Source organism: Passer domesticus, chromosome 6, assembly GCF_036417665.1.
Source record: "Passer domesticus isolate bPasDom1 chromosome 6, bPasDom1.hap1, whole genome shotgun sequence".
Classification (NCBI taxonomy): Eukaryota; Metazoa; Chordata; class Aves; order Passeriformes; family Passeridae; genus Passer; species Passer domesticus.
Window position 1 is genome coordinate 44876620 of NC_087479.1, and position 977916 is coordinate 45854535.

The 977916-nt window shown below is 43.1% G+C and overlaps 16 protein-coding genes, 11 long non-coding RNA genes and 1 other non-coding gene across 100 annotated transcripts; 14 read left to right on the top strand and 14 right to left on the bottom strand.

Moving 5' to 3' along the window:
* The first annotated feature begins 12775 nt into the window (after positions 1–12775).
* Positions 12776–46859, top strand: RASSF7 (Ras association domain family member 7). The gene is made up of 6 exons (XM_064425103.1): positions 12776–13272; positions 42006–42159; positions 42351–43255; positions 44232–44400; positions 45034–45144; positions 45842–46859. Exons 2-6 carry the CDS (start codon positions 42057–42059, stop codon positions 45871–45873), a joined length of 1320 nt encoding a protein of 439 aa, XP_064281173.1. The 5' UTR covers positions 12776–13272; positions 42006–42056; the 3' UTR covers positions 45874–46859.
* Positions 46436–52567, bottom strand: LOC135303368 (uncharacterized). The gene is made up of 3 exons (XR_010364854.1): positions 50874–52567; positions 50131–50214; positions 46436–49904 (listed from the first exon to the last, which is right to left on the bottom strand). It is a non-coding gene; the product is annotated as an uncharacterized LOC135303368 (long non-coding RNA).
* Positions 52568–56290: 3723 nt separating this feature from the next.
* On the top strand, positions 56291–84011 carry PHRF1 (PHD and ring finger domains 1). 4 transcript variants are annotated; one of them, XM_064425105.1, is made up of 18 exons: positions 56291–56401; positions 62053–62266; positions 62586–62708; positions 64166–64398; positions 65979–66062; positions 67043–67164; positions 68750–68847; positions 69382–69554; positions 71007–71136; positions 71442–71581; positions 72400–72587; positions 73372–73491; positions 75350–75504; positions 76354–79119; positions 79816–79967; positions 80417–80677; positions 81748–81876; positions 83049–84011. In XM_064425105.1, exons 2-18 carry the CDS (start codon positions 62176–62178, stop codon positions 83181–83183), a joined length of 5100 nt encoding a protein of 1699 aa, XP_064281175.1. In that variant the 5' UTR covers positions 56291–56401; positions 62053–62175; the 3' UTR covers positions 83184–84011. The 4 variants fall into 4 exon arrangements, with proteins under 4 accessions (XP_064281175.1, XP_064281178.1, XP_064281177.1 ...); XM_064425108.1 differs by having other exon boundaries at positions 79816–79892; XM_064425107.1 differs by having other exon boundaries at positions 71442–71569.
* Positions 81908–93987, top strand: LOC135303371 (malignant fibrous histiocytoma-amplified sequence 1-like). Of its 6 annotated transcripts, XM_064425110.1 has the most exons (11): positions 84167–85867; positions 86816–87695; positions 88323–88614; positions 89005–89191; positions 90055–90245; positions 90346–90833; positions 92006–92163; positions 92653–92812; positions 93263–93333; positions 93434–93540; positions 93770–93987. In XM_064425110.1, the coding sequence occupies exons 1-11, from the start codon at positions 85693–85695 to the stop codon at positions 93785–93787; spliced, it is 2727 nt and encodes a 908-aa protein (XP_064281180.1). In that variant the 5' UTR covers positions 84167–85692; the 3' UTR covers positions 93788–93987. The 6 variants fall into 6 exon arrangements, with proteins under 6 accessions (XP_064281184.1, XP_064281180.1, XP_064281179.1 ...); XM_064425114.1 differs by lacking the exon at positions 84167–85867 and adding an exon at positions 81908–82240 and having other exon boundaries at positions 93434–93987; XM_064425109.1 differs by having other exon boundaries at positions 93434–93987.
* Positions 93988–94123: 136 nt separating this feature from the next.
* IRF7 (interferon regulatory factor 7) lies at positions 94124–97827 on the bottom strand. Its single transcript, XM_064425118.1, has 11 exons — positions 97720–97827; positions 97481–97643; positions 97125–97287; positions 96961–97043; positions 96761–96806; positions 96551–96655; positions 96223–96477; positions 95983–96108; positions 95470–95850; positions 95188–95306; positions 94124–94500 (listed from the first exon to the last, which is right to left on the bottom strand). The coding sequence occupies exons 1-11, from the start codon at positions 97740–97742 to the stop codon at positions 94354–94356; spliced, it is 1611 nt and encodes a 536-aa protein (XP_064281188.1). The 5' UTR covers positions 97743–97827; the 3' UTR covers positions 94124–94353.
* A 3936-nt stretch (positions 97828–101763) lies between these two features.
* Positions 101764–153093, bottom strand: SLC25A22 (solute carrier family 25 member 22). 5 transcript variants are annotated; one of them, XM_064425119.1, is made up of 10 exons: positions 152939–153093; positions 129799–129905; positions 125646–125771; positions 122414–122469; positions 116636–116726; positions 107991–108109; positions 106182–106353; positions 105269–105423; positions 104411–104486; positions 101764–103580 (listed from the first exon to the last, which is right to left on the bottom strand). In XM_064425119.1, exons 2-10 carry the CDS (start codon positions 129816–129818, stop codon positions 103427–103429), a joined length of 969 nt encoding a protein of 322 aa, XP_064281189.1. In that variant the 5' UTR covers positions 129819–129905; positions 152939–153093; the 3' UTR covers positions 101764–103426. The 5 variants fall into 5 exon arrangements, with proteins under 5 accessions (XP_064281189.1, XP_064281192.1, XP_064281190.1 ...); XM_064425122.1 differs by lacking the exon at positions 152939–153093 and adding an exon at positions 142753–142773; XM_064425120.1 differs by lacking the exon at positions 152939–153093 and adding an exon at positions 135070–135202.
* Positions 143378–149666, top strand: LOC135303377 (uncharacterized). Its single transcript, XR_010364861.1, has 3 exons — positions 143378–144070; positions 146231–146310; positions 148310–149666. It is a non-coding gene; the product is annotated as an uncharacterized LOC135303377 (long non-coding RNA).
* LOC135303375 (uncharacterized) lies at positions 152264–155586 on the top strand. Its single transcript, XR_010364860.1, has 2 exons — positions 152264–152645; positions 153986–155586. It is a non-coding gene; the product is annotated as an uncharacterized LOC135303375 (long non-coding RNA).
* A 6349-nt stretch (positions 155587–161935) lies between these two features.
* Positions 161936–179937, bottom strand: PIDD1 (p53-induced death domain protein 1). Of its 3 annotated transcripts, none has more exons than XM_064425117.1 (16): positions 179235–179937; positions 175971–176341; positions 173848–174261; positions 172997–173200; positions 172086–172140; positions 171704–171905; positions 170945–171073; positions 170466–170645; positions 169745–169892; positions 168610–168745; positions 168229–168379; positions 166814–166937; positions 166347–166465; positions 165823–165930; positions 164662–164867; positions 161936–163942 (listed from the first exon to the last, which is right to left on the bottom strand). In XM_064425117.1, exons 2-16 carry the CDS (start codon positions 176242–176244, stop codon positions 163705–163707), a joined length of 2688 nt encoding a protein of 895 aa, XP_064281187.1. In that variant the 5' UTR covers positions 176245–176341; positions 179235–179937; the 3' UTR covers positions 161936–163704. The 3 variants fall into 3 exon arrangements, with proteins under 3 accessions (XP_064281187.1, XP_064281185.1, XP_064281186.1); XM_064425115.1 differs by having other exon boundaries at positions 179224–179937; XM_064425116.1 differs by lacking the exon at positions 179235–179937 and adding an exon at positions 178597–178728.
* Positions 179938–180018: 81 nt separating this feature from the next.
* On the top strand, positions 180019–184647 carry RPLP2 (ribosomal protein lateral stalk subunit P2). The gene is made up of 5 exons (XM_064425127.1): positions 180019–180168; positions 180594–180717; positions 182421–182469; positions 184014–184112; positions 184530–184647. Exons 1-5 carry the CDS (start codon positions 180038–180040, stop codon positions 184604–184606), a joined length of 480 nt encoding a protein of 159 aa, XP_064281197.1. The 5' UTR covers positions 180019–180037; the 3' UTR covers positions 184607–184647.
* On the top strand, positions 182602–182734 carry LOC135304053 (small nucleolar RNA SNORA52). The gene has a single exon (XR_010365489.1). It is a non-coding gene; the product is annotated as a small nucleolar RNA SNORA52 (small nucleolar RNA).
* Positions 184648–188800: 4153 nt separating the features above from the next.
* On the top strand, positions 188801–219307 carry PNPLA2 (patatin like phospholipase domain containing 2). 3 transcript variants are annotated; one of them, XM_064425126.1, is made up of 9 exons: positions 188801–188818; positions 205740–205972; positions 206161–206226; positions 210171–210380; positions 211292–211352; positions 212030–212197; positions 212632–212764; positions 213163–213285; positions 214117–219307. In XM_064425126.1, exons 2-9 carry the CDS (start codon positions 205820–205822, stop codon positions 214379–214381), a joined length of 1179 nt encoding a protein of 392 aa, XP_064281196.1. In that variant the 5' UTR covers positions 188801–188818; positions 205740–205819; the 3' UTR covers positions 214382–219307. The 3 variants fall into 3 exon arrangements, with proteins under 3 accessions (XP_064281196.1, XP_064281194.1, XP_064281195.1); XM_064425124.1 differs by lacking the exon at positions 188801–188818 and adding an exon at positions 190351–190695; XM_064425125.1 differs by lacking the exon at positions 188801–188818 and adding an exon at positions 205547–205607.
* Positions 192049–197609, bottom strand: LOC135303380 (uncharacterized). Its single transcript, XR_010364864.1, has 2 exons — positions 192252–197609; positions 192049–192155 (listed from the first exon to the last, which is right to left on the bottom strand). It is a non-coding gene; the product is annotated as an uncharacterized LOC135303380 (long non-coding RNA).
* A 5569-nt stretch (positions 219308–224876) lies between the features above and the next one.
* CRACR2B (calcium release activated channel regulator 2B) lies at positions 224877–266270 on the top strand. 9 transcript variants are annotated; one of them, XM_064425130.1, is made up of 21 exons: positions 224880–225005; positions 226476–226538; positions 227193–227306; positions 227545–227680; positions 239613–239868; positions 241264–241375; positions 243834–244008; positions 246170–246316; positions 246620–246710; positions 246836–246928; positions 249850–250037; positions 250715–250786; positions 251213–251267; positions 255180–255259; positions 257574–257868; positions 258030–258171; positions 258401–258482; positions 260818–260932; positions 262331–262438; positions 263097–263173; positions 264183–266270. In XM_064425130.1, exons 5-21 carry the CDS (start codon positions 239656–239658, stop codon positions 264265–264267), a joined length of 2130 nt encoding a protein of 709 aa, XP_064281200.1. In that variant the 5' UTR covers positions 224880–225005; positions 226476–226538; positions 227193–227306; positions 227545–227680; positions 239613–239655; the 3' UTR covers positions 264268–266270. The 9 variants fall into 9 exon arrangements, 8 of the variants coding, with proteins under 8 accessions (XP_064281198.1, XP_064281200.1, XP_064281201.1 ...); XM_064425132.1 differs by having other exon boundaries at positions 224885–225005; positions 226473–226538; XM_064425131.1 differs by lacking the exon at positions 227193–227306.
* A 3315-nt stretch (positions 266271–269585) lies between these two features.
* On the top strand, positions 269586–301307 carry CD151 (CD151 molecule (Raph blood group)). Of its 4 annotated transcripts, XM_064425160.1 has the most exons (10): positions 269586–269736; positions 282656–282776; positions 285409–285507; positions 288005–288108; positions 289053–289244; positions 293723–293797; positions 296320–296424; positions 297280–297435; positions 298326–298412; positions 299172–301307. In XM_064425160.1, the coding sequence occupies exons 4-10, from the start codon at positions 288025–288027 to the stop codon at positions 299229–299231; spliced, it is 759 nt and encodes a 252-aa protein (XP_064281230.1). In that variant the 5' UTR covers positions 269586–269736; positions 282656–282776; positions 285409–285507; positions 288005–288024; the 3' UTR covers positions 299232–301307. The 4 variants fall into 4 exon arrangements, with proteins under 4 accessions (XP_064281230.1, XP_064281227.1, XP_064281229.1 ...); XM_064425157.1 differs by lacking the exon at positions 285409–285507; XM_064425159.1 differs by lacking the exons at positions 269586–269736; positions 285409–285507 and adding an exon at positions 276067–276198.
* An 11432-nt stretch (positions 301308–312739) lies between these two features.
* On the top strand, positions 312740–315995 carry LOC135303394 (uncharacterized). The gene is made up of 2 exons (XR_010364890.1): positions 312740–313991; positions 315066–315995. It is a non-coding gene; the product is annotated as an uncharacterized LOC135303394 (long non-coding RNA).
* POLR2L (RNA polymerase II, I and III subunit L) lies at positions 315771–319142 on the bottom strand. The gene is made up of 2 exons (XM_064425161.1): positions 318816–319142; positions 315771–316230 (listed from the first exon to the last, which is right to left on the bottom strand). Exons 1-2 carry the CDS (start codon positions 318908–318910, stop codon positions 316122–316124), a joined length of 204 nt encoding a protein of 67 aa, XP_064281231.1. The 5' UTR covers positions 318911–319142; the 3' UTR covers positions 315771–316121.
* Positions 319143–319373: 231 nt separating this feature from the next.
* On the top strand, positions 319374–733466 carry TSPAN4 (tetraspanin 4). 34 transcript variants are annotated; one of them, XM_064425143.1, is made up of 10 exons: positions 319374–319515; positions 388713–388807; positions 469497–469578; positions 549987–550066; positions 669046–669237; positions 687219–687293; positions 719957–720058; positions 727462–727593; positions 729630–729713; positions 732454–733466. In XM_064425143.1, the coding sequence occupies exons 4-10, from the start codon at positions 550004–550006 to the stop codon at positions 732520–732522; spliced, it is 717 nt and encodes a 238-aa protein (XP_064281213.1). In that variant the 5' UTR covers positions 319374–319515; positions 388713–388807; positions 469497–469578; positions 549987–550003; the 3' UTR covers positions 732523–733466. The 34 variants fall into 34 exon arrangements, 17 of the variants coding, with proteins under 17 accessions (XP_064281213.1, XP_064281223.1, XP_064281220.1 ...); XM_064425144.1 differs by lacking the exon at positions 319374–319515 and adding an exon at positions 321572–321731; XR_010364868.1 differs by lacking the exons at positions 319374–319515; positions 732454–733466 and adding exons at positions 356561–356701; positions 388903–389046 and having other exon boundaries at positions 729630–729700.
* Positions 329671–338097, bottom strand: LOC135303391 (uncharacterized). Its single transcript, XR_010364889.1, has 3 exons — positions 337908–338097; positions 335072–335190; positions 329671–330835 (listed from the first exon to the last, which is right to left on the bottom strand). It is a non-coding gene; the product is annotated as an uncharacterized LOC135303391 (long non-coding RNA).
* On the bottom strand, positions 382210–383791 carry LOC135302374 (uncharacterized). Its single transcript, XR_010364006.1, has 3 exons — positions 383692–383791; positions 382420–382551; positions 382210–382320 (listed from the first exon to the last, which is right to left on the bottom strand). It is a non-coding gene; the product is annotated as an uncharacterized LOC135302374 (long non-coding RNA).
* Positions 451121–459034, bottom strand: LOC135303383 (uncharacterized). Of its 2 annotated transcripts, XM_064425137.1 has the most exons (3): positions 455829–459034; positions 455065–455198; positions 451121–453810 (listed from the first exon to the last, which is right to left on the bottom strand). In XM_064425137.1, the coding sequence occupies exon 1, from the start codon at positions 458512–458514 to the stop codon at positions 457015–457017; it is 1500 nt and encodes a 499-aa protein (XP_064281207.1). In that variant the 5' UTR covers positions 458515–459034; the 3' UTR covers positions 451121–453810; positions 455065–455198; positions 455829–457014. The 2 variants fall into 2 exon arrangements, with proteins under 2 accessions (XP_064281207.1, XP_064281206.1); XM_064425136.1 differs by having other exon boundaries at positions 451121–455198.
* Positions 481952–484672, bottom strand: LOC135303390 (uncharacterized). The gene is made up of 3 exons (XR_010364888.1): positions 484339–484672; positions 482414–482520; positions 481952–482304 (listed from the first exon to the last, which is right to left on the bottom strand). It is a non-coding gene; the product is annotated as an uncharacterized LOC135303390 (long non-coding RNA).
* LOC135302147 (uncharacterized) lies at positions 676820–678549 on the bottom strand. Its single transcript, XR_010363853.1, has 3 exons — positions 678483–678549; positions 678320–678410; positions 676820–677740 (listed from the first exon to the last, which is right to left on the bottom strand). It is a non-coding gene; the product is annotated as an uncharacterized LOC135302147 (long non-coding RNA).
* Positions 733467–735602: 2136 nt separating the features above from the next.
* LOC135303389 (uncharacterized) lies at positions 735603–751963 on the bottom strand. 3 transcript variants are annotated; one of them, XR_010364886.1, is made up of 3 exons: positions 751490–751935; positions 737387–737435; positions 735603–737052 (listed from the first exon to the last, which is right to left on the bottom strand). It is a non-coding gene; the product is annotated as an uncharacterized LOC135303389 (long non-coding RNA). The 3 variants fall into 3 exon arrangements; XR_010364887.1 differs by lacking the exon at positions 737387–737435 and having other exon boundaries at positions 751490–751655; positions 751756–751927; XR_010364885.1 differs by lacking the exon at positions 737387–737435 and having other exon boundaries at positions 751490–751963.
* Positions 751964–756361: 4398 nt separating this feature from the next.
* On the bottom strand, positions 756362–865422 carry CHID1 (chitinase domain containing 1). Of its 6 annotated transcripts, none has more exons than XM_064425168.1 (14): positions 861274–861316; positions 859424–859496; positions 858098–858240; positions 856791–856940; positions 855306–855438; positions 854319–854363; positions 852891–852997; positions 851537–851598; positions 842316–842408; positions 825698–825799; positions 824315–824470; positions 761053–761133; positions 758680–758722; positions 756362–756636 (listed from the first exon to the last, which is right to left on the bottom strand). In XM_064425168.1, the coding sequence occupies exons 3-14, from the start codon at positions 858221–858223 to the stop codon at positions 756538–756540; spliced, it is 1197 nt and encodes a 398-aa protein (XP_064281238.1). In that variant the 5' UTR covers positions 858224–858240; positions 859424–859496; positions 861274–861316; the 3' UTR covers positions 756362–756537. The 6 variants fall into 6 exon arrangements, with proteins under 6 accessions (XP_064281238.1, XP_064281237.1, XP_064281239.1 ...); XM_064425167.1 differs by lacking the exon at positions 861274–861316 and adding an exon at positions 860968–861100; XM_064425169.1 differs by lacking the exon at positions 861274–861316 and adding an exon at positions 860403–860424 and having other exon boundaries at positions 859424–859495.
* Positions 865423–865804: 382 nt separating this feature from the next.
* On the top strand, positions 865805–907651 carry AP2A2 (adaptor related protein complex 2 subunit alpha 2). 4 transcript variants are annotated; one of them, XM_064425163.1, is made up of 23 exons: positions 865805–865993; positions 879208–879276; positions 886571–886713; positions 887333–887526; positions 889380–889509; positions 890496–890597; positions 891958–892066; positions 892587–892734; positions 893146–893314; positions 894463–894600; positions 895823–896005; positions 896341–896438; positions 896606–896837; positions 897619–897780; positions 899630–899793; positions 901486–901563; positions 902452–902534; positions 903263–903352; positions 904153–904276; positions 905038–905154; positions 905333–905402; positions 906607–906741; positions 907500–907651. In XM_064425163.1, exons 1-23 carry the CDS (start codon positions 865927–865929, stop codon positions 907575–907577), a joined length of 2883 nt encoding a protein of 960 aa, XP_064281233.1. In that variant the 5' UTR covers positions 865805–865926; the 3' UTR covers positions 907578–907651. The 4 variants fall into 4 exon arrangements, with proteins under 4 accessions (XP_064281233.1, XP_064281232.1, XP_064281234.1 ...); XM_064425162.1 differs by having other exon boundaries at positions 865806–865993; positions 892584–892734; XM_064425164.1 differs by lacking the exon at positions 901486–901563 and having other exon boundaries at positions 865806–865993; positions 892584–892734.
* Positions 907652–907835: 184 nt separating this feature from the next.
* MUC6 (mucin 6, oligomeric mucus/gel-forming) lies at positions 907836–955312 on the bottom strand. The gene is made up of 42 exons (XM_064425172.1): positions 955261–955312; positions 950091–950153; positions 946530–946770; positions 945773–945899; positions 944588–944675; positions 944079–944188; positions 942928–943135; positions 942036–942158; positions 941262–941382; positions 940809–940947; positions 940545–940649; positions 940128–940200; positions 939727–939864; positions 938730–938891; positions 938089–938183; positions 937306–937438; positions 936410–936659; positions 935265–935317; positions 935033–935142; positions 934138–934289; positions 933246–933387; positions 932681–932791; positions 932129–932314; positions 931468–931707; positions 930898–931054; positions 930017–930160; positions 929440–929502; positions 928601–928648; positions 927125–927298; positions 925809–926060; positions 925147–925188; positions 924682–924915; positions 923946–923993; positions 923055–923498; positions 921164–921607; positions 920225–920663; positions 918855–919306; positions 917927–918373; positions 915821–915823; positions 914739–915317; positions 913397–913499; positions 907836–911629 (listed from the first exon to the last, which is right to left on the bottom strand). Exons 1-42 carry the CDS (start codon positions 955310–955312, stop codon positions 911452–911454), a joined length of 7473 nt encoding a protein of 2490 aa, XP_064281242.1. The 3' UTR covers positions 907836–911451.
* On the top strand, positions 916430–951270 carry LOC135303399 (uncharacterized). 2 transcript variants are annotated; one of them, XR_010364893.1, is made up of 5 exons: positions 916430–916488; positions 925000–925091; positions 936768–936884; positions 949338–949543; positions 951122–951270. It is a non-coding gene; the product is annotated as an uncharacterized LOC135303399 (long non-coding RNA). The 2 variants fall into 2 exon arrangements; XR_010364892.1 differs by lacking the exons at positions 916430–916488; positions 925000–925091 and having other exon boundaries at positions 928657–936884.
* Positions 955313–977916: the final 22604 nt, after the last annotated feature.

The following is a 977916-nucleotide window of genomic DNA, read 5'->3' on the forward strand; positions in this document are numbered from 1 at the left end:
GGTGCAAATATTTGTACCCTAATTCCTGCCGGAGCTGTGGAGAGGAAGAGCTGTCCCCTGGTGCCCTTGCCCACCTGATGGGGACCCACCGCAGTGCTGAGTGTCACTCTTCCCGTGGCTGAGCCCTGTGGCAGCCCGCCCTTTCCTTATTTGTTTTTCTCCTAAAGAGCTATTCTTTCCCTCCCATATGCTGTAATAATTACAAGTGATAACTTAACAGCTGCTCTGCTATTCCGGGCTCAGCAGAGCCACGCGCCTCCACCTTCCCTCCCTCCCACGGCTCTGGGTCAATGTCTTGGCTCCAGCAATCAGGGATTCCTGCAATTTTTGCCACTCAGGAGGATCTGGACTTTTTTCCCCTCCAGTGCCATCTGTCTCCCACCCGCCTGCCCCAGCATCATGAAGGGGGATGGGACTGTGACATCCATCTGTTACCATGGAGAAAGCTGAGCCAGCGAAGAGACGCACCCTGTGTCCTGGGTGAAGGCCAGCAGAGAGGGGGTGAAAGGGGTTTTCTTGTGTATTTGTTTTATTTTCATGTGTTTGCTGTCACTCATGGGGTCTGCTGCAGGTGACAACTGCCACCCTTGGTCACAACAGACCTTAGGAACTCCCTAAACCCTCTTGCTGGAGAAGGTGGTGGCCTTAGGCCTGGTGTGGCATCCCAGATGGTGGACCAAGTCCACATTGCTAAAATGAACCATTTGCCTGCCTTCCTCCCGTGCAAGAGTGGTGGTGGCTCCCAAGGAGATGATAGACCCCCAACAGCAGCCCAGGGCAGAACCCAGCCTTCCCATTTTGAAAGGGCTTTTTCTCCTTTTACAAGAGAATTTTGCCTTCAGTTTATCTGATTGCTGAAAGCCCAGCATGAAAAAAGTTTCTGCCTGTTCCTGCAAAGGAAATGCTGCATCCCTGAGCATTCCAGTCCTTCCCCAGTCAGCAAGGCTAGCCAGGCCTCCAGCACAGATGATGATTCCCAGAAACGTGTAAAGACAGCCCAGTGATGGTAATGAGACACACACAAGTCTGTGTTGGGCAGTGTCATCCATCCAGCCTACAAAAGGCTGCATTCTGCTTCCCAAGCACTGGAAATCTGACACCTGCCTGCTTGCTCCTGTGCAGTCCCATATTGGTCACTTCCCATATTCCAAAGGCAGCAGTCCCAGTATCTCTGGTTGCAGCAGGCTCAAAACTGTGGTAGAGCCCCACAGAGCAACCTGAGGCCAGTGTCTGCAGCATGGCCAGCATCTGAATTCATATTTGGCAATCTGCAGTGCAGGCAGGGTTCCCGTGCTTCCTCCCTTATGTGTGCTGGCCTTTACTGACATAGTAAAATGCTGGGAATTAAGGACAGGATTTTACCTAAGGATGGGATTTGCCAGAGCTATCAGCCCACAGTGGTCTTGGCTCATCTCACCCTGCACAAACATGTCATCTGCACATCTGATACACATCACAGCAAGTGACATCTTCCCCTGCTACCTGCCAGCTGTCCTTGTAGGCAGCAGATCCCACAGGACACCTAGGGCAGGTCTTTCTAAGGGGCAGTGGTGAATAATCTTCCCTGTGGTTCTCCCAATGTTCTAAGTGGGAATTAAAATTGGGAGTGTGCCAGAAGGTGGGCCTTCCCAGGAATTTCACTTCCCAGGCTGGGAATTCTGCTGCTGGCACCACTTCAAAGCACTGGTGGGGAAGGTCAGGGTCCATGGACAGGGGTTTTGTGCACGCAGACATTTTTCACACATCAGGGTGACCACAGAAATTGCAACCCTTGGCTTTTGGATCACCAGCTGCAATGCTGTGCCTTGAATTGTGCCCCACCTAGGGGGCCTTTGAAAGAGGTGATGTGGTGCTTATCTGAGCTGGTTTTGATGCTTGGCAGCTGTGCAGGACCACCAAGCAAAGGCTTCAGTGGTGGCACTGGGACACACTGGAGGAAAGCTCACCAGAGGAAGCAACACGTGCCTCGCTTGCACCTCCCACACGGGAGTAGGCAGCCCCAGGAAGAGGCGGCTTGGAAAGCCTGTGCCATCTCGCAGGGAGAGCTGGCAGCTCCATCTGGCTCTGCTTCAGAGGAGCTCTCCGAGGAGCTGCCGAGGGTGGCCAGAGTGGGCCTGTGGGTGGTGTGCCAGGAGCAGGAGAGGAGGAGCAGAAAGAGGAGGAGAAGTGGGTAGGATACACGTGCCCCACACTGCCGAGTTTGAGTTTCCCTTGCAGGGAGGTAATCCTTCATTAAAGCAACTGCAGGGGCTTGTGTGTGGTGTGATGCTGGTGCTCAGGTGCAGGGGAGGTGCTACTGCACAGTGACCCCACAGCGACCTGGGGACACGCAGGGCTTTGTGTGCAGGAGCTTCAGCCCATGAGTGCTCGAAGCCACCACGTGCATTTGCCGCATGGTGAAGTCTCTTGGCAGCTCTGCTCGTGTTCACGGGTCTCGCGCCTTGCTTTTACTCTCCAGAAAGGCAGTCATTTTTTTTCTTGAAGTTAGCTAGCAATGTGCTAACAGAGTTCTCATTGAAGCAGGGCAGCAGGGTATTTGTTAGGATAAAAACACATGGGGTTAGCACTGTGTTCCTCACTTCTCTGAACCCTGGCTATTGCACAGCAAAATTACAGTCCTTATCTGCACCCGGGTTTTGCAGCAGTGTAACTGCAGCCATTTGGTTTTTAGTTTCTTCATTTCAATCTCTTTGATCATGTGCCACGATTAATCTGATCTCTATGAGGCGGGATGAGTAGGAGTCAGAAGAAAAATTGTAATCGTCTGTGCCTTTGGCATGCGGGAACGGAATAATTTTGTAGTCTCATCTCCACGCTGGTAGCTCTAGGAAAAGTCTCCATCCCTTCATCAGCTAGCAACACCATGCAAGGCTAAGGGATACTGATCTAAATGGAAATATTCAGAGCTGGGTATCATCACTGTTCCTGCTTCCCTAATTTTTCAGGCTGTAGCATCTCCATGATACAAACCACATGGTCAGTGACTGAAACCCAGCTGGCAACAATGAGCTCCAAACACAAAGATAAATTCATCATAAGCTCCTTGCTGTTGTTTACTCTCAACTGCCTTGTCATGACACCAGGCAGCTAATTCCCTGTGTTGTTTCCTTGCCTGAGTCAAATGAAACATGAGGTTTTGTTGGGCTGGGAGGAAGGGAGCAAGGGGAAAGAGCGTGGGGAGATGACACCATGCTGCCCAGCCCTGTCCTGGCTCTCCTGACAGTTTTTCCTTGCCAGTTCCCACCAGTGCAGCACTGGCACAGGTTTTTGCTGTCCTGACAGCTACATAGAGGTGTTTCCTCCCTCCTTGCTCAGAGTGCCCTCTCCTCCACTGCAGAGCATTGCTTTAATTCTGTCTGCACCAACCCTGGTGTATATCACAGCCCTTTCTATTTTGAAAGCCCTCCCTTTCCTAGGCAAAATGATCCAAATTCCTTTACCAGCACACCTCATCACTTTACTCCCCATCTGATTGTGTAGCTCTCTTTGAGCATTGCTTACTTTTATTGAAAAGCATTACCAGCACAGAGCAGAGATAATCATGCAAGGGACCTGTTTTAAACTGTCCAACAAGGCACTATTAACCCATATCAGAGATTATGATCAAAAGCATCTTTTCTATAGAAATTCTTCTTCTTGCCCAATTGACTATTCCAGCAAAACCAACTCACTCTGTCCTCCATTTGCCCAAATTATTATCCCATGTCATGTCACTTGGACTTCTGTTGAATTATGTTTCGCATTGGGTTTTTTTCCCTCCCCACACACCCTTAGGAAGTGAACAATTCCTTTCCTAAGCTCCATCAGAGGTCAACAGGTGCCAGGGAGGTGGGAAGATGCTGAGACTGGAGGATAGAGAGTCCAAAAGGGTCATTTTTCTGCTCAAGTGCATCTGTCCACAGCGCCAGATTTAAAGAAGAGGCCTGGATGGGTTTTCACAGTTCCATAGACCCTGAGGGCTTCTTGGCTGCCCAAAGAAGAGAGAAACTCTCAGGTGCTTCTGTTCTGGTGTAATTATGACAGGCAATTTAAAATCAGCCAAGAGCTGTATTGACAGTGGAACATTTGGAACATAATGGACTAATTGTCCCTTCAATTTAATTAAGGATTTTTTCAAACAATTACAAACTAACCTGAATTAAGATGAGAGTGTATACAGAAAGACTTAATGTGGTTCCACTAATTTAGATTTGCAGTCTTAATTATTTGGATTAATTTTCCAAGAGAATACGTGACATTTCTATTGGTGTAAAGACCCATAAGAAATGTAGCAGGTGTTTTGAAAGTGAAATAGTTTTGCCTTTTCAGGGGTGAAACTCTTGGTAACACATCTTTTAAGAATCTGTATTAGTACCTCTTTCCCAGGCAAGAATAAGCTACAGAAACATAAAGATCGTGTTTCAATTTTACAGGTGTGTGTGTGTCTGCACATTATATATATACATGAGGGTGGGTGTGTGTCTGCCTGTGCCTATGTGAAAAAACAATGACTGGCAAAGTTGTTCCACTTTGATTACTCCAACAGCTTTAAATCAATGTAACATCTGAATTGTAGCAAGGCTTGAAGCAGTGGTGAGAAGGTGATGACAGAATCATCTGTGGTGGTTTATGACTTGTTTTTCCTCCTGTTTCTTCTCATCTGCCTCCTCTCCAAGCTACTCAGTACCCTCTGGCTGCTCAGGATTGATGTGTCCGTAGCAGAGGCAGCGGGAAGCATTGGGAAACTTCTCGTCCCCATAGCACACTTGACTGAGTTTAGGTTGGACAGCCATGGTTCTGAAGTCACTGCCCAGCTCTTTAGGAAAAAGGAAAACCCAAGTCACTTCTCTTTGTAGGAGAAACTGCCCTGGAGCCCCCATGCAGTGCAGCTGTTGGAACACTGCTTCAAAAGGTGTGTGGTAGTTGAGTCACCCAACTCTGCCTTGCAAAAAGATCCTTAGGGTACCATGTTTTGCTGTGCTGTCCTTAATGCTGTTGATGAGAACGGGTGGTTTTGGGAGCAGGCCAGGGCAGCCTCCGGCCCTCTGCACAGCAGGATGGGGGGAAAGAAGCCACTTGTGGTGTTCGAGTTGTGGTACCACCCAGATGATCAAACAGAAACCACCGCTCCTTTGGGAATGTCACTATCTCAGCACACACCAGAGGAGGATCGGGGGAGGGTAAAGACCTTGGCTTTGGAGAAGAGACATCAGGGCCAAGACCTCGGTTATGCTTCTGCAATACAAGGAAATCCAAGGGTGGCTGAGTCAGGCTGTGAGCAACACGCCTGGCATCTCCCAGGAGATCAGCTGCAGAGTCAGGACTGAAGCCTGCTTTTCTGCACACTGCTCAGGTGCCTGCAGACACTTGCAGGTGCGTGGGAGTGAGCTCGTCCTGGGAAAGGGAGACCAGTGGACTTCAGATGGGAGAAGAGCCATGACTTGCCATTCCTCCCAAATCCAGAAAAAGGATGCTTGTGGAAAAGCATCAATCCATTTCAAACCTAGGGCAGTTTCTTTGCAAGAAATGGAAAGAGACAGGGAAGAAAGGAGAACTGCCTTTTTAAAAATATTTGCTTTAGGTGACCCTCCCACTTTGGGGTCTCAGGACTGAAAGGCAGGATAAAGGGCTTGTTGACCTGATGTTAACCTTCAGCTGTCAGCCATTCAGCTCCATGATCCTCACATGCCGCTGCTTAATCCAGGAGGAAAAAAAGCACAAAGCCTGCCCAGAGCCTGTGCCATCTCATTAACATTTGGCTTAGGCAAGATTCCTATCCTGCACAGGGAGTGCAGCAGCTCCAGTTCAAACAGCTCTCCTCTGCTGTGTCCAGGGACAGAGGTTTGTCACAGCTTTTGCAGTGCTGTGCCTTGGGGTCAGGGTCCTTGAGCTGACAAAAACATAATTCAGGCAGAGACACTAGCATTTTTTGGCTTATTGAGAACTTGAACAGACATCTCTGTGAGATCCTCTGTGCCAGAATGAGGTGGTTCCCGACAGGCACAAGACACAGACCCAGGTTTGGCTGGTGCCTGGCACCTCTTGTTGGCATTGGGGATCCCACAAGGCCATAAAAGCCAGGCTGCAGCTTCTGGTTTGACATCACATCCCACATCCCCATCATGTGTACTCAGAGGAAGGTCATAGGGATGGTTGAGGAAGAAATAATGGGAGGGACAAGGAGCACATGGGCATCTTGACCTACAGCCAGACATCTACTGCCCCCAGGCCCTTGCAGCTTTCACTTGATTGAACATGAAAGCTTTGTGGTTGCCTGAGCTGGCAAACATGGTTCAGCACACCTGAAGTTGGCAGGGAGACCTGCAGCCCTGGGCTTGGCATGGGGCTGGCAAAGGTTTCCTCTTCCCATCTGGGAGCTGGCAAGAGTGTGTTCCCATCTGACAAGCGGGTGGGAGGAGGAAGGTGGGTGGCTTTATGCTGATGTGACTGATGTGAGCAGTGTGCTTTTGGTGGTGAAGGAACACGGCCATGGCCATGGGCTGAGTGGGATCACATGAGCTTGGAGATGGAGCTTGAACCGTGTGAGAGATAGATGATTCTTTGAAGGCATGGTGGGATTCTTCAGTGGGAGGACCTCTGTTCTAAGTATAACGAGTCACACTTTAGAAATAAGTTGGTTGAGGCTGTGGCTGAGTTTCTTTGATGTAGGCTGAGGACACACACTACAGGGAGAAATCACACAGTGTTCTGCTTTGCTGTTGATAAACAGCTCTGATCCTGGGACAAGGCTGTGATCCATGGGGCTGTTTAGCCATGAGGAAGTAGAAATTCCTGCACTAAGCCAGATCAAGCTGAGCTCCCGAGGCTTCAGGGAGCAGTAGGTGTTCCCGGGTCATGTTGATTAGCACTCCCTCTATTCTCACCCCTTGTCACTGCCTCCAGAAGTGAGGTCTACATGAGCAGAGTGTGGCCCATATGGCCCCTCACCATTTGCTACTAACACAGGTCAGGAGCACAGTCCCACAGGCTTTGTAAACAACGTTTGTCTGTGTTTATTAATCCAGATTATATTTTCTCCATCTACTGTTTAATCTCCTCTTGAACTCATGCAAATACTCACAGCTGACAGCATCCTTAGGCAAGGAGTTCCCCAGGTCTGACCTCCACCACAGAAGGACCTACATGCTCTGAATTAGCCCCAGTTCTAGCACGGGGAAGAGGCAGCAAGACCAGTGGCTGTGCCTGACTTTGTAGCCCTCTGCCATAAGCACTCCAGCCATGTCTTTTCCAGACTGAGAAGTCCTGGTGTGCGCAAGTCCTTGCTTGCAGGAGGGCTCCTCCAGACCTTTGATCCTCTTTCATCCCCTTCTCCGTGTTGCCCTATTACATTTTGGATTCGAGGCTTCAAAGAGGTGCCTTTTGGGGCACAGGTCAGCACAGTGGCTTGGCAGGCATGCCTGCCCCACAGCCCTGGCTCTCTGCAGATGCTGCTGTTTCTTGGCCACAGGCTGTGCCAGCTCCTGTGATCCCGTTTGCGTAAGTAATTGGCAGTGCATACCACACATAACCAGCTCTGAGTTTGTGTTGGGGTTTTTTTGATCCAGGGCTCTTTCTCTTCTGGAAGGGTGGAGGTGTCATCTGGGTGTTTTTATGAGTATTGTGTCTCTCTCCTGACTGCAAATCCATCCTCCCAGCATGAAATCTGCTTGGTTCTCCTGCAGGGACCCATGGTGTGTAAGGGACTGTAGGTGAGAGCCTGGCATTGTCTGAGACCCAAAGGGAACATTTTCAGGGCTGTTCCAGCCCCTTTCCTTTGCTTTTATCCCAGGGAAAATGTATTTACATGATAACATAGAAAGGCACAATAAGCAACTAAAACCTCACTGTGGTCAGTTCACTCACATCATATTTCATGCTGATAAGACAGTGATGGACTCAAATTGGAACTTCAATCTTCTTTGAAGGCTTTCAGCCAATTGCAAAGGTGAGAAGCAGCTGCACAGTTTGGGTCCTGAGATGAACTTTGCTGTAGGTGAGGCTGTAACATGAATTTGTCATGTGAATCTGTCTTGAGGAATAATTCCTCTTTATATTTTTTTCATTGTTGGTTTGTTGGTTTTTGGTTTGTTTTTTTTTTTTTTTGCTACAGTTTTCCCTTCCTCCTAGTCCCACCACAAATCTGCTCTCACTCTAATCTTTTCTTTGGCAGCTAAAACTATTATCTTTATTGTTTCAGGGCTTGGCTTCTTCATGTTAGATCTCTTAATTGGATTTTTACTCTCCGATCCATTTAGTCTCTCCTGTGCTTTCACTAAAACCCTTTAACCCTTTGGCACCAGCTTTGCTAACCAGTTACTCAGGAAGTTGGTCCTCTCCCTGACTTGCACAGGAACAGCCTTCCTAAGCCATGGGTGTCACCTCCAGTGTCACTGTCTGTACACAATATCATCATCATCTCCTTCACTCTGAAGGCTGCAAAGGCTCACTGGGTTTTAAGCAAGAATAACCAAAACAACCCACATCACCCTTTAAAAGGAGGTCTGAAGTCACCATAGAGCAAAAATCATCCAGAAATTATGACATTTCAGCTGTGGCTAGGAAAAGTCTGCAGCTTTGTCCAGATTCACTCTCCACCCAGACCAGGTGCCAGTCCTATGTTCTGCTGTGTCTTAAACTGTGTTAGCAGCTACAAGAGGGTGAAACAGCAGTGGGGCTGTGACCACTTCTGGCACTGGGGTCACTTATCCCTCCCAGTCCTCTTCATCCTCTTTGGAAAATGCTGTTCACAAAACATGCTTTCTGCCACTTGCCATTGATTTTGTTCCTTTGGCCTGCAAGCTCTGCTGGCCAGGGCCTTGCCCCTGCAGAGCTTCTCATATCAGTGCCAGAGTCTTCACTGAAGGCTTTGAGTGTGCCAGGAGTGACCTGATTGCATTGCAGGTGCCTTCTGTATGGCTGGAAGGACCTCTGGTATGCTCCATACCAGTAATGGTCTCTGTCCTCTCCATGAGTAAATCAGGGCTTTAGTTTCTCCAGACAGCAGGTATGATCCAAGCTGTCCTTGGAGCACGGCAAGATGGTGATGGAATCTGGCATGGAGGGTTCTTGGGTACTCAATACCAAAGAAGGAGCTGCTTGAGCTCAATGGCTTGAGCCATGCAGCTTCTCTTACAGGAGAGGGTGGAGCTGAGATGATGGCATCTCACCATGGATCTGGTTTTTCCATCAGACCATGCACTAATGCAGCACTGTGATTTTTCAGAGAGCCAAGACCTTCACTTGTAACATTTCTTTATAACAACTTGGAGCACAAGGAAGGAAGCTCCCCTGCAGGTCAGTCAAGCCCAGTGCAGGCAGAGGTGATGGAATAAGAACTCCAGGTAGCAAGATGTTAAGTACAAAAGGAAATGTAAATACAAAGGGAGGAAAAATAGGGAGAAGAGGTACCAACCCTACCAACTGGCTGGTCAACCCAGATCCAGCTGCCTGGCCCTTAAGAGGCCTCAATGGACCCAGTCCCTTTCCTCCTTTTATTCTTTTTTCCAGCCTTTTTACAACCTCAGTGCCTTTGTGTTTGCGTTGCTGGAGTGTGTTGCCATGGTTAAAGTTGTTATTTTCAGCAGAGTTTGCATCTTACCTGTGAGACAGAGAGAGATGGATATGGAGATGTACATGAATGTCTGTGTTTACCTTCATTTCAGTTCCCACTGGCCATGTGGAAAAACAAATCTGATGGGAAAGGAGAACCCTTCAGGGGGAATGAGGAGAGAGGGAGAATACCACCTTGGAGGAGTTTCTCCAAAGAATACACAGGCTAAGCCAAAAGCATGGGATAGAAGAGATGACCACTTGAGAGCAGGGGAGGGCAGAGATGGACATAGGTTTGTAGAAGGTTTTATTGGACTGAGAAAATACACAACTTCAAGTCAAGTCTATTGTGTGGCTGCAGTGTACATGTGGAAAGGTGGGGATCACAGTTCCCTCCCTGCACACTGTTCCCACACTGGCAGTGCCAACACAAAATTCCTCCTTAGCAAAATTCCTGTCATTTTCCTTGGCTCTGGTTGCTCCAAGTGCTTGAAGGAGTTTGCAAGTTTTATTTTTAAATTATTATTATTTTTAATGTGCTCATCAGATACATATTTAGTAAATTTTGGTTTATTCCTCTTCTTCTTTTATAATATATTTATTCAAGGAACTGATTCTTTGGCACATTCCCATAGGTATTCTTGTCCAGAGGAAAACGATAACAAAACCTTTAGCTTTTAGACTTTTAGGATTTTTGGCTTTGGTGCATCAGCCCACGATAATTTTATTGTTGTTCCTCAGGGAATGATTCAGAATAATAGATCTGCTAGAAAAGACGGACCATGTTCCTGAGTTTTTTGGCTAATGTTATTATGCCAGTCTGAATTGATGGAAGAGTTCTGAATTGTTTCACTTGAACATGCATTGAATGAAGAATTCAATCAATATTTGCTGGGCCCTCTTCCGGGCCCTCCAGCTCACACAATCCACCAGTGCTGCCCATGCCTGGACAAAATGTGTGGGGCTGCTCAGGGATGGCTCCCAGCCAAGAAGTGAGGCGCAGGCCCTCTGGAGTACTTTGGTATCTCACATGCTTTGGTTCTGCCTGGAGGCAGCACTCCTCTCCCATCTCTTCCAACCTCATGATTCTGTGATTCTGTGATCTAGCATGGGGCACTTGCCTGTGCCTGGCTATACCTGGTCCTGCCGAAGCGGAGGAGGAAGAGGGCACCTCCAGGGGCTGAGTCAGTCACCTGAGAGAGAAATCACTCTCAAGTGGGGTTTTTCCATTGACTGAGAATCTCCCAGGTTACTGGGGCCCAAGATAGGCTGCCCAAGTTAAAGTCTGAAATAAGAGATTGTGAACTGGGGTGCTGGAAGTTCACTCCTGTCTCAGGTGAGGACAGAATGGGTTGGGGATAAGGGGGAGTGCTTCTAAATCATGTGCAAGTTCAGAAATGGCTTTTTCCCCATGGGAGAAATGCTGGTAACAACCCCAGCTCAGTATTTCTGACAGCCTTATCCCTAAGCCCCACCACTGGCCAAGGCTGCTATTTGCCTTTTTCATGGGTGTTGCTACACTGTGGCAGTGCCCAGACAGCCAGGTCTTACTGCCTTGTTCAGCCCTTGAAACCTGCTGTTAAAGCACTGACAGCACTGATGGGGAAGTCCTTTCATATCCACTGGGCTCCATGCTGACACACACCTGATCTCCTGCCGTTTGGTCTGTTCCCTTTGGAAAGGCTGCCAGAAATGTCAGTGTTTTCACCCTCCTGCTCTGTATGGCATCCGAGCTGCAGCCCTGCCTGACAGCTGACACCCTCCCCAAGCTTCGTAATTGGGGTGATGGAGCTAATGAGGGGGTGGAATCCATCCCATCACTTTCTGTGATTGTCATTCACCTTCTCCTGCCCCATCAAGCCAATGGAGAAATCTGGTATCTGAGCCAAACAAGGGACATCTGTAACTGTGGTCTAACCAGCACTGCTGGAGGCTTGGTCCTGAGGATGAGCAGAGCAACCTCAGAGCCACAGGGACACCTCCCTGTGTGCTTGTCTGCTCTATAGTCACCACAAATTAACTGCAGGTATGTCCTGAAAATTAATGAGTTCAAGACCTTTACAGCCTCACATGGGCCATCTTCTGCAGAAAGTGTCCATAATTAAATCATACATCCTTGAAAAGCAGCTGTATTGTGCCCAAAGACAGGGAAGGCTGCCTGCTGCTGTACTGGCAAGATGTGGGTTCACTGGGAAAAGGCTGCTACAGCTCATCCACATCCACCTGCAGGGCAGAGTGGGGTGAGGAGCCAGCCTGGATGCGTTAATTGCTGGTGTGGGGTGGCAAGGAAACCAGCCCAAGTGCTGGCCACAGGAGTGCATAGCACCTCAGCAGCACAGCTAATTAATAGAGTGAAATGGGTGTTTGGGACGTGGTATAATGGGGAAGTGAGTCAGGCACAGCACCACATGTAGCTGATCCTATGGCTCCACCCTCCAGCATACTCAGACCCCTCTTCAGGTCACCTTCTCTTGTGAGCTGGCAAAACCTCAGTGATCTTCTTCTGGGGAGAATAAATGACAGGGAGCAGGGTTAGCAGAAGCCAGGTGCACTTATCCCAGAGGCTCAGCATGTGGTCCAGGTGTGGAGGATGTTGTCCTACAAGTATTACTTCCTGAGCAGGAAGGAGATCCACATAGATGCCTGGGTTGGAGGGTCTAGGGGGCTTGAGGGGAGAAGCCTTCCCAGAATACCTGAGTTGTAGTTATTGATCCCTCTACTAGCACCACCAAGGTGATGTGGAGATCTCTCTTCAGAATCTACCCAGGCACCTGTACCTTGGGAAGGAGCCTGGCGGGTTGGGAAGAACCTTCTCTGGCTGTGGGGAGTTGAGATGCACCAGTTCCCACCTCTGGCACTACAAGGAAACAAGGTGATGGCTGCATCTTTCACTCAGGTGTGCACCTTGGCAGCAGCTGCAAGTGTTTGAGCAGAGAAGCCAGCACCGAGGTGTTAAGGAAACGTTCCTCTCTGACCATTTGGGAGTGTGATGGCCAGAGGGCTTCCTGAATGGTCAGAGTTTCCCTAACAAAGGATGGACTGTTTGCATTGTGCGCCTGAGTCCGCTGTGCTCATGAGGGGCTCAAGTTCTGGGCTCCGTAGAAAACATCTTGCAGTAGCTGGCTGGGAGAAAAAAATGTCCCTGCGACTGCAGCCGAGCCAGACAGCATCCCTGGAGCCGTGGGTCCGCACCCGCTGCGCCGTCCGGGGCAGAGCCAGGCAGCTGGGAGCGGCCGTGCTGGGGCACTGCCGGTACCGGGGACGCTCCGTCGCTCCCGGGCAGGGGTGAGCGGGGCGCAGGCTCTCCCTGGTAAGGGGACCACCGGGTACGGGCTGGAGCCGGACGCGGAGAAAGAGGACATGCAGAAGAGCCCAGGCTTGCGAACGCAGCTCTGGCAGCTGGGAAGAAGCGCTCTTTTCCCTTCCCTTCCCCGCGTCCCTTTTGTTTTCCGCAGCCCGACAGAAGCGGCTCGCAGTGAGCGGCAGGGTGGGGGCAGAGCCCACCCGCACAAAGGCAGCTCCCCACGGGCTCTGTGGCCGCTGTCACGCTTTTTCGCTCAGATCAACGCCAGCAGTGGATGACGTGCGGCTGGTGCTCCCCAGCCCCGGGGCTGATTGGTCCCAGCTCAGGTTTGAACGCCAAGGTGTCCTGGCAACGCGAAGCAGAGGAGCCAGACTTTCCCGTCCCCACTCGGCTCGGGAGCGGGCGGCGAGGAGCAGCGCGCCGGGCCCGGCCCTCTGCAGGTACCTGCGCGCCCTCAGGCCGGGCCTGCCCGGCCCGGGGCAGATTCGGCCCCGCGGGCTCAGGGACTCCCGCACTGACGGCAGCCGAGCGGGTGTCAGCTGGGAGAGGGGATGGGGAAATCCTGGTGTTCGGGGGGCCTTGGGAGTGACCGTCCAGTGGGTTTGCGGGAGGGATGCCTGGGGAGAAGCTGTGCAGGGACGGGGGAGTCAAGGGGCCTTCCAGCAGTTGTGTGCTCAGCTCTCCTGCCCCAACAGGACAGAGCAAGTGATTTTGGCTAGTTTTGGGTCCTCCTGATTAATCAAACTCACAAAAGCCCTGCAGGGCACCCGGGGCTCTGAGATGCGCTGGAAGATGGCTTTACATTGAAAGGAAGCAGCTTTTCCTGCTGACAGGGAGCTGCTCTGCCTTTGCCTCAGCGTGACCCTCCTGCAGTCCGTCCCTCTGGAGCCGGGGGCGAGGAGGGCAGGGCGCCTCAGGGCTCAGCCGTGTGCAGGAGAGCAAAGGGCATCGCAGGGGCATGCGGTAAAGAAAAGACTTTTTCCTCCACCTGGAAAATGCCAGCAGAGATGTAAGGAGCTGGCTGGGGGAAGATGTGTGCCGGCACGGGGAGGCAGCACCTCAGCACAGCCCATTTTGCACCTGTCAAAACTATCAGTGACATACCTGTGAAAAGATGTGCCAGCCATTAATGACAGGGCACATCCAAGCTGTCCAAGTTGAGAAACCACCTCCATGGGGTAACAGCCATCCCAGAGGAGCTTCCTGGCTCAGGGGCAGGTGGTGAGCTTGTGGAAGGGCTGGTGACCTGCATGGATTCAGTGGTGCATGTTGAAAAGCAGCACCACGACTCAGGTCTGGCTGCTGCAAGTGGGGGATGAAGAGGGATAACAGTGCCAAGACCTTTTGGAGCACAGCTTGTGTTATTTATTAGAGCACAGGGCTGAGACCTGCCTGGACAATTCTTTCTCGTAGACCCAAAGGCATGATGAGACTTGGAGATCCCTCCTATTATCATGCTCATAGTAGAAGAGCAGCTCCTCAGCATCGCAGTGGCAGGGAAAGGCAGAGGGACATCACAAAATGAGCAGGGAGTGTTCTGCTGGCAGCATGTTATTGCTGACCTGGATTCGCACTGATGACCTAGAGGAGTGAGATTAGCACAGTCAGCTTGTCCTAGGGCTGTGGGGGATTAGAGAGAGGAAAAGGGTCATGCCTCTTACATACATAATTTTTCTCTGTTTAAATGGGAATATGTAGCACAAGTTGTCAGTTTTTTTTTTTAAATTATCCTGCATACTGAAATGTTGCCAAAGTTTACAGTCTTGCAGTGGTGGGCTTACAGCAGTAGAGGCTCTGCCTAGAAAACCCAGTTACTAGATCTGTGAGAATCAATGATGCTTTTTGTATCTAAATGAAAGTTAAGAAAAAAATCCGTCTCATGTTGTAAGAAGAGGTTTGACCTAGATGAACCTGAAAACAAATAAATATGAAAATTCACTAAAGGTGAATTAAACAAACTGGATATTTTAATTATTTTTTTGACAGGCATGTTTTAAAATTGAGCAGCTTAGGACTGGATGATGTTCCTACTTGAGCCAACAGCTCTCCCTGCTCCAATTAGTTTAAATAAGACTTGTTTCTCTGAAGGGTTAAGGCTAGTACATTCTTCAGGCTTTATTAAACCCATGAACAGTAATGTCAGTCTGAAACCCAAGGGAGGGGAAAAAATACCCACACCTTGCAGGCCATAAACAGGAACAAATTCAGCTCACTTTGTATCTCCCCAACAATTCAGCTGAGGCAGTTTATGAACTGGGAACATTAGCTCCAGTGAGGCAGGACTTTCCCAGATTAAATAACATGTCAGACATTAAATAACTCATATTTCCTGGTATTTTATGGAATAAACAGTGCCTGTTGCTTGCTAACAGCGTCTGCTTTTATTTGAGTGGGATTGTATTTTATAACAATCCTTCTGTTCAGTTTGCATGTTTGCACTGACCTCAGCAAGCAATCACTCCACGGCTGATAGTAAATTCACTCCCAGAGGTTTAATGATAGTATTTACTGCAGGAGCTACCAGTTTTAGGGCTGTAGTGATTAGGGTGGGTTGATGGGACACAGGGCAGTTGGGTAATTGCTAGTGATGAGCCAGTGAACTCCCAGGTAATTGCACCTTACCCGGAGAGGTGTGCTGGCATGAGCGGTGTTTTAAAGGCAAAGCTGTGAGGAGGAAAAAGGACTGTCATTGTCTCCACATGACAGCGATGAATCATGAACAGGAAATTATCCCTTCTCCTCACCAAGAAAAATAATGCTTGGTCTGTTTTCTTTCCTGTTGCTTTCTTAAAGAAAAGACAGGACTTGTGTGCCTGTCAAGTCTGTGTCTCTTCCTTCTCTTCTTACCATTTAAACACTGCTGGGAAGAGATGCTCTGCTTGAGGACACCTTCAAGGGTTGTGGAAATGGGTTTTGAGGGAAGGAAAGACAGACATACTCACTGACTGACCCTGGGAAGGCCCAGCATAAACCAAACTTCAGTTAAACATCAGAGAGGCCGGGTAACAGAGGGACCCTGGCAAAGCTCACTCACCAGAAGGCTTCAGCATGAGCTCAAATTTCCTCCATAAATGTGAGGTCCAAGCAATCCTGGTTCCTAGGACAGCAGACATCATTAATAATGTTATTAAAGGGAGACAGTAATTTTACTTTTAATGAATGTGGGATCTACATAAGTTGGTGCGGTCACTCGCTAGAGCCCTATTGGCCCTTGGGCAAGATTTCTCAAGTCCCAGCCATTTCCAAGTGTGTTTGGGCTCCTCAGGACATTACTCAGCCTGCATGTATGTGGATTTGGTAGTCCTCACCTGGCCCCAGTGTTTGAGGCTGTCTACAGTGCTGCTTCAGGCTCCCCAATGCCTGCGGTCTCCAGCCTTGGCACTTTGTGTTTGTTTGCCCTGCATACCCAGCAGTGGAGAAGCCAAAACTGCTTTGCCCTCCCTTCTCATGAAGCAGAGGGCTGGAGACTTGATCCCTGTAATTGCCAGCCTCTCCTACCCCAGAAAGGAGTAATCCCCAAAGCAGTGGTGACACTGGAGTCCTCTAATGCTTCTTGAGTCTTCATCAGCAGGTCCTGGAGGGCTTTGGGAAAGATGCTGTATGCCTCATGTGTATTTTAGATCTGGGAGGGTTGAAGCAAAGCAAGGGGCAGAGCCTTGCCACGCAATGACAGGAGTAGAGCAAGTGGCAGGTTTAGGTAGGGGCAAAGGGACTGGTAGAGCAAAGGGTCTGACAGTGGTGCTCTCGCCTCATCCCAGAGAGGTGCTTCTTGGTGGGTCTGGGACCAAGAAAGCTCTGGTTAGGTGGCTCTTTATCTGCTAGAACCTTTTCATTTTGCCTCATAATTAAAAGACAAAGATTGGGAGAGTGTCTCTTCTCTCTGTGTTAATGAGCTTTCCTCTCCCTCCGTAGCAAGAGAGAAAGATTGCAGCAAAACCAGCAAAACAAACTCCAGTACAAGACTGTTCCACTGATTGGGAGAAAATAAGTAGTTTGTAGACCCAGAACCTCCCAGGAGAGGGGCTGCTCTTGGTCCAGCAATGATTTAAGGGGCTTAGCAAGTCAGAAGTGCCAACAATAAAGCTGTGGCAGGGTTATCAATATATCAAGAATTTTGGGCAATTGGACCAAATATTTGCAGGTACAGACTGGTAGAAATGATAGTGCTGGTCCAGACTGCTGAAGCTCCACTGACATGCCTGGAGCTACTCTACTGTTATGGCTGGCAACGGGAAAAGGAGTTTTAGCTGCTCTCATTCTGCAGCCTGATCCAAGCACTTGCTGCTCCACCTTCTTTATTGGCCCACGCATTTCTCCAACTGCTTGATGCAGAGCCATTGGTCTGGCAGAAAAAAAAATCAAACATTTTCTCCCCTGGGGATTTTCTAGAACTGGACAGTCCTTGATCGAGTCCTACTCTCTGCACCAAGAGTAGTGCAGGCACAATGAAGAGGGCAGTGCAGGCTGTCAGTCCACCACTGCCTGCTTTAACCAGTCCAATATGCAGCTTGGGTGAATGGAGGAATCCTTCCCTTCTCTTACATGTACTGCTCTTAAGGGAAACATGTGCTGATCATGGCTTTACAAACCACTGCCAGATGTTTGAAATTGCATAGTTTAATTATTGGTGCAGGACCACTCAGTCCAGTGGGTGTGACCTAAAGGAAATCCCTTGAAACCTGCTCTCTGGTACCAAGAGGAGCACCAGGCTTCACAATACCAGTTTTGAACCTGAAGGTAGTGAGGTACCAGCAAAGATCAGAGCATGAGATTCAGAGGCAGGAACTGCTGAGTGTTGATCCTGGATCTACTGCCAGCTCTTTTTGCTCTGGGGCAAATTATTTAGCTTTCCTTTTCCCTGATCCTCTTCCATCCCCTGTCCAAATCATTTGTCATATGAGAGTTGGGAAGAAGCTTGCAAAACACCTGCTGAAGTGCTTTGAAGACAGAAAGCAGAGTGCACAACTGGTAAGTTGTATGGGCAACATAAACAAACCCGGCTATACGTTTCCCAGGCTAAATGAGGAAGGAGGAGGGGTTAACTGGTGGGTGGCACCCATGTCCTAATTACAAGGCTTGTCTCTGGATCCCTTCGGTGTGAAGCATCCTCTTGGCTGAAAAACAGCTGATAAAGTCACACCTGAGCAGAGCTAGGGGAGGAAAAACTTGTCACACGAGTGAACCAGGGTGGGTGGAAATTTCCTTTGGCAGGAAGGGGGTAAGTGGTGGTACCAGCAGTGGGTTGGAGATGGCCTTCAGGACCACCTCTGGACCTACTGGTCCTGCTGTACCTCATCTTTCTTGTCTGGTACATTTCTCCAGGTGGTTGCTATATAGTCTTAAGGGTCCTATGAGATCCAGCAAAGTCCTTCCTTTGGCTGCCATTATTGTCTCTGACCCCTGATTCAGGGGGATAACTTCTGGCATTTCAGTAGTGTCTTCATCCCGCACCAGTTTGCCAACTCAAAAAGCAGCACAGCCCCAAGGTTTAAGATTTAATAAGTAAATTGTGAGTGTGCTTTGCTTTCTGAATCTTTCCAGCATTTCAGGGTCATATCTCTAACATGTCTTTGCAACAGTGGGAGTTCAGACCTGATGGTGCATGTGTATGTGCTAAGAAAAGTGAGATATCCACACAAACAGCTACTGTTGAGGAGACAAGAAACACAGCAGATGCCATGAGGGCTGATAGACCTTCCAGGCTTAGCCCCAGACAGGTGTCTTGGGCCTCTTCCACAACACCTGTGGTTCCCTCCTTACTGCTGCTTTTTGCATTTCACTTGTGCTTTTGACCTTGCCCTAAATCTAGGTTATTCTTGCAGGAGTAGCACACTCTGAAGAGTACCTGGAATAGGTTTGCAGGTCTGGCCCCTTGTTTTGGCCAAGTGATTTCTTCACAATCAGGGAAGTGCAGGTTTAGCAGCCTAGGACCAGGAAAAGCGATTGCAATTCACACTTTTGGTGTGCTTTGTAGCTTGGGCAAAAATCAGTCCAGTTGAGACCAGTTGCATGGGGACATATAAGTGCCTGAAGAAGCAGGTTGATATCTACATGCTGTTTATTTTACATTTGAGCTCCATCTGGGAGTTTTGTTTCCTATTTGGGAAATAAGATTTTTTTTGTCTCTCCTTTTATTACTGTTCTCCAGCCTGAAATCTGCTGGGGTTGAGATGTCCCCATATGTGTGGGAGTGCATGCTGCAGGCCCTGATCTCAGCAGGAGACTCGTGTTGAACTGCACTAAGCCAACCCTGGAGCTGAGCAGCCGAGATGCTCTCTAAGCCTGCAGAGCTGCATGTAGGGCAGGGTATTTTTTTCCCCAATGAGCATTTGATTCCCGCAGTACTATGGGAAAAGGGACCTGTCTGCACCACCTGGGTGTTCCTTCATCACTTGCTGGCCGAGCAGTACCTGCTTACAACCAGTGCTTTGCCTTGGAAGCCCCTGAGGGCTGCTGAATCTATCTGCTGCCTGGTCCCTCCCTTAGCTAGTTTACATGCAACAGCCTGGGAGATTATTGCCCCCACCCATCCAGCTTGCCAGACAGATGTTAGAGATGGTGATGGATATATCTCAGATTAAAAAGCCATTTAAAATGCATCCCCTGCCAGCTGTGGCCCCCTGGCCTGTTAGCTTTCAAGTGCTCTCTGGAAGAAATCCTTTCCTTTTTTTTTTCCAACTCAGCCCTACCCTTTCCTGCAGTCTTCTTGTGCTGTTCTCTGCCTGGCAAAGCCCCAGCAGCAGCCCCCGGGCAACGCGGCACGTGTAGTGGAAACGACTGTGGCTGACTGGGATGGTTTTGCAGGGAGTCCAGGTGCTGCACACAGTACAGTGGGGAGGAGAAGACGCCTCCGGATGGAAGTTAGAGATCTCTTCCTCCTCCCTTTTTTCTCCTGAACCCAGCAATTCAGTGGTTGTGTCAGCATAACTCGATAGCATGGGGATAGAGAGAAGCTGGAGCCTCCACAGCAAAAAGCAAAAGCCTCAATTTGTTCTCAGTTGCCTGTTGCAGGAAACTGTCTCCTGGTGATAAAGGGAGAAAAAGAGCTGCATGGGGAGAACACCACAGGACAGCTCCTTCAGGGGGAGAGTGAATGCTTTCCTCTCTGCATTAGACATTTGTATACCAACTTGTCCTGCATGGGCAATCTTGCCCTTAGCATGGGTTTTCCCGGCTTTTCCCAGAGACCTTGAGAGCTAGTCATCCCCATGCTGCCTTTCCAGGGCTTCTCATCCTGCCAGAGCCTGGAACAGCATGGGCTGTGCTGCAGCTCTCACTCCTCTCCTCAGTTTGCCTTGCAACAGTGGCAGGATGTGTTAGTCACTGCAGTCAGATTAAAGGCTGGTAAACTGCCCTTTTGCCGAGGTAGATGTAAAGGTCTAAGGGCAGCAATGCTCAAAAATGCTTCTCTCTTGGTAGCAGGTGTGGGTGAGAAATTCTGTCTTGTTGCTGATGCTGTTGGGACAGGGATGCTGGGATGGCAGCCTTAGTGGGAGATGGCTCTGCCTGCATTAGTCATGGTGGTGGAGGGGAAGCCCTAACATAAAAATATAAATTATATGTGTTCAATAGATAGATAAAAGATAAACATTACTTCTACCAGCACTGTAAATCAGGCCTATCTCCCCACCCCCTCCCTGATTTTACCAGCCTAATCTGGAATTTTCTGTGCAATATTTATTTTTCATTACTAAGTCTTGAAGGAATTGTATTTTCAAGCACCAGTGACTTCTTTTTGTCTAAAAACTTTGTTTTCCCCTGAAGTCAGCTCAGAGCACCTGTCTCTTGGAAAACCATGCCCCTTTAAGATGTCTCAGGCTGCTTTGAATCACTAATTGCTTCTGAATAGGCAGGCCAAATGTTTTATCACTTCAAACTCCCATAGCAATGCAAATCTATACAGCTGAGAAGCCTCTTTCCATGCATGGGGGTGATGGGTAAAGATAAGGATTAAAAATAGAAACAAATTCAGCCCGGGGGTCCTCTTTGTTCCTCCCTGCCCTCGGTGGGGTTGCCAGGGCTACATTTGTTCCCCTGCATGGTTTTTGGATGAGATCCAGTGCCCCTTGAATGCAAAGCTGAGAGGTGCAGTGGCGGGAGAGGGCTGGATGGGGTCCTAGGTACATACATATTTCATTGCCCATGCCAGCCTCTGTGTTGTTTTCTCTCTCTGGTTTCACAAAGGTGGTGTTTTCTAAAACTCCCACTTGTTGAGGGCGACACAGTCCAGGCTTCATCCCGTCTAAAGTTTCTGGCTTTTCAGTTGTTTCCCACTCTGAATGGCAGCCAGGCATATTTCCCATGCCTGGGGGGAAAAGGGGGATGCTTGGTAGGAAAACAGGAGTGGCCAGAGTGCTGTTGGGAGGGAGCTACATGTGCTGTGACATGTCCCCCTCGGGGTTGCTGTGTGTGCTTTGGGCTGTGCTGGCTCACACACGCTGCAGGAGATGAGCAGCCCTTTGCACAGCCTCACTGGAACAAGGCTGGCCTGACTTCTTTAAGTAACCCACAGCCTGAAGGCAAATATTGACTATTAAGAGGTGGAAGATCTCAGTGAGCAAGGGCAGTCTAAATCCCCCTTTTTGCTTAGGTCGCCTGTTATTAGAGCTGCCTGCTGTGTGCTGAGTATGGCTATGCTCAAAAATTGCCAAGAGCTCAGCACTGTGGAAGCAAAAGCCAATTTACTGACTTTCCAATAGAAAGGGAGATACATGCTGAATGTGCATCTGTTGGATGATATTTCTGTTTCAGGCATGCCACTAACATACAAATGGAAAAGCGACTTTGCATGATTTATGTAGTTACTAGGAGAACCTGAGTTAAGTGATACTTTGTAGAGTATTGGGCACTAGTTATTCTTAGCAGAGTAGATTATAAAATCTATTTTCTATTTATCTCCCCATACAAATTCCAGTTGGCATTGCCTATCCTACTCGAGTACTCTGGACATGGAGAGCAGATAAATATCCTGACAAATAACATCTTCATGTAAAATCAGTAGCTAATAAGAAACCAGTCCCTTGAAGATGATAGCAATTTATCTTTAAAATTAAAATAAAGACTGCAAAATATTGTAAAAGAGGAAAACAAAACAGAAAATCTCTCTTCTTCTTTGTTTAGGTATTATTTGTATGTTTCAGGTGCATATAGGACCCAGTTAGGACTTGATCAACTAAGGATAACTATTATTACCTTCATTGTACTTTTAAAAGAGACAGCTGCTTTCCCACCAGACTGGGATTTCCAGGGAGGCACAGAGGAGCTGGAATAATTTTAGACCTTCAGTCCTGTTCTCCAAAGACCTTTGACTCAACAGGACTGAAACTCAGGCTTAAATGCTGCAGGGGTTTAAGTCTTCAGTGTTGGGTTCCAGCTCAGGGGTAATTACCTTACTGAACTGGGGTCTTCATACATAACCCTGGTCTTCCTGGCAGGGAAAAAAAAAATTAAAAATAAAGGTTTTGACTATAAAAAAGGGCAATTAGAAACTAGAAAGCTTGCTTGTACTTTATGAGCTTATGTGTAGAGGTGGCCGTGGATGTCCAAGTCAGCACCAAAAGCACTCCAGGCTTGGGACTCTCCTGATTTCTGCCCAAGGTCCCCACTTGGGTACCAGCAAGGCACAGAGCTGGTGCAAGCTGTGCTCTGCTCTGACACCTGGCCCCAGCAAAGCCCGGCGTGGGAGAGAACCTCCAGTGCTGGTGGGGTGAGAGGGCTGTGAGGCAGATGTGGGGCTGCCTGTGTAATGGGGGGGTTCTGAGAGCACAACCTGGCACGTGGCTTCTGAGGCATGGTGTTGGAAAAGCAATTAGGGGCCAATGGGAATGGCACAGGTAGAGAGCAGGAAAAGGTGTCCTAAAGGGTGGAAGCTGTGCCAGGCTCAGGTGCCCTCCCAGCTCGAAACTGGGAGCCCAGGCAGGGAAGGAGGGGGAATAGCTGGAGCAAGAACCAGAAAAACCTGCTCACACCAGCCCGGGATTCACATTACTCACACTGCTTTAAAACAGGTCAGGTTTGCTTTGGTTTCCAGGCAAAGATGGCCAAACTGCCTAAGGACTGTTTTCAGCTCAGCTTAGAGCAGTTCCGAGCTCCGTGTGCCTGCTCACCGTGTCACTGCCCCTCCTACCCATCACCAGTGCAAGGCCCTTCCTGGGATTTGAGCCTTTCTAAGCAAAGGCTGGGCTAGAGGCACGCACAAGGACATTTCCCAGCTCACCAGAGGGGTGGCAACCGTGAGTGGTGGAATCACATCTAAGCACTCTCACCTCCTGACCTGCCACAAGCTTTGGAGCTCACACAGCAAGTTTGCAGCTTGAACCTGGATGGGAGACTGTGTCTGGGGATGCTCCCCATTGCAAAGGAAGAGTGGTCTGCCTCCTCCAGATGCTGTCAGAGGTGAGAAGCTCATGGCAGTGGTGTGAGCTGTCCTGCTGCAGGTCTCATCCACAAGCACCAGGGTCAGCCTCACATGATTTATCAGGTTATTATAGTCAACGTCAACTGGGAGTTCAACTGGGAGTAGCAAAGATGAAACCACTTTTTTGTTGGGAAGAAGGAGGGGAAAAGGAGCTAACAGTTGGAAATCAGATTGTCAGAGGCTAATGGCTGTGTCTGCTTATTAGGCAGCAATAACAGTAATTTACCTTTGAATCGCAATAATTCATCATAATGCTTCCCACCTACCTCATGAACCCTTTCTGCTTATCTCACCCCTCTTGTTCAGGGATCTGAAAGCATTTCATAAACATTAATTAATTATTCCTCCACACCCCTGGAAGCAAAGTAAACATTATCCCAATTTTGCAGCTCAAGAAGCTGAGCTCACCTAAAGAGATAATAACCGAGCAGGGGTGCAGGAGCCCAGAGTACAAGCCTCTATCCCAGCTTTGACCAGAAGCACCTTTCTGCAGAGTGCTCTGACACGTGGGCACTGGGGGCATGTTCCAGGGTGGTTCAGTCCTTCATCCCTGCTCCATTTTCAGATGGCAGGAGAGGTGTAAAAAGGGTGAGTGTTGCTCTTGCCTTGGAGATGTCTCACACTCATCAGTATCTCATCACCTTCAAGCCTCCACCACAGGGACCAGGCACCTGCCAGTGTGTGAAGCACCTGCCATTACCCACAGTAGGACTCTCCCTTTTTTTAATGACTACTTTAATGACCCTAATCTCTCGGTGTGAATGTGGTTAATCCCACAGCTTCAGGGACGAATAGTTCAGAGACATTTCTTCTCCTGCCTTCTCTCACCTCACTTTGCATCCTAACCTAATGCTTCAGCACTGAGATGAGCTGGTGAGACCTGTGCTAAAGCAGGAGCCACCCTGTCCTGGCTTGAAAGTAGGGCTGCTGTGAGTAAATATCCAGGATACAACAGTTCAAATCAGGCCATCTCTCTCCAATGTCTCAGCTGAAGGATGTGAGCAACATCCTGAAACAAGATGCTTGACGTTAAACCTGTGCTCAGGTGCCTTGATGGATCTTGGCCCTGGAGCAGCCTGTCACTCTAGATATGACAGGGGAGGATGGCCCCTGCAAATAATGAGCCTTGATAGTGGAGGAAAGGATGAGACACCAAAGGTCCATGCCAGGCCAGCCTGTTGGGAAGGGGGATTTTTTTTCTTCCCCTGAAACCAGCAGCTGACTTTTGGAAGCCAAATGGGTTCCAGCATCAGAGCAGGAGGAGGATCGTGTTTCATAGACAAGTCATGGTGGATTAAATGTAAATGAATCGGCAGTGTGATGGACAAACGGGATCAGTGCCGGGAACCCCAGCTCCTGGTGGGGGATGGATTGGTAACGGGTTCTGGTGCCTTTGCACGCAGGGAGGGAGTGAATGGCAAGGCAGGGAGGTTTCCAGCATTGCCCTGCCTGTAGCACTGAACGAAAGAGACATCTCTGGGCTCAAAGAAGAGAGGTCAAGCCTAGATAAACACCAGCTTGGTTGCCCATCAGAGAATCACTGAGGCATGAAGAAAAACTTTAACAGCTGCAATGCTGCTTTTGAACCTCCTAGTAAAAGGGAGGGTCAGGAGGTCAAAACTTTCAATGCCTCTGGGAAGAAGAGGACTTTTCCCCACAAGCCTTTGAAAAACCGAACTAAATTAGCATGACCACACTGCTAAATGCTTGGGAAACCTGAACGGCTCGGGTCACAGGCTACCCGAGCAGCAGAATGGCAAAGAGCTGTTGCATTCCCATACTCAACAGCCATAATTAATGAGGCTATTTCCTAGGTGAAAAGCAGGTCTTCTGCCCAGCACCTGGACAGGAAACAAAACCTTGCAGAATGTGCCCTGGGCATCTTTTCTTCTCCTGATACTGTTGCCTTTTCCCCTTTCTGTTTCTCCCATCCATTTTCCCTCTCTCACTTCCATCCACCATTGTTTCTGCTGTTTTTTCCTCCCCTGCTCCCAATGTCACACAGCTCAACTCACTGTTTGAAGTGGGGAATGGCAATGAAGTTGTAATGATCTAGCTGTGCTCTCCCCTGGGGTTTGCTGAATGGGAATGCAGGAGCTCCAACCTAACTAGATCACATTTTTTTCCTACTTTTTGTTGCAAAAGGGATATGTAAGAACCCTCCTCCTCATTGTGAGTTATTGACTTCCACTTTGAAGGTAGATTTTGCATTTTTGGGCCTTTTGCAAGAGCTGTTCTAGCAAAGACCAGGCAATGCAAACTTCTGGAGGATGTAGAGACCTGGAACTTTTGGCTCTGACTCTATCATGGGTTTTATATTCATCTTGTACTGTGAGTGTGCTGGACACCACTTTTCATGAGACCCTTTGCACGTCTCCCTTCGCAGCTCCCAGCACCAGAGGTATGGAAAGCAGAGAGGCACGTGCAGACCTTGCAGTGGCTGTCAGTGCTCTTGGGAAAGGGCTGTGTGCCTGCACAGGGCAATCCAAAGACACCGGGCCAGTGTAACCAAAACGTTGACTGATTTGGACTGCAATCCTGCAGGCTGCTGGTGAGCATCCCCATTCCTTGCAGCCACAAGAGATAAGTGCCCAGCAGCTTTTCCAGGCTTGCTGCAGAAGCAGAAGGAATAATGAATAAAGCAGGAGGACAGGAAATACATCACATTTCAGAGGCAGAAGGCCTGCCCTTGAAGGACAGCAGCTCATCTACCCACCAGACCAAGGTCTCTCCTTCCTGCAAGCCCAGGCCCAGGCAGGGTTGTGGGTGGAACTGTCTGTAGTACCCTGGCAGTCAGCTGCAGGGCTCTGCAGTGCCAAGCCCCAATTTGGCTTTCCTGTGATGCTGCAGGATCTTTTCTTTCTTATGTCTCTTGTTGTCCTAGAAACAGAGGAAAAAATTCTTCCAGAGAAGCCCTTTTGTTACACTTGAGGCAGCATCTTCTGTCTCTCACTAAAACAGTGTCTGGTCACAAAACAAAACCTTTGCTAGAAAATATATGGTGAGTTTAAAATCTTCCAAAGAAACCTGGAAAAATTTAATACCCTCCAAACGTTCCAGAAGCCCTAAAAGTACTGCAAGGGTCAATGGGCACTTTGTAACACTGCTACAAATGTATGTTGAGCAACAGAAGGCAGTACTCTTGTGTGTATATATACACATATATATATAAATATTTTTATAGATGTAATTATATGTATAACTTGTACATCTTATTGAGAGAGAGAGAGGTCCTCACTTCTAGCCTTGCATTACAGCTTTTGAAGTAGAGGGTGTCTGCTGGAAGAGAAAGTCAACATGCCCTCTGGTACTGGCCACTTTTCTCCCTTGGTGGCAGGACTTTCCTGGAAATGCTGGGATTTTGGGGGTGATTGTCTTTATTTGAGAGGGAAGCTCATGTTCTGGGGAAAACGTGCCCTTCTGTGTGCCCAGCCAGGCAAGAGATGCACTGGGTAATTTCTCTGAGGCACATGAAATGTTGTAGCTGTGTCAGGAAAGGATAGTGACTTTCAAATTTCCTGAGGTTTGCAGGATCTGGCGGGACACTCCCAAGGCCTAAGGAGTCCATGGCAAGGGGAGAAGAAGAGGAAAGCAAGCAGGAAGGTTTGACAGCCATGATGCTGACCACCTCCAGCTCCTAGGGGGAGCAGGGGATTTGGGGCACCTCTGAAAATCTGGCTTCCCACTCTTTCCTTTTAGAAATAGGCCTGAAAAAGAAACTTTCTTCTCCTTTTCCCTCCCAGCCACAGTTCAGAGGGTTTTGGGTTTGTGCCAAAAGCCAAAACCCAACAGCTCTGCAGATTCGGGTGCCTCAAATACCCATTTTCCCCTCATTCCCCACACTGACCATGGACTGTAACACAGACTAACTGCTGGGCTTGGGTGGCTGTGCCAGGGAAGGTGTGCTCTGCTAAGAGAGGCTATAGCTGGTGACCTGCTGCTCACCCACAGTATCTTTGTACTCAGGAAGGGGATTTGTGCAAACATATTCTGTATCTTAAGACGCCTCAGAACCAGGACACTTCTTGTTGTGCTCCTGAGCAGAGCAGTGAGACAGCATCATCTCCTTTGGGGAAACTCAGATAGGATTACTATCTCATCTGTGCAGGAGAGACCAAAGGCCCTGCTTGGTTATGATTCAGCTGCTCGGGATGCTGAGACAGCATTGCTCTCCTCCCTAAAGCAGCCTGGCTGCTCAGTGTACAATGAGGGCATGACTTTGCAAAACTCTAAGGTACACCTGTAGCAATCCCAGCATGGGACCAGTGGGCACAAACCCAGAAATCAGCTCAGTCACTGTTCCTGGTCAGTCCCTGAACATGGCCTCAGCATCACAGGAGCTTTAAATAAGTCTGAGGCAGTGCTATTCCTGGAGAAGGTGGTCCATGAGCCAGTCTGGCAAAGCTCACCAGTGTGAAATGAAACATTGGACATTTTTGTCTATCTTAATTGATGGAAGGTGTGGAGAACTCTTCATAGGGCCAGGAATCAAGGGACCATGCAGACATGAGAGACAGAGTTAGTTTATTTATTTTTCACAGTGATAATTTTACAAGTGAAAAGAGATTTCCAATATTTTACAACCTACTAAAGGTAGAAAGATTTAAAACTCAAAATCTTTTCTTAAAAGAAAGGCAACCATCCTTGCTAGTGGCAAATGAGCCTCTGCTCAGCCTGTATCCGATTGGAATCTCAGAAGACTGTCCAACCTATTAAATAAGATATGTATCTCCTGAGAACAGCCTTTGTTGTTTTCTTTTATAGATCTTTGTTCCTCCTGTGCTGTAAGGTCTCCAGGGCATGGCCTGTGTTACGGAGCGCCAGATGTACTATCTGATTTTAGCAGATCCTAATTATGAGGAATATGTCAGAACAACAGAAAACTTCATTTAAAAACCCAATTAAAGCTGCCGAGTGACAACTACGGATTGTGTGTTGCATCACCTCCTAATCCCAGCAGCTTCCATGTGGAGAAGGCAGTAGTTAAAGATATCATAAATCCTAGATAAGGATATCATAAGGCCCACATGAGATGGGGATTTTTCTGACCATAAGTTAAAATTGGCACACATTTTGTGGTGGAGCAGCAAACCTGAGATCTGTTTTGGAGCAGTCACCTCGGGATCCAGGGTCTGATAGGGGGTTATCCTTTCACATGAGTAGTGGGACATTTCACAAGACATTTTGGATAAAGAATAAAGATAAAGGTAACTGTGTGTCTGGCACTGGGGTTGCACCAGCACAGGTCTTGCTGGAGCACCTTCACCAGCAGAGATCTCGAGGATGGGATTCTGATGCCATCACAGCCGTCCCCATGGCTTGGGAGACCATGGAGGAAGGACCTTGGCATGCAGGGTGGGGGGAGCTTTCAGGTGGGTTTTTTGAGAGTGACGATGGGAAAAGCTGATGGAAAGAGGAGGTGAGAAGTTTCCAAAGCCTGCAGCATGGCAGCAGACACCTGCTCCTTCCAAAACCGGCTGAACCTGTCTCCCTGCTGTCATCTCTCTGTGGGTTTAGGGCGTTCTAAGCCCCCGGCCGGCTGAAGGGCACGGGGCTCGAGGGCTGCACCCTCCTCGTGCGCCAGGCCAGGCTCTTCTCTCTCAGACGGGGTTGTTTTCTCGGCTCTACCCAGGCACCTGCTGGGGCAGGTGGAGGTCTGGGCCCTGCTGTCCAACAGGCTGAGCACTTCCAGGCAGGAATGAGCCCGCCCATACCGCCCCACAGAGCCAGGAGTCAGGGACAGGGAAGTACAGGGTGGTTTTGCTTGGTTTCTTTTTAGGAAAGGAGATTTTAAAGTCTTCTTTTAAAAACCGTGATAATGTTTTCAGATTTTTTTTAAAGACAAATTAATAACCTTTTTAAATAAAAGGAGAATTCAATATTTTTAAAAAGTTTTTTTGAAGAGTTTTATCTTTATTGGCGAATTTATGACTTTAGGAGAACAATGTAGAATTGATGAGTTCTTAAGAAAACAACCAAAAAGGAGAATTTAAGGCTTTATTTTAAATGGAGAATTTTAATCTAGTGGTTTTTTAGAAGGGTTTTATGACTTTTTTTTAAAGAGATTTTAAGGTTGTTGGGGGAGGTTTTAGAAGAATTGAAGAATTTATTTTTTTTAAGGAGAATTTCAGGGTTTTTTTCAACCAGCCGAGGCGATGCGGGGGTTCCGCGTGGGGGCGGGGCTCACCTGGCGGGGGCGGCGCTCACCTGGCGGGGCGGGGCCGGCGGGGCGGGCGGGGCTGAGGCCGGCGCGGCTCCGCGCTGCGGAGCGCCGGGAGCGGAGCGGAGCGGCCGCTGCCGCCGCCCAGGAGAGGAGCGGGAGCCGCAGCCGCGCTGCCGTGGCCGGGCCGGCGGCAGGTGAGTGCGCCGGGGCGCGGTGGGGCCGGGCAGTGGCTGCCGCTGCTTTGCAGCGCCGGCCGCGGCCCTGCCCTGCTGCAGCCGGGCCGGTGCCGCCGGGAGCGGCCCCGAGCAGGGGGCTGCGGCTGAGGCGGGGCCGCTGGCCCCGGGTATCCGCGGAGAGAGCCGTCCCCGGGGCAGCCGGCTCCTCGCCCGCCTGGCAGGGCCCAGCGGGGCGGGGGACAGCCCCAGGGGCTGCGGAGTGGGGCAGGAGGGGCGGCGAGCCGCTGGCGTGGGGCAGGGCGCCGCGGTAACCCCGGACCCCGTGAGGAGAGCCCGGGCTGGCAGCGGCGTTGGGCACTGGCGGGACCCCGAGCCCCGGTGCCACCTGCCCGGTGCCGCCCCTGTCGCGTTCCGGTCGGTCGGGCAGCCGGTGGCTTTGCCTCCCCGCGGCCCGAGGCGCTCGGCCGGCAGCGCGGTGCAGCCGGGCCCCGGCAGGAGCAGCCCCGCGGCCCCGGCGCTGCAGGCGCTGCCCGGAGCCCCCGGCCCAGGCGGCGTGGGGGGCTCAGATGGCCGTGCCAGGAGCCTCCTCCCCTCGCATCCGTGGGGCAAAACCGCCCGTCCTTTCTCCCTTCAGAGACGTCTCCGTCTCTCCGAGGAGAGGGGTTAAATTCCTCGATAAGGGCCAGGCTCCAGCCGCATACTTCTGATGCCTTCCGTGAACTGTGCCGGCAGGTTGGCAGGTTGTTTCGTAACTCCACTTGTGGCCTGCTGCGGGGAGGAGGAGGGGGGAACGGGACACCGAGCTCCTCTCCTGGGTTTTTTTTCCCTGCCCTGCAACAGCGCTTTATAATTGCAGGTTAAAAACCCAAACGTGGGTTCAAGGGTATTGTACAAAAGAAAGGGTCACAGCCGTGCGCCTCTCGCTCCGAGTGGCTGCCTCGGGCACAGCCCATGGCACTCCCCCTGGGATAGCTGATTTCAGGAGAAATTAGGCGGAAACTGGTGAGAAATGGTGGAAGGAGGCGAGACGGGAGCTTAGTCTGCCCCTCGCCGTGGTCCGGGGCCGGCTGCCCGGGGTGCCGGTGCTCACGGCGCGGGCCGCTGCCGGGACATGCCGGGCAGGCGGCGGCCCCGGAGCGTGTGGCAGCACGAACGGCGGGGCCGCGCTGTCACATGGCGGGGCCCGCGCCTGCCGAGCGGGACCGCGGTGCGGCACACACACACACCTGCCGGCTCACCTCGAGGGGCGGCTCCGTGGGGAGGCGGGAATCGCAGCCCTCCCCAGGGAGAAGAGAGCAAACCGCGAGCACATGCTGTATCTGCAGTGGGTAGGAGTGGGAAGCGTCTTCCAAACGCTGCTTGTTTTCCTTATCAGGCGGTGCCGGTGGTGTCTTCTCGGGAAGGGGCTGTGGGGAAGGGGGGATGTTCTTACCTTCTGTTGATGCCGTTGGAATGCCAGGAATCCTCCCACATCCCAGTTATCTGCTGGGGGAGCCTGAGCACGATGCCTGGACTTCCTCTCTGCCTGTCTCTGCTGGCTTCCCCGTGCCCTCTCGAAAGAAATGGCATGGAAATCCAGAAGCTGCCACAAGTGCACGCATCTTCCTGAAGCCTTTTTTCCACCATGTCGTACAAAGTTGTGAGGCCAGGGAGTGCTGCTTGCAGCAGCTGCGGGTGCCCAGCACTCACAGCATTGAGCACTGCAATTCCCAGGATCCTGCACTATTTCCCAGCAAGGGCATGCCACTTGCTCTAAAATATAAAACTCTTTGCAAATGAGTGTGAGAGGGACATGGAAATTAGTTTTACCCAGGTCTTAAAGAGGCAGACCTGAGCACTGATCTGGCAGCATGTGTGTATTGTCCACCTCCATAGTGGAGATGTGTCCTGTGATTGCCTTCACTGTGGCCAGGTGCTGCAGGGAAATATTGCTTGAGTGCATCTGCACGGTCCACACTGGTTCATCCTTTCCATGTTTTTCAGCATCTCTCTGTCCCGTCTTGCTCATGTCATCTTCAATAGGAAAAGCCTCCAGTGGTGGCACAGAGTTGACCCACACCAATGTTCTGTTGTTTCTCCATGTGCTGGGGAGAGAATGCTTTGGGAGCAATTCCAGACACAGAGTTAATCCTTCCTGGCTGGGAGGCAATGATGTGTGTGCCAAGGCTTCAGAGCAGAGTGTTTTCTGGAGTCATGTGAGGTTGGGTGCTGTGGTGAGCTAGGGAGAAATCCAGGTGCTGTTTGACAATGGGCTGCTCTGTGCCCAAGTTTAAATAAAGGTGTGAGGGACACTTGAGGTGTCAGCCCTGTGTGTATGCATTGTTTTCAAGAGCACCTTTTTAAAGGATGTTCTTCCATCTGTTCCAACTTGTCTATGCCCTTGCAAACCTGTGTATTCAAATTAAAGCTTAAGCTTGGCCCCACTGAAGGTTTTTAACAGAATCCTGTTGTTGTAAAGGACTGCTAACATTTTTATGTCCTTCAGTTTTTCAGATGCCAAGTTCAGGAGCTCCTAAAAGTGGCTGATTGTCTGGCTTTTTGTGGGCTGGAGTCAGCACTTTCTTGAGGGTTGGGGTGCTTCCAGCTGCCCCAGGCTAGTCATCTAGAATAACTTGTTGCTTTAAAAAGAAAAAAAAAAAAAAAAAAAAGAGGGAGGGCAGGAGGGGGGGCAGCAGAAATAACCTGAGAAGCACTTTTTAACCAAACACATCAGTGGACACTTCAGGGCAATTGCATGAAGTCTTCTTGAATTGCCATGAAGGCTTTTTTGTTGCTGCTTCCTAACCCTGATGGAGCACACAGTACCTACTGGAGCTCTTCATCTCTAGAGCCTCATGCTCAACCCTTCCTGTGTCTCCTCAGGTGCCTCCTGCATGACAGTGGGATGTCGCAGTGCTCTCAACAGCCCTTTAGGGTGCAGAGCCTCCCATGGATGTCCTTTGTGGTGTTAGACCTAGCATTGCACTCCTGAGCACAGCGGGGACTTTGGAGGCACCTAGAGCATCCTGCAGGAGAGTAGCTGTGTTGGCAGGGAAGCCCAGTGAGTGGCAGCCTCCCCTTTGCTCCCTGTTATTCCTGCCAGCCCGGGTAAACCATTGGCACCCAGATGGTGTTGTGAAGCTGTCTGACAGGGAGAGCAGTTGTAGGGCTCTTGCTGGTTTAAAGATTCCTGCTGTGCACAATGCTTTCCCCAGGAAATGTGAGTGTGCAGCAGGGAGCTCCTCTCTGCCTCTGGATGCTTGCCTGAGGCAGCTGGTGGTGTGCAGCAGGTTGGATAAACACCATAGGCATCTCTTCATAAGAATAAAGATGGGTTGTGTTGGTTTTTTTGGAGGCTTTGTGGTTGATGCTTTCACTTGCCAATTTTTATTTTCTTTTCCAAGTTCTGGCAAGGTTTGGAGGTGTCAGCACTCCTTTCTGCTAAGAGCCAAACATGCTTGCGGTGGGAATGCTGGGTGGACCTCTTTGCATGTTGTGATCGGTGCTGGCTGGTTCCTGCAACACAAACACACACACACTCTTCTCTGAGGAACAGCTTAATTGTCAGAAAGCAGCTCGTGGTCTCCCTGGACTCTTGACCAGTATGCCCAGGTTTTTGCTTGATGGTTTGTGCCTGTAGAAAGTTAGGTGTTTCCCAGACTTGCTCTGAAGTCATCTCTCCTTCCTCTTCTCCCTGCCCTGATTCCTCTGGGATCCTCAGGACAGCTTCTCAAGTCCTCGTGGTCCCATTCCAAAGGAGTGGCTCTGTGAGGCTTTCCCAGGGCTAACCCACCTGGACACATCATATGTGATTCAAGGTACTCCCACTTGTCCACCATCAGTGGGGAAACAAAGCTGTGTCTGCATAGGTGTTTGTGCATAAAGGATTCCTGCAGTCATGTGTTTTTGTTGTTTTTTTAAAGACCTTTCTATTGCTCTTTCTAGTATTTTTAAAATCTTGCAAACTCGCAATTATGTGTTGGAAAAGGACATTTGCTCTCCCACTCTGGAAGGGAAGCATCATTGGGACCCAGGAGTGGAGGTGCTGGAAACATGGCTTTGAATCTTTGAGATGCTGCATGCTGAGGACTAGCTGTCTCTCAAAACTCCTTCTCAAGTATTTTTTTGACTGCCTTAATGCAGTTTGAGGATTGCCTAGGATTAGACATTGGATTTGGTATTGTCCTCTTTGAATTCATTTGGCTTTTTAATGACCTGCTGAATATAAAGAAGTTGGGCTAAGAAAATCAAAAGTATGTATTTCCCCATAGCAACCCTATGTGAGCATTATTAGCTGCATGAGGATTAAGGCCCTAAATGCTTCAGAAGAAACAATGTGTTTTTATTGAGTCTCCCACTCTGTGCAGACAGGGGTGCTGGCCCAGTCCCCAACTTGTGTTCTTATCCCATTTTGGTCCTTCAGGTTTCATTAAGTGCTGGACCTATGTGTGGAGCAAGAGATGGAGCCCTTTGCTGGCATCATTACCCCTTCAGCCAAAGTCCAGCAAGGCAGTTTGGGGGATTAGAGTTGGTCGTGCAGCCATGATTTCCTTCACTTGTAGGACTGTGATTTGTACCCCTGGATGGATGTCCCAGGTGCACTTGCCTCTCCAGAGATATGCCATGATTTTACTGCTTTAAAGAGCTTATTGTCTCTGCGTGGGTTCAGGCAGTGACTGATAGCACCTCCACCTAATTAGTCATGTCCCAGGTAGTGTGAAAGCAGAGACTTCTAAAATACCCAAGGGTCTTATCAAAGGTTTCAGCCAGGATTCATTCTGAGTCTCTTGTTTATTTGTCTTTGTGTCTGAGCATGTGAGAGAAAGGAGCCTATTCAGCTCTCTGCGAAGAGTCATTAAAATCCTTTTTAATCCTACAAAGGTATAAATAAATATCCACGCCAGCATGCACCTGCCTGTTCATCTGTGCATCCTCTACTCTGGACACCTAGCAGTATGTCCTTGACATGTGGCTGCTTTCTGAAGCAGGGTAGGAAACTGCAAGTTATTCTGGAAATGGAGAATAAAATCTGGAAGGTTTATCCCTGGTTGTGCATTTGCTAATTTGTTAATTACCCTCTCCTGTAGGAGGAGAGTTGGAATGGAGAGAGAATTGCGATGGCTGACACCAGCAATTCTAAAGAAGGCTGGAAGGCAGGTTGGAGGGACAATATTTGTAGGCAATTTGGCTTTTTTATCTTCCTCGTCCTACTTGCAGGACAGCTGCAGAGCCTGAATTTTCCTGTAATCCTATGGGGATGCAATTCTTGATTAATTTAACAGGAGACAGGGAGTGTGTCTGTCTCTGCTTGCATTATAGGTGGTCAAGGCTCATCCTCTGGGCTGGACTGGGCGAGCATCTCAAGGAAGCTGCACTTTGAGGATCCTTTCTGGCTCTTCTGGAGGCATTGGGAGAGAGACATCATTGGCTGGGTCTTGCCCTTGAAGGTGGTGGTGGGGGGGAGTGGAAGTTCTCTGGCTGGGGAGGGGTATTTCCAAGGCTTGAGCAGGCTCTTGCCTCTCAAGATGCCTCCTGTGTTCTGCGTGGTGAGAAATACAAGCCGTGTTCTGACTTGGGGAATGGACTGTGTGTAATAACAGGGGAATACTCACAAATTGCATTGTGCTTTCACTGATGACTGACTGCTGTGGAAGGTGAGCACAGCAGAGACTCTGACCTGCTGGCATACGAGTGCCATGGTTGTGTTTGTGTGGATGCTTGGGCAAGTACCCCTCAGAGCCTGCCTTTTAGGAGCTGGATTGTAAGTCATCCCTAAAGATGATGAACCTAATCTAGATCAGCCTAGAGCCCTAAGATACCTAGACCTTGTCTTGCCCCTGTACTGGGGGCAAAGCTAGGTCCATCCTGGGCATGGCATCAGGGTGTACTCATTTGCACAAGAAAGAAAAGAGCATGGGAGTGCAAAAGCCTTTCCTCTTTCCCTGCTAATCTACACACTGTTGCTAATTTTGCTTCTCTCCCTTCGGAAGAACCTACACATTTATTTCCAGCTGCTTTCATGAAGTCACTTTTCACATGTGGGACTGGGGGTGATGGTAATGGTTACTGGAATAGCAGGTGCTGCTAATGGTTCCCTTGCAAGCCTTCATGTTTAGGGCAGGCTTTTTCCTAGCCAGCCCTGCCAGCTCTCCCCCCATGGACAGTAGCCATTAGTGCTGCAAGGGAGAAACATGATGCATGCAGGTGTGAAAGATGATCCTTCCGCTTCCAGGCTGAAACGCTGTAACGTGAGTGTGTGCAGTAGGTGGAGAGGTGTTTTTGCTGCTTTTAATTTATAATGAGCTTTCGGTTGGTGGCTCATCTGTGGGGTGGACTGACTAGTAATCATCCCGAAAATGTCACTGGCAGTGATTCTTGATGTTTTCATATGACTCTCAATGATGACCTGGCATGGCCACAAATCTTAATCTTAGTCTAAGAGGGAGAAAAGGTCTCCCAGCTTCTTCACAGTGCTGTTTCCATTTCTTCTATTTCCCTGTGGCCTGATACTGTAGCAGACCCAAAAGCTTCGGTTAAAAGCCAGAAATCCTGGCAGGTGGGGGTGGCATGGAGTGAGTCTTTAACACCACTCATGATGTGAGCCTCCCTCCCTTAAATCCCTGCTGAAGGCCGTCACCGTGGGGACTGTCCCCATTCTGCATCACAGCCCTGGGCAAGATTTGTCCCTGACTCTTCCTGCCCTGCTCAATGTTGGCCAGCCTCCCCAGGCATGTTAGCATGGGTCTGTAATTTTTGGGAGGAAGTGGAGCAGAAAATCTCTAAGCCTCTATTTTTCTTTTAATGGGGGTTTGCTGGTGTGCTGCTTATGGCTCTCCAGAAACCTGTCTCTCTGGGCTGTTCCTGCAAGATTGCAAGATCTTTGTGTGGGACATGTGCCCCCTTGGATTGCCAGAGGATTTTCATGGTGGTCTGTGATTTCTGGCTCAAATCATGCTTTAGCTCTCGAGCATGCAAATGCCACAAGACAGTTTTCCTTTGATGTCCTTTAGTACAAAAAGCCCTTGAAACACGGATGTGACTTTTGCTGATGCCAAGTGTGCATTATGTGCTGTAGGGTGCCCACAGCTGAAGCTGCTATTGAAAGGCAGCAGACCCTTGGGGGGTGTTTGGGCTCAGGTCCATCCACATATCTCTGGTAAAAGTGCACCTTCAGGTTAAATTACCAATTTTGGTAATTTGCCATTTTTTAGGGCTTTCTGTCAGGCACAACATGTCAGAGTAGGGAGCTGGATGGGGATGATGGGTGAACTGAGGATATGGTGCTATTGTGGCCACCCCTAAATAAGCTGCTTGGGTGTGAATTAGAGCCCCATGCAGGCTGCTTCCTTGCTCCTGGGTACTTGTGGCTGCCTTGTGTAAGGGCTGGTGGCTTCCTTAGGCTGGGGTGTGAGGAGCACTTGCACGCCCTCCCTGTGATGGTGGAAGGATGAAGAGCTGCCTCTCTGGGCTGTGACCACTCTGGTAGGACTTGTTTGTCACCTCTTGAGCTTGTTTAACCCCTGTCAACTCTTTGTGCTGGGATGAAGTAACCCATCTGCTGCTCCAGTTCAGAGCTCTGTGCAAGTGTCCCAGCCTCACCCTGATGGCCCCCACGCTGAAGGACAGGACACTGCTGCCTTTGGTAGGTGACCCTCTTGGCTGCCTTGCACCAGGCCAGAGGATGTGTTCCTTCAGGATCCTGGGCCTGGCATCCTCAGGACAAGCTGGAATGGTGGAAAGCTCATGCACCAAGTGGCTGGGGCTTTGCCTGGTGCTCCCAGCTGTGATGGCAGTGACCATGGGTGGTTGCCAGACTCTGCTGCATGGACAGCTTGTTGAGAGATGTGGATGGTCATCTCTGCCCAGCAGGGGAGCTGCCAGCCTGGGATGTGCCATGGCATCAAACCTTGCCATGGCTGATCTGTGCTCAGCGCTGGACCAGCCAGCGGTCAGCCCTGGCATTGCCTTCTGTCCTGGGATGGACATGGCATGGAAAGCCCAGCAGAACTGCTCAGTCCCCGTAAGAGCTCAGCCAAGGGCAGGTGATGTCACTCCAAAAGAGGGTCCCACGGCAGCAGGATACAGTTCATGGTCTGGAGGGAAACCTGGACCATGTCCCATCCCCTCCACCCTGCTGCAGGCATTGTCAGGAGGCTCCAGTTATTTATGGATCTTCTCTGTGTTGGTCACCAGAGTAACAGGGAGGTTTCAGCAGGTGGGCAAGTACCATCTCTCCCCTTTAGTGCAGGAGCTGAGCCCAGTGCTTAGAGCAGGGGGAGACTTGAGGAAGTATGAAATAGCTGCTGGATGTGTCACGGCAGCAGTTGGTCCAGGGCAGTGAGTCACAGCCAGCCTGCCAGCGCCCCAGCACGGAGGATGGCAGCTCAGGGCCAGCCCTCTCCTCCCCTCCTGCTGCTTACTCATGTGTTGGGTTGGGGTTTTTATTGGTGTGTCTGCACACAGCTGGGATGAGCATCCCCCTGGCACTGAGTGGGACAGGAGCCAGAGGGTCAGGTTCAAAGTGGAAATAAAACAACTGAGAGTACCCCAGCATTTTCCTCCAAAAGGATGCAAAGCTGCTGGTCCCTATGGACACCTTGCTGCTTCATGGATGGCAGGCTCATCACAGCCTGCTCTCAAGTACTGATGCAGTTTACTAACTATGAGTCTTTGTGACCCTACCCTCAGCCCAAACCCTGATATGAAAGGCTGGTCTTCTGAATTCCTTTCAATATTAATTATATTTTCTTGGAAGCCTTCCCTGTGGAGCTCCTGTCCTGCCACCTGGCCCTGTACCCAGCTCCCTGCCAGGGGGTGGACACAGTGAGGGAGGTGAGTGAACCTGCAAAAATGGGTGAAGCCTTAGTGCTGGCAGGTTGCCCATCTCAAAACCTTTATGCTGGTCCCAGATGGTCCTTTTTAGAAACTGTGGTAGAGATGTTTGGGGTACTTTGGTATTTGGGTTGCAGTAGGCCTTGCTGTTGGGTGCAAAACGGGCGAGTTTTTTCTGAAACAGATTTTGGTTGGTTTTTTTTAATTAGTATTATTGTGTGTGGCAAAACATAGTAGAAAGACTCTTGCCAAGTGCTTGCAGTTCTTGGCTGGAAGGTGCTGTCTCAGCTTCTGAGAGATTCCATAGGGGACTGGCAGGTGGTCCTACAAATCAGGAGTGGTTGTCACTTCTGTGAGGAGGCTGACTGGCCAATATTCCATTATTTCAGGTCCAGGGGAGGTCACCAAGCCCTTGTGAGTCCCAGCAGCCATCAGGATGGCAGTTAGCAGGAGCAAGATGTGCATCCTCCTGCACGTGCAGGAATACTCCTTCATCTCCACTTCCTTTAGCCTGACAATCTCTGAGAGGCTGGGAGACAGCAGTGCCAGGAATCAAAATAAAGCTGCAGGATCTGAGATTTTTAATTCTAAAAAATTTTTTTTTTTTTTGTGTCAGCATTTGAAATTCTGACTTCCAGTCAGGAAATCTGTTGAAGTCATGGCATGAATCATCCCTACCCTCAATTTTAGGACCCATCACATGGGGAAAGGGAACAGAAAATTAGTCATTTTGTTAATCAGCTTCCAATAAAAATTATTTAGAATAAAATGAGTGGCCTTTGGGAACAGCAGTCATGTGTCGTGGCACTCACAGCCACCTGCTGGCTTCCCTGGTGCTGTTTTGGGGCAGGGCCTGGCAGCTCCCTGCACTTCTGGTTCATGATCAAAGTGACCTCCTGGGGCAAATACAAACAGAGGCAGCTGGAAACCTGCCTTCTGCTGAGAAGCTGCTCTTCCCCAAGAAAAATAATTCTTGCCCCAAAAAAAAGCCCATTATTTCTCCTACCTGGTGGTGTAATGAAGCCACCCACTATTAATGCAGGGGGTCAGCAGGGAACCCCATTAAGAGGGGGGTCTATTTGCAAGTGAGGCAGTGAGACTCACCCCCAGCTGCTGTGGTTTTGAGTGATGGTAAAGAACTGAGTGGGTTACAGCAAAGGTGCTGCTTGGGGCAAGGTGAATGTTTTTATTATTGCCTGATGGGGTAATATGGTGTTGTTTTTTTTTTTAACTAGGGTGATGCTGTCGTGGTGGGGCATTGGGAATGAGATGCTGAGTACAGCCTGTGATGTCCCCAAGCGGAAACTGAGGGCATCAGGGAGCACTGCAGGTCCCCTCAGATAAGGAGGAACCTTCATTCTGTCAGCTCCCTCCTGAGGCCAGGGATCTGGGGGAAGAGGGGCAGTGAAGCTGGTTTTGAGTGGGAGCTGATCCTCCCCAGAAGGCAGGGGGAGGGCAGGCAGGGAGAGGAGCAGCCCTCAGTCCTCTTCAAGGGGACAGATAACGTCCTGTATCTGGCAGCAAGCTGGAGACAACTCCCAGAGGTTACAGCAAGGACCCCCTGTGCTTGCAAGGATCTAAGAAAGCAAAAAAATCCATTGGATTTTGGGGTGGTGAAGAATGTGGTGGGGCTTGTGCCCTGGCTGCTTTTTGGGGGGTTTCTCTTGCATGGGGAGCAAAGCTGGCTGCCTCTGTCCCAGCTCTTCGGAGCGCTGTGCCGCTCGCCGGGCTGCTGGTAAATGATTGCCTGGAGCGGTGGCCAAGGCGGGGCCAGGGCTTGGTGCCTGGTTTGAACCCAGACAGGTGCCCGGGCTCCGTGTGCCAGCAGCCATCCTGCTCCACAGCGCGCGGCAGCGCCTGGATTCTGCCAGCAAGGTGAGACTGTCGGGTGCGACTCAGCGAGCTGGGTTATTTTTCTTGTTTATTCTTAAGCTCCTGGCCCCCTTACTGGGTTGTGGCACAAGAAGCTGGATTTGAGACTAGCTTGGTCCCTGGCCAGGGAAGGGGGGTCTAGGAAATGCTCCATGGGATGTGTTGCACTCTGGTTTTGGTGTTAGGGTGCTCTGAGGGGGAGGTTGGGGGGTGGTGAACAACAGTGAAACAACAGTTTTTCAGAGTGGTTTGGGTGGTGCCGCAGTGGCACCTGGACTTTGCTCCATGCCGGGGGACAGTTGCAGCCTTGAATACACAGGATTGGGGAGTGGTGCCAAAACACAGTTTGAAATTTATATCTTGCAAATTGTAGTGGTTTGGGGCTTACGGGGAGGTGGGCCGAACCCAAGGTGTCCTTCACCCCACGGTTTTCCCTGGTTGCTCAGCCAAGGCAAACATGAGCTCAGCGCTGAGGTATTTGTGACGGCTGCTCCGTGCCCGTGTTTTGGAGGTGGGCAGGGAGGTGGCACCAGCAGGACACAGCACCTGCGCAGAACGTCCTCATGAATCCGTGTCTTCCTTGGCTTCTCATTGACTTCTCCTTGCCTTTCTCACACCACGATTAAACTTCCTCATCACCGGAGACAGGACCCTTCAAGCCTTCCCTTTGATTACTCAAGTAGGCAACAAAAAATAATGAAGAAGTGGAGTTTAACCTAAGGTCAAGCTTTCTCATGGCCTGGCTGCAAACATGGGGTAGCTGGAGCAGTGGGAGGGGCTGTGACCAGCCAGGTGAAGCTGGGAAAGCGTTTTGTGATCCCCCTGGATGGAGGGCCTGAAACTTTATTGTATGTTACTCCATCCAGGGCTTTCACACAAGACTGATACTGTCAAAACCAGTGTTATATCAGGGAAAATAGATATATCTTTGCATGTTTGGAAACACTGTAAGCTCAAATATTTGGGTTCTTTACAGCTTGTGCTTAATTTTTTGTAATTTATGCCAGTTGCAGTTGTTGAGCTGCTGGAAGAGACAGGAGTTGGGTGTGCCCAGGCTAAGAGGTGTTGTTTTATGGTAGTAGTACCCACTGGATGGGAGTTGAGCTGGGCCTGGTGTTGGTCAGAGCCTGGGCTTTGTCATGGGTGTTTATGCCTGGCTACCCCTCCCAAACCCTACCTTTGGTCCTGTTTTTGTTCAGAAAGAGGCTTTAATTTCTTAATCTCTCTCTGATAAATTGAGATGGATGTAAATATGAAAAGATTAAAATGTGCATTATCTGCTCCTTCCCTCTATATCATTGCAAAAGCGGGCAGCCAGCAGTTTGTCTGCCTTTTCCGATGTTGTTTAGAAAATCCCTCAGTGCAATTCTCTCAAATTTCCAGAGAAATTGCAGTGAAAGTCCAGTAAACCCATTAAAAGTCTATGCTCACAGCAGAAATAACCGTGCATCTTTTGGGCACCACACAGGCACACAAACCTCATCATTTCCCACCACAGGAAGATTTGGACCCACTGTCGAGACATGACAAAAAGAAAAAAAAATTTTTTTGCAGATGAATATCAGCATTTAATAACATCAGCAAAAGTGCAATCTGTGCACAGGGTGGTAGTGAACAACTTCTTGGTCTAGGATTCACCCCATGGGATGTTGATTTAATGACACTGCTTTTAAAATGTCTTGTACTCCTTGTTAGTGGCTTGGGATGGAAACGTGATTTCTTCTCTCCCCACAGGCAGCCTGTCCTGCAATGACCCAGAGCACCTGAGGCCCGGCAGCTGTGGGGATGGAGCTGAAGGTCTGGGTGGATGGGATCCAGAGGGTCGTGTGCGGAGTCTCGGAGCAAACCACCTGCCAAGAAGTGGTCATCGCCCTGGCGCGGGCCATCGGTGAGCCATCTCCATCTGCCGGGGGGTGCCCCATCTGCAGGCTCTTCCTGGGAAGAGGCGTCCTTGGGTGGGTGGAGGACTTGTTCTGTGGTGGTGGGGATGCCACCAGCACTGCCTGTGGGGCAGCAGCCTCAGCACACCCCTGCTGGCCTCTGCTTTCCCGATCTGATGTGCTCACTTCCTCCCGGCAGGTCAGACGGGCCGCTATGTGCTGGTGCAGAAGCTGCGGGAGAAGGAGCGGCAGCTGCTGCCACTGGAGTGTCCCTTGGAGTCGCTGGCCAAGTGTGGGCAGTATGCCAACGACGTGCAGTTCATCCTGCGGCGGACAGGCCCCAGCATGGCCGAGCGGCCCTCCTCGGAGGGCGCTCCCCAAGCTCCCGAGAGGACGTTCATCCGGGCCAGCTTGCCCATCAAGCCCAGGCTCGCCAGCATAGATGGGCCCCGTTCTAGGGAGCCGAAAAAATCCATGACCTTCAGCCTGGGTCCTACAGGCTCCAGCGAGCTGTTCACCATGGGCCGATGGAGGCACCAAGCACGGGATGGGCTAGACTTGGAGGGTGGTGGTGTTGTCCAGCCCTCCAAGGAGGAGCTTTTTAGGAGAGTGCTGCAGCAGCAGGAGCAGCTGCATTCCTTGGAGGCCCATGGGGATACCCTAGAAATGGACCTACGGCTCTGGGAGCGCAGCCGGCTTGCTGGCCAGGAGAATGAGATCCTCTATCTGGAGCAAGTGGTGCGGAGGAACGAGACAGAGCTGGGTGAGGAGGAGTTTTGGCATAGTGAGCTCCGGCTGGAAAAGGAGTGCGAGCGGGAGCGACAGGAGCGGGTTAGGAGCCTGCGGGCCAGCCTGGAGGAGTACACCCAGAGGATCTATGAGCTGAGTATCCGGACTGAAGCCCTGCAGGAGGAGATCCAATGGGAGATGGCTGAGAGGGCCAAGAGGGGGAAGGAGATCTCTATGCCCAGCCCCATAGAGCTGGAGGACATGGCCACCAAAATGAAAAGGGACCTGGAAGCCAAGGTCAAGCAAGGCACCCAGCTGGAGAGCAACCTGGCCAGCGTGGAGAAGGCCCTGGAGGAAGCTGAAAAGAACCTGCAGGTAGATAGGACTGGGTTGAGCCATCCCATGGGATGGTAAGAGCTTCAGGAGGGGGTGGGACCAGCTTTCCAGACACATTAGACCAATGGGTTGAGTGGGGTTGGTTACTCCACCTGCCCAGTGAACGTGGGAACTGGGTACATGGCTCTCAGCAGCAGTGATCACAGACAGAGGGACACCACCACCCATGCCCCACTGTCATGGGGTCCCACACCAGTTGCTTTCTCTGCAAGCTATGTCTGGGCTAATGCTCCTTCTGACTGGTGCTCCGGGAGCACAGCATCACCTCGCTCCAGCACGGACAATAGTGCTGGAGCAAGTGGTCCACATGAGGGGTTGGTGGCATTGGCACAAAGGTCAATATCATCTTGGATGAGGGAGTCACAAAGGGCATAGCACAGGTCTCTATGGTGCCTGTGCACAAAGTCTTCTGACCATGCAGGGCTTGGGTTCATGGTGGGGGGCTGCGCAGTGTGGAGATGGCAGCTCTGAGATGAGCTGTGATGTCCCCCCAGCTCTCCTGTTGCAGCCTCCCAGCATCAGGGGTCAAGGGGCTGCATGATTCCTGCCTTCTACCCACCATGTCCCCTTTGGAACAAAATGGGGAAGCTTTTATCCAGCCAAGCATTCCCCAGGCTGTCCATGCTTTCAGCATCTTTCCTTGAGCATCTCATTTGCATTTGGCATCTCCCAGCGGCCGCCGTTTGATGGCTGCTCGCACCCTCTTGTGGAGATGCAGCAGAGCAGGGCTGTTCCCGCACCAGCGTCTTCCTCGTCCCTGTTGCCTGGGCACCTCCCTTCCTGCAGGCCCTCAGAGAGGGGCGGCTGAGCCGCAGTAGCCCGGAGGTTCTCTCTGCTGGCACGGGCAGGGTGAGCCCCAGCAGGGGAGCAGCCCCAGCGGATGGTTGCCGGCTGGCTTGGGGCATGGGGGGAACATGCGGCTCACCCTGTGCCCCCCTCGGTGTGTGTTTTGCAGGCCCAGACACAAGAGCTGGAGGAGTTAAATAAGGAGCTGAGGCAGTGTAATTTGCAGCAGTTTATTCAGCAGACGGGGGCCACGGTGACCGTCCTGCAGGCCAGGTCCGAGGAGGACGCCCAGCCGGAGCCGAGCCCGTGCGAGCTGCCAGCCTACCGGAGAAACGGAGGTCAGCACGCTGCCGCTGGCTCGGCCGCGGGGCTGCTCCGCGGGACCCCCGCCCGCTGCCTGCCCCCTCTCTGAGGGGTCAGCCCCAGCGCTGACCAGTTCTCCCCTGGGCACTGAGATTAGGCAGGTGGGGGTTTGTGTGCTGGCATGGCAGTCACTCACCACTCCATCGGGTTTCAGAGATTTGTCACTCCTGGGGCTCCTTCCTCATCCTGGGAGCTGCTTGTAGACATGCATGGGAGTCTGATCCTGCATTGCTGCTTTTGGGGCCGAGGTGGCTGCAGGGAGCTTTCCTTTACAGCCTTGCTCATGTCAGCACAGCGGCTGCAGCAGAAGGCATGTGGCTGAAGGCCAGCGTCAGTCCCCAGGGGCTGTGGGCTGGTGGGGACATCCTCTGGCCACAAATGACCTTTCTGTGTTTGGTGAGGGAAGGGTGGTGCCCAGGGCCTTGTCTGCATCCTCACAGCCATGAGAGAAGGCAGCGGGGGGGTTTATGGAAAGGAACCTGGTCATTTCTCCTCTGGAGCACCCGGAGTGGGTGACATGACTGCCCTGCGGCACTGCAGTGGCTGTGCCCAGCGAGCCTGGGAGGCTCGAGCCCTGCCTGAGCTGGATGTTTTTCCCTGTCCTGTAGGTTTTTCTCCCACCGCTGGTACAGACTTGCCTCCCCAGGTCAGCACCAAGCAGCTCCTCGGCCATCCCCGGACCCTGCCGGAGCCCCTGGTGTCCAGCCTGAACCCCGAGGGTGCGTATGTCCCAGTGGGGCCCCGGGAGCATGAGCCGCTCTGCAGAGGATGGGTGGGAAGAGGGGAGAGGCTTTTGCTGCCCAAAATGGGCTGCAGAGAGCAAGCGTGTGCTGTGGTGGGAGGCCAGAGCTATTTATAGATGCCATTAGGAAGCGCAAAGCTCACACTCCGGCAGTCTCTGCTGTGCTGCCAGGGGCTCACACACTGGCAGCCTGGCTCTCTGCCCTGCCAGGAGCTGTGGAGGATGGTTCTCATCCCCTTTCCTGCCACTCTGTATCCCCCAGGGTTAAGACCTTGCTCAGTTAGGATGAGGAGGACTTGTCTCCTGTCTTTTACAAGAGCTTCTTTTGTTCCATCTTAGTGACCAGTTCATGCCAAAACCTTTTCTACCCCCCGTGACTCTTTTGTCCCCTTGCATCTGTTTTTTGGGTGCAGCAAAAGAGAGCTGTGGTGATGCTGCCTCCCCCTGGCATCCTACTCCCACCCATGCCATCTTCGCCTCAGCAAAACCCTGCTGCCGTCCTCCACACAGCCCAATACATCCACCCATCCTTCAGGACACTGCAGCAACCGCATTCCCATCGCCCGGTCCAGGCTTTGTGCTCACATACATCCTGTTTTCCACTCTCCTTTTTGCAAGTGCTCACCCACCATGGTGGGATTGATCAGGTGGTTTTTTTCTCTCTTGTCTTGCAGTTGTATCAACCAGGCAGAGCATCTGGAGGTAGAAGGGCCCAGGCAGTGGAAAATCAATTGCCTTCAAAGTGTAACTGTATAAATAAACCATATTATATATATATATATATATATATATTTTATATTTTTTTTACTGCTTTATATTGTGAATGGATGTGGATGGCCAGACAGAATATTTTTACAGACTGTAAAGTAAAACTAGAGACTGATCTCACAAAGCAACCCGCCTCCCCTGAGGATGAAAACGACTCCCTTCTATTTTTTTTTTTTTAAGCAGTTTCTATCTTGAACAGAAAACAGCAGTGTACCCATTCTGCATAGCCTTCTCAAAAGATCCATCGTGCATTTGGAAAAGTCATTGTTCCTTTGACTAGGGGAGTGAAGCTGCAGTGGAGACCCACGTGGAGGCTCACCTGGATGGAGCAAGTTAACAGATTTTACAGCAACTCGTCACTGCAAGTGGGGCCATGACAAACAGCCTCGTCACTGGTGGCAGGGGAGGCCCAAAGCAGTTTTAAGACAAATTTCTGGCCTGTCTTTTTTTTTGTGTATATTATAAGAAACCTGTAGGAGAAACCACTTTCTATGGTGCCACAGACCATGCTTCAAGGAAGCACACAGCGGGAGTTGTTTTTCTTAAATTCATTTAATCTTTCAACTTCTTTTTAAAGTAAAAAATTGCAGAATGAGCCCTTCCCCGGTAGTAGTGTGAGTGGGGAACAGGACCAAAATACTCTCGGTGACATTTCCCTGATATTTTTAATTTTTTTAACTCGATGGCCAGTAGTTACCATTCTGTTCATCTGTCGCGGTGGGTCACCTTGTATTTTAATTGCAAAACCAAAGCGGTTTGGGGAGGGGAAGAGTTTGTCTGGGAGATCCCTGAGCCTGTTTTCAGCGTGTCGTGTGCGAAAAATGTGACTTGGGCACAGCGTTCCTGGTAAAACCCCGCTTCCCCCGTGCGAATGTAAATCCTGTGCGCCGCAGATCCAATTTTCAATAAATCTTTGGGAAAGGATTTGAGCAAAGCGAGTGTGAGTGTGCTGTTGTGGCCAGGCTGAGCCGTCCCTGCCGGCGCCTGACGGACACATCCAAGCGGTTTGCGCACCCCGCAGCTGCCTCTTCCATTTCCAAGCCATCTCTTTCTATTTGCCGAATGAAAGCTGTGAGTATTTTATAACCGACTGACTCTTGTGCACACAGTGCTCTTTTCTTCTTTTTTTTTTCCCTTTTTCTTTTTTAACCGTGAAATGCTTTACAACCAGGGGATGCGGCTTGTCTCCGGTGAGATGCGGCCGTCTCTGGGATGAAACATGGCAACATTTTAATAATGCACAGCAGCAGCTCAGAGCGTTTTAGGACAGGAGGCAAAGGGGGTGGCGCTCAACTGCAGACAGGAGCAGGTAAGGGGAAATTTTCCATTTGCCTCCAAGCCCCTTTGTCTGCACCTGGATAACAGCAGCCAGGAATGTCAGCTCTTGCTGTCCATCACCATCTCCCCTGAGCTTCTGCTGGGCTCTTGTTCCTGCAGACATCTTCCCCTCTCAAAGCTGATTTTCTAGGTGCCACCATAGCCCAGCAGGCTGATCAAGTAATATTAAAGGATTAAAGTTTGTTTTTTTGGGAGATCCACTGGTACTGCTGTGTCTTTGGTTATGACTGGAGAGCTGCCACAGTGGGGAGATGCAGTTTCAAAGCTGCCTTTTTTGAATTGGGGCTTTTTGGGTGGGTTGCTTTTCAAGCTCCTCCTCACCCTCCTCCTTAAATCATGTATCTCAAGGAAAATTAGTTAAAAATGTGTTTGTTCCATGCAGCTGCATTTGGTTTGTCCCTGCTTGTTTGCTTTTTGGGCTTCATGTCCTTTTTTTTTTTTTGGACTCTTGCTTTTAAAGATTCTCCCTTTCTAAGAAGTGGGTGATGGACATTGTAAAGAGCAATTCAGTGCTGCTTGGGGAGGGGAGGGAAAAGCAGGTTTGGAAAACCCACTTGCCTTGGACGTGGCCAGATTTCAGTGTGTCATGTGACATCCTTTGTGTATCCCAAAAAACTGACCTCTGCAGGTTTAAAACCAGATCTTTCATTTTTTGGGTTATATTTGTAGCCTTGCCTTCTGCAAAATAAACAGGAAGAGAAAAGAGTCATCACCTATGGTACTTCTGAATGGGGGCAGAAAATTAATTTGAATGTTTGGGGGTTTTTTTTCACCGCTGTTACAATTATATATTATTTATCAGTTTTGTAGGTTCAGTCATAATTCAGTCATAATCTTAACAGGCCAAACCAGCACCAGTCTTTCCTAGAAGGAGGTGTGGGAGGGTGCGGAAAATAAGGATTTAAAATATATATCACAGCAGATTTGGCCCTTCAGCTGATGCCCCTTGGCTGGCATGCGGGATTTGGAACTGTTGCATGGGTGGGAGACAGAGTAAATCAATTGTGTCCCCCACTGGTAACCAGGCATGGGACTAGTGAGAGGGCTGTGACCAGGGGTTAACTCTTTGCAGCTCTAGACTGGCTCTTTGCACATTTTCTTCATTTTGTGTCCTACCCACCATCACCCAGCTGCTGCCTAGGCCAGCAGTGTTTCACGAGGTAATAAACTGCTGTGATTACTGCGTCCCTGCTGTGGTGCACGTGGGGCAGAGGTGGTAATCAAACTCCTGTGTTACCTCGGGAGCTCCCCGGCCGAGGGTGACCTATATTCCTGCGGCTCGGGGGGCCTGTGCCCGGGCGGGTCCCCGCCTGTTATTTAACGCAGCGAGGCTCAATACCCGCTCCCCCGCCTTCCCGCTTTTAGCTGCTCTAAAGTCTGTGTCAATAATACATTTCTGCCATTGAATATTTTATTGATGGTTTGACTTTTTTGCTGCTCGCAATTCCCATTTCAAGGCTGCGTGATTGTTCCTAATTAAAATTTTATGCCCTGGGACAAGCCTTCTTGCTACAGTGGAGATGATGCTGTCCTTTTCTAGGCCACTACAGAGTGGTAGGAAGAAATTACCATTACCCATTGTTATGAGATTAAAACAAAGCAAATAAATTATTTTTTTCCCTTAAAAAACAAACCAGCAGCCCTGCGTACGGCGCGTACTGGAGAGGGAACAACTGGCTTGCAGGCAAGGCAGGGATCCAAGCGTGCAGGGTGGCTTGAGGATGCTGTGCTGCCTGCGCAGGGACTCGTGTCCCCATGTCCCTCAGGCGCTGTGGGCAGCTTCTTCCTTCCCTGGAGTGGGCAGGAATGGACTTCAGAGCTTCTCTCTCCTCAGATGCTTCTCCTGGTTAGCTCTAGTGCCACCCAAAAGTCACAAAGTGAAGGATATACCTGTTTTTCACTGGTGAGCAGTCCTGCATTTTTGTTGGGTTTGTTTTGGTTTTTTTTAATAAATCTGCAGGTTCTGCCAGCACAAGGCACCATTCAGAAGAGTATTTCAGCCACCTCCAGCCTCCCTGGCGCCCTTTTCCTGGCTGCACTACCTGATTTTTTTTTTAGTTTTTGGGGTTTTTTTTAATATTGTGTAAGAAAAATGGCCCCCAGCTCCTCACCCCTCTATCCTGGACAGTCAGCTCCTCATCATCCTCATCAGATGGTGGTCTGGGTGCCAGCGCTGCCCCAGGCCAGTGCAGTTTCTTCAGGGCAACACTGCTGCAGACACTTGAACCATCCCCAAATTACAGTTACATATTTGTACGAGTTCCTGGGTGTTTGGGTTTGGGGATTTTTTTTCCCCCTCAAATTCATCTAGAGTGCTAGAAGCATTTGTGCTGCCTCCCAGCCCCTGGATTTGGCAAGCAGCTTTCAAAGCACACACTTCAGCACCAGTTACATAAGGAAAGGTGTGAATGTCTGGAGGAGAAAATGCCTGTTGGTTTTGCTCCCCAAGTGGTGTACAGATGCTCTGCTGCTTGCTCCTGGCTGCACAGCTTCTCCCAGCATAGTTCATTGCAGATGAAGAAGAGCTGTTTGAACTGGCGTGTGTGTCCATGCAGGGAACATTGTCTGCTCTCCTAAGATGATTTTTCATTCTCCATCTCAGAGTGCAGACTGACTGCCTTCTACCTTGCCCTGGAAAAAAAAAATCATAAAGCACTAGAGGAGGCTGGGAAATTTTCTTGTTTATGGATGAGCAAGTTTCTCTCCCAATGGAACCTCCTGCCAGCAGAATTTTCTTTTTTTTTTAGGATGTATTATATAAGTCCCTGCTTGCATTTAACTAACTGACTTCCTCTTAAACAATTCATGTACTCCTTCTATTCCTCACAGAGCAGCTTGCTCCTTCGCTGGGGCTCACCTGACACTGGCACATGTTATGGACAGAAGACTTCTTAGTGTGGTGCTTGAAGGGCAAGGCCTGTTCCCTTCCTTCCAAGAAGAGCTGAAACAAGAATAAAATCTTTGAAGAGCACAAGGAGTCCCTTCAGCTCAACAGACCTGAAATTCAACATCTTCTCCTCCTGTAAGGCACTCCCCTGCCTCTCACCAAAAATCTCACAAGTTTGGAGTGAAAGAACACAACTACTCCTCTAACCAAGCTAAGTACCATCTGAAAAATCTGTTTATTAGCTACTGAAAAACATGAAATCAAGGGGCATCACAGCCCTGGTTATTTTCTCATCACTCAGGAGCACCCTGGGCTAGGCCAGGACAGAAGGGCTGATGTTGGGCTTTCTGCTCGAGGGACAACCATGCCACACCCTTCTGCTCTCCTTTTCAAGCCACCTTCACTGGCCACAGAGGCAGAATAAGAGATGGGAGGAACCAGGCATGCAGTGCAATCAGACACATCACTGAGAAGGCACAGCTTTCCTCTTCACCTGGTCTGATGCCCTGGATTACAGTAATCAGCACTCAAACACTGGTTTTGCACATTTATTGAAGACTTCAGGTGACAGCACAGCAGGTTAGTTTTGAATCATGCCAGAAGAATGTTAAAAACAGGAATTGATCTGGATGCTCCCCCCACTTACTGGAGATACACAGTAAGTAAAAGGCAAAGCCAAACGAATTTCACTTCAACCCCTTCCTTTTGCTTACTGGAGCTGAACAGGATGGTTCCATCGGTAGCAGGAAGTCGGGAGCATCCACACCATGGTGCTGCTCATGGGAACTGGGACAGGCCTTGCCAGGCGACCTGCAGAGCTGCTCCTGCCAGCGGCATCTCCTGGGGTCAACTCCTCAGCCAGCACAGTCCCAAACGCAGGGCTGTTCACGCAAAGAGAAACAAAGCACCTTTATTCCAGACACAGGTTTGTTACGTGCATGGTCCCCTACGAAATGGGGTGACAGGGGGACTGTGGCCTTCAGTTTCAGCTCTCAGACACACTTGTACACTGATGGATTTTGCACCAGGTTTTTCCCTCCCTCCCTTTCTCCGTGTGGCTACACTGTGCTCCTGCCTGCTAGGGACCAGCAGTGGGAAGATGCTGTGGGTGCAGTTAGGGAAGAAAAAAGCAATTCAGGGCTGAGAAAGCTGCAAACTTGTCTGCCCCCCAAACCTGTCTCTGTTAAAAAAAAAAAAAAAAAAAAGGCCCATTTGGCTTCTGAACAAACATGACAGCATGTCTGGGTAACTTTGGTTGGTTTTCCCATCTTCCCAGGCTGTTTGAGCACTACGGAAACACAGAGCACAGAGGGAACTGAGTTGTCTTGTGAAGAGCAGATATTCCTCTAGGACCCAGAGGCAGAAATGATAAGAGCATGAAGGAGAGATAGGGACAGGCAAAACTTCTCAGAGAGACACTTTACCAACAGAGGACCTTGCTCTGCCTTCTGTGCAATTAACTACTTATTGACCAGAGCACTGGCAAATTCCTTCAGACCAAGCCTTTACAACAGCCCAGGGCTACACGAGAGCAACCCCAGGAACAGGGGGAATACCTGAACCCTTCCAGGGAACCTCAGCAGCTCTGGTGAATCCTAGCTGCTTATTAGGAACTTCTGCTGACAATGAAGCTGTGCTGCTCTTCAGAAAATACACTCGACTACCAGGCTTCTTTACCAGCTGAAAAATCACAAGAGACAACTTTGTAGGAGAAGCCATCTGCTTCGTCACTTCCTCCGTTTTTAGTGACAGCCACCGTGGGTGGCTGGAAAAGTCCCTGCCTGGCTCGCCTTCCTGTTCCTCGGGGCCATGAAGTCAGAGTCCCCAGCGTGACATCACAGCACACTGGGCAAGGCAGCTCTGCAAATGCCCAGCCAGGGCCGGGATGCCAACAGAGCCCTGGCACAAGACGAAGTAAACAACAAGCAAAGGTGAGGGGTGGGATGGAAAAAAACATCAGCAAAAAAGGAAAGTGAGCCTCATTTCTGCTTTTCCTTTAACAGACTAGAGAGTCTCCCTTTAAATGTGACTCATCCAGGGCAATACTAGGCAGAGTTTCTTCTGTTAACACACCCTTGGCAATAGCAGTTCAGTTAGTCACTGACCGGCTCTCAAGACGTCACCGGCCGGGACGATGCGTCTCTAACTTGGTACGGAGTCCGCTAGCACTTACTTACTTTGGAGAAGAGCAAGAGAACGGAGGGGGACACGCCATCCCTCCTGAACAACTTTACCACCAACTATCCGCACCCACACGCCGTGGCGGCCCGTTCCCTCCATCCCCGCTCCCGCCGGGCACACCGACCCCGCCGCAGCTTCGGGGCTCCGCGGGGCCGAGCGTGGGCAGCCGCTGGAGGCAGGACAGTGGCGGCGGGTGGGGGAGCCGGGTCCCTGGCACGCCGGAGCCCCTCACCTGGCTGGCCGAGAGGGCAGGAGCGCGTCGAGGCTTCGAGGCGCGGGTCCGGGCAGGCGAGGCGGCCGCACAGTGATGTCCGAGGAGCAGGTTAGCCGCTGTCACACGCACAGTGGAGTCGCCGAGAGCACAATGTGCGTTAGTCAGTGGCTCACCTGCTCCTGGAGGGTGACGGGGGGGCGGCGGGGCCCGCCTGCAGCATGGGCGACACCGGGCAGCGCGAAGGATGGGGCGCGGGAGGGGGGAGCCGCGCCGTGCCCGGGCTCCGCGGCGCGTGGAGCTGCAGCCCCGCGCTCCCAGCCCCGGGACGGGCTGGCCCGTGCGGCCCCGGGGCCGGCGTTGCCCCGCAGCTCCGGAACGCGGGATCGTTCCCGCCGCTCACCTGCGCTCCCGCCGCCGCCGCCGCCGCCGCCAACTTCTCGCTCTGCCCCGGCCCGGCCCACGCCGCGCGCCGCGGCCCCTCGCCCCGCCCCCCTCGCGGCTCCGGCCAATAGCGACGCCGCGCGCCCGCCCGCCGGCCCCGCCCCCGCGCCGCTGCGGCCAATGGCGGCTCCGCCACCGCCCGCCGACGGCCGCGGAGGGGCGGGGCCGGGCGGGCAGGCGGCCCCCCCGCCCCCCCGGCGGTGACAGCGGCGGGCGCGGCGCGTTCGCTTCTGCACGTCGCTGCTGCTGCGGGGAGGAACCATTTGTACCTGTTGAGCCGCCGCCCGCCTCCCGCTCACCCCGCCCCGCCGACCCCCGCCCTCCCCGCCCTCGCCGCCCCGCTCGGGCCGGCGGCCGCCGGCGGCGCCCCCATGCCCTGCCGCCGCCGCCCGCGAGGAGCCCCTTCCCCACTGGACCCCCGCGGCCCCGCCACTCGTCTCCCCCTTTCCCCTCCGGCCCCCTTCCGCCCCCGCCGGAGCCCGGCCCATGGTACGGCCCGGCGGGGCCGTGCCATCAGGGCAGTGTCGGGGCGCACGTAGGCGGCGCGGGAGGGACGGGGCCGGGGCGGGGGGGAGCCGGGATGTCCCCGGCCGCCCCCGCCACTGCCGCCTCTCTTTCGCTGCATCAAATGTCACGGTGTCACATTAATTTTTTGTATGTTTTCCCCGCTCTGCTGTTGTGTTGGGTTGGGCGCGTGGCGAACCCGAGTGCCCCTCGCAGTGCCGGGGGCGGAGGGGGTCCCTCGGCCCCGGGAGTCCGCTTCCAGCAACTTCCCCAAAAAAGGGACGTGCACTGGGAGGCTTTCTGTACATCCTCAGTGTAACCGTGCTCGTCTCATGGGGTGAGCTCGCTCCCGCCCATCACTCTACAAGCCGCAGCCAAGCAAACAGCTGGAATGCTGAAAATTTTAGCGCACCTCGAGGAGGATTTGCCAAGCACCAAAGACAGCGCTTTATGGATGGGCGCGGCGACGTCCCGTAGTGGGAAAAGTCTTGTTTGGAGACTCGGAGAGCCAGGCGTCGAGCCCGCAGGCTGGCTCCCATCGGCCCGAAGTCACACTCCCGCCCTCCTCGAACAGATCGGAAACCAGAGCGCGCCCGGGGGAGCGGGCACGAGTGTGGTGACCCCCCGGTTCATTCAGACTGCTGCTGGGCAAGAAAAAACACTTCGGGTGCGGATGTGGCCCCGACCAAACAGCAGCCACACGCCTCATCCCTGGTGAACTGACAGTGCGTGCTGTCCGGCAAAAGGCACGAGCTCTGCATCCCTTCTGAAAATTCCCTCGGCATCAGCTGTCCCGGCTCCGATGGGTATTTTGTAATCTGGAGCAAGATCTGGAAGCCAAACCCAGCGCGGGCTCCCTGACAGCCGGTGGCAATTCCACATCGAAAGGATTTCCTTCCATGTTCAGCTTTAACACTCATCCGTGGCTCTGCTCTCCCGCTGCCGGTGTGGAGGGGGGATGGGGGGACAGCCCCTCTTCTGCGTGACAGCCCGCACAATGACAGGCTGTCTCTGTTGTCATTTTGTGTGCATGCTGTGTGGGGGTTTTTTGTTTTCACCCAGCAGCCCTAGGGGAAAAGTCACGTATTTTACATCTTCCCCAGCACAAGGCTGGTGCCTGGATTGGAGAGAAATCGTCTGCGGAGCACACCGACCCCTCCACCCTCCGGGCGTGAGCCGACACAAAAGAAGGCACAGCCATGGAAAATACTCTTTTTTATAAAATAGGTATTTCTGTGGGAAGTAACATGGCTGGGTACGGCCCTGACAGCTCCCAGCAGCACTGCTGCTTCTGCCAGCTGCTCTACAGGGACACACGTGCCATTGGCTCCTGTGCTCCAAGTCTCTCTTCTTCTAGGCAGTACTACACATTCCAGGTTTTACTTTTAAAAAAAAAATCCTTCTCCTGACTGTAAGCACACAGGGACTGAGTGTGTTTTGCAGCGGTGCAGCACAGCTGGCTGCCAAGCTCTGGATGTTGCTCGGGCCTCCCTGCCCGCGGTGTGAAACCACGCAGCACGGAGCAGGGCGGGATGCGCTGCTGCGGGCAAAGCGAGGGGCAAAGCGAGGGGCACCGAGCCCTTGCTCTGGAAGTGCCAGCAGAGTGTTTAAAGGAGCGGCGAGGCCGCCCGGCTCACGGGATGGTTGCTATTGGCAAGGCCCCGGGCCCAAGGGCTGCGCAACAGCCCCGCTCGGTTTGCCTCAGCCCCGCTCCCCTCCAGCTCCAAACAAGTTGGTGGCTCAGCCCTTAATCTCTGGGATGAAATGTCCTGCTGACACGGCCGGTGCTGTCCCGCGCAGAGCTCCCGCTTATCCCAGCCCTGCAGCTCTTCCCTTTGTTCCCGGCTGGCCTCCAGTGCCCGCGGCGGTGCCAGAGCCGCGATGTGTGCAGCGACAGGGAAGCGCATTCGCGGATGGCGGGAGCGGCACGGGCTGGCCCGGGGACTCGGGGAGGAATCCAAACGGGGGAACATGCCCCCAGTCTCATCCCTGGAGGCTGGCAAGCCCCGCGGGAGCTAAGGCGCAAGTGAGAAGTTGCCTCTCTGCAGCGCAATCTTGCCAGCAGGATTCCAACACGAGGCAGTGCGTGCCCACCGGCTGGGGCACCGCCAGGGCTTTCGCACCCCTGTCAGGCCTCGAGCAGGCAGGCAGCAGCGAGGCTGGCGCGGGTTTGTCCCGCTCTGTGTTCTCTGGAAAAGGAGCCTGTTCTCTCCCCGGTACCCGTCTGGTTGCTGACAATGCCCCGAGTGTCTGCGAGGACACGCACGTCGGCGCTGGGTCACGTCCGCGGGCAAGCGGAGGCCGGGCTGCGCTCCCCTGGCCGGCGGACAGCCGAGCACGGCCCGGGCCGAGCCGCACGGAACAGCGCGAAACCAGCCCTGGCTGCTCTACGTGCGTGCGCTCACCCAGCGCCGCGGGAACATTGGGGTCGGGCCCAGCCGACAGAAGTTACAGGGGAAAAAAACCTCAGCGGCTGCGAGGGGTATCCAGCACTGATCCGTGTGCGCACGGACCGCACCGCGCTGCGCGAGGATGCTCCCAGCCCCGAGCGGAGCGGAACGGAGCTGCACGGGGGCCGTTGCGCCCCGCTTTCCCCCCACAGAGCCTGGAGGCACCGGCGGAGGGATGCGGCCAGCCCCGTTTCCATGGAGCGGCCGCAGCGGGACCGGCGCTGCGCGGGGACCGAGCGGCGCGGCCCGCTCCTCCCGCGGCTCCGCAGTGGTACGGCCCGCGCGCCCGCAATGGTTCCCCCGTCCCGAATGGTTCGGCCCGCCCCCCCGCCGCAGGCGCGGTGGTTCCGGCCGCCCCGTGACCCGCCAGTGTTTGCTCAGCGCTTCCGGGCCGCGGGCTCGGGCTCGGGCGGGCGGCTGCGGAGCGCCATGTGAGCGCGGCTGCGCCCCGGTGAGTGCCCGGCGGGCGGGGCCTGCGCGGGGGGTGGGGGCGCCGGGCCCCGGGGGTTGGCGGAGCGGCCGACCCCCGCCCCGGCGGGAGCTGCCCCGGTGTCGCTCTTGGGTGTCGCCGCCGTAAGCAGCAGCCACGGCAGCCTGCTTATTGCGTTGTTCTCCGGCGGGACACGCCTCCGCGGGAGGGCAGCCCCGGTCGGGCTGGCCCCGGTGCTCCCGCATTGCCACGGGAGCGTCCCGCGGGATGCAGAGGGGCCGAAAGGCTCGGGAGCGGCAAGGCTTGGGAGCCGTGCGGCAAACACCTCAATAAACAACAAACGTACCGAGGGCATGTGCCCGGATAGCAGGGGTGCCGCACCAACCCCGAGCGTTCCTGCCCGCGCCTCTCCCTCTCCCCGTCCCTTCTCCCTCTTCCAGCCGTTCCCAGCGCTTGTGCACGCACGGGTGTTGCAGAAGTTGTCCGCTGTTTCAGCCAGCTCGGTGACGAGTACAAACAGGGCCTGCCTGCAGGCTTTCTCTTTTATTATTTAGTCGTGTGTTAGCTTATCGCAAGGCCACGTTTGGTGCCTTGCGGGACCTGTGCTTACGGGAGGTTCTGAGTTGTGTCGCTGGTGCTTTCCCTGGCCGGGCCACGTTTGGTGACAGTGGCTGGGTGGGATTTCTGTAGTGTCATTTGCTGGTTTTCCCGCAGGTTGTTCCCACCTAGTGTGCTGCTGGTGTGTTTCAGGGGTGTCTGTGGTTTATTTCCTTTCCTGTAGGTCGGTGGGTCTTTCTCCGTAGGGCTGTGCCCAGAGTATAAAAGTGTGTGAGTATTTTGTTTGGGTTTTCTTGTTTGTTTGGGTTTGTTGGGTTTTGTTGCGGTTTTTTTCTTTTCCCACAGTCATTCCCATAAACAGCAGGGGAAACTGTAGCTAAGGATGGGACTGGTGAAAGACTGATGCTGAAAGGGAGCTCGCCAGTGAGGGTGACCCTTCCTAAGAAAAGAAGCCTGTTGAGAAAGAGGAGGATGTGCAGAGTTGGGGAGTAGTTAATGCACAGCTGGAAGCAGAGACAGTGGCTGCAAGGAATTGGAGGCTGGGAATTCCATAAAGCTTGGCTGCTGCTTTGGATACAGAGGTGCAAAATGCTTAGCTGCTCCTCTGGGTAAGATGCTGTACTTTCAAAATGCTTTTGCAAAACCTGTGCGTTGCTTTGTTTGCATTACAAACTCCCTGAGGAGTGCAGTGTCAGCTCTTGGGGAAGTTTTGGTGGACAGTTTTCATCCTGGAATTCAGGGTGGCTAAATTTAGGGCAGGGCTAGGATGGGTGGCAGATAAGCACTTCCTTACCTACCTCAGGATTAATTTTCTGTGACTTACCTATTGGGTTCTTAGGTGCTGCCACTTAAATTATTGCATAGGCAGTTCTGCTTAGTGGTATTTAAGAGTTCATTTTTTTCTTTTTTTTTTTTTGTAATTTAAACAGGGATCTAAATTTAGATTTAGGGAACTTTTTTTAAGCTCCCTGTGCATGCTAGATTGGCAGTGCATAACTCTGGTCTGCAGGAGTGTCTTGTTAATCTGAATTATTTCCCTGCCAAGTAGTCTTAATTTACCTTTGGAATGTGGTGATGGCAGATAGTAGTCACACCATAACCAGATTTTTTGCAGCTGTGTGCACAATGATTTTGACAGCTCTTACTTTCTTTTCATTGAATGTAGCATATGAAATTGAAAACAAAGTTAAATGATTTCTGATGTGTGACATTGCTTTTCCGGAGAGAACTAAATTATTTAGTTGACTGGGCAGAAAAAAAACAAAACCAAGAAAAAACACAACCAAAACTCCTCCCCCCAACAAACCAATAAAGCAGATGTACCAATGAGAACTGAAAGCCCATATGTTTGAAAATTTAGTTGGCTTAAATCTAGTTATAAGTGGTCTTTAGAACATGATGGCTCATTACTGACCCATGTAATTAATTAGATCAGCATTCAAAACCACCCTGTGAGTAAATTCTGTGAGAAGCTTTTCTTCACCTGTGAATAATCCTGAGCAGTACCCAAGCAGGTGAAAGTAAATGCTGTCTGTAGTAGCTCTTCTGTTCCTAAAAAATGCAGAAACTACCTAAGAAGTTGGTGGAGGAGGAGATGGGCTGGTGCTAGGGGGGAAAGTGCCCGTGGCTGGGAGAGGCACTGCTGTTGTGGTGCTCTGGGCTTTGTGTCGGGGCAGGAGGAGCTCTGGTGTCCTTTGCAGGCTGTGCCTCCTCTGGATCCTGAGACCTGCGCTTGCCTTCTCTCTGGAACACACTCCAGGTACATTAAAATGCTGATCTGTGGTAGTGCATAAGGACTTCAGTTCAAAGAGCTAAACGTTTGCTGAAGTGCTTGTTTGATAAACACTTGTTCTGGAGGAAGCACTTAATCTTCTCTGTTGTTGAAGCCAAGAGAAAGCCCTGTTGCTAATACAGCTTGAGGAAGGTATTTGTAATTGCTCTTTGAGTGTACTATTAAAATGACTTAAGGCATCTCTGTGTAAAAATGTAATCTGTCTTAGCAGCAAAGCCTGGGCTTACAGCGTGTCCTGCAGCAGAGCCTGTGCTGCCCTAGGGACACAGCACTGCCAGCAAACCTGGCTGGGCCTTACTGAGCTGGGTCTTGGGGAAGGAAACCCCAGGCAGTGGAGAGCGCTGGTGCGAGTCAAGTGATCGAACACCTGCCACACACCCGCTGCTCCTGTGGTTTAGTGTTTGTTCAGGGCACTCTAAAGGAGAGTTTGAAAACAGGGGGATGTTAAGGAGGAGGACGGTGCCTGCCTTCAGCCAGCCCTGTGTGCAAGCTGTGATCCGGGTGCTGGGTAGATACACTGTGCCAGTGGGTGAGGCACCTGCCCCAGGAGCTGAAGGGATTGCTGAAAGCATCAGTGGTATTGAGTACAAGACAGGGGATCTCTGGCCAGATTGCCCTGCATCCGTGTTCCATCCTAAATTCCTCTGAACAGCCTTGCAAAGTGGGATGCAGAAGGGAGGGTTGGTGCATGTGAGAGCTGCTTGCAGCTGAAGTATGGAGAGTACTGCACACCATGGGATTTTCCAAGTGACCTGGCAGCAAGGGGTTGGTTGCCACGAGGGCATGTCCTTCACACCCCCAAAACCAAAAGCAGCTGTAGTTGCCGGACTCAAATGGCCTTCGGGGATAACTGGTTGCTTTTTAGCAGTCTGGCCTTTTGTGTTACAGAAGTGCAGAGTTAAGGTTTGCCTTGGAGAAATGACTGCCATCCCCTCCTTAACCAAACTTCTTGGTTAACATAATAATAAAAATGCTTTCCATCTATTTTATATTTGCTGGTTCTGGCTCAGGGGGTTTGAAAAATTCTGATATGGTAAGTGCTGGAGAAAACAGGGCTTTTGTACAGATGGGTGAACTCTCTGAAGTGTATCATGAATGTGTTTGTGTTTCACAGTGGCAATTTGTTTGGAATATCTCCCGTAAAAAAACCCCAACAACTTGGAAATGCCGCTTCTTATTCTTAAAAAAATGAAGGAGCGCCTTGTATTAGGTGTATAGTCAACCACGGTTTCCTTCTTTTTTTCTTAAGAGCAGCTGCCCAGTTTGGAAAAGGTTGTTTGTAAAGTAATATTTGTGATGTGCTTAGAAATCTCAAATTCACTTCATCTCTTCATCGCTTGGTTTCTCCTTGTCAGTTTCCAGCTAGCCACAAAACAGACTTTTTTTACTGACGGGATTTGAAGACTTGATTGTTTGCTGCAATACCAGATTTTCTTTAACTCGGAGTTTTGCCTCTGAGCAAAGTACAAGCTTGCATTTGCAGCATAAATATGTCAGTTTAGATTGTCAAGTCACAAGTGCTGATTTGTTCGCCTCTGTGCCTAAAGGATACCTTCCCATGGGGTAGCAAGGCAAAATACCACAGGTGGTGGTTCTATCCCACTACAGTGAAGAAATGCATGCTGCTTGGAAATGTAGGTGTGTGTTGGTCAGAGCTGTGGCTCGTAGGAATCACTTTTTGAAACAGTGATCTCTTCTGCCCTGTGCTTATTGCTTTGCTGTAAGGAAGGCTGGAGAGCAGGGAAACCAAGGTAATGGCCACAGTGAAGTAGAGGCTTATCTGTGTTTTTTACTTGCCGTGGCTGGGCTGGGCCTCGGTCATCCTGAGTGGCTCAGCAGGGCTGTGGCTGGCTGGGTGTGGCAGTGCCAGGTCAGCAGGAGCCTGCTCTGTTCCCACAAGGTGCCCAAAAACACGGATGGAACACGTGCCTGCCGCTGCCCTGCTGGGGGACTGGTGTTGCCAGTCCTTCCCTTTTTTGTCCTGTCTGTCACGTCACCACAAATTTTGCATTGCTGTAGCTAACTGAGCTTTTGGGAGGATATTATATAACTGAGTTTCAGTTTGAATAATTCATACGTACGCACTGCTGAAACTTGAAAAATTCCAGGTGTTTCTTTGTATTTTTTCGGTTGCATCGTGGAGTAACTGACTTTTGATGAGTCTGTGTATTTTCAGCCAACATAAATTGTTTTTTTAAACAGTTTTTTAAACACTCATGTTAACAGCTACAAATTTAGCTAAAAGTTTAAACCTGTCTTTAGGCAAGATTCTTACTGAAGTTAGGAGAAATCTTTACAGGAACTTAGTTGTGTTGAAGCTCAGTCTTCTTTCTGGTGAGTTTGTTGGGTTTTTTCCCCTGAGCACTGAAGACTCCATTTGTAGTTTGGTCTAGTTTAGTAGAACCTACATTTTTAAGGCTCTCTGGTGCAAAGCTGTGCTGTGTGGCTTAAAGAGGGAGTGTGCAAAGGTACAGATTAAGAGCACTTGAATAAAACATAGTGTTTTGTTCCAAAAAAATCTCTTAATATGCAAAATATGTAATGGGGAGCAGGGAGAGTGGGAGAAGAGCACCATTGAAACTTCTTTACCACTCTTTTAAAAATAATCCTTTTTTTTCATATTGAGATATGACACCTAGCTTTAAGTGTCTGTTAATTATATATTTTCATCACTTGGTTATAGAAGTTTGCCAGGGGTCTGTCTGCCTTAATGCTTTGTAGCATTATGTGTTAAAAGCTCTAATTGTCATTATAAATTCGAATCATGCAACATCTCCCAGTATCTGTCAGTTTTACTGCCAGTCTGTGCTGATGCACAGCAATTAATGTGATTGCATTAATATGCACTAAATCAGGTCTGATCTTTTCCATGGAATAATGGTTGTGGGGTCTTCAACTTCTCTATTTCATGACGGAGCTGTGCAAAGGCCCTTTTTTTTTAATAAAGGACCTAAACGACATAATCTTTATTCTTCTTTTCAATCAGGCAAGATGGAGTATTTGGATTTAAAAAACGTATTGTCATTCATTTAGGCTTTGTTCAAAGGGCCTCTGGTCCCTTCAGTTTTGCAGTGAATTGCTGGTCCATGGGATGGTTTTAGTGTTCGTAGGTTTTCTGTTGCTATTTTCAGCGGGGAGTTCTGCTGATACCTTTTGCTGTCACACAGGAGCCCAAGACAAAGCTGAATCTCTCATCTGCACTGATTTTCACAAGCACCTGCTTTCATCCAGCTCAGCAGGGCTGTGAAAGCTCTTACCTCTGAGTGGAGGCTGGCAAGACTGCTCAGTGGGGTAGGAGAGCCCTGTCCCTTGTCGCCCTCAGGTCCTGCGGATGCGTCGGATGCTCCGTGCCAGCCTGCTGCCCACCCTGCTCCGTGCCCTGCCTCTGTAGGCACTGTGCTCCCTCCCTGCCTCTGCCGCCCTGCAGGGGTTCCCATGTCCCGCCATGGACGATGACAGCCAGGATGAGCTGATCAACAGGAACGCTGCTCTGGGAAAGGGCAAGAGGCCGTGTCTGGCGCTCCTCAGTGAAACAGGTAAATGCAGGCTCTCTGCACGTGCACCTTTCTGCTTGGAGGTTGAACTTACTGATTTACCCTCAAAAGGCTGGTAAAGGTGTATTTGTGACCATTTGTCACCTTTTCCCTGACAGTTTTTTTGTTTTGATCGCTTCATGGCTTGTGTGTGTATCAGACCGCTGGCATGCTTCCCTGGAGTTTCTCCAGATGGGCAGCTTTGATACCACTGCAGAAATTTGGGAGTTTGCTTCATCCATAATGGCCTCATTAGGGGTTCTGGTACCTCTTCTGTCTGTCTGCATCAAATAGGTATTGCCTCTTCTGTTCTCTTTTTAAGAAAGCAATGGTGGAAATAGCTGGGATTCAGAAGATGATACTGGTAGTGAAGAGGAAGATAATGACACTGAGGAAGAGGGAGGTGGGGAGGACAAGGAAGAAAGTGAAGATGAAGAATCAGAAGGTAAGGTCTGTTCATGTGCCTTAACAGGCATTTTTTAATAACTGAGGAAGAGTGAGATGAAGGCTATTCCTCCAGAAACTAACAATGAAATGTAAATCCACAGATGCTGCTCTGTCAGGCCAGTGCCAAAATCCTACAGTAATAGGCAAACAAATAATAGTGCCCAATTTCTAAGCTTTTAAAACATTTGCATGTTTGAAGACTATCTGCTATCCAAAGCAGTGGAATTGTAGTCAGCAGGAATGAACTCTGCCCCAGCATGAGGAGGAAAAAAAGTCCAAGTTGCAGCAGTGGCTCATGCTATTTTTTCACTTACGGAAAGCATGTTTGTTAGTTTGCTTTGGCATGGGGCTCTAAAGTGAGTGCTGTGATGGGGAATTCTGGAAATAAATTATTGCTGTAATACCCAGGGAGGATGGAAGACGACATGACTAATTTTTATTTGAAAAAGGAGTGTGAATATTATTTGAATTTGTTAATTTTATTGAAAACATAATCTGGAGATAAATGTACTTCTGCAACTGCTACGCTCAAATTACTACATGGATAGACAAAAATAGATTTTATCAGATCTAAAGCTCGTTGAGAAGGCAAGAGCACGGTTTTCCAAGTTACTAGTTAGACTGATTCAAACACAGACTAAAAAATTGATGCCAGGTGCCAAAAAGTTTTATTAATCCATCATTCAGAGTATTGGCTGTTATGTCCAGACAGGAGAATTCAGTAGAAAAGACATGGGTCCCATTCTCATTAAGAAAAAAAAGGCAGCCTAACAACAACCATCCCCAGTCCTCCCTCAAAGTGAGTAGGGTTTTAGGTACTTTGTGTTGCTTCTTGAAAATACCAGCTTAACTCTCAGGTTTTAGGGAAAGACTAACACATCTTTGTATTTTGTACTAAAAATAAAAATACCTTTCAACAACGTGTGTTGGGTGTTTAATTTATTCAAAATCAAGCTTCCTTAAGCGGTCTCTAAGGCACTTAGATCCCTTGGCTCACAAGATCATATTTTACTGGTGAAATCTTTCATTTGCTGTTCTGCAGTAGAGTGTGTTACTGCTGCTTTTCCTCTGGAATGTCTCTTAAAAAAACAAAAGTTGGGTACATGGTAACTTTATTTTTTAACTTCATCCTAACATATCTTAACTGTCTTGTTTAGATAATCTTTTGCTTTTCTGGTGTCTGTGCTTTTAATCTCTTGCAAGACTACTTACATTATCAGGCTTTATTTTTCACCAGAGTAATCCATTGCTTTTTAGTGGAGGGATTTAGGAAGCAAGAAAACAGCAAAAATTATTGCCTTAAATTGGGGAGACTGTGCTTGACCCCTGCAGCCTCATAAAATAAGCTTACTTGGAATTCTCTGTGAGCTGGAACCCTGTCCTGCCCACCCCCTCTGCCCCCATTGCCGAAGCCCTGCAGCACACACAAGCTGGTTTTGATCTCTTATTTTTAAGATTGTGAAGATGATGAGGAGGAGGGAGAAGAGGAGGAAGAAAGTGAGGCCACTATGGAAGGAATGACTGATTCTGTGAAATCAGAGCCACACTTGAATGGAGTGAGCATCTCCTCTGATGAGGATGGTGAGAACTGCCCCATTTGCCTCAACACGTTTAGGGATCAGGCTGTTGGGACTCCTGAGAACTGCTCCCATTACTTCTGCTTGGACTGCATCGTGGAGTGGTCTAAGGTGAGCTGGTTTGTCTGTGATGTGCTGTGGCCTTCTGGTGTGCTCTGCTCTGTCCCCTGTGATCATGCTGCTGTGCTGTAATGGGAACAAAACACTGTAATATTGGTATTGCTTTCTTAAGCTCTTCTGAACATACTTGAGTTACTGCTCTGTTGTCAGAACCCAGGACATCTCTCTGGGTGCCCCGGATGGCTCAAAGTCCTGGCAGGGGCTTGGAGACCCTGGCTGGAAGCCAGAGACACTTGGGATTTCGATCTGAACCCATGGAGCAAATTACCAACTTTATATAAAGAATTACAAGTCACAAAAGTTCAAGTAGCATAACCGTAGTTGTCACAGGCTGAAAGGTGGAACTTTGAAGAATTTTACTATGGGGGTCTAGGAGACCAGATGGAGGGATTTGGGCATTGTCCTGTTCTTCTCCCTTCTTCTTCCTAGCCTCCATCTTCTTGGTGATGGTGGCACTTTGGGATTGGTGTAGAGTAGAAAGTCACTGTCTAACATAGGTGATAGGTATTGGGACATAACTGTAAATATCAATACGTAGTTCGTTGTATAAAAGACACCACCGGCCCCGTGGGAGGGCAGTGTGCCTCAGACTGACCTGCTGAACAGATCTCGGCAGGCCAGACAGAAAATGTTTTAGATAAGAAATAATAAACAACCTTGAGAACGACAGCCGAAGACTTCTGACTCCTTCTTCGACAGCTGGTTGGGGAAAAGAGACTTTTAACACACCTTGGGGTCATCTCAACCAGAGGAGATCCCGAGACTCTGTTTGGCAGGATTCGTGTTTGAAGTTTGGATCTGTTTATCTTGTACCCATCCTGATTTGTTCTGTTCTCTGCAAGCTGTAAGGTCACAAGCAAGTGTGTTTGTAGGCATCTACAGTTACTTTGTTTTTCCAAGTTGAGATACTAATTTTTCTCTATGCTTGGATATATATATATATTTTTTATTATTATTTTTTTTCTGTATATCTGTCTTTATATTTTCTTGAATTCTGTATTGTGACCATTGTATTGGGATCTGTTGCAACATCTAAGCATAGAAAAGATGTAAAAGAATACTGACAATCAGCAGCTTGCTCTGAATTCAGTTTTCAGTCAGAGTTCCCTGCCATAGTCATAATCCAGGGTGAGAATTACCACAAAACTTACAGTGCATGCAGCAGTAGCAGTGGTGATTAAATTTTTTAAAAAGCAAATAAATCGCTCTAACTGAATATATTTTTAAACCATTTCTAGTTGCTCATTTGTCCAAAGGAAAGTAAATGCCTTAAAACCATGAGCACTGTTTCAAGGCAATGTTTGGAAGAACTTTGATGTTGCTTTGTCAATTGAATAATAATTAAATTACTTCAGTAAAATAAATTCTTTTCTAAAAATGCATATTTAATACAAAATATGTTGTTTGTAAACCAAATAAGTCAGTTTTAAGTACTTAAAATGTCAAGATCAATAGCTGTTAAAGTGACTACTACATTAATGCTTATTGCATTAATAATTTAAGATTACTTTTTAAGAATTGAATAAAGTGATGCACTTATTAACTGTATTGGGAAACTTTTTTTTTCCTAGAATGCAAATTCCTGTCCAGTGGATCGAATCCTCTTTAATTACATTAACATTCGAGCACGTCTTGGTGGTAAAATCTTAAAAAAGGTAAGCCTTTTACTGTAGCAAACAACCAGGCCATGTGGCACAGCATTATTATTCAAAAGTTTACACTTCTAGGGTGTTTATGTAATGCTTGCCATCTGAATGAATTATTTTTTTCTTATTTTGATTTTGCCTTTTAAGGAGCTGTGATGATTTTTCTTTCTCCTTCACCTTACTTCCTGTGATATTGTGTTGTGGCATCATTTGTGGTGGCAGAAAAAGGGTGTTTTTTAAAGCTGCCTGTTTTGTATAAAGGACATTTGACTGAAAACTGCTCTGTGTGAACAACCCTGTCTGCATGTGGAAAGTGCCCTGCATTCTTCAAGTGCTGTTATAGGATGAATAGGAATAATCTAGACTATCCATGATCTCTTCCTTATGCCCTGCTGCCAGCAATGCTGTGTAGCAGTTGGGTTTGAAGGGGGAGAGAGGCACAAGGCAGTAGGAGAGCCCTGAAAGGCTCTGGTTGAATGTGCCAGTAATTGCTCACAAAAGAATATTAAAGAGTTGTCATTGCTCTTAACTGATACCAGAAGGGTGTTGGTTTCCAGGGCACACTTAGGGGTTTGATGCTTTGTTTTCATAAACTGGTGGTTTATTATTGTTTGCATTTTAACAGAATTGAGAGCGAGTATTGAAGGAATACACAAGGCAGCAGTTTGCTCTCTTCTTTAGGCTCATTTTTGGCATCTTTTTGTTTGTTTGACTACTTTTGATCTTATTTGTGGATTTTTGTTTTGCCTATTCTTAAAATGCCGTTTACTACAGTCATTTGTGCCTGACACTAAAGAAGCTAAGTAGATGTTGTCAGGCATTTGATCGTGCCCTAGGTGTGCTGGAAGAGCTAAGTGAAGGTTCTGGTGTGTAACAGCTGTTTTGGTTCCTTCCCTTTTAGATTTTGCTGCAGGTACTACCATTAGCATGATGATGGGTTTTTAATAATGCCATATTCTGCATAAACTGTGAATCCCTGTTTGATTTAGATTCCTGTTGAGAACACGAAAACTCAGGGCACTGATGGAGAGGATGATCCAACCTTCTGTGAGGTGTGTGGCAGAAGTGACCGTGAGGATCGCCTGCTGCTCTGCGATGGCTGCGATGCAGGGTAAGAGGCTGAAATGGATGGAGCCCCTGCAGGATTGCACGTGGCTAGAGTGTGGTCCACAGGCACTGTCTGCTATGCAGGCTGCCCCTTGCTGCTCTCTTCAGGCTCACCATGTGGCCAGCCATGTATCCATGTTCTAGTGCAGACATCCACCCCAAGATGTGATGGATCCTGTTTTGGTCATTTAGCAGTGTATGTGTGGAGAGTCCTGTACTCATCAAGGCTGCAGGGCACCAAAACAGATGACCACACCTTCAAATAATGAAAGTGTTTGTGCTTCTCCATGCAACTTATGGGTGTATGAAGAGTAGAACCTTATATCCTTTATGTCTCCTTGAGGAGAGGATGCATGACTTGTCCCAGGTGACTGGGCAATAGTGCTGTGCAGGAGAAGTGCTTAAGATCCACAGTTTTGTGAAATGTTGAGGGTTTTCTTTACAGTCACAGATCTTAAATGATTCTCTTATTCTGGCTTACTTCTGTTTCTGCCCGTCCTTGATTATTAAAATGAATGTGAATATACTTGAACACAACTTTGGCCCTACAGTTTTCGGCTAGAATTTAAAATCCTTGGGCTGCTTAATCAGCCTTCCAGCATTGTCAGTTTGAAGATGTCAAAAGTTACCCACTGAACAAAGAGAGATGCTAGCAATGAGTATGTAAAATAACTTTTCAAAAATTATTTCTAGCAAGCTAACTAGACATCAGGTAAGTCTAGTTTTTCCTTTGTGTTCTGTGTCCATACACACTGATACACTGATTCATCTTCTGGGCAAAAGACAAAATCAGGAACACTAAAGATTGTTAAGAGTATCATCAGAACACTTGAGTTTAAAATATTAATCCAAAACAGTGTTTCATAGATCTTATCTGAAGTCTCATATTTAAGTTCTTTCTGAATTTCCATAAGCCTGTCTCAATTCAGGATATTGCTTCAGATTTTACTTTGTGATCTCCCTGCAGTTACTATAATTTTTAAAATATGTTATTTCTAGTTTGATACAATTGTTTGATTTTTATTTCCTTTTTCTAAAGTAAGTTCTTTATATATGCTTAATCTCTAGAGTTAGCACTTCCAGAAGCATTTTGTGATAAAAGAACTTGCAGGCTTTATTAGCTCTCCATGGCTAAGATTAACTCTAGAAAAATGTAGAATAGTTGCTTCAAATGTTCATACGCACGAGCACTGTTAACACTGTTTTGGTTCTCAGGAAGCTGATGCTGTTTCCTGGTTTCCTGTCTCCCCAGCACCTCTGTACTTCTGTTGCCACCATCAGTTTTGGCTCTGCACATTTCTTGCAGTTTGGGTTCAAATGGCAAGTGATTCACCACACAGTGAGGGGAAAAGACTCAGTTTTCTGAGATTTTTTTGAGCCTAAAGTGATGAAAATACTATCTAGAACTGAAGACCCTTGTATAGCTATCAGGTAGCATTGCTTCTCTGCCGATTGGCAGAGATAGATGCATAAACCATAGTTTCAGGCTTGAGAAAATGAGTCTGCCTTATGTAGCATTGAATAGAAGTAAAATGCTGCCTTCCCTTGGTAAGGAGCATATTGTTTGATTTTCTTTTTTTTCCCTCAAGGTATCACATGGAATGCCTTAATCCTCCTCTGAGTGAAGTCCCTGTAGATGAATGGTTCTGCCCAGCCTGTGCCCCCATGGGTGCCAATGGTGCTGCAGGTAAGGGTTTCGTGGTAGCCAGTCAAAGTAAATATTTTTCTCCCAAGTTAGATAATGTGAATCATGTGGTGTTTTGAAGACATGTTTAACCTCCTGGCTTTATCTGTTTCAAATAATTGTTTTGATAAGCATTCTCTCTTGAACTTTAAGATTAGACTTGAACTCTTGACTGGTGAGAGGAGCTTGTTTATGAAGATTTTCATCTGCAGTTACAACCTGTGGAGCTGCTTCTTGTAAGCATCCTTTAACCTTTCCAAGGCAATCCCAGCACCATAGTGTGACTGCACTGTGTTACACTGGAAAGAATTTATTAGTGTCCTGACCTCAGATTGCCAAGGTAGCAACAATTTCTGTTGCCTAGATAAGTGTTATACTGTGGTAACAGTCTGAAGCAGTGGTGTCTGCTCATTTCCTTTCAAGAGGGTAATGGCTGCCTGTGGAGGTGATTGGTTTAAGAAAGGGAATGCTGATTTTTTTTTTTTTTGTCTGAAATTCTGTAGAAAGACAAGTAATGTGAGCCTGTTCTCGTTCAAGATGCAGATCATGTCAGTGAGGAGGAGGTGGCTGCCCTCATGGCCGACGTTGTCCCCACCACCAGCAGGCTGCGCCCCCACGTGCGGACCCGGGCCATAGCCAGGACTCGGCAGAGCGAGCGCGTCCGCGCCACCGTGAACAGGAACCGCATCACGACGGCACAACAAATCCGGGTACCCGTGGCACTGCTCGGGGGGCCTCTGCACCAGCCTGGGGAGGAGCTGCTGAAATAAGCCCCCATTTCAGTAGCTCGGCTGTTGACTGTCCATAGCACAGTGGTTATGAGCTCTTTTGATCTGAGACGTGCAACTGGAGTACAGCACGTGACCAAGATGCTCTATTTTGAAATGCTGCAGCAGCTTCCTCTCTTAACCTGCATTTTTATCACCCCCTGCTTTGAGCAAATTTATGTTTTTATTCCTAGTGGCTGTTAATACAAAGTTTATGCACCACTTCTGGTTTTTTAGCATGTCTATTTAACAGTAATTTGTTTTCCTTTGTCCTCCTACCTCTTTGCCCTTAGCAGTAGAACATATTGACTGCCTTCAGCCCAACTGAAGAGAAAAATTGTGTATTTTTAAGGTTTCTGTGTTTGCGAAAATCAGTCCCTTGTTAGAAGAGGAAAAAGCCAGATTTTAGTGTCCTCAATAATGTGGCCACATGAGTTCAAACACATTAACAGTACTAGAGAATTCATGCAGGAAATTATCTCAAATACAAAGGGTCCCTCTCTTACTATATTAAGTGTAGTTTAAGATACCTGCCATGAACGAAGATCCAGCTCACCTTAAGTTTTAATCACATTTTTCCTTAATTTAAGGACTTCCCAGGATGCTTTAGCAGTTGTTAAATTCGTTATGTCCTCCATAATGGAGATGATCTTATTTGACTTCCAAACCCCACTGTCTCCAAACCCAGATGTTTCAATTCTAACTTTAGAATAATTAATAAAATAGAAGAAGTTGATGAATTAGATTTGTTGCTGTTAAGCAATTACAGCTGAATAGTCAGGGCTATATGTTGAAAAAAAATAAAGAGAGGAAAGTGTTGTTTGAAGTGAAAGATTCTGCAAGGTAGCTGTTGTTATTTTTCTTTCTTTCCCTACTTGTTGTTTTAGAAATAGTGTGGAGTCATCTCCTGTGGGTGTGAGGAGTGGTGCCAGGGGACTTTACTATTCCATGGTAGTGTAATCCTGGGAACCCAGCACTTCCCATTCAAGAGCTGTTCCTAGCTCCACTTCTCTATGTGCAGGGATGATTACAAATTATACCTAGAAAGGCACTGTTATTTATTGCCTTTGTCTCTGAACAAAAGTGCATCTTATTTTGTCTCATACCTTGAGTTGACTGAAGCATAATTCCACTGGTTGAGGGAGTATAAGTTGTACTCCAAGCACAGTGAGGAGCTGGGAGCATGCATGTAACTCTGAAGGAGGCTGAACAACAAGATCCTTAATGTGCCAGTCAGTAGATTTAAAAAGTGACATAATTGTTTAACTGGCAGCCTGGTGATGTGAGAAGTTTCCCCATTTGACTCTCAAATCCATTTTTTATCAAATGCTTTTGTAATTAAATGTTGCTGAACTTTAGGTACCTGCATGGTGTAACTTCTGATCCTCCCCACAGCACGTGCCAGGGTACCTGATGTCCTCTCTTCTGGATGAAACAATCGAGGCAGTCGTAGCAGGCCTGAACACAGCCGTGTACCAACGGCCTCTGGCACCACGCGCTCCTGCCAGGCAGAAGAGGAAAACTGGTAAGGACATCAGGCACCTCAGGGGAGCCTGAATCCTACAAAATGCATCAGCCGTGTGCTGCCACACCTGCACAGCTGTGGAGGTATCCCACGTGCATTTTCTTCTTTCCCTCTACCACCTCTGCCGAGAAGTGTCACAAAGGCTGTTTTTAACTGAATCCTAATGATGTCACTTTTTCTATGCTGTTGGTGGCATGCTGTGTGGCTTTTGAGCTGCTTTGTGTGTCATGGGGGGATGAGAAGGGGACTGCAGTGTAAAATACAGTGCCAGCACTTAGCCAGATTGTTGGTTTTTGTCCCATCAGGAAGGCGGAAGAAAGTAGGAGGCAAAAAAAGAACTCAGAAGAAATCTGCTGCTGGGAAGAAGAGTTCAGGGGCACAGCTGAAGAGACGCAAGCGTCTGACAAAGAAGAGAAGGGGGAAAAAGACGAGAGTAAGGTCACATGTGAGTGAGTTTCTGCCAGTCAGTGGCAGTTTTCAGCCCTCTGTAAAAGCATTGTAACATGAGATTCAGCTGGAAGAAATGCCACCTTTCAGTCATAGCAGGCACCTTTCTTTCTGGTGGGAGTCTGTGCAGGATGTGTCCAGGGTGCTCCAGAAAGATGCTGTATGTGGAAATGAATTGCAACTTCCAGACAGGCTTGCTGGCTATGCTGACATATCCTGTTACCTGGACAGTTGGGATCAGATTGTAAAGCACGTCCTGCAGGCTTTGTGTCCTGCCTTGCCATTCAGCTGTAGTGTTTACTTGGTACTGATGCAAGCTCAGTTAAAATTGCCAGCACCTGTTCTTTGTAATAGGCTGTGGATGTTTGTGGCTGTGCTGTTGCAAACCCAGCTTATCAGCTGTAAAGCTCTCAAAATCCCTTTCAGCTGGGGGTAGTGTTCTCTTGTAAATTACTCTGCAGAATACTCTGCACCAGCTTGATTCTTTTTGTCACCTACTGTAACTAGAGTCTACATCTTGGAGCCAGAACTCCAGCATTTAATAAGAGACCAGTAACTTTGAACATTGATATTATTAAAGATGTTTAGAAGCTTAATTTATCTGGTCACTTATATCTGATGAGTGCAGTCTCTGTTTGTGGGCCTAGTTACGAGTTTCATAATTGCTTTAAAACAAACATAGACAATAAATGCACACCACTTGTGCTGCTGATGGTAGTAACCTGATGACTGTACATAGCTTAAGGGAATTTGGGGCTTTGAACACAAAGTTACGTGCTCTAACATAAAAATAACCCAATCTCTTTGTCTGTGCAGGGAAAAAATGAGGTTACTACTCGCTCCCGTATTGCAAGAACCCTTGGTCTCAGCAAGCCTGTGCGTGGGGCCTCACTTCCTTCCATGTACAAACCAACAGAGCCCTCACTTGGGCTGATGAGAGCAGATATTGGTGCAGCTTCTCTCTCTGTGTTTGGAGATCCATATGAGTTGGATCCTTATGAAAGGTGAGAGAGCTCTGGACTGTGATAAGGGACCTGGTAATTTAACAGCTGTTGGGTTGTTGGTGCATACGGCTCCGTGCAGAGTGTGAATCTCACATCTGAAGGCAGCTTTGGGTACACAACCCATGGGGACACATAATGGCCTGTTCTTTCTTTCCTTCTGGGCTGAGTTGCTAAACTTGTAAGGAATCAACCTCTAAAGTGTTTTTCTGAAATAATTTCAGCCTCCTGAAAACTTTTGGTAAGATCTGTGAGGTTCTTCAACAGTTAGAATCTGAAGGAGTCTGGTCCTAATCCATTGCTTTTTATGTATTTATTTAAAGTGAAAACAGGTGACATATTTGATATACAGTAAACACAAAATTAAATGGACCTCTGAAATCTTCCATGTTTCTCCTTCTCTTATCTTCATTTTTCCAGACACTTCAAATTCAGGAGAAATCTTACTATGCCGTATGTCACTCGTAAACTTTGAATTTTTGGGGAGGGGGCATCTGAAATTAATGTTGGAGAAATTTAGTTTTCCACTGAATACTTCTTTTTCATCCTTTCATAAAAGAAAATTGTCCATTTAACATTTTAGATATGGAAATGTACACTTGAGTCTCTGCTGTTTGAATCAAGCTGTTCTATTTAGGCAGAACAGAAAATAAATATATTGCACAAATATTTTTTAATATATCATAATAAAACATACAATGCTCTCTAACTGTATCTGTCATAGCGGTATCATCTCTTTGATGTGAAAAACATTTCAGACAATTTCAGGGTTCATGTTTTATCACAGTAATGAAGAGGTTCCAGCAAATCCAGATTCGCCAGTGAGTGCCAAAAGGAGAGTTCTATCCCAGTCAGCACTGAGGTCTCACCGTCCTGTCGCTAGACCCATTTCTGTGGGACTTCCCAGGTAAAAGTCCATGCTGTTTTATTATTCTTAGTTGTCTAATGACCCTAACAGAAGAATATACCTAGTGATCCTCTTTGTTTGACCCTTTTCTTACCCTATCTTCTAAAGAGTGCATGTGTGTGTGTACATGCATACCTGCACAAGCATATGTAAATAACCACATCATTTTGTGCAAAAATTGTTTTTATATTGAACACATACGCTCTTTCATCATACCTTTAACATTTCTGTTGAAATTTAAAATTGATATTTCCACCCTAATCTGTCTCTTCTTACTTTCTGGTTTTTGACTATTTTTTAACCCCATTAGTATGTTTTAAATTCCAGTGTCATTAACTTTTAAAAAAACACTTGCTTCTTTGAGAGGGCTGGGAAATCCAGTTGCACATCCTGAGGAGGTGAGGGCTATACCCACCTCACCCAGTTCTGCTGCTGTTTGTGGGAGCTCAGAAAATTAAGGAGAAGCTTGCTTTGACCCTGCAGTTCAACAGTTGCTTTGCTGTGTGTTGCCAGCCTGCCAGGGAGCCCTGGCTGCCCCCCACTGGCAGCCACTGTGACTTTTCAAGGCTGAGGGGCAGGACACAGGGAGTTGGGAGCATGATAAGAAAACGGATGAGGAAAATCACTGAGCAAGTACTAGCAGAATCACAGAAAACTGCAAGGCTGAGGGAGCAGAATAGAAATTATGGTAGCTCAACTTAAGTGGTTAAAGGTATGAAAGGGTTACATAGCTGTCCTCTAATGCATCTGACTCTAGGGTGAAGGTTGGTTTCTCAGGATTAAGGTAGTCTGTTTCTATGATAACTTGGGTTATTTGTCTGCCTTTCCCATTTCAGTCCTGAAGGGAGCCTTTCAGGAAGCTTTCCATGTCCTCAGAGTTATTTGAGTAGCATATTGATTAGAAGATAGAACTGTTTAGCTGATACTCAGCTCATCTAAAGGCTCCATTGGTCGGGGCTGCACTGAGTTTCCTGGTCTGGCCTCAGCAGCTGATTCCTTTAGCATTCCCATTTTGGCTCTCTGTTGTATGTCATTACAGGTCTTTGGTGTACATTATGTTAATGAAGTTTGCTTTGTTGTCATACAGAAATGAAATCTGGCTGCGTCAGAGAGCTGGGTTCCTTTGGAAGTTTGTTTTTTAGCAAACTCAAAACAACTCCCCAAATCCCATCAATACGAAGGCAAAGAGAGAAAAACTGAAATGCCCAACACCAGAAACACCTTATCAGTCCATATTTCAAGAACTGAGAACTTAAACCATTTTTATAAGATTGAGCAAAGTGTAAAGGAGAGTGTTTGTGCTGTCCCATGTGTGGGAGCATTGCAGTTGGTTTTCAGTGTAATTTTTCTATGCCATGCCCTTGGCTACCCCTACCAGTGGCACCTTGTGGTTAAACACTGGCTCAAGCTCTGTCATTTTTTTTTTTTTTAGTTCAAAGTGTAGGCCTGAGGAATACATTTGTGTTTGTGATTTAGTGAGGGCAAGAGAGGCAGCTAGGATAGAAATAGCTCTGAAGTAGTAATCAGTGGTTTATCCTCCAAAAATGCATTTTAAATGCACTAGAATGTTATTCTTGATATACAATACAGTGAGCACCAGCATTTGCTAACCAAAAGTCTCAGATGCAATTACTTTGTTATTTTGTGTTATTCCTGTGGGAAGTCAGTAAAAGCTTCACCTTCTATTTGTCTTAGAAGGTTGGGGACTGAATGACTCTAGTGAAGTCAAAAATACAAGTGAACTTCCCTGGCTGATCTCTGTTTATGCCCTTGACTTTGGTTTCTTCTTAATGTAATGTGTGTGTATAGAACAAGTGCTGTAAGAGTAAAGGAAATGTAACTCCTCTGAAACATGCAGAAGCAGTGTGCCTGCCATGAGTCCTGATCAAGAAGCAGAAGCTGCTCCTGTGCCTGATCTGTTGGGAAGTATCTTGTCTGGACAGAGCCTTCTCATGATGAGCAGCTCAGATGTGGTCATCAACAGAGATGGGTCACTGACAGCAAAGAAGGAAGGTAAGGACTTGGCACATCATAGTGCTACTTGCCTCTCTTTCATCCACATCTGCCCTGATCCTCCAGCCTGCATAGCTTTAAGCTTAGGGATGCACTTACTGAGCCTCAGAATATATAGGATAGATTCAATAGCTGCCAATAGCAATCTGTTTTATAAGATGGATGTTCTGAAATAGTGTTGCTTGTCTGTGTTTAAATGAGACCTGAGATGATACTGGAGCATTTTATTTTTAATGCATGGTTTTCTTCTTTCAGAAGAGCTTCACGGTGATTTCATGCTTTGCTTTGTTATAAAAAATGTAGGACTGGATAGACCAGAGTTATCTTAAAACCCAATTTTTCTGGCATGTGTTGTGCACTGCTGCCATGCCTGTGATCTTCAGTTTGAAGAGCAGGATGAAGGACCTTAGCAAGAATTTCTTTGCAAAAGTAGAGTTCTAAATATGTGCTATCATCTCCAGCTGTGTCTTGCCTTGGCATGACATTACTAGGAAAGAATCTGTTAAAATTGAAACTTAGAGCTTTATTCTTAAAATAAGTACCTCTAACGTCCTCTGTTATAGTCATTTCTGTCAATCAGCAACTACAGGATAATGAGCACTAATCGGGTGATACCTACAGAACAGAATAATTTATTTCCTAAACATTAGTGTTTGTCTCAAAGATGTGGTTGTCTGGCACTGAACTGTGAGTATCTGACCAAAAGAACTGTTGGACATCCTTATTACTGTGGGCATGTCTCCAAACCACAGTGGAACTTAAAATAATTAGCTCAGTACTTCTGTTAACATTGGCAGAAAATATCCAGATATATCCTGAAAAGCTGAATTGTCTGTTTGTGTGCCATAGCTCCATTTCACAGAAAATCCAATGACTCGAGAGTGGAGGATGGTTCAGGCCATAACACCCCCCCAAGTGCAGCAGGGACCACAGCAAGCAGCTCCATGGCCAGACCTTCCATTTCCTCGGGACTGGATGTTCACTCCAGACCCTTGTTCTCATCACCTCCATCCTCACTGAGCAGGAGTGAGTCTGCAGCAAGCCCTGCATGGACTGCACCAGAAAAAGCAACTGAAAAATCAGAATATTCAATGACACCCAGGTCTGTCCAGACTCAGAATACATCGACTTTGGGCAGGCATGGCTCAAAGTTAGGTGAAATACCCAGATGTAATGGAAAATCTAAAGACTTTCTACCCACTGATTCATCTTCAAAGCCCCTGAGCTGTAACTTGAATTCTGGCTCAAAAGCTATAACTGTGAGGCAGCCAGTAAAACCACCTTCTCAGAGAATTGACATCTTTGAGCTTCCCAGGATACCAAAGATTAAAAAAGAAACCAGCAGCAAGCAGGTGGAGCCGGAACCTGCAGGAAGCCAAAGCTGTAATATCCCTAGCTCCTGTATAACCCAGCTGACTGGCAAGGAGAGCACTAACCAGCCAGGAAAGGGTAGCAGGGTGGAAAGTCAGAAGTCAAATTCCAAGGAACCACAGCAACAGACCCGTCCAGGCGGGGTGTCTTTCTCCACCCATCCCGGCGGCTCTAGCGGTTCATCGCTGCTGGGCACTTCGAGGGGCAAGGGCCCTTTTGAGAGTTTTAAAATCAATATTCCTGGGAACACAGGACATCCCAGCAAGCTGTCTAACCCAGGATTTTGTAATACCTTCCGCCCTGTGGACGATGAAGTGCAGCAGAAGGAGAGTCCTTCACCGCTTTTCTCAGTAAAGAAAAAGCAGGTCAAAAGTGAAATCTATGATCCCTTTGAGCCAACAGGATCGGACTCGAGTTCAGCAAACAGCAGTCCTGAAAGGCTTGGCTCAGGGATCCCACTAACTAATATCACCAGGACTATTTCCATTGAAAATCCCAAAGTTCAAACATTTCAAACTGTCCGTCGTTTCACCCCTTACAGAGTAGAAAACATATTTGGATCTGGGACTGACTCTGACGTGCCATCCAGTAACACAGAGTCTCGTGATGATGTGACAGTAGCAAGCAGGATTGTAGAACAGATCTCTGATACAGAAGAACGAGACAATGTGGATGAGCAAGATGTCCTAGGCAGTCCTTGCACTTCATCTGCTGTTAAGGAAGTTTCTAATACCAAGTGTTTAAAGGAGGAAAGCAGAGAAGGACCTAATGTGTTCTTTAATGCTGAGGAATTGATTAGACCTAATATTAATGTGAAAATAGAACCAGATAGTCCCTCAAAGAGTGATGAGCAGCAGAAAGTCCAAAAGGTAGAGCAAGCAGAGAGGCGATCACGTTCTAGATCCTGTTCAAACTCCAGCTCCCGAAGCAAGAAGAAGATGAAAAGGAAAAAAGCACTTGTCAAAGAGCGTAAGAGATCACGTTCAGCATCAAGAGATAGAGCACACTCAAGGGACCGAAGCTCCAGATCTACCTCTTGGTCAGGTGGGGAAGAGCACAGCAAAACGCACACGTTAAAATCCAAGAGCAGGAGGTCTTCTACTGACCGTTCCAGCAGTCACGAACGATCCAAAAAAAAGAAAACAAAGGATAAAACCAAGGATAAAAAGGCAAAAACTTCTTGGTCTAGGGACAGAAGAAAATCTAGGTCACGTTCGGGTAGTCCTGGAAGTACTTCTGATTTTTATGAAAATAGGAAAAAGAAAAGACGGTCTCGCTCGAGATCGAGGCGGAGGGACCGCTCCCAGTCGAACAGCGCTGAGAGGACTAAAAGGCGGAAGCACAGGAGGGACAAAAGCTACGAGAGGCATGATAAAGAAAGTAGTTTGAAGTCAAGGGACAGAAAGAGATCGAGATCCAGATCTCGGGAGAGGAGAAAATGGAGATCTCGGTCTCGGTCTGCATCTCGATCTCGGGAGCACAAAAGCAGCAAATCAAAGGAAAAAAGAGTGCGATCCCGATCACGTTCCAAAGAAAGGAAACACAGATCAAAAGACACCTTGCTTCCTCCTGCACCAGAAGAGGATCAAAAGCTTCCAGCTGAAAATGTGACCAGGTGTCTGGAGCAACCCCATGCTCTGAAACAAGAGCCAAAAGAGGAGCTAGTGCTAGAAGGGCTTTCCATAACCATCCAACCAAATGTCAAACTTGAGGAAATACAGACTGAGACCCCAGTTCAGCTGAGAGAGGTCCAAGAAACTATAAAGGTGGAGCCCATCTGTCAGGAGGTGAGCAGTGAAACTGCATTCCCTGCACCAGAGATCACAAACAGTTGTGTCCCAATTGGCCATGTGGATTCTTTTGCTGAAACAGACTTAATGAATAGTACTGATACAGCAGTGCTCGGTAGCTGTAGCAATACAAATCTAGAGATTACAGTTAAAATAGAAAATACTGCATTATGTCCATCTCTGATGGAGCAGCGCCCAAAGAAGGAAGTTATCATGCACGTTCCAGCTGAGGCTGCACCGATGCAAAGCTCATCCAAAAGCAAAGTCACGGATTGTGTGAGGGAGGTTAAGGAGGAGTGCCTTGTCTCAAATGAAAATACAAGTAATTTCACTAAGCCTGAACTGGAAGTGGTACCTCAGGGTCCTGCCTTGAAATCAAAAGCACCAGTGAAAAGAGTTACGTGGAATCTTCAAGAGGAGGAAGGTGGCACGTTGTCTGCTGGAAAAGCACCAAGTAAGTTTCTTTTAGAAAATAAACAGCAGTTGAAACTGTATAAGGCTTAGGGTTTTGGTGCCTGGCCAAACGTGGTTGTAGTGTAAGAGCTCTGTCATCTGAGCTGGGATGATGCTGTGGTCTGCAGTCCTGAGAGCTGGCATTTTGCACTGGTTGAAATGACGAGGTGAGCTGTGGTAATGAATTGGAGAGGACGTGCTGTCACACAGCTCAGCCAGTGGCAGCTTGTTCGCTCGTGAGGCGCGTGCAGCAGCCCCATCTCTGCGCTGGCAGCCTGTGTCCCACCCTGTCTGCACTCAACTAGAATGCTTGCTTTGCCTTCAGACTTTATAAATGTTTCTCAAAACCAAGGAGTATGACGGGGCTCTGTAGCTCACTCCTGTGAATGCTGCTAAACAAAAGCTGCCAGAAACAGTTTGGCTTGGGAACCCGTGCTATTTGTGTTGACAGAGTTACCCGTGTTGTTCTTGTTGGTTACTCTCAACAGATAAACTCAGTAGGGAGCAATTGCTCAAGGGGATGGGAGGTTCTCTATTACCAGAAGCTTTAAAATACGAATGCTAAAAAATTCCTTCTATAGCTAGTTCTGTTGTTTGATGCTTTTTATTTTAATTCTTAAAATAGAATTGGGTTTGAATCTTTGACTGATTATTTTGTTCTTAAGATGTTTTCTTTTCCTTCCCTTGGGATACCTAGGGATGCCGTTTTACAAACTGCAGCGAGCAAAAGAAGGGGCCTGGAAAGCAGAGGACTTGAACCAAACGTTAAATCAGGTGCAGTTAAATGAGCCTCCTCCAACCAATTATATGATTCCCGAGCCTATGTTTCCTGATCTAGATTCCTCTCAGGTTGGTTCCTATTCCAGCACCCAAGTGTCATGGAAGGCATCCCATCTCATCTGTGCCCTCGTTGTGCAACACTCTTCTCTCATGGCAGTTTGCGTGTGGTGCATTTCATGTAGCCTATACACCTCAGCAATCCTCCAATCATTTAATCTCTTAGGTGCTCCTTAAAATTGAAGAAACTTACTATCTTTTAATTCTGCTCTGTACCTGCAGCTTTCAGCAGTAGCTTGCAGAAGGACAGTGCTGCCTGAGAAGCTGCGAGCTTCTTCCTGACTGATCAGGCTGTAAATGTTGGCTTGGTAGCCTTGGTCTGAGCCGTCGGTCTGTGCTGTCCACCAGCTAAAAGGGGATTGGGGCTGGTGGTAGCTCGTGGTGGATAGAGGTGCTCTGAAGATCCTGCTCTGATGTTCTCTTGTCAGCACGAGGTTTACAGAGCGCTGTCTGTCTCACAGGTGTACTGTCAGAACGTCCCTCTGGCGCCAGCTCTGCCCTCCAGCCTGCCCCCCTACGCCCCGGTGAGCCAGCCCACCGTGCAGTTCATCATGCAGGGCAGTCTTCCAGCTCTGGGCTGCGTGGCAGGACAGAGCCTCACCCCAGAGCCAGGCAGCCTGGCCACGGCATCTGAGCCAGGCATCCAAGCTGCTTCTGTTGGAAGTGTGGAGGAAAAGATGAAAGCACCCAAAGCTCCAGTGGATAAAACAAAAAACGAGGAAGTGAGTGAATGCATAAAATCAGTGAGCTGTTTATTTGAACTTTTTCATTTGGGGGATTTTTTAACTTTCTGTACTGTATTTTCCCAGCCCTGCTGGTTTTGGTAACTGACTGTGCTAACCCAGGAGCAGCAGGCAATCCTGTCTTTGAATTCATTTGGGCCTTACTTCATTTGAAGTACTTTATATTGGTTCATCACAATAGAACAGAGAGGGATTAAAACATCTGAAATACATTCTTAAAGTTCTGAAACTTTCTTACATGAATATTTGGGACTTTCCAGAAACCACAATGTCCAAGTTTCTCTAAACACCTGGTTTTCTCATTTCCCCTCCAGCTTTGAAATAATGTCAATTCTCATAACAGTTCTGTAGAGAGGTAGGACTGTATTTGGTTCCTTATCAGCACTGAAAATGCAAAGATAGTAAAACACTTTGGAGATCTTTCAGTGCAAGTCCCTTGCTGATGAGTTTTGGGTTTGCTTCACAGACCATCTGCTCTAGGCACAGTGGATGCTAACACAAGAACAAAAACAACTTGGCCCATTATTTTGCTTCATACCATAAACCAAACAGTAAGATGCATTTCCCACTGAGCCTCCATTTATGAGCAACAGTTTTTATTAACTTGTTTTGGTGGCATCTGTAATCATTACTTCATAGGCAACTCTGCAATTTTCACATTGTCTTCAGAGCTATCTGACACTTATATTCACAGTTGTGGTTTGCTGCTTTTAGAATATGATGCCTTTTGTTGGATGTATGTTTAATTTAGAGTTGTTGGAAGGAAAGGAGGAGACCAAAATCAGGAAGTCCACATTGTAGTCACTTGCTTAAAACACATTATTTAAGATACAGAATAAATGTTTTATATGGCAAGGGCTCCTCATAGTGCAAACTGGTATTTGTTTCAAGACAGTAACTGACTATAAAGGAAATCACTTTGAGGTGATTACTTGGGTTGTTGAAATTGAGAAATGAGAATTTTTGTTGTTTGAGCATTTCTAAGTAAAACAGATTCAGAAACCATTCCCAAGACAGCACAAGATAATGAAGTTCTCTTTCCTGTGCAGTACATGAAGAAACTTCACATGCAAGAAAGGGCTGTGGAAGAAGTGAAACTTGCCATCAAACCTTTTTACCAGAAGAGGGAGATTACAAAGGAGGAGTACAAGAGCATCCTACGGAAAGCAGTGCAAAAGGTGAGGGCCCATGGAAGGAGGTGGAGAGGAGGAGCTGGGCAGGTCATTACGTAAGTGGCAGTACTTTAGATTGCACTTGCCATGTCAGCAATTGCATGCCATAACTGGGCTAGCAGATCTTTGGAGCCTGACTCATACTCTGCAGTCCTGTGGTGAAGCAGCAGTTGCTTTAAGCCAGACTCTTTGGTGCCATTGATGAGAGCTGTCAGTCTGTTCCTTTTATGAGGTCATGTTTTCAGTGGATGAGAGCATTGCTAAGCTTCTGTTGCATGAGCTGAAATGTTACATGGTATCTGCCCTGGGTGAGAATGGTCAAATCCCCCTCGCTAGGACCTTCAGCCAAATTCTAGCTGTTTCTGATAAAGTGAGAAAATATTTTGTGCATTAGGTCCTTGAGCATCTGTGGTGTCCCTGAACCTTGGAAGAGAGCCTTGCAATTTTGCTATACTAACTTCTATCTCAAGTCTTAGTGTTGAATAGATCATGGCTACAAAAGACGCAGTCAGCAAGTAAATGTTGTCTTGTGAGGGGAAGTAATGCTCCTGTGGTCAAGGCAGTTAGTTGATACCTCAGAGATCTGTAATTTCTCTCTGCTCTGCATTCCTGCTATCACTGAGAAATTCCATCATAAATAAGAATCCCCAAGGTAATGGCTGGAATTTCACATCTTCCGTGTGACCCATGTGTTTGTGGGGGAGCTGAGCAGTGCCAGTTGCTACTGAAGTCATTCTGAACTCCTCTCTGAAGAGAGATAAAGTAACTTGTGTAGGGTCTGTTCTTTCTCCCCTGTCTCAAAATGTGTTCTCAAAACCGATAGATTCTTTTAATCTGAGCATTGCTTCCTCAAAAACATCCCAAAACTGGGATATCAACACTTCCTTGGTTGCCACGTATTGTGTAAAACTGGATGGACGGGTGGAAAAGCCTGTAGTAAAAATGAGTCTTTTTGCTTTGAGATGCCTCTGCCTTGAGTTGGTGCTCTGTAGATAAGCTCTGGCCATTCCTGGAATGCTTGAAGGAAATACTGCTCTTGTCTTTGTTTGCTGCTTTATGTACCCTGCTATGAGCCTTGGAGTCAGTGCAGGAATTGGCTCCCCTGTGCAGCCTAGGGCCTCTCTGCCACTTGCCAGAGCTGCTGTCATTGACCAAGTGCCCTCTCTGATCCCATGCAGATCTGCCACAGCAAAAGTGGAGAGATCAACCCTATGAAGGTGGCTAACCTTGTGAAGGCATATGTGGAAAAATACAAACATATGAGGAAACATAAGAAAACTGATGGTGAAGACACACGTGAAGTGGAAAACTGAGAGCAATCCACAGCCAGCATGACTTGGGCTGAACTTCTCCTAGCTGTGGACACTATGGGAATAACAGACCTCCAGTTGCATCCCATTGTAAGCAGAGTGCAGAGAAGCAAGATGATCATAGACTTTATCTATGGAACCTTCTCTTGAATTGTTTCCATATGGGAATGAATTCAGGATTTTTTTGGATTACCTACAGCTGTAGAACTAAATAACAATCAAATGCCTCAGACCAGCAGAGTAATTCGAGAGGAAACACAGAAGAGATTCATGTTTGGAGCTCCCGGATTGCTGCAGTTTTCAGGGTTACTTTGATCACGTTTTTGGGCTGTGCACTTGTCTTGATAAAGTTTGAAACTGGACACCACTTTTCATACAGTATATTGAGAGCTGTATACTGTTTCCCTTGTGTTTATTTATCGAAATATGGACTGTCTTTAGAAATTTCTGATTTAATACTTGAAATGTTGTATTTTTAGCCCGTTGGATGGTGAGCGGAACTTTTACTCGCTCTGGCATTTGGGGATTGCAGAAATGACCTAACCTTTATAAACTGACTTCAGAAACACTGCTCATGCTGTGGTGTTTATTTACATTCTGTTGGAAGTACCTTGTTAGTGAAAAAAATTAATTTTGGGGTGGGAGATTGTGTTGCACTTGTGTAAATAATGCACTGATGGCTGGTTTTGTGTCTGCCTTTCAGGAAAAGCGAAGCAAAAAGCAAGCATTGTCAATTTTCCATAACAAGCCCGAAGGATAAGGTTGAACTGATGTACAAAGCAGAAATGTGACAGAGTTTATAAAGTTATTTTGAATGGTTTTTGTCCTGTAGCAGGTGTCGTTTGTCTTTCATCTGCCTCTTGGCCTGGCTGTTCCATGTAAAACTGCACACGTGGCTCTTGTGTAAGGAATACTGTGTTTGTGGAAGAGAACTGGAGTTGGATTAGTAATTGTCCCTCCTCCTCTGCAGGAGAACTGCAGATTCCTATCAAGAATCAAAGGAGTCCAGCACACATCCTGACTTCATCTGGATGGCTTTAGCAGAACTCCTTGCCTGCAGGTACTGCAGAGCAGCAGGTCTTTTAAGTGCCCATCTGAAATAGAGGCCCTTAAATGATACAGCACCTTGAACCTGACTTGGATCATTCCCCATCAAATCCTGCTAGGGAGCAGATGTTTCACAGAGAAATTGAAGAGAAAGCCAGTAAGTTATTACTCAGAAACTGGCTTTCCCTTCATGGGAACTGCTTTGGAGAGTTTATTTTTTTCCTATTTAAACAAAACAAGCCTATATACCAGTGGTGTATGGACTGGCACAATGCTTCACTCCCATCACTCACTGTTTATGGATGAATCCTGAGTGTTTTGGAGCTAATCTTTCTTGCTTCTGTATGCTTCCTCTATGGAGGTGCAGCCTGGATGGACCATAAGGAAGTGATAACTTTGGAGTTGCCTTGCAGATTTTTGGAAAAGACACATTACTGAATGCAGAAGAACAGCTGGCAGAGAAGTTACAGTTTTCAAGCTAAACTTGGAGCTAGAATGCATATGTGGAACATAGGTGTGGGGTTGTAAATACAAACACAGCTGATTGATTTCTTGACAAAATAAAGATCCAGAAACTTTAATGGCACTCTTGGCACAAGAATGAGAGAATGTGATCTAGTTGTGCATACATTTAGGCTGGAAATTGGACATCTCTGAATGTCTCAGAGAAGCAATTCTGCCATAACCTGTCTGTATACAGAATGAAAAAGGGCAGGTGGTGTGAAAAATAAGCCTTGACCTAATAATAGAAGGAAGGTAGTGTCATTCTGTTTACCAGGAAGATAGTGTCAGTCTGTTTCATTCCTCAGGCTCTTTCACTGCTTTAAATTCTTGTTTAATGTTACCCTTGTACTGGCAATAAAGATAACAGGCCTGGCCTGTTGCAGGATGTGTTAGGAGTGCCTGCACTGTAAGGTCTGTGAAATTTGTTACCTCTGCACCTGCCATTGCCTGAGGGGTGCTGAGACTGAAAACTACACCTTCTGCACGAGCTTTCTGATGAAGTTACATGAACAAGAATACTGGTTCTTTCATTCTGTCTGCCATTAAAATAAAATAATCAAATTGTAAGCTGCCTCCTGGGAGAGGCAATGAGAAGCATACCTAAAAATTCCTCTTCTGCTGTGTTCTAGAACACTTTTTCTAGTATACTGTGTAAACTACTTGCTTTTTTTTCTTTTTCCCCTTTCTGGTTGGCCCTCTTGGATCAGATGCTGTTACCTGTTTAAGGGAAGAACTCTTATTTATTCAATAGAGGCAGTAGTTTGGTAACAGTATAACCTCTTTTTAGTGTCCTTTCATTCCTGTGGAAGAGTGGTGGTGCCCAAAGCTTGTTCAGCACAGGCAGGGAGAGAAGCTGCACCAGGAATTTTACTTGGGACCTACTCTGCCGCCATGGTTGTTTCATAGGTGACCTCCAGTACTGCTTTTGGGACATAACCCCGGCCCTGCCATCTGGCCAGAAATGTTCAGGTTCTTGAGAGCTTCTCTGAGGTTGGATGGAGAAAGAGAGGGTGGGGTTCTCTGGCAGAGCTCGGGGAGGCGGGAGCGGCACAAGAGGAGGAAGCGAAAGGGGGAGGCGAGCGCCTGGAGGATCCAGCTGGTGCCACGCTGCAGGGTCATGGCCCAGCCCAGAGCCTGTGAGTAGCTGCCCTGGCTCTTCACTGCTCTGGCTCAGTGGTGGAGGGAGTTCTTTGGCTTGTCCCTGCGGGAGAGGGCATTTGGGAGAGGGTGAAGGCTTGGTTTCCTGCTGGGCTTGGAGCATATCCCACGTTTCAGTGGTGATGCTGAGAAATGATGAGTCAGCCCCTGAGCTGGGTGCATTGCATAAGGGGATGCTGTGCTTGGCGTCATGGGAGGAAGTGAAACAAGGGAGAGGAAAGCAAATCTAACCATGTTTTGCTCTGGTATCATGTGATCCCCATCCCATTCACACTCTCCTCACCTGCAAATCTCTCTTCCCTAAACACCCTCTCTTTGGGAACATTCTCAGCCATCACTGAGTCCCTCCCTGCCTGTGTTTCCTGTCTGTTGGGGAGCCCCAGCATCCCTGCGTTATTTCCCCAGTCTCCTGGGGCTGGGAGCATCCCTGCAGGGAATCACAGCATCATCTGGAGGGGGGAGGATGTGATAGAGGAAGTGTCTGAACTCGCTGGCCCTGGCCTCATGGGCTGGGCGAGTTATTTGGGGAGCAGCTGTCCTGATGTCAGCTCTGCAGTCCCTGCAGCCCACTGCTGGGATTAGAAAACTCCCAGTTTTGGGGTAGATGCATCAGTGGCTGGAGCTCTTGCAGGGCTCAAAGTGTGAGAGCAGATCTGTTAACGTGACACTTGGGCTGCAGGTCAACATCTGGTGGGAACTGTTCCTGCATCTTCAGTCGCAGCCAAGATCCTCAGCTTCAGTTCCTCTCTTGAGAGGACACAAGAGCTGTTTAAGCAGTAATTGTGATTGTACTGGTCAACCAGTTCCTCTGCTTTTCCTTGCTGGCCAAAGTAATCCCAAAGTCCTGCAAAAAAAAGAAAAAAGAGATCTGCAATTCCAAAGGGTCAAAGTCTCTTTTAACCACCTTCCCTGTCCCATGTGTCCAGGTCAGGAGCAGGAGGACAGATTGCGTGAAGTGAATCTCTCTATCCAGAGGCTGCGTGTGCTCCCTCCCTCAGTCCTGAGCAATTCCATGCTGGAGAGCCTTGACCTTGACAGGAACAAGCTCAGGAGCATCACTGGCATTTCTAGGCTTTGCAACCTCAAGAAGCTGATACTGTCCAAGAATGAGTTTGTGGACTTTCCCAATGAAATCCAGAGCCTGGTCTGTTTGGAGAGGCTTGAGCTGAATCAGAACCAAATCCGGATCATCCCAGAGGGGGTTTTCTCCCATCTCCCCAGGCTGAAGCACCTGCGGCTGAACAACAACCGTCTCTGTGCCCTCCCCAGGGACCTGGCAGCCTGTCGGGGCAGCCTCCAGTACCTCAACATCTCCAACAACCTGTTCCGGACCTTCCCGCAGCCCGTCCTGCAGCTGGCACGCCTACAGGAGTTCCACGTGCAGAATAACGCCCTCCGCCAGCTCCCCAGGGAGCTCTTCCAGGGACAGTCCCTGAAAATGTTTAAGGCCAGTGGGAACCCCCTCCGGGAGCCGCCCAGTGAAGTGTGCGCTGGTGGCGTTCAGCAGATCCGGAATTACTTCACCCAGCTTCAGCATGGTTTGGGGCAGGAGGACAAGAGGGTCAAGACCATGTTCCTGGGGGCCTCGCTGGCAGGGAAGTCCACCATCTGCAGAAGCCTGAAGCAAGGGCAATCCAGACTGGTGCCCAAGGAAGAGCGAACAGTTGGGATAGAGATCAGTGAGTTCAAGATTGAGGACTTCACGTTTCTCTTCTGGGACTTTGCTGGCCAGCTGGAATACTACATGACTCACCACGTGTTCATCACCCCACAGGCGCTCGTCATCCTCGTCATCAATCTTCACATGTAAGTGCCGAGCTGGTTTGGCTTCCAGGTAGAGTGAGGAAACTAAAAAGGAGCTGGGGAAACTTTGCACTGCACAAATTCACACCATTTCCACTGGACCTTGAGGCCTGGTCTTCTCACCATTGCACTAGCTGGTTCTCCCTTTCCCCTTTTTGCAGATCAACCTTTTAATCCCCCAGCTCTGTCATCACCTTGCCAAAGGTGTTTTCAACCCTTTCTGTTTGGAAGGGTTGAAACAAGCATCAACTCCTTATGTGATAGCTGAACCCCATCTAAGTGGACTTGCTTTCTGCAAGAAGCAAATCCCTGTGATCCCTCCTGTATCCTGTGGTGTTCCCTGAACATGGAGGGAGCATCAGGCTTGGGTTTGGTGCTACAGAGGGATGCTCTTGTCCACAGCGGGGTTTGACTCTGCTATACCCCATAGCTTAAGGATGGGGAACTGAAGGATGAGCTTGGATACAGCCCACATCCGTGGGTTGTATCTCACATTCTGAGATCTGAGCTCTTGTCCAGTGAGCTCCTGGGACAGCACAAAGTGTGTGGTCAGGCCTGTACTGGTGGAAGTTGGCTGGAGATCCAGAGGGTGACATGTGAATTTGGGATTTTCTTTTTCTCCCTCCCCAGGTACCAAACTAATGACAAAACTTTCAAGGAGCTTGTTGGTTTCTGGATCAACAACCTGTCCATGCGAGTTCCAAACTCAGTGGTGCTTCCTGTGGGAACCCATGTGGACTGCTGCCAGGAGCAGGAGGTAGCAGAGAAGACACATGACATCATGGCCAGGATCACAGCCATGCTGGCAGAGAGAAAAAGCAACCTTGCTCACTTCATCGACAACCTGGAGGGCAGTGAGGAGCCCAAGTTTTACGTGGACCAGTGGGAGAGGCTGAAGGAGATGGAGAGCTGCACGTTAACCGTAGGGCTGAGATTATCCTGGGTTCTGGCTGGCTGAGGTCACCCTGCTGTCTCTGGCAGCCCAGTATGCTACTGGCTAAGGTGACCTGCAGCAAATGCATCAGGCCACTGCTGCAGCCCCTCCCCAGGCTGGGGTGGACGTGGTAGCTCCTGGCTGTGACCTGCAGGGTCCTTGTCCCTAGCAGGTGATGGGCATCTCCTCCTGTGGCTTGTAGCAAGTGCCTGAGGAGGAGTGTGAGGGGTGACCAGGTGATTTTCAGGAACTGCTGTAGAACAGAGGTGTCAAGGAAGTGCCTCTGAAGCTGAGCCAGTGGCTTCTGTCACCCTGGGTGATCCCATGGGCATTAGGTCCTTCCTTTACCTCACAGGCTAAAAAATTCCTCTTTTCCAGATCTTAAACTTAGTTGCTGTCAACTGCACGGATCACCGTGCCATCAGAAAGCTCGAGGCCACTATTCTGAAGCATGTGAAGAATGAGGAGCTCTTCCCTGAGGTTGTCCGAGTGCTGCCGCCCCTCTACAGGCAGGTGGAAGCTGCCATCGCGGATATCGCAGAGAGCGAGGAGATGGCGGCCCATGGTGAGTGCTGTCACCTCTGCCACGTTTCTGGGAGGAGCTTCTGTCCTGTGCCTGGTACGGGCTCTCTCCAGTGCTTTCCTGAGCTGGGGATGGGCTCTCCAGTGCTTGCTGCACCTTCTGGCCCTGTTTGTGTGGCAGTGGGGTCACTACTGAAGACCTTGCAGTGTTCTTGCTGAAGCATGCCTGAGCAGACCACATTGTCTGGTTTCTTGCTTTCCACTGATGTTTTTCTTTCTTCCCTTTTCGCTGTGTAAGCAATTAAAGACATCTTGCAGGAAGGAGCTCCACAGCTTTAATGCAACAATGTGGTTTTCAAACCTACATCCTGCTAACCTTATTTAATGGCCCCTACCCTTTCCTAGACCCTTTTTCCATGTGTCCTGTGACTTAGCAGAACCAGCAGGCAGCTCCAGCCTTGCAGGTGTTAATTCCACCAATTCCCAGTGGCATCTCTGGCCCCTCTGGCCACTGTAAGGTTAGAGAACGAGGAGCAAATGCTTTTCTTTTGTGGACATAAGTCACATTTTGTTGTCTGTCTCTCTACATTGCTGAATGGCAGTCTAACTGGCAATCTGAGGTTTTCTGGCTGGAAACAAACCTGCTTCCTCAAATAATTTTAAAAACCCCAGTATTAGCTTTGTTTTTTAGAAAGTCCTGGCAGGCTGTTCCCACTGCTGTGGGAGCTTCAGGGTGGCAGTTGGACAGCTGAGGAGAGGCAGAACATTTTTGGTCACAGTCACCAAATCCCAGCTACTTCCCCAGGGATGGCATAGATGACGTGGATGTTTGCTGGCTCTCTGAAGCACCTGCCTTGGAATGCTGTGTCTGATAGAAGCATGCTGAGCTCCTGCATCTCCCTCTAGGCATGATGGACCTCCAGTACCTACTCAGCAAACTCTCCCAGCAGGGGCAGCTGGCCAGCCTGAACAGAGAGCTCCTCCAGGACATCCTGCGCTACCTCCACCGCATCGGGCTCGTCGTGTGGTACGAGGAAATCCAGCACTTGGAAAACACCGTCTTCCTCCAGCCTACGTTTTTAATAACGATGTTCAAGGTGAGTGTGGGGATCAGGGCCGTCTCTGTAGAGCCCAAGTTCTGCAGCTTTGCTGGGCTCCTCTCACTGCCACCTGGTCTCTCCTTCTCTTCCCATGCAGCTCCTGGTGCGGCACCACCTCGTGCAGCAGCTCGAGAGCATCTCCGTGGAGACGCTGATCGGGGAGCGTGCCACCATCAGAGACAGGGCCAACTGGGTGTGGACCTTCAAGTCAAAGGCAATGCTGTGCCACCAGGCTGTGCGTGCCTTGGTGAAGCACCAGCTCTGCTCGGAAGGGATGCGGGATGTCTTTGAGGAAATCATGGGGCACAGGCCTCACAGAGGGAGAGGGAAGCTCTTCAGCCTCCTGGAGCACTTTGAGCTCTGCCTGGAGGTGAAGCACGCTGAAGCACTCAACCCCCAGGCCAGGGAGTTTGTGCCTGGGAAGCCGTGGGAGACAACACAGAGCCAAGGCAAGTCCTGGTACTTGTTCCCAACCTATCTGAACCAGACAGAGGAAGTGTCTGAGGTGTGGGGAGGAGATCACCCCGAGGACCTCCACATCCGAGCCTACTTCTCACCTGAAATACCTGAGGGCTTCTTCCAGAGGTAAGCTCTGGTTTCTGGCCATCAGTGAGGTTGTGGGATTGAGTTTGCTCGGGGCAGTGCCAGGATGACTCTCACAAGTCCTTGGCCCTTAAGACTGTGTCTGCTGAGGCCTGAGGCTGTGAGTCAAGCCACCAGGGTGGCTTCTCAGCTGCACCACACGTGTGTAGGGCCCTGGGTGAACCCCTCGCAATGTTCACTGCTTGGATGTGAGCAAAGGCCACACTCCTTCTGGTTCCCCTTTCATCTGGAGGGGTGTTTGGCTAATCTGTGTCCATCCAGGCAGGCAGAGGTCTCACCCAAGAATGTTCTAGTCTCACAGTCTCACCCAATAATGTTCTAGTTTCTATGGGTGTTGGAACTGTATCGGTTTTTAGAACTTCTGGTTTTCTGGACTTGTGTCTAGAGTTTTATCTGATGGTGTTGTGGCTAAACCCTAACCGACAACGAAACACCACAGAGCCACTTGCTCACTTTCCCCAGCTGGTTTGGGGAGAGAATCAGAAAAAAGAGAAAACTCATGGGTTGAGATAAAGACAGTTTAATAGTTGAAATAAATTATAATAATAACAGTAATAGTGATAATAATATTGTAATGAAAAGGAAAATAGCAAAGAGAGAAGTTAAACCAAGAAGAATAGGTGATGCAAATAAGAAACACTTGCTCACCACTAACCAACTCATGCCAGCCTGTTCCCAAGCAATGGTCCCCCAAGCAGCTCTCCCCCAGATTTATAGGCTGAGCATGATGCCACTGCACATGGGACAACCCTTTGGCCATTGTGGGTCAGCTGTCCTGGCTGTCCCCTCCCAGCTTCTTGTACTCTCCCAGCTCCCTCACTGGCAGGGCAGCCTGAGAACCTGAAAAACCCCTGTTCAGCAGCAACTAAAACATCAGTGTGTTATCCACATCATTCTCATCCTAAATCCAAAGCACAGCACTGTACCAGCTACTAGGAAGAAAAACTCCATCCCAGACAAAACCAGGAAACTCTGGAAGGATCTTTTGGTTTAAGAAGCTGCTCCTGCTGCTTGAGCTTTCAGCAGGGGAAGATCCTCATTTGGTGTCTGTTCTTACTGAAACTTGGTTCATATTTTCAAGTCCATCCAGTTTCTCCAGCATTAGAGATAAGCTAGGAGAGAAGTGATGAAAGCCATGGGCAATCTCCTTGCAGGTTCCTGGTGAAAGCTTGCTCCTTCTATTCCACACACTGGGTGGCCAAGGTGACCTGCCTGCTTGTATGCAATGGCAAACCTCTGCTGATCAAAGAGAATAACCAGAGGGCCTACAGCTACCTGGAGCTCCGTGGCAGAAAGCCATCAGAAAGGACAGGTAAATCCCTGATCCATATTTCATCACTCCCCACCCCATGTGCCTCCTTGCTCTGCTTCTGCCACCTCCAGCCCTATGGGAAGTGTCCCAAAAAGTCTCTGCCACATGTCCTAGTCTGGCCTAGGTCCACCAGCAGTCCACTTAAAGGTTTCCCCTTTCTCCATGGAATTCTGTTCAGGACTCCTCTAGAGGTATCACATGAAAGTGGAAAGCCAAGTTTTCGTTCTTGTCATGGAGCAAATGGGTCATCCTTCCCCAGAAGGCCCCAGCAGAGTGCAGTCTAAGGCTGGGTCTTCAAGTGATAAGCAAAAGGGCCACCCAAGTTGGGGAGCTCTTCCAACATATCATTAAATTCCTTATGGAAGTTTGGTTAACTGGGGTGGAGCTGGTCTGACAGTTGAGGCTGTGGGTTGTGTGGGTCACAACAGAATCTGCTGGGCTGCTGTGGCTGGAGGCTGTAAGAAAGAACATTCTCCTTTTGCCTGGAAGGGTTCCAGTTTGCCTGGGACTTCCTCGTGGCAGTTGTGCTCATCATCCAGAAGCTCTCTGAGGAGTGGCCGGGGCTGCACGTGTGTGTGAAGACTCCGTGCCGAACGTCCGGCTGTCCCGCAGAGTTCCTCTGGCCAGACATGGATGGCACAGGTGCCACGTACGTACACACCGTGCCCTCCAAGCAAGGGCAGGACCCGGTGGTCACTACTGCAGTGCTGGTGAGGCTGGTCAGCTTCTAAAAGCCACTTGAAATTAGTTATGAAAATCACCAGGCACCACAGTGCCCTTCTCCCGACCATAGCAGCTCGTGTCCCATGTGGTGTTAACACTCACTCTGTGGGAAATTGGAACATGGAGGGAATGGTGAAGAAGCTGAGGCTCTGGGGCTCAGGCACAAAATGCTCACTCTGGAGATGTGCCCACATGTCCCTGTTTCATGAGGAGCTGAAGGTGCTCAGGCACCTGGGAGGGCAGCGGCTGTCCGACCAGCAGCTGCACCTCAGGTCAGGCTGGGAAGAGCAAGCCTCTTCCATGGCCTTGGCATCATATTCCATGGGAGGTGCTGAGAGCAGCTCCTGCTCCTTTTCCTGGGCTTTTTCCTCCACAGGACAAAGGAAGATGTTAAAACCTGTGGGACGTGTGGGCACCGCTTTGGTGCAGAGCTGCTCCTGCCCAAAGGTGAGCCCAGTGTCCGGAGTTTGTGCCACAGCTGTGCTCAGGGGAAGGAGGACTGAAGGTTTCATGGGGCTGAGGGGCTAAGGGTGTCCCATTCCCACAGTACCCAGGCCACTGGAGGAGCCCCCAGCACAGCCCTCTGCTTGCTATTACGTGACAAGCTACGGCACCACCAGCTTTGGGCCCAGCAGCATCCAGGTCACTCGGCAGGTAAGGACACTGCTGCCAGGTCACTGCTGCCTGCCCTTGCCCAGGGACCAAGAGGAATGGTCTGGCTCCTCAAATGAAGGCATGCAGTTGCCTGCAGGCTGGGGAGGGCACACCCCATCTTCAGGCAGCCCTCTGGATTCCACACTCCTCCCTGAGACACCGCCCCCTCTGCACCTCTGAGCTGGTGGTCTGGGTGTTTCGTGTTGTACTTACTGCCTTGTTTTTCCAGAACATCTCCAGTGAGTAACTCTGGGCCAGTGCTCAACGAAGAATTACTTTTGTTTAGCCCAAGCCAAGCTGTCCTCAACGCATTCTGCTTGCAAGTCATGTTTGCAGCCTTAATGCATGGAAATAAATGCATTGATAAATGCATCCCTTCACACTGGGAAGTCACCTCATCCACGCAAATTTAAGGGGAAGAAGGTGCTGACAAAGCTCTCTGATACTACCCCACCCCTGCGAGCAGGGACTTTGCTGAGACAAGGCTGGGCACAGACCCCATGGTTTTGGGGGTAGAAGGGGGTGGTGAAGATTTCAGACTGATAGCAGAGGCAGATATCCAGGCAAGACAGAACTACATTTCTATATATATATATATATTTTCTTTTTAACTTGGAATAATTAAGAAAATAAATCTGTAAATTACCACGCTCCACAAAAACTAGACACACTAGAAGCTGACAGAGAAGAAAAGCAAGGTGTGAGCTCCAGGACTGGTCACTGAAGGTGTCCTCGGGTTGGGGGGTGCCGGTTTGCAGAGCCTGGGGTGCCCAGAGGTCCTGCTGCCTGTGCCAGGGCCCTGGGGAGCAGGGCTCAGCCCAGCTGCATGGTGTACTGCTCAATGAGCTCCATGAGGTCGAAGGAGTTGGAGAGCTGCAGGCTGATGGTGTGGCTGTCCAGGGAGGAGGCTCCCTCCTGCAGCACCTGCTCGTAGTAGTACTCACAGAACTTGGGCACCAGCTGCAGCAGCAAAACATTGGGGTTAGGGGCAGCTGTGTGATAGAGCTGCAAAAACCTGCATGGCCCTGTCCTGGAGTGCAGGGAGGAGATGTCTGGGGCACCCTTTGTCTCCCCCAACCCCTGAGGGTCCCTGTCCCTCCACACCCTAACTCCCACCCAGACCCTGAGTCTTCTCTGGCCCATTCTCAACCCATGTTTTCCCTGGTCCCCAAGGGTTCCCTCCCAGGTCATGCAGCCCCCATGCCACCAAGGGTCCCCCTCCCCTGTCACTCAATTCCCCCACCTCTCTCAGTCCCCAAGGTACCCCCTCCTTGGTTATCCAAATGTCCATCTGCCCCAGATCCTGAGGGCTCCCAAATCCCCATCTCTACTGCACACTGAAGGCCTCCCTCCTTGTGCACCCGAGTACTCGCCTCCCCTGGCCCCTGATGCTCCCTCTGCCCAGTCCCTGAGGAAACTCCGTCACCTCTCCATCACCTAGGAGTCCCCATCCCTGGGCACCCAGAATCCCACCTGCCTCAGTCCCCAGGGCTCCCTCTTCAGGCACCCAGACCCTCCACCTCCCACCCAACTCAACCTTGAGGGTCCCCCTCCTCAGGCACCCAGAGTCCCAGCTTCCCTGGCCTCCATGAGTCTCTCCCCTTCCCTGGGCAGCAGTGGGATTGTGATGGGCTTTGGCTACTGCACCTTGACCAGGATGAGCTTGGACTCCTTAGGCTTGGCCTTGGAGAAGGCCTGCCCAAAGCAGAGGTAGATGGTGAAGTCAGGGGATCGCCGCCTTTGGCCGTTGCGGAAGTCCCTCAGCTCTGTGAGGCAAAACAGGGCTCAGTTTTGGGGTGAGCCTGGGGGCACACAGGGGCTGGGAGGATTTGGGTGCTTGTAACACCCTGGGGCTGGCTCCCATGACCCCTAAACCAGGCTGGATAGGAAACAACACACGGGGGAACTACGTTTTGCACCCCTACCCACCCGTGCAAAACTCATTGAAGTCAAAGATGGGCGTTTCCCGGTCCCGGCAGAGCAGGTTGGGTGGGGGCTCCTCGACCCCCTCGAGCTGCTGGGACAAGGCCCAGAACACCTTGCACTTCTCCCGGCGGGTGGCAAAGACCTTGTAGGCGCGTTGCTCCAGCTGCAGCCCCGCAATGCCCAGCAGCTCCTCGGTGATGCGCCGCTGCTTGCCGTCGGCCAGGCTGGCGGGGCTGGGGAAGTGCACCACGTGCCAGGGGCACGGCGGCCCCGGCAGGCTGCGGGGCTGGTAGGTCAGCAGGCAGCGGCTGCCCCCCACCACCTCCCGGTGGAACTCCTTGCCCCGGTAGTAGATGGTGACATCCAGGATGGAGACGATGCCATCTGCACCAGGAAGTGATCAGAAGCCACATCCTCCAAACCGAAGCAATCCCCCTCCCCAAAGCACCCCCAAGCATATTTACTGTTAATAACTGTAATAATAATTTGTAGCTATGAATAATTAATAACCCTCACCTGTGTTGTCCAGCAGCAGCCGTGGCTGTGGCACGGGGCTGGCGGCAGGCACGAACAACGTCGCCTCCGCCGCGTACTGCACGGGCACCGTGCCCTCCGTCAGGTGGCACGGCGGGGGCACGGCCCCTGCAGCGGGAGATGAGCAGCACTCTGTCACCATTCCAGATGCCACCCTGGCCTGTTCCCACCCCATTATGGCATTCCCACAGCCCGGGCCAGATCCTGTCCCACGGCACCCACCTGTCTCCTCTGGTGGCAGGAGGCCCGTGGGCTGGTAGGTGTCCAAGGTGGGCTGCTCCACCGTGGGCACCCATTGTGGAAATGTCGTGGGAGGGAAGCAGCTGTTCTGGCTGCTGTCTGCATAAGGCTGGAGCAGGGTGTCCTGTACTGGCTGGAGCACGGTGCCCTGGTGAAGCTGCAGCACGGTGTTCTGCATTGGCTGGAGCACAGTGTCCTGGTGAGGCTGGAGCATGATGTCCTGGTGGGGAGTGTCACCTGTGGGAAGGTGCTGGGATCACTCTCCCAGGCAGTCACCAACTCTGCACCCCGCGAGCAGAGCTGGTCTCACCTGCGGGCACCCAGGATGGGGCCAGCGAGCCAAGGTTGCGGGGAGAGATGTCACACTGCTGCAGCAGCTCCTCCAGAATCGAGAGCTCTGTGGGGTCTGTGCTTCCTAGGGGGAGCACAGCAGGTATGGTATCTCACAGCCACAAAATCACTCCCAGCTGAGCCTAGTGGGTGTCCTCCCCCAAAAAAAGGTTGTGGGACTAGTGCTTACCTGGGACAGCGATAGCTGCGGCCATGTCTTGGGGGTGGAGCTCCAGCTGGAAAGGGAAGGAGAATAGGATCTTACTGCTGTGGTTGCCAGGCACCCAGCCTCCCTCAGCCCACGTTTTGGCCAGGTGCCGGGCTGCAGCTTGAGAGCAATGTTTGTGGAGTGGCAGCAGGGACCTTCCCTGGCCTGCCGTGCCTGGCTACCTGCAGCTGCTGTTGTGCAGCCTGCTGGTCCACCACAGGATTGGCGATGCTGGAATCTCCCTCCTTGCTGTCCTGGAGAGTGGCTGAAAGGAGAGGACCAGGAATGGGAGGCCCTGAGATTGCCCACCCCATCTAACACAGCCCCTCCATGGGGCGAGGCTCACCTGAGACAACGGAGAAGACCTTGTGGGGGTCATCACCACGCTTGGAATGGTCCTGTTCCAGCCTGAACAAGTGCGTGCTGCTCAGGGCACAGCGGAAGTTGGTCTTCCACTTGGCCGGGTCCTCGGAGCCTTCCTCATACCGCCCACTGATCTTTGCCCAGGCCTGGGGGTGCAGGGAGGGGAACGTGGGGTGCCTGGCTCCATGAGAATGCAGGTTTCCAGGGATGACTGGTCTTCCCCCGCCTCCCTAGCTCCCACCTTGAAGACCTCAGTTTGCTGCTGAGGTCTATCCCACCATCCTATCCACGCAAATTGAAGACCCTGAGGCTGCTGCTGGCGACGCCCATCCCACCCACCTTGAAGACCTCCAGGTCACTGCTGGTGATGTCCTTCCTGGCGTTGTGCTTCCAGGGGACGCGGAAGACGGTGTGGGCAGAGTCGATCCAGCGCAGCCCCCGGTAGCTCCCGCTGTTGACGGCGTTCAGCAGCCACTGTCCGAACCGCAGCTTCTGGGCTTCCCTGCGGGCGGACACCGTCACCGGGGGGGCCGGGGCCACCCGGAGACGGCGACCCGGGGGTGCTGGGCGCCGCTTACCCCTCCTTCTCCGGCGCTGCCATGGTGCCGGGTCCGCAGAGCCGCCGTGCCGTGCCGTGCCGAGCCGTGCCGTGCCGAGCCGTGCCGTGCCGTGCCGAGCTAGGCAATAACCTCGGCCGCCTCCTTCCCGATCCTTTATCCGCCCCTCTCGTTTTCCTGGAAATCACGTGTCCCTTCCGAAAGTGAAAGCGCCGCGGCTCCCGCGCGATGCTCGGGCCCGCCCCGCCCCGGAGGCTCCGCAGTTGGAATAAATAACCCGGACCCAAAGCCGGGCGTGGGAATCCCGCAGCGCGGGGGGCTGGCCGCGCCCCTTCCAGCCGGGGCTTCCCGGAGCTGGAAACCCCCGGCCACGTCCAGATGTTTATTTTAATCCTTCTTCTCCCGGCTGCCTTGGCCAAAAGTGACAAAGCGGCAAAGGGCAAAGTGCGGCGGGCAGCGCCGGGCACAGAGGCAGAGCGGAGGCAGCCCGTGCCCCCCAGCACGGGGCCAAGGGCAGCAGCAGCGACCGCCCGGCTCTCCCCTGAGCTCTGAAAACAACCCAAACTCCCTGAGAGGTTTTTCGAGTTCCTTACCCAAGGACCAGGAAGGGGTTGTGAAAAATGCGTATTTTATGATTGGCTTTTTGCAAATATTAAAATGAATATGATATGTGTTATTTTAGAAAGTTATGCTGTATTAAATTTCTTAACTAGTGTGCTAAATATAGTTTTAGGTTATAACATAATGTTAAAATAGAAACTATGTATGTAGGATATTTTTTTTAAGGAAAGGAATGAGGTACTTGCACCAGATAGCAGCCACAGAAAAAGAATTTATTGTTTCATTATCAGAAGAAACTAACTTCTTCCAGCCTTGCTCAGCCCCAAAGACGCCATTAGGATAAGGAGGAAGAAGTTGACACTGACTTCAAATGGAATTTATGCATCATGTATGGTGTATGACTATGCAACAGGCTGTTGTTTTTAAGGGTTAATTTGCTGTTAACGTGTGTCCTTTTTCTGGCTTATTTTGCCCAGAAAGAGGTACCCAGACTGTCTGTAACTCTTTGTTTTTTATTGTCTCATATTGTCCTAATCCAAATTGTCCAGATTTTTTATTACTCTAATTATATTGCTATTTTTGTAATAATTTAATTACTATTAAACTTTTAAAATTTTAAAAACAAGTGATTGGTGTTTTTCACAGGGTGGAGGGGTCAGTGGGGCTGAAGCACGGGACTGCAGCCTTTTTCCCAATGTGCAGCTTGTTTTTGAGGACTTTTTCTTCTTTCTAGGAACTCCCTACTGCCTACTAAGCACTCTACATGGTTTTTCAGAACACTGCCTGTTGTTTCCCAGGAAATTCTCCACTTCCTTCCTAAAAAATCCCCCGCTGCTCTCAGGAAATTTCCCAGTCGCTTTGCATGCTATTTTCTCCTTGTTTACTGGGAAATGTCATTGTTAATTTCTAGAGTGCTCCATCCCTGTCTACGATTTTTCCCTCTGCTTAGAGGATGGATCTCCATTGCTTTCCTGGGAAATTTCCCCATGACTGTTACTCCCTGGTGAAAGCTCATGTCTCTACAAACAATTTGCTGGGAGAAGGTTGGGTGTTCAGGTCTTTGAAATGGGTCCCAGTGTCTCTCCTGCCTTTGGGCAGTGGGTTTGTGGCAGAGCCCAGGCAGTTCTGCTCCTGGAACAGACAAGGGTCTGCACAGTCCGAGTTCCTGAATTCTAGGGTAAAATGGGAGGTTCAAGGTGGGAGATGTGGTAGTGGTTCTGGAAGGCTGAACCTTCCTGGTGCCTCAGCCAGTGGGGAAAGGGAGAGGGGAACATGCAGCTGGGAGCTGAGGATAAAGGAGAGTGTGCCCTCTGAAACCTCCAGGGAAAAAACACCACAGGTGTGTGTTGTGGTGGAGTTTCTCACCTTATTTGAATAAAGTTGAAGAGCGCCTCTGCCTCCTTTTTGGACACAAACCTCTAGCATTTGTGGATTTTCCTAACACTGGGAAGCAATAAATTATTTCCCAACAAGTATCATTCATCCTCTCCAGGCAATTCCCCTTTTGCAATCCACCAATTCCTCCTTTGCATTCTGGGAAATTTCCCCTCTCGGAAATGGCACTCTTACTTAAACAATGTCACTTCTGCTTTTCAAGAATTTCCCAGGTGTTTGAGGGAATTTCCTCCTTGCTTTCATGGAATTTCCCTCCTTTTATTTCTAGGCTATCCCCCCTATAGCCTTGTAGGAAATTCCGCCATTGCTTTCTAGAAATTCCCTGAATATTTCCCCCCTATAGCCTTGTAGGAAATTCCGCCATTGCTTTCTAGAAATTCCCTGAATATTTCCCCCCTATAGCCTTGTAGGAAATTCCGCCATTGCTTTCTAGAAATTCCCTGAATATTTCCCCCCTATAGCCTTGTAGGAAATTCCCCCATTGCTTTCTAGAAATTCCCTGAATATTCCCCCCTATAGCCTTGTAGGAAATTCCGCCATTGCTTTCTAGAAATTCCCTGAATATTTCCCCCCATAGCCTTGTAGGAAATTCCACCATTGCTTTCTAGAAATTCCCTGAATATTTCCCCCTTTGCTTTCAAGGACTTGCCCCTAGTTCTCAGATGGAAATTCCTACACTGTCTTACAAAAATTGTCTTGTCCCCTTTGTAATCCACGATACTCGGCTTTCTAGGGTGGTTTCTCCTCTTGATTGCCAGGATTTTTCCTTTTGTTTTGCAGGAATTTCTCCCCAGGTTTTTAGGAAATTTCATCCTTCTGTTCCAGGAAATCCCACAAGCCATAACTGGCTCAGCACCTGAACCCAGGACAGGAGCATTCAGCAGATCCAGCAAAATGTATTTAAGGGCAGGGAACACTGTGAAACCCAAAGAGGAGCCAGGAGAGCCAGGTCAGGGTGGGAGCAAGGGACAAGGCTGACATGGACAAGGTAAAGCTGGAAAGGGCCCGGGTTGGGTGGAGGGACTCTCTGGCAGAGGAACAAGTGGGAAGAACAAGGAGTGGTGCTGGCTGCTGGCTCCAGGGCCAAGCAGCACCTGCAGGGAGGGAGCAGAGGCGTGTTTATTTACTTTCATTCCTCAATGCTGCAATCAGTGCAGAGTGGTTTCAGTTAATAGGTGATTAATTCAATGTATGGGAATTCTCCCATTTTAAACTTCTTTTTTTTTCTTCTTTTTGCAAGCAGGACCCTGCCTGCCTGGAAAGGGGGGGGGGTGGGGGTACCTGTCCTGCACAGCCACAGCCACATCTCCCCAGGTCCTGCTGGCTCAGGGACATGTCCAGGAAGCTAAAAATCAGCCTCATTTAGGTCACCAGCTCCTGCACAGTGGAAGAAGAGCTGAAGATTTCAGGAGAGTCAGTTTTACAAAGAAGTTTTTTAAAGAATCTTGAAGGACAAGGAGAGCTTTCCCTGAACCTCAGCCCTTCACTGCACCAAATTTTCCTCCAAACTTAACCCCACCATACAAACCTGCACCCCCATGCACATCCCTGCAGCCACAAGTCACCCATTTTCCAGGGACAATCCTTGCAGGAAGAAGGGCAAGCTGAAACCTCACAAGTTTTATCAGCAAGGTCTCTTTTGGGGACCCTCCCTGTAAATAAAAAAGCAGCAAGGAACCTTAACCACCTTAAAGAAAAAAAATAAAATAAACCTTTCTCTTTTAATCCACCCAAGGGAAATCCAGAGCAAGAGCAGCACCACAGCACTACACACAGCACAGACATCTATCATTGCCTTTGCACAGATTCCTTCCCAGATACACGGAGAAGTCATTAAGAAAAAAGAAAAGAAAATTATTCACATATGTGAAGTGACAGGTAACAAATCAGCCACAGAACAACTTTTTCAAAGAGAAAAAGGATGCATCAAGGAAGAAGGCCCTCAATATACAGGTTTCACAAAAACCTAACCAAAGAACAGTGAAACAGAGGTGGTTTTCTTTTAAACATTAAAAACAAGGATATTTTAAAAATTAATTTAAATACACATTCAAAACACAAACACCAAGCAGGCGCCTGGAGAATAAAGCAAAAAGAAGGAATGAAAAGTGAATTCAACCAGTTTAATTTCAACACCAAAGTTGGGTGGATCGCACCAAATGGAATAAATAACGGAGAAGATCACACTGGGTTGGTAGATCTCACACTTAAGATCATTCAAACTAGAATTAATTACACAGCCCAAGAGAGCACTGAATGAGGAATTCCTCTGACAAGTGATATTAGCTGGGGCAGTGTCCCTTTGACAGAGCAGGCTGTAGGTGTGGATTTGCCCCCTGCCACCCGCCATGATCCCTACCCAGGGAGCAAACAGGATGTTCTTGTGATGCACGGGACTCACCCCCTCAAGTGCTGGACACACAAAGCTCCCTGCTCAGAGAATGTGAACCCTCTGCCTCTTCCACACCCACTGGCTCCAGTCACACCCAAGGCAAACATCAGAGCACAGCCAGACCTTGTGTTCTCACCTGGCAGGGTGAGCCCACAGGTGCAGCATTTCTACTGCTGCTCCACGAGGTTGGGCAGTGCCAGAACTGGAGCCAGGGCCTCCTTCCACACACCTGGGGGCAGGCTGGGAAAAAATCAGATCAGCTGATCTACACCTGCAGCCACAGCTTTATCACTCTAGGGGTGGGCAGGCTGAAGGAATGTAAGTGGCTTCTTGTGATTTGGTTTTTCCTCCCCACAACCCTGAATAAAAAAAAAAAAAACAAATGAAACTCAAACAAAAAAAAACCCCAAAACAAAACCAAACAACCAAAAAACCCCAAAACAGAACTAAAGAAAACCCCCACAAAAAAAAACATCCCCCCAAAATAACAAACTAATAAAACAAAAATAAACAAACAAAAAAAACCCCACCCCAAAACAAAACAACTTGATCCCAAGTTCCTCTTCCTTCCATGCCTGTAGCCAAGCAGGGAAGCACCTTTGGACATTCATGTGATCCCACAGACATGTTCCCTACAGAGCAGACACCTTATTTCTGCACCTCACCTGGATGTGCCTGTGACACCTAGTTAGGAGGGACATCCCTTTGCTTTAAAACAAAAATAATTACAAAATCAATAGGAACAGTCAGAATTCATTTAAGTCCAACTAGTTTTTAAAAAGGGAGAAAGGAGGACTGAAGGTTTCCAGGCCAAGGAACTTGCCAGAGCCAGCATCCCCCCCGCCCCTGCCTCCAGCAGCAATGAGATAAGCCCCCTTTGTGCAGCATTCACTCTTGACCCGAGGGCAGCAGAGCCAAGGAGGCACTGAGGGGACACAGCTGCCCCTCCAGCTCCTCCTCAGATGGCTGGCAGCTCCAGGTAGAAAGGGAAACTGAGGTGGATGAGGATTGAAGTTATTTCTTTCCCATCTCTCCTCCTCCCCAAGACTGAGGGGAGACTTCTGGGTCTGCAAGCCCAGTCTGTGCTTACCAGTGTCCTTAAGAATGACAATTTAAAACCAAAAACCAGGAAATTAAAGAGGGGGGGGGGGAAGGGGGAATAATTAATATTGTCCGTGGAAGGAGCGGGAGGGGGCAGGTTCCAGACGGCGGCAGAGCAGGGACTCTCTCTCCCCAGTCTGCCCATCTGGGCACCGGGTCCCTTCGCGTCCCTGCGCGAACCCTTTGTGCTGTTGCTGTGACATCGATCGACACGGATGGCGAACACGGGGATGGATCCAGCGCTGCAGAGGGCGGGAGGGCACACACGGCCGCTCCAGGCTAGGCCCGGCGCTTGGGGAGCATGTCCAGCAGGAATTCCGCGATGCCGACGAAGTAGACGACTTGTGCAATGCCGAAGAGAGGAGCAATGACCAGGGCTCGGCAGTAGGCCCCTTTGAAGAAGGCCGTGGGCCCTTCCCTCTGCCAGATCTTCCTGGGGAGAAATGGCACAGACAGGTAAGTGTCCATCCCACCCCTCCACCGTGCCAGGACAGCCCCTGGCCATGCCCTGCCTTTCTGCCTCCCTCCAGAGACTAAACCCAGGTGAGCACTGCTGCCTGGCACAGCCCCCACAGCAAATCAGCCATCACTGCCCAAGGGCTCTGCAAGGGGCCATGCAGAAACCTGCCCCATCCCTGCACCTGGCTAGATGCAGGAGTGGCTGCCTGTGTCCAGAAGGACAGCTGAGACAACCCCATGCCTGCATCAAGAGGTCCCCCAGCTCAAAAGATCCACCCTCAGCATGGGACAGACCAGATGGCGACAGATTCTGGCTACTACTGAAATGCAAAAGCATAAAAGTCCCTTCATGTTTCGAAGCAGCCAGACCATAGTTTAGCAAAGGATCAGAGGGCAATGCAGCTGGGGACAGCCCACTCTGGCAGTGCTCCTGCAGACACTGTGCAGAGCAGTCCCAGGAGGGATATGAGACTCAATACTGTAGGATTTTCCAACAGTGGGGCCTTGGGAGAGACTACAACATTGCCTCCCTTTGCAGAAATAAAATGTCAGTGTTATGACTACTGGGGTTTGAACAGAAGTATTTAAATATAAATGCTACATTTTTCTTGCTCAATATGGAAAGAAGCTCTCTTTTTATAAAAATATATATATACACATCTGCTCATATATCTATGGATATCTCCAGATAGATTGATAAAAGCACAGGGACAGAGGGAACATGAAGCACAGCTGCTGGATGGGTCTAGAAGCTGCACTGCCTGCCTGGCAGTGATGTGGTGCCTCTGCCATGAGGAGTCTTACTTGGTGCAGTCCAGGATCCCCGAGTAGGTGTCCTCATTGACCCCTCTCTGCAAGGACTGCAGCCGCGTTTTGATCACTGGGAGGAAAGACAGGGGAGACACTGGTGAGCACTGGAGGAGCCACCCTGAGAGTAATGTCTTTGAAATGCTCAAAACAAAATTACCAAGAATACAGACCATTTTCATACATTTATCAAGGAAAACAAACCCATTCCTTTACAAATGGATAAAAGAAACACAAAAACCCAACTCCTCCCTCCCTCATTGTGATCAAGGTTTCAAAAGCTGACTGAAGCTTTAAACCTTCCAAATTCAGATATGTCTCTGCAAAGTGGAAACTTATTTTCAAATGCTCATCTCCTTCAAGAAGAGGTATCTAAAACACACGATTCCGCTCCTACATTTCTTCACACCTTGGAGCATGTGCAGTGTTGGGGAGGGAGCAGTAACTTTCTGCTGTTTTTCACAGGAGAGAAACCAAGATGATATTTAAGGCAGATGCTGTGGAGCAGGAGAAAAGGCCACAGATCTGAGGCTTCCTGTTTGTCCCAGACAATTTTAAGTCCACTTGGTCTGAATATTATCGCTCCACATGGAAATGAGAATTTCCTGCCAAGAATATCTGAAATGAATGACACTCTCTTCCTGACATACCTAGTAAGTACTGCAAAACTCTGTGTAAGCTGTGGCACAGCTGAACTCACACCATCAGAGCTGGAGGCAGCGGAGCTGTCCCCTTCTGTATGCTCATGCTGCAAAAAGGCTGGCACAGTCACCCTCCTCCTCACCTGGCCCAGCCTGGGCCTCTGAGTCCTGTCACTTGGCACCAGGCCACCAGCACAGGCTGCTCAGGACTCACCATCACAAGGATTGACAGCCACTGCAGCCGTACTGCCAGCCACACATCCAGAGAGGAAGGACACGTAGAACGGAGCCTTGACATTGGGATCTTTCTGGCCCAGCTTGTTCAGGTTTGCAAACAGCGGGAAGTAAACAATGGAGAATGGGACATCCCTGCAGTGGGGCAGGAAAAAAGGAAGAAAGAACAAGGATGAGCGAAGTCAGCATGGGACACCAACAAACTGAGCAAAGGAAGGGCTGCAAGCATCACACATTGGCAGCACAGCCACGAGCTGAGACTCAGTGGGGTAAAAGTGACTGCACAAAGGAGAACAGGCCCATGGGAGGCACACAGCCCTCTAGGATCAGTGGGCTCCCCCTTTTCTTCAACACTTAAACCAAAGACACCGGCACATTCAGAGGCCAATTGTTTTGACCACTTTTGTTAATTACGAGAGGTTCCATCCTGCCCTCCATGGCCCTGGGTGCTGCTTTAGCTCTACCTTTGTTAAAGCTAGAGGACAGTGACACTGTGAATGCCCAGGCAAAGAGTGCCAGAGCAGACACCGGTCCTTGCATCCAAGGTGCTCTGTGGCCCAGCTCCCACTGCACACCCTGGGGTCTCAGGCTGATGGTTTCACCTTGCCACCACACAAGGATTTCTGTACAGTGTGACAATACAGACCGTGAGGCAGACAAAAACCTTTCACAGAAAGCAGCAGGATTAAATCTTCCAGGAATAAAAAGATATCCTCCCTCACTTCTCCAACCTTCCTTTCTTTAATGTACAAAACTTGTGCATGGAAAACTAACCCAAGCCCACACCCGCTGAGGGCAATGCCTCCTTTGCAGGCTCATCCCCGGGATGGGTGGTGCCTTGGGCCCCAGACTGGGAACGCCGGAGCCCCGTGCTCTAGCCCCAGCCGTCCTACCTTAGCAGCGTGGCTCCCAGGCCCTTGTAGAGTCCGGCGATGCCTTTGCTCCGCAGCAGCTCCCTGGTTATCTGGGTGGCCGTGGGGCGCCGTTCCACGGCCGGCTCGGCCGCCGCCGCCACGGGCGAGGAGGAGAGCTGGGCCTGCGCCGCCATGAGCTTCTTCTGTGCCGCTGGGGAGCAGAGCGCCGGCACCGGTCTGCAGGGGCCCCGCCGCAGCCTCCTGCCGCCCGGTGCCTGCCACACGGAGCCACGGGGGCAGCACAAGGCGCGGACCAAGGCAAGGCGGGTGCCCTGCAAGCTCTTCCCCCCGTCTACCCACGTCCCTCAGCCCGTCGCAGTCTGGCAGCGCTGCCACAGCGCAAGGCTGGCTCTCGGCTGCGCTCTCCCAGCTGCTGGTTTGCCGAGCCTCTCACACACCGTCCCTGCAGTGCAGGAACAGGAGCTGCTGTGGGCAGGCAGGGGACAGTCCCTGCTTCCAGCTGTGGCACTGAGCTGCCAGTATAACAAACAAGATGCTCATAAACGAGACCGCTTCCCAAGTTCTGTTCTTTGACTCCCTCCACTGAGAGCAATCATTAACCTGGGGAGTTTCTCGGTCATGTTTATAAACACACCCTGGTTTCTCAGTCACGTTTATAAACACACACATCCTGGTTTCTCCCACTTTTCCAACTGATGCACTTCGGCCCTTTGGCCAGAAGATGGAGCGCACTTCACTCTGTAAGCAATCCCGGCACACCAAGCTCTCCTGCCACACAGAGAACAGGCTGTTCACAGCATCGGAAACCTCTCCTGAACCCTCAAACCACGGCTTAAATCCTTCCAACATTTTAAAATAATACGCACAAAGAGGATAAGTAAAACCAGTGAAGAGAGAAAAGAAAAAGTAAATCCGTGATTACTCAGGAATGCCACATCAAATGAGAGATTAAAGGACAAATTGGCCCGTTTTCCAGGAAGGGCCATAGAGATGGCATCTAACAGTGTCATGCAGGGCTCCTGGGAAGTGAGGCTGTAGCCCAGACTGACCTCTGGAAGAGACTAAGGAAAGAGCAAGCAGCTCTTTCCCCGGAGTCTCCATGCCAGAGTCTGGTCTCTGTTCTCACCAGAAACACTCCAGTGTTTCAGCCAAAAGGCTCACACTCCCTCCTGCCTCTGCCTGCCAGCTCATGCCCACAGTCCCAAGAGCCTGATCCCAAATCTCATTCAAATTCAGTGCTCTGGGAGAATTTTATTTACTGTTTCAACCAAGACAACTGCTGTTTTTGTCAGGGAGAAAAAAAGAGTACAAGGGGAGACAAGTCATCTGAAAATAACACATCCCCTTGGGAAGCTGTTAGGGAGGTGCTACGGGGGGGTAGAACAGAGAAAAAACAGACATCAGAAAACATGGAGATGGAGGAAGCAGCACAGGAAAGGCACTGGAGGATGTTAATCCCTTCTTAGGTGCACAGGATCTACCAGGTTTGAGTCACCCACAAGCTGACCACCCAATCATCTCTCCTGTCTCTCCATCCACCAACAGCATTTGCTATTTTGCTTGCCAGGCCTATTGCTCTGAGCAAAAAACCCACCACCTTTTGTAACTGCAAGGGCCCCTGCAAAGCCAGCTGAGCAAAGTGTGGGGGGAAGTAAGCTGGGAAGAGGAGGAGAAATTTCTGCTGCATCTGTGGTATCTCTGATGTGGGAGAGCAGGGGGAGGGAAAAGGGTTTTCTCCTCTCATCCTCTCAGCTCCACCCTGAAAGCCCAGTCCCAGCTCCTTTCCCTCTCCCTGCTGAGGGCACAGGGAAGAACAAGTGCACGTACCAATGCGTCCTGCGTCCTGCAGCTGGATTTTGAGCATCTCCATGGGAGTGGTGACAATCACCTGGCAGGTACCTGCACCACAGCCTGCCAGCATCTCCCTCAGCAGTGTCAGCTTTTTCCTGCCCAAAGAAAAGAGAGAGTCCATCAGAGGAGGTGGCCTGGAATAACACTTGGGCAGCTGGGTACAAAGCTTGGGGCACATCTCTGACCCTGGGGATTACAGGAAAGGCAGCCAAGGGGCAGCAGAACCTGCCAGGCCTGACAGTTCAGCACAGCCCTGGCTTGGCATCTCTGCCAGCACCACCTGACCTGCAGAACAGACTCATTTTGTCCCCAGAAACAGAACATTCAGAAAAGCCACGAGCCCCACCAGAACAGCCCCAGACAGGAGCACAGAGCCCCCTCCGCCCACAGCCAGAGCACTGCAGCTCTCTTCCAGCCTGATGGGGCCCCTGGTCAGGGCACAGCTTTCAGAAAGGGTATCACTTCAGAGGGCAGCAGAGGACCTGAGCATTAAGGGGGATAAGCAGCTTTCCTCCTGCCAGCCTAGTCCTTTAAAAATTGTCAACAAAAACAGACCACAGGACAAGGAGCAAGGAGGTAAAATATTCTACTTGCCGCTTTGGAGTTCTCTGAGAAAAGCAAAGTAAATAAACAGTGAATATGAATCAGGGAGGCAGTTCCTCTGTGTTAGGAGCTGTTTCATGTTACCAGGTTTTCCAAACCTGAACAAATAGCCTTTGCAATAAACTGGTCCTCCCTGAGAGACAAGGGATGGGATGGACCTCCAGCAGTGAAGATTTGTGCATTGTTTGCACTACAGAGCAGGGACTATCAGCAACATGTTCTCAGTTAAGACTAAAAAAAGGAACTCAGGATGTAAAACCTCATAAAATTTTCAGAAAGTGATATGTTTTTGCCCTGTAAAAAAACCTCATGCCTTGGCACCAGAAAACACAGACTTGATTAAAAAGTACACCTGACCTGCTCTTTTCTATAAGGGTTTAAAAAAGAAGTGTGTATAAATCTCACAGCCAGAGAGAAACAGCCTCCTCTTTTTTCTGTTTTAAATGCAAGTACCATTTTTACCTCCCCCAGCCCTACTCTGCAGCAATACCTCATCTGAACCTGCTCAGGGCACATCCCCACACTGTGGAAGAAGCAGTCCCACTGTGATATTCCCCATTCCCTTGCACAGCCCAGGCACACTCCCTTGCCAGGGGTTTCACAAGCACACCCACAGCACAGCTGTGGGGCAGTGAGCCAGCAAAGCGGTTTCATTGCCAGCCCTACAGGAAAGGGAGGGCAGATGCACAGTAATAATCCTGCTGGCCCACCACGTAAGCTGGGCTGATTTCTCCACCTCTCATCTTCTCCGGGGAGGATATGAGAGCAGGGGATTAAAGGCACAGAGCCACAACAGAGATTACCAGTGACTAAATATAGAGCTCTCCTATAAGGCTGAAAGAAGGAATATTTCAGTCTCCCCTTTCCAAATTTCCCCACAGATAAAGAGCTGCAAAGAACAGTCCCTCCCACAGAGTTACCCACACTGGTGCTGAAGCGTGCACAGCAGGCTTTCCTGGAGGTGTGGGGGGACGAGGGTGTGCAAATCCAGAGGTTCCCACTGCTACTGCCACTTGGAGGTGGCCAACTTGTGCCTTTTGGGTGGCCTGAAGCACAGCACCAGTCTCTGAGTGGCTCGATACAGTCAGCAGCAAGGCTGCACAATCCCCAGCCTGGCTGTGGGAGGGAGCAAACCACCCAAAGGAGCTGGCTGCCAGAATCTCTCTTTGGCACTGCAGAGCATCTCCCACTTTAGCAAGAGCCCTGGAGTATCCCTGGAGTACATATTTTCTGGCTTTCATCCAGGGTGACTGCTTTGATAACCAGTTCAAAAAGATCAGGAAGATTTGGCCTACATATTCATCTTGGACCATTATCCCAGCCAACTAAAGTCAGCCATGACTTGACTGAACTCCATGGAGCTATGCCAGTATGGCCCAAGGAAGGATTTACACATGTGGGTGTATTTTAGAAAAGTCAAACAGGTACATCAAAAGCATCTAGAACAAGGAGTTTCAGCTTTTGGTTCGCACATCCTGGGAATTGGGGAGAGTCCAAGAAAAGAAGTAGCTTAAGATAAGCAAATCTTTTGACAGGAGGTTTAAAAGCTGCCATACAGGGGTCAAACTGCCTTTGCAAAACCTCACCAGTCTGCACATAAAAGGAAAGTTTGAAAACTGTTCATCTCTAGACAACAAAGGAGTTTAAATATTTAAGGCACCACTGGCCTTATCCTCAGTGGTTTAAAAAGCAGCACATCTCAACTAACTTCAAAAGCTGCAACACCAGCAAAGATCTGGTCCTACAAATGCAGAAACCATCTTTTATCACAGCAAGAGAGTGTTAAATATAACATATACACAATAGCCTCAAACTCTGCACTGGCAGAAATCAGGTGTTCTACATTTTTTACTGACATACTATTAATTTGTGACAAGTCAAAATGTCAAATGGGAAGGGGAGGAGATACATGCTTGATTTAAATTAGAGTTTCAAACTAGAGCTGAAAATAAAGTCTAAAAAGAGGAACTAGAGGTTTATGGAAGGCTTTTGGGGAGCAATCAGTTCAAAGTTAGGATCTCTGAGAGCATTGATATATTGATGTCACATGGGAGTAGTGTGGGATTTTTTCAAGTTTCTCAGAATCTTGACTATGTGGGAATTTACTGTGTTTGGGCAGGGACCAGAACCAGCCATTCCGGAATCAGGATGACAACATTTCCAGAGAGGAAATATCTGAGCTAAAGAAACATGCATCCAAAGCAATCCATTTCTATTTCCTACCCAAAAGGCTCCTGTCCCCATCTTGGACATCACCTTTCTCACTCATAAAATAACCTCTGCTTCTGTCTGTCGGCCCAAGAGGTTGCAGAAAGCTCCCCAGGAGTTTCAAAGCAGACAGAGCCAGTTCCTTTCAAACAATTTAAATAGTGGGTCTTTGATATGGATTAGAAGACCAGCACACAGGAGTTGTCCTTCAAAGAAAGAGCACCCTCTCTGCCACAGTCACAGGGGATGTGAACACAAACTGCCCTTTAATCCAACCCCTGATTTTCCAAGGGGCCACCAGCTATTGCAACTGCACTTCAGAAGAGCTGGGACTATGATGCTGGAAATGTAAAAGCAAAACAGTTCCCACTACAAGCTCCCTCTCACTTCTAGCGCCAGCTCAAAAATGCCTCAGACAAGCCAAATAAAGTACTGATGTGAAACAGATACATCTCAAAGTAACACTGCCAGATTAAATGTTGATCTGGAAGTCATTATTCCAGGAATGTGCAGGAGCTCTGTGTTGCATGTTTGGACTAAGTCAAGAGGAGGCTGACTCTGTACCTGCATCAGGTTTGCCCTGGCAGGAAATTCCAAGTGTTTTGTTCCAATGTGAACATTTGTGGAAGTGAACAATGGACAGGGTAACACGACTGAGCATGTTGAACACAGACATAACCCACGTTTCATCCCAAGACATGTGCCTGGAATGATGACAAGGACAATGCTCCTCCCATGGGTGCCTTCTGTGATTAAACAGCACATCCCTATCTTCCTCCAGATGAACAGCTGAAAGTGCATTTACTTTTTGGCTGACCTTTGATGTCAACAGCTTCAACCCACTGCAACTGCCTGGCCTCTGTGTGCTAAATAAAAGAGCTCTCCCCACACAGCTGTTCCTGGATTGGCACAGTGACATTATCAGCTCCTGTCTCCTTCTCAAGGGGAAGGGAGAGATTTCCCCACTTCCAAGTCTCAGTGAGTTAAAAAGAAGTGTCTGAGTATCCTGTGGATAACTGCAGGAGAGGCTGCCTGGGCACACAAGTGCCAAGACCAAGGACAGTGTGTGCAGAGTGCTAAAACAGCTCAGCACCAGGGCTAGCAGCAGCACTCCTTCTTCCTAAATTGAGAGCCTCACTTTACAGCCTGACTAAGAGTATTCTGCAGCTCAAGGATCATCCAAGCCATGCAATTGATACTTAAACTCATGCCACAGAAGAGACGGTCCAAGTATTCTAGGAGAGCCTGAAAGAAAGCAGATGGAAAGTGCCCTGGGGAGATGTATCAGCTGGGAAGGCAATGAACAACAAGCCCCAGTCTCCACAACTGCGTAAGACTGAAGGAAAAATACCTTGCTTGTCCCAGGATTACCAGCTGGCTATTTCTCTTCCCTATGCAAAGATACAAGACAAGAGGAAGCAGAATAGAAGAAAATTTTCTAGCATCAGCAGAGGCAGAATTAAGTCTGTCATGCTGGTCTTCCTAGGAATCCAAGCTGCTAAGACAGCAGATTGCCAGCCTTTGCTTCAGAACAGCAAACAAAATAAAGGTCAAGATTAAAGAGGACAGGATAAGTAAGGGAACAACACCTTGGAGAAGAGCAGCAGGAAACTCCTCCAGGGACACTGGAAAGTTTTTATGAGCAACAAATTGCTTATGTAAGAAGGCATGAGACACTTTTTACTGCAGCCAAGGCAGAATATTTAACCAAGAACCTGAAAAATGAACAAAACTTGGCAAACACATGCCCAACAAAACAGCTATCTGGCACTCCACACTTTGGAGATAAACACAAAATCTTGTAGGACATTTTAAAGGAACTGGTTTTATGAAGTGTTTAACATCCAGATTCAAAGATAATATAAGAAGCAGGCAATATTTAAATCAATCAAAGAGGCCTCAAACATTGAGCACCCAATAATCAACGATGTACTTTAAATGCTGGTTGCTATCAGTCTAAATTGCCTTCTCAGCTTCATAGCCAAGTGCTTTATAGTCAAGCACTTCACTTAGCCCTGGTGACTCCTCACATCCTCTGCTCTGGACAATGAAGCCACTCCTATTTTAACAGCAGCCATGAGACTGAGTCTCTCAACACATGCAGCCTCAAAAAGCCAGAGTTAAAAAAATCCCCATCTGTTTCCAGCAGCCTGAAGACCTGGGGCATCTCCTCTCTCCACATTCTGCCTTCCCCAGCCTAGTGAAAACTCTTCCCCACAGAGTGACACAGGAACAAAGGCCTGCCTGGAGACTCTTCTGTGGGCCATCTTCTTCTCCTGGGAACTGCAGAGGCTCTTAGGTCAAAATCATCACAGGAAATTACTTGACCCTTATCACCTTTATCAGTCATGGTCATGGGGTGCCCTTCAGGTTTTCAGCATCTTGGTCTCCCTCCTCTCCTCCACAGCATAGCAAGCATGTTTTCAGCACCCACACAACTCACTCAGGCCTCCCTCATTCCTAAATGATCAGGATAGCTTGGAAGGACCAACTCAGTTTTGTTTCTTGAGAAAACAAAAAGGCTGTAGCTCTAGGCTGTCATAATGGCCTTGACATCAAAATAGAAACTGGCGAAGAAGCAGAAATGACATCCCCCAGCCTGTAAGCACACATGCTCCCTGCACCAAAAGGAGGGGAAAAGCATGGTACAGGCAGGAGTGCCTCCCTGAGTTAGCCTCAGGCTGGAGAGGGCTGCAGGAACACACAGCTGCACACACAGGCCTCAGAGAGCTGCACCAACAAGGGCATGAGATCCCTTGGGAGGACCTGCTGCCCCAGTGCTCTGCCCCCAGCAGTGTCCAAGAGCAGAGCCAGGGAAAAGGGAGTCTAGCACAAACCTGTAGTGATAACATCCCTAAAATACTCTTCCAGCAATGCGCAGTCAGGAGCTTCCTACACCACAGGTGCTGTTTTCAGTCTGGCCTTTCAAAAATAGGCTTTATGCCACTTTTTTATCCTAGCAGTTTAAAAGCAATTTCAACACTAAGTTTTTCAAAGGATAAAAATAAATACGTTAATGCACACTGAAAGCTGTTGTTTAACTTGAGGCTACTTTGAGTCATGCTGGATTTGCCACACTCTCTGTGGTCCACACATGCTTCCTCCTCTTGCACATTGAGGTCTATTTTAATACCACATATTTTAATCAGCAAATACTGGTAGAACATGCATATTTTATAAGAAAATTATTGCCAACTCGTGCAACATATTTCAAGCAAGAAAAGTGCTAGATGCTTAGCACAAAGGCATTCAATATAAACAGGTCTAGAATACTTCTGCAGCTTTGAGTCAAAGAATCCTTTGGGATACTTGACCAAAGGGCACAGCATCTATGAAAATACACAGCAGACAGACTGGCTTGTGCAAAAGGACTTTGATGGAGCTGAACCAAGATCTTGCTGATCCAGCCTTACATTGATCCTAACCCCCTCACTGTGCTTTGCCCAAAGTAACACCTTGACTCATGCAATTACACATCAAGAAATGAAACCACATTCATGTGCCAGGCAGCTCCAGGCTTCACCTCTCTAACCCCAAGCTAGTTTGTTCTTCATAACTAGGCTTTGGCTGGAACTGTGAAATAGGTGGCCCAGCCTTGTGATGAGCTAGCAGGTATGCACCCTGTTGGGTCATGGGTAGGAGAGGCCTTTAAATTCCAGCACTGCTAATCCTGCCCCATCTTACCAAGGAAACTGGGGAGGATAGGACAGAAGCATCCCAAGGAAGAAAACGGAAAGATTCCATATTCATAGCCTGTACCAGCTACAGCAAACCTGCAAGGCATTTTTCTTCCCATCATATTTTGGGGTGACATTTCTAGGTAGAAATACCTTAAATCATCTATCACAGTAGTATCAAGGCTATGCCTCTCTGTCCAGCTCATGCTGGCTACCCTCAAGAGCACAGCTGACCAGATTTCACTCATCCAAGCCCCCCATGGTGATTAAATGACATGAGTGACTCTGACTCCACATGCTGCCTAGCTCTTGTCACCTAACTGTGGCCCAACATCTCTTTTCTCTAAAATAATTAAAATGCTCTGTGTTGAGACACAAAGACCTCCCACTACCTGGGTGGGAGCATGATACCACCTGCTCTAGGTCACTGTAGTGCCTGACCCATCAGTATGTAAGATTTAGGAGAACAGGGTGTCTTGCTCTTGGAAAAATTCTCTAGCTCCTTTATTCTGAATTAAGTGCCACATATCATCTATGTCATGTGTGCACCAGTCAGTGACTCAAAAGTCAAACTGGAAGAGATCTGAGTGAAAACCTCAGCTGCTTGTGGAAACAGCTGTACCCCACTTACCCAAAGACCTGTTCAAAGCTGGACTCAGCACTGAGGCAGACACACACACTTGTCCTCTCAGGAAGCCTTTACCTCTCGTGGTGCAGGACAATGACTGACTGGCATGTCCCCTTTTAATGGCTGAAACATCACAGCAGTGATTGCTCTCCCAGAATGCCAAATACATTGCAGTGCTAGCCTGATGTCTTCCATGGAACCATTTCCTTAGTGGCAGTACAACGTGTAGTAGCTTTGGCACCTTTTTGGGCCTGTTCAAGCTACTAAGCCCCCAGTTTGTAGGTGGTGGCAAAGAGCTGTGCTGCTGTTTACTGCAGTACACCAAGGTGTGCTGGGCTGTCTGCTGCAGGGATGAGACACACCACTTGGTAGAGGACATCATTACCTCCCACTGTCTGAGCAGAGCACAGAAGAGACACTATTCAAAGACTTGAGTCAGAAAATCACGAAGAGCTGTGAGCCGATGAGTCACACAGACATATGTTAGCTGCTACTTTAAAGGACTCCAGAACAAAAGGAAAAAAAAAGAAAAAGAAAAGGTACAAGAAAAAAATGGATTCTCAATCTGTGTCAGTCCACAATCTCCACTAAAGTTGTTGAGACACTGATTTGCAGCAGCCAAGACTGACGTGATATGTTTTGGGAAGTTGTTAAGCCCAGTAATTGTGCTGGAGCTTTGCATTTTCACTGAGGCCCCACCTCATAACTGATGGGAATTGCTGGGATCATATCCCAAACAGGCTGTCATTTTAGCTACTGTCACTGAGGACTGGAGACAATGCCCTTGTCTGCCTCTGGGGAAAGGCCTCTCTCTGATGGGAGACACAACTATTTCCCATGCAATTTGGAAAACATCTTGGTGAAAGCAGCATTAAATATTCAAGATCCAGCTCCTCTCAACTGCTCCAGCTTATGCCTTTTCCTCACATTTAATTCACATGAACCAAACTCCACTTGCAAGCTGAACCGGTCATTTTATTCCTTCAGCATTTATTTGAAGGTCAGCTGCTGCAAGTGCCCTTAGTCAATTCAGATTTACCACCCCTCTTAAAACAATTTTCAAGGTACAAAAAGAGAAGAGAGGTGCTAAGTTTAGGGTCTAGAGAACTTGATTTGATACCTTTCCAAGCCAGAAGGAGCATAAGAGGATCCAATAGGATGCTGAGGACAAGAGTCCTTCCAGCAGCTGTTTGAGCAATGATCAGTGACATTGGGTTCCTCTAAAATACTTAGACTACACATTCTGGATCTGCTAACCTTGGCTTAAATCTGGGACTATTTTTAGAAGCTCGAATAAAGAGCAGTCATCCAGTGGAGTGCTTAATGCTTCCCATTTTAGACATTGCATCCTTAGCCTGAACGTAATCACCAGCTGAGCTGTTCAAGGTCAACTCATATTTCAGTCATTGCACTATCCCATTGCACCTTTTCCTGATGTCTCACCAGACGTGTTGCAAGAGTCGGTGTCTTTTAAGCTGACTGCAGAAGGTCAATTCCCTACTCACCCATCCTTGGAGAGGTGATGCCGGAAGAAGTCATTGGCTGCCAGTTTGATAGCCTTTTCTGGTGTCACTAGAGTCAGGTTCACTGCAGCCCCTGGGCAAGGAAGAGAGAAAAAGGCAATTGGATAATGAGAATAATGGAATTGTTAACTGGATCTTTCAGGAATGTAAGTTATGCACAAAACTACAGACAGAAGCAGGAGAGCTCCCAGTGCACCAGAGGGATTTATACAAAATACAAAACACCACTGAAAATTAACAAGTGTTTCTGCCTCCCAACACCTTGGGTTTGTGAAAACATCCCCAGATGTGTTTCTACTTCATTTGCCATATGTATTTTGTAATTTCTTCAGCTTCACTACTACCTCCCACCATGTATACATGCATCCTTGTCTCTCATCCAAGGATGCACTCCTATGAATTCAGAAGGATGTAGATCAAACGTTCAGAAAATGAGTACAAGATGGTTTAACAACTACTCCCAACTCCTTTGCAAATATTTTGTGATCCTGAGAAGCAAAAGACCTCCTGCCCCGCCTCCTCAGTGGATCCCTTCCCTGCTTCCTCCCCAAAAAACACCTGAGCAGCTTGAATCCTAAGCAGCTCAGAAAAGGCAGAGCCATTGAAAGACCTGGAGGCTGGCTGAAGTCACCTGGCTCATCTGCACAGAACCAGCTCTAGACCAGCCCTTAGGGAAACGTGGCTTCCCCTGTGTGTCACCACTGGGTGTCACCCCCAGAACAGCCACCGCTGAAATGGCTTTTTGCCCACCACAAGCTGCAGCACACAGAAATTCCCCTCTGAGCTCCATGGCAAGGCTTGCTGGGGGACCTGGGATGTAAACAAGCCTTGGCTCCCTGCATCCCCCACCCGCTGGAGTGCCCTTTTGTCAGGAGCACCAAACAGCAAATCCCTGTATTGTGCCTGTCACAATGAAAGGCCTGCATGGCCTGGCTGGCTGCTGTGGACCTGAACACTGGTATTAGTGCAACATTAGTGCAACACAGTGGCTGGGAGCAGCTCTCGAGCTGCCCTGGGGGAATGGGGTGAGGGAAGGGCCAGTCACTTCCCAGCAGAGTGAGGTTTGCACCATTAGATTAACAGTCCAGAACATTCTCCTCCATTTAAATCCCAAGGCTCAAGAAGTCCTCCAGTGGATATCCTCAGGCTCTCCTTACCTGCACTGAAATGTCCTGAGCTCCAAGCCCTCCAAAGGAGCTACACTTGAGACTGGTTAATGGCCTAGAATACCTTTGTAAGAACAAACACAAATACAGGCATTTATGTTTGTCTTTGAGATTTAAACAATTTATCCCAAAGATTCATATTCCAAAGGGAAGCAGCCAGAGAAACCTGTACCCCCACTAGGCTCCAAAGACCTGGTGGGGCTCAGTTTCAGGATCTTTGAACCCAAGTAGACAGGAGCTATAAGGGATAAACACACCTAAAGTCAGCTCAATCCTTTATTCCTTGGGATGGACTCCCCTCCCTTCAAGAATTGAAAGACATAAGTTTAGGGGACTTTCCTCTGATTAGGAAGCAAAGTCACAATGGGACTTCTGGGACCACTACAACAGGAATGGAACACAGGAATCCTTGGCTCCACATCCTCTGCTCAGAAGACACACCTTCACCATTCAGAAAATTGCAGCAAGAAAAAACAGCCTTTGCTGCACAGGGCTGGGCAGCACAATATATCTTCTCCCCTTGCAACTCCCATGTTCAGGTTTTGCAGAAAACACAGAGTAGCACTGCCTCATAGCAAGCCAAAGCAATGCATTCATTCCACCCTTGTCATTTGTTTCATCCAACAAATGCCATCATCTTTCACAGTACACAAACCAACTCAGCAGGGAGCAGAGCAGGCCTCTCACACTTCTGGTTCTTTGCAAACTTTTAAGGGCACTGGTGACTGTGCTGCTTCAGTTTGATATTCTTCCTACACACCATGGCTCTTGCCATGGCTCTTGCACACAAAGAGAAGCCACACAGAAATGACCTTCACACTCCACACCCACCTTTTAATGCCAATCATATCAGGATATACAAAGCAAACCCACACAGCCTAATTTTAAGTGGAAGTGGCTACCCATGAAGTGTTTCCTCAAATGCCAAGTTGAAGACAACTTCAACGACACTCCCAATGGCTATGAAGTGTAACACCTGTACACTGACACAACATGAATAACCCTTTCATTGGAAAAACAAGAAGAGAAAGGAAAAAAAGCATAAACCTGCTACTCTTAACAGCAGTGCAAAGGGTTCACTGAAAGAAAGCAAACAAACTCCAAACCATCAAGCAAGAAAGGTACACAAGAAGTACACTTCCACCCTCTGACCTCCTTCAGGGACCAAGAGGATTTCACAGAAGTTTCTCTTCAATTGCAAATAAAGCAGAAGGTAAAAACACGCAACATACACGAAAAAAATTAATGAACCTGAGTTTTCTCCTACATCTTTGATATTTTCAGTAAAGCTGCTTAGCAGAGAATGGATAATCCCTGTCCTGAATAATCCATAACAGCTTCAATTTACGGGAGGAGGAGATATTAGATACTCCAGCTGCTGGCTGTATGCTTTCCACAGCATCTTCTTTTTGTAAAATCTCCTCAATTCTGCCCACACCAATGGGTACTTCCCTAACTAAAGCCAACCTTGGCCTACAGGCAATACTACATATACCACAAGCAAAGACAGACAAACAGAATGGAAAAATAAACAGGAATCATTAAAAAACCACAGCCTTTTGCAAATAAGTAATGAAGCACTACAAAGAACAAAATCAACCAGGGCAAATCTAGTTGTTTGCCAACTAAACTTGTAGGTGCCCTCTTCTCACCAAGCCTTGTTTTTTTATTAAAACACATTTCTCACAGGAGCCCTTATACACCACCAGCAGCCTACATAACAGGGGGATTGAGTCATTCCCAGTGCAGCACTGGGAGGTATTATTAGCAGAGGCCAGGGAAGGCTGCCACACTACTGCAGCTGAAGTGCAGCTACCCTCCAAATGTCACCAACAGCAAAGGCAACTTCCTCAGCTTGATTTGGGCCGTTGGCTTCTGCCAACTGGGCTAAACACTTGGTCTGCAAACAGCCCTGGGATTGCTCAGAACATGTGCTGGGATCTTTAGGTGGCTTCTGCCTGGACTGCAGTAGGAAGCTGAGGGAGCATCTCCCCAAGATCCCCTATCACTGATGCCCATGGGGACCAGGAGCCCACAGGCACTATGGAGTCATTCACTTGGCATCATATTTAAAGGCAGCACACCATCAATTCCTTGAGAACAGACAGGGCTAGACAGCACCATCCAGTATCCAGGCACTGCTGCTATACAGATGTTATGGGAAAAAAACACGAGGTAACTCCTCTTCTTCCTGTCCCAAACAAATTCAATAATTCCTGTAAATTCTGGGAAAGAGCTTGAGAGAAATATTGGGATTGCCTTATACATCACACAGTTTGTTATGGGCTACTCATAGAAAGCAAACACTGTTTGCCCACATAAATATCTTAAGAGGTGAGTTGCAGAAAAGCACCCTACAAACACAAGTGACTCTCCTGTCTGCACTGAGGAGATCTGATTCGCACACGAAGAAGTTCTAAAGTCACACTACAGGAATGGCTGTGCCCAAACAAACCCTTTCTGTCCTCTGACAGAGGCCAAAGGATCTGCAGGGACAACTGACATGCTTGTGACTCTTCCATGGGGAGCAGCAGCTGCTACTTTAGCACATTAACATATAATCCTCCCAATTTCAGCTTAAAGCCTGCAAATAAGAGCTTGTGAGTCATTCAGCAAATTCTGCTGGGGAACTAGGACAGCTGGAGGCAGCAGAAACCAATCCCACCACCTGATTTCCCTCTTTCTCTGTCTGCAATGCTCAGATATATTTTTACTTTCTTTCCAGAAAAGTACTCACACAATCTTCATAGATCTTGGACATATTTTACCCACCAACCCTCTCCCTGAGAGGGAGGGAAGGGCTGCTCATGTCAGCTCACAGAACCGAAGCACAGAGAGCAGGATTGCTGCTCTTGGGAGTACTCACATTTGCACCATGGCCATGCTGAAGTATCTAATTTTCGGGAAGGAGCTGGAGCTATTCAAAAAAGGCCTCACCAACCCAGCTTTTTAATAGTCAGAAGCAATTCAAGCAACTGTCAGCACCCTGAACAGAGTTAGAGACATGGACCAAGCTGACCAGACTTGGGAAAGGTTGGGAAAAGAAAGAGTATGCATAACCCTCTGCACCCTTCTGCTTGGGGATGACAAGTGGCCTGGAGATCCACATCCTTTCTACCACTCTAAGCCTTAAAGGACTAGGCTATCTCTCCCAAAAGTCCTGATTCTCACAAAAACTCTTGGTCCTACAGTCTCTCCTGTAAGTTTCCCCAAACAGCTTCTTCCTTCTGCCTCCTGCCAAGCAGCCTGCCAGGGCACATTTACAGCCAAAGTTAACACAAGCTCCAAATCCTGACTAGGAACACAGCAGCAGCCAGATTCTGGAAAAAATCAAAGGGGAACACGTCACTGCTAGCACTGAAGATGGAGCTTGCCAGGGTTCCTTGAGGTTATTTGTCTTGCTGCCTGCTCCCAGGAAAGCTGATGCAAAGCAGCCAATCCACCCCTGCCATCCACCACACTCCCCTGAAACGCCCACCAGGAAGTTGGGCAAGAGTGAACACTGAACATCCAGTGCCTGCTCCTGGGCTGGCCAGCCACAATGCCTGTGTTTCCTTAGGAGCAGGGAAGAAGCAGCACACTACACATGCCAAGAGCAAGGCGCCAGCATCTCTGGACTTCTGCTTGAAAAAACAAAGAGCAAGGACTCAACTTAATCACAGCAGCATAACTGTAATCAGGCTTTATCAGGGACTGAGTGCCACAAAGAATGCTATCTGAGCACCCCAGATAAAAACTGCATATGCAGGCAGGTGACTATCAGGACACAAAATGAACCAGAGCTCAGGGTCAATGAAGCCAGCTGGAGTGTGCTGCAAGCCAAAGAGGTATTCCATGTTTTCCTCTGCTACAAGTGAAGTCAGGATTTGGCCTGCTGGCCTCCTCTCCTCAAAATCTTTAAAAACTTACAGGGATTTTGTGTTTAAACTATAAAAAGCATAATATCAGCTGAGGAACTCACTGCTGTAATAGACAGCCTGAGCCAAGGAGTCAAGAGATTTCTAGCAGGTCAGCACACAACAACCAACCAGCTGAAGCTCCACTCTGAGCCAACCTCTGATTTTCTTCCCATCCCAAGGGAGTTTTTTTGGAGTGGAGGGCAGGTTATTTTAATTTTTTTTAATTGCAGCTTGTCTTAATGCTTGAACAAGGCACTTGGGCATGCTTGAGACAGCAGGCCTGACCATGCTGGTGGAAGGTTGTGACATAAATTCAATCATTAACCATAGAACTTCAAGAGCTGGTTTGCTACTACCCCTCTGTCAAAAGTTACCGTGCCCAAGCTGGGAAACATAATATACAGTCCTGAAATTAAGTCCAGCAGCTTCACTTAAACTGCCAGTAAAGATGAACTTAACTAAGTGGTAAGGTTGAACACCAAAACAGTCATGAGGAGGACTCAAGTCCTCAGTGGTAGGTATCTGAATAGACATCTGCATGGAAGAGTTTATTTTAGAAACAGCTGCACTGTTCAACCTCCTAGGATATTGCCAAGTTATTGCTTTATATGCCAGAGAACTGAGCTTTTCCTCCTACTTACGCACCAGTGCTTCCAACGCAAAAGCTGTGCTGTGCCTGAGTCAGCTGCACTTACCTCGGTACATGCCAAAGTAGCCTTCCGACCGAATTGTTTTAATGAGGCAGTCAGACCTGCAAACACAACAGAGGCAGATGAGCCACAGGACCTCAAAGGTGGCTGAGTGCAGAGAAAAACAAAGCAAATTTCTTGGAGTGGTTTCCATTTACATTCATAAAATGTAAAGGTTCCCATTTACATTCCCTCAGCTGAGATGGGAACCGCGTCAGCCTCTGAAGGTGCCGTTGTTGAGGCCTGAGCCCAGTTTCAATCCCTAATTCACAGGGGCTTGGAAACCCCTGGCTCACCCCGCACACGCTGTCTGCTTTCTAGAAACACAAAAGGGAGAAGTGTCACTGCAAGGGCTGTTTATCCAGGGTCCCCTGTGGTAAATGCACACGAGGTGCTCTAACAAGCAGATCCCCATCTACGCATTTTTAAATCTGTCTCTGGAAGGGAAATGAGAGGGGGTGAAACCCCCCATGCTGACTTGTTTGTCTTACTCTGTGAAATTCGACACGAAGCACACAAACATGAGATGACCTGAACACTCAGTCATCTGTGGCCTCCCACGCAGATTAAAGCATGCACTTTTAACACATCAACTCCCACAGCAGGCAGCAAGCACTCAGGCTCTTGCCCTGAGGAGAGTGCAGCAGGGTACCATGCTCCAAGGGGAAAACTGTCACCTTCCTTGTTGCACACACATTTACTACAAATGGCAAAACCCTGCAGAGCACTGAGCTCAAAGGCTTTTGAAGGCACAGACACACACACCCCTAGAAAATCCAAAGTCACACTTTGGGAAGGCTGCATAAGATTTCCTGGCAGAGTTTCCTTCTCTAGACAACAGCTGCATGAGGCTGGGATACTGCCTTTAGGATCTTTGGGAAGAGACAGGTACTTGCTCTAGCCATAGAGGAGGGAGAGGTGCACATGCATGTATGTGTAATAATTTAAGGAATAAAAGGCTCTTTAAGCAGTAATAAGAGAAGTGTGGCTGATGAAAACACAAATACATTTTTAAGAGACTGGCAACACAAGGAGTAAATTTCTTCTCAGCTCTGCAGTAGTGCTGAAGTGGAAGAGAAGGAAATACAGAGCTCACTTGAGGGCTTTATGGCCATACCTGGGCAAAGACTGCTCTAGAGTTATTTGTGAAGAGCCCATCCTGCACTGCTACCAGTCATGGCAAAGAGTTTCCTCTCTGCTGGGACTCCCTGAATCCTCTGGCATCTCATCTTTCACACATTCCACTCCAGCCCCTGCAACTTGGACATAATCATCTCCTTCCAAACAGCCCCTCCAACTCATCTGCAAGGCCCAGAAATCTCAGTGCACCTTCCTCCTATCCCTCCCATCAAGTTCTCACACTGCAATGTTGGAGGCAACACATGTTCCCTGAGCCAGTGATGCTGCTTTGAACAAGCCACAGCACGGAGAGGAGTGAGAAGAGCTGCTCCCCACCATATTCACACAGTCCTGCTGCATCAGGATAGAGCTTGCATGTCACTTAAAGCCCCTCAAACTGCAGCAGAACAAGATGCAGCCAAGGCCACATCCAGCTTTCTTCTCTCCCTGGAAAAAGAGAGCCAATAGCCCACTAAAATGATGCTAAAATGAAACCTCCACAATAAAATACCTGGGGCAGCACAGCCCAAAAGCCAAGCTCTCTCCCTCCCTCAGAAGTCCTCCAGTCTGTTTAAATCAAAAGGTTCCCCTGATCCCAAAGGTCTCTTGAGCCAAGCATAAGTAAGGCATGCTATCTTAAATTAAGAGAGCCAACATTTTAAAGGAACTTGCTGCCTTTCCTGGGTGTTCAGCAGACACCAGGTAATTGGTGTAATCAGGAAACCTAGTACTGATGGGCACACAGCATTTCCAGAAAAATAAGCCACTGTAACAGGGGAAAGTTTCTTAGGAAAGCTCAGCCCTTCCTGTTCTTAGAAGCAACCAGTTCAAATACACAGGGTGAATCTTATGTATTCCTTAACAGCTCGTCATCTCACACCAGTTCCTGGCTATGGAGCTGACTTGCACTTGACTGCTGGAGGTTAAAAGCCTCTCACCTACCGAGCTCCTTTCCAGGCATGAGACATCCTGGCATGCATTCCCAAGGGGTGCCTACAAATTCTTCAACCCGCCTAAACTCCTCCTGCTGTCAGATCACAAGGATAAGTGATCCTCAGGGAGGTGAAGCAATCTGCAGAGGATTTGCATCCCCAACAAAAGGGGATGCAAAGCAATATGGGCAGCCACATCCTGCCAACAAGCCATGGCACACTGACAGTGCAGGGAGCACAGGAACTATCAAGGGAAGCACGAGAGCCTACAGCCTAAGCTCATGTCATCAGCTAGAGCAAGGAGGCACAGAGACTAAAGCCATCAGGACAGAGAGCACTGCCTTCCTATTCCCCCTCTGCCTCAAATTCTCCGAGCAGGAAAGAGGAAAAGATGGTGGAGGAGCAGGGAACAGGCTACACTAGTTGTAAACAAAGTGGTAGGAGGACAGGACATACCTCACCAGTCCCAGTCCCTTCTTCCCCTCAATACCACAAATTCTTTTGGAAAACTAAGGCCTGCCTCTGGTTCCCAGGATAAAGTATCTTGTGCTAAGTGTGGTACACATTCCCACAGCAGATATGCAGCCCTAAGCACCTGACACAAACTCCAAGTTAATTTGGTGGGCTGGATCCACTATTTCCTTCTTTTCCTCCAGGTGCAGTACCTGAGTTTTTTGGACACCGGACTGCTGGTCTAACTATAGCATGTGTCAGCCTGTGATCCTTCAAAAGGTCCACATGCAATGCTCTAGACTGGGAATGAGCAACTGCTTCCTCTTTTTAAAACTGACACAGCAAATGAAGGATCTCCAGTATCAGAGTAATGGAAACAGAACAGAGGCAGAAATTCCCTTGGGCACCTGAACAGCTCAGCAGACTCCTTGTGCTCAGGATCAGCATTCCTTGTGTTTTGGTTCTGAGCCCTGGAAGCAGTGAACACGCTGCTCCCAAGCAAGGGATGCAAACAGATGTGCCCTCTGCAGAGGACTTCTCTGCTCAGCTCAGCAGCCTCAAGAGCTGCTCCATTTGCTTTATCTGCTCTAGCACAGCTTGGCTCCAGCCTGTCCCCTGGCTTTCCTGAGGACAGCCCATTCCTAGAGATGCTGAGCTCACCTGACAGAGGTAACCAAGAGGAAGGGCTCCCGTGGAAAGCCCCGAGGGATGGTGCCCCTGTGGGCAGTACTCACAGGCTGCTGTACATCCGCTGACCATTCTGCTGGTTCTGCAGGCGAGTTTTTGCCAGGTCAATGGGAAATACACAGGTGACCCCGATCAGCCCAGCTATCCCTCCATTGATCAGCTTGGCAGGTAAACTGTAAGGGGATGAGAGAGAGAGAAACAAATGTCTTAGCACTGGTAATATCAGGGAAGGGAAAGAGGAAAGAGCTGAGCTCTCTTGCGTGACCAGAGTTAATGCATCGCTGTGAGACAAGGCTGTCAGTACACGGAAGCTCTCCCACAAAGCAAAGCTTGATTCCTGCTGTGTATATGGAGAGGCAGAGAAAGTAGCACATACCATCAGCACAAACCACTGATGAGTGGAGTTGAGCCAAACACCTAACCCACACATTACTAGGAGCAGGAAAAAATCCTGTTGCCCAGGACCTGGGGATTTCTGTTGTCCCTAGAGGAGAAAAGACTGAGTGTTGGACCATCTACCACGTGGACAGCCCTCAGTTAGGCCTGATGACATCCGAGCCAGCAGGTTTATTGACAAACCCTTTCCTGCAGCACAATCAGACCCGCAGCTAATGAGAGGTTCGTGATACATCAGCTGCTACCATCATGTGGGAATGGGCCAGCAGAAGCACCCAGCTGGCAGCCACGGAGCAGATGGCTGCAGCCACGGGAAACTGCTTCCAGACCCATCTCCTAGGGCCAGGGGAACACACACAAAGCAGCAGCCTGGCAAAACTACCGGGCTGGCAGCCTGCATGGCTGCAGATGTGGAGACGTGAGCTCATACCTCTGGGGGAAATCAAAACCTGGCTCACTGCACGTGCTTCCAAAGCACGGGGCTTTTCCCACTCCCCTTTGTGTTCCCACAGAGAATTCCTGCAAGTGGCACTGAGCGAAAGCCACATCAGCTAAACATCGGTTCCCAGCAAATTCAATTAAGAAAAATGTCCTGCACTTACATGCTCAATAAACCACTGCACACAGAGACAAAGAAAGCCTGTTTGAGTCAGCTCCCTCCAGTAAAGCACAGGATATGGCTCCCTGAACAGAGGATGTATCAGATATTAAGCTGGTGGCTGACAGCAGTCCTAGACTGCAGCTGGGTGAGCCTGCAAGGCCTATCCTCCCACCAGGGAACTGACACACTGCCTTCCATGGCGGTGACATGCTGCTCTGGATGCGGGACAGACTGCATTACCCTCTGGAAGCAGCAGTGCTGAGGCTGGCCAAAGCATGGTGGGGTGAAGCCCTGCCAACATCTTCCTCCCAACAGCACTCCAGAGCACTCTGCATCAAGGGGCAAACACAGAGAGATCAATAAGCAGCCATGCTTGAGGGAAAGGCTGGATATGGAGACTCAAGGTTTCAACTTGAAGGGTCCCTGAGGGAAGCAGACAAATGAGGGATGGAAAAAATACAAAAAATTTTGTCCACAAAGGTTAAGCATGATCTTGACACCTCAGGACTGACATAGCTTGACACACTCCTTTCAGCCTCTGCTGTCCTGCATTCAAAGCTTCTTCCTCCTCAACACCTGCCAATATAACACACACACAGCCCTAGGGCTGGCACAGCTGGAAGAAGAGGTGCCAAGGACTGCAGACAGATCTGAGCTCAGCCTACAGCTCCAAACTAGACAGTGCTGACTGAGATTAAATCAGCACAGCACTTCAGGAAGGCAGGCCCAAATCAGTGCCCAAGCTCAGTGCAGAGCCAGGTTTTCAGACCTCACCAGCTCCACACTGTTGCCTCAGGGATCTTTGTGCCACAGTCTGAGAACTGAATAGATTTGCCTGCAAACTCCTACACTCAACTTGTTCTCAGGACATGGGAAAATTTCAAACAGTAAGCTTCACGTCATTGTGCTCTCCTTATTTAACCCAGTTACACTGACAGAGGAGGTTAGAGACCAGATAAGTGTCCTAGGATGGAGACACCACGGAGAAGGAAGGTGTTTGAAGACAAGATCACCTCAGCCTCCCCAAATTCAGCTTTGAAGTCACTGTTGGCAGGTCACAGACAGTGACCCCTTCCAGCCTCAGCACTGTCATCGCTTCTCTAAGTGTCCCTGAAACAGCTGGGACAGGCAAGCACTTGCCTTTCTCAACCTGTCCAACTGTGAAATCATCCCAGGGTTTATACCAGGTGGGACTGAGACACAGACATAAAGGTCCTGCCTGCTGCTACTGTAAGTGCAAGAGATTCCCTAATTTCAGCCCAGACCTCAGCAGTAAAGGGGAATCATCTGATTACCCATCTTGATGGGCAAGCCAAAAATTTGAGGCTGCAGACAGTCTCTCCCTCTGCCTGTGGGGGAGAAACCCTTGCTCAATACTCCCATCACACCTGAATCTGACCATCCACATTTCCCCATCAACACTGCAGGGGGAAACTAGAAGGGATGGACACGGGGCAGTATGCAGCAAGACACTAAGTTCCACATGCACTGCAGAAATGCAGTGCCCTTGATCTCACTATGCAGCAAACCACTGCTGTTGATTTTAGTCAATCTTGTTCTATTAGGGGGTGACAGAAACAAATCTCCTCCTTGGCTTGGCTGCCTGTGATCACTGCAGACATGTGGTCCCATCGACTGGATGAGCAAAGCAGGAGAGGTGAGGGATTTGAGGCACAAAGAAGAACACGAGACAAAGACCATTGCACCTGAATCAAAAGCTTTTTCCCCTGTGACTGAGTCATCCCACTTCACACATCAGTGCTTTCTGCTCTCTCAAGGGATAAGAATCCACTGTGCCTGGTCTCTCTGTCCTATTTAGCTTCTGCACAGCTACTGCCTCTCACTACCTACGTGTGCAGGGCTTAGTGAAATGGGGACAACGCTGGCTAGCATGCAAATGAAGCCATTTGCTCAGTTCAATACAAGAAGGGATCCCAGTTCTCCTCTTCTAGTGCTCCTCCTCTGCCCTTTTAACTAGTCCCTGTAGCCAGCAAGCTCCTGCTCACACTGCCAAGAGCACACTGGAGGAGCCAGGGCACATCTTGTAGGACACATCTCCGCTTCCTTCAAAATACCAAGCTTCAAACAGCCACAGACGTCTGATCACTTTGCTTTGCTGAGGTTATCGGGAGCATAGACCTGCCAGGCCCCATGGAGGTGAATCTCAGCATGCCCTTCATGGGTGTGTTGGAAGAGTTCCAAGTGCTCTCCAAACTGGGTAGCGGATGATGGCCAAATCTAGGCACACAAACACTCTACAATGCTGTATTTTATCAGCACAGCTCAGGACTGTTTACATTTGCAGAAGACAGGCGTACAGGAAGATATCCTAATCATGGCAAATGCTAAGAAGGGGCAGCCCTCTTGCCCACAGCATTCAGGCACTGCTAAGTCCTGTCCCTCTGTCACCATGTTTCATTCAGCCACTCACTCCACCTGTCCTGAGCTTGCAGCCTGGAAAAATAGATGTTAGAAAAGCAACATGAAAAACCCCACAGGAATCCCACAGCATGCAGGAGTCGCTTAGCTGGGGAACTTCACAAACAGCAGAAAGTTAAACCCATGTGGAGGACTGTGCAATCCACCTGACACAGCTCTTAGGAAGCAAAGGATAGAACTGTGTCTACCCTTTCATTTCATGAATCCCAGTTCATTTCCAGGGAAGAAGACTCAAATCCAGTCTTTACCAGAACCAATACCCTTAAGTTTCCACTGTGCAATGATTAAGTGTCCTTAATCATTGTTGGTAGTTCATATTCCTGCTATCATTCAAGCCTTGACTGTCTGTAGAGTAAGGGCACAAGGCTGCACAATGCTATGTGGACTTTGTCATTACAAGTACTGCATCCTTGGCTGGTCAAGGACCTGGCTTTGCTCCCTTCATGCCAGTAGCTGAAGTCAGCAGGTCAGGGTGACCTTTGAAAGAAGAAACAAAAAGGAACAGATTCATGCAGGGTAGAAAGAAAAAGGCAATGAGAATAAAGAACTGAAGAAGCAGACATGTGACAACATGGCAGAGACACAAAATAAGAGAAGGTTCAAAAAAAGCAGGTAAGAAAGGAGAAGAGAAAGAATCAAAACTGTTTAAGGCTGGAAGAGATGATCAGATGATTTCCTCCAACCTCCTAGGTCCCAAACGAAAATAAGTTTGAAAGACTTTAAAAGAAAAACCTAAAGCACAATTTAAAAAAATTAAAAGTTACCTGATCTGTTTATCAGCCATTTAATTCAAACTTGATCTTGTTAAGAAATGAATCTGTTCCTTCCAATCGTTCTTTTTCAGTCACGTCTTTCTCACTTCAGTTTCTTCCTGGGAAAGGACAGAAAGACACCAAGAACACAAAGTTGAGACACTTACACTCTCCTTAAAGCTCAGAGGCTACTTGGCAGCAGGCTGTAGAGTTAGGACAGCTGAGGCACAAGTGACTTAACGGAGCACCTGATCTCCTCAAAGAGGAGACTGAGCTCCAGAGGGAGCCTTATAAACGTACGTCTGTAAATATAAATATACAAGGACAAATGGAGGGAAGAGTTGCCAGGTTCATCAGGTTCTAGCAGCACATGAGCATGAGAAAGGGCAGCAGCCAGGCAGGGCACAAGCTCTGCCCAGAAGCCAGGACAGCCATGTCTGTCACTACTCTCCAACTTCAGAGAGCATTTCACACCATACCACGCACATCCCCAACCCTCTGCAGGTCCATCCAGCCAGCCCAAGAGAGTCAAGTGTCATCACAAGACTCTTTTAGCACTTCCCTTCAACACACACATGCTGTGTCCAAAGGACAGCTTTCAAAACACTGCTCCTCCACAGGTTACTATCCTTCCCCTATTTCGGAGCTTAAACAGACAGCCCATGTTCAATCTCGTGCCAACATTGCTTTTCAAGCAATGCCTCTCCCTCCCCAAGCTATTGATGCCACTTTGCCCTTTGGACTGCTCCTTTCAGCTCAGTGCCAGACTGCAGCAATCAGTTGTCTCTAACACTCTTAATTGTTACTGTTTAATGACAGCTGTTAGAAGTCACCACACAAAGAAATCTGGACACCAGAGAAAATTTCAGAAGCGGACACAACTTTCAGCTTTCTGGACATTCATCTCCTCACCTACAGCCTGGGAATCAGATGCCCTGTGCTTTCTGCAGGTATCCAGCAGGATTCAGACAGCTTCCTCCCTCTTCCCATTCACTTGCCACCTGGATGCTGAGCCAGAAGCAAAGGAAGTACCTTTGCCCTTTCCCTCTGGAATGAAATTTGCTCCTTTACTGCAGATTTCCTAAGCCACACAGAATCTCACATCCAACAGAGGGGCTTACAGGCTGACACTTCTGCTCTGGAGATACCTCTGGCGCTCAGTGTATTCCTGAGAACAGAAGGTCCCTGGGAGTGTGAAGAGCTAGTGAAGGTGCAAACAGGTATAGGAAGGAGTTCAGGTCCCCCTCCTGTTATATCAAGTGCCAAGGACAGGACAGCATGAAACCATTTGTACAGTCCCACTCTTGGACAACATGAGACTGAAACTGCTTTTTCTGCAGCCCCACATTTAACTAGAGCTGGGAGACCACCACATGGAGCTCCCTAAGGAACGGCACTTATCCTCAAAACATTGCACATAAACCTCATCCACTGCACTATGCTGCTATACCTTCTGTGGCCCTCTTCAGAAAGATTACCTGATCCCAACTGATCTGTGGCTGCAGACCTTAAAAAGCTCCAGATCAGCTGAGTCTGAGCTTTCCAAGTGAAAATCACTTCCACCCCTCATTACAAGTGCTTTTATATGCATGTCCACAGAGCAGCTTGGTTTAGGTTAATCTAGTTTTCTATCAAATTAACCAGAATAAGACAAAAATATAAAAATATAGGAAGACCATATAGCTGTCTTAAACAAGTTGTGAATCGTGAAAACTCATTTGATAATGCCTACACCCTCAATATAAACTTGTGTTATTGAGACAGGCCTGACAAAATACATGCACCAAGTGGTCCTGACAGCCTGCTCCAAGCTCTGGTAAAACGCCCCCCTTGTTGCCTCTGCTGCACCCTTCCATGCAGAGGGGCATTCAGGAGGACAGCCATCCACCACAAAGGGCAACAGCAAGAAAAGACAGCAAGGCTGCCAATATTCACACAGCCAGGTAGCCAAAAGAGTGAGAGACCAAGATGACACAAATACATCACAGGGCTGTTTCTTACCTGCTGACACAAGTAGGGCAATGGAGTCCCTCTGCACCAAGAGGGACTTGGGACAGCTGAGTTTAGTTCTCTCTGGCCTTTTTTTCTTTTGACTTTTGGCTTCAGCTCCCCACCTGCCCAGTAACTACAGAGTCTTCCACAGCTGTCTGATCCAGTTGGAAAACTGCTGCTGCTTCCCACCAGGGAACCGATGCTCCTGCTGCAGCTGCACAGCAAGACAGGGTAAAAACAACCTTCCTGGGTTTAAAACTGGGCAAAGTTACAGGTTTCCTTGGTGCTGGCTGTAGAGCCAGCAAATACCAGGACTAGTATCATCTCCCCTAACAAAAGCCACTCAACTCATGGACAAGCGACGGGAAGCGAACAATGTGATCATTTTACAGCAGACACCAGCACTTGATAACTGTTTAAACAGCACCTGGCACTGCAGAGGCCTGAATGTCTGTGGCCAGGGGATTTTAATGAATTAAGGGATTTTAATGCAATGAAGTGGAAAGCTTATTTGAGCTCTGTTTGTTTAAACAGAGCTCCAACGAATGATCATTTGCAAAACAAACCCTAAGTCACCCCAAGCTCTATCTGACCACTTTGCTGTTATCTACAGAACTCCCTGATTCCCTTAAAAGAGGGTGAATGATGAAACCTCCAGTGGCCTGGTAGGGAGTTTCTGAGCTCAGCCAGACCCCAGTCACTTCCAAGGCAGGAAAATAGCTGCTATCGTTCTGCAGTCTAAGAGGGGGGGAAACTGGCTGGGAAGAGAATGCTGGGAATGTTATAGGACATTTAAAAAACAAATCCAGAACAATATTATACATTTAACCTAGAAATGAAAGAGATTAAATAAAGACCTAAGTATATCTTCCCTGGAACACAGTGCTCTCAGGAGCCAAAAACTGCACATAAAAGCAGGCAAGCATCTGCAGCCAAGCAGGGTATGGGTCCAAGGCTTCCTGTGGGAGAAGTGTCAGGGAGCAGGGTTTGCATCTTCCTAGGAAATCTGCCATCAGGACCTGCATTGGGGCAGCAGACAAGCCAGCAGCACCAAAAAGGTGCTACGCCTCAGAAAGTCTTTGTATGGTTAAACATCAGGACAATGGCACTGCTGGAACTGGGAACCTGCATAGTAAAAGGAACCTGAGGAACTCAGTTCCTGCTGAGGAACTGAGAGGAAACTGGCTTAAGAAGTGAAATAAGAGTCACCAGAGAGCCACCTGAAAGGCAAAGAGGCTGAGCAGCCTTCGTGGAAGGCGATCCTAAATTGAACATCCCATAATTAAGAGAGTGAGAACAGCATGGGAGTATTTCCTTCCTAGAGTGCTGTTAACACAGCTAGGCATGGATTAATGTCCCATTACTTGCACACCAGGACATCCCTTTTACATTTATTAAAATGATCAGGCAAATTAGTTTCAGAGCCACACGCACACCGAAGCAGTGCAAATGGCCTGAAGCTCATGCTGACACATAAATGGCCCAGGAGCCTCAATCCTGCCTTTCCCTTTTCTCACCCCCCAAAAGTCAGCTCCAGACAGTGACAGAACAGCCACACTAGAAGTACCACAGTGCAGTCCTGGATGTATCTAGTCCTCATGGCCTAAGCCAGCAGCAAAGTGGTGCTATTTTTCTCCCCTGCCTTGCCATACATCTCCCACACAAATCAGACAGTGAGGTTTTCTCCAGGAAGGCCAACCTTTGTATCTGCTCTCCTGATCCCATGGGGCATGAGGCTGAACTTTCAACCTCCAGTTTCTGCCTTATCACCTGAAGGAAAAGTGCTTACTAGAGAATCACAGCCCAGTGTGAGGCATGGAGGGGAGCATACAGACCTCATCTTGTCTCATTAAAGCATCACACCAGTAAGCTTGGATTGGAGATACAGGCACTCAACATCTCCACAGGCCAGGACATTACTGGAGAAGAAACAGGTTAAACTTACCCACACGTCTCTGACCTTGCTGACTGCATTTAGTGCCACCACACTGCCCTACAGATGTGGGTTGCCACCTCTACTCCCAGATGCCACTGCTCTACCCCCAGTCTGAGCCAGGTACAGCACCCTCCTTCTCCTGCTCTTCCCCTGCCAGGCTGCCAGAGCCACGGGTGCCATCCTCCAAGCCAGACCACCAGCTCCCCCAATCCTGCCAGCAGCATCCCCCAGCCTCCCAGAGGCCAGCTCTCTTCTGCCCTCTGCCAGCACTCCCATTTCCAAATCCCCTCCCCAGCAGCCCCAGTGCAGCTGAGCACATCCTCTCAGGCCCAGACTGCTGCGCATGCTGATTTATCTGAGCACACACAGGCTGCCGGTTTGACAGAAAACCTTTAGCACATGTCAGCTGGTGCTGTGGCCGAAGAAAGCAAATCTGTCTTTTTCCTACACCCAAACGTGTTCCCATCCCTGACTTCATGCCAGCACAAATGTTTGTGCCGGGCAGTCAGACAGCAATGAGACAGAACTGAAGGCCAGCACATGCTGGAGCTGTCACTGACAGCCAACTTCTAAACTACAACCTTGACTTGAGAATAAACAGCAGAATGCAACGTCAGGACTCCTTCCACATATTTCTATTTGTCTTGAGAGCAGACAAACTCAAAGCCCCAGTGAGAGAAGGTGATGTCAAGAAACAGGGATGAAGGTGAGCAGAGGAAACAAAGCTGTGCCAGCATCCATTGTGTCAGGAGGACACTGCCATGCAGCCATTCGCAGTCGGGGATGGCAAGGGGAAGGAATCAGCAACAAGTACCTGCTGGGAGAGGAGAAACCCTCTGGGATCAGCACACTTCCCTTCACAGCACAAATGCATCTGACGGTGCGGACACTGCCAAATTTTGTTAATGACAGGAGCAAAGCTGTCATCACAATAATGTTTAAGGAGTACAAAATAAACCTGCAAATATTTCCTGAGAGAAGCTGCTTTCTAGATGCATGACAGGCACAAAGTGCACAAGGGACCTGGCACCAGGTAATATCACCTGGGGAGAAGCTATCAGTTTGGCTCTTGCCTGCTCAGGACAGTTTGGGACAGAGGGTTTAGAGAAAATAGGTGGCAGTTTAATCTGCTACCTGCTTGCCTTTAGGCCCTTGAAAGCAGGGACAGCCATGAATTTCCTTGCAGGACCTGGCAAGGCATTAGTCCTCAAGAAAACAAAGCAGCTCTCAAACACGCTGGTGAATGCTCTCCACAGTCACAGAGTGTCACCTCTGCAGCTGCACAGGGGACAGCACAGCCCCTTCACACCATTCTGCCAGCAGACAGAAGCCCCGGGCTGCACACGCAAACTCACCTGCCTCGTGGTCAGCAGCCGGCTGCACCGTACCACACCGGGCTGTGGAAGCACCAAGCCAAGGCAGTCTTCCCCCTTGCCTCAGGTGACAAAAGGCCAAAGTACCAGCAGGGAGGTGCCACGCCAGCCGCCTGCACCATTGGCTGCTCGCACCCTCTGGGGACAGGCTCAGTGGCACAGCGCCCTCTCAGCTGGCAAGGCACAGGATGCAGAGCCTCAGCAGGCAGGGCACTCCTCCCTAACAGCCCTGCAAGGACTCTCAGCTCCAGCAGTCCCGTCCCATGCTCCACAACTGCCCTCTGTCTCGTGCAGCTTCCCTCAGGCTGGTCGGGATGGGTGCCCCCCACCCCCTCCTATCACCGTGAGAACAGTGAGGCTGGCACCCTTGCAAAACTGCAGGCAAACTCTGCCCCCATACCCAGCCTGCACTCCCCCTGCACACTGGGGAGCCTTAACTGCATGCTGAGAGACCCCGTGATGAGAGAACGCCTCGAAACATCTCCCGTGTGCCACAAAGGAACAGGCGAGTTCCCTGGCTGGGGGCGTGCTGCAGAGGTGTTTGGCTTTGCAACTGCAGGTGGTGCAGTACAGATTTACCTGAATGCCCACAGAGGGGAAAAAGAGGAACAAAACTCTCCATTAGCAATGAGGACTCCTGAGCTCGCATTCCAGCTCCATCACTGACTTGCCCTTCACCTACAGAAGGATTTCAAGCCACAGTTGGCAGCCTGATGAACACCCCGTGTCTATGACAACATTCCAGCCTAGGAAAAAAAAAAAAACCTCGAACAAAAACAGTCCAACATCTTAGCAGACATACTTACTCACCACATCCAAACCAGTACAGTCACCCATAATACTGCAACAAAGAGGATTTAAACAGGGCCATGATGGAAGTGTCACCGGGGACAATCCCTCAAGCCCTTGGGACCACAGCAACATCCTGCATTCTGCATGCACACAATTGCAACTATCCTCTCCACCAGGATTCATTTGAGACTACAGGAGATTCACAAAACAGTAGTCAAGATTTGCCAGCTGCCCTCAGTCCCCAGGGCCACCTCCTTGCAAAGCAAAGGAGTTACCAAAGACATCAGGCAGAGCCTTGACTGCTCCTGGCAGCTGCCCCTCTGTCCGCCTGGTCTCAGGCACACTAGGAAAAGCCAGCATAGCTGCTGACTCCAAAGCAAGGATCAAAGTGACTGGAGCAGCAGGTATCACTGGAAAGCAAGGGGACAAAACAGCAGGGAAGCAGGTGGGGAACTTCCTGCCTCCAGGCAGTAAGAGCAGGAGGAACACACCCAGTTTTCCTACTCCCTCCCCTTTCGGCTCTCCATCCTGCTGGAAACAGAGGCTGGTGCCCCACTCCCAGTACAGCAGCATCATGCAACTTTGCCTGCTGTGTTGAGAATCTTTTGCAGTAAGTACAGACAAGAAGACAACAAGCACCTGCTGTAACCTGTGTGAGAGCTGAGGCTTGGAGCAAGGCCTCCAAAAGGCACTGTGAGCAGCAAGAGAAGTGCCTTCCTGACTTGGAGAGCATCTCCAGGCCAAAAACCCAGCAATTTACTTAGATTAGAGCAGAAGCCATTTCCCTATTGCTTAACAAAAGGAATCCCATGGAGGCCTCTTCTTGCATCAGCATGATCCCTTTAACACTGAGATGCCAAGCCATCTGCCAAGACAAAAAGACTTGGGGAACAGGCCTGTGCTGGTCTGGAAGGAACACCAGATACACCCTTCGACTCTGCCTGTCTTGGGTAACTGCCCTGGATCAAGAGACAGAAAGCTAATGCTCATCTGGAGGCTGGGCATGGTTATCAGTGCTGCAGCACACCAAAAGGCCCCAATACCTACCTGGGATCTGTCATTCTAGGGGCTGCTCTGAGCTTCAGTCAAGGAAAGTCCCTGCCCTGGAGATTTTGCAACTGAGCTGCAGGATGGGATGAGTAAGGACAGCCCTTAGGAGAAGTGACTCACCCAGGGCTCACATGGGAAGTCTTGGTATCAAAGACATTGGAGATAAGTTGAAAGAGCCGGAGGGAAGGTTTCAGCAGGACAAATGAGCTTGCAGATATCTCATTGAGAACACACTGCTCCACTGAAGGACAACGAAGTAAAACTCTTAAGGCAGTATCTTCCCTCACAGGAGAGAGACAACAGGTCTAAAAGTGCTCACAGTCCCCCTGGCAAGACAGAGGGGAGCAAAGGAAACCCAGGGGAGCTCCTGGTGCTCTTCCCATCTCAATCTCTCAAAAAGGCAACTGGGTCAAGTCTCAAAAGACCTGGCTCTTCTGCTCTGCACAAATGCCACATCAAGCATGCTGTCCTGCTGCCCTGTCACTCCTCTGAACACTTAAAACACAAGTAACAAGCCTCTAAATTTAGGACAACTACTCATGCTCAAAGCAAACTGTCTTGGAGTAGGTGCCAGAGGGCTGAAAACCCTTTCCATGCATCTCTTCATGAAATCTTAAGTGATGTGGTCATACAAGGCCAGGGCATGACCATAGCAAAAATTCAGGCCCAGCACTCGCTTGAAAATAGCGGTGGATTCCAATCTTTGGTCTGTAGAAACCTGCAAGTCCCTCCACCACTTCAAAAGGATCTGTAAGAGGTACCTATAGAAAAGGTAATCCATATGCAAATACAATGAAATATACATATATAGACTAATATAGATAGATATATATATATAGACATATATATGCATAGCAACTTTTACATCAAATGATTATTTAAATTAAGATTATAATGGGCTAAGTTATTCTGCAGCTGCAGAGCCAGCAGTAGAAGCACAAGCTAACTGACAGACAGTAAAATGGGCTGCACATGATCATACTGGTGTACAAGCAAGTGCACCTTGGATGTTACTGGACAAACATTAAGTGGGTGCTCATTGCCAGTAATGCCCCTTTCCAAGGGCCACCTGAGAAATCATGTCACATGCTGAACTGATGCAATTCTAAATATTTTTAAATCCACCTCCCTCTGGATCTGTTTTTTATACCAGGTTTTATGAAATTACAGCTTCAGAGACATGCAGCATTAGCTGGAGAGAGAAAACAACTTTGCTGAGCTTTTGGGAGTCTGGCAGATGGGAGACAGAGCAAGGAGAACGATTAAGAACTTACATACAGCACTCCTTTTCAATAACCTGTGGTGGTCAGCAAAGGCAGAGCCAGCTGACAGTGACAGACAGACAAACCCTTTGAACTGGAAGGACATAACATGGAGAAACTTGATGCAAATCCTTCTCTTGGGTGCTCTGCCAAGAGGCTGAGTAGAAAACAGTTCCCCCCTCCCAGTTTAGACAATAACCACCATAGACAAAGCAGTAATTAAAAACAACCAACCAAAAAGCCCAAGGGAAAGTTAAGGATTCTATCTCACCCAGTAGGAATGAGGTAGAGCACTGAGCTGAGGTCCTGGGGCCTGAAAAGGACCATTCATTCCCCACCAGCAATGAAACCAGGGCTACTGGCTCTCAGCTTTCTCTGCTGAAAGAAAGGGGTGCCAGTGACCCTGCTGGGAGGAATAAGCATCTTTTAAGGCCAAATTGCAGCAGTACCTCACCAGAGCAACACTCAACCAACCACAGAGCTGTTCCTGTTGGATGCCTTAAAGTGTATAGTCCTGGGATGGTGCTGGTTCACTGTGGCCAAACTGGAGGCTGCAGAGGGGAAGCACAGACAGCTCAGGTCACTGCTGTGCCCACAGTGGACTCCTGGCAGCCCTGCCCTGGGGCTAGCATGGGGAGATGCTTGGTGGGCTGCTCTGCCAGCTCCATCAGCGCCCTTGCCACTGCCTGCTTCCGCCTGGATTGCTGGGGATCTTTTCTGCTCTCCTGGATTGCAAGGGATCTTTTCTGCTCTCTCTGTCCCTGTCTACTAGCTCAGGGGCCAGTTGCCCTATGGATATTCAGTTTTACTGGTAAAGACTGAGACAAAGAAGGCATTAAGCACCTCAGTCTTTTCCTCAGCCTTTATTGCTGTTTCCCCTGCATCCAATAAAGGATGGGGATTCTTTTTGGCCTTCTTTTTTGTTGTCAGTGTATTTATGAAAACACTTTTTATTACTTTTCACAGCACTGGCCAGATTGAGCTCTAGCTGATCTTTTGCCTTTCTAATCTTCTCTCTACGTGACCTAACAATGCCCTTGTACTCTTCCTGAGTCACCTGCCCCTTCTTTCAAATGTTGCAAACCCTTTTTCTACCCGTCTTGGTTCCTGCAAAAGCTCCCTGTTCTACTAGGCTGGTCTTCTCCTGCTGACTCATCTTTTGGCACATCCTGCATCTTTAAAATTTCCTTCTTAGTGTATGTTCAGCCTTCCTGGACCCCCTTTGCTGACCTCCTTCCTTACTGCACCAAGAATTGAAAACTCTGTAATTTCATGGTCACTGTGCCCCAGACTGCCTCCAACCACCACATCTCCCACCAGCCCTTCTCTGCTTGTAAACAGCAGGTCTGGGAGGCAGCAGCCCTGCTGGGCTCTCTGACCAGCTGAATCAGAAGTTGTCTTCCACACAGCCCAGGAATCTGCCTTCTCTCTGCTATGTCAAGCTTCCAGAGGACATCAAGCCTCCCCCAAGAACAAGGGCTGGCAATCACGAAGCAGTTGTTCACAGAATAATTAATCTGTCTCTTCATCCCGGCTGGGTAGTCTGTAACATATTCTCCCCAAGGTGTCTGCCTTGTTAGCCTTCCCCTGATTCTCACCCACAGGCACTCAACCCTATCATCACCACCCTTGAGCTCTCAACAGTCAAAACACTCCCTAATAAGACAGTCACTGCCTCTCATTCCTTGACTGTCCCTTCTGAAGAGCACATAGTCATCCACTGCAGCACTCCTGCCATGGCAGTCATTCCACCGTCATGGCTTTCCTGCTGCCACGCTCCCTCACAGCCTCTTGTGCACCTCCTCGCTGGCAGAGCATGGGAAAGTGAAAAGTCCTTGATTTAGAGTGAGTAGTACTTAGCAGCAACTAAGATATCAGCATGTTATCAACATTGTTTTCATGCTAATTTCAATACACAGCACTGCACCAGCTACTAGGAATAAGATTAACTCTATCCCAGACAAAGCTACAACACTGGATAAAAAACCTGTCCTGAAAAAGCCTCCTGTCTTGGTGTGTACTAAGCGTTCCACAGCTTTGAGCCAGCATGAGCCAAGCAGTGTCCATTCCTGCTCCTGAAACAAAGGAAAAAGGAAGAGGGGAGGGAAATCACCATCTCTGGGCAGCATCTGAGTTACCCCAGCAGGTATTAATCTTCCCCCAGACTTTCTTTGGTTTTTTCTCCCCCCTGCAATATACCTGTTAGGAACTGCACATGGCACCCCTGCAGATCCTCACCTCACATGCCACTCACAGAGCCTTCATTAAAACATTGAGTTCTCCTGAGAAGAGGCTCTAAAAAAGTAGAAATTAAATTTATCTGCTTCAATCTGCTGCAGCAAGACTTGTGTGCATCCCTGGTCACTCCATGGAGGTCTCAGACTCGTGCTTCCCAGGAGGTCCAGGTTTTCAGCAGAGATGCAAGCCAGAAGAACTCACCATCTCTGCTGGAGCCTGGGGACTTGGTCCCCTGCCAGATGCAGCAAGAGGGGACATTATTACAAGTACATACACACTTTGGTCCCGTTTCATGGGGATTTTGTCGCCCCTTTGACTGTAACAACGTCATCTTCTCAATGATGTTCCTGCACAGGCTCATGATGGCCAAGAACACTTCAGGCCTTGCAAGCCCGAGCCCTTACTAAGGCAGAAACAGCAAACAGGTAAAATAAAAAGAGGGAATAGGAGCAGGCAGGACACCTGCATCTCACTCTGTTACTTGTAGGAAACCCGACCAAAACAGCACATGCACATCAGTTTTCCAGGACCATTCCTCCTGCTCCTCCTCCCAGCTTATGCTCACCACAAAGAGCACAACCTGTGATTATTGAAGAAGGAGGAAGAAGATAAATGCAGGACGTCTCCTGTGCATGCATAGTGGTTTTGGCTGAAAAAAGCCCCCAAAATGCTTAACTCACTAATTTTAGAATCAGTGCAGGAGTTTACTATCCCAAATGCAGAACTACTGGAACAGAGATACATATCACCATCCTGGACTCACAGACTGCATCATTCTGGAGTGGTGGAGCACAAACCCTCACCTGCAGCTTCTGTGAGAAAAGGAAGGAAAAAACCCAAAGTCAACAAACCCCCCAAACATCTGGTGGCAAACATCCTGGCAGCATTCAATGGAACCTAGCTAAGTGCTGTGGGCATGGCAGGACCCAGAACAGTAAAAGGAACCAAGGACCACAGTGCTGCAGTGAATGAAATTACTTGCAACTATCTTTGTCCTTTTACAAGAACCTTGCTCTTTTGCAGCCTCAAATACGAGCAGCGCCAGAATACACTAGCCACTTCCTCTGCCTCAAAATCACCAAGGGGAAATAGGGTAGGCAATGAAGCAAAATTACTATCAGTACCTAGCATATAACCTGATTGGAGCAGAGTTCAAGCGTGGGTTGCTAAAGTTTATTTCTGTAAATTTCCGCCTCCCAGTCTTGTGTCATATTTCGCTGATTCATTCTACAAATCCTTTTCTATCGACAGCGTAGAGCATAGGAAATATCCAGGGTTGGTTGTTTAGTAAACCTGCACTGAAAGTTCTTTTCCATCTACTGTGCCTGCTGCTAATTCCTTTCACAGCTCTGCCCAGTAATAAAAATACAACACAATAAAAGAGAACCGCACACATACACACCTCACCCAAATTTCCTCCATACTGGCTGGTCCTGAGTCACCACCAGTGATTAACTGTTGCCATGCACTAAGGAGGACACGGTTATTAAATTAATAGGGGCTGCTTAACCTGGCTACAAATATACATGAGTTCTTTGTGCCTTAGTGAGCTAATAAGGCATGTGCTAATTACATTAATTCAAACAAGCCCAGCATGCCCTGAGGGCAAACGGAGAGAAGGGTGCAGCAAACGCAGGCTTTTTCATAATAGCTGTGAGACAGCTATGAGTACTTGCCTTGACACAGCTTTTGGAGAAGCACAGGAGCGCTGCGGCTGGCACCCTACGGCTCATCAGCCCAGCTGCTGCCTGCTAAATGTGCACAATCCCTGCTCCTTCACCCAGCCCTCGGTGCAATGACAGGATCCTTTCTCCAAAGGCCAGCCAGCTTGTCTCTTCCTGTCTCTGTGGCCCAGAGCACACTGCAAGCCTTGGGATGACACCCTGCTGCTTTGGGACTGTGAGCCTGGGACCCTGCTGGCAGCCCCCTTCCCACATGGCACGAGCAGCCTCGAGCCCTGGAGCAGCAGCAAGGGCTGCAAGTCAACCATCATCCAGCTCCTCACACAGCCCCATCTCCTCCCCAACCCCAAAGTCAGCCAGGACAGCTCAGCCAGACAGGCAGCATGCAGAGCCTGCAGTGGGACCGTAACCACATTGGGCAATCCCAACACAACCCTAAACCTCTCTGGCAATGGAGGCAGCAGAAGGGACAGTTGCACCTCCCATGTCAAAATGGCAACAGAGACTTCAGAAACAGCACAGGCTGCAGCAGGGAGAAGGAACGGGACAGCAGGGGAGAGACACACAATCCCAGCAAGGTTCTGATACACTCAGAGAGGAGCCTCCCATACCTCCAGCCCAAGGATAAGCAGATCCCTAACCTCTGTCACCCCTGGAGAAGAAGGCTCAGCATCAGCTATGTTCACTCTGAGGTGTCTGCTGGGAACTGTCACGTGTCACTTCCTGGCATGCAAGGGAAGGAAAGGAAGAGGAGAGGAAATTGGTCATATTTCTTGGCACCTCCAAGGACACAAGCCCACCAAGCACTTTCTGAAGGATGTGCTTTTCCTGTAAGCACTAAGGAACTGTGCTAGAGCAAAGATAAGGTGTTGGGTTTTTCTTCCCCCTCACTTCTTCCTATACTGCATGCATCTGGCAGCACATCTTAGGGCCATCCTTAACAGATGTGAAAAGCCATCACCTTTCTCTGGCTGCTATGCTATGTGAATTTTAAGTCTTATAAAGGCACGATGCTGTCTCTCTGCAACAAAGAGAGAATCTACAACCAGGTACCAGGTGAGAGCCAGTGCCACGGAAGAGTAGCACACCAACATTTTTTCTGCACAAAGAGGCACTGGTACAGGCTCGATGCAGTCTTGACGGTGTGTTGGCGGAGAAGGTGCAAAGATTTTCATGAAGGGAACAGTACCAGGGATTTTCAGCCCCTGGAAAATGCCACATTATTTACTTTCCCAGCAGAAACTGTGGATACTCAACTACTTGTCCATCATTAACTTCAGATTACTGCTCTTCCTTTCCCCAGCAACTCAAAGAACTGACTTTGGACGAGGCCTGCTCCCAGGTCACATGTAGCTGTGAACACACAAATGCTTGTGTTGACATAAGCAGAGAGGCAAGAGTGGAAGCAGGGCTGTTCCTCTTGGCAGCAGCCTCCAGCAGCTTGCTGAGTGCACCGATAAAGTAAACCAATATACAACAATAAAACAGAACAAGAATCCCTCCAGGGAAGCCTGGGAGATAAGAGCTTCTGGGCCCTTAACAAAATTATTTAAAAGGCCTAATAACCCAGAGCCCTGTGGGTCTGTATGTCAGCTCATAGCTGTCACTCCGAATTCCCAAAGAGGGACTGTTGAGCCTGGCTGGAACTGCATCCCACAAACACCGCATCCTGTCCCTGTAGCAAAGCCAGAGTGCACCGAGAGCATCAGCCACGGACACGGGAACCAACACTAAAATATCACAGGTGAATGAAGCAGGACCTCAGGGTGTGAAAGGACAGATCCTTGCGGCATCACCCTTTGGCTCCACCTAAGGCAAAGTGACAGAGAAGCCTCGAGCAGGAGCCACCACTCAGCTGCCTACTAGAGCCAAGGCATTTTGTACAAGAGACCAGACATGGAGAATTGACAGGAAAACAAAAGGACATTTCCCAGCCTTCCAAACACTTTGCAACAGCAGGTAGAAACCCCTCTGAAGAACAAAGCTTATCTCATTACTTCTCAGTGCCAAAGGCAGAATTTCACTAGTGCTCCCAGTGCACTAGAAGAAATGCCAGTTAAATGTCACGTTAGTCAATATTCCTTGCCTCTTGGCCACAGGACACTGCTGCTGCCAGTCCCTTTGCTGTGGGGGTATGTGAACACAACTGCTCCCCTCTTACATTGCCAACAACCCTTCTTGCCTCCCACCTCAGCCGTTTTGCTTATGCCAAAACTGTTCAGATCACAGCAAAATGGTTCCTTGCTAAACGCACATCAGCAGCCCCACATGGGTCATGCTGCTTCTGAAGAGGTTAGCAGCTCCTCCAGGGAAACTCATACACCCTCTGTGACAAGCAGAGGAACTGTCAAGGGGACCACAACAACTACCTGATGGCTCAGGAGTCTGTGGCATAATCCATTCACCAGTTCCCTGCTCACCCAGAGTGCTGTGAATCAGCAGGCTGCAAGGCAGGCAAGGCATTCCCAGCAGGAAGACAATGTATTTTGGAGGCTACAGACAAATGAAAACACATCCAGTCCTGCTCAACTAAACAGTGCAGGGAGATGGGTAACACAAGAAAGGAAAAATAGGAAGAAGTGAAGTATATCAAACTTGGAAAGTTATTTGCTGAACATCAAATGTCTCACCTGGCTACTCCATATGCACAGAGCAATGCTGCTACCTGACAGATGCATCCACAAGATTTACCTGACACATCTTGCACTGCTTAAGAATTAGACCTGTTTTCAAAAAGTTTCCAAACGAAAACCACTCCTGAAGGGCACCTCACAACTCTGCTCTAATTACCACCTCTGTCTCACAAGAGGGCATGGCAGCAACAGCAGGCAACAGTAGACACAAGGAATTGTCATGTCAGTGAGCAGTGGAACAGGCTCATTGCGTTGGAAGGCTAGCAACAGTTTGGCAATGCAGGAGCTAGACACACTGTTCTGCTCCAGAGGTGCTTGGACAAGGACTTCTGGGCTCCAATCCATAACCCAGCTGGAGCCAGCTGTGACAACTGACATGGGAACCTGCCTGCCCCAGAGCAGAGCCCACCCCAGACATGATGCAGCACTCTGGGGAAACAAGTTCTCCCTCCCCTGCAAGAGCAGTGATTTCATTGGAGAGAGGAAGAGGGGAGGCTGGCTACAGCAGAGTTCATCAGGGTTCCCAACCATGACATGTAAACCCTTACCCATGCCCTTTCAAGCTGCCAGCAAGTTTGCCAGCTCACATATATGCACAGGTGTGTCCAAACAGCACATGCCCTTTACCGCAGCTGATCCATTTCTTTTCAGCTCCACACCACCTCAGTTTGCACTGACACAGGTCTAGGACACTGCACCAGCACTAGGGACAGCCCAGAGCCAGACGACCCTACGGCCTTCCTACACTCTCAGCCGTGTGCCAAGCAGGATCTCACAAGCTGCACAGCAGCTCTGCAGCCTATTCCCACAAGCTGACTCGGTGTGTCTGCAAACTGCCTCACCTCCACCAGACCAGCCCGACGAGCGGGCACAGCTGAACCTCACCGCAGGGAAGACGGGACCTGGCTCGGCATGGGGCCCTGGCAGAGCCACAGCCACGGAGCCAGCGCTGTGCAGGTGCCTCCTGAGCGCCGGGGCCGTGGGAGCAGCCGGCTCCACTCCGCGAGCGTGCTGGCAGGGAACGCGCTGCACGCAGGCACGCGCCCACACACAGCTCAGCAGCGACCTGGCATTTCTTCCCCCTTCCCAAAGCCAAATTCAGACCATCTGTTGAAGTATTTCTGCAAATCATCCCTCTTTTGGGAAGGGCCGGGGGCTGAGTTTAGTTGTTTATATAGTGTCTGGCATTTCTGCAGTGCTTATCACTTCAGTATCCAAGCTATTTCCTTCAAGCTCTCCATTACTTTTAAAGAACCAGTGTGAGGCACCACAGAATCTACATTGTAAGTTCTGCAAAAAATAAAAAAGGGCATCAAAAAGACAACAGCTGCTCAGGTCATGCATACATTTAGCTGCTAACAAAGCAAGCGGGATAGCTCAGGAGAAAGGGGAAGGGCCAACACAATGAGTTTTATATCCTTTAAAAAAAACTACTATATTTACAAAATAGTCTTCATAAACAACAAGTGCTCCTCTTGCCTTACAGAGAAGAGCTTGGCTTGCCCAGGGCATGGAAAAGGAGGCCAGTACTACTATCCTTGAGAAAGCCAACACAAACTGAAAAAGGTAGGTGAAACACCTTGAAGAAGAGACCATTCATTTACTAGATCAGATCATACTTTCTGCCAACATCTACCATGGGCATTTTAAGTGGCAAACCCCTGGAGTACTGCTGTCTCATTGCATTGTAAGGGAAAGGATCAGAAACTTATTACTTACCCCAGGTCCTGCTCTAAACCTGTAGTAAAGGAGAAAGCAGGATCCAAATGCACAGCAAGCCCCCCACACAGCCTGTCCCTAAACCACAATTTCTTCTTTTTTATAAATCCCTAACTATCACATAGCAAAGAGAACAGCACTGAAGAGGGCACCAAACACGCTCCCAGTCAGCACATGGCCTTGAAGAAGGTGTTTTCATCCTGTCAGACCCATCAGGCAAGTGCCTGTTCCACTGTGTGGAGAAAAGGGAATTGCTCTTTTCTCCACACCCATTAAGGGCAGTAAGGTGTCAGACACCACAGTGACAAGGACAGAGATGCAGCAGCAGAAATGAAGATGGTCTGGCCCAGACTAAGCACACCACATGCTTTATTCCAGGCACTTATCCACACAAAAGCCAGCACTCATCCAGCTCGGAGCTCTCACAACACACAGTGAGAACAGTGCAGCCCCTGGTCAAAGCAAAAAGGCTTCACTGAAAGCTGCAGCTGAATTCAGAAGCTAAGGATCATGGCTACTGGACTTTCTGGCTTGATCCAAACCAATTGCTCACTTGCACAGCATCTCTTTCCTACTAATATCATTTACTGAAAGTCACCTACCTTTGTGCTCTAATTAAAAAAGAAAAGCACATAACTCTCTTCCCAAACACCTCCTCCAAGCCAGTTACTCAACTAGTGCAGAAGCATCACTGTCATATATAAGAGGGGACTATTTCCTTCTCCTTCCCTCTCTCCACCCTGTCCAAAAAGGGCAGCTATCCTTCTCACAGCTGGGACAGCTTTTAAATTGAGAGTATAAGCCCCAAACACAGAGTCAAAACTCCAGGTGGGGCAGGCACAGTCTTTGATGTGACTTAGTCATCTCCAGCTCCTGAAATTCATGCTATTTGGGGAAACTTAGCTGGGTCAAAACCAGCCTCTCTCCTGCTGGCTTCTGGGTAAGTGCCTCAGACACAGGAAAGAAAAAAAAATCCAGACAGCTCTCCTGATATGCCATATACCAGCATCAGTGCCAAAGGAAGGAGTAGGGCACAGGAGGGTTTGACAAGATGCAGTCACCCACCCACAACAGGACTACCAAAATGAGAACAAGCACCAGAAAAGCTTTAACAAAATAGAGTCAGAATGCATCCCTGTGAGCAGCTCACCACAGGCTGTACTAAATTATTTAATTTATGGAGTCTCTGTTGATCATAAACAGTAACCCATCATACTTCTTCTGATACAGAACAAGCATTGCTGCCTGGGTGCCTCTCCCTTCCCTGAGCATATAATCTCCATCTAGACAGCCCACCTACGGCAGAAAATGTTCCAAGTTTTTATATTTGCAGATGTGTAAGAGGAAACTGCCAGACAGAAATCCAAACCACCCAGAGTGACAAGGTCTTTTCATTAGGTTTGTCTGGGATTTTGCCTTGTTTTCTAAAGCTTTTGTACCTCCTGTTACTTTATCTTCACAATAACTCAAACTACCAGGCAATCAATACTGCAAGGTTAAAGCAACATCCAAGTTTGGCATTGGACAGCTCAATCCAACTCCTCCTTCCTGCTATCTCTGTGCTGGAAGGCAAACAGAGGAGGACAGGAAAATATTTATCTGCTGTTAGGATTAGCTGGAGCAACACAGTGATAGCTCTAGCAAGCTGCCACTGTTAGTTGGATATGGCCAAGTGACAGTCCCCAAAACAAGCAGGTACAGCCAGAGGACTCAGCCGTGCTGAAGGAGGATGGCTTCATTACATCATGGTGCCAGAGAAGCTGAAACACACGGCCCTGTTAGACCTCAGACACCCCTCTAGCAGAGAACAGGCACTTGCAGTCATGTTCTTGTTGTCTCACTGTAGTCAGACAGGACAACTGTCTCCAGCAAGGCTGGAGTCCATGCAGCCATTTATGAGGAATGCACCATGGAACACAGGCATGGTGTTCAACACATTCAAGAGTAACAAATAAAACCAATGCACTGCCTGCAACAGGCAGCATCTCTAGTTCATTTGCCATGATAAGTAATTGACAATTCCGTGTCTCCCAACCTGTAGTAGTGCAGATGTTTGGTCACTTCTAAGAGAGCCTGAATATACAAACATGGGCATTGAAGCAGGCTTTTGCATTTCCTGAAAACACAGTTAAGGATTTAGGGGAATGCAGTTAAGGATTTAGGGGAATGCATCATGGATGTAAAAGGAATAATTACCAGTCCTTATGTACCTGCAGTAGCAGAAGGCAGAATGCTATGAACAGGCAGATTCTCAGATTCTTCCCCATCCTGCACTCCTGTTGTGGAAAGAGCAGTACAGACATTTGTCCTACACAGCACTGCAGATTTTAACAGGACAGCAGGTGGGAGAAAGACAGGTCCAACTGGAAGCCTAACAGGACATTAACAAACTTGTAAGTGACAGGCTAAATAGGCTGTGGGACCAGACTCTTCCTGTTGCTTGAGGGCTCCCACATGATGCTCAAACTCAGCTGGTGCAAACTAAATTTGCTCCACTGTCTGCCAGAGCTGTATCAACTTACTGCAGTAAAGGGTGAAGGTGCTCAGCTCTGGGACACCACTGACAGGCCATCAGCTGCACAGAAATTTCATTCTAGGGAAAAACAAAGAAACAAAGCAAAAAAACCAAACCAAACCAAACCAAAACAAAAAACAACAACAACAACAAAAAAAAACCAACCAAACAAAAAACCTAATGAACAAAATAAACCCAATGAACAAAATAAACCCAAAACAAAACAAAGAAACAAAACAAAACAAACAACAGGAGGGGAAAACACTGCGAAAAAGGAAGGCCAGGATGAAATCAGGCTTAGGAAGAAATACCTCTCTGTTCTGAAACAGCCTAGAAAAGGGGAAACTATAGAAACTCCCTTCACAGTGCATTCTATCATAACACACATGAACTGCATCACTCAGGATCATTTCTCCCAGCCATTCCAAACCTGGTTTGGTTACACATCATCTCCCCAGGCCAGGCTCTCCTAATAACAGAATAAAAATATTTTGCATTTTTCCAATCCTTTTCCTTTCCCCTTGGGGCCCAGTTCAAAGCTCTTTTATGTCATTCTGACAGCACAATATGATTTTAGGCAGATAAACCCAGCCCATTAAAAGATACACCCTGTGCAAGACATTTTGCTGGCACTGGAAAGTTGGCAGTGCAAAAGATTTGCAGTTCCTTGCCTGCAAGTGAGACCAGGGATCAAGTGACAAAAGCAAAGAGTGGTGTGGAACAAGGCAGACCTGCTGCTAGTCAGCACCAGGGGACACGTGTCTCTCTGCAGTTATGGCCAATGCTGCTAAACTTTTCTTCCCCACCACACAAGCCTTTCATCCCTTGGACTTCACAAGGACATCCCACCTTCCAGTAGGTACTTTGAATCTAGCAATTACCCCCAAGAAGCATTTTATTTTCACAGTGGGGTGAGAGTCCAGAGGCTTGCCAGCACCTGTAAAACAAGTAACTGCCAGCCCATCAGCAAACACAAGGCCTGACCCTTTGGAGGACCAGAGATGGAGACCATGCATCCTTATTCCACACCCAGGTACTCCTTGTTGAGGAAGAAGGAACAACTCATCAGTCACCCATCTTACACCCTCCTGGCTGCAGATTATTCAGATAAAACCCAGAGTGTGTTAAAGAAACTCTCCTGTCTGACCACCCAGGAGGGGGCCACTCTGACAGTCACACTCCCCCCATTCCAAGACTGTCACTGCTGGGACCAAAGTCCCTTCACAGCAGATGGCTCCAGTGACCCCATGGGTGGCCCTTTTGGCTCCCTGCACACCCCACACTCACAGTCAGACAGGGTTTCCTTACTGGCTCAGCCCTTGGTTTCCCACAGCAGTCTCAGATGTCTGGATCCTCTAAGTAATTTAATCGTGGTGCAGTGACACAAAACCAGCTAGACCTGGTGCCTCTGGGGAGGGACCCCTAACAAAAGCATTCCTGGGCTTTTATACTCTTACAGTTTGTGCACCCAAACAGTCTGGGGTCTTCTTGCTGAGTCATCAGCTCCTGCTGTATCCCTGTGCCTTTTGCTGTCCAAAGGGTCAGCACCAGGTCACAGCCCCTCTCCTGACATGTCCCCCATCCAGGGCACAAACCATAGTTCACACTGCAGCTGCACACCCAGCTATCAACACTGGGTGTATTCCTCAAGAAGTGCTGCCAAAGATATTTAACTATTTTCACAGCATTGCATGATCATCACACACTCTGCAACAATGATTGGGGCTTTAGCCTTCAAGGAAAAGCTGTTCTCATGGCAATCTGCAGAATTGGGCCTCTGATCAGGGATGTTGGCTCTATACACAGATCTTATTCTAGCTAAACACAACACAACATTTACTCACCTGGAAACACAGCTGCCCTTCTCTGGGAAATTTCTCCCTCCTACTATTTCACAATTCTCAGATGACAACAGTTACGCAAGAACAGCTGCATAGGAACATGAAATGCTTACAGCTTCTAAGCAAGACTTTCCCCAAATTTCCCTTATCAGACAGCTCCAAATCCCATGGCTCCCAGGTTTCAAGGCACACCAGCCACCAGTCACCGTGCCTCCATCCCTTCTCTTCATCACACCTTTGCCCTGGCAGAGACCTACAAGAAAAAACATGACACACAGGCGAGCAGGGGGCTGCTTCCACATGGACATGCTGCTGTCACCTTGGCCAGCCAGGTAGGTATTTCCCCCATCTTGCCCACTAATTTAAATCTTGGCAGGAAAGGGGGAGCAAATGGCCTTTTCAGGCTGTCAGTGATTTCTACCTTTTAGTAACTTAATACAGCACACTACCCCTTCCTAAAACGGCAGCAGGAAGATGCTCAACGGCTCTGGCATCCTAGTAAGACATTAACAAAATTGCTGGGCACCAAACAGGACTGCAGACTTTCCTTCAGAGCAGAGCAGAGCAGGGCTTCAGTTTACAACACAGATTTGATCCCTTTTCCATCTCAGCCATCCATCTGTGCCACAGATCGCCACCACCCCCAAAACATAACGCTCCTTACTATGACAGGCACTCGGTGAGCAGATGAGCCCAAGGGCACAGCACCAGGAGAAAAACTGCACCTGTATGAACAACTACAAGCAGCAGCACGCAGTTAAAAAGTCCTACAGGCAAGACATTCAAAGGGGTAAACTCTCATTAAATCCTCGTATTTATTTTCTGAGGAAGAGGTTAGAGGAACTCCTATTAAATCACGCCTACTCCTTTGTTTATAACAGCCTGCAAAGCAAAACAGAAGTAGAGGACAAGAAGACAACCACCACCCGAGCCCCACACGATACATCCTTATCAGTACCACTCTTGTTCAGCTGTCTTTTGCTTGGCACTGCCAAGAAGCGAGTTCTTGAGAAGCAAAGCCACAGTTACTTGCAGTGATCAAAATCACTGCAGACACCATCCCAACAGCAGCAGCACCACCACCAAGTCAGATCTTAATAGTAGCGAGACTCTCAGAGATTAACACACTATGGTAAAAATACCCACTGTTTAACTGTAAACATCTTATAGCCAGAAGACATCAGGCCAAATAAATATAGCTGGGATCCTGCCCTGACACCTGGCAAGGTATGTACACTAAAATCTGAGAAGCCTTGCAGGAAAGAGGCTGGGGCACTGGAAAATCCGATTTCCACAACTTCACCCTCACCCAGCAGCTGCAGAGGGTGCAGCAAGAGGATGCTTGGGGTCCAATTCCCAGGGTGACCTTGAGGAAATCCCATAGCCTGTCCACATTTCCACCTTCCCCGTCCATTGCATGAAGAGCACAATAACCTTGACCTATCTCCAAGAGGCAGAGATCTGGCTTAGGAGAGTCTGGAAGGAGCTCAGAGGAGCTTAGATGCAGGACCTGCGCTGCGACCGGAGCGGTCAGGGAATCCTACGATTCGCCCCAGAATCAGAAGCCGGAGAAACTCGCTAATGCTTTCGATATAAAAGGCTGCAGCCCCGGAGCACCGAAGGGCTGGCGGGAGCCGCACACGTGTCACCGCAGTTTCCCGGCGCGGGCAGGGCAGAGGAAGGCGCACCGCGGCTGCAGCCCCCGCTCCGGCAAGGGCGAGCCCCGCAGCACGGCGAGCGGGGCCACCAGCCCCGCGCCCCCCGCGCGGGCAGAGGGAGCCAGCCGGGGAGGAAGGGAGGGGCTGGGAAGACCGAAAAACCCCGGGGTGAGGCGGGGAAGTGGCGGCGGGCAAGGGGAGCCCGCAGCTCCGGGGAGGGGGTGGGTACGTGGGGAGCCCGCAGCCCCCCGGGGCGAGGAGACGGCCCTCCAGGGCCCGGGGGCGCGGGAAGGGCGGCCGGCACACCGCTGGGATGAGGGGCCGGGGTGAGCGGCGGCGGGGCCGGGGCAGCAGGAGCCAGGCCGGGCTGCATGGCCGAGCTGCATCCCGGCGGCAGGAGGGGTGTCGGGACCCCCGGCGGCGCCTCCGGAGGGCTTGGGAAGGGCGGTGCTCCCACTTACCGGGCGGCGGCGGCGGCTCCCGCCGGGGCCGGGGACGGTGCGGCGCGGGGTGCGGAGCTCCTGCGCGGCGCGGCCCGGCCCGACTCAGCTCTGCCCCCTCCGGCCGCGCTCGGCGCAGGAGCCGCCGCCGCCCGTCCCTCCCCGCCGGGGCGGCCGCCGCGTCCCCATGGCAACGCGGCCCGGGGATCACCGCCGCCTCCCCGGCCGGCGCGGGGCCCGGGAGTGCCCGAGCAGCCCCGGGCCGCGCTGGGAGGCGGCTCACGGCAGGGCACGGGGCGAGCGACAGCGGGAGGAATAATAAGTCTGACATCTGTACCCGAGGGAACGGCCTGGAGCCGTGTCAGGGCAGGTTTAGGTCGGGCTGTAGAAAAAGGTTCCTCACCCGGAGGGTGTTTGGGAGCTGGAACAGGCTCCCCAGGGAAGCGGTCACAGCACCAAGCCTGACAGCAAGGAAGATTTTGGACAATGCTCTCAGGCACATGGTGTGACTCCAGGGGATGTCCTGTGCAGGGATGGGAGTTGGATTGCATGATCCTTGTGGGTCCTTTCCAACTCGGCATATTCTGTGATCCTGTCATTCCCTTCAGGATACCAGGCAGGCCCACTGTGCCCATGGGGTCACCATGCTGTGCTGCCTGCTACCCCTACTGGCAGGCATTGATTTTTGGGGTTAGCAGGCTCCTCTGTGGACCTGGAGTTCTCAGGAGTATTATGGACCTAAATCCTTGCTGGGACAAAACATCCACAGAGACCATTTCATCAGCCTTGGGAATTAAACATTTTAATGGCTAGGAGGACAGCAGCAGGCAAACAGATCTCTGTGCCTTTTGGGATGACCAGGTTCTTGTGGTCAGGGTGGTGAGGCGCTGGCACAGGTTGCCCAGGGAAGCTGTGGATGGCCCATCCCCAGCAGTATTCAAGGCCAGGCAGGATGTGGCACTGAGTAACCTGATCTATTGGAAGGTGTCCACTAGAGGAGGATGGAGTGAGATGATCTTCAAGGTCTCTTCCAACCCAAACCATTTTGTGATTCTGTAACATCCACAGGTGTGGTACCACCAGGGAAAGAGGTGAAGATCTCCAGGGGAATATGTATCTAAGAGCCGCCCTCATTGCTCACATACACCCTCTGAGTGTGGGATTATTATCTCTGTACCAAGCGCCCATGGAAACTGGCAGAGCATCACTGCACAGCTTTCTTGTGCAATGAATTGGAAAAGAGTGCCTACAAGGATGGTCCCAGGAGCAAGTAGGGCTAATGAGGACATTGTGTACACAGGAGAAGTGACAATTATATGGAGTTGTGATGAACAGCCCAGAAACCTCACAGTTATTCACACACCTGAAAACAAGAGGAGCTTGTTATCACAGTCAGGGACTTGGAAGCCAAGGTGAGAAGAAGATGTAAACCAGAGGCCAGTGAAGCATCAGAAACCAATGGTAGTGAGTTGGATGTAGGTGAAAAGGGGATCAGCTTTTCTTGTGTGCTTTTCAACCTGGGCTGAGCAAAGCATGAGAAGATGCAGCACTGGAGGTGGAAAGCTCCCTCCAGCAGGGTGCTGCCTGACCAAGGGAGGAGACCTGTGTGCTGTGGCCATTTTATGGGCACATATTGCATGAGCATCCAGCACAAGAGAAAAATGCAAGTGCAATGGGCAGGGAGATGCCAGAAAAGTCTATTCAACCCCACAGTCCTATCTCCACCATGTCCTTGGAAAAACAGGCAGCAAGGCCTGGGTTGCAGGCAGGCTGCTGTGGTGGGCACTGCTGTGGGAATTCCCAGTTTGGGAAACAGTGTGGAGGAGTTGAGGTCTTCTTACTCCCCAGCTGTAAAATTGCTTCCCACCTCTTTCCTTGGTGGTGGCATATCCCCACTCTGCCCTGTTTTGTAAAGGCATTATTGGGCTTCACTGTGCTGTATTCTCTCAGTCAAGAGCTGAACTGAGCTCAGCGTGGCTTGAGGTATAGATGTTCCTGTTTATCACAGTGTAGATGTGCTGGCAGGACATTACCATCTCCCGGCAAAGAAAAGGTTAACACTGTCCTCTTTGTGCTGCATCTCAGGAGGAGTGCAGTCACACATTTTTATTTTTGGTTCTGCTGCATGAGAACAACTGCTCTTTGTAACCTGCATGGCACAAAGGACGCGTTTCTTCCGGCAGCATTTAAGAGAGGGCATAAAAAAGGAAGCAGAGGAAGAAAGTTCGTATTCAGTGAGTGCCAGGTTGTCAAGGTTTCCTCTGCTTTCAGACATAATTTTTTTCTCCTGACAGACACAAAAGAGATTTAAAACTGTTTGGTGCAAAATGGAGCTTCAAAAGCAGCACTGTCTGTGTCTGACAGAAGGTGAAGAGCACAGCTCAGGACCTCCTGTACAAGACAACATTGCTGTCATCGTGGTGCAAACAGGAGCATTAGACCAGGTCTGTGCTCAGCTTGTCACAAAGCTTGCCCTGTGTGAGTCTCAAAATCCTGCACTGCTTTCAGCCCACCTCCCAGAGGGGCTGTGGGCTGGTTCAGCCCTACAAGGACATGGGTCAAGTTCAGTCTGCTGCAAAGAAAGAGGCTTTCCGAGGTCTCGCTCTTCAGTTTCCTTCCCCATTTGTATTGTTTTCTGTTTTAATAAATTGTGGACTGCCAGCAAAATCCCCAAGTGCCTGCTGAGTGTGGTTATTAAACCAAGGCTTGAAAAAGTAAAATTGGGCAAGCTTGGTCACTGCTCCTTTGGCCTGGACACGAATCTCAGAGCGCTGGTAGACAATTCAACTGATAAATATTGAAGAGGCAGTAATGTAATTAGCAGCAGTCAACATCGTTTTCTGGAAAAATCAATCCCAACCAAGCCTGATCTTGCTCTCCATTGAGACCACAGGATGTGTTGCCAAAGGTAACAGCACAGAGGTGTTAGGGGAGGCATCCAGGGTATAGTCAAACAGAATGAGTAAAATGAACAGATTCACAGCTGGCCATCGGCTGGGATGGCAGGAAGCACCCAGAAACCACTGGTCTGGTTTCATTTTCTGTGCAGATACTTGACATTACAGAAGCAAGAGAGGATGTGGATGCAGCTGGAGAGTGCAAGAAGGGGACAGCTTAACTCCAAACCCAGCTCTGTTGTTCCCAAAAGCTCAAGCTGCAAGAGCACACTGGTGAGCCCAGTGTATGTGATCTGTCTGTCCTTTCTGCCCATTAGTCCTTGAAAAGAGGCTGCAGACATCTTCTTAGTAATTATTTTATTTAAATGCTGAACAATTAGTGGGAATAAAGTCCCTGATGCTCAAAACACACAAGTGTGTTTAAAAAAAAATAAAGTAGAATTTCCTTCATTTTTTTAAGTGACTTTTAGAGCAGCTAGGTTGACCCTGGCATTCTAATGAGTAACATGTCATGAACTGGCTTAAACAATGGCCCAGCTCCTGCAACACATTCTGCAGGGCTGGCAGTCTCCAGTAAGCACCAGCATCTCCCAGTGCCCAGTACCTGTGAGGCTCCAGCCTCGGGCTGCCTGACACCAGCAGCCCTGTTCCCTGCCTGTCCACAGCTCGTGCCACAGCAGCAGCGCCTCAGCTCCTTTGGCAGCCAGCACAGGCTCCCACGCTCAGCACAGACAGCACAAGGGAAAGCAGTCTCGTGCCCTCCATGCTTATCTCCTGGATAAAACAGTGAGGCACTTTTGTTTATTGAGTGCCGATGAATGGCGCTGTCTTGGCTGTGAGATCGGCCTCCAGATCCCACTCTGGGCACAGCTGCTGGCAGGGAGCCTGCAGCTGCAGCCACCCATTGCCCTGGGAGCTTTTCAGCAGGGGTTCACCCTCAACCCAGGGACAAAACGACCAACAGCGTCCCATCTGTCCCCATGCAGAGGTGGTGTCAGATTCATGGGGCACTGATCACTCCTCCCCTGCAAGCATGGCCCACATGGGTGCCAAAGAATGCAGTTTGCTCCAGAATTTTTCAGTATTCCTCACCTTCCACAGCTCATATGTTTGTCTTCCCTTTCAGCAGCTGACAAACAACTGGGAGGAATCTGCATTGGCAGTAACCTGCATGGCTGTTTCTTGGGGGGCAGAAAGGTGAGGTGGCTCTGTGCTGCCAGGATGAAGTGGATGCTGAGGACAATTGTCACCCTGCCATAGGGGGAACAGCTGGACCTCAGGAAGAGTCACAGATCCCAGGCTTGCCACCTCACCAAGAGCTGCAGCCAGCTCCTCCAGGGCCATGTTATTTTAGGACCCAAAAAAGTTGATGGATCCATTTGTGACTGCCTCTGCCTTGCAGCCATCATTCGTGCACAGCAGTTGCCACAAAATAGCCTGTTTGAGCAGCAGGACTTTCTTTACTCTGCCCAGACTGCAAAGAAATCATCTCTTGTAAGGGACTTTTAAGGGGGAGACACCATGTGTTCTTGCTCCTTTCAATGCATCAGGATGAAAGCCTCACCAAATCATCTGTTGTGGAGATTTTTGAGGGGGAGACACTGTATTTTCTTGCTCCTTTCAATGCACCAGGATGAAAGCCTCACCAGAACTGTCACTCAGCCTGATGCTCCTGCCACACATGAAGGCTGTGCAGACATCAGGAGACAGAAACTTGCCATGTTGAGAGGGAGCAGCTACAATCAATATCACAAGCCATGCTTGCTCTCAGCTCTGGCCTTGGGGAGATGTTAAGAATCACAACAATTTCTATTCTTCTCCAACCTGGAGGGGAAAAAACCCAAAAACATTTGCCCTGAACCATTGCTGCTTCCAGAGGAAGTAAAATCTTCTGAGGATGTGTCTGAAGAAGCAGCAAGGTGAAGATTCATACCTAAGCTCATATCCTCCCCTGGCTATCCTGTTACTGCCTCCCTCATCCAGCTTTCCTGTCCTACTTCTCACCGTAATCTAAAGCTTCTCTCCATCAACAGAGCAGAATTAGAAGCCTAACCAGCCAGGCTCATCAGCCAGGTCTCTTCTTCACATGACAGGGAGAGATGGGTGAGTCCATAGGGGCTGCACCCACCCTCTGCAAAAGTCCCACTCTCTTCTGGACATGCAGATTTGCTGTTTCTAAACATGGTGATGCTAAACACCTCCAGAAGACCAGGTCTGGCCTGTGGCAGAAACCTGGCAGAGACAGCATGGCTGGGACACATCTGGGGTTATTCAGATCACTGTGTGATCCTGTTCACACCCAAAGCTTTAAGTTCTTGCTGCTGGCTTGGAACTGTCCCACAGGTGAGCCTGTCATACCCTGGTACCTCTTTTGATCAGGAAAAAGATTTCCTGCATTAGGATGGAAAACTCAAATAATTTCTTAAGCTATTTGAGGGGTCTTTTAGAAATTCCAAGGTTTACCCTTGCTTCTCTAAGCAGAGGGCTGGCAGGGTTGTAGAAGCAGGTTGTGGAAACTTAGGACAGCTTGGCAGCTAAGAGATGATGAATATTACCTTGCTGTTTTCCCAAGTCACTCACTAAATGTCTGCAGACAGCATCCCTTAAGCTCTCACGTCCTGTTAGCTTAATCAAACCTGCCCAGCTTCATGGAATCACACAGTGGTTTGGGTTGGAAGGGACTTTAAAGAGCCAACTCACCTGCCATGGGCAGGAACACCTTCCAGCTGACTGCTCTGGGTTGTGCTCAGTCTGTCTTCCCTGGACTCCTGGGACCCAGCAGCAGATGACCACACAGGGCCTGCCCCAAGATGTGGCCCCCTCAGGTGACCCAGCACATGGGACTTTGTGTACTCAGCCTGACACGCAGTGAAACAGGGCAGAGCAGATGTTTTCAAGCTTGACATGTAGAAATCCTGTATCCCCCTTTGAGCAGTGCTACCTGGTTTGTTTTGGGTCACCACTGGAATTCTCAGTCCAGGAGTGAAGCTCAGCCACATGGCTTTGAGAGAGGTTCAAACAACATCCACCTCCTCCCGCCCTTGCAAGTGTGGTCTCCTCTTATCCACAGGGCTTCTGCCAGAAACAACATTTGCAGCCATCCTGCTTTCCCAGAGAAAGCAAGTAGAGGTGTCTGATCGGCTTCCTCTGCCTGCTTTGTTTCCCCACATGCTCTGTTGCTGCTGTCTGATCCAGCTCTTGCCTGAGAAAGGCAGCCCCGAATCTCTTGCTCCTTCCACATGGGAATGCATTCTGTATTTGATTGCTTTTTAGAGGATTTGTTTCCCCACCAATTTAATCAATCATTTTCGGACACAACATTTATGTTTTGGCCCCAAACCTTCCACAGCAAGGAGTCACCATTAGAACTACGCATGGTGGGGGAAAGAAAAGCCCCCACTTTTGCTAATTTGCAGGTGATACTGGACTGTTTCGTTTGGTGCCACCTAGTTGAGAAACAGTGGATGGCAACCATGTATCCACAGTATTCATCCTTTCCCAGGAGATGCAATACTTTGCTGTAAGAAAAGAGTTAAAAATTCTCTGTAGTGCTCATCTCTGAGCATCCGTCCTGCCCCTTGCACATTTTCCTGTTCTACCATCTCCTGTCTGGAAAATATAAGAACTGCACTGGTGTTCAATGAGCAAACCAAGCAGAAGGATCTTAGCTCCAGCCCCCCAAAACAAACTTCTGCATGGGTTCAACCTACAGACCTACTGTGAGACAAGAGGAATAAAGGCATGGTCACATTGCCTACCTGATTTCTATATTTCCCAGTCACTGAATTCTTTCAAGGTACCTGGAAACTGGAACAAGGGTCAAATCCTGCTCATGGATTTTCAAGACACAGATTTACAGAAGAACGGTGCTGTAAGAACACAGAGTTTATTTCTGTGAAGTTCAGGAAATGAACACACACTTAATTGCAGCAAATGCTGTTTTCTTCATTTCAACAGTACCAACTGATAAGCACAGCGGGCTCACTTTGATGCAGCTCTGGGCTGGGGTTCTGATGCACCAGTGACTGAAAGCCAGCCCCACTCCCTTTCCCAGTGAAAGTAACTCTTGCTTTAAAGGCTGAAAACATGGGGTGATTCTCCCTTGGGAGGGAAGCAGTGAATTTAAAGACCATCAGATTTCATTTCCCTTTTAAAAAACGCAGAGTATGACTCTGTCAAGTATGGATGTGAGTGTGGACCAAGTAGAAGGAAATCTTACAGACTGAATATCTTCTAATATTCTTTCAGTTTGGGCATTAAGCTCAGTAGGTTCATGGCTGAACCATCCAGTCCTCAGTGCACCACAAAGATCTCCTTTCCTTTATTAGAGCACTCCTGTGGGTGTGCTGAGTTTTACAGCATTACTGCCTGCCCACAGTAAACAGAGAAACTGAACACAGCCCCTGTGGGTTCACTCTCAATTTTGTACTTCAGTCAGGTCTTTTACTGGGAATTATACAGCATTTTACTGACAGGACTGTGTAAACAGTTTAACCCCCTGCAGAACATAATCAAGCTTTCCCTTGTATTTTTTTGTGGAATTAATAAGGTAATTGGAGCTTTGCCTGGGCTTTCATTTCTCAGGGATTTTTTTAGTAATATCTGTAGGAGCTGGAAGCATCTTACCTGGATCTGTCTCCTGGCAGCTAGAGGACTGTCATGGTTAGAAAAAACTTGAAGTGGTACATGGGAAACACCCAGGTCATTTTGCTGGAGATCTGTAGGTTTATGAAGTAGAAAAGGGTTTAATTATGACAGTTAAAGAGCTATAAATGTTACAGCCAAAAAAAGAAGGAGAAAAATATTCTCACTTGCAAATAATTTCTTCTTTTGCTTTTAAATTTTTTTTGCAAGTAGGCTTTTCCTGGTAAAAATTTATTAGGGAGAATTTTGGACACATCAGGATCATGCACAGTAAAAACCATAAAATCTCCCAGATCATCTGTTGGAGACTGTAAGGTGCATATTAGGCAGCAGGGAAAGTCAGATAGCTGGAAAGGGAAAGATACTACTCCAGTATGTGATGAATTCATGACAGAAGAAGTCAGAAAGGAATGCCATATTTGATTCAAAAGACAAATGCCAGGTTAGTTATTTCTTTTGCTGTTTCAACCATCTACTGCAACTCTTATCAGCCACAGCAGTTATAGGCTTATGAAAGACTTACTATGCCTCAAAGAGATTATTGATAAAGATAACCCACCTCAAAATAATGTTTTCCATTGACTCCCTTCCAGCTCAAATATTTGCTGCCAAGTCAGCTGAGGAAAGAGGAGTTGAACAGTTGCTCTGATTTCCCGACAGCACCTCGGTGTCCTCAGCTGGGTGCCTGCTTTGGTGTCACTCCAAGGAGAAAGCCAGATGCATGCAAGGAGGCCCAACCCAGCAGCTATGGCTCAGCAGGAAAGACTGGAGATAACAATTCTTTTCTGGGGTACAATACTTACCTTTCCTTAAGTTATCAGCCCAAATCCTGAAGAGCTGTTCTACTGATGGAACTGTCTAGGGATGGTATCTGCTGTGGCCTGGCCTGGCTGCAGCCCACTACCAGAGTAACCTGAACACTTGGCACCAACCTTCCTCTCTCTTGGCACCAAGCTGTTTTCCCAAAGAGCTGCAGCTCTGCTGATGCCTGGATGAGTCCCCCACAGTCCAGCCTACCTATCCTTTATTCCAGCATTGCCTAACTCAGCTCTGGTCTGACTGTCACAAATGGAAAGCTAAGTGCAGCCAAGCTTCATCCTGTTGTAGCTGTGGATGCTGCCTTGTGCTCCCTGTAGACTTCCCCCGCACCTACACCGGAGGACAGGCTTACCCTACACACTGTCCCTTCCAGATTAGCCTTGTTGCTCTCTAGATCTGCTCCACTTGAGCCTCAGCTCATTTCCTGAATGTTTTGTTTCCTGGTTTAGCCCCACTGCAGCAAAGCCACCCTCCAGGGACACCATTAACTGAGCTGCACTCTGTCCTGTGCTTTGCAACCAGCAGTATCCAAACAGGAGCTCTTCTCCCATTTCTGCACAGCACAGCCAGGCTCACCTGTGTTCTCCTGACAGCAGGTTTAAGGGGACCAGTTTCCATCTCACTCAAGGTATTTATGGAATAGCAGACCATGCTGTGAAACAGTTAAGTGCTGACTTTATTCCCAGTGAGAGCAATATGCTCAAATGCATCTCTCCAAAACTGGAGGAAAGAACAAATACCTTGTTGGTATCCATGAAAATTACAAACAATAACATATGACACAGAATACAAGAGAAAATGTACATTCAACAGAGCACTGCTGACTTGAACCCAGCATGTGACTTGGGGCAGCACAACCTAAGAAACCAGATCTGTAGATGTCCCTAGGCCCAAAGTGACAGCTCAAATCTGCAAGTCCTTGTCCAGTGCTCTGGACTGGACAGTAAGCACTCTGTAGCCTGAGATGCTGGAACAGCCTTAAATTAGAGAAAAAGCAGAACGATTTTATGCCTCTCTTTCAGTAATACTGATGGCAGGTCTGAAGCAGCATCAGGGAAGCCACCGATGATTCTTCAGGAGGGGAAGAAAACACCAGCATTTATCCAACCTGCAACTGCACGCTGACTTTGCACGTGCAACCTGACATTTCTAAACACACTTTTGTTTTTTTCAGACTAACAACAGCCCTTTAAGTAATGTTTAGAGAGTTATGCTGAATTCAAAACTGTCTTGAAAGACTTGAATTTACTTAAATGACAGTAGTCTTTCAAAAAGCTTGCACTGTCATTAGTGGGTCATTAACTGAGGGCCATTATGAGATGGGGAACAGGAAGAGAAAGGCACCTCAGTAATAAATCATTGAGCAGCTAAAAAGCAGCAAATGCCTCCAGCCTTATACATGATATTCAGGCTGAAAAACTGGGAAGTTAGCTCAGCATGGTTCATGCCAAACACACAACAGTGCCTTATTTCAAGCTGGTCAGACCAGTTTTTAAAATGCAAATTAAAGTCATGCTTTTCACCAAACTTCAGAGGGGTCACACCTTCACCACTACACAGTCACATTTCACTGGGAAGATGTGAGGACTACCCCTTGGAAACTGCAAGGAAAATTTTGATTGCACTTAAATTAGAGTCTGTTTCAGAACAGGTCATGGTTTTTTACTTTTTTTTTTTTTGTATAAAATAAAACTGGAACTTTGTCAAAGATCAGCAGTATGTAGGTGTTGTCTAAAAAAGGTGCTTGCAGGTGCAGCAGGCTATTTGTTTCATGATAGCTTCTGGAGCAAAACAAACAAAAAAAATTTCTCTAGAAATCATTTTCTTCTTTCTTCCCCACAAATACTTAGGTTTTGTTTGGACTTAAGGGAACTGAAAGAGATTTGGAAAAAAATAGAAACCATTTTCATGGGGAATACAGTTCACACTTTCATGCAAGCAGAACACATCATTGACAGAAATGGCTGAACAGTCCCCACCACATCACAGGCCTTCATAACATGATGCACCTCCACTCTCCTATCAAGCACTGGAGCACAAATGGACCCAAATGCTCACACCCAGTGTTTCCAGCAGTGCTTCCAGTTTCAGGAATAAGTTATAAATAAATACATGTAACATGAGTATTAACTCATCAAACACTACTTAAGCCACTACTCAGCTGACAGACAGATACTCCAGTCTCTAAATTTCTCCACATTTCTGAAAGCTAAAGCTGAAGGTCACAAAGTGGAAGTAGAAAAAAGGTTCCTAAATGCACTCTAAACTGCCTGGGATTGGCAGAAGTGCCCTGTGAGTACAGACCCGAGAGAATCAATGCCCAGCTCCTCAGGAAGAGCCTGGCCCTTGAGGAGGGAGCAGCCCCCAGGTACTGTCACTGGGTACACAGAGGGGTGCCACACAAACCCCATTTTTCTCTGCCAGGTGCTACATCATAGCTATTGCAGAGTCCTCAGTGCTGCTCTCCTGCTCCAGGCCCAGCCGGCGGATGGACTCGCTGTATTTCTGCCGGCCCAGCTCAATGATGGCTTCGACCTCATCAGCGATGTCCTGGCGGCCACTCTCCTTCATGGCTGTGATCAGCTTGCTCACACAGTCAGGATCCTCTGAGTTCTGCTGAGCCCACGAGAAAAGCATGTCCAGGATCTGCTTATTGAGGTCCTCTCTGAAGAAAGGAGGAAAGACAGAAGTTACCGCCATGTTCTCCTGAGCAGCAAACCAAAGAGACCTTACCTAAGTCCCAGCCATGGCCAGAGCCTTAAGAAGCAATCCAGACACACACAGCACCCAGTGGGCCTGCCTTTTTCCTACCCAGCATACAGGAGTTGCAGTTCCTGCATGAATGTTTCTCTATAAAATATTTTCCTTACAGAAGTATCAAATTAAGGCATTCTGCTTTTGAATATAATTTCCTCACAGGAACATTAGTTTGATTATAACAAGTCTAATTCTCTCCTACTGCTTTGGCTTTTCAGTCAGACTGCATGTCCCGTGATGTACCACAAGCTCTTTTTGAATAACAATGATACTCACAATTAAAGCCATAGATCATTTCTCTTTGTAAGAGATGGAGTCTGGCCAGGAATCTGATCACAGAACAAAACAGGAATGCAACTCAGCTGAACTACAAAGCTCATCAGGTTTGTTATTTCCCAATTTTGTTTTTCAAACAAAAAAGCTTTATTTTATAATGGCAAGAGAACATAATCAGTTTCCCTTTATAAAAGGTATTCTTTTCAGAAGAACCATTAGTCAACCCATCTTTAATCCAATAAAGCAATTACAGTGGAAGAACTTTCAACCAGCCAAGCACTGATTTACACTGCAGATAGATGGACAGACATATATAATGCATCACTGTTGATTACTGTGTCCTGTTCTCACCTGTTATTGTATCCTATGCGCTCAATCTGCTGGTAGGTCAGGCCCAGGTTGAGGCCGATGCTCTGCCAGTCAGCTCCCACACGCCTAGCAATGCTCAGCAGGTTTGCCTGTGTCAGGTACCCAGTCTCAGCATTGCCCAGGTTCAGGGGAGGGAAGGAGAAGCCATACAGGGGACCAGGGGTCTCATCCCACCGGGGTTTCAGTTGCTGTGACACAAAGAAGAGAGAGAAAGAACAGTCTTTTTCGTAGAGGAGAGTGTTTGGCCACTCCATCTCCACAGTGAAATCTTTCTTCTACTGGGGAAAAAGGAAGTACTTGGGGGTTCTTACTTGCTTGTAAGAAGCAAGGAGGACTTACACTGGCAGTGTACTTACACTTACAATGCTCACTGCCTCAGGAACATATCAAATTGTAATGCCCACAGTCATAACTCACATCAGAAATTTCCTCTCCTGCATTTACAGAGCAGTTTAAAATAAGCCACATCCCTGAAGCATATGTGCCTCAGCAGTAAGAGAGCACTTAGTGTAGGTTTGTAGTTGAGGTTGCATGTGTCAGAAAGGGATCATGTGAGATCATCACACGTGATCGGAAGGGAAGTATTCAGCCTACCAAGGTATTTATTGTTTTAGACTTCTCAAATGTCACTTAAATTCCCTAAGCAAAAGTTGCATTTCTCACTGTAACCTACAGCCCAACCGTTACAGCTCACAACGGAATACCTACACTCAATGGCTGTGTTCAAATCCAGCAAAACTACGCCATCCTATTCCTTTTTTTTTCCTGCTGCATGAGCTGTGCGACTACGAAATTTATAAACAAAACAGACCCTTCCCTTAATTACAGCAAGCTTTCTTGCGTACTACATTCTCATTTATTCAAAGGATCTACCCTCTCTGACTCTCTGACCACCCACCCAACAAGCCTATGCTTGACAGGCAAGATGAGCAGGAGAGATGGAAACCACTCCCAGCTCTTCATGTTCTTGTTTCAGAAGAGCTCGCTCACAGGGAGTGCAAAATCTCCACCATGACACTGCTGGGCAGCTATTTCTTGTGATTATTCATTGCATGCCTTCTCATGGAGGAAACAAAATTAGCTGAGCAGGAATGCCATGCTCTTACCCCAGCTAGATTAATTTTTCTGTAGGAGACAACTCACAGGCAGTTTGATGGGCAGAGTAGCAAGCCAGAGGGAGTCTGGACCTTTTCTCCTCCTGCTGGCATCTTCAGGGATGCTGTCTGGAACTGCCCCGCGGTAGAAAGAGACCTTTGCAAAGAGAAAGATTGCAGTGAGACCCTGATTCAAGCACAGTGGCTCAGCTTACTGGCACCATGTCTTTTCCATCTGGGAAAGAATGAATTCAGCATTCTCATCTATCCTCAGCCCACAAATATGACCTCTCAATTATGTGTTACTGGGAGAAGCACTGAGGTTCTGCCATAAAGGCTGGACTTTCTGCCAGCACCCCAAAAATTAATGGCAGGAATGTAAGTCAGACAGTTAAGTGATGAGTGATCCTTCGAGATTACGTCTTGATTATTCAGAGTTTAGTCAGTGAAATGCAAAGCCAGAGAAAGAGGGTAGGAAAAGAGTCATGCCCAGCACTCAGAGATTATTATAATGAGTACTGTAAAAGCAATGATGAAGGAGGAAACAAAAAGTCAGTGTAACTGGTTGTTCACCTGGCCTTTTACAGCTTGGCCTTTTCTGTCCACAGGGGAGGTTACATAGATTTCCTTCATGTTCTTCAAGTGGGAGTAAAAAATAAATGAGAGACGTCCATCCACACAGTCAGGGCGATCTGTGCAAAGAAGCAGGAAGCATTCAATTTATGGAGAAAAGTGTGCAGAAGCCGATCAGTCATAAGAATAAACCCACCTGGCTATTGCCCTCTGCAGGTTTAAAAGAGCATGAGAAGAAATTAAAGTCTGCAAACAGCACTTCCATAAGGAAAAGTGGATAGAAAAGTTACGTGACCAAAGAATGTGACAAGTTCAATGTCCAGGGACTGGCTGCTGTGAGTAGTGGAAGAGCTGGAGACAGAGAGGGATGCCATGGAGGAGTACAACCCACAGCAGAAACATGTCTAGGGCCAGAGCAGGACAAGAGAGAGGGAGGCAGGAGCAGAACAAGCCCAGTACTGCCATACCCATATCAATGCTGATGCCTCGCTCAAAAGCTGCAAAAAATTGCTCTCCCTCAAACATCTCCACCATGTCGGATGGCTCAGGTCCTCGATAGCGGTCCTGCAGCTTCTTCAGCACCGGGTCAACCTGACAAGGACATCAGTGTTTGGTCAGAAACACATCTGTCCCCCAACCCATGTTTCTATACCCATGATGCTCCTCTCACCTTCACTAGGGAAGACTAATTTACATGAAAAGGATGTAAACAAATTAACAAAGTCCATTAAAAAGGCATTTCAGCACTGTCTCTGTCTTTTTAACAGGTCTTTTTAACTTCAAAGACAAGGAGGGATTTACTTGCAACCAAATCCCACTAACTATTCAAATACATTTTCTCTGCAAAAAGACACCTGCTACAATAGCACACAGCTGAGGACACCAGAAAGCTTTGTACCCTGTGATCACTGTGGCAGTGCAAGACTCAGGTTAGATTCTTCTGTTTGTAACAATAAACCTCTCTCACTCCATGACTATTCCCAGCAGGACTACAGACACACCCAAACAACCATCTCAGAGTGTCATTGATGCCTCATCTGGAGACAGTTTTAGCTCAGAACCCAATATAAAAAATCCTTGCAGATGTTTGTGTCCACAGGTCACTTTAATACAGGAGCACAGGTAAAGAGAAGGAGCAACCAGAGCAGAGAATTATGCAGAGCTGGATATGCAGCCCAGTAGTGGCAGTTGGATAAAATGACCCTCACCTCACCAAGGTGCACTGCCTGCCAAGGGACACGTTCTCCACAGCTGCACACTCATGCTCACACTAATCTGAAACAACACTGCTGAGGGCTGATACCCCCAGGAAGAGGCAGCAGAAGAGAATGTGTGAGCACTTCCCTTCTCCTTCCTGACAAAGTCAGCCAGATTAGCTCACACTCATCCCATAAACTAACCTGATGTTGCATTAAAGCAGTCTAAGGAGTGCTCATATGTTCTGTTCCAGGCTTGAACTGAGACAGCAAGGAGCATAAGGAAAATTACCATTTCTAACTACTCCAGCTGAAAACAAAGCAGTGCTGCTGCCCACACCACTAGCCCATGTCAGACAAGTGACATGTAAACTTTGACTTAAATTTAAGCCAACATGTTTTACCTCATGTCTGCTGGATGATAATAGCATGTACATGGCCACTAACTGTGGTTCACCTGATTTTAACAGCCCAGTCCTCAGGGTTTGCAGGGGAGGAAATCAGTGCATGGCATTTACCACTTCATAGAACGAGTTGTATTCTTCCTTCAGCTCCCTGTGAGTCAGTATCACACCACCAACAGTGTGGTGACAGTGCTGGTCACCGTTTGGTGCACTGCTGCCTTTACATCCTACAAAGGGAAGCCTGGGAAGCTCAGGAGCAAGGCAGTGCAACCCAGACCAGACCTTGTGCTTGGGGACACACTGTAGCAGGACTTGCTCGGGGTCCCTCTTCCTCTGCAGTGCAATGAAGTTCACCTGGTACAGACGCAGCCGCTCATAGACCTTCTTGGCAATGCCTCCAATGTAGGTCTTGGTGGTGTACCACAGCCAGTACCTGGAGACAAGGAATTAAAAACAAATGAGGGACCCCACCCACAGAAAGGTGCCAGTGTCACACCCACACAACTGGAAAGAATGACAGGTAGAGACAAAGTGCTACACTGGGCCTGACTTGGAAAAGGAAAAGGGAACAGATAGAGTTAATGTCATGGCCTCTGCTCAGAGTGTTGGAAAAGCAGGCAGAGGAACATCCCATCTTTTCCTCAGGACTAATCTTGCACTTACCAGGAGAAGTGAGTGACTTCAAACACTGCATAAAGATGGGTGAATTCCAGCACCACCTCACTGGTGATGTCATTCCAGGTTTGGCCCTCCAGGTCACCATGGAGAATATGCAGCCTTGACCGATCCAAATTCAGCCCTAAAGACAACAATGGTCACGAGATGCTATATGCAGCAGAAACCTTTATTCATGGCTTTACAAACCCAGCCACAGGTTTGGATGATTTACTTTTTAAAGCCACCAAATAAGGGTTCACAGCCTTCTCTTCAGCATCCAGAACTGAACTTTGGTCAAAGAGCAACAATAAAAGGACCAGGCTATCCCATTGCTTTTGGGATATTCTGGCAAAATATGCAGAGTTAAAATGATAGTGTGCTCATTCCCACCAACAGATTAATCAGACAATTCGCATCACTAAAATCTAGGGTTGTTAATTAAATTCTATCTCTTTCTAATGTACATCTCACAGACTTTTCAATCCTGATGCACATCAGGCATACAAATACCAGGCAGTGTTATAATGAAGGCCATGTATTTCTTTACAAGAAAACTAGGAGAGGTCAAAGAAAATGGGAGTAAGGACACGCAGGGTACTCAGCAAACAGAGGAATCCTTGGCATGACTGAGGCTGTTTTTAGCAGTTTTCAGAGTGGGATGTGGCTCAGCATACAATCATATATTTCTAAATACAGTGGCTCAGCACCTGATTCATATGCAAGGAAAAGAGAAGGCAGACCCCTGGAGGCAGCATGTTCATTTCTTGCTTCAAGCTATTCCCAGTCATGAATCAAAGCTCTTTTGCAATGCATCTCCTCAGTGGGCAGGAGTGCCTCTCCAATCCACCACAGTAAAACCAGCAGTTAAAATACACATGTGGTTTGGCAGAGAAATCCTTTTGCCAAGACCATTTTCCCAGCTTGTCTGGTCTGTGAAGCCCAGCCCTGATCTGATGGACCTGAACTACCTTCAGCTCCCACCTCTCTGCACTCCCACAGAGTCAGTGGACACACCTTGCTGTTCCTGCAGGAAAAGCAGCAAGCTTTATTAACAACAGGAGAGGCAGATACAATTCTCTCTTGCCATTTGTGGTTTTCCAAATATGGCATTTCTCTTTGTCAATTTTGGGAATAAACTGACCTGTGACCCCGGGTGGAAGAGGTAGCTGAATTCTCACTGGCTTGAGAAAATCCACTGTGGAGTCCTGGGAGAGGTAGAGCAGGGGACTGGCTCTGCACTCTGCATGGGCTGTGATTTCCTGTATCTCTTCTGCAGAGACTGGCAGCACCTGGATGTGGCAGACAGCACAGTGAGCAGAGCAGTCAGGCACCAAATTCCCACACTGCTCACTCAGGTCCTCCAGCACCCAGCAGGCAAATGCTGCTCTTGCTGCAGGGCCCATTGAGAAATAAAGCACAGTGAACTTCAGCTGAAGTCTGGCAACCTGTCGGGCTAGGATGGACTTAAAGTATTACAAGAGCATCTAGCAGCTCTACAATTAATTTTAGAACAATTAATTTTAGTGGGGTGATTTTAGAATTAGATCCACATTAGATTCTCCCACCAACCCCAATTCTCACTGAGCTGTTTGTTAGGGTCAGTTTTGCAAGGGAAAAAGAGGCAAAATCTTTTTGTGTTCCCTTCATAGCAGCTACCCACTGGTCTGCTGGTCTCCCACACAGGGCAGCACAGAGCATGGCCCATGTTGCAGGGAAGTGAAGAGAAAAGGTGATCTGAGATGGGTCAGCCCATGAAGCAACCTCATCTAGACATGAATTACCCTAGGGCAGACATCTCTGCTCGGTTCTGTACTGAACAAGAGAAAACAGCTGCACCAGAGCTCACCAAAAAGCATGCATACCTGCAGCTTGACACTACGAGGCTCTTTGGTGACTCCTGGAGGAAAGATCACTTTGATGTTTGGATCCACACTGGAAAAGAGCAATGTCCCCTCTGCTGGCACTTTGCACTCATTTTGGACAAGTCGAGACACAACAAGGAACCAAGAGAAGTGGAGGACACAACAGTGGGCCACACACTTCTGTGACAGAGGACAAAGAAGAAAACATATAGGCATATAACTTAATACAATAAAGGCAGGAAAATGAGTACCAGCCAAGCAGAAGAAAGTACTAAATCAGGGATGAAACATGGCAGGATGCAACTCATCAACTTCAGGAGACACACCTCCATGAGAGAGGAAACCTGAAGCTGAAATCCAGTACATTTCATAGCAGCTGGTCAAAACACAGCTCATGAGTTGTTTCAAATAGGTTCACTCTTGGCTGGACAGAACCAAAGAGGGGAACAGGAGCAAACTGGTAATTTCAATCTGCTCACCTTTGATTTTCTCTTCTGCTTCACTCTCGTTTTCAGATCATTCCAGCTCTGCCCACTGAAGGTCCGAACAACCACCTCATGCTGGTGAGGGGTTTGAGGTGAGATATATGGCATCCAGATCTGCACCTCCTGGCAAAAAAGCATTCCTGTGAGACACCACCTGAAAGGATAAAACCAAGGCCAGCTCTGCTCTGTGGCATCCTATGGAGACAAGGGAGTGCAGAGCATGGCCTGTATGCAGGGAATGAAAGAACCTGCTCCGCCCTGCAGTCTCTGGAGAGGTGACAGAAAATGTCAGGTCAACAGCTTCTGAGCAGAAAGGGCAAAGCAACTTTGGCAGTGAGCTGCTGTCAGCCATGATGGGGCTGGTAGGTGGTGTGACTACTCCCCAGCTTGAATACAAACCACACAATCAGACTTTTAGAGAAGGATGCAAACTGTTCTCCTTTCAGGCTAAGGCCAGATGCTGGACTTATCCTCTGGTAGAACAGGGGGGTTGTGAGTGAGAAAGGTTCTAGCTCGGATCAATCAGGAGCAGTGGGGAAGGCAAAGGTGCCAGATCAGCACAGTACCAGAGAGGTTGGCTATGTCCTTTCTGATTCTCTGCAGCAGGGCTCTTTGAGAGGCAGTTCTGCAGCTACTTAAAAGCACCAGGGACGGGAGTAACTGTCTCACAGGTCCCAAGAGGCACTCTGAGAAGACTCTACTGACCTACTGCAAAGGCAGATTCATCAGGAGGTGACCTGGGTGTATCCTCACCTGCTGGAACTGGACCCCATGAGGCTGCAGCTCCAGGACTCTACTCAGCAGGACATCGTGGTGTCTCAGCTTTACCCACTGTGGATCCGGAGTGAGGGATCGGAAGTGGATTTGCAGAGGAGCAGAGGCAGCCCCCGGCGGAAAGTAGAAATGGATGCCACAGGCCAGGGCCACTCTGCAGCCTTCAGAGGTGACAGTAAAGCTTCCAGAAGACATGCATGAATTTATGACATTGTACAGTGACTTCAGCCCTCCAAAAATCAACAGAAGAATCTCATACTTGTGTTTCACTGGCCTACCAATGCTATAGGCTCCTATACATTCCTGCAATACCCACCATGCATCTTGTCTGTAATGTAAGTTCTTAATAACAGAGGCTTACCTGCCCTCTCCTGATGCAAGGAAGATTCTTTTCAGCCTTCTGGTACTGGATTTATCTGTGGCAATAAGAAGATTTGGGTAGGAGAAGGAGACAGAGGTTACTTAAACCAAGGTAGACAAAGAAAGGCTGAACAGTTTTGGCTTAATCCTAATCTGACAGAAGTCGCTAATGGAATCCTGGTCACACTGCAGTGGGCTGCAGAACACACTGCAGCAAGAGGATGGCATGTGGCCTCGAGGTCCCAGGACATACTGAAAATGCTAGCTCTCCCCTAGGAAAACTCAGAAGCAGAGGGAATTCAAAAATATTTCAGTTTACCTCTGCAGCCCTCAGGGCCACGTTTGATTGCCTGGGGCCACCCTGGGAATCAGTGTTTGCTCTTGTGAACATGAGCACCTCTGGGAAACCCTGCTCAGATTCCTGCTGATTTCATCACCTTCCTCTTGGACTAAGAGCTGCTCCTCTGCAGCCTGTGAACCTCAGAAAAGTAGGAGGTAACTGCACAGCAGAATGACCCCTTGCTGCTCTCTGAGGTTCCAGCATGAGCCACCACAGCCTTAGGGCCATGCAGCAAGTCCAGGAACTGGTGCTCACCTCTGCTAAAAAGGCTGGACCCCTTTAGGGACCTCTCCTGATCTGTTTCCTGTGAGTCCCATTTTCACTTCCACTGTGAAACCCTACCAAGAAAGCCCAATTCCAGGGAACACTGAGCCCTTCAGACCGGGATAGGCCTCATAAGAACATAACTAGAACTGTCTGTATCCTTACAACTTAATCATTATTCCAGAGAAATAAATGCTGATCTGATTCCCCCCTGCTTGTCTTCTCTAATCCAAACCCATCTACACCATGCTGGGCTGAGTGAGGGAACAGCTGGGCAGAACACACAGCAGCAGAAGCCTTGCAATTACCAGCCTGCGGGGATGGCTCCGTTTCTCCCAAGGGATTGCCTCGGACGTGCACGAACGGCAAGGCCTGGAGCTCAGCAGGGATGGCACGGAGGCAGTTGTTCTGCAGATCAAGTCTGGACAAGTTGGGCAGGCTGGCAAGAGAGGCAGGGACTGTCACCAGGAGATTGCTGTGGAGATGCAGGCGGCGCAGAGACTTCAAATTGGCTGCAGGTTGGAACAAGAAGTGACCCCCCATCCGTGCTGTTAATTGCATTGCATATCAGCTCAAACCCTCCCTCTCTCCTCAGCCCATGAAAACACACACATAATGAGAGAAAAGCACAAAAGCTTAACATCCCTTTAGCTCACAAAATAAAGAAGTGCAAGGAATTAGCTGAGAGGCAACACAGCCTCCTCTGTCCTTTCCTTTTCAGCTGCAAGTAACAGCATCAAAAACAACCTTGGTCACTAAGTAATACAGGACCCAGGAAGGTGGGCAGCAGGAGTCAGGGCCCAGTTCTGTGGACTGGTCCACACTGGACAGTGTGATTTCAATCCCAGATTCTCATCCCATCAAACCTCAGCTCTTCTGCTACCCAAAACCAGCCAGGCCAGATCCTCAGTCATTGTAAATTGTATTGAAATCTCAGCAGTGTCGCTGATTCACAGAAACAGAAAGTGTGGTCCAGAGAGCTGGTAATGCTCAAAGGCACTGACTGAACCAAGCATGATCCTTCTGGATACCCCTTCCATTTGGCTCCAATATAAAATGGTTTATGCTAACAACTCTAGGGATAGAGACCAAGGGTCTCAGAGGTTGTACCAAAAGCTTGGCAAGCCCATGTCCTTCTCTTCCTCAATAAAATACATACCTAGGGAGTCTGGGATGCTCAATAAGCGATTCCCAGAGAGATCCAGCTCTGTGCAGTTGTGCAGATTCCCAACTTCTTCAGGGAGAAATTCCAAAGCATTTTCTGAGATATCCAGATTCTGCAGCATTGACAACTCTCCAATGCTCTTAGGTAAGTCTTTCAGCTGATTTTTCATTGCAGAGAAGAAAGTCAGTTTGCTCAGACAGCCAAAGTCCTCAGGAAGTGTCACCAGGCTGTTGTGGCTCACCAGGAGCACACGGAGGCTGGGGAGATGGAGAATGCAGCTTGGCAAGGTGGAGAGTCTATTGAAGCTGAGATCCAGGTGGGTGAGGCACCTGAGGGTCCCAAAGTCTGGTGGCAAGCTTGTCAGGGAGCCATGCTGATAGGAGCCAAACTCATCCCTAGCATGGCCACCTGGGTGCAGGGAAATGGAAGAGGTCAGTACGCTACCAGGAGAGCCCACCAGCCTCATGTGAGACTCAGCACAGAGATCCACAAGACTGGGAGTTACTGATAGCAATGAGCAGCACTAATCACAAAGTACTCAGAGAGGTGAGTTTTCTGCTCCATGCCTCAGTTTCCTGATCAGTGAAAGTGAAGAGCTGTTATGAAATCAGGAGATGCCACAGTGAACCAGTATAGCTCTGCTAAACACATCTGGAGTGAAAGCTCAGAACGAGCCAGGCCACCCCACACATTTACCACACTTCAGCAGGGTGGCCCATACACCTCCAGGATCCCACCCTCCTTCCTCACTGCTTCCTCACTACCAGTGGTCAACACACAACACGTTATGGATCAAGGAAATAGTCCTTGTCCTTAAGGATTTATCCATGCTGCTGAGAAGCAAACAGCCCTGAGGACTGAAATCTGCCCTTGCAAGTCTGGAGGGCACACCTGAGGAAAGAGCAGTGAAAAAGTGGGAAGGAAAAGTAGGTAATTCAGTATTTTGTAGGGCAGACAGCACAAAGAGGGAAGAATGAAAGTTCCCTATCTCAGCTTCTGACTCTCCAATTAGAGGACTGCACCCCTGGAAAACAACTTGAGGAAACAAAAGAGAACTTCCAAACTTTTACACTTGTTCATTGTTTCATACTCCTTCTCTACTGTTTTCTATTTATAGCCATATACAGCAGAGGGCACCAAACATTTTTTTATGCTGCATAATGGTACAAAATGAGAACAACCAAACAGGCACATTGCACTTTGTACATAAGATTTTACTGAACTACTTTATTGCACTTCAGGATGTTCAGGGTGTGTGTGCATCTCACAAAACAAGACTGATAAAAGGTACTGCTGTTACTGCCACTTTACTAAAGGGGGGAAAGACAAATCAAATTATTCACATGAGAAATTTGTGACAGATATAGAAACAAATTTCAGACTTTTCAGTTTTCAGCTGGAACCCTGAATTCTGCCCCCAAACTCCCCTTTTGTTCTCATTTACTTTTAAAATTCTACCTTCCAAAGAGCAAATTATTCAGTCTGAAACAGAAACTATACAAATTGTACTGATAGCCTACCACAATAAATAGATGAGACAGTCAAAGAATGATCTAATATTTATAGCTCTAACAGTTATTACACTTTGCCAAATTACAAGCACGCCCTGTGTCCTACTTTAGATAAAATGTTGAACAGCCTCTTCTGGTCTGTCTTGAACTTTGCTAAACCTACAGCCACTGACAGTAAGAAAGGATTAAGCATGGATTCAGGCAGAAACAGAACAAAGACAGTTTATTATACTCTCAAAAATGAAATAGGGGCTGAACATTCACCAAAAGATTCAACACCTTTCAATCCCCCTCTTCTTGCGTAACTGCAAAAAAGCTCCTTCTTCTAGAGAATGGCTATAGAACATGGGGCAGCATCAACCCAACAAGACTCCAAAAACAGGAGTCCCCAGGCAGCTGTAAAAACAAAGGGAGGAAATAAGGAAATAAGCAGCTGTATCTTTTTGAAATCTGCATTCAGCTCTGAGCAAGGCTGAGCCAAAGCTGAGGTAAGGGGCACTGGAACAAAACACTTCCAAGGGCAGTTTGTCCTGCAGATGTGGAGAGAAGGATTAACAGAAAATCTGAGCCTAGAAAAGCTGGATGGTGATGGGCCCCGGAATTTACCTTTAAGCACCAGGGATCTCAGGTGCTTCAGATGAGGAAGGCTGCCCAGGGTGGTGTCAAGGAGGCAATCGTTGCTGCTGAGCCGGAGGAACTCAACCTGGACCAGCTCTCCCTGTTGCTCCTCGAACAGCTGGAGGAAACGGCTGCAGCCGTCAGGATAAACATCCAGGTTCAGTCTGTTGTCAGCAAGGCAGGAGCCAGCAAGGGCAGGAGCCCCCAGAGTCCCCTCCCCGCACTGATCCCTGAGCCCCAGCAGCTCTGCCATCTTCTGCATCTCATCCACAGGGTCCAGACATGCTCTGACTTGCCAGGCAGGCAGGCACTGGCAGCACCACAAGGCGGCTGGGACAAGGAGAGGAGGAAAGATGGCTCTGAAAAAGAACACAGGTGCACAATGAAGGCTCCTGCCCCAGTCCAGAGTGGCTACAAACAGTTCATAATCACAAGCAAGATGGTAGGAAAGATTACATGCATGTTACTGAAAGCTTTGGAGGCAAGGAGCAGAGAAATGCAGCATGACAGATGTCACAGAGCCTTCTCCTAGAGAAAACCTCTGAATTTTTCCAGCCAACATCTCAGCAGGGAATGGAGCAATTATGCGCCATGAGAATAAAGACCAATATTAACTTTAAAAGACATAAATGTAAATGCCTATGCCTAATGCAGATTTCAAGGTGCTTTAGTAGGAAGCTTTACAAGTAGAGAAGAAAACTGGGGCAGGGAGTGCTGAGCCAGAAGCAGAGCCCAGAGGTGACTAACAGACTGTGACAGGTCCTCATCGAACCCGGTTGTGAAACCCAGAGTCAATGGAATAAAAGCAAGTGGACAAAGGGCAGCAGAGAAAACGTGTCAGGGCCAGCAACAGGGTTAGAAAAGGCATGTTGGTGGTGCAGGAGCAACACCTCCTGAGCCTGGCAATTAAACTAGCTCATGGTGTGAGTATCAGGAGCTCTTTGTAAACCCTGCCATGAACTGAATTGGTAAATAGAAGTTTCCTTTGAGTGATGCAGAATTAGAACAAACTTGGCTCCAACATCCCAGGCCAGCAGGCCAGAAACAGGATAATGCCCCAGCACTACCCTGAGGAGCAGTGCTTTTACTGTTAGCCTGTGGGACATGACAGCACTGATGTTCCCAAGGCACAGTCTGGGGGAGGCGTCATCCCCTGAAAGGGCAGAAATGCCTCATCCTGAAAGGACAGAAATGTAAAGGCAAGAAGAAGAGGAAGCAGAGCCCAGAGGCAGCTTGCAAACTGTGCTGGGTCCTCGTGAACACGGTTTGTGAAACTGCGTGCCAATGGGATAAAAGTGAAACTACTGCTGTAGTATAAAGGTGAGCATTTCTTACAAAGACATTGTGCACAACATGTACACAGACCCCTTACAAACATGTGTAAGAAAAAAGCCCATCAGCTACAGCTTTGTAAAACTGGCAGTGGTGAAGGAGCCAGAGGGCAGCTCCAGAAGCCACAGAGGCAGCCTCGGAGCCAACAGACGCGGAGAGATGTGGTGCCACAGACATTCTGAACCACACACCTGCACATGGACACACTGCCCTGCACATGGACACACAGCCCTGCACATGGACACACTGCCCTGCACATGGACACACTGCCCTGCACATGGACACACACACAGCCCTGCACACGGACACACAGCCCTGCACATGGACACACAGCCCCACACATGGACACACACACAGCCCTGCACATGGACACACACACAGCCCTGCACAGGGATACAGAGTCCTTCACATGGACACACAGCCCTGCACACGGACACACAGCCCGGCACATGGACACAGAGCCCTGTACATGGACACAGAGCCCTATACATGGACACACACGCCTGCACATGGATGCACAACCCTGCACATGGACACACACACAACCCCGCACACGGACACACACAGCCCGCACACGGACACACAGCCCGCACACGGACACACACAGCCCGCACACGGACACACGGACACACACAGCCCGCACACGGACACACACAGCCCGCACACGGACACACACAGCCGGCACACGGACACACAGCCCGCACACGGACACACACAGCCCGCACACGGACACACGGACACACACAGCCCGCACACGGACACACACAGCCCGCACACGGACACACGGACACACACAGCCCGCACACGGACACACACAGCCCGCACACGGACACACAGCCCGCACACGGACACACGGACACACACAGCCCGCACACGGACACACGGACACACACAGCCCGCACACGGACACACAGCCCGCACACGGTCGCACACAGCCCGCACACGGACACACAGCCCGCACACGGACACACACAGCCCGCACACGGACACACACAGCCGGCACACGGACACACAGCCCGCACACGGACACACACAGCCCGCACACGGACACACGGACACACACAGCCCGCACACGGACACACACAGCCCGCACACGGACACACGGACACACACAGCCCGCACACGGACACACACAGCCCGCACACGGACACACACAGCCCGCACACGGTCGCACTCGGCAGCACGCTGTGCCCTGGCCCCGCTCCCCCAGGGCCGCTGCGCAGCCCCGCAGCAGCCGCCGCCGCGCCCCGTGCCCGGCCGAGCACGGCCCCGCGGGTCTCACCCCTCCGACCGGCCCCGGGCACCCGGCAGCCGGGGCTGGCTGGGCAGGGCTGGGCTCTGCCCGCCACTTCCTGAAAAGTTCTCGGGAGCTGAGCCGCGATCCGGGGCGGGACGGGACGGGGAGGTGCCAGAGGCAGCGGGACGCGGGCCGGGTGCTGTGGGGAACCGTGTCCCGGCGTCCTGCTGCCGCAGCAAGGGCACGAAAGGAGATTTTCCCGACACGGCCACGGCCCTGGCACCGCAGCCCGTCCCGGTTCGGCTCCCCTGGGCTCCAAGGGAGCGGGAGGCACGGGCAGCTCCGGGTGTTGTGCTTACTCCATCCAAATCCAGGGAGAGAAATGGAGCAGGGGGTGCTAGCCTAAGAGCGCGCAGGGCTGGGGCTGCCCTGAAAGGAGGTTTGTAGCCGGGTGGGGCTCAGCCTCTTCTCGCAAGCAGCAAGTGACAGGACAAGGAGGAAGTTTTTCACAGAAAGCGTGGTCAAATACTGGAATCATCTGCCCAGGGAGGTGGTGGAGTCACCATCCCTGGATGTGTTTAAAAAAAGACTGGACGTGGCACTTGATGCCATGATCTAGTTAAGGTGTTAGAACATGGGTTGGACTCAATGATCTTAAAGGTCTCTTCCAACCTAGAAAAAACCTGTGATTCTGTGATTCTGTGAGGGATGATCACTGCCCTAATCCTGCTGGCCGCTCCAAGACCATCGAGTTCCACCACCGACCGAACACCATGGTGACAACTAGACCAAAGCTAACTGGCATGTCCAGTTGTTCCCAGAACACCTCCAGGGACAACGGTTCCGCCACCTCCCTGGGAGCTTTTTCCAACGCCTGACCGCCCTTTCCATGAAGAAACGCACGGAGCCAGGCGCGGGCTTTCTGGGTTCATCACCCACTGCCCGTCTCTGCACGGATAGGAAACAAACGACTCTGAGGACTCTGTGTGGATCTGCCCCGCGTGCAGCCGGTGGCAGAAGCCAGCTCAAGGGACAAACGGAGGGGACTGCTGACCCTGCCAGGCCAGGGCAGGATTCCAGAGGGGACGGCAGTATGAAGCTGTGCCAGGACAGGCTTAGGTTGAACATCAGGAGTGATTTCTCCACAGAAAGGGCGCTCAGGTGTAGGAACAGGCTGCCCAGGGCTGGTGGTGCAGCCACCATTCCTGGAGGTGTCCAAGCAAGGACTGAATGTGGCACTCAGTGCCATGTTCTAGTTGACAGAGTGGTGTTCGGTCAGAGGCTGGACTCGATGGTCGCAGAGGTGTTTTCCAATCTCATTCGCTCTGTGACTCTGTGATTTGAGGAATCTCAAACATCCCAGCACGAAGGACCAGGCCGCACAGCCCACACAGCCCAGGCTCTGCGCATGCGCCACCGTCCGCGCTGGCGGCGGCCGCACCCGCGGCTCCCCATTGGCCTGCGCGCTGCCCGCCGCTCCGGCCCAATGGCAGCGCTCGTTGTTGACGGGTGCCGGGAAGAAGGCGTTGCCGAGGCCCCGCCCCTTCCTTTCGCCGCCGCTCTGCCCTCGCGCGCGCACGTCCCAGGCCGCTGTCCCGCGCCGCCGCCGCCGCCCAGGTAAGCGCGCCGCGCGCCCCCCTCCGCGGCAGTGGTGCCGTCCGGCCCGCGCGCGCCAGCCCGCCGCGGCCGCGGGGCTCGGGCGAGACCACTCGGGGCGGGGGGGGTAGGAGGGGGGGAGCGGCGGCCATGTGCTCTCCCGGCCTGCGCCCGGGCCGCGGCTGGCGGAGGGACGGGCCGGGCCGAGGCGGAGGCCGGGGCGGCAGGGCCGCGCTGCCGCTTCCCTTCGGGAGAGGTGTGCGCTGCCGGCGCGGGCGGGAGCGGGTGCGGGCCCCGCGCTGGCGCAGTGTGCGCAGCGTGGCCTCGCCGGCCGCGGGGCCCGCTCTGGAAGCGGAGCCGGAGGATGGCGGCTCGGGGGGAGCAGGGATGGGCCCCTCCGAGAACGCGTAACCGCCAGGCTGAAACTCTCCCGGGCTGTCTTGCAGGATGCGTTACGTCGCTGCTTACCTGCTCGCCGTGCTCGGGGGCAACGAGTCCCCCACGTCCAAGGACTTGAAAAAGATCCTCGACAGCGTCGGCATCGAGACGGACGATGAACGCATGAACAAGGTGGTGTTGCCTCTTAATTCCAGGTGTCCCAGCCAGCACCAGACATGGGAGCTCTTTCCTTGGCCTCAGTGTTCCCATTGCCTCCCTGTTGATCTACTCTTAGGCTGTTCAGACATTTGGTGATCCTTACCGGTGTGAATTCTGAACACTGCTGAGCCAATCATAAGTTTTTACAACTTTTGTTGGAAGTCTGGCTTTCTTATTCAATACCTCTGCAAAGATCTCTGTCAGTTGTTGCTGACTTCCGGTAGTTCAGGCTAATCATCCCCATGGAGATGATGGCTGCATGTAAGGATGCACTGAAAATGTTCTGGCATGGTGTACAGTGTGCACTGAAGATTCATTTCTTATTTTTGGTCAGTGTTAATTCAGAGCTAACACTTTTGAAGGCCTGATCCTCAGTAATTCATCCTTATTTAGTGTGCTGCAATGGAGCCTTTGTTTCCTCACCAAGAAACATAGGCAGGTCCTAACATGGAGATTAAAGGTATTTGAGGATAATATGTAGGAAGATTTTGGAAATTAATACAAAAGTGATTGTGTTGAAAAACAGACTTCTGAAGAGTATCTTAATTAGAATGCTTCTTGTGGTGTAATAGATCTTCAGCATTGTGGACCTAAAAATAATTGGCGATAGGGAAAAAAACCAAGAACCAATAAATTGTCTTATGAATTGTCACATACTCCTATGTGAAGTGTTTCCAGAAAGGTAAAGATGAAAAGAAACTATTTTCCCAGTATTTTATCATAGGCCCAAGGAGACAGTGCATTGGCTGAGCTGACAGCATCCTTACTGTGGTTTGGAATGTTGGTTTGAACTCGTGGTGCTCCTGTTTATATCTCAGGTCTTTTGTCTTTAGCTCCTTTAGGTTTAATGCCTTAATGAATTAATTGCTTTCTCTCCTCCTCCAGTATTAGGAAAGCTGTTCTAGAATCTGTTTTGATCATAATTAATTTTTGGATTGTCTGTATCTTAAGCCTGTGTAAATGTAGTGAAGTGTTAGAAGCACCTTTCTCCTGGATGGAGCAGTCCTGCAGGCACAATTTCACACATCCCACACTCTGTGTAAGCACAAGGTGCCTGTTAAAAAGCTCTTGGCTAAAGTCCTTTAGCTTTAGCCACTGGCTCCTCATGTCTGGGACTCGCCAGTAAGTTCTGGACCATTTTTTAAGTGCTTGCTTTAGCAGTTTTGGGGATTGTGTTTTGCTTTTCTCATCTCTGGTTATACAACAATGGTCCTAATATTAAAGTTGGAACTCTGTGTTCCAGGGCAAGGATACAATAGCTTGGCTTTTAACATTTGGTAGGGCTAGCAATGGGACCCTGTGGTTTTGGGTCCAGAACCCAGTGCTTCAGAGCCTCCCAGGGGCCATTGAGCAAGAAATGTAAACAGTCCCTCAGTGACTTACACTGTTGGTGGGGCTTCCTAATGGTTCCACAACATCTCTGTATGCTCTTTTTTTCAAGGTCGTTGGATTAGTTATGAATTCAGTAACAGATTTCATGAAAATGCTTAAAGTATTGAAGACTTAGCTGAAGTTTTCATGTCAATGTACTGTTCTGCCACTGAGAAGTAAGGAATTTTGGGGCTAGATAAGCAGCAGTGTGGAGGCACTGCATATGATGATTTATCAGTATTTGTTTAAATGTAGCTTATTCTTCTGCTGTTTGGAAACTCTAACATTGTAAATTTTACTTATAGGTTATTAGTGAGCTGAATGGAAAAAATATTGAAGATGTAATTGCCCAGGGTAAGTAAGAGTCTCTGAGTGACCCAGGTAATTGCCTCTGTTACTTTGATAGCCTAGACCTGAGATATGCAGTTGCTGCCAAGTCACAGACTCTGTTCAGCGTTGTGGATCACAGCTGAATTGAGTGGAATCAGGTCCATTCTAATTCCCTGCAGGTCAGTGCCAGTACCTGCTGGGTTTCGCTTGTGGACCACATTAAACTGGAGAACTGAAGCATGGATGAGCTTACTGGAAGTCTGCTCATGATGGAGTTTTCTGGACATGTTGATAAGAGACTGAGCTGTCCTTTGGGCTCTCTAGGAGATGTTCTGTGTTTTACCCTCTTGTGTGCACCCGTGATGTGAAGCATGAGGAACAGGCAGTTGGCATTGGGGTGCAGCTCCACCCTCTGCAAGGAGCACAAGCCTCTCCAGTGCACATGTCTTACAGAGCTCTCAGCATTTCCTTTTCCCTGAGACAGAACTCTGAGGGCTGATTTCCATAGAAATTTGTGCTCTTGCTGAGGCTGGAACTTTTTACATGAATTGACTGGGTCATAGTGGCTGAGGTAGTGCAAAGGTTTCTGATTAATGATTTTTTATTTCTTGCAAGTGTATAGGCACAAGGGAATCTGCAGGCATATTTTTGTTTAAAGGTAGCCAGGACTTTGCCTTGCTGTCAGGAGTAGGCACTGGGCATTTCTATCCATGTGATTTGAAAGACCTAAGAGGGCTATTATACTCATGGTTACAACACATGCTGTCTCTTTCTGTAATACTTTAAATAATTGTTTCTTAGAACATACATGCATATGAAACATGTTTGTTTACTTTGCTAGTTTAATTAGATCTTGAAGTAACAGTGAATTATTTAGAAACTGATTCCCAGAAATTGGAATAGAGGCAAACATAGTGTTTACATGACCTTTGAATGCCAAGGGAGCCTTGGTATGTGAAAGACAAGAGGCCAGAGAAGTAGCTGGCTGTCCAAACACAAGCAGAAATCAGAAGTCTCCAGGGAGATGCAATAGGGTTCATAGGGTGCTGAGGAATTTGTTTAAAATACTGTACTCTTTGCCATAAATAAGTCAGTCTTTCCCTTTCTCTCCTGTGTCATCCACTTACATGCTCAGAGTTCTCTTTACCCTTAAAGTGGAAAAAAAAAGGAGCAGGGGAGGCCAGTGCTGCAAATATGTTCCTTCTGAGGTACATTATCACTTTCTGGGCTACTGTGCTGTATTCAGAGAACAATGTGGGTGTGCGAAATTGGATGTGTTTGCTGCTATTTTTATGACAGCTTTTGGAAGAAAGGGACTTTTTGAAGAGAAGAAAACTTACTGATAATATGCTGCCAGTGTTCTTGGGATAAGCCTTTGTCAATCTTAAAATTCCCGAATTTTTCACAGAACAGTTTATTATGGATGCAGCCTCTTGTTATTTTCAGCAGGTTAGTGACATGTTAAGTCCATAGACAGGATCAGTTTCTTGCTGCACTCTTCCATTTCCCCTAACTTCAGTGCTTGGGATGAGCTTGTAAATAAATACCTTCTCTTGTGTCCCATTCAGGTAATGGAAAACTTGCCAGCATGCCGGCTGGGGGAGCCGTGGCAGTCTCTGCTGGAGGAGGCTCTGCTGCTCCTGCCGCAGCCGCGGCCCCTGCTGCCGGTGAGTGTGAGTGGAGAGGTGTGGCTCCAGGGCAACTCCTTTTGTCTCTGGTAACAGCTTAACAAAACAACTGAGTCAACATTTCAGGGCTTCTCCACTTCAGCAGTTCAGTATGTGATGGAAGTGTCAACTGAACAGTTACTTTTCCTTTGGACAGTCAGAAACATTTGCTCTTTGTCTGCCTTAGGATTGGTCTTGCTTAAAACAGAATCAAAGAGACTTGGTGTAAAGCACATTCCTGCAGCAGTAATGTCTGTATCTGTTCAGTGTTATTTGGTTGCTGAAAGGGAATGAGATGAACCCTGGAGGCTCCAATACCAGTAGGCAGGGGAGCTGAGAATACCAAAACTTGTATTTTGATAATCTGTGGTGCAGTGTTAATACTGACTATTCACTTGGGCTTTTTTTTTCCTTCAGCTGAGGAGAAGAAAGAAGAGAAGAAGGAGGAATCAGAAGAATCTGATGATGACATGGGATTCGGCCTCTTTGATTAATTATTTGTTACAGAGAAGTTATTAAAATTCTTTGTTTTAAATGTTTTTGTGTTGTTTATTATTGCCATGCAAGTGCTCTTGGATTCAGCTGTTCTTGAAATAGCTCTGACACAGCTTTGATTTTTATCTCTGTCTGCAATAGGTTGTGAATTTTCTGACAGACTGTGGGACTCAGCTCTGAGAGTACTGAGGAAATGGCAAAGCTTGTGTGAACCTGGATGCTTGTTTTGACACTGCTGTTTCTTAAACAGCGTGTGGAAACTGAATCTTCCTCATGTTAGCCTTCTCCATACTATTTTGCTCTCAGTTACTCAGTGAAGTGGCTCATCTGTTCAATAAAAGGACCTTGTTTTCCAGGATCTGTTTATTCAGTTGCAAAATGTGAAACTGAATGAACAGCAGGCCTGAATTAGGCCAGAAACATAATTTCAGAGCTAATTATAGTAATTTGGTTTCTAAATATTTAAAAGCACCAATTTCATTACTGTCAGATTTCCAAGATCTAGGGACAGCACTGATAAGCACTGACAAGGATTTCCTGTCTCATCCATATGCTTAACAGTGTAACCAGAAAAAAAAAAAACTAACAGCATCCTGCTGTGATAGAACATAGATCAGTGCAGAGGTGCCTTTCATGCTGAATGCCTGTTCTGGGCTATCAGGACATAAATCCTACCTTGATCTGAAACATGAGAATGGTGGTTCTGGAGAACTGAAATACCTCTGGCATGTCAAGAAATCAGCTTGAGAGGAAGGTAAATTTTGCTTTATTTATGAAATGTCTACTGCTAGAAGATGGTTTTGGCAGGCAACTTAACCTGGCTTCTTGTGGAAGTCTTCACCTGGCAGTGTAGATAAGTACAGTACAAATTGCAGGTGTGATCATCTTCCCATGATAAAGTCTGCACAGGTAGAGTCAAAAAGATCCCCGCAGCGTGCATGCTGAGGAGCTTTTCTAATGAAGTTGTTTTTGGGGAAAAAAAAAAGCGATTGCTGATACAGCTGTGTTCATATGAGTCATTGGACAAAGCATGGCAAGTACTTCTGGGACTAGAGATGGTGAAATCCAAGTAGGAAAAACTATTTTATCTCTGGTGTACTGAGAGCAAACACCAAATATTTCACAGCCAAGAACACTGCAAGAGAGCAGTTGGAAGTTGGAGCCTCAGAATGGTCATGATTTGAGCAACTAGCCCCTGCTGCCCTTCTCTCCCTGGTGCTAGAAAAATGTACAGTAGCAACAGTGCCAGTACCTTTCATCTACTTTGTCTCTTAAGTGCCAGCCTGGTGATTTGGTAGTAATGGAAACCATTCATTGTTCACCATAGTTCTCTGTCAGACCTGTCATGGCAGTGGTTCAGCCTTGGGAGCAGTGGGGCTGTGTTGCTTTTTTTCTTGGGGATTTCTCCATTTCAGATCACTGAGAAAGAGTGGGTTTTGGATGTGGTTTTACTGAGAGGTGCCTTCCCCCTCCCCAGTAGTGCTTTGCTGCTTCAAGAGCACCATCAGTGTTTACACAGGAAGGGATTGCCCTGGCACACCACTCGGTAGGGTTTTTCCATGCACAAAGGAATTTATTTGAATGGCACTGAGCTATTCGATGAGTTTGCTGTGCCCAGGCTCATGGGATGGAACAAATATGTGGTGCCAGTTGCTGGCTACTGTGATGAGGGGAGGAGTATAACTACATCTAGACTAGCTTACTTTTTCACCCTGTTTTTCTCTATCTTCTTCATATGACCTTTTAAGCTTGAATTATGTGCCTGATCCTGTGGTGGGTGTCCTCTTAGAACCTTTAAATTCCTTTGCAAAAGTGCATGATTTTCATGAAAGCTGTCAGTTAACCTGCTCTGAGAAAAAGGATAGCTCATTGGAAAACTGTTCTGAGAAGAAACTTCTGAGGGCAGCTCTCAGGGAAAGCTCTGAAAATAGAGCTCTCTGCAGTGCCACAAGGAGTCAATGTAACAAACACCTCGTAGGTTTTTCTTGAGAAGGTCAGGGTGTGGCTCATCTCTGCTCCAAGATTTCACACACATTTTGCAGAATTTGCTAAAACCTCTTCATAGTGAACATTTCTTCTGAATACAAAATCAAACCTATTAAGTTTACTTCCCCCTTCCTTACCTATTTATGAAACTGTTGCCACCTGATGGCTTTGTACATGAGCAGTGATGTGCCCGGAAGTCTATTGCACACTTGTTTGGTGCTCTGCATGGAGTTCACTCTGTTCTGATTTCAGTGACCTTCAGCTGTGAAGGAGATGGGATCCCTGCTTCTGCTCTGGAGTCACTGTTCTGAATTTTCAAGTCTCAGTGATGCCCTTTCAGGTGGGTGCATTGTATTCCATGATTCTCTCAGAGGAGACTAGTGCCTGCTAATACTTGGACTTGTGGCCTATCTGTTCTACTTACAGAATCCATTTTAGCTAGAGAAGATTTTTCCTGAATTCTTATAAAATATGGGCTCGAGGGCATTGAAGAGAAAGGGAGGGACAGTCTTGTGCCTGGAGATTACACTAGTAACTGATCATTACCAAATTGACAGCAGGGGAGAGTGATTTAGTCATAGGCTTGACATTGAAACGTGCAGGCTTTCCTCCCTGGTACACAAATGCCATGCTGTCTCAGATCAGCTCTCACTGAAAATCATTCCTTACAAACGTCATGGGGCAGGCAGAGGGACGAGGCATCTCCACTACTTGGAAAACAGGGAGAATGTCCTGGGCACTACCATAAAGCAATAAGCAATGGCTCCCTGGGGCCACTCTCAACTGGTTTCACTCTTACTACCAAGGCCCCGTTTTGCAAGCTGCTACATGCAGGCAGGCCTGCTGAACTCAGTAGGTTTGACTTACATAGGTACAGAGATGGCTGTAGCACCTTTCCTAGAAGAAAAATTCAGTCCCAAAGGAGCAGGATTGCACCTCTGCCTCAGGACATGCTCCTGTGAAGCAAGTGCCAAAAGTCTGCCATGGAATAACCTGACATACACAAACATCACAGGTAAGAAAAAGACATTTAACTCCGGCTTTCCAGCGATGTTGAGAGCACTTGGGTTGCGCTTCATGACTGGTGTCCTTTTCTTGCTGGCTATGGACAACAATTCTGTGATTGTAACATTCTGGAATCAACATTGTAACAGGCTGCCTTTGGTCTTCCCTTGAATTCCCAATGGCTGGGAAAAACACAAGGTCTTGCCTGAAAAAGCAGAGATTGTTAGCCTGTATGTTATTATCTTGTAGGTACTAACAGCTCACCATTCATTGGGCTAGAAAAGAAACACAACAACGAGAGATTGCATGTGAAGCTGTCTCTGTGGCACCTCGACTTGCAGGGGCACGAGTGGATTTGAAGAGTTTCAGTTGGAGTTTGGCACACAGGAAAAGCTGCCCTGTAAACCTTTCTGATCTGGCTTACTGCTGCATTGTGAGCAATAGCAGAACTGTAGTGCTTTCTAACTGGGGGGAATGAGATTAGTTTTGGGGGTTAATTTATTTTTGAGAAAAGCACAGTTGTTTGTCAGCTTGCTAGTGCCAGTACCCAGGCAGCACTCCACAAGAGATTAGTGTTCACATGGTTCGTTTAATCGACCTGTTTCAACAGGGCAGCATTAACCTCCTCGAATAAGTAACCTTGAGGGCCAAGGCAGAGCGATGTAAACAACTCAGGATGAGATTGCTGTTGGGAAATCAAGTGAAACTAACTCCAGCATTGTCGAAGCACTGTTGTTTCTATTTCCCAGACACACTAGGAACATTAAGGCTTGTGAAATGCTGGAAAAAGAGGGAGCAGCGCTGGTTCCAGAATGAAGATGTTCTTGTGGTTACAAGTGCTTGGGAAGTATCTGCAGACAAGGTTCAGTGGTCAGTTTTGCCACAGACTTCTGCTCAAGTCACAGCCCAGTGGCCAGCTCTTCTGAGAACAATCCCTGCTCTGGAAAAGGCGAGACACAATCTTTCCTTTGGGGTTGACTACATGAAAATACCTTTCTGTGTCATCAGAAGCATGGGGTGGAAGCTCCATGATGGCCCTGGTGTGAAGGGCCTGTAAGAGAGTCATGGCTCAGGTGTGCCAGGGCTCACCTCTCCAGGTGGAGATGAGGGCTGGCAAGGGTTACGTAACCACACCAAATGCAAGGGAGGAAGGAAATTACAAAAACAACTAGAGTTAGGAGAGGAAGGGAGAGAAGGGTGGGTGTAGAGACAGGACCAAGGTGAGCAGGGTTAATGCTTTATGTACTCCAGATGTTAATATGTATAAAGGGGAGTTCTGGCAGCTAGGTGAGGTGGTGGGCTTGTGGGCAGGACCTGAAAGAAAGATAAAGCTGTACTCCTGCCTGTCTGATGAAAGCAAAGGGCAAACACTTCATGAAAAAGTGCTCTGTCTGTAGAGGCTGGAGTGTGATGTCTAACTTGAAATCAAATATTGGACTTATGCAAGGGTTACCTGCTGAATTTAGCTTCCATCACGTGACTGTGAGGCACTAGACTGAGGCATTAAACAGCTGTTCTTGCAACCTGGATGGCCACTCCTTAGGGAGGGTATTGGCCTCCCTCATATCATTTGAAAGGATGTTTGGAGTGGAAGGAAGAGGAAGAGGGGCTATTTGGATGACCTCCACTAGCCTAAATGGTGAAAGAGCTGTTAAGTACACATATAACACTATCTTTTTGATGTCTCTGTAAACTTTCATACTTTCCTAACAATTTGGATGACTGTAGTCTGTATTGTTTATGGCAAGGAAATCTTTACAGCTTCTGAAATCTATTTTGATGATCTACTAGCACTGGCCTCTCACCCAGTGCTGCTCTGTGGCAACCTTGTGCGAAGTACTGCTGAAAATCACAGTTGCCCTGACTAAATGTAAGCATTTTGCTGTGCTTAGAGGCACGTGGAGAAAAAAATATTGAGAAAAGGTTAGGAAAGGTAAGCAACTGTGTGTCCATTTTGGTGATTAGTGTACAACAGTCTACAACTTCCTTGTGAAGGGAAGAGAAGAGGCAGACACTGATCTCTTCTCTCTGGTGAGCAGTGACAGAACTGGAGGGAATGGCCTGAAGCAGTGTCAGGGCAGGTTTAGGTTGGATATTAGAAAAAGGTTCTTCCCCCAGAGAAGCGGTCACAACACAAGCCTTAACAAGAGTTTAAGAAGTGTTTGGACAATACTCTTGGGCACATGGTGTGACTCTTGGGGACGTCCTGTGCAGGTCCAGGAGCTGGACTCGATGATTCTTGTGGGTCCCTTCCAATGATTCTATTAGTTTTGAGGGGGGACAGGGAGACTGCCTTTTTTTTCCAGTTCTTGCTCTGTGACAAGACTTGTCTCCTTCTGACTCCTCAGCTTTTTGTGAAAGGGAAAAGCTTTTCCTGTTCTCTCTCGTTTCCTTCCCGATCCCTGAAAAACAAGGGAAGCCCCAAGGACTTGGAGTAGATGCCAAGAATCAGGGTGTTCGTGAGGGAAGGACAGGCAGCTGCCCCAGGACAGGGCGAGGTTTGGGGCGCCGCGAGCAGCCGCAACCCTCTCCCTCCGAGAGGCTGCCTCGGCCCTTGCCGCTTCAGGGCGGTGCCGGCACGGCTGCCGTGGCTCGGAGGGCCCGCAGTCCCCCGGGCCGGGCGAGGGGTTCACCGGAGGAAGGGTTGGCAGGAGGGGCCGGGCTGCCCGGGGCGGCGGCCATGCCGGGGCGGGCCCGAGGGCCGGGCCGCCGCCTATAAAACTGGCAGCCGGCGCCGCTCTCCCAGCGGCAAACCCTGCCGTGTTCTGTAGTCGAATCCTCGGCAGCAGCGCTTCCCGGCTGTCCCGCCCGTCCCGAGGCGGTGCGGAAAGAGACCGCGGCTTCCCTTCTCCGCCGCGGCTGCTGCTGCCTGCCCCCAGCACCCTCCGCCTCCGGCGGGGCGCGGAGGCCATGTTCCCGCTGGACTCCACCTGGAATATCTCCTTCGCCGGCTGCGGCTTCCTGGGGGTCTACCACGTCGGCGTGGCCAGCTGCCTGCAGGAACATGCCCCGTTCCTGGTGGCCAACGCCAAGAAGGTGTACGGCGCCTCGGCCGGGGCGCTCACCGCCACCGCCCTCGTCAGCGGCGCCTGCCTCGGTAAGCGCGGGCCGAGCCCGGCGCTCCTTCGCCTGTTCCCTTCTAATTTGTTAATTAGAGCACCAGCGAGGGGATGTGGGTGTACATATGTATGTGCGTGTAAATAGCGCCGCGCCCGCCTCCTGCCGAAGTGCGAGCGGCGCTTTGTTTTGAAGGCCTTTGCCCGGTCCCTGGCGGTGGCTGAGGTCAGGGGGGCCCTGGCGGTGGGGAGCAGCACAGGGCTCCTGGTTCTGACACCCACCCACACGGACGTGTACAGCGTGGCCTTGTTGCGCTCGGTGTGTGGGCTTACCTTGCTTGGGGGTAGGTCTGGTGGCGCTCTGGGTGAGGACAGGAGCCTCTTGCAGGGTGCACACTGGCCTTGGGTGGCTGTGAACGGGAGGTGAAGCGGCTGGAGATGGAGACATGGAGTGTGCGTGTGCAGATGGGCGCTGGGCAGCATCTCTGAGGAGCACAGCCTTCAGTCTGCATGTTTGTTTCTGGAAGAGTGTTGCTCCTTGGGTTCTTGGGCACTGAGGAGTTCTCTTGCCCTTTGCAAGAGCTAGAGCTCCAGTTTAGCTAGATTTTATCTCTGTTTTCAAGTTACAGAATGACCTTAAAAAGTTATCTCTGCAGCAAGCACAGTGTATGTAGTGTGCCCCTATGCCTGGGGAACAGCTGAAGAAAATGGTCTGTGATGCCTCCTGGCTTTTTTGTCGTTTTACACGTGGGAGAAAGCTAACAAACATGTTAGTCTGTACTTGGAAGCTTTTATGTTGAGAATAATAAATGCAGAAAAATTTTTTAAGCTTGAAAGAGGATTGTGAGACAATCAGGTATATCTGTTTAGTCTCAGAGAATTATGAGCCTCTCCTAGAGCTAAGGGCAGCCAGAGCTTTTATTGCTTGAAGTTCTCTCACCTTGACAGGTGTTTTTCCACAGCACTCTTTGTTGAGATGTAGCCCTCATGCAGCAAAAGTTAGTGTTTTCTGTGTAGTTAGGTTTGACGTTTCCCCTCCTGAGCATTTTGTTGACAGAAATGCCCAGTGAAGTGCAGCCATAACTTCTGGAGCTCTTAACAGCTGCTCAGACCCCAGTCTCGAGGTCTCGAAAGCTGTAGTGATGCCTTGGTGCCAACCTTTACTGTGGACAAAGGATAATAATCCCTAATCCCTTCTTGTGTAGGGATCCATTTGCAGGTAGCTGCCAGGGATTTAGTTGTTTAATTGCTTCTGTTGAAGAGGTGACTCCCCAATTAGTTCCCTAACTGGGTGATCGCTCTGCCACTCCAAGGCGTGGCACAAGTGTGAGACAGGCTGATGGTAGTGCCCAAATCCTTTGCCTTGCTCAGATGCCATCCTGAGTGCTGAGCAATCCTGTTATCATGTTTACTTTGAACATAAAAATAGCCAGGACAGAGCATCATCCACGGTGTGGCAGGCACTGCCCTGAGGGAGGCATCCAGCCTGGTAGAGAGCTTTCTGTGGATCAGAATAGGTTTTCCCACTCGCTGTGAGGTACAGTGGGAGTGTAAGAGAACTGGGTTAGGGGCCATCTTCTGGGATGCATTCACCTACCTCCTGAAGGAGGGCAAACCATGCTCTTTAAAGCTAACCAAGGCTTGGGTCTTGGGTGTTCCAGTTCTGTCTTCTGTTTGACTTCTCTGGAGTTATTTTCTTCTGACTCACCTGCATGACTGACAGTTATCTTTGGTAGAGAGCAGCTCTGTCTAAGGCAACAGAGTTGGCTTCTGAAAGTAAAAGCACACGGGGTGCGTGGCCGTACCTTGTCCGTGTCATAAACCCTCCTGACAGTGCAGCTTCCAGGCAGAGGTGCAGAGGTTAGAATGAAATCATAGAGGTAAAAGAGGACAGGGCAGGAGGTACAGCTAGGCCTGAACTGGGAGAGCAGTTCATTGTCATACAGGCTCTTGGGGTCCTGAGTACCTGTGCTGCTGAGAGCAGGCCCATGGGCTTTGAATCCTGTGGCAAATGCTGCTCTGCACTGTCAGTTGCTCTGTCCATGAAACTGCAATGCTGAATAGTGTCTCTTGATGAATGACAAAGGGGGGAATTTTGCAGAAAGAAGCCTTGCTTATTTACCTGTGTGTAGATAAAGTTAGTGACCTCATGCCTGTGAGCTCAAGAAGACTCTCCTGTGCAGAGACAAGTACTTGCAGGGGAGGAGTGGAAAAACCTCTTCCTTGGGGGTTTTTCTGTGAGTCCAGTCTTTTGAGACCCTGATCAGAGAGAGCAGACATCTTGCTTGACTTCAGAGAATAAGATCCCACTTAGTGGATTCTTTTCCAGCTTTTTCCCTCTGGCCTTTGCATCTGTTCAGCTTGCCTGTGAACTCATTCTGCTTTCTCTATTAGTTAAGACCTCACTGTCATCATTTGTGTAGGACAGGAAGGCTTTGCTATGGGCTGACACTGAACTGAAAGCCCTGACCAAGTGATCTGCAGCCTTCAGAACACACTGTGGGCTTCAAAGGCGTGCTTGAGAACACCAAAGAGAACAACATTGGGCGTGCATATTACTTAGGCAGGGCACCTTATATTTATATAAGAGATCAGGAGGTATTTACAGTCTGATATGACCTTGCCTAGCTCTGGTTAAGCACTTTACCATTAAGTTGTAGGGATCTTGGATTTGTTATTCAAGGTTACAACAGTGATGTTGCCTTGCATCTGAAGTGCTCTCTCTCTCCAGCTTTGAGGTTCTTATGTTTGCTGGCATGAAAAAGCAGTGCAATTTTACCACTAGAATAATCTGTATGGGCGTCAAGGTGCATTGGGCAGTCTCCTGTGTTTACAAGTTACTTGATTGTGCATAGTGCAGTGTTGTGGCATGAACAGCTTCTTGCCCCAAGGGTATTCTGGAAAATAGCCTCTGTCATACCTATACCATCTCTTGGGGCTCTTGCAGTCCAGCACACAAGGAAATGCACCTTTATATGCCAAGCAAGTGAAAAGTTCTCATGCTGGCATTGCTCTCTCCTCTTTGTGTGTACCTCCAAACCTGCAGCTTTTCACACATGCTAGGTGTGGAGCTTTGAGGATGGTCACCTGTCTGTATAAATCTGAAAGGCAGCGGCCTGGGTGAGAAAAACTGGCTTATGTGACATGGTGAGACCGTCCTTTTTCAGTCAGGAGGAATGCTAAAGTGCAGCTACTGTAGGATTCTTTCATCCCTAATACTGAGTAGGGAATGTAGTTTTGGTAAGGTCTAGAATCATCTCGCTTTGGTGAGCTGTGCCTGCTTTGGGAGCATAGCAGCCTGAATAAATGATGGGATGTGAAGCTGTATTCACTGAAAAGCTGTCTTTGAGCTGGTACTAAGTCCCTCTGACTCACAGTTAACCCACAGCATCTCAATTGTCTGCGTGGCATGTGAATGTTGTCCTGGACAGCCCTGTCTGAGGGTGGGTTGGAGCTGCTGAATTGCTTCTATTTTGGGGGGAAGGGGTGGGTTCTGCTGGCAAATGCAAAGCTGGCTATCAAACCCCATCTGTGGTAGTTTGCTGTTCTCCTGAAGCATGACAAGGCATGACAGAAAATGAAAAAGCAAGCTGAGGAGATGCTTTTAGTACTAAGAATAGAGACAGAAAGCCGTGTGTTGCTAGATTGGGTAGTGTTGTTTGGGATGCTCTTTGGAAAGCATTTCCTGGGTTGTTTACAACATTTAAAAATTATTTTAAATTGCTGTCTTAATCAGGACTCTGTCTCAGGATTGACGTGAGATGAAATAACAGTTATTTGACATTTGGGTTTGCTTGTCAGCTGTCATCATGTGACCACCAGGAAATGTGCTGCTGAACTGTAGAGGCGTTTTCCATTGGGTAGCAGGAGCAAAAAAAACCCAGAAACAACCCAATGAACAAAACCTTTTGAAACTGAGATAATCAGTTTCAATATCAGCATCTTAAATGTTGTGCTTCTGCAGTTTGATTATGTGCATGCAAGGGCTTAAGAACTGGTCATAGAGATTTACTTTCTCTGTGTTTGTGTAATCTTAACACCAAATCCCAGATTGACAGAGGAAAATAAACCAGCTTAGAGTCTGTGGAATCCTCAGAGCAATGCCAGCTTATGCTGGCCAAAGCATGAATCAGGATGCTTATCCTGGGGGAAGTATACGTGATGCTGTCTTCTGTGTGAAGAGAGCTACGGATCCCCACAGGGACACACAGGAAAGTTCTGTAGCATCTGTGGTGTCTCAGTAGTTAGGTTCCTCTTTGCACAGGTGATGGGCACTTGTACCTCCTGCAGAGGCTCTCCGTGGAGAAAAAGTTGTTGAGGTCAGTGGCCCTAGCCCAGGAAGGAGAGACACCTTTATGCACTTACATGGAAATATGGATATAATTAATGGGGAACCTTCTGGTGCTTCTTGGAAATGGTAAAGCTTTTTTTCTGTGGTGGAAAGAGAGGTGGAGGGGAGATGTTCTGTGCTGACATAGACGGAAATGTTCACTGGCTTGGTGGAGAAGCTGCTGAACCTGGATCAGTGCCCTCAGCAGTCACAGGGCTGTGGGATCAGGTGTCCAGAGGAGTAAGCTGGCAGCCAGAGCACCCTGCAGGACCTCTTGATGGGAGGGAAAGACTTTGTTCCTGCTGTCTGCTTGGCTTTCTGTAAGGAAAGGTGCTCTTGCAGGCATCTTGCTGAATGAATGCAAGGGAAGCCAAGGAGCCACTTCTAGCAAAAAACAGTCCTAGCAAGGCATGTGTTTATTCTTTTGGCACCCCACATAGACAGCAGGTGTGCAGAGCAGCTCAGTGCCCAGCCTTGCTGTCAGCCATGGCAGCAGCTGTGCAATGTCACTGGTGACAGCACAAGAGGTCTTTGGTCATTCTTCTGACCCATAGGTTCAGCACCTCTCTTGAACTTGTAGCATGTCTGACCTGTTCCACTTCTTTCTGCCTCTTAGCTCCCCAAACTCTTCAAGGCAACTGCAAGTCCTCCATGTAAAATAGGAGAAGCTGTTGTATGTTCTTTAGAGTGCTGTGTCTGCTTACTGATTGTGTTTGGAAGCTTAGTCCTGAAAAATCAAAAAGCCTTCCTCAAATTTCTTGTTGTGTTGTTCAGTTCCAAGATCCTGCTGCCTGCTCCTGCTGCATGTCCAGTAGCTGGTGGTGGTGCTTGTTTCCTGTCTGTTGGGAGGGCTGTGTTAACTTCCAGTGCAGTGAGCTTGGATTGTACTCAGGTGTTGGGCCCCTGCTCAGTCTGTGTTTCTTCATGTTTCTCTCTGGGCCCTCCATGAAGCACAGATGAAATGCTCCCTGGCTTGGCTGGAGAGGATTTCCACCTCTTCTGTGGTTTCTACAGAACTTGAAGAGAACCGTGCTAGGGCTGGAAATGGTAATTAGTCGTCTTTCTGGAGATGGGAATGGGTGGGCCATCTAATTACAGGACCTTTGTAAAAGGTCAGAAATGTTACTCCAAGGAGCAGTGTGAGTGGGTGGCTCCTGTTCACCTTGCTCTTTCCAATATAAACCCTGCTCGTGGCTGAATTCCAAAGTGGCCACCACTTCTCCATTGAATTCTCTGCACTTCTACACTTTTGTTGCCCAGCTCTAATACTTATTCTCTTCCTTTCTGCTAAGTGTTCTTGGGACTTGAGGTGAAAATCAGGATGTGTCTTCAGTTATGTGGGAGTCAGCAGAGCCTATGTATTTGCCTTGGGCTGTGTGCCTTGTCAAGCAGGTAGAGTGAGAGCTAGTGAAAAGGAGGGTAGAGGAAATGATTCCATGTGGAAGGCCCTAAATAAGTCCATGTCCCTGGAAAAAGGCAGACTGTGTCCTTGAAGTGGTAGAGTCTGAGGCAGTAGAAAATCCTTTCCAAGGAGCAAGGCAATAGAGGCAATTAGTGAGCCTGGGAGTGTAGAAATGTTGCTGGAGATTGTTGTAGCCCTGCCATTTGTAGCTACAAAGGCCAGAGGAACGGAGGAGAGAGTTTTTGTCACTTGTGATACAACAGCTGCTTGTGGCAGGCCTGATCCTGTCCCTGGGGTTGTGCTGATCTGCAGTGCAGTGTGTTACATCAGGTGTGGGAGCTGGTCGCTTTATTAGAACCCAGGGCTTTGTGCTACCCTCTGACACTCTCCCAGAACTGAGCTGGTAATACTTTCTGGTACAGATAAAGGCCAAATCCCCAATGATGACTTCTGCCTGACAAGACCTTTGGAATCTTCAAGCTTCATGAAGTGTCTTCTGCCACTGTTTCCCAGGCTTTTAGCTGTGCTGTGCCTGGAGGATTTCTTCTGAGAATGAATCATTCTCTTCCTCTTCATACACTGAAGTTTGTGTGGATGGATATTGGTTTTGGAGGCCTTTCTTAGGCTTAGGATTTAAAGGATTGAATATCATTGTAGCATTGGAGGTTCTGGCAGTCTCTTAGCTTGCCACTCCTGTGGCTTGTCTAGTTTAGCATCCTGAAGTAGAGGAGGTGACATCTGAGTGTGTAAATGAATCAGGAATCCCTTTGCATATCCCATGTTAATTACAAGGGCCAGTCTTGCTGGCTGCATTGAATGCTGCTGATTCAGTGCTGGGCCTGGCAAAAAAAAAAAAAAATCCAGTGTATTATGGAGGCAGAGTGTGGGTTCAGGCTGCCATAGTTATGCCATGCATGGAAAAACTTGGAGTCCTGTTTCAGAGTGGGCTGTCAGCACAGAGATTTACATTGATGTATCTATCCTAGTGTTCTTACGTAGCACGATTGGTAAAATAATCTTTAAGGGAAGCATTTAACTACTAGCTGTATTTTTGCACACAGAAGATGTTATGTGTCAAATGTTCATCTGAACATCTGTCTTGCTGTTCTTGTTTGTGTGCTCAGCCCTGTGGGAAGGGTTGAGCAGAGGCTTTTCCCCTGCCAGGGTCTGTGCAGCCCTCTGTGAGCAGCTCCTGTCCTGCTCATGCAGTTGTTTTCAGAACCTCGGTCGTGTTTTGGCTGGGGTCCACTGCTGGTGTCTCTGGGAGAAAGATAGCATTAGTTTCTAGATTTTTCTTGCCATGGTTCCCAAGGTATGCAACCTTGTGATCTGCCTGATGCTGCTCCAAGAAAACGAGAATCATTCTAGAGCAAAATGCCAACACCCCTTGCCAGAGGACTGCTTTGGAAACTAAGTTTTTGATTCTCACTTCCTTGCTGGCGTCTGCCCTGCTTATGCCAGGGCCAGTAGGGAAGAGTTTGGGGTGTAAGGTGACACTTGATGTGCCAGAGAAGGGAGGGCAAAGTGGGCCCTGCACTCACAGGTGCACAGGGAGGGGCTTGGCGTGGATTGCTGGGCCTTGTGAGCATGAGAGCTGGGCATGATGCAGGCTGAGAGCCAGGGGAGGGTGTCAGGGCTGCTCCTCTCCTCTGTGCTGGGGTTTTAGCAGTCACACAAGTGTACAGTGGAAAGGACAGGAAGGAAGACAGGCTGCTGTGTGACAGAGCCAGCCATGTTTCTGGTACCATCTCTGAAAGCACACAGGAAAGCTTTCTGCAGGGCTTAGGCTGATAGCCACCAAAAGCCACTACTTCTGCCTCTGTGCAGACCAGAGAAGAAAGGTAATTTCTCATTACAACATGCATTTTGGTCTCTTTCTCCCCTTCACTAGCTTTCTCTGGATGAGTACTTGCTTTTGAAAAAAATTCTTCAAACTCAGTATTATTTGGTCCAAAGTGAGTAGCAAGGATCTGAGCTTCACTCTGTCTACTCTGTGAATCCCCTTTTCTTGTCATCCCATGCTCTCTGAATTGCACTAGAGCATGGGATGACAAGAAAGGGATTGATGCATGGATGAAGATGGAACATGGCTTTCAGTTCAGTTTGCCTGGAGTCCTGAGCAGTTTTTCCTTTTCATTCACTGTAATGTCATTTAATTTCTCTAATGCTATGAACAGAAATGCAGCGTTAAGCCTCATATTAGGGCATTACAGTAGGGAAAGACTAGACTAGTGGGTGTTGCTGTTGTGGTTGTGACAGAGGGATCCTGGCTGGCTGCCTGCACTGGGCTGCCTCCTGCCCTTCCTATCGATTGTTTCACAGCAGCAGCTGCCCTGTTTTCAGATTTGTGTTGCAAAAATAAGCGCTCCCGTCCTGACCGCAGAAACAAAGCAAGTCTCGGCTTGCAGAACAGCAGTGCTAGCGAGGCTTTGGTGTGCCAACACTTCATCAAGTCCAGTGCAGAAATGTAGCTAGAGACCTCATCAAGCCTGTGAGTTCTTATGCCTGCTCCTGTACAAAGTAGAATAATGGGCCTTAAGGTGAGGTATGAGTGGTGTATCTGCACTTGGGCTTGCAGGAGGGTCCTACCCTGCAGGTACCAGCTGATGGATGGGCATGTGGCAGTCACTGGGCTGCCTTGTGAGCTGCTCTGTGCAGGAGTAAAAACCGTGGCAGCTTAAAAGCAGATCTTCATCTTATGTTCCTCATATCTAGCATGTGGCAATAGCTCTGGTTCATCTATTAACTGGAATCTAGAGCACGCTAACCATATCTTTTGGCTCAAATGGGAAAAATGTCTCCTTTTGGTTTGGCTTTATTTAAACAGGTAACATAACTGACAGATTCCCCCCCCCCCAAGTTGAAATAGAAAAGCAGAAAAGCAAGCATCTTGGGACAAACATTTTAAGAGGGAGGCTTCTGGTTCTGAAGCAGTTGCAAATGATCTGAATTTGCATAGCCCTCCTGCTGCACAGCGTGTCTTGGGCTATACAGTTTGTGTCTGGTCTGAGCATGAAGAGTCTGAACGAGAAGGTAGTGTGGGCTGAGCCCTTCTTTTAGCATCTGCCTCTGGCTGCAAGAGCTGGCCTTACTTGAAAAGCTGTCTCTTTCTCTTGGTGTTTGCACTTGTCCTACCTGTGAGGTCAGAATAGGTATTGCTGGCTGTAGTCTAACAGGGATCCCTAGGAGCTGCTCCAGTAGGGTGTCAGTGCCTCTCATTCGCGAGCAAAGGGGGAGAAACACCATTATGTACCCCTGGTGGCCAGGCTTTCCAAGAACTCTCCTTTACAAAATTGTTTGTTTGTTGAACTCTGAGGGTAAATTCCTGCACAGAGCCCCTGAAGCCACAGGGAACAGCTGGTCAAGCAGTAGGACAGTCTGTAAACTGAGTGGGTGTGGTTGTGAGGGGCGTTGTGTTTACCTCCTAGGTATCACCAAAAGCAAAAATAAGTTTCCTTCCTGTATCTCTTATCTGGAGCCAAGTGAGCTGAACTGTTTCTTACCTGGTGGCAAAATAGCTGGGGAGGAGAATTGAGTGAAGACCTTAAATAAAATAAAAAATACACATCAGGACAACAAAAATTAGGGAAGTCGCAGAGGAACAGCTTGTTCTGGTACATGGTGTTTCTCAATCAAACTGGCTTACAGGAGGATGTGCACAGATGTGAAGAGAGTTGGTGCTTTTGAAGACTTCACTGCTAGCTGCCATCCCCCAGCCTCAAATGTTTGAAAATGGGTGCTTTTTAGTTGTGTCAAATAGTGGCAGTTTTACAACTTCTGGCCAGTGAGGGATATTCTTTCCACAGCCAGTGCTTTTAGGTGTCTGTCCAGGATTTCAGGTGGAAATTAAAGAGCTGTCACCAGCAATGGGGTACACCTATCACCTGAACATGTCTAATAAGGGCAGGTTGTAAAACATTGCTTTTTATTTTCTGCTGGCATGGATTTGTCTTTGGGGCCCCCTTTAACATCTCCTCAGGCTGTCTGATGGACTGTCAGAGAACATCTTGGGTCAGGTTCCCATTCAGGACAAGCTGGCCTTTGTTTAGCTTGGCTGCTTTTTGCTCTCTTGGGACAATAAGTGGAAATTATTTGAAACTGTTTGCTTCAGCATGAGTGTGGAAAGTAGAACAGAAGTCTACCCAAGCAGTGGGATCTTTCACAAACTGAGGTCATTGCCATTGGGGTTGTCCTTGGGTCACTGGCACATTGGTGTGCAGTGCTCCTTGGGATGAACAAACGGGCACTTCGTGATGATCTGAGCTACCCGAGAGGAATCATCCAGTAATGTTCTCTGTTAATTATTTTCTAGATGTCAGTTTGAAAATTTCTGTTTATAGCTTTGTGGGTTTCTTTTGGGCTGGTGACAGGAGTGTGTTGTAATTAGGACTATATGATCTCCTGGGAGAGGCCAGGCAGGAAAGCATGTGCCTTGCTTACTTTCGGTACTTAGAAAATAAGCAAGTGCAGGAGCTGTGCATGCTGAGCTGGAGCAGCTTAAGGATTTGTGCCCTGGAAGATCATGGAACAGCTCTCCTGAAACCTCTGCTCATTGTCAGAGACTGACTTTTAGCTCTTCAACATATGTGGCACAGAACAGCTGAAATAGCAAGAGACGGGCAACCAAGATAAATTAATGTAGGGGAAGATCATGCTAATAAATTCCTTCTGACTCATTCTATTCCTAAATTTACATCCAGACTGGGATCTGCCAGTGGGATAATGACAATTCCAGCAGTGTTCAGCAACCAGCTACATTGAAAGCAAAATATGAAGATTTTAGCTGGGGACTCTTAAAAGGGACATCCGTGCTGAGTATAACACAAACATCCCTGGAACAGAGAGCTGAGCAGAACTTAAGGAGTTCTGGAATGAGGACCCGGGTTATAGGATACAGGACTCCTGTCCTGAAAAATTTTACAGTCGAAATAGCTTGGTCATGTGATTCCAAACTGACAAGGCATAGGGCTGTCCAGGGCCTGGGGGAATAGCAAAAGTACCTGTGCTTCCTTCTGCTAGTTGGCTTCCTTTCAAAGCTGTTGGTGTGTTGGAGCCTTAGCTGGGTAGTGGGAATGAGGAGGGAGGAGTGTTGCTGATGTGTAGGAAGGAGTCCATTTATTGGTGTTGAATGAGAAGCAGGTTTAGTGAGGATCTGCAGCTTCCTGCCTGCCACACTAGTCCAGGCAAGTTATGGCATCTGCAGTCTGGGGTGTGACCTCTGTGCTTCCTGCCAGCAGGGACAGAGTGCTGCCCCTACATCCACCAGCTCTCTCTGCTGTCCTTTGCTCTCCATCCCTGTTGGAGAACTTTTCCTTTCGGCTTGTATCCTATTTACTGTTGCACTAGGCAGGGATTGGGAATGTCCCTGGCACAGGTGATCTTTGTGCTGACACAGAGCCGTCCCAGAGGGACCTGCAATGTCATGGGTGAGCTGCAGGGTTGAATATTCAGAATGCCTTTCTCCCTATCTAGCTTGCTCTGCTATTTTTGTCTGTGTCTTAGGCACTTTTTTCCATTTGAAATACTTGATGGGTCATCTATGATTTTACTGGCTGGCAAATAGATACCAATATGGGCTAACATGTGGTTGACCAGGAGGCCATCATGGTGCCCTTGGTGCCAAAGCCCTGCTGCTACAGACTGAGTCTGAAGAGACCCTTCTTCCCCATTTGTCACCCCTCCTGTCAAGCAGTGTTTAAGCTTTGTGATGGTCCTCGTCCTCATGCACTGCACAGTTTGGAGTAGCCTTTGTTTACCCCAGAGCCCTTAGCAGCAGTCAAGGGTCTTTTCAACTGCCTGGCTAACAAAGCTGTTGGTGTGTTGGAGGCTTAGCTGGATAATGGGAATGAACTGGCTAACAACAGTTTTAATGATTTATCTTCAGCTCTGCTGCCCCAGAGGCAGAGTAACAGCAGGCTGCTCTGCCGGGGTGTTTGTTTACAGTTATAAATAGCACATGCTGCTTGAATGCTTTTCAGGTTAGAGTTTAGGGGATGCCAGGCAGTACAGACTTAGTTACTGGGTTGTTTTGAAGTTGAGCATGACTGATAGAGATGAAAGTCAGTTGTTAAAGGGAACCATCTAACCCCATGTCAATAAGCTAATGTGAAGCTGGGTTTGATGTAGCTCAAAAAGGAAATGTGAGTTAGCTGCCTTCAGGCTTTTCCCATGGGTGCCACTACCTTGCCCCTTGTAGCCACTGCAGATGACAAATCAGCAGAGTGGGGAGCAGCTGGCCTCTCTTTTCTGGCAAGGGACGTGTTAGGGTGTTTCAGGACACAACTGTGTGATGCTCCTTTGCGTCATCACAGCTGAAATTCAGATAAGGACAATAGCCCTGCAGTACTTGGGTTTATGTATAACAACACTCACTGGGGCAGTGATGGGGGTAGGGTAAAGGGGAATGTGGATTTTCTAATGAAAATTAAGTATTCCACATACATTCATGCAACATTTTTGAGGAATATTGGCTTAGTAAATCTGTATAGGGAAAGGTATTGAGTTAGTTGGTTGGTGTGAGAAGAATGAAATGTTTTCACAGAAAACACTGCTAACTGTTAGGGATTGCCTTTGCCCTGTGGTATGTACCTCAATAAAGAAATATAAATTTAATTCAGCTTCTTCACATGACTCTGTGTCCTGAATCACTGGATCCATAAAAAACAATGAGAATCTTTCCTAAGAGCTGCATTTGGTACTGGAATAGTCCTAGAAATAATTGAGAGCTGTTGGCTGACCCCTGTAGGAGTTGCCTGTCTTGACTGCCTCTAATTCAGCTGCTCCCTCTGACGGACTGCAAACAGAATTTGAGCCGGTTTTCCTGGAACAGCTCTTCTGGTAGTAACAGGATTAAAGCACTGTCACGTCTTTTCTCTCCCAAATATATTTCCAAGAGGACTTGTCATCTGTCATGGATCTTGCTACATAAACCTGGCTTCTTTGGCTGACCCCTCAGCTGACCTTATTTCCCGGAAAGCTGGTGGTACCACAGATCACCCTGTGCCCATGCCTTCCCACAGAGCAGTTCTGCATCCAGCTTTGGTGCAAGTGATTCAGCGAGTGCAACGGAATCACAGAAGTGCCTCAAAGCTCCTGTGGGTGTGCATGTATGCACACGTGTATAAAAGGAACACAAAAAAAAAAAATAAACCAAAAGAAAGTATTCAAAGAATGAATTTGCTAATCCTCAATAATCTCATTTGCCCTCCCGGGTATGAAACACTGATAGAGCAGGCAGCTGCAACTTGGGGCTCCCCTCAAATGCTGTTTCCTGGCATAGTCAGGACTTTGCTCTTGTGTTTTATTAAGAAAACTCAAACCACTTCCAGCTCACATTTTTTGTTCAAACGGTCATAAGCTCCATTTAGTTGCAGTTGTTTTCACTATTGCTGTCACATCTTTCTGCACACTGAGATGCCAAGCCTGAAAGCATTGTTCCCTAAGCATCTCCTGGATAATCCACACTCTCCCCAGCACAGCTTTTGGACACAGGGGTCTCCCCTCAGCTGCATGCTCAACTCTCACCCACCCAGTGGGGGTTTCAACCAAGCCAACAATTCCCTGCAAGGCACTCAGTGCAGAGGATTTTTCCTTTATGGGGTCATGTGACTAAGGTGCTGGGCTGGGATTCCTTCAGGTTTTGCTTGATTGCAGTTTCTTTCGGTGTTTTTCCTCCCCTTGACAAACATGAAGGTGATTTAGGGAGCATTTTGAGTGCTGATGTCTCAGTGATTGTAAAGTATATTTCTGTGGGGCTGACTTCTTCCATGTTGGGAAGGATGTTGAACCGTGTGGCTACTATCTGAAACAGGCTGGGCTCAATGGCTTACTGCTAATTGAGTAAGTAAGATCAGAATTAGACTGCTAAACATTGCTCTAGGACAGAAGACTGGGATTACAGGGCTAAAAATTGCTTCAGAGGGGGAACTTTGGCTTTTCTGCTAAGTTGCTACCTCACAGTGCCTAAAATCCTGACCTCAGAATCTCTGGTCATGTTCAAGGGTCCAGTTCTCTGCGTGCTTGAGCTACTGGTGTTGGTGGGTTTCCTAAGCCCAGAATCACGTTCCCAGGCTGCATCGATGGAAAACATGTTGCTGGCACACGTGTATTGCAAAAGATTGGGATGTGTCAACATAGCATTGAGGGTTTTTGCTCTTATCTCCATTGTATTTATTAACCTGGGTCTAACTGGAGTTCTTTCATTCTGCTGCCTTGTTTTTGCAATTGAGAAACTGAGTGGGAGAGCGAAATGAGGGGACTTCCAGTTGGCTTGAACTGGTAGTCTTCTGTCCTTTTCCAGGAAATGACCTTCAGTTTGATTGGAGGGGAGTCTTCATTTGTAAAAGCATGTTTTTCTCCTGATTTCTCCAATTGTCCCCTCACATGCTTCTCACATGTATGTTCCTGACACTCCTTGGAATGCAGTGATTTGCTAGTTCTTAGAGGAGCTATTGTATCTCATCGTGGCTGGATGTGTGTGGAGGCAGCAGTCAGTCACTGGAAAGGGCAACATGCTGGATGCTGTAGTGTTGTATTTTTGTTTCCTCCTATCCCTTTTTTCTTACTGCAGAGCTCTGATGTGCTTGCCAGATGGAGCTCCTGGTGACTGAGATAATGGGCTTAGCAGATACCTTCCCTTTTGTGCAGCTGGGATGTCTCCTCTTCTCAAACCCAGCTGGGTCACTGTGTGAAAGGGTAAAGCAAGTCCTGCTTGCTATCAGGGCCTAATTTAGTGCTATGAAATTGGATATGGAAGGGATGGGACACCAGAGGCTCTGCAGGAGGAACCAAGTCTCTGATTCCCTAATGGAGCTTTAGTCCCTCTTGCTCACTTGAGATGTGGCTGACATTCACAGCAGAGTTGGGATCACTTTGCTGGAAAGCACCAGCTTTCCTGTTCTGGCACTTCTGCTTACTGGCTGATGATTTGTTTTCCTGTCAGGAAAAAGATACTTACTAGAAAAGTTTTAATGGAATATGTTTTGGAGTGGATTTATCCATAAGCTCAAAACTGTTGGAGTATCAGCCTTGTTTTCAATCTCAGTCTGTTTTCACCAGCCCTTCATTGGCCAGTGCAACAGGATCTAAAAAACAGTGTGAGGCCTTAGTCAGATGCACATGATCTTCCTTGACTTGATAAAACATAAGAGGAGGGTGGTTCTTTGTGATGGGGTGTGTGAGGGCCAAGACAGCAAACTTCCATGACTTTTATAACATCCCCTGTAAATAACCTCTTGGTTTGAGTCGTGGAGAAACCTCTGGGGAAAGCTGGGAATGAGGCTTTCCTGTGCCTAGTTTTGTAAAGGAGAAGACTGGTTTTGGTAGCATTTCATGGTGCATTTGTCTCGTTGCAGGTGAGGCCGGTGCCAGCATTATTCGGGTGTCAAAAGAAGCCCGGAAGAGGTTCTTGGGCCCACTCCACCCCTCCTTCAACATGGTGAAAACCATTCGGATGGTTTTGTCCAAGACGGTGCCAGACAATGGGCATGAGGTTGCAGCAGGACGTTTGGGTATTTCCCTGACACGGGTCTCCGATGGGGAAAATGTGATACTGTCAGACTTCAATTCCAAGGAGGAACTGATCCAGGTGAATGGACTCTTAACTGCTGGGGTGGGCAGGAGCTGCACACGCAGTTTTGTTTTGCCTTGGTCTCCAAATGTCCTTATTACTGGAGTATAATTGCCAGCACATGCCAGCATGGTGTTCTGAGAACAAGCAATAGTTTCAGTAGGCTTTGATCTGGTTGTTCAGTTCTGGATCTCTTTCTCCTTCAGGCTTGTATCTGCAGCACCTTTATCCCTGTCTACTGTGGGCTGATACCTCCAACCTTGCGTGGAGTGGTAAGTAAGATTCTAAGATGGTTCTTCATTAAATTACATACTATTGAGTAGGTTTTGGCAATGTTACTGTGTGCCTGCTGGCAGCATTTATCTGAAGAGACACAAGAAGTTCCCAAATAAACAACTCCAGCAGTGGATAGGCCTTCTTTCCACTGCGGCCTGCATCGACAATAAATGTCCTGAAGACCAGTGGATTTAACATATAGTAATATATACAGTCTGGGGAAGGGCTGGCTGGCTTAGCAGAGTGTTCTCATGGCTGCATGGTACCACACTTTGCATCACTGAGGCTCCAGCTGTCTGCATGTGGAAAGAAGTTCGGCCCAGGATAAAAGTCATGAGTGTATTCCCTCTCCCATGTGCCTGACATTTCTACAGGGCTTTAACTAGTGGTGTGGATACTGGCTCTCTTTTCCATAGAGTTCTTCCTGTCCTTTCTCTGACAGTAATGCTCTGCTGCACGCCAGAGCTTTCTTTGAATGGTGTCCAAGGCTGTCCAAGAGCAATTTATCCCTCTGTGTTTGCATGTTAGAAATGAAAATATGTGAAAGCTGTGCAGAGCTGCAGCATTTCTGGATATTGCAGTCGTACTTTGAGGGTCTCCTGGTTGAGCTTGGCCTCCCTTGTGCTACACAGGTTAATGAACACGTTAAAAGGCAGAGGTTTTGCAAACTGCACAGTCAAAAGTGAGAGGAAGAACTCCTATAAAATAGGTATCCTGATTTACCTCAAGTGGTCTGCCTCTGTCTGTCAGAGCACAGCATCAAACCTGCTCTGATTGCTGCCTGTGTCCTAAAAGCGAGGTCAGTTTTGCTCCTGCATAATACACAGCTTGGCTGGCTTTGTCTTGTGCAAGCATGTTGGTCAGGGAAATGACCTGGAGGAGATGTCCAGTGTTGTGCAGCCCTTCAGAGAAGTGACAGAATCAGTAATGGTTTGGTATTTGCTCTGCAGCCAGGGCTTTTCCCCTTCAGCTTGTGGGACCATATAGCAGTGGCTCTTGCCTTACACCTCTTTGGGGGCTAATTAAGGTCAGTGTGCATCAGGAAAAAAATCTCACCATTCTAAAACTGTGTCAACATCAGGGTTTCTGGAATGTGCAGCTGTCCTGGCACACTGAGGGATAACTTCTCATGGGAAAAGGTGGGGAGGAAATATGAGATGAGGAAATTTAATTCCTCCCTCTTCCCCAGAAAAGCATAGCTCTGAAGGGGGATTGCAGATGAGGTGAGAGGTTAAATTGGGCTGGGTATGAGCTTGGGAAATTGTTTTGAAACAGAAATGCATGGTTCCTAGCATGCTTGTGGTGACTGCATTTGCTGCAGAATAAACTGACAGACTTGGAACAAGGCAATGTTTTTTCAAGGCAATGTTACTGTGTGCAAGGTGCAAAATCCGTATTTTGCCTTCCTCCTAAGTTTTTTCCAGTGTTCAGTTCTCTGAGATCTGATAGTCTCATGGAATGGATGAAGGAGATGGGCAGGGGTGTTTAAAAAAACCCAACAACTTTAATACTGAGAAATCAAAAAGTCAGTAACTGACCTGCCAGCACACACAATAATTGTGAATTGTCTGCAGCATGTGGGTGAGATGAATCCCTGGCAAGGGTCACAAAGCTTATTGTCAAGTCATGCGAGCCCTGTGCACGGGATGACATGATAAGGGAATGGAAGTGGGCACCCCAGTCTGTGAACCATCCCCTAAAGCTGCTGCTGCTTGTGCCTGCAGGCAGCTGGTGGCTCCAGCCTGTGGCTCTGGGCTGTTCTGGGCTTTGCAGGAGGCTGGAGAGTGGTTACACTTGGGCTACTGGATGTTCAGGCAAATCTAAAGGAATGGCAGCTGAGCTTTACTGAGGAATGTTAGTCAGCATTGCTTGGAAGCAGTGGACCAGAGAATGGGGTGTGCAGGTGTACTCCTGGATTTCTATGGAGTCAGAAGGGTTTGCCTGTCAGCTCTGTTGTAGTCGAGCCATTTTTCTAATGGCATCTGTGCAGTGATGCTGCCACCCTCAGGGAAACGTGTCTTCTGCATCCTTACTGTAAAACTAGTGTTGTCCAGCACTAAAGCTTACCTAATTTGCTTTAAACAAAAGTGCATGCTGCCTGCTTTGCTCTGTTCTGGTCCCAGTCAGCATGTTGGAATCTCATCCTTGCAAAGGGAGTCAGGCAGATGTCTCCAGCTCTAGGCTGGCTCTCAGTGGAGCAGCTTTGGGAAGAGGATGACAGTGGCAGTTTGCTGTGGTTGCTTTAGGCTTGGGGAACACTGATGCCCACTTTAGAAGGGGGAGAGAGTTCCGTTGATTGTTGGCATCTCTGTTGTCAGAAAAAGTCTTGTGAGTAAGCTGTGCTAGTGTTTCTGAGGGGATGTACTTACCCTTGAGTTAATCCTTCCACTTTATTCACTGTCCAAGTTCAGGTGGTGTAGGAGTCTCTAAGTGCCTGTCTTGACACAATGTTTGACAAGCAAGGGCTGCCATGAGGATAAAATGTCCTGTGCTCCGAGTTTGGGCTGCTGTAGCCTACAACTGTAATCACAAGCTGTCTCCCATGAAGCTGTGGGCTCTATGCAAAGGTAGCCCTGAGGTTTAGTTTGCCTCCCAAGAAGGGAATGTGCAGTCGACCCTGACCCTGTTGCATCAATGGCAGCTGGCTTGCTGTAGCTGAATTTAATTGCTTTGAGCCCATGAGCCTGTGAACTGTTCCCCAGGCCCAGAGAAGCTGCTTGAGGTCTCTGTCTTGTCTGCCATCCAGAGCAAGAGAGAATAAAGTGCAAAGCACCCTCCAGGCAACACATCCAATGTTTTCCTAGGCATTGTGCAGCAAAAGAGCAATGTTGGTCGTGGTCTGTCTGTCTGTGAGACAAGAGGAAGCAGCATGCAGAATGGAGCACCTCCTCCTTCAATCAGCATTTCTGTTCTCTGCCTGGCTTTAGCCTCTACTGGCTCAGCTTCTCACCCAGCAGAGAGCTGAAAGATATTTACAGCTGCTACTTGTGGGGCTGCACAGCCCCTGTATCATGATTTGTGTTTGGGTAGGAAGGAAACAGATCCAGGCATCAAATTGCAGGATCAACCCTGATATGAAACCAGCAGAACTCTTCTGTAACTGAGGTTCACAAGAGCTGGAGTTGTTGCTCTGCAAAGACTCCCAGCTTCCTCTTCTTTTGGCTTGACCAACATCCTTTTCCTGTTATCTTTTGCATGTTGCTTACTCTGCCAAAACCTGTGATAGGGATCATCTTGCTCAGCTCCTTATGCAATTACAGTACCCAAGGAATGTTTTGAGAACATACTACTGGGGTTGCCCTTCCTGCGAGGGTAACGCAAATGTGTTTATGGTACAGAAGTACAGAACATTCTCTGATAAGAGGGTGCCTGTTAAGAGCAAAACCCAAGTCCCTTGTGCTCTGTTATCACATCACAGCAAGTGGATTCCCAATGTGTATGCATGTGTTGGGATTGCTGCTTGATAAGCCCACTAGCAACAAATCAGCTGGTTTTACTCACAGGTAACAAACCTTCTGCCAGTGGGGATTTGTGTCTGAGCTTATTATTTTTAAACACAAATGAAAAATGGCACAGTGTCACAGTGTGACAGCTTAGATCAGTGCTAATTTGCACTGCAGGTGGTTGTTGGTGTGTATTATTATTTAATTGGACAGCAGTCAGACTGCTTAGGAGATGTAAGTCAGCAGTCACACTTGTGAATGTGCCTTTCTTATTGAACACTTGTAAGCAGCACACTCCAGCAAGAAAAAGCACATAGCAAAAGGAGTGGTTATAAACAACACAGCTGTGCTATCTCTGGTTGTTATTCCTCCAGTGCTGGGGGATGTATTCCATTCTCTTCCCAAGTTGTTGACACTAACAGGAAAAGGGACGCAGAGTAAAATAGCTGCTTGATCAGTTGTGAGAATGAAGATTCCTGCATTTGTCTTGATTTCAGAGATATGTTGATGGAGGGATTTCTGACAATTTGCCCCAGTATGAGCTGAAGAACACAATCACAGTGTCTCCTTTCTCGGGAGAGAGCGATATCTGCCCACGGGACAGTTCCACAAACATGCACGAGCTGAGAGTCACCAATACGAGCATCCAGTTCAACCTTCGCAACCTCTACCGCCTCTCCAAGGCCCTGTTTCCTCCGGAGCCACAGGTGAGTTTCCTGGCCACACCAGAACTTGGGGACCACAGATCTTGGGCACTGGCTGTACTGCGTGCACTTTGGCAGGAGAAGATTCCAGATACTGTTAGTTTTGTATCTCATCCTTTGTCTTTAATCTTGACATTATCAACCCAGTGACTCGCTAAACCTGGAGCACCTGCACAAGGGTTTGTCTTATTTTTCTACGTGAATGTCTGGAGTTCAGGTGGTAGCAGTTGCTTGGAAAGTATTCCCATGTTGCTCTCTCTAGAGTAGTCCTTGCTGGAAATCAGGGCTCACTGTAAACAAAGATGTATTGGCTGTCAGAACCAATGTGCACTTCAGTGTGTTAAGGTAAGGATGGAGCTGCCAGCATGAAGCCTTTCCACTATATCAGTGGCACTGCAAGTAGCACTGCAAACTTTGTGTACTTCTGAGAAGATGCAAGTGCCAAATAGCCCTGACATTTGGATGCAATAAGCATGCATTCCTGTGCTGAATTACTTGGGCAAGTTTTTCCCCACCCCTTCTCTAGTCTTAGCTGGCTTTATCTGCAAACACAATGGCCCTTTGTGGCACCTGCAGGAAAGTATTCTGGATTGCTTGTGAGGGAGACTTCCTAAAGGCTGCCCACAGCAGCATCAACTGTAGATGGGGCAATGAGGTAGCTGCAACTCTGTGCCCACACTTCAGTAGGATTCTAGGTGTCCCTTCCAATCTATATTGTCCTGTGATTCCCATAGCTAATGTATTGATTCTATACCTCCCATTCCTGCTCAAAGCCTGCGCAAGGCCGGCAAGAATGAGACTTGCTCTTGGGATAGCTCAGGAGTCAGGAGAATTCCTCTGAAGAATTCCTATTCATTGTGATAGGTGTTTGCTCACCCAGTTTCCACATGAAACTTTCCTTCCTCTGCCCACAGGTGCTGCGGGATATGTGCAAGCAGGGCTATCGAGATGCACTGCATTTCCTGAAGAAGAATGGTAAGGCACTAGCTCTTTGTAGGGTGCACTGACTTGCCTGTTCTGTGCCACACTTGGTGCCTTGGCTTTGAGAGTAGTTGATGGTGCATATGAAAGGAGGAAGGGAAGAACTGAACTGTGCCTCAGGTACTAGGGTATGGAGTTCCCCTTAACGAGCCTAGCGCTTCAGGAAGGAGCGGTGGAGTTTGGACCTCCTGCAGACCCCCTGCTGCTCTCCGTGAGCAGCGGGGTGTGCGCGGTGCTGCCCTCAGAGCCCCGGTGCCGCACCCTTGGGCGCTGCTCTCCTGCCTGCAGCCGCTGCAGCGCTGGGCGTGCTCTTGCTGCCACCTCGTGTCCGTGGACAGTGATGCGGACCGGGATAACTGGGATTGCACTGCACGAGGGAAATCTTGCCTGCAAGATGGGTGACTGGCAGGTTATAGCAACAAAACTCTGCAAAACAGCACCTGCGGAACTTAAAGGGGAAATGTGAGAACGGATGGGGAAGGAGAGAATTAACATAAACCGGCAATATTTCTATCTCCTTGTGGTAAGCATTACAAGAGATGTAAGCTAAAGAGGCTGGGCATGACCTCAGCCTGAGGGGAGTTAGGGTGAAGCAAGGACTGACACTAAAGGCCAGGCAGGGCAGGTCAGGATGGTTTATGTCATCCTTACAGTATAACTTCTCTTCTCAGGTCTCCTTCATCGTCCAAGTCCTGCCCGTCCTCTCCTTGCCATAGAAGCACCTCCAGGAGAGAAGAAAGAGGAAGAAACAGAAGCTGAGGACCAACTAGAGGACAACACTGCCCTTGCTGTTGTTGAAGAGCATATCTTTGAACACTTGCCTCCCAGACTCAACCAAGGTATGATTCAAAGGGAGAGATCATATGTAATCTTCCTGTGTTGCCTGGTCTGCCTCAGAAGATTACTGGGATGTGTGGTTATTGTGTATAGCTGGGGTTGGTCATGCCCAGGGATTGAAATGACACCTGGTGAGGGTTAGATGGATTGGGGGTCTCAGATAAAGTTGTGGCTCATACTGTGGAGGCTGGACTGGGAGAGGTTGATTCATTTGACAGTGTTCTGCGTGGTGAGGAGAGGGTCTCGCTGCTCACTCCTTTAGAGTCTGATAAAGGTGAAAGCTGCTGGTTTTAGCTCTGCTCAGGGAAATTACTAAGCTGAGCAAGCCTTCCTTAGAAGTGGGAGGTAGCTGCCTCAGGCTGAGGTAACTTCTGAGGTATGACAGGAAAAGGGCGTCCCACTTGGGATATTCAACCATGTTTTCTTCTGCCTTCAGCTCTCCTGGAGGCTTGTGCTGAAAGAAGAAGTTTCTTTACTGGCCTGAGCAACATGCTGCCTGTGCGTGTGGCCACGGCCATGATGGTCCCCTACATGCTGCCTCTGGAGTCTGCAGTTTCCTTCACTGTCAGGTAGGCCTTGGGCTGCTCTCTCAGTCATGCTCTTCCCAGTGCAGACAAGTATTTGATGCAGCTGTAGTGTTTGAATGGCCAGAGAGTGGGATTCTCTCTAATTCTGCACTGCTGGTGTTCCTGGGGAAGAAGCTCTTGACATTTACCAGACATGACTAAAAAACCAAACAAACCCCCACAAAACCAGAAAAAACAAGAACACAACACTTTTCCCATCTTCCTATGTCATTTAGTTACAGCCACTACTTCCACCTTGAAGGAAGATTGCTGTGTGCCAGAACATGCTCCAGAAAATGGTGATAAATTTTTGATCCTCAAGAGAGACTTTGGAACAGGTGTTCTTTTAATCATGTTCCTTTGCATGGCCCAGCTAATGGTTGTCTCCTGTCTCTTTACAGGTTGCTGGAATGGCTCCCAGATATCCCTGAGGATATAAGATGGATGAGGGAGCAGATGACAGAAATCTGCAACTATCTTGTGAAGAAAGCCAAGAAGAAACTGGGCAGCCATCTTTCAGCCAGGTATGGCTGCTTTTCTTCACAGTACTGTTTTGGAGGAGCCCTTCATTTCCCCTTACACCTTTGAATTCTATTCCACTAGAGCAGAGAAAATAAGGCACAAATTGACCGGAAGGATTTAGCAGTTAGACTGAAATGCAAGTCTGGTTCATGGTTTCTTTACTTCCTTAACTGTTGGATGGACTCAACACATGGTCCCATTTTAAGGGAAAAAGTCTAATTGTCCCCTAAAGTAAGTCTGAAGTAATTTGTCTAAAGTAAGTATGATTAAAACAGTATGCCAGCTTATTTCATGCTCCTTCTAGAAGACAGAGGTGCTTGTCTTTGTGGCATTTGCTGGCCCAAGATCCCCTGAAAGTCCTTTCCAAGAAGTACTTGTGTTCAAATGACCTCTTCTACCTCAATATCTCAGCCTGGTTTTTGTGGGGAGGGAATATGGTAGCCAGGGAACACAAGAGAGTTTCCAAATGAGACCCAGTGCTTTGGGCCTGAGTGTGTGCCTGTGCTTCTGGACTGAACTCCTGCAATACCCCCTGGCTTGAGGCTGTGGCAAGATGGTTGTGTGTATGAGGCTAGGAAACTCTCTCAGTAGTAGTCAGGGGGTCCCAGCAGTGTTTTGATCCTAGCACAAAGGTGTGATTCTTACCCAAAAGAGGTCATGGTCTGAATAACTGAGAGATGTGAGGGGGAAAATGGGCACGCAGAGACTTCTCACTAAAATTTTGTAGTCAGTTTAGTACAAAACAGGACTATGGAAGTGGAGCTCTAGTCTGGTGAGCTGCTCATGCTCAAGTATTCCCATGTACTGAGTCTTTGCATGTATTTGTCCTTCAGGCTTTACTACCACCTCGAGCTTGGAGGGCCCCAGAAGCTACAAATTTCTCCCCCAGCACCTTGTGGTGAAGCACTGCCCATGTGGATGAGGAGCAACCGCTCGGTTTCTGACGTCATGATGAAGTGGGAGGAGTACCAGCGCCAGCTCATGCTGGGCTTGCTCTGCATCAACGTGGACATGCAAGCCTCCCTCTTCCCTCGGGAAGGGTTTCAGTTAAAGCTTCCACCTCTAGACTGTGCAAAAGAGTGCCTGCCACTCTTCTGAGCCTGCTGCTGTGAGGGGATGGGAGTAGGGTGGGAGCAATCTCATCCCTCAGCAGCAGGCTGCCCCATGCTCCTGAGTATGTTGCATAGGGGACTTCCCCGGGATGGAGACTGGTGGAATTGACTGTAGACGTTTGTTGCCCACTGGGCCAAGCAAGGGACCTTTGTGTTCACAGCCACACACAGGCTGATTCCTTGCTCTAGACTTGTGGTGAGGCCTGGCCATTGCCTGTGGCCAGGCTGATGCTGACCCAGCTGGGCTCTCCCAATAGTGCACTTTGAATTGCCACTGGCTTTTTACCGCCAAATAACCAGGATGTAGATGACGCTCTCAAGTTCATTCAGCTTTTACCTCCCTTGGTTTTTCAGAGCATGTGTCTTGATTCCTCTCCTTAAATCATCTCACAACCCTTAGTTCTTTGTGCTACTGAAAGATGAAGTAGCCTCTTGCCAAACCAGTTTTTCTCATAGCTTTCAAATCTCCTCCAGACTTCCTTCTTTGCTGAAACCATGTCCTTTCCTCTCTCCCTTAATTGCTTCCACACCAGAAGCCAGAGCTGGTCCTGCAGCAAACTGCACTGGAACTGCAAAAGTGTAGAAAAGTTATGTATTTTCCCTGATGCATGTTGTCCTCATCTTTCCCTTTTTGATTGGGTCCTCAGGGAACTACTGTGACTTGAACTCTGAGTGTTAAGTGATTGAGCTTATTTAAAGAAGTAATTTTGACAGATTTTTTCCCCCAGGGAAACATGTTGAATTTGAGGCCCTATTCCTGACTCTGTGAGTGGAATTGGTGTGGGGTTGCCCTGAAAAAAGCTCAGCCTGGCTATCTCAGGATCAGCTTAGCAGCTGAAGCAATATGAAGTGATTGTAGGAAGATGAGAATTGTGTAGGGCATGTTATTTTTGAGTGGTTTGTGGTGGAGTGTCACAGCAAGTGCTGGGGAAGTGGCTGCCTCTGGCAGGGGTCGATTGGGCTTTGCTCCTTAAGGGGCTGTACAACTGAGGCAAATTCCAAGTGGGTGATACAGAATGGATCTCCTGCCAAACTGAGGCTTCCATCTCTCTTTTGCTCAGAAAGTTTGGTTGTTGAGGCTTTGGAGCGAGAAGGATTTAGGCTTGTAGCTACACCAGCATCACAGCTTGCCTGTCTCACCTGTGTTGTGGCTCACAGGTCCTGCTCTGCAGCTAGCAATAGCAGGAGCATGAGAAGTGAGGACTGTTGATGCACATGCAGCCCTTGGAACTGGCTCCTCTTTGTCTTGCCTCTTAAAAGACCAGAACTGTAGCAGAGCAGGACTCTGCCTTGAGGCACTGCCTTCTCTGCAGTGGCCTGGTCCTGGCTTGTGTGAGAAGTATGAACTCCCTGTTCTTCACAGGGTGAGACATGGCTTCCTGTGGGGATTGCATGGGCTTAATCTTAGGTCTTCACACTGACATACCCAGATCCTGGTATCTTTTTCTGCTGCTTGTCTTGCTACATGAGGCGTCGTCTACCTCTCCTAGCACAAACAGTGTGCAATGGCCAAAGCAAACATAGGCTGTCTTTGCTGGGGAGCAGGACAGGGTATCAGAGCTGATTATGTAGCCTATACACGGAATAGTAGTTTTTAATAGACACTGTTTTGCACCTTAGATTTAGGAAGGGAAAATAAACCCAGAAGTTGTGCTAATCACTGGAGAAAGTAGTAAATCTTCATGAGCAGTGTGGGTGACGGGGTGGGTGCTGTTTCCTACGAGCACAGTTGTGCTCTGGGCACGAGTTCAGTGTTTGTGTGGAGATGGAAAAGCATCAGGACTTTGCTGCAGTGGCTGTGCCAAGCTGGGAGGCAGTGGAGTGGGTCTCTGCCCAGGGGGCAGTGCAAGGATGAACTTGTGACTTATATTGTCACCCCACTGCCCTTGCTGGACGAAGCTATGTAACACAAGGGCCTGTGCAGTTTACCAAGCAGGCCTGCACTTAACAAAGTCAGATTTAGTTTTAAGATTTGCATAATTAAGTCAGTTGGGGAACAGGGAAGTGACTACAGGAAGAGAAAAAATTGGAGGATTCCGAAATCAGGAGAGAACACTCAATTACCAAACAAGTCGATCTTGTGATTGTTTAAAGCCCACAGAAAAAAATGGTAGATGCTAGTGGAAGTGAACCAGCAACAAGCTACTGTCACTTAGAGGGAGCAAGATTAATTTAATGAAAATTGGAACTGAGAAAAGGTGTTCATTTAGTGGTTTGGTATGGGATTTCTTTTCTTCCACTGTTTTGGACTACCTTCTTGAGGGAATGGCACATGCACAGCTACTTAGATTGCTAAATACATATCTCTTGTCCCTAGTGCACACAGAGCAATTGGCAAGAACATAGAGATATTTAGTGGCAAGAAATTAAGGCATTGTTTCCAGAAGCAAAGCATCTGAGAGGGGCAAAACTGCATAAGGAAAATCTTATGTTTAGAAGCTGCTGCCCTTTTGACTCTGCCTATTTTTTTTTGTGTTAATATATGGGTGGAGAAAATTATGCAAGTATTTTTTTATCCCTTCTTCCTGGACTGGTAAAACCACTGAGTGATTATGTAAACCACTAAACTATGAAACAAAATACTCTGGGCAACAGAGTGTGCTAAGAAGTTGCAGCTTGGCACCCTTATCCCTTGCCTTTTGCATCAGAACTGACTGGTCTGGTGCTGACTGGGCTGATGCCACTGTCTTCCAGTGCTCTGATCCAGAAGGCTTGGGGATTTTGGTTTATGCATTTCAAGAGACCAACAGCTGTGCCTGGTAAAAGGCCTGAGTTTCATTCTGTGTTTCACCTCATCTGTAGTTTAATTTATTATATTATCCTCTCCACAAGAAACTTTTGTACACTTCAAACTATAACCACAAATCAAAGCCTGGCTCTAAAAATAAAATTCTAACTCACAAGGAAATTCCTGGTTTTCCTATGCTAATTTGCAGGGTGTGAAGGATACTGGGAAAGTACCACTCTGTATTAACCCTTTCTTTGCCTGTTTTTATTTCCCAAGTGTTACAATGGCTATTGTGTGATAGCCTGTTGGCTTTATAGATTTGAGCTCTGATAAAGGAACTGCAGATCTGTTAAAATACCTGAAACTAGCCTAATTTTCCTTTTGAAAAGTTTCACCTATTTGCTTGAAATTCTTGCTGTTCATCCATCACGGATTGCAAAGAATGAAGGAATTAGGGAAGATCACGTTTCTCACTGATGTAGAAAAAGGGCTGTATCAGCTTGTGAATAGATTTTTGTTATGCAGTGCTGCCTTGTCTAGATGAGACCCCACTCTTTCTGAAATCTCTGGAAACCTTGTGATGGGAGAGGTTTTTTACAATAGTGCTCACTGGAACTGTTCAGCCCCTTGTTCTGTGTGTACCTCGTGGTGTACAAAGTTACCTTCTGGGCAGCCATTGCTGATTAACCCTCACTTGCCTAGGTCATCTGTGGCAGTCAGTCCTTTCTGCTCCAAATTGTGTGGCTGGGCAGCCCAGCAGGGCTTTCCAGGTTCCTGGACAAAAATCCATCTTGTAGTCCATGTCCCATGGTCCTTATAGCATTCACTGCAGGAGTCCCAACCCTTGCCATTTCCACTGTTTCACATAAAGGGTCCGTGCATTCAGGAATCCACTATTTTTTCCTCCTTCCTGTGTTATTAATTGCTGCTTTTAACAAGGCTGATGGTGACCTTGTGCATCTAACCAGCCCCTAACCTGCACAACACTGTAGAGTTATTTTGTGTACAACAGTGTGTGCCTATGGCATACTCTGTACCCCACAGTTAGTGTGTAGTGTAACTGGTTTGGTTTGCTGCCTGCCCTACTGCTAATACTGTTGCAAGCTGCTTTTCAAGGGATAGGAGAAAATACTGACCACTATGTATAGGACCTAGGAATTTTTCTCATGGCTTCTTGGAAGGCTGTGTACCTGCAAGACTCAGAATAAAAGAGAATCTGATGTCTGCCAGCACTGGGGTGTCCTAATACTTTTATATTCCCCAGTGGTTTTATTAATTTATAAAAATTGTCTAGTAATTCACTACTTCCTTGGAGAAAAGTGCTCTCACTTTTGCCAAAGCAGTTGTGGGAGAAATACCTGAAACTCTGGGAAATAAAACAATAGTAAATTTCTACTAAATACATGCCAGATGTGGTGGGTGGCAGGGCCACCAAAGTCAGAGGGCCTTGCCAACAGTTTTCTCAAGTTTTGTTTCTCTCTTTTCCTTAAATCAGTAAGAGAATGGACCACCTCACCTGGCTGCCGTGTCAGCCAGCTTGTTTGTGCCAAACACATGCTGTGCCTTTACAGCGGGCTCTGCCTGCTGTCCCTCTGGTGTCTGCCTTGCTGAGTGCAGCACGACTCGCTCCCTCTCCTCTCCCTCCTTCCCCTGCCTGCTGGTGGGACATTGCTCCTTTTCCAACCTGCAGGCAGCTCCACTAGGACAGCCCCTCACTGCATCCACCTCACTCTGTGGAGCCACATCAGCCGTCGTGCACAGGGAGCACAAAACTCTAGTTCCAAACAGAGGACTTGAAAATGTAACTTTGAAATAAATACCTCTCATTTCTGGAGTTTTCTCTTGTTCTTGAAAACAGCATCTAAAGCAGCTCTTTGAGCTTTGTGTGTCCTGGGACTCCACTGCTGCCACCGAGTTTGAGAAGACCCTTAAGCACACAACACGTGGAGGTCCTGTGGAAATTACTGGTGTCAGAGCAGCAACTAGACCAGCAATAGCATAACAAGTTATGTATTTACGTGGCAATGTCACTAAGTAGTGTTCACAGTCACTTTAAAAGTTCAGTATTAAATTGTTGATGCTTTTTTTTTTCTTCCTGTTTCTATTTTCTAATGTTTTGCTGAAGAAAATGTAACTATTTATTTTGGCAGAAATATATCTTCTAATAAAAACTTTCTCAATATATTTACCTGGCTCTGGTAGGCTGCTTCTCTTACTGTTTAAAGGTTTATTAAATATTTTTTGGATGTGCTGTATGATGTGGGTTTGTTTTGCTAGGCTCAAGCTCATTCAAGTTCCTCTTGGGGTCAACATTTATCAGTACACAAATAAAGGGGGCATTGATCTTGGGGTGCATTTTTGCATTTTTTAGTGCCCCAAGTGCTATTAGCCTCTGTTTATTGGAACTCTGTGACACACCGGGGTTTCCAGGAGGAATTACGCACCCTCTTGTGGGAATAGCAGGTGTTTGGCACCTGTAAGAGGGTTAGTAAAACGTTATTCACAAATCTGAAACTTCTCCTTTGCGGGACCACCTCTTGAGGAAACTGACCCGGCTTTCTAGAGAGTCTGTTTCCTTGCTGGTGAAATAGACGGTCCTGGCTCTTGTGTGTCTGCCTGTTGTGACAGATACCGAAGTCTGCCTCGGTTACTCTGCAGCTGGAGTGCATGGAAACCACCGGCCCTCGGGTTGTGGGAAGGCCGGGGCTTCCCGCGGTGCCAGCCCAGGGCTCGGGCACGGCAGCCGGGCTGCGCAGCCGGGATCGCCCGGAGCGGGGGCAGGAGCCTCACACAGGCTGGGGCTCCTCTTTGTCCGGGCTTTTGACAGCCGGAAACTTTAGGAAGAGACTTTGTTATGTGCCGTCACGTGGCGGGGACAAGGGCTGTAATTAGCATTGTAGGATGCAGCTGGTAAAGCAAACAGCTTCTTTAACCTCTAATGACTGCAAAATAACAAACCCGCCAGCCCGGTGCTGTCAATCAGTGGCCTGGATCCTTCTTCCATGAAGCCGCCCGGGCGCTGCCGGCGGCTCCGCCGGGGGAGTGGCCGCGAGCGGGGCTGGCTGCGGGCTCCGCCGGCGCTCGGGGCGCTGCGCTCGGGGCGGGGGCAGTGCCGCCTGTCCCGAGGGCCCGGCTCCCGCTGCCGCCCGCCCTCCCGCCGGGTTCGGCCCGGCTCCGCGGCCCCGCTCATTTCCGGCCGGGGCCGCCCCGGCGCCAGCGGCGGCTCCGCTCCCGCCAGGGCGGCCGCAGGTGCCGTTCGCTCCCCGGCCGGGCCGGGCCAGGTAAGCGCCGTGCGGGCACTCCGGGCGGGGCGCGGTGCTCCGGGGCCGGTCTCTCCCCGGGGCAGCTGCCGGCTGTGCCCGGCCGGGGCCCGCAGCCGCGGCGCTGGGGAGCGGCTGCCCCGCGGAGGGCCCGCCGGCGCCCTCACCCTCGGCTCGCCGGCCCCTCTGCGGCTGTGGGGAGAGGGCAGCGCAGGCCTGCGGGCCCTGCGTGCTGCGAGAGCCTCGCCCGGCCACAGCCGCACGCCTGCCCCGTGCCCGGCTGCCCGAGGTGCCTGGCCGGTGTCGGACGGGTACGGAGCATCCGCGTTCTGTGCAGCGCCGCCTTCCCCGCACACAGCGCTCCTGAGGCGGCGCTGCGGCCGTGCCGCGGGACGGGCAGCGCTGCCCTGCTGCGGTCCGGCATGGGCAGCTGCTGCCTCTTTCGCCTTCTCTCCCCTCTCTCTCTTCTTCACTTCTGTCGCTGTGAAGTCTGCAGGCGCCTTTGATACCAGGTCACGGAACTTTGGTCCTTCTTGTTGAACCTCAGTGGAGACCTTATTATTTTCTCTTTTCCCTTTTCCAACATCCTTTGTTCGTGGAATAGTCTTTCTTGCCGTGGTCCAGGTGCAGGTGACACTGCACCTTATGAAGATGCTGCAGGTTCCTACAGCAGCTGTGTTGGTGCTGCTTCTCCTTCTCTGGAAGGAAAAAAGCACCAGAGCTTTCCCTCGCCTAAGACTGCGGCATCTTTCTCTTTAATATCTTGCACTCAGGGGATGCACTTCGGTGAATTTGTGTGTTGAACCCAAGTCCTTCCTGTAGGATTTCCTGAAAATAGCTGAGGGGAAAAGAGGTCAGCTGAGGGGAAAAGAGTCTCAGACACAGGGAGATGGCTGTGTTCAGGAATATCCTGAGGAGGCGGGATAATCCAAACACAGCTTGCTTGTTTAGTTGTGACCTGCTGAGTTCTTGCTTATTCTGATGTTTTTTCTGCATCAGAGGGGACTCAGAATACCTTAATTTCTAGCTTTGTCTTGTGCAGGCTCAGGGGCAATTGTATCTTATTTTTCATGTTCTTAAGCCATAATTATTTCTGAGGATCATCTAACAAGCTATATGTAGATGAATATATATACACATCTACATCTCCTGAGGGCTATGGGAATTGCTTTTCTTGCTCAAACAGATATTCAGTTTGGTCTGTCCTTTCACTGGCTGGTTCAGGTGGGCCAGAGGAGGTTCTGAAAAGCTGCAGTGATCTGGGGTGGAAGAATCCTCTCTTTGCCAGGACACCCTGCTGCACAGAGAGTGATGTGAGGCCTGAGATATAAAATTTTAGAATCCTTCATAAGATGGTATAAAACATCTTTGAAGCAACCTTGCTGGGCAAAAAATATTCTCATTCCCTGGAGCATCACTCTTGGCTTCTTGTAGCAAGCTACAGTGGGAGTATCAGCTATCCAACTGGAAAATCTGCTTGGCTGTTTTGTCACCATCAGATAGGAAAATTTCTCCCCCACAGCCCAGTTTGATGAATCGAGAGCCTCCTGTCTGCTGACCTGAAGATGGTGCTGCAGAGGAGGGCTCCACGTGGGGCTGTCTTTAGCAGCACACAGACAGTGCTGGGGAAATGCTGCTCCTCATGGCTGTGCCAGGCAGCCTCAGAAAACGAACTGATGGGACAAGGACAATTGACAGCAACAGCAATCACATGGGCTCAGCTCTGTGCACAGTGCTCTTCATGGTCAGAGAGCTTTAAGGAAATCAATCCCTATATGCAGCAAGCTAGGTTTGGTTCCTGTGATGCAGCTACTCACTGTCTAAATCTTTTTGATTTCATAAGGCTGCTCTGAGCACTGAATCCTCTCTCCTCTCCTCCCCTGCTAGCAGGAGCTCATCTTGGATTTAAGGACAGTGACAAGAAACTTGAGCTGTAGCAAATGTGTCATCTTCCACTGAGCAGCATCTCCCTCCTTCCTGCCAGATGCCTTGGCTTGCTGTCCGTGTAAAGTCTGGGCTGGAAATACTTGGTTTACTCTGTGTGTCTGAATCTCTCAGGATTCATTTGCTGTCCTACCAGAACAGCAGAATTGCAACAATTAGCAAGAGCGTCTGTCCTTTGTCACTGTGTATCCTTGGAGGAACCCCTTGCCCAGCAGCTTGAAAGGGAGGTGCTGTGGATGTCCTGACTGACCCTCCTGATATTTTCCTAGCAACGCTCTCTTTTCCTCATCCTGCATCCATAGCCTTTAATTTCTTGGCTGATGCTGAGAACAATTCCCCTCTGCATGGCCCTAATGCACATTTTGCTAAGCAAACCTGACCTCTGCAGCTGTGCAAGGAGCTGGATGGATCCACTGGGGTGGATCTATTAAGTATTCCCATGGGCTTCTGCTGTGGCAAGGAGCACCAGGTGCTCCCCTCCAGCCACATGATCAGAAGGTTTGCCAACCCTAAGCTTTTATATACCACCAGCCAAACATTAAAAAAACCAAACCATAAAATGGCATAATTTTTTTTTCTTTTAAGTCACATTCTTAATTTGCTTTTTCCTGCTTATTTCTGATTGTCTTGAAGATTTCTCTGTGTCTGTATAAGCTGCCAGGAATGCTTCAATCTCAGTATTTCACCTGACTGCAGGACCTAGGTGCCTCAAGTGGAGTAGCAAATATTGTGAGCTTTGGGAGAAAGCAACACCCAAAGTAGTAGTGGGCTGTGGTACTGTGGACTTTCAAATGAAGGCTGGAGCCATGCTGGGCTTTCCTGTGCTTAGTTCAGGTTGGAGTAACATGGCTGGTAAGCCCTGTGGACTTTTTAACCAAATATTTTTCTCTTAACCTTGTGTGACAGAGCACAACAAATACTGTCTTGTGCTCCCAGAGACTGTGGCTTTAATCTAATCATAGGCTTGTTTTGGAGGAAATGAGATATGGTGCAATGCTTTGGAAGGGTACAGTGTTCTTATCTGCTTGACATAACTGGAGGAAAATCTGTCAAGTAAAAAGAGTGAGAGCAAGGAGGCTTGTAGCATCCCTGCTTTCTATCCAGTGAAGTGTGTGATTGCAGTTAATTTGGCAGAGATGTCATCTGAAGGAGGAGCTCTTGCCTCTGCTGCCGTGCCTTCAGTCTCTGCTGGTACAGGACTGTGTATCACTGTTCTGCACTGCATTCTTCCCATCTGAGTGGAAGGGACTGCCTGGTTCAGAAGGATGTCTGAGGATGACACACACCTGAAAGCTCTGCAGGAAAGGCTTGTGTTGTTCTGGGGGTGGCAGGAGAGCTCTGAAAATGCCCTCCTGAGATTTGCTGTGGTGGTCCAGCACTGTGTGGGCTTGGGGCTGGCTTGAGCTTGTTGTTGGTAAGATCTGGCAGGTGTAAAGGTGTCCCTGCTCACAGCAGGTGAGGTATCCTGGGCAGAGGCAACCTGTGTTTCTGGACAGATGAGACTATGAATAAGGGGAAAGCTCTGCAGACCTATCCTACAGCATTTTGAAAGAATTAGCCTTTAGCACATGTGCTGGATGAAGGTAAAGCAGTGCAGTTAAGGCTTGGAAAAAGCCTAATTTTTTCAACTGTGCAATAAAGGTAACGTATCTACCTGTTTATTGCTTCCTACTTCAAGCTCTTCCAATGAATAGCAGGCAGGATATCTGCAGACCTTTGAAGGAGTAGCTCTGTGGTGTTTAAAATAAAATTGTGGAATGTCTAAATATGTCATTTAGGCTGTGGAAAGCAAACCTTTTGGGAAAACTTCAGCTATGTTTGGATATAGCTAGGTGAATCAAGCCTCTGGAAAAAGGAGACAGCAAACTTGCAGGCTGGCTGTAAATCCTTGGCTGGGTATGGTGGGAGCTGGGCAGAGGTTCAAGTGCAGGGAGGCAGATCTAACACTTCCCACAGGAACTTGGTGGCCCTCACTGTTACAGTAGCTGAATTCCTCTCCATTTCATTCAGCATAACATGTATGAGTAAGAGTAATGCTTTTATCTGCCTCATTTTCCCCTCTTCTTCCCTCTGGAAAATGAAGAGGAGGAAACCAAGCTCATCTCCAGCTGGGAATTGAAGTGGTAGGTGACCTATGGGTCGACAGAATGACGAGATGTTGAAGTCTTATCTCCAGACAAGATTTCTGCCTCCCTGTAAAACTCTTTGTCTCCTGGCAAGGAATAGTGGGACTGTATCATGTCTAGGGAAGGTGAGCTGTGTGCCTGTGCCAGCACCTGAGCTGAAGGTGGGGCAAGAAGTGTATGTATTGCTGAGCCTTATTTTCCCCCAGCCCTAGTTTGTGGACTGAATGCCCAGTTTTTGTGGGGTGGGACAGGCAGGCCAGCAGAGCCATCTGCTCTGGGGTGACTTGCTGCAGGCTGGAGCTCCTGGCCCTTGCCCAGCTCCCCTCCTCGGCAGGTGCTGAGCTCCTGAGCTTTGCCCAAGAAGAAAGACAAGCGTCATCATTGCTTAGATAAGATAAAGCATGACCAAAACCTTGTTACCCTTGGCAGGTGTGGCTAGATGCTGACTGGAATTTGTGCAGCTCAGAGGAATAGCCAGGCTCTTCAGCTGCAGGGAGGGTGGCAAAGCCTCTTTAAAACATGGAGACTTGATGCTGGAGCCCAACAGGGAAGGTGAGTGCAAGGGTGTGAGTGAGGGAACAGCCACCCAGTAACCCTGTGGGTGGGAGGACTTCTGCTGTGTGTCCCTGTGCCTGTGTCCTGTTCAGACTCTGGTGTGGATGTTGCTCCATGGCAGCTCTGTCAGCTTGGTGCCCTCCGAGCAGGGCTGTGTGGGAGACCTGGTGTCCAGCAGGGCTGAGAACCTACTCAGCAGCAGTGTCTCTCTCTTCTCCTTTGGTTTTTGAAGTTCTGAGATATCTGTTGTCCTGAACTGTGTCCTTCTGTCTGAGATCATGGGAACAAGGAAAAAATTTCTGATTTATTGGAGGGAGGAGGGACATGTAGGCACCCCCACAAATGCTCATGTTTCTTCTGTTGCACACTGTGCTGCTGTGCTTGACAGCTGCCTTCCTTCTTCCTTATCCTCTTTTCCTCTTCAAGGAGTTTGCAAGATGCCTGATCTACCTTTCCTTTCTCCCAGACGTGTAGCCAGAGAGGGGTAATCCTCTTCTCGAGGTGCTCAAACCCCTTTGATTTAATGGATTTCCTATGGCGCAAAGTCTCTTTCTCTTCCTATGCAAATCGGGTTGCTCAGTCAAAGCGCTAAATGCAAACGGACCACTTGTAGCTGTTTCCTCTTGGAGAGTGGTGTGGGCTTTATGGAAAGCATGGAGATGAGCCCTCAGGAGCTGGGAGAGCAGAGCAATACATGGATTTGTGCTGGAGCAAGGTCAGCATGGCTGTAGTTCACCTCTTCCCAGACTTGCCAGGCAGGATATTTCAAGCTGTCGGCATCAAATTAATGAGTGTTTATAGGAATGGATTAACACCTGCTGGTTATGGGTGTGGGGGGCTTGCTCGTTATTGTCTCCCTCTCCTCTTACCAAGTCCCTGCTGCATCCCAGTGCAGAATATGTGCCGACTGCGATTTGGTGACTCAAGCTGCTCTGACGCCAGGATCCCTTTCCTCTACTCAGGCTGGGCAAATAATGTGCAGTCTGTAATCATGCTTGAGAGCTCTTGCTATTGCCCTGGATATGGGGAGCTGGAGTGATGCTTAGATTGGCTTAATCCAATTCGATCTGAAAATCCACTGCTCTGAACAATAAATATTACGTGTAGGGGGTGGTATTCAAGTGTCTTTACTAAATCAAAAACCTTTTAAGCATTGGTAGATGAAGCCTTTTTCTTTTCAATGTGTACCACTAAATACACAGGATGTGCAGTATGGTTGAATTAGCATTACTATGGGGACCATAACTTTTTGTATTTCCTGACCTTTATCCATGTAACACTAAGGACTCATTAATGTGCCTCTAAAGTGTGGGGTTTGGGGTTTTTTTTTGGTGTGTTTTATAAGCTTTTTTGTTGTGGTCAGTACTAAGAGAACCTTTATAAAGAACCCCAGGAGGAGATTAGAGACAGGACAAGGTGCAAGGTGCAGGAAAGCAGTTTGCTCCCTTTTTTGTGCTGTTCTAGCAGCATCCCAGCCAAGACCATGGGTCAGTGTCAAGCAGGACTTCTGCAGCAATGGTGAACAAAATGGTGAGTAAATTCTCCTGCTTAGAGGCAGATGCCTCACTTGGTATGGGTTTGTTTGATTTTATTGGGGTTTTTGCCACAGCTGCACTGTTAGAGCCTGCCCCAGGGGATTTGGGGTCCTGCAGCTGAGGCAAAGCTGAGCCTGTGAGGAATGGAAAGGTGATCATGCCCTCTGCTAGCACAGAGACCACTCAGATGGCTTAGAGGAGCTCTCTGACCCTGTTAAATCTCCAGTAAAGACAATTGTGATTGTTTGTAGTAGGCTTCATGTCCATTTTTTAGTCTGGGTTTTGAAACAGCCATCTTAAAATAATAGAGAAGGACCTGTCTTTGCCTTCTGCAGGTCCCATTTGCTTCTTGCTGGGAGAATGGGGCTGTTTGGAGCTCTTCTCTTTGCAGATTGATGAGGTCTCTGCTGTTCAGACACCATCTGGAGTCTTCTCAGTGGAAATTTAGTGGAAGAGGGGGTTTTCCTCCCTGTTTGAGGGTAGGCTTGCCTGCTCATGATTTGTATGGCAAAGCTTGTTTCCTGGGCAAAAGAGACATTTGGGGTAGGGTCAGAAAAGGACACAGAATCTTACCTGGTGATGAAGAGCCAGCCTGCCAGAGTCTTAACACTTCCTTTTTTGTCTTTCCTTTGTCACCTTTCCTGAGAAGACCTCAGGGTCAGCTAGTAGCACCTGACACAGCTGAGAGCATCTTTGTGTGCCTGGAGACTCTGGAGCTGCCACTGAGCAACAAATCCCCATCAGCATCTCCAGCTGTCAGCAGGCAGGGATGGCTTTGCTTCCTTTTGGGGATGCTGTGGGACAGAGCAGTGCTCTGTCAGTGGCAGGACAGAGGGTGGCTTTTCTGAGGCTGGCTGCTTTAGTGAGGCAGTCCTGGGATGTGCACCCCACCACCCCTGGTGTGTGTTTTATGATGCTTTGGAAACATGCTCCTTGTTGAGTCATCTCATGCTTTGCTTCTCTCTTTTCCTGAGTTCTCTGTGCTTCTCTTTGTGAAACAGGTTGCCAGCCTCGTAAAACTGGAGTTAAACTTGAGGCAGGATTCACAGGGGTATTTTCCAGCCCTTGCCTGGTGGAAATTGGTTGAGGGCAAGGCAGCAAGCTAAGCAGAAACACAGCTAGAGTTTCTCAGGGAAGGTAAGTTCAATGTGAGATGAGGGGTCATCTGCTTTCTTACCCCTTCTTCCCCTCTTGCCTAAGGCAGCCCAGAAAGCCCTTCTCCCTCGCAGCTGTGCACAAGGCACAGGAATTACAAGGAATTTACCTTGGAAGCTCAAGGGCAGGCTTTCCTGGGCTGCCCTCTGAACCAGGACTACGAGGCTGTGTAGGAAGGGGGCTGGGATGCGTAGGGAGCAGTGCAGACCACACCTCCTGGCTTGGACCGGCTCTGATCCTCTATTTACAGTGGCCGTGTTCCTTCCCCGCTAGCTTTTTGCTGTGGAATACACTGCTGCTTCCAGGGAAGGGGAGCAACACTGTCCTGCTGCTCCAGGTATTTGGGGACACCTGCAGAGGGACAAAATGGGGTGGAGGGGAGGGAAGAACTTCTCTCATTTGGGCAAAGAATTGTTTTAGCAGGAAGTCTGGACGAGTGTGTGAGTTGCTCTGTCTCAGCAGAGTTTCTCCCTAGGAATTTTCTGTTCCGACTTCCTGCTTTTGCTTTAAAGCAGCAGAGTGGAGCTCACTGAGTGCAGTGGCATTGTATATCACTGCAAAAACCAGTTGTTAGTCCCATGACAGAGAAAGGAAAATTTATTGATTGGTTTTCAAGAACTGGGGGTGCTTAATTAATTAATGCTTCAGTTTGGATCACTCGAGGTCTTTGCAAATGCTGAATTGAAGAAACTTGCTCTCAGTTCTGATGTGGTTCTGAGAGATGCTTAACTGAGTCTAGTGACTTACTGATTTGGGAAACTGCTGATTTGGAATAATAGCTGAATATTAGAATGTGTGAGATTGTGATTTTTTTTTTTAAAGTTCTTTTCTTTAAAAGAAATTAAGATCTTGTGCTGGTCTGACTAAGGTTTTTCCACTGCATGCTTTCTGAGGACAACTAGAAATTTTTATTTAAAAGCATTTGGCAGGAAATCTCCAACTATCTCTCATAAACATAGCTATTCCCTTATTCTCCTCCACCCTCTTTTGTAATCCCACGTCATTGTTCCTGCTATGGGCTTCTGGCTCAGTGACAGATTTTGTCAGACAGGAATATCCCCCCAGCCCCGCAGTGATTTTACTTTTCCTATAACAGTTGTACACCCTGAACAAAAGCACCTCTCAAACAGCATCTGCTTCCAACTTTGCTTCAAATGCTGTTGCTTGCTTTGATTGCTCTTTGCACTAAGCTGTGCCTGGTATGCCAGGAACAGGTGCTCTTCACATGCCAGTGTTATCCCGCTTTGTGGAGGAGAAGCTCAAGGCTTGTGGCTGCTCAAAACATTCTCTAGTTTTCTGTCTTGTAGAAGTCTGAGGCTTTCAGTACTTTGTTGTGACTGTCCCCTCTGAATGAGAAAAGGAGAGGATATTTCTGGTATCTTGTACTAGATCCTGGAATTCTTGTACATTCAGACCGATCCTTTCTTCTTTTGGGAGAGGGGGAGTGGTGGTATTTGGATTCAAGACTTTACCTGTGCTCTCCTCAATGATCTGACAGCCAGGCAGTGTCTCTGCTCAGGGCACGGACTTCACCCTTTTCCAGTGCATAGGTTACACTGGTATTTCAGGAAAGGTGTTTTACACAGCATAGCCAACACCTCCTGAGCTCACAGGAAGAAGTGAATTCTTACCTTTACCTTACTCTTGGCAAGTAGATCAAGAGATGAGAGGTGACCAAGTGTCACACACCTGTGCACAGGGCAGTTTTCCTCTCTGGGAGGCAGAGAATGGGTTAACAGTCTTCTTGGAAATTGGCTTCACCCATCTGTCTCAGATCTGTTTGTTGTTCTAACAACATTTGCAGAAAGGTCAAACTGTCCCTGCATCCCTCCTGGGCAAAACCAATACAGCATCAGCTAGAGAGATACTTGTACAGGGAGCTGTGGTGGCTAGAAATCCTATCCATACTTATTCCTACTTGTTAATATTTGCAAACCTTTTTTATTTTTTAAGTGCATCTTGCAAGTTCAGAACAGTGAGGTAAAGCTTTTCCCACTAATCCCATCACTAACACGTAGCCTAGAAAATATTATGGGGTTGAGATAGTGGTGTCCAGTTCTCAAAATATTGAACGAGAACTTCTTAGGATGAGGAAAATATGCTTGAATTTCTTGCACCCCCCCCAGCAGTTGTATCCAGTCCTCTGGGTAAGGAGGTTTCAGGTTCTGCAGAGAACTTGCTGGCTCAGCTGGAGAAGAAATCAATGTTTACCACATGTATTCAGTAAACAATGTGAATGTTTTCCCAAAAAGAAGCTTTTCCTTTGAAAGGAGAAAAGGATTGGGCAGTCTGATGTTGTGGTTTGATATTTTATCTGTGTATGCTGAGGTAGCAATCTGAGGCCAACATAAGGCTATGAATTCTTGTTTGTGTGAGGCTGATTTCAAGACAAAGGCTTTTGATCAACAAAGGTGAGGCTCTTGCGCACTTCTCTGAGCTCACACCTGTGGTACTCTGGGTGAGATGGCATTGTCACAGGATTTTAGTCTTTGTACAAAGAGGGCACTGAAGTGGCTGAGGAAAACTTGCAGCTAGCCAGGAGGGACTTATGCTCAAGTCAGTGGGTGGCTGTTGGGAAATTTAATGAAGAAGTGGCAAAACAAGATTGGGAATCACCTGGCGGAAGCCATGAACAACACTTTCCTTGTTCAGCATCCTGAGGCTGGGTGGCAGAAAGCTCATCCTCCATGAACCAACACCAAATGTTTCTCTCTCTTACAACAGAGGTGAAAACTACTCAAAAGAAGCCTAGAGAGTGTGACTGACTTAAACAGTGATTCTGCTGGGTGAATGTGCATATATAACAACAGCCCAGGAAGGATGCTGCTGAGGCCAAACAAGGTGTGAGGCTGTCATGGAGAGATTCAGCTTCTTACTGGAAAGGCAGATCTTTGTTCTGGTGTGACATAGGCAGATAGAATCTGAGGACTCAAAGGAAGAACTGAGTGGATTTCAGTACCCATGATGGCCATGACAGTTGTGGGGAGAAGCCTGTCCTTTGGCTGTTGGAGTACCAAGTCCAGCTCTTTAGTCTTTTTGCTGGTGAAGTGCAGCAAATGCTGTGGTCCTTTGGGTTGAAGATTTGATGTACTTTGAGGGGGGTTTCTGCAGATGTGAGAGTAGCCTCTGTTCATGCTGAGGAACAGGCTGAACCAGCCCTGTGTCTCCTACAGCAGCTAATGGCTGATACCCTTATCCTCCTAGCATAGAAATGGGATGACACTCTCCTAGGATACTCTTTTAGCTATTTGTGGAAAAGAAAATTTCCCCCCAAACAGCTATTTTTTGTAATAGTCCTTCATGGACAAACTCAGCAGAACAAAACAGCCGCTGCTGCAGCTCATGAATGCCTGTGGTATTCTCAGCATCTCATATCAGTGAGGTGACACACTCAAAGAGTTTGTAGAGAAGTGCTGCCTCCTGTTTGATGTGCAAGTGCCATCACCAGCTTAATCTGGGGCTCCTGGATTCTTTTCTTTAAGGAAGCAGTGACTGAGGACAATTCTTCACTATCACTGCCATTCAGGAATTGGTTACACAGGCAACTTCACAACGCCCAAATTTTAGAATTTGAAGCTTTGTGTATCCCTTAGAATCTTTTATCCATTTATTAAACAAAAGGCTGTTTCTGCATAATTTTTGCCTTAGACATACTTCAAGAACACTGATGAAATGTGTCTGGCCCTCCAGCAGCAGAGGACTGAGGCATGCCTGCTTTCATCCTGAAGTTTTGTCTGCAGGACACCAAGTCTGGTTGCGTTCCTGAGGGCTGGGCAAGAGCCTCACGTACCTGATGCCTCTGCTGCTTGCAGAGTGTGAAAGGAGTCCCCTCAGCAGCCTTTCTCCTGATGTATCCCTGCTGAGCTGCAGCAGCTGAGGTCCTTTTTAGCTCAATGACACCTTAGTTGTTCAGTAAAAGGTGCCATGAGCCCAGCAGAAGGGTGCTGAATCCTGGTTGTTGTCTTTGGTCTGCACACAAGTGCTTCCTTCTCTAAAGGGGCAGGTAAGGCAGGAGGGAGTTTCCATTTAATGTCCCATTAAACGAGCTGAAGATCTACACTGGATTTGTGTCATTTCCTGAAGAGATTTAAATGCCAGATTAGGTTTGGATCTTGTCTTCCTTATAGGGCATTCCTACCTGCCTCAACAACTCCTGGAAAAGAGGAGTAGAAGAGTGCAGGGATTTCCTTAGCCTGGGCTCTCAGTGCTCAGTTTTTACTTTGAATAAAAAATGATCCAGCCTATCTGATGTCAAGCGCCAAGTCCTCTGTCTTCTATCCTCTTTTTCCCACGTCTGGGCTGGCAAATAAAACTTCTTTGCCTCCTGCCTGGTCTGTAGGTATCCACTGCAGAGCACATGTTTTGTTGTCAACATACGTGGTGTTAGGCATGATCTAATTTCTGATTGCTGAACTCCAAGCAGCATCTACCTCCAACTTCACAGCACTGTTAGTGGTGTTCAGCTAATGCTGCAGTATGTAAGATGAATCCTTATGTGGTGTAATGCTCTGTTCTGTCTCTTTAAAGAAAAGCTTCAGGAAACCTGCTTCCTTAAAGTGAAGGAATTAATGAAAAATACTTGTTTTAAAAGTAGCTGTTGTTATTTGTCATGTCTTATTGCAGGCATGCTCTTTATTTTCTGAGAAATCAGCTGTGTGCTAGTTACACTGACAGATCCAAGACCATTAGCTGTTTATGGAAAAAATGTGGTTTGGATTTTGTTTTTAATTGCTGAGAATTAACTCTTGGCCCAAATATTATTAGAGGAAAAACTGATGCTTTCTCTCTCCATTCCCAAAGCAAAACAACCCAGCAAAGCCAAAAGCCCAATTAGTAGGAGAGGTTCCAGTGCAAACACTCTCCCTCGCTGTTTGCTGTGCCAGTGCTGTGCCATTGTGAGAGAGTTGCAAAATGCCATTAGCTGGCAGTGCCAAAGCTGGGGAGCAGCACGAGGGTGTGATGGAGGATTTGTGGCCATTTCTGGGGTGAAGGATGTAATTTTGGGATGCTGTAGATACCTATCTTATGTTGCAGACTGCTTGTGTTGATAGTTGTTGGCACAGTCGTGGTTTCTGTTGTGCTGTTGAATCAGGAAGCATGGGTGAATGCAGATTTAACAAGTTTATTTGTTCACCTCTTGAAATGGAAAAAGAGAACCATTACCACTCTCAGGTTGCTTGGTGATAAGAGAATAGACTCTGAATCAAACAATTTTCCTCATGGCAAGATTTTTTTAGCAAAGATCAAGAAGCTGATAATGAAGTTGATAATTCCTCTTTGATGAGCTTTGGTGAGGGAAGTTGTGAATTGCAGCAGAGCCTCTTTTTAAGTTGCTCTTCAGAATGATGAAGGCTCTTGAACCTGTGGGTGTTTCTGGGATATACCTCGGTATCCTACTGGCATATCCCATGATGAAGTCATCCAAGATACAGCAGCAGGGGTTAGCTCAGGGCTATCAGGCTGGGCTAATCCGTTGCTGAATAAACAACACAAAGGTTCCTGGATTTGTTCCTGTTTCCTTAAAGGGATATGGTCAAGTGCAGGCAATTAAAAGAGAGAGAGTAAAGTGTAGCTCTAGATATGAACACCTGATTTCAGGCTTTCTACCCAGGGTGTGTATGGGTTTCTTAGGTTTTTTTAAAGAAAAAAAACTTTCACAAAACAATTGATGTTTTTCTCATTTTTCAGTGTATTTCTTTTCCTGCCATTCCCTTTGGGAAGGGAGAACCCAACAACCACCCAAACAAATTCCAAACAATGGAAACAGCTTTCCTAGAGAAGGGAAAGAGCAAAATTAATTTTGAACAAAGTACACTAGAGAAATAACTACTTTCTTTTTGCACTTCTCCCAGCCTTTTCAGACTGAGCCTCGGCAGAGCCTTTAAAAATAATTTTCATCAAGTGAGTACCCAGTTCCTTTGAGCAGGTTTTGGAAATTCAGCATCTGTGGAAGCTGAATTTGTGACAGTGGTCAGTGTCTTTCCCTGGCAAGATCTCTCCTCCGCCTTCACCTGGTCAGTATTCAGGCTGGGATTTTTGTCAATGCATATTGCTTTTTGCCTGCAACTGGGATAATAACTGTAAATAGCTATATTTGATCACTGAATCTCACAGTGCTATAAAATCTGGGATTTGTAGATGTGACTGTGACCTACAACGAGCACTTTTTATAGCAATTGCTAGCTTTCAAACCTTGTGAGCAGAAGGTAGGTAGAACAAACAGAGCAAGTGGCACATGTTTGATATAAAATGGTATAAGGACCTGTAAAGTTTTTATTGCCCTTTTCTTGTAAAACTTAGCTGGTGCTCACCTGCTCCTGACCAATGCTTCCATTCCATGACCAAGCAACAAATCCTTTGCTGCATTTTGGCCTGTTTTTGTTGTGCATTTGTAATGTGCTGGAGCAATAGTGATCGCTTGTGCTGCAGTGATCCCTTACCCAGCCCTTCATTTCCTCTTTGTGCAATAACTTCTCATGTATGGGATCAAACCTGTCTTGTCCAGCGTGTGCACCAGGAGTGTGATCACTGTGCACCTAAACACCTGGTGAATTCCTTCCTTTGAAGTTGTAAGACTTCTTTTTCTGCATCAGGAGTAGAAAGGAAAGGGTGTGTGTTCTCCTGAATTGTTTAAATAAATGGCTTAAATATTTAGCTTTAGTATGGGGGTGGTTTTGTTGTTTCTAATAATATTGTCTTAGGCGGAGATACAGGAGGATGTCTTTTGGGAAACCTCCCAGCAAGTATTTGAGCACTTCAGTTTGTGGTACAACTATACACTATTCTCTAATTTTCACTTCTACCACTCTGTCACCAAAAATTCAGTGGTACAGCAAAGCTTTCCCTTACAGATTCCCTCTACAGGACCCAAACACTGGCCTTGTTCTGTAATCCTGGGTAAGCCACTCAGCCAGCTGTGCTTGGCTTTTCCCTCCTTCATTAACTGTTGGTTCATTGTCTTCCACTGAGGAGGACTGCTAGGAATGCAGTGTATTCAGTGCATGCACAATGCACTGCAGTAACTAGGGTCATCTAAGGACCAGCTGTGGAAATTTGGCTGCATTCCTCACTTTCCTTTCCTCCTTCTCGTTGGGCTGTGGAAAAAACGAAAAAACCCCACCACCCCAAAGTTGTCATGTGCTCGTGGTGGTCAGGGTCACCTAGATAAGGGCTTGGCTGTTGATAGCATTTTATCCGTGACTTTCCTGTACCTCTTTAACTCTGCTTTCAGCTACAAGAGGAGAAGTTTTTTGAGGTAATAAATTGGAAATGATGACCTTGTAGTGCTACCTTGAAAGTAGTACCTCCCTTTTCCAGGAAAAGCAACTCGTGTCTGTTCTTTCCGTTTGTTGGAACTTGCAGTTTCTGTGTTCAAGTTTTTCATTCTTCAGCTTCAAGGCTTTGAAACTATTTGGATGCTTGAATTTCACATGTAATTATCAGTCTCCAGATATTGAATCTTAAAGTGCCAGCTGTCACAAGCATCAGGAAACAAACTGGAGGAGCTGACAGTCTATAGGCATAGGCAGGTGATATAACTTACCCACGGCCATATGGCCAGCTGATTCAGGATTAAAATTCAGGTCTTATGATTTTCCTAAACAATGCCAAGCCCATGGGAGCCAGCTGACTTTCTGCCACAGCTTTGCAGAGGACAAACCTCAGTTTATGCCTTAGGTAGTTAAAATAGCCATGTAAGACTGGTCTGAGTTTCCTCAGTGTTGAAATACAGGAGCTGGTGCTAGCTGTCTTTATGGCAGACAATTTCCTGTGCTGTGTCTGAGAAGACTTGTTTGCTTTCCAGGCTCTGGGAAAGTCGTCTTGCAGGAGCAGGTGAATTTTTGCTTGCTAAGCCCCAGCACATACTATGGCAGGAGTTACCTGGTCTAATCCATAGCTCTGGATCAGGCTTTTCAGGTGTTGGACACTGCCCTGTGCAGTACCAGAATTGACCTTGAGCATAGGCAGCCAAACCCGTGGGGTGGGGGAAGACAGGGCTCAAGAAGAGCATTGCTGGCCAGGGCAATTGGAGCCTTCTGGATCCCTGGCACTCCCAGCTTCCCTTTACGTCTCCCAGCCCCTGGGAGAGGAGTTTTTGGTCTCCAACACAGTTCCCAGAGGTGAAGGGCTTGTTTGAAGTTATTCCATCTCTCATGGAGTTGATGCTGGTTGAACTGTGTACCCAGAAAACTGGAGCAGTCCCATGAAGCTCTGTCAGCACCCACTGGCTGCAGCAGGCACCCTGTTTCTGTCAGCGTGTTCATGGGAAAGGGGAATGCTTTCATACATTTTCAAATGGAGGCTAGACAAATGTCTTGGAAGATAAGGAAGGAACCATGTGGCTCAGGAACTGCCCCAGGCTGACAGTGGTTATTAGTTGGCAGATGTTTTCAGGGAGGTCTTCTCTTTGCTTGCCCTGCTGTAACTCTTCCTTCACAGCCACTGTTGAGGGCAAGATGCTGGGCTAGACCAACTTGGCTGTGACCTATTGTACACCTTTTTATGGTGGAAGTCAACAGCTCCAAATGCAGAGATTGACCTGGCTCCAGATTAGGTGTGGAAATTGATTCTTACTGGTGTTGACCTTTTCCTGCCAGAAGGGACCTGGAAAAACTAATCCTGACAAGTTGTTTTGGTAACAACCACTGGCTTTGTCACTGGAGGTGGCTTGACTTCATCTCTCTGGCACAGCCTGGCAGGTTTGCCTGACCAAAAAGCCTTAGCTGCCTGTATATCTTCTCTGCCTTTACCCCTTGTGTTAGGAAAGCATGGTTCTTCCCAAGCTGATCTTTCTGCACTTAAGCCAGCTCTGCTTGCCTCACTTTTGGATGTACCAGTCCACAGTTGTGGTACTCCAATGACCTCAGACTCTTTCAAAGTGGTCCTTCTGTGATGTTGTGCATCATGCTGATGAAGCTGCTGCCCCGGTCCTTTGCAGTGCTGATGTGTAGCTAGGGGAGGTATGACAGCACTTGTTAGACTGAGATTGGCTTTGTGCCCCACCTGCACCATGCAGTGCCCTCACAAACAGGGAGAGAGAGGAAGAATTTCTCAGGCACGGGCTTCTGGGAGAGAAGTTCATCAGAGCTGCAATGTATTTTTCTTCCTAGGGCTGTTATTTGCTGCTTTGTTCCTCTGCAAGTGCTGTCTCACCATTGAAAAAGCCACATCTGGCTTGAAGCCACTTGAAGCAGCTTGGACAAGAGACTTCCTGCTCTGAACACTGAATTAATGGGCTTGGTCTTTTACACGAATGATATCCTTTCAGACTTTGTCCATGTCAGGCTCCCATGTCAGCTCTTCTAATTAAGAGGCTTTTAACTCAGCCAGTGTTTGGGAGCTACAGTGCAGCTGGGCTTTTGATAAAATGAGGAAATGCTGGAGGTAGGGATGTAATGGGTTGAATTTCAGCTTCAAAAAATGTCTCAGAGAGAGAACAGAACATCCTCCTTGCACCACCTTTTGTTTGCTGCAGCAGAGCTGGGGAGACGTCAGCTGTGTGGGCTGCTCTGGAACTGATGAAGCTGATAATAAGAAAGTAAGGTCATCTTTACTTCTGGGATTCTCAGTGTCTCTTAGGCAGCTAGAGGGATGTTTTAGAAAACTTTGCTTACTTGTGCCTTTTCTTATTCTGGATCTTTTCTACAATCCTGTCATGGCTCTTGCTTTGAAATCCCTTTTGCTTTCCACCTCTGCTGCTGTCTGGAACAGGGTGCTGCTTGTGCTGAGGCTGTATCTTTGCAAAAGGAATGGGTCTGGAAAAAGCCTTCAGGAGGGTGGCCTGTAGAAGCCAGTAATTATCATTCACCAGTGTGGCTGTTATTCCTCATCATAATCACCTGTAAAATCTAGGAAGCATAAGATATTTGGGTTCTTTTGTTTTTCTTTCAAGGCCAGCTTTGCCACTTTTACTTGAAAAAGTAAAAAAGTGAAAAGTAAGCTGGTGCTCTTTCTGACTTCTTTACTACTTATACACAGACTTGCTATCAGAAGCAAGCTGACTGTCCAGCTAATGTATAGAAACTAACTTTACTCTCCAAATTTTACTATGTTGGCTCCATAACACAAAAAATCCTTGGTAGGAGGGTTTGTTTGAGAAAGAGCAAGAGAGAAAAACATGGTCTGCCTCCTTATTTTTGATGCTTTCTCCCTTTCCTTCCTCTGCTGTATTCCCCAAAGCTTGGGTACAACTCTGTGTCCGTTGCTTGCTGGGGATGTTGACTTGACTAGAAACATATAATAGTCCCCATTTATAGGTAGTCTGCTGCAGAGTTGAGTGTCACTTGAGCAGATATTTATTTGGAACAGAGGTGCCCTGGAAAAACACTGATTTGAAAGGGGGAATGAAGTGTTCTGCTTGTTCTGTGAAGCAGAACCACCCGCTGGCTCAGGGACCAGCAGTAATGAACGGAGTCAAAGAGCGTGGGGCGTAATTGCCTTCTCCTTTTGTGTCAGCTTCGTATCGTTCTCACATGTCACATTCTTCTGGCCATCGTGCTCTTTATCCTCCCATTGTACCAAGAGTGCAAACAGAATTAGTTTGTTTGTTATCGTGGCATCTGTATGTGGCTTTTAATTTCTTGGAGGTTAAAAAAACGCAAGCAACCCAACCCTTGTGCCCTCTTTGTCCAGCACTGTTTAAATCTGCTCTCAGCCTGCTTGCACAGTTCACTTCTGCCCTGCAATGCAGAAGACAAGTCTGCAGACAGAGAAATCTAAAGCAATCAGTGCAACAAGGCTTCAAAAATGTGGTGGTGCTGCTGAAGAGGAGCTGTCTGGAGAAGGTGTCTGATTCCATGAGATCAGTAAGTCAGAAGGTGGTTTGGAGTAGGAATGCATTGTAGGCATTTTCACAGTCACAGTGCTAAGCTGAAATGGGTGCTCCCCTTCCTTTTTGCTTTAGGTACTTGTAAGTGATGGGAAATATTTTCTTTGGCCTCTGAAATGTCTCCATAGTTTTGTGGTTTCCTTCCTAAAAGGTGATGTTTCAGATTAAAATTCTGTTTGGCAGCTCATGAGTTCTCAAAACAGAGGCTTGAAGGCAAGAGGTCAGGAGTGCCCAGCTTATTAAATTTTTCCCAGTGTAGGAATTGTCTGACCTTTCTTTGTACTGTAACAGCATTAACAAAAACCCCAAAAAGATGGAGCTACTATTTGGAAAGCGTTAACAAGAAAATGTCAGAGGTGGAAGGCCAGACAGAAGACTTGGCTGGGAGAGGGCTGGGAGTGACATTTCTTCTTTCTTCTGTCACTTGTACAGATCATCCTCCTATCTGCTCTCATCCTGCTCTGGGTTTTTGCAGTTTTATTGCAGGTTTGGTGCTTGAAGGTGTGGTGCAGAAAAGCAGCAAGAGAAGGAAAAGTACATGTTCTTGCCAGAGGAACCAAGACCAGAGAGGAGCAGCTCACAGTGTTTGAGCCCCATCTTAGCTGACCTGGGACTATCACTGTGCTCCCATGCAGATTTACCTGTGTGCTTTAATATTCCCTTCCCACCCTCTTGTCTCCACTGAAACCTTCCCTTGGCACCTGGCTTTCACCAACAAAGCACTCTGACCAGAACTCTGGGTCTGAGGCAGAGGAGGAGAGATGGCAACAGAGCCCCCCTGCAGGGTGCCGGCTGGAGGGTTACAGATGTGTGTTAGGCTTAGCACACCCATGCTGTGTACAGGGTTTACCTACATGTGGTGTGTGCCTCAGTGTGGTGTGTCTCTGACACAAACTCCCTTTCCCCTGCTGCTCAGTTCATAGAACCGTAGACATTTGGGGTTGGAGGGGACTTCAAAAGTTATTTTGTCTAGATACGGCTGCTGAATGTTGCTCTTTCAACCATTGAGGCATTTAACTATATCATGTGTGGGTTGGAAGTGGAGGGTCATGTTTGACTGGATGTTCTCTGTTTCCTGCCCCATAGCTCTTGTGTTTGGCCCTGCCTGGGGGAAGAAGACTTTGAGAAGATGGAGAACCAGAGTGGAGTGCTCTTGGGATACATGCGCTGGGAAGGAAAAGAGGAAGGGCGTGAGGAGGATGGAGTGGCTTCCCGTGTTTCTCCTCCCAGCCAAATGAGCAGACTGGAAGATGTGCAGGTGGAGATGCTTGAGAAGGCAAGGGAGCTCTTCCAGCTGTGTGACAAGGATGAGAAGGGTTTTATCACCAAGGTGGACATGCAGGTGAGGGAAAAAAATTCTTCCTCTGTCCTGTGAGGATCTGTGAAGTCATGGGTGGCAAAACAGGGAACAATGTGGCACGCCTCCACTCTTGGCAAGTGTAGGTGTGCATATGGCCTCTGTCTTATTCAGATTTTTAAGAACCAAACACTGGTGTAGACACCTGCTAGGAACTAAAATTCCCAGGAGGGCCTCACACCTCCAGGGAATTCCTGAGACAAGTAGGACAGTAATTCAAAATTTTTAAGAATGCATTAAAAAAAAAAAAAGTTATGACTGTTCTTACAAACATCAAGTATGCAGTGGATGGGAAATCTGGAGGGAAAAAAAAAATCCTTGGTCTAATAAAAAAAAGCCCAGAAACAAGCCCCCCCTCCAAACCTATACAATGAACAATACATCAACCTCTCTAAAAAAAGTTGAGATCACAAAGTTATACAATCATCATTGAAGCCTAATCCAAAAACTAACCTTAGACCTGAACTATAACTTTGCTCTACAATTATGTGTTTTGCAGCTTTCTGTTACCAAAATACTTGTTAACAAATTCCCTGTAGTCCTTAGTGACTTTGTTTTCAAGGCTCATCAGAAAGGTTACATGTGGATTGTTTTTCTCCAGCCCCATCTCTCCCCACATCTATAAATAACGCTCGACAGGTTCTTGCCACTTTAAATATTGACTCACTTTGCTTTGGGTTGTGTGATGCCTAATTTTAATAGTTATGTTAATAAATTTTTATTAAGTTTTTATGTAAAACTGTGTGTTTAATGGACAGTTATGAGGTTTTAGCCTACACCCCTTGTTATTTGTTTCTTTGGGTGCCCCTCCACAGTAGGTGCTCTGGACGTGCATTATGAAGGGCAATTGTTTTGCTCCTTGTCCATGGGAGTAGTGATACAGTCCCAGCAGGCAGAAGGTGACAGAGGAAAGCTAACTCACTGTTATGGACTGAACATTTCCTTTAGGATTTGCAAGAGCTTGGAACTGAATCCAGATGCCTGCAAGTCTGACCTGGTGTGCCCAGAGCTCTCCTGGGAGCAGCAGTGGTCACAGGAGGCTGGCAGTGCCACCTCTGAGCAGAAGTGGAGGGAGACAGGCAGTGAGCTAAAGATAGTGGCTCTGTAGTGGGGGAGGAAGCAGGTTGAGCTTTCTCCAAACAAAATAACCTGAAATTCCCACTCCGAAGTCCTGGTTGAATCATCCAGTAATGGCAAAAGTCAACACACCAATTACTCCAGACAGGTCATCATTCAGCTCTACTGGCAGACTGTCACACCCTGGGCAGGATGCAGTGCTGAAAGGGCACATTGCTGTGGGCCAGAGCTGAGGATGGCAGGGACAGTCACAAGCAAGACTTGAGCTATGCCCCAAGTTTGTGCATTCTTTTGTCTTTGCAGCGGCTCCAGAGTGAACTCCCCCTAACTCCTGAGCAGCTAGAGACTGTTTTTGACAGCTTGGAACAGAATAATAAAGGATACCTGACACCTGTGGAGTTCAGCATGGGTCTAGGTAAGGACTGCACAGAGGCAGAGGAAGGAAAAACCCACCTGTGACAGGATGTTTTTTGTTGGTAAGAAAGACAGTGCAGTGGTTCTGCTGAAGCTGCAGCAGCTGTGCAGGACAATGCCCCATGCTCATGTGAGCATCATTGGAGAGGGTGGGTGTGTATCCCCCTCCTGAAGGCTTTGTGCTGCCTGCCTGGTAGAGCCAGCCACAGAACATCTCCTGCTGGAGAGAGTACATGCTGCAAACTGTGTCTGGCTATCTGATTGGAAAGTTGTTCATCTGCATGGAAATATGCCTCTTGGCAACTGTCCCCAGCTGATACCAGTGCTGTTCAAGGGCATTAGTGGGAGTCTTGTTGGTAGGCTAGAACACTGGCAAATAAGCCTTTGTTGCTTCCTACTGCTGTCTTTTCCAAACACTAGGAGAATGCTAATCCTTGACCACAGTCCTCACCCAGCAGCACAGGTGCTCATCTGCCTTGTCAGCTCTCAGAAAATCTGCACCTCTCAGCGCCTTCCGTGGACATGCAGAGGTGTTAGCTGGATCAGGTCAAAGCAAGTGCACATAGGGAGTCTAGGGTTTTCAGAAGTGATGGAAGAGGCTCCTGAATTCTGCTGTCCTGATTGCTCAGATTGTGTTTGCTCCTGGCTTTCTCACAACTTGGGAGGGGAGGGCTTTTTAATTTGCAATTTGAATGGTCAGAAATAGCCAGAGAAAACTGTGAGAGAAGTTGCAAAGATTTCCTTTAAATAAACCCCGTAAAGTGTGTCTTGGGCCAGCCTGTACAGGGACTGTTTTATTCCACTGAGTGCCTGCTGACTACAGCTGTTCCTGCCCTGTGCCTCTGTCCTTCTTGTCTGGCTCCATTCTTTGGCAGAAACAAGAGTCCTGTTGGGAGTGGGTGCTTTCCAGTCCAGCACTGTAGGTGAATGGGCACAATTTGGGCACATTGGCATCCACGGTGCCCTCTCTTTTATGACTTGGTTACTTCCAAATCTCGTTGTATGAGGCATTTGTGCCATGGGTATCATGAGGGCATCTGCCTCAGTGCCATTGCTGGGAGAGGTAGGCAAGTTTTCTCTTTGTGTCAGGTACCACCCTGTGTTGGCAGCCTGGCTCCATGGCACTTGCTCCAGTGTAGGCAAAGCACTTAATTTCTCTATTTCTTTTCTTTATGGTTATTCTTTGTGTCTGGCATCACTGAAATCCTTTTCAGACTGACTTTGGCGCTAACTCAAGGGTTTGGTCTGGCTGTCTTTTTTATGGAGTGTGCAGGGGCAAATCAAGGGAAAGAAGTTCAAGCTGCAATCAAGTCTGCTTCTTGAGAGGGCTCCTCGCTCCTTCTAGGATATCAAAACAATCTTCAGATCATTTTCTACCTCAATTTTCCCATCTCCATCTCAATTTTCCCATCTGTAAAAGAGAAATAATGAGACATAATGACTCTTTCTCAAAAGCATACATCAAAAGTGCCTAATCGAAACCATTCTCCTTAATTAACTGTCTGATCATCAGGTTTTAACTAAATAGGGCCTGGATCTCCACATTGCAAGTTTTTTTACAACACATTTTAAGAGTGGGAGAGAAGCAGATAAATTCTGGATTTATGGAGGTAAGAGGTAAAGTTGAGTCCTTGAAGTATAATAACAATGGATATTTTTCCTCTTAGAGCAGCTTCATGTTCTCATCTGTGCTCTGTGAACATTCTTGACTCCTGGTCTCGTAGTTAGGATATAATTTCTGTCTTTTGACCCCAGCCAGATGCATTTTGGAAAGGAAGAGTAGCTCCTGCTGAAGGCCTGACCTCTGTATACTGATGAGGGGCTGTGTTTTGGATAGGATTGCTTGGTTTATTTCTTTGAGAAGGATTTGTTCCCAGCACTAGTATTTGTCACATGCCTTGCATAGCAGGGGGTTCTCGTGGCATTCTCAGCACGAAGCAGAATCCCGATAGCGGGAAGCCGTCTGGACGTGGGACGGGGCAGGAGGAGGCGCTTGGAGAGCGAGTTCCTTCTGCTCTCCACAACCCTAGCGGGAGGCAGTCCTTGTTGCGTGGCGCTTGACTCGGAGCCGAGGAGATGAGCCCCTCCCCTGGTGTTTTTAAGCGGAGCAGCCGCAGCATGGGGCAGTCGGGGCTGGGCTGGCAGTCCGGCAGTCCGCAGGGAGCCCGGCCACGCTTCCCGTGCTGGCAGCCCGGGCCGAGGGTGGTGGCTGCTCTGCACTCAGATGTGAGCCGAGCCCCGGCAGCCCCGGCTGGGCTGGCAGCCAGCTTCTGTCCCGGACACTGACATCCCTCGGGGCCGCAGGACGGAGGCGCTTCACTGAGCGGGAGCGGTGTCCTGCACCAGCAGCATGCACGAGGCGTCTCCTGCAGCTCTGTCAGGCTGCCATGTAAACAGCAGCTCATTCAATGACATCCAGTTTGACTTTATTTATTCTTCTTCTCTTCACCTTCCACCAGGAAAGCTAATAGGGATTGAATTGTGTCAAGGGGCTGGGAGAATGGATCACTCCAGACACGAGGAGACCTTCGAGTCAGGCTGGTCAGATGACTTGGACCCTGCAGATGATGATGATGAAGAGAAACGATTCTGTTCCATGATGGAGCAGCTTGGAGCAGCCCAGTTGTTTGAAGAGTAAGTAGGGCAGTCATATGGCATTGCTTCTACCCTCTTTTGATCTTGCAGGACCAAAACTTCAAAGTACCAGAAAAGACCAAAAAGGTGAACTGAGCTGCTTGCTCTCTGAAGCACTGCTTGGGCTCTCTGCACTGCCGCTTTGGGTTTTCATAGGCTTGGTAGCAAATGCAGTGCGGTCTGGGTTTTCTCATCAGGTAGCAATTACTTTTAGCTCAGTGCTTTTCACAGTTTCCCAAATTCAAGTTCATAACACAGCTGTAAAATGGAACAGCTGGTGGCATACAAGTCCAGCTCAGGCAGCAAATGAAAAGAAGCATGTGAGGGTTACTTGAGGTAAGGAGGATGAGTGTGCTCTCTGTTCCAGAATGGTGTGTGACTGTTCACATATTTTCAGACAATCAGTTCTGAGTCTCTGTGAAAGATCTGTGCTCAAGGAGCTGCTTGGAATTGTGCTGATTTTGAAGAGTGTGAAAGGCTAAATGGGTCAAAGGGGTGCTCCTGTGAGCCTTGAAACGTGGTGCTAATGCCCTTGTAGCCCCAGTAGAGTCTGCAGGCCCCAGTGTCATCCAGACTTCTTTTAGGCTTTCCAACATGAGGCACTATGCATAACTGGTTCTCAGTGATGCACATCTGCAGGGCCTGGGGTGCCCAAGTCTCTGTGGCTGTCCTCCTTTTCAGGCTTTGTACTCCAACTGTGTTGCCATTTTGCAAGAAGCAGTCCAGGTTAGGGAAGGAGGTGGACAGGATTGGAGACAGAAGCTGAAAGTGATGGAGTTTGCTTCTTTCAGAGGCACATCTGCCACAGAACAGACTTTTTCCCCCTTATTTTCATTGTGATGCAAAGCACCTGCGTGTTTTAGTGATAAACAACTTCTGTCTGGAAGAAATTCTGGAAAGCTGTTATGCTTCAAACAACAGGATGACACTGTGAAAGGCCATATTACTGTTCTGGGAAAGCAGTCTCTACTGTTTATAACTCTGCTTTGAGAAGCAGAAGTCCAAAGTGGAATTATCTTGTGTTTTATTTTGACCACTTACTGGCAGTTTTATGCAATGAGTTTAGTAGCTACTACATGTCACATCTTTGTGCCAAAACAGCTGTTGTAAAGCAGAAATATCAAACAGAAGCTAATTGGGGTGAGAGCAGGAATATGAAAAATTTTCACAGCTTTCTCTAGAAAGAAATAGTTTCATTTCCTAACAGGACTCAATATATTCTTTTATTTCAAATATGAAGATCTGGTGAAGTGCTATCACTTGTTAAACTTGGGACAGAAAAAGAAGGCTGTCATACAGTACTGGCAGAGAAAATCAAAAGCTTTTTGGTTGGTTTGTTTTGCTTGTTTGTTTCCCCAAAGAATACTAAGGGAGAAAAATACATAGGTAAAGAAAAATAGCTATTTGGATACTGACTATAGGTATGATTATTCTGTATCTTTCAAGGCAGTTTTTCCAAAGTGTTTCGTGATTTAAAAAAAAATTAAAGAAGCTCTTCCCTAAAAAGAAACATGAAGTGATGTCTGCAGGCTTACAAGACACTTTGAGAATGAAGTGCTGTGTTTAAATTCCAATGAATTAGATGTCAAAACAGTGTAATCATTATTGCAGGTTCAGAAAAAGACATCTTTGGTTTTCCAGGGCTTCCTCCATTGTTATCCTGATGTGACACTTCAGCAAATTTGCATCTTTTTTTGTGCCTCGGTTTCCAAACCTGTAAAAAAATGAGGACTGTAGCAGCCACCAGTACAGTCTGAGTGTAAGAAAAACACCAATGATGTGTGATGTGTGCTAAACTTTGTGTGCTGTAACAGTTTGACCATAACACGCAGCAAATTTGCTGAATATTCATTTCTCCAAGTCTTGATGTAGACACCAAATTTGTTATTGATGAATATTTGGAAAATCATTCCATGTTTGCTTCCTAGATTATTTTTCTTTCCTTCTTGCAGATGACTTCCTTTATTTTGACCTCACAAGAGATCCCACTCCACATGCATGCTCTGTCACTGTCCAATTTCCCTCTCTGCTGTAGTGGTGTAACAGAGATCATCACAGGAGAATAGCAGTCTGTCCTGAGTGCATGTTGGAGCTGGAATAACAGTCCATAAGATGACACAGTAACTCTCTTGCTTCCCTTCTCTCCTTATGCTTGCTCCAGCCCACATGAGATTCGGGAGCTCTGGGCTCGCCTACGAAAGGAGCGTCCAGAGCTCTTGTCCAATTTTGAAGAGTTTCTGTTGCGTGTTTCGTCGTACATAAAGGAGGTGAATCATGAGAAGGAGTCCATGGAGCAAGCATTGAAGAGGTAAGGAGGACATCATGGCCATTTGCTGCCAGGAGCTGGCTGATGCCTGGATCCTGCCTCACATGCAAGGAGAGACTGGGTTACAGGATGCACCATAAAAGAGATATTTCTTGCTGTAATAAAATGACTCTATCTTGGTCTGTTCCCATGGGTTTGCTCTGCAGCAGTGCTCACCCAGAACATTCAGTCTGGTTAAAATCCCACTCAGTGCCACACAGCTGTTAGTAGGAATCTGTTTCCACCCTCCTCTTTCCTTTCTGTACTCTTTTTCTCTCCTGACCTGTGTGCACCTGTGTTTTGTAGGAAAGAGTCAGATCATGATCGAGAAGTCAGGTGCCTTTATGAAGAAATGGAGCAACAGATCAAAGCAGAAAGGGAGAGGCTGGTCTGCCAGGTACTTTCTCTCTGTCTTGGCTTGAAGGCAACCTGCCTTTGTTCTGAAGTAGAGGTGGTGGCTCCTATGGCCAAGGAGCAGCTCTGTGCTGGGTGTTGTGCGCAACTGTGTCTTTACTTCTGCAGGAAGCCCTGAGGCACGACAGGAGTAACCTGCTCCAGAAGGAACTGCACAACAAAGAGCAGGAGCTGGAGAAAATCCTCTACCGCCAGAAGAAGGTAATGGGATCCAAATCCATTCTAACAAAACACATGCCCCCCTGCTTCTTTCTCTTCAGGCATTTTCTGATGGAAAATGGTGTTCAGCTGCTGAGGGTTTGGCACTAGATAATTTGGCTCTAGCTAGTGAAGTCCTCTCCTGTCTCTGAAGGTGTTGAGCTGGTTTGTCAAATAATTGATTTGTTGTCAGCTGCAATGCTGTTCTGTGAATGTTTTGTGCATGCATTTTCTTACCTGCTTTGTGTTCTCTTGGCACAATCTTCCTATCAGTTGTGCAATGCTGGCAAGGAAGATGGGGTAAAATTTTGAAAGTTGTGAGTTTGAAGCTTTTTGTGGTGTGCAAGGAAGATATGTGTGGACATAAAAGAGCCAGATTTCTCTAGTTTTTGTGTTCTGACTACTCCAAGATGACCCAGAGTGAGCAGTTCTGTGACACTTAGAGAGGTACATACTGTATACTTGCATTTGGGCACTTGATGACATACTGATTAATCAGTCATATAAGAGATCAAAGCACAAGCTTTCCTTTAGCCTGCCATCCCCAGCATGCACATTTGTATGGGATGGTCCATTCCAGATGCCTTTTTCCTTGGTGTCTCAAGAACTGAGATGTGGCCCCCACAGAAAGTCATGGCAGGTACCTGCAAGATGCTGGGGCTGGTGGTATCCCAGCTGGATACCCAGCTGTGATGTGGGTGAAACAGGACTTCTCTGAAATCACCAGCTCATTGTCCAGCAGCTGGAAAAGCCAGCACAACTGAGGTACCATCAGGAAGGATATTGAGAATAAAACAGAGGGTGTGGTTTTCCTGCTGCCCACATCTTTGATGTGTCTCAGTGTGTGCAGTTCTGGTCTCCTCTAATTCCACTCTGTCTGTCTCAAAAATGAAAATACAGAGTGCTAATATTATTAAGAAAATCGAAAATTTGCCTTAGGAAGAGAAACCAGGAAAGTCTAGACTTTTACATTTTGAAGAGGAGGAGACTGAGGGAAGATGCACGTGATATTTGTGAACTCAGAAAAGTGATGGATAAAGTCCAGACAAAGCTGCTATTCCCAAAGTCCTGCAACAGCAAAGGTGAGGGACACTCAACGAGACCAGTATGAATTTTATTTAGAAGAACACACTTCTTTATACAGAGACATGTGTATATATAGCTGGACTTTTGGCCCCAAGAGGCAGGCAGTATCAGCAGTTCAAAAATGAATTGGACAAGCAAATAGGCTTGTAAATATTCATTGAAAGGAAGAATAGTCAGAGGTGTGGCCTCTAGCATCCCTAGTCCAGGGACCATAGATGGGGGAGTACATGAGGGGAGTGAACCATAGTTAGGAGCTCAGGAATGCTTTTCCTAGGTAGCATCTGCTCTTGCTGAGGGTCAGAGCAGAGCACTTGGGCTGCATGGACACTTGCTGTTACTCAAATAGTCATTTCTGGTGCTCTTAACTGAGGCTTTTACTGAGCTGTGTGGATAATCGGGTCCCTCTTGTGGCCTAAGACCAGTACTGTGATGTTACTGTTCCACAGCATTGCTTCCAAGGACAGACCACATAAACGGGAGAGTTGAGCGTGATGGACGCTTTTCAGGGAGGGGCAGGTGTGCTTCATTTAAAGCCGATTCCTTGGCTTATTGAAAGATCTGAAGGCTGTAAGCAGGGCTTGCTGGTTTTCAGTCTCAACTCCACTGCTCAGCACATGTAGTCTTGCTGAAATATTCCCCAGTGTCCACAGGAGTGGAGGACTCCAGGCAGAGCTGGGTGTGGCTTGCTCTTCTAGCCTCAGTGAGGAGAAAGGTGAGATTTGTGTTTCAAGGAACCTAGAAAACATCAGATCTGTTGATTCCTGCTCTTGACAGTTGTACATGTGTGCTGGCAGAGAGGAGGGTAGCAAGAAAAAAAGCATTTTATCTTCTGCCATGGTGTGCTGCTTTATTTTTCTTTTGAAAGGGGAATAAAGTAGGCTGAGAGAAAAGGCAAGCTGAAGGTGTAAATGTGGAGGCTGACTCTGCCACCTGCTACCCTGATCAGACCTGATTCCTGGTGTTTCTCTCTAGTTATAAGCATGGATTGCATGCTTTTATTTTGAGCTGTATGTTCTCAGATGGGTACTGGAATTTCTGTGTAGCAGCAGCTTCAGCAGAGGGCCCTGGTTAGCTGGTGTGGCTGTCTGGAGACTGCAGTGTCACTATGAGCCCTCTTGGAATGCCCTCCATGTCATCTGAGATGGGCAGCTTTGGCTGCTACATCTGTCTGTCTGCTTCCCAGACTATGCCAGCCATTTGTAGGGAATTGAGTCACTGAATGAGTACATGGCAGCAGGCTTTGAACTTCCTAAATCAGGCTTGTTAGTTGTGCTGGGGGCTTGTGCTGCCTAGAGTGCAGCTGCGCCCCGGTGGCGTTTAAATTGCATCTTAGCCCAAGGTCCTGTCTCTAGCAGGCCACCCAATCACTTCATTTTCCAGGTGTAGTGTGAAATGCCCCTAGCACCTCGATGTATCCTCCATTCAGCTGCCATGAGCTCAGGAAGCCTCTGAACTAGAGGATGCACTTCAACAACTCTGTTTATTAAGTCCCAACAGACACAACTCTGCTTTCACCCAAATTTTTCCAGTCCTCTTTGGACCCCCATTTGCACTCTGAGTCCTACAGTGCCTGACAGCATCAGGCTGCTCCTGCTGCCTGAGCACTTCCTCAGCTGTGCCTAATTGCATTGCTTTGTTCCCCAGTGCTGACATGATGAGAGAGAATTCCTTCCAGTTCACTCTCGATGCCACTGGTGGTTCTGTAGACTTAGATTGTTTTTACCCCCTTCTGCCTCATTGTTTACATCTGCTTTTTCAGCTTGTATTTAAAGTTGTGATTGTAGCACAAAACCCTTCCTCTGTGTTTAACCCCTCCTCTTCATCCTCTCCCATTGCAGCTGGAACATCAGCTACAGTCACTGAACTCGGAGCAGCTGGAGACACGCGTGCAGAATGAAAGGCTCCGGCACCTGAATGAGAACCTGCTGGAAGAGCTGGAGAAAAGCAAATGGGAGCTAGAGGCAGTGAAGGGGCAATTACAGAAGCTCCAGAAAGAGGCTCAGATTGAGCAAGAGCAGAAGGACAGGTGGGAAAAAACAGGAAAGGTGTGCTATTAGGGTAAAGACATGGACAGAGAAGGAAAGGTTGGGCATGCAATTAAATAATAATTATCCCTAGTTAGGAGTCTTGGTCTCATCAGCAGTCACCAGATTGCCTGTCATTTTTTGGGGAAAAGAAAAAACAACCCAATGGTCATATGGGCCTAAATAGAGAGTGATACTGCTAACTCTTACTTGCCTTTTGTGGGAAATTGATATGTTCTAGAAAATCAGTACAAAAATACAAATGTTCCTCAGCCTAAAGGAGGATTCTCCATATATTTTCCAGTTCACTATCCCCTCTATAATATTCTCTTTAAAGATTCTCTTCTAATCAATTCTGTTCCCATTTCTGGGTTAAATCTAATAGTACCTATATAAAACATGGAGAGGTTTCAGATCCAGAAGGCAGTGAGCATCCTTCCCATTTCCAGCAGCCGAGAAAGTGGAGGGGATGAGTTGCTTGCTCTTGTGTTGGAGGAGAGCAGGAGAGTTCTGGTAGAACCATCCCAGCTCCCAGAACAGCGCTGCTTCCTCTGAATTGTCCTAAGCATGAGGCACACCCTTGTCTTTGAGAATTCCATGAGTGCCCCTGAGAGAGGGATGTTTGCATTTTCTCTCCCATTAATTTATTTCCCCTTATTTTAAAATACCTTTTGCCCAGGGATGTGTTTAGAGTCTCCAAGAACATGCAGAAAGAGAAACAAAGCCTCCTTCGGCAGCTGGAGCTCCTCAGGTGAGAACTGGTGAAGGCTGGAGGGAAATGCTGAGCTCTTACGCCTCTAAGGGGCTGAAGTTTCAGCACTGTGCTCATTTCTCCTATGGAAAGCTACAGGATTTATTCAAGCAGTGTTTAGACTCTGCTTGTTTTCCTAGGTCCAGACAGAGTTGTGCAATTTGGCCAGCTCTGGCACATTACAGGCTTTGTTATTTCACAAGGTAATCCCTCCTCTGGAGGAATTTAGTCTTTCCTGCTGGCTAAGGCAACCATGTAGAGCCCATGACCTCGGCTGGGATACATGGAAATCCCAACATGTCTGGCTATAAACATCTTAATCTCTGTTCCCAAGCTCTCTTTCTGTTCTCACTTTCAAATGTTGGGGTTTACTTACTTTTTGGCAAGCATCTCATTGTGTCTTTCCTGTGTCTTCCTTTGGAGCAGAGAAATGAACAAGAAACTTCGAGATGAGCGAGATGCCTTTGAAGCCAAGAAGCTGGTTAGTCTAAGAAAGAAAACCTTAATTCCCAACCACCCTCCTCTCATCTGCTGCTGTTGCTGTCACCACTTGGGGGCCTGTCACTTCCACGGGGGACAATGACAAGAGTTCTTGGGGCCTGGTGTTGTGCTTAATACAGACTTTGCAGCGCCTCTGTGTCTGTGCTGGAGGCAAGCTCTGCTGGCTGCTGCTGCCAACTGTCTGGGTTTAACCCAGGGCACGATGGCTGGGGACTGTCACACAGCCCTGTGCAGGGCTGCAGTGGGTGCTGCCCCTGCACGTGTGGGCTCTGTGTGTTGTGCCAGGCACTGGGCACATGCATGGAGGGGAGACAAGCTGGATGCATCCTGGAGCTGGGTGGTGAGGACGAAGATGGATTCTCAAATGTGCTGCTGGCTGGCTGGGCATGGAGTGGTACAGGAGGGTTTTGGAGTTTTTCTGACCCCCTGAGTTTGTAGCAGATGTTTTCAGAGGTTCCTCTTGAAGGGGAGTCCCCATTCCTGTGAACTCTGCTGGGTGCAGCAGTGAACCTTGTGTCAGAGAACTAGGAGAAAGCAGGATCTCTCTCGTCTGGAACTGTCAATCTTTGGCCTTTCCCAGGTGCCAAGATAAACACAGATATGTGGTCTATTTTTAATTATTATTATTATTTTTCATTATAAAGTTTTTGTGTTCCCAAATGTTGCTTGCATAGCTGCTCTGCCCTCTTGGACCCATCCTTGCCACCATGTCTTTGCCTGCTCTGGGATCATGCCCCACCTGAAGATCTTGAAGTAGGTGACTTGTAGGGAGGAAAGTGATAGGCTATGATAGAGCTTTTCTGACTGCTGTGTAAAGGACTCTGGAAGGAAACACAGGGATTGTGCCTGTATGGGAAACAAAATGGCCTGTTCAGTCCAGAGGTTGGAGTTCTCCAGGTGGAGAACATATAAAATAATGTCAGTAACAATTTTGGATAGAGGTGAGATATATGTTTCTAAAATCTGGAAGATTTTTTTTCTTCAGTCTTCATTTTAAAAGCTGCTAACTATGTAGATGTACACCAGAGCTTCCTGCTCCCTCTTGGAAAAGCCATAAGCACAGTCACTCTGTAGCAGAGTCCAGTGCAAGCAGGCAAAGAAAATGGTTTCTCCTCCTTCCATGTGTTGTGCTTCATCAGCTTGTGGGTTCCTGAGGGTGGGTGGATGGCCTGTGGAGACCACAGCTCACGTCTGTACCTCTGTGTGTGCAAAGCTTGTCTGCTTCTCCTCTCTGCTCTTCTGCTCCCCTGCTAAGACCTGCTGCTGCAGGTGGACCCAAGCGAGAGCCCAGTACAGAGAGTCACAGCACAGAGGGGTTGCTTTCTCCCTTCTCCCAGCACTGGCAATGGGGAACGAGGCACAGGGTGAACTCCTGCCACCATTGCTCATCTGGCAAGGCTGTGTCTTGCTGGGCAGTTGAAGCCTTTACTGGAATAAGGTTTTTTCCTTTGGCTGCTCTCATTTCAGTCCACAGGGAAGCAGGGCTCCAAGGGCTTGCAGAGATGCTGTTATCATCATACACCTGCAGAAGGTGTGTTCCCCAGCCTGTCTTGCAGTAAGGGGGGGGAGAAAATGGCAATACTTCCCTGCAGAAGCAAAAAGGAGAGTCCAGCCTTCTGATGGGGATCCCTAGTGTGCAACACACACTCTGCCAGAGACTATCAGTGCTTCTACAGGCTAAAAAGAAACCCAAGGCCTTAATACCCTCTTTTAGTGCTGGGAAGAGTTATTTCTGTGAAATCAAGGAGTGGTGAACAGAGGTTCTTTCATAGCAAAGATTTTGAAGTGGTTGGTAGGAGGAGTTGGGCTGTATGTGGCTGATACCCAGTCACTTCTCCTTTGCTCTTCTCAGTTCCCAGCTTAATACCTTGCTCTTCATAAGAGTTTCCTGCCTTGCCAGGGTGAGCAGACCCTGACCCCACTGCACTGTGGGGCACTCTCTTGTCCCAGGCAAGAGAGGCTGGGTCACAGATAGCGATATGTGGCTATTTCTATCAATGTGCAAACCACTGATGGGTATTTTTAAGACCCAAGGGTTGCAGGTTCAGTTTCACACCCATGACCCATCTGGCTATGGAGTTATGCTTGTGTACTTTATGTTGACAGAGCAAATTTCATGTCTGTTCATCATGAAGAGTGTTTTGGTACTTTGACTACTTTTGACATGTATTTTTATTTCACTGGTAAACCAGAATCTTTCCCATCCAAAATGCTTGTACATGTGCTGTTGTGGAATCCTTGTCATCATGTGTTACACAGCTGTGATGTCGCATCTGTCCCTTCACCATCCTGGTGAACAACCAAATGTTACACAAACCTGGCAGGCCAATAAAGCATGGCAGAACCAATGGCAAAACATGCCCCCTTGTTCCTCCTTTCTTACCCAAGTCTGTGCTCTGCAGGCTGTTCCCTCTCCAGGTAAGGTGGTGGCAGAGCAGATTGTATGGGAGTCCTTTTGCTCCACAGGTGACTTGAAGGTTGTGACTCGGCTCCAGTGGCCTGTAACACAATTTCCTCCTTCTGTGTGGCCAGAGGGTGCCCTTGAGTGAAGCTGATCAAACACTGAAAACTTCCACTTCTGTCCCTGCTGGAGAACCACTGGTTGTCTGTACCACAGCCTGGCTGTGTTGACTGGACTGTTGTTATGCACTTGGGGGTCATTTGCCTTGGGAGATTTGTGCTTCACAATCGTGAGCCTCACAGTGTTTTTGTAGCTGGAGTTTCTTTTGAACATCAGTTTCATATGTAAAAAATATTTTGTTCTTGCCCTGCGAAGCTCCTAGTTGGGTCAGGCCCTCTGTGGAGTTTGGAGTGTCTCCCTTTATTAGACTGCATTGCAGTAAAGATGTTCTGGGAATTCTGACCAACAGAACAGCTTCCTAATTTTTTAGCCTTTTAAAATAAGCCTTCAGTAAGGATTATTGAAGAAATAATCTTTGTAGTCCTCCAGGCTGTGGGAAGCATGAAGGAAGGCCTGTCCAGAGCTGCCTGCAGGTGTTTGGTCAGTTCAAAACTGCTGTGAGAGGTAGATCTGGCAGACTGCAAACCCTTCTTCCTCCACCTTTCCCTCAGAAACAGCCAGTAAGGACATGTTAGAAATCTTCAGATTTGCAGACTGAATACCTCTCCCTTTCCCCTAGTGCCCATGTGATGGGCACCTTTCCATGCTGTCTCTCACTTCACATTTTGTATGTGTGGCCAGAGCAGTGACTCTGCTGGGAATGGCAATGTCCTGTATGGGAGGGAAGAGGGTTGGGAGAGAGGTTGTCCTGCTTTCTCCTTCTCTCAGGAACAGGTAACTGCTGACTGTAGGAAGTGTTCATTCTGTGATAAGTAGGAGGAAAGCATGGGGCGGGATGTTGGCGTAAGGCAGAGCATGTACATTACCCTTTGTAGAGCTGCCCCCTTCCTTTCCTGAGCTGCCTCCTTCCTTTCTTGTGCTTCATGTGCAGCTCTAGGTGAGTACAGGTCAAGGAAGGGTACAGTGTCTTCTGAGGAAAGGGCAATTGGTCTGCCCCACAAAACATTAGCATAAGAAAGAGGCAGGTGGGGAAAGATTCAGCTGTGAGACCAAGTGAAGAACAAGCCACAGAAATAAAAACTCTGCCTGGCTAGAGGAAGAATTTGGTTTGGGACATCACCACTTTGATGGATTTTCAAGTGAAGGAGAAAGCAGCGACAGTGATGGCTTCTTGCAGGAATTAAATTATTTCAACTGAGAAAAGCAAGCCCTGTGCTCACCTCTTTCAGCCTTCCAGTGAGGCACTACCACTGCACAGTGTGGGGCTGCCAGGGCTCCAGCCTTGCCTCCCCAAAATGCTCTACAGAGGTGGGGAGTGGTTGAACTGGGGCTGTAATCACATTCTTCATTCCTTCTCTTTTCAACTTCCAGGTGCCTCAGAACAAAAATGCCCTGTTGAAGAAAGGGTCAGTGCTAGGCAGTTTGCTGCTGGAGGACAAGCCTGTCAAACGGTTAGATGGGTGTCTGTGTCGTGTCCATGGTGTCAGTCCGTGCCCACTGCAGTGCCCTGTCAGTCAAGCTGTGTCCTGGGTCTGGTTCTCCCACCTTGGTGCTGGCTGGTTTTGGGAGTGTGGTGGGGTGCAGTTTTTCTGTGGCTTTAGCTGTCTCTTGGCATCAGGTGGTGTTTGCTCAGCATGAAGCTGAGGATACTGTTCACTGATGTCCACAGGGAGGTGGCCCTGCTACTGCTTATGCCTGCAGCAATGGGGGGAGCAAGTCTAAATATCACCAGAAGGTCTGGGACTGTTAATGGGATGGGAGTCACAAAGGCTGCCTCTTTCTGAGTCAGGCAGCTCTGTTGAAATGACTGGATCAACTCCCAGGTGTGCCAGTTTGTCCTCAGGCACAAATCCTGTCCACTGGTGCCTTGTGCCAGAGTCCATATCCCTGGGGCATGGGAGAGGGCAGAAATTGCACAAGGGTTGGGTTCCTTCTGGCAGCTGAAAGCCTCAAGGAGAGGACCTGGCTCCAGGTGGGTTCATCCTGCTCATCTCCCTCTACACCTCTGCAGATGCTCACCTGGCACACCAGGCCTCCCTTCAGCCAAGGCAGGCAACTCATCTGTGTGGCCAAGGCCTTTTCTTTTTTTTCCCACTCTACATGCAGAATACACAATGACCTGGCTTGGAGCTGAATCTCACTGCAACTGCTGGTCCCAAACAAGTTCTAAAGGCAGCACGTTCCCCTGTTTCTTACCAGGTCTCAGCAGAAAGTTCCATTGCTGCCCAGTTTCTCCTGGTGCCAGCCAGAGACACGGGTCTAGGCTCAGTTTCTTCCAGCTTAAAGTCATCCTTAATGCTTGCAGTTCTGGATTGTAATTTAAGGATTTAGCTCAAGGCTCCTTGGCGCATGGATTTATGGAAAACCAGGTAGACTCTGGAGAGGGCTGATTCTTGGGCCCAGGGTGGAGGGTTGCCTGGCGAGGTCTGAGGCAGAGCTCCTTCATGGTTGTGTGACTGCCTCATTCTGTCCATTGAATCAGATAACCAAGTTCTCCCATCTTCCTCCTTTTGCAATTATTTCTTGTAAAGATCCTTCTAGCTGCTACTGGAAGAAACCTCCTGGAAAGGCTTAACAGCTGGAGAATTTTGGCTACTAAGGTGATGGGAGAAGGGGAGAAGTAGTTCTTGGCCCCATCTCTGTCCTGGTGCTGTGTCACACCACATTGCTTGAGAAACATGAAAAGAAATCCATTAGATCTGAGGTCTCTGTTCAGAGTTTTGTGTTTGTCCCTTTGCTCCCACTACAGAGGGTCTTGAGCCCACTCATTGTGTGATTTTTCCAGCCCTGGGAGATAGGCGCCATTCCCCAGAGCCTGAGACTGTTCATTTTCAAGAGGGAGGAGTTCCAGCTGGCCTGGCTCTGGGCTGGCATTTGGGCAAATGCAGGGAGGGCAACCAGGAATGTGAGCTCCCTTTAAAAAAAAAGTGTAGGCATGGCAGCACATGGATTTTGCAACCCAGATGAAGTGTACTTGCTGGAGTGAGAAAGAAGAATTGTCTGGATTCCTGCACTAACAGAAAGAGAAAAGTTGCAGAGGGGGTGGGATGTCCTGCCTCTGAAGAAACTGACTGTAGTACATTCTGGTCACTCTAATTTCCTTCCAAATGCCATCTGCTGGACACTGAAAGCAACGGAGACGTCTGTGGTGGATAAATATCTTCAGCCTAATTCTAGGTCTTCTCATTCCTTGTCTAGTTCTTTAACCATAAAAAAACAGTGGTGCTGCCTTGCTCCTCAGCATGGTTTCCAGCAGTTTAACTTGGTTATTTTAGGTGTTGTTTTGAAGGTTGTTCCTCCAGCTACCACATCAGCTCTACCCCCAGTGCATCAGCCTGCTCTTGTGTGGGAACATTCTGTTATTTCTTTTTGTATGGTATTTAGTAACAAAAATACAGGGGTAATTATTGCCTTTTTTTTTAATGCTTTCATTTTGTATGCTTTGCCTCATTTTTTCACTGCTGGGGGAAGCAGTAGGCAAAGAATTCTTGAAAAATCCAAAGTGGCAATTTTTATTAAAATTAGTTAAGTATTTGTCAGCACATGAGAGTACAGCACAGCTCTGGTGAGCTGTCTCTCTTTCCCTAGGGGAGCCACTGATGCCTTGGTCACAGGGAGTGTGGGGAGTGAATATATACAGTTCCTGTGAGAGCTTCATATACACTAATTGGATTGCATTGGTTGGTTGGGAATTTGCAACCTCCTTCTTTCCCTGTGTCCTCCCCCCTCCCACCCTGTCTGTGCTGCCTGTGGACTTTAATACAGACAACTGGCCTCTGCGGACCTTCCCTTCACCTTCCCAGTGGATGTGGCAGTGGAAGAACCCAACAGAAAGAACTGTAAATACTTCCCAGGCAATGGGGTATGGATGAAGACAGGAGAAGGAGGCAGCACAAACTTTGGAGAGAACAGCGGAGATGAGGAGAGATGGCCCTTGGCAGCAGATCCTGAGTGGTTTAAGATGACTTTGAAGGGTGACTCTGACTGCAGAAAAAATGCAGATGGCCTAGATGCTGCTCTGCTGCCTCCTCGAGCCCAGCCTGTTGGCACTGAAACCAGGGTGAGTGCAGTTACCTGGGGTTGTTCCTCTAATACCTGCTGGGGTTGGTGTCTGACTCTCTTCCCATCAATCTCCAGCTCCACAGATTTACAGTGCAGGGGTAAATCAAAGCACTGCCTTCAGCTGGGCTCTTCAAAACCTCATGTCTTTTTCCATTGCAGCTCCAAGCACTGGAACCAGCCAGCTGTTCCCCAGACCGCATCTTTAAAGTGGTGTTTGTGGGGAATTCTGGTGTTGGGAAGAGCTCCTTCATCCACCGCTTCTGCTATGACAGGTTCTTGGCTGAGCTCAATGCAACCATTGGTAAGTAATAGGGTGCCTGGTTCCTCTGGATAAGGAAGGTGGGAAAGGCAGCCTGAGAAAATGCTCTGTTGCCTGTGTTATAGCCCAGCTAGAGGGTAAAGATGGTCCCTCTCCCAGTATTGAATCAATCTTGCAATTTCCCTGAACTAAATGGAGTTTGTCTGGCCATTGTAATGGCAAGCTGCTCTCTCCCCATGCTACCTCATAACCATTGTCACCTTCCTGCCAGGTATCGATTACCAGGTGAAGAGTCTAATGGTGGATAACACCCAGGTTGCCTTACAGCTGTGGGATACAGCTGGACAAGAGAGGTGAGCGATTTCTGCTGGGCTCAGTGGAGGAAAGGGAAAGAGTTCATGCAGCTGGTTTCTGTTCCTGGGGAAACTATCAGCTTCAGAAGGACCAGACAGGTCATGACAGCTATTCCAGTGCTAAACCTGCAGCAAAGGTCTGTTCCAGAGATTTCTGGAAACTGTGACTGTGAACCAGGGCCTGGGGAGATCACTCTGAGGATTGACAGAAAGTTAGTTTCCCGTGTGTCTGACCTGCATGCTTGTGGCTCCAAGCAATCTGTCCTTAGATGCATGTCATGGGGTTCAAAGGGTGGAAAGGACAGTGACCCTTTCCAGATCTGATTCAGCTGTCAAAGCCAGCTGAATTAGCATGACCTGTGGGGAAGGTGATTGAACTACCCTGCTGGACTCTGTCTGTGAGCTTATTGGCCTCTTTCACTGTCCCTTCTGCTGATAGACTCGTGTAAGAGATAATCCTTGGTAGAGGGGTTGTGCAGCTTTCTGTGACAGTGAACACTTGCTCCCCATTTTAAGCCCTCTAGTTTTAAAAGTGTGGGATATCTCTAGATGTTACCAGCAGTGTTACCAGGTGAGGACAAGAGTGGTAGAGGACCCATTTGACCCTCGTCTGCTACTAGAGATGAAGGCCCATCACTGGCTCCATGTAAGTTAGATTTCATGTAGGATATAATTTGAAGCTTAAGATGAGAAGCTATTTCAAGAGGACCATGAACCTCAAGGGCCTGACAAAAATAAGCACTGGGTGTTTTGAGCTAAATATGTTATGGGGGCAGGCCTTCAGGGGGCAGCCAAGGTCATGGGAATATTCTAATCCTAAACTGTGCCAGTGATGCTGTCTCAGGCAGCCAGACCATGCAGAGCTGGTGGGAATGTACTAAGTAGGAGTATCTATAGAAAAGCAACTCTCTCTCTTCCAAAATTAGGCTTCATGCTGAAGAAATAATTATTTCTGAGGGGACTCCTGTGGTTATTTTGATGCTGAAACCAAGCAGTAAGGGGAGTTGCTATGACATAAAATGTGACATTTTATTGAGGCCAGATTGCAGCAGAGGCCAAATTCAAGATATTGTCTCTGCCGAAGGATCTTTACCACAGGCCCCTGCAGAATGAGCAGGTCTTAGATGTGTACCCACAAGAGAGAGCTTGGCTCTCTGATACCAAATAGGAGATCTGGGAAGAAGAAAAAGCCTTTTCTACTTCTGGAGGAAGATTAATTACTTCTAGCTGGAGGTGTTCAACTCTAAATATCTAAGGAGGAGATGGAAGAACCCCTTGGAGCATGCAAGGAGAACTCCTTGGTGACTTCCCTGAGACTTCTGCATGCTAGCTTTGGTTCTTCTGGAGCATCTTGCCTGGCTGGTGGTTCCAAAGGTGCACCTTGAATGCCAAATATAGTCTGTGCTTTCTCAGTTGGATAGGTGCCAGAATATTGTGTCCTTATTGTAGTGAGAAAGAACAGGCTTCAGGCAACTGTCTGAAGAGTACAGGAGGATAACAGCTGTTGGTTTTCTTGGCTTGTAAGAAGAGAGTTTGTTGTCCTGTGCAGGGCTGAAATACACAGCTCTCTAGTGAGGTCTCGGGACTTTTGTTACATTTATTAATTCCCAAATTACACTGTTAATTCCATCAGTTTGCAATCATTGTGGTTATATCATGGCTCTGTCACAATGTGCTTACAGATTCTGAGGTTTGGGTTTGTTGTTTTGGTTGCTTGGTTTGGTTTTTTGTTTGGTTTGCTTTGGTTGGAATTTATTCACAAAATACAGTCCTGTGGTTTTAAATGGTACAGACAACAAAAAATAGATGTCTTGCAGGAGTTTTTCCTGGAAATTGTGTCTAGCTCCCGAGTTTTTATGTACAATGCCATTTGTTTATAGATTTGATAATGGAAACAGACTGTACTAATGCTGAGTTCTTAATTGCTGTTTTGGCAGCCCTGGGGCAGGCATTACACATGCCTGGTTTGTACTGTGCTACAGCTTAGTCTGCAGATTCTTCTGGACTATAGAGAAAGATCATGTTTTCTCCATCAGTTTCCCTTTTCATAGGAAGTTACCTTTTCCTGTCCCACCCAAATAGATTGTTCTGCTTCTTTCTTGCTTTCTCAGCACCATGCATTTGGCCAGATTCCTACCTACCCACAGCTGCCTGGCCTGTCTCAAAGGTGCAGGGATCTGTGCAGACACCAGCCCTGAGGGACACATCACGCTGGGTGCTGCCAGGCCTTGCAGAGAGCCCGCACTGACAGACAGACAGACAGACAACCCTACTCGGTTACTTCCCGTGGCACAGCCGTGGTTCTGAGGCTGCCTCTGGTTTTGTCTGGGCTCAGGTTTCGGAGCATCACCAAGCAGTACTTCCGGAAGGCAGACGGGATCCTGGTGATGTACGACATCACGGCCGAGTGCTCCTTCCTGGCCGTGCGGAACTGGATGAGCAGCGTCCAGGTGAGAGGGGACCTGGGCTCCACTGCTGCTGCTGCTCCCTTGCCCCAACAGTCTGCCTGGAAGGGACGTTTTTCAGTGCCCCGGGAAGTCCTGTTGACCTTGTGAAGCTGAATTATCAAAGCAGATGCCTGTGCTGGTCAGTTTGGAACCAGAGGCTTTGTGTCGAAGGCAACAAAGCCAGTGGTAGCCCATTAAATCAGGGAGGGCAGTTTCTGTGGCAGAACGTGTGGGACCTCCCAGAACAGTAGCATGGTTTGTAAGCAGCCCACGTGCACTGGCTACATCTCCTAAATGTGGTCACATACTACCTGTACTCAGGCAGGGAGATCTGGTGTCTGGCCTATGCACAGGAAAGGGAGGTGGTTCTTTTTATTTCCTTTTTTGATTTAAAACTTGGTAACAATGTATTAATACTGTTGGGTTTCCCCCGTCTTTTATTTCCAAACATTCACTAAAAGCATTTATCTATGGCTTATATCTTCTTGGGGACACAAAAATACTTCTCTTTATAATTTAAATTAGTTGTGTGTAGATGATCAAGAGGTGAAGGGAAATTTTCAAGGGCGGTTTTGTTTTGATTGTGCCGAGTTGCAAAAAACCCAGATCTCAGTGGAATGAGTAAAGTATAGGTTGGAGGATTCCAACACTGTTAATTTCCACAAGCCTGTTGGGGGGAAAAAAAACAAACAACCACTTATATATTTGGACTCTAAAAGATGTTAAGATCTTCAAAACTAACCAGCCTCTGAAAACCAGGTTCCTTTCAGGAGGAAGGTTAAACTGAGTGCACAGAAAATCAAACTACATGAAATCTCTATATTTTAATCTCTGTCTTCTTTTTCTCTCCCCATCTCTGTGTATTTATTTTGTTTTGAAATTGTTCAGGTTTTGTATGCCACCCAGGGCACTTGATTGTGGAAATAACTTTGAGCCCTGTTCTTACTTTGACCATGCTTTCTCTCTCTCTATATATCTATATCTATATCTATATATATATATCTATAGCCAGTGTTACTATAGAGAGTTTGATCAGAAGTAAGGGGCTTGTTTAGGACAGCACATTAGACACTGTACTGCACATACAACAATTACTGAGCTTATTTAGAAGATCTGCCAGATCGCAAATTCCAAAATGCCTATGGGGAAAGCTGCTTTTCTTTAGACTTCTTATTTTCCTGAGAGGCACTTATGTCCTGTCTCCCCTCTGTCATTGTCCCCAAACATTTGGAATGTTTCCCTAGTTCAAGCTTCCCTTCACAAATCCCTGGGACTACTGAAGGAATGGCCTTTAATAATCTAATGGGCCTGATCCTGCTGCCACTGAAGGTCTGGTTTGCTTGAGCTGGAAGGATCTGCTCTGAGTGGCTGGGTCTCTAGGGGTCTTTATTTCTTTTGCAGGAAGGTATAGAGGACGGAGCTGTGGTGTTTCTGCTTGGAAATAAATTGGATGCTGTGCAGAGAGAGACCCGGAAAGTGCCCAAGGCGGAGGGGGAAAGGCTGGCAAAGGTGTGACTCAGTGCTCTGCTGTTTGACTTGCTCTGCAGCCACCCTCCAGCTGTGAGCAGGGCAGACTGGCTGGCAGAAAGCCCTTCTTGGAGCCCTTTTTCAGTGTGGTACCTCCCACCCCCTGTTTCTCCAATGTGGACAGGTACCCAGGTCCCTCTGGTACAAGGGAGGATGAGGTGGTGGCCTGTATGTGGCAGACAATGGCCCTTGAGCAGGCTCATGTATTTCTTGTGGGGCTTGATGCCTCATTTCACTCTGAGGGGAACATGCATGGCTGATTTCCCATTTGAGGGCTCCCTAATGCCTCTTTCCTCACTCTGTTGCCTGCCTGCCTGCTGGGTGGGGGGAGTCAGGGTTTCAAAGGAGTTTCCTACCTTCTGGACTCACAACAAAAAGGTAAGGGAATCAAAGTACCCTGGACAATGTTTTCCCAAACAACTCCCCTAGAGCTCCCTTTTGGACACTCTGGCTTGGCCCTCAGTGCTGAAAAAGCATCTCCTCCTCCTGGGTTGGTGAGCAGGGTGCTCCCCAGCAGGGTAGCAGCCACCCTCTTGACAGGGTTGCTGGGGATGAGGGTGGGCCAGCTCCCAAGGCTGTGGGTGAATGGTGTTGGGGAGAGCTGGCAGTCACTGTGGGTGCTTGCTGTGCTCTCTGGCAGGAGTACAAGGCTGTGTTCTACGAGTGCAGTGCCATGACTGGCTACAACATCATGGAGCCCATGCTGCACATGGCCAGGTCAGTGAACATGAGCAGTCACCCTGGGATGCTTCCCAGCTGGAGGTGACTGGTGTGGGCTCTTCTGGGGAATGGGCAAGAAGAGAGGGGTGTCAGAGATGAACTTTTTGTTACATCCCAAAAGAGACCTGACTCCAGGTCCTTGTCTTTTGTGCCTGGAAAGCACCAAGTGTAGACTGGACTCTGTACACAAAGCTTCACCTGGTAGAACTGGCTATTGCAAGATTAGGAGTTTAATTTTATTATTTCGTCACAAAAACCTTGCATACTGTCCCAGATTTTAAGCCGGTGTTTTCAGTTTGAAGTCTTCGTGCAGCTCTAAGGGTTCTTTCTCCCCTATCTTATTAAGCACTGTACAGACTGAGCTGTTTCAGTGGCAATCGTTTTAAAAGGAGGTAAGATACTGTTTAGCTGAAAGAAATTTGCTCTAAAATTTTTAGTTAAAAGAAAGGTAGTTTTTTGAAAAGAAGTATTTCAAATTTCACAAGAAAACTATCCTTTTGTTTTCTTTTATCTCTTCACCACCTCCTGCATCATCTGTGTTAAAGCCACAGCGGGACTTAGCTGTTCATTAACTGGGCAGATTAATTTGTCAGCCAGGTGAATCACATCTCCCATAGCACGTGCCTTCAGCATGCTTTATTACCAAGTATGGTACTGCCAAGATGGCCCAGACAGATGGAGCAAACAACCCAGGGTTCTGACATCAATAGGGGATCTTGGGAATAAGGCACAGGCCACTCACACTGGTGCTCAGATTACTACGTCATGGTACCCCCTCTTGTATGTGTCCAGTTTCTTTCCCTGCTCCCTGGAAATTCATGCTCATTCCCTGTCTGAGATTTATCAGCCCAGCTTCCAGAGAAGTCCAGTCTTTGGGCTTGTCACTTCTAGCAATCCTAAATGTAAATCCTAAATGGCTGGTGGAGAGCAAAGGGCAGAGGCAAATGCCTTGGCAGGAAGAGCTCAGTAACCAGGTTGTGTTCTTGATCTGTGCTGCTCTTTCCAGGTTGCTGACAGCACAAGAAGACAGGGAGAGGGAGAATGCCTTGCAGCTGGAGGATATCAGCAGGAGGAAGGGGTGCTGCACATAAAGCACACCAATGTGTCAGCAAGAGACATGTGCCAATGCTGTATCATGAAGCTGGGGGTTCCTTTCAAGCAAGCTGAATCTGATGGTATCAGCTCTCTAGAGACTTGGGGAAGGTGCAGCTTTTCCCAGTCTGTGAATTTTGAGGCATAAATCAGGCCAAAATGTGCATATTATCTGCACTGTTCTACTTTCCAAGTCTGCATGCAGCCCTGGTCTCTAGAGGCCTCTGCTTTGAGGGAATTTGGCTGGTCTTAGCTAGCAGCACAGACTGGGCCTTCTGTTTGGAGAGGGTGGTTCCCTGTAAAGGGATGAAGTCTTGTTCCTGTTCTTTCTGGCAAAGCAGTGGCCTAGCAGCAGAGAGCAGAGGACACAGTGGGTCTGCTTTAAACAGAATTTCCATGTAAGAGAGAAAGATATTATTTTAAATTTGGGCTAGCTGTAAGTAATGATCCATCTGTCTCAGAGGGAGGCATCTCCTCTTGGTTCTGCAGCAGCAGTGCTCAGCTGAGAGCCCGTTGTGGTGAGTGAGAACACTTCCACTGCTTCCTGCAAGATCTGGATTGGGCCCTGGATTTACTGCAGCATTTGGCTGGGCTTGTCAATATTGTAGTTAACAGATTCCATATGTGATTTGATAGGGTGAGTCATCCTTCTGGACCTTTTCACTGTCCTATCTTATGTTTACAGAGCACAGAGCCACTGCCCTGGGACCTGCAGGTGCTGCATGTGCTGCTGATTCCTAGCCCATTGCAGGAGCTGTCTGTAAAACCAGGGGAGCCATCTATAGCCTGTTTTAAGGCTCAATGCTGCCTGTTTCCTCCCGTTCTCTTATCCTTTCCTGAAGAATCTCTAGCGGCTTGGAACTGCCTTACATGCAGTCCTGAAGGATCCCACCAGAGTGCTTTCAAATGCCCCTGGATGGAAGCACAAGGCAGCTGCCTGTGTGAAATGTACCTTTTCCTCTTGCAGGGACTTTGAGCAACAGCCTCACTTGATGGGTGAAGGGCCTGAGAAAGAGCCAGACTGAATCTGTTCCCATTGGGAAGGGGCCCTTTTGTCACTAAGGGGCAGGGCAAGGAGAAGCAGGGCAGAAGTAGAAACTGCCCCCAGAAGTGCTCCTGTTGACAAAGCTGCCATGGTGCCTGGGCATGGGGCTTACGGGGTGCGATGCTTTCTGGTTTGCAGCTCAGCAGCTCTCAAAGCCTTGGGATTAAGTGAGTTTTTGTAAGTGCCCTTTCCCCTTTTGTCTTCAAGGCTATTTCTGTATGTGACTGACATTTTAGGCACAAACTGCAGCTGTGACGCAGCCTCCAAACCTTGCAGTATAGGGAAGGCCTGTTCTTGTCCATGGTCTTTCCTCTCTTGGGATGAGGCGGTTACTCTCAATGTCTATTTATTGTACAAATTTCACTGGGAATATCCCAGGCAGGAAAAGTGCTCTGAGTCACCTGCAGACATCAGTAGTACAAAGAATTTCCATGGCACTTCCTGGTGCCCTTTACTTCCAATAGGAAAATGGAAGTTTTTGTCTGGAAGAGCAGGATTTCTGAGTAAAAGGAAGAGCTAAAAGTAGTGAGATCCTGCTCAGTCCTTACTGTTGGCTGGCTGTGGCTCACACTATCAACAGCACTAACGCCTTCCAGAGACTCGGAATCAGAAAGCTACAAGAGGCCCTGAAGGAACTAGGACGGCTGGTGTGGAGCCTGGAGTAACACCTACAGTGCCGCCTGAGGGACTGCTCATGTTTGCAAGAAGTGATTTTTGGGAAGGGGAATCCATGCTAAGGTGTTCTGAACATGCACCTCCCATGCTCTGTATACAGCACACCCGAGACAAAGGCGTAAAACACGGCTGACACACAAACAGGGGCCAGTTCTGTGTATTACCTTTATCAGTGCTGTCATACTGCAATGGCAAGATCCAGCAGATTCTTTCAATGTGCAACCTTAAGTATGTTTTCTTAGTGTGCAAACAGTACAGGCAATAAAGAAATGCTGTCTTACAGGTGGTTGTGTTGAGAGATTTTTTTACAGGTGCTGCAGGAGATCAGCCTCCCATCTTCAATCACTGATCCTAGTGTGACCTTCCCTTCTCACTGCTCAGAAAGTGGCCTCTACCCCATGGTGGTACACAAGTGGTCTTACAAGCAGGGAGAGGGTTAACCAGGAACCCATGTCTTGAGGGCAATTCAGAAGACACTAATCTCCAGTCTTTTTTTGCCTCCTTGTAGCAGCCAGAGTCTGTCCAGCTCATTAGGGAAGGCAGAACATGGAGGAGAAAAAGGGGAGACACTTTGCCAATGTCTGGGGGTATAGTGCTTTCAGAGAGGGGCAGGTTCTCACCTTGTCACCTGTATCCATATAACGAAACCTTTATTTTATGAATGTCCCATGCATTCTTTTCACTAGAGAAAGTTAGGAATTTGGTTGCTTTTAATCCTTGTGCCCTGATGTGGCTCCAGCTGGATGTTCATGCATTACAGAACTAATCACTCTGCAGTTTTGACCAAACAAGTTATTACTCATTTCCCCTGCTATAAACTGATAGCACAAGTAGTTCCTTGTAACGTATATTTTTTGTAATCAGGAAAGGGTGGATTTTTGTTTCAAGGATGACAAAGTGGCACAGAATTTGAGTAGGCTGAGCTTGGACAATGGTAAGCAGCAGGGTTGGGGTTTATTACTGGAAGGTCTTTTGTTGTCTCAGCACAATCATTAAATGTCCTGTTGGAAGACCCAGGGGTATGTTGCTAGTTTTTAAATCTGTCTGGTAACAGACCTAAATGAGACCAAAATTTCCAAAAAGTTCTTCATTTTACTACATCCCCCTTTTTTGTCAGAATCTCTCCTTCCTCTAAATGGAAGCTCTGGGAGCAGCCACCCTTTGTAAGTGACTGCTGGAAACTGTAGCATAAATGGAAATAATGAGATATCCTGAGAGGGCATGAGATGAGGGAGGATGCAAAATAAGACTGCCTGGGGGCTTGTACATTCACCATATTGACTCCAGCCTCTTAGTGAACAAGTGACTTTTTGCACATAATCTGTAAGGTATTTTGGAATCATATCACAAGAAAGTATTCTTCTTATAGCCTGGGAAGCCTTATCCTGGCACATGCAACAGTGCACCTGTGTACACAATCAGGTGTAGGGGCAAAAGCAAAAAAGCCATCTGTTCTGATAAGTAACCATGGCCCCACAAATCCCTGCAGGCCGGCAAAGGGACCTCACTCTGCTTTGCTTTCACGTGTCTGTTTCATGTCAATATGCTAAGGGTAAGCATAAGAGGATTAGGCTGACAGCATCTCTTTGAAAAGCCAAAACAGGGCTGAAAAGAGAGCATTAAGCCACGGTGTTAAATCTGAAGCTTTTCCACAGGATAAATGCAGAAATTGCAAACGTTTGAGATGTTGTTTTCTACTACCTTCTTTATTCCAGATCCAAGGATGTTTTCTATTTACACACAATTAATGAGTTCCTGTTATGGAGATCATGCAGTCAATCACACATTATTATTTTCTCTCCTGTCACCTTCTTCTATTCGTGTATTTTCATGATCTTTTTACTTGTTGATTGCTTAGACTATAAACATACATATTTGTTGCATTAATAAGTAGATGGGACTCAGTTTCTTCATGCAGAAAAGCCAGTTCTTTATTCACAAAGCTCATATTTATAGGAAATATCAGAAGGCACTTAGACCTAATTGGCTAACAATACACTGACAGCTTATTGGCTGGTAAATGGCTAGGCTGTACGTCTGTCAAATGCCTCTATATTTGGTTAGTTTACATATTTTGTTCACTGATTCCTATGAGACAGATTTCTTGTTTATTACAGGTGCAATTTATTTTCCTCTCTAAGAATAAGTTGTTCTGCAAACAGATTCTCAAGACTTCTTCACCCGGGAACTTAGCTAGCTGCACTTAGAAGTAACAGGCCAGCTGGTAATTCAGCAGAGCTAGGCCTGATTTCATAAGGCCTTTCTTTCATAATATCTTTACCTGTATGTAACATATATAGACCAAGTACTTAATCTCCAATTATAAATGTATCTCACAGCCCATTATATGCCTTCAAATGCTCTGTTTGGCAATCTCCCATTCCGTGCCAATAGACCCAGGGCCCTGCAGTTCAGAGCTTTGTTAGGAGGTGTTCATTACTTATCTGGCTGTTGATGAGTCACACGGAAATTTTGGTTGGCGTGGCGATGATAATCCAGCTCCAGCCTCTCCAGCCTGCAGGGCATGTTTATATATGTATCTATATATACATATACATATATATATATATACACACACATATATATGTATATGATGCTGCAAACACTGAAAATACTAGTCCACAAGAGACCTGTCCAGGTAAAATTAGTCTCCTCAAGGTAAACAAGTATCTGCAGTTAAAAAAAAAAAGAAATCTATTATTCCAGCAATAAACTGAGGACGGGGTGGTGGGGTGCTGTGGTGTATCTCGCCTGTACCTGCAGGCTCTCCCAAGCACAAAGGAGCACTTTGTGCCTGGCCATGCCCTTTTGCTGACCCAAATCTGCCGGGCTGGGGGGGTTATGTGGTTTCCTGTTTGGGCATGAAATCCCTGGACATGGCAAGAAGGCAGTGGCCCAGTGTGGCAGCTACCCAGGGCTCCAGCAAGGAGGGCCAGGACCTGGCAGGGGCCGGTGACTCCTGTGGCTTCCAGCTTCTGCCACGTATTCCCTGCAACAAATCTGTCAGTGCACAAGGGAGCTGATCCCCCAAGGCTCTTTAATCACTTGGTTCCCTGTCAGCTGTGAGCTAAAGTGAGTTTACTCCTTGGGAAGGATGAAGTGATTTCTGAGTTGGGCACATGCAGAAGTTAAGGCAAGCACCCAGGAGGTTCTAAACTGGCCTCTCCATTCCCTGCCAGATCTCCTCTCCTCATCCCACTCCTGAAAAACCATGCGAGGCCACTCAGCCCTGTTGAGGGCTCAGGTCCTTTCCTGGGAGCATCCCTCGCCCAGGGCTGCTGCTTAGCACAGAAGTATGCGGGCTGTGGCTCAAGTGAGGTAATGGCAGGATGAGGCAATGTGCCAGTCAGGGCTTGATCTTGATTTACAGAGTGTTTCATGGAGAACACTTTTAACAAGAAGGTTTGACGCCTTAAAAAAAAAAAAAAAAAAAAAGAACACCAAAAAAGCCGCTCCATCTGGAGTTCGCTGTAACGTGCAGCCTGCGGCAATGGAAACGGCAACGTGAGCCGCAGGAGCGGACAGCCGGGGCTGCGGAGGCGCCGCAAAGCACGGGCAGCCGGCCGCAGGGGCCGAGCCGAGCCGGGCCGGGCCGGGCCGTCCGAGAGCGGTCGGGCAGCGGGGGAGGTGGCCCGGGCTGGGGTGGGCCGGGCCGGCCGCGCCTCCCTCCCGCCCTCCTGAGGGAGCCTCGCTCCCTCCCGCGCAGCGGCAGGTCGGGGCGTGCGGCGGCGCGGAGCGGCGGCCCAGGGTGAGGCGGAGCGCCCGAAATGGCGGCACCGGTGGGACGGGGAGGCGGGGGGCGCGGCGGCCCCGGGGGAGCGGGGCCGGGGAAGGGGCCGGGGCGGCAGCACGGCAGAGCCGGGCACGGCGCGGCCCCGGGCGCCGTGTGAGGCTGCGGGGCCCGGGCTCCATCCGTCCGTGCCGGCGCCCCGCGCCTGTGGGGACCTGGCCGCGGCCGCCCGACCCCGGCTCTGCCGCAGCACCGCTTTGCTTCCCCTCCTGCGCCCTGTGCCATTGCACAGCTCTGCAGGGGCTTGGCCCTTCTAGGCTTTGTTGTTTGGTTTTTTTCCCCCCTTAGAAAAGTGCTTTAACCTGTTGCGGGTGGTGTCATCAACTTTGCAGAGCCCGCGGAATTAGTAAAGGTGTTCTGAATGTTGTCATAAATCTTGTGAAACGATTATTACCGCCCCTCCGCCTTTTGTTGAGTTAAATTTCCCTGTGGTACAAATAAAGAGTTGGCCTTTATGCTGGGCTTGTGGGACCCTTGTAGGCGGAGGAGGGGGAGAAGGAGCGCTTGTTTACCACACAGTCCAGGCGATGTTCTGTTCCCTTCTTTTTCTGGAAGCTGCATCAGATGGGGAGCTGATGGCAATGGGTTATTTCTGCACCGTGCTGTTGCTTGCCATGAGGAGTCTTTGCTATTAGCTTCTTCTTCCTGTCTTCTCATGACCAACATAAACTGTGGTAATTTGTTTTATTTTTAAAGTCTGACTTTTCCTGAGGGCTTTTGTAATCAACTTGTTGCAGTATCCTGTTGAGTTTTAGCAGTGACATGTCTTTATTTCAGGCTACCCTATAGCATCCCTTAAATTGCACTGCTTCACTTCCTTTGTCCTCCTGCAGTGCTTCCTGGCTTTCTTTGAGGGTTCATGTGGTGGAAAAAGGGTTGATTGAAATAGCATCACCCGTCAGAGGCCGTTTGTTCAAACAGTTTTGAAAGATGTTCCTTTTGAGAAAACACATTTCCTTTGAGACTTTTATGTTCCATTGCCAAGGTTCTTAGGGAAGCTTTTGGTGTGATGGGTGGTCTTACCAGCTGGTATCCTGGAGGCTGAAGGGTCTCTTGGCGTGCCACCAGTAAGGCAAATGTCTGTCCCAGTCCTCCTGGGCGACTGTCATTGCTGCCAAAGGACTGTCTGTGGTGGAGGGAGCAGAGTGCCTGTCTTGGCTGAACTGTTGCTGAGCTTATGGTAACTAGAAAAGTCAGTGCAAAAGTTTCAGTGCATTTATATTCTCTGAAGCATTTTGAGTGCCTAGGACAGGCAGTTCCCAGTCTGTGGGTTGTTGGAAGCTGGGGTAGCATCACTTATGCTTTATGCATCTGGTGACAGGTCCCTGTCGAAGGCACAGGGCTGGCTTGCACAGGTGGGCTCTGGTTTGCTGCAGCTGCTCTGGTGTGCCAGCACTTCTGTGTCAGATGCCCTTGCTGGAAGCTTGAGCTGCGAGCTGGAGGAGGTGGCAGCTTTTGAGGTGTAATTCACCTCAGATCACATCTTTGCTCTATAGTTTGCTGATGATGTCTTTGAGCTCCTGGCCTCTATTTACTTCTGGTCATGTGCTGTATTTCTGCAAAAAGCATGTTTCATTCCAGAGCTTGTGTTCATTGTCCTGTGGCTTCTGCAGTAGAGGAGAATGACTCCCTCAGTTGCCTGGTAAAAGTCCTGGCACTCCCTGCTCTATGCTGGCTTTAGGGATCAATAAGAAAATGCCTTTTCTGAGTGCTTGAAACAATGTCCCATGTGACACTTCATTTTGTTCTGGACTCTGAGGTGGTTAATCCCTCTTGTGTACATTTTGTGAGAGTTTAACCAGTTTTATTTCCCCTAACTCAAAGCAGGTGTGTTAAAGGGGTTTTATTTGCTACTTGCAGTCCAGCGTCCGAAAGTTTCTCTCTTTGGGTGTGATACATTCTTCAATAAGGGGGTGGAAGAAAGCTGCTGGTATTCCCTTGTCAAGCAAAAATGCTCCGTGGGAGTGGCTGTGAAGGGCTCTGTTTCCCCTTAGGAACTTTCCAGCAGGCCTATCATTCCCAGCAAATAAAAGTTGTATCATGACTTGAACCGTTTCCATCACACATGCACAGAAGGCAAACAACTCCCTAGCTCTTGAGACAGCCCTGAGGGGGTTGATTAGAGAGCTGTGTCTCTTCTAGCCAGGTTATCCCACTGGCAAATTCACTTGTTCTTTCTACATAGTTTGGCTTCTTAGCTCACGAACGCATTGAACTATTGGTTATGGATGGAAGGAAAATGTGTATTTACATGTGTTTGTTTGTGTAACATCTCTTACCACCATGTGCGATAGTCTGCTTGTGGCAGACTATCCTCTCTGGCATTTCCAGGTAATTTGAGCATTTATAAAGCAATCATACTGTCCCTCTGTTCTTCTTGTGCCTTCTAAGGCAGAAGCTTAGAAAGAAAAAAAATTGACAGCCTCTGAAAAACAAAAACGGTAGCTGTGCTTTTTCATGTCCCACTTTACCATTACTATCCCCCGTGGCCTCATCAGCCTTGTTCCTTAAGCCTCCTGAGATGATGTTCTGCCCCTCAACTCCACTGTTTTCTGCTCTTGAGCTCAACGCTGGGTTATCTCCAGCTCTCCCTGGGTGTGTGCACTGACAGCTGAGGTCATGGAAAGCCTGAGGGAGGGGGGCTCCTAGAAGTGACAGCTCATCTCAGCTTCTCTGGCTTTGAGGAGCAGAAGCCTGTGTCTCCTTGTTGCTTAAAAGCCTTCAAGATCCTAAGGGTGTAGGCCAGGTCTCCTTCTGTCTCACTTGCTCATCCTGCCTTTCAGACCCTGAATGTGGTTTTTCTTTTGCCACAGCAAAGCTGAAATGAAATGAACAGTGTCACTGTAAAACCATCCCATATTCCCATCCTTTTTTTGTACTGCATTTTGGCAGAGCTTTTCCCCAGGATGGTGACCATCTTCCCAGTCTGTGAGAAATGTGCATTTCCCTGCTACCCTGTGTCTGAAGCCAGGCTGTGGAGGGAGAAATGAGGAATGGCAGGTGTGTGGAATGGAGGTGAGGTGTTCTGTCAGTTCTGTGGAGAGTGCCTCATTCCATCCCTCCCCACAGCACAGAAGCTGTTGGCTGCCAGGCCCTCTTGGAGGGATCTGCCACAGTAGCAGCACTGCTGATGGGCATCTCTCTTCAGTGCTCCTTTCTGTCCTGCCTGCCAGACTCCTCTGGTTGTGATCTCAGCAGCCTGGGGTCCTGGGGAATGGATTCAGGGAGTCCTGTGTCCTGGCTCCTGGTGGTAATAAAACTCTTGGCAAAATGAGCAGGAGGGTGATGACTGTTTTCCTGGAATTTCATGGCTGAGTAAGAGATCTGTTTTGGGGTCTGGCATTTGGGTGTGACCAGCTTGGTCCATGTTTCTAGCCTGAATTTCTTGTGCTGGTCAGGTGGTTATGACCCCAGTCCAAGCTGGAAAAATGCTATGCAGCTCTGTATGGCCAGAGTGCAATAAGCTCAACATGGGAGTGAAAGTGTGTCCAGCTCCTTAGAAGGATGCAAGTGTGGACTGATGCCATGACATGCCAGCTGGGCTTTTCATGGAGTTATATAAATATATATAAATATATACCCATATGTATATGTGTGTGTGTGGTGTATTTCATAACATGCTTTTGATGCCAGTAGTGGTGGACATTATTGGAGGTGGGATGATACTGGTTTAGTAGGATAAGGAAGGACATCAGGAATTCTGTTCTGCAGCAGTTGAGGGAGGGTCCTTGGCAGCTGTTTAGGTTCATTTGGGTGCTGATCTACAGGCACTGTCTGCAGGGTGCAGCCAAGCAAATACACACTGTGCAGCTCTGATTGACATTGCATTGCCTGCATCCCTGTAGGCTGCCATGGAGCTGCCTCTCCTCTGCTGAGATGAGTGTATCCCAGAGAGGATGTGGGGTGTGGCACGGCCTCTTTAGAGAGGTGGAAATGAAACGTGTGGGAAGTGCAAGAGAGGATGTTGCTCAGACCCACAGGTTGTTCCTGGCGGTGGTAATGAGGCTTCATAAAGAAAAGCTGAGGCAGAAGTCGGTGACATAAAATGTTTGGCATTGACCATTGTTTCTTATCTGTAGCTGGTGCCATATCTGGATACAAAAGGAGCAAAGTTCACTTGCTCAACCCAGGTTTTCTTTACTTTTATAAGAAAGAAAGCAGCAGTGGGGAGCTGGGGCAGTGGGAAGAGTTGTAAAGGTGAGTGCCTGTGCTTTGGTGAAATCTGTCCTTGTAGCTGTGATCTGGAAGTTGGACAGTGGAGTTGGGCTGAAATTTACGGCATGTTTCCCTGGTGTCTTTGCCACTGTAGGAGAGGGATAGGTTTGAAGGAAGAAACACCTTTTGGAGATGCTGTGGGAGAAGGATCTACTATGCTGTACAAGTGGATAAGGTGAAAATGTGTCTGATACCTCACCCTGGAACACTTCTGCTCCTTTGGAGAGGAAGTGGACAGGAGAAGGATCAAGCAGATGACTACTGTTTGCACTATTGGCAATAACAAGTGCGTTTGGGAGTCTGGGCTGCATTTGGATCTTGGTGATCTTGCTGGACTATCCAGTCCCAGCCAGAAAAGTGCTCTATAGCTCAGTAGGTGCATCTCAGAAAGGACTGCAATCAGCTCAACACAGACTGAAAGTAGTCCTTGGCAGCTCTTTCAGTACAAGCATATGACTTACCAGCATAGCTGGAGGATGAACAATGGATTAGTTGGCTCATTCACTAATGAAATTCAGATAAAACTGGGACCAAGACTGGTTTGAGGTAGGAATTACTGTGGGAGGTAGGAATTACTGTGGGAGAGGTTTCTGTTTTGTCTGGAGTGAGTCGCTGACCTATTATCTGCTCAAGTAGCAGCCACAATGCCTCTATGGTTTTTAGGGACTACTCTGACCCTCGCTGTCCACCATGGTACAACAATAAAGAAAATAAGGAGGAAGGATGGTTTTGGTGAAATTTATCTGCTATCAGAGCCAACTGGCAGATGGCAACCATGCTGACATTTCTGACATGCCAGGCAGTGAGCAGGACTTCTGTAGTGTCTGACAAGGCAGGCGTGAGTCATGGCTTGTGAATGTCAGTATTTCTTCTTAGCTTTGGTGGAATCCAGAAGGGAGGAATTCATATCCCACATCTCACCCCCACACTGCCCTGGCAACAGAGGTGGTTGGCTCCTTTTCTCCATGGTCACTGCAAGCTGCATGCAGAGCTCGCAGGGAGGTGGTGGGCAGCTTTGTGTGCCATCACAGGGGTGTACAGTGAGTGCAGAAGCCAGGCACATGGACACGTGGGAGCAGGAGAGTCCCGTGGTTCTGTGTGCAAGGAATGCGTGGATGGGAAAGTGCTGGGCTTTGTGCTTGTGGTTTTGGCTGTGGAAGCACAGAAAGGCTGAGTCCAGTCCTGTGTGGAAGTAGCACTTGCTGAGGAATTGAGCTGTGGCTGGTTGCAGGTTCCCCCTTGCTATGTGCAACAGCCCTTTTCCATCTTTGCTGGGAGACTTGGCTAAAGGTGGAAGGTCTGCGGAGGTGAGGAGACATTTGGTGTGGTCTCCAATGTGCCCTGTGTGCTTGGAGGGTTTTTAAAAGGACATATTTCTTGTTACTGGGAGGACCTCTTCCTATATTTGGGGAAGAAGAACTGTCAGGCTGGTTCCTGCACCTTTCAGTCCCAGTTGTCTGGGTTTTTTCCTTCTCCTGAGCAGGGAAAGAGTGAAAGTGTCAGGCTGAGCTCATGTTTGAGGAGTGAGGCTGTGCTCAGCCTCAGAAATGGGCTCTGGAGAGCCAAACAAAAGCCTGTTCTGTCCATTGTGCACCCCACAGGGCTCACCTCTGGTGTATGCAATGTGTCTGAGACAGGAAGAAAAAAGGGAACTTAAACCACCGGGCTTAGACTGGGACAAGATCGTGGCTGCTGACTTCTCTGGGCTGTTTGCCCCCAGGCACTGTTGGAATGTGCATCCTGACTCAAGGTGTGCTGCTAGAAGCCTGGGGAGGGAAAAGTAGACAGTTGCAGAGGAAAAACTCTGCTTTCACTGGTGTCATGAGCTTTACTTTGGCTGCGGCTGTCTCCATGTGGAAGAGAACCCCCTTGTAGAAAAAAGGGTTTTATTGTTTGCTACTTCATCGAGAATTTTAACAATCTTTTAAGAAAAAAAAGAAGGGAGGGATAAGCCAACTTAGATGGGAGCAGCGAGAGTAGCCAAAATAAATTATTGTAGTCACATCAATGTGATTCTTATCAGTAACATATTTACAGTGGGATAAGTGGGAAGCTGGTTTCCCCGTGTATGAGGGCACAACTGCTGTGGATCATCAGTATCCTCGTAATTTTTGACACTGATAAGCATGTGTGGCCAGCTCTGCTCCCCTCTCCCTGCATTATCCTGTCCTGGGCAGTCAGAGTTAGAACACTCTTTTGGCTGAGGTGAGTAATAGGAGGAATATTTTCTGTGCTAGAATTGACGTGGTTATTTCCAGCATGGATTTTTGGGTTTTTCTAAATTCCTCAAAAGAATGAGATAAGTTTTGTTTTCTGGGTTCCTCTATCCTTGTCTATGCTAGAGGAACCTCATTTTCATAGTGGGCATTTAGTATTGAAGATAGTGACTCGGTTTCTTCAGAAACTTTTGACTGTGTTGTTCTTGGATTTTCTCTTGGGTATGTTTTACTTTTAATACTTAAGGACTTACTGGGAGTCTGAACCTCCAAGTGAGCCATGCTGTGGACTGCTTTTCCCCTCCTGCTCACTAATGGCATTGGATGAATTGAAAGATGGATAATGAGTCTGCCCAGCAACGGAGAGCAAAGTGCTCTGCTGCTTTCTGCTGAGCTCAAAGAAGTCTGCATGCTGGGGATGTGCCAGTTATGTTTTTAGAGGCTCTGAGGGAACAAAGTATGGTTTCTCCCATCTCCTGAAGTGTTCTTGAGTCTTCTTGGTATTTGAGGGTTATTCCAGGGTAGAATGTGCTACTGTAGAATATAGAGTGGACTGCTTCTAGCCTTTAAATGTTAAGCTTTAAAATAACAGGAGATCAGATGAGATGATAATGGTTCCTCCTGACTTGAAAATTGACCTCTAAGGTGGATGGGGTGGTTGTGGGGAGGATTAAGTTTCAAAGTAATTTTAGGCTTTCCTTTATTGAAGCTTCTTCATAGAGTGCTAAGTTAACAGGGGGGTGGTTTGGTGGAGAAATCCCCTTCAGCACTTTCCTGCTTCCTTTGAAGTCCAGCTGTTTTGTGCTGGCATCTGTTAGAATTCTTTCCCACTTTCTTTTCCTTGCCAGCTCTAAATGAAGTGGATGATTACACTGTAATGGTTTGACCCCAGCCAGCAATTCTGTACCATGCAGCCACCCCTCCTTCATGCACCTGCACTGATGGGATGGGATGAAGAATCAGTAAAATATTATAATTAAAAGTTATGGATTGTGATAAGAGCAGTTTATCAATTGAACAAATGTAAAATATAATGATAGTAATAATAATTTTAATAACAATAGTAGTAATGAAAAGGAGAGTGAGAGAGGAATAAACCCCAAGAAACACAAATGATGCACAACACAACTCCATAGGCCATCCCCCAGCAGTGACCAGCAGCTCCAGGACAGCTCCCCCAGTTTATATCCTGAACCTGACATTCTGTGGCATGGAACATCCCTTTGGCCAGTTTGGATCATCTGTCCTGGCCATGGTCCTTCCCTTCTTGTGCACCTCCTTAATGGCATAGCGTGGGAAACAGACAAGTCCTTGATCTAGAGTAAGCACTGCTTAGCAACAACCAAAACATGTTTGTTATCAACATTGTTCTCATACTAAATCCAAACTGAGCACTGCACCGGCTACTAAGGGGAGCACTGACTCTATCCCACCAAAACCAGGACGTGCACTGAGACAGACTTGCCAAAGTTGCAGTGCTGATCGTGGCTCTGTGCCCTTCATGGAGAGCTGCCCTTTGCTGTGCCTTTGCTTGAAGCTGCGGAGAGGACCAGAGCAAGCCCAGCTGCCCGTGCCACCGGCAGCGCCAGGTGTTTCAGGGAAGCCCTTGTTGCCATGGGGCCGGGGGATTTCTTTGGAGCTTGGTGCTGTGGAACCAGGGATTTCTTTGTAGCTGGTCTCCTGCTGCCAGCCTTGGTGAAGGGCCAGCAAGTAATTGCCTGGAGGCAGCCCTTGCCTCCCCGTTGTTTATTCACATGCCGGTGCCTCCCGGTCAAGTTTGCAGGCTGCTCCAAAAACAGCTGCGTAAATGGTTTTGGTGGAGTCATTAAAACGTGCTACACAAGGACCGGGCGGAAGGGGGAGGAATGTTTTATTTTTGGCTGGGAGTTGTTTAATTTTAGTGGAAGAACGATCCTTTTCAAGGCAGCTTTATGCAGCGTGGATTGAGCATTGTTTCCAGCACTGCTCCTATAGCAACAGGAGAGAGACAGCTCCTATGAACTTCGACTTACAGCTCTGGGAAATGAAATGTCATTTAATTGCCCTTGACTGTGCTTGATATTTGATCTGACTCTAATAAAGTGATTTTAGCTGTAGAGAGGAATATAACTCCTCAAATTGTTCAGTGACCACTTCAGAACAACTCTAAGAGACGATGTTACTGGGGATATATATATAAGGACTGATGGTCAGAAGAGATTCCTTGTCCATTCCTGGTCCTGCTGTTGGGAAAGTGGGTATTTCCAGATGTGAGTTTCCACACGAGGATATTCTGTGTAGCAAAGGAGGCTCCTGAAGTTGTCACTGGCATCTGTGGCTGCCATGCTGAGGTGAGAGCTGCTGTTGTCCCTTTCTGTGTCTGTGTGATGTTCCCTTTTCTGTCTGTGTGCCAGGGCACTGCAAAGTGCATCGCCCCATTCCTGGTACTGCAGGTACCTGCTCCACTGCTGGCATGCTCAGAGGTTTTCTGTGGCATGGCTGGCACAGGTCCTGAGCTAATCAGCAAGAGTAAGAATGCTAACCTTGGTTTCCATTGCCAAATCCCTTGTCAACTGCTTTTAAAATATGATTTTAGTGGAGTTCACACTGAGGCAGGCTGCCTGGGAAAGATGTGTGGGATGACTCCAGAGACATGATTTCCTTGTTTGCACCACAGAAAGCAAGAACAGGAACAACTCACTCAAGACAAGTTTTGTACAGAAGCTGAAGCAGGTGTGGGGTTTTGTGCACCTCGTGCTTTGTGCTGTTTGCAGTCAGGTGTCTTGGGCACAGGCAAGGCAGTGCTAACAAGTAACTTGAAAACTTTGTGGTTTATAGCTTTGTGTTCTGCATTGGTCTTCCAAAAGACAGGACAGCTTGGCTGCTGGAGGATGGATGTTGAGGAGGGCAAATTCACCCCTTCTCTCTGCTGGGAGAGGCACTTAATCTCTCTGTGCTCCTGTTATAACCTGCTCTCTTTTTTTCTTTATTGGGGTGCTTTGAGGAGGCAGAGAATCTTTCAGGCAGTGAGATTATAGAACACTGTGTGATTGAGAGGCTAGAGATATACTTTGTGGCACACAAATTGCCTGTTCTCTCTTCCAAATACTGCTGCATAAGTTTTTAACACTGGGATTTTAAGCCCTATGATTTGTTTGTGAGTTTGGTGCACTGAAGATGACAATCTGCCGTGGAATATGCACCTGACACTGTGGGGAGGTAGAAAATCTACTGGGTTTTAGCTGAGCACCTTTTCAATGTACAGATTTGTAGGGAGCAAAACTGTACTAGGACTGCAGCCAAATTTTGAGTGATTGTGTAGGAGCTACAGTGCAGCACGTGTTCTTTGATTAGTCTTTGCCCTCAGCTCAAACCACTGTGTAAAAACCCAGCTTTTGTAGAGAGTGAAAAAATGGTCATCACTGCTACATCATTTGGAGAGTGCTTTGAAATTTGTGCAGAGATTTGCCTGAATAGGCTTTGTGGAGGCTGGGGGGATTTCTATCTTCCCAGGACTTTCAGTGCTTGTTGACTTGGTTCTAGTACTGGCATGGCTACAGGGCAGGGAGGTTTTGTGAGCACTCTCTGAAAACACTGAGAACCCAGTGGCTTTGCTTCAGAGCACTGGGCTCAAAAAGAATGGGATGAATAGGAAGATAATGAATAGGAAGGGATCAGGCAGAAAGCTGATTTGGCACAAAATGTTTTGTTTAGAAATGTGGTTTAATGCTACTGGTAAATTCTCCAGTGCAGACAAAGCCCTGCTTAAAAATAAAAAAAAAGGAAAAGAAAACCCCAAACAAAAAGAATCCCACAATGCCCATGAGCAGAGTTGGGAAAATAGAGTTTAAAATACCAATAGTAGGCTGCAGTGAAGAGTTTGCCTTGTCTGTTGGCTGACCCTGACCTATCTGAACTATTGCTCCTTGTTGTGTCAAACCCTCATTGCTATGAGCTCTCTGCAAACACAGCCAGGCACTGATTTCTGCAGCTTCCAGTGAGAGAAAAGAGAAGATTATTGTTCCTCTCCTCAGCTCAATGACTAGTGAAGTGGTTCCTGTGTATAAATAGTGTAAAGTGCTTTGGGATCCTTCAGGATAAAGGAGGCCTTGTGGGATACAAGAGGATGTTGTTTGACACAGAAGGAGTTTCCCTTGGTCACACAGTGGGTGCTGGTCTCTGCCTGCCTTCCAGCTCGTGATGGGGACTAGGTGCTTCTTGTTTCCCTGCTTACCCACTTCTGGGAGCAGGAGACATGGGCTTTCTGCTCTCAGGTTAGGGCTGACTGTGAATGTTTTGTCAGGGAAGGGCTTTTTGTTTGCTTTGTAGTGAAACAGTGCTAGGATACAGACACACAGTCCCAGGCACGCTCGATCACTCTTATCTTTCTCTCTTATGCCTTCTTTTCTTAATGGTTGTAAAATTGGTTTTATGCCAAGGTCCTTGTTATCCTCAAGGATCCCACAGCCAGGCATTGCCTCACCCAGTTTGGCTAACCCCCTCATAAAACACTTAATTTGCAGGTATGTGGGTGGTGCTGAACATGTAAATCCTTGCTGAGTTTGAAATTTATGCTTATTGTTATTTATGCTTCAGTAAGCCCCTCCCATGGGCAGTAAACGGTCTTGAAAATATGAGTGAAAGCTCTTCTCTGGAGAGACAGTCTTGTCTCAAAGAGCAGGTGACTGCTCAGGTGTGTTAGGCATACAGCTTCTCTCTGAATACCTGGCTCTTACCGAAATTAGCAGGAGTTTGGGGCTACATCTCTCTTGAGGGGTCTTTTCAAACCACAGCACCTTGGGCCAGGGCAGAAGAAAGGAGGGATTTGGTGAGCATCCTGAGGGGTGACAGCAGGGCTGTCATGTGCCAGTGGTGATGTTGCTTTGACACAGACTGTTGATATGAGATCCTCCCAGATTCCCAGAGTGGGAACAAACTTACCCTCTCTCAATTCTTTGGAAAAGTGCTCTCCCGGTCAAGAGGTAGGGTCAAGCAGGGTCTGCCAGAGATGTCAAGGAGGAGGGATTTTTACCAAAATTTGTTCTGTGTGCCTGCTCTCCCATCTCCCCCCTAAATTTAAATGACAATTCTTTAGCTGGAGCTTTTCCTCCTCGGTGGATGCCTGACTTGTGTTTTGCATTCTCCCCAGTCAAAGGCACAAGTACTTTGACTTTGCAGCACGTTTCAATATGCTGAGATGGAAAGCAAAGCACTGAGCTTTGTGTCCTGGCTCAGCTTTCCCTTTTGAAAAGTGTGGGAGCTGCATGAAGCACATGAATAAAGGGCAGGGCACTAGGGCTGGTCTTGGAGAGTTTGGGCCCAGCCTCAGGAGGATTCTTAAGAACTATTGCTTGCCTTCTAGGTGACTGTGCCTTCTCTCCCTAGTTCCTCAGAAAGTTCCTTTACCTGACCTTTAATTAATGAACCCAAGAACTTTGTTTGGCCTGCTCTCCAGTGGTGGAAGAAATGGAATTTCCACTTGTTTCTCTAAAGAGATGTTTTTGTGGTCCAGAGGCTGTGTAGTAATGTGAATCAACAAATTCCTGGCTCTTATTGGCATCATTTTTCATAGGGAATGGAAGCAGGCATGATCCAAGCTGGTTATAAATGAAGATGTGTTGTCCATACTGTGCTAGTTTGGGACCCTCTACCTTAGAAAAGCAGGGGAAAGAGAGGATGCTAGAGGCCATTTCCAGTACAAACTTGTGCAGCCTAGCTGCCTCCACAGAAATGACAAGGCCTAGGATGACATGCCAAGGTTAGAGAGATGGAGTGCTAGCAAGGGCCCTCAGCCTGTTCTGCCCTGTGCTGGGCACACTGGAGGATATTTCTGAAGAGGTGATGTGGTGAGGTGTCTCTGCACTGGTACACTCAGTGCAGGCAACAAACGGGAGGACTTGGAAGCCACTGTGCTGCTAGAAAGCTACAACCTACTTGCCGTGACTGAATCTTGATGGGATGAATCCTGTGGCTGGAGTGTGGTTATCAATGAACATGGCTTCATCAGAAGGGAGAGCTGAAGAAGGAGAGAGGCTGGGGTTGCCCATGACCAGGTTGAAAACTTGATCGCTTCAAGGCACTAACACTAAGAAGGGCTTTGCACTGCACTGTAGGATCTTCCTGAGCTTTCTCATGGAGTTACTTTCAGGCCTTTTGCACCAGAATGAGCTGTCATTTTGTGTACACAGCCTTGACAGAATTGATAGCAGCATTTACAGAATGCAGCAGTAAATACAAACCTGTTCTGACAGCTTTCTACCAGAAGAAGATGTTCATGCTCCCCCCTGCTGCACTTAAGCTCTTCCCTGTTATCCAGTGCACACTTCACAGTTTAATCAAATGCATTCTTAAGAGGTATTCTGAAATCATGTGCTCTCTGCTTAAAGGACTTGATGGCAAAGCATATAATCATATATTGATTTCAGAATTATTATGATTTTCTGCATCTCTCTTCTTTTTTCCTTCAGATTTCTGCTTTCCTGAATCCAGCAGCAGACTAGAGCCATCAAGAAGAGAGGGGGTGGAAAAAAGCCTTTGAAGAGGACTGAACATTTGCACTGGTGCTGTCACCTGCTTTGGTGGTGAAAGGTCAGTGTCAAGACTGCTGATCCATGTTGGCTGTCAATTTGGGGTGGATAATGGCACACGGTGTGAATTTGACCTCTTTACCTGCAAGCTTTAGAATTCCTCTCCTGGGAAGGCTTTACTTAAATTACTTTTAGCTGCTTTCTGGCAGGCGAAAAGCAGCTGGAGGCCCTTTCTGAAGATGTTCAGTGGGGTAGGTAAAGTGTCAGTGGTAATGTTTTCATCTTAGAGAGGGAACTCAAGAGAGGTCATGCTTTCAAGGGCTGGAGTTTAGCCTTGACAAAGAATGTCAGTGAGTTTGCTGAAGATGAAAGTTACTGGCCCACAGCTGCACTGCACATACCAAGGGAAGGATGTCTGCTCTGTTTGCTCATGGCTGCCAGGGTGTTCTGACCCAGCTCAGATGGTCTCCAGAGGAACATTTCCCTCCAGGCCAGCAGTGTGCCCAGTGGTTGCACTTTTGTTACAGCACAGGTACGGTGGGATTTCTTGCAGCAAGGCTTTCTTGTGTGCTTTGGCAAAGATGTTAGAAGTTATCTGAGTTGTGGTGTATGAGTTATCTGTGCAATAGTTGTCACTGAAGTGTTTGATACCAATTTGCTTGCTATCACTCAAAAATCAATACTTTTAAATAATGATGCTTTTAATGGCCTGGGAGCTATTCGTTTTCTTTGGCATTGTTTCTTTCCCATCTGTCAGATGCTGCTTTAGGGCACAGTGTGCAGAAAAAGCCTGCAGGCCTGGCTTTCTTTGCTGTTTAATTAAGTGCTGTTACTGTGCAAGTTGAGGCAAATGTACCAAGCAGTGTCTGGGATGACTAAATGAATGTCTATCCAGCAGGAGTGTGTGTGTGTGTGTGTGTGTGTGTGTGTGTGTGTGTATGTGCATGTCATATGCTTTCTGAGCTGGGCTCTGTGTGCCTTTGGGTCTGCAAATAAAAATACAGTGGTGTGGTGTGGAACAGACAGAGCAAGTCCTGCCATTGAAATTTTAGATTTCACAGTTGTCTGTGCAGTGCTTGTGTTCCCATATGCTCAGCACCCAGAACTGGAGCCATACTGCTCAACTTCTGGTGAGTTCTTGTGGTCCAGTTTGTCCTAAAGGTTCAGTCATGGTAGGATGAGAGCCCAAAAAAATCAGACCATAGAATGGTTTCATGTTTGATGTGATCCCAGCCTTGCCTGGCAGTCATGCACTGTATATTCTTACCCTCCTAGGAGGTTGTGACTTGCAGTCACACAGGGCAGGAGGAGCTCACTCTTTATCTTTTTTATCTTTTTGAGCTGTTTGCATAGGTTCCTCCTTGCTTCACTGTTATTCCACTGTTATCCACTGTTACTCGTGTAATTCATTGTTAGCATCTCTCAATCTCTGATGTATTTGAACCAGCAAGCCTCATAAATTATTGCCAAAAGCGCTTTACCAGGCATTCCTCTCATTATAAGTATGTATTTTACTAATTATAAAAGAGGTTATTCCAGTTCACTGGCTGAAATAGTCTTTGCTGGCAAAAGCAGTTTTGAGTCCATGAAATCATGTTGCTGTCGGGCTTTTGCCAATTTGCCAGTCACCTGGAGCCTGTCATGCCTCTCAGCTGGCATTCCTCCATCAGCAGAGTTTCTCAGTGCAAATCTTCATAAAATCACTGCGTTTAGAGAAAGATGAGGGTCTTGCACTGGGGAGGAAGAGAGAGGCAAGGGTCAGACTGAGGGACTTGCCTAAGTCTATGCACAAAGTCTTGTCAGAGTGGGAAGCTGGATTCAAGCTGTTCAACTCCTAGTTTATTGAATTAATCTTCAGATTGTTACCCCTCCTTTTCATCTGCAGGTTCTGTCACTTGTTTTTTCCTCTCGGCTTAATGCATTTTGTTTTCCCTAGAGAATTATTTCTCTCTGTCATTTCTGTTGAAGTGTGTGTGGGCATAGTAGGAACCTCTTGTTGATTCTCGTGACTTCCATAAAAATACTTCTTTCCATTGTGTGAGTAAATTTCACAGCCTGTATTCCTTGATTGCTTCCTGAAATTTAATTTGCTGATGAAGCTACTGTGTGTTGGACTGGACCAAGTAAACTTCATTATGGAAGCACTTTTAGTCTTGTAACCACTTTTTCCGTTGGCAAAGTACTTCCCATTATGAAGCTCATGTTTAATTATTATGTTTTTATGTAATTTGTAAATATACCTTTGTGGCAGAGCTTTCCATTTCCTGTTCATCAGAGAGCTCATGTGTAATTATTGATAGTGATTCAGAACAGGATTTTTCCTCAGTGTTTAAAATAGAACAGAATTATGTGTGTTAATTGCTGTTGCTGCTCCTTGTCCGGTTTCAAGAGTGATTCATAACAGTACTGAGGGTTTGTTGTAAGGATGACTGAAGGCAAGAGACCCTGGCTACGTCAGTGGATTCAGGATGAGGCCCTCCTGTTCATCCTGGTGCTGTGACACTGATCAGCACCTCTGCTTTTTGGGACCATGAGGCTCAGAGCCTGAAGTGACCCTAAGCCTGGGAAGCAGATCGTGGTTCCCCGCTCCTGCTGGGGCTCCTTGGGAAAAGCATTTCACTGTAGTCTCCTGCCCTCTCTTGCTTTCCCCGAAGATCAGGATAGCTCCCTGAAGCCTGACCCTGTCTTTGCAGGTGATGGGAGGCAGCAGATCGCTGTGTGAGGCAAGGAGCACAAACAGGACTTCCAAAAAGAGGGTCTGCAGAGCTGCCTTTGCCTTAATAGTTGGCTGGGTGAGTCATTAAGCATGCAGAGGCAGCCAGTGCCATCAGCTCTGCTCCTGGCTAGGAAGGATAGATCAAACAGGAGACAGCCCTGATTGCTTTCTGATTCATGGTCTGCCATCCCTGGTGATTCAGCCTGCTTTATAAACCTGCAGCTGTTCCCTGCCAGCTCTCTGGAAACCGGCATATCCTCTCCTGCCAGCAGTGAAGCCAGGCTGTCTGAAAGGCCTGTACCCAGTGCTGGGTGGAGCAGGACCTGCAGTCTTGAGGGGGATTTCAGACTGTCTGTCATCTGATGCAAGTGCAGTCTCTGCTGCCCAATCCTCACCCTGGACTAGATGGAGCTGTGACTGGGATTTCTGAGCTCTTGGATCAGAAGGAGGGACAAGTTAGTATCCCTTGCTAGAGCCCAGCACCTGCTGTATGGCAGTAGGTAGGGGACAGACGGATGGACCGATGGAAGGAAGGAAACAATGAAGGAAGGCTGGTTCCTAAAATCCTCAGGAGCAAGAGGGAAACTGAGCCAAGGAGCCTAAGGACAGAAAGCATGGTTATCATCCCCTGGTCAGTCTCTGCAAGGCTGCAGTGCACGTTCCTCTACATACAGCCCTGATATTAGAAGGGGTGGCCAGAATTCCTGTTACTGGAAGGCATCTCTCAGATCTGGGCTGAGGTACCTGTTCTGAGTTGTGCAGGTGTGGGTGGCTGCCTTGCTGCTGCCATTCTTGTTCTGTGGCTCAATGAAGCCTCTGGGCACTGTAAATCTGTCACCTTCCGTGCATGCTGTGTTCTTGGGGCGTCTTCTCATGGAGAATTTGCAAGCCTGGTCAGTGCATACGGTACCAGCAGCATCCATTCCTTCCCAAAGCCCGGGGCCCTTTTGTGCTGCAACATGGTAATTAATCTGAGCATTGCTGGAAGTTCTGATCTCTTCTGGAGATAACTCTGAAGAGTTGTTCTCCTTGATCTGTGCCACCATCTCAGAGCTGCTCCCTTTGCCAGTGAATCAGCATTCTGCTGCCAGCTGCTGTTGCCAGATGTTATTCCGAGAAAAATGTTTTCTTGTGAAATGGGGATGGGCATGGGTGGGACTGTTGGCATGTTCACACTCTTGCTTTCCTTGTTAGCTTCATTTGTTAGTTTCTAAAGCACGGGCCTGGCTGGGGCTTTTGAGTGGGCTGGCATGAAGCACAAGGAAATAGTTTCCTGCAAACAAAATACAATTGTGCTGCAGAATGCTGCTATTCCCAGCCTTGGTTCATCTGGCTCCAGACATTAGAAGTGTGGTGGCAAAGATAATGCTGATAGTGACCTGATGTGCAGCCTGGCTGTGTACCTGTTTCTCACTTTGCTGTCAGGTGTTTTGCCAAGGTAGATGAGTCTGTACTGCATGGCTGGGTGCAGCTTGGTCCCTGGAGGGAGCTTTCATCACTTGTGTGAAGAAGTTTTGTATTTTAACTAAGCATGAACTCCATGCCTCTGGAAGAATGTAGAGGCTGTTTGCCTTCCTGCTTCCAGGGAAATTGCTGCTTTAGGAAAACATTGCACTCTGATGTTGGTGCACAGTGTTTGCATCATTCCTTGCTGGCTCGTGTGGGAACAAAGGGAGATTTTTTAACTGAATGCAAGTGGTGAGGATTTGGTTGCACTTCTACATCCTGCCTCACACAGGTGATGCTGGCAGCAATACTCTGTGCAGTGCTTTTGTCCTGTCTGCCTGGTCAGGCTATGATGAGGATGTTTTTTTGAGAGGTTCTGCTGCAGATTCACTTCTGGGAAATGTGCTCCAGGGTGCAGCAGGACTGTAACAGTGCACTGGGACTGACTCACAGCAAAATCCCATTCCTTACATATCTGCAGGGACATTTCATGCTGTCAGATCATCTGAAGCCAAGGGTTGTGTTTCTTCCTCTTAGTAGCTGGGACAGTCTTTTAATGCCCTGGGGGACAGCTAGCCAGTGAAAAGGGCCATGGAAAGTAAGCAGTGAAGAAGAGAATTAATTACTCCAACAGACTGCTATGGTTCAAAAAGGATAGGACATCTGAACATATAACAAGTGTGTTCCCAGTTACAGTTGTAAAGATCAAAAATAGCCCAAACTTAGAGAAGGATCTATTTAAGGCAGTTGTAACCAATGCCACTGAGAAAATAATAGTATTTGGAGACAGATTATTCCATAAATATCAGAGACCAAGATTTCTGTTGCCACCTTCAGAACAGCAGCCACAGGCTGCAGTCAGGAGCCAGAGTGGAATTTTCTGGAGAGCAGGCCTGGGATTGTACAAGATCTTGTGTGTAGGTCACCCAACTGGATACGAGAGCTCTTTATCTGGGCAAATGCTGTCCTGTGTCCCTGAAGTCAGCTGAAGGGCTTGTTCACCAGCTGACTTCAAAAGATTGCAAGTGTTAGATCTTGCAGGAGGAGGGTAGTAATGCTGGCCTTCTGGGAGAAGTGGTGTGATGACTGACTCGCTCAAGCTTTTCTGGTTTTGTTTTTTTCTTTAGGAACTTGGTGAACCAGAAAGATGCGTGAGTATACAGAAAAGAAGGAAACATGTGGGACCATCTGTCTGAAGTACCTTCTCTTCATCTTCAACTTCTTTTTCTGGGTAAGAAAACTCCGTCTGTGTCAGAGGCAATGAGGTGGCACTGCAGTTTTGGTGTCAGGGGTGCAGAAACCTTGGGCATAATGAAGTCTTTGGGAAGAAGTGCTGATGTCAATAGGACACAGCCTTGGTCCTGTTGGGTGAAATGTCACTGTTCGGGCTTGGCTGCTCAGGCTGCAGAAGTTGTGGTTTGACAATGTGGCTGTTTCTAGGTCATGTTACCAAATAGAGAAATAGAAAATTACAGGAAGTCTGAAAATAAGCTTTGATTTTTTTACCTGGTTTACTTTTTCCAGGAGCCTGAGGGCTCCACTGTCTTGCCATTCCTTCTCTCAAAATGGCAGAGGGAGTGCTGGAGATGACGCACACCTTCTTGCAGCTGATCCACTACAGAGCTTCTTAGAGTCATACTTTCCACCAGAAAAATTACTGATGCCAAAGGATTGTGTTTTACTTTGGTGCATGGGACAGAGCAATGGAGACAGATCAGACCTTTAAGAAAAACTGTGTGAGTTTACCAGAAGCTGCCTAAAACCCTGGAAGCTGAAGGCTTACAAGGAGAGAGGGGATGGCTAGGGATGTGGTTGGGTTCTCTGTGTTCACTTGTCACAAGGGTTAAAGTTTAGCCAGCCAGCCTGGTCATACAGATTTTACATGTTTTATTTGCCCAAAACCCATTGTGGCTACATTTGGGAAGACTCTGGTCTGAGTATGAGCTGCTGTACACAGGTAGATGGTTTAGGTAGCTTCCATCTCAGGCTGCCTGGGGTGCTGAACTGGAAGCTCAGGACCTGCTCCAGTCCCAGTGAGTCCATCCTTTAATGTAGATCATCTTTGGCTAGCTGATGGAGCTGTGGTGCATCCTGCTGTCCCTGTGCAGCTGCTCTGGGAGGTGAGGAGGTTCATGCCTCAGGCACCCTTCATTTGCTTGTTCTCTCTCTCCCCAGCTGGCTGGTGGGGCCGTGATGGCAGTGGGCGCCTGGACCCTGGCTGAGAAGAGTGACTACATCAGCCTGCTCTCCTCCAGCACATACTCTGCAACTGCTTATATCCTGGTGGTGGCTGGCGTGGTGGTCATGGTCACTGGCATCCTTGGGTGCTGTGCCACCTTCAAAGAGCGGCGGAATCTGCTAAGAGTGGTGAGTTTTCCATGATTGTTTTATTTGGGGGAAACATCTTGGCTGTGTTGTGCACAAGCCTTATTTTTTTGTCCTGGAGCAAATGTCACTAAGGTCTCCAGCTCCTGACAGCAGTGCTGTCCATGTCCCAGGGGACAGGAACATTTTCTTTCATCTGCACAAAGAGCGTGCTGCATGGTTCAAGAGTAAAAATTGCAGTTGTAATACCTGTGCTTTGTGTGAGAACATCTATTTGAAACTATTCAAAACAAAATCTTGCGGCTTTTGTCTCTTCCTTCTTCTTTGCCCATTCTATATTCGGTTTTGCAAAGTGGAAGAGGAAGGAAAATATGAGAGACCTGTAACAAAACTAGCTTTTAATGACATTAGGTTCAAGCCAGATTAATACACTTTTCCACTTGGTTGTCAAAGATCAGAAAACTTCCAATATTTTCTTCCATTGCAAAAAAATTACTTCAGTCTTGCTTCCACAAAAAAGAGCCATACTATTTTGATAATCTTCTGCTTCTTTTACAGCTTTTTCTGTGTTACTTCCTGGGCTCCCTGCTCACCCACCTACACTGAAGTTTTTTACCATCCCTGAGGTTTCTATTTGGCTTGCTCCCTCTCAAATCTCCCTTTCAGTCTGGAGTGTGGCAGCAGTCTGTTTTAGTGTCTGGGCTGCAGTGGTGAGTGCAGTGACTGAAATAACAATCAGTAGCTCTTGGCATTCACAGGTACAGAAAAAAATATTTCAGCCACCAGCTCCTCCCTTTGCAAATTTCTCCTCTTCACTTTGGATAGAGGAGCAGAAATAAGAGTTGTGAGCAACCCTGATGCTTCACTGCTATGCAGACCTGGTAATCCCTGTGAGAGGCAGAGCAGGGCTAGGGAGGGAGAATAAAATACAGAGGGAGACACAGTGAGTGCATTGCTGATGCTTGTTCAGTGGGTTCCTGTAGCAGTTGGTTTTGGCCTTGCTTCACTGACTCTCCATGCCAAAGAGATCTCCCTTTGTCTTTTTCCCTCAGCCAGAAGCTACGTATGAAAATTCAGTGGAGTTTTCTTTGTTATTCTGCCATGGAAAATTAATAATTTTCCCTTGGGAATAAAAGGTCACTCTGTCTCCTAACACCACGCGTCCTTTCGGAGTGGCTGGTTGTGACAGACCTATTGTCTCTTCTTGCTTGTGCTCTGCTTTGGTTGCCCTGAGTAATCTGAGACAGGGCTGTGCTTGCCAGGGCTGGGTGAGCCTGGCTGGGGGCCTCTGCCAGCTCTGAGCTCAGACAGTAATCCTGACAGCTTCACAGTCACCCCAGGGGCTGTGCCAGCCAGTCCCACTTTCCTTCTGTACAAGAGACCCGTGTAAATATGGGAGGGAGCAGTATAAGCAGCACAGAGCTGTGCTCTCCCCAGTGCTGCCTTGGTGCTTTTAAAAATTGATTACTGACAGCTTTGGATATGTTTGTGAAATACATATCTGGTTTTTAGTTTGTTTTTCACTTGAAAAGTTGGGAAGCTGTGAATTTTTTTTCTGCCTTGTATGTAACTGAGTTTTATGAGACCACTTCAAGGCTTTTCATAGTATTTCAGTGAGTATTTCATTGCTCATCACTGACAGCTGTGCTACTTTTTTGTCATTTCTTACTGGCCTTCCTTAACCATGTGCTGAGGCTTGGGCAGCAGAGGTGGAGTTTCTCTGGCTCCATGAGCAGGCAAGGCAGTGGATCTGCAGCCTGGCTGGCTGTGGTGCTGCAGTCCAGCTCTTTACAAGGACACAGACCACTGTTACATCATACTTCAGTCAAAATGCAGCGGGAGTCCCAGGGAAATAGGAGACCTTGCTTATAAAGAGAGAAGGTGACTTTCTTCAGGCCTGGCCCCTCACACTGCCTTTTTAGTCAACTACCTTGGACAGGGAGAAGGCAATCACATGGATTAGGATTTCTGTTCATGCTGCATTTCAGCCTGGAACCCTCCCTCTGAAGCGAGGTTGCTGATTTAGGACCATTGTTGCTATCTGTCTCTTCTTCAGATAGTAGAAAGATGTCTCCAGATAATTATTTGGGTTGTAGGTGGGTTGAACCATTTTTTGTGTTATTCAGAGAAAACACACTTAACACTTGGTAAGTCACTCGAAACGGGATGGAATTTGGGCTCTTCAGATCTTGAGGAGACACCCAATAGCCCTGACTCAGTCTTGGAGCCAGAGCCAGGGTAAATTTTGCTTAGAGCTCACCCAGGTCCAGGCATGTGTTTGCTAGAGAACTTCTGGTGATCACACATTTCTGACTTGGGAAACAAGTAGGGCATGTCCCTACAGTTCCATGCCAGAGCTGGCCTACTCCTCCCATAGCAGACCTCTAAGAAAGCCTTGCAGCTACAGCTGAAGAGCAGGGAGAGCTGCCCTGAGCTCTGTGTGTGTCCAGAGTGAAAGCTGCTGCTCCCCTGTATCAGCCTGATACTTAGAAGTGGCCCTGAGGGAACGATGACAGGATAATGGTGGAGTGTATCAGCAGGGACGGGTTGGGTTCATGGGTGGTAGATGCACTCACCTCCCTCACAAGGTTTTACTTGTGACTCAGATTTGTTAAGGTCTGCTGAATATGTGTTTGTTTCAATCCACTGTAAGCCAGCACAGCGAGCAGAGAGCTTGTGGTGACATAACTTTAGCTCTACCTGAATGCATCTGACATTACACAGAACAAGGAAAAATAAATAAGCTTTCCAGTCCATTGGTTGTTCTCAGCATCTTGCCTCTCCTTGGCAGAGAAATTATGTCAGGTCAGTTAAGGCATAACAAGGTCCCAACAAAAAGAGAGCCAGCCGTTGTGTCAAGGCCTGCCAACCCTTTCTTGCCCCTTTTCAACCTCCTGGGAGTGTTGGGAGCAGCCTTTAGCTGTCCTGCACTCCAGTGTGTGACTCACTCCCTGGGATGAATGGGTACCTTGTACAGGCGGCTGCGGAGCTGGTCGGGATGGCTGCGGGGTGAGCCTGGGGCAGGGGAGTGAAAGGCAGAGATTGTGTGCTCAGATTAAAGCCCGGACTGCAGATAAAACCCAGCTGTCCTTCCTTTGCAGCTGCTGAAGCCCAGCAGGGGTGAAGGAGGAAGCCTGAGTGTTTGTGTCATTTTACTCCTGCAGAAGGGGCTGGGAAATACCTAGTGAAAAGAGCACACAGTGGGGGTGTAACCTTTGTGCAGCAGGAGGCATCCTTGCTGTGTCCAGATCTTCACTGTCCTTTTTTGTGCAGGTTTGATGTCCAGTTATATTTGTAGAGAGCCATTTGCTTTGTCTCTTGGTAACAGACCTTTCTTAAGGTTGAGGGTAAAACAGAAAATGGGAGATATTTTGCTTGTTCTGTCCTGGGGAAGCCAGCTCTTACAGGAATTTAGCTTGAGGTCCTTGTTATGGCTGGAACTGGGGTCTCTTCAGCTTTATCTACAGGTAGATTAATTTAATAGCAGTCACAGAACAGCCTGGATCTGTAAAGAAACTGTTTGTTTCTGACCATGAGCAAGGCAGGGTCTGTTTGTCAGGAGAGGGGTTCTCCCTGAAAAGCTCTCTTGGTCCCTAAGCAGGAAGTGGATGCATCACCCTGGCTCTTCAAGCCTGCCTAGTCCTTTTAATCTACCGCCCATATTCCTCATGGGTTTGGCTTTCTTACTTCTTTGTGACTATAACAAGACTCCCAAACAGTTTCTTGTACTGGCCATTTGATTCTCCTTGTGATAAGCAGGACTTACCCTTTTCACTTCATTTCCACTAAGCCCTTTTAGGAAATAGTCATGTTCTCCTATTAGTCTTCTAAGAGTTCTTCTCACTTTGGTTTTGAGATGCAGAGCTTTTCCAGCTAGAGCCCACTTGAGGGGCACATGCAGTCCTAGTGCTGAGTGTGAATCAGTGCTGAAGTCCATCCACTTCTACAGTGCCCCTCAGCCTGTGGCTGAGCCCTGCAGAAGTCACTGGGAGCACAAATGGTGCTTTATGCTTAGATGCTGTGATGTATATTTGGTGAAATGGGCCCTCTGTGGCTTTATTGAGTCATCTTTATAACATACATTGCTCCTTAGTAACTTGGTGAAATGCCTTAAACAATGTCAAAACAAGCAAAAGTTTGTTTTTTTTTTTATCGGAATCAGATACTTTCTATGATACTGAATGTAGTCATTAGATTATCTATCTAGGTTTCTTTCGTACAGTGATCTTATCTTGGTTGCCTGCACTTTTCCATTCTCTATATCCCTCTGGCTCTGTGAGCTAAACTCACGCTTGCTGCTGCTTGTCTTCAGTTATTCTGTGGTTTGGTGTTTTTTTATTAATCTGTGGGATTGTTCCTTTCCTACCCTATTGAAGTCTTGATCCCATACCCTGCTTTTGAAACTGCTGCAGGAAAGCATTGGTGAGGACAGAGTCAGGCATTTTACCAGGTAAAGAAAAGCTGCCTCCTGGCACCTCCTTCTGTTCTGTTCTAATGTCTTTTTTCCCATTATTTTACAGTACTTCATATTGTTGCTATGCATCTTTCTCCTGGAGATCATTGCAGGAATCCTGGCCTATATCTACTACCAGCAGGTGAGTGGACATTAGTCCTTGGAGACTCAAACAAGGGAGTGAGAACAGCTTGTTACCATCCCATTTCTCCAGCCAAAATTTGGCCTGGATGCTTGGGATGTAGGTCTCTTTGTGGCTCACCTACTCACTCCCCTTCATATACAAAAGACCTTGGATTATTTACTGGTTTTGACAGAGTGGTGGTCATTACTCCAAGGGGTTGCTCAGCCCTGCTGCTCAGCTCCTTCCTGTGGTGCACTTCATGCCCTGTTTTTCTGCAGACCCTTGTAGAAGACAGTTTTTGAGGCTGTGTAGATCTAGGATCTCTCCTGACAGCCTTCAAGGCATAGTGCAAGAGACTGAAATCATGTTAGTGCCGCTTTATCGTGTTCAGGACACAGGAACAGTTCCTGCTGCATCCGGCAAAGGTAATGAATGGACCAGCTGAGAGTCCTTTCAGGTCAAGAACTTTCTGACAGCTTTACTTGAGCAGCACAGCTGAGGCGCAGGAGACACAAGACAGGCTCCCAACAGCTGCAGGTCTGGCTTGGCACTTCTTGCTGTTGCTGAGAGCAGAGCTTAATTCATCACTTTGCTTTCAAAGGGAGTTTAACCGCCAAGGCACAAACAGCCTGCAAAGTTGCTCTCATGTCTGGAAATTGATTGGAAGTGGCAAATTAGGATTGTTATCAAATGGCTGTCTGAAAAGCAGCTGAACATCCCATCTTGTTGACTTTACTGCCAGGACTCGTTGCCATTCCATTTTCTCTTGGACCTTCTATGCTTTGCCTTGGATGGGCGCTGGTGGTTTGCAAGGAGCCAAAGAACTGTACTGGCTCCTGCCAGGAGGGATCTGGGGTATGAATGTGCATATTTAACGGGAAAAGATCAATCCTGGCAGGCATGGCAGGAAGCCAGGATCTGTCCATCCATCTGTGCAAAGGCATGAGGTTCATATGTGACAGTGGATGAAGAGGAGCTGATCCCTGGATTGAAATAAGGGACAGTATATTCAGAACTGTACCCTTGAGTGCTTTAGATCACTTGAGTGCATCTCTGATCAACAGCTGCACATCCCTTTGCCCTCTGGCTGATAAATCCTGCTTCTCTCCTGGTTGCAGGCTGCTTGCTCTGTTTGCCACTGTTTTTATTTCAGCCCATGCTTTGGTGTCTAAGGCTTGCATGATTGTGTCTAAACTGGTTCTTTATCTCTGTTCCATGCTGCAGTTCTTCCCCGTGAGCCCGCAGGTAACAGCTTTTCTCCCAAGTAATAATTCTGCTAATGGACTCTCCTCTTTATTTGCCTCTGCCTTCCAGTTGCTGAACCTGTTCCTTTCTTTCTATTATGCTAAGTCCTTTGCATTTCCATAGAGCTTCCCAGCCCAAGATCTCAAAGAATTTTTCAAATATTAATGAATGATGCCTCATATCATCTCTGTGAGGTAGGTGTTGTCCCCATCTGACAGCTGGGATTGGAGAAGGCAGTGTGTCAAAGGGAGAATAAACTCCAGACTGTATTTTGCACAGTTTAGTATAACCAGATGTTTGACCTCTCATTTACTACTTACTATGTAGAATAAAAGGTATATAAAGAGGTTGCTCAGCTGTTTATTCCATTGACCCCATCTAAAAAAATGCCTGCTGGCATTGTGTATATTGGTTTATGTAGGAAACTTGGAATTTCAAAGGTGTTGGACTAAAGCAGTGTTGCTGCATGAGCCAGTATGAAAAAAAAAGAAACGAAAAGAAAGAGATGCAACCAGGATAACAAAAAAAAGGATGTGACTCTTTGGCCCTTCTTGGCTGTCACCAAAGGGTGAGAAGAACTCAGCTAGATTAAAAAAGTCCCCACAGGAATAAGTGTTTGAATCCAATCACTTGAACATGCCAGTGGTTTATGATTATGCTTTCAGAAATTGTGCTCTTGCAAAATCAGACTTTGTCTCTTTATTATCAAGAAAGGCCTTGCAGTGATTTTTGCAATCACACATTTAATTCCCTCCTGTGGCATCCTTTTTCAAGATGCTACAAGAGCTGTTTGGTCTATGTGGTTTTAGTCCATCATGCCAAGGACTCTTGATTTCTTCCTGCTTCTGGACAGAGTGATTTGTATTTTTTACAAAAATAGAATTTTTAGTATTTTTTTTACAGGCTTTAGAGGGAGAAGACTGCACGTGGTCTCACAGGCATATTCATGTTTAAGCAGGCACACTTTTGTATTGCTTTTCACATGCAGGCATGTCTTGGCAATCTTGCACATTCAAGGTGAGAAGCCATGTGGGGAATTCACTGTGTAACATAGGTTGAAATTTGATCCCAAAGCACCTCCCTGAAGTTATTAAAACAGAGGTCTGATCTGTAATCATTTGGAAATAAGCCTGTCCAGTCCAGCCTTGGAGGACAATCTTGAAGGAAGCTGTAGCTTCCACTAGGTTCTCCATCCTCGTCTTGGAGCAAAAGCAATGGAATGTATGCAGGGCTTTGGGTCGTTCTGAGGAGTGAGTTTGCCTTGTGATTTTATCCCCTTTGTCTCTTCCATTCAGCTGAGCCTGGAGCTGAAACAAAATCTGAAGAACACCATGACCCAGAAGTACCGGAAGGAGGGAGAAGAGAGTGTTACCAGTGCAGTGGACAAACTGCAGCAGGAGGTGGGTGTCTCTGGAGGCAGAGAGAGTTAATGCAATTTCAGGGCTTAAAACCAAGCATGTAAAAGGCATCTCTTGACATCCAACCTGCAGATATTTCTTCTGTAAGCTGAGTGTATGTTCTGAATCAAGACATAATTGGGTGAAGTGCAAGGCCTGAGCCATGCAACTGGCAGAATTGCATGGTGTGATCACTGAATTGCATGACCAGTAGCACTGGGGAATGATATCTGAACTGCTCCCAGTGAACTGGAGCTGCCAAGTCACTCTGACAGCTGCTTCTGCTTTCCCAGTTCAAAGCTTTGGAGAAATTGCTGACATTTTTCATTAAGCTTTTCAGTACCCTAGAGAGCAAGATGTAATGAAGGAAGAACTCTCCTGCCACTGTTGCTTGCTGTGCCTGGCTCAGGGGTGATCCAGGTTAGGGCTGCCACAGTTCTGACAGGTTTTCCCACAGAAAAGGCCCTTGTGCATAGGCATTTTCAAAGCAAAGGGACTGCTCTTTGCATAGTGCCATAGCAGGTGCATTTGTGATGGTAACTGGTAATTAAACTTATCCTGTTGCCATCATTAACATGCAGTTATGAGCTGAGACAGCTGCAGGTGCACTCTGGTTACAGTTCGTCCCAGCAGTAAACAAAAGTCACAGCTGCTGAAGGGTGGATGAACTTCATATTTAAAGGGCCATTTGGGGAACTCTTAACACAAAAGTTACTAATAATTATAAAAAAAACCCAGATCCATGAGATAGCTGGAGTGTCTGCAAAGGAGGGTGAAACCCAGGGCTTGATGTGGGAGGCTGGAGGAGAAAAAGGTTGCAGTGCCTGCAGGCTCAGCCTTTGCTCTCTGTGTGTGCAGTTCAAGTGCTGTGGGAGCAACAACTACACGGACTGGGCCGACAGCCAGTGGATCAAATCTCCAGAGGCCAGTGGGAGGAAAGTCCCAGACAGCTGCTGTAAGACGATCACTGACCTGTGTGGCAGAAGAGACCATCCTTCCAACATCTACAAGGAGGTAAAGAGCAGAAGGGCTTCAGCCACCTGTCACCAAGTGTGTAAAGGAGGTGGGCAGGGAGTGATGGTGTTGGGTTATTACTGCAAACTGTCAGTAGGTTTCAAGGTCAGTAGCATTCCTTGGAATGTAGAATTCACTTCTTTAGCTGAGTGTTCAGCTCTGTAGACTGTTATTTAATATGTAGATATAGAGAAAAATAATTATGTTGTTACCACTGTGTACATTAATTATGGGGGGAAGCAGGAGAGGTTTTTAGTTCTGACAAGAGATTTGGATGCAAGTCCTACGTTTGACACAGCTTCCTGTGGTTGGAATTACTCCATGAGGTGCAAATGGAGATACTTCTGGTCCTTGATTGACAGGTGCAAGGCAGAGTCAGGCAGAGCCTGGCTTTCCAGGTTCATACCAAAATTCAATAACCAAACTGTAATAAATAGCAGCGGGAAGAATTTACTCTTAAAAGGCTTCAGTTATGTTAGGGTTATTGGTTCTGGATGCACTTAGCAGCATTTCCTTGGCCTTTTGGCCTCACAGGAATAAACATCCCCTCCAGGCAGGAGCTACACAGTGAGTGAGTGAATCTTTTTCCACATACCTGAGAGAAGAATGACACTCTGTGTGTGATGTGGTCAGTTCTTCTGCATTTCTCCTGCACTGCCAGCAGCCACCTTGGTTTTGTTCAGAGGTTCCTGAGCCAGCTGGTCCTGAGCAATACCAGACATTATGCAGTTCACATCATCTGCTTAGCTTTTCCAGAGATATTGGGGAAAGAGATTGTTCACAGACACCACTTTTTGAAGTGCTGCTTTCAAGGGTCACAAATATTGGATTTAAATGAAAAAGATGTTAAAATGGACCTGATCTTCCATGTTCCTCCTTTCACCCTGCAGAGTGGTTGCATTACCAAGCTGGAAAACTTCATTCAAGAGCATCTGAAAATTATCGGGGCAGTGGGCATCAGCATTGCTTGTGTGCAGGTAAAAAGGGCTGAGGGGAGTTTTGGGGTACTGGGCAGAAGTTGAAGGAACTCCTGAGCTGAGAGATGGAAATAAAGATGTTTTATTGCTCTTCCCTGCCTGGCAAGAAGTTGCCAGGTACTTCGGGGACCCGAGGTTTCACCAAGTCCAAAGCAGAAGCCTTTGTGCCCGTCTGGGGAATTCCCTGCTGGTGATGTATCCAGCAGGGCCGGGAAGGAGTTGTTCTCCGGGGCTGTGGGAGGCCATGGCTCGGCAGCCCGAGGAAGCCCTCCTGTGGCTGTGTCCCATAACTGCCTGCCCAGCAGCAGGGACCTTCCCACCCAGGAGCCTAAGGATTATCTGGAGTTACCCAGAATTTTTCCTTCAGCTGTGTCACGTTGAAGAACAGCCCTGTGGGTCTGCAATGATTTGCAAGAGGGTGATGAATGAAGGTGTAGAATGTGAATGTCTTGCACTCATTTTAAGAGGGGATGGCACAGGATATTCTTTTTTCATTATGCAGGTGTGTCTGGGAGTTCCTCATCTTCCCCTTTGTTCTGGCAAGCAGCCAAATTACACCCCAGGAAGCTACTGGTGGTTAATTACAAGGATTAGCACAGATTGTTTTTTCCTGCTGCCTATTGCATGCTGGAGTGTGTTATCCCCAGGCAGGAGCTGGCTGACACTAGTGTGGGTCTGAACTGTTAATTTGCAAGTTGCTGACTCCACTGCATCCATTCTGTGGTTTTCATGTATTTCTTTCTTCCCTTTACACTGTAGATCTTTGGGATGATTTTCACCTGCTGCTTGTACAAGAGTTTAAAGTCAGAACCATATTAATAGCTGTGAGAGCTCTGTTGCTCCCCCTCTGCCACTTCCCTTAGCACCTGCCAAACCTGACCACTCTTCACCACCACCAAAGTGTCTGTAACTTGAGGACTTGGCTCTGCAATTGAATGCCTTTACAACCATGCACTGCCTTACCTGCCCCTCTGGGGAAAGTCACCCTCCTTGTTGTGTACAAGGCAGACAGGAGTTCAGCGGGTCCTCTTCAGTGTCAAGAAACAAAACAGCTGTGGATCTTCTGCTAGAAGCTTTAGCACAGCAGTCCCTTGATATAACTACAAAGCAAGATTTATCCAAGGCCATTTCCCTGGAGGCTTCTCCCAAGCCAACATGAAGCTATCAGGATGCTCTACAAGAATCATAGCTTGCTCTCCTGAGAAGTGGCTCAGCAGTACCAGGCACTGACTGTGAGGATACATGATGGCTCTGCACTGAGCTGGAGCCAGAGCTGAGCTTCTCATACATGGAGGATTTCTCTCTGTCCCTGCTCCCAAGTGTGCACCAATGTCCTAACACAGCTGTTCTCCACCAGAGAGGATGCCTGCCTGGTTACTGGGGGCAGGAGCTACTTGCCCAGCCAACTGGGAGCACAACTTGGTGCAGCTGAAATCTAGGTGTGACACTCATGTTGCCAAGATGTTGTGGGTGCCTTAGGATTTCTCAGCAATTCTTCCTTCATTTCCTTGAAGCCTCCTCCAACCCAGTGCCATTAGGAGCCACAAGACGCCTTTTGCTTCCCGGCAGTTCTGGAGCAAAGATGATGGACTGCCTTCTTTGAGTCTAGTCTGTTTTATTGACTGGTTTCCAGCATGAGTGAGGACTCTTATTTCCACCTCCCTATCCCCTGATGAGGTTTGGTGAAGAACTGGTCTTTTTGTGAGGCTGCCATATCTTGCTGCGCTTTGGCCTGCTCAATTAATGGAAGTACCTTTTTTATCTGTTACATGTTGAGATGTTCCCTTGGTTTGATTTTTCTAACTAAAACTTCCAGGTTTACCTCCCTTGGCAGGAAATGGATATACACCAAAGTTTTTCAGCCTCCAAGTAGCTTGTTAATTAGCTGAGGGTTTTCTGGCTTGGTCTGGAAGCTCACTTTACTGGTTACTGCCAAGAAAGTCAGGAGAGTCAGTTTCAACCAGTAGCCCCAGTGTATTTGGTAAATAGGTAGTGCTGGGTTAGCTGTTTGCTGCTGAGGAATAGATTTTAGTTAACTGTTGTCTCTGCACTGGGGTCCTGGATACATACAGGACACAGACATTGCCATGGACTTGGTGCCAGCAGGATCCTAGCCTGAATTCACAAGATCTTTTGTTCCTCTTGTCTTGTTCCCTCCTTCTGGTGTGCCTGTTACACTCATGAAGCAGCAGAAAGGGGAGTTTGGTGTTTCTGAGCAGTGAAGATGCGCTCAGATCTTCATAAATAAATTTCTTCCCTCTTCTGGCCTTTTAGCAGTGCTGGCTGAGCAGCTGGCAGCAGACAGCCAACATAAGCAGGATCATCCAGACCAGTAAAGGGTCTTGCAGCATCGTGGGGGTTTGGGTTCACAGAGCAGAAATCGTGGACTGGCGCTAAAGGGCAACACGTTAAAATTCAGAGCAGGTCAATCTGAAACTCCTCCATTATCAGTCCTATGAAATAATCCTCAACTAATGCAGAAAGAGAGCTGGAGGAACTGAGGTGTATCCTTGGTTCCACAACAGTAAGTAAGAGAGGAAAGCTAAATTATTCTGTAATGATCTAAAGGAGAAATCTCTAAATTATTTCTTGTTTTATAGTAAAGTTCCTTAACAAGTATTGACTACTAACTAAGAGGAAAATATTGAGCATGTTGCTTGAAGCAATATTTCTGATTTCTTAAGCATATCTTCATAGTTGCCTTTGCCCATTCCCTTCAAACACATTTTACAGGGTTGGGAGAGGCCAGGAAGAATGAGACATAAACAGTAAGTTGTCTTGTGTCCACTGAGTTGTTTTATACTTTTTCTCTGTGTAACAATATTCATTGCTTTTGGTTTTTTTAACCCAGTTTAAGTTGCTGGCCAATAGAAAAATAAAGCTTAAGACTCTGTACTGACTGTGTGTGGCACAACTGAAGGGCTCCCATGAGCCAGGTGAGTGCTCTGGCTTGCTCAGATCCTGCTGCTGAGGAGCCAACTCCTCGGGGAGATGAATGGAGGGACCAGGCAGGGAAGGAAGCTGGGGGGAGTCTGCTTCACATCCCTATTCCTGCCCCTGCCAGCCTGGTTATGCTGTGGTGTGGGGTGCTGCAGGCTGCTCCCCCTGAGAGCTCAAGGTGCAGAACCTCAGGGGTTGCTCAAGGTCACAGGGGTTACTTGAGGTCATTGGAGTCCCTGGTAGGGGTTAATTGAGGGCATTTGAGGCTCTGATAATTGATGAAGGGGTCAAATGAGAACACAGGGCTTAATTATTATGAGCAGGTGCTGTTTGGTGTAATGGATCAAAACCTGCCAGTGCAGTCCAGGGGAGCCCAAGGCCTCAGGGTCACCCAGTGGCCTGCAGTGTCACCCATCATTGCCCTTTGTCCTGTCAGGGTAGTGACAGTGGTGGATATTAGCTTTATTAATATTTATTATTAATTAGTAGTTTATTAGTGTTTATTATCATCTCCTGTAAGCATTAGCTTTTATAATACTGCTATTAGCTATTAATACAATTATCAAAAATTCTACTGTTGTGATCTATTAAATTCTATTTACATTATTATGTAAATAATATTCTATTTACATTATTATGTTTTAGGATCCAGTAGTATAATCACCTACTGCAACCTAAAACTATGATTATTTATTAGAATGAATAGCAGATTTATTAGTATTGATAGTTATTAGTGTATTATTAGCTGCCACAGGGGTATGAACGAGTCCTGTTGGAATCTCCACGATTCTGACCTGAGCAGGGGCGGGTGAGAAAGCGGGAGCAGACGATGCCATGGTGTTCCATGGCCACCTCGGGGTGCCGGGGCGGGAGCGCGGAGTGCCGGCGGGGTCCCGCCCGCAGTGCGGGGCGCGGCCGCGCGGGGGCGACGGGGACGCGGCGGTGTCCCAGCCCCGGGAATGCCGCGGGCAGGCAGCGGCCGCGGGCCGGCTCTCGGGCTGCAGCCCCGCACTGCTCCCGCTTCACCCGGCCTGCGCTCGGCCCCCAGCGGAGACTTCTGCCCAAAGCCCCCGCAAGCGTGTTTGCCTGTGCAGGACAAACAGAGGCGGGAGCGAGCCAGTGCCCGCTGCGGACTGCTGAGCATTCCTGGGATGCACTGGGTAAGACTGGAATGTGACTGGGTGCATTTATGAGACCTCCTCCCAAGCCCCACATCCAGGAGAAGTGAGCTGAAGGTGGAGCACAAACCGAGAAGGAAGGGCTGTCCTGGTCCCTGGTCCCCTCTGTGCCCTTAGGAGTGCAGCGTGGCCACAGCCACCCTTTCTCACCCCCAGAGGGAAATTAGCCCCCTTTCTGCAGTACTGTCCTGGGGTGGTGTCTGGGACCTCTGGAGCACAGTATTTCTCAGCATGAAGCTATTGCTTTAAAGCGATTTCTCTTTCTCTTTGAAAGGGCTTCTTGTTCGTGATCAAGGTGCAGCTGCCATCTTACAGCATCCCCACAGCCTCGGGTCTCTTGGGTGCTTCCCCCTCTCTGCAGACAGGAGCACAGGCTTGTCTTGCTTTGGACCCGAAGATTTCATCTGTGCTGATTGTCCTTTGCAGCAGTTAGCTCAGCCCAGGGTCAGCTCCTGGGGTGGCCAGGTGGTCAGCACAATTTGCTCAGGAATAAAGGGGAAAACAGCTGTAGTGGTAAGCAGTTTCTGCAAGGGTCCAGCTTTGGGCAGTCACTCTGTTCCTGCCTTTTCAAACAAGATGAGTATTTTATGCTCCCCTGCAAGGCTGCTTCTAACCCTCAACCAGTTCACAGACATGCCCTTTCTTCTGCCATTTAACTGGGGGAATTTTCTCCCTAGGGAGGCCTTGGTGCCCCTTTTTTGGCCATTTTTGAAGCCTTCCTTCAGTGGTGATTGCAGTGTCCTTGTTTTCTTGATGGGCTGGGACTGAGCATGGCTGCAGCAGTGGAAAGTTGAGGCTCAGGCAGTGATACTCTCCTCCCTGGTGAGATAGGACAAATACAGCCTGCTTGGGAAATGGCAAAGGGGAATGCTCTCATCTTTCCCAGCTGGCCACGGAGGCAAAAGGGAGCAGATTCATGTGGTGCCTTCAAAGATGACAAATTCCTTGTGGGGAGGGAGCATAATGCTCTCAAACGAGCTGTAATCACATGAGCAGCAAGGATGATGATGCTCCCCCCCAAATGCATTCAGTGACTCATTCCAAGTGCACCACTCTGGGGTTCTGAAGTCCTCTTAACGCTCTGCAAAGGAGGCTGCTCCTCCTGCGTGCCAGCATTAACAGAAAAGAAGCTGCATGGGCTGAGGCCATCAGGATCAGCAGCTTTCCCTCTTCTGATTACAGCTCCTCTCTGCAAAAATGAGCTGCTGAGAGTAAGGCATTTCCAGGCTTCATTTTCTGTGTAGTGAGCTGTGTTGCTGACAAGAGCAGAGCAGTTTCTACCCACACGGAGTGTAGGGACAGCCCCGGCAGGGCCTGATCCTGCCACTGGCTGCTCTCTCCCATCATTGGGACAGCAACAGCCAACCCTGCCCCCTGCAGTCCCAGATGTGACTTTGACGGCTGTCACATTTGTCCCTGGCAGCCATGGGGGGACTGTGAGGGTCACACTGAGCCCCTTGCACCCCTGGGGTGAGAGGCAACCAAAGCAGGCACTGGCACTGGGGTGCAGAGGTGTGAAGTGGTGCTTTGTAGCTTTGACCTTATGTGCGTGTGTGTACACCTGTAGATCTGCTGCCATGCTGGAGGATCTCCACTGCCCACAGAAACCCTTACAGGTGAGGTTTATATTTCTTACTTTGCTCAGAAAGGCTGGAGCCCCTTTATCCCAGAAGTTTGACACCAGAAAAATATGCTTGATCTTCCAGACTCATGGTTCCCCTCTCCCTCCTCCCCAGTTCCTGGGAGAGCTTCCTGTTTAATAACCTTTTTAGCCTCCCAAGCACTCTTCAGTAGTTAGTTGCTTTCCCATGTTTTTTTACATGCTTTGACTCTTTTCTGCCCATTTTGGGATGCAAAATTAAGCAATGATGACCTGAAATGTGAGGCACCAGGCTCGGGTTTTGGACTTCAGGTGCTATCTGCACTCCTGGAGGATGCCAGCTCAGTTCCCTCCAGACTGAAATAACAGCTAATCTCACTACAAAATGACATCTGAAGGCATGTTCCTCCACACCCAGCTCTTGTGGTTCTTCTCTTGCACGTTATTCCTCTGTTATATACTGAGCATCATCAGGACCTATTTTATATTCACCTAAATTAAATCTTGTCCCATTTAAATGTGCCCAACTGTCTAAGATATCCCAGGCTAATTCACATTTTGTCCTTGTGTTTTCCATCCGTCTTCCATCATTGTTCCACAAACATGATCAACATTATTATTTATTTCCTTTTCCTCCTTCCTCCCTCTCCCACTGCCATTTTCCAGGTTTTTAATAGCAGCCAGTTAAAGGCTGATGTGCTCTTTCCTCTGCTCAATGCCTTGTGCTCTGTGGAGGGGCTCATGAATGATTCAGTTGTTTAGGCTCTAGCTGGCAGTTGTGGCAGGATTACTCAAAAGAAACATTTGAGGTTTGTCTACAGTTCCAGATTGAAAAATCCTGAACCCCAAAGCAGGGAGCAGAGCCCTAAATCATGAAACAGTGAAGAAGGTTACATATGTATTAAATACATTTTTCACTTGCATTTTACAGTTCACTTACCACAGGTAATGTCACGGGATCAGGCTATTAAAATCATAGTTCCAACAAATGTGGGCTCTTGGCCCCCTTTACACCAAAAAACCAACTCTGCCTTCAGGGACTGAACTGAATTTAAACAAACGTGGGCGAGAAGAGGCAGCAATTCACAAGCAGAGCAGTGCGTTGGTGGGGATGTGGTTACGGTTCTGACTGGAATGCAGGAATTGTGTCTCCTGTCTGCCTGGATGCTTGAGGACACCTCTTGTACCAGGGTTTTTGGCAGAGCTCCTGACCCCTTTGGTGAGATGAGCAGCTCCTCAGGTGGTGCTGGCACTGGTGCTGGGTGGGAGTGGCGGAGCAGACAGCAGTGCAGTAAAAGTCCATCCTGCACCTCCTGAGTGACAGCTCAGCTCCTTCTCACCTTCAAGCCCCCCACCAGGGCCTGCTCAGCACGATGGACAAATGAATTCCTAGCAGTTTTTCCTTTTCCTTGTCCTCTTAGATTGAAAACTTCCTTTTAGCGCCTGTTCAAGCTGTGCCACGCTCCACAGAGCCCCAGCTGCAACTGCACCTCTTCAGTTCTGCCTGTAATGTAAGTAACAATAAAAATATAGCTCCAAAGGAGTTATGAACCCACAAAACTGCTGAACTCTGGTGGCACTCCTCTTCTAAAATCATTCTGGTTTAGAAGCACTCATTTTTTTTCTGGTTTCACATAGCCTGGAGCTTGGAGTAAACTTGATTCTGTTCTTGCAGGCAGAGGTTTCTGGAATGTGGCTTCTGCTCTCCATGCACTGCTACTCTTTTTTCACTGCTTTAGGATTCAGAGTCTTTCTCAGAGACAGGGTCCAAGGATGCTGCTTGTCTCCCTGGGGAGGACCAGGTGCTGCCAGCCTCTGGGTTAACTAGGCTGGAGCAGAGAGGGAGTTTGGGGTTTGGGGAGGGGGAGCCAGTTCCTGCTTCACCTGCTTAGAGCCAGTTCAGGGGAACAAGTTCACCATTCTGGTCCAGTTTTTAATACCACTTTTTTGCAGGAATGGGTCTTGGAGGAGGCAGCAAGCCACAGCCCCTCAGCTGCTCCCACCTGCCCCACACACAGACCCTGCAGGTAGGGGCAGCCTGGCTGACATCACCTTCTGGGCAGGGGTCAGGAGCAATGGGCTGTAATTACAGCAATTATGGTTTTAATAAGGCATAATTGAGCTAATGGCTTTTTTTTTTCTAGTCTACATCCTGGAACCTAAAAGGCAACCTCTGAGCTTGTTTTTGGGACTTGTAGGAGGCAAACTTTCACCCCTTGTTTCCTCCTAATTAATCCTGTCCCCACTCCCACTAGAGGTGGCAGGAGATGCCCCTGGATTCTCTTAATGAAGTCACTTGGTGCCTGAGGGGTATTTGAAGGCTTGAAGCTACTCCCCAGCATCTCTTTGCAGGGCTGGGTCTTCCCTTCTGCTCCTCTTGTCCAGGAGAGGGGCTCTGGCACCAACCATGTAGTGGCAGGTGGGGAGCCACCATCCTTCCCCCTGAGCCAGCCTGCAGGACGAGCTCTGTGCTGATGGAGGCCAAGGAGCCTGGTGGGCTTAATTTGGGGCTCCTGTTTGCAGCACTGCCAAAGCTGAGGCTGGGGAACCACCTTCAAGTGAGGAAAGCCTTAGACCTGGTGCTCCCAGCTCTTGAGTTCTTTGTGGTGGCCCAGATCTTGGTGGGAATGCTTCTTCCCACTGGGAAGCTGGCCGCCCTCTCCCTCAAGCCTCTGTGCCCCAGTTGCAGTGGCAGCTTGGTGGTGACCCTCTGGAAGGGACATCTGCCAAAGGCTGGGGATGAGCAGCAGAGCCAGGACCAGGCATGTGGCACCTGGCCCAGAGCCTGTTCCTGAGCTGTCCCTGATGGCTGCTGAGGAGCACCGCAGCCAAACTCTCCTGCCCTCACAGGCAGCTCCCAAAAGCATCTCAGCTCTTTCCAGACATCCAATCCCTGTCATCTGGTGGGATTAAATCCAGCCTGTATTACACCTGACTAAAAGTTTCCTGGGGACCTGGGGCTCAGCTGCTCCCTGGAGTAGCATCTCATGGCGTCTCAGTAACTCAGGTACCAACATGACTTTAATACAACTTTTTAAAGTATGCATTTGTATCTTGTAAGCCCTTGAGTACAGCAGAGTCCCTTTTATATTGAAATTCAGGATTCTCAATAACATTTTATTATGAGGATTGCTATTTTTGGAATTGCTGTTACTCTGTTATGAGCAAGGCACCTAACATCCTTCAATATGAAATCATTAAGGGCACAGCAGAGTTCATTACAGGGGCATTTCTCTGGATTAAGAACAAATCAATACCACACACTAATATCACAGCCTGCTACCTGACTTTGGTTGCAAATAGCACATCCAGAGGCAGATGCTCTTCTTTTGGCCTCTTGTGCTCTTCTTCCAATATCTTATTTACTGTTTTCCCCCAAGCTGTTGTGATGGATTTATGAGCAGACAAAATCCAAAGGTTGTTTTTCCTTGAGCTACCTGAATATTGTAGCTTTTAAAATAAAGAAGAAAGAAATAACCAGCTTAAGTTTGTGATATTGCAGTAACCTCATATGCAATATTATTTCCCTGCTTCTGGAACTTGGCTGAGGGAGCAGGGGTTGTTTTGCTTGGAGAAAAGGAGCCTCAGGGGTGACCTTAACACTCTCCACAAGTGCCTGGAAGGAGGTGGTAGCCAGGTGGGGGGTGGTGTCTTCTCCCAGCGACAGGACAAGAGGACACAGTCTAAAGCTGTGCCAGGGAAGATTTAGGTTGGACGTAGGGAGGAATTTCTTCACAGAAGGTGGTTAGACACTGGATTGGGCTGCCCAGGAAGGTGGTAGAGTCACTGTCCCTGGTTTAAGGACAGACTGGATGTTTTGGCACTCAGTGCCATGATCTTGTTGACATGGGATGTTCAGTCACAGGTTGGACTTCATCCTCCTCACAGATCTTCCAACCTAATTGATTCTGTGAACCCCCTGGATGTACAGAAGGGAGTGAAGGCCTGAAGTTCTCTCTGGTTATGTTTAGTTGATCACATTTAGAGTTTAGAATAAGTTTCAGATGGTTTGAGTTAGGAATGCGCCTGCGGGAGGTGGGATGGGAGGGAAAAAGGATGATAATTTGTAAGAAATGTCCAATAGAAGGAAGAACTCTGCTGTCCAGGTATTGTCCTGGACAGGTATATGCCCTGGAGAATTTCCTTCTTTTGTGGGGATGTGCCTGGTGGACATGTGGAAGCATTAGGAGGTTTTGGCCTCCAGGGCATGCTGCCCTGGCTGGGGGCAAGGGGGTGAGGGTAAACACCACTGTTGTGGTAAGCCTGGGCCAGTTTGGCCCCAGCCTCCATGAAGGACCTTCACTCAGGCCACTTTGAGCCTGGGTGGAGGCTCCAGCTGTGTTCTGGACAACAGAGATCCCAATTCTGGACCTGTCCCTAAGCAAGTCTGCCCATTGGTGGTTTGAGATGAAGGCAGGCTAAAAGGGGTTTAACTGGGGGATGCCAGGCTGGCAGGAATCACTGGCTGCCCTGGCTGTTGCTTAAACACCAGGAACCATATCCCAAGATGTCTCTGGCTGTAGCTGAAATGGGAGTTTCTCCATGGTGCTGCTCCCAGCTCCTGTAGCACCACATCCATTTGGTTCAGCAGCAGTTCAGGTCACTGACATGAAGGCTGCCATGGCCAATAGCATCTGTTTCTCTTTATTTATTAGAAGCAATTTTTCATCAGTGGAATTTAATTATTAGTATTTTGCTTTTTAAAATGTTGCTTAATGGAGGAAAGCAGCCATTTGTTTAGGCTACATTTAATGCTGAGTGGATCCAAAGGCACTTTTCTTTAAGCTGTTTTGACAATAATATTAAAAAAAATCAAGTTGGTGAAGTGTGGAGCTGTAGGCCATCTCTGTAATGATCTGAAGCACTCAAGCCCTTATTAACTTAATGCTTTCATTTACTAGCTCATTCCTGGAGGAAGACCTCCTAGTCAAACTGCTATTGCTTTTTAAAAAAAACCTACAGTTAGTAATTGCTTCAGCTGCACATCTCATTACAAGGAAAGGCCTACAGCCTAGAGCAGCATTCATCTGATTTTTGTTTTTAAATTTTCCGGAGGAATTTCAGCAAAACCTCTTGTTATACCTCCAGCCCAAGCATTAGCTATTGCATTGCTGCCTATACATTTATAAACTCAACTACAAAAGTTCTGAATTCCCACTCTCTTTGGAAGTGGGAGGCTCGAGGGCTTGGCTGTACCTGTTATGGTATTGGGGAGGAGCTGGGCAGAGCCCATCAGCGGGGGCTGCTCAGGGCTGGGAGGAGCACATCCCATTTCATCAGGGCAGCTTTTAGCCCTGAGTAGGTGCCACTGCTCTGATTACCCTTTACCCCCTTGCTCCATAAAGAGGTTGTTTGTCCCTTCTCCCTCCTATCACTGCCTGGGAAGGAGCACACTTACACACTGCTGGAAGGAAGACTTCATTAAAAAGGAAAAAAAGAAGGCAGGAGGCACTTTAAGGCAGCTTTCAGTAAATAGCTGGGGATAATTGGGCTTTAGCTGTGTTCTTATAAACCTTCTGGATTGCTGGGTACAGTGATGCTGCTGATCTCTAAATTGCTGCAAAAGCTCAGGGCAGCAGCTTTCCATCAGCAGTTCCCACACTGGGCTCTGCTTAGTGTCAAAAAGTGATTTAAAAAAATCTAATTAAAAGTATTCCATTAGGATTTGAGGATCTGTGATAGGGGTTGCTGATAAGGATGCAAGAAGACACCAGGGGCTGGGTGAGGTTGGGCTACTCCTTGTTGCTCATCTCTGATGATTTCTGAAGAGTGGGATGTGCCATCCCAGAGGTTCTGAAAGGGAAACTGAGGCACTGCACTGGTTGCCCAAGGCTCACATTGACTAGGCTGTATGTTCTTGTCAAGGCCTGTCCCTGAATGCACACGATGAGCTGAAGCCTTTTTCTGTCTTTGAAAGACACGAGCAATGCTGTTACATGGAGATGGGCAAAGGGAGTCTCTGCTGCTGCCGTGGACCAGCCTGAGAATGCAAAGAGAGAGTGGAATGGGATGGACCCAAAGTACTTCAGGAAAGATTTCCGTTGAGCTTCATGCACTTGGAATGAGTCTCTGGAGAGATGTTGGCAAGGAAAGTGACATTTAGGTAATCTCTGAAGAAATTCAAAGCTTGTAGATACAGCTGTAGTGAACCACTAGAAAGTGTGGAAAGCAGCAGCTCCCAAAAGGTCAGTATCTAAAAGTGGGTGCTGAGCACAGCTGTCCTACTCCTGGCACTGATTTATTTAAATTTACTTAATTTCTTGGAGTTCTCCAAGTAGACTTGCTTTTAAAAGAAGGAGATCTTATTTCCAAAGAGAGAGTATTCAATATTTATTCTTCCTATCTCTAAATCCAGCCTGTGGGATGGGCAGTGTGTTAATTCAAAATCATTGGTGCCCACAGAAAGGCTTGACCACAGCCTTTTCCACTTGCTTTGTTAACTGCCAGGGTTCTTGAGCTCCCTAAAGTCTGTGGGCTTTTAGCTTTTTGTCAGCTGTTCTATGCCTTTCTTTGATCTTTAATTGTTCATCTTCTAAAGAGCAGGAAATAATGAACTCATTTTATTAAAACACTTGCATGGTATTTGGCAGGGATAAAGAAGGGCTTTCCTTCATGAATTTTCTGGCTTGGCTGTTACAAGACTCAGTGTTAAACACAGGAGCAGGTGTATCCTGAGAGTAATTGTGGGGAAGCCTGTGTGGTGCTTGGGATCATGGTGGCTTCACCCCTGCTACCTGTGCCCTACAGCACGAGACAGGGTGTAGCTCACCACAAAGGATGACTGACAGAGTCTGGAAGATGTGTTTTCGTGGAGAAAGAGGAATTAGACCCTGACATTTTCTGCATGACTTGGCTCCACATTCCCTATATATTTTTGGAAGGGAGTGTGAAGGAGAGAGCAAGGAGGGTTTAAACAAGACCCACTACCATGTGAATGTTGTGCTGCTCCAAACATCAGCCTGAAGAAAAGCCTTACAGCTGCCCCTGAGTGGCAGGAATCACTGCAGCCAGAGGTAACTTCTTATCTTTTATTTTCTTCTATGGCCTGTGTGCTAGAGATGCACGTGGTTGAAGTCTGCAGCAAGATCTGAAAGTTCTTTGAGTGCTAATGCTTGGGCACGTCAAACAGCTTTTCTTAGCAGAACTTAACAAAATGAATTAATCCTGGACACCCGAGTGGTGTAGGGCACCACAGGTTACCAGGTCATTTTAAGTCACACTGAAGTTAATGAAAAGACTCCAACAGACCTCAGTGGGTGACACGTCAAACCATCCAGCATGGCAGAGCCAAAGGCTTGGCCACATGCTCCCTGTCCTGGGTTTTCAGACATCTTTATTGTGCTGTCCCCACTGAGCAATTAAAAATGCTTTCTCACTGGATGGAGGAACTGAATAAAAATTGGGGCTGAAAGCAAAGCCACAATGTAAGTCATGGTGCAAATGCACTGAAGGGGAAAGCAAATCTATGTTCATATTCTGGGCAGTCAGAGCCAGGTGGAAGCAACATTGTCTTGGAGATGTCTCAATTGAGAAGTTTCACTAATAAGAAAATCTTGCTGGCTAATTGAGCTCAAGTGGATGTACATGGGTCTGCTCTGAGAGGGATCAAAGTAGAGTTGCTATTTTCTTTCTGAGATCCATACTGAAGTTAGAAACTATTTAGAATTACACTGATTCTAGAGGAAAATAGGCTTTTTTTTTTTTTGGTCAGGGCAAGGATTGATTTTTCTTGAAGGGCCATTTACAGGGAAAGAGGTAGCTCCTGTTCTGGATTCTCACAGATTATTATCAGTGAAATGTAGCTTTGTAGCCACAGGGCTAGTTAGGCATCTTGATGGAAATACATTGCTAAGGGGGTTTGTGTAATGGTTTTAATCAGGATTTTGAGAGTTTTCATATTTGTTCATATAGACAAGAAACATATACAAGAAGTCAGACTTTAGTATCTAATTCCAGACTGCATTTAGGGAAAAGTCATGGGAAGAACAAAAGCCCAGCACACATCTCTCAGTAAATCACCCTGGGGCAAGACCCTCACTAGAGGTGGTTTTTCAGAACAAAATTCCTTTTGAGATATAAAACCTGAGGCTCATTACAGATCAGCACAAAAGCATTTCACTTCCTTCCTGCAGAGGGACTCAGAATTATGATCAAGAGGGTTTTTTTTTGTTGAAAATTGTAATTTCAAGAAACGTAAAGCCTTGCAAGCACACACAGCTTGGTGCTGATGCTCCAGGTTGAAGCAGGATGCTGAGCTCCATAAGCAGTTCCTCTGTACTTCCATGACCTCAGCTCCCACCGTGTGTCACAGGCACTGCTTCGTTATTTTGGGATTACTGTGATGTGTGAAGGGAAGCTGTGGCTTGGGTGACAGAGGGTCTTCTGTCACACCTCTGATTGTGACTGCTTGCTGTCCCAGTACCAGGTGTGCTGGCTTTGGCTGGGCTAGACCTAATTCTCTTCACAGTGTCTGGTATGGGGCTGTGTTTTGGATTTGTGCTGAACAGAGGGTTGGTAATACAGAGATGTTTTTGTTATTGCTGGGCAGGGCTCACACAGAGCCAAGGCTTTTTCTACTTTTGGTACTGCCATGTGAGGAGGAGGCTGGGGGTGCACGGGAGGGTGGGAGGAGACACAGGCAGGACAGGTGACCCCAACTGACCAAAGGAATATTCCAGACCAAACTATATCAGTATGCAAAGTGAGGGGGGGAACGGGGGAAACATTTGGGGTGATGCCATTTGTCTTCCCAAGAATCTGTTACACCTGATGGGGCCCTGCTCTCCTGGAGATGTCCAAACACCTGCCTGCCCATGGGAAGCAGTGAACTAATTCCTTGTTTTGCTTTGCTAGTGTGAGCAGCTTTTGCTTTCCCTATTAAACTGCCTTTATCTCCACCCACGAGTTTCCAGCTTTTACCCTTCTGATTCTCTCCCCAGAGAGAGTTGTTCCTGCTGGTGGGAAATGAGGGAGTGCCTGTGTGGGGCTTGATTGCTGCCTGGGGTTAAACCACGACCTGGGTTAGTGGGAGCCCTGCAACAGCTTTTCAAGAGAGATTTGAAAAATTTCCAAAATGTTTTACATGTAAAGTGAGTAAGTGACTGCAGAGGAGTGGTGGGATTTTTGTATTTTTCAAAAACCATCCAACTGACAGAATTCTTTGTGTGATTAAGGACGACATATTCACTACCATTTATCTTCTTTTTTTTCCCCCACTGCTGCCTATCTGTTGATTTTGTCAAGGGCTTCTTTTTCTGGTTGAGGGAAAACTGAGGCTTTTTTATTTCTTTTGTGTATACACATCTTGTCTTGAAAAACTGTGGTTGTTGTGAGCATATTTAATGGCTCTTCCCAAAGACATCTGGCAGGTTAGAAAGCAGATCCAATACTCTTATGTTATTAACTGCTGCAGAAGGTAGCACAGGGGAAGTGACAGCAAAAAGGGAATTACTTTCCTAGTTACCAATGAGCAGGGGCGAAACATGGGATTTATAGAAATCCATTGACAATTTCAGACTCGTTCTGCAACAGGATTTAAGCTCTGCTCCTGCTCCTAACCCTCCCAAGGACAAAACTCTCGAGATAACTTTTCACATGATCATGATGAACCGTATGCTTTGCCACATTACAGAAATAGTTTTTTTTGGTTAATGCTGCATTTGCAAACTCCCGAGGAAAAGCTGTGGTGCACACAGGGTGTCAAGGGCTGCAGGAACTAATATTAGTGCCTGCTGTGACTTAGTCTTGCTGCTCAGGTGTTTTTGCGGCTCCATGGGTAACATCTGTCTGAGGGAGTGACACCAGACTGCCATTGGCTTCCACTGCACCCTGGTTTTGAGAATAGTAATGAGAGCAACCAAGGTGGGTTCTTCTTTTTCCTTTGCAGTTTTTGAACAAGGCCTGCTGTGTTTTTGCAGATTGCATTTTCATTATTAAGTATTTAGGAGCCGTAACCTTTAATATCAGACAACTTGGCACCCGCTTTGAAAAGAAACATGTTATTCTAAAGCAGAAAATGAGATTAGAAATTTGCTTTTGCAGATAGAAACCAAGTGCTGTCAACTCATCTAATCCAGTTCCTTGGCAGTGCTGCAGGCCAGCTTTCTGCACGGCATTCCTGCACGCTGCCTCTGCCAGACGTTCCCGTCTGGGCTGCTGCGCTCCCAGCCCGCGGAGCGAGCGCGGGGCCCGATGGATCTGTGAACAGGCTGGCACGCAGGGCTGTGTCTCACCCCACTCTGACAGGGAAAAGCATCCCACACGAGTTCACTTGGGAAAGGTCATCCTCTAGTTCAGTGTCCCTTTTACAAAATAGCCTGAGAGAGAAGTGAAGGGCTTTTTTTGGTTTGTTTTTATAAAGTGTGTTCAGCTTGCTAATACAGCAGGCATGCAGAACATAAGCTACCCAACCAACTATGAAACAAATGCTAGAATTAATTGCTTAATTCTCTTTGCATTAGGGTAAAGCACAGGTTTTAAGATGTCTTCAGTGAAGAATTGCTGAATATGAGAAACATCTACTACTGTCTTGTAGTAAATTGAAAAGCAAGTTCAAGTGTAAAGATTGGTTGGGTGATAGCCAAAGGCAAGCAGCAGTCCTGCCTCTTGTTTTGTGAGACAATCTAGTTTTAAGCTTTGTGGGTACAAGTTTGACTCAGTAAGCACATTAAATAATAACTATTTCTGTAAACCCAGGGTTTGTTCAAACCAGATTCTTTGTACTACAGAAAAGAATCCACAGAGATACTTCTTACCCTGCAGCTGATACATGAGTGCCAAAAGTTTAATTGCACCAAGGAGAAAGACTGCATCCTAAGCAATTACTCCCCTTTCCAGCCCATTCTCTACTGGGCTGCTGTCATGATGAACTAATGCTGCATTTGCTCAGAATCCCAAACCCACAGAGGTGCAGGAATGGCCCTCCTTCACTTTCAGGTAAGATGGGTGTGTCTGCCTGTGGATGCACCATGCACCTTCATGCTGGCAGAAAACAGAGTGAAAACATGATCCAACTTACAAGCTGACTGTGCAAGAGCAAGGTGAGAGCCCGGGGCAGGGTCAGTGCCTGTCTGGATGCAGGTGAGCTTTCCCAGCCCTGCAGCTCCAGCTGCCCTCTCCCTTGCAGCCCCTGTCGGGCCGGGCAGCAGCGCAGCACACGCGCAGTGCAACGTGAAGGCACTGAGATGATGAGCAGTGGAGAGCGTTTGTACCAGCCACAGAGGGGTGCAGGTGCTTGGCAGCAGCAGCACTTTGATCCTGTTCACACCAGCACGCCTCAATTCTCACATCCAGTGCTCTCCGTGGAGACACTCAGACGTGTTTTGCTCAAATGAAGGCACTGCACCATCTGAATCAGTGTTTTTGTGCTACAGCAGCCCCAGTGTTTGGTAAGGATCAGGGCAGAGAACACACGTTGACTTTAACTGCGGTGGGAAGCGTTCTCTGCAGGCTCCAGCAGCTTTCTGGAGCTGCCTCACAAACTTACCCACTTCCTTGTCACTGGAACCACAGTTCAGTCCTGTGTTTCTAACCCTTGCCTGGCTATTGTAGGACGCTGAACTGGGTACTCAGCAGTACCTCTAACCTTAAGGTAACCCTCAAGATTCAAGCATACACTTTATCCAGAAACTGTAGGAAGGCTACAAGGGAAAAACCTCCTTTATTTCAACATTTTAATGAACTATAATAGTTTTTCTACATGGACAAACTTTTATTTTTACTGGCAGAAGCATCTTGGAAGTTCACAACTCCAAACACAGATTTAAGAAGAAACATCCAAACTTTTAATCTCTAAATCTTGTTTAAGTGGACTTCATCATTCCTGTTTCCTTGAAAGAGGTTAGTGGCTTGGGGCAGTATTTTATCCAGAAGATAAACATCTCTTGATGGTTGCACTACAGTTGGCTTTCATCCTTTACTGCCTGAAGTCCGGTTTCAAGTTTAAATTAGAGATACGTTCCACATGGCTTGCAGCACAGTGCTTTTTCCATCTCATTTCTCCAGGGGTGCATAATTCAAAAGCTTCTCAATCAGATCCACATGGGCGAGGAGCATTCTGCGGCAGCAGTATCTCTTCAAGCCAAGGGCATCCAGGGCATCTCTATTAACGAACAACAATTAAAAAACATAACAGATGAAGTGAGTCAGAACCACTTGTAAACGTTTCCTAAGCAACACACTGATTACTTTGAGCTCAGTCATAGAGGAACTGCTTGCAGTTCAAAGACAGACAGAAATTCAGCACGTGCTGTTAATGCCCTTTTCCCTTGGTGCTGTTGAGTGTGGTTGCCCGTTCTCCAGCCGGCCAGAGCACAGGGTCTGCTGCTGAGAAGGGTCCCCAGCTGCCACAGCTTTCGGAGGGCACTGTTTTAACATGTTTCTGTAAACTGAGCATGATTCTTGTCTATTTCACAAGACAAATTTAAGTTCTGAGCCACGCTAAAAAGGTGAGATATACAGAAACTAAAATAACTCGGAATGCAACCTCCCCCACGCAGGGATGCTAATTCTGAGGATGGCTACAATCCTTCCCAGCTCCCATGGGAGAAGGCACTCGGTTACACAACCTGCCCCCAACATACATACAAGTAAGTAGGTGCAGGCTGGTCAGAAATCAGTGTTTCAGTCTTTCCACTGAACTCCTTTGGAGTGACTGCTCAGAGTCTCACATTTGGGCAGAGGATGTTGAGTCACCCTAGCTTAACACTGCGGGTGTTTTCCCTGGCTGTGCCTATCAGTCCTCTTAAAGGTCACAGTGCTACCACGATCTTTAGCTGCAACCTCTGCACCATAAATCCAGTCTGATACTCCTTCAGAATGTGACATTTGTGAGACATGACTGATCTCAGGTCTTTATGATGATACTGATATAATGCAGTGCAATAAAGCGTTTGCTCAAAATAAACTTCATTTCCTGGAACTTGTAATTCTCCTGGAAGAACAGGCCAATGGATACTTTTCTGAAATACAAAGGACTGAAAGGAAGCCTCTGCCTAAGCTGGACCATGGTAAAAGGTTGTTTGGCTCCAAGCAGTGCAGTCTAACTGCAGGAGCCAACTTCCAGCAGCATCTCTGATGTCACTCAGTCCTTGCAACTGTAGAGAGTGCAGCAGGGCTGCTCCTCCTAGGACAGCACCTGCAAAACTTGTTTTACACAAGTGTAAGAGCACTGTGGGGCATTATAAAGAATGTTTATAAATAACATCACATCATGCCTCAATTTTCCAAAACACCTGAGAACAAAAGCATCTGATAGTTGTTGATAAGTAAATTTTAAGAGCTAACTGGAGAGTTCTGAACTCTCATATGCAGTTATCAGAGATGCAAAATACTAACATTAATCACAACTTCCAAAGTCATACTACATACTTTAAGACAACTTTAGTTATATTTGCCTTTTCCTCCAGCTTCCAAGGACTTGTGCAAAAAGAGCACTTTTAAGGGACAAACAGAAAGGTGTGGGTGTCTTTTTAAACTACTGATTATTTAGACAAGTTTTCCTCTTTTGTCCATCCATTTCTTAAGCCACCATTAACAGTCACTGCAGTACTGCACTGTAAGATTTTAGCTGTTTGATATCTGTGAACTCTACTTCTTACAACACCATAATTGCATTAATTTGAACAACCCCAGAATCAAGCCAGTGACCACAACTGTTTTCAAGTGAGCATTTGTCAATGACAACACAAAACTCCTACACAAAAGCAGAGGGATACTGAAGAAAAATATTAAAATGTAATGCCTAGAATACATGTCAGAAGCACTATCAAAAAATCCTGCTAAACTGTAGTATGAGTGAAAAATAATTAACAGCCCCTGGTATTGTAATGCTTTCAACTCCATACATGAAAAAATAAACTTACCTGTAAAAACTATTAGGATCCCCAACCCCTTGAAAGCAAACAAAATTATTTGCTTTATACTTAACACCTACATTCTACTTCAACATCACTTAGATTTCTAACTTCTTTTTCACTCCTCTGAATTGCAAACATCCATGGATACTTTTATTTGTTTCAAACTTAAACTTGATGAAAATGTAAGTATTTCTCAAGTTTTGTTCTCAAAGCTTCTGAGGTAGTGTCACCATAGTTACACGCTCCTTGAAGTATCAGCAGAAACTCTGGCTATGCAAAGGATGCAGAGACTATCAGTGGGGTGTCTAAAGCAGGTAAAACTTCTTTCTCCAGCAATTCAGTACTTAAAAATCAGGTTAGCAACTCTGGGTTAAAATGCTTAAAAAAACCAAAACAAACCCAACCCAAATCGCTAAACACTTCTTACACTTTTAACTTTTTTTACTTCTCTGCCTTTAAAAAACTGATCGTGTTGGTGTCAAAGTTGGTTGTGTGGAAGGGGAAGGGAAGAAATGAGCAAATGTGTACAGAGTTAAATATTTGGGATGTTTTGGGTACAAGGGCCAACTTCCACACTGCCGCCCTCAAAGATTCAGCGGGGAAATAAGTACTTTGTTGCTGCCTATTGCAATTTCTAACCTTTGGTTAAACCATCTCGGACTGCACCTGTGCTTTTTGGCCTCTCTACGTCCCTTTCATGACGCCAGACCCCTCACTTGTGCCCCTGGGGCTGCCTGGGCGAGACGCTCCCAGAGCTCCTTCCCAGCCCAGCAGCTCCGGGATCTCGTGCACTGCGGATCCCACCCGGGGCGCGGGAAAGCAAACCCACCCTTCCGTGTACTCCGCCTGCAGAAGGCCGAGGTAGGCTTCCCACTTGTTCCCCACTATCTTGCCGCACGTGAAGCACCGCACCGGGATGATCATCTCTGCGCTGCGCTGCGGCTGCAACGACACCAACGGCGCGTCAGAGCGGCCGGCACCGCGCCGCCCCGCGGGAGCCCGCTCCCGAGGGCTGCCTGGAGGAAAGCGCCCGATCCCGATCCCGATCCCGATCCCGGTCCCGGTCCCGGTCCCGGTCCCGATCCCGGTCCCGGTCCCGGTCCCGATCCCGTCCCGGCACCTCCTCTCCCACCGCGCGGCTCCTCCGCTGCCGATGGCCGCCGGCCGCCACCACCGCGCCCGGCCGGGGGAAACCGCGCCGCCGCCGGCCGGCCCGACACGCTAGGCAGGCGGGTTGAGCGGCACCGACTCCCCCGCTGTGTACTTGATGGTAGCGGCCCGCGGTACGGCGTCCCCGGCGGCCCAAGAGAGAGCGAGAGGGCGCGCGCGCGCGCGCGCGCTCGCGGGGAGGGGGGGCGGGCTCGCGGCGGCGCGCGGCGCGGTGAGTGGCAGCCGGGGCGCCCCGAGCGCTGAGCGGCGGCACCGCCACCGCCCCCGCGCCGCCTCCTCCCGCCGCGCCCGGGCGGGCACTTGTTGCGTTGCGAGAGGGCTTCGGCAGCGGGCGGACTTGTCATCCCGTCCTGGCCGAGGTACCGCAGCGGGAAGCGCAACTGGTGGCCGCGGCGCGGCAGCCGCCCGCCCGGTCCGGCTGAGGGGTGAAGGGTGGGCATGCCGGCGGGCAGGGCTGAGGGGAGCCGGGGCGCCCCGCGGCAGCCCCGCGCTCCGCCGCGCCGTGCGCCCTTCGCTCCCCCGGGGCACGGGAGCGGGGGCGGCGGGACCCGCCGCTGTCGCCGTGCCGCGACCCTGTCGGCGCAGCATCGCGGCGTGGCTCGGGGCTGTTTGCCCGCGGCTCCGCGGTCCCTCGGGCGGGAGGCGGCGGCGCAGCCCGGCGCACCGCGCTCCCGGCGCCGCGGGGCTGCCCGCGGCTCCGCACACCCCGCACCGGCGATATCTCTCCGGTGGCACTCGAGCCCCGGCCAAGTTGCGGGCGCTGCGGTGGCTGCGGGTTTGCCGGAGTTTCCGAACTCCGGGGCCAGCTGGGGCGCCGTCCCGTTAGCTGGCGGTGCTGCTCCGCCCGCCGTGCCCGGAGCGCGGCTGAGCTGGCGGAGGTGCGCGCTGCCCCGGTACCGCCGGCTGCCGCGGCCGTGCCCGCTCCCGGAGCAGCCTTTCGGCCGCCGCTCGGGGACGGGCAGCGCGGCCGGTCCCGCTGGGCATCCGCAGCTCTGAGCAGAGCATAACGCGTCTGGAAACCGCTTTACTCGTGTTTCATTAATCTGAGGATTGCGGAGGCATTAGGCACGGGCTCTGTGTGCTTAGCGGAGGGAAGCGTGCTGTGATGGGTACAAACTTTGGGGACGGGCATCGCTGTTCTGGAGACTCTGGGATGAAGCATTCCTCTGTCAGTCCTTATTGCTCTCTCGTTTCGGCGTTAGCGTTAGGCTAATTGTCCTTGGGAGAGCAGAAATTCTCCCAAAGTGTTGTTATTTTCCTGCTAAAGTATCTGTGAGTTGATACAGAGCACCGCGCAGAGCCATTAATGTCAAGCATATAAATAATTGTGTCTTAATACACAGCTTATGTTAATACGTCTTTCGTGACTATTTTTTGAACGACTGGATTATTGACCCTCTGCACAGAAATGCCAGACCTAACATGAACCGTAGAAGAGCAAATAGTTTTGTTTTAATAAATAAGGGCTTGAGGTTGAAAGCATTTTTACAATTCTATTGCTAGTGAAAAGACAGTAATTTTTGCAGTCCCAGGAATAATTATGCGCAGTTGTGAATGGAGCAAATTGACTTGGCATGGAGGGTAGATGAACCTCCTGCGATCTCTAGATTATGATCATTATTGTTATTGTAGGCCAGTGGGAGCAAAACTGTGTCTCTCCTTTTTATCCTTTGATTTCTTTCTTTTCTTGGGGGCCGGAGGGGGTGGGGAGTTGAGAAATTGAAGATTGTGCTTTGATGCATTTTCAGTACTAGGGCTCCAAAGTAATTTTCTTACTGAACTGTGTGGTAAAAGGCATTTGTGTTTGGAGATGGAAATTTGCAACTGAGAGTGAGAAAGAGGGGCTGGAGCTGTGCTTCATAGCTAAGCCACAGCATTAGATACAGGTTAGCATTTTATAGCTACCTTGTAGAAACGTGCTTGCTTATTTCTTAAAAACAAAACTGAACTGTAACTGTAACTAGCTCACATATCTGACTTTGCTTAGCGTCTTTTTTTCAAAGCGAAATGTACTCGGCTTGTTCACACACCATTACTTTAACTTTGTCCTGTCTTTTTGGGTAACCTGCTTTGGCTGGGTGATGGACCTAATGAACTAATAGGTCTTTCATGGTTGTAGCTCCTTTGATCCCAGAAGTTGTAAAGATTTTTATGAACTATGACCTGGAGAGACTGCTACATACCAAAAACATTCTCTGCTTAACTTCATCTATCCTCTGCTTAATCTGACCATTTGCCAAACTGCTGAAGTCTGTTTAGAAGAGCTGTGGGAGAATGTGCACACATGTGACTATTTGGGAATTAGTCAGTGTTTTATGGGCTGTTAGCTCACGCTGATTAGGAGGACTGCAGCTTGAGCCATCTGCGGCATTGCCAGCTTCCCACTCTTGTTCAGGTGAGCTGGGTACGGATGGCACTCAGCTGGTAGTGTTTAGTGAAATTTGATCTCTCCAGCCATCCTTTTGAAGAGGGCGGAAAGAATTCAACAACTGGGTCTCTTTAAGCATCCTTTGAAGAAGAATTGCAAGAATTGAAGTCCCAGCTCTTAGAACTAGAAGTGCAACTCTTTCTCACAGTAAGTTCTTGCCACATTTCTGGTCTCTTGCCACCTTCAATAAGCAGCAGTCCTCAAAACTGCTGATTCTTTGGGCCTTCAGGCAGCCTGCTGGTCAGAAAACCCATTGCAGCCCTCATCAGCATTAAGCAGAAGAGACTGCCCTAGAATTAATCGAGTTGAAGAAAGCTTGAGGACTGTGGGCTGCTTTCTTGATGTGCAGCTGGAGCAGCTTGAGCAGCTTCTGTCACGTGGATTTGTTGTGAGGCAGTGCAGATAATACACCCGCCTTCTTCCTGTGATCTGAACAACTTCTGAAAGCTGACAGTGTTCTGACCCGCTGTCGCTGTGGGATGAGGCTCCTTCTTGGCATTTTTTGGTGGGTGTAGATCTGTAAAATGCAGCCAGGCATGGCTGCTCCATGGCATTGTTAGTGATGTGTGCTGAAATCCTAGGCTGGTGGTTAAGGAGTAGACCCTGCTTCCTGCTTTCCCATCCACAAAATGCAAGGGAAAATATTGCTGCTTGTTTAAAAAACAAACAGAAATGAAGTCAGTTAAGTGACCTGGCTGACTGAACTACTCCTAAAATACTTCAGTAGCTAGAGTGACCCTGTGACCTCCTGCAGCTCATGCTGGCTGATTGTGTCTTTTCTGACCTTGTCTCTATAATTAGGGCTGGAGGAGACTTGTGAGATCTCTGCACTTGGACTGGTAGCATGAGAAACTGGTAGCTAAAAGGTGTGTTTTACTTTTTGCAGTAGGTCCGGTTTAGGTGTGCACCCTCATGAGTCTGGTAAATTTTGACCTTTCACCACTTTTCACCTCCTGTTGTTGTTCCCCTTCTTCTGACTTTGCTTATTCTGTGTACATGTAGATAATGTCCAGAACTGAAGATGTGGGTCTTTCAAGATCTGACTTGTCAGTGGTATTCAAGGGTAGTGAATTGTTATTTAAATATAGGACTTTTTATGACAACTTTTCCCTGACGGATTGTTTTAGTGCTATTGATCATGATGCAGACTTCTATAAAGCTGTGGGTAGTCCTGTTGGCCCTGCTTGGAGTTAAAAGCTCTCTTCCCTGTTGCTCCCTGTGGTCATTTAGAGAAAGAATGTTAACAATTTTCTCTCCATCTCCAGCTAACACTCCTGTGCACTCCTGTGCACAATGGCAAAAGTACCCTATTCAGTGTTTTGCTCCTCGGATCCCAACGAGGCTAGAGAGGGAAGAATCCTAAGAGGAAGAGACTCACATGAATCGTGAAATGAGTGGTTAAATAGGACATTAGTCAGGAACTGAAATGTGACATGGAAAGTTTAGTGTATATAAGTAATTTACATAGCAGTAGAGAGTCAGAGCAAGAGGGAAAGATACAAAAACAAACATGCAGGATGAAGCTTGGCTGTTATTTTTTTCAGGCACATTTTCCATTCCAAGTTTGCTAAATCCTGCAGATGTACTCCTGGGCTTTCTCTAGTCCTGGTTAACTACTCAGAAGTGTGTCATTCATCCTGTTGCACAAAAGGTGAAGGAAAGAGGCTCCCTCTGGAGCTAGCTAGGGTGTCTTTGAAAGTCTTCCTTTCCCCTCTAAAGCATGAAGGCTTAAGGAGCAAAGACTGAGATGGAATATAGATGTGTTTTTGCCTTGATTATTTTAAGTTTTTTTTTAGTGAGTGACTTTCTTCCCCCAGCTCCACAGTGCAGTTGGGTGTAGTGATGTGATGGTGGGGAGGTGGAGAAAGCCAAGGAGAGGCAGGGATGATGGAAGCAGGAAAGGCTGTCTGCTCTGTAGAGCTTTGTGCTGTTCATTGCCCCACACACTGTTTAAGAGCTGCTCATGCTCCTGGATTTAGCGAAACAAATGCTGAAGCTGCTAAGCAAGGAGAAATGAGGAGAAATCTCTCTAAGCTGGGGATGTGACTGCAGCTCTACTGTAATGCCACACAAGCCTGATGCTGCTGATTTCATTAAAAGCACCATTCAGGGCCTCAAAGCAGGTTTTAATACTTGCTATATGTTTTTTTAAATATGCTGACCTTATCTGGTAAGCCTGTAATATTTGTTGCAATGAAGAACAGCTGCTGCATAAATACATATATAATATCAGTTGCCAATTCTGTAAGCTGTGCTGAGACTGTGACTTGTTTGAAGTGGGGTTGCTATTAAAAGGCAGGTGGCAAGATGTTTATTTTGCACCTTGTTAATTGCTTGTTTTTCCTGCTGTAATTGGCTTCCTAATGGGGGCAGAATGCGCTTGGTTTTGCACACAAAGCTTCATTAGTGACAACTGATGGAAAGGATTCAGAGGGTGGGATTTAGATGAAATATATATATGTATTGAGTAACAGATGTCTCTGCTAAATAGAGTATATGAGGAAGTCCTGTAGATGCATCCAAAAATGCAAATGTTTTCCCATAAAATGATTTAAGATCTAGTGTTAGGTATAAAGATTGCTGCCTGTTACTTGAGAAGGAGGCAGAGATGTTGTTATTTATGTTATTTTTGTGGGACAGAGATTTTGTTCTGCTTCACTGAAGAGGAGTTGGGATGCTGGGATGGTGCTCTCTGCTCAGGACTCTTGGCGTCCAGGTATTCATAAAGATATCTTTGAGGATCCCTGTGGCATGTTTAGAGATTGCTCCTGCTGACAGACTGGGAGATGGTGAGCAGTGGTGGAATTCTGTAACTTTCTAAGCTTTGTGGAGCCATCCCTGCCTCTTCAAGGGCTGTTCCAGTGGGCTCTTGCAGGCAGGACATGGCTGTGGAAAAGCACAGCTGGACCATCCATGATCCTGGCTGTGCTTACAAGTGAGAGCTGAGGTGGTGTTCTGGCTGGGGTAGATGCTCCACAAAGACAGTTCTTGTTTCAATAATGACTTTTTTTTTTTTTTTAATGTGGTGTAAGAGAGTGGTCTGAGAGTCATCAGGATGGTCATCTGACACCATTGTGTTAGAGGCCATGAACAGATTTTTGTGCTGTTAATTTTAAGATGCTCTTGTACCTGTAGAGGTTTTATGAAAATTTCACCTGCAGTAGGTGAAAGGTGAGTGTACTTGTGTGTGTGTGTGTATTTATGCATATGTATATAAAATTAATAATGAAAGGGTAAGATGGCTCTTCATGGAAATGAAGCCCTCCTGTCCCTCCTTTTTTTTATTTTATATTTTTTTAAAGCACTGTGATGGGATTGAAAAATAGGCCTGTCTATTCCCTACTTTCCTCAGATGCCAGTATTTAACTAGTTTAAGACTGGATTTATCTGTCATGTTTCTTCTTAGTAAGGTGACTTCAAGGCAAAAATATTGCCAGTCTTGGATTGACATATTTAATAAGAAAAAGTATTTATTACATGAATATGTCACAGCCTAATTGACTGTTTCATGTTGGAGGGGGAGAGTAATATCCTGAGGCAGCATTTTAATCAGAAAGATCACAAGACTGCCATCAGCTCTACTCTTCCATGTAAGTGTCCTCAGATGACAAAATAATCCCCTTTCTTGGGATAGTGCTTTTAATTTTTGCAGAATCTTTTTTTTTTCCCACATAGTGAAGAATGGACTGTGTAGTTGAGGTGAGGGCAGGACTTGTCAGTTATTAATGCTTGAAGGGAAAAGCCCCAAGGTGGTGTTCTTCCATGGAGGGAGGACTGCATATTCCCACTGTGCTCATGGATGTGCTTTTGCCTCTGATGTGCTTCCTGCCTTTGGCTGGGAACCCTTTTCTCTGGGTCTGTACACAGGCCCCCTCCCATCAGGGTTTATCTCCAAAGCACTGTGGGGAGCCATCCCTCTTGTAGTACTTTACCATGGCATCAATGAATTTCTGAATTGCAATGAAAAGGAGCAGGGGGGGAAGATGTTCTAACTTAGTTTTAAGTCTTATCTCTGAGGTTCTCATAAGTGGTGATGGATGTATTTGGAGCACAGGATTAAAGAGCAGGTTCTGCTGAAGGCTGTCCTTTGGGGGATGCTTATGTGTGTAATCAAACTTGGTGCTTGGACTTTTTCTTCCATTTGTCTTCTGGCTGGTCTTGTACCTTGCAAGCCTTCATGGGAGTGGGAATAGAAAGTGATTGCTGTAAGTAGGAGCAAAGATGCATCTTGCTGAGTACCTTATCTCTTGACAGTGGCCAGTAGTGGCTGCTTAAGGAAGCAGATAAACTTAAAGCAAGTGTGCAGTAGTAATGAAGTAGGATGCTTGCATTTTGTGTTTCATGTCAGTCTGTGTCTGTAATCTTGTTCCAGAACTGGGAAAATAGGGGACAAAATGTATTTTTTCTGATTAAAGTAACTTCAGCTTGGGCATGTCAGCCTGTTGTGTCCAGATTAAGGTGCTACATGAAAGCTGGATGTCTTAAACCATTTCTAAAGCTGCCTCTGCTATACACTGTATTCTGGCGAAAGACAACTATTTCTGGAAAAGTCCCTGGCAGTGTGAAGAGCCTGAGATCTCCCAGTGTACATCCTTCCAGCATGGATGTGGGGAGGAGGACAGACTTGATGGATTGGGTACGATGCTATCACTCAGCAGAGTGGGCTGCTGTGCACCTATCATAGTGCCATCCACAGGGAATCTTCCATTGCTTTGTTTATTGAGCTGCTGTTTTTAAAATTAAAAACAGCCAAATGTTTCATAAAATATTAAGAGGTGCTGCTTTAGTGCCTCTCATCAGATTAAGTATGTCACTTTCTGTGTCCTTAGGGTGATGAAGCCCATCAGCTTGGTTGTTCTCTCACCTTAAGCATGCATTAAGGTGACATGCCTCATCTCACAAGGGATGCTGAAGCTATCACACTGCAGAACTGGGAACCGTAGGGGTCCTGCGCTTTAGCTGTGGCTTCTCAAATGAAATTTTGCAGAAGTAATACCGTTTGCTTTGTGCCAGTGAATTCCTTTTTGTTAGGGAAGTGCTTTTTTGAGCAAAAATATTGAGGTAATACAGTGGTAGACACATGCACAGCGACTACGCTGCAGGAAAGAAAGAAATTGCGGCATGTTTTATATGAAAGACCAAGGACTGTTCTGTTTCAATGGGTAAAAGAGAGAGGCCTCTACATTCCTCAAACACTTTTTATGAATATGGATTTTGAAGTTGTTTTGCTTGCAGGTGAATTTCTTTTTTATTCAAGAGCCAGTTCTAGCATTTTAATCATAACACAGTGGTGCTGGTGTAGCAGAACATTGGGAAGCTGTGGGGAGTGGTAGCTCCAGGACTGAGGGAGGGTCTCGGCTTGCTGCAGAGCAGCCCTGAGGGCTGCACAGTGGTGGAACACAGCATGGTGGAGCTGGGACTGAGCCGTGGGGGGCTTGCTTTCACTGAGTTTTCCATCATTGCTCGCCTCTGCCCAGCAGTTCAGCGCTCTTTAGCGTTTGTATAGCATTCTATTTGCGGGGTGCCCCGATGAAGGAAGGAATGATGAATTTGACTCCATGTTCTCAGAAGGCTAATTTATTATTTTATGATACTATATTATATTAAGGAATATTAAACTATACTATACTAAAGAATACAGAAAGGATACTTACAGAATGCTAAAAAGATAATAATGAAAAACTCATGACTGTCTCCAGGGTCCCAATACAGCTTGGCACTGATTGGCCAATGAGACAGAACAATCCACACTAGAAACTAATGAAACAATCTCCAGCCACATTCCAAAGGAGCAAAACACAGGAGAAGCAAATGAGGTAAAAATTGTTTTCCTTTTTCTCTGAGGCTTCTCAGCTTCCCAGGAGAAAAATCCTGGGTGAAGGGATTTTTCAGAAGATGTGAATGCCACAGTATAGTGCTTGGGAATGCTGCACCATTACCCAGTTAAATAGTCTAGAAGCTCTAATAAATTCAGGCTATGAGACCAGCTTGACTTTTGAATTTCCTGGGTTTGGGTTGCGGTGCCTCTTTAAACTCAGTCAGTCACGGCTCCCGTGGCGTGGTTGCTCCGGCGTTCCCGCTGCGCGCAGCCATCACACCCGTGTGCACATCAGGGAGCTCTTACTCAGGAGCCTGCTCTGAAGGGCAGCGGCTCCTCTGCCTGATCTGATACCGCTGCCGCTGCTTCGCTTGGTCGTGGTGTGAGGGGATAATAAAGTACAGCCTTCAATCATGCGACCTGATCAGAGGGGGCTGTCTGTGCTGATGGATAAGTCCTCCTGGAACAATAGGCTGCTTGAGCTGTGCCCAGGGACTGCTGGGTTTGCTTGGGGTTTTGCATTAATTTTTGGCCTAAATAAAAAAACCTGTGAGATCAAGGTTGCGGTTTTGTTTGCAGCTTGCCTTCAAACCTCAAAATCCAGCCTGATCCAAAAGGGTACTTTACTGTGTACGTCTCTTCTCTCCCCAAAACTATCTGTAGGGCATTTCCCTCCTCTCCTTTAGGATATGCTGAATATTTTGGGTGCCCCCAAATTATTTTGATTCCTTAAATTTACTCTCCAAAATAGGCATAAACAAAGACATCTTCTCATATTTCACCCACCTGGCCTGATGAGTGACATGCTGAGAGCACGGACATGGGTTCTTTATCCTGGGATGTCCCCCAGCAATGGCTTTTTCCTAAAAGCCTCCTGTATGACCTTGTCAAGGTGCTTTGCTTCCTTTCTTCATTTATCACATTTGCCATTCTCAGTAGAGAAGCTAAAAAGCTTAATATTAAGAAAGTGCCTGTATCCTCTGAAAGATAGCTTTTTCTGTTGGTATTGAGAAGCCTTGGAAGATGAATGTGTGTATAAATTCTGTTTAGCTCTGTAATAACTGAGCTGGGCAGCAGTTTATCTGCAATGTGGGTAATGTAGCTATGGGCAGTGTTACACAAAGGATGCCACTGTCTGCAATGGGGCCAGAGGTGTGTTTGGATGTATTTGCATTTCTGCAAAAGACAGGTGTTTTTCTGCTTCTCTGTTGAGTAACATCCTCAGTGTGGGGTCAGTTTAAAGCAGAAATGATTGTTCTTCTTAAAATACTTGCTGAACAAATATATTTTTTCTTCCGTTCTGCAAAACAAAGTGGTATGTGGGTGAAAGAATGCCTTTTCCCCCAGCACATGTGCAGCCACTTTATGGATCGAAGAACGGTCTTTGGAGCACAGAAGAGCTATTGCTGCTGTAGAGAAATGCCAGCATGGTGCCCTATTTCCAGCATTCTTAACTTCAGTTGTGGTGGTGGTGGGCTGGAGCTGTGCTGCAGCGGCTCTGCTTGTACTGCTGCTGTTGTTTGGGCATTCTGCCTTTGCCACAGACTCAGGATATCTGGAGGAAAGGGATTCTGGGATGACTAGGACTTCTTTGTCACACACAAGAGAATTTCTTACTTGGAGAATGGATAATAGAATGCCTCTATAGCAGAAAGCGAGAACTGCCCAGAACATCCTGGTCCCCTGCTAGAGGTGAGGACACAGAGTTCTGCTCAGAAGTAGAAGAGAAGCTTTCTTCATCTAGATGCAGTGTTAGGCTTTCTAAAATTTGTCTGTGATCTCTTACTGTTCCATTGAGGTTTTATATTTCTTTGCTTTCTCTGTCAGTAAATGACCATTTCATTTTGGCAGTGCCCTACAGTTGAAATTATAGTTGGGGCCAATTTATTGTGGATCTGTTTAGCATCAGTTTTATTGTTTGCCTGCATTCCTGCTCTGCTGTGGGATTGTCATTGCAGTGCCTTTTGGGTATCCTCTTTTTGCTGTCACTGGCCTGACTCCTAGGGCTTGAAAAACTGTTTGAGGATTCCTTTGGGAGCCTAAGGGCCTTATTGGAAAGAAGTCAAATTCTCATAAGTTCCTGAGAAAGCTGTCATAAGCCTTGTGGCTGCTGGGTTATTGCCAGGGCCTTAATTCATGGGACACACGATGAGCCATTGCTAGACAATATTGGTTTCAGGTTCTTTTGTACTGTATTATGAAAGTAGAACCACTTCTGGGCCATTGTTTTAGCCAGTGTAAGAACACACAAGATTTTTTGTAAGGAAGTATTTATAGTTTATTAAGCATTGTTTTCTGGCTTTTTTCTTTTCCTTGCTAGAGTTCTTTCTCTGTGCACCCAATTCACCTCTGCAGGTTTCAGTCCTAGCAAGAATTCATCCAAAGTCAGACTGCTTTTGCACTCTGTGGCTTTTGGCAATGGAAGCCCCAGTGACCATGCATGGGAGTCAATTGAAAGGGGAGTGCTGCTGTGGGTGAGCCAGCTGTCCTTTACTGCTGTCCAACTTGTCTGTTACAGTGAGGAAAATGGTTTTGATGGCCCCTCCTGATAGTATTTCCCTGTAGGTATATAGTTTGTTATTTCGACAGGCTTTTGATTAAGTTGCAAAGTTGCTCTGGTCCTTCATATTTGCTCCATGTTCTGAATGCATTTAGTAGTTAGTTGTCCCCTTCTCTGCCTCTGCAGTGAAGGGGGGAAAGTCAGAACTACTTTATTTGCCTCATGGAGTCTCCTTTTGCTGCTGACTCATGGCTGTGTCCTGCTCATGGTGAACAGTATTTGGTATAACCAAATTTTGAATAGCTAGTAATGAAGTTTTAATTTCCCCTGGGCAAACAGTACTCCACCCAAAGAGCTTGCATTCTGTCCTGGTGCAGTTTTCTGGTTTTAGTTTAGACCCACTGCCCTACACTCTACCCATGAGGTGAAAAATGGGTGAATTAAAAAGTTACCCAGTAGAGTATTGAAATGTCATGAATGTGCTTTCAAAGTAATTTCAAATACTTAAATTCAAAATGAAATATGTCAGTGTGTTGAAATTGTTTGATACATCTCTCTGTTTGGGACTGAGCTGGGATGGAATCCAAACCAAGCCATGAAAGATCCCTGGAGGGAAAAGTGCAATGCAAATTAGAGGTAGAAAAGTCAGTCTGAGCTTTGGTTTGGCTTTGTCTTTGTAGTCTCTGAATGTGTGCCAGCTATGGATGAACAGCAGTAGGACAAATATTTAGGTGCTGCTGTACAGCCTATGGAAGTTTTATTCACTGGCATGCATTACCAGATCTGAAAAATTGTGTTTCCGTCACAACCCACGCCACTTAATTTCAGCACAGTGTTCTGCCAGCCCTGAAACGTGTCTGTATTTGCTTCTAGAGAGCTTGCTCAGATACAGGGCTTGGTTCCATCTATTTCTCTGTTTTCTTGGCTTGCCTTCTGCAGATAAGATAATAGTAATAATAAAAAGCCTCAGAAAAATCCTCTCCAAAGTGCTGCTATTGCAGCTGATGCACTGATGGTTTTAGCAATCATTTAAGTTGTTTGCTTGCCTTCCCCTCCCCCCTTCCGTGCGCTTTGTTTTTCCCCCCCACCTTGTTTCCCCCCCCCCCCCCCCCATTTTTCCCCCATTTTTCCTGGGGTCTCCCCCCACCTGTGTTTTTTCCCCTCTGTGTTTTTCCTCTTTTTTTTTTTTACCTTTGTCCCCCTCTTTTTACCTAATTTTCCCCTTTTTTCCCATTCCCCCTCCCATTTTTTTCTCCGCATTTTCCCCTTTTCTTCCCCCTGTATTTTCCCCCTTTTTTCAGTTTTTTCCAGTTCCCCATTTTTTCCTTCCCCCCTGTTTTTTTCCTCCCCTTCCATTCCCCCCCCCACATTTCCCCCTGCTTTTTCCCCCCATTTTCCCCCCCTTTTTCCCATTTTCCCCCCAATTTCCCCCCTGTGTTTTTTTGGTGGGTTTTTTTTTTTGTTTTTGTTTTTTTGTTTTGTTTTGTTGTTGTTGTTGTTCCCCCCCCTTTTTTTTTCCGTTTCCCCCCCTGGGTTTTTCCCCCCCATGGGTTTTCCCCCTTTTTCCCCCCTTCCCTTGATATGGATCATCTTGTATTGATTTGCCGTCTGTGAGGATTTATGTGTGATGGTTCTACCACAGAGCTCAGCATTTGGTGAGCTGCATGGATGTTGTGGCAAACAGGACCTGCCCCCGAGCCACAGCTTGGAAGAGCTGGTGTGTAAGGGACTCCCTGAAAGTTGGAAGTATTGTGGAGAATGGTTTTCTGAAATCCAAATGCCAAGCTGCCTGGGTGTTAAGTCTTAAAGGTCAGAGTGGACACGACAAATTTGAGGGACTGGGAAGTGAAGAAGGCAGTGAGGCTGCAAAAAGCCTCATGTGTGTTTTGTACCTGTGAGTGCAAGTGCCTGCCTGTGTGCAGGTGGTGAGAGCAGAGTGAGTGTTGGTAGCTCTAGATTTGAACAGTTTGAGTTGCCACAGATGAAAAGAAAGTTGTTGCTCACTAGTTTGGCCTTGATTTGTCAGCAGGGTTGATGGATTGGGATGAATCTTTTATGTTCTACCCAGCACACAGCCTGCAGCTTGTCTGAGTGGCGTGGACTGGACAGGGTGTGTAACAAGGAGGAAATGATGTCAGCAGGGTGGGAAAATCCTTCTGTGACTTTTTAGGGCAGACTGCTGTGGAAATGTAAGAGAATGGGAAGATGATAGCCATGAAGGGAGTCAAAACAGGCTTGAAGTTTATGTAACAGCACATGAATGATGAGTATGGGAGGTTGAAAATTCTGACTGTAGATGGCTCGGTTCATCTTCTGAAGGCAGAGGTCTCTGCTGAATGGTTTCATTCTGAGACAGGTGTGTGCAATGACATATGAGGTGCATGAGTGTCACCATGATGTTTTTATGAAAATCCTTTGCTAGAATTTTTCTCCTATTCTAGCTGAGAAGCCTCAGAAAAGAAATGGAATGTGGTCTGGAGGTTGTTTACCAACAGGTGCATCTTTGATTGCTCCATGTGGATTGTTTCTACTTAAAGACCAACCATGGTCTAGCTGTGTTGAATCTCTGAGAGTCACAGGCTTTTGTTATTTATTCCTTTCCATTCCTTTCTAGCTTTCTAATGGATCCTTTCTCTCTATTCTTTTTAGTATAATTTTTGTATAGCATTATAATATAATATCATAACATAATAAATCAGCCTTCTGAAACATGGAGTCAAGATTCTCATCTCTTCCCTCGTCCTGGGACCCTCGAACACAACCACATCAGTGTGTTATGACTGTATGAGGTATATGTATAAAATTGCCTTTCACAGTGTCCTGTGGCTGCAGGGTGGATCAGACTGGCTCTCTTCTGCTCATGCCAATGAAAATAAATTGCCCCATCATAACTTGTGAGGAAAGCAGCGTTCTGTCATCCTGTGTATAAGGCCACCAGCCAGCAGTGTTGGAAGCAAAGCCAGCCTTTCCTGTGGTTTTGGACACTGCTTCTAGGCAGGTCAGAGAGCCAGCTGGGCAGGGAGGTAGCAAAGCTGTCACTTCTGCAGCCTTACTCATGGCTGCTGAAAGGAGCTCTTCTCTGAACAGTGGGCAGTGTGTGTTTTTCCTGACCCTTTCCTCTCCCTCCATGCCCTGATTACGTAAGACAGCCCTGTTTCCCCTGCCAGAGAAGGTGCTGTTTACTTTTACCGCTCGTCGAAGAGAAGAGGCATTGCGCTTTTGGTATTTTGTACCAGACACTTTTTACACCCTTTCAGTTTAATTTAATTTCTGTTTTCTCTTTAAAAACTTCAGAGAAAACAATGATGCTTTAATGACACAGGAGGAGGAATGGAGAAGAAGGAGCCTTCTCTCTTATTTTTTTGTTGCTTATGTGTGTCACTGATGAAGCTGAGTGTGTGTGTCAGTGTCTCTCTCTCTGCACAGTGGTGTGGAGCAATGCCTCAAATCTGAGTTATTTGGGGGTAGCTGATGGGAAGGGTCATGGGCAGGGCTGAAGAGAGGCAAATACTGAAAGCTGGAGCTGGGAGCAACTGAGAGAAGGGGCTGCAGCTGTCCTAGTTCTGTCCCCTGCCTGTTTGTTCTTATTTTATTTTTGCCAATTCAATAGCAGAGCACAGGAGCAGATACCGAGTGTGATTTAAGGGGGCTAGCTGCCTTCTGCTTGCAAAAGGACCTCTAGCCTTCTGAGCTTGTTTGTGCTCTCTTTTCATGCTAGTCATGCTGTTCTCAGTGATCAGCCTTGCCTGCTCCCGTTTTCTCAGGTTTATACAGCTGCTCTGTCTGAGTTTTCCTCCATTGCTGGAGATGTTTCCCTCACTTCTCTGTGTGTTTAGGGCCAGGAATGTTGGAACATAAAATCTCCCCGTGCTGTTTTCTTTGTCATTGTTATGCCATGATCAGTTTGTGTTCTGAGAACACCTATGGTTATCAGTAATGTTCATGAGGAGGTCAAACCTCTACTATAAGAAGGCTTATTTTATGAGATGAGAGGAGTGAGGCAGAAGGTGAGGTGCCAGCAATTCAGTGTAAGGAGCTATGGCTCGAGTCCAGGCTGTGCTGCCATACTGCATCTGCTTGGCTGGTCCTTGTCCTGTTTGATGCCTTTGTTGTTTCCCCTGAGCATCTGAGTTGATTGAACAGGAGTGAGTCACTGCAGTGTTTCTGGGTTACTAGTGCTGCATTTCTGAGCTTTCTGCCAGGGAATGGAGCTGTTCTGAAGTCTCTTAGGTAGAATGATCACAGTAAGGTCACCCGTTCATGCCTTTGACCTGTTACTTTTCCCTTGGTTTGATATTGTTTTTATTTCCAAAAAGCACTGTTTTCTTAGAAAAATTGCAGTTCAATTCTTATAAAAAAATAAAAATTTGTCTTTGCTGGAAATTGGCATTAGGGTGAAGGTTACGTTTATCCTTGTGCATGTGATATGGGTTGTAAGCAAAGTTTATCCTGCTGTTTTCCAGAAGGAGCCACAAAGCAGTTTAAAACATGGATTTCTGTGTCGCTCTGGGGAGTACATTTACTTTTATCCAAATTGAGTGTTGCTACTCAGATTTAACAGCAGTGCAGGCAAAGTAAGGGAGCATAATATTAATCCTGTCTAGTTGACCCTGTGTAGTTCAGCTGTTCCTAATACGTGCCACTTAGTTGATGGGTCTGAAATATAAGGTGCAGAGAGGCTAATGTCTAGATGATGAATTTCATCTTGATGGTGAGGATGTCTATTCTTCTCCATTTCTATCAGAAAAAGCTGACTATGGTGATCTGCTTAACTTGGGTATTTATGAGTGCCTAAAGCTGGGCTGGATGGAATCAAACCTAGTGTTGGAGAGGAGTGCATGGGAGGCCCATTGTGCATGTCACTTTCTGCAGCTCTGGTGCTACTTGGGTTAAAGAAAACTCTGCTTATACTTCTGTAGAGCTACTAAAAGCTGGTTTCAAGTTGGATCTATATCTCTTTTTTTTTCCTAGTCCGGAGCCTGGTCCTATGCTAGGAAAAAATGTGATATGAAGGGAGATGCCTTTTGTTTTGCATGTATACCTTGACAAGTTGTTGTTGGGCCTTTAAATCTCCTTTAAGTCAGGAAGCATACCTGCTGCTGGCAAGGTTAGCAGCTCAACAAGCTACATTTAGCTGGCATTTGACCCTCAGTGTGGCATAGCACTTGCCTCTATCTCAGACTGCAGGTAATGATGACCCAAACTCAGCCAGAGACCTCAGATAAGGCAGAATCTTGACCACAGGAACTTCCTTAGGAAAGGCCAGAGGACACTGGTAACATCTACAGCTGAAAGACAATGCATAGTGTGAAACCTTGCCAGTTCCTCTTTTCCCTGCACTTTCTTGCTGTTTGTCACTTGTTCAGAATCAGGCCTCTCTCCTCGACCTTCTTCCACACCCAGTCTGAGAACTGGAGATGAGCAGTGAAGCATCGTGTCAGCCCAAGGTTGTACTAAATAGAGGAACTGAGGGGATGCTTTCCTTAACCTTTCCACTCATTAGATGTGTTTGTGACATATCAGTCAACCACTGTGTGTCTCTGGGCCATGCACGACTCCGGGCAGCACCTAGTCCCTGGAAAGCTGGCTGACCACTTGTTTTGGTTTGTGGCTGCGGTTTTTGTTCGTGTTTTGATAGGCATCGTGTTCCTTTCATCATATTCTTTCTTCCTTTTTGTCTTCTTCTGTCCACCCAGAATGTGTCTTGCCCACCCCTGACCATGGAGTGGGGTGCATGCTGTGGTGGGGCAGCACCCTGGATTTCCATTAGTTCCTGTTCAGAGGCCAGCAAATTCTCCAGCCTGATTTTGCTGTATTGCTGTTTCTGAACACCATACTTCTTACTGCACTGGGCTGTGTGGCGGTCTAGAAGAGGAGAATGTTAGCACAGCAGCTTTGCTACATTTTTCTTTTTCACCTTAGTTGTGACAAGTTTACTCTTGCACACCCAAGTAGATAAATAATCTGTCTCTCAATAGGGCTCTGCTAGCCACAGTATATTCTTCAATTACATGCAACAAGTTAGTTTTTCATTATGATGCTGAAAGGTAAAAGACAGACTATTCTCTCCTTTAAGAATGCAGTGATAAAAGGTAAAGCTTTCATTAAGCATGCCTGGCAGAACTTATATACATAAGTATCTGGACTGTAGCTAATATCTTTTGAAAGACAAGGGAAGAACACAGCTTTGTAATAGCCAGCATTTTGCGTTTGGATGGTTAATCAGCAGTACAGAAAAATAATTGAATTCTTTCTTTCATAGACTTAGTGCAGAAAAAAGTCCAAAATATTAATGTCTGTTGCTGTAGTGTAGTTCTTCTCTTCTTTCCATCTTAGAGCCATCTAGGGTTGACATCTCTGTGGTTTGCAGATGATGGTATCCATGTTGCAGCTTTTGTTGCTGGTGAAACAGCTGACCTGTACCTGCAGCTCTTTCCTGCTGACTTGGCTTTGAGTTGATACCTAGTTATGCTGAATGGTGCTTTGTCATTAAATAGATAAATTCACCAGCAGTGGGATGCATTGTTTGGTTCCAGCGCTTGCTTACATGCTCTTTGCACAAATGGTGAGATAGGATTTTGCTGGTCTCAAGCTGGGGTTTGAGCCTGCCTGAGGTGGGTATTGGTAAATTTTGGGGGTGGTCAGGCCTTTGCTGCGGGATGTCTGGCAGAACAAGTGCTGGACCTGGGATTAACTGATTTTATAGATTTTGAGCAGTCATTGAAGTAAGATGAGCAAAGGTGGGTATGTTGTGTTCAGGACTAAATAATAGGAGTTATATTTTTTTCTGAATTGGTTTGATGGCAGCACTCAAGTACTGCAGTGGGTAGAAGAAACACACTGCACTTAAGCTGCTGGTAATAACTTGCTATAGCGTTCAGAGCAGCATGCTTTACAGTTGTATGGGAGCTGAAAGTTCTAACTGTACAGACAGAAAATAATTCTGGTCAGCTGCTTGCGTACAGGGCTTAACCCTGCAACAACATGAACTAGAGCTCTGTCTATAAATTAAGCACTTAGTTGCCAGAGATTCATTACCAGCTTGGTTACAAGCTGCTGTGTAGAGACAGCCATAGTGTTCGGCTTGGATAAACACCCCACTTCTGGATATGTGAGAGGGGTGGTTCAGTGCTTGCCCAGATCATTTGGATGTAGGATAGCGGTTCACAATTTGTGGCAGAGGACCAGGAGCTGGGAATCAGGACAGTGCTGTAGATTCCATACTATGGAGTCAAAAGAGGATGTCTGACCAAATAGGATGGGTTACCCAGGACTTTTGGAACAGTCAGGGTTGAAAACCATAAATCCAGTAATTGTATTGCAATTAAAAAAATATGTTTATAAGTCTGCCCCTTGTTTTGCCTTGGAAACTCTCAATGTTCAACCACGTGCAGGCACAAATACGAGTTACAGATCTGACACTGGTTTCTGTTTGTTCCTCTTCCATTTTCAGTATATAGAAGTTATTTCACTTCCATGGAGGCAGAAGCATGTGTTTTATTGGCACCAATCCATGTGGCTGTGTGCAGCTGTATTTATTGAAGTGAAGGGTCATGCTGCTGTATTTTCCTGGTACCTGTGTTTCAAAGAAAGGACCAATTTGCTTTTGGAAGGTGCTGTATAAACTTTTTTGTTTAAGTAGTTGAAATTGATGTATAATGAGAGAGAATGTTTATCATAAAAACAAAACATTCCTTGTATCACTTGCCATACACATGGTAACAGAGAAGGAGCTGAATGGAACAGGTTCACATGGATGTAACATGAATAAATTGCTGTTGCTGAGGTGGTGAAAAAAGGGTAACTGGGCAGAACTTCTCAAAGAACAGAAAGTAAATATCCTGTATCATTTATGCTCCTGTAGTCTGGATCTCTATTCAGCAAAGAACTGACAAATCCCCGTTCAGCTAAGCGTTCAGAGGTACATTTCCAAAGGTTTTTAAGTCTGTGAAGGCACTGAGAGCAGCACTTCAAAGGGCTTTCAAAGTGTATTTGTTCTAGATACCTTGTACCTAAAAGGTCCATGGAGAATTTCTTCCTTAGTCCTTGTTAGTCCCTTTCCTTGACTGTGAGATCTGTCTTGCATGGGTCTGTCTTAGCCAAGGCAGAGCAGCATGTGCCAACGAATTTCTCTGAAGTGAGGCCTTTATGATATCACAGATCAAAAAAAAGGAATGATGGGGAGCAGAACCAACCAGAACAGGGTTGTTAGTAAGGCCAAGCACACAGGTAAGACAGGATGCCAAGCCCAGTGCTCCTGGGGGCAGGACTGGCCACATGGGCAGCAGCTCAGGAGCTTGCGCTGGGCTGCTGGGGCTGCTTTGCTTCGCGCAGGCATTCTGTGTGAAATACACTGCAGAGATTTGAAGGTGTCACAGCGATTAACTAAGTGGGAACTTGAATGACAAAACGCTCCCGTTGCACTGCTTAGGCTTGGCAGAAGGAGAGGTGTCGGGGCGCTGCTGCTGCTGCGGCGCGGTTCGGAGCTGTGGGAGTTTGTGACAGAGCGGCGCAGGTGTGAACACTCCAGATCATGACTAAGTGACGTCTCGGCTGATGAAAGAGTGCTGCTTTGTTCCTTTCCCTTCAATGTTTTCTTCCAAATGTAATTTGCCTCCATTATGTATTTTTCTCTCTTATTTACGGTTACTGATGGCTTGCGGTTTTGTCAGCCTATTCCTGCTGCAGGTATGGAAAGGAGGGAAATAGTCCTTGCTCTGTTGGTTATCAGAGACCCCGTAAACGTTGAGGCACCGCACAAGAAAAGAAAGCTCTTCGTCTGGGGAATATGTCCTCTGAATGGAAGAAGATTGGCAGGGACTGTCTCTAGCATACCTGGAGCTGGGAATGGAATCCATGTCTCCTGAGTGCTTAATCCAGCTTCCCAGTTTCTAAAAGGCACATAGTCTTGTGTGGCAGTCTTTGCTGGCTTGCTGGTTTTTAAATTTTTTTATGTGTTATATATTTTAGCTGGGCTCTCAGGAAATAACTATTATGTTGTGGCATTTTCAGCTGGGGAATTTTACAACTTGGGTATGCAAGTAAATGAATGAAAATCTTTATGACCTGAGGTTCCTAGTAGAAGCTGGGATTCTCTTCCTGATGCTTGTGGATTGACATAAAGTCTGGAGGAGGTAGGCTTACAAATGACTAGCTTAGGTTTCCAAAATTGCCCCAGGCTGCAGATTTGACTGTTTTTAAAAAACGTGTTTCAGTATTGAATTCCCATACAGAGCGACCATTAATGCAGCTGGCTTCTATTTTCCTTATGCCAGGGAAAAGCAGAAAAGAGTAGGATGAGGAAGACCAAGGATTTTTCTTGCCCTTTTGGCCTGCAACCATTTATTTTGTAAAGTACCAACTAATTTCTTAATCTATGTAGGTTTACTGACTGTTCCTCAAGGCACTGGATCAGGGTATTTGGAGCAGCTGGCACAAGTCATAAGGAACAGAAGCTCCTTCATTACACCTGCAATTGGGATTTCCCACTGCCTCTCAAAGATATGTTTGTATACAGAAATAGGAGAGGTTTGACTTCTGAGTAAACAGAACTATACTTATTAGGTGAGGTTTTTTAGTCATTCTTATTTTCCTCATCTGAAAATATCTGCATAAAACCAACCACTTGCTTTTCTTTGGAATGTACTGAGTTTATGGTTTGGCTACTGGTGGGAGGCTATAGGGATGACTTCTGTGAGATGCTGCCAGAAGGTTCCTCCATGTCCAACAGGGCCAATGCCAGCTGGCTCCAGGATGGACCAGCCAGAACCAGCTGTCCCAAACTGGCCAAAGGGATATTCCAGCCCATGTGATGTCTGCTCAGCAATAAAAGCTAAGAGAAAGGAGAAGCAGGATGGCATTTGTTACTATAACAATTGTCTTCTGGAGAAACCTCTACATATGTTGGAGCCCTGCTTCCTGGGAAGTGGCTGAACATTTCCTGCTAATGTGAAGGAGGAAAATAACTTTTATTTTCCTTTGCTTCCATGCACAGCCATTGGTTTTGCTTTATTAAGCTGCCTTTATTACCCATAATTTTTTAAAATCTTCTTTTCTTCTCCCTGAGTCCTGTTGAGGAGGAAGTGATGGGGTAACTTGGTGGGCGCCTGGTATCAACCCACCAGACTGAGACTTTTAGGCTTTAATAGACAGATGTTTTTATTCAAGTGTGCAACTTAAGAAACACTCTGTATGCTGGATCTATCTGTTGTGCAAAGTCTGTCCTGTAAACAGTGACGGCTCTTGAAAACGTGAACTTTAAACATGGAAATAAGAACCTGATTTTCAGTTAATAACCCAATGTTATAGGCGTGAGCAAAAACCTGCTCACAAACCGACATGTATATATACTGTATGCTATTAACCTTAAGCTTTGGGTAGGAAAGTGTTTATTAATGTTCATTTTTTTGTCTAGTCAGAGTGCACACAGAATGCACTAGCATTTGCCTTAAAGCCTTTTTTGGCAGCATTTCCTGTAAAGAACCCAAGCAACGTATCTGTCTGGAGGACAGGGCACTTTACATTACTATAAAATAAATTAGTAAATTAGCCAAAATGTTGCCTAGTTCTGCAAATAAGAGTGGACTGGTGGCCAAAGATTTATCTTTATTCAGCCTGACTTCCACTTACTGTGCCTGCTTATTTCCAACCTGAATTTGTCCCCTAAATGTGTTGCAAAAATAAGTACTTCTGCATCATAAAAATAAAAATAATTCAGATTCCACTTGCGTGAAACAGTTAAAATATACTACTTGGTATAACTTCATTCAGTCACTTTTAAACAAGCATTTTGGAAGTGATACCAAACCTTTTGTGTGTTGGGGGTTTTGAGCAGGTACCTGCATTATGGAAATTGAGGCGAGATTTCTTTGGGTTCAGGTTGGCTTGAGTTGTTTAATGCAGAGCATCTTGCGCCTCCCACGTATGTAGTACTGGCCCTTTGTAATAAATGCAGTGTGAATTCCTATGGGCTGCTGTGTGTGCACTGATGTTGGACAGGGAAATTGCATTATGAGTATGTTTTTTGAAGCTAATTCTTCTGGTTATCCCACCTTATTGTATTTGAATAATGGAGTAGATTCAGAGTATTTGATTCATTTTTGGATAGAGCTAAACTGGAAGCTGTGTTCCAGGAGGACATATGGCACTAGTCTGGTCCAAGTGCTGCATCCCAAACTGTGAATGATGTGGATCATGGGGTCCTTGGGAGCAGCTTCTTTGCTTTACAGGTTTGTTCCTAGACAGCTTACTTCTCTTTCTGGCTGATGGGAATAATTTGTGTAAGGTTGGTGGTGCTCATGGGGGCTGGGATGACACTGTGAACAAGCAGTGTGTGGAGCAAAAGTGGATTCGTGCATTCTGCTTCCATATGTACCTAAAAACAAGGAAGGTTGAGGATGTGGAAGCTGAGTGCAGCCTTGGTCTGCCATAGCAGTGGCTATGAGATGGAGCTCAGGATCCCGAGTGGAGGAAGTAAAACAAAAAGCAGGATCATATTCCTGGACTTGCAATGAAGATGTTCCTGGAGCTAAACAGGGTTTTGATTATATACACTGAGCAACCAGAGAAGATTACATTGAAAACCAAAATTGCAAAATCTTTTAATGTGTTCATATTTGTGTCTAGTTCATAGTTTTCTAGGTTATGCTGTTCTTCTACTACTCTCTGCCAAAAAATCCTGTTAGGGCTTGGGACAAAATATGTGCTTTATTGGGGTCAGGTGCATGTGAAAGAGGGTGCTGGCTCTGGCTGTTGCTAGGCTACACTTGTGTGCTCACATAGGAAAAGAAATTTTTATATGTTGGGAGTGTCAAAGTATTTCACTTGATGCATGATGTCAGTCAATGCTGTTGTGTAATGAGTAGATGTGGTTAATTTTTCGTGTGATTGGCAGTAGTTGAACTTGCTTCCAAGTTAGTCTAATGCCTGGTAATTGAATGCAATAAAAATACTTCCTAGAATAGTTATTTTTAAGTAATTAATAGGTGTTTCTGAATCTGTGCTTTAAAGAGAGACCCTGCTTCTCACAAACCAAGAGAGTTTGTTAATATTCAAGGATTGTTTCCTTGAGGAATGCATTCTGATAAGCAAAAAATCAGGCAAAGGGTGCAAGAAACTTGTATGAAAAAAAGAATAGTCATTACTCAAGCGCAAGCAGGAAATACACAGGAGATGGAAGCAGGGTCATGCCACTTGGAATTAATATAGAGAGGTTGTCAGAGTAAGTAGAAATGAGACAAGGAAGGCCAAGGTCCATTTGGAATTAAATTTGGCCAAGAATGTCAAGGACAACAAGAAGAGCTTCTTCAAATACATCAGTAATGAGAAAAACTAAGGATAATGTGGGCCTGTTACTAAGTGGAGGAGGGACCCTGCTTGCAGAGGACACAGGGAAGGCAGAGATACTGAACACTTCCTTTGTATCAGTCTTCACTGACAAGATCAGCCCTCAGGAACCTCTGACCCAGAGACCAGAGTTAAGGGAATGCTGGAAGGAACACTTTCCTTTGGTCAAGGAGGGTTGGGTTGGAGAGCAGCTAGGCAAACTTGACATTCACAATTCCATGGGCCCTGGTGGGATGCATCCATGAGTGCTGAGAGAGTCGGAGGATACCATGGCCAGGCTGCTCATGATCATCCTTGAAAGGTTGTGGAGGTCAGGAAAGGTCTGTGAGGACTGCGAGAAACCAATGTCATGCCCAGCCTTCAGAAAGGGCATGGAGGACCCATGGAGCTACTGGCCAGTCAGCCTTAGCTCAGTCCCTGGAAAGGTGGAGCCCCTCATTCTGGAAGCCATTGCTGTCCACATGGATGGCAAGAACGTGATCAGGAGCAGACAGCATGGATTCACTTAGCCTAAATCATGCTTATCCAACCTGATTGCCTTTTAGAATGAAACAACTACCTGGATGGATGAGGGGAGGGCTGTGGGTACTGTCTGCATTGACTTCAGCAAGGCTTTCAGCACTGTTTAGGAGAGTGTTGTGGGAGACAAACTCAGTAGTTGTGGCCTGGATGAGTGGACAGTGAGGTGGGTTGAAAACTGGCTGAACAGCAGATCCCAGAGAGTCATGATCAGCAGCACAGGGTCTTGTTGGAGCCCTGTCACTTGTGATGTCCCCCAAGGGTCAATATTTGGTTCAGTATTGTTTAACTTGATTCACCAATGACTTGATGAAGGGGTAGAAGAGCTTCCTCAGCAAGTTCCCTGCAGACACAAAACGGGGATGGTGCAGCCCTTCAGAAGGACACTGACAGGGACCTTCTGAAATTCAACAAAGGCAGGTGCAGGGTCCTGCATGTGAGAGGAATAATCCCCTGCAGCAGCACAGGCTGGTGGACAAGCAGGTCGGTAGACAAGGACCTGGAGGTTCTGGTGGACAACAAGCTGTTCATGACCAGCAGTGCCCTTATGACCAAGAAGACCAATGGTACCTTGGGGTGCATTAGAAGAGCATTGCCAGCAGGTCGAGGGAGGTGCTCCTGCCCCTTTGTTCTATTCTGATTGTGATCCTGCCCCTGGTGAGGCACATCTGCAGTGCTGTGTCTGGTTCTGGGCTCCTCAGTATACGAGAGACATGGAACTCCTGGAATGGATCCAGAGGAAGGCATCAAAGATGACTGTGAGAGTGCACCATCTCTTAGGAAAGGCTGAGGGAGCTGGGGCTGTTCATCCCTAAGAACAGATGAGTGAGAGGAGACCTCCTCAGTGCTTTATTAGTACCTGAAGGCAGGGTCTGGAGGATGGAGCCAGGCCCTTCTCAGTGGTGCCAACCAACAGGTCATACAGCAACAGGCAGAAGCTGATGCACAGAAATTTTCAACTGAACATGAGGAAGAACTTTACTGTATGATTGACTGCATTGAAAGAGGTTGCCTAGAGAGGTTGTAGAGTCTCCCTAACTAGAGATACTCAAGAACTGTCTGGATACAATCCTATGCCATGTGCTCTAGGGCACAGCTGGTTCAGCAGGGACGTTGGACTAAATTATTCACTGTGGTACCTTCCAACCTTTACCCATTCTTTGATTGTGATTCTATGCAAATATCTTCATTCACACTCTGAAAGTGAATAATACATTTTTTTCTGTGAATTTGCATTTCTTACGAGCTCCAGGAATTTAGAATTGTGGATAAAGCAGATCTATTTTTATTAAAAGAAATGTGAATTGGATGTCTCATTCAAAACTTTTAAAGTGTTTTATATAGAACGTGTCATTGTCTGTCCTAGCTTCAGTATGAATCAGCATCAGGATGTGGATTTTTAGCGTATATATGTATTCTGCTATTTGTGTCTCTATTCAGGAATTCAGAGTAAGGTGAGGGCCAGCTTGCATCCTTTTACCCCTGACAAGAAAATGGAACAATGCATAGAATGCAAAAAGAGTTCCAGCCTTGTCTGTGAATGTTCTTTCATCACATGTTATTGTCCTTGAACATCTATTCTGTGCAATCCCTGGAATACTTAGGATATTGAGGGGTAACTGAACAGTCCTGCTTCCCTAATTCAAATGAGCTGCCCTGCTCTCAGTGCAAGTCTCTTGCTTACAGTGCATGGGATAGATTGAATGTCTTGCAGATATTGTCCTGGTGTCTGTCCTGGGAGAAGTCCAAGTGATTTCTCTGAGCAGTCTTATGGCACTTTTATTTTTTGTTTCAGCCCTGCGTTGATGGGATTGTGAAAGGTACTGCACATTTAAGCTAAAAGCCACATTAAGGAATACCTATGGGTTATGCCACTTATGGAACAATATGGTTTGTCTTCTCTGGGGACTTCTGGGCTTTTGTTCTGTTTGTAGGCTTGATATCTGTCTGGAATCAGATAGAACTTGTTATGCTGTGAGGGCAATAATGCAAGAGGCACAAAACCTTTATGTAACATGGATTTCTGAGTCACAGAATGTTAGGGCTGGAATGGACCTTAAAGATCATCTACTCCAACCTGCCACTGCCATGGGCAGGAACACCTCCCACTAGACCAGGTTGCTCAGAGCTCCATCCAGCTTGGCTTTGAACACTGCCAGGGTTGGGGCATTCATTCTTTCTCTGGGCAACCTGTTCCAGTGCCTCACCATCCCTATGGTAAAGGATTTCTTCCTGATAGCTATGCTAAATTCCCCCTTTCAGTTTGTATCCATTACTTTGTGTCCTGTCACTACAGCTCTTGACAGAGGGTCCTTCTCTGGCTTCCCTGTAGGCCCCCTTCAGATACTGGAAGGTTGGAGTGAGGTCTCCACACAGCCTTCCCTTCTCCCTGCTGAACAGCCTCAGCCTAGCTCCTTACAAGGGGACTTCTCTTACAAGGTGGTGTTGTAGCTTCACCATAGGCTGCACATCCATTCCTTTCCTGCTGCTTCTAAATCAGGTGGTGTTTTCTTGCTCTCAATAATATAGTTTGGTTTTGAAATTCCCCTGTTGCAAGGCTAAAGCTCTGAGTCTGTGGAAACTACGGTGTGTCTCTTGTTCTTGCTTAATGCATCTAGACAAAATAGGAAATAACACACTGTCTAAGGAGCTGTGTATTGCTGCTCTTGAGCATCAAGCTTCTGCTTTTGTTTGTGGACTTAGCTGAACCCAGAGGTGACATCTAGAAGATATTTCTCAAAGCTTTCATCCGAGCACTGCAGTGCTGCTGTGTTTGCCAATGAAAGCTCCTGGGGAGGTAATGAAGGACTGTTAGAAGCATTAAGTGCTCTGTGGGATAACAGCAATACCTCGTGTGCTGATGAACATGTAAGCTAGAAGATCAAGTCCTTGCTTTTCCTGCATTTTAAAGGAGAGCAGGGAGTCCCTGAGAAGTTCAGCATCATGAAGGAAAAAATTCCAGTCATTTCCCAATCACTTTTGTCTGTGTTTGTTGTGGGTTTTTGATTTAAAAAGATAGCAAGACTTTTTAAGGACTCAATTTCTAAACTATAAATATCCTTGGTAAATTAGAATTTTTATCTTAAGTTCAGTTGTGTCTAATTGCTGCCTTCTGGTATGGATGGAGAGAGTGTAAAATGACAGCTGTAGGAATTTTTCTAGAAGTGACATTTCAAGTGAATTTTGCCTGTGAGGATGGCTAAGAGCTTATCCTCATGCATTGCTTGAGAGATAATGGGACTGTCACAGCATTCCTATCTACTGCCGTTTGTTTTCATTGTTTAATGTGCATGATCACTGGAGCTCATAATTAGAAAATAAGTTACTTTTAGGAATATGCCTTATAAAGCAGAACTCAAAATTAGTATCATTATGAATACCACCATGTGTATGACTCCAACAAATATGAGCACCTAGCCATTGTTTGCTTTCTTCCTTAGCAATCACCATATTATTCCCCTTGTGACCCTTAAATGTTGGCCTGATTTTGACTTCTGTAGGTAATTATCTAATACAATTCTTTTGGAATGGAAGCTAACCTCCAAGTTAATTTTGCTCTCTGAAGTGTTCAGCTTCTTATGCAGATGTATATTTAAAGGCTTGGGTTCTTGCTCTAATGATTAAACCACTGGGGAATATTATATTGTACTCACAGAAGTGAACGCGTTCGCTCACTCATTCTGACTAACCTCCTGTGGAAAGATGAATTTCCAGATGCAGTGTTCTTGTGGCTTTTGTCCATCCTCTTTTGTTTAACCTGTCACAGTACTGATTTGTGCTTTGGTTGATGTTTGTGTAGGCCAGACCCCCTGGCAGTCTGATCTGTGCGTGTGACTGTGTTGGCTCACTGGTTTTGCATGTGTATTTTGACTGCTGGAAATTCTCTTGGTACATGCATTCAAATCTACTCTGTCTTGCAATTACTGTGTTGGCTCTTTTGATGAGAACCAAAGGTGTCCCATGGGGGAAGTTTTGGCAGAGGGCAGCTTTAGATGCCTGCACCAAGGCTGTTTGTAGCCTAATTCCCCTCATTTCCATTTGATGGCACAGTACCAGGCTTGTTCTAAGACATTGATGGTCAATTAATTTGTTCTTTTCTGTTCTTGAATTGGAAGCTAATTGAGTAATTGTGAAGGGTGCCAGATTAAACTGTTTTTGCTTGGAGTGCCAGTGAAAATGCCTTTCCCTCACCTATTTCCTTAAGAAACTACTCTTAAAAAAATGAGCTTCCGTGATCATGCTTTTTGTGAGGTTGTTGGGTATATGCAGTTACCACATGCTGGTAAAGTTTGACTCTGTCAGCCAATTTTAATCAAATTTATCAGAAGCTGGGGGTCCCATCTTTTCACTCAAGTTACCTCCTGGTATCCTTTAGCTTGGTGAAAGAGCTGACCTTACTGCAGTGGTGACAGCACAGAAAATCTAACAGGTGTCAGTGTTCTTGTATGTTTTGGACATGAGAGACTCAAAGTTTGACTCTCCTTGTGAACAGGTTTTGTGAGCGTATGGTATTGCTATTTTCCCCCTCCTCTTCTTCCTTTTTTAAAAATACAGCCTGGGCTATAGGGAAGAGGTCTGAGGCTGCAGTTGAAACTCTATAGCAACATTTTTGTCAGCATTTTAACTGTGTTTTCTTGCTGCAGTGGTAAAGATGAGTAATTTTTGATTGTGATCTGCCATAAAAGGGGGGAAAACATTTTCTTATTCAAAGTTCATGGCAGGATCAGTCTGTGTGCTTTAATTGAGGAAGCTTGTAACCTCGTTTGGTGAGTGGTGATGACTCTTGCACTGCCTGGAATAAAGTTCTCCCTCTTGCCTTGTGATAAACAATGTTCTCTGATTTTCATGGAAGTCAGCCACTACTTTCTTGTGTTTTTTTTTTTTTTTTCCAGACCACTGGCTTGTCTGGCCATGGGACAACAGGCAACATGTGTAGTCCAATGCTGAGGCCAGTCCAACAGTTCAGGAATTGCAGGATTCATGTTTGCTTGTACAGACTGGTCTGCCTCCCTTGCAAGCTTCATGGGACATGTGGCAGTACAGACTTGGTCATCGTTTGCTTTGGTGAAATGTGGAATTGTGGTTTGGATTTGGTGTTTTGGGATGAGGGAAGGCTAATACACTGCAGGGTACTTTACTGTGGAGTTGGGATAGAGTCCTGGAAAGGGAAATGCAGCCTTGCTAGGAGACAGTGGGCTGTTGTAGTCTGCCCTCCCCCATGTTCTCTCTTGCATCACAGAGGGGAATGGTCGTGGAGGGAGGGAAGGAAGATGGTCAGGCTTTCATAACCTGATAGGCTTTCAAGAAAAATCTTGTACTCTGTTAAATATGCAATAGTTTTTCTTCTTTGCGGTATGTGCCATCCCATTTCTTGATCTTCCTCTCACCACCACGCTTACATACATTAATCTTTTTTGCTGGGAAGTCCTGGCTGTTGCTTGAGTTTTTGCTTTTTTCCACCCATTTAATGTAAAATTTTTTCCTTATCTGATGTTTTATTGTTATTACTTTAGGAAATGCTTGAAAAATATCTTGTTCACCTAAAGCACCTGCTCTTGTTTAGGATTAAGTGAACAAAATGGAATAAAGAGAGTACATGTTGCCTTTCTGCTTTCTGAAGAGCACTGATCTATTTTGGGACTTTGTCACTCCACCATCAATACAAGAATTCTGTATCAGTTGTCCAAAGATACTCATTGAAATCTTTTTCCACCATTATATTTCCTCAATTTCCGGGCTCATTTTTCTTTTGATTGTGAGAAAATAAGATCCTTTGTACAATTTTGTAAAGGAAAATGTAATAGGGGAACCTGAGTACTTTGAGAAGAGGCAGATGTTAACTTTGGGGGATGGCTGTGTGTTGCTGCTGACTTACGGACTTGCAGTTCCTCTTCAGGTTTTCCATGGGGCAGATGTGTATTTCCCCACTCCTGCTAATTGCAGACTCTTTCTTTAGGCCCTTTTCTGGGGAGTTCTGTTCCGGGGAAGGTGCTGATTTTAACAAAACAGGAGCACATGAGCAGCCTCACGAGGGAGTGTTTGTGGGAAAGCAGGAGTGAGGTGCAGGAAAGGAAGGAAGGGTCTGTGCTTTGGACGATGGTGGCTTGCACTGGTGCCTGAAACATGCCACAGCCATGTCTTGAATAGAATGTGCCTCTTAGGAGGAGATGGTAGGAGCTGTCTCATCCTAGTTACGGTGTCTTTCCCATAGGATTGTCTGCAGGGACTTCCCAAATGAAGGTTGCTTCTCTTAGCTTTGAGATTGTCTGTGAGTGTCAAGGAAATAAACAAAGGTAGTGCTTTTGTTTACATAGGTAGAGGAGATTGACAAGCAAAAGCTGCTGTGGAGGTATTGCAATATGACCTTGAGAAAGAAGGTGCCAGGGCAGTTTGTGGTACCTCTTCCCCTGCCCTCTTGTGTTTCAGAGGTGATGTTTCCCGGGCTGCTTGCTGGGTGACTGGTATGGGATGGTGCAAGAGTAGAACAGAGCAAGTTCTGTGGAATTACTGACAGCTGGTGTCAAACACAGCAAGAAAGCAGTGATTCAGGAACAACCCTTCTGTCTTAACTATGCATTTCTCCTGAATTCTTGAGTATTGCAATGCTGATGCTGTTGGTTCCTAATTCTTGTGATTTACCAAGCAACATAAGAGATGACAAATGAAGTGGTGTGATTTTTGTTGACCAGTGCTTATTGCAGTGACTAACATGGCCTTGCAAGCTCATTAACTGGCTGGCAGGTCTTGCTGTGTAGCTGCACTGACTGAGTATGTGGCCATGCAGAGTTGCACAGCCCAGTGCAGGGAGTAGGGCTGCAGTGCTGTACCTGAGGAGAGCCTGCTCCCATCTTGTCTTATCTGATGGTGGTTTAATAATTGTTTTAATTCTTTTCCTCTAAGATTTCCAGGCTCAGCCTGGGAGAAATTGTCTCTGTTCTTTCTTTGACTGAACTGAGAATATCCACAGTGGTTTAGCTTTGGGCAGTCTGTGCTGAAGTCAAGGAGTGACAGCTGACTGGCTGTTTTCTATAGAACTGTCATCCTGTTCATTTTCTGGTTGTCCCCCAGGCTGACAGGATGTTGGGTGTGTTGGGTGTGCACTCTGACCGCTTGTTCTGGGGCGGCAGCTGGCCTGGTGTGGTAAAAGTTGAGAGGAAGAAGAATCTGGTGGTGGATGTACGAAAAGCTGTCCCTAGGAAGGTAGATGTGAATTCCCAAGTGCAGCCTACGTGCTCCGTACCTGACTTACCACTAATACAGCAGACAGAATAATATGAAACTGTAAGGTATTTCAGTGGAGTAGTTAGAATATGAAGCAAGAGCTGATGAAATCTAATAAATAAAGCATCTTGATCCATTAAAGCCTTTGCCTTCACTGAAAATATTCATATTCTTAAGTTCTTTGTTGGATTAGGGTAATATCCTCTAAATAACCTGGCTGATAGAACAAAGGAAGAGAATTTTAGGGAAGTATAAGCAATCAGCGGTAATAGGAATTTTTCTTTTTTTTGGTTTGCTTCTGAGGTTAAAATAACAGGAACCAGATGTAAAATAGCAGATATGTTTAGGACTTGATTTCACATTGTCAATTACCATGTCGTGTCTCCGAGAGAACGGAAGGCAGAAAGAGCTATGTGCTCTGCCAAATGGGCAGGAATTTTAAATTCTCTTCTGTTTCTCACTTTTGAGAAGCTGAATCAAAAATACCTGTTGCTGGCGCAAGTATCTCTGGCTCATCGACTTAAAGATACTTTCCCAAAGGAAGAGTAGTGTTTATAGTTATTCCCAGTATATAGCATGCAGTACTTGTTATCTACAAGTAATTGAAGTTATATAAATATTCTGTAAGATATAACTTTAGAAAACCCCTTATTTTCAACAGAAACCTTAAACAAAAGCTGTATTAGGCTACTGTTGTATTAATGATACTATAATTAATTTGCTATTTCCTGCCTCTTATTTAGAAGTTGGAAGCTTGGCCAAAATACATTTGGAAGATGAACAAAAGGGTTTGATTTGCCAAGAGACACAACCTCTCTGGGGGCAAAAAGTGAACCACCACTTTCTGGAATTTCTCTTGAAAAACACTTCCTTCTCATTACTATAGGTCTCGCTCAAACTACTTACCTGCCTCCTTCTGTTTTGCTAGAGGCTGAGTTTGCAAGTTATGACACTTAATAAATTGTAGCAGGCTGGAGAGGAGAGATGATGATGGAATTGTGCCTGTCGTTGTGAAAGTGTCTCTTTTAGGACTGTTTACCTAAATTTTTAAGGGATATCCCAAGAAAAGGATGATTGCTGTACCTTATGCAAAGAGATCTTTTCCCATGAGAAATCTATGATGCCTGTCATTATTTGTATACCACAGCAAACTAGAGGTCAGAAAGGTACTGACAGCATAACTTTGGTGTGTTGTTTTGTTTTCAAATCAACTCCCTTTCTTGGGAACCTCTGAGTTCTGATTAGACCGAGTCCTGCATGAAATGCAGATGCTGCCAGGTGGAGTGGAGTAAGACATGGACTTGTTTGCAGGTGTTGGCCTGACCACACCGTGGAATCTCCCTGGAGTCTCCCTGGAGCAGCTAACTCTCTGGCTGACTCAGAGCTTTGTTTCCTGGCTTCCTTGGGCTTCCATCAACCCAACTAGAAAGATTACAAGGCTGGGTCTTATGGGAGAGCAAAATGCTGCTGAGTGAAATGATTTAAGTACATGTGTCACAGGCAAGATCAGGGTGTGAGTGAAGAGGGGAGCACAAATTGGTTTCTAAAGAGAGGTGCTTGCTCCAGTCTTAGGAATTCAGATCTCACATCATCTCTTTCCTAAGGGAGAGAAAGGGTGTCTTTCTGAGTCCTGTTAGCTGGAAAGCAGGTGCTGTGGAGAAACTCCTTGCACTGGATAAGTTCTGTTTCTGCACAGAGCCCTTCCAATCCTCTGTGTATGTGTGTTTGTGTGAGATGACTCTCAGGGGACCTTAATGTTGCGGTTACCATGGGAGCCAATTCAAAGTGGATTGTCGTGCCATCAGAGCTAAAAGATATGTGTAAATCCGTGCTAGCATTTTGCAGATGTTTGGGATTTTGAATATTTCTTGCAAGAAAAGTATTTCTATTATTTATGTAGGGATATTACTTCTTTGCATGTTAAGCATTTCTGAAATCAGCCTGGCTCTGTGGTAGACAGGACAGATAGACAATCCAAAGTGAGTACAGTAGAAGAATTTTAACTTGAGATAGATGTTTCCCCTGGGAATTGTTCTGTTTGCTTGTAGTGTTTCTGAGTTACTTCCATCCCATTCCTATAGTGTACTCATCAAAATCTAAGCAGAATCTTTTCTCCTTGCATATCTTCATCCTTTCCATTGTCCTGTTTGTGTTGGCTGACACTTTCACCTGCCACAATTTTCAAGAAAAATCCTCAGCTGAGATTTGGAGGTGCTTGTTCTAGAGAAGACCACTGTGATAAGCACGTTATGTACCTTGGACTTGTTTTTTCATCCATGGAAATCAAATGGTTATTCATGCTGAACCCCTACAGTTTAAAACATCTGCTTGTCACTGGAACTTGCTCAGTGACTTTGGATTTAACAGCTTGGGGGCTGAACTCTGGACCTCCAGGACCTCTAGGTTCCTGTGCTGACAGTGCTTCTAGCACTCACAGCATCTCAGGCCACCAGCATAGCAGAGATGGCAGATGTGCTTCTTTGGAAACTTCTTTTTGTGAAGTTATATCAAATCTCTAAATTTTAATTGCTAATTTATTTTAGAAAGAGCAGTTTGTCTCTGACCTACATGTGGGACTCAAATGTGACTTTGTCTCTTAGAAGACTTTTAATTGTTGAAAATCTGAAGTGGTATTAGGACTACAGGGATGCTGTTGTCTCTTTTTTTGTAACTTTTTTTCTTCTGCTGGTAGTGTGCACTCTTAATTCTTCATGGAGAAGAAAGCTGCGTCAACAGGTGGAGAGTTAGGAACTGTTTTATCAGTTGCTCTTTGTAGGTCCACTGGGGAATTAGAGGAGAGCTCTTTTTGAGCAGAACAGATTAGGGTTTTATTAATGCCCTCCCTGTGGTTTTTGTTTTTAATTGTTCTTGAGGTTTTTTTCTTTTTTTCAATACAGAACAAAACTGGTCTGTGAAAAGAATTTTTAGTATTAAGGGTTGTAGATTTTGATGACTTCTCAAAAAAGAACAACAAAACCCTCAGTCACCTCTGGAGACCATTCTTGTCCTGTGCAAAAGTTGTGCGTTGAAAAATCTAACCCTTTGTTACAGTGTTACTGGAATTGTTTAATTTTGTTTTGCTCATTTCTTTGGAGGAAATGTTTTCTCTGCACAAGCTATTAAGAAAACTTTACTGTATAATTCCCTAGATATATGGCATTTTCATAATAACATTACTATCCAGGCAGTTTCATTCAGATTTTATCAAATACTCTAGGCAGGCCTGTTTCAGGAACTGGATGTAATGACAGAGATGTGTACACCTCCTTGGTGAGGAAACCAAATTACAGTATGAAATAGAGTATTGGTAAGGAACTGGGAGAGTTTTTCTACTTCAAGGAGAGTATAAGCTTTTGTTGCAAGTGACATGAAAATGAGGGAATCTGCAAAACAGAGAGGAAACAAAGGCTGATATCCTCTATTGGATAATAAACTGATAGTTCTTCTCATTCGGGAACTTAAAAATACTTCACACGCCTCAGTGAAAGATCTGGTTGTACAGTCATGGTGTAATTCAGCACTTGTGTGTGTTGTAAGAACTTCCAAGGACATTTATGGTAGGACAGCTGTTGATGAACAGTTCATGCCCAGGGAAGTGGTTGTGTCACCATCCCTGGAGGCATTTTAAAAACATGTAGATGTGGCAGTGCTGGGTTAATGGTTGGACTTGATGATCTTAGGTCTTTTCCAACCCTAACTGTTCTGTGATTCGGCGTTTAGTTCAGTTGAATATTGTTGCAAAAAGATCCATTCTTTGCAGAAGAGACTGTTTTAATGGAAGGGACAGGAGGATATTGCTCCTAGTCTGTGAAATTAACTTTTATTGAACATGATGTGCCCGAGCACCTTTCATTCAGGGCACACGATTTCAGCTTCCAGCAGAAGCTGTTTGTACCTGTTTAAAAGCTGTTCCCTCAAAACAATGCGTACTGCTGTGCATATGATTCTCCCTCAGGGAAGAGAGAATAAACAGAACATTGGATATTAGCTGCAGCACTTAGTGCCCTGCTGGGAGGCGCTGGGATACCACAGCGACACGGGCAGTGTCAGAAGCTCTGCAGCACAGCAGAGGAAGTGTCTGTGCCAGCAATGTGTTTGATGCTCACCACAGTATTTCTCTAGAGCTATGGATAAGCACCTAAGCCAAAAGCATTTTTGCTCCACAGCCCCCAGCTACTCTGTAAATACAGCTAGAGCACCTTGTGGCTCCAGCAAAGGCCAAAAAGCAGAGAGGTAGCTCTTTTTAAGATTGAGGCAAGCTATCTCTGCCAGGAAAATTCACCTCAGCGTAGCTGGCAAACTTCTGCCTTCCCTGTGCTGTTTGCTGCTCAAAGCAAGCTTGACTTCCTGAGCTAATACAATACCATTTCTTGATTGATTTTTATGGACAGGGTTTTTACAAAACTTGCTTTGGGATTTAGGAACCGACTTGTCACTGGCTTTCCTTGGGGCATAAGCATTGATTCACTGTGGCTATCTGGAAAGAGTCTGAATGCTGTTACAACATCCTTCTGAAGATGCTGGCAGTGCTGCATAAGCAATTCATGAGGCCTTACAGGCAAGGGAGAAAAATGGTTTGCTTTTTTTATCAACTGTGTATCTGTAGGGGTAAAGAAGGCTGCCTCCATAGTGCTGACAGAGTAGACTATAGCAAGGGTTGGGGGTCTGCAGTGGCAAATGCTGCCAACTGAAGAATGATTGTTGATATGGCAAGGGGTGCTGGTGTCTGAGTTCCTGCCTTATGTACCAGATTTTTGGTCACTATTTCTTATGTAAAATTCAAATGCTTACTCTAAAGTAAGTTTTTTGGAGAAAAGGAAAGATGTTAAAAGACTATGGGTTTTCCATATTTTTTTCTTTTTATTTTTGCCCCTTTTTTCCCCATAACAAAGCTACTCTGTCCAATATGTCCAATAATTTGATTTTCAAATTAATTTCTAAAATGATTTCCCAATAGAGAATTTCTATTCCTAGCCATGAAAGACTGAACTTTAGAAGTAGTGTTTCCATTTAAGAAATTTGATCTGTAAAAATGCTACCTCTGCATGGGCACTGTATGTTAGCACTTCAGGCACGTTCCTGTGCTGATTTCTTGTAAAAGATAGTCTTTTCCCTATGTCTTGTTCAAAGAGTCTTTTACTTATTTTTCAGGCCTGAAGCCTGTACTGGTGTAAAATATGATAATGTCTTCAAACTGACAATTACCTGGAGATATTTTTTCCTTGGATAAATTTCTCTGCCATGACTTTCCTGTCCTGTGTGCAGAAAAAAGGCAGCAGTACAGTTCTTACCTGCTTTCTGTTTTGTTTAACCCTGTTTTATGGAAACCCTCCTTCAAGGATCACAGTCATGCATTTGAATTGGGACATCTGATCTCAACTGCTGGAAGGGCAACATAAAAATGACAGAAGCGAGACAAAGCGTAGTGTGAACAAGTTAGTTCAATAGCTTAGTTTTGAAAAGCTTTGTTCAAGGTATCACATAAATATGACAGAAGATAGTTTTATGGTTTGAAAAATAAAGAGAGAATTATGTAGGTAATCTTTGCAACCTAGTAAAAATATCATAGTACACAGAAATTGAAGTGCTACAGCTTGCTATGATCTAAATTGGCATCTAATCTTAGTCAGTAGGTGAAACAACACTTGAGCATTTTGTTTATAGTGATTGCTTTTTTTATCACTTAAGAACAAAGTGGTATTTTGAAAACCTTTATAATGCGAATCTGGCAAATAAGGCAATTCAGGTAATAAGTAAAATCTCTGAAGATCAAGGAGACCCAGTGCTTTACATCATATTTAAAATTGGCCCAGATCTTTATTTTAATGTTCTGGCTCTAAGTCTGACAACTGCTTTGCGGGCAGGACTTACTTGGACCGAAGTAATTCTCTGTTTAGAACTTAAACCTGTGTTTTGCCTGTTATCTGGGATTTCTTTCTTTTTTTTTTTTTTCAAATCAAGAAGTTGTGTTTCTTTAAAAGGAGTTGTTTGACTTAACATGGACTGTGTTATCTGTGGAGCAGTTTCTTGTCAGCGTAAAACCTTCAACTTAAGTTAGTTCTGTGTAACTAAAGATGTCTAAGAACCTAAGCAGACATATGACTAGTCTTTTAGGACTTCTGCAGGTGACAGGGGAAACAAAAGGGAGATTCATCCCACCTCAAAGAGGGCTGTTGAGGAATATACTTAGAGCAGGTACTGAGTGTCAGCTGCAGTGAGAGCTGCAGGTTGTGCCCGGGGTGGGGGACGAGGTGGGAGCCCCAGCAAAGGGGCTGTGAACTGGTGCCAGCCCTTTGCATGACAAAGTGTGACATGTGGCCAGGTGACTGGACTCGGCAGGATGACATGACACCCTTACAGTCTGTGGGCTCAGTAGCTGGGCCTGTAGAGAGTCAGGAGGGGGGCACTGGAGCTGCCTGCTGTGAAGGGACTTTGGTCCCAGCAGTCAAAGTCTGGGTTGGTGGGAGTGTGACTACCAGAGGGGCTCCTGGGTGGTCAGACAGGGCAGTTTCCCTAACAGGCTATACTGGATCTTTCCTTTGGCTGTACAGAGAACTCGGACATCCCTCTGAGACTGACTGCATTAAGTGACTCAAGTTGTATAGAGATGTTTGTGCAACTTGAATCCCAAACATCGTCCTTAGAGCAAGACCATTTTGGGTTCCAGCTGATGTTGCTCCTGGTAGCTTGTCATTCCATAGGAAGGTCAGCCATGTGAGTGAGTAGTTCTGCCATTTTTTGTCAGTGTGGGTCGGTACATTCTCACTTCAAGTCTTGTATCCTGAAGCTGGTTAAAGAGTGCACAAGGAACTCTGCTATAAAGGTGACAGCAAATTCCGTGGTTTTTAGCCTCTCATTTGTGTTTTTTCCCCCCCCATCATCTTCCTTTCTTCTCATCCAACTATTTATTTTTAAATGAGTATATGTTTAAAAATTAATTTAAAAAATCCACAACTGTTAGATACATAACATCAAAAGTCAGTGTCATGCAGCTGAATGCTGAGCTGCAGACTCGCTGTTTGACTTTGATAAAGCCAGATATGATCTATGGTATCGCTTACCTGTCAGTGAGAGACAGACAGCTACCTCCAAGGGGCTTCTGAAGGTAAGCAATCAGGGTTTTAAATTCATGCTGAGTGCTGATAGCAGGATGGAGAAAGGAGAAGGTACTGTGTGTTCCTGTGTAACCAAAACGTCCAGTGAAAAGTCACATAGAGTAAGTCCTGCTTTCTTTTCTCCTTTTTCACTTCAGTGCTTTAGCTTGAAGATTCTGCAGAGATTTCACTGACAAATTATAACTTTGAATAGAGATGAAAACTCACTTGTTTTGCTTTTTCTGTTTAAATTTCAAAAAGCATCATGGTATTATAGGCTACCAAGCTGACAAAAGAAAGGTCAGTAGGAGAGTGAGTTTTCTCTGGGCAAATTTCCTGACCTAAGACAAAGGCAGCAAAGAGCTGTCAGAATAGGTTTTTGTCACAGGAACAGAAGAGGAAGACTGGACACTTATCAATTGGTCTTCACAAATAGGTTGCTCTGAAGAATCATAGCAACATTCCAGCTAAAGACTGGGATGCTGTACTAATCCTGGAGTCATAGTGTGAAAAGATTGTTTTTGGGGCTGTCATATCATCCTTGCTGTTCTGGGTGCTGGCAGCGCAAAATGTCTTGATCGTGGACACAGAAGCTTGATTTTTGCTCTGGAATGACCAACAAACGTGATCTCGTTTCTAAGAGAAGAGTGTCTTTCTCTTCTGAGTTTTTCATGGATGAATTGAATTTCTACAGAGCCTTTCCACCCTCACCTGTGACTGTCCAAGCCAATCACTTGCTCATTCATGTAGCTACACCACTAATTCTGCTTCAGCTCTGGATAGGTTCTGCTGGACCTGTGCTTGATTACTAGCTCTGTTTACCACAAGGGAGCAGTTATTAATGTGCTCTCATTTTTAAGCCTGTTATAACTCCTTCACTTTGATTAATTTCATTGTGGAGCTCTTTACTCTTTTAGCCTGTGTAAGATGTAATTCTGATTGTAGAAGTGCTTCCGTTGTTTCCCTCCCAGCTGAAGGAGGAGGCAAAAGGGCTATTGATTTTTATATAAAGACGAGTTTAATGAGACCTGGGGGTTGGGCTTGATCCAAGGCTTAGTGGAGTCGTTGGCCATCAGTCATTAGATTTCATGGATTTCAGGCGCTGGTATCTGACTTACTGCCATGATGTTCAGCTGCCTGTGTAGCAGGGGTTTTGTGGGTCTTCATAAATCGTTCAAAAGCAGCAAACTCTGATAGTGGGGGAGGGCAGACACGCTGACCAGATACTTAACAGCTTTTTCTTTTATTCCTGTGATCTGTTTTCTCCTATTTCTGTACATTTCAACCTTGAATGTGTGGTCGTGGCACATGTGATAGCAATTTGTAATGAAGCATACAACCCCAGATAAGACAGCAGTGCTCTAACAAGGAGCTTTTAGAGAGAAAAGATTATCTTTAACTCTGAGCTGAGTTGTAATTTGGTGGGTATTAATGCATAGATTTTAAAAAATGAATAGTGTAATCGGTGATAGGAAGGGCATTAAAAACATAGGCATGAGCTATGAGTGATGTAACTCAGAGGTTCAGTTGTGTTAGTACCTGGGCCAGATCTGACCTGCAAGGCAGTCATGTTCTGTTTTTCTTGCACACATTTGCACATGTTGATGCTTTTCCTATGAGCTTCGTCCTTTTCCTTTAAAAAGGAAAGATTTTGTTGCATGCACCAGAAGATGGCCCACTGGACTGCCCCAAACCAGCTTGTGGCAGACATCCCCAAAATACCAGACCATCTTCTCAGCCATAATTCTCTCTGCAAATGACTGCAGCAGCTCAAGCTTCATTTTTCCTCCTCTCCCACTGCTTTTTCTCTACTGACTTTTGATTGACTGATACTCTAGGTCAACCAAATGCCGTCCATTTCCCCTGATATAAAAGCAAGCAAGCAGTGTATTGCTCTTACCTATTCAACCCTCAGGAGCTTGTTCTGTACAGAAGCAGGCTTTCTCTATGCTTTGTTCCTGCAGATGTCATTTTCCAAGCTTCTTCACTATACAGTGTTAAGTAATGTATTGTCAGCTGGAACAAATTGGTGTGGCTGTCCATTAAAAATAAGAATAAATCTATTATCACCACAAGATGCCATTCATAGAAATGGGGAGAGGAGTAAGTTTTCAATGCACCTGACTTTTAAGGAATTCAGCCAGCTATTGCTAAGGTCTTTGTAAAGAGATATTTAATCTGTATGTCTAAAATGTAGTAAACTTAAAGAAAACAACGAAATGGAGTATCCTTCTTGGAGCTTACTATTTTTTTTCCCCAAGTACACAGAAGGAAGATAGATTTTTTTTTTTTTTTTCCATAGGGGAAGGATCATGAACTGTTGTTTATCTGCCTTGTTTACTCTTTGCAATGGAGCTGTACAAATAAAAGGAACAGAGTTCTTGTATCCCATGAGTGGTAAATGGAAGTAGGATCTATATAATAGCTATTGTAAAATCCATGTCTTGCCTTGGCTTAGAAAGCTGCTGGTCACCCTCATAGATGTATCATTCAATTTAGTGATGCTAAGCATCTGTTTAAACAAATAGCTTTGAAACTTTTGACAGAACTAGTACTTTGTCCTTGACTCTGTCTTATCTGTAGCTGTAACATGCAATTCCTTCTGGGCTCTTCTTTCTGTCATCATCAGGTGCCATGTGCAGTGCCATCAATGGCCAGTGCAGCTGGCAGGTTTCTCTGAAACTTGCCTGCCTTTCTGCAGAGGCTAGTGTTACTCTGCACCTGGGTTTGGTTCAGCCTTCAGTGTCACACAGCTGCCCAGAAATGCAGTGGCTGTTGTGCTCATTATGAACCTGTTGAATCTCTTCAGGCAGCCTCATGGCTTGTACACACTCAGTTGTGTTTGGATGAAATGAATCAACAATAGGAAGATAGCTTCTTTTCTCATGAGAGTAAACTTAGTGAGGTGGGAATTTGAAAACCTTAGCCCTGACCATTTCAATTTTGTCATGCAGAATTCCTGTATGGTACTATATCCCTAATAGCTTTGTCTTGGCATTTGTTGTTCCCAGTTTACAGGTGCAGTAACTCAGAGGTCAAACTGGAGGAGAGGAGTGGTCTACCAAGGTCTTTCTCCATGCAGCTTGTGAAAGTGAGATGAACAAGGCAGCTCAAAACTTTCTGACTACCCCAGAGGATTGAGTATTTGTCTCATTGTCATTTTGAGGCTTGCTTGAGAGTCATGCATTTTTATGTAGAGGCTGGATGTACCTTACTGTGGGCACACAGTTTGTGGTAATTGGGAGTGGGGCTGCAGCCAAGCCTGGTCCCTAATGGACTACAGCTGTGAGCAGCAGGTGAGCAGCACTGGCAGCAATGAGCCATGGAGTGCCCAGGGGCACTGACCAACCACCAAAGGGAGCAGAGGGCACACAGGTGCAGTGCATCAACGTGAGGGGTATAAAAGGCTGGGCTAAAGAACAAGAAGGGCAGATGCTTGCAGCCTTCTGAAGTGGTGTGGTGTTACTCTGTATGGGTTGAAGCCTCCTGGTATTGTAGGATGATAGTCCTTGTATCGTGGCCATCTCAACTGCGACATGCTGCAACACCTTACCTTCTCTCCTCTGAAGGAAAAGGAGGTAAAAATATTATAGAACTGAAGAAACAGAGAAAAAGGGGAGGGTGAATGTTGGCTCAATACTTCTTTGGTTTGATTAAAAGATCCTGACGAGGAGAAGTAGAGGGCATCTGTGGTCACAGAGGTTTTGTACATACACTTGGGGATGTGTGCAATGGTTTAACAAGTTGAAGACTGACACACAGTGTATGGAAAAATAGTTGTGTGTTGGTCATTTGTATGAGGCATTTCTCTGCTCAAAACTGTGTGAGTGTTTGCAAAACTATTTTCTTGTGAATGTAAAGGGTAGTAATCCTGGACATGCATTTGATTTGCTCTGGCTGCTGAGCCTTTGCTGAGAACTCAAGTTTCAGTTGTCTGTGAGTGAGAGTGGGAGGAGGCTGTAAATGCTGTTATGGTGTTTAACTGGGGAGGGGTGGACAGAAAGGAGGTCTGGGTGATTCCCAGTTTGTTCATAGCTTCCGCATCACTGGAGGTGACCAGCTGCATGTGACCTGTAGAAGACCTGCCAGTGGTGCTGCTGTGCAGTGCTGAAAACCTTCAGAGAGGGGGCCTGTGGCTGCTCCAGCTGCCTGAGCTGCCCAGACCTGCAGAACGGTGTCACGGGTAACCGAGGGCTTGCTGAGTGCTGCTAAAATCATGTCACTCCCTGCCTTGTGTGACTTTTTACAGTAAAGGTATTGGAGAGTAAGGTTCATTTTGCTTGTGGGATTTCCCTGCTTCCCACACATGACTCTGGCTGACTCCCCTCAGTACTACCAAGGGCAGAGCCCCTTGGTGTCGCTCAGTTCTGTGTGTGTGCAGTGATCCTTTGTCCTTGAATGGCGATGAATACACAGTGAAGAAGGTGGTGTTGGGGCAGAAGCACCTGGTTCTACCCCAACAGCTGGTTTTTCTTCAGCGTGTGTGCTGGGTGTCTTATTGAGAAAGTCTGTCCATACTGTTCCCACTGCTGTGCAAAGCTTTCCTGGTGCCTGCTGGGAGCAGGGACCACTGTGTGTGTTTTAATGTGTTTTGGGTCCAGAAGTGCTGTGTGGGTGGTGGAAAAATGGCAGAGATGCATATGTGCTTTTCTAGAACTTGCACTGTTAATAACTGTGTACTTAATACTGATCTCCCGATTTATACCCCATTATGGATTTATTTATTAAATGCTCTTGTGGCAAGAGGCCTTTGACCTTTCATGCTTTTGATATATTTTAGCAAAGTTAGTAGAAGCGGAGATAAACTGACATCTGGAGGCACATGGGTGGTGATGGCATAGTAGAGCTGAAGCTCTTTCTTAATGGACCTGTGCTCTTTCTGCAATCAGAATTGGCACACATGACAGTGCTGCTGCTGTGCTGTCTTTTGGCCTAGTTTTCTAGGTGCTTTTGCCCATACAAATTTCTGAAAATTGATTCTTCCAGGGCCTCCACAAGCTGTGCTGTGAGCTGTCACAGAGCATTTTGCTCATTTGTTCTAGGTGACTTTCCTAGGGTCAAGGTGAGTCGATAGCTGAGCCCTGAATAGAACTGAGAATACCAGATTCCTGCTTGTTTGACCCCTGGAAGCTGCTTTGATAGATTGCTTTTTTGGGTAGCGGAACACTCGGTGTTTTGGGTACATTTAGAAAACTTCCATCTGTGGCTTGTGGTACTACCGTGTAGATTGTTTTTTTCTTTAGAATGAGAGAGGTGGGAGGAGGATGTATGATTATACTGGGTGAGGTTTTTCAGGGGTTATTTTCCTTCCTCCCATTATTATTTACCATGTGAATAGCCCTTCTCCCTAAGAACAATATCATGCTTTCAAAGCCTTATAATCTAGACATACATTAAAATACCCAATGCTAGGAAATCTTCCTTCTTCCTTCCTCTCCAACAATCACCACATACTTCTCTTTCCTTGCCAGTAAAGGCTCAGCATTGAACAGTGATATCAAGGCTTTTATTATAATCTGAAAAGTATGAATTGAGAAGATGAAGTAGATATCTGTGTAGTCTATTTTCTAGGTTATTCTTAACTTCAGAACAAGATGCATGCTTTATTAGTTTTCTGTCTTTTGTGCCCTGATATTAACCAGATGAGAATTTTAACAAAAGCATATAAAATAAATAATTAAAAAAATAATGTAATAAGCAGAATTGCAAAATATCAGATGCCATTTCATAACTAAATGTGGGGTGGAAATTAAAAGTCTGGAAACCATACTAGAGCAAGCACAATGTCAAGCTATGACCTTAACAGGATACTGTCAAAATTAAAGGTGGTGTTTTGAGAGTCTGCCCCCAAGGACTCATATCTTTGGGAGAGTTTGAACTCATTAGTGCTTAAAGGCTACCTTTCTGGTATATGAAAACATTTTTAGAGCTATTCTATTGTTTTCTATTTTTCTCTTCATACAATAAGTTTGGCTGTATAACATTCTCTGTGCTCCCCATCTATGGTATGCTCCCTTCTTCTCCCTCCATTACTATTTCACAATGATACTGCTTTTCCAGTAATGGTTTAACTCTTTGCACTACATTAAAAAAAAACCCCAGAAAACAAAAAACCTCTCTAAAACACTGCAAGAATTTATTTAATTTGTGTATAGAAAGAAGAGTGATTAAATGTGTGTGTTTAGAGGGAGAATGCATTGTCTCTTAGTGATTTGGGGTTGAATTGGAGTACTGTGATTGATAGTGAGTTTTACTGATGTCTTTGAGTATATAATAAAGGAGAAAATGTTGCTTTTTTATTAAGGACAGATGTACTTGAAGGAAATGCAGACTTTAGTTGAAGTTCCTATTTCTGGGATTTCCCTGTAATTGTACATTTAAAGGAGTTGCATGCACTACCCATGTGAAGTCACATGATTTAACATGCAGCTTTGTACAGTTTGTTCCCTTTTTCCTCTGCATGTGTTTTATTAACAACAAACAAGCAAACTGATCTTATGCCAAATACCAGTGGTTGGCAATCCCTCTAAAATCAAATTGTCTTCCTGCAACTCATTGGGAAACATTTGCTATTAGTGAAGCAGGGCTCTTGAGGGAGTAACATTAGCATTCCCAATAAGCAGTAGAGAAGTATGGAAGTGTATGTTATAAACATCAGGGATTATATTGTTTTCCCTTCTGTGTCTAGGACTGATGTGGCTTTTTTCCAGTTGACATATTTAAGAGGTTTTTTTTTGACCCAAGATGAAAATGAGGGGTCAGTTTTTAAGTGATGTAAACACCCAGAGCTACAGTGAAGACAGACACTCCTGGTTTAGCCAAGCAGATAACTGCATTTTTTTTGTTAAGTGTTTATATTGCCCTGTTGGCCCAAATGAGCGTGCTTCAATTTTTTGTTTTCATATGCGAGGATCTGGCACTGCAAATTCAATTTAAATTCTAATGGGAGCATGACTAGAGCTGCATAAATGACATCTGCCTCCACATTAGAGTGGTCATCTATGGCAAAGATTTCAATGTGGATTCTCACCTTGAAATGAACATGCTGATGACTGGCCATGAGTTCATGTTGGTTTGGGTTTTTTTCCCCTGTTTTCTCTTGCTGCCAATATAGAGTTGTTTATGCCAAATAGCTCATTTTCTCTGGGAGCAATTTTGAACCTTGCTCCAAACTGCCCACTTGCTAATGTGCTCTTCTAAATTGTGGCTCAGATCCCCGCTTTGTGTTGATATGGGAAGGATTTGACCTAGGTGTTATGACTCTTCTGGCTGTGGGAGAAAAATCAACTTCATCCCACTCTTTGGGAATCAAACAATAAGGCACAAAAGGGATAGAGAGGGAGGGTCTGTTGCCCAGAGGTTTTTTTTTTTTTTTGTTTTGTTTGTTTCTTTGTTTTTTTTTTTTCCCTAAGCCAACAAAGCCTGACAAAATTAACCTAAATATATCAATAACTTTGGATTATTCAGGTATTCTTTCACCTTATTTTGGTGAAAACATTGTTTGCTTGAAGAGATTATGCTGGGTTTGTACTTCTCTGTAGAGAGCTTCCAAGAGGACAAGCACAAGGAGAATAACAAGAATTCTCATCCTTGGCTTCTGACAAGGATACTCCAAGATAATTTTCTTTCTTCAGTAGAGGAAAGTCTGAGGTTAACTTTTCCAGGCAAGTGAGATGACTGGCAAATCAGCACAGGGATGTGAAAGATAATACAAATGTAAATGTATGAGTGCATCTGTTGTGTTTTACTACTGAGAAGTATGTAGTAGAAAACACCAGAGGAGGATTTTTATTTCTTTACCAATACTCTTGATTTCTTTTAGGTAAAAGTAAACCTTTACAAAATTATATGAAACATAGCTGTATCTAATGAACTAATGCATGCTCTAGTTGTATGAGACTATATTGTAATCTTTTAAAAAAGTACTTATATAGAAATATATCTGTTCATACTATCTTTATGTAGTAATATTGGTACTCTCAGGAAGTGTTTATACTTTCAGGAATCAATGCCTGCTGACAAAGTTCTGTAGTTTGGTCAAGCATACTGACCCATAGCTGAAGACTGAGCTGGGCTGAGCACAGGGACTTCCTGTGTCCTGATCTGGTGAACTAGCATGATAAATCATCTTCTTCCGCTCCCTGTAAATCACCAGGTATTAATGAAGATTTATATGGGTACACATGGTGTGTAGGGAGATAAATTATTGCTGATCCTCTCCTGTTGCAGCATTTGAGGAAGGGTAGGTCCTAGGGAGCACATTTGGATTTGGCTGTTGTCTCCTGTTGAGAATAGGAGCAGATGTTGGGGTCTTGGCTGCAGACAGTTGAGTGAATTGCAGTGAATTCCTTCACCATGCTGAGGGATCTAATTGAATGAGGAGAGCTAATGGGAGGATGGAAGCGTTTGCAGCAGCATGGGAAATGAGAGACTTCCCCTGCTGCCATGTTGGTGTAAATTGGCAGATTCCTAATGAAATTAGTAACCTCCTAATAATTCATACACTAGAATCTGTCCTACACTGGATCTGTGCTCAGGGTGTGCTGTGCCTCTCAAAGGTTATATAATTCCTCTTTGCAGAAACAGAGTTTTTAATTGCTTTAATTGGTCTGGCTAGTAGATATCTGATTCTACCAGTATGTCTGCTGCTAATGAAGTCTGTGGTACAGGATTGTTATTTATAAGTAGTCTATTTTTAACGGTGCTGCTGTAACAATTTAAATGCTCTGAGCTCTGTGTACCCTGATGGGCTTTTTGTGTATGTTTATTATATGGGAACAGCTGGGTATTTGAGAACACAATTTGTTACCTCGGTTTCTCTAGGTGGTAAAACTATATGACTGTTCCCCTGACTCTGCTGAAGTTTGTTATGAAACCAGACCCTGTTGTATCCTATTCATAAGAAATTGTGAAAAGGGCATGTCATTCTCCTGGCTCAGTATCCTTCTCAGCCATTGCTTCTCTACATGTTGACCTGACATTGTGGTTGGAGAGATACCTGAAGTAGGTGGTTGCTTGTTGCTCACTCATCTCTTTGTAGGTTATCTGTCAGGTTTGTCAAGAGCAAAGACGTTTAAAACATAATTTCCTGCAGAATGATGAATTCTCTTCTGTGATAGTTGTCCTTTGCTCCGGGCTATTACCTTACTTTTGTTCTCTTTCTGTGAACAATGTGATTAAATTGCAAGGTTGGAAAGCCAGGTTTGTAGTCTCTTTTTGTCCTGATGCCAGTGCAGGGCACTGTCTCCTTGTGTCAGTTTGCAGATGTGGAGATAGCAACTGCATGAGAATCACTGCCACGTTACAAAGTTTGACTAAAAATTACAGCTGTCTAATGTTAGCTTGTAGTGTGTGATTTATGGGGCATGGGGGCAGTGGCAATGTCCTCTGACCTTTTCCACTGGGAACTGTGTAACCCCGTGTCCTTACTACCCTGAGAGCTGGTCTTCCTGCTGCCTGCCTGCTGGATGCAGATGCCATCACAGGCATCTTTGCTGTGCAGAGTGTACAACGACCTTGGGGCCTGAATAGGCATGTAGAGCATCCTGATCCAGTTGGGATGCACGTGTCATGCGTTGTCTTGAATTCAGTAAGCTTCATATGCTTCACCCTGCTGGTGTTTTGTTGCATGCTCACAGCAAGCACCCAGGAATGTAATGGTTGAGATTACTTTGGCCTTTGACAAGGTTTTGGCTGTTTCATTGCTACAGGATTTGTGCTGCTGAGTTTTGTGCTAACACGCATCAGCACAGAGGTCCTGACTGAAAGGCTGTCATTGCTGTCTGAAGGCCTGTACAGGCTAAATTACAAATGTTTGTTGTTACACACAAGTTTTGGAATGGGAACAGCAGAAACTCAGAAGCAGTAAACTACTCCTTACTGTTTTTTTTCCCTCCAATTAATAATCCCCAACACAACAACTAACCCCTTCCCCCACACCTCTGCAAACTTCTCTAAGTGAACAGAGAAATACATGTGCAGTGCAGTTGATTTTTCTTCTGCCTTGCTCCAAAGCTTATCTGATCATCATGTTCTCAAAGATATTTTAAAACTGCTGGCTGTTATTTAAGGATGATATTAATGTCCTTGCTTTGGAGAGTTTGGATAAATGTAGAATTTAATTTAATTAACCTTCATCAGTCTTTCTTTCTGCATGAAAAGGTGACCTTTAAAAAATGCCATTTACATACCCAAGAGCCTGGTGCTTGCATTTTTCTATGTCTCTATATCTATATATAAAGGCATATTAAAACATGTTTACATATGTTTTAGGTATTTCAGGACCATTTATTATGAACATTTATGTTATATATACAGACATATATTGGAAAACTGTACCCAGTGGTAGGCTCAGGTTATTCTAAGTGTTATATAGTTAACCAATTCCCATCAGAATGGATCTAGAGCTGATGGATTCATCTAGGAATCAGCTTGTAGCAGAATGTTCAGAGGCATTGATAGAGGGCATGGAATCTATGGAGTAAGCTCTGTGTAGGTATACAGTAATAGAAATTCTCTGATCCAAAAAAGCAGGCTGAAAAATGTGAGAAGACGGTGGCTCAGAGTGGGAAGATGACTTCCAGGTCACATTGCTTCACTGCATTTCTTCTGAACCCCAGTAGCAAGGATGCTGTCCCCTAGACTGACCTGTCTTTTTTTGTTCTTGCATTCATCACTCATTCACATGAACAATTTTTCCTGTTTTCTCATGCCACGCAGTCTGGAAGAGAGATTTTTTAAAAGCTTTCTTCAGCTAAGACAAGTGTGAATAAACACAGTTTTTGGAGACTATGAAGTCTAGTATGCTTGTTAAGTTCCTCAGATTGAATTTGCCTTTAATATGCTCTTGGGTTAAATTTCAAATGTATTTAAATTTCCAAAGATGTGAACAGATGCTCGGTAAAATTTTCAAAGCTTTTAACTGCTTAGGTGCTTTTGAAAATCCGTTTAACTGTCTGTATGCCTTTAATCTCCTCGATAAATTTACAAATCCTTAGAGCCTGTTGTTCAGTGTTCAAGACTTCAGCAAGATCTGGAGTCTCTGCCTTCTGTCCATATTTCTGTAGCTGTATTTATTGCGGCTGGGAGACTTGCATGCTCACTGTTACTTTGTAAATACAAATGGATCCCAGTCTTAAATCTGACCCTCAATAGTGCAGGTGTAGGATGTTCTCTGAATAATTGTTTTAGACACAGAGGGCTAAAATCCACATTGTGGATTTTGTAATTAACCGCTGTCCTATTGCAAAGAAGGTGTTCTGCTCTCACTTTTTAACAAATTCTCTTCCTTGAACAAAGTTTGTATAAAAAGAGCTGCTTTGACTGTTAAAATATGCTTGCTCTGATTTATAGCACTACACAGCTCACACACAATCATAACCTCACTTTCTCCTGCCAGGGGATGACATATGATAGTAACCAGATATGTATGTTAAAGGGAGGGAATTACCTTAGTGTTGGTATCTCTGTTTCTTGCCTGCTGAGTAGCTTAGCAGTGGAGATGAATGGCAGAGCTAGTGCAAAAATAGTGCACTAATTTGTCCTTGAAATGTAGCAGGCACACTGAGATTACTCAGAAATGTTCCTCCATGGTTTAGAGCTGGAATTAGTCCTGTTGTGATGATAGCTCAGGGGTAGAGGCAAAGAGCTCTTGAGTTTCAGGCAGAACAAAATGTTTGTGGATTTAATTCCAGTGTGTTTGGTTTGAATAAGTTACATTTGGCTACTTGTTTTAGGACCCATCTCCTTTTTAGAACCAGATTTTGAAACTCATTAGCTCCAGTAAGCTTTGGAAGAGATTTCCAGAGTAAATATGCAAGAAATAGCGCTTGCCAAGCAGTGAGTATAATGAGGTTTGGTGTGATAGCTGGGACCTGGTCCATTGCTTTAAGGAAGCTGCATCTCATGTTAGAAACTGTCTCCAGTGTTTCTTATTGCCCAATAAGTTTATTTTGTTGTTGTTCTTTGGTAAATGAGTGCAAGAATGATGTCACTAAGGATCATGGAAGAAATTTTAGTAAACTTACTGGTTTAATAAATAGGGTAAAGGATTTCAACTTCTACAACACAGTATGAATTTTATTTTTAAAGTGAAAATTCTAAGGATTTCACTGTCAAATGGAAGCAGAGTATGAATAAATCTTCTTGAGAAAGCTGATCTGCCAATTAAGCTTTGAGAACCAGTTGCTGTTTTTTTCCCCAGTGATTGTTTTAAATTTTGTAGAGCTCTGGTTATGTAATAAAATCACTATTAACCCAATGCAATAAAACCTTGCAAATATTAAAATGATTGCTGGAAAATAACGGTCTCTGAAATTTGTTCCTCACTACCTACTTTGTTCCTGACATTTGCTCCCTCATGTCTTGTGGGTGCTCCTTAAAGATAATGATATTACCCTCACCAGTTAGCGGTAAAAAGTAATGTATTCCTTGTCTGGGGCATGCACTAGATGATTAAAAGAGAGATCTTTGGAGGCTGAATTCAGTGGTGCTTTAGCCTTTTTTACTTCTGATGCTCTCTGTGTCTCTCTGAGACATTATCTCATTTCTCCATTTCTATTATTGCGTAGTGTTTTTTATCTGTAGAATCTGACTCTGAGACTTTTTGGGAGTTGGTGACAGTTTTTGACAGCTTTGGAGAAAAAAGATGAAGGTGTCTAAACCACCTGGAACTTTCCACTGACTCCTGCCACTGCTGAACTTCATGTTAGGCCCTGGAAGGGACCTCTGTGGAATCATTGCACTTGTTCCTGAATTGTGCAAGGTGGGATAAAATCCTGGCACTGAAAGGAGTCTGTGTGCCACCAAGGCTTGTGTTGTTTCAGCAAGGTCTTGGAAGCTTTGCTGCCCTTAACTGTGAAGGCAGGTGACTGTTGTACATTGTGGTGAGGAGCAGGCTGGAAAAATGTCTTGTCTGATTGCAAGGGGCAGTAAATGCAGTGAGTGAAGGGGCAGGAGAGAGGCTACAGTAATATTGAGCTAAATCAGTCAGAGCTGTTGATTTGGAGTGGAGATTTGTGCTCTAGGGTGATGTGTTTTTTTCAGTAAAGTCTCATCTGATTTCTGCATAGTATCAGGTAGCTTGTAGCTATTTCTCTTTGAGACTTAGATAAGTACATTTCTCTGCATACACAAAGGTATTACTTTATCTGGGAGTTCACTCTTGCATAAAGGAGAATTGTTCAGACTGTTCTGCTCAATGTTTCCTAGTTTTCTGTAGCTTTCCTGATGAAAAGGGGTGGTTTTTGTTTTGGTTTTATTTGTTTTAAATTTTTTTTTACCTTTTTCCTGTCCTCACCTTGGTGGAATCCACTTCCCTGCTACCTTGAATTATTCTGCATAGATGCCTTCAGATCCTGGTGCCAGGAGTATGGCTGGGATACTGCAGGCTGTCACCAGTATCTCATCTCTATGACACTGGCACCTTGCTGGAGAGGCAGGTCTTGCTGATTGAGAGCTGCTGTTCTGGTTCATCTGCCTGCCAGAGCAGTGTCCCTCCATCCAGGATCTTTTTCTCAGCTGCCTGCAGCAATAACTCGAGATCTGCCTGCCATCTGGATGGTACTTCCCACAATATAACCTAGTGTTGATTTTTATGTTGGTTTATTGTGTAATGCTGTAAATACATATGGCTGTGTATAACTTCTGCCTAACTGCTGCAGCTGTAGCAGTGACAATGGGGGTTTGTGAGGCTGAGCAGACTTTTAGCCCTGCTCCTAATTTGCTGTGTGAACTAAGGTGTAGGATGCTTGCTCACTTAGAATGTATTTTTTTTTTTTGGCCTGATTTGAAAACTCTTAAATCACTGTAATTTTTTAAAGTCTCTAAATACATTTTGGAAAAGGGGCCCTTTGATAATATTCCACTTATGCTACCTGTCTTGGTGTTGATGAGAAATGTTTAGAAGCAGCTGCATAATATGTTCATGGTATGCTCAGAAATTGTGCATGTGCACTGCAACACCAGAGAGATTTGTGTATCCTAATGCAGCTGCGGATCAGGTCTCTAGCTAAAGATGGGAGTGTTTCATCCAAGCAGGGGTGACAGATTTGCTGTTGGCAGTGTGATCAGTCACACTGATGGCCGAGGCTCTCCAGAGCTGGCAGAGGGCACGGGTCACTGCGTGTTTTACTGCAAGACACACATAAAAGCTAAAATGCTTGTGTTGTCATAAAAGCTGTCTGTTGAACTTTCTTGTTTTTCTCTTGTGCTAGGTTACATCCCAGAACGCTTGGGAAACATGTGGTTCTCATTAAATGTTTCTCAATAGCTCAACGACAATCCCTAACCGGTGGAGGTCTGCGGTAACAAACAGAGGTTGCCAAAGTGCTCGTGGCTGACAAAGCCCAAGTGGTGGCAGGCTGGGAGCCAGCTCACCTATCACAGTCATCTGCCTTGCCAGCCTTGGAGATGTGGAGATGTCATTTGCTCCCCATTATATTGCTTTTGTTTCCTCATGTCTTGGTGTCCGGCATGGGAATGCTGTCAGATGTTAGCAGCAGGGAAATCACGAGGATGCAGGAGGTCCATTTGTGTCTGGTTATGCAACCATGGGATGAGTGCATGATTTTTAGAAGAGAACCCTGTCTGATCCTTCAAGGACACTTGGTTGTCCTTCATTTTAATGTGAAACATATGGCTGTAGTTTGAAACTGAGGACAACAATTCAAGCCAGAAACACAGTCCTGATAGTGGCTGTGATCTCTGGTGACAAATAAAAAACTTCAGCAGCCCCTTTAAATCTTTAATTGTTTGCTGTTTTGGAGTAACTTTGTCACTGGTTGCTGTAGCTGAATTGATTAGTGGTGATTTGAACACATTTGAATAGAGACTGAAATGATATCCATTCAGTACTTTAATTTTAGTTTCACATGAATTAATTTTCCCTGTGACCTTCTCCCCTCCCCCACCTTTACTATTTTGCATGGTGCTTAAGCAAAAGGGGGCTGGGAGGAAGATGGATTTATCATGTTGTGTCCTGCATGTAACATTATTGAATTTTTGAGCATCATTGCTAGATGGCTGGTTTTGGTCAGTGAGAGCTTTGACTTACAACAAGTATTTTAACACTAAAAGATGCGGCTAGGCATTATTTTAAAGAAAAGACAAATCCTATGACATTTCGGATTATTGAACAGGTGTTTCCGACTTTCCCACCTTGTTTGTATCGGTAGAGCAGGAAAGAGAAACAAACTATCCTGACTTTTCAACTCTGTTTTTCAAGTGAACTATTGACATTTAGAGAAAATGCAAATAGGAGCATTCACACTTTGGTACTTAATGAAAGCAGTATTTGACTCTGCTATATTTGTAAAGCTTGAGTTAACCTCAAAAGTCAAAGCTGCATTATATGTGCAACTTTAAAAATAAATTTCTGTCACTGAAATTTGGGGTGGACATTGTTCTCTGGAGTACTTGAAAGGTTACTTGAATGTCCTAAATAGAATATGGAAGAATTAGGTTGTAATACAATTGCTTTTGAAAAATATTCTCATAAAACTAGGTTTCCATTCTAAAAATAAGTAGTAGAGGTGCTTCATGTTGCTTTAAGGAAATAAGCTAACTACTTTTTGCTGGTTTTATGGTGAAGACCTTGTTTGTTTGTGTTTTGGTACAATCTTGGAGGGGAAGGAATAACAAATGCCTCTGTCATGGCTTCAGTTCAACAAGATATATGAAATCAACATTAAAAGCCAGTACATCAGTGGCTGTCTCTGGCACACTGTTCTGTTCTCTGAGGAAACGGGTTTCTTCCCACACAGGGAAGATGAATTAGTTGTGTGAGGAAATGGGTTTCTAGGATATTTTTCTGCAGTCAGCAAAGTGAAGTGAGATGATAGCATTCAACTTGTTTTGCTGTATTTAAGGTTTTGAGGTACCTAGAGCTTGAAATACTCAGCATCCAAATAAGCTTGCAAGAAGCTGATTTGTATTTTTCAGGCTCTGTTAAGGTGTGTAGGGGGAAATCAGAGTCACACCAAGTAAAATATCTTCAGTAGGGACAAATATTTCCTTTTAATATAATCAGAGCACTTCATGCATGATGACTGCAGCAGGATATAATCTGCAAAAGTATCTTTTACTGCTCCTCGTCTGTAGGTCTCTTAAAAACTGTTTGCTTGGATCACAAAATCCTGCCCTTAATGTGCCAGCAGTATGGTTAGGGATTTTCTATAATTCTGAGATGTTTGACATAATTACAAAAAAATCTCCATTGGAAATGTCTTGTTTGCACCTTTGCTTAACAGATGATGCTTAGTGAAAATTATTTTTCCTTTTTTTCCTGCATGTGTTGACTGGGGATTCCTAATCTACCTTTTGGTATGTTTATTGCTGTCCTGGTTTCAGCTAGGGTAGAGCTAATTTCTTCTCAGTAGCTGTTACAGTGCTGTGTTGTGGACTTGGAATGAGAATGGTGTTGGTAACACACAGGGATGTTTTGATTTTTTTACAAAGTCGTGTTTATCTTAAGGACTTTCTTTCCTTTGCATGGGTGAGGAGGTTTGCAAAAGAAGCTGGGAGGGAGCACAGCCGGGACAGGTGACCCAAACTGACCAAAGGGATATTCCACACTGTAGGACATCATGTCCAGTGTATAAACTGGAGGATTTTGGCAGAAGGGGAGTTCACCTGGGTTCAGGAAGGGAGATTGAGCGAGCAGTCTCTCAGAGAACCCGGCTGTTGTGGGGTTGCAGAATCACACCAAGCAAGGCTCTGCGGTTCCTGTCCTTAGGGAGATTTGGCATCTGGAGAGCCAAGGAGGGAGCAGCAGAACCCACTGACACTTTAACAGCCCCACATGACAGTGCAAAATCTAAAAGGGTGGAATCTGAGAAGCCTGAACGAAGTCACACTTCTGTGTAGGATGTAGAATCATGGAGTGTTAGTCTTGGAAAATGGTCTATGATGCACCTCACTGGGGAGTAAGGCTAAAGCTGCCTGGATGTTGTTGCAGAATCAGCCTGGCCACTTTGCAAGCTGGCTCAATGTCTCCTTAGTGTTTGCAGGCATTAGAGGATAGATGTTATCCTTGGTATGTGCTCCTCTAATTCTGTATATTCAACAGAAAAATGTCACTTGTCGGCTGTGCTGTGTAATGTGTGCCTCATGCTGTCAGCAGGGCTTGCAGATATGTTTATAATGCAAGGGCAATCAGAGGAGTCACCCACACAACTGAAATGTTTTCAAGAGATAAAGACTATTAAACTGCTTGAAAACACCAATTGGGTCTCTAGAGGGTGAAAAGCCAATTTTGACCTTACAGACATTTTACTTGCTGATTTTACAAAGGAAGTGTTAGCGGAAGAAAAAGATAAATCTATAATGGAATTACTTTCTGCTCTACAAAATGTGCCCAGTAGCAAGATCCACAGAAGTTGCATGCCCCTTAAAAAGGAAGTGGGAACCAGAGGGTAAAGCATGCTTTCTTCTGTTCCCTAATGGCTGGATTTTGAGGAATCCAGCTCCTCACATCCATACTGTTCAGCATTCCCTTGACTGGCAGTGGAGCTATCCCACAATATCTGAGAGTGATTACATCTATGATGGAGGGGGAGGGTGGATACTGTACTGAACAGGCTATAACGTTTGCTGTCTCAGAGTGTTATAAATGTACTACTGTAACTTTCTCTTGTAGTAATACAAACTACACCAGTTTCCAGCATTCTTATTCTGGGATAATAATACCAATGCCTATGAACTGGAAAGCTTCTTCAGTAAAATGTTATTTTGCTGTAGTTGGACCGATTCCATCAGTGCAAAATGACTACCTTGTTTAAACATGGCTTATTTTTTTTATCTGAAGGAAAATACTGCAGTTTATTTGATCTTTCTAAGATAGTATCTTTATTTAAACATATTGATGCCTTTGTGAAAGGGCTGTTTCTCATACCCATTGCAATCCTTTTGCTTCATTTCTGTGATGGTTCTTATTGAAGAGAATACTCCTGTGTGCCTTTACTGGCACAGTGTTTAGGTGGGTGCACCTAATAGAGCAATGGAAGTGTTTTTTTCAGGAAATACCCTTGTTACTTGATAAATTGGCCAAAACAATGCCTGCTTTCCTATTAATTTCCTGATAGCTGCTAGCCAATGTAAATATAATTCTGTTTAGCAAGTGAGATGAGAGGAGCTTGATGAATTTGTTTGATGTTCTCTCTCTGCTCTGATTTCTAAACTGGAGTTGTTGACATAAGGGTAGAGCTGAGGCATGTGAAGCATCTCCAGTTGGTGACTTGGAGTGTGTGTATGAGAATTGTTACTCTGACAAAGCCTCTGAAAAGGAAAATAACTCTGAAGCAGTGCATTGTGATTTTTACATTGTCTTGCAGATGCTTAGTTAGGGAAGTTGCTTGCTTACAGAAGCTGTCCTCAAGTTTGATCATCTGCTAACTTCATTCCCATTTCAAAACTGGCTGACACGTTCTCTGTAGAAGTTTACATGTAATTATGGGCAGCTAGAGTTGCTGAGAGGCTCCTGGTATGAAGAATGCACTGCACTGCCTGGCTAGTCCAGAATATGAAGTGGGGTGGCTTTTGAGTACCACGGTAAAGGCATTACTGGTCAAGCAGATTCCTTCAATTTGACTTCTCTTGCAGGCAGGAGCAAAGGGATGAGAGCTGTAATTAGAATCGCTTCCTCTCCCTTGCAGCAGGCTGCCTTGAGCCATAGCTCTGTAGCATAGGATTTATGCCTTTAGTGTCTGTTGCTCTCACAGAGGGGGTTAGGATGTGTGGCACAAACCACTGCACAGGTCTTGTGAAGTTGTTTTTGAGCTATGAGAGCACAGGATAAGAAGAGCTGTCCTGAGCTACGAGACCAGCTTCCTGCTGTGTTCCATCAGCATGATAAAAAAGTGGCAGTGAACTTCAGTCTCTTATTCTTTCACTGCTTGCTGCTTCTTCTCAAAAAGGTATCAGCCTTGGCTCTCTTCAGGTAGCCTCCATGAGGGGATAAAAGCAGGGCTTTCTCAGCTTGTTTTGCTGTGTACTTCTCCCACTTTTCCACCCTTTCTCCCTTGTTGGTTGGTGTTTTCTTGTCCATTTAACCATTAGACTGTTAGTTTATTTTATCTTAATGGGTCTGAGGGAATTTTTTTCACTATTCATCTTTCTTACATGTGCCTCAGTTTCCATGTATTGGTATATATTAAAATCCAGTAGTGCAGGAGGCAGACAGGGAAGTGAGTCTGGGATGTTTTTGTGAGGCTGTTTCTTAGAGTACCCAAGAGAGCTGTTATCACAGGTGTGAATAGGACATACCTTGTTCTGCTGTAACTGTTCATGTGTGTGCATTCAAGTAATGAAATCCGGGAAAACATCATCACTTCTCCTCAGGTCAGGGAGAATAAGGGAAGAATCTCTGTCTGCAGCTAAAGTCCTTCTTGACCTCACGTGGTGAGAAATGACTGGACATGCTGCTCTTGAGAGAAGAGATGTTACTGGAGTCATACTAATGAATTGAGATGTATGAGTTCAGTTCTTCTGCCATAAATTTCTATGATCATGAGTAAGGTTCCTAGTCTCCTGAAAACCTATAAATGAGGTAAACAGTTTTTTCTCCCAGCCTCATCTGTTTAAATTGTGACGACTTTGAGGCAGGAACAATACACACTGTGCAGATGCACAGGAGGTGAAAGGGCCCAAGCTGTCCTGTCCTGTCTGCTGCCTTTTGCTAACTCTTTTGTGGTAAGTAGAACAGCATGGATATGGGAGAGACTGGAAGAAGCAGCCAATTGGAATGACATTTTTGAGGTCTGTGAAGACATATAGAAGGGTATAACAGGATGTCTTTAAATATTTAGATTTTGAGAGATTTTAGAAGGTGTAGGAAAACATTTTTTCCCCTCATGAATTCAAGCTCTGCATTTGTTCACATGGTTTTTAAAAGTAAGAGAAATTATAAACATTATAAAGGCAGAAAGGAGAGCTGAGGGGTTCATAGAGGAGGCAGGGGGGATGCCAGGCTTTACTCTAGGGAAAATAAGGAGAGGAGAGTGTTTTTTGTGTCTGCTTTTACTGAAGGCACTCCATGTGGATTGGTGTTAGCAAAGGCTTTACGCTGTGTGCGTCACTGCTTTGTAAATGCTGGCAAGTTACACTTGCAGGCTGCTGGACTCTGTACAGAGTGCTGATCTATAGATGGTTTTTCTTTTTCTGTAAAGGACACCTCCAATGCTAGCTGTATTTGAAGGCACAGAAAATAGATTTGAAAAGCTACACACAGCAGCTGTCATAATTTACTGTAATATCCTGCTGTTTAGGATAACTAATGAGTGCGTCAGTTCCTTGGATCTGTTGAGCCAGATCATTAATCAGTATCAACTGCCCTTGCTGCATGGAACTGGGGGACTTCCATACCAGTTGATATGCATCGCCTACATTGGGAGATTAATGTCTGGAAAGGAGGTGGTGTAAAACTGCTGGCTGGGTTTGTGTTCATTGGAGGTGAAATCCTGTACCTGGCTTAGTGTTGGGAATGTTATGGTATTGGCATATCATGGAAAGCATGGACCGGTTACAAGGAAAAAACTTGTATTTCTAAGTTTGGGTGTTGTTTCTTAAGCTGCTCTCCTGCTCTGCAGAACACGAGCAACTTGGATCATTTAATTCTTCACAACCTGTCCTGTAATGAGAAATTATTTCCAGACAGGTCCAGAATTTGCTTTGCTTCCTGTGGCTGAGTCTCGGCTTTTGTTCCCATCCAGCTGTGAGGTATCATCCTTCTGCTTTATCCTCCCATGAACTGCCTAATGTTAAAGCAGATCAGAAGTGAGGGGATGTTATCTTCATAGCAGGAGTTTACTTATATCTTAAGTGATACAAGGTTTTGATACAGCCAAAGCATATTTCTTTAGTGTAGTCTCAGTGAAGATAGCAACAGCAGCATTTCTTACAGCTGCAAATTAAATATATGTTTTCAGTAGAGTAGTGCATTCTAGTGTAGTAATAGATGGGCATCAGCCAAGCATTGAGTGCAACACTAGCTGTACAAAGGGAATAACAACATGCATGTATAAAGTATAAACGTGAGAGTAGTTTTAGACTGTGCCAGGCTGAAGGTGAGTCAAAAGAGCAAAGGCAGATGGCAGAAGCTGCTGGGGAGAGGCAAAGACAAGACATCATCATTGTTACTGACTTGTGGGTCTGGCGTGATTCTAACAAGAAATATGCTGGTTAGCCATAATGCTGTGAGACTACTAGTGGCCCGTGAACAGCTGTTATCCCTGCAAGTTTAATTTTCACCTGTAGCATTTATTGCACTTTGCCAGCTCTTGTGTGATTGTAGCAAGCTGCAAGACAGAAGGACAACCAAAGCAAAGTGTTTAAAATTTCTCTTTTCTTGGGGGTGTGTACTTCTTTGTCTTCTATGAATTTCTGAAGTTTAACATTCAGCTCTCTGTCTCATCATAGACTTGTGTGGAGCTTTGCTTTTTAAAAATACATATTTTAATGTATATATTATTTTAAAAATCTATTTCCCCTCCATTTTTCAAGTATATACAAACAGCTACTTGTATGCTATACTAGCCAGTCTGCCTCAGAAAACCCCAGAAATTTCCCAAGGTAAACCTAGTAAAGAGGTATTGTGATAGATAGATTTGAAGGGTAGATCTTGGTTGCAAGATGGACCAATAAGTTGAAGTGTGGTCTCTGTAATGTGTGAGAACTGAGGAGCAGAGAAGTGAAGACTCAAGCCCTGTTGGTAACTGCTTTGTCTGGGTAATAGGGATCAGGTCAGGAGGCAAAGAACTGTATCTACTGTCAAGTTTCTTTAACTAATATGGTGCAGTGTGGCAGTGCTGTACCTGATTCAGCACAAGACTTCTGAAAACCATTAAATAATTTAAAGTTGTTGATTCCAAACCCAGGTAGGGTCTCCTGACAGAGTGTAAAATATTCTGATGCATTTGCAGTAGTTTATGCTTCAGCCTACATTTCTACAGTGGAACTTAAAGCAAACACAGAAAGTAATGTTGATTTTTTATGAGGCGCATTTGGTTTTCCTGAGGCCTGGTGGTGGTAAGAATCCCATTAAATCTGTTTCTTGAATCCTTCTCCAAAGGGAAGATGTTTGGGGTAACAGCAATATGTATTTTTTTTTTAGTATCTTTGGTATAGAAACTTAGTACCTAATTTGATTTATAGAAACTTAGTACCTAATTGATTTAGATGCTTTCTAAACTGTGCAGGTAAGTGTGGGCTATAAACTGTAATTGATCCTCTCTGAAGCTGATAATTTGACCCCAGCGTAGATCAGAAATTTTCAATGTATTCTGTGCAGTTATTCTATAATGAGTCTCTCATCTTGTCACCGGCTCTGGTACTGGTGTGTTTGAGAGTGTTCCTCTTTGGACAGTGTGAATGCTGCTGTCCTGGCTCAGATGGACAGGACATGGACCCACAGATCCACAGGATGGACCTGTGCTGTGCTGTACTTCCCACTCTGAGTGGGTCACATCCAGCACTCTGAAACCAGCAGTGCTGCCATGGCCCAGCCAGCAGGGTTATTTGTAGTGGCTGGCTGATGGCACAGCAGCTCTCCTGGCCAGCAGTGCTGCCATGGCCCAGCCAGCCAGGGTTATTTGTAGTGGCTGGCTGATGGCTCACAGTGGTGCTGTGCTGCCCTGCCAGCACAGGGGCCTGGGGTGCAGCCAGCTGCTCCGTGGCCAGATGGAAGAGCAGAGCACAGGGAGTGCTGCAATCCGAGATGGAAAACTCGCTTGGATTGTGTGTTTTGGATGGTTGGTTTAGGAGAGCAAAAGATCAAAACTTCCCTTAAAATTACAAATGTGATTGTGGTAACTTAAAGTCACCACAAAGGGCAAGGATAGGAGAGGTGTGTCTTCTCCCTGGAAGTACAATGGTAAAATTTGTATGATGTAATTTACTGTTTTGGAGATTTTCTGGGTGGAAAATGTGCGTCTTGGTGTATCCACAGCAACAGAATTAAGGTAGCAGTTGTTTTAAGTCACTATCTTATAAGAATAAGCTGAAAAGCTTTAAAATTCCCCCCCAAGAAGTGAATGCTTTGCAGATATTACAATATTAGAAAACAGAATGCCATGTCCTCGAGTGCTTTACTCATTGGTTGAGGTAGCAAATTAGGTGATGTGTAAACTGTTGTTGTTACCACCAAAATTTCCTTTGCCTTCACTGGCTGATTTTCCAGAGTACCTTGCTCCTGCACAGGTGCTTCTAAATGTTTGCTCAGGGCATATCTGTGGGAGGAGGTTTACCTGTTGCACCCTGTGGAGCTGGGTGCTCACTGGGAGCATGGTGGCACTTGGTTCAGCTCCCAGCTGTGCAGCAGACTCCTTGGGAAGGTCACTTCTGTCTTCCTGCACTCTGTCAAGCGTTGTGGATGACTGCAGGACACCTTGAATGTTGCTGTGAGTCACTGTCATGCCACAAACACCTCTGAAAGAGTGTAGTGTGACCCCGGACCTAGCTAGTAAATTACCAATCAGCTCAGGCAGTGCTGCACTGCCCTTGTTCAGAGGGAGCTTGGGGGGTGGGGAGGATCCTGCACTTGCTGGTTTTGCCATCCTCGTGGTGTCTCAGGTCCATACCCATAACAGCATGGGAAGAATAGTCCTTAGGCTTATAAAGATGACAGAGGGACAAGGGTGTGTTATAGTGGGATGCTGTAAGAGGTGTATCAGCTCTTTGGGAATTAGAATATTTCCTTTAGAAAATACCTTTGATCTCTGTTTAAAGGCTTACATTTGGCTGTGTTCACTGGGAATATATTTCAGGAGCTAAGTACCTGTCATATTTTAAAAACACCCTATGTTTCCCAAAGCCCTGGAACAGTTTTAAGAATCATTGGATGAGTATTAGAATCAATGCATTTAAACAGTGCTGTGTCTATATTTGTTTGTGTGTATAATCATGATCATAGATATGCAATTAAATGTATTTTCTGAAAAGATACCTCTTAAATGATGAATTTGAAATAATGATAAATCAGGTTGGGATTTAAATGTTCCCTAACCATTTAATAGCATCTAAATTAAGAAATATTTGCTAGTGCAGGTTTGGCTAGGGCTTTAAAGGAAAATGAAAGTGCTCGAACCACAGGAAATCAATGGCCTAATTGTCTGGAAAAAGAGTTCATTGCAGTGCCAGATAACCTGTGAGAGCAATAGCCTATTCTGCAGGTGTAGGGAGAATATTCGTCATTGAAGTTCTACAGCAGAAGCAGTTCCATGGCAGGTAACTTGTGAGGTTGTGAGACTGATGGGGAGTTGAGAATGTCATATATAGCTTGTGTCAGGGAGGGATTCGAGAAAGTCTAAATGAGGGATGGTGAGATAGAGTCTTTATTTTGGTAGAAGCAGTCACATTCCTTACTTTCTTTCATTATAGATAATACTCCTTTAGAAACAATTTTAAATGCAATTTTAAAATCACTTTCTTCTCTTGTTGAGGTGTAGGCACCCAGGTAGCTGGATGTGAAGTGCAGTGGGAGCTGCAGGTTGTGCTCTGGGTGGGGGACACGGTGGGAGCCACAGGCAAGGGGCTGTGCCCTGGTGCTGCCCACTCTGAAGGGACTTTGGTCCCAGCAGTGAAAGTCTGGATTGGTGTGAGTGTGACTGACAGTGGCTTCTGGATGGTCAGACAGGAAAGTTCCCTTAACAGGAGTTTTCTTCCAAGGACAGTAAACGTTAAGCAAATAAAAAATCACAGCAAAACAAAAGAAGAAACAAACTAAAAACCAACAAAAAACAACAACAACAACCAAAAAAACCCCCAAAACCCTCCAACTTTTATAAAAAGCAAATCCACATCTAAAATGGGAAAAAATGAAATTTGAATAAATGTATTGTTTATGGCATATCTTCTTAGTTAAATGAATGGTGTTGTATCTTCCTTAACAAATTTGCATGATGAACTTTAGTGTGTGGGATATTTAAATCTGAACATCTATATGTTTTATAGTTACTAATAAGGGAGAATGAGCCCTTTTTTTAGGTATAGCAGCAAAAACCAGAAACCAAATTTAAAGCTGCAGACCTTAATTAAGGTTTCATGTTTTGAAGTTATAATAATTTTGAGTTAATAATGAATTTTGAAAGTATTGCTATTATGACCTGCACTGATTATTTATCTTCATTATGAATGAACAGTCAGCATCAGGAAGCCTTTCCTCCTTGCCAGGTACAGAAGGGTGTCATGAGAGCTGCTCCTGTGCTCTCTGGTGAGATGTAGCATGTCCTGCAGAGACCTTTTTGGGATCTAGAAACAAAGGCAGAACTTGAGAGTTATATGACAATGAAGGAAAGCAGTGATTGAGGCAGAGTTGACTTCAGGGGTTGACTGTGTTCACTCCTTTACCTGCTTTGAGGAGTAGCTGCCCTAGATTGCACTGGGACACTCTCATCCTTCCCAAGGGATGGGTTGTTTGTGCTGCTGATTCTATCTAGAATGCCCAGGGTATGGAAGAATGTAAAGCCTCATCTTTTTGCTCTGGATTTGGGAATAAAAGTCATAAAAGTGGAAGCTGCTCTGCATGAGAACAGACTTTGTTACCAGTTAGGCTGAGACTCAGGAGGAGCCAAGGCAGGATCGCAGATCTTGCAGCTATCAGTGCTAAATGCTGAGCATAGATGACTTTGCAAGCAAAAACACAGGATGCAAATATTTAACAAAACCTTTTTCAAGCTCACAGGAGGGATGCGGAGTGCAAGTTGATGTTTGGAGCAGAGTGCCTGGGTGACAATCTGCTGTTTGCACTAACTCAAATAGAAGTTACATGTGCTCATCAGTTTAAGAGCTGATATGTAAATGGGCTGCAGTTCCATATCTTGGACTATGTCAAGAATAACTCCAGAAAGCAAAATCAATCCAGTGGTTTCCAGAGACAAGAGTGAACTAATGTTGTGGGAATATGGTTGTCAGGGTTAATGCTGATCTAAGGAGGATAAGAATAGTGTAGAGTTCAGGAAATCCTGAAATAGTAGTGGGAAGGGAATAACTATTTATATATTCCCCCATGTTTTATATATAATATATATAAGATACCAGCTGGAGATAGCTTATCTGACAGATTTGCTGGGACTTGAATACATGGTGATGGCTGTGGGCATGGCAGGAGAGTAGTCTTTCCTGACAGTGTGAAGATGTCTTGCATCAAGCAATAGAAATGGAAGGAAGAGATTTCAAATGATTGCAAGTTGTCAAGTGCAGTTTTGTTTGAGGGGAGACCATGTGGGCAAAAAATACAATGTTACTTTAATTAAAAAAAATCATAAAAAAGCAGGACTGGGTAGGAGACTGGTGGGTGGCAGTACAGAGAAGACTCTTGCTGACGCTTCTTTTTGGTATTTTTCCTCTTAAAAACAAGAGCAAGCAGTCAAGCAGTACTCATGTCTGCTTTAAAATATATTTAATATATTTCCCACAGCCTCTTGTGTTTAGTATTTCAGAGAATAGCTTTTTCTTTCCTTTTTTTTTCTTGTTTTAATCTCTTTTCTAATGTGTTTTTTTTCTTTTTTCTTTTTTTTTTTTGTTACAGGCACTGTGTGCCAATACAAGAGTTCAGTCAGTCAGTACATTTCTTGAATTAGTTGCAGTAGTTGAAAGCAGAGACTGAGAAAGGCCCCTTACCACTGGTGAAGGTGACTGTGCCTAATCTGTGTGGTGCTGGCAATTTCTGTGTGTTCTCTTCATGGCAGGGAAGTTGAGTTGTGCTACACGTGTATGTCCTATGTGCTATTGTGACACAAATAGGAACATTTCTCTGCTCTCCTTGTTAAAATCTAACCATGGGCATCTGTGACTGCTGGCAAAAAGAGGTCACATGGTAAGGCCTTATGGGAAGACCCACACAGCAAAGCCTCTTTAGGACCAACATCGAATGCCATTGATGATGTCTCTGTTGATAATGATTCTGTTTGTTAGGATTGCTGCCCAAACGACTGCAGTTTGGAATTTATCACAGTTTGGGTGTTGCCTCAAAATAGGAAGGATGAAGCTGTTTTCTGGTTTAAGGGGAAGAAAAAAAATTGTTGATTGAGCTCAGATGAATGAAAACCCAGGCAATATTAGCCTATCACAGTACCAAGTGTTTCCTGCTATGTCCACCCTTTGCCTTCAAAAAATCCTGTAAGTCTCTCACCTTTGTGCTTTCCAAAATCATGGAGCAGATCCTCCTGGAAACTCTGATGAGGGACATGGAAAATAAGGAGATGACTGGTGACAACCAACATGGCTTCACTAAGGGCAGATTGTGCCTGACAAATCTGGTGGACTTCTATGGCAGTGTTACAGAGGTAGTAGATGAGGGAAGGGTGGCTGATGTCATCTACCTGGACTTGTGCAAAGCATTTGTTAGTGTCTCACATAACATCCTTGTCTCTAAAATAGAGAGAAATTAATTTGATGGCTGGAGCACTCAGTGGACAAGGACCAGCTGGAGAGATGGTCTCTGCAAACCTCATGAAGTTCAAGGCCAAGCACAAGGTCCTGCATGTGGGTTGGAGCAATCTCAAGCACAAATGCAAACTGGGCAACAGTGGGTTGAGAGCAGCTCAAAGGAGAAGGGCTTGGCAGGTTATTGGTGGATGAAAAAAAGTAATATGACCCAACAATGTCTGCTTACACCCCAGAAAACCACGTGTGTCCTGGCCTGCATCCAAAGCAGCGTGGCCAGCAGGTCAGGGAGGTGCTCCTTCCCCTCTGCTCTGTTCTAGTGAGGCTCCACCCGCACCCAGCTCTGGATCCACCAACACAGAAAGATGTGGACCTGTTGGAATGGGTCCAGAGGAAGGCCAAAAAACACCCAGAGGCCTGGAGCATCTCTCCTTTGAGGACAGGCTGGGTGTGTTGGGCTGTTCTGCCTGGAAGATTTTGTAGCAGCTTTCCAGTACTTAGTGGGTCAGCAGGAAAGATGAACAGAGAGTGCAGTGATAGAATGAGGTGCAATGGTTTTAAAGTGGAAGAGGGTAGATTTCAATTAGGTATTTGGAAGTATGATAATGATTAGACAGTGGAACAGGTTGTTCATCATCATAAGATCTAGAGATCTTATGGCTGCCTCATCCCTGGAAGTGTTCAAGGCCAGGATGGATGGGGCTTTGGGCAGGCTGATCTAATGAAAGGTGAATCTGTCCATAGCATGGGGGTTGAACAAGGTGATTTTTAAGGTCCATTCCAACCAAACCATTGTGTGATGCTCTGAAGTAGCAGCAAGCTCTAGAAAGTACTAGAGCAATGAGAGGTGTCCTGCATCTTGAAACCAGGTTCCTTGACCAGTGTGCAGATAAATACAAGCCCTAAGGAAAAAATGTCCTGTGTTACAACAGGAAGTCACCTTGATCTCTGTATTTGACAGGAGTGCCAAGGGAGGAATGGAGGAGTAGGAAGAGTGAGTATAGGCGTTTCAAAGCAAGGAAATTGGAGAGCAGGACTTTCATCTAACTCAGAGTGTCCAAGTTCCTGGGAAGTTGAGCTGTCTATGACAGATGTTTGATCAGACAGTTTGAATTTGACATTAGGACTTCAATTCACCTGTTCCTGTTAAGCTGTAGCTTCCCCCACTAAGAAGCTAGCCTGGAAAAAAATTGGGTTGGGAGTTGTCAGGGAGGTTTTTAGATGGACTCCAGGTGGTGTGGGACATGCCAAAGAGCCTGGAAGCATTTGACACAAGCCAGGACAGAAAGATTGAAAACATGCCTCTGGTCTCTGGAGCAGGATGTCTGGAGTAGCTGGATTTGAGGGCGGCCTTGTAGCTCTAATTGGACTTCCACTGCAGCTGAGGTTTCTGTTACTAAACTTAAAGCTTAGAGGCCCCACTGTGCTCAGCAGCACATGATAACTAGATATGGATATCTTGTAAAAGAAGATCCCTGGTCAAAAGAACAGAAGAAGAAAACCCAGCCTGAGAATAAAGGTGGGACACAAGCAGACAAAATGTCTTGCCTAGGGTTATACAGCAGGTTGTCTGTGGAGAGGAAAGTGGAGCCCTGGAACTCTCTGCTGATGGTGTCACCTCCTCCTTTGCTGAAAATTTAGTTGTCTGGGCTCACGTGTTGAATGGGTCAAGGAAAACCTGTGCAATGGCTATGATACTTCTCAAAGAGGAGGATTTTGGATGTCTACTAGACTTGAGGAGTAGATTTAGATGCAGCCTACTGAGGTCATGTCCTCTCATGAGTATCGTGCTGCCACTTCTGACAGCAGTGAGTACCTCTGCTTCAGGAGGCAGGGCTGCAGTCTGATCAGCCCTGCCTCACATGGCTTTATTAATGTTGTTTAATGGGCATGATGGAGTTATGGTGGTACTGGGCTTGGTGCCTTGAGAGGCTACCTAGAACAGAGGCTAGACAGAGTTAAAGGAATAAAGTAGGTATTTATTAAAAGGCCTTCAATAGATACACCTTGGGAACTACAAAAGCCCGGCTGTGGCTACACCCAAGATGAACTTTTCATGAATTTTTGCACTTTAATAAGTTTTGGTTCATTTACATGTTGGGGTTAATTGTCCAATTACAGCTTCAGGCTATGAAGTCCCATTCGCCCAGACTGCTCTCCTCAATTTGCTGCTGTTTATAGACTTTTTGGGCCTGAAGCTGCAATGGTGTCCTTGGTTCTTGGGCTGGAAAATGATCGTATTGTCTGACAAAACTATGCAGAGAACTTGCTAACACTTTATATGAAGTTCAGAGTTGTATACTAATGCAGTACAGTATCTGTAAAATCTGAAAGCTAAAACATTAAGCATCAGGCTGTACACAACTACCCAGGCTTGCTGCAGGCAGTGTTGTGTGCATTCTCCTGCATCTTCTCTGCCTTATCTCTTGAGCTGCTCCTTAGCTCTGTTGAAAGCACGTGTGACTGCAGTGTAGATACAGACTTCCTCCTGCATTCCTATAGAAAAGATAAGGCGTGCAGTGTGTTCCTGTGCATCTGTGCTTGTGTTTACTGCACTCTCTAGGGATGCAAATGAATGATAAGGCTGGGTCAGGCCGGTGGTCTTACTTGTTTTCTTTTTTGTAGCTGCCAAGAGCACCTGCTTGAACCAGCCAATATCAGTCCACAAAAGTCATGGAGAAAAAAAGGATTTGTTTGAATTGTTATTACTAGAGCTTCTAGCTTGCTCTTACTTCATGATTGAGTTTGTTTTTATAGGAAGACTCTTTGCTGTTATGAGTCACTTTGGCTTAAAAGGAGGATTTTGCTTTCAGATGCCTTTTGCCTTAAAAGGTGATGTTGCTCCTGGTGTTTGCAAGTTTAGGAAAAAAAAAACAAATTGAAAACTCATCAGGCAGCTCATTCTTCTCAAGAAACACTTGAAACTTCCATAGTTCTTTGTTTTAGAAAAGTCAAAATAAAGCAATGCTTAGTGAATGCATTGCTGATGCCTCTTCAGGGACAGCTTGATTTATATAACAGTAAAACATCAGACAGTGACACTCCTGCATGTAACAGGGATGTAGTCTGCTTGCTGGTGCGTTAGATTTCTAGACCATCTGGAAATTAGTGTCATTAAACACCTGAAATAACAGGATTAAAAAACCCAGACAAACAACAGCAGAAACAGTAGGACTTAAACTATGGCAAGCCAGGCACAGTTGATCTACAGACCTAATGTCTTTCAAGTGGGTAGATAAAACACAGTCTCATCTGTGTGTGGTCACTAAGGATAGAACAGTTCTTTTTTAGAGGTTGACTTTTTAACCCTACATAATTTATGGTTATAAATTCCACTGTGCTTAACTATAAAATCTATCTGCAGTTCCAAACTTAATGCTGAGAAAATGTATACACTAGCAAAAATCTTGTGGCAAAAAACTGTGGTGTAACTCATTATCAACTATAAAGCTGCCATGGAAAAGGAAGGGATTGTTCTTCTCTTAAGGTTTTGTCTATGGCTCTGACCTTACTGCTGCTTTTGTAGGTAGAACTAACCTGTTATGCATTGGCTGATTGTGCATTCAAATGTTTCTATGTATTTGTATATAGCTATATACTCGCTTTTCCCTATGCAGCATCGCTTGGTGAAGCTTTACCACTGCCAGCAGAAGATGCTTTTTATTTGTGGGTATAAACTGCTTCCACAAAGCTAAACTTGTTTCCTTGGCATTTGTCAACCTAAGAAACTTCAAGGTTTACAAGTATTTACCAATTTTACTTTTCCTTGCCATGACCTTTTCCCTGTATGGGAAACAGAATCTGACACTCTCTTCTGAATGCTTTCTGTGCATTGTTCCTTAGGACCCACAAAGCTTGTTTCTTGTACTGCTGGTGGACTGTAAGTCACAGTAGTTCTGTGTTCTGTAGATACTCTTTACCTGGACTTTTCTCTACAGGCCCAATGTGCCTTATTCTCTTGCCATTGCGTGTTCACTCTCGCAGTTTGTAAGCGGAGTCAATGACAAAATCACCTCTTTTTAATTTTTTTAAAAATTCTGTATTGAAAGTGTACACGAAGAAATGTATATATGGTGATCCAAGTTTCATTTTAGTAACAATTCCCACTGAGGTTGAAGAGTGTGTGGGGAAGTACAGAGATGAGGTGAAGGGGGTTGTGGGAGCAGTAATACTGGATTGAAAAGTTTGTTCCTGAAGTGACTCCTAATGACCAGCTGCCTGTTTTACTCATGAATCTGTTGGTTTGTGTCTTGCAGTGGCATCACTGAAGGGGCCAGCTGTTACTGCTGTGGGAGGTCAAGAGCTCCTTCCAATTGTATCTTCTGTGTCATCTGCAAAACCCCCAGTTACAGTGAGTTTTTCCTGCACACACTCTGTTTCCTCCAGTGAGGATTTGTTAGCTGTAGTCTCTGATAATTATGTATTTCTCTGTTTATACTTTGTCAGTTCACTTGCTGCTGCATAAAACTTTGATTTATGAATCCCAGGCCAAAAGAATACATACACTTCTTATATTTGAAGGTCATAGTTGCAAATTCTCCTGGCCAGCTGCATACCTTGAGGGAAATGATCAAAGACTATGTGCTTTGGGTGAGTGTTCTGATTATTCATCCAATAGCCAAGATGAGAATTGGACAAAATATTTTGTTCCTGAGAACAGCTTCAAAAAGAAAAACTTTTTTTCCCCCCCATTTTTTATTTAAATATTGCTTGAGTAAAGAAGATTAAACTTGTTCAGAGTGCCAGAAATACATCATACCTGTGTGACATCTAGTCATAGGCATGGCAGGTGAAAATAGAGGGTGACTCAGTGCTGGAGTGTTTCCGAGTCTGTACCTGGATATACTCTTAAACTGAGATAATGGAATTTTCTCTGCAGTGCAAGAGAGCTACCTAATTCAGTGCTATTTGGAAACCGAATGAAAACTCTTGAAAAGCCTCATTCCCCCTTTTAGTTTCCACCTAAAGGAAATGAAGAAAATGCTTGCCTCATTCTGCCAGCTGTCTGTAAACGTCCATGTAACCTATAACTTGCCTGTGATTCCTTTGTCAATAATTCTCTTGTGCTAATAACTCAGTAAAACAGACTCAGTTGATTTCAGTATTTTGCATAACAATGATAACAATTGCTTGCAAGGCCATCTCCAGTTTTCAGACAATTCTCACAATATTTACCTGGATGGAAGAGCTGAACCGTCCTCTGAATTCCTGTGTGGAATCCATCTGCAAGACTTGCATGGAATCCACCATGCAAGAATGGTGGGAGCACATCTATGCATGTGGAAGTGTTTGTTTTGATGGAAACTTGGGGACTAAATGAACAAAAAAATCCCACTGTGAGTGCTTAAGGGGCTGTCAGACACTTGTACAGTTAAATGGCATTGAATGTTGACATGGTCTAGATTTTGGGTTGTGAAGTTGAGTGTACAGGAATTAATTGTATTTAGGTAATGGATTCTCCTGAGAACTAATAGCAGTAGCAAGAGGAACAATGCCTTAAGAGGAAAATGCCCTCAAATCTGTGGAAAGCTTTTAGCAAATGATTTTGGCACGATGTATATTTCTAGCCTGTGTCAATATTGCAGATGTGTAAATTATACATGACTTACAAAATAGGAAAATTTGCTTTTAGGGAGCTCTTGTGTTTTGCCTGTAAGGATGGAGCCAGTTTGCAACATATGTAGAGAATATTACCTGTCAGAAATTGAATATTGAGTGAAAGTAATCGTTTTAATCAAGAGTAGTTAAAAGTGAGGCTGAGTTGAAGGAAAAAACAACTGCTCAGCTGGAAGACTGCTTCCAGTGCTGCAGACATGCCCTGAGATGCATACTTTGTATATTAAGAATATTGATCAGGGCCATGGTTGTACCTTGCACTACCACTATTCCTCCTGATAATTGCAACCAAGATTCCTTAACTCTTTGAATTCTGCTCCTTTCTTTGCACCCAAGTTCAAAACACTTGGTGCTGGTGTATTGGCTGAAGGAGAACACTGCTTAAAGGAGCAAATTCTTGGTTCATGGATAGATAACTGGCAGAATCTACTGGCTGAGGCAAAGACATTGTGGCTTATATCAATAACTATTCCTGACAAATCATCTGTAGTGATTGTGGGTGTTTTCTTAAGAGAGTTGCTGTAAAGGAGTGTCATTGAAGGCAGTGGCTGTATGCACAGTCTGAGGTACACTGAGCTGAGTGCTGTACAGGAGCCTGAGACTTTGTGTTTCTGCTAAGAAACACCCTTGGCTGGTTTCTTTTAAGTGTTTTTTTTTTTTTTAAACTTTTAATCAAAAATGGGATTGTTTCCGCACACGTTGCTTGTTCTCTCTTTCTCTTGAGTCAGTGTCCATTTCCTTTTCATTCTTTACAGTGCCTTGGGAAAACTGAATCCCTCTTGAAACCAGGGAAGCCACCTCCAGTTAAAACTAGCTGACAACAGAGGGATGAGGTTGCAGATGAGTGATGCCAAAGACATTTGTGTACTACAAGAGTTTGACTACTGCATCCTTGAGAAGGCAGAACTCTGCAGTTGTAGCTGCTTGAGCAGGGTGCTGTGCAGAGCAGGTCAGCACTGGTGCAGTGCTGGATGCAGAGTGGATACTGGTAGCCCTGCTGATGCATTTTCTTAACCCCCAGCAATCTGGACTTTTTGCTCTCACTTCATTGTTCCTTTGTTGAGCCATCAGACTTCCTGAACAAGCTGCACAAGTGAATGCTGGCAGATGTGTCTGTTGGAAAGAGAATGGTCTGGTAGCCATCTTAGAGCTCTGCAAGTCCAGTTTCAGCTCCATGATCTGCTTACAGATCCCCTCTGAGAATTCAGTAATGTGGTTTAGTCTCTGTGCCGGTTTCCTGTCTTTTAAAGGACACTGTTCACTTTGGGTGGGAACTGAGGGTAAACATAGAGCCAGTGACTGCTCCAGTAGAGTGGTTGAAGAAGTAACATAATGTGTAACCAGGATGTCTTTCTCTAATATTTCTGCACAGCCTAAATAGTACTCCTGAAGCCTTTTTAGCAGTCAACATGAGAAGATGTGTGTGGATGGGGAATGAGGGGTTGTGTGTCATGGCAGTGATGCTGATGAGCATGTGTGAGATCCCTGTGTACACTCTCCCACTCTGATCACTGAGGATGTCTCACCTCTCTGAGTGAAAGTGCTTGCTTGGACCTGGGACACCAGATGTTAGCTTGGGTTCACACTCCTCTCTTGGGATTTCACTGGCAGGTGCTACCATGTTCCTCATGTGGCTTTGCCTTGTGTAGCCTCATCTGCTTAACTCCTCTGGCCTGCCTGTTGCATGTTGGCTTTCAGTATTTACCTTAGGGTCATAGTAAAGTCTTTCACCTTGCTTTCCAAATGTCACCAGGCAAAGTCCTTTTCAGAGCCTGGCTTTTTTGTGGTTGTACAGCCTACCTCAGAATAGTTGCTGTCCCTGGTGTGTGAATGAATAAGATCTTTATAGGATTGACAGCTATAAAACATTCCTTCTGAACTCTGAGATGAAAGTGAGACATTTCCTTTCTCCTTCCAGAGGGCTCATCTGCTGTAAGAGGAGGGAGGTGGTTTCATTTCCTAAGATGTGACTCCTATCAGGTATCATAGCAGTGTCTGTGGCACTCCAGGGCAGCATGCTCTGATGCCTCACGCTATGGGAAACTGGGAATGAAAGGTGACTCTGCCAAGAGGCTTCTGTCTGCAGTGGTGGGATAGTACACGTGAGTCCTATGGCATTACCTGGAGCTCACTGGTGATATAGTGGAAGGGAAATAAGAGAAAATTCAGTTTGGGTTCAAATATTCAGATTGCAAGGATACTCCCTGGAGCTGATCGGCTTGCTTGCTAATGGCATAGCACCGGGAACAGAATAAAGAGTTTGTTTGGTTTTGCACTGCAAATACATAAGCCACCCTTGCTTTGGCTTCCAGCCCAGGGTGAAAAGGCTGGCTGATCACCCTGCTCTTTCAATGTTGACAGCTGTTGTTGTCAGAGACAGATGTGACTTGGGTCTAAGATAAGGATAACAGTGTGAGTGCTTTTTACTGGCAAGGTAGATTTTTAGGAGATAATGCAGTTTGTCTGTTGCACAGTTAAAGGGAAACGAGAAAGGCTTTTCTGTTCTCTTGGTGGATTTTTCTCAATTTTTTTTCATATTGATTCCTCTGATGCCGAGAGATTTGCTCAAATATTCTAGCACTTAACGGTCCTAGATTATATCTTTGGTTCATTCAGTTTCAAATCATTCCTCGTCATTCCAAAACCAGTTATCTTACTAGCATGGAAGCAGGCAGTTCTGGGATACCACTGGTTCTGCAGATTTAAGTCTCTGTGTTTGATCCTTAAAAAAATGTTTTGGAAAGCAGAACAAGAAAACAGTGTAGGAATTTGGTGGGCAGATAAACTGCATTCCTGTTTCAGGCTGGTTATTCATAGCTTTAAGGCAAAAGTAGACTATTTTTAACTTGCTTTTTTTCCCCCTCCATATTAACCAAAACAAATTTCCCTCTCGAAGGAGAGGGTGGAGTTGGGAGGAAGGAAGGGTGGAATTGAAACTATTTCGTTAAGTCAGTTTAAATATCATTAACGCACGAATTTGTTTTTACATTACAGTTCTGAGCACAGAAGAGTCTCTTTACACTTCCCAAAGAGGGGAAGCTTTGTGTACAGAGCGGATGAGTGAGGGCATTGGAGACAATGAAATGATTATGGAAAACTTATGACTTGTGCTTGGGGTGAACTGTCAGGAGGGTAATGCAGCTCTCCTGACTCCTGGCGTCTGTGTTTTCATGGTTTGTGGTAAGCTGCTTCTGAAGCAGAGAGAGCAGGAGCAGCTCCAGCAATTTCCTTACTAGGTAGATGTGACTTTGGCTTTAACTTCCATGATTACTGACTTCAGTGTGCTGCAGTAAGGGTGGCTGAATCCAGGGCCTGTGGATCAGGTTTGCAGAAGGAAGGACAAATACTTCATACTTTGAGACCGAATGATAACCCAGGAGCTGGTGCAGAGCATTGCTGCTCTTTGAATCTCTTGCACTTTGATGTTGATTCTTCAGTACCTTTTAGTTCTCCCTCCCTCTGCTGATAAGAGCTGAACGATCTTGACAGTGAAACATCTGTGAAGTTCACCTCTGGTGGTGGAGTGTAGAGCTCCTCATGCTGTCCTGTTTGACTGCACATGTTACTCACGATTAGATACTAAATCATCTCTTCTTGCAATGTTTTACTCCTGCTGTGTGTCCTCCCACACTGTAGGAGAGCCAATGAGAAACAGAAGTTGCCTTTGTGTCTAAAGAAAATAAAAATTTTCCTGTTTAAAAATACATAGGAAACCTGCCCCAAAACACGCAAACCCCTCTCATCCAGTGATAGCATGTTACCAAGTTATTGAACTCTGAGTGTGAGCTTAGACCTAGAAAGACAACCTGATTTTCCAAACCTGAGTCCCAAGGACTTCCAAGCAGGAAGACTCCCTGCTCCTGAGGGATCAACGTGGGGCAGGAGCCCTTTCTGTGGACGCTTGGGTTCTCTCTTTATCTGCTTTCTTCTCCTCTTTGACTTCTCTCACTGGGAAGCTGCTCCAGATCACAGCTACTTCATACTCTGATTTCTCTGACCTCCAGCCAAGAAGAGTTTGTGGTTGGTTTATCTCATTTATGCACCATGATAATTCCATGGTTTAAACATCTCTTTGCATTTCTTGTGGCTCCCTCTCCTCAAGTGTGTTTGCAGGCAGTGATCCTGTCCTCTGTTGTGCTGTGTTCTGTCGACTTAAGTCAAACTTTCCTGAGATAGGCCTCTTAGTCTAACCAGCACTTCCATGCACCTGATTTCAATTCAGTAAATTGTCTTTGAATTTTGCTGTGACCAGAACAACTCTTAATAAAAATGTGAGAAAGGGCTGCTTGCATTAATGCTGATTTCAACATGTAACCGTTAACTGTGGCTTAAGCATGATCATATATATACATATATGTATGTTTGAACAGAATCCTCTGATCTTGCTTTGAGGACATCAAGTAATGGTGACTCTTTCTGTACAAGGATAGTTCTTTCAGTGGCTGGTTGCTTTGATGTTTAACTAGGTACCTTAATTTGAATATGCTGCCTTCAGTCACTGCATCCTGAAATGCCTTTCCTTGTTAGTTTACAAAGGCTTTTGTTATCACAAATCTGATTTTGCTTAGAAGTGCTCTAATACTCATAGGCTATGTAAAGCAATTAGTAAATTACAGTAGTTTGTATTTCAGAAATCAAACACTCTTATTCCAAGAAAAAGTCCCTTTTAAGGTGTATCTGAGTATCCAAAAATGACTGTCTATCAGCTTACATCTCCAGATGACACTAGGCACTGCATCAGCAAGAGTATATGCAAAGAATGAAAATAAAGTCCATTATTTATGACCCTCTCTCCGAGATTCCCTGGCTTGTGTGAGAAAAGTGGAACTGCTTGGAAATACTTTGATTCCCCCTGGATTTCTGGCTTCTTTGAAGGTTGTCTTGATCTTTGTGAATAATCTTGGGTTTATACGTTTGATTTCATGCCAGCAAACTAAATCTTTCTGTAATGTGCATTCCTTCAGGCTTTGTATATCATGAAGATTTGAGGGATATCTCCCACTGTTTGGTGTAGTGCTGTTTTCCTTCTGCTGGCACCAAAGAAGAGCAGGATGTGGTTGTGAGCCAGGCACAGCCCGCTGTGCACAGCGTCAGAGTTTGTTACCTGGCTGTGCTGCCTGTCCGTGAGCAAACTGCGCAATAGATCCCTGGGTCTGCCTTTAAACTGGGGCAGTGACACTGTGCCTGGCCCTGCTGAGCTCCTGGGCTTCCTAAACCCTTCCAAAGACACTCTCTCTAACACCTTAGCCATTGGGCTTACAGGGATGGTGACACAGGGCTGCTAGTGAGATTAGCTTGTGCTGCCAAAACCCACCTGACCTAGCAAGACAACAATCTCACTGCTGGGAGTGCTCCTCCTTAGGATGCTGGTCAGGGGGGCTGTCATTTTCTTTTTCATTCCTTGTGCTCTCCCAATAGCTGGTTTTTGTTCCACACTGTCTCTTGTAATATACTCTAAATTAGTGGCTTCTAACCTTTTTTGAACAACAAATACAAAGTTTCTGGCAGGCTGAGCTCCTTGTTTGTCATACATCACTATTCTCACATTCAAAGTGCAGTAATTTTGCTTTTTAGAGAGGCTACAAACATTTATCTTGCTCCTGTGAGCTGCTACTGGGGAACCATTGTGCTGCCCTCAGCGTAAGGACTGTTTTTCTTCTGCTTCACAGTGCCTTCCTCTAAAGTCTTGATTAAAGGTGTAGTAATACAAATACATTTGTCCTAAAATCAATTGAGTGTATACCACATGCCTTTTAAAAAAACCTCAAAACCCCAATGGATATAAGTTGCCTTTTGAATTTAAACTGAAATCCTACCATGAGAAAATTAATTTTGTCCAGAGCTAAATGATTTTGGCAAAATACTTTCAGGCACTTAACTTCGATAATCATTATTTCAGTTATAATTATTAATAAATCCTTTCACAATGACAAGGTTTTGCCTTTAGAAAATGCCTGTGAGCCACTCCTGCTAGATTACTCTGCCAGTATGTGTATATAATTTATCAGATATGTATGTTAAGAAGGTAGCTTTAACTTTTTAAGAAGGTGTCTTTAACTGCGTCCACCTTCTCTTAGACGACTGCCATCCTTGTTCTCTGGGTATCCTTTACATCATTTAAAGACTATAATAAACTCAGCAATTAAAATAACTTGTCATACATTCCATTGTCATTGAATAATTTTTCACTTATGCAATTATAGTGTCTTCTACTTTCTCTTTTCATATTTTTCTGGAGGGAGAAAGTGCTTTTCTGCTTTAAAAAGTATTCTTTTCCTGCTTTGTCACAATGGTGTTAGTTTATTCTGCATTACTTTTTTAGTCACTTGCTCTAGTCCTTTAAAAGTGCAATTACATAATTCATATAAATTTAGAAAGGGAAAGATGAAGATCTCTCATGTCTATTTTTTTAATCCTCCTTGGAAGCTAGGGAAAATTCAGGTTAGGATTCTAGCAAATAATTAGCATTTGAAATGGAGGTTAAGGTTGGACAGTTTCTCACATGTGGTAAAGGAGATGATTCTGGAGTTTGTTTGCCTTTCATTGGGAGAAGTAATCTCTCAGTTTTAATAAATGACTGGGTTTGAGTCCTGAAGCAGCTTCCCCATAGCTGTGTTTTGTTTTTTGGTGTTTTTTTTTTTCTTGTCAGAGAAGGTCAATGTCTAGTTTCTTTGAATTGAGAGGTTAGTCAAGCCCTCTGCATTAACCTAGAATGTGGGCAGGCAAACAGCCTCTGCTTTGGAATTTGGTCTGAATAAGGCTGATTTTATTTGTTTGTTCCACAGCAGTGTTCACCAGCCCCAGCTGGCAGCTCATTCTGTGTAAGCACTGTGCAACTGCAGGACAAGAAATGGTTCCTGATCTGACAGGCTTCAGCCCATGTGGGATAACTGACCACTGTGTTAGTAAATGCTCCTGCCTAAAGAGAGGCTTCATCCTGGCTGTGCCCAGCCCTTCCAGGCGGAGGGAACACAGTTCAGGGTGAGAGCTGTACTTTGTGCATTCACAGTGCACTCGGTCTGTGTAGAGTAGCTGTAATTGTTTCCCAGGTGTGGAGCTTGGGAAACATCCTTGCCCACAGGCTGCTGCTTTCCCTGAGTAGTACCTGGAGAAAGACGGTGACCAGCAGTGGGCTGCTGGTGTCCTGGTGAAGGTGACGCAGTCCTGCCTCTGCTTTTCCCAGAGAACCCCTTGCAAATGAACAGGGAGAGGAGCTCTGAGCTGTGTGGATTGTTCTTGCAAACTCATCCCACCCATCTGTGTTATGGGGCAATTCAGCACCTGTCAGGAGAGAGATAAAGGAACAGCTTAGGGTTCAACTTCTGTTAGGGGCTATATGAGCTCTTCTATCAGGCCATATATTGGGACATTTGCAGTCTACGTCATTAAGTTCTATTTAAGGACTCATTTGCCTTGTTCGCTTAAAAAAAGAAAAGGTTGTTTTAACAGAAATCTAGGGCTTGTCATCTTCCCCTCTGCTCCTGGAATCTGCATTTAAACCCAGGATTGGGAACTGATGGACAGCTCTGATGACATGAATCTAAGGGAGAATAATTCAAAACTGTCAGTCTTGTGACTTTTCCTGCTGTGCTCGTGAGCATCGCTAAGATCTATTTTATCAATCTGTTGGCTCAGGAATAGTGTCTCTTCCACTTGCATTTTCCTTGCATTTCAAAGGCTATATATACAACTGTAAGGGCTGCATCTTGATCTATTTTAAATGGTAACACAGATTACATAGGAGCCTGAGATTTGTATTTGCATTCTTCAGAGTAAGGTTTCCAGTCATCATAGTGAGAAGTGGATTAATTGCTGCAAACTCCATGTGTGTGCTTGAATCTCATCTCTGCAGTCATTTTGATGCTTTGAGCCCACCATTAGCTTCAGATACCTCTAGCCCAGCTGTGTGCCTCTGACTGACTTATATGGGCTCTCCTTCCAGACAGGAAGGGGAAAGAGATATTTTAGAACATAGTTCATCTGACCCTGCTTTAGCCAACTGCTTTAGAAACAGATGAATCCTGTCCTGCAGGTGACTGTTTCTCTCCACTGACTGTTGTGTCAGATGTTGATGTCAACACTTGCTGAAATGAATCCTGTATGAAATATATCTAGTTTTAAATTTAACTGATCAGGCATTTTCACTGAAGTGTAGTTCCCAGCCAGCAAATGTGTCCTGGTGCCCAGGGAGCTGGTTGTGTGCTGTAACTTTCTCTACTTTTATTCTCCAGCTCTTTATCTAGAGAATGAAAATTATTCCATCATGACAGGAACACTGGCCTTTAGAAAGCTCCTTTTATCTACACAAATACTTTCTGCGGTATTTTTCCACTTTTGCTTATCCATCTTAGAGCTGGATTAACTTCAGAAAGACCTTGTATGGAACTCTGAGGCACATTTATTTCTTTGACCAGTAAATCAGTATTATAGTTTCCTGGGGCCTGGAAAAGAGGGTATTATTATGGAGTTATACTAAGTCCACTTTCCTGAATGCTGAATTTCTGAGGAAAAGATATAAATCTCCCCTGTGCAGGAGAAGAAGCTATATGAAAAAGACTTCAGGTGCCTTAGTCTCTTTGTGTTTATGCTTGCTTGCCTTTCTTTTCTACCTTCCTCCCTTTCCTCAGGTGTTGCTATATATTACTTAATCTCCTTTGAGGTAAGTATAGCTTCTTTGTTGCTGTGTGGAACATATTAGTATTCAGAAGAGCCTTTTTCTGTGTCAGAGCCAATATTTTGCTTCTTTGTAACCCTAACCTTCTTGGAACTCTCCAGCTAATATTTTTCTTTCCTTCTGTCTTTTATTGACTGTGGTACATTGAGTATTGCTTCTCTCCCCAGTAACTTTTTGGTTCATGACTAATACATCCATTTTATGAAGGCATGAAACCTATTTACAGAGGAGAGGAAAGCAAGGCTGGTTGCAGGGGCTTGGTGGAAATGACAATAAGGAAGCACAGGCTCCTGAGCCATGTGTTTTGTATAGATGAGGTCTAGCATGCAGCAGAGAGGCACAAATTCTGTGTCTCCACAGGATCCTTCTGGCTGTGTCTGGTCCATCTGGGAGGAATTGTGCTGAGGCTTGCTGGCAAGGGTTTAGGTGAGCAGAGAGGGTGACAATGGGGCTCCATTTCCCCATCTCATGCCAGAGGAGAGGAAATCCCAGCTGCTTTGCACCTCTGTGTCTGTTCCCCACCATTCTTTGTCTGCTTGCACTGCAAAGTGTCAAGAAGAAAATTTATTCCTCCAGTGCCAGTACAAAACACAATACAAAACATAGTGTGTGGAGCTTTGCATGCTGTCCCTTGCTCCCCTTTATTTTCCTTTCCTCTGTGTTCTGCTGTCATTTTAGGAGACACTGAAGGAGTTCCAGTAACTGAAGCTAGTTTTCATGTAACTTTTGTCCCCTCCCCTCCTCACTGTATTCATATAGCCTTGACACAACCTCATTGTATGCGTGTTTTAGAAGGCTCAGAATTCCCATGACATGCAAGGGAGGAGGGATGACTTACCTGCTTTGCAAATATTTATCATCATCTCCACATGTTGAAGCTCTCAAATAATTTCTGCTGGGATCTTTGCATCCACAGCAGATTTTTGGACCACAGAACTGACATACATGGGGCATAATAGGCTGTGCAGGAGCACCTGGGAAGTTTTCTGGTGTGGAGAGGGGATCTGACTGGCTGCTTTGGTTCTGGTTGGCATCCCATGAAGTTCTAGGGAGATAATACTTTGGGTTGCCAAGGTATTCTGGTAGTGAGGGATTAAGAAAAGTAGACAATTGATTGTGGCTGTAAGGAAAACCACTTTTTTATTTGCTTGGGAATATTATTCCAGATCACCTTTCCTTTTGTCATAGATTAAATGTGGTTGTAGCTTCTCTGATTTCATGTGACATGCTTAGGGCCTGAAATGCAGACCTGTGATTCAGGGTTGCAGACCAGTGTTTTAAGTGTCTGTTCTGGCATCTCGCTAGCAGAGTTGTCTTGTTCACAACTGGTCTCTTAAAGGATGAAGCTAACTTGTCACATTTAGGCCACCAAGTCACTGGTTCAGTCAGTCAGTGTTGTTGGTTATTTGCAGTGAAGTCCAAAACACACCTTCAAATAACTTTTTTTTTTGGGCAATCCAAATTTTGATAACTCTCAGGCTTCTCTATAATTTGCAGATACTCTGTTCTCACTTTTGCACCTTTCCTTTGGTGCTCTCCCAGCCCTGTGTTGTCCACTGGTAATGGTCACCCATAAGCTGTTCAGAAACTTTTGATTCTGTGCTTTAAAAGTGCTGTAAATCTAGTTCATAGATGAGAAATCTGGCCACCTAGGCAAATAAACAAAAACAATCAACACACCAGAATTTTTCAAGATGAGGCAAAGCTCTGACAGGAATAGAGCAGTAGGAGAGAAATCTGACAAGTTAATTTATTTTTGGTGTTTTAATTGGATCAGTTGGGAGACAGAAAGAAAAGATGGTGCAGGAGACAAGAGTCATGGAGTCCTGAGAAAGGGGAGCAGGGAACTGTAAACATGACCAGCAAAATAATCTACTTTGCGTGCAAAGTCCATTTAAATGTAAATTACCCAAAGTGATTTTTAGTGGAATTTTTTATCAGCGCAGTGTAGAAAGAATTATTTTCCCCCTTGTTTAAATACGTGATGAAGACAGCTGTAGAGAGCTATAAACATCCCTCATCTCTCTACCTCCTCCCACCCACTTCTTTCCTTCAGGCTCCTTGGAGCTGTTCCCTGCAGCAATGCTTCCAGGTAGTGACAGTGTGGATGTTCACTTCAGTCACCAGGGCCCTGTCAGGGCCAATTAGCATCCTAATGACTGGCATGTACCATCTTGGCAGCATTCAGTCTGTGCTCTGTACCAGGGGACCTCTCCTCTTAAGAACCCATCGTGTCTCATCTGGACCCTACTAGTTATAGAAATCTGTTAAAAGAAAAAAAAAAAAAAAAAAAAAGAAGAAAATTTCCATTTCATCTTGTCTGAGTCCCAGGGGCTTCAGCACTGAACAAATATACTGTCCTTTCTTTTTGCTGAAAATGATGAATCTTGGCTTCAGGGAGGGGAAAAAAATCAAACCACTGTTCTTAGAGGTACTGAGGACTTTGGGCTGAAGCTTCAATGAGGCAAGGTAATGCAGTACTTGTTCTTCAGAGCTTTGTTGAATGAGAGCAATCAAAGACCACCACATAGTCTTTAAATATTGAGGACCTCGCTGGTATGAGCACTAAAGTGGTACTTTCCTGAAATTACTGCTACCTGTTGTTTGGTGGTCTGCTGCAAAATCCACTTCAGTAGCATCTGCTGTCAAAACGGTGCTTTTGTCATTCAGTCAAACCAGAGCTGAATGCAGTGCAGAGATCTTTTGGGTAGCACAGGCCAGGGTATGCAGGTGAGGAGATTTAGGGGAGGTTTCACAGCAACTCAGTGCACAGTGGGAGTACAGGGTGCCCCTCAGCACCCTTTGTCAGTTTGGAGATGGACCAGGCTTTGTACTCTGCTCTGTCAGCCTGGAAGAGGAACACCTCTAGCAGCAGCAGAGTTAAATGCTGCAGTATTAAATCACCCCATCCCTGTGCTGGGTTTTATTGTTCAGTGACAGCGTGCTTTCCAGACAAACTCACGCATCCATCCTGATTTTCAGCCCTAAAAGTCACTGTTTCTTCTTGTTAATATGGCACTGCTGTCCGGTCCTGCCATGTCCTAGCTCTTCAGTGGCTTAAATGCAGCGCCGTGATGCCAGGGCCAGCTGGTTGGCACAGCTGGCACAGCCAGACTGGGTCATCTGGAGGGAGAGGTCAGCAGTTTAATGGTCCTTAAGAGGAGCCAAATCAGCGGCGATGCCAAAGAGCAGCTGAAGGGCAGTGTGTTACCATGGCTGGACTAGAAGAAGCTGCAGTAGAGAGGATTTCAGTTTATGGGGCTGTGGAGGTGGCACCTTTCACTGGTAGCAGAACACTGTACTACTTGAAATAGCATTGATAACATTCTGAGGACAAAAAAAAGATTTTCTTCCCTATAAGGGGCAGCAGATCTTGAGTGTGAATGCTGGAGAGTGAGTGAGCAAGGATTATTATTTTTAAGGTCATAACTATTCTTAAAACACGTACAAAAAAATAGCCCTGCCATCCCCTAGCCCAGTGTGCAAGGCTGAAAGACAGCACATTAACATATCCACATGGTGCATATGCTATTTTTAACATTGCTGTGAGAATTTTCCTGAATTTTTTGAATGGCGTTTGCATTTACTATCAGAATGCTGTCACATTGCTATAATGACTTTTTAAATCCTAAACTTGATGTTTTCATTCATCTTCTGCAATGTCACAAGAACTTGATGGCCAGGAAGGCTGCAGGTACATAGATAGGAGCACTGTGTCTGTTCAAGTACTTGCCTGCACCTCTTGTGTCTTCTGGATGTGTCCCCAGAAGACCTAAACCTGTGCCCTGGAGCCTCTTCTCAGAAGTGCCACCTTGAATGTCATGGTAGCTGCTTCAATGTGGTTTGTAGTGCACTGAGCCAGTTCTCATGCATGAGGTATAGTAAATCAGCAAGGCTGACTGCATGCTCACAAAGTACCCAAACAGAAGCCCTCCTAAAATGGTCCAATGATTTGAGGTCTTCCTTTTGTGATCTCTTTTATGTGCATGATTTAGTTTGTAGATACCTCTGAGAATGATGCCCTCTGTGCCTCCCTTGTGGGTCCCTGAGCATCTCCAAATCTGACATTTTAGGCATCACATAGTCACAATACCCTGCTTTCCGAGGACGTCTTGCATTAATCTCTACTCAAGGTCATACTTAGTTTTTCTTTACAAACATGGAGGCCAAAAATTTAAAATAAAGCATAGCCTCTAATAAAAGTGTGATTATTGTATAATGATCTCTCTTGAGAAGCTTAGGTGCTTAGTTGAAGTGTCAGGTATTAGATGAAATGGAGAAAGTTGGCAGAGCTGATGCAAAAGATGGATAACAACAGGGCAGATTTACCCACATTAGTCTGTCTGTATTTCTAATCCTTACCTAGAGCTATTCTACCTCTCCCTTCAGAATAAGGAAGTAGCTAGGTTTCTGTGGCTTGTTTAACAAGAGGATAGTGCCCTGCTACTTTCCAAAATGTGTATGGGAAGAGAGCATGTAAGTTCCCAGGCAAGGGTTCAGTGGCCCTGACACAGATTTTTGGCAGCTAACACCTGGAAGCTGGGGGGTGGTTATTTGTCCATGCTGCAGAGAGGGGCAGAGCCATAGCATGAGCCAGCCCTCCTGCCCCAGTGGAGCTTCACAGCCTGCAGAGCCAGCTGGTTTCTTAGGAGTGGAGCCAGAGGCTGAAGTTAGGGATTCAGCACTGAGGCTCGAGGGTGATCCCCAGCTGCCCAGGAGAACATAAATCTCATTGGTGTGACTCTAGACATATCTATTGTGGCCAAATCTGCAAAAATCATATAGATCTCTAACTCCTGCTGATCTTGAGAGGATTAGGTGCCTGCATGACTTTGTATATCAAAACTGCCTACTTCACTTCTTCTTTTGTAAATCAATAGAATACCACATCTTCTTTTTACCTCCCAGTCTGGCTTTGTAAAGATGCAAGGGATTTATCCTGAGGATTTGTTTCAAAATCAGTGGGGACATGCTCTCAGTTGGGACTTTGATCACAGGGTAATTATTGCTTTATCTCAGGGTACAGAGCTGTCACACGCAGTTTTCTGCTCAAGTCAGACATCAGTCTGCAGCTCAAATATGGTCAAACCAATAATCTGGGTACTCGGTGGTTTTCTGTAGTGCAGGACAATTCCCAGAGATTAGTGTAAATGTAAGAGCCTTTCTGAAGGAAGCAAACTTCAATCCTGTGATTGCATTAGGTGTTTCAAATGGCTCTGTAAAGACTTGGCAACTATGTATTTTTGAAGCACATTTATTCTTTGTACAGCTTAGATCCTAGCTCAGTGATGAATTACTTTAAACTTTAAAATGAACTCCTTGTCCTGATGTCAGGATCTGTTGTAATCTAAAGGTGACTTGTAAGAGAAAACAAATATTTATTTGGCTTGTGATCTTTTTCATCATACAGTAGGTAAAAAGAGCACAAAGAGCAGGCACTTCTTGAAAGCATCAGTGGTGGCTGAAGGAATACTAAAACAAAAAGCATTTCCAAATATCAGATCCGTGTAGTTCTTTCAGACTTGCAAAATTTCTTTCTGATTGAAGTTCCTTTTCTTTCAAGTCCACTTCAATTAAACAGTGGAGAAAAACCTCTATATTTGTTTCAGAGTTTCAATGTCCTTTCCAGGTAAAGTGCAGGAGCTTGCATTGTCTATGCCCAGGACACTTGTAGAGGAGACTTGCAATTGGCTATGCCAGTTACAAAAAGCTGGCTGTTAAAGAGGTAGGAAGTGGAGAGCCTAGGGTTAAATTTAAAATTTATCCAAAGACTTGGAAGGAAGAAAGCTGCCGTCTTCTTGCTACTCACAAAACTCATCTTTTCCAATTGCTGAGACTGATTTTAATTCCAATTGTGGTCTGTATTTGTCTGTACAAGTTGTTTTTTACCAAGTGACTGATAATGTCTTGTCTCAGCATCATACTGTAAATCAAAACCCACATGAACTGATATGATAGCTGATTTTTGTCTGGAAGCAAAATATCCACCCTAGCATTTACATTTTTTGAGTACAGACTATGGTGTTTTGCTTATTTCCCACTCCACCCTTATACTTACTGCTTTTTTCACTCATTCTGTATCTGTATTTTAGGGGTTTTCATTAATCTCTGTGGAGTTAACTGGTGTACCTTGTGTTTATTAGGATAAATGTTTTTTCAGCAATAATCTTGAATACCAATAATGAATTAAAAACTTCTGCTTGTGACTTACTGCATTTGTGGTCTGCATCATTCCTAGTGTGGCATCATGGCATGGTATTTAGACAAAGCCTTTCATGAGGGAAATTTGGTCTCTGCCTGCCTTTGAGTTTGGGCTTGTTGTGGGCAGAGCTGTGCTGACAAATTCCTGGTCTGTCCAGCTGTAAGAGTCCCTAGATTGTCCATAGCTTAAATCTGTGGCTTCAGCAGGTTGAGGGGACATTGAAAAACAACTGTCAGCACGCACACTATAACCTGTGTGATTTACTGTAATCTGCTGCTGGATCTGATACCCCACCCAGTCACTTCTGTGTTGCATTTCAGGGTCTGGGGCTACTGTGGGAAGCAGCAGTTCTGCAGTGGGTTTGTGTGAAGTAGAAAACAGAACTGCATTTGGTGTGGCATAAGCAACAAGTTGTTTTTCTGTTAGAATATATTCATTCTCTGTTTTGAGTATTTTTAGTTGGTTGTAGATTTGTTGTGGAGCAGTAAAATGCATTTAAACATTATGGCCAGCAAGGAGAGGACTTCTGAGCTTGGTTTTGGGACCAGTCTTTGTGCTGGGGTTCTGGAATAGGATTGGTAGCAGGATTGCCGTGCACTCTGTTGTTCTGAAGGGATGTCAAGATCCCGTAGTTATCTCAGAAGGAACTGCAGGAAAGATGGTACTTCTGTTCTCAGGCTGCTTGAGCTGTGTCTCATTCTGACCAAAGAGTCTGTAGAGGTGGATGCACTAATTTCTAAGCCTCACCCTGTGCAGCCCTGGATGACTTGAGAAACAAATGTGTAGTGTGGGGGAATAGTGGCCAGAATGTGAGTTTTGAGGATCATGCTCTATTGTTGCAAATTAGATGAAAGTAGGTTGGTTTCTTTTCTGTGCCTGGGAGGGACAACTACTTAAATGTTGTCACTGGCTGCCTGGAAGGCAGCTGTGCCCTTCTGCTCCATTGTGGCTGGCTGACTGCAAGCTCAGGCAGTACTTAAAATGCAATCCTCCCAGGACTGCCTGCGTTAAGGTGCCAGGGCACAGTTCTACAACAGTGAGCTGCAAAATGTCTGGTTGTGCAGTTCATTCTGGCCTCTGTGGCTCCCAAGACAGTTCATTGTCTGTCAGAGCTGTATGTTTTCTCCCTGTTCCAAAAATGTGGTTACAAATACTGTGTTTCTGGCTTATTACTTTGAACATTTTTTCTGCCAATTCACAGGGCTTCCTTTTCCACCACCCAAGTGCAAAACACTCATCTTCGTTGTCAGATCTTCATAGCCTACCCTGCCCTGTGGATCTTGTCCTGTGCAGCGCTGAGACATCACCCCCATCTGCTCTGTCAGCCTTGAGTCTTCATTTGTCATGCAGCTCTGAAAAACCTTTCATGTTTTCTTCCGTGTCACATCTGGCAAGAGGAGCTCTACTTAAAGGTCACCAAAACTGACAACTTTTCTCATTCTCAGCCCTCCCATAGCACTCTCCTGTGCCAGCAGCAAGCAGGGAGATGGTGAGACAGCTGCTCATAGGGACTACCTGCAAAGCTCAAGGGAGGAGCTGCTGAGTGACAGAACTGCCCGTGTCCCCTTTCTTTGCCCGTGTCAGTACTCTGTTGCTGCCCAGGGAGGATTGGGGTGTGGAAGGAGGCAGAGCACTGCTCTTGTCCCTGCTGAGCCACTCTGCTCCAGCTCCTCCAGCAGAGGCAAGGCTGCCTCTGCACAGTGCTCCTCAGCTGTGAGTAAGGGGTGTCTCCCTAAGGAGCTTTGAGTTGGGGGCTGATGCCATTGTGACAGGCTCCTTCACGTCTCCCTCACAGCTCTGTGAATCCCCCCAGGACAAGTCCTTTAGGACAGGGACAATGTCCCCATAACTTTGTGCCCACTATATGCTTAACAAAATATGCAGGAATGCCCAACAATTCCTTCACTACTTCCAGTGCTGGTCACCATGAGCTTGTTTAAGGTCTGTCCTTCTTTCTTGCCATGGGGAAGCACAGTGAAATTTGTATTTTGCATAAGAGGGAGCACACATTCCTTCATCAATGAGAGAAATAGTGGCTGTGGGTTCAGTACTAACAGCAACAAAATCCCTCCGCCCCCAAAAGAGAATTTTTCTCTGTTCCACTCCCTTGGTAGACAATTTTATGGGCTTTTTGTCTCATTATGTTTTATTTGCCCCAGTTGTTTGTATATATAAAGATACTAAAGTAGAATTACTGAATGAAGTCCCCAGTGTTGAATCTTTGTGTTTCTCATGTATGGCTTCACATGGATTTTTTTTTTTCATCTTTGTTTATAAGACACTGTGTATTGTACCCTCTCCCAATGGTTGCACTCACCCAGAGAAGCTATAATATACTCCTAATTCTTTTTTCTTAGCTGACTGTAATTCTGTTCTAACCTGGGAAATACTTCCTTTTTGTGTGGCCAAATGCTTCATGCAGGTCTGTTATTGATATATGTACATCAAAACTAAGGGTCTGATTGAGAATCTGCATGGGACTCTGAATCTTTCATTGATTTTTCCATAGGTTTGGACTGTACCTCTAATTCACAGTTCTCAGTGAATCTGTGCTGCTCTGTTTACTCTGCTTGATGAGATAAGGATCATTCTGTTCCTTGGTGAGATGTATTCCCAGGAGCCTTCCTTTTTTTTCTCCTGTGCAGCGATCACTTTATATTTTAGCAGCCTGATGCTAATAAGTGCTGCAGCATTAGCTGTGCCTTGGAGACAAAGCCACTGTAATACAGCCCTGATGTGCCCGTGGGTTTACATGTTCCTCTCAGCCAGGGTGTAAGTGGGTGACTCTGGCTGCCCTTAATTTACATCAAAGCTCCCCCAATACTATGTTTGTGAAGGGATGACATGGCACTGTGTACTTTGTTTATATTGTTCATCTCTTATGGTCCTTCCTTGTTAATCCCTAGTTGCTATAGTGAGTTTTCATTGTGCTCCTCTTTATCTTTTGTCCCACTGTTATTTTTGCAGCTTCTTTTTGTGTATGTTTGACTTTTCTATCCCCATTTTTACCAGTGGTTTCTATTCTCGATGATGTGGATGTCACTTTCTGTGTTACTCCTTGGTGTTTTATGGCTTTTTTCATCTCATGTGGCACCGGACAGACAGCCAGTCCTCTGTGGAGGTGAGTGGGTGCTTTGCATGTGCATCTAGCTAAACAGAGATCATCAACTCAGTCTTCCCTGACAGCTGAGAGGAAGATTAAGGGAGCGGGCTTTGTGTCAGGATGGTTCACTGATGTGGTCACAATTCAGGCATTTGGTTAGGTGAGTGTTCATGAGAGCAGGCTGCAGCCTGGTGAGCCTGAGGAACCAAGCAGCTAGACCAAAGGAAAGACAGAACTGAGAGCCAATGACATGTGCTTTGCACCAAGATTGCAAAGCCCTTGCTCCTGTTTTGAACACAGGCACTCAGTTTCTGCAGAATCTGAATTTTATCTGTAGCCCCACATTAATTTATTGCATTCATGTATTGAGCTGGCTGCATTCAGTATGTTGATTGAATAGAGAGATGATTTAAAAACATGAAGTGTTCTGGAGAGAGATTAAACTGTTTTCTTGTTCAGTATTTCATATCTCTCTATCAGCCATGAAAATTGAAACTGGAAATATTAATAAATTAATTGACACATTTGCTACTCTCATTGTAATGATACAGCCAATCCACAAGCAGTCATATGGTGAGTCATATCTTCAGAAGCTGGAGACATTTTTTAAATCATGAGGTTATTTCACAGTATTGAGTTTTGTTTTTAATTTGTCTTCTGCTTTATGAACATTTAGGCTTCTTATTAGCAGGCTTTCTTCTGCAGTCAGGAGGAACATTTTGTCCTTTTTTTTTTAAATGACAGGGCACTTATGATCAAGAGGATCTACAATAATAGTAAAAATGGACATTTCTACAACTTTCTCTGTATTCTTTTACTTATGATGTAAAGGACTTTAAAGATGCAGCTTTCTGTGATGAGCAGTGAATAATGTTAATTGAAGATTTTTGAAAAACTTCATAGTTGGCACTTCCCCCTGCCCTGTTCTTTCTCCCCCCCTCTACCCCACCCCCCTTTTGCCAAATTTAGAAGTTGTATAACAACATCAGCCATCGTTTTCTCAGTGTCACTGCACCAAGACCATGGTGCTTTGGACAGGAAACCTTAGCAGGGTAAATTCCCAAAACTTCCTCCAAGATCTTGTTGCAATTTTTTTGCCTCAGTTTAGCTATTTGTGTGGGAGGATTATTTTCCTAATGTTTTTGATGGCTGTGTTAGAGCTGTAGTGGTTTACTAGGGCCTGATAATAATAAATCACAATGGTGTTATAAAAAAAAAAAATCACAGTAGCCAGATTTAAAAGCACTTTGAAGTGTTGTAGTTACTTTCAATACTGAGTGGCCAGGTGATAAAATGACAGTTAAAATGAATCACCCCTGAATACAAAGTGTTGCATGTAAAAAGAAAATAACCTTCTTCCTTTCCCTACCAAAAACCTACAAGGTACATGAAGGTAGTGATGATGAGTCATACCTCAACTAATGCTGCCTTGGAAAGTTGCTCCTAATAAGTCTTTGGAAGAGTAAGCACCGTGTTCAGAGGTGATTAAAGAGGCAAATAAAATGAAAGATTTTTTTTCTGCTGTGTGTGAATTCATCAATTTCTAGACTCGTCAGCCTGGAAAAGAGGTAAATTAGAGGTCGCAGGAAAAGGCTAATGAAATCATGAAGGAAAAAGAGAAGATAAATTAGGGAATGAATGTTCACCTTCTCATAAATAAGGCATTAGAAACTCTCCAATTAAATAAGAAGTAGATATTAAGTAAATGAAAATATATTTTCCTGCAACATGGAACAGAGCTGTGGAGCTTATTGCTACATCGTGTTGTTGAGTGTAAAACCATACACAGACTGGAGAGATTCATGGGCTGTAAAACAGAGTAGATCAACCCCAGCCTCTAGCTGAGGAACCATAAGCTTCTAATAGTCAGCTGGAACTCTTTACGGAAGGAAAATGTACATCCTTGTTAAGGATGTACCAAGAGGAAGGTAATGCTGCCTTCTCCAAGCTTCTGACTCCTACCATCTTCACTTCCATGTTCCTGAGGGGCTGGTTTCTTGTGTTTGTGTGTGTCTATGTATGTTAACAGCTCAGAGTCACAGCAACACATTCCATTCCCTTGTCTTCACGTAAGCGTGCATGTTTTTCCTGGAAAGCTTTTCTCTCTAATTGGATTGCATCTGTGTTATTTCAGAGAAACGGGATCTTGGTGCCGATTACATCGTGCAGAAAAATCCACAGCTGAGAATGCACTGAGGAAAATCTCCACTAGTTGTCACTCCATCCCCATTTTAAAGCTGACTTCCAAGACCAGTTTGAGCTTCCTACTCTAAGAATCATGTCCTGGGCCCCAGATAGCAAATATGCTGGGACAGGTTTTGCCATGGAATCTCTCTAAAATGTGGTGATAGGAAAAAGTTTCAATCCAAGAGCTGGCAGCCGTGCCAGTGTTGTTCTGTGGGTTTGGCTTTCTAAATAATTGCCCTTAGCAGGGCATTGTCCAGAGTCAGACTAGTGAGGGGCATGGTGTGGGAACTGCTGTGCACATTCTGCATGCTAGCTTCTCCCTCTGGAGAGGTGATGATCCTGATGGACACATTCCCTCCAGGAGGACAAGTTACAGAAAAGTGAAAAGGGTGTGGTGGTGCCAGGGTTGGCTTGTGATCAGTGTTTTCTTGGGTTAGCAGAACTGAAAAGGATTGTGGCAAAGGGGTGCCAGCAGTGGTGAAGAGGAAGGGGATCAGTAGAGGTATTTTTCAGCTGATTCCCAGGATGGTTTTCTTTCTCTGGTTTCACATTGAAGTAGCACCTGGACTTTTAACTTTACGAAGAAGGTAAACTCTTTCACAACTCCATGTCTTGCCTGTTTGTATTTCTTTGGTACTTGTATTCAAAACCAGCATGAGTTTGAGAAAAATGTAAATTCCATAAGCTTGATAAACATATTTTTGCCTCTTCTGTCTTTAGCTCCCCCTGCCATGGGTTTAGTTTTGAAGCTCATGTCTTTTATTGTTTGTGTTGAACAAATCACGTTCTGCACCAGTTGGTGCTTGCTGCTGTGAAGAGAGGAAGGAAGAGCTACTGGTTGTGTTGAAGAGTTTGCTCTCTGTGTAAATCACAAGAAAATGGAAACATGACACAATTCAGGCTTTTAATTCTTTGTTATATTTGCAAGGTACTAGTCAGTGATGGAACCTGGGAGCAAGAGCAGTTAGGATGTCCTGCACGCTGCTCCTCTGTAAGAACCATCATGTGCTCTGCCATGTGTACACTGGAGGGAACACAGAGCAAAGCAGCCTGAGTTGCTGTAGCTGGAAAGGTCTGACATAGTTTCTTGTTCCTACAAATCAATTGCTGTTTCCAGTCTCTCAGTGCTTGAGTAGAAACAAAGATTGTTTTGGGAAGAAAACCCCAAAAAAACCAAAAAAACCCCAACCAAACAAACAAAAACCAAACCAACAACAACTAAAAATTGCTCCCCAAGTCCATGCACAAAATCAAGCCCCCTCCCATTTTTCAGGATTTAAAGATATTTCCTTTAAAGTAATGAAACAGAAAGAATTTGTTTTTCAGACTCTTGTTCACTGTAGTGGTAAAAGTGTTATCCTCAGTTACTGCTACAAAATTTAATTGAAAGTGTTCTGCAATCCGTTCTCTTCTTCTCTTGAAAGGAGTAAAGAAAATCAGCTCAAACTGAATTGCTTTCAAAGCATTTCTTCCAGGTTAGAGAATGTCTCCTGCTCCAGCTACCCATTTCCTTTGAAATAATTATATTTTGGAAATGCTGTGAGCTCAGGCCACCAAAATGAATGTCAAGGGAACAAAGTTCTGTTTGAGACGAATGGGCAGGGTGTTCATGCATTTGTATCCCAAGACTTACTATGTTTTATTTTTATACTGAGAAAAGATGGGCATATTTATTTGCATGACAAATTAGTATCTTTTTATCTCTATTCTATCAGCTGATAATTTGATTGCTTTGTTGAAACTTTTATTACACATCTTTGTCTAATATTTTCTTCCTCCTTTAATTTTCTAAAAGCCATTTGAAAACCATGGAGATTAGGCAATCCCTTCCCCCACATCTTACATTTTAAATGTAGGGGAAAATAATCAGAAACTTCTCATTGCTCTTGATTGCCTTTTAATTATTTTATGCTTTAATTAAGTCTCACCATTCCTCATTAAGGCTATTGTTCAGGAACTATTCTAGTAATCCTGCACAAGCAGCATCTGTGAAAGCTTTTGGTAGCTGTTGCCTCGGTAAGGAGAATTTTCACTTTTAAAAGCATGTTGCACATGATGAATTTTGGTGCCCTGTGTCTCCTGGGGAAGCTGTGGTGCAAAAGACAGAACCCCAAATTTATAGAATGCCTAGGAAACAAGTTCCTGAGGCTGGAGCAGCCTTGCCTGGAAATAATGGTTGTACTAATAAAGTGACCATTTTCATGGTTAATGCAGCACAGTTCAGAATCTATATTAGCCAATTTGATGGCATTCTTGATCCAAGCCTCTTTGTAATAAAATTAGAGGTGCCAGACAGTGACTTCTTAGGTGCTTACATCATTGTCTCCTGTGGTAGCGGTAAGTCTGAGGCAGGGATCAATGTGTTGGGGTGCATGAGACAGCTCACACCTGCCTGCCTGCACGGTGTGAGAGGAGGGAGCTGCTGCCAAGGCCAGAGAAGCCACTGCTCCCTGTGACACTGGTGTAATGACACCTGGAGGGTCTCTGTCCTTCAGCTCTGCCCTGACTCTTCAGCTGTTGCACCGAATTTCATTCTACCACTGCTAGACCTGGAGTCCAGGGAGAAATTACTGGTCACTGTATGTGCTAAATTGAACAACCAGAGCTGAGAGTAGGTCTGAACTGCAGCTGCTTAATGAAATTTAAAGTTTAAGGATCACTTTGAAGAGAAGTTTGAGGAGCTGTAAAGTTTTCCAAACAAGGTCCATGCTGTGGCAGTGCCTAGATAACTTGGTGGCAAGGTGAAAGAAGTCTGGGAAGTTGCAGTTGCATTGTGGGAGGTTTTACCAGCTTGTCCATCATACTGCATGTTTAGTTTGCAGATTTGTCAAATGAAAGTGCATCTCCATCTGCTGTAATTAAACTCTCAGTAGAATGAGCTTCCATCTCTTTGGCTGACACCTGTAGAACATCCTGGTTTTGCCATAAAACTCTTGTAGGTAACCTAGCTCAAGGGATTGCCACAAGCATGGTATAATTTGGTTGAACACCTTTAATGGTAATCAGTTTCATGTGGGGTCGCTCCTCTCTCTTGCACAGAGAAGCAGAGATGATCTGCTGTCTTTGTATGTGTGTATGCAAAAAAACCCAAGTTGGTGTACACAACACTTCAGGGTTGAAGTTGTGTTCAGCACTGTCTCAACCCTAGCTGACATTTTGAGTATTCAGCTGTGAATAAATGAGAGTCTGCCTATCAGTTCATCAGGGAATCTAGTAAATGAGGAACCATCATAATTAAAATCTCGCTGGTGTGAAATTGTACTGAAAATACTTAGCATCTGCCATGCAGCAATCCTTAAACACTTAGCAAGCTTTTGACTTTCTTATGAGGAGGTAAACATCAGGATCTCCCTTGCTCCGGAGACTGGTATGCAGAAGAGTCAAGTGGCTTTTCTTTGTCATATGCGCTGAACCAAAGCAGAGTTCTTTGATTAGGATTTTATTGTTGGAGGTCCCCACACATGCAGTCACAGTTATTACAACTTGTAGAGCAAAGTCTTACCTGTTGCAGGTAGAATATGAGTTTTAGGAACTTGTCAATCAAGGAGAGCTCAAGTGACTTTTTCTGGAAGAAATTAACATTCTTACACTGTTGTGGAAGAAAAGGACCTCTGCCTGTAAATCCACCTCTTTCTTGCACAGTTTTTTTCTTTTTTTAATCAGTGAAAGAGCAGAACTGCTTGGTTATTAAGGAAAGAAATTTTTCCTTAATCAAGAATATAAGAACACTTGGAAAAATACAGGTCAGAGCCTTGTGTAGCATGTAAACTGTATCAACACGCTGTATGAATGGCTTATTGTAGAAGCAGGATACTTGAAAGCAGATCAGTAATAAAGTGTAGCCTGACCAAGATCTGTTTAAAAAAGGAGTTGAATAATTGCTGCACATTGTAAAATATTTAAAGTGGAACGTAAAAGACTCCTTCACCTTCATGGAAATGAAATGGCATTTCACATAAGCTCCTGGAGACTGATAGCCAGAACCTGCCTTTAAGCTTGGAAGAGGTGACAGGGCGGAAATCTGAGATGAATTTGGGGGTTGTGTAGCCCAGGGTTTATATTGTGAATAGGCTCTGAGAGAGTCAAACAGGCAAACATTGATGAAACTCAAGACAGAAGGAAAATTATGAAAAAAGTGAAAGAAATGTAAATTTAATCTTAACAGAAGTTTCTGCTACTTTAGTGTATTCTGATAGGCTTTTTAGTTGCATCCTGATTACCAAGCTGTATCTGGAAAACCAAATCATGCTTAGAGAAGTCATCTGGAGTTCTGCTGTGATGAGTGTATCTCTAATTCTGACAAAACATTTAGTCAGAACAGCTGATAAATACATGTATGGTATTCCTTATTCTTAGCTCTCGGTTTACAAACCTCCATTGCGGTACCATTACAAGATTCATAGAATTGCCATATTTTCAACATGAAGTTGGCTTTTTTTTCTACAAGAAAGCTGATTGTGAAGTCACTGAAATAAGGGTTATTTCTAAGAGAGCATCTGACTATTCCTAATTCTGCAGATGAAATAACTGATCACATACTGCAAGTATTAACCGAACAAGCAGCAAAATAAATACAGGCCAATAAAATTTGCTTATCTTGGAGCTGAAATGTAGCTGTGGAGGGTGGCTGTGATACTCATTTTGGGTAACACAAGAAATTATATTAGTTTTATATATATAAAAATAAATAATACAATAAAGTTTGAAGGGTAGGAGGAGGAATTGATAGGACCCTTCTGTGAAACTTGAGGAAGACTGTAAGCACAACCCATATAGTACATTTGTTATTATTTATAGACTTTTATTTAAAGGTTTCTAGGTGGATGAGTTCCAGGACTTCTGTTGTCCTTAAAGAGTTCAGTCTGGCAGTCAGCAAGTGTGTGGTGATGATTCATCAGGTGTAGTGAGCTTGAATAAATTTTTGACAGATGTAATTAAGCTGTGTGTCTTAGCAACATTTTTCTTAGCTACAGGTCAATGTACTCTCCATTTGTTCAGGGCTTTCTCTTAACTGACAAATGGTGCAAGACAGCTGTTTTGGAAATAAGACTCATTCAGTGTCAGAGGTGAGAAAACACTTTTTATTGTGTGTAATGGAAAGGCTAACACTGGGGTTCACACAGAGGGAGCTTTAGGAGCACTACAGCTTTATACTATGTGGGAGACCTATAGGAAACATTTTATTGGGGGGAATAATTAATCCTTTTTCCCTTAGTCCTTTATCTCTGGTAATAGAGAATGAAAGAGGCATTCTTACAGCATGTGATAGTTTTATTGGGAATTTATTTCCTCTTTTGCTTAGTCTGTATGCATGCTGCACACTGGGAGTTGTATAAAGCAGATGACTTTGTATCTCATGATGGATTTCAAGTAGTCTTCTGTGCTCTTTTGTAACAGTCCCACAGACCAACATAAGTATGCAGAAGATGGCCGGGTACAGAGGAATGTGTGTCCTCTCAGAGCATGTGTCTCAGTAGACCTGTTCAGGAGTTAGCAATTGGTGAATTTTGTTATAGTAATTCCTTTTGGAGCCATCTAAAGGCACAAAACACTATTTGGTGTTGATAATTGGAATTACTTTAAAGAACTCTTATTAAAATGCTAAGCCTGTAGGAACTGTATTCATTGGGAAGGAAAAAAAATGCCAGATGTTTCAGGTATAGATGATGTTGAGGGGAAATTAATTAGTAGTTTGTGTAAGTGTGTATTTTCTATGACTAAAACTCACACACTGAGAAAAAGTGATTAATTTTTTATTAAGGGTTAGTGTACAAAAGTTGTTGAAGAAGTGGTTAATGAGTTTTTACTGCACTGTTAATGAATCACATAAGCATGGTAATAAGCATAGTGAATTCCAGCTTTTAAGGTGTCATTCACTGATTCCCACTATCTTGTCCTATATTCTTTAGGTACTTATCTAAAAATATAGATGTATTTATATATGTGTGTGTGTGTATATATATATATATGTATGTATATATAGAAGTAAGGTAGAGCAGCCTCCTAGATCTCTGGATTTGTAGAACAAAGCAGTGCTCAAGGACTCAAATGTGCTGGCCTGCACTGTCTGCTGAGGCTGCTTGTCAGTCTGTGTGGCTGTAAGCAGTGTTTGAACGGGGCAGTGACACTGTAGGTGTGGTGTTTTCAGACAGGCACCTTGGGATAACACTGCCCTGTTACTCTGGGGACATTTAGTGTACCTGGAAAAAGAGGGATGGGTGCTCATTCCTAGTGCAGTCCTTCTTACTCAACAGCTTATGCAAGCAGCCAAGAGAGACCAATTGCATTTTAGTGCAAAAATGCACATTTAGATGCTTAACTTCACTGCTTTTGGGGTGTTTTAATTTGAATTTTTCTTCTAGAATGTGAGGCATCCTCGTTTCACGGTTGGCAGCTTTGTTTATTTTGTTAAATGTGGCATTTCCTCTTAGAGCTTTCACAGGCTGCTCAGCTGAAGGAACCTGTATGTTCTGCCTTCTGAGCCTTGGATGCTGCTTTTCAGTATGACTTGGCTGTGGTTTTGTCTGTGTAACTTCATTTATTCTGTTAGCTAAAAAGAATCAACTTTAGATTTTGATTTTCTGGAATTTATCCTTAATTCAGTTTAGAAATTGGCCCATCTTTCTCTTGATCCTGGTTTGAAATCAGTTGATGCAAGAGATGTGGAAATAGCCATGTGGAGGGTAGAAGGCCAGTTTTCTCTGGCATTTGGAAATTTGTTGAGGATATTGCTTCTTGCTGGCTTGGAGGAAAACCTAAAATTGTTGAGACTCCACAAAGAAGAACTCCATTGCCTCACAAGTATGTATAGGGAGATATTTGACTTACAGTCTATTTTGTTGTTTCACATTTCAAAACTGAAGTATTTCATTTAGATTCTGTCATCTGAAGTGTAAATGAGGGGGAGGGAAAAAAAGATGGGATTTAAAATAAGGGAAAGTAATTTAAAAATGAAAAGTTGAGCAAAACCCTTTTTCTTATGGAATCATTGTGAGGTTCTACAACATGTATCCTGGGTTTTTTTGGTTTGTTTGTTTTTTTTTTTTTTACTACTGTCAGTGTTTCTTTAATTTTATCAACACTAAGGTTTTGGTGGAAATGCTTGTACTGAAGAATTGTGGATCTTTTGAAATACAGTGTTTTCCTGTTGTTGCTGTTGCATTACTATGATGCATAGAGGCAGAATTTAGATTAGATCTTCATAGTGTTGACTGGAATCCTCAAAATTGAGACTATTCCAGTAGAGATAGTGTATTTCAACACATAGAACAGTTAATCACAACACTGTTAATGTCATTGACAAAACCACTGTGAACTTTGCCCAGCTGAGGATTTCATTTGGAGGATTTCAGGTTTTGCTTTCTCTGTAAAGCTGGAACTCTTTATTTTTGGAGCAATTGATGAAGTGACTTAGTCTGTGTTTGTTTAGGCTTTGCTTTAAACTCAAGGTTTCTCACTTCTGTTACATATCTTTGTCTGACTTTCCCATTCTGTTTTTTCCTTCACTATTGAGTCCAAGTGTGTTTAAGTAGGGAGGAGGCAGGAAATGGTTTACAAATGAAATAAAAATGAGCACCTCACACAAGTCCAACAGCTTCATTCACTTCCACAGCATCCTGTCAGAATTAGGAGTCTGAAGCCTCTCCAAAGGGGTCTGTCTCTACATTGGCAGCTTCCAGCCCCACAAGGCTATACTTAAAAAAAACAAACCAAACAACAACAATAACAACACCACCTCAGCAAAAAACCCAACCAAAACACTCCAGCCCACAGCCTCTGGGTTTTGTTTCTGCATGGTCAGACACTCTGGACCTTTCCAGGAGGAGTTCCTTTCACCCAAATCTAACCATTTCAGTGTCTTTAGAATCTAAATGCTGAAAAAATATAATTAATAAATCTTTTGTTTCATATGGCTCATGTTGTATCTGAACTTAAATAATTTTAACCTTATGGTTCCAGTTGAGGCTCTCTGGATAAGAGTAGGTGCTCCACTGTCCCAGAGTTTGCTTATAATAAATTACTTCATTTTATTTCTTGAGACTGGTTTAGAAAACTTTTGTTACAATGCTAAATGGCATTCAGTGAGTTACATGCAGTTGTTGGCTCTTATTATCAGAGGCACAGTTCTCTAGGAACAGTTGTGGGATACCTGATTGTAACAGCATTTTGCACCATATCTATGCTTGCTCTCTGCAAATGACTTTTCTTCCTGAAAAGTGCCATAACATTTTGTAGCACTAAGATGTGATCTTAATGGGAGTACAGGACAAGCTGTCTTGGGGCAGTGCTTATAGTTAACCCTAAGATGTTTGGGCAAACACCTGGACTGTACAAATACCCTGTAAGCTGTAGTTATGCACCAATGTAATATTGAGAACTGGGTGATTGTGCTGTCCCTTTGGCTGGAAGGCATTGTCATGCCTGCCATGACATGGCTTGATGGCCTTGTGCCCAGTCAGGATCTCTTTGCACTGTGCTTCCTACAAACACAGTGTAAATGATGCTGAAGGATTTAGCATCTTGGTGGGCAAGATGGAAAGGAACTATCACGGTACTCCTTTCAGAAACAGGACTCTAAAAATGCTAGGCTCGAGTTGGGTCGAAGGGAAACTGGCAACTGGACCCAGCTCCAGGCGTCAGGCTGAGGGTCAAGGCTGCATGTCCCTTGCACAGAGCTCCTGCCTGGTTAAAATACACATTTCCCCCATGTGTTATTTCATTAGTTATTTGATTTTCCATCTTGTTACATAGCTTCTGAAAGTACTCAGCCAGATGGGCTGTTTGATTTGCTGGATGTTTCACCCTTTTATGTTTAGTTAAGTCAATACATGTCAATTTTTCATCTGTAAAGGAGAGCTAAAACTCTCCTATTTAATACAGTGTTGTGAGGATGAATTAGGAGGTTTGTTTCTCTTTTGCTGTGTCAGGAAGAGAATTAATATAGTCTAGAGAATGGAAAATAAGTATTTTGGATCCAATCTTTCCTTCCTTCTCTCTTTTAAATATACTGTGCATCTGGCTCACACCTACCCTTTTAGGATGTAAGTAACACATTTTAAATGGATTACCTCTTTTGGGTTGCACAGGTTAACACCTGCATATTTCCACTTTCTGTGACCTTGTTTCATAAGTGTCAGGGTGTTGGTCTTTGTAGGCAACTTATTAATATGACTCCTTAATTATTACAAGAGTGTTGGGCATGGTGTGTGACTTGAGATCAGGAGTCAGGCTGTAGTTCCCAAAGGGAAAAAACACAGTCTTGTGGTTAAGATCAAAGGCTGCAGATCTTGCATTCAGTCTTAGTTTTGCACATCCTTCACTATCCCAAAGTCATTTAAGTGAGGGAGCTTAAATTTCCTTGTCTAGCCTAGGTGTTGTAAGAATAAATTAATTGGCAGAGATGAGTCAGTTGAAAATGCTCTGGGACTATGGGTTATTTAAAAGCCTGAATTTATCACTGAGGCCAGACTTTTCTAAAGGGCTCAGCTTGGCTTGTAAGCTCATGCCAGTTGTTGTCTTACCACAGTCATTTAGGATTTGTGTCACAGTTTTGCCTAGAAGCCCACATGGACATCAATAATGCATTACACAAAGGCTTATTATCCAGGAGTTCTTGCCCTAAAGTACTTGCAGTCAAGTCAGAGGCAATAAATGGATATGAAGAACATAAGAGAATGGAGAGACTGTGGCAATGGAGTACACTCTCCCTCTGTCTGCCTATCTATGTATCTATCTTTGGACCTTTCTACCTGATGAGATCCCTGATGCCAGGAGGAGGCAGTGAATATTTTTAACATTGTGATTGTAGCTTTAAAGCAGGGAGGAATCTCTCTGGCATAATTTTAAACAAGTGTAAGTAGGAGAGGTAGAGGTTTCAGTAGCAAATTTCCTAGCAAGATCATTTCCAGATTAGTGTGCAGAGACTGGTCTGTCTATGCCCTGCAAGGTATATTTCTGCCCTAAATTGAATTATTTTAGCTGTCAGCAAGTGCTTGATAATATAGTGATCTGTGCTTGGGAGATTCACTCTTTATATTAGTGTTGTATTGCATTCAGTGTTGAGGCTAGACAGAGCCACTCATCTTTACCTCATGGTCCCACGTGGACTCACTTACCTTAGTCATGAGTGGGCAATTAAATAACAAGAGAGACCTTGTCAGCTCCAGGCATTAATATAAATCTTGGTGCTTGTAATACATTTACATGGCTCCCCCAGGTCTATCTGGACTTATAATCATCTCTCTTATTCACAGATCTTCTGGGATATTGACTGCTCGCTTTTGCTTTGTAGTTCTCTGAATCAGGATTTGGCCCAGGAGATAACCAGCAGTAAGTTTTTCTGACAGGCACTCAGTGAGTATAAACACTTGCCCACTTTGGTGTGCACAGGCATTGCCTCAAGTAATACTAAACACTTTTCTGGGTAAACAGGGGCTCCTGCTTAGCAGGCAGCAGATTGATTTTACTCTCCAATTTCTTTTGTTCAGATGCATTTTACCTTTAAATGGCTTGGAGATTTCAGTGCCTCATGGCTGAACCCTTCATAAACAGATCTGGTGATCTTTCTATTTAGAAAGTGTGTGTATCTGCATCATAAAGCCCTGAATGAATGAGGGGTCAGTGTGTCTGTTTCTTACAGAGATTTCATTAAAAGCTTCTTCTAGTTTCTTTACCCTAATCACCTGGAGGTGCATTAAGGATAGAGAAATGATATATATTAAGGATGTAAGTAGTAGTGTTGTGATCCTAAAGCAGGCATGATTCACTAGTTAAGATGGGTCTTGTTATGTAAAAGCCTTTGCTGATGATCTTGTGGAAGTTCCATGACCTGAATGAGGCCAGGATTTTGATTTACCCTGGAGGAACATCTTACAGAAGGAAAGACAATCTGCAGACATGCCGCAACAGAATAGCAAAAATGTGCTGTTTGTACTCTGTTTTTCTCCACAAACAGCAGTTTTCTGTATTCAGGTTGATGAGCTTGCCTTTTAAACATGAGTAAAGTGTCTGTAAAATCACACAGAAGCAGAGAAGGGTGCATGGCTGGAGTCTGGCATTTGTCGGTTTTGTTTTTTTCTCGTCCAGCCTTAGAAAATGCTTTTTAGATCTCAAAGTTAGGCAGAGCTCTTCCATTCACTGCTGTTTCAGCACTGTTGTATTACTATAAATAAATAAACACTGTGGCATAATTTTATAAGTAATCTGCACTGGGAGGTGGAGACCTGAGCCTTCATTCTTCCAAGCAGATGCACATTTTACTGGCTTTTACCACAAAGTTTGTCCAGCTGCTGCAGAGCCTTAAAGGTGGTGTCACTTCTGGGACTTCTTCCCTTCTTGCCTCCTTTCCCTCCCATGGTAGTGTCCCCCAGAACGGCTGATAATGTTGCCAGGTACTTGCAGCTCTAGTGTAGATGTGTTGTGAAATCCAAAATAAACTTAAGAGATAATGTTAGCAGAATCAAATGTTGTCAGAGGCTGATACCTCTCAAGCTATCTGTAGGGAATTCAGGCTGTCAGTGTTTAGTTTAACAGCAAGAGACATGGATGCTGTGACAAAGTATTGTTCAGGTGACTTTTTCTGTTATACAGAATGATTTGTGTGGATTTCTTTGCTTCAGCTGATGAGTGTTGGTGCAGTGGCAGAAGCTGCCCACTCTGTATCTTCACTGATATTCTGCTTTTTGGTGTGTGTTAAGAACCCACTTATGTGAGGCTGCAGTCAGTTACAGACCAGTTGATCATGACAGTAGAGGACTGGATGGGTGATGGCAGCCAGGGCTTGGCAGCCAGTGTGTTAGTCAAATGCAGCTTTTGTCACTGTGTGGCTGGATATGTTCTTTGGACTCAGTATTGTCCTTGTGTGTGTGTGAACCATTCACAGTGAATGAAGGTGGTGAGTTGTGTATGTACACAACTGCAAAGGCAGAAATTAATTCAATCTTGTGCTACAGCTCAGTGAGAGCTGTTGGTGAAAGAGTCAAATGGCCTCAGTTGCTTTCTATTTTATTACCTAAACCACTGTGAACTTGCTGTGCTCCTTGCCATCTTTCTTTCACCATCTTCACCTTCTTTTCATTCTAGGTGAGTGCTAATACAAGTGCTACACAATCTGTTAGAGCTTTGGGGTAACTCAGAGAAACTGCAATGTTAATTGAAGACAGAGTGTCAAAGGCTGGAATCACTCCCAATTGATGAAAAATTAATGTGTGTGCCTGTTTGTGTGCATTAGCCTGCCTGGTTGATATATTTTTTTAAGACTCAGTTTGGATGATGACCACAGAACACCTTCTATTTCTGCTACTGCAGAGACTTATTTACTGCTGAAACTTTTACGGTGACAATCACTCAGTAGTACATGTTTCAGAGTATTGCTTTGCTGTTGACTACAACCTTTCAAGTCTTTGTTGTAACAACCATAGTAATAATATTTTCCCTTTTTGTACTGGGTCCATTGTGCTTGAGGTCAGCTGCAACCTTGCCAGTAGGTCAGAGATACTCTGCCTTAGCTGAAACATTAGATGGGAGGGAGGTTCCCAACACTGAACAGTCTGCCTTTAGTAATTAGATACAAATTAATGAAGCCTCTTCTTTTTTCTTGCTCACACTTTTTGTCCTTTCCTAAAGGAGGGTTTATTGTCTGTATGCTGAATGGTCAGGCTCAGAGCTGTTTCTTGAGCACTGTTTTGTTCCTGCACAGTTCTGAATCCCAGAGAAGGAGTTCTGCTGGGATGCATGCAGTGCAGACATTGCTGCACAGGAGGCTGTATCCACTTTTCTCTCTCTAGAGGGGAAGATTCAATACTCACCCTGCAGGAGGGAATCTATGTGAGATGTTAATATTCAAGACTATATTTTCTATTTGTTTTATCATGCAGGTGCTTGGCTCCTGTTCTCTGGGACTCATCTGTTTTCCCCCCTCATCTAAGCTTCAATATAATTCTTACAGCTCTGGTTTCCTCTCATGAGCAGTCCTGTTAATGGCCACAGAGGATCTTGGCACTAAACAAGCCCATGAATGTGTGGAGGGCAGGGACTTGCTGTGTGCTGAAGCTGCATCTTTTTGTAAGGGATGATCTCAAGGGAAGCTGCTGTCATGCTAATGTTGGGTAAATGGAATTTTTGTGGCTGACCCTTAAGTGAGTTGTCCCTAATTCAACAGAGATGCAATTAAGTGATGTAATTTATATTTAGAATGTGCAGGGAATATTTAATATAATTAATTAATGTGTAATGTAATTGGAAGAGCTAAAGATAGATTTCTGCCTTTATATTCCTTCTGAAAACTTACAGCAGAAGAGATTTGGTTACCCACTGTCCTCAGAGTATTGGGCTTTGAATATTCATCCAGCCAATCTTCCTGATTGACTGACAATCCCAGGTGGCTGCATATACACTGACACCAATTCCTGCAGCAGGTTTCCTAAACTCTGATGCTACCTGCCTTTACCTGCAGGGGAGTAGCCACTCGTCCTCCATCTGCACCAGAGGACCATGTGAGTGACTTCACATCAACAAAAGTTTAAGACACAAATTGTGTAATTTCTTCGTCTTTATGTAATGAAATGCTATTTTTGAGATGCCTTGCCAGCAGGTTAACAGGAGTTTATTGACAGCAGAGAGTCACCGAGACTCAGGAAGTATTCACTCTGGTAGGAGGTGGATATTCACAGGAGTGAAGGATTTATGCATGCACCTGCTTTCCCAAAGGCAACCTCTTCTGCCTCTTTCTCTAGACTATTTTTTGTTGCAAGCCTATCTTCTTGCAACATGGCCCTGCAGCTGGTGTCAGGCCACTTTCCCTTCAGCTCTGCTTCAGTCCCCGTGCCCTTGATCAGTTAGCAGCTTTCGTGTACCTTCAACTTACAGCTTCTCCCTTATTCCCATCAGATACAAGCATTTTCTTACCAGTTTCCCTGCCATTGCCTGACCAGTTGCAATTTCCTGCTCTCCCCTTTATTCCTAAGTCTTAGTTAGATTTTTCCCCAATCCTTGCTGCCCTGTACAAGCTTTTAAAACTGCTTGTGCCTGCATTCACCTGTTTGGCACTCTCCGTGGGTGGTGTTGGACTCCTTTCCCAGGTTCCCGTGCTGCTTTCTCTGCTGCAGTAGTAGCAGGGAGAGCTCAGAGCACTCCCATATGCATCTCCCACCCCTGCAGTGTTGAGCCCTGGGTATGGCCCAGCCTGGAGCTGGTGTTGCAGAAAATTCCACCCAGTTCCTCAGCCTGGTGCAGGCTCGCTGCTGCTGTTGGGCTTCCCCTAGGTGCTAAGCTGCAGTGTAGGAGCTGGGTTGTTCAGGAGTGTGTAAATTAGTCATATTTGGGTGGTTCCTGGCTTCACACTCTTCCCTCTTAAAAGTAAAAAAAAATCTGAAATGCTTCATGTGTGTAAGATGTGCTACTGCTTTCCGAGGTCATGTGGCACTCTGGGGTGCTGTTAGCACGTTGTCTTGTTAACGCTGAAGTTCCTTCTCTCCCCCTGCCATTTGAAGACCAAGAACCTGAGACAGAGTAATTGGTGCCTAAAACCATCTTTTCTTCCTTTTTCAAAATAAGATGATGACATGATAGCGATTCTTTGAACAAGAAGGAAGATAATGGAAGGCTGAGTAGTGAAATCAATTGATATTAGCCCAGTGGGTGGAGAACTTTGAAAACTCTCCTAAAAGAAGGAAAAAGCTCAGGAATCAGCAAAAAGGCTGTTCCCAGAGGGAGGAAAAAAAAAAGAAAGAGAATTGCTCTTACCTGTGGCAACAGGCAGGAATTTCCTGTGACCCCTCCTTAGCCTATGCAAAGATGAAAGTTCAGAGATTCCAGGTGGAGATTTACTAATGGCTAATATATGCCTTGGGAATGACAGCCAGTTATCCAAGTTGCTGTTGGTCCATGGGCTTGTGTAAGTTAAAGATCTTTCTAGCACTTTTCTTTTGGAGTGAGATGTAAATGACTGAAGTGGAACTTAAAATTTAATGAAAGGGCAGCTGCAACCAACCTGCATCCTCTCTTGGTGGCTGTGCACTGCAGTCAGGACTGCTGTCGCCATGGGATGTGTCTTAGAAGAGCAGCAAGCCATGACAGGTGTCTTTCTGATTAGAGGGCCTTCTCAGACCCAGCCAGTTTCTTGTTATTGTAATCAAAAGTACCTTCCCCACTGTTTCTGAGTGAATCAACAGTGACCCTTGGTGGTTAGAAAGGCTCAGTGCCTGCTGGTCTGTCATGCATAGCCTGGCCAACCTGAGTGTGTCTCCTGAGAATCTGAGTAATGGGGGCATTGGCTAAAGCATTGGCCATCTCATTTCACAACTGATCTGCTGATGTTCTAGGACAGAAATCTCTAGCCAGCCCAGTTTGCATGGAATCTTAGCTTGTAAATGGAGGATTTGGGGAGAAAACTTAAATCCCACTCTTGGACTTTTGGGTGATCACTTTGATGTATAGATTACGCCACTGCTGTAGATCCTGTAGATGTGTAGATCCATACCATTGTCCTGTTTGAAGGAATGCACAGGCCTTCACTCCATGCAAAGAGTTTTGGGAAGAAATGCTCTTTAAGGCGTGCTTGAATTCGTAGAGACTGGTGTGGTGAAATTTAGCATCAGGCCATAACCTGTCATTGGCCCTGATTTCATTTATAGAAATCTCTCAGCTGAAACAGATTTCCTTGTATTGCTGTGCTTTGCTGTGGCTATAAGATGGCTGTACACTCACAGTGAGCTGTTATTCTGATGGGTATAACTGATGGCAATGATGATGCTGTGTTTTTACAGTTCAGCAATCGTTTCTATTTGTTCTTGAACCTGGGCTGTGCTTCAAAACAGAATTTAAGTAGAGTCACCACCTGTTCATTTTTCAGCCAGACAATCTGCTTTTTAAATATTTCAATAAAACCCCCCCCAACCCTCTTCAGGAGAAGTCAATTTGTTTTTGGCTGGAATCTCATTCCTGGCTCATTTTGTAGCCAAGTGGCATATCCTCCTTCTCCACCTCCTCTTTACAACTTTTCTTCCGGCTGCTCAGTGTAACACTTAGCACATGATGTGGCATCACTGGAAGCTGTGTTTAAACTATTTGAATTCAACCATAGTAGAGTGGGAGTGAAATTTTCAATTTGTTCCTACTCTTCAAAAATAGGTTGTTAGTTAATGTATATAATACATCTGTATGTTGCTAGAGATTTTACTAAATTTAAGGCAGGGAATGGTTAAAAAAACCAATTCTGCCTTTCAAACTAGTGGACAAGTGAATTATTTAGCAAAGCTCTTAAATAAGCTTGAAGAATAAGGATATTACTGCTTCATAATTTGGAGCTAGTTCTTGCTATTTTGTTTGCAACAGTTTTTTACACTTTGTCCTAAACTCTCTCTTCTGAATCTGGCTATGGATGTTGAATCATGAAATAAAATTAGCAGTTTGAGGACTTTGTTGTGTAAGAGTTGTATTGCAAACTTCTGCTTGTGTTGTCCCTTAAAATACATGCATTTTTCCTGTGGGTCCAATACAGAGATCTGCAGAGACCTCTGAGTGTGTCCTGTATAATGTTTGAACTGGATTTCCAGGTAGTCATTTGGAATTTATAATTTTGTTTGCCTTATTTTTTACATGAATTATATTCTTAGAGTCATAGCATCTATAGGGCTGGAGAAGACCTTCAGGACCATAAGAGCCCAAATTTGACCATTCACCACCTTGTCAACTAAACCATAACACCAAGTGCCTCATACTGAACACCTGTTTGCTGAACACCTCCAGGAATGGTGACTCCACCGTTTCCCTGGGAAGTCCATTCCGATGCTTGACTCTCCTTTCTGCAAAGAAACTCTTCCTGATGTGCAACCTGACCCTCCCCTGTCACAGCTTGAGGCTGTGTCCTCCTGCTGTGTTTTTGGTTGTCTGGGAGAAGAGGTCACCCCGAGCCTCCTTTTCTCCAGGCAAACAACCCCAGCTCCCTCAGCTGCAGTGGTACAAGTAGGAGCTGCTCAGTTTTTCAATCTCTTCTATCTTAGAAATAATACTTAGGCCACAACTAAAATGGAACAGAGAATGGGTATTTCACTGGAAATTAAACAAGATAAAATTTTAAAGGCCTACAGTGATGTAAAAAGTTTTCTTCAGGTGCTCTCTTTAGGCTTTTAGTGGTGTGAAGTGTTTTTATACAACAGTACATATGTTGTAGAATGAATCCTTCATATTGATGGCAATGCCTGTTGTCTAAAAACACTTTACAAAGGTGGTCAAGTCTTTTGCTCTAATTTTAAAGAGAGATGTCTTACCCCAGATCACAAAGCATGTCAGCTGGAGTGGCTCTCTTCTTGAGGACACAAGGTCCATTCCCACCACAGTTTATAACACTAAGGCCTCTCTCTGGGCCTGACCTCCCTGCTGTGCTGAGGACAGATGACATGTACCAGTCCTGGCATCCCAACATGCTGGCACAGGAATTGCATGCTGCACCTTTGCAATAGCTTTCCATGGTGATCCCTACCAACTAAAAAAACATCAGAGCTCCCTATTCTCCTGCATTGTGTGTGTAGTTGTGAAAAAGCTTAAATGTATTTTGAATGATCTCAAGAACTGGTGAACCATAATCCTATTCAGTTCAGGAGCTCAGGTCAGATGTGAGCTGGTGATGTGACATCTGTCAAATGAGATGTTTCACTTTCAGCCATTTGTGCTCTTGAAATCACTCAGTGAATTTTAGCTTTCAAAGAGATAGGTAAATTATGAGACACACTAGCCTTGCAGGTCCATGTACTGAGACAAGAACTTGTCATTTGGCCTCACATGGACAAGTTGATGTGTGGGCTTTCAGTAAATTGATGAGATGCCCTTGTAAGACTGTTGTCCTTGAGGGAGTTCCTGCACTTTCTCACCATCTTCAAACAGAATGTGCCTGGAAGAAATGTCAGTTAAACTGAAGCCCCTCCAGGGCAATGCTTTTGTTTATTACAAAGCACCGATGTATGAAATAACAGTGCTATAATCATCTGTAAATGAACCACGAACTAGGAGAACATCCACGAACATTTTATAATGGGATGTATTCTCTAAAGTTGCGGTTGGCTGGAATAAATCAATAGCCCATGGAGTGCACTTTTATTTTAGCCCTAAATGTGCAAAAGGCAGTTTTAAGTGGCTCTGCTTTTGAGAGCACAGACTTTAAAACTTCCTGACTCCAGCCATTTTCAATGCCTGAAATTGTGCACTATGTAAGTCGTAATAAATTTCCTGAAAATGTAGTAGGCCTTTCATCTTTATCTTCTGTGACTTATTCAAAGTGGGAAAATAATTACAGCTCCATGTTTCAGGGAGCATTGTTCTCTGTGCCAATGTTTAATGACTTTTTTGTTAAATACCGTTCCCAGCTCATCACTTGGAACCATTTGTTGTTTGTCCAAGATGCTTATGGAGGAAGGAAGAGAAGAATGAGATGAAGTACAAGTAGCACCAAAGCGTATGTTGATGTTTCAGCACAAAGACTGGACAGCAGAGGAATTACTAGGCTTTTTGCTTTAGACATCTGCCAAGAAGTTATTAAGTCGTAAAGATTGTGGAAGCAAAGAATCTCCCAAACTGTCTTGTGAACAGTGTTCATTTACCATTTCACTGTCTCTGCAGGATGAGTATCTCCTTGCAAGCCTTCACACTTCTCTGCTTATTGTGAGCCTCAGCTTCTCCTTTCCCCCATCCTGTGCCTTCACACCACAAATTGCTTCCCAAAGCTGCCTTGGTCTCTGTTGATTCATCTGTTCCTTTCCCTGTCTTACTGGAGTATAGTCTTTCCATTTTGCATCTCTTTACTGCAAGCCATCTCTGCCTAGATCTAGTGAATCCTTTGCTTTTGATTGAAACTACGTAACACCTCTTGCTCCTCTCCAAATGAATTCTACATGCTGTGTACCAGGTTATTAAATGTTTTCTGTTCTAATGAACGCTGTTTCAAAAATATGGTGCTTTACTGGTTTTTGGTGAAACTGTAAGGATCTCTTCTCATTTGCCTACTTAGGATCTGCTGTTAATCAGTAGTGGTTCTCCCTTGATTACTGAAGTCCTCTAGTCCTTTTAAATTTAAGGGTGTATGAGGTATATGGTAAAGGTTGTGGCAAGTTGCTTCTTGTCTAAACAGACCCCCTGTTTGGGATAGATTTGTTACTGCTGTATTCTAGCTGGGAAATGTAAGTCAGAGCAAGGTTGCAGATGACAGAAAAAATCAATTGATGACAGAGGAATTTATGGTCTATCAGAGAAAACAGAATGGAGCTGTGATTTATATATTTAGTTGCTTTAATCAATATGAAAAAATAAAGTGTGGCGTTATACATAGGGCCCCTGGCAGTGAGTGATGATGGTGTAATCTGTACATATCTGCCTTGTAGATGAGTCTTTCCTGGGAGGAAACTTGTGGACAATGGGCAGCATTTTAATCATAAAGGTAGGTTTTAAAAAGGTGTATGTGTGAATGGTGGTTTTATGACAAAATACCTTGACAATAAATGTAAGCATGTTTGAGTAGAAGATGGATTACCTGTTTCTCTCTCGGGTGATCCTGCTTTTGTTAGTTGTTGGCCATTGGTGAAAGCCACTGTATGGTTCCTGGTTCATGCTAGTTTTGTCGTTCCTGTAGCATAGAATGTCACCACTGAGACAGCATACCTAGGTGTTTAAGCATGAACCAAAAAGCAGAGGAGGTGGAAATTTTTTTTCCCAGCTTGCCATAAGAAAATTAAATTGCTTTGATGTCACATGGGGAAACATGCCAGCACATAGACACAGAATACAAATAGACAGGAGGGACTTGTTGGATGGAGGTCTGTGTGAGGGTTGGCATCCTTTTGGGTCTGGGCTGTGCATGCTGTGATGTGTTGTCACTGTGGAAGATTTTGGGACAGAACATTCCACTTTGGGGGAGAATTGCAGCATCATGTTACATGTCCTTGGTTTCTGTTCCAGTGCATGGGCATCATACCTGGCTATTGCAGAGCAAGGGTTCAGGGTGGGAAGGAGTAGGAAAGGAGGCTTATGTCCTCCTAGATCCCTGTCAACACCAAACATACAATCTGCTGACTAACTTGGTGTTTTTGCACTGTTACTGAATTGCAAATGGAGAAATGTCTGTGAAACTGTACCATACCAAGAATGGAAGGTCTGAATTCACATCTCCAGGCTTGATATAAGTTATCATACCCAGGTTTCTTGGTAAAATATAATATATTTAACCTTGCTTTTCCTAAATGTGATAAATACGGTATTTTTTGGCTCATCTTTGTATATGTCCCCATAAACTGAGAAGGAATAGAAAGTAGGGAAAATTATGGTAAGTATGGTAAGTGATGTTCACAATAGAATCGTGTGCTGGGAGTCACTCTCAAGTGCTAGATAAAATCTAGACCTGATTTCCTCTATGCTTATGAGAGATAAAGCATTTAAATTTCACTGATACCTGCTGTAGTAGCAGTTGGTAGTGATCTGGTGTTTTATTTGGGAGAGAGAAGAGAAAATACAATAACCCACCTTCATTGAAAGGAAAAGGGAATGTTTTTGTTAAAATGGAATCATCTCAAAGAATAAGGGACATTTCAGTTGATGTCTTAGCATATTTTTGGGTTGTTTTCAGTAGCTGTTTTTAAGTAATAGTGGCATCAAATTCCCTCTGAGCTGAGTCTGCAGTTTCTTGAGAGCTGCCCATGACAGATATTTATTCTTGAAGTGTCTTTAGCAGAGGCATTAAGCAGGTTAACACATGTTGATACTTCACAGTCTTCCAGATGCTCTGCTGGTGCGGTTCAGCAGCAGGACTGATGTATTACATTGCCTTATGTCTCACTGGAGATGGGCAATGCTGAAACACCTTTACTAAAGAAGAAACAAAAGGCAGAGGCTGGTACTGGGAGAGCAAGCTGAGCCACAGGACCAGTCAGCACCTTCTGGTTGTGACAAGCTGTCAGCACGGTCTGCTGCAGCAGCCACAGCTTTGTCACACACACATGACCAACACATCTGGACCCTCCCCATGTATTCCTGTGCTCCCTGTATTTCCTGTGGTGCCTTCTGGTATTCTTTGTCTTTATATCCTACTGGATATAAAGATTTACTAGCCTGCTGTCCCCTGGGATTAGAGAGAAAAACCATGCACTGCCCCTCTGTCACAAAATGGGACATTTAACAGGGACTATTTCTAGCACTGATGCATAGTTTTATCATCATCAGTACAACTGAAGTTAAGGACAGCAAGTGCTGCTTTTAATTCTTGACTTGGAACCAGTTTGAAGGTTTAGGATTTGTATGACAGATGTTACACTTGGCTCTTGATAACAAAAATAGTGAGGACATGTACCTGCTCCTTCTGTGTCCAGATTTGAGCTGGCTATGTATCCTCTTTCATGAAGCACTTATTTCCTGAAGAGTGATTTCAGTTATTACCACTGTTAATGAGATGGCTGCTAATTTTGGATCAGTCCCATCCTTTTGCAAAAAGTGCCTTTTGTGTACTGCCCATGGAAAATATGGTTGTGAGCTTGGAGATTTCAAAGGCTAACTCTGAGATGCCCCAAAAAAGCTGATGTTCTCAGTTTGGGACCATAACAAATGGCTGAAATACTGGACAACTCTTTTATGCATTCAAAATCAACACAAATTTTCTCAATACATTATATTTTGTGAAATCTAATCTTGCACACACTAGAGCAGATATTACTCTTTCTATGTTTGATATGTCCCTGGATAACTTCAGTAAAGAGAATGGGTTAACGTGTGGGTAGGGAAGCTGGAGTTCATATTTCACACTGCCATACACTGTGTGGTATAGAAGATGCTCCTCTGCTTGCTATACCAAGGCTTTAATACAGTGGAGTGGACTTGCCTGGCTTCTACTTTCTGCACTAATTTAAGAGAGGCAGCTTCTGAATTGCCTTACCTTTTGCAATAATGTTTGTGAAGTACTTAATCAACACATTTACAGTCACTATCTTCTTCAAATTTACATATTTCCCACTCAAGCAGTCACAGCTCAAAAGTCCTGCTCAAGGCAAAACTATGCCATAAAAACCTAATGCACGATAAATGGGCCCTCCTGGATGCTGAGTGATGAGAACTGGATGTATTTGAATAGTTCACAGAGACTGCAGTTTTCATTGTCTTTAGGCACCTCTTAGAGATCTTTCATTCTCCTTTTTTGTGTTGTTCTTTTGCATAGTTACTACAGTTCAAAAAGAGTTAACCTGCACTTGCATAAGATGAAGAAAGTACTGAACATAAAGATTGGAGTTCCCCTAGGAGCTTTGACTGCGGTTCTTCTACGCTCACACCTGTGTTCTTGTAGCTGGTTTTGCAGCTGCCACCAGTTAGACTAACCTAGCTCCTGGGTGTAGGAGATAGGATAGCAAGGTAAGGAAAGGTGTTGCATGCCTTTCTTTACAGTGAGAGTAGTCTTGGAGATAATTAATGGCAGTAGGCTGCCCGAATCCACATAGCTCCTCAAATCTGCTGGGATGGGAAGGTGACCAAGATTAGTGTTGGGAAAAGCCAGCTAATCAGTGCCTTCCTAGCAGTGGACAACTCTGCATGTACTTCATCTCTTTCTCCCCTTTAAACCTTAGTTGATGCTAATACTATTTGGGAAAGATTTTTGAATTTCCATGAGTGGCTCTTTTATGTTTCTGTAAAAAACTCTGAAGTTTCTAATTGCTAATCATTAGTGAAAAACATGACCAGTAATTTTAAATCCTAATAAACTTGTTTTCCCCAGATTCCTATGTGCACAAAATAATCTGTTACCAAACTGATGTGGTACCATTAACAGATATTTTTCATGCATTTTTGTTTTATGTATTTGTGGCCTTTCACACTGTTAGTGCACACGTGGGTGCTTTTGATGAAGTAGGCAGCTGTCTTTGAACTGTTTGAAATAATTGAGCAGATGTATGGCTCTGCCACACATCAGCTCGGTGCAAGGCATCCCTCCTGTGCAGTATAAATCAGGAGACTTGAGGAGCAAATATACAGTGCTAGACTTCATTTTCTCATTTGTCTTTGCCACATTGTACCCCCTGGGGGAGGATAATATTTTGATGGGTGCATAAAGTGCCATTAACTTTAACATTATCATCAGTCATCATGACAAAGGAGGACAAGTAGTCTTTGTACCTGGTCTTGCCACTTGTTTAGTCATCAAACCCTTTGGAAAATGAGTGTAAACCACTTCTTTATTGTGGCTGTGGTTCTGTGATAGAGTTTTTGACAGCAATACCTTTTTTAGCTACTGCTGCTCTACCTTGCACCTGTAAGGCATAGCAGCATCTCTGTTTGTTCTGTGCAACTGCACATGCTGCCACCTTTCTCAGGGCTGCAGCTTGCCTCACCTTCTTAGAGAAAATACATTTGCAGGGGGAAAGGTAGTAGGAAGGTGGTTTTTTTTTTTTTTTTTTGAAGCTTTCTCAGTTCTTTGATCCATTTGTACCTTGCTTTGTGGAGAGCTGACCCGGCACCCCCTGGGAGGCGTGGGCCTGGCTGAGGGCAGACATAGCTCTGGGCTGGGAGAAGAGGTGGAGTGGTTTTAGGTCACCATTTTCAAAAAAGCATTGAACTAAAAGCCTGTAAACTGAAGCCTAAATGAGTAACCAGTGTAAGTGTTGGTAGTGCTGCAGTACCAGGGATGTAGAGTAGTCAGGATTCTTTGTTGACGGCTTCTCTAATAGTCCTTTAATTTTTCCCTTGTCATCTTAACATCCCCTTCCTGAGGGGGAAAAAAATCATCTGGAGAAGTGTGGTGTGTTGCACAGCAGCAGTAGGGCACAATAAGAATGTAGGCCAGCACTGCCAGAGGAGTATCAAATTCAGGGTTGAACTCCAGGTCTGCTGCTCAGCTGAGAATTGAGGCAGCACCTGCCAATTTTTATCAAGTGAATTTCTCAACATTAGCCTTTCCTGATGATGTAGGACAGCACATCCTTCCAATATCTTTTATTTTCTTTTTGCTTTCAGAAAGTCACTGCAGGTGTGTCAGATTACATCTTTGCTTTTCGAAAGGATTCCTGTACCTCACAAAATTATTCATTATCAGCATTAGGTTTTAATTTTTTTTTTTTTCATTTGGATTATAATCCTTCCTCTTTCTCAAGCATGGTTTTTCTCTCCATGGAGGGGGGACAGCTGATGAGTGGATGGTACTGCCTTGGTATTTACTAAGTTGCTTTTTAGAGACAATTTTCTTGCTCCTTGGGTGAATGTGGTATGATGACAATTTTAAGTAGGACATCAATATGTCAGACATCACCATATTTCTTCCTGGGTAGCATTATTTTGTGTTCACTTATGTTTTCAATGTACACAAATGCTTAGGAACCCATGCAGCAGAAAAAAAGACAGCCACAGAAAGAAATATCAGGTTTGTCATGCTGTTACTTTCTGCATAATTTTTCTTCCTCTCCCCTTTTTCCTTCTCTGTCCCTCCTTCCCAGCTTTTTCAGCTGATCAACCAAGTTTATATTAATTCTTCAACAGCGAGTGTTGAAATACGTGAACTTGTTTCCTGCTGCCTTGTGTGTCTGGTCAGTGCGTGACAACAGCTGAACAGGTTTTGAAATCTGGAGCGCTGGGAGTTGAGTAGAACAACCTGGTTCAAGGGAAATCTGCCAAGAATGAACATAGGTTGTAATCTGATGGCTTTGAGCAGCACTTTCCATCTTGGCTGATTGAGTCCTTAAGAATTTACCCCAAAGAGAGAAATGGATCTGCACCAGTTCTAAAAAAAGTCTGAGGGAGGGATTTGCATGCTCAAATGTGGGTGTTTCAGGCATAATAATTACTACTTTGAAGCTCAGTATTTCTGAATTAACCTGCATAGGACTTTATAGCCAGTGTCTGTCTGGGCACAAATTTGAAGCAAATTATTCAGCACATGCAGATCCATCACATGCTCTCAGCATAAGGCCCAACAGAGCATTTTGCTGTTGCAAATCGGTATAATCAGTCCTCCAATACACAGCCTCCTTCCTGTATAGCAGTTTAATGCACAGCAGAGAGGCATTTTCTTCTCCATGAAGACTGGGAAGCAAAGCATTGGCCTTGCTGGAGGTGCCTGGGCAGTGATCACAGGACGTGGGTGTCTCTCTAGTCCTCTATGCATGTACACCAGGGAAGCAAATGCTTGGCAAGCATTTGCCTGCATTGAGATTCCGAACCAGACTTGCAGCCATTGCAAATGGATGATCCCAGTCTCTGGATGAGCTGGCAATGATTAATTGAAACCCTTGAGATACAGGACTGAGCAGATACAAGTGACCTTAGGTGACTCAGAAATGAAGCCTTATCTGCATCAAAGAGAGGGTTCAGCTCATCATTGTCTGCTGTTACAAACAGCAGGAAAGGAGAAACGCACAGGAACTAGCCCAGGTAAACTTTACCAAAAGAAGGCGGCTAGGAAAAACCCCACAATATATTTTTATTTAAATCTAGTAACCAGAATGCTGACAAACATTGAAGATGTCATGTGGCTGAGGTGAGGGGGTTTTTGGCTATTTTTCCTTTAAGTACCCTTTCCCAAGGATAATCTTTGCTCTGTGCCTCTTTGTGTTTTGTCCTTTTTCAGTTTTCTTACCATCCACTGTCAATGTTTCAGCTCCTGCTTTTACCTTCTTTTTGTTTACCCTGATGTGTTTAGGGTCTGCACACACAGTGGTTGTCACCCAGATTGCTGGGTTGGTCAGTTAGCACTGGGCACTGCAGGCTGTCCTTTATTCACAGGCAAGGAAAGAAAAACTTCCTTTTCACTCACTGCATGCCTGGGCTTTACCTCACAGAAACTAGAGGGATTCTCACAAGTTTACAGGTATGGGGATTTTCTCTTACTGCATGTGCTTATATTTGAGCTTGTGTGTTCAACTTGACTGGAGCTAGTGAGTACAAGAATAAGGTAGAAAATATGAAGTGTCACTTCCCAGGGATGTGTGGTACGTGCACATGGACTCCTCCTCCAGTGGACAAGCCTGGTTTTTGTCTTGGTTTGTGTCTGTGAATGTGAAAGAAGCAGCTGTGTAGGAATTGCTGCAGTTCCAGAGCTGGAATGCAGGTAATTATACATAACAGTAATCCAGACTTCTGGGTAGTTTCATTGCCTTGTAGAATCCTCCTGCAGGCAGAAAATTTGGCTCAGGCATAAGGATTTTCAGGAATGTTCTTCTTTTTAATGTGTGTGGTGGAATCTATAATTTAATTTGTGTGGCCGTCTTCCCTGTGGCTGTTGGAGATTGTTGCTTATTTCCCTGATAACAGTGGCACAAGCAGTGCTTTCCAGTGTTTCCTTGAATGATTGGATTCCTGGCAGAGGCTGTCTGGGATAGTAGGTCATAGTGAAGTGAGTTCTCTCTTTTTGCTCTAATCAGAAAAGGCTGTGCCTGGAGGCTTGCTTCGAACAGCAAGAGAGGAAAGCCGAGGATAGAAATGAAATGTGAACATGACTGTGTTCAAAGTGGAAAATGTTAAAGGATAGGAGTGTCAGGAAAGCACCAGTGTCCTCAATGGTTGATTGCTTTTCAGCTTGTGATCATGCAAAAGCACATCTCCCATAGCTATGGCACCGTGTGCTTTCCAGCACTCTTGATCTGAGGAACTCCAAGCACTGTGAACGCAGATGAGTTAAATCTGCAGCGGTTCTGGGATGGAGGTGCAGTCACCTCGGCTCCACAGATGCAAGAGAGGAAGAAAAGTTCAGGTGCTTACCCTGAATCAGTAAGGCAGAGACAAAAGTAGGATCTGAATGGGAGCACTGGCTCCCAGCTGAGCATGCAGGCAGCAATGAAGCACACAGTGGCCATTAATCTGGGCTCTGCCTTTGCTTATGTAGTTGAACAAATGAAACTGTTTTTTTCCTGAAGCATTGAGCACCCTGTAGCTCCTCTGGAAACCTGCTGGAGTAGTGGTAGTTCAGCTGTTTTGCAAATCAGATTCTTGAGAAAAGAGTATTGCACAGAAGAAACAGCCTCAAGAGGGTAGAGTGCTGGCAAGCTTTCTCAGGTCATTTGGAGTGCACAGAGCAGCACAGGATCAGAGTTGGGCAGAAGAGATAAGGAGATAAGGAAATGACTGGGATGAGAGTGAGAAGGACAAATGAGAAATACTGGAGAATGGTGGCAGAAGAGGACAGGTTTGATCTCAGAGAAGGAAATAATGGGAAAGTATATATGATAGCCTGGGAAAAAAATCCCTGCCTTTAAGGCAGTACAAAATTATGCAGTAAAAGAAAGAAGAGTTTTAGAGAGGCAATATATGCTTATGATAGGAGGGCTACTCAGGAACACAGAACCTTGCAACCTCTTGCCTCCTCTCCCAGTGATGTACTAAATGTTGTGCCCTTCCTGTGTGCTCTTGTCCAAGCCCTCCAGGTGCTGATCTAATAAAGTAAAAACAGTAATTTTCCTTAGTGTGCAATCAGCAGATTAAAAAAGGAGGGGAAAGAGTAAGAGGTGGGGGTGAAGACTATGTAGCCTTGGTTATGGCCTTTATTCTTATAATTAAAATTTTACCTGAAAGGGTTCCAGAAATGAGTCCTTGTTAGTAGATAAAAAATGAAGCTTTATTCCTCATTCTTTCCCTTTGCCCCCCCCCTGTATCACTAATATGTAGCAGATACAAAAAGAGGACAGCATCATAGGGTTTAATGTCTGGCAGGGAAAATCAGGTATTGACTGATTTCAGGTTCTGTTTTGCCATGACCTGGGTAGGGTTGCATAACCCTATCCTTTGTGAAGATTGTTGGAGAACTCTGGCTATGTTCTTGTTACTACTACTACTATTATTACTCTTAAAAGTAAGTAAATGTATTTGTGAGAGAGGGAGAGAGACTGGGTGAATGTGTGTGGGGTGGAGGAGGAACAGAAACCTGTGTTGTTTGTTCCTGCTGGTGGGTGAGGGTTAGGCTCTTGGGCAGCAATGGGAACCCTGAAGAAATCTCCTTTGAGGACTTCCAGTTGGAGTGTGCACAGCATCACTCTGTCACTGGAAACTATCACTTGGGTGGAAGTTCTGTGCTTCTGCTGCACTTTTAATAGATCCTCTTTCCTACAGTAGAGCTTTACTACCTGGGAGCCCCTTTGTGAGAGTTACTTAATAGACAATATTCAAAAATGTGTTCTCAATAGAAGTGTTTGAAAAACGTGTGGGAGTGGCATTTGGGGATATTGGTTTAATGGTGAACACAGTGGCAGGTTAACAGTTGGACTTGCTGATCTTAGAGGCCTTTTCAACCTTAATGATTCTACAACTAAACAGCCTCAGGAGAACAATTGTAGTGCTGATGATGCAAGAGCACCAATCCAATATTTTTTTCCCCACACGGCCTTGAATAATTCAGATGGCCTCTCAGTACCTCAGGTTGTCAGAAAAGAGATGAGGAAAGTAATACTACTTGACTTTGTGGATGTAGGCTGATAAAGGTATTGAAACTGTTGAGGTATCTAAAGGTAAAAGCTTTTATGTGAGGCAGTAAATATGTCTGTCTGCTCCCAAGTTGCTTATGGTGTATGCCTTATTTAAGTTAGGCATGGAGGCTTTTATAAATCAGTCCCTTGCAACCTGGAGAAAATCCCAGCAAGGCAACAGAAAGCTGCTGAGTGGCTCCCCAGCGTTCAGTACTAGTGCTGATAAAAAGCCAAGGGGATTTCCTGCAGCACAATTTATTTTCTTGGCTCTTTACATGTGGTGGGCATACAGTTTACTATTCCGGTTAATCCTGCCTTTCTAGATGCACCTCAGAAAACAACTTCCAGCATCAGTGATGAATTACAAGGGAGCAGGAGGACCTGCTGGTCATGGGGATTAAAGATCAGGGGCACCAAATGGCTGTTTATTCACAGACCAATACTGAGAGTGAATCCCTGAGCATCCCCAGTACCTAGGGATGTAATTGTAGGTGATCCTGAGTAACCAGGATGTGGGCAGCAGGCGTTTCTTCAGATCATTACTGTCAGATTTTGTAATTTTATTGTGGGGCTACCCTAATTCTCGCTTGCTTTAAGCCTGGATATGAAAAGTACTGTGATCTTTTAGGGAGCCAACAAGAATTCCAACCTAATATTTCAAGGCACTGAAAAAGAAACCTTTGCCGTCATGATATTAATTCAGAACACAAATTACCTTTTACTTGACTACTTCTTTGCACAGCTCTGCTAAGTAGTTTATATTCTTAAAGTAAGGTCAGATGGGATTTTTAAAAATTCTGTTTCTTCCTAAAAAAAGGACATGACCCTGATTAGGGTCATCCCTAGGGAATGAACCTAGGAACTCTAGATCAAAAGGAACAAATCTGCATTGCTTGTGCTAGTTGTATATTTGTGAATATCTGTGTGTTATCTAGAGGCTTACAAGTGTCTGTGTTCAGCTCACCCTCTGAAGAACGAGGAGCCACAATTGGGGGGAGTTCATTTATGTCTCCAACTTGATTTTGTGAGCTTTTATCAAACTTTCATCACCCTGGGTGCCCCTACTTTGTTGGTGGAGCAGATACTGACCTGAGCCCTTAGAGCTGAAAGTCAGGAAGTGTTTCTGTCTAAGCCAAAGCATAGCTGGTGTGGTGACAGCTCTGACCACATGCAGAGGGTGCAGAACGGGAGTATTGGACTTGGGAATGATGGTAGGATCTTTTGAGCCTTGGAATAGCAGAGGATGTAATGAAAAATCATAGTGCTTTCCAGCAGGATCAGAGATGCTCACTGCCTCTTCAGAACAGTTATGGATTAATAGAATGTTAACTGGGTAAAAAGTTGGCTGGATGGCCAGGCCCAGAGAGTGATGTTGAGTGGAGTTACCTCCAGCTGGGGGCTGGGCACTGAGGAATAGACTGCATGACTCCTGTAAATGATAGTTGAGCCTGCCAAGTTGTTTGGTTTTATGGGTGAACTGGGAAACATAGCTGGACCTCATAATGATACGGAGGGCCTCTGTGTCCCTCACCACAGCTTGGATTTTTGCTCTCTCAGCTCCTGCAGTGTTATCAGGGGCTCAGGCAGCTCTGGAAGTACTGTAGGAAAGCAGAGCAGCACTCAGGTATATATAGGAAATCTGGATTTCCTGTGGCCAGGATTTCTGACTCTGCTGCAGATCTGTTGTGACACCTCGGGCAGATCTCTCTATTCCCCTGAATGCTTCTTTTCTCTCTTATTTATTCCTGTCATACTGCCAGGGGGGAACTGCATCGAGCCCTCTGTTGTACAGCACCAGGTTGTACAAGCAGCTGGGGTGTCTCTGCACATCCATCACACTAATAATGATAGGAAGGAGAGCACCCATCAGAAATATTTCCTTGCCTTTTAGTTATTCATAAATTTTCATTTCTTTCTATTTTTTCTTTTTATTTTTTACTTGTTTGAAGAGGGAAAATAAGTCAGCTATCTTTTATTCCTTTCAAAACAAATTACTTCTGACAGGTCTGGAAGTGTGTTTTCTGCAATTACTCCATGCACACAGGGGCCATGCTGGCTCATTTATACACCCACATACCACAGCTCAGACTTTTCATTAGCTTGGCCTGCATCTTTTGTTTGTAGTGATAGACACATGAAAGTACAACAGGAATAGGGCTAGGGAAAAGAAGAGGGGAAGAGGATGCATTCTGCCTGAAAATTGCTGTCTCAGTGTTTTTATGCATTGCATGTGCAGAACAAAATTTTTATTTGTTTTGTTATTTACCAGCAGTGCAAGAACTGATTTGGACTTGGATGCACTGTGGCCTGGGTGGCTGCTTGTGCCACTCAGACAAGGTTGGTTTATGGTATTGGCTGACAGAGGAAAGGAGAAGAGTGTGCAAGGTATTTTCCTACTGTTCCAGAGTAAGAGTGTACCCTGGAGAAAGGAGCATGAAGCAGACACTGGGCCAGCCCTCTCCTCCTTACCAGCCTTGTCCCTGGTCATTTTTCCTTCTGGGAATCTCTTCCAGCAGGAGCTGCTGTGTGCTGGGACTGATGGCTGCGGGGTGACAGGCAGGAGGAGAAGGTGGGGGACGTGCTGCTGTGTCATTTACATGCCCTCAGCAGGGGTTGTCCTTGGCCAAGTGCATCAGGGTGTTTGTGTGAGAGCTAAATGCAGTCAAGGCTGGTTAGATCAGCATAAGGCTAATTTTAAATCCCAGATACGCTACCAGTCTTGTTCTGCATAGCTCCAGCCCTCCTGCTCCCTTTCATCTTGCCGCAGCTTCATCTTCCCCTTTCAGAGCTGTCCCCCTATTGCTCAGTGCAATTCCTGGGTGACTGGTTTTTTGTCCCTAAGCCTATTAGTGTGTTTGCATCTCGTGTCCTGGAACTGTTTGCCCTTGTCAGCTCTGTCCCTCTCACACAGCCAGCTACAGAGTCTGGCAGCTCTAGGCCTCCTGCCAACGCTGCTGTGGAGCTGTGGTCTCTCACGCAAAAAGCCACTCTTGTCCGTAGTGGCACAGGCTGACAGATGTTTTGACTTCTGCTTTTGTCCCACCTGGCTGTCCTGGAGACACAAAAGGCGCACTGGAACTAGCACAGATGGGAGAGATGTCTGCTGAGATCTACCAAAGGTCACACACAAACTGTGGAAGGAAGATACTAGTGCCATGGTTATTCTGTCCCTACCTCCCTCTGCAGTTTGAGATGCTGCAGGCAGCAGCCATTCTGGGTGTGTCCGATCTTCATGATATAATCCAGTTTAGTTCTGTCCTGGCTCTTCCTTCTGTTGAAGGCTGTATAAGAAAGCCTGGGGTTTCAGGGTTGGCAAGCAGCTCTGAGAAACTGGGATTGTTTGTGACTGTCCACATGGCTGCCCCAGAGCTCCAACTCCTCTGCTTGGTAAGAGCCTCTGGTAATTTTAGTTGAAGGAAAAAACCCAAGCACTAATTAAAAGAGCTATAATGGGTTGTGTCTCCTGTGATTACAAGAGGACCTAAAACACATTCCAGAGAGCAGGGATTCAGTGTTGCTCCAGAATCATTGCCATAGCTCATGCTGCTTAAGTAATTGAAAGGCAGTTTGTTACCAAAAACTGTTGGTCTTGTGAATACAGGTGAGGTATTTTGGATTCTTGTTTTGATGTCATGGATAGGATCTACTGCATAGCCACATTTATGTGTTATTTTCTTTGACCTAAAAATTGCTGCCCAGAAAATCAATTTGATGATGTTGGGGTTTTTTGTTTCTTTTTGGTTTGTTTTATTGGTTTTTTGGAAGCTTGCACCATGGTAAGAAAATTAATAGCAATGTTGTGTGTGCAATGCCATGGATTATTTAAGGTTCTAATGCCCATTCAAAGCTGTTGGTTAATTGAACATCACAGAGTTATAGGCCTGAGCTGCCAAATGTAAACAGGGTAATAGTTTATATTTATTTCACAAGATGAAATTCTGATCATCGGTCATGTTTATTGACTGAATATCTCAGGACTCAGTATTTTAACATTTTATAGTAAATTATTAACATTATGCTGAGGAAAAGAGGGATAGGTAGGAGTGTTAAAATACTTCTCAGTTGTGAGCTCATCACCCTTTTGTACTAATGGCATTTAATTGTTGTCATCCTTGCAGGAAAAGTATGTGTTCAGCAGAAGTCTCAGCAGCACTGAATTGTATCAGGTCCATTGCTCTTTGCTGGTCTTTATTCTTTAAAGTGGGAGACAAACGGTGCTTAAACCTTTGAATCAAGGAACAGTTTTCAGAAGTGCTTAAATGATTTAAGAGTGGTTCACTCTGGCTTCTAGTCAAACTTTGTGCTCTTTAATCTTCTTAAGTTCTTTCTTTCCCTCCTCCAAGGGTTTGCTGAATCTGTCTCTCCTTAGCACTAGCAGGGCCCCTGCCTGTAACTCTTGTGTGAGTGGTGTCCAGCCTCCAGTGCACTGCCACATCAGCCTGGTGCAGGAGCAGATCAGTGTCTCCAGCTTACAGTGAGGAGTTCAGGCACCAGGGAGATGGAGTGAGTTACCCCAAGCCAGACTGGGATTTTGAAGCATTGATACCCAAGTCCTGTGCTAAATCCTGAGCCTGGTTGCTTGGCTTCTCTATAGCACAGGGGTGCTGAGCGTTCCCTGCCAGGCTTTGCTAAGGGCTTAGGCTCTTCCTGACATGGTCTGCTTGTCCACATGTACAAGTACTTGCCAAAACTGTTGAGGCTTTGCTGTAAACTGAAGTGTTGGAATCAAAATCTCCCAGGACTGTGCTCTGATGAATTACTCTGTGTGCTGAGAAAAGCAAGATAAGGAGCAGGCAGAGGAAGAGGCATTTAAGTACAGTATCCCACATGTATCGTTTGTTATTTCCCTCATGTTGTCTGACAGTGGAAGAGCATACAAAGTGTAAATTTGCTGGTGTTGGGCTTTTTCCCCAGGCAGCCCCTCCATTAATGGTGGCTCTGTTGTAAGTTTGTGTTCAGTGAGCTTTGGACCACCTCTGCAGTCTCACCTATATGTATAGGGCTCGCCTATAGGGTTCGGGACCTTTGAGCATGGATGGGGATTACAGGGCATTTAAGCAAAGATGTGAGCTTGAAAAGATGCTGCTTTGAATTTTCTTAAAATGTTACTTCTTTGGAATAGAGTGATGGCTTGTGTTTGTTTGGAACAGCTGTAGCTGTGCATTTGGGAGGAGTGGGGTTTCTGGGGTGGATGCCCTTTTGGGGGCACACTGAAAGCCTCAGCACTGGTGTAGGTTTTATGCCTGGTGTTTTCTTTCTATAAATACTGTCACTCTGCAGCCACAGCAGTTTGTGCTGTGAAGAGGTTTCCCATGAGGAAAATGACTGGAAGGTGCATAGGAACATTTTTTCAAATGAAAGCTGTTTCAAAAATGTATAGAAAGAAATAATTCTGAGAGTTAGTTATTTCTTGGAAGTTTTTAACAATGAGGATGGTGTTCAGCATTTTGGCTGTTGTGTGCTTTTACCCCCCCAAGATTTTGTTGTCTGCTGCTGCTGTTTCTTTCTCTTTTTGTTGCTGGGTCCTTGGTTGTCCACAGTGTTTTGTGTGGGCTTAACAATGGTGTGTGTCTCGGGGATCATGTGCTTCAGTTATCTGGCCTGCGCCAATTGAACAGCTGTAGTCATCTGGCAGGTTGTGTTCCTGAAATGAAAAATATGGCTCCAATTTTTTTTTGTTTCTTTTAAAACCTGATTGGCAGTCACTGTACAGTCAACACTGTAGATCTACCACATTCTAATTATGGCGAGTGGCAAAACTAATAAAACCCCAAATTGTGTGTGTATATATATATCCACTTATATATATTAAAATTTTTTTGTTGTTGTTGTTAAGGAAAATATTCTTACTGTCTTGAAAAATTTTAGAATACCTTTTGTCTGTTTTAGGTTGCTTTATTTCAGATTATGTAATTTACTCTCCAGAAATGATGGAGCACTTGCATGCCAAATGTCAGCCCATTAGGTGGGTTGGTGGTGGTGGTTAAAACAGATTTAAGAAAGGACAAAAAGCACCATACAGGCAGAGGAGGAGGGGACAGAAAAAAGTGAGAAAGAACAGAGGGAGCACCGGTGTCAGGCAAGAAGAAGGAGTAGATCCTCCAGGCTAGACAGGAGCAGGTGCTTGCAGCCTGTGGAGGACTCATACAGGAGCTGATGGATGTTCCCCTGGTATCCGTGCAGACTGTGTGGGATGAAGGGGCTGAGGGCACCTTGCTGAGAAGGACTTGGCGGATGGAAAACTGAATATGACCCAGGAATGTACTCCTGCAGCCCAGGAAGGCAGTCCTGTCCTGGGCTGCATGGAAAGAAGTGTGGCCAGATGAAGGAGGTGATTTTGGCCCTCTTCTGTTTTGAGACCCCACCTGGAGTGCTGCATCCAGATCTGGAGTCCTCTGTCCAGGAGAGACATGGACCTGTTGAAGTGAGTCCAGAGAAGGGACAAAAAAATGACCTGAGGGCACCTTTTCTGTGAGGACAGGCTGAGAGAGTTTGGGCTGTTCAGCCTGGAGGAGAAGGCTGCAGCCTTTCAATACCTAAAGGGCTTTTAAAGAAGATGGGGGAAGACTATTTAGGGCATTTTATGATTACAGGAGTATTAGTGTTTTTTTGTATTTCTATTATCATTACAGGATTATCTTACCCCAATAGGATGGGGGTTTTAAACTAAAAGAGGGTAGATGCAGACTAGATAAAAGGAAAAAGGTTTTTGTCATGAGGGTGCTAAACACGAGAAGAAGTTGCCCAGAGAGATGGTGGATGCCCCCTTCCTGAAAACATTTACTCAGGGTCTGGTTGGATGGAGCTCTGAGCAACCTGGTCTAGTTGAAGATGTCCCTTCTTATTGCAGGATGTTGGACTAGATGGGCTTTCAAGTCCCCTTCTGACCCGAATCATTCTATGTTCATAACTCCTAATCACTGTGCTCCTTGGGGCGAGGGGTAGAGTCTTGAGAAAAGCAGTGAAGTTGGACCTGGGAGAGGAAAGGTGGTATTTTAACGTTTGTGGTTTTGTTTCTCTTTACCTGCATCTATTTTACTTTGCAATAAGTAACTTCCATCAAGGGACGTGTGTTTTGCCTGGAACAGTAATTGATAAGCAATCTCCCTGCCTTTATCTCAACCCACAAGCTTTCTCATGCCTATTCTTACTAATTTCTCCATATCCTGCTGAGAGGAGAGAGCGAGTGATAGCCGGGGGGGATGCATTTGGCTCTTAGCCAGGGCTAACCCACCACAGCCAGGCAGGTTTAATGAGGGGGTTTAATGTCAAACTACTCAGGTCTTGCACTTGAACAGTGCTGGGCACTGCAGCTGTGAGCTGCAGCTGAGCTGCTTCGTTTAAATGACCAATGCAGCAGCTTGAGGCTCAGTGCTGGCTTCACATCTCCACCTGGTTGGGTGTCCAGCATGCTAAGAGGGTTTTTAGTGAAAGCAGCCTGCCTCTTCAGCCTTTTCCTCCTCACCACTAATACAAAGTATTTCCAACAATGTCTGAATCTGCTCACTTTTCCTTATGGTATCCTACTCTGTATGTGCAGATGTTGTATTTCTTCCAGGGGTGTTATGCTGGATGCAGAGGGGAGACTTGTGGGCTTTTGTACTTGCAAATAGGAGAGGGGACCTTGCTGGCTTAGCTGGAGTCAGAAGGGATGCATCTCTCAACCAGGTATTTTGATACGGTGTTGTCTTTGATATGGAGGGGGTAGAAACTGCCCTCAGTTACTTGGAGACAGGAATTGGGTTCCATAAAACATTGCTTATCTCAAGAGATGAAATCAAACTAAATAATGAGGTTCTTTAAAAAAAAAAAAAAGAAAAATTCTTAGAAGAATATATCTTGAGTTTAATGTCTCTTTTGACCTTTACTCTTTTTTGGCAGGAGTGGAGATTCACAGTGTGGTTGTGAGAGCACATAAAAATGTGTTCACCTTCATATACTTTCCTGTGTGCTGAGATATTGACTCCTCCATTGTTCCTCTTTCACAGCTAAAGTAATCACCACCCACTTTCCTTATGAGTTTTTCCTCTCAGCCTTTCTACTTTTTCTGCTGTATATCCCTACTGAGAACATTGCAGAAGCTGAAGAACAAGAAATGACAGAGCTTGAATGTGGTGGGCACAGGTCTGTCTTAAGATGGAGGAAAATACCTTCACAAGTCCCTTGTGGAGAAAAAAAATCTCCAAGTCAGATAATTAGGGAGTATTTTGCTTCAGGGTCCTACGTAGAACTCTGATTAAATTAGCAGACCTAAAAATAATAGAGCTGGAGGAGTTGCTCACTTCACATCAAGGACTCTTGCAATGTCCTGCAAGAGCTAAATGCTGTGATCAGTGAATTTTTTGTGGGAGCTGGCAATGCTGTTACATCATGGTATGAATCATGTTCTCTGTACTTCCTATCATGCTGTGGCCCTACAGGCAGGAGAAAGTAGCCATGTACATGATCCATATCCAAATGGGCATATTTTTTTTCTTGGTGAACTATATTGATTTTGCAAATATGAACTTAAAATAATGCAGTGTGCAAATTCTGATGTTAATTTAGCTGACTGTGTCCTTGTTGCTAAAGTTTGCAGTATGGATTGTGTTAGGAATTGGGAGACTTTTTGTTTGTAAAGTATACATTAGGGCCATTGTAGGCCAGGTCTTTATTTTCTGGATGTTTCTCTGTTTCCTCATGAAAAAGTGCTGGTTATTTGCTATACTGCATTTATTCCCCAGACATCAGTTCCCTGACTCAGCCTCATGAATGGCTTCTAAGTTTGGATGCCCAATGGCTTAGATGCCTGTGCCTGCCAGCATGGCATGTCTGGTTTTTCCCTAGTTGTCCGGAGTTTGGTGGATGCTGAACTCTGACCACAGCACCTGAAGTGGTCAACCAGATAGTTGCAAGCACCCCAAGTGTGGAAATTTGTTTGCCAAGTATTGCAGGTGCTTTTGCAAGCCCTAAACACCTAGCACATATATTTGTTTTGTGAATACTGAGGTTAAAAGAAAAATCAAACCAAACCAAGCAAAAACTAAGATTTGTATCTGGTTAAAAGAGAGGAAGAGCATAGCTGTTCAGATAACCAAGTGTAGTCAGCAGTCTCATTTACTGGGGTTAATTTTGACTGTAGCAGTGTTTGTGCCATTGGCAAAACGACAATCCTGTCACAAGAAATAGTTTTTACTGAGTTCTCACCTGGGTGTGGGTGGGAGTCCAGAGGTACCGGCTGTGTGAGAGCAGGAAGGCCAGGAGCAGTTTCAGACTCAGCATTTAGGTGTTCCCATGCTCTTCTGGAATGGCTGCTGTGCTTTGTAATGTTGCACGATTGGCACATCATGAGGAATGTAATTTGTGTGTTTGTGATTCTTTATTTGGTTTGGATTTTTAAAGTTCTTTAATGCTTGCAAGATATAAAGAGCTGTACAAGTTGTTGAGTAGCACTGAAATTGAGCTGAGTGTTATAATGTGTTTGGGAAGGGTATCTGAAGTCACTCAGTGGATGTACATAGTCTGCTGCAGCCCTGAGTGCTGAATCCCATCACGGCAGGGCTCAGTTCATCAAAGTGGCATTCATCTCATCTGTCTCTAGCTGTCTAAAATTAAAGCATCTAGGCCAGAAAGTGCTTCGGTCCAGCTATTCTATGTGCCTATTTTAGGGTGGATAAGTCATGCTCAGATGAAGTGTGTCTGCACTGGCTGCAGGGTACATGGAGAACTAGTTTGGATGCTGTGTCTGAGTTCAGCCCTGGAGCAGCCCCACAGTCCGGGAGCACTCGCAGCCTCGTGGTGTCATTTAAGACGGCAGTCGTGTTGATAAAGTTTCTACTCAGAACAGCACTTGGGAACCTCCTTTCCCCCTGAGCAGGCATGTTTTCCTGGAATCAGGCCTCCAGCTCTTACCAGATGTCCCCTTTTGGCTCCAGCTGTGTCAGCTAGGATGTCACTACCCGTCAGTGCTTTTCAGAGCCGGTGACAATCCCACAGAGATCTGACAGCAGGGCAGTCTGCGGGAAGCTGAATCTATCCATATCTTGTAAACAATTTGCAGCTTTTGGCTTGATCTGTCCTGATGGATTCTACCCAAAGCAAACCCCGCAGCACTTGCACAAGTGCTTCCACCAGCACAGTGATGGCAGCAACCACTGGACAATAACTCTGGTGGCACTGCAGCGTGCAGAGGGGGTGTCTTCCTGCAGCTCCAACTGGGGACACAGGGAATCTCAGCCTGGGCTCCATCCCTGGACTGTGCAGTTCTCTGGCTTGTGTCTCATCTCAAGCCTGCAGTGATGTTCAAGCACTGCTGTCTCTCAGCTGTGCATGTATGATAGAGTGATGACCTTGACACGTTGTGCCAAGCTGAGTAAGGTGAACCATGAGGGAATGTGCTTTGGGGACAGGTGTAATGGATACCAAGGAGCACTTCAGGCAGGATAGCACTGAGAAGGACTGTGTCTCTCAGAGGCAGTGAGCCCATACAGATGGCAAAGAGGTGGTTGTTTTAGGGGCATTTGTGACAACAAACAAGTTTGCTGTAGGTGTTAGCAGATGATTTCTGTGCTTGCATATATTCCTGCAGAGCCATTCTGTTTTCTCAGCCTTTACAGTCACAGATGTGGTGAGGCTATAAACACGGTAATCTTGCTTCTTCTTAATTCAGAATTTGGACTCTTCCTTGCTCCATTAAATCTCACATTTAACTTTATTTTGAAGAGTTTTAGTCATATGAATGGTGTTGGGGACAGAAATGGTACATTTAGTTCTGCTGAATGGATAGGGTATTAGATTGACAGTCTCTGTCAGTGTTTAATTGCAGATTAATGGGAGGTAATATGTCATTGTGGCAGCTCAGTAGCACAAATTTTGGAGCTGCACACAAAGTCCGTTTCTTGTTAGAGGAGACTACTCTGACCTGCCTTGCACAATTTCCCCTCTGTTCTCTTGTGGCAGAGAATAGGAATATTTACAGTTCAGGTACTTAATAACCACAGGAATATGATGCAAGAGCAAAGGTGTAATTTAAAGAGTACAAAGAGATGGGGAAGAACTGATACAATATAGGAATAACATAATTACAGCAATATGCTACAAGGAATGAAGTATCTATGAAAAGCTTTATGCTGTGAAATGAGCAGCTTTCTGCACAACATCTGCCAGCAGATACAAAGGTATTAACTGTGTCCAGAATGAGTATATCTATTCAACTTTACTAACCACACCATGAAGTCAAGGGAGGGACTGTATTCATGGGGTGGAAAATGAGGGCATTCCATAAATGGGTTATTGAAGTAACTTTGCCAGTTATTGCCTAGCTGAGCCTCTATCAGCCAGTACTTCAATACTTCATGTCTTGCTGCAGATGCCTTATGCTGAGCAGGTTGATTTGAAGCTATTCTTACTGAGGACCACCTTGAGACATTTACTTCCCTAAAAAGTACTTTACATTACAAGCAGTCCTCCTTATGTCTGCAGAAAAAAAATAATGCTATTTGGGAATGGAATAGATTGTGTTTTGGCCCTAGGGAAGGAGCTGAATAAAGTGTTAGAAAGGACTTAATCACTTTAAGATGTAATAGATCTCCTTCAATTTGTCTTTCCTTGTAAGATAGCCTGTCAGTGTTGCTGTGCAGGTACCAGGCACCTCCTCAAGAGTCACTTATTCTTGAACTCCTGCTTGAGCAGACTGTGGGGTGTCATAAGGTAGAATGGATTTTTTAATTTTTTTTTTTTTTGTGGATATGGGAAAGGTTCTTGTGTAGCAACAGGCAGAGGAGGTCTTTTTCTCTTCCTGTCTAACTGGAGTCACATGGAAGAAATGTTAACCATCCCAGAATGAAAGATATGGCTTGGAAAGGTCTGTGACAAGCACAGGACTGCTTCTTCTGTGGCAGGTTTCAAGGCAGCAGTTGTAATACTAGTTAAAGGAGAAGGGGGAGCCTGCAGGTGAGGAGTTGTAGATGTGTGTGGCAGATCTGCTGGGTATTTTATCTCATGCTGTATGAAGTATGGCTACCACCATGTTTGCTTGTGGTACACCATTTGTTTATGCTCCTGACCCTGCCATTTTACCTATTTAACTGTTTTGCATGTCCAAGTTGTTCTCTGCTACTGTAAAATTGGGAATTGGCAAAGCTTAGCAAAACTTTACTTGGAGAATAGCAAGTCTGTCACTGAAGCTGCTGACCCAGATGGGCCAGGGATGCTTTTGTATGGAAACAACATGTCTCTTAATAACCTGATGTAGTTTGGCCTTGATGGTCCTTGTACGTGAGAGTGTTTTGGACTTGAGAAGTTCTATGTGTTCCTGTGCAAAAAACAACCCTACCATGCCCAAACCTCTGTGTCAGAGTAGCAGCCCAGGGAGAGCATGCTGCAGCTGCTATTGCTCCCAATTCCTTACAGATAAGAGAGGATGCAGCAGCAAAGTTTGGGCAGTGGGGTAGCCTCCTCTCCTGCTGTCCTGTGTGTCTGAATCACATCTGGGGAGAGAATCATGAGCAAGGCACCGGGGCAGAATGCAGTGCCAGCATCTGGGAGCAGAGGTGCACCCTGCAGGGTCCAGGTGTGCTCCTTTGGCTCTAAAGGAGGTGACTGTGCACAGCCACCTAGCAAAGGCTGCTGCCTGCCTGGCCTGTGGACAGAGCAGTGTGTGTGAGTACTTTCCTATCTCCTCCAGGCACAATCAGATCGCCTAGCTCAGGTCAGTGATTGGGTGGTGTTTTATACCAGCACTGATAATTTATTTTTCCTAAGTGTAACTATGTGGTTTTGACAAAAAGCAGCTCTTCAGGCAACACTGTGGGGAACACCCAGGAAGGAAGTGCAGTGAGTAGCTGAAAGGTGTGAAACTCTTTTAAATGTACACAGGGATGTAGGAAAAAAAAGTCTCAGATGGTCTCAGGTTCATAACCCTTTGCTCAGGGCTTATTTGGTGAACACAATATTAGTGCATTTATGGTTTGCAGGTAGAAAAAGAATCCTTAGACATAATAAATATATGTGGCTAATACCACAGAATGACCAGGCTGCTTCAGAAGAGTGGTGAGATCCTAATAATGCTGTTGTTTAAAAGGACTGAGACCCTATCTCACGTCTAGAACTGAGGAAAGTATTTATCATTAGTACCATGCTGCCAGATTTAGTAGTGTGAAAATAATGCAAACAGTCATCTGTAATGCAAATGTTGACGTCTGATTAATAGAGAAAATAACACAAGCAATTAATCCACAAGGGAGTAGATCATTATAAATGTAAATTAGATCATCAAAGGGTAAGCCACACAGAAATAAAACTACCTCATAACATGATTAATTATTGACATTCCAGTAAAAAAGGCATCTTTAACAATAGAGGCCTTGGAAGACATGTCATGTGGTTCATCAAGATTCTGGACAGGGTTATTTTACAATACAAAAATTGATTAGGTTCATTATAAATATGATGGGGACATTTATTCCGTCTGAGATTGCATTCTGTTTTAGTAACAGAGCACAGCCTTAGCACTGAACTGACTCATTTCTGATTTGTGCACACCCAGTTTTTGCTATAGAACAGTTTGCTTGAGTAACTCAGGAGACACCTGCTTGCATTTTTTTTTCAGGGATAAGCATAGCCTTTACATAAATAAGTATGTTTGTACCTGCATATGATCTTAGTCACTCCAAGGTGTAAAAGGTTAGAGGAAAGGCTGTCTTTCTGGCTGTCTTTGACTTGAGAAGTCATAGAGATTTCTCAAAAATTAGTTTCTCTTCTTGCCTCTCAGAAAAATTTTCAGGTGACCTTGGGCAGATCACTTTATCTTTGCTGTGCTTTGTTCTCTACCTTGGTTTTGAATGTTTCAGCTTAATGATGTATAACATGGTATTTAAATGGTCTTAATTTCAAGTAATGCTAGGAATCTACCCTTGTAAAGTCTTGGTCACTTTTTAAAAGCTCAATTAAAGATATTTTTCTTTTCTAGCAAAGTAGGGCTTGCTCTTCAAATGCTGTTAAATGTTCAAGTGACTTCTGCTTTGAAGATACATAGTATTTTAGAACTGTTTGTAACATTAAGGGCTAGGATTCGAATCTGCATCTTTTCTGAGGTTAAATTTTACATTTTCCTATTATTAGAGACCTACTTAGGAACTTGGCAGTTTTCCCCCCTTTCTATTCAAACTAGACTCAGTGTGCTTTGCCACAGCAGTTTAAGTGCATTTTGCATGGCATCATGGTGGTGTGCTGAACACCCTGCAGAACTGGCCTTGTGAGACACCTTGCTCCTTATGCAAGACCAGTTGGAGTTTAGATAACAAAATTGGCCAGAGAGAAACCTTCTAACACAGTTTTGAGTGTTAGAAAATGGGCCTTCTTTATTGCAGGGCATTGTCACTCAGACAATCCTTCCTCTGATTAATTGAGTGCCCTGAGTGTTGGCTAAACAGAGATTTTATCATGTATATTGATTACATATTCATTAGCTATCCCAGCTTACTTGATGTATATAGATTCCTTTATTTTACATAGTCACTCCCCTTATTGGAAATCTTTATAGAGTTCCTTGGCATCCTCTTGACTTCTGTTTTATCAGTCTCATCTACTTCTCTTTATTTGATAAAAGTAAAATGTTTTGTTCTACTGTCCTTATGAAGTCCTCCTTTTCTTGAGACGAAGTTCCTTGTGGGAACTAGTCTCTTAATATCTGTTTTTCTATTATTTTATAGCATAATGTGTTACAAGAAGTAAGCTAAAACACACATAGCAATTATTGTGGTGACAGTTATAAACAGATGTTTTAACCAAGTCCAGCTGGGTAACCATGAAGTAAGTTTGGTCCAGATTTCTTCAGATCCCCCGGAGGTGTCATCTGGAGCTGCTCATTGTAAAATCTGAGTTTGTTTCCAATTTTCCTGGATATCTGTAGACACTCTATCACTTTGATAGCAAAACAAGACTTAAGCATCTTGGGTTTTTTGATTATCCAAGGGGATTTGGCCCTTTTAGTTCTGGCATAATGTACCTGTGATTTTACTCTACCCAGTTTCAATACAGGTAAAGTTGTCAGTAGGAGTTGGGAAGGTCCCCTCTGTTTCGACTGTAGTAGAGAGGTTCTTCAGTCTTTTAAGTAGATCCAGTCTCCTGGTTGGAACTCGTGCACTGGTGTGTCCAATCCTGTCAGTCTGGATATCACCACTGCTTGCTGTAAATCCCATGAAGTGTAATGAAGGGAAGTGAGGTAATTATTCAAGTTGACCCCTTCTTTTAGGTGTGTGTCTCCTGGAATGTGTGGTATGTGGCAGGGTTGACCATATAGCAACTCTTAGGGGCTTATTTTCCTGGTGTCCCACAGCTGAATTCTAATTTGCAGTACAGCAACAGGTAAGGCTTGGACTCCTGTCCTGGAAGTTTCCTGACATATTTTACCCAATTGCAATTTGTATAATTCATTCAGTCTACTTTGCCACTAGCTTGGGACCTATAAGGAGTATGAAGATCCCAAGCTATTCCTTCCAAGGCTTTTCTAACCTTTTGTACCACTTCTGCATTAAAGTGGGAACTACTGACTGATGACATTCCCAAAGGTACTCTGAATCTAGATATTATTTGATTCAACAGTATTTTAGTCACTTCCGTAGCCTGGTTGGTGCAACAAGGAAAGGCTTCTGGCCACCCAGAAAAGTTGAACACCAGCAGAACTAGGAGGTGTTAACACCCCCATTTTCTGGGTGACTTAATGACATTGATCTGCCAGTATTCACCTGGAATTTTTTCAGATTTCATGGCTTCTAGCACTGCTTTTTTAGAGTTGTTTCTTTTATAAACTATACATTTGTTGGATTCTTGATTGTACAATCTGAGCCGTTTTAAACCCAATTAAAGATGTTGGCAAATGTTTCAAAAGTTTTTCAGTACTCTAATGAGCGGCTTTATTTTCACAATCCACTATTTCACGCAAGATCCGTACTGGGACTATTTGCCTGGTTGGAGTAACTGCCCAGCCTTGTGGATCAAATTTTGCTTCTAAGGTTTCAATTAATTGACAGTCCCTAGCACTATACTCTGATTTTTCTGCTGGGAGAGGTATCTCTAGCAGGGGTATAATGATATGTTTTCTAATGTGCCTTTTTCTGCAGCCTCTTTGGCAGCCTTATCAGCTAAATGATTCCCCAGTTCCAGTTTGTCTTAGCTGCTTGGTGTGCACTGCAGTACATAATAGCAACCTCTGCTGGTTTCTGGATACTTTTGAGTAAATCTGAGATTTGTTTTTCATTTTTGATCGACGTGCCTTGAGAAATCAAAGGCCTCTTTCTTTCCAGATGGCCCTGTGTGCATGCACACTCCAAAATTTTTGTATTTTGAATCAGTCCAACTGTTAACTTATTTTCCTGTACTCAATTCCAAAACTTGAGTGAGTGCCATTACACATTGAAGGGAGTGCCCCTGATTCAATTACCTCATGGTGTGTAGTCACTGCATATCCAGATAGTAATTTCCCATTTTTGACAAAGTTGCTCCCATCAGTAAACATCTCTCAATCAGGACTTGCCAAGGATCTGTCTCCCAAGTCGGGTCTGCTGGAATACACTTCTGTAGTTTGCAAGCAAACAAAGCAAAACATAGTCATATTCTGGGGTTCCTTCTACTTACTGGGCAGATAAGAACACAGCAGGGTTAATGGTAGAAGTTGTTTTGATTGTCACATTGTCTTGCTGCAGCAAGACTACCTGGTACTTCAGCATCTGGCTGGGAGAGAGCCAGTGGCCCCCTTTTTGCTTGAGTACTGAGTGCACCATGTGTGGCACAAAAATGACAATCCCAAATGACAGTCCCAAAGTCAGTTTTCAAGCTTTCTGGATCAAAGAACAGTAGCTACTACTGGCCTCAGACAACTAGACCAGCCCTGGCTGACATTTAGTTGCTTTGTAGTGTAGGCTACAGCCCTCCTCTGCTCCCCAAGGAACTGCAGCCACACTCACAGTGCTGTGTAATGGCTTTCATAGGTAAATAGTTCAAACAGGCACATGGGGCCCCCCAAAGCAGGGCCTGCATAAGGGCTGGCTTGAGTTGTAAAAAGGCAGCCCATGGATCATCAGTGCAGACTATAATGTCCTGAGCTGTCCTCAAGAGCTCATATGGTGGCTTTACTAGCAACCCACAATTGCTAATCTGCAGGAGACACCATCCCACCACCCCAAGCAATGTACATGACTCTCTTACCATTTGTGGCAGTGGGTGTTGGTAAATTGCTGCTTTTCATTCCTGTCGCAGCCTCCTTTATCCGTGGAGAATTTAGAATCCCAAGTGGGTTACTGTGGTCTGGAACATTTCTGCTTTGTCTTTGGATCCTCTGTATCCAGTTAGTCCCAGAAAATTCAGCAAGGCCACAGTGTGATCAGAGCACTGCTGTTTAGTTTCAGTAGCTATCAGAATGTCATCTGCACACTGTAATGGGACTCCAGTAGGGTTCTGATTTTTCCATTCCTCCAGTTCTTTTGCCCATTGATTTCCAAATGTGGTGAAGCTATTTCTCTGTTTGGTTTTCCCATTCAAAAGCAAGTAGCTCTTGACTCTCAGTACTCAAAGGTATGCAGAAAAAGGCATCTTTGAAATCTAATACAGTAAACCCTTTTAATTTTTCACTCAAGGTTGCTAGTAATGTATAAGGATTTGCTGCTACTGGGTGTATATTTTCTACTATCTTTTTTATGGCTCTCAGGTCCTGTACCAGGTGATCAGCCTTTCCTTCCGTTTGCATTCTTAACTGGCAGAATAGGGATATTAAATTTGGATTCACATTCCTTCAATAGGCCATATTTTATACATTTTTCCACAAGGGTTATTACTCCTTATGACTTCCTATTTTCAAAGGCTATTGCTTTTGCCTTAGTGGTCCTGGTCTAGGTTTCAATTTCATTCTTACAGGCTCTGCTTTTTTGGATCACCTGGGCACCTCTCCAGCCCAGACCATCAGGATCATTGCATCCTCAGGTAATACTGGCAGATGTATCACACCCAGTTTCAGAGGCTGTAATGCAAAAATAGAGGCTTCCACATAATTAGGTTTTGGAATAACAGCCAGTATTTTGCCATTTTAAAATTTGATATTAGCATTAAGTTTTTCCAAAAATTCTCTCTCAAGGAGAGGCTTTGGCAAATTGGGTAGATGCAAAAACTGGTGAGTCGTCCTGTATTTTCCTAATTTAAAATGAATGGGTTGAAAAACGGCCAAGTTTGCAATTCCCTCTTGCACCAATGATTGTTAGAGAATGATTACTCAAGTTTCCTCTTACTGTATTTAGCACTATGTTACTAGCTCCTGTGTCTACTAAAAATCCAACCTCCTCATTTTCCTCCTTGTTCCCCAGCTTAGCTGTAATCAGAGGGAAGAATCCTCCAGTCCCCCTCAGTCATCACCAATGACAGTCACAGGTTGGCCACATTCTCGTCCCCTTTCTGTCCCTGGGGGCACCATTCCTCTAGAAATTCCTTCATTAACTCCAACTACTTTTTGTTTAGTTATTTCTTGCTGGTTTTCTCTGTTCTGAAAAACTCCCCAAGCAACATCTAACAGCTTCTCTAGATCATACTGGTCTTGTCCCTGAGCCTGCTGTAATTTTCTTCTAATATCATCTGAGGATTGCCTCACAAATATGGGGGCTAATTGAGTTTTTCCTTCTTCTGTTTCAGGATCAATATTAGTATATTTTTGAGCTGTTTCTTTCAAGCAATTTAAAAATTCTCTAGGTGATTGCTTACCATCCTGCTTAATTTCAAATAATTTTGACATATTGATAGTCTTTGGTATGGCATTTCTAATTCCATATAGTATCCATTGTTGATATCTATTTAATCTCTCTCTAAACATGGGCACATTAGGGTCCCACTTGGGATCCTCAGTGGGAAAATTAATGTCCATTGTACCTGACAAGTTACCTGTCAAAATCTGCTCTTCCACAAACCTCCTACTGGTTTTAACAACCATCTCTCTCTCTGTGCTGTCAAACAACATTTCTAATATAGCATCTATATCTTTCCAGTCCGGATCCTGAAGTTTTATCATAATTTCAAATGCTTTTGCTATTTTGTCTGGGTCATCTTGATAGGTGCCAGCCATCAACTTCCAATTATTAAGGTCTGTTATTGAAAATGGAACTTCTGCTGTAATTGGACCATCCATACCAGCTGCCTGATGGAAGGCAGCAGCTCTCACCTCTCTGTGTTTAGCTCCAGCTGTCTCTGCAGTCAGACTAAAACCCTCTGTTCCTTGATACATCCCCTCTATCTCTTCTGTCTCCTCTGCTCCTCGATATGTTCTCCTTGTCCTCTCTATCTTCTCTTCTAGACCTGATAAATCCACCTCTTTACATGCCAGTTCCCTCATAATATCAGTCTCAGCAGCCTGGTTTTCTGTTCCCCCATCTAACCTGCAGTTAGGACTGACCATAACATTTAAATCATGCTTCATACTGGGCAGATGTTTAGAACAAGTTTGTCCTGTGCTGCACATAGAACAACAGCGTTTTAACCATTTTCCTTGATTCTCCCTTTCCAGAGCCAGCTCAAAAGGGTCTGAGGGGGCTGGATTCAAGCCACAATCTTTCTGCCATTCAGGATGATTCCGTAAAGTGAAAAACATATCAGCGTACATAACCTCATCCCATTTCTGTTCCCGTCTTAAAAACAACATTAGCTTTAACAGTGTATTATAATTCAAGGTTCCATTTTGTGGCCACTTTTCTCCAGAGTCTAGTTGGTACAATGGCCAGCGCTGATTGCAACACTTAATCAAATTCTCCCTGGTTGCTGGTCCCCCAGGGGGGCCTCCAATCTTTTTCCAGTGTTGCAAAAGGCAACCAAGTGGGGATTTTTTCACAATGCCCCTTTTAGATTGTCCACTGCCCATCTCTGAATAGTACACTCAAAATGCTACAATACAGATAAAAATACAAAACAATTATGGATTGATAAAACCAAGTAAAATAGCAAATTCTGGAATATCAAATAACCCACCCAATGCCCTGGAAGAGCCACATGTCTTATATGGGCAGGATTCCCAAGAATGACTTATTATCAAATAGGCTCTTACCCATGTCCCAGACTGGTCCGGGGATCTGTGGTCTTCTCCAGGAAAGTCCCAGTGCTGTTGTGAAGATCCAGAGATCCCTCGGATCCACGGGAGATCAGGCAGTGTGTACCATTGGGAGTTGCCAAAAAAGATACCGAAATTGGCCGGACAGGAGCTTTCTAACACAGTTTTGAGTATTAGAAAGCAGGCATTCCTCACTGCAGCGCTGGGCACTCAGAGGCTCGAGTGCACTGGGCATTGGGTAAGCAGGGCTTTTATCCTGCACACTGATTACACATTCATTAGCCCTCCCTACTCACTTGGTGTGTAGGGATTGCTTTATTTTACATAGTCACACCCCTTATCAGAAGTCCTTATATGGTTCTTTGGGGTCTGTCTTCAGTGTCCAGTGTGCTTTGTAGGGGGCTGTCCCTCGACCCCCACTTTTGAGTAACTGCAGTACCATTGTTTTGCATAACTTCTACTGTGCCAGCCTTGCAGAGCTGAGCTGGCATCCTGCTTGTGTTTTGCTTGACTTTTGTTTTGTTTGCCTTATCTACTTCTCCAAGGCTACCTTGTTCCCTTTACTTGATAAGAGTAAACTGTTCTGTTCTGCTGTCCTTATCATTTTGATATCTGTTGTTGGAATGAGTATTTGAAGGAGTGTCAGAAAGAAGAAAAATGTAAGAAGTATCTCTGGTACTGGCAGGCAGGCCTGTGAGCAGTCAGGACTAGTAGCAGGAGTCCAGAAAGGGCTGACAAGAAACGTTTGTGTGCAGGATAGGTTGACAAGAATGTTGAAGCTGAAATAGAGTTTGAACAACTTTGTCTTGCTGTTCAGGTTTGTGTGGTGGGTTGTTTTAATTTTTTTTTTTTTATTTGAGGAAACAAGATTTTCTAAGTATTATATTGTGAATAAATATTATCCAGGACATGTCATATCTTTCCTCACTTTCTCTTATTGTAAGGAAGAGAACCCCAGTCTAGGTTAGCCTCTGGGTTAGAAAGTGGCTCAGAACAAGTTTTGTGTACTGCTCTCCTTAGGCTTCCTTATGCTGCTTCATCTGTCCACATCTTTGTCTAACCTTCTGTATATTCCACCTAGGAGAGAGTCACAAGTTCTGGTTATGTCAGAAAATCATAGCACCCCTCTTGAGTTCCAGTTTTTCTCTTGCTTTGGCATTTACTTTTCAATTTAGTTTTGCTACAGTCCTTTTTTTTTTTTCTCTGCTTTGAAAGACAGGAGGTTGAAACTCTGTAAAAGATGGGCCTCCTTGGAGCCTCTTGGCTGTTAACCAGCACTGAGTCTTGACTGGTCCCACACATGAATTGGTATCTCAACCATGGTTTGAAATTGTTATCTAGAAAGTTTTCTTTCACTATGAGCCACAGTCAGTAGTTTTTATTGCTACTGAATATTATTTTCAGCCCTGGCAAACTTAGCTTTTGCAAATAGCACTAGAGTGCTGACGCTTGTGATGCAAATTTCTGTAGCTGAGAAGGCCACCTGATGGTAAATGTTTCTGCTTCTTCCTTCAGTCAAATGGCTTTGAGGCATTTCTTAGAGGAACTTGGTTGGAATATTGTATTAGGTATGTTTGTGCTTTTGAGGCTTCAACAGCTAGATTTAAATGCTGTAGAACATATACAGAAAACCCAGGAAATGAGAAACAAATACCTGCCAAGAAAAAGCTCTTCTGCATTTTTATACTGTCATTATATCTTAAACCCCAGCCCTTCTGGCCTGATTCCTGTATACAGCTCTCCTGTACAGGAAAAAAACTTGGCTTTCATTTTTTGCTCCTGAGCCTCTGGTGGTACCAGCAAGTCACTTCTGTAAGCATCCAAGTTTAAATAGCAGCCTTTTTAGCCTGTAGTGGAAAGTGTCCCACCTGGTCCTCTTCTGCCTAAGGAGGGCTGAGTGCAGCGCCTTGCCCTGAGCAGCTGGGAACACAAACGGTAGAAAATGTATTTTCCTGAGTTCCCTTAGGACTGTACAAAGAACCCTGGAGGGAGAAAGGCAGCTGAGAAGAAATGAATGTTGGTAAATGGTATTAAAAGCTAGTAGACAGGGAGATATATGAGTGCAAGATACATAGGGCTATTAAGCGAGGGAGACTGCAAACCCAATTTATGCCAGTAGCATGAGGAATGAAACAGGAAAGGTGGCACTCAGTAGGGTCACTTGGCTCCTCATAAATTTTGAATTGTCTGCCTTTCTTTTTTTTAATATCCTGTAAAATGAAAAGCTGGGATCATTAGAAGATGTGCTGGTGTAGGTGATAGGAAATGAAAGAAGAAATTTCCGTATTCTGGCCTTAATTTCTCTGATTGTCAGTAATTTGTTAGTCAGTTATCTGGGAGCCAGATATATCTGTAGTTTGCTAAAGTGTAGATTATGTTGTTCAATTTATCTTGCCTGCATCTTTAGAACCACTGTTGGCATGACAATGTTTTGGACTTATTCCCACGAAGAAAAAGATTTTAATTTTTCAGCATCCTCTGTGCAGAATGGCACTTAAGCTTCATTTATTTCTATAGTTTTAGTTAGAATGTAAAGAAGTTGCTGTTTAAAACAAACAGGCGAGGGCCTGCTAATTCCTGGAAATCATTTTAATTAAGGGGAGGAGGAGAAAAAGAAGGAAAGACAGCCCTTTGGTATTGGGCTGGGACTTTCATGTGTGGCGCAAAATGTCTGAGCGCTCCCAGAGAGCAAACACTCAGTGCTAATGAGAAATTACCAGTGAGGTGTGAGCAGTTGCTTTGCAGAGCAAGACTCATGAATTGGTCTTTTAAACTTTGTCAGTCCCTTCTCATTTCATCCTCAGCTGACTTGCAGCCCTCACAAAAATGAGGTCTAGGTGATTTGCCATAGATTTTTCAAGTGCCTCGGAGGCCCCTAGCAGCTGTGCATGTTGTGTGCTGCAAGCCATCCTTGTGGGAGGGTGGTGGGAGCATCAGCATCACATGTGGGTTTCTTCTGCTTGTAAATAGGTGAAGGCTGTGTCTTGTGATCTGGTTATAAATTCTCTGGAGGTCAGCAGAGGATTTTGGTAAATATCTTGGCCTTTCCATGGGAACCTTCACATTTGAAGTACATGTTTTTGGACCAATCCTTTGTGACCCCTAAGAGTGGCCATTCTCTTTGGTGGCAATGTGAATTCCAGCTAAATAAAGTCTCAGCTTTTCATTGCTGTCTCTGTTCTTCACATGAGGTAGGTGTTTTTCAAGAGGGTGTTTTTAAACTGTGTCTGTCTCCATAAACTTTCCAGGCACAGTTTTCTTTACAAAGTGGGAGAAATGTATATTTAAAGGCATTATTTAAAATAATTCCCAGACAAAATTCATTAACTTCAACTAGGCAAGTACCTGAAGTGTCTTAAATTCAAGAAAGACACATAGGCCAGCCTTTCCTCCTGTCTTTTGTGGATGCCATCCAGATGTGTACGTGTTAAAATGCTGTATGAGCATGAGTGCTCAGCTCTCAGTGCAGTGGGGCTCTCAGCCTGCCCCCTACAATGTACTTATCAGTAGCAGTCATATATTAATATTGGTGGGAATGGTGGGGAATAATTTACTGATTTCTGAGCCAGTTAAACTCATTTAAAGGAAGGGTGAGTGTTTCAAAGCTGGATATGTCAGCCCTCTGAGTTTCATTCCTCTGGCATCACAGCTTTTTGAAAACAAAAGCTACGTACTCTCTAGAGAGTTTTCTGTTGAACTTTTAATAACTTTGTGATCAGGTGCTATGCAATTCAGCAGGTAATTGGTCTGTGTCCAATCCAAAATATTTCAAAAGGAGTATGTATGTGACCACCAATTTGTACTAATTAAATAATTGCTTCCATTAAGCTGAATATAATTAATGCAAATTACACAATAGTGAAAGGTAAGTGTGCAATTTAACTGCTTGTTGCAGAATTTTCAATGATTTACTTTGTGGCAAAGAAGAAAGCATTGGAAAATATCGCTACTGAACAGCTCAGCTGAAAAGGGGTCATCTTGCAGTATGCATGGCTGCATGTTAGACTTGTGCTGAAAGCTTTTTATACTTCTCTAAGGTTGTATGACAGGTTATAGTTAGAGCTGGGAGGGAGGAGGCTTCTTTTTTTCCCCTCAAGGAGCTTTTAAGGCTTAGAAAACTTGAATATACATACAAGGTTGTGTCATTGCCTGAAGTGGCCCAGCAGTGTCCATGACCCAAAGAGCAGTGATCCAGTGCTTGGAGATGAGGCAGGTCCAAGGTTGGGTCAGGGAGATCAAGGACCAGGCACAATATTGTGTGAACAAGGCCAGGCCCAAGGGCTTGAGCTTCATTACAACTCCATAGCAAATAAATGTGTTATTCCTGAGATCAGTATCTTCTCACTTACCAGGGCTTTGGTGGTTCTTGGCAGGGATTTTTTTCCCCCATTCTTTTATTTATTTTTTTTAACACCTGAAATGCCAGCCTGAAACCAGAGAAATTTTATGAAAGTCAGGAAAATGATGAAACTTTCTTTATTTGAATTTTCCTCAGTGTTTTTTGAGTGTTGTGTATCTTCACAGGAAATAACATGTTCATCTCTAACACAGTACTGGAAGAGCGTAGAAAAATGTTCTTTCAACCCTGGGTTGAAATTTCCTGTGTTTTAAATGCTTCTGTCTCATCCCAGCACAAAGAAAGCCCAACTGAAGCAGGCATAGCTGGGACAGGATGAAGTCTTGATCACCCATCTTGCTGAGCAGAGCCCAGCCAGAGGCGTCCCTAGGCACAAGCAGAAAGCATCAGAACTCTTCCATTTCAGTGGCTTGTATTTGAGGAATTCTCTGAAAACTGCTGCCAGCAGCAGTGCTGGATACTGGGAGACTGACAATCAGTGAATGCCTGGTAATTTTGTCCTTGCCACTGCTGCTGTTAGGAATGAACCACAACAGTTCAGCTGTCAGTGAAAGCTAGGGAGGAGGGCAGGTGGGATCCTACACTAATTTCCTCCTTATTCTCACCTGCATAACTGTCCCTGCTCTCTGAACTCATATGCTGGAGTACAGAATTTACCTTCCTTGTCCTGTTATTTTAAATGTCTCCTAAGAATCAGATAAGATCAAAGCCCCTCAAATGTGCTTTAGATAAATGGCTTGCTCTTTGTAAGCAAAAGCAAAAGATTGAATTGCCTTGACATTTTATAATCTTTCTGATTTCACGTGCTGAAGCTGAAATGCATTGCGAAAGGCCCTTGTCATTTTCCTGAGTCTGCTGGGTCTCTGAGGACAGGAGTAATATCCTCACTTCCTTGCAGTCTCATTTCTGTATCTGGTCCTGCAACCTTCAGAAGCCTGATGTAAGGTTTTGTTTTCCTCAGGACTGTGCTGGCTTCTGGACAGTTTAGGCATACTTGTTGCTAAATTATATCTGATGAGAAAATATGAGAAGATCAAATAGGGATTTATTCTCTGGAGTACCTCACTACATGAGTTGCTCGAGGGTGAAGCTGGGTGACTTCTCGTCAATCAGTACTGTCCTATTCTCCATGGTACTGATCTCTGTTTGAGCTGCTGGAATTTATTATTTGGGGAATGAGCTTTCCCAGCCTTGGTCTCTAATCTTATTTACTTGTGAACAATCTGTATACAGCATTGACACAAAAAATTTCTGTGCCAAGCTAATATGCAGTGCAAGGGATAACGTATTTAGATGTCTGTGTTGGATTTGGGAGGCTGTGAAGCTCATCATTCCTGCCTTCTCTTATCAAATAGTTGACTGCAGCATTCTGCTACCATGCAGCCTGTCAGGAGTAGAGGTATTTCTGTCAAGGGAAAGAAAGAAAGACAATTCAGTCCTTTTCTCTTTCTGCTCTGTTGCTTCAGGAGATGCAGAGCAGAGAAATGTGATCCCTGAGGATCTCTGCAAATAGTGAGATGAGGATATATATAGAAGGCAAAAATCAGCTACAGGAGGCCATGCATTGAGAAATTCTAGATTCAATTGATTTTTGATACCCCGGGCTTTAAACTGCCTTTTGGTAGTAGGCATTATAGATGATGCTGTCCTAAGGCAGCAGACAGCACCATCAGGGCCCTTCCATGGACACGGCAGGGTGGGGAGGGGTGTTGTCAATGAGCTGTCAGATTCTTACACCAAAATGACTCTTTTGATAGTCACTTTTTCCACATAAATGTCAGAACTAGTGATTCTTTATTGGTGGTAAGGCATTTTGTCAATCATTTCTCCCTTGAAATGAAAACAATACAATTAATAATCCTGAAAATAAATGTTTCACACAAAGGACTGGAAAATGTACTGATTTTGAGTCCTAGTGAAAAACAGACCCTTCAGTGTGCCACTGTTTTTGAAAAAATTGTTTTCTGACAAGGCTTCTTTTGGTAAGGAGGGTCACACATCAGGGGAGATGAGGAGGTAATGAATGGCTGTTCTGTCAGATGTGTCTGTGAGTGTGATGTGATCCTCCTTGCACACTCACAGGTGAGACCCACCTGCAAAGATTATGCTCATTGCAGCTTCTCTCCAGCTGCAAGGGCAAGGATTGTGGCTCACATGGCTGGTATTCAGGTATGTTTTAATCTGCATTTGGAGACTTCCCCACTCCTTTCGGCTGCCTGGCTGTCTTTGGCAGCTGAGTCAGACCTGCTCTTAATCCCAAATTTCAGCCAAGGCTGAACCTTGTGTACCAAGGCAGGGAGGTCTTGAGCTAGACATGTCTTCCCTCCCAGGACACAGACTGCCCTCTTTGTTGCACTTAGGACATGATGAAAATATAATTTACTTAATCTAATCTGCTTAGCATTGGCCATACAGCCACTGCCCTTCAGATTTCTGGTCTGTGTTGGTGATACTTTTTTTCTTCCCTCTGAAAACTGAGCTCCTTATATCAGTTGGAGTGGCTACAGAAGAGCAAGGAATTTGCCTTTGTATGAGGCTTTCAAAGTAATTATTTATGATTCTAAGATGATTGGATATGTTTCAGTGTCAGCACTGGGTATGCATTTATAAGAATGCTATTGAAAACTTTCATACAAAAAATCCACTATATATGTTCCTAGGATATTATTTTATTTGATTAAAGAAAGTATTGACTGCAGTACTATTGAATAAACTCTCATTTAATCTCTCAAAACATCTACAGCACTTTTCTCCTTCCAGGACAGGCAGAATTTAAATGAACACTAAGGAAAGAAGGGGACAGAAAAAGTTTTTTTGACGTTACACCCCTTTTGCTTTAACTGGGACTAGTTAGGCTGAATACATAATCGCAAGCTCAGAAGCTTAATTTTTTGTTGAAGGGAGTTTCTGTAGCAAGAGTTTGAAAAGTCACAGTGTGATTGATGACAGGTAAGCCTCAAGTTGCACTGGCTTTGAGCTTGCTTTGTGCAATAATGTGAATTAACCTCAGTGAAAAATCAACAGCCACAGTCTTGGGCTAGCAGAGCTTCCGGATTATGACAACAAAGAGACCTCGAGTTTTTTATCCTTTGAAAGTTAAATGAAAAAGTTAAAAGAAGAACTTTGTGGTCAGTGTTTTGATGGGGTCAGTATGGTTTTAGACACTTTCAACAAAATGGATGCTGACATTCCTTGTTATCTAGTTTTCTGGCAGACATGAAAAAATCAAGTTCATAAAACAAAAAGATTAATGAAAAGGGATAGAATCTATCTTAGATTTTAATAATGGTGTCTATTCTATTAATTGTATTTATCATAATTTTATAATTAAGTTTTAGATTGTAGCATTGTTGCCCATAGATATGTTTCATTAGGTGGGTAAAAGAGCATTTCCTTGGCTTCAGGCAAAAGTTCAGAACTGATTTCTGGGCTATGTGTCTGGTCAGTTGTATTTTTATGAGTAGATCACTGTGCTAAAGCACAGAAGGATTTATAGCAAAAGACTTAAAGTCGTGGTGATCTGTAAGAGAGTTCATTAGGTCCAGCAAATTCTCTCTTTGATGTTATAGATCAAGGTAGATCAAGTGTAAAGAAGACATACAAGCACTGTCTTGGTTGGAAACAAAGCAGAAACATTGTAGAAACAATTCCTCCACCTATAAGTTTACTCAAATTTTTGTTGGTTTTGTTGCTTTTGGTATTTGAAACTGGAACAAATACAGGATTCTCTTCTTTCTAATAACCTGGAAACAAAAATAAAGATACTTTTGACCTGATGAGGTCCTTTTTACTATATAGCACTCCCCCAAGATGATTTCCATTCATGACTCACTTCTATGAAGTCCTCTCTTAAAAGCTGCTGGGAAATAGACTTTGGATGCATTTTCCCAGTTGTGAATAATCTGTTCCTGTGGTATGGATGTAATTTGGATAAAAGACATTATGAAGGAGAGCAGATTTTGTACCTTGCATGGCACTTCAGGCTCTGTGCCTGACACAGTAATGCTGCTCTAGGCAGCAGAATTGTTTAGAAGTGGGTAGGGACACATTGATGCAATCAGTAGTTCATAGTCTCCTTTCCCATCTAGAATTACTTCTTTCAGGAAAGATCTTCTAGTGCTGTACTTGAATTGTTTAATTTATGCAATAGATTTTTTTTCCCCTTCTTGGTACGTCTCCTGTACTGTGTGCTTAAATGGAAAGGAATGGCCTTATTTCTTTTGATTGTCTAATCTAATTAATCTGTTTCATTTGTTCGGTAATTAGACCATGTAGGGTTTTTTTTAAAGTCATGAAGTAGAAGACAGGCGTGCTGAACATCTGTGTTTGTTCCTGTGGAGTCCGTCTGGTTGAATAAAGGGAATCCTGCAGTGTCATCCTCTTCACTTGAAACAGGTCTTTGAAGTTCACCTTTTTGCATAAGTTTCAGCCAAAGGCAGGGAAAGCCTACTGGTAAAAGAAGCATCAAATGCCTTGCAGGCCTTTTGAAAGAGTTAGATCTCTCTCTGATCTCACTGATTTCAGTCAAGCTATTAGGTCTTCAAGCATCTTGTCTTTGAGGATTAATCTGTACTCTTAATTGTCCATTCCTGGTGGTTTCTGTTACTCCAAGTATACTAATTCTGCCTTAATAACTATGGAAGTCATTGCATTGGCATAAAAATACTTATTACTCTCCTTATGACATTCTTCACTTAAAAGTCTTCCCTTCAAAGCCTTTCAGCCAGTCCCTAATTGGGGTGGTGGGGGATGAGGAGCATGAATAGAGCCACAGCACCTGGTAAATAATTTCTTCTCAAGTTGTCTGGGCTCCTGGAACAAGGGAAGTGTGACCATGTCACCTTTTTACTGAAACCTGCTGGTAGCAAGTTATTGGGGTGTTGATTCCCAGGCACTTTGCATTAGGAGGGGATCTAACATCTGCACTTGCCAAGTGTCCTGTGGGCTGTGATGAGACTCCATGTGCAGTGGGAAGCAGTGTGCATTTGTATGTGAGTCTTATGTGAAGTGCCACAGAGATGAGTAATGGAGAAGGGCTGAGATGAGAGAGCTGGGACTATTCAGCTTTTAGAGAAGACTCAGGGGGAATCTTATCAATACATATAAATAGCTGAAGGGAGGGTACAAAGAAGATAGGAGTGAGGCTCTTTTCAGTGGTGCCCAGTGACAGGAACAGAAGCACAGACTGAAGCAGAGGAAGTTCTGTCTGAACATCTGGAAAATACTCTTGCTGTGAGGGTGGCTTAGCGCTTGCCCAGCCTGTCCAGAGAGGTTGTGCAGCCTTGTGGTTGGAGATTTTTGAAAGCTGTCTGATACAATTCTGGGCAGCCTGCTCTGAGTGCCTCTGCTTTAACCGGACAGTTGGATCAGGTGTCCTCCAGGGCTCCCTTCCAGCCTCAACCAGCCTGAGATTCTGTGAAGTTAAATTTTAGTACAGGGCATCGTGTGGGCAATGACCTGATCTGAGATGGAGGTTTAATTTTACATCTGCCTTGTCTTGTCCAGTGCTGTGTACAGTTACTTCATTATTTTGTAAAGTACAGTCCCACTAATGATGCCTTTTGTTGTTCTACTAATGGGGTTCTTTTAATTTTTTTTTAATTTAAGTTTAATAAAATCTTTTCAATTTCTGTATGCATGAAATTTTGGGGAAAGCTTTGCTTTCTTTTAAAGCCACAAATGAAAAGTTAGTTTCTGTGGTTATACAAAAAAAGATCAAAAGTATAACTTCGTTAAAAACAAAAACAGTACGCAAGACAGAGATTCTACTGCTGTGTTTTATAAAAATATTTTGATTTTAGAAAGCTGATCTAAAATTTTTCTTTTCAGTTTCTTATATTTTATTTTTAATGAACCTCCTCCCCCTCCCTGATTTATACATTATATATTCTGGTGTGTAGAATTTATGTACAGGGGTTTTTTTTGAGTCTCAAATCCATGAAGTGCTCATATCTGATCCAGTGTTTAATGGGATGAAGTGCTCATATCTGATCCAGTGTTTAATAGGATTCAGATTATGCAAAGAAGCTGATGATGCTGCCCTGTTCTGTAAAGTGCTTGAAGATAGGGCTAAGTGGAAACATGCTGTGTGTGATGTTCAGATGTGCCCATGGGAGAAAGGAGCTTAAATCCCATTGAGAGTGAAGAACATGATCCCACCAGCTTTAGAATGTGATGTCTCCCCCTTGCTGTGCTCCTGCTGCCATTGGTGGGTGTTGTCATTGTGACAACTTCAGGAGCCAAGCTGTGGTTTCGGGCACCACACCTTTTACAGTCACACCTTGCCAGGCTTTTCTCTATTAGGCTTCAATCCAGTGGGTTTAGCATAGTTAATGAGGGGGCCTCTTTTGCCCTTCTCAAAGACACGGTTAGAAACAATTTATTTCCTTGTATTTTTAAAAGATGTGAAACTTCTGACACACAGGCTCTTGTTTTGCAGGTCCCCAGTGTGCTGGTTGCAGAGAGGCCACCTTGTCAACTGGGATCACATCAAGTGCTCTGAACTCCTGTTCCTCCAGCAGGTATGTGAGCAGTTGTGATCTATTTATTGATTTGAAATAAGTTCTGAGTAGATAATTACATTTCAACTGCAGGCCTCAGTGGATGGCTTTGTAGAGAGTAGAAATGACAAGCTGAAGAAAGTACAGTTAATATAATGGATCAGACTGGTATCAGGAGGTGTTGCTCACTGCTGATGTGGGTTGTGTTTCCTCCTTTCCCCTGGGGTGTGGTGGCCTGGAAAGACATTGTACTGAGCCCTTTGTGTGAGGGGACTGAAGTGGGAATCGAATGATTAGCCCAGGATCCTCTGTTTTTTCTTACTGGCAAACTAACTTCATATGATGTGGCTGTTGTTTACCTGAATACTGAACACAACTGTATTCCTTCATACTCAGATCACTACTTTTTTTGTTTGGTTTATGACAAATGCTGATATGAGAGTTCTGTCTAAGAAAAAAAAATTGAAATAATAAATAAAAAACAAAGTTATGCACAAAATCTGTCAATCTTCTTTTTTCCCCACAAATCTGCTTTTTTTTTTTTTTTGCACAGCATATGTATTTTGAATAGAAAAAAAAACCCAGTCCAGTCCTTGAAATCATGTTATAAAAACAGTGAAGGTGTAGAAGAACACACTGTGGGAAGGAAAGGACAGATAAACAGATTAAAAAAAGAGGTGCTGCAGCACCTGACAGAGTTGCTGTACCTATATAGTTGATCACCCAGCAACAAATGGCTGAGAGACTGAGATATATTTGGGATAATCTCACAGAGTGCAGCTCCTGAAGTAGACAGAAAGGAAGATGATGATGCATTGGTGTTTATGTTCAGTCCTTTCTAAAGCCCTGTAGGGAAAATATTTCAGAATCTTCTGGAAGACTAAAGCTGGAAATAAAACACTGTAATAACTTCCAAGTGGATACATCTGAAGTGGTGAAGCTTTTCAATAGAGTCTCAGTCTTTTCCCTTTATTTTATTTAAATACTTCCTATTTTGGTTTCCTTTAACCAGTTGCAGGCAACAGAGTGACCAGTCCCAATCTGAAGAAATTCAGATTTTGTCAGAAATCTAGAAAGAAAAATAATTTCTGGCTTGCAGTTTAAAAGAAAATACAAGTGATAGCAAATAGCAAATACTCACTGTTTGCAAGCTATTGAAGACAAAGAAACAATCACCATTACACGGTGTCCCTTTTCACTGGGAATTGCAGGTGATTATTTAAGTCCATGTAGGTTTGTGGACCTCTACAGCACAGGTAAATTGAGAGTTTGATCAAGGCCCATAGTGTGAAGTGGAATTGAAGTCCACTGGTGTTAATTGATATCAGCTTTTGACTTGGTTAATCTTACACCCTAAAAAGGGTGGTGTCTCTTAGTAATTTTTGCATTGCTTGATTTTCAGTAATTCTTCTCCTCCTGCTCTTAGGTCTCTAGGTCTTGGATTGCTTTGGTTTTATGGTGTTTGTTTTGGTTGTGTGGGGTGTCCCCCCCTCCTTTTTTTTAATGTATTTTCTTTGTGGCTGATGTGTATCTTCAAATCTGTAACCTCCATGTTAAGTTACTAGTGGAATTAAGGTCTCTTCTATATTGTTAACCTTACCCTGTGTCAATCGAATTGAATGAATAAAATCTCAGTGATTTATGCTAGAAAATAACTCTTTTTGTTGCTTTTTCTCCCTTCATTTTGTCTGTGCAAACTAATGTACCTGTTGTTACATGGGCCCCTCAAAAGGGCCTTTCTGTCCATGTAGGTTTTGCAGTTAAATGGGGCAGGTAATGTAGTTGTTGGTAGTGTGGCCATAATTTACCCACTAATATAGTCTTTAATTGGACTAGGGTTTTTTTGTTTTATTTGTTTTATTCACTGAATTACTGTGTCAAAACTTGAACAACTTTGTTTTCAACTCTCAAGCTGATTTACAGATTTAGGCCAAGGAGATGCAGCAAGCATAAACCTTCAGCAGTTGGACTGACCCAATTTTATGCATTGTTAGTGATTTTGTTGATTTTGTGTTGTTATATATTTAACTCTGCAGAGCTTCCAGGCAAGGTTTGAAGAAGAGTGGGAGACTTCTTTGTTTTATTTATTACTGTAAATATTCACACAGGATGACTGTATGATTTGGAGGATACATTTGTTAAGACCGTGTTTACTTGCTCATCCTTACAGCATTGTGCACAGCACTGCTGTATAAAATGTGCAGGAAATAAAAAAATCCAGCAAAATCTGGATTCTGCAGAATTTTTAAGTTGGTCTTTACAGGCTAAGGAGAAACACTAATTTCTGGTGTAGGGCTTTTTGGGTAAACGTGGTGAATGAGTTCTGGGGGCATCTGTTTGGGCTGGCAGTCAATGTGTTTGATTATGCATGTAGTAAGTGTTTGTACTTCATACAAAAGTGTGAGTCTCCCAGGTAGTATTTCACCATGGAAATCAGGTAGTGTGAATTGTTATCTCAAGTGTGCTGTCACTGGGAGGTGAGATTTAAGCAGAATAGTCACTTGTGCTGTACAGACAAGGAGATGACCTTGTGGAGAAGTGGCACACTGTGTGGTGCTCCTTTCCTGACACGAAGAGGGGGGGAAGGCTGCCTGTGTCAGTGTAGTAGTAGTTGCACACAGACAAGGAGTCTGGACCAGAAACTGTCAGGTTGTAGATTCTGAGGGATTTAAAAGGATCTTTGTGCCATGAAAAGGCTTTCTACCTGTATGCCTGATGTTAGGAATGGAGTTGTTGTGGAGAGGAATAATGCTTCGCTTTCCCCACCAGCGTTTGTTTTTCTTTAGCTCTTCCTGCTTCTTGCCTCGCTGCTGACAAGGAGGCTGGTTTGCCATACTAAACACCTTAGGGTTGACAGGATGGAGAAAACCTACAGGCTCCTTTGACAGCAGTAATCAATAAGAAGTGAAAAAAATCTCACTCTGAGAAGCCCTTTTCCAGCTCTAAATGGCAGTGGAAGTCCTGAAGGTGAAACTCTGATTTTTAGCCAAATTGTGAACGCAAAGGACCAGGAATCTGGGATCAGGGAAGGCATTTTCAAATCAAGAGTTTCTTGATGCTTATCTGTGTGCACTTCAAGCAAGGGGAGAACTGCATTATGCAAGACAGTCATCAAAAATGCCTTCCTCAGCCTAATAGCTGGGGCTTTGCTCATTGCATCCCCCAGCACTCAGACTCATAGAATTGTTAAGGTTGGAAAAGACCTTCACCATTATCTAGTCCAACCATTAACCTGGCACCACCGTGTTAGCCACTAAACCATGTCACTTGGGGTGCCTCATCCACACATTTTTTGAGACTTCCAGGGATGATGATTGCAGCACTTTCCTAGGCAGCCTATTCTACTGCCTGACCACCCTTTAAGTGAAGAAGTTTTTCCTAAGATCTAGTCTAAACCTGTCCTGGGCAGCTTTAGGCCACTTCCTCTCATCCTGTCATTCGTTATGTACTGCTCACCACCACCTCTGGGCCCAGCAATCCAGTCAGGTTTTTACCCAGTGATCAATGCACCCACCCAAAGCCATGAGCAGACAGCTTCTCCAGGACAGTGCTGTGGGAAACAGTCTCAAAGGCTTTATTAAAGTCCATGTAGACACATCCACAGCCTTTCCATCATCCACTAAACAGATCACTTTGTCATAGAAGGAGATCAGGTTGTTCAAGCAGCCTACCAGCTGCTTTTCAGAAGCCCATCCTGGCTGGGCCTGATCCCCTGGTTGTCCAGTGCCACATGCTGGTACTCAAGACAGTCTGCTCCATGACCTTCCCTGGCACCAAGGCCAGGCTGACAGGTCTGTCCTTCCCCAAATCCTCCCTCTGACCCTTCTCTAGGTGGGCATTACAGTTCTGGCTTCAGTCAGCCAGGAGCTCCCTGGTTCATCAGCTGACAAATGTTTGGAAGTGGCTTGGCAAACTCTTCCAGCAGCTCCCCCAGTGCCCTTGGGTGGATCCAATCAGGGCCTATAGCCCTGTGTATGTTTAGATGTGTAGCAGGTCACTGACTTGTTCTCCTGAATTATGAGGGCTTCATTCTGCTCCCCATCTCTGCCTTCCAGCTCAGAGGGCTGGGTACCCTGAGAATAACTGGCATTATGAAAGACTTGCTGCAAGGGCTTTCATTATCATACTGCAAACTTCTCCGAAGTTCCCACTTGCCTTATGAGAAATGGTGAATTTCTCCAATTCTCTTCAGAGCCACTGGAAAATGAGGAAAACTTAATCAGAACTAGGCAGAAGGAAGGATCAGAATTAGATTTTTAACCTAACAGGTCTGGTTTATTTTTAAATATAAGTAAGTCATTTCTATGGAAGAAAAAAAGTGGTTTTTTTCTTAGCAAATAGATTTAATTGCCAGCAAGTCTCATTGAAAATGTCAATAACAACTAGTAATTACAAATGGGGATAGACAGAAATTCCCAGAGCACCTGGTTAATCAAAAAATAGAGGCTGAAGAGTGTGGTATTTTTCATGCTGTATTACAGTGATAATGGCAAGTCATTCAGAGAGCACAATAGGAAAAGTTAGGTCTAGCTGATATATTCCTGTTTTGTGACACTGAGTAATTGTTAATAGAGGCTCTTACTGTCGTCTTTGTTTCGCAGGAAGCAATGCAATCAAATAAATATGTCTGTTTCCCATATTGCTGTTTTACTCACAACTTAGCTGCTTATTTGGTTGGAGTTTTTATCCCCTTTATGTTAGTTGTGCAGCTAGGGAATTTGATGGTAATAAAAACACAGCTCTTGCAGCATGCTCTGTGCTGATACATCTCAATATTTTGTGAAGTGTGTGATAATCTCACATTGCAGATATGGGACAGGGAAAGCAGTTTGCTCCCATGGTCATTTGGCTAGTAGGAGAACTGGGATAAGAATCCCTGGCCTTGAGTCTCAGCACAGGGCTCCCTCTGTCTGACCATGCAGCCTCTGCTTTGGTTTTTTCATGGAACTGTTAGTGGTATCATTCCTCCTAAGGATGTGGGGAAGGTTTTAGCTATTAAGCAGGTATCTTCCTGTCAGCACTGAATTAATTTTAAAGGGGAGATACAAAAATAGCACATCCTTTTGTATTAGATATCATATGTCCTCTGGAATCATCTTTGCCAAATGCTATTAATGGCTACTCAAGAGATTCATTCTATTATCTTGACTAGCTTATTTCTAAAGTAGTTTGACATTTTATTTGTCTAGCTTATCTGTTGTTGTAGGGAGATAGTGGTTTATTACCCTTTAGAAGGCTGAAATGTTAACCAGGAAATATGAGAGCTCCTTTCATTACTTTTTTACTATGAAATACGAACTCTCAGATTGGAGTGTCAGCTCTGCAGTAAAGGAGAATTCTGGCCTTGTGCTCAAGAGGTTTGGATTGGACTACAAACAGTATCCCAGACCCTCTGTGGGAAGCTGCTTATTCAAACCTACATAGCAGTTTTAAGCCCTGCACATCTTACCTCTCACATGGGAGATGGAGGTGAGCTTCGTCTTCCTTTGGCACTGCCAGGATCCCAGTGTCTGCAGTCAGCGTGAACAAGCACTGCAGGAAGGGAGCAGGCTGGAGAGAAGTTGGGTTCCTGCTCCCAGAGCAGACCTAGCTGTGAACAGCAGGACAGATGTAATTTAAAATATTCACTGGTGCTGCTGCTGGATGTCTGCTGTTGGCAGTGTGAACTATATTGGTACTGTAGTATGTTAGCAAAACCCCCTTTTACCTGGAGGAATTAGAGCCATTTCATATGGTCTTCTTTTAAATGGAACTCCTTTCTTCCTCAGCTAGTCTAGACATGCTTGACAGCAGCTGAAAGCTCTTAAATTTAATGGCTTTGGGTGATTTTGTATGGCTCTTGTGGTGTCTGGTCCTCTCTGCTTTGTGATTTCCTGATTCCATCTTTGTGTGTGCACACTCCATTTGGGAATGCAAGATAAATATTTGATTTTATTATGATCTTTGGGAGACACTGTGAATAGGAGGGATTTATTGAGAGGCTAGGAGAAAGCTTGGAGCCTGATAAGCAGGGAAAACCAGTTGAGATGGATTTGAAGTCTTCTGTGTGTGAGAGCACTATTTTACTTTGCATTACCCTTTTGAGTCAGAGAAGATAAAAAACATCTGGTTAATAGAAGCCTAGATGAAGACATGTGCTGCTACACTTGTTTTTGGAGTCTGGTAAGTCCTGGGCTTGGCACATGAAAAAGCTGTCCTTTCATGAAGGAGCTTTACTCATATTAGAGAAAACTGTAAGGTAAATGAAAAAAATAAGTAGAGCAGGCATGTATTATTAAGCAAGTTTTGTATTAGTGGATGAATACCCACATTTTAAAAAAGAGTCTAAAACTAGATCCTGTGAAAGTAAGTTGCTTTGTCTGAACAATACTTCTAAGAAAGCTTTTGCGTTTTGTGGATAAAATAATAGAAAACTTTACACCTTGTTATAGGAAAGATAATTACAATCTTGCTTATTTTAATTACACTGTTTTAAGTAGGTCACCCACATGATTAAACCTGTGAAAAATTTAGGAAAGCTTAGCAATCTGGCATATGGGCAGATTCAGGGGACTTTGTTTTACAGTGCCTGTATTGCTCCAGCATTTTAGCACGGACTGCCTGCAGTCAGAGAGAACATCTACTTGTACTTGTTTTTTTAATCTAGACTGGTGTTAGCACTTCTTTTCTGGGTCAGCTGATTTCATTACAGACATGTTCGTTGCAGTCAGCTGTCTTGTAGCAGCAGTGATAAAAAGATAAAATCAGGCTTCTGAAAGCAATGGTGACAAGATTGGCTCAGAGTGGGTCAAGAGACTAAAAACAGGAACAACTTCATATAGTCAGAGATGGTACTGAATATTTGCTTACTGTTTTAGGGTGTATTTGATGGCTACAGAAGAATTAGGCAGAAGTTACCAGCCCAGTTCCTGATTTCTTAAATGCATGGCTCTGTTTTCTATGTGCTTAGGATGCTGTAGGTCGCTTTGGTACTGAAAAAGTCTGACCTTTGGTGTCATCTCATGAGCAGCAGAGCTCCAAGCACATTTCTAACAGCTCTTCCCTCTTCAGCTGCTTAAGTGGTGCACCAGAGCTCCTCTGAAAATTTGAGTAAAGGGCTCTTCTGAAAATATTTGGCTGCAAAGATACAATGTGGAGAGTACTAAAAGGAGCACTTGGGTCTGAGCTGGGTTTGCAGCCACTAATACACAGAGTAGTATAGCTACAAGCTAAACTCCTTGGAGACCCCCCAAAAAAGGTCATAAAGGTGATACTAGTGGGTGTAATACATTTGGAAACTGCTAGGATTTCTGACATGATGGTTTTTCAAGCATTGCAATTGTTACCAAAGGCAGTTCAGTGGGATTGCAGTACACAGAAAATCTTTTTCAGAAAAAAAATCTTTTACCTCTGCTTTTTACACATCTTGTGTGTCTTCTGTGGTGAATTGTACCACATTGTCAGTGTTACCACTGATTTTTGTTTTTTTTTTCTGCTGAACTCCTCATGAATGGATGTGTGGCAAGAGGTCTGTGAGAGAATGCTTTGGATCAGCATTTGTTTGCCCTCTGGAGCTGTGCCAGTGTAACCTTGGGAGATTACCACAGGGAGTCTTTCCTAGAGTTCAGGAAGAGGGAAGGAAAAAAAAGCTCTGTGCTCTTAACAGAGAAGTTTGTACAAATCACACTCTATGGTGGAAACAGATCAGGTGGAAAAACAACTCATGCAAGGTGGTTAGCAGTGCAACTAACTCTTCCTTTCTTCACTATGAAGCCCATCTTCTTTAAAAGAAAATGGCAGTTATTGGCAGTTTGAACTTCTCGGTGGTGTTCAAATTAATAGGGTTTTCTAAGCATGAGATGTTTTTCTTCTGTTACAACAACAGATATGTTCTTCTCCCCCTCAGTTTAACCAGGACTTCACCAGACACAGAGAAGAGGGAGCAAGATAGTGAGGAGGCAGAACCTCTCTTTTTATTTCTTGGCTGTTGGGTGTAGTCTCACAGTGAGGGATAGGAGCCACATGAAAGCCCTGATCCACTGTCTTTTCAATTCAAATACTTTCATCTGTTTAAAGAGATTTGAAACAAACTTCAATCCTGTCTCCTTCAGTTAAGCCCAGGTCAACTTGGAAAAAAGAGAGATTAATACTATCCTGAAGCACACCCTTTCTACTGCTTGCTTGGTGTTGAGTCCACTGTGTTACAGCTTTGTACATCAGCTCCTTCCTGATGTCATGAGAGATCTCCCTCTGGTTTCAACCCACAGACTGTTTTGGCTGATTGCTGGAGGTGGAAATGCTGTGCTCTATAGCCCTGCCTATCCCTATCCCTGTTTCTCCTCAATGCACTGGCTACTTTTCCTTTTCTGGTTTCTTCTGTAAGATCACAGGTTGTAGTGGAAGTGACCTAAGTAGCCGGTAAAGACTTGAAATGAACTTGAAACAAAATGAACAAAGCTGTAGAGAAAGTGAATTGGATTGGAAAGTTTTCACTGTGTGATCAGCTAAATCCCAGGATCTGTTTGTTCCTGGACTTATCATCAAATAAGCTACTTTAAATTAATTATGTAGGTATAATCCCCTATGAGGACATTTGTTTTGAGGTAAAAGTGTCTATATAGAAATTGAACTCTTGAAATCACTTGAAAGTATTCTGCAGTACCTACTTTGGTTAATTTCTAAGCATATCAGTGCCTACAGCAGTTACAGCTGGAATTGCTTGTGTACCTCACTGTTTGCCTAAAGAAGCTCAGACTGTGCCCAGTAACGAGTCAAGCTCAGAGTTGTGGCCTTTCATTTTATTTAAACTAGCAGAAGCAGTTTAAACAGTCTTCTCGATGCTCCATCTAAAAACCTGTTACCACAGATTGAAACTCTGCACTGTGTCTGTGTGCTGACTCCACAAACCTCCCACCCTTTGCCACTGACTCTTTCATAACTGTAGAGTTTAAATGTGGAAACATCTCTAAGTCAGACAAGGATATTTGGCTCAGAAAATGAGAGGAGGAGGTCAGTGCATGCCATGAAGTGATACATGAAGGGATGAGATGTGTCTAATGGAAAAGACTGGAAAAAGGCAAAGTAAGAGTACTGAAGGAGAGAAAATTAGAAGTAAAGGGAGTGGAAACAGGGAGAGGCTGTAAGGTTCTGATGAAATGAAAATGAGTAGGTGTTAATATACAGGAATTGCTCTGTGACTTTGGGTAGGTTGGGCTCCCTGCTTCCCTGGCTGTCCTGCCATGCTGTCCCTGTTCACTTCAGCAAAGAACTTGGCCTTCATCACTCAAAGGTTGCCATCTGTCATAGTCACCCACTGGCCTGTGAATTATTTGTGCTCGTTTAAAGGCATGAGCTGAATGTGTGAGCTCTGCTGTCACTCCAGGATTGATGCTGCAGCTCAGCTGGAGGCCACATCGTAGAGTCTCAGCCCCCAAAAAAGCCCCAAAGCATCTCTCTCCAAGGCTCCCAAAGGAGGAGTGCAGGCCTCAACTGTGCTGTAGCCAAGGCTGAGGGCAGAGTGACAATATTTAAAACCGAAAAAAATATAAATACTGTTCACCTCGGTGGACCTTACAGTTTCATTATTGTTTGGATAAAGTTCACAAAAATTTGATGTGATAACTCTGCTATTTCCAGTATGTTTAAAACTATCTGCAGACATGTGAGTTCATCCTCACCTTTCATTCATGCTAAGGGGGAAGTGTGATACATATATTAGACTGTAGCACTGACCAAAATAAGCCAAACACTTTGCACCCGGTAGGCAGCTGATGGATGTGATGGTCTGTTTCAATGCCACTGTCTCCCTGCAGTCAGTGTTTAGACACAAATGACTGAAACACAAATACATTCCCAAAATAAACAAATACTTACAGCTCATGAACAGCAGAGGGTTAGATTCAAAACTGGGGAAGTTGCCATAGCTTCATTAAAGATTCATTTATTTATGTTTACAGTATTTTATCAGCATGATTTCACAGCTCTAGTTTAGAGCATGGCATTGCGAGTAACTGAGTCAGCTTAAGTAAGGTGGAAGTGGATTCTGCTGTGAGGAGACCACAGCTGGGAGGGAGAGTTAGCTCTCTTAAATCACTGTACAGTCAGTAAAAATAATTATGTGGAACTACAGCCTTAATAGAGTGCTGCGATTTTATACCAGCTCCTGATATGACTGGTAAATTGTAGCTAAAGTTTAATTTAAACACCACTCCCTGCTCTTCATGCTGCCTGTCATAATTATGGAAGCTGCTCTCATCTGATCATGGCCCTAAGAGTTAACAGTATGAGGACACTAAAGGGAGGCTAAGAGTGAGTCATCTACTCCATATCATGAATTTATAAACTAGTTATGCCAGTGGAATTATCAAAGAAATGTGGTGTTCTGGAAGTATTTTTCATAGTCCAAGCACATATTACGCTCCTAGTAATTTAATAATTTAAGCCTGCCTTTTCTGAAAGTGTGTTGGTGCTGTTTGTAGTGGTTTTTGAAGATGCAAGGTGTCTTTACAACCTCAGTCTCATCATGTCTTTCTGTTGTTACAGACCTGTTTGTTTGAAATTCTGTTTGAGGTTAAATCTATGCAATTCCTTCATATCAACTGAATAATGCTTCTAGTATATCGAGAATTGATTTGGGTTTTTTTTTGTTAATTTTGCCTAATAACTGTATACATTGCTTTATAGTTTAATAGAAACTTTCTGAAGGACAGAAGAGAGCTTCACAGTATTTTTTAGTTTTCATAATGTGCAAGTGGAAGATACTTGGGTTGTCCTGGGTTTTGGAGTTTAGGCAGCCCTTCAGTTAGTGTTTCTGGACATGTCTGTGGCACAGATTTAGATTTCTTTGCCATTTTGAATTTCTTTTTACTTCAGCAGGTACTAAATCTAATAAGGGCAGACCAGTCACTATAAAATTGAAGCAGAGACACGAAATAGGCATTTGTCATATGGATTAATTTCAACAAGCTTGATTTGATATTGGTTTTTGAAAAGCAGCCTGATACGATAAATGACAGCAAATGAAATTCTCTTTAACAGTTACTGACCTCTTTTTTTGGTAGCATTCCTGCAAAGTTGCAGTATTCAAGCCTATATATAGAAAATAGGCTGCAAGCATGTTATGAGGATTTCCATAGGTATAAAGTGTGTTCTCCAAAGTGCTTTGAGTAATAAAGTCTTGCTAAGTTTGAGTAATGTTGCTGTTGCCTAGTTCTGTTACAAATTTGAAGGAATAGAAAAATGGAGATTCTCCTGACAGATGTTAGCCATGCCCCTTGATGTCAGTCTGGCAAGCCCTTGGACTTGCAATATGCTCACAGGTATTAACATGCACTGGTTGATCAGTGCTTCTCTGCCCCTTGCCTTAGCAAACACATGATTAATGATATTTATTGTCTGATCACAAATGGGAAATCTCTGTAATTATAGAAGTATTTATTGCCAAGGTAAACATGAGGTGGCATGCCAGCAAAGCCTGAGGAGGCCAGTAGATCTTATTGGGAATGACAGAAGAAGATGGCCAGATTCTTTAGCAGGGAGTCTTTGATTTCAGATATCCCAGCCAATAAGTCTCTCCAGGCATGGGAGAGCTATGACAGTGTCTGGGTTTGAGAGGATAAAGTATGTATAGGAGGGTGTAGTTTTTCTCCTCTTACCTAGTGCATGTGGGCAAAGAAATCAGCAAAGGCCTTGGAGCTGCCTCCTCCTGCTGAACCACCTCCTTTAACATCTTTGGGGCACATCATTAGATGTACATTAGCAGAAATACATTTAGTAGTACAAGGATACGGAAAAACATGCTCATGAAGATGAGTCATTCTGAGCAGAGAGAAGTCCAAGCATTCTCTCTGCCTCGTTGTTCTGTGGGAGGTCTGTGACAGAGCTAATTGTGACAAAACCAATGTTTTTAAACCAATTTGGTATCACATCTGGACAAATGTCAAGATACTTTACAGCCTTACTTGTAGTCAAGCAAACATTGAGCAGAAATTTGTAGAAGACAGCTTACTCTCTTCATTATGTGTTTGTATTTATCATGTGTATATACACGTATCTCTATTCCTATAGAAAAGGAGACTGGGGAAACACAATGTTCGTTTCTTAGAATCCTTGACTTCAGTGGTCCCTCATACTCCTAATAATTTCTGGATGTATTATTTCTTCTCCCCCCCCCCATTCTCTTTTGTGCCTCTAAGAAAGAGGAGCAAAGGCCAGCTTTAGCAGCAGCCGCTTTCCTTTTGAGAACCTCTGTTCTTTGCTGCATGTCAGATGGTGTTAGAGAATAGTTTCTAAACCAGATTAATTGAGTTCAAACAAAGTTCCCAAGCTTTGCAGAAGCTGTCAATTTGCGTTTTTATTTTTATTTCCTTTTTTGACACAATCTAGTGTCAAAAAGAGTTCAAAATCCAATATGACAGCATGATGAGAAGGTGTTGTGCCTTCTTTCCAATTTAGAAGAATTGCTTTCCAAGTGAGAAGATCTCCAGCATCTCCTAGTGCTGTGAAGAATGCAGCAAGTACAAAGATGCTCTGCAATAAATATCTCCAGGAGGCCTGGTGAAGCCTGAATTTGGACATGGCTGAGCCAGTTGAGACCCTCCTCAATATGAAATACCTCACAAGCTGGGACTGTGAGGAACAAGTATTCTGCTGTTCTATCTAATTTGCTGGCAAGAAAACTATGTTTGATGATTTTTAATGACTTCTTGCATTAGGTTTCCTTGCAAATCCTTGTCTCCTGTCCAGTATTAGCTTCTTCTTGGGAGAGCCCTAAGAGTGAAAGGAAATACAATTCCAGATAGTATATTCTGGCTGGTTAGTTCTCTATCTTGGACACAATTGCAGAGCTGCTGTATTCTGTTACAGTATTTATTCCTACCTGTTGCTTGGAGTGGGGTTTGGTTCCCTCCCAGGGTAAATCTCCTGTTCATCCCTGTCCACCTACAGTTGTTGGTGTGATGAGCCATTTGGGCATAGTCAGGTTCCCTGAAAGAGTAAATTAATAGCTTCCTACAGGTTTTGTCAGTCTCTTGTACCTTCCACAGGCTAACTGCTCACTTAAGGTAGTGTTGTTCAGTCTGCAGACAATTTGAAATTCCTTTGGCTTCAGATCTGGGTTTCAGTGAAGCTGTGTATGCAATATCCTAACCTTAAACTGTTGTTTACACTTGTACTTCCCTAACAGAGCACAAAACCAGGTATTTAACTGTATGAATGTGCTTGTAGGCTTGAATGTCTACAAAGTACCAGCAGGTGCCAGCTCTTTCATTTGCCCCATTCAGCATTGCTCAGTATTCTGGATGGTCCAGAACCTGCAATGTAAATCTTAAATCTTTGACTTGGCAACAGAAATACCATGCAGTTAACTCTCCGCCTGGTCTCTGCTATGCTTCTTCTACTTATCTGACTTCATGTGAGATTTGGTAATACCAGGTCTGCAAGTGGCAGTGACAGTCCCAGCTGTTGGTAGGCATATAGGCAGAGGTGTGTGTTTAAATGCATGTCTGTTCGTGTGTACACTGAATGCTTATGCAATTCCATTGCACTGTGAGTTACCATCATCACTGCCAGTGGGCTGCCAGGGTTTTATTTCATTGCATTGACTCTCAAGGTGCCCTGAGTGAAGGAAAGAATGACAACACCTCGGCTGGGAAGGCACACATTGTAGAGATTGCTCAGGAGGAAAGCGGTTGACTTGGCAAGTTCAATTTTGAAAGCAATCTTTTCCAGGGTACTGAAAGATAACAAGGGAGGAATCCTGCCCAGGAAACGAGACACAAAATTTACGAACTGTCAGACAAGTGGCATTGACTTTGAACAAAATGAACACCAGACTCTCTGAGGCTTGAGGTGTCAGTGGAGCCCAAAAATCATATACACATACTTGAATGATGCAGACGAGTAGCCTGTGTAGGGCAAGGGTTCTTTTATCTCCTAAAGTAAAATAATGACATCCATAAAGGTGACTTTGCTACAGGGAGGATTTCCATGCAATCTAGATGTTGAAACAAATATCTTCAAGATGCGTAGAATAATGAATTTTAATTGATTGCATTTCTCTTTCTATGGGAAAACTTCTTTCTATATTTCATAGCGTGTTTCACTTCAAATGCTGATCCTGTTTGAAGAGGTTTCCAGTTTAGTTTGAGAAAATAAAAAGTGATGAGTGTTGAGAAAGATATAATGTGTTGAGATAAGCTGTTCTGTCTTTTAGTCTTCATGTAGTGCTTTGAAGATTAGAATTAAAAACCACAAGCTTAGCAAGGTTGATTAAGTTGTTGAGCTAGAACAGGCAGAAATGGTGGTCAAAGTTTACAAACATGATATCAGGTGGGATTTTTTTTGTTTTGTTTTGTTTTTAAAGCCTCAGCTGTCCTGCTGCTGTGTTAGATCTGTGTCAGTTTGGTTCAGCTGACAGGTTTATACTCCCCAGCTTGGAAGCTGGGTCTGTGCTGCTTCTGCCAGTTAGAAGATTTTGAAGGAACTGCCAGGCAGGTGCTTTTCAGGGCCATGAGGGGTGAGAGCTTCAGGAGATGGTGCACTGCAGGTAAGAAAAGCTGCAGAATGGCCCCTTTCTCTCCCAATGTCCCTTGTGTCCATTGGACCTGTTGCTCTCGCTTCCCCCCAGCGTTGCTGCTCCCAGCGTGTGCCAGGCTTGGGAGTGAACATGATTGTGTTGACTCAAACCATGAGCTGAAGCTGAGTGAATAGTCACAATCTGCCTCAAAAATTGATATAAGTGTGGTAATTCTGCCTGTGCCATTCCCTGAAGATCAGATTTCTACAACAAAATGAGAGGTTTACCTGTGAACCCCCAGATTTCCCCCTGCATAGCTCCACCAAGGACCATGACATAGCTGCTTCCTGGGGGTATCCTGTAGGAAAGGAATGGAACCTGGAAGGGGCTGTAGTCAGGTGGAGTCAGCCTCTTCTCCAGGCAACCAGTGACCATATGAGAGGGATGGACTCAAGCTGTGCCAGGGCAGGTTCAGATGGGACATCAGGAAGAATTTCTTCACTGAGGGAGTGGCCAGGCATTGGCATGGGTTCTCCAAAGAGGTGATGGAGTCACAGTTCCTGGAAGTGTTCAAGGAATGGCTGGAGGCTGGACTTACTGCTGTGGTTTAGTTGACAACGACTCACAGAATATTCAGCCTAGAAGCATAGAATGTTGTGGAGTTGGAATGGACCTTAAAGATCATCTGGTCCCAGCCCCCTCTCATGGACACCTCCCACTAGATCGGGTTGCTCAAGGCTTTATCCAGCCTGGCTTTGAACACTTCCAGGGCTGGGGCATCTATAAGCTCCCTAATCAACCTGGTCCAGTATCTCACCATCCTCATGGTAAAAAATTTCTTCTAATACCTAACCTAAATTTTCTCTCTTTCAATTTTGAAATTATTTTATTATTATTTCTTCTCTTGTCACCACAGTCCCTCTGTGCCTGTTATTAGGTCAAAGGTTGCACTTGATGATCTTGGACCTTTTTTTTCAATCTTAACAATTCTGTGTTTTATGATTTTAAATACAAAAATGTTTTAACAATTACATTTTACAAGATCAGCTTTTAATTGCAAAGTCAAACCAAAGCTGACAAATCCAAGGGGGAAAAAATGTGTTGTTCAGTAGAAATTTAGATTATACTTTGATTTTGATACATTCCTCTGTTTCCAGCAGGAAAAAACCTCCCACTCGCTATGGAGGAAGGTGATTTTCAAGCCCTGTCTTGCAGATTGGAAATTTAAATGCAGTATCACTGTGGGTGCAGGTGGCACTGAGAAAGTGAAACTTGGCTTAAAATATGGATATAAAAGACCCCTTGTGAAGCAGAGCTAGGTAAAAAGTGAGACTCCAATCCTGTGTGCTGCCACTTAGATCTTCCTTCTGATAGGGATTGCACCTCGCAGATTCAATGCTGAGATCAGATTATGATCTGTGGGCTTTAATTTGCTTTACCATCTCAATTTACAAAAAGGGCAAGAGGGAAAACCTGGGGGACTACAGACCTGTTAGTCTAACCTGCTTCTGGAAGAAAAAGTTAATTAGTTAGTTAGGGTAAGTTAGTCTATGGAGAAAATTATACTGGGTGGTATTGAAAGGCATTTAAAGAATAATGCAGTCATCAGGTACAGTGAACATGGTTTCCCAAGGAAAAGTCCTGTTTAACTAATTTGATCTCTTTATATGGTAAGGTCACCTGCTTAATGGATGAAGGAAAGGCAGGGGATGTGTAATTTTTCTGGATTTTAGTGAGACATTTGATACTGATGCCTTCCCAGGATCCTTCTGGACAAGCTGAGCAGCTGTGGGATGTGGGGGTTTGTGTTGTGCTGGGTGAAGGGCAGAGCTCAAAGGGTTGTAGTGAATGGGGCTTCATGTGGCTGGGAGCCATTCACCAGTAGCATTCCCCAGGGCTCAGCTCTAGGCTTGTTCAGTTTATTTATACTGATCTGAATGCAGGATTTGACTGTACCATTAGCAAATTCACTGGCAGTACCACAGTGGGAGGTGCTGTTAGCTCTCTGGAGGGACAGGAGGGATGTAGATAGATTGGAGCATTGGGCTGTCATTAATGGCGTGAAATTTGTTGAGTTGAAGTTTAGCTGAATGCTGCACCTGGGATTGAGGAATGCTGGGCACGAATACAAATTGGGAGAGGAACGGCTGGAGAGCAGCAGGGATCTGGGGCTGCAGAAGTCAGCAGTGTGCCCTGACAGCCCAGAGGTCAAATTCCATCCTGGAGTGCATCAAACGCAGCAAAACCAGCCCATCAAAAAGGGTGATGATCCCTCTGTGTTCAGTGTTGGGGCTGCCTCACCTCAACATGTACAACATGTGTGAGTACAGCATGCAGTTCTGGGCCCCACAGTTTAAGAATCATCTTTGAATGGATCCAGAGGATAAGAAACCTGGTAAAAGGGCTGGAAGGAATGCCCTGTGAGGAGCAGCTAAGGACTTTGTGTTTTTTTAGTTTGGAGAAAAGGAGGCTGAGGGACGACCCTTTTGCTCTCTGCAGCTTCCTGAGAAAGGGAAGTGGAGAGGGAGGTGCTGATTCCTTCTCCCTAGTATCCAGTGAGAGGATGTGTGGGAATAGTTCAAAGGTACACCAGAGGAGGCTTAGACTGGACATTGGGGAGCATTTCTTTACTGGAGGACGGTCAAACAGTACAACAGGCTTCTAGAAAGGAGGTCAACGCACCACAACTCCCAGTGTGTGGGAGGCATTTGGACAATGCCTTTAGCAGCGTGCTTTGACTTGGTCAGCCCTGAACTGGTCAGGCAGTTGGATCAGATGGTTGTTGCAGCTCCTTTCCAACTCAAATAGTCTGTTCTGTGTCCTTCAGATGTCATCTCTCTGCTCTTGGAGGCCGTATCAGGAACAGGTAAATCTGAGAGGTGTTTGTTCCTCAGTGCTAGCAAGAACACTGGGAATAGAGTGGGAAAGCATGGGCTGGACATCAGAAGTCAGGTGACAGGACACTCGCCCTGCTTGGGTTTTGAAACTGTTAAGATGGTCAGAAATGGGGAGATACATGTGGCTTGGGATTGGACTTTTGCTTGTGGACCACAAAGTCTTCTATTTTTTATTAAATGGATTTGGTAAGTGTATGACAACTGTGACATTGTTTTGTGAAATACAGCCTTTAGACTTCTTTCTGAAGGGATAAAAAAAACCCCTATCTTGATTTATGGAGAAAAAAGTGTTAAGCTGTAGGTGACACTAACAATGAGAATGTCAGGCTCTGTGTGTAATACATAACAATGTGCTGTGTTTTCACTGTATGTAATTGTTATGGGAAAATACCAGGACTTTGGCTCTTCTGATTACTCATTTTGAATGCAGCTTTTCTCAAGATAGAGACAGTTTCATATTCCTAAGGAGCAAAGTGCAGCCATCTGAACGGCTGCAGCCTTTGGCCTTCCTCCACAGAAGTCAGGAGGATTTGGTCATCTCCTGTGGGAGAATGATAAAACCTTAAGAACATGTAAAAAAAGGGCATTTTCAGCAGAAACTTTTTTTGCATCAACTATCCTGAGATATCTGCTGGAAAGCTCTTCTCTCATTTGTAAGGGATGTCTTTCATTTTCATCCAAAATGTATTTATGTCCTGCCCAAATATTTTGTCCTTCTGCTTTTACTCTTGAAAAGAATAAATTACAAGATTGAAAGATTTCAACACAGGGGCAATTGCAAGAATATTTTACTGAGTAAGGATAACTGTGACACTCCTAAGTGGTTGCATGGATGACTTTTACAGAGCATGTCTTCACTCTTCAGCCCCTTCTTACATTATGACTGAGGGAAATACTGCTGAATGCCTTTATTCTCTTTTTGCCTGTTGTCCTGCTTTTAGCTACAATGGTTACTTTTCCTCATGGAACCTGGCACAGGTTGGGTGTTTTGGGTTTAGTATGAGAAGAATGGTGACAACACTGGTATTTTAGTTGTTGCTGTATAGTGCTTACTCTAAATGAAATCTAAATTAAATCAGTTTCCCACACTCTGGCAGTGAGGAGGTGCACTAGGAACTGGGAAGGAGCATGGCCCGGACAGCTGATCCAAGCTGGCCAGAGGGGTTTTCCATACCACAGGGTGTCAGGCTCAGGATATAGACTGGGAGGAGTTGGCCTGGAGCCACTGAACACTGCTGAGGGATGGGCTGGGCGTCAGTCAGTGCGGGGATGAAGTGCTGTGCATCACTTGTGTTTTGTGGGGCTTTTAATTCCTCTTTTTCTCCTTTCCATTACAGTTCTTATTATTGCTAATATTATTGGCATTAGTATGATTATAGTATTTTGCTTTGTTTCAGTGATTGAGATGTTCTTCTCTTAATTCAGGATTGATTTTTTTTTTTTTCAGCTTCTCTTCCCAATTCCATCAGGGTAGTGGGGAGGTGGGAGTGACAGGCAGCTGTGGGGTACATGGTTGGCAGCTGGGGTTAAACCATGGCACCTGTACATTGACAGATGAACAACCCAAAACTTGTTTTCCCTGGGAAATTTGTTTTCCCTGTTCTTCTGCAAGGACTGAGCTGGCTTATGTGAATCAGGTCATTACAAGAACTTGCATTAGGCTAATAGAAGATCATGGAATTGGCTTAACACTTCAGCAGTTTTATTACTGGAATTGCAGAGCTGAGTGCTCAGCAGAGGGATGAGATCATCCTGGTCTTGCATTCTGCCTCAGCATCCACTCGGATGGCAGACCATTGTCAAGAACAGGGGAAACTGCATATGGATGTGCCAGAATATGATCCTACACAGACATGGTGCCTGTGTAGGATCACGCAAATAACAAAAATACCACTGGTAAGTAATATAGTGGAGTGATTTTTTGGAGTCACTTCTGACTCTCATCTGCTGACCTCATGGAGGTTAAACCCATTAATGGATAGCAAGTTACATCCAGCTGACTACTAACATTGCTGCTTTAATTTGTGGCATTCCCTGGTCATCTCACATGGCTCTATAACTGCAGTAGGATGTCTGGTCCAGCTGTTCAATATTTTTGTATTAGGTAGTGTACACAGTGTTACCATTAAATTTGTTTTATTCAGTTTTTTATTTTTAATTTTGGTGTTAAACCACTGAAACCACCACAGGTTCAGTTCTGCTTGTTTGTTAAACCCAGTTTTGATACAGGAACTGAGTTCTAATGAGCAACTTGGCTGACATAATTTGCAAGCACCTCTCACAGGAGTAAAATACTGGTTGGAAATAAAATTTCAGTCTCAGACTGCCATGGGTCAGTCATTGTAAAGACAGTTTCAAAGTAATGAAAATTTTCTCACTGGATAAAAGTTTTGAATGAGGTATATGAATTATAGATGTTAATGATGGATTTCCAAAGTCATGATCTGATTTATGAAGATACTTCAGTACGTAAAGGTGCAGGTAGATGTTTTATGGAAACAACAAACTCAAATCTCATTGAGGGCCTCAAAGATGAGATTTTTTTTCAGCTATTTTGGCACTTTGCCCGAATCTTTTTAATGAGACCCAGTTTGCTAAGGGAAAAGGAAGTAGTAGCACTTTTGAAAGTTGAACTCTGCAAAATGTTTGAAACTGTTCATGAAGAATGGAGAGATCTATTACTGCTGTACTTGTTTCTGAAAATTGTACATTTAAGGCACTTCTGTAAAAGGCAAAGGGAAAGTTGTATCCTGTTAGAATTGCAGGAGCAAGTTTAAGACCAGTGGGAAAACTTGCTTTGAGGTGGTGAGGGGCAGTGATAAGATCTGCTGAGCTGGGAAATAGATGAGATTTCCTTATTTCTTTTTCTAAAACAAATGTTTGGATCTATTAATAATTTTATTGATTAAGCTGAAAGATTGGAGACTTTTCTCTTTTGTAATTTCAACTCAAACTATGCAGTGCAGCCTCTGAATAGAAAGTAGAATAACAGAAGAGATTTAAAAATAATTTCCAGATAGCTCTATATATGCACTAAAACCAGAAATAAAGGAGATTTTATAGTTTCACAGTAGCATCAAGCAATGAAAATCAATCAGTATGAACCAGGTTTCTAGTATTAAAACCCATCAGCTCATAGTTGGAAGTAAAACAGGTGCAACATTCACAGTAGGGAAAGCAGATGGAAAAAAATGAGCAGATTAATGGGAATATTTTAAATATATGTGTGTGTGTCCATGATCCTTTATCACAAGGGAGAATCCTTTAAATTAAGCTTAATTCTCACCAAAGTCCAATTATATACGTTATACAGTGGGAATGTGTGCTAGATTGACCCTGGCCAGAACTCAACACCCACTGGCCAATTGCTCACTGCCTGCAGCCTCTCTCCAGTGGGATGGGGGATTGAATTGGGAGAGCAAAAGTGAGAAAAGATAATTTTGAGTGAAGCAAAGCTCTGTGTGCAAGCAGAGGAACCAGGAGCTCCTTCCCATCTGCTGGCAGATGTTCAGTCCCTCCCTGCAGGCAGTAGAATGCTTACTTGGGAAGGCAAATGCTGTAACAGCAAACAGCCCTCCTTCTTCCTCTTTTCCCTGAGCTTTTATTGCTGACCACACCACCACGGGCTGTGGGGTATCCCTTTGGTCACTTGGGGTCATCTGTCCTGGCTGTGTCCCCTCCTGACTTCCTGCCCAGCACTCAGGGTGAGCCTTGCCATTGAAGAGTGATTTTGCCTGGTTTTCCTCCAGCGTTGATGCTGCTGGAATTACTGTGCCTAGTGGCAACTAGAAAAAGGTGCTGCTAGTGACTGCAGTTGCTGGAAGTTTCTGCAGCACCCTGGCATTTTTTACTTGGCCATTTTGCCAGAATTCACCATTTTCTTGGATCAACTGCATTCTATAATAAATCCATCACAACATATATCTCTCTGGTCACAAGTTGGAGTTGTGTTGCCATTTTCCCACTGCTGGAGAGGCTTAATTTTTGTTGCTAATTTATTTTTACTGACTGAAGTTTTGGAGTTTTGTTAGGAATCAGCTCCCAGGGTGTACTTTGCTCATATGGGATGGCATCTTCATCCCTTCAGCTATGGCCAAGGCCCTCTGTCTGACTTTAGTTGAACCCATTTCAATTGCACCTAAGGGTTCTAAATCCTCATCTTCTTTATTGCCTTCATTTGGACATGATTAATTCCACATTCATGGCATGTGAATCTCATGTTTTGGAATAGCTTCATTTTTGGAGTTGCAAAGTTGCCTTGTCTTTCCAGTGGTGATTGCTACTTAAACCAGAGCTGGACACTCAGTGGGCTGGGTAATTTTGTTTCCAATGCACAGGCTGTGATTTCACATGAATTTGGGCTTTTGGATCAGTTTTGCAGATGTGCAGGAGGCAGCTTTGTGAGTTACATGTTGACATTGTGTTTAAATGGGGCACTTGCTAGTTTTTCCCAACCCTAATGGTTGCTTTGGTTCTAAGTATTTGGCTTTTTTTTTCTTTGAAATTAGTGACTGTTATATAGCTCTGTTTTAACTTGAGTGGACATCTATGTCTACCTTTAGTTTATTTTTCCCTGAAAATTCTTATTTTAGAATGATAAAAGCATATAATATAGAGTGATTATTTGTAACTGGTACAGAGTATCTCTGGGACTACAAATATGGAGCTCTAGAGAGTTGAGAACTATTTTATACCATAAACCTACTGATATCTTATCCCTGCCCACTCTTTTAATGGAGGCAATCTGTTTTTAAAGTTTTAGAGATGTATTTAAAGTTGCTATTTCAGTCTACATTTTCATATTTTCCTTTGCCTGAAGCAGCTGATATCCCCTGAATCCTGAACAGGCTATTTGTGTGTGAAGAAGCACTATGGCTCTGCCTGTGTAAACAGAATTTGAGTTGCTTCTGAATGCCCAAGCAGTGCCAGAGTTAGGTAAATAAACTAAGTACATTAATTGCTCCTACATCCCTTGAGTGCTTCCACTTTGTAGGTTTTACAGTAATGTTAATGTATTGTAATCCATTATTATTTGCAAAATTAAAATTTTCTTTCTTTGCCTGCATCTGCCACTGTTAATTCAGAAGCTCTAATAAATGCATTAAAAGAGGGAAGTAATAAGCAAAAGAAAGCCCCTCTGGGAACGTATAATTTTACTCTTTATGCTGTGTTGGAAGAAAATAAGCAGTGTAAACATGCAAAGTTAGCATGCTGCTAAAGTGAGACTACAAAGGAAAGTCGTAAAACCCTTCTGTGGCTGTTGCACTTGCGTTGGTTATGAAAACAGGATGAGACTCAGTAAGAGCAGTGGTGTGCTGAAAGCAGGTGTCAGACTTGCAGGATGGGCCTGTGGAGATAGAAGATGTGAGCAGTGTCATGCACTGGGATGGGAAGCTACCCCTTGGGGCACACTGGGTATATAATCTTATCAGGGAAAGCAATAAACCATCAGAAAGCTGGGATTCATGAAGGAAAGAGGGAAAGTCACAGAAGGACCTGTGCGTGGACACAGCATATCAGTACGAGTACAGGTGGCTGAATGGGGAGATGACGCTTGTCAGAGTGAACTGTTCTGATTTGAAAACAATTGCCTTACTGCCTTTTGGGAGCTTGCTAATACTAAATATGCATCTCTCCTATTCATTTGAAGTGCCAGAGGGCAGCAGGAGATGTCAGATATGGATGTTTTCTTTAGCCATTGTATGTATTCAAAGGTGAGCATGAAATAGCCTGAGATTCACAGAGATTCAGGCAGACTAAAGGAAGAAATTAGGATTGGAGTAAGATGGTGGAAAAGAGGAAAAGAAAGTGAACAGGGACTGGATGTTTTGGGAAGCCCTTAAATTGAAAGGGTTTTTTACAAGGCTGAGCTCAGGCAGAAATAGGAAAAGCTGAGCAGCATGGAGGAGAATAAACATTTGTGTGTGGCAGAAGAAGCAAATGTGCTTCATTCCTTTTGGTAGCATTGTGCTGTATCCTGCAGGGGCTTCCATGGAGCTTCAGGGGAGATGCTGGGTTCAGCACCTCACTGCAGGTGGCACCCCTGGAGGCTGTGACCTCCTCCTCAGCCTGGCTTGCAGCAGCCAGGCCTCGCAGGGATTCTGCTGTCCCCTCTGCCCAGGGAGCAGCTGCAGGAGCACTTCAAGCAGCAGTGCCAAAGCACAGGCTCTGTAGGGCAGCTAAATAGCAACCCTGGGGATAAGAAGTGAGCCTTTCCCAGTGGGTAGGACATGACAAATGCCCTGTTGTTTCAATGACATAATCTTCTCCCATTAGTCTAATCACTGTAATTAGTCAAGCTGTCCTCCCTGGTGATGTCCCCTGGGATGTGTGTTTCAAAATTTTCCTCCTGTTAGAGCCTGGAGGGTGCTGGATTTGGGAGTAAAGAAGAGCAGTGCTGTTGCTATCCAACCCAAGAAGAGAAATCTGAGCAAAAGGGGCAGTTTCAGAGTATGACACTGAATAATCACAATAAAAGGATGTGATGTGATCATTTTTGGCAAAGTGTGGGTGAGTTAGTAAAGGAATAAGCTCATTGTGCCGAATGGGATGTATGTGTTTGCATAGGGGCAAGGAAGACTCTGTTGGGATATTTGTCTCGTGGTTTCTGCCCTAAGCACACATTCTGGTGGAAGACTGTCAGTCTGCAGCTGTTAGGGTACTCCCAATCCAGAAACAGGCATGTTCAGTAATACAGTTTTTATGCAGGCATAAAGCAATTACAGTAAAATAAAGGAGGTTCTTTGATTTCATGAGGCTTAAAAATGTGTATGGTCCACAAGGCCGCACAAATCCCTCTTGATTTTCTAATGTGCAGCAGCATTGGGATTTGCAGAATAAATGGAGCTAATCATTTCTTGGAGCTGGTCTGATCCATTGCTTGAGAAGCTGAGAGCTTGGGCTTGTTCCCCTGAGTCATTTGTAACTCCTTTTTTCTGTCTTAAAATGTTAATATGCAGAGCTGTGGAACTTCATGGCCTTTGTAAAGCTTTTGAATTGCTGCAGTGAAAGATTGTCCTCCATAAAGTATACAGTGTTATTCCTAGACTCCTGTGGGGTAGAGTACCCTCCTTTTGTGTGTATTGGACTGAAGGGCTGAATAGCAATTGTTGAAGCTTTGAATATTTGCAATGAATTATGGAAAGAGAATGGAAGAATAGATAACTTTCCATTAATGTAGGTAAGAAACAGATATGCATATAAGTGAACATAAATGTGTATTTGCAAGGCTTTCAGGGAACATAAAAATAGCTATTAAAGTAGAACAAAACAGCTTCAACATTAAGTAGAGCTTCTGTGTAGGAATAGGATAAATATCAGACTGTAAGTAACTGCAAAGCCCCCCCAAAAAGTAGGGCTATAGAAATACTCACATGCCTTTCCACTCATGTCCCACGTTCATTAAAAAGCATCAAATGCTGTGAATCTGCTATCTGCAACATCTGTTTCCTGAGTTCTGTTTAGGAGATGCTGATCTACATTTAGTTATGTTATTGTCTCGCATCCAGAAACATCACATTTTGGCTCCTTTGAAGTGTGTGCCAGCAATGCTTCTTGTTCCAGAGAGGTACCTCATAATTCTGTAGCTTCTCTGCCCCTCCCACTGGCTTGTACATAATGATACAAAATGTTTCTTCTAAGTTCAACAACTACGCTGGTTTATATGCAGACTGAAAATTTTAGTAGGCAGAGGAAGTGCTTTTAAACAGAAGCTCTGATTTTTAAAAGCAGCTGCAAAAATGTCTCCCAATGATTTCTTAGTTTAGCCAGGAAAAAAGAAATATATTCTCATCCTTTTAGTGTGTTATAAAAGTTTATACTAACATAATTCTAATGCAATCAGTAACAATGCAGCGCTGTAAAATAAGTGTAACACGATGAAAACAAGCATAATGGTCCTACTTACCAACCCAGAGCTAAACTTTCAGTGTGAGCATGAAGTTTGGTATTTTTGGTCCATCAATAACACAATTTTGTATTTAAAACTTTTAACATTAGAGTACTATAAAATTACTGTGACTCTTTTGCATATCATTAGCAGTGTAGAGATGTAGTGCTGGTGTCTGGCTGATGGATTAGACACTTTCAGATCATCATTACATCTCTGCCGTGGCTGGTGCTGTCTGTATCTGTAAGAGTAATTCTGGCAATAAGCATTAAGTGATATCATCACTCTTCCAGATAGTCTCTGGAGAAGCCACGCAATGATCTCATGTCTAAGCAGTCCTTTAATCCCTGATGTATCTTTTAATGTCCTGATTTACATGTGTTTCTGCAATAGTGTGAGGAATCACATTCTACACCGAAGCTTAATGGTTTTGGTTTTTTTCTTGGGCTGTCAATTTTTCAAATTCAGCAGTAGAAGTTCATACTTTTCAAGAAAAACTGTATTTTTGGATCGAAGTCTGTGTATACACATACATATCATACACAAGTATGTTAGAATTAGATTTTGTAATTTGGCTGGTTTTCTCATACCCATGTCCCAGTCCTAAACCAAGCTTAGATGAGATTATGTCAGGAAGGTTGCTTGGATTGAGTTCTGTGTGAATCGTTTGCTTGTTTGTTTATTAGAACTTTTCTATGCTAGTAGCAGCCTTAATTCAGTTGCATTTCAATTGCCAGAAATGCTTTTGCTGAAATAATTGATTTCTTTCTTCAACTCAGCAGACTAATATAAATTATACCAACAAAAGACAATGTCATTGCTATAGGCTGTGCCTATGATAGCATTAACTGCTTCAGTTGTGCCAAGATGGGTTGTACTTGCATAATGATACCAGCAAACCATTTCTGAAGCAGACCTTGCCTGAGGCACATGCTTAACTTTACATAATGCAAATAATTTCACTGATTTCTGAAATTATTTATAAGACAAAATCTTGGGCCCCTTATTCCACAGACTTCAGTGGAGCTAAAAGCCACCCACAGGGCATAAAACATTTTCAAATTCTGGACTAGAGCTGATAGAATCCCTGGGGCTGCAACAGAATTGATCTTTTGATATTGAAGAAGAGGTGAGACTTGTGGGTAAAGCATGGAAAACTTAAGAACTGTAGATGTAACTTATTATTCATGTGGAAGAGAGAAAGGAATGAGCAGAGGCTTGCATAAAAGTAATAACATTGCCAAAAGGATGGTCTAGGAAAATGGCCTTTAAAGCAGTATTTTGGATAAATAACTGTGGAACAAGATTGAATCTGTCAAGAGAGTTTTATCTCTGCAGATGACAGGATGCTATGGATGGCCTATTAGCGACACTATGAGGAAACCATCTGCCAAGCTAAGGTAGAGCTTAGATACAAGAATCAAGAATCAAGAGCAAGCTTCAAGATGAGATGATATTCAAGTTATGGGCTGATGCATTAGGAAGATTGTTATTGTTCAGAAGTCATAAGAAAATAAGATAATGGGCAGGAGAGTCTTTGGAAGAAAATGAAGATGTCTGCTTTAGTAATGATGAGTTTGTGGTAATTGCTAAGCACACACATAAAAATATGAGAAAAGAAGCTGAGATTTCCATGTGAACAGACGGTGTGGTGTTTTGGAAGTCATCAAGCAAGCTGAAATTGTGTTTGCAAATGAGAAAAAATGTGGAAGGGAAAGGGAAGAAACAGAAAGGACAGAGGCTAGTGAAACTACAAGAGGAAACTGAGGTGTGAAGAACAGAGAGAGTCCAGCAGAGGACACACTGAGGTAGCACTCAGGGAACCAGGAGGAGGATGCAGAGAATGCCATCTCTGAAGATGTGGAGCGAAACAGCAAAACAGCAGGAGCATGAGCAAAACCACTGAAGTGCCTGACTGAGAGGCTGTGGAGTTACTGTTAAAAGTATTTCCCATTGGACTGTAAGAACATAAAGCAGAATGTTTATAGACTGGCTTCTTTGGAAAGGAATTCTAAATGATTATTGTTGTCATCTCAGAGTGGCTGATGTGTTTTGGCATGGGTTTTTCAAGATGGGAGGGACCAAAGCAGATTTGAAGTTTATTTGTATTGTGAAGAGAAGGCTGCAAGGGAGATCTGAAATCAAGAAGATCACCTTCATAAACAGAGTTGGTTACAGTGGTAGAACAGTTGGTTAAACCTTTTTTGTGCAATCATCAATGAATGATCCCTTGAACAAGAACATTAATGACCTGAACTGTGACTGAGACAGTCACATTGGACCAGTCATGTAACTCTGTGGTCTATGATGGACATTTAACTAGAATTTGTCCCTTTAAGTTTGACTGCTTTTTGTGATCTGAGTCAATGTATGTCCAACTCTGGGTGCATTTGAAAGTTGTTTATTCTGCCATTTGGAAGGCATGATGACAAGTGCATGAAACCCTGAGGGCTAAAGCAGGGTGAGAGCAGTGTCTTCTTGATGTCATGCATCAAATATTGCATTGGACAGACTGAGCTGCTGCAAATGCCTCATGAAGCTCTTAACCATCCAGGAATTATTCCATGCTCTTCTGGTATGATGCATGTGTTCGTGCCTCAGCTGAGAATGCTTGTCCTGTGCCCCAGGAGACACAGAGCCCTAGTTTTCCTCAGCCAGTCTTGCATTCCCTTCTGCAGTATCACTGGTACAAGTTAGTTCACTTTTTTTGCTGCTATGGTCCTTTTTAAAGTATGTTTTGAATAGATTTAACTAAAATTTTCATCACCTCTTAGTACAGTCAGCTGGCTGTGTTCAGATGGGCCAACTGAGGCATTGCATTGATACAGACAGGGACAGAGGCTTGTTGAATGATGGTATAATGTGAGTGGATTCAGCTAATTAGCACCCGTGTTTCTGTTCCTTTTTACTTTGTCCAAGTGAATGCTGTAATGGGCTGTCCCTGAGGACACGTAGATAGCAAGTGTTTCCTGTCCATAAACACCTCTGAAAATGCAGTGACAGTGTTCAGCTCTTGCTGAGCTGCTCAGCACCTGTGAGCAGGAGTGGGATTTTCACTTGTGCTTCAGTGCAGTGTGCTCTGGGTAGCAGAAACCCTTATCTTGCACTTCCATATTGCTGCATGGAACAAAGGCCAGTGTGAAAACAAACCCACCCCATCCCTCCATGGGTATTTTGTTTTGCTTGTCTCTTCATGAGCACTAATTTGCAGTGAGACAACCCAAGGCTGACAAAAGAGAGCTTTGTTGCTTTGTGCTAGCTTAAAGAGTGACTAGGAGAGACTTCTTGACCCACTTGCCATCACTGTCCAGACCTTTTCTAAGATTTGTCTTCTCTGGCTGCAGAGTTTGTGAGGTGCAAATCACCTCTCCTGAAAATGCCCTAAGGTTTCCATAAGATGAAATCACTCACTGCAGGTTAGACTAAGCCTCCTGATTTACAAAAGTGTCACTCTGTTCAGCTGGCTTCAGACAACTTTGAATTCTAAAAGCTGTGGCAAATACCAGGATGGGCAGAGGCCAGCCTGAGCACTCACCTGCCCTGTATTGGGGTTTGCTGCCCTCCCTGTTGTGTAAGTGGGGCTGCACCATGAAATTTAAACATCAAAATGATGGAGAGTCAAAAACATGGCAGAAAGTGAAAGTATCTTTTGATCTTTAAGTGACCCAGTTCATCATGTGGTCCCACAAAATGTTCACGTGTGTATAGTTAAGGTGCTAAATGGTAGTACAGGGAAGTTATTGAAAGAGCAGGGGCTTAGGGTGCCCTTACACAAAACAGAGCAACTGACAGATCAATTTCCTACAGTGCTATTTAATTCCTCTAGGGGTTTCTGCCAACATCCAAAACCTTGTAAGCCATCTAATTCAGGAGTCAGTTTATTACAAATACTGAAGAATGCATTTAAAACCTGATCCCTGTACCTCTCTTGTACTGTGGCTTGAAACCCAAACTATTTTTGTAACATTATAAGGTGTATCAGTAAATGAAATCTTTGAAAAAATCCCAACCACACCACAGAATCCCTTGTGACAGAACTTCTCTATTATGTGGGTGAAGCTGCAGAAGTTGACAATGTCTCTATAAATTCATGAAGGGAATTGCTCTGGAGAAAGTATTTTTTTCCTTTATGAGGGGAAATCAGTCCCCCAGAAACCATGCATTTGATGTTGTGGTGACTTTTCCTTATTCTGAATGCTGACAAACTCTTGGTACTAAAGTGTACTGTCACCCTTTTAGTATCAAGATGTGCATCACACTGATGGTTTTCAAAATGAGGGGAAAGATGGAGAAAGCAAAGAAAATGTTTTCCTTGTAGGTGTCCCTGCGGAAAAAAGCCATTATGTCTTTGTTCTTCCCTCGTACTTTCCACAGGCATCTTGTTTACAAAGTATTTCTCAAAACATTTCTAGGTCAAATCAATCTTTTTTGTACCAGCTTTGACCTCACTCTTATTTATTTATGTGACCAGCTGTTCTCAAGATAAGTGATACAAAAGAGGTAAGGAAAGGAGAGAAAGAGCAAAGGGAGGGAGCAACAACTTTTCTGTCTTCTCTGCCTCTGTGAAATATATAATGCAGCAAATAACCTGAAGGTTTGTTTTTAGCTCTCCCATTAACTAAGCTGCTGGCAGAGATGAGGTTAGCTGACATGAAAAGTCACTTATGACCACAAGTAGCAATATTTGTCTCCTTCCCATTGTAGGGACTGGAAGGTCCATAGCTGTGCAGGGTCCTGAAGATGCTCTCTGTGGGACACAGTCATTATATTCTTGCAGCTGGAAAGTGATGGGATTATCTTGATGCTCTTCAAATGCTCCTTCTTAAGTGTTCCTCACATGACATTGTCATCAGACACATCATGATTCCAGTTAAAGGAAGGTGTTTGGGAGTGAATGGTCTCTCATGCACATTGCAGAAGCAGGTTCCTCCTCAGTGTTGTATCCCTGGGGAATGTATGTTGAAAGATTCAGCTGCCTCCTACAGAAGTTTCATGCAAGTTTGTTAGGGTTACAGTGATAACTCTTAAGATTAGTGCCAGCCACTTATGATGATTATTTTAGTAAGTAAGGAGAGTGAGCATCACCAGACATCCACAAAAGCCCAGGCACCTTCACAAAGTGTCACTTACTCTTTGTGGGTGGTGAAATTGACCTCCAGTGAACAATGTGCTGCCAAAGATAATTTCTGGTATCCGAGATATCCTACCCTATTGACAAAGTTTAAGAAAGAGAAGTAGGATTATCCCAACTTCACAGATTAGATTGGGAGCAGAGTAAGTGTTAGTTAAATGTGTCAGAGCCAGGGTTTGAATCATAATCATCTGAATCTCAGACTGGTGGTTTAGTCTCTAAAAAGGACTGATGTTCTGGAGAGGAAAAGCTTGCAGCAGTCAAAGTTGCAGCTTTGGGGAAGTGACTGGCCAGAAAAATGAGCGTTAGCCAAATGTTTTTTATTTTTGTGTTTGTGTGAGAGAAGCTGTGCATGCTAATTTAGTAAAAATTCAACTTCATAATTTAATTAAAAGTTGTTGTTATCTCAAAACTTTGCAGCACTCCCACATTTCTCCTGACAGCTTGGGCTGTGTGGCACAGACAAGCTAAGATAGTTTAAATGTCAAAATATGCTTTACATTCTTGTGTGTATATATATCAGTGCATTATTGAGTAAAATAAAACTATGCAGTGTGACAGATTACGTTTCTCTAATTGTCATCATTCTTGAAATGAATCTGTGGCTGTCAAGAGAAATTTGCACTTCTGGAAGCATGGGGAACTTTGGAATGATCTATGCTGAAAATAAGGCCAGGACTTACTCTGTGTAGCTCTTTCTTGAACATTGTTGGAGGTGGCTGAGCTTATTTGAATACATTTGATTTTGAATGCTTTCCCTTGCTTTGCTACTTGCATACCAGGCTGTATATGCAGAACTCTGACCACTTTTCTCTATTTATCTATGATTTTTACTGGGAATAAAGAAGTGGGAAGCTTGTATGCTGAGGGAGCTGGTTCTTCCTGTGTTCCTGCAGGATGGCCCCTGCTGCTGTGATGTTTGTGGAGCAAGAAGCTGGTGCCCCCCCATGAGTTAAAGAAGGTTTGAGTTCTCTTTTTGGAAGTGGATGTGAAGTTAGCAGTAGGCTGGAACGGGGAATCTGTTAGCTCAGTTTTGCTTAGGTTGGAGAACCAGGACCAGCTTAGCAGAAGTTAAAGAAGCACTGGTTTGTCCTGGAGCATTATTGCTGGTGGACAAGGGGTTGACATGACCCAGCAATGTGCACTTGCAGCCCAGAAAGCCAAAACAGTGTTCTGGACTGCACCAGAAGCAGCGTGGCCAGCAGATCCAGGGCGGGGATGCTGCCCCTCTGCTCTGCTCTGCTGGGAGCTCATGTGGAGCACTGCATCCAGCTCTGGGGTCCAGCACAGGAAGGACATGGACCTGTTAGAGCAAGTCCAGATGGGGCCACCAAGATGATTAGAGGGATGGAGCACCTCTCAAACAAGGAAAGGCTGAGAGAATTGTGATTGTTCAGCCTGGAAAAGAGAAGGCTTTGGGGTGGGCCTAGTTGTGGCCTTCCAGGACCTGAAGGGAGCCCACAGGAAAGACGCAGAGGGATTGTTTACAAGAGCATGTAGTGACAGGACAAGGGGGAATGGATTCAAACTAATAGAGAATGGGTTTAGATTAGATAGGAGGAAGTTCTTTGCTTTGAGTGGGGGTGATGAGGCGCTGGCACAGGTTGCCCAGAGAAGCTGTGGATGCCCCATCCCTGTCAGTGTTCAAGGCCAGATGGGATGGAGCTCTGAGCAACCTGGGATAATGAAAGGTGTCCATACCTGTGGCAGGGGGCTGAAACTAGGTGACCTTTAAAGTTTCTTCCAATCCCAACCATTCTATGAATCTATGATTATTGCATTCTGTGTGTGTTAGGCAGGCTGAAGTAGTGTATGCACATCACCCATGGATATATTATTACAAGATTGCTACAAGGAGCCACTGAAGAGCATGAGAAAGGGAATGAAGTAATTAAGAGAAGCAGATTGAAACAAAGATGACTCATCTGATACCTTAACTATAAATGTCACCAATAATTTCTAGCTGGGCAGAAATAAACAACTGCTGTTCCAGTTGGCTTTCCTATTTCCTCTAAAAATATTTAATTTTGAGTTTTGTTTACTATGCAGGATCAGTCTTTTGTGTGTTGCATAGATCTAAAGCCATATATTGTCGCTTAAGGGGACAGTATCCCCATCAGGGATACTGGAGGTGCCAACCTTGACACTAAAGTGTCTACTATAATTAGTAGACACTGGAGACTTTAGAACTGTGTGCTCTGGTTGCCAACTGGATCTCTGGGTTGAAAAACATGGTTCAAATGGCATGTTGCATGTAGAAAATTAGAGACAGCAACAGGGGCTTCAGCAGCGCCTCAAGTTCCACACATAGACCTAGTCTTTTTTTTGTAGCAAATGTATCACGAGTCAGGGGTTGCCGTATTGGTTTCCCCAGATTCCTTTACCTGGTTAGATACTCTGTTGCTTTGAGTAAAATCTGGAATGGAATACCGCAGGCAGAATGCCCTTTCCTTATCCTGCTTTTCTGGGTGCAGCTGGATGCCCTCTGTACCCTTGCAGCAGCAGCAGCCAGGCAAACTGGTACATCACACTGCTTTCCTTCTGCCTGAAATGAAGGAGAGACTACTTCTGATTAAAATTCAGCCAGAGGCTCTAATGCTGTAGTATTAATAGCGGTCCTGGCCTTGACAAAAATAGCTGTTAAATGGGGAGTAAAAAGCTTTCTATGTTTGCCAGAGTTATAATGAAAATGGTGGGGCTGTCATAAATACCATGTTCGTAGTTAAAATTATTATGGCTTAACAATTTTCTGATGCATTCCACTGGGTTATTTCCAGCACATTCAGATCTTGGAGTTGTAAAGGCTTAATAGAAGATCTTGACAGTGAGTCTTGATCGGTGCCAGAGGAAAAAGTAGGCAGTGTTTATGAAATACGCTCACATTCTTTACTCACCACCTTGATATAGCTGCTGTGCTCATTTGTTGTCATCTTTATATGTGTCAAACTCTCTCAAGAAACACTTGAACCAGTTTATGGCTGTGGATTGCTGAATTCAGTCGCTGGTGTGGTGCACACTATAGGAGCCTAACAATGCTCATGGCCTGTAAGTACACAGGCTGACTCCTCCTCATCCTTGGTGTTCCACAGAAATGGCTGGAGCTGGGCCAATCTACAATTCCTGAAGCCTGAGCATAATGATGCATCATTGATGCAAGTTACTACTTTTAGGATAAACTAGTGTTTAGAAGGAATCAAGCATGCATGAGTTAATGCTGAACTGTGAAGCATGGCCAGAAGTTGCATTTTACAGATCTTTGTAGATGCCAAGGAACTTAGGGAAAATTTGAATACCAGCCTGTGTGATAATGGTAGAACAATAGTAGCTGAAAAAATGTACAGAAATATTTTATTCCAAGCAGTAAAGCGACTAATGCTGTTCATTTATGATCCACACAGTAGGGACATGCTTTTGCCTCTCTGTAGCTCCAGTTTCAGTTTGTAGCAGGAACTTGAACACTGGATGGCTCCAGCTTTCATTAATTGTCAATTCTGTTTCTTATTTCTCCAGAACAGAGGCTGAACACTCCTATATATTTTTTCACTGATTCCTAGGGGGCTTTGTAAGTGGAAGGAGAACCATGTTTGGAAGTTCTTCTGCTGACCTGCAGGAATATTACTTTCTTCCCATTTTTGTGTATTCTGAAGTAAAGAGAAAAGAACTATTAATTTATCCTGAAGCCAAGAACTGCACAAACCCCATTGTGGCATTATGATCTTTGTAACTTTAGAGATCATGTTGCTGAGTATGGAGGCCACCCCAGAAATACTGGACTGCTAATACTTGGTTATTGAGGTTGCTTGTTTATCTCATACTAAAGAGACCAGCTAGGTCTAGGGGAGCACTCCCATTTGCAGTTAGTCAGAGTACCAGGAAATGCCCTGCTGTTTATCTCTGGGTATCTCAGCTGAGTAAAGAATGCAGCACAGCCATATCAGACAGCAATAGAGAGCTCCCTGAATTCTCACCTCTTGTTTTGCAGGGTTGTGTATGAGGCTTCTCAGTTGCTTAATTAAATATATCCTGAAGTGCCTTTATGAATCCATAGCCTTCTGTGTAGATTACTTTTATGAAGAATTAATAATAATAATAGTCCTAATAAAATATTTTCTGCACTACTGTAAAAATAATGCATTTTTTGCAGAGAAGGTGTATGACTGCACAAGCAAAAGAAATTGGATGTGTTTTATTGCTTGATAGTCAGTGGCTTTTCCAAAGCTTATAAGCAAGCTTGGTATGTAATGCCTTTGGGATCCCTATGTAGGCAATAGTGTTTGGTCTTTGTATTTTGGTAGCACTGGGTCATCTAAAGATTTACAGGGAGGGCTGTTATGTTTTACCAATCAACAGAAACTGTCTGAGAACCAGTAAACTTGAGGGGAAAAAAAAAAAAAGGCAGTGGAGAGTAATTATGATGTGAGCACTTTGAGAAATGATGTCCTAAGAACACTTCAGTGCAGTTGGTAAACAGCAGGGAGACAAGAGCATGAATGTATGTACATGTCACATTAAACAGCATTTAAACTGCTGCTCTGCTGGTGGTTGTGGTGTGTGTCTAGGTGAGGCTGTCATGCCCTGTGACTGTGTGGGCAGTGTCGACAACCACCAGGTGTTCCTTTCAGTACCTGCCTCTCCTACCAGCTGCTCTTTTCCAGGCACCAGGTGGCAGCTGCCTGTTTGATCACCTGAACTGTCTGCTACTGACTCTGTCTTGGATCCCACCTCCAGGTGATCAGACTTCTGCAGAGTCTGCTGGATGCTGGATATGCCTCTCAGATTTCTTTCTTGGCTAGCAAGGTTGCATTGTGTGCTGCTGAGGAACTGGCAGGATCCAACCTATCCTCTTAGAGAGGTGCCCTTTCCAGATTTGATCTATCACATAAAAGATAACCTGCTGTGATTAATCAAGGCTCGGCTGTCTCCTTTGATCAGAGCTTCAGTTATTGATCCTGTGTCTACACTGTACATAAATCATTCAGCTTTCACAGAAAAGAACATCATGCACCATTCTGGTGCCCTTTGGTCAGAATGGAGGGTGTTGGCTGTCCTGGTTTTTAGCAGCATAGCTGAGAACCCACAAAAAAGCAGCAGCTGTAAGCTAACACAGCAGCAGCTGTCTTCAGTCTTCTAGCCTGCTCTGAAAAATACAGGGCTAACTGGATGCTGCTGTTCTTGCTGTGCATGCTGGATATAGTTAGGACTCCCAGGTGTGGGCAGCCTTGGGTAAATATGAAATATTCTGCTGGATTTACCTGGGGAACAGTTGAAGCATGGAAGTGCTGCACTGAATCAATGGCTGATACTCACAAATTCAAAAAATGTGTTGCTTTCTTAGTCTTCCTCTCTGGAAAGCCTGAAAGTGCTGGAAAATATTTTTGCATAGCTATTACTGTTTATAAAAGAAGACTTTATCGTAAGGAAGGCACCTGCTATAAGTCACACAAGCTAAATAACATTTTAATATCCACTGTTCAAAATTGAATTACCTGAGGAAGAAGAGGGTTTTTTAAATTAATTTTCTGTTGAATTATGTGTGTGTGATTCCATTTAGAGAAGTTTGAAAGCTGAACATTTGTGTTACTGTCTTGGTATGATTATATTTGGTCCTGCATTTCCTCCCAATTTGTGTTCTAAGAAGCTAAGAAGAGTTATTAATGTGGTAACACAGAAGATTATTATGTTGTTCAGTAGGTGCTATGACATTTCTTATTTGTGTATATATTTTTACAGAGTTTGCGCTGACATTTTAGCTCCTGATGTGGGAATGTGAAATAAAAAGAGGGGATCAGAAAAGAAATTATAAAGATGGGAAAAAAAAACAAGCTGTGGTCTAAGGAAGAATTTAAGGAGACTGTCTACAAGAATTTCTGAAAGAAACCTTTCATTTGATGCATTTCACACTATCTGACAAGTAGAATATGAAAAAAAAAGAAGCCAAAATTAAAGGTAAATATATGGGAGGTGGGCTGCAGTACTGAATTTAAAAGGTTGGCAATTTCTGTTGTTGGTTTGACATTTGATTGTTGCAAGGTATTTGGTGTTCCTGTTGCAAGTAGAATTAAGCTTTCCTGTGAGCAGCATATACAGACCACGACATGCCCTCCAACTTCATTGATGGACAATGTTTTGTACCCAAAATGAGTGCCTTTAATATTACAAGCACCTACAGTTTCAATAGCTGTACCTCTTTTTGTCAGAACATTCAGATGCAGATTAAATAGCTGTGTTGTAAGGTCTTGAGTTCACGCAGGAAAGCAGTTGTGAGGCAGAGCAGCACTAGCACAGCATCTTTTTTTCAGCAATAGCTCAGAGCAAATGCTTAGGAAGTAGTAGAAGAAATAAGACATACAGGGATAATTGAGTGTTCTGACTGCTTAGAAGCCAACAAGCAAAATGAGTACGTTAGTGAAGCCCGAAGCAGAGGCTCGGAGATACTGCTTTCAGTTCTCCTCTGTGGAGCAGGATTAAGTACAAATATCACACTTTGAGCTTTTCCACATGAGCAGTCTGGATTTGAATCAGTGCAGGGGAATCAGTTTGAGGCCTCTGCCTCTCCAGTGGAGCTGATTCTGTAGGCATCCTTGTGGCTTCTGTTCTAGGCATGATGCTGCAATGACAGGAACACAAATTAAGCCTTAATTAGCAACTGTCCTGTGCTGTGACTGCAAGCCTGGCTCACAGTAGCTGCATGGGTGTTTGTCTTTCTCATGCCTCTGCATTTTGGATAAATAGCAATAATAAATATTTAGGATTATTAGCTCTTGAGGCTGCTGAAGAAGAGGGAAGAAATGTATGTTTCTGGGTGTCTTTTTGAGTTTGGTTTCTGTCTGCATGTAAGTGCAAAAGGTTTGTCAGGCACTTATATTTCTAGTTTAGATCCCAAGATATCTCCTCTTTAGGAATCTCTTCCTTTCCCCTCCTCCTCCTGCAGTTGTACCAGAGCAGTGCTGCAAAGTGGCAGCAGCTATTTCAGCTGTTAGGTCATTCCTCTCACTTTCTGTTCAAGCAGGATCCACAGCCTGACTGTACTTGTTGAAGAGTAACAGAAAGACCTGAAGATGCCTCTGAGTTTCTGCATTATAACTGCTATTTAAAATAATTTGATGTTCTCCCTGAAAATTGAAACTATAAAGTTGATGAATTGGTTTCAGATTCTTTTTCCTGTTGGTCTTCAGTTGCATGGACTGTTTAACACCAGTGATGGATAGTTTCATTATAGTTCTTGTCCTATAAGCATATAGGATCTTTATGAAAAAGTGATTTAGGATTTCTTCACAATGCCTGAAAATGTAATAAGAGATGCCTTTCATGGTGCTAATCCTCAAAAGTGAGATGAGTATTATGTTTTTTTCTGGAAGAACAAAAACTTGAAAACCTGTTGGAATTTGGCACCCTAAATTGCTACTTTTTAAATGTATTTCCTCTTTTTCATATATTCTCCTTTCTCATATATTAAAGCCTCTCTGATAATTGTGATGGAGACTGCTACAATCCTTTTTGTGATTTCTTTTTTGATACTGAAAAGTTGTTTCTGTGCTTCGTGTAGGGTTTTTTCCTTTTCCTATTTGACCATTGAATCCAAGCCAGCCAATAAAATTGAGTACAGGGGGAAAAGTTTGTCTTTCAGAGTGGCAAATATTTAAATAACTATTTTAAACTCTTCATTTAGAAACAAACCAGCAAATGTTGAGGCCCTCACAGATGGCCTCATATCGCTACTCCCTGTTTTAGGCACTCCTCTGGCCATCCCTCCACATTGCTGTATGAGCCAGTGAGTTCAGCTGGAAGCATGGTGAATAATTTCCTGTCTGGTGTTAGCAGTCTCCTAAGCAGCCAGATAAAAAATTCATATGAGGTTATCTTGACTTTTCACCCTCTGGTTTTCAAAAAGCTTGAAATTTGCTGAATAAGGTATTAAAAGCAGAAGCTATTATCAGACAGTCTTGGGTTTGTACTAGCATATGGGTTTTCCTTCCTTCTGAATTCTATTTGGTAGTATGAAAGGAGAACTTTAAATATTCTGCTGAAAAGGAATGGGTTTTATACCAGTCTTTTTTACTTTCTCTTATTTGTGAGAGCCAATAACTTGAGACACTGTCCTTGAACTGGTAGTAATTGAACAGGTAGGAAATATGTACTTCCTAATTCCTAGGTGAAAAGTGATAAAAACTGTGAAGTTACTTGCACAGGGGTTTTGTTAGCTAGACTTATTCTCTCCTGGCTTTTTGTAGCTGATAGAGTTGCTGGTGCTCACTGCAAATGAAAGGGACTTCTGGAGAGTCAGCTCATTGCAGAAATAGCAGAAGGCTTTTTGCTGAGAATAATCTCTCACAGAGACATTAATTCACAGCAACAGTGTTTCTTCTGCTTTATTTCCCCCAGCACTATGTTAAAGTGGTTCAGCCTTCTGGATGTTACAAGCTTGTGTTGCTCCTTTAACCTTCTCTGAGCTTTAGGTCGTTGGTGTCAGATCTGGCCCACTTTAAGATATGTTTCACGTTCTTTTATACACTCTAATTGTAGCTTTCTTCTTCCCCAAATGGTGTCCTTCATTTCTGTTTTCCTTGCACTCTCCACCTACACTTTCTCAATAGTCTCTCTGTAAGTATGAAACAGCAAAGGCTGGATTCCCAGTACCCAAGCCTTGTTTAAAAGGGACAGATCCTTCAGAATTGCAGAACCAGTCTGCATGATGCTAGAGGAAGCCAGTTGTGAGTGATGTGAAATAATCCTGTAATTTTTCCATTACTTTTTCCTAAATAGAATATCTCCAGAATTTCAACTGCCCCAGCTTTGGGTGTATCTGGTCACAAAATTTGTCTTTAAGTTACACACAGCATTAAGGTTACTCTAAGTGTATGTGTGTACTGTGGCTTCATTGCAGCTGCCTTTTGAAGGGACCTCACAGAGGGGTTGCTGCCCCAAAACTCATTAGGAAGCTTGGTTGATTATGGCATTTGCTGCTTGTTGGTGACTGTGGACGGATGGAATGTAGGAGGATAGAGATAGTGGTAAAGGTAATCTCACCCCTAAGGAGTTACAGCTGTGCTAATTACCAAGAATTAGGAACAGGCCTGCCCTTAATAGGCCACAGCTAGATCCAGTTAGGGTGGGTATTGTAAAAGAGTAGTTTGGCTGGCAGAGAAGTTAGATGGAGTTTGTTGGCTGTTCTGTGAGGAAGAAGAAGGAGTCAGTACTGTGAGGAGCTGCCCATGAGAAATCACCAAGAAGGTATGGAGCTGTTGCAATAAGATGACAACAGGTGACCATAACTGTCTTCCTATGACCTTGGCAGTGTCACCCTTTGCACAATATTTTTTATATTGTCCTTGAAACTCTAGATGGCAGGGTCTTTTTCTGTGATGTGATGCTGTTGATTCTTGACTCAACCTTCATGTGCTTCCACAGGTTAAGTACTAATAATTGACTGTTGTCAGTAGGTCTGTCAGTTTTGCTTTGTTCCTCTTGTGTTTCAACACATATTTCTGAGAAATGCCTACAGTAATTTTTCATTATCTAAAGCAAAATATGAGCAACTTAAGTGAGTCTGCTGGTTCTCGGATATTTGGACCTCTTATGTATATCCAGCTATATACCTGTGGACTGTAACCTGCTTAAGTGATTATATAATGGGTTGATAGTAGTTGATTATGTAAAAAAAATTAGTTGGTTTTTATTGTTATTTATACCTCCAGTATTTTTTATTTCTGCAGTACACTTGTAGAATTCTGTAGGCTGAAAATAGCAGAGTTGTGAAGTTTTAAGTGCTCAGTATTCTCTGTATAGTCTTGAAAAGTTAGTTCAGGTGTCTGCTTTTCATTTCTCACTAATTTTTTTTAAATGTAAGACAATTCCATATTTCTGAATGTTTTATATAAAAAGCCATTTTGCTCTCTTTTGTGAATTTTTTGGGATTGCCTGATCTTGTGATATTTATTGTAGTGCATTGTGATTTTGTTTGACATGTAATGATTTTTATCCATGTCTGCAGCTTGCAGCTGAAGATATGAGCACGTATTTGTTAAATGCAGGCTGGGGTTGGTGGTGTACATGACAAACCATATAGACAGTCATTGCTCTGAGCTAATCTTATCTCCCAGGGCAAAGCATTTCTGAGGAATTTCTAATTTTGACAACTGGGATCAAATGTCTGACTTCTGAGGGCTGACAATAATGCCAGGGGCTGTGCTGCTTTGTCCTGTTGGTAGCAACTGTGCAGTTAAAAACCCCACTAAATGCCAGGGAACCATGCATCTTAGCTGGTCAGGTTCAGGGTGGGTGTGTGTGCAGGGTAAGGCATCAGCTTCAGCAGTCTTTATGGGGCAGAAATGCTGTGGCTGCTCAGGGATAAAAATAGTTCTGGGTTTTCAATGGCTGCATTCCATGGCTGGAGCCTGAAATCATGAATCAGGGCTCAGCTCTCGGTCTGTGTGAGGCCAACTGCGAGAGCGCTGCAGACGCCCGGGAGGGGAGCAGCTGGCCAAGATGAGTCTGAGCCCAGCTCCGCTGATACTCTGGGAAGGACCTGTGCTGCTTGTACACTCCCAGCAAGGTATTGTGCATTCATTTGTTGATTTCCAGAAGGAGCGTAGTTACTTGAGTGTGAATAATTAAAGATCTACTGAGCCGTGCAAAATTTGCCACTCATCCGAAGGCAACTTCTAAAAAGTGTCTGTTCCGTGCGAGTTCAGCTTCACAGAGACTTGTAGCTTCACACCTTACAAGCTTCCAGAGACCTGTGATGATATATTGTGATTGGAAGGGCGTGCTGCTCATTCCCACCTGAACACTCTTTTGTGTGAGTGTTTGTCCTTGATTTTTCGTGGCAGTTTTTTTTTCAGAAATTTTCCAGCCTGGAAATTCCTGGGGATTTAAATAGCTAAATAGTTATCCTTTGAAACCCTTCTGCGAGAGTGCTTTTTAAAACTGGATGTAAAACATGGCTGCTTAACTCATAGATCTCCTTGAGATCTATGCAGGTTTAAATTACATTTTGAAAGAATTCAAATGATTGTTCTCAGCTGTTTAAAACATGGCATAATTTCACAAGAAGGAATTTTATATTTACAGTCAGGACTTCGTTGAAAGTGTTACTTTAAAACTACCAAACTTTTTGTAACCAACTTTAGCTTTGAACAGGGTAAACAAAACCCTGTTGTTTTGGGGTTTTTTTTTGTCCCTGAGACATTTCAAATATGTTTTGCTCCAGGCTATTGCTAGTAGGACCTTGAGAAATAGATGTTCCTGCAGATTTTGGCGTGCCCTGTGACTTGAATAACTGTGTGATCCTCCTTCCAGAGCGAGTTGCTAGATTTCGTGCTGCTGGAAGTGGCCAGGCCAGCCGTGTGTGCAGATTCTGTTCCATTACTGCCCGGGGCAAAGCGCCGCAAATCTACCTGCGGTAACCTTGCAGTCGGCCACAGGGCTCAAGTGCATTCATCTGGTCACTTTCTGGGCCCCGGGATGCAGCCACACACACTTGTCTGACCCTCAGTGCATCTGCTCTTGATACCCCTGTGTGCCTGGAGCAGTGGCAGGCACCTACCTTCTGCTCTGCTGGACTTCCCATGTGACACGGGCACCTGCAGCTGGGCTGTGCCCCCGTACTGCTGGGTGGGCTTCTGGTAGCTCAGCATGGAGCTGGGGACAGGCGGTCTTGCTTTAGCAACCCAGCTGCCAAAACTAATGGCGACTCGTTTTCTTCATTTCTGGTGGGGTGGCACAGCTTGTCTCCCTGAACATTCAGAGCAGAGGATACTGTTTTCTCATGCACTCCCACATTGTGAGGCTGATCTGTAACATAACCAAAGTGAATTTGGCAAATCTCACTTGGAATAACAACTTTGGAAAGTGAGAAGCATATTGCTCTAAGACTGGGAGTAAAACTGAGTAAGTCAAAGTTGCTCCATGCTGTAAGCTAAGTTAGGGAGGTGTGAGGTTCAGTTACAAGATGATTAGCAAACATAAGGAGTTTAAAAATCTGTCTTTTATTTTCCTTGACATGTTATAGTGTGGGAAGCACTGGACTTGGGTGCAGGACCTAGATTCTGTTGCAGAATTGCTGGTGGAATTCAGTCACCTAATCTTCTTCCTTTTCAGTTCCCATTTTGTATAAGGAGGATGCATTTATAACAGAGATATCATAGGAATAAAATTTATTTATCACAAATGTAAATGCTAATGCCATCTTTGCCTCTTCAGAGCTGCCCAAATGAAGGGTCAGTGCAACACTCTTGGGAGGCCTGTTCCTCTTCTGATACAGTTTTGTGTCCTTGTCAATAAAGCCCGTTTGAAGAGGGTGAATATGGACTGTGGATGGTTAAAAGTATATTCCAAGAGCTGTGTGAAGTCTGAGGACAAGAACAAATGCTTTAGTCCTGGCTACTTGTGTTCTGTGTGCTGGCCTCACTGTATGCTCCCCTTCTGGGAGGTTCAGTAAGAACTAGAAATACATTGCAGGGCCTAGGTTAGCCATCAGCATTGCACAAATTTAGGTGAATGGGTATTTTAAAGAAGTGACACGGCAAAACTGTTGGTATAATTGTACCAATAGCAGAGCTGCCTAAAATAACAACATAAGAAAGTGTTTCCTAACTACAGCACTTTATTTAATGCTATTTTTGCCTACTGTGGATAAAGCAATGAGAGGTATCTCAAATATTCAGTCAGTGGTCCCAGATATTATGTGCTCTTTGTGTTAGGAATTACAGCACTTCAGCTATTTGCCGGAGTTGTTAGATAAGGTGAATAACTGAAGATTTGGATGTTTGCCCAAGCTGTCTTCATTTAATTATTCTGTGAAACCTCATTAGAGATGAGCTGCACCTGTGATATTAAGAAGGACCTATTTTGAAGGTAGTTCAGACCTTGATTCATAGCTCAATTTAAAAAATACTCTTTTAGAATTTGAAAGTTTTTTCATCCTCATGTACTTTGTTACAGCTACTGTTCAGTCTTGATCTGATTTTTTTGAGAGGACAGAAAAGACTGATGATGCATTTGGTAGCCAAAATGGTGTTGGCAAACTGGAGATACTGCCTGAAATAAGTGGATAAATGCAATATATTTCACTTCAAAAATAATGACTACACAAATACAAATAGGCCTGCAAAGAGAAGATCTGGAGTTTATTGTGGTCTACAAGGTGAAATTATGTCCCAAATGCTGTGTTGCTTCAAAAGGCAAAGCCATCTTGCAATACAAAACCAAAATATGCCACTTGTGAAACCTGTAAAGTGATCTATCTCCTTTACACTAAGTATAGTCTCAGCTGGGGTGTAGTTCAGATTTTGGGAGCTACAGTTAAAAGATGGGTATCAACTGGACAATTTGATCTAAGTGCGGTGGAAATGATCGAGGTCAAAATAAAATCTCAGGCAAAGATTATGTGAATTGGAGTTCTTTGGTTAAAAAGAGATGGGTAAGGATATTTAACAACATTTTTGCAAATGTGTAAATGGCTGCTGGAAAGAGGCAGGGAATAGCTCTTTAGATGTAAGGTAAGAAGTAATAGGCTCCAGTCACAGAAGGTTCAGGTTTGTTAAATGATGGGGTGTTTGTCTGGGGTGATGTAGGTACGAGCTGTTCTGCTGTCACCCATGTTGTCTTTTCAAGTCTCTCCCAGTTCTATGATTCTATAATCCTGCATGATTACATGCTTTGACCTGGAAACTAATGTCCTTAATCCTCTGCAGCAGGCACTGAGCTCAGTATCTCCCAGAGAATCTGTTCCTGCAACTGTGGCTGATGCTGTTGTAGATAGGAGTGGCTGGGTGCATGTGTAGCCCTTTGGCAGTCACAGGCAGCATGGAGATGTGAGTCAGGAATGTTTGGTTGCCTCAGTTTCTCACACTACAAAAGCTGTAGGACAACCACTTGGATTGCCAGGTGGTAAATGCAGAACAGGTAAGAACTTTCATATAGTGTTTGGTTAACCTGAGAATCTTAGTGTTGTTGGATGTGTTGGGTTCCAAAAGCAATTAGACAATATTATGCCAGCAGATCTGTCAAAAGCATTTAAACATAATGTACCAGTTCTAGTGTGAGAATTTCTCAAGACACATGTTGCTGGAGGCTGGATACCGTGGAGGCTATTTCTAAGTTTGTGCCCTGCTCTTATACTCTTGGCACTCGCAAGTGGTGTCTGTCAGAGTTTGAAGGGAGACCTGGGTCCAAAATTTATTGAGGGAGGGTTTTCTCTTTCTCCAGTCTGTAGTGCACAGCCTATGGCAGCCTCCACATGCCTGATGATCAGCACATTTAAAATAGCCTTTTGCCTGTCAGGCTCTGAGAAGAGCCCTGGCTAGGACGACTTCTGTTTCCATCTGAGAATTATTCTGTCAGCACTCCCACTTCAGTCCGAGAAGCGTGGTGGAGCAGCTGAGATGGAATGGGAAGAGGCAGCAAAAATTCATTCCCACTCACTGGGCATTCTGATGTCTTTGCTGGGAATTTCAGGGCATTTGCTTCCTAGATTATTTCCAGCCAGAACTGTGCTATGAAGTATCAAGTCTTTGCTTGTATGGATAACTTAGGAAGCCCCATCATGAGAGACATTTCTGAGTACAAAGCTTGGCATGGCTTACAGGAGGAACTGCAAATAGTCATGAGGCATGTGAGCAAGGTCAGATAAAAACTGCATAAATGCTATGTGTCCATTTTTTTCACTCATAAAATTGCCCTGTCTTTAGCAGGATGATACTGTGAATGATCCTTAAATAATTTCACAGAATGATAGAATCGTTAGGGTTGAAAGAGACCACTGGAGATCATCCAGTCCAGTTCCCTGCCAAGACAGTGTCCCCCAGAGCAGGTGATACAGGAACTTAGCAGGTGGGTTTTGAATATCTCCATAGAGGGAGACAGCACAATTGCCCTGGGCAGTCTGTTCCAGTGCTCTGCCACACAGAGTGTAAAGATGTTCTTCCTCATGTTGAGGTGAAACTTCTTCTGTTTTAGTTTATGGCCATTGCTCCTTATCCTGTTGCTGAGCAGCACCAAAAAGAGTATGGCATATCCACCTGGCACCTATCTTTGAGATATTTATATGCATTCATGAGGTCTCCTCTCAATCTTTTCTCTCAACAGGCCCAGCTCCCTCAGTGTTTTCTCACAAGAGATGTTTCAGACCCCCAATTTCTGTAGCTCTTGTGCTACCATTCTGTTATGTTTATGTGTAGTGAGGACATGGCTCTGTGGGATTGATGTGCCAGGAGGTGGCATGCAAGCAGCAGGCTCTTGGTGCTTTTCTGCCTTTCCTCCGTCAATGCTAAAGCCACTGTGTTGACAAGAATAAACAATGACTTTACCTGTGGGGCAAACAATTCAAAGTGTCGACTGAAGAATATTGAGTAATATGGCAGAGGCTGTCTGATAAAAGAATGCAAGGGCAGAAAAGGCCATAATGAGAGCTAAGCCCCTCTGGTCATGTTCAGCTTGTTACAGAAGAAGGTCTGATGGGTCAACGTGGGGGAGCACACTGCTAAAGAGAGTATTCCTGTGTTTGATAACAGATTGATAACAAAAAGGAAATCAGGCAGGATAATGTCCACATAAATAGTTCTTAGACCAACAAAATCCATCTTTTAGACTGTCTCCTAGAGTATGATGCCTTGATGAGTGAGCAAAAGAGACTGGCATTGAGATTTGGAAAGGTGTTGTGCTACCTCACTCTTCTATCAGGATACTAAAAATACCTCTGCAGTTCAGGAACAAGGCTACAGGAGGCAGGAGTCCTTGGAAGGCTGGCTGTATTGTAGGGCAGTTGTACTTGGCCTGGAGTAATAGTTGGAAATCATTATTTCAAGTAGAAAAATTGTATACTTGCCAAATCCTCAAAACATTGTTAATGCTGAGGTATCATCATGATCCTCTGCTCTGTTTTGCTAATGTCAAAGACAAAGCAAAAACATCCCAACTATCTCTTGCAGATACCCATAATCTACAGACCCTGAAAAAAGAATCCTCTAATTAAGACTGAAGAAAGAAAGAAGGGCTTTAACATTTCTTCAGCAGATTTCACTGCAGCTGGGTCCCAAATAATTTTCTAAGTATTTTGAAATAAAAAGCTGTTTAAAAAGAGCTATACATTTTAGGCACGACAAAAATTACCAAAGCATTGACTCAACAAATCTGGATATTGTCTAATGCTGCACAGAGCAGAAGGCTCTCGTTTAGTGCTTGATTTCTTTCATACTGCAGAAATAAATTTTATCCTATTTAATATAAGCATGAATGTCCTTATGAGCCACATAGAGGTCCAGATCTAGTGTACATCCTGCAGAAGATTTGGAAAGGAAGGCCCTTGAATGTGATCAAGTAATGTAACTATAGCTAGAACTGATGAGGCCAGAAGAGAAATTTTTATCCTTCGCAGAACTCAGAGCAGCCTGTAAACTAATTTAAATTAATGCTTTTGGAATTAGTAACTGTAATGGATCTCGTCACAGACTAATCGACTCCACACACCTGAACAGCACAACCTCCTGTACCTGACCTGGCTCTCCTTGCCCTATTCCTGCCCTTAGCCATAGATGTCTATTTTGGACCATCTATACCAGAATGGTGCTGCCTGGAACAGAAAATGCCAGATGATGAAAAATCACTATTTTGTTTTGGTAGCAGCTTTGCACTTGTTTTGTGTGTTCTGAACAGCCAAAAAAATCAGATGAGGAACTGAATAACTGACCACCTATGGTGTTCTCATGGGCCCACCTTAAAAAAAAAATCACCCTGATAGTTAACAGTAATAACAATAGCATTTTTGTGCAGCCCATATAGGTCCCTTTACAGTCCCTGTGGCAGTGACCAATATGCGCTCAGGGTTTGCACTATAAATTGGGTGCTGGATCCACCTTATAATGAATATTCTAGGGTCTATTCTACTGTAGTTATTTCTGAAGTCCAGAATGCAATGGGAGATTTTTTCTGCTGGATCTTGTACTTGGTGCACATTAATTCCTTCTGAATTCTCATCTGCTTTACTGAAATGGAATTTCCTGAATTTGCCTTGCTGGTATTGAACTAATGACATGAACATGTATGTGTTTCCATTGGAGAAGGCTGGTAACCACAGAGCAGATCTCAGCTGTAAGGATACTCAAATTCTTACTATGAACTACATCAAGTTGTGTTTGTTTTGTTGTTGTGTATTTTTTTTCCCCTGGAGCTGTATTTAATTATGTTTTAAATACACCAAATTTCCACTCAAAATGAAGCACAGCTTCTCTCAGTGGAACATAAAGAAATTCTTCCTTATGTTTTTGTTTTACCGCTAGGATTTCTGCAAAGCTTATTTGAAGTTGTTTGTCCCCCAAAGCTATTACATTGATGCCTTTGCCAAAGCTAAAATCATTGATCAGATGAGAGGAAAAATACATATTTGTACAGTGACGTATGTGCAGTGATATCATCTGCTTCATGGAGAAATGCCTTTTAGTTCATCCTGTACATCTGTATCCTTAGCAGCAGGTGCCACTGCCAGACAATTCTTCAAAGTTAATGTGATTGCTGGGAAATGCTAAAGCCTTTCTTTCTTATTGCTGTGGGAGGTGATGTCAAGAGCTGTGTTCTCTGTGGGAGGGAGAAGAGGCTATGCTGACAAACAAGCTGGAAAGGTGGACTTCTCAACTCTACTTTGTGCATGTTTAGTGTAGGAAAACAGGAGTGTCCTGTGATGGGGAGCGAATGTGGGACACCTTGTCTCAGCAGGAGATGGGAGCACAAGTTCAGCATGAAGGGGGCCATCTGGCAGGTGATGCAGAATACACTTCCAGGAAGGACATGGCTGAGAAGTGAACAGGGATTTTTTCCAGTTGAAATGCTGCCAACTTAGTCATGCCATGAGCAGAGGCTGGACATTTGCATTCTTCCCTTGGCAGGCGGCTTTAAAAGCAGTGCACACTGCTTCACAGATTGTGCTGGGCAGCTGTACCAGCCCACCCCACCAAGTTTTTGGCTTTGCTACCTGTAGCTGCTGGTGCCTACTAACTGGTAAGCAGCAAGATGTGCTGGGATTTGGCCTGTGTGAACTTCTGCCCCACTCTGACAAACCTAGTCTGGAGACCAGTGGGAATTGTGAGTCTGTGTGTGTGTGGCTGGGTAGGAAGGAGCCTGAAGCTGTAGTAAGCAAACTCCAGGAGCACATGTGCTAGTGCTAAAATGACAGATGACTAAGAAAGGATGCTCTATGACACAAGAATATGGAAACATAAGCACAAAGCTAATCTACAGGAAAAGAAAATGGCACAGCACAGACAAGAATAGAGTTAATGACAACAGATTGCTAGGAATAGATATGATGAGCAGGCATGGAAATGAGGAATGACCAAGCATGTACGAATGTAGGCATGCAATACACAGCCAGTCCCTTTGATGAGAATTGTACAGTGCTCAAAACCAGGGGACATCCTAATGCTAAGGAGGACACAAGTTTAGGAGCTGGGAGGCTGTGTCCTTCCCTCTCTCCATGTAGCCACACACCCTAAGAAGCATCTGTGTGATGTAAAGGACAGCTGAGGTGCCTTTTCATTACATCCACTCTTTTATGCACAGAAAACAACAGCAGTGAAACATCTGAGAAGCATGAGCTAACACAGGTGGTGGCAGAATAGCAATGCTTGGTGGCTCAGAGGATGCCAAGCAGAGAACAGCTCAAACTGAACAGTGGGACAAAAGTGACCATGGTGAGATCTCAAAAGCATTCATGAGACAAGAAGCTCAGGTGTGTTTACGGTGATTCAAGTAAGACTCCAGGACTTGCAGTATATTGGGATTAATAAACCACACAATTAATAGATAGGGCTTCACGGAAAATATGTGAGCAGTATGACCTTGTAGTTCTGCCACACTCACTGTGCAAGGCCACAGCTGAGTTAGGAAACAAATTAGTCTCAGGGCATCAGATTTAAATCCTATAACCCATTTTAGTTGCTGTTCATAACTAAACTTTTTCTAAATTCTATGGTAATGCCAGTGCAATGTTCTTTCCTGTGTCCTTTGTATAACCTTTCCCGGTCCTATTTGAAATTGGGAAGTGTGTGTAATAGCTGTGGAAATTGTTAGGTTTATTGATTTTTCTTTTCATACCCTAAAGTGAAAGGGCTATCAAGACAATAAGTTGGATTTATGAAACAAAGATTTGAATTCTAATTTGTTCAATATTTTAGAAAAGTTTTATTCTCGTTTTTGTGGCCAAGTCCTGGCTGTGTTTGAATCCCCTGTAGAATAAACCTTGACTTCCTCATTGCTTTGTGATTTTAAGTACATTGGAGGTGCTTAATAGTATTTGTTATTTTGTCAGGTATAAATTTTGTTTTCTGAAATGCCTATAGCTGGCATTTTGGCCCCAGGAGTCCAAATTCAAACTTTTCAGACTTTTAGTGAGAGAACACCATTCCTTTTTTTTTTTTTTTTTTTTTGAGAAAGACGAAGAAGTGACAAATCACCATTAATCACCATTTGCTGAAAGTGGAACATTATTTATGAAGGCTGCTTAGGGTTCAAACACTGGTCTTGTGTTGAGTAGCATTTGTTTGTGCATGTATATACCATTTCTCCCCCAAGTTCTATTAATGACTGGATTGAACTTAAAAAAGATCAATGTCTTAATTCCTTTTCACAAGTATCAAATGTTAGGGGTGTCTCATTAAAGCAAGTAACAGCATTCTTAATGGTAAATTCATCCACAAGGTAGGACAGGTTTTATCCATCCACTGATAGAATCTGACCTTTAAAAAAGTTAATCTTTTCAAGTGTTATGTATGCCACAAATTATTGATGAGATTCTCATTGAGTTTCAGTTTTTTTTCCTACGTTACATTGCATGTGAATACTGACAGAGTTTGGAGAGCTTTCTTTTCCTTCTAAATGGAATCTTATGGCCAAATAATGTAGCATAAACAACTTGGAATGCAGGAAGCAGAGTAAGGGTAGGAGATGTAAATTCAGTTCCCTGGCATGATTTAAATAAACAACTGAAGCAGCAGAAGCCCCATAATCTAGTTCACACGAGCATATGTTTGGCAGGATTCAGCGTGGTGGGTTTGCAGTCTCTGCTTATCACAGAACCAGGACTGTATGCATCACTGCCACATGCTTCTCTTCTCCTTCATCCCAGAAAAACTAATCTTGTCAGAAAAGAAAGTGGGAGGAGGAAATGTATCATTCCAACACAGGCTAGATACAATTCTTTTGCTGCCCGTTATCAGAGGCTGGGAGATGCCTTACATCTTATAGACAGTTTATTGCAGATTGGAATTTCAGTGTCTGGTCTGACTTTTAGTGTAGAATTTTTTTTTATGTGCATGAATTATAAAGCTATTTTCTTCAACAGACTCAGAGACTGAAAAGTTGGATACTGCAGCGTCTCTTGTTTGTGAGGTGAGGCCTGTATAAGTGGCTTACTAACTGTCCTACTGTAATTTCTATTTTATCATAAGTAAAGGACAAGACAGACATGTTGGCACCAGAGTCTTCCTGTAAAATTTACTTTAAGATGCCTAAAAGTACTATTAGCTTTTGAAGCATTTCTCTTTTCCTGCAGGGGGAGAAAATCTCCTTTTTATTAAAGTTCCAACCCTGGTGGTAATATGATGAATATTAATATAAATAGATTGTCAGGTGTCATATAAAATAGTCTGTCCTGTTAACCTCCTTGGACTGAATGTTCAGTCCTTACTATCTGAGCAGTAAAAAACCAGGAATTCCCATGAAGTGTCACAGTAGATTTTGATACAGAAGTTTTCCACATAGGATAATCTGCAGAGAGTCTGAGGTGTGAGCAACTCTGAGAATGCTGAGGTGCTCTAAATACAGGATGGACAAGCAGAATGAGTTTTAATTTATGAAGGAAACTTCATAATTTGCAGTTAGAGGCTGAGTCGCACAGAAATTGTGGGTAGAAAAATCAGCATAACAAAATAGAGTGGGAGGCCTTCTGGAAGGGGAAAGTAGTATTTATATTAAAAAAATCTTCGAATAAGCTGATTTTACCTGCTAATGCTAATTTTGTTATGGATTTTGTTCATCTGCATACTTGTACAGACATACCCATGTCCCCAAAGCTCTAGGAGAGGGGATTTGGCAAGGATCAGTTGTATGTGATGCAGAGGACTAAGGATGCCAGATGTTAAGTTTCTGGGGTTCTTCCTGATGTAACAAGCATGGTTTTGGAGAGATCTTTTATGCCCTTTGGGATTCAGCAGCAGTTGCAGAGCTGTGTTTTCCTGCAGATCCTTGCTTGCATCATCTTCCATAAATCCTAGGCCAGGTTATTGCCCATTACTTGTTTTCCTCATGGGCTAAGGCAGATAGAAACAGTGGATGTAACACTGCCACAGCCTTGGTGTGGTCTCATTAGCAATAGAGGCCCTTTTTTAACACTGTCCTTCTGCTTCTTCTGGTGCTTGCACCTGTGTATTTCAGTTCAGACTGCATTTATGCCAGTATTCATATTTCTGTAACAAATCTTTCCAGGTGGAATTATTAAGGGCATCCATTGTTGTTGAAACTCTTTTTGCTTAAAGTTAGTGCCGGGGTCGGCTGTTACTTGTCTCTGCCCCAGCACGGGAAAAAGTGGTTCTGGGTAGGCCGCGCTCTCGAAGAAGGAGTCTGGACTCTTGCTTTTGGTCTTCAGTCGAGTTTATTATTTCTTATCTACAAAGATTTTCTGTCTGTCCAGCCGAGGTCTGTTCAGCAGGACAGCCAGAGGCACTCTCTCCCGCCCACGAGGCGGTTGTCTCTTTTATAATGAAAATTACGTATTCGATATTTACCTTTACTTCCCAATACTTTCTGCCCTTGTTGGCAAGTGTACTCTTTCTATGAACCAATCCACACATGCCAACATCATCCTGAACATGGATGCCAAGGAGAAGAAAGAAGAAGGACAGGGCACGCCCAAATTCCTCCATCTTGGGACTCCTGATCCATGTACAGAATTCTAGACCCCCCTGTACAATACATAAAACCCCCCTGTACAGTGCATTCTAACTTAAGTTCTAACAAGTGAATAACATCCCCTCTCTATTTAGACATGAAATTTTCTCATCTCCTCACCTTCAGGTGTCATTTCTTTAAAAGGATCAAAGTCAAGCCACCAGGTACTTTTGGCAACATTCCAGGGCCTCCGAGCCCCCCAAGGGTTGTCTCGGTAGCTCTGGACATCCGGAGTGATGTACTGAGTTCCCACAAGTTAGCAGTAAAGTTTTTGTGGATGTCAAAGAGACAGTAATTTCTGTCAGTGCTCAGTTCTTCGGAAAATAAAGGCCTTAGAAATGCAGTTGTATAATACCACCTCTCCCTAAGTGGGGTGGCCATCCCCAGTGTCAAGTTTGGACTAGATAAACTATTGTTATGACTCTTTTGTAGTTCTAAAAATGCATCTTGCATGAGCTCAGAGAAGCTGTTGGGCTTTTGCCTGAAACTAAAAATATGTTCTTGTGTGACAGTTTCCATGTGGGACCCACTTTAAAGTTTTTGTCATGTGAGAACAACTTTCTTTCTTCAGGCTTAGGAGAAGGATTTGGACTTTCAGAAAAGTGAAATTTTCTTTGTGGTTACTGTACTGTCAGGGCTCAGCACCAAACTGCTTATTCATCCACGTTGCTGTGCATGGTTGCTGCCTCTCACAGGTTTTGTATCCCTTGGCTAACCCCTGGAGGTGACCTCTGTTATCTGAGGATCCAGGGAACAGCTGGTGGAGAGAGTACTTCTCAGGACAGCTATGCCAAGGAGAGCTACTCAAGGAGAAGTCTGTTTTTTCAAGAAATAATCCAGTGATTCTCTCATGCATGTGGAGAAGAGGCACTGGCCTTAGGGTTCTGGGTGATTTTCTATACCACTCCTCTCTTCCTGCAATTTAGTGTCTCTTGTGATGAATTAGCATTATGAATAGAAAGTTTATCTGCACAGTATAGTTAGCAGTCTTCTGGGGAGGGTACCTGGTGTTTATATTGCATTACTACTCCAGCTTTGGCACAGCATATGTGAGTTTCATGCACCAGTGGCTTTTGTCACAAGAGTGCCTGGTTGTGGAAGCTGTCAAATGGGTCTACCTGCAGTGATTTGAATGCTTGATTAAAACTTGTTTTGATTCCCCCATCTGAACTATCAGCAAAGAGTCCAAAACATTCCAGTGGAATGAGACAAATGGAAATGGGAAGGGAGAAGTGGGGAATGAGGGTAGGGATAGAAAGCAACTGCTAAAACGTTCTGTAACCTCTTACAAGTACAATTTAAAATTTAATATTATTTCCAAACAAAAAACTCTCAACTTAAACTACATGCTATGGATGGGTATGAAGACTACTGCCTTTTAATAGTTGGCAGTTGGTTTTGCATGCAAACCGAGGGTTGATGAGGTCTCTGTAGCAAAACTGCCATGGACAGAATTAAAGGAATATTAAGGGAGATACCAATTTTGAGCTGGGGTGCTGTGCTAGACTACCTGATTTGGAGGAACAGGAATATTACTCCTTTTTTCCCCACAAGCTGAAGAAAATGCCAAAGGTTGTGGAAAAACAAAGGGGAAAGAAGCCAGAAATGTTAGGAGTGTTAGGGGAAAACTTTCTGCTCTTTTGCACAATATCCTTCAATATATAACCCAACCTAGAGAGAAATTGATTTGGTACTCAGGTGTCAGCTGTCTAGGAAACAGCAAGTTTCCTAAGTAGTGAAGAATAATTTGGGCCTTAGCCTGTGGCAGTATGGGTGTGAGGACTCTGGCAAGTTGTAGTGTGTTATTCTACTATCAGAGCCCACAGACAGGCATCAGTGGGCTCTTGTGTGAAATTTCAAGCGCTGTTTGTTATGTACTCACAAATGTCTGGCTTTTTCACCCTCCTGCACTCTCTCCACATGTTTTCCTCAGTGCAGCACCAAAGAAAAACACCATTAGGCTATCACCCAGCAGTATTTGAGTAAACCACTTTGGGGTGGTGAACAGCAGTGAAATCTTATGACATGGCTAGTAGTGAGCTTGGAGCATAATGGCCAAGCCATTGTGCTGTCAGCTCTTGAGGAGTCCTGGGAGCAATCCTGGTCATTGTACTTCATCAGGTCTCCTATGGAATCTGACCCAACTTGGTCTGCCCTCTTTGCATCAACGGGAAGATCACAGCCAGCAGTACCAAGGAGCTCTGGTTGCCTTGGGAGATTAATGCTGCCTTGTTTACAGCCCGGGATGGCTGCTTGGAGCAGCAGGGTAGGGAGAGCATGTCATCAGGCCAACCACTGCCTTGTTGCCAGCACTCAGGAGTGCGTGACTGAGAGCTGATGGCAGGGACAAGCCAAAAAGCTATTTTCTTAACTCCTGCTGTGCCCCTCCTGCATCCTGCTCCGTGTCCATCAAGTGGTGAAGGCAGCAGATGGGCTGCCCCAAGGTGACACACGCTTACCTGCCGGGAAGAGAGAGCAGCTCCTGTAGCATGTCCCCAGTGTCAGTGCTGCTGCTGGCAGGCAGGCAGCCCTGTTGCTTGGCAGCAGGCCTCGGAGAGAAGATTACTTTGTCCTTGTTCTTAGTCAAGTTTGCCAGGTTCCCTTCTGATTGCCAGGCTGGTAATGCATGGGGGAGATAACCCTGGTTCAGTGAGCAGCAATTCAGTCTGTCATCAAACAGAAAATACTTGGGCAGAATCAACAGAGCCATGTGCTAAGCTAATTTGGTATCAGCCTTGTGGGTGTGGTTCTTTGGTACAAGTATTTTTGTGTTTGTCTTTCTGCAGAGAGGACTGAAATCTCCCATCACAATCTCCCTCTGTCCCTCATGGATCCGTTCACAAATTGCACAGTCCCTCTTTGTTCTCTTTACCTGCAAACTAAGCTCCTGCCTCTTGTCTCTCTTTAGCAGCAGCAGGTTTGTTCCCTTTTCCCCAGCACTTCCATCACCAGTCCTGCAGACCAGGAGATCTTATTTCTGCTCTCACTCTCTCTGGCTTACTGAATTTCCTGAACACTTCAGGTAGTCCTGCCAGTCTGGTCCTGTCCCTCCCAACCCCTTATCTTCCCCAGCAGAAGGAAACATGTATTTTTGGTTTTTTGGCCATCTTAAGAGAGCTTCCAAAGTTTTCTCCAGAGTTTCAATTTAATAAACAAGTTAGCTAGTTTGATGTTACGAAGTAGTCGCTCTGCCCTCATCCTCTTCTGTAGGTATAAAGCAGCAGATGAAGGGATAAGACTGGATGTGGAGGAATGTGAAGGGTTCTGATGGCTGCATGGGGCGTGATGGACAGCAGCAGGGTTCAACAAGGAGAGGGGTTTATGGCACTACAGCTGCTGCCTGCATCTTCCTGACACTCAGACCTGGGTGGAAATCTCTCCGTGCACTCTAAAGTCTGTTGCTGAACTTTGGGAGGGCATGATGTTCAGAGACACTTTATTGATGTGCACGTACCAGGCATATAGAGGGCATGAAATTGCTAATTGATAAAGCAGATCTTGCCTCTGTACTTCATGCTTTGGCCACCTAATAGTGGGGAGGTTTTTTTTGTTGCTGTTGTGTTTTTCTATACCAGTTTGTGGCTTAGCTATGATTTCCTTGTCTCTGTGGGAGACAGAGAACCCTCAGATGCACAAGGGCCAAGATTTTCGCTCAGAAATGTCACGCAGGAGACACTAACTCAAAAACAGAGCAAGGGTGATAGGCAGTCACAATTCTCCTTGTTAAAATCTGCTCTGGCGAATAATTTTCTAATTTGGCACAAAACCAAATGTGTAAAACCAGCCAGATTTTCTGTGTAAGGCACTGGGTCCATTTGGCATGTTTTAATATACAACAATAATGGTGACTGCTCAGAGCTGTGCTGGCTGGCCTATGCCATGTGCTATTCTGTTTTACTGCAGCAGGCACTGAGGTAGTTTTAATGCTGTCCATTTGGTCAGTGTCTGCCTAAAATATCCCAGCCCACTGGGGTTCTTAGCGTTGAAAAATCAGACATTTTCACCTTTGTGAAAGACAGTTTGCTTTCTCATTTAGTAGTTTGCTGCTGTCTGCTCTCCCATACAGCCACTGCTTACTTGTCTCTGTTCAGCTCATCCAGGGTGACACTGTCCAATTGTTTCGACAATGACCTTAATCTATTTGTGCAGTTCAAAGCAAAGTCTGTGTGGCCAGAGATGGAAATGCATGGGCTTAGGCAGCTTGTAATGAAATACAGTCTTCAGCTGCTTTGAAGCCACTGCAAATCAGTTGTTGGATTTGATGTGTCTTCGAGGATGTGAAATGAATTTAGTGGCTTCTAGCTGGTTGTAGTGAATCAGGTGTTCACCTCATGAAATGCTCCAATATAATCAGGCTTTGTGTATGGCAGCTTTAGCAGGTATGCCAGTGGCTATATCACACTGGTTGAAGCTTACTCTACTGACAGGGATTTTTATAAACCAAGTTCTAGGCAATTTAACAGACAGATCATTGAGTAGGAGTTTTCTTTCTGTGGTTTCCTCTACTTGCACTTGTTGTAGACACAGAGGAATGCAGGACTTTGAGTAAATGGCACTGCAGTGTCGAGTAAGGTGGCAGGATCAATAATTTCATGTTAGCTGGGATCTCCTGGCACTGCTGGAGTGAGAGAACTGCCTCAGTATATAGTTAAATCAAATTCAGGGCTATCAGTATATTGCCTTTCAAGAGCAATAGATTCAAAGCAGCTGCCCAGAGGAGCAAGATAGAAAGTTGCCTAAGAGAAACCAAACTGTTTCTGAAGAATTTGTCCTTGCCAAGAAATGGGAGCATGTTGTCTGGCTGCAGCACCTTCCCAGTAAAATTTGCTCCTCCTGGGAACACTGGCTTGGGGGAAATAGCTGCAAACCCTCTCCTGATGCCACACAGAGAAATGTGTGTTTTGAGGAAAATGCTGGAGCAAAGCACACTGCCTATGTTTTATGGATTTTTAGATCAATAGTGGCTCTAACATGTAGCCAGATGCATTATACTTTGGAACATGCTTTTGTGCAGATCCTAGGACTTTCTTTGGCTTTTTAATGGAAGTTGCTGTGCATCTATTAGCATCAGAAAGCTCTTGTCATAAGCAGCACGTGCACAGTTTTTCACCCTTGCCTGGCAGATGTGCTTCTTTACTTAGTGGCAGAAGTCAGAAATAGCACCATGTTAATTTCCTTTTGTCTTTTTGGGCATGAATTCTGTGTGACTGTAAACTAATATGTAACTCTGCATCTATTTCCAGAAGTCATATGTTTCCCTTGATTTATGTTCCTTAATCAGTGAGGATGTAGTAGATGCATAGGCTGTGAACAAGATCTTTATTGCAATCACTTCAAGTTCAGCTTTCAGTGTAGTTATGAGTTTACAGGTATGTTAAAATGCCTCCTGCTTGTTACAGTGATAGTCTTTGCTTAGGCTGTTTTCTGCTATTCTCTGCTTGTGAAAGCATTTCCTTCTAGCAATTCCTGCTAGTCACAAGAAACACGGCTGTGTAAATTTCTCTCCTTCTCCTTCCGTTGCTGGGAGTCCAGGCCAAATGAAGAGGGATATTCAAGTTCTGTCTACAGATTAATGTGAATTGAACATTATGTGGTGGAAGTGGTTCCTGTCTTACAGAAACCCCACTAAAAATAAGGAGTTGTTTATCTACTATGGAGCTTTTCAGTAGCCGTGTGGAGGGCAGAGCCCAGTCATATGGGAGATATCAGTATGCATTGGATGAAATATAAATGCAACTTTAGCAAGCTGGGAAGGTAAGCTGGTGTTGAACTGTCTTCAGTCTGGGTCCTTTGTGGATCGAGACTAATAACAAAAATATGAACAATAAAATGTGTGTTGATCTAATGAATAAGCAATGCTGCTGGGATACAGGGACTCATTCCATTCGTATCCTTCTCACTGCTCTGCTGAGTAATCTTTCCTTATTTGTGCTTCAGTGCCTTTATCTGTCAGATGGCAATAACAAAAATAAACTCTGTTTTAAAGCTTGTTGGGCTATACCAATGAGGGGCAGAGAGGATCTGGACACATACTTTTGGGGTTTTTTTCTTCACCACAGGCCAGGAGTGAGGGATAGGAAGACATAGTTTCTACTGGAAAGAAGAGCATCAAGGACTTTAAATGCCTTCTAAAGCATTTTAGAGCTGCCCTGTCTGTGACACTTTTTTGTGGACTTGAGGTCAAAAAGTATGCCACTTCGTATTGTGCTGCTGTGATATTTCTCCAGAAGATTTCAGTGCTTTGTAAGCATCTGTCATTGTGATTTTGGGAACCTGGTCATTTGCATCTGATGGCCATTCCTTGTGTTTTGAATCATATTATTCTCATCAAGTGGAAGAGGTGAATATGTGACAAAATGTTCTTTCTTCCGTTTCTTATGGGCACTGTCTCTTGTCCTTTACAGATGCTTTGGGAGTGAAAATGACTGAAAAACCCTATGATGCTTGTACTTTCTTTTCCTCTTTGACTCTCTTTGGTCTATAGTAGTATGACTTCTCTGCTATTTTTAAGTTATAATTTTGCAGAGCTATCAGTGCACAGTACTTCTTGAACTTCATCAGTTTTGTGCTTTATATACCTGTCAGGTCAACTAAAGTATATTCATTTGTAATCTGACCAATACCCTTTGGGCCTTATCCTGCATTCAGTGTGTTTGGCTTTCCTACCATATATCTAATTTTTTAGCTTAACCATGTAAATAGCCTGTGCCTGTGTGGCTGTACTTAAACTCTCTATGTCCCTTCTGTGACAAGCCACTTATAATTTGTAACCAAGTTTCCAATACTTTTTATTAAAAGTCTCTATATGCCTTTTCCCTGCTGGTTAGGTGGCTTGCTCTCAGTAAAAATATATTCCTCATTTAGTGTTTGGAATGCAGTCTGGGACACAGTAGGCTCATCTTCCATCTCTCAGGCAGCCTGTTGTCTTTTCAGACTCTTCTTCCAAAACGCTGTGATTCTTGTGGTGTTTTAACTCCTCAGTGTGCACCTTGTTTGAGAACAATGTTGTTCTCTTAGCATGCAGCTTGAGTTCTCTTACTGTGTTGTACAGCCCCAACTTCCCTGTAGATCATGGAATTGGAGAAAAAGTAATGTTGGAAAAGACACGTAAAGATCATCTGGTCTCATCCCTTGTGCTAAGCAGGGCCAGATTTGAGGTTATATTGAGTTCATCACTCAGAGCCTTTCTAATCTTAAATTTTGTCTTCATCTCCAGAGGTGGAGATTCCCCATCTCTCAGGGACCCCATTCCAATGTTGAACCACCTGTCAGTTATTGCTCCTTTCCCCCTCTCCCTGATACCTAGTGAGAAATTATTACAAGTTACAGCAATTGCCTCTCCCCATTACTGTGCAGCTTTGGAGAGACTCTTTATATAGCTGAAGCCAGAAATACCATCCCTTAACCCTCTGTTAAGACTGCTCAAGCCCAATTCTCAACCTTTCATTTATCACATGCTTCAGTATCTTAATCATCCTGGTGCCCCTCTGTTAGTCTCACTCCAAGAGCCCTAAAGTGATCCCACAATCTGCAGGCATGGCCTCGGAAGTGCTGAGTGGAGCAATGTTAATCTCCTCCATTGATCTTCCGCCTTCCTTTCTTTTAATACAGCCCAGTACACAGCTGATCTGCACTCTTGAAGGCAACTGCTGAGTTATTTTTAATGTGGCAGCCACCAGGACCCCAGGTCTTTCTCCACAAAACCATGGAAAAGAATTTACTGTGGTAAATTATACAGAATTAAATAAGATAGTATTATATGTTCATTGTCTTAAACTGTATTTTGTATCCTTTTTTTCCAAGGGATTAATGTTAATTTTCTGTGTATTTTTTTTCCAGTACTTTTTTACACCTTCGTTTTTAACCCAAGGCTTAGTAAATACTTTTAATATCCAGCACAGTTGTTATTCTCTTATGAAATATTTTAGAGCCATTATTTTTCAGGCAATAGTAATCATTCTACAAAGTACAGTATCAGGACATACCTAACAAATGCTTCTCAATATTTGTAGTCCAATGTGAGACAACTTAGCAGAGCCTATTCAGATTATGAAAAAATGTATTGGAGACACAGCATTGTGTATTAGTGTCAGGTTTATTGGAGCATTTTTCCCCCATTTTGTTATTGCTGCAGAAAAAATTGGAACTAAACGAGTCAGCTACATTTTGATATAACTTGTGCTTCATTTCTGTGTTTATTTCCTTAATTCTAATGTGCTATTTCTGTGCAAGTCCCTTGAAATCTGTTAACAAGAAGGAAAGAACACAGCTGGAGTTTTGGGGCTCCCATTGTAAATTTACAGACTTTGGGGAATAAGATACTCTTTCTAGCAAATTGAGTCTGTTTGATTTGAAATTCCATGAAGAGCATCAGCAAGAGAATACCATGGAGCTGCTTTAGAAGCCTCTCCCTGTGTTGCTTGTAGAGATGTAAAGCTTGGAAAGCTCCAGGTATCCCCGTGCTGGGAGGAAGGCGGCAATGCAGCATCTTTGAGTGGAAAATGCTGTTTTCCAGGCTTTCTTAGAGGATGTTTATTCTGCTTTACCACTGGTGTATTTCCTGGAGTCTATTTTGTAAGTGTCAAAATGAAGGTAAGCCGCTATTTGTATTTGAAGTGACAGCCCTTCCTTTCCTACCATCCCTTGCATCCTGGCATTTCCCATGTCAAAACTCAAATATCTTTCTAGTATTGTGCTAATGATCATGGGCTCCACTTGACCGGAATGTGAAGATCAAGTTGATTTCCCCCTGGAAGCAAGGCACCCTACCAGTTACTAGATCAAACGGAATTCTTTTCCTACCCCATCCAAAAAGCAATTAAGTGTAAATATGGCAAAGGATGACAAAATTACAATCTGTCATGCGTACAGGTGCTAAGCTAGTGCAAAGTCAAAAAGGCAGCCCTGCTGCTGTCTCTATTGCCAGGCCCATGTTGTCAGCAGCTATTTCTGTGAGCTCCACCATGGAAATACACAATCACCTCCTTCAGGAAGTCAGTGATCCCTCCAGGATATGTATTCCCAATCTGTATTGTTAGCTGTTGGTCTATTCTATGGCTTTGTTGTTAAGGTGGAAGTGAAACATAACTTTGAAACATCATCAGACACAGTTTGTTGACAATCTGTCACTTAAAGGTAATAGTAAAGGAATAGCATTTCACAGCAGAATATCAAGGAACTGTAACCTGGCTTTTTTCTGTACCAGTTCCTAATAACTTTTCCAAATTCTTAGTGGATGACTAAGGGAGGTATTGGAAACAAGGTGGTCATTCTATCACGCTTGGAAATACACCGATTTAGGGGAAAATGGGTAAACTAACTCAAAACCCACCTGTCACTGTTGATGCTGCTACAGCTGTAGCCCTGTACTGTGCCCATACTGGGGTGGGTGTGGGAAGGGGCTGGGGGATGCCTGGGAGCTCCCTGCGGCAGTGGCGCTGGGATTTGTGAGCAGCACATCCAGGGCTCAGGACTTGGCTGGCTGGACAGCTGGGTTCTGCAGCCTGTTGATGATACCTTCAAAGGAAAACCCTTCAGAAGGAGCTCTGTAGTTTAGGAACGGGGTGGAATTGTTGGTAATGCTGACAGGTGCCAGCAGAGGGCATTTGGAAACTTGGCTTTTCTGCTCATTTATCTTCCGACAGGTTGGGGCTCCCGTGCAATTTCTGTGTGAGGCTGGTCGTACCTTCTCTGCTGGTACTGACCTGTGGTAAAGGCAAAACTTCGGGGTTTACTGTTTGTTTTGGTTTGTGTTTAGTTAACATACAGAATATCAGCAATAAAATATGTATTTCAGAATAATTTAAGTCAGAAGAAAGTATTGAACCAGGAAGCTCCCACTTTTATCAGAAGGAGGAAGCATTTGGGTGTGAGATAGATGAAAGGAAGTGAAGAAGCAGCATATTATCTATTTCCCCCCATTTGTTATTTATAAATTAACAATCTAAACTGGAACCTCATTGCTTGATATGAATTATCACATTTAGATAGTAATTATAGCTCTTCTGCCCTAAATCACCATCATAAGGTAATTATTTTAGACCAATACAGAAAATTACGTGTGCAGCGGACATAATAAAGAAGACCAAATAGTGACTCTTTGTGTTCATGACCAAAAATCCAGTGGCATTTCTATTGATTAGGGCTTTGGTTACTTGTAGTGGGTGGGGTACGTGACATGGTGCAGTACACAAAAGGTCTCTCACTAGCAACAGATATTGGAAAGAGCTGTTGTTAAAGCCCAGATCAGTGAGTAAATGTACAAAGACATTTAAGCATAAGATCATTTAATAAAAATTCTTTTTTGTTCTCACACTTTGATCAGGTAATTCCTATCCATCAGCTTTGATTCAGGCTCTGGCAGCATCTTTCTTGAAGAGACTTTTAGGGGACTTCTTAAAAAGACTGTCTTATGTGGGATGTGCTGGTGAAACCAACTGAAGCTCATTTCTCACCTTAGCAATATGATAAAAGGCTCTAGGAGTGTGAGGCTATGAAGGCTTTCAGCTTTTTTACCTCTTTAGAAAAAATTAATAACAATTGGGGAGAATATATTTTAAGCTATGTAAAGATACATTAAGTGGACTTGTGTGTGTTTCTTTTATTTGCTAGTATGCAAGCAAAATATTACTGACATGAGTTTTAATATAAGGGATGGCTTTAGTCCATATACTAAGCAACTACATTTGGAGTTAATTTCCTCTAAATATAATTTGTTTTCAGGTATGATTTATGCTGCAAATAGGATTTATGAAGCATGTCTTGAAAAAAGTGGTTTGAACAAGATCTTTCTGTGAGCAAAAGGATACTGTTTTATAATATAAGTGTCAGTAGCAAAGAGAGTAAAAGGAGCAGCTGGAGGGTACATTTATTGATATTTATTTCATATATACTTTACTTGCTATAACATCCACTGCCAAAATCCACCTGACATGTCCTTGTATTTTGCTGTATCCCTGTGGCAGAGCTGTCCTTTGGCCTTTGAAAAATGGCAGCTTGTTAGTGAATATTAGTTTGTACTGCAGTCTCTGCCTGCACTGCATTGTCCTTCCACGTGCACTTGTTATAAAATAATTCTTTGACTTTGTCTGAAAAAACATGCCAAGCCCCTAAACTTGTTTGTTAGCATTTGGGTGGTTGGCTTCAAAAGTGTTTTTTTTGCATCTTTTCAATATACATATCTATCAGCTATAAAGAGTGAGCCCTTCCTTTGTGGAGATTTGTCATTGTGGCTGAACAACACTTGTTCCCTTCTTGCAAACGTACTTGAACATGTTGAGAGAGGGGCTGTCGAGAGAGGAAAGGCAGAGCAGGGCTTGGGGTAGACTCTGCAGTTTGCTCTGACCTTGGACAAGTGGCTCCAGTGCTGTGGTTTTGCATCAGCATGACAGGAATGCAGTAGCTGCTGCTCTGGAAAAGCTGTATGTTTTGGAAATATGAAGTTCTGTACTGCTTGCCCAAATCCAGTGAAATTCTTGGCTTTGACTGTGTGGCTAGCAGCTTCTTTTGGTATGTGATTTTTTTAAGCACAGCTAAAATACTCCCTATGTGATGACAGCATGTCTCACTCCTTTTCACTATCACCACCTGTCCATACTGTGTTTTCCCATTTCTGTGGTGTTTTCTCTCACTTCTACTGAGTGCTATCTGTTAGTGAACTACTTCAGGACAATGCCAAGATAATAGAAATGTGGGAGACCTCCATTTTCAGACCTGTCTTACAGGAATCAAGTCAACACATGGGTTGTAATACTTGTTCTGGTTGAAGTGAGTTTTCATCCAGATGGGGTAATGATGGAGCACAGAGTAAGTAACACTGGAGTGACTAACCGTATGTAATTGCTCTTCTAGTAAAAGCAGAAAACACTTTAGTGAAGACTAGTAGTTGTTATAGTGGTAATTAACAGTAAAGTTAGAAAAGCTCTTTCTTGGTACCCATTAACACCATTAAAAAGCATCTGAGCATACATTATTTGTTAAGGAGTTCATGTTCGTGTCCCTGTGCTCATAACCATATGTCAGGTGTGTGCTGGGTACCTCCTCTGTGTCATTATCCTCATGCTGTTCTTGCTACTGTTATACAGCATCCCACCTGTAGTAGTGGTGCACTGCTACCTAGAAACCTCAAGAAGCTGATGAGAGATAGGATAAAAAGCAAAGGGCTGGAGAGCAGAACTGAAGCACGGGGATTGAATGATGTACCCAGCACTGGAGGATTGTGGAAGAAATGGAATGGCTGAAATAGCTTCACTGTGAAAGCCTCTGTAATTTTTAGGGACAAAGTGTTAGTCCTTTTTGTTGTTTCATGTGGAAGTTAGACTGACCCCCAATTTTTCTTTGCTTGTTTTCTCAAAAGGTCAGATCTAATCCTCTTGTTCAGCACATCGGGAAGCACATCAAGGTTTTTGAACACCAGAGGATCAGTATAGAAGGGCAGCTGTCAGTAAAGTAGCTGTGGATGTCTGATATTTAGCTCTTTCACATCTATAGGGAGATGACTTTGTTATTCTCTAAATGAAAAAAATTCTCTAAAGTTTGCCTATGTGCCCTTCACTCTCATAGGTAGATCTCCTGCTGACTTCAGTGTGTGCTAGACTGGCCCACACAGGGAGAAGGAAAAGAACATTAGAATTTTGGAAGAAGCACTAGCTGAGCTGATAAATCCCAGTAGCTTTCTCATAGCCATGGCTGTGTTGGTCCTTACCCTAGGGTAAGGACCTCCTCCTCTTATCTGTTTCAGGGGAATTTTCATGCAGTATTGCACTGTGCCACTGTCCTGGGCAGTCTTCATTCAGACCATATGCCTTCCAAAACACTTTGAAAAACATAAAACAGAGCTTTGATGAACAGCCTGGTATGGAATAAACTGTAATATTCGGCAGCAATGGAAAGCTGTAACAAAACATATACTTGGCAGCAGTGTTGTGCTACCCTTTTGCCTGGAAGGAAAATTAGATCTGAAAGACAGATTCTCAGATGAAGCTGGCTCTGGTACGTGGGTTGTCAGGTAGCAAATAACAGTGGGAAGTGACTTCTGGCTCTTCCTGGCTGCTTGCCTTGAGAAGGGAAGGGGAAGGCTGTGCTCCCAGATGGAGGAGCGAGAGGGAGTCCAACACTGTGACATGTGAGGGTCCCCCATAGATGCTGAGGCCAGGCTGACAGCTGCTTCTCCAGCGAGGGTGGTGACAGCTTGGGGGAAGGACATCTCACCTGTGCCCCAGCAATATCACCTCTGTGAGCTGAGCCTTGGCACGCAGAGCTCAAGTGAAATGGTTAAACAGAGCCCCTGCTCAAAGAAAGGGAGAATTCTAAGCAAATCCCAGGGCATGGTTCAGAAATGCTGCTGCAGATATTTCTTACTGCATTAACAGGAGAGAAAAAGGCAGCATATCCATGGGAGAGAAATACTTCAGCAGTGGTGCTTACCTGAGTGGAAGCCTCTGCAATTTAAGACGGTTGGCTGGGTTCTCAATTGGTGTAAACATTCAGTGCTTTTGATTTACTTGTAGTTAAGTTGTTTTGCAGTGTCTGAGAATCTTGCTTACACATCTGAATCATGACTGAAGAGCTTGAGCCACTGCGGGATTCGTATCGAAATTCAAAGGTTAATTAGCATATGGTGTTAAAAGCAGATGTAGTTTAAGTGAACAGTGCTTCAATGCTCTTATCTAGAGAGATGTTTGATCTTGATTCTAAAGAAGAAAAATGAGCTGGCAAGTTGCTGCTCAGCTCTGACAAAGTCCAACCCCAAAATAAGTTTTAAAATAAATATAAAATCCTTTAAATTAACCATTCCTCAGGGGCATCAGTGAAGTTCTTAAGAATCTAGCTTTTTGTGAGAGTGTATACACTGACACATACCTGTTAAAATTTATTCATTATAAGTGTATGTCCAGAACTAACATGAAACCTTTGAAAGGTCCAGGGAGTAAGCCAGTCGGGGAAAAGAAGCTGCCAACCAGTGCATCATAGAATAATAGCAAATTGTGAAGCAAATATTTGAAATAATGTTTTTCTGTGACTAAAATACGTTTGTACTATACTTGTGAGAGGCAGATTTTCACATGCATAGAAGGAAAACAGGCACCCAGCTTCCACCGAAACCCATCTTCCCTATTTATTCAGTACATTCCCCAATTATTTTTTCATTAAAACTGAGTCATCTCATAGATAATGTGTAAATGGTAGCATAAGACTTTTAGTCACCACAGCATGTACAGTAATTGGCTGCACTGAAACTCTGCCTTGTAAATACAAGACTGTAGTTGATTTGTTGTGTAATGAATTGTTTTTTGCCTGCAATGCCAAAAGCTGTTGCCATGAACACTACAAAGTGATGATTTGCTTGCTGTCAAATCACTCTGGGTATTTACTATTCTGAAATCCTTGCCTCTCTGTCCCTCTCCTTTGCACACAAAGTGAGAAATCTGAGAAGTGGGAGCACTGTTTTCTTACCCCAAAGAGGGGAGAGCTGTGTGAGTGAAACTGATTTCCACAAGCAGCCATCAGAAGAATACAAATGGGGTGCGGCAGCTAAAGCCCTTTGCCAAAGCTCTTCAGTGAGGGAGGAGCAGCAACCTTTGGGGTTCTTTGGAGTGGAAACATGGGGGATTTTAGAGGCAGTCCACTTTCGGATCTAGCTGGTGTCAGAAGTGCTGGGCCTGCTGACCTCTGTGCAGGGACTGACCTGCCTGTACCTCTGATGTGGTTTGACGGAGAATACCTCTTCCAGCTCCAGTGAGAGCAGGCGGTGGTTCTGGTCTCTTCCTGCTTCATGGGGGTCACCTGGAGTCTGGAGCAGACCCAAATCCTCCTGTGGTCCTGCCCTCTTGGAGGGGAGTGATGTCCTGATGATGGACTTGAGATAGAGGTGCAGTTAAATAAGTCCTTTCCCCCCAGGGTCTTCTCTTTCCTTTTTAGTCACAGTTGTGAAGCCTATATGGTTTTCTTGTTGATCCTGTGGTTTCATGACAGCTCAGAATGTTATGACAATAGCAATGCCTGTTCCAGAGTTTTCCCCTTGTAAGATCCTTATTTAAAATCCTATCCATCAAGCAATCTACTTAGCTAATTGTCAGAGCTTGTCATGCTTTGTAATTAAGTTTTGGACAGCATTCAGATGCATCTTCAGGAGTGTGTAAGGGTGTGTGTAGAACTGCATCTCTTCTTCCCTGTTACCACAAAAAAATGAGTCACACTTCTGGCTGGCTCAGACAGAGCTGCAGACATCATCACAGTAGGTTGGGAGGAGGATTTAAGATTAGGAGCTTCTGTAACCTGATCCCACAGAAAAGCCCTAGCCAACCTTGCTGCTGGTGTAGGGATTTGTTCACAAGGCTGGGGATGACCAAGGGGATTCTTTTAATCTCATCAGCCTGCTGTTAGGGGCTTGCTTATTATAGCTTAATAACTGTCCTGGAAGCACAGGCAGCCCTCAAATTAAGATCTCTGTGTTGGGTAGGAGGATAAGGCTTCAGCATCATGGATTTGAGAGAGCCTTGCTGTTCGCTGCTTCTGATGCACACACACAGTTCAGGTAATCAGACTCCTTCTCAAATGTTCATGCACTACACAGACCAGCCTGTCTCTGCCTCTGACTGACTGAGGTGGGAACAAACCCCAGAGCTTCATTGATCTTGCAAAAAAAAGAAAAAAAAAAAGTGTGTGCATACACAGGTATATATATTTTTTCTGGGAAAAATGCCAACATGCTGCTTCAAATTTTGAGGCATTGCCATCCTAGGTACACTCTATTGAATTTCAGAGTTGTTTTGTTTTTAAAGCCATGTTATAGAAATTAATGTCAACATGAAAAGTGTTTTTGTTTTTTGTTTAGATTGTAATAACAAAAAATAATCTTTGAGGTCCTTTGAATGCTCAAACATTATTGCAGCATCTGTGCCGTCCTGATTCATCCTAACATTTTCAATAGCAGCCTAGTAGAAGTAGAATAAAGCATGGCCCTCACTGGAACCTCTCGTCTGTCAGAACTCAGCATGGCCAAAAAAATAAACTTAAATCATGGAAAGCTGTTGAAGCTAATTCCTTTGTGCTACTGTCAGACTGGGAGGAAACAGTCCTATAATATACACAAAAAAAAAAATCTTCATCTGCTTTTATGGTACTTCAAGAAGCATAGACAAGCAGTGATCCAGGACTGAAATGTTTCTGTTAGAGGGATACAGGCTCCATTGACAGAGTCCTTGTGTGGATGACTAAAATGAGATTAAAGCATGCCAGAAGCAGGTTCCTTGCCCAGCCATTTCTGTTTGTTGTGTACATCTCTTACTAAACAGTGGTTCTGTGCCCATAACTGTGTGCCTTTCTCTGTAGCCCCTTTCAGGACTGGGGAGACCGAGGTGAGATGGCTGCTGGGTTACATAGTCTGCCCATCATTTCTGGGAACCAGAGCTGCTGGTCTTGGAATTTCATTGTCTTTGTCTGTAGGAAGCGACCTCCTTTCACTTGATTGCTCTCCAGCAACCTCGGATTGATCGCATCTCATATATACCCAGGGGTTCTTGCAGTTGTCTCTTCTGCTTTTGATTTAAGAGAGCACTTGTAAGTGCAGTTCATCTTTCTAGGTGCTAAGTAAAAAGGGGAGACAGAAGCAGGCTGTGCCCTGAAAAGTGAAAAATCTGAATAGGAAAGGTAGAGGAAAAAAATGCTTTTCTTGTTGCTAAAAGCTTGGAGCCATGGAGAGATTTACAGCTATGCTGTGCAGTTACATGTGGAGCCTGACAGAAGGCTGGCTGACTTTCTACAGTAGCTGCCATTGATCCAAGGCTCCAGGTCTGTCTAGCAGCAGCAGCCTGTTGTTGCTCCCAACAGGCAATGCTCTACCCCTTCCTCGCTGCTTAGCGGCTTTCAGTGGCTCCAGCCCCACGTAGATCACTTTCCAGCCAGATTTCCCTGCCATTTGTGCTTCTCTGGTATTTCTGAGGAGCTTGGGACATCATGGCCTCACATACTATTTTAGGTGTCAGTTGATAAGAACTGAAACAGATTGTAAGCTTTGATGCAAAATAGCATCAGAGCATTGATAGGTGGGGCCAGATGATCTTGACATAATCCCTTTGACAGGGTGGGTCAATCCCACCTGGTGCTTGGCAGGAGCAGAGGAGAGCCTGCAGCTTGGTATTTCCCTGCTGGGGAGGAGAGCAGCCATAAGGGAACATTGCTAGGCTGTGCTCAAACCAGTTATCTTATTGAGAACCCCTGGGAGTTCAGGAAGAAAAGAGGATGCTTTTGAAGTCAAGTCTGTCTGTTTATGAGCTTCACTAAGCAGAGCAGCAGAGACCAGACTGTCCTGAGGGCCAGAGAAAGGGGAACCTCTTGTGTAGTTCCTCTGATCTCTAGATGTGTTATGTGGATTTTGTGATCTGTAGTTCAGGATTAAAAACACCAAAGACCATTTAAGTATGGATTTCATTCTGCTGATTGTGTCATCGTCCACAGATGTGGAGCCAGCCAGAGTGTATCAGACCCTTCATCAACTAATTAACTTGAGTTGTCAAGCTGCAATCAGTGAACTGCTCTCATACTAAAGTAATAATGATAAATTCCTCTCATCTGAAGCTGTCAGCTTCCAGCTGCAAGAGGCTTGAGTTTGCAGGGTGTGTAACTTACTCTATGAAGGAAAATCAGATTTGCTCCACTGTCTTGCCAAAGCCAGCTTTGGCTTGGTTCCCTTTCTGGCAGAGTTTGCTGTTGGAGCAGCCCCTAAGGCCAGGCCAGGATTGTGCTGGGCTCATAGCATGACCGAAGCTGCCATCAGATTGCCACATGCAGCACTGAGAGTCATTTTAAAGGGACCTTTTCTAGTTTCAATTGTTTATTGAGAAGCTGATTTGGTTTCTTTTTGGGTTGTATTTTAAAAAAAAACTTGTTAGGGTTGTGTTTCTCTTGAAATTCTTCCCTTTGTTGTTTTGTTCATCGAGAGAGGTGCTACACATTTCACTGTGGGACGGGGTCCAAGACCTGTCTGACGGAAAAGGTGTCCAAGATGCCCTTGGGACTGCTTGTCTGCCCCACAGAGCTGGCAGGCCAGCAGGGAGCCCTTGCAGGCTCTGGTGGGGATGTCAGCCCTTCGTTCCTCACAGTTTTTGAAGCTTTAGTGCCCTGTCACATCTGTCCTGTCACACTTGTCACACCTGTTCTATCTTAAGCAGACCAATAAAGAAATCCCATTCCACAGTGGTAAAGGGAGGTTTGGACTCAATCCTCCTGTGCCTCTGTCTTGCATAAAAAAATTGAATGCCACCTTCTCTGAGTATGACCACTCATAGAACTGATTTTTTTTTTTTTTACTAGGCTGACCACATAGGAGCTCCAAAATGGAAGCAAGCAAAAATTACTTATTTGGTTTATCCAAATGGACTTGGACCAAGGAATTTGTGTAGCCTTCTAAGTAACAATAACTAGCTTTTATTGTAATGAATCTCTTTGCACAGTGTAAACATCACAAATAGAAATTAAAACTACAGTTTACCCTACAGCATGGGTTTGGGTGACACTTATAAAAAGCTGTAAAGCATATTAATTAAAGTTTTATAGGCTCATAATCATGTGTTATTTGAGATAAATATCATTAGCAATGCCATAGCTATGCAGAGGCTTAATATGCTTTAGATATCTGGAAATACATCGAAAATAAATATTTTTCTAAGGAGATCTTCTTTCCCCATCAAATAAGAAATCCTGTTTAAAGGCAGAAATGCAGAATACAGAAATAAAATGGCCTGGTTTTCCTTTGTGCATTCCCTGTCATTTCTGAAAACCATCATGGAACAGATATCCTTTTTTTGTGAAAAAGTTATTTTTCATGTGGCTTCTTGGTGATTTGATGCAGAATAATTTTTTAGTGTATAAATCTGCCTTCATAAACATCCTCATAAATATAACACAGCAAACAAACTGCTTGGAGGTCAGACTGCAGAAGAAGTTGACCTTGCATTTTTAGCAGTTTAGCGTATGCTAGAGCTAGGATTCAGCGGGATTAAATTTTGCAAAGGGCCTGTGACAAGTGTTCCTTACAGTGGGAATGTCTGAAAGCTTACTACAGACTAATATGTAACACTGAGCACAAATGCTGAGCTGCAATTTAGGCACAAATTTGGTGTTGATTTAATGCAGAATCTTAGCCAGTATGCAAAATAGGTGATGACTTTAAAGACTAAACAGATACTTCAGTAGTACCTTTGCAATGAGCATCTTAATTCAGGCACCAATTATCTTGCATTCTGTATCATTAAAACTCTGAGTTATATCCTTATTTCTGTCCAAACAAAGCCTCCATGATGAAAGTTAAATAGCATTAAGCACCTTAATAAATAGGGAACTAGAGTTTCTGTATTATGTTTTGGTAACTGAATTTAGGTGTGTTTTGCAGAAGGGATGTGACACATGTTCTGCCTTAAAATATAGGTGCCTCTTCATTTTGTGTAGATGTACCCTTAGGAACATGAGTTTACTTACAGGTTTTGACAGTGACATATAAAAAGAGCTGAATTGTGGTGATGTGAAGATGTGAAGAAATAAATACAAATATATGCTTTCTAGTACAGGTGATACTTTTTATTCCAAAAGAAAATTTTATTTCAAGCATTAGCACTACTGTACTCACTAATATGCCTATTAGAACTGTAAATCCTAGGCTATTGTTTTAAATAGTTTTCTTGTATGTGTTGTCTGTATTTAAATGTGTGCCTGCTACTAGCAGTCCTCAAGTAATTTTGACTGTTCACTGTTACAAATACTCAGAATAGTAAATCAAAAAGCCAAAGCTTGTGCTTCTGCCCAGAATTTTTTTTTTTTATATCAAGCTCCTTTACTTTTTCTTGAATGGTTACAGAGATGGCAAGGATAAGAGATCCACTGCTGTTTATTTTTACTATGTGGGATGATACAACTCTGGCGATTCCATACAGTGTTAAGAGAAGAAACAATAGCTGTTAAATCTTATATGTGAGAAGATATATGGCCACTTGCATTTTCTTTGTACAAGTTCACTACATTTTAATCTCAGTATATAATTATCACATAGTGGTTTTGTTTATTATTCCCTTTCAAATACTCTTCTAATTTGTTGGAGACTCTTTTATATTTCAATTTTTTAATTTTTAAGCTCTGTCCAACACACCTTTGGATTTTGGAAGGGGAGCCTAAGGGTGCTGTGAGCAAATTGGAGACTTTTGGCTATGAAGAGGCGGATGCAGGCCCAGCAGTGCAGCAGCAGAGATCACTTCTCTGGCCAGCCTGGGGTCTTGGCGTACTTGCTCACATCTGCTGGCTGAGTTGTTGGTAGGAGAGCTCCTCACCCCATTTCAATCCCTGTTCTTTGGGCTGAAGGCACCTCCCAGCCAGCAGATCTGTGGGTCAGCAGCCTCAAAGGTGTGTACTTGGGGAGGAATTCCTTCTGCTACAGCAGCACGTGCAGAGTGCAGCTTGATCTGAAGCCTTTAAAACGCTGCATTTCTCCTGCTTATGTCCAATCGCACTCATGAAAGCATTTAATGTATGCTTACTATTTTAGTCCATGAATATCTCAAAGCAGTGAAAACTGTGGTTGAGTACTCAGTTGGAATGGGCTCTCTGTGACCTGATTCTTAAATGTGCTGAGCGCTCGCTCGGGTGCCTGTGAGGTCAGTGGGCGCTTCTGGGCCTTCAGTGCTTTGGAAATGGAGCTGAAATATCGTTATGTGAACTTTGCTTCATGCTCATATGCGTGCAAAACCTTAGTCCTGTTCTTAAGGATGCAAGACAAGAAGAGAATCCATTTTGAGTCTCCAAGGAAAAAAATCCATAAAGATGTTAAAAGGCATACACTAGTTAGCGAACATTATGGAATTCTCGAGTTTTTCTAAATCATTGTATTATTTTGTCTGCTTCTGCTTTCACAATAACTTTCTCCTTTCTTTGGAACTGTGCAGTTTAAAGAGTTTCATGCCTGATTGCTTTATACTTGACAGAAAGATCCTGAGTACCACATGTGTGTTTGAAATGGTGTTTCTTTGAGCATCAGGTGATCTCTGGTTAGAGAAAGTAACCTGATTTTAAGAAAACTAACACATAAATTGCATCCTTGCTGCTAGGACCTGCTGACACCGCAAAGATAGGCCTTGACAAAAGTTTTATTTGGGCTACAACTCTTCTTGTACAGCATGTCAGGTGGGTTTTTTATTTCTGCTCTTTCATTCTTTATTACTGAGGACATTAGTTGGGAAATAGGCTTTCTGCTTCTTCAGGAATTTGCAGACTGGCACTGTTTCTCTTTTATCTGCAGCAATAATCCTCACTATGTAGGTCTCAAATATGCAGAATTTCCTGGGAAAACAAGGACTCTCCTTACCCTAAAAATTTTAGTACTGGACAAAAGAAAAAATCATTAGCAAAGAACAGGATGACAAAAGCCCAGAAAGCACAAATGGCGAGGGAGCTCTGTGGTGCACAGAGGTTTGGGGTCTGAGACCAGATAACATTTTAAGAGATTTTATTTGTTTAGTCTGACTTGGAACCAGCTATTCTGTATGTATGTACACTCTCAGCACTGTTTGAACACACAGATGCTTCAGTATGGGTGAAGAAAATGCCCTTAGCCTGAGTCATGCATGTAGGAATAGCAGTGAGTCTGAATCCACAGGCAGAGGTGATGGCAGCAGTTATGCAGATGAGAGCACGTAAAAAGGAATGAGGTTTCTGCAAAGTTACTTGTGCACAGGCTTAAATAAAGAGCATTGCAAATCATACCTAGAATATTTTCTCTGTGTCTATGATTATGTTATTTCCATAGCAACTAATTATGCCATAAACCAAAGATCATGACTTCAGGTGACATGTGAGCAGAAGGAGATGAGCTATTAAGTATTGAAGATTTTTTTAAAATGCAAATGTCTTTATTTATAAAGAAAAAAAAAGAGAATGAAAGAAACCAACCAAACAACAAACCAACCAACCCTGAAGTCTGCTATATAAGTGAAATTGCTTGTGCCTGGAATGTGTTTTCAAAGTTTTGTTGGAGGCATCAGTAAATATTTCAAGTAGTTGTAGGTACAACTGTGAATATCAACAGATTTTTGTGGTAGCTGAGGAAATCTCTAGAATGCCTGACTGTGTTCTCCTGCCCGTCCAATCCAGGGCTCAACCCTTTCCAGCAACTATAACCTTTTACAGATATTGAAATTGCTAATGGATGAGCAGGGAACCTGGAAATAAAAGGGAAGGTCTGGGTATTAGGTATGTGATAAGTTTGAGGTTGCAGTGAAGCATACTATCTTCTGCTTCACTTATTAAAAACATTCCTATTTCTTTTGAAAACAAAAGATTCTAGAGATTTCCTCAGCTTACAGCCCCATGGTCCTACTCTTTGAGCTGAAGGACCTGCAGCCCAGAGTGGACCTAATATTGCTTGATTTACCTGTTTTCTTAGGGGCTGCTTTAACATGTCTGGCATTCGGTTCAGGAGCTGGCTTTATGGCTCCCCTCCTGACCTGCTTGCACCCCGCTTAAAGTCTTTGCCAACATATGCAGACTCATTGCACCATGTGAATTTTTAGGAGAGAGCAGGATTGAGGGAGTAAATCTGTTGATTGCTGCTTGAATTTACCTTGAGTGTCTTCAGGGATGGGGCATTTACAACCTCCTTGGGCAACTTCCTCCAGTATTTTATCACCTTATTGTAAAAAAAAAAAAAAATCCTTATATGTATAGTTTGAATCTATTATCTTTTAGTTTAAAAACATTACCCCTTATCCCATGGCTACTGCTTCTATTAAAAAGCCTGTCCCCATCTTTCTTTAAGCCCCATTTAGGTACTGAAAGGCTACATTGAGGTCTCCCTGGAGCCTCTTCTTCTCCAGGCTGAACAACCTGAACTCATTCAGTCTTTCCCATTAGGGAAAGTGCTCCAGCTCTCTGATTGCTTTTGTGGCCCTCCTGCAGACCCACTCCCAACAGGTCCATGTCTTCCTTGAACTGAGAACTCCGGAGCTGAATGTACTATTCCACATGGGCTGTCATCAGAGCAGAGGGGCAGAATCACACCCCTCAACCTGCTGGCCATGCAGTACCCCCAAGTCCCTCTGGGCAGGGCTGCTCTCAATCCCTTTATCCCCCAGCCTGGGCTGATACTGGAGGTTGCCCAACCCAGGTGCAGCACCTTGCACTTGGCCTGGCTGAACCTCATGAGGTTTCCATGGGCCCACTTTCAGAGCTTTTCCAGATCCCTGTGGATGGCATGCCATTCCTCAGGTGTGGTAACTGCACCACTCAGCTTGCTGGCATCTGCAGACTTGGTGAGAGTGTGCTGTATCCCACTATGTCACTTATGGAGACACTAAACAGTCCTGGGCATGGTTGAGCAGAGACTTGAAAACCTGTGGCAGTGTGAGGCTGACAGGTTAAAAATCATATTCTCACTCTCTTTGCTTTGGTCTTTTAGTCATTTATATTCATGCAAAATGAATGTATGAAAGCAAACAAATCAAAGACTCCATCACAGGGCTTTTTTTCCTCCTAGCTGAAACAGCCAGCTTGGCCCTGAACTTTGGTTCACCCTCCAGTCAGAAGAGATGTTTCTCTTAGGCTTTTGGAAGAGGTACAACTTTATAAAACCTGCATCACTGAATCAAACATAACCAAACAGTAGCTGCAAAGAGTGCACTGGGTGAGGAAACAAGGGATTTCTCTCCAGGCATGTTGCTGAAGAAAAAAACAGGCAGGGCCAGACAGGTTTGATTAACACTTTTCTGTGGTGATCTCTGCATGTACATGAAATTAAAACGTTGGGCATTTGGAGTGTATTCACCAGCTGATCAGCCTTAGCTGATTTCAGTGCTGTGGTGTGAATTAAAGCTAGTAACTTGCAAAAAGATGCCATTCTTGTAGTTATGGTTGATCTTAGTCATGTTGTTCACTGGAACTACTGGGACTGATGTCACCTGTCACATGCATGCCTTTGCACGCTCCTCTGTTGCATAATGAGAGCAGTTGTCACATCTATACCCTGTTTTATATAGTGCATTTCACTAATACCTTCTAGCAGGGTTCTTTAAAATTTTATTTTGTGGATCACTTCTTCTCAAAGTCTACTGAGGTTAATTCAAAGTGGGTTGCTTCATTAGGAGAGTGGAGCAGGTATGCAGAACTTTGAAGACAGTGACAAGAGACATTAGTAGGGGGAAAACCAGTGCAACCATTAAAGGACTCATGAGCCTAAATTAATGAGGAGGTGAATCAGTGCTGCAGTTGTTGTGAGCTGAAGGCACTGATGTCTTGTGTGTTAAATCATGGAGGAAGAAGAGAAAGCGGTATTCAAAGTAATAAGGGAGGTGGTGTGGGGTCTGTGGTGGCTGCAGCTCAGGGTGAGGTGCAACGTGTGGGCTGAACAAGCAGCTGTGTGTCTTCAGGTGAAAGCCAAAGCTGAGGCTGCTCAGGGAAAGGGTGTGTGAGATAACAGAGTTAAGAGATCTGCCCCTGATGCCCAAGCCTTTTACAGTTTATTGCCTGGAGTTCACCTGGTGTCATTAGAGTGAGACTGCTGCCTCTTCTCTTTCAGGGCCAGGGTTTTGGCTGGAGTCAGTGAAGGGTTACCAGCACTCCACTCAAAGTGGCAGGGACAGAGTTGTTATAACCTAAATGGTAGCGTGCCACCAGAATCAATACAAATTGAACCTCTGCTGGCGAGACTGCACAGTGCTTGCTTTCTTGTGTAGAGGAATCAATATGAATTGGCCACAGGATGGGAATATAGAGATGCAGCTAGGGAGAGAAAAAATAGATGTTAAGCAGAGGTGAACAGAGGTCACTAGGTCCACACTGTGATTTTAGGCTCAGTCATTAACAAAAAGTTTTGTGAAAGCTCTAATTTGCCTGTCCTTTTGGTCACCCTTTAGACACAATGGCCCAGTGATGCAATGCTTCCAAGGTTTATTCTTCTTGGTTCACACATCACTTTATTGTTAAACAGCTCAAATGTCAGCACAGGTCCCAGCATGCCCTTTCCATTCACTTCACACCACAGATGGGCAAGAGTAGAGTTCACCAGCCCTTCTCCTTTTGTTGATTTCCCCCAATCCCCGTGCAGGACATCACTCCCTCATGTGAGCATGTCATCCAAGCTGCAGTCAGTCTGTTGGTGCAACGTTGCTTTCTCAAGGATCTCCCATTTAGGCTAGAAATTCTGACTGGGTTTCCTGGTGTGGAAGATTGAATAGAAGAATGATTGTAATGCCTGTCTACTAAATGACTCTGTTTCTAATTAGCTGTTGTTATTGTCATGAGGAAGATCAGCAACTACTTGAGAACTACATTTTACACTGAAGTGCCTTAAAAAACTTGTCATTTCCATGAGGTGTCATACAGTCAACCCAGGACATTGTGCTACAAGATGATGGTGAAAAGAGGCTGGAGAAAAAGTACCCTTTATTGTAAGGGTGGTGCAGGACCTCAGCCTTCCTCACACATTTTCTGCATCTATCTGAAATATATCCACCATGTGTTAATGCTTATTATTTTTATTTAAAATAAACATTTAGAAACTCTTCCTTCTACCTTAGATCTGGGCGTTATGAATTATTCCACTGTATTAAGGACTTAATTCTCTTAAGAATTGATGATTTCTCACCTTCAGGAAAGGGGAAAGCAAGTGATTTCTAACCCTTTTCTTATCCAGATTGCAATGAGCTGCCTTTGGGCTTCAGTTGTCTGGTTTACAGTAAATATGCCAAGCTCTCCTCTGTTAAATGCAGTACCATGGGCACCCTTGTTAAATAACAGTTATCTGACTTGTCACTGCTTCAGCATAATTTGTGTGCTGAGCTGTACCCAGTTTTTCTTTCACCATTTAACATGGTGCTCCGTGCACAGGCATTTTTGTGTACTGACAGAAAACATAGAAAATATTTGAATAATTTTTGGGTTTCTATTATCAAACTGGTCTACTTGTAATACAGGTAAGGAGAAAGGTTGGAGGCAGAACTGTTTGGTACCACAGGAAAAATTAACAGTGTATTGGGAACTGTTTCCATTGGACCATCTTTATGTGCTAGGGAGGGAAGACTTCTTTAAGGGGGCAGAGTTCATATTGTACAGGAAAGAGAGGGAAGTAGAAAACAAATTTTGGAGGTAGGGAAATCAAAAAGTGGAAAAGTTGTAACTCATCAAAGTTACTGAAACAGATGGTGCAGGAATTACTACCCTTGTGTTTTGTGCTTAGTTTCTTACTCTCTAAAGCTTGCATCAGGTATGGTCAGTGTATTTATAGTTTGTGGAGGAAATGAAGAGAAATAATTAGACTCTAAGTTTGCGGTTTGTAAATTAACAGAATTAGAGGGTGCTTTGCAGGGGCAAACTGCTTAGGCTATGTGCAAAACCAGCTCATTTTACTTTTACTAATTTGTTCTTTAATTAATTGGTGCCCGTGTCTCTTGATTTATGCTGAGACTGGCAAGATGCTTCAGGAAGGAAACCTGTTTTCATCTTGATTAATTCTGTGCTGGGCAGGCATTTTAAAAAAAATGTTAGCCAGTCATCTTTTGATGTGACTCCAGTAGGTTACAGTCAAAATCAAAGGGCAGACAGAGGAGGAGGCAGACAGATAAGGAGGTGGCGCATATGGACACAAGTGAATAACTTGCACAGGGAATTCGGGGCAAAGATGGTAAATGAGTCTGCTTTCCTGGCTGTTAATGCTGTAATTGCCACAGTTTCAGTAAGATTTTTCCTTCCCGAAAAGTTGTGTGTGGCGCATTTTCAACTCTTGGCTGCCTGTGGGAGCTGTCAGATTTCAGGGAAGTGCTCCCCAGCGTACGGAGCTTGATGCCGATCAGTGCGTTCTGACAGGGGGACAAATGAGCTGGCCGTACGAGGTGCTGAGTGATGATTCCGTGGGACTGAGCGGATTCGGAGCATCCCGGTGATGGATGTGCAGCGGAACAAACGAGCCTTCCGGCAAGGGGAGCACGGCCTGTCCTGACCCCGCTCCCCGCGGAGCATCCCCAGCGCTTTTGCGTACGAAACCTCCACCGCACTCGCTCCCTCCGGTTCCTTTCGGCAGCGCCGCCTGTGTGTGCGGGCAGCCCCGCGGCAGCCGCCGGCACCCAGGTTGGGGCTCCGCCGTGCTCGGAGTTGAGGGCGGGGGGCCCGGGCGGGGCCGTGAGGGCGGGGTGTGGGCCCGGGCCGGGGCGGGCGGGCAGCGCCATTGGCGCGGCGCTCGGAGGAGGGGCGGCCGCGCCGGGAATGGAGCGCCGGGGCTGGCGTGCCACAGGCGCCCGCCGCGGGAGCGGGATGCGGGGATGCGCGAAGTGAGCCCGGCGGCGCGGGGCACGGCGATGTGGCCGGCGGGAAGGGGCCACGGCAGCTGCTCGCCTTTCGGATAATTCCTGCCCCTGCCGCGCGTCTCGGGCAGCGGCACTCTCCTGTCTGCGTGTGGCATGTGGAGCCGGGGGTTTATATGGCATTTGCGAGCCGAGCGAGGTCACGGTTCTTTTTTTAAAAATTCTTCGCTCTGGGTACAGCATATGTCTCTCTGATTTTTCCTTCCCTGGTTGCGGGATGGGCCGGGAGGGACGATCGTGACAGTGACGGGAATGTTTACTTGTGCAGAAGTCTTTCTCATGTGGAAGCACGCTGCTCCCTAACTTCTGGCTAAGCAGACTTCAGTTCGCCAACTTTGCTGCCTCACAGCACGCGTAACTCCTTGGCAGGATGGCAGACGAAAGAACAGCTGGTGCAAAGCAATAGGGGATTCCTAGCGAGGAAGAGGAGGAAGGAAGATCACCCATCTTTCACCTGACGGCTGTCAGAGCAGCAGGAACGGGACAGCTGAAGCCACCATGCGCAGGTCCAGCACCGATGAGTCCACCTATCACAGGAGCCCTTCCCTGGACAGCAAGGATTACAGTTTCCCAAATGGCGCCTTCCGTCGATACAGCAGCATGTATGGTGGCCAGTTTGGGGCTGCCAGCAACTCTTTTTTTGGATTTCATACCAACCCAGGCCCGAAGGCCACCAAGGCTAAGTACACGACCCCCAAGGGAAACAAGTACGTTGTCTTTTACCTGGATCTCTCATTTATTTTTCTCCTAGAACTGAAGAGGTGCAGCATGGCTCACAACTGCCTGCAGTGTATCAAGTACCTAATGTTTGTTTTCAACCTTCTCTTCTGGGTGAGTACATGCTTGGAACCGTGAAACGGTTGCTTTTGTGTCTGTTTACTGAGATGGAAGGTGAACTTGTTGCTGCTTTTCAACTTAGGAGTTGAACCAAGTGCTGCCTAGGCTACTGTTTTTGTGGCCTCGTTAATTTGTGTAGATAATCTGCAGGGGGTTTTCTTCACCCTCTCATTTCCTGATCTCCAGCTGCATTTCAAAACTGTGGTAGAAGACAAAAGAGTGTGTTTATAGAGGTCAGTTGCATGAATGCCTTCATCGCTTTGTTTCAGTGAGAGCTGTACACTTTTTCGTGCCCTGATCTTTCATTCTTATGTGTGTTTGCTTCAAAAGTTATGCATAGTTCTAGAGAAATCATTGAGGACATTCATGGTTGTAAGGTTCAGCACGTGCTTACATCTGTTGCTTTATTGCAGATGGCACACTTGGTACATCACAGCATTAAAGCCTGTATCAGGAATCTCTAGGTAATCATTCTCTGTTGCTGTCAGTGGTGGGTCCTGGCATTGCCATTCCCTGTTGAAGATGTGGGTGGAGAGAGACCAGAGCACTCCTCTCTGCTTCTGGGGCTGCTGTTCTGTGCCAGGAGCTCATCAAATCACTGTGAGGCACGCATGTGTCATCATCTCTTTAATAAATTAGGTGGCTGGGCACTTCACTCCCTGTGATGGGGTGTAGGCTCTAGCTGAAGACTAAAGAAGCGCAGTGGGGGGGGTCCCATGTCACAAATGCTGTTAGTCCTGTAAAAAAGGGAGTAACATGTTTGCCAGGGTAGGACAGGATTTCTAGTTCAGTGTTTCTTGTCCAGAATCATACGTGGGAAGGTCTGTTACAAGATCCTCAGGAGGTGCATTTAGATGGCTTGTTCCTTCCAAGTGGCTTATCAGCATGCTGGCAGAAATAAGGAGTATTGTGAAGTGACACCCCTCCTGTCCTGGCACGTAAGGAGGGGGTGTGTGTTTGCAGCTGGATGTTACTGTGCCCTGTTACTGATTGTGCTCTCCTGAGTTGCTGGAGGGCTCGGAGGGCTGTGGGTGAGATGGAGAGAGCTGTTCTCTAGTGTGCGCTGCTGTGCAGCTGTTCAAAGCCTGGCATGCTGCAGTGCATCAGAAAACACAAAGTGCAGGCAACTCCTGCTGACCTGAGTCACACCAAGAGTCAGGATGTGACCAACTAGTGCAAGTCCCCTGAATTGGCACAGCACTAACCAGAGCTGTGAAACACGAGGAAGCTGCTCTCTTTGCGTCCTAGGTGAGCTGGTAGAAAGAGTGTTGTTAAGGCTGCATTCTGTCTTTCAAGGCTAACTCTGGTTGCTTCTGCTTCCCTAAAAATCATCTAATATTTATTGCAGCTTACTCCAGAGCTTTCTGAAAAAGAGAGACACTCTCTTCCTTGCTTTTTAAATTTTTGTGCCTCTACTGACTGTCCCTGGTTGAGATTATAGATAGCACTGACAGTTGAAGTGTGAGCTAGAGAAGAGAAGTAGGGTGCTGGCATTAATAGCTCTTTTCAGGACTGTGCACAGCCTCAAAGGATACAGGCACTCTGATTTCTCTTGCAATATTCATCTTCCATTGAAACATATCCATGTGATGAGAAGAGCTACTGCTGCAAGTAATGCGTGTGTATTTACAAAGGCAGGGTGTGGATATTTACAAAGGCAGGGTTGCACATAATAATATACCTTTGGCATTTTTCAGTAGGAAAGCCTTAATGCTTTAGGAGAGAAAGAGAGGTTCCTGTCTGCCCCCTAAAACCATCAGAGCTGCTCCAAGCTATGTTTGGAGGCAGAGAAAAGGCAGGGGTCCCAAAAAGAGAATACCTGTGTGGCAGCTGGGCTCTAGGTGAACTGAAGCATGCAAGCAGGGCAGTGGGTGGTGTCAAATACTGCAGCACGATCTCTGTTTTGTTTCCCTTTCACATGCTACCTGCACAGCAGGAGTGATGGATGATCATCATGTCCAAATGAGGTTTGCACAGCATGTAGTTGTAATAGATGCAGCTCTTCACCTTCTCACAGTGAAGAAAGTAACTGGAAAGAGATGATTTTTAAAAGTACTGGCTAGCCTCTCCTTAGTAAAAGGAGAAAAAAAAATCCATTTCTAGTGATCAGAAATCTTAGAGTCATTACAGGTTGACAATGCCATTGTTTTGTTTTTCATCTTGTTTTCAGTAATCTGTCATGTTTTATTTTGTGAAATTAAAGGAAAAGCATCTCTGCAAGAAGATAGGATTTCTCTTTGCATGCATGCTCATGGAAGTTTTGCTGGCTCCACTTTTCCTCTCCACCCTTCTCTAGGTAGTTAGTTAGTAACAGGCAATAGTTTAGGTAGGAAGATGAATTTATTTTTTATGTATTGAGAGCAGTCATTACATTAAATCAATTAAATGGCTATTATAGGCTGTTCCTGCTCTTGATTCTGTTTTGAGAAAACGCTTTGATTTCTGTCAGAAATCATATTTTCATCTTCTTCTTCCTGTTCCTATTCATTAACTCCAGTACATTTTGTGCATCCCTGCAGCCTATTTCCCAGTACTTTCAGCTGTCTTTCCCACAGTGTGGCAGAAAACAGTCCTCAGCCCTGTGCAACTCCAGTGGGATTTGTGCTGCCTTTCTGAAGAGAAGATCCTTTCCTTACAATACTGGTGAATTTATAGGAAGCAAATTCTCTGAGACCTTGATTTTAAATGTTCTTGGCAGGCTTTGTTGGATTAGGTGATGTGCTCATGCTGTAAAATTTTTAAAAGCTGTCATATAACTGAAAACAGAGCAAATTTCTCCTCCCCTTTCTGATGGTTAAAGGGAGCACAAAGCTCCTTCAGAAGTGTCAGAGGCCGAAGTACCTTGTCAGTGTTGATGCTGAAACAGTCCATTGGTACAGCAGACTAGCAGCTATTATTGTAGAGAAAAGAATTGGATGTTCCTAAAATAGCTCATTTCTCCATGAGGAGCCCTGTGCAAATTGCTCTTGGTGCACTTGCAGCTACTCTGGGGTATTAAGGTCCTGCAGCATGGGCAAAACAATATTAGAGAGTAGCACTACTTCTCCAATGGGAATTGCCATCAGAGGCCATTCCCTGGAACAGTGCCAGATGCAGATGAGCCATCATTTTACTGCACTCCCTGGTTTGTAAGCTCCCAAAATAACTTCTGTCACCTGATACAGAATACTTGCATGGCTTCATTCATTTTTATTGACTTCGATTTTCATTTGTTGAATTGCTGAACCCTGGAGACTGAAGATCACCTCAGATGATCGCAGAGCAGAATATTTTTATCTCATAATGAAATATTTTTATTTCTCTGTGACATGCCCAGAGAAGAACATTTGTTTTCCACATTCTTCTCCAGACATCCAGCATTTCTTCACAGTCAGTAAAACAAACTTTTCTCTTTCTGTGCTTTTAATCCAAGGCTCTGGGGCCTTTTTTTTTTTTTTTTTTTTAATTTTTTTTTTGTGAAAAAGATAGGATATATCCTAAAAGCTGAAAATGTGCTGTAGAAAGAAAATCATCATTCCCTTAATCCCCTTGACTTACACAGCATCCCCACTTGTTTCAATGTCTAGCTCCCAAACCTTCAAGACTTAAAAAAGGAAATTTGCTAACTGTAGTTCTGTTGCCAGTGGCTTGTGCTTTCCTTAGATCCTGTGCTAGGGAAAACTACTTAGGTAGCAGTTTGCCCTTCAAATAACTGAATAGCTGTAGCTGACTCTTCAGGTAATGCTTTAACTAATAGAGAAATTCAATAGAAAAATGCTATTGTTAGAAATCTAGTTACAAAGAGGAGATGGCAACAAAAAGAAAGGAGGCAGATAAGTTTATTATTTGTCAAACTTACCATTAGTTATTTCTGTGCATGTGTCTCCTTTCCGTTGTTAAAACAGAATACATTTGTATGCACTACAAAGCAGTCAAAGCTCTCAAAAAGTTCTGTGAAATCTCTTAATTTCTTCAGGTAGGCTCCCAGTGATGCAGGGGAATAGTCTCTGCCCTCTTGAAAACTTGGGAGTTGCCATCTGCTGGACACACTGGGGCTGAAATGAGCAGGTGGAGCTCTGCTTTCCGCCTTCCTAGATGAAGAGGTGAGACAAGGCACTTTGCTTTCTTTTGCCATTTGGTCCGTATTAAAATTCGCAGCAGATACAGCCCTGGAAGTGCTTTATCTTGGCTTGTGAGACACAAAGTGCAAATCTGAAATGTATGGAAACACAGAGCCAAGGAAGTGGCAGGTAGCACTAGTGAATGCAGCAGGATCTGTGTGGGAAAAACCCCAAGAACCTGTTTAATCTGATTCTAGAGTCCAGCTCTGGCTGTCTTTCTCTATCTTGGTTGCTGCTGATAGTTTGTGGACCACAGTGTGAGAAGCCCTGCACCGATGAGTATTCCTGGCCTGGTGCACTGGTGATACTGCCAACATTACTCACATTTAATTAGAAGGAGAGGAAGTAATGAAAATGAGAAATCCCTCATTACTGGCATCATTTTACTTCCTTGCACTCCAGCAGCACAGGTTGTCTTGTAAGAACTATGCAAATGTTTATAATATGTGGAAGACTGCGCAGGACAGCTGGAGAAGGGAACAGCTTGGTCTGAAAATGCACCGTGGGGTACTGGATTGTGTTCAAGTGATCCTGGCCAAATTTGGCCAGAGGGTAAAGCTAGAGGGGTGTCTCTTCATTTCACTGTACCTTGTTGGGAAACCATCTGACATTATTAACTTGAGAGGAGCTCTTGGCTGGAAGGTGGAGAATTTTATAAGAGAAGCAGCTGATTTCACTGAAGTGGATTCCTTTTCCTTCATCTGCATCCTCCATCAGTCAGCTGAATGAGATTGATGGTTAAAACAGCCAGAAGCTCTGCAGATTGTTAGTGGCTGAGGACAGCAATCATTTTGTGGTTATACTTGGCTGCAGTCTTAAGTTAGTGGAAAAAGAATTACCAATAGAGCAGTAAGCCATTGTGAGAGCAGGTCCCCCATTTCATCATCATTATGTGCAGATGTTCTTCTCTGCTGGGCAGGGGCTGCAGCTCATCCCATGGGGCTGAGCTCACCAGTTGCAGCTGATGGGTGCCCTTCTGCACACCTCAGTCACATCCCCACCAGCACCCCAGGGTGCTGCTCCGAGAGGAAAGTTGGATTAGAAGTAAATCAGGCTGTGTATTTTGAAATGTGTGAAAGGTGGATAGTGACAAACAAAAGCCTGATTAATCAGCAAAGCAGGCTTTGCTTCTGTGTGATTAAAACATGGGAAGTTTACCCCAGAATGTAATTTTCTCTAGGTGCATCTGAGTTTCTGATTCTCCTTTGTTACTTGCCCCTTCCAGAAACTGCTCAGTCTGATTGACATCTTTCTGAGGGTTCTCTGAGGATGTATTTTTGAGGAGCATTGCCTTTAAAGAAAGGAGAGTCATTTGATGTGGGAATTACCTTAAAAATGACATTTTCCTGAGGAGCAGAACTATTGAAGAGCGATCTCAAGTGTGAGAAAGAGATGATTGTATTACCTGATGTCTCATTTGTATGGGCACCAATTAGAGCTTTTCCCGCAGTAGCACCATTCATAAAGTCCCTCTGCTTTGTGGGTCCTGATGTCTAATAGGGACTAAGGATCATGCTGGAGTCATATCTGCTGGTGAAGGCATTGCTGAGGGCTACATTTGCTATCTAAATGCGTACCTTCTGCAAACTTTTAGGAAGTTAATGATTTTAGAAGAATGCATATTTGTCAGATCAAGCTAACAGTGGGAAATGGGCTCATGAGTTATTCATGGGATACGCAGCCAACACAGTTCTTTTCCATAATTTTCTTTTCCTTAGGAAACCAGGTTCAGAAGGCTGTTAATAGAGGAAAAAAGTGATATATACTTTAAAGTGATATATAATAGTTACCATTTTCAAATTGCTTACTGCTTCCGTTGCTCAAGACAAGAGCAGTTTCATAGCATTAGGTATCATTGCTATCATATTGATAAGCAGTGAGTAGGACCCACAGGATATGGCCAGGTTGCAGGAGTGGACAAACTGGCCTCTTTAAAGCAGTGAGGCAAAAGGCTGCAAACATAATTCCCTCTTCTGGACAATGACAGCTACTAAATCTATTGCAGCCAATACTTTCACCTACACAGAGAAAGAAAAAAGGTGAGATAATTTTTGTCATTATTCCTCTTCCTTCTTTTCTTGGCTTGAGGACTTTTGAAGGCTAGCCAGTTCTTTCTTACACAGGATTTCTCATCATGGGGCTATGATCAAATAACTGCTACAACATATGCTGTCACCTCATAGTTCATTCTGCTCATGTGTTACATCCCTTTCACCCCCCTTTGGGTCTTTATTTTACAAGAAAAATCCCCATACTTTTCGGCCAGGGTATTGTTTGCAACTCTGTATCCACAGAGTATACAGTCTCATTTTGTCTCCAGACACTATTTTTAAATCATTATAGCTGTTATTGCTACAGTGTTATTTATTTATATAGAATGTAACTTTTGGCTAAGGTTGCAAATCTGTACAAGTTTGAATAATATACAGTATCTATATAAAATGTATAAAGACACTTCTCTCTGTTACTTTTAGTGTAAACTGAGCACCACGGGGTCAGAAATGAAATGTGGTGTTGGGTGGAATGAATTCTGCATATTCATGAAGATTGGAGACAGTAAATTGTGTTCTTAGTACTGTCCTGTAATTGTTTCTCTGGGAAATGTTAAGCCATCATGAGATGCAACATAAGTAAATGAAATTGAAATTGCAGCCTGTAATTAGACTGTCATACTGAAACACATCTTAAGTCTGTCTTCAGTATTAAAACCTCTTCTCCAAAAAACCCTTCCTGCCTGTGTCAAGTGTGAATCCATGCAGATCCTTATAACATGTTTCAGCTGAGGCTTCTAAAGATGAACATTGAACATTTGAAATATAGTGGTTTGAATGAGACACAAGGTTTGATATAAAATGACAAAGGATCAGAATGATTTGGTCTTTTATGTTTTTATACACAGACCTTCAAAACTTTTGGATGTTTGTTTTGTTGGCTGTTTTTTTGGCTGGTTGGTTGTAGTTTGGTTTTTTTTTGTTTTTTTTTTTTTTTCTCCTGCTTGCTTTTTCAGATTGCTCACATAGCCCTTTTTACTCCTTTCTGGGCCATAGCAACTTTATTTGTTCACAGGTATTTTAAATAGAGTGCAGCTGCAGCAGGTATTGATCTGTGTCATCTTAATGTTGGAGTCTCTCTGAGCTGTATGGTTTTGAGTCAGTCTCTCACACACACAGACTTACACGCTAGATAGCAGCCAGCAGCTGCTGTGGCAGAATTAGTGGCTCCAACTTGTTTTAGACTTTCTCTTTCCTTCTTCAATTGCCATTTGTTTTATCCTTGCTGTCTTACACAAGATTTAGTAGGGAGAGCACAGAGAAAATGTTATATTCTCAGTAAATACATTCATTCATTACTCTACGAGCACCAAGACTAAGTTCCTCTTTGTGCTGCTACACTTGGAAAGGCTCAATGGCTTCCTCCATAGGAGGCAGTTCTGGGCTTCAGAAGTTCTAAGGGTTTTTCCCCTGCTGTGCTGTGCTCTCCCATTAGTGGTACTTGCAATTTCCAGTCTTGTCACAGTTCCTGGGACAAGCTGGAAGGCACCTGTAGTAGTGGTAAGGCTGCACATCTCCTTGGCAAGCACCATGCATGAGTGTGTTTGGTTTTGTTGAACATTTGGATTCTTCTCTAGGTCATCTTGCTATAGAGCATTTCTGTGACATTGCTGACATTCTCTACTTCCTCAGTATTCACCACTGGCTGCTTTGAAGGTGTATACTGGGGCAGATGGACTTATGACTCTTCTATAAAACATAAAACAGAGCTCCAGTTTGTTGTGAATTGCTGAAGAATTCAAATGATTTCTTGGTTTTCTTTCAGTAACAATTTTTTCATATCCTCTTTTCCCCAGTAGAAGCCAGAATTTTAGATGTGGTTATTTGTGGCCAGTTTATTACATTGGTTTTGTCCTCAAGTCCCCCTACAAATTAAACTTCAGTTGTATGCTATCCACCACATTGCTCCTGACAAGTTTGTAAACAGACTGCCTTCATATTGGCCAGTTGAACATTTGTAGTCTTGTTTTGTAAGTCACATTCATCCAAGGTTGTAGGACAAATTGGTTATTTATGTCTCAATAAATCTTTTCGCTAATTCATCTGTAGCAGCCTGGGAAAGAGCTGAGGGTGACATATTCAATACCATTTTCTTGAACAAAATAACTGGAACTCTGGATATGAATCGAGTTCCACTGCCACTTGCTGTCTGTTATGAGTTCCAATCATTGAAGGCCAGAGTTTTAACACATCTACCATCTGCTTTACTTATTAATGCAGAATACTTGGTAGTTTTAGAATGACTTTGTAAACTAAAATAAAGAAGACAGGAGTGGCCAATTATGTCCTATATACATATGCTGCCACTACCAAAAAATACACTGAAGATCTTTGGACATGAAAAAGCAGACATTATTTCATGGCTTATTCATGGGGCATTTCAGGACCTCCTACCACAAGACATTTTCACTTTTGCAGTGAACTAGTGCTTTCCTGTTGTTTGCAAGCCCCAAAGTGTATAGCAATAAAAGTCTGGTGTGAGAAAGGAGAGACCCTGAGAGCTTTATGGCTGCTCTTTCAGTGAAAAGGAAACCAGTTTGAGTGTGCATGAGTCTATTCATCTCAGCCATATGCATTATAACCAGAAAGAGCTAATTTTCAGGTTTTCTTGGCTCGTTTTCAGGTTTTCATGGCTCCCTGTCCTTTGTCAGTGATGGGATTCAGTTTGTACCATGGTGAATGTGTTGCCTGTGTCTTGTGCCCCTGCCCACCCTGCTTTGGTGCCCCTGCCCTCCCTTCCCTGGCAGATGTGCTGAGGGATTTCCACGTGCCTCTTGGTTGGGGTGTTAGAGCTCTGTGTCATGGCTGGAGCACTCAGCTGCACTGCTTCTCTTCAGTCAGGCTTTTCCTGGTGCTCCTTACTGGGAAAAGCTGAATCTGAGGTAAACACGATCACAGTGATTTTGGTAGCCAAGCTGGGGAGTGTCTTTAACATTTCCAGCTAAAGCCTTTCATCCCTCTTCCATGTCAGCACTGTTCCATTCTGAAAGGGCATAATAACATGGCCGCAAACAATACGTGTTTCAGGGGGGTGATTGGGCAGATAAAATTACTGCTCCAGTGCCACAGGGAGGTCTCAGATTCAACTCAGAGGCAAAGAAGCAGTGTAGTAAGTTCAGATCTATTTATATGAATAAGCATCACTGAAACCCTGTGTGTAATTTATGATGACTTTAATTTTTATTATTTGGGTAAATTCGCAGGACCTGAAACATTTTTACCATACTCTCAGCAGTCTGTCTCCTTGATTATGCTCTTGTGTGTTAATTACAACACATCCCTTCTCTCACTCCAATTTCCCTTTGTAAGTATGTTTTAGGTAGATAATTCTTGGGGAAACATCGACTAACAGTCACTGAGAAAAACATCCTGTACCTAAGGAGAGTATGTGTCTCTACTTATGGTATTGGTTAAATTTTAATCCTGAAACAACATGGACTGGACAGTGTTTACCACTGCTGACACTAAAGGAATGTTTCAGTACTCCAGTAAAGTCTTAGATGAAATTCCTGCATTTTTTAAGTACTGAATTTCTTTCTGCCTTCATTTCTTAGCAAATACTCTGTAGGATTTCAAGATTAAGGCTCTGGTCTTTCATCAAACACAGGTTTTGTTTTCCTTTGATTTCTTAGCTACTGGTACCTTTCTCTTAAGTTCCGCTTGCTCTACCCAGAAGTTATTATTTTCAGACTGGAGCTTGGAAATACTTCATTCTTTGTCACTGCAGTTGCAATTTCTCTCTCTAGAACAATATCCAACCTATTCAGTTCCTAGCTTAGTATTTTTAGCACAAGCTGCTGACAGTTACACGCTGGCTTCACTGTGATAGCAGTGTGGATTTTCCTATGCATGTGTTGGGAGTGCTCCCTTTGCAACCAAATCCATTTCAGTAACTCCATAATTCTGATGTGAAATTATGAAAACAGCAGAAGGCCCTTCATTGTAGATCTCACCCCACCTAGCTGGAGGAGTATATATGTCTGTCTGTATGTAGTACTTTGTTGTCCCCTGGGCTTGGCACTTGTACCCTATTTTCCATGGGCTCCAAATATAACTGGCCAAGTAAGTACAAAATTCTCTAGCACATTTCTTCTTCAGCTGGTTGTACTTTCTCATGTCACTCTATTTTTTTCTGAAAGAGTATGATTTTAACTCCATGAGATTTTTACAACTTCTGCATACATTGCCACTTTTTAAATTTCCTACAGGGTTTAGCTTGGACCTAAGCTTCATTGGTATTATGAAATTGCTTGAGACACTGCAAGCACACCACAGTATTGCTCTGTTCATGGCATGCTTTTGTTCAGGAAACATTCAAGTGATGATATTGCAGCTCCCTGGCATAGACGTAAAATGAAAAGTTACTAAGCATAAGAAAGAAAATGCAAGTTGAAAGCAATAAGGGGTGTCATACTGTAAACCATTTGGTGCAGCATGTGCACTTGTCCTCATCACGTGGCTGAGCAGCTGCACAAATGCTCCATATTGCTGATGAGATCTGAGCCAGGCCTTCATGCTTCAGAGTCACATTTGATGCCATCAGTACCTGTTTTTGCATTGCTTGCCTTTGCTTATTGTTTGTGAGTTGATCCTCTTTGTGCATCATCTCATTTTGTCATAACTGGCAATGTTTTGTTAATTTTTTTATTTCAGCCACATGTTGAGCTTTGGGGATCTTTCCCCCTCTTTTATTATGGCTATAAAAGAGGAAAGGCTCTGTGGCCACACAGTGTCAGTGGGCTGGGAGCTCTGTAGGATTCACATGGTCTTGGCACAGGCTTTGCTGGTATAATCGGAGCTGTTAGGTTGCACAGCAAGTTACAGGCTTAAGTTCCCAGTATGCCCAGTAAAACAGACATCTTTTTCTCATCACAGACATCATTAGCTGTTATGGACTGTTTCAGTTGCTCAACAGAGTTGTCAAATCTTCCCCTTGTTTACCAAACAGGTCCATTTTCCCCAAGTATCAGTCCAGTTTAACTTGTATTCTGTCAGGTTTCTCACAGTGCAGTGCTGCACACAATAGTTTAGTTGGATTTTTGGTTTTGTCTCCGCAGCTTCACCTGCTTTGTTATGTTTCTGAATTAGTCTCTTGCCTCTATTGCCAAATGCTTTATCTTTTCTTTCTAAGCAGTATTTGAAAAGTGGGGAAGCTGCAGGGGCACAGCTGGTTTCCCTACAGCTGTGCTGTGTTAATTAGATCCAAACCTTTAAGCCTCATCTGCCCGTGGACTCTACTGCAAAGTTTATGTGGCTTCTGCCGCCGAAGACAAGGCAGGCAGTGCCAGAGGGCTCAGATGGTGCTCCAGAGCTGCACGGAGCTGTCCAGCCTGGAGCTCCTGAACCCCGGGCACAGTGCTGGACAGTTCCTCTGCTGGAGGTGTGGTGGGGCAGCAGGGATGCCCATGGCAGCGTTGCTTAAGGGGGGCTTCAGTGTTGTGGCTTTCAGGCTGGAGACGCGTCCTTGTGCCAGTCCATACTTGTTCCTCTGCACAGGGAATGTGAGAAGGAGAGGGAGCAGAGCCTCTCTGTGGGGTTGCAGTTACAGGATCAAGTACAGCTTTCTTGGCGCTGCTGTCACCGATGGCATTTGCATGTGACAATTTGGAGGGAATGTGGAGGGGGGTCCTGGTGTATGCCAGCATCGTGGAATGGAGCTGCTCTCCAGTATATGAAGAGGTAGGTTTCGTAAGGAAAAGCTGAGTTTTATAAAAAGGGACAGTAAGAAGATTTTACAAGTTTATCAAAGTCCTGGACACATTTTCTGACATCTCCAGAGCCTTCCAAAAGGTTTGAAGAAGCTCTATTGTGACAATTCAATGCTGCTGCTGATTTTGTCCTGACCTGAACAAGCAGATTCTTGAAAGAAACCCACAAAGAGCTATAGGAAACTGCTGGATGTTTACCTCAGACATACTCTTGCTTTGTGTGAAATGTAGAATCATTTGTTTTGTCTGAACCATTTCATCACTACACGTGTGTGTGTGTGCATGTGTATGAGAGAGTGAGATAACTGAGTTTTGTGAGTGGGTGTTCAGTTTTGGCTAACAAGATCCTGTTTCATTTAGAATTTGGAATAACAAGTTACAGCAGTGGAACTTAGAGATCCCTCAGGTTTGGAAGTTACAATGATTACACCAAAACAGTAGGTGTATATATTGGGACAGGTGTATTTTGTTCTAGGGGGGAAAATACACATTAAGTTATATCAATATTTAGGGATATAAGAGAAGATGCTATAAATTTTCATTAAATACATAGTACAAGTTAAGAGATGAGAGGCACTGTGTATATATAAGAGGGGTATAATACAAAGTAATTACTTTACCAAGATCCATAGGTGATGGAATAAGAAGTCTCAGTAGACTTTTTCAGTAGGTTACATTTTAGGGAAGGAATTCACAAACCAGGCTGTTTACTGAGCTCTTTGAAACTCTTTTTGATAAAATAGAAGATTATCACTACCATTAGAGGGGAAGTCTCAAAAGATTTAAAACGAACAATTTCCCTTTCTATCCAAATAAAAACAATACCTGAGGCATGAAAAGAAATGCTTTTGTTCTCAGAAAACCACTTGAGCAATATCATCAAAGAAAATCCTTGTTTCTATATAGTTGCTCTCAGATCAATACAGTGAGCTCAGTGTAGGCCTCTACAAAGCCACCATCACCATGTTTGTGCTGCAGGACCCAGTGCTCATCTCCCTCCCAGGACAGTGGTTTTGCTCATGTCAGACAGCTTAACTGCAGGTCATTAACTGTACAATTCTATTGTCTAATACAGACACTGCTTTTAAAACTTTGAAGGTGATTAAATAAAAACCAGTAAGATTTTAGACTGGCTTTGTTTGCAGGGTTTTCTTAATTTACTTTTCTGCTTAAAATTAAATTCATTTTAAAAAAATAATTCTTATCTATAAATTGGAAAAATATTCTGGAGAGCAGAACTTTTAGTCTTTTGGAAAACAATGTCTCCTTACAAAAACAATTATCTAACAGCAGCCATTCCAGGCTATTAGGTGGTTAATAGCTGTGCCAGAAGAGAAAAAATTGTCAGATGCTACAGCTGGAAGTCAAGGCATTCCAGAAGTTTTTTGGGTCTGTGTCATTCAGAGTGTACAGTTATATACATGCAGTAGGAGGAAGGAAAAAAAGAGAATGTTTGAAAAGCCTGTGTGTTTTGTTAACTTTTTCAAGCTATTGTCACTTTTTGGTCATTAATTGCGATATAATTTCTATGATTGAGGATGACTGAGTCATCCACACTGGGGAGATTTTATGATAGTGACAATTTTGAGTCTCATGTCTTCAAAAGGACTAATAAGGCTTAAATATCCATGTCCTGTTGAATTTCTATTACAGCTGAATGTGGTTTGAGTCCTTTGAAGTTTTATTTCAAGTCTTTCTCCTTTGCCTGCAGAAGACAGGAGAAACTTTGCCCTTGAACAAGGCAACTGTGACATGAATTTGAGAAAGTGGGTCCTTACCTCTCTTGTTTCAGACTCATGTGATTCGCTTAGCAACTGTCAAGTCTGAGCAGAAGTGTTAACCATGTTGTGTGTGGTGTCATATAATCCAGGATTTATGTGAAGGGCAGAAGGCTGAAGCAGTTTCAGTGGTCTTGGATGCTCTGCTTCTAATTTTCTGCTTAAATCACTTTTTTCAAGTGAGAAAAGTCCCGAGAAAGGCACAGCAAGACGGAGTTTTTTTGTAACACTGTGATAACCTTTTGTCAGATTGCATTTAATTTTCACCTCCTACCTTTGTGCCTGCTGCTGCACCTCATACTGGGTTTGTTTTTATGAAAGCTACAAAATAGGGTCTGCTTAAAAAACAGCTGCAGAGGGCTTGGACTTCTTGTGTCCTGAATAATTTTAGTGGCTTTTGAAATTTGAGAATAATATATCTGCATTCTTAAAAATAACCTACAAAGAAATGTTGCTCCTGCATTGTTTCTGTGGGTGCTGCTGGGCTAGCAGGCATCCTCTTACCCCTCCACAAGTCTCTGCTATGGAATGTTCTCTTTCTGAGCTCTGTTATTGCTCTTCTGCCTCTGTTGGTGATTTACTCTGTCTCTGCAGGCACACACTGGTGTGTTTGTTCTTTAGATGACTGTTGCATGAATATTGTTGTGTAGACAATGTTGACAGGGATTTTTTGGTTTTATTTTTTCTTACTTCATTCACCTTCCTGAGTTTTGAGAAGAAACACCTCGGACCATTGAACTGGAGGACCTGTGTTTCCCTAACAAGATTTTGTCACCAAGGAAATATTAATGAGCTATCTCTTAAGTTTTCTGCTCTGCCCTGGTTATTTGTCTCTAATTGTTAGGTGTTCTTCTGGGAAGCTGAAACTGGCTGTCTGCTTCTTTTGAAAATATTATTAATTGAGCAGGAAGTTTTATTACTAGCTTGAACTTTATAGTTGCCCTTGACACTCCAGAGGATTTGTGCAGTGATCTAGATATTGTTTATACATGGCAGTCTTTTTAATTACCTTTGATCCTAAGTTCTTAACTGTTCCTTCTAGTCTGCTACCTGTAAGCCTGACAGAAGGATCATACAGCTGGGAGAGTTTAATTCTGCTGTCAGGCAGAGCTGAATAAGCTATTAAAAATGTTTACTGGTGAGTTAGTTGACCAGGTTCATAAAATGTGAAAGCAGCTCTATAGAAACAATGTAGAATGTAGCATGAATTTGGAATCCTCTGCACTTATTGTGCAGAGAGGCACGTGACTGTTAAAGAGCAGAGCAGACTCAGAGGGACAGAGGCAGCAGCACTCTTGTATTTTGAGTGTGTCTATAACAGGTTCTTAGTTTTGATCTTTTGGCAACATTTGGTATAAACGAAATTGAAGGGTTTTTTTATTTTTATGCAAGTCAAAGTGGCTGGTGATGTGCCCAGGGTGGCTTCCATTCTGCCGCCTATGGGATTTGTGTAATTTTTAGAAGCTATGGATCGTTTGGTTGAGAAAATAACTTGTCTTTGAAGGGTTACACATGCCAGTTCCTGTGGAGCATTCTTCCCACTTCTTGTGGAGGTGTCACATCTGATGGAGGTGCTGTGGACTGTGATACCAGACCACACTCCTGGAGTTGCACATACGATGCTATTTTGATTAGTGAGAAATCATGTCACCAGCCAGGGCTGCCAGAGCCTTCACTCATTGTCTGAAGAAACTTGTGAGTAGCAGGAAGATCTCAAGCATGCCCAGGCTTAGGTGTTGAGGAAATGAGGAAGGACAGGAGTGCTAAAGCCCTGATTTGGAATTTGCATGTACTATTCACACTTTAAAAGTGTAACTTTGATTGTGTGTCTTACAAAGCACCCTTTCTATTTGTCGTTTTCAAACCTTTAATCAACAGTACTTAGCACAGTTTTTGCCTGCACTGTAATTTCCTCTCAGCACATCACTGAGGAGAACCAGTGCCACTCCTGTAATCTGCTTACTGCTCTGAACTGCCTTGATTCTGTGACTTCTACCTAGCATTTTCCCTACTGATTCCAGCTTCTCCTTATATTTAGGGAAGACATCCTAAGGAAGGTTTGCTACTGATTCTGCCTTTGCAAAAGTGGCCACTCATATGAATGTCTTCCTTCTCTTTGTTGCAGGAATTGAGCTAAATGTTTCCTTTGTATGATTTTATTGCAACTGATTTTTAGTATTGTTATTATGATTGTTCTGAATCCACATCAGCTACATCCACAAACTACTCTCTTTTATTTTTGTGGCCTTGATTTTTCATCACACAAGCATTACAACATTTGATTGGACAAGCATTGTCTTATGTGAACCCTGTGTCAGACACCTTGGAAGAAAGTGCAGAAAACCTGAAATGGGCAATTATTCCAGGTTGTTGATGGCTGTCTTAACTGGGAATGTTAAGAACACATATATAAAGCCCAGAATGATCTTTCAGTTCTCTTGAAACCAGTGTGACTAATTCCACAGTTTCCAGTAAGATCTGGGTTTCACTGGCATTTTCTGCTTGCTCTGAAGTTTAAGATAGTAATTGTTCTCAAAGATATGTATTCCTACAGCTGTAGTTTTAAAGATGCAGTTTCTACTGATCACTCAATATTATCTTTGTAGGTTACAGGGATCTTTCACTAGAGTAACTTCTCCAGTGGTTTTGCCCTTATCTGTCCTTCCTGAATGGCACATCCCATTGATTTTTGTCACTCTGCCACACTAAGGAAGTAACTCTTGTCAAAGCCCTCCATTACTGGCAGTTGTTCTGACTCATCTGTTTTAGCACTGGAGCTTCTCATATTGATGAACAGGTCCTTATTGCTTCTGGTTTTGGGCTTATAAACTTTTTAGCCCCTCCTCATTCACCCCTTTTTTCCTTAATATTTTAAAATTCAAAACCTCTAATACCCTGAAAGTATCCAAGATGTACCTCTTCTGTTTTGGCCTATTTTTCCTGTAGTGCAGTTGTGAATATTCTGTCTTGTCTTCAGTTATCTCTTGATTATTTGCTTAGAATTCTAGAAATTCTTTTCCTCAACATTGCATGGTAGGTTTTTTGACAGAGAATGCTCTACTCATTCAAAATCTTACTATCTCAGCCCTTAAAAGTGGGCCCATTAGTGGGCCTGGGAGAGTGTTATCAACCCCCTAGGAGAGCCTGTTTTCCTGATTTACACAGGAACTAGTGAGTTATCTGAGAGAGGCATCCTTCAGTTATTTCAATCAATTGCTACATTTCTCACCTTCAGACGGATTGGACCTGATTTGGCATAAAGCCCATGGGTCTGGAACCTAAGTCCAGGATGCACAGGAGAGGTGGGCTGGGGAGGATTGTCCACAGTGGATCTGATTACCACATGCTTTCTATCTTGATCAGGACTCCTGGTTTTATCACAGGGGTTGTGATCAATGTGTTGTAGTTCCTTATGTGTAAGAGAGCAAGTCCATGCTGGCATTTGTCCATGCTAGCTTTTATTGTCAGACTTTCCCTGTTATCATCTGATATGGTTTTACTAAATGTGCTCAGTTGTAGAGAAATATGCTGGGTATTAAGATTTGTTCAATGGTGAATGTGCAGAATCCAAAGATAGTTCCTTATGTTTCCTTCTTCCTTTCTCACATCTCTGCTTTCATTAAGTGTATCACTGATAGGTGTCTCTGCAGTAAATAGCAATTAGGCACATTCATCTGGTAAGCCAGTGAGCTCCTGATTATGCAAAATGCTGCAAGTCTGTGAAATTCCAGGTCGTGCAAGGACTGTCAGGCTGGCAGAAGCAGCTCATTTCATCAGGATGCTTCCATGATGCTGTTTGCTGCCTGGCTGTGGGGGAGGATGCTTTTCTTTGGCAGCTACCAGTCCTCCTTAAATTTCAGTCTATCAAGAAACTGCATGTCAGGGTGCACTGGAGTGTTAAAGGTTCTCCAGAATTCTGCAGTATGTACAACCCCAGGTGGCAGAGCTGCCTGTAGCTACAACAGGCTGGATAAAAGAAAAGCTTCAGATTTCTCCTTTTTTGCTGCTCTTTCATGTGAGTGGTACCAGCTTGTAGGGAACCTAGGTGTTGTCTTCAGCTGTTCCTTATATCTGTGTTTCCATTACAGTGAGACTCTGTCACCCAACAGACTAAAATATTATAGTTTTATATTGGATGTAGTTGAAGAAAAAAAATGAACAATAAATTGCATAGCAAAAAATTAGTCCATGAGGAGTTTCGCTTTTTGGGTTTTTTTTTCCCCTAAGTTTTCATAGCAAACTTTGTCAACCACTCTAATAAAGGCAGTTTTTTTTCTTACATTCTTGCCCCAGTTCCCTCCTTGTATTATCATGACTGTATTAACCTTTTTATTATAGTTCTACTTCTGGATAGACAGATAGATAGATAGATAGATGCATGCAGAAGTTGCTCTGCAACATATTTTTCCTAAACTGAACATCTCACCCCAGGGACTCTTCCAGTTTTCCCAAAACATGTTTGTCAGGGTCCTGGATAAGCAATCTCATTTTCTCTAGCTTATACTGCCTAAAAGAGAACATAAGAAAAAAATCTGCAGATGCTTTCTGCATTAAATAAAGAGCTTTCTCTATGAATTTAAATCTCCTACAGCTTATTTTCTGTGATTCAATAGTGAGTTATATTTGGTTTATATTTTGTAATTAGAGTGCAGAACAGATGGCAAACCCTTGGTTTAAAGTGGTGTGTGTTGAATAACCCCCAGCGCCTGGTGCCTAACTGGAATTCAGAGAAAAGTTGCATTCTTTCACTTTTCCTGACCTTGCTCCCAGAGCTTTATGTGAAAACAGTGTTAACAGAAACATTTACCAAATCTCACTTAATATCAGCACCATGTCTGCTGCTGCTTAGGCCAGTGAACTTAATCCACTTTAGAATAGCTGAGGGGGAAATCATGAAACATCAAATACCAGGAGCAGAGGCATCCTTACGAGACAGACACTATAAACTGTCCACTCGGGCAGCTGAGAGACAAACATTTCATCAGAACTGAAGGCTTTGGCAAAAATATTATCTTAGAGCACTACAAAGATACTGAAGGGGTAGACTTTCAGGAAAAGAATCATCTTGATCCTTCATGAGCTTCTGTATGTGATACTGCTTGACCACTTCAGTATCCTTTTATCTTCGAACTGTATAGAGAATTTTCCATTCTTTCTGTGGTGCTGTGTTGTTTGTTCCATGGAGTATGTGCAGGCAGGATTCTGGTTCAGCTGCAGGTAAGTGTACACTTTCTCCTGCTACAGCAAACTGTTATGAAACTTCTGTTTATGAAATATTTGCTTTTACTTCTTCTACAGAGAAAGTGTATCAGGGCTGAAAGGGTATTGGATGCTGTCACACCTTGGTGTTGCTTTTTGGAAGTGGTGCCAGATGGACACATTCCAGAGATGTAGGCACTTTCCATTTCAGAGCAAGCAGAGGCAAAGGAATGGGAAAAGGCAATGAAAAAAGTGTGAAATAGAGTTCTTTGGTGTTGACTTCCTGAGATCCCTTTCCCTTATCACCTATTTAGAAGAGAATTTATCTGAAGTTGGCTGTAGGTCTAGGCAGGTATAGGCAGTACCTGGCAGATAGGAATTATGACCAGAGATGCTCCTGCATTCAGAGTTTACCTATGGGATAAAATAAAGGCCAATTCAAACCTTTCCTTTCTCTGCCCCTTTGAATTATTGTTTTTTCTTTCCCTCTCATCCTGACATTGGTCTGGTGGTTTCACCACCATCCATCTATTCCCCTGCCTTCACTTGGTCTCTTTTTAGTAGCAGTTGTGGTCTCTGAAGTCTGTATAGTATCATGATGAGAATTCAGAACAACCTAGTGTTATTCTGTACTTCCCTGCTCCCTTTCAATCTCCTAATTCTCCTTCATTAATTTCTTTCTCCTTTTCTTATGTCGGTCTGTCTTTCGCATCCAGCTTTCCATTTGGTATCTAAGCTGGTTCTGCTTTGAGCTGGGAGTTGGACCTGGTGACAATTCTTGTTGCCCTGCTCACTGAAAAGCATCCTTTCAATTGCAGAGTCCATCACAGCATTGCTAAACATAATTCTTTTATGGGGAAATAAAACAATAGACTTTTCGTGTCACTGTACACTGGTCCTGTTAAAAGACAAAACTCTCCAAACTTGGACTTTGCCTTGCACCTAGGTGGCATTTTGTTTTAACAACAGCGGTGTTAGTTTGACGCTACACATTGTGGACGGATGGAATGTAGGAGAATAGAGATAGTGGTGAAGGTAATCTCACCCCTAAGGAGTTACAGCTGTGCTAATTATCAAGCGTTAGGAACAGGCCTGCCTTTAATAGGCCACAGCTAGATCCAGTTAGCATGGGTATTGTAAATGAGTAGGTTGGATGGCCGAGAAGTTAGATGGAGTTTGTTGGCTGTGCTGTGAGGAAGAAGGAGTCAGTACTGTGAGGAGCTGCCCATGAGAAATCACCAAGAAGGTATGGAGGTTTTGCAATAAGATGGCAGCAATACATCTGTCTTGATATATTGTAGTGGGTTTTGTATCAGCTGAGTGCTGCTGATGGTCTTTGTCTACATTTGTAATCCATGATGTAATTGTGTCTTGGTTTGGGAGTGGTGCTTCCAATTCAGTGCTCCCATTGAGACTCTCCCAAAACCAGGCAATGCTCTTTTGCTCCCCCCTTTCCTTTCCCCTTACTGCTCCAGCGATGGAGTTGAGAATTGGAGGCACAAAAAGTACAAATCACAAGTTGAAAAAAGAACAGTTTACTTGAAACAGCAATGAGATAAGAAAAAGCTAGAGAGTCCCTTTCTCTGCCCTGGCAATGATATAAGGTGGTATCAAATAGCACTGAGGTCCTGGCGCAAACTAGGACAATTTGAGGTAATCCTGCTAAGCTTCACTCTTACTGAAAAATTAATATTTCTTGAGGTTACTCTTGCTGAAGGCACTCAAGCATTATCACAGCAGGCGAGTTGGCAAGTAGTAGCCATTTAAACCAAGGTCATTTTCTTGTGGATTGAGATCTTGATTCAAAGATGCTAGGATGTGTGTTTGGAGTTGAGCAGTGTCTGGCTTCCAGCAAAAGGATTTCTATGCATAGAGAACATGTTTCTTATTGGCATCAAATAAGGCTATGTTGAGTTTGTGGCCTTGTTGATTTTTGCATTTTTGTTTCTAGTGCGGTTTCCTGATTTACATGCAGAGGCATTAGAGCCTGGTCTGACAAACAGAAAGCAGCAGTAGAGGCCTGCCTTCTTCTTCCAGCCCATCCTTGAGTTCAAGACTGATGCCACTTTCCTCTGAAAACAGAATATTTGCTATGTTTAAGATCACAGTTCTTCCAGACTCCTTGCTCAAATTGCCTGGTTTTACCTTAAAATCCCAAGCCACTGACTTAATACACACTAATAAGTGAAAAGTCTACCTCTGAACACCCTTAGCCTTGGACAGGAAGCCATAAGGAACTTGTCACAGTAAGCAGGCATGGCTTGGGAAGTTGATGCTCCATAACTCCAACCCGTAATTCCCTACAGCACTTCAGTAAAAGTGTCACTCTTGTGTGATTGTGCTCACAAATTGCACTGCTGCTGCCAGGCAAATACACTTTTCCCCAGCTGCCTTGTGCTGCTTTTTTCCATGGAGGGTGGAGTGGGCAGCAAAATGAAAAGGTTGTAGATGCATCTCAGTCTGGCATTTGTGCAACTGTAAGAACTGTGCTTTGCTAGCTGCTCTTTTTACATAACAGAATCACAGATTCTCAGAGAAACTGGGGAAACAGAGGAGTGTTTCAATGATTAATAATCACTGCTGGGCACCAGGATGTCAGACTGCTCTGTAAAAGAGATTAAAACAAAAAAAAAAAAAGAAGAAAAAAAAGGAAGAAAAAAGAAAATATTAAGGATAGTTTTCTGCTGGATGCCTACAGGAGAAAAAGTCAGCTTTTCAAAGTTGTTGAGGAATCAGAATGCAAAGTAGATGTCTTCATGTCTATGTGGATCTTTAGGTGCATAATTTTTTTCAAATTACCAATCCTTTTTCACTCTTGAAAGATGCTTATTATCCAATAGTGATTATAGAATTAAGTAATACTTTTGACTTTAAAGGCTACTGTTCCTTTTTTATGATGAGGAATCAGCAATAAGGAAATCCGTGTTATTTAAGAAGTAGGCAAAAAATCCTCAGATCTGGACATGGACTGTGAGGAACTGAATCCCTAGTAATATACACAACTGTAGTGATCTTCTTGAAAGCAGTGATCCTCTGTTCCAAATTAGTTGTTCCCTCATATTTGGGGAAACAATACTATTTAAAGTTGTTTCATGTAGAGACACACCAGCTGTGTTTTCAGTGTATGCATGTGAGAGTGCACATGACTAAGGAATGAAAATGGACTTGCATGCTTAGATCTTCTTCCTCTAACAGCACATTTTCTGTAGTATGAACTGGTTAAAGAGGTTGGAAAGCAGTTTTATTGATGTGTTCTATTTTTAGCAAGTAATCTGAACCAATTTATTCTCCTTGATAAAGCAGTGTGTAAAAAAGAGGAGAAGAGGCAGCCTAGGGGAATGTGAAGCATCTTACTAAGGATGTAATTTATTTATCTGGTGGTGTTTATTTTTGGTGGTGTTTCCATTGCCCTTCCTTCACTTTATTTCATTAAAGTCATGCTGCTAAATATTGCTGCTGATCAGCATCCTGTTAGGATCAAAAGTACTGTAGGCTACAGGAGTGTGATTCCAACTGTAGCTTGTAAGTTTTCTGTGGCACCATTCTGTACAGACTGTAGTTTTGGGAAGTTGATCTAACTTCCAGGACAGAAAATCTTCTGTAAAGGTGACAAGCTCTCAAATGACTCCTGAAGGTGTTTAGGATGTAGAAGGTGTGATGCCTTCCAAGTACATAATTAACCAGTGAACAACTGTGGAGACCCTGGTATTTCCTGCCAGTTGGAAACTATTCAGAGATGAGAGAAAGAAAACTGCTTGTACTGCAGTTTTGAATGTACCTGGAAGGTGTGGGGCTGCTCAGCTCTCTAGAGAAAAAGCACTGTTCTCTGCTTCATTACATTCATTAAATTTTATTACAGACCTTAAGTGTCTGTAGGAATGCCAGGGAATCAATACGGCTCTGTTTCCTCTGCAAGAGTCATTTTCTGAGCTGTAGTGCACTCCCCAGTACCACAGACCTAGTCCCAAAAGGGTAAGATTAAGGGTACTTAATCCAACAATTCTTTACCTTTGTTGCTCCCTACTAATCATGAGGGCCACGTTCACTCTCAGGTTAAAGATTGAGTTAAAAGATAATTTCTTTGGAAATCCAGCCATTGCAGAGAATCGATTTCGCCTGCCCTTCCAGAACCGTGGGCTTGCCTTGGCAGGGGCATCCTTCAACCCTGGCAGAATCCCTTCTACCTGTCTTCGCCCCTCCAGCCTCCCCTCTCATGGCAAAGCTCCTGGTTTCTGTGATGAATAGCTCTGCTCTCAGGCCTGAGTTTCCCCTGCCTGTCTAATAAGCAGCCACTTAGTGCTGGTGACAGAGCTGCCCGCGGCGGTCGATGGCTGACGCGCGGCCCCGCGGCCTCTCCGGGTCACCTGTGGTGAATACAGATGAGGGGAGCGAGTCCTTGCTGGGAAAGGGATTTGCAGCTTGTATTCTTGTGGCCAGAGAAGGAAGCACTTTTGAAAGGGTGCTCCTTGGGGTCAAATGATGGGACTGTGGATCTGAGTGCCAGGAGGTAAAAGGGCTAAACAAATGAGGTGATGTAGATTTGAACGTGTAACCACCTAACATGTGAGACTCGGTGGTCTGTTTGGGAAATGGATACAGAGGGGTTGGAATCAGTTTTCTAGGCTGCGTGAGGGTTTGAGTTTGGATAAAGATTCTGGGACAAGCACTGGAATGAATTCAAGAGTAGTTTTCTTGGCACAGCTGACATGGTGTCTGTGGGTGTGAACCTTGGAGAATACAACACTACATTTTCCTGGCACTCCTACAAATTCAGGTTCTAGGTGGCTGTAATGATCCATTATGAGCTTTACAAATAAATCTCCATGCTCACTGCTAGAACTGCTTATGATACTGGTCAGCTACTCTATGAGGGAGGGCAGCTAGAAAGAAATGTTCCTCTCTGATGGAATAGCTTTTATTGATACTTTGATGCCATTGGATTACCTTCACCTGGTTGAATACCTGTTGTGGAGGGAAAAAAATCTTTCAATCTTCACACAAAGATATGTTCAACGCTGCTGCTTTTTTAGCTCATACACTAATTCCTTATTCCTCCAGAGTGATCCTATCATGTTGGATGTGCTTAAATTTTCTTTTCCCAATACATTTTCTCTCTCCTCTCAAAGCTGTTTCCTCTCTACTTACCCTGCTGTAAAACTTTATTGTTCCCTTAGGTTGTGATTGACTGTCTTGCAGCAAGGTGATTTACAACACTTCACAATGAGCGCGTTATATAAAAATCAATTCTTTATTCTGTTCTGTGGTTTGGGTTGGGTGGGTTTTTTTTTGTTTGGTTCCAACTTTCCATTCTTCCTTCACCTTCTAGCCTGTTTTGTTGTACAAAAATAAAAACTAGTGTGAGTGCATATTATCCACTACAGATAAGTTCTTGTGCACTATTCTTATGGACTCTAGCAAACTATTTCATTGTTCTGTACAGTATGGATTGATTTTGTTCTTGTCTCCCAGATTTTTTACTTGACTTGGGGATCAATCTAATCTCTACCTTTTCTTGTACTCTGTTCAGTTTTTCTTCAGTTCTTTGATTAGATCTGACTGGGGCATTGTTCTACAATGACACACTGTAGTTTCACAATCTCTTGTTTTGGGGGCTTTTTTCCCCTCCTGAAATACAGAATAATTTTCTGTGAGGTCTTTACAAGTGGCTGCCATGCTGTGATCCAATAATTCAGCTGAAAATAAGCATGCCCCAGAGCTTCCTTAATGCATATTAATGCATATTTTAACCAACACAAGGTCTCATGACATATCAGGAATTCACTAGAATGTCATCAACTTTATCTTAGATTTTTTTTTTTTGTTCTTGTTGGTTAGAGAGATTGGCATGTAAATATTTTCAAGCCCCTTGAAAGCACTTTTCCCCTGTGATATTACCAGTGAATGCACTTTGTGTTACCATGCAGTAACTGGAAGTAGTTGGGACTGCTCTGCCAGATTGCACAAGCTCTTTAAAGACTGTGCTGAGTGGTTGAAATGCACAGGGTCTTATCCTTTACCTGGCTGTGCAGTGTCAGGGAATGGGGAAGATCACAATGACTGTATTTTACTTAATGCCCTGCAGCATTCATTGCAGAGCTTTTCTGAGCAGCTCTCCAATAGCTTAGGGCAGATAGAGCAGAAATATGTTTCCTCTTCCATTGGCCATGCCTGGATTTCTGGTGGCAAAACAGCCGATAACGGTACAGGTCATTGTGAATTATCTTCCCATCTTCTTTCTTTTTTGATTATATACAAAGCTTTGTCAAGAATGTCTTTGAGTTTGTTTGCATTGTGTTTAAACCAGTGGGGTTTTATTTTTGGTTGGTCCTTAAGGATCACAGTAATGATCCCAGTAATTAGGAATAGTAAGATTGAAAAGCTAAGCCTCATCAAAAAACAGTTAAAAAAATTGGAAAGAATCTGACTTAATTGGATTTACAGCAGGCCCTTCTCCAAGACTGCCTATCCACTAAATAAGAAGTGGTAGGGAGTAGCACTTATAGGTAATTTTGTTCTTTTCTCTCTTCTTTTTTTGTACCATTTGCAAATGGCTACCTGTCCCAACTGAGTGTTTTGTCATTGCCACTTCCTTTCAGTAAGATTTATAAACTGCACACAGAGTTGCATGAGGGATTCTGCTTTTCTTTTCCCTCCTGAAACTCCTGCAAGTAAAGATAATGTAAACCACTATGTTCTCCATCCTTTACATGGCCCTTCCAAAGTGCATAGTGACTACTTCAAAGACAATTGTTTTATTTCATTTAATTGATTGTTTTTATATATTCTAGAACTACTGGGACAACTACATTAAGGTTTTGATACTGCAAATCAGTTAAACTGGTTGGGTGCTTGCACGCTCCTGCAGAACCCAGAACTGACCAGGGCCGGTGAGAGAGCATCTCCCCTGCCTGCAGGAAGGAAGGATTGTTTCTTGCACTGGAGTATCAAGGAATTTATTTTGGGGCCTAGTCTTGCACCACTGAATTAAAGATTTTTTTTTCAAATGCTTCAGTGGGTGTACCATTATGCATCACCTTTAGATTTTGTTTTCCTGCACTTTGGAAATCACACTTTCCAGTGCCTCCCATTTGCACAGTACTCTTCTCCTAAATAGTGAAAAAGGGCATAAATGGGCATTTGGGGTATTTGACCAACTCTTTAAGACCTTATGATCACATTTTAAATGAGGCAGATTACATTTTAATACCAGTCATTTACTTGAGTAGGATTATTACAGGAGCAGGCTCATTTCGTGGAGGTACACGTTTTGATGATTCCAGTGGGATGACATTTTTGTCTGCTGTGACAGTTTTGCTTACAAAATTGTATTCCTAATGTCTTTGTCATCAAAATTCAGCTAAGGAGTTGTCAGAAATTTGTAAGGCAGAAAGAAGATCCAGTTGCTCTGAGAGCACTATATTTAGCTGTGCATTAATGCATGTAATGAATGAAGACTTGCTTGTATCCATGAAGAAGCAGAGATGCTTCAGAGACGTGCATGGAGCAAGCATATGGAATTGCTTGTTGAAAGTTAAGTCCTGCTATTTTCAATAACTCATGCAATAAATTACCTGACAGTATAAAGCAGATTTTTTTTGATCCTCCAAAAGCATGCTGTGTATCTTTTTAGATATTAGAGTGGTTAAACAGAGCTCTAAGTGAACATTTTCCACACAAAACCAGAGACTGGGAAGTTTCTATTGCTGATAGCAAATTGATTCTTCTCATCAGTATTTTTCTTTATCAGAGGAAAGACATATTTCCAATGTTTCATGTTCTGGCCTTGTAGTGGATGTATATGCTATCCCTGTGTCCTTGAATTGTCATCACTGACTGGATCCTAGAGCACAGGAAACTGAAAAGTCCTTGAATTAGAGTGAGCAGTACTTAAAAATTACTAAAATATAGGTTTCTTATCAATATTGTTCTCATCCTAAATCCATTGTTTCAGCTACTATGAATAAAAGTAAATCTATCCCAGTCAAAACAAGGACACAGCTGAATGAAAACAGAAGTCTCTAGAAATGGATCTATTATGTCACCCAAAATCTGCTTCACCTTAGTGTCTGCAGAAGGAGCATCCCTAACAGAAATGGGGGATAAAAAGCCTTCTAAGTTTTTGGAATAGCAGGTTCAACAGTATTGATTTGTAGGAAGTGATGTTGGTACTCAGCCCTGGAAGGCACTGCCCAAGAGGAAGGTTGTGCCAGGGCAGGGTGAAACACTGTCCTGTACTTCAGAAAGAGGCAGGATGGCCAAGACTGTTTTCACATGAAGACAGCAAACCTCATCTAACTGCTTTAAGAAAATAAATTATGTTCTTTTCAGAGATTTATTGGTGGAATCTAATTAAAGTACTGCAGAAAAGGAACTAAAAAATTCCCCATAAGTGGATTTGTTTGCTGGCAATTTGATATGAAATCAGGAGACTAGGAACAGATGATTAGCCTTTTAATTTTTTATTATTATTATTCTTTTGTGTTTTGTTTTAAGATATTAGGAACTACAAAATACATATTACAGACTTCTGGCATCATTAGCAATTCCTGCAGCTTTATTTTCCCTGTCACTCTGTAATGGGTAATGAACTAAGCTGGTACTAAAGCCAGCTTAACAAGCTATTGCTTTTTAAATTGCAAGTCTCCCGATATGTCCTTCTCCTTATTATTAATTTTAAGTAACTCTTATTTTTGTTGCTGTGTTTTTGTTCCTTGTGAGTTTTGCATAATATTTGCATTCACATGCCTTCAGTGCTCCCAGTGAAGATGCAGTGATTAGATGCAGCTCTTTCTCACCACTGCCAAGACATAAGAACAAAGGATGATCCTTGGCAATGAAAAGTCAGAAAAAGTATGGTCAAAGTCAGAAATCTACTTTAGGGGCAAGAAAGTCTCAGAAATTCACAACTACATTGAAGTTGCTGAAATTCCTGAAAGGCATTTCATGTCCATTAACATCATTTATAATTGAGCTGCTGAGAGTAGTGATGAGAGTGAGCCAGAAATTTATCTTCCTTGAAAGCTATCTCTGGCCACTTGGCTATGAGGAGGATGAGGTTGAATCACTGGTCCTGTTCAACTCAAGTGCTCAGAGAGAGCATTATTGATGAATTATGAAGATCATTGAGATCAAAAGACATTCTGGTATGTGAAGAATTTAACGTAGTTTAATCAAAGTGTGTGTGGTAAATGTAGGGCAGAATGATAAATGTGATATCACATGCTCGGCTTTGCCATTTCTCATAAAGTAAGAATAGATGATGTCCAGCAAATGTGTAAGTTCAGTTTTTCAATGACAAAGGAAAATACTTGGAAATTAACCTACTTGTCCATGTTATCTTAATGAAGATAGAGAAACAATTTGTAAGTATGAATTTTGGGATTTTGTGTTCCTCTTCTTTTTCCAAAGGTTTTGACATTGAGGTTAGTTGGGTTTCTTGAGTGTTCTTCAATTCCTGGACATGATAAAAATCATATCAGTGTGTTAAGAATTGAAACACTTAATGGGTTTTGGAAGATGTTTTCTAAATTATATTATACCACTGTGTGCTCTACAATTTATATTGCCTTGTCTGAAGTGTTTGATCTTGTCAGAGATAAGAATAGGTGAATTACTAGTTTAATTTGAAGATTCCATTCCTAAATACTTAGTAAAGCTAGCAGTGAAAAAAAAGTGTCTTTCTATAAATGCAGCTGAATTAAAGGTCAAGGTCACAATTAAAGGTTACAAAATAACTGTTTAAAAACACAGTTATTTTTGGATGCTTCTTTTTTGTTGTGCTTAACCCATGAGCCTCCTTTGACAGCCATTGGTGTCTCAAAAATAAGACACTTGTATCTTGAATTTGCATAAAGTTCTGGTGCCTTTCACCTCAAAAAGCCCTCAAAAAAGGGCACAGGAAAAATGTGCAGAGGAGGGATTCAGGAGGATCAGAGCAAGGGAATGAGTTCCTGATGCAGGGTTAAGTAGACTGGATCTCCTCAGTCTAAGGTGACTTGAGGGACTTGACAGATTCTGTAAGCATAACATTGGGGGTTGATGGAAAAGGGTGATTAAGGAATGCTTTCTTGAAGAATATATGGCTAAGCTTGTGGATGTTGTCACAGAACATACTGTGGGCAGCACAAGCTGAAAAAGGAGAAATCGGGACAAAAACCTATAAAGTCTGTGAAATAAGAAGACACTTAGAATCAGGATGTGCCCAAGAGCTGGAGTGTGAGGCAGGGCTCTGGGGAAGTGTCCCTGTGTGTTGCCTGTGTCCTTGCCTCTTCTCTTTGCTGTGGTGTAAGGTGTGGTTAGAGATTCACTGTTGCTCTTGATAGAAGATTGCTCTGACTTGCAGCCATTTCTGAGTAAAATATCGGCTTTCTGCCTCTTGAGAAAAAGGCTGTGTAAAATCACCATTTAGGCAGAAAAAAATTGATGGTTTCAAATCCCTCTCTGCACTGCAGGACTTAAAGTGCCAGTTTTTAGAACATTAATTGTAAAGAATGCAAAGAATATCACCTTGCTCTGTGCCTGACCTCAGGAATATGGCATAGCTTATAGAGTAAGGCATTATTTGCTGCAGGAAGAAGGATTGAAATTTAGACATTATTTGCACAAAAGAGAATACTTCATGCCAAGTGACAGTGTTAGGTGAGTGATGCCATCTTATTTCTTGTTATGAGTGTAAGTGTAATCCCATCTAAATACAGTTCTGCGGGATGGAGCTTAATGATTTCAGAGAGGAGTCATTACAGACAATCAAGTAAATAGAATGTATTTAGAAAGAAAAAAGCTCACCAGCTTGAAGAGTTATTTACCCAATGGCTTAGTGCACGTAGGCAGAGGAGTGGTTATTCTGTCAGGTTTCCTGTGTACCTGTCAGAGTGTTTTCTGCTCCACGTTATGCATATTTATACTGTATGATTGAAGACTCGTATGCGAAGGAGCTATTGCCAGCTGTGATATGTGCTATGTGCTCTCTCATGACAGGAATATCTTTTTAAATAGGAAAGCAACTCCTTTAAAATATGTGAGGCACAGACTTATCTTTCACACCTGTAGTGGATTGACCTTGGCTGGGTGTCAGGCGCCCACCAAGCTGCTCTGCTATTCCCCTCCACAGCTGGACAGGGGAGAGAAAGTATAATGAAAGGCTGGTGTATCAAGATAAGGACAAAGAGAGATCACTCACAAACTGCAATCCTTGACAAAACAAGCTAAACTTGGGGAAATTAGTTTCATTTACTGCTAATCAAATTAGAGTAGAATAATGAGGAATAAACCCCCTTTCCCCCTGCCTTCTCTTCTTCCTGAGCTTAACTTTATTCACAGCTTTCTCTCTCTCCTCCCTCCAGTGGCACAGGGGGACAGGCAGTGGGGGCTGTGGTCAGTTCATTACCTGTTGTCTCTGCTACTCCTTCCTCCTCAGGGAGAGGATTCTTCATACTCTTCTCCTGCCCCAGTGTGGGTCCCCTATGGGATCACCAGTTCTGCCAGCAAACCTATTCCAGTGTGGGTTCCTCTCTCCATGGGACCACAGGTCCTGCCAGCAGTCTGCTGAAGTGTGGGTTTTTCTAGGGTCACAGCCTCCTTCAGGCATCCACTTGCTTTGGTCTGGAGTCCTCCAGAGGCTACAGGTGGATCTCTGCTTCTCTGTGGGCTGCTGGGGCACAGCACCACAGGCTGTAGGGGAATCTCTGCTCCTGTGCCATCTCCTCCCCTCTTTCTTCACTGACCTGGGTGTCTGCAGGGGCAGTTCCTCTCACATATTCTCCCTTTGGCTCCCACTGCACGGGGTTTTGCCTCCTCTTCTTGTCTCTAGGGGACATGGAGGAAGCTTCCAGCAGCTTCTCACAGAAAAAACCCCTGTAACCCCCTGGCTACTGAAACCTTACCACACAAACTCAATACAACATCTTTAGGCAAATGTGAAAGGCGGGGGGGGGTACTTTAGCAGTTCTTGGGAGAGCTCCCAGCTCTGTTCACTCTGGTTTGCTCTCAGGCTGACAGAGCTTTCCCTGTACAGCACCCAACAGCCAAAATGCTCAGGAGGGTCAGTCGGCCAGTGGTGCCAGCTCAGGAGAAGGAACCTTGGGCTGATGTCCTGCTCAAGGACTTTGGTTCTTACCCAGCCCTCACCAGTGAGGTTAAATAACTTGCCTAAGTATCAAAAGGAAGCATGTTCCAAATGCAGCTTTCATACAGGATTTGAGCACCACGAACAGGCAAGTGCTTGTTTCATGTTTGCTGTTGGATGTAGGCAAAGTAACCTTGGCACAGCAGAACTGCTGACACTGGAGATCTAAGCACTGACATTGATCCCAAAGGCTCTGAGTGCTTGGCCTGGCACATCTCCTTGCATCTTTTTTGTACACTTTCCTTAGATCATTTGACAGGTTGATCTGAGTCACAGTCTCTGCTACAAAGAACCTGAAGTGTAGGAAGAGTTGTGAATCTGCATGGAGTGTTGTGAGCAGGGCTGTGTTTACAGACCTGCATAAACACCTCTCCATGTTCTTCCTGGGTAGAGACACTCTCTTTGGTCTCAGGCTTTGCAGAGAGCTTAAATTCATTCCCATGGAGAAAAATACACACATGAGAAAAACAGAAAAGTATCTACTTATCCATAAGACAGATCAATAGGGGTCATTAGTAATAACAATTTAGCTTTTCTGTGGTGCTGGCAGAGGCAATCTCTCCATCTCCATCCTGGATCAGAGTGAATTCAGAGGCACAGGGCTGCACTGTGGGTGACAGTGACAGCAATCTGCTGCCTGGGCAGCCTGGTTAGAAAAGCAGCCTCAGAGGTGTACATGCTGTGTCCAGACTGGCTCTGGCCGGTTTTCCCACCTGCTACTGCTTCCTGTTATTGCAGGGTTGTGTTAATATTTGAATTTACTGACTTCTGTCCAGATATTGAGATACTGGTACAGACTCCCTTCAGTGCTGCTCTTTCTGATGAGTTACTTGCTATATTTCAAAGACTTTTAGAGCCAGAGACTATATATTTTAAAGTGTGCTTTGATCAGGGAAGCAACTAAGTAAAAATAACTCCATTCTGATTTCAGAATGGTTCCCTAGTGGATTTTCAAGACACTTGATTATTTTGACAAATAGAAATCTTTATGGTGCTTCTCCCTGCAGACCTTATAAAACTATGGAAGGGTGGCCTGCAGTCTTTTCTGTCTGAAGCATCTGATACTTTAACTCCCAGGCACAGTCCTGAATATGCAATTCAGAGTCTTTATTACCTGTGCTGCTGTTAGAGACAGGAGAAATGTAGCATGATTTTTCCAGTCTCAAAACGATATTTCTGAGCTGTCAGGGGAGGAAGAGCCCATCAGTGAGTTGTAAACTGAGCAATAACAGAATGAGTGCGGGCTCTCTGCTGTCACTTCTCTCTAAGCTGACTGCTCTGGTGGTGAGCTCCTACCGACAGCAGAGCAGGAGGCTCTGTGCTGTGTTTTTTTCACTCCTGCCACATACTGCTTAGGCATGCTGAGGCTTAGCTGCTGTGCTGCTGATTCAAGATGGAGCTGAAATGTAAAATCTCAATTTCAGCCTAGATTTCAAACCCTGTGAACTTGAGACTCCTTTGATATGAAGGGTTTTGTTTTAAATCCTAGCACAAATGAAACACTTTTGTAATGTCCAAGGGCCTTCTCAGTCTGAGTTTTGGTGTGACCCTTCTGGCTCTCTATGAGCAGAGAGGAACTTGCGTCTTGTTGGCAGCAAATCTGAATCCATGACTTCCTGAAACTATTAAGAAGTGCACATTTAATGTGTCTCTGGTAACAGAAATTTGGTTTTGTTTTTTTTTTCCTCTACTGTTTGAGCAAATTGTTTCTGAGAATTTTGCAGGAGCTGGGGGAAAGGTGGGGATGTGAATCCTACTGTGGATTGAACCAACTCAATATTGTAACTGAAAGTGCAAACCAGGGCAAAATGCTGTGAAGTAGACGTGGAGAGCAACTGTTTGCTTTAATTGACCTTCTGTGTTACCCCTAAACTCTGAACTCAGAAGCTGGTTGGCAGCTTGTTCATCAAGATTTGGACATAGCAGAGATGGTCCAAGAGGCATAGATCCTATCCAGACTCCTTAAGCAACATTTCCTACAGCTGGTCAGGAATGGATTTTTGTTCTCATGTGCAGCCTCAATATAGGTCAAATGAATTTTCATTTAAATTTCTATCCTAGGATTTTCTTTTGGAAAAGGTGTAGGCAAAGGGGTTTTTTGTTACACTAAATCTAAAAGCTTCCTTTTGTAACTGTGGCTTCATGGTTTGCTGTATTCAGATGCAAACCAGTCCTACACAATTTTGCCACCTTTCTCCAACAGGTGGACACTACTGCCGTGGTACTCTTGCATCTATGTGGTTGTGAACAGAAATCCACTTCAGACCATTCTAGAAACAGAAGGTCCATCAAGCTGAGATGTGTGCTTATAACTTAATGGGTATTTAGTCTTTAGGGACTCTGACTGTCCTGATGCAGGGATTTGGAATCTTTCTCTGGGAGGAGCCTTCCAGGTCTCAGCATTTGGATGACATTTGGTCCCCTGAAGTGACTAGTGCTAGTTCAGGGAAATGGCCTCGCTCATTTAAGGTGTATTCAGGGATTAGACTTATGAAAGGAGAAAGATTAAAATAAAAGCCAATATTTTTCTAAAGGAGCCTCTGATTTGGGGTTTTTATTTTGCCATGGTCATAACAGCCTATGCATCTGCTTCTCAGTGGTTCTTTAAATGTTAGGAACTGTTGGATTTTCAGAGAAGTCAAACAGAAGACAGATTTTCACTCATATCACTAAATAAATATTTGAAAGGAAGGGGAGAGGAAGAGTAAAAGAAAATTGAGATGATATTACAGTTTTGATTCTGTCACTGCTATTCACTAGTATATTTTTCATGATAATTATAGAGTCCTTTTCAGTTTAGTACCACTTGTTTCAAGATGAAAGTTAATTTAACAGCAAAACAAAAATAATCTGAGATACATTTGATGCCAGCTAATTAGTTTAGCTGAAAATCCCAGTCAGAGAACAAGACCTCCTCAGACCAGGCTTTCTATACATTTAATAGAAAATCAGTCCTTAACACAAAAGAGTTTACAGTAAAAGTGTCAGAGGAGAGAAAACCAACAAAAATGACAGATGAAAGAGTGTGCAAAGAAACAGCAAGCTAATTAAGATTAGCATAATAAGCAATGCAATGAGGTTATTGTAATGCTCAGTAATTACAGACAAGCAAGAAACTGATGGGTGGTGAATTTCTTATTTTCTGCTTGAAAGTAATTGAATTCTTTCCTGCTGTTCTCTCTGTGTTCAGGAGTGTATTTTCAAAGCCCCTTCCTGCTTTTTGGTGGGGTAACTTCACGACTTGAGCATGTTTCCTTGGGCTGTGAGATACCTGGTTTGATAGAAGCTGTACCTAGAACCATGCATGCTCTCAGTGTGTAGAAAGCATTTCCCAGCATGATTTCATACATCCTTTTGAGGCTTATGTTTCAGCTTTTGCATATTTTGCCTACTTACAAGACAGCGTTAGTGAAGATATGAAGAACCTTTTACTATTGGGAGAGGAGTGTAGTACCTGGAGTTGTGATGCAGAGATAAATGCTGCCTACTCTGAATGCAGCCTTCCTTTCATAGTTGCATTTGGTGGTGTGATCTGCCAGGGTAGTGTTCTGCTCAGGAGGCAGCAGGTCCAAGAAGGGAGGCCTGTCCAGTAAATGAGGCCAGGCTTGTGAGCGACTGCAATCAAAACATGGTATTTACTCCACAGACAGGAGGACAGATGGCTCTGGGGTTTATGAAATCAGGTAATAGTCTCTCGTTGAGAGAAGCACATTAAATGTGTCAATCAGCCACAGCTTGGAAAGCCCCCATTTGACTACTTGAATAATCAGAGCAGGTTCTCCCAGGGCTGACAAGTTGAAAATCTGTCATTGTTTTCTCTAGGGAGAATGAAGTACATGGTAATAACAAACTAAGAGGGCATGTTTTTAGGAAGAAAATGAAACTACAGTGATAGTCCTTTCAATGTGTATGACCCTGGGATGAATGTCCTTATGTCTATATACTCTGCTGTGGACCCACCAGAGCCTGACCCCTGAGATTTCAAGTTCCTGCATTCAGGTTTTAAGTTGACCTTAGCTGCTTTGAAGTAAGATTGACCTGCATTGGTTTAGTGTCGTCCTAGTCTCCATGCCTGTGCAAACTGTGCAGTTTTTGGCTGTGTGCTGGAAGAGCTTCTTTTTTTTCTTTTTCTTTTTTTTTTTTTTCCTAGGGAGAGAAGGAAGGCTGTTATCCTCTATTTTTTGTTTTATTCTTGTACATCTAGCTGATAAGTCCCAGCTCATTCCATTATTACATCAGAGGTCTCCACAGTTGGAACCTCTGTCAGCTGCTAAGCTACTGCTCTTCACAAAAAGGAACGTTTTCTGAAGTTCAGGAAAGTTATAGATAGAATAGGACTTCTCAAAGGAAGCTCCATTGTCTCCAAGGCAGGAGTAATTTTCTTTTCTCTGGCAGCAGACTGTGTCTTGGCTTCAGGTGCCTGCCTGCCTTCCAGCTCCCTGCAAGCCAGAGCTACATGAGAGACACAGCACACAAACTTCACAGGGCAGAGTCATTTGAGAATTTCCTGCTACTGTAAAAATCACACCTGAAGTATACTAGAGGTTTTCTTTCTCACCTTCTGCCATGTGAGCATCTATTTTATGCAGTTCTTTTTTCAGGACACAGCTGGGGCTTGTTTTATTCATGACATGAGTGTTGGGGTGCAGTGAAGGCACCTGAGTGCCTTCACACAGCAGGCTGGGCAGGGGTCTGGCTGGGCAGGGCATCTCCACCTTATCCCAGCAGGGCAGGCAGGGCCAGGTTGGGGAGGGTCAATCAGGGTCAGCTGGGAGTCCAAATCATTGAACACATGCATGGTGATGAGAGCTGTCTGAAGTCCAGCTGGGAACACAGGTCAGTGACACTGGGCAGGTCTGTAGTGGTGAGTGAAGCAGTTCTGAGGTCAAGTTAGGAAGATAGGATGCAGAGCAAGGTCCAGGTCAACATGGTCTATTGCCTGGCATAAACAGGGGTGGAGCTGGAGGCAGGCACATCTCCACAGCTGCTGAGGCAGTGACTGGAGGCTCAGGGCTGAGCCCCTTGGGCAGAGGGCTTGGGGGAGGCCCTGGAGGAGTCAGGGTGACTAGACCTTGGCCTTGAGCTTCCATTGCAGCACGTTGTGTTGGAATAGCTCAGTTTCATGCTTTCTGTGCTTCAGTGGCAGGAAAAGATTCAAAGCAATTTGTGGGGCCTTTGCAATTTGTACAAATGGCAGAGTTGTGCAGGTGAGAGACAAATGCTGCTCTCATACTGGGGAGGGGATCATTCCTCTACACAGACTGCCAGCTGGCCACATCAGGGTGTTGGCAGAGCTCTGCTCTCTGAGATGGACCTCAAATTGTTAACTGGAAATTTATGTAAGTGAGCTGCTGCTCCTTTCATATGAAACAAACCTCCCAACAAGAAACCACCTTCCAATCTCTTCTCTTGCCACAGCTGGGACAGTGTGACTGACAGAGCTCTTTTTCAGCCAGTTGTGGTTTGAGTGTGGCTTTGAAGTGCCTTCATGTGCTGCTGCAGCAGCAGCTAAAGTTGTTCCTCTGTTTCCATTCATCCTGCCTTCAGATGTAGGAATATTTATCTAGCAGCTGAAGCAGCATTTCTGTGGTTTGCTGCAGGGGAAGTAGGAAGAGTGTGTGTGTGCTGCCTTGTTGGGGATCCCTGGTACCTTTATGCTGCTGTAGGTGTTGGCTGTTTTGGCTGACTGTGAAGTCTGATGACTTTAGCTTTCCTTTTTTTTTTTTTCTTTTTTACCTTTTTTTTTTTTTAAGAACCATTCAATATCTTCTTCCTGTTCAATCTCTTAAGAAAAAGAAAACACACTCTAGGTGTGTGGTCTGTGGCAGAGAAAAATCAGCTATAAATTGCTTGATTTCCTTTCAGAGTAGCTGCTTATGCATAATTTTTCAAAGAATTTTGCAGGGGCCATACCCAACTATTTCTGTAGCACAGAGACATATTGGCCTTCTTCAAGAGTGAAGTGCTGACCTGCATTTTATTGTCTTGCTTGGGAGCTGTTTCCACAGGTGTTACAAACCTCAGGTGAAAGGAAGCAAACTATAGTCAGCTAACCTTGAAGGAGACAGTCAGCTACAACTTCCTTTTGTCTGTGCTGCCTACAAGCCCAAGGCTGGACTGTATTCACTACTTTTCATTTTGAGAACATTACTCTTTCAGGGGTCCCCAGCAAATCTCACTTGTCTTCAGTATTTTTGTTTCATGTGAGTCAAGGGGCAGGGGGCAAATAGAGGAGCTGAGGGGCGAGTGACAGCCCTTTGTCTGTGAGTCTCTGCTCTTCAGTGCCTTTCCTGGACCCATCCTCAGGGTTACAAAAGAAAATCCACCCTTTTTTTTTTTTTTTTTTTTTTTTTTTTTTTTTTTTTTGAAAGTAAAGACTTGTCAGGAAGAAATGTGACCTAAACCAATAGTTCATTCACACAGTAAGCACTGCACAGCAGTTGATGTGTGAACTGTCTGAGCCCAGTGTTGGAAGCCTGGGCTCAGACAGTTCACACATCAACTGCTGTGTGGGGAAATGGGAAGTAGCTCTCGTTCTGCCAAGAATTCGAGAGGGGAGGATCCCCAACACCCAAACATGGCTGTCGCCTGATATCTACTGCAGAGGTGGAGAAGAAAACTGGGCAGGATCCATGGGTGGATCTGAAAGATCAGAAAGATGTTTTCTTGTGTTTTACAGGATTTTCTTTTGTTAAAGTAATTGTGCAATGAAGTCTACCCTGTGTTAGCTGTAACCTGATGATGAATAATGTTTGGTAATGCAGTCTTGTTACAGGTACAGTCACAGGTCAGGCTGCATTAGTCATAAGAATCTCCATTCCAAGCTTAATTTAGCTATTCATTGGGAATAAAGAGCTAAAAAACCTCCATCCGTCGGTACAATTTAAAATAAAAATGTCTGTTAAAGAGTAATGATGTTGAATAAGAACTGTGCTTTCACCATCCCTATTGCTTCAGGGTCTTGAAATCATGCTGGTTTAACTGAATAATGCTGCTGTGTTCCAGTGCTTTTATCATCAGTCAATGCTTTTAAATGGTTAACCAGTGCATGCCTGTTGGGCTTAAATTCCTAGTTCAGGGTGCCAGGCAAGCTCAGACCATCCTGGGTAAAATATGTCTGTCTCTCTGACACTAAGTTTAATCAGTATGTTTTCATTTCATTGGTTACCTCAGATAGGACTGGGTGTCCTAAAATGCAAAAGGTTATACAGTGATGTTCTTTCATTTTCTAAAACATGAGGTAATGTTAAAATTATTTGCACAGAACATGGTCTGAGTGGTTTCAGAAGGAGGTGCTTCTCGCTTTTGCAAAGTGCAAAATTCCCTGTCCTTGTGGAGAGCTACAGTGGTACAGAATCTAATAGGTAGGTCTGGTGTTTTTGGAAGGAAAACTAAGTTTATCAACAGAAATACCATTGGGAGAGGTTCTTTATGCTTCAGAGGCATCCCAAACCACATAGCAGATACAACCTGCTGTATTTGGCTTTTCCTGCTTTATAGCACCTGTCATTTGAACTGGATGCTGGATCTTTGGCTAGATTTATGGGAATATTTTTCTACCTTTTATACAGCAGCAATGTTGCTTTCCCTTAGGAAAATAACTTTTCCTTCAAACATTTGCTCCTAAGAAGTATGCTTGAGGCACTTAACACCTGCCTCATATTTGGGAATGGCATTTATAATGCTCTGTTATTTTCTTTGGAGTTTGGAACTATTTTTTAAAAGGAAAAGGAGAAACTATAGGTGTGACCACTTCTAGTTGCAATGCCTGAGAGATGAGAAGTGTGTTCTTGTGTCTGGTGGTATGCCAGAGGGAAGAGCTTCAGCCCAGAGGCATCTTGAGAAGCCAGAAGATAGTCCCAGGGAGAGCCCTTAACAAGAAATGCAAAATTCCACTTTCTTAGGAGGTTAACTCTGGTACAGGCTGGGAACCAAGTGTCTGAGTAGCTGTGCTGCTGTGAGGGCCTTGCAAGCTGGGAGGGATGTTAAGCTGAATGTTGGCCAACGTGTGACATAAATGTGAATAGGTGAACCAAATGCTGGACTGCATTTGAAGGACTGTGGCTGCCAGATTCAAGGGAAAATATCCCTCTCCATTTGAGCCTGGCATGCTGGGTCTAGTTTTGGGTCTCTTTTAAAAAAGAAGGATGTTGAGATACTGAAACAAACAAGACCAAGACCCACATCCCACCTGCTGGGATGGGTAGGGGCTGAGCATATGAATTGTGGGCAGAGTTTGAGAGGAATGGGTTTGTGACTTCTGCTGAGGTCAAGCAGAGGACAAATCAAATAACAGCCCACAACTACTTAAAGGGAATAAAAAAAATGCCAGAGCCAAACCCTTCTCAGTAATTGCAGGTTATGGGTCAAGGGTGCAGTGGCCAGAAGGGGCAGCTTGGAAGCTTCAGCTACTTAAGATAAACTTTTCCATTTGTTTGGTTCTGCAGCTCTGTAATAGTGCTGTAATAGTATCAAACTGCAGTTTGGTACTGAGCTCTGGAGATCATGTATCTCCATTCTTGCACATTTTCAAGACTAAGATAGACCAAGCCATGGCTGAGCTGATGTGGTGTTGGCAGTAGTCCTTCTTGGAAAATGACATTGGCCCAGAGACCTGCAGAGTGCCGGCCAGCAGCTCTGCAGGCTGTGCAGCCCCAGCTCCAGGACAGCCCCTAATGTGAGAGGTGGGGAGCAGTGTCACTGGAGTCATGCTCACCTTGGGCCCAGAGCACTGAACTGCTCAGGGTGGGTCATGGATTCGGTTGGTAAAAGGGTGAAGGTTTCTGTTTATCTCTTGGCATTTCCCTTGTTTTTTTGACATGAGCCATGCTTGTTGCTGCCTGTTCATGAGACTTCATTAAACAGCACTCAGCTAAAAATAGACTATACTGATCTAGAGTTCCCTGATTCATCTGAGAGTGTGCCCTGCTTCCACTTATTGCCAACGGTTGTCCTTTTGCTTTTAATTTAACTTGGGTTTTTTATTTTTAAATATTTTTTTTTCTCCCCTGTTCCCTTCCCTGAGAATTTCATGTCTGTACCAGAGGGCTGAGTTTCCTCTGGTCTTTAAAAAGCACAAAGTTATTAGCTGATATGTTTTCCATCGGCTATGATAAGCTGCGTTTCTGTGGTTTCAGTCTCTAAAGTTTTCTGGACTTCAGTGCTTCCTGAAACTTCCAAGAGGCTGTCTGGTTCAGTGATGGAGTTTAGAGAGTGCCTTGCCTTGCTTGAGTGTGGCTGCGCTCAAGTATTTAATGGTGCTCATGACCTGCAATTGCAGCTGAAGCAAAAATCAGTTTTTCTGGTTATCCTGGCTGGTTCTCAGTTGGTTAGATTACTAATGTACTGTAAAAAAATGGTATCTTTAACAAAAATAAATAGGACCTTATTCTCTGCTTGGTTAAACTGCCGCAGCATGGTTTATTTCAGTGGGGTCATGATGGTACAAATCACATTATCCTTTTAGGTCTTTTTAGCTCTGTGTTGCATGTGGGATGGCATGGTGGGGAACAGATAAATATCTTTATTATTGTGGAACAGTTGCTAGAGTCCCTCAGGTGGAACAATTTGCTGCATTGTTATAAGTTGGATTAAAAATTGTTGAGAGAAATGCAGGTAAGTGCTAATAAGCAGGAATTTGGTATGACTTAGGTCTGTTGTTTTCCATTCAGTTTCTTTATTCTATTAATAAATAATTTGTATTATTTGATATCCGGAAGAGTATTATTTGTCAGTTCCATTAAGTATTTGGAATAAGTGATAAGGAAAAGAACTGATAAGGGAACTCTGAAGTTCTGAGGTCCATTCAATAGTTAGGAAGATAAAGAAATATTAAAAAAAAAAACTTGGAAGGGTGAATAGGAGTAAGAATATGAGAAATTAATAATGGCAGAATCCAAGTGAATATGTTTAATAAAATAATTATCACTGATGTTTGAAGGAAATGAGGAATTTCACAAGTGGTAGTCAGGATAAATCAGATGGAACATGTCTACAGCATGGTATGGCAATAAAAAGCCCAAGGAGCAGTGCAAGCAGGTTTTGTTGCATAAATTATTTTGCTATTTATAATAACAAATATATTAATTTTTTTAAATAATTGGTTTGTTGAATAAATACTAATAAATATCCCATAATAAAGCGGTCAGGACCTCTCCTTTATCTGCCTTTTGAGTAAGATCTATCAAATCTGGTGCTGAACTCTCTGATACCACTGGGCTTTGATGTACTGCATGTAAAATTACGGGAGAGCAACTGGAGGGTCTGAAAAAACATTTTAGCTGTGAGCAGCATTTTGAGAATCTGGTAGAATATGAGGAAGGAGAACAAGTATGGTAATAAGAAGGGTGAAATTAGAGATGAGGGAAAGGAATTCTGTAGGCATAAATGAGTTTTAGAAAGCATGAGTTACTGGGGAAATAAATCTCCTTTTCATCTGCAAAAGTCTTGGTGGTGCCATCATGGTAAAATAAAGCTGGATGACTGAGAGGTAAAGTGTATTTAACAATTCTGCAGCACCGGGGAAGTCACTTGAGGTGAATTAAATAGTTTGTGCAAACTGAGTTAAATGGCAAAGTTCAAAATGAAGACAGTAGTTAAGCCTCAGAGAAGAGTAAACAAATGTAAGATGTGTACCTTGCCATCTACACATAAGGATTAGTTCCAAGTTGAGTCTTTGTTTCTGACTTTTGACTTGAGGGCACTGGGTCTTGCCTTTCCATGAAGAGGCAAAAAATAATTGCAGATCATTTTCCAGTCTGGAACACTGTGACCTACCTCCTATAGATCTGGTAACTTAAAATAACTCCCAGCTTATTACATGCACTTTAGTGCTGTCCCAGTCTGAGAACACTTCTTGGTCTCCACAAACTCCAAAGAGGTACTTGCTGCTGCGTTAAAAACATCACGTTGGCACTTGGCATTTATCCTGAGTTCTCATGAATTTTCATGCACTGAAAACTGTCTAGGAGATGTCAGTCTACTAAAAGTATAAATATTTTCTACTAAAACCAGATTATTTGTTACAGCTTTGCTTTACATGAAGTCTTCCTCTGCATTTTTTTACGTAGTGTGGTTCAGAATGACTTTGAAAGGGGCTAAGAGAATTAACCACCTATTCTTCATGGTTTCTGCATTTAATCTTTTGGTTTATAATATTAATCATTAAGTTTCTTGCACATACAGAAGGTTCAGAACCTACAGTTTTTTGCTCTGTCAGACAAAAGGTATATATAAGAAGCCTGAAGTTTAGAGTCATAATGGAGGCACTATATAAACATTATTTAATTTTACATGTTGCATTTCATTTTGCCTTATGCCTGTGAGATTTTTGTATTGCTATTTTTTATTTGTCCACCCAACTTTTCAAAAATTGTTTTGTCATTTCATTCAGCATTTGTCATTTTAATTTCAGCACATTTCATAATTTTTCCTATTTAGGGTGCCAGATCTGTGTCCAACTGAATTCTGTGTGAGGCACTGAATGACTCCAACAGAATCCAGCTTAAAGAATGGAGGCAACCTCAGGCCCTCCATCAGCACAAGTGACATTCCCCCCTGTCAAAATAGTTGCATTGCCACTCTGAACCTGATTGCTTGAGGAAGAAGTGCTCTCAGCTGCCTTGGACTGCAGAAGAACAGTGTAAGATAATCAGTTACAGAATTGCAACTGGGTGCGGGAGGATCTCTTGTGATTATATAGGTGAGCTGAAAGCAGGTCTTACTAGATGAGGTTATTCCTGTGCTTGTCCAGTCAAGTTTTAAATATCTCCAAAGATGGAGCTCAGGCTCTCTATGGGCTTCTTCCTGTGTTGTCCACTCTACAACAAATTAATTTGTCTTTATTCTGTAAATACATGACTGCAAAAGCATGGTGCAGAGGAAAAGCTTGGTCTGAGGCATTTGGAAATCTAATGGAAACAGAATGACAGAATTATTTTCTTGCTTTTATCATTCCCTGCTGTAAACCAGTAGTAACAAGCTGGCTATGAGGCAGTGGGAAATGTCACAATATTCACAGTATCTTCATTAATTCATTGCAAAGTGGTCTTTTTGTTCCATCACCATTTATCTGGATGAAGGAGTTGAGAAAAGGTCTTGGATGATTTTTAAAGTCAATATATTTTTTCTCATCCATTCTTCAGAATCACATAGGGGTTTTGAGAGGGGCAGAAAGCTCTTGCAGCTTATACCTCTTGAGACAGAATCAGCAAAAGCAAAATCTTCTCCACAGTATGAGAACCTTCCCCATGATTATGGGCAAATCACTTGAATTTGATGTCTTAGCCTTTTTGTGGATGTCACACTGCTTGGAGTTCATTTGAAGTAGTTGTTGTTGTTTTTATATCTACTGATGGTAAAAATAAACAGTGGACCCTCTCATCTATTGCCTGTATATCCCATCTTGAAGAATTTCACCAAAAAGCTTATGATTCTGTAAGTTAGCTGTGAAGTGTCTGAGGCAACATGGTGAGAGGCCTTCTAGGTGTCTTGCATTTGCAGTTCCTCCGTGGCCCAAAGGAACAGGGGATGCCTGATCTAATTCTCTCACTCACTTGCATTTTTTTACTGTTCTCGTTCAGCCATTTCAGCAACTTATTTTCTCCTTCCTTTGCAAACTCTTGGGCAAATCCTGAAGTCTCTGACTTTTGCTTACATCTCCTCTTTACATTAAATGGCCTTTTTACACAACTTAAAAAAAGATCTGCTTGCAAACCTGTTAAATTCTGTTACTGTTAAGCCTGATTAATAGTATCTTTAGCTTATGGAATTACTGGGTTTTTGGTCTCATGCACGTGACTTCATTAGCATTCACCATTTTGTCTGAAAAGTCTTAAGCCTGCATTATTATGGAGAAGGATCCAGGGTTGATTTTATGTGTGATCCTGTACAGCATAGAATGTTCCTGGTGAGATGGAGACTTGAAACCCATAGCCAGAGACGAGAGAGAGAAAAACTGAGGATGAACTTCATCAATACTGAAAAACAGCACTTAGGTGCCAGGTTTCTTGCTGGTTGATGGGAAGGGAGTAAGGAACCACATGAGGAAAAAAAAAAAAAAGAAGACTCTTTAATTAAAGCCAAGTAACAAAAACAAACAAGCAAAAATCCTTGATCTCTTATCTCTGATCTCTATATATTCTTTCTCGTTATTTTGTTTCTAGGATTTCCCTACTGTCCTTACTCTTCTGCAAGATTTCTTTTTTTCCTGAGATTTGCATTTAGAATTAAATTTTCCTTCCTTCTCCCATGTGCATGCAGGAAAGCAAACGTTTTTATTGCTATAGCTGGTGATATCTGCTCATCACTAGGATGTGAAAGGCCTTTCATATTTGGTTTGCTATTTTTTGTTTCCCCTGCTGCCTCTCCTCTGTGAATGTCAGATTTTCAGCTGCCAGAGTGAGCTAGTGGAAGAGAGTGTGCTTGAGGGAATTGTGATGTGGATTAGGATTGAATTCTGCATGCTAAAAACTATCCTGCAACCCTGGAAAAAATTACTCCAGGTCCTTTCCAGTGCTTGAGTACCTTCCCTTCTCTACTGCCAAGAGTAGCACTGGTGGAGATGATGTAGCCAATAAAACCAAATGTGTTCTCCAACTCAGAGACGATTTTGAAATTTTATTTCTGTTCTGGAAAATAGCTGTGTAAAAGGTACACAACTGTATTTCTTGGACTGTGTTGCTTGTGGCATCAGAATTTGAGGTGCTGAATACAAAGAGGCATTCTTTTCTTATACATCTTAGGAGACTAATGTAGCAAAAGAGAGTGTTGTCCTCATGGAATTTTCATGTAGTACTTGTAGTATTAGCTATTTTTTATAAAACCTCAAGTTTTACATGTTAATATTTCGGAGCATTAGTTTTTATTTTTTTCTGTGAACACATTTTAAACTTTGTTTTTCAGAGGAAAAGGTGTCACTCAAATGTCACACTTTCTAGAATCTTTCAAAAGTTCTGGAGTATTCACACCCCCAACATTCCACAAAAGAAATGCATCCTGAATTTTAATCCAGCCTCACAGCTTTAGGAGTTTGATGCCTGATTTCTCTATGTATAAGATAAAAAGTATTTAATTGAGCTGGATTTTATTCCTTTTGCATCTACAGCAGACTGGAAATCTAGTGAGCTGACTCAACCAAAGTCATTAAAAATCAGAAGAGACTTGGGAGGTGGTGACGTTGCCCAAAGATCATTTCAGGTACAATGGGAAGTTGTCAGGGCTGTCTTGTTACTACTTTGGGTCAGTTACATGGCTGATAATGTGCAGGATGCTTGGAAGGTACTGTATATTCTTAAACCTTCAAGGAGAAAATGTCCAATCTTCCAGAATCAATTACCAACTGTCCCCTTGATTAAGAGAAGTTGAGACAAGTGGGGGTAATGTTGTGTCATTTTTGTGATATTGTATTTCTTGACACAGTAGCAGGATGACAAATCCCTGTGGTCAGTTCCATCCTCAGCTGTAACCTGCTCCAGGCAAGGGTGATGGTTGGAGTCAGGAGACAATAAATTCAAGGAAGCCCTTAGTTGAGAATGAACTTTAACTTGAATAAATATTTTAAGCAGAGGACCTGGGTCTGGAGTGAAGGGACCAGATGCTTTGCTGTGTATTTGTACACACTGGTTTTATCTTTCTGTAGCCACCTTGCGTAGAACAATATAATTCTTGGCCTTTTTACTTTCTTTTACCATGTGATCCCGGGCTTAGACTCAACTGTTTCAGTGATTTGTTTGATCTCCACTACAGTGGTCGGAATCTCTGAAAGTCATTAGGACAAATTCATCTCTTGGATTACCCACATGCCTTGTTGCTTTTGTCCTGCCTTGACTAACAAGTTTTGACAAGTAAATTATCAGATCAATAGCCCTTGTCAGACAAGGCTGATGGAGAAAAGGGAAGCAGCTTCAAAGCACAAATGGTTTATTGTCTCAAGAAACATAGCAGATCTTCAGGGATGTTGAACCCAATTATCCATATCCTCCTTGGATAATGGTAAGCTGTTTCAAGCTAATTACCCAGAGTTTACACCAATCTGGATATGAATTTCATCTGGTTCTAATGAACTTTTATTCTTTGCTGTGCTCATCTCAACTGAAGTGAATTTCACTTTTGAGTTAATGTTGGTTTTGTTTTAATTACATTGCAGCAGACTAATTGGATGGCTCGGGACTAGATGCTTAATAACTTGATATTGCATATTATTAGTGCTGTCATTTAATATTAGAGGATGAAAGAAAGTTATTACTAAGTACAGAGGTTTTGGAGCTTGTTCTTCCAGGAGAAGCATCCTGGATTTTTCCACTACTTGGTTTGCTCTCGTTTGACTTAGTGGCTGATAGAGCTCCTAGTAAGGTCTATAAAAAGATTCCCATCGATTTGAACGAAGCTTTATAGATGCTGATTTAGGTCTCAATTTAGAAAAGTACTTTAGCAGGTGAATAAGTTTTCCTATCAACAGAACTTAAGTACATGTTCAAAAAAAAGCACTGAAGCATGAATCAAGACTTAAAATGGTAATTTATTCAGAAATGCTTACCTTCCAATTTACCAGAAGAAAATACTAAATCAATTTAAGGGTGGGCTAACCTTTGTCTTTTAATTTTTACCTTGTAGTCATGACTGATTTATCTTTCATATTTTTCCATTGAGAAACTGGGGAGAAACCTCATAACTTATTTCCAGTCTATCTGCTTCTTCATTCACTGACAGCTTGTATTTTTCAAGTCTGCTGCTGTTCTCCTTTACTTCTTTTAATGTTGGTTGAGTGGCATTTGATCTATCTAAACTGAGTGGGAGTATTACTGCTTAATTCACTAATTAAGAGGTTTGTACTCACCATCTTCAGAGAGATGGCTTGTGTTACACAGCTTGATGTGAGATTGGAATCAGGTCTTTGGGCTACTGGGCCTCCTTTTGAACTCAGTCTTGCATTTAGCAAAGCCCTGCCAGTGAAGTTTACCTTTGAGAACTACCAGGGAAGTCAGTGGGACTGCTCATCTCCATCAAATTTAACATGCAGAGATGTTTTTAAATGTGGTATTGTCTTCACAGAACAGGACTATATTCAGTGCCTGATTTTTGCGTCATCCAGATAATGTCATGTCTTCTAATGATATTGCAGTGTTTACTGCCTCTGGCAAAGCACATAATTATGTTCCTAACTGTTCCAGTTGCTACTTCAGCATCTCTGTGCAAAGTGCAGATGGTCTGAAGGGAAGGAAGCAAGTGAGGAGACTAAGAGGTTCACAATGCAATGCTCTCATCTTTGTTTCTTTAAATTTTAGGTGGAACTTTCATGGTTTTAAATGGAAGTTCTTATATTAAATCCTTTTTATTATTATAAAATAGTTATATTATTTTGTTTAAACTCACTTAGGTTTTGGGATGACTGCATTACTAGCAGTCATTAAGATATTGTTGGAAAGAATACAATAAAAAATTGCTCTATTGAATTGCTTTCTGCTCTTCTCTTAGTCTAAGATAATAAAACCTAATGGGTCAGTTATGGTTTTTGGGACTCACTAGATCAGCACAGTGCAATTTATTTAGAGTTCTGGAAATAGACTGTATTTTGAAAAAATCTATTCTCATCTGGAGGAAAAAAGTAATGGTTTTAGTCATGTGGACTTTAATAACCTTTCTCTTAAATTCTCATCTGCGGCTCAAAACTTACAATGCATGTTGAAACATGAAGATACAGTGAAGTGGAATTTAAAGTCCTTCTATACTTCGCAGCTTGATGGAGTTTACATTTTGCCAAGGCTGATCACAAGCTTATGTTGCAGTTTCTTTAACTTAGGGTGATGAGCAAAGGCTCAGTTTATTTAGGGAGTCAAACATTCCAGTCTCTAGCTAGAAAACAATGAGACTTTAAACAGAGATCTGAATGCTTTTGTTCTTATTTTGTTCTGTCTAAAGTATTTTTTAGCTGTTCTTTGAAACCATCAACTCTGAGTAATTTTTATTGTTAGCAGAGACTCTGCTGTTACTTGTGGTTTCAGGAGCTAGAACTGCAAGAGAAACACTAAACAGATTGCAGATAATAATCTGAGTTTTTGACAATCTAATTGAAGTTAATAATGCTGATAAGCTGAAAATCTTACAAATTATTAGAACCAGTGGAATTTGTAGTTTTACACAGATAGTGCTATGCTAGCAATACATCATCTTTTCACTGGAGTGACTTTATTACATATGACCCTGTTGCTGTTATATTGTTTTCTGCTAGCCTTGTCATCTGTACCTAAGAGAGAATCTGAATCTATATTTCTAGACTTCCTTGAAGCTGTTGTTGTTTGGATGCAGTAACACAATGGGAATGTGAATAAAACATCATGCAGACCCCTGCATTTTCAAGTTTAAGTGCAATTAGAGTAAGAAAGATTTGCATGTAGTGCCCCAGAGCTGTGACTGAATAGCAGACAGCTATTTAAGTGTTCTGAAAAAAAATTTTAAAAATCTCACAGGCATAAGCTAACTAGTTTAAATGAGATAAAGTGCTGCACTGCAGAGTTATTTCAAATAGGAGAAAATATGAAATGCAATAACACACCTCCAGAATGTTCTATCTTAGAGATACTTGGCAGGTAACACACTGAATAGAATGCAAATAGATCTGGTGTTAATAGTAATCAATAGATTATTGTGTGAGTGTAGGACAAATTTACTGTTTGGATCACACATGGTGATTCTGTACTACGTACCTATTGCTCTTCTTCTGCCAAGTCCCATTTCAGTGGGAAGCCACAAGATCTGCACACAAATGTGTTGAAGTCACATCCAACATACAGCTCAACATATGGATGTATTGTAAACAGTGTTTTTCACCAGTGTCTCCTCAGTTGTAGCTAATGTTGGAAAATCCTTGCTTTTTGAAATAATCCAAATTACTGAGCAATAATCCCAGGCCTGTATGAGAGCAGTGTTGCTCTGTGAGCTGCTGTGGAAGCACTGTTGAGCCAGGCAGAGGCTGTGTTCCATGGGAGGTCTCAGGAAGGCCACGAGGCTGTGCCTGTGCCTTCTGAGCTGAGTGCAACAGTGCTGGGAATGTGCACTTGGCAGAGACCTGAACACATTTCCCTGAATTGTCAGTTTGTAGGTGAGGTCTTTGGTGAAGGTAGGCAAAGAGCAAGTTTGGTTAGCATTCATATGTATGCAGCTATATGGCTGCTCGGCAAGGATGAAAGAGGAATCAGGTGGAAGAGAAATAATTAGGAAATTCTATATCCAACAAAGCACAGGAAATACATGACAATCAAGTGTTGAGTCCTACTTTTAATTTTCTGAGTCCCCAGGCCAGTTCTTTTTAACCACAAATAATATTAATGTCTATTTTTTTTACAAAACATCTCATTTTTTACAAGATAGACAATATTAGAAATTACTCGTGTGGCACATTGTAGCATGAGTAATAGTGAAGCCTCGAAGACCTTTGTTAATATGTCTTTCAAAGCATAATGGGAGCAAGAGTAATTTTCCAAGAAATTGTATATTCAATTTACTGCTGTTACTTTACTTTTCTTTCAACTGTTATTACTACTGAATTGAGGGACATCAAGCCTATTCTCTACCTTTTTTTCTTTTTGCATTATAAAGCAGCAGTAGCTGTAAAAGGTGTGCGCTAGTATGAAAAAACACCCCAATTTTAAAACAGCCAGCAAGGAATCATAAGCTGGAATGCAAGTTTTGTATTTCTGAGAAAGCAGCTATTGTAAATTAAGTCAGGTTTATTTATGAGACTTATTAATTTGAAATATAGACTTGGTCAGTGTACTGTGGTTTTCACAGACGGCTACTCTCTTTAGAGACAGGGTAATTATGGTCATAAATATTGTGTGTAATCCTGATGGTTAGAAAGGGGAGGAAAGGTTAGAAAGGAAAGGCTGTGAAAGGATTTTGAGGGGGCGTGCTGTTGCCAGCAGGGGTTTAACACTCTGTTGGGAAACCTGATTAGAGGTATGAATGCAAAAAAATCTGCATCACCAGCAATTCATTATTACAGACTTCTTCTTACTAAGTGTTTGGGGAAGAAAATGATGTTTGAAATGGGTCTGCCTCAAATGAAGGCAAGGTAAAATTATGTTGTTTTTCAGAAGTTCCCAGTGGAGACTGGCAGAGCCCTGGCGGGGATCGCCCTGCAGGAGCCCGAGGAGCACTGTGGGCTCCTTGAGGGGCCACAGCAAGCACTGGCTGAGGCCTGGTGCCCTGCATTATATGACATTTGTCATACAGTTTTCGGAGAAGCAGACAAGTTTGTTCAGACCTGGCTGAAGGCAGTAAGGAGCATTAGTGAGCCCCTAATCCAATGACTTCACTTCTGGTCCTGCTGCTGCGCTTCTTGCTGGCTCTAAAGAGACCACTCTCAATTTGTGTGCAAAACATGGAGGGAAGCTTTTGAAATAACTCCCTGCCTTTCAAAACAAAGCTGCTCCACCTGCACACAGGGCATTTCAGTGGGCACAGGGCACCAGGAGGCCCTGATGGCCCTGCCAGCCCCCTGCTGCAGTGGGAGCACCACAAACCACCTTTGCTGCGCTCAGTAAATGTCACACTCGAGAAGCAGGTGAGAAGGAAGCTTGGCAGGAGTTCCTGTCTGTGGGTGCATGTGTGTGTGTGTACCCCTGAGCTGTGACCTTTCTGTGATCTCCAGGTATGGAGAGAGCTGTTGTCTTCAGCTGTTGCCTCAGGTACCTGTCAGCAATCAGTGTCGCTGTTGCAGCATCAAAAGTGCTCATTGCTGAAAGCCTCCCTTTGTGGCTGTCATGTTGTTTACCCCTACTGCCTGCTACACAACAGCACAGATGTTTTCAGGAGATGCATTTTTCCAAGTGTTTGTCAGAAAAGACCATGTACTGGGGAGGAGTGGGGGCTACAATTACATCATAATAAACCTATGCAGGAGAAAGGGCGTTGTAAAATAGAAGTCTTTCTGTGAGTAGGTAGTCACACAGGAGGTGCTGTAAATCTGACTTGTAAAAAAGAAAAAAAAGGGAAATTTTAGCAGATCTTGAAGCTCCCTACTGTAATGCTGCCTCTTCCAGAGGAAGGTTGTTTTTTCCCTTGTTCTACTGGTGGGATGTCTCTAGAATAGTTGGACCGTGATGATATGATGCTCCCCATGTGCTTTATCCTTGCATTAGTGCTGCCTTTGGATGGGCATTTATTTGGCACTAAGTAAATACTCCTTACAGTATGATTTATTTACATAGCATGTTACTTAAAAACTACCACATACCCTTCAGGGGATAACAGAGACTTGCTCCTGCTTTAGACTCAGGATTTGGGTTGAACTGGTAACCTGCAGGTGAGTGGCTCCTGTGTTTATCAGCCTTTTTCATGCCTTTTTCCTGGCTTTCCAAAAAGGTAGGGGAGAGTAAGAGCCACTGAGGGCTCTTGCTAGTTGACTACCTCCAGTTTCAGTTTGTTGCTTCTCCAGTCCTCTCATGGCCCCTGTGATACCATTTCATGACAGATATTTTCTCTCAAAAGGAGCATTGGTCAGTGTGGCACAGCTAGGTTGTGATACATGAGGAAATGGAGATAGGGGAGCAGTACTGGTTCTTGAGGGGCTTCCTGAACAGAGGCTGTCAGCAGAAACAGGCAGTGAGGAACCTGCCACACAGCCATTAAAATCCCAAAGGGGATATAGCTTCAGTCAGAAGAAAAATGCTCCCTAACCTGCTGAGTGTGTCATGGGTTGTTAATGGCACTGTCCCCCAGTGATGCAAACGTGTACAAAAGTGCGAACTGCAGCACAATAAATACTTCAGGGCATAATCTGATTAAGAGCTGGGATCAAGCTGAGCTTTCTCACACAGGTTAGTATTGCAAGGGGCTGTTTGACTGACTGAGCATGCTGACACTGGTGTGGGTGGGAGAGGGATGCAGCAGTAAGCATGACTGAAGCTCACACACGTTATAGATGGAGGAAGAAAGCTGGGTTAGTGGTTATGGCAGTCATGATGGGGTGATCTTGTTTTCTTTTTGCTCTGGCGGTTACTATAGATCTTAGCAAGGGAATTCTTGGAAAGAGGAGATGGGTAACAGATGCAAGGTCTGACTCACTAGCCTGAGCTTGCCTTGTGTTCTGCCAAATATATAAAACAATGGGAAAATCTGCTCAGCTTGCAAAGTTTGCCTGTATGTTATACAGGTGGCATATCCACGTGGAACTATATAGGCTTGGAGTGCCCCTGTGATGGTATTTGTGGAATGGACTCTGAGGCCACCAGTTATCTTTGCTCCTTTTCACCTCCCTTTTCTGTACCTACCAAGGTGAGATTAAAATGCCACATTACTTCCAAAGGCACCCAGGACAGCAGTTTCAAGGTGAGGCATGAGTTCATGAGGATAGAGAGCTTTATAGAGCATAGGACTAAACACTGCAAAACTGAAAGTTAGATGAGCATCTAAATAGCAGCTGTCCAAGCTTCACTGAAAGCACTCACATTTCAGAAAACTGAGGCTTTTATAATGAAAAAAAAACATAGGAGAAAGGCAAACTGCTGTCCTTACACACCACTTTTGCCTTTGAAATTAGAGGAGGGAATTAGCTGTGATTATAGCTAGGCAAAATTTGAAGTTTCCATCACAGTGGAAATGCCTGTATTTCAATATTTGAGTTTGTTTCAGGTTGGTACTAAAATGTGAAACAGGACATTTTAACATAGTGAGAGTTCCAAAATTCTCCATTTGATTTTTCTTTAATTAAAATGAAATACTTGAACACTTTTCAGATTGAAAATGCTTAATTTCTATTATTGCTTGGCTCTGCAATGTTTCATTTTGAGCCTGTTTGATATTTCAGCTACATACAAGATGAGGATTGTACTTAAGACACATGATGTATTTTCTGTTCTCCCTTTTGGGTTGGCCTGCTTTTCTGGACTGCATCTCCAGGGATTATTCAAAATTATGCAGTTTCTATAATATATCATACAGATCCCTCAGAGGAAGTTCTGCATTGCATTATAGGAAATGTAATCTTCTGAGCCATTCAGTTTATGTTAGAAAATGTGGGCCCATACCTCAATTCACAAAAATCAACATGCTGTTAGCAAAATACAGTTTAGTAATTCCTTAATGCAAATTCAAACAAAGATTTTTGGTTAGATCACACTAAAAATAAAGCTACAAACACCTTTTGGGGTAAGGAACTCTGAATGAAGTATTTTACCTGAAATTTCTTTTGATGGCAGTATTAATGATTAATGGTTTCCAGTGGTAAATTCTGGGTTTGCAAAGTTGCATATTTGATTAGCAAGCTCTAGTATTCCTAAAATTCGTATTTCTAGAAGTTTTGTTCACTGACTGAATGAAAAAACCCAGAGTTCTTCCCTCTGCTGATGACTGTACAAATATTCCAGTCAGATACTATGAAATTTTGCCTTAGAGGTTCTATAAGTGCTTTTCTGCACTTTGCTATTGCCTTCCAAAGATATACAGGTCACTAAGATTCAATACTGGTTCGGTTTACAACTGTCAAACCACAAAAGACAAAACCTAAAATACCTGCTGAACAGGGTGCAGGGATAGTGAGGGTAGTGGTGACCTGCACAGGTCAAGGTTTTAAAGTAGTGAGTGCCCATGGGATTAGTTAAGGAGAAGTGTGGACAGAACAGCTGCCATCTGATTAGGTATCTGGTTATTATCTAGCTCATGTTAGCCTTGTTAAGCAGCTTATCTTAGGTATTAGTGTAGTCAATCCAGTGAATGTATAAAGAGAAGCACTTGGATGTTTTAAATTTTTTTTCACTTATTTTCTTTGTAATTTTAAGTTCTTTTATTTTGCCCCTGAGTTGTCTTTAAACAAGGCACTGACCGACAGACACAGAGGATGGTGGATAAAATAATTCTTACAGCTTTTCAGACTGGCACAAGTCATTGGGATGAGGTTTCCCTTAACTAACTGCAGTCCAGTATTCTTTGTTTCAAATTGTCTTTGAGTGTTGTGCTGACACCAGTTTTCAGATGAGATTAAAGAGGACTTTAATTTGAAATGTGGTTGTCACTGCCTGTATTGGCAGAGGATTTCCTTCTCATTCAGTTTTTTCTGTCTTTTAAAAAAGCCTAAGTCTGAGGAATTTCTTTTCAGCATCATTATGTCACATATGCTTGTACTTGTACATGGTAACTTTTTCTGAAGGTTGTCCAAGGTCACTGCTCTCAGAAGACAAACAAAAACCTACTTCCCTCTCTGTGTTTTGGGAAGGATGAGGGATGCTTTGCAAGCTTCCTTCTGTTAGGATAATAATAGGAAACAATAGTCTGTTAATGCAGGCTTTGCCATATTGAATTAGCTCATTGCCTCCTGTGGCGTATTAGCACACTGCCTGCAACGGTGATGGAGCTGGCTCAAGGTGACCCACAGCTCCTTCCAGTAATTTATCTAATCAACTCTGCAGTAACTTACTTAGGGTTGAAAAGGCAGAGGAGTTACTTTGTGACCTTTGTATCTGTCAGTTCATACTCCAAAGTGTAATTTTTTTTTTTTTTTTTTCCTACCTATTTTATGTGAAGTTGCATAATGATGATACTGGGCCTTTCTTAAAATTAATTCCATGCACCCGTCTTTAACAAATTCTAGCAATTTTGTATTCCACGAACTCCCTCTCTGTTGCCTTAAGAAGTCTGCCTTTGTATTGATTTTTAATTCACTGCCCTTTAGCTTTATTGATGAACCTAAATATTTCAAAGTATAGAAATGCAGATTGTACCATCCAAGCATACATAAACCTTATGGCAGCACCTGAGAGCACTCTTGTGTCAAATTTATTCAGATACAATAAACAAGTGTAACTCTCACAACTACAAAGGCTGGGCCTGGCAATTGCATTAAAGTAATCTAAATGCATGGAAATGTTCTGAATAAAAGCCCTATTTAACTATTTCTTCACATTCAAATTAGCAAAGTAATAATTTACCAGACTTCATTTAGATCCTAGATGCCACCACTCTTACAAGTGTCATTAATCAGCTAGTGTAGCTACCTGGGCAAATTTTGAGGCTCCCTTTATTAAAATAAGGGCAATTCATGGATGGAACAAAAAGTTGGTGTGATCATGAAACATAAATTAGAAATACAGATACAAAGGCAATGTTTTATGCTTAATGAAGTATTTTGTACTTAATAACCTACTTCATAGTGTGCACTTAACCAAATCTATGGTCTCGGCACATCTCAAGTTGGATCTGGCAGGAGTTCTGTGAGCACTCCCATCAGAGAAATCCAGCACGGGTTGGACTGGGGCAACCACCCAGTGCTGGTGGTGCCTCCCCCAGGGGCTCAGTGGCCACAGCTCCTGTCCAGGCTTCTGAAGTTCAGTTCCCTTCCAAATCCAAAGGGCTTTGGGTGTGCCAGTCCCTGTGCAGTGGTGTGCTGTGTTTAATGAGAAGGGGCTGTTAGAAACTCACCTTTAGGGTGCTGGTTGCTTCACTGCAACTTCAAGACTCTGGCTCCTAATAATCTTTCAGCTGCACTTAACATTTCTCATTGATAAGGTTGCATCCTTTCTCAGTGGCATCTAGTCCTGTTGTGAGGTGGGTGGGTGTCATGGTGAGTCGGTAAGCAGCAAATGGCAGGTGAACTCAGCAAGTGTCTAAGAACCAGTGGCCCTTAGGAGTGTGTGTTACATAACAGGATACACCATGTGTGCATGCTTGCAAAAAATGTATTTCTCACAGTGCAGAGGAGTAACGCTGTGTGTTTATCTGTTCTCTCCTCCCAAGCATAAAAACATGCTAATGAGACAAAATAGTCTAATTTGGACACAACACATAATCCCTTGCAAGAAGTTATGGGTAGTGTCCCAGTACACTGCACCATCTGAGAAAAGAAAGAACTGGCTCTGGCAATAGTTTATCTTGTAAGGAGTCATATGCACTCGGTGGAGTGGGCAAAGCAAATCTGCATGGATTCAGAGATCTGATGTTCCCTCAGAAGTGCAGCTCTTGAAAGTTGTTGTTCAGTTCTTCAAAAGCACAGGGAGGCCCTTTCTGGTGTTGATCGGCCAGGTCAGGTCCTCTATGGCCTGGCAGACAGGATACAAGTGAGATTTTGCCCCCTTAATCAGTTCAGTCATAAACGTGATAGGCTAGTCTAGGCAGAAACAGAAGTTAGCCAGTGAAGAGTAATCACTGCCTAAGCTTTTATAGAGCCATTCTACTTAATCAGAATGTTTTAAGAGTGTTATTGTGCCTCTTTAATCTCTCCTTACCCCACTGTCCAACGGGGAATGGCTGTGGACCTGTGTGTAAATACAGATGATGGGGCACTTAAAAACAAGTGGTGGGAGAGGAGAGAGTGTACATCTTGGTTCTGTATTGCTGAAGAAAACTGGGTCACTTGAGGCTTGGAAAGTGCTGTGTTAACCCCAGCTGCTGGCATTTCGTTACCTTTGTGCCCTCCAATATATTAATATTAAGTGAAAGTGGGAAACAAAGTTGGTAAGTGAAAGAATGCCTTTGTTACAGTGTGTCTCTGTCTTCTGGCTGTATTTCCCACAACCTTGCTACTTAAGTGTTTCAGCAATATGAAAGCTTTTGCATTATAATTTTTGAGAGGGTGCAGACAGCTGCCAAAACCACAAGGAACTGTGCCTGGGCAGTTGTGCTATGTGTCTATTTCTGAGTTGCTCAGAGGCACCAGGCAGTCTCTGACATTGATGTAGAGTGGTGCATCCCTTAACACCTTCATTTTCACTTCAGACACGCTCCCACTCTCCCATTATGGCTGGCTCCAGCAGTTTTTGTTAAGACCAGCATTAGCACCTCATTTCCTCCTGGCCTCTCCACCTCCCTTCGAGGCTCCATAAAATCCATCTCATGTCTGGTACCTGACAGATATTTCTGGGCACCTTGAAGCACTCTGTTATGAGAGGAGAGCAAGGCTCAGGTGTGTCTGCCTCTGTAAACCAGCTAAGGGCAGCATTAACTCCATTTAAAACCTGTGAATGTGGTATCCCTCTGTCCCTCCCTCCAATTCTCTGTCTTCTTCAGTAATTTCTTCCTTTTCTCTTATTGCTAATGGTTTTTGCCTTGCTTATGGAGCCTCTTAAGGGTTTCTCCTTTATGCAGTCAGCAGGTGGCTCAGTCTTTGCTGCAGAACTTTCTAGCACTTTTTCTGCACATCTATCTCAGCTTATTCCTTTCCTGCTGTTCCAAAAACCTCTGGATTATTACTGTAATTACTTATTTTTATGGTGTTAGTGCCTGGAGATGTGCAGATAGTGTCAAATCAGGCTACAAATGTTAGCAAATGTGGGCTTGTAGAGTAGGTGTTTATTTCCACCCAAACAGGCTTGCAAGCTGATATATATTAAGACTCATTTTACAATATCTCAGCCTATGAAATTGCTTTTTACTTAGGATATGCTGCCTTTTGCTCACTCTAAGTCTCATGAGGAACAATAAGGGTCATATATTTATGGCCATAATTATTGTCTCCAACATTACACAAGTGTAGATAGCAAGTAATATTCCCGTCAGTGGCTTTATCCTCTTCTGTCAGATGCTGTTGATAAAGTTAAGTTTCTGCTGAAACAAGACAGTATGCCTGGTCCAGAGGTGGAACAGATATGAAAGCAGAGGGGGGAATGGTCAGGGAGCCTATGCCCTGTTATTTTAATGAAGTAGTTCCCCCGTAAGGGAGAGGAGGTAGCAAATAGGCAGCAGAGATAGCAAAAAGGAATGGAGAGAAGGGAGCAAGCAGGCTGCCATGAAAGATTCAGTAATACGAGGAAATGATGCCTGCACTTCTGCTTCTACTGTCAGCATGTTGGCTGCACTGCTGTTCAGGGTGGTGACAGCTCATCCACTGCTGAGCATGTGCTCCTGGCTGATGCTGCAGAGACCTCAAGAGACCTCAGCTGTTTTGGGGAGTGCATTGTTCCATTACTCTAAGGGGGCAGGAAAGACCCCTCCAGACCCAGCCTCTGGTGAGAGGGACAGTTGCTCTCACAGATCTCTCTTTCTGCTGAGCTCTGACACAAGCGGAAGGAGGCCTTTTCTTACCCCAGCATTTTTGTTTGAGAGTATGGTAAACTCTTCAAATCCTATTAACTCTTTGGGTGCAATTTGGATTTCTTGTCTATTTTGTTGAATTGTTTTAGCAAGCAGATTTACATTTTGTGTTTCGAGTTCCAGAGGAAGAAGAGGAATAATCTTTTTACACAATGGTGGGCCTGTGTTAAATATTTGAATAAGTTGCTATGTACAGGTATCCTCTGGATTTCATAGTGGGAGACGGTTGAAGGGGTTCTGTGATTCTAAATTACATCTACAAATGTGTAAATGCTGATTAAATTACGATCAGAATGACTTTTTTCCATAGTCTGGATCACTCAAAGTGAGGAGTCTCCAGCAGCCAATTTAGAATGGTAAATCAAAGTACGTTTGGAGATTTGAAATTTGTATATTGTCTGTTGTTAGATATGTCTGGTCAAAAGTAAAATACGTCCATGGTCAAGAGAAATGGTTTAGTGTAAAGATAAGTGAGAAAATTTCAATCCTTCAGTTATCCTCATATTTCAGCTGCCTTGCATAGGAGGCAATGTGGCTTTCTCATAGGCTGTTGCTTTAGATCCAGCCTTGTCAACTAATCTCATGAAAATGAAACGTGTGCAGCTCTTACAGAACATCAGTAACATTTGGACACTTGGTTCTCTTCATCCACCTTGGAATTCTCTGCTGATTGCAAAGGCATTTTGCTAAGTCCTCACACTATGCCGTGAAGGGTGTGAATTAATACACCTTCGTGGATTTTGGTTGATGGTTTTATTTGTAGAGATTCAGGTAATTGTGCATTGTGTGAGCTACATTTGCTGTAAACAGAACTTCAGAAGTAGGATAGCTTTTAGGGGAGCAGATTTGGCTCACGCCCTTCTATGCATGACCTTTTAAAAAGCATCCAAGCATCCAACCCGCCCTTCTAGTGCCACACATGAATTATGAAGAATATATTTTTCAATTCTTTCATGCTGAAAACTCATTTGTCTTCTCCATCCTTAATCAGACCTACAGAAAAAGAGATATAACTTAAGTAATTTACTTTACAGAATGAGGCACTGGCAATTTACTTGATTAATGACATGTACTAGCTTTTGCTCTGAATTTGAAATCCCACAAAAATCATTTGACCTCTTTTTTACAATTAGCTCTATAGTGATAAAGGAAGCCAAGCCAAACAAATGTGTTCAGGGTTTCTGAGAGTGCCAAGGGTTTCACGGAGGCTTCCTGTTTCTGTCCAAAATAGCTGATGGGTCCTGTTGAGCCAGGCATATTTCTGCACAGTGGTTGTCTTTCATACTGTGGTTTCTTTTAAGACTGGAATCATCTTAGCCATTAAAAACCAAAGTTGAGATGTTGTTTGAATTTGTCTTCATTTGTTAGGTCTGTGACAAAGCAATGCCTGAAAGAGCAGTATTTTATCTGTTACTAAGCTCCTATTTCAGCATGCTGTTTTGTGCCAGAAACTTCATAATCTAATTAATTGAATACAAACAGAGCAAAAGTATTATTTTAAATTAATTAACGGGAAGCTTAAAATTAATGCAAATGAAAAATGCTTCAGGATGTTTGGGCAGAGAGAGGTCTTGCTTGTAGAGGTTTTCAAGGATTCACAGTCACTAGTTTGGACCAGCAGTTTGGCTGCTGGGCTGAGGTGCAGTACAGGACTGATGGTACCATGTTGTGTTCTGCTGTTTTCCTCACTTAAGGAATATGCAGGTCCTGAATTGAAAGAGACTGTTCTAAAAGAAAATAGCTTCAGTTTATGGAAAATAACATTGTGAAAACAATAAAGCTATCTCTGTTTTTCACAGGAAACTTGCTTAGAGTCATTGTGCACCACAGCCAGAGAGGAAAATCTCTAAGGCCCAGTGCTTCTGGCCAGGGAAAGAAGTTTTCAGCTCTTTCTGCTTTTCTCCCTCAAATTCTGACTTACTTACCTATATCTGCTTAGATTACCTCTGATATATATATCTGCCTCTTACCTCCGATTGTTTCTAGCATGCATGTTTCCCCCTTAATATTTGTTCATTTTAGCATATGGGCTCTAACTTAAGTAATTAAGTTAAGTAATAAGGCTCTAACTCTAAGTAATTAAGTTAGAGCGGTTAAATTTTGTATTCGTTATCCCTAATTGGGGCAGGCCAGGAATTAAGGTACTAGAACACTAGTTTTAGAAATTTAGTAGGTTTAGTTGTCTTTGAATGGCTAGAGTATCTTCCAGCCTGGAAGTCTTTTGGTCCTTGTGCTCTGCCTGATTTTTAAGTTTCAATGAAAATTGCTAAGGAAACTCCTGTATAAGTAGTAGTCGATAAGGGAGGACTTTTAAAACCAGGTAACTACATATTTCCCAAAGCTTCAACTGTGACTGAGGTTTGTTGGGTTGGATTTTTTGTGTCACTCATTTTTAATGACAAAATCCTTTCTGTAAAGTAAGGAGAACTAAGTGCCTCCACTTGGACAATCAATAGCAAATCACAAATCCCATCAGCAAGCACACAAGAGGCTGCTGTAGCTCAAATCCCTTTTATTTTCACCTTTAATGAGGTAGAAAGTTGTTCAGTTAATATATTGTGCCCTGGCCTTTTCCCTGTAATTGGCTTGGACTGCTGGGCCGTGCCTTAATAAAGGTGTTGTATAAAAGGAGGGAGAGATCAGGAGAGGACCAGTGAGTTTTGTCTAGGCTTGTCTTAGAACTCTGGGTTTCCTCATTAGTTATTTCAAGGATCCTTCTGCTCTCAGCAGTTTTGCTATCATAGGGTAAAACTGACTCAAGTACAGTTTGATTTGACTTCTGGAATATAGTTTTGCTTTTGCCAAAATTTCTGTATCTGCAGGGCGGTAGTTACGATCTCCTTGAGGACACAGTGAAGATCCTTGTTCTTTCTGATGGCCACTGTTCATGGCAAAGGAGTGCAGTCTGACTGCTCTGTCAGCTCACTTTGTCTGCAGGGGAAGAAAGAGTCACAGGGCATTTTCCATGCTTGTAGATACCCAGACATCAGGATAGAGGACTGCTTGCAGGAAAGGTGGTGTTTGTCCATAGCCCTTTAACCAAATTCCTGATGGGACCGGTGCTGGACATGCTGCTTTACTGCCTTCCTCCCTGAGCTCAGGCGCCTCCATGGTTACAGCTGTGATCTCAAGCCCTCTGGCTCAAACCATAATGGCTTCGGTTTCCAAATTTTTCCTGGTTAACGTTGTCCATTGGGTGGCATCAAAAAGCAGAATCATTCCTGTCCTTTAACAGCAAGAAATGTTTCTTCCCAGGAGCTTGGCCAATAGTCAGCTGTAGGTCTTGTATTCACGGCATTCCCGGACAAAGGTAGAAATTATTAATCTGACTCCATGTTCTTAGAAGGTTAATTTATTATTTTATGATCTATATTATATTAAAGAATACTAATCTAAACTATACTAAAGAATACAGAAAGGATACAGACAGAAGACTGAAATATACCAATGAAAAACTCGTGACTCTCTCCAGAGCCTCAACACAGCTTGGCCCCAATTGGCCAATAAGTCAAAGCAATTCACATGAAACCAATGAAACAGTCACCTGTTGGATAAACAACCTCCAACCACATTCCAGAGCAGCAAAACACAGGAGAAGCAAATGAGATAATATTGTTTTCCTTTTTCTCTGAGGCTTCTCAGCTTCCCAGGAGAAGAATCCTGGCCAAGGGGATTTTTCCAGAAAATATGACTGCCACATGTAGGTGTATTTCCACAGTAAAAAAAACAAAAAACAAAACAAAACAAAAAAAATCCACAAAAAAAAAAAAAAAAAAAAACCAAAAAAAACCCCCACAAAACAAAAAAACCCCCACAAAACACAAAACAAAACAAAAAAAAACCAAACCCAGTCCTGCTTTACAACCACATGGTTTGGTGGGATATTTTAAATATTGATTCCATTTGAAAATCAAATCAGCTGTATTTATATACATGTGCAGAGACTAGAAAAGAGTGTAACTTAGGCACAGTAGGTGTTTTCAAAAGCATGTTTGTAATTGAACCACTTTAATAATTTATTTGAATTTGAATATGATGTACTCTGTTTTGAAGATCTGTGTTAAAGCATGCTTCTTTGAATATAAAGGATACATAGGAACATTTAACCCAGCCTCTCTGTTTCAAAATAAGCAATGTCTATGTTATGAAATATTAGTCAGTATCTGTATAGATACATTTAAGTGTTGAATTTTCAGTGTATTTCAGGTGTTCATATGCACATGTGTAACCATAACAGTACTTAAAACTGCTAAGAACTGTCCTAAGACTGACTGTGGTGTAGAGGGGACTTCAAGTCTCTCTACAAGTTAGTGAATTGGTTTAATTTTTTTTTTCTAAGTAATGCATGAAAATCAATTTCAGAATGTGACATTGTTATTGTTTCACACCTTCTGCTCTTAAAGCTTTCAGCAGCTGCATCTTTCACATTGGCTCGAGGTGTGAAAACTGTAAATGCTTGAGTATCTGTGGCTGGCATGCTTAAGGACTTGAGTGTCAGACATCAGCAGATGAGCTGGAGATAAGTCAGAGTAGCCAGTTTTCCCATTTTATAAATATTTGAGTAATAACTCTGAGACACATAATTTATTGGATTAGTTTGCTTCTCTAGCTGGTTCGTTTCCCACCCTTTGGATTGGAATGACACAATTTATTTTTGGTGAATACTCCCTGTCTCAGAAAAAGGCAAACAGGATGCTTTCATAGTGTCATAAAACTGTGCATAAACACCATCAGTCTCCATATCTGTTTATGTGCCCAAAAACTCCAAAGAAATATTAATAAAACTGCAAAGTGCTTTAAAATTAGGAAACACTAGAACTGGAGCAACTTGACATTTTCTGTGTTAATTGACTTATGGTAAAGATTAGTAGTTACATCCTCTAATAGTGGTGATCCTATTGTGTCTTACTGAGGAAGATGCTTCACATTCATTGATTTTCTACCAATTTTGTTAATGGAGTAACTGAAGTATCAGTAGCTTGGGGTTTTTAATGGAAATAGGAATAAGACACACATCTTTTAATATGTTGGAAAGCTATTTTCTAACAGGAAGGGTATTTCTGAAATGCTGAGGTTCCAATTTGAGATTCCATTCTAAACTTTGGAAGTCCGCAGCTTTTTTTAGCATATATAAACATTTTCTTCTCTCATCTTCATAAATTTGGATACTTCTCTGCTTTCTGTTCTGACCACCTTCCTGTGCCCAGCCTTCCTGACCACCTTCCATTTTTCCCACCCAGCCAGAGCCTGAGGAGAAACAAGAAACTGTTTATGTGCTTTTGATGCTGAGGCTGAGAGAGAAATCTGCACTTGTAGGAAAACCTTGGCTGCCCTCACACAGCCCTGGCTGCAGCCTGCTCAGGGGAAATGGAGTTTTCAGCAAAGTCAGCTGCAGCAAACTTCAATAACTTTGCTAAGGAGCACTTGGCTCCAGCTTGACTTGTGTGGTGTTATTCTTCCTTGCCAAGTTGCCCTTCCACACTGTATGTGTAGAGCTTCTTAAAGAAAATATTCTGTTTATTTGGTTTTTAAACATGAGCAAAACAGCCTGAGTTTCTCTAACCTGCTCCTGGGAAATGGCTGAACTGTCAAGTCTGAAATTTTCCAAAATGGCATAGCTAGAGGCATGCTCCTGGTATGGCAAAGTCTCTGGGATTTGAAGGGTTTCTCCTTTGGTCCTAGGAGCATTCCTGTCCTGTGCAGGGTACCCTTTAAAATATCTCAGCATCAGCTTGCTGCTGCTGACATTGTCTGTCAAAAATCAACTTGTCAGGGCAAATTTTGTTCAGTTCAAGTTGTTACTGATGCTACTGTATACCTTTCTAAATATGTAAGGCTAAATGGCACATTGGCCTTTTACAGGAAACCATCATTTTCACTTTAATGGATTCTTTATTCCTCAAGACGTTTGTTTTCTCAACAGAGGTCTTGCAGAGGACATAAGCAATCAGTCTGAAATTAAAAAGTAGCTTCCTGACCAGAGTACACTATTCACAGTGAAATCAACAGATGTTGTTAGATAAAGAATCTCCAAGTTAGAGAGGACAGTCATAACTATTCAGAAATAATTTCATGTTTCCATCATCCTTACATATATTTGTTCTACTTCCTGATTTCTCTGTTGCTGTATGTTTCTTTTGTAGATATTCTCCTCTGTGTCTTTTCTGCTTGAATTCTTCAGCTTTACCATTACTGGAATCTGATAGTACTTCCAGCTTCCAGAGTGACAATGCTTATTTTTAGCTTAGGATTCATAGTTCTGTTGTTTTGGGTCTTTTTATTATATCAGTACTCATATGTGAGCTACAAAATTTACTTTTTTTTAAAATAAAGGCTTTCCTTTGAAAGGAACTGCTGGAGTGTAAATGAGGAGTTGTGTTTGTGGAAGCATTCGGATGGACAAATTATTAATGGTGAGTATGCTTCAGGAAGACAGTCCATTTTCATTCACATTTTCCAAGGGAGTCCTGTGGGTCTCTCTGTGTGCCATTATTACCCAAAAGTAGACAGTGATGTTAAAATTTTCTTCTACAAATCTCTGATTATGTAGTTGTATTTTTAACATTTTGTGGAATGCATCAGGAAAATAAAATAACAATACAGATTGATCCTGCTAGCCTCTAACCAGCTAACAAAACAAATTGTAAGGTCAATAAATCAGTTTCAATAGTAAATCCATTAAAGTCAGCTTAGTAAAATATTTTTGTTTATAGTAATTACAGATCTGGCCTCAAATTTTATCTGTTTAATGAAAACCTACATAGAAAAAGAATTTGTATAGGCAACTATAAAGATGCATTTTGAAGTATGTTACTCTGAAGCTTCAATGGACCAGTGTCAAGTAAAGTCAAATTTAATTGTGTTCCACAGACAGGAGTGGATTCACAGAAGGACAGATTGCTCGTAAGACGTGCCTGCTGTGGTGGCCTTAGTGCTTACTCTGCTATGTGTTTTTCTCACCTCAGCCATTCTGAGCTTTTCCTACGTGTAACACATCAATTCTGTACAGGACTAATTTTTTTTGCTCTTCAAGAGAGGATTTTATCCTTCATCAGCAGGTACAGACATTTGCTGAAAAGTGATGTTACTAATTGCACATGTGTAGAGTGATAGCAGCAAAACTGTCTATTAGAAAGTGAAGCACATTAAAAAAAATTGGTAGTAACTTACTAAATTCTGTTAAGTATAAGGAGCTGTCCTGGGATATTAGAACTTGTTGGCTGTTATAGGTTTGTTTTTATTCAGTGTTTTGTAGAGCTGATATGGCTGGTTTGCTCTAATGACAAGTGGGTTTTTTAGTATAGATCTTGTTTAGAATATGTAATGTGTTTATTAATTTCTTTTTGTCCAGTTTCTCCAGTTCTGATTACTTTAATGATGCTTTCTACAAGCAATTTACTTGCTTAGGTTAACCCTCGTATTTATTTGTTTAATGAAACATCTTTTATTTACGAGTCTGTGCATCCTGAGATCACAAGTATGCTGTTAAACTGAAGAAGGATGCTGGCAGTTGCATTTGGCTTTCACCTCACTTTCCAAGGTGATGAATAAACAGTTTCTTTGAAAATGGAAACAGTGGAATTGCCTATTTCAAGTTGTTCATTCTTCAAAAGGAGAGTTGCAGTCTTTAGAAAAGCTGATCAGTTCCTATTATCTCTGAGGCTCTACAAAGGCCATCTCATAAGAGCCATATTTGTAGTATAGCATCTTGTGCCTAGCTCTCTCTGATCCCCACTGGTGGTTACAACAATGCTCTAGATTATAAGAAGCTTTATTCCCAAATCTGTACAGCTTTTGTGACAGAGGCATGGGTGGACCAATGTGTGTGACACTAGCTGGAGTCCTTGGTAGTAGTTCTCAAACCACCAAGGTCTTTCCTGGCTCACCTGGGGAATCACTGAATTCTGAACCTGTAGGACCTACACCTGACACACCCCAGCAACCTGACAACCTGAAACAGAATCAATTTTATTCTTTTTTAATTTGGTTATCTTACAACATAGTTACCTCAACATTTGTCCCTCCTCTCCTTCATCTGCCAGGATACTTTATTCTCTGTTTCTCTCACCCTGCCTCTTTGCCAAGAAACACATCATCATTTCTGAATCACCATGACCTTGTCTTACTGATGAGGACAGAACAGCTTAATATTTTCTCCTCTTTGCTATGCTCCAGCCTGACATTTACTGAAAGCATAGCTCATGGGGGAGAAAACCAGGATGCTTCTATGGTGAGGAAATCTTGCTCTAATGGGGCTGCATCAGCACTTCCAGTGCATTAATATTTTTATTAGACTGTATAGCAAATACTGGAAGTAAATGCATTAGTGTGGATCAGCATTTCTGAGCTATGGGTGTGTTTTATAGAGGCTGTCAACAAGACAGTGCCTTTGAAAGCTTTGTTGATCTGGATCAACAATTCAGTATATCAGTGATTCATGCAAATGCTTGGGCCCTGTGGCCCAGGGAGAACAGGGATGTGTGTCACCAATTCAAGGATTATTAGCCTTTAACTTGAAGCTGAAGTTCAGAATTTGATGGATATTGATTGTCATGTGAAAACTTTCTTGTTGATGAATTTATTTCACAGTGAAAATGGGGGAATGTGCAAGGCAGTAAGTGATTTTTTTTTTTTTGCCTTTGAAATTTAATTTATTAAATCTTTTTGGAGGAAGATAAAATTCAATTCTAATAGCAGCTATAAAAATCCACTCAACTCTTAATGACTGTATATGGCATATTATCAAATGGAGGCAGAACAAAAATTAAAAAAGAAATGTTTCCGTTACATTGAAACAGCAATATAGACCCAAGGTAATCTCTAGTCTTCCATGTCTTGTCCCTGACCCCACACTTTGGTCTTCTGATTGTCTGTCTGGAAACACTTGAGGCAGCTCAGACCTTTCCTTGTGCTTGCTTTCTGAGGTTTTGGTCTCCCAGCCTGATGGGTTTTCCATATCTCCCTGGTTGTCGTTCCCTTTGGATTGTGACTATGTTGGAACTGGAAGAACACCAGCAGTGAAAACCAGGGGAAGTTAGGCTTGGGTCTTGAAAAGGGAAGAAAAGTAACAAAGCAGCACAGTTAATGTGGGTGGAAGGAGGTACTGAAGTGTGACAGGTATTTGTTAAGGTCCAAATCTGAGGGGCAGGGCCCTTGAGTTTTGTTTGTCTGGGAGAGAGAAGATGCAGTAAGTAGCAAAACCTCAGTAAACAACAGGGTATAGGGGAGGAGACAGAGGTGAATCCTGACCGAAAAGAGACTGGTTTTAATTCACAGGATTTATTTATTATACAGTATAATTGTTTACATCATGTAAAAAATATAGTAGAAAATATATATACAGTCTTTCTTTCCTCTGTTATCAAGAAATGTGGTCATAGAGGAGACCAAGAGACACTCTTCATTTCTCTTTCCTGGGGTAAGAGATGTGCACTCTTGGGGATTCAGGGCACTTGCACTGTTCTGTCCCTGGACATGGATGTAAAGGTCTCAGTAATGGGAACACTTTTGTTCACATCCAAAATTATTTACCGATTTTTAACAAGTGCAGCATTTTCTTCTGTGTTGTGAATGGCTTTGACATATTCAGTCCCTGAGAGCATCATGCTGGCAGAATGTGATGTGAAGGAGAATAAAGTCTACTGAGAGTGACTGACTGCTAAAGATCCCTCACTCTTTGCCTACCCAGATGTGAGAAGATGCACCTGGAATTTCAGTACAGATTGTCAGCACAGGAGAAAAAAGAGGGAATAATTTCCATTTCATTATTTTCCTCCTTCTTCAGTCAGTTCTAAAGGTAACATTGCTGCATTCCATGATTTCTTCAGAATTGCAATAGAGTTTCACCTAAACTCCATTTTACCTTGTGTTGAAGTCCAGGTAGTGTCACAGGATATCAGTATGAATTGTAATTTAAACATGGTCATATTGTCTGCTCTGGCTCCTTTTAACAACTCTCTTATTTAATACCTGCCTATTACATTATTTCTGCCCTTCCTTTCAACACACAGGTGAAAAACAAGAGTAAGTTGGCTTGTACTTTGTCCATATTCTGGTAGCAGAAGCAAGTGCATGAGCTGTACATTCTTCTAAAACTTCTAAGTTCTTGTCATACAAGGGAGATGAAAATGTGTCAGTGCTGTAAAGAAGACATCTGGGCAGTCAGGTCGAAGTGGCTCCATGAGTATTGCTGATTTCACAGGTAATCTGATCCTACTGGGTACAGATTGCCTTTGTGGGTAAAGACCTAAAAAGGTGCCTAGCACAGGTTACTGGTGGAGGATTTGGGTAGTGCTCTCTCAGGTGCCCATTCCGAGGCACAGAAATTTAGATGTTTTGCTGCTTTATGGGAAACAGAAAGCTGATCTGATGGTCTTGGCTCTAAAGCAGCTGTCATCTGCTTGTGCTTTTTCATGTCACCACTCAGATTAAGCAGCAGAAATGGCAGTAGCAGCAGCAACACTGTCACTCAGTCTGTTTATTTCTCTTGAGCTCCTTCCACTCTGCTTTTGAGATACAATTTTCAGATACATATTGGATATCCAGAGAAAGATATTCAGAAACAACATGTTTGTTGGCATGCTGTTCAAAGCCATAGAGTGAACTCATGCACTTGCTCCCAGGTGTCTGTATGAGCACATTGCCTGCCTCTGTGTTATTAATTCCTGAATAAAATCTGGAGTGTTGTTCTCTGGTTGTGCTTTGCAGCCCCATGAAGGGTCTGGTTGGGATGTTGATGGTCTTAATGTGTTCACAGATTGCTCCTGCAGACTGAGAGAATCTGTGCACCCTTCCCTCTGGTCCCTTCTGTTTGGGCATCTCTGAGTGCAGAGAGACTGGGCAAGGAGGACACGTGCAATTTAAGGGTACACGGTGGTAGTTTATTGTCTAATGTAGTAGTCAACTAGGATCAAAGTGTTACTATGGTATCAATGTGCCCCACATTGCAGATGCAGAGACTTAATGGGTGATGGGTTAATTGGCAGACTGGCATCAGTCAGCTGGGAAAGGGCTCTCTTCTGCTGCTCAAACTTATTCAATGTGCTAAATTGCTTTTAATTCTCCTTTTTTTTTTTTTTTTTTTCTCTCTTAGGGCTTTAGAGCTTCTTTTGTCACTGTTTTTGTCTTGAACCACTGACTGGAACGATCTGAATAGTTTCTGTCTGCATTTTTTTCTTGCTTGTCTTTAGCTTATGGGTTGTCTCACAATTCAGTAACCATTTCTGTACAACAAAGCTGAGGCAGATTCTCATGGTTGTTTTGCAGCATGCCAGGTGTCAGACAACTGAACCCCAGGGATGTGGCTGGTGTCTGGGGAAGTGCCAGTAATCATCTGTGATGGTGCGAATTTTATTTACAAAGGGGAGACACAAGTGGGGTAGAACAAATTTTCTTCCTGGCTCAATTTTAATGTTTTTGTAGAATGGGGGTAAAACTCTTTTCTAATACCAGGGATGTGAATGAAGTGAGCTTTTGGTGTTGTACTTGCCTGTGCAGGACACAGCTTCTAGTCTCCACCCAGACTAAGAAAATGGTCTGTCTGCTTCCTGCTGTTATCTCAAAGCATTGGAATGTTAAAAAATGTCCTTTTTTGGGGTGAGTGGGGGTGTGAGTGTTTGTTTTGGGGTTTTTTCTGTTTGTTTTTTTCTGCCCCCATATGATCTGTTTGGAAATATTTGGGTAATAGTGTTCTTTTAGTCATTGAAGTTATATCCTGTTAAGCGTGTTCTTGTTCTCGTTCTAAGTGAACGAAATCATCAAACCTCTGCGGGTCTGTGTGGGGGATCTGGGCTCAGTCTCCAGAAGGAACAAACAGGTGGAGATAAAAATGGCATGAATATCAATAAAGAGAATGAAAAAGTTTAGCAGATCATGGGCACACATAAAAAGGATGCTTTAAAGTGTGCCTAGAGCAGTGGGACTGGAGAGAGCCTTTGAGCATCTCAGCAAGAATCCATTAGAAGTGCTCAAAGACTTGAAAACGAAAAAGCACTTGAGGTCCTGTGCTTGCAGGAGAGAATCTGTCCTGTGTGAAAAGTCTGAGTGAAGGGCCTCCAAATCCAGAAATCAAAATCAAACCTTACTTATGTCTTCTAGGTTTCGCCTCTCATATCTACTGCTGTATTTTAAGAATGAAAAAGTGCAATGTCTTTTGAGGCTGGAGGTGACCCTGAATACTTAAGCTCTTTAGCATTCTAGTTTATCTTTGCCATCACCCACACCTTGAAATGAATCTCCCAGATTAATTTTTTATTGAAGCAGGATTTGCATCTTTTGAGCCAGGATTCCCTGAAAAGCTGCCCATCTTTTCATGTGTTTTCTTTTTAGTCCCTGTACTGTGACAGTGATGAGTGCAGCCTGCTCTTCCACACTCTGGAAATGTCAGTTTTTCAAAGGCAGCTCTCTGGGGTCCCCACAAGTGAGAGCATTCCTGATGCTGATTAACTTAGGGGAAATGTTGCCAGTCAGTCGCAAGGGAAATGATGACACAGAATAATCATAGAATCCCAGAATGGTTTGGGTTGGAAGGGAGGTTGAAAATCCTCTAGTTCCAACCCTCCTGCTGTGGGCAGGGGCACCTTCCACTAGGCCAGGGTACTCAGAGACCACCCCCCATCCAACCTAGCCTTGAACACTTCTAGAGATGGAGCTTTCTTGTAGATACTGGAAGGGGCTCTGAGGTCTCCCTGGAGCCTTCTTCTCCCAGACTGAACAACCCCAGCTCTCTCAGCTTGTCCTCATAGGAGAGGTGCTGATCATGTTCAAGTCTCTCCTCTCAATCCACTTGAGTGGGTCCGTGTCTTTCCTGTGCTGAGGGCTCCAGAGTTGGATGTAACACTGCAGGCAGGGTCTCACCAGTGAAGATCTCTCTCACTCTGCTGGCCACGCTTCTCTTGATGCAGTCCAGGATATGATTGGATTTCTGGGTTTCAGGTGTGTATTGCTGGATCATGTTAAGCTTCTCATCCTCCAGCATCCCCAGTTCTCCTCAGGATTGCTCTCAATCCATTATCTGCCCAGTCTGTGTTTGTATTTGGGATTTCCCCAACCCAAGTGCAGGACCTTACAATTGGCTTTGTTCATCTTCATAAGATTCTCTTGGGCCCATGTCCAGGCTTCTCTGGATGGTGTCCCTTCCCTCCATCATGCTGAGTGCCCTCACAGCTTGGTGTTGTCTGCAGTCCTGCTGAGGGTAACTCAATTCCACTGCCCACGTTGCTGACAAAGGTGTTGAACAGTGCCAGTTCCAAGAACTCACATCACGACAGTGTGACAACTCTAGGAAGTGTGTGAGAAAGAGGCACTGAAATCCTGAATGAAAAATAAAAAAAAATAAAAATAGGACCTTTAATTGGTACTGCCTGGGTTTGGCTGCACTTAACCCATCAGTGACAGCTTTGAGCTGATTGTTTGGCTTGGTGGGAATGATATGCTGTAGCCAAGAGCATCAAGCTCATGGACATGTGTAGGCACAGGCACAAACACACGTGTGCACACACAGAGGGTAATTATTGTGAGATGATTTTATATGGGCAGGCTGGAGTTAATCATGCTGGATATACAGGATTACAAGACTCAACTTTCTTGCATGCCTAAAGCCAGACAGTGTGAACAATCCTGCAGGTAGACCAGAAAGCCACAGGGTTTCAGACCACACACTGGGAGTATGGTTTAGGAGAGAAAAGGGACTGTCAGCCCACAGAGGCAGATACACTTCCTGGGCTTGTTTGATTGGTATATCACATCTGAGTAACTGCTCCTTGCTCTTCCTATCCCTTTTGTTAATACAGAGAACTAATAAGGCACCCTGAAGGAGGTAGATGAGTTGTGAAACAGTAGTTCTATTCAGCCCAGTCTGTTGTCTGTTTTTTATGCTGCCTATATAGTAAATTGAGTGTTTTTTCATAATCAAGAGCATGAAAGAAAAAATGAGACAATAAATATCATGGTAAATCATATGCTCAGATGCTCAACCAGCGTTCCTTATATTAAGCCTAAAGTCCAGGCAGATTGAGGAGTTGCTTTTCTCAGGACATTAAACTGTACTCCTGGCAGAGAGCAGAGATGAGAACTGTATTAATTAAAATATGTCCACAAGATTCTAACAGGCAAGCTATGCATTGTGCAATGGACATATGCAAAAAATACTATCCCATGAGGCCCTTAGAAATTTACTTTTCAACATCACATCAAATGATCTGCATGCTTCTGGGCATCCAAATAATGCTCCCCAGCCAGCCCTCTAGAGGACTCCTCTACAGGAGAAGAAGGACTCTCCTGCAGAGCACAACAGTGGCTCTCCATACAGTGCCCACAGCTCCAGCTGCTCTGATGCCTCAGACTAGCAAGAACTATCAGCTAAGGAAAAGTCACAGTCTGTCTGATAAAACATGCAGATGATGGAAAAAGCTTTCCTGCTTCCCTCCACTGAGCATCCAAAGCTGCACAGTGAGTTTTGACTTTCCCCATGCTGCAAATTGAGAAATACAAGATAGTATGTAGAGTAAATTTGGTCCACTTTTGCGAGAGTCAAGGTCAGGAGGGTTTTCCTGGAGCACTTAGACTGACTTTCTTCTTTCCTAGCTGTGTAGACCATAAAATCTCTTCTAGAAGCAGCATTAAAATACATGTTTTAAAGTCCTCAGATCCAGGCAATCTATCACCTCTTCTGGTAACCAGGTTTGATACTTAATTATACTTTCCCTAAGAAATTTTCCCTTGAGATTCAATCTGTCCCTTGTTCCTTTTCAGTCAGTGGATCTTGCTATGCTATTGGCAGCAGGATTAGAAAGGCTGCATTATTTGGTCTCTTTCCTATGAAAAAACAGTGTTTCATGTTGTTCTCATCAACTCCAGGTTTACTCTTTTGTACACTAAATTTATCAAAAACTCCTTAGTCCTTGCATTGTCAGAATGGTTTTGTCTGTACCTGGGACACTTCTATGATCCTCCTTTGCACTTGTTTTAAGATGCCCACAGCCACATCAATATGTATAGGTCAGAACTGCCCACTCTAGTCCACTAATGTTCTTTCCAGTGCTGCTCACACAGGGCTGGGAATTGCTTCCCTGGATGTTGTTAGGCTGAACTTACCCTTTTTATAAGTTTGCTGTTCTCACAAGCTGTTGGCTAATAATTATCTATTAAAACCAGCAAAGTTTTTTGTAGCTACTCTTCCTGCAGAGAATCTCTCCTGATGCAACTGTGGTTGTATTTGTTGTTCCCATGTTCACAGTGTTCCTCGAGGTCATGCTGAGTGGTTACCATTTATTTAGGTTAGCAGGAACTCAAGATCCTCTGCAGTTTGGGCAAAGTTACTGGCCCAAGAAGGCAGCCTGTGCTGAGCTAGGAGTGAGGCTCAAAGAGTTGTCTGATTTCCTCTATGCCTAGAGCAGAGCTCCTTAGCAGCTGGCTTAGGTGAGGATTAACTGGTTGTCCTCTGTTTCTTCTGTGACAAACGTAGAGATTAAAGGATAGAAAAACAAAGCAACACACATAAGTCAATAAAGTGAAACTACACTTGCATGATGGAAGCCTATCTTCCAGGATATATATATACCTTTTAAAAAAATAGATGAAATATTGGGGAAATAGTTGGGATGAAAAGTCAAACTCATTTGCAAATCAAATATTTAAAGGTTTAACAGATAGGAAAATTAACTGCTGCTCAAATTGACTTACCCAAAGCTGTAAGCATCATTTATGCAATGATGACACATGGGCGGAATCAATGATGAAGCAGAGATGTAGTTTGCCAGATTTGTTGTAAACACTGAGGAAAAAAAAAATATCTGCTAAGAATTTTTTGATGTGCTCATTATGTTACAGTAAGATAGAATGGTCACAGGTGTAGTGGAAGGCACTGGCTGGCTGAGCTAGATCATACTTATCTCAGAATTTTTAAACAAGGAACAGGAGGCATATATAGGTTTTGCCAATCCCCACATCCTCTTGTGTTTACCATGCCATCCAGTGTTTGTGGGTTTCTAAAGAATTGTAGGAAACTGTAGGATAGTGGTTTTGTGGATCTAGGGAGGATGTTTCTTACGTTATTACCTTGGAAAATACACTTAATTCACTGTTTTTGAAAGTGGCAATCATATAAGAAGTTGATGGGTGAAATACACCTGTGTAGTAGATACAGGAATTTTGATTCATTGTCTTTGCAGTTTTAACTCACCCTCTCTCTGCTCATGCACTATGCCAGAGTCTTCAATTAGATGCTGATATTCTCTTTTGTTCCTCATATACCATGTGTGCTAGGCCAGATTTGCATAAATGCTGAGCATTCCCAGCTGCAAGCATGAGGCTTGGATCTGTGCTCTGCATGTGTGGGGTGCCATAAAAAGGGTAAGTACTTTGGAAATATCACACTCCAGGGGGCTTAAGTTTGTTCCTTAAATGTAGAGTTTTGGCTGCTTCGGCTTTACTAATGGCTTTAGTTTCATGTCTGCCAGAAAAAGATTGTAATAATGCCAAATGTTTTAAGAATATTGAAGCAAAACAAAAATTTTTCTGGTGCTAGCTAGTATAAAAAAATAAAGCCTGATAGTGTAATACAGTTGTTTAGGGTTTATGGCTGTACAGAAACAGTATGTGGTGCAATGAACTGAATGTGAGGTTGAGAAGAACTACCAAGTAACTATAAAGTCAAAAAATTAGCTATAATTCCTGTAGAAACATGGGGTTTTTTGCAGTGCATCCCAGTGCATGTACACTGCAGAGGAACCTGAAGTGCAACAGGCAACTTGTTAATGTCTGGCATTGCAGTCCTAGCTCTGATGTGCTGGAGGCCTTTTTGGTTTGTTTTTCAAATTTAATAAAAATATGTCACTGCACTTCAGCAGCTATTTGTTTGATGGGAAGTGAAGACATTTGAGCTGTTAATGCCTGAGGCAGGCCAGGTGTGGCTGAGGAAGGAGGTCCTTCTCTGTGAGCCTAATGAGTCATTCAGGGAGATGACTGTACGCTGTGTCACTCTACATCACTGCTGACGCCTGATGGAATTAATCACACTATTTATATCAATAAGATTAGCAGCAGATAGGTTCAGGGTTATTAATGGTATAATTAGCAACTATGAATTTGTATCAGTGGTGTGTGTAGTACCTTCTACATTAGCATGTCATAAAAGCTATCACTGATAGTAAGGAGATGTCAGCTGCTGAGTCAATGAAATGCCTGCTTGCACATAATTGTAATTTAAGCAGCCACATTTACCTTGGTGAGTGTAATCTTTTCTCTCTCTAGGGCTTACCATAATGCCATGGATAGCAAAAACAACACCAGAAACTGGAAGCATCTAGTCAAGCTCCAGGGGTTGTGCAGGTCTTCTCAATGCATCTTACCCACTAGTATAAATTTTACCAGTTCTTGGATATTTCCAGTGATTGTTCCTAGCCAACATCCCTGGAGGTGCTATTCACTTACCAGTTATTCTTCTCCTTACATTGCCAACTTACCTACCAGCTTCTGATGCAGAACAACTCCCATCTTTCATTTATACATTTATGTTATTGCCTTGAAGATATTGATAGACTGTGATTGTCTTCCCCATGAGTCATCTCTTTTCTAAACTATTAGTTCCTCCAGCATTTCTGTTTGTGTGACCTGTTTTTCTAATTTTCTGGGTCACTGATGAAGAAGGGGAGCTGCCAACACTTTGTAAATAGGATGTGGGTCAATGGAGAAAAGACTGTATCAGAATTCATACCTGAACTTCCTATCCCAAACCTTTTTATTCAGTCCCTGCTGAAATTATTGTAAATTTTACTTGGTGTCTGCTGGTTCACACTCCTGGTTCTCAATGTGGCAAAGTCAAACATTAGATGAACTTCAGTCATTTAAGTTCATCTGTATTGAAATAGTTGTCCACAGCCATATTGAATTCAATTAAATGGTGTACTGAAGATAAACCACCATAAAATTAGCTCATCACCTGCTCAGGACTCTAATTCAAGAGTTAACTTTGAACATCTGCCTGTTGGGCTGAGAGTGTTTCATACTTTGCAGAAATAATGTAGTATTGCTGGTAGGTATCAGATCAGGCTTCTTATTACTTAGCTTGTATGCCAGCTGCAGTGGATCTCAGCGCAACTGAATTTGTCTGGAGTGGAGGAACACTGAGCATATGTATATGTACATACACACTACACTATAGCTGACTTTATGTTAGCACAGTATGTTTTGCTGAAAAGAAATGCTAGCTATTCTATGTAAATAAAATATGCAGAGGAGAGGGTAAGATCTAGTTGCCTTGGAAAACTCAAATTTTAAGGGCACTTTTTAATGTTTCAGGATATAGTAATTTACTCTGGCATCCTGTCATTGTGTCTTCAGTGTATGCATTCACCATGTTCCAAATAAGATCAAAGAAGAGCAAATCCCTCTCATCCTTCAGTTAAATATTTAATTTGAGAAGAATAGGACAAACAGTGCATTGAGCATGTCATTCAGCCTGAATCTGATGACCTGACCTAGTTCCTTGTTTGCACAAAGTTCTACTTATGGAGCATCCTAAATTACAAATGTTCTTCACTTGAGAAAACTCTTCAGTGCAGTATCATGTGAAGTACAACAAAATAATACAGCTCATATGAGAAGAAAGTGTCTTCAGGGACTCATAGAACAATGTCTGCCATAACACTGATGTGTTTTATAGACTCTCTGCCCTTCCTTTAGTTCTAATCTGCTCTTGCAAATAGCTTGAAGGAAGTTTGAGTGTTTGTGTACCAACCAAGTCAGTTACAACCTCTATTTACAGCTGGCTCTTTCAAAATGCTTGCTTCAGCTCATGCATCTTTATCTTAGAAGACTCTCCCAGTGATATTTTCTTCATATTTATAGCAGAATATAAAGTAACTTTTCCAGCTGTGGCTGTATAAAATATTTCATGTGTGGTAGAAAAGCTGTCTCACTTGTGCAATAATCGGCGTTGGGCATTACAGAGTGTCATAATCCTGGTACTCGCGGTGTCTCTCAAGCAGTAACAGCCATTGCTGTCAAAACCATTCTGAATCCACAGTATGTACATAGAAAACCAAATGGCTGCTAACTGCCCCATAAATTTTATGTTGATTGTCTTTATGTTACCGTTTAACATAAAGGGAAGAGCTCAAAATACTGGAATGAACAGTTCTGTGTTTTGTCAATTACTTATTCTAGCACTTAGTGGAGCCTCCATATTGTTTCTAGAAAAGCTTTTGCTTTGGTCTGGTGTCCCATAGCAGTCAGAGCTTGCTGGATTCTAGCTTCTGCATAGACCTTACAGTTGACATTTCCTAAGGACTGGTGGAAGAGAGAGGAAGGAGCCCAGTGAGGGCAATGTCAGTGTAGCAATGCTGTTTGTGAGTTACTGAGGGGATCATCAGTAGGGAGTAAAGAGAAGTGCTTGGTTAAGCAGCAGTGTAACTGGAGAAACTTTCGATTCATTAATCAATGTACAAGCAATGTCCACTTTCACTTAGGTGAGATAGTAAAATATAGAGCCAAGAAATTCAACTGCATCACAAGAATGCTTCCATTAATAAAATATTGCAAAGAAAAATAGCTTTAAAATCACCTGAAAAATCTATTAATAGGGTTCACTTTTAACTGAGGCATTGATCTTCATTTCTTTAGGGATGAATTGTCACAGCCTAAAAGTCCAAGCACGTGTGCAGTGTGTATAAGTATAATGAGAGATAGAGATACAAAACATACATCAAAAACAAGTACTGTATCCACCCTCTAGATCTTACCTGTTGTCTGTTAACTTCTTTTGTCTGTTAATGCTGTTTGTGTCCTGATTATGGGGTGCAACCTCACAGTGATTCTTACATAGGTCAGGATCAGTCAGTGAGGAAACTCCATGGAAAAACTGCACACACCACCAAAAAAATTATAACAAGCTTCCACTTGCTTCCACGACCCTCAGAGGCAGAGTAACATCACAAAGTGTAGCCTGCTTCTCTGAATGTTATTAATAGAAAAATATCACAACTCTTCACAATGTGTTATGTTCTGTGTAAAAAAACATACCTATTTTAATTTAGATTTTCTCCTCCTTCCTCCATCAAAGGAAAACTAGATTTTTGACAGCCTCTTCTTTTTACCTACTTATTAAAATACTTCAGCAAACTTGAACACTGTTGTAAACAAACTCATTTAAGTCTGTCTTCCCCTGATAAGGATTAAGACAAGCCAGACATTCATTCTCTGTTTGCAGCTTCCTGAGAAAGTCGTCCTTGTGGCAGACCTGTAAACCAGTGATTCAGGCTGCAGTGTGCTCTATCTCCCACTGCATTCTCTGGGATTCAGCTCTGTAAACCCACTCCTGCTTCTGCAGAACTATATAGAGTATTACCTTTATTTTACCTTGTTTTTCAAGAAGAAAGTGGATCTATCAGCAGCCCAAGCCAATATAAAAAATATTGAACAAATTAATCCAAGCAGAGCATAATTATCTGGAAGGCAGCACAAATCCAGGAACCTGAAGGGGAGTGTGTGTGTATCTATCTATCTATCTGTCTGTCTATCTATCTCCGCCAAAACATGCCCTTGTGAATGAGCTGAAACTGTTGAATGGCCTTCATGTGCAGCACTTTGCAGTGCTCAAGCTGAGGAAGTTGGGGCTCTTCTTGGAGAAGAGAAGGTTGAGTGGAGACCTCACAGCAGTGTTCCAATATCTGAAGGGGACCTGCAAGGAAACTGGAGAGGGATCCTTTGTTAGGAACTGTAGTGATAGGACAAGGAGTAATGGGTTCAAACTGAAAGAGGAGAAATTTAGGCTAGGTAATGGTGGTGAGGCACTGGAGCAGGTTGCCCAGAGACATTTTGGCAATCCTTGGCATTGTTCAAGTCCAGGTTGGATAAGGCATTTAGCAACTTGGTCTAGTGGGAAGTATTCCTGCCTGTGGCAAGGGGGATGGAACTGAATGGTGTTTAAGGTCCATTCCAACCTTTAAAATTCTGTGATTATTACAGTCAGTCGTTGACCTTGTCAGTTCTGCAAAGGCATTAAAGATGCAGGATAGCAGCGGGTGAGAAGGCTGGTAGGAGTACCTGGGCATCTCTTCTTGATTAAAATGTGGATAAGGGGCTTATACGTTTCACATAAACTAAGCCTTGATGTAAGTCACCCGGTGCAGTGTGTTTCCATATTGTGGTGCAAATTCCAGTATCCCTCAGCAGCAGCTGAGACAAAGTTCAGATGCCCTCTGGACACAGAAAACAAACAGCGAGGTGGGCTGAGTCATCTATCAGTGATGTAGCAGATTGACCACTCCAGGGAACTAGAGCTCCTCCATCATTCCTGTTGTCCTGGAAAACAATCCTGCTGAGAAAGAATATGGATAAGGTGAAGGCAAGGAAATAGCCAGGAAATTTTACCAAGTGCAGTTCATTGCTTGATGCTAACAGTGCAATGGCCCACCCAGAAGTTAAGTGTGAGCAAGAAAACTGTGCTGCATTTGTGTGCTGGCAGACACATATGTCTTCAGTACCAAGCTTTTATTTTTATTTTTTTCCCAAATCTTAAGGAATAAGGTCACTAGGAATGTTCTCTAAGGTGCCTTTGTGGAGCTTTTCAATACTTTCAAGTCTCTAAGAAGCTCTTCAAGACTCTAGAGATGCATCAGTGAAAGTACAAAACCAGTAAAATAAGGGGGAAAAACCTGGATGTAATTAGAAGTTGTAGTGAGAAGGTAACAGGCCTACATTACCTTCTGTGAATAATTGCTTTTATCCAGAGCAGTAATCCTCTTAGGACATGGAAATTCCAGAGATAAATTGTATGGGACAGACTGAAGCAAAGGTTTTCTTGCTGTTTTACACTTTCAAGAAGTGTGTGATAAGTGTTTTCTCTCTGAGAAGAGAGTGGAATGGTTAGAATCAAACTCTCAAAACCTAATTCAAACCTTCTGACCACTGCTTTCTTTTGGTGCAGTGGAGCAGCACCTTCTCTGGGGTGAGTTGCAAAGGGACTAGAACAAGTCCAAACAGCCTGGAAGCTCATGCATAGACTGAGGAACAAGGGATGTAGAGGCCACCAAAGGGAAGCACTGCTAAGTAGCATTCTGCAACATGGCCCCTTACAAATGCCAGGAAGATTCCTTACTCACTGCTGACAGCAGAAGGCATAAATTGAGGCATGAAAGCCTCTTTGTTCACTGAGCAGATGGAAATGTTTGGCCACTTTGTGGATTTCTTCTTGCAGTCTGGACTGGAATTACCCTTGTTTTTGTACCATCCAGCATTAATGTTTCCCAGAGTTGCCCCTTAAACAAAGCAAAAATACTCTACAGCATATTAACAGCGTGAGCATATCACAGTAAATGGTTTTGTACATAATACAACACGGTCATTAGCCAGCTGTGCACATAAAACACCAAGTGGAGGCAGCAGGATGCAAACCAGGTTCTTCAGCTCTGAAGGCATTAGGCACAGAGGGCTAAGGGAGCTCTCCCAGCCCGTGTGTTGCAATGGAGAGTGCTTTTCCATCTGCAGTAGTCATCCTTCTCCAGGGTGTTTTACAACACTGCAAAATGCCTGTAAGCCATGGGCTAGCTCTGTGAGAACAAACTAATTACACAGCAGGCAGTAACTCCTCTGTGATAATCATAGATCTGTTGGCCATGATAAGTTTTAAGCCCTCCTAAATTACTGCCAGTCAGATTTGGACAGGTTTATGTCTTGTGATGTACCACAGTTAGAAACATCACACACTGGCCTAGCCTAATGTCTGATTCTACCTGCTCATCATATTACTGTATTTCTGTATAATTAGAGAAAGAGAAAATATTTGACAATATAGCATAGGAGGATTTTATTAGCAAAAGTTTATGGCCACAAGTTTTATTGACTAAAGTTTATATCCACACCAAGTTACATATGTCATTGTTAACAAGGGCAAATAAAACCTGTATATTGTGGCACATACACTGTCATGTCTTCAGAACATGCCTCAGGACCATTTCTGTTTTAGTGTCTGCATTGCCTCTTCAACAGTGGAAGCACAAAGACATGGACCTCATGGTTCTGAAAGCTCCACTGGTGAAAAGCAGAGCAAGACACTGATGTGGGCTCCCCATTCTCTTTGCTGCCTGTGTATTTGGTAGGTCTAGGAGCACCTGGTAAGGACTAGTGTATGCCATGGTGGCTGGCTGGTTTCTGAAAAGTGAAGTTGTGTTTTCTGTTGTCCACTAGGAGGATGGAACTAAGTTAATGATATTTGATATAGAGATTTCCCAGCACTATTTTGTCTTGGTCAGTTATTGCTTACAGCTGAATTGCAAAGAGTTAAGGAGATTTTTTTTGTTGTTGTTGTAAGCTCAGTGTAAATTGAGGGAGCAGTTAAATAGCATAAGCAGATGAACATCTTTCAGGGCAAAACAATTTCCTAATAAACACCTGTAAGCAATTAAAAGTGCATCAGTTTATAGAAAACTGATTCTATAAGGCCTAACAGTAGCTACTGTGAAGGAAATGAAGGAAAGACTTTTGTGTTTCTTTCTTTTAAGGAATACAAATTATTTGCCTTTCCCACTTTACACTGTCAGAACTTATGCAGTGCAAGTTAAAGAGGAAAACTCCAGATTTCTGGAACATTTAAATCCTAGACTTCACCCTAGTATGAAACAAAGATGGAGTTTCCTAACCCTGTGCTGTGCAAGTGCGTTTGCTTTCACACCTGAACTGCAGTGGAGTTGGGCTGGGTGGCATATTTAAGTTTGTCTCAAGCAAACACCCCTCTTTCTTTTGAGGGAAAAAACAACTTGGAACTGCAGTTTCATGTCAGTCTTTGAGATATCTATGCTGTATGAGATCACTGTAAGAGGGAGAAGAAAACAAAGCAGGAGCTGGCTCAGAGATTCAGCAAACATCAGCAAGCTACCAAGTGAGCATTTTAGTGCTGTAGTTGTTTGCCTCTGCAACATTTCAAGGACACCCATCAGAAAAGCTTGATGGGGAAAAATCCTTTTAAGAAGGGGAATTCTGTGGTAGCAGTTTCATTTGGAAGACAGATACAATGCAGTATTTCTTTCATAGGAGAGAGAAAAAACAGATTTGATAATAAACAGTTCCTTTATTTATTCTGTTACTGTTACATTACCTTTTATAAAGCACTCCCATTTAATGATATCTCCTATCAGTATATGCCTAAAAACTCTATAGGAGCCTGAGATGGAGTTTACTGTGTATTCACTGTATTTTTGTATCCATTCTCTCTTCCCTTGTAAAGATACAGTAGTGAGCGGCTTTACAGTAGGAAAGCTGTTGTGCTTTCTCATTGTAATGGCAATATAGGAAAAGCATTCAAGGAGGGTAAAACAAATGGCCTTTTTTATTTTAAGGGTAGTGAATACATTCCCCTTTATCAGTGGTAACAGGTACTGCTTAGAGAGATTTCCTAGTTGAATGGAATGTTTCCAAAGGACATGAATATGACTGAGTTGTAACCCAGTGTTCCCTGAAAACTTTCAGGCCACAGTGTTTGCATTATTTGTTCTGTTTTGCCCTATAATACCTCTCCTTGTCCTAGAATCGATGGACTGTTATGTTCTTATATAACAGCATCCCTTCAAAGCCTGTAATCATCTGACCAACCAAATATTTGTGGCAGAACCATTTAATTTCAAAGAACTTGTACACAGTGTCATAATTCAGCCCTGGTTCACTTGTGTTTTGGCTGAGACAAGGGATTTTCTCAAAGCACCAAGAGATATGAACTTTGCTTCTCTCAGTCCTACTCTTTTCAGATATTTGTTCTGATGCTGTCACCTCTGCATTAGCTGGTGAGTGCTGAAATAGAGCATAAATAATGTGGTGCTTTACTGTGGCAACTTTACATATAAATAACTCACAATTGGAGAGGTTATTACCTGACATCATCTATTCAGTTGTACTGTAAGTATATGTTCTTGGACATCTTTCTACCGCAGTTCCGATGGGAGTGGTGTAACGGTACTTTTTTGTTTTATTTTGTCATGCAGATATCGAATTTACACAATAGAACTTCTACAAAGAGTAGTTTTTCAGATATCATAGCTACATATTCCTGGGTTTGTTTGCACTTATGGGAAGGAAGTTGCAAATCTGCAAATTTTGTAGTCCTGTGGACAAGGACTACAAAATATTTGATTTCTGTTGTGAAGAGTGCAGTCTTTGCTATTGATCTTGGTGCAATGTCCTTGTTGGCAAACCAAGAGAGTATGAAACTCCTGCTCCCTTGAAGAAGGCATTGGGCTGGGTTGGGTCTGCTTAGGATCACTGGATGATAATTCACAATCAGTTGTCCTGTAAACCCCTTTTTGCAGAGTACAGTCATTGGCTGGCTACTGCTAAACTGGTTAATCGTAGATGAGTAAGAATCTGGGCAAGTGAGTTTCCAGAGGACACTGACATCCTATTTTACACAGCTACTGACCTCTCCTCATGCTGGAGAAGGAACAAAGACTCCTTTCACAGCAGCAGAGTAATCAGCTGCTTTATCTGCAAATTCTGGGACTTCTCTTATTCAGACCTTGTCTATGCCCCATCACAGTACACTAATTTTTCTGTATCACATTTGCCTGGGCAGCTACTTCAGCATGCAGTAGCTGTTTCCATCCTGCTGTTCATCGCTGTCAACACAACCAACCTTCTCCTCAAACCTAACTCTGCCTTTCAAGGGTCAGGAGCTGCTGCTGAAATATCCTTTCATAATCTTTGATATCCTCTTATTGCCTCTCACTGTACTAACAATTTAGCCTGGGGTTTTGCATACTGAGCTTGCTGAGATACCAAAAGCAGAGATTATGGGGTTCCATGTGGCAGTGATAGCAGTAGTGACTGCAAATAGCTTTTGACTCCATATCAGGCCCTGTGCAGAGGCAGATGGTTAGGAGTAGTTCAGGCAATATTCAGTTTTCTCGAGAGGAAAGCTGGTCATCCTGATTCCTGTTTGTGTACTGTGGTTTGGGAACAGTTCACATAGCCACAAGCACACAAACACCTCATCACAGATCCTAGAAACTTGGATTGGCAGTGCTAGAGTTTGCAAAATTACAATTTGTCCACAAAAATATTTCCTTGGTAAGTCAGTCTACTAAATTTCACAGAAGTTTTCCTTGCTGCCACAATACTGTATTATTGAAAGTATCCCAGAACAGCTTTATTTTATGTCTCTGCATCACAGCTCTCAGCTCCAGTTTGGTACAGGCATAGACTGCTAATTCACAGCATTATTGCCAGATCTGTGCAGGCCCAGAGTCATCAGTGATGAGGGTGTAAAGCAAAGCAATCAGGCAAATTTCAAATTCTGTATTGGGGGAGTAATAAAAAAAAAAAGGGAAGCATGTGGTTTTCTTTCTTTCTTCCATTATAATATTTTATATTAATTTTAATTACTCCATTTTCTTATTTTTCTACATCCATTTCAATAATGTAGTAGGGATGAGTGACAGGCCCAGTATGCTATGCTGGAAAGGGATGGGGTTATTAAGAAAACAGATTAATTGAAGCTTCTGGTCATTGGAACAGCTGCCATTGTAACCATAATGAAAACCCTGAAGTACCATCTTTTTAAATAAACAGAAAACTTATTGAAGTGCTAAAAAATGTTCTGGCGCTGAGATGAACTTCTTTGTATTTTGATGAAAGATTGAATCAAATTGGAATGTGATGGTGTCTTAGTTCCTTTGCTTTAAGAGTAAACTTCAGTCTCATTTATCCAGACCATGTATACTTTGTTTAGGAGTGTGTTTGGCTGACCCCTCGCTGTCCCTTGTGCTAAACCAATGGTTATTAAATCAAGTGTGATTTTATTAGAACAAGAATATTCACACAGAATAGCCCTTGACATTAATGTTCCTTATCATATGAAGCCTGCTTATTAATTTTGATTGAATGTGTAAACACTCTTTAAAAAAATCTTTTTCTCTATTTTTGTCCTGGTATGGGAGTAGTGAGGAGAGAAAGGATGTTACTTTCTTTGCTTTACAATACAAGTATTTTTGAAGATGCAGAGAAAACGATGCAGTTACTGTTTTTAACAGTGTAGCTGTTGGAAATGAGAGGGCTTATCCACACACTTCTGAACAGTCACAGAATACCTGGATGCTTTTCCTCAATAGTGAATTAAACATTGGTAATATCTGCCTCCAGAACAGATTTTCATCTGCAGATAAGACCTGAAGGAGCAGTTAATGCCAAATGCACCTTTAAATCTCATTATAGAAGACTGAGATAGGTAGAAAAATAGAGGCTGAGACCAAAGAGGTAATCAGCTGTTTCTGAAATCTTGCTAGTTGTGGTTTCTCTCAATTTAAAATGTTTCTTTTTTGTAATCACTGGGGTTTTTTTCTGATAAGTTATTGATTTTATTATAAAATCTTCATGAAGAACAAGAATTATCTGATATTAAGAATACAAATTGAGAAGGGTTTACTTTAGTATAGTTGAAGAGGTTTCATGTAGTTTCATAGAGTATATGAAACAGGTTGCTAGATATTTTTATTCTGTATATTGTGCACGGACAGTTCAGCAAAACGTTTCCATGTGTTACATTGCATGGGCTGTTTCGTCCTCCCCAGCATCTCATTGATTAACAGAGCCTTCTAATATCATGAGGCAGACTTCAGTGGGCTCCAGACCTGATGGAAAAGAAATCAGCAGCAAAATGGTAAAGACGTGTCAAAATGAAATAAAAACTTTAACCCCCAGACATATAAGACTGCAAATCTTTGGGCTGAAGTAGTTTTTGGACAGCTGTTATCTAGCAGCAGGTCCAATGCAAAACAGAAGATCCAAATCATCATTCCTAGTTGACATCCTGTTGAATTTTCTGTCTCCTTTCTGTGTGTTCCTACTGTGATGTAAGGAAAGTGTTTTTTGAAAAAAAGTCTAAAGATGTGGCTGCCTTTTTTCATATTTCAGGATACATCTCTTGTCTAGTTCAAGTTGATGTAATTTACTCAATGCAGCACAGTGATATCTGTTGCTGTCAGGCTGAGAATATGTAATTCTGTCCACAAGGGAGATACTTTTCTCCTTACAGCAAGGCACAAGAGATAAGATTCAGGACAATGTTGACATTTCCAGCTCTCAGCAGAAAATGAAGACTTGACAAAATAAGTCTTGTTAGGAATCAGGGAATATCTTTGCAGGGTGCTTTTTGGATGTGATGCACAAAAGGGGAGATGGTGTTAAAATGATGCTGTTTGAAAAGGTGCTTCAGGGAAGAGAATAACAGAGGTCTGTTTTCCACTTAGCTCTAGGAGAAGGGAGAAGGTGTTCAACAGTGTGTGTGCTGTTGTGTTAGTAGCATGAAGATTATTCCTTTGAATGATGTTTAATGTTGCAAGCAGCAGCATATGCTGTCATTGCAGCACAGGGGTGAATGCTTGCATGCAAGAGTACAGATTTTGAAGAGGAATAGCCTAGAAAGCCCAAACTTGTCCTTGTAGGTTTACTGGGACGCATGGTTGATGAACACTGCATGAATATTTAAAATTACTTTTATGAGATCCTTTATAAGCTTCACTGAATCTGCAGATGAGGAGAAAAGTGGATTTGGCTTGTGTATGCTAAGCTACCCAAAGTGTTACATACTGAGCTAACATGAAGAAAATATAATACCTGAAGTAAACTGATTCTCTCGCCCGGTCAGACAGTAGGGTTTCCTGCTATCACTGGGCCTAGCACTCTGCTTGACAGTCCTCCTTTCCTCTCCTGGCAATTTGGAAAAAAGATACTGCTGAGATTTAAGCATTCTCACTTGTTTCTCTTACCACTTTGGTCAGGACCCTTGCCTTTGCTTAAATGCTTTTTTGAATCAAAGGTGCCATTTAGCTCGTAAAAGCAATCACATTGCAGAAATGGCATAATTTTTGCAGAAATGGCTTCTCAGCTTTCTTTTTATTGCCTCATTTGATGCTTCTTGCATGGTGAGACACACAGCCAAGGCAGATTGTTCCTCTCTCCTCCTTGGCCTTGTAAGAAGAGAAGGGTTTTGATGTGAGGTTGCATTTTGAGTCCCTGAAGCTGCGCCAGCTGCTGGCTGTGACTGTCACAGTCTGTGACCTCCATGTGCTGGACAGAGCTAGCTAGCAGACTCCCTCAGCAACTCTGGGCCAGGATATCTGGTAGCAGTGCTCAGCACTGGGCTTCTAAGTTTCCATGCTAGTTGTCAGCAGCACAACTTGTTTCTGCCATAAATTGTAGAGTTACTAAACTAGAGGAGAAGGTCATGGAGGCAAAGCCCAAGCAGTGCTCATTCAGGAATAGAGTTGTCATATGCTATAAACATCATTGAAAATTAAGACACCAGATGACAGTGTATTTGGATCCCATGGATGACATGTATTTGAATTTTCACTCTGTTTCTGCTCGCAAAAAGCCCCACCCCTGAATGCTGTCTGCTGCATAGCAGACTTCTGACAGTTGTTTGAATGAAGCAGTCAAGACTTTCCATTGATTTCTTAGGATAAGTCTGTAATCATGCTTTTTGACAGGCTGTGTGTTTGACCTCTTTAGTCTCAACTATTTCACTCGTTCCTGAAATGAGCTGAGTCAGGTTGAGTCAGGGGAAGCCCTTGAGCATGGGAGAGAAATCACACATTCCCTGGACAGCAGCTGAAAAGGAGCCAAGGGGAGGAGCTTTGGGAGACACTGAGTATGGGATGCAGGAGAGGCACTGCAAGGAACTGAGAGCAGCATCTCAGGGGACAGAGAAAACTTCCTAAAGACCATTTCCTTAAGGACTTCTTACAAAGTGGGTACTGTTTTCTGCAGAAAGTGACTGATAGCAGGAATAAAGTTTGAGGACATGCTTCTAGGGAGACCATGGATGAAGAGAACATTGCTTTTAACCCATCTTCATTTTTTTTCCATTTACAGTCATCTTTTAAATTTTTTTTCTGTTGTTCAAATGCTAACTATTCTACTTTATATTTTTAACAAAGCCTGACTTTTTTATTTTAAAAGTCCTTTGGTCTGTTTTGCAGAACTGTCTATAAAAAGAAGGTTTGGGACCTTTTCACGCATTAAATATCACATTAAATAAAGTTAATCCTTATCCCCATCCCTGCCTTCTGCCACATGGCACTACTAAAGGGCAAGGTGGAAAGGGATAAAGCGCCTTATACTGCAAAATGTGAAATAGCTTTGACCTTATGCTCAGTAATTCCCCCAGCAACTCAAGCACAAAAATCAGCAAAATTAATACAAGTGTGCAGGGTTAAGCATCAAGCAAATCCTGTGAGGACAGAGGAATTCAAAACAGTGTTCAGTGCTCAAGGACCAGTTAAGCCCTAGTAGCTCAGTGCCTGCAGTGGGCATCACAGGAGGGCTGGGCAGGGTGCCCTGGTCTAAATGCCATCCATCCCATTTGCTTCAGGACCCTACACTCAACTGGGGCATGCACAAGATTGCATATGGACATATGTGTGTGTGTGTGTGTGTGTGTGTATATATATATACACATACACACAACTGCAAATACATTACATGTTAAATCTATTCAATTTGTTTCTGCATTTGCTTGGAAATGTTAGAGTTCAGCAAAAGACATGATCAGTATTACCAAAGCTTTGCATTTTCCTTTTTTGTTACCTTTGTCACCTCTAGAGGCTGCATGCCCTCAATTTCTGTGTTCTTTTAGGTCTCAGGAGGGTGTAAATGTTTGCAAGGGATCCCTGGAGACAGGGCAAAGCAGTAGGGTTGTAAAGTTGTGCTGTTCTGATATGAAGAGGCAGAAAACCAAGTTACATTGACAGGGTGAGTACCAACAAAATCATAAACTAAATGCAGATTCTGTGTCCAAACCTCTTCTGCTTTCAGTTCCCACTGGGACACTGTTCCAGTGCCCTTGTTCTATTTGATTTTCTTGCAGAGAAATTGGACAGTATCCAGTTTTTTAAATTACCTCAGTTTTAATTCATTCTGGTTTTGATGTTTATTGCACCATATAACTAACGGTCCCCAGATTTTTTCCTCAGTCTCTGAGTCTATATTTTACCTGCCCAGTGTCTCAAAGGCAGATGCCACTTGCTTTAAGTTATGTATAATTTTAATATGCATACATTTATATAATATATGGGGTTTGTGGGGTCAGTGATGAAGGGATATGATTTACACTTCATGAACATTTCCAGCCATTCAAAAGACAAGAGAATTTCAGTTTTACAGAGGCATCTTAACAGAAACCTGAAAAGATCCAGCATATTTAATGTAACTTACACTCAGTAAAAAATTGAACAAGCTATTCTCCCTTGGGACTTGGTACCATACTCACAGAACTAGGCATGATCCAGCTAAATGTATTCCTTTTCCATGTTAGGATTTTTTAAAGAAAAAACACAGAGATGGGGGATGCTGGGGAAAAGGCACATGAATTATGAAACACTGAATTTTATATGTCAGGACTTAGGAGTACTAGATTACAGTTTCCGCTGAGGCACCTTTGCGTAAACCTGGAAATGCAATGGGAAATCAGTAAAACAAACCTCTAGTGCTTGCTAGGGCCCCTCTTCACAACAGGTTAAATTCAGATAAAGCTCAGATCCTAAACTGTATTTCTCCCATGATTGCAGAGCTCTAGGAATGGGAGTTTATATAAGTAGAAGAGAATGATGGTGAGAATTATACTCAGCAGTCTGGGCATGTAAGGGCACAGAATAGCTCAGGAAAGTAAATCTGAGCAAGATGTCCCATGATTGCAGAGCAGCTGGTGGAAGTGAGCTGTGCTCCAAGGTGAGGGCTGATTCCAGAGCCCTGCGGACACTCACCCGCTGGCTGCCGCATCGCCTCTCGTGGCTCCCCGTGGCTGGCCAGGACACAACATGGACATTGATTTCCTCCTGCATCTAAGCCTGGTATGATCTCTGTGTGCTCTTGCTGTTCTCCTGGCATTAAGGGGTTCAGACATGGTGGAAAAGGAAATTGGCCAATATGCTGCAAAGCAAGTTAATGTGTCTTTTGTCACACATCCTCCAGTTTCAGATGTACCATCTCCTCTTGTTTTTCCTTGCACGTACGTGCTCAGGCAGAGCCAGAGGTGTTGTAACTTTCTTAAAGCCTGGAAGAGGCAAAAAGAGCTATAGAGATATGGAGCCTTGTCTGACATTAAGAATTCTGATCTGATTAGAGAAGCAATGTGTGTAATTTAGTATCCATTAGCAACAGAAACAAAACTCCTTGCATCTCTATTTCAGTCTATGCTTGAAGGAACTGGTAACTTTTCGTACTGTCCAAGAATGACAGTTCTTTTTAGGGGAAAGAGGGGATGCAAAACACTGCTTACCTCATACCTGCACTGCCCAATAGGTTATCCTAAACAACGTGAAATGTTCTTTTATGTGTTTCTAACAAGCTGCTTCTTGCTCCTTTTCTTTTATCCTTTGTAGGTGATGAAGTAGATTGACTCCATCTCTCCCCTCCTGGCATGCCATATGTGCAGTGTGATACCCTTCTTTACTAGATTGTTCCAGCTTTTGGGGAGGTGGGAATTTATTCCTGGAATCATTCCAGTGTCCAGATCACTTTCATTGTCTTTATTGGTATGGACTGTAGCCCATCATCGCTGGGGAGAGCAGTTGGTAGGGAGCACATGAGATAATTGCCTGAAATGAACTCTGCCTCCACAGGGCACAAAATCACTCGGTGGCATTGAAGTATTCTTAGTCTGGCTTAAGTCACCGTTCTTCCTGTAGGCAGTATCTGGTTCTTACATATGTAATGGGGACCATATGCTCAGCCTAGACCCAGTCCCAGGCTTAGACCATCTGCCTATAAAGCAGTACTCTTTTTCTTTCCTGTGGACTTTCCTAGGTGGCACCTCCACCCTTCAGGTGCAGGATGACTGGCAGCAAAGAAATAAGCTTTTCTGCATGCTCAGTATTGAGCAAAGCTCAGTGGGTCCAAAGGGTCAAACTCTTCCCATCTGCTCATTCCCATGCCTGGAACAGCTCTGTGCAGTAGAGGTAGCCTCTCAAATATTGCTGTGCCTCATGCGAGTGTAGATGGCTTTCATAGACTCATTTAGATTGGAAAAGAGCATTTAGATCTTCAAGTCCACTGCTAAACCGTGTACCTAAGCACCAGGTTTTATAAATATCTTCAGGGATGGTGATCAACTACTTCCTGAGCAGTGCTTGATAACTCTTTCAGTGAAGAGATTTTTCCTCATGTCTAAATTTCCTCTGGTGCCGTTTGAGGCCGTTTCTTTTTGTCCTGTCTTGTCACTTGTGGTAATTTGCATGACTTCACTGTTTTTAAAAATCTCTTGTCAAGTGGAATTTTCACTTGAAGTTTCTTCTTGAAACACGGTTTAAGCAAAGATAAGATGGAAAAACTCTCTTCTCAGGATAGCACAACCCTGCAGCACCGGTGTGCCTTGGGGCAGCTGTGTCCCATCACAGTTTACTATAGCAGCTGGAGGGCCTCTCTCAACCCTTTGAAGGCAAGAAAGCCTGGGGAAGAGTTTGGCTGTTTGTTAGGCTCTTGTCTGGCCTTTCCCTACTTGAATTAGTTTGGTTACTGAGGAGGAAAGAAGGCAGTAAGGTCTTGCATTCTGGACATAAAACTGAACTGTAACCATGGCCTAAATTAGAAATATCCAGACAAGGGCAGAACCTCATAAGCCAGTGAGCTCTTTTACAACGTACTGTAAATGTTTGTTTTACCCTTCCAAAGCCACACATCTCTTTGCCACTTGAGTGAGCAGGAAGCTTTATTAGAAAATGTTTCCCTGCATTTGCATCATGCTTGGTTTGCTTGGTTCAGATTAGTTAGTAATTGTTTCATTAGTGTAGAAATAGGTGTTGTGTTACTTTTTCACGTTGGTTTTTATCCCACCCTGTTGTTGTGTGAACATTTCTTACAGTTACTTGCTGCAGGGAAAATGTGAAACAGGCTGTACAACAGGAGGCAGAAACAGAAAAATTGCCTTAGCTTGGGAAGAGCCTTGCTTCTTGTCCTCAGCTGGCATCAACAAGCCCATCAATATTAAGTCAAGTGCAAGCTAAAATGACCCAGCTTTACAATTATAAAGGAAAGGGTGAGGGGAGGTTGAAGCAGGGCAGATTAAAAAACTGGAGAAGAGTAATTTGGAGCTTTGCACTGCTGAAAGCACACCAGTTTCTGGTTATTACTGGTTGAATCAGGAAGGAGTGGAAGCAGTGGTCTGTTTTAGAGGGTCCTTTGTCTGTTTATACCTTCACTCTCTCAACTGCTAGTGCTTTCTGATCCATGGATCTCTAAGGGAGTCTCCTTTAACTTGGCCCTGCCTCAGCAGCAGGATGGCACAAGAAGGCAGTGTCAGTGGGCCTGTGTGGTCTGAGGTTTACAGAGTGGTGCTGGTGCTGCTAGATTCTGCTGTCTGGAACAGCTCCTGTATTAACCACTAGTCAGTCCAGCTCAGCACCAGAGGACACAGATCCTAGCCAGATATGACTTTGTGATTGGAGCTGGTAAGAGATGTGGTATCATTTATGGTGAATAAATACTGAATAGTTTATTGTGTGCTCATCCTGGAGTGATGGAAATTTAAAGGTGTGATGTAGGGGTGAGAGAGGACTTAGCAAAGCTCCCCTGTTCTCATCACCCCACAACCTAAAATTATCTGCTGCATCTGGGAGGAGGGAGATTAAATACACAGGGCTTTTGGAGAAAATGTATTTGAAGAAGAGATGTGAAAGAGTGGTTGAATGAAAAACAGGAGGAAGCTCCAGGCTTTTGCAGTTGAAGGGAAAGGGAAGACTGTGCATGCAGACAAAGATTGTGTGCTATTTGGCTGGGGAGGAACAGGCAGGTATAAAACAGCAGTTAGCAAGTGTCCAAAAGCAATCTGAGGCTTTACAAAAGGCTAAAAATAGTTCAAAAATCATGATGGTCTTTGTGTGCAGGACAGTCATGCAGTAACTCTGAATGATGCTGCTGTTCCTTTTGAAAAACAAAGAACATGCTGCTGGAAGTGCATTTCTCTCTCCTTTTCCCTGTGTATCTTGACAACAAAGACTTTGAGGCTTAGGGCTTTTATGAAGGATTTTGGTTTTTTAGCAGAATTAAGTGGCAGGCAGTATAACCACAGCTTTCCTAAGAGAGAGCTTGGCCTAATGTCCCTGTGACCTGCTGTGGCTCTGTCCCCTCCTGGACCTTGTAGTCATGGGGACACTGCTGATGCTTTTGTTTTCATGGTATATGGAAGAAGCCAACAGACACATTGAAATTCAGATGTAGTTTTGATATTTCAAGCAGAGGTTGTACAGACACGTTTTTGCCCCAAAGATAACTTTAATGCAGAGAAAAGAGCTGCAGCAGAGAGGTTTGCACATTAAGAAACTGCTGAATGATACATGAAGCACAGCAGTCTGGTATTGGCAGTGCCTGCTTTGTGAGAGAAAGGGAGTGACAGTAACAGCCTGTGCCATACATCAATTGTGGTTTTTTCCTACTGGGGCAGTAATGGGAGCTGCTGGGCTGGGAATGAACAACATGGCTCCTCCTTGAGCTTTGTAGGCAGGAAAGGTTGTTGGGCAGCAGGGACAGAAAACTTGTTTTGAGCAAAGCAGGAAGAAGGGCAAGAGAAGGCAGGGAGGCCACATCAGCTCTGGTAGGGCTGTGCTGAAGCGTGGTGGAGTTGCTGCTGGGTTGGCAGACTCAGCACTGGCACAGTAAACTCTGCTATGAAATGCAACAGTAGGACCAACACCTAAAGCACCATAATCAGGCAGTCCATGCTGCCCAGATTTGCTGTCCTGCAACACAAAGGTGGAAGGAGAAGGAGGAAGCAGTGGTTAAAAAAAAATAATCTTGTTAAAGGTGAAAGTTGACTGCAGAAAAGTAAAAGGGTAATAAGTCTGCAGTGCTTTAATGTGAGGTCTGTAGCTCTGTGACAGCAGACTTGTGGAGTTCCTGCATGTCACAAGCTGTGAGGTAATGCTCTATAGGTAGCTAGTTCAAGAGATTTGCCAAAAAATTAAACGTCTTAGAAGAACGTCCTTTTCCAAGCCTTTGTGATTCAGCAGCAGAAAGAAATTACTACACTTGCTGGCAAGTTGCCACTGCATACTTCTAAGTCAGTTAAATTTTTGCAGTGGCAGTAGTAAGACCTTGGGTTTCCTGGTAACTGTTTTGTGGTGCTGTCTAAACCCAATCAGCAAGCTTTTATCCTTCATGGTGGGAGAGTATTTTCATTCTCAATTTGCATATGGAGAGACTTGACATGAAGAGCAGAATAGTTCAGCATTTTCAGAAGTGTCTTGTATTAGGAGGCAGACATTTCCCAAGATTCTCAGAGATGCTGATCATGTGAGGCATCTCTGGACACCAGCTAAACTGCTTGGTGTTTATGAAACTGGAAAGCATTGGCACTGCACAAAACTTGAGGCCACTCTGGAAGACATTGGCCTAGGAGACTTCCTTGGGCTAAAGGGCTCAAAAGGAATCCTGGACGTTGCTGTGATTAGTACTTCTCTGCTCCTGTACCACAGATTGTTCTTTATACTTTTTATTCTTTAGACAATGACTGTGTTTGCCTTGGCCCCAGGTTCTCTCAGAATCCTTTTTATGATGATGTTGTGTATTTGAGTCTTGCCTTTTGGGGTTGTTCTGACTAACCATGAGCAGCACAAAGAGATGTTGTTTTGTTTGAGCCTCTCACTGGACACTTGGGTGTGGAAGAGAGGAAAAAACCCCAGCATACTCAGAGACTTTTTACCCATATCTGGATTCCTCCTGAATTTCAACTCACAGCTTTTGTCAATGTTAAAAGTGTTGATTAAACAGTTTTAACAAAATGGTTGAAGAACACTGGTCAAATTGGGAGCTCTCTTGCCAATGAATTTGGCAAAGCTTTGGTTCTGACTCTACAGTGTCTCCAGTGTACACAGTATTTCATTGGCAGTATTTCATTACTGTATTTTCAAGCAGTGTTCATTGAATTGTTTCATTTTACATTTACTGGTGTAGGTATGCACGAAAAATCAAACCACCCTTCTGAACTGTAAGCAGAAAAAAAATTGCTGTACTTTAATTGTTTTCATTTTTGGCAGAGCTACTTTCTAGTGCAATTATGCTTGTGCCTAGAGGCATGTGGGATTGGAAGATCAGGTATCCAACTTTGTGCACTCTTGCAGACATCTTATACTTAAATTATGTGAACCCTTTGGGAACCACACTGTTGTATAAGCATTAGCTAGCAAAAATCATCATTGTTGCAAACAAACATACTTCTCTTCAGAACCATTTAGTAGGTAACTTTACTTTTTATTAATCTAATTGCTTTGAATATGGACTTTAGAGTTCTTTTCAAGTAACTTCTTATGGTGATGTTCTTTCTTATATGGGGACGAGAGACAGCTGGACAAAATATAAATCAACTATTATAGCTAAGAATGAAAATAGCATAAGGGGGAAAAAAATAAGTATTTTGGGAAAAATAAGTCTATTAGTTGAAGTGCAAGCTCTGGTAATCCTTTTTTTCAGACAAGGCTTTTATTACAAGCTTAATTTTCCACTAGTAATCTTCTTTGTTTGCAGTGGCTTTTTTGTGTTTTCTATTAAAGTGTTTCAACACTTTGTGGAAGATGAGGTGTGCCTGATGTTTCTGTAAAGATGCCTAGATGGGAGCTACTTGTTGCAGGGAAGAAATTAAGGCCGGTATCATATGCTGCTTGGGTCAGTTTGGCTAAGATTTTTTTTTTTTAAGTATTCATGATTAAGGAAAAGGAAAATTTTCCATTCTTATCCTGGCTTGTCCTTATTTCTCAGATGATCTAAAGCATTATAAACTGTTTAGAAGTGCATGCACAAAGTTGTTTACAATCAGTTAAGCATAACAGCTTTGCACCAGATTAATATGAATTTATTCTATAGATTTACAGTAGTAACTTTTAAACAGGGGCAATACAAAAATGCTTTGATCGAAGTTCTGGCTTTTCTATAACCTCACCTAAGGTGAGGGATGCAGGTGTTTTGCCATGCAAAGATTTTATTTGAAATCTGGTTTAAACCATGGCAGTTCTACCTTCTTTAATGTTGCGATTGGCCCAAGGCAAATGAATGCTTATCGAGATTTTCCAGTATGTGTCTGTCTGTATCTCCAGATATATCTCTGTAGCTATAGAGATCCCTCCTTTAACCAAACAGAGATGTGGACACTGATTCATTTTGTGTGAAGGTTATTCCTTCATTATTTCTTAACAGCTTTCAAAGATCTTGGTTCCTCTGTTTTAAATGTAAAACAGTCTTATTCTGTATATGTTTAGTGTATGCTCATGGTTACTAAAAGGTATCTATTTCTTTGTAAGCCAGGCTGATGATTCAGTGTAGAAATTCATTTGTTTCTTGGGCAGAAATTTTCCCTTCTGATGCTGGTCCAAATAGAGTTTTTATGGCTGGATCTTTGCTTATACACAGAGGTGTTCTTGTGATTGCTGAAATTATACTTGATTATTTACCAAAGGATAATAATATGCACTGTGTGTAACCTCTTCCCTTGGCTTTTATTTGAATACTAAAAGGAGAGAAATTATCTGCCCAAAGAGGTTTCCTTTGTGTTTCCTGTCTCATCGTCTCTCTCTTTGAGAGGAGAAAAAAAGCCATAAAAAGCCCAACTGTGATGTTCTCTGGCTAAAACCCATTCAAACAAAGGAAGTCTTAAATCCATATTAATCATCGCCACCTTTAATTTTTCAATCACTGCTTGATTAAATTGCTGCCTAGATTTGTCCTTTCACTCATAAGGCCTGGCGAGTGCTCTGCAGTGAACTCAAACAGAGAGGTAATAAAGTGCTTTCTGTCACAGGCACTCCCCAAAGTGCCAGACACAACACAAGTTATTAAAAAAATATCAAAGAGTGAGCTCCTATAAACTGTGCATAGAGGAAAAAAATTATTGTCCAGGGAAGGGGAAGATGATTTTAATTTTGCATCTGCAGTTGTGAAGGCAAATACATCTGTATAGAAGATATGTCAAAGTCAAAAAGAAATGTGCAAACTTGAATGGCTAGGCCTGTGTCAAGACACAGGTTTGTAATGGTTTTTCCACTGTCAGAATGCAAATGCCTGCTTTTTTCTTTTCAGTAGAAATGTCAGCACAGAGCATGCCTATCAGTAAACTCACACTGATCCACAACCACAGAGTCACAGAATGGGTCAGGCTGGAAGGGACCTCAGTGGGTCCTCTGGCCCAACCTCCCTGCTCAGGCAGGGCCATCCCAGAGCACATGGCACAGAACTGTGTCCAGACAGATCCTGACTGTCTCCAGGGAGGGAGACTCCACACCCGTTCTGGGCAGCTCTAGGATGCAGCAGTAGCTCTGTGGGTCCTGAGCCACCTTCCCACTACTGAGCAGTCAAGGTGCAATTCCCATGCTGGGCCATTGTTTGGAGTCTAGTGCTAGAACAGAGGTTCCTGTGTAACCTGGTGTGAGCCAGCAGGTCTTTTGTGGTAACTGCCCTCACTCCAGAAGCGAGCTGTAAAGTTGGCTTTGGTGTTATGTTCTGACAGAAGTGGACTTTGTCCATTACAGCACAGCTGCCAGTCAAAGCGCGTTAAGTCAGTGTTAGCGTATCCTGGTGTCTCAACTCTTGGAATAGTTAGAATAAGACATTTTACAAAGCCCTGTCCTTCATCTGAGTGTGTTGGCTGCTATCATGAGCACTGATTATCCAGTAAATACAGAATAAAGTGAACAAATAAAGCAAATAGCTGGGGCTAAGAGTGCATGTTTGGCTTTCTGGCTCTAGTTTAGGAGAAGTAACATCCAGATGAAATGGGTGATTTTCCTTAAAATAAAATTGTGAGGTTTTTGGATATGAGCATCCACTTGGGTTTATTTCTTGTCTTTGACTAATCTTCAAACCTTGATGTCAATAAGGGCATATATTGAACAACCATGTTCTTGTTGTGATGTTTCACAGGATGTGTTGCAGTGTTCTGACACAAATACTTTTTTTTTTTCTCCGCTGTGGCCACAACCCTGAGTCAATAGAGACTCAACATATGCTCAATCATTATAAGTCAATTTTAAACCAATTCAAGAATGTCCATACTAGGGTTTATGTGAACAACAATTTAGTAAAAAAATCAATATTTGGCCTCATCTGTGTCAGTTTAACTAGCTTACTTCCCATTCAGCTTCCAGCCAGTTGATAGCTGGCAAACCTCTGCAACATAATGTTGTCCTGGGTTTACATAATCTTTATTGGTAAAAGGATTTTAGAGTTTGATTTTCCTCCCTTAAGTTTATATTGTGCAGATCTTTACCCAGCTCAGGGTGTGCTGGAGACAGCCTGTTTCATGCTGAGAAAGCCTGTAGCTACAGCTTGTTGAAAGCAGAATATGTTTGTAGATAAGATACCAGAGTACGATTCAAGAGAGCCAATTGCTCATTTCTTCCATTTCTACTTTATCTTTCTTTCTTTTCCCTCCCCCACATAGGTGCAATGATACAAATCTCACATGTGGTGTATGTGCTTTTTTTAAAATAATTTGTGATTGTGAAGTTTTTTAAGAGTCTGTGATTACACAGGTAATGAGACTACTGGTGGCTGTGGTCACTGAATGTTTGGAGTGGTGCTGGCCTGTTGGTGATGTTCTGCAGCCATGCCTGCCTTTCTTGATACGCTGTGATGTAAACCTGGGGCTGCTGTTACAGTGATGAGGCTGATCTAAAGAAACCTGTCATCACACCAAGCTTCCTCTAATTATTTAGCAAGTGCCTTTGAAACATCAGAGCTAAATATGGATTCCTTCTGGAAAATAAGCATGTGATTTTTTTGTGGAAAATGCATTTCATCCCTTAGTTTTCTTGTACTGTTAAAGGAATTCTGCTAGTGTGGTGGTTTTGATGCAGTGCTGGCCATGATTGCAGAAGCAGCATTGCCTCAGTAAGAGTTGTAGACTTGAAACAGGGTCACAACATTAAAATTCATGTTTCTTTTGCTAACCTGTAGAAAGATTGAGGAGTGTGGTGTATTTGTATTTTGTGGTATGGTTACATATTCATTGGTTGCCCTACATCAGGCTTCATGTCCCTCAGCTTAAGTTACTGTCAGTGTCTGCAATGTAGAGACAAGGAGCTGAGCTTGGTAATTGCTGTGGTCGCTTACTGCATGGCAATGTATGTACTCTGTGTATCAATGAACAAACACATCTCATGCAGCTCTGCAGTAAAATGCAGTCATCCCACAATGAGCAATAACGATTCAAAAGCGTTTCATAAACATTGTGTTTAAAGAGCAGCAACCCCCTTCCCACCACCACAAGACAACAGTGGTATTTCATTTTCACAAAATTACTTGGAGAGCTGTTTGTGGCCTGTACTAGAAATATTATTGGAGCAGTGGGCTGGAGGCTTTCCTTCCCTGCTATCTTTTCTATTTAGCATCAAAATACATTTGGGCTTCCTTCTCTAATGTGATGCTATTGTTTGCAAATCTGTTTCATGTTGGTGCTCTGAAACCCTTACTGAGACATCTTGTGCTGTTAGCTTGTGTTTGAGAAAAGGATCCAGGGTTGAACCCTTCCCAAAGGTGGTAGGTTGGATATGGAAAATGTCAGCAGGATACCTTTGTGATTACCACTGTATCTCAGAAAGCACAATCACAGTTCTTGATTTCTGCATGTCCCTGAGTGAATACTATTGGAAAAAGCTGATGAGGGAAATTGTTTCTCATCCTGCAGCATGCTCTGTCCCTTCACTTCTCTAGTTATTGTAGTATTGTGCCAACAGTTGGATGCCACATGTTCATCACTCCTTTGTCCCATCATGTGCCACAATCATTTTAGTCCTTCCACTAGAATAACACAACCACAACCATAATTTCCTGAAGATCTCTCAGTATCTGGGGATACTGACGTTGTTAGGCAGGCATGGGGTTAACCTTTGCATCCATTGTAATTTTATCAGCTAGTGGAAATTATTAAAAGACCTGAAACATGAACTTCATAACAGACAATAACTGTAGACAGGTAACCTCTTGGGCTTACCTCAAGTAATTAAGTCTTAGAACTGAATGGCAGATGCCCACTTTATTAGTGAGTTATTAGTTTAGCAGGGAGATGGTGTTACAACACATACGATTGCTTTACTGCATGAGCTGGGTAACTTCTAATTTAGGCAGATGAATAATTAATAGAAAAGGAGCTTTAATAGAAGTAAGGTCATCTGTTTTCAATTATAAAAGCTGGAGTTATTGCATAGATCTAGAAGGGTGCAGCGTGCAGGATGTGTTGATCCTTCAGGCTTAGATTGATTTGCCTCTTCAGATGAAACCACTAGAAGTAGAGAAACTTGAAGAGCAAGAAAAGAGGGATGTGAGGATTTTCATCATGAGCACCTTCACCCATCAAATTACAAAAGAGCAGTTGTGTGAGCATGACCAGACTGTTGGTAGAACATCTCTGCAGTCATCTTTGATTTATGCATCTGTCAGCAGGTGGCCTTTTGGGCAGAGCAAGGAAGTCTGGAGAAGTGCTTTGTCAAAATATACCATTGACCAGCTGCAGTGGGCTGGTCACTCTCAACTCCAAAAAATTAGTATTTCAGGGATAACAGTCCCTTACATCATGTGTGATCACTATGAAGGGCAGGAACTTAATCTTTTGCATTTGCTTGACAGCCTTGTGATTGATAGCAGCTGTTGTTAGGAGAACATATGCTGTCAGCTTTGATTGTCTTCCTTTGTAATTTTGACAGACAATGTTCCCTAAATGTATGATATAGAGGATTACTTGGTGAAGACTGTCACATACCAGGACAAAAGGATTTTAAGAAGTACAGCAACAAGTAAACATTCATCTTTGGCAGACCATTGCTATAAATCCTTTGAGAAGAGATATAAAAACTGTAATCAGAGTTTTAAGGATTGCTGTTGTCCAGAATGAGGAATGTGATTGTAACTGAGTAAGGCAATTAAATATAATGCAAAGGTTTGGATTACTTTGCCTTCCTCCTCCATCACCACCCCCCCCCCCCCCCCCCCCGCCTTTTTTTTTAATGCTTTCCCAGCAGATGAGGGGGATCTGAGCAATGCTGTAAGGAAGATGCAGGTGGGATGAAAGAATCGGACAGGATGCAGAATATCCAAGAAGTGGCAGTTGTTTGTGCAGGTGGTAGGGAAACAGCCAAGAAGATGAACAGGGGAAGTTCATTTATACAACTGGGAACTGCCCATTTAGATGGACAAGGTAAAAGATACAGGCTTGGAACAGAAACTTTCAGTGAAAAGCAGCTTATAAACATCAGTGCCAGACCTAAATTTGGTGAGTTCATGAAGCTACATGATTTATGCCTGTGAAACATCTTGCCATTTAGGTATATCGTTTTTCTTTTGCCCATATGCACACACGTAAAGATCAGGTTCATGTTTTATGGGTTTCCCCTTGCTTGTTGTCCCCTATCTGCTGGATTTTTTTTTTTAATTTGTGTGTTAAGTATTGAAGGATATCAGAGTCATTTCAGGTTTATTGGTTTCCATATTATACCAGCTGAGTTTTTTGAGAGCATGGCATTTACTGAATGGCAGAGAGCTTTTCCAAGTCTGTGAAAGGACCTTTGACTCGCTCAGTTTTAGAACTTTCTTCATGTAAAGCCTCAGTCTTTGGAGTTCACAGCTCACTGACACTAGTGTCTATCCTTGGACACACTAGGTGGCTAAACTTGGGCGTGCAGAGAAAAGCTTCATGTCAGCTCCAATTTTGAGTGGATTCTCTTCCTGTTTTATTTCATGCAATAGTCTGTGAGCTGACAGTCTTGTCAGGGTTTTTTCATTAATTTTTAAAATGCCATAGTTGTGGCTACAAAATGAAGAACACTTGTGCCCTCCCATACTGAATTGTTCTTTTCCAGAAGGAAAATTAAATAAGAAGTAGAATCAACAATAGTGAAAAATCAAGATAGGAATAAAACCATATTATTATTTCCTTCTTTCTCTCCTCCTCAACTAAAAGAGAAGGTAGACCAAGGCTGAACAAACTCTGCCCTGCTGTAGGGAAGCATAGCAGCCTTTATGTGCCTGTCCACTTTTATAGCAAGCAGTAAATAGTCATGAAGCACTTGAGCACAACGTATTTATTTACAGGTAGGTTCTGTATTCAAAAGTGACAAGAATTTGTGTGGTAGTGGGAGTATTTGTTATAAAATCTTCAGAGGAACCTGTCTCAATTCAGTTATCTGAACCCATTTCTACATCTGAAAAACAACCCTATCAGCTGAAAATGTTTGCAGTGACAGGAGGAAGAAAGAAACGAGTTCTGGAAGTTTTCTTCAGAACTAAGAAATCTGTCTTCAGTGTCACCCTTTTATTTTTAAAATTGTTGCTTTGAAAATACTGCACAGTGTTGTTGGGACCATAAAGCATTACTAAGGTTAAACTGCTGGGAACCTGAGCCAAAACTCTGAAATCAGATGAAGTTTGGGAATAGCTCATGGCCAAAAAGTGGTCAGGGAGTATGGCATTGACTAAGAAAGATGCATCATTATGCATAAAAAGTCTTTGTCTTTGCATCCATCTTTAAAAACTGCATGTTTAATCTCAGTAATAAAATTTTACAGTCAGAATTTCTGTAAGCATGTCACTGTTGCCATGCCAGTCAAAACTAAGACCTTGGGTGCAAGGTTTTGCCACGTGGTGCAAGAGACCTGAAAGGGCAATGTGGGCTTTTCCTCCCTTCCTCTTGTGATTCAGGAATTCAGCCAGGCGCGATTGGTGAGAAGCATGAAAAAGGTTCATTCTTCATGGTTGCTCTCCCTGGCTGGCTCAGATATGCTATTTGTGTGTGTGTCAGTTTTTCACACCTGCTTTGAAACAGCAAGGGAAGATAACGTGAGAAAAGAGAGAGAACTGCCTTATTTTTTTCCTTTTGTACCAGACTAATCCAGGCAGGATTCTTTCAACAGACAAAACTCCTATCAATAGCCAGCTGTGCTGTGGCTTTTACACTTGGCATTATAAATTGGTCCTCTGTTTTGGATTGATACTCTTCACCAACAAACTCAGAAAGTGGAATTTAAAAACAAAAAGAAGGGATTCAATTATTTTAGCTTCATTACACTTCATGTTGCTGCTGCTCCTCCCCATGGAGAGGCTCTCTGGCTGTTTCAGACTCTTCTCATTTACAGAGTGTGATTGTATGAGTTGACCAAATTTTCCAAACCATTGATCTTGCTGCAAATGCTCTGCTGACTTGTTTCTGGCTTATGTGCCGAAAGTTCATGAGTTTAGGTGGAATTTTAATTGAAGACAATTGAAGGGTCTGTATTTTGCTTTTCTGCATTACTAGATGCTATATTCCCTACACATTGAGTGAAAAGGGGACTTAAACCATATAGGAAAGATTCTGCAAAGCAACTAGAAGTTGCTTAGAAGTCAGTGCTGTTTGTAGGAGCTGGGTTTGGCTATGTCATGTGACTCATGCCTGTAGGCAATTGAAATATTTTAAATGACATCAGAGGTTTGGAGATGGAATGCCATGTTAGAGGTATGTATTATACACCATGCATGTGTGAATGGGCGTGTATGAGGGCATGCAGCTTTTTCTTTCTGTTCTTTTTTCTTTTGCTTCTGGTAGCAATTCTTTTCCCTTTCCCTTAACTCCTCTTTTATCATGAGTGGCTTTATCTGATGTTTTCTGCAGCCCAGACAGACTTAAACTAGTTTATTTCTTTCTTTCTCTCTCATCTGCTCTGCCTGGCTGCAGGTTTACCCCGTTATTACACAGACAGCAGAGGCCATCAGTAGCAAATTAGGACTGAATAAACTTTCCTGTGCATGTTCAAATCCTATCACATACTCATTACAGAGCAGCTGCACATCTGGGCAAGGGAATTTCATTGACCAAAGTCCACCTAGTGAGCTCTAAACTTTGTGGTCTGTATCTATATTAATCCTGCCTCACTGGCAGCTTTTCTAAGTGGAGAACAGACTGTGTGAAACTGTGTGAATGTAAAAAGTCTTTCACAAACTCCTCATCTGCCCTTGCCACAGAAGACACCATGGGGTGGGAAGCATGAGCATCACGTGTGTATAATTTAGCTGTGAATAGCATCCTTGTAAAAATGCTCTGATATCAGAAAGGTGGATGACAGGTCTTGGTGCAGGACATTTTGTATGAAGTGGTTCTTCCATCTCACTCTGCCCATCTGGCATCACATAGCAATCATGTCCTCAGAGCTAAACATGTTCATGTGTCTCAGATGGGCCAGATGAGGCTGGAATTGCTGCACATCCCCACTATCTCTTGCTTGGCTTATATTTTTCTCCCAGTTCATGCTAGAAGGACTTTGGCTGGCTTTGCATCAATCCGTTTTCTGTGGGAGAAGTGGTGGTGAGCCATTGTGGCCCCCAAGCGTCAGCCAGTGCCATCAGGAGCAGACTGTAGAGAGCATTTGTGGAGGTACAGTTTAATGGTTGGGGCTGGATCCTGCAGAGGATACAGTTGAAACAGTCTTTTAATGTCCCAGAACATAACAGCCCTGAGGTCTGGGGACAGGCAATGAGAGTGCTCTTTTGGTCAGCACTCCAGCTGCAGAGCTGGAACAGCCTCCCACTTCCCTGTGGCCATTGCTCTGCAAAAGGCAATGCCTTGGGTTTGCAGAAGGGTTTGTAGGGATATAGATAGGGTTTCTATTTAACCCTACATCCAAGTGCTTCTGCTGTAGTTTCTGTGGAGAGCTGTTGAATATGTCAATACCTTGAGAGGCACCTGGAGAAGTATTGATCTCTCTTTTGCTGCTAGAACCTTTGAAGGTTCATTTTACAAAGGAGGGCATTTGGAGGGTGATGTTAGAGAGGGGAACCCTTTCTCATTGGCAGCTGAGCATTCCTTCTTTTCATACAAATATTGCCACTATTTAATTCTGCAGCTCAAGATGGCAACAGCAATAAAATCAGCAAGCAGATGCTTTGCAGAGAGAAATTATTTGTCTGCCATTGGTTTTCTTGCCCTGTAGCAAAGTTTTATTGTGAGTAGATTGTGTCTGCAATAAACCTGGCTTTCTGGGAGCTGCTCTCGGGTAGGAGACATGAAAGTTTCCCTTGTCCCCTGTGTCAGAGTTATTTTCCCATTTTTAGCTGGCTTTAAGGTAAGGATATGCTTGTTTTGGCAATTCAGCAGTGAGGGAAGGCAAAAGTTTTACTTGTCAAAAATCCTTTTAGGGGAATGCCCCAAAGTGTGCTTGGTATGCTAAGTACCATGTGCTGTTGTGCCATCAGCAGCACTGGAGTTTTGGGGGTATTTTAGCTTCTTGTAGCAGCTGGCTTGTTTTGATTGAAAGAGAAATAACCTGATTTTTAATCTATTTCTAGTAATACGAAGCAGTAGGATTCCTGCCCGAGTCAGGGTTGTTCTTTTTCAGTCTGAAAAGTGCTATATTGCCTGAAAGGCTGTACTGGACTTTTGTACCAAATGAAAGCAAGTGTGACAGACTCAGGCCTGTCCCAAATGAGACCATCTTTCAATGGCAGCAGAAGGCGCTTCTGCAGAAGAGAGTCTCACCATGCCGCAAACTGTTTCCTCTTTCCCTCTAAAATCTCTTCTTCTCTGTCTCTTCTAATGTGTGAGTTTGTGTAAGCATACAGAACATGCATAATTGTACTCACAAAGCCGTTGGGGAAGATAGATTGTGCTTTCCCTGGGCTTGGCAGAGCAGGAAGATGTTTTACACAGAAAGCCTGAACAGAGCTGACCTTGATGCAGCATTGAGCTCACCGAGAACAGCATCATACTTTGAGCAAACTCCTTGGAGGTCCTGACAGAAGTATTTATTTAAGTATTTCAGAAACTAGCTCTAGCTGCTTGCACCAGACACAGCTATTAAAGATTACAACTGAGGATAATTATTCTTTATAAGAACTAGTTTTTATTAGAGAGGACTAATACAGAGCTCTGATAGTGCCATGAATGTCTTGGTGGCGCTTTAGCACTTCCTCGTAATCATTCACACTAATGCTGCCTAACTGAGCAAATCCCATGGCCATTTTATCCAGATAAAATGGAGAAAATAGATGAGCTTTTCACTGCCCCTGGAAGGCTGACAACAAATCTCAGGTTCATTAGACCAAAAAGGAAGCAATTACCCATACAGCAGCTTGCCAATAGCAACTTTTTCCCTTAAAATAAAGGGGTACAATGACATCATATTTTCATCAGCTCTCCCTGTGCTGCTGCAGTGAAGGGAAGGCAGATGCTGGGTCTGAGAATGCTGCCTTTTCCTCCAGGGCTTTCCTCTAGGGAAGTGTTTCCAATCCCCACTGGTTCTCCCTTTGACTGCTGCCCTCTCTGGCTGTGCCATACCAGCCCTTGGCTTCTCTACTGCAATCCTCTTGGTATCCCCTTGGCCCATCAGCTCTTTCTTTCCCCCACCATAGGCAAGTTAGAGACCACAGTCATTGAGCAGAGAGCACACTTAGTTCAGTGAACACAGGAAGTCTTAAAATTAGGGATAAATGCAGAATTTCTATAGAATAACAAAAATTGCTGAGATAGCATATGTCAGGACGAAGGTCAGGGTTGGAGAGGGAATATTCATGCAGATCACTGAGTCTAGAAGGTAGTATAGTTAAGTAGTGTTAGACTGTTTACTCAAAGGATTTTCCTTCATGTTTTTCTGCTTTATTTTTCCACTTTTGTTAGAGGACTCTCATTCATCCTGCTATCCTTTCCTCCGTTTTCAGCTGTATACTTTTGATACCCGCCTCTTGTGAGAGAGCATCTTCTTACTGGCCAGTCATACCATTTGAGGGAAAGAGAGGAGGTGAACTGAAAACTGGATGCTTTCTTCCTGTTTTTGTCCTGGCAAACTTGTTCTGCTCTTACTTGTGATGTAAAGCTCTCTCCATCTCGTGAGAGTGAGAAAGGCCAGGAATAATATTGAAGTGAGTTCTTCTTCTGAAGTGATTCACTTCATCGTCTGAAGATGAGTGCTCTCTGCCCCTTTGATTGTCTTTGCCTGTGAAATTGTTAATGAAATGGGAATGAAGGTGGCTGAAATAATCTTGAGACATTTTCTTCATACAGAGCTGCTTATTTACAATTTAAAATCAGTCATTTAGTGTTAAGTGGCTACAGGTCATTAATTGTGGGCAGGTTCTCTACAGCACAGCTGCAGACTCCAAGTGGCCTCATGATGAGTTACTAAATAAGACTTTTCCCTTGATTGACAAATATGATTTTTAACCTTGAACTTCACTGAGAGATTTGATACTAAGAGTCCCACTGCTGCCTTCAACTTTCCTATACAGAAAAGCTAATTTTGTAGTTAATATAAGGATAAGGTTTGCTATCCAAAATATCTTCTTCAGATAAAGTTATGCTTCTCAATGTTTGTCTTTCTTTTTTATCCTGCTCCCATGTCCATCACTGGTTTTAGTCTGTCAACAGACCTGTCCCACCCAGCACAGACAAATTCCATCATCTTTGCCCTGAAGCTCATTTATTCTCTTGCCTACTAAATTTGCGTGAAATTTCAGTGTTTGGTTTTGGGGGACATCCTAGAATTAGTACAAACCCTAGTGTCACAAAGCCATTCTCTACATTACCTCCTTTTGCTGAAGGCAGGAACATTTATATTTCAAAGCTTTTTATTATTTCACCTGTGGAATTTGAATTGCAATGCACCCTGTGGACATTTCAGCTTTGTCAGCTTGACTGTTATTAAGCTGTAATCATTTATCATCATTGGCAATGATTTTATGTCTAGGGTTGTTTTTTTTTTAAGCAGGTATTGCAGAACATTTATTGGTAAACTGCTGTGAGCGTGCAAAAACTTAAGATATATAATTTATGAAGTCATATTTATGTAGTCGTGGTTTATGGTGGAAGGATGTGCTGAGGAAGTTTTGAGATGACCATTTATTTTTAGATGAGCCAGAAGACTTTGTTTCCATCTCATTTCAAGCCCTGGCATAGAATGATTGAGGATCTGCAGAAACCCAAAAGCTTTTTCCCATCTAATGGCAAGAAAGAGTGTGTAAATAAAACTGACAAACATAAAAATGCAATAAACTACAACTGTTTCATGAATTTATAACCTGAAGGGGCAAAGTAATAAAAAAAGCTATAAATTCATGTCAGTCATACGCCTTTGTTAAGAGCTACTAAGCAATAATACACGTAAGGGGCAGTGCAAGAATGAGAGTGTATGTGAATGCTTTCCATCAGCATTGGCTGGGACTTGCTAAACTGAGATAATTTGATTCTTCATGCTCTCTGTGTGTATTGGACCACACATAGGGGTTTAATATCCATGTGCTAGCATGTTTTTGTATGGAATTTTAAAAAAAGCAATTTTTACTTTTAATTAATAAGGATAGATGAGTTAATTTCCAAATTACCTCATGGATGGATTGTGAAGTTTCACAGCCTGACCTTTGGAAAGAGAACCATCTTTTCTCTCATTCAGGTAACAGGGTAAGGATTTTTTGCTGCCCATGGTGTTCGTTCCTGCTGTCTCTCAGAGTAGTTTTCCCCAAGAGTCATTTGGCCTGGATGGATATTTTAGAATAGGCTGGAGTGAGCTTTGAAGATGCCTATTTCCTTCCAATGACAAGTGAAAGAGAGTCAGAGCAGGTGACTTTGAGCTGAGATGTGAGTTGCTCTAAGTCCAGGAGTCTAGGCTGCCCTTGTGGTCAGGGGAATTCTGATCAATGCCATTAATGGTGTCTAGGAAGCTGTTCAGCTGACCAAAGGCAGGCTTAGACCATGGTGAGCCACGTTGATTTCTAGACACCTCTAACAGCATTGGCATCAAGTGTCAGGTGACCTAAATGCCACCCTGGATGTCTAAATGCTGATGGTATGGACCGGAGGTCAGAAGAAATATTTGCGTTCTTCCTGTGTTGTATTTTCTTCCTTGTAGCATTTGACAAAAGATGAAGTTTAGTCCTGGAATCTTCTGCAGTTCAGAAGTGTCAGCAGTACTTATGTGACCAGAGGCATACTTGGAGAAAGTGCTTAGTGCAAACTCGTTGTTTGGACAGTCCCAGAGGGAATGTTTACATTCATTTTTATGTCATAGTCTCATTTCCTCAGATCCACAAAATGGAAAAAAGCAAACAAAACGTGCAAGCAGGGCAATCTGTGGTCTCTGCTGTCTGTATGTTGCAGTGAAGCTGCTGATCACAGATCTGTTTAATTCGTTTATTCCAAAGGATCTGAAATGCTTCCGTAGCAGATATTCGGTTGGTGATAAGAAGGGACTGTAATGTTTCCTTTGGGGATAACTAGTGCAGAAAAAAAGATTATTTGAGGTGGCATTCATTACTGATGGCATACTGCCCATGCTTGGAAGTAGCTTGGGATACAAGTAATTGTGTATAAATAGCCTCAGATGTGCTATTGCATAGCAAAGCCTAATATAAATAAACAATCATTAAAAATTGCTAACATAAAACAAGGGAATAGTCTTTGCTTTCTCTTGTACTCCTACCCAATTAGAAGAGCTTTCTTGACAAGGCATTTGAGCTATTGAAGTGAGATGTGCTATTCCAGACGTAATGCTGGTTTTGTTACAAGGGACTGCTTACATGGAATTTAGGCAGTTGAGATGGTAGTAAATACTTTGTTTGCTTGTACAAATATTATTAGCAATCCATTAAAAGAATCCATAAAAGATTCAGAATGTGTTTTGCTTAGCTTTCTGATGGAGTTCAGTGAAAGAAGATGAGCTTTGTGATGTTAAGCTATTAGGGTGTGATTATTGTTCACAAGACTGTTATTGATCAGGGGATCAATACTGAACATGTCAGAAATCCTCTGACCATGTGAGCTGCTTATTGATGGGACTGTTTAAAAAATACTTTTCATTATAAGCCAGCTGTGGTGTACAAGTTTGGTCATTTTCCCCATTCCCTTGAAAAGTTTAACCTCAGGAAATTAGATACTGTGTCCAAGTCCTGCTGCTTCCCAAAACCTTTCTGTCCCTGCTCACAATCAGCTCAATTCCTGAGCAGGGCTTGAGCTCCCCAAAAATAGTTGGGCTGGTCAGAAATCAGCCTGTGCTTTTTAGAAACAGTGGGAAGAGGCTTCCTGTGATACAGGATATTTGTCTGTCCTCAGGTGTTGTCAGTACCTGGAACAAGAGCAGGATTCAGGTGCAGTAGCAATGGTGGGACTAAGGAAGAGCATGCTGCAGTGCTGGTGTTGCCACTGACCCTCACCTCCAGCCCTCTGCTGTCAGCAGTGGGGTGGAGAGCAGTGTTTGGCAGAGACCCTGTGTGTATATACGTCCTTCCTGACACTGTCACTGGCTGCTGATACCCTTCAGAAAGCTGAATGGGAGCAGAGAACGTGGCATAGCTGCATTGATACCAGAGGAATTGGAGAAGACCTGTTGTGCAGACTATGTTTGCAGAGGTCTCCATCAGGAAAACTAGCCATAATCACAATGGAATACATCAGCACAATTTGGGACCTGAGAAAGTATGCTCAAAATCAGCCTTAGTATATAAAAAGCCTGGTTTGTTGGGAAATACTACCTGCCCTCAAATCCAGCACTGAAACCTGAGGATCTTTTTGTGGTCTGGCTCAGCTTCCAGAACTTTGCTTCTGCCAATGGACACCACAGAGATTCTTTGTTCAGGATATTTAATCAAATATTGGTTAATAGAGTGGAGACTTATTTTTTGAAAGCTTTTGTGAGGGAGGGCATCACCTTTAGCTCTTATCTAGCTGGGGTTTTTTTACAGTATCAGCAGGTTTTTTCAAATTCACAACTTATTTTGCGTTTGCTATAGTATCTATGTTCACTATGGATGTTTCTATAGCAACCAGTCTTGTGTTATCTACATACCTCTATGGGTGGATTAAACATGCAATATTAACTTTGGATTAATTTTATTTTTCTGTAGATAGTGCTTGTTGCAACATGTTTTAAAAGCTTTCAAGTAATATGAAATAGAATGACCCTCTCTGTCATCTTTGTGTTCTGTAAGGAGCCTGTTTGTTTATCTTTGGTTTTCTATGGGACTCGTATCATCATATTTCACTACCATTTATTCTAAATCCATCCGGTACCTCCAGGGGAGAGAAAAGCACCAAAGATACTGAATAATCTGGACTTTATCTAATACAGGAAATCTGTGCTAAACCAAAGAACTAAGCTATGGCCTCTGGAGTCACTGTTTGAGGCTTATTATTCTCACTTTCTTTCAGTATCTCATCAAATCGTTCAGGTAAAATTTTCTGCCAGCAATCTCCTTTACAAAATCACAGCGTTTGTGTTGTATAACCCCCCAAAACTTTACAATTATATTTGCTTCTATTGCTTTTAGCATTTAGTGCTAGGTATGTGGCATCAGGTGACTACAATTGCATCTAGAGCTCCAGATCTGGTCTTTTCCCAGGTTATGCTACAAAGTAATTTTAAAAGTTATTTATTTCTGTAGGGATGGAACAGAACACACTCTCCTGGTCCCACCCACTTTTCTTCCACTGCTGTTTCTTTGTTAAATGATTGTCTTAATTTGATGGATTCTGATTCCAGACCTCATGCATGTATTCCTCATTACAACTGTATCTATTTCATTACAGTAATCCCAGGTGGATTTAGAAATTATATTTGAGGAGCAGATGAAAAAGCTTTAACACTTTTAGTTCAGCAGCAGTTAAAGCTAGAACCTGGAAAGAGTAGTGGTAGTGAGTTCATCCCTTTCCTAATTCATGCATTTGCTCTGTTTCAGTAAGTTGTCATTACCTCTCTGCTTTCCTCATAATCTTTAATTTGAATTAAAATTTAGGCAAGTTGCCAGATTAGATGCTTGTGACACTGATAATCACCACTTTATAATATTCTTTTATTACGTTTAATCTTTTATCAGCAGTGCTGCCTTAACAGGTCATTCTCAACTATTCTATTTCTGCAAGTTTTTACATCATTGGTGACAGAGCTTTGCAGCACAGGGCAATTCAGTGCACTACAAAAGGGCCTAATTAAGGTCAGTGGCAGTTAAGCACATTCTTTTATTGCATTGCTGAATAAGGGTGCAATTGAGCACACATTTAAGTGTTTCAGTGAATTTTGAGCCCATGAAGGGAAACCATCACTTTTTAGGTTAGAGGTATTAACTCATAAATGTGGCAGTTGTTCTTCTGTACCTGTAGCTATGATTTGGAGGAACAAGAGTGCAGGAGAATGCTACTCATAAAACAGCAGGGATTACCTGAATGACTCTTTATTCAGTTTTCCATTAGCGGCGTGTCAGCATGAGATTCTGTCTTTTGACATCTTCAATTGTCCCCAAATTTACTTTAGTTGTAAGACACTGCAATTTAGTGGTGGAACTCAGCTGAGAAGGAATATTGAATTTCTTGGGGCTTAAGTTCCTGTGGCTCAATCAGCACCAGGATAACCAAAAATGCAGCGTTTTGAGTGTTTCCATTATTGACAGTATGAAAAGGAATGCCATTCTTGTGATGTTTCTTTGCCCATATAGTTTACAAGCAGGACTTCAGAGCTGCTTTTAAGCTTGGTAAAATCACTTGGTATTTGTCAGGCTCATGCACTGGGAGGAATATCCTGAAACAAAGCCTGTTTGCGGGAGAGAAGGGTCTAAAGGGAAGGAAACAGCAACATGAGCTGTTGATGTGTGTTTCTTGTAACCTTTGACAAGACACAGTGGAGTTAGAGGGCAGTGAGGGCATGAATGTCGTGCTGGCAGGCAGAACACAGGTTGGGAATGTAGCACTCAGCTACTGTGTTCCTGTAACAGTTGCTTGCCTGTCGTGCAGGATGTCAAGTTCAGGCTCGTAGAAGATGGCACAGCACACCTACTCTGGAATTACATTGGGTGCTACGTGCTGTGTTACACTACTGACAGGACACTGCCTTGTAAAGGAGAGGCAGACAGGATATCAGTTCAGGAGAAAATGTCCAGTGGGACATTTGGGCTGGATCCTTGGCTGTTGTTGCTCACAGTGGTGAGCCATCAGCTGTGCTGCTGACACCAGCTGGGGTTGGAGGCCTGCAGCTCTTGGAGGTCTTTGGCTGCTGTTTTCTACCTAATGGCCCATATAGCAACGTGAGATTCTTGTATTCAGAAATAATGTTTAAGGAAGGGTCAAAGGATGTGGGCTGGCAGGGCCAAACAAGTAGTTTCATACAGCTTTTAAAGTTTTACTGCTTTTATGTAGAGCTGAAGAGAATGGTATTTGAAATGCTTCATGCTTTACTCAGTTATGCACTTACCTTTCCCTTTCGCCTTCCTGAGAGAGAAGAAGCTGAACAGGATCTGCATGCTGACAGGAAAAAAAATACAGCATTTGTAGGTCCGGTGGATCTGAGGGAGACAGGGATTTTGGATATGTTTCTAAATAAGATACTTTTGATGAATGAAACAGATCTTTAAATTTTACATTGTAATAAACTATGTATTCATTGATACAAGATGAAGGATATGACATTGAGGTAAGGAGAAACGGATTTAATTCCTTGATTGGTGTCTGTATGGTAGGCTGATGCCAAGTCAAACAAGCAAGCAAAAAGAAAAAGTCTAATTCAAACTTTAGGTGAAAGTTTAAACTAGTGGTGGAAGAGGGTGAGGTAAGGAGAACAAACAATGCCCGTAATGTTGAAAAGGTTTTATCTGGCTGATTACCCTCTTTTTGGTCATGGTCAAGGACGCTTAGAGAGCATATTAAGAAAAAAAGAGGGATAAGACAGGATATTTTAATCATCACCTCCAGTTAATAGTTTAAGGTCTTCCCCTGTAAAATATCATTTATAAGAAATGCTGGGATACCTTGCTCTCATTTGATTTGCGTAATCCCTTTTGAACCTGCATATATTTCAACATCCACAAAACTCTATGGCAGTGAATTCCAGAATTTAATTAAATGTTTTGTGGAAAAGTGCTTGACTTTATTGGTTTTCAATCTGCAGACCAAATAACCTCTAACTTTTTTAATCTTAAGAAAAATGAATAATGATCCTCTATTCACCTTTCCTATCCCATATTGGTGTTTAGGGAGTGCTATTGTTCCACTCTCTTCACTCCCAGGAGTGTGGTCCCTACTAACTGATCTTCTTTCAAGTGGTTTGGTTTTTTTCCCTCCTAGTTCTTTCTAATTCTTGCTAAAAGGACACAGCTCAGATCATGGCCATTTTGGATGGAATTTGTGCATATCCTTTAGTTTTACACTGCAGAGCTCTAGAGCCTCTGATAATACTCTCAAGATAGAAATGTGCTTCTATCATCCCATATATGTTAAATTTCAGACCTCTGGCTAGTGAAGGAAATGCAGTTTGTGCCACACTCAGGTGACACTCCTAGTTCACATCTCATGAGCTCTGCCAAAGAGTTGATCCATGTTGGGAGATATCACCTGCAGTTTCAGTCATGCTGTGCACTGACAGTGGGTCGTGGTGGTGTGGTGCAGATGGATGGCTACAAGGGCTTCAGAAATGGCCATGAACTGCCTATGGAAGGTGTTTTCCACAAGTGGCCACTGTGTGTGAAGGTGTGTTCCAGACATGGCCACTCCCTCTTGCATGGGCAGCAGCTGCACAGCCAGGCCATTCACAGGGGTTTATGTGGGGCTCTGCACTTACACCCACGCTCCTGCTGCTCTGTATAAGAATCTTGATTCATTTGATCCTGTCAATATACTTATGTATTCCATTTCCACCCCCTCTCTGTGTCTAGCTGAAAGCAGCAGTAATTTAAGTGTGCCTGATATTACAAGAACATTTGCAGGATAGTGTTCACATCACTATTGTTGATCCTTAGGTGCTGGTTTTTTTCACTGTATACTTTCACTCCGTACTTGGCGGGGGAGGCATATTCATGCAAGTGGGATTGAGAGAGCCCTCTAGTTTAAATATGTAGAGACTGGGGGAGAAAAATCCTCCAAGGGAACTGGTCATATCTTCCACTTGGATTCTGTTATCAGTGGATTTCTTAACACACAAGGTTTTGTTTGTTTGTTTGTTTGGGATTTTTTGGCTAAAAGAGGAAGTGTGATGAGTAGATCCTAATCAGATACAATATGAGAAACCTCAATTAGATGCATTTTCCACGTAATAAAACCAATAAAAAACCCCACTTAAAGATGCCAGCACCATTATCATGAACAATGAGTCAATTTCTCCTGCAGTATTTTAAGTGTGTAGCTGTAACTTCAGAATAATTTTCTTCACCAACAAGCATATATCCAGGGTTGTTTGGGATTGCTTTGATTATCATACTGTAAGATCAATTCTAAATGTAGGCACTGAAGCCTGAATAATTTATTTTCTAGCCCATTAGAACAATTTGGAGGATCTGATTCTATAGGCAGCTTTTTTGCCGAGAGAGCAAGTGCAAGCCTCTGTGTATCTCTTGGGGAAGAAGAGACAGATAATGTCTGCTTTAGAGTAAGACACCTGCTGTACTGCTTGACTCTGCACTATAAATTTGTGAGAATTTTGTCTTGAGCAGAATATTCTACTTCCACAGCCAATTGCAAAGTCCAGGGCTTGCAAAGAACCCTTGCTTCTGTCTTTTATTCACAGTTTTGCAGCTCAGGCACAGATGCACCAAACAGCCCTTTCAAGATTTACACTGAGGTCTTTCCTGGAGCAAACATGCAACTCAAATATCCTATGTCTTAGGGCTGGGACAGTATTCCTTCTGGTGTCTCACTGTTTTCATCTTAGAATAAAAAACTTTGCAAAAAAATACACAACATTTATTGGTAAAAAAGTTAGAGAGAAATGCATTTTGTTTCAGATTTTGCCATGAGCTGCCTTGTTTGCAAGAAAGTGGATTATCATAAAAAATTAGGGAAATAATGTGTTAAACATTTCACAAGGGAATTTTAAAAAATGCTATTGTCAGTAGCCTGGCATCTTTGAAAGGAACCTTTTTTTTTCTAATTTTAAGTCAACTCTGCACTCACCAAATGGAGTTAATACAGACTCTCATTTGGCTGCCAGCAGATCGGGTTCAAGCTGTAGACTTCTCTCTAATGTTTTTGTCTTAATGGTTTCTCTTTTAACCGTGACAATTTGTGCAGGAGCCCCCAAATTGTCAAAACTAGCCCTGTTAATGGGTTTGTTTTTTGTTTAATTTCACATATCAGCAAGCCCAGAAAACTGTCAAAACTTTTCATTTCCTCACTATGCTTCTGACATTCTTTGACACAAAAAAAGGTCTGGGTGTTGGGGATGGGGGTAAGGAGAGAAAAAGTGGAGGAGAGGGTACATTGTAAATAACAATTTAAAATGATCTGTGCGTTAGATACCAAGAGGAGCAAGTAAAAACAGACATGCAGCATAGAGCCAACTACAACTGTTTTCTCTTGGCTCTGATCCAGAATAAGTAAATGTGATGCCTCTAATGCCAGGGTCTCAGACTGGGAATTACATCGTAGTTCAGTTCAGAACAGAGAGCAAGCTTTTTGGATGTTCTGAAGCAGAAGACATTTAGCTGTTGTTGGAAAGGCTCCTGTGGCTGTCTTGGTGGGTGTTGACTCTTTAAACATTCCCTTAACCAGGTGCTTGAGTGTTAAAAGGCCACTGGATGGAGGCTTCCAGGTGTGCTTTGCTCCTTGGGGAAAAGGGGGGCTTTAAGGAGCAGCTAAGTCTAGAGCTAAGGACAGCCTCTGTTTCCTGGCTGTGCCTGGTGTGACAGCTTAGTAAATTTATTCGGGGACCCTGAGTAAATATTCTGGTGTGGAAAAAGGAACAGAGCTGAACAAAGGTGGAGCAGTCTTCAGTAATGTGTGCTGATATTATGAAATCCAGTTTGAGCCGGGTGGTTTAATGTTCAAAGGATTCCTTTGTGCATTTCAAGTTTGGTCAGTCAACCTAAGGAAGAGCTGTGCATTATCTCTTCAAAAATAGGAATGTAATGAGCTGCTGGAGAGCAGAGTATTTCTGAATCAAGGGCAGTGTAGTGAGATACTCTTGCTGAACAGCTGACCTGAAATATTCATCCCTGATCTAAATGGCTACAGCCCCAGTCATGGCATTTTGCATGAACTGTGTCCTGGTTTTCTGATGTTTCATGCCAATGGTGAATTTCCACTTTTTGCAAACAAGAATGACTTTGGAGTCAGAAGATGCCAAATTCAAACATCCAGGCAACAATGGCTCAAGCATTAAGCATTGTGCATCAATAAGAATTTAGTGGATGATGGAGGAGCAGGCAAGCAGGTCTTGCCTTTACAGCATCCTCAGTGAGACCCACCTCCTGCAATACAAGTAATGGTTTTAGGTGCTGGTACCACTTAAAGCAGTGTAGCAGCAAGGGGAGCATGAAAGGTGATGAAATAAGCTGCCTCTTATTGGTGTTGCTTCAGAACAAAGAACTGAAGAGTTAAATGTATTGCAAGGTCATGGCTCTGCTGCTCTTGGGCATCTGCCTTCATTAGGCTTAATTGGGCTGTTTGAGCAATTAAACAATTGCCATGCCTGCAGCTCTGAGGCTGATCTTGAGCACCAAGCTGAAGAGGCAGAAGTGCACTTCTGCTTTCCATCCCATTCCTCATCCAGTTTAGTGCTATTCCTAACTGTATTTCAGTACTCTGACCAGCTTGGTTTTGGCTTAGGTATTTATATATCTCCTTTGGTGCTGTTCTGTTCAGTAGACCTTCAGAGTTTTATTTCCTCTTTAGGGAATTTGTTCCTATATGATTCCATTTTTTTATAACTTGATGATGACTTTCCTTTATATCTTGATGATAGCTTTTCTTTATATCCCCTCCCTTAGCCTAAATGATTTTCTGTGGGTTACCGTCTCCTATTATTCTTCCCCCTCCTCTCCCTTGATTATTCTTTAATAATTTTACACAATGTTAACAATCATGCTCTGTAAGTGGGAGTAGAGGGGTGGTATTTCCAGTGTTGCAGGTCAGGGCATGGATTGTCCCTCCATGGCAGTTGTAAGGGGGTACTTGTGAAAGGTTGAATACAGTGATGTGGGGATGCCTGCAATATGCAAAGACTTCTAAATGAGGGGATTTGAGTCCCTGTGTCTTGGGGTTTGCTTTCTCTCAGTGGAGAGGTGCAGCTCAGGTACACTGACGTGAGGTATGGTTTGGTTCCTTAGCCCTGAACAAAACAGACTGGTTTGCAGCTGGGGTGAGGAGTGCTGCCTTAAAACACAGCTGCCTTTATTGCCTGTTATTTGGGGAGGAATTCAGTGGTATTAAGAGACAACCTTAGTAATTAGTATAAGAAATTGCTTTGGCTTTTGTGTTTCTCCTCTGTGTTTCATTTCTGAGGTTTAGCTCTGCCCCAGGATTAGCTCTATCTTTTTCCTTCCCTGGTTCATGAGCTGCCTTATGTTCATCCACTTTATGCAGGTATTTAGTGGATATGCTCCTGCATATGTCTGGCTTACTACTCTATGAACACAATTTCATTCCAAGCCTTTAATTGATTTGGATAATAAAGTGCAATTATAAACTCAATAAAAATTGGCTATTTTAAAGGGAGACCAGGAAAGAAAGAAACCTAAGTGATGCTGTACTGTGTGACTCAATAGTGATGCAAAATCCTCTTTGCCTTACATTCTAAATGCTCTCTTGCTTCCAGGAGAGGCTTGACCTTATACAAGGACTAAGAAGTATGAAGTGTCCTGCTGGGGGAATGTTCTGGCAAAGTTTGTTTATGGCATGTGTCAGGGATGAGAGACAGTGTATAGGGATGGGAAGAATGGGGAATTGAAAATGCTTCAGCCATTCTGGGCAGTTCTCTAAAGTATCTAAATAGGACAGGGATGTTTTCAATCCCTTCAAGACCTGATCCTTTGGGAATTTATCCTTTACTCAGCATCTGCTTTTTAACTAGAGAGCAAAAGATCTGGTTTGGAGGTTCTGTCTTTGATTTAGGAAATCTGTGACTTTTTGAGTATTGCATCTTACTGATGACTTCTCTGTATTTGTTTTTTTACTTTCTCCTTTGTTTCTCCTACTGAAAATGTCATAAGGAGAAATAATTTCTTACTAGATGTGAAAGCTGGTTCGTTCTACTGCCATATTGACGTGGTTTTATATCTGGGGTTGCTTGGCTACAATAACTGAGTTTCTTTGTTTCTCTTTGTTTTCCCAGTTGGGAGGCTGTGGAATCCTTGGTGTAGGCATCTGGCTGGCTGTTACCCAAGGGAACTTTGCCACCCTCTCCTCTTCTTTCCCGTCCCTGTCAGCTGCCAACCTGCTGATCGTCACAGGGACGTTTGTCATGATCATTGGCTTCGTGGGCTGCATAGGTGCCATCAAAGAAAACAAGTGCCTCCTGCTGAGTGTGAGTATTGAGCTGCTGCAGTGTTTGCTGTCTTGTGATGCTGGTGCTATTGCAATGCATGCTGCAGTGACCTGCATCTCAGCAGAAGCTGCCCACTTGACACGGATGAGACATGAGTGGTGTGTGAAATGGGCTTTGATACTCGCTCCGAGGAGCTGCAGGTCATTCCTGACCACGCTGTCCATGGAGGATGAGACCTGCAGGGGGGGAATTGTTAGTGATGGTGGAGGTTTCCTTGAACTCTTCAGAGAAGAGGAAGGGTTTTGTGAAGACATCTTTCTTAGTGTGTCTTTTTCACTCAGGTTTGATAGCAATCCACTCCAAATGTTTGCCCTAGTGGCACTGATTATCTGAAGTCCTGGGCAGAAACATCAATGCAGGCAGGAAACAGGTTGATTTTGGTTTAAATTGACAATTAAGACCGTCAGGTTTGACAATGCTGGTTTTTCCAGCCATTAACTGTCCAAAAGCTTGAGATTTCAGGAAGCAAAGGTGTCAGCAAAAGAAGACTGCTGTGAAATCAAAGATTAATAAGGTGCCAGCTGTCCATGATTTCACAGAAGCTTGAGCCACATCCCTGGTGTATTTTATCAAAATGCAATTTGATGCCACTCAAAAGTGAAATTCAGGAGCAGTGAATACCATCTGTAGTTGGTGTTAGTGTGTATTTTGCATCCTGTTCAGATGAGGAACAGGAAGTGAGGTGATCTCGCTGCTTAAATCTAGGACTTCACCATGGGGTTTGGCAAACCTCAGAGTGGAGAGGAGCTGTGGTTCAGCTGGTCATGTGATGTTGCCTCTGTAAAAGGCTGTTCCTTATTGTGCTTCACATATTAATTTTTTCCCCTGGGAACTACAGAATGAGTTAAGGCACACAAGCCCCCAAATCTCTTAAGTGACTGAGTCCTCAATAGTGGACTTTTTCCAGGCCCTTGCCTTAATCAGTTGTTTCTGCTGATTTTTAGGCAGAAGTAGTCAGTCTAGGCTAGTAAAGGCTATGTATGTGGCTTGAAACTAAAAGGAACAATATAAATGGAAATTAAGGCAGTTATGTGAGTGCAAATCTAAACTGGGAAGGCTGAAGTCAGTATCTGAAGCTGAAAGTCCTTGACATTTTTAACAGTCCTATAAATACACACTTTGTGGAGGAAGTGTGTGCCCAGACAGATGTAATGGATTACAGCTTCAATGCCAATACAGCAGGAGCCCACAGGGTGCAAAGTCTAATGGTATAGCTTATATGTGCAAAATTAATCACCTACTTTGTGCTTTCCTGCAAGCCTAGCCTGGGTGTGACAGCAGTGAGCAGTGCCTGCTTGTGTGTCAGGATCAGGTCAGGATCTGGCAGGCAGTCCTCAGTACTGGAAGAGTTTAAGGCTTTTATCTCTTGTGGTTCTTTGTCCTTCACCTGTTCTTTTGGCAGGGGCAGAGACTCCCTTGTTCAGCCATCATTGGCCACGTAGGGTGAATGCTTTCAGCCCCCCGAGCTGGGCATCCATGAGAGATGGAAACGCTTGCAGGTACTGCTCCTGCTCACACACTGCACAGCTCTCAGAGCCCAGTGTCCCTCAGTGCCTGACGTAAGGACTGGACTTGATGGATCCAGTTAAGTAGTGCAAAGGAATCCAAATTCATTTAGGAGCTCTCTGCACAGGAGAATGGGAAGCTTGATCTGATTTGGTACCCACATTTCACTCTGTCTGCCTGTCCTTACCTTTCTGTACTGTAGCTATTCACTGTGGCCTCTATTTTACTCAATTTTCTTCAAAATTGAGTTATGTTAGAGCTGATTATAGCTACTTTAATTCTGAATAAGCTCAACTGTAGAGGGTTGAAATACAATTTCATTAGGCCACATTCAATTCAGTTTTTATTCAGTCTAGAGTAACTTCCCACGTTGCATTGCATTGGTACTTTCTCACTGTCAGTAAGTACCAGGGAGATTTTTGAGCTCTTCTGAGTTGTTTTTGTTGTGCCTATGTCTTTGGAAGAGAAATGGATGGTGGTAGCACCTCCTGTTTCTGGGATCATAAGCCTTATCATGCAGGTTTGTCCTTAGTCTTCCTTGCCCCAGATTTCTGATTCTATTTCACCTACTTTCAAGTTTAGATCTGGGACATTTGGGTTTGTATTCCTATTTTTCTATGTAACACAGATAGCAAAACAAATTCTTTCATTCAAGAAATTGCTGAATATCAAACCAGGGCTGCTCTTAGGGTGTGTGGTTGCTACATTCCTTCATTTTTTTCTTATTCCACAGGTGTTCCCAACAGTGTTCTGCCACAATGAAAACTATGTCTTCCCTGAATATCTCTGGGTTTTTAAATAGCCCTGAAAATGCCCTGTCTGCTTTTTTAAAGACGGTTGTTTTGTTGCAGCTGGCTGGCAATAGGATTTACCATCTAGATTGTAAAGAGAAAGCTCCTAAGTGTTCCCAGCTTTGTGTGACACACACAGTGTTTAACAATTGCTCCTGGATCAAGTCCTTACACTGCTTTCAACATCTCCCTGGCTGCCACTTAACATCTGGCCTTGCTCCTGGTAGTAGCTAAGGTTGCTTTTGGAACTGAATTTATATCTCCAGAAGGCATTGCCACAAGTGTGACAGCCACTCATTGAGTGAGTTGTCTAGTTTGTGTGTGATGCTGCTGCCGTATCTTCCTGTGAAGCATTTGCTTTAGCTAACTTCTTGTAATGTTTTATTCCATTTGAAAGAGGAGCTTTGAAAGTAGGAATTGAGCAACTGAAGTCTGTTTGCACAGGTGTTTAAGAGGGGAAGATGGAGGCTGTTTGGTTGTGTTGCACTAGTCCCTAGATAATGCATTTGGGTAATTTGCCCTCACCTCCTGATATTTGTGGAGCCCCAGCACTAGAATCCCAGAATGGTTTGAGCTGGAAAGGACCTTAAACATCATCTAATTCCAACTCCCCTGACACCTTTCACTAGACCAGATTTACTCAGAGCACTGAACAAACTTAGGGAACTGGGACAGACAGGAGTTAACAAGGTTTGCAGGCAGTTGTAACAGATATGTTGTGGGCTTAAAAGCATGGAAAAGTTATTAATGGAAATGCAAAGAAAAGGAAAGCAAGAAGTAGAAGCTAGAATGTTGCATACATTGTGTGTTTCAGCAGTCTCTGTACAACAGTCTGATGAAGTGAGGCTTGGAGTGAACAAAAAAAAGTGAAAGTGGAAAAATCCAAGCTGGGGGAATAGCTAGGGATGTTATCATGGTGGGTTGGCAGATACTTTTGTTATATCCTGCATACGTGAGACCAGGCATCACTCCATTGAGCAAAGCATTGCTGTGTATCTCTGAGTGAGTAGCAGTTTTCACTGACCTCCCCTTTTCCTTGGCTCCACACAGCCTGGGATGTTAAGTATGACCACAGACAGTAGTAAAGATGATAGGAATGCTTTGCTTGTACTGTATTCCTGTTGCAACCTACTCTGAAATCACATCCTTAAGATCTCCTTGAAGACACTTGTGGCATTTTAAACCCACAAACTACATGGTCATGCCTGGTTTAACCAAGAGTAATTTGGACCTCAGCTTGCTCATATATCCCATAGTGCACCTCATCCTCATGTAGGATTGTTGGGAGTCTGATTTGCAAGAACTGGAAAGACAAATTTCCCATACAGCAGAAGCACTTCTTGCTCTGCTTCCTAAAAGCAGAAGGAGGAGGAAAGCCTGTGGTAGTTACTAGCTGAGGGCATGTGCTGCTGTTATTGGGGTGGGCAGTTTGGAGGAAGATATTCGAGATACTGCAGGAGGCATGGAGCACTCTGGGGATCCTAAAATGAGTTGGGGGGAAGCTCAGCCCACCTGCATTGGAGGAGCAGAAGTTTATGTGATGGTAGACACAGGATATTTGTGGAAGGTGTTGCCTTTGGAGTAGTGCTACTGTTTGATGATGTGACAAGGGATGAGATTTCCCACAGAGTTTGATTGAGTGAATGAAAAGTGAGCAGTATCATAGAGACATTTCAGCCTATTTACATTTCATACACTTAAGGTGCAGAGCAGATGAGAGTCTGATCATGTATCTTTGTGTTCTGCACATATGGCATTTGTATTGGTTTGTCAGAGCACACCTGTAAGCTTATTGGTATTAGGCTGCTGTGTGTTAGGTGTGAATGTTAGTAATTACTTAATTCTGGCATTTGCCAATGACTTTTGAAAGAAGGGAGAACAGACCAAGTGGTTTGAGAAGTAGAGGACAAGTGGGAAAAGGAGATCAAAAGCAGAAGTAAATTTCAGTTTGTAAATGAGATTTTAGCACAGCTGTGTGCAGTATTCTGGAGGATCCACATTAAGTCTCTGAATTGAGAGTTTAGATAGTCTAAAGCTTCAAGATTTACTGACTAGAAAGGAATTACCTGGTGTCCACTGCAGATATGCTTTACCTAGTAGCAATGTATAGTCAGGAAAATGTAAAGTCAGTGCTTCCTTAGTCTCTTAAGAAACAGGCCTATTCCTATTTCTCTGCATTCAGAGGAATAGAATAATATGAAAATCTAAGAGTGTAAAGAAAAAAAAAATAAAAGGGAACATCAACCATTCTATGCATTCTGCAAAAATACATAGATAAGGGTGAATTTTACAGCTGTCATTCTAAGATGTCAGTGAACAAAAAATGGGTATTTGCACTGATTCGTATTTGCTCCAGCTACAATGTGAAAGAAGAGAAACTTTTCCATTATTAGATTTCCCTAGGGAAATCAAAGCAACAGGCATTCTTGAGATAAGTATGCAACCTGGTATATATAATCTTACATCTGAATATAGATGCAAATTGTTGAATGAAGTAGGCAAACAGTGCTTTCCTGCTTCAGTAAGACTTGTTTAACATTTCTGCAAGTACTATTGCTCAAGACTGTATGATGGATGTCCCTCTGCTACAAACCCAGCTGTAGTTAGAAAATGGCAGCTGTGTTCTGATGGGTTGTGTCAGTGTCCTGAACCAGTGACAGAGATAATAATCCAGGAGTCTGACTTGAGGAGATTAATTTAGGGACTTCTATTGATGTTTTTTCATAGGTATTTCGTCCTGCATTGCTGGATCATGTAGCTGTACTGCAAATCTCTGTGGATTATCTTGATATGAAATTAGGAATCCATCTTTGCTGGTGTTCCCTTTGAAATTGGCATACAGTTCTGATATGCATCAGGGCTGTTAGCCATATGCATCATCTTTGTGAATTTTAACAAAATTTTAACAAAAAAAAAAAAAGAGCTTGTGTGCTCTTAACCCCACTGCACTGTGCTTTCCTGCTGAAGGCAGATCCTTGCAGAAGCTGAGGCACCACTTTGCTCTGCCACTCAAACACAAAATCAGTTGTGGTGGCTTGATCATAGTGCTGACTTCAGGCAGGTGCTGTAGGTACACCTGAACAGACCATTTCTCTATGCTAAAGAGATTTATGCCTGATTAAGTACTTCAATGCTCAGATGTTGACCCAGCTGATCCTTAAGGGTCTGTGTAAACATTATCTTTTAGGTTAATTGCTTAAGATCTGTATTTGAAGAGCTAAATTGCCTGAATTCTCTGCCTTTTGGACGTGTTTAGCAGGTATCTATATTTGTATGCTTGCCCTGAAAAAGGTCATTCATTATCCCATGGATAGTCCAGGTTAAAAGTCTCAGTGCCAGACTTTAAATCACGATGGGTTATATAATTTATTACCTGTATTACAGTATCCCCTGCAGGCAGCCCATGAGGATGTTCATTCTGTATAAAGCTCCTGGTAAGCAGAGGAACCTGACCAGTGGAGCTTACCGTCTAATTAGATAAGACAAATGGAAAATATTATTATTCTCGTTAGACAGGGAGCTGCAGCAAAGTGAAACTAAGTGCCTTGCCTGGGTTGCACTGGGAGATTGTGAGAGAGCCATGGAGCAAACCCAAATTATCTAAATCTCAACTCAGTGCCTTCATCATCTTTTTGTGATTACATCAGAATGTATCAAGCCATCCTGTGTGCTTCAGTGACCTTTAAAAAGCATTTAGTCCATGTTTCCATAATAGTAATGGTAATTCTGATTTCTTTTATTATATGTATTGTGTCCAAATGAAAATTAAATCTCCCAAAACAAAATTATTTCTCAATTTTTTGTTTTGTTGAAAATGATAATTGGCAGACTTAGCTGTTTTCCGTGGGCAACACTGTAGGCTGTCCCAGCTGAGCTGATCAGCCTAATTGTACCACTGCCTTCAGTTAGATGTGAAACAGAACATTTAGAGAAGCTGCTGGAAAGGATCTGTGAACATGGTCTAGTGCGTATGTTTTTGCAAATAGGGACTTACTTTTGGTCCAGGAAATAATAGGAATACTCATAAAAACCAGTAGGAGGTCTTGTGTGAAGGAAAGATTTTCATCTCTATTTGATTGTTACAGCACACGTGTATTAGATACAACATTTCCAGACAATTGAAACTTAAATAATAACCTGTGTCCTAACAGGAGATAAGATTCATATGTAGTTCTTTATTTCACCCTCAGATTTTGTGGCACTTTTTTTCCCTCCAATGATTTGGTTCCAAGAACACATTCTCCTGCTCTGGCTGGGATGCAGCATGGCAAATAATCTAGTCAAAAGAGGTAGAGGATGAGGGGATCCTTCTCCACGTATGACCTACACAAGAATAAATTAGAAGGGGGGAAGGGCTTGAAACAGACAAATGCTGATTTCTCCCTGATTATCTGAAGCCAGCTGCCTTCTTACAAAGCACCAAAGTTGGGTATGTTCCATAACATCAAGCATTAACAAAATTGTGTTAATTAAGAAGATTAACAAAATGGCTTAGATACACCCACTTCCCTTTATTCTGATATATCCTGATTTGTGGATAACCCTGATTTTTATTGTAGAAAAGCTGAAACAATGGTTAATGAGAAGGGGAAGGAAAATAATCATTAACAGGCAGATCTGTGTGTTCAGTTTAATTGAAATGATAACTTTGTGTTAATAAGCAAGTAGTTCATCACAGCTGCTGGGATGAATAAAATGAAAACTAAAACTTGATATTGGGTCAGGACCAGCTGTGGAATGCACTGATGCTGTGTGACTATCCAGATATCAAAAGATTCTCATTTATGGAATAGTCCAAGGGGAAAATGAGTGCCCATGGTGTTTTGTACTGTGTTGTTGAGAGTTTTCTGAACTACAGCCAGCTTATCTGTAAATGAAACAGCCATAAAGAAAATAAGGAAGAAGTTAATGAGTAGGAAGAAAAGGAAACTAAAAAACCCCACTGTTTTCAACAGTATCACTGGATCCAGAGAGCTGACAGTTAAAACTTCATTGGTGACAGGGAATTTATTTCAGAGCAACTAAATGAAGAAGAAACAGCCTGTAAATGACTTCATCTCAGTAATTTAATGCTACAGATCCAGCAGTAGATTCTCATTCCTGTTTAGCACATGAGCTGGTGTTTTAGCAATCAAGCTAGCAAAATCAGGGAAATGCTGGCTGCAGTCACAGCAGCAAGCAAGTAATGCAGAGACATGACAGATGCCATACATACAGCCTGAGAGTGTTACACATGATGTATATCACTCCTCTGTGTAGTGCTGTGTTGCATGTGAAATTCCAGCTTGCTGCCTGCTTGGACTGTAAGTACTGAGCACCAATCTCCCCTGGTTTGGTTGTCTCTGTTGTGAAGAATCTGCTCCTCCTTGTCTTTCAGTTTTTAGGTTCTTCCATTTGGCTGGTACTGAAACTTGTGAGGGGATGGAGCCTGTCTGAGTCCTCCCTTTCCTCCCTTCTTTTCTTCAGTTCTGGGAGCATTTAATCAAAGGATCTGGGAACTGAGGAGAGAAAGAATGAAGTTTCCTTCTCTCCTGGTTTTAGACTTGATCCTAGGGTCAATGTGTAGGAAGGGCTTACCTCATAGAGTATATTTAATTCTGTGATACAGACTGTGCAATACCAGTAATGCCTGATGAGCTTTGAGTTACAGAATCACACAGTATTGAGTTGGAAGGGACCCATAAGAATCATTGAGTCCTTCTACCTGCTCCTTGCAGGACTACCGAACTAAACTACACCATACAGCTAAGTGTCATCCAGACACTCCGACTGGCTTGGAGAGCCCCTTCCCTGGGGAGCCTCTTAGGTCAGGGAAGAACATTTCCCCAATGTCCCCATTTCTTTTTGTAGTGCCAAGACATTGCTTTATGGTCATCACAGAGTGTGGCAGCACCAAACTGCAGGAGTCAGGGGAGCTGTACTAAATCAGATCAGCTGAAGGATTAATCTGTTTATTTAAATGGCCATCAGTGTTTGAGTTCCTAACTCCTTGTTGGTTAAAGTCTACTAGTAATATCAGCTTCTCTGACAGTCTGTGCAGGCTCAAGTTCTCCTGTCACCTACAGAGTGTCCCTTCTCCCATCTTTTGTCTCAGCATTCAAACAACTCTCATGTGCCAGAAGTTCTTCAAAAGAAGCCTGGCTCTGAGCCATTTCCAGATCCAGACATAGGATCACCTGCAAGAGCTGAAAGACAAGAGAATTAGTCCCATTTTGAAAGTAAATGACAGGTAACCTGTGTGCTCCTTGCCAGCCCAGACATTCATGTCACTTTTGAGCATAACATTTGCTATTTTTTTTCTTCCTAATAATAAGATTATCTCCTTGGATAGAACACAATAGGCTTAGTAAAGCAGCATGTGTGCTTTTATTCCAAATCATTCTTTTGTTATTTTTACCCGCCTTAGTAATGCAACCTAAAATGAAGAGCAACATTGACTTCTTTCTCTATAAGGAGTAAAATTACCTGAACCTCAGAAAAATGTAACTCGGGAGGTAAAGAAATGGAAGCTAGTCTGTGTAAATCACTGATGCCACACAAGATACAGCCAGAGTTGATTTGATGTTACAGGTATTTCAGACCCTCAGTATTACCAGCTAAAAGGCAGAATTAGATAGGCCACACTGCCTGCTTCTTCATTTTTTAAGCTACTGCAAGACTAACATACGTGCATCTGGTGCAGCTGCTTCTGTGTAGCACATTTGAGAACCCTAAACTGGGGGTAAAACCAGCAGTAGAATTTAAATACAGACAAAATACTCTACCTTATCCCTTATTTTCTCCTTGTCCATCTTCTTCTCACCATCTCCTTCACTTACACATACACCACAGTTTCTAGGCACTGTTTTGACACTCCTAGAAATAAGAACATAGATGGAGTAGGTTGGATTAAACCCAAGCCAGAGCCTTTTAGTTGTATCCCTTTACCTGTGTTAGATGGACTCAAGCAGGTGCTTTCTCATGAGTGGAGTGGCATGGGGACTTGAAAGAGCTACTCTGATGTTTTATTTTTTTCCTCATCCACTCATACTTCACAAGTAAGATGAGTTTGTCTCCTGACTGGTGTAAAATCACACCAGTTCACGTCACACCTTTGCATTATGTTTGCAGAAGAAATGAAGCAACCCTTATAAAAGTCAAAGGCCAGCGAGACCTTTATTAGTGCTGAGGAATCTGTGGTCTGCTAAAGGGCCTACACCCACCCTCTGTTGTGACAGGAGAGTGATACCTTGCTGCTATTTGATGACACTTCATTGATTTTGAGTCAGTTTTTGTAGAATACGAAAAGATACTAGAGATGTCATAAAATACCACTTAAAATCCTTTGATGCATAGTATGGGAATATCAGGTCTCTCAACTCTCACTCACTAATGCAGTAAGACTGAACGATTCCAACTGAAAGCAGTAATGAGACTAAAATGAAACACTGTTAATGTGTTAAGGCTGCATATGTTGTATATTTTCCCAGAAATAATTACTGCAGATTTCTTTGAGCTTTATTGATCAGCAGGAGTTTTTGCACATTCATAAAGTATATAGTCCAAACATAAACAGAGCTGTACTATATATCCAGCAGGCATAAGGCATGAAAGGCTTTGTCACAATCAGAATGAATTAGCCATTAAGGCTTCCAGAGAATAATAGCTGATGAACCAAATTTGGATACATGACGTTTACATAATGGAGTTTCTGTTCGTGAGTTTGCTCATATACATTACTGCCTTTTTACAGTTTATGAGCAAACTTATCATTTTTATGCTGAAAAAAATGATTGTGAGACTAAAGAGATTTACTTCCAAGGAAGTACTTAAAGAGCTAAATATGCACAACATGGGGGAGAGAGGGCTCAGATGGGACCATAAATCCTCCAGTATTCAAGGAGTATCAATGCTGTGGACAGAAAGGAAGCATTTGTGGTGCTGCAACGAGTGGTAAGTAGGAGCAAGTGCATGGAACTAATAAAAGGAGTGTTCAGACCAAGTGTCAGCAAAACCTTTGGTACTGGGATGTGTAATCAGAATCCACTGTGATGGAAATTGGTGGAAACAAACTGCCCTTTCCCTTTGGCTCTGAAGTTCATGTGGGGGATTAATACACTGGGATTTTGTTGACTGTAATTCCAGTTATTGTTGAGGTCTGGGCACTGTCCTGTCATTTCTTGTTCAATGTTTTGTCTTTTTCTGTACAAGTCTTCCACGCTGCAGAGGAAGGCACTTCTAAGTGCAATTCCCACTGCACTTTCTCTTTTGTTCTCCTCTCCTTGCTCAGTACCTTGGAAAAGAAAATCAAAGGAAATTTAAAAAGGAAAGAAGAGAATCTTTTGTAATGTTCCTAGTCCCTATTAATATATCAGATCAAGATGCCTTCAGGGAATTATGATAAATCAAACTTCTTGTGAGAACTACTGATACTGATTGAACACTTTTACTTTCGAAAGTGGAAGTTTCATTGGGGTTTTTTTGAGTGCTGACAAAATCTGTACCATATGAGTTTTTGTTCTGTAAAAGTCAAGTACCAATATGTTATTAAAAAGCTATTCTGGGAAGTCTGAAAATGCTCGAGGATGAACTTCATATTGCTCTGCTTACAAAGCCAGATCCAACAATGGCAAAATACAGGACCTATATAAAGAGTGGGTGGTTCTCCAGTACCTGGAGTTCTTTCTTTCGGTATCTCAGTGGCAATTGTGGCATTGATTCAGATTTTTTTTTAGGTGGCTTGAATTTTTCCAAAGTGTGTAATATGCAGTAAATTTGTCAGTAGTTTATAGCATTCAGAACCTCTGACAGTGTTGCCCTTTTTGATGCTCGACTAATGCATCAAAGTTTGTTGATGCTTCTGTTGTCATAATTAGGTTGGGCATGGAGATGCTGCACTTCTGCAGGAAGATAAAAGATTTTAACAGTGCCAACCATAGTAATGAGATATCTTCACTCAATCCATTAAATAATATTTAAATATAAATAATATAACCCATTATAAAATGACAGAAAAATTACAAAGCATATTAAATTTGAGGAAAACTTTAAATTTTCAGCAGCACAGTAAAGTGTGGCTCCTATAAAATACATTAACTTCTTCTGACTTTAAAATGGATGTCTGCAAATTTCTAGGTGTCCTGGTTTCAGCAGTGATAGAGCTCAATTTCTGTCCATGACAGGAGGGAAAGGTTTGACATAATTTATTCAAAAAGGACAGATACTATTTAACCCTCAATATTAAATATAGGATGAGAAGGGAAGGATATGTGCAGGATGTGAGGTTACCTTTGACAGTATTTCTGTTCATATCAAATTACAATCTAAAAATCAAGTAGAGATCTTTCAAATATACCTTTGTCTCAAATCAGAATAAAATGATAAATGTAGTAATTGGGTCTTTCTGGGCTATACCAAGTCCCACATTCCTTTACATTTCTTGACGTAGAGAAGCAATGACACCTTCTCTCAGAATAAGAACAAGCTACATCTAAAGTGCTTAACCCAATTTAAAGCTCCCCAGTAGGAGAGACAAATGAATATCAGAAGGGAAGGGATCCAGTGGGGAGCCACTGTGATGATTGTGCGGCACCTGATGTGCAAGGAAAGACTGAGAGAGCTGGGTTTGTTCTGTCTTAAGAAATTAAAGCAGGGAGTATATTTTGTCTTCAACTCCTTGTAGTACAATATAAGGAAAAAAGAGCTTTTGGAAGGATTCACAGGGATGACACAAGAGATAACAGGCCCAGGTTAGAACCAAAGGAAATTCCAATTAGACATGTGAAATATTTTTGTTATTTTTTTATCATTAATATAGTCAAGTGTTGGAAGAAGGTAGTCAGTGAGTCTGTGGGTGACTGTCCATCTTCATCCTTGGAGATGCTCCTAAGGTGACTGAGCATAGCTCTGTACAGCTTTTAGGAAGGGGTTGAACCAGGTGGTCTCCAGCGGTCACTGACACCCTGTGTGTGTTTCTGTCATTCTGAGAGACTCTGTCTTCCAGCAGCCAGAGCTGGTTCATTCTTGAGCACCAAATTTATATGTGTACACATCAGGACCAGGCAGACTGATTAATAATCCTTCCAGGCCATGAAGACCAACTATCTTACCCCAAAGAATTGTCTGTAATTTCTTCTGCTGAGGTGTGTATTCATTAGGAAGTGAAATGTAATACTGAAATTAAAGATGATCAGTCTAGATTTGGTAATCCAGCCTGACTAAAAGGCAAAATGCTTGTATCATTTATATCACCACCATACCAAACTCACAGTTAATGTTACAGAGGAAGGACTGGCTGTAATTTTTCCAGTTTTTTGTCTCTTCATCCTGGGAGCTGATGCAGGTGGAGGGCAGTTATTTTATTGGAACGTTTTCCAGGAGCCCTGCTCATGTGTTGTACTTCATAGTGTCTGTCAGAAAAGAAGCTCAACTGTCCACCTTGCAGGCTGTTCAAATGTGATGGAAAACAGCACAGGTTGTCTACTGAAGTAATTTGTTCAGTTTCTTAGGAAGGTTATGCTAATTTGTATGCAGTTTCGTGTAAGCAATATATTTGCTAGGCCATGAACTTTAAAATTGTTTTGGAATGTATCACTGTTCAAAAGAAACAGCTGGCTCTTGGGTCTTCATGTTTGTTGAGGAGGATTTGAATAATTTTTTGCAAGAAGCTTCTGTCTCCTGTCATGAGCTAGGTTGAGAAACAGGTCTGGCACATTGAGATCCCACTGTCCCCTTCTGAGACAGCCCCCATAAAACTAAAAACATTACTTCAGCAAGCAGTGGAAACAGAGCAGTCTGGAGTTTGGCATCATTTATGTCACATCTAGTCTCACAGCAAAATGTTAGGAGGCTAACAAGACAATCACACCTTGCTTTTCATTGTGTTGGGACACTTCTGCCTTTGGGAGACTGAGAGAAGGTCAGCTACTCCTGACATGGAGAGATGGGCAATTTGAGCAACATGATCCTGCTATTGAGAAGATTTGGGAGGGAGAGGCAGTGGGGAAGAAGATGACCCAATCCTGTGTATTAGTGTGTGATGTCAGTCATGCTGAGAGACAGGTGTCTGAAGCATCTGAGAAACCAGGGAATCCTGTTTGTTTGGGTGGGAAATACATTTAACTTGTTGTTCTCTGCCTGCGTGAGCAGCAATGGAAATGTGCTTTAAGTGATGTACACAGGATACAGTTCTTGATTCTCCAATTGGTATCAACAGCCTGAATGAACAAAACTGGAAGCGAGTCAAAAGCCTGGTACAGATCCAGTGGGAATGGAATTGAAAGCTGGGACCTCCTCTCCTCTAGCAGACTTTTCTCTGTGACAGCAAGAGGGGGATACTTATCCATGGTGTAGGTTTGGTAGCAGTTGCACACTTCCTTTTCCATACACCTTTAGTGAGAATCCGTGGGAAAGTCAAAGGCTTTGTAGAATATAAAGGTAGCTGCTGAGAAACTGGCCTTAGTTTTCTTAAGGGTTGGAAATCAGCAGTGGTAGACAGGAGGGTGTTACCTTACCTCCCTCCTCATCAAAGCTTCTGTGGGGTTATTTCAGGTGTAATTTATGAAAAGCTGAGCAGTAGGGAGCTCTCCACTGAACCTCTGCTGGGTTGCATCCCACTATTTGATAAGTAGTATGGCAAAACATTTCTCTGTACAAGGTCAGATTAATCTTTTTTTATGGAGTTTCACATGAATGCTTTGCTTTGGGATTGTTGTTTCTCCATGCATAAATCTTTATTATACCAATAGCCTACAGCCCCAGTGAACCAAACACAACTCAATTTTATTCTTCTCAGTATTTATCACCACAGTGAGAGAACTCCATTGAAAAGCAACTGTGAGAGTTTCCAGCAGGTGTGGTGGGGGTTTAGGTACTGTGAATCTTCACTGAGTTCATCTTTCTTCCTTCTAAACTTGAATGGTATATGCCAAGCTGGGTCTGGCCTCAGACTGGGCATCATTCCCTTTGGGATGATACTGAGGATGGAAGTGAAAATGACCTGTTGGAAGATGCTGTGGGCTAGAGGAGCAGGCTGTGCATGTGTCCATGCCTGCACTTCACACTGGTGAGTAGCAGGATGTGCTGCAGTGTGCAGGACTTGCTTTGCAGCCAGCACAGGCTGAAGCCTTGCCTGCTGCTTTCCAAGGTGTTGGTTTGGGTTCAGGTACAGCTCTTCTGTAGGAGGGGAATGACAGATGAGCTGACATGCAAGTGCTTGGAGCTTTTACCAGGTGATGAGTGTGAAGCCTCCGGGTTGAGGTTGATCTCACTTAATTAACATTTGTAATGAAAGATTCAGCACAGGTCTCTACTGTCTGCACATGTGGGGATTCCTAATACCTCTTAGTTATCTGTGATATAGCCATGTGGGCTCTGTCAGTGCTTCCAAATGTTTAAAAAGATAGAATTAGGTACTCTATACTTTTATATAAAACCAAAATATTTTTCTATAGAGATAAAGGATAATCCTTTCCTATGTTTTCATTTTCTGAACAATGTACATTAGTTTTGGTTCACTGTATGGTTTCCAAGATTTGCAGTGCATGAAACCAAATTCCCAGCTTGGAGGGCCCTCTCAGTCTGTGTAGTGAAAGACTTAGGCATGATACATGACCATCACTGAGAGGATTTTTATTTTGATATTCCCTAAATTTTGAGTGCTTGACTCCACAATTTTAACATCTTTTTGGGCATCAGTGTCCTGCCTATTTCTCTAGTATGACCTGAGGAAGGCAGGAGCAGTGTCAGGATCTTGTCAGAAGGTTTAGCCTCCTTCACTAGACACAGTGGCACAGCTGGCAAGAGCAGCTCTCTGCTCCAGTCTGAAGTTGGTAGCTTTTAGCAGAGTTGGTGTTGTAAGGGGAAATACTCTTGAGATGTGAAATTTCACTGCATTGTTACCAATTAAGATGAAATTTTAATTACTGTTCCTAGTATTAAGAAATAATGACATACTTGAGAAAACACCTCTTCTTGAGAAGCTTCCCTCCAGACACCTTTCCTCCCTCTTTGCCAGTCTCCAGTTCATTCCCTGCACATTGTACTCAGTCATGGGGATCAGTGCAGGATGTTTTTCTTTTATGGCCACTCTATTTCTTGCTCTTTTTTTTCCATGGCCCCAGCATGGAGTCCTCCCCAGGCCACCATCCTCTCAAAGACCTCATTCCTCCTGGGTATCTATGTACACAAGTGTCTCCTGCCTGGATTGTCTGCTGCTTGTAGGTCCAGTTTTTCTAAAACTTGTAGCCACATCATATCCTAAGCCAAACCATTCCCCATCTGCTGTTAAAAGTGTACTTACTTGGGGTAGCCTTTGTTCTGCAGTCACTCCCTGGCTTCATCTGTACTCTCTCCATGATGCTGCATGCAGAGTAGGGAGAAAATACTTTCTTGAAAGAACAGGAAAAACAGATCCCTAAGTTTTATTCCAGTTCCCGGACATGTCCCCTGTTCCAGATCATGTCCTGTGAAGTGGGGCTGGAGGTTATTGGCTTTGGGGAGATGGCAGAAAGGCACCACGGGAGCAGAAAAGATCTGTGGGATGGTTTGTGGCTTGTCTGGTCGTGTGTGACCATGTGGGTGTACGATTTCCAGGCTTTAGCTGCTGAGCCCTCTCATGTCTGTGATGTGTGAAATTCAGACTCTTGAAAGCAAATAACCTTCCTACAACATCCACTTGTGGCTGGGTAAGACAAAAGGCTGAAATTTCTGTGCCTGAAATTGAGCTGCACTGTGTCAGGCCCGTGCTCTAAGCACTGCAGTATGAGAGGATTTCAAATTAAAGCACCAGAAATTTAACCAGGGAAGAACAGGATACTTTGCTCTGCTTCGTTCTTAGATGTAATTGGAGTGCTATTTTTGACATTCTTCCAAAAGCTTTTATCCTTTCGACAGAAACAAGCACAGAACATATCAGCACAGACAATTAAGGTTTGGCAAAATGATAAGCTGATGAAACTGAGGTCCTGTGGTAGGAAATGCTGATCACTGTATATAATGGGTAACAAACAGTCTTTCTCCTTTGTTCTAGAAATTGTCTCATGCAATCCTGTCTATGCCAGGGAATTTTACAGGGAGAAAATGGTGTTCGCATGCGCATTTTGGATAAGTGATGCTTTTATGGATGAGCAAAAAAGTACTCTACAGCCAAATAGATAGAGCAAAGTGTCTGTGCATCTTTGCAAAGAGGGATATGCTTTGTCCTGTTTCATATAATGCTATGCAGCAGGCTAAAATTGTAAAAAATAAGCAAGCTGCACCAAGACAGGTTTGCAAAGCCATACAGAAGGTCAGTGTTGGATGGTAATGATATGGAAATCAGCTTGGATCATGGGCATAAATGAGGTCTGTGATTCAAAACTGGGCAGTAATAGGATCCAGTATTAGGGTCAGGCAGGTGTGAAAATACTGGTGATGAGAATCTGAAAATAAATAATTTAAGATTCATGGGGCAAAATGCAATGACTTCTGTAGACACGGTAATTGTACCAGGGAAGAAAAGTATTTTCCCCTTTGTGACTTTTTGCCCTCCATTCAGTCACATAAATCCATGGGTTAAAGGTTTGGTTTTGGCTTACCAGGCAGTACAGAAATTCTGATAAAGGCTTAGTAGCTATTAAACTTTTATAGGTTTGCAGCCTTGTGGTTGAAGAGACAGTAATTGCGTTTTTCTCTTGGGGATGGGATTCCAATTAAGTCAGTGTTGCTCAGTATTAGAATTCCACCCTTACAGGTTGCTAAGTGTGTGAATTTTGTGTTATGGGGAGCTGGACCTTTGCCTCAGCCTAAAAAGTTTCCAAAATTGCTCCCTCCTTTACCTGTCTATGCAAAACTCAGTTTCTTTTAATGCTCTGATAGTGCTCACTCTAAAATGTGCAAGTGCTGTGTTGATGCTGCTGCAGATCCATCCAATGTGGGAACAAAATGCATAGGATGTGGTTTCCCAGAGGTATTTGGCATTGCCAGTAGTTCCTCTCACTGAAGTCAATCAAAAAAGAGCTGAGGGCTTTAGAGAACCTACCTGAAATCCCTGAGTTAAAAGGTTTTTAACCAGTCTTTCAAGCTTTTGACTCCTGGATTTTAGGCAGTTCTATGGCTTATGAGCAGAAAGAGAGGTGGCCCAACTTTGCTTTGATGTCTTCAGTAGAAATCAGCCCCTTTCACCTGAAACTCATGGGTGATTTGTGTAGCTCCCTGAAACTGCTCATAAAGCTAACTTGGTACACCTTTCACTTCCCCTTTTATCCCACAATTATCCTTGAAAGGAGCTGTGACTTAGTGATTTATGGCCCAGGCTACCTTCTCTTGGGTGGGAATTTGAGCTGTGGATTTCACTGATAGCATTGGATATCATCACTAATATCCAGTGGGGAAAAAAATAAAGAAAACCTAGCATGGGAAGACTCCTCGAGGTTTGCTGTCAAAGAGAGACCTGGCTTGCTCTTGGTGGGGGTTTAGGCTGTTCTACTGAAACCAGTGCTATAAATGAGCCATGCCTATGCCCAGACACTGCAGTGTTATCTGCTTTTTCAGTTGCAGCAGCTTTGTATCCTGCTACCTGTATGACTCCCACTCCCCATTCTGCATGATCTGCTGAATGTACTTGCTGTGCATCCAGAAAAAGCTGAAATAGATGTTGATGGCTTTTGCTTTTGTTTTATCCCCTGTCCTTTCTTCTCTTGACAGTTTTTTATCATGCTGTTAATTATATTTCTGTTGGAGCTCACTGTTGTGATTCTGTTCTTCGTCTACACCGACAAGGTAAGTCAAATTCTTCATTTTTCTTTCCCCTTCAGCAAATTTATATGCCCCTTTTCCCTATAAATAAATCATGAAGCTCTTGGCTTGGTATGCGCATCATGCTTCTGTCTTCCTTGAGACACTCCTCTCAGAAGGAGCTCTCTCAGAATGCATAAGCAGCCTGGCAGGACTGGGCTGTCTTGCTTGCTCAAGTGTACAACTCAAGGTCACAGATACTGCCAAGTGCATCCGTCATTAACAAAAGAAAAGGGAACAGAAAACCACACAAAAATGCCCACAAAAAAAGCAAAGAAGCCAACAAACCTTACTAGGAGCATGTAGGAAGAGATACCCATCAGAGCGAGTTTGATTTTTTAAAATATGTTTATGGTTTAAGAGCCACATTGATACTGTTGAAAAGGAAGTGTCCTCAGCACAGGCAAAGGTATAAAATTCATTATCTTTCCACACTGCTCCTTGCAGCACATGTGTACTTAGAGCTTTGTGGAAAGCCAGGGTAAATGCATAAAAGTTCAATAAACACAGCTTTTGTTTGTGCTTTCACATTTTCCTTATGTTTTACAATTGTTCCTTCAGTTGTACAGGCAATATTGCCTATTTAAATTTTCTTTACCCTTTTCTTTTAAAAAATCTTACATGAATAAATCCAAAACAGGGGCATAATTGTGTGCTACCTACTTATTCAATCAAAATCAAAAGTCCCTTACAATTGAAGACTTAATAATCATAGGGAAGGTGACAAAATTTTACCATGAATTAACATTCATCAGGTACATGAGTGGTAAACACTTTCTTTAGGAATGGAAAGACAATAGCAAAAAAAACAACACCGAAAACAACACTGTGTTCATTAATGCATAAATTATGAATATAATTAGTAGTATATTAGTGATACAAGTGATTATATATTAGTCATACCAGTGACTGATTGTCAGAGGCACTTCTGAAGGACTTCAAAGAATTGGGTTCTATAGCATTCTGTAGCTGGAACATGGAATTAACTTGCCAGGTAATTATAGTAGAAGGGACAATTTAAAATTACTTGTATGCATTATTGGATTCTGAATTACTTGTCAGCTCTTGGCAGAAGTCATACAGGAGTAAAGGCATCTACTTAATATGCAATGGGCCTCCAAAACCCAAACACAACACTTGGTTATGTTTAGAAAGAAAATCACTTAGAAAATATTATCATATCATTGTATAACAGATTCGCCTCACTGTGAATATAATGTTGAGTTTTGGTTACAGAAATTATTAGATGTGCGAGAAAGGTGGAAGAGAGCTGTCATGAAAAGGGATTATGGAGACAATCTAGATTCGGTTTGGGAAATGAAAGAGATCCTCTGCTTAGGAGATTTTACAAAGAGTAATTATAATAGTTTCTGAAATAATGACAGATCTAAAATAAAGTTCTGTCCTGAACACAGAAGAAATAAATGGAAATGTTTCTGATTAGGTTAATAAAATAAATATTTCTTATATTCCAAGTCATTATCTGGTAGAAGTCCTGTTGTTGGCTGGTGTTGAGGCTGATAGATCAGTAAATGTGTGGGTATGAAGGACAGAAAAGAAACCAATGAAGTATTTTTATTCATAAAGCAGTCAGGTGTGTCACAGAGTAAGTTTGTCCTCACCCTTCAGAGGTTAAAACAGTGAAAAAGTATCAAAAGGATTCCCTCCCTCCTTCAGCCTGTTGGTTTGCAGTGGGTTTTATTGATTGTTAATAAAGAGATCAGGAAATTAACTTTCCTCTGACTCACATACTGCAGGAGGTAGTGGCCTGCAGTTGTCTGTAAGATCAAAACAGAGTCTAAAATATGGGCTCCAGTTCAAGTGCAGTTTTACTGAGTTAACAAATTGCTGTAGTCTGGGTATTGCAGATGATCAAATTTGAGGCTCTCAATGTTCCTGTATGACTTTAAATCTTATACTGAGGAAATCAATAGTTTGTGTTACACTTGCAGTCCTGCCTACTGCAGAATAAATAAACCACCAGCAGCCTAAAACTAATATTTTCATACAGCATGTTTAGAGTTTTTGTGCTGGCTTTCCTGATGTGAAAAACAATATTGTCATGTATATGGGAAACAGTGAATCCAGACAAGTCCACCACAGTAGTTCAATTCATGTAAATCCTGGGAAAATCAGTGAAGGAATATTCTACACTGACACTTGTCCATCAGAAGAAAGTAGGGTTAGTTTTGTGTGCAGGAGAGAAGGGCTCTGTTGATGATCACTTTGGGCAATACCAGCCGCAGGGAAGGTGTGCATCCATGTATGTGTGGACGCTGTGTGTGGGCTCCTGGGCAGTGAAGCACTGTCTCTGTATCCCTTGCTGGGGCTGTTGCTTTAGTGCTGTGTTAGTTACTAAAAAGAATCATGGCAAAAGTTCTTTACAGCCATTCACAGGTAGTTTTTTGGCACAGGGGTTTTATTCGCTTGCTGTGGAAGGGTGTGCAGCTGTGGAGGTGAACTAGGACTCACAACAGCCTCAACTGACCTGTTCTCAACTGTACTCATTTGTCAGCCTGGGAGAAGCCCAACATTTGCCTCATCCTCTCATTCTAGTGACTCAGTCTTCTCTGAGCTTTTAAACAGACAATTTGATCTTATGGCCTAGGATGTCATTTTTTCTTGATGGATAAAGGTTTGTCTTGATTTAATGAGATAGATGCTGCCCTGAAGTTGAAAACTCTTTCTCTGAGCTGGCTATCCAGTGTGATATTGTGAAAAGAGGGGAACTTGGAGAAAGCTCAGGAATCCACAGTATAGGAAGGAAAAGGGGTAGTGCCTTGTCTCTTGTAACTGCACTGTGAATTTCCTTGGCAGGGCCTGAGCTCACACCTTGTTCAATATTCCTCCAACTGTCCTGACTAGTTGTGTTGCAAAATATCAATCTCATGACTTCTGCAGAAGTGAATATGGGCTGTGATGGAATGCATTCCTATAGGATGGTTGTCAGGAAAAACCTATAGCCCTTTTGTTTTGTCCTGGCTGTTCCCAAAGCAGCAGAGGGACTGTTTCATAGGCTGTCTTCAGCTCAGTGTGAGCACCTGAGGCACCTGGAAACTCCTGTTGGCATTTGCACACATTCATATGCAAGTTCCTAAAGTTGGCTTTTAATTTTTTGAGGTCAGAAGTACCAGCCCAAGAGGCTGGTACTGAATGGAGTTGGTGTGATTATGAGAACTAAGGCAGGTTGGTGTCATTACTGAGTGCAGTATTTTTTCAGGCTACATTTATGCCCCCATTTGAAGCAGTTCAAGCTCCAGTGACATTTCTGGAGTCATGTGGATGGTTATATGCATGGCTACCTATCTATAGGCAGAATATTCTCTTTATTATATTTTATTTTGATTCCATCAATGGAGAGCAGCATTTGGCATTTTTATACAGTTTGACATTTCTATATGAGGCTCTGTGTGTATTTATAAGAGATCCACAGAGTACTGAGAGGGCTAACCTTAATTTTATTTGATAAGGGGAAAGCAGCAGAGCCCTATCCTGTCAGAGGTTGGATACTCATATTTCTCAACACTAGATTGGATCCTGCTAGAATGTAAATTATGCTAATAAAATGCACAGTCTTGTACTAGTTTTAACTTGTATAATCCTCCTGGTTTTAGTGTCTGTATTTCTTTTTACTGTGATGGTTCTCCTGGAAGCATAGAAAAAGAAAAACCTATATTTACTTTTTTGCAGCTGTAATGGGTGGGTTTTTTCAGTAGACCTCTGCATTTTATATGATTTACTGGCAGAGCTGTGTAATACCCACAAATGAAAGAACATAACCAAACCACCATAATGTGGGGCTGGATTTTGTGTGCATTGTGTTTGGTGGGGGAGGGGGGAAGGTTTAAGTTGTTGAGTTTTTGGTTTTTTTTGTTTTTCTTATTTTAAAATGTCCAACATAACATGCAACATAAGTAACATAAGTCGGGAAAGAACAAAAGCACTGAAGAATCACTGATTATGATATTTGATTATGGGAGCAGTTACTGCTATTGGAAACTTGAAGTTAAGATGAGAATTTTCAATAAAGATTAGGCCATTAACTCACTTGGGTCCCTGTGAAAATTACAGCCGAAATTCCATGCCTGCTTAGCTGTGTTGAAAATGGCCCACAGAATAGCCCACAGAGGATTGAAAAATAATGGCAACTTCTGTTTTTCATGAAATGTGTGAAAATGTTCTTGTTTTCCATGCTGCTCCAATATAGCTTTTGCTGCTGTCTTATACAAAACATATTCTTTAGATTGATGCATTTCTTGCTTTGTTTCTAAAAAGAAACTGAAATTTTTTTTAATTTCTGATTGATATTTTGCCTCGTCCCATACAAAGACAGCAGGTTGGAATTTAATGGATATGATTTCAAGTATAGCTCAGCCCTCACAACCTCTTACACATTTGACTTTAGAAATGGAAAAGCAGAATCTCTTCCACTTGCTGCACTCATGTGCAGTTGCTCACAGAAATTATCAGATCCTGCTGAGCTGTTCACTGGTGTGAGGGAGGGATTCACAAAAACCTGATGGAATTATTCATATATAAAGTTTAGTACAAGTCTACTGCAGAAACTTGTTCTCATTGGGCTTCTGTCAAGAGAGCTTAAAAGTTTTCCATGTTTGCATTTGACAGTGCAGCAGAAATGTCTCCTTGGGTAATGAAGTGCCTCATGTTCCCAGTCAGCACAGCCCACAGGCTGTCCAAAATGCACACACAGGGCATGTTAACATTGGTGAAAGTGGGCAAACAGAGCCTAAAGTGAAGAGACAAGATCACCCAAACTTTATGCAGTTTAGAGATGGTCTTAAGTTACTGGAAAGCAACAGGCTGTGGAAAATCCTGCAAAACCAGCAGAATGGTCAGTGCACCACTGTTCAGTCAGATGGCCCTTGTCTAGCAGTGTTTCTCCATCAGCATTTGACTTTGCCTACACCATCCCCTTCTCACTGCTGGAACTCTGAGTGTGGTAGAATTATTGGGTGCCTGTATCCTCCTTTGCCACAGTGAATGGGGCTGTTCCTGCTGCTGTGCAGGGCTGAGATAATTTCAGACCAGAATCTGTGTGGATAGTGTGTGCACTTGTCAGTATGCAGGGAAGGCTCTCTAGAGGACAAGGGCAATTTGAGCTCTCTCTGGTATTTCTGTGAGGATGTGCAAGTCCTGGCATATGTATGCAATGGTTTCTGAGCATTCTGTGTGTTAATGCTTTATTATCCAGTTAAAGTTCCATTTGGTTTGTTTGTAAAAGACCTTTAAAATTATCAAGTCCACCAATCAAGCAGTTCTGGGCATATACCTGCTCTCTGGCAGTGTTCTGGAATTTGGGTTTTGCAGTGAGTGCTGACATAGCCAGAAGCTGTTTTCAGGATCAACAGCAGTAGCAGTGCAGGCAGATGTGGAGGGATCTATAGATTGCCTCCTGGATGGTGATGCACTGCAATTATTGCTCTTTGAGTCAGATGTTTTAGCTCTGGTCAAGTATTTTATTTCTCTAATGCAAAATAATGTTATATAAATGGTGGTATAAAGTAAGAAAAGACTGAAGTGTCTCTGTGGTTTATTTTACTTGGTAATAAGCTTTTTTTTTTGTAATTTTAACTAGTTTATTAGCATTTCAGTACTGGTGTCCCACAATAGGGAGTTGCAGAAATTTCATCAAAAGAATTTAATTATAGCCAATTTACTTTGGCTTCTTTTCAGCAAAGCAGTCAGGCATAGGTTTAAATCTCTCCCTGTTCAGCACATAACCTAAGTGCATGCTTGAACCCATGTGACTGATTTAATCATATGCTCAAGTCTTGTTAAAGTTGATTTGTACCTTATGGGTCTTTAAAAGAAATAATGCTAGGAAAATGCTAATGACAGCAAAGAATTCTGGGGTGTGTAAAGAGGCATCACATCTTTCATTCCATAAGGAATTTAGTGAAAAATAATGAATGCTTGCTTTAAAGCATTATTGGTTAGCTTTTTCCACTTGTTCTGAACAGCTTTCCATTTAGTATCTTGAACACATCATTCTAACCTTTTTTAGGCAGGAGGAGATGAGGGGCATGGAATCTATTTGCCCGTGCAACTGAAAAAAACAAACACACCAAAGGAAATCCCGGTAGTTTTACTAATTCATTTGTCTAAGTAGGACTTCACTGAAAGTGCACTTCCAAAATGTTATTAACAGGCTTGTTGAAGGATAGCACAGTATTGATGAAAAGAATTAAGTGCATGCTCAGAAATAGGTGTATTTAGAAACAATAGCTGCAGATGAAATGCATTAGGGCTCCCCATTGGGAGCTCTCGATCAATGGTTGATCAAGGCCTAATTGATTTCTTGAATAAAATGTTAGCAGGGGAATAGGTGCAGGGAAGGGAAAATCAAACTCTCCTAAATTAAGCTCCATGCCTAACACAAATACCCTTTGTAAAGATCAGATAATGCAGCAGCCTGCCATCTCTTTATGCCTCCTGTCTTCCTACTTTGGCTGAGTTCAGAAATGAAGATGAAGGTGGGTGTCTCATCCTTGACAGCATGGATTTGTGTTCGTACTAAGTTCAGCATTTTTCACAGTGTCCCAGTGCACAGGCATAGTGCTTTTTTCTCAGGAGAAATCCAGTCCTGACCTCCACCCTGGCTAACTGGGATATTAATTCCCCTATCAGTATGGATGAATCGGACACAACTGTTGCTGCTATTGTGCCTGCCTTAAAGCCAGCCAGATCTATAGTTTATTTCCTGACATCCCTAAATCCATCTAAGGGTTTCCTAATAGGTGTTTGGTAATGTATCAGTCTACAGCAGGAGAGATGTAAATGGGCCTCCTTCTTGCTAGTTTGTAATCTTTAATTGCAGGTAAACTCAAGATCCCAGGAGCATATCTAGTTATGTCTTTGTTGTGGAGCACTTTTACAATGATCTGTTTCCCACACCTCAAGTTTCAGGTTTCATAGTAGACAAAATATAAGTGGTGCAGGTTTTCAACCAGCTTTTCCCAAGGGAGAACCTGGCATACAGTAGTGGTGGTTTTTAAATACTTTGCACATGTGTGTGCTTTTCATCAGTCCCTTAAAGGGCATTACAAGAGGTGAGTAATTCAGTTCTGCTTTTGCTGACTGAGAGAAGTGAGGTTAAAGGCCAAATCCGGGGGGTGCAGTGTATCTTGGGGAATGTGTAGTGCTCTCATGTCTGAATTAATGGAATAGAACCTTACTGTTCCACGAGACAGGTTTTTGCTCAATTTTTACTCAGATGTGGTCACATAAGAAGCCATTTCAGCATCTGGGTGGATCTGGAACTGAGTGCACACCAGTGTTGAGTACTGACAGAGGTGGAGTGAGCAGCACTGGGTTACACACACCTCATCAACATCAGCTGCAGCTGGTGCCTGACCCCAGCTTGCTTCTCTTCTGGCACTGGTTTTATACAATTTTATTTGACAAAGGGAAGAATAGCAGAAGGAGAAAATAATGGTTTAGAAAGGTGATAAAATAAATAATTAAGGCAGCTTTAGGCGTTTAAATACAGGCAACATCAAATGCTGAGGGATGACTGAGGTAGTATATTGAAACAGACAGCACATTTTTTATTCATTCTGTGAACATTTTTGATGTGTCACAATGTATATCAGGCAACATTAGAAAATGACAGTAAACTAAATGCTTAACATTTTTTACATATTAGAAAAAGAGAGGGGAAGATGACTTTTTGTGTTATCAGACTGTAAGCAGGCCAATAGCATATAGTCCTTGTCTTGGATTTGTCAGCTGCAGTTGAAGAGTGATGAGCTAGGTTGACCACTTTATTAGGCATAATTTGCAGCTGAGGGTTCTTCAACTCCTTCCTTTGATTTAACTCAGCAGTGGTAGGCAGTGAACTGGCTGAGAACAGGCTGTTGAACAGCAGCTTCAAACCATTACCAGTTATGGGCTCTCTTAAGGCTGGAGTGTGTTGACTTCAAGGCCAAATCATGCTCAGGGACTTCATATTACCCAAACTCCCTGATATCTCCGAGGCTTCTCATTGGAAATATCACTGCAATGCAAGGTGGTGTAGTCTTTTCCACTGATAATTTTGTGGGTTGAATTCTTGCTGTGAAGTTCAGGCATAAGGAAAGAGATTAAGCAACTTTCTGGGCACCAGCCATTATACCTTTTGAAATATATTCCCCAGACTTACAAAACCAGCATAATCAATAGTGATTACCAATCAGTGGTCATTGATGACTGCTTGCTGAAATAGTGTTTATAATATGAACTAATAATATTTAATAATTTGGGGTCTTGGGCTCCCTGAATCTGTGTGCAACAAAATCCCTGATTGACTTGACAGTAGGAAGTGACTAAGCTGGAAGATAGAGTAGATTTTGTGTAAAGGGATATGTCTTGACAAGGAGCAGAGTAAGAGCTTTATTTTACATTTTCTGAGTGCACACATTTCTTACTTGACATGTACAGTGCCTCTGATAATTTGGATGATGTTAATATAAAACAATTCTGCTGCAGTGTCCTGGCATTAACAATGAGTGAAGCTTGTGCAAGAATTGTTTTAACCATGGCACAATCTTAATTCACTTTATTGTACTGCAGTCATTTTGTGTATCCTCTTCAATGCCTTTAAATTGCAGGGAAGGCATCCCTGAGAAAGGAGAATTTTCAGAGACACTCTTCTTGTCAAAACCCAAATACTCCCCTGCTCCTAATTGTCTTTGATACAATTTCTTAATGAGTTGATTTCTCTGGTAGCTTATGGAATTATTATGCTACAATATATGTTTTTACTTTCTTGCTTTCTCCATTTTGCACTTAACTGCCATAATCCAAGGGTGATGTTGTTCTCCCAGACGTTTTTGCCATCTGCACCTTGCCTCTGAACCACAGGAAAGCAGAACAATACATGTCATCTCCTCCAGCAGTGCTGATGTTGCCTCTGTTGACAAAGTCCTAACCTCAGCATTTAGGAAACCTTTCCAGAGGTCACCTTGAAGGGCATATTGAAGTGCAAACTGAATTGCATGTTAAATTGGTAAATTATGTAAATAAAGCAAAATGGAAAGGATACAAAAGATCATTGAAGATATTTGAGGAACTACTAAAAGTCTTTATCCAGAGATATAATGAAAGCAGAAATTCACAAAGCATGTAAGATTTTGATTAAGAACCAGATGTTTGTCAGATTTATCACACAAGACATCTAGTTTTTCTTTTAAACATTCAGGACCAAAGGAGTTGCAACAAGATTTGCATTAATCAAAATGGTTTTACGGATATTTAAGAGTTGTGAATAGAATCAACATTACTCTCTTTGCAACAAGCACACCCAAGGAAATGTCCTGTGGATTTCTTTCAGGTCCACTTTTTTCTCTGTGAATAGGAAATGCATTGTAGTTGGCACAAAAGCAGCTGGATCTGTGCAAACAAATAGAAGAAATGGTTTTTTCAAGATCAGTCAGCTTGGGAGAGAAAAAAACCAAAAAAAAATTATTTTTTTTTGAGGGCTGTGAAGAAAATGGGGAGAATGTCCTGCATACCTTGAAGTGGGACTGATATTTAAGTAAATGTCAGCAGAGTGCCCTTGCTGCTGCCACCACTGCAGGTGACCATTCAGCAGCCAGGTGTGGCTTCCCGGGGCTGGGTGTTCTGCTGGAAGCCTGCTTGCTGCTGGCTTTGACACTGATTTATGGACAGATGGCAGGGGCAGCTCTTTCATACTGACTTATCACTGAGAGCTGTGAGGATTGCTTCTCCCACTGCCTGCCCTAAGTGTTTTCTCTTTCAGCTCTGCTCATGGAGGTGTCAGTTTGCATGTGAGAGCTGCAGTGAGAGGTGATTAGATGAGTAAGACCAGGACACTGGAGCTGCTGCTGGATATCAGTTTTGCCATATCCATTTAAAGCCTTTCGGGATTTTTCTGCACAGTGCAGTATCACATGTCAGGCCAGAATGAATGCACAAGTCACCACTTTGTATATGGTAAAATCCTGCCCTAAGCAAAGTCACTGGGAGCTGCCTGTTTTCTCTTATGATGCTATTATCCTCAGTTTTAGTATTTTTAAATCTCTTTCCCACTTCCCAAGTTAGTGATCCAAATAATGTTCACTTGAGTGTGTGGAATGATGTATTCCAGTGCTGTAGGAGATCTCACTGCCTGGAAGCTGCAATGATCAGGGAGTTTTGTTCTCAAACATAATGTCTTAATCTTGTGATGCAGAATATGTGGGATGCTGTTGTCTGCTACGAAATTGGTTGAATTTCGGCTACAGAAAGATTACACATTTCCAAAAGAAATTGAATTAATGAAATATGTATTCCTCTGGATGTTGATTTCCTAATCTCTGCTGCACCAACTTGGTTTTTCCATGCATGTTCTCAATGGCTGTGCAGCCTCCATGCCAGGGTATGGAATTGCACAATCATTTAGTTTAAAGACTTCTTGAGATGTGGTAGTCCAAACCCCTCTTCAAGCAGGAACAGTGAGAGCAGGCTGTCCAGTCTTGTGTCCAGGTGGGTTTTGACTATCTCAGCAATCTCTCTAGGCAACCACTTGCAGTGTTAGACAACTCTCCCAGTTCCCTTGTTTGCTACAAGAGTGCATTTCTGGCTCGTGGTCAGCTTAATGTCCACAAATTCCCCAAGGTCTTTCTCTGCAGAGCTACAGGTGTCAAAAGCTGGATAAAGACGAGGGAAACAACATCCACTGCTCCCCTCTCAATATTTTGCAATATTTTGGAAAACTGTCACATTAGTTAAGTGTGATTGCCCCTTCATAAACCCATTTTGACTGCTCCCACTCGTCTTCCTCTCCTTCAGGAGTTTGGAGAGAGTTTCCAGGATCGGTTGCTCTGTCCCCTGCCCAGGGATGGAGGTCAGAATTCCAAGCCTGTAGCTCCTGCACCTTCTTGATTGCCCATGTTGAAGATGAGAGTGGTATTTTCTCTCTTCCAATGTTCAAGCACTCTCCACCCTCTCATGGGAACAGTCCTCTCTTCTTGTGTATGATATTGGCATTTCTTGTTCAGAACTTTCCAGCGTTGTGCTGGCAAAACAACATGCCAAGTGTAGTGCCTGCCAGGGCACTATGTATTCTGGAGCAGATGAAATATTTATCTGTTAACACTCCCATTTCAGCCTTTTTGTCTCATTCTGGGTATTAATTTTGGGCATCTGCTGCAACTAGTCATCACTTTTCACAGAAATTATGGAAATTGAGTGTATCTGAAATCTGCACATCTACCAACCATTTGACTTCATTTCTTTGGTTTTATGGTAATTTGTTGAAGACATATAATGGCAAAAGCTTTCCAATAACAAAATGCTCCCACTGGTACATACCATAAGTTTGAAGTGATTAGACAAAAGGAGAATATTTGAATTAAAATTTAACATGCGACTTAAGGCTTTTCCTCAGTGATGCTTACTGAAATGACTGCTTTTCCAATTAGGCTTTGACTCTCAATTACTTGGAATTACTTTTTAAAAATACTTTGAATTTCTGGAATATGCTTGATATCAAACTGCTAAGGGGGCAGCAGGGAGAGACTTCATTCCACATCATGCTGGAATTTTGAGGATTACGTATATCCTTTTTCCACATGCTAGTTTATTAGATTTTGTGACTGATTATGGTTAGATTTTTATGTTCATCTTTAAGTATCAGGTAGTGCTATGTGTGGTAAAATGGAGAATTTGGATTTTTACTTTCTCATAATTAGTGAGACTATGCAAATTCCATAGGAGTCGGATTCTGGATTCCTGAGGTTCATTGCTCCTGATCCAGGGCAGCTCCTAGCACACTCCTTAGACACCTCAGAACTGTCAACATTACTGTGTAGCATTTTGAGGAGGTTGGATCAGAGGAGGAGGTTGTGCATCAGATCTGAGATGCACAACTCTACTCCCTGCTTGATCTAGAAATAGGTATGAGAGACTTTTCTGATCCAAAGGCATTCCTCTCCCCATTCCAGGCATGTTTTGAGCAATGTTCTGCTGGAGTAAATCTGTTGGCTGTGTGCCTGGGGCAGCTGTATTCTTCCCTGAGAGCTGGAGTGACACTCTCAAGTGACTTGTGTTATGTCCTGGTGTGGATTTGCCCGTGAGTGGTCCCTGCTGTGTTCTGTGTATCAGGTAGATGCCAACAGCCAGGTTTGGAGGTGGGCATAGGAATCTTTTTCACATGTCTTTACATGAAGCAGATTCAGTGCAGCTTAATAACATATTTCAAATCACAGAGTGTGTGTGGAGCTTTTTTCTGGCCTCAGCAGGATGGCATGCAGTGGTATAGTCTGAACGGTCACTTGGCAAGTCCTCATCTATTCCACAGCTTTTATGCTTAGAGTTTATATATCTCATTAATATTTTTTTTTTGTTTGTTTGTTTAATAGCACATTAAATTCAAGGATTCCAGTATTACTCTTTCTAAGTATTTTTCCATATAAACTCTTCTCGTGGAGATTAATTTATCAGAGAAGTGTTGAGTAGTCCTGTTCTATATGGATTTTGTTTTGAAAAGTGGCACATTTAGGGACTGAGAAACAGAGCTGATGAGATGCAGTATTTAAAGCGTGTTTCTTCAGTCACAGAATTATTCTCTTTCTCCTCAAAGACTCTTTGCCTTGTTCAGCTTAGCACCATGAATCCACAATTTAAATAGTGTGAATTAAGAGGATCAAGTTTCTGATCTCTGAAAGCTTGCAATGTCCTGGTTGCTCTAACCTTCCCAGAGAAGGGGACACTGAGAGGTCCCCATGTCAATTCTGGCCTGCCCACCACTTCACCTTCAGTCCTTGAAACAATTTCCTAGTGGGAATTTTAGGTTGCACACTGATAACTTTTGTTCTGATTGAACAGATTTAAGTGGAGTCAAGAAAGCCAGCATTTGACACTTGTTACAGAGGTTGTTTTTAAGCAATTTCTAGGTGCTCTTTGAAGTGGTGGTGGAGTCTGGTAAAGAGAAAAATTAATGCCGAAGGAAAATTCTATTTGGCAGATGCTTAGGTACATCATACATAATAAAAATGTGTTTTTAAGAGAGTGATTTGGGTGTCTCTCCCTTGTTGACCTGCTTGGAAGTAATTCAGAGAGGCTTGAATTTTGAGAGTTCCTGAAAATGCTGGGATGTTGAGTGCCCAGAATCCCTCTCTCATGTCTGCAAGTCATCTCTGAGGTGCAGTGACCCTGAACAGCAGCACAGTGGTGGCACGTGCTTCAGGGCACTGCCCACTGCAGCAACTTGCTTCACAAGGGAATTCCCTGGGTAAGAATGAATCTTAACATTCCCTTTTTTGTGTCCTGTGACCACAGTGTTGAGCCTCTCATATTCCCCTTGGAACAGGGTTGTACATGGAGGGTAAAAATGCCTTCATGCTATTAAGTGTGTAGGTTTGGATCACTTCCTTTGTTTTATCAGGAACTGCTGGCTTAACTGGTCATCCATTTCAAGGTGAAATGGAAGAATAAATTAAACAAGGCTTTTATCTCAGCAGGTTTTTATGAAAGTGAGTGGGGAATGGAAGATGGATTGCATTTTATGAAGTAGGAAATTAAATTGTCCTTCCACTCTCTAAGTCAAAAATCCAGGAAAACTCAGTAAATGCTCATTGCTTTCTGGATGGACCAGTGTCCCTCCTCAGACCTGGATTGTCTCAGATCATACAGGAAGGGCTTTGGGATTTAGGAAGGGTGACAGTAGAGGTCTTTTCCTGCAAATAAAGCTATTTCTCATAAGTGTGCTGAGTTGGTTGCTGTGCAGCAGATTGACCCTGCAGTGCTCTGTGGCTCCACCTCACCCACCCAGGCTTCCTTAAAGGTCCTGGTGAGGGATGAGTCCCCCTGCTCTTCTGACCTCTGCAGCCAGCAGCTCTGGGCACTGGGATTAGGTGGGGACAAAGGGAGGGTTTTATGCTGCTGCCTTTTCTCAGGGAGCACAGACTGCTCTGCCTTTCCTGCGTCATGCCTGGGTTGAAGATTGGAGTAGCATTGAAGGGATTGAATGAGGGGCTTTACGCTTTGCTAGAGATGAATATTAATATGCTTGGTCCCCTAGCTGGGAGTAATGTTTCTTACTAGACATTACACAAATTGTGGCACAAATGGCTGCTCAGGATTTTCCTGGCTGCATTTGTTCTGTCCCTCTGTCCTAAGGAATGCAGTCCCATGGCCCCAAGTTATTTAAAGCGATTAAAAACTCACCCCTAGTGAAAGGAGTGATGAGGGGGATTCTTTACTTATTCCCCATTAGTTCTGAGCAGGCTTGACTCATGAATCCTGTAACCTTGGCAGCAAGAGAATCCCCTTTTGCTTCACTATCTGCAAGGAAATGAATTACACAAGCATAGAAATTCATGAACAGTGAATGTTGCAATTAATTTTGTTAAACTCTCTTTATATATTTAGTTTGAGAAGAGGAAGGAAGGAGAAGCTTATCGCCAGCTATGAGTCTGAAGCCACAAATCTCACACAGCTTTCACTTTGAGATAAAAATGAATCTATAAGGAATCCAAAACCCTTTTGTTTATTTTATATATTGGAAGAATGAGGAATGATGAAGGCGGTAATGTAAAGTAGTGTTAACATCACAATCCCCATATTGAATTGATTAGCGTGGAGGAAACACATTAATAGCTTTTTTATTACTAGTCTGAAAACTTTATAATAGCATTTATTGAAACAGAATAGAAATGTGAATGGCAGAACTTTATAAATCTCAGCTCATATGTGGTGGCCTAAACTGGTCTGAAAATTTTTTTTTTTTAAAGTCCAGACTTTGAAGCTTTCTGGTTTTCCCCATTTAATCTTTCATTTGTACTTATTAAGCAAGCAGTCATGGCAGAGGAGAGGCTGGATGTAAAGCTGAATGTATTGAATGTGCAAATTTTTTCTCTTTATGACCAAAACAGGTGTATGTAAATGTTTCATCAGCACACCCATTAAGTTCCCAGTGGTAAATTTAGCCACAAGCATTTGAGAGGTGCTTACTTTGCATTTAATTTAGAGCTAAAAAAAGAAGTGGGTTTATTTAAAATGCATTACAGTCAGCTTATTTAATATTCCTATTCTCATATATTCTTATTCATTATTTATATATGAAAAATAAATTAGAAAGTCACAGAAATACCCACACAGTTCAAAGTGATGAGGGTGGTTATTCTGAAGTAGGTAAAATCTGGCTTTGCAGACAGCCAGTAATTTCTTGATCATGAGTGAAACAACCTCACTGAAGTCAGAGTGCATCTCCCAGACAGGGTAACCCTGTTATCCTCTATTTTTGAATTGTACCAAATATTCCTAATTTGTCATGTTGTTGCATAGTGTTGCACTGTAGGGAGTTCTAGCTCTGTTTTGTCCTTTTTTCTTACCTTTTCTGTGGGCAGGAGGTGTTAACTCTTGTGTCCCAGCCTCAGTTTGCCACAGGTAAGAAAATGCAGGGACTTCTGCTTGTGCATCACCCACCTGACATGACAACAGTGCTTTGCACCTCATTTGGAGTTGTGTTTTCTTTGGGAGCTGCACTGATGTCACTTGTGTGTGAAATGCTTTATTTATCACATCTGTTCAAAAAGGGGGGCCAAAAATAATAATTGCTGGACAAGGGGAACAATGTTGTTGTAAATAAAGTGTAGCAAACAGAACTGCTATCTGCAATGTAAAATGAAATAAATCCCTGTCTGTGTGGAAAGTTGCACTGAAGGGAGAGGGCTACAAAGCATGAAGGAGATGCTTTGTGGTAGGATCAGATAGATACCAGCCCCTGAAAAGTGTGCTTGGATGCCGTTTGTTTGGAAACTATCTACTTGGTGAAGTTTGGAATAACTACCCACTAAATCCTTAAGTATGAATCAAAATAGAGTCATCATTTTTCTACTGTTTCAACATGTCCTCAGCCAGAATCATGGGATTCAGTTTGGTGAGGGTTTAAATATCTGGGCTTTCCTGTTGTGTTTTACTTGCTTTGCCATGCTTTTGTTTATTCCCTTGCCTTTCACAGGATGGAGTTCTACTGCACCCCATCCTTACAATACCTCTGTAAACAAGAAGAAAACAGAAAGCTTACTCCTTACGCTTCTTCTTGAGATAAGCTGTATTGCCTTACCCAAGTTTTAGAAGATAATTTTAACAACTTAAAAAACTCTTAATGGATCGTTCAGAGTGATGGGAGAGAGAAAAACTAATTTTTTCCCTCTCTGATTTTTTTCTCCTGATGAAGCAGGCTTTTGTGGCAAAAAGGAGCACTTCTTTCCATCCTAAACCCTTCCTATCTTGTTTCATCACAAGTCACACTGCATTAGAGTCTTAATGTTTCTATCAATAAATGATGGATTTGCCAATGGTGATTTAAGTTTAAAATTACTTGCAAAAACTTAATGAAGCCTGCAAATCACGAATTAGATCTCAAAGAAATCATCTCTGACAGTTAAAAACTACAAGCCCAACATAATTTCAAGGGTGGCATTTTTCTCCCCTCTATAAATTATGTATCAGGGCAAAACAGAGGTGGCTCTCTGGCATTATTATGAGAGTAATAGCAAATAGCAATTTGTCTCTTGCTGCCAGAGCTTTCTCTTACTGGTGTGTAGTGGGGTGGGTGACATGCTCCTGCAGAAAAAAATTAATCGCTGCTGCAACTAGTTTTTCCGAGTGCCTGTCTGCTTCTTGTCTGTTTAGCTTTGTTTGTTTTTGGTTTTTTTTTCCATTGGTTTGAATGATGGTTTCTAATCCTACTTTCCAATCTTATGTCCTCATTACCAAACTGCTCAGACTGCTTGTCTGCTGTGGACAAAAATGATACCCTGAAGCTCTCAGCTATTGTATTTTTTAATGAGGTTATATTTTTATAACCCCAAGTCTCCTTTGCAGACTTAAAGTGTCCCTTTTGGCCCCCACTTTGCCTGTGTAGGAGAGGATGCTTGGTGCTGTTTGCAGTTTCATGAGAATCACTTTTCTCAAAAATGCACGTGGGGGATTTGCTATTGCTTGGAGCATATTCATTTAGTTAATTAGATTTGTGAAAGAAAATTAAAAGTTTCCTGTCCTAAATTCTGGATGTTTAATGCAATTTGCAAATGGTTATAAATCTATCTAAAATAGCCGGAAGAGCCATAGTTATCCTATTGATTCTGTCCTTTCTTTTCCCTAAAATCCAAGGAGATAAGAGTTGTTAAAGCCTTTCCCTAAAAAGGGGATGGGTGAGCAGAGTGCTTCTACTGCTTTAATAATCTTGCCTATAGACTACTTCTATCTGTCCATTTTGTTTTAGTTGACCCTGCAGATGAACCCTTTTTTCATCAAAATTTGGGTTCATCTTTACTAGTATTAACAATTACATTGGGTGTTTCTGAAATCATGTGTGTTTTTGTGCCCTTACATATTTGTTGTAGAACAGTACTCCAGTGAACACACAGCTTTCTCAGTTTTGCACTATTTTCTAATTTGTTAAATTATTTTATTTTTCTTCCCCATGTGTCTGCATAAGTTGTCTTGGTGGGAAGAAATTCAGCCCTGGCTGATTAATCTGAGCATTTCTGTTGTCCTGTTTATGTTGTAGAAGGAATGGTGAGCACAATGAGGTTTGTAATTGAAGCTTGTTTCAGTCCTCTCATTTACTCCGTGTATGCTGGGTGTCATTTTTCATCTGCAAAGCTGCTTTATGCAAAAGCTGAATATCTGTTACTTCTGATTTGCATGGTTTCAGCTCTATTTCCAAGATTAGATTGTCTGTGGCACATTTATCTATCAACAAATTGTTTGTCTACGTGATGAGACATTCCCTTTGGCAAGATGGATGTGGTTCTTCCCTGCTCAGCCTCCAGGTTACAGCAATTGTGATTCTTGACTGAATGTTTCTTTCACAGACTTCTATGCGCATTTGGCTCTAAGGCCAGAGGTACCACTAATGTGAAGTTAGCAAAGAAATTATTAGTGCTCAGTGAAGTCTGGGGATGTGGCTTTGCAGTTGGAATCCAGTCCCTGTCCCAAGACTTTGTGTAGTGCTGTTGGAGCCCTCCATGTTTTAGTTGTGTGAATCTCTCGGTGGTGCTGATGAGCCTTGGCTGTGCTGGCAGCAGAGAGCACTGGCACATTTCTCTTTCAGTGGAAATGTTTGACTGGCATGTTTGCCTGTGTGTGTCACATAGCCAGTTTACCAAAGCTTTTCATCCTCCAGGGGCACTCTGACTCCTGTGACATTTACATCCCACATTCTGTCTTGGTGATTCCTGACTCTTTCCTCCTGTCAGAGTTGATGCCACTCGATCTTTTGACACAGTGGGGTTTGAGAGTTGTGGTTTTCCTTTTCACTGTTTATATACTGCAACACTTCCAAGTGATACTGGTGGGTTTCACCATTGGTAGTTCTCTTGATGAATTCCACATTTTCCAAAATTCAGAGATAGGAACACCGACCGCTGACCTGACCAGCACTCAGAAGAGTATGTCGGGGTTTTGTATCCCAAAGCAACCCTAGATTGAATTAGAGTCTTCTGAGATGACAGTCAGTGTGTTTCTTCTGTTGATTGGAAGAGTAATTGGAGCCTTTTTGTTGTTGTGGTTGTTGTTGTGTTTTTCTTCTTCTTGTTTTGTTGGCGGTGTTTTTTTGGGAGGTTTTGTTGTTTGGTTTTTTCTCCATTTGTCTTTGCAGGCAAAAATTTCAGCAACACTATGTCAAGAAGTAGAGGAATAGGGAAAGTTCTTCTCTATTTTGGAAAAGCTATCATAGATAAAGAGATTCTAACAATTTTTTGACTATTGCATTTTCCAGCAGTCAAGCCCAAGAAAGGTGAAAGCTGGCATAGCAAAGACTTCCCCATCTGTTGTCAGATTGTTGCACAGTGAAGCAGTTCTTGTGTGACCATTTGAGAACTCCTGCTTGTCACAGGTACACAGCTGAGGGATTTGGTCACTGCCTCTTGTTAAAGTGGTCATGCTTTGTAAAAAAAAAAAAAAAAAATTAAATAGAATCCGATTGGGGGGAAAAAAACCAACCAAAAAAAGCCAGGTGTATTATAAGAAGTAAATAGCCTTTAGTAATTTTTTTTTAAGTGCATTTTGATGCTCAGGTGATGGCACTGTATGTCCAGTATTGTTATTTTGTGAGATTCTGAACAAGTATAAGTAGTCTACATAGCAACAGCATCTGTTAAATAGTCCTATCATCAGCCCATGGAGCTGTGCCAGAGTTTCACCAGAGCTGGGAAGCTGCCAGCCTTGACTGGATGAAATCATGCAAGATAACAATGGCAGCGAGGCAGAATGACAAATACAACTCTTGCTGAGCTGGGGGGGGGGGACTTGCCTTTTGTTCTTTAATGTTTTAAAACTTTTTGCATAAACAGCAAGCCCTCAACATCTTATAATAAATCTTTTTTTCAGTAAAAGCCAAAATTCTCAACTACAGTTACTGGGTTCAGTATCTAGAGTATTTTACAAACTCCCATGCAAGTATTAGGGGATTTCTCAAAGTACCCCAAAAGCTGGTAGCATTGGTAGAAGTACAAGGTTGCTCCTTTGGATTTAGTGACTTGTGCAGACTAATCCCAACCTACTATTTATTTTCATGCTGCTGGGTTAATTTGGGGGGTTTGTGGGTTTTTGTTACTTACAGGTTTTTCAAAAAGCACTCTCTGACTCTTTACTATTTAATATTTAGGTTCTGCTGTTTGTTAGCCTGAACTAAGCAGGCTGTTTTGCACTCCCCTGACAGAAGGAAGAAAATGTGTTAAAGGAAAATGATCAATGATGAATAAACAGCAGAACTGCTCTCAGACAGATTTTCATTCTTGCTAAAACTGCCTTTTCCAGCATTTATATGCCTGACTTTATGAGCATTAATTGGATATGGTCTGGAGAAGGGTCCTGGTGACCTACACCCTGCCAAGCCAGTGCTGCAAAATCTCAGGGAAGTAGCTGGCAGGACAGGTAGTAAAGGACAAAGGACAGGTAAGAGACAGAGTGTTCCTATGGAATTAAAAGAGCCAAAAGAACTCAGTTGTTTGGACTGCAAAATAATCCTGGGGCATTCATTGCTGAAAGTAAAATTGAAGGCATCTTTTATCTTTAAGTCCTGACTTTATATAAGAGGGACTAAAATGTGCTTTCTTGTACCAGGGGAGTTAAGGCAACACATCTTGGAGCTGCTCACCTTTGACTCCTCAGGCTTGGCCTGTTCCTGCAGGGTCCCTCTCCCCTCAGTCCTGGGGGCTGAGGGCATGCAGGCTCCCACACTGGAACCAGGGAAGCTACAGGAAAGCAGCCTCTGAGATAAATGCCACGACTGTGCTGCAGGGCATATGAGCCTGCTGCAGATGGTGGCTCTGGAGCAGCTGGCCTCTGTGTCTTGGGTGACACGGCTCCCAGAGGACAGTCAGGGTTGACATGGACAAGGGAGATGTGGATTTGGCAGATACAGAGCTCATTGAGATAACTCAGGCTGTGACTGAGGAGAATTTGTGCCCCAGATCACAAGTGCCAGTTTAAAAGGAGCAGTGCCTGAGTCCCAGGATGGGATGTGCTGGAGAGACTGAGATGTTTGCTGTCAGCTGTTCCTGCAGGATGGATTTGAAGCAAAGGTCAAACTGCAGGGCATAGGTGACATAATCTGGCATGAATAACCCAATCCCTATCCATGGAAAACTTGTGGCTTGCTGGGAAGATTTGTAGATTTTAAGACCAGATGAGACACCTGCAGTCCTCTAAGGTCCATAATGCTTCAATCAGTATTCTTGTCATCAAACTAATTACACCTGAATTGTAATTTTAAAAAAGTTCTTGAGCTCGGTTTAAAGGCATCATTGACTGTGTCTCATTCGTCAATGATTTGTTCCAAGGATTTACTTTTGCTTCATGGATAAAATTATGCCTTCTGTCTATCTTGTATTTGTCTGTCTTAAAAGCTCTAACCACTAACTCTCATGATGTCATTTTGTGATAGAATTAAGTGCTGTCTGCTGTTGAGAGCTGCTGCTCCACGTGGGTACCTGAAGATTGCAATTACATTGCTTTTGACCTTGTCACTCTATTAGTTTTTCCAAGAATGTTAGTCATGTGAATGAAAGCACACTTTTTTGTCTTCTCTGGAATCCTTTCAAATTTTCAGTAGATTTTTGAAAACATGGGTATCAGTTCTGCAGTGTAGAAGTAATGACAATAACCTGCCTTTATGCAGCTGATGTTGAATAAACCCATGACTGTTGCCTCTGTGAGCTGGGAGCATTGCCCTCAGACCATGTCCATCTCCATTTCCCCAGTCCTTCCTTTCCTGCTTTCCAGATTATGGTTTCCAGTCTTGTAGTGTGACCTCACATGTTTTCTCTTGGATGTCTTTTCTGGTATTTGTCTGGATAAGCCCTGAGGCTCTGTAACCAAGCAGGACAAGTGATATCAGCAGATTCTTTAATGCATGGCAAGTGTTGTGTGGTATCTGCAAAATTTCATTAGCAGTGATTTTTATGCTTCCTTCCATAGCATCAGAAAAATACCAAATAACTTTGTATCAAAAACCCACTAAAACCCACACTGAATGAATACCCTCTTCTTAACAATAGGGGTTTTTTGTAAATTTTACTTTGTAAAATATATTCAATATGGCTGCAGTGACTTATTTTTTCCTCTTGTGCCCCCATAACCCTTGACTCTGATAGAAAATTTCAGTCAAATTTGAGCTCGTCAGAGGTGTTAAAACTACTAAATTTAGGTAGGTAGAGAGACCCAAAGGAATGCCCCATGGAAAAAAAATGTCTTGGAGCTAGTGCAGGCAGTGTTATTGAACACCAGATAATCCAAGGGGGATGAGAGGAACAGACAATTTCCACTTTTAAGGAGAGACTGGGGATTAATGCTTCTCTTTGGCAAAAAGTCAGTCTCTTAATTAGGAAAGAGGGGCTCATTTTGAAAGGTAGGAGCATGAATAGAAATTCAAAATCAGCCAGAAGCAGCTGAGGAGCATCCTCACAGGTGTTCTTGGGACTGCTGTCACATGTGGCAGATTTAATCTTTCACTTTGGTTTCTGCTCATCTCCAAGGGATAACTCACCCCTCTGGCAGAGGCTGTTCCTGAGCAAACCAGACTATCATGGACAGTGGTTCAGTCTGCCTGGTTTGCTTTGAGCACCTTGGTGCCATTCCTGGAAGAGGCTCTGGCACGTGGCAGAAACTCATTTGAGGTTCTAAGCTCAAACACTGCCTGTTTGAAGACACAGCACCTTTGGTGCCACTTAGCAGGGTGGCTGCTGCTCCTTTGGTAAAAGCCACTTTTTCTGTGCAAAAACAGCACATGTATTTCTGTTCTCTGTGGAACATCCAGTCTCTCACTTGGTGAAGGCACTATCACTTATCTCTGTTTAACATATGGGGTATCAGTCATATTTCCTTCTTTATTCAACTCATGTGACTTCCAGTGACAAATGTGGCTTTGTTCTGACAGTATTGGAAGTAGGGAGTGTTGGAAACTTGCATTTGGTGCCATATAATTGTGACTGGCAGTTTGTTTATTTGCTTGTTTTCTGTTATTATGGAAAGCAATCTCCATGTAGTTTATTCATTTGCAGTGACTGAGTCCCAAATCATTCCATTCACGATTAAATCTGCTTTCAGGGAACTGCATTGAAGAGCTACAGTTGTTGATTTCCTTGAAACAAGGGAGGCATTTAATAGCAGTTATTCACTTCTGTTGCTTTGGTTATTTACCAAAATATTTATTTAGCTTTCCAAGACATTTTGTTTTCCAGTTTGTGACTGACATCATCACTGAAAAGCTTACCTGGGTTGATTAAACCAAGTAATTCCAGTTGCTGAAGGTCAGAGCACCCATGGTGCCAAGGTTGGGGGTTTGGAGAGGGAATGGTTTCCAAGCTTGCGTGCACCCTCATAGAAACAGGGGTCTGAGACACTGGAGACACCACGAGACAATGCCAAGTTGCATAAAAATGAGCAACTCCATTGTCAGCAAGATTCCTGCCCGGTGATGAGCTGGCATTTAGCAAAACATTTGTTTTTCCATGTACACATCCATGTGATTGGAAAAAGATAATGTTTTTTCAAGGAAGAAAAGATAGGTATGGGGATCATCACCTTCTCTGCTCTTTGGCCAGGCAACTCTGGCACTGGTTTTGTTGAGTTTCTGCTAGGCAGCCAGCTGTTCCTCCAAAGCCCACTGTTTTTCCTGGATCTTGGATTTGTGCTGCCCTCTCTCTCAAGGAGTGAATTCTGCACTTTTCCTATTTCCAGGCTGAGCAGAGACCACAGGAATGAAGCCCACTGGAGTGTGCTTGACTTTGCCTGGTGCTCTGTTCCCTCCAAGGAGGATGGTAGTTCTCCTCACAGCATTATTTATTTAAAGTAAGTTAATTTCAGAGAAAGCTTATCTTAAGAATAATAAAGCAGGCTGTGTGCAAACCTCACTGTCCCGTAAGGATTAACGTTCCCTGGATCTAGGAAGACAGAGCTTTCAATCTGTTTCCACAGAATCACTCTTTCCAGACAAGTTTCTCCAGGCAGAGTAGCAGATTTTAACCCCTCAGTGGGTTTGGTTTGGTTTTTAAATGGGTCTTTTAGTGCCAGCTCAGAGAAAGATGGCTTATCAGCAGACATTTGATTTCCTTCTTCTAAGGAATTGGGAACATTTTTACCCCTGAGGAAATTAGCCAGCCCTGTCCCCCAGCAGCTTTGCAGCTTGCCCAGTTGTTACTGGTGCCAGTGGAGCTGAGGTTGTTCAGCAGAGCAGCTCTGACACCAAGAGGTGGCAATGCCCATGCCTGTGAATAACCAGAGGAGCTTAGAGCCTTCCCCATGGCCCCAGCAAGGCTCAGGTGACACAGAGGGGGTGTAATTGTTTTGATGTTTGCAGACTTGTTTTTACCTTACAGCAGTGGACAGATCTGTACTTTGGCTTGTATTTTTCTACCAAAGTCATAAATGTATGAGGAAATTAAGTTAACTGGATAGATGGATCTGCAGATAGCCCACATTTACACAGTGTGGGGGCCTCATTCATCTTCTCTTACCGCAGTGGAAGCACAGGGCATGATTTGCCTTAGTTATCCCTCCCCCTCTGTTATTTTAGTAGTGCTCTCTCTTATTTGAACGTGCTCTCATTCACCTTTAAGCTAAGTAAATGAGTATGGTAAATAATTGAAGCCAAGTTTGATCCCATGGGACAGCTGCAGCAAATGGCTCAGTGGGCAGATGGCCAAGTTGTTCATCTCTGTGAGCAAAGTGCTGCCTTCCCCTTTTTCAGCCCACAGCGCCTGCAAAGGATGATGTGTCCAATGTCACTGGTGCTGGTAGCTAATCACACGGGGATCATTCATTCCTACCAGGGAAGTGCTTTGTCTCCCTGCTTTCACTTGCCTCTGCAGCCCTGAAGCCTCTGTGGCAGCTCATTGGATCTAAGGCTCTATTGACATGTGCATCCCGAGGTGCTTGGGGGTGGGTGGGGAGGTTGGTGCTCTTTTTTGGGTCTGCATCGCTGGAGATAACAGGCTGTTAGCACTTGACACACAAATGCAACCCACCTTTCCTGTCTCTTGGCAAGCAAAGGCTCAACAGCATGTATCATGTTAATTAGCATCCTTCCCATTTTGCTTATCTGAGGTGATACTGATGACTGTTGAGGACAAATGAAAGTGATTATCTATTCTAAAATTTAAAAAGAAAACAAAAGGTAAGGAGGCTGAATACAGATAACCTGGGAATATGCTCAACATAGGTTTTGAAAAGAGTGTTTCCCTTTTCTGCTGGCTTGGAATTCAGTGTGCATGGGATTTCAATACATGAGCATAGTTCAGAGGAGTCTTTACACCCTGGCACAGGTGGGCTCCTGAGGCCACTAGAGATCAAGCAAAAATTGCCATTTACTGGGACAGGAAGGAAAGGAGTGAATCAGGGCCATGTGTGGGGAAAGACGATTGAAGTGAGTAGGAGGGGTGGCACAGGAGGGAGAGGAGGGCTTTGAGGGTAGGTTGGGAGATCTGTGAAACACAAGGCTGATGTGTGAAGGCAGGGGAGGCTTGCTGAGAGCAACACTTGGTGGGAAATGTAACTGGAGAAAGGGAACAGAAGCTCTTTTGTGTCAGTCACCTTTGGAGCAAGTATATGAAGAAAACCTGCTGCAAAGGGAGTTTCATTGTGGAAAAGAACTGGCACAGTTAGCCCATCCATGATGACTCACAGCTTTGCCAGTGTCACTGCTGTTGAGGATGGGTTTTCCCAACCAGTTTTATAATCTGAAGAAGAGCCTATTTATTTGTAAACAGAAGTTTCCTTCTACAGAATCAGCAACAAATGTATCCTGAATGCTCTATAATTAAGTATGTCACAAAAACCATGCACTTCAGTGTTCACTCACCTGAAATTTCTCCAACACGCTGGTGAGGCTTTTGTCACCAAAATCCATAATTGTTAAGAAGAATTGACTCAATAACATGGTAGTTGCTTTGCAATGTCAGGCTTTTGAGTAAGCAATTGATTTGATTTCTCTGCCTAGTTTCACCCAGCCCTTCCCTGTGTCTGCTGCAGCATTCAACCGCCTTTAAAACAAGCAGCAAGCCAAGAATTCATATTTAAAGCTTTTACCCCTAGTTTCACTAAAAATAAAGAAGATTGAGGGTTTTTTTAAGGAGGTCTTGGACTATCTCATTGGGCAGTACCTGTGCTCAGGTGCCATACAGACAGCTGAAATAAGGTGTTGGCTCTACTGGCTTCACTCTCTAAATGAGCCAAGAAACTGCAGAGCTGCAGCTGAACATTTTGAGCCTGTGTCTCTATTTATGTGCTTTATTTACACAAACTGGGGATCTGACACACAAGTAATTCAGCTGTTGCTGTGCCTAAGAACAGGTTACATGCAGTGGCCTCTGGCTGCAGAGCAGTGTATTTCCCCTTACACCAGCAATAACAGGAAGCTAAACAATGATAAAATGCCTGTCTCTCCCTTGGACCTTTAAAGGCATCATTTGGACAAAATCAGGTGCAGTTTGCTGGAAACATTTGAATTTGCTCTTGCACGAAAAGTTTTGAGTTGCAGACTAGTGACTTGCCATCCTTGTGATCTCCTGTTTAAAACAGGAACTAAAGCTGCTGTGGCATTCATTGGCATTTCAATAGTATGAAAAGTACGGGGATGTTTCAGTGGCTCCTTTCCTGCAGCCTCAGCTGGTTGCTGCTGCCTGCACTCAAACAGAAGCAGGTGATGGTGGGCAGAAGACAGTGACTGAAACTGCAGTTAATTATATGCACAAACCATGGCCCTGGAAACACTGGTTTGAAAAACCCAAGTTCTTTGACTTTGTTACTTTCTTATTAAATACCATTGCAACTTCTTGGTTCTTGCCAGAGCACGTAGTGGGAGACTCTTTCTTTTACAGTTTCACCAATTGCCTGCTCCAGGCTAGTGCAAGATGTGCTTGTCCTTCCTTTTGCTTCCTGATAAAGCTCAGTTTTACCTCTAAATGCCAGGAAGGTTCCCCCCTCTCTCTCTCTCTCTCTCTCTCTCTCTCTCTCTCTCTCTCTCTCTCTCTCTCTCTCTCTCAGGTTAGAAAATCCATTCATTATCTCTGATTCTGTACAAGTGCTTCATCTTCCACATTGGGTTTGATATTCAAATGCCTACTACAAATTATTTATTATATTATTTACTTTATGGCATGACTAGAGTTAGGGTATTCCTCTTTTACAAATAGCTGAAACAAGAGAAGCAGTGACTTTTCAAGACTCTGTAGAGAGCCTGTGGCACAGCTGAAGGGTCTTACCTCAGCTGACCTAAGCTAGTAGGTTTCAGAAACATTCATTCTTTCTGCTCCCAGACCATTTCCTTTGATCTTCTGTTCCTATATTCTTTACTCTTCTGAAGTTACACAGCCAGTGCATCTCCCTAGATATCAAACACTGCTAGAGCAATAAGTATTTCTACTAAATTATTGAAGTTTAGAAGATCTGTAAGGTGATGCTTGATGTTGGCTTTTGCAGTCAAGTTAGGAGAAGACAATTCACTAGCTACTGAGTTCCTGTGTTAAAGGAAGCAACTACAAAAAAACCCACAAAACAAAAAATTAAACATTAAGTCTTGAAGTTGTTTCGCATTTGGGGAAAAAGCGAGCAAAGTGTTCTGGAGATGTGAGACATTGATGATACTGGCAAGAAATTAGCATATTATTCCTAAACTGCCAAATATCACCAAAATCATGGAGAATCTCTTATTTACTAAAATCTTACAAGATTTCTATTTATAGGCAGATGGTATAAGGAAGATTTCAGTGGTGAGGAGAGCATTTATGGCTCTCAGCTTCCTGTAGACCAGCTTGGGGACATCTCATTTAAAACAGCCTTACCTGTTGGTACAATCAATCTCATCTCTTCTTAGCAGGCAAAGGCTCCCACAAATGACCTTATAGATTAGGCACTTTCTGTTTACATTCGATTTCCCCCTGCCTGCTATTTGTAGAGAATGATTATCAAGGCATTAAATTAAAAGTTTTGCCCGGTGGGAAACTATTGGATATTTTGTCATTTCCTTAGAGCCTCTCCTGTTCTGCTGGAGAGGCACAGAGGTAGGGGAAGCAATCACCAGAAAGGTCAGGAGTATTTGCTTACCTATATTGGAACGCTGCTGAGAGGCTTTCTCCAGTTTAGGGGACTTTTTGGGGAGAGGTTTTGTTCAAGTTGTGGTAGGAAAGCATTGAGGCTTGAAATTAAAAGTCTCCAGTTGCCTGCAAGTTAGAAAGCTGAGGATGCTGCTGGCATCCTCTGGCCTTTTACTAAAGGCTATGCCCAATCTGACATCTCATGCTTTCAGCAAGTTCAAAAGGAGTTAATAAGGATCTCCCCAAAGCCCTTTTTTGACCTTTATTCCAAAGATTCCAGGAAAGCCACCTTCTCTCTCAGTGTGCTGGGACAGGGGAAGGACTCTGTGCCTTCAGGATTGCTGGAGCTTCATTTTGATCAAAGTTGTGCCTCACCTTAGCTGTAAATACTGGTAATACTCCTGCTCTGCACAGACACAATTCTCTTGTTTGCCCAAGATGTTTTGCTCAGAGCACTTCCTCCTGCTTATCAGAGGCAAAATTACAGGACTGGGCTTCTCAGGGAACAGTATTTGTCCTCTGTTTCATACCTTAGCAGTAAGTACATAAACTCCAAAGCCTTCCATTTAGGGAGAGTGAGAGGTCTGTGAAACCACCCCTAGGAATGGAGAAGGCTCCTACAGTCCCCCATCTGTAAAACAGAGATGGAATTAACTGTGAACCTGGGTGTTTGCAGTGCAGAATGTTCATGTAGTGCTTTCAGCATGTCTGTGCTAAGCAGGAGTTTGTTGTCGCTGTTGTTACATAGTTTTTATCTCATCCTCAATTATTCTTAGCTTGTCTTATTCAGGGAGACAAGGTGGAGTCTGACAGCCCCAGGTCCTCTTGAAGTGTGCTGGCTTCTCCAGCTGGGCTTGTCAGCCAGCCAGCCACAGTTGTGCTCAGAGGCTCTGGATTTCTGAGGCAATGAGGGGACAAAGCTGACAGTAAAAGCAGCCTTACATGTGCATTGCTACAGCTTCAGTAGCTGCCTCGAGGGAATACAGATTAAGAAGGAAACACTTTAATTTGGCCTGGATTTATATGCAGGTTTTTTTAAGCAATGTTTTGTCCCAGCTGTAGTTTAGGTGAGGCTCAGATAGATCCCTGCCCATTCTCTCTAACTGCATCCAGCTTCCAGCCACTTTTCCTGACCTCTGTGGCAGGTTCTCTCCAGTCCTGCCACATCTCTTGTAGCTTTCCCTTCTGCAGTTCAACTCTCTGCACATGACTTGCCCACCTTAGGTCAGTATATATTTTTTAGGAAGTCTTTGTAATAGGACAGTGAGAGATTTAAGAGCCCTATTAGGGCCTAATGGAAGTCAGTGAGGAAATATTGCTGCTCTTTGCAGCAGGAACAGGATCTTAGCTTAGGTAAAGTGCAGCAATATGCATTCCCTGCTCTAAGAAGTGCTTCTCTTGAAGGCATGGATTGTAGTGGATCACTACACTGGGACACATTTAACCTAGCAGAAACACCACTGGAACCTGATGGGGCTGATAGGCATGGGCAAGGCTCCAGTATGTCCAGTATGTCTGAACCCAGGGCTCACAGGAGTTTGCATGGATGGCATGCCAGCTTCAAGCTTTCACCTCTCATCTGTTGACCAATGAATCCCAAGGAGGAAAAGAATTTTTCTCTTTTTCACTAACAGATTGATAAAGGTTCTTGCTGCCAAATCTTTAAGAAACTCTTTAGTCTAAAGAAATCCCTGGTATTCCACATGTCTAAAAACAGGCATCTCATTTAGAGCAGCAGTTTCTCTGCAGAGTTTTTGTTATTCTTCTTTGTGCTACTTCTCTAGAGCTGTGATTTGTAAAGGGCCTGGCTTGTGTATGGAAGAATGCAGCAGATTCAAATTGCAGAATATTAAATATAATACTTCAGTCCTGATTTGAGATAGACATTTTGCCTGGCTGAGGACTGGTAGCTCAGAGACAAACAAGGGAAGCTGACAGATTGGTGAATATTGGGTAGGATCATTTGTCAGGAGATGTGATGAATCACTGTGGCGCAGCATTTCATTTTCAGAAAGATCATTTTCTGAAAAAATTAAATTAAAGGCAGAAGAGACAGCTGGGGGTGTTTTGAGAGTTTTCATTTAAATCAAAGTTACAATTAGAATAAAGGCATATTGAAAAGTTCCTGTTATTCTAAAAATATTTTGAGGAAGGAAAAGAATTGAGGTTAGAAGGAAACAGGAGGACCTGGAAGAGCACTTGCCAGCTGTGCCCCACAAATTGGCCTTGGATTTTACTCACCCCTCTCTAGTCAAAGCCAGTAGGAATCATATGTCTAGAGCTTCAAGCAGTGCTTCAGTTGGGGGAAAAACATCCATCTTATAACCTTGCACACAGGTTATTTGAGCAGAGGTCAATGTGCTTTTAATAGGACTGCACGCAGAGGCTGAGCTCCTCTCAGTGGGAATGAGAGCAGCCCTCCTGTTTAATTTCAGCTGGGCCCTTAGGAAGTCCAAGGCTACGTCACCCTGATTAATTCATGCAAGGTAACACATCAATAACTAATGGAAACAGGGGAGACACAGAGGGTGGGGGCTTCCTGCTGCTGCTTCAGCTGCAGACACAAGTGCCAGGATGCCAAGAGCTCATCCCTGTTCCCCCTTTCTCCTGGAGCGCAGTCACCACCCACAAACTCAGTTGTTCTGTACAAGGTTATTCCTGGGGTTTGACCAACACCTCTCTGACCCTTTGTAAGCAAACAGAAGAGTGTGAATGCTTCAAGGAGTAGCTCTGCCTCTCTAATAAAAAATATTTTAAATCAGTTGCTCTTCAGAGAGCAGCATATTGTTGTATTTATAGCACACTTAATTAGAAGGTCAGATGGAAACTTCAGTAAAACAGAAATGTGTAAAATCCTACCTTTACCATCACTCAAATCAACAGAAAGTTCTCACTCTGTATATGTGTAAAACTGGTATTTCCAGATGCCTTCCCTGTCAGTGGACATGAAATAAAGGTGAAACAATCTGGCAGTACTGTTGCACAACATGTGTTTCCCTCCTTCAAAGTTGTAGCCTGCACAGAGATGAGAGAGAGATAAGGAAATGAGACACATGCATGGTGTGAGATTATAAAAGAGCATTACATCCTCTTCCAAGCAAGATTCAAGCAGGCACTTTATTTTTAAAACAACAAATCATGGTGGGTCATACCATGTGCAGGACTTGATGTTGAGGCTTTGTGAAGCAGCTGGGGGAGAACTGGTCACATAGTGCCTGTTTCCTTGACTAATGCTCTGCTGGTTACTCAGTTTCTGAAATATGGAAATCTGATGCCAGCTGTGTTTCCAGTATAAAGGCCTTGCACTCTTTGTGCAGGAAAAGTGGTTAATTTTATGAGGAAGCCTCAGCAAGTTGCTTGCTAGTGAGGCTTCTCCAGGTAGAAGGAAGATCAGGAATGCTTGGTGACACAATCTCTCGTGACCATGTTAAAGCACACATGGTCTAACAAAACTTTGCTCTTGATCTTCTGTGAATGTTAAGTTAATAAATTATCATGATGTTAGTATCCATCTCAATTAGGATGTCAAGATTGCAAAGCAAAACTTGATTAAGGAAGCGCAAGCTTTGCATTTTGCATCCTTTTAACGTGGCATTTGCCCTTCAGATAAGAATTGCTGTTCTCTCCCTTGTTCCATATTAGTGCTGATATGAACCTAAGGCTGGTGTGTAGCTCTCACTCTACAGGGCAGATATTCTCAGGTGAGATAAATTAATATTCAAAATAAACCTTTCTCTTTCATCTTCAAGGTAACAGATTGCCTTGCTGGATTTCTGTCCCCACCTGCCCTTAGTTACCCTGTTCCTCTTCACCTCTGTCAGTTTCTGAATAAGAATTAGTTTTTCAACAATTAATTTACCTCACTGCCTGTGTAGGACATTAACTAAATTTCCAGGCCTCTCTGAGACTGGCATCACAGCCATGCCCTTCCATCCTAATTGATGGCTCTGCTGGAGATCACAGCAGGTCCAGTTGAGACACAGGGAGCTGAGGGTAAGTGCAGAGCTGAAATACAGTTCATTCTAATTCTTAAATGAATGCTAGGAATCCCCGGCACATATAAGTTTATCGTTTATTGCCTGTAATTTTCTCAACTAATTCCAAATTTAATGACAGCTTTCAGCTTTGGTGTTCTCTTCTAATTAACGTACCAGTGACTATGTATAATCTCTGTGTAAAGCCAAAAGCAGCTTACATGATAATTACAGAGGGATCACAGCACCTACTGTTTAAGGAAGGCATCCATGAGAAAGGCCTTGCATGATAGTTAAGGTGCTGAGATTAAGTTGTAATTAATCTTAACTTGTGCTGTTTCTTGTACTGCCTCAAAGCTCTTTTATTACTGGCTCAACATGATGCTGGTAAACTTTCAGGAAGGAAACAAAAGAACTGGACAGATCAAGCACAATCTTTTGCACATACAGCAGAGGCCTCCTGGACATGGTGAGCTTTTGAGGTCATAGTATTTCTGTAGAGTCATACTGTTGATTAACTTTATATTTTTCCCATAATAACGATCATGTAGTGGGTTGAAAATTCCTCTTTTACATTGTGCAAGATGCTTTGCATCCACGGTTTTTGCAGCTGCAGTCGGAAAATAATTCTGAGTGCACAAATCAGAAGTGAAGCCCAAGTGTGTGGCAGAAGCAGAATACCTTTGCTGCCTCTATGAACTCAAAATGAGCATTGGTTACATCATTTTAAACAAGCACCATGTCTGTTTTCCGGTATGGAGGAGTACACATTAATGCACTTGGTCACAACTAAATGTACTAAGCTAAAAGGAAACACTGTGTGTAGATGAATGATTTCATAAATAGGCTTGTTTGGAAAAATGAGTGGTTAAACTGCATCCAGTCTCCCTGTATTACTTTGGTAGTTATGTGAGAAGGGAAAAGATGTATTAAAGTTCTCTGTGATGGGAAACGGGAACATAAACTCAGAAGAGGAACTCCTCTTGTTATTTACAAAATGTTGGTTAAACTTTTATTCATTTTAGTACAGGACCATTGTCCAACAGCTCTATGCTCCATGCTCTTTGATTCTGGAATGTGGTACTCAGCAATTTTTGAGTTCTGTGTCTTTTGTTGTTGGTTTTAGATTGACAAGTATGCTCAGCGGGATCTGAAGAAAGGACTTCACTTATATGGGACAGATGGAAATATTGGCCTCACTAATGCATGGAGCATCATTCAAACAGATGTAAGTCTGAGCTCTCTTTTTTATCTCTTCCTCTTTACCTTCTGGGTTCTGTAACAGCGTGTTCTGGGCGTGAACCTAATTAAACCTCCAAATCCCAAGTCTCTCTTTCTCCCACCCAGTCAGCACACTAGCATCTAAACCCTGCTTTTTGTAACAAGCAGTCATTTTTATTTATTTCTCCTTTGACAGCAAGTATCACCTGCCTTTCAGAAGGTTATACTGAGTTGATGCCTAAATATCATGCAGTTCTATGCTATATGGAGTTGATCAGAAGGAGCTGGTCAGACAGGAAACAAGCAGTACCTTTTCTTTAAAGTCAAAGGGGTGGCTGATGTTGGGATGAAGAGCAATAGCATAATAGCAAAGAACCTCTTCAACCACTTTTTAATTTCTGTCCTGTCTCCTTTCACTGCTTCTGTTGTTCCCACCAGTGAGTCAAAACTGAAACAGACCATGGTGTTTGCAACCTCCTCCTACAGTCAGTACATTTTCCCCAGCAGAATTCAGTCATCCTCCATCGCAGGTGGACTGGGAATGCTTTTTGCTATGTTACCACTGCTGTTCCTTTGTCCTGATTCTCTGACAGCCCTCTGCCAGTGTTAATCTGCTAAGGACTGGTGAACATTGTAGCTGGCTTCCTCCTCTGTCCTTGTCTGAGAAAACACCATCACTGACAGTTCAGGTTTATTAGCTCTGTACTTGTTTCATATTCAGTTCAGTCAGTTCTCCTGGGGGTGATCTTTGTGATTTCATGTTCTCTGCTTCTTGAATGGAAAAGTGCTCCAGCTTTTCTCCTGCTTTAGACAGAAGCACTTGCACTGCCTTGGCTTCACTCAAAAAATCTTGCATAGCCTTCTCAGTTTCTCCTCCAGAGGTGCAAGTTTGCTACAGACAGGAGGGGTTTAGTCTTGCCTGATGTCTTAAATGGATCAAAGACAGTAACCTCTCCCAGAGCTCCCAGTCTCCTCTTGTGGACAATACAAGGTAACAGGAGCAACAGGCTGCTAAGAAATGATCTGAGAAATGAAATCCTTGAGATCTCTAACAGAACAAAAGAACTGATTGGCCAAGCTCCTTGTGCATCTTTGGGTCTGCAGGACCTGTGCTGAGTGCAGTAACTTGCCTACAACACTCCTGTGTGTGAAAGACAAACATCTCAGGTCCAGGAAAGAAGCCAATTTCAGTCCTGCATTCCAACAACTGCATGTGAAAAGTTCTTTCAGTTACTTTTAAAAGGCCTCAGCATCTTGCATATTGTTAATAATTTCCTCTTCCAATACTTTTTCCTTTTTTCAATACATCACATATGAGAAGGCATCAGTTGCTGACAAGAGAAATGCATTTGGTGCTGCTAGCTTGAGAGCAAGCCATGTGAAATACAGATAATGTTTTTAATATCATTGCTTATATACAACATTATTAGAAAGTTTACTCTTTTACAGTAACTTAATTATGTGTAGTAAAAATATAGCAAAAATGGCTAATATTAAAATATTTGTAGTAAGTATTAATCTGCTTTCAGTGACACCCCAAGAAGTCTCAAAAGCATATAGCAAAGGTGGGGGGAAAGGCAGTTTTTGGAGGACCCATGGGATATAAAAATCATACTTCTTCTCCCCTTTGAGTAAAATAGGTGTACAGAATATATGCAATGTCTAGTTCATATAGTTACATTTTTTCAAAATCTTCATGAGTTGATTGGATTCAGAAAAGATGTAAAATAATAATTTTGGAAAGTGACATTATGGTGAATAGTTTTAAATACCTTATATAAACAGGAAAAGATGAAATAGTGGTGTGATTGCAGTCCTTAAAAAGAGAGCAGGAAGGAAAAATGTTTGTGAAAGAAAAAGGCTCTGTAATTGAACCAAGAGCTAAAATATCAAGTTAGACATATCTGGTGGTAGGATGCTGTTGTACAGCAGCACAGCAGATTCTTTTTCTCTAAAGAATAAAACCTGGCTTTTTGCTTAAAGGAAATGGTCAGGTTCAGTGACCAGCTTGGGTTTGAGGCAGGACTCAATGGTCTGTGGTTTGTGTAGTGCTGCAGATCATGGTCATTTGTCCTGGTAATTCCTTTGGTCTTGAAACCCATGATCGTTTAAAGAGTGCCTTATGAGTTTCAGATGAAACTCATGTTAGCTGACTCCTAGGAGCTCAGAAGATGACAAGAAAATGCCACCCCACGGGCTGTGTGCAGCAGGGGACATCATTCTCTCATGGCCACTGTGAAATTGCCAGTTACCACGTGCCAGCTTGGCAGTACCACAGTGTCAGAGTCGTTGTGCTCCCCATGCTGGGCACTGAGGAGAACAGCAAAGAGCTCCCACAGCTCCATTTTTGCCACTCTGCATAATTGGTTCTCACATGTATCTTTCAATACTACGTGGGAATAGACTATTGCAGAGGTGCAGCAAAGACAATCCCATCATGGTTAATTATGTAAAACACTTTGCAGTTGAATAGAGCTATCTAAATGCCAACTTGGGGGGTTTTTGTGTAATAATCATTATCTCTTACATCCCTAATCAGTAGAGTGTAATCACTGATTGGAGGATTAGGGTGATACAGGGGATTTTCTGCAAGGGAAATCCCAGCCCAGGCTTGCTGTTTGTATTCTGTCTCCTAAGACTCTCAACAAAAGCCACAGCAGAGCAACCACATTTCCATATAGGACAGTTTTTCCTGATGGGAGACATCAGTCATTGGCTGAACCATGGGCTGTGGCTGGATGTGGATGGAAAACAGCAGCCTCACAAAAAAAAAGTTCCATGTAAAAAACATGCCAGTAGCAGAAATCATATTGAGTCCTTGTCCCCTCTGCATTTGCACTCCTTTCTTTGTAAAAGTATTTTTCAGAGCCTGAGCAGTGGTTAAAGCAGTAGCTTTAGCTTGGCATAGTTCTTAATTTCACCCAAGATTTAAGCTAGAGACCATCCCCATCCTGCATTCATTAGGTACTACTGTGTATGGCAGCTTTGGCTGAAAAAAGGAGGAAAAAGTTTTTCCAAGGAACCACATTCAGATGGCATTTGACTTTTGTGGGACTGGCCAGTCACAAATCAGAGGGGAGTTTTAACTGGGAGTGTGGATGCCCAGTGCACACAGTGACTTGTGAGTGGTGATTGTCTAAGTGTGAAAGGCCTGAGCACCTTTTGAGGAAGGTTTTCTTTTTTGAAGCCTTTGTGCCTTGAAAAATTGTTTTCCTCTTTTTAACAGAAACCTACCATTTTCAAGAAACTAGAAACAAGGGAGAAAGTGTTTTTCCCTTCCTGTCTTTTAAGAGGAAGTTGCAGTTTTGGCTGATGCCTGAGCTGCTCACATTACTGATAAAGGAGTTGGGTTAAGCTGCAAACCTGTAAAGTGTTTGAAAGGAAAGGCAATGGACTCATTTTGCAGTCCTAGTAAGCCTCTAGGTCAGGGAGCTGTTTCAAATCAGAACATTCTATTGATTTCTTTTTAATACCTGCAGCTAACCAAACTCTCAGCCTTTCTCAATAGTGTTTCAAACCTTAAAAGGATCAGAAACACAAGCAGATGAATTCTGTGTGTCATGACTGAAGACTACAAAAGCTTACAAAGTGATTTTCAAACATGACTAAAATTCTGATAGTTCAGGAGGTAAGTTACTCTGAACTGCATTAAACTCCTTACCCACCAGGATTGGTTAAAGTCACAGGTGGAGATCATTAGAAAATGAGAAAGAGGCATTAATTTTTAAAGTGTTGCTTCATCCCCAACATCTTTGTGATCAATATTTGAGCACTTCTACTTTTAACTAAGCGGGCAGTAATTTGAGAGGCATGCAGAAAACCGATTAGCTTCACTAAAGTGAGCAAATTCAGCTCACTTTTGCTGCTGTGTATTGCCTTTTCATGTCTGTTTAGACCACTGTAACTGAGAAGAAATTTGACCCATCTCCCTATTCCAGTCATTGATTCAATTAGATCAAGCCATACTTTAGAATTACTACTGGAAAACACCACCCATTAAGCATGATTTTTAGAACAAAATATTATTCATCCCTTTTTACAGTGATGGAGGAAAAAGGTATATAGATGGCCCCCTACTCTGTCTCTAGTTCTTTGCCCATTCACAAAACCAGAAAACAAGGCTTTGCTAAAAAACTGTCTGCAACAAAGATTGAGTATCTGTTTATTTTCACAAACCTGACTGAGTCTGGAATTTGGCAAAGGTAAGGCCTACTTAGCCTTCAATATTGGGAATAATGTAAAATATGTACAAGTGTCCAGCTGCTTATCAGGAGTGGCACTGTTGCACTGAGATAGAAACTTTTTAAATAGAATACTCCCTTTTAAAGTGTGTTAGTCTGGGTACTCCAAAATAATCACTGTTTGTAATTATTTCTAAAAAAATGTAAATGTTGTAAGTAGGAACAGAGGTAAGCAATTAGGCAAACTTGTGTAATTTTATCACTTAACTTGTGAAGGGAACAAGATAGGAGTTTAAATGTGAATAAAAAATGAATGTAGTTGTAGCAAGAATCGAGTCTTCAATGCTTTCATGCTTTGCATTGGTAGAACATCAACCTTTGTGGTAGAAATGACTACAACAAACTGCTGGTGACAGACATTGTCCTTTATGTGCCCTGAGCTTTCTCCATCCTCCAGGTGTAGGCCTGTCTCCAACTATCCCTGCTTAGAAACCTTGCCAATTTTCAAGAGAACACTGTTCTCAAATCTAAAAGGACTCTAAAAAAAGTTTTCCCTATTCCCCTTTCTTCTAATGGTCCCTGATCTCCCTCAACAATTTGGCTGCTTGCTGTTCAGCTGCTGGGATAAATCAGTTGCTTGTCACATGATCCAAAATCACTCCTGCACTCTCTCTTTTCTGCTTGGACTCCAGAGTGAAGTCTCTGAGTTTATTGGGCTCTCAGCTTATCTGCCTTCCTGGCTTCTAGTGGACCCCTTTGCTGGATTGAATGGTGACCCATTCAATCCCGTTGCTGCTCATTTCCTCATTCCTGCATCTTTGAGCATGGATCAATGCCCCTGCTCCCTAGAGATGCCAGTGAGAGGACTTGGCCTTCGCTGAGCAGTGTTCCCTCCCTTGCTTCTGCACTCTCAGGTCTCTGGTGTTAGAACTCTGCTGTATTCATCACCTCCTCTTGATTAGGGCTATGGATCATGCACTGCTTAATCCCATTGCTCATCCTTCGTCTTCCAAAGATATTTCTTCCAGTCCCAAGACCATTGATCCTGTCTTATATCCTTTGTTTTATACCTTGAACTTCTCTTAGCCCATTGCTGTGTCTGCTGTGCTCTTTTACAGAGATTCTGTGTGGGCAGCAGTTTGTGTCCAACTGCTGTTCATCTTTGCAACTGCATCCCCTCCTATTCTCACCTTGTGGCTTACCAGGAATTTTTTACTCTTTGGAGTCCCAATCCTAGCTCATGGCCTAGCCACCTCCTGCTTCACAGGCTCCATAGGAGCAGCTGTCCTCAGCCTGTTAGTGAGCACTTGGCTACAAAACCCGTGCTTCATCTTCATCTCCTTAGTCTGTCAGACTGACACCTTCAGCCATGCATTATTATGGGAAGAAGGAGTCTAGTTCTGATTTATGCAAACTTGTGTCACTTGTGTTTGGCCAGAACATCACTCAAATGTCTCAGCCCTTGCTGCTGCACACTCTACATCACAGATGAGCCACATTTTTAAGGCTTGCTGTTTACAAGCTGTCACTTCTCGCTGTCTATCAAAGAGCTGCCTCCTAACTCTAATGATGACAGCCTGCAAGACCTTCTTCTTGTTAGATTTCCAAATAAACCAGTCTTCCTCAAATGCATGCCATGTATTCCAGGCTGCTCCTACTCACTTTTGGGACCTGTTACACATGGACCTCCTGTTTTCTGTGCAGCAACATGGAGGGAAAAAAGAAAGGCACAAACTTTTTTTCTAGTTTCGTGTCAGTTTCTAGAAAATGAAGCCTTTAAACTTAAAAATCAAACATTTGCAAGTGCAGGATTGAGTCCTGCCACAGACCAAATCAAAATTTGGAGCAGAAACTTGGAAGGATAGATGCTAGTGCAGGAAAGTTTTCTGACTTTTCCTTGACAGAAGAAAAACTCTGCTGTGAGCACTGATATGTCTTTATCAAGGAGTATTTTCTGAGTGCTTGAAGCATCATAAGATGCATGAGGCAGCATGTGACACCTCTGCCCTCTATGGGTCTGGAGTAGCACATTTTGTGTGTGCAACAAGACCTGAACAGTACAACTCTACTACAGCCTGAACTCTACAACTATTATATAACAAAGGAAAACTCTCCCACAAACCAGTGTAAACATCAGGCTCTCAATTAGGTCATCTTTGGCCCTGGTCATGCAGATGTCTGCATGATTACGAGTCTCTCAAAAACAAGAGATGTAGTCTCTACAGGGATGCGAAAAACACTCTTCAGGCTTATCTAAATTCACATTTAAAAAAATAAGATCTTGGCAAGTAATGTTGGGACTAGGTAGGTGGCTGGCATAGCCCCAAAAAAGTGTGAGGTACTGTGAATAGCAGAGAGCAGTTCTGCAGCCCAGTGTTGTCTTGTTTACTCATTGGTGCTGAAGTGTCTAAATCCCAACAAATTCATACTTTTGCATAAGGGTGACAGATGGTGTATACATCTATATGGTAATGAGTCCTAGCTTATTTCCTATCACAGGAATAGACCAGTTCCCAAGGGGAAGATGGCCACAGAGCCATTCCCTCTACCATGGTGTGTTTCTCTACCTTTCATCCCACTACCAAAGTCAAACAGACCTTCTGATTTAGCAGTGTTGTGATCTGTGCACACGCTGTGTCATTGTAGGCAGACAAGGCACAACTGTTAGAGCAGCATCAGATGACAACATTAAAGAACTGCACCACAGAGAGAAGAGGGGGAAATACACCTTTTGCTGACTGGAAAAGACTTTCAAAGATGATTAGTAATTAACAGCTTAGTGAGAAGTTTGTCGTGTTTATTCCAATCATGATCCCAGAAGTAGTGTGCTACAGAGATCCACTGTCTTCATCTCTTGGGAGCTGTACCTGTATCTTTTTTCTTGACAAGCTGCAAACAACTGTTACAATTTTGGTCAGTCAATAACTCAATCTCAGCACTTGTCTGAGGTTGTCCAGTTTCAGCTCCTGCAGTATCTTCCCACTGCAAATAAGGGCCTTTGCTTCTTGCATCAACATTAGCTGCATACAAGGCCATATTTAAATGTAATACAAAAGAGTAGAGAAAAGGGTCTGTTTGGGTAAAGCTGAGGAAGTACTGTATTCCTTTAAAATTTAAAGCCTTTGCTGGTATAATCAAAATGCACCGAGTGTCAGGCTGCAGGAGGCAAAGTCAGAACAGGCAGTGATGGATCACGCTTACGGTATCACCTCGGTTCATCTTTTTCCAGTTCAGATGCTGTGGAGTCTCCAACTACACGGACTGGTTCGAGGTGTACAACACAACCCGGGTGCCAGACTCCTGCTGCTTAGAATTCAGTGAGAACTGTGGGCTGCATTCCCCAGGGACCTGGTGGAAAGCGGTGAGTAGCTCTGCAGCACACGGCAGCAGCTGCCCTGCAGCCCAGCTGAAGGGTGGGCAGCAGTCATTTGAGGGGGGCACCTCATCCTATCCTAATTCACCTTTCACCAGGTGCTTTCAGAAGGCTCCTGTTGAGCTGTGGCCTTTGATCTCCCATGAAACCCCCTATTTAGTTATTTTTATGAGCTGGTTTGCTTTCATCAGGCTCCAAGCTGTTGTTTCACACTGCAGACAGGTCCATTCCAACACTGATCTGCAGCACAGACTAGTGACATCAAGCTAGGAAATGGCAGGAATGTCCTTTTTAGTGTCCCACCTGCTGGGGTCAGGTGGCAATAAAGGCAAATGGTTCATGCACACACAGGCCCTGGAGCAGCAGCTGTAGCTTATCACAGCCCAGGCAGCCCAGAGACAAGAGGACTGTGAGAGCCTTGAGCACTCTTCTCCTACCAGGAGCTCTCGTTTGGGGGCCTCCACTGCACAGAAGAGTGGGAACTGTTCCGCTGAGTTGCCAGCAGCATTTTTTTTTCTTTTTTTTGCATTGAGTTTCTGCACTTGCCTGTAATCAAATTCAAAACTCCATGGGATAATTCCCCTACAATGGCCTCAGCAAGATCTTTCTGGAACAGATAGTCAGAGCCGAAATATGTCTCTGAAATTAGCTCAGCAATTCTGTATGCTAATTACAGGTAGTGCAATTACACAGGAGGGGTGTGGAGCAAGGCCACCTGATGAAGTGGAATTATAACTAAGTTTTGCTGGTTCTAATGGTTTGTGAAGACAATGAGTAAAACTCTCTTGGCTACTTTCTAGTGAGATTTCATATGCATGGATTGGTACTCACAGAGGCTGAGTTCACATCAAGCACAGCTTCCTTATACTTCTTGAGTAGCTCCAGGTATTTTTTTTAATTTAAGTACTGAAAAGTTATTGTATTTCATTGAGGGTAGCAAGAAAATCAATGCAGGTTAACCCTCTGCTTCTGATGGCCATTAAGAGTTCTTCCTTTATACTTATGTAAAACTATAACTAAAGGTGTGTAGTTTTACATATGTAAAACTATATGTAAAACCCTAACTGAAGGCTGAATGATTCTTGGCCACCAACATTTCAGGACAGGGGTCCTGTTTTTGCACACGGTTGTCTTACAGACATTATTATTTAAAGAAAGGTTTCACTTGGGCCAATTCCACCCTTCCCAAAAGTGGACCAGTAAAACAGGGCTATAGCTATTGCAGAATTTAAAGCATGAAGAAAATGATGGAGGAGTGCCCACACTGCAGTTTGAAATGGATGAAAATGGTATGAAATGGGTCCGTGTGCAGCAGTGGCAGCTACTGAGCCACTCGCACTGGGACTGTTTGGTTTCATGGGTCTGTATGTATTAAAAGGAATGTTTATTTTTCCTGAAATGTGGAGAAAATGAAAGCCTCATTGTAAGGTTCTAACTGCTTCTGCTTGGGTTTTAGAGGGCAAAGAGGACCCAAACCCAGTGCTTGTTTATTTGCAGTAGTTTAACCCCAGCTGCCTACTAAGCCCCACACAGCTGCCTGCTTCCTTTCCCACCAGTGGGATCAAGGGGAGAAGCAGAAAAGTAAAAGTGAGAAAAGTGTGGGTTGAGATAAAGACAGTTCCATAGGGAAACAAAAAACTCCTGCTCAATGATAGCAAAAATATCTCCAGATTATCAATCCTGTGTTCAGGACAAATCCAAAACACAGTCCCATACCAATCACTGTGAAGAAAATGAACTCTACTCCAATTAAAACCAGCACACTATTTTTAGTTACTGGCTGAATTTATATGGAGCAGTGCTCATGCACATTTTGGAGGTGCACTTATTTGTGTAACTGGGATTAGTACTCCATGTTCAAGCTTCAGCCCAAAAATACATTGTAGCTGCTCCAGCACTGAAATGATAATTCAGGCTACCTATCAGCTAGGTCAGATCCATTTTTTCTCTGGCTGTATATTCCTGGGAGAGTAGAGCTGTATTTATGGCCAATACAATATTCTTGGTTTGTTTTTTCTTTTTAGCCTTGCTATGAAACTGTGAAAGTATGGCTCCAGGAAAACTTACTGGCAGTGGGAATCTTTGGATTGTGCACAGCTATGGTGCAGGTACAGTTTAATATCAATTTTCAAATCCTAATTAATTGTAACTAACAAAGTAACCACAGATTCAGATATATATTCTGCCCAAGCAGGTTTTAAATCTTGCAGAATTTTTGTCTGCCATCATGCAAAATTAAGTACTTTGAGTTTTACTTTAGTTAAAATATTGTGTACAAGGCACAGAACTACGAATACTGCACACTATTTTATGATGCACTGCAAAGAGCTGGCACTATATCAAGTGGTTTATGTAAGACTGAAACTGGACGTGGGAGGGGAGACTGGACTCCAGACACCTAATCAGGGTAGGATGAACTGCCTTTAGGGTGCCTGTATTTGTCCAGTTATTCTCCAGAGAGGACTTGGGCTAAATAGACTATTTCAGCATAATCTAGAGGTAGCTTAGGTCTTCAACCTCATCCCTCAGTCCCAGGGTAAATTACAAATCAGGATGAGGTGCCCAGTAGTCAACGTGGCAATAAACCTGTGCAGCCTTACTGAGATTGGCAGAGACATGCCCATCAGATTTTTGAGTTGCAGTCCTTTCCATTGTGACCATGATCAAAGAATCTGTTGTCCACCATTTTGTCTCTTACAAAGTGCCTGTGCCTTTAACCCAGCCTGCTGTGGGTGTGCCAGTCCAAGCACCAGTGGCACAGCCTGAGGATACACAGGTGAAAGTTGTGCCTGAGCTCAGGCTGGTTCAAAGTCCCTTTCCTAAATTCAGTGAAGATCTAGCTTTAGTTTCCAGCTCGCCCTTTCTCACACTCAACATGCAAGCACAAAGGATGGCATTGCTAAGCTAATTGACACTGTGTAACTGCAGATTAACTCATGGTTGTTTGGTTTGGTTGGTGTTGGTTTTTTTTGTTTGTTTGTTTGTTTTTTTAATTTGTCTGGTATGCCCCTAGCAGCAGCAGGAGAGAGTCTGGGATCAGTATTCCACTCACATTCCCAATAATGACAGATTAGGCAGAATGGCACATATCTTACTCTCTCATATGTCATTTATTGGCTGCAACTTATTAATGCAAATGCCTGATGCCTCACAGGCCCAAATTCAGTAGAGTTTTGGGGTTTGTTCCAGTATAATAAGCAGATATGCTTAGAGAAAAAAAAGCACAAGATCATATGGCAGACAGGCAATGTATGACTGTTGTTAATATATTACCATGATAAAAAAAACAAACCAGCTTTTGAGCATCCATTCAGCATTTAGGGTATCTTTAAAAGACACACTAAAAACCTCCAGCAGCCCATGGTCAGAGTCCTTCTCATAAATGCCCTAAATAGATTAAATTTCTAAGGCAATACTATCTTTCTGACAGAAAGACATTGCTAGTTTGCATGGGAGGAAGCACTTCAGACAATTTAAAAATGCAAATTCATATTCCTAGTAAATGCTGTGCAATGCAGGGAAAACACCTCAGAACACAACAGATTTTCAGTCTGCCTTCCAGCTGCCTGGTGTGATTGAATCTACCTGATGACAAAACTTTCTGTGTACTGTCACCTAAAATGAACGGGGCCCTCTCTCTTGCTGCTGTTTCAGTTGTGTTCTGGCCCACAGCATGTGGCAGTTTTTCATTTTAAGCATCTTAATGAATCATTCAGTGACATAATTTGAAGAACATTACTGCACATGCAACAGAAGAATCTTCCTCAGTCGTGCATGCTTCAAATTATAAACCAAGTTCAGCCACCACTGTTTTGTTACATAGATGTCCCCAAAGGTGGATACTTCCAAAAGGCCAGTGCTTGTTATAAACAGCACACCAAAACCTAATAATCTGATTTCACTGTAGAAGAGTGAGACTTGAGGAAGATTAACACCTTTATAACCATTTTTTCTTCATAAATATAGTTTGTGTGTATTCATATATTCTTTCAAAGTACTCATTAACAGGAACTATTACTCATGTAAAGACTAAATTTTAAGTGGTCACATGAAGTGCTTAACAGAATTCATACCCTAAAATTTTCTTCCTGGCAGACTTTCATTTCAGTGACAACTCTTACAGTGGTGTTGCAAAGGGAAAGTAACAAGCACTTAGTACATTCATATAGGTACTTCAGCTGGAAGGAAAATAAGACTCTGTCCCCCATCCCCTTTTGATGAAGTAACCACCAGAGGCAGCACAACAGGTCAGTGCTTAGCTGGAGAAGAACCCCCACCTCCCTGCTGCTTCTCTTGAAGAGGCTGAGTAGAAAAACACATCCATTGTTGATGAGGCACTGATGGCCATGATTAATGCATGTTCAGTCTCCAGTGATTCCCCCACAGGGACCTGTGCACATGTACACTTGGAAAAGTAAAGTACAGTCAAGTAAACCACAGCATTTGTAGGGCCAGGGATTAACCCAATGCCTTTCAAAACAACAGCTACAGGGACACCCACATAATGCCCACACAGCTGTGGATTGCTACTGTAAAATATTTTCAAGCAAAAGACATCCAAATTTTTTTCAATATACTTCTTCCCAGTATCTGGTGGCTGCTTTTGGTGGAGAAATTAACTCTCCCCTGCTCTCACTGTCCATTCTCTAAGACAGCAATACAGATAAGGACAAAAGGCAGACAGACTCCAGGAATGGAACAAGGACATGAGCAGGCAGGAAAAGCAGTATGTGACATGTTCTCCTGTGTGTGAACAAAACTAGTCATGCTTTTCTCTTTTTTCTTGTTATTTAAATAAATTGGGGTTTTTTACTTACTGAAAAACAATTGTTGTTTCTTTTCTCTTAGATTCTCGGACTCACCTTTGCAATGACCATGTATTGTCAGGTAGTCAAGGCAGACACCTACTGTGCATAGATACCATTCCCAATCTTTCTGCTTCTCCTCCAAAGGACACAGGAGAAATCTCCTTCATGCTCATTCATCTGACCTTTTTTTCCCTCCCCTTTGTACTATAAACTGTGTATAATGCTATCTTTCTGAAGACTTTGTGAATCACCCCACTTTACTGAAGGAGGAAGAGAAGAAAAAGTCAGTACTTGAACTGGCACAGGTAAGAAGCAGCCTTGTCTTTAAGCAGAGGAAAACCAAAAAAAGGAATGGTTCTTTTTCCATGGCCTGTGGCAAGGCAAGAGAGGCTGCTTACAAGGGGCTGACTGCAAACCCATGTTAGGAAAAGATGGCACTGAGGACACCTCTGCAAAAGCTGCCAGGCTGCCTTCCCACATTTCCAGTCTGGAAGAGAGGACTTAGAAAACAAATGTTCTTCAGCAAGAAGGTACAGAGTAGCTAGGACTGAATGCAATTGTAATTTTACTACAGTTTGCACACAGCTAAAATGTTACGATCAAGCAGCCCTGCCTCCAAGTGTCTTGAGATGATTTTGTAGCCAGGAGAGGATCATCTTCAGAAGTGCATTGTTTTAAAGGAGTATTTTTAATCTTACGTGCCGCAGAGTCAGGCTTTTAATCAGAATCTGTACAGCGAGATCCTGGCTGTTAATGGGAAATAATATTGGACATTGCCTCACTTCCTAATTGCCAGTGGCATATAGATGGTTGACTGCATATGTTATATATATTACATTCATAAACACATACTTTTCTGAAAGGAGGTGAAAATATCCAGCATCTTAACCTCAGAAAGAGGAAACCTTTCTATCCTATTTTACATTCCAACTGAAATAACCAAGTATTATTTCTTGTACAAGGCACTATCACTTATACCTCTGGGAAACAAGTAATTACTTTCAGCTGTATCTTCATTTCAGTAAACAACTTGTGAGTGGGCTCTCTCTGTCAGTCTACTATGGTTTTATTTATCATCCCTGTTTCAAGTAAGTCTGCCAAAAAATATCACTCATTTCCATGCTTGAAGATGTGTGCAAAGCTGTCAGCTGTTCCTTCCCTGAATGTCACCATTTCATTAATTTACTTTGGGATAACATCATCTGCAGGTATGATAGAGTTTGCCTTGCTGAGGAAAAATCTTTCGCACATTGCTCATTTTTCTGAGAGTTATTAAGACTTCAGATGCTTTTATGCTTACCTTTTTTTTCCTCCCAGCTGCACGCTGACAACAGCCAAGACACATCAGTCTCTGTTAGAACTGGAGTCACTTCTCAGTGCTCTTTTTCAGATGCATTTTCCTTCACCTAGCTGCTGGCTAGAATATAATCCACACTTTCTAGAATATCATGGAATCACAGAAATATGCAGAATAACTTCCCTTAACCAGGGAACAGCCATTCACTGATAACTGAAGTAATTGATGTAGTACCCTCCTATGCACATCTTCTGGTGATGAGGTTAAAATCAGATGTGTCCTGTTGTTCAAACAAGTAATTCCCTGCCAGCAAACAGCTCCAGGTGGTGCATGTGTGCCAGGAAGAAGGTGAAGCACCCCAGGGAAAGGACACAGCAAACAGGCAAACAGAGCAATGCAGATGCCCTGCTCCCTCCAGCCAGCATTTGAGGAGCTCTCAGCCACTGTCATTTAGAGCAGAGAGCTGACCATGCAGCAGTGTTTTCCCAGGAAGCTGAGTGCAGCCATTCCTGCAGACTGGAAGCATGCATCAAGCTCACAGAGGAAGTTACCTTGCTTACAACAGCAGGTCTCAGGTCTGAATGACATTCTGTGTGCTTTGATTTAAAGGCAATTTCCAGCTGGACTTGGCAACCCACAGCCCATTGAACAATCTCCTTTACACCCATAACTAACCCTTTTCTGGACCTGCATTATTTGACAGATTCACTCTCACTCATTAGATTTGGGGTTTTTTTTTTTTTGTCTTCTGCTGATTTCTTGCAGTCTTCTCACTCTCAAAAGCAGAGCTACTCCGTATTTTCTGGGAAATTGCTTAGGACAGTCTGGTGTTTAAAAGAGCAATTATCTTCAAAAATTTTACCCCCATGGGGCATTTAGCTGTGCAGGCTAAGATAAAAGGAACATATTACTTGTGTGCATTTTATGTGGCTTCCCAATCAACTATCACAACAACCTCCCCACCACTAAAGGATTTTACTGTCATGCAAACAATCCCCAACATACCCATGCTGAGCAAGTAGCCCATACATAGGTGTCCTGTACTCCAGAGCAAGAGGCTCGCTTGTGTTGCAGTCACCACAGTCTCCCTGCTCTCTGCTTCTTGAGCCCAGGCTGACCTGCAGACTGTTCTGCTCTGCAAAAGATGGTGTAAGTTTTGTTCCTTCCCTCTCTTCTGCTCTGTTCTTTTCTTAACCTGCACAGATACAATTCCAGGTTAGCTGTACCATTAGTTCTTTCCTTGGTTTATAGTTTGTACACCGGGGTGATTCTGCTGACAGCTCTGAGTTTCTACCACTGCAAATCAGCATGACACAGTGATGAATACATTCATAAAACATTGATTTTTTTTTGAGACAGATAAAAGGTAGACAAGTCTATTTGTAGTGATCCTTGCCATTAAAAATTAACACAGAGACAGCAGGCTGATGATGGTTCAGTTGATGGGTGCAAACCATTGTGCAGAACTCCCCCAGAGAGCACTCTCATCAATTTGCTTGATGGTGGTGTAGGGAAAAGAGAGATCACAAACCCTTCTCCTGTTAGTCTCACAGTAATATGTGCTGAGCTCTTAGAGAATGCTTCTAGACTTCAGGTAAAGCTTCAGTGGAAACAAAATATGAGAAACAGACTGGAGACAAGTCACATTTTGTGGTTTCCTCTAATCATTTTCTACAGTTTACATGTCTTACAAGGTAAACTTCCTTGGTTTTCAGAAACAAGTACCTAAAGGGAGTATAAGCAAGTCTCACTTTGTAAATCCCAGTCACTGCAACAAAAACATACAGTCCGGAAAAAACAAAACAAAACACCACAAACAAACAAAAAAATCCCCAAGCAGACAAACAAACAACAACAAAAATCCACCCCAGATCACATATTGCTGCTAATAATTCTTTTTTAAATCCCCTTCTTCCACTACCGAGATGCTACTGCAACTTGTTCATAATTTGAACTGGACTATTTTGTATATTTGATGTTATTAACACTCTCCACACAGACCAAACAGCTGTTACAGTGCTTACAGCATTACCAGCACAATCCAATTTCATACCTCTGAACACACTGCACATAACAAGCCTCAGACTTACCATATTTTCTTAAGATTGCTGCATCCTTTCTCTGCTGACAAGGTCAGAAGATTTTGTGATGTGTAACAGCAACAATCTTTAAAAAAACCCCAAAAAGCCAAAAAAAAGACAGTTCCATTTTACACATTAAACTGGTTGATTATATATAAGTAACCTGTAGTACATAATATCCATTTGAAAGGCTGCTGATATTGAATGCAGGCAGAGCAACACAGAAGTCATTCCAATTGCTTCTATTAGTGTCTTGTCACTTTTAGTAAAGCCTTTTATATTATTGTGACTTCTTATCTTTAAACATGAAGGAGGACTCAATACATTTAAATTAAAGACAGAACCAAAGGCAATAAAGGAGCACTCCTAATTTATTCTCATGGCTGTTTCTGCTTAATAACAAGATATGAAGGTGCAGGGTATATGACTGAACTTAGTGAATTCAGCAGCAACAGGATTTAGCTTTTTAGATTCAGTCCAATATACTTTTGGCTTTTCATTTTTCACAATTATAAAAAAAAGAAAAAAACACAACATATATTTAATAGAATATGGCTTACTTTCCTGCACTGTCACTAGCAGCCAAATCTTATTACTTGTACAACAGAATTACTTAGCTCCTCATTATACAGTGCACAATCACTGAAATTCACTTCAGTTTCTGTTCTATGAATAGTTCTTTGGTCTCCCCACTCAAATTAAACAAACTTATAAAGGTTTATTCTTTTATCAATAATTAGCATTTAAATGCGGCATTGTAGGATATACCATATGGAGAAGAAGGGACTGCACAGAAGCTGTAAAAATTCTCTGTCTTACATCATCAATAGGGCTGCTAAGGGAATCCACACAAACCCTCACTTCTCACAAACTGATGAGAGCTGGTCACAGTGAGTACACGTGACTGGGCTGCCTCTTACACCTTCCCAGGGTAGGACAGGAGGTTGTCAGCATGGACAAAGCCACAGCCTTTCATTTACCCCTTGGCTTCAGTGTTGTGCTATAAATGTGGCACCAAAGGTAAGCAACAGAAACCAGCAGTTGATTGTGGCATGTATTTTAAAGCCAGACTCTTTATTTACTATAATTTATCTGCAAGAATTTGCTAAGTGTAAATGATCTGCATAGATACTCATTTAGTTAGAAAACACGTTGGGACTTGCCATGGGAAATCTTGTTTGGATTCCATTGTGAATTCTCCTCCCTTGTCACTGGTATCTCACCACAGCGGGCAGTCTCCTCTGTTCTTTGGATTTTGTTGCTGCAATTACAATGGTACATTTTTGTGCATTCATATAAAGAACGAAATTTAAAATATACCTTTTATTTTTAAAAAGTTATTAAACATTCTCTAAAGTTTACAACAGAATGTCTTTTGTATTCTTTATAAGCAACTGCACTACAAGCTGAACAGTGATTCTGTACAGACCCAGAGATGTGTGTGTGTGCAAGTGTGGGCAAGTACACACACATATACTGTATGCAATTTAACAAAACCCTACAGTGTTCTACTTCTTTGTCATTTCTCATTACCTTTGATTTGACCTATCCTTCCTTACAAATTTGTTTTTATTATTATTACTTATGTGACTTACCTATTCCCAGGTAAATGTACACCTCTCTTGCCTTTTAAGGGCAGGCAACCTGAAATTATGTGGTAATCAATTCAGAAACTACTGGGAGATCAGGTTTAGTGTTAAAAAATACTCAGACCCAAACCAAATTATTTTGTGTTCACAACTTGTCTGTTACTGATAACTTTGAAATAAAAGGACTTCTCTTTTTCTGAGGTAGTTGCTTACATTCAGAAATTACATTAGTAAAACTTGAAAAATTAACACCATAGTAAAACTTGAAAAAATTAACACCAGAATATTTTTCAATTGAACAACTAGGAACTTGTGTCAAATCAGAAGAATGTCTGGTTAGTCAGGTATGTTATCTGCAGTCATGTCTAACACTGCCTTTTTTTATACCATTTGTTGTACCCTACAGGTCAAATACCTTTGCAAGTGAAATTGCCTCTAAACTCTGCATTCTGAACAACACAAGTGTACTGTTCAAATTGTAATGGGAGAAGTAGAGACCCAGAGGTTTTAGAGATTATTGCAGGAAGCATCATAAGGGATCACCCACATATTTGATGGAAGCTTCTTACAGTTCCCTCACTTTAGGAGAGATGTTTGTATTACTTGAATTGTCTCGATCCCATGAAGTGCACCACTAGATGGTCTCATCAGCCACATCTATCTTTAATCCCTTTCTGACTTTGTGAAACTTTACACTTTAGGGCTGCAGTATAGCAGTGAATTTCACAATTTCTTCATGTTGCATTTAAAAGAATCCTTCTTACATGGATTTTAACATTGTTGCCTTTCAATTTAATCTACTCACCATTGGTTCTATACTTCAGGAACGATAACTTAATGATGCTTACAGAAGTACATGGGCTCAGAGCAGCAGTATTACCTTTACAGCTTAATTTGCCTTTCCAGTAGAGCTTAACCCTGGGTAATTGAGTACCCTATTGATTTTTAAGATCCCATTGTTTCAAACAACTAAGCCCAGTGTACCTTCCCCTAGTAGCTATCCCATTTATCTTTGCTTTTGTACTACATGTTGGCATAGACAGAGCTGTTCCTACAATAATCAACAACTAGATGAGTATTTCACCCCACAATCTGCTATTTTTCCAAAGTACACTTAACACAACATGGAAATATCAGGCCTAGCTGATTACTCTGGCTGTGTAAAACAAAGTACTTTCTGTCTGCATGGCAATAATTTTCAAAGAAATTTAAGGGCAGTTTATGAAGCTTCACCCAAAGTTTTGTCTTGACACATTAAAAGTGCAAAACACAGAACCCTATGTTTCATATCTTACCATGCTAAAAACCCCAAGCAAATAAGAAATCGGTCATTAATATCTCATCTGGCAAATTTCATTTGAAAGGCTGTTTTTCTGACATCCCATTAGTTGCCTAAGGTAGGTCACTTTACCCTAGGCCTTGCTTCCTTGTCTCGCCCTGCAATAAACTGTTTCCCCATGGAAGTGCTGTCTGTTCACTAGAAATCCTGGGGTTTGTTGACCTGCAAGAAGAGCTCAGTTTACATTCCTCCCTCCAAGAGCCAGAACACATTCAGTACCAAATCTACACCAGTGTGTGTTAGACAGCTAAACAGAAGTTCTGTGTCTTAGGATGGGTTTTTAATGAAGAAATAGCTGATCAGTTGAACTGATGTCTCAAACAAGTCCCTGGTATCGTTTATGACGCAGAAATAATTTAGGCAGCGCAGAATATTTTGTTACTGCAGAATATTTTGTTACTACAGAATTGCTTAACAGAGACTTCCCTGTCCTTGCAAGTAAAGAATAATTTGAAAGGAAGGGATAATTATCCACTATAAATTTCCCCTTATATTCCCATAGCACTTCTATTTCAGTGTATAGTTCCAGTCACAGGCAACAAAATAAAACATTAATTAAATTCATAGAAAACAAAAATCTATAGAAAGAAAAGTACAGTATAAAACTCCCAACTGTTAATGTATATTGCATGTGTCTGTGTCTCATACGGACTGTGACAAGAGTTTCAGGTGTAAAGCATTCATCCTGAAGATTAACTAAAAATTACTGGAGAAATACAGGGATTTTGGAAACTGGTTTGTCAAAGTCTATTCAGATGCACCTCATCATCTCCTTCCTCCACAAATGCCCTTCTTTGGCCCTTAAGCTTCAGTCCCTCACTGCTCCAGCCCTTCCACCTCTACCATTTAAATCTGCTTTTCTGCACACAAAAATATGTCATCAGTCACAGTCGCAGTGTGTCAAATGTGGAGGGGATTCAGTTGTTTCACTGTATAAATTTTAGTGCCCAATGGTAAGACATGTTAGGTGGCTTTACGAAATTCAGGTTTGATACTGATTTAGGAGACCACAGAGCAGAATAAGTACTGTGACAGAGAAATTCATGCAGCCTGGTTCTGGACCCATGTAGTGACTGAATCTGAATTGCTCTTAATGTCCTCTGTTCCTTGATGCAAGCCTGCAAATAGCTAGACAAGCACTGTTATCAAGCAGAACTGTCACTGGCTGTTTAGCATGCTCCAGACAGACTAATGCTGCAGGGATTCTTGTTGCATTTTTTTAACCCAGTTTACCTTGGAAACTTCTTCAGTGTTATTGTATCAGCCACAGATGCAATTAACAGATTCTGGTATTATGTCTCAGCTTGAATAATGAGCACCCAGGATACTGAGGTAAAAAAATGCCTCATCTTAGAATCTTGGAAATTATAAATTTGTTGTTCTTTTAAAATGCTCACCTGCCCCCACACACTCTTAAGGTGACTGGGGCAGCATATGCATCCCCACAGTTTGTACTGTGGCAGCCCAACTGTCCACAATAACTTCTATTAAAAAAAAAAAGGTGTAAAAATGTGCTTGTGTAATTCTCAGTTCTCTTATTTTCAGGCTGTCATTTCTCAAGCAACAAACCCTCCCTTCAGGGAGTTAGAGCTGTTTGCAAACTCAATTAGGATGAAGCATTTGCAAATACTCCAGGAAAAGAGCACTCCTGCATTGTGCTGATTCTAATGCTTTTTTGGAACCCCACCTCTCACGCTGTAATCAAATACCAGGTCTCTTGTCACAGTCGAAATCACCAAAAGCTTTGTTGTAATCTCAGAACACCACACAGCCTCCCTCCCCACCGATGGCCCCTGTGTTAATGTCACTTGAAAGCCAAGCTGGCATTAGTTGACCAGGGAGGCTGTATGGAAGCACAGGGCAACCTCTTTGGGTAAATTCGTCATGCTGTAAGCTCAGCTGCAGGAACTGGACACACAAATATGTTAGAAACAGTAATATATCCCCCTCAAAGCCAGAGGTGCTTTGACTATTCTGGTGAGCCGCTAAATTATGGTCTCTTAAGGGCACAGTTGCCTCAAAAATTCATAATTGAAAACAATCCTGCTGTTGGGGGGAAGGACAGAAATTGTGAACTCAGACCTGTGCACAACAGAAGGAATTATGGATTTGCAAATGCAAACACAAGAGAGTACATAGACTGAATTGATGTGTCATATAATTACTAACTCACTTTCCCTAAACAAAGTAATTCACCACCTTGGAAGTACAGCTTGTTGTCATGGAACTTGCTTGATATTTGGTGCTAATAAAAATTGAAGTTTTAAATCTCCCTGTGAAGTCCGTGCATTGAAGTTCTTCCCCATTAAACACCTTCTTATTCCTGACTGTGCACCACAGCTGGTTACCCTGACACAAAACATCTTCCTTATCAAAAGGTCCTTTGAAATAAGTGCTCACAGGTTTCAAAGAAGAATTATCACAAGAAAAACTGGCACAATTAAAAGCTTGCTGCAAATCACACTGGCTTGTTCCTGATGGAATCAAGACTTACTGTACATTCAAAAAAATCTATGTGAATGTGTTCTTCTCCAAACCCAAATATTCCAATGCAAGCAATCTTTGCTGTGGGTGGCAAAGGACTCCAGTTTATCCAAATATCTTCACCAGGAAAGGTGAGGAACAAAAGGGAAAATAAAAATGACAGGTATGAAAAAAAAACAAACCAAAACATAAATGAAGATTAAGAGAGAAGGTTGGAAATGGACAAAATAGCTGAGCAAACTGGTTTTCCCCACTGTAAGGTACAAAGATAGAGCAGCATCCCATGAAACATGTGGTGACCCCATTGAGAACAGTCTCTGTGTCCTGTTCCAACTGCTTTCCTGTTCTCTTCAGACTGCAATTCCATCTATTCCCCTCCTAAGTGCAGCAGGTTCACCAAACTAGTGAAGGACACAGGAGTACTCAGATGATGAACAGCTCTAAAGGGTACAGACACTGATTTATCTCACATCCTCCAGATTTCAGTAATTCCAGCCTAGCAAGAGATCAATCCAGGGAGCAGAGACATTGAATTCATATGTAATTTAGACATTATTGGAAAATGTTGAGAATGATGGGGTACACCTGCAGGTCCTGAGGGAACTGCTGGATGAAGTAGCTGAGCAGTAAAGTTCTAACTGACTGGAAAAGGAGGGACATATCCCACTTTTCCCTTTGTAAAAATGGGGGTTACCTGGAGAACTTCAGGCCCATCAGTCTCACCTCACTGCTCAGTAAAATCATGGAGCAGATCCTCCTGGAAAATATGCTAAGGCACATGGAAAATAAGGATATGTCTGGGGACAGCAAACATGGCTTCACAAAGGGAAAATCATGCCTGATAAATCCAGTGGCCTTCTTACAGAGAGGCTTACAGAGGTGGATAAGGGAAGAGTGACTGACATGACCTACCCAGGCTTGTACAAAGCTTGACACTACTTGCACAACAGCCTTGTCTCTAAACTGGAGAGACATTGGTTTAATGGATGGACCACTCAGTGGATAAGCAACCAGCTGGATGGTGAATCCCCAAGTCCAAGAGGAGACCAGGGAAGAGTGGTGTTCCTTGGGGGTCCAGGAGGACTGTTGGGACCAGCACTGTTCAACATCTTTGTCAGCAACATGGGCAGTGGGATCAAGTCACCTCAGCAGGACTGCAGACAACACCAAGCTGTGAGGTGCACTCAACATGCTGGAGAGAAGAGATGCCATCCTGAGGGGCCTGGACAGGCTGGAGAGATGGGCCCATGGGAACCTCAGGAAGTTCAACTAAGCCAAGCACAATGTCCTGCACTTGCGTCAGGGAAATCCTGACAGGCTGGGCAAACACAAATACAGGACTGAGAGCAGCCTTGAGGAGAAGGAGTTCAGTGCTGTTGACAAAAAGCTCAACAGAACCTGGCAATGTACTCTTGTATCCCAGAAAGAAAAGCAGGGCAGTCAGCAGGTTGACACAGCTAATTCTCTCTCCACTCTAGTGAGATCCCACCTGCAGTACTGCATCCAGCTCTGGGGCTCCTGACAGGAAAAGGACATGGACCTGCTGGAGCAGGTCCAGCAGAGGCCACAAAGATGGTCAGAGAGCTCAGACACATCAAGGACGAGGCTGAGAGAGTTGGGACCTTCAGGCTGGAGAAGAAATAGGTATTAGAAATAAATTCTTGACTGTGAGGGTGATGAGACACTGAAACACTGCTCAGAGGATTTAATGGATGCCCCATGCCTGGAAAGCCAGGCTGAATGGGACTGTGAGCAACCTGATCCAGAGGAAGGGGTCCCTGGCTCATGGCCAAGGGGTTGGAACTAGATAATCTTAAAGGTGCTTCCCAACCCAAACCATTCTATGGTTTAAAAGAACTCAGCATGTCACAGGTGATCTGTCACAGCTGCTCTGTCACTGTTACATGGAGCACAGTATCCTACAACTGAAAAAGCTTTCCAAGTATCCATGCAACTACACAGAACACAAGAGTATTCAGCTACACAGACCCAGTGCTGAACAACTGACTGCTGCCTTACATGCACAAGCAGCTCTGGTGAAGTATTAAGAGAAAATCAGGATAACACTGCCACTCTCAGTGCTGATGATGCAAGCTTATTTAATTTTCATTTTAATTTAGTGAGCTCTCACTGAAATGAAAGACTCCCCGAAAGCTTTATAGTATGAAGTGAAATGGCAAATTAAATTGAAATTGAGATAATCCCCAGAAATGTATACAAAACTAAAGCAACTCAAAGTCTAGACACCTTTCAGACTGGCAAGTTCTTATAAAAATGAGAAAAAGCAATCTCCTATAATTCTCAAGCTTTTCAATCTGTCTGAGGACATCCCAGAATGCACCACATTGTGTCTACACTATCATTGCAGTGGGACTACGCAGATCTCTATCAGAGAATGAAGTACTATTGAAATGGGTTATGTGAACCCAAAGCACCAGAGAATTTCACATACAGGAGTTTAAAAAAACCCCCTATTTCCTCTGTCTACTTTATTGAGACCACATATCACAAGTGTCCATGTAGTTTTCACTTCAGCGTTTTCAAATAGCAACATCTGATTATCTGAAAGCCTAACCAAGATCTCTGTTCAGGTGGGAAAGTTGCTCAACTCTGCAAGTTTATTTTTTCAAGTCTGTGTAAAACTGTTTCTGCAGCAAAAATACGATAAGTGAAAACCCACAAGAAACCACACTCTGGGTGTACAGATGTACACAGAAGGAATATAAGCCCCAGGAATGAAAGTAGATTTCCCAGTAGGCAAAGTTGAGCTGTAGTTTCAGTTAAGTCTTCAGTGAAATTTTTGAAGCAGAGAATATGATGATTCCCCAAGGAAAATGCACAAGCACAATGCCTTCGCATATTTAAAGATTATCATTCAGGGCTTTTAAATCAAGCTCTATGTTTCCATTAATCCACTGAGCTGCCAGCCCAATCTCACACTGGCAGGCTCACTGCTCTTAACAATTGAGAGCTTATTAAATATTAAGGTCTTAATCTTAAGTACTTCTGTTTGACTGAGAAATTCTAAATGTGCAGAAGAGAAACATTTTCTCAATAATATATATATACACACATATATACAGAGAGAGAGCGAGCAGTATTAGACAAAGGTAAATGTCCCCAAACTAGCAGGAGAATTGTGTAATAAATCCATTCATTTTAAAGCAGCCCATGTATCCCCACAGGCACATCCCCTTCCAGCTGTCTAGACCCAGCTTTCACAGGTTTACCTCTGAAGGACAAAAGCTCACGTCTCTCCTGGCCCTGAAATGCCAGGTCAGGAATTAGAAAGATGATCACAGCAGGATTCACACTACACTACAGTTAAAGAGATAGACAAACAGTTTTAAATGTAGCAGGACCAGAAGCATGTCTGGTAGTTGATCTCTCTGACTTTCCATTCCATTATTTTTTAAAGCATTCAGCTGTGATAGCTTTTGCTTAAAAATCAGGCTAAAATGCATAAGCTGGATGTGTATTCAGTATAAGATTTTCTGAAAAATCATTTTCTACCTAACCGGGACAGGAGTCATCTAGTCAGATGCTTTACTTCCCTCTTGTATTTCAAAAGGTTCACTTTAGATCCAGAACAACTTGGGATGGGTTGGGAGAAACTAGGAAAGCTTTTAGTTGATATTTTTAGATTTTCATACTATTAAGGCTTTCCACTAGACCCAACAGTAGAAGAGATGACTGGGAAAATGGTCAGCAGCAAACAACGGTCCTGTTTCAGGATCTCTGTTCTGGAAAGGAGCCAGGGAGTGCCCACAGGGTACTGAAATGCCACTTGCCTCTTACACAGATCAGTAGTGCAAGCACTGCTGCCCCCTGAAGCAGGCCTGTGCTATCACAGGCGTGTGGCTTGTTACACTGTCTGTGGAAACGTGGCTTTCTTAGATCACAGAATTCTTTTGTCTTCTTTCTCTGTGCCCTTTTCTTCAACCCAAGCTTTCTGCTGGAACCAGACCTGCTCCTCTCCTCACAGCATCACCATTCCCCTGAGGGCTGGCACACTGAAACCTCTCTGTCAGGAATCAGATCCACATCAGCTTCTCTACAAACAAACTTCAATTTCCCTTTCTAGACAAGCTCAGATATCAAACAATGGTCAGGCAGGCATTACACCACAGGAGCAAAATGTACATCTTGCCAAGAAATGAAAGAATTACAGAGCTTAAGAGTGTGTGTGCACATGCAAACCTAGAGATTAATAAAAACTAGAATAGTGGAATTAGTGCTGAGGTAAAACACAATGAAGCAAAACACCAAGCAGCTGCCTGAGGCTCCTTCAGCAGGGACCTCAGCACAGGCTGGTGGATACCCTGTCCTGTTGTGTGCCAGTGGACACCACTCTGACACGGGTAGCACGTGGGCATTGTCATTCCCATTACAATATTTACACGTGGGCCCAAGAGAGTAGCTGCAAAACCAATATACTCACAGAAAATTTCCATTATTTTGTCAGATCTCAAAATGCAAACTACCATTTGGATCCATTTTGGCCAGAGGTTTAGCTGAGACTCAGCCTCATGTTTCCCTGACCCGTGGCATCTACAGAGCCATTGGTATGGGAAAAAGTACTTTCAATTCCTGATATCCACAAATAACATTTCAAAAAAGCAATTTCTGCAGTTAAAGTGCAATAAAGTAACAAGGTACTGAGGGCTACAAAACACATAAGGCTTCAAACCCCCTGGAACAGATAATACAGTATGCAGAATTGTGTAAGTCATTTTGTACTGCAAGTCAATCCCTTTATTAAAAGGGGATTACAACAACCACAGCATTTGGTGTCATTCACACACACATAACCCATGTATTAACTCCTGAATATGCAAAATTCAATTTGATGATATGCAGCTGCAGTCTGCTTGTCCTGTGTCCCATTCCCCCTCCCACAAGCTTTTACCAACAAGAATGTCAGTAGCTCAGATTTAAATTTCTAAAGGAATGGGGGTTTAACATTTACCCATAACTCTGTGAATGTTTGTCCTTCCTCCACTAGTGACCCATATGGCCAGAAAATTGTAAGGTCTGCAGTGAGACAAAGCTTAAAATAAATAAATTATATTCAAACTCCTTTGAGTTTGTAAGACCTACAGGCCAGTCCTTGAAAAAATACTGATTTGATAATAAAATGTTCTTCCATTTATCAAGAGGTTGTTTTTTTTTTTCTGTCATCTACTTTGGATTGTTCATGCTCTATTCCATACTTGAATACCTATTTTATTAAGACAGTCTTTAGAAATACTAACTCCACATGCTTACAAATGGTTCTTTATGCAAAAACACAGAATCATTTCAATGAACAAAACACTTGAGGTGAAAAATAGCTTGAAGAAAAATAATGTGTTATTTAGGTAAACACAGGAAGGAATTATTCTGATAATCTGTAGAACAACCCATGACTCATTAAATAAAAATAATTTTTCAGCTTCTTTCTAAATAAATTCTTTTATAATCTTGTCTCTTCATAAGTAACGCCAAGTTTTCCTTGCCATAAATTCTATTCCAATAATAATGGCAAACAATTGAGACATTTATCAGGAGACAGGTAATCTGGAAGCTACAGCAAACATCCCTCCTCAGACTGATGCACATCTGATGGGCTATTCATGGAATCCTTTCAGCTGAGCATCCCAGGTTTTACTGTCTGGCAGAAAGCAAAGTTTTACAGTGAAAGAAAAGCACTGCATAGAGAGATACTCCAAGGGCTTACCAGGTGCTGGTGCTTTCAGTGCTGCATTTCCAGACCACTCCAGTACAAACAGAAATTCAAAACCATTTTCATGTGCACTGAGTTCTCCTGCTCTCCATTCTCCTGCTCTGTTAGTGGGTGCAGTCAGTCTCAGGAACATATCCCCATCCCCAGGAAGGAACAGCCCACATTTAAGTGTCTGACACCTGCACTGTAGAATGCTTCACAATAAGCAAAGCTTTTATTATTTTGGGGTTGCCCTGAAATAAGAAGTAAATTCTTTCAGATGCTACTATTTATTTCCAGAAAAGCCCCAAGTGAGTTATTTAATGCTGCCTGTGCAAATAACCTTAAAGCCCTTTTTTATTACAAAAATAGCATTATCAATAAAATCTGGCTAAGCCACACAACTTCATGGCATAGCTCTGTTCTCAGAAGTATCTTCATTGTGGGGAACCAACATGTACTCTTCCATTCCAAATAATGGTTTTAAACTTCCTGCAGGATGGGAAAAAAGCATTACTACTTTTTTGATTCCTCCCATTCTTGCTGAGTCTACACAAGATGAAGCAGAATTATGTTTTCATTTGAGATTCATCAAAAGAGCTGCAGTCAAGCTGAGCTGCACTGTTAAATTCTGTTTTAATTAGAAACAACAAAAATCCTTGAAAACAAATGGGGCCCCAGATATGCAAGTCAGTGGCAAAATGGTCCCTGAACACCAACAGTGACTGAATGCCAGCAGCAGCAGAGGAAAAAAAAAGGCAGAAAAAGCTTTCACTTACAGAGAAAACAGCTTGGAAATGAAAGCTGACCAGCAGTTTGACTCAGACATCAAACACAGAGACCAAAAAGTCAGTCTTGAAAGAGAGAAGTACATCCCCTGAAGCATATACAGAAGCAAGTTTAAAAAGCACAAGGTTAGCCTTGCAAACATGATCCACTACAGACCCTGCTCCTTTCTGTCTTTTCAGCTTACCCAGACAACATGCAGCAAGACCAGGTCAAGATGGAGAGAAGATGCCTCAGAGCAACAATTCACCTTATGACAGAAGCACTAACACACCACTATGCTCCCTTTGAAGTGTATAATCAGTGACACCATGACTAGGAAAATATTCAGGCCTTTTAAAGATCCAGCTACTCTCTGTGGCTCTATGACTTATTGCATTAGTTATTTCCTCCACCTGAGTGCATGCTGTACAAATTACTATTTCCATTTATGCTTTGCATAACAACTTGTCTCCGTATCTACAAGCAAAGTCATTTTTCCTCAGTGTGTGGTGCTGAGGGGAAGGACTCATCAGTTCTCACAGAATGGCAGTGTGCTCTGGTCACTCTGACATGCACACAACCCCAGCTTGCTGCCAACAGGTTGTTCTGCAGTGAGTGATTTTGAGAAGACCCTGGCCATGTCAGTGATGAAGGGACCCTACTTTGCTCTGGCTTGCTCAACTCAGCAGCAGGGTCTAGCCAGCATGTGGTGGGACACAGAATCACAGAATATCCACACTTGAAAGGGACCCACAGGGATACTCAAAGTCCAGCTCCTGCCCCTGCACAGCACACTCCCAAGAGTTACATCATGTGCCTGAGGGCATTTTTGCCCAAATGCTTCTTGCACTGTCAGGCTTGGTGCTGTTATCACTTCCCTGGAAAGGGTGTTCCAGTGCCTTGACATGCTCTGGGTGAAGAAACTTTTCCTAATATCAAACCTAAATCCCCCCTGACACAGCTTCAGGCCATTCTCTTGGGTCCTGTCACTGGGCACCAGAGAGAGGACATCAGTGTCTGCCCTTCTTCTTCCCCTCACAAGAAAGGTGTCACTGCAGTGAGGTCTCCCCTCAGTCTTCTCAGGCTGAACAGACCAAGTGACCTCAGCTGCTCCTTGTATGGCTTGCCCCCTAGACCCTTTATCTTCTTTAGGTGCTTTCTAATACCTTTAGATCTTTCTTATATTGTGGCACCCAAAACTGTCCCCAGCATTCAAGGTGAGGCTGCCCCAGTGCAGACCAGAGCAAGACAATTCCCTCCCTTGCCCAGCTGGCAGTGCCTGATGTCCCCCAGGACACCCAGGGTCAAAAACCCTGGCTCCCACTTGACTTTGAGACAGATTTACTATCTGGCACTGCAAAAGTAATTTTCTCTTTTCTTTCCACTTTGTTCTTTGTCTGCCAGGTCTGATTAAAGCTGTGTGCTCTTTGGAACACTGTCCACTGTACCTTTTTTCCCAACACAGTTTATCCCTAGCAACCAAGGGCCCCAAGAATGAAAAGGCTTCTCATATAAATCTGATGATTTCTTCTCATATAAATCTGATGATTTCTTCTCATATCCATGATGAGTTTAATAGTACACACACTTGAATCTCAGATTTTACATTAATATGTAATATATTAATACCCAGGAAGGCAACAAGTATTTACAGTATTCATGTTGTCATCTGCAAAATTCACTCAATAACTTTCAGGGCTCTGCTAAAAAGCACTGGGGAAAGCCATCAGAAAAGTCACCTCAGTTTTGACAAATATATATGCCAAGGACAGAGCACAGACTGCCAAAATATTTCACAGTCCTAGGCTCCAAGACAGACAATGCTCAAAAATGAACAGGGATCATTGTGGAACACAGGGGTTTGGGTTTCACCTTCTTAAGTCTATCTCTCTGCAGGTCCTACAAAAGGAAGAAAAGGAGGAAGTGCATTTTTTCTGAAAGCAATTGTTCTGCACCATTCTCTCCCTCTAAAGCAGCCAGACTGTGTTCTCTACTCTACCCTGACCACCCCCTTAGGAGACATGGGTAGATAACCTCACTTGCTGCAGACAAGGGGAGAAGATGAAATCTGAACACAAAACTGGGACCTGGCTCAAAGATCAGAGGTTTAAGCACTCTGTATTAGACACAAAGGAAAGTTTTCATTCTGGGGAGGATGATTATGCTCCCTGCCGCTTTATATAATTATTTAACTCTTACTAAAGCAATTTAAAAAGCTGATTCAGTTACCAAAAAAAAAAAACCAAAACAAAACACCAAACTACTTCTTAAAAATTATTGATAATTCCCTCTTGTATCAAAGACATTAATTCCAAATCTTAAAGCACATGTTAAAGGTAAAATTTAACCCTCAGTGCTTCAAAATAGTTAATAAATTTCTAAACCAGGCTTTCAGGACGTGCTCAGCCAATCTCCTGTGTGCAATTGCATCCTCACACCAACCACAATTTCAGCATTGATGTGAATGGAGAAAGGAGGAATTAGATGGAATTTAAAATCCTGACCCACTGTTTGAGTCAGAAAGCCCATCTAAAACACCTCCCAGCTAACAGCAAATGCAATTTCATTTGAACAGAAAGTTCTGAGCTATAAATCAGAAGTGGGATGCAGAGGCCTCATACTGCAGACAACAATTTAGTGCTGTGATTCTAAAAGCATCATTAAATAAAAGACTTTATAGTGTTAATTCCAGCTAATTATATCGGCAATATACCCAGACTCGAAAAACCAAGGACTCAATTTAATTTGGATCTACAGTTGTAAGACTTTTACAATATATTTGTAAAGGGAGACTGCTTGTCATTTATGAAGAGACTATTTACTTATGCTAGTAGAAGTGCTCTGCATGAACTGTGCCAAACACCTCCACCTGGTTCCTCAGTAGCTCCAGCTCTAGTGCAAACAAAGAGACTTTGGCTTTCACTTAGCCAGGATGATCAGTTGTTTTAATGAGGAAAATGAAAAATTTTAGCACATTACTATTATTAGCACAAAGGTTTTTCCACATTAAGACATGAAAGACTACAGCAAAAATAACACAACCACTTGTTTTACACAAAAGCTCCCAGCACAGCAACTGAAACAGCACCTATAAACAAGGGGAAAATCAGCCCAGAGATAGCTGCCATGAGCAGAGCTGAGCTTTGTTACCCTTCCTCCCACAATATCACTCTAATAACTGTAGGGATTAGGGAGCCAGCTTTACAAATGGCATAAATTACTCTCTCCTCCTCTCTCTCAGTGTGGTCACACGACACTCCCAGGTATCTTTTCCCTAACTTCCACAGCACAAGGATGCCAATTCTGCTACTGCTGGGCCTTCATATACTCATGATATAGAAACATGTCTGCTCACAGAATTTGTTTTGTTCAGCCTCCAAAGGAGAAAAGGAAAATACAAAAAGATTGCAAAACCTATAACAATAGCCAAATAATCTACAGCAACTTCTCTGCCCCACATGAGTTCACCTGAAAAAAATCAAAGAAGCCGTAAAGATTGGGTGAAAATGGACACACACAGTCCTAAATAATATCTTACACTGGGCAGTAATTCTGACTATTGGCTATTTTTAGTCACAGTCCCATCCTCCACAGCTGCAAGCAAACAGAGCATATAATGGAGTATATGCTTTCCACCAGTGCACTAGAAGAAAACTGACTGGAATATATTGAAAGTCCTACCTAGACCATTCCTAAATGAGATCATAAGGAAGAACAGAAAACAATAGTTGCTGAAAATTAGCAATGTTTGTATGGAGGTTGTTTTTATCTGCTTTAACACTTGAAAATAAAGGAAAACAAAATTCAGTATTACCTTTTGGAGTAGGATGAGCAGCAGAGGTAACCATAACGTGTAGACTTTACATACTGGAGGAAACTGTTGAAATCCCATCATCTTCTACACCATTTGCACTAACCTTTGAGGAAGGTGAGGCAGAACACTCAGCCAACCTCTGCTGCAGCCATACAAAGAGCAGGAACTTAACAGCAAAAGATGACAAAGCTGAAAAATTAGATAGCCCAGCTCTGAGAAAGTGCTCATGGATTTGCAGAAAAATCCAGCAATCTGGGAAGCCTTACAGCAAGTCACTTATGCAAAAACCCCATGGTGTGCAGTCTAGACATAAGAGGGCCTGTACCCTTCTGCCACTATGTGAATGTCTGCTGAGATTAGTGGCTTCTGGTAATTGAAATAAGGAAAGTTAGGAGGTCTCTAGAAAGACAATATGCTGCTTATTTACACTAAGCATTTCCACATGATCCTCATTACTGCTCTCAAAAAATCAGGTGGGCAAGGTAATGAATGCCCTGTGATTAAACTCTGCTCACACCTGTGCCCAGCTGCGAATTCACACATAGAGGAGCAGGGTTTTAGTTCATCTTCTGCCTTCCCACACTAGACAATTGCTAAATTTTACTTTATTTCAACTCCACACAATGATGGAATAAAATATGATAATCTATGTTCCACATGAAGGCAGCTCAAAATTGCCCATCTGCTTTGGTCTCAGCAGTTAAATGGAGAAGAAGTTCTAATGTGCTGGAAGTCAGAGTAAAAGCTTATTTCATTAAGAGTTTGTAAGACACTTCCTTGTTTGTTTCTAGGAAAAATAGCATACAAGTTCTTCTACAGTATTTTTACTAAAACAATTGTCAGTTACACTGTAGCCAATCAGATATTGAAATATATCCAGAAAAGGTAACTAGTATAAGTAGGAATGTAAAACAACAAACTGTTTCAAATTTTGAGTCTTAGATCCCATTCATTCACATCTTTTTGCAAAATAACATTTTGTTATAATGTTCTCATTCCAACAGAATATATTTGAAAACATATTTTGCTTTTAATTTCATATACTAACAAGACAAGTGATGTTAATTATTTTTGCAACTGTTTGAGTAAGTGCCATTAATCCAGTTCTGTTCCAGTTATTTTTTCACATTACGCTGGGTTTTTTTCTAAAGAGATGATATGTTTTTCCCCAGTGCAGACTATCAAAGTGATTGCCTGGCAGACTACAAAATACCAATTCAGGCTTACTTAATTTGCACTTATTACATATAAAAGCGATCACTGAAAAAAATGTTATTTTCAGGAAATAGCTGCATACAAACTCTTCACGCTGCAGAGGTAGAATCCATCTGCTTTGTGCTGCCATTTGTTTAAGTGAAGTCACAGAGCTGTACTGTGTATTAATCAAAACAGTAAACTTCAAAAGACATGTCCCAAATTCAGGAGAGACTGTAATTACAGTTCCTGTGAACATCCATTAGCTTTGCAGTCTCCACAGATGAGCATGTACAAAACACTTCCCCCACTCTTACAAATAATTACCACTGGTAGCTCACAGCAGAAACAAAAAAAGCATTTCATTATTTTTGCTTGAGCCCATAAACACTAAATTGTTACAACTCACTCAACAATTCTTTATAACTAAGAAGTGGTTAAAGAACTTGTTTTAGCATTATCATTCTTGGATCTACCTTACCACATTATATCTTCTTTTTCTCTCCCAACTTTCTTACCTGGAAGCTACACTTGGTTCTGCAGTTTCACACCTACATATGATAAAAAAAGAAACTATAACATGAAATACTATAGCAATTTTCCTTGAAGAGTAGCACCTCACAATGTGACAAGTGAAGTAACTTCTATTCCACAATTCTTTGTTAAATCTGCTTCTCATTACAAAGATGCTCTGGCAGGTCAAGTTTTCAAGATACACTTACCACAGGAGATAAGATGGGATGCTGTTATCCCACAAGAATGGTCCATGTGGTCCTACAAGCACCCAGATAAATCCTCTTTTCTGTCTTGGTAAGATGTTTAGTTGTATACAGATACAACCCCTGCCCAATACCTGTTAAAACCACGTGTGTGATGATAATTAACAATAAAAATACCAGCTTCGTATCAAAGGCCAGCTGCAACAGAATCAGCTGCTACTTCTTTTTCTCAGTGAATGTAATAAAAATTGTGCAGGAAAATGTATTTATCTTAACCCTGTGTAAGTCTCACCCAAAAAAGAAAATCACCCAGAAACACAAGAGCAATGGTCAGTTGGAAAAAATCTCCACTTGGCATCAGGTAGAGAATGTAAAGATACCTTTACATTCATTGTACTCAAGACCAAATACAAGGAAATTTTTCTTGCAAGAGAGGAAATTTCTTGCAACAAAGAAATTTTTCTTGCAACAGAGCCCTATATAGGAAACCTTTTTTTTAATGTATCTTAGAAAACTTAATGATAATATACTGTGTTCAAATAAACACTTCCATTTCATTGCTTGCTATATTAGGTGTAAGTTGTTTTAATAGAAACACTAAATATTTCTCCCCAGTCGTACCCTTGATCCTTTATGTCCAGTATCTTTGGCCTTGCCCTACCAAGTACCTCATTTTAGGAATGCTTGCTTTTTTTATTTAGGAATAATGAATTGCCACTTCAGCGCTCCCTCCCACCTTCTGCCCCTCATGCAGTTTTCCCCATTTGTCATAAAAGGAAATGCAGGACCCTCTTTCATACCAGCATCTCTCTCCTATGTCATCTTTTCATAAATGTGTTGAGGTGCAAATTTCAAAAGAAAGCTGTTTTCCTTGTGGCTCATTGATTTCTATATTCTCTGTTATTACAAGACAACGTGACATTCCCACATACTGAAAAATTAGGGAAATGCAAGACCAACCCATCAGAAGCTGTTTGCATTCATTCTGGAGCTCACAGCCCTTCTGATGCTCATTTCTTCTTCTTTTTTTTTTAATAGAGAATTTCATTATTAAGAATAATGTCAACTTTGTTTCTTTTAGAATATTATTTCTAATGCAAGAAATGTGTTTTGCCTTTAGAGACAAAGGCAACATTCTCGGCCTCAAGCAGCAATATATCATGGATTGCTCAAAATCCTATCTGGTACTTCTTACCTGGTATTTATTTTTCAGGAAACAGTAAGGGTTATTTTTATCCTTTTGAAACACCAAGGTATGTTTTCTACCTCTAAGGATGGAAAAAACATTTCTTTCTAACACAGAGACAAACAGAAATTATGTACCTCACAAAAAATCATCACAGAATATAAACAAAATAAAAATTGTGATAAATTATGTATATCTTTTCTAGAGAAGAAACAAGCTAAAATGAAATATCATTTTCTTCCCCACATCCAATTTGGGAAGCTACCTACTAGCTAATATAAAAATTGATGCCATTTCAGAGCATAACCCCTTCCATTTCTGAGTATTGTCTTCTGAGACATTGTGGTTCAATAGTGCCACTGAAAGTAGAAAAAACAGCGTAATAGAATTTAATTCTTGTGCTATTCTAGATACCATTGCCAGAGCGACTTTAAATTGCTTTTGAACGAACTAGAAAGTTCAAGTTAATTGAACACAAGGATTCATGTAGCAAATTATCTTACTACTAATGGTATGGAAGAAAGAAACCTGATTAGTTACCCCAGCTGGATACTCGCAATGTGAGAAGTCGAGAGATGCCAGAACTAAATCAGAAAGGTGAAGATCAATAGTTCTTTAATCAATGGTGGATTACAGTGGGATTTATTCTGCTGAAAACAGCAGGGGCAGATAAATTCCCTGCTGAGATTAATTACTGGGAAGGGTGGATGTGAACAGAGGAGTGCAGTCATCTTTGTGACAACTCTAAGTGGCAAGAAGAACACCAGTGGGAGTACAGAGCTCTTTGCCTCAGTCTCTGCTGGTGACCAATGACACCCTCATCAAATTCCCAGCACCTCTTAGTTCTTAGAAGAAACTGCCTTGAAGCCTGTGGATTTCTACAAACACAAATACTATAAACCAAGAGGCAGGGACACAATTTCTTGGCTTTGTTTTTAAACTGATGGGTTTTTACAGCTGTAGGGTTCCTAAAAAAATCCATATTACAGAGACAAAAGCACCAATGTGTGCAGCTGAAGAATGACAGCTTCATGCACAAAGGTGCTGATGACATTCACAGCCCCTGCTCAAAGTCAAGGGGTTGTCAGAGCTGCTGGGGCTCTGTCTGCTGGGGACATGGGATCCATCATGTCCATGGAATCCATGATTACCATTAGAGCCTTTGCTGCTCAATGTTACAGTTCCCACAAACTGGCCACCAATGTATCATGCTCTAGGGTTAAATACTATGAGCCACCAAGCTGGCTAAGCAGAGTAGAGAAATCACACAGCGTCTCTTGTACCAGAACTGATTTAGAAACAGGTTATAAATTGAAATTACTGTGACTTTGAACTACTTAAGGAATTTACTAACATGACAAAACAAACAGAGCCAACAGCTTAGCTTGTCAGTGCTTGATTTTCTACCAGCTGGAAGGAAAGTCTTCTAATTGGTCTCCCCTCCAGACATTTTATGTTCACTTACCTTACCAGAAGACAGCAAGATGCAGAGAGTCCAGCAGATTTTAAATTTGCTGGGTGTAATATGATGGATTTATTTGTTCTATTACTTTGGTTATTACCAGTAGCTCTTTGAAAGGTCTCCGTCTTAAACTCTGATCAGATGGCATCAACTTTCCCACTTTACTTCTTCTAGAAAACATTTCAGAGAATATTTTCAACTCTGACTCCATCCCGCTATGTTGGTCTGTTTTCAATGACTTGGAGTTCAGGTGCTTTAAGAGAAATTTCTGTGGGTTTTTATCAAAATTTTATCAGATACCAACAATCATGTCTGTGTGGCAAATCAAAAAGGGTTCTTTATTGGGGAAAAATGCAATTTTAATACAGATATGATACAAATTACAAAAAAAAAAAAGTTTTAAAAATCACCTCTCCAGGATACCCAGATTAATTGAAGGTGGAGCCTCAGTGAAGCAAATAAAGTCCTTCTAAGATCATCTCTCATTTTAAAGCAGATCATAAAAATAGTCCAGGCCTTGTCCCAGTTCCCAGATGGATATTCCAGTGCCCAATTCTTTCGCAAGCTCCAAGCGCAACTGGATGGACTAAGAGAAAGACACATAAAGCAGTCATGTTTCAGTCAGAGATATCGGAGACTCCATACTGCCATCTCTTCATGCCATTACCAGACCTTTTAAAAACATCTACCCTTGAACCAGCTACTGAAAAACCTTGTCTGTATTTCAAATACTCTCTAGTTAGCAAGCAATCATTCAGTCAAAGACAGTTAATCGTACCAGTTAATTCAATGACCTAATAAAAGATTACCAGATAAATTGACAAAATGCCACAGAAATAAATCAGATTTATGAACTATGCAAAGGACTATTCTAATTTAGGCTATCATTTCACAATGTACAGAAATTCTAAGTCTTCCCAGAAATATCTCAGGGGTAAAATAAAACTTTATCACTGAAGACGATCAGAATAATTTGTCAAATACCATCAAGATCTCTTGCCTACCCTTGCCTTTTCCCAGGACAGAGTCACAATTTACATTACAAAAATTCTATTTTAAAGAGATTCTTGGAGATAATAATTAAAAGTATCCTATTTGAGCTCCAGCCATTGATTTAGAAGACTTTGTTTAGCCATTGGTTAACAAGGGAAGCAATTTCACAATTCACATTCTGCCTTTTTTTAAAATTCAAACAAAAATAATTATTTTTCAATCTTTTGCTCACAGGTTTTCTTACTTTGAACTACAGCACTGCAATGTTTAAACTAAACTACTCACACTAGGGATGTGTTTAAAAATCATTTAATGGGAAACAGAATAAGGTATCACAGCATCATTAACAGATCCACTGGGCCTGGCATTCATGACTGCGTTTAACTAGTCATGAACAAACTAATTTTGAGCTACTTGTCAGTGAGTATAACATTAAAAGGGGAAATAAACTCATTTTTTCATGAGGTAATAACATTCAGTGTTTCCAAACCATCTTGACCAGCAACTAAATCTCAAATTATTTCATTACAAGTACATTGAAAATGGAAAGAAAACCCATTTCTGTGCATTCACCAATCACCTCGGTTGAGTGGTGATCTGCTAGAGAGGAAGTAATGAAAGAAATGCACAGGAATGAGTTTTCTTAACCTGGTTAGTACTGACAATGGCAGGGTAAAATCCTTTCCCGAGGCTGAAGAAAACAGCATAACAGCACAAGCTATCTATTCTCTGATACATTCAAAATGAAACTTTCTAACACTCTTAGACATGCAGCACCAGCAAGAGCATAGATGGGGTAGTTAATACCCCATATGTGATAGTACTTCCACCCATTTTGGATTAATGAGGGGAAATATCCTTTTACTCATGGTGCTTAAGGTAACAATCCAGGAAAACAGAGCCTTAGATCATTTCATACTAGTTTAACCATAAAAAAAGTCTCTGTTCTCTGTAAATACAATGTAGTTTCACTACAGAAGCAATTCCCTTCCAATACTAAATGCCAGGAGAGGTTAAACACGCTGGCTTTTTCAGGTTTTTTTGTCAGTTTAATTTGAGAAAGTCTAAAGAAAACTTCCTAGGAACTAAGGCTGTAATTAACCATTTTATCCTGTGTTCTGCTCTACTGCAGACTATTGTGTAGAAATTTTCAAAACACTGAAGTATGCTCCACAGAACTGAAGAGAACATGGTGATGCAGGCTGACAAGGAGAATCAAGACCCTGTTACAAAGGAAAGCAAGTTTTCCAAGCTTCCAGTCACCATGATGAGAAGGAAAATTTCTTTGGTATCTTGTCTGAGAATCTGCTAACAACATGTCTAATAGTACATGGGCTGTGCACTTGAACAGATCCTCTACAGCACCAGTTTGTCCTGGTGTATCTTAGAGATAAGACATGCTTTACCTTCAGAGATCCCAAAACCCTATTATGCATGAGAGAAAAAGCCAACCTTCTTGCACAAGCAGCTGAATCTTTGAATCATAACAATTTACATAACATCTACATCAGGGCAAACTTCTTTCACAAAAGCCTAAACCCAGTTGAACATTTTCTGAAATGTCTCAATAATGAAATGGGTCAAGTAAACATCTCTGTCCTCTTACCGCCCTCTGACCCGAGAAAGTGGCACCTACCTTCAGTGTTGGGTAGAAGACTGCATGTTTTCCTCCCTTATTTCTGCAAAACAAGAAAACCAAACAGTCACAGTAGCTTTGATAGATAACAGGATTTTAAACTAAGGCTAGAATTAAAAACCAGGTTTGTCTCTTCCAAATTTAACTATTCTGAGATTCTCTGATACTGTGAAAAGGCTGACAGTGAAAACAGAGGATCCAAGAAGAGATCTCACAACAGAAATGGTTTGATGCCATATCATAGTAAACACTGAGATATTTTGTTGCAACTGGATGACAAAACTGTCAGATTGTAACAGGCAGTTGTGCCTGCTAAATGCGCCTCTGAAAAAGATGAAGACATTCGGTTTTCTGACGCAAACTGTGAAATATTTTCTCCAATTCCCTGAATTACTATCTTTCAGGCTAAATTAACTGCCAGCAGTATAAAATATACAGACAGGGTAAGCTATACTGGGCACAAATACCAAGGTGGCATTTTAAACCCCTGGTAATGAGAAGGATGAGTTACAAAGGGTCTCACAGCACCACTTTACCACTTGGGCCAGGAGAAAAAGTAGAGTGCACGGACAGATCAAGAAGGAATTGCTCCTAAAATCTCACAGTTTACATAAGTGAATACCTGCCTGTGCACTGGGACAAGCACTCAGATTTCTGCAACTATTTGTAATAGACAGTCTCTGCCTGCAACATGAAATCATTAGGTGTGCTTTGCTTAAAGATTCATGATTTCATTTCTCAGCCACTGCAGATGTGCAGGATTTCCAGGTGAGAGGCTTCACCAGGGAAGCATACATATTTCAGACCTGGCTGCCATCCCTGTCCAAGATAATTGAACCTTTGCAAAACAAAGCGGCAACTGAAAAAGAGTTCCTTAAATAACCCTCCCCTGCAGCCAGCTGAACCACTCAGCTGACTGCCAAGCACAGCACAAGTGAAGTTTAGAGTGATTTTCAGACAGAGGGGGCTTCATGCATCAAAAATTCCTCCAGAAAGCCCCACACAAGAACTTCCAAAGGCTGGCTTCAAAGAGAAAAGAGAAAGTACTACTGACAAGCTATACCTTTGCCACAAGTTCATTTTGCCATGTGAGAAATGTGATTCAGACATGAATCCCAGAAGCATGCCATTCAAACAGAGTCCTCAGAGTTACACTTCTGAGAGCAAGTTTTCATCTAATGCTCATTGTGTCTCCCACAGTATTGGACGTTAAAGATCAGTAAAACAGAGCTTCTGATTTATTCCTTTTTAGTTAACACAAAAAAAATGTAATTGCTTGGTACAAAGTAATTTTGCAACAGGATACCAAATAATTAAAAATGAAGGCATACAAATCCCTGTCCCTTCATACAAACCCATGAAAAAACCCAAATTTAAACACTGCTCAACAACAGATTTTTTTTTCCTGATAAATAAAAGTCAGAGGAAAATTACAGGCTGAGAAACACCTTGAAAATTAAACTAAAAATAGAAAGGTAGGTGATTTGTAGGTTTAGCTTTAATTTTTGGTTTTGGTTGGGTGTTTTTAATATTGAAAAATATTTTAGACCAGATTGTTTTGGAAATAAAGACGTTTTGATTGTTTTTATTAAAAGCTTCTAAAATGTGTTTTACTCTCCCTTTCAGTTGTGTATCTTCACATTAACATTGTATTGAGTAATAGACAAGACACAGCTTTGCAGAAGTAGTAGGATTTGTTTGTATCGGTTTGCATATTTTGGTATTTTTGCATAAAAATAGCAAATTTTTGGAGGATTAATAAGATGTTGCTGGGTTTATTTATTTGAATCTGTTTTAAATGGATTCTTCTAGATAAGGAATCCTCTTGTCATTTCACAATGACCAAGGGAGGACAAAGAACACTATTACCCTTAACACTCTTAGTTCTTTCAAAAAACTTTATCTAGAAGTCACTTAGTTTTACTTCTATTACATTTCTCTACAGTCCATTCCATCTAGTGGAAGTTTGTCGCTTAAACAATCTCAGCAGTAGGACTTGTGAAACCAGGCTCTTGAACCATATCTTTTTCTCAGAACTATTTTTGGCTGAGTTATTGGTAATCACCAGACAGCTCCCAGTAGTCATCTCAGAGCCTCTGATTAACTGATACTCGATAGATAACTTTGATGGATAATTTCTAAAGATACGACTCATCAGACTTCTCTTCTAAAGATTGTTCTGGTTTATGTAATTTCATGAATCCTTCTCTGATTTTCTCCTCTCACCCAAGACACTCTTTTATGCTGCAGTTCGGTGTTGACACACAGATAAAATCAGCAGAATTTCCATTTGTTGAATTCAGTTGCATACTACAGTCATTGGCCCATGCCCAAAAATATTTGCAAAATGGTAAGTTAATAAATGTAACTCACTTTTTGTATTCAAAGTAGTGTTCAGCAATTTGTTCATCCCAGACAATTTTTGGCTTGTGTTCCTTCAGGGTTTCAATGTACCTATAAATTAAAAACATAGATAAGGAATGAACTGTTCTAAGAAGCAGTTATGAAATTATATTGCAGAAATTTCTAAAGAGCAGTTTTACCATGTTTAGATGTTGAACACAGTATCAAAAATATCTTCTTGTTGACAACTAATTTCCTAAACCACTTTACGATTTCATGTTTGCATTTTTAGGCTATTTTTTTCTAAAGCGTTGCATATAAATATCTGAAGGGAGGGTGTCAGGAGGTGGTGCCAAGCAATAGGACAAGAGGCAATGGGCAGAAACTGATGCACAGAAACTTCCACCTGAATATGAGGAAACACTTTACTATGTGGGTGACCAAGCACTAGAACAGATTGCCCAGAGAGGCTGTGGAGTCTCCTTCCCTGGAGATATTCAAAAGGTATCAGGGCACCATCCTCAGTAATACGGTCCCTGGAGCAGGGAACTTGGACCAGATGGCCTCCAGTGCCCCTTTTTCATTCTGTGATTTGTGTGATTATGTGAATTAATGCTCTTTGATTGACACATCTGCAAGGACACTTGAAGGCACTGTTTTATTACTTCTACAGTCTGAAATCCATATGCCAAAGCACAGGAACTGAAGTCATCCCTAGGCTGTACACAGCTGTGTCCTCCAATATGAGGCTTATGTCATCAGGAAAGTTTTTCTAGATAATGGGCTTAGCTAATCTTCTAAAACTGAAACTGTCAAGGAAAGTTCACTGCTAAGTAATTCTGCATATGGATTTTCCCCATCACTGGCTTCTTGGTATTATTTTTTTGCATGGACACTTTGAACATGGAATGACCTATCTCCCCTGACACAAAGTGAGGATAGAGTACTACTTGGACCCAAAACCCTGCAAGGGGAACTGCAGTGGAAGAGCTGGTATGCTGTAAATTTATAGCTCATAGTATCCACTCAGTGCAGAGACAGTGTCTGCATTTCTGACAGAAAAACACAGTTCCTGTGTAAAACTGCAGCAGCTCTATCACAACACACTTGCTTGACTCAAACTAATGCTTACCAGGCACTTTTAATATATTATCTCCTAGCTGGGGCAGTACTTGACTCAACAAATATTTGACATGCGCTGGTTAAAACAAACAAACAAACAAACAAACAAATAAATAGAAAAGCAAAATTTACCATCACACTGAACACCACAAGGGATGTCAATGTGTCTGGAATAGCATAAGTCTAGATAAATTTTCAGGTTCTCAAAGAGGAAAAGAAAGGGGCAAGAAGCTCACCATAGCCAGCTTTCCTTCTTTTCACCCCTCATTTCACTCCATACCTTTCAATTCATATTTATTGCTTTTTTTTATTCTTTCTAATTTATCCCTCTTTCTACTGCCTCTGTGCCAGTTTACTTCTGCTTTTATACTGCTATCCAGACTAATTCCTCATCCATCAGCTTCTAATTTACTACCTTTCTTCTTTTACCAAGCTGCCTCAGCAGTTAAGAGAATGAAAAACACTGAAAACTCAGCTTCACTGCCTTGCACTACATATTTCCTGGGAAGTTTGGGACCATTTGCAGAGCAAGTCATGCTGTTTCTGTGGTGCTAGCATGAAACAAGATCAGCACGGATGAAATATCTGGATTATTGATGCCAGCCTCTACTGAAGCACCAATGCAACATATAGAAATGATAGATCTGCATGGATCATCAGGAATAGTAACAAAAGGCCAATGTCACCTGCATGTCCACCTTGCAAACACATGTTTTGACACTGACAAGTGCCATTCTGGCTTGCTTAAACTGCCATGCCTTTGTCAAAATGGGCACTTCCTGGTATTCAGAGAAGAACTATTATTTGTGTGACATAGTTCTGGTTACAAAGACCCTGGGTTAAAACAAACACTCCCTTCTGCAAAGTAAAGGAGAAGCCAAAACATACATATTATGGAGTTGCTGTAAAGTCAGTCCTGCTGAAGATGTGTACCTATGAACAACCCTAATGTGGCTACACCTACACAGTATTGCACTTTACTGCTTATTCAATGAATAAATAAAGGAACCAGATGAAAGGTTCTCAGGATTTATGCCTGGTGTTCCTTTTCTTAAGATACTTTTCTTCCAAAACATGAAAAATGGCATGGCCCTGGAATATGTTAAGGTAAAACCCACAATCTTTAGTCCCCCTGAAGAAGGTATTTATCTTCATGGATAATGCTATTTTCACTGAGAATATAAAGAAACCAGCCTCTAGTATATCTTTTGCAACAAAAATTTACATTCAAGGAAGAGATAGCTTCGTATTTAATTCTTAGACTAGGATTTATTTATGAAGTTAAACTTTTTAATCTTCAGGTGTTTTGCTTTACTAGTCCTGAATCACTCTTCAACCAAAAAACTTCAGTGAAAAGGAAACCACTACTGAGCATACATTGCATTTTAATGCTCTTTTCTAACACTTTCTATTTTCTCCCTAGTTCTCACATGAACAAAACTCTGATTAGAAGCAATAGCAACAGGTCTCTAATCAGAATTAAGGATCATTTTCTCCTGCTACGGAAAATGGAGTTTATCTTCCACTGTACCAAGTTTGAGAGATTCAGTCAAAGAACAAAAATACTACCCAGCTTGAAAATCTATACCACACATTTTCTTTTCAGTTTTCTTCAGTTACAATAGGCTTAGTTATTAAAATGTGAACCTCCCAGGAATTGTATCTCCGTAACTATCAACAGCGCCTGTACATGGCAAGTTTTAGACTCAGCTGGACAGGACCCATCTTCCCCCTTTATAGGAGCTGTATCTCCTAATAAAACTAAGAGAAGTCACACAAAAGGCTGCATTCTAGAGCTCAAGAGTTACAATTTCTGGTGCAAAACAATAAGACAGAAACAGCTCCAAAACAATTTTCACAGGAGTACTCCTAAAAACATTCTTAATACACACCTTCCAAAAAAGTACCAGTCTGTTTCCCCACTGCTCTGTGTACATCAAGACACTCTGTGAATGGGAAGATACCCATCTTCAAAACAAGATTTTTCAGAGGGGTTGTATATCTAACCTGTAAGTCAAACCCCCTTTGATTTAATGTTTAATTTTAGCTACCTTGACACTTTCCATTTAAGGGGTTTTTTTAAAAATTAATTCCTTTTAGGTGAGATAAAATGTCAAGAAACAATACAATCTGGAGACATTTTTTAAAAAAGGTTTTAAAGTGGGAATTTTTTGGCCTTCTCTGCTTTTTAGAAGGTAATTTCTAAAAAACAAATGCAAAAATTCTGAATATCCTATACGCTACTGAATGATTTAGTAATGAAACTAACAGTTTTGATAAAAGATGCCTTCAATGGTACTAAATAAAAACACAGAAGGAAAACATTTGAAAAATAAAAAAGATTTTATACAGATTTTGAGTTCTCAATCTCTCAGTTCCTAAAATTTGCAGCTTGCAAAAGGCAGAGATGCCCTGCAATTTAACCATCTTTATATATTAGCCTTTAAAATACTTTTGAAAGCATGCATAAATTTATGAAAACCCTAGCAGAGTCATTAACAGCATAATGTTATTTATGTGTGTGTGTGTGTGTATGTATATATATGCAGCATCACACAGTGCAATAAAAAAGGTCAACACTAGACTGAACAATTAAGCTTTCACCACACTGGTTCCATCAGGATCACTTAAGAACCTTTTTACTCATCTCCTCTCTCCACTCAATAACACCATATTTACAATTTATACACTTCCAACTTTAAAAGGTGGTAATGTTGATAGCACTGTATCCCTTGCTTGCACATTAAAGAATTCAGATTTTATTAACACAAATCCCACAAGTTCTTTCAAAAGCAAATAGGTTATCCAGGAAAAAGACACCTACAGTGTATATTCTAGTGAATCAAAAGTATGATTTTGAAATATATAACATTGAAATAATTTTTGCTCTGAAGATTTATGCATCTGAGCAGAGTGCAGAGCACACTATAAGCCTGTCTATGGGGTATATTATTCAAAAATAATTGTTAAATCTTTAGATTATTTAATGTAACAGAACAGTTTGAAGAGAGACATCCATCCATTTGCTGTTAAAATATCCAAGTAGCAGCCTAGAAACGAAAAATCTATAAGCAAGCATCATCTTTCTCAAGTAATCTCTCTGTTGCTGCCTGAACATTGCTCTGTCAGTTTTAAAATTCAGTAAGAACACTTTTACTATTTTAATAGTAATAAGTTTCCAGCATAGTAGTTTTTCTGCGTGTATTGCTTTCAGTAAGTTTTATAAAATCATTCTCACTGATTTCTTCACAATACTTCATTACTGACTTGATAGATGACACTTTTCAGCACTTCCACACCAACTTCACACAAACCCACTGGCCTTGTACCTTCTGCCATGATGCACAAGCCCAATGAAAACAAGCAGAACCTCAGTGACATTTCTATCATTACCCTGTGCTCTTCAAAAGAGCATCTTGTTCAGCATTCCTAAAGTAATTTGGAAACAATAATACTTTGCTGGACACAACTGCAGAGAGAGAGAAAGTTATTTCTAATATACAGATCTCAGGAGACACAGTAGACAATGTCAAGTTTTTCAGGAGCATCCCTGTCTCAAGAAATAATGAGCATCAAAACCTTCTGGTGCATTACTGTGGCTACAGAAGAAAACATAAAAAATACATATTTCTATATATAGAGCTTCACTTGTTAGTAGTGCCCCTTATTATCAACTTCACAGAGGTTTTATAGGGAGACCCACCTGAGCATTTACACAGTGGTACACTGGCAAATTATCCACAGGAATGTCAAGTACAGCTGAAAGGAATACAGTGCATGCTGTCTTTCTCAATATAACAAAAATGGCGGTTCTTTACCAAAAAAAGATCCCACAAAATTACAGTTAGATATTGATCTATTAATAGAATTAATCACACACAAGGCAGAAAGGTGTGAACATTTATGGGAGGAACATACTAAAATCTCCTTAAAGAAAACAAGACCTTGATTTTTAAGTCAAAAACTGTTTCTTAGATAATGAGGACATAACGAGATTGAGGCAGAAGGTTTGCATATCTGTTTGTGTGCCTTCAGTAACATATTGCTGTTCAGCAGCATGACTGTTTCCAAAGGAAAATGTGTTGTTGAAAAGTCAATGTGATTCTTTCCTCAGTTGGGGCCAAACCACTGCACTGACATTACAGAAGCTTAATGCCCATCCTTCATAGAAGAAACACAGGTCCTAATAGATTCCTATAAGGCAATGTATCATCTAGAAACAGCTAAAGTATTAGTGCTTCCTAGACCATACATAAAAACTTACATTCTGCTCCAGTTCACCCAATAATCTGGCTTAGTTTCTGCCTCAGAATCTGAGACAAGACAGAGTGTTTCTGCTTAAAAATACTTCCCAAGATGATGAAAACGAATGTTTGTTTATCCCTACAGGCTTGTTTCAAGAACCAGCAGGTTCACCCTAAAAATAAAATCTCTGAAGATAAAACTGCTAGTTTAAGGGCCCATTTCCTGAAATGTTTAAGTAACACTCAATTGAGGTTGAAGCATTTTCAGATCCATTACTCCAAATAAAATACTGTGCTCTATTCTTCTAAGAACTGACATAATAAGCACTGCATCTGAAAAAGTGGGGCTATTTATCTTTGGATGTGAGGCTGAACAAAGTTCAGATCCACCAATATATCTGCCGCTCAGCTTCAACTGCAAATAACAAAAACTAAAAAACTATGCTACTTCTGTTGTGTGTCAGATTGGGTTTGTTGGGATTTTTTTACTCACATCACAAAAACTTTACAGACTTTCTTCTTGCCCAAAGTACACAAATCAGCTCTATTTACACAGTGCTACGCAGATTAGCAATGAAATATTAGATTAGATAATTATATTAGATTTGGAGCTTGGTCAGATTCAGTTAATCTTAATTCAGTGTACAGGAGAAGAAGTTCGATCCATTCCAGTATGAAAATAAATTTTGAGTGCAAATTCATCTACTTTGATATTCTTAATTCTTTTATACCTCCTTCATTAAAAAAAAGGCACATATTAAAAAATCACATTTCTTTTCCTTCCACTTCTAAAAGGTCAGATGATCTTAATGCAATTAAATACCACTCCTGGCTCTTCCAGTTGCTTCTTGTATCTCTCTTCAACCATTCCTGAATTTAAATCATCCCAACACAACACAAGGTCAATAGCAATGTCATCCAGCAGATTTAAGAAACACAAAAGCCAGCAGGAACATCTTCTCCTCACCCTGTATCAGGAAAGGAGCAGTGCAGTTCTTCCTCCAAGCCTCCACCTCAGCCGGGCAGGTGCTCATGCCCTGTTTCCAGAGGGTTTCTAAGATGCCCTGGCTGAGCCCCATGCAGGGGCAAGGACACACTTGGCAGCAAAGGAGAAATGAAGAGAGCATTTGGGTGCAAGCAGCAGAAGGCACCAAGGATGGGACAGACACGAGTGAAGACAAAGATCTGCTTCCAAGTGACTTAAGTCAGGCAGAGCACACAATTTGCAGGTTGCAGGACTCTGAGGATGTAAAACTGACCCAGGTCAGCAACTGTCTTAGGAATGAAATGCTGCCTCTGTTGTCTCTCCAAAAATAGGGGTCAGACAGAAGCAGAGCTGTCTGCAAGGAACCAGAACTTCAGACAATGAAATAAATTAACCACAGTAGGAGACTACCCTGAAAAAGCTAACCACTATCTGGATTCTCTTTGCTTCACAAGATGCTGAGAACAAGACACAGAAAAGTATTTGCACTTCCATCTGCAGTTCAGGTTCTTAGCTGACAATCACATCAGGCCTATAATTTCCACTGCTATCATGAATGAGTGGTTTGGCTGCCTAAAGAAACACCATCAAAGGTATTGGCAAAAGGACGAGCTAAACACCAAACACCTTCTATAAAATAAAAGAAACACAGCTCAGGAATAGTTTTTTTGGCATGCAGTAGTTACAGAAGCACAGTAATAAATTTAAGTTATCAAGCCCAATACAGCAGATAGTTTCATATGAAAGAAATCATAAATTCCATCCTTGGCAGGGAGGATTGTAACTAGAGAAGTTAACTATCCTAAAGGAAAATCTGTGGCAGAGCAGTAAATTTGCCAAACCTCCAGTGTCCCATAAAGATATAAACTATATACTCTTTTCCATCTATTAGGATCAAGTTAAGTGAAAAACAAAGAACACTGCTGCTGACTTTTGAGTTAATTTTTCATACTTGTCAGAGGGATCTTTCTCCTCTCAATTGACCGTGTACACCAACAGAACTAATGTAAGACTTTCAGACTTTGTTTTATTAAAAGACAGAATGACAACAAATTCACGAAAATGAGTATTAATCTCTCATAAAAAATGCAAATCTCAGAAGATTAATACATTTTAACATGCCTTAAAATAATCTAGATATCATATAATTCCTCAATTTTTGGCATGACTTGAATTGAAGACAGGCTATGAAGTCATAAGCTATCTTTTAACCAATGAGATTGGAAGTTTATGCCCTTTTAAACAACTATCTTCATCAGGGCAGTTAAGTAAATATTTGAGAACATGAATTCTAAATCTCTTGATATTTAATTAAACTAATGCATATTCATGTGACAGTGTTCAGTTTTAAAGAAAAGCCTGAGCACTTTTCATCATGAAAAAACAGCAGAACATATTCCGTATCTTTGCCATAACTCCAAAAATATTTGTATATTCTTATCTATTTAATTTCTGCTGAACACACATCTCTTCCTTCTGATAAAATTTGCTAAGATTAAGACTAAATTTTAAAGCAAAAAAAAGCCAAGCATGAACGTATTTAAAATTATTTCCAAAAGAGCTGTTAAATCAAACAGTAACACCTGGATTGGAAATCAAAGGACAAAATGATGGCCACCAAATGTTTGCCCCCTTTAAATTAACTGGAAATTTCAAAATGCAATACTATTTACCTGTAACAGGCATGCATGTATTTTTTAAAAATCTTTAATTAAACAGCACTTACAGCATTAATCCTCTCAAAAGATCTTTGGTTGGCTGAAGAAATTGTTGGTTTAAAGGAAGAATGGAAAGGGCATTATACTCAGTATATGTGGGATCTGTGTACATCTAAATTTTGTTAACATCTGGGGAAGTTAGAAAACAAATTCTTTTGCTGTGCTTGTATGACAGAAGTTTGCTTTTTGCAATTATTTGAACAAATTCAGACAGTTAAGTGTTGACAAATTATCCTAATACATTGCTAAAATTAAAACAGTCAGGGATTTCTGTCTCCAAAGTTGTTCCATATGCAAACATATTAAATTCAAACAACACTTTCAAAACATTATCACTGTGCATCACAAGTCATCCAACACATGACAGCAAACACCAGTACAGCTGTGTAATCAATAAAAGAAGAATGTGCTTTAAACACTTACTAACTGTAAAGCAAAGCAAGTTAAATATTAACATTATGATATGCATGTAAGAAAGGCAAATCCAGAGAGTCAAAAGCAAGATTAAAGAGCGAAAAAATACTGCAAAGGATCAATTTATGAATTGATAGTGGCTGAGAGATGGATACAATGTGGAATGAAGATACATATTTTTTTTTCTTTTTTTTAAAGCACAATTCTGAAACAACTATTGGGGAAGGAAGGTTTCATTTTCTCCTTTTCTTGTGATTTTATCAGTGAACATTGCTTCTTACAGAGGCCCAGAAAAAGCATTTGATTGCTTTAATTAAAAAAAAAAAATTCTGGTGAATTATGTCTGACAAGATTCTGAAAGGTTCATACCCACAAACAAGTCAACTTTTCTACCTTAAGGCAGGCCTGAGGGGAGAAGTAAAGCTCTACTTTTCATTGCAAAGAGCTATTTCAAAACCATATGGCAGACGTGCCACCTGGGAATAACTCCCTGTGCCCTACATACCTAATTAACATGAGCTCTTGCTACAGTGGTATGTACAGAGAAGAGGAATGAATGACCTTGTTAGGTGAAGATACATAAAAAGAGGATGAGAGCAAGGCTTGGAGATGAAGAGAAACAGATGGGACTGTCAGCTGCAGAACTGTGAAGCCCTACAATGCACAGGCATGGATAACACGGGGAACATTGCTTGGATTAGACAAAACAGTTCCAAATGCAGTCACAGGAAGACTTACTGACCTACATTTGGGATTGGTAAGGCTTTTGCTGTGTGATATTTTAGTTGTACTTACTTTTACATGAAGTGGAGGGCTGTAATCTGTTCCTCTCTCACTCTGCATTGCCGCTACTCCTGTAAGTGGCAGTAGTGCTGTATACACTTTTTAGTCTACGAACAACTGCTGCACCACTTCAGAAGCTCTTTAATTTCAATCCCCCACCCACTCAGGATGGCACAATTTTCTTTTTAAGTAAAGAACCATTACTGCCAGATACTGGATTCTGTACTCAGCATCAAAAATACTTGGTGATCAATTCCTGAAGTGCTGAAGAGAAATAAAAATTACCTCCTCACACCAACAAAAAAGTGCAGGTTCCTGTCTTAACAATAGGCTCTAATTCAATGAGATTGTTTGAACTTGTTTGGCTGACTGATTTGGGCACTTGCTGCTTTGAAATCCCAAATATTATGTTGCTAGAAATCTTTTTTCTCCCGCAAAGCTCTATATTTGTGGATTATGATGGCTGCTGTCTTTGTTCAAATGCTCAGAAAGTTTTCATGCAGAAGACCAAACTTGGAGGAAAAGAACCTGCTGCAACACATGACTGACAGCCAGAATGCCCTGAGAAGTCCAAAATGCCTTTTATTGGGCCATTTGTCTATGTGGACAGGGCTATCACATAAATCACACGTTACAGACTTCCTAAGAGGATGAGAACAAAAGAAAAAAAATTGAGGACAAGAGGTAATTTCTATCCATTAATATTTCCAAGCAAGGAACAGCAATTCAAGTATGCTAGATAATTTTTTTAGATCCTGGAGAATTAAGAGATAGATTACTAGATCTATTAATTTACATTCACAAAAGATATTCCAATTACAAGTAGTTTCTGACCCTTTCTGGCCCCACAGCCATTGCAAGAACCTCTTTAATTACTTGCCTTTTTTGCAATAAAATACAATTAAGCAGCACTAATTATATGACACAAGATATTTTAAGTATGGAAGAGGCTATAACAGTTGCTATAACAACATAATTTAATGAACTTGACTGACAGGTGCTACATATTCTTCTCCTATAGCAGAACAGTTTTGTTCTGCACCTTCACTTTCAAATGTATCATTTTGTTCTAATTTATACCTACAATAAAATAAGATTTTGAATAGAAGAGTGCTGAAAGAATTCACAAAACCATCACATTGTTACAGCATTTCACAACACGAGACAATGCATAAATATTAAGCAATTATGACAGAGGTGGGAAGACCATGGATTAAAATAAAAAACCTATGTGGAAACAAGGTCTTCTTCTGAGGACAGAAGTCTGGGATGATGTTATAAATTAAACTAGACAGAAACAATCCAGTCAATAATGATGGGGATTTTTTTATGATAAAACAGTGACTTATCCCTACATGGGCAACTAAAGATGCCATGATGTATAATTATTTCTTAAAAAATACTGCAACATCATTAAAAATTGATTTAAAAAAATCCAGTTAGATATCCAAAAATTCTAACAACTCTCTAAATTTCTTTATGTGATTCCAGATAATCTTAATTGTGGTCCCCAAAAGGTCACAGGGGGAAAGGGAGGCTAAGAAATTACTAAATTGGCCTAACTATATTACATGACAGGATTAAGTAACTTTAGGAGCACTTTTCTCAATGTTCAGACCTTAGGATAGATTAAGGAAAGATGAACTGTACATAAGATTTAAGGACAAACATAGAAACATTAGGATTGGAAAATAATTAAAATAGCAATAAGCCTGGGTACTAAAATATCAGTACTGAAAAAAGTCTATTTTTAGTATATTTATATTTTTAGTATATTTATATTTTTTAGTATATCTACATTTACCCACACATATTAAAAATGGAATAGAAAACAACATCACTCAGTATATCAGATGTGAACAAAAACTACTCAATTTACATCATGGATTATGTTTGTAGAGACAGAAGAATAAATTATCTTTTTCATTACCCTAGTCATAAGAAACATTATATGTAGATTGTGTGCTGAAACTTGCTGAAGTTCATTATGATTTTACAAGGCTGAAGTAGGTGCTGAGAGCAAGTTTTGCCCCAATCAGTTTAGTAAATCTAAGTGATTTAGTAATGAGGGAGCAGGACTTAGGGATTAACTCACAGAACAGTTATGAGTTAAACGTTCTATTGCTGGTTTGCTACTCCTACCTCTCTCTTATGATCACAGGCAAGTAATTTATCAACAAGAAATATCCAAACATAAAACAAGGCTGGACTTGCTTTTACTAGACACATTGAAACTTCACACTGGATATCATCCCCACATTAATTACTTCTAACATTATTTTAAAGCCTTCCATAAAGAGACTCAGGTCTAATTTGGATGTACTGTTCATAAAGAAATTCTGAAATTTTAGTTAACATAGGAAAGAGCTATGGAGGATTCAGCAACAATCCTTGCTTGGTGGAAGCCTGATTTCACCACGTTCCTCTGTATGAGCCAGATAATTTAAAACTCCTTGCATTATGTAAATGACAAGGTAGAAACCTCCAGAAAACACATTTAGCTAAGCAATGAAGCTGGGGGAGGATCTGGAGCACAGGTCTGAGGAGTGGCTGAGGGAGCCAGGGGTATTTAGCCCACAGAAAAAGGAGGCTCAGGGAGAACCTTATGGTGGTTTATGAGTTAAATTTCTGAAACAGAATGCCAGTACAGAAGGTTGAGCAGAAAATAGAAATTAGACATAACAGTCCTGCTTGCTCTCTGCTACTTCTTTTTCCTTTTCAAAAGCATAAGGAATCACAGAATGGCTAAGGTTGGAAGGAACCACTGGAGGTCATCTCGTCCAACCTCCCTTCTCAAACTCTACAGCACATCCCTCAGGGTTGTGTCCAGGCAGCTTTTGAATAGGTTAAATACCCCATGAAAAAAGGGCAGTGCTTAATGCCTAAGGTAATCTTTATGGTAAGACACCTGATGGTTGTAAAGCTTTTCAGTTTTCCTTTGGACACAATTAGCTAACTAGACAATCTCTAAAATTAGCAGTCAAGAAAAATCTACCAGCTGCTGATCAAGCCTTTCACAGCTGGAGCTGAACAGTAATGGGACCTGGTTTAGTGCACTTGCAGAGGGAAAGAAATCGGATCCTCAGCCCCAAATGACTTAAAACAGAATCAGACAGCAAGACCCTTCTTACAGTACCTCAGAGTGGCCCCCCAGAAGCACTGAATGTGAAAATCAGCTTTAATTCACTAACAGAAAATTAAATACATCAAAGAAAATGCTGATGAGTGATGTTCTGGTATTGGCTGTCCCAGTGAGGCATGTCAGCAAAGAGAATTAAGTAATTTGTGGACTTCTCCCCTGCTGAACCAGCAGAAGAGGACCTTGTAAAGGGAAGTAGGTGGTCTGTTAAGACTGATGTGTCAGACAGGACAATGGTTAAATTTAAATGTAATTTCAGGAGAAATAAGAATTTTTTTGGGAGGGCACACCACAGTCTAGTAGTTACACTGTGTTAAACACTCATTCTGTGACAGCATTAGTTGCTGCATTTAAAATATCTGTAAATCAAAATACTGGGCAGTTTCCTTGCTACAATAGGGATACAGTGACTGAAAGGAATATTACTAGTGTTTTTAATAACAAAACAAAAAAAGTTTTTCTAATTTATGTAACAAAATTAGATGTACAGGAGTAAGTGAACAACCACATCTACAAGTGTAAAATTTTCAAAGCCCAGCATGAGCTGTTTAATGCAGGAGGGAATAGCACTGGAAGAACCTTGTTAATTGAAGGAACATATTGGTCACAACTTTGAATCAGAGAAGAATATAACCATGTTAAAAGGAGTAAGTAACAAAGTTAAAGTAGTCTTATACCTGTAAATTCAGCAAAATGTCTTGTTATTTCAGGCAAATCATCATGGTATGTTTCAAATGGGAGGTGGCTGAAGTGTACACATGGTCAAGGTAATTCATCTCAGGAAAAACACAGCAGTTGGAGGCTGCTGCAATGACAGCTCAGCAAGCTGAAAGAATTGCATCCTGAGGTTTGCAATTGACTGTTTCAAAACCATGTGCACAGTCTTCAAAGAACTGACAAAATATCAAGTTTTCCAAATAGCAGCATTTAGGAAACAATGTCTGAAAGATGTACTTGAGGATTTCTTACAGGGAAAACCTGAAAACCTATCAAAGCCAAATATTCATCTACTTTTTGATTACTCAAAATGGTACTCTGTAAAAATCTTCTCCTACTGTCCTGTTTATCAACAAATGCAATGGTAAAGCATATAAATTGCACAAAACAAAGTTAGAAAACCTAAAGCTGTGCTCATATAAGAGACATGAATGAAAGTCAAAAGCACAGCACAGTATACAGCTGCTCTTGTTTGCCATTTGGATATAACAAACCAGACCTGACATATTATGATTTATTACTGGTGTTTCCTAAGTCTAAATTTCTATTCCCTCCATGTCAATCAAAAGATAAATGTTCTTTTTAAAAAATCCTGACTATAAAGGTAAATACACAATGCCATGAAACACAGATTGAATGCTTCCATCTTGAATTTGCACATAGCACAGTAACACAAAATGTGTTACTGCTAGGCCTGACCCCCTAACCCACTGAGCACTGCCTTGCAGGTGGTCAAGCACAGAGCCTCAACTTTTTCAAAAATTTTCTTTCTATTAAGATCCTTTGCTACAGAAGACTTCAGGAAGAACTAAATGCTCAAATGCTTTGAGCAACCTGGGTTGCAGACTGCAGAGATCATATCTAAAGTGACGGGGAAAAGAGAAGGTTCGGGCCTTAGAAGTTCCAAATCTATCATATTCTCTTTCAAAAGCTGGTAAGGGACAGAGTGGTCATCTGTCATGTCACTTAAATATATCTACAAACTTTAAAAAGCATTGAAATAAATAATTAAGAAGATCATAAATTTTGCACTACCCACAAAATGAATGTACTTTATGTTTTTCAAATATAAAAGAAATGCATATTTCATTATAAAACAACATGGATTGTTGGTGGCAGTAAGAGCTGGATTTATGCATTATTCACTCCTGAAAATACTCATTAATTCAAAGGCTGTCTGATGGTGTTCATGCCCTTCTGCAACACTAACCCAAAGGGGAGTGAAGGTATGTCAATCCCAAAACTTGTGTGTCATGTCGTTTTGCTGGCAGTGCAACTCTGGGAAATACTGGCAAAGCATCCAGTTACACATTGACCTGCAGCCTACAGAGGGATCAACTGAAAGAATATGGCAAAGGCATGACTGCAGGCAGTTTCCTCCAAGCTTACCAGCCCAGCCCATACATGGGAAAGTGCTGCACAAGCATTTGGCATGACCTGAGCATTCCCAGGGTCAGCCCCAGGCAGAGTCACTTCCAGAGAATGGCAGTGCATGGGTGTGGTAATCACATATCCTCTGAACAGAGAGAGACATAGCTGTCCCAGGAAAATCCTGGAAAGCTGTGGGAAACTTAGAGAATATAATTAAAACAATTATTATCTCTCCTTCTGTAACCGTTGTTTATAGATATAGTTCTCCAGAGTGTGCTGTTCATAGTTCACCAATAGTGTGAGAAGTTTTTACTTTGAGACCAATCAAGTCTCACCTTAGTGAGTCACATTTTCATAAAAAGACCTTTTACATTCATTAAACTAACCTTCTAATTCACCCTTTGAAGACTGGAGTCTTTCATTCCATCCCTGACTCAACAGTGTCACACGGGTGCATCAGCCCACGAGTTTCTGTTATCCACTTTCTGTCAGTGGTAAGTGGGAGCAGAGCATGGCTGCAGATTAAAGTGTGAGCAAGTGAAATGACAGCATTGGAAGACAACAACTGCTCTGGTGCAAGGGGACTAATCTGTGTGACCAAAGGATGTAGGCATGTATTTCCTCCCAAGGGCAGTGCAAAGGCAGACTGGAAGTAAATTGGGCATACAGATGCATCCCTTAAAGAGAGAACAGCTGTTACATGATTTTTTTTCCCACAATTTTCTCTTTCTGACGTCTCAGAAGCCTGGCTTTCTCTGACTTCAAACTCTCTCAAGAGGGAAAGAAGATATTAGTAGGAATCCATAGCTCTGCACTGAATAAGACTTTTTCATCAAATTACTAGACATATGGACTGTTTATCTGGCAACAGTAAGTGGTTGTTTTCACAACAGAAAGAAGGCACAGCATTTCATAAATATCTGTGCTGTGACCTCTGCAGTTCACTCCATATACAGAAAAATGGGTAAAAATTAACAAGGCTGCAAAATTTGCTGGTGATATGAAAATGCTCAGAGCCAATTAAAAACCAAACTTGACCAAAATGAGTCGCAGAAGCTCAGAGAAACAAACTATGTCACAGTAAAATGGCAACTAAAGTTGGATGCCAATAAAAACAAAATAATAAGTATGAGAAAAATATATGGGTTCTAAATAAGTTTCCATCACCCAGAAAAATGACCTTGGTGTTTATATAAGTTGTTCTCTCTCAGCATCAGTCTAGCACTCAAAAATTGCCAAGAAGTCAAAGAAAATATTAGAAATTAGTAAGAAAGGACCACAGAAACAGGAACTACAAGTGATAAACTGTTTAACTTCATAAAATATTCTGTATGCAGTTCCCAGTTCTGGTGTTTGGAAGCTCATGATAGAACATTTCAACATATCATAGAGCAACATTCAGCTAAGGGTCACATTTAACCAGCATTTGCCAATTTCCAGCCAACACCATTGTCTGCTACACATTCCCTTGAACCAGAAAACAAATACCAAACCAGAAATGATTCGTATCACTTTGCCCATAAGTACTGTAATCAGTGAGGTGAATGTAAAACTTATTGTGGCTTTAGCACCTATTTCAATTTTGTTTTCCCACAGGGCAAGCATGTGCAATTGTAGTAGATGAGGAAGAAATCTAGCTAAATGAAAAAGTCTGGGACAGCTCCATCAGTCATGGTTTAATCTCCATACAGGAACAAGCATTAACAGAATGTGTCAATCACCAGCAAAGGTTGTGGCTCGGGAGGAATCAGAAAAGAGCAGATGAGATACTGAATCATAGTCCAACAAGTGCTGGTTTGGTGCATAAGGATTGCCTGGGAACATACAAAACTCCAAGACGAATCCAAGTGTATTCATTTTACAGTGTTTAGAAAAGCATTAGAAATAGAGCCAGGTTCTTAATGTTAATTGCAGCAGTTCTCGGATCTTACTGCTTTAATTTGCTCAAGTAATTGTACAACATACTTAAAGGATCACAGGTTCTGAAATTTGGTACAATATTAGTTTTTTTAGAAATATACACCATGCAAGTATACTAAGAAATGTTCTAATAAGAGTGTAAGCCATGATTTATCATTTAGATATGGTGTCTGTAATAGTAGCTAGCCATTAAATATGATAATATTTTTTTCTGAATTCAAGTCTGTTAAACCTTGGAATTTAAGAATATTGATAAAATGGCTGTTATTTTTAATCACTGTTATGGTATTTTAGCAAGTCAACAGAGACAAGCTACATTTTCTAGTAATTTGTTATTTTTTCACTTGTCCTATTGAGAGCATATTAATTTTCAAAACAGACTGCATACCAACTGGCTCTAAAAAGTCACTGCCAATGTAATGTCAGTAAATACATAAATGGGTTTGTTACAATGATTTTAACTTCTCTTTTAAAAAACCAATTACATCAGAATTATTTTCCGATCACTGTGATAAAAAAGCAGCAAACACATTATTTGCAAAACTCTAATCACAACTTGAAGAACATACTAACACATGGTGGCATTCTAAAACTTTACTCAATAAAACCAATATCATAAATGTAGGTAGTACTACAATGGTAGCATGGCTGAATATGATGGTTGGAAGTTCATTGAGATTTGCTTCAGAGATTTCATAATTGCAAGTCACAAGCATGGGAGATAACACTTGATGCTGTGAAAGAAGTGCAAACCAATAAAAATTCTGGAAACTTACAAATGAAACTGAAAGATGAGAATTCTTTACTTTTGTAATGAAATAACAAAAACTCCATAAATAACAAGCACTTCAGAGGTCACAAAGCACATGTATTTCTTGCCAGTTTGCAGTTTTAGGCTGCAATATAGGATAATCTTGGTCTTCCTGTAAGTGCACAATCCCTCAAAGTTTCATCTTACAGTAACAATTAACAAAGCAATATTTCAGGATAAGACATAAACCCATTAAAGAATTAAACTGTTTTCCCTGTCAAGAAGACCAGGCTAATCTTTGAAATACTTCATATTCAAATAGTCAATTGGTACACCACAATTTAACACCACCTTGTGATCCCTCCAAAATGAAAACACACCAATAGGACTGAGCAAGATTTTATTGGCAGCACCTGAATCAGCAACTTCATCAGAATAAGTAAAATGGACAAAAAGATAAATTAATCTGCACTAGGGTTTCATCAGCATAAAGTTTTGATAGTTAAGAAAATAACTTTTATCACTCTTCTAGAATTTTAGGCAACTACCAAACAAAAGATTCTATGTCTTCATGTCCCCTGGAGTAACAATTTTTGCATCAGTAATATCTAATCTGTGCAAATTATGCAATTTAGGTAGACTAGGAAAAGGATCAAAATCAAACTGTGTCCTAAGTGCAAAACTGAAATACTTCAATGCCATTCTCTTTCTCCATTTCACTACAGAGGTTTAAAAAAAAGCCCAGTGCTTTGACACCCCTTTACATTTTGTGCAAGTGAGAAGAGTAACAAAATAGTTAACTATATAAATATAAAAAGTTAAAATTTTCAAAATAGAGAAATAGAATTTACAAATGTAATCCAAATGAAAACCTGAACTTGGGCAAGCCAGTGCACCTAATTTCTTTTCTGCTTACAGCAACTTGAAGAAAAAAAATCTATGCAGTCTGTCTCCTCATAATTTTTAAAGACTTAAGCAAAACCAGATTCCAGAATTCTAGCATTGACCAACTACATTTTGTAAAAGTCACAAAGTCTTTGCTTCTTCCACATCCATGTCTTAGAAAATACAGTGTCACTGTCACTTGCATTAACAAAGCCTTTGCATTGCCATTCCATCCATGTTCTATCCAAAAGCAACATCACAATGAGCTTTTCACAACTTTTTCTGCAGTACAGATCATACAATGTAGTCCTCAATAAATCTTTTAAATATCATTTCTTCAAGATACATTTCCATCAACTACCTCTGACAATTCCAAGAATGTCACTAAGTTATGAATTTTGCTTAAGGTTATAAAAAGGTGGCAGCAGTTATGGCCTCAGGGCACACACACTCTGCAGTTGTCAGAGCAGCATCTGCTCTCCAAGGCCAGCTGCAATAAACAACCATTTGCTGACCAGCTACTCAGAGGGAGCAACCTTGGATGAGAGCTTGCTACATAAGACAAAACTCACTTCACTTTTTACTCTAAATGTACTACTGAACTGGGATCCTCAGACAAGTCTGCCTGGGAAAGAGAAACAAAGGATTATAAAAAGAGGCGTTATACAACAGCTCTTTGGTGAGAAAATAGCAAGCAGATAATATTTTGTTTCCTAAGCAGGAGGGTAAAAATTTTGTGCAAGAGGGGAATAATAAACTTCTAGAGGCTCTGACATTATCTTCAAACAATACTTTACTGAGGAAAATAAACCCACAAGAAATACACAGACATTTATTATTATGCTCTCCGTATATGTTTCCTTTTCTAGCCAAAGTGGAAGGGTGTTTGTTTTCTTGGACCCATTAGCAAAACCCAGTGGGTGTTTATTTGTTCATTTTTCCTCTAAATAACACAAATATCTGACAAGACAAAATGCAAAATGAAACTGCACAGCAGGGGCTCAAGAAGAGTCTGTGCTAACAATGAATTTGCGGGATTCATGCACATCTAGGAACTTGGACAGTTGCAAAGTACAGTCCATTAAGGATCTGCCCCCAAGAAAACTATCGGGGAACCAAGAAAAGTGACAGCAGTGTAACCAAGACTCAGCAAAGGTACAAGGATGATGGTGAACTTCAAACCCAGCAATGTGCACATGCAGCAATGGAATCAAGTGGTGCTTGTGTCACACTTTCATTGCTTGCTAAGCCTTTTTGTCTGCAGCTCCTGCAAAGACTGTTCTGGGTAAGACTCAACTACAGTAACTTAATTTTTCTGTGAAATCCCTGGAAAAATCTCAGCACATTAATTAGAAGTGCTGCAAGTTGAAAGTACACATATCAACTGATCTCAGAAAGTTGGGTGAGCTGTTCTGGACAACTTACCTGTGTAAGTACTGATTCCATACCACAGGGAGAGGGTATTACAGATGTATTTTGGTGATACTTCAAAGACCCCCACATCCCTGATAAAAGATTTGGTTACAGCCCACATGAAAAAATTTAAGAACTTGACTGCACAGCAGATGCCAATCAAATGACCACCAAGTGGCATTTTACACGTTGTACTGTTTTGAATTTATATTGTTTTTGTAGTGGATTTGGAACAAGAGAGAACTGCTGAAGTCAGCTGCAGCCAACATTTTACTGGTTTACCTACAGTCTTTGTATTGGTTCTTGTTTACCTGTTACAGATAAATCTTTAGTTGTTGAAGTAACAGATTTCACTTAAAATGTTACTTAGTAGAGAGGCTTTTATTTATTATTTATTTATATTCTCAATTAACTCATGGCCAAGAAACCAAAGGTAATTTTTGAGCAACAATTGCAGCGTAACTGAGGTTTTTGCTGGGACAGCCTCAGTGGTTATAGGCCTGATTCTTGTTGCAATTTATCTCATCTACTAAGAAGGGTTTTTTTTGTGCTACAGTTTTTTTCACACACTTTATACTGGGAATGTTTTCTCTGGTAGCTATACCTGCAAATTTATATTTTTTTTGCCAACTTCAAACATCTGCAAACTGCAACAGATGCTTATAAAGTGCTCAAGCAAATATTTACAAAAAACTCTGAGGTCATTAGTTACTTTAGGTGCAGAAAATTTCCTTTACAATGCTGTACCCAAGAGGAAGACAAACACTCCAGGACATGAAACAATTCTATTTTTAGAGTGTTGAAGCCTACATTTTTGTGCAAAAATTTAGTATTTGAAATCTTAATGTATGGACTTCATGTTACACTGAGGTAAGTGCTTTTCATGCATGGAGCCAGAAAGAGGACCTATCTTAAGACTCTGTCTTTTAAGTGCACAATTGGATACATGTGCACGGATCATGGCAATTTCCCTGAACAACAATCTGAATCTTCAGCTGAACTGATATTTTGGTAATAGTATGATGGAAATAACAGTACTGGACTAGCCTCAAGAAAATGTGACATCAGAAATTAAAAAATGCAAACTACTAACATTGACACTGATTGGAAATTTGGTAAGAACATCCCATAAATTCACAGTTCCAGCTTATAACAGTCACTCACTCGAAATCCTAGGAATCCCAATGAATTTAACCTGTAACAGTAATACTGATTAAATACTTCTTGAGTTCTTTACTATGTTTGGTATTTTAAAACTTTTAGGAATATCTTATCTGTCAACATTTTACTTTCTACAACTTCTTAATCCTTAACTATCTCCCTATTAGACTTCTATGTTTTATCTTAAAAAAACCTAAAGCTGCCAGTGTGTAAGATTAAATAACCACTTTGGTTGAGAAAAATAACATTCAGCTAATCAGATAAAAAATACAGTATCAGGCAAATAGTTACTATAGTTACTTAAGCCGTGTGTTTAGGAACAGCTATTCCCTAGAGACAGTTTTGTATTACACAGAACTATAGAAAATCCCTAATCCCCTCAAACCTTCCTGGTTCTCTTTATCAGCTTTTCTGTGATTGTGCTATAGTCTGATGGCTGGAAGTCTCATCCTTGTCTTAATGACATGGAAAGCTAAAAACATGCCCCCAGGCCTTCCTTTTAAAATGCTTCTTTTATCTGCTAAAGTAAATTATAAATATTCCTTAAACTATCAGAATTTATTTGGAATGCTGTCCCCACTTTTACATTTGGCATATAGTCCACTTAGTCCTTCCAGACCCCAAAAATAAGGCTAGTTAGGTTTAACACGTATTGGTTATGATCCAGCCTGTTAATAGCAAGATTGATCATGGGATGTTTTATAGCTTGTTAAAAGTTTATTAGCTATTGCAGATCATCAATAAAAACTGTTTAATTGGCCAATTGCTACAGCTGCTGCAGCAAGTGATGCTTGCAATTTTCCCCATGTTTAGAGCAGTATGTTCCCCCAAATTCTGCCTGTCTGATATTCCTTTTACAGGAGACTCTTACTGCAGTTTTGTATCCAGTGATAACACACCAGTTTTTACATCTTAGCAGTTCCTGTGAAGAGCACTAGATTAAGTTACAGCTGCAGTCAGAAGAATCGTTTTTAAATGTGTGGGATATCAACAAATTTAAAGCCTTTCAAGTGTCTTGGTTTGATAAGTAGTAACTCCATAAAGGCAGTGCTCTGATGGGCTGACTAAGATTACTATTTTGTTCAAGCCATTTCACCATCTCACATGGCTCAGCAAGTATTTGCACTGAAAAACATTCAGCAACCAAACATTTGGCCAGCTGGAATTAAAAGAATTATGCTACTTCATAATTATTATTAGATGCAGTGTAACTTAACATGAATTCTATTTCAAGAAATAAAATTATCATATTTAATGTGCAGGAACTTAATTTTCTCCATAAACCACTTATTCTAATTGCTTGTAATATGAAAATTGTGTTTAAATACATCATGGGTGCTCCCTAAAACAATTCTTAGCTGCTGCCTGTGAACAGCTGACTGCCAAGCTGTACTACAGTTGTCCATATGACATTACCAGCTCTTCCAATGTTCTCAGAGCAACCCAGAAAATCAGTGCAACATAAGGAATATCATCTGAATTTTGCTTGTTAGAACATGTTGAATGCTGTGTATATTTCAGGGTTTCAGACCTACACTAACCAAGGACAGCCATTTACCAAGATGCATTTGGGGCAGCTGTGCTCAGGCTTTTACCAGCAAAGAGCACAGGCCACTTGGTCTTCTGAAATGGGGCTATACTTGCAGAAATTCCTAAGAAGCAAATGCATACAGTGTTCGTTCATTCATTCATTCATTCTGCAGACATTCAAACACTCTATGTCTGAATAGATAGAAGCCCTCAAACACTGCTCTAAAGTAATTCTACAGGACACCTCTGTATAGTTCTGAGTGGAGAGGAGTAGTACAATAGCTGGGAACAGCTTGTTATGCCTGGGAATTTCTCTACCTGCAACTGTGCAAGCTCAGTAAAGGGATCTTAGCAACAAGTCCCTCTAGACCTTCCAATTACACTGCTGTCTGGATAATGTAAGATTGAAAAACATACAAACACATACAGAAGAGGGATCTAATTCCAGTTATTACTACAGTCATCCTAGGTTAATTTTAAAACTGCATGTCCCTTATAATGGAATTTTTAAGGTTCAAAAAGACCTTTAAGAACATCAAGTCCAACTGCTAACCTAAAGCTGCCATCTTCAGCTAAACCATGTCTCCAAGTGTCACATGTAGATGTCTTCTGAACACTCATAGGGATAGTGATTCCACCCCTTTTCTCAGCAACTTGTTCCAATGACTGGCCACCCTTTCAGTGAAGGAATTTTTAATGATAAACCTCCCTTGGTGCAACTTGAGGCCATTTTCACTTATTCTGTCTCTTGTTACCTGGGAGAAGAGACCGACCCCACCTCACTACAACCTTAGGCAGCACAGCTATGCATTCCTGACATTCAAATTCTAAAGGCAGTGTTAGACACAGCATATTCTATCTTACTTTGCCTTCCAGTAAGAACACAATGTTAAAACTACACACAAATATTACGCCCTGAAATGCAGCAACACACGACATATTATCTTTGCTTGTTGAACAACAGCAGTGCTGCTGTGAAAACCTTTCTTTTGCAGCCTCTCTCTGCCCTGGATTTTGTGAGACATGAGCACAATGGTTATGTAGCAGAGAGTATCATCCTAGCAGATTGTTAAATCTGCTCACTAATTATACATTAAGCGTTGATCAATGCTGAAAGCAAATTAATTCATTACAAATACATGACATGTATCTTAAGCTACTATTAAGGCTAGTCTTCTGAATAATGAATGAAGTTACAATGAGTTCTAACCACAGTTCAACAGGATAATCGCATTTCAGAATAATAGTTTATGCTACAAAAGCTTAAGTACCTTCAAAGCCAATATGAGCTCATCATGTCACAAAAAACTAGGTCAGCTGCAATTCATACTGCTGCTTTAGAGTTTTACACATATTATTTTAGATCATCTTTACTGATAAACTTAGGTATTCAATTTTTAATCATGTTTCAGTATTTCTTATCTTTCAAAAAGGCATCTGTTAAACCAAGTTACATATAAAAGAAAGGGAAGAGGAAGAAAGATGTAGATATCTGATAGATATCTGATTAGCACTGCCAGCTGTAAGTTTTGGATAAACACCCATTCATTTCTCAGTGCTGAACTGCTGCTTCTACTCCAGACCCTCTTATACACTCAATTGCTTTCTGCTAATTTCTTATAATTCCACCAGTTCAGTATATAAATTTACAAATATGCTTACAATACTAAATCCACATAGAGGCAATGTATGAGAACCTGGGAAGAGAATATTGTCTACAGTTCCGCCTCTCAGTTTGAGAAAACTCACTTTTCTGCATCTCTGTTTGATGTCTGAGATAAGTAGAAACTCTGGAAGCTGCAAGAAGCTGTGATGATGGCTAGATGGAATTCATTCTGTGCGTGGTACCAATGTCATGGGGCACCTTCTGGGATGCCAAACAGCATCCTCTGTTCTATCCAACCAAAATAACTGAAAAAGGTATGTTGTACTAAAAAAAATTAAACTGGTCTAGAAAATAAATATTAAGATAAAACATATAGCTTCCTTTCTCCTTATTCTTTGCTCCCAAACTTCATAGTGATGATATTCACAGACACGCAAAAGCTCTAGAAACAAATTTGAATGTTAGCTCCTGATTATAGCACTGGGATGCAAATAATAAATAGATTCTGAACCAATATGATGGACAACATAATTTTCTTAAAGTTAAATAAAAGATCACAGAATATTTACAGATACATGGCAAGGATGTATAAAAACAATATCTAATGCTTTGTGGAGAAATCTGAGGGAAAAAAATTGAGAAAAAATGATGTAATTTCCATTGACAGTTTTTCTTCTAAGACAGAGTTGAGAGCACATGCCTGCTGTGTATCAAAGACTGGGGATAAACTCAGGTCAGTGCACACAACCACTCACTCACTGTGTGGGTTACACTGCAGTCTGTCACCTGTCCTCTTAGGGCAAAAATTCCTAGAGCTTTGTGATTTCCAAAATCTTGTGAACAGGAACCTAAAAACAAGGATCTGACAGACAGCATCTTCAGATGGAACAACCAGCCTTATGGGAGGTGTCAGAACCATGGTTTTGTCAAACTTCAACTTTTAAATCAAATTTCTTAAGAGCAAGTGGTGCCAAATAGGAAAGGACACAGATAAAATCTTCTCCTGAAGTAGCAATCAGTAAGTCATTTCAAAAATGACACTGAGCTTCTTCTAATACTATCTGTTAATAAAAGATGAAGATGTGACTGCTGGGTTTATTCTGGCAGTGTTTAGTATGGCTTCATCTGTACCTTGGTAAACCCCATGTGCTGGTTAAGGACACAGCCTATCTGCAGGGCACTGAGTAATTCCAACTGGGCTGATTAAAAAAACCCAAATGGAGGAAAAACTTTTTGTGCTACTGTAGGTTTTACAAGGCTACTACTGTTTTCCTTTAATGAAAAGACCTAAAAGGCCTAACAAGATTGGAAACGTGAGCAAAACCACACGCCAGTCTGGAGCAAAGATGCAATGAAACACAACAAGGTTTTGTTTTGATTGACTGAAAGATAGTTCTCATGCCAAGTAATATATGTTTCACACAGACAGGATGGCTGTTCATACAGTCCTCTACTAGGAACTTGATTCATTATATGGTAATACACACCAGCTCTTCCTGGTGACTACCAGAAACTGGAAATAGTATCTCTCTCAGATTTAAAGAAATTAGCACTGTTGGCTACTGCAACAGGTAATGCTGCATTAAGTATTACTACAGAAGGGTTTTGGAGTAGACTTTTTATCTATTAACTCCTAATACAAAGAGTTACCTGCTAGTAACAACACTTACCTAGGGAAAGAGAAAAAATTAAGCATTTCCCACTATGGGATTGTCAATGTTCTCCTTCTAGAATGTTGATAATCATTAAACTCACTGGCACCTTTACAACTTTACAACATCATAACAAACATAACCAGGAACCATAATTCATTCAACCCCTTCTGAACAACTGTTTTAGCAATCTCAGCAGGTATGATATTAACTGTTTGGTTAGAAACATTATCACAACACAGAAACTGAATATAGATACAATGAATACTGATTTTATGAGCATGTTACAGAAGATTTTCCATGTACCAGTCTAGTAGCATTTAGAACAAAAGCCTAAAGTATGATATTTGGGTGCTAAGTACTACTAAATTATACTTCAGTGTGAGAAAGATCACTGTCATCCTTGGTTATGAACACAAAATGTGCATGTATTCAAAAAAAGTCAATTCTGATGTATAAACATCCAAATTAGTCAGCAGTTTATCATAAAAAGTCAGGACAGAATCAGCACAAATCATTAAATCATCTTGGTCTAAAACACAGGTTAACTTTCATGATCTGTTCATAAAATCAATCAACCTCACAGGAACCAAGTTTCAATCAGTATTTATTACTCTGTAGCACTACAACAGGCTTTTACTAGAGTGCAAAACTATACTCCTACTTGACTGAAACAGTCAGGTTTTATCAAAGAAGTGTTTTACCAGTTAACACAATAAATTAAATTATATCAGTGATCACCTGTGCCCCAAATATTTTTATTTGCCATACTCTAAGTTTTTGTATTACTGAAATGCCTTTCCACCTGAGAAAGCCTCGGTGTCCTATATAGTAGGATGGTCCCACCAGCACTAAATGATCACTATGCAACAGTGCTGCCATCAGCATTGTAATATCCTTCCATGTTAGAATGTCAAAATCTTCCCATCTAAACAAACATTTCAGGGCACTGACATGTTTCACAATTTTTGCACTGAGGGAGGGATGGGGAACCCAACTTCATGCTGAGATGTCAGGTTCATAGCTAGAGCATGAGTTTCACAAATTAAAGTAATTTGAGTTGGTTACAATTCCCTGTGCAAGCATATAATTAATAAAATGGGAATAAACCTTGCTGTACAATTTGTGCCAGCACTTGCTCTAATTTCCCAGACAGCCACAGCCTCATTACCTCCAGATTTGTGCATCTCATTATGATTCTGACACTCACACTTGTGCTATTAGTGATGAAATTACAGATTCATCCTGATTTAGTGTGGCCTTTATTGCTGTTAATTAGGCAATGAAATGTGAAAACTGTTACGGCATTTTAATTATCTGAATGCAATGAGATTTGTGTATTAAAAAAAAATACACAAAACAACAACCTAAAACCTGGAGAATGCTACATTTTCTTAGAAATAGGAGCTGGTTTTGATGGAAACAGCTGATTGAGGATATTAGAAAATTTATTTTGCTGCTAATTGAGGTGACGGCTCCTGTCTATATCAGCCATGTACAGTTTTATTTTTTGCAGGAAGATAAATATGCCTTCTTATCAGAGGCCATCAAAATGTGCAATAACAAAAACCTGAATGAAATATGGACAGATGAATTGTTTAATCTCAGCAAAAGTTTTGAATTTTTTTGCCAAGATACTTCAAAAAACCCCTAGAGGAACAGCCACCAACAGGCACAACTTATGCTCAGAAACAAAACCTCAAAGGAGGCAGCACAAAAATCCAAAGGAAAAAAAGCACTGAAATCTCACCCCTGTTGCTGGACCTAAGTTGAAATAGTTTTATAATTACTGATTGTTTTCTAACAATTTCTGCTGAATGGTAAGAACAATCCCATTCTCATCAGATGGGTGCCCTTCTGCAGTCAGAGGTGCATGGGAATACAACTTCTCTGGTGTAGCCATAGCATGGGTTAAACAAAGCACATATCTGTAACTAGTCATGTATGAGTGATGTATGTCTGAGTGTCTCTCCTACTATTTGATCTTCTCACCGTTGAAGTCAATGTTTCATTAAGCATTATTGCTTTGCTTCACTAATAAACTATAACCAGTTAGATTTTGCTAGCATATAGTAATTAATCAATTATCATAGCACATTTTGAAGGAATTTGGTTCATGGGCAGAAGGCAGCTTTAGAGACATGGAGAGCCAAACATCCTTGCATGCTGGCACCACATCTGCCCCAGAACAGCTTGCAGGAGAAGGAAGGCAGCCAGAGGTCTACTGATCTCACCAGAAGTCCTGCAGGGGCCGTGCACCTCTGGGCTTGCCACACTGAAGTGGCAGGCAGGTCATTTGTGGGTGCTTACAAGTGCACACAAACACTCAAGACTGAGTCCTGAGCTGCACCACACTTTGTGTGTTTGTATTTCTGCACAAACTTAGCTACAGCAGCCTGTCCTCACAAGCCTCCATGAGAATGCAGAAGCTGTCAAGCCTTCAGACAGCTGCTCATGACACACGGGGGGAATTTGTAGAAAAGAACTGTTCTTCCTCACTTTTTACTACAGACGCAAATTTGCAGGACATTATTCTCCTTGTATCCAGTTATGTCTTTCTTAAGCAGTATAAACTATGTATTATTGTACTTGATTATAAATAACTTTCTGTGCAAGTTAGTTTTATTTTGGTAATTCTAATTAAGCTACATTAAATCTCTTCACTCCATCATACATTGGATAGAATTTCATTGGGGTTTTTTACAAGATTACGCAAAAATAAAAAATAGTATTACATTTCTTTGCAAAAATGAAATTGAACTGGTGTCACAGTTTCTCAATAGGCATGAGATTTTAAATATATTTTAAACAGACAAGCATCAGGAAACTTTAAAAGGAAGGCTCTTAAATAAATGTCAAATTTAGTAGATATTATGCATGTATATCCCACACATATATGCACCTATCAGTAGTTCATAACATTAAAATATAATGGGCATTGTGCTGCAATGGGAACTTCTCTGATCTCTCATTTACATCCTCATCTTCATTTATGTGCATTATACTTTCTTTTTTTAAAATGAAATAGCTATGGAAAACATTCTCAAAAAACTAGTTCTTATGGTTCTGTATACCTCCAGTGAAACCAAATTCACAACATTATGGTGAAAACACTGAGAAGTAATAGCATTATTGCTACTACAGACCCACTAATTTTCATGATACCAAAATACATCATTTATCTACGTATTTAGTGCAGAAAGTATGAAAAAACCTGAGTGTTTCAGAGATGTTTCATCCATTATTTCTCTCATGCTTTCTCCATCCTCTGTACTTTCAACACCACAATCAGTTCCCTGAAAATAATTTTGGGAATTGTACCAGAAAGAAAAAATTATTGAATGGAACATGTGCCGGAGGAACTAAATATGGAAGAAATCCTAGAGTGATTGGCTTAATATATAGAAATAAACATTAATTTATTCAGCAATTTTTCACTCTAAAGCAAGCTTCCCCCAGAAGCAGTGTACAAAAATAAGTACCAGCATTTTTCAAATACAAATGCAAATATTAGGCAATTTGCCAAAGGCAACACAAGTCAATAAGAGAATTATGAGCAGAGTCCAGTTCCTGGCTGAATTCTGAAATTAAACTGCTCATCAGTAAAGTCCTTAAAGTCAGGGTAAACAACACATACTGCTAATAGAACCTCAAAAAGTATGTTGACAGAATATATATAAATATGTGCACAACTCAGTGTGAAGGTACTGCAGTCCCTTAAGCTTCTTGAAAAAGCAGACATAAAAATCTGTAAAAGTAGAAGCATTGTTATTTTATTTTCTATTTAAAGACACTGCACAGTCACCTGTTCTGCTTCAGAGTGCTCTTAAGATCACCCATTTTTGCATTATAGGATGCCATCATCTAAATCCCAGACAGCAGAAGAACTTAGTGTGTGCATTCTTAATAAATATCATATTATCTTGGAATTATTTCACTTGCCAGACAACCTTTCCTTTTTTTGACCATTCGTTTGAACACACAGAAATAACAAAAAATCTCCAGCTGGATACACACACTTCAAGGAAAATTTTACAGCTGTCATAAAACAGTAGAAAGGATGGCACTGGCTCCACCAAGCCACCTGAATGCCCCAGGTCAGTGCATGTGCTTCCAGTGAAATGGATACATCTTCCTGTGAATATGATTCTTTTGGCACACAAGGTTAAGTGCAGCCAATTAATGTAAAGCAGTAAGACAGACTCCCAAGTGTGAAATGTATTGGAAGGTTTAACCTGACCAGCTTCATTAAAACATCTCAGAATAAGGAACACCTTAAAAGTGAAAAATTAATTAATCCTAAATAATTAATAAAGTATATTTTATCCATAACTTTGTACAGCCTTTTTCAAAGGCAACTAAGGAGAAAAGCAATTAAGTTATTCCTGCTGATCTCCTTATTTTTTGGCTCTGTGTGGAGAATTAAACAGTAAACTGTTATTTCTCTAGCTTAAAAGCAAAAGGTTGATGTGTAGCACTGAAGTCTAGAAGATGCTTCTGCCAATAAATTTGCAAGTTAATGACTTATGTATTCATAATCTAGCAGACTGCTATACAAGTAGATTTTCCATACAATAGTATCTAATCAGTACAAGATGGTGCATTTCATTAAATGTTTTCAAGTGACATGAGAATGGGGGCACTCACATGAATAATAATATAAGCACACTGAGACACCAAAGAATTGTTGAAAACCCCTGCTGTACTACCTCCCTAAACATCACTCTTCCTTTAATGCTGACCCATAAGCTCTCTGCTTCTTATTCATCCCCAGGCAGAGTTCCAGCTCCATGCACTCCAGCTGTAGGGTGGAGGGTGACACCTACTCCTCATCTCCTGCCTGTGCTTCCTGAAGATCCCCTGTTTTACCATTCCAACATTCCCCTCATCTTGATGGCAGGAAGATCATAGCCCAGCAGGCATGCACACCTCTCTAGCTCCTCTTGCTTATTCCCCATGCAGTGTGTGTTTGCACAGAGGCATTGTGTGTCTGGAATTCCTTTGTGTTGCCCTGCAGATGCTCTTCTGCACACATGCAATCCCTCTCCAGGCTCAGGACATTTATTAGTGGTGCTGGCATTAAACTAGTAGGAGTGGAATGAACCCAAGTTCCCCTTCCCCAGAAATCTTATCTTGAAATCAAGCATATCATGTATAACACAAGTGGGGTTTGTCATTAAACACTCCATCCCTGAGCTTGCATTTCTCGTCTTATTAGATATGAGGTGTCCTTCTCCATATTCTTTGTTTGCTGAAACTGACTGGTTATGACAGTGCTTAGAATAAAGGAAGATGGACAAGAAAGATATTGCACAGGAAATCTGTATAATGAAAGAAGACAAATTTGCTGAAAAGATGTCAAGAATTTTACTACAGTTTTCTGCTTAGTAATCAGGACTCTGTCAGCCTCTTGCAATGGCTCATGGAGTCAGACAGTGCAACACTAACTTGACCTAAGATTACAAAAAGCTCTCCAGAAAGCTGAAGTACAGCAACATCACAGCACTGCAAGAGAAGTATTAAAAAAAAGAAAGAAGCCGTGTGCTCTTACCTAGCACTGATACTGCAATTGAACAGTGAAACAGCTCAAATTAGGTGTAAAACAGTCCAATTTAAGAATGGCTACAAATGATGTTTTTTCAGCCCTTCAACATTATGTGTCAGCATCATCATCAGTACAGTACATCACACTCATCATCTTCCATCATCTAGCACCCCATACCCAGCCTGTGCTTCCCCAGAGAGGAAGGCTGCTGAAGAGTATTTTAAATTCTAGGTGTACTTGTTCTATCACTTGTCCTCAGCCCCAAGATGACTGCTACATCTTTCATGGAATCTAGGAAATTTGTACACAAGAAGAGAGAGGGGAATAAAAGGCCATGATTTAAGAAAAATAGACCCAGAAGAGGTGGGGAGGCTGGTGAAAAGGAGCCAAGCATCAGCACATTGCGCAAGTGCTGTCAAGGCAGCAAGAGGGCACGGAGAACACAGACAGACAGCAGCAACTACAGATATAGAGTACATGGGAATTCTTTTTGGTAGTAAGCATCACCCTTAGATCATAAAGCAAGGGGTAATTTTCTCCTGAATCTTTTTATGAACACATTAAGCTACAAAGGTTAACTCAACAAAAAACACTGCATGACTTAGAATACATTGAATAAGCATCGTAGACAGATGAACAAAGAAAGTCAAAATGTCCTAGCACATACAATGTTTACATACAATTTATGGCCAGTGTTATTCAAGAGAGTGATTCAGGTACTAGAACTTGCTCTCTCTGGTAAACCATTTATTATTTGAAAGCAACATAACTGTCATTTTACAGAAGTCAAAATATTATGCCTTAACAATATCTTTTGGATCTTGAAGTACTCCCTTGATATAAGACAGTTATGCTTCTGTTGGTCTACCACAAGAATTATGCCTTTCTATCAAGTACTGGCTCTTTGACACCACCCAAGGTACATCTGCTTAACATAATTTAAGAACTGCTGAACCTCATTTCCCTGGATATCACTTTCAAAATTATATTGTCTTGAAAGAATACATAAAAATCAAAGCATACCGTCTGCTAATAGCCACTGTTAAGAAAAGTATACTTATTATCCAGGGTAATTAGCTAAAAGCTTCTGAATGTCAATTCACCGCACAGAGCTGAATGACAGCAGAACAATCAGCTTGACCACTGAGGTCTTTATGAATTGCAGACATTAGCAAATCTCAGTAAGAAAATACCCTGAAGTATGTACTTGCAATTTCCCTGCTATTAGAGAGTATTAAACGTTATTCATATGCCACAGCTAGCATGAGATAAAAATAGAAAGTTTACGTAAGCTCCTATTATGAATAATGACTACTTAATGTAAAAGTAATTGAAAAGGAGATTATAGGCAGACACTGGAAGGCTAGACTTGCCTTAGCTCTAAAAACACACAATAATGTAAGGGACATACAGCTGATCCATATCCGTTTATAAACAGTGCATGTGATGTGCTTACTGAGATAATTACTGCATGCATATATGAATGTGCTTTAGTAAAAGAGCTGTTCAGAAACTGTACACAATCATTGGATTAGCAAAAATTGCCAGGTTATGAATGATTCAACCAGAAAACAACACTAATGGAAATACTGGATGTCTTAAAGCTCAAAGTTGCAACAATTATTTTGCCAAAGTTGCAGATCTAAAGCACAGTAAACAGCTAGGAAGTAATTATCAACTTTCACCTAGGCAAAACATATTGCAGAGATCTGCTGTGCAATCACAGTTTATACACAAGTAGATCACCCAACACACACTTTAGAAGCAAATTCTCCTACAGGAAGATTATATTTGGAAGGATCACTCAGTAAGGCTAGAAATAGCAAAAGAAAAACAGCTAACACACAAATCCTGACCAAGGTATCTTTAAGGATCTGCTTCTTTCAGGTGGAATGTGTATTTCAGTAAGTGTGCTAAAATTTGCCTTAGGAAACATCTACCATTCTCTACCATTAAGTGTTTTCAATGTTCAGTATTTTATATGGATTCATTAGTATGAATTGGTCATACAGGGACTTAAAGTTTTCTTTGTAATGAGCTTAAACACCATGCCTGTTAACATCAATAGGTTCTAAGCTTGCCTAACACTTTCAAGAATATGTGTGTAAAGAAAACACTGGTCTAACAATTACTTAAACTAAAAAGACATTTCCAAAGGAAAATTCCTTTTTCTCCAACCTTTCAAAATACTTGTTATGCAGAGGGTCATGATGCCCACTCACATGCATGTAAAGCAGACATAGCTCTCATAGTAATCACAATGTATGATCAACTTCCCATGCTTTCACCAAATTACAGTGCTTGCTGTTTCACTAACACCCATTAAAGAACCTCCCTAACTGCAAAAAAGTGCTATTAAAATAATGAGGAGCTAGAAGGAGAAAGAAAATTGTGTGGCCCTGTGAGAGGTCATGGCAAATTTAATCAGCAACTGTTGCCAACAGTGCTATATCCTAGAATTCAATCTATCTGGAGATAAAAGAATATAAAATGAAAGCTAAACTGTGACTGAACAGAGAGATTGGAAACAACCTCCTTTCATTTTCAACTGGCCTCTTAACCAAATACACTGTGTGCAATGGTGACCTTACCCCCTGAAGACAATGCACTGGAAAACTGGCAATTTTGTTTTACAGCATACATTAAGGAACCCTTTTTACTGAATGTTTTTAAGTATGTCAGTAGTAGACACTGGCCCTTGTGAGAATATTCACTGCAATTTCAGAAAACATTTATTCATCTCTGATACGCTGGCTTGTTTCATATGAAACAGGAAAAAAATCCCTAAACCTCTAAAACACAACAGAGAATCCCATCATCTTCCAAGAATTCTTCAGTTCTAAAAATACAGAAGTAGTGCATCAGCAGGTATTTACAGTTAAAAACCCTTGAGACTTAAGGTCCTTAAAATCATATTAGCAATAATGTCATTCAATATCAAATCTTAAGGAGCTTTAAAAAAAAAAACAAAAAAAACCACTGAAAGGCAGCACATCTGTGCAAAGAACACATTAAAATAATACAAACTCATGCCAACTCTGGGAAAAAACCACTGCTTGCATAATGCCCCAGAATAATCTGTGTGAGTGGAGAGTGACTTTGCTTTTCAGGTTTGATGGAAGATCCTGGCAAACCACATCCTCTAGAAACTTCCAAAGTGAACCCAAGCTTCTACTTGTACATAAAGCAGACATGAATTATTACATTGCGAACAAGTATGACTTTATATGTTGTTATTTTTAGCATTGTGCTGTATTACCTCCAGTATTTAGCACCAGAGAAAGCAAAAACCTCTTGAATTAAAACTCCTCACAAATCTGACGGCAGTTCCAATTCGTTGTACAAAGGCACATCTCATAGCAGACTTTCAAATTGTGGAGATCAGGAATTCCACATACTGAAAAGCATAAATGCAACTAAGAACCACCAGTACACAGAAGTGATCTGTTCCCTTGTAGCTATTCTACTGAACAGCTGCTCTTCAGTTTAATATTCTAGGGAAGAGTTTCTTGGCTTTTTGCAAAGAATAATATTAAAACTATCCTTAAGAAGAAACAAACCATAACAAACCTGAAAATGACCCTCCCTACAAATACCAAACCACTAAACACGGAATTTTCTAATTGTGTCTCAACAAACAAGGCAACTGAGCGGTATTTTCATACTTGCTTTGTCATGACACGTACAACTTCTGTTGCAGAAATCTACTTTCTGTTAGTTCACTAAATCTGTAAAAAAACTGAATTCCTGACAGGAATTTTCTTTGAAGAAAGCAATTCTAATATCTTAACTTTAATCATAGCCCAAACCTTTAATATTCTCACATTCAACTCTTCAAAATAAAACATTTAAATTGACAACAAAGCCCTGAAATTATACTGACAATAGTGTATAACTGGAAAATATACATATAGAATATTTATTCTCTACTGTGATTCTGGAATCACTCAAGCATTTTTTTGAACAAGTAATTGTGTAAAGAAATAATGCTGTTGTTAACTACTTATTTTGTGCACTGTTTTGTTCTTATTTCCTTAGTGACTACCATTATACACAACAAGGACTGTTTAACTTCTCCACAGCTGTGTTTCTTTACTGATCTTTTGAGGCAAATCTTCAGGTGCTTTCTAAAAGGAGAAAAAAATTCCAAATGTAAATGAAAGTATTACTTGTAACTTAGCTCCTCCAAACAAATCCTGGAAGCAAAAGGTCACAGTTTACTCTTAAAGAAACCATGGTGGCTACCTTTCTTTATTTAAATTTCTTTTTCTAGTGATGCTGATACATTTAATTCCTGTGGCAAACACTTCTGTAAACCCATTAGTTCTATGTTTTTCATTCAGATAGATGATTCAGGCTTGCCCTTCCAAAGACACCCCACTCAGTAATCTCACCATAATACATATACTAGACTGTTCCAGTGGGCGAAGATAAAACTTCCTCAGGGGAGGCTGCAGTGGTCTTTCTCCGACATAACTAAAACACACATAATTGCAGGACTGACATTCAGAAGGAGACAATGTAACCTCTGGAACCAGGTCCCAGTGGCCAAAAGACTTACTGCCACACAATGATGCAGCACTTGACAAGGCACCAAGTGCGCCATGGGTTGTAGAAATGCTTGTACACGGCATTCCATGAGCTTTTCCTAATGGATACTGAAGTACCGACATAATCTCACACCATTCCCTTTTATTGTCTTCCAATATTGCTGCCCACAGCTGAGATTGAATTCCCTTACAAGCCATGACATCTCTTTTGATTCCCCCTGGACAACATGTTGCAGCTTTGTCATTGCCCACATGGAGCAATAGCCCGAGGGCTGCACTAGCCTAAGAGCTTTCCTAGCTTGTCCTTAGCCCAGGTTGCAGGGAGGCAGCAGCCTTCCCCATGAGGAGGGTCTGTCCAGCACACTGCATCCTCTGTTCCCTCAGGAGGGAGTCACCTACCACTGTAGCCCATCTTTCCTTCCTCGTGGAGGTGTTCATCATACAGGAGCCACTCCACCTGTTCAGAAGTATCTCTGGTGTAGATGGGCCATCATCCACACCACCCTCTGACTTACCTTTCATATCCAGAGCCTCATTGCTCCTGTGTACAAGCATATGGGAAGGCAAGGTGGGCAAAGAGGGAGTTTCCCTGCTGCTCTAAAGAGGGACTTGTCCTTGTTCACTCTTTTTAAGTCACTGCGTTCTGAATGGGAGGGGAGGAATACAGGATCCTCCTCATCCTGCGTTTTTTCTTATAGCTGTTCTTGTTCCTGTCACAGGGAGAGCAGAGCACAGGTTTGCCAGTTGAATTTTTTCTAATTGACTTTGAAAAGAATAAATGAAATGAATTAATTTCATTTCCTTTCGGGAAGGGAAACGAAATCTCGCAATTTCAATGGGAATCAATTGGGCAATCTTTGGACCAAGTCCCAGCACTTGACAGCATCCCATGCCTTTTGGTGGGTTTGAGCTTGGTGAAGATTTTTTTTTTTTTCTTCAGCAACCATGCCATGGCTCTCATATCTTCCCCTGCAAGTCGTGTCTTCCTCCTCGACTTTTTGCCCTGCCTTTGCAGCATCTGTGAGCTTAGTTTTGGCATCTTTTGGTCCTTTGCACTGCACATCATATAATCCTAGCCCATTTTCTAGTAGTCACTAAATTTGCAAATTTTTTTTTTTTTTCCTTCAGCAACCATGCCATGGCCCTCATATCTTCCCCTCCAAGTTGTGTCTTCTTCCTCCACTTTTTGCCGTCTCTTTGCAGCATCTGGGTGCTTAGTTTTGCTAACTTTTGCTCCTTGCACTGCACCACATTTCCTCCCACACCATTTTCTTGTAGCCACTAAATATCCCGATTTTCTGGGGTTTGGGATTTTTGTCAGCCGCACTTCATTTGATCATATCTCCTTTCCAGAGCGTTTGTAAGCCTTTCTTTTCAGGGTTGCGAGATTTCGTTTCCCTTCCCGAAAGGAAATGAAATTTCCTTTCGGGAAGGGAAACGAAATCTCGCAATTTCAATGGGAATCAATTGGGCAATCTTTGGACCAAGTCCCAGCACTTGACAGCATCCCATGCCTTTTGGTGGGTTTGAGCTTGGTGAAGATTTTTTTTTTTTTCTTCAGCAACCATGCCATGGCTCTCATATCTTCCCCTGCAAGTCGTGTCTTCCTCCTCGACTTTTTGCCCTGCCTTTGCAGCATCTGTGAGCTTAGTTTTGGCATCTTTTGGTCCTTTGCACTGCACATCATATAATCCTAGCCCATTTTCTAGTAGTCACTAAATTTGCAAATTTTTTTTTTTTTTCCTTCAGCAACCATGCCATGGCCCTCATATCTTCCCCTCCAAGTTGTGTCTTCTTCCTCCACTTTTTGCCGTCTCTTTGCAGCATCTGGGTGCTTAGTTTTGCTAACTTTTGCTCCTTGCACTGCACCACATTTCCTCCCACACCATTTTCTTGTAGCCACTAAATATCCCGATTTTCTGGGGTTTGGGATTTTTGTCAGCCGCACTTCATTTGATCATATCTCCTTTCCAGAGCGTTTGTAAGCCTTTCTTTTCAGGGTTGCGAGATTTCGTTTCCCTTCCCGAAAGGAAATGAAATTTCCTTTCGGGAAGGGAAACGAAATCTCGCGATTTCAATGGGAATCAATTGGGCAATCTTTGGACCAAGTCCCAGCACTTGACAGCATCCCATGCCTTTTGGTGGGTTTGAGCTTGGTGAAGATTTTTTTTTTTTTTTCTTCAGCAACCATGCCATGGCTCTCATATCTTCCCCTGCAATCGTGTCTTCCTCCTCGACTTTTTGCCCTGCCTTTGCAGCATCTGTGAGCTTAGTTTTGGCATCTTTTGGTCCTTTGCACTGCACATCATATAATCCTAGCCCATTTTCTAGTAGTCACTAAATTTGCAAATTTTTTTTTTTTTTTCCTTCAGCAACCATGCCATGGCCCTCATATCTTCCCCTCCAAGTTGTGTCTTCTTCCTCCACTTTTTGCCGTCACTTTGCAGCATCTGGGTGCTTCGTTTTGCTAACTTTTGCTCCTTGCACTGCACCACATTTCCTCCCACACCATTTTCTTGTAGCCACTAAATATCCCGATTTTCTGGGGTTTGGGATTTGTGTCAGCCGCACTTCATTTGATCATATCTCCTTTCCAGAGCGTTTGTAAGCCTTTCTTTTCAGGGTTGCGAGATTTCGTTTCCCTTCCCGAAAGGAAATGAAATTTCCTTTCGGGAAGGGAAACGAAATCTCGCAATTTCAATGGGAATCAATTGGGCAATCTTTGGACCAAGTCCCAGCACTTGACAGCATCCCATGCCTTTTGGTGGGTTTGAGCTTGGTGAAGATTTTTTTTTTTTTCTTCAGCAACCATGCCATGGCTCTCATATCTTCCCCTGCAAGTCGTGTCTTCCTCCTCGACTTTTTGCCCTGCCTTTGCAGCATCTGTGAGCTTAGTTTTGGCATCTTTTGGTCCTTTGCACTGCACATCATATAATCCTAGCCCATTTTCTAGTAGTCACTAAATTTGCAAATTTTTTTTTTTTTTCCTTCAGCAACCATGCCATGGCCCTCATATCTTCCCCTCCAAGTTGTGTCTTCTTCCTCCACTTTTTGCCGTCTCTTTGCAGCATCTGGGTGCTTAGTTTTGCTAACTTTTGCTCCTTGCACTGCACCACATTTCCTCCCACACCATTTTCTTGTAGCCACTAAATATCCCGATTTTCTGGGGTTTGGGATTTTTGTCAGCCGCACTTCATTTGATCATATCTCCTTTCCAGAGCGTTTGTAAGCCTTTCTTTTCAGGGTTGCGAGATTTCGTTTCCCTTCCCGAAAGGAAATGAAATTTCCTTTCGGGAAGGGAAACGAAATCTCGCGATTTCAATGGGAATCAATTGGGCAATCTTTGGACCAAGTCCCAGCACTTGACAGCATCCCATGCCTTTTGGTGGGTTTGAGCTTGGTGAAGATTTTTTTTTTTTTTCTTCAGCAACCATGCCATGGCTCTCATATCTTCCCCTGCAATCGTGTCTTCCTCCTCGACTTTTTGCCCTGCCTTTGCAGCATCTGTGAGCTTAGTTTTGGCATCTTTTGGTCCTTTGCACTGCACATCATATAATCCTAGCCCATTTTCTAGTAGTCACTAAATTTGCAAATTTTTTTTTTTTTTTCCTTCAGCAACCATGCCATGGCCCTCATATCTTCCCCTCCAAGTTGTGTCTTCTTCCTCCACTTTTTGCCGTCACTTTGCAGCATCTGGGTGCTTCGTTTTGCTAACTTTTGCTCCTTGCACTGCACCACATTTCCTCCCACACCATTTTCTTGTAGCCACTAAATATCCCGATTTTCTGGGGTTTGGGATTTGTGTCAGCCGCACTTCATTTGATCATATCTCCTTTCCAGAGCGTTTGTAAGCCTTTCTTTTCAGGGTTGCGAGATTTCGTTTCCCTTCCCGAAAGGAAATGAAATTTCCTTTCGGGAAGGGAAACGAAATCTCGCGATTTCAATGGGAATCAATTGGGCAATCTTTGGACCAAGTCCCAGCACTTGACAGCATCCCATGCCTTTTGATGGGTTTGAGCTTGGTGAAGATTTTTTTTTTTTTTCTTCAGCAACCATGCCATGGCTCTCATATCTTCCCCTGCAATCGTGTCTTCCTCCTCGACTTTTTGCCCTGCCTTTGCAGCATCTGTGAGCTTAGTTTTGGCATCTTTTGGTCCTTTGCACTGCACATCATATAATCCTAGCCCATTTTCTAGTAGTCACTAAATTTGCACATTTTTTTTTTTTTCCTTCAGCAACCATGCCATGGCTCTCATATCTTCCCCTCCAAGTTGTGTCTTCTTCCTCCACTTTTTGCCGTCACTTTGCAGCATCTGGGTGCTTCGTTTTGCTAACTTTTGCTCCTTGCACTGCACCACATTTCCTCCCACACCATTTTCTTGTAGCCACTAAATATCCCGATTTTCTGGGGTTTGGGATTTTTGTCAGCCGCACTTCATTTGATCATATCTCCTTTCCAGAGCGTTTGTAAGCCTTTCTTTTCAGGGTTGCGAGATTTCGTTTCCCTTCCCGAAAGGAAATGAAATTTCCTTTCGGGAAGGGAAACGAAATCTCGCAATTTCAATGGGAATCAATTGGGCAATCTTTGGACCAAGTCCCAGCACTTGACAGCATCCCATGCCTTTTGGTGGGTTTGAGCTTGGTGAAGATTTTTTTTTTTTCTTCAGCAACCATGCCATGGCTCTCATATCTTCCCCTGCAAGTCGTGTCTTCCTCCTCGACTTTTTGCCCTGCCTTTGCAGCATCTGTGAGCTTAGTTTTGGCATCTTTTGGTCCTTTGCACTGCACATCATATAATCCTTGCCCATTTTCTAGTAGTTACTAAATTTGCAAATTTTTTTTTTTTTTTTCTTCAGCAACCATGCCATGGCCCTCATATCTTCCCCTCCAAGTTGTGTCTTCTTCCTCCACTTTTTGCCGTCACTTTGCAGCATCTGGGTGCTTAGTTTTGCTAACTTTTGCTCCTTGCACTGCACCACATTTCCTCCCACACCATTTTCTTGTAGCCACTAAATATCCCGATTTTCTGGGGTTTGGGATTTTTGTCAGCCGCACTTCATTTGATCATATCTCCTTTCCAGAGCGTTTGTAAGCCTTTCTTTTCAGGGTTGCGAGATTTCGTTTCCCTTCCCGAAAGGAAATGAAATTTCCTTTCGGGAAGGGAAACGAAATCTCGCAATTTCAATGGGAATCAATTGGGCAATCTTTGGACCAAGTCCCAGCACTTGACAGCATCCCATGCCTTTTGGTGGGTTTGAGCTTGGCCAAGATTTTTTTTTTTTTCTTCAGCAACCATGCCATGGCTCTCATATCTTCCCCTGCAATCGTGTCTTCCTCCTCGACTTTTTGCCCTGCCTTTGCAGCATCTGTGAGCTTAGTTTTGGCATCTTTTGGTCCTTTGCACTGCACATCATATAATCCTAGCCCATTTTCTAGTAGTTACTAAATTTGCAAATTTTTTTTTTTTTTTCTTCAGCAACCATGCCATGGCCCTCATATCTTCCCCTCCCAGTTGTGTCTTCTTCCTCCACTTTTTGCCGTCACTTTGCAGCATCTGGGTGCTTAGTTTTGCTAACTTTTGCTCCTTGCACTGCACCACATTTCCTCCCACACCATTTTCTTGTAGCCACTAAATATCCCGATTTTCTGGGGTTTGGGATTTTTGTCAGCCGCACTTCATTTGATCATATCTCCTTTCCAGAGCGTTTGTAAGCCTTTCTTTTCAGGGTTGCGAGATTTCGTTTCCCTTCCCGAAAGGAAATGAAATTTCCTTTCGGGAAGGGAAACGAAATCTCGCGATTTCAATGGGAATCAATTGGGCAATCTTTGGACCAAGTCCCAGCACTTGACAGCATCCCATGCCTTTTGGTGGGTTTGAGCTTGGCCAAGATTTTTTTTTTTTTTCTTCAGCAACCATGCCATGGCTCTCATATCTTCCCCTGCAATCGTGTCTTCCTCCTCGACTTTTTGCCCTGCCTTTGCAGCATCTGTGAGCTTAGTTTTGGCATCTTTTGGTCCTTTGCACTGCACATCATATAATCCTAGCCCATTTTCTAGTAGTTACTAAATTTGCAAATTTTTTTTTTTTTTTCTTCAGCAACCATGCCATGGCCCTCATATCTTCCCCTCCAAGTTGTGTCTTCTTCCTCCACTTTTTGCCGTCTCTTTGCAGCATCTGGGTGCTTAGTTTTGCTAACTTTTGCTCCTTGCACTGCACCACATTTCCTCCCACACCATTTTCTTGTAGCCACTAAATATCCCGATTTTCTGGGGTTTGGGATTTTTGTCAGCCGCACTTCATTTGATCATATCTCCTTTCCAGAGCGTTTGTAAGCCTTTCTTTTCAGGGTTGCGAGATTTCGTTTCCCTTCCCGAAAGGAAATGAAATTTCCTTTCGGGAAGGGAAACGAAATCTCGCGATTTCAATGGGAATCAATTGGGCAATCTTTGGACCAAGTCCCAGCACTTGACAGCATCCCATGCCTTTTGGTGGGTTTGAGCTTGGTGAAGATTTTTTTTTTTTTCTTCAGCAACCATGCCATGGCTCTCATATCTTCCCCTGCAAGTCGTGTCTTCCTCCTCGACTTTTTGCCCTGCCTTTGCAGCATCTGTGAGCTTAGTTTTGGCATCTTTTGGTCCTTTGCACTGCACATCATATAATCCTAGCCCATTTTCTAGTAGTTACTAAATTTGCAAATTTTTTTTTTTTTTTCTTCAGCAACCATGCCATGGCCCTCATATCTTCCCCTCCAAGTTGTGTCTTCTTCCTCCACTTTTTGCCGTCACTTTGCAGCATCTGGGTGCTTAGTTTTGCTAACTTTTGCTCCTTGCACTGCACCACATTTCCTCCCACACCATTTTCTTGTAGCCACTAAATATCCCGATTTTCTGGGGTTTGGGATTTTTGTCAGCCGCACTTCATTTGATCATATCTCCTTTCCAGAGCGTTTGTAAGCCTTTCTTTTCAGGGTTGCGAGATTTCGTTTCCCTTCCCGAAAGGAAATGAAATTTCCTTTCGGGAAGGGAAACGAAATCTCGCAATTTCAATGGGAATCAATTGGGCAATCTTTGGACCAAGTCCCAGCACTTGACAGCATCCCATGCCTTTTGGTGGGTTTGAGCTTGGCGAAGATTTTTTTTTTTTTCTTCAGCAACCATGCCATGGCTCTCATATCTTCCCCTGCAATCGTGTCTTCCTCCTCGACTTTTTGCCCTGCCTTTGCAGCATCTGTGAGCTTAGTTTTGGCATCTTTTGGTCCTTTGCACTGCACATCATATAATCCTAGCCCATTTTCTAGTAGTTACTAAATTTGCAAATTTTTTTTTTTTTTTCTTCAGCAACCATGCCATGGCCCTCATATCTTCCCCTCCCAGTTGTGTCTTCTTCCTCCACTTTTTGCCGTCACTTTGCAGCATCTGGGTGCTTAGTTTTGCTAACTTTTGCTCCTTGCACTGCACCACATTTCCTCCCACACCATTTTCTTGTAGCCACTAAATATCCCGATTTTCTGGGGTTTGGGATTTTTGTCAGCCGCACTTCATTTGATCATATCTCCTTTCCAGAGCGTTTGTAAGCCTTTCTTTTCAGGGTTGCGAGATTTCGTTTCCCTTCCCGAAAGGAAATGAAATTTCCTTTCGGGAAGGGAAACGAAATCTCGCGATTTCAATGGGAATCAATTGGGCAATCTTTGGACCAAGTCCCAGCACTTGACAGCATCCCATGCCTTTTGGTGGGTTTGAGCTTGGCCAAGATTTTTTTTTTTTTTCTTCAGCAACCATGCCATGGCTCTCATATCTTCCCCTGCAATCGTGTCTTCCTCCTCGACTTTTTGCCCTGCCTTTGCAGCATCTGTGAGCTTAGTTTTGGCATCTTTTGGTCCTTTGCACTGCACATCATATAATCCTAGCCCATTTTCTAGTAGTTACTAAATTTGCAAATTTTTTTTTTTTTTTCTTCAGCAACCATGCCATGGCCCTCATATCTTCCCCTCCAAGTTGTGTCTTCTTCCTCCACTTTTTGCCGTCTCTTTGCAGCATCTGGGTGCTTAGTTTTGCTAACTTTTGCTCCTTGCACTGCACCACATTTCCTCCCACACCATTTTCTTGTAGCCACTAAATATCCCGATTTTCTGGGGTTTGGGATTTTTGTCAGCCGCACTTCATTTGATCATATCTCCTTTCCAGAGCGTTTGTAAGCCTTTCTTTTCAGGGTTGCGAGATTTCGTTTCCCTTCCCGAAAGGAAATGAAATTTCCTTTCGGGAAGGGAAACGAAATCTCGCAATTTCAATGGGAATCAATTGGGCAATCTTTGGACCAAGTCCCAGCACTTGACAGCATCCCATGCCTTTTGGTGGGTTTGAGCTGGCGAAGATTTTTTTTTTTTTCTTCAGCAACCATGCCATGGCTCTCATATCTTCCCCTGCAATCGTGTCTTCATCCTCGACTTTTTGCCCTGCCTTTGCAGCATCTGTGAGCTTAGTTTTGGCATCTTTTGGTCCTTTGCACTGCACATCATATAATCCTAGCCCATTTTCTAGTAGTTACTAAATTTGCAATTTTTTTTTTTTTTTCTTCAGCAACCATGCCATGGCCCTCATATCTTCCCCTCCAAGTTGTGTCTTCTTCCTCCACTTTTTGCCGTCTCTTTGCAGCATCTGGGTGCTTAGTTTTGCTAACTTTTGCTCCTTGCACTGCACCACATTTCCTCCCACACCATTTTCTTGTAGCCACTAAATATCCCGATTTTCTGGGGTTTGGGATTTTTGTCAGCCGCACTTCATTTGATCATATCTCCTTTCCAGAGCGTTTGTAAGCCTTTCTTTTCAGGGTTGCGAGATTTCGTTTCCCTTCCCGAAAGGAAATGAAATTTCCTTTCGGGAAGGGAAACGAAATCTCGCAATTTCAATGGGAATCAATTGGGCAATCTTTGGACCAAGTCCCAGCACTTGACAGCATCCCATGCCTTTTGGTGGGTTTGAGCTGGCGAAGATTTTTTTTTTTTTCTTCAGCAACCATGCCATGGCTCTCATATCTTCCCCTGCAATCGTGTCTTCATCCTCGACTTTTTGCCCTGCCTTTGCAGCATCTGTGAGCTTAGTTTTGGCATCTTTTGGTCCTTTGCACTGCACATCATATAATCCTAGCCCATTTTCTAGTAGTTACTAAATTTGCAATTTTTTTTTTTTTTTCTTCAGCAACCATGCCATGGCCCTCATATCTTCCCCTCCAAGTTGTGTCTTCTTCCTCCACTTTTTGCCGTCTCTTTGCAGCATCTGGGTGCTTAGTTTTGCTAACTTTTGCTCCTTGCACTGCACCACATTTCCTCCCACACCATTTTCTTGTAGCCACTAAATATCCCGATTTTCTGGGGTTTGGGATTTTTGTCAGCCGCACTTCATTTGATCATATCTCCTTTCCAGAGCGTTTGTAAGCCTTTCTTTTCAGGGTTGCGAGATTTCGTTTCCCTTCCCGAAAGGAAATGAAATTTCCTTTCGGGAAGGGAAACGAAATCTCGCAATTTCAATGGGAATCAATTGGGCAATCTTTGGACCAAGTCCCAGCACTTGACAGCATCCCATGCCTTTTGGTGGGTTTGAGCTGGTGAAGATTTTTTTTTTTTTTCTTCAGCAACCATGCCATGGCTCTGATATCTTCCCCTGCAAGTCGTGTCTTCCTCCTCGACTTTTTGTCCTGCCTTTGCAGCATCTGTGAGCTTAGTTTTGGCATCTTTTGGTCCTTTGCACTGCACATCATATAATCCTAGCCCATTTTCTAGTAGTTACTAAATTTGCAATTTTTTTTTTTTTTTCTTCAGCAACCATGCCATGGCCCTCATATCTTCCCCTCCAAGTTGTGTCTTCTTCCTCCACTTTTTGCCGTCTCTTTGCAGCATCTGGGTGCTTAGTTTTGCTAACTTTTGCTCCTTGCACTGCACCACATTTCCTCCCACACCATTTTCTTGTAGCCACTAAATATCCCGATTTTCTGGGGTTTGGGATTTTTGTCAGCCGCACTTCATTTGATCATATCTCCTTTCCAGAGCGTTTGTAAGCCTTTCTTTTCAGGGTTGCGAGATTTCGTTTCCCTTCCCGAAAGGAAATGAAATTTCCTTTCGGGAAGGGAAACGAAATCTCGCAATTTCAATGGGAATCAATTGGGCAATCTTTGGACCAAGTCCCAGCACTTGACAGCATCCCATGCCTTTTGGTGGGTTTGAGCTTGGCCAAGATTTTTTTTTTTTTCTTCAGCAACCATGCCATGGCTCTCATATCTTCCCCTGCAATCGTGTCTTCCTCCTCGACTTTTTGCCCTGCCTTTGCAGCATCTGTGAGCTTAGTTTTGGCATCTTTTGGTCCTTTGCACTGCACATCATATAATCCTAGCCCATTTTCTAGTAGTCACTAAATTTGCAAATTTTTTTTTTTTTTCCTTCAGCAACCATGCTATGGCCCTCATATCTTCCCCTCCAAGTTGTGTCTTCTTCCTCCACTTTTTGCCGTCACTTTGCAGCATCTGGGTGCTTAGTTTTGCTAACTTTTGCTCCTTGCACTGCACCACATTTCCTCCCACACCATTTTCTTGTAGCCACTAAATATCCCGATTTTCTGGGGTTTGGGATTTGTGTCAGCCGCACTTCATTTGATCATATCTCTTTTCCAGAGCGTTTGTAAGCCTTTATTTTCAGGGTTGCGAGATTTCGTTTCCCTTCCCGAAAGGAAATGAAATTTCCTTTCGGGAAGGGAAACGAAATCTCGCAATTTCAATGGGAATCAATTGGGCAATCTTTGGACCAAGTCCCAGCACTTGACAGCATCCCATGCCTTTTGGTGGGTTTGAGCTGGTGAAGATTTTTTTTTTTTCTTCAGCAACCATGCCATGGCTCTCATATCTTCCCCTCCAGCTTGTGTCTTCTTCCTTCACTTTTTGCCGTCACTTTGCAGCATCTGGGTGCTTCATTTTGCAATTGTCACTATTAATGACCCCGTGTTCCACTCTTGTACTTTGAAATAGCTGGCAAATTTCCTAATAATGGTGGCTGATAAGCGTGGCTCTGAATAACAAAGTGCTATGTCTTTTAAAATACTGTTTTCCATTTCAAGTAATGACATTAGGTGATTCAAAAGCAGTATTTCATACTTCTTATAATAGTCACATAAAATGGAAATTTCTTTTTTTGTTCATAGTAGCAGACGGATACACACAAAAATGTATTGTTAGTAAAGGGTCATTTACTTCTTATTTTATGGATTTTAACCAGCATTCACATGAAGCTTTAACAGAAGCCATGTAATATGATGGATGTAGAATGAATTCTATCTTACTCAAATTATTTGCAGTCTTTATTCTCATTATAGAAGAAAGCTCCTGAGGTCAAAAGACAATGGAAATTATATTTCATTTTACATTAGACTATGAACTCTGGAACTAAACCCAGTGCATATCTGGATGCGTTCAGACCTGCTCAAATAGGATTTAATATTCTTCTATAAATAGCAAACTCTGTGTAAGTTATCACTAGTGCAGAGATAACTCTTGAAAGCGTTATTATATTTATAGCCAAAAAGTATACATGTCCCATACGTGTAGTGCTCTCCACACACATATGTAAAAAATATTACAATAAAGTAACCATTTTAAACTGCAAGTGCTTCTATTTCTACAGTGATAAAAGCTTTTTTATCAAACAATTCTTTTTTGGACAAATAACATTTTTGCTAATTCTAAAGGGAAAAACACCTAAGAAGTTACTGCATCAATGAAATGGAATGGAGCCAAATGGGGAATATACTATTAACTTCTAGAACACAAAATGTTAATTCTTTAATGTTAACTGGCCTTTTAGGATTTCTAATAAGCTGAGTCTAGCATGCTGTGGGATTTTAGCATTGACATGTTACTAATGAGAGGTTAATGAATCTAATCTCTCAAACCATGGTAAAATACAAGACTGGGAATCAGGGAGCCAGTTCTGACAGTGTTTGGCTGTGTTCCAGTGGGGTTCACTTATTCATGAAGAAGCTTCCATCAGATACTTCTTACTGAAACATGAAGTGAGCTGGAAAAGAAAGGTCTCTGTGGTGTAGAAGGAACTGTCAGCAACCCAAGGAAAAGGCCAAATTAAAATTAAAATTCATTAACCTTAGCATCTGTCAAAGAGTTTTGAAAGGAAGAAGAAAAAAAGAAGGGTGAATACAGTAGTCTGAGAGAAAAAAAATACAACTTTTTACCTGTTTACCAGAAAACTGCCTATTACATCAATAGCCTTATTTCTCCAAGACCAGTATCTTTGACAAATAGAAATTATGTAACATAACTTGTGGTATTTTCAGGTCCCCAGACAGAGGAGGAAGGAATGAATCTGACTCCATGTTCTTAGAAGACTAATTTATTATTTTATGATATCATATTAGATTAAAGAATGCTATACTAAAACCATACTAAAGAATAATAGGGAAAGGCTACAGACAGAAGGCTACAAAGAATGATAAGGAAAATCTCATGACTTCTTCCAGAGTCCCAACACAGCTGGAGGGTGATTGGTCATTAAGTCAAAACAATTCACATGGAACCAATCAAACAATGACCAGCTGGTAAACAATCTCCAAACCACATTCCAAAGCAGCAAAACACAGGAGAAGCAATCAGATAATTATTGTTTACATTTTTCTCTGAGGCTTGTCAGCTTCCCAGGAGAAGAAATCCTGGTGAAGAGATTTTTCCAGAAAATATCACGGTGACACATCAGTAAGCACCATTCTTCCCCGACAACTCATCTACCTGAATGTGACACATTGGAACGTGACAAGAATACCTTTTTTGGTCCCAAATTTACATATGGTCAAGGAGAAAGCATCCCACCAGGTAAGTCTACTCATCAAAAAGCTACTGCAACATTCCCTGCAATCCACATCCAAAGAATCAAAGGGAGAAATGCACAGGCTTAAGTTACTCTGAACAAAGTAAGTACACAATGCACAGCAGACAGGAGAAGTGAAGCTTCCTGCACCTTGAGCAGATGAAGCTTCCTACAACTTGAGCTTTACATGGATTCTCTGGCAACCAGCAACCAGCTTATGGTAGGGAGGCGTACTCTCTTCACAACCCTAACTTAGCTTTGCTATATTCAGAACAGTTTTCATATCTTTGAGAGCTTCATCAAACATGGTTTAAAGTAGTTCATATATGCAAGAGGCAACAAAGAGTTGTATAGAACAACTGCATGAACAAGCTGACCAATAGAACCAGTAAAAATTTATTTTCTTAAGCAATTTAGAAAAAAAAATCTGGATGGTGAAGTGTAGAATATTCAGGATATGAAATATATCAAATAAAACCAAACCACGTAATTGAACACTAACATATATGAAACATGCACAGTCTTCTCAAACAGAACTCAGTGAAAGGTTATGCACCTATTTTTTCACTGGTAGTTCAAAAATCACTCCTCCTTAGCATCTCAATATGTAATTTACTTAAATTCTGTCCTCAGAACAGCCTTTTTCTTTTTTTCAGACTACTCTAATGAGCACTTGGATTTTGTCTTCATACATTTCACATTTCTTAGAAATTGAAAGCACAATTCTGCACTTTAACAGTGCCATAGCATGGATAAATAAATAAATACATTTCATGCATTTTCTTCAGCCAGTCTCACTACTTTCCAAATACTGCAATATTTCTATGCAACTGTGAATGACTAGCATCCCTCCTTCATCTCTCTCTGTTTAGCTCCCTTTTATGTTTTTTCCTGCCTACAATACAGACCTTTTTTCAATAGAAGCGGGTCAGCATGATCAAAAATCCAGTAATAGTCCCAATATATTATCTATATCTCCAATTTATTTTAAGATTAATATGCTCATTCCCCGTCCTCCCCCCCCCGTCCCCCCCCCCCCCCGCCCCGCACCAGAGATCTTGGATTCAATATTGGATGTTAATCTAATTCACTTTCTTTGGGAACTCTGTTTCCTTATTTGGATTAGGTAAATTCCAACTCTGGCACCAGGAATGCTCCTTTTGGATGCTAGAACTAGAAGTGTGGGAGAAGGTTTAAGTGGCTCTGAAGGCAACTGCTTGAAGCACTCTTATTTGAGAACTTTCTATTTCAATGTTTCAGAGTTAAAAACATATAGAAATTAGAATTATAAATAGAATCACTTTTTTAAACCATGCTTTAGCTCAAAGTAGGATAAGAGACAAGTCATGGGTATGGCAAACTTTCTATGAGATGAACATATAAATTAAAATATGTAGTAGAAGTATTAGAGATTCTGAATAAACTGCTGAAAAATCACAGATCAAATAGCTAGACTTAATAGAACAACCTGTAATGAGATTTACAGCACTGGTAATGATATTGGACTGTTATTTGTTTCCAGAATAGAAGTCCATTAAAATGGACTTGCAGTACTGGTAAAAGACAGTATCATGTATCCTTCTCCAACAAATATCATTCTTGCTTGGATGGACAACATTCAAAATTTTTACTCTATAATGTAAGATAGAAAAGAGGACAAAAAGACAAATAACTTTGAATCTCCTCAAAGGAATTTCAAAGTAGGTGAAAATATTCTAACATCTCAGATTATCCTTGAACACATAGTTTTGAGATAATCAGCTCCTTCTACAACAATGAGGACACTGCAAAATTACTTCAGTTATAATGGAGGAAAATGCTGCTAAATAATATTGTGAAGAAAGATAAAATATCAAATGCCAACATTTTCAGAAACACATTTTCCAAATCCAAACCAAGATCCTTTGCTGCACAGTATTACAGGAGTGTTCTTAATAAAATTTAAAAAAAACCCCACCCTACCTAAAAGCAACTTACTTGAAAAATTCTAAATTTATTTCATTCTTTTCAAGGCTCTAAAAGGTCATAAAATCTCCTTTTCAGTAAGCTGTCAAGAAAGGCAGAATATTCTGATTTCCCTTTATTTATTCTCTGGCAACATAAAGAGAAGGGGACAGAATTGCTATCGACTGTAAGGCTGGAGAAAGGCTGAGTTCTCTGGCTCATTTCATGAGATGATTCTTGCATGATAAAAATAATTTACCTGAACCACTGTTGGTATAAAATATGTTTAGGAAGCAAAAGTTCCGTTTACTTCCCATGAGACTGAATTACTTTTTTTCCCCCAGAAATCCTTGCAGAGGTTTTGCTTGTTTAATAGGCTCCATATTTGCCATTGTTTTCTCCCTGTCAAAAATCTAACCTCCACACAAATTGTCTGGAGAGAAAAGGCAAAGTGACTCCATCCATGAAGACCGTCTTAGTTTATGGCTAAATATCAACAATTAGTAAGGATTTGGAGCTACATGACACAAGGCAGGAAGTGAGGCAGGAAAACCTTTAAGAGAAATCAGAGTCAGAAATCAGGAAGAATAAGAGAAAAAGTTACTTAATTGACTAAATGTATGTGATAAAAATAATTCAAGAAACTGGAAATCATTGAAAGTTATAACTGGGTAAGGTGAAACACATATTTTCCTTTAGTGGAAAAACAAGATGTTCCTTCCTCAAAATCAGCAAAACAAAACAAAAGCACATCCCAGCCTAGGTCTCCAAGCTGACAGCCTAATATTTATTATCCTATTACTGCAGTGTTCTTGAATTTTGCATTACTTATATTCGCCATAGCTCAGAAAAATGCACCACAGGTTTTTTAATTTTAAGTGGTATATTTTCAATTTTAGATACAGAATCACTACAAAAGCACAAGCTGCATACTGAAATTAATGCCAAGCTGTTCCATCTGTAATAAAAATCTCAACAGTTGCCAAAGTTCAAATGTAGATCTCTTACCAGTAATACTCCTGGAAGTAAAATACATATATGTTTCCTTTTCTAACAGCTCAAATAAAGAGAAAGGTTAAATAAGCTGGTAAGGTTTCACAGTGAAGTCAACAGCATTGAGAAAGGAAATGAAAAACAGCCAGTATAGATCTGTTAAAAACTCTGCCTTTTCACCACTATACTTCTTTCCTTTCCCTTTAGAAACATAACCTTGATTTTTTTATCTCACCAGCTAAAAGAACAGGGGTCTCTCTGCAGGGATGCCTCTTCTGAATAGGTTTTCCTATAATTTGCTTTCCAAACTCTAGAACAGTTCTAGTCTCATACAGTATTTTCCTTTGGAGGTGATGGGAGGCTTTGCTGCCCCTGACATAACACCATTAGTTATCAGGCATACTGAAGCACATTAAACACTGATTTAATAAAAATACTGACAAAGGAAAGGGAAATATTTGCACAGCACTGCTCTCCTCAGATACCATGTTGGCAGTAGCCAGTAGTGAAAGACTGTGGGCTTCAGTCTGAGTGTCCCAGTAAAAAACATTTTAAAGGTGGAAAGTCCCATGTCCCAAGATCAGGTTGTTTAAAGAACAGCTTCAATTTGGAATAATTAAAGCTGTATTTAAACATAAATAGACACGGCTTGAAGGAGGCAGAAAAGGCAAGGCAGATCACTTAGTTAAAAGCATAGCTGCAGCCAGTGAGATTCAGAAGTTATGGTCAAAGGTCTCAAATCCATCCCTTTAATTTGACAACTACTTCATGACAAACTGAGTATCTGGTGTCATTCTTTTTTGTTAAAATAGTGGAACAATAATTCCAGATAAGGATACATTGATAAATGATTGGTTTATTATTCTATTAAACTTGGAGACACAACTACAGAAGTGTAATCACTAGACTACAAGTATTAAAGTGGCAAAAAATTGAAGGAAAGAAAAGAAGGGAAAATGAGGAGATTTAGTGTGATTACACTAGAGAGTTATAACATGGTCACCCACAATGTACCTCACACCCAGTCCATTAATACTACAATCATCTGGGATTTAGGCATCCTTAAAAAGATAAATGTATTAAATGGCAAGATGCTCCAAAATTTAACAGCTCTAAAAGATTACATGCAGAGAATCACTGTGCCACATACTGGAATGAGCAGCTGTATAAAGAAGTTAAATTCAGAATTTGAGCATTTTGCAGTAAATAAGTATATAATTCTATCATTTATGCCACTATTTCATGGTTTTTTAGTTTTTGTTTTTTTTTTCATAGCCCAGAACCTGTGTAGAAACTGTTGACCTCTTTTTTTTTTTTAAATCAAATAAAACTCAGACTTATTTCTGCAAGGATTTTTTTCCCCATATTTCTACAAATATTGCTAATTAAACTTAGCCTTAACTGGCTACTAGAGAATACAATTTGGCAGTGGAAAGTAAAATCAGCTTCAAAACTGACATAATAGCACTGAATAAATAAATATACCAGCATTTTTCAAATTATACATTTATATAAGTGAGGTAAAGTTAACTTCAAAGGCCTTCTGTCCCCTGATCACTTTTCTTGTCATTATGTGTGATTTTGTGCCAGCTGAGGACTCATTTTCATGAACAAGTATCTTTTCATTGGATGCAGGCTTTATGTGTATAATATGCTAAAATAGGTAAATAGCAAATGTGTTTCTCATTCCTAATAACAATTTAAAAAATTATTCTAAGTTGGAACTTTAATATGAAAATAAGGTCTGGAATAAATTCATTATCCTGTGAACAAAGAGTTTCATTGTATAAATCAGCATCTTAAAAAAAATCAGCTCAAGAAACATTCTATTGCCAAAATTCAGATACCCAAAAATTAAAGCTGCCAAAATACTTTAATTGCAGAGATTTCCAAACTCTTAGAGGAAGGAAGATAAACATTTAAACAGCAGGTAATTTAATGTCAGAATCCAAGAAATACTCATAACAGTGGCCAAAATATAAACAATCAAGCAGCAAATATGCCCTAGATTAGCTAATACTACTCTAGTGGCCTGTAAACATATTCTGGAATTTGGACACTAAAGAGATGGAACAAATGGTTTTCGAAATAACTCATTCTTAAAATTTTAAACCCTCCATGAGTATCAGAGTGAATTACACTGAGCTGCTTCGGTGGTTTTTCTACACAGAATGTACATAAGTAACAGGGCCACAATTCTAAGGATAACTTCCCAACAAATCCATGTAAACAGAAACATTCTAATTTCAAATGATAGCTGTCAATATGTAGCAGAGCAGAAGAGGTGACTGTAAATTGTGTCCAATGCAAAGAAGGGAATTCCAGTAACTAAATGCAGAGAACTTAGAGAAAGTGAATGGAAATTGTTTAGAATGGAAATCTGAGCAGTACATGTGAAAATATGCACATTAATGTAATTTGAAACAAATGGCTCCAGGTAATTTTCTCCATGTAATTTTTTCAATGCTCTAAAACTACAGCTATTTCTGATGACATTTATTCTTCCTTACTGCAACTAAAAAACACATATTTTCCTGCTCAAGTACAAGATTTCTAAGTTCTTCAGAACAAATTGTTTCATTTGTTGACAGACTTCCTACTGCTTAAATCTACCTACTAATGCACTTGAAGATTTTATGTTCCTAATCCACTCCTATTTAAACATCTCTTTCTCACAGTACTATAAAACAGATTCTAATAAAATACTATCTATCCTGGAAGACAATCCTGTACGTGGCAAAGGATGCCATCAGTCCTTTATTATGCAGCTTGATAACGACCATTTCACAAAAGACTTATGGCAAACGGTTTCTTTGCAAATTAACAGTGGTTTACCTTAGGCAAGCTCATGATTCAGTATCAGATTTTTGCTTTAAAAACCCACAGATTTTCAACTATTCCTAATAGATCTGCTAAATAAATGCTGCCAGTCACCTACAGAGTTCCAGGCACATCTTATTCTTAATATTCCCTTTTATGGATGTTCTCAAGGAATACTCAAGGGATAAGAAGCAAGATTAAAACTCTTCATTTTTGGAAGGAGGTTTTCAGATCACATTGAAATGTATTGGTGGAGTTCACTGTAAACTTGACAAATTACCATCAGTGGTACAGGGCTTTTTTTTTTTAATCTGGGGAGTGACTAAATTTACATTGTATTTAGCAAGCACCTTAGTTTCTCCTGACTTAAATTTAACTTGGTTTTCTTAAGACTATGCTGCTTTTGGTGGACTGTTTTCATCACCACATTCATCACATTTATTCCATTATGAGATTTGTGAGGAAAAATAGAAAAAAACAGCTAAAATACTCCTGAATATAAATCAGAAAAAGTGTCCCACAGATCTGCCATACTGGCTATGCCTTTAAATGGAAGTACTGTGTTTGTTACCCTTATCAACTCATAGTTCTAGAAATTCTAAAAAAGGCATCTTCAAGCAAGGCTTACAGAGACACTGGCACTTAAGATTTAACTACTGCAACATGATACCTACTTTACACATAGAGATGCTTATAGTACTGGTTTTCAGGGTCCACTGTAAGAGAAATTACACATGACAAACATGAATTTCCCACTCATCTCTAACTATTCTACCCATTCTCCTGTCTCCTAATTCATGTTCCCAAGGATACCTGCATCAACAAAACCAGAATTGTTCACGAGTCCTTCAATATGCAAACTCAAATATAGAAACAAAGCCAGGATAAACTAAACAAGAATGCCTGGACTCAGCTAACACTTTGTGTCCACAAAAAGAAAGACTAAAATTCTGATGAAAGTAAAACTTTTAATTTGTAAGTAAGCAGCAATCAAGGTGATATGAGACCCTCATGTCATTTTTATAATTCAAAATTACAGTGGTGACTGCAGAGACACCATGCTCCCCTAATGATTTGCTCGTGTATTCACCAGGTAATGAGCAAGGCAGTTTGCAATGACCACATTGGTTTCCCAGGTTTGGTACATAAAGGGTTTCCTAAAGATGCAAGACCCATTGATTTCTCTCCATATGCTTGCAATCCACAAATGCTAAAACCTAGGACCAATTCAATAGATGATTATTATCAATAGGCATCTTCACTTCTGCTGTCAATACTAAAATACATCCCACTTCTATACTGAGTTTGCTCAAACTGTGCAGTATCTTTTTACTATAAAATGCAGTGAAATGTAACTACACATTTATCCATGAAAATGCATTCACAGAGGTGCATGAATATGGAAAGCGACAGCTTCATTGACTTTTCCATTTCTGGATTTATGGCTCCAAGTGAACAGTGTATGAAGCAGTGTACCAATCTCTAACCCACAACTCCTTCTCAGCTAGAAACATCTTATTTTCTTAATTTACTGGGACTCAAAGCCCAGGACTCAAAGATATTTGCATTCACTCACAGGGAAAAAAAATTGTTCAATACTAATGTGTCTATATTTGTTAAATACAAACAAAACCTAAAGATAAGACAATCTCCGTTAGGTTTTAACCATTGTAGAAAATTATTTTATACTCAAAATTGCAGGTATCATCTGCCAACTACACCCCCATCCTATATTAGGGGTTGGCAGTAGGAGTATCCCCAATCTCACCCAAACAGGGTCACAGAACTAGAGTCTCCTCTTTAACCCTCTTGCCTGCTCAGTAGACTCACAAGCAGTGAAGAGGATGTACCTGCTCTAAACCAGGCAGTGCAGTTACCTTGAACTTTACAGCACTCTAGGGACATTTTCTTTTTCCTCCCAAACCTTAAGGACAGGTAAATAACAAAAGACAGAAGCTACTTGCAAAAGGTTTACAAAGATGTAGTATATGGAGAGACTTTTACTTTTTTCAAATACAGTTTCTTTCTAAAATAGCGTAACAAAACATTTGGTTTAAACACAAATATATGTACATAAAACTGTAAGAAATGGTTAACTATATGGGTATACATGCTAACAAAGGTTTAAGATATATAGATATATTTAAGATGTATAGATACATTTTTGGGCATATTCTAAATGTCACTGAATTTCCAAATAACTAATTTGTAATAATTTTCATTATAGTGTATTTTTAGTAGACACAGTATCAAAGTCTGCCTGGATTTCCATTTTAGCCATGAACAACACTGCATTCCAGCAACGTTCTGAAATGCAACTCTCCTATTTTTAGAGCCCAAAACCCAAAACCTTATTTTAGGTAAGATTTATTACTCAACATTTTTAGATCCATTCTCCTAATGTGGGCATGAATTAATTTACAGTGGAAAAACCCCACTCTGTTTGCTGGTACTACTAATATACTGAAATAGCTCATAAGATCATAAAGAAAAAATTTATTGGACATTGTACCACTACTGAACGTTATCACCAGAAACCTTATTCAATCATCTGCTATATAATACCAAGTATAAACAAGCTGTTTGCACAAATTAAAAGCTGTTAATGTTGTGGAACATACTTGCACTTCTATTACTTCAAAGACTGTATAGCTATATGCTCCATTACTATTTCCTGTACGTATGACTTCAAGGTTTCAAAGCTGTTCCTAAATCTTATACATTTCCACACTGGCTCTTCACTTCGTTATTGAGTCCTTCTGTTGGTGATTTGATCACCCTGAATACTTTGCTGCTGTGATTGCTACTTTTCTCTGAAATTGCAATAAACATGCACATTTATTCTTTCCCTCTGAAAGAACTCTGCACAAAAAAAATTCTTGAGAAATGTAATATTCTTTTTGGAGAATTTTTTTCACTGCCATACGCAAAGAATAATGTTTTTTAACTTTACCTTATTTTCTTTTTCCATCATACTGCTTAAAAGCATCAAAAGGAAAGGAAGCATTTAGGTTGTGTGATTCTGCCTATATCAAACTCCCAGCTCATATCAGGATGGAACTTTTACAATAAAAACTAGCACCAGGCTTTAGTTCGCACCATGGAGCAATCTCAGAGTGCATAAAAGAGATGCTTTTTTTGGATGTAACTACTGGAGCGGCACTCAAACTGCTAATGAGTTCCAGCTCGTAGGACCAGATCAGAGTCACCTCAAAGCAAAAAGCCCCAAAGACTCATTGGAAGCACTGGGTCCCCAGCACCATTTTTGTGGCAGTCAGCTTGACAGCAAACTCATAGCCAAGCAATAAAGACGTAACTTCACACCAAAAAAAGAAAAGCAAAGAGCCATGCTTTATCAGAGACTACTTTATGTTTCAGAGCTTGCTAAATAAAGCTTTGGAAAGGCTGCTTTTAGCAAATGAAGGAGTATATAGTTGTCTTCCTATAAATTCAACCAACTGAAATTACATTTGAGTTACCAAGAAAGTTCATTTCAACTTTTAAATCCATACTGATGACATTCAGATCAGTTTCAAAAGGTCTATAGAAACTTATATAGAAAGTTGAATTTAATTCTGCTTCCCCAACAATCATGGCAATTCAATTCACTGAACAGATTTATGTTAAAATTAGATAATGAGGACTGAAAAATCAGTTTTAGATCAGAAAAACTCCAAGCTACTTGCTTTTTAAAGAAAAGCTTGTCTTCTAAAAAACCCCAAGCATATCCTACACATCAAACAATGCACCTACTTGAACAAAATACTAATTATCTCACTACTGCCAGTTTTCTAGTAAAGACAATAGGCAATCAATCTAAAACTCCAGGATCTGGTTTGTTGTTGTTGTTTGTTTGGTTTTGGTTTTTTTGGGGTTTTTTGGTGTTTTTTGTTTGTTTGTTTTTGTAGTTTTTTGTTGTTCTTGTTTTGTTTTGGGTTTTTTTTTTGTTTTGTTTTTACTTTGGGAAAACGTCCAAAACTCTCCCTGTTTAGAAATAGGAGGGAAATATATCCAGCTGTCTGGAGCCAACACCTTAGCCCGTGCATCCACGTCAGCATTGGGGAGGTCTCAGTGTAGCTGATAAGCTTCATCCAGGCTGCTGCCTTTTGGTTCCAAGAGAGGATGCCATGCCTGCAGAATCCATAGATTCCCAGAGGAATCTATCCTGCACACAATCCAACACATGAGCACAGTGTATTCACCCAACTCTACATAAAAAGTCACAGCATTTTCAGGAGGTCCTTTTCACACTCATTCCCAACTGAACTGCAATGGAATTGAAAACAAGGAGTATCTCGTGAGGGACAGAAAACACCAGGCAAAATTAAAGATTAACCTTTCAGCACTGAGCATGAGACAGGATGGGGCAATGGGAGCAAAGGGATTCATAGTGGAGTGATCTGGATACATACATGGTGCCATCTGTTCTATGTTCTTTGTTAATCATCATGCATCTGAAGAGATTCACTCTGAGCGAGGACTGCCTTTAGGTCCACCATCAGTGATCTCAGCAGCCCAAAGAAAGCCATCAAAGCAACGAGTTTCTTTCACTTCACAGTGGGCACAAATGCCCGTACACAATTCTAAGGACATAAGTAAATTTAGCTTACAGTAAAGGTTTCTGGCTCTTAGCTTTAAACCACAGAAGTATTTTTCCTGATTTTATCATGCTATCTTCTAATGGTTGGAGTACAACAAGACAGTAAAGAACAACATCCTTACTATTTTGTCAATATTTAACTGCCTAAATATTGCCTGTAGCAAATTTACTATTAAAACACTATGGCAGATGGAGAAGAGCACATCTCACAATAATATGCCCACCATTTAAAATGTACATCACAACTGACCAGTTTTTTAAAGCAGATTCACTGAAATATACACACTCACCCACAGCCAATGCCATTGTACAACCAAATCTGGGAACCAATCATTTGCCTAATAAACAAAAGCCACCTTTCCCTCACTTCAAAAGAAATAAGAATGTGTTTTACATAAAAAAAAATTGTAACATCTTCTTTTATTTATAATCACAAAGTAAATTTGGATAAGCTGAAATATGACCCATAATTTTACTTTGTAAGATGCTCTATCTTCCTTACATTAATTAACTAATCTTACACTTTCAGCTAACAGCTCAATTTCACCTTCCATTCCTTAAGGGAGGGAGGAAGGGACAGATATACCATGGAAGAGACACATACCAGAATATTCCAGAGGGAATTTATAAGAATAAAACTTTTTAAACACTTCTGAAATATTTAGACATCTGTAATACAGAAATAACTTCTGATTCCAGGCCAAATTGTAACTTCCTTCTATCACTGTCATGGTTTTACTATCGGACCCAGCAGTACAATTTAAGAAGAAATAGCTTAGCAGTTTCTTCAGTAAAGAGGAGAGGTGGACAAAAGGTCAAGCTGTTCAGTCCTACAAAGCTAATGGGTACATTGGTTTATTTGAAACATTAGTATCTCCCCAAAATCCCATGAACTATGAAGAAAATAGATTAAATCAGGATACAGAATCCTGGCATACAGGCAAGTAATAGAAATCCTGAGAGAATTACAGCACAAAGAGAAATGTTGTAAAAGGTTTGCTGCTTCAAGAGTAAAAGAGTTCCCAGCACAAGCTTTTTGCTAACTTCCATAATACAAAATCATGAGTCACAGTTGGCCCAAATCTTAAAACTGCTGCTTACAAAGACACTGCCACGATAATTCAGAGAAAAAGTTCACCTCTAACTGTTTCTAAGTACTACATTTTATGTGGCATTTACAGAATGGCAGGCAGCCAATGAAATTCTCAGTAGAACTCTACATCCTCACATAGCTTGCAAGTCATCTTATTTTCTATCTCTGAACAGCACAATGCATTGTAAAATTAGTTTCTCCCTTGGTTCAGCTGGCAATTTACTATATCAATCTTCTTAAATGTTTAAAATTAACATAAAAGTCCTTATTCAGATTACTTTAAATAAAAGATAAGCACACACAGCATTGTTTCAAGATAATAGAGTTATTCACATATCTATTTTCAATGGCTACATTTGGAACAAAAGCAGCTTGAAGGCAGAATATAATCAAAAGTTACACAGAGCCAGGTGGAACATTAGAGATTGTATCTTCCCTCTTTCAACACTATACCAAAAAAAAAAAAAAAAAGATGAAATGACATTATCACATGAAACTTAGCAGGGAGGGGCTCAATAAAGAATTTTTTGACACCACTGCCACATGACAGCCTTTGATTTATATTGCTTTTAATTCACAGCAAGCAAGGAAGTTTATCCGCTCCCTTTTGGCCCAGGTCATAATAGACATAGATTTTAGATGACATGGAATGAAAAACACCATTACACTGCTGTGTTACCTCTCATGAGAAGGCAAAACAAAACTGCAACTGAAATGTAATGTCCCAATGATTAAGAGAGATTCTGTAGAACAGATAGCTAAAGCCAGAAAATATACATTGGAAGTCAGAAGCTCGTGAGATTGAGAGGCTTGCTGACCTACTGCAGGTCTCAAAAACCCATTTCTTAAACTTCAGAATACACTGAAAAATTATTTGCCCAAGACATACACTTTTGAGGTGAAGAGGAAATACTGTCAGGTCACAGTATCAACAGAGGACATGCTGGAACAAGGTAATCACTAGAAAAGCAAAGAAGCAGCAGAAGATGGTTATGTTCTGACAGGATTTGAATACAGTAGAAAGTTAGAATGACTGCAACTCTGCTTCTTAACAATTCAGACACCTGATTCTTGACAGCCAGAAGGCAGAAAACATTGCCAGAAGCACTACAGGTGATTTGAAGAATCACAAACAGAACACCATTTCCAGCTTAGGATTTCATAAAAATTATGTCACAATGAAATATACACAGGAATGCAACTTCCCTGAAGCTAACCTAACAGTACTTGGTTGATTAAAGCACCAGAAAGTGCTATAATCTCTGTGATTGACTCATTGTATTAATAAGTAATAGTTGTGACTGAGCTTTAAGAAACAAATTGTTGCTGCAAATATAAATTGTAGTTCCTATTGTAACAACACCCAAGGACAAACTGCATTGTGCTGCTGTAAGAGAGAAATTGTTTTCATTTAATTTAATCTTGAGATATATCTATATAGATATATATGTATATGCAAACATATACATATATACCTATTACTTCTTATTGTCTGTATGAAGAAAACAGGATATTACACGGAAAGGCCATATATCTTTGCAAGTATTCCTTCTACCTTCATATTACATTCTGCAATAAAAAATACTGCCAAATAATATGTTATGCAAATAGGAGTCCTATTGCAAGTTATTTTATTAATTTCTGGACTGAAAAAAAATATGTAGTGAACAAAATCCACCTATGTTCAGCATCTCTTTCCATCATGTAATTCCTATCCTAAAGAAAAAACATTAACACAAGAGTAACATAAATTTCTGCATTCTGAATACAATTATTTACACTTTACTAATAATCAAGATGCACAATACACTGACATCAAACAACTTGAGAATACACAGTTTTCGACTGAATCTTGCAATTCTCCATCTCTCTTCTTAAAGAGGATCAGATTCCAATGAATATGTTTCAACAAGAAATTGTGCACCTTACTGTGTGCCAAGGAGCACTGACATGCTGAAGACTTGTACTTGCAATAAATTTCATATGCAAAAACTTGAGCAGAAATCTACAACAAAGAAGTTGACACACACCAGACTGCACTTAACTGAATAGACTTTGAATTAATTTAATACCAGTACTTTAGCCCAGCTTCACTATCACTACAACATATGGACAGTGCCTTAAAGTTGAAATGCATCAATCGTTCAGGACTTTTTGCAGATCAAAGGACTTCCTTACAAATGGCCTGATACCAACTAAGTGGCAGAAAGCTTATTTTAGCCTAAAACCCTCCTTTTTCTGCTCTTTATGTCAGAAGTTTGGCCTATTTTGAAGCCATTTTACCTTGAGTCTATTCTACTTTTACATTACTACATGGTATATACACCTGTGGATGCTTAGAGCTATTATTTCTGGAAAAATAAACATAACCACTGACCAACGGGTAACACAGCAAAGTGAAAATTGATGTGTTTTATGTATAAATTCAAAACCTCTTAAAGACTTTGTCCAGAACCTTGCTTCTGGTAAATACCTGGAAAACTACAATCTCATGACCTGTTAGTGAAGAATATGTTAACAGAACCATACTGTGCACCAGTGTCCTACATAGAGATAAAAAGCCTTTTTCAGTAAAACTTTAAAAAAGTAAAACTTATAAAGCTTACAGTTTTATACATGCCTCTTGGCTCGATTATTTTTGCCATTAATTAAAAAGCAACATGAATTAACGCAGTAATATAGTCCAGAACAATCTATGAAAAGTAGATGCCATCCTAGGGCACAGTGTTTTTCAAGGGGAAACTTAAATTCAAAAGTTGCAGTTCAGAAAAAATCAAGAATCTTTTATTCTGCTAGATAGTGCTACACTCCATTTGCAAAAGGAGCTGTAAATATTACAATGAAGCTACATAATTTTAATGAGCTTGTGTAATTTGGTCTGTAATTCAACAATGCTTTGACTATTGAGTATTCTTCCTGCCTAACCATCACCACCTTTTTTTCAGAAGTCATTCTGGAACACTTGCTAAATACCTTTCACTGTAAATGGCTTTATTTCTCCCTTTTCTGTTTTCAGTCAGAGTCAGAGATCAGCACAGAAAGATTGCCGTCGGAAACCAGTATCAAATTTCAAAGTAACAAGTAACAACTTCAGGAGCTGAGAGACAGAATCATTAGGGCAACTGCAGGAACCCCCAAAATGATGCAGAGCATAAGAGAATACTGCAGAACATTTTTATCACAAAGATGGCAACCTGCACGTACAAGCATGAATACAGGAAAGAGGAAAAACTACACAAACCATTTTTGCATATGAGTTCTGACAGGATAACTGTGCCATCTATCAGCATTTCTCTACAGGGAAGACAAGTTACAGGTCTTACCCTAAGTGGTGAGCTGCTATTTCATGTGCAGATTTATCACTTTTGCCATCACTGTGTTGCTAACTCATCCATATTTCTAAATAAGAATACTTGTGAATTTCTAATTTTCATGAGAATATATCATACAAAAGTACTTACTATCCAGAGAAGTCATACCTGCTGCCAAGGATTGGCTCCCCAGAGGTTCCCAAAGCAGAATAGTCCATGCCATAGAAATTCAGTCCTAAAAGTATTTTATTCCTCCATTTTGAATCAGGATCCAGTACTTCAACACAAGCTCGTACCCAGGGAAGGGGGGAATTTGGACCAGGTCTGTCAGGTTAGCAAAAATCAAACAGGTTGTCAGAAAAAGTACATGTTCACACTCAGCCTTGTCTTTTTGACCAGTGTAATTGTAAAAAGAAAATTTTGGCTCACAAAAATCAGTGAAGATGAACATATAACTCTAATAATGTTAAATACACATTCTTCTATAGCTTAAAGTGCTGTACAAAGATACACAAAACATGATTTCCCCACTCAACTTTTTGATTCAATTCTAAAGTGAAGGGACATAGAATTCCTTCCTAGCAGTAAGAAAAGGCTTCCCCAAGCCCATTGCTACTGAGCCTTGCACAATCCATATGCTATAATTCAAAACTCTGTATTACTTCAGTTTTGTTTCCTCAATGTTTTTGCAGCAATCTGGCAAAATATACTGGGACAAAATTGACCATTTACTTGTAGAAGGAACTATAAAATTAGTGACTGGTAAGCAAGACAAGTTTCAATGATTGTGTAACATTTCTTTATGGGGAAAAAACCTACAAAGTACCTAACAAAAACCTACAGGAAGAAAAAGGGTATCGCCTTAATACATAGAGTAATGGAATTGCCATGTACATAATATCAGGATATTGTGCTCATTCCACTCCTACCTCACTGGAGAGGAGAGCAGGCTCTCCCTCAAACATTAACATAACAAAAGGCACTTACTAGCATGGTAACATGAAAAGTATATCCCAGTCTTAGAAATATCAACATCTGCTACTCCCTACTAATTGTCTGCCTCAAAGCCTTCATGATACCTGTGCCATTAAAACTCAACATGTTAATACAGCAGAGCAAATTTGCTGGGAACTGTGCTCATATTTAAAGGCAAATGAAGTATCAATTGTTTAAAGCTAATTTGTTTGACAATATTATTAGTAGTAGATTATTAATGTACCTATCCTACAGAACTGTGCTAAATAACTCAAAAAGAGCTATTTAGCCTGGAAAAGAATAAGTTATCCTTTTAAAAGAATGCCTTTTTAGCTGGAGTACAAAGTCTTAAATAATATCCAAACCCCAGATGCACATTGCTGTTAAAAATATACTATGTTTTCAGCTTCTGGACAAATTGTCTATTTTAATTACTAATCCAGAACTTCAGTATCATACAAGAACAAAGCACTATCCACTTTACTAGAAAAAAAATGAACTTGTGCTGTGGATTTAACAGACCTCAGTAGCAATCAGCTCCTTCAATGATCTTTCTGATGTCAGATGGAATCTTACCGATGTGGTGCTGAATAGTCGTACGTCATGAGGCTGAAGCTGTCTATTGCTGAGGCCAATTGATCAAATTCTCTCTTTGTGAACATTCCTGGCTGGTTGGTCCTTTCAAAACAAAGCAAAACAGAAACAGGAGGAGATAAATTACAACAACGACCAGGTTTATTCTCTCCTTTGGGTTTCATATCATTTGATCACATAAGAAAAATCATTCTTATGGCAAAAAAAAATTAAAATATGTATTTCAGTGCCATTTTTGTAATAAACAGCTAAGATAAAAAAATTCAATGCTATGTAGGTGGCCAGTGGGAAGATCATACTTCCATAGCATACTTACCAAATAAGCATTTATAGCATGGCTACAATAGTGATTATTAGGCTGTGGACTAATCAAATTGCCTTAGGTAGCAATCAATTGAACTCTAAAAGCTTTTACAAAACCTGTAATTGCTTGGGCTGTTGAACTGATTTTGACACTTACAAAATTAAGTTCTCTGAGGCATACTTAAATAAATGGATGGGTGCAGCTGTTAATAGAAAAATATAAAGCAAAGGTAGTTTTTTTATTGACCTCAAAAAGAACAATTTCAGTTTATATCATACTTAAGAAAGAAAACCTGTTTGCTTTAGACAAAAACAGGTCCATTTCTTTCTCTGGGCAGTGAAGAAGAAAGAAGAAATCCATTCTGTGACCTTTTCTAGACTAAAGTCTAATTATGTCTTCAGCATAACTTGGTATGAAATACAGAAAACTGTTCTTCCCTCCTCTTCTTGCTTACTCTTGGTTTACAACATATAGACCTGGATTAATATCTACTTTATCTTCATGGGTGAGGGGGTGTGTATCTTGTCTGTTTTGGACTCAGAGAGGCTATTGACTTCCTTCAATCATTCAAGATGGAAACAATTAATTCACACAAGTTGCCCGAAAACATTGAATCTGTTTCAAAGAGAATTTGTCATTTCAAAATAGCAGCACAAACAGCACAGCAGGCAACATAAGGCAACCTCAATCACATTGCAAAAATGGGACTGGACTAAAATGGAGAAACTACTGCCAGAAGAATCCTGTCCTCAACCAGAGGGCTTTGAAGCATGTTAACATGAGACAATCAGGTAGATAAACAGAATATTTTTCCAAATAATCAGGGACAGCAGTGTACACAGGGGGACATGGCAAAATAAGAGAAAAGGGGGAAAAAAAGTAGTTTAACAGCTAAAAACTCTGTGGTGCATCTCTGCCATTTAAGAGGCAGACTTATAGGATTGTAGAAGATTCCTCTAGAGAGCAGAGGAGAGAGACTGGAGAATTCAGACTTTCCCAATAGTACCAGAAACTGGTAATTAAGGTGGAAATTAGAGGCCAAGCCTTGTCTAGGCAAGGTATGCTTTAAAAACCACTCATGTTCCATCTTAAATGTAAAAACAAAAATAATGCTCAGTGACAGATGCAAGTAATAAACAGAAAAATCACATATTTTGACCTTTATCCCTTTTGGATCGGTGTGCAAATTCTACATCCAACCATATGTGCTGCATGGATCACCAGAGCATAACAGTGTCCATTTATCAGTTCACAAGGACACTTTGTGTTCCACTGATTAAGGACAGAGGTGAACAAAGTGCGGGTTACAAAGTAGGGCAGATTAAATCACATAACATGCCTGTCAGATTTTCAGAACCAGTGACATACTGGTCATAGGAAGGAAAAATTCCATTCTTCTCTTTCAAGGGTTGCAACAAATTTTTAAAAAAATCTCCACTTCTGGAACCTACTAGTGGACCTTAGGCTTTTTTATAGTCATCTGCTTGTGATGTACTACAATTGCAAACTACAATTGTTCTACAATAATTAAAATAATAAATACATCTTTGAAACAATGTTATGGCAACTTGGATGTCTGTGGGCAAAGCAATTTTCCAATGCAAACTCCAGCAAAACACATTTTCAGTAAATTGATTGTGATTACTCCTGAAGGGAAAAATAAAAAGTAATTATAATGTGTATTAGATATTAGGGCAAGTTGGATTACTTTATAGATTTAGCCAGGTAGTACTTTAATGAAATTTGCATGTGTAACTTAAGAAGAAACCCACAGGTTAAAATGGATATTACCATAATTTTCTCCAAAGCAATTTCGTAACTCAACTACGTCTATTACAAAGGAATGCCATCTGAGTGGCAAGGGCACGAATTTCCAACTTGGAACAAACCCAGCAGCAATGAATATACTTTGTCCATTAATGTATAGTGTTAAAACAACAGCACTCTTCAAAAAAACAAGCACACTCACCAGTTCAGTGAATACTCAACTCTGCTCTACTCAAGCACTTTGGGAAGCTCCACTGGAACAAAACTGAACTATTTGATTCATGCCTTTAGAATTGCTCTGTGTCAAGAAAACTGGCACTAAAGAATAAAACCCAAATATTTTTTCGACATATATTATACTTCAAATTGGAGGTTTTTCAATCATTCTGATATTTATGTAAACTTAACTCAAGGGCAGGTATATTCTACTGACTACTTTGTTGAGAAATCCAGCAGGGAAAGTCAGGAGACTTGGCACAGAATATGCAATGTCCATGAAAGCAATGCTTTTCAAGTCTAAGTCAAAAGCTTGTCATTCTTCTAAACTTTTAATACCATTTCCAAAATAGTCAGTGAAGTGGCAGGAGATTCATCATCATTTATTGGTGCCATACAATATACACAAAATTACAGAATCATCAAATATGCCAAGTTGGAAGGGACCCACAGGTTTGGTTTGCACTATTACTGAGAAAGCACTGGAGTTTTTAGCTCCTTTCAAATCAGTTTCAACGTGGCAGTGCAATATTATGTCTCAAACTATGCAACCAGGCATTATATTGTATTTTTATGTCTTCTTTACCCAATATGCTTTCCATGTTTTGATGAAAGAGCTTCTCTGGCAATGATAAATACTCTGGTGAAAAGCAGATGCAAAGCTAGGAAGCGTTCAGACTTGAGTCATCACTCAACCTACTTTTCTGATTGACATTTCAGGATCCAAAAATTCATCTTACACTTCATGGTCTACTTTCAGTACAGGGTATGTGGTTTATTTGCCTGCCAAGCGTATTTCAGGCAGGGGAAATATCTAAGCAAGACTACACCAATGCAAAGTATGAAGTGCATAAACAAATCTCCATAAGAAAAGACATGGAAAGTGTGACAGGTATCAGTTCTGTCACTTAAAGAATGACTTGAAAATGCTCAAACACTGGTAATGAGGATGATATAAAATTCCACAGTAAAAGCAAAATCAAATTATATCCTTCATCTTATACAATTAATACTTTAAACTAACACTTTGTGGTGAATGTGTTTTCCTTGCTATTGAAAAGGAAAACACCTCTCAAAGAAATGAGGCTTTCTTTTTTTCTTCTTTCTGGTTTGAAACAACCATTAATATGGAATGATATTTATCCCATATATTTCAATTTTCTGTTTTATAGAAAAATCTGTAGGATTTCATTTCTAAAATACCAGCCAAATGTAAACACTTACTTAAATTCCTTGGACCAACAAGATTTTCTAATGGATACAATATCTGTTCTTTATGGTATTTTTAAATATTTATGAAAATGTGTAAGAAATATAGACTTATCCCTGTAAAAATACATATCTGGGATTAATCTAAGAAGTGTCTGTTATTCCTGCTCAACATTTAAAGGATAAGGCACCATGCATCAGGAATTCAGAGAGGTGGCTTTCTACAAAAACCCTACAAAAATTTTGACAAGTAAAAATTATCAGTGCAGGGAAATGATTAACACTAAGGATAGGAAACAGAGCATGGGACTTCTGGGTGTGCAGAAAGGGGGTGGAAGAACAAAAGCACACTGCAAAGAGAAAATGAGACTTTTTCTTTTCAGTTCATTGCTGTTTTAACCTTAAGTGAACATTTTTTATTCTGTTAGTATTTTTCTTTTAACAAAAAGTAAAGAAGCTGCCTTACAAAACATCCACGGAAATCCTTCCCATAAAAAGCCTCAGGAATACACCATAATCTTTACAAGTTCTCCCTTCAAGTAAGAGAGCAATGGCAACCTGGCAGAACTCACAGAACGATGATTCCCCTGAGAGCATAAGTCTTATTTGCACACATTCCTGAGAATCTGTCAACATTTCCCAATGGCACACTGCCACATGCATATACAAAATCCCTATCATTAGGACAACATCACAGACCTAGAAGAAACCACCTGTTTTCCTTGGTATTTCCATATATACAGCCTAGAATTCTGCAGTCTCTTTTTAGTATTCTATCTTTTAATGTCTAAAATAACTGCTGGGGGGGTTGTTTCACTGCCTAGAATGTTTATTATCTGAATCTTCCAAATTACATACAGTCAATAGGTCTCAAAATTCCCAGTAATGCTTTACTGAGAAGTATTTTTGTAAGGTTTTGAGTTTGTAGTCTTTCATATTGAACGACTGGAAAAAAATACTTCAACAATGAAAGCTGCTTTCATTTACTTTCAAATGAGTCTACATTCTCAATTACTTCTTGTCTCACTACAATGACTCTCAAAATGAAATAAGGAGAAAAAAGGTCTTTTAACTGACTGCTATTCCCTGCAAGTTCAAACTGCATTCTTGTAGGGTTACCTCACCTTCACTCTCCTTTATAAAAGAGAGGTTTCCTGTCTCCTCATCTCTGAATAGCCTTCAAAATGGAAAACTGATTGATTTTCTGGTTCCACTATGGTTCTATTTCAGAAGTCAGCCTCTCAGTAATGACTTAATTTTCTTGTCATGTATAATTTTCAGTAGAGCAACTGTTTGCAAATCTTTATTCATCTTGAGATATTATTGGTTTTCATAGCTCGTTGCAGGTAGGAGCACTATAAGATAATGCTACTGCATTTTATGAACACAGACCACTGAATTCAGTTAATGCAAAATCACTGAATAAAAATTCACTGTTTCTTCCTGCATGAAGTCTGTTCTATAGAAAATAGAAGAAAGTGCTAAATGACTACCCTGTTCATCACACAATTATAGGCATTGATAATGAAACAGTCAAACGTATAACCAAGTTCAATCTGAAACCATTTCCTTTTCTGAACAAATCCTCTTGACAGTTTTGCAACTACCCTTTCTCATTTTAGGTTTTTCAAAACTCTCAAGATGACAGCTCACTGAAGTAATTTTCCACTATCAGTACTTAGAAAACAATTCTACATGAATCCAGGTTTCCATGGATGTTTTGCAACTAGATTTCTGGTGTCCTATAGATGTTTCACTTACAATGCCATCTTACAGCTGGGTCTAGGGGAAAAAAAAAACCAAGATTTTTTAGCTTCATCTGTCCAGCTACATATTTTCATGAAGTAACAGGAACCTGACTATTAAAATTCTACGGCTAGCTCAATCTGGCTTGAAACTGGTCAAATACCAAAGAAGCTTTAGCAGAGAGATGAAAAACGTAAGAGAGAAAGCTTACAGACACCTTGTTACCTCAGAAATCAGGCTAAAAACAGAATTAAGGTCTGTCTCCAACAGCACTGTATGAAGCAGCCCAGTCAGCAACAGGACCTTGAAACCTTCAAAGCCATGAACAATAATTACAGACGTAATCCCTGCTGTCAAAAGAACCTGACCATACTGAATGTTTAACCAACAAAAAAGAGATCTTCAGGTAGACAAAAGCAGATTTCTACAGAGTGGGGGATGAATTCCATGCAGCTGAATGGAGACTGTAAAAAGCACAGAATGTTCTCTCCATCTCTGACCTCTCTCTCTCTCAGTAAGCACATCCTCCCAGACAACAGATCAAAGCTTTTGCAGAGATGCATGTTACTCAGGCATTTCAGAAAATGCACATGCTTACTGTAAATTCAAATACCTTCACTAGCCTTTGAAACACAGATTTTTTTTTCTCTAATTTCTTTTTAAGGACAAAATGTTGCAAGAGGTGAAGCATGATCCAAACACAGTATCTGATCTTGTGGCCTACAAACCCAGATCAATATGATAAATCAGGGACTGTACATTTCAAACCCAAAAATGTCCATTGAACCACAATGCTAAGGTCAGTCCATTTCAGGAGAAACAAATAACACAAATGCCAAGTTAGTATAAATTTCTCCTCCCAATTTTTTAATGTATTTATCAATCTCTGTACAAAAGTCTTATTGCTCTTAAAATAGAATTAAAAATCAAACTTAAAGGTTATTCCATAAAACCAGTGCAATCACCTCTGGTCACATACACTCTTCCAGTCATAGTTATTCATCTGGTTCTAGTCAAAGAACACTCTGCCAATTTCACACACTAAAGTGCTGAAACAGATGAAGGCAGAAACAAAAGTAGCAGGTTCCCCCCTCTCCCATTTAAAGCCCATCTTAACATCTCCAAATCTCATTTTGCTTACACAGTATGAAAGGATGTCTTATTGTTAATAAGTCAGAGAAACATCATCCCAAGAGACAAAAATTATATAAGAATGAGCAACTGAGAAAGAATTTTAATGGAAACACAACAGTTTAACAGTTCATATGTAATGAGTTGGAACAGTCTGAATATCCCAAGATAATTGCTTTAGCAAACCTGGGCTAGATATTAGGGAGAACCTTCTAAAGGTATAGGCAGTCTGGGAGACATCCATTCCTTTGTAGATTTTAAGAGTTTGCTAGATAAACTTCTAGTAAAAGTAGTGTAGTTATAGTTCTTTTTGACTTTTAAAAAATTATTTGCACCTTCCAATGCTACACTCTACTACTATTCTGAATAGTAGCTTAAATTCAGAAGTAAAACCTGCAACCCTACTTGTGCACTGTCTTTGTCTGGTGCACTTATTTTATTATAGCAATTTTGACACTCACATCCTTCAGAGCATAAGGGCTATCTGTCCCTTGTCCACAGAAAATAACACAATTTAAAATAAACAAACATCTCTACTGAAGAACACAAGTCACATTACTGTGTTCATATTTTCTCAGTAGCAAAAATCTCTTTACCAAATTCTCTGATAGGGAAGATTAATATAGATATTTTAAAACCAACAAAACCTAGACAGCTCAACGTGCAAGAAAAGCATAAGTGACTGCTACAGATTCACAACACAAAAGGCCTGGGAGTGGTTCCTTCATACACTCTGAGTGCTTCGTATCTCTTGGGGACTGTGAATTTTAACAGACTGACAAGTGAAAACTTGCTATATTTTTATCAGGAAGCAGAATGGTATCTCTGTACCTAATGAATTTTTTGCAGAACATTAAGGACTGGCACTCTTCTTTAATACACACATCCCATCCCAGCCATTGTCTTTGCAGTCCTTGCTCTCCAAACAGGGAGAAGCATAGGATCTGTTCTTGCCATGGAGTAGCCTACACAGTATTCATGAAGCCAAAGTAATTACCTGTGTCCCATCTGGTTTAAACCAGTAACAGAAGTCAAGAATGAGAAACATGCCAAGCAATATATGCCCTGAAAAGAAAGCATGAAATCTCAGCAGACTGCTAGGGACAAATCAGCCTGAAAACTGCAGTTCCCAGAGCTGAGGCATGCTGGCAGACCATGTCACTTACAAATTCTTAAGTTACAGTGTAACTTAAAAAATACAGTGTATCTAAAGCTCTGAAGTCAACATAAAAAATACACATCTGACAAAACCAGACAATCTGACTCCCAAATAAGAAAAAATTAATTTTGACACTTGTATTTACCAGTCCCATTTTTGGGAAGGTCAACTCACCTCCTTTCATGCTGTTTCCATTACATTGCTTCAGTCTCTTCATAGGAGCCATTTAGGAAGGACTGTGCACAAATGAACATCCACTGTGTCACCATTTGCTTCTCTTAATTTCCAAACTATTCTAGTGCCTTTCATGCCAGGGTTTAATGCCCAGACAAGCCATGCTCCAATAGCAGAACATCACGCAAAACAAGCTTGTACTCTGGAACATATGAGCTCAATTTAAAAACTCTAACACACCAAATGTAGCCTTAATTCCTCCTTGCATAAAATGCTCACCATTTTTCTTCTCTTTGTTTTTGGAAAGTTTTCCAACTTAATAATGAAACTTGTGTAGTAATTGCTCTACACCAGCTGGCTCAGAATTGGTAGAGCTACAAATGACAGATATGCAGAGGAATACATTCCACCCTTTCTTCTCTTAGGCTGTTGTTAGCTGACCTACAGATTATTTCAATGATTCTCCCCAGCAGAAATTCAAAACCAGATGTATGTACTTGCTTCAGAAGATGTCAGTAGAGTCACACGTCCGTTGCATTGATTTTATATTGTAAGGTATAATCTTTAAAAGAGCCAGTTCTAACAATAGATTTGTTCCTCTTGAGTCCTTTCTGAATCTATGCAAAATGCATGGAACATTTCATGGCTGCAGCCAGAGCCACGCTGTACAGAGCTGGCAGCCCAACAAACAGCAAAACCTGGGAAGTCATCAGCAAGGGAAACAGATGTAGTTTAGAGCCATTAACAAGCATCCAGATTTACTGTCACTAACAGAATTCACTTTAAAAAGAGATGTGACTGACAGACCTATACTTTGAGCCTTTATACAGGGAAAAAACATGAGCTCAGTAGCATGACTAAGTAAGATTTAATAGTATTACCATAATTTGAAGACATTATTAAACTTGCTCCAATAACTGTTGCTACACAATCAGTAATAATTTCCTACTGAGTCTTCTGTTCCCCTCACTATAAACTCATATCTCAAGCTATATCTTGTGATCCAAATCAAACATATTATACAGGTTCTCTAACATGCAATAAAACTTACTACACCAATCAGTTAGCCTAGACAGCCGTCTTAAGAGTCATTTCTGTGCCTTCTTGAGTGATGAATTTTATGCACAGGCCCGATTATAAAATTTCTTGATATGTAACTGTACTCCTCATATTCCTGACAGTCCCTTTTTTTTTTTTTTAGGATACTCACAGGAAGATGGACAACTATGGGAACAATTAAGGGCAAAGTGTTATTACCAACTAGTCACAACAAACATGAAACTGTGCATATTTAGCTTTCATATTTTTCCTCCCAAGTCCCATTTTCTGTATATTGATTGTCAATGCAGAGCATATACAGTACATACTTAGTAACTCTACAATAAATAAACACAATTTTTAGAATTGCTTACTTTTCCGTGACCTCATTTGTCAAATTGGAAAGAAGAGTCAGAAAGACAAGACCTGTGGAAAGCTCAGAAAAATTCAGCAACAGTATTGCCGATTCCAACAAAATAAGATTATTATGACCCAGTTTCTCACAAATATTTTAACCTTTCATAATTTAAAGTGTATGTATTGGTAAAGCAAAATCCTACTTAATAAACAGTATTCTACAAAGTTGGTGTTCTAATATGCTGTTATTTGACATAATCTGGTAATTGGAAACTTCATCTGAAACAAGCAATATGTTTCCTGCTGGTTTGATCTGGCATTATTTACTTACCAAAATTTCAATGCTCTACATTCTGTCCCACATAGTCCTTCCTGAGAATGATGTTAAAAGTAAGTGACAGTTCCCATTTCATTCCAAAACAGACACATGTTAGAAGCTGCTTATAATTTCATTGAATTTGTTTACCATACATTATCATAAAAATTACCCTGCTGTTTGCTTGTATATTCTACATCAGAATTGCTACTTGCCAGAAATACTTCTAAGGGAAACAGTGTGTATATATACACTGGAATAGCACACCAACAAACACATCATTCTGTATACACAAAGCTATGGCAAGGCAATTGAATCTGCGGCAGCTTCTAAAGATGACAGATTACTGATCTAAAACAAAAATGCAATTACAAGTATCTGTTCAGTATCAGTTTCCAAAAGACCAAGGCACCTATTTTCTTTATGCAAAACACTGGTCAATTGTGGCATCCATTAGACTGAGGAAGTGTGAGGTAAAGGAGCAGTTATTCATTGTATGCTCTTCCTACTTTTCAGTCAAATATGTAAATATATTTATAGGAAAGGCAGAAAAGACCATGACAACACTAACAGAAGAGACATGTCTACCCTCCTGCCATCTTTCCAAGAGGTAGAGTAGCAAAATTAAGTTGGTATCAACTGCTACTGGATAAGAATAATGAAGACTGCATAGATTCTGGTAATTTTCATTACACAGAAGCTCTACAAAGAAAAGGCTAAAGATACTTAAGACAGTACTTCACATCCACAATGTTTTTGCAGCAAGAATAAAGAATAAACTGAGTAGCTAAAATGTTAATTTTGAAAAACTTGCAGTTTAATGCTGGGAAATACTGATAATACATACCTCTAGAAGTTTTAAGTAACAGGAAGAGAAGCTATAGATTTTATTTTTTTTTTTCCTTACATATGCAAATATGAAATCCAAAGTTGGGGATGCTTGCTGTATTTTGATGAGAAAAGAAGATACATTATGTTCAAATACTTGAAGATGGAGAGTGGTTCGGATTCCTGTAGCTTTAAAATGAAAGCAGCTGCACAGCTGTGCATCTCAAGAAGTACATAAAGACAGAAATTTTTTCTAGAAGCTGTGAGGTTAAGTGTACCTTTTATCAGAGAGAAACATGTTTGGTTTTAATTTAAATACTGCTTTGATATATGCTGTCAGAAACCAGCCAGGAGATAACAAATTATTCTAGCTAAACTGTATGCAATTTGCCAATAGTAGCATTTTTTGAGAATGTCACAAGGACAGTGACAGCTCCAGTGGTTTGTTTACAAAGTACTTCATTCTTACTTATAATCCCCAACACCATGTCCCACAAGGCTGAATGAAACCATCTTGCTCACTGACCTCTGCTTTGTACTGGCAGGCATGTTATTAAAACACAGCTAAGAACAGCAGCTATTTTGCATACAATTACTTAAATCAAGGAGCAAGGTTTGACATATCTAGTCATTATTATGCTAGACTTGATAAAATTACTAAAAGTATAAAGCTGTTTTGTGTTACCTGAGGCTTCTTAAACAATTGAAACAATCTCTTTCTAACACTGTCTTCCATGCATTTTAATTATGATTGATACATACAAAGCTCCAAAGTTTTAGAGATTTTTCAGCAGATTTTTGATTTTTTGTTCTCAGAAATGCAGCAATAGCTACATCTGTAACTCTAAAACTCTTAAGAGTGACAAAATGGGGAAGGTGAGGAAATAACAGAGGAGATGCAACTGCTGCAACTCGCAAGGACTTGTCACCATTGCCCCCATCCCTTAAGTCACATGTTCAGTCAGGTGGAAAGAGGACAGGGAATCTTTTGTGTCATGTGCCCCGTTTGCCTAAAAGGTTTCTACTAGGGAAGGTAGGGTGTGATTCCTGTAATCCATTTTTCTCTTGGAACTCCTGGATACTCTTCAACTAATTCACCTCATTGTGGAGTTCCCTGAGGGCTTTCCAGTTCAGGAAACCCCCCTGGGCAGCACTAGAGTGCCCCACCACAGATCATGCTGACAGGGCAGCCTCTCACCTCAGCACCTAAATTTACTTGTTTACTTTCTGCCATTTACAAATTCTGTACAACATCAAGAGATGAAGAATCATCTGTTATTCAAGGAGCAGCTACTGTCTTGCAGCCTGAAGAGAGGTGTGTTAAAAGGATATTCATCACACAGGGCAAACTGCCTAGTGCATATCCTAACCATCAAAATGTCAATAAAGAGTATAGTATTATATTATGAAGTGACACAACCAATGCCATTTTTACTTCTACTTTGCCCAAAGGACTATACTTCAGGAGATGATAAATGCCCAAGGAAAGCAATCACTAACAACCTAAACACAGGGTTATTTAACACCGTGTTTAACAAATTGAACAGCTTTTAATGAGAGTATAATGAGACTTAACATATTTATATATGTCTAAAGTCTGTAATAAACTACAAATGCCAGGAAGGCAACAGTTATGCAGCCATGGATAGACTGAGAACCCCTGTGAAGAAAACACCATACCTACAGCTTCCAGGAACTTTTTGTCCTTGTTCTTTCTCAGGACAGCAAGAAACAGGAAAATTACTGATGCTCCCTCCAATGATAGCTTATGTAAATAAACCTTATTTTCTTTACTCATTGTTTTCTTGACAGTAATTGGGAAACACAGTGGAAAAAATGGTTGCTGAACCTGGACGAAACACGCAATCATCTAGTCAGATAAAATTCAATTTACTTGCAGACAGAAAAGAGTTACTACACAAAGTCTCACTTTTTGCTTTGACAACACATTCCTAACATTATAAAGAATTTAAGTACAGAGAAACAAAATAACCAACTCAATGCCTATGACTTATAAGAACAGGTGCAACCAAATTTCAAGGTCCATTTGCCATATTTATTTTTCCCCCCAACATAGTTATGCAAGTGCATATTTAGGCATAAAGGTAGTTCATTCCAGCACAGCTATCCTATTTGGAAAGAGGCTTGTGAAATCAGTATAAAAACATTCACATATCTTTTCCCAGTATAATTTCTGCAGCACAATAAAACACTGAATTGCATGTATTTAAGGCAGGAATTTAATCAAGCCCAGGATTAGTAAGACCAATGAAGTTACTCACCATCAGCAATGGACAGAATATGCCTGGCAACCCACTGACCTTATAGAAATGATACCCATAGTTTATATATGCATCAATGTCCATGCACATTAAAAGCAGTAAAATTCTAACTTTGAGACATTCTGTTGAAAGACAAGGGTGGAAATCTTCAGCAAATCATCTGCTCTAGCAAACTCTTAAACACCACTGCAATCCTTGCATGCCTCTTCAGACATCTGCAACTGCAAGACTCCAATCCACAAGGGAGAATTACACATACACATTCACAAAGAATAGCTTTGGCTCCTGCTGTTCCTCTCTCTTGCAAATCATTTACATTTGCAGGAAAATCATGCAATTCCTAGACATCAGGTGGATGAAAACACTATCTCAATCTCTGTTTTCCACCATGGAAACTCTACAAGCATTCTCTGTGACAGTAAAGCTTGCTAGAGAGATTCCTGCCTCCTAATCAACATCCGAACACATTCCCAGCTCTTGATTACTCTTGATTATGTCAGCTCAACTGCCTCTGGTTAATGTTGTGAAAAGCCATAAATTGTGTGGATTTAAAAATAGCGAAGTTTTCTTTTAGTCCAGAACATTTTACAAGCAAACCCAAATCCAAAGGCACCACTTCAGTTACTAAAGCAAGGTTCAGTAGAGGATCAGTCTTACTTAATTTTTGTTGCAAAAGTTGAATTTGAGAAGTTAAACAGATGATCCAACATGTTTTCTTCCTGCATCCCCCACTTGATCTCATGTGCAGTGCTGCATTTTCCAGACAGGCTTTCCCTCAGCAAACTGATATTTTTAGCTCTTAAGTGTCTCCTTTCAAATAGCATTTGCTGACAAACTGCTTTGATCTTAATGCATATCAAGAGAGTCTAAATTACAAATTCCTAAATAAATTGCTTACATTTGACTATGCTCTCTTTAAATTTTAATCAGGGTAGAACACAAAAGGGACAGTGTCTCAGCTCCTAACATCCCAGTTGGGTAGGATATTCCACTGCTCATGTCTCCTTTATCAGTCTATTTCCAGCTGCTCAACTCTGATATATTGTTTGATTCTTGATGGTACTTATTTCCATGCCTTTTGCTGTATTTTTGAGTAACAGTCTACAGTGATTCCACAAACGAAAGAATGTAAGATGCATTAAAGCACACTTTCAACCATGTGGAAGTGTTAAAACCCAAAGTGAATTTCAAGACATGAGATATTTAATACACAGTAGGAGGTGCTTTTCAGTTCATGCTTTGTATCCTATAAATCAAATATTTTCAAGTACAGTTGCTATCCAAAAAGTCAAGTAAGGCAGAAAGAAAATTTCAGAATTATGATTGTTGATGTAACTAAATCAAATATATTTCTACGCTTTAAAGTATACATGGACATTGTGAATGTTTTAGGATGTTTCTGTAAGTTATGAATCTATTTGCAACAACCTATTTACTCAAAAACTTTATGTTTTTTCTAGTTAATGCCATAAGAACACACACGGAAGACACAGACAGGTGGCTTACATAAGATTATTGACAGAAAAGAATGTGATTAATGAATTCTCCTGGGTCATAAAGGTTTATGGATAAATCCCAAAAACTTTAGGAATGCATAAAGATATATATAATTGGTTTAGATGAATGAGAGTTTAATATTTTTTTTTACAAACTACAGCTGTTATTTCTCACAAACTACAGCTGTTATTTCTCCTGTACAAACAGGCCATTTAGGAACTAGCATGTAAAACTTATTTCAGGTTAAAAATTGCACTTTAGATTGGCATCTCTTTCCAGCTGTAAGTGCATCCCTAAATCCCAGTTTAGAAAGGTTTCAGAACTGTAACCTCATATGCAGGACAGCAGGAGGCAGCAATGACAACACAAGATCCAAACCTTAGTGTGGTGTTCAACACCACACTGAAATAGACCTGAAAGCTAGTTATCTTTAAAATGCAAATAAAAGGCAAAACATGTTGAAGAATACAGAAGTTTTATAGAGGTTCCAACTCTTATTTAGGGACTTAGAAAAAATTGACTGTAGAGCCCCACATGACTTACAGAAACAAAACAGACTTAGGTTCCTCTGGCTGACCTTGGTAACGTCAATAGGTATTACAATGAACAAGAACATTGAGGTTTATGCTATTCTCCACTTTCTCCCTACCACCAAAAGCATAAATGCACTTCAAACATGAACACTGTTTATAGCAATTACTTAAATTTTACCAGAGCATGCATTAGCATTTTAAAAAGCATCTCTGTGATGCAGTGACTGATAAGGCATTTTAGAAAAATGTTTTGAAATGTTCCCTTTTGCTTTACCTGTAATAGACTAAAATTAATAGCAACAGAAAATTACTTTTTAAAGTAACTATCAATTGGAATGAGATGTAGGATGTAAGAGGGCAGCAGGAAAGACTGGAATAAATGACAGGCAGGAGATAAGACATAATCATTTTGCATTATTTTTGATTTAACCATATCCAAAGAAACTCAAAGTACTTGTTAGCACCATTGAAAAGTCATGTGATGCAAAGGCATACCTGCACACAATTTTCCAGAGAAATCTGCATGAAATTAGAGGATTAATGATCCAGAGCCAAGGTAAAAGCATAGATGCTTGAGGGATATGAAGGAATCTCCTCAAAATGCATCTAGTCCTTTAAGTAAAGGACTCTGCACAGGTAATATTTTACAAAACTGTCTATAGTACAAATTTACATGGAATTTATTGTTTTCTTTTGCTACAGTCTTCAACACAGTTTCTCTCTCTGCCTATCAAAATTGCGTGGCCAGCCCCACACAGGAAGCAAAGGGATTTTTAAGCAAAGGGATTTTTGCATTAAACTAGCTACTTCTTGTAAGGATATAAATCAGTTATAGCATGCAACAGAGGAAAATATAAAGAAACAAGAAGTACCCTCAAGTACATACTTTGCAGAAAATAAACTGCAATCAGATTTCAGGCAGCTATTGAAGAACAAAATTAGGTAGATATTGTTCTGGGCTTACAGTCTTAAGAGGGCAGGAAGTACTTATATTCAGGAATTGGTTTGGATGGGGTTACATTACTAACCTACAGAAGAGGTGATACCACAATTACAGGGCAGATGATAACTGACCTCAGCACAAGGACAATCTTTTAGTCACCCGCTACAGGATCCCTGAATCTTTTCAGCCAGATACATTTAAGTCTGCACAGATAGCTGTAAGCAGAAATGCTTTATTTCCCCAACATGCTATAGGATGTCCTCATAAAACTCAACAAAAACTTCAGGTCATTGCAGAGAAAAGTTCAGTCACAGAAGCAATATTTACAAGACTGCTCAGACATTAGATTTTCTCAGCCTTTTTGGCAGTTTGAAAATGAATGTATACTGAAAGATGTGACAGCCTACAAGAAGTTTAGGAGGCTGTACAACACTGTCCTGAAACTGTGCTGTTAAACTGTCATAATCTATAGTGGCTGTGAGCATATCCATACTGCTGTACAGCCCAAAGTGATAAAAATAAGATATTGTCATATTTTTCGTTAGCTGCATACTGACTCTCATTTGAAAAAGTACCTAACAATTCTTCCTTGTTTGATTGACATTACTGAGTTTTTATATGCAGGAAATAAGGTTGCTGAACAGCTTAAAGGAAGAAAGAAAACTTGGAGGGAAAAAAATAATCTTGCACTGCCAACTATGCAATTGTTAGCCAAGTGTGCATTTGCAGCTGGGAAAGCCAACCACATCCTGGGCTGCACCAAGGGAAGTGTGGCCAGCAGGTCAAGGGAGGGAACTCTGCCCCTCTACTCTGTTCTCATGACACCCCAGCTGGAGTGTGGGGAAGAACGAGGTCCAGCATAGCACCTCTCCTTGTTGGCTCTTCTATCACATCAAAAATTAAGAGGTATGTATGAATGCACATAGTTACCAACCAAGACTATTCAGTGCAACATGCATGGAGAAAGAACTACCAATCAAACCCAAATAATTTCTTCTTCTTTTAAACTACCCAGCTTTAAACAAAGCTTTGAACTTACTGTTTATCAGACAAGAAAATATTTCTCACCTGGAAACTGCCATCTAAAGAGGAATACTCACCCTGCTGCAACTGCAGGAGGGATGACCAGTATGAATTTAAGTTGTGCTTCATGCAGAGCTTCAGAAAGGTGAGTGAGAAAGTGAATCAACTCCCTGAAACAGAAATATACTATTAGAGGGAAAGGCAGGAAAACTGCTGCTATATATTGACAAGAACAAGTAACAGTAGTAATAATTCAAAAGATGCAGCTGGCAAGAGAGACAAACACAATTTGTTGCAAATTATCATAGCAGAAAAAAACAATTAGGAAGACTGATTAGGTTTACTCTCTTTAAGGACTATGAACACTGCACTGCTTGAGACAGCCTTAGTTTTATTGGAACTGGTGATCACCCTGGGGTTCTAAGTGTTTCTTAGTTTTATTTTATTTTTCTATCTATGCATTGTTTGCACATAAAACAAGCCAGCATACTTTATCAGAGCAGGTCACTTCTTGAGGTCATTTTTGGTGAAAAGAATTAGATCAATAGAAGAACCAAACACTATTCTGAAGAAGCAAATTTTGAAGAAAATAAAGTTGCCACTATGTTGCTGCACACAAGAATTTGTGAAGATACTTTCACAGCAGAACATGCACCTTTCAAGGGATATTTCTGAGGCCTGTGTTTAGAAACATTTCTTCTGCTGTTTTTTTCCTGTATAAATAATCCTTTTGTTTCTCCATGCTTTACTGTATACCTACAAAATACACGTTTGACAATGTCATATCTGGAAATAGCATCTTCTGTCTGCATCATTTAAATAAAGACTTCCACAAAAGCTGATTTTCATATCCATATTCTTGGTATTTCAATAGTAAAATAAACTTTAAAATTCTTATGTAAACTGGTTTTAGCACTCCTAGCTGGAAGGTTGATGTTAATAGAAAACCCTTCAATCTGCAGAAACTAAGTTTAATGCCATCTTAAGAGGAATCCAAGATTACCTTAAATTTGCACTACAAACAGGGCCCTTCTGAGTGCCTTTCTTAAGTCATTTGATTTTTCAAAACAAAATTAACTTTTCTACTTTTCACCTGGACACGAGGACCCACAAACACAGCCAGATGATATTAGTACAGAACTCTAGATCTGTTTAGGATTACACTTAAACCAGAACCAAATAGAAAGCAACTTCACTATCCATTCCAGGACGCTGAAAGTGCTTAAGCAGGAAAGGCAGAACGGACAAAAGCCATCATCCAAGTTGTTTGCTCCACTTAAACTGGATTAAAACTGAACTCTCAGAAAACATCTTGGTACTGTCATGCCTTTCAAGGCAGTATAATCCTAGAGATATTCTCCTGAAGCTATCGCTCTCCTATATAATTATCTGTCACAGTGATTATGCTTGAAACACTATCCAAAGGTAGCCCAGTATTTCCATTTTCCCTGAAATGGTTTGATGCCTGATAAAAACTTCCTAGGGCCTACAAAAGCCATTACTCTCAAAATCCTGGCAAACAAACAAAGCCCATTTTATCACCTTTCCAATACCAGCAATATTTTGCGCTTACAATTTGAGAGCTGGCTGTGCTGAACAGCCCTTAACAATGAACTATCACACTGCCACCTATATTTCTCTTCTGGGAGAACACATGGGATTACAGGAATCAGCTTTTGGTCTGTCTGTAGCATGTACTTCTACCATTCTTGCTCTGGGAAACCAACAGCTTTCCCCCCTGTTACTTTACCACATGCATTCCACATTAGGAGTGTCACTATTCAGACAAATCAATTACAGCAAAGAAGAATCCTTTTCCATAGGAACACATTAAAAAATTACAATACTAAGCTAAACAGACATTTATTGACATAAACATACACATCTATCACAACTCCCACATGACAATCTTATCAAAAACTAAAATCAGTATTAAAACTAGGTAAGCAAGCTTTCCCGCTGATTTGTATCTTGTGGATTAGTGACCTTTTTAACTAATTATGCCTAAACTACAGTATAATTCAACTTTATTAGATGTCAGAGATGCTATATATAAGATAAATTTGACCAAAGAATCAATTCTTCTTGCCTTGAGATTATTCTTCAGTGTTCATCAGCAGGGATGTCTCTTCCCTGCCTGGCTGCCTTTGTTAGCTGTAGGGGCTTTGAGAACTCCACTCCATGCAAAACATTTGCTGACTTTAACTCTTTAGAATATGAGGGGATAAAAAGATGGGAAGGATAGGACAAAAAAACCCCTATCATAGGTACAGAACAAGGTAACAACTTTCCCATTTAGAAATAAGGTTACCATCCTCACTCCCACTCTGCACAGGCAAAAACTGATCCACAAAGACAGTGACATACCCACAAAAACAGTGACTGCAGAAAAAAGGTCATGTTTTTAAACATGTAAGTGTAGAATCATAACCTACAACTGTAAACACAGGACAGAGATTTGTGGTCTAAAAAAAGGGGTGGGAATGAAGTTTGGATTGTTGGTGCACTCAGGACTTTAAAACAGGCTACATCTAAACAGCCACTTCCTACCCCACCCCCACAAAATTCAATCAGTATTGATCTGGCTGAAAAATAATTACCTTCAACTTGAAGGAGGTCAAGAAGCAAAAGGACAGCTGGACAATTGCAGATTTTTGCTCAAGAAACCCAAATTAGTACCTATTCAGTAATTTGTCAAGCCAGGGTTCTGGGTCCCGAAAACTTTCTGGCAAATCAGGCAGGATTAATGGCTAAAGACTGAATTTAGGCTCACTTCCATGTGCTGTCCAAGACAGATGAAGTAAATCAAATGTGCACTTTTCTCTCTCCTCCAAAGAGCAATAGCAGAACATTCATTAATTGTGCTATAAATTAAAACTTTACTGTGTCCCAACAGTGTTTTCTAGTGTTTTAAATGCAATATTCTCCAATGTTACCATTGGCAATTTTGAAAGAAAAGCTACTGACATTTTAAACATTATAATGAGGTACAGGAAAGTAGGAATAGAATCAGTCTTTCTAAAAAAGCTTCATTAAATATTTACCAGACACTTCACTATAGTCAAGTTTAATTCCAGAGTAGCTACTGAAATATTGGCAGCTTTAAGATTCTACCTATCTTGAGCTAACTAAGGTCTACTTCATTCATACTATTTCAGGCCTTCTCTTATCACTTATTTGGTAGGTTAATTTTCCAAGTGTTTATGATTTCAAAGTACCTTGCCCCCTATGAATTATGCAGACCTCCAAATTTTCATCACCCATAGTTTGTGGCAAGCTTATTTTTCTAAAAGTCACTTTTTCCAGCATTGCTGGTCTATTGTGTTTTGAACACCTTGTAAAACAGTTTACTTCAGTGCACAAGAGTGGGATGTCAATGCATTTTAAAGGCCTTGCAGAAGATATGAAAGGTTTTCATACCCTTCCCTTCAGTTACACCACCCTTCAAAGCTCTGCAGCTTTCCAACTTCAGCCACCTTTCTGCACAAATTGGAAGTCACTTCTCCCTAAAATTTATGCCTTGTCAAGAAAATTGGACAAAATAAAGCTGTCTACTTGAAAAAGAAATTGCCCTTTTCTGCCATTTCACTGCCTAGTTAATACCAAGAAACTGGAGTGAATTATGGCAAATCTTTGATTAATAGATTAATTTTTCAGGGACTAACACGAAGGATACAACTACCAGAAGAGCTTTTTCCTCCTATACTCCTACCAACATTAATAAGATGCCTGAAGGTCATCTTCTGCAAAGAGTGACAAAAAAAATCACGTTTTTCAGATTGATTCTGTGTGATGGCAGTGCCATCTGTCAAGAAATGCTGGACTGATCAGAATATTGTGTGCATTTTTATGTAGCCTGTGAGAGTATTATGAGTATATTATGCCTTTTTCACAACATATACAGATCTCTGGAGAAAAATAAACCCACCCAGTAAACCCACAATTGAGATTACTAAGTGAGACATGGTCTTGTCAAGCTGTTAACTAAATAAGCAGGAGAACCTTAGCCTGCTCACATCTCACAATATTTCTGCCATGTACTTCTAAACTTAAATGCCATGAGATTAATAACTTGGATTATTTTATTGCAAAATCAGCCAAGAAACTTTAAAAATAACTTTATAAAGACAGTTATTTAAGAAGTAGGTTTAAACTATAAGAAGCTGCAAAACAGATTAGAATTGAGGTATCATCTGCATAGGATATCTCAGTTCATTTAGATTTCTATTAGGAGACTACTTTCCTATGTGTTAGGGTAAGACGTGGGCAGCTGAACCCTTTTTCACTGTGCAATGATTGCCAGCATGAAAGGAAGCAGCATCAGTTAGATGCAGTCTTTCATCTCCCATTAAATTTGATGCCACTGTGATTTGTATATTAATAATTCTATTCCCAGAAAACACAGGGAAGAAGTGGTGCTGGTGCTACAGAGGGTACTTCAAATTATCTGTATTAGATATCTGCAAGAGCCTGAAGTGGTCACTTATAAAGCCCCCAAAACAGGCCCACACAGATGTATCAAAGCAATTCAGGTTCTTCAGATGGAACAGGTGTTATTTCTAAAATTAAGAACCTAAACAGAAGACCCTAAAATGCTATTTTAAACACGTGAAAATATACACAGCATGTGTTGCTGTGTAGGACTCAAGAGACCAAGGCTCCTACGTGAACAGCCAGAGAAGAGGCTGCTCAGGAAACAGCAGGCAGATATATTCAGGCATATAATTCTCTTATAAAACTTGATAATGTTGATAAACCAACATTTAATGAATATACAAAATAAAGTAGCACAAAGGACTTATACAATTTAAGACTTTAGTCTGCTAAACATTACAGAACAATTCTATAACCCCAAACCAGAAAGACTGAAAAATTTTTTGCTCTAGAAAAAACCCAAACTAACTTGAGTTAGTTCTGCTTAAGAAGACATAAAACAGAAGATATTAAGCGAGCCTGAAACCACAGGATTTCATGTTTTAGTGGATGCCAGCAACATAACTTCTTAGCAACATTTCACCTCATCTGTGATGCCAGCTAGAATAAATAGGAAACTGAAGACTCTTAGATAACTCCTTGAGCATCAAGGGAAAAATTTTTACTCATTTCTAAAGTTGAGTTGAGTACCCCAAAAAAGAAAGGTTTTCTAGAAACATGCAAAGGGCTGAGAGAGAGGCATCTAAGTATACCTCATTTTAAAAGTGCTCAGTGATTACAGGTTCTTAAAGAGGCTGGTCACAAGATTTGTGTGTTACTGAAGAGCTAGCACTGTTACCCTGTTAGATAAAGATTCTTACATAATTTAATCATCACAAAGCTTTTAGGCAATTTTAAAAACATCAAGGGAGAGCATGTGTTCTGAAAATGCCATCCAATATTCAGGTTCAGCTATTGAAAAAAGGTATCTCATGGGGACACTTACTCACCTGAGGTCAACTGAGAAGAGACCTTCAGCTGCAATTAATCCAGCTTTCTGATATATGTAGTTTTTAAATCACAGCCCAGTTTCTTGGTGAGTTAGGACACTAATTATCAGGTTTTCAGACTCACCTGCTTCTGGGTGCACTCTGCTAGAAAGTATCACTGCATATTGTCTTCAGAGAGTGGATGCTGATTTTGTAGCTGAAACACTGTATCAGGCACAAATTTCCATAAGCAAATCCCCCCACTGTCACTTTAAACTGGGTAAAGAAACTGTGGTGTATCAAGTGTTCCTGCACCACTAAGGCAGTGCATTGGATGGGATCTCAGATCTTTTTCCATAACACAGTTAAAAATATCACAGGAATAATTTCCATAGCTTTCCCCTCAACATAGATATATGAAATATATAAAATAATTGAGTGCCATTTATTAATTTAATGGCTAGGTACGTACTTCATTTAGGTTTTGAAAAATGAAAACCATAATGTTTCTCTGTGAAATATTTTTCCCTAGATCGACACCACTGCTGTAACACTGCATAAAGCAAGCTGGCAGCTGCAGTGCATAGTTTCAATAACCTGTTGCTAACTGCTTATATGAGATTATCCCTTATATGTCAGGAAAAAAAGGGATTTTAAAATTTTATTTTAAACTAGAACATGCTCACATTAAATAACATGAATAAACTGCATTAGCTAGGCAGGTCTCCATGTATTGTCAGACTGCTCTGAAAGTAGATTGAAGGCAAAATACCTGTTCCCAGGAGCATCGTTATGATATTTTGCCCCTTTAACTAGAGGCAGGTTAAGCTACTTCCAGGCATCTGACCTGGAAGGATCTGAACCAGGAAAGCCTACACTTCACCTAACAGTTATGACAGATGCATTATTTGGAGCATGCACAAATACCAGCCTACAAGCACTTCACCTCTCCAAAGCATCAGGGTTCACCGCTGTGCTTACATCTCCTGCGAACTAATCCCCACCTCTCCAAGGTTAAGAACTTGCTTTACTACCGGTGTTTGCCACTTTCGAAAGACAAACCGAGGGAAGATCAGGCGTGACTCACGTTACAATATTGCCACGCTGTGGGCTAAAGGAGGCATTGCGCTGCTCCAACCCCCGACAGGAACAAGCGAAGCAAAAGACCAAATATGCTTACCCAGAAAATACTCTGCTCTGCTACTCAAAATGAAATGAACTGATCCCAAAGTAACAGCACTCAAAGTGCAACAAAAATACAGGCTTGCCAACGTAATAAATTAACTTAATTTTGCACCTTAAGACCTGTTCTAAGGTCTTAAGGTGCAAAGCTAGTGACAGGAAACACAATCTCAAAATGAAAGCAATGGTCTCACAACTTAGAAGCATCATAAGACAAAATTACCATGAAATGATGGGAGTCTCCTACATTCACAAAACAGCTGTAACTGCATGGTGAGCCCAGCTTCAGCTTTTCTGTCTCAATTGGCATAATTTAGAGTGCTACAAACCCAACCCAAGGCACTGTTCAACTTAAACACCCTAACCATTTCTAGGGACACAGCAATAAAAGGAGGAAAAACCCACTGATGAGTTTCCAATGAAGCACTTAGATCAGGTCTTGAAATGGAAGAAAACCTGCAGTTCCTAACTTCTGTTTCCCTTTATGCTTTTGTGGCAAACAATCTCACGTTTAAGTTAAGATAATCCTGAAGTGTTGTTCACATATGATTATGCATTACCAACTCAAGACAAAAGGATCCAGTTCCCATTACAGCATGAGAATAACTCTTTCCAGAAGTTATGGAAAATACTTCCCACTCGTGTCTATGAGTAACAAACATGATAGTGAATGGAGGTGGTGCTTCACCTAAATAACACTCAGGTAACTGAGGGCTGAGGCAACTAAACAGCAGTATCTCCTCCAGTACTAACAGTTTTTATGACACCTGTTTTTCATAGTGTCCTTCTGGACAAAATGTCCAGCACACAGTTAAATAAACTGTGCCATGGAAAGGGACCTGGAGGTTCTGGTCTGTGGGAAGTTGAATCTGACTCAGCAGTGCCCTGACAGCCAGGAGGGCCAACCCTGTCCTGGGGGCATCAGGGACAGCATCACCAGCCAGAAAAGAGAGGGGATTGTCCCACTCTGCTCTGCACTGGGGCAGCCTCATCTCCAGTGCTGGGGGCAGTTTTGGGTGCCACAATATAAAATGACATGAAGCTATTAGAGTGTCCAAAGCAGGGCCATGGGGATGGTGAAGGGCCGTGAGGGGAAGCTGTATCATAAGCTGAGGTCACTTGGTCTGCTCAGCATGGAGGAGACTGAAGGGAGACCTCACTGCAGTTACAGCTTCCTCCTGAGGGGAACAGGAGGGGCAGACACTGATCACTTTTTTCTGGTAACAGTTGTTGCATCAGGGGAGGTTTAGATTGATATTAGAATAAGGGTTTCCACCAGAGGCTGCTTGGGCACTGGAACAGGCTCCCCAGGGAAGTGCTCACAGCATCAGTCTGACAGAGTTCAGGAAGCCTTTGGACAACACACTGGGGCACATGGTGTGACTCCGGGGGGATGGTGCTGTGCAGGGACAGGAGCTGGACCCGATGATCCTTGCAGACCCCTTCCAACTCAGCTTATTCTGCAATTCTGCGAAACAACACTGCTTTAAACCAACATTACTCCTGGCAGAAAGCAGTATTTTTACCATGCCACAAATAAACTCACCCTGGAGCCAATTGAAATGCTTTGCTCATGTGTTTCATTTGCAATACAGCACTTTCATGCCAGTGTGTTTAAAATGATCTTCAGTGAGTCTTACAATGACAGTTACACAGTCTGTCTTATATCTGTGTTAACTAATAGAAAAACTAGTGATTTTACTTAAATACAGTAAGCACAGTAAATAAAATGACCACTACCACCCACTTCTGACTGGCAGTTACTAATTGCTTCAGTCACCTTCTTGACTACTTTATTAAGACACTGCACTAGGCTCAGAGCTCAGGATACAGATAAGCTCTTAGGAACAACCTGGCAAATTACCTAATTATAAGCAAGAGCATACAGCTGAAGGATTACTCCTTGCAGGGCAATTGATGGAGTCATTTACAAAGCTAAAAAGATTCTGCAGTTTCAATTTTTTGTTCCCAATTGTTAATTTTATAGGGAAAAGGTAGGACTGCTAATAGCACACTCGGTTTGAGAAGTAACTAACATATGCCATCAGTCAGCAGCATTTGCCCTAACCAGAATAACCTGAAGTAACCACTTCTTGAAAGGTGAAAGCCTTCCATAATGAAGTCTGCATTCTCTGCAGCTTTCTTGAAGATATTTGCCCCCAGAAATTTTAGGCAACAGAGATCTGTAAGAAACAGTGTGCTTTAGAGAAATGGATGCCTGAATTTCCTGAGAAACTAACACAAAATCTTCAGATTCCTGCACTGCATCATTAATTTCACCACCATATTCTGCCTTTTCCTCATGAAGCATAAGTTTGGCATTTGCCTTAGGTCTTGAAAGTATCACATTGTTCCAAGCCTCACCCAGTAACTGAAACCAAACACTTATGATAAAGGCCAGTGCCAATGTGGGAGTGAGCGTGCAACCAAGGTATCCTCTATGCCCTCATCCAAATTACATCATGCGAAACTCAAGAATGAAAGACTAACACAGCCTGCTAAACCCACTGTGAAGATTATGATGTAATCTTTGATCTCATGTAGAGTGAGGTAAACCCCTCTACTTCATTGTAAGACAAGCAGAACAACCTTTAGTTGTTCCGGAATTAAGTGTATTTATTTATAAAGACATATTCAAATCAACATGGACAAATTAAAAGGATGCTTTAAAGGAGGTGATTTTTAGGAATTGCTTCCTAGAGATTTATACTTACGTTTGCTTTTGATTTCCCAGTTGACTCCACACTTCAACTACAAAACCATCAAAATTTTCACTCTAAATAAATAGAATTGTCAACAACACACAGTTAATGACCATGCAGTTATTTTTCTTGTACTATTACAGATTGAACAGGCTTCGTATTCTTACACCAGATTCATCTTTTAACACAGCACTTCATGGAGCAGTCCAAGAGAAATTTAAATCATTTCACAAACATAAACATGCAAAAGTTGAAAATCTCTATTAGTTATCCACTATATCTACTTTTACAGAAAAAGCCAATATTGTATTATGAAAATTCAGACAGTAATGAAAGGTGGTTGTTAAGCAAATGTTTAGACACGCTTTTACTTGTATATCAGGGAAAAAACTCATTATCTCTTGAGTCTGAAGACATAAATGCTAATTCGCCATAGACATGACTCCAAGTATCTCCCACAATTAGTCTCTCTTTCGATAATTTATTCTTAGCATAATCAAGGATACTGTTGTAATTGAGTTGACCTCCTTAAGAGGTCAAGTGTTACTGAGGACCTAAAATTGACATATCAGTTAAAAATTTTAAGAAATTATTCAGTTTAACTATACATCCAACTTCCTCTAGAGCACTGTAAGATTTCCTTACATCATGTAGTGAGAACTCTTATTCTGACAATAAATAAACAGGTTGCCATTAGTCAGCCACTAATGTTGAATGTCTTTTGGGTGCAGCTTGTCTATTCTCACACATGGGATAGCTCTCAAGCCATTAGGAAAGGGGTTGTCCAGAAACCTTAGCAAAATTCCTCTTCTCCTCTCCCTAGTCTCTTAACATTTTGAGGAAACTGGTTGATCAAACCTGAGGAAAACTGTTCAATAACACATATCCAGTGAGTGATTCTTGGTATTAGAAGTGGCTCCTTATCTTTACCACACTGAGCCTGAATGCATTCCTGTACAGAAAACAGCACTCATTGCACCCATGACCCTTTTTCTGCCTATCAGAAAATACCACTAAGCAGTTTAGCCACAGCTCAATAATTATATTTTTAATAGAAATGTAAACAAAAATTAAAGCAGGCAAAAATCACAAGTGCAGCTGCCAATGACAACAAGGTTGTGTCAATCAGACTGATGCAGTCTCATGTCAGACTCCTACTCACCTGCACTTAAGTGTTGCTACATTTCATATTTACAAGAACTGGACACATACTAAGACACACTATCAAGAATCCTGCCTCATTATTGCTTTGAGCAAATTTTATTTCGTAGAATGCAAAATCACAAGAAATGAGAAACCATCTATTACAAAAGGAATCAAGTATCATCTCACTATTTTATAAGCATCCTAAATAGGTTTTTTTTACCTTGGCTAGCAGAACCATGTTCTTGGAAAGCTCCTCTATCTCATCTTCACTGCCAAAAACACTCTCAAAATCTTGGTAAGTCCAGCCATCAAACAAAATTCGAGGCACTATCAGGCAAAGTTGACAATCAGTAGAGAAAATGAGAAATTTATTACCTACACTGGAATGTTTCTGCAGAAACAGAATACAGCAGATACAAGCAGAGATGCCACTAAAAATCACATCCCATGACTGAGATAATTGCTTTTTCACTCTGATCAACTTCAGCAGCATAGATGAACTGACACTGTAGAACATTCTTCTTCAGTTTAAGTTTAGTTAACGATCAGCACTCATGCAAGTTTTAAGACAAGATACCTTCATTTGATTGAACCATCTCAACTGAACTACCACTCAGGGCCTCAAGTAGAGTCTTAAACCAGCAACAACACAAGACACCAATCTTTAAGTTGTACATCTCTTCTACCACAATAATGAGGTAGAAATGTTCAAACTCTAATTTACTTCATACATAGCCCTACATTACTTCACTCTTCTACTCAATTCAATGCCTTAAGCCAAATTTTTACTTTTGGAAAGCACTTGAGCTTGTGTAAATTTTTTTTTCTAAAAACACAAAACCTTAAAAAAATAGACAGGAAAACTGCTGTTGGAACAGTTGACAATCATGCCCACAGGAAAAGGCAATGGATTTTATGGAGCTATGTCTAAGCCCATTCTAACTACCTTGGTTGTAAAAGAGTGTTTTAGAAGAGTATAAAGAGATTTCAAAGGCTTTATCCTCTGGCAGCTGCAGTACGTTAAAATATCTGACTGAGAATTCAATTTTTCTAATACATTTCAATTTCATATTCCCTTCTGAATCAAGAAGCATTTCACAGTTCCACAGAATTCTTGCTATAGACAAATATAAGAAGTCTAGCACAGCAGTATCTCTATAGAAATGTTTGCCATTTTCCCTAAAGACACACAATGCAGCACATTCCATGAGTTCCCAGCTTCAAGGGGAGAAGAGACAAAGCAGGATTTTTCTATCATGCAGGAAAGTCTGACTGACTGACTAAGATTTGGATTTTTTTTCTTTTAAACTATACAGAACCCCAAGCAACAAGTTCAAAGACTTCTTTCCCCAGGGAGGCACACAGTGTTATATACTAGTATTGCTCCATGGAGGGCACTGTAACCCAGGATTTATTCACAGACAAGAAGCTAAGGCAAAACATAAAGGCATTAAGAGGGCCAACACTTCAGTTACTTAACTATCTACAGTTAACTGCTTTAATTTTTCTTCTCAGACATCTTCTTCGTACAGCTGTGCTAAAGTAATCTTCCTTCCTCCCATACAGACCTGGAAGAAAGCCTTGCTTTCCTCTTCTAAAAGCTAAAGAAGATAAAAAGCAAGCAAACAAACATAAACCAGAGGCTCACCTATTTTTATGTTTTTGGAGGTTTTTCTCACATCTTTCATCCAGCCTGTCAAACAGTAACAAGTAAGACAGTTGATAAAATATAAATGATGTTGACAATGATAACATATTTTCAAACATTCCTGAAATGATGTACCATAGCTCCATTATACACATCTTCCTGCCACAGACTAGCAGTTCATAATCCACTCAGACAGACCATCCTGTGATGCACAGGATCTGAAGCCATGAACCTGCACCACAGCATTCACTACAGCCTTACAGTAGTCCCTATCCAGTTCCCCCCTGCTTACTTCTACCTCACTATGGAAGCTACCCTAGTGCCCACTCAGAACACTTCTGCAGACATTAGGCATCACCTGGGAGGAATGTCTGATTTTCTCAGATGGTAGTTTAAAATGTCCCATTCACTCCTCTTGGCAGTCATTGCACAAGGATGAATTTGTTAACAGGCACTAACATGGTAAGAATTATAGCTATTTCAAATGAAATTTCACATTCAATCAACTTCAAAACCACGAACTAGTACATACTAGCTGAAATTTAATCTTGCTGCCACTTTCCTTGCAATGAAGGGAAAAAATTCTCTTCAAATTAAATTTATCTTCCTTTTGTAAACAAATTCGCCTAAAGGTTTTTGCAAAGAAAAAAAACCAAAACCCACAACAGGTAAACAACTGCACAATGCAACACGAAAGATTGTTTTTCCTTGTACAGAATCTTTGCCCTTTGATTTTTTTTGAGAGGGGTTTTGTGTGCAGCATGGAGGAAAAGCCAATCTTTCTACTTACATTTTTTGACAAATAAACTATGTACATATGTGTAAGCAGGTGAGGACAGAAAGAAGTTCAATCTGAAGAAAACCCAAAAAAAAAGGAAGGATGAAAGCCTTCACCATGTGGCAGAGCCAGCAAAACCTACCTAGTATGCCAAATCTACTCAGTCCACAACAATATTGCAATTCATATTTGAAGTAAAAAAACAACACCTTGATCAGCATCATGGAGCCCAGTGAACTGGAACCTTTCCTTCCCTCTCCTCTTCACTTGTAACCAAACCGGTGAGATTAGTGTAAATTTGTTTCCAAATATTTTAGCAATGTCATAGCCATGGTTGTTCCACTTGAAAAACAAAGGAGAGGAAAAAAGTGAGAGATTCAGAAGTAAGAGATACAGTTTACTTCACTTTTGACCAATATAAAGTCTTTAACAGAAATGTAACCACCTGCTAGATCCCTATTCGTTCATTTGAGGAAACCTGCTGGCATATTGCTTTCATTTAAATAAGAAAGTACTCCGGAAGCTCTGCTAGCTATATGAAAGACAATCTTAAAATTGTGCTAATTCACCTGAACTACAGCAACTGGCTTGTAGATTCCCACACAGTTTTGAATTTACAGACTCTGAATTTATGTTCAAGACAACTTGAGAAAGGCGAAAATTTATAGGGCGCCTATTTGTCTTTTGACGAGTGTAAGCCAAAAACAAGTGAAAAGTATCCTCTAAAAAAAAGGAAGAAATGTTTATCATTCAAAAAAGAATGCTTTGAAGGAGACAGGATAGCAAAAGGCATCCAGTTTGACATCAGTATGGCAGCATGCAATTGTTACTTTTGATTTAGCAGGTTTGAGTTGCAGCCCTCCTGCTCTGACTTCACTGCAACTTCCCCTGACTCACCACTGATAGGAGAATACTGTCATCCCTGTTAAAACAAACCAGCATTAAGGAAGCTTCCCTGTCTGACCATCTAGGAGCCACTCTGGCAGTCACACTCCCATCACTCCAAACTTTCATTGCTGAGGGTGACCCCAGGAGTGCCCCTCTTGGTCCCTGCACACCCCACACTCACACAGTCAGACAGGGTATCCTCAATGGCTCAGCCCAGGGTTTCCCATGGCAGAGTCACAGATGTCTGGAACCCTAAAGCAATTTCACAGAAACAGCTCGGTCTGATGTATCTGGTGAGGGACTCCCAACAAAGGAACCCCCAGGTTTTGTACCCTCCAAGCCTGTGGTAGTCTGGGGTCTTCCTGCAGAGCCCTTGGCTCCTGCTGTGTCCCAGTATCCAGTCACCTGGCCACTGCCACAGGTCCCCGTGCCCTCTGCTGTCTGAAAGGTCAGGACCAAGTCACAGCCCCTTGCCTGGGGCTCTCATCCCAGGCACAACCTGCAGCTCCCACTGCAGCTGCACAACCAGTACCCGCTCTAAGTGCATTGCTCAACACCAGGGAGAGAAAAAACAATATACATCCTCCTAGAAGACCTAGACATCCTCCAAGAGACAGATGGGAGAACAAGGGTTTGAGACCACCTGAAGTCAAGTCTCAAATACTTCTCTGGCTATTTGATTGTATTTGACCAGCAGCTCCCATTACTATAAAAATACTTTTAAAACAGGGATGCAAACTTGCAGGTTAGCACAGTCTGCTGCATATTCATTCAAAGCACCAATTTTATTCATTGTATCAACTTACAGGAGTAATATATCCTAGAACATCTCCTGAGAAATGTCGTTCCTTCATCTTCTTGGAGCAATAACTTTTATGTTCCAGTATAATATCCTTTGCTTTTGGATCCACAACTACCAATCCCCGATCCTGAACATTTTTATCAGAATGCAGCTTCTGTGGAGAGAAGACAGTTTTTAGAACCAGTTATATGAAACAGCCACTTTCAACTTTAAAAACAACAGCAAAACAAATCACTTCATTAAACTCTGAGCACTCCTTTTAAATTATGCAGATCAATTTAGAACTGAAACATACAAGTCCTCAGAAATGATTTGTCATCATCAGTAAAATTACTTTCTTTGGAGGGTAAAAAGCATATAAACAAAAAACAAAGCCCAAGACATTATAGGAGTAAAGAACATAATTTATGATAGCTGATGGTGCTCTGTTTTCTAATCAAAGCTTTCTGTCATGTTACCCCCAAAATAATAAAAAGGGGTTAGGAGCTCTAAACCAAGAATTTGAAGACAGCTTTTACACTGGATATATTTTAGTCTGAGAATGCTGCACTGTGAAGGTCAAGATTTTAAACACTCTTCGTTAGGGAAGATGCTTCAACTGACCCAGCACATAAAAACAGAACAAGAAGATCTAATAAGACGTCCATGGTGGGTATGCAGAAGCAAGAAGAATTGATTCATTGTGAGGAATTTAGGGATATGGCCTGCCTTAACACCTTGTATTAACCTCACTACCTGCAAATGAGATTTGGTAGATGTTGAGCAAGTGATACAAACACTGACAGATGTACATGCATAATGACAGGAAACAATAACATGCTCAGCAAGTGAGGAGAGACTTCAGCATGGTGCCTCTGCTTGCTCTGATTATTGTGAGACTCTGAATCATTTCTGCCTGCAAAACAACAACTGATTATAAGCTCTTCAAACTCTTTCATCAGGATACAGCCTTCCCATTGGCAAGACTCCATTCCACCAGTAAATGACCTAGAGCTCTTGGCCCAAACTACTGCTCCCCACCCTGGTTTCCAAAGGGATGGAAGTGTATTCCCTGAGGGGACAAAAACTTCCTGCTTCTGCAACTTCCACAGAGGATGAAGCTCCAGAAGCCTACATCATGTTTCAAGAAGTGAACCATTTGTGACACACAGAAAAGCTGAAGGAAAGGACAGTTTCAAGTTTTATCTGTGAGTATCAGCTTCAGCGGAAATGCATTAACACTGTTTTAACAGAGGTAGAGACCATTTACCAAAGTTCAATTAATTCACTACACATGTTAGATAAGACAAGAATTTCAGTTATTTCCCTTACCTTTTCCTCCAGTTTTTTTGTAGCACCTCTCTTCGCATCTGTTTTTGACAGGGTACCTTCAGCTAGCCAGCATACCATGGCAAGAGAAAGGGAAGCACAGAGAAGCCTCATGGTGTTTTTGCCCATGTCAAGTTTCTCTTCTCCTGAAAACATAACAGTTCAAATCTCTGTGAACATAGGAATATAACAGTTTCATTTGGTTTTCTTGTATAAAAAAGCCAAGACATTTTCTTATCTTCTCCCATTTAGAATCAGACTTATTAAGGCAGTGCTTCTGCTCTGGCAACAAAAGCAGTGCATTGTGAGAGATTACTTCGGTTCTCAAACACCTTTTTTGTCCCTTGTTTTAGTAGCTGTATCACAGATGAAGTGGGTTGGACCCTTGCAGCTTCCTTTTTAAGGAATCCCCCTAAAGAAGTACAACTGTTTACAGATGAAACTGACATAAATGTCTGCTGCACAGAACAATTACTGCACCACCTTACCTTTTCAATAGCAAATAAGAAAACATTTTTTTCTGCTCCTACCAGCCTGGTCAGTGTGTCATAAATTAATTAAGAGATATAAAAAATTATAGCTATATGCTTACAGCTATGTGTCTTTACTGTAACAGGTGAGACCTTTGCTTTCAATTCCTTGCCAAGTCACTGATACAGAAATTGAAGGAAAATAAAAAGGAGGGGGGAGGGTGGGCATGTCCTTTTGCCTAAGAAGAATAACTTTGACAGTTTGTCCTGGCTCCAGATAAAGGAACTGAGAATTAGAAGACAACAGTTCTGTTGCGTGTTCATCTATCACACCTTGTATCTGTAGGAAGACTTAAAAGAAAAAGTAAAATACAGCCAGAGTTTTCCAGTCTCTCCCAAATTACAAGTTGCACTGGTTTCCCAGCCTAGCTCCCATTAGTAAATAAGAAGAAAACAGAAAAAAAAAAAAATTTGGCATTTGGGGAACCAGGGCTCTAGATCTGTATCAAGCTGCTTTTCATAAATATGAGATATTGATGGAGAAGAAAATAGTTTCTTTCCAATATTCTGAATTTTTGTTGAACTTAAAAAACTATCTTGCTTATATTACTCTACCACTCATTCTGAAGACCTACAAGCTCATTTCTACAAATCATATTTATAAGATTTGTTCTACTGGCACTGATAACAAGTGCTGCTCAAAGTTTTGACTACTTTGTTTCAAACTTTTAAAACATCAGGTGCAGGATCCCACAACATGAGACTGCGCCTCTCAGTACTGTGGCAGAAGGACCCTTAAAGCTTCAATGGAAATGTACTCAATGAAACAGACATGAAATCAACAACTCAACAAACTTACTAGTATTTGGATGTATCTGGCTTAGCAGTCAGATTTTAAAAAACAGAGGTATTTATTGTAGGATTTAGGGATTCTGCAGGAAAAGAGAGGAATACGTGATTAGGCAACAAAGTAGAAGGATGATGGCAGAAGTGCTTGAAAAAAACAATGCCAGTATCACCAAAGAACAACAAAAATCTCCTGTACAAAATTATTTGAAGATTTTAGTCAAGTCTTTTATCAACCACAAAGTAAAAGCAGAAAGCCTTCTAATATTGCTTGGATCCAGGGAATGTGGTAAAAGCTGAATTGCTATACAGCTTGAAATTCCTATTATGAATAATTAAGGTCTTACACTTCTACTTTGACTTCAAGGTCACCGGTCACTCCCTTGTTTTCCACATTCTAAAAAATGAGACAAAGCAGGTTGCTTTTGATAGTATCTCCTATGTTCCATCTAGCTTGGCAAGATCTATAAACTATTGCAGAGAGGAACAATTGAGAGCCTGAACAGTCAATACAAGTCTTAACTATTTGGACAGGATATCAATTCTCCCAGAAGCTCATATATATCGATTTGGAGGTGTTTGATTTCACTTTCAGAAACAATTAGCAACAGATTCCACTTCCCTGAAAAGAAGATAATATCTAACAGCTGACGAACAGAAACTTAAAAAGCCATCCCTGAACTCCAATTAGACATCAAAATGTGCTCATTTCCTTGACAGGATCGTATCCATCTGTCAATTATTGTTAAGTCAACATCCACTCCTAGATTTAGAGGAAGCACTGAGCCTGTGGCAAATTGGTTTCTGCTACTGACAGTCCAGTATAAACTCTCGGTTGAACACTTATTTTAATAGTTTGTTCTTTAACATCATCACTGAAAATTAAGTAGACAGCATCATTGTAACACAGAAGATGAATTAGTCAAACTTTAAATGCTCTTTATGGAAAATATAAGCAGGCATTTTGCAAGCTTTACAAAACTAAATCCTTATCAAACTTTTCTTCTACAAACTTTCTGCCATTTTTTAACACTTCTCAAATTAGCTGAACTCAGAAGAACTGTCTGAGCTTGGCACTCTTTGTTTATCTCCTCTGCCACTGCAAAATGCAAACAGAATTGAAAACTGCCTCTATGGCTTGTCCAACTGATACTATGGACAACTTAAAGCTTAAAACATTGGCTGACATACTGATCTGAAGCCCAGGTTTCCCTCCTAGCCAAGTCACAAATGTTGCTTTACCCCGCCTCCACATGAGATAACATACTTTTGGAAAGCTGTTTTAAATTTATCTTGATTTTTAAAAGTGAGTAAAGCTAACACAGATTTAGGCTGTCCAAAATAAGCAAGCAAAGAAACTAAATGGTTGGCACACAACACTGAGTTAATGTTTATATTTTATTTATACAGAAAAAACTAGATTCTAACTACATTTGCAGAGAGAACCTGCATCACCTAGCAAAGGAAGGCTAGGAAGCATACTCCTGATGCGTTTTTAAATGAAAGCAATAAAAGCTATACCGGGGAGTGAAGAGTGAGAATAAACCCGTTTCGAACCTTTGTAAACATTAAACCCTCCCCTTCGCAAAGCGCTCCACTTCGACGTTCAGAATTCCCTCCCACACTCGCCCGACTCTCGATTACACCAGGAACTCGCACGCCTGCCGTGGCATCGGCGCCCCAGCGCCGCTCCGGCCGCCCCCGAGCTCGGACCCGGCGGGGCAGCCCCGGCCTCCCCGGGCCGCCGCGTCACCCGCACCGCAGCACGGCCAGGCCCCCACCCTGCCGAGCGCGGCCTCACCCCCGCCCTTTCCCCTCTACTCCGTCCCTCCCCAGCCCTATGAGGCCGCGGACAGCACGTACCGCCCGCCGCCGCCGCGGAAGTGCGGGCGGGCGGCAGCGCCCCGCCCCGCCCCGCCCCGCCGGCTCCGGGCAGCGCCGGGAGGGCTCCGGGCTGCGCCAACATGGCGGGGCGGGAGCGGCGGCTGCGGCTCTGCGGCGGCACATCCCGGCCAGGCCCCACCGACAGAGCCGCCGCTGGGCTGGGCTGGCCCGGCCCGGCCCGGCCCGGCAGGATCCGGGACGCTCTGCTTTGGGGCTCATCTGTAGCTGAAGAAAAGAAATGCTAATAAAGATGTGAATCTAAATTCCCATAAAGAGCCTCTTGGTTTAGCTCAAGCTATAGTAAGTTGATCCAGCTCCAGGTCTAGCCTGGAGAGGAGGAAGTTCAGGGGTGGCCCTATTGCTCACTGCCCAAAGATCGGCTGTAGCCAGGTTGGGATCAGCCTCTTCTCACAGGCCACCAGCATCTCAAGAGGAAACGGCCTTGAGCTGTGCCAGGGGAGGTTCAGGTTGGACCTGGAAGAATTCCTTTACAGAAGGTGATAAGACACTGGGAGGGGCTGTCCAGGTAGGTGGCGGAGTCACCGTCCCATGGTCTAGTTGACGGTCTAGTTGACGTAGTGGTGTTTGATCACAGGCTAGACTCGATGATCTTTGTGGTCTTTTCAAAACAAATTGTTTCTGTGATTCTGAGAAATAAGGCAGGTAAATCAGGAGCTTGGGCTAAAATGGACACACTGAGCTGGAGGCAAAATGATCGTCTAGGTAAGGCTGCAGAGAGTCTGCAGGCAGTACTGCTGACTCTGGGTGTGGAGAAAGGAGAGGTCAAATCTCAGATGGCTTTTAACAGACTCTAAAATAAAAGATTGTGTTTATAATTGAGTTTTTTAGTTTCTTCTGTTTTGGCCTTCTACAGATTGTGTTTTTGCATGCAGCATGGCTTGTGTTACCGCTATTTACTGCAGCAGACATTTTGGTATAACCCTGTTATTTCACAGGCTGCTTGTAGGGATTACATACGCTATCAAAAGACTTGATTAAAAAATGGATGTGTGATATCATGATGTAGAGGCAAGGCCAGCATATCCTAGCAGTGCACTTCCAACAGAAGCCTTCCTGTGACCTGCTTTCTGTCTTGGTTACAGTTTGGTGCAACCTCCTAAAAGTTGAACCAGAAGGTTGCCTTTTTCTGCTGAACTGCCCTCTTCTTTCATTCCCTCTTGTGTAATCAAGAACTTCATGAGCATTCTTTAGCACTGAAAAGCAAAATGGAAATATTTTTCCTCTGAACAAGTCTTGTCAGTGAAGCAGATGCATGGTTTTCTATGCCCAGATCCATCCCAACCTTCTGTAAATTTAGAGTTTCATGATAATTATATTAGCCTAAGTTGTGTTTTCTAGTGTTGAAAGCAGCCCATCTGATACTCTGGCATGGCAGAAGGCATTGTGCTCTCTGTTAAGGGATAATGAATGTTCAGTGTCAAGTACAGAAACATGGCTGTGTGTGCATGGTGGAGCCATGGACTCTGTTTAGTCCTGAGTTCTTTTTGGTTCCAGTAATGGCTGGAATGATCATGAGGAGCAGAACAATAACTGGTGAGACAAATGGGAGAGAAGTAACAAAGGGAAAGGAACAATTCCTTTTTTGTAGTTCCCACAACTGGATCCTCACCAGCTGAAAACACTCAAGATGAATTGTAATAGTTTTATGAAGGTCAGTGCAATTATTAAAGCCTTTGTACCAAAGTGCAATGAAATTCTGGAAAAGAAATTAAAGTAACTCCCATATAAAATGGGAAGGGGTGGGGGGGACAAACATTGTGAATTTGTTGGCAAACAAATGTGATGCCAAACGTTTTATGTAATAGGAAAATATTTCTTAGTACTATCTCCCCTTTAATGCTGATTTTACAATAATTATAAATGTCTTAATCATAACATCTTGGGATGCATAGAACTACTTACGGGTTTTTTTTAGGCAGCCTGGTGTTTTATAGATTTTAGGCTCAAACCCAAATATTTTACAGAATTACCCACTCAGTATGATTGTAAAGGGTTGTGCCTGGTGCAAGCTCTGTGCTGAGTTCACATTACAATGTTTCTTTCAGCCAGGATGCATCTAGAGACCATTACAGACTCTCTTTCCTCTAGATACCTATTATTCACTTAAAATTTCTACCTTGTCCTTATCAAGACATGTGAAATGCACTACTAAGTTCTAAGTTATGAGGCAGTAAGGACAGACATGCCTACACATTTGTCCTGATTGCCTTTGTTGAGGCAAAAAGACAGCATGGTGAATATAGGGAAGCCTCAAAAGCCAGTCAAAGGAGGTTGACATAAAATAATCAGGGTATGTGTACTGCATACTGGGCCCCTTCAAATGAAACATTTAGCTGTATGAGGCAAAACTGGAGTCATCCACATGTGTTAACCACTTGGATATTTTCCTACTTCTCAAGAAGAATTTGCAGCTCATGCTTAGCTTGGTACTGCCACAGCACTTTAAGCCACTGCTGAAAAGGCAGTTGGATACCTGCATGACTTGCAGTATTGACAGGAACACATCCAGACAGGACTGATAGACTGAGCCTTTAGGTGTCACTGTACTCTTAAGAGTAGAAATCAGCTCAACATTTTGGCTAGCTCAAAAAGGATTTTTTTTTTCCCGATCACAGAAAAAAACCCTCATTTGGTGACATGGTAAGTTTTCATCTTCAAAGGTGCATGGAAATTATTATTAAGCATCAAAATTTATTTGTAAAGCTGTGAAAAAAGAGAGTGTTCTTCATGAAAGCCTACAGATAATATGAGTTGAATAATAGACTAATTGTGCACAACTGCCTGTAGTTGCACTTGGTCTACAAAATGGATCCAGGGACAAAGGGAAAATTGTGCGACTACCACATGCTGTCATCCTGCCTTTCTCACAGATACTTGCACAACTAAAAACACTCATGAAACAATGTATCCTGAAAACAGCTGCAATAGACCCTTCAGAGGTGACCTGAGGTATACAGCCGCTGTCAGACAGATGGTGTCAAGTATTATGTAGACCTTTATGAGAGAAAAATGTATCACGAAATTAAAGGTACTGGAGTTTGATGAATCTAAACAAGATGCAAGCTCTAAAGAAGGAGAATTAGCCATGGGAGTAAACTATCCAGGGCTACAGTGAATTTGATTGTATCACAGCAAGACTCAGTGCCTTTCTGGAAGATAGACCATAGATATTGGGCTAAATTCACTGCGGGTAAAAAAACAAAACAAACCAACCAACCAAACAAACTACAAAACAACCCCCCCCCCCCAAAAAAAAAAAAACAAACAAAAAAAAAAACCCAGATGAAATGAAATTAAATGGCTTAAAGTATGCTGTAATGGAGGTGAAATGACTGATTGATCTCCAGTAGCCCTCAGCCCCATGATTTCACAAGTCATTATTTTCCACTAAGTATACTAATCCCTTGCATCATGACTGAGGCCCAGGGCTTCACACTTTTGGTTAGGCAGTCTTGGCCAGTTTTGAGATCATTTGAACCTATTTTCAGCTGAAGATATTAATGATCTGCACAGTCCCACCACTTCAGCATGTTAAAGACAGTTTAACCTTGAAATGTTTTGAGTCTCAGGAGTAGATGTGAAGTGGGACTGTGTCACTCTGCATGTTTACAGCCATCAGGAGGAACATGTGGCCCTGGGTTTGCAGGCCTGTATGCCCAGGGAGTGGGAATCTCTAAATGATGTCGGGCTCACAAGGGGGATGTGCCTAAGGATGGAGCTGCACACAGCGGCCTCCGGGTTGTCAGTGCTCACAGGGACTATGCAGGGTACGTGCAGCACATCCCATGCACTGTTTTGGGGCCCTTTTGAGGAGGAGGACCGAGGCACAGCCTCCTGCAGCCCACCCTGTGGAAAGCATGTTCTTACGGACTGTACCACTGAGAGTCTGTACCTTGCTCTTCGCATTTTAAAAATAAGATTCCAGATCAACAGTCTTCTCTTAAGCTTAAGTGATGAAGTGAAATTTTCCGGTATCTTGATCGGCTGTCCCTCTCCTTCTTCCTCATCAGTTACATCCTCTGAGGTGCCTAAGCCCGCTATTTCACCTTCAAAAATCATCAAACTTCTCGGCCATTAGGGTCACGAGGAGAGGAAGGGATTAGGCTGTTCCCGAGCAGGGAGCGTGCCATGAATTCACCCACGAGCACAGCGGCTGACGCCGTCCTGCCGCCCCCTCAGCTCGGCCCGGGCCCGTTTGCCCTCACGGGCGGTGATTGGAAATCGCGTCCCAGCAGCGGCACGGCCGATCCCCGGGGCCCAGCCTCCAGCTAGCCAGCCCTTTTGGGCCGCAGGATCGCACGGGGCACGCCCGGGAGCGGGGACACATCTCGGGGCACATCCCGGGGGACGGGCGGGGACCGCGCCCGCCGCGGCTGCGGCACCGGGAGGCGCAGGGGGCCCGGCGCACCGCGGCGCTCCCTCCTCCGCACGGCAGGTGGCGCCCGAGCAGCGCCCGCCCGGCGGCTGCGGGGGCGCGGGAGCCCCGGCGGCGCCTGCGCGCTGCGGAGGCGGCGGCGGCGGAGCGGCCTGAAGCAGCCCGCGGGGAGAGCGGGCGGCGGCTGCGGGGGTTCGGCGTGTCGCGTCCCTGGGCGGCCGTGATCGTGCGCCACGATGCCTGCGGTGTCGAAGGGCGATGGCATGCGAGGCCTGGCGGTCTTCATCTCCGATATCCGCAACTGTGAGTGGTGCCGGGGCCGGGGCCTGGGCTGGGCCGCGCCGGCCGTCGCCATGGGCGGGTGCCCCGTGGGGCCGGGGCTTCACCCCTCGATCTCCTTCCCAGTGCTCCCCTCTCTCCGCTGCTCCCCGCAGCGGGCAGCTCGGAGCGCTCCTGTCTCACGAAATGGCGACGCGCTCGGGGGGGCGGCGCAGCGGGGAGGGGGGGCAGCGTAAAGCGTTTGCCCGTGGGTTTGTGCGTTTTGGGTGGGTGGGTTGGGGTGTTTCCCTCGCCCCTCAGTGCCCCTGTCACCCCCCTCGCCCGTCCCTGAGCGTCGCGGTGGCTGCCCCGGCCGAGGGGGTGCCGGGGGTCGGTGCCGCCGTTGTTCGCGATGCGGCGGAGCGGTGCCGGGGCGCGGGTGGGTGTGCGGCGCGGCAGGGAGAGGCGTCCCTGGGCTCCTTCCAGATCCCGGAGCGGCTCTCGGTTCGTCACGTCACTGATGGAAAACAGGCCTCGGTAGGCGCCTGAGAGCAGGGCCCTCAGTGCGTGTGCCTAGGCTTGGCTTGAATTGGCTTTAAGATTGTGCTCTGATGGAAATCAGCGCTTGGGATCAGTGTAATCAAAAATGGGATGGAGGGGGGTGCGAGTGCCCCCCCGAAAGATGTGGGGGAGGCATGTCTGTGACTGTGCAGTGGGAGAGGAGGAGCGCAGATCTGCTGCTGCTTGGTGTGGGGGCACACTTCAGTGCTCAGTCTTCCTTTTTGTCCGAGAATTGCATACAATAGTTTAATATTAATCGGAGTTAGAGATCTAAGTGTATGATGTGGCAGGAATTGCCTGGGGAAGGGCTAAGGTCGCTGTGGTTGGTGTGATGAAACAGCTCTATTTTGTCCACCTGTGTGTCTCTGTAGATCACTTGAGGCTATTTTAAAAGCTGTGAAGGAGTGGCAGTAAGGTCTTCTCTCTAAAGATATAAACACATTTGGAGAATTTTTTAATGCAAATTATGTTGTTCTGACTGGGCTTGTGTTGGGATTATTTAATCACCCTGGCATGAAAAACTTCATGTTGATGACTTCTGATAAAAAAACCTGGCAGAGAAGTTATACTGGGAAAATGACAGCATTTAAATGCAGTGTCTTTATAATCAGGTGATGTGGACATGGAGATGTGAACAAATTCAAGGTTAATAATCTTCCTTAGAGCAGAAGCTGTTTGAATGAGGTTGTTTCTTTTTCAAAACAGAGTCGCAGGTTCTTAAGTTGCTTTAGACTTCACTCTGGTCTGTGTAAAGATGGCTTATAAAATGCATAGTGTAGCGGTTCCAGGTTACACAAATGCTCTTGTGCTTTGTCTAGTTGGCCTTGCTATTCAGTGAGCATTTTCCAGTGTTCTGTGTAAGCTTCGTGTGTAACATAGTTCCACTTGGTGTCATAGCAGTTAAGACTTGTTAAGCTGTTGTATCTACCCAATACAATTTACAATGATTTCTTAATAATTGTTTTCATTGATTTAGCTAGAAACAGTATGACTTGATTAATCAGTGTTTCATGTCTTGCAGTTGGTTAAATTTGTCCACGCTTGTTTTCAGTGGAATTTTCTAGAAGTAAATACAAGAGAAACATTTGGGCTCTTAGGTTTGTAACATTTGTTCAGGGATGTGAAATAACAAAATTTAACGTGGTAGGATATAACAAATTAGGTACTTATTTCCCCACGAGGCAATGTGTGAACAGAGCTGAAGCCACCTTCCTCCAGATGGGACAACAAACCTCTCATGCTCTAGTTATCTGCAGGAAACACAAAGATGTAACTTACTGGTGATACAAATAAAATGTTAACACTTTGACTCTTTAAACAAATATTGGTGTATCTCAAATGTTTTGACTCTGTCCAGACAGATGTTCAGGAGCTGTAATTACTTGTGTATCTTTCTTGTCTTCATAGTGAAAAAAGCAGCATCTTCTAAACAACTGCAGAAGAGCTGGTATTCCCACTAGTAGGTGATGTATGAAGCTTCCAAATAGCTGTGAATGGCGTTTGAGCCTTTCCTCTAGTGGAGCTCTGAGTGCTGCCAGCTAACCCTGGGCTAGTGCACACAGAGTAAGATTCACAAAAGCGCTTCCTGGAGTATTCACAGAAGTACTCTCTGGAGACTGGGCTTTGCAGGTATTGTTGTTGGCTAGAGCTCCCTCTTTGGCTCTTCAGTGAGGAGCTACATGTTGTCAAGAACAAAAAGTAGCAGCTGTTAAGGTGAACAGCATCTTTTGACTAAGAAAAAAAAGCAAGTGTTCCTTTTCTGAGAAGGGAGGGAAGCTAGATGCCTTGTGCAGTTCTTGACCTCTAGTTCTAGGCTTGGCACTTTTAGTTTGCCAACAGCGTTTCCAGATTATGAGTAATGGTGAAACATGGTGTGTTTGGGGGGGTTATTCTGAAAGATTCTGCACAGATAAGGATGCTACATGATCGATCTTGCTGAAAAAAGAAAGGTGCACACACAATTGCACTGACTGTGCTTGGATGGATGATCTCCTTACATCAAGATTTATTTTTTGGACATTTGTATCTACAATGTCTGCAGTATAAATAATGCAGGATTCTCTTACAGTTTGGATATATTACTGATTAGGGAGTGATGCCTGTCTTGCCTATCTTTATACCAGTCTGTTACAGGCTTCACCTAAGTCTTACCTGGTAGCAGTTTTCAGTGTTTACAACTGTAGCTGATTGTGAACAAGCAGCTCGCACTACCAGCCTGTCTTTAATACTTCAAAGCTTGGTTGTCACTTCTGTGTTGTTTAGACATATTTTTGGCACATGGTTTATCTATTAAACTTCTTGATTTTTGTCTTAAATACTTCTGTGTCAGATGTATTTTTTAAAGTAGACTATTTTAAAGTACACTGATTTCTCAAAAGTCTGTGATGTTTTTTGTTAAAAACAGTTGGAATACTATTTGCAGCAGCAGTTGTAAAACATTTCAAGGCTAAGAGAGGCTTCTTAGCACTTTGACTTTGCTCTAGTCTCTGTGAAGCTGTCATATGGAGTGTCTTCTTTCGAAATGAAATGTTCTTTATTCATACAAAGATCAAGTGAATTTTCAAAATATGATAATACAAGAAAATGAATTATCCTTCAGTTCCTTATAGCTCTCCAGAATTTTGTTTCAGGGCAGCTTCTTATTGTAGGCTCTGCATTTTGCATATGGAGGTCTTAGTGCAGATGCCAGATAAAAATATGTTTTAGAAAACAACCCTTTTAGATGTCTGTCAATTTGCTAACAGACGCATGAACTTTTCTAGAAACTTGTTTATTTGGATTATTTTGTAAAATATATAAATTACTACAGTAAGTAGGTTTTTAGCTTATCTTTTATAGACACCAGAGGAGAGACGAGAAAACTACAGGTTGAAAGCCAAACTGCAGTACTTGATTAGGATAGCCCAGTTAATGAGGGCTTGGTTGGTGTGACTGAGAAAATAGTTAGGTGTGGCTATGCTGTACAAAAGATTGTGGTGGAGTGGAGCTGAAAGTTCTGAACCCTATGGTTTGGTGAAGTGCTATCCAAACCTAGGAGTTCAGGTCAGGAGTCCTTGTCACTGCATGGATTATGTGCCTCATGAACTAAAACCTAACCAGATCTGCATGTGTTACAAGCATATGGACTCCTGCAAGAAATATTTTTTCTTAAATAGTATGTTAAGTCTTGTGTATCTACTGATGAGCTGCTGAAGCAATTGGCTTATGCAAGATGGTCCTTTATAAACTCTCCAGCTGTCTTAGCTGACAGATACATCATCAGGAGTCTGTTTTCTTTTTTTTTTTTGAATACAGCTTTATGCTTATCTCACAATGAAATACTTTTAAGTAATTTGTCACTCAACCTATTCTGCTGCAGCAACAGTGCTATTTGCTGTTCACCCTGACAACCAGGAAAGCTTGCTTTTCTCCTTTCATTTGCAGCCTGTAATGTAGAAATAGTTTCTATTACACTATTCAGTGTATTACTGGTAACCTCCTGCTCCACATTAAAATTAGGAAGCCCCTTCCTCTTAGGTTGATGAGATGTGTCTACACAGAGGCAAAAGCTGCTTTTGTCACAGGTTTGGAGGACAAGACAGTTCTTAATTTTCCTTGCTAGGTAATTGTCTTACCTTTTCAGTTTTGCCCCAGAAGTTGGACAGACGGAGGAAGAATCCCTGAGTTTGTTCTCAAAAAGTTTCTTTGTATGTTTTCCTCCAAGTTACTGTTTCTTTTTCCTCAGGCCAATTTTTTTCCTTAAATAAAATGCAACAAATATAATAAACAAAGGTCTATTTCTTCTCATAGAACTTAATGCATTTAATTTTCATTGTACTGGACAAGGGATAGTGTCCTGAAGCTGAACCTCCCAAAAAGTGTCTTTGCACTGGGACTGGTGCATCAGGTTACAGGTGAGCAAGTGGGGATTGAAAAAAGGTGGTTCATTAAATTCATCATATGATGATCACCTGTTTGAATGGATGGTAGGTTATGAATTGCATTGCAGGTGTAGGTGGGAGGGGCAAGTACATGGATTAAATGACTACATGGGTATGTATAGAGTTATTTTTCTCTGTGAGAACAGCCACCCAGTGAAACAAACTTCACATAGAAGTTTGAGCACATACAGCTTGATTTAGTTACTTGTAAGTAATTATTACATGTCAATAATAAGCTGTCACTGTGTAGGCTAAAGCTACTGCATTGCTCCTCTGAAGTGTGGCTTCTTGTTTGCATTGCATGTAGTGTTAAAGCAGGACTTGAAATACTTCTCTAGGCAGTCAGAGACTTTTTCTACATGTATTCTTCGATTACTTACCTTTTTGAAGAAATTGGAAGGCAAGGCATCTTGGTTTGCTCTCCTGTTGCTTCTTCAAGGCTGTGGCAGTGCATCTAATATGGTTGGTTTCTGGCCTGAAAAAAACAGCCCTAAGAACGTGCTATAATAAGCACTAAGTCTTGCATCACTTGCTACTATTTGCAGGAGAGTGCTTTAAGGAAAACACAATTAGCATGAGATTAGTCTGAGGAGGATCTCTAAAACAAAACTGCTGTTCTTCCCATTGCTTCTGTGTCTTGGCTTGCTCCTGGTGATTTCAAAGAGCTCATAGTGGCTGGGATTTTTTTGATAGTTTTTTTTTTATGCTTGTTTAATTTGTGCATGTTTGGCTTAGAGGAGAGATAGTAAAGAGCTAGAATCTTTCATGTGACATCCAACCTCTCTATTAGATACCCTGGACTGCTTAATTTGAATTCCTTTGGATAAAGACTGCCCATCAGGACTGATAAGAGGAAATTAAGGGCTGTTGCAGAGACTATTACATATCTGCATTAATTAATGAGCTCAAAACTATTTTAAGGTCCCTGAAACAGTAGTTTAGAAGTGATAGCTAAACTAGGATAGGCCTCAAACTGTTCTTCTTTTTGAACGTGAGCTAAGGTAGAAGAGAGTCCACAGTGACTTGTAGTAAATCAGTGCAAATACTGCCGTCTCTTGTTGAAGGGAGTGTAGCTCTACAGTGTGAAAAGGCTGGTCAAGGAAATGATGCTTGGATGCTGCTCAGTCAAGGAAAGAGGAAGAGCTGCTTTATGTACAAGCCTAACCCTGCACTTACTGTTTGCATATCTTCTTGGCTTAAAGCTTCTCTTTTGATAGGGGTCAATGTTTTGCCACCTAAACTGCCAGATAGATGTTCTGTATGTCATAAAGTCACTTGGATATGAACTTCCAGGATGTCTTCAGTTATTCTAGAGAAAGATCTGGTCTTAAACTAGATGCTATCTCAAATTTTCTCTTAACTTGTGGTGCTTAGTTAGAAAAAAAAGTAGCCATGGTAAGCATCTAAAATCATTAAACTTGTATTAAATTATTGCAGATTATGACATCTGGATTGGAAAGCTGCTTTTGTGCTCTTATTTCTCTCCTCTTTTGAGGACAAGGAGTTAATGGATTAGTGGATTACAGTAAAGCCTGTGACTCCCTTCTGTTTCCTGAGAAGTGTTGTTACAGGAGCAAATCTCTAGTGGTATAGTGGAGGAAGAAGTCGGTTCTGTGGATAGTAGTTCACTTACTGTGCAGAATATTAGAAAATGTACTCTACATAAAGTTCTAAAATATCAGTAGGTCACTGGTGTCTGTCTTTAGATATCTAATCACAGCAGAATGTCCAAAGACACAACACTCCTAAACTGCCTTTGTGCCATTCGTGATCTTCAACATGATAGGCTCTTCTTTTCTTCTGATCAGATCTTGTGGAAGGATGCACTCCTGTTTTTGTTCATAACAGGATGTTAGCACGTCATTAAACAACAGGCTTCTTGTTCTGCAGACTTGAACAGGTTGATTTGTGGACAAGAGTGAAGCCATACTAACTTTTTTTTTTTTTTTTTGGTAAAGGTGTTCAGTATTTTTTTGTAGTCTCTCTGGATTAGTTGTGCAGTGAGTTTGTAAACAATTGCACCAACAAGCTCCTTCAGACTCAGGTGGAGCTGGAGCTTGCAACTCTGTTGTAATATCCTAGATAGTTTAACCAAATGAAGGAATTTATATAGACAGACTGACAATGTGAGGCTGGGCAAGCAGACCACTCTAATGTATTGCTGTGCAACCTGCCTTTTTTTTGCCATTTTCCCTGCTGTGCTAAAGAGCCAGCTGAGAGATTAGGGAGAGCTGGAGGATGGATTTGGTGGTTTACTTCATGAAGATCATGATCTGCATAGCAAATGGCTAATCTATCCTCTAGAGCTGTAACATGAGTATCTGCCCTGCTGACAGGTAAAAGTAATGGTTTAATTTACTGATATGAGCAAGTAAAAAAGCTCTTTCACAAAGGCAGAAATGGAGGCACTGATTACCTTTACATGTATATTTTCCTCTATCTCTATCATTTTTTCAGTGGAGACACTATTATTTGTTTTGACTTTCCCTATCTTTCAACCAGTTTCTTTCTCTGTTCCCTGACAGCAGGGTACAAAATGTAGTGTAGTCTTTGCATCATGTTTGCAGTCTGATTTAGCAATAGAAAAGGCAAGTGGTTAATTTGTTTGCTTTATGCCAACTGAAGTGTGTTTAGACAGTGAATGGGTGAACTTGTTCTATACCTGGTCATGTCTTCTGCTGGCACTATCACTTGTGATAAAGCTGGCATGACTTAGCTTTAGCTCTAGCCTTAGCCTAGACTTTGCCATCTTGCTTTTGGTTGTTAAACTGATCTGCAGCAATACAAGGTAGTAGCAGGAATGTGTGGGCCAGGACAAGAGCAGTGTTTAGGAACTGTCTGTAGCTGTCTCTTAAGAAGCACAGCCTTGAATCAAACTGACTCTCAAACTATCAATGTTTTGCTTAAGGGAAGCTGGGGAGCAGTTTGGCTGTGGTGTCTCTCCCACTGAAGTGGCCAGTCAGCTTGGATGCTCCTAATGTCGAGGCTAAGCAAAGCATACCCAGAAACATTCTTATGTTTGGAAGACAATGACTCACAGCTCTCAGGGAAGATGTCTAACATCACCTTTGAAATTGAGAATTTATCTTTTGTGTAAGAACTGTGTTCTTCCTAAGTTTTCCTGGCCATTAAGGAATTCAGAGAAGTTGCTGCTTTTAATTAACCATGGTAGTATTTGTATTCTCTCTCCTAAACAGAAAACTAGACTTGTCCTCTCTCTTCAAGGCCTGTTTGATAATTGAATGTGAACAGAGCTCATGTTATATTAGGCCTATCATAGTGCCTCAAAAAGTCACTTACACTACTACTGGCCTTCAGGAAGCATGACAGAATTGTGGCAGGCTTTTTCCTTGTGCTAACAGAGCCTCCTATCCTCTGCTTTATAGTTCATGCCAGCAGTTGTGCATCTGTAATCATAAATTGTCAGATGGCCGTAGGGCAGGTAAGGCTAAGAGGTAGCACAGTGTAGTTCTCACCTGTATGTAAATTCAAAATGAATTATTGGCTGGGCTCAATTACACTGACTGCTGGCCTTAAGCAGATTGGAGCCACATGAGTACTGGGAACATCTAAACTTTTATGAAGTGATTATTTATTTATTTGTTGCTTTAAATGTTGACAGTATGCCTGTGTCTCAAGGCCTTGCCTGCAGAAATCTACTCAGCTCAGTATTTGTGTAGCTGCTGATAGAAAAAATGCTTCTCTCTTCCTTTGGGAAATAAATGTGTAGGCTTGGTCAGAAATATATCAAGTGGTTTGTATGAAAGTTAAGAACTAGTAGTTCTTAACTAGTAGAACAGTTTAGTTAGCACAGGTAGGTTGTGTGCCTCAAGCTTGCCTTTAATAGTCTGCAGTTAGTATAACAGCAAGTTAATCCTGATGGAGCAGGTCACTGTCTGAGTGAGCCAAAGCAACACACTAATTCTAACCTTGAAGCACTTACTTAACCTTGCAACCCTGCTGCCAGGTTACTATTAAGCTATGTCAGGTGCTCTTTTCAAATGAATGGGCTCAACAAACCCCTTTCCTGTAACCTCTATTTTCTCATTCTTTAGGTTGTAATGCAGAGCTCCAAACAGAGGAATGGAGGTGTATTTATGCAGAACCAAAGTACTGGCTGTAGCCTGGATTACTGGGAAATACAAGAATAGTAGTTGATTCTTTGATGAGCTGCGTGACTTACGATGTTCCCTACTCTATCTTTGTTAAACAAGATGGTAATTAAAGATAATACTGCTCTGCAGACTAAATTTACCTGCTCTAATGAAGGCAGTAGGCAGCATGATGGAGTCTGAAGCCTGACAAACTTCCAGATATGAAGTAATCACCCATAAGCACCTTGGACTGTGTTGTGGCTGGGCACCTGTGTGCTCAGTACCCATCTTGGAGGCGAGGAGCAGCACTCGTACACTAGGGCTGTAATGCTGCAAACACTGCATGTCTTTGCTGCAAAACAGCAACCAAAGCTTACTGACTTGCAGTCGACTCTTTTAATAACTTATTACAGGTATTTAATGATAGTCTGTTAAAATGGTAAAAATCTGAAAATAAGTGAAAGTGAGAAGGATACGGCCTGAACTCATATGCAACATAATCTTCTTGTGCTCTGGCTTAACTACTGTCCTACCCAGCAGTCTGTATACATGACATGACCTTTATTAAAGCCTCTCCAAGCTGAATGTGTGGTTACAGAACATTTTGTTGGTATGCAGCTCTGATAATTTCATGGGACTGGGAAGTGGGTAACAGCCTGAAAGTGTGGCAGAGCAATTGCCTTTGTTAGCTCTGAAATGTAAGCCTCTCTTCCTGCAGCATAGCACTCCTTCAGCTATCATCACCATCTTCCTTTTTACTGTCCTAAAGACTACTTGAGTGTTTCTAGTGATGGTAAAAATAAAATATGCGTATAGAAATTATTCAGTGAGTGCTGGCAAGTCAGAGTAATGTGATGAAAACTTCAGTTAATCAAACAATTTTAACAGTGCCCTTTCACACTTGGTGGGACAGAAGATCTAGCTAAAAATTGGTTCTTTGTTTATGATACTTCTATTTTCTTTTGTCCTTTATAATGGAAGCTGCCTTCCTGTGAGATTTCGTTTTGCTTTGTTATCCTCTAATATAAGCAGTTAATTGTGTTTGAATAAGGTTACCATACCATATAAACAGTTGAGGAAATTTGGGGTTAGGTACTTCAGCCTGGTTTTAACTTGTGAGTTGTCCTCAGCATTGTGTGGTTGCCCTCAGTGACATTTAACACTTGCTGTGCTACAATTTAAACTACAATTTAAGGCTTACATGGACTGTAATTAGTAATAAGGTGAAAATTTAATTGTTCAATGTGATCTCCAGTATATGGAGTTAAACTTTTTATCAGCTGCTAATTGCTATGCTGTTTATGTTTGGTCATAGTCTGGATGAGATCATATACTGCCTTCAAAATAGACCAGCCTGAAGGAATTATTTGAAAAAGACTTTTGTTCATATGCTAAGCAAGATTTAAAATTTGAGATAATAAACCTTCAGATGTGACTCTGGGTGTTCCTGTCATCTTGCTGCTACAGCTGTGTGCATGGGGGTGGGATTTCCACGTTTGTGTTGCTGAGCCTGCAGACTATTTCTACAAAAGGTGCTGACTTCACGAATTCCTGAAGTATTTTAGTCAGGCTTTGCTTAATGCTCTGTTGCTTGCTTAGGACACAAAGAACCCAATTTCTAGCAGTTACTGATAATCTGTGAGTGTAGCAGGTAAATAATGCTGCTTGAAAGGTTTGCCAGGAGGTTTTGGTGGTTTTAAAAAAGTAAAAGATGGCCTTGGTTTCATCTTGGGTTAAGAAAAGCTAGCTGATATGTATTACTGTTTCCTTTTCCTCACCCTATTTTTAACATTTTAAAATTGTGATTATTACCACATTTGCTGAGGTGAGAGGAACAATTGCTAATAATTCAAAGTAAATATTGCAATTCACTTTCCTTACAAACATAGGTTAAAGATACAGAGCAAAGACCTAGTTTCTAAATTTAAAAACTAAGTATCCTACTTCAGGCTAGCAATGTCCCAGACTGAGCTTTATATTCTCTGCCCTGTTAATGTAAATGAAGTACAAAATCTCCTGACTCTGTGGTTATGTCTTAATGAGACATGCTCTTCCCATGGTAAAAGGGAAAATAAAGTAATAGCTTTAGGAAATTAAATTTTTCATCAGAAGCAGATGTATGGCTGAAAATAAGGGAAGTTGGTTTTAACTCTTTAAAAAAATAGCTTACAAAATTGAAGTGTTGTTTATTTACATAAACATTTGCACCCTTTCAGGGTATGTTACTGTGGCCCCTGTTCTCTCAGGGTGGAGAAGCAAATGACTTGCTTCAGCGTGGTAATGAACTCCTAATTCTGGCAAGTGCCCTAGAAGCAAACATTTGAGTTTCTCTGCTGTGTGCACAGGACAAATAATCCAATTAAGACAAATCTAAAATCTATAAAGGAAGACACTTCAGGTCTTAGATTGTATGACTTGCTGCTCATTTAAACAATAAATAGTGTTACTACTTTAAAACCAGCTTCTTTAGATTGACAAGTTAAATTAGAACAAAACTCATGTTGCATAATGTATTAGTGAAAACTGGTTAGACTTTGTGATTCCAACAGATGCATCTTTATAATCAGAGGGAACTATACTGTGTTCTCTAGCTTTGTCGTTCTGGAAGTTAATTGGAATTTCTAGGTTTTAAAATTAAAAAATTAAAACTGTGGACAGTATCTTCTGCTTTATCTGGAAATCAAAGTGCATGCAGATATCAACTACAATTTGTTTCAGAACAGGTATTGTAAATTATTGAGCTCTGAAGTTGTGGGTTGTCTTTTGCCCTGTGAAGTGCCTGCCAAGGCACCTGCACTTAAGTCTTTTGAGCAGCAGCCCTTACAAAATGCTGTCGTAGAATGGAAAAATTCCATTTGAAGCGAATATGTGGGGTCTGTAGGTATTTTGTTAAAAGGACAAGGCAAACTGAAGTAGCTGCTTTTATTTTGGGCCTAACATTTCTGTTTGTGCAGTGTGCTGTGGCTGCTCTCTGTCTGTTCTCTTGTGGCCATTGTTAGAGGCAGATTAATACAAACATGTTTTCTGCATCTTATGCAAGAATTGGCTTCAGAAGTGCCTAACTTCAGTTATTTTTTTGACTCTAAGTGAAGAAATTACAAAATCTAGATTCATTTGTACTTGGCAAGGGATTCCTTTATACTTTGCTCTTAAACTGTCCTAAGGCAGTTGTTTCCTTGAGTTACTTAGTCACCTTTTATAGGGCCTGCTGTAAGTTCCCCAAAGGAATAGTGAAGGGAGGATTAACAATCCTAGGGTGACACAGGTTTTTGGACATGGAAATGTAGTGGGATGTTTAAATACAATGAGATGTTTCTGTTGAAGAAAGGGGTGAGATTGGAGGTGCTTTGGAACGCTGGTCATGATCTGCTCTTCAAGCTTTGTCACATCCCCTACTTGCACATTCATGGCTGTAGCTGTGATCCCGGTGGTGTGGGGAAACGTGTGAATGCAGGGCATGTGATCCCCACAATTCATAAGGTTGGACCATTTTGAACCAGGGCTAGGAGACTTTTACTCATAACCTTGTAGCAAATATATGTGATGAAGAGGGAAGGAAGCTGTCATTTTCTGCTGCTAGTTGATGTTTGGAATGCTTGAAACTTTGGGACAATGGACAGAAGTTTTAGACTTGTTGAAATTTTGAGTAGGTACAGGTCTGAATTAACTACAGAACTAAATTACCAGTTCTGCATTGCTGAAGTGTACTTCACTTGCTTCCCTCAAATGACAGGCAGCTGATCACAGTGCCCGAGCTGGCTGTTTTACCCTTCTGTGCTTCTACTCATGTAGGAGACAGTGGACCCAGGTGTCTCTACAATCTCAGTCACCAAAAACTAAAATGCTAAAGAGTAATAAGCTGTTTTGGTTTGGACAATGCAAATATTACTTGAATAAGTGTGCATTATCAGAATTTGAACTGCAGCTGTTTCTCTATGTAACTTGAATTGGTACTAGAAATTCCCAATACCTATTCTTGGAATCAAAAGTTGATATGAAATACCAGCTGATGGTGCTGAGAAGCATAGGCTTGCCAAGTCATCTAATAGAGTGTGAATTTTAAATATTTCTGGTTTTCAAATGACTTTCATGAGGTACATTGAAAGTCTGATCTTGTATCCTAACTGTGTGAGGTCTTGAGCCTTTGGACTCCTTGTGAGTTTGCTGCATTTCCGCTTCAGTCTGTTACGAATGTTTTTAAAGCTGTTGAACTGGATGACCGTTCAAGAGAAACAATAAATTGGCTTGTCCTTAAGGTGAGGAATAACCTGAGCTGCTTGTTTGTAAGATTGTACTTTGAAGGAGTGAATCTCCTAAGCACAAAGTCAAAATAATCACGTAGGAAGTAAAATTCATTTTTCTCTGGGCAGTTTCAGGAAGAGAAACTGGAGCATTTGTGAAAGTCAGTAGCAGTGGCATCTCAGGTTATATGCAAGTGACACTTTCTGAAGTGTGCAAAGCTTCTTGAAACAGGGAGGTCCTTAGAGCTTCTCAAATTCCTGTACAAAGTGATGCTTAAGTTACCTCTGTTTGCCTTTGGTTCCAGTGATGGAAATGGAGAGTTGTAACTTCTCCTGTTGTTTGTATGTTCACAAAAGTATGTTTCTGTTTGGTGAAAAGATGCTTCTGGAAGCAGAGGGATGTCCAAAGCACTGTGTCCTGATTTGTGTTCTTTTCATTTCAGGCAAAAGTAAAGAGGCAGAGATAAAGAGGATAAATAAAGAACTAGCAAACATTCGGTCAAAATTTAAAGGTAAGTGACTTGACAATACTATACTATATATATTTCCATATAACTTTCTTTCATGGGGTTTTGTTTTTACATGCTTGGACATCTTTTGTCAGCTGCTGACTCAAGCAAAATGCTAGAGCAGTTTAGTAACAGAATTACTGTTGAAAATGTTCTCTTTAACTATAGAACGTTCTGACAGTCCTGTGATTCTTGGCCATAACAGAAGCAAACTGCATCCTCTATCAAAGAATTGGGCTGCTGGTCACAAACTATTTCTAACACTTGCCCTCCTAACCATGTGACTACTCAGCCTGTTTGCTTCCAGAAAGCTATGAGGCTGTGAATAGTTTGAAGTAACATGGGTGGATGTGATTATTTCCAGTAAAACAGCGTCTGTTTAAACTTTTCTTCCTTCCTCCTTCTTCAGCTCTGAGCCCTTTATGGAAGTAATGGGTTAGGCTGTCTTCTAGCAGAATTAAATTAAAATGTGTAGTTGCTGAAGCTATACATCTTGATCACAAGCAACAGCAGTACAAATTATTCATGTGAAACAAAGGGTATGAAGTAACTAATTTCAAGGGGCAGCAATTAACTTTTAAACAGCACAAGGTAAAACTCGTGCTGTTAGCTGTATTCAAGTTGTGTATGTGGTTTCAAAGTTTAAAGATTCTGAGGGGTAGTTAGGATGTTTTTAAATGGAGTTATAACAGTAGTGGCTGTGGAAGGTTTTGTTTAAGTAGTTTTGGGGCAGTGTGTGTAGTTAGATAAGGCATTGCAATGTGGAGGTCATATATGTGCCTTCAGAATCTGCTGGATTTGTGGTAAGTTCATTTACCTTAGTTGGCTATCCTGGTTTAGACCAGCATATCTGTTTGGAATACTCAATACATTAACAAATAACTTTCCTGAACTTTGTGTAATCTGTGGGTACATTTTAAGTAGTATGTCTCTTTAAGGTGTATGAAGACCTTTAGAAACCTGAGTGTCATCAACAGCTTAGAAGGGAAGAGTTAACAACAGTGCAAGACACTCAAGAAATTCTTCAAAATTAGAAGCCATCACATGCCTCTTTGTTTACATTTTTTTCTTAGAAAAATAGGTAAAAGTACATGAACAGTTAATTCTTCTCTGCTTGCTCATGAAGTAGGGGAGAAATTATCACAGGAATCTCTGGCTATGTAGAGCCATAAATCAGGCAGTGATCAGAGAACAGAGGTGCTTTCAGCAAAGCAGTGTTACAACTTCAGCCTGCATAGCTTGTGTAGCATCCTTTAAGCACTATTTAAATAGTTTTGAATAAAGGTCAGTATATGCTCATTCAGTGGCTTGAGTGGAAGGTGGCTAAACCTTCTTGTAGCTGATCTTCATTATGGTTTATTACTAAATCTGTATAGATTTTGGGTGGAAAATTTTAGTTACCTGAAGACAATAACTTGATGAAAACTAAGTAAAAACATATATGTGACAATTTGGAAAAAGTCGTGTTTAGACAACTACTTGTGTAACTGCTTGAGGCCTTGAGAGTGTGAGGAGCTGATAGCTGTGTTATCTTTTTGCTGCAGTACTCCCACATGGACTTCATGCTGTGTGGTTCTTCCTTGCAGAAGGGCTGTATAAAAATTTAAGAGACTTTCATATGCATTTTATTCTTGGTTTAAGTGGAGATTACTCAGTTTAGCCTAGTTACTTTTCATGTAGGTCTGACCTTAAAATGTTTTAAAATAGTTGGATTAAGACAAATGTGTGATTGTCAAGTTAAGATGAAGTCCCTTGCTAAACAACTGTGATGAATACTGGTGCTCTGAGTTTGGCCTTCCTGGCCAAAGATGCAGCTTTTGGACTGGCTGCATGGCTGTAATCAGGGAAAGGCCAAGAAACAACACCACTTGACAGAGAAGTTCTTGTGTGACACTGATGTAGGAGTCTGGTCTACCTCTGGGCCTTTGTATGCTTCAGCACACACTGTTGCATTATCTGGATGCCCATCCCATGTAACCTGCAGGGTGTATTCTTACACTGTTGCAGACAGAGCCTCAGTATTTCTACCTTTGTTTTAGCATGCAAGTAGCTGTCAAGCCTCATGCCTGCCTTATGTTTGGGTAACTTGGTATTTAAGTACCCTTGTATTTAACATGCTGGGATAAGATTTTATGTCTCTGCACAAGCAATATTTTCTTTGAACTGGTGGAACTTGTGCTATGGCTTTGGGTTCTGATCCAGCTTTTGTGCACCCAGCTCAGCAGGAATTTAGAATCTCTGTACTTAGGGTGACTGTGTCTCTTGTCTAAGCATGAGGAAACTCCACTGCTGAGGTCACAGTGTCCTTGACAGTTGCTTTAAATGCTTCTGCATTAACTGAGATAAGAAGAATGTACTAGAGAGAAACTACACCAGTGTGATAAAGAAGCTGTAGGAGTAAAGTGTGCAGAGATGCTATTCCTTTTGTTTTACATGTTCAGACTGTAAGCTGATTTTGTTCCCATGCTTGAACCAAACTGGAAGTCTCAGCGTCAAAGCAGTAACTGCTTTGGGAGTGAAAAAGTGCCTGGTTTATTAAATTGTTGTATCACTGTGCTCTCTCAAACCAGAATTTGTGTAGTAATGAAGCTGCCCACAAATCTGTAAGCTGTTTCTGTGGTCAGAGGAACTTTATTCTCTGCCTGATTCACACTTGTTCTTTTTTTCCTGCTCTCTCATTAGGATTTAGTTTTGTTCTGATTGCTTAGTAGTGTTTGTGTTACAAGAGTGGCTGCTAGATTTCAGACATGCTTGTGTATCTTCTTTTCAGCTGTTCATGCAAAAGTGCCCCAATGTGAGTTAATTGTTGCGCTTTTTTTTCCTTTTTCTTTTTCTTTTGACTTGGTTTGCCATATTTGAGCAAATTATCTCTATTTTCCCAAAATACACGGTAACCCTTTGGAGGAAGTTAAGATAAGGCTCCAAATACCTGTTTTAAACTGAAGCTATGTAACAGTGAACTCAGTAAATTGCTTTCCTAGCAGGCTGTGAAAGTATAGGCTTTATTTTTAAGATGGGTCTGCTTAGTCACACTGTCTTCTGATCACGTGTGAAAGCAGTCACACAGTAAAATCATGAAGTGTCTTCAGTGACAAACTGAATTAATGGAAGTAAAATCAGGCTTCAAATATGACCTGAGTTGTAGGGCTGATCTGTATTCTGGTGCTGTTAGTATGGTAAATAAATACAAGTTTATGAATTTGTATGGGTTATTTTGCACAAGTATTCAGCATTTGATGTAGAGGGTTTGGACTGTCACCCCTACAGAAATACAGATCTTGTCTCAAAGTGTAGCTACATACATAAAAATCAAATTCAGTTCTCTTAGCCTCTAAGCTAGTAGTGGCCTTCTGATAGAGTATATCCCTGGATTGCTGCCAACTGCATGAACAGAGGTCAGTGTAGGAAGGAAGCAAAGAAACAGTGTTGTCCATTCTGTTTTGCAAAAGCCATTATTGTGGTTTTAAAAGCAAAGATTTTAAGGCCATGTGAAAGCTAGTGAGATTAGACTTGTCAGGCTTCCTTATCTACCCCCAGTGAACATCCCAAGGACTAAACTGTTTTCCTGACCCTTCTTGCTGGTAGCAGTCTCAGTAACAGTGCAGCACACAGGCTTTTAAATACACTGAGTTCGATTGAAAAGCAGGTGCTGTTTTTTAACTTAAGTTTGCAACTACAGCTGGGAGCTGCTGCTTGAGAATTAAAAGGTCTTACACTACTTTCTTGCCTTATTTCTTTTCAGAGGGCTGTATGAAAGGTATGGATGACCAAAGAAAACCAAAACTTCTGTGTTCAAATCTAAGGAGGTGATACACAGAAATTTGGAAGTAGTAATTATTTCTTAATAGTGCTCATTGTTAATCAGCTGTTAGTAATTTTTCCTAGTCAAATAACTAATAAATTTTTCAGGAAAAGCAAGTAGCCTTTGAAATGCCCACTGTGCTCAAAACCTGCTGACTTGTATTGTGAATCCTTCCTGTTTCTGCTGACTTGATTTGCAGCATTTGCAAATGTTCCCAAAAGCATTTGAAAATGAGCTGAGTTAAAAGAAATGATTGTGTATTGCAATAAAGATAACAGAACATGTGACATTTCCTTCTGCCCTTGTTCGGATGTTTGCTTGGGACTGGGGGAAGCTGTACTATTTTGGAGCATACTTAAGCAATGAGACTTGTTAGTAATGTTTAAAATAGAACCTTCAGAACTCTCCATAAATGTGGCATGGGAGGGAATGGAATAGTTAAAATTTCAAAAAGAATCAGAGTCACAGACTTCAAAAGACAGCTGGAGTTAGGTGTATCAGGTACTGATTTTGCAATATTTTTCTCTGATACCACGTAGTGGAGAAGGAAGCTGCTTGTTAGTAGGATGGTTATATATTTTGTGCTTGATTCCATGGTGTATCTTCTATCAAAAATTCTTCAAATACCCTGAGATCCAAGGACCTTGCTAATCTGAGCTCTTAAAATACTGGGATCTTGGAAGGATAAAATGTTTTAAGTAGCTAGGTCCTAAACCTAAAAAAGGAATTCCTAAACTCTGCCAAATAGTTTGTTGTGGAAGTTGATGTGATTCAAAGTTTACATATTTTCATCCCCTATGTTCTTTGTTAAGCAATTGGGTTTCAGCACTATGTACTCCCTCTTCCTTTCTGGTATCACAAAGTCAACACCAGTTATTTGAAAATATAAGAGATTAGATTTAATACTTCTAACTTTTGTGTATTGCTGATGATTGTACACTAACAGGCAGCTCCAGTTCAGCCTCTTGCCCTCCTGGGAATTCGGTCTTGGAGTTTAGTTGGGGTGTCTTCATTTGTGGTGAAGTTCATGTGAAAGCTACTTTCTGATGTTTTTTGGTGTATCTGAGAAGCAACTCATTATATGAATGCTATCCAATACCATAGTAAGTCCTCAGTTATGCAGAGCTTGGCCACTAGAATTAGACTGACTAAAATGGATTCAGCTTATTTAGTGCCCCCTTCTGTGAGTCACAATAGTACCTGCTAATGGTAATGAGCATCACCTATTCCTTTCATTGGTCCCCTAGAATAGCTGGCTTGTCAGGAGTTTAGAGTGGTTTTTGTTGCTAGGTAATGTAAAGACCCACTGGTTTATTCACTGATTATTTATTTTCCTTCTGGATCTCATGTAGGTGACCAATTAAAATCAAATCTTAAGAGTTTGTAGAAACTCTTCCTAAGAAGCTGAAAAAATACTAGAAAAGTAAAGCTGTCACTGCCTTTCCTGTGTTTTGTTTTTGGGCTTTTTTCCCTTGCCTCTCCTAAGGAAAGGTATCTTTGATCTGCATCTCCCTGCCATGGTGGGGTAGGAAGAAGCTTCTGCTCTTGAGTGCCATTTCGTTGGGAAAACAATGTAACAGGAAGTATTTATGCAGAATACTCCATTGTTGCTTACACCATAGTTTGGAGGTCACAGCAGATAAGCAGACATGTTTGAGTGTCTTCTCTTTCTTATGGCCATATTGCTTCCAAAGAAGGAAAAAAAAAATTCCCACTGGATGTTTCACTCAGGTTCTTCTGACAGTAATTCCGATTGTCTAGGAGAACAAAATTCCCTACATTTGCTTGCTGACTCAGCAGGAAAAGAGCCTTATGGCAGCGAACTGTAAAAGTGGCTTGAAGAGAACATGTCTTTAGACAGCTTTCTGCAGAGCTTGCTATTGTCAGAGGGTGCTCACAGGATCCAATACAGCAGAATTTCACTGCCATGGGTATCTTCAGTAGCGCTGCCTCCTGTATTGAAGTAAAATGTAACATATATTCTGTAGTATGGACCTGAAGATGACTCCTCTTTGCACAACATAAAAATTGCTTTAAGGTGAAGCTTTTTGTTGGCAACTGATGCAGTGTCTGTGCCAGTTTAAAAAAAAAAATTAACAGGTGCCTAAAAACCCAAATTAGAAGGATATCATTGTCTACATTAAAATAGCAGTGGTGTGCTTAAATTGATCTCAGTTGAAATAAGATTAAATAGAAGAATTTTTTAGGTCAAAATAGAAAGCAACCCCCAAAATGCATAGTTACAGCCTGTAAACATAACCTTTTGGCATTGTGTACTTCAGTGGGCCAGTATGCTTTCTGTTGGTTCATTCTTACACGTCTTCACATATAGATGGTAGTCTTCATTCCTTCACTAACTGTAAGTTCAGTAGTGGTAAGGTTTCCTTGGTTTTTATCCAGTCTGTGAATGTAGTGTGAAATCCAGGGGAGCTATAGATTCATGTGGCCTGGCAAATTTAATATGCCTCTTTATCAGTTCATGAGAAGGAAGAAGGAGCAACTTCTACACTATTAAAATTATTTTTTTACTTCAGATGTATGTAATAGGCAGCTAAATATAAAACAAAAAGGCAGCTTAGAGCTTTTATTGGCAAGGGCAAGGAGTAAGGAATATCTTATTGAAGCTTTAGAGTATGCAGTGCTGTTCTGGCTGAGCTTGCCCGTCACTAAGGAATACACACTTCATGTGACAGATCAGTTATTCCAGGTCCAGAATGCTGAGATGAGAGAGCTCATATAGACTTGTAGGCAGCAGGATATATCATAATTTTGCTACTCAGCAGTCAGTCTTGCCTGATTTTCTGGATACCCCTTTATTGCCTGATTTGAGGTAGGGAGGGAATGTAACACAGAAAGTGTTGTGTCCATACGTAGCTCTTCCCTTCAGGAAAAGCAATGGTCTCCTGATGAACTGGAAGCTGCACTGCTCCATGTTGCTTCTGCAAGCTTCTAAAATCAGCAGTACTGCAACATATGGCCAAACCTATTTAGAGTGCCTTTTTCTTCTGAAACTGGAACACTTGTGAATGCTTTCATTTTACAAAAACGTTAAAATTCTCATGGTAATCTCATTTCATGTGTTTCTTCAAGTCTTTGGGATAGACCATTGTCACCTGATCTTTGTAAAACAACTTGCTGGAGTTTTTTTTTGTTGCTACTGAGTTCTCTACAGTGGTGCACTTGGAAAAGTGTGTTAACACCTTTACTGAGATAAAGGTTTGATAGTTGGTTTAAGAGGATAAGGTGTATGGAAGACATAAATATTCTTAACAAAGCGGGAAAATCAAAATGGAGCGAACATGGATGTGCTGCCTCTTAGTAAGAACATACTCTAAGGACACTGCAGGATACTTCAAGGGCTAAATGACAGCATTTTTTCCTGACCATCCTTTCATTATCCTTTAGGATATAGATGATGGTAGATGGAATTATCACTAGGTAACCAGATGAAAGCTCAACATAGACCTAATTGTTGTTTGTTTGCTTGCTTTTCAGGTGACAAGGCCCTGGATGGTTACAGTAAGAAAAAATATGTCTGCAAACTGCTCTTCATCTTTCTGCTGGGGCATGACATTGACTTCGGTCACATGGAGGCTGTAAATCTGCTCAGTTCCAATAGATATACAGAGAAACAAATTGTGAGTAACTTGAGCTCTAAAAAAGATAAACTGGTCTGTCTAATATCCTGCCTCAGCTGTGGAGTCTGTAAAGAATTTTGCTTCATTCCCTCTGCCCTGGCTTAAAGCCTTATTTTGACTCTAGGAATTATTCTAAAATCTAAACACTTTTGTGCACAGGGTGTCTTGAACTAGTTGCAAAAAATGTGCATTCTGCATAAAATTATTACTCTTGTTAAGAAACTGCCTTGAGTCTTGCATTAAAAGGGAAGTAACCGTTTAATTTTCCGAATGTCTCTTTCCATCTCCCTAGTAAGGCTGTGTTCATCAGGTGCATGTAACTTGTTAGTTATTTGAATAATAAGCCAAAATCTTGATTGGTCCCCATCCATCTAAAATGATCTTTTGAGTATCTGCCAGAATAGACTGAGAAAACATTTAAAACCAGATAATTAGGGTAACACTGAACTTACTCATTTTAGTTTAATTCACTTAATCTTTCTAGCCTTTGCTCTGTCTGAATGCCCATTTCTGCCCCTATGGTATTGGAGAGAAGTGTGTGTCAAAGAAATCGTTTTTCCTCTGAATGCTACAGTAAATGAAGTCAGCTAAAATAGATTTTCCATGTTGTGACTCACAGGGCTATCTGTTCATCTCCGTGCTGGTGAACTCCAACAGCGAGCTCATTCGCCTGATAAACAATGCCATCAAGAACGACCTGGCCAGCCGGAACCCCACCTTCATGGGCCTTGCTCTGCACTGCATTGCCAACGTGGGCAGCCGGGAGATGGCGGAAGCATTTGCTGGAGAAATTCCCAAAATTCTTGTGGCTGGGTAGGTGTGATATGCCTCTTTCAAATACAACAGCAATAAACTTTTCAGCAGCTTGGTTCTATTGCAGCACTTTAATCCGTGCTTGGGCTCTATAGCCCTGGGCTTGCAGTATGACAGTTCCAATACCTGCAGGTGCTTTCACTTGCCTGCATGTGGAGTTGCTTGTAGGAGTGTAACAATAGAGTGAAAACTAAGAGTTTTGGTGTCTTGTTGTGATTGGATTTTTGTTTTGGATAAATCTGTGGTACTGAATATCCCTGAAATGCATATGTTTTACTTTCCTTACCTCTCCTGATGAAAAAAGAAATAAATGAACCTAAATAGATGTTTATACTACAAATTTTATTCTAAATTGAAGTTCTTACCTAAATGTACTGGCTTCATGAAGAACACGCTAATACTGATGTGTGAGTTTTCTTGCTTCCTCTACTAACCATGTAAAGAACAATTCATGTAAATAGCAAATAGTCACCACAAACTTTCTTACTTTGGTATAGCTGAAAGTTTCTAAACAGACCTGGCAAATGTCTGGAACTATAGTTAAGTCAATGTAAAGTTGGACTTGTGATTGTAGGGCTAATTTATTTTGAAACTTAAAATGTCCAAGTACAAAGAGTGCATTTAAACTCTGAGGATATGAACTGTTTTAGAATATGCATGGATCTTTTTATAACAAGTAACTGTCTTACATTAATATAAAAAGTGACATGTGGTGTAAGAACTGTATTCTAAATGTCAGGCCACTGCCATTGCCAGGTGGTGTTCTCCATGTAGCATAGTGGAGACAATACTGCAGTGATGAGTCATGGGGTTATAATAAGATAGCCTTAAAAAATTGGGAAAATTTCACTTGGGGTCACTAATGGCAAACAGAGCATAGCACCTTCAGGTCAGTTGTTTAAACTCTGAGCTGTGTTTATGTTTTCTGAGATCAGTCTGCAGGGTCTCATTCCTTCTGCATTTCTAAGATAATAGTAATGAAACATGTTTGTGTGCCTGTCCTGTCTAAGTGACCTGGGCAGAATGAGCATTGTCAGTTACATTTGCCAATTCAGGGTAGCTTAAATATAAATTAGACATGGGGAGGAATAGGTTTGTGGTTTTTAACTGAGGTACAACTTGGTCTCATGGAAAACAGATAAATTTATGAAGAATAGTTGGGCTGAATTCTACTGGGGATATAGAGATTTCTGAACATTTAACCAAGACTGCACTTTATAAGCTGCCTCTTAAAACTCCTCCTGGTAGTGCTCTGTACATTTTATAGCTGTTGTCTGTGCGTCACACAAAATGCTTAGTCAAAAACTTTCTGAAAAGGAGTTCACTGAACTAGAATAGTTGCTTGCCACTCTTAAAATAGTCCATTTCTGTGCCAGAAGCAGGGATGGCAAGGTGAATAGATTTGTGGGTTGTGTGCTTGTTGACAGCCACCTTACATTCTAGTTGTAGGTGCTGAAGCTGTTGAGTAGTTCATGATTTCTATCTGACATGCAGGACCTATCAGTAGTTCCAGCTTTGGTCACATTCATAAGGTAGTCTGAACTGTCTGATTTCAATCAGCCTGGAAGAAGCTTGTTCTTGATCAAATGAGATAAACTTTCAATTCTCATAAAAGATGTGAAATGTCACTCCAATTTGTAAAGAATCATTACATATGTCTTGTAGCCTCTATAATAGTTGAAAACTTGACTAACTGGAAAAATTAAGAAGAACAAATACTTCAGTGACCTTCTGTTGAAAAGATGCAGCCTGGCCAGGGATGCTGAGTCAGTGTGAAATCTGGCATAAAGCTGTCCTGCAGGTATTGCTGTGCCTTAACCACTGTATTTTAAATCAGTACGTATGTCTTGCAGAGACACTATGGATAGTGTGAAGCAAAGTGCTGCTTTATGCTTGCTGCGTTTGTACAGAACTTCTCCTGACCTTGTTCCCATGGGAGACTGGACATCTCGAGTGGTGCATCTCCTCAATGACCAGCACTTGGTAAATCAGTCTCATTCTGCTTCTTGGGCTTAGTGTGTAAAGACAATGATGTGCCTTCTGCTGTTAAATACACATTTTTTTTCTTCATGAGTCTTTCAAGCAAGTGGCTTGCTGTTGTCTTCAGCCTTTGGGAAGGAAATGGAAGGAGCTGCCCTTTTTATTTGCTGTATTTATTAATTTTTAATAAAGCTTTGTTTACCTTTTCACTGTAGATACAAGAATAGTATGTAAAAGTTATTTTCCTCTGGCTGTAAATTAATTAATCTTGTGCCTTGTTCCATTGAGTCACATTGCATAGGTGTAATATTAATTGCCCTAAGCCTTTTAAGAATAGATCTGCACTAAAGATTCAAGACTTGATTAGTCATTGCATAGACTTCCTTGTCCTGTTGTATCCACGTCATTCTTACTTTGATGCTTAAAAAACCCTCTTGCTTTAGAAAGGAGACCCAGTTTTTTCCCCCCAGTCCAGTTACTTTGTGAAAATAAGGCTGTCAATAACTGTGCTTCAACAGTAATGAGTGCTTTGGTCTGCAGTAGTAGTATCCAGTGCTTGTGTTATACAAAGCCCTCTCCTCCTGTTGAGTTTTAAGAATTCTTTCCTGGATAATCTGCATTGAATTTCTTCTGCTCATGCTTCTCTTGTATAATAAGATAATTTGTGTCCAGGCTTAATTTTAATACAGCTCTCTTATTTTAGATGTATGATCCAAACATGAGACAAAGCTAATACAAAAAATAGCATAAAATGCTTTGCAAGCATGGCAGTGTCATATTGTTGAGAATTCTGTTGGATTCTGCAGGTGTGTAATTAGTCTGGCTGCTATCCAAACATGAGGTTTTTTCATGTAGGGCTTTGTAATGGGGATAAACTTTTTTTTTGTATTTTAAAAAACTGTCGAATTGAAAGGTGTTAATGGGCAGTGTTGTAAACCAATCCAAAATTGAACATGTGTTTTTTTGTGTTGTGTTTTGATTTTTCTTAGGGTGTGGTTACTGCAGCTACAAGTCTGATCACCACTTTGGCACAGAAGAACCCGGAAGAGTTTAAGACTTCAGTCTCCTTGGCAGTGTCTAGATTAAGCAGAGTGAGTCCAATGATGACCCTGATAATACTTCACTGTTGATTAATTTACTCAGCTTTCTAGATCAGGTTAGCTTCCTGTTCAGCTTTCTAGGGTCAGATTAGTTTACTGTACCATGAAATGTGGAGATGATTCAGTGTCACTTCATGTGGGTGCTTCAGGTAACCTCTTTAAATGCTTGTTGCTTACCAGGACAGAAAGCTGTATTGGCTTGCCTGAACTTTCTTGGTTTAATCCCTGCTCCAAGTAGTAGTCCTCACTTTTTTGCTGTAATACCAAAGAATAGTTGGATCAAAGACTGATTCTACAGACTTCACACAAACCCCTCAAAAATACAGCAAAGGAACTTTGCTTAGCTTTATCTAAGCTTCTTACAAGACTAATTGCCTTCCTATTCCTTCTTTTGAGCTGCTGCTAACTTAATAATCATAAGCATCTGATTTTCTGTAAATTGTGTAAGGAGTTAAGCAGGGGCAGGGAGGAGTGGGGAGACGTATCTGTAAGTTAACATTTCTGTGCTGGAAAACTGATGCCACTGTTCGGTTTGATTTTGTTTTCCCCCTCCTTTTGGAAGGTGTGCAAGACTGGGGAGGCTGCTACTTCACAAATGTGTTTTACACCCAGTTTTATGCAGTCTTATACCCAAATGACTTGTTTACTTTCTTTTCAAATATGAAGATTTTTTTCTAATACTTAAAAGCAAAGGAGTGCTGAGGGAAGTGAAAGGCTGTCCTGTAATGGGGCAGTAAGAATTAGGTAGAATTATTTTGAGCAAAGCTAGTGGCAAACTCATGGTTATCCTAGAATAAAAGGGGTAAAATAAATCTATGAAGAGGGGCAATCTAATCTAATCCTTATCACATTTCATTATGCATATAAACCTATTCTGTGAATGCTGTCTCTTTTTGCTTTGCTGTATGGATATTATTGAAGGTGTTAGTCGATCCTTCTGCTTTAGGTCAGTCTGTCATAGTATCTTGTACTTGAATTGCAGGCTCACCTGTCAGCAGCCACCAGACTCTTGGCTGAATCTGTGAATTGCTAGAACAGAGAAAGTCAAACTTTGGTTAAACATTTTGATGTTACAAGATGGTTGTCTTCATTATTTTAAAAAGCAAGTAGGCTTTCAGAAGAGACTTTCTAGACTACTGTATCTACGAAACTGGATTTCCATTACCAGCATTTACTGTGGTGTACTCATAGTATGGCAGCTTGCACCTAATTAATCTACTGAGCTAGACTTTGCTAGTGACACAGTTTTTTAAGCTTCTGTCAGAGGTGACCTACACTGTTCTTTGGGTCCTTTTCATGCTTGTGAATCAATTAACTTCAGCAGCTGATGTGCTGGCTGTTTGTTTTACAGATTGTAACTTCTGCATCAACAGACCTTCAGGACTACACATACTACTTTGTTCCTGCTCCCTGGCTATCTGTGAAGCTTCTGAGGCTGTTACAGTGCTATCCCCCTCCAGGTAATGCACACATCACAGCACTGGTCATTTCTCCTATGCAGTACACTGGCTCCAAAGAGCTACTGCACTGCAGTGTTACCATAGCTTGGAGTGCAAGCACATTGTCTTATGGCAAAGATACTGAAGTTTGTACTCCTGAGAGTGTGTGTTTCTGATGGCTCTAAGCTACTTGGCCTTTTGAGTTATGTTGTGTTTCATTTTAAGAAGATGTCTAACCAGTGTGCATCTTACAAATGACTGGCAGCTGCCATTTTAAACATTCATTAATACTATCAACTATATTAAAGCCTCCAAGTATGTCGTGGTACAGATTGCGTTTGGCTTTTGTTCTCACCCAAATAGAACTGTGACTTGGAATTCTTTTACCATGTTTATGTTGGGGAGTGTAAGTGTTTTTAATGTCTCAGAATAGTTTAGTTAATTTAGATTTAGCCTGGGGAAAACCTAAGGTAGGGATTAGTGTTTGGATTAGTGTTTGGAGCAAAACGAAGTTGTCCAACGGCTCATTCTTCTCCAGAAGACCCTGCGGTACGTGGCCGTCTGACAGAATGCCTGGAAACCATCCTCAACAAAGCACAGGAGCCACCAAAGTCAAAGAAAGTGCAACACTCGAATGCGAAGAATGCTGTCCTGTTTGAGGCAATAAGCTTAATTATACATCATGACAGGTGAGCTGGGACAACACTTCTGTTATCAGAGGGGCTTTTAAGGTGAAAAGATGGGGCTATGTCTTGAACAGTTAATCAGATTTTAATGGGGGAGGGAGTGAAGGGGAAAAGAACACCAAGAGGCTTGCTAGACTGGAACACAACCACAGCAATGTAACTGAACAGTGTTAATGAGCTGTGTAACTTTGGGTTTTGCTGCTTCTTTATTTGATGTTTTGTATTGACCCCACTGCTCTAATCCAACAGAGATTATTTGCTCACAGTACCTGAATTTGCATTTCACTAGCAAAGCATTCTAGCAGACACTTTGAAGCATTTTAAGAAATCTCCACTGCAGAAATAGTATTCTGAATTGAGTGTTCTCAAACCTGTTGCTTTTAACCCTTTCACTTTCTCTCCTGTTCTGTGCAGTGAGCCAAACCTACTAGTCCGTGCCTGTAACCAGCTAGGTCAGTTCTTGCAGCACCGAGAAACTAATTTGCGTTACCTAGCACTGGAAAGCATGTGCACGCTTGCCAGCTCTGAATTCTCACATGAGGCTGTGAAAACACACATAGAAACAGTTATCAATGCATTGAAGGTAAATATTGAAGTGTATGGTCTGGTTTTGAGTGTTGTCTTCTCCCCTGCCTCAATACCCTCTGCCCCACTGTCCCAAGCTCCCTGTACCCAGTTAAGTTAATAATACTTAGGGGTGAAATGAGTTATTCTTTGAAGTATACCTCAGTTTTTTACCTCAATCCAGCAAAATCTTGCTGTGGTAGCAATTACAGAGGCCACCTTTTGTTGATTTTTGCACCTTGGTAAATCTGATGCCTGGAGCTGTGTCCCTGTAACACTGGTGTCTGCTCAAGTGTAGGCTGAAGATGAATAATTGTTTAAAAATATGGAATTTCAAAATTGCGAATCCTGAGAAGACAGTTTTATGAATGTCTTGCTGGTATTGGACACTGTTCCTTTGCTGTAATAACTTATGGGGGGTGGTAGAGCAGATCAGCATGCATTGCAGAATTGTAAAGACCAGAAACCAGAAAGACACAATCCCAGGCCATGTTTATGTGACAAAGCAGAAATCAAAAGAGTAAGACTTATTTGCATGTAAATTTACTTGCATACTTGGATGTTTAAATGCTTTGTTTTCTTCCACGTTTGTGCTGTAGCATATTTATACCTTTGTCTAAGTTCAAAGTATGTATTTGTTCTAGCTGGACTTCAGTTGTTACAAGGCATGCCTGACATTAAACCTGCAGGTAGCTAAATGCTCATTGGCCTGGTAAGAGTTTAACAATTTCAGCCAGTTATTGGTGCATTTATGGCCACTGGTACCAGTTACTCAGTGCATAGTGGACCACAAATTCACCCTTACTCTGTGTAATACTGAAGTGTTCTGTACAAACTCCTCCATTCTTTCAGTACCTGCACAGATTTGAATAAGTATGCTACAGAAACAAAACCTGATGATGTAAATTTTTGTGATGGTATTTAAAAGCAGGAAGCTGTCTGAGTCTCCACTGAGCTTTTCCTAGGTGACTGAAAGTGAGAAATAATATAAGAAACTCACAGCTTATATAAAAGGTATATCTGAATTCATTCTGCATCTGAAAAACTATGCAAATTCATTTGTTTTAAATTTGGCTGTGTATTATACTAAGTATCATCTCTTAAGTTGCATGTACTTTCCAAACAAAGATGAAATCATCTTGACCTTTGACTCTTGTCTTTTTGCAGACTGAAAGAGATGTAAGTGTACGACAAAGAGCTGTAGATCTCCTGTATGCAATGTGTGACCGAAGCAATGCCCAGCAGATTGTGGCTGAAATGCTCAATTACCTGGAGACTGCTGATTATTCCATTAGAGAAGAAATTGTAAGCTATTGGTGTTTTTCTTAAATACTTATTTTGTAGCTGGATTTGGTACCATAAGTATCATTTATTGATTAAGATGCTGCATAGTCTGTGGTAGAGATTGCTTTTCATGGTGGCTTAAAAAAAAAAGAAACAACACAGGGAAAACTGCTAAAACAAACAAAAAACTCCAAACTTTGTAGTCTAGTAGCAAAGAATTTAGGTTAAGCTAATCCAGGCAGCAGGGGGAAACCTTGGAAACTTCAGAATTTTAAAATCTGATCTTGGTCTCAGGACAGTGTATATAGAAAGCAAAGTGAATTTTATGTGTGTCACCAACACATTCCCTACATCTGAGAGTTAGGTCCTACTCTAGTCTCAGTTGTCCAGTAGCTTCAAAAATTAGTGGTGAATGCGTATTTGTAGGTTGAACTTTGTATGCTCTGAGAATGTTCATTTTAAGGGGTCCCAAAGCGAATACCTTCTAATCAGCTAAGAGGCCTGATATCTATCCCCTAGGATAAAAGTTGAAATACTCAACTTCAGCCTTTTCAGGATGGTAAACAAAACTTGTACTTACAGTACTTATTTAGCTTAGTTAGGTGCTGAAGTCCCTTTGTTAGAGAAGTGACTGTTGATTTACCTCTTGTGCTGTCTGGTTGCTGTTGACAATGTCCCCTCACTTGGCAGATAGTGAGAATTTAATCCTGTTCCCTTATACTGACCTGTTCTTTTAAGAGTAGTAAATGCAACTGATAATAAATTGTGTGGAGTCTCCCCTGAAGCTGTTTGTTTGCTTCAGGATGCAGGAATCTGAGTATGACCTGAAAAAGTCAGCTGTGCTTTGGTGACTCTATTTGCCTCTGCTATCTTGAGTTTGCTTTTGCCTTTTTTTGAGAGGTTTCCAATTTCCTATTTGATCCTGTCTTAGTGGTAGTTTAGATGGTGTTTTTATAGCAAACAGAAAATGTTCTATAAATTGCTCTTGATCACTTAGGTACACAATTGGAAAGTCACAAAGATACAACATATTTGAATGCATTATGGGGAAAGCAATATGTGCCTGGCAACTTCTGTATTCTGGCACAGCATTTCAATGTTCACCTTTCACCTTGGCTGTGGGAACAAGTGAACAAGCTCATGCATCTAAAACTGAGGCTTCTGGGCCAGTGTGGGGCATCACCAGGTGTATACAGCTCATAGTAAGAGCTAATCAACTTTGCGTTCTCTTTTGTGTGCTCAGGTTCTGAAAGTTGCAATTCTTGCTGAGAAGTATGCAGTGGATTACACCTGGTATGTGGATACAATCCTGAATCTGATTCGCATTGCTGGTGACTATGTCAGTGAAGAAGTGTGGTACCGAGTTATTCAGATTGTCATCAACAGGGATGATGTGCAAGGATATGCAGCAAAGACTGTTTTTGAGGTAAGAGTAACTGTTTTCAATTCCCTATCAAAACAAGCTAAGAATTAAGGAAGCAGCACATGATGTAACAGGGGAAACTTAAAAGACCTCTCTCTGTTATCAGAAGTCCACAGTACTGCTAGGTGGGCCTAAGAATGCTCTTAATCAAGTAATACTCACATTAGAGTCTTCTGAGAAATCATACCACCCATGATGTTTTTATTGTAAGTACTTTGTAATGCCTGGATCCACAGTCTGCTCTTGTAGGAAAGTAGATGAGAAAACTGGGAATGGAAGTGACAGACAAGGTGGTTGTTTTTGTATGTTGTATATCAGTGATTATTAATATGTTACAGGCCCTTCAAGCTCCAGCATGCCACGAGAATCTTGTAAAAGTAGGTGGCTACATCTTGGGAGAATTTGGAAATCTGATAGCGGGTGATCCAAGATCAAGGTAAAACACCTTCTGAAATACTGAATTGAAGTAGTAATGCTTTGTGTAAAGAATTTAATTCCTAGCATTCCTAAAGCTAATTAACAAATCATTCGGCTTTTGCTAATGATGCAGTAATAATGATTATCATATCTACAAAAACTGAATGTTTTTTTCCTTCTTTTAAGTCCCCTCATCCAGTTCAACTTGCTACATTCCAAGTTTCATCTGTGTAGTGTTCCTACCCGAGCTCTGCTTCTGTCTACCTACATCAAGTTTGTGAACCTCTTTCCAGAAATCAAAACTACAATTCAAGATGTGCTGCGCAGTGACAGTCAGCTAAAGAATGCTGATGTTGAGCTGCAGCAGAGAGCTGTTGAGTATTTGAGGCTCAGTACTATTGCTAGTACTGATATATTGGTAGGTATAAGGGTTTATTTTCTTTATTATGCAGTAGTCTGCTGTCAGCAAGTTAAACTCAACTGAACCTTACCTGATTGCTCAGAAATCTCAGGATTACAATATGGGTGCTGATTCTTTTAGTCTCCTTAATTCTGCTGTAGTCATCTTTAATTTAGAGCTAAATTCCAAGTTGTTATTGCTGTAGTGGGACATATGACCATTAAGATACGTTAATCTGGAGCAGAGAAGCCAGGGAAAGCTGGCACAATAGAGGTTCCTAGAGGATTTAGATTTCAAAAGGCTGGGGCTTTCTTTTGAGGACTCACTTGATGGTGGGGAGGAAAAGTGTAATTTTTTGTCTCTTGAAGTTCAGTGATTTAACCTGGTGCTCTCAGATCTGAACAGGGCATTGCACATTTGTTTTTGACATCTAATAAATGCTTAGGTCTGGGTAGAAACTTGAGTATTCTCTGTCGTTTTAAGTCTAGGTCTGCCTGACTTAAGGACCCTTAGGTCTGCTATGATCTAATTATTTAAATTTTCTTTTTTAAAATTTAATATCAGTGTTTCAGAGAAGTAATACGCTGCTTTGGAAGGACTTCAGAAAGTTTTAAAGCATTTTTTCATTCAAAAAAGCAATCAATCCCTCACTACAGTAAACTGCATAATAATTTTCTGTGTGGTAACTACTTCTGCTTTTGTTTTATGCAATCTGTGAGGATGTGTCTCTTCAAAGATTCAGAAGCTGTTTTGGCTTTTTCTCTCAAGTTTAACTAATACTTTTTTTCCCTGTGGTAAGGCTACAGTGTTGGAAGAAATGCCTCCCTTTCCAGAGAGGGAATCTTCCATTTTGGCTAAGCTGAAGAAGAAGAAAGGCCCAGGCACAGTTACTGACCTGGAAGAGATCAAAAAGGAAAGGAGCCCTGATATGAATGGAACTGCTGAATGTGCCACTGAACTTGTGAGTTTAAAAGCTGTTATTTCATTAATTTAGATGGTGTGCAAGTAAGAAAAGACTGGTTTTCTGAAGTGGCTTTTTGGGGATTTAAAACCTCCCATCTGAAAGTTAAGACTCTGGGTGTTTGCTATAAAGCAGGGGATGTAGAGCTGCTTTCCCCTTGCTGCATGGTTGGATGCAATTTTCCTTTGGAAATCTTATGTAAGTAGGGATGAACTGTCTGCAGCCTAAAAAACTCCCTTTTACATTGTTATTTGAAAAATGTTGCTGTTACTTTAGAAATGTGAGTTTCCTTGTTGATGAAATTGCACTGAGGGTGGGATTATAAAATTAATATATTTAAAAGGACTTAGCTGATACTCTGAAATTCAAGTTGTTTTTCTGCTTTGTCTAACATGTTGTTTTGCATCTTGACTGTTGTTTTTAATAGAAGGGGACAAAACTTACCTTCACCGAGATGTCCTTAAATCAATATAAAGTTGTTACTTTTTATTTGACAGTGCTATTTGAGTTCAGTTATGCTTGACAAGTCTGCATGATTTTTTCTTCTGAGCTGAAATTTCTCATTTTATTGTTAATTAAAGCTGGTAGGATCAATTTTTCCCATAATGTAATATTTCTTTCTGGTTTTAATGCCTAGAATAACTTGTAATTAGATTTAAGATGCCGTAGAAGATTACCTAGAGATGGAAATACTGTAGCATGCTCCCTGCCTAGTTTGTTAAAGCATAATAATTAGTCACTACAGTGTATAAGAGTAGCTACTCCAAGTGCAACAGTTTTGACTGGACAGAAATCTCTTTCCAGCAGAAAAGTTGCAAAATTTTCTTTGAATGCCAAATCGAGGTGACTGGCAGTTAATATTGCATTGTGCTTTACAAGCATTACTTGATGGGTTGCAGCCGTGTAACAAACTGCACAGTGTTATCTTCACCAGTGGCTTTATATGGTTTGGATTCCAAAAATGTTAGAAATTTGAGGTCCAAACTTTGTTTTTAGTTGGTCCTAATGATTGGCTTCTTAAAGTCTTCTGCCAGGGAATTTTTCATTATACTGTATGGAGCATATGATAACTTGGAGCTGGCTTACAAAAACAAGATTTCAGATTTACCCAAATGCATCTCATGACTCATCCTCAGATTATCTGGCATAGTGGAAGCTGCTAATGTCTAATACATGGCCATTTTGATTAACAGTCTGTGCTTTGTTCTTGCATGTGACTTGGCCATGTTGCATGATTCTGTGTCCTGGCTGTTTGATTTGTTCTGTTTGAGGAAAAAACACTTTAAACATCTCATCTCTTCCTCTAGTGTTTGCAGCTTGAACTGGCTACAGGCTCTGCTAATTTTTGCTGGTTGGGTTTCCATTCTTTCTGAGATATGCTAGGCTTCAGAATCCCAGGATTAAACTGATAGTCAATTTTAAAATGCTGTGATGACCTGTGATTTAGCTTTGTGTAAGAGCCACTTGCTTTCTTGATGGATTCTTCATGAAAGAAAAGCAACATGGGAATTTTATTCCCTACAGTACTTTCTTTCCCTTGAAAGTAATGGGAAAAGAGAAGGGGGAAAAAACTGTCATCTTTGTCATCTTTCTTCTGCAGAACCAGATTTTGGACAGATGAATTTTGGTTTTGCTTTTATTTAATGGTTAGATGGGCATAACTCTCTTCAAAGGAAAAAAATGACCCGAAGTTGAAATTCAGCATGGCAACTGCTGCATTTGTGAACCCTTTTACCTCCATTCAAACCTTGATTTGGGGCGGGGAGAGGCACTTTGCCATAGCTTAGTTGTCTCTGCAAATGAGACAGTTTTGTTGCAGTGTAACACCGAAGTGTCTTGTCTTCCTTAGACTACTCCTTCTCCAGCGGAGGATCTGCTGGGTCTGGGTGCTGCCCCTGTCACCAAACCAGATCCCCCACCTGCCTGTCCTGGTACCCTGCTCGTGGATGTATTTTTAGATACAGCTTCTCCAGTTGCACCTCTTGCTCCTGGTTCTGATGACAACTTTGCGAGGTAATTAAGTCACCCTTAAGTCACCCTGAAAGGAATTTGAAGGAGAATTTGTCTGTTGAAACAGGATTGAAGGAAAAGCACACATAACTTTTGGTTTTGTTCCAGCATATTGAGTGCATTCCTGGGTGGTAGTTTTGCAGCAAGAGAGGTGTTCTTGGACACTGCTAGATGTATTGTCTTTATTGAATATCTCTTGTAATGGAACAACTGAGCCTGTAGTACTCAACCTGAGGATATTTGCCACACAGTAGTGTCTGGTTTTCATGCTCGTTTTGCTTCTTTGTTAAATTAAACTGCTTGTGCATCTCTATACATCTTGAAGTGGGGGTTATGTGTCCTGATATGAATACATTTATTCTTATTTTCTTTTCATAAAGTATTCTTGTCTTTCCACTTATGGCAAGCTGCTACTGAAACAGTGAGATGGATTGTATCCAGAGATACTGCTTCCCAGATTTTAATGCTACACTTCAATTGTTCTCTACTGTCTGACAAAGGGATGTGAAAAGGGGGATAAAGAACAAGTGGCGTGTTTCTTTTTTAAGGGGATTTGATACTACAATTACATTAGCAAGTGTAGTGTAGGTACAGTGTGTTATTAACTCCATTATTATAAGTCCCTGTGGCTACTCTCAAATATTATTTGATTAAATTTTTGGGAATGAATGACATAAAATCACAGAATGTCTTCAAAATCAGTTGTCTTACTGGACAAGCACGTATTACTGTTGTCAAGGACCAAATTTTGAATGTTGGCACAACAAATTTTCAATGCATCTTAATATAAAAGACATAATCATTGGCACTTTCATCAAAATTTTATATCAGGCAATGCATTGTTGCAGGTTTGCAGTGATTAATACTTGATCCCGTGTTTCTACTGGAAGGTCAGGAGTGGTACTTGATCATACGACACAAAACCAGGGCTTTAGGAGGCTACACAAGTTTGTTCCTGCTTTTTTTTTTTTTAAGAGTGTAAAAAGAGGAACCAATTATAGTAGTTTCATGAGCAAATGTTACATAAAAATAGTTTTCTCTCTCTGCAGAAGAAAGTATAGCAATGCCCAACTCCTTGGTCTGTCTGTAGATTATTAAATGCTTCTCTAATGATACTGAGAAGTTGCTTTTTACAGTTTCCTGTCTTTTCTTAGTGCTGTTGTCACTTTTGTTTCTAATCTGTTGCTTGGGTAAGTCATTCTCTGTGTGCCTGTGTACTCTTGCCTATGCTTAATACTTGTGTGTTTTTAGGAACTGATTGTGCACCTGTAATTAGAAGGGTGTCTAAGCTTGATGAGGCCTCTGCTTTTAAGCACACCTTTGTAGTAGTTAATATGCAGCTACCTTTTTGATTTTGAACTTAAACACTTTTGCTTCACAGTTAAACACCTAAAAGGACTTGATTCTGTAAGAGGTTTACATTTACTGAACACCTTCAGCTGTCTTTGTGAAGGATTGCTGTTTTCTAACAGTTGGGGTGGGATGGGGGAGAGAAGTGGGGGAAAACATTGCCTAATGCCTAAAACCTTTCTAGGGTACTGAGCTAGGGCAGCTAATCAATTTCTCATGCATTAAGCTCAGCAGTGCCATTTTTGAGGAAGGAGGTAAAAGAAGTAACTAAGCTCTAAGCTGTCTTTACTAACTCCTGCTGTCTCTGTTGCTACTGCCTTTCTTCCTTTGTGCTGCCTGAACTAGCCCTGACCTGGCTTCATCTGAGGTAGTTTCTGAGGAACCAGCTGATACTGTGCATGATGCTGATGAGCTTTTTCACAAGTAAGCAATACTAAAACCTTGCAAGGCTGGGCAATTTCCAGAATATAGTTATAAAGCAAAACTATATTGTTCATTAACTTAATACCAGCAAAACTAGAGAAACATGTACTTGTCAGACTTGTGGCTAGAACACATCTGTGGATGCTGTGGATTTTGTGACAGGCTCATGAATACACAGGTTAGAGTCTTCTCTACAAGTCAGTGCTATCACACACTGCTCTAAAATAAGGCAATGCCAGTTGTATGTTAAGTTTTTGCAACTATTTGAAAATAAATACAAAACAGAGTAGTTGTCAAAAGTACTGATATTTGAGAGTGTGTTTTAAGTGCCTTGGATGCAAAAGGCAAATGTTTGCTGTCCACCTCTTCTACTTTTAAGTGAAGGGTGATAGAAAGGACTGAGATCACTGGAGAATGGTCTTCTTTTCTCAAAATGGAAAAAGTACATCTCTAGTTGGCTTAGGTGATACAAAAATGATAAAACAAAGAGGTTTTTTTTCTTTCAGGTTAAACAGTCAAAGCTTCAAACTTTTCAATTCTGCACGAACCTAATGAGTTTCAGAAGTTCTCAAGACTAAAAATAAAAATCCTGTTGCCTGGTCCTTTATTAGACAGTGTGTGTGCATATAGCATATTGTGGTTTCCTTCGTAGTTTCTCAGACAGCCTATCAAATAAAAATGTCAGTTCTTTTAGTGTCCTTACAAGTGGTGGTTCTGGATGTAAAACTGTCTTTTCTAACTGCAGTTTTCTGCAAAGGCCTCTCTCACAGATTGATGCATTCTAGGTTAACCGCAGTCTTCATCCTCTGTGTAAACCCTGAATTTTGTGGTTCTAAATATTGTTTAATGTGGCTCAATTTAAAACATATTTTCCCTCTCTTCCCCTAGGTTTGTGTGTAAAAATAATGGAGTCTTATTTGAAAATCAGTTGCTACAGATTGGCTTGAAATCCGAATTTCGACAGAACCTGGGTAAGATCTGTAGTGCTGTGGTTGGCTGTCTGCATTATCAATCACAATGATATTCCAGACAGGACTCACTTTTCAGCTGCTGAAGAGGGAAATAGCATTATAGGCCTAAGCTGTTTTACAGCTCCCGCTGTTGTGCATCCCTGGCTTTTGTGTGGGCTCTTGCTTCCTTAAATTTTTTTATTGTTTTGGTAGCTGATATGAAATAGGGGAATTAAGCTCCAGCTCATGCTGCCTGGTTGTATGGCTGGTGCAGCCAGGTTTATAAAGGACCATTCTTGTCAAAATTCATATCTTGCAATATAGCTTATTGTTATGATATGAAACACCACACATTTCAGATCAGATTAAATGCACAAGATATTGGAACCATCTAGGAAGGAGACAGAATTTGAACACAGGCTAGCAATGGAATTTCTTGCTTCCCCTTTTCTGTAAAACTCTTGGTGGCATAGTAGCATCTTAACAAAATTCTCCAGCAATTGAAAGACTTCACTGATGATTTAACTGCCTGTGTGACAGCTACTGCAGGAGAGATCTAATGGCTTGGTTAAATTGCTGCATTTTGAACTGTAAATGTCTTGGTGAGGTAAACCATGTAAACTGTATTTTGGTCTTAAAAGTGGTTTTAAAGAAAGGTAGAAAGACAATGTGTTAGGGAATTGAAGCACGAGCAGTTCAATGTGATTACATGACCTAAAAACTCTGATGTATCGTTCTTCTCTTTCCAGGACGTATGTTCATATTCTATGGTAATAAGACATCAACACAGTTCTTGAATTTTACTCCAACAGTAATCTGCTCAGATGACCTTCAGTCAAATATCCTTAAATGTAGCAGCAGTTGTCTGTTCTTATTAGATCTTTGTGGTTTATTGCTGCACAATATAATAAAGCTGTTCAATACAGTAAAGCTGGGTCAAGTCACGGTGTCCTTGAACAGGAAGAAACGAGAAACTTGCTGATAGCTCTCTGAAGTTCTCATAGAAAAACCAAGTCTTGATCATGGATGAAAGATTCTTTCGTTAAAGCCCGGGTTATAAACACAAATTTTACGTTTGATATAACAAGAAATTAACCTGAATAAATAGGTACTGGAACTGTAGCTTTCGCCAATGACATGAAGTAGCAGAGGTACAAATGTGTCCTTCAAGTTCTGCATTAGCAGATAACCTAAATCTTGACATGGAGATGGAGTACATGTATGCCAAGATGATGGTACTTAATTCATGGCTGGTCCCTAATGCTTGGTATTGCAAATTCAGGATTTCTGGGAGACTAAGTAATTAGGCTTGTTTGACTCAAGGCATCTCTGTCATGTTCAAAATAGTCCTATGGCTTTTATTGTGAAGTCTCTTTGCCTTCACACCTTTTTAAGGACATCTTTCTTTAAGAATATCCAATGAAGAGTTATTGCTTGTATATGTGTCAATATGAAAAACTCCAACAAACAAAAAAAACCCCACAAACTCTTTTCTTGTACAAAAAACTGAGCTTTAAATGTTCAGTAGCACACAGAGAATGAGTGAAAACATGATATTAATTTCTCACAGAGTTTCTTGGAAGATTTGTATTTTTTAAGTTATCAGTTCATTGATCTGTTTCCTTAACTACTTTTCTATGCCTGAATCTTCAGACAAAACCTGTTGACCCCACAGTGGATGGAGGTGCACAGGTTCAGCAGGTTGTGAACATTGAGTGCGTGTCAGACTTCATGGAAGCTCCAATCCTGAACATTCAGTTCAGGTAAAACAAAGGATTCAAATGTTAGTGAATTAATTAGATGAAAGGTGTTAAATTTGGCATGGCCCTGTAACTAAAATGCAAAATATGGACACAAAAAGATCTCTTGGGTAGATAACTTGAAAGTTTGATCTAATTAAGCTTTAAGGTGCTAGGGAGCATCCACTTGGAACAATGTGGTTTAAAACCCCAGCCAAACAAAACAGTCAAGGAGCAGCTACTGATAAAATGTCTCCATGACTTCTGTCTCTGCCATCTATATAAAACAGCAGTCTTCCTGTTTGCTTGAGAAATCTTGACAGGAATATATGCAGTAACTTCTCCCTTCTGGAAAGCAATAACATTTCTGCAAATAACTTGGCCTGGAAGTGTATGCAGCCAGAAACAGAATCTTGTTCTGTCCGCTCAACATCAGCTCAGCTTTATAAAATCCTGAGTTCTGGGCTACATGCTGCTTTTCTAGTCTAAACTGGTTTTTATTGGTATGTTTTCACAAGGATGTATTTTTGCCATTTAGGGTGCTATCTAGAAGGATAAACCTTTGCTAAAACTGAGAGAACCTTATAAGCAGTTCTGCCAATTCATCTATTGCCATCTAAGGAGAGAAAATAAATTTATTTAACAGTGGATTGAAACTGTATATTAGAAATGTCATGTGCAGTTGATGGATTTTGATCATAAACAGTTCCTCAGTTGCTTGGTTGATTTCTGCTGACACTGCTGAGGCTGCCACATGCACTGTGGGTTTTCTCTTCCATCTGCAGGTACGGCGGAACATTTCAAAATCTTTCAGTAAAATTACCTATCACTCTGAATAAATTTTTCCAGCCAACAGAGATGTCTTCTCAAGACTTTTTTCAGCGTTGGAAGCAGCTGAGCAAGTAAGATTCTATACTTGGGCCTCTTGTGGTGGGCAAGGGAAGAAAAAGGTATATTGTGAATGTGGCTAGTGCAGTGCCTCATCCCATACTCAATTCTGTAAGCCATGAGCTCTCTCAGTAGAATTAATTGCTATTGGAAATGCTGTTCATAATGTATTTGTCTTGCCTTGTCTTGCAGTCCCAAACAGGAAGTACAGAATATCTTTAAAGCAAAGCACCCAATGGATGCAGAGATCACAAAAGCAAAGGTGGGTGGTGGTGTGATATTTTTAATTCGTGGCATAGAGGGAGTGGCAGGTCATGTTTTAACCCCAGCTGGCACCTAAGCACCACACAGTCATTTGCTGACTCTCTCTCAGTGCATTCGAATGGGACAGAGAATAAGGGTAAAAGTGAGAACATGTGTGGGTTGAGGTAAAGAGAGTTCAGTAGGTAAAGGAAAAGCCATGCACACAAGCAAAGCCAAAAATTAATTCAGTGCTTCCCATTGGCAGGGAGGTGTTTGGCCATCCCCAGGGCAGCAGGTCCTCCACCAGGTTTAATAGTTACTTGGGAAGGCAGAACACCACTGTGAACATCCTCCTTTCTTTTCCCAGCCTTACTTGCTGAGGCAGGACATCTTACAGTATGGGATATCCCATTGTTCAGCTGTCCTGCCTGTGTCCTGTCCCACCTCCTTGGGCATCCCCAGCTTCCTCACTCATGGGGTGAGGAGCAGAAAAGACCTTGGCTCTGTGTAACCCCTGCTCAGTGATAACTAAAACATCCCTGTGTTATCAACTCTTTTGAGCAGAAATCTAAAACACAGCCCCATACCAGCTGCTAAGAAGAAAATTAACTATCCCAGCCCAGATTAGTATATGGTACAAGCAAACTTCATGCATTTTTGTTTATATGGCAGTTGGATCATCCAGTGAAAATGTGAGTCCATGCTGTGTGACAGATCATGGCAGTGCTGAGTTGAATGGACAGCTTTTAGCTGTGGTTTGAATGAGATGCAGTCTTCAGTAGCAGCTGGAGACTTGAAGCTGTTTAAGAAAGCACCGATTCACTGCTTAAAACTGAAATAGAAGATAGCTCAATCCTTAATTTATACTTGAGGTACTGGTTAGAAAAGGAAGTGACTTTTTGGCTGCATTAGGCAAAACAGAAGTGACTGTGTAACAGGAATGTGCAACAGGAACAGTGATTGTGCACAGGAATGGCAGTATCAAAACTGGGGGAGACTGATGTTAAATCTTAACTTGCTTCTCAGTTGCTTTTGAAAAGAGTCTTATTTACAGAATAGCTCATTTATCAGGGTCAGCCTTCAAAAATTTGTAGTAATGAAGCAGTCTTGAAGACTTCAAAATTAGTTTCTTCCTTGTTTTGCTCTTTGATGGTGACTGTTTGGGTACTTGGTATTTGTGTCCTCCTCTCCCTACATCTAAATCTTCTTGGTTTCTTTCACAGATAATTGGATTTGGATCAGCTCTGCTTGAGGAGGTAGATCCCAATCCCGCTAACTTTGTTGGTGCTGGTATTATACACACAAAAACCACTCAGATTGGATGCTTGCTGCGCCTTGAACCCAATCTCCAGGCACAGGTATCTGTGTAACTATCTCCAGCTTAGATGCAAGTTCTCATTTGAACTGAATATTTTTGTGTATCTGAAACTCCTTTAAGATATTTTAAAATCACTATTGCAATAGCTGCTTATGACTGCAGACTCCAACCAGAAATTAAATTGTAGCAGCTGGTCCTGGCCCAGCTGGGTAAGATGCTTCTTCAGAGCAATTCTCTTTTCCTCTTGGAAGCGATTGTTGTAATATTCCAGACTGTCTTGTGCACTTTGGACCAGATTAAGTATGCTTCCTTTTGCTACTTTAAATGATTAAAAGAGTAATTGGCTAAAAGAGGAAAGCATAAGCAAGCAACTACAATGTTAAAAGTATTTTTACTAAAGCTTTCTTAACAGAGGTGTTACCAAAATTAACTGAAGATTAAAAATAGGGTTTTGGTGGTTGTCTTCTGTTCCCTGAATAAGTGGTTGTTCGGGGTCTTTAGACTTTTCCACAGCATTTGCTCCTCTTTAACAGATATTCTGGACAACACCTTTCTGTTAAAGCCCAAAAATACTCGAGTAACAGTAATTCTCAACAAGGGCTTGAAAATAGGGTTGGTTCAGCCAGTGGATTGAAAAAGCTGTGTTGCTCAGTGGCTTACTGCTTCTGAGCGTTTTAATTTGAGATCTTTTTCCTAACAAAGCTTACGAAGCAAGTAAGAGGCAACTTAGTTTTCACTGTTGACTGTGCATTCCTTTAATGCCAAACTGTTTAAATAGTATTTTATGTTCTTTTTCAGATGTATAGGCTCACACTACGAACAAGTAAAGAAGCTGTATCTCAGAGATTATGTGACTTGCTGTCAGAACAGTTTTAATATTAACCATGTCAGTTTTGGTTTTTCCACTTATATCACTGTCATCATACTGCAAATAAATGTCTTGTACATCACTGTCTGAGTACTGCAATGTTAACCAATACCAGCTCCCTGCCTTAATAGGACTTGACCCTTGTTTGAAATTAAGACTATAAAATGTACAGTACAGGGAAGTGACTTTTTCCATTAAAAATGGCTTTTAGTGTGTTACATAAAGGGTGGGAGGGCTGTCTTTTGCTCCTTTTTTTTTTGCAGAGGTCAGGCTTTTAAACTTGTTGAAGGAAAATTGTTTTAGTTGTGGCAATCAAGGATTTCAGCTGAAAATAGCTCAAAAACCTTCTGCTTCAGTACCTTTAAGAGATACTTCCTCTGCTCTGAGCTGAAAGAATCCAGTGTACTGCTGCTCAGGAAGGTTAATTCCCATGCTAATGTAGAGTCAAAACTTTGTAAAGTTGAACATTGCCACAAGTTGTCTACTGGATGGATGGAAGGGCAGGTTTGAAGATGTATTTGAATCTGATTAAAGTGAACATTTATATTGTGTCACCAGTCTTTGTATTTGACAAATGCCACAGGACCAGAGTCTTAAAAGTATTAATCTTGTAGTATTTTACATCCTAATGTTTTCTGATATTTGGATTGAACACAAAAGCTATTCTTAATCCTCCTGCTTATCTCCATTAATGAGGTGAGCTTCTCTGGTAGGGGGTGAATGAGTATATATATGTTTGTTGTTTTTCAGTGAAGTTTAAATATTCTGTTCTGTGTTTTTTCTGTTTGCCATCAGACTTCACAAGTAATAGTCCTAATGACGTGATACAATTAACTGCAGAAACTAGTATTGTATGAAAGAAATGGGAAGAAATGGGCCCTTGAAGGGTTGTAGGGCATGCACTTAGGTGAAAATGTAATTTTAATCAATATCTTTTCCCCAGTGTACATTAATGTTCAAACTCAAGATGTTGAATAACTGATACCTAAGCAGTTTCCTTTCCATCAGAGGTAAAAATGTCCAACATGGTATAGAAAACTTCTGTTGAAACTGAAAGTAGAAAACCCAAAAGTGTTCAGCTTTTCTAGAGGTTTTTATAGCCAAAGTCTTTGTACCTTGTTTCACATCAAACTCTTCACAGCCTCTCTACAGAAGTCAGTGGACAGAAACTTTGGCTCACGCTCCTCAAGCCTTGAGGTGCAACAGAAGCTGCTAAACCAAAGCAGGTGAGGTGGCCCAGTTAGAAACCCTGGGCTGGTGTCAGCAAGAGCTGCAGATCATGGTGAACAAAATCAGCTCCTGTTGACAGGAGAAGGGAACCTCAGGTCAAGATTTCCTCATGGTCACTGAAAGGAAGCCTGGGACTGCTGTGTCACAACACATACAGACAAATGTGCCCAGGAATGAAGGTGTTGAGTCATGGTGGTGATACTGAAAATTTGATTGGGGCTGCGGTCATGCTGCCCATGCTCAGCAGGGGATAGGATTCTCCATGATTGAGTGTGCCTTGATTTTGTCTTCAGTGCTTTGAGCTTAAATGATGGAACTGGGAGATTATCACTTGGTTTGGCTGAAGGCTCCTGATCGTACTTGAGTAAAAGTGAAAAATGAGGAACAAAGGTTTGGCTGTGATATGTGGATTTTGGGGGATGTGTTTTGTTTTTCCAGAAATGGCTGGTAACTATGGATATTAAGGCTGAAAACTAGGCTAAAGGCCTGGTCTTTCTGCAGAAATTCTCTTGAACAATTGGCCCCTTTAAGGCCTTTCAAATTCTTCTTACTTAAGACTCTTTTAATCATAAATACTGTCGTTGAAACTCTTGGTGAGTGGTTCCTGCGGTCAGGTTGGGCAGTTGGCAAATACTGGTGGAATACCTTTTGTTTTGGCTTCACGATGTTCTGTGTCTCATTATTAGTCCTGTTATGTTAACCATGCTCTTGGCTGCTCTGTTAAAATCTGATATGCTGAACTAAAGGGAGTCTTAGCAAAGACAGAGGAAGAGGTTCTCTTTTTGTATTTTCCGAATCCTGTTGTATATCTGTCCCCCTGAAAAAATGTTCTGTGCCCTCATTAAAGGACACCTTGAGACACTGCACTACTTTATTTCACTTTGCTTTGGTTCAAGCTGTGCTAAAATGTGCATTAAAATGTGGGAAGGAGGGGGGGTAAGGGAAAGTGTCTTTTCAGTGGTGACTGTGTTAAGCTTATGACTGTTCACTCTTTGTATTAAATGTCAGCTCAATGAAGCCATGAGCAGAAAAGTGAACAAATTAAAGACAAATACTTGATTATATTTTTTTTTTGTGAATGATGGTTAACTTACCAGTGATGTATCCTGTCAAGCAGACAACGTAATTTCTGCAGTAAACAGTGTTATTGTTTTTAAGTGCAGTATTTTCAGGCATTGACATGTGAAAATAACTGAATAGCAAAACAGGTAGCATATGTTCATTCTTGACCTACACTCCAGTATGTAACATTTATGGTGATTGTCTTATTTGTATAAAACAAAGTTCTGTCAAATTAAGTGGAGAATTTTCATATAGAAGACTATATATTAGACTATATTCATCAGAAGAACATATTAAGATTAAATAAATGATTAGAACAGTGATGAAACTGTCCTTTTTTTGTCTGGGGGCATAAAGGCGTAAAAAGTATTCTCATGGAATGGTTGTTGTGGAACACAATTGCTGTGATTCTTTTATGAGAAGTACTGGTGGGTTTGTTTCACATGAGTCTTACATGGTCTATGGATTTCTGCTCCCCCAGTGAGTGAGTTTGATTTTGTTCTTGTTTGGTTACAAGTTATAAATACTCTACTTTTAACAAGGCCCGGTGTAAAATCTTTCTCCCTAGAGTGTTTAAACACAGTAAGTACATGAGCAGTGCTTGCTGCAGTAAACTGCTCTAATAGTGGGGTATGGTTGAGGCTAAGCAGTACACAAGTATTGGATGCAAGGTTGATGGCACTGTAGAAGAGTAGTCTAAACTGCTAAATAACCTCATTTTTAAGCTTTAAATGTATGCTTCAGGTTCTTCTCTTACACTTGCTAAAAGGGGAAAAGAGCACTCTGAGCTTTTCTGCAATCATACAGCTTTTTCTTAAATGACTTGCCAACAAAGATTGTCTAGCGTGGTAGCAAGTAGAAATTGCTTGTGAGTGAACCACTTGTATCCTGTTAGATGCCTGTGGGTTTTGATTTCTTACAGAGAAATGCCTTCAGCTTCCTGCTTTATCCCAAAGCTGCTCCACGTGTGTGTATTAGTTACCTTTCTAGAAATGTCCCATGACACTAAGGGTGCTTGTGGAAACCTCACCATTCACCTTTGGGTCATATAGCACCTTGCTTTCCAACAGGCACACAAGCTGTGTCCACCTTCCAGGGCAGGGAACAGGTCACTTCCTTTCTCCCACTCAAGTAGTGGGCTGTTCCAGGGCCAAGTTGACTGTAATGAACCTAATAGACTATTTTTCAGTTAAAATAATTGGTCAAATAAGGAGAAAGAAGATAGAAAATTCAGTTCCTTCTACTTTATTTGAACATAGAATTTCTGTTACTGCCCAGTGCATGGGCCAGATTTTAGCCTCTGGTTGAATAAATCACCCCTGGGCAAGGCCAAACAGTTTCTTGTCTTCTCTCCTGATTCCCTGAGCCTGTTTATTTCTGTTCTTTCTTTCCTCCTATGCACCCCACCCTTTTGATCAGGAATAATTTATCCGGTAACTCCACTGCTAGTCCAGGCAGCTGCTCAGGCAGCCTGACAGCAAGGCTGTCCTGTGTCATCAGTACAAGAGAACCCAGCAATGAACTGTGGAAGGATTAACTTGTGATCAGGCTTTAATTACAAAAAATGGTATCTGCAGCCATCAGGTCTGGCTAGTGTGTGCAACTGTCAAAGTTACACACACAGCCACTAAATGCAATTATTTCTGTGGTGAGCCTTCTTCCAGGGTTATCTGGGTCTTGGCATGGCAGTTGGAATTGCTTCTTAAGAAGTTCAAGTGGCCTACAGCAGCCACATGCTGTGGTGACCGCCATCTTCTCAACATCCAGCCTGTGTGGAAGGGAGGGATAATCAGTTGGCATTTGTTTACAGCATTTTAGGCTCACAGCCTTTCAAGTATAAGATCTTCTTTTTTTCCTATGGTGAGAGGTTTAGAGGAAAGAGCACAGCCCTCAGCTGAATGGTTCTGTCAAGTGCAGGACTACAAATAATGTGGAAAATTACTCCATTTTAAGTTCTCATGAGCCAGAAACTGGTGTACTCAGCTGCTGCCTTCCATTTTAGAACAGGATGGACTCGATGATCCTTGTGGGTCCTTTCCAGCTCAGGATAGTCTGTGATTCTATTATCTCATCATCTGTTAGGCCTCAGACCTCACTGGAAAACGAATTGAATTTGATTCCCCTGGTCTCTTTTTGGCCTTCTGAATATTTGTAAAGTACCCAGGGATTCAATCTGTTGAAGCTGCGCACTGGGCTACTTAGAGTTTACAAACGGTCTCTTTGGCAGATGCTGAATTGTGTGTGTTCCTTTTGCAGTTCATAGAGCAAGGAAAACCCCTTTCCCCCTCTGCAGTTAGTGCTGGAATCTGAGAGTGGTGGCTGTATGATGCCAGTTCTGGGTGTGAGGTCAGCTAACAGGGTAGAAGACTTGCACATAATTGCTGAATTCACAGCACAGCTAGGTGAAGTGAGAGCCTGAATAGGCAGGTAAGGATTTGAGTCTGTCCTTATAGTACAGCAGTTCTCAGGCTGTTGATTCCTGACTGTGTTCAGCCTCCTGCTTGCCTTGGTTCTGCCTTTCTCTTTGTTAGGGGGAAACTGTATGATAACAGGCCAGAACTCAGGTATGGAAAAAAGAGAGTTAAGGAAAAAAAAATATTTTTTGGAAGACCGTCTTTTGAGGGAGAGAAGTTTTCTTGGTTTCAGTTACAACTCGGTTTTAACCACAACTTTCTTAGCAATTGAGACAAACCTTAACACTAAAAGTCTTCCTCCAGGTTTCACAGCCCTTTTGTCAACTCTCTGGATGACTGATTTTGTCGTTTCCTCAGTTTTCAAAATGTTGGGGGATGCTTGAATGTGCTTTGAAGGGGACAATTTTTAGCATAAAGATAAATTTAAATCAGTTCCTGCAAAAGTAGAACCCTTCATTGTTTTCCATTCTTGAACATTGTATTGGCTTAGATTGTTGATTGTTGGGAATGTAACTTCTCCCCCCGCCCAATAACTGAACTCTAATACTGCTGCACTGTTTAGTTGTATTGAAGCCTTGATTTCCTGTCAGATTCTCCTAATGGGCAGCAGAACTGCACAGGCTCAGATAGTACCCTTGTGATTATACAATATACCTCAATTACCCTATTAGGAGCATGTTATGAGACAACTGAAGTGGCATTAGTTACCTCAGATGAAATATCTTATTTTACTGTCTTAGCTATTTGAAATAGGTATTTATAGTCTAAACCACTTTTTCAGTCTTTAAAAAACAAACAAACAAAACCAAAACCCCAACCATCAAAACAACAAAATAGCCCTCCAAACCTGGAACACTGATGTCTGGCTTTTTTTTAAAAACAAAACAACAAAAACCTAAGGAAGTGAGATGACCTTCCTTGATTAGATGTAAATCCCTGTGTAATTAATGACCTTATTGTTGCTATTAACTGGTTTATACAGCGACATTGTACATTGCTGGGTGGATGCTAACCACATTTTCCTCCCTGAATTATAAAGGCACAGTTCATAAATTTCCCTACTTGCAGATGACCAAATAAGGAAAACAGCTTTAGTACTGTACAGCCTCAGTTATCCTTACTTTGTTGAAGAGGGACATGTTCCTTCACATCGGCTCAAAGTGACATTTGTGGAACAGCCTTTGTAAGTTATTTCTTCTTCATATTCAACTTCTCTACAACGCTCTGTCAAATGTAAAAAGAAAAAAATTCTGCTATAATTCATCTTGGTCTTCTTGAGTGACCTTTGCTCAAAGCCTCTATATTTGGTTTCCTGGAAAACTACTCTTACTGCATGAGATAATTAACAAGTCACAAGCGAGTTACACAGCAAGAGAAGGTTTGAAACTGGCCATTTAAAGTGTCAGGAGAGGCTTACCCTGGAGGACAACAAAATAATAAAGTTCTTTTTTAAGAAAACAGAAATTGTTGGAATTACAAATGAGCAAAAAAATCCTGTTAAGAATATAGTACATATTCAGTCCAGCATGGAAAAAACTAATCCTATGCTGAGAACACAAATATGCAAAGAGGACAGCTGTTGGCTCATTCTGGTAGATTTCTGGTTCACAGACTTTACTTGAAAATTGCTTAATTTACTCATTTTAAGGATATATTTATAGGTAGACAGAAGTTCACAACTTGCCTTGCTAGGGAGAATGTGTAATGCTACATGTTAGGTAACAATTCTGTGTGTCAGTGTTATATTTTCCTCTGCCTTGAAGCACCACACTAAGCACTTTATGAAGCAGAAAGCTGACTGAAAACACAAGTTTTCCAAAGAGTTCAAAGACAGTGTTTGAAGTTTATATTAAGGAGACAAAGAGGTTGAAAACAATGAAGGCAATTCATACACTGCTCACACCTGATCCTGCACAATGATCTTTTAAGCATAGTCAGGTCCCCTGTTGAGAGAAAGGTTACAGATTATTGAACATTATTGCAGGAAAGGCTCAGTTAATGCTGGAGTATGACTTTGGGATTTTTTTATTGGAAACTGAGACAACTGTTAACTGGGCAGTAGACTAAGATGCTGTATCTATATGCTCAAGTGTACAAAGCATGTCTGAGCTAACAGGAAAGCTGCAGGGTAATGAGGGGATAGCCTGTTGCAATAAGAAGTTTCTGCTTTTTAAGATGACAGAATGAAGGTTCTGTGGCTCTCCTGAAGTGCATCCTGTCAGGCTCTTTAACCACACTTCTTAATGTTTAAAATATTGAATAGCAGGGAACCTGTATAAAATCAAAGATGTCAGACAATAGCTTTAGAAAAGTAACTGCAGAAAGGGCAAAAAGAAAAGATGAAGCCCATGGATACAAACAGGATCATAGCCAAAGAATACGTAAAGAAAATCAATACACTCATTTAAAAAAAGGCATTCAAAGCAAATCTATGATAAAGGAAATAAGATGGAGATACATTACCATGTGGCACTGTTGATGGCACAACAGAAGACAGGGATGTTGAAAGTCCAGAGGTGAGAGGAGGAGATGATGTCGTGCGGGCAGTGGTCAGAGTTGTTGTTTGCAGGGAACTCTGTTCCACTGACTCTGTAGAAGCCGTCGTGATAACATGGGGAGCAAAGGTAACAGTTGTAGACACAACAGTTGGGATCAACGCTGGCCGAGACTGGGCAGCGATACTGGTAGGAGCAGCTAATGAAGATGTTTTGCCATGTGGAGTGGATGTGGTGTTTTGGAAGTAAGGATGTGTAGTGCTCTCAGCAGACCTAAATGTGGAAGTAGTCAGGGATGTAGGCACAGACATTGTGCTGACAGTTGAGGCCAAAACAGAAGAGAATGGAGACGTGGCAGTGGACGGCAGCCGGGTGCTGAGCGGGCTGCTGGGGGCAGGTGGGGAGCTGGGATTTGGAGAGGTTTCCAGAGGCACTTCTGTTGAGACAGAGGTCTTGGAGGTGCTGCTGACGGAGGTAGTGGCTGTGGTCTGGTACATGGTCACAGGTGGTACAATGTGCGGCACAGTTGACTGTTCATGGGTGAAGGCTGCCAGGAGGAAGGCACAGGTAAATTTGAGGATGCTCACCTGGACACTTGTTATCTCCCCTTGCTCAGATATGAGAAGAGAATCAGAAAAGCCAAAGTAGGAACACCCACGCATGTCCAGAGACAGTTTTCAGAAATTAATAAATTAAACACCAAATGAGGATCCACCTAGGAGATGCAAAGGCAGTCACTCACCACAGTGCATGCTTGCCAATTTCCAGTCACTATCCAAGCAATGGCTACTTGGCAGTAAATGCCCTACACTCCCACTGTACAGCTCAGCATGATATTCTGTGGTATGCAGTGTCTCCTTGGACACTGGCTTTGGGCCAGCTATGCTGCTGTGTCCCTGATGGACTTGTGACCACCCCATGCCCACTCCCAGGCTGGCAGAAGGACAAACAGAGGAGGCCTGGGGGTGGAGCTGGCACTCCTGATCAGTCACCAAAGCACTTGTGTGCCATCAACACCGGCTGGGACTCACATCTAAAACACCAGGAAACCTGCTGGGAACAATAATTAGCTCTATCCCAAGCAGAGCCAGTGCACATGTCCAGGAATAGACCAGGAACCAAGCTGAGCAAAGGCAGTGGGAATGGTGGGATGGGCAGAGAAAGATCCACAAGTGCTGTATGGTTCATGGAAGGAATGGAGATGGAAGAGTGTGAGAAACTGGGCAGAGCTGGACAGCTGGGAGGATGTATTACCAGGCTGTGAGGAGCTGAGCTGTGTTGAGGACACAGTTGAGGAGGGAGAAGAAGCAGGCCATGGCAGGGTGCTGGTTTTGGCTGTGGTGGGTGCAGAGGACTCTGTGACAGGAGACTCCTTTGCAGCACTGGTTGTTGGGGAAGAGGTCTTGGGCCTCAGGGTTGTAGGTGTGGGCCTGGGGCTGCTGCTGGGAGCTGCTGTGGAGGCGGCTGTGGAAGTGGTGGCAGTGGATGGCAGCCGCGTGCTGAGCGGGCTGCTGGGGGCAGGTGGAGAGCTGGGATGTGGAGAGGCTGTTTCCAGAGGCACTTCTGTGCTGCTTGGAGGGCTGGCTCCTGTGGAGACAGAGGTCCTGGAGGTGCTGCTGATGGAGGTGGCAGCCGAGGTCTTGTGCGTGGTCACGGATGGTCGGATGTGTGGTACAGTTGACTGTTCATGGGTGAAGGCTGCCAGGAGGGAAGAACAGGTCAGTTGAGGATGAGGGCAGAAGGGGAAACCAAAGATGGTTGATTGAAGCTTCAGGCTGTGAGCACAAAGAAAACCAGAATTCCTGTACTGCAGTGAGTATTCCCAAGTTTGAGGGAGGACTAGGACTGCGTCCTGTCCAGAAGCTTCTCTTTACATACCCCTTAAATGGGATGAAATGGAGAGGGTGCCCTCCTAGGGGTATGATCTTCCTGGAAGATGCCCCTTTCTGAATGTTCATGTCCTTTCAAGGAATAGGAAGTGTGCAAGGACTGCCTGTCCAAGACAGGCAGACTGGGCTAAATGGGCGTGACCTTTTTCCAGGGCCATAATGAAGAATTGTTATACCACCATGGTGGTGAAAAAAGAAATGGGAATGGAGAGCAAAAAATAAAACAACCACGCAAGCAATCTGCTCTGACAGAAATGAAGAGAGGAAAAGGGAGAGCAGCAGGAAGTACCAGGATAGGTAGGAGGGAGCCTTACCAGACTGTGAGGAGCTGAGCCATGTTGAGGATACAGTTGAGGAGGGAGAAGAAGCAGGCCATGGCAGGGTGCTCGTTTTGGCTGTGGTGGGTGCAGAGGACTCTGTGACAGGAGACTGCTTTGCAGCACTGGTTGTTGTGAAAGAGGCCTGGGGCCTCAGGGTTGTAAGTGTGGGCCTGGGGCTGCTGCTGGGAGCTGCTGTGGAGGCGGCTGTGGAAGTGGTGGCAGTGGATGGCAGCCGCGTGCTGAGCGGGCTGCTGGGGGCAGGTGGAGAGCTGGGATGTGGAGAGGCTGTTTCCAGAGGCACTTCTGTGCTGCTTGGAGGGCTGGCTCCTGTGGAGACAGAGGTCCTGGAGGTGCTGCTGATGGAGGTGGCAGCCGAGGTCTTGTATGTTGTCACAGGTGGCCCAATGTGTGGCACAGTTGACGGTTCATGGGTGAAGGCTGCCAGGAGGAAAACAGGTCAGTTGTGGATTAGGGCATAAGGAGAAGGCAAATGCGGTCACTGTAGCACTGGACTGGGAGCACAAACATCAACAACTTCAGCATGCTGCACTGAGTATTTATCAGAGAAGGGAGGTGAGACCAAGGGCTCTGCCCTATACCTGCCCTCTTTTTTCCCATAAAAAGGGAGGAAAATGACACGCTGCTTTCCTTCAGGCATGATGCCTCTCCCTCCTTCTGGAAGCAGACACTGTGTGGATGTGCAAGTCTCCCAAGGAACAGGAGCACATTAAAGTTTGCCCACTTCAGAACTGACATAGTGTCCAATGTGGGAGTGACAGGAGCCCCAGGTGATACCAAATGCCAACCACATTACACTGCTGATTCAAAAAAAGTGGGAATGGAGAGCAATGTTAAAGAAACTAATGCAGAAGTGGTCTGCATTGGTGAAATGAAAGAGAAAAGGGAGAGCAGGCAGAAGTAGCAGCACAGGTAAGAGAGAGCCTTACCAGGCTGTAGGGAGCTGAGCCATGTTGAGGACACAGTTGAGGAGGGAGAAGAAGCAGGCCATGGCAGGGTGCTGGTTTTGGCTGTGGTGGGTGCAGAGGACTCTGTGACAGGAGACTCCTTTGCAGCACCGGTTGTTGGGGAAGAGGCCTGGGGCCTCAGGGTTGTAGGTGTGGGCCTGGGGCTGCTGCTGGGAGCTGCTGTGGAGGCGGCTGTGGAAGTGGTGGCAGTGGATGGCAGCCGCGTGCTGAGCGGGCTGCTGGGGGCAGGTGGAGAGCTGGGATGTGGAGAGGCTGTTTCCAGAGGCACTTCTGTGCTGCTTGGAGGGCTGGCTCCTGTGGAGACAGAGGTCCTGGAGGTGCTGCTGATGGAGGTGGCAGCCGAGGTCTTGTGCGTGGTCACAGGTGGCCCAGTGTGTGGCACAGTTGACTGTTTGTGGGTGAAGGCTGCTGGAAGTAAAGCACAGAGCTTTTGAGGATGAGCGCAGCAAAAGTTGGAAATGGAGGTGGTCAGAGGCTTCATATTTAGGATATAAACAAAAACAGCAGGGCTGTGCTGTACTCAGTATTCCCTGGGAAAAAGTGAGCACTGAGTCTGTGAGTCTTGTCTAAAGCTGTCTGGTTTCTGTCTTAAAAAGGGAGGAAATGGATACAATGCCTTCCAACGGGCAACATCCTACTACCTATTCCTGGGAGAGGACCCTGTCTGGATATGCATGTGTCCCTTCAGGGAATAGGGAGAGCTTAAGGACAGTCCCCTCTGAGACTGGCAGCTCAGCCTCCATGGGCAAGATCAGTGTCCCAGAGCCTAAGTCCATAGCAGTGTTCCAATGCATAAACATAGGGGATGGAGTGCAAAAACTAAAACAACTCTACATGCAGCCTGTGTGGCTGGACAGAAATAATCAGAAAAGGAGTTCAGGAGTCTCACCTGGCTGTGGGGAACTGAGCCATGTTGAGGACACAGTTGAGGAGGGAGAAGAAGCAGGCCATGGCAGGGTGCTGGTTTTGGCTGTGGTGGGTGCAGAGGACTCTGTGACAGGAGACTCCTTTGCAGCACTGGTTGTTGTGAAAGAGGCCTGGGGCCTCAGGGTTGTAGGTGTGGGCCTGGGGCTGCTGCTGGGAGCTGCTGTGGAGGCGGCTGTGGAAGTGGTGGCAGTGGATGGCAGCCAGGTGCTGAGCGGGCTGCTGGGGGCAGGTGGAGAGCTGGGATTTGGAGAGGCTGTTTCCAGAGGCACTTCTGTGCTGCTTGGAGGGCTGGCTCCTGTGGAGACAGAGGTCCTGGAGGTGCTGCTGATGGAGGTGGCAGCCGAGGTCTTGTGCGTGGTCACAGACGGCCCAATGTGTGGCACAGTTGACTGTTTGTGGGTGAAGGCTGCCAGGAGGGAAGCACAGGTCAGTTGAGAATGAGGGCAGAAGGGGAAAGTAAAGGAGATAGGTACAAGCGTTGTGTTATATTGTTGTGAGGAGAAGTTATGCCTAGTATTGTACTGATTTATTCTGAGAAGTGGAATGACCATTTTGCTCATCCATTTATCTTTGTCATCATTCAGGGCCGGTCAGGGCCAATACTTGCCAGGTGATGATGGGGTCACCCTGTCTGCATGTGAAGTGCCTACCCTTGCAATCACTCATTCACTACCACTCAACCTGCATGGGGAGAGAACTGGGAAAAGCAAGAATAGCCACATATGTCTGGATGGAAAAAATTTGCCAAAATAAAGAAACTACAGGAAAAACAAACCAAGACCCACCCCCAAGATAGCCATCACTTACAACTTCTGGCCACTGTCTAATATTCAGACAGTCTCCAAGCAATGGCTGTTTGGGAATAACTGTCCCATTCAGTCCATCCCCACTGTACAGCTCAGCATGATATTCTGTGGTATGCAGTGTCTCCTTGGACACTGGCTTTGGGCCAGCTATGCTGCTGTGTCCCTGATGGACTTGTGACCACCCCATGCCCACTCCCAGGCTGGCAGAAGGACAAACAGAGAAGGCCTGTGGGTGGAGCTGGCACTCCTGATCAGTCACCAAAGCACTTGTGTGCCATCAACACCGGCTGGGACTCACATCTAAAATACCAGGAAACCTGCTGGGAACAATAATTAGCTCTATCCCAAGCAGAGCCAGTGCACATGTCCAGGAATAGACCAGGAACCAAGCTGAGCAAAGGCAGTGGGAATGGTAGGATGGGCAGAGAAAGATCCAAAAGTGCTGTATGGTTCATGGAAGGAATGGAGATGGAAGAGTGTGAGAAACTGGGCAGAGCTGGACAGCTGGGAGGATGTATTACCAGGCTGTGAGGAGCTGAGCCATGTTGAGGACACAGTTGAGGAGGGAGAAGAAGCAGGCCATGGCAGGGTGCTGGTTTTGGCTGTGGTGGGTGCAGAGGACTCTGTGACAGGAGACTCCTTTGCAGCACCGGTTGTTGGGGAAGAGGCCTGGGGCCTCAGGGTTGTAGGTGTGGGCCTGGGGCTGCTGCTGGGAGCTGCTGTGGAGGCGGCTGTGGAAGTGGTGGCAGTGGATGGCAGCCGCGTGCTGAGCGGGCTGCTGGGGGCAGGTGGAGAGCTGGGATGTGGAGAGGCTGTTTCCAGAGGCACTTCTGTGCTGCTTGGAGGGCTGGCTCCTGTGGAGACAGAGGTCCTGGAGGTGCTGCTGATGGAGGTGGCAGCTGAGGTCTTGTGTGTTGTCACGGATGGTCCGATGTGTGGCACAGTTGACTGTTCATGGGTGAAGGCTGCTAGGAGGAAAACAGGTCAGTTGAGGATGAAGACAAGAGTAGGAAATGGAGGTAGTCAGAGAACTCCAACTGTGGATAAAATTTAAAATGGAATGCCAATGCTGAAGTGAGTATTTCCAGAAAAAAGGAACACTGGGATTATGAGTCTCCTCCACAAGCCACTGTCTGGCATCTGTCCTAAAAAGGGAGGAAGTGGATATAGCAGCTTCCAGCAGGCAGGATCCCAGTACCTGTTCCTAGAAGAGCAGCCTGTTTGGATATTCATGCCTCCAGTTAATAACAAGGAGAGCATAAAGTCAGTCTCATTTAAGACAGGTAGGGTCCATGAAAGAGACAAGTGTCCCAGAGCCATAACCAAGTAAGACGATACTACTGTTCCAAATCAGAAAAAGGGGGAATGGGGAGGAAAAACTATAACAATTTTGCAAGCAACCTCTCTGGCAGGAAAGGAAGCGAGAGAAGGCAGAAGTACCAGGATGGGTAGGAGGGAGCCTTACCAGGCTGTGAGGAGCTGAGCCACGTTGAGGAAACAGTTGAGGAAGGAGAAGAAGCAGGCCATGGCAGGGTGCTCGTTTTGGCTGTGGTGGGTGCAGAGGACTCTGTGACAGGAGACTCCTTTGCAGCACTGGTTGTTGGGGAAGAGGCCTGGGGCCTCAGGGTTGTAGGTGTGGGCCTGGGGCTGCTGCTGGGAGCTGCTGTGGAGGCGGCTGTGGAAGTGGTGGCAGTGGATGGCAGCCGCGTGCTGAGCGGGCTGCTGGGGGCTGGTGGAGAGCTGGGATGTGGAGAGGCTGTTTCCAGAGGCACTTCTGTGCTGCTTGGAGGGCTGGCTCCTGTGGAGACAGAGGTCTTGGTGGTGCTGCTGATGGAGGTGGCAGCTGAGGTCTTGTGTGTGGTCACGGATGGTCGGATATGTGGCACAGTTGACTGTTCATGGGTGAAGGCTGCTGGAAGTAAAGCACAGAGCTTTTGAGGATGAGCGCAGCAAAAGTTGGAATGAAGGTAGTTAGCTGCCTGAGAATTAGGATATAAACAAAAACAGCAGGGCTGTGCTGTACTCGATATTCCCTGGGAAAAAGTGAGCAATGAGACTGTGAGTCTTCTCTAAAGCTGTCTGATTTCTATCTTAAAAAGGGAGGAAATGGATACAGTGCCTTCCAATGGGCAACATCCTACTACCAGCTCCTAGAAGAGGACCCTGTGTGAATATGCATATGCCCCTTCAAGGAACAGGCAGAGCTAAAGGACAGTCCCCTCTGAGGCTGGCAGTTCAGCCTCCATGGGCAAGATCAGTGTTCCAGAGCTTAACTAAGTAAGGCCATACCAGTGTTCCAATGCATAAACATAGGGGATTGAGTGCTAAAACTAAAACAACTCTGCATGCAGCCTGTGTGGCTGGATAGAAATAATCAAAAATGGAGCTCAGGAGCCTCACCTGGCTGTGGGGAGCTGAGCAATGTTGAGGACACAGATGAGGAAAAGGGAGAAGAAGCAGGCCATGGCAGGGTGCTGGTTTTGGCTGTGGTGGGTGCAGAGGACTCTGTGACAGGAGACTCCTTTGCAGCACCGGTTGTTGGGGAAGAGGCCTGGGGCCTCAGGGTTGTAAGTGTGGGCCTGGGGCTGCTGCTGGGAGCTGCTGTGGAGGCAGCAGTGGAAGTGGTGGCAGTGGATGGCAGCCGCGTGCTGAGCGGGCTGCTGGGGGCTGGTGGAGAGCTGGGATGTGGAGAGGCTGTTTCCAGAGGCACTTCTGTGCTGCTTGGAGGGCTGGCTCCTGTGGAGACAGAGGTCCTGGAGGTGCTGCTGATGGAGGTGGCAGCTGAGGTCTTGTGCGTGGTCACAGGTGGCCCAATGTGTGGCACAGTTGACGGTTCATGGGTGAAGGCTGCCAGGAGGAAAACAGGTCAGTTGTGGATTAGGGCATAAGGAGAAGGCAAATGTGGTTGCTGTAGCGCCGGACTGGGAGCACAAACATCAACAACTTCAGCATGCTGCACTGAGTATTTATCAGAGAAGGAGGTGAGACCATGGGCTCTGCCCTATACCTGCCCTCTTTTTTCCCATAAAAAGGGAGGAAAATGACACGCTGCTTTCCTTCAGGCATGATGCCTCTTCCTCTTTCTGGAAGCGGACCCTCTGTGGATGTGCAAGTCTCCCAAGGAACAGGAGCACATTAAAGTTTGCCCACTTCAGAACTGACATGGTGGCCAATGTGAGAGTGACAGGAGCCCCAGGGCAATACCAAATGACAACCGCATTATACTGCTGATTCAAAAAAAGTGGGAATGGAGAGCAACGTTAAAGAAACTAATGCAGAAGTGGTCTGCATTGGTGAAATGAAAGAGAAAAGGGAGAGCAGGCAGAAGTAGCAGCACAGGTAAGAGAGAGCCTTACCAGGCTGTAGGGAGCTGAGCCATGTTGAGGACACAGTTGAGGAGGGAGAAGAAGCAGGCCATGGCAGGGTGCTGGTTTTGGCTGTGGTGGGTGCAGAGGACTCTGTGACAGGAGACTCCTTTGCAGCACCGGTTGTTGGGGAAGAGGCCTGGGGCCTCAGGGTTGTAGGTGTGGGCCTGGGGCTGCTGCTGGGAGCTGCTGTGGAGGCGGCTGTGGAAGTGGTGGCAGTGGATGGCAGCCGCGTGCTGAGCGGGCTGCTGGGGGCAGGTGGAGAGCTGGGATGTGGAGAGGCTGTTTCCAGAGGCACTTCTGTGCTGCTTGGAGGGCTGGCTCCTGTGGAGACAGAGGTCTTGGAGGTGCTGCTGATAGAGGTGGCAGCCGAGGTCTTGTACGTGGTCACAGGTGGCCCAATGTGTGGCACAGTTGACTGTTTGTGGGTGAAGGCTGCCAGGAGGGAAACACAGGTCAGTTATATCTTGCTGGCTTAGGGGTATTTTGGTGATATTGACTGTTCTGTTTTGGAGGTTTTGTGCTCAGTTATGGCCCAGCATGGGAGGCCTAGTTCCCACTAAATCTAGTTGGATTTGGGTTTGGTTTCTTTTTTCAGTTAGTAACAGTGCCCATTATCCTACATATGTTCCATCCTGTCCTGCTTCTCTTTCGTATGTGCTTGCTGTTGACTATTTTGAAGGTTGACTTCTAGCTATTTATATCATCTCCTTCTTCCTGGAACAGCTGAGTGGGGAAGGGGTAGCATTTGTTTACTGGTAGTTTAAAACTGTCCTGCTGCAGACTTGTCTTGGAGGGATCCATGGGAGAGCCATAGCTACTGAAGGATATGGATGCATTGGCTGGGATGACTCTCATCTCTTTCAAGACCAGAGCACTCACCTGTTACTACTTTAGTAGTTGGTGTCTTAGCTCTGGTTGGCTCCCTTGCTACAAAGAAAGGGATGAGAGAAAAAAATCATTGAGTCTTGGGAAGGATGCTAGGCAAAGCATGTTGTGGCATCTCCCCAAAGGAGGATCAACACTAAGACAAATCTGGCACATGGGTCTAAGTGAAAGAACTTCAGCCTGGAGTTGAGTGCACACTTTCTTGCCCACCCTCCACTGGTGACTCTTGCACTTGGGGTCAGCATGAGGTCATATTTGTTGAATGGCACTTTTCATGGATGTGCCAGGGCCTAGGCATCCTTTGGCTGGAAATGATGCCTTGGGTTATGCCTCTCACTCAAAACTGTCCTGAGCTGGAAATTGGAGATGTGTTTCCAGTTTCCCCACCTTTCGTTCACCGCTGCCCCACTGTGCATTCTCAGGGCAGCACTGTAAGAAGAGAGAGATGTTTCAGCTTGTATCTGATTGGTAGATATGGGGCAGGAACTCATGGATGCCTGAACCCTCAAGAGAGACCAGTGCCCCAGAGCCAAAGCCCTGAAGCTGCAGGGAGAAGGATACAGTCAGGATCACGTGTGGGTCAGGCCCAGGACCTGCTGGTGTCCTGTGGCAATAGCAGGGGGAACTGACAACAAAACTGAAGCCTTTGTGGGACATGCTTCTTAGAAGAGAAGGGTGGGAAGCTGGAAAAAGCAGGCAGAGCAAAAAAAAGGTCAGGAGGGAGCCTTACCAGGATATGATGTTCCCAGCTGGGTTGAGGAGAGGGAAGAAGCAGATGAGACTGAAGTGACAGGCAAAGAGCTGGAGCTTGGAAATGTCCTTGTCAGTGGAACTTCTGGGCTGGTGGCAGGGCTGGTCTCTCCTGGGACAGAGGTGCTGCTGGTGGATGTGGCAGGGGTGGTCTGTGTCTGTGTCATGAGGTGCTGTGCAGGCTGTGTCAACGTTGTTCTTACATGGGTGACAACTGCAGAGAGAAAAGCACAAATTGATTGAGGGTGGGTCTGAAGGGTGCCTCTGACAATGTGACACTCCCTGCCTTTTTCTGAAGCTCATGAGGAAAGAAGAGTCTTGCTTGGATGCACATGTTTCCCCTCCCCAAGTATTCAAAACCAGGCAAGACCATCATCTGGAAAAACTGAGGTAAGTGAAGCAGAGTCTTAGGCCAAGTGCATTCTCTCTAGTCCCTTTTACTCACCTTCTGGGTAGTGCAGAGTGGTTGCTTCGGTTCCCTCACTCTCTGTGGTGAAATAATGAATATTAGTAATGGTTGGGAGCTGGTGAGCTTCCTAGAGGAAGCTGTTATTGCTTGCACAGATATATGCACCCCAACAGTACTTTGTGGGAGAGACCTGGATATGGGAAAGAATGTACAGCTGCCCTCCCACTTCAGTAGACTTCCCACCACACACTGTCCCAGCCTGTCAGTTGCTAATGTAGCAATTCATGTTGTCAAACAGTCTCAGAGGAGACCATCCTTGTTTGTTTATTGAGTGTCAGACATTCAAAAAGGTTAATATTTTTGGGGGGAGTGTTTCTTACAATGGGTAGGGGAAATATATATTCTGTGGACTGTGAGTTATCAAGAACTTGCTTTGAGGCATAGAGAGATTTTGTCTAAATTTGGAGAAGTGTCAGAAGACAAATCTTAGCTTTAACATCATATTTGGAGGTCAGATGCTTGTTCTGTTGGCAAGACAAATCTCCATTTTAATCACACTTCTTATCCATGTCCTTTCCTTTCTGTTAGCAATGTTAAGACCACTGGTAAGAATGCTTGGCTTTTTTTATAAGGAGTATATTGACATATGCCTTGTGAGTGATGGCTTCACCTGACAGATGTAAGAAAGTGTTATTTACCTGCTGTTGTTAGTTTAGGCTGGCTGAAAGTTGTGGTTTGAGTAGGTGTTGGGGAGGTTGCCATTTCCCTTTTGGTGGTGGTCTTGAAGGGTGGTGAGGTGACCCCTACTTGTTCTGTCTCAGTTGAAGCAGCGGTTGATGAGGGAAGAGATTTTGGTGTAGTGGCCATGGTTCTTTTCACTGAGGTGGTCATGGAAGGGGTAGTGATGGTTGTAGTCATGTTTGATGTGGTAAAAATTGATGTTGTATGTTCTTTTGGAATAAAGGTAAAAATATAATGTGAGTAACCAATTCACAGAAAAATTAAAACCAGATAAATTATAAAGAAGATATTAGTATTTTAGAGATAATTTTTTATTTTTCAAATATTTTCAGTATGATTGTTGTATTCATGTTCTCATAAACTTACCAAATATTTCTGAGCTTGTATTTTTCTATTGTCTCATATCTGACTTTGTTCTAATTTTCTGTATTTTTCTATATTACATTTGTTTAATATATAAGTAGTTAGCTTTGTTGTCACTTTGGCTAAAGTCTATATGGGCTTTGTCCATTGGCTTTTATTATGTTTCAAATCAGCCATACGTGCAGCTTTATGCAATTTGTATTGAAAAGCTAAATAACATCATACTGTATACTCTCCTTGCCTCAGTGCACAAATCATCTGTCACAATGTCAGCTTTCATGTATTTTGACACCTTTGGAACCTATTTTTACCTCTGCTTTCCCTGACAGCCATGGTCCAAGATGGTTTATTAGCTGAAGTGCATGCTGGTAGGAGGCTAAATGAGGCTCCACAAGCCACAGAATCAGAAGGTAATTGATGCTGGCAGAGTCCTCTTCCAGAGAACAGGGCTTTAGAAGCCTAGACAAAGCTGTTACACTGATACCTGTGTGACTCTGCTTTGGGGCTTGCTTACATTATTCAGAGTCAATAGACTGGGTGCTTCTTGAACTCCATAAATGAACCAGTGGAAAAGAGGCTGAAGCTGAGCTAATAAACCCAACTGGAGCTGGGCTTGCTCACTGCTTGTAGAACTTCTAATTGTGTTTCTCAGTTGACTCACTCTTTGGTTGCATTTTTAACCTAATGCCTATATCCTATATCTTTTTATGCACTTTCAATCTACACTTCTTAACATTTCTAGTTTAGAAACTCCCTCTGGAAGCTTGCTTTGCCTGCTTCATGATTTGGAGTCTAATGCTTGGATGTTGTGAATTTGAAATGCATTGCTATGAATGGTATCTCAACAATGAACAGAGGTTTAGAACAAGCTTATAATAATTAATTTTAGGAAATAACACTAAAAACCTACCAGTAGTTGACTTTATTGTGACAAGAGGTTGTGAAGTTCTTGGAACTGTAATTTTTGCAGTTATTGTTGGATTTGTAGTCTCAGGTGATGCAGTTGTTGCAGAAGAAGTACTGGGTTCTGTTAGAAGTGTGCTTGTGGTAGAGCTTCTTGTTACTTCAGGTTGCACTGTTGTTACTAAGAGAAAAAAAATCAAAATTAAAAGATGAGAAATAGTCCTCAATAATCTATTGATAACGTATCTATATTAATGGAATTTTTCTAAAGTAAAACAAGTGTTTTTATAGCTATTATCAGTAGCTACTATTAAAACCCATTACCTTTTAGATTAAACCTTGAAGAGCTGTTATCCATTGCTTCCTTTGCTATTATGTGCAGTGAATACATTAAACAGGTATTCCTGGAGATACTTTATACCTTTTTCTTTGATTTAAAATGAATTTGGCATAAACACTTGTTCATATCAGCAGAGCTGGAACAATATTCCAACCCTATATAAAATAGTATCCATAATTTTATTATTCACACAACCGACAGTATAAAGTTTTCCAATACCATATGTCTTCAGGGAAATTATTGGAATTTCTAACAAATTTAAGATCAAGATATGTAGATTCCTTTCCTGTATCAGGCTATAGGAATTTGGTTTAGTCAGTCAACACATTTCCATCAAGATTTTCTTCAATTGTTGAAGTGTTATATGGCCAGTCCCTAGTCAGATATGACATACATTTATGTGAGATCCTTTTCATCACGGAATCATTGAATGACTTTGGTTGGCTTAGATCATTAAAGGTAATCGAATCCACTCCCTCTGCAATGAGCAGAGATGTCTTCAACTAGATCAGGTTGCTCAAATGCCTCTCCAGCCTTAACTGAATGCTTCCAGGTAAGGGGATTCAACAGCCTCTCCTGGCTGGAACATCTTCCTGTGTTTTACCAGCCTCATCATAAACTATTTCTTCCTTACATCTAGTCAGAATTTATTCTCTTCTGATTTAAAACCATTACCCCTTGTCCCATCACAATTGGCCCTACTTAAAAAGTCTGTCTCCATCTTTCTTATAAGCCCCATTCTAGTATTGAAAATTCACAAAGAGGTCTCCATAGAGCCTTCTCCTCCTCATGCTGAACAACCCCAGATCTCAGCTTTGTCTCACAGGAAAGGTGTTCCAGCCCTCTGGTCATTTTTGTGGCCCTCCTCTGTCTTTCTTGAATTAAAGATTGCAGAGCTGGACAGAGCATTCCAGGTGGGCTCTCATCAGAGCAGAGGCCCTTTCTTGCCCTGCTGGCTATGCAGCTTTTGATGCAGCCCAGGATATTATGGTACCAGGGTATTTTTCATAATTTCATCTTATGCATGTGAAAATGATAATGCTGCCATATCACACAAAAAATGACACGATTGATTTCAGAAACACTTATCAGGACATAATATCAGTGTCTAAGTTACACAGTTGGTCAGCTGTGTAAACTCACCTGGTGAAGGTGAAGATGGTTCGGGTGTGGTGGTAACGTTTACTTGTCCTGTTACATAAAGGCAAAACAGATTATATTTGTGAAAAAAAAAAAATTTAAAATATCCCTGATAAGGCAAATCTCCTCTGATTGGATTCCAAGAATTCTGCTAATTACTGAGGTATTCCTGAAAGTATTTAATTTTACATATTTCAGTGGTCAAATTCACATCAAAGGACTTACTTACAAAGAAATCAATATATCTCATTATTATAATGAACACTAGTAAGTTTTTCTATCTTTGTTATGACTTTTATGGCTAACCTCAGTTTTCAGGGATAGTGGAACATGGTTTTGTATCTAAAGGAGATCACTAGCTAAGATCCTGGTTACACAAGACAAATTTTATAATGGGAATTTTGTTCTTAAGGTTTTTTTACATCTGCATGAAAATCCAAACTGTCCAGCTAGAATCTATCCAAAACCTTATTTATTAAGATAGGTTTTCATGGAAACAAGCTATATGGTAATAAACCTCAAGTTAATTAAAAAAAAATCTAGAAAGATATTTATTGAGTCCAGTAGCTAAATCTGCTTTTCTGCTAGACGTTTCCCCTTTTTTCTGTGAAACGTGTTGAATACCTCTGAGACTCACAGCTCTGCTGTGCCTGTGCCTCACACAGATTAGAACACCAATACTGTATTTTACAAGCAGTATAGTAATGGGTTTATTTTGAAAGGAAGTTGTGTTTAGATGAACACTCATTTATGAAGAGATACTAGAAAAATATCTTCTCTGAGTCTGTGCAAAAGTTGTCGTATGGTTTTCAAGTTACTGTGGAGAAAGAAATGCTGCTTACCACATGGCATGCACCTTTCTTCTTCATGGTCAAAGTATTCATCATGAGAGCAGTTGTAACAGCCTGAAGAAAGAGGAAGAGAAGTTTGTTTTACATTTCTCAGAGAAAGGCATTTAATTTACACTATTTATAATTGAATATATTATATATATGTTATTAAAAAATAGTATAAAGTTCAACATCATCTATTCAGGTAAGTATTTCCAATGTTATCCTCAGAAGGAGGTTTTGTCTATGTAGGAATTTTTTAGTTTCTCCAGCTATATCCATTTGTTTAAGAAAAATATTAATTTCTCTCTCCATGTTTTCTTTCCTAAGTACAGTGCATTCTTTTGATTTGGTGCAAGTTAAAATTTCTCTTCCAGACTGGCTGAGCCTGATATAAAGCTAAATATAGTACATCTACTGAGTTGATTATGTATTTAAAACACTACTGGTAAGGGAAATATCAGCAAAACTTCTTCCAAAATAACATAAATTAGATTATTATTTAACTGTAATATGACTGATTAAAAAAAAAAAGCACTGAAAATAATTATGTTACTGTTTCCTGGTTTACAGCAGAAGAGGTTATTACCTTCAATATTGACGTATTTGTAGTTTTGATTTGGACAGTTACAAGGCCTGTAGTGCCAGGTGCATTTGTCATCGTTGTAGTCATAGGAAAAAGCATCATCAATTCCTTTTCTGTTATGAGAATTGTAATACTCACAATAGACAGCTAAAAAAAGGACAAGCAAGAGAGAAGATTTTTCTTTTTCAAATTAATGGCATACTGGGATACTTCCAAAGTACTAGAAGGAAGACAAAATTAATTAACAGTTGGAATAAAAAAATGCCACTGCAGTGATTAGCTTGTGATGTAAATGCATATTTTAACTTGTGGAAGTCAGGGGTTTTTTTGCAAGTACAGTATGCAGACATTTCCACAACTTTTCATACACAATATATTGAAATGTGGAAAGAAATCCATCAAGATGACAACACTAACATTGATTTATAGCATGTTCATCCTCTTTTTTCCTTTGTATTTGCTGTTTTGGAACACCTTGATGTCATTTTCCTGTTTTACAGTGTTCCAGCCAACACAGCTGTCTACATTCCCTTGACATCCATACAGAAACTGATTTCATCATAGCTCAAATAAAACATTCTTTTTTTACCATTTCATGCTCTCTCTGCTGGCAAAATCACAGTGCACTATACACTGATAGCAGAAGAAAACAATCTGCTTTCTGTGACCACATTACTTTCTCTCTCATTATTCCATGGCAAAAAGAGTTAAAATATTTTGGTAAAGTACAGATTTTGAAACCCAGGTGTCTGAGGTTAACTCTTTGCCCACAGACAAAATGCAGACCTTGAGGTAGTTATTACTAAGTTTCCTATGTTGCCAAATGAATATACTGACAATAAAAATCTCTTAAACCTGTTTAAGGAGAGCTTAAGGAAACTCACGACAGAACTCAGGGGTCCTCCAGTCAATGCAGATGCCTTTTTCCAAGCATGCCATGGCATAGACTGCGATGGCGTCACACATGCACTGACAGTCCCCTCCAATGTCACACCCACAGGAGTCTCGGACACAGGCCTCATAGTAGGGCATCCGATTCACCTGCATGGCAAGAGGAAGGGATTCATTTTCCAGGATTATACTCTATGTATATGCATAGCCACTGCAGTATTATCCACATTTCTTACTGGTTTTCATCACCTGAAAATGCATTGATCAATATGAGGCATCACCAACAGACTGACTAATTCCTGATTCTTAAGTCTTCACTCTTTTTTCACTCTTTTAGTTTTAACTAATCAGTTAATAGCATATTTAGCATTTGTATCTACAAAATGGCTGGTGAAGTGCAAATAAAAAAAAAGAAAATTAACATAAATGTGAGCTATAAACATTTTAAAATGTATTTTATTGAAACATTTTGCCAAATAGAAAATCACCTGTTGGAGGTTGAGCATTTGGAAGAATATGGATTATGCCTATAAATAATTTTTAAAAAGCAAATAAATTCTTACCTTATTGTGACAGGCAGAAAAAACATGGCTGTTGATGATGGAACATGTCTTTTCTGCCCATGCTTTACGATAAGGGTTCTTGCTACAGGGGTCCACTACAAAGTACACATCCCCACAGAGAGGATTCTCTTTCCAAGAGTTGACAAATTCCAGCTCGTTTGATGCCACATACTTGCTTCGAGTTTCAAAGTCATCCTTCATGTTGCCATTATAGTTACCACACAAACCACAGATTGTTTCCTAGATTCAATGAAAGCATCAATATCAGTTCAGCAAGTTAAAATTCTCACCTTCCCTTTTGATCACTGACTGTTTCCTGTGCTTTAGGAGGGAATGTCATCTACAAATACTCTCTCATAACATACTTGTGAGTGGGTTTCTCGTCTAAACTGTAAACTGTCACTATTTAGAGATCTAATTCAAATGTGCAAATGCCTAAATTACAAACATTTAGCTAAAAAATTTCCTGAATGCAGTACAGAAATCCCTTAAAAGTTAGCTTCTTGTGAAGATCTCTGCTGTTTTGGAGATAATGATAAAACTGAATTGCTGGTAGCATTTCTGGAAAACCTTTGCTATCACAGAGATTCAAGGCAACCATGATCAAATGTGCAATTCAATCTGAATGGAGGGACACTTAAAGGAAATTTTTCTGCAATACCTGTGTTTCTCTGGAGATCTTGATGAAGAAGTTCATGTGCTTATTCCAAATAAGGGTCATGTTGTATTTTCCTGGGATAATGATATCAAACATCAGGTGAAGGGCATTCTTTTTCACTTTGTATCTTATACCAGGATTTTCCCCAGAAATAGCAAAGGTTTCATCTCTCAGTATGATTGTCAGATTCTGGAAGAAAATTTATCTGAAAGTTACAACTTATCAAGTTTCAGTATTTTCGTTGCTGAAGTTCAGCTGCTGTAATACTGCAGCAGGAAAACAGTATTTTTTGATTGAGCAATTCACTGCAGAGTGAACTTCAAAATTTCCTGGCTTCTACATAGACAGGATTCTTGGAGAATGAAACAACATGAGAATTAAAGAAACCCAAACAAACAGCTATGGCATTTCCTACTAAAACCAAGGCTCTAGGTTTAGCACATAATTTCACTTACAAGATCCTTCTCTTAAGACACGGCTAAAGCTTCCAAAAAACTAAGAAAAACCTAGTCTTAAAATCTATTCAGCTGGATAATGGCAGAAAGAAGAGCTTACCCCAAGGTAAATGCTGATGGATCTGGAGCATGTAACTCCTGATTTCCCACAGATGACATTCTCAGTAACAATTTTGAAAGAGGAAATGGGTCTGCTAATACTGCAGCCATCCTAAAAAGAACCCCAAAACAAACCACAAGAAACACAAAGGTTCAACAGACTGTGCCTGAAGTCTTCCAAGTTAAAACATAAAAGTATAAGAAAATACAGGATGCTTAAAATGTCACGAATAATTCTGTTTTGGGAGGTGATGACTTCTGCTTTGTTGGTAACTTCCCTAAAAGACATATTTATCTGGTACAGAATACAGTGACTATTTAAACAATTATATTTTTAAAAAATCTAAAATTGGTTATAATTGCATTAAAATTTTGGTTTTTTAGAAGTGGAATATTTTCATTCTAAGCATTGAAATAAATATAATATATAGAAACTTAGTAGGTGGTTATAAAGATTCAAAGTGCTGTATTGTTTATTGATGCATCCTAGCATATTTTTATTAGTCTCTTAAATCCAGCTATTGCTTGATGCTGAGATGCTGCTGAAATAATCAGAAGCAGGTTACCATAGCTAATATGTATTCACAGTTGCCATCAAACACAAAACGCTGTCCATCAAAGGTGGTGATGTGGCCTTCTCCATACAGATTACAGGTGGAGGAACACCTTGTTTTCTGAACACATTTCCATTTGCCTTTTCTGCAAGTGCTGGGAGTGAGAAGAGAAACCACACTCAGATTTCAAAGAAATGCCATCTTCGCCTGCTTATTTTTATATATATTCACTTTTATTGATAACATGTTTGATTAATTGACTTATGTACACTGAGACCAAATTACAGTTAATATAAGAACCATAATTAAACTTTATGGACTGCCTAGAAAATGAAATAATAATAAAGAAGAAATCTTAGATAATGTTTGTGCTTTTTAAATGAAAGAAATAGTATATAAAACCCATTTATTTTTGCTCTTAACGAGATCAGAAGTCACTGCTCTGTGTAATTTGGGGAGTGTTTTGTTTTTTTTTTTTAATAATAGATTAGTAACTGGAAAGGGAATAAAGTACTCTGAGAATGCTGCTAAAGAGATGGGAATCTTTTTCGGGGTGATTACTTTTACATACAGAAAAGAAGAAAATTTTTGCCCTCATCTTTACTTAAGTGGGTTGTTAATAATTCTTGACTTTGTATCATTTACAGTCACAGGCCTTACTGGATGCCTTTATTCCTGAACATACATAAGGCAGAAATTGTCCCTGAAGCTGGTATAATGACTCTTATCCATACATATCCTGTCAAATGTTAAGCTTCTCTCGTTAATCCCTGTACTCTGTCATAGTATTTCTTCTTTACAGCTGTTGCCATTTCCTACTCTCCAGTCAGTTACACACTTATTTTTATTTGACTGTACACTTCAGTGAAACAGAGGATCTGCAATGAAATACTCTGATTCTTACCAGATCTCACATTCTGTCTGGATTTGTTCACCTCTCCCATAAGCAAGGCCGCCATATTCACATGGACACTCCTCAGCTGGCACACACCTGCCATCAAGATTTTCATAGAGGCCATCAGCACAGACACAGCCTGATTCACACTTTGTGGGTATCTGGGAAAGGCCAACAGATTGCAAAACAAAAAGACAGGAATGTGAGATGCATTTTATCCTGGATGTGAATGGTGTCAAAAGTGAACCTGTGCTAAGTCGTGTTTGGGCTTGATTTTAGTTTTGTGATGTTCCTTGTATTAATATGCTGTCAGTTGAACTAGTTTCACTGAAGCTGTAACATATACTTGTGGTCTGAGATACTAAACATACCTGAAGACTCTGAAAAACATATCTTCCATCAGTACCAGTCTTTCAGAAACAGTACAACAGAATATTCTTCATATCAAGGAAGCTTATTACAATTCTTCCAATTAATCTGTTTCCTTAATGTAAGAAAACCCTATCAGGACAGCCCAGATCTTCACCTAGCCCAGGTCTCCTGCATTCTGTGACCAACAGCAGCAGAGAGTTCAGAAAAAAACAGAACAGGAAGCATAAACCCCATATTTCCATTGACATGGAGTCACAGCTTATGGAGCCAGAGATTATAGCCATGTAGTTAAGAATCCTCAATGGATTTTTATTCTAATAGAATTTCATTCATTAATTCATGCAATTAATTTCTTTAATCAATTCTTAAATACATGTGCCATTTTTTTGTCCACAGACTGATATTTAACTGCATCATGTAAGAAAAAATAATGCCTTTAATTTGACTAGAAGCAATGTAGCTAGTTCTAAGTAACAACTAGAACATTCTATCTCTCTCAAAAGGATAAATATCCCAGAGCTGTGAAACTCACACATTCAATTCCAGTAGCCAGCATCTGACAGGTAGGGGCACATGCAGCTCCATACTTGTTTTCTAAATTGTCAGAACATGATATGTATTTCTTAGGAGCTTTGCAGTTTTCTAGGAAAAAGGAAGAAAAATTAACATTGAGGAGAAATTAACACAGAAGAAAATAGCAAAGTAGTAATTTTACAACATAAAGGACAAAAAATGTTTATAAGTAAACAATATCAGACTCATACCTGCAGGATTTTGAGGTTTGCCTGTGCAACTTAGCCTCCCATTAACGCAGTAGCTAGGAAGAAAAAGAAAAATCAATGAAAACCTCTTCTCAGAAAGAAATTTTGATTTTTTGCAAAATTTTTTAAGTAAAACGTTTTGCTCATGTTACTACCTCCTTCCCATCATTTGAAGTGGAATATGAGTCAACATGTCTCTTCACTTTTTGTATTATACAATAACATCAGTTGGGAAAATGAATGCCAATTATCACTAGTAGGCAATTGTCACTATGAGCTGTTGAGAAAATCTCCTAGTATGAATAACCAGATCTCAGCTATTATTGTTTATTTTTCTCTGTAACATTTCCAAGCTGAAGGTAAGTAAAACGTTTTCTGTTCAGTTAAGAATATTTGTAGTTTAGAAAAGAGCAAAAAAAAGTCTTGAAAAAGAAATTTATGCTATTAAAAATAAAGGAGACTCTACTCGTTTGGGCTGGAATGGAGTTAATTTTCTTTGTAGCAGCACAGTGGTGCTATGTTTTGGATTTGTGACCAAAACATTGTTGATAACACAATGTTGTTTTAGCTGGTGCTGAACAGTGTCCCAGCATTCTTGCTCATCAAGTTGCTCTGCCAGGGAGGAGGCTGAGAAGCAAGGTATTTTCATTCTAAGTGAAAGCTGGGAGGGGACACAGCCAGGACAACTGACCCAACTGACCAAAGCAAGATTCCATACTATACCAGCAATAAAAGCTCAGGTAAAGAAGGAAGAAGGAGGGATGTTCTGAGTTACAGCACTCGTCTTCCCAACAAACCCCATTATGCATGGCAAATTCATGATTTCCTGGAAACGTCTGAATGGCTGCCTGCTGACGGGAAGTTCTGAATCAATTCCTTACTTAGCTTTGATTGTTCATGCTGCTTTGCTCGTTCATGCTGCTTTGCTCACTAAATAGGCTTTTTGCTTATTATTAGTAAAGAAACTTAGTAAACTGTCTATAGCTCTACCCATAAGGTTTCTTGCTGTTGTCCTGATTCCCCTCCACATCCTGCTGGAGTGACTAAGTAGCTGTGTGGTGCTTGTCTACTTACTGCAGTTGTAGTACCCTTGACACATACATGAAGACCCCTCCATTTTCAGTTTGTTCACCTTTAAACACACTTACCAGGTGATCCCACCAGTCATTGTTGACTGGTCAGGCAGGATGTACTTTCTGTCCTCTAAGTAGCAGGGACAATGAGATTTACGAACACACTCATTCTTGTGGTTCAGGTACATTCCTTTAGGACACTGGCAGCCCTCAATAGGAATATCAGTTGGATGGCATTCCAGGGCTCGGTTGGAGAGTGACAAACATGTCCTGTCACATGCCTGGGTGTTGTAGCTGAATGTTTGATTGCCAGTGCAAGTAATGGCTATAAAACAAGACAAGAGTGTATGTTAAACTTCATTTACTGATCGTCTTCCTTGTGAAAGATAATGTCCTTTTTGCTTACTATGTGCTGCTTATTTTGTGTCAACAGTTTCAATGCTTAATGCTTCCTGTTGCTTCTCTTCCTGTGGATTTGGAGCTCTAGCAAAACATGTTGCAGACCAAGACTTAACAGCAAACTATGCAGCTGTTCAGAAGTTTCATGCAGGTAAAATACCTTACAGCTTTTTTGTGAATCTTGGAATTTAATAATGCAAAGGGAATCTTAGCAGAAATATCAATGTATTTTTCAGTAACAGTGAAATCCGTGCCTATGTCTGAGTTGCAAAATAATAAAATAGAACTAGTGTAAACTGGCTACAGATTTTTTCTTATTTTACAGGATAGCTTTATTTTTCTGGCTATTCTGTAACTTAATTATCAAGTCCTGGAAGTATCCACATGTTCACCTTAAAGCATATGAATAATCTTTTTCATATAGTCTTGAAATAACAATGCTGTTGCGACAGACACTAGAAGGGTATCCAACAGTTAGATATTTGTTACCAAATTGCAGCTCTTCTTTCTGATCACTATTTCCTCATTACTCATCTGATGGCAAACCTCTAAGAGTTGGTTCAGGTACTCACTACAATTGTCCATACTGCTCCTCCAGTTCTCAAGGATTAAACCCATGGAGCTGCATGCTCGTGCATATGATCCCAGAGCAGAACAAATATAAGGAAAGGTCTCTTCATAATTACAGGCTTGGTAGACACATCTCTGAAACCCAACACACAGAGAGTACTTTGTTACTGGGGATCAGACATTTGGAAGTGCTAAACCCTGAAGGTATTTGAAAGATGTGTGGACGTGACAATTAGGGACATGGTGTAGTGGTGGACTTGGCATTGTATTTATGGTTGGACTCAATCTCAAAAATCATTCCCAAACAATATGATTCTATGCTGAATTACAGGACTAAGTCACACAAGATACATACTGCTGCATAACTAAAACTGATGGAAAATATCTGAGTAAGTGCATTGCTGATGTAAATAAAACATATTTAGTACCCTAAAAAATGCCTTTGTTTATTTTCTGCTTCTCATTTAATATTCAAAATGTTTTGTGTAGATTGGCAAGTATACTAAACTCAATTATGCACATGGTAAAATCAACAGTTTGCACAGTTAAAGATGTTGTCATGGACAACTGCAGCATGAGCAAAAATATTTTCTGATTCACAAGGATGGGACTGGTGCCTGTGACCAAACAGACTTTCAGTGTGGTGGAGACATAATTTTCAAAACCACACCTGTTCCTAAGCTTCTCTGCATTGCTGATTCAATGCATGGGACACCGTATATGAGTCCAATTCTGGTTTATATTTGGACTCCCTCTGTACAACATCCATCATAATAATTTCATACCTTGTAGAAAGGAATAGGGTTCACCACAGCATGGCATTTCTCAAACACTGTACCCTTCTTGGTCAGAATGGAGCAATGAGTCTCAGCAGATATTTCTAATGAAAGTAAACAATAAACATTAAAAAGGGAAAGTTAGGAGGAAAAATGGAGAAGGAAATTTTCAAAAAATTTGGTGTTTTAGGTTAACTTTCGGCAATGATGTGCTGAACAACAGGACAATTCCTAGCTTGTTAGCTTTCAGACACTATTCTTGTACAAGCAGCTCAGTAGAGCTTTTTTTTTTCTTTTTCACCATCTTTTTTAAAGACCAACAGCAATGGAGACTTGGGAAGACAAAACCTGGATTTCAGTCTCAGTACTGCTGAGCAAAGCTAAGACACTCGTGAACATTGCAGTTTCACTAAACAGGTCAAACCACTCTCATTCATCATCTCAATCCCAGATCTCTAGAACGGGATCTGATGAGCTTGCACTTGATATGTATTCTAGAAAGCAGAAATGGCTTGTTGGTGACAGAATTTGTGATGTTCAATCCTCTCAGTCTCTGTTTCTGTGCAGCTCTCTCCTGTCCCTGGCATGGGCTTATGGAAGTGTTGGACAAAGCCAGCCAGAGATCTCTTACCACAGCATCATCTACTTACTGTTCAGTTGGCTCAAAGCGCAAGGGTCAGTCTCTCTCTCTAAGGCAGGATGGCAATTTCCTGCCCTCCAGGAATCTACAAACAGGGAGGCTGTCCCTTCAGTGATATCCATGCTAGTCATGAAGTCATCTGTAGTGTCTCCATTGTAATTGCCACACAAACCTGACAACATCAGAAATGCAAGGGACAGCGGAAATTAAAGAATGTGTGCACAATGGCCTATGTTTCATTCTATAACAGTGAGACAATTGATTCAAAAGCTCTACATAGTGTCAATGACTACTCAGGTCAAGTAGCCAGAGAATCTTGATTATGTACACATTCAGTCACTGAGCCTCTGCCTCCTCAAGTTAAGAGTGTCAGCTTCTAATCAATGACAAAATCATAGGGAAGATTTTGTCTTTTTTTTAGAAAAAAGTGGTTTTAAATAATGTAAAAGAGAAAGGCCATGAAACACTTTTGAAGTTGCCTGTTTTCTCATGTATATTAAATGCATAAGGACAAACAATATGCATTTAGGCTTTTGTAAAAGCCAAAACCTCTCTGCAATTCCCCATAATCAGAATGCAAAATATGCTTGTGTGGCTAATGTTGCTGTGCAATAAACATCTCCATCTGGTGATTACCAGCTCAGAAGCTTTTAGATTCTTAGGCTCATTGTGTTTACAGTGGTCGTGCACTACATTCAAAGAACTTTGTGCTTCAAGATGCAGAGACCACACAGACTTATTTGCTGCTCCTTCATTGTGCAGTATAGCATATATTCAAAAAGGCACACATAAAATACAGAACAGTATTGTGTTATGTATGAAAAATGTGACATCTCTAGTTTCTTCGATTCATTTTAAAGTTACTAGCAAAAAATCAATTCAGTTTCCAATGTATTTTTTTTCCTTTGAATCTGGAGAAGAAAATTGATTTCCTAAAAGATCAATACTAAGTTATCAAAATTATACTCCCTACATTTTCTCCTTTGCAAGGGAACTTGTTTACTTACCTAGTGTCCTGCCTTTGAATTGTGATCCAACTTTCACATAGGCCTGGAACACAGGTGATGTTTGAACTGCAAGTTCCAGCCCAAAGTTTGTATGCATCTGAACGTACATGGAGGACTGTCTGAAAACGGTGATGTCTCCTGAAGGAACAAGCACGTTTAAAAATAGAGATGTTGATGATACTGCAAGGTAACGATTTTAACACATATATAAATGTTCTAGCACTCTGTCTACACCTCTTCTCCCACACACAACTCTCCACAGAGGAACAGATGCAGCAGGAGAGACTTTAACCTTCCTCTAAAACCCCTGGTATTAGCAACTGAAGGATTGTGAAAGATACTGGGTTGTGTAAAAACAGACATTTAATTTGGATATAACTTATATTCCACCTTTTTTTTACCTGATCTGTAAGGCAGCCGCTTGAGTTCATCATCATCAGTAAGGAGATCATTCTGAGAAATCACAATTTTGTCCTGTAAGAAGAGGACATGGAAGAAGAAGTAACTAACTATCTTTACAGATGCTATTCATATGTTAAGTCTATACTAACTATACTGTTGACGATCTATGTAAAAGAAAAAATTAATTCAAGCATTTTCTCACACTATAACATGCTGCTTTTAGCTTTCACTTTGAAAATACCTTCCTGAGTTGATGTAGCAACTGAGATCTTTACTGTGCATACATGAGCAGAAACACATCTTCAGTATTTATTGTCAGTAATTTTTAAGTTCAAGCTACCAGCAATGACTGTGAGCACATATTTTGCTAATCTAGTGATAAAATGCTGGATGGAACCTGTGGAGGGAATACCTACCTTTGTAGATTGGTAAATTATAGCACTAAGTGAGGTCTCAGAATGAGAATAACCAGTCTTTTCATAAACAGCCATTAGGGTTCCATTGTGTGGCAGGCTGGAACTCTGGAGGGAAATGGAAAAGAGAAGTAATAAGAGAAGCCTATGTCAGTACAACAATGATTTGTAGAATAAATGTGTATCTTATGAAGTCCTCAGTTTGTGTTCCAATAGGAAACCAAAGACTGGCTAAAATATATCCATGTGATATTCTGTTGAAATTACCTTCATAAGAACATAAGTGCAAACCCCATGGAATCGATATGGCCTCGAATCAAATGTGGTAACAAAGGAGCCTCCTTCCAGTGAACACCTTCCAGGGCAGGGCAAGTCTTTGCAGTTCCACTGACCCATCACACATTTACTGCAGAAAACAAGAAATGCTGTGCAAGGTTATTCTTTTCTTCATGCTCTAAAAAACTCAGCTACTTCCTAGCAATGAAATAGGTTGTTTTTATCACTTTTCTCCTTATGTTTTCTATGCTTTGATTTTCTTTGTCTACATATATCAGTTGAAGTTGCTCATCTTAATTCAAAGTTGCTGAACTCTTGTATAGATTGTCAGTAAACTTTCCTGAAATGTGAAAGGTGCTGCCCTTTGAAAGGTTAGGCAAAATTTTCCAACTGTCTGGTACAGGTACTTTTTATTCTCTCATGGAAGCACCTGTTGCTACTCACCAGGTCCTACAAGCTGCTTTCATTGTCTCACCAGGAGCATATGTTTTCCCATTCAGTGTACATGGACACTGGCTAATGTGAACACATGTCCGATTCTTCGAGATATCATCAAGAACCGTTCCTGCCAAAGAAAATAAAACATTTTTCTCCATCCTCATTTAGCACTACAGTTATTATGGTGTGAGTGCTTTCTGAAATTAGCCTGAGAATGCTATTCTTGCACTGCTAGTGCCCATACTCAGATGTAACATGCAGGAAATTTTCTCCTAATTAAAATGAAACTGAATATTCACAAGCGACATCAGCTTTTGACTACTTTGTCATATGAAAGTGCAGTTAATTGTCCTATTTTGAAATGCAAATGATAGTAATAATCACAATTTCTGTAATGAGTTAATCTTGAATTATTTTTAAAGGAATTTAAAATTCCCATAATGCAGAAATTCTCTGAGGTATGCTACCTCTTCCTTGTGCCAGATCAATGTATTTAAGTAAAGAACTTTAAGCAGATGTCATATCTTTATCCCATCAAAAACCACGGTCTTGTGAGGAAAATGTATTCATAGCTCTGCTCTTGTGAAGAGTGACCAACCATCTTGAAGGACCACAATTACTCAAGACTCCAGTTACATTATGTTACCTGAGAAAGAGCAGTTCTAGCAGCACAATGCCCTGAAATGCACAGCTAGTTCATTATTAAGCAGTCCATTCCACTTGACTGGATATGTGCAAAAAACATTTGTGTGATCCATTAAGAATATGATGAAATGATACCTTCTGGACAAAAGCAGCCATAGGTACAGTGACTGGAACAGCTGTACTCTGGGTTGGAACAGGTTTTAATACACGGAGAACCACATTCCTCATAGATTTGGTTTGCAGAACATTTTCCCACAGCTGCAACAAAGAGTGGGAGTGTTAAGATTTTTAAAGTGTAAACATAGAATATTTAGTCTGCTACCTAGCAAGGAAAAGACCTTCTGATTTCTGACACTAACATTCTTTTATCCTGCCTCAATATTCATTTCATCATTTCAGTATTTGTTACCACCATATATTCACTCTGGCTTTCTTTCATTTTTCTTGCCCAAAAAATTGGAAACACTTTTTCAGAAGCTTGGAGAATAGCAAACAGCCCATACTGCAGCCTAATGAAGTACCAACAATCAGATTTTCTGTAGTACTCCAAGGTTTTACTTCCAATCAGTCATTATAAATAAGAAGGCTGAACATCTGAAAACCATCTTTGAATAAAGGGAGCTATGGCAATTATTAGCAAAAAGGTTCAAAGACTTCAGGGGCTATTTGAAAGCGCTCTCTCTTCACTGGCTACTTTTCCAAGTACATTAATAAGAAAACTGTTCTTGGAGCAAGCAGCCTCCTGTAGGAAGTTTGAGAAGTTTAACAGTTTTCACTTGGTGAATGTTCATCTGTTTTATTGTCACTGATCTAGACACAGAAGATATGTTTTGAGCTTCCTTCTTCTTTGAAGTTTCCCTGCTCTCCTTACAGCTTTATCAAAGACCACTGTTCTCTGCAGAAAATAATTTGTTTGATTAAAGACAGTAGAGACTTTTAAAAATATTCCAGTTATCATCATTATTTCTCTATTTAAGACACAGAAAAGTTAAGCATTGTCTCTCATGAATAAACCATTTGAACTTACAGCAGAAGTTTTCAGTTCTCCAGTTGAACACCATTTGGTGGGACATGGCACATTGCCTGGAATACTCTGACAGTGTAGAGCAAGTGCAGTTGTTTTGCCCTGGCTCACTGCAGTCCTGCATATCAAGCTGACAACGAATGACAAACCTATCCTTGGGCACACTGCAGGCTGGTGACACTAAATTAAGTAGCTGAGAGCAGATCATGGCCTGAATAAAAAGAGAAAGAATACTGTTCCTGGTGGTGCTTCCTTCATATGAAAACCATACTGTTAGTTATTATTTCCTTGTTGGTTTGTTTGCTTTTCCCCCTAGAGTTTTATAATGGATTTTTGACTTAAAATGCATGAGAAATTCATAGGTAGAAGGGAATATAAATTCATTGTACAATAGAAAGAACTTGATATATTGAAATAATTCCACTTCTCATTATGTTGAAAATTAAGTCACTTTCTTTGCCATCAGCCCCCCTAAAAATGGCTGACAACATTACACACAGGAAATGTGTTGTCTCATGGCAAACATGAGACAACATGTTCCATAAAAAACATCCCAGATATGAAGATCAGAAAATTAATTCCTCTTTGAGCACAGACTTGGTGCATTTCTGTTCCCCTGTAAGTTTGTGTTGCCTATCATGGTGCCTACTGCAGTATAAGGTCTCCAAGGTTCTCAGGCACACTGACTTTCTGTTCATTTAGAACTGTAAGTGATAGCAGTTGATGGTGGTTGTCCCTGTTATCAGTGCTGCTGTCTGGCAATATGTCGTAGGCATTATGAGTATCTTCAAATCTGTACAGCTTCTAGTGCCAGGTCTCCAGGTGCTATATAAAAAGTTCTTAAAGCTTCACTGGTTTCCATGAATTTCCTGTGATGACCTGCCTGAAATTCCAGAAAGTTCTGAGCTAAATGCAGGCTGATTTTTATGAGTGATTTAAATCTATCCTCAAAATTGCCTCTGGCCCTTTTTTCAAATATGTTTTTTATTCAAAGAACTCCTTTTCTTTCTCATATCATGCTATACAGATGTTGACTGTACACATTTTCATGGAAGTAATTTCTATGAAACCTCTGTCTCCCTGTTGTTGATTTCTATCTATCTTGCCCCCTGCTAAGAATCATGCTGCAGAGAAGCCAAGAAGATCTTTCTTACATATTTTTTGTGAGGAACAGCAGAAATTGGTATCTCCTCGGACAGGCAGATCTCTGATGGGTCATCCATTTTTTGTAATGCAGCAAATTTATATGTATCCAGCAATTTACCTGGAAAATAAAGGGTTATAATTTGTCAGGAAAAAGACTGCATTGATTTGTTTACTTGTTGCTGTGATGCAGCAAAACTCAGATTTTACTCTTTGACTGTTAAATGTCCTACTAGTTAATTTTCCCAATGATAACAACTGCCTCTCGTGGAAGTCAGGAGAGTGTGATCCTTACCACCTGTTTCTAAAAGATAAGAGTCCTTATCACTTGTGTGAGGAACCCATTATGTTATGCTCATAGCAGATAACAGAGTGTAGCATAATCATATGAGGTATGTTGGTGCCCCATGGGACTGCTTCACTCAATTCTGAAACACAGCAATGCTATCGCAGTATTCAATTTTCACCTTGATTCACTTTAACTCGTTCTCCTCCTTTCTGAAATGCCCTTGTCTCTTACCTTCACGGACAAATTCATTCAATTCATAACCATCATAGTTCCCACACATTCCACATGTTTTCCCCATGTATTTTTTTTCAGCCAAAACCTAAAATAAAATACAACAAAACATTTTAAAGGATCACCCTAAGTAAAATTACCTATACAGCAATAACTTTCTCAAACACATTCAGTTCAAGCACCCAGTTAAAAGTGATTCTTCTCATTACTTTCAGTGAGTGTTTTGGAGTAAGAATTTTTTAAGCAGTGAAGTCTTTTCCCAATAGGCAAATAATGATTTTTTTTAATTAGTATTTAATAAAAAGGGTAAGATTTGAAGAGACAGAGAATTGAGGGGAGATAACATTCTAAAGAGCCAGGAAAAAAAGAAAATAATGCTGAAGCCTTACTAATACCTTTGTTGACACAGTATGAATTTCAGGTTTCTTAAGAAACTTAAAGCTACGGTAAGAAAATCTATTTTCATAAGAAGGTTATTCAGTTCTCTATTATTCTGGAGACTAAAATGGTAGTGCTACTACTGCCTACAATTAATTATTATGAAAATCTTAGATCAGAGAAATAAAATCATATTCTTTGTATAGTCAGATTAATCCATCAGAGTAGCATTTTCTCTTATATATGTGATAATAATGCTGATAAATCTCCCAGACAATTTACATCTCCTTGTTTTATCAAACAATTTAGAATTCAGGGTCTTTTGTGGCAATATCATCACAGGTCACACTGAGAAAATGTAATAGAGATTTTAAAGGGAAAACCTGAAAAGACTGAAAAATAAGAAAGAAAAAATAAACTGGTAGAAGAACTCAATATTTGAAACCAAAAGAAGTCCCAGGGAAGCCCAATAAAAAAGACTAAACTATGGCATACAGTATTACGTTTTAAACAACTTTAAAAAAACATATCTTAAGAAAAAGATTGCAGCTGCTGGAACACCCTAAGGAAAGATTAAAACGTGTGATCCACAAATCTCAGCACTCATGGCTTTAGCTAACTACCAATGCTGCAAGGGAAAATAATACGCAAAGTTGTTTATTTCAAGAGGAATGGATAAAACAGGAAAAGAATAAATATCAAAATATTAAATACATGCAACAGCATCCATTAAATTCAGAGAGTCCTTGCCATTCCAGTAAATCAGTAAGAATTTCCTTCTCTGCTCTATGAGAACATTTTACTAACCATGAGGTAGTCATCATTGTTCCACATGACCACCAGTTCCATCTCCATCAGCTTGGCTACCAGGCGGATGTTGCGTCCATAAGGGGCTATCTGGATTCCATTGCTGGTGTAAGGCAACTGAATGACACTGAAATAAGGTGAGAAGAGAAACCAACCTTGTAGCAAGATTATGCAGGTATTAGTTATTTATTTTGGATATGATACACACCCAGTCTGAGTACTTGCAGCAACATGAAACAGATTTTTTTTCCTTTTTAACTGTGACATTTCAAAACACATAAAAGTTTGTGTTGATTGAAAATCCACATGAGCAGTTTCATAGTAGGATGTAGGATCACCAAAAAATGCATAGTGATTCTACACTACTGACAATGTTTGCACAGGGCGTGGCATCTTCATTTAGTTTGGTTTCATTAGAGCAGAGTTATATGCTCTAATATGTTTCAAGAACCATGAAGTTGGTGTGGTGAAACTAACACTGATTATCCTGAGGAGAGTCTGTGGCGTTTTAATATTTTAATATAAGAATCATGACTGAAAACTGACAAGATCAGAGAAACCATTAAGAGACTGTTGTAGAGCGTGAGAGCTTGATGGGAAGCAATGGGAGTAGAGTCCAGTTAGGTGTGTTACCTTTAGTAATATGATAATTCATTTTTGACACAAACCAGTTGTGCTATATAACTCCCTGCACCTGTTATACATAACTCCCTCCCTTCTCTAAACACTTCATGCCCCAGTCATGGCAGAATCTTACCCAACACTTCTGACAGAAATGCTGCCTTTCTCAACAATGACAACAGAAGGTCCAAGCTCAATAATGATCCTTGCAATTTTTTTGTCCAGCCCACGACGGAACTGAATGTTGAAGTCTGGGCTGGTCTCATCACATACAGTTGCAAAGATGTAGTTGCAAGTCCCAGTGAAGTCATACTGGTATTTATCAAAGGTTGAAAAATGCCCTCCTCCCCAGGTAGAACAGGAATCCTTGCCCAAAACTATAAAAGAGAAAAGAAACATGGATTTAGCATATTTGCTCATTCTGATTAGCATTTCAAATATAAATACTAGGACGAGCTATTAAGCTTATGCTCAGATAAATTCTGTAAACAACCTTCCAGCTCTCTGTTTGGCTTTTTCTTTTCTTTTGTAATCTCAAAATTTTATCTCAAGTCAGGAAGTGAAACAATATTAGGAGTGAGAGTAATATTCTCATTTACTTTAAGCAGAGGAGAATTCCCTAACTTCCTAGCTTGGGAATAACCCTTTCAATTCCTATGGGTAATAAAAAGATTTGCCTTCTTATTTCAGTCTGCTAGATCTGTTTGCAAAGGTGACAGCTTGCTACTGGACAGAGCCTTAACATCACAAGCACAGCATTTACCAAGCTATGGCATTACTGTATCATGATTAACTGCACAGTCAATCACCAGATATCCAGTCTTCAAAGCCCAACTTGTAATTCCACACTCTCTCAGCTGTGTACTCGTGTGACAAAGTTCCAGCCATTATTATAAATATACAGATTATTTTAATAAATTTTAATTTTTAAGAAGTAAAGAATGTTCAGATTTTAAGAAGTCTGGAATGTTCATCTGAAGAGACAGATTTTCAGATGTGGAAATGAGACCAAAAAGAAGAGATACAACTCCAGCACATGCTGTTAAATAGTTCTGCACCTACTTACACCATCTGAACAGTCCCTCTGAAGCTGGTAATTTTATTGAAGTACCTAAAATCATGTCCTCAGTTTTGTATTTCCAGACTTGTTGATTGTTGCTTGACTTCCAGATTGTTGCTTTCATTTTTTAATTATTTTTGCTTATGGAATCATATGACGCTCAGGTGTCTTAGCATATATCTTAGAATTACAAAGTATCACATAAGTTTATCAAAGTCTACATGCAATTTATATTTATTGTTTTAAAACATCTCTTTTAACTGTAAAGGAGAGATCAAATAACTGCAGAATGCTACTGGTTTTATCCAGGTCATGCAGAAAATTCTGTTTCCCAATGTTACCTGCTGGCAAAAAGTACTCCTCTTCCACACTTCTGTTCTGTCCTGAAGGTCTGACTGGAAAATAGGAATTGGCTGATTGTTATCATTGATCCTTCATGCCCAAGTCCAGCTGGTTTAATATACTGTGCCTGAATGACACTGACCACCAAACCCCAGAGTGTGCCAAGGAATGATTGCCCAGAGTCAATGGTCAATGATTGGTCAGAGTGCAAGAGGTGCCCCTTTCAATAAATACAGGAGCACGGTCACTGTATTTGTTTTAATTTAAATCTTATCAAAGAAAAACAACAAATGGGAATGTCAATAACTCAAGGAAGTTTAAATCCAGATTATGTGTTTGTCTTTTGAGTTCAGCTTTTAGTAAATAATATCTAGGGATTTTCTTTTAATTAGTCTATATCCATGCTCTACTGTTTCTCTTGTTGTAAGAGCAGACAGCGATGATTTCCTGAATACTTGAGAGTTTTTTGCCAGATTAAAAGTCTTTCAACTATTTTTTACTTTTAAGGATGAACTTCATGTAGCTTTTCCATGCTTATACTGAATAAGAATTCTCCTAATTCAAGCCACTCTTTTTCTTCTACCTAAAGAAATTATTATTCCAATACATTTTTATTTGATATCATTATTTTTGTTCTACCCCTCCCATTTTCCCCAAATTGGATAAAGAATTTCATTCAACCACTGATATGTAAAAAGCTTTTGAGTACAGAGAATTCCTTTTAATGGTATGCAGAAGTAAAGCATGATATTTTCGTGTAAAACATTAAAATTATGAATTACTAGGAAGATTGTCTGTAAACAGAATAAGATAGAAAAAATTCAGACTATTAGGACTGATATTTTTACTTATTTTAGAAAGGGTCTTGTGAAAATTTTTGTGTTTTCAGAAGGGCCATAGCCTTCTGTATTCCTGTAGCAGAGTAACATCATATCCTGTAACATATATTATGTTAGCATGATGACATTCATTCCTTCTTGCCATGGACATGGAAAACTAGAAGACTATTGAATTAACTTAAATTTAGAAGTCAGTGCCTCACATTTCTTCAGAAAAGGACATGTGAAAAAGTGTGTTGGTTCTGCCTAAGGGTTGATGTAGCTCTGTAATTTATTTCCAGCAGTGACCATTAATAGCCTGCTCAAGGGAAGACTACCATCAGATCAGGCCTATGTACTTCCAGAGACATTCCCTCAGTCTCCAATTATTTTCAGTTCAGGGAATTATGTGAGGCTATTGAGATTCTTCTGCTTACCCCTCCCTTGTGCTCTGGCTTGCAAGTCCTTGTCCACCATCATTTTGAAGTGAACCAAAATTTCTTTGTAGCAGAAAATTCCACAATAACCACAGTCAAAATTTACCATTACATTTTAATTATGAATTAACGTTTTAAGGATACCTGCCTTTCCAACCATACTTCTGATAGCTAATATTTTAAATATTTTAAAGCTATAATATGCCTTTTTGTGTGTTTGTTTTGGCATTGCACATTGTTTTGTACAAGTAAGATAGTAGTAGTACCTCACTATTTGTATTTTTCAGACTCAGAAGGACTAGCACAAATTACAGTAAGTAGGTGGCTGGAGCTCATTTTGCATACAGATTTGGATGGATGCACACAAGCCATTATTTGGAGTTAAGGGAAAACTGCTGGAAAGCTACCAGAAGAGTGGCAGCAGCTGGCACAGCTGAACACTGCAGCAGAGATCTGTCCTGCTCTGACCCCACTCTGGCTGCTGGATATAAAGGTGAGGAAGAAGCATTCCACACTCCGACTGCCCATTTGCATATAAGTTTGTTTTAACCTGAAATCTTTAAAATCAGTCACAGAGCTAATCTATATGGAGAATGAGCTTTATTTAGTTTCCTGGATTTTGCAATATCAAAAGAATTCATATCCTAAATTTTTAGATAGTACTAGGCAGTAATATGTAGGAATGAAAATGAAACATATCACACAAGTTACCCCAATAGCATATTTCTAAATGTGGAAGGCTATTAAACTGCTCACAGTTTCTATCCTTAGGCATCAAAACCTCAGCATGGCACACTAAAGCACTTTCCATTTAGTTTACAACTTACCACAGCGAGACAACACATTTTACAATCTTTTTACATGCGAAGTCTTCTTTTGTAATTTCTAAAATTTAATGCTTCAAAACATATGATCCTTGAGGCAAAGACTTATTTTTATTATGTGGTTTGTACAGTGCCTTCTGCAATATGGACTTGATACTGAATAGAGTTGTCACTCACACTTGAATGCAAACATTAAAAACCAGGTCAGACACTTACTTCTTTGCAGAGATTCTTTCTGTTTTTGGAGAAGAATGGGGGACCAATAATTTCCTTCAAAAGCTGTGAAAGGAAAAAGACAACACAATGAAGTTATCCTCTGAGCAAAAGAAGTTGAATATTTGTATATTTATTTTCTTTTAAGCATGCTGCAAGTCAAAGCAGGGCCAGAACACAGGAATTGTGCACTGTTACACAAATATTAATGACAATTATAATGGAAAATCACATAATTCCTGTTACATAATTAGGTAATAGGAAATTCTTCTGCATCAGACAAATGTTTCCAAAATTTGCCAGAAATCCTATGCAATATGAGAGCTCCTATACTTCATACTCAAATCCCATGTTCCTGTTAAAAAAAAATGGATAAATCTTTCCTCATGTTTTTGAGTTATTTTTTCACCATCTGGGTAGAAGTAATGGAAGGAATAGCCAAAAGTGTGAAAATATGGGGAAAGTATTGTCCTGTGTGCTCTTCACAAGAACCGTGGGATGTGGAGCTGAAGAGCAGGAAATCCCAGGCATAGTTTCTGTTCACATTAAGGCAGAATGATGCAAGGTGTCACCTGCTCTCTTCCATACACCTCTCCACAAAGCCTGGTTTGGTTAAGAGAAGTCCAGGATTGTCGAGCAAATGCTCAGTGCAGTGTGGTTCCTTTTCCATGTCAAACACAGACCTGCTGCATGAGCAGAACTGCTCCACGTTCTCACATATACCCAAAGGGTCTTTCACCCAGCATTTCCTCCAGCACTGCTGGAGCGAGCTCTGAGAGTCAATAGCTGGGTGGCAAAAACCTATACAAGATGCAGGAATAAAGACCTGAGGTGCCTCAGAAGTGTGTTATTAATTTTTAAATTTTCTCATATCTGCTATTTCTTGTATAGAAGAAGCAAGTATCTCGTAGAACCCATGTAATTTTCTATTACATGTTTAGGATATTTTGCAACATAGAAAATGTTGTAGCAGAAGGTTTTTTCATCAAATAAGCCAGGCCAAATCCCCACAAATATCTATATATACACTACAGCTCTGCAGGGTGCTGCTGCTTCCTTGGATACTGCAGTGAGTGGAAGCCTCCAGGGAGCTCACCAGCTGTAGCAGACTCTCAGCCAATTCCCTGCTGTGCGGCTGAACGTGAGGTAGTATTTGCCATGTGCTCCCTCAAGGGCTGCAGGAAAACAGGTGAGGTTCTGCCTTTTATGTCAGGCTAGGTAAAAGCACAAGAGGGAATTCTGGAGCTGAGTGTTTCAGCACATCCTTTTGCTTTGGATCCCAGATCCAGACATCTCCAATATTCCCTTCAGTCTATACCTCAATTCTTCTAAGAAACAGTACTTGCTGAAAAAAGATGTTATTTGAATAAACTAATCTAAGTTTCTAAGAGCTAAAATACTACACTGGTAGAATTGTATACAATGAATATTTAGGCATAAGGGAAATAAATCAAGGACACAAATTCAGTGACAAATTGCTCCCATTCTAATTGTTCTAACAGCATAAAATGGCTTTTATCTCAGCCACTCCCACATTGAACGACACACTTATCACAAAATCATTTTAATCCTACTCACACTGCCTTGCTGTCTAGAACCGGTCAGCACTGGCCAATAATTGTTTGAGATTTTGCCAAACTCAGTAGGCATTTCCAAAATCCAGCATGCTCCTTCCAAGTTCCTAGTGATCCGTGCATCACAGTAAGTACACCACAAAAAGGAACGGTCAGTTTGTGGCTTTCCAGCTAACACTCCTCATGCCCAGAGTTCCTGCTGCCTTTTTTGAATGCCTGGATTTTAACATGTGCATTTGTTCAATAATCTATTATTGCTGGCTTTACAGTTTTCCAATCGTTACAGTTTAATCCTAAACTTCAAACATTATATTAATAGGATTTAGAAGTGTGTAACAGCTGCCTTCCAAGGATATTAGATTTTCAGGAACTGAAAATATGCCTAAAATATTACTTCAAGTCAGATCTATCTAGAGAGCTTGATGTAAAACAAAATGTCTAATGGACAAATATTTTCGATTAGAACAGACAAATCAGTTTACAAAGCTTATTTGATAGCTTTTCAAACTCAAGCATCTAAGCACAGCAAAATTTAACACATATTTCAGGTTTGGTATTTAGACTAAATTTGAGCATAATAATCATCCTGGATTATATGGAGGTGTAGAAGGGTTAGATTGAAAATAACTATGGATATGAAATCCACTTTAAGTTTCTGCCCAAAGACTAGCTAATAAAACAAATACAGAGCCATTTGCTGACTATCTGCCAACCAGTATCCTGTGAGATCAAACTATTATACTAATTACAGTACAGTAATTATTCTCAGTATGTACATTCTTTTTCTCACACTTAACTCTGAAGTAGCAAGTACTATGGCTACGCAGAAGTTGTATTTTGCAATCATTTACGATTTTTTCTTTTAAAAGTCTGTCCTAGTGTTAAATGAAATTTCTGAAGTACTGAAATCTTCCTTTCTGACATTTTACTATCACTGCAAGTATTATGTTTTCCTTTGAGAAATAACATTAAATAATTATTTTGAATTATCTCAGTAGAACTTTAACCAGAGTTTCGCTTTTCTTGGCTAAAGGAAGGTTTAAGTTCCAATTCCCACTCTTCTCCAGCTGGCCAACTTCCTTGAGAATGATATCTATTGAAGTGCAGTTACTGTGTGGTCAGCCTGTCTAGTTCATGGCAACAGTACAAACCAGGGAACATGATTTACTATGAAGAAATAAGTAATTGTGTTCCTATAGTCTGGTTACTATTAAACATCCCTATGGGAAAATACAATTTTATGTTGTAATGGCTTCAATCAAAGTATTTCACATCAGATAAACAAATGAAAACAAAACATTGAAATGAAATCTTTGTACTTCCAACTTGCAGAAAAAATTTAAAATCTCTGTTTTGTAAAGAGTTCAGTTTTTCTCTTCTAATTGGAGACAAACAGAAATGTTGAAATGTCAGATGTTCTGGAAAGGACAAGAGCTTTAAAACAAATGATAGAAGCCTAAAATTAAACTTAACACTGAGGGTACTGGTAAAGCTGTAGCTGTAACATGAGTTATCAGTTGCCCATGCTCACGATGATTTCTCTTCAGTATGAAATTTTTACCTCCCTTTGTCTCTTGCAAACATAGACAGGTGAACAGCATAAATCAAAAGTGTGTAACTTCCTAGCTACATACTTCGTAAGGAAAAGTATGATAATACACAAATGTCTCAAAAGGATCCATGCAGTTTTACTGAAATTGCTAAAGGGGTGAAGCCTTGATTTAATCAATGAATCAGCACCTCTTATTAAGAAAAGGCTAGAACTAACAGTTTTAATCAGGTTTCAAGCTTCTCCAGACTTGTTTTTACTCAAGCATGTTTACTGATTTTCTTGTTATCACTTTCCATCAGATTTCACATCCAAGAATCAAATATATGTCCTTACAATCAATATTTACATTTCTACCTAGAGATAGACTCAAGGTACAGAATTTGGATGCAGATCCATGAAGAAGAGAATTAAGTCCTAGCTTTGGCCTGACTAATTCTAAGGATACAGCATTTGGATCTAGAGTTCCAAATAATGAGCACCCTGCATGTTGCTCAATTTAAGAACGTACAAATCAACATCCAAAAACTGCATGATTTCAAATGTTTCCTTGACAGAATGAAATCTGTTTGTTTTCACAGTCTCCAATCTTGTGAGGCATTCCAAGGACCTGAAATATTGACATATCCCAAAAAAGAAAACTGTTCTGTAAGAATTTTCTAGATCCTGTTTCTAGGGTTTTTATCTTTAAATTCAACTTAGTCTTTTGTAGAAAAAATTCTGATTTGGGATTGCCAGGTTTATATGTAAAGCTTGTGTCTGTGTAAGTTTCTACAGCATTTTTCCATTTGATTGCAAGTATTTATAGCAATACATCTATTATCTAAAACAGGAAGTCATGTAGATGAAGATTTTGCTCTTGCAGGCAGCAAAACTTGGGGTTAGGACCCATGTTCAGGTACTTGACTTGATATTGGTTACAGTGGTGTTGATACAGTGAATGGAGTTACACCTGATTTATAACAATACAGCGGAGGTTAGAAATTGGCTCTGAGAGTCTACTAAAGGGTTGAGTTGCTTATATTTTAATTATTTTCATGCTACAGTTTAAGTCAGTGATTTAAGAGCAATAAAGGTCCCCATGCAATTTGAACTACATGATTCATTAAATGTTGTAAACACAACACAGAAGAAATAAATTTAACTTTGTTTCACCTGATGTGAAGTATGCTTTTTAGCAGCTTGAAATCTTTTCTTGAAATTCTAACTGTAATAACTGGTTATTAACGAGAATATATAGAAGAGATTAAAAAAAAAATCTTAAGCCGTGCCAAACCATGGCAGAAAGGACTTATTCTCAAAAAATCCAGATAACAGGACAGGAGGAATAATGAGTAAGGCAGTTGAGTAGCTACAGAGCCAATGAACTTACCTATGAAATCTTCTTTCAGAAATTACACATTCATCTGGTATACAGGTGTGTTGGATCAAAAAAGTAAGACAGACTTCTCAGAAAGACTGAAGGCTTGTACTGAGTAATATATGGAGGAATACATCGAGAATCATGTAAAAGTTTTAGAATAGAACCATTTATTTGCCTGTTTTCCAGCATAGGATTCTTTCTATCGCATCATTCTTCAAAAAAGAAATGTCATCACATAGCTCATACTTAATGCTTTTTTCAGTTCACATAACAAAGAAAAATGATTTTGATTATCACTCTACACAGAAGATATACAATATATATCTGCAATGACATCACTAGGACACCGGATCGTGAACATCTGAAAGACGAAGGCACATGGCAACTTGGAAATACAACAAAAGTCCATTAAAAATATTCTCTGTAACTAGGGAATGAGTTTTAGGGAAGAATCCAACAAATCAGTGATCAACTTTCTGAAATAGTGAAGAATGAATTATTTTATTTCAGCCATGTATTTATTAAATAACCTGTTGTGTTTTAAGATGAAGCAAAAGAGAAGAAAATGTGTAAACTGAATTCTGCCATTCGTGGGAAAGGAGAACAAAACCTGAAACTCAAGTGATGCCACACTACAATCTTCCTTCAAGCCATGGACCAAGAGGAGCCCAGGCACCTCGGACTTACCGGCAGAGTGCAGGAAACTGCAGAAGATGAGCAGTACCAGTGTTGGGAGCATGATGCATGCTCTGCCTGGGCAGTGTTCTCAGTGCTCCCCTCCGTTCCAAGAGGGCAGTGCTAATGCTGCCACTTTCTAGGCTGCCCTCTTCAAGCTTGGATGCTTTATATATAGAATTGCAATGCCCTCCCTCATTCCCACAGCCTGCAGAAACTGTAACAGCAGAGTACCCGCCAAACAGGATCTCCTCTTTATCAAGTTCAACACACCTAAAAGCCACTTAGAAAAAGAAGAAAAAAGAAAATGCAAACCTCCTCCAGCTCATTATCATTCTTACAAGGTTTTTATAATGGCTTCTATTTGTAGCAGCTCAAACACTTTTACCTGCCTTCACTGAACAAATTTGGTATTATAACCAAAAGCAAAAAGACAAATAATACACAAATTATGATCACTAGCTGATAAGAAAAGGAATAATATTGGACCAGCACACAAAGTGGAAGAACGAAGTGCAGGAGTTTTGGAACTGCTGAAAAGACTGTGTGAATAAAAGATGGTAAGACATGAATGAACAGAGATACAGATCTCAGATTTTTGTATTAGCTCTTCTTTCATTAACTTCCATTTACTCTCCGGGGTGATTGTGTTCATCTCGCCCTTGTGTGACTTTTTAAGCAAGCTGATAAACTTTGCCTGGGTAAAGAGGTCTGTCCATGGCACAGATGATTTCCTGACTATGCAAGGGAGCTAAGTAAGCCCTTGCCCACCACCTTAGTACTGCCAAGGGCAGAGAGCAAACTGTTCCAAAACAGGGCAGAGTAATGTACCACTATTGCACTGTGGTACTTTGGAAACTTTCACAAATTAATCTCCACCCTCCCACCAACATCACAGGTCAATTCCACGTCTGTTACGCCTGAATCTCTCCACATTAGAGGTGAAATGTTCAATGCACTGGATATGTTCAAACATCACTGCCACCACAGATTTGACAGTAAAACAAGAACTTGCTTAATCCTGTCATTTTTCATTAGCAAAATAATTGCTTGTGGAAAACATAATCTCAATATAATAAAACTTTCCTTATATAAAATGCATGGGTTATCTCTCCATATGAATTTCCTCAGCCTTTCCTGCTTTCACCTATGCAATACTGGGAAATTGGGAAAGTGGGAATAGATGGGGCCTTTTCCTTGGCAATCTGCCTGCACAAGAGGTGCCTGCCCTGTCATCCCCAGCAATATCACAACAAGCAGACCACAAGCCATGCCCACAGCTGCCAACACTGTGTGTGCCTTGGAGCTTCCCTGCACTTCCAGCATCCAGGGGCAGTGCTTTAAGGGTCAGAGAAGGGAAGGCAAGGGAAGGTCAGGCCAGGGGAGGGAAGGGGAAAGGAAATTATCAGAGTTACCTCTTCTGAGTGGTGGGAAGAAGCCCAGGAAAGACAGTGACTTAACCTAATTTCAGCCATAGCTCAATGTGGTTGCAATTAAAGTGAGAACATTAAATTTTAATTGACATGAAGGTCTGCCTTTTTGGTTTTCACAGTTGTTTTTTTCCCCCTTCACTACTCCCCTATTCTCTCCCCAGCAACAGAAGATGGAGAAGTATATGGCTGTTGATAACAGAACTGCAACCCTAAATTTAAAATTTCTGCTGAAAATTTTCTGCACCTGTCTTATAAAAGCCCTAAAGTAAATGAACAAAATCACCTGTCACTTCTAAAAATCATGATCAAAGTGAAAAAATAGTAAGTCCTCAAAACAGCCTCTATCCAGACTGATACTATGATAAATATATAATTAGGATTTCACAACTGTACATATTACATTATTTCTGGCAAATCAGCTCTAAGTACATATTAATGAAATCCAAAACAGAATTTCATTTTTCCTACTTCTAAGAAGCATCTTCTTTATGAAGATAAGGGACTGCAGTGCTCCCTAGTAACTCAAACTTGATAACAGATAATGTCAGACAGAAATTTATCTTTCTCTGATGGACAAGACAAAAAAAAATTAATCACTGCTGTCAAATGGGATTTTTTTGTAATATATGTTTGTAATCTTTCTGTCAAGCAGTAATAAATTAAAACAGCTGACATCAATGAGCATTTCATGGCTTTCTCATTTGAAGAACTGGGCACTTGAGAGCATCACTTTTACTATCCAAGGTGGCAGACTGAAACATCATGGAACTAAGATCACTGGTAACAGTTAATTTTCCTCTTCCATTACCACAGCTTCAAGCTTTTCTCTGCAGCATTTATGTTTACTGAAACCTTTTATATCTTTACTATATGAAGCTCAAAAAATTCTCAAGAAATGCATATACTGACAAAAGTTATTACAAATATTTACTCAAAATATTGTTGTTTTCAGTTCCCTGTATTTCTAGCAACATTCTTAGCTGAACTCATTCTGTCTGAGAAGTCAGGATAAAGATATTACCTTCAGCTTTCCTGGAAAAAATTTCAGTCACTCAGTCTAAATACTTTTGATTCAGCAAGTTATTATTTTATGGAGACATCCAATGATGATGTGAACACAGTTAATCAAAAGCATCCATCTACAACTGCATTGAAGTCAGGACTCCATATCAAGAAAGAAGTATTTGCTTGAGGACTGTGAGAACTGACTGAATCCACAGTCCATAATATGATAATTATTTTACATGGAAGAGCTTTGTGAAGAACTGCATGCCCAGCTGTAGTGAGATAATGATGCCTGTAATTAATGTGGGTTTTTTCCATTTAATAATTATAATTGGTTTAGAACAACATCATTTGTCAGAAACTGCTGTTGTACAGGAGAGCAGAGATTGTTGTGGCCATATTTAGTATCCAGTAACAGTTTCTCAGTATTGAAACACATTTTAGTTTCCAGCATCATGTACACTTCTGAAAGATTTTTGAAATGTCAAAGGAATTTATGTAAGCCAGATATTATGCAAATTGAGAAAATCTATTCTTTAAAGTGTTATAACTATCTTGTCTACAGATTAATTATTCTAGGAATTTTTAGGTATATAAATTAGAGAATATTTTGATGCTTTTATGCAGATTGCTAAGAAAACATTCCACTTCCTGCAACATACTCATTGTATATTATTTTAGCAGCCTTGCGTATTTCTTGGATAAATAGCTACATATCTTTATAAAGAGTCAGACCAAAATATAGCATTTGATTACCCCTAGTCCCTGTGGGTGTATAAGTAATTTCCAGCTTTGTGCCTGTAAGTTTCCATTGCTCTTAGTGGAATGCAAAGATACAGGCTTTACAGATATAGGAATCTGACACAACAGCTGAGCTGGTGGGTTTTGTCTTTGAGCTCTGAAATTTGATTTCCTGTCTCATTCAAATTTTGAATAATTTTAAAATAAACCATTTTAATGACACTATTAAAATCATCTACTTTAACTTCCAAACTATTTTAGATGCCCGGCCTTCAAGTAATTGTTTTAAAATATTAATGATTGAATCATTTATGTATGATGAATATAACATTTATTGTCTCATAAATGCTGTATCAGAATTACATAAAATAAGGCTCTCAAAATCAAATCTTTTATCCTTTATGACTGAGACATTCACTGTGACTGCCAGGACAACCTCAGTTTCTATCTACAATCCAATGAGCTGTAAAATTTCAGTAGGAAAGTCTGACAACCCAGGGTTTTTTTTGGTATAGATTGTCTCAAGGTAACACTATTTTCTGTTAGTGCTGCTTACCTTACACAAGGTAATTCCATTACCATTCCACTTTTAAAAAATAAACCAAAAGCACAGCCTAACTGGCATTAACATTCTAAACAGAAGAAAGCAAACTCCCATTTTTTCTTCCTGTTTCTCATCCTTGTCTTTCAGGTAATGTAGCCAGGGAGCAGAGGATCACACTGAGTGCAGCTTCCCTGGGCTAAGCTTATGGCACCCACCAGGGGCTCCTGTCTAGCTGTGTGAGTAGCTGGCAGGCACCACATGGCCAGCTGGTTGTCTCTTTTGCCAAGATGCTTTCCAAAGAAACTGACACTAAAACAGATACATATTCTGAGAATGTTCCAATTGTGGTAAATAAAAAAAATTTTGGCTGAGAAGTATTCACAAAAAAAAATCATGACCAGCTTATCCCTCATCCTCAGCCTATGTCCCACTTTAGAACCTCCTGGTATTTAATGTTGTGTGCCTTTCCAGGTGCTTTTCTTCATGCATTTTGTACACTTAAATTCCTTCCCCCAACAGTACCTAAAAGAAACCCAGGGTGATTTTGCTACCATACACTAAATAATCCACCTTATTTGTTTTAGTAGAAATCCACACTATCTGCTTTCCTTTTGGTCACCAGAATCAAGAAAACTTATTTTCTTTATACCTTTCAAGTAAATGAGATACCTCACACGCAACCAGAAAAAATTGCTACCAAATAGACTGTTAAGGCTGCCATTCAGTTGGAACCACCTCTGCTGTCCTCGGGTAGCTGCCTACAGATATTTAAATGTAAAATTCCACTTAACACTGTAAATTATGCTTGGTTGCAATATGCAGACATACAGTGACCATAGGAGATAGGGAATATGTAATTTCTGGCTTAAACAGGTGCACAGATGAAAGTGAACACAAACTAAGAAATAGCTAACAGCACTCTTTCACTGTTCCAAAAGTAGCAGCTTACACTGTTCCAAAATATTTTTGAACTTAAATGACTGTAGAGTCAAGTTTTTCCCATATACCTGTTAGAAAAAAATGTAGAAAATAATTTAAAATCATGCCTCTCAAAGTGGTAAAGACTTCATTGATTAGTACTTAACTTTTAGTTATAATTTGTTGGGGACAATGGCCTGAGACCTCCTCGTGTTGGCTTCATGCCTCTGGCACTCCCTGTGATGAATATCTCAGATACTGTAGCTGTGGGGACCTGGGTTGGTGCAGTTCACTCTCTATGTCCTGCCAACACCAGAGGCTGACAAAGCTGCCACTCCCACAATTCCCTGAAGCGTATCCACTGCCCAGAGGACAGGGACAAAATATTTCAAGTGTTTCTGGAGTAAAACCATTTTGGGAAAAAAAACAAAAAACAAAACACACAAAACAAAGCAAGGCCTGCTACTGTGATACCGTGCTCCCCTTCCTGCACAGGAACATTGGGAAGACAAACTCTGCTTGCTCTCAGCTCCCACACGCTTCTCCTGCTTCTGAACCCTGTGTTGTTGATGCTAGACTCAAACTGGTTTGCATTCTGATCTCTGGAGTGGACTGGGCTGCACACTTTGTTCTATAAGAATCCTGCATTCTGGTCATTTTAGCTACAGTGCTGACAGGAGAGAACAGAATAATAGCATTGTGGAAAGAAACCACAGGAGGACTGTCACCTCTATTCATGTCTGTCTCCCTTTGACTTGTTAACTAAAATTTCTCTCGAACACTATGATCATGAACAAAATTCTGTACAGATTCTCCTCACGCCAAACTTATCTCCTACTGATGAAGGAATCTGCAGAGGAAGACTGATTCTCTCATTTTCATTCACCTCTAATAGAGAGAAAAAAGATTCATGATGACCTCATATAAAGTCTAGAGACAGATCAGACTTCATGCTGAACTAAATCCAGACTTGGGAGTGCTTTTTTTTTTTTCCAAATAGAAAATGTTAAAACCAATTTTACTTTTATAATTCCTAACCTATATTTTTCTTCTGAGTTACATTAACATGGAGAACATTTATCTGATGGACAAGAATTGGTGAAAGCACGGGTCAGGGTTTTTCTCTTTTTTTTTTGGCCTTTAGGCTTTACCAACTAATCAGTATTCCTTTTCTAAAGGAAATTTAGAGAGTATCCTGAATTATACATCAGCTCCTTTCCTGGGCAGCATGCACTTTGACTCCATATTAACCAGAAAAAGAATGGAAAGCATTACTCATGAAAGCAGCTGTGGCTCAAATGTTTTTAGTTAGAACTCAGTTCAGTAAGTTATTTAGAACATCCTAAGTCTTGTTAATTGATACACTCATAACTGCCACACAACTGAGCTGAATCTGTAGTTTGTAATTAATGTACAAACCGGACTTGGAAAAAATAAAATTATTTGCTCCTTTTTACATCACAGCTCTGTTAATTTAATTATCAGATAGATTTTGTTACCAGATACAGCATGAAAAGCAAATACATTGTGTGAACCAGGAATTCATTAAGTATAAACTTTCACCTCTACTGGTAAGGAAGTAAAATAGAACCTGTATTTACACAAATATTAAGAGCTGGGAACAGGACGTCAGTGGCAATCCACATTTAACTTGTTCTTTAATGTGTGTGCATTTTAGAACAGATAAGTCTCCAACTGATGCTAATATAACATATCTGCTAAGATAATAAAATCAAGCATAAACTTCTGTTTACCCTTTGCTTGATATGTTCTGATGCTTTTTCTTTTATGCATTTTGGTTGACTTGGATTAAAAAAAAAAACCAACCAAAAAAAAAAACCAAAAAAAACACCCCAAACCCAACAAAAAACCAAACCAAAACAAAAAAAAACCCCAAAAAACCCACAACAAAAAAACAAAAAAAAAAACCCCAAAAAAACCCCAAACAAAACCAAAACCCAAACAAACATAAACAGCCACTGTAGTCACTTTTCCAAAGTTCTGAATCTCAAAGATGTCTGAATTGTGATACAACAGATTTGAAAATCATTACTTATATCTTATTCTCAAATTTGAAAACCCCTTTCCATTTCTAACGAAATTAAGGTATTGGATGAATGAACCAAAGGTAGGGGTGGAAAAGTGTTGAGGGATTGATGAAGACGGTTTCCATGTACAGTTTCAAAAACAAAGAACAGTGTGGCTATTTTCCCCATGGGCAGAGAGCACTCTGTAGGGAGAATCATGACAAGAATGCACTGATAGACATCATACAAGAACAAGAATTAACAACTTGCATCACTTTTGCATGTCTTTACATTTGATTATTCAAACTACAGAATTGCAGCTGCAACCTGCAACTCTTTACATCTTCTTGGTGTCTGAGGGCAGACAGCTGTGTTTGTGTCATGTCTCTGTCACCTGACTATTTAAATATATTAAGACCTCACTGCATGGAGAGACTGGCAGCCAGTTAGCGTTTATTTAATGTAGAATAAAGATGTCAGCTCTCTTATTTTCTCACAAAGATTTGATTTTTTTTGCCCTCATTTTTCACCTAAATAAATGCTACAAATTCTGTCCTGAAAGCTCTTTGCTTCTGTGTGTAACTAAATGTAATCAAATCTGCATGTTATTATCAGTCACACTGGTACAGAAAGAACATTTTTTGCTCATGATAAAATCCCCCACTATTTGGAAGTTTCGTGTAATTAAGTTAACAAGCACTTTTAATACTATGATGTTCCTAAGGAAGATTAAACATAATACACTATGAAAAATCAGTTGGAAAATGAAAACTAAACATTAAATTGCTTTATTTGCAGTTTCAGTTTGACAAATACACTGCCCAGTTTTTAAAGGCAGCACAGTATAGCACTGAATTGCTGCACTGTGCCATACAGTTATATCTTTATTACCTCAAGCTTGAATTTTCTTCCCTTGGGTCAGGTGGTAGTTGTCTCATATACAAATGTACAGGACAAATATAAAGTACTATTTCACAGAGCTTCAGTAGGATCCAGACTTAACTTTATACTTGTGAGTAGGGCTACTCCCTTGTGTTTTTCTTCCAAGTAATACTTAAATTAGTAGTAGATACTCTCTATGAGTTGTTCTCCACCTTTTTTTTTTGTTTTAGATGCTTCCCTTTCAGGTAAATGTTCCGCTCCATTAACTACTGACCTGAAGTCTCTAGTTTCTCATTGTTCCATTTAAGAACATGCAGAGGGGCTAATTATAAAACATGCACATACATTACCTATCTACAATCCAATATAAACAAGATATTTGCCAGATGTGTTTTCTAAGGTGCAATGTGCTGATACTTTCTAAGAAATCAAAACATACATTGCTAAATCCATCTAAGATCTTATCCAAATAAGTTAGATGACTTAAATGCTGTAACAACTTCAGTGTTTCCACCTGTTAATATTTACTATGTGTATAAATGTATATAAATATGGTATGCATATACATATTACATGTATATACCTATAAATCCTATTCTTTTGATTAGTTATTTAGTGAGTCCAGAGAACTGTGCTGCTGTCAGGCTGACAACTGTAAACAGTACTGAAAACTTTGACTAATCAAAGTACTTAGCGTGGGCTAAGTGTGGGATGCATGGGAAAATGTGGCAGGGGCAGGTTTTGTTTCATTAATGTAATGCTGGTATGTCATTGGTAATTCCATTTGAGTAACCTTACAGCACTTCCAAGGCCTCTGGCTGCTGAGTCTATATTGAGTACTTTCCTTAATTTCTCAACCAAGTATCAGCAGAATACTTGCTTGTTGAGAATACAAGAACTTGAAATTGCCTGCGGGAAATATGGCAAGCTGAGCTACTCCTCTGTTTACATGTTTTCAATGAAATAAACTAATACACCCATGAATGCTGGCTCATGAATGATAAAACTCTCATGTACTTTTAGGGTAATATCTTCCAAGCCTCAAAAGCAGTGGAATATTCATATCTGAGAAGTACCAGAATGTAAAGACAATAAAGAAAACAGATAAATAAATAAAGTGGAACTTTAGCTATTCTTTTATTGTATTTATCTTTGTTCCACACATTTCCAGAAAGAATTTCATTTAATTGTGTTTCACTGATCTCACCTGAAAAGTTAGCACTTACAATGTTTACATATGCTCTCACCAATTACTACAACCCCTCACAATGTGGTGGAGTGGTGCCTATACAAATGTGCAGACAATGTCATGTGTTCCTTGGCCTCACTGATAACCATGTTTCTGGTTACTCTGGGGTTTGGCAGCCTATGGATTTTTCAGTAAGAATCAGACATCACAATGTGAGATGTTTCATACAGTCAGAAAAGACTGGGAGAATCTTGGTGCTGTCCCTTCTTCTCCTGCATGAACTGCAAATACAGGCGCAATGAAGTTTAATTCCTTGAGCATCCTCATAGACTTCTGCTAAGCTTGATATAAAAAAATGGGCTTCCCACACACCTTTGAGAATTGAGTTTCAAACATCATATTGAATTCCTACTAACTGCTACTGCATCATACTTATGATCATGCTTTCTTCCAGTAATCTGCTACAAAAAAGGACAACACATCTGCCAGGTATTGGTTCAATCTCTCATTCTTCCCCAAGGTGAGAATGATATAGCAGTGGGGCTCTTGTTTAGAGAGCTGGTGTTTAATAAACACCATTAAATGTACTGGGAAAGCTGAGGTCGATGCTGGCACACGATGCGTGACAAGCAGCGAGCATTAGAGCAGTCCTCTCTTGCTCTCAGGTAAGCTCACTGAGGTATAATGTCAGCTTATCAAAAAGGCTGCCAATTTGGTAGGAGAGCATTGCTGAGGATTACAGCCTTTGGCCAAAGCTTTCTGAACAATGAATTCAGACAAGAGAGTCTGCTGAAAGGCTGGTTCTGCATTTGAAACTGTATGGGAAGGCAGCACAGGTAACAAAGGAGATGTGATATACTTGTAATGGACTGATGAGAAGGTGCTCTGCAGCATTTTTCATTGGCTACCATTTCCCATATAATGAAAATTTTGTGTTCAGTTGATTATCCTCTATTTCAGTCAAGCAATGAAAAGACTGTGCTGTTGTTGGAAAGATATTTAGCAGCCTTATATCCAGTGGGAGACAACAGAAAGAACTGTTTGAAGCCACTCGTTGCTATCTGAGAATACCCATTTATTACAGCCTGTGCTGACAGAGGCAGGTTTTCTGCAGAGGGCTGCAAGCTACAAAGTGTTATACTCAGGAGAAGTACATTAATAACTGTGAAAATATTTCTGCTGGTTTTGCCAGTGCTAATTGTCTCTTCCTCTATTTTGTTCTGTTTACAATGATGATAAACAGAGGTGAGAGAGAGAAAATGGTGTTTTCTAGCAGTTTTTTATAGTGGCTGAACCGGAATGACCTTTCTCCTCACAACTGAGAGCAGTGGGGTGGCTGCTGCTGGGAGATGGAGGCTTTCTACTGTTTTCTACAATGCCATGTGGCATTGTTGATAATCTTACTTTAGGATCACCTAAGAAAAAAACTCCTGAGCAACTTTAGGCAGATTTGAGCTATATGACATTCACCTGAGAGCAGATCAGTTAAACTCAACTCCCAGTGCCCTAGAGTCAAAATCCAAACATTAGGCTTATATACTTTTTTTTTTTTTTGATTCCTTAATTTTTAACAGGCTTCTCCTTCAGATTTTGGAAAAAAGATGAATTTTTTCCCTACCTCCGTGACACCGAAGTTTTGTGAATACCCATCCATAAATAGGAAGAAGAATGCAAAAATAGTAAGCTTCTGAGATGTGAGTCTGTCCTTTCTAATGTGACAAACCAGGACTTTTGATGGTCCTATCTGCAATATTTTCATGTGTGACATCCCTACCTAGATGGGCCTGAAGCATTAAAACCTGCTACTCAGTAACATTGTCTCTAATGCAAAAAAAAAAAAAAAAAAGAAAATGCATATACATATACACAACAATTCCTCAGTGGAATAAAAAACACAAAACCAAAATACAACCCCACCTCAACTCCCCAAACCAAATCCAGCTGTAATTACAGCTGTAGCAAGTTGTTTGTGGTTGGTATAGAGTAAAATACACTGCTAAAGAGCATCTCTCTCTCCAGTGACTAGTTAACTCTTCCTTTTGGAACCTTCCATGCTATTGAACATTATACTGAACATCGATCATTCATTACCCATGAAAATCTGTTATGACTGGCATATTCAGATAGATTCAAGTCTTGAGAATGACTCTCTAAGTTCCAGCAGCAATATAGGTTTATGTAGCATGAAGGGGATGCCTGATTAAGAAACCATCTGGTGAGCTCAAACTATTTTAACCCATTAATTGAAAACGAAATGCCTTTAGGGCAGGTTCTCCTGAAAGAGAATAGCTGATCACTTCAGCTGTGTGAAATGCAGCAGACCCAGCTACCACAGAAAACAGAACTGTTAGCCACAAATTGTGTCCAGCAACTCAGAACTACTGCAAAAACACAGCAACTGATAAACCACAGAATCAGTTTCTCAAGATGCAGTGACTCACATAATTTTTCAGCATTTCCCTGGAAAATTATCCAAACACCATACTCAGTTTAATCTAAACAATTCATAGGCTCCTTTTAGCAGAAAAAAGCCTCACCTTCCCGGTAGCATAGTATTACTTGAAAACGGATTTAGTGTCATTGCAGACATCAGCTGTAACATTCCCCATCCTACAGCACTTTTTTGTGACTCAGGATTGTTGGCGCAGCTTTCCTGTCCCACCACCCAGGAGCCAGCCATTCGAGCGGTGTCACACTCCCACCGCCCGAGCTGGGACCCAGGCCCCCCTCAGCAGGAGCTCCCTGCACACCCCACACTCTACACAGTCCCACAAGATTTCCTTACCTGCTCATCCCTGCGCTTCCCTCAGCAGAGTCCCAGATGTCTGCATCCTTACAAGAATTTAATCGCGGCACAGAAACACAACTACCAGCTGGAGATGGTGCACACCAAAATATTTCCCGAGTTTTTACCCTGCCAGTCTGCGCACCCGGAGAGTCTGAGGTCTCCCAGCAGAGCCACCAGCACCTGCTGTGTCCCTGAGTGTCCCCACCTGGGCCACACTTCCCCGGGCCCTTTGTTGTGCAAAGGCTCGGCGCTTGGCGGCCCCTTGCCCGGGGCTGTCTCCACACAGAGCTCAGCCCTCACCGCAGCTGCTCACCGAGCTGCCCGCACTCCCCTCAGGAGAGGGGCAATGTTCGGCAATTGCAGGGCTTTCACCTCCCGGCCTCAGCATTTAACCAAAGCCAGCTGCACCTCAGCCTTCAACGCTGCGCTGGGGCAAGCGGAGCCCGACTATGTGAAGGATTTAGAGCGACCTTCTCAATAAAAGTGAGTTTTCATGAAAATCTGACTAGAAAAATTACCATTCTAAACGCTAAGAGGCAGAATGGTTTTGATTTAGAAACAAAAGGGAAAGAATGGGAGAAGATTGTAAACACAAACACAACATCCTCACAGCACAGCCTTTAACGCGGGGCGCATCTTCCCCTCAGCAAAGCAAAGCCCCAGGGCCTGAGGCAGCCTGCGCACAACCCCCTGTGGTTCTCAGGACTCCGACCTCATTAATCCTGCAGGCTCCCTCACTTTCCATGGAGCTCAGCTAAAACCTTCCCATCATCCCACCTACTTCCAAAACCCTCCTTTCCCTGCGGATGCCCAGCGGCTTGCATGGAAGCGCCCTAATGCAAGAGGCAGCTGGTGAAAAGAAGGCAGTTTTCACCTTTACTACTCAGCTGCTCCTTTTTGAGGCAAAATACTGCCAAATACACATTCAGTTGCAGGCAATTAGACAGACTTCGTAAGGAGTCTTGTACTGAGAAAAAAACTGCGTAGGGAGGTGGACTGATGTGATTTGCCAGGTAGAGTATCCCCCAGACACCTCTTTTGGGGTCAGTGGTCTCCTGTCATCCACAAAGCCTGTGCTCAGTCTGTCAGAGCCCCTGAACCCTTCACTCTCAAGGGGCTCTTACTGAAAGCGGCTCAAAGGATGTGTGCTGGGACTGTACACCCAGGGGGTGTCTGCAGCCAGGTGGGAATGGCACGTATTGAGCAATGCCAGGGGTTTTTTAATACTAAAATATCGATGCCTATAAGTGATGCTGGCCTGTGTAGACCTAATGGAGTTGGTTTCAAACCTGGGTCTGTTTTCTGTCTCAGTATTAATAAAACACAAAGGGCATTTATGTACATGTAGTGTATTAAGCTGAACTCGTTAATTTGGTCTATTTTGATTATTGAAATTTTGATCTTCATGTTCTTCAATTTTTTGGATGTAGTTTATTCAAAATTATATATGCTCTGCTTTAAAATCCAGTTACCATTGAGGTATCAAAACCATAATATTTTGGATGCAATTTAAATATAGCATGCTAAGAGGATCAGTTCATAAGTTCTAGGCCATAAGCAGGAAATTAAACAAAAGGATTTGCTGGTAAATTTTTTTTAAAAGAGGGGAAAACATTCTTGTTTATTTTTTAATTTTTCTTGACTATAAGTATTATTGTTTCAAATCTAAGAGAGTCAATGGGGACTTTGGTATCTCTGAAAAACAGGATTCTGAGTAGGTCAATAATCTCCAGAACAATAATTCTTATATCAAAAAATTCAGTAAAAATTAAAATGTTTACTCTTAACTGATTTTCCAGGACTTTAACTACGCAATCAACAGATAGAATATGTTTACATATTGGTAGCAGTCAGTGAGTCACTGTTTAGTATTTACATTCAGTGATGATGTTGATACCAGATTGTGATATCTCTGCAAGTTCCATATGGGCTTTTTTTTGCACTTTTGGTCTAACAGACAAGTTTATCTTATCTTCTACCTACGTATCTAAAGGATATTTCTATAGATTTTGTCTGAAGGACAAAATTGTATTGTCTGAAGCAAAGCATATGTGGGGGAAATGGTTGCATGACATCTTTTGGCACTATTTCTTTGTGGCAAGTGCTGAAATTATTGGAGAGTTTTTCAGAGCAAAGTGTTGCCTATCTGAAATAAGAACTTGTGGTGGGTTGACCTTGGCTGGATGTCAGGTGCTCTGTCACTCCCCTCCTCAACTGGACAGGGTAGAGAAAATATAGCTAAAGGCTTGTGGGTTGAGATAAGGATGGGAAGAGATAAATCACCAGTTGCTGTCACAGGCAAAATAGACTTGAGTTGGATCTGTTACTGAAGATTTACCCACTGGTAAATCAGTGCTGGCTACTCCTGATTGAACTTCCTTGTTCTTCATGTCCCTTAAAATGTATTCCAGGATTGGGTGCTCCATCACCTTCCCAGGTCTTGAGGCTGGCTAGCGTCTAGTTTCCTGTGATCTTCCCTTAGAGGAAAAAACAGGATCTCTCTTTTATAAATAGTTCCAAATAATTTGAACCAATTACTTGCAAAGAAATTTTGCTGTCAGTTTGATACTGGAAAATCCTAAAAATCTCTTGCTGTGGCTTAGCAGACTATTTTGATTTGTTAAGTATTGCTTAAAATACGAGCATCTCCAAAATTCAAAAAATGTCCGGAATTATTTGGAGTTGCTCTGGATTATTTGCATGCCTCCTGTCAATTATCTCTGTATTCTCCAGTAAGTATAAGAAAAGCAGTTCCTTAAATAGAATCATTAGTAACCATTAGTTATTCAAAGAGCCAAACCTAATTGCTTTGTATTCTAGTGATCTTTCCTTCCTGCTGTCTGAGGACATGACTTCTGGCAAGATCCCAGCAATCCTCCCCCAGATGTCTCCTCTCCTCATTGCTTTCCTGTGCCAGGGCCTCCCTTAGTTCTGGACCATGCTCTCTGCTACTGCCTGCTGTGTAATTCCAGGCAGAAAGACGAATCACAGGGGGGCAATGAGGAGAAATGTTGGTGTCTCGAGCCCAAGGCAGAGAATCTTTCAAGGCGCTCTGAAATGGTAAACAGCATTCTGTAGAAGGTTCAGACCTAATAGTCTCCTACAGACCCTGTGTGGATTCCATGACTGAAATCACGGGATGCAGAGGCTGTTTGTCTTTTAAGGTGAGCTATTCCCGCAAGGCTTAAAATGCAATCACTAATTTGCAAGATCTGAATTCTCTGCCCTTCCCTGGGTTGCAGAGCAAGGTGACTTCTGCTTTAGGGTAGGGAGCTGTAGTTCAATCTCTCCTATTCCCCATTTCCATTAACGCCTACTTCCACTGGTACTGATCCTTTATACTTCCTAAAAAGGGTGTGGTAAACACTGTTCTGCCAGGCAGGAAGAAAATTATTTGTGCCACTGCAAAGATGAAGATACTGTGAGAGATAGAGATAGCATTGGAAATGGATCTGCCTTTACTGATTGTTTGGCTGACAAGGGTTTATAGCAGGATCTGTGTCTCTCAGGGTACCCTTAACAACCATTCACCAGCACAAAGTGACACATCCTTTGTATCAGTCTGTGCTACAGAAAATTAGATATGGGTTTATGGTTGTTTTGTTCACCTCCAGAATCTGTCAGTCTGAGAGACTAGCTGCTTTATCAATGCCAAAGACAAACCTTGATCTTCTTCAAACTCAGACATCTCTGAGTGGTCTGCTTCTATCACCTACTCCATGTAGTTTTGCAGGTCTCAGCTGTGTAGGCCTTTGTGCAGGCTGAGTAAGTACCACAGAACTGCAGCCATTTCTCCTGAGAACAACTTTGTGCTCCTGGAAGGTAATTGCTACATCTTCCTCTGTGGCAACAACTTTGAGGAAGTGCTGGCCATGTTGAGCTTTGGCCCCTTTGAAGTTAAGGAGTATGGCAGCCATTCTGAACAACAAAATTTAGGAGTGTTTATTGTGTTTCTTTGGGGCTGGTTTATAACAAAAGGTTAGCATTATTAGAGCAGTACACAATTTATAAACCCCTACAGTATATGAACGCAAGGGTGGAAAGAAACTGATTTAGTGTGCACTGCCCTGTGTGAAAAGTATCTCCTATGAGCAGAATGCAATAATACGGACTTGCTTCTGTTCTCTGAAAATGGAATCTCCTAAAAGTGCAGGTATAGAAAGTCTGATATGATGAACAAGGAGGTAATTTAGAAAGAAAATTCTTGCATTACGCATAGCAAATACTAAAATATAAAAGGGCAAGACTCTTCTGCTCTATTTGCTACTAGATAAATAGGTAATTAAAATGATACTAGGGACTTCTCAGATTCTCTTTAGGTTGTGTGTTTGGGGGTCTCCATTTCTGCTTGAGAGACTTGGACAGGACTCTCCCTTCCCAAGCAGCTTATAAAAGGGATATCACTCCATGTCATGATATTTCGTATGAAAATACTACCTTGAGAAGTCCATGCTGTGGATGGGTGGATGATCTCCTTAATACCTAATCACAGAAATCTATTTGAACAGAAGTAAAAAGATTTGGTAAATGGTATTACAGCATATAATAGATACGTGGTGTAACAGCAAAAGTGACTCTTGTCTGTCCATGGGCAAAAGCCTCTGGGCTTCCCTCAGCGTGTGACCGGAAATCCGCTATATCATACAGAGAATCCGTGTGCCTTGGCAGTTCTGCGCTTTAAACTTGATTGCCCAGCCAGAACTCCCTATTGTAATCCTCAGGGAGACTTGGCTGCTTCTGCATGCACTCCACTGTCCCTTAATTGATTAATATTGCTTCATTTATAAAGTTCCACTGGCATGAGGTGACATTTGTATGGTTGCATTTGGATGGTGTTTGATATATTGCTGAGTACAGAATGGCTGTCAGGTTTGACAGCACAGTAACAGCACAGCCCATGTTTTATATGCAATTGTGCAAAATGATTTGGGCATTTCTGAGTTTGAAAGCCGAAAAATTCTTCTTTGATCTGCACACAAATTAATTATTTAGCAAAACACCTTCACAGGTTTTCCCTTTTGGCTTTACACAGAACAGGAAAAAATTGGACCTGACATACATAGGCAAAATCTACTGCTCTATAGGAATCCTTTCCTGGATTTACACAGGTGCCACACAATAACATTTATCTATTTCTAAAAACATGTCTATTCATGTTGATATTTATATTTGTTGACGTAAGAACTGCACAAACATGACTGGTACAGTCCTGATAAGTAGTAAGCAAGAGGCTTTTGTGTGCTATTGGCAGGAGCAGGTGTGTCTAGTGATAGGTGCTTGGATTTTTCTGAATGCTTGCTTATACATAAGCAAAGAAGTTGCAGAAATCTCAGCATGAAATAATTGAGTTTGCCTCATTTAATGCAAAAGTATCCATTGTTAATCATGTGGAAAAGGAAATAAATAGCTGTGAGGGAGAGCAAATAAATTCTTTTTTCTTTTTGCTTTAATTACTTTTAAGAAAAGCAAATACAGAATTTCAGTGAAATACTTTTTTTTTTTTGGTAAGATCTTTCTTATATTTTGTGTGACCTTTAATTATGATTTTACTGAAAGCCTTCTTAATATCCTCATGTTTCTTTATCTGGTGTTTTTAAAGAAAGATTAAAAGCAATAAATCAAGATTTGGTTTACATCCAAATTCAAGTTTTGTAGTCACTGTCTCTTTGCTATTGGACTTCTGGACCCGGGCACAACTGCCAAGTGAGGATGCAGCTTCTGAAGTCTGAGGCAGCCTGGAGTGCCTGGGCTGGGACACTTTGTCTTCTGGCCTGCCCAAGCTGTGAAATCATTGGTGAGCTGTGCCTCCAAGTGAAACAGCTGTGAGAGGAGGTCCATGAGCTACGGGGAATCTGAAAGGATGAGGAAGCCATCAAATGGCAATCCTCTGAGACCCCAGCCACAATACTGCCAGGGCAAGGGCGACCTGAGGAGTATCAGGTGTGGCTGAAGGGCACTGTGGCAGTGATGAAGTCTTTGGGGATGGAGCTGGTGTTCAGCTTGGTGCTGTCACTGAAGGAAGGGTCTGAGGATGACTCGGATCCTTCAGGTTGTTGCCTTTTCTGAGGAATCAGCATTCCTGGGTGCTGCTCTGGAAGGCCTGGACGCTGATGAATGCAGTGTGGGGAACAAGCACAAGTTAAAAGGCTTAGAGTAGTTTCCAGAGCTGTCACCTCACTGGGGTCATGAAGGCGTGGGGGGATAGCTTACATGGCTGGAGAGCACCAGAGGAGGGAACCACCAAGACAAGATCCCAGCTGTTGATGCACAATTTTTCAGCTGTTGATGCGTAATTTTCTCTTACAAATCCAATACCTTCTCAAACTGAATATAATCCAGTGTGATTTCCCACTGCTGTAGAAGGAGAACTAAGTTTATAGCAAAGATGAGACAATGGTTGTCATAAATGAGGAAGTAGCAAGTATAAAAAAATAAAGAATCCAAATTTGCCAAATTTCACTTCCAAGAGAATGACGTTACTTCAAAAATGTTTTCCTCCATTCATATCTTGGATATTTTTATTTTTGAAATGTTTAGCAAACATCTTTAAAATGCTGTCATGAATGAGACAGGTAACTTTAAAAGTAATGAAAAATCTTCCAGTCATACAAAAAAACCCAGCAAATAACAATCCAAAATTATATGCCACCACAAATACAAGATGCTGAGGTTAGAATGCCAATAAACAATACGAAAATACTTCAGAATATAAATTGTGTATTTTTATATCTAGTAATGCTAAAAAAGGTACACAGGAGTGGGATGTCTATTTCACTACCAAAATCTGGTTGAATTTAAAATAAATATCTTTGTATATTTTTACCATAAAAATAATAGTGTTATATTTATTGAGGACCTGCTTGTTCCTATATTAAAGGTTTTTCTGCATGAATGCATGAAGCATGTCATCTACAAATACTGCTTGGGGTTTTTGTTTTAAATATGGTAATAGTCTCATGAGTGAGTAATTTCTATTTGACATTTCAAGAGCTTAAGAACAACACTAGGTATCTGGAGCTGATATTGAGACAGGGTTTTAACCTTTTCCTCATGTGTTTATTTCTGTTGCTTTAACAGGGAGTAAACATTCAGTAATCTTGGAATCCAATGTGATAAGAGTCTTTAATTTTCCCTCACCAGCCAGACCATCTAGCCCACAAAGTCTGATTTAATATACAGGAAAAAAAAAACCAAACCCAAAACCAAAAAACACCCAGGAAAATAAAAGAACTGGATTTGTTTTCATAGTGATAAAGTTGTATGGACAAACTCTTGCTGTGTGTAGAGTTGGAGTGAGCACACTCTGTGTGGCACATTTTGTGGGAAAAAGGAATGGGCTCTCCCCTGCCGAGCAGTACAGCAGATCAACAAATAACCTGCTCATTTATCAGAGCTGGGAATGCAGGGGAAGGCATTCAAAGCAAGGAACTCCCAAACTCAGGTTAAGGAGCAGTCTTACTGCACCTAGAAGATACATCACAGATGGGTCTTAACACTTTTCTCAGTCTGTTGCATGTGCATGAAATAAATGGGGGACTTTTAGTTTGAATCAAGCAAGATATTCTGCATTTTTAGCATGTTTTGAAAAGGTAGTTTACAGCATCTGGAAAATGCAGACTGTAGCTAAGAACTGTGCTATTGCCTATTGACTAGAAACCATTTTGATGCTAACTTCAGCTCAGCTGAACAAGATTTTAACTGCAAATCATAGAAGGAACAATATTCTGCTATGCCTGTTTGTTGCTTTATAGGGTCAGTAATCCACATCTTGTCTTATTTTCTATGTGATGGAAATTTAGGAATAATGAAAAGAATGCAGGAACAGAGAGAAAAGCTAATTTTCTCTAGTCACTTTAACTACCCCAATAGATGAGAAGAATGACTATTCATAGTGTCAAGCAATACCAGGCAATCTGTTCTGGGGCATGGAATAACTGTGTTGTTTTTTTTTTTTACTGATGGGAACATTTGTCATTTGCAATTGCCAGACTGTACATATGTTGGCATTAGATAAATTCTCAGTATGCTTCTTGAATATTTTCTGCCTAGCAAATGATTTGTGGCGGAAAACAAATCTAAGGACCCCCGTCTTCTCTAATAAGCTAATCAGACAGTTCTGTTCCCTCCTCAGTCTGTGGGAGTACAAACCCATGTCTCTTATGGTTCACCAGGGTGCACGGATCACCATTAAACTGCCTCCTAGTCTGTGCAAAAATGCTCCTTTTTACAGTCTTATTGATGCTGTGACACAGTGCAGCAAGATTCATGGAGAAGAAATAAAGCAAATGAGAAGGATCACAGCCCTCTAGCTTCTGGGATAGGGCATTCGTCTGGGAGGTTGAAATACATCTTTGTTAGGCCCTGCAAAAACTCTAGCTCAGTAATTTTATGTTATGCTGTCATTTAAACCCAGGAGTAATTCTGGAATTAGCTTTGTTACACTGTCACCAGTATTATTATAATTTCACACATACTTGGGTGCAGTTTAAAAGGGGTTAAATTGTCTGTCCTAGTGGACTTAGCTTAGCACCAAAGTAGGGAGATTCTTTAACAGGGTTCCAAAGAGGTTCTTGGCTGTAATGCTGTGTTCATTACAGACGTTTGCAAAAACAGAAGTACTAAATGTTTACAGATCTCAATGCTAAAATCCTGAAGCCAATCACTTGAAAAATATGCTTACACACTTTTTTTAAATACAATGACTGATCTAAATGGAGGCAATGTTTACTTCTATGTGCATTTCCCCCCCAAATCTGAACCTCAGAAAACTGAAATGTCAGGTTACGTTTTAAGAAGTGGCTTGTGTAATGAAATCAGCGCAGTTCTGTGTCACGGCAGATTTTACTGGCTGACAAAAAGAAAGGGAAAACTGATTCCAGCTAGTTGTGTGTAATATATTATCTTGTTCTGTGTTATTTAAATAGTCCTGGTATCTGTGACTTCCACCTGTTACATACCAGGGAAAGCAGCACGTGCTAAAGCGTGGTAGAAAATTGTCTTTGTGTCATTTTCTTTCCATCTTCATTCAAGATCAGCTGTCTGGCTGCCTGCTACACTGACTCTCTGAGTCAGTTTTGTGTGCTCACATTGCTTCTGATTTTCTCATGGGTATTAATTATAACTTCATTGGCTGGAAGTAGAGTTCCTGCCCTTTTGGAATTGGCATTGTGTTGCTGTCGTGATTCCAGAGAGCAAACACTGTGCTTGCTTCCCTCTGGGAGTAGCAGTTCTTTCCTGTTTTGGAGCAAAATCAGTCTCACCTTTAACCACTATGGTAGCATCACAAGATTTTCGCAACCAGGATTTATTGGCTTATTAGCTTTTAAAGTCTGATGGCTCTTTTTTTTTTTTTTCCCCTGAGATTTGCCTCTCCAGGGAAACAGTTATTCTGTATTTCTGCCTGCTGTGTCAGGTAGAAGGAGAAATTTAAAGTGTTCTAGTCATCATTCTCCTTCCATAATTCCAGAGCAAAAATGCACTGGATTGACTTAAATACTGCAGTTTAAAGGAAACAAATTGAGAAAACAAATTAGATTGTGAATTCTCAGTGAACACCAATGAGGTATCTCATGATGCTGAATATGAAAGATAAATCATTATATGGGGAAGTGTCTGCAAAGCTTAATTTTGGATCAGTAATAGGCCGTATTTGAACCCATTCTGTTATTAGTAATTTCAAGGAACTCTGCATAAATCAGCTTTCCCTTTACCCATGAGTAACTTCCTGAGATAGGCTGGTTGCTGGGGATTGCAACAGGCTCTGGGCAGTTCTGTCTGTGGCTGTAAGGACTGCGAACAATGCCAGGAGAGAAAGTTGGTTAATAAGTTACAGTGCTCTCAGGTTGGTTTATTGTGAGTGACCTGGATCACAGTGCATGCTTTACAATGAAGTAGTTCCAGTGTCTTGTTTGGAGAGCCCACTTTGAAGTGTGCTAGAATATATGCAGTCAAAAGCCAATGGGAAACCAGCAGCTCATGCAGAAGAGCACATTACTGTAGGAAAGTAAATAGCAAAATTTCAGAGGTCACAGACTGGTCTATTGCTTTTTTTTTCCCGCCTCCCCACTGTATTCTGGAATTTGGACAGCACAGTTGGCTGACAGAGGATCTAATTAGAGGTCACAAAGGGCATGAGACTGGCAACTGTCACCCTCCTGCGGGAACAAGTTTGGGTCTGTATTCTTTGGGCTTGCCCGGGAATAGAGGGAGCAAACACGATAATGAAGAGTGACTGGTATCACTGTTTGCAGGCTTTGTGTCCTTTGCCCCTTTCTTTGGTCAATGAATTCCTACCAGGGAAAGGTCCTTCTTACTATTTTCCATTTCCTGTGCAATGTCTTTATTTTTTCAGCCCCACCATATCTTGCCAGTGAATTTTGACAGAATACTACTGCTTGATGTTTATTCAAATAGTTTCATCTTTGGAACACAGTATAAAGGTTGTCTGCTGCTTGCAAATTCTCACAAGGCTGGGACAGCAAACGTTGTTAGTTTTGCTGCAGCAGAAAATGGAGAAGTGAGTCATCCATGATTGCAAAGTTCGTTGGCATAACTGCTAAAAAGAGAGAGAGCTCTGTACTAAACTGTCTCTAGAAATGGTTCCTAGCAAAGCAATTTCCCTTTTCTTCAGAAAAATGGAGGTACTCGGTCAGAGTCACTTAGAATAATCTTTTCAAGCTCCTCCTCTTCTGACTACCCAGCTTTATCCCCAGATGGCTGACATAGCCAATCCTCTGCTGTGTGACTTCTGCCTGTGGTGATGCTTTTGATATTTGTCTTCTTCTAGTCAGCCTTTTTATCCATCTTCATTTGCTTCATGTGCTCACTTTCTTCATACCTATTGAGACAGAAATGTACAAAGCAAAGTAGTAGGTAGCTGCCAGCACTCTGAGTCCTGCAGTGCATTAGGTGAGTGCTGCTTGACCTGTGTTCTTGGAGACTGCGTGCCAAGCTGAGAAGGACAACTTCCTTCTTCTGAATTTTACAGTTCAGAAATAAGATTATAATTTTAGCAACAGTGCATTTGCCAACATCAGCTGATCTTTGAAAATCATGTTCCTAGGCAATGCAATATAAAAGAGATTAGCATAAAACAACAGACAAATTGTAGGATTTACTGTATCAGTTACAATACTGTATAA

What these genes read in the sequence shown, in the direction of transcription:
- CRACR2B (XM_064425128.1), top strand. Translation starts at nt 224,893, where the DNA reads ATGCTGACTGGAATTTGTGCAGCTCAGAGGAATAGCCAGGCTCTTCAG. An exon ending in GAGCAAGAGCAGAAGGACAG is followed by an intron (nt 250,038 to 250,714) that starts GTGGGAAAAAAC and finishes CCTTTTGCCCAG; the next exon opens with GGATGTGTTTAGAGTCTCCA. An exon ending in ACTGGATGAGCAGCGTCCAG is followed by an intron (nt 260,933 to 262,330) that starts GTGAGAGGGGAC and finishes TTTCTTTTGCAG; the next exon opens with GAAGGTATAGAGGACGGAGC.
- CHID1 (XM_064425171.1), bottom strand. Translation starts at nt 858,223, where the DNA reads ATGGGCAAAAACACCATGAGGCTTCTCTGTGCTTCCCTTTCTCTTGCC. An exon ending in CAAAAAAACTGGAGGAAAAG is followed by an intron (nt 856,941 to 858,097) that starts GTAAGGGAAATA and finishes TTCTCTCCACAG; the next exon opens with AAGCTGCATTCTGATAAAAA. An exon ending in TTCTAGGATATATTACTCCT is followed by an intron (nt 855,439 to 856,790) that starts GTAAGTTGATAC and finishes TTGTTTTTCAAG; the next exon opens with TGGAACAACCATGGCTATGA.
- RASSF7 (XM_064425103.1), top strand. Translation starts at nt 42,057, where the DNA reads ATGGAGCTGAAGGTCTGGGTGGATGGGATCCAGAGGGTCGTGTGCGGA. An exon ending in AGCCTACCGGAGAAACGGAG is followed by an intron (nt 44,401 to 45,033) that starts GTCAGCACGCTG and finishes CCTGTCCTGTAG; the next exon opens with GTTTTTCTCCCACCGCTGGT. An exon ending in GTCCAGCCTGAACCCCGAGG is followed by an intron (nt 45,145 to 45,841) that starts GTGCGTATGTCC and finishes CTTGTCTTGCAG; the next exon opens with TTGTATCAACCAGGCAGAGC.
- LOC135303383 (XM_064425137.1), bottom strand. Translation starts at nt 458,514, where the DNA reads ATGGGCAGTGGACAATCTAAAAGGGGCATTGTGAAAAAATCCCCACTT.
- CD151 (XM_064425160.1), top strand. Translation starts at nt 288,025, where the DNA reads ATGCGTGAGTATACAGAAAAGAAGGAAACATGTGGGACCATCTGTCTG. An exon ending in TGGACAAACTGCAGCAGGAG is followed by an intron (nt 296,425 to 297,279) that starts GTGGGTGTCTCT and finishes CTGTGTGTGCAG; the next exon opens with TTCAAGTGCTGTGGGAGCAA. An exon ending in TCAGCATTGCTTGTGTGCAG is followed by an intron (nt 298,413 to 299,171) that starts GTAAAAAGGGCT and finishes TTTACACTGTAG; the next exon opens with ATCTTTGGGATGATTTTCAC.
- PHRF1 (XM_064425105.1), top strand. Translation starts at nt 62,176, where the DNA reads ATGGACGATGACAGCCAGGATGAGCTGATCAACAGGAACGCTGCTCTG. An exon ending in GGCGCTCCTCAGTGAAACAG is followed by an intron (nt 62,267 to 62,585) that starts GTAAATGCAGGC and finishes TCTCTTTTTAAG; the next exon opens with AAAGCAATGGTGGAAATAGC. An exon ending in CTGATCTAGATTCCTCTCAG is followed by an intron (nt 79,968 to 80,416) that starts GTTGGTTCCTAT and finishes TCTGTCTCACAG; the next exon opens with GTGTACTGTCAGAACGTCCC.
- LOC135303371 (XM_064425109.1), top strand. Translation starts at nt 85,693, where the DNA reads ATGTTCAGGTTCTTGAGAGCTTCTCTGAGGTTGGATGGAGAAAGAGAG. An exon ending in CATGGCCCAGCCCAGAGCCT is followed by an intron (nt 85,868 to 86,815) that starts GTGAGTAGCTGC and finishes CCATGTGTCCAG; the next exon opens with GTCAGGAGCAGGAGGACAGA. An exon ending in AGAGCTGCTCCTGCCCAAAG is followed by an intron (nt 93,334 to 93,433) that starts GTGAGCCCAGTG and finishes CCATTCCCACAG; the next exon opens with TACCCAGGCCACTGGAGGAG.
- MUC6 (XM_064425172.1), bottom strand. Translation starts at nt 955,312, where the DNA reads ATGCTCCCAACACTGGTACTGCTCATCTTCTGCAGTTTCCTGCACTCT. An exon ending in GCACTTATGTTCTTATGAAG is followed by an intron (nt 940,650 to 940,808) that starts GTAATTTCAACA and finishes ATTTCCCTCCAG; the next exon opens with AGTTCCAGCCTGCCACACAA. An exon ending in AGATCTCCAGAGAAACACAG is followed by an intron (nt 931,708 to 932,128) that starts GTATTGCAGAAA and finishes CATTGAATCTAG; the next exon opens with GAAACAATCTGTGGTTTGTG.
- IRF7 (XM_064425118.1), bottom strand. Translation starts at nt 97,742, where the DNA reads ATGGCAGCGCCGGAGAAGGAGGG. An exon ending in CCCATCCTGGGTGCCCGCAG is followed by an intron (nt 96,478 to 96,550) that starts GTGAGACCAGCT and finishes ACCTTCCCACAG; the next exon opens with GTGACACTCCCCACCAGGAC. An exon ending in CTTCAATGAGTTTTGCACGG is followed by an intron (nt 95,307 to 95,469) that starts GTGGGTAGGGGT and finishes TTTGCCTCACAG; the next exon opens with AGCTGAGGGACTTCCGCAAC.
- SLC25A22 (XM_064425119.1), bottom strand. Translation starts at nt 129,818, where the DNA reads ATGGCTGATAAACAGATCAG. An exon ending in CAGCGGATGTACAGCAGCCT is followed by an intron (nt 122,470 to 125,645) that starts GTGAGTACTGCC and finishes TTGTGTTTGCAG; the next exon opens with GTCTGACTGCCTCATTAAAA. An exon ending in CATCACCTCTCCAAGGATGG is followed by an intron (nt 108,110 to 116,635) that starts GTGAGTAGGGAA and finishes TTCTTTGGGCAG; the next exon opens with GAAAAAGCTGACACTGCTGA.
- RPLP2 (XM_064425127.1), top strand. Translation starts at nt 180,038, where the DNA reads ATGGCAGCGCTCGTTGTTGACGGGTGCCGGGAAGAAGGCGTTGCCGAG. An exon ending in ACGATGAACGCATGAACAAG is followed by an intron (nt 180,718 to 182,420) that starts GTGGTGTTGCCT and finishes TTTTACTTATAG; the next exon opens with GTTATTAGTGAGCTGAATGG. An exon ending in TGAAGATGTAATTGCCCAGG is followed by an intron (nt 182,470 to 184,013) that starts GTAAGTAAGAGT and finishes TGTCCCATTCAG; the next exon opens with GTAATGGAAAACTTGCCAGC.
- PIDD1 (XM_064425117.1), bottom strand. Translation starts at nt 176,244, where the DNA reads ATGCAGAAGATGGCAGAGCTGCTGGGGCTCAGGGATCAGTGCGGGGAG. An exon ending in CTTGCATCAGGAGAGGGCAG is followed by an intron (nt 171,906 to 172,085) that starts GTAAGCCTCTGT and finishes GTCTTCTGGAAG; the next exon opens with CTTTACTGTCACCTCTGAAG. An exon ending in ATGGGGTCCAGTTCCAGCAG is followed by an intron (nt 171,074 to 171,703) that starts GTGAGGATACAC and finishes CTTTTTTGCCAG; the next exon opens with GAGGTGCAGATCTGGATGCC.
- TSPAN4 (XM_064425138.1), top strand. Translation starts at nt 549,734, where the DNA reads ATGCGCAGGTCCAGCACCGATGAGTCCACCTATCACAGGAGCCCTTCC. An exon ending in TTTTCAACCTTCTCTTCTGG is followed by an intron (nt 550,067 to 669,045) that starts GTGAGTACATGC and finishes TTGTTTTCCCAG; the next exon opens with TTGGGAGGCTGTGGAATCCT. An exon ending in GGAGCATCATTCAAACAGAT is followed by an intron (nt 720,059 to 727,461) that starts GTAAGTCTGAGC and finishes ATCTTTTTCCAG; the next exon opens with TTCAGATGCTGTGGAGTCTC.
- AP2A2 (XM_064425162.1), top strand. Translation starts at nt 865,927, where the DNA reads ATGCCTGCGGTGTCGAAGGGCGATGGCATGCGAGGCCTGGCGGTCTTC. An exon ending in ATTCCATTAGAGAAGAAATT is followed by an intron (nt 894,601 to 895,822) that starts GTAAGCTATTGG and finishes TTGTGTGCTCAG; the next exon opens with GTTCTGAAAGTTGCAATTCT. An exon ending in GCGGGTGATCCAAGATCAAG is followed by an intron (nt 896,439 to 896,605) that starts GTAAAACACCTT and finishes CCTTCTTTTAAG; the next exon opens with TCCCCTCATCCAGTTCAACT.
- PNPLA2 (XM_064425124.1), top strand. Translation starts at nt 190,509, where the DNA reads ATGTTCCCGCTGGACTCCACCTGGAATATCTCCTTCGCCGGCTGCGGC. An exon ending in CCAAGGAGGAACTGATCCAG is followed by an intron (nt 205,973 to 206,160) that starts GTGAATGGACTC and finishes TTTCTCCTTCAG; the next exon opens with GCTTGTATCTGCAGCACCTT. An exon ending in GGCAGCCATCTTTCAGCCAG is followed by an intron (nt 213,286 to 214,116) that starts GTATGGCTGCTT and finishes TTTGTCCTTCAG; the next exon opens with GCTTTACTACCACCTCGAGC.
- POLR2L (XM_064425161.1), bottom strand. Translation starts at nt 318,910, where the DNA reads ATGATCATCCCGGTGCGGTGCTTCACGTGCGGCAAGATAGTGGGGAAC. An exon ending in CAGGCGGAGTACACGGAAGG is followed by an intron (nt 316,231 to 318,815) that starts GTGGGTTTGCTT and finishes GTTCGTTAATAG; the next exon opens with AGATGCCCTGGATGCCCTTG.